At 40.8% G+C, this 1,153,433-nt stretch overlaps 13 protein-coding genes, 4 long non-coding RNA genes and 1 pseudogene across 24 annotated transcripts; 11 read left to right on the top strand and 7 right to left on the bottom strand.

Moving 5' to 3' along the window:
- Positions 1-15,215: 15,215 nt before the first annotated feature.
- LOC132398981 (UDP-glucuronosyltransferase 2C1-like) lies at positions 15,216-16,826 on the top strand. Its single transcript, XM_059978817.1, has one exon. It carries the CDS (start codon positions 15,216-15,218, stop codon positions 16,824-16,826), a length of 1,611 nt encoding a protein of 536 aa, XP_059834800.1.
- A 36,167-nt stretch (positions 16,827-52,993) lies between these two features.
- Positions 52,994-54,604, top strand: LOC132398980 (UDP-glucuronosyltransferase 2C1-like). The gene has a single exon (XM_059978816.1). It carries the CDS (start codon positions 52,994-52,996, stop codon positions 54,602-54,604), a length of 1,611 nt encoding a protein of 536 aa, XP_059834799.1.
- A 65,950-nt stretch (positions 54,605-120,554) lies between these two features.
- On the top strand, positions 120,555-121,917 carry LOC132398979 (UDP-glucuronosyltransferase 2A2-like; annotated as a pseudogene).
- A 74,650-nt stretch (positions 121,918-196,567) lies between these two features.
- Positions 196,568-198,184, bottom strand: LOC132398815 (mesothelin-like). Its single transcript, XM_059978655.1, has 3 exons — positions 198,124-198,184; positions 197,230-197,416; positions 196,568-196,675 (listed from the first exon to the last, which is right to left on the bottom strand). The coding sequence occupies exons 1-3, from the start codon at positions 198,166-198,168 to the stop codon at positions 196,581-196,583; spliced, it is 327 nt and encodes a 108-aa protein (XP_059834638.1). The 5' UTR covers positions 198,169-198,184; the 3' UTR covers positions 196,568-196,580.
- A 2,796-nt stretch (positions 198,185-200,980) lies between these two features.
- Positions 200,981-202,625, bottom strand: LOC132398814 (uncharacterized). The gene is made up of 3 exons (XR_009513805.1): positions 202,593-202,625; positions 201,720-201,789; positions 200,981-201,137 (listed from the first exon to the last, which is right to left on the bottom strand). It is a non-coding gene; the product is annotated as an uncharacterized LOC132398814 (long non-coding RNA).
- A 90,233-nt stretch (positions 202,626-292,858) lies between these two features.
- On the top strand, positions 292,859-336,253 carry arpc1a (actin related protein 2/3 complex, subunit 1A). Its single transcript, XM_059979502.1, has 10 exons — positions 292,859-293,016; positions 299,352-299,450; positions 305,003-305,107; positions 317,146-317,368; positions 322,778-322,885; positions 326,313-326,525; positions 329,651-329,726; positions 331,150-331,343; positions 332,024-332,114; positions 335,846-336,253. Exons 2-10 carry the CDS (start codon positions 299,387-299,389, stop codon positions 335,882-335,884), a joined length of 1,113 nt encoding a protein of 370 aa, XP_059835485.1. The 5' UTR covers positions 292,859-293,016; positions 299,352-299,386; the 3' UTR covers positions 335,885-336,253.
- Positions 336,254-349,817: 13,564 nt separating this feature from the next.
- Positions 349,818-402,985, top strand: arpc1b (actin related protein 2/3 complex, subunit 1B). The gene is made up of 10 exons (XM_059979500.1): positions 349,818-349,965; positions 354,369-354,442; positions 378,197-378,301; positions 380,570-380,792; positions 385,100-385,207; positions 387,104-387,310; positions 393,508-393,583; positions 396,748-396,944; positions 399,708-399,798; positions 402,495-402,985. The coding sequence occupies exons 2-10, from the start codon at positions 354,379-354,381 to the stop codon at positions 402,531-402,533; spliced, it is 1,110 nt and encodes a 369-aa protein (XP_059835483.1). The 5' UTR covers positions 349,818-349,965; positions 354,369-354,378; the 3' UTR covers positions 402,534-402,985.
- Positions 402,986-411,235: 8,250 nt separating this feature from the next.
- Positions 411,236-495,309, bottom strand: wipi2 (WD repeat domain, phosphoinositide interacting 2). 2 transcript variants are annotated; one of them, XM_059979498.1, is made up of 13 exons: positions 495,042-495,309; positions 468,391-468,556; positions 450,550-450,632; positions 445,397-445,566; positions 443,938-444,034; positions 443,468-443,565; positions 435,827-435,919; positions 431,175-431,245; positions 423,112-423,219; positions 422,405-422,569; positions 421,730-421,837; positions 415,068-415,198; positions 411,236-412,081 (listed from the first exon to the last, which is right to left on the bottom strand). In XM_059979498.1, the coding sequence occupies exons 2-13, from the start codon at positions 468,414-468,416 to the stop codon at positions 411,963-411,965; spliced, it is 1,269 nt and encodes a 422-aa protein (XP_059835481.1). In that variant the 5' UTR covers positions 468,417-468,556; positions 495,042-495,309; the 3' UTR covers positions 411,236-411,962. The 2 variants fall into 2 exon arrangements, with proteins under 2 accessions (XP_059835481.1, XP_059835480.1); XM_059979497.1 differs by lacking the exon at positions 468,391-468,556.
- Positions 495,310-542,435: 47,126 nt separating this feature from the next.
- On the top strand, positions 542,436-652,569 carry mmd2a (monocyte to macrophage differentiation-associated 2a). The gene is made up of 8 exons (XM_059979499.1): positions 542,436-542,583; positions 542,816-543,087; positions 589,443-589,524; positions 606,376-606,536; positions 616,277-616,351; positions 641,878-641,979; positions 645,896-645,965; positions 647,035-652,569. The coding sequence occupies exons 2-8, from the start codon at positions 543,020-543,022 to the stop codon at positions 647,236-647,238; spliced, it is 762 nt and encodes a 253-aa protein (XP_059835482.1). The 5' UTR covers positions 542,436-542,583; positions 542,816-543,019; the 3' UTR covers positions 647,239-652,569.
- LOC132399273 (uncharacterized) lies at positions 594,054-657,475 on the bottom strand. 2 transcript variants are annotated; one of them, XR_009513927.1, is made up of 4 exons: positions 652,293-652,355; positions 606,362-606,515; positions 605,023-605,171; positions 594,054-597,328 (listed from the first exon to the last, which is right to left on the bottom strand). XR_009513927.1 is itself a non-coding variant. In XM_059979496.1 (3 exons), exon 3 carries the CDS (start codon positions 638,803-638,805, stop codon positions 637,147-637,149), a length of 1,659 nt encoding a protein of 552 aa, XP_059835479.1. In that variant the 5' UTR covers positions 638,806-640,140; positions 652,293-652,354; positions 653,482-657,475; the 3' UTR covers positions 634,069-637,146. The 2 variants fall into 2 exon arrangements, 1 of the variants encoding a protein (XP_059835479.1); XM_059979496.1 differs by lacking the exons at positions 594,054-597,328; positions 605,023-605,171; positions 606,362-606,515 and adding exons at positions 634,069-640,140; positions 653,482-657,475 and having other exon boundaries at positions 652,293-652,354.
- Positions 649,146-759,223, top strand: radil (Ras association and DIL domains). 2 transcript variants are annotated; one of them, XM_059979494.1, is made up of 17 exons: positions 649,147-653,547; positions 661,729-662,029; positions 665,303-665,423; positions 670,385-670,941; positions 687,885-688,213; positions 693,977-694,663; positions 696,250-696,287; positions 698,670-698,827; positions 719,487-719,599; positions 732,496-732,733; positions 744,091-744,263; positions 746,462-746,612; positions 748,034-748,224; positions 750,746-751,142; positions 752,667-752,806; positions 753,800-753,939; positions 754,155-759,223. In XM_059979494.1, the coding sequence occupies exons 3-17, from the start codon at positions 665,350-665,352 to the stop codon at positions 754,252-754,254; spliced, it is 3,486 nt and encodes a 1,161-aa protein (XP_059835477.1). In that variant the 5' UTR covers positions 649,147-653,547; positions 661,729-662,029; positions 665,303-665,349; the 3' UTR covers positions 754,255-759,223. The 2 variants fall into 2 exon arrangements, with proteins under 2 accessions (XP_059835478.1, XP_059835477.1); XM_059979495.1 differs by lacking the exon at positions 665,303-665,423 and having other exon boundaries at positions 649,146-653,547.
- LOC132399277 (uncharacterized) lies at positions 745,412-746,734 on the bottom strand. Its single transcript, XR_009513928.1, has 3 exons — positions 746,706-746,734; positions 746,530-746,582; positions 745,412-745,490 (listed from the first exon to the last, which is right to left on the bottom strand). It is a non-coding gene; the product is annotated as an uncharacterized LOC132399277 (long non-coding RNA).
- A 3,666-nt stretch (positions 759,224-762,889) lies between the features above and the next one.
- Positions 762,890-812,496, bottom strand: ap5z1 (adaptor related protein complex 5 subunit zeta 1). 3 transcript variants are annotated; one of them, XM_059979490.1, is made up of 18 exons: positions 812,346-812,496; positions 805,418-805,555; positions 804,799-804,985; positions 804,268-804,406; positions 801,519-801,628; positions 799,947-800,115; positions 798,777-798,845; positions 797,952-798,092; positions 791,570-791,607; positions 788,558-788,720; positions 787,766-787,944; positions 787,459-787,601; positions 785,758-785,904; positions 783,607-783,718; positions 780,379-780,476; positions 778,685-778,817; positions 768,563-768,777; positions 762,890-763,262 (listed from the first exon to the last, which is right to left on the bottom strand). In XM_059979490.1, exons 1-18 carry the CDS (start codon positions 812,384-812,386, stop codon positions 762,989-762,991), a joined length of 2,496 nt encoding a protein of 831 aa, XP_059835473.1. In that variant the 5' UTR covers positions 812,387-812,496; the 3' UTR covers positions 762,890-762,988. The 3 variants fall into 3 exon arrangements, with proteins under 3 accessions (XP_059835473.1, XP_059835474.1, XP_059835476.1); XM_059979493.1 differs by lacking the exon at positions 812,346-812,496 and adding an exon at positions 809,418-809,987 and having other exon boundaries at positions 762,891-763,262; XM_059979491.1 differs by lacking the exon at positions 798,777-798,845.
- LOC132399271 (uncharacterized) lies at positions 769,940-774,905 on the top strand. Its single transcript, XR_009513926.1, has 2 exons — positions 769,940-770,355; positions 772,027-774,905. It is a non-coding gene; the product is annotated as an uncharacterized LOC132399271 (long non-coding RNA).
- Positions 812,497-825,967: 13,471 nt separating the features above from the next.
- On the bottom strand, positions 825,968-983,306 carry foxk1 (forkhead box K1). Its single transcript, XM_059979486.1, has 9 exons — positions 982,250-983,306; positions 910,681-910,875; positions 869,042-869,198; positions 864,540-864,686; positions 862,777-862,970; positions 855,854-856,023; positions 853,431-853,700; positions 852,444-852,671; positions 825,968-837,559 (listed from the first exon to the last, which is right to left on the bottom strand). The coding sequence occupies exons 1-9, from the start codon at positions 983,161-983,163 to the stop codon at positions 837,348-837,350; spliced, it is 2,487 nt and encodes an 828-aa protein (XP_059835469.1). The 5' UTR covers positions 983,164-983,306; the 3' UTR covers positions 825,968-837,347.
- A 134-nt stretch (positions 983,307-983,440) lies between these two features.
- On the top strand, positions 983,441-1,144,215 carry LOC132399267 (cytochrome P450 3A30-like). 3 transcript variants are annotated; one of them, XM_059979489.1, is made up of 14 exons: positions 983,441-984,443; positions 989,568-989,801; positions 991,022-991,093; positions 1,107,435-1,107,528; positions 1,116,876-1,116,975; positions 1,117,345-1,117,458; positions 1,120,044-1,120,132; positions 1,127,859-1,128,007; positions 1,131,603-1,131,730; positions 1,133,615-1,133,708; positions 1,135,184-1,135,344; positions 1,140,729-1,140,955; positions 1,143,360-1,143,522; positions 1,143,723-1,144,214. In XM_059979489.1, the coding sequence occupies exons 3-14, from the start codon at positions 991,090-991,092 to the stop codon at positions 1,143,816-1,143,818; spliced, it is 1,419 nt and encodes a 472-aa protein (XP_059835472.1). In that variant the 5' UTR covers positions 983,441-984,443; positions 989,568-989,801; positions 991,022-991,089; the 3' UTR covers positions 1,143,819-1,144,214. The 3 variants fall into 3 exon arrangements, with proteins under 3 accessions (XP_059835472.1, XP_059835470.1, XP_059835471.1); XM_059979487.1 differs by lacking the exons at positions 983,441-984,443; positions 989,568-989,801; positions 991,022-991,093 and adding exons at positions 1,103,268-1,103,565; positions 1,110,728-1,110,780 and having other exon boundaries at positions 1,143,723-1,144,215; XM_059979488.1 differs by lacking the exons at positions 983,441-984,443; positions 989,568-989,801; positions 991,022-991,093 and adding exons at positions 1,103,677-1,103,826; positions 1,110,728-1,110,780 and having other exon boundaries at positions 1,143,723-1,144,215.
- Positions 1,028,201-1,040,795, top strand: LOC132398813 (uncharacterized). Its single transcript, XR_009513804.1, has 3 exons — positions 1,028,201-1,028,277; positions 1,037,352-1,037,670; positions 1,040,575-1,040,795. It is a non-coding gene; the product is annotated as an uncharacterized LOC132398813 (long non-coding RNA).
- Positions 1,040,984-1,042,174, top strand: LOC132398812 (general transcription factor II-I repeat domain-containing protein 2-like). The gene is made up of 2 exons (XM_059978654.1): positions 1,040,984-1,041,926; positions 1,042,011-1,042,174. Exon 1 carries the CDS (start codon positions 1,041,152-1,041,154, stop codon positions 1,041,731-1,041,733), a length of 582 nt encoding a protein of 193 aa, XP_059834637.1. The 5' UTR covers positions 1,040,984-1,041,151; the 3' UTR covers positions 1,041,734-1,041,926; positions 1,042,011-1,042,174.
- Positions 1,144,216-1,153,433: the final 9,218 nt, after the last annotated feature.

The following is a 1,153,433-nucleotide window of genomic DNA, read 5'->3' as shown; positions in this document are numbered from 1 at the left end:
TTCATTAGGAGCATTATTCTGCTCTCTTGACATTCTTACACCTTCTGCAAAAGTGATCTTTCTTTTCACTCTTATTTCTGGAATTTTATTCTTCCATCTGATAACCTCACGCCCACTATATGCCGCATTATGAGCCCCTCCACAGTTACAGCATTTTCGTTGCACTCCTGTTCCGCACTTTCCATATTCATGATCACCCCCTCATCTAGGACATCTCCTCTGCCTATTACAGTTTTTAGCTACGTGTCCAAACCTTTGACATTTATAGCACCTCAATGGCTTTGGCATTCTTACTGGGTAATTCATGAATCCCAGGAACACCTTCCCTGGCACTCTTTCTTCTTCAAATTCAATCAATACTATTTCACTTTCCTTTTTCACTCCCTCCTTTGTGGTTTTCATTCTTTGAACATTCATTACTTTTCCTCATTTGACATTCCTCTTTAACTCCTCATATTTATACTCATGGGTACCCCCATGATCACTCCTTTACATCCACCACCATTTCGTGCTCCCACCCTCCGTGTGTATTCCACCTTACATTTTCATATCTCTCTTAATTTAAGTGCTTTCTCAAGCTGTTCCTCATTTGCACATCTTACCAATAGGTTGCCATCATTAAGGACATTTGCAAATACTATTACCCCTATCTTATTTGCCAGTGTTGTTGTTAGCACAATAGGTTAATTTTCTTCATGTTTCCTTGAGCCTTCTCATTAAACCTTATTATGACAACACCTTCTCGCTGAACATGTTCATCTTCCTCACCTTTAGAGCTCTCTCCACTATAATTTCTTATTCTTTTACTCCCTTTATCTCGGTTTTCATTCATTCATCCCTTCACTATCTCCTCATTCCCTTTATTTCTCCCTTCACAACCATCCATTTCTCCCCTGCGGCTTCACTCTTCCTTGTAAACTTGTCAAGAGTCTGGGGTTTTCAATAGCTGAGCACAGATTCCTTCATGCCCTATAGAATACTTAAAGGGGCAATGCTAACGCTTGGGGTTTCAATGATCCCGATCCTTGCTCAGTGAAGTTCTGGCCGAGCTATTCCGAGTTACTCAAGGCCTTGTAAGTTCTATTGTTTTGTCCCTTTTATTAATAAAATTACTAGTCTTGTTTAATCCTTCTGAGTCTTTGGGTCTGAAGCTGGCATCGTTCAAGTACCACCGACACCATTCCTAGATCTAGTAGGTTTCGTCTTTCGGTCAGCTCTGCCACAGCAAGTTGCGACAGTCAGTCGGAACAAAGGCAAGACCTTCTTAATGATCAACGGAGCTAGGCAATCTGGTACAAACAGTCTTCAAGAAGTCTGAATGAAAAGCTCAAGAACAAACTGGCTAGGATTTCGATGGACTGACTCTACTCAAATAGATAACGGATCACAAAGTGCCAGAGGGAGCGTTGTGGTGAGCTCACCAGATGTGATCCCTTCTGTGCCCGTTCTTCACCCACGTTTTCTATTCATCCAGGGACCTAATCACAAGGGTCTGCTCCCACTACTGAGCAGTCCAGGCAGCTGGGCAGGATCCATCTCATTCCCGTTCAGTGGAACAAGAGGATGAGAGAGATTATCAATATAAGGAAACTTGAAGTCACCCTTATTTTTAAACCTTTCCAAAATTAGACCATAAGGCCATAAGATTTAGGAGCAGTATTGGGCCATTTGGCCCATCAAATCTGCTCCACCATATGATAATGGCGAATCCAATTTTTCTCTCAGCCCTGATCTCCTGTCTTCTACCTATATCCCTTCATGTTTTGACCAATTAAGAACCTATCAACTTCTGCCTTAAATATACATAAGGACTTGGCCTCCACTGCTGCCTGTGGCAAGGAATTCCACAGATTCACCATTACTTCGCTAAAGAAATTCTTCCTCATGTCAATTCTTAAAGGACGTCCCTCTTTTCTGATGCTGGGTCCTCTGTGCTAGACTCTCCAACCATAGGAAACATCCTCTCCACATCCAGCCTGTCAAGGGCTTTCACCATCCAATAGTTTTCAATGGAGCAACCCCTCGTTCTTCTTTCTTCTAGTGAGTGCAGGCTCAGGGCCATCAAACACTCTTTCTATGACAAGCCATTCAATCTGAAATCATTTTCAAGAACCTCTTTCGAACCCTCTCCAGTTTCAGCACATCCTTTCTACAATAAGGATCCAAACCTGCTCACAATACTCCAAGTTGGGCCTCACTAGTGCTTTATATTCTAGTCCTCTTGAAATGAATGCTAACATTGCATTTGCCTTCTTCACCACAGACTAAACCTGCAAATTAACCTTTAGGTTAACCTGCACAAGGATTCCCTTGTTCCCTTGTGCTTAAGTTTATTTTTTCTATTTGTCTCCCTTTAGAAAATAGTCAACCCTTTTATTTCTGACACCAAAGTGAATGACCATACACTTCTCGATACTGTATTCCATCTGCAGTTTCCTTTCCCACTCTCCTAATCTAAGTCCTTTTGTAACGTTTCTGCTTCTTCAAAACTAACTGCCCCTCCACCTATCTTCATGTCTTCTGCAAACCTTGCAACAAAGTCATCAATTCCATCATCCAAATCATTGATATAGTATAATGTGAAAAGAAGTATTCTCAACACAGACCCTGTAGAAAACACTAGTTACTCACAGCTAACCACAAAAGGCTCCCTTTATTTCCTTTCTCTACCTCTTGCCCATCAGCCACCACTTTATCCATGCTACAATCTTACATAATGCCATGGGCTTATGGCTTCTTAAATAGCCTCGAGTGTGGCATCTTTAAAGGCCCTTATCAAAATCCACAACATCAATGGATTCCTCTTTATCCATCCTGCTTGTTATTTCTACAAAGAATTCCACCAGATTTTCCAGGCAAATTTTTCCCTTGAGGAAACCATGCTGACTACTGTCTATTTTATTATGTACCTCCAAGTTCCCCTGAGACCTCATGCTTAACAATCGACTCTAACAACTTTTCAACAACTGAGTTCACACTAACTCAGTTTCATTTATCCTGCACTCTCTCTTCTTGAAGAGTGGAGTGACATTTGCAATTTTCCAGTCTTCTAGAACTATTCCAGAATCTATTGATTACTGAAATATCATTACTAATGCCTACCTGTTCTCTTCAATCTCCTCTTTCAGAATCCTGGAGTATACACCATCTGCTCCATGTGCTGTATCTACCTTCAGACCTTTAGTTTCCCAAGAACCCTCTCTCTAGTTAAGGTAACTTTAGTCACTTCATTACCCCTGACACCTGGAACTTCCACCATAATGTTGTTGTCTCCCACAGTGAGACTGATGCAAGTTACTTATTAAGTTTGTCGGCCATTTCATTGTACCCCATTACTACCTCTTCAGCATTGTTTTCCAACTGTCTGATATCCACTCCTGCCGTTCTTTTACATTTAATATATCTGAAGAAACTTTTGGTATCACCTTTAATATTATAGGTAGCATACTTTCATATTCCATATTCACCCTTTAATGACATTTTAGTACCCTCTGTTGGTTTTTAAAACCTTCCCTATTCTCTAACTTTTCACTCATTTTTGTTCTATTATATAGAAAACATAGAAAATAGAAAACCTAAAGCACAATACAGGCCCTTCGGCCCACAAAGCTGTGCTGAACATGTCCTTACCTTAGAACTACCTAGACTGCCCTATAGCCCTCTATTTTCCTAAGCTCCATGTACCTGTCCAGGAATCTCTTCAGAGACCCTATCATATCTGCCTCCACCACTGCTGCTGGCAGCCCATTCCATGCACTCACCACTCTCTGAGTAAAAAAAAAATTATCCCTAACTTCTCCTCTGTGCCTACTTCAAAGCACCTTATAACTATGCCCTCTCGTGCGAGCCATTTCAGCCCTGGGTAAAAGCTTCTGATTATCCACACAATCAATGCCTCTCATTATCATGTAGACCTCTATCAGGTCACCTCTCATCCTCCGTCACTCCAAGGAGAAATGGCCGAGTTCACTCAAACTATTCTCATAAGGCATGCTCCCCAATCCAGGCAACATCCTTGTAAATCTCCTTTGCACCCTTTCTATGGTTTCCACGTCCTTCCTGTAATGAGGCGACCAGAAATGAGCACAGTACTCCAAATGGGGTCTGACCAGGGTCCTGTATAGCTGCAATATTACGTTTCGGCTCTTAAGCTCAATCCCATAGTTGATGAAGGTCAATGCACCGTATGCCTTCTTAATCACAGAATCAACCTGCATAGCAGCTTTAAGTGTCCTATGGACTCAGACTCCAAGATCCCTCTGATCCTCCACACTGCCAAGAGTCTTACTATTAATGCTGTTTTCTGCCATCATATTTGACCTAGAAAAATGAACCACCTCATACTTATCTGGGTTGAACTCCATCTGCCACTTCTCAGCCCAGTTTTGCATCCTATCAATGTCCCGCTGTAACCTCTGACAGCCCTCCACAGTATCCACAACATCCCCAACCTTTGTGTCATCAGCAAATTTACTAACCCATCCCTCCACTTCATCATCCAGTTCATGAAGAGTAGGGGTCACAGAACAGATCCCTGAGGCACACCAGTGGTGACTGACCTCCATGCAGAATATGACCTGTCCACAACCACTCTTTGCCTTCTGTGGGCAAGCCAGTTTTGGATCCACAAAGCAATTTCACTTGGATCCCATGTTGCCTTACTTTCTCAGTAAGTCTTGCATGGGTACCTTATCAAATGCCTTGCTAAAATCCATTTACACTACATCTACGGCTCTACTGACATCAATGTGCTTAGTCATGTCCTCAAAAAATTCAATCAGGCTCATAAGCCACAACATGCCTTTGACAAAGCCATGCTGACTATTCCTAATCATATCATGCCTCTCCAAATGTTCATAAATCCTGCCTTTCAGGATCTTTTCCATCAGCTTACCAACCACTGAGGTAAGATTCCCTGGCCTATAATTTCCTGGGCTATCTCTATTCTCTTTCTTGAATAAAGGAACAACATCTGCAACCCTGCAATCCTCCGGAATCTCTTCCATCCTCATTGATGATGCAAAGATCAAGCACAGAGGCTCAGCAATCTCGTCCCTCGTTTCCCACAGTAGCCCATCCGGTCACAGTGACTTATCCAGCTTGATGCTTTCCAAAAGCTCCAGCACACCCTCTTCCTTAATATCTACATTCTCAAGCTTTTTATTCCACTGCAAGTCATCCCCACAATCACCAAGATCCTTTTCTGTAGTGAATGCTGAAGCAAAGTATTCATTAAGTACTTCCACTATTTCCCCTGGTTCCATACACACTTTTCCACTGTCACACTTCTCTCACGTCTTAACTTCTTGCTCTTCACATACTTGTAGAATGCCTTGGGTTTTTCTTAATCCTATCCACCAATGTCTGCTCATGGCCCCTTCTGACTCTCCTAATTTCATTTTTAAACTCCTTCCCGCTAGCCTTATAATCTTCTAGATTCCTATCATTACCTAGTTTTTTGAACCTTTCGTAAGCTCCTTTTCTTCTTGAATAGATTTACAATAGCCTTTGTGCACCATGGATCTTGTACCCCATCATCCTTTCCATGCCTTATTGGAAAGTACCTACTCAGAACCCCATGCAAATATCCCCTGAATATTTTCCACATATCTTCCTTACATTTCCCTGAGAACATCTGTTTACAGTCTATGCTTCCAAGTTCCTGCCTGATAGCCTCATATTTCCCCTTACTCCAATTAAACGTTTCCCTAACTTGTCTGTTCCTATCCCTCTCCAATGCTATGATAAAGGAGATAGAATTGTGATCACTGCCCCACTGAGAGACCTGACACCTGACCAGGTTCATTTCCCAATACCAGATCAAGTACAGCCTCTCTGTACTAAGAAAATAGCAATTCTTCATCATTAACCTTATCAGATTTGTCCGTAGGCCTAGGCCGAGTATCTTCCTATTCCATCTCACACCTGCTCTTCAGAAATCCCCATATTGGATAGTCCTTAAAATGCGCTCACCAGTAATCAGTCTACTGTCCTTCCCTCCATGCAAGACACTGCTCACCAATAATCAGTCTACTGTCCTTCCCTCAATGCAAGACAAAATTGAGAATGTACTCAAGCAAATAGACACGTTTCTACTGCGCACTGTCAGACCAGACAGAGAGACCTCTAATGAGATCGCTAACGGAGCTGCTCGGTCAGTGCCCACCACCGCGAGTGCTAACTGCGAACTTCAAACATGATGCATTTTTAAAAAATTAACATCTTTCATGAAAAACCTCTCAAAGAATCCCGGCTGAGAAACCCTGGTTTAAATTGACTCCTTAATGTTGTAAATTTCTGAGGAAATGTCTTGTCAAATCCAAACGAACACATTCCCGACGCCTCAGGAAATAAAGACATTTTTCCTGTGTAAGAAACAGAGTTTCAGCTAGAATTTCTTTTCAAAACTGCTAGGATATAATTACAAAAATGGTTTATTTGCTGCAATGTATATAAAATGCTGGAAGAATTAATGCCTCCGGGTTTCACCTTTAACCTTGTATGTCTCCCTCCTCTTCCCTCCCTCTGCCCCCACCCACCATCTACCACCCTTAAAATCTGCTCCTCATCATGATTTCTGCAGTCCTGCTGAAGGGTCTCGGCATGAAACATCGACTATATTCCTTTCCATAGATGCTTCCTCGCTTGCTGAGTTCCTCCAGCAATTAGTGTGCGTTGCTTGGATTTCCAGCGTCTGTAGATGTTCTCTTGTTCGTGGTTTAATTCCTGGTTCAGGGTGGAAATGGTTCAATGCAGCCAGCGAGAATAACTGATCTGGAAGTGTAATTTGAACTCATCACTATGGGTTTCAGCACAAGAAAACAACCAAATTTTGTTTGGAGTTCGTAGGCACAAATGTCAAATAAAAGCCAAGCGAGTTTTCAGACCCTTCTGCCGATTCCTCTGTTGTTATTTTGCTCAAGGAATCCCAGTCCCGAAGCTGCAAGGATCCTTGTAATCTCCAGAGACAGGAGCCACTGGATCATCATGAAATCCCTGCTCCTGGAGCTGGTGGAGAGGGGGCACGAGGTGACGGTGCTGAGGAGCGACAGTTCATTAAGAATTGAAGCAATGTCAGAAAATTCTACCGTATTCCGAGAGTCGGCTGCACACATCATATACTGAAGAAGAGAATCACGATATGATCTTCACACTGCTGTACGTGGAAGATGGTTTCCTCTCCAGCATCCACGCTTTCCAGAGCGTACGCACCCTGTACTTCATCAATATTGAAGTAACTTTTCCGGTCATTCAGGGAATGTTTGAGGATCGCGCTTTGATGGATCGACTAAAAGTTGAAAAAATGGACGTGATGTTAGACCATATGATATAGGAGCAGAGGCCGGCCATTCGGCCAACGAGTCTGACCCGCCATTCAATCATGGGCTGATCCAATTCTTCCAGTCATCCCCATTCCCCTGTTTTCACCCCATACCCTTTGATGCCCTGGCTAACCAAGAAGCTATCTATCTCTGCCTTAAATACACACAATGACTTGGCCTCCACAGCCACTCATTGCAACAAATTCCACAGATTTACCACCCTCTGACTGAAGTAATTTATCCGCATCTCAGTTCTAAAAGGATGTCCTTGAATCCTGAAGTCATGTCCTCTTGTCCTAGAATCCCCTACCATGGGAAATAAATTTGCCATACCTAATCTGTTCAGGCTTTTTAACTTTCAGAATATTTCTATGATATCAACCCCCCCCCCTCCATTCTCTTGAACTTCAGGGAATACAGCCCAAGAGCTGCCAGATGTTCTTCATTGGGTAACCCTTTCATTCCTGGATATCATTCTCGTGAATCTTCTCTACACCCTCTCCAATGTCAATATATCCTTTCTAAAGTAAGAAGCCCAAAACTGCACACAATACTCCAAGTGTGGTCTCATGAGTGTCTTATAGAGCCTCAACATTACATCCCTACTCTTATATTCTATACCTCTGGAAATGACTGCCAACATTGCATTCTCCTTCTTCACAACCGACTCAACCAGGAGGTTGAACTTTAGAGTATCTTATACAAGGACTCCCGAGTCCCTTTGCATCTCTGCATTTTGAATTCTCTCCCCATCTAAATATTAGCCTGCCCATTTATTTCTTCCACCAAAGTGCATGACCATATACTTTCCAACATTGTATTTCATTTGCCACTTCATTGCCCATTCCCCTGAACTACCTAAGTCTCTCTGCAGGCTCCCTGTTTCCTCAACATTACCCACTCCTCCACCCATCCTTGCATCATTGCCAAATTTAGCCACAAATCTATTAAAACTGTAGTCCAAATCATTGACAAGCATCATAAAAAGCAGCAGTGCCAACACCAACCCCTGCAAGGATATTGGCCGACCCTTGCCATGCAGCCGGTGCTGGCCCATGTATGATGGTGTTTTCTGGAGGTGGATGATATCCGGGACATCCACTTTAACATAGCACCGTTACCACTTTCCTTTGTGCCCATGGTAAACTCACATTTCAGCAACAGAATATCGCTTTTGGGCAGATTGAAGAATATGTTAATATACGGAATGTCTAAATTCATAAACAACTACTTTTACCTAGTTTACAATCAGCTGTATCAGTTTTACCTCAATGGTGAAATTATGGTGGAAGAAATTTATTGAAAGGCTGATATTATCTTAATGAAGGTTGATTTTGTTTTTGAGTATCCCCGGCCGACCATGCCAAACCTGGTTTACATCGGAGGTATCCAGTGCGGTCCGGGGCGACCGCTCCCTGCTAATCTGCAGCGATTCATAGACAATTCTGGCGAAGATGGCGTGGTGGTTTTCTCTGTAGCAAGTGTGGTCGCAACAGGACTGGCCAGACTCCCTCATCAGTATATTGGAGCACCTCCCTCAATATTAGGAAACAACACCAAAACATTAAGCAAGTTTCCTCAAAATGACCTACTGAGTAATCCGAAGACAAGAGCGTTCATCACTCACGGCGGTGAGAATAGGTCTTTCTCAACCTTTTTGTCCTGGAGGAACCTTTAAATTATTTTCAGGTCTCAGGGAACTCCCGCATAAAAAATATCGTATCTAGAGCTTCGTTATGCTAGAGTGATCAGTTTGTTGTAGATATAATATTCCAACATTAAATGTCAATGCTTTTTTGAATAGAGAATGAACTATTAGCTAACGTTTTTTTGAAATAAAGGACCTGGGTCTACCTATCAGGGAGTGCGCTCAGTTAATGGTGTATGTACGCACCCAGCTGAAGGGACTCCGCCTCAGAACCATGCGCTGGCGACGCACTTTCAACGCCGGGGACACTGCCTATAGGAATGCATGCGTTTTTCAGCGGACAGCATCGCTCCGAGGGAACTGCCTCGCTTTTGCCGAGAGCTGTTGACGGTATTGGCTCTGGTGTCATACAGGATGCTCCTGAGTCTGTGGAGCACGATGGTCTAGCTGCGAGGAGAAGCTGCTGGTGAGCTTGCTCTTGGGCCTGCTCATGTTGGCCATTAACCAGTACAGGTGGCGGAAAGTCCAGGGCTCTGCCAGGGCCGACTGCCTCCCCAATATCAAGGCTGCCCTTGGAGAGGGAAAATGCGGTAACAATGGGTATAGAGGGGAATTTCCGGGAGCGGTGGGCCCCCAGGAAATTAACTGTTTTATTGACAGCAATAATCGTATTTTATTTTGTATTTAGTCACTGTCTTGCAGATACTGACTGTTTGCATTTCGTGTATTTGTTGTATAAATAACGTTTTGTAGTTTTCTAAAAAAAAGACAATTTATTTGTGTCCTAGTTCAGCGAAATGAGTCAGAAGATCGTAATTCTTCATCGTTAACCTTATCAGGATTGTATCTGTAGGCCTAAACCCAGAATATTCCTCTTCCATTTCACACCTGCTCTTCAAAAACCGCCACACTGGACAGTCTTTAAAATGAACATCTCCTCCAGTTTTCTACTACACCGGTAGAGTCGGTTCCCTCCCATTTGTCAGTCGAGGCGCGTAGGAAGAAGTTTGGGGGAGAGATTCCGGGAGGGAGAGGCTGATGTCAGAGCCCAAGTTGTGTGGGTCCATTCAGTGCTTGGACAACACACTTTCAGGCTCCTCATCAGCCTACCGTCCTCTCCTCCGTGCAATACAGCGGTCACCAATAATCGGACTACCGCCCTCCCCTCCATGCACTATTTATTAGCCCCATGACGGGTTGAACACTGAGAACAGACGCAAGCAAATAAACACGATAAAACTGCGCACTGCCATACTGGGCAGAGAGATCTCTAACGAGATTGCTATCACTGTTGCTCGGTCACTGTCCTCCACTGCGAGGGCTAACATCGCACTACGTTCAAAAGGCGATGTTTAATTTTTGTAATCTCGATCTTCCGCGACAACCCCTCGCGACCTGTCGAAGATACCCGGCTGAGAAACCCTGGTCTGAATTGACTACTTAATGATGTAAATTTCTCAGTAACTGCCTTGTCAAATCCAAACGAAAGCCTCGGTAAATAAAGAACGGTTGTAGCGGTGTGCTACACGCAGCGCTAAAATAACGACACGGAGTGGGTAAACTGCAGTCAAAGAGAACTTTATTCGAACTACACAGCCTTGCTTTTAAGCCTCCCTCAACCTGCCCCCCCCCCCCCCCCCCGGGGCGCAGATGCTCCAAAAGACACGTACTCACAAACCCCGTAGGCTATCTCCCTTAGCCGGAACGCTGGCAAATTGTGAGCCGGTTCGGATGTGCCAGGAAATGGGTCGCCACATAACCCCCCCCCCCCAGAACCGGCGATACACCCCCCAATGTCCACAGTCTGGGCCAGAACCTGTTTGGGAGGTCGGCATCTGCGCCGCAGTGCCGGAAACTCGACCGGTTGCGCCAGGTCCACATGGACCGGTGAAAACCTCCTCTCTCCCCCCAACGTCCAGCACGAATGTGGACCTGTTGTTCCGAAGCACCGTAAACGGCCCCTCGTAGGGCCGTTGCTGCGGTGGCCGATGCCCGCCCCTTCGTACAAACACAAACTTACAGTTCTGCAGGTCTTTGGGTACGCAGGTCGGGTTCTGCCCATGCTGCAAAGTGGGTACAGGGGCCAGGTGACCGAGCCTCTCGCGTAGTCGGCCCAGGACTGCTGCGGGTTCCTCCTCTTGTCCCCTTGGGGCTGGTATGAACTCCCCGGGGACGACCAGGGGCGCTCCGTACACCAACTCGGCCAACGAGGCGTGCATATCGTCTTTGGGCGCCGTGCGGATGCCGAGTAGGACCCAGGGAAGCTTGTCCGCCCAGTTAGCTCCTCGCAGACGGGCCATGAGGGCCGACTTCAGGTGACGGTGGAAACGCTCCACTAGCCCGTTCGACTGTGGGTGGTAGGCAGTGGTGTGGTGCAGCTGAGTCCCCAAAAGGCTGGCCATAGCTGACCACAGGCTGGAGGTGAACTGGGCGCCTCTGTCGGAGGTAATGTGGGCCGGCACGCCAAAGCGGGACACCCAGGTGGCGATCAGTGCCCGGGCGCAAGATTCAGAGGTGGTGAGCGGGATCGCCTCCGGCCATATTGTGAACCGGTCCACGATAGTCAGGAGGTGCCACGCTCCACGCGACACTGGCAGGGGGCCCACGATATCCACATGAATGTGGTCGAATCACCGGTGGGTGGGGTGGAACTGCTGCGGCAGAGCTTTGGTGTGCCGCTGCACCTTGGCCATCTGGCAGTGCATGCACGTTCAGGCCCATTCACTGACCTGCTTGCGGAGTCCGTGCCAAACGAACCTGCTGGAAACCATCCGGACAGCAAGTAGTGCGGATGGAGGGGTGCGCCAAGTTATGAATGGAGTCGAAAACACGGCGCCGCCAGGCTGTCGGGACGACGGGACGGGGCTGGCCGGTGGCGACGTCACAGAGTAGGGTCCTCTCACCCGGGTCCACGGGGAGGTCCTGGAGCTGCAAACCGGAGACTGCGGTCCTGTAACTCGGAATCTCCTCATCCGCCTGCTGTGCCTCTGCCAGTGCCTCAAAGTCTACCCCTTGGGAAAGGGCATGAACGGTAGGGCGAGAGAGCGCATCCGCCACGACATTGTCCTTACCCGAGACGTGCCGGACATCCGTCGTGTATTCAGAGATGTAGGACAGGTGGCGTTGCTGGCGGGACGACCAGGGGTCGGACGCTTTCGTAAACGCAAAGGTAAGCGGTTTGTTGTCCGTGAACGCGGTGAAGGGCCGACCTTCTAGGAAGTACCTGAAATGCCGGATTGCCAGGTAGAGCGCCAACAGTTCCCGGTCGAAAGCACTGTACTTGAGCTCGGGTGGCCGCAGGTGTTTGCTGAAAAACGCCAGGGGTTGCCAGCGACCTGCGATGAGTTGCTCCAGCACCCCACCGACTGCCGTGTTAGATGCGTCCACTGTGAGGGCGGTAGGGGCGTCCATTCTGGGATGTACTAGCATTGCGGCGTCCGCCAAAGCTTCCTTCGTTTGAACGAAAGCGGCAACGGACTCCTCGTCCTAGGTAATGTCCTTGCTCGGACCCGACATCAGGGCGAACAGGGGGCGCATGATCCGGGCAGCTGAAGGGAGGAAGCGGCGGTAGAAATTGACCATACCTACGAATTCCTGAAGGCCTTTGATCGTGGTGGGTCGGGGGAAGTGGTGGACCGCATCTACCTTAGCGGGCAGAGGGGTTGCCCCGTCTTTAGTAATCCTGTGGCCCAGGAAGTCAATGGTGTCGAGCCCGAACTGGCATTTGGCGGGGTTGATCGTTAGACCGTACTCACTCAATCGGGCGCAGAGTTGACGGAGGTGGGACAGATGCTCCTGACGACTGCTGCTGACTATGAGGATGTCGTCCAAATAGATGAATGTGAAGTCCAGGTCCCGTCCCACCGCGTCCATTAACCGCTGGAACGTCTGTGCGGCATTCTTCAGGCCGAACGGCATGCGGAGGAACTCGAAAAGGCCAAACGGGGTGATGAGAGCCGTTTTGGGGACGTCGTTTGATGGTATCCTCGGACGAGGTCTACGTTGGAGAAGATCCGTGCGCCGTGCAGGTTTGCTGCAAAGTCCTGAATGTGCGGCACAGGGTAGCGGTCCGGTGTTGTAGCCTCGTTCAGCCTGCGGTAGTCGCCGCACGGTCTCCAGCCTCCCGTCGCTTTGGGCACCATGTGCAGGGGGGAGGCCCATGGGCTGTCGGACCGCCGGATGATCCCCAATTCCTTTATCCTCTTGAACTCCTCCCTTTACCAGCTGTAGCTTGTCCGGGGGAAGGCGCCGAGCACGGGCATGGAGGGGTGGTCCCTGGGTCGGGATGTGGTGCTGTACGCCGTGCCTGGGCATGGCCGCTCTGAACTGCGGTGCCAGAACCGATGGGAAATCCGCCAGGACCCTGGTGAAGTCGTTGTCCGACAGCGTGATGGAGCCGAGGTGAGGGGCTGGCAACTGGGCTGCACCCAGGGAGAACGTCTGAAAGGTCTCGGCGTGTACCAGTCTCTTCCTGGGCAGGTCGACCAGTAGGCTGTGAGCCCGCAAAAAATCCGCACCAGAAGCGGTTGGGCTACGGCGGCCAGTGTGAAGTCCCACGTGAACTGGCTGGAGCCGAACTGTAGCTGCACCGTACGAGTGCCATAGGTCCTTACAGTGCTGCCGTTCACGGCCCTGGGGGGGGGGGGGGGGAACCTGGTGCCCTGCTGCGGGTGTCGTAACTCGTCGGAGGTAAAACGCTGATCTCGGCACCAGTGTCGACCAAAAACAAGCGTCCCGACTTTCTATCCCACACATACAGGAGGCTATCCCGATTGCCAGCCGCCGTAGCCATCAGCGGCGGCTGGCCCTGGCGTTTCCCGGGAACTGACAGGGTGGGCGACAACGGCGGGCTTCTGCGCCCCACCGCTGGTGGTAGAAGCACCATCGTTCGTTGGGCTCCTCACCCCTGCCTCTGGGGTGAGCGGGCTCTGCGGCCGGGCCTGGACTGGTTTGCTGCTGGGAGCTTGGCCTGGTGATCTGTGAGATGGACGCCCCACTCACCTTCTTGGCGTTCCACAGCAAGTCCGCCCGGGCTGCCACCTTCCGGGGGTCGCTGAAATCCGCGTCGGACAGCAGCAGGAGTATGTCCTCGGGCAGCTGCTCCAGGAATGCCTGCTCAAACATGAGGCATGGTGTGTGTCCGTCGGCCAGAGACAACATGTCCTTTATTAAAGCCGAAGGAGGTCTGTCTCCCAAACCATCCAGGTGCAGTAAACGGGCAGGCAGCCCGCTCGCGCTGTGAGAGTCCGAAAGTCTGGAGGAGCAGGGCTTTGAATTCCGTGTACTTGCCGGGGGAGACTGTACGAACTCCGCAACCTGGGCTGCTGTGTCCTGGTCGAGGGAGCTCACCACGTAGTAATAACGGGTGTCCTCTGAGGTTATCTGCCGAACGTGGAATTGGGCTTCGGCTTGCTGGAACCATAGGTGAGGTCGCGGCGTCCAGAAACCAGGCAGTTTCAACGAAACCACATGAACAGGCCGCTTTTTGGTCGGTCATCTCTGGTCCAAAAATCGTTTAGACCGTCGGGGTCACCAATTGTAGCGGTGTGCTACACGCAGCGCTAAAATAACGTCACGGAGTCGTTAAACTGTAGTCAAAGATAACTTTATTCGAACTACACAGCCTTGCTTTTAAGCCTCCCTCAACCTGCCCCCCGTGGCGCGGATGCTCCAAAAGACACGTACTCACAAACCCCCGTAGGCTATCTACCTTAGCCGGAACGCTGGCAAATTGTGAGCCGGTTCGGGTGTGCCAGGAAATGGGTCGCCACACGGTTTCTTTTATTCCAATGTAAGTAGCAACTCAGCTCGAGTTTCTTTTCAAAACTTTTAGCGCATGAATACAAAAATGGTTTAATTGCTGCAGCATACACAAAATGTTGGAGGAATTCACCCCTCCCAGTTTCACATTTAACCTTGTGTTTCTGCCTCCCCTCACACCACTTTTTAAACCCAGTCCTCACCTTTACTTCCCCCAGACCCTGCTGAAGCATCTCGGACTAAAACCTCGACTGCACTCTTTTCCATAGTTCATGTGCTGAGTTCCCCCAGCATTTTTTGTGTATTGCTTGGAATTCCAGCATCTGCAGATTTTCTCATGTTTGCGGTTTAGGTTCAGGTTCGGGTCAGAATATAAAACAGTACTGGCAGCCACCGAGAATAAATGATCAGGAAGTGTAATTTGAAATCTTAACTACCGGTTTCAGCAAAAGTAAAGAACCAGCGTTTGCAATTCGTAGGCAAAAATGTCAAATAAAAGCCGAGCAAGTTTTCAGACCCTTCTGTTGACGTCTCTGCTATTATTTTCCTCAAGGATTCCCAACCCAGATGCTGCAAGAATTCTTGCAATCTCCACAGACTGGAGCCACTGGATTATCATGAAATCCCTGCTTCTGGAACTGGTGGAGAGGGGGCATGAGGTGACAGTGCTGAGGAGCGACAGTTCGCTGAGGGTTGAGGCAACGTCTGAAAAATTCACCATGGAAACCATCCGTATTCCGGGAGGTCAGCCGCACGCTTCTTATACTGAGGAAGAGATTCATGATATTATCTTCAAACTGCTGTACGTGGAAGATGGTTTCCTCTCCAGCATCCACGCTTTCCGGACCTTATGCACCCTGTACTACATCAATATTGTAGTGACTTTTCCGTTCATTCAGGGACTGTTCGAGGATCGCGCTTTGACGGATCGGCTGAAAGCTGGAAGATTTGACGTCGTTTTGGCCGACCCTTACCATGCAGCCGGTGCCATGCTGTCCCATGTACTTGACACACCGCTGGTGTTTTTCGGCAGGTGGATGATATCCGGGGACGTCCATTTAAACTTCGCCCCGTCGCCACTCTCCTTTGTTCCCATGTTAAATTCACGTCTGAGCGACAGAATGTCGCTTTTGGGCAGATTGAAGAATGTACTGATATATGGACTGGCTAAATTCATAAACAGCTTCTACATTTACCCAACTTACAATCGCCTTTGTCAGCTTTACCTCAATGATGACATTACCGTGGAAGAACTTTATCGAAAGGTTGATATCGTCTTAATGAAGGTTGATTTTGTTTTTGAGTATCCCCGGCCGACCATGCCAAACCTGATTTACATCGGAGGTATCCAGTGCGGTCCGGGGCGACCGCTCCCTGCTGATCTGCAGCGATTCATGGACAATTCTGGCGAGGATGGCGTGGTGATCTTCTCCTTGGGAAGTGTGGTGGGCATGCTTCCGCGAGAAGTGGCGAGTGAAATCGCAACAGGACTGGCCGGGCTCCCTCAAAGGGTGATCTGGCGGTATATTGGAGCACTACCCTCAACATTGGGAAACAACACAAAGATAATGAGTTGGCTTCCTCAAAATGACCTGCTGAGTCATCCGAAAACAAAAGCGTTCATCTCTCACGGCGGTGAGAATGGGCTTTATGAAGCCATTTATCATGGGGTCCCCGTGGTTGGTATTCCAATACTTGGTGATCAATATGATAACCTTCTGCGTCTCAAAACCCGAGGAGCAGCGGTCATGTTAGACTTGGCTCACATTAAAAGCCATGATATTTTCCATGCAGTGAAGACAGTCATCGAAAACCCTTCCTATGCAGAGAACATGAAACGATTATCCGCCTTGCACCGGGACGTTCCAGTGCGGCCAATGGAGTTGGCTGCTTTCTGGATTGAATACACAATAAGGCACCGGGGGGCTCCTCATTTTAGAGCCGTGGGTAATGATCTGCCATTCTGTCAGTACCACTCACTGGATGTGTTTACCATTATTGTGGTTTTCATGGGGCTTTTCCTTTATCTTGCATTTAAATTTCTAAAAGCATTATTTGTCAAAGTGTGCTCGGGGAGGAAGAGGAAACTGGACTAAATGAACGAATGAGCTGCGGTAAGAATAGGAGTTAGTTCATTATCTGCTTTCCCGTTCGCAGTGCACCAGACTTTGTTCTCTCGTCAACAGACAAATAAAAGATTAAGCAACAAGCTGTCCGGTTCTTTTTGTCCTATTTCCAAATACATCCAAGGATCCACTTATGAATTGCAAGTTTGAATTACTCACTGCTCTTTAAGTAGGCCTGAGCTTTCATCAACCTCCGTGCCCCACCACTCAACTTTAACACGGATTCCTGCTCAGGCTGTACAATACTAGATGGGAATACAGTGAAATCCCTGCCCTCCTGTGGTGCTCCCACCGTTATGAATTATTCACTGCTCGGAGTGTGACAGCTGCCTTTGAGGCCGACAAGAGCGCCGGGTGGGGGATTGTGGTGCGGGGTGGGAGTTGTGGTGCGATGGAGCAGTAGTACAGCGCCGGGGTTCAGAGTGGGCCTGGCTGGCACGAGCCATTCTTGGTTTGACATTGGATATTCTGTATTTTGAGAGAGTGTTCAGATCCGACGCTCACACTCATTATCCTCTGTTGGATGTATTGAAATCTGTCGTCTGGTCTTCTTGCTCTGTCTATGTTCACATAGCTCTCCCCAAGACTAGGCATTTTTTAATTATAACAAGTTTAGCAAAGAATAATCCTTTTTCACAGCAGTAGAGCAGGCAGGGTTCATAACAGATGCCTGACGCTACGTTACTCTCTGTAAGGCATCTCTGATTATGTAATACCAGATATTGTGGCGACCCATTTCCTGGCACATCCGAACCGGCTCACAATTAGATAGCCTACGGGGGTTTGCGAGCACAGAGCTTTGGAGCCTCTGCGCCACGGGGGGCAGGTTGAGGGAGGCTTAAAAGTGAGGCTGAGGATTTCGAATAAAGTTTTTTCCTTCGACTGCAGTTACCAACTCGGTGTCGTAATTTTAGCGCTGCGTGTAGCACACCGCTACAATATTACGTTTTAATTTCCTTTTAGTGTCCTTGACAAATCTGTCGAGTATAATAGAAAATTATAAAGCAATTTAATATACTTAAATTCTTAAAATAAATATCAATTAAAACTCCATCACTTATCTGTTACGCACCATTACCTGCCAGTGCCAGTGAATTGCAGAATCTGTGCCGTGCATATCGAGAACGAGGAGCCATGGCAATAAAATTCCAAGCAAAAGTTGAGACATATTAACTCTGAGATTCTTTTTTGTCACGAAGAGACTACTTCGAATCTGAAATTATCAGAAACATATTTTTTAAAATACATCAAGTATTAGAATCTATCAGAAAATAATTCGGAAATTTGAAAGTAAAGATGGATAGATTTTCATAAAACAAACAAATATTGTAAAGGTTGGGATTGAGAATTGGGATAGGATTGCCGATTGTCCAGCCAGAATGCTGTAGAATTTCACTTGTCCAGCCTGTTTTCAGCATTTGTTTGATAAGTAATGATGTACACAGTATGTCATTAATGAACTACAGCAGACTTCATAGACCGGAGCAGCACGGGCGCAGTGTCTTCAGCCCACGTAGTTTGCTTCGAATACCATACTGAAATAAAGTAATTTTCTTCTGCCTGTATGTGCATGTTATTTCATTCTGTGCTTGTTTCAGAATCAGAATTAGAATCAGGTTTATTATCACCGGCAAAGGGGCAGAATTTATTACTGAACACCTGAGTGTGTCCCTTCAGGTTTTTGTACCTCCTTCCTCACGGTAACAATGGGAAGACGCATACCTTGGGTGGTGGAAGTCCTTAATAATGGAAGATGCCTTGGATACTACGGAGGCTAGTACCCAAGATGGAACTGACTAATTTTACAGCTTTCTATAGGTCTTTCAGCTCTGTGCAATTGTCAGCAACCCCTCCCCCTCCCCTATACCAGGCCCCTATGTGCATCCTTTCGTATGCCTCTCCACGGTACATACATAAAAGATTTCGAGGGCTTTAGGTGACAAACCGAATCTCTTCAAATTCCTAATTAGATATAAACGTTGTCCTGCCTTCTTATTACCTGCTTCGATATATTGGAATCAAGCTACATCCTCAGAGATCTTGACACTCAGGAGCTTGAAATTGTGCACTCTCACCACTTCTGATCCCTCTATGAGGATTGGTTCGTATTTCTCGTCTTACCGTTCCTGAACCAGTTCTTTTGTCTTACTGACATTGAGTGCAAGGTTGTTGCTGCGACCCCACTCAGCCAGCTGATATATTTCTCTCCTGTACGAACTCGCATCTCTATCTGAGATTCTATCAACCATGGTATTTGAGCTATACCTAGCCACACGGTCGTGGATACAGAGGGAGTAGAGCAGTGGGTTAAGCATACTCCTGGGGTGCGCCAGTGTTGGTTAACAGCAAGAAGGTGATATTATCACCATTCCGCACACATTTCTGTGTTTAAATACTTTTAAACACGAGTATCATATTTGCTTCCATTGTTGCCACGCACCCACGGCAGCGTGTTCCAGGTACCCGCCTCTCTCTGTGTAAATCTCCTTTAAACGGTCTCCCTTCTCCTTAACTGCGGCAACATGTTTGTCTCAATTATTTTGCTAGCTCAAACTATCAGTTTAGAGAGCATGTTTGCAAACCTGTTCTTCATCCATTCCCAAAACTCCGCATCTTTACCATCATTACGTGACTGGAATTAATCTTTATTCTCCAAGAATGACCAGTGCAAAGTTTTTTAAAGACATGACTCTTACTTAATGGCCCTACAAACCAGATGCCTTCTTTACCGCTGTATCTACTTGTGTGGCCAATTTCGTGGGATATGGCCTAATACCTAGGATCCCTCTGTATATCAGTGCTGTTAAGTCTCCTTCCATTCTGATACTATTCTTCTGTAAGTGCAAAATCGCATGCATGCTCAGATTAAATTCTTTCAGCCATTTCTCTGTCTGGATCTATAGTCAGCTGTAGCTCATTTTCACCTTTTAGTGGCCTGCTACACTGTCCTCAACTCCGCCAATCTTTATAGCATCGAACTAATTACTAACCCACTTATGTACATATGCATTCCATTATTACGGCGCAACCGAACTGACAGTTAAAAAAAATCATTAAATCTAACTGAGAGCATAAATAAAGGCACATTTTCTGGGGTAATTTGGGTTAAATTATCGCCACAAACATCGAGGCGGCGAGCGATGGCCAAGGGCGTTTGCGGAAGGAGCCGAGGTGCTGTATTGCAGAATCAATGCAGATGGACTGATATATGAGGAGAGGAAAAGACGGAGCAGTGAAATTTGGATACCCGTACAATTGTCCCGGCCGGGAGGATGGATCGCTCTGGGTGCCGAGATGAATTGCAGTGCATGAAAATGGCTTCTGGGTGGGTGGCGGAATCTGGGCCGGGAGCAAGTACCCGGGTGGCGTGGATTAGGCCCCGAGTCCTTCGCAGTAGCTGGGTCCGAGTGTGTGATTCGATCGCTGTTCGGACCAAAGTGGAGGTGAAAGCCGCTCTTTTTGGCTCTCCATGATGGTCACTCCTCTCTCTGTGGCCCTGAGGTTATGAAGACTATACCATCTGTTCTGCTCTGAGCCCGCCAATATGATGCACTGATAAGTGAGGCCGTGGGACTACTCCAGGCTGCTCCGAGTTTCAGGTCTGAGGACTCAATTTGGTTGCCAATGTTGTTCGCTTTAATTGTTTGCATGATTTGTGGTTTTCTTTCCTTCTTTTTGCATAAGCCAAATCTGCATCCAAACTGAGGTTACTGTGGATCACAAGCACCTGAATCTTCTGCAGCAGCCTACCATGAAGGGACTTGTTAAACAGATTCCTGTAATCCGCGTACTACCCTGCCCACAAAACACCTTCGTCAGCACCTAAATACACTCATTGACCTGAATCCAAACCTCTCCAATCATAGCCCTACCACTGATGTGAGATTGACTTGTAAATAAATTCCTGCACTATCCATATTGTCCTGAATGAATAACAGAATGGAACTCATCAGACCACCTGGAACTTGTCTTTTGTTAGTGCAGTTAAAAAATCATCTTTAAGGCCTCACCAATCTGTTTTCATGCTTCTTGTATTTATTTATGCTGATATTTATCCTGTCAGACACAAAGCTGAAAGTAAATTTATTATCAAAGTACAGCTTTGAAATTCATTTCTTTGTGGTCTTAACTCAATAAATCCAATAACCATAATAGCGTCAATGAAAGACCATCACAACAGGACGGACAACCAATGTGCAAAAGACAATTAACTGCAATTACAAAAAGAAATAATAATTAAATAAATAGATAGATTGATTGATAAGCACTAAATATCAAGAACATGAGATGAACGGTCCGAGAAAGTGAGTTCATGTGTTATGGGAGTAGTTCAGTGATCGGGGGCTAGTGAAGTTGAGTAAAGTTATCCTCTCTGGTTCAGAAGTCTGACGGTTGAGGGGTAATAACTGTTACTGAAGTTGGTGGTAAGAGTCCAAAGGCTCCTGTCTCTCCTTCCTGATGGCAACAGCGAAAGGAAAGCATGACTTGGAATCTGTACCGTGTAGACGTGCTCAATGGTGGGGAGGTCCTTACCGTGATGAACTGGGCGGTATCCAGTACTTTTTGCGGGATTTGGTGTTTAAGTGCATTGGTGTTCCGGTACCAGGCCATGCTGCAGCCGTTGAAAATACTGGCGGGCCTCCTTCATTGATTCAAGTTTAGTACCTGGTTTTCATGTAAATTTCCTGCTTGCCAGACTCAAAATCCTCTGACCTGGCTCTCTGCAGATTGTGGACCTCTGGTTGGGGAGTACGCTGAATGATTTTGTAGGGACTGCTGTTATATAGTCCGCGACAACCGGAGTTTGTTCATTTAGATCCACAGATCAAAGCCCAGTCCATCGACTCGAAGGAATCCCATAACCGCGACCACCGCGGGTAGGTGATGGACATCAAGTGATCAGACTTCCCAAAATGTGGTCTGGCCCTGGTACAGGATTTCGGGCAGGAATTTCTTCACACAATCCTGATTGACATGCCCGACTGTGATTTGAAATGCGCCGTGCTGCACTGTTTCTTCTTTGGTGACGGCATCATGCAGTATCTCAGGTGCCCGATGGTGGGAAGTAAACTGCGGTCAGGATGACGGAGAGGAACTCTCTCAGTTAAGTAGAACGGTTGGTATTTGATCGTTAAATGTTCAAGTTCGGGGAAACAAGAGTACGACAAAACTGGAACACTGGATCACCACACAGATTTTATCATGAAACACACACCTCTAACATATCCCTTTTTAGAATCAGCAAGCAGTCCATCCCGAGTCTCAAGAAGCTTTCAGGTCTGATTGCCGTATCTGGCGCATTCTGTGTAAGCCACATCTCGGTAAAAGACAGAGTACAACTGTGTTGCCCTGAAGGCATTTGTTCAGCTTTATAACATTTTCGCTTTAGTAATTTGCTTGCAATTATTTTCTAGTTAAAGTTACGGTTGATAACTACGTTGCAGTTGTTGAAGGTAAATTCTTTGTCTGTGATGTATCGCGGCATGCGATGATGTCCCGCAAGGTTTCGCCACATCTTGTGGGAAAATGCCGGTTTGGAGAAACGGGAAGGCGGAGGCTTGTGTGTGCAGGATCAGCGCGAGAAAAGTTTCATTCTACGCATTAAGAAACATCATAGAAGCAAAGCCGTAAGTTAATATGACAAATCTGTTAAAAGTACCTACGGTTGATAGTTTATTTTCTTGTACTATTGAAAGCGTTGCTGTGTAGTTTGTGTTGAAGTGTATTTAAAGTTGTTGATGGCGTAGGTAGGTTCTGACTGTATGTTGGACTTTAATGTAATATAGTTTGTTGTAGTTTTACTTTTACAAGTATTTATGATGTAAATGTGATGCCAAGAAGGAAACAAGTACTGTATGTATTTTGTATTGCTTTACCAGTTTTCACCATACGTTGACGTGGAAGAGTGAACAGTAAACGGTTAATCTTACTGCAGTCCTTGCCTTCATTGACTATGGTTTAACTCAGTGTTTAGTTCAGAGTTTCTACACCTGCATGAGAACACTACAACAACTCTCATTTCCCTTCGATAAGCAATCTTGTCCTCAGGTCCTCAATTTTGTTCTTCAGCAACTGCACATTTGCTAATACAGTGGTCTCTGCTTTGCAACCTTGCTTGGTGTCCTCCCAACACCCCTTCCCCCTCTACCTCCAATGTCCTGCTTCATTTTCCATCGTTGAACCTTCGTCCGTTTAAAGGTGCAAGTAATTGCTTGCTTTAAAGTTAAATCTGCCGAATCCTTCAGAAGAATGTGAGTTCTGCACAATTAAAAGTAAATTTACTATCAAAGTAGAATTATGTCACCATATACAACCCTGAGATTAACTTTCTTGAGATAAATAACCATAAAAGACATGATGAAATTCCGCATCAACTTGTTTACTGTTCGCTCTTCCACATTAACGTATGGTGAAAACTGGTAAAACAATACAAAATATATACAGTACTTGTTTCCTTCTTGGCATCACATTTACATCATAAATACTTGTAAAAGTAAAACTACAACAAACTATATTACATTAAAGTCCAACATACAGTCAGAACCTACCTACGCCATCAACAACTTTAAATACACTTCAACACAAACTACACAGCTACGCTTTCAATAGTACAAGAAAATAAACTATCAACCGTAGGTACTTTTAACAGATTTGTCATATTAACTTATGGTATTGCTTCTATGATGTTTCTTAGTGCGTAGAATGAAACTTTTCTCGCGCTGATCCTGCACACACAAGCCTCCGCCTTCCCGTCTCTCCAAACCGGCATTTTCCCATAAGACGCGGCGAAACCTGGCGGGACATCATCGCATGCCGCGATACATCACAGACAACGAATTTACCTTCAACAACTGCAACGTAGTTATCAACCGTAACTTTAACTAGAAAATAATTGCAAGCGAATTACTAAAGGTAAAATGTTATAAAGCTAAACAAATGCCTTAAGGGCAACACAGCAGGCAGAAGACAACAAACTGTGCAAATAAAGAAGCAAGATATCAAGACATCGGTGTACTTGAAAGAGAGTCCATAGGTTGTGGGAAAGGAGGGGCGAGTGAAGTTATCTCCTTCAAAAGCATTCAAGCTTGATGTTCTGTAATGACTTATTACTGAATAGATAAACCGCTTCAAAACGTAATTGGGAAATGAATGTTGGGAAGTATCAACATAAGAAGTTGGAATAAGTGTTAGCCGTCCCAACCTCAAATCTACTGCACTTTTCATAAACTAAGAGCAGATGTTCTGTCTTGTGTCCACTCTCCCATACTCTTTGACTCTCTTCTGTGATCACTTTGGATGCAAACTAGCATTAATCTGGAATATTCTCAGTGCCTGAGCATCTACTACCGTTGTGATTCATACCATCCGAGAAATGAAAATTTTAAGATTATATTCTATATTTCTAAATTCTCAGAACTTCCTGTCATGGTCCCGATCGTTAATCCCCTATCTTCTCTTAATCTCCTGATTATGACGTGATTTCGATCGTTAATTTCCCATTTACTGCTAATTCGCATTGATGACAGCACACCTGGTCCCCATGACGAACTGCAGTATAAGAACCACGGCGTCACAACCACGAGTCGCTAGTCCGTTGGTCTTTTTTCCTGTGAGATGACTACGTTCCCCGACCCCTTAGAACCTTTGTTCTAAATCTAGCTCCTGTTTCCAGGTTTACCTATGAGACTCCATTTCTGAGTCAAGGCTCCACATCAAGACTTCGTGTCAATGCTCTAAGTCAAGGTTCCATATCAGAGCTCAGTGTCAAGATTCCTCCTATTTGCTGCTCGGCGTTCATGCCCGTGTAAGCATCTAGATTCAATCTCTGTGCCTGTTTCTGCACTTGGGTTCGCTTCCTATGCCATTGTAACAGAATGAACTGGCCAACAATGGACCCAGTAGACATGAAGACCCTGCAACAAGCCCTCGCCAGCCAGGGCTCTCTACTGGGTCTGCACGATCAACTCTCCGGAACATCGTGGAGAGACTCCGTTCCCTATCCGCTAACATAACGAAGATCTGTGACCAGGTGGATCGTGTATCCACTAATCTTACCCCATCCACTCCTAGAGCTCTGTCAGACCAGTCCGAACAGTCTGTAGTGGCAACCCCCTACATGTCAGCAAAAACCCCAAGAGAGCCGCACATACCTGAACCGGAACCCTACGCTGGGCATTTGGGGAAGTGGCGGGCCTTCCTGCTGCAATACTCCTTGCTGTTCGATCAGCAGTCATCCACGGACGCCACGGGCAAATCTAAGATGGCTTATATCATGGGGTTGTTGCGGGGAAGTACCTTAGCGTGGGCTACAGCTGTTTAGAATAATCAGCCGGAGATTTGGTCTTCATTTCCCACCTTTATACAGAGATGTGAAAGATTTTTGACCACCCCGACCGTGGTTAAGATGCCGCTAAGCGTCTACTTAGTTCAGGACTCTGACATGGCTCCCGCAGGGTCACCGAGTATTCCGTGGAGTTCTGGACCTTAGCGGCCAGCTCGGGGTGGAACGACGAGGCGCTCCAAGAGGTATTTTGGAATGGTCTCAGCGACAGCGTGAAAGATGAGTTGGTGCCAAGAAATGACACCAACAGCCTGGATTCCTTAATCTCCCTAGACACCAGGTTGGACAATAGTCTCCGAGAACGCCATAGGGAAAGGTTTGGTCGTCCACCACCATTGGCCACTCCACGGCACTCGTTTCCGCCTCCCGCAAGAACAAGTTTCTCTCTGTCGTCCCCCTGCACTAAGAACAGCTCCCAGCCCGGCTATTTCCACCACCCCGGGAGAGGAACTCATGCAGCTGGGACAGAACTGCCTCTCTCCTGCTGAGCGACTCCAGAGACTGAGAGCGGGTGAATGTCTATATTGCAGCCATTCCGGCCACTTCCCTTCTACCTGTCCCCTTCGGCCTAAGAAGGAAAGCTCACCAGTAGAAAGTGTGAGCCAGACAACATTGCCGACCGTTCTCAGAACCCGGAAGCAGACCCCGGAAAATTTTATGTTACAACAAACAATCCCTGCCTCTGTCAGCTCTAGTGGACTTCGGTACTGAGAGCAATCTTCTGGATGAAGACATAGCTTCCTGGGGCGGAATTCCTCGAGAAGCATTGAGTATCCCTCTGGAGGCCTGGGCACTAGACAGCAGACTTCTGGCCCGATTCACACACTCCACACCACCCCTGTCTCTAATTCTCTCTGGGAACCATTGGGAGCAGATACAATTTAACCTAATTTCTTCTCCTCAAGCTCCTGTCGTTATTGGGTACCCCTGGTTAAGCCGCCACAATCCCCACTTTGACTGGTCCACTGGAAAGATAGCCAGTTGGAATCCGTTCTGTCACTCCACTTGTCTTCAATTGGCCTTCTCCCCTGTGAAAGTCACCGCGACCTCATCTGCCACTGAAACCCCTGATTTATCCAAGATTCCAGCAAAGGAATCTGTTAAGGATCCAACCTGAACACTGGGTCAAAGGGGCTCTGCTGATAGCTCTGGACCACGACAGCCCTTAAATTCTACCTTCTTTCACCTGGCCATGTGGGCTTTGAACCAGCCCCTTCTGTAATTGGACTCTCGCTAATTCCCCACTTATCTCCTCAATAGCACCCACCTGTTTCTGTTCTCGCTCATTACCCGATCCACTTCAACCCTGCCTCGACTCATACTCTCTGCCTGTTCATCCCAGTCCTGAACTGAGTCGTTTCAGCTGCTATAGTGACGACTGCCAATGGAAATTGTTGAATTCTGTGTTTCCGGATTCTGCCTATTTGGAACCTGATTCTCGCATGAAGCGCCGGTAATCGTCTGCCCTCGCCGGACGGCCTTTCCCGGGTAAGACCTCCGGCTTCGTGCCTGTCTTCTGGTGTTGAAAGACTGTTGCCCCTGTGGCCGCTAATAAAATCCTGGTAAAAGAACATTCACTGGTCTGCACTCGAGTCCTACCACAACCGGCCCCTCCTGACAGTACCACTATCTGCGAGAAGTGTTCAGCAAACAATGGGCTCTTTCCCTGCCTCCACACCACCCGTATGATTGTGCTATTGACCTTCTCCCCGCAGCCCCTCTACCATCCAGTCGGCTGTATATCTTGTCTTGTCCACACTGCACCAACCGCCACCACTGGGCTACAAACGTGCAGGAGCAGTGTACGGTTAAGTGCCTTGCTTAAGGACACACACGCTGCTGCGGCTTAGGCTCGCACTAACGGCCTTCAGATCACCAGCCCAAAGCCTTAACCACTTGGTCACTCGCCTCTTGTGTATACCAGAAACTTAAGCAATGGAAGCTTACATTAATGAATCTCGCACAGTGGGCATTATCCGACAGTCATCTTCCCCAGTTGGTGCAGGTTTCTTCTTGGTGGGGAAGAAAGATGGTTCACTGCGCCCCTGGATAGACTACCGAGGCCTAAATAGCATAACCGTAAAGAACAAATATCCACTACCCCTTCTCAACTCTGCTTTCGAACCACTTCACGGAGCCACCTTCTTCTCCAAGTTGGACCTACAAAGTGCCTATCCTCTGGTCAGGGTAAGAGAGGGAGATGAGTAGAAGACAGTATTCAACACCCTTCTTGGTCTCTTCGAATACCAAGTCATGCCATTCGGCCCCACCAATGCTACCACCATTTTCCAAGCCCTGATAAATGATGTCCTTAGAGATTTTATTAACCGCTTCGTGTTTGTTTATTTGGATGACATTTTAATCTTCTCCAGCAATCCTCAGGAACACATCCACCATGTCCGTCAGGTTCTGCAGAGGCTCTGGGAGAACAAACTATTCGTAAAAGCTGAGAAGTGCGAGTTTCACGTTCCTTCTGTCAGCTTCTTAGAAGACATGATCGAGAGCAGGCAAGTGAGGGCGGGTCCTGAAAAGAACTGAGCAATTCCAGCGATTTATGTGGTTCGCAAACTTTTATCATCGTTTCATCAGGGATTACAGCCGCGTGCCAGCGCCCCTTACTCGACTCACCTCTCCTAAGGCCCCTTTTCACTGGGACCCCGAAGTGGACGCTGCCTTCTAGGAGCTGAAGAGACGTTTTACCTCCGCTCCCATCCTAGTTCAACTAGATCCCTCTTGTCAAATCATTGTGGAAGTCGACGGAGTCGGCTCTGGGGTAGGAGCAGTCCTCTGCCAATGCTCAGGCCCTGACCAAAAACTGCATCCCTGTGCCTTCTTTTCACGCCGCTGTCCCCCGCCGAACAAAATCATGATATAGGGAATCAGGAGTTACCTGCGGTCAAACCTGCTTCGGAGGAGTGGAGGCACTGGCTGGAGGGAGAGGTGAGTACGGCAGTGTTCCCATGTGATGGGGGTAGTCCCGTGACGAGATCCAGTGCTACGTGAGACCAAGGGCGGCTTGGAACAGGTTGGAGACGAAACAATCGTGGTTGGTGGGAGGCTTTTCCACGGACACAAACAGAACAGGCAGCCCTTCCTAAATGCTCTAAAGCTCGAGAAACAGCCGACCTTCTCGTCCATCACGTCTTCCACCTTCACGGGATTCCATCTGACTTTATTTCTGACCGGGGTCCCCAATTCGTCTCTCGTGTCTGGAAACCTTTTTGTCAAGCCCTTGGAGACTCAGTAAGTCTGTTGTCCGGCTTTGATCCGCAGACGAGCGATCAAACAAAACGGGCTAACCAGGATTTGGAAGAAGCACTGCACTGCATAACCGCCAACAACCCGTCTGCCTGGAGCACCCATCTCGCTAGGGTAGAGTACGCCCACAACTCCCTGGTCAGCACTGCCACCAGAATGTCTCCCTTTGATTGCTCCGTCGGTTACCAGCCTTCTCTGTTCTAGGCTCATGAACTGTTCTGTCTAGCTCCTGGTTCAATGTTTACCTAAGAGACTCCGTTCTCTGAGTCAAGGCTACGCGTCAAGACATCGTGTCAAGGCTCTAAGTTAAGGTACCATATCAGAGCTCCGTGTTAAGATTCCTCCTTTTGCTATTCACCGTTTACGCCCGTGTAAGCATTCTAGAGCAATCGCTGTGCCTGTGTCCTGCACTTGGGTTCACTTCCTACGCCCTTGAATATTAAGTGATTAAGTGATTTTTCAGTTTCATTGTGATTATTAAAAATTCCAGCAAGCATTGGCTCACCCTAGCAATCAGTGATACACGGATTGCAAAAAAATATAATTCCCCATGGCAAAATTAATACAGCAGGGGTTCTAAATCATCTTTACAATTGGTGCATACCTTCTTAGATTACGGGCACTAATCTTCATGCAATAAAGGACAGTATAACATGTATCTTTTTTACTGTCTGCTGCCCACAGGAAACGATGTTCACTGTGCAGGTATAATGAGATCACTCTTAACACTACATGTTTTATAATATTATTCCAAAAACCAATGGAGTCCAATTCCCCAACATTATTGAACTTCTTCTGTTATGTACCCTGTAACTGGGTGTCTTACCAGCAAAGATAGAAGAATCCATTGGAGTCTGGTACTATTTTCAAAACAGTGTTTATTAGTAAAATATACAAATCAATATCAACAATGCAAATATACAGATAATACACATTAGCAATACTGAACCTAAAAGTGTGGGTATAATAATAATCAATAATAAACAAGCTCTATCATTGTCTAGGGGATAATAAATTATCATGGGAAAGTATAAAGTTCAGTCCATGTAGGCTGAGGTAGATGTTGGTTCTTTTGTTGTAACCGTTGGAGGGAGAGAGGCAGAGAGGGCAAGCAAACAGTGACAGCTACAGTCAGTCAAACCTTCCTTAACGTTCTTGATCCGTCGCTGTGTTGTGGCCATTCAGGTATGACCCCTCTGTCCTTTAGCTAGACCGTTCTTCTGTGGTGGACTTTTCACCCAGGCAAGGGTGGAGACACACACAAGCCCCCACTGGCCTCGCTATAAACACTGTTAAAATTGACCGATCCTTCCTTCTGTCTCTGATGCCCCACACCTTCTCGTGGGTTCCAACACTTAAGCAGTGCTCACTAGTGTGTCTGAGGGGTGTCTCCCCAGACCTCACTTTTATCCCTACTCACGGGGTCTCAGGTGTCAATCAGTTTTGAATGGCTTACCCCATCAAACCAGCCCACTCCAGCGGTCCGCTGAGGAATTTTAATGAACAGAATGGTACCAAGTAAACAGCCCTCTCTGGAGCCATAAGTCTTTCAGGAGTCATAATATGGTGGAACCACAAGTCTCTCTCTCCCGGTGTTATCTCTCCCTTATCTGAAGCAAATGTTCCAGTCCCAGTATGTTATTCCTTTTGTCTCTTTTTCTCTCTCATTAGCAGCATGGTAACAGTAACAGTTTGTGTTTCTCCCGGGGGGGGGGGGGGGGGCATATGGGCAACTCTGTACCCTTCTGCCCATCAGAGTTATTCATCCTTTGTAATACCCCCATCCTTCTAGGAATTTTCACCAAAGGGGAAAATTAACTAATACAGCGTCTTATAGAATTACAGAATCTAACAAAAAACAGAAGTGTTTTTAACTACAAAGCAATACAGATATACCTTTAACTTAGCATCTGGATAAACAATCAGCGATTACATTGTCACTTCCTTTAATATGTTGTATCTGAATATCAAACTCTTGTAGCATCAATCTCCAATTTAATAACCTCCTATTTTTTTCTTTTCATCAAAAAAACTAAAGGGTTGTGATCTTAGCTTAAGTGTATATTACAAAATGTGAACCAATACATATGTAATTATACTATAGTACATTACAAAAGTTTGTGCAAATACGAATCTCTATTTTACTTTTAAACTTAACAGTCAATCTTCCATGGTGTTTTCTTTATTATTTACATGCTTTGTCGAATTCCCTCAAAACCAGATCTTATTATTCAAAGCGGCATTTTATCAACCGTTGCCCCTTTTCCACTTAACTCTCACGTGGTTAGCTTGCTAACCAGTGTGGAATAGGCTTTCACATACTCCTTTCATAGAAGTTATCTTATCATCAATGTTTTCAAAACTTAGCCCATTTTCTGAACTTCCACACAATTCTTTATTCTTGAGCAAGTCATTAATTTTATCTTCAGGACCCTTCATTCTATTAGTTTTCAGTTTAACATCTGCAAGAGATCCCTCTTTGTCAAAACAACACTTTTGGTTCTGTCCCTCGAAATCACATCCTTGAATAACATCAGCGAGTTGTTTACCTTTAAATTCCAAAACAAACTGTAATTGATTCACAGGCACCTCGTTAACAAGCCATTGTTCCTTCAGCCTGGTTACTGCTTCTGAAACCAATCGAGACTTCAAAATTTCTTTATTCAATTTAGGAACAACACTTTTCCCTTCAATAATATTCACATCACCACCTTTCATCTCCTCACTAGCTTTTAACACCCCTTCTAACACAAACAAATGAGAATTCTCACTCTCCACTGGTACCAAGGTTAACTCTTTCTTCACTGGACCAAGACCATCTGACCCAAAAGAACTGCATTCCTTTTCAACTAAATCAGATACCTCAGACTTTTCCTGAGCTTCAATACTAGGTTCAGTATCCTGTAACTCCACACCCTTCACACCCTCAAAAGGGACTTCTACCTCTTCCAGGCTTTCAATACTAGTCCCTTTTCCAAAGTCTAAGTTCCCCTGATCCCCCCAGTTACTCTCTGCGCAACTCCCATCCGGAGTAAACTCAACCCTGCGGGTTAAAGCAACCTCATCTGCTAACCCAGCAGTCTCTTTCAAGGTAATGGCATCCTTTTCATCTAGGACTGCCCTCATTTTATTATCGGAAACACATTTAAAATTTTCAACTTCAAACTGCTCTGTCAAGTCAGACAGATCATCTGTGTCCAACCGTGGACCTTCTAACTGCCTTATCTGTTTCTCATCTTTACTCTGTGCCTCTATACATTCTCTCTTGGCTAAGGGTAGGTCCACCTCCTCTCCTTTACTCTCTTTCACTTCCCTATTCTCCGCTTTACCATCCCCTAACCCCTCTTGGTACAGGGTCGGTAAAAACGTCTCAGCCAAATCAACACTGGACTCATTTAAACTGCCCTCTTTCTCGGCCGCCTTTCTCGACATGCTGCGAGTGATTGCGCATGCGGGATAGATCTTAGAGTCTATGGGCGGGTCCTCAGCGCTCACAAGCTTGCTCGTTAATTTCACTGCTGCACACACGTCACCACCTGCTAAATCGTTAACAAGAAGGACATCCACGCCGTCTCTCGGTAATTCTGACCACACCCCTACTTCGACTGGTCCAGACACCAGGTCACATTTTAAAATGATCCCATGCAAAGGTACAGCTTCTGTCCCTTTTCCTATACCTCTCAAAACTACCTCTCCAGTCTCAGGACCGAAATCTAGCACCTTACTTAGGATCAATGACTGGTCAGCCCCAGTATCTCTCCAAATTCTCACCGGAACTGGGGTTTCTCCTTCTTTCACAGACACTGTCCCCTCCGAAATAAATTTCTCAAGCCCCTCTCATACTCTATCTACCTTTGCCTTCCTCATCGATTTGCTGATCGACTCAATACACTCTGTAGGGACCGCTGTTTTCCCTTTCCCTGTCTCCTTCTTTGGAGCAAAACACTTAGATGCAATATGACCAACCTTTCCACAATTATAACAGGTCAAGCCAGGAAACTTTCTGCCAGCCTGCTTGTCCTCCTCCTTACTTTTACCACTAGCTCCCGGCTTATTCTCCACCTTAGCTGATGGACTTTCTTTACCGTCCCTACTGCCTTTCTGGTAACTCTTTTTTTGAGGAAAACTTTGTCTTGTGAGTTAGGGCATATTCATCTGCGAACCTGGCAAATTCTGATATAGACTTATTCGTCTTCTCGTTCAGATACATCTAGATATTATCCGAAACACAACCTTTAAATTCCTCAATCAGAATTAACTCTCAGAAATGATGGAAATCCTCCTCCACCTTTTCTGCAGTACCCCATCAATCCAACAGCACACCCTTTTCGTAGGCAAACTTTGCATACGTCTGATTCCACAGTTTCCTTAAATCTCTGAACTTTTGTCTATACGCTTCAGGTACCAACTCATAGGCCAAAGGATAGCCTGCTTTACTTCCTCATAATCCTCAGACTCCCCCTCGGACAACACCGCATATGCCTGTTGAGCCTTCCCTTTTAACACACTTTGTAACAATGCCACCCACTGATCTCTGGGCCACTTCTGATTCACTGCCACCTTTTCAAAATGCAAGAAGTAACCATCAACATCTGTCTCCTCGAACGGAGGTACTAACCTAAACTCCCTACTAACATTAAACTTCTCCCCTCTTGAGCCTTCCCCTCAGTCTTTTCCCTGTTGCCTTAACCTCTCCATGTCCAGCACATGCTGCCTATCTCTCTCCTTTTCCCTTTCCTTCATCTCTCTTTTGGCTTTTTCCTTCTCCCTTTCAGCCTTTTCCTTCTCCCTTTTCGCCTCTAACTCCTTTAGCTGGAGCTCATACTCCCTTTTCTTCTGTTCTGCGTCCAACCTAATTTTTCCAACTCTAACTGAACCACCCCAACAACTGGTTTCTTTTCAGGGAACAGATCCAATACCCCAGCCGAAAACACATCCTTGTCCATATAATACTGGGCTATGGCCCTCTGTATCTCCCACTTTTGTGAGATCTAAACCTTTCGCAATATTCACCGTCCGTCTTTTTGGCACTCTCTAGCGCCTTCAAAGCCGGGTTCTCTATAAACTTGTCTATATCCATCTTTTCTGGTTTCCCGTCTGGTTACCCATGCAACCAGATCAAATAATGGACTTATAGCCCGATTCACTGGCCCCCCAATTTGGTACATACCCCATAATTGGGTGTCTTACCAGCAAAGATAGAAGAATCCATTGGAGTCTGGTACTATTTTCAAAACAGTGTTTATTAGTAAAATATACAAATCAATATCAACAATGCAAATATACAGATAATACACATCAGCAATACTAAACCTAAAAGTGTGGGTATAATAATAATCAATAATAAACAAGCTCTATCATTGTCTAGGGGATAATGAATTATCATGGGAAAGTATAAAGTTCAGTTCAGTTCATGTAGGCTGAGATAGTTGTTGGTTCTTTTGTTGTAACCGTTGGAGGGAGAGAGAGAGAGAGAGAGAGAGAGAGGGGCGAGCAAACAGTGACAGCTACAGTCAGTCAAACCTTCCTTTATGTTTTTGATCCGTTGATGTGTTGTGGCCATTCAGGTATGACCCCTCTGTCCTTTAGCTAGACCGTTCTTCTATGGTGGACTTCTCACCCAGGCAAGGGTGGACACACACACAAGCCCCCACTGGCCTCGCTATAAACACTGAGTTAAAATTGACCGATCCTTCCTTCGGTCTCTGATGCCCCACACCTTCTCGTGGGTTCCAACACTTAAGCAGTGCTCACTAGTGTGTCTCCTGGTGTGTCTGAGGGGTGTCTCCCCAGACCTCACTTTTATCCCTACTCATGGGGTTTCAGGTGTCAATCAGTTTTGAATGGCTTACCCCATCAAACCAGCCCACTCTGGCTGTCCACTGAGGAATTTTAATGAACAGAATAGTACCAAGTAGACAGCCCTCTCTGGAGCCATGAGTCTTTCAGGAGTCATAATATGGTGGAACCACAAGTCTCTCTCTCCCGGTGTTATCTCTCCCTTATCTGAAGCAAATGTTCCAGTCCCAGTATGTTTTTCCTTTTGTCTCTCTTTCTCCCTCATTAGCAGCATGGTAACAGTAACAGTTTGTGTTTCTCCTGGGGGGGGGGGGGGTACATATGGGCAACTCTGTACCCTTCTGCCCATCAGAGTTATTCATCCTTCGTAACACTTCCAACTATTTCCCACTCCTTTAATTTGCCGGGATTGTATTGCAAACGTTTTGTTTTCCCATCCATGTTACTTGCCTATAAATTTTTCCATCCTCAGTAAACACAAATTCTGTCATTCAAGTAGGTTATTAATGTCTGATATTTTGTGAGATTCATAAGTTACCTGTACATAATCCACTTGTGGCACACATAAAAGTCTGGTGAAATTCCAAAGGTCATGCAGCATCTATAGAAATGACTAAACAGTCGGCATTTCAGCTTCATAAGGCCTGCAAAGAAAGTGTGGAAAAGCTAGAATAAGAAAGTTGGGGAGGGGTGGAATACAAGCTATAAGGTGATAGTTGATGCCATGTGAGGGGCAAGGTAGTTGGGCGGGGGAGGGGTGAAGTAAGAAGCTGGGAGTTGATAAGTAGAAAAAGTAAAGGGCTAGAGAAAAATAAATCTGCTGGGAGAGGACAATGGACCATGAGAGAAAGGAAAGGAGTAGGGATACCTGTGGGAAGTGAAAGGCAGGCAGGAGAAAAATTGATTGGGGAGTCAGAATGGAGAAATGGAAGAAGAGAAAAAAAAGGGGTGGGGGGGATGAAAGGAAGTTGGAGAAATCAATATTCACGCCTTCAGGATGGAGATATGAAGTGTTCCTCCTCCAGCCTGAGAGTGGCCTAATTTTTACAGGAGAGAAGGACATGTCGGAATGGGAATGCGGGTTGCCTGAAAATGGTTGGCCGTCGAGAGATGCTGCTTTTGTGAAAGTGCTTGATAAAGCGCCATTAAAGTGATAAAGCTGTCTGCCAAAGCATATTTCATTTTTGGAATCTTTTTATTGGTACATTTTCTTCTATGGCTATAAAATGATACAAAACTGCAACAGATTAATATGTATATAATTAATAAAGCTGAAGAAAAAAAGCTGATTGTAATATATAAAAATGGAAAAAAATTATATGTAAGAAATAGGGAAAAAAAGAACTCTATCTAACTAGGGGAAAAAAAACAGACTACAAAAAAAAGGGGAAAAAACACATTAGGAATCAACCCCCACCCCACCAGCGGAATTCATTTAACCATCATCTAAATATATAAAGAAAAAGAAAAGTCATCAACCCCAATTCATGTTTATAAAATTGGAAGGAAACCAACCTTATAGAATAATTCAAATTAAATGGTAATATTTGGCAAAAGTACCCCATCTGCTCTCAAAATCGAATCAGGGATCAAAAGTTCTACTTCTAATTTTTTCCAAACTGAGACATAACATTACTTGAGAAAACCATTCAATTAATGTAGGGGAAGAGATATCTTTCCATTTTAATAAAATAGCCCTTCTTGCCAACAGTGTAACGAATGCAATTACATGTTGATCTGACGATGAAAGACCCTGAATATGATGCAGAACTATTCCAAATAGAACAGTCAATCTATTAGATTGTAAATTAATTTTCAGAGCTTTAGGAATTGTAGAAAATAAAGATTTCCAAAACAATTTTAATGAAGAACATAACCAGAACAAATGTGACAAAGTAGCTACTTCAGTTTTACATCTATCACAGTAGTTGTCTATACTAGGAAATATTTTAGATAGTCTCTCCTTTGTTAAATAATAACAATGAACAATTTTAAATTGAATTAAACAGTGGGTGGCACATACAGAAGAAGAATTTACGTATTTCAAAACTCGAAGCCAAGTTTCATTAACAAAGGTCATATTAAGTTTTCTCTCTCAATCTTGTTTAATCTTTAGTGGTAGTTTCTCTTTTTGTAACAAAAATAAATTATAAATTCTGCTTATGGAACCTCTCACTAAAGGATTCAACTTCAAAATGGTATCGAACAAATCAGATTCTTGTAAATATGGAAACTTAGGTAAATATTGTTGTAAAAAATTCTAACCTGAAAATATTGCAAAAAATGTGTATAAGTGTGAGAATATTTGTTAATGTACTCTTCAAAAGTCATCAATCGACCATCACAAAATAAATCTGTAAAAGATTAGATCCCTTTATTTCTCCATAGGAGAAAAATGGGGTTGGTTATTGAAGGTTTAAATGAAAAGTTTTGATATAAAAAACTAGACAACTTAAATTGTTTAAAATTTTAAAAATTGCAAAACTGAACCCAAATCCATATGGATTGTTTAATAACTGGGTAAAGATTTAAATTTGGAATTTTAGAGAGCTGTAAAGGTAATGGATCTCCTAATATTGAAGTTAAATGAAATTGTTTAACAGCTTTTAATTCCAAATCAACCCATAGTAGTTTTTGGCTCTTATTGAGCCAGTAAAACCAAAAACAAAATTGTCTAATATTCACAGCCCAATAATAGTCTTAGTTAGGAAGTGCAAGTCCACCATCTTTTTTGGATTGTTGTAAATGATACTTGTTAATTCTTGGTCTCTTATTGTTCCAAATAAAGGAAGAAATAAGATAGTCAATTTGATCAAATTTTCTTTAGTTAAGAAGATAGGTATATTATGGAAATATATAAAAATCTAGGTAAAATCATCATTTTCACAGCATGGATACGACCTATTAAAGAGAGAGTAAGTGGATTCCATCTAGAAAATAGCTGTTTCATGGAATCCATTAAAGGAACTATATTAGCTTTATAAAGATCTTTATATTTTTTAGTAATTATAATACCTAAATATCTAAATGTATTAACAATTCTAAAAGGAATATCATTATATATACTAATAGGGGCATTTAATGGAAACAATTCACTTTTATTCAAGTTAAGTTTATATCCTGAAAATTTACCAAAATCTTTAAGTGTTTCCAAAAGATTAGGAATTGATTCCTCAAGATTCAAAATAAAAATCAAAAGATTGCCTGCATAAAGAGAAATCTTATGTATGGTTCCATTCATAGAGATACCATGAATGTTTTTAGCATGTAATGTTATAGCTAAAGGCTCCAATACAAGATTAAATAATAAAGGGCTAAATAGACATCCCTGTCTAGTGCCACAGGAAAGTGAAAAAAAGATCTGTAATTATGAGTAATGACCGTGGCAATAGGGTTCTTATAAATCATTTGAATCCACCTATTAAAATTATTACCAAAACCAAATTGTTCTAATACTTTAAACAAGCATGGCCACTCAACTTTATCAAATGCCTTTTCTGCATTGAGAGAGATAACACATTGAGGTTGCTTAGATAATGGTGAATATATAATGTTCATCAATCTTCGAACATTAGAGAAAGAGTAACGGCCTTTAATAAAGCCCGTTTGATCCATAGAGATGATTTTAGTTAAAATATTTTCTAAGCGATTAGCCATTATTTTAGAGAGAATTTTTGAATCCATATTTAATAGCAAAATAGGTCGAAATGATGAACATTCAGCAGGATCTTTATCATTTTTAAGAATTAAGGAAATAGATGCTTCATAAAAAGAAGGTAAATTACCCTTCTCAAAGGACTCATGAAATATTTCCAAAAGATAGGGAGAAATTAAACTTTCAAAGTTTTTTGTAAAATCCCACCCAATAACCATCAAGTCCAGGAGCTTTACCTGATTGCATTAATAGAACAGCTTTCTGAATTTCATGCTCGTTAATTGGAGCATCAAGCATTTGTTGATCTTCAACACAAATTTGTGGAAATTAATCTTATTGAAAAAGCCTTCATTTTGGAGGAATCTGCAGGAAATTGAGATCTATAAAGATTAGAGTAAAACCTTGATAAGTATTATTAATATCCTCATGGTTACTTGCTATGTCTCCATTATTTTTAGGAATTTTTAAGATCTGTCTTTTAGCTCTAGCTGCTCTTAATTGGGAAGCTAAAAGCTTATTATTTTTATCCCCAAAATATAAAATTGACTTTTCAATTTAAGCAAATATCCTTCAATAGGATATGTTAGTAATAAATTATACTGTGATTGTAATTCTACTCTTCTTTTAAATGAAACAACATTTGGAGAGATTGCATCGATGTTATCTAATTCTTTAATTTGTTTAGAAATTTTACCTAATTCCATCCCTCTTTGTTTCTTCAAATTAACTATATACAAAATAATTTGACCACGTAAATAAGCTTTTAATGTATCCCAAATTGCTAACTTTGAGACGTTTCCTGTATTATTAAAGAGAAAAAAAACCTCTTTTATCTGAGTTTCAATAAACCCAACAAATTCTGAACTTTGTAATAAATGTTCTGGAATATGCCAAAATGGTCTGGTAGAAACAACATCGTTCAGTTCAAATATTAAGTTTATAGGAGCATTATCAGAGATAGCAATCGCATCATACTCAAATTTCTGAACATTAAATAAAAGTCAAGGGTCAACTATAAGATAGTCGACTCTCGAATATTTATTATGAACGTGTGAGAAAAAAAGAGTATTCTCTATCACTAGGGTGCATATTCCTCCACACCTCAATTAAACCATGATCAATTAAAAAGGAATTAATAAGTGATGCAGAACGATTAGGGAGTTGATTTTTGGATGATGACTTATCCATTAAAGGATTTAAACAAGTATTAAAATCACCACCCATTAATAACATATATTCATTTAAATCCGGTAATAGAGCAAAAACAGCTTTAAAAATTAGGGATCATCAAAATTTGGTCAAAATTAGATTAATAAGTATGCAGATGATACTAAGATAGGTGGCATTGTGGATAACAAAGTAGGTTTTCAAATCTTGCAGAGAGATTTAGGCCAGTTAGCAGAGTGGGCTGAACGATGGCAGATGGAGTTTAATGCTGATAAATGTGAGGTGCTACATTTTGGTAGGAATAATCCAAATAGGACATATGTGGTAAATGGTAGGGCATTGAAAAATGTAGTAGAACTGAGTGATCTAGTAATAATGGTGCATAGTTCCCTGAAGGTGGAATCTCATGTGGATAGGGTGGTGAAGAAAGCTTTTGGTATGTTGGCCTTTATATATCAGAGCATTGAGTATAGGAGTTGGGATGCAATGTTAAAATTGTACAAGGCATTGGTAAGGCTGAATTTGGAGTATTGTGTACAGTTCTGGTCACTGAATTATAGGAAAGATGTCAACAAAATAGAAAGGGTACAGAGAAGATTTACTAGAATGTTAACTGGGTTTCAGCACCTAAGTTACAGGGAAAGATTGAACAAGTTAGGTCTTTATTCTTTGGAGCATAAAAGGTTGAGAGGGACTTGATAGAGGTTTATAAAATTATGAGGGGGATTGATAAGAGTTTACGTGGATAGGCTTTTTCCATTGAGAGTAGGGGAGATTCAATCAAGGGGACATGAGTTGAGAGTTAGGGGGCAAAAGGTTAATAGTAACATGAGGGGGAATTTCTTTACTCAGAGAGTGGTAGCTGTGTGGAACAAGCTTCCAGTAGAAGTGGTAGAGGCAGGTTCAGTATTGTCCTATAAAATAAAATTGGATAGGTATATGGACAGGAAAGTAATGGAGTGTTATGGGCTGAGTGCGGGTCAGTGGGACTAGGTGAGAGTAAGCATTCGGCATGGACTAGAAGGGCCGAGATGGTCTGTTTCTGTGCTGTAATTGTTATATGGTTATATGGTTATTATGGAATCCCAGAGCATATGCTAACTATTTTTATTGTTGATCATCTCTGCCATTTTTGACCACCTTATCTTGACATGCATCCAACTGCTCTTTTTAGATACAAAGTTTCATGATGATACCTAAACAGTTAAATATTTTAACTTGAAATGTTCGCGGTTGGAATCATCCTATTAAGCATAAGAAAACATTTAAAGTTATAACCGATTCCAGCCTGATATAATCTTTGCTGAAGAGACGCATATCAGGTTATGTGAAAATAACTGATTTTTTTTACATTTTGGAAGGTTCTCAGTTTCATGCCAACTCCCAGAGTAAAACTAGATGTGTCTATTTTTATTGATTACAATATCCATTTTAATCAGGAGGATATTATAGCCGATATTAGTGGTAGATTTTTGATTGTTAAAGGAATAATTTGTAATAGGAAAATGGTTTTGGTTAATATAATATTAACCAAATATTATATAATAATATTCCATCATCCAGATCATTAATGTATATGACAAACAACATTGGACCCAGTACAGATCCCTGAGGCACACTACTAGTCACCGGTCTCCAAACTGACAAACAGTTATCCATTACTACTCTCTGGCATCTCCAATCCAGCCACTGTTGAATCTCCCATTCAGCCACTGTTGAATCTATTTTACTACTTCAATATTAATACCTAACGATTGAACCTTCCTAACTTACCTTCTGTGCAGAACCTTGTCAAAGGCCTTTCTGAAGGCCAGATAGGCAACATCCACTGCTTTTCCCTTGTCAAGTTTTCTCATAATCTCTTCAGAAAATTCAATGAGATTTGTCAAACATGACCTTCCATGCACAAATCCATGTTGACTGTTCCTAATCAGATCCTGTCTATACAGATAATTATATATACCATCTCTAAGAATACTTCCCATTAATTTACCCACCACTGGCATCAAACTGACATGCCTATAATTGCTAGGTTTACTCTTAGAACCCTTTTTAAACAATGGAACCACATGAGCAATACACCAATCCTCTGGCACCATCCCTATTTCTAATGACATTTGAAATATTTCTGTCAGAGCCCCTGCTATTTCTACACTAACCTCCCTCAAGGTCCTAGAGAATATCCTGTCAGGACCCGGAAACTTTTATATTCCTTAAAAGCACCAGTACTTCTTCCTCTTTAGTCGTCATAGTTTCCATAACTTCCCTACTTGTTTCTCTTGCCTTACACAATTCAATATCATTCTCCTTAGTGAATACCAAAGAAAAGAGATTGTTCAAAATCTCCCCCATTTCTTTCAGCTCCACACATAGCTGTCCACTCTGATTCTCTAAGGGACCAATTTTAACCGTCACTATCCTTTTGCTATTAATATAACTGTAGAAACCCTTCGGATTTATTTTCACCTTACTTGCCAAAGCAACCTCGTATCTTCTTTTAGCTTTTCTAATTCCTTTCTTAAGATTCTACTTACATTCTTTATATTCCTCGAGCACCTCATTTACTCCATGCTGCCTATATTTGTTGTAGATATCTTTCTTTTTTCTAACCAGGTTTCCAATATTCCTTGAAAACCATGGCTCCCTCAAACTTTTAAACTTTCTTTTCAACTTAACAGGAACATAAAGATTCTGTACCCTCAAAATTTCACCTTTAAATAACTGCCATTTCTCTATTATATCCTTCCCATAAAACAAATTGTCCCAATCCACTCCATAGATTAATTACTCTCTGGCTAAAAGAATTCCTCCTTACCTCTGTTCTAAAAGGTCATCCCTCAATTTTCAAGCTGTGCCCTCTAGTTCTGGATACCTCCACCATAGGAAAAATCCTCTCCATATCCACCCTATCAATTTCCATAGAATCCCCACACTATTCCCATAATCATCCTGGTGAACTCTTTTCTGAGATATGGGGCCCAAAATTGTTGACAGAACTCCAGCATGGCCTGAGTAGTGTCCTATAAAGGCTCAGTATTATCTTCTTGCATTTATATTCTATTCCCCTTGAAATAAATGCCAACATTGCATTTGCCTTCTTTAGCACAGACTCGACATGTAAATTAACCTTCTGGGAGCCTTGCACAAGGATCCCTAAATCCCTCTGCACCTCCGATGTTTGAACCTTATCCCATTTAGATAATAGTCTGCACTATTGTTCCTTTTACCAAAATGCATTGTCATACATTTCCCAACACTGTATTCCATCTACCATTTTTATGCCCATTCTTCCAATTTCTCCAATTCCTGCTGCAATCGGAATGCTTTCTCAGCACAACCTACCCCTCCACCTATTCTTGTATCATCTGCTACCTTTGCCACAAAGCCATCTATTCCATTAAATCATTGACAAACAATGTGAAAGTAGCTGTCCCAATACCAACCCTTGAAAAACACCACTAGTCAGTGGCAGACAACCAGAAAAGGTCCCTTGTATTCCCATTCACTGCCTCCTGCCAGTCAACTATTCCTCTATCCCTGCTAGTATCTTTCTTGTAACATCATAGGAGTTTATCTTGATCCTCGATCCCACACGATCTTGCCATTTCCTTTGATGCCCAGAGAGCTTTAAATATACCCATGAACTTGGCCTCCACAGCAATCTATGGCAGAGTATTCTACAGATTCACTACTTTCTGGCTAAAAAAAGAAATCCTCCTTACCTCTGTTCTAAAAGGTCGCCCTCAATTTTGAAACCGAGCCCTCTTGTCCTGGATGCATGCAGCATAGGAGACATCTTCTCCACATTCGCTTTATCTAGTCTTTTAAACATTCGGTAGGTTTCAATGAGATCCCCAGACTTTCTTCTACATTCCAGTGAGTACAGGACCAAAGTTGCCAAACAATCTTCATATGGTAACCCCTTCAGTGCTGGAATCATCCTTGTGAATCTCCGCTGCACTCTCCCTAATGACAAGACATCCTTTCTGAGATATGGAGCTCACATCTATTGCCAATACCCCTAGTGTGGTCTGACCATTGTCTTATAGAGCCTCAGCATTATTTGGCACAGACTCAACATGTAAATTATCCTTCTAGGAGCTTTATTTTATTAAGCAGCCTCATGTGTTCCACCTAATCAAATGCCTTCTGAAAATCCATTTAAAAGGCATCCACTGCCTCTCCTTTGTCCACCCTGCTTGCTACTTCCTTGAAGAAGTCTAACAGATTTGTCGGCAAGATATCCCTTCGCAGACACCATGGTGACTTTGACTTATTTTATTCTTAGTCTGCAAGTAATCCGAAACCTCATTCTTAACGATAGATTCCAACACTTTGCCACCCACTGAAGTTAAACTAATGAGCCTATAATTTCCTTTATTTTGCTTTCCCCCCTTCTTAAAGACTGGAGTGACATTTGCAATCTTCCAGTCCTCTGGGACCATGCCAGAATCAAGTGATTCTTGAAAGATTATGACCAATGTATCCATCATCTCTTCAGCAATCCCTCTCAAAACTCTGGACTGTAGTCCATCTGGTCCAGTTGACTTATCCACCTTAAGACCTTTGAGTTTGCTGAATACTTTTTCCTTTGCAATTGCAATGACAGTCACTCCTGCTCCCTGACATTCAAGGGCAGCTGGCACACTGCTAGTGTCTTCTACAGTAAGGACAGATGCAAAGTACTCATTAAGCTCATCTGCCATTTATTTATCCCCCATTATTACCTCACCAGGGTCAATTTCCAGTGGCCCAATATCAACTCTCACCTCCCTTTTACTCTTTATATAACTGAAAATACTTTTGGTATTTATATTGCTTTATATTATTGGCTAGTCTGCCCACATATTCCATCTTTTTCTTTCTTATAGCTTTTCTAGTTGCACTTTGTTGAATTTTAAAAGTTTCCCAGTCACCCAACTTTCCACTCACTTTTGCTACCTTACATGCCCTTTCATTGGGCTTTACGCAGTCCTTAATTCCTTTTGTCAGCCATGGTTGACTACCCCTGCTATTTGAGAACTTCTCTTATGGGACATACCTATCCTGGACCTTGTGAACTATTCCCACATACTTCAGCTTCCTCTGCTCTGCCTTCATCCCTGCAGTATCCTCCTCCAATCCATCTGGGCAAGCTCCTCCCTCATGTCTCTGTAACTCCCTTTATACTACTGTGATAATGATACATCTGACTTATGCTTCTCTCTGTCAAAATGCAGTGTGAATTTAATCAAATTATAACCACTCCTACCACAGGGTTCCTTTATATTAAACTCACTACTAACTTCTGGGTTATTACACACCACCCAATCTAAGATAGCCTTTCACCGAGTTGGCTAAAGCACAAGCTGCTCTGAAAAGCCATGTTACAGCATTCAACAAATTCCCTCTCTTGAAATCCAACACCAGTCTGATTATCACAATCCCCTTGCATGTTAAAGTCCCTCCTTACTATTGAGTCATTGCACTTATTACATGCTTTCCAGCTCCCTTTGCAATCTCAACCCCACACCCTGGCTACTATCTGGAAGCCCATATGGTTTTTTTTTTCTCTTGGCAGAGTCACAACTCCCCTCTCAAATCTTCAACATTTTTTGACCTTGTGTCATCCGATTCTGAAAATGTAATTCCATCCCATACAAACAGTGCCACACCACCACTTATGCCTTCCTGAAAATCTTTGATGTTAAGCTCCTAACTACGTCCTTCTTTCAGCCACAACTCAGTGGTGCCCACAATGTCATACTGACCAATGTCTAAATGCACCATGAGTTCATCCACCTTATTCCAAATGCTACACACATGTAAATACACCACCTTCAGTCCTGCATTTTTCAAATGTAACACTTACCCAAAAGGCTGGTAAATGTCTCGGGGAAACGGAGATCCAGCCACTCACCAACCCACCTCCCGTTCGCGCAGGTGCTGTGAGAATCGAGTTTTATGCCTCGCGCCCACAACAAATACCGTCAGGAAATACACTTTAAAGAGTTTACTAAAATTAAAAGAGTATTAGGCAATACAATATATGTATATATATATATATATGGAAAAAAAACAAAAGGCACCAACTTATCAACGCTCAGTCTGTTTAGTGCACTCGTTGGAGCTCAACCATCGAACCAACGACCCATCCGACCGCCACGCCGTCACCGTCGCACCGGTGGTCTTACGAGCAGTCCAGCGCACGTCCACCATCCTCGGCGTCTTCCTCCCGACTCCCCTCACACCAAAAACCCGCGAAAACCCCTCCCCCAAGTTCCCAGCATCACAAGACACAATAACATTCCCCATTGATTAACAAATGAATACAATTACCATATCAGCCATTCTAAAGCGAAACAACGGCGAGAGAAACACTTATCCAACAAAGAAGCATTCCTACTCGTAACAAACCAAAGAAGCCATTTTGAGTAACATACACAGGACATTGTACACACCCATTTTGAATTTTACCTGTGGTACAATTTAACTCCTTGCTCTGTCTGCATTTGTACCCAATCACTGGCTGGTCCTTCCTTGCATTCATGTTACTTCTATCATCTTCTGGTAAACCTCATCCTCAGCTCTATCATACTGGTTCCCATCCCCCACCCCCGCCACCATATTAGTTTAAACCACTTCCTACAGCTCGAGCAAACCTGCCACAGGTATATTGGTCCCCCTCAGATTCAGGTGTAACTGATCCCTTTTGTACAGGTCCCACGTGCACCAGAAGAGGTCCTAATTATTCAGAAACCTGAATCCCTGCCTCCTGCTGCAATCCTTCACTCACACATTTACCTGCGACTTCATTCTATTCCTAGCCTCAATACCGCGTGGCACAGGCAGCAATCCCATGATTACTATTCTTCAGGTCTTGCTTTTCAGCTTTCTCCCTAACTCCCTGTATTCTATTTTCAAAAGCTTGAATCTGAATAGATTCAAGCATTCTTCGTGATCTTTCAAAAATCACTTGATTCTGGCATGGTCCTGGAGGACTGGAAAATTCCAAATGTCATTCTACTCTTTAAGAAGGGAGGAAGGCAAAGTAAAGTCAATTACAGGCCAGTTAGCCTAACCTCAGTGGTTGGGAATTTGTTGGAGTCTATTATCAAGGATAAGGTTTCCAGGTACTTGGAGACCAATGATAAAATAAGTCAAAGTGCTCATGGTTTCCATTAAGGGAAATCTTGCCTGACAAATCTGTTAGAGTTCCTTAAGGAAGGAACAAGCAGGTTTGACAAAGGAGAGGCAGTGGATGTCATTTACTTGGATTTTCAGAAGTTATCGGATAATGTGCCACAGATAAGGCTGCTTCCTAAAAAAAAATATTTATTAATTTTTTAGAAAATTACAAAGAATAAATGTAATGAAAAAAAAGAAAAATAATATTGATCCTCTCCCTCCCCTTAACCCTTATCGAAAGAAAGAAAGAAAGAAAGAAAGAAAGAAAGAAAGAAAGAAAGAAAGAAAGAAAGAAAGAAAGAAAGAAAGAAAGAAGAGATAAGATAAGATAAGATAAGATAAGATTAGATTGCCTGGATATCGGAGGATCCCCACATGCTCCATGCAGTTCAAAATAATTTTAATATTTATTTTTACTTTCCCCAATTACTTTATAATTTTATATTCAAAGGACCTATATATTTAATCCCATCTTTAGTATGTATGGGAGCCAAATTTTCAAAAATATATCATATTCATTTCTTAGATTATATGTAATTTTTTCAAGTGGAATATAACTATATATTTCATTATTCCAACGATCCATAGTTAAATATAAATCAGATTTCCAAGTAACTGTAACTTTTTTAGCTACTGCCAATGCAATTTTTATAATTTTTTTCTGATACTTATTCAATTTAAATTTTGGTATTGTCCCTTCAATATCTCCTAATAAAAATAACATTGGACTATATGGGAGTTGTACTCCAGTAATTTGTTCCAATGAAAGACTTAAATTTCTTAAATTTATCCAAAATGGTTGAATTTTAAAACAAGACCAAGTAGAATGTAAAAAAGTACAAATTTCTTGATTACATCGAAAACATTGGTCAGACATATTTGAATTTAATCTATTTATTTTCTGTGGTGTTATATATAATTGATGTAAAAAATTATATTGTATTAATCTGTCGAACATTTATTGTATTTATCATACTATCAGAACATAATCTTGACCAACTTTTTCCATCAATTTTAACATTCAAATCAGATTCCCATTTTTGTCTTGATTTATGAATTCCAGATTCAGTTGTCTGTTTCTTAATCAAATTATACATACAAGATGTAAATTTTTTAATTTTTCCTTTTTGAATTAATATTTCTATTTCACTAGGTTTTGTCATCAACATTGTTTGACCCAGCTTTTCTTGTAAATAAGCCTTTAATTGAAAATAACAGAAAAGAGTGTTGTTTGATATTTTATATTTATTTTTTAATTGATCAAACGACATCAATATACCTCCTTCAAAACAATCACCAATATATTTAATCCCCTTTTGGAACCAATTATGTAAAGGTTTATTATCCATTGTAAAAGGAATAAGCATATTTTGAATTGAGGTTCTTTTTGCTAATAAAGATTTCTTTATCTCATCATCCATATTTACCTTATTCCATAAATCAATCAAATGTCTTAAAATAGGAGATTCTTTTTTCCCCTTATCCATTTGGATTCCCATTTATATATAAAATCTTCTGGTATGTTTTCTCCTATCTTATCTAATTCTATTCTAATCCATGCCGGGTTTTTTTTTCATCAAAAAAAGACGCAATAAATCTAAGATGATTTGCTTTATAATAATTCTTAAAATTTGGAAGTTGTAGCCCTCCTAAATCAAATTTACACATCAATTTTTCCAATGATATTCTTGACATCTTTCCTTTCCAAAGAAATTTCCTTACATATTTATTCAGTTCTTGAACAAACTTCTGAGGTAATTGTATTGGTAAAGTTTGGAATAAGTATTGCAATCTAGGAAATATATTCATTTTTACAGCATTAACTCTACTTATTAATGTTATTGGCTATTGGTTATAAGGCTGCTTAACAAGATAAAATCCTATGGTGTTACAGGAAAGATACTGGCATGGATAGAAGAATGGCAGGAAGTAGCGAGTGGGAATGAATGGGAGCTTTTCTGGTTGGCTGCCAGTGATTAGTGGTGTTCCTCAAGGGTCAGTATTGGGACTTTTTGCATTGTTTGTCAATGATTCAGTTAATGGAATTGATGACTGCGGCAAAGTTGCTGCTGATATGAAGATAGGTGGAAGGGTAGCTAGTGCTGAGGAAAGAATCCAATTGCAGCAGAACTTAGACAAGTTGGAAGAATGGGCAAAAAAGCAGCAGATGCAATACAGTATTGCGAAATGTATGATAATGCATTTTGGGTAAAGGAACAATAGAATGGACTATTATCTAAATGGGAGAAGGTTCAAACATCAGAGGTGCAGAGCGACATAGGAATCCTCGTGCAAGGCTCCCAGAAGGTTGAGTCTGTGTTAAAGAAGGCAAATGCAATGTTGGCATTTATTTCAAGGGGACTGGAATATAAAAGTAAGGAGATAATACTGAGCCTTTATAAGACACTGGTCAGGCCACACTAGGGGTATTGGCAATATTGCCCCATATCTCAGAAAGGATGTGTTATCATTAGGGAGAGTGAAGAGGAGGTTCACAAGGGTGATTCCAGCAATGAATGGGTTAACATATGAAGAGTCTTTGGCAACTTTGGACCTGTACTCACTGGAAGTTAGAAGGAAGTCTGGGGATCTCATTGAAACCTACCAAATGTTTAAAGGACTAGATAAGGCGGATTTGGAGAATGTATGTTTTTGTGCTGTACTGCTGCATCAAAACAACAAATTTTGCAAAATGTAAGTCAGTAATAAGAAATGAGATTTTAATTTAGGCGTGTTACCTTGGTAAACTTAATAAATGGGTGTCTATATGAAGATATGTATTTTTCACTGTTATCAGTCAAAAGCCTCTCAGAAAAATGATGTGGAAACTGGCATGTGGTTAACACCAGAAAAATTGCAAAGAAAGCTGAAGGTAAAATATTCCTGTCATACAAAGATTCATCCCACCGGATCACAGTGTGACATTCATGGAGCTGTTGTAGAGGAAGGATGGGAAATGTGCTCCTGGTGCATTTCAAAAGTTGAATGTTCAAAAGTTCGAAGTAAATTTATTATCAGAGTACATATACGTCACAATACACAACCCCAGGATTCATTTTCTTGTTGGCACACTCATAAAATCTATCGATAGTAACTATAATTGAGTCAATGAAAGAGCACCCAGAGAGCAGAAGACAACAAATTGAGCAAATGCATTATAAATGACTAGCTAAAAAAGATGAGAACATGAGATGAAGAGTCCTGGAAAGTGAATCCATTGATTGGGGAAACATTTCAAAGATGGGGCAAGTGAACTTGAGTGTAGTTATCACCTTTCGTTCAAGAGTCTGATGGTTGAGAGCAGTCGCTGTTCTTGAACCTGGTGTGTGAGTCCTGAGGCTGGCAGATGGCAGCAGAGAGAGCATGACCTGGATGGTGAACATCCCTGACTATGAATGCAGCTTTCCTACGACAGTGTTTCATGTAGATATGCTCAATGGTTGGGAGGGGTTTACCCGTGATATTTTCAGCCAAATCCACTAATTTTGTAGGATTTTCTATTCAAAGGCATTGGTGTTTCCATACCAGCCTGTGATGTAGCCAGTCAATACACTCTCCACTGCACATCTGTAGAAGTTTGTGAATGTTTTTCATGTCATGCTAAATCTATGCAAACTCTTAAGAAATTAGAGGCACTGTCATGCTTTCTTCGCAATTGCAGTTATGTACTGGGCCTAGGACAAGTCCTCTGAAATAGTGGCACCGAGGAGTTTAAAGCTGCTAACCATTGGGAGCGTCCTGACCAGCTGCATCTCCATCAGGAGTGGGAGCAGCCGAGCATCCAGCCGGAAATCCCTACAAGGGACTGTGAGATTAGCAGAGTGGATCATTGGGGTCTCAATACTATATCTCAAGGGCATTCATCAGGAGAGTGGCATACACATGGACCTTGGTATTATATAGGATCCCACCCATCCATCCAGCATCCTCTTTGACTTTCTACCATTAGGCAGGAGACTGAAAAACAAGAATGATCAGGTTGGGAATCAAGTTCTTCCCTTAGGCCATTAGACTTCTGAACTCCCTCATTTGAAGTGTTTTGGATTACAATATATATACTGTATGTATAATCAGGTGACCATTGACTATCATTTTTTTATTGTTAAAGTACATTTATGTATTCACCTTGGTAATGCTAAAATAGCTGCCTGAGCTTTAAGAGAAAATGTTGATGTCATTTTGCATGGGTGCAGTAGAATGAAGAGTTGCCATGTTAGACCATAAGACCACAGGACATAGGAGCAGAATTAGGTTATCTGACGCAACGAGTCTGCTCCGCCATTCAATCATGAGTAATCCTTTTTTTTTCTTCCTCAACCCCAGTTCCCGGTAATCCCCCCATAACTTTTGATGCCATGTTCAGTCAAGAACCTATCAATCTCTACCCTAAATACACCAAACAACCTGGCCTCCAGAGCTGCATGTAGAAACAAATTCACAACCCTTTGACTAAAGAAATTTCTCCACGTCTCTGTTTTGAAAGGGCGCCACTCTATCCTGAGACTGTGCCCACTTGTCCCAGGCCCGTCCACCATGGAAAACATCCTTTCCACTCAGTCTAGGTCCTTCAACATTCGAAAGGTTTCAATGAGATCCCCCCTCATCCTTCTGAATTCCAGCAAGTACAGACCCAGAGCCATCAGATGTTCCTCATATGATAGCCCTCTCATTCCTGGAATCATCCTTGTGTACCTTCGTCAGGGTCTTGGCCCAAACCATCAACAGTGATTCTCTCTATAGATGCTGCCTGGCCTGCTGTGTTCCACCAGCATTTTGTGTGTGTTGTCAGCATTACATCCTTGCTTTTGTATTCTAGACCCCTTGCAATGAATGCTAACATGGCATTTGCCTTCCTTACCACGGACTCAACCTGCGAGTCCTGCACAAGGACTCCCAAGTCCCACTGCATCTCAGATTCCTGGATTTTCTCCCCATTTAGAAAATAGTCTACACATTTATTTCTACTACCAAAGGGCATGGCTATGCACTTTCCAACATTGTATTTCATTTGCCACTTCCTTGCCCATTCTCCTAACCTGTCCAAGTCCTTCTGCATTCTGTTTGCTCAACACTATCTGCCCCTCCACCAAACTTACATACAGCATAAATGTTCTAAAAAGGACGACATTCAAGTACTTTTCCCAGGTTTGGTGAGGAAACATTTTCTCGAGTAAAATTGATTGATGCTGGAATAGCGTGATAGCAAAATTCCTTAATAGGCCTTCTACATTAGTCTTTTTTGTTCAATTACAAGGCAATATATTGTAAAAGTTTATTTGTCTTTTTTTTATTGTTTCATGACCGAATGTGAATGTAACAGAGTGATGTAAATGTGTTAATCTCTGTTTACATAACGTGAGAGAGAACTCATTTTAAGGTCTAGCCTAAATGTGTTTGGAAGTTAAGAACCTGTTGTGCCAAATGTGAGTATATTTCTTAGTTAAGATGAGATCTTGTGTATAAGGTACAGGATTTGGGGGGGGGGGATACTAACATTGTGTGCATTGTCTTTTTTTTTGAATTGCCACTACCATATTGGTTTTGTATATTTTGTTTTAGTCATTTTTATACTGTATACTTAACAAGGGTGTGGTCTGAAGTTAAACGAAAATTGTCATGGGGGGGGGGGGTTGGGAACAGACCCGAATTCAAGACATACACACTGAAATACTGGGAACTGGACTGGACCAGACTAGGAGCTGGGACAGAAACACAGACTTGGGCTAGGAAAGCGGGTCCAGGACGAGGAACTGGGAACTAGGAGCCTGGACTTGGACTCGGGAGTTAGAGACTGGACAAGAATCCAGAACCTGGGTCGACTCGGGCTCTAGAACTAGGCGAAGACATGATGTGACTAGAGGACTGGACGAGGAGTGGGCTCTTCGAGGCTTTCCTGGGCAGAACAAGGTACTCCTTCTTAGAGTACAGGGCCGGGACCCTTCCTTGGACGCAAGGCTGGGGTGACTGCCGAGGTAAACCGCCATGGAAACTGTCAGGGATTCAGATGGGGAGGGGAAGAGAACAGTCCCGCCTCAGGATAACGGCAAGGACGGCCTGACTTACCCCACGAAAGCAAGGACGGGAAGGGAGCTCAATCTGGGGTGGCTCCGAGTCTCAGGGCGGCCAGCAACGTTAGCCGGCTACGGAAACAGCCGAATCCATATCTAGCTCGGAGTGGCAGACGTCCACTCAGCGGGCCCCAGAAACAGCCGGATCCATACCACAATGACTACTCCCGACTAGAAACAATAAGGTTCCATGAAGCTGTGGCCCTCCAACCATGCCTAGAGATCACAAATGGCTGCTCTAGCCTTCCACCAGCAGGTTGTTCCAAGGGGATACTGACCAGATGAACCAGCACCGCCACTCGCCCCAAGGCCAGCAGCAGGTGATCCAGCCCAACTTAACCAAGGGACAGCCTGAAGACCCGCAGTCCACGGAACGGACCGTGAACCGGAACGCGGATTTCACGGACCAGACCATGACAAAGATATTAATAGTGGGAACTGTTTCTTATTTTAATTTTGTCGTTATTATTTCGATGCCCTCTTTCTGCAATAAAACATCTAAAACAGATAAAGGTAACATATAAAGACTCGAAAAAAATTGTTCGACTATAATGATAAACGATAAAATGGCATTAAACATGACTGAACTTGAGTAACTGAACCAGAAGTGTACTTTGAACTCACTCTATAAAGATTTCAGCATGAGCGAACAATCAATTCTGTTTCAGATTCGTAGCCGAAAATGTCAACGAAAAGCCGAGCGGGTTTTCAGACCCTTCTGGTGTATTTTGTGATGTTTTTTTCCGCAAGGAGTCCCAGCCCAGAAGCTGCCAGGATCCTTGCCATCCCCACAGACTGGAGCCACTGGATCATCATGAAATCCCTGCTCCTGGAACTGGTGCAAAGGGGGCACGAGGTGACGGTGCTGAGGGGCAGCAGTTCGCTACGGATTGAGGCAACGAACGAAGATTTCACCATGGAAAATATCCGTACTTCGGAAGAACAGGCACACGCATTTCTTACCGAAGACAAAGTTGATGATTTTATCTTCAACGTTTACTATGTGGAAGATGGTTTCCTTTCCAGCTTCTCCGCTGCCCTCACCTTGATCGCAGTGTCCGACGTCAATTTTGGAGTGACTTTTCCGTTCATTCAGGGTCTGTTCGAGGATCGCGCTTTGATGGATCGGCTGAAAGCTGGGGGGTTTGACGTCGTTTTGGCCGACCCTTTCCATGCAGCCGGAGCCATGCTGTCCCATGTACTTGACACACCGCTGGTGTTTTTCGGCAGGTGGATGCTATCCGGGGACATCCACTTTAACCTCGCCTCGTCGCCACTTTCCTTTGTTCCCATGTTACATTCACGTTTGAGCGACAGAATGTCGCTTGTGGGCAGATTGAAGAACGTGCTGGTGTACGGAATGTCTAAACTCATAAACCACTTTTACACTTATCCGGCTTACAATCGGCTTTGTCAGCTTTACCTCAATGATGAAATTACCGTGGAAGAACTTTATCGGAAGGCTGATATCGTCTTAATGAAGGTTGATTTTGTTTTTGAGTATCCCCGGCCGACCATGCCAAACCTGATTTACATCGGAGGTATCCAGTGCGGTCCGGGGCGACCGCTCCCTGCTGATCTGCAGCGATTCATGGACAATTCTGGCGAGGATGGCGTGGTGATCTTCTCCTTGGGAAGTATAGTAGGCACTATTCCTCCAGAAGCGGCGAGTGAGGTCGCGGCAGGACTGGCCAGACTCCCTCAGAGGGTCATCTGGCGGTATATTGGAGCGCTATCCCCGAATTTAGGAAACAACACGAAAATCTTGAGCTGGTTTCCACAAAATGACCTGCTGAGTCATCCGAAAACAAGAGCGCTCATCACTCACGGCGGTGAGAATGGGCTTTATGAGGCCATTTATCATGGGGTCCCCGTGGTTGGTATTCCAATTTTTTTTGATCAATATGATAACCTTCTGCGTCTCAAAACCCGAGGAGCAGCGGTCATGTTAGACTTGGCTCACATTAAAAGCGATGATATTTTCCATGCAGTGAAGACAGTCATCGAAAACCCTTCCTATGCAGAGAACATGAAACGATTATCCGCCTTGTACCGGGACGTTCCAGTGCGGCCAATGGAGCTGGCTGCTTTCTGGATTGAATACACAATAAGGCACCGGGGGGCTCCTCATTTTAGAGCCGCGGGTAATGATCTGCCATTCTGTCAGTACCACTTACTGGACGTATTTACCATTATTGTGGTTTTCATGGGGTTTTTCTTTTATCTCGTATTTAAATTACTTAACGTTTTACTTGTCAAATTGTGCTCGGGGAGTAAGAGGAAAAGGGACTAAATGGAGGGAGTTAGAGAAAGAATGAGAGTTCGTTCATTTTCGAAATCTCCTTTTGTAAAGCTGCAGAACATTTTCTCTGATATAAATAGCCAAACACAACTAAATCTCGCTTAGCAGCAATACTGTTTTGCTACTTTTATTGCCAAATTGAACAATATCTTATTCCCCAACGTTTTGCTTCATCGATCCACTTTTCCCGACTTATTTAAAGTGCATAGATCCCATTGGAAAACCTTTTGTTTCTGCCCTCCAACTTGCTTCCCTTCTACGTTTCTGATTGCCACTACACATGAAAAATAATTCTCATTCAATCAGTTTATTAATAGCCGATAGTCTCTAAATATTAGGCTACCAGCCCGAATATAATCCACATGTTAGTGTTCACGATTAGGGAAATCAAATTAAAAATTAGTAATGTTACGCATGTTAGATAACGTGCAGCTGATGCCAGCCATGGAGTAATGTACTCTGTCCTGATCTAGATATTTGAAATCTAAGAACTTCAGTAGCATGGGTGGTATGTCTTAAAAAGCAAGGCGGAACAGACTAGATTTGCGTATGCCGAAGTTAGGAAGAGTAAAAGGCGTCGTGATTGAAATGCAAAACCCTGATAGGTCTTTCTGAGTGGACATGGAGAGGACAATTACTCCTCTAGGAGAATCTGTTACTGATGGTTACTGAGTTAAAATAAAGGTTTCAAAAATAGATCAGATGGAATTTTGTCTCACTGCCCATAGTGACTCTGATTTTCTACGTGAAAGCGTGGCGGTAGCGGAGGTATATTGATTATTGAATCTGATTTGAACTAGTTTCGACCAGACCCCTGTTCAAACGTGCGTTTTGCCGTCGGTCTCCGCACAGAGCGGGCGAATAGCGACGCCTGAACAGGTTTGCAACTCAGAGTAACCAAAGCGGCAGATGCCAATAAGTTCAAGTGTAAAGTCGATCGTCCAAAATGCTAACTTATAAAGACCTGTCGAGTGAATAAAAAACAAATAAATTTAAAATAAACAGCGAAAATGTTGCGCCACGCCTACGCTGATGTCGGAAGAAAGCGACGGAGGCAGAGTAGTACATTTGGCAGGCAATAGGTGGGAGCAGGTGAGGGAGAAGGTAGGAGGGTGGGGTAATAGGGATGAAGCAAGGAGCCAGGAGGTGATGGGTAGCGGCAAAGAATTGAAGAAGCAGGAATCAACCAAGAGAGGACACTGTGTCATGGAATAAAGGGAAGAAAGAGGGGGACCAGAACGAGGTGATGCCCAGGTGAGGGAAGGGAATGAGTGAGAAGGTAGCAAGAATAGGGAGTGCAGAAGGAGAAAAGCGCGGAAGGGAGTAATTAGTGGAAGTTAGAGAAATCGGTGTTCACGCCATCACGTTGGAAGCTATCCATCGGGAACAAAAGGCGTCCCCCCACCCCCCAAACTAATTCTGGCCTCATCGCAGCAGTAGATTAGGCCATGGACAGACATGTCAGTATGTGAATTGGAAGTCAATTTGAAATTGGTATCCACCGGGAGATCCTGACTTTTCCTACGGACAGAAGGTTCTCGATGAAGCAGTCCCACAATCTACCACGGGTTTCATGAAGAGGCAACACCCCCCCCCCCCAATCTGCGCCAGGTTTATGAAGTGGTATCCAAATCTGACATAACATTACTCTCAGCAATGCTGTCAGGAATCGAAATACAAGAAATAATTCGATGCGAACTAGTAATCAAATCTGTCATGCAGGTTTACTAAAACTAATTACAGAAAAATGTTTAAGTAGTTTAATAGACTTAAAATCCTTAAAACAACTACAGTACTAACGTTAACAAACCTGGAACTTACTCCCTTGCACCTGTTCCTCTCTAAACCAATGCAATGGGTTGCTCACCCTGTGCCGTGTGTTATCAGAAACTGTGAAGACCCCAAGGATGAAAGGACTTAAGAATGGAAGTCAAAATTGCTCCCCAGGATGTTTATCGTCAACAAGAAATCATGGTTATAAAATTCCAATGAACAATTATTTAAACTATTCTTTCATGAAGAAGATTTCCCGAGAGAGAAAGGGAGAATAAAAACTTGAAATTTTCAAAATTGACCGTGTTCGATTTTTATCATTCAGAAAATACGGCGAGAGTTGGTTTTAAGTGTGGACACCTGCTGTCACAATCAGGGGCCGTTCAAAATTGTCGGCACTTTGTCAGCATCACCTCGTGGGTATGCATTGTTCCTTGAATTGTTTATCTTTTTATGTGTAATTGTTTGGTATTGGACTAACTCTGGGTTGCAGGTGCCTCATTTGGTATCATGGAGATTTTTAAACTCTCTTTGTGATTCCTTTTATTCAATTTGTGATGCATTAATTAGCACGCTATTTGCAATGTCTTGTCATGTAGTTTGTTGCCTTTGGGAATTATTGCTTCTCTTCACACCAATGTTGTCTGATCGGTGCTGAATACTATGTGCTCCAGGGTGTATATCAGCGAGCCATCTCTGCTGCAACATTGTGGTTCCTCGTCATGAGAAATTCAGAACAAGATCTTCTGTGTATTGTGAGTGATTTCAGCTTGTCAAGATTCGGTATAGATTGCTTGATCTCTTGACAGTTTTTCTCTTTAATTTCTGAAATACAGCTTTAATTTTGTTTGAATTGCTGAAGTCTCTGTGATTCCTGCATTTGAGTTTGCTAGTGACCCTCACACCCGCTATGATGTAATGGAGAGCAAAGCACTTTTGAAATTCTGTGTGATCCTCTGTTTGTCCTTATTCTTGGAAGACCATGAAATCGATAATCTCTGACATTCATTGTTGTAGCATTGGCAATAAAAGAAAAAAATGGAAAATGCGGAGAAGCATTCGTACTTTTCCATTCCCTGCATATTCATGTTTGTAAAGGCCTTTTATTCACTACTAATATCTAGTCAGCCTCAGCTTGGGTACTAGCCTGCAAAGTACCCAGTACATCTTTAGGGAGCGGTGTCTTGGAAAGGCTGCATCCATTCCTAAGGACCTCCAGCACCCAGGGCATGCCTTCACTCACTGTTACCATCAGGTAGGAGATACAGAAGCCTGAAGCTACACACTCAGCGATTCAGAAGCAGTTTCTTCCCCTCTGCCATCCGATTCCTAAAAGGACGTTGAAGCTTTGGACACTACCTCACTTTTTTAATATGTAGTATATCTGTTTTTGCACATTTTATATAATCTATTCAATTAATGTGTTGGTGCGTGGCCTAGTGGGCAAGGCATCAGACTAGTAACCTGAAGGTCACTGGTTCGAGCCTCAGCTGAGGCAGCGTGTTTGTGTCCTTGAGCAAGCCACTTAACAACACATTGCTCTGCGACATCACCGGTGCCAAGCTGCACGGGTCCTAATGCCCTTCCCTTGGACAACATCGGTGGCGTGGAGAGGAGAAGGGCTGCAGCTTGGGCAACTGACGGTCTCCCATACAACCCTGCCCAGGCCTGCGCCCTGGAAACTCCAGGCACAGATCCATGGTCTCTCGAGACCGACGGATGCCACCACCACCACATTCAATTAATGTAATTGATTTACTTGTTTATTATTATATTTTAGTTTATTTCTCATTATTTTCTCTCTCTCTGCTAGATTATGTATTGCATTGAACTGCTGCTGCACATTTCACATCACATGCCAGTAATAATAAACCTCATTCTGATATATCTGCCTCCACCAATTCTGCCTAGCAGTTTGTTCCAGGCACTTACATCTCTTTAAATAAACTTGCACATCTAGTTTAAAATTCCTCCCTGTCATCTTCAATGATGGTCCTCCATGGGAACAGCATTCCGACTCTCTATCTAATCAAATCAAGTTTAATTATCATGCAAAGCATATATAGATACAGCTGAGTAAGGTACCATTCCTCTGGGGCCAAGGTGCCATACATTCAGAACAGCATGTAACTTAATTGAAAATTTTGAGCAAAGAAGCATATCCACTCAAAAAAGAGTATATATCATCCAAGACCCTGAGCAACAATCCAGCTTGTTATTCCACCTTTTGAATAGGGGAGAGCAGCACTGATGGGTGAAGCCAGGCTGCAGCCAAACTCAACCACAGTGTAGTGCTTCTGTGTCTCTCACCTACTCTGCAGCAGCAGGCAAGCCCTAGGCTCGAGACCTAATTCTCATTACAACTGTGGCTACATGTTGAGAGCTCCCTATCTATGCTTCTCATAATCTTAACATTATTTTATCAAGTCTTCACTCAGTCGCAAATGCTCCAAGGATGAAATTTTATCACTCTGGGATTTATGACTCTTGCTATATCTCTTCAAAGCGTTCAAAAGTAAAGGTACTATATGTCAACAACTTTTGATCAGCTGGCATAGGAACTCTGACTCCAAACAATTGTTCCAGCTCAGTCCATTTCACCTGCTGGAGGACATTAGTAATTATGATTTAACATGCAACAACATGGCTGGGAGATATTGGGGGACATAACTGCAAGCTCATTGTTAAATTGATTTGAGAAGATGTAAAATAATTGAGTGGCATACAAAACAAACATATCACAGGTGGGGAGCTCAGTTCAGCAGGAAAGCTGAAGGTAGAGCATTGTTATTCTATCTCCCGGAAGGGAAAGCTGACAAGCTTAGACTGATGAGCAAGATAGCAGCATGGGTGAATCCAATAGGTCCTCATAAAACATCCACTATGTCCCAACGCACCCCACCCCTAGAGACAACAAGGCAGACACAGCAATTGAAATGGAGAACAGAGACAGAGTAATTATACGTTCAAGACTCTAACAGGTTTCTACAGTTGTAGCACGGAAACGTTCTGACTGGTTGCGTTGCAGCCTGGCATGGACACTCCAGTGCACAGAAACTCAAGAGGCTGCCAAATACAGTAGATCAGCTAGCTCCATGATGAGCACAACTCTCCCCTTCATCAAGGACATTTTCGATATATGGCATTGATGTGTGTCAACAAGACATCATTCATCATCAATGCCATCTTCTCATTACAACCATCTGGGACAAGCCCTCATTGCAACCATTGTGGAGGAGGTACAGAAACCTGAAGATCCATATTTGATGATCCAGAAACAGCTTCGTCCCCTAGGGCATCAGATTTTGGAATGGTCCATGAACCTATGAAAATGTTACTTCTCTGTTAAACTATTTATTTAGAACATAAGAACATAAGAGCAGTAGTAGGCCATCCGGCCCCTCGAGCCTGCCCTGCTGTTCAACAAGATCGTGGCTTATCTATCTGTAACTCACCTCCACCTACCTGCCTTTCCCCCATAACCCTTAATTCTCCTACTACGGTATGTAAAAATCTATCTAACTGTATCTTAAATATATTTAGTGAAGAGTGCTCAACTGCTTCCCTGGGCAGAGAATTCCACAGATTCACCACTCTCTGGGAAAAAACATTTTCTCCTCATCTCCATCCTAAATCTTCTCCCCTGAATCTCGAGGCAATGTTCCCTAATTCTAGTCTCACCTACCAATGGAAACAACTTTCCTACTTCTTTCTTATGTATCCCTTTCAAATTTTTGTATATTTCTATAAGATCCCCTCTCATTCTTAAGAATTTCAGAGAGTATAGTCCCAGGCAACTCAATCTCTCCTCATAGGATAACCCTTTCATCTCTGGAATCAACCTGGTGAACCTCCTCTGCACTGCCTCCAAAGCCAGTATATCCTTCCTCAAGTATGGAGACCAGAACTGCACACAGTACACCAGGTGTGGTCTCACCAGTACCCTGTATAGTTGCAGCATGACCTCCCTGCTCTTGAACTCAAGCCTTCTATTAATGAAAGCCAACATTTCGTTTGCTTTCTTAATAACCTGTTGCACCTGCAAGCCAACTTTTTTGCGATTTATGCACAAGCACTCCCAAGTCCCTCTGCACAACACCAAAGGGACAACACAAAGGTTGCAACCTTTCACTATATAAATAATAATCTGCTCTTCTATTATTCCTTCCAAAGTGGATGATCTTGCATTTATCAGTGTAGTATTCCATTTGCAAGACCTTGGTCCACTCACTTAACCCATTTATATCCCTCTGCAGACTCTCCACATCCTCTACAATTTGCTTTAACACTCAGTTTAGTATTATCAGCAAATTTTGCTACGCTACACTCAGCCCCTCTTCCAAATCATCAATGTAAATGGTAATCAGCTGCGGGCCCAGCACCAACCCCTGTGGCACCTCACTGACCACAGACTGCCAACCAGAGAAACACCCATTTATACCAACTCTCTCCCTTCTATTGGTCAACCAATTCACTATCCATGCCAATACACTACCTCCAATTCCATGCATCTGTATCTTACTTAAAAGTCTCTCGTGCTGCACCTTATTGAATGCCTCCTGGAAGTCCAAGAATATGACATCCACCTTTTTGTCCTCTATCCACTGCACTCATTATGTCCTCAAACCCTAATAACAGCTTCAAGCATTTTCCTGACTACAGCTGTTAAGCTAACTGTCCTATAGTTTCCCGTCTTTTGCCTACATTCTTTTTTAGAAAGTGGTGTGACATTTGCTGTCTTCCAATCCATCAGGACCTGTCCAGAGTCTAGAGAATTTTAGTAAATGATTACCAACGCGCCCACTATAACCTCTGCCAATTCCTTCGGCACCTCGGGATACATCCCATCAGGTCTGGGGGACTTACCTAACTCAGGCCCTCTAGTTTTCACATCGCTATCTCTTTAGTGACAGTGATTTTATCGAGGTCCTCACCTACCATTCTGTCCATAACATCATTCTTTGGCATATTAGACGTATCCTCCACTGTGAACACAAAATAGTTGTTCAATGCTTCAGCTATTTCCTCGTCACCCAATATCAATTTCCCCTTCTCATCTCCCGGGGGCCTACGTCGACTTTAGCCACCCTCTTCTGCTTTATATATTTATAAAAACTTTTGCTATTTGATTTTATATTTTGTGCTAATTTACTTTCATACTCTATCTTTCCTTTCCTTATTGCTTTTTAAAGTTTTCCCAATCCTCTGGTCTCCCACTACTCTTTGCAACTTTGTACATGAGCTTTTTACTTAATACTATCTTTTATTCCCTTAGTTATCCAAGGCTGGCTCTCCCCACACTTACTGTTCTTACTTTTGACTGGAATATACTTTTGCTGAGCACTGTGAAAAATCTCTTTGAAAGTATTCCACTCTTCCTCAACTGTCCTACCAAATAGCCTGTGCTCCCAATACACATTAGCCTACTCCTCCCACATCCTGTTGTAGTCTCCCTTGTTCAAGCATAATACACTAGTCTTAGATCTAATTATTTCATCCTCCATCTGAATGCAAAATTTAATGATACTATGATCCCTCTTTCCAGGAGGATCCCTGACTACAAGTTTGTTAATCTTACCAGTCTCATTGCACAGGACTAGATCTAAGATAACATTTTCCCTTGTAGGTTCTCTAACATACTGCTCAAGAAAGCCACCGCGGATGCATTCTGTGAAGTCCTCCTCAAGATTTCCTTGACTAACCTGAATCACCCAATCTATGTGGAAGTTAATATCCCTCATGACAACTGCCGTTTTGTTCTTGCAAGCCTCAGTTATTTCTTGGTTAATTGACTCTGCCACTGCAATATTTCTATTAGGTGGCCTATAGACATCTCCCACCAGTGACTTTTTTCCCTTTGCTATTCTTAATCTCTACCCAGATGGACTTAACATTCTGCTCCGTAGATCTTATATTGTCTCTCACAATCGCCCTTATTTATTTTGAAATTATTAGTTAATTTATGTTTTTGGACCATACCGCTGTAGAAAAATAACAAAGTTCATGTGATACAAGTCAGAGATAATAAATCTGACCCTCATTCAAGTGTGTGATCTCTGTATATATAATACATTGAACGTTACCTCGTGGCAGAAATTCAAACAACTACAATCTTTGACTTGCATAAGTTCCAGAGTACATAGTGAGTTTGTCCTTTGTACCTTGGCAATGCATGAACTTCTTTGCACCAGAGGTTCGCAGGTACAAAGAAGCTGTAAAGTCAATTGGAAAGTGAATTGTACAAAAAATAATTCCTGATGTTGCTAACTTCTCAGTATATGTTGTGTCAATTTTTTTTAAAAAGCACACGCACATTCCAAATGAAGCTGAAGTGACATGGAATAATTCTGCCCCTCTCCAAATAAACAAAACCTAATTTTTTATGTAGGAAGCACTTAGCTAGCTAGAATTTCTTTTCAAGACTTTCATTGATGTAAATGTAAAAGTGACCTGAGTAATTAGTCAGGGCGAATTTCAGTCAATGACAGGAAGAAAGGAGTTGTCCAGCACCAACTTTGCAGAGAAATTGGTGAAGATCTTTGAGCCAATCATTCACAACATAGAGGTCTGCTCTAAGCAGGTGCATCTGCAAAACCTGGTAATTTTCACTCAATTATTACATCGATAGTCTGGGTGGAAATGAACAAATGGTTTTGCAACCTTGCACTTGTCCCATCATGGCTGTGGGTATCACCACATCTGCTTCATCATAACCTGAGGCATCACCTGAGTAGAGGTGCAATGGCTCCATGGATTCCATAGTTATAAAACTGGACATGAGAATAGAATGTGATAGAGATGCTTGGATGGTATTGTTCTGTACCATTTAGCCATATTGGCCAGAAAGAATGACAATCTTCAAATCAGTGAATTCAAATGAATCAAGGACAGTGGAAGCAGTCTTTGTTCTTGCCGTGTGCTTGGGGGGATGGAGGCTGCCATTTTGTGATGTTACGGATTCAGCAATAGTAAATATATAAGTGAGGCAGGGTTTTTAATACCAAATAAAACGTTTATTAAACACTGAAAAACAAACCCCCAAAAAATAAACAAACGACTAACGCAACCGTAGATCAGCTGCTGTGCGGCAGCTTAAACAGTTCTTAAAGGAATAAAGCAAAAGCAGTTCTTAAAGCGATGTTGCTAAAACAGTTCTTCAAAGTAGTACTGCAGAAGTTCAAAATGCCTACAGTCCACTAAAGGAGAGACTTTTTAGACGATTTAAATTCTCTTTCACGTCGTGTTGTTGCGGTTCCCAGTCGAACTGTACTTTTCCCGGAGAATTTATGAAGATGAAAATGAAATGGTTTAAAGGCACTGACCTTTCCTTGACAAAACTGTACCCAACTCTTTCTGCTATTATTTGCAGGGATTACCACGGGCACAGCCAATGAATTCCTTCCAAATGAGGATCAAACAAGGTCGAACCTGTTTCACCGTCGAAATCGACTTTCCTCAATCTTTTAACTCCCGAACTCCGATCTTCACTCTCCTCTGATTTTTAACAGGCAGTATTATAAAGAAACTGCCAGCAAAGACCTTTTAAACTTTAGGCATTAAATAAAACTCCATCTTTCAACCAAACTGCGTCATAATATTGGACCACGCAATGGCATGGAGTCAAAATGGCAAATCCAGCCACGAACTGTCCCTCCTCACAGGGTGGGGTCCTCCTTTTATAACCTATGTAAAAAAACCTGTCACATGACCTCTACTGGCGGGAAAATGACATCACTCCACCATAACAAGACCACTACCTTAAGTCCAGTATAGCTTCAACACCACTGTTACGTGACAAGTACAAAATACCCACAGTGAAGACACTCGATTCTCCATTTTGTGAGCTTGATATGCTGGACTTGATTAGTGTTTTAAAGAAGACACAAAGACTTCAGGTAATCTGCTGGACTGGAGGTCATTTCCAAACAAGGAGTTGTTTGTGAAGTGTTCTTTGGTTGGCTATAACATGCAGACTTGTGAATGCCTGAGGTGATTCGAGCTCATTGCTGACTGAGAACAAAGAGCCATGAGTCAGCAACTGTCCCTTGATGGGAAGAGGACAACAGATGGATGCTGCTTTGGACCAGAGCCAATGACCATGTGTTAAAGGCCAGACACATGACCTGCGGCCAGACACAGGAATGCGACATTTGAATTGATAAGCAATGGATATAAAAGTGGATGCTTTGTGTGTGCCGGTGGCAGTAACTTTGAAGAATAACCATCGCAGACACAAGTGAGAAGAACCCTGTGTGAAGCACATGGAGAGTGAGTCGGGACCACGAGGAACAAGGAGCGCCTGGCCAGCGTAAATTCCTCCACCCGGGTAATACCTTTGCTATTCTTCGACTATCCAGGAGAGTCAGAGACACTTAGCACGTGTGCGCACAAGGTATTTAGTGTATGAATTCACGTATTAGTTAGTTTGAACAATAAAGGTAATTGTCAGTAAATACCGATCTCTCCGTGCCTCACTCAGAATCGTTGGAAGAGGTAGAAGCGGTATCTCTCTCACTCTCTCTTTTCCAACAGCTAGGTCTTCCAATGTACAGTAAGAAACTACAACAATTCTAGGACAGAGCGCATGACTTCAAGATTGAAGGACGTCCATTTAGAACTGAGACATGGAGAAATTACTTTAGTCAGAGGGTGGTAAATCTATGAAAATTGTTGCCATGAGCGGCTGTGGAGGCCAAGTCATTGGGTGTATTTAAGGCAGAGATAGATTCCTGATTAGCCAGGGCATCAAAGGGTATGGGGTGAAAGCAGGGGAGTGGGGATGACTGGAAGAATTGGATCAGCCCATGATTGAATGGCAGAGCAGACTCAATGGGCCAAATGGCCTACTTCTGCTCCTATATCTTATGGTCTTATCTACGGACTGCCGCCAACTCTGCCGACAAATTACAAATTACATATTGCTCGTTGGGTTTGGTCGAAAGTATATGCAGGTTCATTTGCTAAGTTTTCCAGTGCTGATGCCATGTTAATCAGTTTCCGTGCTCTTCTACCAATTCCATAGGCAAGTCCGTCCCCAGGTACAACACTATGTTCTTTTACTCCGGGGTTAGCATTGGCTTACAGAGGTATGTACCATCCTTAAAAACACTCATTCTTTTCAAATTTATATCCCCATCTACCCCCAGTGACAGTCTGGCCGTGCTGATAAGGGGAGGAAAGGGGAGGGGAGTGGTCTGTGTTTCTTAGTCTCATCATCATTTTACCAACATATCCAGGTCAGAAGGCTTGGACAATTAACATATCAATTCACATCTGTTTCATTAAAGGGCATGGGTAAAATGGGAACACCCATTTGTACATGTGCCTGGACAGCCATAGAAACCCAGCAGCATGGGACATTGGTCATGTTTGCATATACATAAGCCATTCAAAAGGAAGGGTTCGTGGCAGTTCCATCTGTCAGCGAAAAGACGACGGTTAATCCAGCCACCCTTGTTAGGACTCCAAGTGGTTTAATTTTTTTATGTCGTTAGGCACCTTATTACAGTGAGAGGTGTGAATCCATGATGGCTTTTCTCTTAACTTGATGGCTGTGTTAGTATCCTGAAATACCTGAAATGGACCTTCAAATTGAGATTCCGCAAAATTCTCTCTTTCAAATGTTTGCACCACCACGTAGTCTCCGGGCTCATGGCATCTAGTAATGGTTGCTGGGCTTCCTTTACCTGTTTCTGATATTTGTTAATGTTTCTATTAAAGGGCTGTACTATAGTTCAGAATACTGTTGTCCAGATTATGTACATCCATCTGCTTAACTCTGATTGGCATATCCGATGGCATACAGATGTGCAGTCCCATTGTTATTTCATGGAGGGACAAACCAATGATTCTATTAGCAGTGACCCGAATAGTCATCAGAACCAAAGGCAGCACCTGTCCCCACTTTAGTCCAGTTTCCTGACACATTTTGCTAAATTTGTTCTTAATTGTTCTGCTGACAGGGGATGGTATCTACAATGGAAATGTTGGTCTCCCTGTAAGATTTTACATACTTTAGTTATTTCACCAGTCAACTGGATACCATTGTCGCTAGATAATTTTCAGTCCATCCCAAATTGTGGGATTATTTCTACTTACAAACATTTTGCTACTGGAACTGCATCATTCTTCCGACAAGGTAATGCTTCAACCCATCGTGAAAAACATCAATAATGACAAATACATCCTTATACCCTTTACATTAAGACAATTCAATAAAGTCCAACAATTGGTGTACAAAACAGTTATCTGATGGCGGGGTATGAACCCCTGTTATTTATACCAATTTTCTCAGATTCTGTAAGGGAGATATCATACATTGTTTCCAGATTTGTTCTGCAACTTGAAATACTCCAGGGGCATACCAAATTTGTTTTATTTTCCAATTCACCATTCCCCTCTTCCTGGATATGTGAACACGTTGGGCAATCTACAATCACAATTTATGTGGGGCCACAGTGTGTCCCTCAGGATGAAGCCATGTACTACCATGCTGCTTACAACCCAGCTTCCCCCCTTTACCCCACTGATGGAGCAGTGGACTGGAATGCTCATATGTGGGAGGGGTCATAGCAGTCAGCTGTTTGGTGTTATGTGTGAAGCCAAGCAGAGCTGCAGAACGGATGCTGATAAAAGAGAGAGATGAGGGAGAGCCATTCAAAATGCTAATATGAGAGAGATACCGAGAGAGAGATACATAATTCAGTATTTTGGCGTCTGCAGTGATACCGCCACGGACACCTTGCTTTGAACATGAATTGCTCATTAACAATGTAAATAAATGAGACAAAAGGAAGCGGTGGTTTGATGGACAGGTAATACCCCATCGGGTGGGGGGGGGGGGAATAAAATAGCGGGTTTGCTAAGACACCGCAGACACACCACAAGACCCTGAAGAGAGCATTGTGCCCCCACAAGTCGGTGGGAGTTTGGAGGACCGATTCGCGGGAATCGGTCAGAGGCTCACAGGGTGTAAAGGTGGTGACCGGTGGGGACCTGTTGTGTGTCCACCCTTGGCTCGGTGATGGGTTCACCACAGAAGAACGGTTGCATCTGGAATAGAGGGGTCACAGTCGGTGATCACAACGGGACAAGAAGAGAACGGAAGGTTTACCTGAAATCTCAGCTGTATCTCTCTCTCTCTTTCTCTCCAAGGGTACCACAACTACCTCGAACTACACTAAACTGAACTGAACTCTGCTTCACTTGAAGACTGATCATTTACCCCTAGTCTTCGATTGAGCTTGGCTGATTCCTATTCCCATATTTCAGTGTGTATGTGTATATTATCATTGCTAACGTGTAACATTTATATCCTTGCGTTTATTGTACTGTATTACTTAATTTACTAATAAACGTTATTAGTTTCTAGTAATTACAGACTCCAACGAGTGTTCCATTTCTGCTGGTTTGACAACCCAGTTATGGAGTACGTAACATAAGTGGGGCCTCTGTCCGGGATTTTGAACGCCAAAATTGGGACTGGTTGAATTGATTGGATTAAATTTCCGTATCTGAAAAAAAACCCAAAAAGGGCAAACAGCAGAAATGGAGATTGAGGAATTTCTACAGGCACCAATCTTGGAGGTATTAGAGGAGGCCAAGAAATCAGACTTGGTGAGTGTTGCAAAACTGTTTTGAAGGGGAAGCAGGCAATGAGGAGATCAGAGATACAAAGAACCATCATTGAACATTATGTGTCTAAGAATGTGTTTCCCGAAGGGGACCTGGAGGGGTGTCTGAAGTCAAACCTGGTGGGGCTGCAGTTCAGCTGCAGATGGAAAAATTAAGGCTGAGCATGAGTTACGAGTAAAGGAGCGTGAAAGGGAGGAAAGAGAGAAGCAGTTAGAAAGGGAGGAGAGAGAAGAGGAGTGCGAAAGGGAGCAGAGAGAGAGAGAGAGAGGGAGAGAGAGAGAAGCAGCTAGAAAGGGAGGAGAGAGAAGAGGAGTGTGAAAGGGAGGAGAGAGAGAGGGAGAGAAAGAGAAGCAGCTAGAAAGGGAGGAGAGAGAAGAGGAGCGCGAAAGGGAGGAGAGAGAGAGAGAGAAGCAGCTAGAAAGGGAGAGAGAAGAGGAGTGCGGAAGGGAGGAGAGAGAGAGAGAGAGAAGCAGCTAGAAAGGGAGGAGAGAGAGAAGGAGCACGTAAATGAGTTTGAGCTGGAGAAGTTAAAGATAATGGGAGAGGAGGTCCAAATGCTGGACTTAGGTGGAGGGTTCAAGGCGACCCAGGAGGTTAAGCTCGTTCCCCCATTTGAGGAGACCGATGTTGATCGGTACTTACTACATTTCGAAAAGGTCGCTGTAAGTCAGGACTGGCCGAGGGATAAGTGGGCTGTTCTACTCCAGAGTGTGCTTAAGGGGAAGGCTCAGCAAGCTTACTCAGCGTTGTCAGCAGAAGATGCAAAGAAGTATGATGTGGTAAAAGAGGCTATACTGAGGATCTATGAGTTGGTCCTGGAGGCATACCGGCAAAGGTTCCGGAATGCGAGGAAGCAGTGAGACTGCACGTATTTAGAGTTTGCCCATGAGATGCCAATGTATTGTGAGCGTTGGTGCGCCTCGAAAGGGGTCACTGGGGATTATAACAAACTGCTACAGCTAATGCTGATTGAGCAGTTCAAAGGTTGTGTGCTTGAAGATGTGTTTCTTTCTCTAGATGAGAAAGCGGCAGAAACTTTAGCCGCGTCTGCCAAGTTAGCGGATGAGTGCGTGTTAACACACAAAGCAAAGTTTACCCCGAGTAAGAGCTACCAGACGGGTAGTAGAGAAGGCAGAGAAAGTCCGCCGGCTGAGTCGGAGAGTAAGCCGGGGATGAGTAAAATCGGTAAAGAGGACGGGAAACAGTCTGGCAGGAGGTCTCCTAGTTTCGTGTGCTTTAATTGCTGGAAAGCCAGTCATACTGCGTCTAGGTGCTTTTTTTTAAAAACAAAATATACTTTATTCAAAAATAAAATTATATACAATAACCATTCAAAGACTTTCAATTCTTTACTGTTGGTACCATTACTGTCTTTACATTTTCAATGTTAAAAAGTTTTGCCACCCACATTGTTCTTTCATGTTTACATTCAGGAGGTATACCCCCAACCCTCCACCCCTGAACTCCCACGGGAGAAGAACCCTAGACTGGGGTCCTTCCCCACCGGGCCCTTGCAACGGCTGCACCGAGTTTGAGTGCGTCCCTCAGCACGTACTCCTGCAGCCGAGAATGTGCCAGTCGGCAGCATTCCCCCACGGACATCTCCATGTGCTGGTAGACCATCAGGTTTCGGGCTGACCAAAGAGCGTCTTTCACCGAGTTGATGATCCTCCGACAGCACTGGATGTTGGTCTCGGTGTGCGTCCCTGAGAATAGCCCGTAGATCAGAGAGTCCTCTGTCATGCAGCTGCTGGGGATGAACCTCGACACTGCCCCTTCCATCCTCCTCCACACCTTCTCGGCGAACCCACAGTGTGCAAAGAGGTGGGTCACCGACTCCTCCTCTCTGCAGTCCTCCTGTGGGCAGAGGGGTATGGTAACGACATTCCGGGTGTACAGGAGGGATCGGACTGGGTGGGCCCCTCTCACCACCAGCCAGGTGAGGTCTTGGTGCCTGTTGGTGAGGTCTGGCCATGAGGCATTTTGCCAGATGAACTGGACAGTCTGCTCAGGGAACCACCCCACTGTGTCCATCACATCCTTCTCCTGCAGTGCCCGCAGGACCTTATGTGCTGACCGCTGCCCGATGGCCCTGTGGTCAAAGGCGTTGACCTGAAAGAACTTCTCTACAAAGGACAGGTATGGCGGCAACAACCAGCTGACGGGTGTTGCACGGGAAAGGGGCCAGACCCATCCTTGGTAGCCAGGGTGACAGGTAGAACCTGGGCACGTAGTGGTACTTGGTGCCCACATACCTGGGATCCACACACAACCTGATGCAGCCACACACGAAGCTGGCCATCAGGGTGAGGGCCGGCATTGGGGATGTTTTTGCCCCCATTGTCCAGGGACTTGTGCATGGTGGTCCGTCTGAGCACCTGGAGCGCGTGTAGGTGCTTTGCTCCACAGAAGGAGACAGGGAAAGGAAAGGCGACTGCGCCGACGGGCTGTGTTAAGCCGGTTGAAATGCCATTAAAAGAGGAGGAGCTAAACCGAGTTCAGGAGGGATGTGAGAAATTCCTTTCAACCGGGTTGGTATCCGTGAGTGAGGCGTCACCCCCAGTGCCAGTAAGAATCTGGAGTGACACTGGGGCTTTTCCATCCTTAATAATCCTAAACAGAGTGTTGGAATTCAATAGTGAGACAGATACTGGTGACCTGAACGTGATAGAAGGGGTTGGAAAAGGGACCGAGGCCGTACTGTTACATAAAGTATTTTTAATAGACAATAGACAGTAGGTGCAGGAGTAGGCCATTCGGCCCTTCTAGCCAGCACCACCATTCACTGTGATCATAGCTGATCATACACAATCAGTACCCCATTCCTGCCCTCTCCCCATATCCCTTGACCCCACTATCTAAAAGAGCTCTATCTAACTCTCTCTTGAATGCATCCAGAGACTTGGCCTCCACTGCCTTCTGGGGCAGAGCATTCCACATATCCACCACTCTCTGGGTGAAAAAGTCTTTCCGCATCTCTGTTCTAAATGGCCTACCCCTTATTCTTAAACTGTGGCCTCTAGTTCTGGACTCCCCTATCAACGGGAACATGCTTCCTGCCTCCAGTGTGTCCAATCCCTTAATAATCTTATACGTTTCAATCAGATCCCCTCTCATCCTTCTAAATTCCAGTGTATACAAGCCCAGTCGCTCCAATCTTTCAACATATGACAGTCCCGCCATTCCGGGAATTAACCTTGTGAACCTACGCTGCACCCCCTCAATAGCAAGGATGTCCTTCCTCAAATTTGGAGACCAAAGCTGCACATAATACTCCAGGTGGGGTCTCACCAGGGCCCTGTACAGCTGCAGAAGGACCTCTTAACTCCTATACTCAATTCCTCTTGTTATAAAAGCCAGCACGCCATTAGCTTTCTTCACTGCCTGCTGTACCTGCATGCTTGCTTTCATTGACTGATGTGTGATTTGGTTTCCGGACCCGTCACAGTAGGGGTACGGTTTGCACTCCCGACACCCGAGTTAGATGTCTTGCTTGGGAACGACCTGGCAGGTGGGGACGTGTACACAGCAGTGAAGCTGACCAGCAAGCCTGCCAGGACTGAGGACCCACCCATAGTTTCTGAAGTTAATCCCGCCTGTGCAGTAACTCAAAGCATGGCCAGAAAAGTGGCAGAGACAGGCGCCAGTTTAAATGAGTCCAGCCTTGATTTAGCTAAGACGTTTTTACCAGCCCCGTACCAAGAGGGGTTAGAGGGTGGTAAAACGGAGAATAGTGGAGCTAAGGAAAGTAAGAGAGACGAGGCAAATTTAGGGTTGTCACGGAACGAGATTTTGAGCCTTGCCCATAAGCTACCCCTAGGTGGACATTTTGGATTGAGGAAGGAGTCTATGGAGGCACAGAGCCAAGATGAGAAACAGATGGGGCAGCTAGAAGGTCCAGGGTTGGACACGGATGATCTATCTGGCTTGACAGAGCCGTTTGCAGTTGAAGAAATTAAGTGTGTTCCCAATGATATGAGGGCAGTCCTAGATGAAAAGGATGCCGCTACCTTGAGGCAGTCTGCTGGGTTAGCAGGCGAGGTTGTCTTAACCCGCAGGGTTGAGTTTACTCTGGAGGGGAGTTTCCCAGAGAGTACCTGGGAGGATCAGGGGAACTTGGAATTTGAAAGGGGGACTGGTATTGAAAACCTAGGAGAGGCAGATGTCCCATTGGCCTGTGTGCAGGTTGAGGAAGTACCTGTGGATGCACAGGGTACTGAACCTAGTGTTGAAGCTCAGGAAAAGTCTGAGGGGTCTGACTTAGTTGAAAAGGAATGCAGTCCTTTTGGGTCAGATGGACTTGGTTCGGTGAAGAACGGGTTAACTCTGGCACCAGCAGAAAGTGAGGATTCTCAGTCACTTGTGTTAGAAATTAGCGATGAGATGAAAACTGGTGAGATGGATATTATTGAAGATATTGAGGGAAAATGTGTTACTGGACTTTTGAATAAAGAAAATTTAAAGACGGGTTTGGTTCCAGGACTGTTGATCGAAGTGAGGGGACAGTTAACTGAACAATGGTGCAGTGCAGTGCGGTGGAGCAGAACAAGATGCCTGCTAGTCAGTTACAGTTTATCTTGAAAAATAAAGATAAACGGCATCGTGATGTTGATCAAGTATGTGATTTGGAGAGGAAAAACTTGGTGTTGTTTTGACCCAGTGAGACCTGCTAGTGTCATTAAGGAAACTTATCAAATTAAAGATTCTGAAGATAAGATTAATGACTTGCTTGAAGTTAATGGGTTGTTTGGAAGTTCAGCAAATGGGCATAGTCTGATAAACTAACACCTGTGAAGGGGGTCTCTGAAAGCCGTATCCAAGCTGATAAGCCAGCTGACCACACAAGAGTTAAATGTTCTGTTTCAAAGTGGAAAAGATGCCAAGGGCAAGCAAACACCATTGTTGAATAATAGGATCTGATCTTGCAGGAATTTGACTTTTTTATTTGTAATGAAGCATGTGAAAGATAAAAACATCATGGAAGATTGACTGTTTGAATTAGGTTTAAAAGTAAACTAGAGATTAGAGTTTGCATACACTTCTGTAATGTACCACATTATTACAACATTTTAACCATATAACAATCACAGCACGGAAACAGGCCATCTTGGCCCTCCTAGTCCGTGCCGAACCCTTAATCTCACCTAGTCCCACCTACCCGCACTCAGCCCATAACCATCCACTCCTTTCCTGTCCATATACCTATCCAATTTTACCTTAAATGACACAACTGAACTGGCCTCTACTACTTCTACAGGAAGCTCATTCCACACAGCTATCACTCTTTGAGTAAAGAAATACCCCCTCGTGTTTCCCTTAAACTTCTGCCCCCTAACTCTCAAATCATGTCCTCTAGTTTGAATCTCCCCTACTCTCAATGGAAACAGCCTGTTCACGTCAACTCTATCTATCCCTCTCAAAATTTTAAATACCTCGATCAAATCCCCCCTCAACCTTCTACGCTCCAATGAATAGAGACCTAACTTGTTCAACCTTTCTCTGTAACTTAATTGCTGAAACCCAGGTAACATCCTAGTAAATTGTCTCTGCACTCTCTCTAACTTATTGATATCTTTCCTATAATTCGGTGACCAGAACTGCACACAATATTCCAAATTTGGCCTTCCAATGCCTCGTACAACTTTAGCATTACATCCCAACTTCTGTACTCAATGCTTTGATTTATAAAGGCCAGCGTTCCAAAAGCCTTCTTCACCACCCTATCTACATGAGACTCCACCTTCAGGGAACCATGCACTGTTATTCCTAGATCTCTCTGTTCCTCTGCATTCCTCAATGCCCTACCATTTACTCTGTATGTTCTATTTGGATTATTCCTGCCAAAATGTAGAACCTCACACTTCTCAGCATTAAACTCCATCTGCCAACGTTCAGCCCATTCTTCTAACCGGCATAAATCTCCCTGCAAGCTTTGAAAATCCACTTCATTATCCACAACACCTCCTACCTTAGTATCATCGGCATACTTACTAATCCAATTTACCACCTCATCATCCAGATCATTTATGTATATTACAAACAACATAGGGCCCAAAACAGATCCCTGAGGCACCCCGCTAGTCACTGGCCTCCATCCCGTTAAACAATTATCCACCACTACTCTCTGGCATCTCCCATCTAGCCACTGTTGAATCCATTTTATTACTCCAGCATTAATACCTAACGACTGAACCTTCTTAACTAACCTTCCACGTGGAACTTTGTCAAAGGCTTTGCTGAAGTCCATATAGACTACATCCACTGCCTTACCCTCGTCAACATTCCTCGTAACTTCTTCAAAAAATTCAATAAGGTTTGTCAAACATGACCTTCCACGCACAAATCCATGCTGGCTACTTCTAATTAGATCCCGTCTATCCAGATAATTATAAATACTATCTCTAAGAATACTTTCCATTAATTTACCCACCACTGATGTCAAACTGACAGGTCTATAATTGCTAGGCTTCCTTCTAGAACCCTTTTTAAACAATGGAACCACATGAGCAATGCGCCAATCCTCCGGCACAATCCCCGTTTCTAATGACATATTAAAGATCTCCGTCAGAGCTCCTGCTATTTCTACACAAACTTCCCTCAAGGTCCTGGGGAATATCCTGTCAGGACCTGGAGATTTATCCACTTTTAAATTTCTTAAAAGCGCCAGTACCTCCACCTCTTTAATTGTCATAGGTTCCATAACTTCCTTACTTGTTTCCCACACCTTGGGTAAATGAAAATTTAAGATAGTTTAGGGTTCAGTTCAGTTTGGGTTGAGGTAGTTGCTGTTGTGACGAGAGAGAGAGAGAGAGAGAGAGAGAGAGAGAGAAGCAGCTGCAGTAGGCAAACCTTCCATTGTCTTCTTGTTCTGTTGTACCGTTGTGGTCACTGATTATGACCCCTCCGTTCCAAGCCAGACCGTTCTTCAGTGGTGGACTCATCACCTAGGCATGGGTGGACACACACACAAGCCCTCACCAGCCTGCCTTCAAACACTGTGAGCCTCTGACAGATTTCCCTGAATCGATCCTCCAAGCCCCCACCTTCCTGTGGGTGCACAACACTCTTTCAGTGTCCAGTGGCGTGTCTGCCTGAGTCTCAGCAGACTTGACTTTTATCTCCCCTGCTGAGGTACCAGCCATCCATCAACTGTCCATGTCCATCACCTGGCTCCTTGCTGTGTCAGCAGAGATCCACATTATCATTATCTCATTATCAGCATGTGCAGCATGGTGCCTCTCTCCCTCTTTATTTCTCTCTCTCCTTAGCAGCATAGTTCACAGGGGGGTCAACTCTGGACCCCATCTCCCCATGGTTTGCACAGCCCAAAAGGGAGAGCTTGTAGTAGGCCTACGCAATGACTTTCTAGAGCAATTTGTGGTTGAGCCCACTAGGGGATTAGCTATTCTGGATTGGCTGTTGTGTAATCAACTAGATTTGATTAGAGAGCTTCAGGTATGGAATCCTAAGGAGATGGTGATTGTAATATGAAATAATTCACCCTGTGGTTTGAGAGGGAGAAGCTAAAGTCAAATGTATCAATATTACAGTGGAGTGAAGAGAATTACTGAGGCATGAGAGAGGAGCTGGCCAAAGTTGACTGCTAGGGGAGACCAGCAGGGATGACTGCAGTGATTGGAGTTGATGGGAGTAATTCAGAAGGTGAAGGATAGATATATCTTGAAGAAGAAGTACCCTGAACACAGGATAATGGTACTATAGCTGACAAGGGAAGTCAAAGCTGACATAAAAGCAAAAGAGCAGGCATATCATTGAGAAAAATTTAGCAGTAAGTTAGGGGATTGGGAAACTTTTAAAAGCCAGCAGAAGGTAACTGAAAAAGAGTCATAAGGGGAGATAAGATGAAGGTAAGCTAGTCAACAATAGCAAAGATGATACCAAAATAGAAAAGGCATGTCAAATGGGCAATGTTATGGTAGTCATAGGAGATTTCAGCATGCATGTTGATTGGGAAAGTCAGGTTGGAAATGGATCTGAAGACAATGAGTTTGTTGAATGTCGACAAGATGGCTTTTTAGAGCAGTTTGTCACTGAACCCACTAGAAGACCAGTTATACTGGATTGGATGTTATGTAGTAAACTGGAGGTTATTAGGGAAGTTAAGGCAAAAGAACCATTAGGAGGCAGTGATTACAATAAGATTGAGTTCAATCTGAAGTTTGGTAATGAGAAAGTGAAGTCTGATGTGGCAGTATTTCAGTGGAGTAAAGGAATTTACAGTGGTACGAGAGAGGAGTTTGCTGAAGTAAATTGAAAGGCGATGCTTGCAGGGATGTTGGCAGAGCAGAAATGGTGTGAGTTTCTGGGAAAAATGAGGAAGGTGCAGGATACATGTATTCCAAAAACAAAAAAAACACTCAAATGGCAAAATAGAACAATCATGGCTGACAAGGGAAGTCAAAGCTCATGTAAAAGCAAAGGAGAGTGCATACAGCAAAGCAAAAATAGTGGGAAGACAGAGAATCAAGAAGCTTTTAAAACCTGCAGAGAACAACTAAAAGAATCATTAGGAGGGAAAGTATGAAATATGCAAGCAAGCTGGCAAGCAATATCAAAATGGATAGTAAACGCTTTTTCAAGTAAGTAAAAATAGAAGAAAGATGAGAGTTGATATAGGACTGCTAGAAAATGAGGCTGGAGAAATAATAATGGGGTCAAGGAGATGGCAGATGAACTAAGTGCATATTTTACATCAGTCTTCACTGTGGAAGACACTAGCAGAGTGCCAGATGTTGAAGGGCATGAGGGAAGAGAAGTAAGTGCAGTTACATTACAAGGGAAAACATGCTCAAAAATCTGAAAGACCTCAGGGTATATAAGTCATCTAGTCCAGATGAACTGCACCCTAAGGTTCTGGAAGAGGTAACAGTAGAGATTGTGGAGGCTTTAGAAATGATCTTCCAAAAATCATTGGACTCTGGCATGGTGCCAGAGGGCTAGAAAATTGCAAATGTCACTCCACTCTTTAAGAAAGGAAGAAGACTGCAGAAAGAAAATTGTAGATCAGTTAGCCTGACCTCAGTGGTTGGGAAGATGTTGGAGTCAATTGTTAAGGATGAGGTTATGGAGTACTTGGTGACACAGAACAAGATAATACAAAGTCAGCATGTATTTCTTCAAGGAAAATCCTGCCTGACAAACCTGTTGCAATTGTTTGAGGAGATTACAAGTGGGATAGATAAAGGAGATGTAGTGGATGTTGTATATTTGGACTTTCAGAATGCCTTTGACAGGGTGCTATACATGAGGCTTCTTACCAAGTTAAGAGCCCATGATATTACAGGAATGTTACTGGCAATGGCTGATTGGTAGGGGCAGCGAGTGGGAACAAAAGGAACCTTGTCTGGTTGGCTGCCAGTGACTTGTGATGTTCTGCAGGGATTGGTGTTGGGTATATCAATTATTTAGATGGTGGAACAGATGGTGTTTGCAAGCTTGTAGATGATACAAAGATTGGTGGAGGGGCAGGTAGTGTTGAAGCAGGTAGGCTGCAGAAAAACCTAGACAGCTTAGGAGAATGAACAAGAAAGTGGCAAATTAAATGTAATGTTGGAAAATGCATGGTCATGCACTTTGGTAGAAGAAACAAACATGTAGACTATTTTCTAAATGAGAAGAAAATCCAAAAATCTGAGATGTAAAGGGATTTGGGAGGCCTTGTGCAGAACAACTTAAAGATTAACTTGCAGGTTGAGTCGGTGGTGAGGAAGGCAAATGCAATGTTAGCATTCATTATAAGAGGTCTAAAATAAAAGAGCAGTGATTATAATGCTGAGGCTTTATAAGGCACTGGTGAGGCCACACCTTGAGTACTGTGAACAATTCTGGGCTCCTCATCTAAGAAAAGATATGCCGGCATTGGAGAGGGTTCAGAGGACGTTCACAAGGATGATTCCCAGAGTGAAAGGTTATTATACAAGGGAAGTTTGATAGCTCTGGATCTGTACTCACTGGAATTTAGAAGCATGAGGGGAGATCCCCATTGAAACTTTTCAAATGTTGAAAGGACTGGACATGGTAGATGTGAAAATGTTGTTTCCCATGGTGGAGGAGGTTAGGACAAGAGGGCATAGCCACAGGATAGAGGAGCGTCTATTTAAAACACAGATGCAGAGAAATTTCTTTAGCCAGAGGGTGGAAAACTTGTAAAATTTATTGCCATAGGCAGCTGTGGAGGCCAGGTTGTTGGGTGTATTTACGGCAGAACTTGATAGGTTCTTGATTGGACATGGCATCAAAAGTTCTGGGGAGTAGGTTGGTGAGCGGGGCTGAGGAGGGAGAAACAGAATCAGCCATGATTGAATGGCTGAGCAAACCTGATCAGCCAAATGCCCTAATTCTGCTCCTTTGATTTATGGTCTTATAGTTATGTTCTTTCTTAAACCCATTCTCCTGTCTTCTCCCTGTAATCTCTGATATCCTGACTAATCAAAACCTATCAACCACCACTTTAAATATATCCTGTGAACTTGCTGTCCTCGTCATATTGTCAAATAAACTAAATCACATTTCTTTATTAATTTGAAAGATATCAATACAGTCATATGGTTAAAACCATGCAAAGTTGCCCCAAAAAACCCTCACAAATTACAGAGAGAATGGTAATTTAAAAATAAAACAGCTTGGAGCATTGACAATCTCTAGAGCACAGATAATTTGTGCTAATGGCATAGTTAAAATGTCATCTATAAATTTGCTGATGATACAACCATTATTGGCAGAATCTCAGATGGAGATGAGAAGGCGTATAGGAGTGAGATATATCAGTTGGATGAGTGGTATCACAGCAACTACTTTGCACTCAGCATCAGTAAGACCAAAGAGTTGATTGTGGACTTCAGGAAGGGTAAGACAAGGCAACATGAACAAGAAGTGGAGCGAGTGAGCAATTTCAAGTTCCTGGGTGTCAACATCTCTGAGGATCTAACCAAGTCCCAACATATCGAAGCAGCTATAAAGAAGACAAGGCAGTGACTATATTTCATTAGGAGCTTGAGGAGATTTGTTTTGTTACCCAAAATACTCGAATACTTCTATAAATTATCCATACAGAGTATTCTGTAAGGCTGCATCACCATCTAATATGAGTGGGGGCTACTGAACAAGATCAAAAGAAGATACTGAAAGTTGTAAAATTAGTCTCTTAGTATCAACATCTACAAGGAGCGATGCCTCAGAAATATGGTTCCATTATAAAGGACCCCCATCATCCAGAATATGCCCTCTTTTCATTGTTACCATCAGGAAGGAGATACAGAAGCCTGAAGGCACACACTCTATGACCAAAGAACAGCTTCTTCCCCTCTGCCATCCAATTTCTAAATAGACATTGAACACATGAACACTACCTCACTTTTTAGAAATTATTTCTGTTTTTTCATTTCTATTTCTAAATTTAACTATTTAATATTCATATATATACTTACTGTAATTCATTTATATTTTACTTCTATATTTATCATCTATTGCATAGTACTGCTGCTGCTGCTAAGTTAACAAATTTCACAACAAATGCAAATGATATTAAACCTGATTCTGATTCTTGTATTTTCATGGTCAAACTTAAAATTTGAAGTTATGAAACTTATAGAAAGCCAGAGTTTTCAGAATCCACTTATTCTTTTCAGCCCCAGGATAATAAATTTAACAACTTTATTTTGACTTCAGTTATAGTGGATTTTCCTTTTGTTCCCATTCTCAGCATTTGAACATTGTTGATGAGGCAGATATTCATTGTGTTACGATACTTCTCCAGCAACAATGAATATAGAATTGAGACAGGTTTTTTTATAAACAAATAAACATTTATTTAATCTCTGCACAATAAAAGTGAAAAGTAAACAAACAACTAACTTAACCGGAAGTTAAATGCTATACAACAATTCGAACAGTACTTAAAGTGAGAAATGCGATTGTCCAAATGATTTATACAGTCAATTAGGAGAGACTTTCCTGAAGTCTTAACGAATTCCTGGACGACGTGACATTACTGCCGATCCCAGCCGAAATATGCCTTGCCCAAAGGATTTACGACAAATGAAATATAAATGGCTTAAAGGAACTGACCTTTTCCTTGTCGAATAACACTGCACCCAACCCTTTCTGCTTTTACAATGCAGGGGCTATCTCGGATGCAGGTTACTACTTCTTTGAATGAAGATCCAATAAGGTCAATCCTGACCATCAATGCCGACACCAACTTTACTTGATCCTTCGGGTTCCCATACTTCAATAAATTCTTTACTCTCCCACTGAATTGCAAAGGTAGAAACCAAACCACAACTGGCAGTGTTTGGTGAAACTGCTGGCAATAACCTTTGAGACTTAAGACAGAAAGTAAAACTCCACTTTAAAACAAAACTGCGTCATGAGATGAACACGCAACATAATGGAGTAACTGACGAATTAAACAACGAACTCCCGTGCGTCACAGCAAGGCTTTCCCATTTTATATCTGTTGGAACAGGCCGTCACATGACCTCCTACTAGTGGGAAAATTACATCATGTGACCTCACACTGGCGAGAAATTACATCACCCCACCATCACAAGACCATTACATCATGCTCACCAGATACTCAATTACTTCATGGTCATAAGACAGTCACAAGATACCCACAGGGTATGTAACAATTGTCAGTCACAGAGGGTTGTGGTTAGGAATGAAAATGGAATGGTAGGGAGTCAGTTCAGCAGAGTGGAACAACATTGGAAAAGTAAAAGTGTTGGCGAATGCAGAGGAAGTTACTGAAATCTCTAGAATAAATAATAAAACACCGAGCTTAGAATAAGAGTTTTACTTCAGGCAATATGGAGATAAAATTGTGAAGAAGTGTGGTGATTACAGTACTAAAGGTTTTATATCTAATGCCCAATGTATACAAAATAAAGTAGATGAGCTTATAGCACAACCGGAATTCGACAGGTAAGACATTGTGGGCATCACAGAGTTGTGGCTGAAAGAAGATCATAGCTGCCAGCTAACATCCAGGATACACATCCGATCACGAAAACAGCCAGGTGGGTTAAGGGGGTGATGTTGGTCCATTGGTAAAAAATGAAATCGTCGTCATCATGGCTATCTCTCGAGGTCAAGCATGATGGTCTTCGTCCCGTTGTATTCTATCACAGAGTGAAGACGCCTGTGGTTAATTTGTTTAACGTGTAGTTGATTTTGCACTCCAAGAAGCACACGATGCTTCACAAATCAACTAACTGATTCCAATGGTATGGAAACCACAATGATTGGAACTGATAGATTTATTGCAGCCTTCATCTGCTTTCTCAGCCATTGAGTTCAAAGTAACTTCATCTGCCTGTTCCACCGTTGAGGTCTTGGTTGGATTGTTCTTTGTCAGGGACCTCATCCTCGACCTTACCACCATGGGTGACCCTACCAGGAGCATAGCTCCAGACAGCATCGCTCTCGGGATCTCAGGACCACACAAGCTTCTCCACCATGACAAGCTGACAATCCACGGAGAAGAAAAAATGAAATCATATCCTGGGAAAGTAGTGACATAGGATTCTTGTGGTCATAGTTCAGAAAATGGAAGGTTAAAAAGACTCTGATGGGAGTTACACACACATCTCCAAATAGTAGCTAGGATGAGTGGTACAAATTAAATGAGAGATGTGTGCAAGAAGGGCAATGTTACAACAATTTTGGGGGATTTCAATATGTAGGTATTATGGAAAAATCAGCTAGCACTGGTTATCAACAGAAGGTATTTGTAGAACACCTATGAGATGGATTTTTAGAGCTGCTTGTGGTTGAGCCAATTAAAGAAAAGCCATTTCTGGATTTGGTGTTGTGCAAAAATCAGGGATAGCTCCTCACCATCAATAGTAACAGGGGACCGTGCAGGCTTAGTCTTCCTAAAATCCATCACCATCTCTTTTGTCTAACTGATGTTGAGTTGCAAATGATTTAGCTTGCTTCATTTGACAAAGTCTTCCACCAGAGCCCTATATTCATCCTGCTGTCCTCCCTTTAAACACCCAACTATTGGAGAGTCATCAGAGAATTTCTGCAGATAACTTGCCTCTGTGTTGTACCTAAAGTCTGAGGTATACAGGGTAGACAGGAAGTGTGAGTAGGCTGTAGAGCAAAAAATTAATGAGAAGCTGAAGGATTGGAAAGCTTTTAAAAATAACATTATGCAACTAAAAAAGCATTGAGAGAAAAGATGAAATATGAAGGTTATCCAATCAATAATATAAAAGAGTTATAAAAGTTTTTTACAGATGAATAAAGAGTAAAAGAGAAGCAAGAGTGGACATCAGACCACTGGAAAATGATGCTGGAGAGGTAGTAATTGGAAACAGAAATGGAGGAACTCAATAAGAATTTTGTGTCAATCTTTGTTGAGAAAGACACCAGAATTTGAGAAAATTAAGGGGCAAAAGTGAGTGTAGTTTCATTACTAAGGAGAAGGTGCTTGGGAAGCTGAAAGGTTTGGAGGCAGATACATTACTTGGACCAGCTGAACAACTCGCCAGAGTTCAAAAAGAGGTAGCTGAAGAGATTGTGGAGGCATTAGTAGTGATCTTTCAAGAATCACTAGATTCTAGGATGGCTGTGGAGGACTTTAAAATGTCACTCCGCACTTTAAGAAGGGAGGAGGACTAAGAACAGGTAACTATTAGACAGCTTCTCATCACACGAGGCTGCTCAGCAAGACATTACAGGAAAGTTGCTAGCATGGGCAGATGATTGGCTGACAGGCGAGGAGTAAAGAGTGACTTTTTCTGGTTGAATGCTGGTGACTAGTGGTGTTCCTCAGTGGTCTATGTACAGTTCACTACTATTCACTTTATACTCTCGGAATATCTAATAAAGTAGCCATTGAGTACTTGTTCATGGTCTTTAGCTCCTATAGCCCATCTACTGCAAGCTTTGACATGTTCAGTTTGCATTCAGAGATGCTCTTCTGCACACTACTGTTGTAACACATGGTTATTTGAGTTACTATTATCTTACTGTCAGCTTGAATCAGTCTGGCCATTCTTCTCTGATCTCTTTCATTAACAAGGCATCATCATAACTGCCACTTTCTGGATTTTGTTTTCTTTCTTGTACCATTCTCTCCAAGCTGTGGAGGCTGCTGTGCATGAAGATCCCAATAGATCGGCAGTTTTGAGATACTCAAACCACCCCATCTGGCACCAACACTCATTCATGGTCAAAGTTATTTAGATTACATTTCTTCCTCATTCTGATGTTTGGTCTAAAGTATAGCTGAGCCTCTTGACCATGTCTACATGATTCTACATATTGATTTGCTCCCATGTGATTGGCTGATTAGACATTTGCATTAATGAGTAGGTTTATGGGGGCAGATAATGAAGTCACCTCTGAGTGTATGTTCCATCTTGCTCTGATTTAAATATTTTGTACTGTTTACCAGTACAATCTAATAATTTCTTTTCTTTTCATTAGGCATTCTCTTTCAAAGTTTAAGTTATTTGATATTGATTTGTTTTGTTACTAATGTCATGGTTGCTGGTTCCTTGGCATTTCGTAACCCTAGCGTACTGCAGTGTATTGCTCAGGGTTAGATTCAGCATTACTTCATCTGAGGATTTATCTTTATTTCACTCTAGGTGTGAAACCTGAAAGAAATCAGACCAGAGCACTCTAATGAATTTAATAGGCTTGGGAGAAGAGACAATTCACTAGAATGCTCTGTTAAAAATAGGGAAGTCACAGAGTAGTAGCAGTTATTGTTAGAATACCCATGGCAGTTTAAGCCATAATAAGGTCAAGTTGGAAGAAACAACTGGAAATATTTAAGTAGGACCTAGTTGACCTATTGGATCAAACAGAATGTGTCTAAAGCCATTAGCATTCGTAGGAATACAGGAAAATGAGATAGTTTTGGAAAAAGTGGAAGTGTGGTTCCTAATAATAGAAAAAAATAGATACAAATGATCTAGCGCAGAAATTGCACAGGCCCTAACAGAGTTATTTAAAATTTCCTTAGACATAGGTGAGGTGCCAGATCATTGAAGGATAGCTAACATTGTTCTGTTGTTTCAGAATTCCTCTACGAATAAACTGGGAAATTATACGCCAGCAAATCTGACATCGATAGTGGGCAAATTACTGGAAGGTATTCTAAGCCACCATATAGACAGACAAAACAATCCATGTTTAACCAACCTCTCATTACAACTAATATACTCCAAACCAGACAGTGGCCTAGTTAATCTTATCTGCACTCTGTCCAAAGTGTTTTATATTTTTTTGGAGTAATTTCAGCCACTGTTTTGGTTTATTACTGGCACTTATCTTCCCATTATGGTACCAAGTGTTTGAAACTATTAAATAAATAATTTATGTTTTGGTGAATTGTGTATTACTTTATTTTACGGATTTATTCAAATACAGTATGATATTTATCACACATTTATCATATTTTTATGCATTTAGTAATCATCCTTACCCATTTCTAAATTCAAACAAAGTGAATTTTGGTTTATTAGTGTAAATTAAAATATAATATGGGCATTGCATCTAATTTCAATACTCAGGATATAGAAAGGAGATTATAGTTATTACCTTTTGACTCAATGGTGTTGTGTTGATCTAGTTTCCTTAAAATCAGGTCAAGATTTGCAATAAATTGAGTAACATTATCTTGCCATCACACTTTTAAAAATGGCATTAATTTTATCCATTGTGGCCTCCATCAGCAAGGACAGCATTTACTTTGTATTTTCAACTGCCTTGCAAATTTAAATAGAGGAGCCTATCAATATTTGAGGTATGGCTTCACCAGTACCATACACAGTTCTAACAATACTTCCATATTTCTCAACTTCAGCTCTCTTATAAAAGCCAATATGCATTGGCCTCCAGTTTTTCTGCCTTTAGTCTGCCTTTAGAACCCTCGTACCCAAATGCAAAATCTTATACTTGCCCACATTAAGCTTCATTTGCTAAGTTTTCACCCAATCCCTCAACCTATAGATATCCTGCTGTAGGGAGAAATTCTCCTTGCAATAACCCTCCCAACTGTTTCCTGTTATCAACAAACTTGAATGCCTATACTTTGGCCCCTCTTTCAGGTTATTAAGGTAAAGTGCCAGGAACTGATTATTGGAACATTCCACTACCTAACACAGTTGAGCCTGGAAGAAAAACATTGTTCCATTTTCTGTTCTTGATATTAACATATGGGGTAGGTTCCTTTCATGGAACTGTTTCAGACAAAACCAAGAATTTAGATGATGGGTCCAGTTAATGGTATGTTTTAAAATGTTGATGGAATGGATCATCGTGATGATGGAATATCAAACGTAAATCAGTGAATGCTTATAATGATGATGTTTACCCCTATTTAAATGTCAAAAGAAACACCTGCCACACATAAACCCATACCTGAATGTTTGTTTCAGATATTCCTGCATGCAGACACGAACTCTTTAATTGTACAATAATTTGTGAATCGTCTGTGAGTAGCTTCGGCTGTTAGGCTTCTCCAAGTTATCTAGGGGATCATAGTTGAATTCACATTCTCATTCCCTTTCCTGTAGTCTTAAAAATTATTTTCTCAAATGCAAGTTGTAGGCATATTATGGTGGCACTAGAATGTGTTTGAATACTTCATGGCTTCCCCCAGTGCATCTTTAGCTTGTGTTGGTTGATTAACTTCACTGTATGTTAGTATACATGTGATAAATTAAGACTGAATCTTGATCTTGAATCCAACTTCTATTTGAAGGGCTTGTAGATTTTTTCCATCTCCTTTCCAACAGTAAAAAAAAAACTCCTTTAAATGTAATTGTATACTTTGCTGGCTTCCAAACAATCTCCCATGATCTGTAGCAAAATGACTGATTTTCAATTTCTAATTGTTTCCAATTATAAGCATCATTGCATGGTCTAGCATGTGAAATATTTGATCAGTGTTTGGACTTGAATTGGATTTGCAAAAATACATAGGGACCTTGTTTGTTGTTCTGGATGTGTATGAAAGAATGAAAGCAGAAGTGGAATTGGAACCACAAGGGGTCATTATAGCATTACCTATAGAGAAATACATGACTCACCATGTTGCTCTACTATGATGTTGAGATGCATCCCTACCTTCTCCACTCTTTCACACTGCCCTATCAAGAACTTGATACTGCTTTCACCATTGCTGCGAACTGCCTTGTCATGAATTTCATATAAAACTGCGCCCTTCGCAGTACTGTGCTGGGTGACTGATGTCAACCCTCACCATTACTGGTACTCCTACCTTGAACTTATCAGCTCACTGCTTGGTTTGGAATCAGCCATTGAGACGATGTACAGCAACTGCTTACGAGGGCTGGTGTAATGCAAACAAGAATGAGCAGCGCAGTTAAGTGCAGAGCCGAAGGACCAAGGGCTATACTTGCACTGGCTGACATTGGTGGAAATGGTCAGCAGCTGCTCAAGAGAACAAGACCACTAGCTCATTGTTGTGGGAGCACAAGCGGAGGGAGGGGTGGTGACTCACATCAGATTCCTTACACTATAGGGGAAGGCAGGATTTTGCACTAGGCTCCTAGCATAGCAATATGCTGCTTGGATGGGGTACCTGTGATATTTGGGTTAGAAAACTATGAGAATTATTATAAATCTAACACTAAACCAATCAAACTTTCCATCCCAAATAAATTACAGATCAGAATCTCTCTGCATTTTATTGCATTTTTGTAGCTTTTCTGTATCTTTTGCCCATCACTTCTGATTTGCTGAGTTTCCCATGCCTTTCTGTCCTTTCTACGGACAAACTTATTTTATTGAAAATGGTGTCGAGATAAATACTTTTTCTCTGCCTAGTGTGAAATTCTTCAGTGAGTCTGTCCTGACGAAGGGTCTCGGCCCGAAACGTCAACAGGGCTTCTTCCCATAGATGCTGCCTGACCTGCTGTGTTCCACCAGCATTTTGTGTGCAAACAGAATTTGGTTTTATTTTGTATCTTGTCCTGATGAAAGGTCTCTGCCAAAACATTGCCTGTTTAATTCCTCTCCATAGATGCTGCTTGATCTGATGAGTTCTTCCAGCATTTTGTGCGTGTTAATCTGTATTTCCAGCATCTGAAGAATATTTTGTGTTTATATTGTCTTGGTTAATTACCCTTCCCATTAAAGCCCTTTATCTTCCTTCAAGAAAGACGGAATTCAATGTTTCTGCTACCTTTTGTATGAAATAATTGCTATAGATTTCAGTATAGATTTCAGCCTAGCTTTAATTGTGTACTTGTTTTCTTGATTTCCCCAGAAAAGCTTGTTTCCTTATATCTGGTTATATTATTTTGTGGTACAGTGTTAATGTTTTGTGTAAGTCCAGTATGATATAAATGGTTAGTCTGTTTTAGACCATAAGATACAGGAGCAGAATTAAGGCATCTGGCCAATTGAGGTCTGCTCCACCATTCAATCATGCTGATCCTTTTTTAAAATCTTCTCCTCAACTCCAGTTCTCAGCTGTCTACCCTTAACCTTTAACACCATGTCCAATCAAGAACCAACCAATCTCTGCCTTAAATACACCCAGCTACCCAGTCTCCACATCTGCATGTAGCAACAAATTCCACAAATTCACCAACCTCTGGCTAAAGAAATTTCTCTGCATCTCTGTTTTGAAAGGGTGCCCCTTTATCCTGAGGCTGTGCCCTCTTGTCTTAGACTCTCCCACCATGGGAAACAACCTGTTCACATTTGTTCTATCTATGCCATTCAACATTCTAAATTCCAGCGAGTACAGACCCAGAGTCGTCAAATATTCCTCATATGATAACCTTTTCATTCCTGGAATCATCCTTTTGAACTTCCTCTAGACACTCTCCAATGCCAGCGCCCCTTTTCTAAGATGAGGGGCCCAAAACTGTTCACAATACTCAAGGTGAGACCTCACCAGTGCCTTATAATGCCTCAGCATCACATCCTTGCTCTTGTATTCTAGACCTCTTGAAATGAATGCTAACATGGCATTTGCCTTTCTCACCCCTGACTCCACCTGCAAGTTAACCATCAGGATGTTCTGCACAAGGACTCTCAAGTCCCACTGCATCTCAGATTCCTGGATTTTCTCCCCTTTTAGAAAATAGTCCGCACATTTATTTCTACTACCAAAGTGCATGACCACGCATTTTCCAACATTGTATTTCATTTGCCACTTTCTTACCCATTCTCCTAATCTGTCTAAGTCCTTCGGCATCCTGCCTGTTTCCTTAACACTACCTGCCCCCCTACCAATCTTCATATCATCTGCAAACTTGGCAAGAAAGCCACCTCTTCCTTTTTTTTTGTAATTTATTTTTTTTATTGAAGTTCATCATCAAACAAACATTTCCATAAGATGTACTTCAGACATTGTACATATATATCATAAAATATATATCACAAAATCTCTACAATGTATTTATCTGAGGTATACACTTATAGAAAGAGTGGAGGGAAAAACATGCAGAAGGAAAGAACTATGTACAAGTAGGGAGTGATTTCTTTTTTACAACAGATTCATTGATTTGTGAGAATAAAATCAGGCCTATGAGGCATTATGTAGTTAAGCCATCTTTCCCAGTATGAATCAAATTGTTCCAGCTTATGATTAACTGATGCTGTTATCTTCTCCATTTTGTAAATGTCCGTTGTAATTTCCATCCATGTATTTAAAGTTGTGCTCCCTTGTGATAATGCCACCACAATCTCTAAACCTACCTCTTTCAGAGGTGCAGTTCCTCTGGTCCAGGAGACTTAGGTACTGTTAGGTCTTTCAGATTCTTGAGTACCTTCTCTCTTGTAATAGTAACTGCACCCACTTCTATTCCTTCACACACTACAACATCGGGCATACAGCTAGTGTCTTCCACAGTAAAGACTGATGCAAAATACTCATTTACTTCATCAGCCATCTCTTTGTCCCCTGTTATTATCTCTCCTGCTTCATCTTTTAGCTGTCCTATATCCACTCTCATTTCTCTTTTATTTTTAACATACTTGAAAAAACTTTTACTATCCACTTTGATATTATTTGCTAGATTGCTTTCATATTTCATCTTTTCCCTTCTATTGATATTTTTAGCTACTCTCTATAGGTTTTTTAAAACTTCTGAATCTTCTACCTTCCCACTAGTTTTTGCTTTGTTCTATGCCCTTTCTTTTGCTTTTACAATAGCTTTGACTTCCCTTGTCAGCCACAGTTGTACTATTTTACATTTGAGTACATCAGCATTTTTGGAATACCCATGTCCTGCACCTTCTTCATTTCTCCTGGAAATGCACGGCACTGCTACTCCACCAACATCCCTGCCAGCGGCTCCTTCCAATTTACTTTGGTCAACTCCTCTCTTATATCACTGTGATCTTCCTTACTCCACTGAAATACTGTTACATCAGACTTTACTTTTTCCCTATCAAATTTCAAGTTGAACACAATCATATTGTGATCACTGGTTCCTAAGGGTTCTTTTACCTTAAGCTCCCTAATCGCCTCCGGTTCATTACATAACACCCAATCCAGTATAGCAGATCCCCCAGTAAGATCAACGACAAACTGCTCTAAAAAGCCATCTCTTAGGCATTCAACAAACTCACTCTCTTGAGATCCATTATCAACCTGATTTTCCCAATTGACCTGCATGTTAAAATCTCCCATGACTACCATAACATTGCCGTTTTGACTCGCCTTTTCTATTTCCTGTTGTAACCTATGGTCCACTTCCCAGCCACTGTTGAGAGGCCTGTATATAACTGCCATCAATGTCCTTTTACCTTGTAGTTTCTTAACTCAACCCACAAGGATTCAACATCTTCCAATCCTATGTCACATCTTTCTACTGACGTGACGCCATTCTTCAGCAGTAGAGCCAACCACCCCCTCTGCCTACCTTCCTATCCCTCCGATATAACATGTAACCTTGTGCATTCAGCTCCCAACTACAACCATCCTTCAGCCACAATTCATTGATGGCCACAAAACCATACCTGGCAATCTGTAAAATTGCAATAAGATCATCCACCTTATTTTTTATACTACATGTATTTGCTATCCTTTCTGATTCTGCATCCTTAATGGTTTGATACTCAGCCTGTTGGCTGCAACTAAGTCCTATCACCTGCCTGCCCTTCCTGACAATCTGCACGCTATCTTTACTTTTTTACCTTCCATCCTATCCTGAGTCCCTTCACTTCAGTTTCCAACCCCCGCCAAGTTGGTTTAAACCTTCACCAACAGCTCTAACAAAGCTACCCGTAAATATCCTGTAAAAGGTGCTGTGTAAATACAAGATATTTCTCCTATGCAAGTAAAAGATTCTACATTTTAGAAATGTGTTTGCAAGGGAAGAAAGCAGAAGTGCAATCCTGCATTCACTGGATGCCCACACATATCATCACTACATGGAATCACATTCACATTTATTGTAAAGTTTCAGGTTTTAATGACCACATTGCAATGTGGTAATGATAGTAAAAAATACAATGTGAGGACTGAATTTAATGAACAAGTACAATAAGTATTCACTGTGTATTTCATGATTTTTGGATGTCTAAAACTGCTTTACAACTAGGAGACTTTTCTTGATTATTTTATTTAGAGATACAGCGTGTTACAGGCTGTTCTGGCCCAGCAAACCGTGCTGCGCAGCAAGCCACCAATTTAACCCTAGCCTAATCACAGGACAATATACAATGACCAATTAACCTTCTGACTGGTTAACCAATCTTTGGATTGTGGGAGGAAACCGAATTGCAGAGGAAACCCACATGGAGGTGGGAAGGATGTACAAACTTTCTTACAAGGGATGGTGGACTTGAACTCCACACTTTCATGGTGCAAGGTGTAATAATGTCATGCTAAACACTACGCTGCTGTAGCTCTCCCAGTTTTGGAATGTAGAAAACGTGTGACAAGTTACATTTTATTGATACTAGTTGACAGAACCTGGAAAATGCAAGTCTTATTTCAAATGGCTCTGTGATTTATTCACAATATTACATTTAGATTAGCAGTGTAGCCTTGAGCTAAATCAATAAATGTGCATTCCATTTCCATCTGCACACCCCCAGAAAACAATGACTTTTTATAGTATTCAGTATTAGATAACTTCATAATAGCTGAAACATTATTTTGATTTGTTGAAGTGACCCATTCTTATGTATACATAGCCACTTTAATTTGCATATATCAGTTTAAAAGGTTTGTGAATTTTAGTTCTTTTTATTTGGAGTGCTTTAAATGTTGTTATATAGTGACACGAAGAGGGGAAACACAGAAGTGCAGTTCCAGCTCGTCAAACACTGGTCACTACAGTTGTGCTGCACTTGAAGAGATCAGTGAATAGCTTTTTATGTATTAAAATTAAATAAATATGCCCCAAGCCCAGAACTTAATGACATTTGTAAATTTAACTGTACAGTTCTGTTTCTTCTACAAAGCTATTATTATACATAAGGTGAAAAGCAGAGGCACCAGTATGAACCTCCAGGGACAACTACTGGTCACATCCCACTAGAGAATGGGTTTCTCATTGCCACTCTCTGCCTCCTACTAGTATGGTAATTAAAACTTATACTACAAAGTTGTGTCCAATTTTAAGTACTTGTATCTTTGCTTATAATCTCCCGAGGAACCATGTTAATGCTTTCCGTAAGTCCAAAATTAAATTGCTTTTAATTCAAAAATTGTTCTTATTAGCCATTTGCCAATTATTATAGAACACAGAGCAATAATCAGAATCAGAATCAGGTTTATTATCACCGGCATGTGACGTGAAATTTGTTAACTTAGCAGCAGCTATACATAATCTAGCAGAGAGAGAAAAAAATAAAAAATAAAATAAAACCTAATAGTAACTAAACAAGTAAATCAATTGTGTATATTGAATAGATTACTTAAAAATGTACAAAAACAGAAACACCGTACATGAAAAACTGAGGTAGTGTCCAAAGCTTCAAAGTCCATTCAGGAATCGGATGGCAGAGGGGAAGCAGCTGTTCTTCAATCACTGAGTGTGTGCCTTCAGGCTTCTGTATCTGCTACCTGATCGTAACAGTGAGAAAAGGGAATGCCCTGGGTGCTGGGGGTCTTTAAAAATGGATGTTGCCTTTCTGAGACACCGCTCCCTAAGGATGTCCTGGGTACGTTGTAGACTAGTGCCCAAAATGGAGCTGACTAGATTTACAAACTTTTGCAGCTTCTTTCAGTCCTGTGTAGTAGCCCCTCTGATGCACTATCAATAACTCCAAAAGACTGGAAGTAGCGTAAATACTGAAAGGCTTTTATTAGCTGTAAAATGGACCACGTCCATGCTGGATGACCACCTTGGACTGTGGGAGGAGCAGAGACACAATCGCCTTTATCCAGGGGTCTGTGGGAGGAGCCACAGGATCAGTCAGCAGAGGGGCATGTCCAAACAGATATACATGGTTTACCAAACCCTCCATACCAGATAGTGATGCAGCCTTTCAGAATGGTCTCCATGGTCCAACTATAGGAGTTTTTGAGTGTATTTGTTGATATTCCAAATCGCTTCAAGCTCCTAATAAAGTATAGCTGCTGTCTTGCCTTCCTTATGACTACATCAATATGTTGGGACCAGGTTAGATCCTCAGAGATCTTGACACCGAGGAACTTGAAGCTGCTCATTCTCTCCACTTCCGATCCTTCTATGAGGATTGGTATGCGTTCCTTCATCTTACCCTTCCTGAAGTCCACAATCAGCTCTTTCATCTTACTAACATTGAATGCCAGGTTGTTGCTGCAGCACCATTCCACGAATTGGCATATCTCACTCCTGTATGCCTCTCGTTACCACCTGAGATCCTACCAACAATGGTTGTATCATCAGCAAATTTGTAGATGGTATTTGAGCAATGCCTACTCACACAGTCATGTGTATACAGAGAGTGGAGCAGTGGGCTAAGCACACACCCCTGGGGTGCGCCAGTGTTGATCATCAGTGAAGAGGATATTTTACACCAAACTGCACAGACTGTGGTTTTCCATTTAGGAAGTCGAAGATCCAGTTACAGAAGGAAGTACAGAGGCCCAGGTTCTGCAACTTCTCAGTCAGGATTGTAGGAATGACGGTATTAAATGCTGAGCTATAGTCGATGGACAGCATCCTGACGTAGGTGTTTCTGTCGTCTAGGTTTTCTAAAGCCTTGTGAAGAACCATGGAGATTGCAACTGCCATTGACCTTTTGCAATGATAGACAAATTGGAATGAGTCCAAGTACTTGCTGAGGCAGGAGTTCAGTCTAGTCATAACCAAACTCTCAAAGCATTTCATCACTGTCGATGTGAGTGCTACCGGGCGATAGTCATTAAGGCAGCCCACATTATTCTTCTTTGGCACTGGTATAATTGTTGCTTTAAATCAATATAGATCAGGAACAGGCCCTTTGGCCCATTATGTCTGTGCCAACCATGTTGCTAATTTAAACTGCATCTTTGCCTGAATTGTAATTCACTGCCTGTCCAAATGACTTTATCCACTTGCACCGCTTCCTGACAGCATGTTCCAGGCACCTACCACTCTCTGAGGAAACTTGCCAAGTTAGTCTTTTCTTTCACCTTAAAGCTATGCCCTCTAGTTTTTGAAATTTCTACCCTGGGGAAAAGTCATACTTCTATCAGTGTTGTGCTGGTGAACTTCTTCTGCACCCTCGCAAAGTCTCCAAGTCCTCCTGAAAAGTAGCAATGTGAACTGCACTCTATAGTCCAAATGTGGCCTGATCAAAGTTTGATACAGCTGGAACATAAGTTCTCAACTTTTATACTCAATTCACTGACCGAAGAAGAGAAATATGCCATATGCCTACTTTACCACCCCACATAAATGTGTTGCCACTATCAGTGAGATAAACTTGTATTAATTATTATGCATTAACGCTCCTGTTTCCTGAAAAGGAATATAAGGTTGCCAGTGTTTGTGGGACATGGTTTGAGAAAAATGAATGAGGGCAAAGGAAAACTCTGTGACAATAAATCTTATATTTTTGTTTTTCAGTGTTGTACTCAGTCTGGCCAAGAAGGATTTTTTCAGTAAATATTAAATTTTGGGGTCTATATTTCTGTTTCTCAGGAATAAAGCCTAATTATTCCATTATGGAAAAGTCAGTCCAGAATTAATGCACACCCAGTACTAGCTGGGAAGCTAACCTTAGTACTTACTGTATTATAAATTAAAAATATAACAGTTACCTTGTTTTCTCTGTGAACTGTTGCCCCAGATATGGAGTACTTCGGCAAAATCTTATGCAGCACTGTTATTTTGCTAAGGAAGTGGATGTTCTGATGGAAGAAGCAAGATGGAAGAGTTCTGGCATGTTTCAGGCCATCATACATGCACTAAGTGTCATTTTTTAAATATATATTTTATTAAAATTTTAAGATAATTACATAGAATAAATAGAATAATAGAGTAATGAAAAATAATATCAGCCCTCCCCCTCCCCTTAACCCTTCCCCCTTAACATCCCTATCTTAAAAAAAAGAAAAAAGGAAAAAAAAAGAGAAAGAAAGAAAGAAGAGAAAGATTGCCTGGATATCAAAAGATCCCTACATGCTCCATGGAGTTCAAAATAGCTTTAGTATATTTGTTTGTTTATTCCCCAAATAGCTAATAATTTTACCTTTGAAGGACCTATACATTTAATCCTATCTTTTGTAAATAAGGGTGCCAAATTTTCAAAAATATATCATATTAATTTCTTAAATTATAAGTAATTTTTCAAGTGGAATGCAGCTAAATATTTCATTATTCCAATGGTCCATAGTTAAGTATGAATCTGATTTCCAAGTAACAGCAATAGTTTTTTTGGCTACTGCCAATGCAATTTTTATAAATTTTTTTCTGATATTTGTTCAATTTAGGTTTCGGTATTATCTCTTCAATATCACCTAATAAAAATAATACTGGGTTATGTGGAAGTTGTATTCCAATAATTTGTTCCAGTAAAAGTCTTAAATTTATCCAAAAAGGTTGAATTTTAAAACAAGATCAAGTAGAGTACCAATTTCTTGATTACATTGAAAACATTGGTCAGATAAATTTGGGTTTAATGCACTAAGTGTCTGAAAAAATTTAGGTTATCTCCCGTATCTATAGGTTGAAATTCTGTTATGTGAGGAAAATTGCCAAGCGAAGTTTGAAGAAAGGCTAATATTTCAATCAAAGTAGGTCCATATCAAAGCAAAGCAAAAGGAAAGCAGAGGCTCCATTGCTGAATGTCCTCAAAGAAGATATTTGAATATTAAGAAATTGAGGAATATTATGTTAGTGCAACAAAGTCACACTATGGGAAAAGATTAACTACAATTGTTTCTAATAGTTGAAGAGGCATGAAGGCTGAATGACCATATATACTTATGTCCTTTATGCATGACTTGGCCACCAATACACCGATGTTGACCAATAGTGTACCTGAAAAAAAACAGTTACCTTTCATTTGTTACATGAATATGGCAATTGTGGAAAAAGCTTCCAATGAACAGTGGCTTAAGTATTGTGTAATGCTAGATTTTACAGTTGAAATGGAACCACAAATTCTGCTTTTTATGGACTTTAAAAGAGCAGTGAGCCTCACACCAAATTACAAAATCATGATAATCCACCTATTTCAGCTTAATTGTGGCTAAAGCGTGACAGTAGCAGCCAACCAAACTTGGCCCCAAAGTGGCTGTTTTTGCCCAGGTCAAGGAGGGAATTTTAAAAATCAGTACATTGTAGCCATTTTTTCAGAGCTTGAACAGCAGGCACTCGGAGTTCAGAGGGCAAGCAGAGTGGCCAATGTGTGAGTGGGACAGTGTTAGAGTGGGGAGACTTCTGGTTTTGGCTCAAGAGGCTTGAGTGATAACAGGCTTGGGAAACATAAGTATCAGGTAAGCTTTCATAGAACATAGAACAGTACAGCACAGTACAGGCCCTTCGGCCCACAATGTTGTGCCGTCTCTTAACCCTGCCTCCCATATAACCCCCCATCCTAAATTCCTCCATATACCTGTCTATGCTTTTCTTGCTCATTCTTCATCTGCTAGTGTATACAGCAGTGAGAATGGCCCCTGGGACTGTGTTTTTTTCTGTGTGTGGGATGTGGGAATCCTGGGAGAACTGCGGCCTCCTGGAAAACTGCATCAGTACTAGGTGCACCAAGCTGCAGCTCTTCAGAGAAAATGTTAAAGAACTGCAGTGGCCACTTTGGTTCTTAAGGAAAATGAGGAGATGAAAGATAAGAGCTACAGGAAGGTTGCAGGAGGCAGGTGAATGGGTGTCTGTTAGGAGAGGGAAGGGAAATAGGAAATTTGTATGGAGTATCCCTGTAGCCTTTCACCTCAATAACAAATGTACCATTTTGGATACTGTTTGGGGAGGGGTTGACCTACCGGGGGAGTCTATAGCTGTGGCTTGGAAGGCAAGAAGACAAAGGGTGAATAGAGTGGTGATAGGAGTTTCCTTGGTTAGAGGAGTAAATAGGAGAATCTGTGGATGCGATAAAGAGACCCAGATGGTATGTTGCCTCCAAGGTTCCAGGGTCAGGGACATCTCAAATTGTGTCCACAAAATTCTAAAGGAGGAAGGTGAGCAGCCAGATGCTTTGGTACATATTGGTGCCAATGACATAGGAGGGTAAAGAGAGGTGGTCCTGAAAAGGGAATTTAGACAGCTAGGTAGAAAGCTGAAAAGCAGGATCACTAGGGTAACAAACTCTGGATTGCTGCCTGTGCCACGCACCAGTGAAGGTAAGAATAGGATGATTTGGCAGATGAATGCGTGGCTGAAGAACTGGTGAAGATGATGGGGTTTCAGAATTATCAATCACTGGGATCTCTTCTGGGGAAGGTATGACCTGTACAAAAGAGGCAGGCAACACCTAATACTGGGGGGAACCAATATCCCTGCAAACAGGTTTTCTAGAGCTGTTGGAGAAGGTTTAAACTGATTTGATAGGGGAACGGGAACTGGAGTGAAAGGGCTGAGGATAGGATTGTTGGTATACAAGGAGTGGCAGTGTATGGTGAGACTATCAGGAAGGACAGCAGATGACAGGGCAAAATTGCAGTCAGTGGAATGGGTTGCAGTGTAAAAGGGAAAATATTGATAAAAGTGACCATATGGAACAGAAGGTTTTATATTTGAATGCACGCAGTATACAAAATAAGGTAGAAGCAACTGTAGTGTAGTTAGAGATTGGCAGGTATGACCTTATGGGTATCATGGAGCCATGCCTGAAAGATTATTGTAGTTGGGAGCTTAATATCCAAGGATACACAATCTATCTAAAGGACAAACTGGTAGGCAGAGGCAGAGGAGTGGTTCTGCTGGGAAAAATGAAATCTGATTGTAAGAATGCGGTGGCATGGGAGCTGCACAAAAATGATTCCAGGAACAAAAGCGTGATACTCATTGGAATTTAGAAAACTTGGCGGGTGGGGGGTGGTGGAGTAGGATCTAATGGAAACCTATCGAATGTTTGAAAGCCTGAATAAAGTGGATGTGGAGAGGATGTTTCCTATAGTTGGGGAGTCTAAGGTCAAAGGAAACATCCTCAGAATACAAGGATGACAACTTAGAACAAAGATGAGGAGGAATATCTTTAGCCAGAGGGTGGTGAATCTGTGGAATTCAAAGCCAAGTCATTGGGTGTATTTAAGGCAGAGGTTGATAGGATCTAGATTACAGGGAAAATACATTAGAATGGGATTGAAAGGGAAAATTAATCAGCCATGATGAAATGTTGCATGAAGGATTCTGAATGCAAACTATTGAATCACTGTTGATCCAATGTATATTAACCCTCTGGGTTAGCCTACCATGAAGGACCTTTTCAAACGGCTTATAAATATCTGTGTACAGATCATCTACTGCCCTGCCTGCATAAAATACCTTTGCAAACTCCTGAACAAACTTAATCAACTTTTTAAGAAAGGATCTGCCCTAAACAGTTACATAACAGTAGTTACATTTTTCTAAATCCTATCCTTTTCAATCATTTCTCTGCTGCTGAAATAAGGCTCACTTGCCTATAATTTCCTAGCGTATTCATATTTTCCTTAATGAACAAGGACAGGAATTCTCCTGACCACCTGGACTTTGCTTGTTGCTAGTACAGATTAATAAAAAAGACCTTCGCTAAGGTCGGAGTCATCTCTTCTCTTGCTTCCTGCAATAAACTGCAATTTATTCTGGGGATTTTTCCACCTTGATGCTTTGCAAGTATTTGTCACTCAATAAAGAAATCCATTGTAAAAACTAAATGTCAAACAAATGTTTGAAAATGTAAGTCCATAAGTTACAAGACCAGCAGCCATAGGAGTAGAGTTAGGTCCATTAGCCCATGAAGTTGCCTCTGTCAGTCGATCGTGGCTGATTTATTATTCCTCTCAACTCCATTCTCCTAACTTCTCCTTGAAACCCTTACTAATGAAGAACCTATTATGTATGGTAAGGGTTAAAGACAATGTACAGGCAAGAATAGCCTGTGGCTGTTGTGGTCAAGTGAGACTTCTGGAGACACCTCTGCTTTCTACAGATAGGTGGGATGTAACTGTGGCAATTGTACTTAAGACTGACAAGTGAAACCTCTGTAGATAGAGTTTTCTAGAAAGGTCTTCATAAAACAGCATCCCTTTACGCAATAGAGTGTACTGGAGATAAACAAGAGTAGGTTAGTGGAAGAATGTGAAATGCACCCAACAGAAAAGGGACAATGCTTTACTAATCTGATAATATCACTGATGGTCAGCTTGAAATTTTGAATGACTTTTATCACCTCTACTGTGAATGGCGATTGATCTTGCAAGTAAGGAATTCAGATATATACAATTTACCAAATGATCAATATCCATAACTGATAAGCCAATACTGTATAAAATTTGTTACTCCTTGTGTATGGGAGGGGGATGAAGGGGCTTTGGGGTTTTAATCCTTTACTGTCATTCATACTTTGGGATTCTCTTCTCTTTTCAAGGATGTCTGCAAAGAACAAGAATTTCAGGTTGCTGACTGTATACATTCTCTGATATTAAATGGAACCATTGAAGATGAACTAGATGCCGTACCCCTGCATGGTCCCAACAAGACCAAGGCAAATAGCAGCTCTTGAGTACTCTGTGAAGCCAGCATCAACTGGTGCTGTGCCTCAGGGCATTGTAAGATCCCAACAGCACTATGGGTTTCAGCCAGTGGAAGGGTGCAGAGAAAATGAGGGATATGTTGATTTAAATGTACCTTGAAGTGATCTAGTAGGAGCCCAAAGAAAATGTTTCCGTCACATAGTAGATTACCATAAAAAGTGTTGGACAAAAGCCAATGGTATTAATGAATATGTAGAATGTGTGCGTAACTGTTTTCAGAAGTATCCAGATTGCGGTGACATCTATCTTAATAAATGTTATTGTAAATAAGTTCCAACCCAGGTTCGAAGAAAACATGTACTGTTATTTGTGTGTGATGAAAGTAAAATTGTGAGAGATTTGCAATATTGCCATAAGCAATTACAAATTCTAGAGTATGAAAGCTGTTAGGGGAATGAAGACAATAGTTGTGTGAAGTTTCCTGTTCCACTGTAACCCCTGTACAATGTTGTAATGTTGTGTGTGTGTGTGGAGTTGTTGGGGCACTATCATGACAAGCTTTTTGCACCAACCCTTTTGGTGATTGCTCATCGTACTGCATGTCTTGGACATCTGAAACCTGGCAGAGCCCATCCCTCCCCAGGCGATATTGTACATTGCTCTAAAAGTACTGTGACAGCAGCCTATACAATTTGAGTGTTATTGTAATATAGCTTTATTTTATATTTAACTAAATTGACAGTGACCAAACTTTGGCTAATCATTACCAGATTAACTTCTGATTAAAATTTCACAATAAACTTTGATTTTAAAGTTACCTGCTTTATAAACAGATGGCTGATGTGATCCACAGGTGGAAGGTTAGGTAGTGCTGAGGAAGCAATCTGATTGAAGCAGGAGTTAGACAGATTGGACAAAATGGTCAAAATGGGCAAAAAAGTGGCAGAAGGGATACAGTGTTGGGAAATACATGATAATGTGTTTTGGTAAAAGGAACAATAGTATGGATTATTATCTAAATGGGGAGAAGATTGAAACATCAGAGGTGCCAAGGGACTCAAGGATCCTTGTGAATGTCTCCTAGAAGGTTAGTTTACCGGTTGAGTCCGTGGTAAAGAAGGTAAATGCAATGTTATCATTTATTTCAAGGGGATTAGAATATAAAAGCAAGGGAAAATGCAGACCCTTTCATCTTAGATTGTCGTCGCCTGAACCATTAGTGCCTAGGTGGCACATGAGGCCTCCACAAGGATCTTCCATTTCTGCCGGTCTTTCGCTCTGCTGCTCGCCATTACCCAGTTCGTGCCTACTTCTTTCAATTTTGCTACCACAGATCTTCCACACATCATTTTGGGCCTGCCCCTACTTTGCTTTCACTGTGGAGTCCACCTTAGTGCTACTTTTGCTAGTTGATCATTTGGCATTCTCATTACATGGCCCAGCCATCTCCATCGTCTTCTTTTCACACAAACTGAGATTGATTCTATATTGCAAGATGTAAGCAAGTCTTGGTTTCTGATTTTCTCAGGCCAGAAGATCTTCTTGATATGTTGTAGACATTTTGTCTGGAACGTGTCAAGTTTCTTGCAGATGTCTTTCGTCATCTTCCAACACTCACTTCCATAAAGTAGCACACTTAGGATGTTGCTTTTAAAAATTCTGATTTTGGTGTTAAGTTTGAGTTGTGTGGATTTCCAAACTGCATTGAGGCTGCCGAAAGCTTGATTTGCTTTAGATAGTCTTGCTAATACGTCCTGACCACTATCTCCATCAATGCTGACTTTACTCCCAAGGTACATGAACTCATCTACCTCTTCCACTTGCTGATTATTTATGATTACTGGTAAGATGTATTATCATTCCAGAGAGCCCAGAGGAGATTCACGAGCATGATTCCAGGACTGAAGGGGTTAACATATGAGGAGTGTTTGGCAGCTTAGGGACAGTACTCAGTGGAATTTAGAAGTATGTGTGGGGATTTCATTGAAACCTACCAAATGTTGAAAGTACTAGATAAGGTGGATGTGAAAAGGATGTTTCCTATGGTGGGGATATCCAGAACTAGAGGGCATGCCCTCAGATTTGAGGGTGATGTTTTAGAACAGAGTTAGGAGGAATTATATTTTTTTAGCCGGAGAGTGGTGAGTCTGTGGAATTCTCTACCAGAGAATGCAGTTGAGGCCAATCCAATGGGTATATTTATGGTGGAAGTTGATTGTTTCCTGATCTGTCAGGGCATCAAAGGATATGGAGAGAAGGCAGGTGTATGGGCTTGATTGGGATCTAGGATCAGCCATGATGGTTGGTGGAGCAAGCTCGATGGCTGAATGGCCTAATTCTGCTCCAATGTCTTATAGTCTTATGGTCTAATGCAGGAGTAGAATTAGGATGGAATGGTCAAGCAGACTCAATGTGCCAAATGGCCTAATTTTGCTCCTATGTCTTATGGTTGAATAGAACCAATTAAATTAGTAATTAAACATCTCACTAAATGATATTTTCAGCCTAAACAATTTCCATATACCCCTGTTATCTACATGCCCTTGTGCCTCTCTAAGAGCCTTTTAGATGCCTTTCTCATTTTTGCCTCCACAGCCACCCAATGCATCCTGTGTAAAGCATCGTGCCACAGTTACACCCTTTGAATTCACTCCATCTCACCTCCATAGGCAGCTGTGGATGCCAAGCCTTTATGTAAATTTAAGGCAGAGGTTGATAGGTTCTTGATTGCTCAGGACATGAAGGAATACAGGTCTGAGTGGAGAAAGAGATCAGCCATGATGAAAAGGTGGAGCAGACTCGATGGGCCAAATGGCCTAATTTTGCTCCTGTATCTTATAGTCTCATGGTCTAAGAGGAAACATTCTCTCCAAATCCATCCAGAAAGTTCTGTCTGCATTTTACATTTAAGAGACAACTCCTGTCAGTCTTCTAAACATGCAAACCTAATCTGTTCAATATTTCTTCTTGAGACAAACCACCCCTGCCACTGAAACGCTTCCATTACAAATAAGCAGACCGGAGTGTAGATGGTGCATCAACTGCACCTTACCTAACAGCATTACTTTCCTAGTTTTGTATTCAGTTTTCAGAACTATTATTCAGAACTATAACAAACAGATTATATTCAGACTGGTAGGCTGATACTTATAGAATATCTGATATTAGCCAAGTGCTTGAATGACATATTGTATTCATGTTTATGGCAATGGAAATGTTCGTACAAAAGTAAGATGAATGGGGGAGAACAAAATGATCTGGGAAAATAAAATGAGCAGAGAAAAGTTGGAAGATGGTGTATAATCTTGGGGAATAAGATATTATTCACTTTAGCTGGAAGAATAGCATATAAAGTGTTAGCGTTAAGAGAGCTATGGTTACCCTTGTACAGTAAACATCAGATCTTGAAAGTGCCACATAGCAAGAAAAGTGCATATTAATTTGCCTATTGTTGCACACAGATTAATGCCTGTAAGTTAAGAGGGCTTTATGAAATTATGAAAATGTTTCGTGACCTGAGCTGTATTACTTGTGCCAAAGGGAATTACAGTTGTCTTCAAATCATTGTAGGAATAATTGCTATGGTAAGACAATGCTTTCTGGAGTTTAAAGAAATCACAATGAAATGTACAAAAACTCCATATCAACCACACCTTATTGAACAAGCGTAACTTTCCTACATTTGTACACAGTGGGATGTAGAGTGAGAGAGTAGGCAAGTGATACATCTATGGCACTACATAGACCAGATAACAATAACCCCTCCGTGCCTTTGATTCGGGTCAATAATCCGGCTTTAGAGGTGGTGACCTGTCAGCCAGTGATAGGCCTGTTGGCCTCATATGCTGTAAGTACTGTTTATAGGATTCGGAGGGTCACCAGTAGTATAGACATTGCACGTAATGTTACCTAAATCTCTCCCCGTCTCTTCACAGTTATAGTGACATACTTCACCCCCATCCCATCTGCAGGAAACAGTTTCAGGACGGGGGGGGGGGTGATTATGCAATTGTTATAAGTAGGTTGAAACCATCCCTCAGAACAGTTGCATTGCTGAGAGTCACTCCGATAGCAGTGCAGTCCCGCGGTCTCTTTACAGTTCTAGTTTCGTGGAAGTGAACTCACTACAATCCAGCGGTATAAACACTTCGGCAAGACACCTTCTGAAATTTATAGGTCCTAAAGCAGCAGACCTACAACCTCATGGGTAAATGCGTAACACATATTTATAACTTTGTTGAAGAAAGGTATTAGGAGTATAATTGTTGAGAGAAACTTCTGCAACCAAGTGGAAAATAGGTGTCCAGATTGCCCAAAACTTACAATACTCATTGATTACTTAAAGTGGCAAATAGCAAAGATAAAAAAATTCAGTCCATCAGTCTTTATCATCAACGTTCTTTTGGCCACCTGCAACGTTCCCTCTAATTTTTTTTTAACAGCTGTGCAGACCAACCATTGCTCTGAGCAGAAAATTTTTACATGGCCTGAAAACTGCACATCACATTAAATGTTTGTTTTGTAATATGCATACTTAGAATAATTAGAATAAAATTGAAAAACTACATACTTTTGATTTTATTTATGAATTGAAGTGTATGATGGAATACAGTATAATAAAGAAAATCTTTTGTGTTTTGTGAACTTTTTCCCGCTGTGTCCATTTCCAGCTGCACGGCAACAGAGGATACATGCGCGGGAGCGTTTCAGTTACTGCACAGCCATGTACCTGTGCAGCTTAAGAGGGAACACCCTGGTCCGGCGGCACCACTGGGATAATGTGCGAGGCACGTGTCTGCGTCCACATTCCTTGGACTTTCAAAGCGGTATGCGGTCGGCAAGACTTGGAATTGACTTTTTCAGCAGGGCTCCAGGCAGTTCTTTCGCCATTAGGCTCCCACTGGTACCCAATCTCTCAGCTGGTACGTGTGCCATTTCTAGAGTGAGCTCAAACTTCAGGGCTTCAAATACCTGTGGATGGGAACATTTAAGAGGTTGTGCTAGTGCCATAAAATACTGCAACATGCTTCCACTCAAAATACGGATATCCATCTGTTTAATTAGAAAGAGAGGGCAACTGTCAAGCATGGGCAGCCCAAAACCATCTCCTTTAGTGATAGGCTGTTAAGCATTTTGGAGCGCAGTGCATTGTCAGGAGGGCCCGTGGAGTCACCTCTGGTCAATTTAGCTAATCGCTGCGTTTCACGGCAGTATTCTATCTTTCGGCTGGTTCTCGCGATATCCCCTGACGAATCAGGAAATGATCAACATCGGCCTTGGCCTCCATCGCAGTCAGTAGCAGAGCATTCCATAGATTTACTACTCTCTGGCTAAAAGAATTCCTCCTTACCTCTGTTCTAATAGGTCATCCCTCAATTTTCAGGCTGTGCCCTCTAGTTCTGGATACCTCCACCATAGGAAACATCCACTCCACATCCACCCTATCAAGTTGTTTCAACATTTGGTAGGTTTCAATGAGATCCCACGCATTCTTCTAAATTCCAGTGAGTATAGACCCGAAGTTGCCAAAAGCCGCTCTTATGTTAAACCTTTCATTCTCATAATCATCCTGGTGAACTCTTTTCTGAGATATGGGGCCCAAAATTGTTGACAGAACTCCAGCATGGCCTGAGTAGTGTCCTATAAAGGCTCAGTATTATCTTCTTGCATTTATATTCTATTCCCTTTGAAATAAATGCCAACATTGCATTTGCCTTCTTTAGCACAGTCTCGACATGTAAATTGACCTTCTGGGAGCCTTGCACGAGGATCCCTAAGTCCCTCTGCACCTCCGATGTTTGAACCTTCTCCCATTTAGATAATAGTCCGTTCTATTGTTCCTTTTACCAAAATGCATTATCATACATTTCCCAATACTGTATTCTATCCACCATTTTTATGCCCATTCTTCCAATTTGTCTAATTCCCGCTGCAATCGGAATGCTTTCTCAGCACTACCTACCCCTCCACTATCCTTGTATCATCTGCTACCTTTGCCACAAAGCCATCTATTCCATTAAATCATTGACAAACAATACCAGTAGCAGTCCCAATACCAACCCTTGAAAAACACCACTAGTCAGTGGCAAACAACCTGAAAACGCCCCTTGTATTTCCATTCACTGCCTCCTGCCAGTCAACTATTCCTCTATCCATGCTAGTATCTTTCTTGTAACATCATAGGTTTTTATCTTGATAAGCAGTCTCATGTGTTCCACCTGATCAAATGCCTTCTGAGAATCCAAGTAAATGGCATCCACTGCCTTTCCTTTGTCCTCCCTGCTTGTTACTTCCTTGAAGAAGTCTAACAGATTTGTCGGCAAGATATCCCTTCACAGACACCATGGTGACTTTGACTTATTTTATTCTTAGTCTGCAAGTAATCCGAAACCTCATTCTTAACAATAGATTCCAACACTTTGCCACCCACTGAAGTTAAACTAATGAGCCTATAATTTCCTTTATTTTGCTTTCCTCCCTCCTTAAAGACTGGAGTGACATTTGCAATCTTCCAGTCCTCTGGGACCATGCCAGAATCAAGTGATTCTTGAAAGATTATGACCAATGTATCCATCATCTCTTCAGCAATCCCTCTCAAAACTCTGGACTGTAGTCCATCTGGTCCAGTTGACTTATCCACCTTAAGACCTTTGAGTTTGCCGAATACTTTTTCCTCTGTAATAGTAATGGCACTCACTCCTGCTCCCTGATATTCAAGGACCACTGGCACACTGCTAGTGTCTTCTACAGTAAGGACAGATGCAAAGTACTCATTAAGCTCATCTGCCATTTATTTGTCCCCCATTATTACCTCACCAAGGTCAACTTGCAGTGGCCCAATATCAACTCTCACCTCCCTTTTACTCTTTATATAACTGAAAATACTTTTGGTATCCTGCTTTATATTATTGGCTAGTCTGCCCACATATTTCATCTTTTCCTTTCTTATAGCTTTTCTAGTTGCACTTTGTTGGATTTTAAAATCTTCCCAGTCACCCAATTTCACACTCACTTTTGCTGCCTTACATGCCCTTTCATTGGGTTTTATGCACTTCTTAATTCTTCGTCAGCCATGGTTGAATACCCCTGCTATTGGAGAACTTCTCTTGTGGGGCATACCTATCCTGCACCTTGTGAACTATTCCCACATACTTCAGCTTCCTCTGCTCTGCCTTCATCCCTGCAGTATCCTCCTCCAATCCATCTGGGCAAGCTCCTCTCTCATGTCTCTGTAACTCCCTTTATACTACTGTGATAATGATACATCTGACTTATGCTTCTCTCTGTCAAAATGCAGTGTGAATTTAATCATATTATAACCACTCCTACCACAGGGTTCCTTTGTATTAAACTCACTACTAACATCTGGGTTATTACACAACACCCAATCTAAGATAGCCTTTCACCGAGTTGGCTAAAGCACAAGCTGCTCTGAAAAGCCATGTTACAGCATTCAACAAATTCCCTCTCTTGAAATCCAACACTAGTCTGATTATCACAATCCCCTTGCATGTTAAAGTCCCTCTTTACTATTGAGTCATTGCACTTATTACATGCTTTCCAGCTCCCTTTGCAATCTCAATGATGCACCATCAATAACTCACTCTGAGACGTAAAGGCGAGATATCGGCTTTTATTGACTGGACGAAGGAACAAGCAGTGGTTGACCACCATACTACATCCTGGAGACTGAGAGGCCAGGCTCAGACCTTGATCACCTTTATACAGGGGTCTGTGGGAGGAGCCACAGGAGCAGTCAGCAGGGGGCATGTCCAGACAGGTATATGTAGTTCACCACACTCAACCCCACACCCAAGCTACTATCTGGAAGCCCATATGGGTTTTTTACCTTGTCAGAGTCGCAACTCCACTCTCAAATCTTCAACATTTTTTGACCCTGTGTCAACCAATTACGAAAATGTAATTCCATCTCTTACCAACAGTGCCACACCACTGCTCACGCCTTCCTGCCAGTCTTTGATGTTATGCTCCCAACTATGGCCTTCTTTCAGCCACAATGTCATACTGACCAATGTCTTAAGTGCACCATGAGTTCATCCACCTTATTCCGAATGTTACACACATGTAAATACACCACCTTCAGTCCTGCATTTTTCACCCATTTTGGATTTTACCTGTGGTACAATTTAACTCCTTGCTCTGTCTGCATTTGTACCTAATCACTGGCTGGTCTTTCCTTGCATTCATGTTACATCTATCATGTTCTTGTAAACCTCATCCTCAGTTCTATCATACTGGTTCCCATCCCCCCCCCCCCCCCCCCCCCCACTGCCGCCATATTAGTTTAAACCATTTCCTACAGCTCTAGCAAACCTGCCTGCTGGTATATTGGTCCCCCTCAGATTCCGGTGTAACCGATCCCTTTTGTACAGGTCCCAGCTGCACCAGAACATAGAACATAGAATAGTACAGCACATTATAGACCTTTCGGCCCTCAAACCCTGCCTCCCATATAATCCCCCACCTTAAATTCCTCCATATACCTGTCTAGTAGTCTCTTAAACTTCACTAGTGTATCTACCTCCACCACTGACTCAGGCAGTGCATTCCACGCACCAACCACTCTCTGAGTGAAAAACCTTCTTCTAATATCCCCCTTGAACTTCCCTCCCCTTACCTTAAAGCCATGTCCTCTTGTACTGAGCAGTGGTGCCCTGGGGAAGAGGCACTGGCTGTCCACTCTGTCTATTCCTCTTAAGAGGTCTTGATTATTCAGAAACCTGAATCCCTGCCTCCTGCTCCAATTCTTCACTCACACATTTACCTGTGACTTCATTCTTTTTCAATCTTTTTATTGAGTTTCATATAAATATAAAAAAACATAACATAATAATGAATAGGTTATGAATACAATAGACTTAAGATTACATTAATAATAGGATAATGATATCCTATTAAACATCAACAACAAAAAAGTACATTAATCAATCAAGTCTATATAATTATATATGAAAAAAAACAAAACTAATCATCAAAAGAAAAAGAAAAAAAGTTAGAAATGTGTGAAAGAAAAAATATATATGAAACAAACACTAAACTAAAACTAACATGGGCAATAATAACAGTTTATAAGTATATGATAGTGTCAAAGAACTCCGGAACTCCATACCTGAACAAGAATAAACAAAGAGAAGGTCTGGGAAAGGCCAAATTAATTCATATGAAAATGTCGGATGAACGGTCCCCAAGTTTCTTCAAATTTAATTGATGAGTCAAAAATAGTGCTCCTAATTTTTTCCAAACTCAGATAAGAAATAGTTTGAAAAAGCCACTGAGACGTGGTAGGAGGGTTTACTTCTTTCCAATTTTGTAATATAGACCTTCTGGCCATTAATGTTACAAAAGCAATCATTCGTCTGACCTGTGACTTCATTCTATTCCTAGCCTCACTGCCGTGTGGCACAGGCAGCAATCCCATTATTACTATTCTTCAGGTCTTGCTTTTCAGCTTTCTCCCTAACTCCCTGTATTCTATTTTCAGAAGCTTGAATCCAAATGGATTCAAGCATTCTTCGTGATCTTTCAAAAATCAGTTGATTCTGGCATGGTCCTGGAGGACTGGAAATTTCCACATGTCATTCTACTCTTTAAGAAGGGAGGAAGGCAAAGGAAAATTCAATTACAGGCCAGTTAGCCTAACCTCAGTGGTTGGGAATGTGTTGGATTCTATTATCAAGGATGAGGCTTCCCATTTGATCGATTTATGGAATAAGGTAAATGTGGATGATGAGATAAAGAAATCTTTATTAGCAAAGAGAACACTAATTCAAAATCAACTTAGTCCTTTTACAATGGATAATCAACTTTTATATAACTGGTTTCAAAAAGGGATCAGATATATAGGTGACTGTTTTGAAGGAGGTATATTGATGTCGTTTGATGAATTAAAGAATAAATATAAAATATCAAATAACACTCTTTTCTGTTATTTTCAGTTAAAGGCCTATTTAAGAGATAAACTGGGTCAAACAATGTTAATGCCAAAACCTAATGAAATAGAAACTTTAATTCAAAAAGGAAAAATTTAAAAAATTACATCTTGTATGTATAATTTGATTCAAAAACAGACAATTAAACCAGGAATTCATGTCAAGACAAAAATGGAAAACTGATCTGAATATTAAAATTGATGAAAAAAATTGGTCAAGTCTATCTCTCGATAGCATGACAAATATAATAAATGTCCAACTTAGATTAGTACAATACAATTTTTTACATCAATTATATATTGCATCACAAAAAATAGATAGATTAAACCCAAATTTATCTGACCAATGTTTCCGATGTAATCAAGAAATCGGTACTTTTTTACACTCTACTTTGTCTTGTTTTAAAATTCAACCTTTTTGGATAAATCTAAGACTTTTACTGGAACAAATTATTGGAATACAACTTCCACATAGCCCAACATTATTTTTATTAGGCGATACTGAAGGGATAATACCGAAACCTGAATTGAATAAATATCAGAAAAAAATTATAAAAATTGCATTGGCAGTAGCCAAAAAAACTATTGCAGTTACTTGGAAATCAGATTCATACTTAAATATGGACCATTGGAATAATGAAATATATAGCTGCGTTCCACTTGAAAAAATTACTTATAATTTAAGAAATGAATATGATGTATTTTTGAAAATTTGGCACCCCTATCTACAAAAGATAGGATTAAATATATAGGTCCTTTGAAGATAAAATTATTAGTTATTTGGGGAAAAAATAAAGATACATACTAAGTTATTTTGAACTCCGTAGTGCATGTGGGGATCCTCCGATATCCGGGCAATTCTTCTTTCTTTCTTTTTTTTTTTCTTTTTTCTTTTTTTTAGACAGGGATGTTAAAGGGGTAAGGGTTAAGGGGAGGTGGGAGGGCTAATATTAAATTTCATTACTTTATTATTCTATTCATTGTATGTAATTCTCTTAAAAATTTAATTAAAAATATATTTTAAAAAAGGATGAGATTTCCGGGTACTTGGAGACCAATGACAAAATTAGTTAAAGTGCTCATGGTTTCCATGAAGGGAAATCTTGCCTGACAAATCTGTTAGAGTTCCTTGAGGAAGTAACAAGCAGGGTGGACAAAGGAGAGGCAGTGGATGTCATTTACTTGGATTTTCAGAAGGTATTGGATAATGTGCCACTCATAAGGCTGCTTAACAAGATAAAATCCCATGGTGTTACAGGAAAGATACTGGCATGGATAGAAGAATGGCAGGAAGTAGCGAGTGGGAATGAATGGGAGCTTTTCTGGTTAGCTGCCAGTGATTAGTGGTGTTCCTCAAGGGTCAGTATCGGGACTTTTTGCATTGTTTGTCAATGATTCAGTTAATGGAATTGATGACTGCGGCAAAGTTGCTGCTGATATGAAGATAGGTGGAAGAGTAGCTAGTGCTGAGGAAAGAATCCAATTGCAGCAGAACTTAGACAAGTTGGAAGAATGGGCAAAAAAGCAGCAGATGCAATACAGTATTGGGAAATGTATGATAATGCATTTTGGGTAAAGGAACAATAGAATGGACTATTATCTAAATGGGAGAAGGTTCAAATGTCAGAGGTGCAGCGGGACTTAGGAATCCTCGCCCAACGCTTCCAGAAGGTTGAATCTGTGGTAAAGAAGGCAAATGCAATGTTAGCATTTATTTCAAGGTGAATAGAATATAAAAATAAGGAGATAATGCTGAGTCTTTATAAGACACTGGTCAGGCCACACTAGGGGTATTGGCAATAGATATGAGCCCCATATTTCAGAAAGGATGTATTATCATTAGGGAAAGTGAAGAGGAGGTTCACAAGGATGATTCCAGCAATGAAGGGGTTAACATATGAAGAGTCTTTGGCAACTTTGGGCCTGTACTCACTGGAGTTTAGAAGAAAGTCTGAAGATCTCATTGAAACCTACCGAATGTTTAAAGGACTAGATAAGGCGGATTTGGAGAACGCATTCCCTATGCCGGAGGTATCCAGAACAAGAGGGCTCGGCTTCAAAATTGAGGGTGACCTTTTAGAACAGAGGTAAGGAGGATTTTTTTTTAGCCAGAGAGTAGTGAATCTGTGGAATGTTCTGCCACAGACGGCGGTGGAGGCCAAGTTCGTGGGTATATTTAAAGCTGTCTGGGCATCAAAGGATATGGCAAGGTTGTGTGGGATCTGGGATCAGCCATGATGGAATGATGGAGCAGACTTGATGGTCTGAATGGCCTAATTCTGCTCCTATGCCTTATGGTCTTATGACTGCACTAGATGTGTTGCATGAGGGCAGAGTACACTGGTGAGCACTGCTCTCCAAACACAGTGTCGGTCCATCAATGTTCACGTAGTAACCAAGACCACAGGTGCCAAGAAATTGTAAAGTGAATTGCGAAGTGTAATCGTCCGAAATAAATTGATAGCATTGTCATAATGCTAAAGATATTTCCTGTCATATTTTTTTTAAAAAGCATGCTGGTAACTGATCTTTCTACACATCTCCAAATAAAGATTCCATTTTAATGTATAGAACAACTCATGAAATTATTTTAACGCTTTAATCAATGTAAAACAAATGTGGTTAAATTGATGATTTATGGGAAATTGTTTAGTAGCGGCCGACAAGAATATCAGACCAGAAAGCTTTGGCGAGAACTTTCTGCTGATGCTGGATATCGTGAGCAACACGGACAAATTGCTGGAGGAAATCAGCAAGTGAGGCTGCTTCAATGAGTGGAATAAGCATCGGGTATTTTGTGCTGATACCCTTCATCAGGTCTTGAAAGTTAGGGGTCGGAAGCCTGATTTAGAAAGTGGGGGAGGAGTACAAGCTGGTAGGTCATAACTGATACCAGGTAAAGAGAAGGTGGGTGTGTTTGGGATGAGGAAGGGAGTAAGAAACTAAAAAGTGATAGTAGAGGTAAAAGGCTGAAGAAAAAGAAATCATACAGGAGAAAACAGTGGACCATGAAATAAAGGGAACAAGGTGGGAGAACTAGAAGAGGTGATCGGCAGCTTTGGGGAAGAGAATGGATATTCAATATTCTGAGGCACCCACAAACAGAATAGGCAATGGTAAACAGAGAAGGTAACGGGAAAAAAGAGAAGTGGTGAGGATCATTAATTACTGGAATTTCGAGAAATCCAAATTCATGTCATTGGGTTCAAGGCTACCCAGATGGAATATGTATTGCTCCTCAAACCAGAGATAGCCTCATTGTGGCAGTAGATCGGTATGGGAAATCGAAATGAGTCGCTACCAGAGAATACAACCACCCCAGTTTGCGTCGGACTCAAGCAAGCGGTCCCTGTTCAACCACGATGTGATGAAACATGAGATTCTGACAGGTCTTTCTGGGCAGATTTGGAGAGGATATTTCCTCTTCTCGGAGAATATAACACTGAGGGACACTAAGCCAAAACAAAAGTTTACCCATTCAAGATAGAAATGAGATGAATTGTTATCTCATTGAGACTAATGACTCTGGGTTCCTCTTCCTTAAAACACGGCGAAAGCAGAGGTATATCGTTATTGGATAAGCTGATGACAGGTAACTGTGATAGGTGGAGCTGAGGTTTCTCAGACACAAAAGACTCAAACCAATTTGAGTGTCCAGGAACTGTGGCAATAAGCATCAACGCACAACAACTAAGTAACAAGCCTAATTTATTATCATAAATCAGACAGCATAAATAATCCACACTAAATACTATGCAATAAATTACATAGGTTTTCAGAAGGATTTCAGGGCTCACGATGCTGAATCACCACGTGATTGTTGCCAATGTTGGGGAACGACTGCTGCTGTTGTTGGGGGAACTCAGAATTCTGACTCCTGAAACCTCCTTGGGTCCGTCCTAGGTACCAGTCAATGGCGATACCTCGGTCTAGGTGAAGCTACAAGAACCGAGCAAAAGGTACCTTTATAAATAGGGCAACAGACACAAAATGCTGGAGGAACTCAACAGTTCAGCCAGCATCTATGGAAAAAGACTAAACAGTCACGTTTCAGGCCGAGACCTTTCTTCAGGCCTTTCCTTCAATAAATAGGAATTCAATGCACAAGCATAGTGAGGCAAATAGAAACATAAAAATTATTTGGTCTTTTGTGTTCATGTAATTGGTTCCTTGAGGCTAAGACAGAATACAGGCATTATTTACAAACATTCAACAAACCAACAGTGTATAACTTGCATAGTCGCGTTACATATTGCGAGTTCATAAAGTGCTAAAGTGTCACCTGGAGTTGTTCAGAGTTTCATCTAATATTTTTACAAAATGTAATATAACCAAGCAAGGTCTGCATGATCTTTCATGTATAACTAGTACATTGTTCCTAGTCAATGAACCCTCAATTAATATCATTTAAGTAATATGAATATAAGGATATAGTATATTCATGGACATATCTTCAACAGCTCTATTTGTTCCACCCTCATAAAACCAGGATGGCTCTGAAAGTACAATAATTTATTGAATGCGGGTTGCCCTGCGTCAATAATCAATTCTAAAAACGCATTGATAGAAGAGTTCATATAACTTATCAGCAGTTCTTATTTTCTCATTTGCTGCTTGCAAGATCAGTACTATCACATTCTTTATAGTACCCTTGATTTGTGGATATGAAGTTCAAAAAGTTTTAATTCTATAAATTTCTTTAATACATTTTCTTTATACAAGTAGTGAAGTCCCTCAAGTTTCTTTTGAATCTTGGTTCCTAAATTGTCTTCTCCTGTTCTTTAACACTTCCAGTCGACTTCCCAGGACAATTAAAGAACTGAGGTGCATCGAGTTGTCTACCGTCCCTTGCAGACTGGACAGTCAAATTTCTCACCTTCTTCCTCTGTAGCAGACCTTTGAGTCCATCAAGTTGTCATCAGCCCCTTAAAATCCACCCACATGTGAAGATTTGTAATAATAACTTCAGTCTCACCGTGCAGGATATGTCCTCTTCTGTCACAATCTCGGGTCGTCGGTAGAGTACTCCGAGGGCTCTGAGGCTGTTTCTTGCAGCGTTTTATTAATTATAATGTATTGTTGCACTTTGTTTTTTTTAAAGTGTTATATATAGTTAGGTCTTCTCTACACTTAAGTTACTTCCAGTTAGTTCTCCCTGAGATTTTGCAGGTGTCCAATCAAGAATCTTTGGACTTTTGTCTCTATCAGAATGGTTACTTGTAAGCTTGTCTTCTTCTTCTTGTTTTACGACGGTTGGCACCCAGCTTAATGGTGCATTACTGCCACCTTCTGCTCCAGAGTGTGGATCAGACAACAAACTTACATTCTAAATCCCTTCACCCAATCTCTCACACACACACACACATACACACACACACACACACACACACATACCCTAATCTACACTTTATCCTTCCTTCCTTCTTTGGTCATCCTAGTGCCCTATTCCTGCTTATCCATCATATCCTACAAAAAGCCCCTGTATCCCTTAAGAAAGCTAAAGGTACCCTGACCTGTGCTCTCTCACCCAGTAACCCTTTTAATGTGAATTCCTGCACCCCCAATTCCCTTAGATTAATTCTCATCATCTCTCTCTGTATCCCATACTTCATGCAACTCACAATTACATGTCCTACTGACTTCTTTTCCTGACATTCCTCACACAATCCTGCCTGGTGTTTCCTTATCATTTTCAATGTTTTGTTTAGAGCACAGTGCCCCAGCCTTAACCTAGTCCACACAGTTTCATCTCTTCTGTGTCCACTGCCTACCCTAGTATCTGTAACAATCTTTTGTATTTGATATAAATGCCTCCCTTTCCCCTCTCTGCCCCATCTTTCTTGCCACATTTGGTTGATTTTTTCCCAGATTACACACTTAACCTCTGCTTTACTGATACTAATGTGCATTTCTGTATTTTCTTTCTTTAATGCCCTCTTTGCCAACTCATCCACCCTCTCATTCCCCTTCACCCCTACATGAGCTGGAACCCATAGAAATTTTACCTGACCTCCCTGATTTGCAACTCTTGTGACTGACTGAAGGACTTCATAAAGTATATCTTGCCAGCTGTTTGAGTGAAAAGACCTTAAACGTACTAGAATTGAAGATGAATCTGAGCATATAAACATTTTGACTCATCTAGCTTTCTCCACCCATCTCAACACAACCAACACTGCCAACATCTCCACTGTTTACACCCCTAACTTATTAGACGTTCTTCCGCTGATTCCAATTTCTTTTGCTGGTATAGCCACCCCGAACCCTGTCACTTCTGTTTAAGGTTCCTTAGCACTATCCGTATAAATCTGAGTATAATCATTATACTTTTCCATCACATGACAGTTAAATGCACTTACCAAATCAGCTTTATATTTTTCTTTCTTTTTCACCTCTAACAAATGCCAATCTATGTCAGGCCATACAATCTTCCATTGGGCTACAACCGGATAAACTATTGAAGGACTTATCCTTAGATCAAACACTCCACATTCTTTAGCAATATTATTCCCTAGCCGACTAAAGTTATCCCTCTGAAGCCTCCCATTCCCCCAGCACTCCTGCAACACTCCTTTTGCCAGGTGAGAATCATTGTGCCCCTGCAAATTAGCTCAGTAGTTTGCCGTCAATTGCATCCTTCTTAGTTCCAAAGGCATTATTCCCAATTCTATCTGTAGGGCTGATACTGGTGATGTTTTAAAAGCCCCACTGCACATTCTCAAAGCCTGAGCCTGAATCGCATCCAGTTTCCTTATAAGAGACCTAGCTGCTAATCCATATGCTACACTTCCATAATCCAACACAGATCTTACTAAAGCCACATACGTTATCTTCAATGCTGAACAACTTGCTCCCCATTCCCTACCAGTCAAACATCTCATCACATTTATTACTTTTTTACACTTCTCAATTTTCCTGATATGGTCTGCCTATGTTAATCATGAATCAATCATAACTCCCAGAAATTTAAATGATCCAACCCTTTCTAATTCTATCCCATACATCCTTAACTTCTTCCCTACCTCAATTCTCTTCCTGGTGAAACATAAAGTTTGAGTTTTTTCTACTGAAAATCTACATCCCCAATCATAGCCCCACTCCTCCACTTCATCAATTGCTCCTTGTAGCTTTCTAATTATATACTCCATGTTCCTATCTCTTTTCCACAAGGCCCCATCATCTGCAAACAGTGACCTACCTATATCCACTGGTACCTTTGTGAAGACATCATTGATCATAATGATGAAAAGTAATGGTCTAATCACACTACCTTGAGGTGTGCCATTTCCCACTGTGTGCTGATTTGATAATTTTGACCCAATCCAAACTTGAATTTTCCTACCAAACAAAAGATCTTTTATCCCACCAACCTCCATCTTGTGCAGTTTAGTTAACAATCATTCCTTCCACTTCGTGTCATAGGCTTTTTCTATGTCAAAAAACACTGCAACTACTGACTCTTTATTTGCCTGGGCTTTTCTTATTTCAGTCTCTAACCTTATCACTGAGTCCATGGAATTCCTTCCCTTCCTAAAACCACTGATAACTTGCCAGCATTCCCCTCTTCTCAAGCTCGTACAATAACCTTTCTGTTATCATCCTTTCCATTATCTTACATATATTTGATGTTAATGCTATTGGCCTGTAGCAAGTAGGTTTTGATGGATCCTTGCCAGGTTTCCCTGTTGGAATTACTGCTGCTTCTTTCCATGCACTTGGTAATCTTCCCTCCTCCTACACTCTGTTGTAAAGATGCAGCAACTTCAAGAACGCTCCTTCTCCTAGACTTTTTTGCGTAACATAGCATATCAAATCTTTCCCTGGGGAGTTTGGCCTCAATCACTTTATTGCTCTCACCATCTCTGCCAACGTAAATGGTTCATCAATTATATCATCAGTTTCTTCCCTCCTGTTTAACACACCTGTTGACTCATCGTTCTTTCCATTCTCCTTCTCCATTCTTCAGCCAAATTTTCTGAACTATGTACCTTTACAAATGACTTGGTCATGATCTCGGCCTTATCCCTACTGGAGACTGCTGTTTCTTCCTCAGGTATCTTTACTGGATATTCCCATTCCCTTCTATCTCCCCCCCCCCCCCCAGCCGTCCTCTTAATCATTCCCCATACTTCTCCCGAAGGCGTTGTTCTTCCTATTTTGTAGCAAGAACTCCTCCAACTTGCCCTTTTAGCTTGATGTATAGTTCTTCTCACCACTGCCTGTGCCTTCTTCTATTGAATCAAATGCTGAATATTATGGGTTCTTTTAACTAGTCTGAGTGCTCTATTTCTGCTTTTTACAGCCTGGCAACATTCCTCTGTCCACCATGGTGCCAGTTTTCTATTCATCCTATTTTTACTCCTGGGTATAGATCCTTCTGCTGCTATAATAATTGCTGAAGTCACCTGTTTAATTCATCTATATGATTTGGATCCTTCCAAACCTGTCAGGTTGGGATGTCTCACGCAACCAAACCCAGGTTTATGTGAATACTTTGTAATTAACTGCTCCCACGCAATCGCCTGGAGGCAAGAAATAACAGATTCTACAGTCCATGCAATTATAAAATGCATTTATGAATATTAGATTCATGAAACAAGTATTAAAGAAAAAAAAGGTCCCACCATAATGAAACAGTTAAATATACACATGTTGGAGCTCACATCTTCCAAAAGCCATTGTGTCTGATGTACTCATGTCGCCAACTCCTATTCACCAATTCTCCAATTCTCCAGTAGAATTTTCACTCTGGTGCACCATCCCACCAGATTGAATCCTTTGGCTGGTTCTCTCGAGCTTCTTTTCTCTCCATCTCCCGCTGAAAAAGATATTAACCCAGCTCAGTGTCCATAACAAAACCTCTCCTCCCAGCATTCACTCGAACATTCTCCCAGTTCCACTATCCTGATTGTATGACACAACATTTCTTCGTATCCCTCATCTTCAACTGTAATCCAAATGCTACCAGGAGAACACACTGCTTTTACAGAAAACCTTGACATGAAATACCCTACAACATTAGCAGTAAAATCTTTGCTGGGGATTTACGCTTATGACACAATTCTTGGCTGCTCACCCTCCTCCTTTAGAGTGCTGTGGACCCAATCTGAGTCTTTGCTAACACTGGCACCTGGAAAGCACCATACTGTCTGAGTGTCTCATGTCCACAGAATCTCATACTCCCCTAAGTATTGAATCTTCTGTCAGCACTCCACTCCTTTCCTCCCTCTTTCCCTTCTGAGCCTTCAGTGCAACAGATCTGACCCTATGGCTTTCCTCATATCTAAAGCAGTATACCCGTTATTGAGAGAAATGGCCACTGGGGTAAACTGAACTGTTTGTCTGTTCCTTTTCCCTCTCCTAACAGTCACCCATCTATATGCCTCCTGCACCTAGGGGCAACTACCTCCATGTAGCTAATATTTATTACCTATTAGAAGCTCTAGGTCATCTAGCTGCAGCTTCAGTTCTCCAACGTAGCATGTAAGGAACTACAGTTGGAGCAATTTCACACAGATGTATTTATCAGGGAGACTGGAGGCTTCCCAGAAATCCCACGTCTGACATGATGAACAAACCACTAACCACGAATCCATTCTCAGCACTCCAGCTAGACCAAATAGACAAGTAAAGAAACTTACCTTAGCCTCCACTTCTTCTCCCCAAAGCCTCTATACCTGGGATGACTTACTCAAAGAACTTGTCTCATATTTCACATTGTTCATTACTTCCCATTATCTTTCCTGACATTTACTGTTATGCTGATGCATGCTATCAAACTATTCATATTGCAATCAATGCATCCCAAACTCTGTATCTCTGAGCTGTTGGTTTTGAACTATGCTCTGATCCATGACACTTTCAGCTGACTTCCCAGGACAATTAAGAATTTTCTGTAGATGTTTAAAGCCATATTTCTGCCATTGCAGATAGGCTAGACAAACTACTTGTCCACTTTCTCTGCAGCAGGGCTAGCTTAGAACCTCTGAGTCCAACCAGTTGCCACCAGCCCTGTCCATTTCACCAAATTCATAATATTATGCATGTGAGATATTGTAAAAAAAACAGACTCAGATGGGTTCAGCAGGAAGGCTGAAGTTAGAGCAGAGCATGTTGTTTCTCCCAGAAGAATGGAAAGCTAATTTGCACAGTTTGATTGACAGGAGAGTGCCAGTGATACCTTACAGAAGATGAATTGTGGCTCAAGTTCAACAGCCCCAGCCCTAGAGGCATCCAGGGAGATTCAGTAACTGAAAAAGATAGCAGATGCAGAATAATTGTGGATTCAAAATTCTTACATATTTCCATTCTTACAAGATGTACCATTAAAACTTTCTGACTAGTTGCATGGCAGCCTGATTTCTGTGCTTTTAATGCACCAAATCACTAGGGGCTGCCAAGGGTTGTAGAGTCAGTTAGCTGCAAGGTGGACATACCCTTCCCACCACTGAGACCATTTCAAGAGGTGGTGCCTCAAGAAAGTGCCATCCATCATTAATCACTCTTACCATCTGTAACAGGTTCTCTTCTCATGACTATATCGAGAGGTAGAGACCTGGAAACCCTCAGTCGATTATTAAGAACCAGTTTCTTCCCCTCAGCCATCAGATTTCTGAAGTCAACCATTTCATGAATTGTCTCGTTGCTCCCCTGATGTTCGAGTACTTTTCTTAGGTTTGATGAAGAAAGATTTTCTCCAGTAAAATTGATCGATGCTGGAATAGCGTGATTGCGAAATTCTTTAAATCTACGTTAGTCTTTTTAGTTCAACTACAAGGTAGTATATTGTAAAAGTTTATTTGTCTTTCTTTGTTTCACGACCGAATGTGAATGTAATAGATTGATGGAAATGTATTAATCTCTGTTCACATAACGTGAGAGAGGAAAACTCATTTCAAGGTTTAGTTTGGAAGTTAAGCACGTGTATGTCAAGTGGAATGCTAACGTTGTTTGTATTGTCTGTTTTGAATTTGAATTGCCACTAGCGTATTGGTTTTGTATATTTTGTTTGTTATTTTTATACTGCATACTTAACACAGGTGTGGTCTGAAGTTAAACTGAGATAGTAACAGTGGGAATTGTTTCTTGCTTCAATTTTGTCGTTATTATTTCGATACCCGCTTTCTGCAATACAGCATCTAAAACAGATAAAGGCTCGAATAAACATGACTGAACTTGAGTAACTGAACCAGAAGTGTACTTGGACTCACTCTGCAAAGGTTTCAGCACAAGCGAACAACCTTTTGTTTCAGATTCGTAACCGAACATGTCAAAGAAAAGCCGAGCGGGTTTTCAGACCCTTCTGCTGTATTTTCTCATGTTTTTTTTTCCGCAAGGAGTCCCAGCCCAGAAGCTGCCAGGATCCTTGCCATCCCCACAGACTGGAGCCACTGGATCATCATGAAATCCCTGCTCCTGGAACTGGTGCAGAGGGCAGGAGGTGACGGTGTTGAGGGGCGACAGTTTGCTAAGAAAGGATTAAGGCAACGTCCAAAAATTTCGCCATGGAAACTATCCGCATTCCAGGTGAACAGCCACACGAGGCTCTTGCCGAAGACAAATTGCCTAATATTATCTTCAACTTTTTCTATGTGGAAGATGGTTTCCTCTCCAGCATCTCCGCTGCCCTCACCTTGATCGCAGTGTCCTCCATCAATATTGAAGTGATTTCTCCGTTCATTCAGGAACTGTTCGAGGATCGCGCTTTGATGGATCGGCTGAAAGCTGGGGGGATTGACGTGATTTTGGCCGACCCTTTCCATGCAGCCGGTGCCATGCTGTCCCATGTACTTAACACTTCATTGGTGTTTTTCGGCAGGCGGATGATATCCGAGGACGTCCACTAAGCTTCGCCCCGTCGCCACTTTCCTTTGTGCCCATGTTCAATTCACGTTTGAGCGACAGAATGAAGAATGAAGCAGATTGAAGAACGTGTTGATATACAGGGTGTCTAAACTCATAAGCCACTTCGACGTTTACCCAGCTTACAATCGGCTTTGTCAGCGTTACCTCAATGATGAAATTACCGTGGAAGAACTTTATCGAAAGGTTGATACCGTCCTAATGAAGGTTGATTTTGTTTTTGAGTATCCCCGGCCGACCATGATTTACATCGGATGTATTCACTGACGCCCGGGTCGACCGCTCCCTGCTGATCTGCAAAGTTTCATGGATGGTTCTGGCGAGAATGGCGTGGTGATCTTCTCCCTAGGAAGTGTGGTGGACACTCTACCCCCAGATGTGGCGAGTGAGGTCGCGGCAGGACTGGCCAGACTCCCTCAGAGGGTCATCTGGCGGTATATTGGAGCGCTACCCCCGAATTTAGGAAACACGGAAATCTTGAGCTGGTTTCCACAAAATGACCTGCTGAGTCATCCGAAGACAAGAGCGTTCATCTCTCACGGCGGTGAGAATGGGCTTTATGAGGCCATTTATCATGAGGTTCCAGTTGTTGGTATTCCAATACTTGCTGATCAATATGATAACCTTTTGTATCTCAAAACCCGAGGAGCAGCGGTCATGTTAGACTTGGCTCACATTAAAAGCGATGATATTTTCCATGCAGTGAAGACAGTCATCGAAAACCCTTCCTATGCAGAGAACATGAAACGATTATCCGCCTTGCACCGGGACGTTCCAGTGCGGCCAATGGAGCTGGCTGCTTTCTGGATTGAATACACAATAAGGCACCGGGGGGCTCCTCATTTTAGAGCCGCGGGCAATGATCTGCCATTCTGTCAGTACCACTTACTGGACGTGTTTACCATTATTGTGGTTTTCATGGGGCTTTTCCTTTATCTCGTATTTAAATTGCTAAAAGCTCTACTTATCGAAGTGTGCGCGTGGAGGAAGAGGAAAAGGGACTAAATGAAATGAATTACAGGAAGAATGAGAGTTCGATCATTGTCGGCGTCCCATTTTGCAATGCTGCAGCGCATTTTTCTCTGATATCAATAGCCTCCCATCTTTACAAGGATACCCAGATCTCTCTTAACACTAATATTGTTTGGCTATTCCTCCTGCCAAATTGAATAGCATCCTATTTCCCAACTTTTCACTCCATGAACTTTTCCTACTCAGTTTATCTGCTTAAATCCATTGCAAATTTTTTTGTTTCTCCCCTCCATCTTAGTTCCCTTATAACTTTCTTATTGCCAGTAAACAGCAAACATTTCGTTAAAAGCCTGAATATAATCCAGCCTGAATTCACTGCTAGGGAAACGAAATTCAAGAGTAGGAAAGTTATGCATGTGCAAATGATATCACCCATGGAGTAATGCCCACTGTTCTGATCTAGTTATTTGTAATATAAGCACTTCAGTAGCATGGTACGCATGTCTTAAGCAAGGGAGAACAGACTAGGATTGCATCTGCTGAAGTCTAGAAGGGAGGCGGTGATTGAAATGCAAAATCCTGACAGGTCTTTCTGTGTGGACATGGAGGGGACGATTACTCCCCTAGCCTAGGGGAATCTAACACTGATGTTTACTATGTTAAAATAAATGTTTAAGATAGAGATCAGGTGGAATTTTATCTCACTGACAACTGTGACTCTGTTGTTATATTCGTCAAAGTATGTTGGTAGTCGAGGTATATAGATATTCCACGAACTGTTGATGCAGTGAATTGAAAATTGGCTGAAGTTCAATCTGTTTTGATCCCTGTCTTGGACAAGTTTCGACTAGGTACCTATTCAAACATTTACCTCGGTGTCCTTCTCTGCATGTTAGCGGGCGAATAGCGACGCACGAACATGGCTGCTCCAGATGCTGCCATGAATACCTCTCGGCCTGACTGTGTTTCAATATCCGCAGTGTAACCAAGACCGAAGTACACAAGAAGTTGTAAACTCAAGCGTAAAGTGGATCGTCCAAAATGATAACTTATAAAGACCTGTCGACTGAAATAACTAGCGGCATGCACACATTCCCAACGGAGGTGTACAGCCATAGAGGATTGCTACGCCTACGCAGAAGCCAGAACAAGAAACCGGCGGAAGGCGATGAGTAGCTTTAGCAGGTAATAGGTGAGGGACAAGGTGGGTGGGTGGAGGAATAGGGATGAAGGAAGAAGCTAGGAGGTGATAGGGAGAAGAGGTAAAGGATTGAAGGAGGAATCTAAGAGAGGGCAGTGGGTCATAGAATAAAGGGAAGGAGGGAAACCAGAGCGAGTGAGAGGAAGGAAAGGAGTGAGAAGGTAGCGAGGATGGGGAATGGAAAAATTGAGAAGGGCGGATGGCGAGTAATTACTTTAAGTTAGAGAAACCGATATTCGTGCTGTCAGATTGGAAGCTACCCATAAGGAATACGAGGTATTTCCCCTCTCTTCTGATTTTGGCCTCATTGTAGCAGTAGATTAGGCCATGGATAGACATGTCGGTTTGAAAAATGGAGGTTGGTTTGATATGGTTATCCACCGTGCAATCCTGACTTTTGCGATGGATAGAGCGGAAATTCTGAATGAGGCGGTCCCAAAATCTATCACGGGTTCGGCGTCAGGCTCAGTAAGTTTTCTCCCTACCTGTGTCGGCCTCAATTCCAGATAAAGCATTACTCTCAGCAATGCCTTTCCCTGGTTTGTAACGATTGATGATCGCATCTAACTTTGATTTTATTCCCTAGTTCTTAGCCATGTAGCTGAGATATGAGTGAGATAACCATGCACTTTGGCTGCCACTCGAGACAACTCGATGTGAATTGCTGGTCAATTACATCAAACACTAAAACTAGTAATGGAAAACAATCTTAAAGTAATTTAATACATTTAAATTACTTAAAATAACTATTCATGTTAACAAAACTGAAACTTGCTCCTTTGCCTTGCACCTGTTTCTTGGATACCAATGAAGGTATTGATCCTGTGCCGTGTGTAATCAACTACAGCGAAGACCCCAAAAGATGAAGGTGCAGGGCAAAATTGGTCCTTCAGGTGGGTATTGAGAACAAAAAACCATGGTTTTAAAAATCCAAATAACAATTGGGAAACAAGTTCAAGCATTACTTCATGAATAATTTAATTGGAATTTAAACCACTTTCCCAGAGGGAAAATACGTTTGGAAATTTCAAAATTGACCATGATAGATTTTTTATCAAGCAGAAAATATCTTGAGAATTGGATTTAAGCAGTAGAAAACGTGTGTAGATAGATACCTGCCATGATGTAATGGAACGCCAAACGCTTTTGAGAATTCACATGATCCACTCTCCTTCCTTTGTTTTTAGCGTCGTAGAGTCATAGAACGGTACAACACAAAAACAGGTCCTTCGGTCCCGGTAGTCCGTGCCAAAACTATTTATCTGCCTAATCCCATTGATCTGCACTGGTCCATAGCCCTTCATACTCCTATAATCAATGTACATATACAAACTTCGCTTGAAAGTTGAAATCAAGCTCGCTTGCTTCACTTGTGCTGGCAGCTCATTCCACACTCTCGTGGCCCTCTAAGTGAGGAAGGTCCCCCTCAAATTTTTCATACTTCACCCTTAGTTTATAACTTCTGGTTGTAGTCCCCCAGCCTGGGTGGAAAATACTGCTTGCAATTACTCTCTACACCCCTCATAATTTCTTATGTCTATCAAATCTCCTTTCAAACTTCTGTATTCTAAAGAATAGAGTCCTAACCTATCCATGTCACGGGGGACATGGAATGGACCCAAGTGCAGGATGCAGGCACTGAAGTACTAGGGGCAGGACAGGAATAACTAAAGGATAGAACAAGATGGAGTGACCATGGCGTGCAAGGGGGATGTGGTGTGCAGGGGTAACTCCGGGGTTCATGCAGGCGAGGCGGGATCCCGGAGTTCAAGGCGAGGCAGAGTCTTGGCTAGGCTAGCGGATGGGTCTGAGGGACAAGTGCTAGGAGGAGAGTTCCCTGGGCGGCCTGCATACTCCTGGGCAGGGCCGCCTCCCAGGCAGGAACACGGAGGCCTGGGCAAGGCGCGGAACACCTGGGCAGGTGCGGGGCACAACCCTTCGGGAGCAAGGGGCACAGACCGCAGGGCGGGCCGCATAATCCTGGGCAGGGCCGCCTCCCAGGCAGGAACATGGAGGCCTAGGCAAGGGACAGAATACCCCCCAATGGGCAACGGCAATCCGGCCTGCTTACCCGACAGAGGTAAGGGAACAAAAGGGAACTAGGTCCAGAGTGACGATGGGAACGGACTGGCAGAACTAATAGGTGAATGGTGGGGACTCCAAACCGGGAGGAACAGAACGAGACTGGGCGAACAAAGCAGGCAGGACAAACATGACTCACGGGTTGGAACAGGGTAAACAGGGTGACCAGGTTGAAATAGGATAAATAGGGCGACCAGTGAAAACAGGACGACCAGGGTCGGGACAGGACAGACAGGTGAGCAGCGCAAACTAAGCAAACCGGACAGATCAGCGCATACAGGGCAAACAGGTTCCCATCAGAGCAGAACCCCCCCCCCCTGACTTTTTTTTCACTCTCCCTCCCCCTTGGCAGTTGGCACCCAGCTTAATGGTGCATTACTGCCTCCTTCTATTCCGGAGTAAGCGATGGACTCACATTCTAAATCCCTTCACCCAATCGCACACACTCACATATATATATATATATATATATATATATACACACACACACACCCTAACCTACACTTTATCCTCCCCATCCTAGTACCCTATTTCTGTTTATCCATCATATCCTATAAAAAACCGCTGTACCCCTTAAGAAAGCTAAAAATACCCTGACTTGTGTTCTCTCAGCCATGCTCAGCAACCTTTTTAATGTGAATTCCTGCACCTCCACTTCCCTTAGATTAATTCTCATCATCTCTCTCTGTATCCCATACTTCCTGCAACTTAGAACTACGTGTTCTACTGACTCCTCTTCCTGACATTCTGCACACAATCCTGTCTGGTGTTTCCCTATCAATTTCAATGTTTGGTTTAGTGCACAGTGCCCCAGCCTTAACCTGGTCCACACAATTTCCTCTCTTCTGTATCTACTTCCTACCCTAGTACCTTCAACACTTTTTTGTATTTGAGATAAATACCTCCCTTTCCCCTCCCTGTCCCATCTTTCTTGCCACATTTGGTTAATTTTTTCGCAGATTACACACTTAACCTCTGCTTTACTGATACTAATGTGCATTTCTATATTTTCTTTCTTTAATGCCTTTGCCAGCTCATCCACCCTCTCATTCCCCTTCACCCCTACATGAGCTGGAACCCATAGAAATTTAACCTGATCTCCCTGATTTGCAACTCTTGTGACTGACTGAAGGACTTCCTGAAGTACATCTTGCCGGTTGTTTGAGTGAGAAGACCTTAAACTTGCCAGTACTGAAGATGAATCTGAGCATATCAACACTTTGACTAGTTTAGTTTTCTCCACCCAACACAACGCAACCAACACTGTCATCTCCACTGTATACACCGCTAGCTTATCAGATGTTCTTCTGCTGATTGCAATTGCTTTTGCTGGTATAGCCACCCCAAACCCTGTCACTCCTGTCTCAGGTTCCTTAACACCATCTGTATAGACCTGAGTATAATCACAATACATGTCCCATCACATGACAGTTAAATGCACTTACCAAATCAGCTTTATACTTTCCTTTTTACCTCTAACAAATGCCAGTCTACGTCAGGCCATACCAGCTTCCATGGAGCTACAACCGGATAAACTACTGAAGGACATCCTTAGATCAAACACTCCACGAGATCTAGAAATATCATTCCCTACCCAACTAAAGTTTTCCCTCTGAAGCCTCCCATTTTCCCAGGACTCCTGCAACACTCCTTTAGCAGGGTGAGAATCATTGTGTCCCTGCAAATTAACCCAGTAGTTTGTCATCAATTGCATCCTTCTTAGTTCCAAAGGCATTATTCCCATTTCTACCTGCAGGGCTGATACTGGTGATGTTTTAAAAGCCCCACTGCACACTCTCAAAACCTGAGCCTGAATCACATCCAGTTTCCTTATAAGAGACCTAGCTGCTGATCCATATGCTACACTTCCATACTCCAACACAGATCTTACTGAAGCCACATACGTTATCTTCAATGCTGAACAACTTGCTCCCCATTCCCTACCAGTCAAACATCTCATCACGTTTATTACTTTTTTTACATTTCTCCTCAACTTTCCTGATATGGTCTGCCCATGTTAATCATGAATCAAATATAACTCCCAGAAATTTAAATGATCCAACCCTTTCTAATTAAATCCCATACATCCTTAACTTCTTCCCTACTTCAATTCTTTTCCTAGTGAAAAATACAGTGCGAGTTTTTTCCACTGAAAATCTACATCCCCAATCATAACCCCACTCGACCACTTCATCAATTGCTCCTTGTAGTTTCCTGATTATTCCTGCCTCTTTTCCACAAGGCCCCATCATCCCCAAACAGTGACCGACCTATATCCACTGGTACCTTTGTGAAGACATCATTGATCATAATGATGAAAAGTAACGGGCTAATCACACTACCCTGAGGTGTGCCATTTCCCACTATGTACTGTTTTGATAATTCTGATCCAATCCGAACTTGAATTTTTCTACCAAACAAAAAATCTTTAATCCAATTAAAAACTCTCCCCCAACCCCCATCTTGTGCAGTTTAATTAATAATCCTTCCTTCCACATCATATCATAGGCTTTTTCAATGTCAAAAAACACTGCAGCTACTGATTCTTTATTTGCCTGGGCTTTTCTTATTTCAGTCTCTAACCTTCTCACTGAGTCCATGGAATTCCTTCCCTTCCTAAAACCACTGATAACTTGCCAGCATTCCCCTCTTCTCAAGATCATACGATAACCTTTCAGTTATCAGCCTTTCCATTACCTTACATATATTTGATGTTAGTGCTATTGGCCTGTAGCTAGTGGGTTTTGACAGATCCTTGCCAGGTTTCCCTGTTGGAATTACTGCTGCTTCTTTCCATGCACTTGGTAATCTTCCCTCCTCCCACACTCTGTTGTAAAAATGCAGTAACTTCAAAAGTGCTCCTTCTCTTAGATTTTTTAGCATAACGTAACATATTAGATCTTTCCCGGGGAGGTTGGTCTCAATCTCTTTATTACTCTCACCATTTCTGCCAAAGTAAATGGATCATCAATTATATCATCTGTTTCTTTCCTCCTGTTTAACACACCTGGGTATTGACTCATTGTTCTTTCCCTTCTTCAGACAAATTTTCTGAACTATGTATCTTTACAAATGACTTGGCCATGATCTCAGCCTTATCTCTGCTGGAGACTGCTGTTTCCTCCTCAGATATCATTACTGGATATTCCCAATCCCTTCTATCTCACCCCATCCTCTTAATCATTCCCCATACCTCTCCCACAGGTGTTGTTCTTCCTATTTTATTACAAAAACTCCTCCAACTTGCCCTTTTAGATTGATGTATAGTTCTTCTCACCACTGCCTGTGCCTTCTTCTATTGAATCAAATGCTGCGTATTATGGGTTCTTTTAACTAGCCTGAATGCTCTATTTCTGTTTTTTTTTTTTACAGCCTGACAACATTCCTCTGTCCACCATGGCACTATTTTTCGATTCATCCTATTTTTACTCCTGGGTATAGATCCTCCTGCTGCCATAATAATTGCTGAAGTCACCTGACTGTTTAATTCATCTATATCTCCAGAAATGTCAATCTTTGTCAATGCTTCTTCACTTAACTTCTGGAACTTACCCCAATCTGCTTTTCCAAACACCCACTTTGGGACTCCCCCCACCTGGTCTTATTTCAACTCTTTCACCCACTGAACATAAAACTGGGTAGTGATCACTGCCTACTGTTGAAGCAGTCCAAACTCCCCAGTTACTAATGCCAGCCAAGACATTAGACATGAACGTAATATCTAATACTGACTCAGTTCCTGTTGTTATGTTTATCCTTGTTCCTCTACCATAATTCATACATACCAAATCCCTTTCTTCCATCAAATCTTCAATTACCATTCCATTTGAATCTGTAATCGGATCCCCCCCATATTGTGCTGTGAGCATTGAAATCTGCACACCACACTACTTTGTCTATTTTGTCCAGTATCCTTAGTAGGCTGTCCAAATCCAACCTTTTACATGGATTGTAGTAGTTAATTATAACCACTCCCTCCCCTCCCCTCTATGTATTCCTGATCATCTCCTTTTTCCAGTACTCTATACAGTATACCTTGCTTGATTAACATAGCACAACCTCCTCCTCCCCCTAGATTTCTATCTTTCCTTATCATTGTATACCCATGTACCACAAAGTCTAAAGCTGGTTTCAACCAAGTTTCCTGAATACACACTACATCCGGTTTTACAACCATTTCCTTAATAAAGTCCTTAAATTCCTGGTCTTTGGCCAGTAAACTCCTTGCATTCCATTGCAAAAGAATCACCATAATGAGTACTAACCAAACTATGACACTTCCTGGCTTGACTGATTAGTGAGGTTCTCCCTCACTTCTTCCCATATCAGTCCTACTAACCCTAAATGGTTTATTGCTGCTTTGACCACCAGCTGAATTTTGTCACTTTTTGACTTTATCTCTGCCATACTATTAATGACTCCTGCAATGAATGTTACTAGAGCTTTTTCCCCCACATAAATCCTGTCATTTACTCTTCACTACATCTCTTGCATCCCTGTTGCTCTCTGGTCATTAGGAGCATTATTCTATTCTCTTGACATTCTTACAGCTTCTGCATAAGTGATCTTTCTTTTCACTCTTATTTCTTGAATTTTATTCTCCCATCTCATAACCTCACACCCACTATACACCACATTATGAGCTCCTCCACAATTACAGCATTTTGGTTGCACTCCTGTTCCACACTTCCCATATTCATGATCATCCCCACATCTAGCACATCTCCTCTGCCTTTTACAGTTTTTAGCTATGTGTCCAAACCTTTGACAATTATAGCACCTCAATGGCTTTGGCACATATACCCTTACTGGGTAACTCATGAAGCCCAGGAACACTTTCCTTGGAACTCTTTCTTCTTCAAATTCAATCAATACTGTTTCACTTTCCTTTTTCATTCCCTCCTTTGTTGTTTTCAGTCTTAGAACATTAATTACTTTCCCCCCTTTGATATTCCTCTTCAACTCCTCCATGTTGATACTCATTGGTACACCCATGATCACTCCTTTACAACCACCATTTCATGCTCCCACCCTCCCTGTATATTCCACCTTGCATTTTCCTATCTCTTGATAGGAATTTGAGATTCTAATCTTGAGGTCATCTGCAAATTTGATCATTAATATAGAAAGCTTTCTCAAGTTGTTCCTCATTCACAAATCTGACCAATAGATTGCCATCATTAAGGACTTTTGCAAATACTATTTCCCCTATCTTATTTGCCAGAGTTGTTGTTAGCACAAACAGGTTAATTTTCTTCATGTGTCCTTGCACCTTCTCATTAAACCTTATTATGACAACACCTTCTCTCTGAAGATGTTCATCTTCCTCACTTTCAGAACTCCCTCCATTGTCATTTCTTATTCTTTTATTCCCTTTGTCTCAGTTTTCATTCATCCATCCATCCCCTCATGATCTCCTTATTCCCTTTTTTCTCCCTTCACAATAATCCATTTCTCCCCAGCTGCCTACCACTGATCCCAAATCCCTATCCCACTCCTTCTCCACTCTCTTTCCCTCAGCCCCTCCTCTCACCTTGTCTGCCATTACCAGACCCAGGCAACCCCCTCCCAGCAATTCCCACTCTCTTTCCCTCAACACATTCCAAACCACTTTCACACATGCACCAACTCTTCAGCCAATCACACAACCAACCCCCAACTAGACTCAGTCACTGGACCCCTTTTAAACGCCTGCCTGCTGAATAGGCAACAGGTGTGCCTCCTTAAGCCAAGAGGATCCTAATTGGCTTAAGGGTGACGGGAGGGATGGCTGCAAGACCCAGAGTCCGGAATTCATGGACCGGGTCAAGACCTGGAATGCGGTTTCTGGACCGGACCATGACAATCGAATCTTTCTTTATCACTCAGGACCTCCAGATGTGACAAGACAACATCCTTGTAAATTTTCTCTGTACTCTTTCCATCTTATTTACATCTTTCCTGGCGGTAGATGACCAATACTGCACTAAAATACAACATCAACATAACATCCCATCTCCTGTAATCAAAACTTTGATTTATGCAGGCCAATGTGCCAAAAGCTTTCTTTGTGACCCTATCTACCTGTGATGCCACTTTCAATGAATTATGGACCTGTATTCCCAGGTCACTTTGTTCTACCACACTCCTCAGTGCCCTAGCATTTACTGTGCAACACCTTGCACTTGCCTGCGTTAAATTCTGTCTGCCAGTTTTCAGCCAATTTTTTCCACTTGATTCAGATGCCTCTGCAAGCCACGACAGCTTTCCTCACTGTAAACTACATCCTAATCTTGAGGTCATCTGCAAATTTGATAGTCTAGTTAACCACATAGATCATTAATATAGAGGAAAAACAAAACAGACTTAGCAACAATCCCAAAAGCACTCCACTACACAGACCTCCAGTCAGAGAGGCAACCATCTACTAACACTCTCGGGCTTCTCCCACAATACCAATGTCTAATCCAATTTATTACCTCATCCGGAATGCCAAGCGACTGAACACTCTAGTTTAACGTCCCATGTGGAACTTTATTAAATGCCTTGCTAAAGTCCATGTAGACAACATCACTGCCTTGCTTTCATAGAACATAGAATAGTACAGCACATTACAGGCCCTTTGGCCCACAATGTTGTGCTGACCCTCAAACCCTGCCTCCCATATAACACCCCCCCCCCCCGTCTTAAATTCCTCCATATACCCGTCTAGTAGTCTCTTAAACTTCACTAGTGTATCTGCCTCCACCACTGACTCAGGCAGTGCATTCCACACACCAACCACTCTCTGAGTGTAAAATCTTCCTCTAATATCCCCCTTGAACTTCCCACCCCTTACCTTAAAGCCATGTCCTCTTGTACTTAGCAGTGGTGCCCTGGGGAAGAGGCGCTGGCTGTCCACTCTATCTATTCCTCGTAATATCTTGTACACCTCTATCATGTCTCCTCTCATCCTCCTTCTCTCCAAAGAGTAAAGCCCTAGCTCCCTTCATCTCTGATCATAATCCATGCCCTCTAAACCAGGCAGCATCCTGGTAACTCTCCTCTGTACCCTTTCCAATGCTTCCGCATCCTTCCTATAGTGAGGCGACCAGAACTGGACACAATACTCCAAGTGTGGCCTAACCAGAGTTTTATAGAGCTGCATCATTACATCACGACTCTTAAACTATATCCCTCAACTTATGAAAGCTAACATCCCATAAGCTTTCTTAACTACCCTATCTACCTTTGAGGCAACTTTCAGGGATCTGTGGACATGTACCCCCAGATCCCTCTGCTCTTTCACACTACCAAGTATCCTGCCATTTACTTTGTACTCTGCCTTGGAGTTTGTCCTTCCAAAGTGTACCACCTCACACTTCTCCAGGTTGAACTCCATCTGCCACTTCTCAGCCCACTTCTGCATCCTATCAATGTCTCTCTGCAATCTTCAACATCCTCTACACTATCTATAACACCACCAACCTTTGTGTCATCTGCAAACTTGCCAACCCACCCTTCTACCCCCACATCCAGGTCGTTAATAAAAATCACAAAACGTAGAGGTCTCAGAACAGATCCTTGAGGGACACCACTTGTCACAACCCTCCAATCTGAATGTACTCTCTCCACCATTGCCTTCTGCAGGCAAGCCAATTCTGAATCCACCTGGCCAAACTTCCCGGAATCCCATGCCTTTCCTGCTAACTTCCTTGGAAAACTCTGTAAGATCGGTTAGGCATGACCTACCATGCATAAAACCATGCTGACTATACTTTATTTTTTATTCAGAAGAAAAAACAAGATTTACAGAGTGCAACACATAGATACATCTCAACATAAATTGTGTACATTCATATCTTGTAATAAAATTGATCAAAATGCTATAGCATATCACATAAAGGTATACCACTCTGTAATCAAAAATTTAAAGATAGGTCATACATCATAAAATAAATATTTTATATAAAAAAGTCAACCCCCTACCAACTACCAAAGAAAAAAGCTGATGGATGATAATGGATAATTAGAAAAAAAACATATGCGCTTAAGAAGGGAAGATAGAAATATACATAAAAGTCTGTGCACTGTTAAAGTTTATAAATTGGAAAAGTAATTTAGGAAAGGTCCCCAGATATCATAAAAAGATTGTTTCGAATTTAAGACTGAGCAGTGGATCTTCTCTAAATTTAAATAAGACATAATATCACGTAGCCATTGAAGATGTGTAGGAGGGGTAGACTCCTTCCATTTAAGCAAGATTGCTCTCCTTGCTAAAAGAGAGGTAAAAACTAAAACCTGTAAGTTAGGAGTATTTAAAGTTATATCTTCATTTGCAATAATACCAAACAGGGCAGTAAGAGGATTTGGGACAAATTGGACCCTAACAAGTTGTGAGAAGGTATGGAATACTTCCCCAGGGTGGATGATTGCATTGATCAAGTGGGGAAGGCGAGGTACATCACAAAAATTGACTTGTTAAAGGGGTACTGGTGCGTTCCTTTAACGGATGGGGCTCGAGAGATTTCAGCCTTTGTCGCCCCATCTGGGTTGTACGAGTACAACGTTTTTTTGGGATGAAAAATGCAGCAGGGACATTTCAGCGAATGATAGACACTGTGATAAGGGGGTGAACCCACACCAAGGCTTATCTTGACGATGTGGTAGATTGGAATGACACCTGGGGGGAGCACCTGGAGGCTGGCGAAAATCTGTTTACCCGAATGTCGGCAGCCCTACTTACGATAAACCTCGCAAAGAGTGAATTTGCCCATGCCACAATCACCTATTTGGGATATGTGGTGGCTCCTGTGCAGGCGAAGTTACAGGCTATTTCTGAGGTCCCTGTACCCTACAATAAAAGGACCCTGTGGAGGTTTTTGGGCATGGTGGGATACTATCGGAAATTCTGTAAAAATTTCGCGGATGTTGCTCTCCCTCTTACAAAACTCCTACGGAAGGAGGAAAAATTTGAGTGGGGTCATTCTTGTCAGAATGCTTTTGAAAAGTTAAAAACCATACCGTGCCATCACCCTGTGTTAAAAGCACCCGATTTGTTAGCAACCTTCTCCTTGGCGACGGACGCCAGAGATGAGGCTGCAGGAGCGGTCCTCTTACAGCAAGCGGGGTCGAGCACCTGGTAGCATATTTCTCTCGGAAGTTCAATGTACACCAGAGGAATTACTCTACCATGGAAAAAGAATTATTGGCCCTTGTGTTGGCGATACAACATTTTGAAGTGTACATTTGTCCAGCGCAAAAACCCCTAGTGGTCTATATCGATCACAACCCGTTGGTATTCCTGGCCAATATGAAAAATAAAAACAGGAGGTTATTGAGTTGGAGTCTGATGCTGCAGGAATTCGATATTAAGATACAGCATATTAGGGAGAGTGATAACGTGCTAGCGGATTGTTTATCTAGATGCTGAATTAAATGTATACCTGTATTGCTCTGTAGTGAAAAGAAAAGCTTGTGTATTGTGTTAGATTCAAAAATCCTGTAAGACTCTGTATGAATCCGTTTTTAACCGTTGGTAAAAAAAACACCTTTAAGAGGGGAGGTGTTATGTCCGCAGCCCCCTCCTTTGTGAGAATCGCAAGAGCACTATTTGAGGGGGGGTCAGTAGACCCAGGAAATGGGAGAGAGAGACGTGCCGAATACCTCGTTCCACCGCGATGCAAAATAATGCGACATTGACCATTGTCTCATGGAGACTACATTTGTGGATTGGGGACTATGCCACGTGCAAGCCCTCGGGCAAAGTGGGCTGGTTGAGAGAGAGATTGCATCATCCCAACCTGATTGACATCTGAGAACCCGTGAGGAAGTATAAAAGTCTGGGGGAACACCCCCTTCAGACGCACCAGAAGAAATGCTAACGATCCCGTAGTAGCGGGAAGCCATTTGAAGGAAGTCACGTGCGTTCGATTCCGTGGCTGGAATCGGTGGCTGGAACCACGGAAAACCGCTTTTAGCTAACAACGGGGAAGCCCGCTCCCCTGATTCAACAGATTTGCTTCATAAAAGACCCGGGCAAGTTTCTTTTCTCATAAATCTCTCTCTCTCTCTCTCTCCAACAAGTGAAAACCCAGTGGTCCCCAAAGGCTGAATCCTGCAGGCTTCTGAGTGACTTTTATATTTCCATCAGACAATATATTATCCCCTAGACAAACGATCGAGCTGTTTCTCATTGATGGTTATTATTAGACCCGCGCTTTTAGATTGAGTAGTGACGACGTATATTATCTGAATGTTTGTATTAATCTTATCTTTGTGCCCCTTAATAAATAAAGACTCTTAAAAATAGTATCATCAGACTTCAACGGACCTCTCTATCTTTTCTGGTAAGTGACCTAGTTACGGGGTATGTAACAATTGATTCAGCAAAGAAAGACGTATGTTTTCATTTGCCCAACATCTTTTTCGCTTTGCCTTATAAATGTTAGGACGTTTTCTGGAGTTATGGTATATAGCAAATACTAACTTCAGCAACCAATTTTCAGACCTAATTATGGGTTGTGGATTGAATTCAAAATGCAACTCGAAACAGTAAATTGTAGACCAGGAAACACCCACTTATCTGATATATGTGCATATGCATAAAGGCAATCAATATCCCACTGCATGAACAGAACTCACCACACTAATTAACATTCACTTTGGGTGTGTTGGTGGGAATATCCATGTAACTCAAAAGAAGCAGTATGAGGGCATTGTAACTATAGAAAGTGCCCTATTACCTTTGTTCTTTAACATATAAAAATGTTCTCTAATTTTGAGTTGGGGAGTCTCCCTCTCCCTCTCAAGTGACTCCAAAGGATGTCAGCTTGTGTGTGTGTCTCCTTATATCTACCAGCCGCATCTCTCTGATGCCTTGTTCATGTTACAATAACTAAGAATACGTTCATTGTATTTGATGTTTACATTTAATCAGAGTAAATAAAATGAGCACAAGAGCAGGCTCTTCGGAAGTACAGATTTTCGTCTGCCCGTATGTGATCCATGTCATGACATGCCTGTGTATTCATGTGCCTGAAACCAGTTTACACCCAGTTCACCGCTCTGTGTAAATAGACCCTGGCCTTTCTTAGCTTCATTGTTGTAGCATTGATAATAAAATATCTTTGAAAAAATACCAAGAATATGGCTCTTGTATGATACATATAACTACTGATTCATCCAGCAAAGGAATGTGTACTTTTCATTTGCCTGTTTTTTTTTCACTTTGTTTTATCTCTAATGGCCGCTTAATCACTACTAATATTCTTCCACCATTTCTGCCTAGTAGTCTGTTCCAGGCACCAACTTCTCTGTAAGTAAACTTGGGATACAAATCAAGGAGCAGATTGGGAAACAGATCCTGGAAAGGTGTAATAATAACAAAGTTCTCATGATGGGAGATTTGCTATATGTCTATTATATAATATTGATACACTAAATCAGAGTACTTAGAACAGTACAGTACTTTCAGCAGATAATTTCTGTGCCAAAGTATGCTATTTCTCTTCTATGTACATGATACATATCTTTCCAACCCTGCATATTCACATCTCTAACGGCCACTTGTTATGAATGTACCACAGCTCTGAAGGGCCGAAGGGTGCGGGGTAGCCCCCCTCCTTTTTGAGAATCGCAGGATCGCTATTGATTTGGGTCAGGAGACCCAGGAAATGAGAGGGAGAGACGTTTGGAATGTCTTGACCCCCCCGGCGATATAAAGCTACAGGAAACGGCCATTGTCTCTTGGAGACGGAATTGTGTATTAAAATACTGTGCTTCATGGAAGCCCTCAGGCAAAGTGGGCTGGTTGGTGGAGGGATTGCATCATCCCAACCTGATTGACATCTGAGACCCTGTGAGTCAGGATAAAAGAGGGTCTGTGGAAACAGCCCCTCAGACGCACCAGAAGAAACGCTAGCGATCCCGTAATAGCAAAAGCTGGTGGGAAGGCCACGTGCGTCCGTTTCCATTTGCCCCGGAATTGGAGTGCCTTGACCACGGAAGAACGGTTTTTAGCTAACAACGGGGAAATCAACTCCCAATGACTCTCGAAGGATTGACATCATCAAAGGACTGGGCAAGTTTTAACCCGTCTTTCTCTCAAACCGAAACGTTACAGCTTGAATGAACTAAAGTGACTTTTATATTTCCATTGGACAATACATTATCCCCTAGACAACGATAGAACTATTTCTTATTGATTATTATTATACTCGCGCTTTTAGATTTAGTATTGACGATGTATATTATTTGTATGTTTGCATTGATATTATTTTGTGTATTTGTATCAATAAATATTGTTAAAAATAGTACCATCAGACTTCAACGGACCTCTCTATCTTTGCTGGTAAATGACCCAGTTACGGGGTACGTAACACACTTAATCACTACTAATATATCTACTTCCACTATTTCTGCCTAGCAGTCTGTTCCAGGCACCAACATCTCTGTAAGTAAACTTGGGATACAAATCAAGGAGCAGATAGGGAAACAGATCCTGGAAAGGTGTAATAATAACAAAGTTCTCATGATGGGAGATTTTAATTTTCCAAATATTGATTGACATCTCCCTACTAGAGCAAGGGGTTTAGATGGGGTGGAGTTTGTTTGGTGTGTTCAGGAAGATTTCTTGACACAGTATACAGATAAGCCTACAAGAGGAGAGGCTGTACTTGATTTGGTATTGGGAAATGAACCTGGTCAGGTGTCAGATCTCTCAGTGGGAGAGCATTTTGGAGATAGTGATCACAATTCTATCTCCTTTACAATAGCATTGGAGAGAGATAGGAATAGACAAGTTAAATAATTGTTTAATTGAAGTAAGGGGACTTATGAGGCTATCAGGCAGGAAATTGGAGGCTTAAATTGGAAACAGATGTTCTCAGGGAAAAGTACAGAAGAAATGTGGCAAATATTCAGGGGATATTTGTGTAGAGTTCCAATGAGACAGGGAAGTTCTGGTAGGGTACAGGAACTGCAGTGTACAAAAGCTGTAATAAATCTAGTCAAGAAGCAAAGAAAAGCTTACAAAAGGTTCAGAGATCTAGGTAATGTTAGAGATCTAGAAGATTATAAGGCAACTAGGAAGGAGTTTAAGAAGGAAATTAGGAGAGGCAGAAGGGGGCCTTGGCAGGCAGAATTAAGGAAAACCCCAAGGCATTCTACAAGTATGTGAAGAGCAAGAGGATAAGATGTGAAAGATTAGGACCTATCAAATGTGACAGTGGGAAAGTGTGTATGGAACCAGAGGAAATAGTAGAGGTACTTAATGAACACTTTACTTCAGTATTCACTATGGAAAAGGACCTTAGTGATTGTAGTGATGACTTGCAGCAGACTGAGAAGCTTGAGCATGTAGATATTAAGAAAGAGGATGTGCTGGAGCTTTTGGAAAGCATCAAGTTGGATAAGTTGCCGGAACCGTACGAGATGTACCCCAGGCTACTGAGGGAGGCAAGGGAGGAGATTGCTGAGCCTCTGGCGATGATCTTTGCAACATCAATGGGGAGAAGAGAGGTTCCCGAGGATTGGCAGGTTGCTGATGTTGTTCCTTTATTCAAGAAAGGGAGTAGAGATAGCCCAGCGAATTATAGACCAGTGAGTCTCACCTCAGTGGTTGGTAAATTAATGGAGAAGATCCTGAGAGGAAGGATTTATGAACATTTGGAGAGGTATAATATGATTAGGAGTAGTCAGCATGGCTTTGTAAAGGGCAGGTTGTGCCTTACAAGCCTGATTGAACTTTTTGAGGATGTGACTAAACACATTGATGAAGGAAGAGCAGTAGATGTAATGTATCTGGATTTCAGCAAGGCATTTGATAAGGTGCCCATGCAAGGCTTATTGAGAAAGTAAGGAGGCATAGGATCCAAGGGGACATTGTTTTGTGGATCCAGAACTGGCTTGCTCACAGAAGGCAAAGAGTGGTTGTAGACGGGCCATAATCTGCATGGAGGTCGGTCACCAGTGGAGTGCCTCAGGATCTGTTCTGGGACCCCTACTCCATGATTTTTATAAATGACCTGGACGAGGAAGTGGAGGGATGGGTGAATAAGTTTGCTGATGACACAAAGGTTCAGGGTGTTGTGGATAGTGTGGAATGCTGTCCGAGGTTACAGCAGGACATTGATAGGATGCAAAACTGGGCTGAGAAGTGGCAGATGCAGTTCAACCCAGATAAATGTGGGGTGATACATTTTTGTAGGTCAAATATCATGGCAGAATATAGTATTAATGGTAAGACTCTTGGCAGCATGGAGGATCACAGGGATATTGGGGTCCGAGTCCATAGGACACTCAAAGCAGCTGCACAGATTGACTCTGTGGTTAAGAAAGTGTGTGGTGCATTGGCCTTCATCAATAATGGAATTGAATTTAGGAGTCGAGAGGTAATGTTGCAGCTATATAGAACACTATTCAGACCCCACTTGGAGTACTATGGTCAGTTCTGGTTGCCTCACTACAGGAAGGATGTGTAAGCCATAGAAAGGGTGCAGAGGAGATTTACAAGGATGTTGCCTGGAGTGGGGAGAGTGCCTTATGAGATTAGATTGAGTGAATGCGGCTTTTTCTCCATGGAGTGAAGGAGGATGAGAGGTGACCTGATAGAGGTGTACAAGATGATGAGAGGCATTGATCGTTTGAATAGTCAGAGGCTTTTTCCCAGGGCTGAAATGGTTGCCACAAGAGGTTTAAGATGCTGGGGAGTAGGTACAGAGGAGATGTCAGGGGTAAGTTTTTTACTCAGAGAATGGTGAGTGCATGGAATGGGCTGCTGGAGACAGTGGTGGAGGCGGATACGATTGGGTCTTTTAAGAGACTTTTAGATAGGTACATGGAGTTTCGTAAAATAGAGGGCTATAGGTAAGTCTAGTAATTTCTAAGGTAGGGATGTGTTCGGCACAACTTTGTGGGCTGAAGGGCCTGCATTGCGCTGTAGGTTTTCTAAGTTTCTAAATCTAGTTTAAAATTTCTCCCTGTCATCTTAGATGCTAGTCCACCATTGGGAAGAGCATTCTGACTTTGTATCCTATCTACGTTTCTCACAATCATAAAATTTTCTATCAGGTCTCCACTCAGTTCCAATGTTCTCGAGATTAAATTTCATCTCTCTGAGATTTATGACTCTGTGATTCCCTTCCTCAAAGTATGGTGAAAGCGGTAGTATATCAAATTTTGATAGGAATTGTCACAGGAACCCTGGCTCTGAGCAATTGCCACCAGCCCTGTCCATTTCTCCTACTGAAGAAGATTAGTAATTATGATTGAAGATGCAATGGCATGGCCACGTGATATTGAGTGAGTTACCTGCAAGCTCATTGTTAATTGGCATCAAAAAGAAGTAAATGAATGAATGAATTTCAAGCCAAGCAAATTACAAGGTGAGCTTAGTTCAGCAGGATGGCTGAAGGTAGAGTATTGTTTGTTTTATCTCCCAGAAGGGAAAGCAGACAAGCTCAGATTGATGAGTGGGATAGAAAGTCAGGTGAATCCAGATTTGCTATGGCTCAAGCTCAACACACCCCATTGCTGGAGAGAACAAGGGAGACACATTAATTGAAATAGAGGGTAGAAGCAGAGTAATTTTATTTTCAAGACTCTTACAGGTTTCTACAGTTGTACCATGAAAATGTTCAGCCTGGCATGGGCACTCCAGTGCACAGAAACGCAGGAGGTTGCCAAGTATTGTGGAGTCAGCCAGTTCCATCATGAGCACATCATGATATCAAAAGCCCTTCATTGAGGACATTTCAAAAAACGGCAGCTCAAGAAAGTGGCATCCATCATTAAGTATTCTCACCATCTGGAACATGCCCTCTTCTCATTACAACCGTTGTGGAGGTAGTACAGAAACCTGAAGGCCCATACTCAATGATTCAGGAACAGCTTCTTTCCCTGAGTCATCAGGTTTCTGAATGGCCATGAACCCATGAAAGGGTTATTCCTCCTTTGATCTATGTATTTATTTTGCAGTTAATAATTATTTTATGTTTTTGCACCATACTGCTGCAGCAAAACAACATGTTTCATGCCATCATTGATAATAAACCAGGTCCTAATTCAGGTGTATGATCTCAGTAAATATAATAAATGGAAGATTATATAGAGACAATTAAGATAACTTCAATCTTTGTCTTCACCAAGTTTTTAAAAATTAATTTTTATGAGTTTTTACAGAACAAAAACAAAACAATAAAAAAGATGTTTATACAGTGTAAAACAAACATATCAATGTACAGTTCATAACAATTAAGAAAAGCACCCATAGTAGAATCATATAAACTTAGTTACCACCCCACCCTCCCACTACCCAACTCCAAGCCAACCTTACGATAGATAAAAAAGTTAATGAGATCTCTATCACCACAGAGCTGTATTTATAAAAAGAATGTATATAGCCTACTATCTAACCTATAATATGTTTAAACATCAAAAATAAACCATAAATCTTAACTGTAAGAAGCTGGAAGTAAGGGATTTAAATGCAAAAGAAAAAAAGGGAGGGATGCACTCTTAAGCTAAATGGGAAGTATAAAAATATTCTAGAAAAGTTCCCCACACCTTTTGGAACTTTACGTCTGAATTAAGAAGTGAATAATCGATCTTTTCAAGGTCTAAGCAGGACATAATATCTCTAAGCCATTGAGCACGACGGGGTGGGGCAGCATCTCTCCACCTTAGAAGGACTGCACGTCTGGCCAAAAGAAATGTGAAAGACAATATACAACTCTTAGTCGGAGTTAATGCAAAAGAGTAAACAGTCAATATTTTGGGCCAAGACCCTTCATCAGGACTGGATGAAGGGTCTTAGCCCAAAGCGTCAACTGGTTACTCTATTCCATAGATGCTGCCTGACCTGCTGAATTACCTCAGCATTGTGTGTCTATTACATTGATTTCCAGCATCTGCAGATTTTCTCTTGTTTGTGATTTAACCAAATAAATCCATGATGTTGATGGCCTTACTTCAGAGCATTATGTCAGAAGACGACGAAACGTTTCTTCACGAAGAGGAAGAAGGAAAATGGAGCTGAAGGATTGAAGAGATGGAGGAAGCCAAGAAGTTGAGCAAGTTCTTCATGCCCTTCTTTGAAAAGCCCAGAGCTGGTAGTTAGACATGTTCCAAGGAGTTGCCTGCACCTGCTTCAAGTTCGTTAGAATCCAAAGGTGGATCAAGTACAAATGTGTCACAAGTTGAGGAGGAAGTCAAGTCAGATAAGTCCAAGTATGACAAGAGTGAGGCTGCCACAGAGAACATGGACATGATAGGAGGGGAAAACGATAGTGGTGCTGGTGATGTTGAGTTTATTGACAGGATTTTACCTGACAAGATTAAACCTGACAACACTGAGCCTAGTGAACCGGATAGTGTCAAACAGCCTTGAACTGTCATACTAGAGGAGATTGAACAGCATTACATTGGACTTCTGAAGTTCGACAAGAATACTGGAAAAGCAATTCTGTCTGACGCGTTGAGAACAGAAATAATAAAGCTGGGTTCGAAGTATTTCCAGAACAGTGAGGGACCTTTCCTACCAATAAATAACCACTCAATGAACAACTTGGTGGGTGTACATGCAGCCAAGCAGGATATAATGATGGTCCCATTTTTTGAATCCATCGAAGCTCTCTCTGTGTTTTTCTCTCGTTCAACACAACACTGGGAAAAACTCAAAAACGCCATGCCTGTGGTTGTTAATTTAGAGTCCGAAACCAGGCGGGGTGCAAGGACAGAAGCAGTGAAGCCCATCAACAAGTACCTTGAGAAGATACTTCAAGTTCTCCAGGACATGATAGACAATGAAAATGAGACCAGTGAAACAAGAAGTGACACAAGGCAGCTGTACAATTGCATGTTGAGTTATGATTTTCTGATTTTGCTAGGATTTTGGAACAAAGTACTCATTCGCATTGACCGTATTTGGAAGAGGCTGCAGGATCCTAGCATGATTCCTTAATGCTTCCCTGGATGTGAAAGTCCTCCGAGATAATTTTTATGATGAAAGAGAAGTGTTGCTCAGTGAGTCACTCGAACAAGGAGTGGGTTTCTGTCAAGAATGGAATATCGATTTTGAAAGACTTCAGAGACGAAAGAAATGAGTGGCTGATGAGAACTCGAGAGACATTGGGTTAACAGCGAAGGAGGAAATGGAAAGTGTCATGAAGGGAACACTCGACCATCTTCACAGAGAAATAGACGAAAGGTTCGCTCGGTTGCATGACACTGACACCAAGGTTGGGTTTCTTCTCGATGTCGAGGGACTGTGTTACAGTGCCAACAATAACGACCTAGAGAAGAAGTGCGAAAATTTTGGCGAATTGTACAGCTTATGGACAGCTTATGTACTGATGGACAGCGGCTATATGAAGAAATTTTGGATTGCAGAATGTTGCTATCAAGGCGGGTCACCATGAAAATATCAAGATCCGAAGAGCTTCTTGAATTTATTGTTCTGTATGGAGATGAGAGTGTCTTACCCAATCTTCGCATTGCTATTCATCAGATAATGCTAACCATCGCAGTTTCCATCACCAGCTGTGATCTGTGTGATCTTGCTCTGCTGAGTGTAGAAAGAGAAGAAACTGAAAAAACTGACTTTGATCACATCATAGACCAATTTGCAATGGTGCAGTTATAATTTTCATGTAGTGTCATAATTTGTTAATCAAAAGATTAACGAGCTTGACTTGTATTTTTGAGCTGATATTATGGTAAAGTTATCTAAAAGATGGGTGTCAGGTGTTTGGACAGGGGCGCAATTTCAGTGCTTGCCACAGGTGCTATTTTCCGTAGATACGCCCCTGAAAAAAAAACACATTTCCCAAAGGGGCTGTAGCAACATGTGTTGTTTCTATCCTTCTCCAAATGAACTAGTTTTTAATGCATGAAACAACTTGGGTAGAATTTATTTTCAACTCTTTTATTGATATAAACATAAAAGTGACTGGATTAACGGTTTGGGGTGAATTGTAAACATATCCACGATGACAAGAAGAATGGCTTTGTCCACTTACAACTTTGCAGAGAGATTGGTGAAGATCTCTGAGCAATCATTCAAAGCATAGAATATGGGTGTGCTTATCAGGTGCATCTGCAGAACATGACGTGATTGGGCTTCTCCCAGTTTTTACTCAACGATGGTCTGGGTGGAAATGCGCATCATTTTTGCAAGCTGACACTTGTCCCATCATGGCTATGGATATCACCACATCTGCTTTACCACAAGTTGAGACATCTCCTTGGTACCTGCCAACCCATCTCACTTTCCACTGCCTGCTTAAGATCATAAAGTCAAACTAAGACACACCTTCAGGCAGCACTTCTAAAAATCTCAATCTATAGAGATATTTGAATGCATATAACTCCATAATGATAAGCGTCTAATGTGCATGTGTCTCATGTTCTGTTCAAATTTCAGTAGGGGAAGCATCCTCCATGGCATTCAGTGCCTGGCTGTCTGAGTTAAAGGGAAGGTGCTGGTTGGAGTCTAAAACTCAAAAATTGAAGTGGCATCATCATATCACCAGTTTCCCCAAGTGTACAGGGGGCAGTAGCATGCAATACTTACTTTTACACAAAATGGCTTCCTGTGTGATGCGCTACTCCATATAAATGTCACTGAGTTTATAGGTCCTAAACATCATGTGCCAGATTATTCAGTTTAGTCTCAACCTATGCAACCTCACCATTTCTCCTGATTGAAAACTGACATTGAATGGGTTTATCCATATTGAATGGTTAATATGACAGAATTAGGCCATTTAGCCCATCACGCCTGCAGCACCATTCCATCATGCCTGACTAGACAAGGTAAGTATTGGGTAAGTTTCTTCTTCTTCGTGCTTTGTCTGATAGTACTTACTTAGAACAGTAAGGATGGCTCCAGGGGCTGTGTTATGAGCATCGTGTGAGATGTGGGAGTTTTGGGAGACCTCCAGCCTTCTAGATAACCACATCTGCACCAGGTGCACAGAGCTGTGGCTCCACAGAGAATGTTAGTCAACATAGTTCCCTCCTACATTTACACACTTAGTCCAGCAGTCATGGAGCAAACGGATCTTGGACCTCCAGAAAGTGCCTGCAGCTGAGGTGATTGATAAGTTGGTGGCCTAAGGTAGAAGGAGATGACAGCCCTCATTACATGTACATACAGGTCAACTCTTTGAGTGATTATGCAGAAAGTGTGAATAACATCTCTATCTACCTTAGGCCACGAACTTATCAATCACCCCGCTGAGTTATTAACTTCTTATTTTCTGCATAATCACTCGAAGAGTTGCACTGCATATGCATGTAATGAGAGCTGTATAACTCATTTCCTTCTACCTTAGGCCACAAACTTATCAATCACCCCTGCTGTGGACACTTTCTGGAGGTCCAAGATCCGTATGCTCCACGACCGCTGGGCTAAGTGTGTAAATGTAGGAGGGGAGTATGTTGAAAAATAAATGTGGTCGTTTTTCTAAAATTGACTCCTTCTACCTTAGGCCAAGTATTTATCAATCACCGCTCGTAGTTTGGTATAGACTAGATGGACAAGGGATCTGTTTCTGTGCTGTATTGTTCAATGATTCAATGACTTTATCTTTGAAGGAGTATGACATTGATTGTCATACTCCATATGATTCCATTATATGGATGCTTTGTTGTTCTTAGGTACAAACCAGGGGTAGGGAATCTCATTCTGGTAGTAGATTTTTATGGATTGTTCAGGAAAATGCTCATTTATTCCAATTCTGGAATTGGAAATATGGTCAGGTATAATTCTGTCAAGTGTATAATCATCGAGTTCTACTGTTTCAACATCCTGAAATATTAAACATACCTTTATCGTTTGATATACTCCTGTGAAGAGGTTTGAGATATTTATTGCTGGTATAGATTAATCTATAGAAATAACTTTAAACAAAAAGACTTCCTCAACCAACACAAATCTGTAAAAAAGATTAAAAGCCTGTAAATGTGTACAAAAATGCAACATTCCTCTTCTTCCTTCGTAATCTAAAATCTGAGCAGTACGATCTGATATGTGGAATAACAGAAGACCTTATCACTGTCATGGCTTTCATTACAGATATCAGTTTATCTGTGGAAGAAGGTAACATTGCAAACATTATTCCATTATTGTGAAAAATGGTTAATTATTTATAGAACTCAATAACTGACAAATGTGATCTGAGTAATTCTGCAGTTTTTACATGCTGTATATTGCAAAATTAGGGAGCATAAGCTTAGGATCATTACTAATAAATCAAATTAAAGAGACATTCCTTTATGCAGAGAGTGCCTAGATGGTCACCTTGACAAGAGATTGAAGGGCTAACACCGGCATTCAAATGGAATGTAAATACGTATCTATAAGGGAGAAAGGGGTGGAATGATATGATGAGAAGAAATATTGTTGAAGGCTTGTGTGAAGCATTAACACAGATTAGAGTTCCAAATGATCCATTTTTATATGTACATTTTTGTAATTCCTTCTCTACCAGATGGGTGGATGGAAAAGCTGCAATGCTGACCCAGAAAGTGCTGCGAGTGGTTCAGTCATGCAGGTATCTGCTCACTCATATTGAGCAGGCTGGTAGGTCTGCAACCATTTGTTGGCGTTATGAAGTACAGTGCAAATTGAACTTGCCTTTTTCAGCTGTTGGGGATAGCAGATCTCATGATATGTCAACAATTTAGGTTAATGGTATCTAATGGTTTTGAGTACCTGTGGATGACAGAATATAACCAGCTGGAGCTTTTTTATTATACTCACCCACCTAAAACAATCACAAAATAATTAATGATATCTGATTTATTATCCCTCTCAACCCCATTCTCCTGCCTTCTCCCCATAATCTTTGACACCTTTACTAATCAAGAACCTATCAATGCCCAAAAAGACCATAATGAATGGATTATTTCACTACAGAAGTAAATTCATTTGGTTTCATTTTAAAAACAAATTGAGAAGGTATATATAACTATGGTGTTATTGCCTGGAAAAGCCTTACTAAGCCATCAATGTCCTTCAGGAATGAAAGCTGTCTTTTTTTAGTCTAGGATTTTTATAGGTTCTCCTCCTGCATTCTCATGATTATAATTTAACTGTCTCTGAACTTCCATAGACAAAGATACGTATTCAGCTTCCAGGCTCACAATTCATTCTCTTAAGACAATAAGGCCATAAGACATAGGAGCAGAATTAGTCCATTAATCCCATCGATTCCTGATTCCCCTCAACTTCACACACCTGCCTTCTCGCCATATCCTTTGATGCCCTGACTGTTTAGAAAACAATCAACTTCTGCCTTAAATGTACCCATGGACTTGGTCTACACTGCAGCCTGTGGCAGAGCATTCCACAGATTCACTACTCTCTGGTAAAAAAAAAGTTCCTCTGTTCTAAAAGGTCACCCTCAGTTTTGAGGCTGTGCCCCACTAGAGGAAACACATTCACCTTTCTAGACCCTCCAACATTCGGTAGGTTTCAACGAAATTCCCACACATTCCTTTAAATTCCAGTGAGTGCAGGCCAAAAGCTGCCAAATGCTCCTCATATGTTAACCCCTTAATTCCCAGAATCATCCTTCTGAACTTCCTCTGGACTCTCGAATGACAACACATCTTTTCTGAGATATAGGGCCCAACACTATTGACAGTACACCAAGTGCAGCCTGACTAATGCCTTATAAAGGCTTGGCCTTATCTCCTTGCTTTTATAGTCTATTCCCCTTGAAAGAAATGCCAACATTGCATTTGCCTTCCTTACCACGGACTCAACCTGTATAATAACCTTCTAGGAATCTTGCACAAGAACTCCTAAGTACCTCTGCACCTCTGATTTTTGAACCTTCTCCGCATTTGGAAAATAGTTTGCACTATTGTTTCTTTTACCAAAATGCATTATCATGCATTTCCCAGCATTGTATTCCATCTGCCACTTGTTTGCCTATTCTTCCATTTTGTCCAAGCCCTGCTGCAATCACATTGCTTCTTCAACACTACCTACCCCTCCACCTATCTTCGTATCATCCACAAACTTTGCCACAAAGCCATCTTTTCCATTAACCAAATTATTGACAAACAATGTGAAAAATACCTGTCCCAATACTGACCCCTGAGAAACACCACTAGTCACTGGCAGCCAACCAGAAAAGGCCCCTTTGATTGTTACTCACTGCCTTCTGCCTGCCAGTCATTCCGCTTTATCTTGTTAAGCAGCCTCATGTGTGACACCTTATCAAATGCCTTCTGAAAATCCAAGTAAATGACATCCACTGCCTCTCCTTTGTCCACCCTGCTTGTTACTTACTTGAAGAACTCTAACAGATCTGTCAGGCAAGATTCCCCTTTAAAGAAACCATGCTGACTTTGACTTTAGCTTACTTAATAATTAGTCTCCAAGTACCAAAGCCTCATCCTTAATAATAGACATCAACATTTCCCAACCACTGAGGATAGGCTAACTGGACTATAATTTCCTTTCTTTTGCCTTCCTCCCTTCTTAAAGAGTGGGCTGACATTTGCAATCTTCCAGTCCTCTGGACCTTGCCAGAATCAAGTGATTCTTGAAAGAACATAACCAATGCATTTGCTATCTCTTCAGCAACATCTCTCAGGACTCTGGGATGTAGTGCATCTGGACCAAGTGACTTATCCACCTTAAGACCTTTGAGTTTGCCTAGCACACTTTCTTTTCTAATACCAATGACACTCACTCCTGCTTCCTGGCGCACACAGACCTCAGACACACTGCTAGTGGCTTCCACAAATGGAGACAGATGCAAAGTACTCATTAAGTTAATCTGCCATTTCTTTTTCCCCCATTTTTATCTCACCACCATCATTTTCCAGTGGTCCAATATCAACTCTCACTTCTCTTTTCCTCTTTATATAGCTGAAAACACCTTTGCGATCCTTCTTTATATTATTGACTAGTCTGCCCTCATATTGCTTCTTATAGCTCCTTTCGTTGCCTTTTGTTGGATTTTAAAAACTTCACAATCATCCAACTTCCCACTCATTTTTTCTACCTTATATGCCCTTTTCTTGGCTTTTATGCAGTTCTTAACTTCTTTTGTCAGCCATGGTTGCCTAGCCCTGCCATTTGAAAACTTCCTCCTCTTTGTATCCTCTCTTTGTTTGTCTACTGTTACTTAAGGTACAGCACAGTAACAGGCCCCTCAGACCCAGTGAACCAGCACTGTCCCAGTTAACCTTCTAACCCGCATGTCTTTGGATTGTGGGTTGAAACTAGAACACCCAGTGGAAACCCACATGGGCACGGGAAGAACATTCAAACTTATTACAGACAGTGGCAGAATTGAACCTGGTGTAATTCTATTATGCTAAACGTTACGCTACCATTCCCCCCTTTAAGCGTCATATAATCTAGTCTGTCATTGCTCTTAGTAGATGGGCGATAGATGCCAGGGCTTCATGATGCTGAGATACATCTTAGGATCTGCTGGCACACATCATCAGTGATATAACCTGATGTCTTTTGGGTGGTTTGGGTCTTTCAACATCAGTTATTCTCATCCAGGTAACACAGCCAGGGTTGATCAGGCTCTAGCTTGTATTTCAGCACCATTGGTCCATAGGTCACACCTTTTGATCCATGGCCACCTGGAGCCTCACTAAGTAGCCTCAGTGATGGACCTGATGATTACATAATCTATGATGAAATCAAAATATCAGCAGATGCTAGGAAGTGGAAACAGAAGAATGAAAACACTGGAAGCACTCTGCAGGCCAGGCAGCATCTGTGGAGCTAGTAATATTTGAGTTCAATGATTCCTCATCCAAAACAGGAAAATAAATGAACCAAGTTTGTTTTAAGTTGCAGAGACAATCTGGAGGAATGAAATTAATATCTGTGATAGGCCAACATCAGGTTTGCTATGGAGCTATGCCGTACAGTCTTTTTGCAAATCAATTAATGGGGTCAGTTAGAGACTGAGAATACAAACAAAGGACCATTAGATAGAAACATAGAAAACCTAGAGCATAATACAGGCCCTTTGGCTAACAATGCTGTGCCAAACATGTATTTACTTTAGAAATGACCTAGTGTTACACATAGGTCTCTATTTTTCTAAGCTCCAGGTACTATCCAGGAGTCTCTTAAAAGTCCCTATCGTATCCACTCCACCACCATTGCTGGCAGCCCATTCCATGCACTCACCACTCTCTGAGTAAAAAACTTACACCTGACATCTCCTCTGAACCTACTTTCAAGCACCTTAAAACTGTGCCCTCTTGTGCTAGCCATTTCAGCCCTGGGAAAATGCCTCTGACCATCCACACAATCAATGCCTCTTATGCACCTCTATCAGGTCATCTCTCATCCTCCACCAGTCCAAGGAGAAAAGGCAAGTTCACCCAACCTTTTCTCATAAAACATGCTCCCCAATTCAGCCATCATCCTTGTAAATCTCCTCTACAACATTTCTATGGTTTCCACATCCTTCCTGCAGTGAGGTGACCAGAACTGAGCACAGTACTCCAAGTGGGGTCTAACCAGGGTCCTATATAACTGCGAAATTACCTCGCGGCTCCTAAACTCAATCCCATAGTTAATGAAGGCCAATGCACCATATGCCTTCTTAACCACAGAGTCAACCTGTGCAGCAGCATTGAGTGTCCTATCCACTATGATTCCAAGATCCCTCTGATCCTTCACACTGCCAAGAGTCTTACCATTAACACTATATTCTGCCATCGTATTTGACCTACCAAAATGAACCACCTCACACTTACCTGGGTTAAACTCCATCTGCCACTTCTCAGTCCAGTTTTGCATCCTATTGATGTCCCGATGTTACCTCTGACAGCTCTCCACACTATCCACAACACCTTCAACCTTTGTGTCATCAGCAAATTTACTAACCCATCCCTCCACTTCCTCGTCCAGGTCATTTATAAAAATCACAAAGAGAAGGGGTCCCAGAACAGATCCCCGAGGCACCCCACTAGTGATTGACCTCCATGCAGAACATGACCTGTCTGCAACCACTCTTTGCCTTCTGCAGGCAAGCCAGTTCTGGATTCACAAAGCAATGTCCCCTTGGATCCCATGCCTCCTTACTTCTCAATAAGCCTTGCATGGGGTACCTTATCAAATGCCTTGCTGAAATCCAGATACACCACATCTACTGATCTACCTTCATCTACCACGACCTCCCTATGACAAAACCATGCTGACTATTCCTAATTCATGTTACACCTCTCCAAATGTTCATAAATCCTGCCTCTCGGGATCTTTTCCATGATGTTGCATTATACAGGACTGTCAGCTAATGCCTGTGAAAGTCATCACTTGGTGACTCCTACTGTTTGCTATTTCCCTACACCAGGTTGAAGCGTGAGCTTTTTCCACCAGATGGCACTGTGGAGCTTATTTAACAGACCTGTTGCATGCATGTGAATGCATGAGAACTGGAAAATGTCTTACAAGGAAAAATAATTGTATTTATATAAGACCCATCACAGTATCAAGTAAATTAAATTCTTCTGAAGTAGGAAATGTGCAGTTGCTGCAATATGGAGCAAAATAAAAAGCTGCTGGAGGAACTCTACAGGTCAGACATAATTTGTGGAATTAGGAAGGTGACATTTCAGGTTGAAACTCTTCATCCTATTCTTCTCAATTACTCCTCTATTTTACCCCTCATTGTTCCCATTGTCCTTCCATCCCTCCCTTGTTAGGTTCCTCTCTTTTCCTTTCTTTCTTAATGGATTCCATAGCTTGCAGCTCTTTGATGCCTCTACTTAACATCTCCCAGTCATCCACCCTTGCAACGTCTTCAACTTCTGGTCTATCAGTCTATGCATTTAAAAAGTAATTACTTCCAAACTCCACCAAGTTCATTGAGTTTCCACCACTGAAAACTTTGCTACCTCCACCCTTCTGTCCTATCTGCAATTTGCCAATCAACCACTTCTAACTTGGATTAACCTATTGCATGCAGTTCTTGCCCCACCCCTCCTCTTCACCTCTTTGTGTTAGCCAACGCCCATCTACATTTTCAGTTCAGATGAAAGGTCTCAACTCAAAATATCAACTATTAATGTATCTCCACAGGTGCTGCCTGAACTGCTGAATGCTGTGTTGGTATGGCCATCTAGATACTTGCGGTCTAGTCTCTGGACTAAAACTTGAATTGATTGTCTTCTGGCTCAGAGTTCAAGCTACTGAGTTACTGCTGATCATAAATGATGAAAAAACAAACAGCAGATTTTTCTCTGCAAACTTTATTCTTGAAGAATTACACCCTTCCCTCTATTCTCTAAGGCTCATCCTTTGTCATAACTCATAATTTTTTGACACACCAGTTTAGTTTTGTTTCAATAGCTTTGAAATGGCCATGGGCAAAGAAGAAACATTTCAATGCATTTGGAATTGGCCTCACACTATGTGAGCATATTATACGTACACTGGATTTTTAAATTGATGGGAAAAGGAATATCTAAGAATATCAGAAAATGCTAGAAACAGTCAGAATGTCTCTGTAAGAAAATAGGTTAATGTTTCTGTTCAAGGTGCTCCATCAGAACTAGGAGAAGCAACACATTTATTTAACGTTGTAGGGAGGATTGCAGGAAGGATGAATTGGACATCTGATTGAATGAGGTGAAGATTGCTGCGGGAACAAGCTGGAGATCAGATCATTCATTTGATGATAAAATGGGGTAGTTTAACTCATTTGATAGTTGATAGTTAATGTGGGTAGGTATAAGTGAGAGGTAATTAAAGGCAAGTAAAAATTGTGAAATTGAATGATATCAACCAGGACAGAATTCCCCTGGCGTTCATCTTCTGGTCCATTAGCCTATGTATTCAAAATGTCATTCTTTGCCAACTCCACCAGTTTCATTGAGTTTCCACCACAGAAAATATCTCCTCGCCCTGCTCTTCAGTCTTTCAAAGGACCCTCCATTTAGTGAATCCCTGGTCCATTCTTCTGCCCACAAACCTCTTCCTTTCCAATTACACTCTCCCATGCAACTGCAGGAAGTCTTTCTCTTCCCATTATCCAGGGACCTAAACAATCCTTCCATGGGAAACACTAATTCACTTGCATTTCTTCTGATCAAGTTTATGCATTTGGTCTCCATAATGGTGTCCCACCTACACTGGAACCAAATGCAGTTTTATTGGCTACTTACTGAACACCTACATTCAACCCTGTTGCCTGCCATTTTAATTTCCATCCCACTTACCTCTAAATTATCTATCTGTAGCCTCCTGTACTTTTGTACCTAGATCCAATTTATCTGAGTATGTTGCAGTCATCCAGCTGAATATCGATCTCCACAACTTTAGATAAGAAACTTTCTTTGCCTATATTAGAACTGGCTGCTTTCTCTGTGATAATTAATCTATGATGTTGACTCACTGTCTCCCCCTCCATTACTACAGCCTGATGTACTGCATCCTTGCATTTTATAATATTTACATTCCTTTGTTCACATCTCCCTTCTGTAAAAGCCTCCATAAACAGTTCAACTGAATGGCATTGTCTAAACTTATCCCCATGGCAGCCATGCCCTCACCCCATCAAAGATAAATCTCTGTACTCAAATAAGTTGGATCAAGAGGACCTTTTTTGTCACACGGGTAAGTATGATACAGTAAAAACACCTCCTATAGAGGGGCTGTCTAAAACCCGAAGGCACAGCCTCAGAATAGAGGATCATCAATTTAGAGCAGAGATGAGGAGAAATTTTCTTAGCCAGATAATGGTGAATCTGTGAAATTCATTACCACAGGTGGCAGTGGAGGCCAACTCAACAGGTATACTTAAAGCGGTGATCAATAGCTTCTTGATTAATCAGGGTGTCAAAGGTAATGGGGAGAAGGCAAGAGAATGTGGTTGAGATTCATAATAAATCAGCTTCAATGGCATGGCAGAGGACTCTTATGGGCTGAATGGCCCAAGAACTTATGCTCCTATTTCTTATGATCATATGGTTTGAATGCCATGAAAATGATCTTTTTGTAGCTGCTGCACAGTACATTAGAAACATGACAAACATAATTACATTAACTTAAATTAACATAAATCATCCATAATTTACACAACACAATAAACAAAAACTAACATAACGCAATGCACCCACCAAATGCTGGAGGAACTCAACAGGTCGGGCAGAATCTTTGGAGAAGAATAAGGAGTCAACACTTTGGGCCACGACCCTTCTTCAGGACTGAGAAGAAAGGGCAAAGATGCCAGAATTAAAAGGTGGGGGGAGGGGAAAGAGGCTAGCTGGAAGGTAATAGGTTAAGTCAAGTGGGTGGGAAAGGTCAAGGGCTGGAGAAGAAAGAATCTTGTACGAGAGGAAAGTGGACCGAAGGATGAAAGGAAAGGAGGAGGGTAATCAGAGTGTAGGCAGGTGAGAAAAGGTAAGAGTTCAGAGTGGGAAATAGAGGAAGAGTGGGGGGGGGGGGCTGGAATTTGTTCACTGGAAGGAGAAATTGATATTCATGCCATCATTTTGAAGGGTACACAGATAGAAAATAATGTGTTGCTCTTCCACCCTGAGGATGGCTTCAGATTGACACAAGAGGAGGCCATGGATCAACACGTCTGAAGGGGAACGGGAGTCAGAATTAAAATGTTTGGCCATCGGGAAGTTCCTCTTGTGGCGGATGAACGGAGCTGCTTGATGAAGCGGTCCCCCAATTTACAACGGGTCTCACCAATGTAGAGGAGGCCACATTGGGAGCACCAGGTACAATAGACAATCCCTGCAGATTCACAGATGAAGTGCTGCCTCACCTGGAAGGACTGTTTGGGGGCTCTGAATGGAGCTGAGGGAGAAAGGGTTTGGGCTCCTTGCAGAGATAAGTGCCGGGAGGGTGATTAGTGGGGTGGGGTGGAACAAATGGACAAAGGAATCATGGAGGGTGTGATCCCTGCGGAAAGCAGTAAGTCAGGGGAGGTAAAGATTTGACACTAATGCAAATTGAGGGAAATGTAGTCCAAAATAGAATTTTGAGTTTACAGAGAAATATTGACAGGGTGAGTGAGTGGGCAAAAGGGTTGAAAACCAGGAAAATGTCAAGTTGTTCACTTTGAAAGGAAGGAAGACAAAGCAAATTATTATTTAAATGGATAAATACTTTAGAAAGCTACAGCACAAAGTGATTTGAGGATTTGTATATGGAATGGAAAGCGCAGCAGGTATTTGAGACAACTGATGAAATTCTGGCTGTTGTTAGAAGGGAGTTCAGTGAATAAAAATATGGAAGTCTGACTGTGACTTACAATGCATTTGGAGTGCTGTGTACAACTTTGGCAAACTTATTCCAGAAAATATATATTATTACTAGAAGCAGTTCAGTGAAAGTTCAGCAGGATGATCCCAAGTGTGGAGTGATTGTTGTCTGATGAAAGGTTGAGCAGTCGCATTTGCAGTTGAACCACAAAGTACAAATGTACCTTCTGAACAGACATGAAGCAATCTGGATTGTTAACAGCATCATCCTTCGTGGTAGCAGGACTATGTGAAGCTAACTGCCAGCACATGGAAGTACCGTATGGGTGCAGAGAAATTTGCCTGAGTCCACATATCCTCTTTGGGCTCCATAAAGAGTATGAAGAGAAGTACCATTGAGAAATCACTTCTGGCAGGTGACCAACAATTTCTGGATTTCCATATTCACATGGAAATCTTGAACTTGATAACTTTTATCTAGGTTCCCTGAAAGATCTGGCCCAATATTTATTAATTTTTGGCTCTTCACTGGCAGGCCTCCTTAGGGATTGATTGAGGCATAGTAAAGAGGGGTATTGATTGTAGAAGTCAGTGATGAGCTAAAGCTAGAGATGTTTACAGTTGAGTAAACAACTTTATTTCAAATTTTTAGTTGGAAAGCTGAATAGGTTACTGGAAAACAGGTAACTATTTCACTCTGAAGTAAATATTCATTAAGTATTTTATCTCAGCCTGTTTCTACAAAGCAAAGTAAGCTGAAATGTCCTAAAGTTGTGAAAGATGATATACAAGTCTTCCCAAAATTTTGTGCTACCCACAACTGCAGATACGTTGTATCAGATTGCATCCATTATTCCAGTGAGGTAGTAGTACAAAGCCAACGTTAGTCCAGATTACTTACAGAAATTTGATTACAACATATGTTCAACACACTCAAAACACTGGAGGAACTCAGCAGGCCAGGCAACATCTGTGGAGCAGAAAAAAAGAGGCTGTTTATTTCCCTCCATGAATGTTGCCTTCCCTGTTGAGTTCCTCCAGAGTTTTATATGTGTTGCTCAAGATCTCCAACATCTGCAGAATCTCTTGCATCTATAATTTACAACATATGTTATTGCCTTTGAAGAATACTATCAGAAGTGTTAAAAGGCAACATAAGTGTAATACATGGCCTAATATCTAAATGGTTCCAGAACTTTAAGTTATTGCCAGAGAAAAATTAATAGTAAGTTGTCATAATTTCTAGCATTGTTGTTTTGAATTAGATCGCTGTACGTGGAGATGTCTGAACACCAAACTTTGCTTCATTCCCTTGCAATTACAGTAATGATTCAGATGCAACCCTTGGACATCATAACACACAGCTCACAAGGCAGTACACAAAAAAGTAAATGAGTCATATGGTTTTCAGCATTTGCAGTTGTGTGTTTTACAATTGCCAACACCAGTGCTGGCCTAAGGTCATGGGCCACCTTAGGTTAAGGTGGCCTAAGATGAGGTTTACAATGAGTAGAGAATGAGTCAGAATCAGAATCAGGATTAATTTTACTGGCATATGTCATGAAATTTGTTGTTTTGCAGCAGCAATATAGTGTAATACATAACGAGAAACTACAAATTACAAATATACAAGTACATTGTGCAAAATGAGAGGGGAAAAATTAGTTAGGTAGTGCAGCTGGGTTCATTGTCCATTCAGAAATTTGATGGCGGAGAGTAAGAAGCTGTTCCTCAAATACTGAGTGTTTGTCTTCACACTCCTGTGCATCCTCCTTGATGGTAATAATGAGAAGAGGGCATGTCCTGGTTGATGGGGGTCCTTAATAATTAATGTCAAACTTAGGAGGCATTGCCTTTTGAAAATGTCCTCAATACTTGGAAGATCAGTGCCCATGATGGTTAGCCAAGCTTGCAACTTTATGCATCTTTTCCCGGTCCTGTGCAGTGGTCCCTTCATACTATGGTCCAAAGGCTATGAAATGACAAAAATAAACAATGGATATTTTCCTCCATGGATACTGAATTTGTGCCAAAAATTTCCATGATTTTACAATTAGCAATACAATCTTGAATGTTATCAAGTGATTATAATATCCACCTAAGGTAACTCATGGGTTTGGTGTTCCACTGAAAGGATAATACATAAACAAGCCTAGACCCTCCCAGGAATGAATAATGCAGCTCTGCACCATATTATATTTTTCTATTGTTGGATTAGGGTTGAACTTGGAACTCAGACCTTGTTCACTAAACTTGCTCTGCCTGTTTGGAGTTCTGGCCTTAGGCTGGGGTGTTTTTCTCTGCACTTCAATTACAGGGTTTAAAATAATAATTCCCACAAGACAATCAGGTGCCTCATGAACTGAACACTGTAAAAACCAAAATAAGAAAGCTTATCTCAGTCCAAGAACCAGTGGATGACTGTGAAGTCTTCTGAATACATTGTGACACCACAAATATATAATCACAGAAGTTTAATTACAAAAAAAAACACTAGTTATACTGTATGAGGAATATTGTATACAGGTCTTGTATCCTTATTCAATTAATAATTTATGCACTTACAGTAAAAGAATATAAGAAGGCACATAGATCTGTGCAATGCAATTCCTGATGTGATGTCAGGTCTGCCAGAAAGGGCATGCCTGAAGCTAAAATGCATCAAGCATGATATAGCTCTGTGGAGAGCTTGCAACCCTTCTTTTCCAGTGTCAGCGCTGAGCAGCACTACTTCACCACTGGTGACACAGCCTGTTGTCACAGCTTTAATTGCAACTCAGGCAAAAACCATTGTATCTGAGTGCTGCAGTTGCCACAATAAGCTTGGGTTGAGTCTTCATAGCTCTGGACACCGATGTGAATCTCAGCAAACAACCTTCCAGTAGATGACTAGGATCCCTGAAGCAAGAATTGGCAGAATGCATGAATCTGCTATCCCTGGGACTAGGACAAGGCTTACTTTGGACTTATGGAGTGCCTTTAAAAAGTAATCACCAACCCCCTACCCCTGGAAGTTTTCATGTTTTATTGTCTTACAACATTAAATCGCAATGGACTTAATTTGACTTTTTTCGACGTTGATCAACAGAAAAAGACTTCTTGTGTCTAAGTGAAAACAGATCTCTACGAAGAGATCTAAATTAATTAAAAATATGAAACACAAAATAATTAATTCACTCCCTTTAATATGACACACCAGATCATCACTGGTGCAGACAATTGTTTTAGAAGTCACATAATAACTGGAGATCGTCAAGGTGTTTCAATTGATAGTAGTAAAAATACACCCGTACCTGGGAAGACCAACTGCTGGTGAGTCAGTACCTTGCAAAAACTACACCATGAAGACAAAACAATATTTCAAACAACTCCACAAAAGGTCATTGAAAAGCACAAGTTGGGAGCCTGCTGAGTGACCGTGCAAGAAGGGGACTAGTGAGGAAGGCCACCAAGAGATCTGTGACAACTCTGGAGGAGTTCAAAGTTTCGCTGGCTGAGATGGGAGAGAGAGTGCATACAATAAATTGCCCAGGTGCTTCACCAGTCGGAACTTTATGGGAGAGTGGGAAAGAGAAAGCCACTGTTGGGGAAAAAAAAAATCACGTGTGAAATCTCGGCTAGAGTTTGCCAGAAGGCATGAGGGGAGACTCTGAAGTCAGCTGTTAGAAGGTTCAATGGTCTGATGAAACCAATATTAGCTTTTAAGCCATCAGACTAAATGTTATAGAAACATAGAAAATCTACAGCACCACACAGGCCCTTCAGCCCACAAAGCTGTGCCGAACATATCCTTACCTTAGAAATTACCTAGGGTTACCCATAGCACTCTATTTTTCTGAGCTCCATGTACCTGTCCAAGAAGCTCTGAAAAGACCCTATCGTATCTGCCTCCACCATGGTCACTGGCAGCCCATTCCACGCACTCACCTCTCTCTGCATAAAAAAGTTACCCCTGACATCTCTGTACCTACTTCCAAGCACCTTAAAACTGTGCCCTCTCGTGCTAGCTATTTCAGCCCTGGGAAAAAGCCTCTGACTATCCACACGATCAATGCCTCTCATCATCTTGTACACCTCTATCAGGTCACCTCTCATCCTCCGTTGCTCCAAGGAAAAATGGCCAAGTTCACGCAACCTATTCTCATAAGGCATGCTCCCCAATCCAGGCAACATCCTTGTAAATCAACTCTGCACTCTGTCTACGGTTTCCCCATCCTTCCTATAATGAGGCAACCAGAACTGAACACAGTACTCAAAGTGGGATCTGACCTATATAGCTGCAACATTACCCCTTGACTCCTAAACTCATCCCATGCTTGATGAATGCCAATGCACCTTATGCTTTCTTAACTACAGAGTCAATCTGTGCAGCTACTTTGAGTGTCTTATGGACTCAGACCCCAAGATCCCTCTGATCCTTCCACTCTGCCAAGAGTCTTACCATTAATACTTTACTTTGTCATCATACTTAACCTACCAAAATGAACCACCTCACACTTATTTGGGTTGAACTCCATCTGCCACTTCTCAGCCCAGTATTGCATCCTATCAATGTCCTGCTGTAACTTCTGACAGCTCTCCACAATATCCACAACACCCCCAACCTTTGTGTCATCAGCAAATTTACTAACCCATCCCTCCACTTCCTCATCCAAGTCATTTATAAAAATCACGAAGTGTAGAGGTCCCAGAACAGTTCCCTGAAGCACATCACTGGTGACCGACCTCCATGCAGAATATGACCCGTCTACAACCAGTCTTTGCCTTCTGAGGGCAAGCCAGTTCTGAATCCACAAAGCAAGGTTCCCCTGGTTCACCTGCCTCCTTACTTTCTCAATAAGCCTTGCATGGGGTATCTTATCAAATGCCTTGCTGAAATCCATATACACTACACCTACTGCTCTACCTTCCTTTATGTGTTTAGTCACATCCTCAAAAAAATTCAATCAGGCTTGTAAGGCATGACCTGCCCTTGACAAAGCCATGCTAACTATTCCTAATCGTATTATGCCTCTCCAAATGTTCATAAACCCTGCCTTTAGGAACTTCTCCATCAACTTACTAACCACTGAATTAAGACTCACTGATCTATAATTTCCTGGGCTATCTTGACTCCCATTCTTGAATAATGGAACAACATCTGCAAACCTCCAACCCTCTGGACCCTCTTCTGTCCCCATTGATGGTGCAAAGATCATCATCATAGGCTCAGCAATCTCCTCCCTCACCTCCCACAGAAACCTGGGGTACATCTCATCCGGTCCCGGTGACTTATCTAACTTGATGCTTTCCAAAAGCTCCAGTACATTCTCTTCCTTAATACCTACATGCTCAAGCTTTTCAGTCCACGGTAATGCATCCCTACAATCCTTTTCTAGTGAAAACTGAAACAGAGTACTGTATTCATTAAGTACCTCTGCTATCTCCTCTGGTTCCATATACACACTTTTCCACTGTCAACTTGATTGGTCCTATTGTCTCACATCTTATCCTCTTGCTCTTCACATACTTGTAGAATGCCTTGGGGATTTCCTTAATTCTGCCCACCAAGGCCTTTTCATGGCCCTTTCTGGCTCTCCTAATTTCTTTCTTAAGGTCCTTCCTGCCAGCCTTATTATCTTCTAGACCTCTATCATTACCTAGTTTTTTGAACCTTTTGTAAGCTCTTCTTTTCTTCTTTAGATTTACAACAGCCTGTACCCTACCATCCTTTCCCTGTCTCATTGGAATGTACCTATGCAGAACTCCATGCAAATATCCCATGAATATTTGCCACATTTCTTCCATACATTTCCCTGAGAACATCTGTTCCCAATTTATGCTTCCAAGTTCTTGCCTGATAGCCTCATATTTCCCCTTACTCCAACTAAATGCTTTCCTAACTTGTCTGTTCCTATCCCTCTCCAGTGCTATGGTAAAGGGGATAGAATTTTGATCACTATCTCCAAAATGCTCTCCCACTGAGAGACCCGATGCTTGACAAGGTTCATTTCCCAATTGATATTTGGGAAATTAAAATGTCCCACCACGACAACCCTGTTATTATTACACCTTTCCAGAATCTATCTCACTATCTGCTCCTCGATGTCCCTGCTATTACTGGAAGTTCTACAAAAAACACCCAGTAGAGTTACTGACCCCTTCCTGTACCTAACTGCCACCCACAGAGACACAGTAGACAATCCCTCTGTGATTTCCTCCTTTTCTGCAGCTGTGACACTATCTCTGATCAGCAGTGCCACGCCCCCACCTCTTTTGTCTCCCTCCCTGTCCTTTCTGAAACATCTAAAGCCTGGCAGTCAGTGACCATTCCTACCTCTGAGCCATCAAAGTACCTGTAATGGCCACAACATCATAACTGCTGATAAGTAGTTCATAAGTACTCATAAGTACTGATCCACACTCTAAGCTCATCTGCTTCATTCATAATACTCCTTGCGTTAAGATAGACACATCTCAAACCATTGGTCTGAGTGCGACTCTTCTCTATCACCTGCCTCTCTTCCCTCTTGCACTGTCTCCAAGCTTTCTCTATTTGTGAGCCAACTGCTTCTTCCTCCGTCTCTTCAGTTTAGTTCCCACCACCCCACCCCCCCAGCAATGCTAGTTTAAACTCTCCCTAATAACCTCAGCAAACCTCCAGGAGATTGGTCCTCCTGGGATTCAAGTGCATAAGCCTAACTCCACACAACATTAAAAACATACCTTCCCTACCGTGAAGCATGGTGGTGGCTGCCCATGCTGTGGGGATATTTCACTGCAGTAAGCCCTGGAAGGCTTGTGAAGGCAGAGGGTAAAATGAATGCAATAAAATACAGGGAAATCCTGGAGGAAAACCTGATGTAGTCTACAAGAGAACTGCAACTTGGGAGAAGATTTGTTTTCCAACAAGGCATTAACCATAAGCATAAATCCAAAGCTACACAGGAATGGCTTAAAAACAACAAAATTAATGTCCTGGAATGGCCAAGCCAGAGTTCAGACCTTAATCTAATTGAGAATTTAAGGCTGGACTTGAAAAAGGCTGTTCACTCACAATCCCCATGCAATCTGACAGGGTTTCAGCAATTTTGTAAAAAAGAATGGAGAAAAATTGCAGTGTCCAGATGTGCAAGGCTGTAATTGCTGCCAAAGGTGCATCTACTAAATACTGACATGAAGTGAGGAATATTACGCAATCAATTATTTGTATGTAGTTAATTTCAATCACTTTGTAGAGATTTTTTTCACTTTGACACAAAAGAGTCTTTTTGATTAGTGTCAAAAATGCCAAATTAAATCCATTGTGATTCAATGTTGTAAAGCAATAAAGCATGAAAACTCTTGGGGGGTAGGGGTGGGTGAAGACTTTTTATAGGCATTGTAACTGGCAATCTGTCAGTTCCCTTGCTTGTTGCCCATTCTGCTGTTTTCATGGTGAGATGATACATGCAGTCTAAAGCCAGGCTTCTGTTTTTTTTCCAAGGTAAACTCAAGGCCAATGATCAGAAAGTAATAATGATTGGACAGACACAGAGAGAATCTGTAATTACTGACAAGTACATTTATTGTCTCAATGGAAGAGCATGTGAATCTACATAACTAACAACCTATGTTCACACCTACTAAGTTTTCCTGACTCTCCATGAACAGTCAAAGAATAGGAAAGGTGGTACCCAGAAAAGGAGTCATTGCTGGACATGTGCTCCTCAGGGTCCCAATCTCTACATTTCCGTGGGGTCCTCCACATCTGCAGTAGTTGGTCTCTGGAGACTTGTTGCTACTTTGCATTTGAAGCCTCTGCTTCTATCATCATTCCTTACCAATTCAAATGTTGCATTTCAGTGTTATTGGTTATGAGTCATCGGACTGACCTTCTTACTGGCTCTGGTCCAAGGACTACACAGTGTCATGCCTTAGATTAGTGGTCGCCAACCAGTCGATCGCGATCGACCGGTCAATCTTTGAGACTTTTAAGTGATAAATATGGAGATTATGTTTGATAAAATGACAAAAAGACAGGAAAAAATGGAAAAGAGAATTATAGATTTGGAAACTACAACGGAAGATGTAACGTTCTCCTTCGCGTGTCACGAACGCCGAATTTAACGTCGAGATAAACCACAGTTAATAAGAACCAGATCGCAGCAAGATTAACCATTTACTGTTCACTCTTCACATTAACATATGGTGAAAACTGTTGATAAAACAATACAAGATTGATACAGTATTTGTTCCTTCCTTAATATCACATTTCAAGTGTAAATACTTGCAAAGGTGACTATAACTACATTACACTAAGGTGCAGTATACAGGGAGAGTTTACCTGCTCCATTGACTATTTTAAATACACTTCCATGCAAACTATCCGCGACTCTTTAACTAACGAAAGCATAAACATTATCTACCATCGTTACTTCTAACAGGATCGGCATTAACATCTTAGTTCAATATATCGATTATCTATTAACTTACAGCGTTGCTCTCACTGTGATTTCTCTTGCCTGCAAAACAACTTCTGCTCAGGTGAGCCTCGTGGTAAGCCCCCACCCTCGCGCTAATTTCAAACCGGTATTTTCCCACAAGACGCGGTGAAACCGGATGTGACGTCATCGCATGCCGATATATTTTACATGCAATGAATATACTTTAAACACTTCTAATTCTAACTGGAAAATACTATTGAATGAATTACTAAGCGAAAATATTATAAACTAAATAACTGTCGTAAAGACAGCACACTCCCCGCTTGACCTTCGTAAGGTCACAATGAGCAGAGTACAAACTTAGTCTCTTAATCAGTCATTGGGTAGAAGTAGAATAACTTCTGTAACTGGCTGGTAAATTTTCACATCGCCTTGGTCGGTAGTCTTCAATTAGATCTTCCTGACATGTCCATCCTCGCTAGGGAATGTAGCAGTGATTCTGGCCGTTGGCCAGCTGTTGCGGGTGGCTTGCTTGTCCCTGAGCAGGACTAAGTCTCCAACTTGAAGATTCCTGCGGGGTTCTGTCCACTTTCGTCTCTGTTGCAACGAAGGTAGATATTTTTGTCTCCAGCGAGGCCAGAACTGATTTGCCAGAGCCTGGACTTGTCTCCATTGCTTTGTGTGCAAATCCTTGTCTGAAAAGTCTCCTGGTGGAGGAGGTGCTCCTGCCTTCTGCGTAAGGAGCGTTGATGGCGAAAGTATAAAGGGGTTTTCTGGGTCAGAAGACACAGGTAGGAATGATTGTGCGTTTATAATGGCTGTGACCTCTGCCATTAGGGTGCACAGTACCTCGTGGGCCAATCGGGTGCATTGCTGCATCTCAGGTTTCCTTTTCTGGGTTTTCCGTAAGGACGTGAACCGTTTGACTGCCTGCTCTTTGTTATCTGGTGAGCGCTGGCGTGGTTCTCTGAAAGGCAATGGGGCAACCCCATTATTTGCTTCATCCCTGAAGACTTTGGTGTCCATCATTTTTAAGAAGAAGACGTCTTGAGCTGATGGAGCAAGTTTATTGTCATACTTCGTTTGAGCGAAGACTGACTGGCCCAGCGACTCGTCGCTTGCCTCGCGCTTGTTAACGCCTTGTTGTGCTTCCTTGATATACATGGAACTTGTGCAGGGTTGAAAAATCGAATGGCGGCCACTCTCTAGCACATTGGTCTTGAGTGTGTCGACCGTCGGTTTGTGTACGTCACCGAGACACACCTCTCCTATCACCACCCAGCCCAGATCCAGACGTTGCGCGAAGGGGGCGTGGAGTGGTCCATTGACCTGCTGCCTAACCTTGTGTACCTGGATAACATCTCTTCCTAATAGCAGGAGTATTTCCGCTTTCGGATCCAGTTCTGGGATGTGTTTGGCGATGTGGTGGAGATGTGGCTGGTGTAGCACCGCCCTTGGTGTCGGGATCTCAGCGCGGTTATTCATGATTTCATTGCACTCTAAGAGCGGAGGGAGACAGATGACGACTTTATCATCCAGGGACTCGATCTGGATGCCTTCTGCCTTCCTTCCTTGGGTTTTCATGTTGCCTGAGCAAGTTTTGAGGTAGTATGGGAACCGCTCACTCTCAATGTTGAACAATTTAAAGAACTCTGGACTGACTAGTGAACGATTGCTCTGATCGTCCAGAATCACATAGGCTTTGATGGCCTTGTCTTTGGCTCCTTTAGGGTACACCTTAGTGAGGCAGATCTTGGAACAAGAACGACTTGACTGAGCTTGACCGCAAACTTCTGTACAGTTCGTGCTGACAGCTGTTAACCTAGAGTGAGCCTTTCCCTCCCCGCTGTCCTGTTGTGGGGGTGAAGGAGCGCTCTCGGTTTGCGGTGACAGGTCGGGATGCATGGCCCCGACGTGATCTGGGCTATCACATTCCGGACACTTCACGGCGATCGTACACTCTCTGGCGAGGTGAGAGGTTGAGGAACAGCATCTAAAACATATTCTTTTCTCCTTGAGAAGAGCCGTCCTCTCTTCAAGGGGTTTTTCCCTAAACATTCTGCATGCTTTCAGGGGGTGAGGTTTGTTATGCAATGGACAATACTTGCCAGGGTCGTTGTTAGTTGTAAGGGCTTCGGTCTTGAGCACTGACACGGGTTTATCAAAGTTGAAAACATTCGAAGAGGATCTACCTGGCTTGGTGTAAATCGAACTGCTTCCTGGACCTACGAGGCTAGGGTCGTTTCGCCTCTTCGCCTCCTTGCGCACAAACTCAGTGAGGTGCTCAAAGGGAGGAAATCAACCACCGTGGTCTTCCTTGTACTCTGAGGCAACAGTCAGCCACTTGTCCTGCAGCCCAAATGGAAGTTTGTCCACAATTGGTCTAATCCCGGATGGAGTATCTAGGTATACTAGACCAGCTGAATAGCCATCTTCTTTGGCGCCTTGGATCTCCATGAGTAAATCTCCGAATTCTCTTAACTTAAAGTGATCTTTGGCTGACACCTTAGGAAAGTTTTCCAGACGTCGATATAGCGCCGCTTCAATAATGTCGGGGGCCCCATATCTCTCCCAAAGTCTCTCCCACGCTTCGCTTAAGGCTAGCTCAGGTTTGTTGATGTACACTGAACGCATGCGTCTCACCTGGTCGCGTGATTCTTTCCCCAGCCATTTCGCCATAAGGTCCAACCTTTGGGTTGCACTGAGCTGGACCCCGTCGATCACGTTGGTGAATGTGGAGTGCCATGCACGGTAATTTTCGGGTTTATCGTCAAACTGGTACAGTTCTGAAGTGACGAGATCCCGTCGTGCTAAATACTGCAGCGTGGGATCGGCTGTAAGTGGCATGCGGGCTGGAGAAGTACGTTGGCGCCTATATGACTGAGAACGCACGTTTCTCATGGAATTTGCCATCCTGGATTCAACCTCCGCGTCTCTTCGCATCGAACTTTGTAACTTTGGTGTCAAAGAATATCGGTTTTCAGCTCTTTCATTCTTGACTTCATCACGGAGCCGCGAGGGTAAATTTTCTTCCTCGTAGCTGGGGAAGTTATCGAATAGGTATGGAGAGGGGAGACGAGCCTGCCAGTCTGTTTGATATTGTACATAGTCGCTCGTGCGTTCCAGTCTGGTCCTTTCTAAAGCAGAACTTGCTTCGGTCAGATCACGCGACCCTTCAGCTTCTTCTATGTACTCTGCTTCCGCCATGGCAGCTTCTCCTTCTCTTTCTAGCTGCAGCACTTGCAACTCTGTCGATATTTTTGCCATTTCCAACTGGGTTTCGGCTTCTCGGGTGTCCCATTCCTTCTGGATTTCAGCTTCTCTGGCAGCCTTTTCTTTCCGGATTTCGGCTTTTCTGGCAGCCTTTTCTTTCTGGATTTCGGCTTCTCTGGTGGCCTGTTTCATTTTCAAAACTGCTTCTTGTCTGGTGTAACGCAGTCGCACCTTGGCGGCTTCTGCCTTGGCTCTTGCCTGGGTGGACTTACTTGATGTCGTTCTACTGCCCTTGTCGCTGGGCGCCATCGACTTGATCCCGGATCGAGCTGACATTGCAGCACTTGGAACACCTGATAACGCCTGGGTGGGCTTACTTGATGTCGGTTTACTGCCCTTGTCGCTGGGCGGCATCGACTTGATGCTGGATTGAGCTGACATTGCAGCACTTGAAACACCTGATAATGCCGCTTTTTCACTGTAACGTTCTCCTTCGCGTGTCACGAACGCCGAATTTAACGTTAAGATAAACCACAGTTAATAAGAACCAGATCGCAGCAAGATTAACCATTTACTGTTCACTCTTCACATTAACATATGGTGAAAACTGTTGATAAAACAATACAAGATTGATACAGTATTTGTTCCTTCCTTAATATCACATTTCAAGTGTAAATACTTGCAAAGGTGACTATAACTACATTACACTAAGGTGCAGTATACAGGGAGAGTTTACCTGCTCCATTGACTATTTTAAATACACTTCCATGCAAACTATCCGCGACTCTTTAACTAACGAAAGCATAAACATTATCTACCGTCGTTACTTCTAACAGGATCGGCATTAACATCTTAGTTCAATATATCGATTATCTATTAACTTACAGCGTTGCTCTCACTGTGATTTCTCATGCCTGCAAAACAACTTCTGCTCAGGTGAGCCTCGTGGTAAGCCCCCACCCTCGCACTAATTTCAAACCGGTATTTTCCCACAAGACGCAGCGAAACCGGATGTGACGTCATCGCATGCCGATATATTTTACATGCAATGAATATACTTTAAACACTTCTAGTTCTAACTAGAAAATACTATTGAATGAATTACTAAGCGAAAATATTATAAACTAAATAACTGTCGTAAAGATAGCACAGAAGACATCGTTGAAAGAATGAATAAAATGGAAGATGATATTACTGCCTGGACATCAGAAAGAAAACAATTTATGGAAAAAATTGATAAGCTTGAAAATTTTAGTAGACGAAATAATATTAAAATTGTTGGACTTAAGGAAGATATAGAAGGAGAAGATCCAATAGATTTTTTTCAAAAATGGATCCCTGAAAAATTGGAAATGGAAGGAGAAACTCTAATTGAGATTGAAAGAGCTCATAGAGCCTTAAGGTCAAGACCTCAAGCTGATCAAGATCCACAATCAATTTTGATAAGATGCTTAAGATACCAAGATAAAGAAAAGATCCTGAAGGCAGCTGCCCAATGTGCCAAAAAGAGAAACGGGCCATTGATGATAGCAGGGAAGGCAGTTCTTTTTTATCCTGATATAAGTTATAACCTTTTGAAGAGAAAGAAGGAATTTAACCCAGCGAAAAAAGTTTTATGGGAAAAGGGTTATAAATTTATAATGCGTCACCCAGCAACACTGATAATTTTTTTGGAGGAGGGAAAAAGAAGATTTTTTACCGATTATCGAGAAGCGGAGGAGTTTGCACAAAAGCTTCCATCTATTCGCTAATTACACATAGAGATTTCCAAGCGTAATGGATTAGAAATTAAGATAGAGACAGTGAATGGAAGTGATGGACATTTAAGGATGATACAGGGGAGAAAAGCAAAATTTCAGAAATACTAATTGAGAATAGTATTTTTTTCTTCTTATACATATACCTTTTTATTTGCAGGGGGGCTGGGGAGCTTTGGATCAATTACTACGGGATTCACGTGTGTAATCATGGTGATCGCCATGACCCGTACAACAGAGGGGGATAATGTTGTGTTCTCTTTTTTTCACAACATTAGTAGGGGGGTATTTTGTTTTTTTCTTTATACTCTATTTTTCTTCTATCTTTCTGCCTGGATGATCAGTGGGGTCACACATAACAACATGGAGAATTTTAGAAAGATTTCCCAAGATACCATGAAAGTTGAAAGATTAGGTATTATTATAGATTGGAGTAACATAATTAAAAATAATGACTAATTTACTGAATTTTTAAAGTTTTAATGTTAATGGGCTTCATGGACTGGTGAAAAGAAAAAGAATTTTAGTATACATTAAAAAAATGAAAACAGATATAGCTTTTTTACAAGAAACACATTTAACAGACAAAGAACATCAGAAATTAAAAAGAGACTGGGTTGGAAATGTTATTTCAGCTTCATTTAATTCAAAGGTGAGAGGAGTTGCAATTTTGGTTAATAAAAATTTACCAATTAAAATACAAAATGTATTAATTGATTCGGCGGGGAGATATGTAATTATACATTGTCAAATTTTTTCAGAACTATGGACTCTTATGAATATTTATGCACCAAATGAAAATTATGTAAAATTTATACAAGAGGTCTTTTTGAATTTGGCTAACGCACATGACAAAATATTAATAGGTGTAGATTTTAACTTTTGTCTAGATCCAGTTTTAGATAAATCAACAAAGGTTGTCACAAAATCAAAAGTAGTAAAATTAATTCTATCATTGATGAAAGACTTAAATTTGATTGATGTATGGAGAAGAATTAATCCAAAAGAAAGAGATTATTCATTTTATTCAAATAGACATAAAACATATTCAAGGATAGATTTTTTCCTATTATCAATGAATATTCAAGATAGAGTGAAAAATATGGAATATAAAGTGAGAATATTGTCAGACCGGTCGATCTTTGAGACTTTCCCAGTAAACCCCGAGAAAAAAAGAAAAATAAATACACAAATACATTATGCTTGATAAACCCTTTGATGCAAATATGTAGTAACTTCTACTTTGAAAAAGGACCACTTGACAACTTCATGCCAGAAGCAACAACTTTACCTAGGACGGTAAAATGATATTCACATACAGAGATTTTCACTAAAGCACACCCGGCAGAAAAGACAGGAAGGAAAACCCTGCAATCCCTGAAATAATCTCTCTTTACAACTGTTTTAAATTCCAACATTCCCCAAATGTACAAGAAATGGGAAACAAAAACAGTGGTGCCATTAGCTTGCGTACCCCTGAAACTTATACTAGTGTCTCAGTAAGTTGACCAATACCAGGAAAGTTGAGGAGCTGAAGGCCCAGTAAACATACTGCTCAGAGGACGTGGATTGACAAGTGTTAAAGGACTCGTCACTCTGTGAATATTTTTCACGACAGTTCGATGAATCCCTGGATGTAATGCAAACAGCTCAGATTGTTGTATTTGTCAGAATGGCTTTCCAGGATTTTAAAACAAAGCAGGACTTGCTCACTCTTTTGCACTTAAAGGAGAGAACGAGAGGTGAGGATATTAACAATAAGTTTAAAAAAACCTCTGTGAAAATGACAACCCCATTCATAAACTGGTGGCAATTATTACTGATGGGGCCCCAGCAATGCACGCTGTGCATGTTGGTTTGTATAGCACTGTGCCGTAATGACCCTGATTTTCCCGACTTCCTGGATTATCACTGTGTGATTCATCAGCAACCTTTGGCTGGGAAGGTCATGGACTTCTCTCATGTAATGACACTGGTGGTCAAACTGATAAACTTGATTCGAGCAAAAGTGCTTCAACACCGCTTATTCAAGGTGTTATTGGATGAGATCGATGCCGCTATGGCCTGTTTGATATGCTAGTTACAGTGTATTCTTGTTTGAATCAATTTGAAAGTTTGTAAAAAGCATTTTATGTAATTAAAATACAATTAGCCCAAATAAAGGGCCTCAAGTTGGAAGTACAATCTGAGCTGTTTTTTCTCTAAATGATTTGGTAGGTCGATTTTGCCTTTCACTAAGGTGGAGGTAGGGGATCTTGGGCTTAAAAAGGTAGGTGACCACTACTTAGATTACTTCTTTGTTCTCTTCAACTCTGGTTCAAACCAGTCAAACCAGGTCACTCAGACATTGGACCAAATTAACAAGATTACTTATTAACAAGATTAACAAGACCTGCGATTGTACACAATACACAGCTGATATGAGAATGGATCGCAGGTTTAGCAGGTCAAAATCAGAAACACTTGTGTCCACGTTCAGTTGCTTTGATTAGATTATCTCAGAGCAAGAATCAGTTCTCAAACAGTTCACAAAATAAAGGTTTCAGAGCAGCTTCGCAAAATTCCTTCAACCCATGGCAAGAACAAAAAAAAATTAGTCTGTCTGCTTCCACTCTCCTTGATTTATTCAAATTCACTGATTTATAGACTGTAGTTTTTTTCTGTCCAACATGATGGTTTGCTATTGGTTATTTTTTTGTTGTTAAGGTCAAATAGATGTTAAAAATATTGGGCAGCAGAGGAACAGCAATGTTGGAAAGGGCAATTAAAATTGGAAGAACTGTCTGAAGTGAGGTTCCAAATCTGCCCAGATAGAAACATTCCCAATTTCCTCTTTCTCTGCTTCCTCATTGATCTGTTGCTCTTGTTCTGGAAAGGGGTGAGCCCAGAGGTTTGTAGCATTATGTAAAACTGGAACTGGAATAATCCTGTACTTTACAAGGTGTTACAGTGTGACATAGATAATGGAATTGTTAAATGCACATTGATGATCTGCTCCATCAAATTGTGGCAGGAGCACTGGCATTTTATGTACAGGTGCTTCTTGCATGCTTAGGTCTTTCACTAGAGACAAGAGGCAGGTGTTTAAAGGATAGCTTTTCTCTTCATGTGGTTTTGTATGAATCCTGGTAGAGCAAGTCATTTTCAAATAAAATGACATCAGTTTACAGTGTGTTCATTGGTACACCATTATTAAAAACACATTCTTGCACATTACTCAACAATTACAAAATTAGACTATTGCAAAAGAACTATTCAACCCTATCACTCAAGGCTATGACACTCCTTGGTGACCTAACACGACAAGTAGGATTTTACATTATTGTAAAGCAAATTCCCTTCACTTTACTACAGTCTACCACCTACAAGCCTTAAAAACCATTCTGAGTAAACTGAGGCATATTACTAAATAATTTTGAAAAAATTTCCCTCAAGAACCGTGTGATCTTGTCCTTAAAGTTAACTAAGAACAAATTAGTTTCACAAAACAACATCTTCTCTCAGAAGATATAAAACAGTTTCCTGGGAACTTCAAAGGTAAATTTATTTCTCCTCTTTGATCCTTGAATTGCTTTAAGTCAAAGGCAGAAAATACTGGAAAAACTCAACCACTCACCATCTGTGGATAGAGAAACCAGCTGACTGTTTGGGCTGGGAACCCTTCTTCAGGGAAGGAGAAGGGTAGAGGGTGGAGTTTTCAGAAGTTTGAGTTTACTGGGTGAAAGGCCAAAATGAGCGGATTAGAAAGATGGGAAACCGAGACTTTAGATGCTGCAGTCTGGAGCAACAAACAAGATGCTGGCAGGACTCAGCAGGTCTGGCAGTTTCAGTGTAGGAGAAATGGGCAGTGGACGTTTCAGGTTGAGACCCTTCCCCAATACATCAACTGTCTATTTCCCTCCTAGATTGCTGCTGGAGCTTCTGCCATAGAGGCTGCCTGACCTTCTGAGTTCCTCCAGCATTTTGTTATGGGAAGACAAGCGTTATCTCCCTTGGAGAGGGCTCATATTTGTGCACTATGGGGCCACTTACACATATAAATTTGGCAGAAGAGAGTTCACAATTATTCCATGTAGGTATGCAAACTACCCAGCACACAGTATACAGCCTGTGCTTTCAGTGCACCTCTTAGACAGTGGACTCAGGTGGCATCTTATCTTGAAAGGGAACCTGTGGTACTGACCATCAGATGCTATCTTATGGTCTGGTTCTTCAGTATGTGAACAGAGTTGTCTATAGTCTCTGTACAGAAAAGTTCATTTTCCAAGCTGTGATGAGTTAGTTCTGGAATCCATCATGTCCTTTAACATTGAATGTAGGCTTCCTGATAGGTTTCCCATCTGCATCCTTGCGCATACCCATTAGCTGCCCTCCAGCAGTTGTCCCATCAAAGTCTAGCTGAGTGTTCTGCAGCAGTATGCATGTTTATCTTGTCCTCCAGCAAACCTGTCACCTTGCTCTGCATGTGGGCCAGTCGTGCTTGATTCATATGCTAATTTCATCATGTGCTAATCACTAAAATACACGCACTTCAACAGAATCTGAGTTCATAACTACATACTGACTTCTTCTTGTTCTTCAGCCACACTTCTATTTCGCAATTCGTAAATGTTTGAAATCTTAAGACTCAGGTTGTGGTGCAGGGATGCAGGAGGTGGGTGTATGCACTAAAAATCATATGATATAGGAGCAGAATTAGGCCATTTCACCCATCGAGTCTGCTCCGCTGTTCTATTATGGCTGTTTCTGGATCCTACTCAACCCCATATACCTGCCATCTCAAAATTTTCCTTTGATACCCCAACTGATCAGGAAACAATCAGCTTGTGCCTTAAATACACACACACACAGACTTGGCCTCCACCACACTCTGTGGCAGAGCATTCCACAGATTCACTAATCTCTGGCTAAAAAAATTCCTCCTCATCCCAAAAGGTCACTCCTCAATTCTGAGGCTGTGCCATCCAGTTCTGAATACCCCCACCACAGGAACATTTCTACCTCAACCCTATCTAATCCTTTCCACATTCAGTAGGTTCCAATGAGATTCCCAATTCTCCTTCTTCTTCTTGTGCCCTTAATTCCGGGTGGAGTCGTCGGGGCGCCATCACACCAAGCTTTGCACCAGTCTGTTCTATCTGTCACGGTTGTGTGCCAGAGCCTGGGTCACCGCAAATGTTTTCCCTGTCTATTCTTTAATGTTATCCATCCATCTTTTCCTCTGTCTGCCTCTCCTTCTTTTCCCCTCCACAGTTCCTTGTAGAACGGTCTTTGCAAGGCCTCTGGATCTTGTTACGTGATCATACCATCTCAGCTTTCTTTTCTTCACCGTTGTGAGAAGGTCTTCATGGGGGCCAATGTGGTGCTGGATGGTCTTGCGGACCTGCTCGTTTGTGATGTGGTCCAAATGTGAGATGCCCAAGGTGTTGCGATAGCATCTCATTTCCAAAGCCTGTATCTTCCTCTGTAGCTCTGCTGTGAGGGTTCATGTCTCGCATGCGTACAGGAAGATGGAGGATACCAATGCACACCAATGCAGTCTGATCTTGTACTTCATGTTGATGTTGCTGTCCCTCCATATCGTCTTGAGTTCGGACAGTCCAGTCATTGACTGTGCAGTTCTTGCCAGGACTTCTGATCTCGATCCTTTATCACTGATGATTGCCCCCAGGTGTTTGAACGACTGCACTGTCTCAAGTTTCTGACCATGGACTGATATGTCTGTTGTGATGGCACTGTAGGCATTTGCCATGATCTTGGTTTCTCGGCACTTATTTCCTTTCCAAACTTTGTGGAGGCTCTGTCAAGATGGCTGACCAGGTTGGTCAGTTCGTCCACTTTTCCTGCAAGTCCATCAGCGTCGTCAGCAAATCTTAGGTTTGTGATGTTCCTCCCTCCGATGCTGACTGTGCCCACATGATCTTCAAGGGCAACACTCATGATCTGTTCCAGGAAGAGGTTGAAGAGTGTAGGGGAGAGGAGGCAGCCCTGACGGACTCCTACAGGGGTACGGAACCACTCCCCAGTGGTGCCTTGGGCAAATACTGCACTGGTTACCTTGGCGTAAAGCTGATGGATTGTATGAATCAGCTTCTGCCCCATGTTGAATTTCTTCATGGTGGACCATAAGGCATCATGCCAGACTCTGTCAAACACCTTCTTGAAGTCTATGAAGACGTAGTAGAACTTTCTCTGGTGCTGAAGGTGTTTCTCACAGAGGGTGCGGAGGGTGAGAATCTGCTCAGTGGTCCTACAGCCCTTATGGAAGCCTGCTTGTTCGTCGGCAATGATGTCTTCTGCCTGAGGTCTCAGTCGGTTCAAGATGATTCTGAGCATTACCTTGCTTACATGGCTGATCAAACTGATGGCATTTGCCTTCTTTAGCAAAGACTCTACCTTTAAATTAATCTTCTGGGAGTTTTGCACGAGGACTGCTAAGTTACTCTATACCTCTGACATTTGAATCTTCTCCCCATTTAGATGATAGTCCGCACTATTGTTTCTTTTGCCAAACTGCATTATCATACATTCCCCAACACTGTATCCTATCTGCTACATTTTTAACCATTCTTTCAATTTGTCTAAGTCCTGCTGCAATTGCATTGCTTCCTCAGCACTACCTACCCCTCCACCTATCTTTGTATCATTCACAAACTTTGCCACAAAGCCATCAATCCTATTATATAAATAATTGACAAACAATGTGAAAAGCAGAGGTCCCAATACTGACCCCTGAGGAACACCACTGGTCACTGGCAACCAACCAGAAAAGGCCCCTTTTATTCCCACTTGCTGTCTCCCGCCTGTCAGCCATTCTGCTATTCATGCCAGTATCTTTCCTGTAATGGCATAGGATTTTATTTTGTTAAGCAGTTTCATGTGTGGTACCTTATCAAATGCCTTCTGAAAGTCCAAGTAAATGACATCCACTGCCTCTCCTTTGTCCACCCTGCTTGTTACTTCCTTGAAGAACTCCAACAGATTTTTCAGGCAAGATTTCCCTTCACAGAAACCATGTTGACTTTGACTTATTTTATCATTGGTCTCCAAGTAACTCGAAATCTCATCTTTAATACTCTCACCTGCCTTTTACTCTTTACATAACTAAAAAAAAACTTTTGGTATCCTGCTTTATATTTTTGGCTAGTCTGCCCTCATATTTCATTTTTTCCCCTCTTATAGCCTTTTTAGTTGCCTTTGTCGGATTTTAAAAGCATCCCATTTATCCAACTTTGGCACTCTCTTCGGCTACCCTGGCTTCTTGGCTTTTACTTCCTTTGTCAGCTACGGTTGCCTGCCTCTGCAATTTGAGAACTTCTTTTATGGGACATATCTATCCTGCACCTTGTGAACTATTTCCAGAAACTTCCGCCATCTCTGCTCTGCTGTTATCCCTTCCACTATCCTACTCCAATCCACCTGGGCAAGCTCCTTTCTCACGCCTCTGTAATTCCTTTTATTCCATTGTGAATGTTTCTTTACATTAAGCTCCCTAATATGATCTGTGTTATAACACAACACCCAGTCTAAGGTAGCCTTTCCCTGAGTAGGCACAAATACAAGCTGCTCTAAGAGCCATTTCATAGGCATTCAGAACATTGTTGAGATCCAACACCAACAGGATTTTCCCAATCTCCTTGCATATTGAAGCCCCCATTACCATTGTGGCATTACCCTTATTACATACATTTTCCATTTTCCACTTCACTTTGCAATCTTAACCCCACATCTTGGCTACTGCTTGGAGATCTATATATGACTCCCATAATGGTTTTTTTTTACCCTTGCAATTTCTTAATTCCACCCACAAAGATTCAACATTCTCTGACCCTATGTCTCTTTTTTCTAAAGATGTAATTCCATATCTTACTAACAGAGTCACACCACCACCTATGCCTTCCTCTCTGTCCTATTGATATAAACATATCCTTTGATGTTAAGCTCCCAACTAAGGCCTTCTTTCAGCCACGAATCAGTGATGTCCACAATGTCACATCGACCAAACTCCAAATGTGTCACAAGTTTGTCCACCTTATTCCGAATGAGAATATCGGTGATGGAAGAAAGAGGATTAAATAAGGAGGAACTATTTCACGCAGTGGTTTCATCCCTGTCTCTTGTCATCCCAATGGTGCCAGACACCATCTCTTCTATTGTTATTAGGATAAGTTGGTAGCAAGCTTACTTTATGATAACACCCTGATGATTTTGGCTTTATGCCACCTAATTTTTCAAGTAGCAATGTGCTAGTGGGTGTGATGCAATGTGACTTAGTTGAATGAATGACTGTTCGTGCAAAAGGAGAGATTTACAGGTGAGGACTTCAGCAGGTCTAAGCATGTGAGGTCTGGGTGGAGCTTGTGAAAATTAAGGTGTGAACTCTGAGCCACCTAAATGGAACTATTCCAGAGTGAGTAATGGAGATGGTCACTGATAAGTTTCTGACAGTGTTGGTGGGTTTGGTAAGATAAGACTTTTGAAAATACATTCAAGTGAGGGCACTGTGTTCTCGACAGCACTGAAACCACTCTGTTCTCTGTGGAACTTCCTACACCCTCTACAAAGGACACCTGCACTTCATCTGAAAATTTTACAGCAGCTTTCCCTTGCTTTGTGTGATTCTTCATTGTCCCCTAAACAGGACAACTTATAAGATGCCTGATAGCATCTGCTCCAGCCAAACCATGTCCTCTAATTGAGGGACACGTTAATATTAAACAGGTTTAGCAAGCTTTAACACCCTATTGGAGTAATATTGAAGTCCCCATGAGCCACATTGTCAATCTGCAGCATAGATTGCAGTGACTGTACACTGCAGTCATTACATTAAGCAGGTATAACATAATTGTGATGGCAGATATTGGCCAGCAATATACCCTGCCAGTTCTGGAGAATATCAAATTTAATATTCTTAATAATAATTTAAAAGTTCTTTTATTGTACTGTATGTAAGAGCAAGGAAATTAGGCCATGAAGTGTTATGTCTCTTAGCTCATGGTTCTTATGTGCAAACCCACACCAACAACAGGTGAGTTGACAGTTTAATTGGACACTGTAAACTGCCCCTAGTGTTTGAATCTGGGGAGAGATGATGGGGTTGTGAGGAGTGTAAAATGGGATTAGTGTAGATGTGTGTCCAATGGTTAGCACAGATTTTGTGAGCCAAAGGGCTTACTTCTATGCTGCTTGACTCTGGGTCTGTGATAACTCCTCTCCCAGGAGAACTCACTGCTATTGGTCTTGTTTCAGACTGGGACTCAGCCTTAAAGGAACATAAATTAACCCAACATTAGTAGCAGTATTGAAAGAGTAAGCTAACAACAAAAGTCTCAACTAACAGATGTGCTGAAGTGCACTCAGGATGTTCACCACAATAACACAGTAAAAGTTTTGTTATTTAGCATTTCACAATCTAATTCCACATTCTTTGGTAACTGTGTTCCTTTTCAAAGCTTGAGGGGAGTTTCCCATAATCAGTTACAGATACCAAAAGGTGCACATGGTGGTGTTACTGCTAAACTTTCCAGTATCCATATATTAATTTATTACACGTTTTAATATGTAGGTCCTTTTTAATAATATTGGATAACTTAACTCTTGATTAACTAACCAAGGATGTATATTTACTGCATATGTTTCAAACCTGGAATAATTTTAATCAGCGTCTTGCTTTATAAGGTAGATACAGAAATGCCTTTCCCTTCCAGTACAGTAGCCAGTTGGTAATTGGCTTAGGTCACCTTTTGCTGCTCAGGGGCAGGTGACAAAAGAGGCAGCACTAGACATGGAACAAATTACAACACAATGTGCTTTCACATGGTCATCTTCAGACATTCTCTCAAACATTAACTATTCCATACATGCATTATGGCTGCTCCTTTCATTCTCTGACATTTGATTGAGACAGAGGAATGCTAGAGGAGGTGGAGGCGCTGTGCAGGCATTATGGTGGTATTGCCTGAAGCTGTAACTCTGCATCTGCGTGAAAACATGTTAACTTCATCATATGAGATAGAAGAGTTGATACTGATCACTAACCTCCTCTGCACATTTTTGTTTAGTGACATAACTTCTGGATTGCCATATATTGCACATTACTTTTCCAAGCAGTACAATAATCAACAGGAAAAGATTAGGCTACTGGGTTTGCTTCAGTACTGCCTCTAATGAATGTGTATATACAGTCTGTGACTACATGAGCTTCATAAAGTTTTCTCCCCCTTCCCAAAGACGTACAGGCTGGCAGGTCAAATGTTAATTGACTTTGGTATATGACTGTGTGATAGAATCTGTGGAGCTGATGAGAATTGAATTGAATTGACTTTATTACTTACATTCTTCACATACATGAGGAGTAAAAATTTTTACATTATGTCTCTGTCTAAATGTGCAAAGTGCAATTTATAGTAATTTATAATAAATTGCATGTTCAACAGGACAGTCAATATGCCATACAAATACAACTGTATCAGCATGAATTAATCAGTCTGATGGCCTGGTGGAAGAAGCTGTCCCAGAGCCTGTTAGACAGATAGACAGACAGACATACTTTATTGATCCTGAGGGAAATTGGGTTTAATTACAGCCACACCAACCAAGAATAGTGAAGAAATATAGCAATATAAAACCCATAAATAATTCAATAATAATAAGTTAATCATGCCAAGTGGATATAAGTCCAGGACCAGCCCATTGGCACAGGGTTCTGACACTCCGAGGGAGGAGTTGTGAAGTTTGATGGCCACGGTTAGGAATGACTTGCTATGATGCTCAGTGTTACATCTCGGTGGATTGAGTCTCTGGTTGAATGTACTCCTGTGCCTAACAGTCATTGTCCAAGATGGCATGCAACTTGGACAGCATCCTCTTTTCAGACACCACTGTCAGAGTCCAGTTCCACCCCCATAACATCACTGGCCTTTTGAATGAGTTTGTTGATTCTGTTGGTGTCTGCTACCCTCAGCCTGCTGCCCCAGCACACAACAGCAAACATGATAGCACTGGCCACCACAGACTCGTAGAACATCCTCAGCATCATCCGGCAGATGTTAAAGGACCTCAGTCTCCTCAGGAAATAGAGATGGCTCTGACCCTTCTTGTAGACAGCCTCAGTGTTCTTTGACCAATCTGGTTTATTGTCCATTCGTATCCCCAAGTATTTGTAATCCTCCACTATGTCCACACTGACCCCTTGGATGGAAACAGGGGTCATTGGTGCCTTAGCCTTTCTCAGGTCCACCACCAGCTCCTTAGTCTTTTTCACATTAAGCTGCAGATGATTCTGCTCACACCATGTGACAAAGTTTCCCACCGTAGCCCTGTACTCAGCCTCATCTCCCCTGCTGATGCATCTAACTATGGCAGAGTCATCAGAAAACTTCTGAAGATGGCAAGACTCTGTGCAGTAGTTGAAGTCCGAGGTGTAGATGGTGAAGAGAAAGGGAGACGGGACAGTCCCCTGTGGAGCCCCAGTGCTGCTGACCACTCTGTCTGACACACAGTGTTGCAAGTGCACATACTGTGGTCTGCCAATCAGGTAATCAATAATCCATGACACCAGGGAAGCATCCACCTGCATCACTGTCAGCTTCTCACCCAGCAGAGCAGGGCGGATGGTGTTGAACGCATTGGAGAAGTCAAAAAACATGACCCTCACAGTGCTCACCAGCTTGTCCAGGTGGGTGTAGACACGGTTCAGAAGGGAGACGATGGCAACCTCAACTCCTAGTCGGGGCTGATAGGCTAACTGGAGGGGGTCTAAGTGTGGCCTAACCATAGGCCGGAGCTGCTCTAGAACAAGTCTCTCCAGGATCTTCATGATGTGTGAGGTCAATGCCACCGGTCTGTAGTTGTTGGAGCCACTTGGTCCTGGCTTTTATGCTGTAGTACCATTTCCTGGATGGTAGCAGCTGGAACAGTTTGTGGTTGGGGTAAATCGGGCCCTTTTTACACACCTAACTTTGTAAATGTCTTGAATAGTGGGAAGTTCACATCTACAGATGTGCTGGGCTTTCCGCACCAGTCTCTGCAGAGTCCTGTGATTGAGGGAAGTACAGTTCCCATACCAGGCAGTGATGCAGCCAGTCAGAATGCTCTCAATTGTGCCCCTGTAGCAAGTTCTTTGGATTTGAGGACCCATACCAAATTTCTTCAACCATCTGAGGTGAAAGTTGCTGTTGTGCTTTTTTCACCACACAGCCAGTATGTACAGACCACGTGAAATACTCACTGATGTGTATGCTGACAAACTTAATGCTGTTCACCCTCTCAACCCCAGGTCCATTGATGTTATTAGGGGTTAGCCTGTCTCCATTCCTCCTGTAATCTACAACCAGCTCCATTATTTTTGCGACATTGAGAAAGAGGTTGTTTTCTTGACACCACTGTGACAGGGTGATGACTTCTTCTCTGTAGGCTGGCTCTTATTATTTTAGATTAGGCCAATCAATGTAGTATCATCAGCAAATTTAATTAGCAGATTGGAGTTGTGAGTGGTGACACAGTCGTGGTTATACAGAGAGTTGAGGAGGGGACTTAGTACACAGCCAAGAGGGGCACCTGTGTTGAGGGTCAGAGGGGCAGAGGTGAGGGAGCCCACTCTTACCACCTGCCAACTATCTGATAGGAAGTCCAGGATTCATCTACACAAGGCAGGGTGAAGGCCAAGGTCTCTGAGCTTCTTGTCGAGCCTGGAGGGAATTATGGTGTTGAATGCTGAACTGTAGTCCGAGAACAGCATTCTCATCCAAGCATCCTTCTTCTCCAGATGTGTAAGGACAGTGTGTAGATCTGTGGCTATTGTGTCATCTGTCAGTAGGCCAATTGTAGGGGGTCCAGTGTGGGTAGCAGCATATTGTATATGTAGTTCTTGACCAGACTCTCAAAGCATTTGCTTATTGTTGAGGTGACAGGACACCAGTCGTTCAGACCTGTTACCTTAGTGTTTTTAGGTACAGGAACAATGGTGGATGTTTTGAAGCAAGAGGGAACTCTACTATGTGGAAACTAAAATAGGATTGGTGTGGGATTAGTGTAACTGTGTGGGTGATGAATAGCATTGTGTCAGTGGGTTGAAAGGGTGTATCTATGTAATGTATTATGCTATGATCCTTACTAAAACACTCTTCAAAATATATTGCAAACTAAATGCCCAGTTAATCCTCTTGTACTTGTAGACCATAAGACCGTAAGATATAGGAGTACAATTAGGCCATTTGGCCTGTCAAGTCTGCGCTGCCATTTTATCATGGTTGATCCAACTGGCTAATGTCATATACATTTGCCAATTTATGAACAACCCACTCCCCTACTCATTCAAAATAGTTTATAAACTCTTTTTTGAAGTTTTTGTTTCCTGATTAATGCTATTTAGTCTGTTCCCATCATCACTAAGAATTTTGAAGTGATCTTAATATTATTCCTATTCTTATGAACAATACAACAGAAATAGAGGCATAGAGTCATGGTAAAGTACAGCGTAGAAACAGGCTCTTCAGCCCATCTAATCCATGCTGAACCATTTAAATTGACTAATCGCAATCAACCTGCACCCAGACCATAACCCTCCATACCCTTGCAATCTATGTACCTATTCAAACTTCACTCAAACATTGAAATTGAGCTTGCATGTACCATTTGCACTGGCAGCTCATTTCACACTCTCACGACCTTCTGAGGGAAGAAGTTTCCCCTGATGTTCTCCTTAAATTTTTCATCTTTTACCATTAACCCATAATTTTGTACACCTCTATCAAGTCTCATCTCAGTCTACTATGTTCCAAGGAATAAAGTCCTAACCTATTCAATTTTTTCTTATAACTCAGGTCCTGGCAACATTCTTGTAAATTTTCTCTGTACTCTTTCAAACTTAGTTACATCTTTCCTGCAGGTAGGTGACCAAAACTGCACACAAACATCCAGATTAGGCTTCACCAATGTTCTGTACAACTCAACATAACATCCCATCTCCTGTACTCAATGCTTTGATTTATGAAGGGCAATACACCAAAAGATTTCTTTACAAACCCATCTACAGATGATACCACTGTCAATGAATTTCAGACCTGTATCCTCAGCTCCCTTTGTTCTACTCAGTGCCCTACAGTTCACTGTGTAAGTCCTGCTCTGTCTGGTCCTACCAAAGTGCAACACCTTGCACTTGTCAGCATTCAGTTCCATCTGCCATTTTTAAGCCCATATTTTCAGCTGGTCCAGATCATATGACAAGCTCTGATAGTCTTTGCAGTCCACTACACCGCCATTCTTGGTGTCATCTGAAAATTTGCTGATCCAGTTAACCAAATTATCATCCAGATCATTAATATAGTTGACAAACAACAATGGACACAACAATGATCCAGGTAGCACTACACTAATCACAGGTCTTCAGTCAGAGAGGCAGCCAGCTACTACCACTCTCTGGCTTCTCCCACAAAACCAGCATCTAATCCAATTTACCGCCTCATCTTGAATGTCGAGTGACTAAACCTTCTTGAACAATCTCCCATGCAAGATTTTGTCAAATGCCTTGCTAAGGTCCATGTAGACAACATCCACTGCCTTACATTCATCAACATTCCTGCTAAATTCCTTATAAACTCTATAAGATTGGTTAGACAAGACCTACCATGCACAAAGCCATGCTGAATATCCTTAATCAGTCCATGTCTGTCCATGTACTCATATATCCAGTCTCATAGAACACCTTCCAATAACTTTCCCACTACTGATGTCAGGCTCACTAGCCTATAATTTCCTGGTTTACTTTTAGAGCCTCATTTAAACAGCAGAACAGCATTGGCTATTCTTTAATCCTGTGGTACCTCTCCTGTTGCTAAGGATGATTTAAATACCTCTGCTGGGGCTCCTGCGATTTCTGCACGCCTCCCACAGGAACCAAGGGAACACCTTGTCAGGCTTTGGGGATTTACTTACCCAAATTTGCCTCAAGCCAGCAAACACTCCTCCTCTGTAATATGGGGTTCCTGGCCTCACTGCTACTTTGCTATGGATTCTGTGTCCATGTCCTGAGTAGATACAGGTGCAAAAAATCTAATTAAGATCTCTCCCATCCCTTTTGGCTCCATACCTAGATAACAATTCCGATCTTCCAGAGGACCAGTTTTGGCCTTTGCTATCCTTTTGCTTGTGACATATCTATAGAATGCCTGAGAATCCTCCTTCACTTTGTCTGCTAGGACAACCTCATACCTTCTATTAGCCCTCCTGATTTCTTTCTTAAATGTTCCCTGGGATATTTGTACTCCTCATTTTTTTCCTACCTACCTATACTAGCTATATATCTTTTTTTTCTCTTCAATATCTCTTGAAAATGAAGGTTTCCTAAATCTGTTTTCTTTACCTTTTATTCTGACAGCCACCTACAAATCTTGTGCTCTCAAAATTTCACATTTGAAGGACTCTTAGTTAACAAGTACACCTTTGCCAGAAAACAGCCTGTCCCAATCCACACTTACCAGATCATTTCTGATACCATCAAAATTGGCCTTTCTCCAATTTAGAATCCAAAATGTAGACAGAATTGTTCAAAATTTGAGAAATGTTATTTATTTATTTAACCGTACAGTGCAGGACTGGCTCTGCTGGACCAACAAGCCATACCACCCAGGAACCCATCTAATCACAGGAAAATTTACAATGACCAATTAAACTGCTAACTGATACCTCTTTGGACTAGTGGAGGAAAGAGGAGCACCCAAATGAACTGCATACATTCATAGGAGAATGTACAAGCTTCTTTATACATGGTGCCAGAATTGAACTCCGAAATCCGGAACACCGTGAGCTGTAATAGTGCTGAACTAGCCATTATTATTATGAACCCACAGGTTTCATTTACTGTGGACTGTCGCTTTAAAAGAGTGCTTCAGTGAGGCAAGACTATGATCTTGTTCAATGACTGACCTGCAGGTTAGTTACCTCTAAAACAAGGACACAGACAGTCACAGTCAGAAGTCAGAAGGAGAGAGAGAGGAGTGAACCTGGAAAAGGTCGCAGCTCTAGCTATCGAAGCTGGGAATTTGGAACTCTGCTATACTCACAAGGGTAGGTTGACTATCGATCCAGTGCACATTGAACGTGTGGCTGTCACTTCATGTAATCCATTGGAGTGGATTTAGTAATGTCCTGTGGGACCAGTCAAAGTTAACCCTTGCCTGGGTATGTTATGTGGTTACCCCTTGAAGACAACATCCCAGCGACAGATCACTTCAGTGGTAATTCGTGTGGATTTGGAACAGCTCGATGGAGGATCTTCGACAACTGATGTTTATTAATTACCATCGTGGAACATACGGAATTTGACATAATTGCCTTCTCTCTACATTTTACCTTGGATTACAAATATCTCTCTCCCATCATTTGTTCCTTGGATTACTGAACTTTACTACTTTACCATCTCAAGACTCTAAGCCTTGTTCCCCCAAGCTCAATAGTTTGGGAGTTATATTTATACACATAACACTGTTAGCTTTTGATTATCTTGGTTAAGTTGCTATATTATAAGTAGATACTAATAATGATAATGGTTTTAACATCAAAACCAGACTCCAAGTGTAATCTATTGCTGTTGGTTTGTTTCTAAAATGTTACAGTTCATAACGCTTTGTTTCCATGGCAGTTTGATCTCAGCACTGTTGGTGCAAGCGCACACCTCAGAGGCTTTGCAACAAATCTGTGGTTCAGAAAAATTTTGACATTGCATGAAAAGACATCGATCCTTCCCTCTCTGGCAGTCTCCTACAGAAGTTGAATAGTCATAAAGTATCAAAAGGAAGAGGACCATAAAAGAAATTATATAAATGAGAAAGAAGGAATTCTTGCTACCTTCAAGACACATTAGTGTGAATAGGTTTGAAGAATTCCCCACTAAATCTATTCAGGTGATTAGACGTAATGCTGATACTTGATTGAAGTATAAGAACACAAGAAATGGGAATACTTGTAGGTCATCTAGCCCATTAAACCTGCTCTGCCATTCAATAAAATAATGGCTGTCCTGGCTAGGGACCCAGTTCCACCTACCTGGCTTTTCTCCATAACCCTTTATTCACCTGCTGTGCAAAAAAATGGATTAGTGTGCCTATAATGTATTTAATGAGGTAGCCTCAACTGCTTCCTTGGGCAGAGAATTCCACAGATTCAGTACTCTCTGGTTAAAGCAGTTTGTCCTCATCTCCATCCTAAGTCTATTCCCTTGAATCTTGAGACTGTGTTCCCTCATTCTAGTCTCACCCACCACTCAAAACAATTTCCCTGCCTCTATCCCATCTGCTACTTTTATGAATATATGTATCTACCCTTTTCATAATTTTATATTTTATATTTACATATTTCTTCCTTGTTTAGACACAAGACATTTATTTCAGATTAAACTTTTGCATCCTCCATTTGAGAAATTCTTTTTTCTTTATCAATTTTTTTATTAGTTAAATAAGAGTACATAGAGTACATTATATTGTATATATATATATAAACAAGAGGAGAATTATCTCAAATATCTATATCAATAACAATTCAAATTAAAGGTAAAATAAACATTATCTGGATAGTACATAGTATTAATCTAATAGTATATAATAAAGATAATTGATTCTCATCTTAACCATAAAAAGAAAAAAGATGAAGAAACTTTTATAATTGAAATGTACACAAAAAAATCCCCAAAACAAAAAAAAACAAAAACAAAAAATAAGAACTGGGCATCTCAAACTGAGAGTGAAAGCAAGAACAAAGGAAAAACTTTCTGATCAAATCCACAACTTCGAAAAGGTAACTGGAAGGGCCATAAGTCAGAGCGTATGAAAATATTGAATAAAAGGTCGCCAAGTTTCCTCAAAATTAAAGGATGTATCAAATATCCAACTTCTTATTTTCTCTAAACTTAAACAGGACATAATGGAGGTAAGCCAATTAATAACAGCAGGTGGGTTAGAGTCCTTCCATTTAAGCAAAATGGCTCTCCTAGCCAGTAAAGCTATCATCAGTTGAGCAGAAATAGGAATATCTCCTGCTTCCAATGGAATGATCCCAAAAATTCCTGTAAATAAATTCGGTTGTAGATCCAAATTCAAGACTTTTGATAAAGTTTTAAAGACTTCTTTCCAAATAATTATCTAATTTGATACAAGACCAGAATGTGTTAAAGTAGCCACCTCAATATTACATCTGTCGCAAATAGGATTAATATTGGAAAAGATACGGGCTAATTTGACCTTTGACATATGCACCTGATGCACTACCTTGAACTGTATCAAGGAATGATGGGCACAAATAGATGAAGTATTTATCAAATAAAAATGTTTATCCCATTGATTATCTGTAAGTGACTTTCGAAACTCCAATTCCCATGCAGCTTTAATTTTATCATTAGATAACATAAGCAAATTCAATAACCATTTATAAATTATAGCTATCAGTCCTTTTTGAAATGGTTTAACCTGAATAAGAGTATCAATAATATTGGGTGAATAAGCCAAGGGAAAATCTGGAAGCAAACTATATAGAAAATTCCTAATTTGTAAATATCTAAAAAAGTGTGCATTAGATAGGTCATATTTATCCACTAACTGAGTGAAAGACATTAGACAATTGCCCATGAACAAATCTAAAGAAGTTACAATTTCTTTGGTTTTCCAAATTGAAAAGGTCTGATCCGGATGGACCGAAACGCAGGACGCAGACTCTGAAGTACTAGGGGGAGGACAGGATGGGGATGCCATGGCATGTAAGGGTTAATGCAGGCAGGGCTGGATCCCAGAGTTCAGACAGGACAGGTAGGCAGGCAGATTCCTCATGGCGGGCTGCAGGGATCCCAGGCAGGGCCACCTCCTAGGCGGAAAACACAGAGGCCTGGGCCAGTCGCGGACACCTGGGCAGTTGCGGGGCACAACCCTTAGGGAGCAATAGGTGGAAGGGGCAGAACCCCCATTGGGCAGCAGCAATCCAGCCAGATCCACCCAACAGAGGCAACAGGTAGGAAGCTAGGTCCAGGATAAGCAGCAAAACTACAGTGATCCACCAGGTACATTGGTAAATTGGGAAAGGCAACTGACGGCATGGCAGTGCAAGCAAGTAGAATAAGGCAGAACAGCAGGACCAGCACACAGGAGAGAAGCAGGGGAACAAGACCAACCAGATACAGCATATACAGAACAGTCCAGCAACAGGGGAAGGGGAAGGGGAAGGGGAAGGGGAAGGGGAAGGGGAAGGGGAAGGGGAAGGGGAAGGGGAAGGGGAAGGGGAAGGGGAAGGGGAAGGGGAAGGGGAAGGGGAAGGGGAAGGGGAAGGGGAAGGGGAAGGGGAAGGGGAAGGGGAAGGGGACAAAACAACCACCCACCTGGTCTCCATCCCACGGCTCCTTATAAACACCTGCAGCTGAATTGGCCACAGGTGTGCCTCCTTGATCTAGGCTGATCTTAACAGGCTCAAAGGGGCCGGGAGGGACAGCTGCAAGACCCGGATTCCAGAGCACTCAGACTGGATCGAGACCCGGAACGCAGATTCTGGACCGGACTGGACCCTGACAAAGTTAAAGTCCCCCATAACAATTGCCATTCCATTCAAACATGGCATTTCTTGGCTTATTGCCTGTGGCACTGCAAAGTTATTATTCGTTAGTCTGTAGGCAACCACCTCCAATGAATTTTTCCCTTTACGAATCCTAAATGTCTACTAATCACCTATTCCTAATCTCTACCCAGATGGACTCAACATTCTTCTCCTTAGACTTTACCTGTCTCTCACTGTTGCCCTGATCTCATCCTTAATTAAAAGCATTAGCCTACCTCTCCTACCTTCCTGTTTCTGTATTACTTCATACCCTTTGATATTTAATACCAACTCATCTCCACCCTGAATCATGTTTCCGTAATGGCAGCTAGATCACTCTCCTTTGTACTGGTTCTGTCACAATTCACTGACCTTGCTTCAATACTACAGGCATTCAGATAAAGTGCTCTTACACTCATTGTCCTCTTAGAATCTCCTATTTTTTCCTAACCTTTGTGTGAATTTCTGCATTGCTTTCTTGTGCATTTCTTGCTGGATTTCCATCCCCTTACCATATTAGTTCAAACCCTCCCCAACAGTACTAACAAACAATCCCCCTAGGACAGTGATCCCATTTCTGCCCAGGTATAGATTCTTTGGTTTGCACTGGTCTCACCTCTCTCAGAACTGGTTCTAATGCTCCAGGAATCTGAAACCCTCCCTGCTGCACCACTGCTCAAGCCATATATTTATCATAACTATGCTGCTTTTCCTGCTCTGACTGGTACGTAGCACTGGAAACAATCCTGAGATTATTACTTTTGATGTCTTGCTTTTTAATTTATCTCACACCTCCTTAAATTTGGCTTGTAGGACCTCCTCCCACCTTTTGTCTCTGCCTTTGGTATCTAAAAGCATCATGGCAACTGGCTGTTCACTCTCCCCTTCCAGAATGCTCTGAGACATCCCTGACTGGTGCACCTGGGAGTCAATACACCAATTGGGAGTCTCACTTGCACAGACAGAAGCTCCTGTCTATTTCTCTTACCGTGGAATCCCCTAACACAATATCTCTGACACCCTTTTTGCTGCCGGCTTGTGCAGCAGAGCCTCTCATGGTGTCATGATCCTGGCTACTGTTGCCATCTCCTGACGAACCATCTCCCCCAGCGGAGTCCAAAGCGGTCTCTCTGTTTTGGAGGGAGATGACTGCAGGGGATTCCTGCACTACTTCTTGCTATTGTTCTGCCTGTATATTGCCTCCTCACAGATCTAGCAACACTGCTTCAGTCCTGACCTCTGGTGCAATCTGCGTGGAGTTTACAAGTTCTCTCTTTGACAGTGAGTATTTCTTCCATGGGTACACCAGTTTCCTTCCAAAGGTAGGGAGGTTGATTATGTAAACTGGCCATTCTAAATTGTCTCCAAAATGCATATATGAATGATAGAATTTTGGGAGAATTGAGTAGGATGTAGGGAAAATAAAAGAGGATTGCTGTTGGATTAGTCCTGAAGGCTGCTTTACGTGCAAACCTGCCACCACGTACGTTTCTCAATGGCCCCTAAGACATCTGAAACAGTTTGCTGCATAAATTTCTCTTGAAGATGCTGGAATTGAACTCCAAACTCCAGAATGCTCTGAGCTGCAATAGCATCATGCTAACTATTATGTTATTGTGGCACCAAGTTCTTTTTCTCTAGGTCTTTTATTGTTCCAAGAAACCTTGGATGCTCCTCCTTTTTTTAATCAATGGAAAATCTTGTTAACCTCAGTTTATTGAAGTTATTTGAAAGGTGGCCTGGTGATGCAGCATTGGAAGTTAGGAAAATAGGATCAGGAATGGACTCTGAAACCTAATCTACCAATCAATGTGATCAAGGCTGATCTGTCCTGGGCCTTATCTCATCTTCTGTGTCAGTTCCCCATAGCCCTCAACATTCTGATATTCTTGTCACAAATTTTTCTACTTCCTGTTTGGGTAACCCCAATGATCTAGCCTCCAAAGCCCCCTGAGGCAGAGAATTACATAGAATATGCTGTAATAGTGTATCCTCAGGACCTGGGTACAGTAATAACTTTGGGTGCTCTCTGTGTAGAGTTTACACATCCTTCCTGTGACTGTAGGGTTATTCTTGTTAGCCCTGACACCCCAAGTATGTGCTTTTTGGTTAATTGGCTTCTATAAATTATACCTAGTGTGGGTAAATGGCAAAAGAATCTAAAGGTAGTTGATGGGCAGAGTTGCAGGGGAATGCAAAGAGGATATTGGACTAAACTGATGGACCAAATGGCCTTATCCTGTCATAATAAGTTCAATGCACTATGTGTAAAGTGGAACTGGTGCATAGACTTAGGTTTGCAGAAGACTTTGGACTAAGGCTATTGTGGATTAATGAGTTCATTGTGTAAATGGAGATGTATTGTCCTGGATGGAAGATCGGCTGGCTTACATGATAAGGAAAGTAGTTATAAATAGATGTTCTTGTATGTAGCTATATATAACAAATGATGTTCTGTAGGAATCAGCAGCATGATGAGCTATGGTCTCTACTTCTACAATTTATACAAATGTCTTAGATTAAGGCCTTGAGGAATGGCTGTTAAATTTGTTAATGAAACTTGAAGATGGGTTAAAAAAATTATCTGAGAGGAAGACATGAGGAGGTTAAAGTTTCAAAGTACACTGTTATCAAAGTATATATGAAGTGTACAACCCTGAGATTCTTCTTCCCACAGACAGCCATGAAACAAAGAAACACCATGGAACCCGGTCAAAGAAAATATCAACACCCAATGCACAATAAAAGAACATCATGTAAACAGCAAATATCTGGCAAATGAGGCACATGGAATAGTCTTGAGCAAAAAAAAAAGAAGCATAATAACTACATGGTGATAAATTACAGAGCTCTGAGATACAGAACGCTCAGGGTATCTTGATATTTAATTTTCAAAAGGCCGGTATGCAGGTGTGGCAGGTAGTTAATAAAACTCAAAGAATGCTTTTTTTGTTTACTGTTAATGGAACTTAATAACATTCTAAAGGGATTTGGTGCACAGGAAAGATATTTCTTGCTGCCAAAATATCTGATACAGAGTTTTATTGTTAAAAATTAGGGGGTCATTTATTTTCAAAAGAGAATCAAATTTTATTTTTCTCTGAAGTCACTAGTTTTTTGTTACTTTCCACTTCATCTGGTCAATTCCAGCAGGCCCAATGAATATTTTTAAAGCAAAAATAGATATATCATTGACAATATGCAAGTGAAAGGTTATCAAAGTTCACAATAAATTATATTATCAAAGAACACATACAGTATATCACCATATATAACCCTAAGATTCATTTTCTTGAGGGCACATTCAATAAATCTGTAGAATAACCACCTAACTAGGGTGTTAACCAGAGTGCAGAAGACAACAAGCTGTGCAGATACAAAAATAAATAATAATAATAATAATAATAATAATAATAAATAATTAAGCAATAAGTATCAAGAACATGAGATGAAGAGTCCTTGAAAGTGAGTCCATAGGTGTGGGAACATTCCAGTGATAGAGCAAATGAAGTAGAGTATAGTTATCCCCTTTTGTTCTAGACCCTGATGGTTGAGGGGTAGTAACTATTCCTAAACCTGGCTGGTGTGAGTCCAGAGGCTCCTATACCTTCTTCCTGATGGCAGAAGTGAGAATGGACAAGTTCTGGGTGGTGGGAGTCCCTGATGATAGATGCTGCTTTCCTGTGACGGTGTTTCATGTGGATGTTTTCAATGGTTGGGAGGGATTTACCCATGATGGACTAAACCATATCCAGTATTTTTTTGTTGGATTTTCCGTTCAAGGGCATTGGTGTTTCCAAACCAGACTGTGATGCAGCGAGTCTATATACTTTCCACTACACATCTATAGAAGTCTGTCAAAGTTTTAGATGCCACGCCAAATCTCCACAACTTCCTAAGGAAGCAGATGCGCTGCTATGCTTTCTTTATAATTGCACTTATGTGCTAGGCCCAGGACAGGCCCTCCGAAATAATTGCACCTAGGAATTTAAGTTCCTAAATCTCTCTACCTCTGATCCACTGATAGGGACTGGCTCATGGACCTTTTAGCTTCCTTCTTCTGAAGTCTATATTCAGCTTCTTGGACTTGCTGACAGGGAGTAAGATGTTGTTGTTGTGTTGGTTTGATGGAAATATACAGTTGTAGTTATAATCCAATTCGCAAAAACATAGCTAAATGGAGGACCAGAATTGAAGACAAATTTGTGTGTTGATATATTTATATAATTATCTGAAACTTTCCTTTGCCAACATACTTTTTGGGAAATAAATGCAGAGTTTCTAGTTTTGTAAATTATTTTTTTCAACAATATTTCAAGAGTTATCAGTTTATTACAAATAAAACTGAAAGCCAAAGAAACTAAGAAATTGAATATATTTTACTGGCTTTGCTTTGTTCTGAAACTCCCCGGTATAATAACGAAGGAAAAGTAGATTAAAAGTGAAGACCACAGAATATAAATGCTCTATAATCATTAGCACAAAATAGGCAATATGCAACTGGTGTTCATTATACAACCCACCAAACATTGCATTCTATTGACAACATCAGGGAGACCCAGAAAAGTAAATGATGGCTGTCTGAGTCCCCAAAAGTTCTGTATCTTTAAGAACATGTAATTTCCTGCAATCTTGTTACAATTGTTGTGCCATGTTCTAGTTATGACTAAGTGGACTATAACCTAAGGAAGGGTGAGGTCTTTTCTCTCAAATTTGCAAAATGTCTGAACATAGGTGCGGCGTGTTTGGCACGAATGCATGCAGAGATGTTGTTGGATATGATTGCCACTTCTAATTAGTTTTCAGGTTCTGACAATCCTGAGATTTAGAAGTATAAATAAATTTCAGGCAACTTAATTGTGTCTCTTCTTTGAATAGGAGCTTGCTCCTATTGGATGTTGAAACAACCAGTTATGCAACAATTATACAAGGTGGATGGAGGCAGGGAGGATAAGCTTAGAAAAGCAAAAGTGGAATTTTTTTTCTATCATATCCATTTGTTAATGATTCTGCTTTCATTACCATTTTCTGGAGAGGGGTTACAATTCTGTTTCATTTTTGAATACCATAGTTTCCTTTGGAGGGAATTTCTGAGGTCTGAGAGAGCAAATGTGCATTTCACAAAGCATCCCTGAATAATTACGATCACCTGAATAACTACCCCCTCTCTATGTAAGGTTCAATCGTGGACCTGTGTGAAGATGCTATTTCTTCTTGTGCTCCTGTTCACGGATTGGGTGCAGTCCAAACTGTGATTACTGTTACTAATGTGCCTATAGCATACTAATTTAGTTCCATACGTTCCTTTTCAATATAATTTTATTGTCTCTTTTACTTGCTTAATTGTTCTTTTAACACATACTAGTATCAGTTTACAATTACAACATTTCATTTTTTAGAAGCTAGCACCTGAACCTAATAGCTTTTGAAAAGATGGTGATGGACCACTTTCTAGAACCATTGCAACCCTTCCGATGATGCTGTTGAGAAAGGAGTTTCGAGATTTAGACCAAAAGATGAAGAAAGAATGATGATTTTTTAAGTTAGAATGGTATGCGACTTGTTCGTGTAAATGGTGGTGTTCCTGTGCATCTGCTTCCTTTGTCTTTGTAGTAGAGGCCTTGGTTTAGGGAAATGTTTTTGGACTCAGTTAGACAGGTGTTGACTGCAGTGTATTTTATAGATGGTGTGCTGATTCAGAAATGAATGTTTACAGTGCTGGATTGGGTAGCAGTCAGTGGTTCCTTGGTTCTGGGTGGTGATCCGTTTCTTTAGAGATGTTGGAGCTGCATTCTTCGAGGTAAATGGAAACTATTCAACCATTTTGCTAGCTTATACTTTGAAGATTACGGAAAGTTTTTGTGCATATTAGTTATGTGAAACTCCCAACAGAGTATCTAGCCTTTCTCCTGCTCTTCGAGCCAGGTTATTTATGTGGCTGGTCCAACTGACTTTCTGGTCGGAGGTGAGTTCCAAGACGTCATCATTTCGTTTTACCAATGGTTAGCATCTTTGTTTTTGTTCATTGCAACATATTTCTTTCTAAATCTATTGATAATCTTTATTAAATAGTTCTCATTGTTGTTCAACCATGTTAATTGCATTTTTTTCAAGTTTACCTTCTCAAGTTTCAAATTTTCACTATTTTAACGTATTACTTTAATGCTTGACCATCAAAGCTTAATGTTGTGATTGCCATTGGCTATAGGGTGCCAAATGGTACTTAATTGTCTGATCTATCATGCTTCATTTCCCATCACAAAATCCAGTAGTGATTGCTTTTGTTAGGTTTTTCAGGTTTAAGATAAGCAAGGAGTTTTGAACATATTGTAATATTCCCATTCCCTTTATTTCTGTTACCTATTTATATTTGATAGTTAATTTGGAATTAGTTGGGGAAAAATTTTATTTATTTTTAAAAATTATTTTGATTGGTTTCTATACTTGTGAATCTCCTTGCTTTTCTTTCATTCCATTACAACTTATCATTTCCTGCCTAGTCTTCACAGTCCAATTTTGCCCTTCCTGCATCTTGATCCTTATTTTTATTAACCAACACAAAATTACATTAAAATGCTCAGCAAGCCTTAAAGCATCTGTGATTCAAGAAACTGTCAATATTTCAAATGGATGATCTTCCATCATTTTGTGATATTTCTGTTGTTTAGATTTCTTTTGCTCTGTGTAGCTATTGAAGGGCACTTGTCTTGTTTGGATATCTTAATTTCTGAAAGGCATTTGGTTAAAGCAGCACCATCCTCAAACCCTTAAGAAGTTGGTATATTCTACAACAGGAACTTCTTCTGTCTGTTCCATTCATGGCCTTTTTAAGAAGTTTAATTTCTCCAGTCCATGTTCTCTTTTGCTATGAAAGTTGAATCAGCATAAACAAGTTGTAACCAAGTATATGTGGAAACGTATGAAAGAAGAGTGTCATCTTCACGACCCATGGATTCTTAACAGGACCTAATGTTTTGCTTTACTGTTTGTAGCATTGTTGATATTTTTGTCATAACACTATTTATTATCGATAACAGGGTTAACAAAGCATGGTTCACTTTGCTTTTATTGTAAATAAAAATATACATTATTTGAATAATATTTACATAGAATCAATAAGTAGGTATGTTATCCAAAAAATAAATAGCTGAAAGATAATGCAACAATGAATAAACTCAATGAACTCCAGAGTGGTAAACTCAATATAGAGAGTAAATACAATAATCTTAGACAACATTTTATGTTTCATTCTCAACTATGGCCAGAATATAAGGCAGACAGAAAAGTGGTCTTTGCCTTTTCCTACTTTCATTTTTAATTGTAAGCAGAATAACAAGATTGTTTCAAGTTTGTTCGAATCAGTAATGGCAAATGCCTTGGCCCAAAGCTGATCTAAAATTTATATTTTCCAAGTGGATAACTTAGATAATGATTTAGAGTGACAACTCTTAATGTTTTTTCTCCCCTTTTCAATTACAAACCACTGAGACAACATGATATCATAATCCCATAAACACTGAGCTGAACTAAGTTAACGGAGACATCCAGTTCTGCACTACTAATGGCTTCAACAATATTGCATTTAATAAGATCTAATAGAATTCGTGCTCATGATCAACAATGCCATTTGAGATTCTTTGCTGCTGAACAAGTATGGTTTGCACACAATTGATGGTGATGCCTCAACTTTACAATGCATGTGCTCTGTATGTGTGCCCAGATAGAGTCTTCAAAGATAAATGTAAGTTATAGCAATATCCTGATATAATCTTCTTCTAAGGATTGTGAGAACAGAACATGAATAAAAATCTGGAAAGCAAAATATTTTACTGGTTGTTTTCATATAATTGTCAGTTTAGTTACAATCCATTGTTCCCCCTAATCTCATCAAAGAATGACAGAATTCATGGAAAACATACTAGGAAACTATTCAGGATATTTAGTGTGAGGTAGTCTCTGTGAAATATCCAGTCATTCATTTAGGCAAATATCTATCCATATGTTATTAAGTGCAATAACTCAATTTGCCTTCACCATCCAATGGGCCATGGAGTTCACGTTATTGTGATTTACGGCATGAAAAGGATTTTTTTACATATTAATCCCGATTCTTTATCTTCTGCTTCATATTCAAAGCATTGTCATAAAAGTTGGTTTCAAGCTAGTCCACAATGGATTGTTAGGCAAACAATACACTATTCATTCTGAAATTCCTAAACCTTCATTCAAATCCTTCAGTGAGTTCTGATTCTCTCCATTTATCAGTTAAAAAGCAGAAGTGGGTTGAATCCCAGTTTATAAAATGGACTGCATTGTAATGCTCATCACAATTATGCAAAAGGAGAGCAGGATGCTGTAGCTGTTGCTTGAAGCAGCATTGAAATCAGGATCTGGAAAATAAAATGAAAAACATGATATTAGTGGTTACCTTCAACAGTTTCCTTCAAATCTCATTGTCTCATTGAACATTTTAAAAATTATATCTTTTATAAATTTCACATCAATGTTTTCAAATTCATTATTTCTTGCATGTCATTTATTTAAAAATGGAATTTTGTCAACTGGTTCTATACACAATTGTATTGGGGTCAAATCTGAATAGCAATGATTGTGAATCAAGAGGCACAAGAGACCATAGATGCTGGAATCTGGAGCAGCACACAAAGTGCCCTACACAGATACTATCTCACCCTTGGAATTCCTCCGGTGTGTGTGTGTGTGTGTGTGTGTGTGTGTGTGTGTGTGTGTGTGTGTGTGTGTGTGTGTGTGTGTGTGTGTGTGTGTGTGTGTGTGTGTGTGTGTGTGTGTGTGCACAAGTGTAACTGAAATGATGACAATGTATTAAAATATGTTTCCATTATTATCATATCGAGTTATTAGCCACACTTAGATTCTACCCAGTTTTCTTGTGAGCCTACAAAAGAATGAAATAAAAGGAACTTACCTTCAGGAAAAACTATATTTCCAATTCCAGCTAGTGATAGACCTCCCTGTAGACCAATTCCAAGACTTTCCACCTCTTCAGATGTGTGTGCATAAATCCATCGCTGCACTATTGAAGCTTTCTCATTTGTTTTAAGTTCATTTAGATTTTTTCCAAGTAGTTTCCTGATATCACTAGCAGAGAGTTTCTGGCAGAGAAAAAATGGCAGTAGAGAGACATCAACATTATGAATTCACTTTTGTCTATAATCAGCTGTCATAGGAGGATATTGTGAAGCCAGTAGCATATGCAAACAAAAATGTGCAAATAGGACACTCTCCAGAGTCCAAATCACATTTGTGTGAATTACTCTATCCAGATCTATTTAACCTCATTTCCTGCATCTACTCGTATAATATCACTCACACCTTTGTGCTCAAAGTTTAATTCATTAATGATATGATTCTGATGACTACTACTTCAGTCCTGGTGTTAGTCTGTTCAATGGTAACTGCTGTAAAGTATTGTGTCAATGGTTCTATGAATTGTTTAAGATGGATTCAGTTGATCGTCGGCTGCAATAAAACCAATGAAAGGGAGTAGGCTGCTTGTTTAACACATTTCCCATATTCATAGCTGAACTGCAGAGGCAACTAGATTTTTTTTGTACATCCTTCATTTAATTATAGGATAGCAGCCTTGAGTTTACTTAATCTTATCTCAACTGTATTTGAAATATGAGTAACTCCTCCTGCCGTGGAAGAACTGAAACTTCTGCATCTCCAACTCCTGGGAGGAATTGCATGAATCCTGTCCACTAGTGGTATGTTAATTTGTTTGTTAATTAATTTGTGAATTTAAAATCAGGCTCATGCAGAATGCAATAAAATATCAAATGATCCTTCAGATACCTACTTCTACTTCCACTGGATTGAGTGTGCTAAAGGTTGCATAGTCCATGTTGATATCTCCATCAGCCAATCTCTGTAAATCAGTTGCTTTTGCACCAGCTTTAAGAGAAAAGAACACACAGCTTTATTATTTGTAGTATAAAGCATTAGTAATAACAGCAAAATTTGACATAGATTTCAGTGCAGAAAAATATATTGTTTTAATAATTCATCAAACATTGCATCAGATTGCAATGAGACTTACAGATATATGGCTTGATGCGAGGATAATAGGCATTGAAATTATTAGCCTGATCTTGGAAAGCAATTTTTGCAACTCCATAGATTATATCCTTCTTTCGCTGAGTGCATGTGGAAATATTTAATGGTTTGGCTTTCCTACAAAAAGAATGATAGCAATGCTTATTTTCTGTATTCACCGATGTTCAACAATGCTGAGTTTGAACAGGAAACTCCTATTCAGACTTTCACATATTTTGTGGGTCATTTTATTGCAACATAGTCAAGAGTCAACTTTTTCTTCATTTTCTGCATCTGTTCAAGCAACTCATAGCATCAAGATGTTTTATTTAACATATGCCATCTGTGAACCAAGAGCTTAACTGTGATTCACCTAATTCATTTCAAGCTTATATTGAATTCTCAGATTTATTGCATTGCCATCAATCAGTTGATGCCAATGCAATAAGTTTGCATATGTAACTGAAAGAGCAGATAGTGGGGTAGTTTTAAACAACACTCACTTTAATTCAGCAGGAGGGATTGTTTGAAGAATCTCTTCACTCAGACTGCACAAAATTTTACCATTAATTGTATCCAACACAGTTGAGGTCAGTATCCCAGATTTCTGTGCATAATTTCTGAGAACTGCTACTGTCTGAAAAGGAAGAAAATTTTTAATTTCAGATGATTATCTTTTTATACTGAGTATGGACTTAATTTCCTAACTTGCTGTTAATTCTTTTCACATTTTCAAATTGGTTTATGAAATACAGTATGTCAGGGTGTATCAATTTGCAGCTGATATCTTGTGCTTCCTGGCAATGCAAGACTGAAACAGAAAATTGGTCGTCATGGTAGTGCAGCAGCTAGCGTAATGCTTTTACAGCTTGCGGCGTCAGAGTTCAGAGTTCAATTCCAGTGCTCTTTGTAAGAAGTCTCAGTATGTCCTCCCCATGGAATGCGTGCGTCTTCCCCTCAGTCCAAATACGTACTGGGTAGGTTAATTAATTATTGTAAATTGTCCTGTGATTAGGTTAGGGTTAAATTGGGGTTGTTAGGGGTTCCTGGAAGGGCATACTCCATGCTACATCTCTAAATAAGTAAATAAATAAATATGTGCAAACTTACTTCTTCATATATAAAGTGACTAGTTCTGCATTTCCAGTTACCCTGTTGTTGAAATCACTAAACTGTGCTAGAATTGAGATTCCTGAAGGGTGAAATACACACAGAGGCCACTTTATTAGGTACTGGGGTACTGCTGCTGTAGCACATTCACTTCAAGATTCAACCTGTTGTGCATTCAGTGATGCTCTTCTGCACACCACTGTTGTGATGTGTGGTTATTTGAATTACTGTATTACTGTCACCTTCCTGTCAGCTTGAAACAGACTGGTCATCCTCCTTTAATCTCTCTCATTAACAAGGTATTTCCACCCAGGGAACTACCATTCACTGGATTTTTTTGTGTGTTTTTTGCACCATTCTTGTGTACTCTAGAGACTGTTCAGTGTGAAAATCCCAGGAAAGAAGCAGTTTCTGAGATAGTCAAATTACCCTGTCTGGCACCAACAATCATTCTACAGTCAAGGTCACTTAGGTCACATTTCTTCCTCATTCCAATGTTTGGTCTGAACAACAACTGAACCTTTTGACCATGTAAATATTTGTTTATGCTTTGAATTGCTGCCACGTGATTGGCTGATGAGATACTTGTATTCAAGTACCTAATGAAGTGGCCACGGAGTGTACCCACCTGAGCTGTTTTATTCTTTATTCAGCAATCTCACTGTGACTGACCCTAAATAGCAATAATATCAGGAAGTAATATGTCAGATGAACAGAATACATCCCTGTTCCCTCAAAGAAAAATATTTAATGCATCTGATGAAGAGAATCTTACCAATTATTGGACCCTAAAATGAATTCTATTCTAATCCAAGTTTACTGTCCATCATTGCACAGTAATAATTAAAGCAAATGTTTAATTCAATAGTAAGTGCAAGAATTGCTACAAATCATACCGTATTAAAATTTGGACTGTTAGAAATAACATATGCAAGGGTATCCGGATCTGTTATATTCCACGTGCTAATTTCCTCAGGTCCATACACAGTGATAATGAATCCCAGACGTAGAATCTGATCTTGTGGCAGTCCACCTGGATAAAGCTGTTTCAAAAGTTCATATTTATTGAGTCAGTTTATGGTTTAAAAGTTCCAAAAAAGTATATTTTCAACACTTTCCCAAATATAACTATGTGATAGGATTGTGTAGGCTATAGAGCATAATGGTTTACAGCAGATAATGCCTTAGTATTTTACTGATTAAGTTTTCACCCATTTGTACTCCATGTTGCATCTAGTTATCCTTTCATTGCCATTATTGGGTCTTACAGGAATATTTTATGAAATCTCATTAAATTAATATGCTAAGCAAATACATAGCCTTCTAGGCAAGTATAAGGTGAAACTGAGGTCCCATTCAATTTTAAACAACTCTAATGTAGAATTTGTATTAATTGTATTAATGAATCTTGTGTAATGCATGGAGTACAGCTGGTACTGTGAGCATTCAGGGGGAAAAGGATTATTTTCATATCAGGTTGACTTACCGCTCCTAATTTCTTCTTCAGAACCTTAAGTTGAGGAGTACTAAAAGCTATATTTCCCAGTTCAGAAAGCTTTTTAGACAGCACTTCCTTATCCAAACATAAATCCAGCTCCTTCTCTGTATATCTTGCGGGTAGATCTGGTTCTCTGGTATTGTTTTCTGTTATGACCCCAGTGGAGCAGTCTGTGAAAACAAACACATTCCTTGTGTGAGTACACTGAAAGTGAGGGATGGAACCAATCAGAAGGAAAACCAGGTCATCCAGATTACATTTAAAATTTTTCTGAAAATAATTACTATAATTAAAGACTGAATACAAGAAGAATTGGCATGAATTAAAATGGATTATTCCAAGGATCAAAAAGGAATCAAATGCTGCAATTCAGTTTAGTTGCGATTTGATTTGAATCCACAAAAATAGTGGTTGTAACAATTCCATTCCATCTTTAATGAAAGCCACAGAGTTCATTGCACTTGTGAAGGATTAAGAAATGATTTGGAAAATGCTCTTTACATTCAGGTAGTGTGCAGGGAGGTGGGCTTGTTGCTTCATCAACATGTCATTGCTGAGAACATACTGCTCAAAGCATCGTTGCATTTGGCTTCTGCACAGATCTTCAGCTTAGGAGATAGGGTTTATGGGGCAGCAATGATGTCACATTAACAGATCAAGAGATTCTTTAATGCTATTTTTCCAAGTGACCAAACTAACTTCTAGATACTGTGAATCAGTAAAAAATTTGAATTATGTATTATTATACTTACTAGTGGCGCGTTTTACTCTCCAATGTGCATTAATCATCTTGCGATTTTGCGTCTGTTTCTCACAATAACTCTGTAGGATAGAAAACTGCACTTTTAATATTTGTTGTATATCACACTAGCTCAATAGAGAGTAAACAAATCACAGATGCTTTGGTTCAAGCCTTTCATGATCAGTGTACTTGGGGAGAAAATTCCATTTGGAAGGTTCTTATTATGTTTATAGATAGTGACAGGGAATTAAGCCTAATTTTTCTTTGCTGCCTTTCACGTTTCCCATCAAATGTTGTATAATAATTGTCATCAGACTAATGTTGGTTGTAATGTGAACTCTTACATTTATCACAGATTTATATTATCTTTAGTTGGATGCCCTTCATTCTGAGGGGCTCCACATGGAAACGGATGCTGTGGCACACCAATTCCACACTGACTCATACACATTAATCCTAATACATCCCAGTTTTTTATTCTATTCACATTCTTATCAACACCCCTTAGTATATACCATCCACCTACATACTAAAGGTAACTTATTGTGAATAAATAGATTATTGAGAGGGGGAACATGCAAACAGCCAGCACCCAAGGTCGGTATTGAACCCCAGTCTCTGGAGTTGTGAGGCAGCTGATCTACTCGCCGTACCACTCTGTCTCTTATATAAAGGTATAGACATGCTGGAGAGCTGGCCAAGCAACATTAGTGGAAAGGGAAACTGTTAAAGCTACAGGTCCAAAATCCTTGAGCAGAACAATAACTGTTTCTCTTATTACAGCTTCTAGCTGACCAGCCAAGTGCATTCAGTTTTTAATTTAGATTTCAAGCATCTATGATTTTTTTTTCTTATTTTCATTTACTGCAAACATTTCTCTTACCAGCTTGGTGGTGAAAGTGATCAGTAAAAAACCTGAAAAAAAACATTAGAAGAATAGATTAAAATCCCATAAATCAGCCCAGGAACAGAACACACCACATTTCAGCATATATAAGTATGCATACAGTGGTTATGAAGTTGGCATATCATAAGCATATCATAAAGTGTCACACTTTACAGGGCATAGTTTATGGGAGGAATATTCATTTAGGTAGATCTCTTATTTGCAGCTGAGTACTGAGCAGTACAATTGCACAGACCATTCTCCCTGCTGTGGGAAGTACACAGTTTTTGTGTTTTAAAGGTGCTGTGGCTTAAGCTCTTTTAACTGATTCCCTCAAGGTTAGTTACTTAAGGTACCCAGAGCCATTACATAATCTACAATGAATTGCTTACATTTAACGCATTCTTCGAAATTATAACTTGCATTAGGGCTGCTGATATTTTCTGAGATTATACAAGAGGAACTAAGAAGACCAACATACCAATGGCAATAAATGACATGACCTTCACTGCTTTGGAAACAAACGGCACTGTTTTCTGCATCATTGCTTGCCAAAGTCGACAGGGGAATCCTGTAAAAAAGCAAAAAAGAATCTTGATGATCTGATAAACAAGTGAAATGAAAATATTGTTTACAGACCAAGCTGCTTGAAAAACTACTGGCATGTTTCCAACATCTAGTAGTTCCATAGATCAGCACCTTTTCTTAACTGTGAGACCGAAGATACTGATGATGGGAAAAAATGTTGGAAAGGTATGGTGGCATCCGTGGGTTTATGTACATTTTCATAATCTGGAGTCTGAACTTCATGAAGCCACGAACTGCAGAATTGTGTTTAAAATCTTTGCACATTTCAGTGCTGTTGACATGAGGGGTCAAAAGAAAAATGTGGGGAGAAAATACTACATGCAGGGAGCATAGTTCAACTGATACACTTTCTGGTGATATTAATGGAAGATAAAAAAGAATAAAATTTTAATAAGGTTATCATCTACATACTGCGCATTGTCAATATGCTTATTAGAGCCTTGGGGTGCAAGTTTTACTGATTGTATCAGGCATTTTAAAACCAGGAATGCAAATATAATTGAACTGAATGATCTTTATTGTCATTATACATAGGTACAATGAAACTCTGTTTGGATTCCTCTCAGGCAATTAAATAAAGCGGTAGATAAAAACAAAACAGTAATAGAGAAACAGTATTAAATAGATAAGTAGCAGAAAATAAGTTGCAGCAGCACCAGATTGAAGATTATTGCACCTCACTTGTAAATAGTACAAATTCCTCACCTCTTCGTATGAGCATTTGATAAACATTAAAAATTCATCAGACAATTCTATTGCAAGAACTGTTTTGAAATGAGTTTTAACTTTTGGACAGACATACATGAGTGTAAGCATTAGGACCAGGAGTATGCTGTCTGGCCCCCTGCTCTGCCATTCTTTAAAGTCATGACTGATCTTCCACCTTAATGCACTTTCCTGCACTAATCTCTTAATTTTCTTAATATCTATAAATCCATGAATCTCTGGTTTGTATGAACTCAATTATAAGCAGAAACATGAGACACAACTGATCGAACGAGCCAAAATTCCTGCAGCAGTGAACAGCTGAAGCTTGCCATCCCTTTTCCTGCGCTTGCCATCCTTCTTTCTGCATTTGCCAATGGCCTTCCTCTACTGGAGACACTAGAGATTCTGCAGATGCTGGAAATGTTGAGCAACACACACCAAATGGTGGAGGAACTCAGTAAGCCAGGCAACATCTATGGAGGGAATGAACTGCTAACGTTATGCATTGAGACTCTTCTCCGGGACCCTAATGGACATGTCCATACTTTGAGCAGATGCTTCACAAGAGCTTCCTCAACAAAACTGGATCTAAATGATTTTGTGAAGCCCTATACAACACAGCACCTTCAAATTATGAACACCATAACAATGCCTTGAATATACTATTAAATACTATATTATTAAAATTATTATCAATGAACTACACTTAAATGCAAATTGACTGAAATTTATCCATCTTCCTCACAACCACTGATCTCTTTTGAACTGAATAAAAACATTGAACCTGCTGATTTCTCAGTATAACTGATGGAGATTGGCAGTAAGTCATATTCTGCTGCCAGGCTGCTGTTGGATAGATAGCTTCAATCAGCAGTGAGGAAGTTCAGAACTTCCCCACTTGCATGCTCAGAAGACGTGAACTTTCTCACAACTATAGAAATAAATTCTAAGCAATTCTGCAGTTTGCCTGAACTAATCACAACAAAGCCATTGGCAAAGGAAAACTCCACAGATTTTGGGATGTTAAAAGAAAAGAGAAATTACAGTAAATACTCAGTAGCTGTGAAGATTGAGAGTTAGTATTTTGGGGCAATGGTCTTTCAAAATAATTTAGATGAAAAGTTGATCTGAAACATTAACAATTTTTCTCCCCCATATATCATTTGACCTGCAGAGTACTTACAGCATTTTGTTTCATTTTGAATCAAATTAAACCTGACCCTGAGATATTACTATACAGCTGACATCAAATGTCATGAGAGATAATTAACCATAAAATTATTTCTCAAAATCAATTTGCTTAATTTTACATTTAACTTATTCAACTTAAATAGAGACTATTTCAAATAATGAAAACTCACCTCTTGTCTTGTGTGAGACTTACTGAGCACTACAGAGCTAATCTACAAACAGGCACTGACAATTTATAGCTGGGCTATCCATCTACAAGCTTATTCTTATGCTAAAATCCAGGTGTGGCATTTACGTTTTTGGTAACGTATTCTGAATTCTTAAAAAAATTAGATCAGTCATTGCTCTTGACGTTAACATTTGAGAAGATGATTCATGTATTAAGGCTATTACTATTCTTAGCATTCAAAGCTTAAGTGCGCAGATGTCATGTAAGGTGTGCAAACATTCTCTGCATTGCTTTGTCAAATGTTATTAGTTTCAAATTGCTGTTGTCTAGGTGAGTCCATTTAGGAAATATCATGTACTTTACACGGGTATCCTCTGTAAATAACCTTCCTTTGACCAGAGGAGCAAAAATCCTTGTAACACACTATTTTTTTCCACTGGAGCATTGCAAGAGAGTGTTTTAAACAGAGAACAGTAATAACACAAAAACACATGTTTAGCATAGAGAAAAAAACAAGCAATGCAAGTGCATCAAGTTTAATGCATATTCTCCCCCAACTGTTCTTGCCTTCACTCCTTATTCATACTGATTCTGTTGGAACGTGAACCAGAAAGCAAGTCCAGTCAGTGCCTTTCACTGCCAGCCATTCTTAATCATAAAGATTACAATGTACATTATTGAAAATTAGGCTGTGTTAAGTGTTAGAATCAGACTGCAACTCTGCCTGATTGTGCAGTGTATTAAAATCAAGGTTTACAGTGAGTACCTTATAACTGGTAACAATAAGGGACTGAGATTATTCAGTGATGATCTTATGAAGAGATAAAGCCTGTTGAACAGCTTGAGATCTATCTGTTACTTAACTGATTGATTGATTGATTGATCTGTGTGTCTATTTCAGAATCAGAATCAGGTTTATTATCACCCGCATGTGACGTGAAATTTGTTGACTTAGTAGCAGCAGTTCAATGCAATACATAATCTAGAAGAAAAAAAACAAATAACAATAATAATAATACCTAAATAAGTAAATCTTATTCAGTATACTTATACAGTATGCATATATTGAATAGAGTAGAAATTGTGCAAAAATCAGAAATACTATATATTTTTTTAAAAAGTGAGGTAGTGTCCAAGGCTTCAATGTCCATTTAGGAGTTGGATGGCAGAGGGGAAGAAGCTGCTCCTGAATCGCTGAGTGTGTGCCTTCAGGCTTCTGTACCTCCTACCTGATGGTAACAGTGAGAAAAGGGCTTGCCCTAGCTGCTGGAGATCCTTAACAGATGCTGCCTTTTTGAGACACCTCTTCTTGAGGATGTCCTGGGGACTTTGTAGGCTAGTACCCAAGATGAAGCTGACTAAATTTACAACCCTTTGCAGCTTCTTTCGGTCCTGTGCAGTAACGGCACCCCCCCCCCCCCCACACTCCCCATACCAGACAGTGATGCAGCCTGTCAGAATGCTCTCCACAGTACATGTATAGAAGTTTTTGAGTGTATTTGTTGACATGCCAAATCTCTTCATACTCCTAATGAAGTATAGCCGCTTTATAACTGCCTTCTTTATAACTGCATCAATATGTTGGGACTAGGTTAGATCCTCAGAGATTGAAAACCTACACCACAATACAGGCCCTTCAGCCCACAAAGCTGTGCCGAACATGTCCTTACTATAGAAGATCCTCAGAGATCTTGACACCCAGGAACTTGAAACTGCTCACTCTTTCCACTTCTGATTCTCTATGAGGATTGGTATGTGTTCCTTCGTCTTACCTTTCCGGTAGTCCACAATACGCTCTTTCATCTTACTGACATTGAGTGCCAAGCTGTTGCTGCAGCACCACTCCATTAGTTGGCATATCTCACTCCTGTATGCCCTCTTGTCACCACCTGAGATTCTACCACCAATGGTTGTATCATCAGCAAATTTATAGATGGTATTTGAGCTATGCCTAGCCACGCAGTCATGGGAATCTAGAGAGTAGAGCAGTGTGCTACACACACAGCCCTGAGGTGTGCCAGTGTTGATTGTCAGCAAGGTGGAGGTGTTATCACCAATCAACACAGATTGTGGTCTTCCGGTTAGGAAATCAAGGGTCCAATTGCAGAGGGAGGTACAGAGGCCCAGATTCTGCAACTTCTCAATCAGGATTGTGGAAATGATGGTATTAAATGCTGAGCTATAGTCGATGAACAGCATCCTGACTTAAGTGTTTGTGTTGTCCAGGTGGTCTAAAGCTGTGTGGTGAGCCATTGAGATTGCGTCTGCCATTGACCTATTGTGGCGATAGGCAAATTACAATGAGTCCAGGTCCTTGCTGAGGCAGGAGTTCAGTGTAGTCATGACCAACCTCTCAAAGCATTTCATCACTGTAGATGTGAGTGCTACCAGGTGATAGTCATTAAGGCAGCTCACATTATTCCTCTTAGGCACTGGTATAATTGTTGCCTTTTTGAAGTAAGTGGGAACTTCCACCCGAAGCAGTGAAAGATTGAAAATATCCTTGAATACTCCCACCAGTTGGCTGGCACAGGTTTTCAGAGCCTTAGAAGTTACTGCATTGGGACTTTCCACTTTGCGAGGGTTCACTCTCTTTAAAGACAGCCTAACATTGGCCTCTGAGACAGAGATCACAGGGTCATCAGGTGCAGCAGGGATCTTCACAGCTGTAATTGTGTTCTCCCTTTCAAAGCGTGCATGGAAGGCATTGAAGTTCATCTGATAGTGAAGCATCGCTGCCATTCATGCTATTGGGTTTCACTTTGTAGGAAGTAATATCTTACAAGCCTTGTCAGAGTTGTCATGCATTAGATGTTGCCTCCAACCTCATTCAAAATTGTTTCATTGCCCTTGAAATTGCCCTCCACAGATCGTACCTGGTTTTCTGGTACAAGCCTGGATCACCAGGCTTGAATGCCATAGATCTAGGCTTCAGCAGATGACGCATTTTCTGGCTCATCCACGGGTTTTGGTTTGGGAATGTGCAGTAAGCCTTTGTAGGCACACACTCATCCACAAAGGTTTTAATGAAGTCAGTAACAAATGCAACATACTCATCCAGGTTCAAAGATGAATCCCTAAATACAGTCCAGTCCACAGATTCAAAGCAGTCCTGTAGGCGCTCTTGTGCTTCCCTTGTCCAATCCTTCTTGGTCCTCACTACTGGTGTTACAGACTTCAGTCTCTGCCTATACTCAGGGAGTAGAAGTACAGCCAGGTGATCAGACTTCCCGTGAATTAGCACGGTAGGCAATCGTCCAGTATGTTGTTTCCTCTGGTATTGCAAGTCATCTGTTGATGGTAATTGCTTAGTGATTTTTTTTCAGACTGGCCTGGTTATAATCTCCCAAAACAATGATGAAGGTGTTAGGATGTGTTGTTTCACGCATGTTTATCCCGTTGCTCAGATAATCTGAAGCCTGATTGACATTTATTTATCTATTTATTTATCTAGCTATCTTTCTATTTATTTGTTTGTTTGTTTATTTATTTATTTAGAGATATACTGTGGAACAGTCCCTTCCAGCCCAACAAGCTGCACCACACAGCAGCCCATCTATTTAATACTAGCCTCACCACAGAACAGTTTATGATGATCAATTAGCATACTAACAGGTACATCTTTGGACTGTGGGAGGAAACCAGTGCACACAGAGGAAGCCCACACAGTTCATGGGGAGAACATGTAAACTCCTTAGAGTCAGCACCAGAATTAAATACCAGCCTCCGGAATTGTAATAGTGTCACACTAACTGCTATGCTACTATGGCATCCGTCTTAATGATATGCATTAATTTGGTGCATCTTCACTTGCACATCAATTTAGCTCCAGTTCAGTAAATACTTTATTGTTGGGCGCTTCCTAGCAGCATATCTTGTTCTCTGTTTGAAGTGAATTATTAAGTGAAAATTTCCAAACAGGTTCTAGCTTAAGTAGCTAATTCAAAAGGAATGGAAATTGCTGTAAATGCACTTTATGTGATTTATACACAGTGAGTGAATATATCAAGGAAATTGTGCTTGAATTGATTAAATGGATTTCTTTGTTCCTCTAGCCAATATTTTGTAGTTCGGCTGATATTGCTTCCTGCTATAATGCAATTTCCCCTTTAAATATTGTAACATTCTGATTTATCATCTTATATTTACATTAATTGAACCAAGTGATGCCATGATGGACATCAAATTTCTCTCACCTGATAAAACATTCAAAAATGGTCAGTCAGAAGTCTGAAGAAAACATCAGGATGATGGGTTCAAGGCAAATTTGATAAAATAGTAAATGAAAGTAAAAATGAAACTAAATATTCCAGATTGCAATCCAAAAAGAATAACTGTTTTGCTTTCCACAGGTACAGCCTGACCTGTTCAGTGTTTCCAGCATTTTCTGTTTTAACAAAATGATTACTAATCAAAACAAACACTTTTAGTACTGTAGCAGCAGCAGCTCAAAAGAACAAAGTTAAAGTTAAGGGGTATCTTAGGTACTCGCTATGAGGTGATGCACCTGACAGAATAAAGGAATATTTATTGATTCAGATTCTCAGCACATTGGTACTTGAATAATGAGCAGAACCAATAGCCAATCCACTGTGCAGTCATTCTCCCTGTTGAAGGAGTTACATACAGCATAATTATCTGGACTTGAGGAGCTGTGCTGTAGTAAAACTGTGTTAGTGGAGCTGATGTGAATTGCTGTCAAGAGCTGCAGACCATACAATGATGACTATGTATGGATCTCAGCAACAGCGTGATTTAGGCATGCCTTAATTTTAAGTAGCATTCCTTTTATGACTATGTTCTGCATTAGGCTATAGATGGTTTCTGGATGTGCAACAGCAGCCAATAGAATTGATTTATCAATGACAATAACTGTGAAGAATATCAATGAAAAGATGTTGTTGGACAACATCATTTTCTGCATGATTGCCATCAAAACTATAAACCATAAACAAATTATGCTTCCATGTTCAAAGAAAACAAGGCTCAAAATTGTCAGAAAAACAGATGTAGTACAAATATCTTTAATAGTTTGAAAGATATGTCTTTGAAACTATTGGAAACCGATGACTAGCACTTTTGTTTCATCTAATTGGAACTGATATAATCTGCATTATATTTTAAAAAAGTCAGGCTAAGTTAATATGACTGAAGCAGTTAAATTTTACATTAGTTGAACCAAGAGGTGCAAGGCAGTCCATCAATAAGAAAGAAATCAATAATATTTACAATCTCACTCAAGACAATGATTTGAAGGAGCAGAAGTAGAAATCAGTGTACTTAAAATGATGCAGCTTGTTGTCCCCTTGAAATCTCTCCAGAAAATCTATTGCAAAAAAAAATTGAAAGCAACTTCCTGAATGTGCTAAGAGGAGAACAGAAGACAGTGAGTGAGCAATCACGAGGAAACAGTGAGAAATATAAGGAATCTTTCATTAGGTTTCTTAAAGGTTTTACATTCTGAAAAATGAATGCATAACGTCACACAAGAATACATTACTAGTAGGTACAGGTCTGTCACTGCAAAATATTGGTACACACAAGTGTATTAGGTATAACAGAAAGCAACAGGATAGCTGGGTACAGGTCTTTCATTGAAATCTGTTAAAAACTTTAGTGTTTTAACGTGTAAGAAAAGCATTAGCTTTAAGGTGAAGAGTAAGATGTTTACTTGGAATCTAAGGAAAACTTATTTTTCACCCAGATGGTGATTGAAATTTGGAAAGCGCTGCCTGGAAGGGTCATAGAAGTAGAAACTCTCACACTTAAGAACATTTAGACAAGGATATGAAATGCCAAGATATAAAAGGCTCCAGACTGAATGCTGGTAAATGAGGTTAGAATTGATGAGTTAGCATGAGCTATATGACTCCATGTACAGCATACTTCAAATGGGTAGGACAAATGATTCAAATTTCTTCACATGAAAGCTTTGCTGCAAGGATATCAACAGCCAATTTCAAATAGGTATGTGATTGTAAAATAGCATAGTATTTATGTTTCTTGACTAGCATGCAGAATCCTGGATTTTTCTTTTTTTCTTTTTTTTTTCTTTTCAAATCTTTTTATTATTATTATTATTGAAAATAACACAAGTACATCGAATCACCAACACTTACAATGCCTCCAAAAAAAGAAATTACCTTAAAGATTGAAAATCTTTGTGAATAAAAAGAACCCTACTAAGCAAGAAAAGTGAGAGAGAAAAAAGAAACCCATTGGGGGTACAACCCCGGAGCCATGCATCATACAAAAAGCTTCTGAAAATAAACATTAAGCCACCAACAAGAAAGAAAGATATATCAAGAAAAAAAATTTACACTTAGATTATGGAGGAAATCTATCAGTTAACTGAAGTTATAATAACGAGCAAATAAGCCCCATCTCTTCTCAAAATCAAATAAAGGTTCAAAGGTTCGACTTCTAATTTTCTCCAAGCCAAGACACAGTATCACTTGAGAGAACCATTGTGACAAAATAGGAGCTGATATATCCTTCCATTTCAACAAGATGGCCCTCCTAGCTATCAATGTAATAAACGCAATAACGTTGGTCAGACACAGAAATTCCATGGATATTTTGAGGAATTATTCTAAAAAGCAGTCAGTTTATTAGATTGTAAGTTGATTCTGAGTGCTTTAGAAATTGTCGAAAAGACTGCCTTCCAAAACTGTTTTAATATAGAACATGACCAGAACATATGTATAAGTGTAGCTAACTCAGTTTTACATCTATCACAATACTTGTCAACATTGGGAAATATTTTAGAAAGTCTCTCCTTCATTAAATGGTAACGATGTACAATTTTAAATTAAATCAGTGAATGATTAGTGCAGATCGAAGAAGAGTTAACCAGCTTCAGATTCTGCGTCCAATCCTCCCAAATAAAAGTCAAATTGAGTTCCTTCTTCCAATCCTGTTTAATCTTAAGTAAAGGATGCTTATCCCGTTGTAATAATAAATTATAAATTCTTCCAATAGAACCTTTTATCAAAGGGTTCATATTCATAATAGTATCTAACAAGTCAGCCTCCAATATGTAAGGAAAATTAGAATCCTGGATTTTTGATCCCACTATGGCTCTGGGCAATTAAAAATTAATGTAATGAAATTTATCTAGAGTGTAAGTTAGTTGCAGTAAAAGTTTGAAACTTCCAGATTGCAATAATCAGATTGCAATAATGATGGGGTGGTAAATTGGATTAGTAAGCATGCCGATGATACTAAGGTAGGAGGTGTTGTGGATAATGAGGTGGATTTTCAAAGCTTGCAGGGAGATTTATGCCAATTAGAAGAATGGGCTGAACGTTGGCAGATGGAGTTTAATGCTGAGAAGTGTGAGGTTCTACATTTTGGCAGGAATAATCCAAATAGAACATACAGAGTAAATGGTAGGGAGGGCATTGAGGAATGCAGAGGAACAGAGAGATCTAGGAATAACTGTGCATAGTTCTCTGAAAGTGGAGTCTCATGTAGATAGGGTGGTGAAGAGGGCTTTTGGAACGCTAGCCTTTATAAATCAAAGCATTGAGTACAGAAGTTGGGATGTAATGCTAAAGTTGTACAAGGCATTGGTAAGGCCAAATTTGGAATATTGTGTGCAGTTCTGGTCACCGAATTATAGGAAAGATATCAATAAATTAGAGAGAGTGCAGAGACGATTTACTAGGATGTTACCTGGGTTTCAGCAATTAAGTTACAGAGAAAGGTCTCTATTCATTGGAGCGTAGAAGGTTGAGGGGGGATTTGATCGAGGTATTTAAAATTTTGAGAGGGATAGATAGAGTTGACGTGAACAGGCTGTTTCCATTGAGAGTAGGGGAGATTCAAACTAGAGGACATGATTGAGAGTTAAGGGGCAGAAGTTTAAGGGAAACACGAGGGGGTATTTCTTTACTCAAAGAGTGATAGCTGTGTGGAATGAGCTTCCTGTAGAAGTAGTAGAGGCCAGTTCAGTTGTGTCACTTAAGGTAAAATTGGATAGGTATATGGACAGGAAAGGAGTGGAGGGTTATGGGCTGAGTGCGGGTAGGTAGGACTAAGTGAGATTAAGGGTTCGGCACGGACTAGGAGGGCCAAGATGGCCTGTTTCCGTGCTGTGATTGTTATATGGTTATATGGTTATGGTTATAAAAATGTACCTGGTTCATCATTGCTTTTCAGGAAAGGAAATCTATGGCATTTGTCTGGTATTGCCTATACTTGACTACAGAATCACTATTATGGCTTACACTTGTTTTTCTTCTTAAATTGCTACTGACCCCTGAAATTTCGACTGATTGCCTAATTCTAATTCAAAAGAAGTATTAAAATCAACAAGTGAAATCAACTTATTCTCCAACACATCACAAGCATTAGCCTCCTGAGCATCCAGGACAACTTCAAAAGATGATGTTTCAAAAACATTAAGGACCCACCTCACCCAGGATATGCCCTTTTCTCAGTGCTACCATAAAGGAGCAGGTACAGGAGCCTGAAGACATACACTCAACAGTTCAGGGACAGCTTCCTCCCATCCACTGAACCCATGAATAGTACTTCACTCTTTCATTTGCTCTCTTTCTGCACTACTTAATCAATTTAATATTTTTACTATATATTTATTGTAATTTAAAGTTTTAAAATTATGTATTGCAACGTACTGCTGCCACAGAACAACAAATTTCACGACAATGGAGCTAGATTGAGTTTATAACTTTCTGCAGCTTTTAATGATCCTGTGCTGTGGTCCCTCCATTCCATACGAAAATAGAACCAGCTCAGTGAATCTTAGAAATCTGCTTAAAACTCCTAATGAATTGCATCAATGTTGGGCCCAGAATAGATCCCCAGAGATGGTGACACCTAGGCACTTAAAGACTGCTCACCCCTTCCACTACTGATCCCTCAATGAGGACTGGTGTGTGTTCCCTTGAATTCAGCTTTCCTTGGACCTATTGACGTTTAGTGCAAGGTTGTTATACCATAAGAACATAAGACTGATTTAATATCCCTCTCAATCCCATTCTCCTGCCTTCTCCCTATAAAATTTGACTCCCTGACTAATCAGGAATCTGTCAACTTCCGCTTTAAATATACTCAATGACTTGACCTCCACAGCTGTTCATGGCAATGAATTCCACAAATTCACTTCTCTCTGGCTAAAGAAATTCCTCCCCATCTTTGGTATAAATAGACATCCCTCAATTCTGAGGCTGTGCCCTCTGATCTTAGATTCACCCACTATAAGAAATGTCCTCCCCACATCCATTCTCTTTAGACTGTTCAATACTGTATTCAATAAGTTTCAATGATATCCCCCATGTTCTTCTAAGCTCCAGTTAGCACAGGCCCAGAGCCATCAAACTCTCCTCATATATTAACCCTTTCATTCCCAGAATAATTTGTGTGAACCTCCTCTAGACCCTCTCTAATACCAGCACATCTTTTCAAAGATAAGGAGCCAAAAATTGCTCATGATACTCCAAGTGAGGTCTGACCTTTTTGTGTTGGCACGTGGCCAAGTGGTTAAGGCTTTGGGCTAGTGATCTGAAGGTTGTTAGTTCGAGCCTCAGCCAAGGCAACGTGTATGTCCTTGAGCAAGGCACTTAAACACACACTACTCCTGCATGTTTATAGCCCAATTTTTTTCCCATTAAGAGAATAATATGCACATTGATTCCTTTCACTTCTGCTAGGTGGCAGAATGGAAATTCTTGAAGGATCATTACTAATGCTTCCACAATCTTTTCAGCTACTTCTTTCAGAACCCTGTGGTGCAGTCCATCCTGTCCAGGTGACTTATCTACCTTGAGACCTTACAGTTTCCCAAGCACCTTCTCTTTAGCACACTTACTCCTGCCCCCTGACAATCTCAAATTTCTGGCATACTGCTAATGTCTTCCAAAATAAACACTGATGCAAAATGTATATTAAGTTCATCCACCATTATTACATTTCCAGTGTCATTTTCCAGTAGTCCGATATCCACTCCTGTCTCAGCTTAACTCTTTATACAGTATATGTGAGAAAAAAATTGGCATCCTCTTTTATATTATTGGCTGGCATACCTTCATATTTCATCTTTTCTCTCTTTATGACTTTTAGTTGCCTTCTATTGCTTTTTTTTAACTTCCAAATCCTCTAACTTCCCACAATTTTTTTGTTACATTATATATATCTCTTTTCCATTCATGCTGTCTTCAACTTTCCTTGTCAGCCAAGGTTGCGTCATTCTGCCTTTAGAATAACTATTCATCTTTGAGAAGTATCTTTCCTGCGTCTTCCAAATTGCCCCCAGAAACTCCAGCCATTGTTATTGTGCTATCATCCCTGCTAGTTTCCTCTTCAAATCAACTTTGTTCAGCTCCTTTCTCATACCTCTGATTTCACTTTATCTCTGTAATCTCCTCCACTGTAAGACTGACACATTTGACTTTATCCTCTCCCACTCAAATCTATCATATTATGATCACTGTCTCCTCAGGGTTCCTTTACCTTAAGCTCCCTAATCAAGTCTGCTTCATTACAAAGCACCCATTCCAAAATTGTCTTTTTCCCAGTGGGCTCAACCACGTTGCTCTAAAAAGCCATCTCATAAGCATTCTATAAATTCCCTCTCTTGTGATCCAGATCCCACCCGATTTTCCCAATCTATCAGCATGTATCTGGTTTCTGGTCACTCCCTTTTCATTGTTATTTTGTGTGATTTTGATCAGGGTAAACGATATTCCTTAAAACCTAACTCTTTATGTATGATATTGTTCCGTTCATGCATATGAGCCAAGAACAAGCTGTATTTGAATGATGGCATTTTTCATCTAGTAATTAACTCCCCGTGAATTAAATCACCATTTTAGAGATCTTTTCATGTATCAGGTACATATCACAAAAGACAAAACTAAAAATGTTTAAATTATTTATGTATTATTGGTTCCTCACAGCAACCAGAAATGAAACAATAACATACTAAAATGAGTTTGAACTTGGGACATAAAGATGAAAAGATAGCATACTCTTCCAGACAATTATGTTCAAGTCTGATGTCCATAATAGATAATTGCAGAAGTATCGGTTCAGAAGAACCTTACTCATAAAAAAAATTACCTTTTAGAAGCAAGTTAAGAAAATCCATTAGGGTGGGGTTGGTAGTTGTGCTTGGTTCATTTTTTTTAGAAAAATAAATTATGTGAACCAAATGCAATACTAATGTACATTAACTATTTTTGAAGACTTATTATGGTTTTTGAAAACTTTTTCAGTTCTTCGTGAAAATTAAGCAAAAATGCATACTATAACAAAATGCATCAATTACAGAATCAACTCTAAACACTCCATTGTACTTTAAACAGCAAAGACATGCATGTTATATAACTACAAGATATATAACATACATAACTAAAATCATATAAATCTTCTGGCTTTCTGAATTATATTTATCATGAATTATTAATGTTTTAAACAATTTCTCTTTATGGTGATGTTTATAGAGCAAACACTGCCTTTTTGATTGCGTGCATTTTTTTCATGATCCAAAACTCTTCCTCATACCAGTCTCCAAGTACTTACTCAGATTCTGGGAACTAGAATTGCAAGGAAGTAGGACCTGCTAGAAAATGATTAGAGCATCATGTTTTTGGATGTTATATCCACCAAATCGAAATAAATGAGCTTGACCCAAAATGTTGTCTGAACATTTCCCACCATAGATACTTCGTGACCTGCTGAGATCCTCCAGCAGCACATTCTTGCTTCAGACTTGAGCATCTGCTGATGTTTGTGTCTGCTCCAATCTATGATGTTGGCAGGAGGAAGAAGATTACTTTTTGTCAGGGCAGAGTAGTGGTGGAAAACAATTGCAGAAGTGCCAGTGAGGGTTTGGTCTTTCAGAATCCAAAACTACATTGCAGTTCTGCTGATGAATGGCCTACTGAAAAATCTTAAATCAAAAGAGAAAATGTTGGAGATAGAAACATAAATGCTGGAAACACTCAACATGCCAAACAGCATTGTTGGAAAGTGGAGCAGAGTTAAAACTTCAGGTTATTGTTTTGGTAGTAAGAAAAGCAATGCAACGTCAGCATTCATTTTGGGAGGACTAGAATATACAAATAAAGATGCAATGATGAGGCTTTATTAGACAGCACTTGGAGTATTGGGAGCAAATAAAGGTAGAACACAAGATGTGAGAATGGAGGAAAGCTGCTTCCTTCAGGAGCTTTCTCCAAATGTGGTCCAGTAGATTATTGTGTGTTACTATAGATCACACGGACATTGGTTTGTGTCAAAACATGTAAAACTGCTCTTTGTCCCAAGCTTTCTGGTAAAGCACCAGCTAAATGATAACTGGAATTACTGAAACATGCCTATCCCACATATTTCTTGTTTTAAAACTGGTCTTGTCATGAGGGTGAGGAAAGAATACTGGTTAGAGCAGCTTAATGGTGTGAATTCTCACTTTCCTTACCATGTACTGTCAACAAATATGATATGGGATATAAACACATCAATGGCCCTTGAGTGGTTTAGTCCTGGAGGTAAAACATTAAAATTTGGCATGTAGTTTAGCAGATTTTCTTGGAAATCAACAGAATGCTGATGCTAGATTTTGGAAACAAAAACAAAGGTGTTAAAAGTACTCAGATGATTTCTCTGGAAAGAGGGATAGAAGATCATAAGATTTCAACAGCTACTAGTGAAAGGAAATTATGTAAACATTTTACAGGTCAAACATCTTCTATCTGAGGGATCTTCTATCCCTCTTTCCAGAGAAGTCATCTGATATGCTGAGTATTTTTAACACTTACGTTTTTGTTTCCAAAATCTAGCATCTGCATTCTGTTGATTTCCGAGAAAATCTGCAGCCTGTTTCTAAAGACAAAAATGCTCACCTCTCCAGAAGTTTCCAATACAGTAAGGAAACAGTCTGGAGGCTGCTCTCTCTGTTCCAACGGTTCTTCGTTTTTTGACAATTATAAGTATTCTAGGCTGGATTCAGTTGAAGAACAAATGTCAGATCTTACTCCAACCATAATACACCTCCTCTCTAGGATGTGCAGACTAGCTTTAAGAAATCAGGTGACCTTAAATGGAAGTAGTTTCCTCTAACATTGATCTCCTGCAAATCTGCACAAAAGGTAGAAGGGTTAATTGTTACAAGGAGTGATTCGGGGTGAATCCAAATGCAGGACACAGGCACGGAGACTTGACAGAGAGATGGACTAGGACTGGACTGGAACTCTGAGCCTTGACTGGATTGTGTTACGCCTGTGCCCAACTCTGAGGGGCCGAAGGGTCCCAAAGTAGCCCCCTCCTTTTTGAGAATCGCAAGATCACTATTAATTCAGGTCAGGAGACCCAGGAAATGAGAGAGAGGATGTTTGGAATGTCCTGGCCCCTCAGCGATACAAAGACAGGAAACGGCCATTGTCTCTTGGAGACGGAATTGTGTATTGAGTACTGTGCTATTTATTTGAAGCCCTCAGGGAATGACCAAAAGTGGGCTGGGTGAGGGGAGGCATCCCTCCATCCTGATTGACATCTGAGACCCTGTGAGTCAGGATAAAAGAGGGTCTGGGGAACAGCCCCTTCAGAAGCACCAGAAGAAACGCTAGAAATCCCGTAATAGCGACAGCCAGTGGAAAGTCCACATGCGTCCTTTTCCATTTGCCTTGGAATTGGTGGGCCTTACCACGGAAGAACAGCTTTAGCTAAAACAAAGGAGAAATCAGCCCCAACAACTCTCGAAGGATTGACATTATAAAAGGAATGGGCAAGTTTTAAACTCTCTCTCTTGACTCCAACCAAAGGCTGCAGCCTGCAGTTTGAATGAACTTGAGTGACTTTTATATTTCCATCGGACAATACATTATCCCCTAGACAACGACAGAGCTATTTCTTAGTGATTATTAGTATACCCGTGCTTTTAGATTTAGTATTGACGACATATATTATCTGTATGTTTGCATTGACATTATTTTTGTGTATTTTTATCAATAAGTACTGTTAAAAATAGTACCATCAGACTTCAACGGACCTCTCTATCTTTGCTGGTAAGTGACCCAGTTATGGGGTACATAACAATTGTGGGCTCGTCCGGGATTTGACACCAAATTGGGAGGCCAGTGAATCGGGCTTGTAAGTCCAAACTTGGATCTGGTTACGTAGGTAGCCAGACGGGAAACCAGCAAAGATGGACGTGGATGAATTTATCGAAAACCCGACTCTGGAGGCGCTAGAGGTGGCCACCAAATCAGACTTGATAAATATGGCGAAGGGACTAAACCTCGCAGAGGTGAGGTTGTCAATGAAAAAGCGGGAGGTGCGAAGGGTAACAACTCAGTATTATATTGGGAAGAAAGTGTTTGCAGCTGAGGTATTGGAAAATATCCCTGAAAAGATACCAGCCAGTGGGACGGCTCAGTTAGAGTTGGAGAAATTAAGGTTGGAACATGCAATTAAGTTAAAGCAGCTGGAAACAGCTGACAAGGAGAAAGAAAGAGCCGAGAGAGAGAAAGAGAAAGAGGAAGAAAGGGCTGAGAGACAAAGGGAGCATGAGCTCCAGCTAAAGGAGTTGGAGGTGAAATGGGAGCAGGAAAGAGCTGAGAAACAAAGAGAGCATGAAATTCAGTTAAAACAGCTGGAAGCAGCTGAAAAGGAGAGGGAGGCAGAGAAACAGAGGAAGCGTGACTTGAAGATGGAGAAGTTAAGGCAAGAGTGAAGAGATCAAGGGTCAGACCAAGAGGAGCGGTTTAATGTTAGTCGGGAGTTGAGGTTAGTACCTCCGTTCAAGGAGACGGATGTTGATAGTTATTTCTTGCTTTTTGAAAAGTGGCAGTGAATCAGAAGTGGCCCAAAGAGCAGTGGGTGGTGTTGTTATGAAGTGTGTTAAAAGGGAAGGCACAACGAGCATATACGGCATTGTCCATGGAGGAGGAAGAGGTGGAGAGTTATGACAAAGTAGAAGCAGCCATTTTCCGGACTTATGAATTGGTACCTGAAGCGTATAGACAAAAGTTCAGAAATTCAAAGAAAGGGTGGAATCAGACGTATACCGAGTTTGCCTATGAGAAGGGTGTGCTCTTGGACCGTTGGTGTACAGCAGAAATAGTGGAAGAGGATTTTTGGTGTCTCAGGGAGTTAATTCTGATTGAGGAATTTAAAGGTTGTGTTTCGGAGGATATCCAGATGTATTTGAATGAGAAGCTGAATAAGTCCATCTCTGAATTTGCTAGGTTCGCAGATGAATATGCCCTAACCCACAAGACAAAGTTTTCCTCGAATAAAGGTTCCCAGAGAGACCGTGGGAATGATAGAGAAAGCCCGCCGGCTGAGGCAGAGGTCCCGCCGGGAGCTAGTGGTAAGATTGAGGGGGAGAGGCAAGACGGCCAGAGATTTCCGGGCTTGACCTGTTTTAATTGTGGAAAGGGGGGACATATTGCATCTAGGTGCTTTGCTCTGAGGAAGGAGACAGGAAAAGGGAAAGCAGCAGTCCCTATAGGATGTGCCGTAGTGATCAGTAAATCGACGAGAGATCCCCGGGTAGACAGAGTACGAGAAGGGTCTGAGACTTGAATGTCAAACGGAACCGTGTCTGTGAGGGAGGGAGGCCCACCCTTGTACCATTCTGAAACATCCCCTAGCAGTTGACTGGAATATTGCACGAGCTCAAACATTAGTATTTGTTAGGAATATAAATGTTAAGTCTTGCCACAAGTTGCAGATTTTGCTTGCCAGGTCTCCAGATCACCTAATTTTGCGCATAAGAGTTCAGTTCAATCTATGTCATGTTCTTTATGCATTGGTTTCATGTTTATCTTAGGACTCTTTCTATAAAATACACTGTATGGTTCTTCATGTCTTTCTGTATGCAACTCAATTTTCTCATACCCTCTCCACCGCACCCATGCCACCCTCGATTTGATTGTACCTTTGACATCTTTACCCTGTTGGTTAAATCAATAAGTTGGTTGAGTTTGTAAACCCATTTATTTATTTAGGAATACAGCGGGGAACGGGCCCTTCAGGCACCACGAGCCACAACACCCAGCAGCCCACTTATTTAACGTTAGCCTAATTACAGCACAACTTATAATGACCAATTAACTTTCTAACCGGTACACCTTTGGACTGTAGAAGGACACCCACTCATTCATGGATATGAACATACAAACTCCTTATAGGATGATCTCGGAATTGAACTCCGAACTCCAACGGCCCGAGTTGTAATAGTGTCATACTACCAATTATGCAACCATAGTGTAGTTCATTGTAATTAAGGAAATGTAATTCTCTTAAGTGTTTTTTGATGGGGAACAGTCAGACATTAATATCATTCTGAAAGATTAGCGAATAGGTTTTACTCTAGTGATGATTCTCATTTAGAACACTTTTAAAGGTCATACGGAACTATGCGTGTAATTTGTATGTTGATTTCAACCATTTAAAATTATCTTCGTAGTTGACTTATATAACCATATAACAATTATAGCACGGAAACAGGCCATCTCGGCCCTTCTAGTCCGTGCTGAACGCTTACTCTCACCTAGTCCCACTGACCCGCACTCAGCCCATAACCCTCCATTCCTTTCCTGTTCATATACATATCCAATTTTTTTTTAATGACAAAATTGAACCTGCCTCTACCACTTCTACTGGAAGCTCATTCCACACAGCTACCACTCTCTGAGTAAAGAAGTTCCCCCTCGTGTTGGCCCCTTAACTCTCAACTCATGTCCTCTTGTTTGAATCTCCCCTACTCTCAATGGAAAAAGCCTCTCCATGTCAACTCTATCTACACCCCTCATAATTTTAAATGCCTCTATCAAGTCCCCCCTCAACCTCCTACAATCCAAAGAATAAAGACCTAACTTGTTCAACCTTTCTCTGTAACTTAGGTGCTGAAGCCCAGGTAACATTCTAGTAAATCTCCTCTGTACTCTCTCTATTTTGTTGACATCTTTCCTATAATTCGGTGATCAGAACTGTACACAATACTCCAAATTTATCCTCACCAATGACTTGTACAATTTTAGCATTACATCCCAACTCCTATACTCAATGCTCTGATTTATAAAGGCCAGCATACCAAAAGCAATAAAAGCCAACATACCAAAAGCATTTATTTTTGCTTTTCAGTAGTTCAATGTATCTTGATTGGGCAAGTGATTAACTTAGTGTGATTGAGTTAATCACTTGCTATATGCATCTCTAATTCTATATAAAATTACCAATGTAGGACTGTAAAATTTTGTACAGACACAAGGAATAATAAATCAAGACTTGCAAGTCACATATTTTAGTTAAACACTGTTTGATGGAGAGTTGGCCATCCGATTCTATATATCCCTACTGGTACAGCTGGGAAATTATGATTAGATGATTTTTCAGATTATTTTTCACAACAAAATACATTATTAATTCTCAACATTTTGGCTCTACACTATTCCCGAAGACAGGATGAAATCTTCAGCACTACTTTAATAATATCGGTATAATTTATTTTCAGAAATCAAGGGAATGTAGTGTAAACTTAATGTCAGAATTTTGCTAAAGTTGATTGAACTCTTCCACCCTGTCATTCTCCTCTCCACCCATTGCGGTGATTCAGAAAATGCAAATAAGCAACTAAATATTTTGAAACTGATTAAGAGTTCTCATTCCCACACCCATGTAAGAGATGATTTAATGCTGCTTGTGTTTATCCAAAATCATTTGATACTCCCAATGCTGGATAGGAGTACAGCAAATTGTTAATGTGCTTATTTATCCATTGAGGTTGTTGCAGGAAGGCACAGAGAGATAGTCATTCACCCTATTTAGAAATATTTAAAATAATTAAAAATTTAATCTGTAATAATACAAAATTACAAATTTTATAATACATATGAGCTGCTTGTGCAGTGGCTATTTATGTGGCTGATCTTGTTGAATTTATGGTCAGTGATCACCCTGATGTTGATAGTGTGGAACTCACTGAATATCAAGGATGTTTACTTAGACTCTGTCTTTTTGTCAGTGGTCATTATCTACCTCTTATATGGCATGAGTGTTACACACCACCTATCAGCCAATGCCTGAATGTTGTCTAGGTCTTCCTGCATACTGGAATGAACTGCTTCTTCTGAGACTGAACACTTTACTATTATTATTGAACATTTGCACTTCTGATATAACTGCAGAAGGAATGATAGATTGATGGAAGTACAGTATTTAGGTCTAGAACACAGATCTGAGATCATGTGAGCTGGAACTTCATCTCACTGAATCTGGAGCAGGCAACTCAGCTTCCAAGCCTCACGCAGACAAGTGCAGAAAACAGTATCTTTCCTTATCATTGTCCAAGTTAAATGCCACTGTCCACCTCCAACCACATGCCTTTACTCCTCACCCTACCACTGATCCCCGCCTCCCATTACACACCTCCCCATTCCCCATCACTTTTCACCCCATCCCATCAATCACCCCTCCACCGCCCCATCCTCTCTCTTTCTCCACCCATCCTCCTTCCCTCCCCCACCCCACCTGTACCATCCCACTCCACCCTCTCTCCTTTCCACCTCATGCCCACTCCCCCTCTATCCTCTCTGTACCTCTTTCCCTTCCCCACCCCACACCTTCACCCCAACCATCATCCTGACTCCCTCACTTCCATCCCCCACATTTACTACTGCAAATGAAGCTTGAAGAAAGGACAAAAATGGGATAGTTCAAAGGGTCAGAGCAAGGTAATAGGTATTCTTGTGATTCTATTCTTCAGTATATTCCAGAGGGATTACCTTTGTTGTCAGTTCTTACTATTTTTACTTCAACTCTGTTCAGAAGGCATTCTACTTCACACTTACATCAAAGTCTGGATTCTGCAAGCATACTCCCAATTATGAAGAACTGAGCTATCGAATGCATCGATGTTTCCGATGTTGCCAGCCATTTCTGCTCTTTTTTAAAAAAATTATGATCATTATCACCGCATACACACTGTTATGATCCATGAATTCTTCCATTTTGCTGACTTTTTTTTTTGCACAATCTTCTCTCCTTTCAGAAAAAAAGCTCCTGCGCTGCTTTAGAAAAAACTCGAACATCTAGCTGCGATTACACCAGGTCAGGTTCACTTTAACCTCACCACCACTGTTATGTTTTGTAACTTCAAAACATTAAATTAATTGGAGGAAAAACAAGAGAACTAGGAATGCAAGTCTTAGTTCATGTTTTACTTTAAGCGAGGTGCGCGCATGGTAGCAACACGACGTATGCAATTCACCTATTTTTAAATATAAACCATAATGAATTATTTAAAGAAATAAAGAGTGCTTAATCAGCAATGTATTTAGAATATTACTCAAATATTAAATACACTACAATATTCTAATTCTAATTCTGATTCTGATAATTCAACCCTTGGGAAGACAGTTACACACAAATGCAATGGTGAGCACCCTTAAAGGGTACTGAAGTTGTGATGTTAATTAAAACACAAATCATTTTACCAGCGGTGAGACATCAATGATGGGGCCTTGTATATTTTAAGCTTAAAAGCAGTGGACTCAAATATTCAAAGGTTCAATTATTATCAAAGCATGTACCCATATGCAACTCCTGCATACATATTTTCAGACTTATCCTGTCCAAATGATATATCTAAGCTGAACAGGTGTGACATACATTAATAAACAGATAGTTTAGCATTTATTTCATGACAAAAGGAACAACATTTTACATTTTTAGAGTAATAATATTCCACAGTATGCATCAATAGTAAAGTTGTTAACAAAATTTACCCTTTATTTCAAATGTGTATAAATTTCCACAATATCACCTGACTGCTCAAGCCATATTTAACAAACAAAAGTATTAATTCAACACTCTTTTAGATTTGCATTGGTGAAGGAATTCAAATATTTGGGTAGTTTTTTTGTGGTAGTGAGGAATAGGATTAGGTGTGGCTTGTCAATTCGGCAGCACAAGAGGCCAAAACTCCAGAGAAATTGAATCATAAAATCATAAATAATGGAAATAAGGTCATACAGCACAGACACACTGATATCATGAGCACCATCAAGTGCCCATTTTGATTTCAAGCCTACCCTAAACTATTCTATTCTCCCCACATTCCCATTCCTACCATTCCTTCTCAACTCTCACCCACCAGATTCTACAGTAAAGATGATACTCAATGGCCAATTAACCTATTAGCCAAGTAATCCACATTTTTATTCAAATGTGAAAGAAACAAGAGAAACCAGAAATCAGAATTAGACCCAGTTTTATATATATGTATTGGTAAGAAAGCATTATTTTCCCATTTGCATGAAATGAGATTATAGTAGCTAGGTGTTTATTTAAAAATCTTTAATTTTAAGAGATCATTATGCTGTCTTACTTCCAATAACAAGCATCAAATTTTATTTTATGTATTTACAGACAGGTGTGAATATGCTGTCATGGAAATGAGAGGGTGGGAATGTGTTGATAAAATATAAGTCAGTGAAACATTTTTGCACTATTTATTAATTTTTGTAATATATAGATTTTTAAATAATTTGCACTGTATTGCTGCCTCAAAACACCAGATTTCGTGTCACATATCAGTGACATTAAATCTGATTCTGGATTCAGATTTAATATGGTTATATATCATCACAGTGACAGCCCTAACCAGCCCATAAAGATGAGAGTTAGAATGCTGCTTACCTGCATTTGAGGGGAAATGGTGGTGGGGGTGTGGAATTATGAGGATTATGGGAAACATGGGGTCTAATCACACTGCATACTTTGGGAGTAGCCCAATCCAATTTGGCAATTGGCAGCTTCAAAGTCACAGAATGAGGGTGAAGTTCCTCGATGCTTTCACAATGAGATTTCTAACAGGTTGAAATACTTTGAGGTGGAGCTGAGGGAGAAATATATACAAAACACAAAAATGACCCAAAAAGGACACTTCAATTTATACACTATTCATGATTTCTTATTCTGCTGCAATTAACGTAAAGGTCTTAAAATGTGTACTTTCAACCCAACTTCTGTTATGTAATTAATGGACTCTGCAGAATTGATGGGATTATCATGTGCATTGGAATGAATTGTGACAAAAGTGGCAATTGGAACATACAACAAACACTTCCAAATTTGCAAAATATTTTATTTGTGTAACCTGCACATACAAAACAGGAACTAATGGGCTTAGTTTTAGGTGAGGCTACTGTTCTATTATGTCTCCCAAGAATATCTTTGCAAATAAAGTCTGGAGTCAGCCTTCCTTGAAAACAGCTTGTAGATTGAAGGTTAGCAAGGTTATTATATAATGCAAAACTTTGCTACCTTTGATAGACTCAACATCCAAATACTGATATTTGAACTGTTAAGGCAGTTATGTTTAGACAAGAAAACCTTGAGAACAATTCTGGGAGCATTGAAATTACCTTCACTATAGTGGCTTCTTGCCCTGTTCTTCAATTCCCTAAAACATGCAGGTTGTTACATTAATTGCCACTGTAAGTTCCTGGTGATGAGTAGGTTGGGGTAGAATCACGGTGGAATGTGGGGAGAATAGAATGGAATAAGTTTAACTGTGTGTTTGTTTGTCAGCAAAGACTTAGTGGACTGAAAGGCCTGTTTCTTTGTTGTATGGTGAATGATACTAATACAGTGCTCCATCTGTAATCACAGCTCTATCAAACACACTACCTTGCAAATCATTAATTCTCTTAAATTTCATTTAATTGGTACATACTGTTTAACCCGCTGCTCAAGTAGACATGTATGAGAATTTAAATTTAGTTATGATTCGTGATTAATTATGTGCTCCCAGCACATCCTCAAGTGGTGTTGATTGTTGATGCACAGACTGCATTTCACTGTATGTTTCAATGTATATGTGATAAATGAATGAATCTGCATCTGAATGTTGTACTATTAAAAAGTGGAAAACTAAGGATACTGGAAATCTGAAATAAAAATAGAAATCCTGGTAATATTCAGCAGGTCAAACAACTGTGGAGAGTTTCATGGTCCTATATTATGAGAATTAATGGTGCGAAGCAAAAGAATGAAATAATGGAATTATTACAGATGGAAAAGACAGATCCAGGGAGAAGTATATATTTAAATACTCTTATGTGCAAAAGAAAATGGGAATGGAAGTGAACACATAAAATTGTTACATTTGGCTTGCTATTTTTCTATTAATCACAAGCAAAGGGTACATTAAAGATAGAGATTAGCTCTATTTGTCACATGTACATTGAAACATCAAAACATACAGTGAAATGTGTCACTTGTATCAAATAAAATCAGTGAGTATTATGCTGGGTAGCCAGCAGGTATCACATGCTTCCAATGCCAACATAGCATGCCCACAGACTACTAACCCTTAACGGATGTCTTTGGAATGTGGGAGCACCACATGGTCATGGGGAGAACTGACAAACTCCTTATGACAGTGGTGTGAATTGATCCACACTATTCAGTGCAATCACTTCTGCTGTAATAGCATTACGCTAATCATTACACTACTCTGCCACCACTGATCATCAAAATTCCTCTGCAACTGGATCCTTGACTTCCTGACCAACAAATTGCAATCAGTAAGGGTAGTAGCATTAGCTTGATAATTCTAAACACTGTTGCTCCATAAGGTTGTGTCTTCAACCCCCTACTGAACTCCCTACACACCCATGTGGCCAGATTCTGCTCTAGCTGCATCTACAAGTTTGCAGATGATACCACTGTAGCGAGCTGTATTTTAAATAGTGATGAGTCAATGTACAGGAGGAAGACAGAGTGCTTAATAACACAGTGTCATGACAACAACCTTTCTCTTGATGTTAGAAGAGGGCTGGTCATTGACTTCAGAAAGGAGGGTGATACGTATGCTCCAGACTACGCCAAGAGTGTCAAGGTTAAGAGGGTTGAGAATGTCAGGTTCCTTGGAGTGAACTTTACCAATAGCCTATTCTGGTCCACTCATGTAGACGTCATGGCCAACAAACCAATGCCTTTGCTTCCTCATGAACCTGAAGAAATTTGGCATAGCCTCATCAACCTTTAGCAATTTTTATTGATGCACCATAGAAAGCTTCCTGTCTGGATGCATAAAACCTTGGTATGGCAACGTGACCACAAGATACTATAGACGGTTGTGGACACAGCACAGTCCATCACAGAAACTACCCTTCCCTCATCTATCTTTTATGCTGCGTCAGTAAAGTAGCCATTATAATCAAAGTCCCCACCCACCCACAGACATTATTTCTCCCCTTTTCCATTTCGCAAAAGATGCAAAAGCATGGAAGTATCTACCACCAGGCTTCAGGAAAGCTTCAAACCTGTTGATATAAGACTATTACCCAACTCTACCTCCTTATGATCTTGCACCTTATTGTTTACCTGCAGTACACTTTCTCCATAGCAAATACACTTCATTCTGCAGAGTTATTCTTTTACCTTGTTCAACCTCAATGTAATGATCTGATCTGAATGAACAGTATACAAGACTAGTGGTAATGTAGCGTTTAACATAATGATCTACAGTACAAGTGACCTGGGTTCATTTTTTCACTGCTGCCTGTAAAATGTTTGTACGTTCTCCTGTGACCGTGTGGATTTCCTCCGGGTGCTCCAGTTTCCTCCCTCAATCCAAAGACATACCGGTTGGTAGGTTAATTTTTCATTGTAAATTGTCCCATGATTAGGCTAACATTAAATCAGGTGATTGCTGGGCAGAATGGCTCAAAGGGCTGGAAGGACCTATTTCGTGGGTATGTCAATAAATAAAATAAATTTGGTTTTCAAAGCTTGCAGAGAGATTTAGGCCAGTTAGAAGAGTGGGCTGAAAGATGGCAGATGGAGTTTAATGCTGATAAGTGTGAGGTGCTACATTTTGGTAGGAATAATCCAAATAGGACATACATGGTAAATGGTAGGGCATTGAAGAATGCAGTAGAACAGAGTGAACTAGGAATAATGGTGCATAGTTCCCTGAATCTCATGTGGATAGGGTGGTGAAGAAAGCTTTTGGTATGTTGGCCTTTATAAATCAGAGCATTGAGTATAGGAGTTGGGATGGAATGTTAAAATTGTACAAAGCATTGTTAAGGCCGAATTTGGAATATTGTGTACAGTTCTGGTCACCGAATTATAGAAAAGATGTCAACAAAATAGAGAGAGTACAAGAGAAGATTTACTAGCATGTTACCTGGGTTTCAGCACCAAAGTTAAGGGAAAGATTGAACAAGCTAGGTCTTTATTCTTTGGAGCTTAGAACGTTGAGGGGGAACTTGATAGAGGTATTTAAAATTATGAGGGGGATAGATAGAGTTGATGTGGATGGGCTTTTTCCATTGAGAGTAGGGAAGATTCAAACAAGAGGACATGAGTTGAGAGTTAGGGGGCAAAAGTTTAAGGGTAACACGAGGGGAAACTTCTTTACTCAGAAAGTGGTAGCTGTGTGGAACAAGCTTCCAGTAGAAGTGATAGAGGCATGTTCGGTATTGTCATTTAAAGTAAAATTGGATAGGTATATGGACAGGAAAGGAATGGAGGGTTATGGGCTGAGTGCAGTTCAGTGGGACAAGGTGAGAGTAAGCGTTCAGCACAGACTAGAAGGGCCGAGATGGCCTGTTTCCGTGCTGTAATTGTTATATGATTATATATAGTACCGTTAACAGGATTTGGGGGGTGGGGGGGGGGGTGGTGGCACCGGTAGTATAAGCAGTGCACTTACTGTTACATAAATCTAGCCCTGTCTCTTCATGGCTATAGTAACTCACTTTACCCCACTTCCCCATCCACAGAAAGCAGCTTCAGGGAAGGACTGTCACGGTCCTGATCGTTTATTCCCTGGTTTCCTCTAATTTTCTTTGTTTATACCATGGTTCCCACCATTAATTTCCCAATTGCTTTTAATTTTCTTTCATGGCGGCACACCTGCTTTCCGTCAGGACCTGCAGTATAAGAACCCCGGTGTTACAAACCCTAGTTGCCAGATCGTTGGTCTATTTCCTGTGTGATAACTAACATTTCCCCACCGCTTTGAACTGTTTATTCTAAGTTTCAAGGTTTACCTATGAGACTCCGTCTCGCTGAGTCAAGGCCTCGTGTCAAGATTGTCAAGATCCCTCCTGTTTGCTGTTCGGTGTTCACGCCCGTGTAAGCATCCTAACTCAGTCTCCGTGCCTGTGTCCTGCACTTGGGTTTGGTTCAGTCGCTCACCGCAATAGAACTATCTGGCTAATATGGACCCAGTGGACATGAAGACCCTACAACAAGCCCTCACCAGCCAGAGCTCCCTACTGGGTCTGCATGATCAACTTCTCCAGGTGGTTGTGGAGAACCTCCGTTCTCTGTCTAACATAACGAAGATTGATGACCAAGAGGACCGTGTATCCACTAATCTTCCCCCATCCACTCCAGGAACTCTGTCAGACCAGTCCAAACAATCTGTAGTGACAACCCGCTACATGTCAGCAACAGCCCCGCCAAGAGACAATAGGCAGTAGGTGCAGGAGTAGGCCATTCAGCCCTTCTAACCAGCACCACCTTTCACTGTGATCATGGCTGATCATACACAATTAGTACCCCGTTCCTGCCCTCTCCCCATATCCCTTGACCCCGCTATCTATAAGAGCTCTATCTAACTCTCTCTTGAATGCATCCAGAGACTTGGCCTCCACTGCCTTCTGGGGCAGAGCATTTCACATATCCACCACTCTCTGGGTGAAAAAGTTTTTCCACATCTCTGTTCTAAATGGCCTACCCCTTATTCTTAAACAGTGGCCTCTAGTTCTGGACTCACCCATCAGCGGGAACATGCTTCCTGCCTCCAGCATGTCCAATCACTTAATAATCTAATACGTTTCAATCAGATCCCCTCTCATCCTTCTAAATTCCAGTGCATACAAGCCCAGTCGCTCCAATCTTTCAACATATGACAGTCCCGCCATTCCGGGAATTAACCTTGTGAACCTACACTGCACTCCCTCAATAGCAAGAATGTCCTTCCTCAAATTTGGAGACCAAAACTGCACACAATACTCCAGGTGGGGTCTCACCAGGGCCCTGCACAGCTGCAGAAGGACCTCTTTGCTCCTATACTCAATTCCTCTTGTTATAAAAGCCAGCATGCCATTAGCTTTCTTCACTGTCTGCTGTACCTGCATGCTTGCTTTCATTGGCTGATGTACAAGAACACCTAGAGAGCCGCCAGAACACTAACCAGAACCAGAACACTACGCTGGGGATTTGGGGAAGTGCCGGGCCTTCCTTCTGCAATGCTCCTTGGTACTCGACCGGCAGACATCCACGTACTCCACAGATAAGTCAAAGATAGCTTAGATCATGGGGTTGTTGCAGGGAAGTGCCTTAGCGTGGGCTACAGCTGTTTGGGATAATCAACCAGAGATCTGCTCTTCTTTCTGTTATGGTCTGGTCCGGAGCCCGCATTCTGGATCTTGATCCGGTCCGCGGACTCCAGACTCCAGGTCTTGTAGCCATCCCTCCTTTCACCCTTAAGCCCAAATAGGATCATCATGGTTTAAGGAAGCGCACCTGATGCCTATTGGCTGGCAGGTGTATATAAGGGGTCCTGGGACTGAGTCTAGTAGGACGGTTGTCTTGTTTGTGCTGATCCTGCTGTCCCGTCTGGTTCGCCTGTCTATCCTGTTTCGACCTGGTTGTCCTGTCTGTGCTGGTCGCCCTGTTTAACCTGTTCTGACCCGTGCGTCATGTTTGTCCTGCCTGCGCTGTTCGCCCGGTTTTGTTCTGTTTGTCCCGGCTTAGAATACCACTCTTAATCAACTAGTTCTCGTAGTCACCCTGGACAAGCTCCCTTCTGAACCCTTGCCCTGTTGGGTAAGACCAGCTGGACTGCCGTTGCCCGGTGGGGGACTCTAACCCTTTCCTACCCCTCGTTTCTGATGGGTTGTGCCCCGCATCCTGCCCAGGTGCCCCGTGACCTGCCCAGGCCCCTGTGTTCCTGCCTGGGAGGCCGGGCCCTGCCCAGGAGTTATGTGGCCTGCCCAGGGGGCTATCCTCCCAGCATTCCTTGTCCCATTGACCCATCCTCTAGCCTAGCCAGGGTCCCGCCTCGCCACGAACCCCAGGGTCCCGCCTCGCCACGAACCCCAGGGTCCCGCCTCGCCACGAACCCCAGGGTCCCGCCTCGCCACGAACCCCAGGATTCTGCCTCACCATGAACTATCTCTGAATGCCAGGGTCCCACCTCGCCACGAACCCCAGGGTCCTGCCTCACCATGAACTATCTCTGAACCCCAGGATCCTGCCTCACCATGAACTATCTCTGAACCCCAGGGTCACCTTTGAATGCCACGTCCCTCGCGCATGCCACGGTCTCCCCATCTTGTTCTATCCTTTAGTTTTTCCTGTCCTGCCACTAGTACTTCAGTGCCTGCGTCGTGCATTTGGGTCCGGTCTCCACGTCCCCTTGTGACACTTTCCCACCTTTATCACTGAAATGAGAAAGATCGCTGAGCACACAGTGGTAAAGATACCGCTAAGCGTTTACTCTTCTCCGTCAGGGCTCACGCAGCCTTGCCGAATATTCCGTGCATTAGTGGCCAACTTAGGGTGGAACGACGAGGCATTCCAAGAAGTATTTCGGATGGTCTCAGTGACAGGGTGAAAGACGAGTTGGAGGTGAGAGATGACAGCAACAGACTGGATTCCTTAATCTCCCTAGCCATCAGGTTGGACAATCATCTTCGAGAACACCATAGGGAGAGAACTGGTCATCCACCATCTTTGGCCACTCCACAGCACTGTTTACCGTCTCCCACCAGCACAAGCCTCTCTTCTCCTCCCGCTCCTAGAACAACTTCCAGTCTGGCCGTTTCCACCACCCGGGAGAGGAACCAATGCAGCTGGGATGGAACCATTTTTCTCCCATAGAGCGACTCCGGAGGTTAAGAACAGAGGTGTGTCTCTACTGAGAACACGAAGAGATTAATCTCTACTGAAGGCAGCGGCAAATGGACGGATCTACCTAACGAAGGCGAGGACATGAAAAGCCAAGACCATATTATGACAGACTGTTCCTTATCTGGACGCGACAATGCTCCAGTCTCACTCCGGCAGGTTAACTTGACGGGGATTCTGAAGAAGTCGCAGACAAGGTTACTGGCGAGTTTACAGAGAGGTAACTCGTGGGGTTCTGACGGGAATGGTCCAGCAAGGAATCACTGGTCCCCAGAGCTATTTATGCTGCCAACCCAAAACGAGAATCGGCACCCAGCGGAACAAAGGAAAATGGAATAATCGGAGTATGGATTCACGGACTGGACCACGACAGGAACCGGGAGTTACTGGCTTTCAAACTGGCTTTGGAGGAGTGGAGACACTGGCTGGAGGGAGTGGAACATCCGTTTATCATCTGGACTGATCACAAGAACCTCGCATACATCCAAACCGCCAAACGCCTGAATTCCTGACAAGCCCGTTGGGCATTATTTTTTGGCCGGTTCAGGTTCACACTCACCGGGGTCCAAGAACCGTAAGCCTGATGCTCTCTCCCATCAATACTTTTCCAAGGAGGACCTTCCCAACCCCGAAAGCATCCTTTCACCAACCTGTGTAGTGGCTGCCCTCACCTGGGATATCAAGGTCATAGTCAAAGAGGCCCAACAGACTCAACCTGGCACAAATCGCCTCTGTGTCTGATTCTGTTCAATCTCAGGTTCTCTAGTGGGGGCACACTTCTCATTTCGCCTGCCATCCCAGAATCAATCGAACTCCATCCCTTCTGAAGACATTTCTGGTGGCCCTCCATGGACGATGACACCTGATCCTTTGTCTCTGCCTGTTCTGTTTGTGCCTGTGGAAAAGCCTCACACCGACCACCTGCAGGGTTGTTTCATCCCCTACCTGTCCGCAGCCGCCCTTGGTCTCATATTGCGCTGGATTTTGTTACGACACTACCCCCTACACTTGAGAACACTGCCGTATTCATTGTGGCGGACCGCTTCTCCAAAGCTGTGCACTTCGTAGCCCTTCCGAAACTCCCTGCAGCCCGTGAAACAGCCGACCTTCTCATCCATCTTGTCTTCCGCTTTCATGGGATTCCTCTGACTTTATTTCTAACTGGGGGCACCCAATTCGTCTCTCAAGTCTGGAGATCCTTTTGTCAAGCCCTTGGAGCCTCAGTAAACCTGTCGTTGGCTTTCATCCACAGATGAACGGTCAAACAGAATGACCAATTCAGGATTTGGAAGCAGCATTGCGCTGCATAACCGCCAACAACCCATCTTCCTGGAACACCCATCTCGCTTGGGTAGAATACACCCACAATTCCCTGGTCAGCAACGCCACCAGAATGTCTCCCTTCGAATGCTCCCTCGGTTACCTGCCTCCTCTGCTCTCGGCTCATGAAGATGACATCACTGTGCCTTCTGTTCAGGCCGATTTCTGCCGGTGCTGCAAGATCTGGAAAGACACACGCGGCCCTGCTCCACCCAACCAACTGCAACCGGAGGATTGCCGATCGCCATATGATTCCTGCGCCTGATTATCAGCCTGGGCAGAAGGTTTGGCTTTCTATCTAAAGACATTCCCCTCAAGACAGAACCCTGGAAACTTGCCCCTCGCTACCTGGAAACATTCAAGGTTGAGGGTATAATCAACCCCTCGGTGGTCAGACTCAAACTGCCAAAATCTATGTACATTCATCCTACATTCCAAGTATCCCAATTGAAGCCGGTATCTGTCAGTCCTTTGTGCCCTCCTGCCGAAGCCATTCCACCTGCCCGGATCATTGACGACCACCAAGCAAATACCATCCGGCGAACACTGGATGTGCGCTGCCGAGGCAGAGGCCTCCACTACCTGATCGATTGGGAGGGAGACAGCCCGGAGGACCACACCTGGATTCCCCATTCCTTCATCCTGGACCCTTCCCTCATTTGTGATTTCTATCGTGACAATCTGGAAAAGCCCGGTGGTGCGCCTGGAGGCTCCCGTTGGGGTGGGGGGAGGGCTCTGTCACGGTACTGATTGTTTATTCTGTACTTCCCTCTAATTTCCTTTGATTGTGCCACAGTTCCGACCGTTAATTTCCCAATTGCTTCTAATTTCCATTGATGACGGCACACCTGGTTTCCATCAGGCCCTGCAGTATAAGAACGCCGGTGTTACAAACCCTAGTTGCCAGATCGTTGGTCTTTTTCCTGTGTGATAACTAACATTATCAACTGCTTAGAGCCATTTCCTCAAAGTTCCGCTCCAGTTTCAAGGTTTACCTATGAGACTCCATCTCTCTGAGTCAAGGCTCTGTGTCAAGATCCCTCCTGTTTGCTGTTTGGCATTTACGCCCATGTGAGAACCCTAACTGAATCTCCATGCCTGTGTCCTGCACTTGGGTTCGCTCCAGTTGCTCACTGCAAGGAGGACAAGGGTTTCATAACAAGGAGGCCACTCAATGCCAGTAGGTTGATACTCTCCCTCAAATCAGTTGCATTGGTGAGAGTCACTCCGATGGCAGTGCAGTCCCGCGCTCCCTTTACATTTTTTCCACTTTCATGGAACTAAACAAACAATGATCTAGGGCTATAAACACATTGCCAAGCCACCTTCCGAATGTATAGGCCCTACTACAGCATACCCAGCAAAGACGGGTAATTATGCGACACATATTCATAACTAAGTTAAAGAAAATTATTAGGAGCATTTGTGTTGTGAGAGACTTCTGTAACGAAGCGGAAAATAGGCGTCCAGATTACCAAAATCTTACAATGCACAGTGATTACTTTAGGTGGCAAATAGTAAAGGTAAAGAATTCAGTCCATCATTCTTCATCATCAACACTCTGCAAAGTTTCCTCTAAGATTTTTTAGCAGCTGCATGGCCCAATCTTTGCTCTGAACAGGAAATTCTGATACGGCCTGAAACAGTGCAACACATTAAATATTGGTAATATGCATACTTGGAATATTTAGGACAAAAATTGAAAATTTTGATTTGATTTATTAACTGAAGGGTATGATGAAATACAGCACCCCAAAGAAAATCTCATGTGGATAGGGTGGTGAAGAAAGCTTTTGGTATGTTGGTCTTTATAAATCAGAGCATTGAGTATAGGAGTTGGGATGTAATGTTAAAATTGTACAAGGCATTGGTAAGGCCAAATTTGGAGTATTCTGGTCACTGAATTATAGGAAAGTTGTCAACAAAATAGAGAGAGTACAGAGAAGATTTACTAGAATGTTACCTGGGTTTCAGCACCTAAGTTAAAGGAAAGATTGAACAAGTTAGGTCTTTATTCTTTGGAGCTTAGAAGGTTGACGGGGGACTTGATAGAGGTATTTAAAATTATGAGGGGGATAGATAGAGTTGATGTGGATAGGCTTTTTCCATTGAGAGTAGGGAAGATTCAAACAAGAGGACATGAGTTGAGAGTTAGGGGGCAAAAGTTTAAGGGTAACACGAGGGGAAATTTCTTTACTCAGAGAGTGGTAGCTGTGTGGAACGAGCTTCCAGTAGAAGTGGTAGAGGCAGGTTCGGTATTGTCATTTAAAAAAAAAAATGGACAGGAAAGGAATGGAGGGTTATGGGCTGAGTGTGGGTCAGTGGGACTAGGTGAGAATAAGTGTTTGGCATGGACTAGAAGGGCTGAGATGGCCTGTTTCCGTGCTGTAATTATTATATGGTTATATAAATAGAAAGACAAGCTTTTCACTATATCTCAGAACATGTGACAATAATAAACCAGTTCCAATTCCATTTTTAGCAGAGTCCTGGCCATTTTAAGATAAGCTGTTTCAAAGCCCTTATAAGGATTTACCAAAGCCGAAAGTTGAAGACTTTATTTTGACTGCTCACTTTAGTCTGCAAATGTAACACAGCTATTGATGTTTAAACTGTATCTATGGAATTTGATATCCTATCCTATTGGGATTTCTTCATCATTCACTATTCTTTTTGGTATAGAGTTCAGTATTAATATTCTACTCTATTTTTAATAAAAGTTATATGAGTCTCCAATTCAGTTATATAGCATCACGGGACTAGTAATTTTTCTTTAATATATAAGCAGAGCAGTCCTTTAATATTCACACTTGCTGCAAACAAAATGCCCTGAGGTTGCACCACTTTGATCATTCATAGTATTTGTTGATTTTTCAAATAATATCTCTAAGGCGTGTTACAGTGTATTTCGGATCCACCCTGCAGTTATTGACATCATCAGATCCACAGTTGCGTACAACAATGCTGTTACCTAATTGCACTAGGCATTCAGAAATACTTTAAGTTTTATTCAAAAGCAATTAGGATGTCTCATCTTGAATGACTACAGTGCATTATCCCATGATTATCACTTTAAGCACAAAAGTCAAACTAAATATAAAGATACATGAAGTAGATCTCCAACTCATGTTATGGCTCCCACTTGCTCCATATTTTCTGCAATTTTAAGGATTAAAATTAGATATATAACATACAAACATTTTCCACATCAGCGCCAAGTGTAACTTCCACCAGTAATGTGAATAACATCAAAGCAATGCTAGGGACTCTTAATGTAAAATATTAAACATCCTGCAGATGTTGCAGTGAAGTGAAATTTATAGGTGATTATACTCTTATATTGAAAATCCACATTGGCTGAGGAATACTATTATTCCTGTTGTACCTCAGCCAATGTGTATTTTCCATATGTGAGGATATGCAGTGTATAATTGTCACATGGTTCAAGTGTTCAAATGTCAAACCTGCAACAACCAAATAGTTGGTAGTCATCGTCCCTATATCCATTTTTCATCCAATTCAACACTCAGATCTATATTTAGGCTCCTGGAGTGTTCCAAGGAGGCCAATGCATTGTGTACCTTTCGCAAAGTCTTATAACAAGGAAGAGAAGGGATCTGTTCAGAGACTTGTTTATTGCGAGCAATAATGAGAAGCTGCTCCATTCCTCAATGGCCAGAGGCTGCTACTGATCTGCAGCTTAAAAAGTTCATTTTATATACATGTTTTCATGCTATGTTTTGGCTGTTATCTGTTCTGCGGGCAGCTCCTCTGCACTTGCCAAGGACAATAGTAAATCAACCTCCTTGCAGTTACTCAATGAACAATGACCAAGGACATTACATGGCTCCTGTCATGTACCAGCAAATTGCAAAGCACTATGGGATTTTACAGGTTCCATTTAGTTACAAGATTAAATACATAAAAATCTTAAAGTCTTGAAAATATTTCCACAAATGCAAGCTTGAGAAATACAAACATAGAATCTCATCCTTCATCTGGGTATGTTGCTGTCTTGGAGACTCAATAAGAAATTCAGCTTTTCCAGATAACTCACACTTTCCATTTGTGAGTAATAAGTAATAAATAAGTTTGCACAGCCAAGGATAAAAATACTACTAACAAGCAGATACAATGATCAAATTGGATTTGTCCCTCTTCTTTCATTTAATTTCCTTTGCACTGAAAGCCCTAACCAAGTCATCATTTTGCTTCCATCAAGCAATCTTTCTTTCAGTGGTACCCTGAATGACTGCAGTAACATTCATATGTACTTTTGAAGGACATATTCAAAAGGCTTCCCCTCAAGAAGGTGGCATCCATCGTTAAGGACCCTCATCAGCCAGGACATGCCTTCATCTCTTTACTACCATCAACGAGGAGATGCTGGAGCCTGAAGACCCACACTCAACATTTTAATAACAGTTTCTTCCCCTCTGCTATCAGATTTCTGAATGGTCCATGAACCATGAATACCCATTCTGATTCTGATACTTCTTGGGTACTCCATTCTAGGTTACCATTTCTCTCTGGGTTACCATTATAAACTATTCTTCCTCTGCAGTTCTAATGGATAGTTTTTGAATAAATCAGAGGGTTAAACAACTCATCTTTGAATTTACATTCCCACTTAAAGGGATGGCACTTAACTGTCACATATAAAGTAAGGAAGGTTCAATATTCGTGATTATATTAACTTCCATCTCTATGAGTTATTGAGACACCTATAGATCCCTCAAGGATAGATTAGTGTCAATCAATTAAATACTCTCAATTATCTTCTCAAATGTTTGATTGCTGGGGTTGATATTTGAGTTTTGAGCTTACTGGGTAATTGTTCAGTTAGAGGCTTTGAGATTATCATATTGAAATGATAGTTATTTAGTCAAAGTCCTAATGAAGACAAAATTGATATTTTTGATATTTTCCTCAGTTTTTGAAAATGTTGGCCCACATATCCCCAAAAAGTTCCAGCCCCAGAAAAACAAAAATTGGTTTACTTTGAAGGTTAATAACATCTCGCAGTGTCTACTTAAGATGCATATCACATTGGTGTGACAGACACAAATACTGTATATCTTCAAAGAAGTACTAACTTTAAAATTAAGATATATTTGAAATACTGGATAATGATACAAAGAAATAAAATGCAAAATATAGAAATTAGTAACTTAATATCTCGTCTTGAATAAATTCCTCTAATGGCTTTTGTTATGTCCACCTCTTGGACAATTGCTACCAGCTATTGGCTCTCTAAATCTAAACTCTATGTCTCCCTCAATATCAACATTCCCTAAATTCCTCCACTAGTTCTATTCATAGAACAATAAAAGTAGATAGTCTTTTTGTTATGGGTGTGCCTGTCCTTGATATTTTAAAATGTCTCAACTTTTTAGCCACACTCATCCTTTTACTTTGGGCTTGTCTCAATAACAGTGCAATTTCATGAAGCACTATTGACAGGTTAGTTATGATGTACATACCAATCATATTTGTATACATACCCAAGGTGTTAATGTCACAGATTAACTGACAAGTGCCACCTTTCAGTTTAAGTGCAAATTTACAAAAGATCAGGACGAGTTTTAGGATGATTGCTTATCCTGCTTCATTGTTCTCCAGTCTTTTTTTTATTTTGTATTTGCACATTAGTTGTTCGTCCATCCTATTGGTTGTGGTCTCTTATTGATTCTATTGTGTTTCTTGGATTTACTGTGTATGCCAGGAAGAAAAAAAAATCCCAGGGTTGAATATGGTGACATAAACAAAAGAAAATCTGCAGATGCTGGAAATCCATAAAACACGCACAAAATGCTGGAGGAACTCAGCAAGCCAGGCATCATCTATGGAAAAGAGTACTGTTGACATTTTGGGCTGAAACCCTTCAACAGGACTGGAGGGTAAAAGCTGGGTAGAGTTAAAAGGGGGGAGGGCAGAGAGAAATACAAGGTGATAGGTGAAATCTGAAGGGGGAGGGATGAAGTAAAGAGCTTGCAAGCTAATAGGTGAAAGAGACAGAAGGCCACGGAAGAAAGAAAAAGGGGGGAGGAGCACCAGATGGAGGCAATGGGCGGGCAAGGAGTTCAGGTGAGAAAGGAAAAAGGGGGATGGGAAATCGTGAAGGAGAGGGGTGGGATGGGGAGTTCAAGAAAGTTCAAGAAACCGATGTTCATGCTATCAAGGTGGAAGCTATCTAAACAGGATATAAGGTTTTGTTCCTCCAACCTAAGTGTGGCCTCTTCACAACAGTGGAGGGGACCATGGATAAACATATGGGAATGGGAATGTGAAGTAGAATTAAAATGTGTGGAACTGGGAGATCCCACTTTTTCTGGAGGACAGAGTGTACATGCTCGGTGAAGCAGTCTCCCAATCTACTTTGGGTCTCACCGATATACAGGAGGCCACACCGGAAGCACTGGACACTGTGTATGACATCAATAGACTCACAGGTGAAGTGTCGCCTCACCTGGAAGGACTGTTTAGGACGCTGAATGGTAATGAGGGAGGAAGTGTAGGGACAGGTGTAGAACCTTGTTCTGCTTGCAAGGATAAATGTCAGCAGGAAGATCAGTGGGGAGGGACGAATGGATAAGGGAGTTGCAAAGGTGGCGATCCCTGTGGAGAGCCCATTCTGGATCTAGTATGGTAAGGTGACAGATCCCTTGCTGTGTGCACATTTCAGAGACAGTGAGCACAACACTCTCACCTTTGCCATAGCTTTGGACAGGGATAAGAGCATATGGTATCAAGAAATATTTAATTGGTGGAGGACAAATTATAATGCCATTAGGCAGGTGCTTGGGAGTGTAAGTTGGGAACAGATGCACTCATGGAAATGCGGAGATTGTTTAGGGAGCATGTGCATGGGGTTCTGGATAGGTTTGCCTCACTGAGACAGGGAAAACATGGTAAGGTAAAGGAACACGAGAAATGAAACATTTAATCAAGAGGAAGAAGGATGCACACTTAAGAACTAGGAAGCAAAAATCAGACAGGGCTCCTGAGGTAGTCAGGAAGGAAGTTAATAAGGAACTTAGGAGAGCTTGCAGAGTTCCAGCAGGGTTTGCAGGCCATTACTTCCTACAAGGCGAAAACAAACATCATGAATAGCTGTGACGCCCTTTTATTGCACGCTTTGAAAGGAAGAATTAAACTACACCTGTGGAACTGCATGTGTCCTTTGATTCACGGAATCCTGATTAACCCCTTCTATAGCGGATGCAGTGATTCAGGTCTACGGGTTTACTAAACACCATCAGGATAGAGCTATAGAATTTCTCTAAAGCAGAGGTGGAGGAGACCTGTCGAGCCTCATGATCAACTGCTCAAATATATCAGTGCTGTCCCAATCCTGCTCACCAGACCCAAAATATCTCTCAGTTAAATGCCATCCATTGTACCTACCATGGGAGATTTCCAGGATCATTTGGTAGTGGTATACATTCCACCTTAGGACATTGTCAATCAGGCTTTAGATGATCTCAGCAATGGGATCAACACGCATGAAACAGCACACCCTAATACCTTCACCATCATTTTAGGGGATTTTAACCACGCCAGTTTGAAAAAATCACTAAGCAATTATCATCAACAAATCACTTGCAATAGCAGAGGAAACAACACACTGTACCATTCTTACACCACCAACAAGGATGCCTACTGTGCTATTCCACGCCCTCACTTCAGGAAGTCTGATCACCTATACTACTTTTGGAGTATAGGCAGAGACCAACGACTGTAGCACCAATAGTGAGGACCAAGAAGGGATGAACAAGGGAAGCACAGGAGCACTTCCAGGACTGCTTTGAATCAGGGGACTGGACTGTATTCGGGGATTCACCTTCGAATCTGCATAAGTATGCTGCAGTTGTTACCGACTTCATTAAAACTTATGTGGATGAGTGTGTGCCTACAAAGACTTGCTGTACATTTCCAAACCAAAAACTGTGGATGAACCAAGGTACATCGTCTGCTGAAGGCTAGATCTGTGGTATTCAAGGCTGGCGATCCAAGTCTGTACCAGAAAACCAGGTATGATTTGCGGAGGGCTATTTCAAAGGCAAAGAGACAATTTCAAATGAGGTTGAAGGTGACATCAGATGTACGACAACTCTGGCGGGGTTTGCAAGACATTACATCCTACAAAGTGAAACCCAATAGCACGAATGGAGGTGATGCTTGTCTACCAGATGAGCTCAACACCTTCTATGCACGCTTTGAAAGGGAGAATATAACTACAGCTGTGAAGATCCCTGCTGCACCTGGTGACCCTGTGATCTCTGTCTCAGAGGCCAATGTTTGGCTACTTTTAAAGAGAGTTAACCCTCGCAAGGCAGAAGGTCCCAATGAAGTACCCAGTAAGGCTCTGAAAACTTCTCTCAACCAACTGGACATTTTCAACCTCTCACTGCTATGGGCAGAAGTTCCCACTTGCTTCAACAAGGCAACAATTAGAAGAATAATGTGAGCTGCCTTAATGACTGTCACCCAGTAGTACTCACATCTCCAGTGATGAAATGCTTTGAGAGATTGGTCATGACGAGACTGATCTTCTGCCTCAGCAAGGACTTGGACCCACTGCAATTTGCCTGTCGCCACAATAGGTCAATGGCAGGCGCAATCTCAATGGACGGTTGAAGAGGTTTGGTATGGGCCCCAGATCCTAAGAACTTTCTACAGGAGCACAATTGAGAGCATCCTGACTGGCTGCATTACTGCCTGGTATGGGGATTGTACTTCCCTCACTCGCAGGACTCAGTGGAGAGTGGTGCGGACAGCCCAGCGCATCTGTAGATGTTCATTTCCCAGTATTCAGGACATTTACAGGTATGTAAAAAGGGCCTAAAAGATCATTGGGGTCCTGAGTCACACCAACCTCAAACTATTCCAGCTGCTACCGTCCAGGAAACAGTACTGCAGCATTAAAGCCAGGACCAACAGACTCTGGGACAGCTTCTTCCATCAGGCCATCTGACTGATTAATTCACGTTGATACAATTGTATTTCTATGTTCTATTGACTGTCCTGTTGTACATACTATTTATTATAAATTGCACATTGGAGATGTAATGTAAAGATTTTTACTCCTCATGTATATGAAGGATATAAGTAATAGTCGGTTCAATTCAATTCTTCACACGGCCCTAGACCACTTGAGCAGTACATACACCTATGTCAGGATGCTCTTCATCAACTATAACTCAGCATTTAACACAATCATTCCCACAATCCTGACTGAGAAGTTCCAGAACCTGGGCCTCTCAACCTCCCTCTGCAATTGAATCTTCAACTTCCTAACCAGAAGATCACAATCTGTACAGAATGGTGACAATATCTCCTCCTTGCTGAAGATTAACACTGGCGCACCTCAGGGGTCTGTGCTTAGACCACTGCCCTACTCTCTATATATCCATGACTATGTGGCTAGGCATAGCTCAAATACCATCTATGAATTTGCTGATGATACAACCATTGTTGGTAGAATCTCAGATGGAGGCAAGAGGGCGTAAAGGAGAGAGATATGCCAACTAGTGCAGTGGTGTCACAGCAACAACATTGCACTCAACGTCAGTAAGAAGAAGAGTTAATTGTGGACTTCAGGAAGGGCAAGACAAAGGAACACATAGAGGGATCAGAAGTGGAGAGAGTGAGCAGTTGCAAGTTCCTGGAAGTCAGGATCTCTGAGGACCTAACCTGGTCCTAACATATTGATGCAGCTACAAAGATGGAAAGACAGCTACTATACTTCATTAATAGTTTAAAGAGATTTGGTATGTCAACAAAAACACTCAAAAACTTTATAGATATATCGTGGAAAGCATTCTAACAGGCTGCATTACTGTTTGGTATGGGGGGAGGGGGACTACTGCACAGGACTGAAAGAAGCTGAAGAAGGTCAGAAATTTAGTTGGCTCCATCTTGGGTACTAGTCTACAAAAGTACCCAGGACATCATCTTTTTTTTTGTAATTTTTTTTTAATTGAAGTTCATCAAACAAACATTTCCATAAGATGTATTTCAGACATTGTACATATATATCATATAATCATATATATCACAAATCTCCACAAAGTATTTATCTGAGGTATATACTTATAGAAAAGAGTGGAAAGAAAAAACAAGCAAAAGGAAAGAACTATGTACAAGTAGGGAGTGATTATTTTTTTACAACAGATTCATTGATTTGTGAGAATAAAATCAGGCTTATGAGGCATTAATGGTTAAACCATTTTCCCCAGTATGAATCAAATTGTTCCAGCTTATGATTAACAGATGCTGTTATCTTCTCCAGTTTGTAAATGTCCATTGTAATTTCCATCCACGTATTTAAAGTTGGGCTCTCCTGTGATAACCATTTCCTAGTAAGAGTCTTTTTACCAGCCACCAACAGTATATTCATTAAATATTTATCTCTCTTCAACCATTCTTAAGGTATATATCCAAAATATATGGTCTTACTCTCTAAGGGTATTTCACATTTAAAGATATCTTGTAGGGCATTGTGTATCCCCCTCCAATGGCTTTTGATAACAAGGCAGTCCCAAAAAATATAATAATGATTTGCATTTTGATTTCCACAATTTCTCCAACAAACAGGGAGGTTACTATCATAATGGGATTTCTGAGAGGATGGAATAAAATATCTTATCAAGTTTTTCCATCCAAACTCCCTCCATTTCTGTGAATTGGTACACTTCCATTGATATCTCCATATTGTTGTCCATTCTTCCTCAGATATAATTATCCCTACTTTCTTCTCCCATTTTGTTTTAATCTATGAAGTCGAATGTGTTTTAAGATTTCACAACCCCTTATACATGCTTGAAATTATTCTACTACCATTATCTGAATTATATGCTTTTCTAAAGAGCTCTATCAACCCTGTATTTGCCCTGGTTACATTTTTAAGCATCTTATTCACATATTGTTGCATCTGTAAATACTGATAAAAATCTTGTTTTTCTAATAAGTGTTTCTCTTTAAGCATTTCAAAACTGAACAGTGTTCCTTCTTTCATTATGTTGCAAAGAACTGTTATTCCTTTAGCTGTCCAGTCCTTAAATCTAGCATCCAATTTCTTTGGTGTAAAGTCTGAATCATATGCACACCATTTAAGGATTGCAATATCTCCCTATAGATTATATTCTTTTATAGTAGTTTTCCATATTTTAAGAGTCAATTTCACCCATGGGTTATCAATAGTATTTATGTACCTTTGCAGGTTGTTATCAGCCAAAATTACTTGTATGGGGATGGGAAGTACCCACTCCTCAATGTTTTTCCATTGAGCGTCATATGATGGGTTGCACCAACATATCACAGCTCTCAACTGTGCTGCAAAATAATAATCTCTAAGAGAAGGCAAGCCCCATCCCCCCTTTTCCTTTGCTAATTGCAAAGTTTTGAGACAAACTTTAGGCCTTTTACCCTGCCAAATAAACCTTGATAGCATCTTGTTTTGAATTGATTTTGATTAATCTCTATTGGTAGGGTCTGAAAGAGATATAACAGTCTGGGCAGTATATTCATTTTAATAGACTCAATCCTTGAACTGAGACTGAAAAAAGGAATCAGGCTCCATCTTGCCACATCTTCCTTAACTTTTTTATATAAAGGCTGATAATTACATTCCTGATAATTTTGCCAAAATCTTTTGGCATAATAATGTGTAAATATTTGAAAGACTCTGTGTGCCATGCCCAGGGGTATCGACTTTCAATTTCTCTTGGTGGGCTATAGTAATATGAAAGTAATTGGGTTTTATCTATGTTGATCTTGTATCCTGATAATTGACCATATTGTTCAAAGGATTGCATCAATTTAGGTAAAGAGTATGTTGGTTGCCCTAGATAGATCAAAATGTCATCCGCATAACAAGCCAATTTATGCTCTGTCCCTTTAATGGTAATTCCCCTGATATCTTCATTTTGTCTGATGTATTGAACTAATGGTTCCAGATATAGCGCGAAGAGTAGTGGTGACCATGCACAATCCTGTCTCATGCCCCTTTCTAGGGTAAGACTATTTGATAAATATCCATTGATTTTAATCCTAGCAGTAGGATTGTCATATAGTGTCTGTATAGTTTTAATAATTGTGTCTTGGAAACCAGATCTATGTAAAACTCTGTAAAGAAAAGTCCAATTAACTGAATCAAATGCTTTGTCAGTGTCCACGCTTATCACTATTGCTTCGATTTTATTTTTTTGTATATGATCCATAATGTGAAGTGTCCTTCGTATATTGTTTTGAGTCTGGCGTTGTCATATAAAACCTGTCTGATCTTTACATATCAGTATGGGTAGAAACTCCTCTAATCGTTTGGCCATGATGGAGGTAAATAACCTATAATCTACATTAAGAATGGATATTGGTCTAAATGACCCACATTCTATTTTATCCTTGCCTTCTTTCGGTATAGCTGAGATTATCACTTCCTTCCAACTGGGTGGCATTTGTGCCTTTTTTAGAGTCCAGTTCAGTGTGGGGAGTAAAACAGGAATTAACTCATTTTTAATTTCTTTGTACCACTCTGCCATATACCCATCTGGTAACTTGCTTAATTTAAGCCTACTAATTGCAGCTTTTAATTCAACTTCAGTTATGTCAGCAGTCATCCTTCTATTTTGTTCTTCGCTTTAAGTGGGTAACTCTAGAGAATTCAAGAAGGTGTCAATTTGGGTTATGCTTCCCCCTGGAACTTTGGAATATAGTGTTTTGTAAAACACTTCAAAAGCTTCTTGAATTTCACTTAGCTTATTTTTTATCATTTTCATTCTTGGGTCCCTAATTCTATGAATTGTATTTTCTGCTATCTTTTTTTCAGTTTCCATGCCAGTATTTTCATAGATTTCGATCCACTTTCATAATGCCTCTGTTTCAGAAACATTAAGTTTTTCCTGATTTCTTGTGTAGCCAAATTATTTATTTCATTCCTAATTCTTTTAATTTCCCCTAATATATCCTGTGCCAAATTCAATTTGTGTTTCTTCTCTAGTTCCTTCAGCCTATTTTGTAATTCCTCTAATGTTTTATTCCTTATTTTTTCTTATATGAAGATATCACTATAATTTTCCCTTTTAAGACCGCCTTCAGAGTATCCCATAAAATGGGAGGTGAAACCAATTTCTTTTTTAAGTAGAGACCAATTTCTTTTTTAATTTGTTCCTTAAAGTATGGATCATTGAGTAAACTTGAATTTAGTTTCCAAATAATATTCTTTGGTTGTAGGTCAAAATCAACAGATAAATATATATGTGCATGGTCACTTACATCCATTGCCCCAATTCCACAGGTGTTTATTTTGTCTTTGTCTTTTCCAAATGTTATGAAATAGTCTATTCTTGTATATACAGAATGGGGAGCAGAATAATGAGTGTAATCCCTTCTGTCAGGGAAAAGATCCCTCCATATATCAATTAAACCAACATCCTCAAAAAGTGTATTAACCTTCTTATGTAAAGATTTTGTTTCATAGGTTTTTCTATTGGAAGAGTCTAAGTTTGGTTGTAATTGTAAATTTACGTCTCCCCCACATATCAGGAGACCTTCTGTTTCCGTTACCATAATATCAGTAATTTTCTGAAAGAAACCAATATCACTTCCCGGGGGTGCGTATATATTCAATAGGGTAACTGAACTGCAGTCTATATTCCCCCTTACCAGAATATATCTGCCTTCTTTATCTCCCATTTTGAATATTTTTTCAAAATTTAGCTTACTTGAGATAAGAATAGCAACTCCTCTCCTACGTCCTGATTTATATGAGGAGAAAAACAGATTAGTGAAGCCAATTCTCTTTAGTTTTTTATGCTTATTATCATGTAAATGAGTTTCCTGTAAATATACTAAATGGGCTTGTTCTTTTTTCATTTTGGATAAAATTCTCTTACGTTTCATTGGAACGTAATATTGGAATAATATTCTTTGCAGGCTCCATAGTGTCACTTTTTTATTTCCATTTCTTCTCCTCATTCTTGCCCCTCTTTTTTTTCAGTTCAAATATTTTCTGAAAAATATTATATTTGGTGGGTTAGTGGGGCTTAATACGCGTTTTTCCGGAGGAGCTAGTGACTTAAGCTGCCATTCTCGACAATAACGTCACCAGAAACCCCCCCCCCCCCCGGACATCTTCAAGAAGCGGTTTCTCAGAAAGGCAGTGTCCATTATTAAGGACCCCCAGCACCCAGGGCATGCCCTTTTCTCACTGTTACCATCAGGTAGGAGATGGAAAAAACCTGAAGGCAAACTCTTTGCAATTCAGGAACAGCTTCTTCCCCTCTACCATCCGATTCCTAAATAGACATTGATCCCATGAACCCTACCTCATATTTTTAATACTGTACATATTATTTGTTTTTGCATGATTTTCTAAATCTATTCATTATACATATACCATACTGTAATTGATTTACTCATTTATTTATTATTTTTATTTTTTATTTTGTTTCTTTTTCTATGTTATATATTGCATTGAACTGCTGCTGCTAAGTTAACAAATTTCACAACACATGCCAGTGATAATAAATGTGATTCTGATTCTCATTCCTGCAGCGTCCTGTGACCCTGTGATCTCTATCTTAGAAGCCGACATCAGAACATCTTTCAGGATAGTGAAGGCGTTGACAAAGCATCTGGCCCTGATGATGTATCTGGTGAGGCTCTGAAAACTTATGCCAACCACCTGGCAGGAGTGTTCAAGGACATTTTTAATTTCTCACTGGTGCTGTCGGAGGTTCACAACCTCTTCAAAAGGGCAATAATCATCATAGTGCCCAAGAAGAGCAAGGTGAGCTGCCTCAACTATTGCCCAATGGCACTCACATCTACTGTGATGAAGTGCTTCATGAGTTTGGTCATGGCCAGAATCAACTCCTGCATAAGCAACGATCCGGACCTACTGCAATTTACCTACTCTCACAATACGTCTACAGTGGATGCAATCTCAAGTGAGTCTCAACTTGGCCTTGGAACACCTGGACAATAGAGATACCTACATCAGGCTGCTGTTTATTCAAGTTCAAGTCTAATTGTCTGTCAGCGATACATGAAATATCCATGAATGCAGCCTAACGAAACAGTGTTAGTCTGGGGCCAAGGTTCAAAACACAGTACTGTTACAAATGTGTCACAACTCTGAGGGGCCAAAGGGTAAAAAGTCACCCCCTCCTTTTTGAGAATCTCAAGATCGCTATTAATTCGGGTCTGGGACCCAGGAAATGAGAGAGAGAGACCTCTCTCTCTCATTTTCTCATCTCTCAGAATCCTCAAGGTTTGGAATGTGTCCTGGCCTTAGCAAAACAAAGCCACTGATAACGGCCATTGTCTCTTGGAGACGGAATTGTGTATTGAGTACTGTACTATTCATTGAAGCCCTCAGGGGATGACCAGAGTGGGCTGGTTGAGGGATTGCATCATCCCAACCTGATTGACACCTGAGACCCCGTGAGTAAGGATAAAAGAGGGTCTGGGGAACAACCCCTTTGGACGCACCAGGAGAAACGCTGGAAAGCCAGGGACAGCGTTTTATAGTGAACGCCGGTGAGGGCCCATGTGTGTCCTCCCTTGCCAGGGTAGCAGGCTCATCACGAAAGAATGGCTTAGCTAAAGGAGAGGCCACAAGTGAATGGCCACACCAACGAGACTCTGACGGATCGAAATCATAGAAGGAAAGCCGGCAAGTTTCTCAAAATCTCTCTCTCTCTCCAACCAAAGGCTGCAGCCTGCATGAACTGAGTGACTTTTATATTTCTATCGGACAATACATTATCCCCTAGACAACGATAGAGCATATTTCTTATTGATTATTATTATACCCGCACTTTTAGATTTAGTATTAACGATGTATATTATCTGTATGTTTGCATTGATATTATTTTTGTGTATTTTTACCAATAAATACTGTTAAAAATAGTATCATCAGACTTCAACGGACCTCTCCATCTTTGCTGGTAAGTGACCCAGTTATGGGGTTCGTAACAGTACCAACAGTCACACAGCACAAGGCACATATAGTACATAAAAGATAGCAAGCACATATAAGATAGCAGTAAAATGCAGCCACATAAAAAATATATAATCCAAGTGCCTGAGACATGAATGTTGCAGTGGTCTGCAGTTGAACACAATACTGCTTGTCTTCTGCCACATGAACACTGGGGGCAGCACCAACACCAGAATGGCCACCGCGCTGCTCCGGCTCCAGCATTCCAGTGGATCACCCAGATCTGGCGCCTCCCCCTGGGCAGCTGAAAACCAGCAGCACTGCAGCTTGTGGCCTTGCTCTCAAACAGCAGTAGAAAGGGTGGGCAGTTTCAAGTCCCTGGGTGTCAACGTGTCTGAAGATCTATCCTGTGCCCAATATATTGATGCATTTACAAAGGATGCACAACAGCAGCTATATTTCATTAGGAGTTTGAGAAGATCTGGTATATCATCATAAATTTCTACAGATGTACCGTGGAGAGCATTCTAACTGGTTGCGTCACTGTTTAATATGGAGGGGTCACTGCACAGGACCGAGAAAGCTGCTGAAAGTTGTAAACTCAGCGAGCTCTACCATGGGCACCTTCAAGATGTGATGCCTCACCTCAAAAAGGCGGCATCCATCATTAAGGAATTAAAGGACCTCCTTCGCTTAGTTCATGTCATTTTCTCAATGCTGCCATTAAGGAGGAGGTACAGGAGACATATAGTCGAAGTTTCAGGAACAGCTTCTTCTGCTCTATCATCAGACTTCTGAATGGACAATGAACTCATGAGCACTACCTCACTGTTTTTATTCCTCTCTTCTTGCACTACTTATTTAATACATATACTTATTGTAATTTATAGCTTTCTATTATTATGTGTTGCACTGTACTGCTAAACACAAGTTTCATGATATTTGCCAGTGATAATAAACCTGATTCTGAGCTAGCAGGAGATATGAGAAGGCCTTGGATTAAGAAAAACCCCAAGGCATTCTTCACATACGTGAAGAACAAGAGGCTATCTAGAGTGAGGGTAGGAATGAACAGGAATAAAGGAAGAAACATCTGCCTTGAGTCAGAGAAGGTAATAGGGGTACTTGATGAATGCTTTGCCTCACTATTCAATGGTAAAAGGGACCTTGACAAATTTGAGGACATCATTGAACAGACTAGTATGCTGGAAAATATTAAGAAAGAGGATGTAGTGGAACTTTAAAAAATATTACGATAGATAAGACGCATGGGCCTCATGGGTTATAAGCCAGGTTACCACATGAAGCTGAGGAAAAGACTGTTGCACTTTTGATGAAGATCTTTGCATCCTCATTGGTCACAGGAGTAGCATCAGAAGAATGGAGGGTGCAAATATTATTCTTTTGTCAAATAGAGGTAATAACGATCATACTGGGAAATAAAAACCAGTATTCTTACATCATTGGCTGGCAAACTATTGTAATGGATTCTTGGAGACAGAATTTAAGAGCATTTGAAGAAGCATGTTCTGATTAAGGATAGCCAGCATAGCTTTGAGAGGGTTAGGCCAGGCTTCATGTGCCTAATTAATTTTTTTGAGGAAGTGACAAAGCAAACTGATGAAGGTAGAGCAGTGTATGTGAATTTTGATAAGGTGTTCATCAAGGTTCCTCATTATGGGCTTATTCATAAAGTCAAGCAGCTTGGGATCCAAAAGCTTGGCTGCATGGATTCAGAAGTGGCTTGCCCACAGAAGATAGAGGGTATTCTTCCTGGAGGTCAGTGAACCATTGGTGTTCAAGGGAGATCTGTCCAGGACACTTGGTCTTTGTGGTTCTTATAAATGACTTGGATGAGCAGGTGGAAAGGTGGGCTAGTAAGTTTGCAGATGGCACAAATTTGATGGCAATGTGGTAGTGTAGAAGGGTGTTGTGGGTTATAGTGGAAAATTGATAGGATGCAGTGCTGGACTGAAATATGGCAGATGGAGCCCAATCTGGAGAAGTATAAACTGATGCACTTTGGAAGATCGATCTGGAGATTCGCGTTCATAGATCCTTCAAAATTGCCACACAAGTTGATAGGGTTGTTAAGAAGGCATATAGTGTACTGGCCTTCATTAGTCAAGGGACTGAGTTCAAGAACAGAAATGTAACATTGCAGCTCTATAAAGCACTAGTTAGACCACACTTGCAATATTGTGTTCAGTTCTAGTTGCCTCATTATAGGAAGAATGTGGAAACTTTAGAGAAGGTGCAGTGGAAATTTACTAGGATGCTTCCTATATCAGAAACACATCATATGAGGAAAGCTTGAGTGAGGGCTTTTTTTTCTCTTTGGAGTGAAGGAGAACAGGAGGTGACTTAATAGAGGTGTACAAGATGACACATAGCCTAGATAAAGTGGATCTCCACTTTGGAAGACGTTCTTCGATAGGCACATGGATGAAAGAAAAATGGAGGGCTATGGGGGAGGTAAGTATTAGATTGATCTGGGAGAAGGTTAATAGGTCAGCACAACATCGTGGGCTGAAGGACTTGTATTATGATGTACTGCTCTACGTTTTATGTTCCATATTCTATGCGCATTTTATGTACCCAAAAGCCCGTAGACGTGTGTTAACAGTTTTGTTACATCTTATAACAAACAATTAACTCAGAATGGATCAATTGTGTGCACATTTATTTTACCTGCTGCAAGGGAAGGCCATCACTACACATGACAACTTTGAAAAAACAAACAGCCATAGTCACTCCTTTATACACAAGTTGTTATCTACCCACACCATTTCAAAGAGAGGGTGCATTCTGTTAGTCTGCTTAATTAGTGTACTTGACATTCCTTCAGTAACCAAATCTGCATGTCCTTCTTCAGTTTGTCATGCTCAAGGTCCGCTGGCAATATTGTTGTACGAACACTATTAAAAAAGCACTCCAGTACAATCAATAAAGATTCCATTTTGTTACAGGCAAAAATGCCATTTTGTTCCTACAAGTACACTTCCACACGTGGTGAATTTGGTCAAGTTATATACACCCTACAAACCCCAGCTTCCCGAAAGGACAGACTCCCGTCTACCCTCCTGGTCATGTCATATGAAACAACAATTTGAAACAACTTTAAAAAATATTTAGACAGGTACATGGTTAGGAAAGGGTTAGCGGAATATGGGCCACACCAGCAAGTGGGACAAGCTCAGGCAGGCAACTTAGTCAATATGGACAAATTGGGCCAAAGTAACTCATCCAGGCAACAATCTACTCAAATCTGATCCATATTAACTCCATAGCAAATATTTCCTTCTTCTGGTGTAGAAAGAAAAATATTCCATCCATTATTCCAGATAATGTTCTCATGAATGTTCTGCACATTCTCAACAATACTTCTCTTACATAAAGGACAACATACAAAGCACCTTCTTGATCCCTCATGTACCTGCTCATTTATCTTCTGCTTTTCCTAAACCAGAACATCCAGATGCTATCTATATCAGCATTTAATAATTACTCACTTTTCAGAAAGTACTGACCAACAAATCAAATTGTGTGTGGTATACCAAAGACAACTTTGGTTGCAGATCAGCCATTGTGAATAGTTAATGTTGAGTCTTGAATATATAACAGTATATAACATCGCTAAGGAAATTAAGCTGTCTCTGAATGGAGACAGAGGCTGAAGAGAGGCTCAGTAGCTGAAGACCTCATCAGGACCTTGTGAAGAGGGTGGGAGTTTACTTCAATCAACATAAGATCAGCACCTTGTGGAAGGATGGGGAGAGGTTGAAGATGAAGCAGAGGGCAAGCAATACTTAATGTCCCTTTAAAAAGAATGGTTCTGCTAGATACTTAGCATGAAATTGTGAAGCTATGTGCTCAGTACTAATCCTTGCAACAACCAGCAAAGCTGAAAGTTAACATGAGTTTTTATTCTCTGTTTTCTAGTCTTTTGACCAATACTCTACTTATATTACATTGAAATCCACAACCCCTTTACTATACAGTGTTTCATGAGGTACCCTCTTAACTGCCCTTTTAGAACCCATATGTATTGTAGCTATTGATTCCACCATATTCACTCTTCCAAAAATTCTTGAACATATTTTCACTTTGTGGAGAAAAAACAACTCCTACATAGCAGTACGTGCTCGTTACTTCACTTGAATTTTAGCCAAGATTTGTGTGTTGATTTGTGTGTTGAAATCAAAACAGAGACTTCCCTGGCATACACTCTGATTAAGTAAATTGGCCCTTATTTTGTTTTGATACTTGATTTGATTCCTTCAAGAACATACTTGCTTACTCCTTGTGTTTGGCTACAGACCATAGATTCAAGATTGCTGATATAGCCATGACAATCACTAACCCTGTATCACTGGAGCCCTCCAATAAAGATCAAACATCATTCACAACAAAGCATGGCTCCAAATGACAATCAAATCCAGAGTAACACACAGGGAAAGCTGGAGGAACTCAGCAGGGCAGGCAGAAGAATAAACAGCTGATATTTCAGACCGAGACCCCTCATCGGGATTTCATCAGTCCTGGCGAATGGTCTCGGCACAAAATGTTGACTTCTCCACCAATATCCTTGCAGCGAGGTTTGCTGGTGCCACTCAGGAGAGTATAAACCAGTGTAGCAATGTGGTGGGAGCTAGAGTAACATGTTAGCAGGTGGTGGAATTGAGAAGAAGGGAGGGGTTAGGTCAAGTAAGTCTGTTATGAAGGATAGATAGGACCAGATTGATGATGGGGTTGATGGGAAGTGTATTTATTTCAATGCAAGAAGTATTATGGTTAAGGCAGAAGAATTTAGAACCTGGATTAGTGCGTGGAATTATGATGTTGTGACTATTACAGAAACTTGGTTAAGACAGCAGAACTAGTCAAGTCAATTCGAGTTCAAATTTATTGTCATCTGACTGTACAACCAAACAAAACAATGAATGATGATGGCTGCCTTGAAGCCCACAGGGACAGTGGACTGTTGCAAAGAGATGTCAAAGGTATCCATTAAGACCCCCTATTAGCTGAGCCACACAATCCCTCAGCAGCTGACCGGGTATGTGGTCCGGCCCTGCAGGTTTACATAGGTTTTACACTGTCATCTTGTGGGGAAAAAAACTAACAGCTTAGCATAGCAAACATTAGAAAATCAGCAGATGCTAGAAATCCCAAACAACACACACAAAATGCTGGAGGAACTCAACAGGCCAGACAGCATCTGTGGGAAAGAGCAAACAGTCCGAGTTTGAGGCAAAGACCCTTCATCAAGACTCAGAAGAGAACCTATAAATTGTTGATTTATCCTTATTGTCTTTTTTAAGCAAATAATAACATGTTCTAATCTGTGGTTGTCATGGACCTTGCCTGTGGCTCTGGGGGATTTTTCTCAAGGCCCCAGCAATTTCTCTCAACGTCTCAGCAATCATCTCTTTTGCCTCTCTCTATAATCTTAGAAAGCTCCTTGATGATTTTTTTTTCAAGCGCTCAATACCACCTCCTTTTTAACCTCACTTTCCTTATGCCCTTTTCCTCAGGGAATACCAAAGCAAAATACCCATAGAGTACCTTATCCATTTTCACAGCTTCAAGAATAAGTTCCCTTCTTTGTTCATGAGTGATCCTACACTTTCCATAAGACCATAAGACATAGGAGTAGAATTCGGCCATTTGGCCCATCGAGTCTGCTCCATCATTCAATCATGGCTGATCCTTTTCTTCCCCCTAACTATCCTTTTGTTTTTAATATATTGTTACATACCCCGTAACTGGGTGTCTTACCAGCAAAGATAGAAGTATCCGTTGGAGTCTGGTACTATTTTCAAAACAGTGTTTATTAGTAAAATATATAAATCAATATCAACAATGCAAATATACAGATAATACACATTAGCAATACTAAACCTAAAAGCGTGGGTATAATAATAATCAATAATAAACAAGCTCTATCGATGTCTAGGGGATAATGAATTGTCATATGTGAATATAAAGTTCAGTTCAGTTCATACAGGCTGAGGTAGTTGTTGGTCGATGTGTGGTAATTGTTGGAGAGAGAGAGCGAACAGTGACAGCCAGTCAAATCTTCCTTTACGATCTTGATCCATCGATGTGTTGTTGTGGCCATTCACGTATGACCCCTCTGTCCTTTAGCTAGACCGTTCTTCTATGGTGGACTCGTCACCCAGGCAAGGGTGGACACACACACAAGCCCCCACCGGTCTCGCTATAAACACTGTGAGTTAAAATTGACCGATCCTTCATTCGGTCTCCGATGCCCCACACTTTCACATGGGTTCCAACACTTAAGCAGTGCTCACTAGTGTGTCTCTTGGTGTGAATGAGGGGTGTCTCCCCAGATCTCAGGTGTCAATCAATTTTGAATGGCTTAGTCCATCAAACCAGCCCACTCCGGCTGTCCACTGAGGAATTTTAATGAACAGAATGGTACCAAGTAAACAGCCCTCTCCAGAGTCGTGAGTCTTACAGGAGTCATAATATGGTCTCTCTCCCCTGGTGTTATCTCGCCCTTATCTGAAGCAAATGTTCCGGTCCCAGTATGTTTTGTTCCATCTCTTTCTCTCTCATTAACAGCCTGGCAACAGTGTTCCTCACTGGAACATGTTAGTCGTCAAATCTGATAAATTTTTCTATAAGTGACTCCAATATTGTTAGATGTGTACATACCCAACAATAACTTCTCCCAATTTCTTCTCTCTATCTCTTTGTGTGTTGTGCTTAATAATCTAATTTGCCTTGACAAGTACGATTAAGGAAAATCTCAAGGCATCTTATCCATATTGTTACGAAGGATGAACAGCTCTGATGGGCAGAAGGGAAGAAAAGATCAGCCATGATTGACTGATGGAGCAGACTCGATGGGCCAAATGGCCTAATTCTACTCCTATGTCTTATGGTCTTATGGAAAGTGTAGGATCACTCATGAACAAAGAAGGGAACTTATTCTTGAAGCTATGAAAATGGACAAGGTACTCTATGGGTATTTTGTTTCGGTATTCCCTGAGGAAAAGGGCATAAGGTTTGTAATTCTCCCGGGGAGGGGACATGGGCAACCTTGCACCCTTCTGAGTGCATCAGAGCTGTTCATCCTACGTAACAATATGGATAAGATGCCTTGAGATTTTCCTTAATCGTACTTGTCAAGGCAAATTAGATTATTAAGCACAACACACAAAGAGATAGAGAGAAGAGATTGGGAGAAGTTATTGTTGGGTATGCACACACCTAACAATATTGGAGTCACTTATAGAAAAATTTATCAGATTTGACGACTAACATGTTCCAGTGAGGAAGTAAGACAAGGATGATAAGGTTTGAGAACCCTGGATAATGGGAGATGCTGAAAATTTAATTTAAAAAAAGGAAAAGAATATATAAGGTTTAAGAAACTAAAATCAGACAGGGTCCATAAGAAATACAAAGAAAGCAGAAACAAACTCAAACAATGAATCAGGAGGGCCAAAGAGGGCTATGAAATGTACTTGACAAGACCATAAGATGTAGGAACAGAATTAGGCCATTTGCCCATTGAGTCTACTCTGCCACTTCATCTTGGCTGATCCACTTTTTTTCTCTCAGCCCCAATCTCCTGCCTTCTCCCTATATCCCTTCATTCCCTGACCAATCAAGAATCTATCAACCTCTGCCTTAAATATACAGTGCACAAAGATTTGTCCTTCTCAGCTGCCTGTGGCAATGAATTCCATGGATCTACCAATTCTGGGCTAAAGAAATTCCTCCTCATCTTTGTTCTAAAGAGACACCCCTATATTCTGAGGCTGTGTCCTTTGGTTTTAGACTCTCCCACCATAGGAAATATCTTCCCACATCCACTCTGTCTAGGCCTTACACCATTCCACAGGTTTCAATGAGAGCACCCCTCATTCTGCTGAATTATAGTGAATACAGGCCCAGAACCATCAAATGCTCTTCATATGACAAGCCGCTCAATCCTGGAATCATTTTCATGAACATTTTTTGTACATGCTCCAGAATCAGAATGTTCTTTCTAAAATAAGGGGCATAAAACAGCACACAATACTGCAAATGAGGTCTCACCAGTGCTTTATAAAGACATTGCATCCTTGATTCTATATACTAGTCCTCAAATTTCATTAAGGAAAATCTCAAGGCACTTTATCCATATATTAAAATCAAGAGGATTATTATGGACAGGGAAGGGCTGCTCATGGACATAGAAGGGAACATGTGTCTGAAGCAAGAAAAACTAGACAAGGTACTCTAAGGGTAACACACACAAAATGCTGGTGGAACACAGCAGGCCGGGCAGTGTCTACAGGGAGAAGCGCTGTCGACATTTCAGGCCGAGACCCTTTGTCGGGACTAACTGAAAGGAAAGATAGTAAGAGATTTGAAAGTAGTGGGGGGAGGGGGAAATGCGAAATGATAGGAGAAGACCGGAGGGGGTGGGATGAAGCTAAGAGCTGGAAAGGTGATTGGCGAAAGTGATACAGAGCTGGAGAAGGGAAAGGATCATGGGACGGGAGGCCTAGGGAGAAAGAAAGGGGGAGGGGAGCTCCAAAGGGATCTGGAGAACAGGCAGAGAGAGAAGGGAAAAAAATGGAAAAAACGTGGAATTAAAATGTGGGCCTCCTGGGAGACCGTTTCGCTGAATATCTACGCTCGGTCCGCCAGAGAAAGCAGGATCTCCCAGTGGCCACACATTTTAAAACCATGTCCCATTCCCATTTTGATATGTCTATCCATGGCCTCCTCTACTGTCAAGACGAAGCCACACTCAGGTTGGAGGAACTGCACCTTATATACCGACTGGATAGCCTCCAGCCTGATGGCATGAACATTGACCTCTCTAACTTCCATTAATGCTCCTCCTCCCCTTCTTAACCCATCCCTGATATATTTAGTTTTTCCCCCCTCCTTTTTTTTCTTTCTCTCTCTGCCCATCACTCTGCCTGTTCTCCATCTCCCTCTGGTGCTCCCCTCCCCCTTTCTTTCTCCCAAGGCCTCCCGTCCCATGATCCTTTCCCTTCCCTAAATCTGTATCACTTTCACCAATCACCTTTCCGGCCCTCAGCTTCACCCCACCCCCTCCAGTCTTCTATCATTTCACAGTTTCCCCTCCCCCTCCTACTTTCAAATCTCTTACTATCTTTCCTTTCAGTTAGTCCTGACGAAGGGTCTTGGCCCGAAACGTCGACAGCGCTTCTCCCTATAGATGCTGGCCTGCTGCGTTCCACCAGCATTTTGAGTGTGTTGCTTGAATTTCCAGCGTCTGCAAATTTCCTTGTGTTTACTCTAAGGGTACTTTGCTTCTGTGTTCCCTGAAGGAAAGAACATAAGGAAAGTGAGATTAAAAAGGAGGTAGTGTTTGGGCTGTTAAAAAAACATCAAGGGGGATAAGACCATGGGACCTGAATGGACTTATCTAAGGTTATTGAAAGAGGCAAGAGAGGAGATTGCTGTGAGATTGAGAGAGGTTGCTGGAACCTTGAGAAAGATCCTCCTGACCCATGGGCGAAATCCATGACCAGAGATTAGAAACTGCTATTCTTTTGTTTAAAAGGGACAGTGGGAATAATGCAGCAAATTATAGGTAGAGAAGTCTTTAGAGAGGATACTTAGTGGTAGGATTTACTCACATTTGGAATAGTATGGACATTATTAGTCAGCAAGTCTTTGGGCTGGGGAGGTTGTGTTACAAGCTTGATTGAGTTTTGAAGAGGTGATGAAGATGATTGAAGAGTGCAGGGCAGTGTATGTTGTCTGCATGAATTTCAGGAATTAAGTTCATTGTGAAATTGATCCAGAAGGTTATGACACCTGGATCCATAGTGACTTGGTTGACTGGATTCTGGATTCTAATTTATTTTGGCTACAGAAAACAGAGGGGAATGGTGGAAGGGTGTTTCCCTGATAGGAGGACTGTGAGCAGTGGTATTCTGCAAGGATCAGTGTTCGGACCTCCGTGGTTTTGATTAAAAATATAGATGAGCTGATTAGTTTGCAGATTACACAAAAATTGGTGAACTCATGGATAGTGAAGAAGATTATCAGAAGATACTGAAGATCAGTTTGAGGTATGGTTAGAGGAATGGTAGATGGACTTTAATCCAGACAGGTGTGAGATGTTGCATTTGGGAGATCAAATGTAACTGTACAGTAAATGGCAAGACACTTAAGAGAGTTGATGTACAGAGGGATCCATAGCTCCCTGGAAGTGACAACACAAGAAGATGGAGCAGTAAAGAAGGCATACGGAATGCTTGCCTTCACTGTTTTGGTCATTGAGTATAAAAGGTAAGGAACTCATGTTGCAAATGTATAACACTTTGATTAGGCCACATCTGGAGTGCTCTGTGCAATTTAAATACCACATTACAGGAAAGGTGTGGAGGCTTAGAAAGGGTGCATAAGGAGTTCACCAAGACATTGCCTGGATTATAAAGTAGTAGCTCCAAACAGATGTTGGACAAATCTGGGATGTTTTCATTGGAGCATCAAAGGCTAAATGGAGTCCTTATAAAATTAATTAAAATTCTGAGAGGCATTGTTAGGATAGCTAGTGTTGTCAGAGACTCTTTCATCGTGCAGAAATGTCAAAGACTCAAGCCACAGCTTTATGCTGAAAGTGTAAAGGAGATGTGCAGGCAAGTTTTATTTTTAAATAGAAAGAGTAGTGAGTGCCTTGAACACCCTGCCAAGAAGTGGGGAAGGTGGGGGGCAGGTAGGGGTGGGTGGAACATATATAGCTGTGATAGTTTTGAGGAATTTATTCAGGCAGTCAAACATTTAGGATACGGAAGGATATGATCCTGTACATGAATTAATTTGATTTGGCTTAATGGTCAACACATTTAAGGGCCGTAAAGGCTGTTCCTGTGTACAACTGTTCTATGTTGATCTATTATTGTATAATTTTACACAAGTAAAGTAGGCTATTGTATTGTTAATCTTCTTTGATAAGCTCATAGGCTTCCTTGAAATACAAAGTATGAGGTAGTTGGCTGAACATTTGGTATCAGATGTTCCATCTAAAGTAGGAATAAAAGTGGCTATCTAAACATTCTGTTGGCATCTTATGAACAATAACAGCCCAGAGCCATGCTGACTCTAACTGCTGAACTCTTCCTCCAACGATGGTGTTGATAGTGGAGATAAAACTGTTTCAACCATTGATTTGCTCTACCTGTAGTTTGCTCAAGTTCAAATGATAATGCTAGTTATCTATGTACACTCAATGGCAACATACACAAAATGCAGAAGAAACTCAGCAGGTCAGGAAGCATCTATGGAGAGAAATGTTTCTGACAAGTGGTCTATGCCTGAAATGTCAGCTCTTTATTCCTCTCTATGGATGCTGCCTGGCCTGCTAAGTATATCCAGCATTTTGTGTGTGTGTTATTTTGGATTCCCAGCAACTGCAGAATCTTTTGTGTTTATCAATCAACATTTTCTCATCTTATAGAGTAGTTCATTGTTCTGAGAGTGTTCATACTTCATTCAATTCAATTATTTAAAAGCCAAGTGTCCCTTTCATCTGCAGTAGTGTTGTTAATTGAATTTTCCATTGGAGTTGCTCGAGGGACCCATGGCTTCTTTTAATGGAGTAAATAAAATTACCTACAGCTCCCAGGTTTTCTGCTTTATCTGAAATGATGTTCCTCTGGCAGATATTAAAGCTATCAAAGTGTATTAGTGAAGGTAACAACACATTGTGAATAATTCAGCTTTTCCTTTGACCGATTAATAACCTACTTAAAAATAAATATTGAACCAGTTGAGCTGCAAGTTAATAAGAAATTAGCATTCAGCAATTTTATGGATTAATGATCAAAATCAATTACACCTCCTATTGACATCCTATTGACAACTGGCCTGGTCATTTTCCTCTAGGTCACCAATTGTCCCTGTGATCTCTACTCTAGTTTGATTACAATGTTTCCATACCCAGCAACCAAATCATCTTCTAACAGCGATACCCCCTCCACCGACTCCATCTACTGTCCTACATCTTCCTGTCTTGTTAGCCTTAAATATTGTAAACGTTAGGGTTTACAATATTTAAGTTAGAATATGCAGTTAAGGCCAACTTATTATTTTTTGCCAGTAGATTTCTGAACAATGGCTACAGATGATTTACAAATGTTTCCACTGAAACTGTTGATGGGCACCCAGAACCAAAACATGTACAGCAATTGTCTTTTTTTGTTCTCATGCCTCCTGGTGGTGAACTTGTCTCACAGTATCATAGATTAACTTTAACAAGAAGAAGAAACTCCCAAATGCCTTTGAGAGCATAAATGTGACATACTCTGATACATTCAGCATGTGCATTCATGTATTGCTTTGAAATTCTTACCAGTCTTCTGAAAATCATTTTGAACACCCATATCTTTTATGTGTTAGTGTCCTTTGTTGACTTGAGTTGATATAGCCACTTCGTGATGCAAATCCATTGATTGAGGTTAAAAATTCTCAGAGCTAACAGTAGGCAATCTGAGTCCAAAGGTTCAAGGCTGCCATCAATAGCATGCAAGACACACAAAAGAAAAATCAGTACTTGAGTGGAGTTGAGTGATGAACAGTTTAGTTTCACATCAATCACAGTGGCCAAAGGCAATCCTTTAATAATTGTATGGAGTGGAGGGTGCAGATCCGAAAAATTAATTATTTCCACAGTTGTTGCCCAACCTGCTGGGTTTTTCCAGCATGTTCTGTATGCTTTTTAAGATTTCCAACTATTTTTTTTTATAATTTCTCTTCCTTTGAAGAAGACAGTATAAAGGACAATAATAACTGGGATACTGAATGGCATGGAACATCCAGAAATCCTGAACTGTAAACAAGGCAACCTTTTTGCTCTACATGCTGCAAATCCCAGAAGAAACAGGAGAACAATTTTCCATTTGGTTTTTAAGGAATGAAACTAGGAAGGTGAGTGTTTATGTAGCGATCTTAGCGATCTTTCCAAGTTCTAAGTAAATTTATTATCAAAGTACATATATGTCATCATATACTACCTTGAGAGTAATTTTCTTTCAGGCATTTATAGGATAATAAAGAAATACAATATGATTCGTGAAAAAAGTTTACAAACCAAACACAAAATATTGTTGTTTTTTAAATTTTTTTAAACCATCTACGTCCGATCTGTTTTTTTAGAGAATGGGATAGATCAGTCATTAAACGATTTCAAGATCTATTTGTTGGAGGGAATCTCTTCTTTTGAGCAGCTCTCAGTGAAATATAACCTATCTAATATCCACTTTTTTCAAAATCTACAGAATAGAGATTTTTTAAGATCTAAATTACATATATTTCGTACTAGCCCGGATAAGAACATAATAGATGGAATCTTTAATTTGAAACCTTTTGAAAATGGCTCAATTTCTTATATTTATGGTCTGTTATCGGGATTGAGAATGGCTCTTTTAGATAAAATTTAATAAGGTTGGGAAAAGGACTTACAGACTTCATTATCTGATGAGACCTGTTGGGTTATTTTCAAAATGGTTAATTCTTCATCATTATGTGCTCGTCATTCCCTCCTACAATTTAAAGTAGTACATAGGACTCATATGTCTAAAGATAAGCTCTCTCGCTATATTGCAGTTATATCTCCTTACTGTGACAGATGCAACAGTGGAGAGGCTTTATTAATTCATATGTTTTGGTCATGTTCGAGCTTTGAAAAATATTGTAAAGATGTATTCCAAACTTTTTCTGTACATTTTAAAGTTAGTTTTAAGCCCAATCCATTAACTGCCTTATTTGGTATTGTTGAAGAAAGAACTACAATTTTGGAGCCTTCTTGATCGTGGGTACTGGCTTTTACTTTGTATTTCTCTTATGGCCAGGAGGGTGATTTGCTTCAATGGAAAGAGATTGCTCCTCCCCCCCCCCACACACATGATCAATGGATATGTGATGTTATGTCATGTTTAAATTTAGAGAAGATTCAATGTTCAACTTCCAATTCTAACCAAGATTTTCAAACGTTATGGGGACCCTTTCTGAACTATTTTAAAAATCTTTGAATTGTTATTATAATACAGAGCTGGGCTATTATTATAAAATACTATATGGTAAAGTACTCTTTCCTTTTTTTCTTGTTTTTCTTTCTCCAACCAATTTTGTCGTGGTAGGGGGTATAGATTTCTTTATATAATATAATCAATCATACTAATCATACTAATGTATTTCATTATTCAACTTGTCTCATTTGATAGATCATTAATATGTGATACTGTGATTGTATTACTATGATTTATATATTGTGCATTTTGTGTTATTTTATTTCAATTTATATTAAGTATCCTTATGAACTCTGTTTTTGTGTATATGAAATTCAATAAAAATATTGGAAAAGATAAAATACTGTTGGAGCTCAACAGGGCAGACAGCATCTATGGAAATGAATAAACAGTCAACATTTTTGCCCAAGACCCATCTTTGGGACAGTTTAATCATTTCCTTAGATGCTGCCTGACCTGCAGATTTCCTCAAGCATCCGCAGAATTTTTCATACATGTTCATGTTCATACAAAACAAAGATTGACAAATATCCAAGGTGAAAAAGAAGACAAAACAAACAAAAAATAAAAATAAGTAAATAAGTAATACTGGAAACATGAGTTGTAGAGTCCTTGAAAGTGAGTCTACAGGCTATGCAGTCAGTGCAACGTTGAAATGAGTGAAGTTATCGATGTAGGTTCCTGAGCCTGATGATTGTAGGGCAATAACTGTTCCTGAACCTCGCTTTGAAGGACCTAAGGCTCTTGTACCTTCTTCCCAATGGTAAAAGCAGGAGGAGCATGGTCTAGATCGGGGGTCGGCAACCTGCGGCTCCCGAGCCATTTGTGGCTCTTTCACCTCTGTGCTGCGGCTCCCTGTGGCTTTGGGAAATAATTGGTCAGTATTTAATTAAAATGTATTTTATGTTAGTTTGTTAGCTTTTGAAATGTAATTCTAAATTTGAAGATTATGGTGATCTTGTACAATGTAAGTGTGGCGACACATTTTCTGACACATCCGAAACGGCTCTCAATTAGCCAGCATTCCGGCTAAGGGAGATTGCCTACGGGGGTTTGTGAGTACGTGTCTTTTGCAGCATCTGCGTCCATGGGGGCTGGGTTGAGGGAGGCTTAGAAGCAAGGCTGTTTAGTTCGAATAAAGTTATTCGACTGCAGTTTACTGACTGCCTGAACACACCGCTGCAACGTGTTTTTATCGCTATTAATATACGTCACCACTGCCAATACCTGACACCCGCCAGTGCGCGATTTCTTTAATTTTTCGATCCAAGGTAAGCCAACTATGGAGAATTCTAAAAAAAGAAAAGTGACTGAAGAAAACAGAACGTTTAATGATACGTGGACAGATTCATTTGCTTTCACTGTTGACGAGACTGGTTTACCGGTATGCTTAATATGCAATGAGAAACTAGCAAACAACAAAAAGTCAAATGTCGCAAGGCATTTCCAGAGTAAACACGCAGCCTTTGCTCAAAAATATCCGGATGGAGATGAGAGAAAAAAAGCCGTTTCGGAACTGATGCGGAAGGTTGATCTGAGCAAAAATCATTTCCAGAAATGGATGAAGTCAGGAAAATCAACGACATACGCCAGTTATATTGCCGCTCAGGAAATAGTCAGGCACGGGAAGCAGTTTACAGATGGTGAATATATAAAAGAATCTTTCATTAAGATTTCAGAACATCTATTCACGGACTTTAAAAACAAGAGTGAAATTGTGCAGAAAATCAGGGATATGCCCCTCTCTGCAAAGACTGTCAAAGACAGAACCATAAAAATGGCAGAAGACATCACAAGACAGCAAATTAAAGACATCAATTCAGCTGTGGCCTACTCGATTGCCTGTGACGAGTCTAAAGACAAAGGCGATATTGAACAAATAGCGTTGTTCTGCCGGTATGTAAACTCTGCCGGGCCACAGGAAGAACTGATTGAGTTGATACCTCTAAAAGACCAAACACGGGGGGAGGACATCTGTGAGGCTGTCTTGAATTGTTTAAGAGCCAAAGGAATAAAGACCACCCATCTGGTGTCAGTAGCTACTGATGGGGCTCCGAATATGACGGGAACGCACAAGGGATTTGTGGCTTTACTGCAGAAGTCGCTGGACAGAAAGCTGCTGACTTTTCACTGCATCTTGCACCAAGAGGCACTGTGCGCTCAAACATTTCCTCCGGAATGCACAGAAGTAATGGATGTTGTCATTCAGATTGTCAATAAAATAATGGCAAAAAGTTTAAATCACCGTCAATTCCGTTTGTTACTGGACGAGATGGAAAGCGCATATTCTGATCTCCTGCTGCACAACAAAGTCCGGTGGCTGTCCAAAGGGGAGGTGCTGAAACGCTTTGTCGCGTGTCTGGAAGAAGTGAAAACTTTCCTGGGCAGCAAAGGGCTCAACTTTCCTGAGCTGGAACAGCCAGAGTGGCTGGAAAAGCTACACTTCATGGTAGACAAGACAGCGCACCTGAACACGCTGAACACAGCTCTTCAGGGGAAAGGACGCACAGCCCTGCACATGTTGGAGGATGTCTTGGCATTCGAGCGCAAGTTGACAGTGCTTGCCAGAGATTTACAGAAAGGCACTTTGTCTCACTTCCCCAATTTGAGAGAGTTCAAACAAGGTCACGACATGATAATTTCGGAGTATTTACATTCTGCAATCATCGCAATGCAAACATCGTTTGGGAAACGCTTCTGTGAGTTCAGAGAGGAAAAAAACACATTATCCTTCCCGGTCACTCCCTTAAGCATCGATCCTTCCCTACTGAATACGACTGCATTGGCAGGTGTGAGTCAACCTGATCTTGAGATGGAACTGGCCGACATAGCCGACAAAGACATATGGGTGTCCAAGTTTAGACGCTTGACAGCAGACCTTGAAGATGTTGCCCGTCAGAAGGCCGTTCTTGCTCAGAATCACAAATGGAGTGATATTGAAAACCTTCCAAATCCGGACCAACTTGTGTTTGAAACATGGAATGCTGTGCCCGACATTTATGTAAACATGAAAAAGTATGCGCTTGGAGTCCTGTCGATCTTTGGATCCACATATGTATGTGAGCAGGTGTTCTCCAACATGAACTTTATTAAAAACAAACATCGCGCATGCTTCACAGATGACAGCTTGCGATCCTGTGTAAAGATGAAGGTGACGTCATACAGCCCTGATGTGCAGACGCTGTGCGCTGAGGTCCAGGAGCAGAAATCCCATTAACCAAGTATGATAAATATTTTAATTGCCTATTATGTTATGTATATTCATATTTTTTCATTGTTCAGTGAAATAGTCCTTTTATTTTTCAGGCTGACAGCTGGCTGATGATATTTTTGGTTTGCTGCTGGCGGAAAATTTAAGTTCGGCGTTTTTCATAAATACAAGAAGGACTCAAATAGACATTGAGTATTTTACTTAAAAGTAACTTTCAACCCAACGTCTTTTTTTCGGAGTTCAAAATGTTTTTGTTGCATGCAGAAATGTAATTTCGTTTTCTCTGCAGGAGTTCATCAATTTCATAAATGCAACACATTATAGTTTGTTTATACATAGCATAAAGGCAAAAAAAACGTTGTATGCAGTGTTATTTCATTTTAAATGTCAAACGGGTTTTGCGGCTCCCAGTGTTTTCTTTTCTGTGGGAAACGGGTCCAAGTGGCTCTTTCAGTGGTAAAGGTTGCTGACCCCTGGTCTAGATGATGGTGTTCCTTGATGGACGCTGCTTTTTTGTGACAGCACAGTGTTGCTTGAAAGTGTGCTCAATAATGAGAAGAGTTTTGTCTGTGATGGACTGGACAGTATCTACCACTTTTTGTAGGCTTTTTTTGTTCCTGAGATTTGGTGTTTCTATACCAGCCATGATGCAACCAGTTAGCACATTCTGCATTGTGTATCTATAGAGGTTTGTCAAAGTTTTAGATGTCAGTCCAAATCTATGCAAACTTCTAAGAAAGTATAGGCACTGTTCTACCTTCTTTGTGATGGCATTTATAGGGTCAAAAAGTCATAGAGTACAGCAGATAAACAGGCCTCTCAGTCCATCTAGTCCATGCCGAACCATTTAAAATACCTACACCCATTGGCCTGTTCTGTGTTGAGCTACTATTGTATGATTCTATGTATGTGCAATTTAATGAGAAGTAAAACAGCTTATTGTATTGTTAATCTTCTTTGATAAATCTCAAGTTAATCAGCTTCCTTGAAATAGAAAGTATGAGATAGCTGATTGAACCTTTGGTATCAGACTTCCATCTAAAGTATGAATAAAAAGAAATTTTCTGAACATCCAGTTGGCCTGTTATAAATACTAAGATACCAAAGCCATGCTGACTCTAACTACTGAACTCATTCCCCAACAATGGTGTTGATAGTGAAGATAAAACTGTATCAACCATTGATTTATTCTACCTGTAAATTACTCAAGTTCAAAAGATAACTCTAATTATCTATGTATATAAATGGCAACAAGAAAACTATTAATCAATGGTAACATACACAAAATGCTGGACGAACTCAGCAGATCAGGCAGCATCTATGAAGAAGAATGGTCTCAGCCTGAAATAGAGTGACAGAATCATGGAAAAGTACAGCACAGAAACAGGCCCATTGGTCCAACCAGTCCATGCTGAACCATCTAAGCTGCCAACTCCCATCGATATGTATGGGGACCATTAGCCCTCCATACCCCTCCCATTCATTACCTATCCAAACTTCTCTTAAACATTGAAATCAGGCTCACATGTACCACTTGTGCTGGCAGCTCGCTCCACACTCAGATGACCCTCTGAGTGAAAAAGTTTCCCATCATGCTTCCCTTAAACATTTCACCTTTCACCCTTAACCCATGACCTCTACGTGTAGTCCCACCAAATCTCAGTGGAAAAACCCTGCTTACATTTACCCAATCTATACCCCGTGTAATTTTGTATACCTGTATCAAATAACCCCTCAATCTTCTACATTCCAAGAAATAAAGTCATAACCTATTCAACCTTTCCTTATACTTAGGTCCTCCAGTCCTGGCAACATCCTTTTAAATTTTTGCTGTGTCCTGTCAATCTTATTTACATCTTTCCTGTAGTTAGGTGACCAAAACTGCAGAAAATACTCCAAATTAGGCCTCACCAATGTCTTACACAACTTCAGCATAACACCCCATCTCCTGTACTCAATATTTTAATTTATGAGGGGCAATGTGCCAAAAGCTTTCTTTCAGACCCTATCTACCTTTGATGCCACTTACAATGAATTATAGACTTGTATTCCCAGATCCCATTCCCCTAACGATGACTCCTTTGCTTGCACCTTCAGAAACAGCTCTATTTCCAGCTTTAATATCTCTATTTTTCCCTTTCAGGGTTCTGTTGAAAACCCTGACCTGGAGTTACATGCGACTTAGGTTGTTTGCAGGAATGGGACTCTCTCTCAGGGTTTCACGACTGGCCGTTATTCGATATGCCAAGATAAGAGATCAGCTCGCCTTCGGAGTTCCGGCATCTTGTGGCTCTGGAGAAGGGTAGACCGAAGCTCGATGTCCTGGCAGGAAATCAGTGTGTCATGGGAGATGGAAGTTCTCTGGCTGTGTGCCCAGAGACCCAAGACCTTTGGGCACAGAGCTCGGAAAAAGCGGCACAATGGACTTTTAACATTGTAAATCAGCAAATTATTTGTTATGTCTCCCCTCTCGCTGTGAAATGGAGACATCTATTTCTCCCTTATTAGGGGGAGAGAGAGAGAGCCTGTGGTATGTCAAATACTGAGTGAATGAGTATTCTTTGGGGTACTGCAAGTCTGTGTCTTTGCTGTTGTTTTGCTGCATGCCTGAATGCTTGGTGGGGGGTGTTGATCACTGCTTTGTTGCTGCTCTCATGTGGGGGGACTTTGGGGTTCTAACATTTAACTGTTATTCATTCTTTGGGGGCATTCCTCTGATTTCGTGGACAGTTGCGAAGAAAAAGCATTTCAGGATGTATATTGTATACATTTCTCTGACACTAAATATACCTTTGAAGCCTCTGAAACTTTTGTTCTACTCAGTGCCCTACCGTTCACTGTGTAAGACCTACCCTGGCTGGCCCGACTTAAGAGCAACATCTTCATTAACGTTTGCGTTAAATTCAATCAGCCATTTTTCCAGCTGCAAGCTTCCCACTGCAAGCTCTAATAGTCTTCCTCACTGTCCACTACATCCCTAATCTTGGAGTCATCCGCAAATTTGCTGATCCAGTGAACCACATTATCATCCAAATCATTGACAGAGAGGACAAACAATAATGGACCCAGCAACAATCCAGGTGACACTCCTCAGGTCTCAGGCCTCCAGTTAGAGAGGCAACCAAGCCAGTGGCTAATCCAATTTACTACCTCATCCTCAATTCCGAGCGACTGAACCTTCTTGACCAGCCTCCCTTGCAGGACCTTGGTAAGTACCTAGCTAAAGTCCATGTGGACAACACCTACTATTTTGCCTTCATCAACTTTCCTGGTAACTTCCTCGAAAACAGCTATAAGATTAGTTAATATAACTCTTAGCATAACTGTAGAATCCCTTAGGATTCTCCTTCACCTCATCTGCTAGGACAACATTATGCCTTCTTTTAGCCCTTCTCTCTTGCACTTCTTGTACTCCTTATGTACCTCATTTGTTCCTACCTGCCCATAACTGTTATGCATCTCTTTTTTGTTAATTAACCAGGGCCTCAATTTCTCTTATGTGCTTGTCCCAGGACAAATCCATTGGTATGGTAATGCCACGGAATTTTAATTTACTGACCTTCTCCATCTCTGATTCCCTAAATAAGGACTGACTCATTGACCTTTGGCTTCTTCTTCCAGTAGTCAATAATCAGCTCTTCGGTTTTGCTGATATTGAGTGAGAGGTTGTTATTATGGTGACATTCAGCCAGATTTTCAATCTCCCTCTGATATGCTGATATCCCTTTGATTTGGCCAACAACAGTGGTGTTGTCAGCAAACTTACAATATGGCATTTGTGTTGTATTTAGCCATACAATCATAGGTATAAAGTGGGTTGAGTGGGGACTAAGCTCACAGCTCTGTGGTGCTTCTGTGCTGAAGGTGATTGCAGAGGAGATTTTGCTAACCAATCTGTACAGATTGCTAGTCTGCTAGTGAGGAAACTGAGTAACCAGTGGCATAGGAAGGTATCAAGGCTGAGGTCTTGGAGCTTGGTGATTAGTTTTGAGGGGATGATAATGCTGAATGCTGCAGTGTAGTCAATGAAGAGAATCTGGTGTATGTATGCATCTTCATTGTCCAGATGTTCCAGAGCTGAATGAAGAGCCAATGAAGTGACACCTGCCATTTTAGTTAGATTCAGAGTAGTTATGGAAAAGGATGTGAGGATTAAGTGTGAGGTTGTGTTGTGGTCCCATTCAGCCAGATTTTCAGTCTCCCTCCTATATGCTGATTCTTTACTACCTTTGATTCTGACAGCAACAGTGATAACATCAGCAAACTTGAATATGGCACTGGAGCTTAGGTTGGCCACACAATCATAAGTGTAAGGCTAGTAGAGCCGGGGTCTAAGCATACAGCCTTGTGGTGCACCTGTGCTGATGGAGATTGAGGAGGAGATGTTGTTGTTAATCCAAACTCACTGGGGTCTGCAAGTGAGGAAATCAAGGATTCAATTGCACAAGGAGGTATTAAGACCAAGATCTTGAAGCTTATTGATTAGCTTTGAGGGATGATAGCATTGACTGCCAAGCTGTAATTGATAAAGAGCATCCTGATGTATGTATCTTTGCTGTCCAGATGTTCCAGGGTTGAGTGAAGAGACAATGAAATGGCATCTGCTATGGACTTGTTCTGCCGGTAGGCATACTGGAATGGATCCAAGTTGCTTCTCAGGCAGGAGTTGATATGTTTCATTATCAACCTCTCAAAGCAAGTCATCACAGTGGTTGTAAGTGCTACTGCATATATAAAATATCAAGGTGAAATTGAAAGAGAAATTGGGAAAAATAAGAGCAAGATTGAAAAAAATACTGCCACCAAAATCAAAATAAACATCAGCAAATATTTAATAAATATAATGAGCTGGAAGATAACTGAGGAAAAGGTGGGGCCATTGTCTGAAAGCTGAGAATGCTTGTAAGTTCTTAGTGAATACTGTGGATGCACTTCATAAAAGAGGAAAATAATTAAGGAGGATAAAAGTGAGAAACATTGGGTGGAACTTTAAAACAACTTTAAACATCTTGGGAGCCATGTTAGGGCAGCGGAAGGTGTAAATAAAGGCGAAGGTCATTGGTGGAGAACGGTAAATGGAAATACAAAGTAATACTACTCAGTGTTGGAGAAGTAAAGAAAGTGATAACAGAAACCACTGGGGGAGAGCGAAGGCCAATTGGAAAAAGTTCTCACACTTATCTCCATCCCATTCACCTTTGGTACTGAAGATTTTGAAATTAGAATTGGTTTATTATTGTAACATACTGAAATACCATGAATCACTTATTTTGTATACCATCTTTACAGATCAAATCATTACACAGCCCATTGAGGTAGAACAACGTAAACCAATAACAATGCAGAATAGAGTGTAACAACTACAGAGGAGTTGCAGGTGAACAATAAGGTGCAAGCACATAAGGAGGTAGATTATGAGGTCAGGAGCCCATATTATCGTAGTAGGGAACCATTCAACTCATCTTATAACAACAGCATAGAAGCTGTCCTTGAGTCAGGTTGTGCATGCTTTCAGGCTTTTATATCTTCTGCCCAGTCAAAGTGGGAAGAAGAGAGAATTCCCAAGTTAGGTTTGGTCATTAAGTATGCCAGCTGCTTCACTGAGGCAGCAAAGTATAGAAAAGATGAGGCTAAGGATAGATGAGGTTAAAATGCATCAACTTACAAGGGGTGTTTATAGAATAAACAGGAAGGACCCATTTCCTTTAACAGAATGTTCAAAAACCAGGCCTATCGGTTTTAAATAATTGGTTGAATAATTAGATCAATTTGTCTATCGCACCAACAGGTCAACAGAGGACGCCATCTCCATGGCACTTCACTCTGCCCTGACCCACCTGGACAGCCTGCTGTTCGTTGACTTTAGTTCAGAATTCAATACTGTGACCCCCTCCAAGCTGATCGCCAAACGTCGCCAGCTTGGTATCAGTTCATCCCTCTGCAATTGGACCTTGGACTTTCTGACTAATAGATCCCAATCTGTTAAGTTAGACAACCTCTCCTCCTCCACTCTCACCCTGAATACCAGCGTGCCTCAAGGCTGTGTGCTGAGCCCTCTTCTGTGCTCCCTTTTCACCTATGACTACGTTCCTGTACATGGTTCTAACTCCATAATCATGTTCGCAGATAACACCACGGTGATTTGCCTGATCAGAAGGGATGATGAGACAGCCTACAGGGATGAGGTCCAGCACCTGGTCGCGTGGTGTGCTGACAACAACCTGGCCCTTAACACCCAGAAGATCAAGGAGATTATTGTGGATGTTAGGCATGCCAGGAGCCACACTCACGTCCCCATCTACATCAATGGAGCTGTAGTGGAGTGTGTATCAGGCTTCAAATTCCTTGGATTTCCGAGGATCTCACCTGGTCCCTGGACTCCTCCATCCTGATCAAAAAGGCGCAACAGCGCCTTTATTTCCTGCTAAGCATCAAGAAAGCTCACCTCTGTCCCAGGATTTTGACAGACTTTTACCGCTGTACCGTTGAGAGCATACTCACCAACTGCATCTCAGTGTGGTATGGCAACTGTCCCATATTGGACCGCAAAGCACTCCAGCGTCTGGCGAAAACTGCCCAGCGGATTTTCGGCACCCAATTGCCCACCATTGAGAACATCTAGCATAACCGCTGCCTGGGCAGGGCGAAAAGCATTATCAAGGATGCTTCTCACCCTAACCATGGACTTTTTACTCTCCTCCCATCCGGTAGGCGCTACAGAAGCCTCTGCTCCCGCACCAGCGGGCACAGGAAGAGCTTCTTCCCTGAGGCTGTGACCCTGCTGAACCTCACATCACAGTGCTAAGCAGTATTGCACCCATATTGTACTGTCTCAGTACTTTTATATTTGTGTGTTGTAGCACTTGCTTTTTATTTGTAGTTATTTTGTAAATAACACTATTCTTTGCATTTTTGGCTAGATGCTAACCTGCATTTCATTTGGCTTTGTATCTGTACTCGGCACAATCGGCACAATGACAATGAACTTGAATCTAATCTAATCTAGATGAGTTGTAAGCAGTGGTAGGGATTTGGAATTTCTTAACACACTTGAAATTTACATGGATGTACTTGGAAACAGGATCTGCAGGACAAAGAATTTGTTGCTGGAATATGGGACTAATCCAAGTTGTACTTTTCCAAATGGCTAAATCTCAGTGGGCTAAATGGTCTCCTTTGGTGTCATTAATATTCTATGATTCTAAGTTAAAGTGAAACAGCCCTAACCCATTTTGATCAGAAATCTGGTTCAGAACAAAAAACTTTGAAGAAAGCACATCTGCCCTCAACCCGACTTCCCATTGCCATAACAGGGATAGGGTTTTCCTTTCCTTACCTACCACCCCATGAGCCTCTGTATCCAGCACATCATTCTCCGCAACCTCTACCATCTACAGTAGGATCCTACCCTTAAACACATCTTTCTTCCCCCACCTACTCTCCACTTTCCACGTGGTGGTAGAGGCAGATACATTAGTAACATTTAAGAAACTCTTAGAAAGCCACATAGACAATAGAAAAGTGGAGGGCTAAGTAAGAGGGAAGGGTTAGAATGATCTTAGAAACATAGAAACCTCGAAAACTTACAGCACAATACAGGCTCTTTGGCCCACAAAGCTGTGCTGGACATGTCCTTAGCTTAGGAATTACCTAGGGTTACCCATAGCCCTCTATTTTTCCGAGCTCCATGTACCTGTCCAGGAGTCTCTTAAAAGACCCTATCATACCTCCCTCCACCACCATTGCTAGCAGACCATTCCACACACTCACCAGTCTCTGTGTAAAAAAGTTACACCTGACAGTTCCTCTGTACCTACTTCCAAGCACCTTAAAACTGTGCCCTCTGGTGCTAGCCATTTCAGCCCTGGGAAAAAGCCTCTGACTATCCACACAATCAATGCCTCTTATCATCTTGTACATCTGTATCAGGTCACCTCTCAGCCTCAGTTACTCCAAGGAACTCAACCTATTCTCATAAAACAACAACACACACAAAATGCTGGTGGAACACAGCAGGCCAGGCAGCATCTATAGGGAGAAGCGCTGTCAACGTTTGGGGGTCTCGGCCCAAAACGTTGACAGCGCTTCTCCCTATAGATGCTGCCTGGCCTGCTGTGTTCCACCAGCATTTTGTGTGTGTTGTTGTTTGAATCACCAGCATCTGCAGATTTCCTCGTATTTGCTATTCTCATAAAGCATGCTCCCCAATCCAGGTAACATCCTTTTAAATCTCCTCTGCACCCTTTCTATGGTTTCCACATCCTTCCTATAGTGAGGCAACCAGAACTGAGCACAGTACTCCATGTGGGGTTTGACCAGGGTCCTATAGCTGCAACATTACCTCTCAGCTCCTAAACTCAATCCCACGATTGAAGGACAATGCACCATATGCTTTCTTAACCACAGAGTCAACTTGAGCAGCAGCTTTAAGTGTCCTAAAGTAGGTTAAAAAATCGGCATTACATCTTGAGCCAAAAGGCCTGTGCTATGCTGGAATGTTCTAGGTTCTATTGGGAATTTTTGAAGTCCAATGGCCTACAGAGGTTTGGGACATTAACTCTATTCAGTACTGAGGTGGAACAATGTTTGGTCAATAGGGAGACCAAAGGCAATGAGGATCAGACTAGAATATGGATTTGAGCTTAAAAGCAAATCTGCTGTGACATTTTTGATTGGCAGAACATACTAGAGAGGAATTAAAATGCTAACGAACTTAGATATATTAATAGAATTCAAATGTCTTGAAGTTATGTTAAATACCTACACTTAGTGGCCCCATTTTTAAGTACATCTGCTCACTAATGCAGATTAACGAGCAGCTTGACAAGTTGTATCTCCATCTGGTACGGGAGCAGTTGTGCATCAAACCAGATGTCCCTACAAAGAACTGTGAGAACAGCTGACAGGATCATAGGCGTCTCTCTACTATCCATTAGGGACAGTTATCAGCAGCACTGCATATGCAGGGCCCTTAATATTATTAAGGATCCTACCCATCCATCCAGCATCTTTTTTAACTTTCTACCATCAGACAGGAGACTATGATGCATAAAAACAGAATGGTTAGAATGAGAAAGTTTCTTGCCTCAGGCCATTAGGCTTCTGAACTTCCCACTGCATAGTTTTCAAAGTGTCACTGGTTAATCTGGTCTGTACCTTACAAGATTTAATATTAATGCACTTTAGTTTGTTATTTATGTGTGATTCATCTGTAGCTTTTATCCTTATCTTCATAAGTTATCATGTGCTATGTGTGTTATGTCTACTACTTTGCTTTACACCCTGGTTTGAAGATATGGTATCTCATTTCCATATCCATTGTATGGTTTTATACATTATATACATGAATATAGTTAAATGACAATAAACTTGACTTGAAACATTCCAGTGAACATCTTTTGCACTCTCTCAAAAGGCTCTACAACCCTCCTATTATGGACATTTTAAATAGAAATCTCAGCTGAATGAGGCCAGGAGATCTACATGTCTACAAGCTCTGCCTGGTCACTGCAATTAAAAAGTTTCCTATTTTGTGAAAAAAATACTCTTTGCCAGCACCATGTCCATATTAAGGTTAACAAGTTATACCAGTGACACTAATGAGGAGTAACTGCATGGGGAATTTAATGATTATGCAAATTAAAATCCTTTAATTCTAATAAGTCGTTCAGGAATTAATTCTGTAATTATGTGGTATGTGACTGTCAAGACTGCTGGGTGCATTCAGTAGCTATGGATAAAGGTAGCATTTAATATGTTACCAAATATATGCTCAGAACTCAAGCAGAATACTACGCCCAAATTAAGGATGTGTTTGGAGGTATGATTTGAGAAAGACAGATAAACTTAACATTATCTCAATGTAAGAGTACAGCAATGTTTTCTAGGATATAAGATAACCAAGAAGGAACTAAAGAAGGGAAATAGAAGTGTTAGAAGAAGATATGAGAAGTTCTTGGCAAATAGGATTAAGGAAAACCCTAAAGAGTTCTACACGCACATGAAAAACAGGAATATGGATGTATGAAAAATGGAGGGTAGATCCATTCAGGGATAATGGGGAGAACATTACTTGGAGACAGAGGAGGTCCTTAATGAATACATGGCCTCTTTGTTGGCTCTGTAGAACAGTCCATGTTCAGAGCCTTACTCAGTTATACTCCCCAACTCTTCTTCCACTACATTGATGAGTGCATTGCACTGCTTCATGCACCCATTCTAAGCTCATCAAATTTATCAATTTTACCTCAAAATTCCATCCTGCCCTTAAGTTCTCTTAGTCCATTTTTGACACCTCCTTCCTCTTTCTTGATCTCTCTGTCTTCATCTCCAGAAACAAACTGTCAATCAATATATTTTATTAACCTACTGATTTCCATGGTTATCTTGACTGTACCTCTTCCCACCCTATCTCCTGTAAAAATGCCAGTTTCTTCACCTCTGCCACTTCTGTTCCCAGGGTGTAGCTTTCCTGTCCAGGCCATCAAAGATACCCTCCTCCTTTAAAGAACAGGGTTTCGCTGCCTCTACTATTAATACTCCCTTATCTGCATCTCCCCCACTTCCCATACATCTGCACTCACCACATCTTCCCACTGCTATAATAGAGAGTTCTTCTTGTCCTTACCTACACTCCATCAGTCTCCACATCCAACACATTATCCTCCACAACTTCCACCATCTCCAAAAGGATCCTACCACTAGACATATCTTTACCTCCCCCTCCCCCCTCTGCTTTCAGCAGGGATCACTCCCTGCACAATTCCTTTGACCATCTAATCTCCCTCCAGGCACTTAACCCTAAAAGCTGCCTAAACGCTACACCTGCCCATATACCTTCTCCCTCACTTTAATTCAGGGCCCCAAACAGTCCTTCCAGGTGAGGCAACGCTCCACTTGTGAATCTGCTGGGGTCATGTATTGCGTCCAGTACTCCCAATGCAGCCTCCTCTAAATTGGTGAGACCCATCATAAAATGGAGGACGGCTTCATCGAGCACCTACGCACCATCTTCCACAAGTGGCACTTCCTGGTGACTTAACATTTTAATTCCGATTCCCAGTCCCATTCTGACGTGCCAATCCCTGTGCCAAGAAGAAGCCACCCTCAGGAGAGCAACATCTTATATTCTGTCTGGATACTCTCCAACCTGATGGCATGAATATTAATTTCTTTTTCGGGAAAACAGATTCCTCCTTCCCCCACCCCTCCTCTATTTCCCACTCTGACCTTTCACTTCTTCTCACCTGCCTATTACTTCCCCTTGGGTCCCCTCCTCCTTCCCTTTCTTCCACTGCTCATTCTCCTCTCCAATCGGATTCTTTGTTCTTCAGCTCTTGACCCTTCCCACCCACTTGGCTTCACCTTTCACCTTCCAGCTAGCCTCATTTCCACCCCCAACCCACTTTTTTTATTTAGGCATCTTTCCCCTTCCTCCTTGGTCTTGGAGAAGGGCCTTGGCTCAAAACATCCACTGTTTACACTTTTTCATAGATGCTGCCCGAACTGGTCAGTTGCTCCATCATTCCATGTGTGTTGCTTAGGATAGATAAATACCCAGGGCAGGACAGGATATACCTTAGGTTACTATGGAAAGCAAAGGAAGAGATTGTAGGGGCATTGATGGTAATCAATAGTGTATAGGAGTAGTACTGAAGGATTGGAAGTTGTCAAACATTGTTCTGCTTTCAAGAGACGTAATAGAGAGACCATTCAGTCTTGTATCAGTGTGCACAATCTGATGGAGAGGATTCTTAGGAAAAAGATCTAGCAGCATTTGGAAAAGCATAGTCTTATTACAGGATAGTCAGCACAGCTTTGTGAGGGATAGGTCATGTTTCACGAGCGTAATTAAGTTTTTCAACTAGGTGACAAAATAAACTGACAAAGGTGAAAAGGTGAATGTGGTCGATGTGGATTTTAGTAATGCATTTGGCAAGGTTCCCCATGGTAGGCTCATGTAGAAAATCATAAGGCATGGGATCCATGGAAATTTGGCTGAAGAGATATGAAATTGACTAGCTCTCATAAAGCAATGGTGGTCATAAATGGAGCATATTAGATGGAATAGGTGGTAGTAGAGGTGAGTGATGTTCCACTGGGATCCGTTCCGGGACCCCTGCCCCGTGTAATTTTTTAAAGTGACTTGGATGAGAAAATGGAGGGATGGGATAGTAAGTTTGCAGATGACATAATGGTTTGAGGTATTGTAGATAGTGTAGTATGTTGTTGTAGATTACAATGGGATATGGACAGGATGCAGATTTGGACGGAGAGGTCACAGATGGAGTTCAATCTGAAAAAGTATGAAGAGACATTCTTTGCCAGATTGAAGTGGAAGGTGAGATTTTAACGCTAATGGCAGGATTCCTAGCAGTATGGAGGAACATGGGGATAATGGAGCTTAAGTCCATAGATACCTCAAAGTTGCCACATGAGTTGACAGGAAAGAAGACATTTGGTGTGCTAGCCTTCATTAGTCAGGATATTGAGTTCATGGGATAACGTTGCTGCGCTATAAAACTCAGTTTAGTCCACATTTAAGAGTATTGTGTTCGGTTCTAATTGCTTCACTATGGGAAAAATGTGGAAGCTTTAGGAAGGTGCAGAGGAGATTTATCAAGATGCTGCCTGGATTAGAGATCATGTCTTTATGAGGATAAGTTGAGCGAGCTAGGGCGTTTCTCTTTGGTTTGACAGAGGACGAAAGACAACTTGACAGAGATGTATAAGATTATGAGAGGTATATACAGAGTGGACAGCCAGCACCTTTTTCCCAGGACAGCAGTGGCCAATATCAGAGGCGTCCATATAAGGTGAATGGAAGAGAGTTTGGGAAGTGGGGTGTCAAAGGCAGTTTTTTTACCCAGAGCATGGTGGATGGCTGGAACACACTGCAGGGGTGGTGGTAGAGGCTAACACAATAGGGATATCTAAAAGACTCTTAAACACATTGATGTAAGAAAAATACAGGGTATGGTCTATGTAGGTTTTGTAGGACAGAGTTATTTCCTGGTACTTGATTGGTGTTAATATTACTTGCTTGTGCTCTCAATTAACTTAGAATGTCTAAAAAAGACAAACAAAGCAGATGGATTGAAGAAACTGACCTCCTCAATGTCAATTCTTCATAACAGAGCTTAAATAAGTTAAAATATTCCTATAAATCTATTTCCCAAAATGTTGCTTACAGGCTAAGAAATGATAATCTAGGATTATGCAATTTCTGAACAGAGATAAACATAGAAAAAGCAAAAGCAGAGCATGAAAAATGTTGTGAAATATGTAAATAATAAATAGCAATGATGTTGTACTTAAATAGGGTTAACGGACAAAAATGTGAAGACTGATTTGACTTTAAGATGATTCATATCATCGTTCAACCTGCAGTTGAAGAATAATTTCATTAATCCTTGTGAATAATTCTGATAAATGAGCAATGTCATGCCTAATATCCTTGAATTGATTACTGAATGAAGCATTTGAGTCTTCAGAAAAGTTTATCACAGTTTCATACAGCACATATAAGTGTCTCAGGCAGTTTCATTTTGAGAGACATCTGACTCCTGTGTGCAACAGCAAGAATTTAAATTGTTCATCATTTTCAATACATAGCTCTCGAAATAGTCGAGAATAGAGAGCATAGGACTTAGTTTTATAGTCTATTTAAACTATTAATTATGTACTCTCAAACATTTTGTATTCATGTTTCATTTATGTTTGTTTAAAACTAATAAAAAGATTTAAAAAGAAAGAAAGGACTTAGTTTTATTTATCTCCTTGATAACAGTATTTAACGATTCGTGTAGCATGGGTTTTTTAATGACAAGATGTTGTTTGTGAATTATACAGTGAATGGTAAACAAGTTAGGTACAGTTTTTTCAAGAAAGTAATGATCCCACAGTGACAACCTGCCATTAATGGTGTCATTAATATGTTGCACAGACAAGAATGTTGGTGAATGGAATATCCTTCTCTTTGAAAAATTGCTCAACAACCTAAAATATTGACTCTCCTTTCATATCTGTTTCTAGTCCCCTTGCAAGTAACAACTCTTAAATGATCCTATCATCTCTTATGAAGCGAACATAACTGAGAAGCAAAGGTTCATTGCCTGACAAAATTAACTCATCCAACTGCAGAGTAAATTCTGTTGTCTTAAGTATGTTGCACAATGTGTCTTCCACATTCTCAGATATTTTATCTATTCACCTTTGAACAAAGTTTTTGCTGAGAGGAAGTGCTTTAATTTCCTGGTCTGGTGACTTCTCAAAATCATACTCAGAACCTTCTTCACTGCTGGCAGAATCAGTTCTTCTACAATTGTAGGGAACTTCCCAAATTTAGCAACGAGGAATGAAATGCTGCATGAAGCATGCAAACCATCACTGTTTTGTTGTGAAGTGTTTTCCATTTCTGTTTTCAGGAAGTGACTGAACATAAGCCAAGTTCTTGTCTGCTTTATCAGAGAGTATTCTCTTTAAACTTTCAAGGAGTCTTGGCGAATTCATTGCCTCATTTGAAAAATCTTTTTTCACACAACAAACACATTGGCTATTATGCTGCTATAAATCCTTATTTCAGATGCTAAACACTATACCGTCCACACTACTTTTTCATTTGGTTTGCTTCTGCCATTTTCATTATGGATTAAAAATTATGGTCAATCGTTTAAGTCCCATATCAAGAACTGCAATCAATCAAGGGAAAAGTTACGATGTCGTCATAGTTTAAGCAAAACCTGACCCTCTGCATGAAGGTGCATCAAGTGGGGCAGCGATATCTCAGTTGGGCCATGGGCTAGAGAAATGCAGTCAAGACCATTTGAAAGGACAGATTCTGAACTGTGTCACTGCATTAGAGAGTGAGAATCGCTCTAGCTAACATTGTACCACAGCAGTGAACACAGGCATTAATATGCGGGCCAGGCCCAGAAATAACACAATTTCTTCAGTCCAGATTTCTCATGATATGCAAAATATAGAAGTGACACATTGCTTTTCAACAACGATGACACACTTTGTACAAAATATAAGAGAACAGTAGGTTAGCAAGAGATGTGGCGATTACGTATTCATTGGAATCAATTATGAGGCTCTGAGGATAAAATGCTTATAAGTAATTTGTTTCTTAAGTTAAGCCTGTAATCCTTCAGCTGCCCCCCTTGCTACTGAGAGCCCCCCCCCCACCCCTTAGAAACTCCCACTACTTCGGGGGGGGGGGGACCTGATACTAGCAACACACACTAAATGCTGGAGGGACTCTAGTATAGTCGACATTTTGGGCTGAGACCCTTCGGCAGGACTTTTTTCCATAGCAGTCTGGCCTGCTGTGTTCCTCCAGCATTTTGTGTGTGTTGCTTGGATTTCCAGCATCTGCAGATTTTATCTTGTTTGTGTTTGGGGAGTTGATACTGCCCACCTTGATACCACTGGTATTTAGGTTCTGTCCTAGATGCAAATATAAGAGTTAAATAGCATTTTGGTACACAAGATGAGCTTGACTCAATTTAAGAAGATCTGAAAAATTTGTGAACTAAGAAACTGTGCAAAGCAGCAAGTAGGAGAGTGGTTGCTCAGACAAGAGACTTTGACTTTGGTACAATACAGGAAAAACCAAATGTTTAATCTAAACCACCTCCAAGGCTAATTACAACAAATACATTTTAATTTGCTTCACCAATTCAGAAAAACGTATAAAAGCCAAACCTTTTTATTAAAACTGTTGAAACCTGAGAGAATATGTTCCTCATACCTCTAAGTCAGGAAACTGTGTTAATTTTCAATATCCCTGTATTCAAGTTCATGTTCCTGAAGAATGAAAACCCAGAGAGTGAGGCTGTCATGGAGATGGTAACTCAAAAAATCTTACAGTTCATTACACCACAGTGTCAACATAAGATCCATGACTTTTAATACTGCAGTTTAGTAATAGGGTGATAGAAGATGTTAACCGAGGGAGCATTGTACACTGGTGCCATCTTGATCAGATGTTGGATGTAGATCTAACCAATTACAGCTGCTCCCAATCTACATTCCTTAGATCCTGTCTAATACTATTGTAATTACCCTTTCCCCAATTTAGACCTTCTTCCCAAGGTCTATTCACAACTACCTGATTCAGATTCAGATTCAGATTCATTTGTTTATCACAGGTACAGTGATATGTACCACAAAATGTGTAAATTGAGTTAACAACCAACGCAACCTAAGAATGTGCTAGGGGCAGCCCACAGGGCATTTCGGGGCCAACATAGCATGCCCACAATACTCAGCAGAACAACACAGAATACAGCAAAACAAAAGACAATAAGCAACAAAACAACAACTGCGAAACAAGCCCTTTTCCTCCCTCCCATCCACTCACCCACACACATGGACAGTCCTCCAACCCCAGGACAGGTTTCCAGGCTTCCAGTCTTCCACTTCCTGACTTCCAATCAACCTATGGGCTTCAATTTTCGGTATTGAGCTGATGACAGGACCATGAATTCCAGGCTTGAACTCTAATCCTGCTGACTCACCGCCCCTCGTGCTACTTCATACCTCCTGTTTGCACAGACATCCGATCCCAGGACCCACTGGCCTGGGACAGCCTGACATCCACGGATCTCCTTCTCACCTGTCCACATCTCTGGCATTCAAGCATGAAGAGGAAGACTGGAATCCAGATGTCCTTTGTCACACATCAGTTCGCTGGCCTTGAAGTGTAGAATGTAGGCCTGTTCTCCAAATGTTCGCTATCCCTTGTTTAAAACTGCTGGCTTTTGAACATGGAGCGGAGACCTAAACTTGCCTGATCTTTACCTCCTTCATATTCCAGTCCCTAAAACCTAATCTGACCTCTGAGTCGCCCTCATCCCTGTCCCTAAACCCTAAACTGAGCCCCTAATCACTGTCCGTCTCCAAAACTGTTCCTAGAAAATTAAAAAGCAACTAAGTTTGAGCGATAACCTTGTTGGAGGCATCAGCTTAATGCCGCCTTCACTGACAGTGATCACTGAAGAAAGGAATTGTGATCACTGCTCCAGAAATGTTGTCCCATTGAAACTCTGAATAGCTTCTAGGCTCATTTCCCATTCTCTAATTGGACTATCTATACAATATAATAAGTAAAGTTCTTACATGCACCTGACAAATTCTGGCACTAAGGAAGTCCTGGATTACTCAGTACATGAATGTAAAGGGTAATTAAATAATTGTTACTCCAGATCTAATGCAGCATTAAAAAAAACACAATCAACATAAAGAACACAACAAAAAAAAACAAAAACACAATAAATATTATAGCAATCCTATGAAACACATTGTCCAAGTAACTTTAGACTGATTGTATGCACATAGTGACACTAGGTGATGTGTATGTAATAGTGGTGGGGGGATGGAGTGGGTGAATAGTGGCAGTGCTGATGGCTTGGGGGAAATAACTGTTTTTGAGTCTAGTAGTCCTGGCATGGAGCTGCATAATCTCTTCCATAAGCAGGGTAACTATATCATAGTTCCACGTACGAATCCATGCTTTAAATTCAGCTGCCTTAGCTGTAATACTCCACGCAGTTCAATAAGGACACTTCAGCCCATTATCTCCACTGTTTTCATTAATATGGCCCTGCCTGACCTTCCTTTCAGCTTTACTTGACCTTGCTTCTACATTCCTCGCAATCCCTCCACTTGCTGACCTGGTTCGTACTCACTTGTCATTCTACTACAAAACCTCCTCTGTAGCACTGGCAAAGCTTGCTGCTAGGATATTAGTGCTCCTCCAGTTTACATTCAACCCCACAGAAGACTGGTGTTGACCAAAACTGGCACATCAACCTATCAAAGCAGCTCCTCTCATATTGTCAGCATCACCCAATACCAATTCCCTTTTTCTCACTGGTGGGACTGTTGGAAGCAAACCTAAAATCTGGGCACCTGCAAATGGACTTTTAAAATTTCCATTACCAAACATAGCTAAATTTTTCATAAAATTCAGTAAATAAATTTTCAGTGCAATGAATACTAAATTTAACCAACTTACCCAAATATTCCAGTCCTGCTGAAGGGTCTCGGTCCGAAATGTCAACTGTACTCTTTTCTATAGATGCTGCCTGGCTGCTGAGTTCCTCCAGCATTTTGTGTGTGTTGTTCAGATTTCCAGCATCTGCAGATTTTCTCTTGTTTGTGATTTATCCAACTTATATATGGATTTAATTACCTGACTGTCAATTTGATGTATGACTATCCCTCTGAGACACAAACTTTGTGAAGTTGGGTCCTATTCCCAAGGCAACAATTCAAAGTGACTCTTATCTGTGGAGAGTACATCAATTTCACCTGTTCTTTAAAACATTTTTTTAATAGAGCAATCAAATTGTTGCATATTAGGCAGGTGCATTTAGCTCCAGTTTTGGAAAAACCATGTTTCCATTGCTCTCTGAAAGATCTATTTGTATTCATGCTTTTGTTTCTTTTTTGCTTTTGCCATATTTTAATATGCACCTACAGCAGGATATTAAAGTCCTGAAGATAAATACACATTCTAAATGCTTTAAACTGGCATCTTCATTAACAGAACATAATAGGAAATGCATAAGTACTATACACAAGTATATTATAATTTCATAACCTAATATAGAAATGGGAAGTCTTCAACAACTGTAAGATGCATATAAGTTGCACGTCAAAGTTTTTATCATATATAATTATAAATAATTCTGGTAAGATTGCATTGTTGTTAAACTTTCAGTAAGTCAATTTAATCTAATTTTCTTGTCATTGTATGTAAATTTTATCAGGTACATACATTTTATTTTATAGGTAGGCTAAATGTGAAAACCATAATGTTTTGCCCTTACTAAAATTAACTAAAATCCATATCTTTATCCCCTACCAATAAAGTGGCTGTTGTAACCAAAGGTACCATATGTCATCTTGTAACTTTGATTATAGCAAATCATTTTGCCGTTGCAGAACATGTCCATTTAAATCCATGGGCTAGATACTCTATGGAACTGTGCTTGTCATATTATTATGCGACCACGGGAGTTTCATTAATCTACTTCAGGGGAGCTTGGCCCAATGCTGTTCAAATGGTTTTAACCAAGGTAGAGCAGAGACCTAACCAGTCATTCAAAATTGTAGACAGAGGTAATTCAATGAGACAATGTTTGATAAGAAGAGCTTAGGCAAAGCTTTTAGCTCATTTATCTCTCTAAAAAGTCCTGGGGTTTTCCATGCAGAGCAATAAATGAATTTCTTGTTCCAGTCAATTCCCCTTATCCAATACAAAAAGTGAAGAAGAACCTGATCTAATTTGGATACTTCATTACTTAGGATATTATATGGGGAAATAAAAAATAGATAAATCACTGTGTGCAACTCTTCTTCTATTCAGTTATTTATGTCATGTTTTCCATTAAATCTTTTTTAGTAGATTATCTTTTATCAGTTTACTTTCTCAAAAACAGGAAGAACAAAACATACGGCAAAATGTGGTTGATCACTAGGTTTTTGGCAACAAAGGAAAACACCAAGTCACAAGGATTCAAGCCCATCACTCCAACATACCTTCAGTGTCTTAGGCCCTAATCCTTGGAGCATCATCTTTAAATCTTTCCATCTTTCTCTCTGTTTGAAAATGCTCCTCAAGCAAATGTACTTGACTAAATTTCAGATAGCTGCAGTAAAAAAAATTGTTACTTTTCTACTTAAATAATGCTGCAAGCAGTAAATTTTCATAAGCCACATATGAGAACATATTTTAATTTTAATCACTGCAAGTTAGCACCTCTTACAGGAGAATGACCTTGCCTTTCAGAACTAAAATGAACAATTTTTTGTTACATATTCTCTGCACATCATCGAAATTTTCTATTGCAGAAGGCTATGTTTGGTATATTAAAAGCTGAGGTTGCAACACCCACTCGTGTTCCAATTTATCTCTCACATTTTGTATTTTTACAGTTGGTGCTAGTCCCTAAAAGGGATTCTTTGATTCCATTTTGTTGATTTAATGATGAAGTCAACCCAGTCTCTTAATTTAATTGAACTGGTTGCTTAGAAGTTCATGTTGCTGTTGAACACATTCAATCCCAACCTAGGTACTGTCTGCAGGGTGTTCTCATTTTTCTGCTGCGAATGTCGGATTTCCCCTGGATGATCTGGTTTCTTCTCACATGCCAAAGATATGCTGACAGGTTAAATTATTACAAGAGTCATACATTATAGAAACATGCAATTTGGCTCTCTATATCCACATTGAAAAATGAGCACTCATCTGCATGCCAGCCTTTGCTCAAACTCTTCAATGCCCAGGCAATTTAACTCTTCACCTAGGCAACTCTTAAATAGTATTACTTGTTCTGCATTAATCACTTTCTCCAGTACCACTCTTCTTCACCACTCTTTGGGTCAAAAAAAACTCTCCTTAGATCCCCTCCAAATTTCTTATCCCTTACCCTAAATCGATATCCCCTGGCTTTATTCATCTCTGATCAGGGGAAAAGATTCCTGCAGTTTACATTATCTACACCCCTCACAACTTTATGTAGCACCTAATCATAATTCCCCAACTTTCTTCACTCAAGAAAAAGCAGATCTAGCCTCTCCAGTCTCTCTTGGATGGCACACAAACTAAGAGTTCCACCTCTTCTGAGTCTATAATACTAAGGCAATCTTGTTAATATTTGTGAAACTGCAATTCCACCAGTAAAATAATCCTATTTTTTATTACATTCTCTCTGCTACATAACTGATCACCTATCTCCTGTTGACTTTTGGGTGGCTTGCAATACACCCCCATTAAAGTGACAACCCACTCTTAATCTCTACCTAAATAGCTCATTTGTGGAGCCTTCTCAGATATCCTGTGTCCATACTGAAGAATCGCATTTCCTGACCAACAGTACAATTCTATCTCCTCTTTTACATACCCTTCTGTCTTACCAGAAAACTCTGTATCACAGGATTCTCAGTTGTCAGTCCTGCCATCTTTCAACCATACCTGAGTGATGGTAACAGTATCAATATTGATATTGCTGTTGGTTTTAGTGTTGGATATATAGCAGCGTACAAGGAAAAGCTTTAATTTGTATGCCATCCAGTAAGATCATGCCATATGAGTACATCATAGTAGCATGTGTTAATTACAGCTTCAAGTTCATCCACCTTACTCCACCCATTAAAGTAGATGCAATTTAGGTTTGTATTGCTATCCTGTAAATTTACCTTCCTGCTTAACCTACTGGAGCTACCAACTTCTGTTCCTCAAAGTGAGAATTCTATAAGAACATCTACTCTAACCATTGTTTCCTGACAATTCAGTTTAAACCCTCCCCAGAAGCATAAGCTAATCTCCCCATTCCAATATTTGTCTCATTTTGGGGGTTTAGGTGCAATCTTTCCATGTTGTACAGGTCTCACCCTCCTCAGGAATTGTCCCAATTATAAGACCATAAGATATAGGAGTAGAAGAAGGCCAATTGGCCCCTTGATTCTGCTCTGCCACTTCCCCATGGCTCATCCATTTCCCTCCCAGCCCCAGTCTCCTGCCTTCTCCCAATTTCCCTCAGAATCAATAAAATCAATAAAGTATGTCTGGCTGTCTGTCTTCATAACCATTCAAGCCCTGATTAATCAAGAATCTATCAAACCTTGGCTTAAAAATACCCAATAACTTTACCTCCAAAGCCACCTGTGGAAATGAATTCAACAGACTCACCACTCTCTAGTTAAAGAAATTCCTCCTCATCATTCTAAATGGATGTCCCTCTATTCTGAGGCTATGACCTCTGGTCCTGGACACCCCCACCATAGGAAACATCCTCTCCACATCTACTTTATTGAGTCCTTTCAACATTTAATGGGTTTCAATGAGATCCCTCGCCCATTCTTCTGAATTCCAGTGAGTACAGACCCAGAACCATCAATCGGTCCTCATATGATAACCTTTTTATTCCAGGAATCATTCTAGTGAACCTGCTCTGAACCCTCTCCAATTATTAAAGGCCCCAAACCGCTCACAATACACCAAGTGAGGCTTTACCAGTGCCTTGTAAAGCATCAACATTTCATGCTTTTATAACCTTGTTCTCTTGAAATTAATGCTAACATTATATTTGCCTTTCTCATCACTGACTTAGCCTGCAAATTAACCTTTAGGGAAGCCTGCATGAGGACTCTCAGGTCCCTTTGTACCTCCGAGTTTTGTATTTTCTCTCTATTAAAAAAAGTCTGTGCTTTTATTTCATCTACCAAAGTGCATGACACTTCCTGACACCATACTCCATCTGCCACATCTTTGACCATTTTCCTAATCTGCCTAAGTCCTTCTGCAGCCCCCTTGCTTCAACAATAGCTTTGACCACCTACTTCCATATCATCTTGGCCACAAAGCCTTCAATTCCATCATCCAAATCATTGACATACAATGTAAAAAGAAGCATTACCAACACATACTTCTGCAGAACACCACCAACAGCCAACCATAAAAGGCTCCTTTTATTTCCACTCTTTGCCTCCCATCAATCAGGCAATGCTTCAACTGTATTAGAATCTTTCCTGTACCACAATGGGCTTTTAACTTGTTAAGCAGCCTCATGTGTGGCACCTTGTCAAAGGCCTGCTGAATATCCTGAGTATACAACTTCCACAAATTTTCCTTTGTCTATCCTGCCTTCATTTCCCCAAAGCATTCCAACAGATTAGTCAGGTAAGGTTTTCCTTTAAAGAAACCATGCTGACTTTGGCCAATTTTATCAAGTGCCTCCAAGTACCTCTAAACCGTATCCTTAACAATCGACTCCAACATTTTCCCACCTATGGAGTTCAAACTAACTGGCCTATAATTTCCTTTCTTCTCCTTCTCTCCCTCCTTGAAGAATGGAGTGACATTTGCAATTTTTCAGTCCTCCAGAATCTATTGATTATTCACAGATCATTATTAATGCCTCCACAGTCTCTTCAGCCACCTCCTTCAGTGCCCTGCGGTGCAGACTATTTGGTCCAGCTGATTTATCTACCTTCAGGACTTGCAGTTTCCCAAGCCCCTTCTCTCTGGAATAGCAACTTCGCATGCTTCTGCCCCCAATACTCTGTAACTACCGGCATACTGCCAATATCTTCCACAATGAAGACTAATGCAAAATACTTGTTCGCCATTTCCATGTCTCCCATTATTACTTGTCTAGCATCATTATTGCCTCTTTTTTTACTTTTTATATATCTGAAGAAACTTTTGATATCCTCTTTAATATTATTAGCTTGCTTATCATTATATCCCACTTTTTCCACCTTTATGATTTTTTTAGTTACTTTCTGTTGGTTTTTAAATACACTAACTTCACATTATATGATCTATCCAGTGTCTTCCGAATTGGTCCCAAAAATTTCAGCCATTGCTACTCTGTTGTTATCCCTACTAGTGTTTCCTTCCAATCAAGTTTGGCCAGCTCCTCTCTCATGCCTCTGTAATTTCCTTTACTCCACTATAATACCAATACATCTAACTTTAGCTTTTCTTTCTCAAATTGCAGGGTGATTTCTATCATATTATGATCACTATTCCATAAGGGTCCTTTTACATTACGCTCTCTAATCAATTTCGGTTCATTGCACAGCACCCTATCCAGAATAGCTGATCCCCTAGTAGGCTCAACCCAAACTACTCTAGCCATTTTGTAGGCATTCTACAAATTCTCCCTTTTGGGATCGAGAACCAACCTGATTTGCCCAATCTACCTGCATATTGCAATTCCCTGTGACTATCATATTACCCTTTTGACATGCATTTTGTAACTCAAATCTTTGCTACTTTTCAGAGGCATGTATGTAACTCACATCAGGCCTTTTTACCCTTGCAGTTTCTTAACTCTGTCCACAAGGATTCAACACCTACTGATCCTATGTCACCTCTTTCTAACAATTTGATTTCATTTGTTACCAACAGAGTCACCCCACCCATTCTGTCTGCCTGCCTGTCCAATTGATGCAATTCTACATCCATGGATATTAATTCTCAGCTATAATTTTTGTCCATCCATGACCCATGAAGCCCACAACGTCATAGCTGACTCTCTCTAACTGTACTATAAGTTCACCTACCTTATTCTGTATACTGTGTACACTCTGATATAACACCTTCAGTCCTGTATTCATCACCCTTTTCGATTTTGTCCCCCTTTTACATTGTAACTCATCCCGTTGCCTGCAATTTTGCCCTATCATCAGCCTGTCCTTGCTAACAGTTTCACTACAAGCTGCCTCTATTTGTAAACCAACTGCCCCATCCTCAGCCCTTGCATTTCATTCCCACCCCCTACCAAATTAGTTTAAACCCCACCCCCTAAACAGTTCTAGCAAACCTGTCTGCAAGGAATTGGTCTCCTTCCGGATCAGATGTATCCTGTCCCTTTTGTACGGGTCACACCTACTCCAGAAAATATCCCAATGATCCAGAAATCTGAACTCCTGCACCAGTTCCTTGGCTGCACATTTATCTTCCAAATGCTCTTACCCTCACTGGGATGTGGCACACACAACAAGCTAGAAATTACTACCCTGGAAGTCCTGCTTTTCAGCTTTCTACCTAGCTCCCTAAAAAACCTCTCTTCAGGACCTCCTCGTCCAGATCTAGGGACTTCTGCTTTCATCATCCCTTCACCCACACATGCATGTTACATATCCTTCTACTCCCTAGTCACTAATTTATAGCACCAGAAGTGATCGAGATGACAACGTTTGACATTCTGCTCTTTAAACAGTTACAGTATATCACTCTTCCTACTTATTGCTACCGATATGTAAATTATCTGTTCACTCTGATGAATGGCAGCAGAATGAGAGAAATTGCTGGGCACGTGAAAGGGAGTAAATTATAGGGAAATATATGAAGAAATGGGAATATTCCGACAACAGGCATAAAAAGGCCACAATTTTGGGATTATTCTGGCGTTTTGGACTACTATATGGTTTAATCTATAAGCTTCATGCCAAGAAGGAAACTTATTGTACCCTAGTATATAAACGAATCTGAGGCTTCCTACATCATCATATGACATGCCGCCTCACCTATTGAGAAACGCCAATATTTCCTGGCTAATTTTAGACTTCCACCAGCTGCAGAATTGCTGGTCTGTACTATCTGAGGCCCACTGAGCTAAAGCACAACGTCCGAGGCAAGCGCACCTTTGCAAACGTTTGCGGGCGCAGCACCGGACTTTGCGTCCGACGCGTGCGCGCCCACGTGCTCAGAGCCCGCGCACGGGCGTGTTCACGGTGCCGCTCCCGGATCCTGACAGCCCGTCTGCGCCTGGTGACCGAATTCGTGTCGACTGACCAGAGTCCGCGAATTCAATCCCCGACAGGTAGGAGCTGGGCGGGGGTATGCGGCCGAGGGGGGAGGGTCGCGGGGGTGTGTGAGGACGGTGAGGCAATGTTGTGGGGCGCTCCCAAAAGGGAAAAGGAACTGCTGAGGCCTAGGCTGGAAGCAAGCCGGCAACCGGCGGAAGGGAAAAGAGAGGAGAAGGGGAAAGAAGAAGGGAGAGAAAGAGGAGGAGGGTGATTGTGCGACAGGCCCAGTGTGAGGCAAGGGCCCTGTCCATCAGTCACACATCGTGGGAACTGGCGAGGAATTGACCGCTAAGACCCAGAAAGGAGAAAGATTGGACACTGGTGACCTGCCCCCGGGATTGGGGCTGCCCTAGGCTTACGGTGCTTCAGGGGTTGTCCCAAGCTTGCAGACAGAACAAGTGCATAAAACACAGTAGGCAAGACGGTTCAGGTCATAGAGTTGTTGCTTCGCTGGGGTAACGAAGCGATCGTAACGCTCATGTTTCCACTGGATTTTTTTCCCCTGAATTTTGACCAAAACTGCAGTTTCCCCATGGTTATATAGTCTATGATTTAATCATTAGGATAAACGAAACGTAATGCTATGTTACCTGTGGCTGCTTTTTTTTATTTTGCCACTTTAACAATTATAGTCAAAACTTGGTTTTTTTACTTTATTGGGAGAGGATGGAAGTTCTGAATGTACAATTTTCAGGCACTGAAACTCAAAATAATGCTTGATATCTGAAAAACAAACGTTATTAAGAATTTTACAACAGTTCAGGCAATATCCGTGGAAGATGAAATAGTTTAATGTCTTTGGGTTGCAGACCCTTTTCAGGCTTGTTATGTAGGAAAGGGTATGGTCAAATTGATGGCATTCCACAGAATGCCATCGTTTGTCTTTTATTTGTTCATGGGATGCTGGTTTTCTTGACAAAACTAGTATTTATTGTCTATATCCAATTAATGCCCACCTTGAGTGCCTTGCTAAAAACATTCTGGTTAGGAATTAACTACATTGTGTGCCTTACGGTATGGGGGATATCAATGAACCTGGTGTCTACCCATGATATTCTGATCATGTTATTGCCACTGTAATTGATACAATCATTGTTTTCAAAATGTTTTAATGTAGAAAAAAATGTGAGGGCTTGAACTGATTTTCCTTCAGTGGTCCATGCCCCTTGAAACTTGTCGAGGAAATAATTCAGTAATTGTGTTCAGTAAGTAGTATATAAAGTTAATGGAAATAATTTATTTGAATATTTTTGAACTAGGATGTATATTCTCCAATTTATTCACATTTGATGTGAGCTTTTGCCACAGGGATTCAGTGGAGCACAGTAGACATGTGAAATGTTCTCACGTGTATTCTTTTCCAGATATGGGTCAGGTCTAGATAGAGAATAATGAGCTTTATACCAGGAGAGAGAATCAGTCATTAGGATAACTGATAATTCTGTCACAATAACTCTAGTTTTAATATCGGAAGGTCTTTATTTCAGTCAATACATAGGTAATATAAGTACAACTTAAATAGGTTATTTGCCAAAAGGAAATTACTATTGTTTGTATAGTACGTTCCACAGTATTTTCAGTTACTGTTACTTAAGCAAGCCAAACAACCAAAAGTTAAGTTCAATAAAGAGTTGAATGGTAAATGATCAGCTTTATTAATGCAGCTTGAGAAGCCTTGTTGGTTAGGAACAAGAGTTTCTGGTTCTCCTTGAAATAGTCCATTACATTCAGCTGGAGAAATACAGGGTCTCAATTTTACTGAAACTGAAAGGCAGCCATACAAAGAATGTAGCATATCTAGGGTAAGGTGTGTTCGGTTCCCTGGGGTGGTATTTGAATATGTAGCCACTGGGTCAGAGAAATGTCAGTGAGCAAACATTGAAAGATAACTTTTTAAGTCATCTGCAATATTTTTGTGGTACCTGAAAATGTGGGTGTGTGTGTATGTGAGAAAAAATAAAGGTGAATATTGATTTTTAATGAGTGCTGTTTTATTTCGGTATACATTTGCAGTTAGATACCATTTTGTTTTAGAAGGTTGTACAGTTGTTTGTTCTGTGTTTGAAGTTAAATTGTTACAACCTCTGCTTCATGGTGCTGTGATGTGACTCATTAGGTTGAAGTACAAATAGGGTGGGGGAACAATGAGATATAAGCGAAGGAATGTAAAGTGTTCTCGATAAAGATGATAAAAACATTATATTAAAATAAACTTACTGCCAAAAAATATTTTATGAGAAAATTACTTGAAAATCACATTTGAGTTTTTGTAGTTTTTATGAATCCTGCATGTAGTATTCATTTAGAGCATTACAAGAACAATATATATTTAAACCAATAGTTCAATGAAGTACTGAGTGGCCTTTTTAACAAAAGTGCTATCTATCACGTATGGTTAACCCAAGACCCAAACTTGTTTGTTTTTATTGGGGGGGGTGGTGGAAGAAAGCATTAAAAATTCCTGTTGCTTTTCAAACAAGGCAGAAACTTCATCAATATGCCATAAATGATTAACAACTCATTTTTTATTGTTGTTTGTATGACCTTGTAACTAGCAAGCAGGATTCTGCATTTGCTGACTGAACCCAAAAGATTTAAAGAGCAGTAAATGATGTGATTTATTCCAGATATTGCATTGCATCCCACTACTTTTTGTCTACGTATTGCACAAGATCATATGGATACTAATTGAACAACTATTATTGTAAACTGGAAACTGTTTTTTTAAAAAAAAAGCTGCAAAAGAGCGAACTCTGGAATGAATGTTAATTATTTCCAGTATCTTCTGCAAGTCAGGCAGCATTCTTGAAGTGAAAAGCACAGATATTTCAGGTCAATTATCTTTTCATCACGGAGCAATACCTAGAGATAAAACACTTTGCAAGATGAAGAGAAAAATGAAATAGAGTGGAGACTGAGAGAGTGACTCTCTGAGAAAGGATAATGAAATAGGAGATGAGTGAGCAAGATAGGTAGCAGTCCTGATGAAGAGGTTTGGCCTGAATCATTAACTGTTTATTTCCCTCTATAGATGCTCCTGACCTGCTGAGTTCCTCTAGCATTTTGACTGAGTTGCTAACGACATCAGAAGTATATTTGGCCTATGAAAATTGCCAACATTTAGTCCATTAATGCTTTCTGGTACTCAGTTTTGTAGCTTCTCAAAAGTTCCAACTGAAAACTATCACAGACGAAAAGAAGCAGAATGCACACAAAGTAAATTTATTACAGCAGTTTTTATATCCTGTCGACTGCCCATTCTAGACAGCATCAGCATTATAACAATTGCTGACTGTAATTCAACTATAGATGGTACCATAGCATCATTATCTAAGTGGCAAAGCATTTGATACTATTTACAGCAAAGCCGTTACCTGTGTTCTACTGCAAAGCAAGTCTCCTTGAAAGTGAATTATTGATTTTAAGGAATGCATTAGAGGCAGTTAAAATCAGAGGATTAGAAAATCGTAGGGTACATTAGTATTTCTCATACAATGTATTTTTATGAAGTATTTAGCAATGCCTCCTATAAAATGCCGTACAAAAAAAGTAGTGACCTAGTAGAGTATCTGTATATAAGATAAGGGGCATTGACAGGGTGAAGGTGCATAGCCTTTTTTTCCAGGGAGGGACTGCTAAAACAGGAAAGCACTTTTAAGTTGAGAGGCGAAAGATTTAAAAGACATCTAGATAGGTATGTGGATAGAAAGTTGGGAGATTTAGAGGGCTGTGGGCAAATGAGACTAGCTTGCTGGACAACATAGTTGGCTGGTTGAGTTGAGTGGAATGGCTGTTTCTGTGCTCTATGATTCTTGACTCCAATGCAGCTGCATAAGCCTTGCCTTTTCATTGCTACATTTTCATAAATCTATGCATTTGCTCTTTATCTCCATATTATTAACATAATATTCGTGATCTGAACCTTTTTTTAATCAGCTGGATATTTTGATTGAATTTTATCATGTAGTTGAATGGCATCTCAGACTGCACTTTGAAACTTTTCAAAATATGAGCAACTGTAAAGCCATGCATTCTACTGTACTTAACACTTTGACTTGTACAGATAATTGGCTGAATCATACTCTTTAACCTTTATTTGCTGAATATATTTTTAACCTTGCTGCCACAGTGCAAACATGGCAAAATGTTTAGTTCAAATTAGTAACTTATGACAATTCACGGCAGTTTAGTTGATCGTGTAGCACTATTACAGTGCCAGTCACCTAGGTTCAATTCTGCATTGTTGGCAAGAAGTCTGTATGTTCTCCCCGTGACTACATTGGTTTTCCCGGGTGCTTTGGTTTCATCTCGCACCAAAGACCTATAAATTAGTAGGTTAATTGATCACATGGGAGATGCGGGCTCATTGAGCCTAAAGGGCCTTATTGTTGTGCTCTATCTCTAAGTAAGTAAACTCAGTTATACTATAGTAGATTTTTCTTGAAACGTTGAGTTGTTCTCTCACAGGAACTGGTGATGAGGTACAAATAATGTCTGCCTGCTGAAAATTCACTCCTGAGATGTGGACTGTGGTTCATTCTATTTTTAGGGTCTCCTAGATCTTTATTGTTGGGGATGGTGTTACACAATAGAAGCAGTAACTTGCTTAGCTTCCAAATGTGTGCACATGCTGTAACTCCTTGTCTGAATTTGGAGTAGAAATGGTGGGGGTTGAACAATTTCCCATTCATCTTCTATATGAAGCCTATTGCAGTGAGAAGCTTGTTGGTGGTGAAATGCAATATTGCAACAAGACAGACTGAGAATGATGACACAGCTACTCTGCACTGAGATTGGGACTTTGTTGAAACCAGAAGTTTGAATCATGGTTGCATGCCTTTGTATTAGATTTATGTTTGAGATGGTCTCAAACCTGACACAAAGCTTATGGTCTACTTGACAACATTGATCACTGTTCTCATGTACATTTCAGAAAGTCCCAGATGCAACCAATAATGTTCCTTCATAATCCTGTAACTCTAGCACAGGATGTAATTGGCACACTCTCCCAAGCCAATGGCCCCAGCAATGAGGCTGTAATGCAGTTAGCTATCTCCATTTGGTGTTCACATTGTTTGAATGCAGGATAGAGAACTTCCAAAGAGAAACTTTGCTCCAACTAAATATACCAAGAGATTACTAAAAAGGCAAGAGGATAATGTTTCAAATATTTCACCCAATGGAGTCCTTGATGCAGGATTGATCAAAATGTGGAAGGAGCATGAAATATATTAACAAAACCTGACTTTCTTGTGAAGTATTATGAAACCCATCATCACTAATGGAAGGAATGCACCATCTTCCATCTCACTCCATCAAGCATCTCCCAATCTTCCAATACAGATTCCAAAGCGGCCTGTTAGGCACCATGAAGTGGAAGCAAAAATCCTCAACCCAGGAAGTCAGCCTACTTTTTTTCTGACATGAAAAATCAGTTCCAATACTTGGTGCATCGTTTACTGAGAGTTGGCAGAGACAGAGTAGATCAGTGTAAGAGAGAGCAGGGATACGTTTTGATGAAGACAATGGATATGGATTGCTTATAGAAGTTTTAATCTTGAGACAATCTTAAGGATTACATTGATCTTTAGCAACTTGTTTATATAGTATTGGAACTAGTTGATTAAGCATATGTGGATGTTCAAAATAAAAACCATAATTCTATTCTGTATTTCTTTTAGATCTTTAAGTAGTAAAGGTGCTTGTGGATGGTTGCTCTGGAGTGGTTAAATTACTGATTTCTGAGGACTTGCCCATTAAAAGCAGTGACCAAAACTCAGGTTGCATCTGCCTTTTCTCCAGTGATATGATCCTAAACTTGCACCATATATCTTAGGCTAGCATTTCTAAAAACATACCTCTTGCTCATTCCTGTTTATTCAGCAACATAATCGGAGGGAACAGAGTAGAATAACTGTCTCATATTTCTGCCTGGGAATGCATTGTCTCTGACAATAATAGAGCATCACATTATTTTAATTAGAAAATTTTAAAACTTGTTCAATTGATAGTAGATTGTTCCTGGAGTATTTCAGGGGAAAAAAAAACATGTGCTTATAGTTCTAAAGTAAATTATCCTTTTCTACACAAGGAAGTGTGGTACCCCCCCCTCCCCCAGGGCTAAAGTAATTATTTGGAATGGAATGTTTGATAACAGTTATTCACTTCGGTTTTTAAAGAAATCCCTGCTTAGTTGATGTGGTTTAGCTGTTGTTGCAGTGAAGAATTGGGTGGTTCCTTTCTAAAAGTAATTTGGAAAGGATTGCTGAAAATAATTGTGATTTAAATTCATTTTAGATTAAGTGTTCAAAATACTGAAATGTTATTTCATTCTTTATAATACCTTAAGGTTCAGTCAAGGCCGTAAGAAGATTTTAAAGTAGAATGTCTCGCCATCAATTCTTGTTTGAACCAATCACATGTCATGCTTGGAATCAAGATCGGACACGTAAGTCATATTTGGTGACATCCATCCAAATGATTAAGAATGGTCAGTGCCCTATGGAAAAATAGATGGCCTGTTTGTTTACATCAATAGTATATTTTTATTGGTGTAGTTTGTTTCTAGAGTATGATGTCTGTGCTGACTTTGTTTTCTTTGTTAATTTCAGATTCTGGTAAAAAGGTAATTCAAAAATGTTGCCTTTGTGATAGAATATAATGTAGCTAGTTAGATCCAAAACTAGCATATCTGGTGAAGTATTAATTCACATCTTTGTGAACCAAACCCTAGTAAGATAACTGCATTCAAAATAATTTGCACAGTTGATAAATTATTTGAGACTATTCAAGAGTCCTGGTGGTACTTTTAAAAAGGTTCAATTTAATATGTATGAAAAGTACTTCACACACCTTTATTTGTTTGGGAGTGGCTGATGACTGGTTAGACACATGTTAAGAATATTTTTACTGCTCAGGAATGTGGTAGTTGCCCCGAGAAAACTTTGTAGTTGCATTTGTATGAGACAGTACATTTCAAAGTACAGTATACCCTTATAATTAAGGTTGTACACAGATAATTTAATTTACAAGATAAAAAATGCTGTAACACTCCTATTACAGCATTTTTCCCCAAGGTATCTGTACAGTAGATAATTCTATTAAAAGGAATGACTACTATGTAAGCATATCAGTTAACTTGAAATATCACAAGCAAGGTTGATATAGCTGAAGTATGAAAATTATTAACTCATAGAAAAAATAAGAAAATAGTTTAGGCATTTAATAACTGTTGTACATTAGCCTTTTCTGAACAGAAAGTGTCAAAACAGATGAATTGTGGTGGCTGAGAGCAAAATGGGTGGTATTGTTATGAATAAAATTTCTTTTTCTTTATAAACGATAATTTGATATTCAGGAAAACAAAGCTGGCCCTGATGGAATCCATCTTTGTATTTCAGGAGTAATATTGCTCATTTTAATTCAGATATCATGGTTTCACGGAGTGTTGTCAGAGTACAGAAAGCAGCTGATGAAGATATTTATTTTAACGGGTTAGCATTATATCTGTAATGTAGGTAATTAGGCAATAGATTTTTTGGGAATTAACATTTAGACAAGGTGAAAATAAGCTGAATTAGTCAGCAGGACTTTCAGGAGAGACAATTATGAAGACAGTTGTCCCTCCTTATCCGCAGGTTCCATATGCGGATTCAACCAACTGCACATCGGGAAAACCTGGAAGTTCTCTCTCCAGCACTTGTTGTTTGAGCATGTACAGACTTTTTTTCCTTGTCATTATTCCCTAAACAATACAGTATAACAACTATTTATATAGCATTTACATTGTATTAGATACTATAAGTAATCTAGAGATGATTTAAAGTATACAGGTGGATGTGCATAGGTTTACCGTGGATCGGGATTGAGAACAAACGGAAGTTCTCTTACTAAGTAAGTTGGAACAGGTACATCCAGTATTATTTAGCGTCAGTCAAACGTTTGTCTTAGTATATAGTATATATTTTACCTTTCTATGCATATGAAACACAAGAAATGTATGTATTTCAATAATTAAATGACTACGTTGCTTAGTAATAATTGTAGCTAACATTGGGGCAGGGCCTTCACATGCTCCATTATTCTCGCTTTATCCTTTAAAATTGTTCTGATCGTTGACCAACTGTAGCCTAACGCTTTTCCAATGACATTTCGCTTCTTTCCGATCACTTTATTATTTCCATTTTATTTTCAATCGTGATCATTTTCCATCAATGGAACAGAAAGACTGTGGATTCAGAGCTCCATTGAGTCCCAAAGTCCACTGCACTGAGACAGGTTAAATAAGGTCCAGAGCTCAGCTGGGTCCTAAAGTCCACCACACTGAGACAGGTTAAATAAGGGACTTGAGCATCCGCATTTTTTGGTATCTGCGGGGGGGGGGGGTGGGGGGGTCCCGGAACCAATCCCTGCGGATAAGGAGGGCTGACTGTACATAAATAAAACTATTTACACTACTTTAATGAATTTAGAAGAAACTGTCCGAGAAGTCATATTAAATGTAGACTTAAATGATGTTTTTATGCAAATTTGAAAGACACTATAATCTACATTCCTGTGTTAGTATTTGCAGAAACAGTGAACATTAGGTGGAATAATTTGAAAAAGGATAAAGGGTAATTAAACCATTTTTCTTCTGCGAAGATGGACACAATGTTCAAGACAAATGAGCCACTTCTTTTCATAAACCTCTATAGATTAAAAATGGAAAAAAAGTTATTCAGTGGCAAGTAGATTCTGAAAGGTTTGAGAGCTTATGAAGTGCAGAATTCCATATTTAACAATAGGTGAAGGTGTTGAGTTTCTCAGTTCTTCATTTCTGGAGTCACATGGACACAGATGACTTTTGTCGTTCCTGTCTTCTCATCTGTTTTTGAAATCACTTGTTATTTCGGGGTCCTCAAATATCACTCAATAACTGTCTTTAACAGAGTTCTCTTATTTTAGTTGGTGCTTTTGATCAAAAATGGGATTGCCATTTAAGACCCTATGTGACCTTTTAAACTTGTAAATTGTGATAAAGATGGTGGTTACTTTCCATCCTGATCCATCATCCCTCTCCCTGGCAATTGTGAGGCTGAATCATAGCCCCTATGTAACATTGCTGTCATATTGGACCATAGGCTCTGACCATATACTCTGTGTTATTGAAATATCCAAGTGTATTTCTGCTAGCTATTTTGATTATTAAAATTGCACTGAGATATTTTTCAGGAAAGAATTCCTTTTTTAAAAGTAAGGTATTATTATATCAAAAGTTTAGTTGCATCACAGCATGTGAAGGAGGAATAGAGAAACAGAAATGTTTAGATTGTCTTCATTTTTGTGTGTTCAGAATTACATGGTTGAATAGAATTTTCAGCAGAATAAGATTATTTGGCACATGAGATCTTTACATGTATTTTCTTTTATTTGTCTTTCTTACTGAACTTTTCCTTAAATACATCTATGATGTTTAAGTAATTAGTATGAATGCTTTGGAAAATTGAAGCTGCAAAGGAAAAGTTAGATTAACTACAGAAATAACTGGAAAATTCATCCCAACTTGCTCAAATAATTTGACAGCTACTTAATAACTGTAACCCATCTTGAAAAGTCCATACAGCAACCTGTATTTATATAATCCCATTATAAAGTAGTAATATGTCACATGGAACATCTAATACCCCCAAAAAATTAACAGTTACTCACTTTGTGCAATGTTGGACCAGAAAGTCAAAGCAGCATACACAAAATGCTGGAGGAACTCAGCAGGTCAGGCAGCATCTATGGGAAAGAGTACACAGTCGCCATTTCGGGCCGAGACCCTTCCTCGGAACGGGTTTCTCAAATGATGGGCTTTGAGACAGAAAAAGAGGTTTATAGAAAGTGAAATCCACATCTTGGAACTTCTTATAATGGAGAACAGATGTCAAAGGACCAAATAAAGTTGAGCAAGAGATCAGAAATCCAATACAGTTAATTATAAGTCTGGGAGAAACAGGGTAGAGAACAGGAATGGAATTAATTTTATCAATGTACATAGGCTCCCCAAATTACAAATACCTTGACTGGGAAATCTAATGTCAATTTTGCCATATTTTGAAAGCATTTTTTAAAACAGTAGTGATAAGTCTCATGGTATTTATTAATGAATGGATAGTGTATATAGTCCATTAGTTTAATTATGGATAATGTTAGCCTTGATATTCAATGAAGGGGAAGAATTATAGTACATCTGAGAAGAAAAATACAGATATGGCTAACTATATAAAACAAATATTTCTGACTTGCAAAGGAATTAAACAATACTCGGGAACAAAACCTTATAACTTGTGGACTGCATGTATTTCTTAACCAAGGGCCAGTGTATAAAGAAGTGGTTGAATTAAAGTTGGTATTACATAGAATACAAACTTTTTAAGCACAAAGTTGGCAGAGACCTGAAGATGAGACATGCTTCAGGAACTATCAAGCCTAGAGGAATGGGTGACATTTAGAAAGAATTCAACATTTGATGCACTACGATGGGGTGGAGTGAGTGTTGGCATGGAGGTTGAAATAGTTGGTATAGTGATGTCATGAGTGTAATAAGATACTTTTCATAATAATACAACAGCGTTACATGTGAGGTGTAGTGTAGCCTCTGTTTCTACTGAGATTAATAATAGAATCATTGGATGAACAGTGATATTAGTATTGCTAATAATTAACTGACACACGCTGAATGTTGGAGATAGTAGAAAATGTTTTTTAAAAAGTACAGCTGAGTGTCAGAAATGGATCCAGGAATCATATCAGCCTAAACCTTGCCCTTGGTCTGCATTGTTTCAAGTAATAAGTGTCCTGCCCTATCAATTTTTGAACTAACTGTGTTGGAGGTACTTATATTTGGGGTGATAGAAATACAGCTATAGAATGTTCTCTCTGCCTGTTTTTAATATGTCATCTACATCAAAAATCATATTCCAGTTAGATTTAGAATATAACTAAAGTGTCCTGTAGAAAGTGTAAAATATTCATAATGCCAGTAGTAGCAAAAACACATTACCTAGCCATTTATTTCATTTCCTGTTCATGAAAGCAGTCTGCCACATAGCTGTTTCAACCAATTTCATTAGTTCAGGAGGACTTTTGAAATACTTGATTTAAATGTAAGTTTCTTCTCTTTAGCTAGGTCTATTTTTTTAAAAAAAAGTCTAAAATTGTGGTGTTCAGCTAAAACTATCTGTCAGTTGAAGCAAAATCATTAATGCCCTAAATGTGACTGCTGTACAGCTTTCTCAATCTTACTACCAACCATTAGGAATCTTGGGTATCTGTTTTCTTTTCATGTATTTTAACTGTGAGACAATCCAGTGAATTATGTTACACAAAATTAAGACTAGAATTATCTAAAATGTAACTGGATTCATTTCATGGATTTTCTTTAATTTAAGGCAATTGATTTTACTCAAAATCTGAATAAAATTAAAAGTTAAAGGAAATGATATCCAGTTGTAAGAAATATATACTGTACCTCAGTTTGTGACAAATGGGTTTTGGACACTTGAGAGAGAGATGGACTGGTGTGTGTTCCCTTGACTTCGTGTTCCTGAAGTCCACAATCAATTCCTTGGTCTTACTGATGTTGAGTGTAAAATTGTTGCTGTGGCACCACTCAACTAGCTGATCTATCTAGCTCCTGTACGCCTTGCATGCAAATCTTGCACCTCCCTTCTTCATAGTAGAGAATTTCAGACATATAATACACAAGTAAATATACAATTCTAGTATGCCACCAGGTGTTTATATTGTGCTTTCAACTCTTTGGGTAAGTAAGTTGCCAATGATCATTGTGGTGTAGTGTGAATCAAGCAGTCAGTACAATACAAGGATTTGTTTGGCCAGAGCTTTGCTCAACTGGTAAATTTATCTTTAGAGCATATCAATTTTAGATCTCATCCTTGTATTTCTGATATACAAATGTCACTGCTTTGTATATTGTGACTTTTCACAATTTTTTTTTTCTGGTTTCTACAGAAATAGCACTTAGTCCCAATAACCACGAGGTTCATATTTATAAGAAAAGTGGAAATCAGTGGGTCAAGAATCATGAACTGAAGGAACATAATGGTCGAATAACAGGTACAAAAACAAGTCTAGTACTATTAAATCTAGATATTTATACTTAAAATTCATTTGGAATTGGTATTTCCAATGTTGATAATAGTTGTTAACTTTTAAGTCAGCTGAGTATGCTATTACATTGCAGGGACATAGTAGAGTAAAACCTGGCTGTTCCATTACTGAATTTGGTCTTCAGCTGCAGTTTGAAGAAGAATATAATGAATTACAAAATTATTTTACTTTCCTTTTTATGTTTATACCAACTTCAAAGGGATTAGAAATGGTGAAAAATAATTCGACAGAGGTGCAGCATATTTTAATGCTAAGATAAATTATGTTGATTGGCCAAAACTTGTTTTGTGTGTTCACCTGCAACAGAATAATTTATTCGGTCATACCATATCTAATTGTTAATAACATTTATCTTCATGTCAGATGGCAAGATGCTCTTTCAGAGGACATATCTAGTCTAGTTCACAAAGGATACTGTAGCCACATTCCTGGCTGATGCTGCTATACAGTGTTTTTCCTATGAGTCTCAGTCTGGAAAAGGTCCTGACTGTGTGGAGAACATCATGTGTGGTCCCAATACCAAGAAGGGCCAACCAAAAGTCTTGAATGACTACCGTCCAGTGGCCCTGATCTCTCACATCATGAAGACCCGAGAGAAGCTGGTCCTGGCTCACCTCCATTCCCTGGTCAGATGAGCCCTCGGTCCCCTGCAGTTAGCTTACCAGACACACATTGGAGTTAATGATGCTATCATCTGCCTGTTGAACAGAGCCTACACTTGCTTGGATAAGCAGGACAGCACTGTGAGGATCATGTTTTTTTTTGCTTCTAACTTTCACCCAGCCCTTAAATTCACTTGTCCCGTCTCAGACACTTCTCTCCCCTTTCTTGATCTCTCTGTCTCCATCATGGAGACAGACTATCCACTGACATCTTCTACAAATCCACTGACTCCCATAACTATCTTGACTATACCTCTTCCCACCCTGCCCAATGCAAAAATGCTATTCCCTATTCCCAGTTCCTCTGTCTCCGCCGCATCTGCTCCCAGGGTGAGGCTTTCCGTTCCAGGACTTCTCAAATGTCCTCTTTCTTTCAGGATTGTGGTTTCCCTTCTGGCATCATCAAAGATGCCCTCACCCACATCTCCTCCACCACCTGCACTTCAGCCCTTAACCCATCCTCCCTTCACCACAACAGGGACAGGGTTCCCCTTGTCCTCACCTACCACCCCACCAGCCTCTGGATCCAACACATTAACCTCCGCAATTTCCGCCACCTTCAACAGGACCCCACCACCCAGCACATCTTTCCCTTCCTACCCTTCTCAGCTTTTCGCAAGGATTGTTCCCTCCGCAACTACCTGGTCCACACGTCCCTCCTCACAGAACTCCCAACCGGCACTTATCCTTGTAAGCACAAATGCTACACCTGTCCCCACACCTCCCCCCCCCCCCCCCCCCCCACCACCATTCCGGGCCCCAGACAGTCCTTCCAGGTGAGGCAACACTTCACCTGCGAGTCTGCTGGAGTTGTCTATTGCATCTGGTGCTCTCGGTGCTGCCTCCTCTACATCGGCAAGACCTGACCCAAATTGGGGGACCGCTTCATCGAGCACCTCCACTCCGTCCGTCACAATAGACAGGACCTCCCAGTTGCCACCCACTTCAACTCTGCCTCTCATTCCCATCTAGATATGTCCATACATGGCCTCCTCTACTGCCACGATGAGGCCAAACTCAGGTTGGAGGAGCAACACCTCATCTACCGTCTGGGTAGCCTCCAGCCTGGTGGTATGAACATTGAATTCTCCAATTTCCAGTAACTCCCTCCCCCTCCCCCTTTCCCTATCCTAGGTCCCTCTCTGCCTCTCTCCCCTTTCAACTTTCTGCTCCTTTACCTCTACAGTTCTTTCATGCTTATCCCCTCCCCCCTTTATCCTTCCTCTGATTGGTTCTCCACCTGGTGCCTCTAGCCCTTCCCCCTCCCCTATCTCTATTACTGGGCTTCGGCCCTCTCTTCCCCCCCTGATGAAGGGTCTCGGCCCGAAACGTTGGCTACTCTTTTCTCACGGATGCTGCCTGACCTGCTGAGTTCTTCCAGCATCGTGTATGTGGTTTTTTTTTTGATTTCTCAAATGTCTTCAATACCATACAGCCCTCATTGCTGGCAGGAAAAGCTCCATTCAATGCAGGTTGGCATTTCCATTGTATCGTGGATAATGGAATGACTGGCAGACCACAGTTTGTGCTGCTTCAGAACTTGTGTGTCAGACATGTCTATACACAGCACTGGGGCCCCACGGGGACTGTATTGGCCCCCTTCCTGTTTACCCTGTATACCTCTGACACAACACTAGGGCATGTCATATGCTGAAATTCTGTTATGACTCAGCAATAGTTGGGGTGTATAAAGGAAGGGTGGGAGGATGAATACAGGACCCCGGTGGAGGTCTTTGTCAAATGGTGCAAGCTGACTCATCTGCAACTCAACATCAGTAAGACAAAGGAGATGGTGATGGACTTTAAGACTAAGTCTGCACTGCTCTCAATTATTGATAGTGAGGACGTGAAGGTGGTGAAGACCTACAAGTGCCTGTAAGTGCACCTGGAATACAGACTTGAGTGGAGCACCATCACAAGGGCTGTGTACAAGAAGGGCCAGGGTCACCTCTACTTACTGAGGAGACTGAGGTCCTTTGGAATATGCAGGCCTCTCCTTCATGTGTCCTACCAGTCTGTTGTCGCAAGAACCATCTTGTATGCGGTGGTGTGCTTAGACAGTGGCACCAACACAGGTGATGCCAACAGGCTCAATAAATTGATTAGAAAGGCTGGCTCTGTGATAGGAATCAAACTGGATGCATTAGAGGCTGTGGTAAAACAAAGGACCCCATGGAAAATCCTGGCAATTCTGGACCATGTTTCTCACCTTCTGCATGCCACCTCAGCTGAACAGAGGAACACTTTCAGTAATAGGCTAAGACAACTGCACTGCTCCAAAGAACGCTATATGAGGTCATTCTTGACCTTGGCCACATGGCTGTATGAGTTAACCTATAGCCAGGGAAGTAATAACCCCCTCCTGTTAGAATGTTTGAGGTAACTTATTTTTGATTCATTCTTACTTCTCTAATATTTTTATATCTGTGCACCTGTAATGATACTGTGACACTGTAATTTCCTTTGGGGTCAATAAAGGAATATCATATCTATCTATGAGGCTTGTCTTGCTTCCATGGCATTTCTGAAGAACGGAAGATGCTTGTGTTGAATTATTTTAATAAGGCATTGCTATTGAATGCTAGCTTTCATGTTGTCGGGACTGATTGAAATTTTGCTTAATAGCATGGAGATTCAAGGCAATTGGGTATTACATTCTGAGTGGTCATAAAACATACACATGTGATTCAAACTCATTCCTTTCCCTAACTGCTTCCCAAGTCCCTGTCTACTTTCAATTTCTCACTTTGCTAGTTCGCTCTTTCTTCTCAATTTACTGTTTGAGTTCCTAATCTTCAAATGCAAATTGTTAATCTCTCCAAGAATGAGATCATTCACCAGCTGCAGGGCCCTTCCTGATTACTATTTGCATTTCTTACTCATTGGAGGCTGAGCTAATGCAGGATGCCCTGGTTTCTCCCAAAGAATCAGGAGAATCTCTTGCAATCCCCATGGTTTCCCATAGGTGAATGCAGATTAATTTTGCAAGGATGGTACCCACACATACGCTGTCACTTATGAGAACACAAACTCTCATGAATGCTGCTGCTTGTGCCAGTATTTTACCCTGTTGAAGTTACTTCCACCCCCTCCCATCCCCGTGTGTCTTTCAACAGTAAGCAAAATTTCTGGAAACACCCATCATCCGTATAAGAATAAACAGTTAGCATTTCAGGTTGAAGATCCTTTGTCAGATTGGAAAAGAGGTTTTTAAAAAAAAGGTTGGTTTTAAATTACAAGGAAGCTGGAGGAATAGGTTGGAAAAAGGGAGTATTTTTGATAGATTCATGTTGATGTTGCCATGAAAATGAATAGTTCAGTGTATTAGAGCAATAATGAACTGTGGCGCGCTGCAGATCAAGGTGAGTTTATAGAGTGGGAAAGAAAAACTGAGCCAGTTTTTAAACCTTGTCCAATTCTGATATATACAGAGAAAGTGAGTTGTCAGGGAATTTGATATATTGCTCAAGAGGAAGATCATGTGCTTTCCAACAAGCTTGCTTTGGACCTCATTATAACAGGGTCTGCACGTTGGTCAAAGGGGAATGGACAATTGTAATAATAGGCAACTGGGCAGTCAGAAATATCTCCATATACTGAATGCTGTTTATCTGCAAAAGTAGTCACCCAATTTGTCTTTGATTTATCAAATGTGCATGAAACCACACTGTGAACACTGCTGTACAGGAGTTTGGGAGAAGTGCAAGAGAATCACTTATTCACTTAGGCTATGTCCACACTAGACCGGATAAATCTGTAACCGAAGCTTTTTGTCTTCGTTTTCACCCTCCATCCACACTGAAATGGCGTTTTCCAGTGAATAAATCTGAAACGATTAATATCCGGCATAGTGTGTATGGGGTAACCGGCTATTTTTAAAACCGCTGTCATGACTTGCTGGAACAAATGTTGGTGACAGTGTGGCATTTCATTGTATTCTTGAACGCAACCTCCAACACCACAACAATATCTGACAATAGATGTGTAACAGCCTAATGTAACATTGTATGGAAATACAAGATAACACTGATGAAGACATGTTTTATACATTTAACAAGGTGCTTTATTAATGTATTGCTTGTGCAAACATTCAATAGATGCAATTGTCATTTTTGCCCAGTAACTTGTTTTATTGCACGTTAAGTATAGCAAAACAATACACAAATACCTGGCAAAAGTAAAGGCAAACAAATGAGGTAGCAGCAAATTTCACTTTTGCCCAGTCACAAGCTTTATTGCATTTAGTTGTAGCTGTCGTCCCTTTCATCGGTGAAGAGACTATGGCTGTAGGAAATGTTTCTGGACAAACGTGCACCAAGTCTTTCATCTGGCAATTTCTTTTTAAGTTTTTCTAGTCTGTAACTGGACAAACGCGCACCAAGTATTGTATCCTGTTTCTTCTTCGTTTGTTTTCTGTCTGTCCTGCGCATGCCCAGTAGGAGGAGATTCACCCAAATATCTGTTTTAATGTGGACAGAGGAATTATTAAAAACGCCTAGTGTGGATGCCTGTTGTTTTTACGCAAAACCGGCATTTTCAAAATTATCCGGTCTAGTGTGGGCGTAGCCTTAGACTGCTTGGTTCTCTGAATGGGAAGAAACAAAAGAAGTGAAATGACAGGTGTTTCACTTTCTGCATTTAAAACAAAGTGGTTGATGGTGACAGAAGAGTAGCTGAGAGTCTCAAAGACAATAGGCCCTTTGAAATTCTGAAGAGCAATGAATAGATGGAGCGATGAATAGTGGTGGAATGTTGATGGTACTGGTAAAATTTCTTTTTTTTTATTTCAAAAGGTAGTCCATTGAATGGAAATTGTTGGGGTGGAAGGTGAGGTGCAGAAGAACTGATTGTGCTCTGCCCAGGAGCGAAAGGGTGCTGCTATCAGGTGCCACAACTGCATTATGAAATTTTATTAATGGTCCTCAATGTGATCATTGGTTAGGAAGTAGAAGGACATTTTGATCTCTTGATCCCCTGCCCCTGTGTTTCCCCCCCCTCCCCCTGCTTCAGTCTCAAAATTTCCCCGAATTTGGTCCAATTAAATAATTACGGATGTAGTCAAAAAAGCTGTATGTCTATTGTCATAAAAGATATTCAGACTGTTCATGGAAGCATTCACTACCTCTAGACCTGAGAAGATACTTGCAAATTTTAGGTAACACAAGTCTAAAAATAGTTGCATCAATAAAGCATATTTGTGCTGTTCAGGGATCCTGTGAGCAGCTTGGCAACAAAAAAAAATAGCTTCCTATTCATTTAAGATTTCAGTAGAAATCTTAAAGCTAAGTGCATCAGGGACATGAATTTTTCCGAAGTCAAATTCTTTTGATTAAATTCATTGTATTTGTTTAATAGTTTACTTGTGTAAGGTTTAGTGTGTTCTCCAGATGTATTTTTAAAACTAAACTAACTCGCAAAACATTGCAAATCATTGCAAATTTGATTTAATGTAAATATTTTAAGCTGTCTTGTTTTTTTTCCCCTCTGTTAATATACTTCTGAATCTGAGCTATCTTAATGGTTGTGCATCTGATATTTAATGGCATATTTTTAAATTACACACAAAAATTGCTGGTGGAATGCAGCAGGCCAGGCAGCATCTATAGGGAGAAGCACTGTCGACATTTTGGGCAGAGACCCTTCGTCAGGACTAATTGAAAGGAGAGATACTAAGAGATTTGAAAGTAGGTGGGAAGGGTTGAAATGCAAAATGATAGGAGAAGATCAGAGGGGGTGGGATGAAGCTAAGAGCTGGAAAGGTGATTGGCGAAAGTGATACAGAGCTGGAGAAGGGAAAGGATCATGGGACGGGAGGCCTTGGAAGAAAGAAAGGGGGAGGGAGGAGCACCAGAGGGAGATGGAGAACAGGCAGAGTGATGGGCAGAGAGATAGAGAAAAAAAACAAACAACTAAATATGTCAGGGATGGGGTAAGAAGGGGAGGAAGGGCATTAACAGAAGTTAGAGAAGTCAATGTTCATGCCATCAGGTTGGAGGCTACCCAGCTGGTATATAAGGTGTTGTTCCTCCAACCTGAGTGTGGATTCATCTTGACAATAGAGGAGGCCACGGATAGACATATCAGAATGGGAATGGGACGCGGAATTAAAATGTGTGGCCTCTGGGAGATCCTGGTTTCTCTGGCAGACTGAGCGTAGGTGTTCAGCAAAACAGTCTCCCAGTCTGCGTCAGGTCTCACCAATATATAAAAGGCCACACTGGGAGCACTGGACACAGTATACCACTCTAGCTGACTCACAGGTGAAGTGTCACCTCACCTGGAAGGACTGTCTGGGGCCCTGAATGGTGGTGAGGGAGGAAGTGTAAGGGCAGTTGTAGCACTTGTTCCACTTACAAGGATAAGTGCCAGGAGGGAAATCGGTGGGAAGGGTTGGGGGGGACGGGGGGGACGAGTGGACAAGGGAGTCGTGTAGGGAGCGATCCCTGCAGAAAGTAGAAAGGAGGGGAGGGAAGGGAAAGATGTGCTTGGTAGTGGGGTCCCGTTGGAGGTGACGGAAGTTACAGAGAATTATACATTGCACCTGGAGGCTGGTGGGGTGGTAGGTGAGGACAAGGGGAACCCTATCCCAAGTGGGGTGGCGGGATTTTTAAATTTTTAAATTACTAGTTTGGAAGTATTTAGTGTTTGGGTGTTGACTATACAATTTCTCGCTATATACACAAACTATCTTAAACTCAAGAAATATGTAATATAAGACACAAAATATGGGAGCAGGATTTGGCCATTCGGCTACTGAGCAAGCTCTGCCACTCTATCAAGGCATTTTTTTAAAATAATTCTTTTACATGTCAACCTCATCCTCCTGCCTTCTTTCATAACGACTGACTTGCCAATCTAGAACCTATCAATTTCTACTTTAAATAAACCCATTGACCTGGCCCCCACAATTTCAGCCAAAAAATTCCACGAATTCCACAAATTTATCACCCTCTGACTTGCAAATTCTTCTTTCTCAGTTTTAGAGAATAAAAAGGTGTCAAAGGCTGTGCTCTGACATCATAGACTCTACTAGTAATGGAAATGTTTTCTCTACATTCTATTTATCCTGGTCTTTCGGTATTTTGAAGGCTTCAATAAGATTCCACTCGTCCTGAATTCCATTGACTACAGGCCCAAAGGCATTAAATGTGCTGTTATGTTAAGCTTTTCATTCCTGTGATCATTCTTGTGAACCTACTCTGGATCCTTTTTGGGGCTGTCATACCTTCCTTTTCATATGGAGCCCCAAAAATGCGCACATTTCAAATGCAATCTGGCCAATACCTTATAAAGCCTCAAAAGTACATCCTTGTATCATAAAAGATCTAGTTCTTGCAAAGTGAGTGGAAACATTGCATTTGCCTTCATTATTACTACTGACTCAACCTGCAAGTTACCCTTAAGGGAATCTTGAACTAGGGCTCCCAAGCCCTTTGCTTATTGATTTCTGAATTCTTTCCCATTTAGAAAATGGTCCACACCTTTATTCTTCCTACCAAATTGCATAACCCCACACTTCCCTGCCTTATATCCCCCTGCCACTTCTTTGCCCACTCTCAATCTGTCAGTCATTCTGCGGCTTCCTACCTGTGCGATAGTACCTGTCCCTCCATTTATATTGGTATATTATCTGCAAACTAGGCCACAATGCCATCTGTTCCTTCACCAAGGTCATTAATGTACAAATTGAAAAGTTGCGGCCCCAATTGTAATCCCTGCAGAACTCCACTAGTTGTAGCAGCCACCCTGAAAAGGACACCTTTATCCCCAAATGCTTGATATCTGCCAGTCAATCTTCTATTCATTCTAGTACCTTCTCTTAAACGCTATTGGCTCTTAACCTTGCATAGTAGCCTCGCATGTGGCATTTTGTCAGAGACCTTCTGAAAATCCAAGTAAATAATATTTACCAACTTGCCTTTGTCTGAACTGTTTGTTACCTCCTCAAAGAATTCTAATGGATTTTCCAGGCAAGATCTCCCATTAATGAAACCATGCTGATTTTGCTCTCTTTTATCATGCATCCAAAAATAAAATGGCGCCAATAAGTGGTGATTCTTTGCATGCAGCTCCAATGGGAATCGTCAAATATTTCTATTCAGGACTACTGCAGCTGAAATCCATAGTCATAGCTGCTTATTTCAGCAAACAACATCGTTTTAAGACATTTTTTTAAATCTCTTGATACTCAGTTGGCAGATCCCAAACTGCAGATTTGCCAGTGCAGTTCCCCATTAAGAGAATGGAAGTATGAAAGACTAGCCGGACTACAGGTACAATTGAAACACAAAGGCCTTAGACAGAAAATAAAATTGAAGACCTTAGAGCAAAATTGTAGTACCAGAGGGACATCATGGACTGCTGTGTACTTCGCTTATCTGAAGCATGGCTTACTGTTACCATTCCTGACGCAGTGCTGCAGCCTGATGATGTCACCATTCTTCATAAAACAGGACAGCTCAGTCTATTAAAGGTAGAGGAGATCGAGTATTCTTTATGATTAACTCATTGTGGTGCACAGATATGGTGGTTCTGTCTCAATCCTGCTCACCCAACCTGGAACATCTAGCGGTTAAATGTCATCCATTTTTTTTCCTGCCATCATCCTGGTGGGGGTGTACATTCCACCTCAAGCCAACATCAGGCAGCCACTGGAGAAGCTGAGCACCATGAACAGCACACCTTGATGTCTTACCTACCATTACAGGGGATTTCAACCAGGTCAGCTTTATGAGGTTTCTGAATAAATATCACCACTATCACCTGTGCAACCAAAAGAGCCAACACACTTGATCCACTGTTACACCGCCATCAAGAATATTTACCATGCCATTCCACCCCCACACTTTGGAAAGTCCTAATACCTGGCTGTACTTCTACTTCCAGAGTACAGGCGGAGACCGAAGACCTCAGTACAGTTGAAGAACAAGAAGGTGTGGTCAAGGAGGCAGAAGAACACCTACAGGACTGCTTTGAGTTGATGAACTGAACAATATTCAGGGATTCGCCTTGGAATCTGAATGAATACACCACAGTTGTCACCAACTTCGTCAAGACTTGCGTGGATGAGTGTGCCTTCAAGAACGTACTGGATATACTCAAACTAAAAGCTGTGGAGGAGCCAGGAAATTCAGAGTCTGCTGAGGGCTAGACTAGAAGTCCAGGTGCGACCTATGGAAGACTAAGAGTGAAAAGTAACAATTCCGGTTGAAGTTAGAGACGGAATCAGATTCACGTTAACTCTCTCAGGATTTGCAGGCCATTACTTCCTACAAAGCAAAACTAGCATCATGGTGGATGTGATGCTTCGCTCCCAGATGAGCTCAACGCCTTTTTTTTTTGCATACTTTAAAAGGGAGACTAAAACTACACCTGTGCAAATCCCTGCAGCATCTGATGACCATGGGTTTCCTATCTTGGAGGCCGACGTCAGAATATCTTTCAAGGGGATGAATTCTCGCAGGGCATGAGGTACTGATGGTGTATTTGGTAGGGCACTGAAAATCTCTGCCAGCTAACTAGCAGGAGCTAACTAGCTTGAAACATTTTCAAGCTCTCACTGCTACTGTAAGAGGTTCCACCTGGTTCAAAAGGATTGCAATCATACCAGTGCCCAAGAAGAGCAGGCTGAGCTGCCTCAATGACAACATTTTGCCCAGTTACATTCATATCTACTGTGATGAAGTGCTTTGAGAGGTTCGTAATGGTCAGAATCAACTGCGTAAGGAAGGTCCTAAACCCACTGTATTTTGCCTATAGCCACAATACGTTTATATTAGATACAATCTCACTGGCTCTCCATTTGGCCTTGGATCACTTGGATAATAGCAATACCTGCCCCAGGCTTCCGTTTATTTAGATTACAGATTATTAGATTATTTAGATCAATGCAATCATAACCTCAGTTCTAATCAACAAGCTCCAAATCTTGGGTCTCTGGAACTGGATCCTTTATTTCCTCAGCAGGAGACCAGTCAGTACGGATCAGAAATAACATCTGCTTGCTGACAGTCAACACTGGCACACCTCAAGGATGCCCACTGCTATGCTACCTGTGACTGTGTGGCTAGGCACAGCTCAAAAGGCATCTATAAATGTGCCGATGACACAACTATTGGAGGAATTTCAGATGGTGTAGAGGATTGTGCTAGATTGCCTGGTTCAGTGGTGTTGCAATAACAACCTTGCTCTCAACATCATTAAAACCAAGGAATTGATTGTGGACTTTCTCATCAAGGGATTAGCAGTGGAATGGGTGAGCAGTTTCAAGTTCCTGGGTCTCAATTTCTGAAGGTCTATCCTGGGCTCCTTTGTACTATGGTGAGCATTCTAACTGGTTGCGTCACTGTCTCGTACGTAGGGGCAGAAAAAGTTGCATTAAGTTGTAAACTCAGCCTTTCATTGTAGGCACTAGCCTACCCAGCATTGAAGACACCTTCAAAAGGCAGCATCCATCATTAAAGATGCCCATCACCTAAGATATGCCCTCTTCTCGCTATTACCTTCAAGAAGTTGTTATGGGAGCCTGAAGGTGTACACTTAACATTTTGGGAACATCTTTTTCCTCTCCGCCATCAGGATTCTGAATGGACAATGAACCCAAGACACTACCTCAGTTTTTTTTGCTCTCTTTTTTTGCATTACTTATTTCATTTTTTATTTATAATCATAATTTACAGGTTTTTATTTTCATGTATTGCAATGTACTACCGTAACAAAAAAAATTTTACGTGTCAGTGATATTAAACCTGATTCTGATTTTGAAAAACAAACACAAGTGTTTAATTCTGAATGTCTGATTTAAGTGTTGTCAAAGACCAGAAAATAAGGTTAGTTCTGAAATGCCAGACTTTTCCTGTGGGATTTCCTGGTCATAAAAGTTCAGTCATCTGTGTCACTTAATCATTAGACAGAACTATATTTTATAAATATATGACGCAAAATATCACAAACTTTTTCTTTGAAATGTTATTGGTATATCTTTGATTGAATTTTGAGTGTTATATTAGTACTTGAGCTAATGTACTGTTTTTAAAAAAGCAGACTTTAACTTTTGGTAACTTTCAGCAACCTCTGATACTTTTAAGTTAGGCTTGGACAGATGTGACCAGTGTGGTAGCTGTATATATTTACCTAGATTAGGTTAGAAGAAAGATCAAAACTTGTGGATTTCTTTTTGTAAAATTCTTATTTTCTTCGGGCAATTTGAAAACCATGAAAATAAATATACCAGTATGGTTCGGCATAGATAATTTACTCCAGATTGCTGGATGTTGTTGTCTTTAATAAATTCACACTAAGTGTTTGCTACTATTTGTGCAGGCATTGATTGGGCTCCCCAGAGTGATCGCATTGTAACCTGTGGTGCTGACCGTAATGCTTACGTATGGAGCCAGAAAGATGGTGTTTGGAAACCAACATTGGTCATCCTAAGAATTAACCGTGCTGCTACATTTGTGAAGTGGTCTCCTCAGGAAAATAAATTTGCTGTAGGTAGTGGTGCTCGGCTGATCTCAGTATGCTACTTCGAAGGAGAAAATGATTGGTAAGTGAACACTTGGTGAAAATCAACACACAATAAAGACTGCAGATGCTGGATGGAAAAGCATGGGAACATGCTGCAGGAACACAGCAAATCAGGCAGCATCTATGGAGAGAAATGAATGATTGACATTTCAGGCTGAGACCCTTTCCCTCTCATGCCTCCTCTATCTTTTGTTACATCCCCCCCCCCCCCCACACCTCTGACTACCCCTCTTTGTGCTTTGAATATTTCTCTCACCCCACTCTCTCTGACCCATCCAGCCCTTTATGCTCCCCTGGGGTTTTCACTATCCTTCCCCTGCCCCACACCAGAGGCAAAATCAGCAGGAGCTTTAACTTAATATTCCCTTGCACCCACACCTCAAAAAGTTCCATTGTTGGGGTCGTGATGCTGAGCCATTGTAATAATATGATAGAATGTGAATTCTGTTCTTTTACAGTTTGAGAGAGTAGATGAAGTCAGATGTATCAGTATTACAGTGGAGTAAAGGGAATTACAAAGGTATGAGAAAGAGCTGACCAAAGTTTATTTGGAAGGGGACACTATCAGGCATGATGGCAATACAGCATGGCTGGAGTTTCTGGGGTCAATTTGGCGCAGTATAGATACATACATCCCTATGATGAAGTATTCTAAAGAGAGGGTGAGACAACTGTCGCTGACAAGGGAAGTCAAAGACAGCAGAAAAGGAAAAGAGAGAATATAAAATACAGCAAACATTTGTGGGAAGTTAGAGGATTGGGAAGCTTTTAAATGCCAACAGAAGGCAACTAAAAAGCCAAAAGCAGAGAAGATGAAATATGAAGGTAAGTTAGTAATATAAAAAAGGATACCAGAAGTTTTTTTTCCAGATACCGTACATATATAAAGAGTAGAAGAGAGGTGAGTGTAGGTATTGGACTACTGGAAAGTGACACTGGAGAGGTAGCAATGGAGGACAAAGAGATGGCAGATGAACTGAATAAATATTTTGCATCAGTCTTTACTGTAAAAGACACTGGCAGTATGCCAGAAATTCAAGAGTGTCAGAAACAGAAGTGAGTATAGTTGCTATTATTAAGGAGAAGTTGCTTGGAAAACTGTAAATAGAAAAGTCAACTGTATCATATGGACTACACCCAAGTTCTGAAAAAGGTAGCTGAAGAGATTGTGGAGGCAATTAGTATCTTTCAAGAACTGCTAGATTCTGGAATGGCTCCAGAGGACGGTAAAATTCTAAATGTCACGCCACTCTAATAAGGGAGGGAAGCAGAAGAAAGGAAATGATAGTCCAGTTAGCCTGACTTCAGTGGTTGGGAAAATACAGATGAGGTTTTTGGGTACTTGGAGGCATACAATAAAATAAGCCAAATTCAGCATGGTTTCCAATCTTGCCTGACAAATCTGCTGGAATTCTTTGAGGAAATAACAGGCAAGATAGACAAAGGAGAGTCAACATGTGTTTACTTTTATTTTCAGAAGACCTTTGACAAGGTGCCACACATGAGGCTACTTAATAAGATAAGAGTGCGTCATATTAAAGGAAAGATAATGGCATGGATGGGAGATTGGCTGATTGTTAAGAGGCAAAGAATGGGGATAAAGGGGTCTACTTTGGTTGACTGCCGGAGTTGTGTTCTGCAGGAGTCAGTATTAGGACCATTTTTTTTATATGTGCCAGTGATTTGGATGATGATTTATGGCTTTGTGGTCTGGTTTGCAGAGGATATAAAGACAGGTGGAGGCACAGATAGTGTCGAAGGAGCAGGGGGTCTGCAGAATTTAGGGATGTGCATGGTAGTGCACTTTGCTAGGAGGAATAAAGGTGTAGACTATTTTCTAAATGGGGAGAAAATTCAGAAATCAGAAGGTGCCAAGTGATTTGGGAGCCCTTGTGTAGGATTCCCTGAACGTTAATTTGCAGGTTAAGTGGGAAGGCAAATGCAATGTTAGCATCCATTTTGAGAGGGCTAGAGCATAAGAGCAAGGATGTAATGCTGAGGCTTTATAAAATGTTGATCAGACAGTGCTTGGAGTGTTGTGAGCAGTTTGGGGCACTTATCTGAGAAAAGATGTGCTGGCATTAGAGAGGGTCCAGAGGAAGTTGATGAGAATGATTCTGGGAATGAAAATGGTTAACATATGGACTTTTTTTTACTTTGGGCCTGTACTTGCTGGAGTTCCTGAAGACTGAGGGGAGATCTCATTGAACCCCATTGAATATTGAATGGGTTAGATCGAGTGGATGTGGAGAGGATTTGTCCTATAGTGGGTAAGGAACCAGAGGGCATAGCCTCAGAATCGAGGGACATCCACTTAGAATAGAGTTGAGGATGAATTTATTTAACCAGAAGATGGGGAGTCTGTAAAGTTCATTGCCATGATCGCCATGGACAGTTGTGGAGGCAAAGTCATTGAGTATACTTAAAGCAGAGGTTGATAGGTTCTTGATTAGTCAAGGCAGCAAAGGTTACAGGGAGGAGGCAGGAGAATGGGGTTGAGAGAGAAAATAAATCATCTATGATGGAATAGTTGAGAAGACTTGATTGATCAAATAGCCTAATTCTACTCCTATATTTTGCGTTTTTATGGTCTAACCCATTAAAGGCTAAAGATTAAATGTGGCACCCTCCTGATTTCCATAGTTCATATGTTCTTTAACTTAAGCAGCCAAGCTGCCTAATAAATTATTGATTAAATTTGTGTTCTCCTTTATGTAAGAAACACAAGAAAATACAGGAATAGAAATTGTACTTCGGTCTATCTAAAATTGATAGTCAGCAGTACACTTTCATTGTTATGTATTCAATTACACTTTAAATATTAAGTGCAGTGGTTCTGGATATAAATAAGCATGGTCGGAAATGGAGAAAGTTTAGTAGAGAACGGTAAGGTACTAGTCAAATTCTCAACAGATTAATTAGACCCAGACTGAAATGTTTTTAATACTTTACCTCTAAGGAGATGTGGCTGCAGACTGACTAGTTTTGAACTCCGTATTCTAAGGATTTTTTTTAAAAGAGAAAATTGCCCACCATTAAGAACATCTATCATAAATGCTGCCCAGGCAGGGCAAAAATCATTATCAAGGATGCATCTCACCCTAACCATGGGCTTTTTACTCTCCTCCCATCTGGTAGCTGCTACAGGAGCCTCTGCTCCCGCACCAGCGGGCACAGGAAGAACTTATTCCGTGAGACTGTGACCCTGCTGAACCTCATATCACAGCGCTAAGCAGTATTGCACCCATATTGTACTGTCTCAGTACTTTTATATTTGTGTGCTGTAGCACTTACTTTTTATTTGCAGTTACTCTGTAAATAACACTATTCTTTGCATTTCTGGTTAGATAATAACTGCATTTCATTGGCTTTGAGTATCTGTACATGGCACAATGACAATAAATCAAAAAATCTAATCTAACAAGAAGTCTGGTATGAAGGAGATGGTGTAGTAGTCAAAGTGATAAAGAGAATAAAAGAAGGAAAACAATATTTGCTCTAGAAAATGATATGTAAAATTAGTTTGGGTGGAGGTTAGAAACAACATGAGGTTAAAAATAACTGGTGGATGTAATAGAAGTATCCATTTTATAAGTCAAATTTCATTGTTGAATTTCACCACCCACATAAACCCAGTTTTTGGTTGATTTGAGGAAAAGGGTATTGAAAAATCAAAACCTCAGACCTGGCACAAAACTCGGATCTGTCAGCAACAGTGATCCTTGCCTTCTTGGAGGGTCTGATATCTGGACAGCCTACAGCATGCATCTCATACTGCTGGAAAAATTTCGTAAACACTGTCTCCATAAAATCCTCCTAATTCGTTGAAAAGGCATTAAGGAGAATAGATTACAGGGAATAAATGAGGTAATATGGTTGATGAGGATTTTTTGTAAGTCAGTTGAGATTCTGTGGGCCAAATTGTCTCCTTTGATATCATCACAATGTTCCTTTGCCACAGTAATAGTTTGTGGGACTGTCAGACAGATCAGTGGGAATACTGTTCTTCAAGGAGGGTTGAGCATATTCTTGAGTCTTTTTCCCATCTGCCTGGTAATGTCTTCCCATGACTAGCTTGCAATGTAGGTCCATTTCAGGAGTCTGGTGTTGAAGATGTGAGTAATGTAGTCTGCCCAGGATAACCAAATTAATGTAATTCAGGCCTCAAAACTGGGGTTATTGGCTTAGGAGAGGATAGTTTATAGAATTAACTTGCTGACTAGTATGTATTTACCTTGTGTGAAGAAATTCAAGCACCTGGGAAGCCCACAAAGTCATAGAAGGTGCAAAAATGACACACTGTTCTTCCAGGATTAGGATTACACCTGGAATGCTGGTGCTTTGGCATATCAGTTTTAACTGCTGTGCCACTGTGTTGTCCAAACCTCAAGCCCATAAAAGCCATGCATAAATGTCAGGAGTAGTAGCCCATTTTACAAACTATACACTCCTATTCAGTCAGCCATCAACTGCCCCAGCAATGGAACTCTGCATTTTCCACATTGGCCTCATTAGGCACCTCTCAAAACCACAAAACTAGAGTGAAGAGAAGTAACTACATAAAGAAGAATTAAGTTGTGCTAGGCAGCAAGGAGAAGCATGTACATTGTTAATAAAGCGATCTTGGAGAACTTTAGTTAAAGAGCAAACCTGATTTTCAATAGTTATGTGGAAGATATGGTAAAGAATGAAATAGTGCATTTTTTTTCTAAATCAGTAGGTCAAGGAACCAGCTAAGGATCAATTATACATACAGTGTTTATAACTATAAAATTTTGATTTTTAAAAATCTATAAAATATCATAAGCTTATTAAATAAATATTGGGCTCACGGCAGTGATGGAACTATATTGGCATAGGCTGAAAATTGATTTGCAGACAAAGGATATAGTAGAAGTAAGCCTATTAAATTTGTATTAAACTTGGTATTTTAGAATCAATGTCAGTGATTTAAGAAGGAGACAAAGTTTAATGCATCTGATTTTGCTGATGGTACAAAGCTATAAAGAAGGTGCAATAAACCTACAGAGGGACAAGGGGTAAGTTGTAATATGGAAAAATTAAAAAAGCAATAAAGAGAAATAAAACATTCTTAAATAGACAAATGTTGATGTTAACAGTATGTTGGGTCTCAGAGAGATTTTAGACTTGATTTGAAATGTTTTCCAGCTTAAAAACTGAAGGAAAATTAAATTTATTTAAATGGTTTTTATGTTATGCATGTGTAGCACTGATTGACACCTGGAAGCTGAGATTCTGTCTTGAAGCAGTGCCCAGTATTTAAGGAGCAGGTGCATAGGTCTGAACAGAATTTTGACTAAATGGACAGAAGTTTTATGATGGTCAATAATATCTTAATTGAAAATATTTTTAAATAAAAGAATGCATCTGTTTGGCTTTAACAATTAGCTATATTTCCTACTTTTAGGTGGGTGAGTAAACACATCAAGAAGCCAATTCGTTCTACTATCCTTAGCCTTGACTGGCATCCCAATAATGTCTTACTGGCAGCCGGTTCATGTGACTTCAAATGCAGGTAAGATGCACAGCAGTTTTGAAGGAGGTTTCAAAGTAAAGTATAAAGTGTCATACTTGGCAGTTTGACATAGAAAATATCAGATACAAAGTTTTCATAGAAACAAAGCCTGCAGTACAATACAGGCCCTTTGGCCCACAAAGCTGTGCCAAGCATGTACTTACTTTAGAGATTACCAAGGATTACCCATAGCCCTCTATTTTTCTAAGCTCCATGTACCTACCCAGGAGTCTCTTAAAAGACCCTATCATATCTGCCTTTACCACAGTCGCTGGCAGGCCTATTCCACGCACTCACCACTCTGTGGTTTTTAAAAAAAAAAAGCAACTTCTTACCCCTGACATCTCCTCTGAATCTATTTCCAACCACCTTAAAACTGTGCCCTCTCGCGTTAGGCTTTTTCCCAGGGTTGAAATAGCTCTGACTATTCAAACAATCAATGCCCCTCATCATCTTATACCCCCCTATCAGGTCACTTCTCATCTTCCATCGCTCCAAGGAGAAAAGGCCGAATTCACTCAACCTATTCTCATAAGGCATGCTCCCCAATCCAGGCAACATCCTTGTAAATCTCCTCTGCACCCCCTCTATAGTTTCCATTTCTTTCTTGTAGTGAGGTGACCAGAATTGATCACAGTACTCCAAGTGGGGTCTGACCAGCATCCCATATAGCTGTAACATTACCTCTCAGCTCTTGAACTCAATCCTGTGGTTGATGAATGCCAATGCACTGTATACCTTCTTAACCACATAGTCAACATGCACAGCAGCTTTGAGTATCGTATGGACACGGATTTCAAGATCCCTCTGATCCTCCACACTGCCAAGAGTCTTACCATTAATACTATATTCTGCCATCATAATTTGACCTACCAAAATGAACCACCTCACATTTATCTAGGTTGAACTCTGTGTGCCACTTTTCAGCCCAGTTTTGCATCCTATCACTGTCCCACTGTAACCTCTGATAGCTCTCCACACTATCCACAACACCCCCAACCTTTGTGGCATTAGCAAATTTACTAACCCATCCCTCCACTTCATCATCCAGGTCGTTTAGAAAAATCATAAAGAGAGGAGTCCCAGAACAGATCCCTGAGGCACACCACTGGTCACCAACCTCTGTGCAGAATATGACCTGTCTACGACCACTCTCTGCCTCTGTGGACAAGCCAATTCTGAATCCACAAAGAAAGGTCCCCTTGAATCCCATTTCTCCTTACTTTCTCAATAATCCTTGCATGGGGTACTTTATAAAATGCCTTGCTGAAATCCATATACACTATATCTACTGCTCTACCTTCATCAATGTGTTTAGTCACATCCTCAAAAAAAAAAGTTCAATGAGGTTCATAAGGCATGACTTGCCTTTGACAAAGCCATGCTGACTATTCCTAATCATATTATGCCTCTCCAAATATCCATAAATCCTGCCTGTCAAGATCTTTTCCATCAACTTACCAATCACTGAAGTAAGACTCACTGGTCTATAATTTCCTGGGCTGTCTCTACTCCCTTTCTTGAATAAGGGAACAGCATCTGCAACCCTCCAATCCTCTGGAACCTCTGCCGTCCCCATTGATGATGCAAGGATCATTGCCAGAGTTTCAGCAATCTCCTCCCTCCCCTCCCATCGTAGCCTGGGGTATATCTCATCCTATCCCAGAGACTTATACAACATGATGCTTCCCAAAAGTTCCAGCACATCCTCTTTTTTTTAATGCCTATATATGCTTAAGCTTTTCAATTCGCTGTAATTCATCCCTACAATCACCAAGGTCCTTTTCCGTAGTGAGTACTGAAGCAAAGTATTCATTAAGTACCTCTGCTATCTCCTCTGGTTCCATACATACATATCCACTGTCATACTGGATTGGTCCTATTCTCTCGCGTCTTATCCTCTTGCTCTTTTCCAATGGGATCATTCTAAATTCAAGAAAAATACACCATTCAGTGGGCATAAGTATCAGCCACTTAAAAGGTTCTAACTGGAGTGAAGTTTGGACCTTTTACTATAGGTGACAGATTTTGATTGACTTGTAAGATAATTTGGGTATGAAAAATGTGGTGGATTTTCAATAAGCTTCTGAGAACATTGTCGTAATGCCAGCTTCACTCTATCCTGGATTATCTTAATATTATAAGAGTCTGCTATGTCTCGTTTAAATGTCATGGTTCCCATCTTTTCTATAACCATTGCTGAAAGAGTGAAAATATCTTAACCAAAAATCTTTGTGATTTCTTGGTTAGCTCCCTTTATTAATGCTATTGAAACTTCCTTGGTCGAGATTGAAGATCTCTTCAGTATTTTAGTACTCTTGGGATACATTCACTGGAGCAAAGAATCTTGGGTCACCTAAATTATGTTCTCTCATTCTTGTTACGATAGAGAAAATTCTTACAACTTTGTCCACTTTTAGAGTCTTCCCAAGCTCTAGAACAAACAACTTGTACCTTTGGCTATTATGCAGTTAAATCTCATAAGATCATATAGCACTGAAACAAGCCTTTCAGCCCATGGGGTCCATGTGGACCAGCAAAAACCATTTATACTAATCCTTTTTTATTCCTTCCATATTCTCATCAACCCCACCCCTACCACTACCACCACAAGATTCTACCATTCACCTATACACTAGAGGTAATTTACAGCGGGCAATGAAACCACCAAGTCCATTCAGACAAAGGGAGAGCATCCAATTAAAATATGCACTGAATAAGTACTTAAGATGGCCTGTTCTTTATTCTTTAGTTTTGGTTGGTATATACAGAAAACCTGTAAAACTATTCCATGCAAGATGTGTTAAAACAATATTTTCACAATCTATTAGCTTTAGTTTATTAATGGTATAGTTTAGACATTTAAATTCTGTCCAATTGTATAGGCACCTTGCGTTATCACAAATGTAAGTGCTAAAAATTATTTTGAATAGGTTTTGTTTTTAATGGCAATTTTATTTTCTGGAAAATTTGGATTGACAAACTTCTCGGGTGTCTAGCTGGATACAAAATTCCTTTAAGCTTAAATTAACAAGTGGATTTGTCATTGTGTTACTTAATGAATTGGGGAAAAGCAAATTTTAGTCATTTATTAATGTATTAGAATAGGAATCTGTTGTCGAGCAAAGATCACTTCGGTCTTGACCTTATTTCTGTTGGAAGGAGGCTTGAAGGACCATGCTGACTACTTCCTTGTACAGAGTACAGTATAGGAAATTGGGAGCATATGAACATTAAATGCTCAAACACAGTGAAGGCATTCACTTAACCTCAGATTTATTTTGATGTGAACAGAAAAGCTATGATGAATAAACATTGAAATATTTGCTGTCATTTCTCAGCTGAACATTTGAGTTTTCTTTAATATATTAACCAGTGTTTTGTAACTTTGCTGCTTCACAACACTTCTGATATGTTTTCTTTATAGAGTGTTTTCTGCTTACATTAAAGAAGTAGACACAAAGCCTTCAGCCACACCTTGGGGTTCCAAAATGCCTTTCGGACAAGTGATGGCAGAGTTTGGTGGTGCCGGTAGTGGAGGTTGGGTCCATAGTGTTTCTTTCTCTGCCACAGGAAACCGCCTGGCATGGGTTAGTCATGACAGCACTGTATCTGTTGTTGATGCTGGTAAAAATATGGCGTAAGTACTGTTCTTAATTTTTCAGCTTAATGGTGGCTTTTGTTGGCCCTAAAAGAGTTGAAATACATTAGACAATAGACAATAGGTGCAGAAGTAGACCATTCGGCCCCTCGAGTCTGCACCGCCATTCTGAGATCATGGCTGATCATTCACTATCAATACCCAGTCCCTGCCTTGTCCCCATATCCCTTGATTCCCCTATCCATCAGATATCTATCTATCTACATTGAAAGAAATATATAAAATAGTTTGATTTCTTTTAAACTTTGTTATATTTGTGTTGAGGCTTTCTATGGTGGATGAATCAATTTTTCCTTCAGTTTTAATTTTAATAAATGTAAAATATTGCAAATCATTTAAAATAATGCTTTCTTTTGTAATATATGTTCAAACCACAAGGTGTCAGTGTAATACCATGTAAGCCTTCTTGTCACATATTGGAATTCATTTACAATAGTAGCTTTACAAACACTTTCTATAAGAAATTAATATTGTTATATCAAATTTTAAAGAGTAAATTTCAAAGAGTAATCAAGGTAATTCCATTTCCTATTTCCTACATAAGCCCTGTAATTTTTTTAACGTTTTTATAATTTGCATCCACCACCTTTATTTTTAGACATTGCATCTATCAGCCATTTAAATTGTTTTCCAAATCAGAATACTCCTCTAAAAGTAAAATCGTATTGTCTCTATTTGGTTCTTTTTGCTAATCATCTTAAATTTCAGTTCCTTTGTTCTTAACCATTCCAATAATGTTAACTGTCATCAACCTGAAACCTGAGCTCTGTTTTTGATCCTACAGATGCAGTATTTTCTGTTCCTATTTCTAGCAATTGTCTCATTTTGCTTTTGGAATTTCTCCTTGTATGTTGTCTGGATTTTAAATAAATTTCTATCAGATCTAATAAATGTCTTGGTTTCACAGAGAACAACAACTTTAACTTTCTATGCACATAACCGAAGTAACTTATCTCTGAAACTTTCTTGTATATTCTCTGTTAGACCTTAGTAACCCTCCTAAATCCTCCTTGAAGCACACATAATGGAGACATTCTTCAATATGCTAAAAGGATGCATTTCCAGAGAATGTTCTGTTAAGCAAAATTTTGTACATTGAAAGGACTGAGTGAAATGAATTACGGATCCGATTCACTCCTAAGTGTGGAAAATGACATGTTATTCATTATGCTGAAAATATACAAACCAAAGTCATTACTCTGTAGGGAACAATTCTAAAGTTAAATGTTCATAAATCATAGAATTACTGAACTCCTGTTGTGGTCAACAGAAGCTTAATAAAATGTTCAGCATAATTTCTGTACGAATTTCCTTTTGTATTTTATTACTGTATATAAGATTTCCAACTATAACCTTATAAGCTTTCTTTTCAAACTTTCATGCCACTTACAAATATTTGGTCAACTGAGTCCCAAAGTCTTTATCCTCTTTACAATTGTGATTTTTAGATTGTATTTTCTTGCCTTGTTCTTCCTATCAAAACATGTAGTTTTGCACCTTGTCTACCATTTGTTTGTCCATTCTGTTAGCTTAATATATCCCTTTGAAAGTTCTCATTCTCAAAATGCAGCTATATCTTTAATGGTGAAACTGATATTCATAGCTGCTATTGTTCAGCTTTTTTCACCGATAGTTTTATCTCCAAATTCTAATTAACCACTTCTTATTCAATTGCAGGTTTTGTCCACTGATCTTTCTTTCCAGTTTTCAAACTTCCTAAAATTTTGCTTTCCTACGTTTCTGCTCTTATACTAGATTGTTTTTCCTTATCTATAGCCAATATAGAACATAGAAAGCTACAGCACATTACAGGCTCTTTGGCCCACAATGTTGTGCCAACCATATAACTTTAGAAACTGTCTAGAATTTCCCTACTGCATAGCCCTCTTATTTTTTCTAAGCTCCATGTACCTACTTAAGAGCCTCTTAAAAGAGCCTATTATACCTAGCTCTACCACCTTCGCTGAGAGCACATTCCATGCACCCACTCTCTGTGTGGAAAAACTTGTCTCTGAGATCCCCCTTGTACCTACTTCCAAGCACCTTAAAACTATGCCTCCTTGTATTAGCTATATTAGCTCTGGGGGAAAACAGCCACTGGCCATCCACACAAATGCCTCTCATCATTTTATACACCTCTATCCGGTCACCTGTCATCCTCCATCGCTCCAAGGAGAAAAGATCAAGTTCACTCAACCTATAAGGCATGCTGTCCAATCCAGGCAATATCCTTGTAAATCTCCTTTGCACATGTATTGTCTTGCCAACATTTGTTCCATTTGATGCATTTCATTCCTTAAAATATGGTTCAGTGGCTCATCCTTTCTTCTGAATGTACTTCTGAAATTTGACCCCTTTTCTCTTTGGTAATATCTGTTTGTTTTGGAATAGTTTCACAAATCCAACTCCATTGCAAACAGTAGCATGTCAAACGTTGGGCCATACTCGGGGATGCTTCAATAAAATCCTACCACTGGTTAGAAGACTGGTTTGAAGTTTCACTTTACCTAATATTTGCCATTGGTACATTGTGAAATTTTCCCTGTAATCAGTATCACATAAGCTGTTGTTGAGTGAGATCCCACAAAGATCTCTGAAGTACAATGATAGTGATAAAATTGTTTCTGAATCACACCTTGCTTGCATTAAAAATGTATGCTTTTAATCTAGTATTTGATAAAAGCTGATTTTTTTATTTTTTATTTTTTGCAAGCAAGGAGTGTTTTGAATGTAATAACTGTCCCTAAAGCAGTATTTTCTCCATTAGTTATCTGCACAAATTGGAGTGAAATTGGAAGTCTGTCTTTAAGTACCAGGTTGTCACGTGCCTTACAGACCAGGAATGCAAGAAATCAAAACCTGAGGGAAGGAATTTTTTAATTCAATCTGCTCATGAAAGACTGGAAGGGAACTGGTGTACACTGTTTGTGAGAGTGGTTTGAATCTCTGGAATTCAAAACTACTTGACTAGAAATGGACACATGCTTCTGTCCACATTTCTACTTCCCAGCTGCAGTATTCTACTTTTACAAACTGAAATAGTGATAAAATAGTTTTGGTTAAAAGACACATGCTTTGAATTTAAATGTAATCTTTCTTTTTAGGACTTCTCAAGCGAAGACTGAATTCCTCCCCCTGTTGAGTGTGATTTTTGTCTCTGAAACTAGCATAGTGGCAGCAGTGAGTACAACTTGATTTCATGTTACAAAAGCCTATTAGATAAACTCAAACCTGCTTTAGATGACCACTTTAATATTACAAAACCAATCTGATATCAATAAATCAGGACAAATCAAAACTTCTGTAGTATATAGCTCGTTACCAAGCTGTACGGTCAGCTTGGGAGAATAGTAGAAGAGGTAACATTGGTTATGTACAATGTTCAGTGATTTCTGTTTGGAAGTGTTCACCTCAACTGGGGAAGTCTTTGCTCTGATGTCAGTGTAAGCTATCAATTTGAAGATAGTTCTAAGCTTCCACCCTGAGGGGGGGGAAAAGGCACAATTCCCCATATCCCCATAAGAATAAAAGCCATTAGGGCTGAAAATGGTGAAATTGCAGCTAGGGGTATATTAAAACACTCTAATCTCACAAAAAATATTGCTCACTAATGTTCAAAGGAACTGAGATGAAGTGTGATTACTATATTAATACATCATAAGACGTGTGACAAAACCATTTGATGCACTGTCTGCTCCGCCTGTTGATCATGGCTGATAATTTTTCTCTCTCAACCCCATTCTCCTGCCTTCTCCCAGTAATCTTTGCCTTCTCATCAAGAACATATTAACTTCTGCTTAAAATATACCCAATGACTTGACTTCCACAGCAGTCTATAGTAATGAATTCTACTGGTTTACCACTCTCTGGCTAAAGGAGTTCCTCCTCATCTCTGTTCTAAAGGAATGTCTTTTTATTCTAAGGCGATGCCCTCTGGCCCTAGACTCTCCCACTACTAGAAACGTCCTCTCCACGTCCATTCTTGCCCTTTCAGTATTCAGTAGGTTTCAATGAGATCCCACCTCATTCTTCTAAACACCATAGAGTACAGGCTCAGAATCATCAAATACTCCTTGTATATTAAACCTTTCTTACCCGAGATCATTCTTGTAGACTTCCTGGCCCCTCTCTGATACCAGTACATTCTTTCTTAGATAAGGGGTCCAAAACTGCTCACTATACTCCAAACGTGATCTGACCAATACCTTATGAAACCATTGCATCCTTGTTTTTAGATTTTAGTCCTCTTAAAATGAACATTAACATTGTATTTGTCTTCCTTACGACTGACTCAACCTGTATGTTAACCTTTAGGAATCCTACACTAGGGTTCCCAAGTTTCTTTATACCTATGATTTCTAATTTGCTTCCCATTTAGAAAATAGTCTATGCCTTTGTACCTTCTAACAAATTGCATGGCCACACACTTCTCTACACTGTGTTACAGGTTTGGAATTCCATCTTCTTGTATTTTCCAAATTAAACTCTTTTCTGAATATTGACAATCTGGTTTTAGGTTTGCAAGTTGTGCATGTGTTTCATTAGTTATCCTTGAATAAGCATCAGATTGTATAGATAATTACAGTTTTCTCTATATCTTCAGGGCCATGATTGCTGTCCGATGCTTTTCACATATGATGATCGTGGTTCTTTAACCTACATCTCCAAGCTAGACATTCCAAAGCAGAGCATTCAGCGCAACATCTCTGCCATGCAGCGTTTCCACAATCTGGACAGAAGGGCCACTACAGAGGATAGAAATACCACACTTGAGACTCTCCACCAGAACAGCATCACGTAAGTGGATGACCCTCAAAGAGACATGTCGTATGTTTGCTTCAGTAAAGAATCTCTTAAATCAATAGATTGGAAGTTTTGGCTATTTAAAGTCACCATACAGCCTTACAGAATCTGAGTTCTGGTAACTGTTTGGTTACAAACTTTAACTCAGACTTGGGTTTTAGACCAATGTTTCTTGAGTATGCTAGGTTCAGAATCATGGGGCTATTCCATTAGACATAGAATTTCACTTCCAAATTATCAATTTGTAAGATGGCCTGTAAGATGGTGTGTTAAATATATAGAACCATTACAGATAGGGCTTGTGGAATTTTTGGCATCTAGCAGTAAATTTCCCATGTAATGTAGACCTGGCTAAGTGATATGCTGATAGAGTTAAGTAAAGAAATGCGGGGGTTGTACGTTCATGTGGAGCATTAATGATGGTTCCTCACAATAGACTAGCGTCCTATCTGGGGGGAGTCTCATTCTCTCAGTCACTTCACGCCACCGAAACCAGCATAAGCACCGGCCTGATGAACCTATAAGGCTCGGGACAGACATCTAACTTTTTAACCTTTATTAATAATGTTTGAGCCAATTTCTATTATAGAAACCAGATGATTCAATAGGTCCACACCACCTCAGTTGAAAAGCAAACTGGATTCTGCAAACTAATTTTTTTTCCCTCTCTGCAGCCAAGTCTCCATATATGAAGGTGATAAGAGAGATTGTTGGAAGTTTTGCACTACTGGGATTGACGGCGCAATGACAATTTGGGATTTGAAGGTGAAGCTACATCTTGAGGAATGCTTTAGGCTTTCTTTCAGCAAATAAGTACTCTTTAATTAACATTTAAATTATTGTATGCTCTAAATTAAACTCTAGCTGAGTTGGTGTTTGCCCATTAACCTATTCAAATGCACAGGTGTTCAGTTTCTTCATAATTTTAAGGAACTTTAAGTACTTCTGGGAAAATTCAATATTTCTAAAACTTGTACTTGCATTGGCTTTAGGTATGCATATTTTGTTGTATTTTTACTTGAGCAGAAAAGTTAAAAGATTATTTCAGAGGATAAGAAAAAACTAATTAATTCAAAGAATCTTCACTCCATCTGCCACAGGCAGGATTTCCCGGTGGCCAACCATTTTAATTTCACTCCCCATTCCCATACCGACGTGTTGGCCCATGACCTTCTCGACAACCACAGTGAGGCCACTCTCAGATTGGAGGAGTAACACCTCATATTTCATCTGGGTAGCCTCCAACCTGATGGCACAAACATAGATTTTTCTAACTTACAGTAATTTATTCCCCCTCCCCTTTCTCTCTTTTCCATTCCTCATTCTATCCCCCCTTTTTTCCACTTCTCTTCACCTGCCTGTCACCTCCCTCTAGTGCCCTCCTCCCTCCTTTTCTCCCATGGCTCACTCTCCTCTCCTATCAAGTATTTCCTTCAACCCTTTACCTTTTTCACCTATCATCTCCCAGCTTCCACCAATCTTCCCCCTCACCAGGTTACGACTATCACCTGCCAGCTTGTAATGCTCCCTTTCTCCACCCCCCCCCCCCCCAACTTTCATATTCTGGCTTCTTTCCCCTTCCTTTCCAGTCATGATAATGAGTCTCAGTCCCAAATGTTAACTATATATTCTTACCATGCCGCCTGACCTGCTCAGTTCCTCCAGCATTTTGTGTGTATTGGTTTGGATTTCCAGCATCTGCAGAATTTCTTGTGTTAAAGAAAATACTAATTGCATTTATGTAATAGTTGCTGTGTTTCAAAAAATGTCCTATTTAAGCTCATTAGTTTTAAGTGGATCCTAGTATGAAAATCCATTTTGTATGCTGTATTATATCAGTAGCAGTAATCTGCTGAATAACCTGCCAACTATATTAAGAACATAATAAATTGGGTCAGGAATTGGCTTTTCGCCTGCATTTACTCTAGCATTAGTCAAGATGATGGCATCTGCACCATTTAACTGCTCTAAACTCATATCCCTGGATTCCCTTCTGTCTAGACATCTTTTTATCTTGGCCTTGAATAAACTCATTAACTGAGCCTTTACTGCCCACAGGGATGTAGACTTCCAGTTCTACTTCCAGTGAAGGCATTTCTTCTTTTGGCAGTCCTGAATGTTATATCCCTCATTCTGAAATTCTTGACCTATGGTTTTTGACTCTTCAGCTTGTTGACCCTTGTAATAATTTGTGAGTTTCAATCATATTTCTCCCCCCCCCTCATATTTCTAAACTCAAGACTAATTTGTTGTACTAATCTACTCAATCTTTCCTATATAATATGTTGGCTGTCCCTGGAGCCAGTCTAGTGAATCTTTGCCACACTCCCTTTAGGTAGCAAGAGCAAAATTGTACATAGTACTGGACAAGTGTGCTTTCAGCAAAGTCCTATTCAAGGCCAGTTCAGACCCTTTGGACATCAATAATTCCAAATGCCTCACTTCGTTTAAAAAAACAAAAACCTATGCTTTACTATTTTGTGCAGACATTTAGATAACTTAATATTTTTCTGCACTATGTTGTATTTGTCCTGTTGCCCTTGCTTATCTATGTCATCTTGAAGCCTCTTTACATTTCCTCCCTACGTACCTAGTTTTCTGTCATTAGAAAACTTAGAAATACCATATTTCATCCCCCTCAACTAAGTTGTTGATATTGGTGTGACACTCTCTTCCCGCTGGTAACTGACAACCTGTTTGCTCAGTTCTTCCAGCATTTTGTGTGTGTTGATCTGGGTTTCCAGCATCTGTAGAATTTCTTGTGTCAAAGAAAATATTAATATATGTTTGTATTAACAAATAATATTTTGTTCCCATCACTTTCTCCTTGATGACCAATTCTTAATCTATGTCAGTATATTACCATCCTTACCCTTGCAACTCCATGAGCTCCATGTTCACCTCCATTCAGGACTCCAAACAGACCTTTTATGTGAGGGAATACTTCACCTGCACATATGTTGGGGTCATCCCCAGCTCTCAATGCACTCTTCTACATTGATGAGACCTGATGTAGATTGGGGGGCCTCTTTGTCAAGCACCTCAGCTCCATCTGCAAAAAGTGAAATTTTCCAATGGCCAACAATTTCAATTCCTATCCCCATTCTCCTGACATGTCAGTTCTCGGCTGCCTCTTGCCACAATGAATCCACTCTCTAGATTGGAGGAGCAACACCTCATATTCCATCTAGGTAACCTCAACCTGATAGTATAAACATTACCTTCTCTAACTTCCAGTACTTTTTTATTCCCCCTCTCTTCCTTTCTTCCCTTCAATTCCCCACACTGATGTCTTGTCTATCACCACCTCTGGTGCCCTACTTCTTTTCCTTTCTCCATCGTCCACTATCCTCTCCTATCAGATTCCTTCTTCTCCAGTCCTTTGCCTTTTCCATCTGTCATCTCCCAGTTTCTTACTTTATTCATTCCCCCCCCCGCCCCCAACTACCCACCTGGCTTCACCTATCATTTTCTAGCTTGTCTTCTTTCCTCCCCTTTCTAACATCTTCCCCTTTCCTTTTCAGTCCTGATGAAGGGCCTCAGCCCAAAACATTGACTCTTTATTAACTCTTTATTAATTTCTATAGATGCTGCCTGATCTGCTGAGTTCCTGAGTTACTCCAGCATTTTGTGTGTGTTGCTCTGGATTTCCAGCATCTGCAGAATTTCTCTTGTCTATGTGCTATTTCTTGACCTTGCATCCAATGGGAACCTTTTCCTCTGCTTAGTATTTATCTTGCCAAATTTTAAATAGATCCCCTCATAACCCTCATTCCAAGGATATCAGCCACAGCTTTTCCAAGTCAATTCAGATTACTCATCCCTGGGATAATTTGGTAAATCTCTTCTCCACCCTTCCATTAGAATTGAGTGCACTAATTCAGTTGAATTAAACCAGTTTTATAAAGGTGAATTGGGCCTACTTGCTTTCTAATGACTCTGAGCTTGCCTTTTTATATTCCATCAAACTAAGCATATAAATCTAATTCAAACGAGGACATGAGTTGAGAGTTAAGGGGCGAAAGTGTAGGGGTAACACGAGGGGGGAACTTCTTTACTCAGAGTGGTAGCTGTGTGGAACGAGCTTCCAGTAGAAGTGGTAGAGGCAGGTTCAATTTTGTCATTTAAAAAAAAAATTGGATAGGTATATGGACAGGAATGGAGGGTTATGGGCTGAGTGCAGGTCAGTGGGACTAGGTGAGAGTAAGCGTTCGGCACAGACTAGAAGGGCCGAGACGGCCTGTTTCCGCACTGTAATTGTTATATGGTTATATAGTTATATTGTGAAAATTTTGTTTTAAACTTTATTCCAGAACCTTATGAAGGCAAAATATTGCATCTATTGATGAAATAATGTGAATTTATCAATGTGAAACACATTTTCTTTTGAAAGATGCTGTCTGACTTGCATATATACAATACTCTTATTGTGCATCTTTATTTGTCAGAACTTTAATCATGGTCACCAAGCTTAAGAGTTTTTAATTTACTTTCAGACTCTGGAATCTTCAATCCAAGGCATGTGTATCATGTGAACAAGAATACCTGCATTTTAGGCTGTTGAAACTCCATGTGAAAAGAAGAGCCCCATTTCCCTACCCCATTCCTTCCACCTTCAACTGCAGCTGGCTAGAAGCTAGTGAGCAAATCTTCAAAACAAACACAAAAAGGCACTGAAAAATTCCGAAATCAGCGCTCCACCACTTCATTCTGGGAATTTTGTTTTGATTTTAAAAGAATTGCTTTGAAGTGGTTTTTTCTTTTTTTTCCTTAGCTAAAGCTCCCTTCAATACAGTTTCTGCAGCACTCTGAGGGGAATGCCCTAAAGAGGGTAGTAATGTACACTAATTTAAAGGGACTTTTATGTAGTGTGTCTGCTAGAAAATAAACACTACAAAACTTCATTCTTATTGTGCCTCTTTATTGTACATTTACATTCCTTGCTTACAGGAAAATTCTGAAATGTGTGCTTATTCCATTGAGAACAGAATGTGCAGATGTACTGCAGAGAGACTGCATTCTGTTTCTCTTATCCAGTCTTTTATTCTTCTTGGATTTCAGCTGTTCAAAAGTAATATGCGAGAAAAAAATTAATCTTCTGTGACAGATTCATTAATCCGATATCTACAGTGCACAGATCATCAGTAGTCAATGGCAGAATATGTGATTTTTAATCTGTCAATTCAGTTGATTAATGTATTCTGGAGGAGATCACTTTCCAAAATCCTTCTGGTCACCACAAGATAATGTTCTAATTACTGGTACCATTCTGATTCAGAATGCAACAGAGGTGTTAAATTGCTCTATGTTCCTTAATTTTCATCTATACTTCAAAAGTTTTCTAATTCATCTTTTTTATCTATGCCTATATTTTTTCAAAAATTGAAGAAAATGTCAAATTTCGTATCAAACAGAAATATGAACCTTTCAGTGGTTGCTTTGGAAGAATTATTGATGGATTTCTGTTTATAGGTGTGGAGCTTCCCAAGGGAATTTTTAAACTCATTTGGAGAGTTTAACTTCAGTGAATTGTGATAGATCCCCAGAGTTACAGTGTATTAGATCATTTTAAGCTCATTTGGAGTTACCTAATCTGATTTCATTTTCTCTGCTTATCCTTCCCACTTTGTGGGAGTGAAGTTTTGAAATGGGCCAAACACGTCATTAACACAGTGGAGCTGCTGCCTTGTGAGGCCTGAAACCCAATTTCAATCCTGACCTTGTGCTGACTGCATGGAGTTTGCACTTTCTCCGTGTGGCTACATGGGTTTCCTCTGGATGCTCTGGTTTCCTCCCCATCTGAAAAAATTGTGCATTGGTAGGTTAAAAGCATAGAAAACCTACAGCACAATACAAGCCCTTCGGCCCACAAAGTTGTGCCAAACGTGTCCCTACCTTAGAAGTGAATTACTAGGCTTACCCATAGCCCTCTATTTTTCTAAGCTCCATGTACCTATCTAAAAGCCTCTTAAAAGACCCTATCGTATCTGCCTCCACCACTGTCTCTGGCAGCCCATTCCACACACTCACCATTCTCTGAGTAAAAATCTTACCCATGACAGCTCCTCTGTACCTGCTCCCCAGCACCTTAAACCTGTGTCCTCTTGTGGCAACCATTTCAGCCCTGGGAAAAAGCCTCTGACTATCCACATGATCAATGCCTCTCATCATCTTGCACACATCTATCAGGTCACCTCTCATCCTCCTTCGCTCCAAGGAGAAAAGGCCGAGTTCGCTTAACCTATTCTCATAAGGCATACTCCCCAATCCAGGCAACATCCTTGTAAATCTCGTCTGCATTCTTTCTATGACTTCCACATCCCTCCTGTAGTGAAGTGACCAGAACCAAGCACAGTTCTCCAAGTGGGGTTGACCAGGATCCTATATAGCTGCAACATTACCTCTCGACTCCTAAATTCAATTCCACGATTGATGAGGGCCAATACATCCATATGCTTTCTTAACCACAGAGTCAATCTGCGCAACTGCTTTGAGCGTCCTATGGACTTGGACCCCAAGATCTCTCTGATCCTCCACACTGCCAAGAGTCTTACCATTAATACTATATTCTGCCAAAATATTTGACCTACCAAAATGAACCACTTCAGACTTATCTGGGATGAACTCCATCTGCCGCTTCTCAGCCCAGTTTGGCATCCTATCAATGTCCTGCTGTAACCTCTGGCAGCCCTCCACACTATCCACAACACCTCCAACCTTTGTGTCATCAGCAAACTTACTAACCCATCCCTCCAATTCTCCATTAATTGGAGACTAAATTGCTTGTAGTGTGTAGGGGAGCAGTGGAATCCGGGGGAGTTGATGAGAAGGTGGGGTAAAATGGGATTAATTTAGAATGGTGACTTGGTGGGATAAAGCCCTGTTCCTATGCTGAATCAGTCTGTGACTCTGGTAACATATAGAATGTTGAACAAAGAAACTGAAGACTACTTTGGTATATTTGCAGATATAATGTGACTTTGCTATAGGACAAATGTTAACCTTTTATAAAGCTGTGATTCCACAATTTTAGTAGTAGCCCTTGCTTTAGATACATACACGAGTTAGCATTTGAATCTTTTGAATGATAAATGGTGTTATCTTTCCTGGCTCCTGGTGTGACTGTTAGATTTTCTTTTGCCCTCAAGTTCTTGTGTAATAAGAAAGAATCGGAACATGACCTGGTGGTTACCTGGGGATCAAGTTTTGAAACTAAGTCATCAATGTCTGAGAAAGGTAATCTCTAAACAGATTTTGAAAAGTGTGTAAATATCCTGTCTTGATGAGTTTTGCATTCTGTAAAGTGTCTTTATTTCCTTCAGTAGTTGTCCACTTTAAGTTAACCCAAAGTAGTCATAACTTTTAAAATGCTGTTCACACAACTTGTACTGTGTGACACATGGTGAAATATAAATCTAAACACAGTGACTTTTTAAATGTATTCCTTTTCAGGAGAATCTACTTAGAAGGGTTATGTTTTTGGAGATTCCTTGAAGAATTATAATGTAGGTTTTGATCTGAAGCCTCCAAAGACAAATGATGATTCAGAACAAGTTACTTTGATATTCATAATTCAGCAACTGATGTCAGGATTTGTAATCTTTTAGCTGCTCCATATCCAAATCAATTGTCTTTCCACTGTTCATGTCTATTATTTTAAGACTCATTAGAATAAAGGACAACAATAGTGGGAATAGAAGATAGCCTTAAGATAGCAGAAGGTTATTAATGGACAGTTTAGTTAATACTTAATGAACTTCAAAATCCTGAATTACATCTGAAACAACTAATGACAGTAGATTAGTGTCAAGCTGTTACAGATGGGTGATTTGAAATGGATGTGCCAAATACACTTTATTTAAATAGCTTTGACAACCAAAGTATATAACACACCATTAACTACAAAACTTGATTTTAAAAAATGTAAAATATGTTTTTATTGATAAGAAATCATGGTTTGATGACAAATATGTTGATGGAAAATTTCTGACTAATTCTTTTAAATTGTTGAGCTGTAAGAAAAATAATCAGATGTTTCTTTTCCCATACTTGAAATTCAAGATCCAATGTGCATTACTATCTTTACTCTCAACATACTCTTCAACTTCCATTGATTTCTGTACTTAAACTCTGTTCCAGCACAATTTTGGAACAAAACTGCTTCCTTTGGCACTAATTTCATTATTTTTTTCTTCGATTTTTATTTTGGAGTTTGAGTATCAGTTCACAATTTATAAAATTACTGGTCCTTCTTATTTTGCTTATTTATCTACCTACTTGCCGTCTTCAATTCTCCACATTCCACATTTTGTGTCAACTACAAGGTTTAAAACTTTACCCTGTGTGCTCCTAACCAATCAAAACAGTGATCTCAGCAGAAAGTCTTAAGGAATATCATTGCCTACACACACTTGGGGGGGGGGGGGGGGGGAACACTCTTACACTCTGATTTGTGTCTTTTAAAACATTTTTATTTGTGCCAGGAGTGAATTTTTTATATGGGTCTCATTTGGCTAACCAGATTTTTGTATGAGGTTTTAACAGCCAAAAATCAAAGTGGACAGCTGCTGAGGCATTATCTTCACCAAGCTGTTGTTACTTTACAATAAAATTAATTTAACGATACAACATTGGTGTTCGTTATTCGGGTAAATGTCGCCAACTGCTTTCAAAATTCCTTTCTGACTTTATATATGGCTCCCCACCATTGAATGGTTTATTATTGGTATACATACTGAGATAAAGTGAAAAGCTTGTCTTGCATACTCTTCATACAGATCAAATCATTAGAGTGTATTAATGGAAAGCAATAATAATGCAAAATGAAGTGTAACAGCTACAGAGAAAGTGCACTTTAAAAAGAAAATAAGGTGCAAGATCTGACGTGTCCTTACGTGCCTTTTTTTTAGTTATTTTCCATACTGCTGCCACCTCACTACATCTACAGAGGAATGCAGTATTTAATGTTTCAATACAAATAGATTATCTTGTCGTATTACATTTTGTTAATATGCATTCTGGGCATTCCTGAGAGGAAACTATAATGGTGTATGTATATTTATTGGACCAGTGTTAACTTGATTATATTAACATATTAGTTGTAAGCTTCACAAACAATTAGGGTAGAATTGCACACATTTTTATTGCAGTAAGTTTAATGGACTCAAAGTAAGTGAGGAAATTGACTCAATGTACTGAGGCTGTTCCCAGTCAATCTTGTGCTACCTCGGTTGTTGTCTGGGACTGTAAACATGTGAAGGTATCATCTTTCCTCCTGAAATAAGAGTAAAGCTTGAAGCTGGATGTGTCTGTACAAAGGAGATTGGTCCCTTTCTTCTAGATTCAGTCCTGTAAGTGGGGTAGTGATGTTTTCAGACATGGGTGAGTACTGTGGGACATGTGCTTGTATCCTGATGTAGATGATAATCCAGACTCCACTCTCCGGCCTTATGGCAACATGTCACTTCGCACTCTAACTGCAGAGCTGCATGTCAATTTTAACATGTACCTGTTCCTATTTTCATCTAGGTATCAATATTGACTCAAACCTGGTCTTTACAAGGATATACTTCTCCCTCTGTTTTCACCAATAAATGCAGCTCTTCTGTACACTCATTTGTCTCTTTTTGTCTTTGCAGAAACTGAGTAGAACACCAGGGAGAGACAAAGAGCTGGTCATGGCTGTCTAGCCATCTAACATCTGTTGAGCCTGAGAAATACCCAGGTAATCAGAATGCATGTCTATTAGAAACAACTTAGTAAGGGATTTCTCAGAGTCTAACTAGTGACAAAATGTTACCTCATCCAGACAACTAATACACTACATTCACCCAAAGTAGATATCAGCAACGAAAAGTGATCGGTTCAGCTGTCAAACTCTCAAACATTCATGCCTTTGTGTAGTCCTAGGTACCCTATATGACTTCTAACTATCCTTGAAGAAGACAGTGATTACCTTTGAGGGAAATCACTGACTGAGGATGTATTGTTCAGGCCTTCCATCCATGAGCTGGTGTTGCAATTTGGTGGAACAGTATTGTTTCACATGGTAGAGCCAATGGTAGGGCCCAGCCAAGCAGCAGAAAAGCCTATTTGAAGGACATGCTAAACTAACAGTAGGCCTCAAGTGCTTCAAGGAAAATGATACATCTGGAATGGTGAAGAAAAGTATGAGGCGCCTGTCCCAGCTAGTGTGCTTCTAGAAGAGAAAACTCTGCAAGCATGAGGGGGCATGAAGTCTTAGGTTTTTGTGGTGATTTCCTGGCCCACGCTGATAATAGTCCAGGGCATCATTACAGATGATTGGGTATCACCTGCTACAGCCATTTGATGTGTTGAGAGCTCTCATATGATGAACGTTTCCTTTAATGGGATGACAAGTAATCTTTGTTGATCAGCATCAGTCACCACAATAGAATGTATAGCAATTGTCTGGTTTTACAGAATGTAGGAGGATTATAAAAGGGATATTGTTGGACTTTTGAAGCAGGGCTTTGTTCAAAGCACTTCTCATCTGTTTACCCTGTTGTCAGATCTGCATGTTTTCTAGTCTCATAATGGCTGAGGCTGCTTCTTCACAGACATAAATGTCATCAGACAATAGTATTGGTTTGAATCTGAGCTTTGTCTCTGCTGGAGCTTTCAGGAGCAAAATAAAGAATCATAATGGTATGTTGGATATAGGAGTTTTATTCAATATTAAAGTGCTAAATTTTCCATTACGTGTACACATTTAAAATATAATTGGCACCATTTTCTGTTCTGTTGCAATTCTAACTTTTGAAACGACCAATAGGCTTTAATCATGCATGGAATAGGGTGTTCGTGAACTGATTGTGAACAATAAGTGTTAAACTAGGTACTTGAATTAAGACAGAACTGCATCTGCTCATGATAGGGGACAAGGTTAGAAGAGATTTCATTCAGTTGTCAACTGCTAATCAGGTTCAATCTCTTAGTATTACTGTTGAGTTATACTAAAATCCTCCTCCTCCATTCCTCCTGTACCACTCAGAAATATTACACCACAAATATTCAGATATGTAGTGCTTAAGATCTCAAGACCTTTTGCATAATATGGTATTTGTCAACATGAAGTGGAGAGCGAGTTTCTATGGGTAGGGCAGAGAAGAAGTGCCAAGGCAGGGTGGCGTGGGTGCAGACACGCCCTGCCCTGAGACACCAAGCAAGGTCATGTGATTCCAAACATTTGATCTATCGATCATTGTAGAATGTCTCTCTGATGCTTCCTGCTCCTTCTCCTAACTCTGGTTCCCCTCTCCCTGACCTCTTCCCTCTCTCAGTCCACAATGGAGACCGATATCAGAATCCCATTTATCATCACTCACATATGTCATGATTTTCTTTGTGGCAGTAATACAGTGCAATATATAAAACTACTGCAGTTCTGTGCAAAAGTCTTGGGCACCCCAGCTATATATATGTGCCTAAGATGTTACTATAATAGAATCATAGAAAAGAGTGCAGAAACAGGCCCTTTAGCTGATCTAGTCTGTGCCAAACCATTTAAACTGCTTAGTCCCATCTGCACCCAGATCATAGCCATCCATACCCCTACTATTCATGTACCTAACTAAACTTCTCTTAAACTTTGAAGTCGAGCTCGCATGCACCACTTGTGCTGGCAGCTCATTTCACAGTCTCACAACTCTGACTGAAGAAGTTTCCCTTCGTGTTCCGCTTAAACATTTTATCTTTCACCCTTAACCCAGGACCTCTAGTTGCAGTCCCACCCACTCTCAGGGGAAAAAGCCTGCTTGTTTTTATCCCATCTATGGTAGCGGTGGTTGGCATTTGTCTGTCTCAAAGGACAATGGGTGATTATCATCATCACAAGCCTGGGCATAAAGAATGTAGATCCTGAGATGCCGAGTTGTCAGTACTTCTCATGCTCACCAGTGTAATCCAAAGGAAAGCTTATGAAGCAATACATTGACACCAGCTTGGCTGCAGGAACTGCTGGAAGGGCTGTTCAATGACGTCCAGCCACCTTAAGGGCTCCACCTCTAGATTTGCTGTCTGGGTTTACTCCTGTAGTCTTAATCTCTCCTGAGGCTGCCCACAAGGACTGGGGCTATTTGCTCATAGCTGGGGATCTGGTTCACAAGCACCAGGGTGTGTGCACATGCTGGTGTACCTATGTGCAATGTGTGCAGGGGCCAGATCTCCTCCCCATCCTCTGTAGTTCGGCCTAAGTCTGAAAGGAGTTCAGTTTCCATATGTCGCCAGCGAGGAGACACTGCATGAGATTTACTGTTGGAGAGACTATGTACTGGCAGAGAGAAACTTGCACGTTCAGCTCTCGTCACAAGACTGCTAGTCAGTGGTGAAAGCTGAAAGTGAGAGCAACAAGCACTACCCACTCACTGCATAACACATCCGTCGCATCACAACAGCCATTTTGACACCACCCTATCTATAACCCTCAGAATTTTGTGTATCTCAATTAAATCTCCCCTCAATCTTCTACCTTCTAACGTATGAAGTCCTAACCTATTCAATCTTTCCTTATAACTCACGTTCTTCAATCACAGCAACTTCCTTGTAAATTTTCTCTGTACTCTTTCAATCTTATTTACATCTTTCCTGTAGGTAGGTGACCAAAACTACACACCATACTCCAAATTAGGCCTCACCAGCATCTTATAAAACTTCATCAAAACATACCATCTTCTGTGCTCAGTACTTTGATTATGGCCAGTGTGTCAAAAATATTGTAATAATAGTGATGCAAAAGCAAAATAGTAAATAACTGAAATGACAGCATCACTAGTATAAAGAGATCCTGAACAATAACCGATAAATATCAAAATGTTGATCTCAATGAGGCTATGGTATTTAAAAAATGTAACTGTTTAGATGTTCTGCATTTTGGAGGTTAATTGTGCTGGAGATTCAGCTAATTTTACTGTCCCTTGAAAGCTAGTGTTCCATTGTAAAAAGAAAGATATTAAGCAAGAAAAATGTAATGTAAATAGCTTTGCAACAGTTGGCTATAAGTTAATTGTTGGTATTGGTTTAAAATCAAGTTTAGATGGGGATCAGAAGATAACATAAGAAATACTCCTGTGCTGGGAAATGTGCTTGAAAATGGTCTGTGCCATTTTACTGCATGAAGCCCAAGATGTAGTACATAGTAGAACTAGTTTGATCCCCAAAAGTTCATGCAAAGACCTTCCTTTCACTAGTTCCACTATTAAATGAATAGGATTGGAATGATTTACCATGGAAGTGGCTAGGATCAAACTAGCCTTTGAGTTATGTTTGGGGACAATGGGGTTAGGTCAACCAGTAAGAAAACCCACTTGCAAGACAATATATTTTGGACTTCACAGGAGCAACTTAAGTAAGATTGGTTGTCTTAATGCCAAAGAAGGCCTTTATCCTGCAGTTAAATGAAAGAGACTTGTAGGGTACAAATATATTGAACTGCTCAAAAGGGGGAAATGGTCTCAAGCAACTAATAGAGACAAGTAGTCTTTGTTCTATGCAAAGAGAAACCACCTGAATTTAATTTGAAGAACTTCAAACATTCTGAATTAGAATAGCAGTAACACTTGAGTCAAATGTTTCATTGGTCGAAAGAGGTAATATTCAAAAGAAATCTGCCAAGGTAGATTATAAGTACTTCTAAAATCATATAAATTACTCTTCGTAATTAACAATTTGTACCAATTATTTTTCTAAACACAAAGCACAAAAATGGCATTTCTCCTCTTTTGATTTGTAAAATTTTATTAGCTTAATCCATCGGTGATGTGTTCACAACTATATTCCTTAAGACAGCTAAACTACAGATATTTCACAAACTGCCAAAATGTCTTTTATGGCTCTTTTATAGAATTTCTTTTCTTAAATGGTGCAAAACAGCTGAGAATCCAGTTTCTTGACAGTGACTCTGCATTGGCTGTACATTTGGATAAAATCCTCATCTAGACATGGGTAAAAGCAAGAATTTCATCAACAGGTTGATTCGAAAAACTGTGTAACAATTCTGTTGTGACTCTTCCAGAGATCCATTACTACATGTTCCAAAATTTAAACAAGTCATTTTTACAAGAATTTTCTTTTCCAGCTGGGATTTTGATTTTCAGTAACACAATGAATAATGATTGTTTCTTTAAGAACCATTTAGGAGGAACAAAACCCACTAAAGGAAGAAATTGTAATGTTATATGGATTAATATTTTTAACCCTTGAGTTTATTTGCTTTTGTCACTACCCACTAAGTATCTGATTTGCAGAAAATACTTTGCAGATCTTGGCAGTCAAGAAGGTTGTGCAACCTGAACCACAAGACCAGTCTTGTATTGCGTTCTGGGATGAAGTGGAAACATGCCTGTGACATTCCTGAAGTATGACCAAGCAAAACAAGATGTCTGTGTTTCAGCAGAGGAATGTGAACCACAGGGTGTAGGCAGTTACAAACTTTGCAGAACCCTACTGTACTGAACCTTGCCTCAAAAGTCAATTATTAAGATTTGCCATCAATCCAAATTCCTAAACATTTTGACTTTCATTTCTTTTCCTGTACTGGCAAGATAATTAGACTTATGTTTGTTTTTTGTTTGTAAAAGCATTTTAGCAGTACTCTAATTAGTAGGAGACACTGAGGTAACCTTGACTGAAATAAAGTGAAAGGAGTGCAGTCATGCAGACCTGACTCTCTCTTCTTGAACTAGTATCGATGAGAAGTTAAAGATGGAGATGTGCTTTCACCTTTACATACCCCCATTGTAAAAGAAAAAGGGGGTTTCTGTATGTCCCATTTAATAGTCCTGGAAATATGAGCAGTAGCATTGAGAAATCCCATCTGAAATATATTGGAAGCCAAATGTAGATCAGCAACTTAACAGCTTTTGTAAGAAGATACAAGAATTCTAGTTTTGCACTCAGCTGCTCTGTCTATTGAGTGATCAAAGCAGTGGTTCTGGTCAATAGAAATCTTCCAACCGAGTAGCATTCTCTCTGCAGTTTGTTCCCGTGTCCCTCTTTTGCTTCCAGTTAAAGTCTGTGAAAGAACCTCTATTTCTCAAATGCATCAAGTGCTGGCAACTCATCAAACTAAAACTGAAAATTGTTTGAGCCTCCTACTGGTACAGCCAGACAGTGTGATCAAGCATTAATAGTCTTTTTCATGAAAACTCCATGTAATTTAGTTTAAAAGCTCTAATGGATTTTCAAGTTGTTAACGGTGAACCTTTACCTAATCCTGTAAATTCACTCCAGCTTCCTGTTTGTGCTCTTCTGCTGATCTCTTGTTACATTCCCTGGATTATTTGAGACTTGAAATAAACTGTGAGCTACATATAATCTTTGAAAGGGGGGATATCCAGAGTGCAGTCAATGCTAAGTGTTCTTTGGAATACTGAGATCATGAACATTTTCACGTTCTATTGTTGAGATTCACTCTGTAGCAGTCTTTCCTGTAGGCATTAGCTCACATTGGAAACAATTCAATATAAAAGAAAACAATTTATATATTTCCACAACCACAAGACTTCTCAACATGTTGGAGCACATTAAAATGATCTGAGTTCTATTCATGTTTATAGGAATTTCATGACTGATTTGCAGTAAATTTCAATGATGGAATAATACTAGGTAATCTCTCTCTGATGATGGTGTTAAATGGTTGTCAGACCATTAGAAAAAATACCCTGGTCTTCTTTCAAAAAAGTACTCTGAGATCTTTTACATATATCTGAATGGTGTGATATCATTTAACTTCATAAAAACATCCTCCAACATTACACAGAAGTTCAGTTTTGTATCTGGAGTGGAATTGGAACTAATAACAGGTACACAGATCATAGAGCATTACATAATAGTACAGCCTCTAGGGCCTATGATGCCGTGCTGACCTATTAACCTACTGTAACATCAGTCTATCCATTCCCTCCAACATAACCTTCCATTTTTCTATCATCCCATGTGCCTATCTAAGTGTTACTTAAATATCTCTAATGAATCTGCCTCTACCACCACTTCCGCCAGGCATACCATGCACTCACCATTCTGTAAAGAACTTGCATCTGACATCCCCCTATAATCATCTGCAATCACCTTAAAATTATGCCCCTGTTATGCTAGGAAGATTTCCCCTGTGGGAAAAGTCTCTGGTTCTCCGCTTTTATCTATGCCTCTTAGCATCTTGTACACCTCTATCACGTCACCTCTCATCCTCCTTTGCTCCAAAGAGAAAAGCCCTGGTTCACTCAACCTATTGTCATAAGACATGCCTTCTAGTTCAGGCAGCATTTTGGTAAATCATATTTGCTCTCTCTAAAGTTTTCACAGCCTTCCTATAATGAGGTGACAAGAACTGAACACAATATTCCAAGTATAGTCTAACCAAGGTTTTATAGAGCTGCAACATTAACTCTTACTACTTAAACTCAATTTGATGATTAATGAACAATGCAGCATATGCCTTCTTTAACAACCTTGTCAACTTGCATGGCAACTTTGGGGGGATCTACAGAGGTGGACCTCATGGTCTCTCTTTTCCTCCACACTGTCAAGAATCTTCCCATTAACCATGTATTCTGCTAAGAAATTCAACCTTACAAAGTGAATCAAACTTCACATGTAGTTATCAATTTCACACTAGACATTCATGTACAATTCTTAAGTTTCTCCAAAATACATTATTCATAGAGCACGCATATACTGATTATGACAATTGTTTGCACAATTCCTTGAGCTGAGGGCCTATCTAGGAGTTGTATGTATTCTCTGTGTATTACCATATAATGGTGTAAGCCTTAAATGGGCCTTTTCCAATTTACAATTGATCTAAGAAGTAATACTTTCCTCAACATCATTCAAAATCACAGATGTTTCTGTCTACCCCACCCAGCTGTATACAGCTGCTTGCATAAGTAGGCCAACAGGTTTTGGAGAAACCAAAGATGATCTTGCACTGTTGACCATCTTCTAGCGGTTGATTTATTTCAGACAACTCATAGAACAATGTTACTTAATTGGGAGAGATCTTAACGTAGGTTCCTCAGAAGTTCTCATAGCTGGAAGGAGGGGGAGTGGGAGAGAGATGTAGTGGGGATAAGCTCCCACTACCTATTAAATGATCCCAATAGTGTGCATCTCAAATACCCTCTGATGGCAAGTCCTGATCCTGGTCTTCACTCTGCTTTGCTACTAAGCCTGGCATCACTGTTTGTACTGACAGTGGAGGGGTCATAGATGAGTTATTGGTGCCTTAAAACCAGCTGCTTCAGGCAAGTAGGACACGTCACCCATGGTTGGCAATTCATCCAGGAGAAGGGAAACAGATTTCAAACCTTTGCTGTCTTGCGGCTATACCCCACTCATGGGGAAGGCTTTAGGAGTTATTTTGAGAAAAAGTCCGAGCTGGAGTCCCTAAGGCAGTCCTATGCTGAGTTCAATGCTGACTGGCAACTCTTGCAACACCATTGGTGTCACACTGGACGGGCCCCTCATAAACACGAGAAATTCTGCAGATGCTGGAAATCCAAGCACACAAAATGCTGGACGAATTCTGCAGGTCTAAGAAGCATCTAAAGAAATGAATAAACAGTCAATGTTTCAGGACGAGACTTGCTGAGTTCCTCCAGCATGTGGTATCGATTTCTGCCGCTCCTTTGGATTCATCATTTGTGGGTTGGGGGGGGGGGTGCTTCAGGGGCAATAGGTTGCTCTCCATATCATACTGTCCTGATAGGCAAATCGACTGACGGCGTCAACATAGAGCAAGGGCACAACGATCATGGTCGAACCCGACCAACTGGGGGGGGGGGGGGGGGGGTGGGTCATAACTCTTAACATAGGTCACTGTATCTTTCCAAACATTACTGTCAAATAGATATTTCCGATAGAATGAATGAAGTTACTTTCCCCAGTGCAGCCACCTTGAAGTACAGAATTGCAACTTTTAATTAGCTGTTAAGAGTCTATTCACTCAAAAACCATTCCTCGGCCATTGACTGCAGATTTACACATTATACCTTTAGTCTGGTGTTGGTAAACATTCCACTTGCTGGTAACCATGGTTGGATTTGTTTAGCCCTGATGTATTGATTGGACAAAGAGATTCTACAGAATGTCTTTCCAAAAGCCCACCACGGGAACAATGTGTTGAATGGCCTCTGTGATTGTACGATTAAATAGAACTTGAGAAATGTGCAAAAAAAAAACGAATAACTTTTAAGAATAATCTTTACTGGCTGGTTTCAATGAATCAACTTTAGTTTGGATAAACTGAGCTGCAGCCCATAGATGGTTAATCCATTTACTACAGCAAACTGCATACCGGGTCTCCGAAGAGTGGCAGTTGGGTTAAACAAGGAGGGCGGGAACTCCGACGGCTTTGTGCTGCAGTTAGAACGCTAGCTTGAAGGCAGCTGTTGAAACAGTCAACCGCCCACATCAGGAAGTGGTCGGATCTCAGAAAGAGGAAGTAGGAGAGGGTGAATCAGGCTCTCTCAGCTTTCCTCCCCCCCCCCCCCCCTCACAATTGCACTGCCGTTCATGTTGACGGAACAGAGTCCATGAACTGGGGCAACTCCTTTCCAAAAAATTAAAATTTGAACTTATCACGGCATCTATTTTGCAGGTAGGTTCAATTTAATTTTGTATTTTTCTTTAAAGGGGTGGGGAGAACGGTTAATGAGTGCTTTTGTGAATCCGTCATTTGAACCGTTTGATGCTGACTAATCGGGCAGAGCTTGCAATGGGTCACTAAAACTTTTTAAAATAATGATGTAACTTGTCCCAAGAAATCACCTCAAATTATCTTGGTAGAAACACTGCCTTGCTTGGTTCGGTCCTTAGACAGTGCCATATCACGAGAGGAAAAAAGGCAGTTTTCGGGAGCTCTCTGTACTATCGGTATTGTAGGAATGTAATGAGATGCAAGAGAGCGTTATATAGCCAGGACATAGTCCCATAGAAACTTTTCAGTGCCATGATGGGCGAGGAACTTATTATTTGAGGCACAGTAACTTGACAATTAATATTTTTTGTTCTGTCCTGCTCAAAGTGCAGTTTTCAACCAACTGAGACTTAAGCCTTTCCTAAGTCTTTGTATGTTGAGTGAGATATCAGTCACAGATCTTGCATGAAAGTCTGAGAAATGTAGTTACATTTATCATTGTGACTTCATTTTCAGGTCAAAGCCATTTTTGGGATCACTTTTGGGAAGGTGAATGTAGAGTCTCAACAGCAGAGGTCTATTTGTATCGGCGTGAAACTTTAGGGCTGGAAAATTAACCTGTGTCATACAACTAGGGAGGATTCGTAGTCATCAAACAGTACAACACATAACCAGGCTCTACGACCCATCTAGTCCATGCCAAACCATTAATCTGCTAAGTCTCGTCTGCCTGCACCTGGTCCGTAGGCGTACATACCCCTCCGTCTATGTACCTATTCAAATTTCTGTTAAATGTTGAAATCGACCCTGCATTCACCACTTCCGCTACTCTCTACGTGAAGATGTTCCCCCTCCTATTCCCTTAAACATTTCACCTTTCACCATTAACCCATGACCTCTAGTTGTAGTCTCACCTTGCCTTACTTAGGGGTAAAAGCCTGCTTGTATTTACCCCTCATAATTATCAGAATCAGGTTTAATATCACCAGTGTATTTCACGAAATTTGTTAACTTTATGGCAGCAGTACCATGATAAACAAATAAAAAGGAAAAAATGAATTGCAGTAGGTATATATGTGTGTGTATATATAATGTCAATTAAATAGTTAAGTTTAAATAAGTAGTGCAAAAAAAAGTGGTGCAATTGAAAATTAGTGAGATGATGTTCATGGGTGCAATATCCATTTAGAAATCAGATGGCAGAGGGGAAGAAGCTGTCCCTGAGTTGCTGAGTGTGTGCCTTCAGGCTTCAATACTTCCTTCCTGATAGTAACAATGAGAAAAGGGCACGTCCTGGGTGGTGGGAGTTCTTCATGATGGATGCCACATTCCTAACTCACCACTCCTTGAAGATGTCTTGGATACTCTATCGAATATCCTGTCAATCTTCTACATTCTAGGGAATAAAGTCCTAACCTATTGAACCTTTCAGTATAAATCAGGTCCTCAAATCCCAGCAAAATCCTTGTAAATTTTCTCTGCACTCTTTCAATTTTATATACATCTTTCCTGTAGGTAGGTGACCCAACTGGACACAGTTCCAAATTAGAGCTCATCAACATCATATACAATTTCAATATAACATCCCAACTCCTGTACTCGATGCATTGATTTATGAAGCCATTGTGCCAAAAGCTTTCTTTATGACCCAATCTACCTGTGACATCACCTTCAAGGAATTATGAATCTGTATTCCCAGATCTCTCTGTCCTACTGTGCTCCTCAGTGCCCTACTGTTCACAGTGTAAGACCCACCCCAGTTGGTCCCCTCAAAGTGCAATACCTCACATTCACATTAAATTCCGTCTACCATTTTTAAGCCAAATTTACCAGCTGGTTCAGATCCCGCTGCAAACTTTCATAGTCTTTCCCGCTGTCCGCTACATCCCCAATCTTGGTGTCATCCACAAGTTTGCTGATCCAGTTTACCATATTATCAACTGGATTGTTGATATACATGCCAAAGAGCAATGGACACAGCACTGATCCCTGCAACGCACCACTAGTCACAGGCCTCCAGTCAGAGAGGCAACCATCTACAACCCTCACTGGCTTCTTCCGTGAAGCCAATGTCTAATCCAGTTTACTACTTCATCTTGAATGCTCAGCTTTGGAAATACAGAGAAAAGGTAGAAAAAAAAAACAAGGAACAAGCAGAAAGTTGCTGTAGCAGAATGCTTCAGAAATCCTCTCTGTGGTGAGCAGTGGGTGATGCAAGTCAAAAATATTAGCGAGGAAATTTTCTGTTCCTAATGCAAGTTTCTGTTCAACATTATTTTGCAGCATAATCACTCAGAAGGGTTTGGATTCTGATTACATGCCAGAGACTAAAATACAACACCTAGGCTGGTGCTAAGGGAATGCTGGTCTCTGGGAGCCCCTGACTTTTTTTTGAAAGCCTATATTTGTCCTTTCAAAATATTCTGTTGAACCATTTCAAAGGAAAGCATGGACCTTAACTTCCTCTTTTGGGGAATAGTGGGGGATTTTAATTGCCCTATTATTAAGCTGGGTTAAAGTCAGTGTGAAAGGTATAGGCAGCGTAGAATACATAAATTACATTCATGAGGAAGCTTTAGCCAGAATGTAACAAGCCCAGGGAGGTGGCAGGATGCTGGGAGTTCCAGTACAGGATTTGGTTTCAGAGAATTGAGCTGCACAATTAGAAAGAGTATCAGTAGGAAAACACTTTGATCATAATTCAGTTAGATTTTGTGTATTTTGGGAAAGGACAAAGTTAAGATTGTAAAGTTTCTAAATTGTGTTAAGGACAAGTTTACAGCTGAGAAGTAATTTAGTTAAAGTGACTAGTAGGCCATTGGATGGTAGCATAGTCTTGGAGGATCAAAAGCCATTTGAGAGATGGATATTTGAAATTAATGGTAACCGTGTTCCCACGATGATGAATGGCAGAGGGTGGAATGAGGCAAAAAAAAAGCAGCTTGCATCAGATACTGAGAACTTTACTCCATAGAAAGCCTAGAAGAATATAGAAAGTGGAGAAATGTAATTATAAGGGAGATTTTTAGATGTAAAGTGAGGGAATGGGAAAATACAAACAAGTAAAAATGGAGGTAAAAATAAGTGGATTTTATATTAACTGAAGACAATTAAAAATAAGTCATATTAAGTATCAAACGTACTGTATGTACATGGAGGCAGAAGAAGTTGGTATGGCTTTAATGAAGTTTCTGCAGCTTTCTTTGCAGGTGTGGGTTTGATCATAGTGCTATAATTAAAGAGGAAAGGTGAGGAGTATTAAACAAAATAGTTAAAAAGGAGTTTAGAACCTTTGACAGTGAATAGATTTCCAAACTCAAATAAACTGCACTCTCAACTGTTGAAGGATCTAGAATCAAAATGACGACTGTTTATTCCTCTGACTGGCTGAATTCCATCAGTATTTTGGGCATTGCTCAAGATTTCCAGCATCCTTCAAATCTCCTGTGTTTGAAATTTTAACTCCTAAGTTGTCAGGCCAACTGGTCTTACAGAAAATTGGCATCTAAAGCAGTGAAGAATGTCGTAACTTGTGTTGCTGAACAATTCATAAGTTCCATTTAATGTGCTCTCATTAAATATCAAAGTCTCTAGCAGGAAACTGGTGGAAAGTATTTGTAGTGCCTATTTGTGGAGTCACGTTGAAAGGACAATGAAATGAGAATAATTAGATATCTTTATTGAAGAGCATGTAAACATATACGTAATGAGCACAATGCCCATGTAATGATACATAAAGACTAGTGAAATATTTAATAATAAATCCATTTATCTTTGCAAGCTCACTGAGCTTTGAAGTAGCTTTCAAACGAGGTACTTTGTTTAGTTTGTCATAGAGTAGGGTTGAGACTTACACAGGAGACAACTACCAGTAAAGAAAATAACAGGAGATATAACATAACAGTCTAGAAAGAAGAGAAAGCTATGGCTGCCAAGGTCAATGAACACTCTCACTCTTTACACATTGTTCTACTTGAGTTCTTCATCTAGAATCAGAATGATTTCTCTTGGAATCTGAGTCGAAGATAACGTAGGCAAATGGGTAAATATGGGCAGAGTAAAAATGTAAGATTAATCTGTCAAACGTTCACTAAACATGTCATATTTGGAATCAAAAACATAGGAAAATGCACAAGAGCTGAAGTGAATTTTCTATGGGTACTCAGAGGCTGCAATTCTCCCTGCTCCCCATATTCTTTTTTTTAGCAGAATACAATGACTTTATTTGTTATTAATTTTAAAAGCTGTGTATAATTATGTTATATCCAAGCTGTGAGAAGTACATCAGTGCTTGCCTTAGATGTGCAGGAACCAATCATTTCAAGTTGCTTCAAGTAACTTGTCTCCATTTGCTTTATTTCTAGAAGAACAGCCATGTCTTACCACAGCTTCCTGCTCGAACCAATCAGCTGTCATGCTTGGAATAAAGACAGGACCCGTGAGTATCTCAGACAAATAAAGCTAACCATATAGTTTTGGCTATCCAGAAGTAAAGCAATTACAGATAAATGGTCTTCAAATCAACTGATAACCAACTTCAGAGATTTTAAGTTGACGTACATCTTTGAAACTCAAATGTAAAGCCTTTTATAGAGCTTACACAGAAGATATTTGTAAAGCAATATATCTTAACTTCATTGCTGGGGCAGTGTAATCACACATGGTCTGAAAGGACTGAGTGATAATTAAAATAAAGAAGACTTAAACTTGGATAATATTTTCCTTATAGACCAGAAGTAACAAGGAATCAGTTTGCCTGTCTCAACACTTGAAAACTGCACAAATCAATAGACCTAGGAATTTGATCACATGGTATTTTGATCACTATGAATTGTGGACTCCAACATGGGCACAAAAATGACAGTGTTGTATTATTAGTAAATTAAAGTGCTCCTTGCATATGTAGAAAGATTTGATTTGATAATCTGTCATGTGCACACCTACAAGGCAATTGGGGTATGCCAGAATGTTAATCAAAGTTGATCACTAAGCAACACCTGTTAGACAATTGTTCAGTAAATCAGTTTGTATGTGCAGACAACAACATCCAATCTGCCAATTCTTAGGAAGTCCGATCTGAACAGCACAAAACTGGCTATTTAAAGGAATTATGAATAATTTGCAAGTTTATTAGGGATTTGGCTGGCAAAGAGGTCTCTGGAGATAACTGGGTTATAGTTTGAATAGCTACAATTATGGAGATTGTTTCCAGTCTGCTGAGATATTTAATTTCCCCAAAATGTGTTCTTTAGTAATAGTCCCAGTGAGCTTCCACTGAGGATAGCTGTCTTTTCCTCTTAAAATGGAAAATGGTCTAATCAATTTTCTGGGTTGGTCATATTCTTGTCACATGGAAGAGATTAGAGGTCCTATCAATGCTAAGGGGTTTGCTGTGGGTTTGACTTAACTTAAAACAATTAATTTTATTATATATTATTGTGAGTTTGCAATTAATAATTCATTATTTTCTAAAAGCCCTCGGGCAATTATGGTTAAATCTGATGAGGTGGAAGCAGGTACTCAAATGTCCAGGCTCCTGATCCTGGTGATAAGCAATCAAAGTCAGGCAGCAGGAATCTTTCTGCTGATTGACTGCTTGGTACTACAGCACCCAACACAAGTAGCTGGGCCAATCTTTTGAAGAGGGAACTGAGTGGACTGAGGTGGCTGAATGATGGATCACTGGCCTCCATGAACATGGATGTCTATGTTCCCTGGCCTCTGTTACCAGCATCAGGCTGCTGCTACCTTGAATTGTTGCCCACTTGTTGGGATGTGTCTAGATCAAATAGTAATGGATGATTATTCACTTCTGTAAACTGGAACAAATAATTTCAATTTCCTCTAATGCTGTTCCGTATAGTACATTGGTTTCTCTTGAAGTTAAAGTTGAGATTAATGGTATGATTGCAATCATGTCATTGGTGCTTTGGATGATCAGGTTTGAGGGAAAAGAGGAATATCAATAGTTGTGAATGGAGAAATCAGCAGAGATTTGGCCTGTCATGCATAGATTTCCATACATCAGTGCTAATTGATGACTTGGCAAGTGGAGCCTTGGACATGAGAACAATCAGGCAACAAATTGAGGGTTAAGGTTAGAGTAAAATGAATCATGAATGAGCAGATTTTGGGATTAGTGCCTTGGGTGTGGGGGATTGTGGGATTGAGTATCAGAAAGATTGCAGGACATGGACCAGAGGATTAGGATCTTGGGATGCAAAATGCTAGGAATCCAGAATAACATGCACAAAGTGCTGGAGGCAATCATCAAGTCACGCAATGTCTATAGAGAGCAATAAACAGTTGCCATTTCATGCTGTGGCCCTTTGTCAGGACAGATCATGGTCTTGGTAATGGGGTGGCATAAGACTGAGGGACCATGACATTGAACACAGCATTGTGCAGCAACAGCTTGGAGTTTGACTGGGTTTGGGATAGGGGGGAACATCAGGGGTGTGATCCAAAGGATAGATTGTTGACTGTTATGGCACATAATATAATCTGCTCCTGTGGTGACCAAGTTGTCCTGACCAGCAATGTCACTGTCAGGACACAATGGTCCACATTTCTCGGCAATGTCCCAGAACAGAAATGATGTCATTCTGTCCAGCCAAGGTGGAATTGTATCAGTATTGCAAGAATGGCTCTCATCCAGAAACACCCATGTAAAATTTCAGAGAGACAGAAACCATTTTAGGGTGGATACTATCATCTTTCTCTCGGGGAAGAATTGATTTTTTAATTTTCTAAGCTGAAAATAGCACTTTGCAGTTTAGTTTGTAGGCACAAATATGTAACATAACCATTTATATTCAGTCTGTCCCTTCAGGCGACATTGCATTAAATATCTATGAGTCACTCCCATGTCCAGTGCAGTCTGATTGAAAAAGTTTTCTTGTTGGCTTTCTGCTGTACATTCCAACATAATAAGAACAGCATCAACTAATCAAAGTGTCCTCATGGGATTGTAACTGAGTCTAATACCACTGCCTTGAATTTGTTGACTTATATAGTATAGTGCAGAAGCTTGCACCATTTTCAAAGACCTGCTTTGTTCAATTACTGGCAACTACTTGTCAAGTTCCAACGAAAAGAGCTCTATGGAAGTTATATTTCACAAACTTTGGAATGTATGCATATAGATGAAATTCACTGAAACTGCCTGTACAGTGATCTAAAGGCCAGATGTGCAAAAGATGAGAGAGGTTTTACAGAGCATCAGTAAATCAAATACAGATGGATCAAGGTTCACTTTGGACTAACAGGAAGCAGAGTTTGATTATACAGTGAATAGCGTTGCGTGACTTACTTCAGAAGTGGCACAGAATCAGAAGCTTTTACCTTTTCATGTCCTTGATCGCAGAGATTGCTGCAGCATTTCTGTTACAATTTGGTGAAATATCCTTCATGCAAACCCCAGACAATTTTATTTATGAGGTCAAGAGAAAATCACATGTTACTTTCCAAACATTTTTGATGAGTATCTTTTCAGAGTAAATGTAAAATTAAAAGAACACAAGAAATGAAAGGTGTAGAGCAAATAACTCCTCGTGCCTATACCATCATTCAACAAGAACATGGCTGATGCTCTAGAACATAGAATGGTATAGCACAGGGGCAGGACCTTCAACCTTTGGTGTTGTGACAAACTAATTAAACGCCAAACGAAACTGATCCCTTCCATTTACACAAGGCTGGTATCAGTCCATTCTCCGCATATTCATGAGTCTATCTAGGAGCTCCGAAACATTTCTGTGGTATTGCCTCCACCACCACCCCTGGCAGCACATTCCAGGCACCTACTATTCTCTGAGTAAATAAAAAAAATTGCTGCACATATCTCCCTTGACCCTACCTTCTGCCTCTTAAAAATGACATCAACATCATTTTCTTGTCCTATCCTAATATCCATGAATTCTTACAATATGCAGAAACCTACCATTCTCCATAATGAATGCAATCAATGACTGAACTTCCATGGCCTTCTGAGTAGAGAATTTTGAAAATTCACTACTCTGAATGAAGAACTTTCTTTTCAATTCCCATACAAGTGGCTGAACTTTTATTTTTAAGACACTAACCTGTGTTTGAGAATACTCAGCAAAGACTCGAAGTTCCTGGGTTAGCATGTCAGGAAGTTGGAGCCCCAATGTCTGGGGTTCTGGGCCAGAAAATGGAGTTTGGTGGCCCGGAGGTGTAGGTAGGTCTATGGAAAGGATGAAAAGTGCTGTTGTTGTTTTGTTGTCGCTTGTGTTGTTTTGCTGAACATCGTAGGTATATTATGTTCATGCTGGAATGTGTGGTAACACCTGTGGGCTACCCCCATTGCATTCTTGGATTGTGTTGGTTGTCAATGCAAATAATGCTTTTCACTGTGTGTTTTGAGATAAATGAACCTACATCTGACTGATACTTTGATACAAGATTTTTAATGACAAACTTCTCCCAACATGTCCTTAAAGAGAGATGAAAACCATCAAAAAAGTTAAGTTCTTCTATATTGAATTGTTCGATTCTATGCATTTCCATAATTTCAATGCAAATTGACTTTACAAAGATTGCTATGGGGGCTTGTTTGGATTTAGACTGCTGTTCAAGGCACTGGTATGCTGAAGGATTGTTCAATTACTAGCACTTACTTGTTCCAGCCCAGGCTTGTAAGGCCCATGTACTGCGGTTTAACTTAGACAAATATTTGGCAGTTAGTTTAGTCATGTTCAGATTGGGTTCATTTATCAAGTGGCAGCCTGCCCCGCCCCCCACTTCTCTTTTCCTTGCCTTTATTTTCTTACTTTGTTTTCTCATCTTTTACCTTTTTATAATTCAAACAGCTAAACTGAACTTCTTAGAATTAATGGTGTCAACTGCGGTTGAATGTATTCTTGTAACTTCCAGCACATGACTATCTCCAACAGCCACTACTGCACTGACTGTGACAACTCCCTCCACCACCTCTGTAGCTCACTATTTTTTAAAAAAAAAGGTCAACGAAAATAGTAAAAACACTGTTGGTCGCCCCAAGGTTTCTCCACTGGGTTGCTCTCATCAGTGTTGCAGAATATGATTATCCAGGATTCCTTACAAAGTACAGTGATAATCCTGGAAGGGAGGCGGCCCTACTTGATAGAGCTGGATGCAGCTATATAAAATGTTGCAATCAGTATCTGTAAATGTGTGACTGTTAAGGCCAAAGGATAGTATGAATAGATTTGATAACCAGCTTCAGTAGTCAGTTAAACTTAGGTTAGGTCACATTTGGAGAACACTCTGCTTCTGGCCACTACACTATAGAAGGTATAGTGGAGGTTCTGGGGAGGGTGCAGAAGAACTTTATCAGGGTGATGCCTGGATTGGATTATATTGACTATAAAAAGAGGTTGGAGAAACTTGGATTTTTTCTCTAGAGCATTGGAGGAAGGGGGGGCAACCTGATTAAAGTATATAAAATTAAGAGTTGTATAGATAAGAGTACTTTTCTCAGGGGAGAATTGTTAAATGCGTGAGGGCACGGAGGTGTAAAGTGAGCAGTGAAAAAGTAAGTTTTTTTTATTTGCACTAATAGCGATAGGTATCTGGAATGCGCTGCCAAGAGAGCTGATAGAAACAGTTATGATTTCTATGTCTGAGACTCATGAAGATGCAGGGAAAGGGGTTTGCCATGTGCAGGAAGAAGAGTTTAGTTTGATTTGCATGATGGTTGGCACAGATGTGGGTGGTAGGGACTTTTTCTGTGTTGTACCGTTCAACGTTCTATGCTTTGTTCTACTTGTCTGTTATGTATGCCACGCCTGTTGCAAGTGGCAGCAAATCGACCATCTATTTTAACTTCCTTGCACTCTTCCTTAGCAGGGAGCACAAGATCCAGAAATTATCTGTGTGGCAGGAATAAATATGTAGATGTTCATTTCTCTTAGTGCAAAGTATCCAAACCTGGAGTCCAGAAACCCCTTAGTTAATGTTAGGGATCCATGGCATAAAAAGGGTTGGGAAAACCCTGTCCTAGTTGAAACAAGTACTTCTCATTATTTTCTTTCTTTCTTTCTTTTTCAATCTTTTTATTGAATTTCATATATATAAAGAGAAACATAACATAATATAAATAGGTTATAAATACATTAGATTTAAAGTTAAATTTATAATAGGATAACAATATCTTATTAAATATCAACCAAAAAAAACTTATAATAAACAATCAAACCTATTTTGATTGAACATGAAAAAGAATAAAAATAGTCATCAAAAGAAAAAAAAGTAAAAATGCACGAAGAAATGTATATTAAAAAAAATAAACCTAAACTAACATGGGCAATAATACCAGTTTATATGAGTATGATAGTGTCAAAAACTCCGGAACTCCATACCAGAACAAGAATAAAAAGAGAAAAGGTCTGGAAGAGGCCAAATTAGTTCATATGAAAGTGTCGAATGAACGGTCCCCAAGTTTCTTCAAATTTAATTGATGAATCGAAAATAGTACTTCTAATTTTTTCTAAACTCAGACAAGAGATAGTTTGAGAGAACCACTGAAATGTGGTAGGAGGGTTTACTTCTTTCCATTTTTGTAATATAGACCTTCTGGCCATTAATGTTACAAAGGCGATCATTCGTCTAATTGAAGGGGAAAGTCGACTACCATCCTCATTTGGTATACCAAAAATTGCAGTAATAAAATGAGGTTGTAAATCGATATTCCAAATTGAGGAAATGGTAGCAAATATGTCCTTCCAATAGTTATGTAAAGTGGGACATGACCAAAACATATGGGTCATTGAGGCCACATCTGAATGACATCTGTCACATTGAGGGTTAATATGAGAATAGAATCGAGCAAGCTTATCTTTAGACATATGAGCTCTATGTACGACCTTAAATTGTATTAAAGCATGTTTAGCACATATAGAAGAAGAATTAACCATTTGTAAAATTTTTTCCCATTTTTCTGTTGATATATTATATTGAAGTTCTTTTTCCCACTCTTGTTTAATTCTACCTGATATTTCTGGTTGTATCTTCATAATCCTATTATAAATAAAAGCCACCAATCCTTTCTGACAAGGATTCAGGGTAAAAATCATGTCTGAAAAGTCTATCAAAGTTGAATTGGGAAAGGATGGTAAAACTTTATATAAAAAATTTCTAATTTGTAAATATCTAAAACAAATTAGATTTAGGTAAATTAATTTTGTTGGAAAGTTGGTCAAAAGACATCAAACTACCTTCAAAAAAGAGATCACGAAAACATATTATACCTTTCCTTTTCCATATGCTAAAAGCTTGATCTGTTAAAGAAGGTTTAAAAAAGAAGTAAGATAGGGCTATCAAGAACAAAGTTTTTCAGAGTAAAAAACTTACGAAACTGAAACTAAATTCGTATTGTGTGTTTGACAATAGGATTGGATATCTGTTTATTGAGTTTAACTAAATCAACCAGAAGAGAAGAACCAAGAATGGAGAATAAAGAATATCCTTGTGCAACATTACATTCTAAATTTACCCACTGTGGGCACAATGGTGAATCCAAATCTAGTTTCCAATATATTAAGTTTCGAATATTATTCACCCAATAGTAAAATCTAAAGTTAGGTAAAGCTAAACCACCATCTTTTTTAGATTTCTGTAACTGTCTTTTACTTAACCTGGGATTTTTATTTTGCCACACAAATGAGGAAATTTTTGAATCAATGTTATCAAAGAAAGATTTAGGAATAAAAGTTGGTAAGGCTTGAAATAAATATAAAAATTTTGGTAAAATCATCATTTTAATAGCATTAATCCGCCCAACTAATGATAAGGATAAAGGAGACCATCTAGTAGTAAGTTGTTGAATTTGATGAAGCATGGGTAAAAAATTCAATCTGAATAAATCTTTATACTTCTTAGTAATTTTTATACCTAAATAAATAAAGTTATCAGTAACAACTTTAAATGGTGTCCTGTCATTCAATAAAGTTTGCTCATTTAAAGGAAATATTTCTGGTTAATTTATAACCAGAAAAACTAGCAAATTGAACCAACAAAGATAGGATAGCGGGAATAGACCTATCAGGATCAGAAATATTTAACAACAAGTCATCAGCATAAAGTGATAACTTGTATAACTTTTCATTATGAGTAATACCAAAAATATTAGGAGATTCACGAATAGCAATGGCTAAAGGTTCTAATGCGATATTAAATAATAAAGGACTTAAGGGACAACCTTGTCTCGTACCACGAGATAATTGAAAAAAAGAGGATCTATAATTATTTGTAAGAACAGAAGCAACAGGTTTATAATATATTAATTTAATCCATGATATAAAATTAGAACTAAAATTAAAATTTTTCAAGGCATTAAATAAGTATGTCCATTCAACTCTATCAAAAGCTTTTTCAGCATCTAATGAGATAACACATTCTGAGGTTGTGGGTGAAGAAGTATAAATTATATTAATCAATTTTCTAACATTAATAAAGGAATACCGATTCCTAATAAAACCAGTTTGGTCTTCTGAAATAATCTGTGATAATACTTTTTCTAACCTAATAGCTAAAATTTTTGTAAGAATCTTAGAGTCTACATTTAATAGCGATATAGGGCGATAAGATGCACATAAAGTAGGATCTTTATCTTTTTTAAGAATTAGAGAGATAGTAGCTTCATAAAAAGACTGAGGTAATCTCTTCTTAGTAAATGCATCATTAAAGATTTCATATAACCAAGGGGAAAGCAAAGAAGAAAAAGTTTTAAAAAATTCTATAATATAACCATCAGGACCAGGAGCTTTCCCTGAATTCATTGATGAGATAGCCTCTCCTACTTCGGCCATAGAAATAGGAGCATCAAACACACTTCGATCTTCATCTGTCAGTTTGGGAATATTTAAATTGTTAAAAAAATTATCCATCATGGACAGATCGCCATCAAATTCTGATTGATATAAAGATTTATAAAAATCTTAAAGTATTATTAATTTCTTTATGATCAGTAGTCAGATTACCGTCTTGTTTACAAATTTTAATAATTTGTCGCCTAGTCGAAATAGCTTTTAATTGGTTAGCTAACAATTTACCAGTTCGATCACTATGAATATAAAATTGAGCCCTGGTCTTAATTAGTTGATTCTCAATTGAAGAAGATAATAATAAGCTATGTTCCATTTGAAGCTCAACTCTCTTCTTATAAAGTTCTTTGGTAGGAGTAACGGAATAAATCTTACCAATTTCTTTAATTTTATCCACCAATAAAGCTATATCTAAATATCTTTGTTTTCTTTTACCAACTGAATATGAGATAATTTGTCCACGGATAAAAGCCTTGAAAGAGTCCCAAAGTATTCCTCTGTCAATCTCTTCAGTATAGTTTGTTGAAAAAAATAAGTCAATTTGTTGTTTTATGAAGGTAATAAATTCTGGATCTTGAAGCAAAGTAGCGTTGAGTCTCCAAGATCTAGTATTAATGGAAGAGTCCGAAATCTTGATAGATAACTTCAAAGGTGCATGATCTGAAATGGCAATAGAATCATATTTACAATCAGTAACATCTGTTAATAAACGATGATCAATAAGGAAGTAATCAATTCTAGAATAACTATGATATACATGTGAAAAAAAATGAAAATTCTTTATCTTTAGGGTTCAAAAACCGCCATATTTCAGTAATTCCCGAATCAACCATAAAAGAATTAATAAGTAAGGCTGATCTATTCGGAAGAGTTCGAATAGGTTTAGATCTATCCATCAAAGGATTCAGACAACAATTAAAATCTCCACCCATTATCAACATATATTCATTTAGATTAGGAAGGGAAGTAAATAAACGTTTAAAAAATTCAGGGCAGTCAAAGTTTGGAGCATAAATATTAACTAGAACCACTTTTCGATTAAAATGTGAACCAGTAATCAACAAAAATCTGCCCTGTGGGTCAGAAGTAATTTCACGATGTGTAAACGAAATTGAGGAGTCTATAAAAATAGACACACCCCTAATTTTAGCGGTACAATTCGAGTGAAATTGTTGACCCTTCCAGAACCTAAAAAAGCGTTGATTATCCTCCCTCCTAATATGGGTCTCCTGTGCAAAGATAATATTAGCATTCAGTCTATGGAATACTTTAAATATGTTTTTACGTTTAATCGGATGATTTAAACCATTAGTATTCCAAGAGATAAAATTAATAGACTTATCCATCATGCCAATATTGATTGTGTATATCATAAAAGGTTAAGAAGACACATAACCCATAATTCAGGAAGAAGAAAAAATGATTCAGGTGTAACCGGAGAAAATGACACCTCAACAATATTAATAATTTAAAGTTGGCCCATAAACTAAAAGCAAAAAAATAAAAAGCAAAAGCGTGAAAAAAGATCCCTACCCCCTCCCCCAACCCCTCGAAAAAGAGCCAAGCGGCAGGCGCACAAACTAATACTAATATTACCCCCATTTCAAGATGGCAACTCCATGAAAAGATAAAAAGAGATTATAAAACACCCAGATTTAAGTACAGGGTTGCAAAAAAAAAAGAATTATAATAAAGTAAAAGATCATTAATTAAAAAAGGATAGTTTGAAACAGTGTAATATGCCTTTAAAAAAAAGATTCCATATTCAAATACAAAAAATGACGTTTCAAAAACAAAGACTTATGGGAAGAAGAAACGACATTTTGAAAAAGCCATATTACAAAATATAAATGTAAATTCACCAATCTATTAAAAAAAAGTTTAAAAAAAGGTTATCAAAATAGAATTAAAAAAGGATTCAATAATCACTACAATATAAAAAAAGGGTCCAAAAATCCAAAACATTCGTCCCATTCTCAAATACAAGCAAACAAATGAATGCTTACGGAAAGCAAAGTCTTATGGGAAGAAGAAACGACATCTGAAAAAAAGAAATCATTATTACAAAATATAAACATGTATATCCAATTCAGAAAAAAAAATAAGAAAAAAGACGTTATAGTAAAATTAAAAGAGCATCTATAAACCATGATAGTAAAAAAACCCGGGTCTACAGACCAAAGTAAAAAGCTATAACGCAGCTTCATAAGTTAAAGCCCAAAATGAAATGGCATCTTCTCTCCAAAAATTCTTCAACGTAACACATAGTTCAGCTTATGCTGGAAGATCGATGTTCTTCAACGAATTTCTTCGCATCTTCCGGAGTATTAAAAAAGCGCTGAGTGTCGTCACTCAACGTAACTCTGAGATTCACTGGGTATCTTAAAGCTTGTTTAAATCCAATCGAATGAATCTCTGCCATCACTGGTTTAAAAGCGATTCTTGCTTTCATTACTTCAAATGAATAATCTCAACAATACGAAACGTGTTGCTTCTGTAAGAAATCATACCTTTCTGACAAGCTAGTCAGATTAAAAGTTCTTTCTCCCGAGGATAATGGAGGCGAACAATCACAGCTCGTGGCTTGTCTCTCGAGATCGAAAATCTCGAAACTCTGTGGGCACGATCAATAGTAGGTTTAGCTTTCAAAACATCAGCGCCAAAAACTTCCCATAATAAGTTAGAGAAAAATTCAGTTAAGTCACCAGATTCAACATTTTCGGGAAGCCCGATGATTCGCAAATTCTGTCTGCGAGATCGGTTTTCAAGATCGGTGATTTTAAACTTATAATGCTCTACTGTTTTAGCAGTCGACAGTACCTTCTTCTCCAGTGTTTCGATTGTACGTATTTTTTCACAAATTAACTTATCAAGAGCTGTGAACTTTTCTTCATGTCGTTCAATATCTGCTGCCTGCGATTGTAACTTGGTATCAAATGATCTAACGGCTTCTTCGAGCCCAGACGTTTTCGCAGTAAGCTTATTTTCCAGACTTGTCATTTTACTTTCCAAACTTGCAAGTTTAGTATCCAGAAGATTAGAAATTGTGTCAATAGATAGAGGCTCTTTAGACGATTTCTTAGGTGCAGACATTTTAAGTTTGGAAAGATTAAATCAAGTATTATTTTAGAAAAGAAATAGATCGTAGGTATCAACCCATGTAATAAAGATGAAAAGATTTGATTAAAGGGTGATTATAGTTTAAAAAATGAAGAGCGCCTAAAAGGCAGATGTCTTTGTCGCCATCTTGAAACTCCGCCCCCCCCTCCCATTATTTTCATGTCATAATTGGATGTAGTCATCAATTCATTTGCCAGAAGTGACCCTCAAGATGTTTCCTAGATATTGGTGACATTATGTTCAGTAGTATCAGTATGAGAGATAATATATGGATATGAAATTGTACTGAAAGGTCGCAAAGTAGTAAAATACCTAGCTATATTGTTTTCCTGACCTCAAAACGTTCAGTGTGCTTTATAAGAAATAATTGTGTGTACTGCTGTAATGCAGGAAGTCAATTAGTAGACAGGAAACCACCCGGCCAAACAAAAATGTGGTAATAACCAATTGGTCATTTTTTTATGTGGTAGATTAAGGACCAACTATTAGCAAACTCTACTGTTCTTCCTTACACCAGGGCCAAAAAGACTTTTGCATCCATCATGAGATAGGGTGGCCACCTTTTCAAAATGATAAAAATAGAATAAGTGCTATTTATTTTAAAATTTGAGATGTAACCTGGCCAGCTTTTGTGAGTGGTCTGGCTATGCCTCATCCATCTGATGGTTTATGGTACAATACAATGAGCTGGCTCCTGACCATGACTCTTTTAGAAAGCAATTCTTTATTTTTACAGAAAACTTATTTGTTTTATGTTCATGTATGAATCTAGTGAGTGTGTATGGAATTGGTAGCATGGGCAGGTCTCACCACTGTAAATACAATATTACAGCCTCCTACTACTGTTAGTTCTGACCATAATTTACCCAGAGCCAACTATAAATTCTCCCAACTATCTATTTATATTTCTTATCTCTACTCACATATAGTCTGCTGTGCTGTAGATAGACCACATTTATGACTTTATCTGTTTTAAACATATGCAATATATATGCTGCTGTAACTGGTACACCTATTGTAACATTAGTAGTGTAACCTTATGTTGGTTGAACTTGTAGAACTCACATGATGGGAGGCCAGCCATTGTCCATATTGGATTAAGATGGTCAGGGGATGACATGAGTGTTTCATCAAACAAGTTGCGAGAGCCAGAAACAGGTGGTCTTTATAGCAGAAAGGATATGTGATTCGAAGCACATCTTGGAGTTGCAAGCAAATGGTTCTCTCCTTTAGTCTAACAAACAAGATCTTATGTTTTGCAGTCAGTTGTGGTGTTGCTATACAGTTTCTACTTCTACTTAAGATTTCTCTATTTCAACATTAAATCCAAAACAATTAAAAAGAAAATACATTAATGCTGGGGCAGCTGACTACATTTTAAATTCTTTCCAGTGAGTTTTTATTTTGGGACTTACCATAGCATTGACCCCACTAACCACTACATTTGTTGATTTCTTTATGGGTTGTAACTGTGTCATTGAACTTAAAACAGCTTTATGCATTATTGAAAATGTCCATTTAAATATTTTTCAGTAGAGCAAAGTCTATATGCTGTAATACCAAGCTATTAGAGCAAATTGTTATCCATTGTTGAGTGACTGATAGCCCCTCCCCATATCCCAGAACACCAGTGACACCTTGACAGTCAGTTACTTAAACATCGTATGTGAGGTGCAAAGTAATCTCCAACAGCACCCATTCATCTCCACATATGAGCCCATTCACAATTCTCTTATGTCCCAAAGTGCATCCGCTTCTTCACCCTTCTGATTGTTGACCACTACTGCTTCCTTGATTAGAAAAGCCTTTTGTTTATTTCTTCCTTGTATTTCCATTCTTCCATTAGCCCCTTCCCTCCTTGTTTGTAACCTTCCCCATTCATAAAACACTCTGAAATGTCCCCACTCCTTCATTTCTGGCCTTGAGTGCATTCCGTTTTCATTGCCCTGCTACTATCTGAACAAAGTTCTGGAATTTCTCTTCATCAGCCCCTTTGTCATTCCTTTCTTCATTTCTAAAATGTTCCTTAAAACATAGTCAGTTTCCTATTATTCCTATACATCAGTATCAAATTTTATTTGATAAATTCGTCTGGTGAATCATCTTAGATTTTACTTTTTGTAGGTACTGGTCAAAAAACTCAGGAAATGACATATTTGGAAAAAAAACTTCCAAATTTCTTAGAATTAATCATCAGCATAACTGCAGCCAATCTAGGGAAAAAAAGGATCAGCCATGATTGAATAGCAGAGCAGACTCTGGGTCAAATGGCCTAATTCTGCTCCTATGTCTTATGGTCTTAACGTGTAATAGTCTGAAAATAAACAGTGTAGGAAGACTGTCTGCAGTCCATCTGGAGAATGAGATGATATATGTGTCCTATGTCTTTTTTTAATATCTGGCCAGTTTTGCTTGAACGTGAACCAAACTAAACATACAGAAGGTTTCCCTTCAGAGGGGACCAGCTGGGTCTCAGTTCCAATCCTGGATCTAATTTGAAGGCTACTGGCTCAACTCTCACTCCAGAAAATAAAGTATATTATCCAGAATCTGTTTTTATTTCTTCCTTACACTTCAATTCTTCCTTATTCCTCCCTTTTTGTAACCTCCTCCAACCATAAAGCCCTCCAAGATATCTCTACTCCTCATTACTGACCTTTGGTACGTTCACTTTTCATTGCTTTGCTGTTGTTTGACCCACAGAACTATTCTAAATGTTTTTTCAATTGACATCACAGTGACTCTAGTAGAGCCACTGTTATCCCATCAAACCCCTAACCCTGTATCCCAAAGACAGAAATTGGTAGGTTAAATGGCCATGCATGTACCCCTGGTTGTAGGTGAGTTGCAAAATCTCCGGGGTAAATTATAAAAATAACAAAATTAGTGTAAATGGGTGGTTGGTGGTCAGTTCAAACTTTGTGGGCTGAAGTGCCTGTATGCATTCCTGCAGCCTATGATTAAAACCAATTATTTATTCAGTTAACTCCTTGCTATTTTAGGGCCTTGCTATGATCCTCTTTAGCAATATTTTCTGTATAATAACCATGTCTACAGGCCAATGGTGCCTCGCTTGCTGTAAAGAACAAATTTGTCTGCCTCTGCAAACAGCATGTTGCAGCAATTGCGAGGATGTTGGTCAAACTTTGTTCCTGCAGAAACCACAAAATGATGACACATATCAACAGGCTGGGTCTTGGGGCTGCCTGACTGGAGCAGAGGAAGCTGCAGAGCCAGTTTTCTGCACGCATTGCAGTTTGCTGAGCCAACACAACTATTTTTATTCTTGTTACAGATCAGAAACGTCTCATTGTGATAAGCTGTTTTTCACTCGCATTCACTTTATTTTTCCTCCTGGTTTTCTAGTCTTATCATCCACTCTGGGTTTTAAAATACATACCTTGGTATCAGAATCAGGTTTGATATCACCAGCATACGTTGCAAACTTTATTAACATTGTGGCAGCAGTACAATGCAATACATAATAGGAAAATATGTGAATTACAATAAGTATACATGTATTAAATAGTTAAATAAATAGTACAAAAACTAGAAATAATAAAGTAGTGAGGTAGTGTCCATGGCTTCAATGTCCAAATAGCTCCACACTATTTTGCCCCCTTCATGCTTCCATTAATCCAAACAGACTCATAACCACTTAGATCTCTACAATAGTTTAATTATTTGTCAAATGTTTTATCACTTGAAGTAGCTTTCTCTGGTAAAGTTGGTGTTCCAAAATCAAGCTAAAAGTTGATAAAACTGCTGATACTGTTTCAACAATAAATGCTTTGTGCTAATTTTGTTTAAGTTGAGTATCAGAAGAGATAATAACCAAAGTACTATACAAGCAAATGTAAGTGTTTGATGGTACCACTTAGAAGAGCAGGGAACTTAGCCAATGTGCATTGGCCAATATAAACAGTGGATTCCAGTTCATTGGGTCATATCAGGACCAGTACATTTTGGTTCAACTGCCCAATTAACTGAAGTTTTATGCAAATTGTTAAAAAGCTATTAAAAAAGGCTATGCATTTAAATGAATACAGAACAAATTAGAACACTATCAATACTATTACAATACTATAAAACTGTTCATTAGTTCCAAATGTTTATTGATAGAGGAATTTATCCAGTGTACACTGCTGTGTACTTTTAATGAACTGTAAATGAACAAAATCAGTGCAGACACCTAGTGCAGATATTGGAATGCTTTCATGTAATGCTGTCACCGATAGCATCCTCCAAATCTTTATTTTCATTGTTACAGTGAAGATGATTGTCAATACCTTCAAATTCTTCGTAGTTTCTAACTTGCTGAAGTAGTGAAATTGTTTCATTTTCACTCCTGCCTGTTTCTAGCATCTCCAAGCCTGAATGCTTGAAATCACAGTCAGCAAAACAGTTCTGCATTGTCTTACCACCTATTTCTTGTCAACTATTAGTGACAAAAATCACTGCTGTTGAACATAAGCACATGCACCTGACGCTGTTTAAAACTGTTTGCACTAAGCATGGTTTAGTGTTTAACAAGCGCAAAAGTGTGTGCGACTGATGCCAGTTAGAAATGGTTTGGCAACAGTCCCCTGTCCAATTAATTGATGAAGTGTCCCAAGTGAACTAAGGGAGTCTCGGCTATTTACTTGTTTAGTTTTTGTTCTTTAAGAGTTGTCCCAAATAAGTGGCTGCCCCAATTAACTGATGTTCCAATTAAATGGAATCCACTGTACTGCTCAATGCAAATTTTCAAAAAGCAGTTTTTTTTTAGTTAATTACGTTAGAGCTTGCTGTGTAAAAATTAGCTGTCAGTTTACTACATTACAGCTGAGGCTACTTTTAAATAAGTACAAAGTTTTGGGATATATAGAAGTTGTATAAAGTATTAGACAAAGTTAAGTCTTTAACAACCTTTATGTTTTATCTTTAGTCAGCCATGTGTTTCTGTTTCAGGGTCGATTATTTGGCCATATATGGAAATATTTGACTGAATTTGTAGTTCTCTATCTGAAAATACTGCAATCATAGTCATAGCTTCTTACTGGTTCCTTTGTTTTCTCTCACTTTAACTTCCCACAATAACTTCTCAACAAGCAGCTTCCTCAACTGCTTTTTATTTCCCCAGCCTTTCAGAGAAGTCCCCTTTGTCCAATTCAGTGCTCCCCCACCCTGTGTAATTGCAAACTAATTTGCCTTTACTATTCGCTTATTCTGACAGTCTTTGACCTGAAACATTAACTCTTTCCACAGATGCTGCCTGACCTGAGTGTTTCCTGCATTTTTTATTTTTATTTCAGATTCTCAGCTCTTGCAACAATTTCATTTTCATTCATAGATATATTCGTCTGTGCTTTTCTTGCATAGCACACTAATTGAGTTTTAGAAGCAGAAAAGTGGTTGCTAGATAGCACAGCCACTTTCATTCTTGAGGTGAAAACTAACAGAGAATAGCTGCCATACATCCTAGCAATAACTGCAAACAAAGTCATAAGCCCAATCCAACCCTTAACAACAGAAATCAGGCAGATATACATATTATTTCACCTCCAAAATGAATTTTTACAGTACACCAGCAGAAAACCTCAACCAACACCCTTCTAGAAAGAATAGAACAAAACTGAAATGATTTCAAAATCACGCTGATGCCCAGATGTGGAAGTTATTTAATCCAAGTACATCCTTCCACAGGAGTCTAAAATCCACCAACCATAGGGTAAATTAACCTTGCATTGAATTGAGATTTTGTGTCCACTATCCTAATCCTAATCATTTCTTTGCACAGAGAAATTAATCTTGAGTTTCCCTTAAGCAGGTGCACCTGAGTCCAACTCTGTGGTTTAGACTATAAACCTGGAGGCAACTATTTTCATCTGAACCAGGTTCTGGACACACATGGTGTTGTAACTTTTTTTTTGAAACTGGGTTTAGCTGCTGCTAGTTTAATTCTGCATGAAGTACTAGTAAGATTTGGTATCCCACATATCCCAGTGATTTATAATTCCTAGTTTAATTTTAATGCTCCTTGCTCTTTGGGCTACATCAAAACATGGAAGCCAGAGTGGTAATGATGACATCAAATCAAATGTGGAGCTGAGCATGTCAAGTGGCAGACATGTTGTGCACAATATGACAGCAATAGGTGGAAAGAAAACAAACCACAAGTAGAGAAAGATAAAGTATTCTCAAATTTGGGGAGAGAATAAATATATAAAAAAAGTAAGTTGAAGGTAGAATGCATGGGAAGTGGATGGGTGTTACGGTGGGGATGGGGTTGTGAGGGTGGAGAGAAATGATTTTCCTTGCTGGAAGTAGACAAGCTGTCCTTCTGTTACCAGTGAGGAATTTTAGACATACACCATGGAAGACCTCTGTCTGCAGAGATTACTCTGGTTAAGCCCCATTCAAATGCAGTAATGACATGAATGTGACCAGCTGTGAAGCCCAGGCCTGTGTTTTTAATTGGGATCCCTGTCCTCCCTGTAGGTTAAGTGCAGAGCTAGGTCAGAAAGTTAATTTTCCAAGTAGGCCGACAAGCATCTCATTTTAACTGACTATCCAAGGTACGCAGTCAATATTACTTTTTCAGTTAGCCATTACTTATTCTGCTGTTGTGTTTATTTCTGGAAGATCTTCTCTGATTCTCTTTTTTTAAGCTCTAGAGCAAAGCTTTCCTTCATAACTTGGTCACTGGGATCAGCCATATCAGCCCTGAAATCTCTGATCTTTCCCTCATCCATCATAAGACCACAAGACAGTAGTGTACTCCAGCCTTTGGTTGGAATAAAACTATCAGTAATAACAGACATAATGTAACTAATTGCAACTGCATTTGGATTTGAATTGCCTTCATTCTGGCCTTTTGCCGGTGTAGCACTCACTAAAACTGGCTTTGGCAATTACTGAAGAATGGTTATTATATATACATACCGTTCTTCTGTTGCCAAGTTTGTCTCATGTAAAATGGTTCTAAGGCTGCATACTTGGAACATAAGAATTCCAGTAACTTCTTGCTCACAGCACAGGAGGTGGCCATTTAGCCCATTAGGTCCAGTTTAGCTTTCAGCAGGGCAATACCATAAGCCCCATTCCCTTTCTAATTTCCCTATAACTTTTCCTGTCTCTCATGCCCATCACTTCCTTCCACTGGGAGACACAAGAGACTAGAGATGTTTGTATCTGGAGCAACAAACTGCTGCAAGAATAATGCTGCTTGACCTGTTGGGTTCCTCCAACAGATTGTATATTAGTCCCTTTTAATTCTGTTGCCAGTTGCCTATTCTGAGAGGTAATTTACAGTCATCAGTTAATCAATGTAGATTTTTCGAGAGGAGAACAAAGCAACCAGCAGAAATTCAAGGAGTCACAGGAAGAACATGCAAACTCCACACAGACAGCATCTGAAGTCAGAATTGACCCGGGTTCCTACAGTTGAGAAATAATATTTTCTCAATGCTGTGTAATAAAAAAAAAACTGGGATACAATATATGCTGGATGTGGGGACAGGAGAAACTTATAGGATGATTAATTGGGGGAGATGGGGCTTTGGAAGGAGTAAAAGGAAAAGCAAAAATGTAGAAGGGAAAAGTGAGTATCAAAGGAGCTGGGTTGGGGTCTGCAGTGTGCAGGATCAAAGAAAGAAATACTGTGCTCAGAGTAGAAAATGTGCACAGAATTGCATGGCAGGAAGAGGTCACCTCTTCAGACTGTGAAAAGCTAAGGGAAGATTTGAAAATATTGAGTTTTGAAATTAATAAATCAATCTAAATAGGATTAGTTACAAACAGGGAATGAATAATGAATGAGGGAATGGCACAGAATCTATCTAGCACAGAGGCCATCGATTCCTCTTTGCTTGCAGTCTGATATTAATTTGGTTCCTAATGTATAAATCTACAGAACTATTTGGATTTGCTGCATTTATACAGTATAAAAATATCATTCAGGTTTTCTAATATTTCTCCTAATTTTTGTTTTTAAAATGACCTCCTGTAGCTTTGCTGAATGGTGCCTCTTTACACCAGCCTGGCTGTGAACATAGTGATTAAGAAACAGAGACCTCCTTATCCAAAGGATGCAGTGGCCACGTAGTCTCACCACAATCACACATCTCTGCATCAGCTCCATTCGGGATTGAGCTAAGTTTTAAATAAAATAGTATTGGAAATCCACTATAAGCTTTGGAGCACTTCCAAAAGGAAATTTTACATTCAAATTTGGGCGTACATACAACTAGAGGTTGGGATTGTTCTATGTTTGTTGTCACAATAATGCATGAACATGGTCATAATAAAATATATGTTCACTTCCAATGTGAATCACTCAAATGCCATTGGTTTGGGGAGACTGATGTCTTCTGTTATCCCAAAGTAAACCTTCCATCCCTAACTGAAGAACACCAAGTTTAATTCATGCAGTCTTTCATTTACCTTGACTTGCACATTTTATTTTCAGGAAATCTGCTAAGAAACTAACATTACTGAACACCGGGCAGAATTCTCCATAGAATAAATTTGGCAAAATTATTATAAAACATGAGTTTTTTACATATTCTTTTGAATGAAGCAAACACAACATTTTTAAGCCCTAGTATCAAAATTACATTTTATATCATCATTATCTAATATGGACAGTGTTGCAACTTGAGTTCTGATCACCTTTGATCCTTTTCCCATGCTATAAGAAGGAACCTTATGCTTCCAGTGACACTGAAGACCTTTTAAATATTTAAATACACAAGTACCACTTGGGAGGAGAAAAATTAAATCCATTTTTCTATATCCAGTTGTTTATCTGCCTTAGTGATGTCGGTTAGATCATAGTAATATTAGCATTGTCTTGCCCTGGAAAACATTGATATTTAATAATATTCGTCAGATGTACAATAATATGAATTAATACTCCAAACCAATATGAAGCACAAGGAATTGTTTTGGAAAGGCTGTTAAAAGTTGCCTTCTAACTCAAAATTAGGGACAGCATATTTTACAACAAATACATTTAATTTGTAATTGGAGGATAGTTAACAAAAAAAATCCAAGGGACAACAGCTTGACAACAGCTCATAAACAAACAAGTATGATTGTACTATTTAACACCTGCACTTACCTTAACACCTTTAGCTGTCTGTTTTTGGAGAAGTAACAGGTGCTGTAGATAAAGGAGATGAAATAGATGTATTAAAAATTCCAAAAGGAATATGATAAATTGATACATCAAAGATTATTGCAAAAATTTCAAATTACGTAGAGGATTGGCGGGCTAATGGAAAATCGTTGCCATAAGTGGGTCTCTTTTTTTTTGGTTTGTTTTGCTGAGACCTTAAATTTTACTTGCATAAGGTACTGAAACAATGGTTGTTAAATATGTTCATGCCACAAAAAAAACAAGTAAATTTTGAGGAAGAACTTATCCAAATCACATTGATGCTTCTCTGCTTCCTCCTCAGAGCTCACACTCCCATCAAGGTTTATGTCATCTGTAAACTTGGTAATATTAATATCGTTAATGTATATTGTCAATACAGTTGTTCTGTCAGAATCACTGAATTGTCAGTATCCCACCAGTCACTGCCTGCCACTCAAGAGGGATCTGTTTATTCCTACCCTTTGTTTCCTGTCTGACAACCAGTTCTTGATCCATACCAGGCCCTTCCACCTCACTTGCCCTGCTAAAATTTGGAAATGACACTTTTATGTACGACTTTTTATGAGATGAGTACTTGGGGACCTAGGCTCAAGATTCAGGGAATGGATTCAGGATGGCAACGAGGTGAAATACCTTTTCCCAGAGAGTAGTGAATCTGTGGAATTCTTTTCCCAGGGAAGCAGTAGAGGCCACCTCATTAAGTATATTTGAGACTTTTTTTGCATGCATGGGAACTAAGGTCTGTAGGGGAAGGGAAAGTAGGTGGAGCTGAGTCTACTGATCTACTGAGTCTACTGAGCCTGATCTTATTGAATGGTGGAGTAGGCCTAATGGGCTAAATGGCCAACTCCTGTGCCAATTTTTTATATTATGACCTTGCAGAAGTCCAAGTATATCCTATCAGATTTAAACCCATTCATTTTTTTTCACCTGGATCCCCCAAAAAAAACACTATTTCCCTTTGTAAATCCATACTAACTTTGGCTATTCACTATTTTCCAAATGTTTGGAATGGACTTAAGCATTTTCCCTACCATGCTGTCAGAAGATTACCAGGTGAATCGATTAATTGACAGAGTGGAGAGTTTTGTGTGTGTAAAATAAATAAATAAATCTCACTGTCACTCACTTCTTTCTTTTCTTTAGAATTCTCTGCCTCTAGAGATAGTTGATGCTCTGGTAAATAGATTTTTCAAAAGCAAGGAATGTAGACATGCGTTTACAGTCACATCCACCAGGTTCTTATTAAGTGGTCATCAGCCTACTCCAGTTCTCAATTCATATATTTATGTAAAGTCATCCTCCAATCCAGCGGATAAGCTTCCAAGTATACAAACTAATAGACTGTACACCACATTGGTGCACCTGAGAACTTCTCTACCATTAGCTAACTCCAAAGTCCTTCAGCCACAAGCATCAACTTAGTGGACTTGTGTCTAAGAGTATGACCCAGACTTTGTTCCAATATCTTCAGAGCCCTGGTAATCTTAATCAGCTACTGGAAACTCCTTATCAACTCTGGAAAGTTCCCCAGTTTCTACATTGTGTTTCAAACAGCCAGAAACCATTAGCATCATGCTAGAGAAAATGTTATTGCAAATGTGTGTATTAGCATAATAACATTAGTGCTAGAAATGGAATAGGAAGTGGTCTGATTGAATAGGACGAGTTAATGCCCTTGAGTGAATTTTCTTCTTATTGAAGGCCGGTTATGAAGAATTGCAACATAGTTTCTCTTTTAAAATGGAAGAATACTTGGTTCCTTGGTCATTAGCAAATAATTAATGGTATCAAATCAACACAAGGATTTAAAAATAAAATTTGTTTATCAGGTCTTTGCACAGTCAAAAGGAATTTTGCATTAATCATATTTACTCATGTCCCTTTTCTTTCTAATCAGAGCCTGACTCCTTTCCAACTTTTTTAGGATGACAATTAAATGGCCGTTATCATTATTATGTACTGTGTCTTATGACGTAGGTGATCATGGTCTTTAACTATGATTGTCTTGGCAAATTTTTCGGTATAAGTGATTTGCCATTGCCTCCTTCTGGGCAGTGTCTTTAAAAAATGGGTCAGCCCAGCCATTATCAATACTCTCTGCCTGGAGTCAGTGGCCACATAACCAGGACTTGTGATATGCACCAGCTGCTCAAGACCATCCACCACCTTGCCTGGGGTGACCTGCAGGATTGCAGAGGGAAGGAGCACTTCACACCTCCTTTGGTAGACACGTATCTCCACCCTGTCACCCTAGAAAATGCCAGTATTTTATGTATTAAGAATGAGTATGGTTTTAAAATTTCTTTTAAGTATCTGGGGGTGGGGGGGGGGGAAGCTTCAATAAAGATCTCAAAGCTACTTTGTGGTAGTGTTCAGTTGTCACTAGGGATTGAAAATGAATTCCGTGGACACTCCTGTACTCAAAGACAAACCATTGGACAGTTGAGAGGGCAGTTTTTCATTTCACTTGAAAACAATCACTTTTAAGACAAAAATAGTAAAATATTGCAGATGGGGCCATTGGTTTAAAGGCTGGAGTATTTGGGTGTGGGTAATCATGTAATTAAAACCTCCTGAAGTTTCTCCCTGCACAGAGGTAGCTGGTGCTTTGAGTTTGGTATTTAAACCGTCCTTGCCAAATGTTGCTTAACTTCCTTAATATTTGTCAGTGAAGAATTAAATGATATGTCTGAAATCCTGCTGGCTCATCATTTACAAATTCTTCCATTTCCTTGCTCCTCTAGTTTTCCATTCTTCACTGTGCCCTCTTCCTCACTGTTTTCCTGTAATCTAATTCTACATTCCTCATCTTTGTTGATTCTTCATATGTTCAGTTATGAAGGGTTTTGTGCTGAACAAGCTCATCCCATTTTGGTACATTAAGCAATTGTCACATTATTTCTCTCAGAAACCAATGTTTTGATGACACGATTTGCATTCTACATCCTTCCCTCTTGTCACCTTTTTTGTAACAAACATTCTCTTCTCACTTTTAACTTCCTGCTTTTTGAACAGTTCGCCTATGTTTCCGAACTTTTCACACATTGTTCCTTAATTTGGTTTCTAGCTTAGACATGTGGTTTATACATTGTTTTCGCAGAAATTGCACTGTGTCCCAACAATCATGAAGTTCACATTTACAAGAAAGAAGGATCCAAGTGGAATAGAATTCATGAGCTGAAGGAGCATAGTGGACATGTGACAGGTGAGAGACCATGTGAATTACTTTATATGCCAAGAAATGAGAGAAGTATAAGGTCATGCTCATGCAACCACCCAATATTTGGGGCAGAAAAATACCTTAAACGATCATCATTTATAAAGTTTATTTCATAAGAGGCATGCATTTCTATATGTGAAAAGCCTCAAGGAGTATCTGGAGAGTATAGAAGTATGGTTTGTGATAGATGATTGGAAGGATAACATTAAATGTCAGAAGGGCTGAATGGTCTCATGTTTTTATGTTTCATAATAAATGCCAAGTAATTCCATCACAGATGGTTTTCTTGTTACTATAATGACCCAAAATATTTTAAGGAAATTATACACAGTTTTATCTCATAAGAGTGAACATGTGTATGCAAATCCTTTTCCACAGCTTCAGGATGTTCTAGAGCACATCCTTTCTCATTGCTTGGTGTGGCAGAAAAGAAAAGAAATACTAAAAATATAAAATATTTTAAAGATAATTTTCTGAAGTCTGGCATGGAGAATTTTGGTCTGCACTTCTACCTACTCAAGTCTTTGATATGATTTATGTAAATTAGTGTTTTTGAATCTTTACTGCCAATACTTGTGTTCAACAATTTTCTAATTCAGGGGTCACCAACCTTTTTTTTTCCCACCGCGGACCAGTTTAATATTGACAATATTCTTGCGGACTGACTGACAGTGGTGGTGGGGGGGGGGGGGGGGGGTTGTTAATCACGACCGGAATATAGGTGATAAGTCAACAATAAGTTACTGGTTAATGTCTAATACACTCAATTTTGTTTCTAAAAGGGTTTATCTAATGAATTTAATATTAAACACACAGCGCATATTGTCCTCGCATGAATATAGTGATAATTATAACTCACTTATAAGTCAATAGCATCATAACGTTTTAAGTAACGTTTGGATATTAAACACACAGCATATGTTTTCTTCATATGAACATATAAAATCATTGCAAAACATCAGTGAGAGGACAAGGTAAGGACCAGAGGTCCCCATGGCGGGGCCGCAGTGGTTGCAGTCTGGAGACAGCATCTGACCAAGCGAGCAAGGAGTACAACAGGGCGCGTGCTTGCCCCCCCCCCCCCCCCAGTAGATAGGTAGAACTTATTGGCTGACAAATGTTTGGCTCGAGCGATGACTTTCAGCAGATCACAGCGAGGTAGCTGCTCTGCTACTTACGAAACCCTGAGCCTGGATTAGGTCGTCTGCGAATATTTTAGCACTGGGCTCCCTACAAACATTCGGTGTGCTAAACAGGTTTAGAGGCTGTGCCCATCAATCCGCACTCCAGGCCAGTAGCAACGGCACTTCTCGCCGGCCAGTTACTCAAGGCCAACCAGTGATCCCTGGTGCGAGGGTATCACTGTGTTTAGGACGCTGATGACCTCGTGTGCATTCAAGTTCAACAGTGGGTGTGGCAGGGAATGAGGAAAGGTGTGGCTGACTCATATTGTTTCCTCGCGGCCCAGTAGCAGATGCTTTGCAGCCCAGTACCGGTCCACGGCCCAGTGTTTGGGAACCACTATTCTAATTTAGTGTTTGCATGGAATAAATGTGCATCATAGATTTACAGCTATATATAATAGGGATTCTCTGCTATAAAATACTCCAATGTAGCACATATTTGATAGGGCATAATAAGTGTGAGTTTAACAAATGCAGACTTTACTTCAAGATGAGAAAATTTACTCCAACAGACAGACAATTCATTATTATAAGTTATATACAAATACAGCAAACAGCAAAATGTATCAGGTTTTCAGCAGGCTCTTTATACTGAAGTGTAATACAACTGCTTTGATAAAATGTAAAGGGGGCCAAATAATCTTAATTTAAATTCAGTCTAGATACCCATTTATTGGATACAGATTGACAGCACACTCAGGATTATACATAATTGTATTTTCACGATAAGATCAATTGGATCTCTGAACTGTGGTAGTATTATCTTCCATGTACAATAATTAACATCTTTATATTTCAATATGCCTCAGGGCTATCCAGCTTCATCTTAAATGTGCAACTTCACTTAACCAGAATGTCATTGCTATCTGATAAAGAAGTTTCTCCTAAATTTGTTATTGGTGGCTTCCTTATTTTTACAGCCACTATTGTCATCGTCTGCAGGAGACCCCGATTAGTCTTTACAAATTTCCCATGGTTGCAGATATTAAAAGTATCATTGGACTCTTTGACGATTGTCATTCTTTCTAATTAATGATCAATTTGGTCCATTGGCCTTTTCCTGATTTAGGGATTAGCTGGGCCCCAGAAAGCAATCGAATTGTGACCTGTGGAACTGACCGTAATGCCTACGTCTGGTCCCTGAAGGGCAACGTCTGGAAGCCAACTCTTGTCATCCTAAGAATCAATCGTGCTGCCAGATGTGTGAAGTGGTCACCAAAGGAGAATAAGTTTGCTGTTGGCAGTGGATCCCGGTTAATTTCAATCTGCTACTTTGAGAAGGAGAATGACTGGTGAGTCTGCAATATAAGTAGTAGGAAGCTCGATCTGAAATGCAGTCGGGCAGCCTACAATCTGACTATACAGTATAGCATAAAGCAACTCGTAGTCAATCAAACAGTACTGAGAAACTAGAGAACAATGAATGTGAAAAATGGATAATATTATAATCCCAAGACTAGTGCTTATTTAATATTTAGTACTCCCTCATTATACCCTATTAAATTTTACAAGCAATGTAGTGACTTCTTACTTGTAGACACTGATGTAATGCAGTAAAATCTGCATCTGTTTTTTTATTCTATGGCAAGGTCCCACATCAAAGAGAAGAATCAAATGGCCAAGATTTTCCCGTATCTGCAAATGGGGAAGGGTGAAAATAACCATTTCTGTCATGGATCTCCTGTCAGAAACTTCAGTTTGTGTCCCATTCGGATGTATTGGAATTTTCCAGGACATTTTCCAACAGAGCTGTTCTTCCTCAGCATTGAGGAAAATGTACCAAAGTTTCTGGAATGATCCCTTGAGCCAACGTCCCCTAATTCTGGAATATGATTTCTCAAGAAACAGCCACAATATCTACTTTGTTAATTCATCTAATTTGTGTGTTTGAATATGATTCACCTCTCATTTCTCATCTCCAATACGTACAGGCTAATCTTTCTTGATTCCCCCTTCACGTGATAACCACTTACTCCACATAAAAACTTGATGAAACTGCATCACACTGTTTTCAGGGCCAGTTTGTCAATTTTTAAGTACATAGACCAAAATGGACAAGTATTTCAGCTGGATTCTCATAAAAGAACCCTGAACCATTGCTGCAGGATTTCCTTTCTGTAATATGGAGTGTGCTTTCCTAACTGCTTGCATGTTTACTTTTTAAATTTGAAGAACCAGAACACAAAGGTCTGCTCACCAACATTTACTACTTTCTCACCATTTAAATAGAATATTTTTTCTATTTTCTAAAAATTGAGAGAACCTAATATTATGCACTGCTTGGCCAATTTCTCACTCACTCAGACTTCCACTGCTATTTGAAAATTCCTTATACCACCCTTTCCTACAAGGTCTGATACATTACACTATCTAGTTCATAAATATAAATTAAATTTTGTTTTTTTTTTGAGATACAGTGCTAAGTAGCCCTTCTGGCCCTCTGAGCCACGCAGCTCTGACAACCCTGATTTAACCCTAACCTAATCACAAGACCATTTACAATGACCAGTTAACTTACCCGGTACATCCTTGGACTGTGGGAGGAAATGGGAACATGGGAAAACCCATGCATTCTGAGGTAAGGATGTACCGAAACTCCTTACAGATGGCACTGGAATTGAACTCCAAACTTAGCTGTCCCGAGCTGTAATACTGTTACACTAACCACTACGCTGCTGTGGCCCATCCTGATTGGCAAATTGTGAATTGCTAGAGAAAACACAGCAAGAAAGTGGAATTGCTTATTAATTGGTGAAATGGGCTGAACAGACTATTTAAACCATAAGACCCTAAGACATAGGAGCAGAATTAGGCCCACTGAGTCTGCTGCACCATTTCATCCTGGCTGATCCATTTTTCCTCTCAATCCAATTCTCCTGCCTTCTTCCTGTAACCCTTCACATGCTGTGTAATCAAGAACCTATCAACCTCCACCTTAAATACACCCAAAGTCCTGGCCTCCACAGCTGCCTGTAGCAACGAATTCCACAGATTCACCACCCTCTGGCTGAAGAAATTCCTCCTCCTATCCATTCTAAATGGACATCCCTCTATTCTGAGGCTGGTCTTTAGACTCGCCTGCTCTAGGAAACATCCTCCCCACACTCATTCCAGCTAGCCCTTTCAACATTCACTAGGCTTCAGTAAGATCAACCCTCATTCTTCTAAATTCCAGTGAGTATAGGCCCAGGGCTGTCAACGTCCCTTATACAATAAGCCTTTCATTCTCAGAATCAATCTCGTGAATCTCCTCTGAACCCTCATCCATTGTCAGTACATCCTTTCTTAAATGAGGGGCCCAAAAATGCTCACAGCCCTCCAAGTGAGGCCCCACCGGTGATTTATAAAATCTCAGCATTACCTCATTGTTTTTATATTCTAAACTCTTGAAATGAATGTTAATATTGCATTTACAGAGAAAGGTTGAAGAAGTTAGGTCTTTATTCTTTGGAGCGTAGAATGTTGAGGGGGGGACTAAATAGAGGTATTTAAAATTATGTAGCAGATAGATAGAGGAGATAGATAGGCTTTTTCCTTTGAGAGTAGGGGAGATTCAAGAGGACATGAGTTGAGAGTTAAGGGGCAAAAGTTCAGGGGTAACACGAGGGGGAACAACTTTACTCAGAGTGGTAGCTGTGTGGAATGAGCTTTCAGTAGAAGCGGTAGAGGCAGGTTCGATATTGTCATTTAAAGTAAAATTGGATAGGTAGATGGACAGGAATGGAGGGTTATGAGCTGAGTGCAGGTCGGTGGGACGAGGTGAGAGTAAGCGTTCAGCACGGACTAGAAGGGCCGAGCTGGCCTGTTTCCGTGCTGTAATTGTTATAAGGTTTATATTTGTCTTCCTCACAGCCAACTCAACTTGCAAGTTAAGCTTTAGGAAATCTTGCACAAGGACTCACAAGTTCCTTTGCACTTCAGATTTTTGAAATCCAACCCCCCATTTAGAAACAAATTTATGCTTTTATTCCTTCTACCAAAGCACATGACATTACACTTCCGAACACAGTATTCCATCTGCCACTTCTTTGCCCATTCTCCTAATGTCTTAAGTCTTTCTGCAGCCTCCCTGCTTCCTCCACACTACCTGTCTCTCCACCTATCTTTGTATCATTCGCAGATGTAGCTGCAAAGCCATAAATTCCATCATTCAAATCATTGACATATCACATAGAAAGAACACCAACCCCTGTGGAACACCACTAGTCACTGGCAGCCAGTCAGCAAGGGCTCCCTTTATGCCCAAATACCATGGGTTCTTATCTTGTAAAGCAGCCTCATGTGTGGCACCATGTCAAAGGCCTGTTCAAAATCCAAGTACTCAATATCCATCAATTCTCCTTTGACTATCCTGCTTGTTATTTTTCTCAAAGAATTCTAACAAATTTATCAGGAAAGCTTTTGTGCCTCCGAGTACACTGAGATTTCAGCTGCAGCAATCAACTCTGTCATCTTCTCAACCATTGAAGGCAGGTTAACTGGCCTATTATTTCCTTTCTTCTGACTCCTTCCATTCTTGAAGAGTGGAGTAGAGTCCTCTGGAACAATGCTAGAATCTAGTGATTCTTGAAAGATCATTACTAATGGCTCCTCAGTCTCTTCAGCTACCTCTTTCAGAACCCTGGGGTGTAATCCATCTGATCTAGATGACTTGTCTACCTTCAGACTTCTCAACTTCTCCCTAGCAATACCAACTGCACACATTTCTGCCCCAACACTCTCAAACTTCTGGCATGATGCTAGTGTCTTCCGCGGTTAAAACTGATGCAATATACATTAGTTCATCTGCTACTTCCTTGTTCCCCCTACCTCCCCAGCATCATTTTCCAGTGATCTGATATCTACTTTTGCATAGAAAAAAAACTTTTGGTATCTTCTTTGATATTATTGGCTAGCTCTCCTTCAAGTTTCATCTTTTTCCCTTCTTATGGCTTTTAAATTGGTTTTTAAAAGCTTCCTAATCCTCTAACTTCTCACTAATTTCACTAACACACCAACAAAGACTGAAGAATCTTACCAGAAACTTGCCTCACCCAAGCCTGTTGAACTAAAGTCTCCTTATTCTAACATTGGTCCACTCCAACGACGACCGCTCCACTTGTCCTTACTTATTTTTATTTGCCCTTACCAATGAATCTTGATTCAATTGGGCTGTGGGGAAAAAGCTGAAAGCCCACAATCGCTACTTTTTAACTTGCATGCACGTACTTGATTTTTAGCACCAGAAAAAAACTTCTCTTTTGTGTGTCTTATTTAGAGCAGCCACGACGATGCATGGTGTGTCAACTGAGAAACACCACAACGGTTGACTAGTTAGTGCTGGGTCTCCTCGAAGAGGCAGAGAAGATGGAACTTAACATGATGTCATGCTCTATCAAAACAAAGCCTGGCAATTATCGCTGAAATTGAAACTCTCCCTTTTGCTGATGAGCAGAAATATATTTTTCAACTGTGCAAGTCTTATTAACGCAAAGCCCATTAACCCAGGGATTTCACTTCTTTAGATGTATAGCATGAAGGGAAATGGAGAATCGTGCAAAAAGTTGGATTGTCTGCATATCACATCACCTCAGTTTAATCTGGTATGTGTATTTTTTAGGTGGGTTTGCAAACATATTAAGAAACCAATTCGCTCCACTATCCTGAGTCTGGACTGGCATCCCAATAATGTTCTGCTGGCTGCTGGGTCGTCTGACTTCAAGTGCAGGTAATATGGGCAAGAGTTGATCAATTTATTGCTTCATAAGCTAAAACAAACAATGTCCCCACACAGATAGCAACTGATGTCAGGATCAAACCCTTGTTCCTGTGATGCAGCAAACCTGCTGTACACCTTGCCACTCCTTGTAGCCACAGCTGGTTAATTGGAAAAGCAGATGTAGCTAATCTATTCAGGCTTGGTAGTAAAATTTATCAATAAACCCACATCCACCACTTCTAGTGGCAACTCATTCCACCCTCTCACCACCCTTTGAGTGAAGAAATTCTCTCTCATTTTCCAATTAAACATTTTACCTTAACCCATGACCTCTGTTTCTAGCTTTCCCATCCCAGTGGGAAAAAACCTGCTTGGATTTACCCTATCTATGTCCCTCATAATTTTGTATACCTCTCACTAATCTCCTTTCACTCTTTAGTGCCCCGATAACCATACACATTAAATGTCTGTAAACTGATCTATATTATAATTTGTGAATGTGGCTTATAGACTATCAATGATTTTTGATCATTGCCTACTTTCAAATATTAAAGTAGGCACAAAGAATGGGGAAAAAGCACTAACATAATGTCAGAACATGTGGTAAGTATACTGTAACTCTAAGGAGGAAAGTATGGTGGTGGAAAATTGGAGGGTTTTTTTTATTTTTACATAGAATGGTGGGCGTGTGGAATGTGCTGCCAAAGGTGGTGGTGGAGGCAAATACATTAGGGACATTTAGGAGGCTTGGGCACATGGATGAAAGAAAAATAGCAGACTATGTGGGAGGGAAGTGTTAGATTGACTTTAAGTTATTTAAAAGGTCAGCACAACATTGTAGGCAAAAGGACTATGTGCATTAAAGGGGAGGTGTTATCACTGTACTCCTGGTGTAGATGCAGAGATGTACTCACCTCACCCTGATCTAGATTTGTTCTCTGGGCTTTTTTTTTCTGCTCTTTGACTTCTCCTTTCCCCTTCTTTCTAGTGTCAAGAATGCCTCTTGTCAGATCTCATTCTCCTTAAGCAACCATCTCTACTCCTTGTTATACGGTTAAATCTTGGTGACTTGGTGTGTCTGGGTAGCCTTGTTCTGTCTGGTGGATTTGGAGCTCCTATCCGAGGAACGCACTAAGATGGTAGCACGATATTAATACACAGCAACCTCTCCAGACTCTGGATTTAGGGATTGCCAAACATTATGTGGGTTTTCTGGTGTAGTCTGTTTTGTTGTGTGCTTTTGTGATATCATTCTGGAGGAACATTGTTTCATTTTTTAACTGCATTGCAGTTGTGGTCTCTAAATGACAATAAACCAAAATTCAATTCAGTTCAATTCACTTCAAATCACTCTCCTTTCTATTTACCTTTCTGTATTCTCCCCAGGGTGCAATCTTTTTGCATACATGTTTTATTAATAAAAATTACAGCATTGTCAATGATGAACAGCTACAGTGAGAGATAATGCATCATGTTTTGACCATATTATGTCATCTAAGGCATAATTAATATCTTAAAAGTGGTGGCTAATCCAGTTAAGTTTTGCTGCTGTAATCAGGCCTGTAATGATTTCAATGTCAATTGTGCATGTTCCTGTGTGGGTTTTCACTATTTCAGGTTATTTGCTAGACATGTTTGATTCAGTGCTGCTTTAGTGGATCTGCAAGCTCCCATACACATGTGGTCAAGCCCAATGTCAGCAGAAGGCAAGAGAACCTTAAAAATATACCCTCTTCACTCATTTCCTGTTAGATGTTAATAAATACTCTAGTTCTGCTGTTGGTTGTATTTTTTGAACTAGAAAGCATAAATCTCACAAATACCCAGTTCGAGTCAGCAGCCTTTCTGGAAGAAAGTGGGTCCATTATAGGTAGTCTAATTGCACTTCCGTATTCTCATCGCCAGGATTTTCTCTGCCTACATCAAGGAGGTGGAAGAGAAACCCTCACCCACGCCATGGGGTTCAAAGATGCCATTTGGAGAGCTGATGTTCGAGTCCAGTGGGACTGGAGGTTGGGTTCATGGGGTCTGTTTCTCTGACAGCGGAGACCGTGTGTGCTGGGTCAGCCATGACAGCACCGTGTGCATCACTGATGCCAACAAGAAGTCAGTGTAAGTGTCCAGTTTACTACTTCTGAATTTGGGATTGTTAACAGGCTTGGTGGGACAAGTTTTTCAAAAAAGTAGTAAATTTGCATTTACTATTCTCTGTTGTAATGTAGCAGTCAATTTGTACATAGCAAGTTCCCACAGACAACAGTGTGGAAATCAAATAATACTTTGTTTTAGTAATGTTGATATATTGTCTGGAGACAGCATAAAATCTCCCAATGCCCCTTAAAGATACTTAAAAGGGGACTTTTTTACCCAAGAGAGAATAGAAAAATGTCTCAAAATACCCCAAATATGTAGCATTCTCATACTGTCATCTGGATTTCTCTGCTTGAGTTAGTGGACTGGGCCCTGAAATGGCTAACATGAGAGGGCACAGTTTTAAGGTGCTTGGCAGTAGTAGTCGGTGAGCCAGGACCCCAAATTTAGGCCACCAGTACCATCTGGGGGGGGGGGAATAATTCCTATAATGAATTTTGGCAAGCTATACACCCCTAGTGGTAGAAAATATGTGATAGGTTTGCAGTGGTGGTAGCTTGTATGGTGACCTCCATGCTATAAGAACCACGATCCCATGGTGCTTAGCCTATAATAAGATGAATTATGCTGGGTATCTGTCCCCTTACTTTGCTTAGATGATGAACCTCCCAGAGAAGAATCCTTCTGTGTATGAGGCCTTCAAGACAGTCCAATTCTCAGTGCAGCTGTCAAGTAACAACCCCTTTGGGCAGATCCCTGCGGACCAGGCTATTGAAGCCACAGTGAACAAAGACACACAGAGTCCTGGAGGCACATCACGGTTCAGCCTGAATGCTGGAGCTATCAAACGTTACTACATAACAGCTGAGCACCACAGTGCATTCCTGGGACAGTTAAGGGAGATGGTGCAAGGCAACAACTCAGAGCTTTGTCATGCAGAGCTACAGCGGCCAAGAATCCAGAAAGATGAGGAAGCAGTTTCAGCAGTGGTTAGCCTCATACATGATGGGTCAACTCACTTGCAGAGAAGAGCAACCTCATTAGCATCTCTACAGCAAAGGCAGCCCCCAAGGACATTGCTTCTGACCTGATGAAGGCATATGAGATTAGTAAGCAATGCTTTGCAACCTTCAAGGATGAGAGACTGGAGGAAGACCCACCAGCAAATAAATTCCATGACCCAGTGAAAACCAACGCTGAAAACATTCAGTGATATGTGTAAGGAGAGAGAAGTGAAATCAAATGGGAGGGCGATCATCTTGAAAGCAGACTGGTCTTTGTTTGGACACATGATAGTGATGGCACAAGGGCGCAGTCTATGTATGGAGGATATCCTTTCTCATCCTTTTGGACCATTGCCCTGGGCCCTGTCCACACCAGAAGGATTGCTGAGAAAGACAAATAAAGCTACTTTTGCCACAACCTTGCAGAAAAATGTAGCAGTAGAAGAGCAACTCCCAGGAAACTCTACTACAGTGGCTGATGGAATGAACTTGGTCCAAAGAGTGGTAGGTGATCAAGTTACTTTCGTAGATGTTGCCACAATTCTGGGTATTGCTCTGAGGGAAGGCAGTCAGATTAGCAGAATAAATGTTGTGTTCAACACATACAAGGAGAACTTTGTCAAGAATAGTGAAAGATCTCTACAGGGTGAAGAGACTGGGCATGAGTTGCAAGGTATCACAGGCACACAGATGGTGGGGCAGTGGAAGAGCTTCTTGACCAAAGTCAGTAACAAAAATAGTCTCATTAGCTTCATAGTCCATGAATGGAGGAAGGTGGAGTACAGAGCAAAGCTACAGGAGAAGATTCAGTATACAACTGTGAATGAGAAATGTTACAGAATCACATCTCAAGACAGTGAGGAGGTGTCAGCTCTTCAGTGTCAACAAGAAGAATCAGATGGCCGCCTACTTCTCCATGCTGCCTATGCCACAAGAGAGGGATATCAATCTGTAGCGATTTGCTCAGAAGACACAGATGTCTTTATCATGTCTTTAGTATTTTGTGAAAAGATTGAGGCCCCATTGTTAAAGAAGTACGGCACTAGAACCCATAAAAGGCTTGTAAATATCAGGAAGGTTGCTGCCACTGTTGGCATAGAGGTTTGTAGGGCTCTCATCGGGTTGCACTCACATACAGGATGTGACGCTGTAAGCACTTTTGCAGGCAAAGGGAAGATGAGTGTCCTAAAACTTCTGACCAGCAACAGGGAAACTCAGGACACATGCTTAGGGTTGGGTCAGGAATGGGACCTCTCCCCAGAACTGATGGACGAAGTAGAGACATTTACATGTCTCCTGTATACCCCAAAAGCATTGACCACCAAGGTCAATGAGCTCAGGTATCACCTTTTCTGTGCCAAAAAAGGTGAAATCGAAAGTCATCAACGCCCACCATGCAAGGACTGCTGAACAAAACATGCACAGCGAGTCAACTACTAGGCTGGTATATGGAGATGTTTGGAGAAGGACCCACAAGTGCCAAGCCCTATTGGCAGAGGATGGAAGATGGAGAGAGAAGAGGAAGCTGAGCAGTTGGTGATGCATTGGATGGAAGGCCAGGCAGCACCTGATGCCATCCTGGATCTACTGGTCTGTAACTGACCAAAATTATGTTCACTCCCAAGATGTACGTGTGTTGCAAATGGCCTCAGGTGCACTGACTTGTGTAGACTGGCAGACTGTGAGAACCCGGCATCCACCTCAAAGGGTGTGGGAAGTTCAGATGAAGGTGTGGAAGATGTGTAAAGCTACCACTGGTGCAATGCCAGCACATATTTTCTAATTCTAGAGATGTATACCTTGCCAAAAATCACTGAGCATTATTCCCCTCAGTTGATACCAACCAACCCTACTGGCTCATGGACTATAGGTACAGAGGAGATGTAAGGGGTAAGTTTTTTTTTATGCGGAGAGTGGTGAGTGCATGGAATGGGCTGCCGGCAATGGTGGTGGAGGCAGATACGATAGGGTCTTTTAAGAGACTCCTGGATATGTACATGGAGCTTAGAAAATTAGAGAGCTGTGAGTAACCCCTGGGTATTTTCTAAAGTGCGTACATGTTCAGCACAGCGTTGTGTGTGGGCAGAAGAGCCTGTATTGTGCTGTAGGTTTTCTATGTTTCAAACTCAGGCAAATTACGAAGATATTCATAAGAATACTGATTTTGAGACTGAAAATAGTGTTAACTTATACACTGTTCATAAACAAGACCCCAGAAGTCATCAATGTTTACTCATTTTGAAAATATAAGCTGTGAAGAGTTAGAGGTCATAATACAGATAAAGGTGTCCATACTCACAGTAACCTTACTGACAGTATATGTTTGTGATAGTACTCACAATATAATAGCTACGCCTGTCATTAACAATCATATTGTCTTCACTGGCCTCTGAACATCCTCTTGCTTTTCTCACCAGTGTCCACCAGCTCCTATTGACTGCATCCACAAGATCTCACCACCACCTCCAACACATTCACTAGAGGCGATACTAGATCGGAGAAGGAAATGAAATTTTTTTCACACAGAGGGACAAGTGACCTGTGCCAGCAACTGTCCCAAATTATACATGATGCCTGAATCCCAGCCTAAGCTCCTGACCCATTTAACTACCTTTTGTACCTGGTACCAGTTATTGATGAATTCTGCCCATTTGTTTCTTTCTATTGGTGTTTGAAATACATTATTACTGTAATTTGTGTGACCTTCTACTAGAGAACAGGTATTATTAAAGATATTCTGCTGAAGAATAGGCAAGTGCTTAAGGTTCTGTTTAAAGTGGATGACCATAACTATAGGAAAGCAAAACACACAATGCTGGAGGAACTCAGCAGGTCAGGCAACATCTAGGGAAATGATTAAACAGTTGACGTTTTGGGCTGAGACCCTCCTTCAAGACTGGAAAGGATGGGAATAAAAAGATGGGAAAGGTGAAGGAGGACTAGCTAGAAGGTGATAAGTAAAGGCCTGGAGAAGGAAGAATCCATGGCCTCGTTGTGGCAAAAGATGAGGCCATGGACTGACATATTGAATCAGGATCGAGGATATGAATTAAAATGGTTGGCCACCAGGAAATTTCACTGACAGATGGAGGTAGCTTCAAGTTTAAAGTTAGTTGAGGAAAGAGATAAAAAGGGAGGATGATTTCATCATTGTTTGGCATGATCTAGCTACCTGCAGATAAGCCTACATCTGATAAATGAGAGTCATTTCAAGTTGAAATAGAAGAAAGTTCAGAGCCAACAGGAAATAGGAGGAGCCCTGAATGTAAAGGGTTTTCAAGGGCTAGATAAAATAACAAGCAAGCAGCATGTAGCAAGAAAAGAAAGCAAAGCACAGTTTAGAAAAATTAGGGGTACTTTAAAAAGAAATGGGGCAAAGAAGGGGCAAGAAATATCACTGGCAAACAAAACCAAAGAAAACCCTGAAACCTTTTATTTTTGAGTTTAAGATGATACATTGAGTTTAAGATGATACTGAGGGGAAGATAGGGCCCTGTGAGGAACTAAAATCTTTGTGTAGGTGACTTTTTTCATCTATACGTACCAAGGACATTGTGGCTGGAGAACTAAGGCAGGTGGGCAGTGAAATTCTTTATCATGCTATCATTAAAAAGATATTAGATATCTTAATAGGCTTAAAACTGGATAAATCACTAGAGCCTAAGCTGCATCCTAGGATGCTATGGGAGGTAAGAAAGGAAATTAATGGGGCCCTGTCCTAGGTTTCAAATCTTGGCTGGCCAAATGAGATTGATGTCAAGCAAGTTGATTCCATTAATGCCTTTGACAAGGTCCCATGTGGAAAACTGGTCCAAAATGTTAGAGCCCATGTGATCCAGGGTAAATTGGATCCAAAATTGGTTTGGTAATGAGAGATGAGGGTGATGGAGGAGGCGTACATTTGTGATTGGAGACCAGTAACCAATGGTGTTTGACAGGGATTGGTGCAGAGACTCTGTCATTGAATATATAATTGGTAGGTGACAGAATTACTGAGGATCAGAAGTGTGGTCTTGGACCATAGGCTGATATTGATTCATTATTAAGTCAGACAGAGCAATGGCAGATTTCAATTCTGATAAGTGTAAGGTAACAAAGTTTGGGAGGACTGAAGGTTAGAACAAAAAAACTGATTGGTGGCATCCAATTGAGTATTGAGAAGGGAATGAACTTGCTGCATCAGTCCGATGATGCCTGAGGATGGCAGCACAAATATATAGTGCTGAAAAGTCATGAGATATTAGCTAGGCTGGACCACACCACTTCAGTTATGAGGAGAAGTGAGGTTTGTTTTCCTTGGAGCAGAGAAGTAGCTTGACTGAGGTATACAAAATTATAAAGGGACAAAGGTAGGGCAGACTGTCCCCATCAGAAAGAGATCTAAAACTAAAGGAAACAGGTTTCAAGGTTGAATGCAGTTGGTTTCATGAGGATCTGAGGAATCAACCCCTTTTTTAAAAAAAAGTCAATTTTTTCTTATTATTTAGATTGAAGTCACCATTTCCAATCTGAGTGAAAGCCCAGCATTAAGGGAATGGGGAATATGGTGGGAGCAGAATAAAATACCTCATTAGAACATGAGATCACTTACAAGTTCCTAGAATGTCAGCCTTTCTGTTGGTGGAATAAAATTCTCCCATCTTGCAAAGAAAGCACAACAGCACCTCTACTTCCTCAGTCTGCGGAGGTTCAGCATGTCATCGAAATCCTTGGCAAAATTCTGTAGCTGTGTCATGAAAGTGTGCTGACTGGCTGCATTACAACCTGGTATGGCAGCACCAATGCCTTTGAGTGAAAAATCCCTCAAAAGGTAGTTGATTCGGCCCAGTACATCACGGGTAAAACCCTCCCAACAATTGAGCACATCTATATGAAATGTTGCTGTACAAAAACATCCATCATCAAAAGATCCTCATCACCCAGGCCATGCTTTTTTCTCATTGTTGCCATCAGATAAGAGGTACAAGTGCCTCAAGGCTCGCACTACTAGATTGAAGAACAATTACTACCCCTCAACCATCAGGCTCTTGAACAAAAGGGGATAGCTACACTCATTTAAGGACACTATTATATTGTTACTTCATGCTAATTATTTATTGCTATTTATTTATATTTGCATTTGCAGTTTGTTTATTGCAGGAAAAAAATCTCAGTTGTATGTGGTGACATGTATGTACTCTGATAATAAAACTTTGAACTTTTTTTTCTTTACAGGATTGCTTCATTCAACACAGAATCTCTACCTCTTCTGACTGTTACCTTTATCACAGAGAACAGTTTAGTGGCAGGGGTAAGTAATTAACCGAAAGACAGTGGCATCCCCCAAGCAGCATTTCGTAGCATATGTCTTTGTGCTCACTTGACAGAAGTTTGAAGGAAAATGCCTTTCACAGAAGAAAGAGTTCTTTCCAAGATGTTGGCACAAAATTTGTACAGAGTTTATAGAACATTACCAGAGATTAAGTGACATGGGGAGATGAGAAGCTGGAATTCTTCATGGAGCAGAGGGTTAAACAAAATTTAATAAAGATTCTTAAAGTTATGGTTTTTTAAGGTTATGACTGACAAGAGGGTTTGTAGCCAGAGGACATGATTTTTAAAAAGTAATTATTTAAAGAAGCAGTGGACAAAATTCCATAGACAAGTTATGCTAGTCTGGAAAGCACCTTTTGGAAGATAGTCATTTTCTTGCAGCATTGCTATTAAATGTCATTCTGTCAAAGACAAGATTGAAGAGCATTGGAGAAATCAGGAAGTGAGAACAGCAATGATTCAATGATTTCAGATTCCCTGGCCCCCATCACCTTATTTTAACTATAGATGTCCAATCCTGTACACCTCCATTCCCCACCAGGAAAGCCTCAAAGCTCTGTTTATTTTTCTGGACACCAGACCTAACCAGTTCTCCTTTACCACCACTCTCCTCTGCCTAGCAGAACTTGTCCTCACTCTAAATAATTTCTCCTTTGACTCCTCCCACTTCCTTCAAAGGGGTAGCCATGGGCACTTGCATGGGTCCCAGCTATGCCTGCCTGCTTGTCAGGTATGTGGAATAGTCTATGTTCTAAGCCTACACTGGTGACCATTTTACACTTTTCCTATGCTACATCAACAACTGCATTGGTGCTGCTTCCTGCACCCTTGCTAAACTTGACAACTTCATCCAATTTGCCTCCAACTTCCACCCTGCCCTCAAATTTACCTGTTCCATTCTGACACCTCCCTCCCCTTTCTCGATCTTACTTTCTCCTTTCTCTGGAGACAGCTTATTCGCTGATGTCTATTTGAACCCATGGACTATCACAGCTACCTGGCCTATACCTCTTCCCAGCCTGTTACTTGTAAAAATGCTGTCCCTTTCTCTCAATTCCTCCACTTTCGCCGCAAAAACTTCTATAGTTGTACTGTGAAGAGCATTCTGACAGGCTGCATCACTGTCTGGTATGGAGAGGATACTGCACAGGACCAAAAGAAGCTGCAGAAGGTTGTATTTAATATATCGAGTCAGCTCCATCTTGGGTACTAGCCTACAAAGTATCCAGGACATCTTCAGGGAGTGGTGTCTCAGTAAGGCAGCATCCATTATTAAGGACCTTCAGCACCTAGGGCATGCCCTTTTCTCACTGTTACCATCAGGTAGGAGGTACAGAAGCCTGAAGTCACACACTCAGCAATTCAGGAACAGCTTCTTCCCCTTTGCCATCCTATTCCTAAATGGACATTGAATCTTTGGACACTACCTCACTTTTTTAATATGCAGTATTTCTGTTTCTGCATGTTTTTTAATCTATTCAATAAATGTAATTGACTCGCTTGTTTATTTATTTATTTTTCCTCTGCTAGATTACATATTGCATTGAACTGCTGCTGCTAAGTTAACAAATTTCACATCACATGCCAGTGATAATATACCTGATTCTGATTTGCTCTCAGGATGAGGCTGTTCATTACAGAACAAAGAAAAAGGGGCTTCCCTTCCTCCACCATCAATGCTGCCATCAACCACCTCTTCCATTTCACGCACATCTGCTCTTACCACATCCTCCTGCCACTCTACCTGGGATAGGGTTCCTTTTGTCCTCACCTACCACCCCACCAGCCTCCACATTCGGCACATAATTCTCCAAAACTTCTGCCACCTCCAATGGGATCCCACCACTAAGCACATCCTTCCCTCCCCCAACCCCCCTACTTCCTGTTTTCTGCAGAGATCACTCCCTATGCAACTCCCTTGACCATCTGTCCCTCCTGCTGATCTCCCTCCAGGCACTTACCCTTGCAAGTGGAACAAGGTGAGACCCAGCATGGATTGGGAGATCACTTCGCTGAGAACCAATGCTCGCTCTGCAGGAAAAGCGGGATCTCCCAGAGGCCACCCATTTTAATTCTACTTCCCATTCCCATTTCGATATGTCTATCCATGGTCTCCTCCACTGTCATAATGAGGTCACACTTAGGTTGGAGGAACAACACCTAATACTTTGTTTGGGTAGCCCCCAACCTGATGGCATGAACATCAATTTCTCAAACTTCCATTTATGCTCCCCAATTCTCATCCCCTTTTCCCTCTCTCACCTTATCTCCTTGCCTGCCCATCACCTCCCTCTGGTGCTCCTACCCCCTTTTTTTCCTTCCATGGCCTTCTGTCTCTTTCACCTTTCAGCTTCCAAGCTCTTTACTTCATTCTTCCATCTTCAGGTTTCACCTATCACGTTGTGTTTCTCTCTCTCCTCCTCCCACCTTTTACATCTACTCAGCTTTTTTTCTCCAGTCCTGCCAAAGGGTTTCAACCGAAAACGTCGACTGTACTCTTCCATAGCTGCTGCCTGGCCGGCCTGCTGAGTTCCTCCAGCATTTTGTGTGTGTTGCTCGGATTTCCAGAATCTGCAAGCATTCTCGTTTGTTAGGGAGTGGGACTAAGTTCTTTCAGAAAACCAGTAGAGCATGTTGATTAGAAAGACCTCTTATTCTATAGCATTTTATAAAGCTACAGTCACTTCTGCTGGAGCTGCTTCATATTTCTTATTTCTGATCACTATTAATGTTATACAGCAGGGATATTTGCATCCTGTGCTTTTTAAGACCTGTTTATCAGTACTGAGTTTAATGAAATCAAAATTTAGCTAGGGAAGCGGGTAATTTCTAGATTGTTCAATCTAGATTCCAGTTGGTGGTTCCAGCTGTACATTTGGTCATCAGATTTCATTGGTGAGCAAGGCCACCCACGAACTACAGAATATTTATAAACCCCGGGAGCCCCAACCTAGCTTGCAGCAGTGGCTTAATAAGAAGGATATGCAAGGGAGAAATTTTGTTTAAATTTTCATCTTGTGTTTTGAAAATGTCCAACAGGTACCGGTGAAACTATAAAGTATTTCTCTATTACAGAGAGAAAAGTAAATAGCAATTTAATGGGACAGAAAATTCATTTTAATTCCCATCTTGTTCTCACAGGGTCATGATTGTTACCCAGTGCTGTTTACTTATGACAGTACCCAAGACAAGATAACATTTGGCAAGAAACTTGATGTTCCCAAGCAGAATGTGCAGCGTGGAATGACTGCTCTGGCGAAGTTCCGGAACTTGGATAAAAATGCCATGGCTGATAACAGTAGTGTCACGCTGGATACTCTCCATAAGAACAGCATCAGGTATAGTGTTTGACACCCGTCCTTAAATGTGTCCTCACTAAATACAGCAAGGTCATGTAGAGTTTCATAGAATGGTATCATAAAGTAGAAGAACCTCTTCAGTGCAATCAGACAATTGAAGCCAATCCAGGGGGCACTTACATTTTCTTTGATATGACTCTCTCCCAGTCAAGAACCAGTGCAACTTCCTCTTCAAGAACTTCACAGTTATAGAAGCTTTTCAATTTAGAAGCACTACACCATGTGGCAAGCATTTCCATGGCACACTCTTCCTGAGGAAAGAACAACAAAATAAAATTCTCTTTATTCCATCTTAGGCAACGGTTTAAACTTTCATACCCTGGGCCTTCCAACTTGCCTCAAATTATCATTCAAGACCAACAAATGAGAAAGGTGTCTTCTCAAATCTATACAAAGAAAAAGTTTAACATTTCCACCCTCAAAAAAATTACCTGATTCCTGGCAAAATCCTTGTGAATGTTATATCCTTCCCTAAGCCTTTGCATTCTTGCTAAAGCAAGTATGATGCTGACAAATTCCAGTTGTGGTCCAACAAATGATCTATAGTTCTAGCATGACCTCTTTGATATTCAACTTGTTAATCTAAATAGCCCATATTTACTGTAATTATTTCATCAAATTGCTCGGTTAACTTCAAGAATTCATATCTATTAACATTATGGTTTGGCTGCTCATTTATATTTTGAGCTTACGTCATTATGATATTGCTATTGATATATTTCACATCATATTTTTCCACTTTCAGCTCCTTATGCCATTCTTCTGCCCAATTCATATTCTTGTCCATGAACTCCTGAGATTTCTTACTATCCTCATTATCCTCTGCAACTTGGTGAAATTTTATATCACCTCCTAACTATGCAGAGATCCTCCAGAGACTCAGACTAGAAATGGTTGTAAAATTTGCCAGTTGAAGTGGACTACAAACTAATTCTGTGGTTTAGGTGGAAGGCATGGATCCAGAGTGAAGTAGTAGTTTGAGAAATGGAGATTGTATCTACAATGAAAACCAAATGGGCTGCTGAACTTTTATTTCCAAACCCAAATATTTGACTTAGAATACAACTTGCTGAAAGAGCTTCCATTAATCACCCTTTCTCCCCATATGGTAGGTGTGAATGTCAGTGGGACTGACTGGTTACAAATACCACACCTATCCTGTGATAAGATGAACCTGCTTAGAGATCAGCTTTGTCACATGTACATTACAACATACAGTAAAATGAGTTGCTTGCAACAAATCAAATCTGTGAGAATTTTACTGAGGGCAGCCTGCAAGTCTCGCCAGGCTTCCAGTGCCAATAAAGCTTGTCCACAATTCACTAACCCTTCCTTTGTATGGAACTGTGCTATATTTTCTGATATCAGAAACAAATTCTGACAAGTCAGTAGTGAGGCTTTTCACCTTTAACATTAAATAGTAAAATATCAGATGTGTACCCAGAGCTATCTTGTTCCTTTCAAGTGGTTAAATCAAAGTTGAGGTTCAACTCATGTTTACTGCAGTGTTGTCTACTCAACCAGGCAGCCTAAACATTTTGTTGTTTACTACTTGTTCAATAGAGGCAAAGTGAATAAACTTCACAAGAATAATTTATTTTGTTATTGCTAAAATATAGTTCCTGCTGATCAGAATTAAGGTTTCTTTCACCCATTAAAATAATTCAGTCCTTTCAAATAGAAATGTTCCCATGGCATTGTCTTGTAATTCTAAAGGTTTTTGTTTTACATGCTTTTCCCACGATTGGTCTATTTCTTGTTCACTAGCATCTCTAGACTTCGATAAATACATTTGGTTACTGTTTGAATTATATCAATAGAACCTTTCGCAGCTGCAGGGAATGGATTTGCAAGTACTGTCCTCTGAAAAAATTTCAGCTGCATTTTTGAACTGTGGTTGCTTTCCATTCTGATAGGTCATGAAAAGCAAAGAACTGGACACTGCTGTCACTGTTCCTGTACAAGCCCAAAAATTGATCCAGTTATGTTGCAGCCTGGGCACTATCTGCACCAGAACAATATTATGTAGTGCTTTTCCAACTCAACCCGACTTCCAAAGAATATTAACTTGAAGTTTACCCCACACTCTTTAAAACATGGTGGGGGCATAAAGCTTGCATTTCTGGCTTTTACTTTTGGATTCTATAGGAAATATAGCCTTTGGTGGCAGCTACAGTACTGACACAGTTCACCCATTTGTCTACAGAAGACCATAAAACATAGGAGCAGAATTAGGCCATTCAGCCCATCAAGTCTGCTCTGCCATTCTATCATGGCTGATCCCAGGTAAATGAACACATTCCTAGCTTCCAGTTCAACAGAGCAATCAGAACTATCTGCAATATCTTTGGTCTTATAAACAGCACTGAAGTCTAATCCTTAGGTTTTTCCTCTTAAATTTTTTACTAAATTTATTTCATCTCTGCTGGGTGCTCTGATTTACTAGCCACAGCATGGTGAATGCTTGAACAGACCCAAACCTATAAGTGAATCTCTAGTCTATGACATCACTACTATCCTACACATTCAATCCATCTTGGAACCAGTTCTTAGTAAGGTGACCAGGAATCGTTTAATATGAAAGATCTGTAGTAAGCGACTTGGTACTTTAGAGAGGATTGTTTCATTCACTTTATACAAATTTCTACTTTCAAATTTCATTGAACAACATTGCCTCTTTTTGAACTTCAGAGATGAAAAAAGAAAATACAAATTTTCTTTAACTCTTTATTTTCATTGCAGCCAAATATCCAGTCTTGAGGGTGGAAAAAAGAATTGCACTAAGTTTTGCACCACTGGCATGGATGGCGGAATGGCAATCTGGGACTTAAAGGTAAAACCAAGCACTTTCAATAGTTACACTGAGCTTTCTAAACCTACACAGCTCTGCAGTTTCATTTACCCCAATAGATAAAGTTATATTAAGAAAAGTGTTCCTGAAAATTACTGCAGCAAATTGCAAGTCCACTTTCCACTGTGGCACTGGGACAAACTGGCCAGCAAGTTTTTAATACTGAGGAATTGAGTATTGCCTGATATGTCACTTTACACTCCACCCCTTATACTCATGCTGACACAATCATTGTCTGACTGATTTCATATACCTTGCTGCTTCCATTTGCCAAGAGGAATTTTATCATTTACTGTATTCATTGTGTTTTTATGCTTGTGCTTTTTATGTTACATTGGATCTGGAGTAACAATCAATTTGTTCTCTTTGATGCTCATGTACTAAAGAATGACAGTAAATAAACTTAAAAGCAACAGCTATTACTTGAGGAAACTGCTGGTACCTACTATTAAACTCATCACCCGTATAAGTCCAGAAAGATGGAAGTCTAAAAAGAATGAGCAATGTGTGAATGTGGATGACAACACAATGTTATAGATACTGCATATCACAAATTATTGATTGCTATGCCAGCTCTATATTTATTTTCTGCTTCATTCGCTGCTCAGGTGAGGGAAACCTTGTGTGATTCATTTTTCCTGAATACCAACCTCATCATTTTCCATTTAAGGCATTGAGCTGTTCCTTCCAGAGGCCTAATTGCACCATCTGGCCACTAGCAAGGATCAAGAGTCTCTTTCATTTTTCCAACAGAAAGAGCAAAATCTCCACCCACTATCAGCTTTAGTGGCCCCATCTGGCACAGATTAATTATTGAAATATATAACAATCTCAACTTATGAATTAGGAACAGGCTTCTTGACTATGCTCAACAGTCCACTAAGATAGCAGCAAGTAAATCATAGAGAAGTACAGCCCATAAACAGCCCCCTTCATCCATTTAGTCCATGCCAAAAAACCATTTAAACTGCCTCTTCCCAACAACCTGCACTGGGATCACAGCCCTCCAACTCCCTACTATCCATGTGCCTATCTTTTAACATTGAAATCAAACTCGCATGGAGCACTTTTGCTGGCAGCTCGTTCCACACTCCCACAACCCTCTGAGTGAAGCAGTTTCCACTCATGTTTCCCTTGAACTTCTCACCTTTCACCCTTAAGCATTGACCTCTGGTTGTAGTCTCACCCAACCTCAGTGGGGTAAAAGCTTGATTGCATTTACCCAGCAAACACGAGGAAATCTGCAGATGCTGGAAATTCAAACAACACACACAAAATGCTGGTGGAACACAGCAGGCCAGCAGAGACAGAGGAATTGTGAGAAGGGGATAGCATTTTTGCAAGAGACAGGGTGGGAAGAGGAATAGTCCAGGTAGCTGTGAGAGTCCGTAGGTAGGCTTATAGTAGATATCAGTAGATAAGCCGTCTCCAGAGATGGAAACAGAAAGATCAAGAAAGGGGAGGGAGGTGTCAGAAACGGACCAGGTAAATTTGAGGGCAGGGTGAAAGTTGGAGGCAAAGTTAATGAAGTCAATGAGCTCAGCATGTGTGCAGGAGGCAGCACCAATGCAGTTGTCGATGTAGCGAAGGAAAAGTGGGGGACGTATACCCGTATAGACTTGGAACATGGACTGTTCCACAAAGCCAACAAAAAGGCAGGCATAACTGGGACCCATACGGGTGCCCATGGCTACACCCTTGGTTCGGAGGAAGTGGGAGGAGCCAAAGGAGAAATTATTGAGAGTAAGAACTAATTCTGCTAGACGGAGGAGAGCGGTGGTAGAGGAGAATTGGTTAGGTCTGGAATCCAAAAAGAAGTGAAGAGCTTCAAGACCGTCCGGGTGGGGGATGGAGGTATATAAGGACTGGACGTCCATGGTGAAAATAAGGCGGTGGGGGCCAGGGAATTTAAAATCATTGAAAAAATTCAAAGCATGAGTAGTGTCACGAACATAGGTGGGCAGAGATTGAACGGGGGGTGGGGGGGGATAAGACAGTGTCAAGGTATGCAGAAATGAGTAACCCTAAGATTTTGGATACCTCTATCAAATCTCCTGTCAGTCTTCTATACAGTACTGTATTCTTAGAATACAGTACAAATCTACTCAAACTTATAATTTGAGCCCTACAGACCTGGCAACATCCTTATAAATTTTTTTGATTTCTTTCAACCTTGTTTACATCTTTCCTGTAGGTATGTAAACAAAACTGTCCACTAATCCCAGGCCTCCAGTAAGAGAGGCAACCCTCTATAATCACTCTGGCTTCTCCTGCAAAGCCAATGTCTAATCCAATTTACGATCTCTTCCTGAATGCCAAGCGACTGAACCTTCTTAACCAGCCTCCCATGCAGGACCTTGCCAAATGCCTTACTAAAATTCATGTAGGTCAGATTATAATTTCATCTTTCTTCCCACCCTCATATCTGGTAACCAGAATCTTGCCAATATAGCATGCTGAAATAAAAGCAACAACAAAAAAAGTGTGAACACAAAGTAGAGAAAATGTGTGTTTCTTTGAAGTTGAAGCATTTCCTCATTAGGATCAGCTTCATTCAATTAGTACTTTTAAAAACTTATGCTCATCAAGATCTGAGTCTGTTCATTGCTGATACTAATAGCTTTAAATTGTGAAATGTCTATTAACATCTTTCATTGCAAAAATCTTTATTTTTCCAGACTCTGGAGGCTGAATTGAAAGATTTGAAGATTGTTTGAATCATGGGACCAGTCTCCTTGAAATATGCAACTTATTTAATTGCTCAGCCAATCTTTGCCACACCCTCTCAAAGCAATTCAATCTCAGCTTATCTCATTTAATGCAAATAGTGCTGAAATGATTATCATACTTTAATAGTAATCCTGTACCTAATGAAATAACAGTAAGGCCTGCTACTCTCAGAAGGTACAAGAGCCTCCCATTCAGAAACTGCTTTGCAATGACTCTGTGCTCTAGCGTTTCAATACTGCATAAGGTGCCTTGGGCAAGTCCCAGTTCCTATCCTCAGGGGTTTGTCAGTTTAAACAAGATTATTCTTTTAACTGAAAAAAATGAATAATAAATGTGTGCTATTTAGTCGTTTTGAGCTATCTTTGCTGGTCATAAGATGAATTCTGTTTCAAAGCTCTTGGAATAATAAAATGAACTATGAACCAAAGTTTAGTTTTCCTTCTTTAAAATTATTTGAGTAATCATTTCACATTGAACAAAAGCAAACTATCACACTGTAAGGAGAACTGGAAGGAAGTTTCCAGTAAGACCAAATATTGAGAAATTTCAAACACGAGTAAATCTGCAGGTGCTGGAAATACAAGCAACATACACAAAATGCTGGAAAAACTCAGTAGGTCAGGCAGCATCTATGGAAAACAGTAAACAATCAAAAATTTGGGTCTATTGGAAAAAAAGATGAGAAGTCAGAGTAAGAAGGTGGGGGGAGGGGAGGAAGAAGTACAAAGTGATAGGTGAAACTGGGAGAGGAGTGAAGTAAAGAGCTGGGAAGTTGAGTGGTGAAAGAGATAAAGGACTGGACAAGGGGGAATCTGATAGGAGAGGGAAGAAGTCCATGGAAGAAAGGGAAGTGGGAGGGGCACCAGAGGAAGGTGATGGTCAGTTGAGTGGGAAATGGGAATGGAGAATGGTGAGAGGGAGGCAATCACCAGAAGTTCAAAAAAACCAAATGTTCATGCCAGATGGAATACAAAGTGTTGCTCTACCAACCAGAGTGGGGCCTTATTGCGGCAGTGGATAAGGTCATGGACTGACATGTCGGAATGGGGAAGTAGATTTGAAATGGTGAACAGAGAGTAGGTGTTGGCAAAGTGGTCTCCTAATCTATGTTGGGTTTCAGTGATATACTGTAGACGACTCCAACAGCCTCGCAGTTGAAGTATCACCTCACCTGGAAAGACTTAGGGGCTCTGAGTATTGAGGGAGGTGGTGCAGAGCAAGTTTGGCACTTGCTCCTCTTGCAAAGTACCAGGAAGGAGATCAGTAGGGAGGGGTGAATGGACATCAGAGTCGCATAGTGAACTATCACTGTGAAAGGCGGTAAGTGGGGACTGAGTAGGGAAAGATGTGCTTGGTATTGGGATCCTGTTGGAGAAGGCGGAAGTTACTGAGAATCATCTGCTGGGCACAGAGGCTACTGGGGTGGTAGATGAGGACAAGAGGAGCCATATCCTTGGTGGGGTGGCCAGAAGATGGGATGAGAAGTGGAAGAAGCGCAGATGAGGGCAGTGTTGATGGTGGAGGAAGGAAAACCCCTTTCTTTGAAGGACATCTTATTAGTCCTGGAATGAAAAGCCTCATCTTGAGAGCAGATGTGACCATAAGACATAGGAGCAGAATTAAGCCATTTCATCATTGCTGACCCCAGATCCCACTCAACCCCATATACCTGCCCTCTCACCATATCCCTTAATGCCCTGACCATTCAGGAAATATCAACTTCTGCTTTAAATATACCCACAGACTTGGCCTTCACTGCAGTCTGGCAGAACATTCCACAGAACACCACACTTTGGCTAAAAAATATTCCTCCGTTTTCAAACGTCACCCCTTAATTTTGAGGCTGTGCCCTCTAGTTCCAGATACCCCCACCAGAGGAAACATCCTCTTCACATCCACCCTATCTAGTCCTTTCAACATTTGATAGGTTTCATTGAGATCCCCACACACTGTTCTAAATTCCAGAGTACAGACCCAAAGCTGCCAGATGTTCCTCATATGTTAACACCTTCTTTTCCAGAATCATCCTTGTGCACCTTATCTAGACTCTCTCCAATAACAATACATTCTTTCTGAGATATGGGGCTGATAGCCTGACTATTGTCTTATAAAGCTTCAGCATTTTCCATGCTTTTATATTCTATTGCTCTTGAAATAAATGCCAACATTCAACTTGCCTCCTTTCCCACAGACTCAACCTGTGAATTAACATTCTGGGAGTCTTTCACAAGAACTCCTAAGGCCCTCTGCACCTATGATGTTTGAATATTCTCCATTTAGATAATACTCTGCACTATTGTTCCTTTTTACCAAAATGCATTCTCATACATTTCCTTACACTGTATTCCACCTATCACTTTTTTGTCCAAGTCCTGCTGCAATCACATTGGTTCCTCAGCACTACCTTTGTATCATCCAGTCTTCCATTCCACTATCCAAATCATTGACAATGTGAAAAGTAACGGTCCCAGTACTGACCCCTGAGAAACACCACTAGTCACTGGCAGCCAAACAGGAAAAAACCTTTTATTCCCACTTGCGGTCTCCTGCATGTCAGCCATTCCTCTATCCATGCCAGTACATTTCCTGTAACACCATAGGATTTTATCTTGTTAAGCAGCCTCACGTGAGGTACCTTGTCAAATGCCTTCTGACTATCTAAGTAAATGACATCCACTGCCTCTCCTTTGTCCACCCTGCTTGTTACTTCCTTGAAGAATTCTAACAGATTTGTTGGGCAAGACTTCCTTTAACAGAAATCATGCTAACTTTGACATTCTATCATTAGTCTCTAAGTATCCCAATGACTTCAACACTTCCCCAACCACTATAATTTCCTCTCTTTTGTCTTCCTCCCGTCTTAAAGGGCAGCATGACATTTGCAGTTTTCCAGTCCTTCAGAACTTACAAGTAATTCTTGAAAGATCATGGCCAATGAATCCATTAATTCTTCATTAACCTCTTTCAGGACTCTGGGATGTCGTCCATCTGGTCCTGATAACTTATCCACCTTAAGACTTTTTAATAAGCCTAGCACTTTTTTGTAATAGCACTCCTGCTCCGACTCTCTCAGACCTCTGGCACACAGCTGGTGTCTTTCAGAGTAAAGACTGAAGCAAAGCACTTAAGTTAATTTGCTATTTCTTTATCCCTCATTATGACTTCACCAGTATCATTTTCCAGAGGTCCAATATTAACTCTCACCTCCCTTTTATTCTTTAGAGAACTGAAAAAGCTTTTGAAAAAAATTATTGGCTAGTTTGCCCTCACATTTCATCTTTTTCCTTATAGCTTTTTTAGTTGCCTTTCGTTGGATTCAAAAACTTCCCAATTTAAGGTCCACCTGGGGAGATAGTATATTGGGATTGGTTATCCATTGGGGAAATAAGACGATTCGTGCCAGGGAATTTAAAGTCAATGAAAAGATCCAGGGTGTGTCTGGTGTAATGGATGTAGGTAGGAAGGGACTGAACAAAGGGGGATAAAACAGAATCGAGGTACGCAGATATAAATTTGGTGGGGCAGAAAAAATAGGTCTACCTGGACAGGGAGATTTTGGATCTTGGGTAGGAGGTAGAACCAGAAGGTGTGGGGTAATGGAACTATGAGGTTGGTGGGAGTGGAAGATCCCTAGAGTTATCAAAGTCAGTGATGGTGTGGGTGCTCCTTAGTGGGGTCCTGCTTGAGATGTATGAAGAGGTGTGAGTTACCTGGCCTCAGCAAGGTAGAGGTCAGTCCACCAGGCTACTACAGCAACCCCCCTCCCCATCTGCAGGTTTGATGGTGAGGTCAGGATTCGTGCGGCATGGAAAGCTGTGCGTTCAGGTGTGAGGCTTGAATCGAAGGGAGGGGTAGTAAAGTCGAGACGTTGGCAGTTAGCAATAAAAAGATACAGTGGAGGGTTGAAGATGGCCATCTGAGAACATTTAGTCTTTTACTGTGGTGTCAACCCACCCCATTGAAGGTTAACAGTAGTTAGCACTACTTTTCACAGCTTTGTGAATGCTTCTGTGGCTTTCACTGAGGAAACCACTGTTCTTCATTAAACGTATTTTGACTATCTCTAATGTTGGGAGGAAGTCATCTGTCCATAGACTGTACAGAGACAGTGGGGCATTTAACAGAAATACTTTTCTTAATACAGTAATTATAACCTAGAATGCATTGCCTAAGTGGAAGCAGATTCAGCAGGAATGTACTTTATAGGTTGGGGGGGGGGTGAGGGGAAGCGGGCAAACTAGAGGTTTAGATTGGTTGTCCAGTTCACTTAAAGGACAACTGAGTCCATTAGCCCACTCCAGCTTTTCTAGTCATATCTTTTATAAGTATTTATCGATTCTACCTAGAGGTCTAAACCCCAACCCCCCCCCCCCCCCCCCCGGCAAGATGTTGGTGCCTTTATGTTCTTTTCATTTGTTAGCTATTTATAATTATCCATAACATGTGCTTTGGTGCCATCTCGTGGTGTTCGTGAGAGCTGTAGTACACAAAGCAATACAGTTTAGAATCCAAGATCCACTTATGCTAACCCTACTAGGCTATCAATTTCTCCCAGACTCTGCCACTCGCCTACATACTAAGGAATGTAATTTAATCTACAAGGAAATAAAGGTAATGGAACTATAATGTTATGAAATATATATTGAAACTAAAGCTCCTGGTGAAAATTCTCTCAATCACAGGAAAACGTGCTAAATTCACCAGAAGTCACAATGGATTGTGGGTTGTGAAGGCAGCAGCTCTACTAGTTGCTAAATTTACCTAATCAATTAAGTAAAGCTTTTTTTCTGATGTACCTTAGAGATTGCAGTGTGCCCTAAAGTTTCCTTCTTGCCACGCAGTGACATCCATAATCATTTGTAAACAAACCCTAAGGATAAGAATGTGGCAGCTTAGATGAGGTCTACTGGCTGAAGAGACAGGGAAAAAACAAAGCAGAAACTGTGGTCTTAGGTCTAAATGAATGCCTGGTATCTGGAGTCAAATCTTTGGGGGTTGGGGCTATTGTTGGCGGTGAACAGATGAAACCGAAGATGAATCATAGAATTGTACAGCACTGGATAGACAATATGATAATATTCCATGACTTCCTGTTTATACGATACTGATAATAATTTCACTTTAACAAAACGACCCCATGTACTCACCTGCAAATTCTATAAACAAAATAGAATCAGAATCAGTTCAGCTTTAATAGCACTAGCATACGTCATGAAATTTCCTGTTTGTACTTTGCAATACACAATACTAAAAGCTATAAATTACAAAAAGTTAATATAAAGAATTAGTGCAAAAAGGGGAATAAAGAATGTAAAGTGACAAAATGAGGCATATGTTATGGATAGATGGTGATATCAGTTTGCCTAATACAGTTGATTCATGTCGTTTGTATTAAGGCCATGAAATTAGGGTATATTGAGGCAAATCCACAGTAAATAATTGAAGATTCAAAAATACACATCTCTACCAAATAAAAATCTGAAAGCATAAAAGCTGCTGCAACCAACTCAAATGAGACAAACTTGCAATTTATCCAAAGCAGCATCAATACATGTTACTCTCATAAGTCCAACTGGTAAATAATAGAATTTCCATTCAAAAGCTCTTTGTCTAAGCTTATCAGTTCCTGGTTGAATTCCGTTTATTTTTAAAACATACAGGAGTAAGCAGTTATTACCTGCCCTTATTTGTAACCCTGAATTTAAAAGTAACAATCAAAGGACCAAATCCAAATCCTGCACCAAATCCAGGCCTCACTTGGCAACCAGTTGTTAAGGCACTTTTCTAGCATCGAGGTCCTGACACCCTTTTAACTCTTGTGAAGGGCTGAACAGGAGGTTGGTTCATACTTCCAGTAGCCTGCTGCAGAAGTCTGAAGTAGATTATTCTGCATCACCTGAAACTTAGCTGCATCCAAACATCCTGATATCAATCAGCAAACCAGAAAATGTTTTTAAATAGTTGAAAGTGCTGTAAATACTTAGCAGGTCAAACATCATCTATGGAGGGAGAAAGAATTAACTTTTAAATACAGCTGATGACGAGTTGCCTTGAATTCTTCATTGATTATTGCCTTCAACTCCATAGCATCTACTGCAGTCATCACTGACTGATGATAAACTACAAAATTATTCTGCAGGATAATCAGCTTCAAAATTATAAGATGTTGAGTGGGAAATTCACTAAACATCCATAATCTATCTGTAGAGAGGTAGCTGAAAAGGGTGGGAAAATCAAAGTGGATAATATCTAGCACTTTTTTTATTTTTAATAATTTTCTGTTGAAAATGTTTATTACAGATTCATCAGTGCTAAAATGTGCAAATTTATTGTCTTCACATTGCAAAACACAATATTCACTTCACCAAATCAACTTTCAGTTATTAAAAACTTATATCGTAATTTTAATCAAAGTCAGGCGATGAAAGAATATCAGAAATGAAAAGGACCTCTTTTATAGAAGACGTCTCTTTCCAGCTTCTACTTCCTAATTTATTCAAAAATCCAATTGACTCAAGGTTAAAATCCTCCTCTGTGTCTCAAGATTTTTTTTCTGAATTAGAAAATAAATGCATCCTCACCAACAATTTTGCTGTCAGGAATAGGTTGCTGTATTATTGCTAGAATGGTTTTTTTTGGTAATAACTGTGGTGCATAACCATGGAACAATTAATGCTAAAAAAATTAATTACAACTCTAGGTTCATAATTCTAGATAGTAAAATTCTTGGGTGTATAAACTAAGGAAAATGTCAGTGTCCAAAACTAATTAAAACATACAAAATATAGTATTTTACTGTCCTGTACATAATTTGCTTACAACATATAGACCCTAATGTGCAAACAGAATTTGCAAATCATTGTCTGTATTTTTTCCAACATCTCTTGTTCTTTTCTTCACCATTTCACATTTCCTGAACCCCTCAAGTCTTGATTGATGGTTATCATAAACATTAAGTAGTTTACCTGGAGTACAATCAACTGGCCATTTTAGAACCAAACAGCAGCATAGCTTTACCAAATATTCTTATGCTACATCTAAGCAATTTTTGGATAGCATCAGATACTGTATATGAAAATAACCCAGCAGCATTATTTCTTGCACTGAACTAGAATACCTGATTACACTCAAATTTTCTTGAATATGATTATTAGGTGATCTAGTCCAATCAAACAAGAGCCTTTTCAGGTTGAAACACCTCTGCTGTATGAGTCTCTTCCAGTATCTCCCAGTGATAAAATTCTGTAGTTCGCTAACCCTTCAATGAAAATATCAGATCTTAATTTACTGCAGAAAAAAGTCTACAGATTAGCACAAGATGTGCAACATTTGTGGCTTCCCTTTTCAGTGCAATGTGACTAACAGAGCTTTTTCTCCCCCAACTCAAAGCACTACCAAGAATTACACAATCCCATTAAAGGAATAAAAACCTTCAACAAGTATAGTTTCCTTAAGGGAGGGGAAGGGTTTCTGCCCACTCCAAAGAATGTTTGAATACCACATACTTGTTGCTTGGGAGAACAATTTATGCACCACTGCTAATGTCTGCCATCCAACTTCTGAAAAATCAGTTTTTCAATTTGCTCCATCAGACTTAAAAAAATCATTTGAAGTGGAACATTTCAACACTGACATTAAAACTGTAGGTATTTTATCAACCACATTATTGTACAATTCTTATTACAAATTCAGCAAGAGGTCATGCAAAGCACCTTTCAGGACTTTTGCATTACAGTAGTTACCAGGTAGAATGACTAACTCTGGATGCACATTTCACCCAAGCATGATCACAGAAGCGAAGTTTAAAGAAAAGTGTGACTGAAAAGTTGCAGTATAGTTACTAATTTATCTCCATGTCTTTGTTATTGAAATGTCCGTTATTCACTACCTCAGAATTATGATGACTGGCACTTCATAACTAACAGATCTGCAGTAGATCTGCAGAAGAGTAATGACGAAACTTCTCTAACCACCAGGATTGACAAAGGAAATGCCATATTTTGAGTAGCTTTTGATCGTATCAATTGAAATAATGATACAAACTGAAGAATTACAACTGACTGAAGTGTGCCACAAGCCAGTATTCCCCCTCTATCTTAAACAGGTGGGTTTGTATTTTTGAGATGATCCAATTATCTGCAAACAATAAAAAGGTATCTCCCATGTCACTTAACATTGAAAATGGCCAAATTCCAGCAAACCAGTAGCTGTAAGTTACTTTCCTTAGCAGTTCTTAAAAAATGTTTATATTGCAGTATGATAATATTACAGTCACTCAACACATTCAAATGACAACACTCAAGGTTCACTTTACAGTTGTAAGATGAAGCATTAATTCCATGGTCCCATCTACATCAAATTTTAATAATTAGCATTTGAAATGTATTCAATAGCAGCAACTGTCAAAATAAAGAGTCATCCATTGCAAAAATTCCACTCACTACAGGAATTTCAAAAACAATTTGCTGTTGAGAGACTTCAGTATCAGCTGGGCACCAGGTAGCTGAAGCTTGGCCATTGAGACAGGAAATGCAAAATCAAACAACAATAAGTATACCAAATCTTTATAGAATCAAGTGGATTCAAAATATTAACTCCCCTCTCCCCTAGCTGTACGTATAGAAATGCAAGGAATCAGGTATAATGTCTTATATATCGCTTCTCTGAAAAAAAATCTACTATCACAAGATTAAAAAAAAACACATGGGATACCACCTTTTATTTTCAGAGTAACTTACAATTATCCACTCAATATTTAAACCCTTTGGATTAAGATTCATTCTTAGTGTCACACTCAATGAACAGTCTCTTTTGGAGCAAGTTTTAAAGTAAACTCAATAGTTATTTCCCCAAAGGAATGAAATTTGAAGGACCACAACTTCATACTGCTGAGTCCATTATTAGCAAATGGACAAAACCACACAGGAAATTACAGTTACAGGAGGCTGGAAGTGATTTTTTTTTAATTAAAAAAATGGGTTGGGATAAGGTTGCTACCTTATAACTTTGGAAACCAGTTTCCCTGAATGGAGGGACAAAATGTATTCTTGGGAAAACAACTGGACTGGCAATATTAAAGTGGCTCCTATATTCTCAAATCTTGGCACATGTAAACATGCAAAGCTATTAGGCTCCAAGGCTGCATGAGGTGGCAGTTTTTGGCTGAAAAGGGGAAAAATACATTATATTTAATCAAATTCTTCACATGAATAAAAGCCACTGGGGAAGAAAAACAATATATTTTGTTTTCAATATTATAGAATTAAACTACAGCTACAATTTCTTTTTCATTTTTAAAATGTTCCTTCCATATTTTTCTTCACTCTGTCCTGCAACAATAAAAGTCTGCAGCAGCATCACAATTCAATCTACTGCAAGTGTTCTCTCCCAGCATGTACCAGTGTACAACTCAACAATCACTCGCTCTTGAGAATCAGGGGAGGAGTCTCATTGTCCTCATCCATTCGCAGTGTGCCAATATTCAAATCATCGTCTGGGTCAATTCCACCCACTGCTCCTTGGTCCTCTGGGTAGGCTGCATTGAAGAGATAATATTAAAATACAAGTTCCAGTTATTTCAGCAACTAATATCGGCATACATTGGAATACAGTCAATGCAGTAAAGCTCTAATTGATATAGTTTAAGTGCACATCATTCCATATTGAAAAAGTTAACAAATCTGATTTTACAAAGCTAATGAATCTTGGAGAAAACTTAGTGAAAGAAGAGCAGACCTGGGTACTTAACATTCCAGGGTAAAGATTGTTATCAATACCTACAAAATGTTCAAAGTCAATTTATTATCAACACGCACTTCTGCTCCCTGACACTTTCGCATTTCAGACATTCTGCTGGTGTCTTCCACTGAATGACACAGAGTTCTTATTAAGTTCCTCTGCCAATTCTTTGTCCCATATACTACCTCTTCAGCGTCATTTTCCAGCAGTCCAATATCTACTCTCACCTCACTTTTATTCTTTATGTATCTGAAAAAACTTTTGGTATTAGAACTTAGAAATTTACAGCACATTACAGGCTCTTCAGCCCACAATGTTATGTCAACCATGTAACTGACTCTAGAGACTGCCTAGAATTTCCTTAGCACATAGCTCTCTATTTTTCTAAGCTCCATGTACCTATCAAGAGGCTTTTAAAAGACCCTACTGTAACTACTTCCACACACCCACCACCCTCTGTGTGAAAAACCTACCCGACATCCCCTTGGTACCTATTTCCAATCACCTTAAAACTATGCCCCCTCATGTTAGCCCTTTTCAACTGTGGGGAAAAAGCCTCTGGCAATCCACACAATCAATGCCCCTCATCATCTTATACGCCTCTATCAGGTCACCGTTCATCCTCTGTCACTCCAAGGAGTAAAGGCCAAGTTCACTCAACCTATTCTCCTAAGGTATGCCCTCCAATCCAGGCAACAACCTTGTAGATCTCCTCTGCACTCTATCGTATCCACATCCTTACTGTAGAGAGGTGACCAGAACTGAACACAGTACTCCAAGTAGGGTCTGACCAAGGTAACATATCCTCACGGGTCTTAAACTCAACCCTATGGCTGATGAATGCCAACACACCAGACACCTTCTTAACAGCATTATTATTATATTCTGTCTTTAAATTGCACCTACCAAAATGAACCACTAAGGAGAACGCTGTTATTGGAGAATTCAGGGAGACTGACGGTGAAAATATTGAACATGTTAAGGGGTATTATTAGATGCCAGATGTTTAAAAAAAGAGCAAATCCTCAAGGTCAGATGAAGTGTATCCCAGGCTGATATAGGAGACAAGTGGGGAGATCACTGGGGTCCTTAGACTGACTTAAATCTTCAGAATTATGCCAGGGAATCACAGGTATGCAAGTGTAACATCAGTGGTGGTGAAGTTATTAGAAAATTCCTTGAGGAACAGGATTAATCTATCCTTGAAAAGATAGTCAGCAGGGCTTTAATTAGGGGAAAATCCTCTCCAACCAACCTGACAAATTTTCAAAGAGCTAACAAAATATAATGATGAAGGAAGTGCAGTTGGTATAGTCCAGATAACTCTAGCAAGGCCATGGGAAACTAGTCAAAAGACTAGATCCCATTGTGTCCAAGGCAAGAAGGAAAAATTGGCACAAAATTGGGTTGATAACGGGAGACAGAGGGTGATGGTGGAGGATTGTTTTTGATTGAAAGCCTATGACCTGTGATGTTTGGACACTATTTGTTACACGTATTGATTATTTGGTTAGAAACGTAAGATGAATATGTTAACATATGACATGGAAATTGGTGCTGTTGATAATAAGAGTAATCTGAAGCTGCATGACAGTATCGATCAGTTAGTAAGAAGGCAAAAAATTGGCAGTTGCAACTCAATCCTAAAGCAGGAAGTGAGGCATTATAAAAGCACTAATAAGATCTGGACATGCACACTGAAAGATCAAGCTCAGGGAGTACTGAGGAACAGAGGGTAACACGTTTTCAGTATTACATAATAAAATTTCAAAGCTAAAAATGAGGAATTTAAAGCTCCCCCTTCAAATACCCACTGCTGAACTGATTACACCTTCAGTAAGCAGGGACTAATAATTCAACTGACATTTCCAACTTTAAGACAAACAATGACCTGTCTGTCTGAAGAGATCATGCCTAATAGAAGCTGGGTTCAAACTTAAACTTATTTCAATAACTTCTGATTTGAAAAGTGACTCCACTGCCAAAAATGAGTTTCTGTATTAGCCCTATCAATTACATCAACACATAAGTATTTCCAATGATCATAACATTTCATCTCCATAATTTGAATAGTCTAAACAATAATGGCTTGCAAAGACTGGCATTGTTTCTCGCTTTATCACTCCACTTTGTATAATTTATGAAGCTTTTGGTATGCATGTGGTCATACAGATTATAAAACCTATCCACATCTGGCTTCATCCTAGTAGTTACACAGCACTACTTGGACAAGACACCATCTTTATGACACTTATCTGAATGGTAAGAGAATTAGCAATATCAAATTGGCAGCAAATCTTTTCAGAACATATTCACGTTAACTAGAAAGTAATCATATTTACAATTTCTATTCTCCTCCTTTTATTCCATGGTCCACCGTCCTCTCCAAATAAATTATTACTTCAGCTCTTTACCTCTTCCACCTACCACCTCCTTGGTTCTTACATCATCCTCCTCCCACTTTCCTCCTCACATGGTCTTACCATCACTTGCTAGCTTGTACTCTTCCCTCCCCCTTCCCCACCTTTTTATTCTGGTTTCTGCCTCCTTCCTTTCCAACCCAGTAAAAAGGTCTCAGCTTGAAACATTGAATGTTTAGTCCTCTGCCTGTCCTGATGAGTTCTTCCTTCGTTTTGTGCATATTGCTTTATGCTTCAAATGAATCTTCTTTAATCCTCTTTTATCCAAACCTGTTGTCATATTCTATTCTTTTATCTATTCATAAATTAATGTAGTTTAAAATGTATTAAATATAACTAGGTGCAAGAACTGCAGTTCCTTACCATGCCGTGTTGGTGATGAAGGAGTATAGCTAACTTTGGCAGCAGGTGAACTGTATGTCTGAGATACTAATGGCCGATCGTGTGGTGAAGGCTCCAGAATTTCATTGGCAGGCTCTACACTACCATCTAACCTGTGAGGAGAAATTGAAAATCTTTTTAAAAAAAAGAACAAATGTGAAAATAATTCCCTCACATTTCTTCAACACCCACCCACCCCCGGCCCCAAAATTGTAACACATACCATCTAAACTACTAAAAGCAGGTTGAGTTTCTTTTCAGGTATCACCATTTTGATCTTCAATTCCTTTTTTCTGCTAAATTTCTCTTTATATTCTTCCTCTTCTCTTTTTCCTGATCACTAACACGTCACTTCTAAACTGCAGTTCCCTTTCTCGATACCAACTTATACCAAAATCATTGCAGTCTGGAAAATGATTACCTGTACTTTTTTTGTTTTGTGTGTATGAAATCAATTTAACTTAGTAAACCTGAATATTCCCAGCTGAAATTGCGTCCAGTGGGAAACTGGCCCAGCGAAATCCACACACAATTCATATAAGCCCAGCTGATACTTCTCCTAGATTGGCCATGCACCAAATGATGTCACAATCTGTGCATTGCTTGATTATAATATATATTGGTAACAAAATATTTATACTTAGAGTTAGTATGCAATCTACAATCTTAACAGAATTGTCACTGAACATCGTAAAAAATATATCCATTTATACCAACATTGTACACATTTGGACACTTGGCTGGTCAACATCAATACACAGGGGCACTTCATTCAAGTTATTAATTCTAACTGCAAATAGGTGAGGTCCCAGCATTTATCCTGTGGCACTCCACTAGTTAATGACCAACAACCTGAAACTGGCAAACAAAAAACAGGACAAATAGGTCAAATGGACTGCAGGAGGAAATTAGAGCACCCAGAGGAAACCCACACATTCTTGGGAAGGAACATACAAACACCTTATAGAGGATACCAGAATTGAATTCTGAACTCCAACACCCTGAACTGTATTAGCATCACACTAATTGCTAAGCTACTGAGTTGATAATCCAAAAAAGTCCTCTTCATGGAGTTCCAACCTATACAGACGTCAGTTCCTGATGAAAGGTCTCAGCCTGAAACATTAACTATTATTCCACTCCAGAGATGCTGCCTGACCCGCTGAGTTCCTCCAGCATTTTGCGTTTGTTAGACAAAGTGAGATGTCTCTGGTTGTTTGAAGTGGTAGATTCCTAGCACTGATATTTTAATCTTTATTCATGATCTTGAATGTTTTGATTCATCCTGACAGTAATATGTTGTTATTTTTCCAACTATTATTAAATTATCATTTACTAGTATTTAAATGTACTTCCAATGTGAAAATAGATATTAGGCCACATTGCTCCACCAGTTTTTGTTTTCTTTTATCTCTTTTCCTCTCTTTGCCTTCATCTATCATACCTGCCAGTGCCTCCACATCTGCCCCTGTTCTCCTCACCAACCTGGCATAACCTGCCTGTCACGTATCTCCTCAAGTCTACCAAGCACCTTGCACTCTTCAGCCATGATGGAATAGTGGAGCAGAATTGATAGACCAAATGGCAATGTTTTGCTCATATGTCTTACAGTCTTTTCTCAATCTATTACCCACAATTGTTATGTGTTCTTACTTTGTGCAGTAATCTTATCAAATGCCTTTCAGAAACCCAAATACATTACATCTAGTGGTTTACCTTTATTCATTTTGTACATTACATCCTAAAAAACTCAAGTAAGTTTTGTCAAACACAATTTCCCTTCCATGAAACCATACCAAATCTGTTTGTCTTTAGATTTCTAAATGTCCCACTTTTACTTTCTGTATTACTGATTCCGTAATTTCTCCAATGATAGATATTGGTCTACCAACTCACAATTTCTCATTTTGCCTTTTTTTTATATATAGTAACATTTCCTTTGCAGTTTTCCAATCCTCTGTGACTCCTCCAGAATCTATTAAATTTTAATTTATTCCAACTAACACAACACTTTCTTTGCAATCACTTCAAGACACAGGATGCAAGGGATTTGATCCAAGAATGTGTTAACTAGTTTGGCCAGAACTTATCAAATGATAAAAATAACTTTAAGCTCCCTCCTCTCCAGAGCTCCTTGACTATTTTATTGGCATTTATTTTATACTGCTTTTGCCATGATAATTATTTAGAATCTGAAGTCATTATTTAGAATGTCTTCCATTTCTGTTTCTCACTGTTAACACCTCCCCCCCCCCCCCCCCACCGCCCCTCCAATTGTCGGGTATCAGCATCATATTGAAATGCCAACCGGTACAAAGACTTTAATGTCACATGGTGCACACTGTAAAACCTAGCAATCCAAAGAAAGCAACAGGTTCAAGTGGAAGACAGACTATGATGGATGTGAAGTTCAAGCTGAAGAGCAACAGGAGTGGGAGAATGACAAAGGAAACCAAAAGAAAATGCCAGCAAAACAGCACTGGCTCATCTTCCAGCAGAGTAAAGGAATAAAGCATTAAAGTTTTATACAATTGTGTCGAATCCACACTTCAGTGGTTGATAATGGTTCACCAGTAGTTAGTCAAGAGAACACAAATGACAGATACTGGTGCTTCTCCTGCAAGGTTCTTCTTATGGTGGCCCTAATAAGTTTTCATCATGCTGGCATACAGGATTGCCCTCCTGAGACTGATCTCACTAATGTGAATGGCATATTTCTTTCATCAAATCCATGATCGCCTCCATATACCATTCTTGCCCCTTTCCTCCACGATGGCCACTGCAAGTGTTGCTGTTGCTTGGCTGTCTTCAGAGTTTGCCTTTAAGGGCTCAATTCTTCTTAGACGTTTAGTCAGAGTAATACAACATGGAACAGGGCCTTCAGCCCAATTTATCCATACCAACCAAGATGCCTGGCTAAGCCAATCCTGTTATCTGTGTTAGACTCATAATCCTCGTAACCCTTTTGTATCCATGTACCTGCCAATGTTATCAAAGCTGTATTTAATTAAGCCCAACCCTGTATTACACAGGTCCAATTTTAGCAGAGGAACTTGAGTCCACACCGACATAATGCTATTTTCTTTCTCACATTTTTTGGCCAATTTCTACTTTTATTGTGGGTTATACAACTATGCATTAGGGTTACATATGACATGGTTAACCCAATTTCAGGTCTATAAATTCCGTGTGAAAGCTCTGCTCACAAATATATGATATCTCATTATTAATGAGACATTATATCTCCTTGTGTATGTATATTTTATAAACCAAGTGTCAATTTGACACCTGCAATATATTCCCATTTCTGCCCATGTTAACTGTTCAGAATGACTGGAAGCTCCTAATACATTTAACTTGAGAGGCTTCCTCAGTACTGGAGGCAAATAAAGCTTAAAAAATACCATGAGAAACTTTTGACATGAACTCAATTGCAACAATATTATCAATATTAGATACAGCGGTGTTAGAAAGTTTGTGAACCCTGTAGAATTTTCTCTATTTCTGCATAAATATGACCTAAAATGTAATCAGATCTTCACACAATTCCTAAAATTAAATAGAGAACCCAATTAAATAAAACATTATACTTTTTCAGTTATTTATTGAGAAAAATGATCCAATATTACATGCACTTGTTGGGAGAAGTATGTGAACCTCTGGGGTAAAACTTGCTACAAGAGCTATTTGGATTCAGGTTTTCCAATCAATGAGATGAGATTGAGTTGTAGAGGTGCACTGCTCTCTTAAAAAAAGACACAAAGTCAGCTTACTGACAGAGCCTGCTCTTCTCAAGAAATTTCTATTTATATGATCCATGCCTTGATCAAAACAACTTTTAAAGGACCTTAGAAGAAGAATTGTAGAGATGCATGAAGCTGGAAAAGGCTCCAAAAGCATTTCTAAAAACCTGAACGTTCATCAGTCCACAGTAAGAGAAACTGTCTACATGTGGAAGAAACTCAGTACTGTTGCTACTTTCCCTACGAGTGGGCATCCTGCAAAGTGCACAAAGGGCAATTCTGAAGGAGGTGAAAAGAAACCCAAAGGTAACAGCAAAAGACATGCAGAAATCTCTAGAACTTGCTGAAGTCTCTGTTCATATGTCAACTATAAGAAAAATACTGAACAAGAATGGTGTTCATGGAAGGACACCACAGAGGAAAACACTGCTCTCCAAAAACACATTTCAAGTTTGCAAAGGACCACCTGGATGTTCTACAATGCTTCTAGGACAATGCTCAGTGGACAGCTATGACAAAAGTTGAGCTGCTTGACAGAAATACACATTGCTATATTTGGAGGGAAAAGGGCACTGCACACCAACACCAAAACATCATCTCATCTGTGAAGCATGGTGGACGGAGCATCATGGCTTGGAGTTGCTTTGCTGCCTCAGAGCCTGGACAGCTTGCAATCACTGAGGGAACAATGAATTCAAAATTGTATGAAGACATTTTATGGGAGAATATCAGAGTAGCAGTCCATCACCTGAAGCTTAATAGAAGTTGGATAATGCAACAAGACAATGAATTGAAAGAGAAGAGTAAATCAACAACAGAATGGATTAAAAAGAAGAAAATTTGTGTTTTAAAATGGCTGAGTCAAAGTACTGATCTTAATCCAAAAGAAATATTGTGGAAGGATCTGAAGTAAGTAGTTCATGCAAGGAAGCCCACCAACATCCCAAAATTAAAGCAATTTTACAAGGAGGAATGGCCTAAAGTTCATCCAAGCTGATGTGCAAGACTGATCAACAGTTACCAGAAATGTTTGGTTGAGGTTATTGCTGTACAAGGGGCTCACACCAGTTACTGAAAGCAAAGGTTCACATACATTTTCCAACAAATACATGTAATATTAGATTATTTTCCTCAATAAATAAATGAACAAATATGATGGTTTTTAATTGGGTTCTCTTTATCTAGTTTCAGGATTTGTGTGAAGATCTGATCACATTTTAGGTCATATTTATGCAGAAATAGAGAAAATTCTACAGGGTTCACAAACCTTAGCACCATTGTATAGAAATTAATAGTGTTATATTTGTGGACATGGTGGCATTCTGGAAAGCTAGCAAGTTATGTCTTATTATTTCTAAGCATTAATCATACTCCTTGATAAAAGAAACTGATCTTAAGGACAATTTCTAGTATAAAATAACAAACAACTTCTAGCATGGGTCACCTTGGAAGATCAAAATTCAACTCTTGTGTGGGATAACTCAATAAATACTGCCAAAAAGTATCAAATTATTCAGGCAAGCTCAAAACCTATGGCTTTACACAGTTAACATGACTCCCAATCTAGATCCGTTTTCACAAATGTTTCTTCAGTTTCTCCCTGTCAATTAGGATTTTTTTTCAAGTATAGCTTCATTTATTTTAAATGCAGGTATCTTGTGAGTGTATATGCAGCACATTGCAAAGCTGCCTTCTGCATAGCTATTCGAAGGAAGATGCTTCAAGCCTTGAAAAGCAATAAGTCATAAAATATTATTTTCGCTGAACTTGAGATACAGTCACACCAATTATGCTCTAGAAAATCAATGCTTATATAAATGGGATCATATCATTTCAACCATTTATCTGTGAACCATGTAATTCAATTATAATTAAAATACAAATGTGGTGGAAAATGGGGACTAAGTGTTGTAATCTCTTCAGATTTTGCTTTGGGGACAAAGCTGTCATTAACCAAAGAGCCTGGCACATAGACTACTCACATATTTTTCAATCACACAAGTTGGAGAATATTTGCAGCCTTCCCAATACTTGTGATTCCCACTGTAGTATTTAAGGGTACCTCTCGGTGAAGTCCACTTCTAGCATACCCCCAGTGGTCCTGCTTAATACCTGGCACTTCTGGCAGCTCTTGGGTTACTTGCCACTCCATCACCCAATCTCAATGAGTTTGCTGGCCTATTCCAACTAATTAGGTAATACACTCACCAATCTCTTGAAATTCTCCAATTGCCTAATCAGCTACCAACCACCAATATCCACTAACAACCCTTTAAGCATTAAACCCTGATTACAGGTGCACATACTGATCCACAACTCTGACCCTCTCTCTTTTATGCCCAACAACCTCCTCAGCCTCTACTGCAACACAAACTTATCTAATTTTCTTTTTTGAGATATACAATGTTAAAATTCATCTGAACTGAAAGCTAGCAAATTCACAAAGCCTGCTCAGTGGCTTATGATTCATTGACTGTTGAATTGTGAGGAGATGAAAGACTGCAGATGCTGGAAATCTAGAGGAACAAACAAAATTGTTGGAGGAATTCAGCATAAACTGACTTCCTGATGAAGGGTCTCAACACAAAGTCAACTGCCCATTGCCCTCCATAGATGCTATATGACCTGCTGTGTTCCTCCAGCAGCTGAACTGCACTGGTGAGCATTCAAAAAAAAACATGCGTTGGCCATTGTGATTCTATCCATAAGCATCTAAGGCAGAGGTTCCTAACCTGGGGTCCATGGACCTCTCTGTTAATGGTAGAGATCCATGGCATGAAAAAGGTTGGGAACTCTGCTCTAGAGACCAGATTAAACTTAAGAGCTAAAAAGTCCAAGTAATTATTTCACACTCTGGAGCTCTGCAGTGTATTTTCAACCTGCGGGCACTACTTTGCTTACTTGTGCTGTTTCATTAGTGTGCACTCGCCTCCCTCTTGTGGGTCCAGGTTATACATGTAGAGATAACCATCCGCTGCTGCAACCAGTAGTCGAGGAATCTTCTGAATTCTGGAACCCAAAACCAAATGTGCAGTTGTCAAATAGGAAATACTGTTTATTGTTCTGCTTTCAAAGAGGGGAACTTCATAACGTCTTTTTACTGCTCAACATTTGTTCAAATAAAATGTCTCTTGCTCTTTCCTTATAAACAGCTCTGATTTCTTTCTCATTTTTTTTCTATTCCTAGCTTTACCTACCACTGCTAATTTCCTATTTCGTCCTTTCAGATTGTTTTTACACATTTTCTCCTGCTAATTGGTTTCTTTTGCTGTTTTGTTATTTTTTTTAAAAAATTATTTTCTTATCTGAGGTCAAAGCAACAAACGATATACCAAGAATAACTTGATATAATGGAAAGGTGCTTATGGCTTGCACTAGCTATCTGCTAGTGGAAGCCATGATATTAAATTGTAACAGTCAAAAGTAAGTTTATTCTTTATTCAGTGTACTGGAACCTTGAATATTTTAAAGTTAAGTGTTTAGTTTGACTGTCCAATATTGCTGTACACCATTTGTTTTTAAAAAAAAAGTAAAACAATGCTTGGTGTATTTAGTTTTTACCAACAGGATACTCACGTTGCCAACGCACAGATGTTTCTGTGTCCCGAGAAGGGCAATCTGACTGTTGCAAATGCCCTGCCCTGATTAAACATTTCTGTGACCTGTGAAGGCAGATAGCTAGTGGAAGCCATGAGCACTTTCCCAAAGTACCCAGTCCACGTGGTTGGTTCTTCCTGCGGTCTGAACAAAGAAAAATGTTTAAAGATAAAAAAGCAATTGAATCATTCTCCTCCTTGGTCCCCTCTTTCTCATCTCTTTCAGGACTGTGTTGCTGCACAAAGACTTCTTCCAAATCCCACAGCAGCATGCTTTGCTTTTGATTAAAAATATATTCATTTCCCATAACATTCCACATGTGCAAACTGAATCAGTTGGGCAAAATAATATCAAAGCATTTTCAAAATCAGTTGCTGCAAGGTAAACTGCAGGGTGGGACATCTGCCCAGTTTTAACACTGAAATTGGTACAAGCCTCATTTCCTGCACCAAGGTGGTTCACGTAAGCACGGCAGGCCTTACAGATCATAGAAATAAATGTCACAAATAGGATTTGCACAGATAAAATTGTTCAGATGAAGCATAATTTATGAATGTGTTGGAAAAGGATTTTTTTAATAGTATGCAGAACAGAACATTGCTATTATGAAGGTACTTCATGAGAATTTCTTTGATTAGGAGGCTTATCAATTTTACCTGTTGAGAATTATTTCAGTATTGACCTACTTTTCTTTTTGTGTCTCCAGTTTGAAGATATGTACCGTCTCTGTGTTACTGGAGGCCGACAGAAACATTCCGTCCATGCTGAATGCTAGTGAACAGATACTCACACACCTAAAATGACAAGAAACAAGAAAATGAGTAAATAATTTAATTATTCAACTCTCTCAGCAAGACTCAAAATTAGTATCAATTAAGAAACAAAAACAATACATTAAATACAGGAAATTGCTAAATTCCTTTTCCATCACAATAGAGGAAAAGTTGTCTGTCACTTAATTCTGTTAGTTAATTTAATTTTATACAGCCTTAGTGATGTAGTCATGTGCTGGTACGATTACTAGTTCCTAGCCTTCGAGTCAGAGGGTTGTGGATTCAAGTCCAATTATAGCAATATCAAGATGAACATTCCTATATATTGCTAAGAAAGTGATGCCTTTCAAATGACTCTTGCTTTAAAGACCCTATCTATATCTTTCCTCAGGGAGTCCTGAAAGATTCTACAACACTTTGCAGAAAAGCAGAAAAGGTTTGGCACATTGTTACAGATAGAAAGGAGGGAAGAATACCCGAGAGAAAAGGCAAGTAAGGAACAAGGCAAGAGCAGGATCTCTGGATTACTCCCAGTCCTAAATGCTTGTCAGGGCAGAAACAGGATCACACCACAGATAAATGACTGGATGAGACACTGCTGTAGGAGGCAGGGTTGGAGGTGCGTGGATCATTGGAAACTCTTCTGGGGCAGAGATGACCTGTACAAGTGGGGTGGAAAGCACCTAACTGGAGGGGAGCCAGCATCCTGGCTGGGATGTTCACTAGTGTTACTCGAAAGGGTTTAAACTAGCTTGGCAGGGGGATGGGAACCAGAGCACCAGGTCAGAAAGTGGAGGGATGGAAAGGAAGTCAGATATGAGCAAAGTAATGGGTACAATAAGACACATAATTTGACTAACTGCATGTAATTTAATGCTACGAATATCATGGGTAAATGTGATGAACTTAAGAGCACAGATTAGTACATGGAATTATGATATTGTGGCCATTGCAGCAACTTGTTTGAGAGAGACAGAGAGACAGGAATATGTCTGTAATGTCTCAGGTTTTCGACCTTTTAGATAGAGAGGAAGGTGACAGGGAGGGGAGAATTGCACTACTAAGGGACAATATCACAGCTTTGCTCAAGAGGACATAATGGAAGGCTTGTCCACCACATCTAACTGTATGGTAGAAATAGAAAGGGTGCAATAACTTTGATGGGATAGTACTACAGACTGCCGCCCCACCCCTACTAAAAGCCACCAGGACACTGAGGAACAGATATACAGGCAGATTAAGGAAAGGTGTAAAAACAATAGGGGTGTTGTTATGGGGGACTTCCCTAATATAAACTGGGACCTTCTTAGTGCAAGTGATTAGATGGGGCAGAATTTGTTAGATACATCCAGGAGGGCTTCTTAAATCAATATGTAGATATTCCAACAAGAGCAGGGGCTGTAGTGGATCTGCTGTTGGGTAATAAGCCTGGCCAAATGACTGATGTTTCAGTGGATGAACAGTTAAGTCAAGTCACTTTTTATTGTCATTTTGACCAAAACTGTTGGTACAGTACACAGTAAATACGAGACAACGTTTTTCAGGACCATGATGCTACATGAAACAGTACAAAAACTACACTGAACTACGTGAAAACAACACAGCAAAAAAACACTAGATTACAGACCTACCCAGGACTACATAAAATGCACAAAAGTGCAGGCATTACAATAAATAATAAACAAGACAATAGGCACTGTAGAGAGCAGTAAGTTGGTGTCAGTCCAGGCTCTGGGTATTGAGGAGTCTGATAGCTTGAAGGAAGAAACTGTTACAGACTGTACTGAGTCTGGTCGTGGCTTAGGAAAGAGTGACCACAGATCTTTAAGTATTAAGGTAGCTAAACATAGAACACAGAATAGTGCAGCACGTTACAGGCCCTTCGGCCCACAATGTTGTGCCGACCCTCAAACCCTGCCTCCCATATAACCCCCCACCTTAAATTCCTCCATATAACTGTCTAGTAGTTTCTTAAACTTCACTAGTGTATCTGCCTCCACCACTGATTCAGGCAGTGCATTCCACGCACCAACCATTCTCTGAGTGAAAAACCTTCCTCTAATATCCCCCTTGAACTTCCCTCCCCCTTACCTTAAAGCCATGTCCTCTTGTACTGAGCAGTGGTGCCCTGGGGAAGAGGCACTGGCTGTCCACTCTGTCTATTCCTCTTAATATCTTGTACACCTCTATCATGTCTCCTCTCATTCTCCTCCTCTCCAAAGAGTAAAGCCCTAGCTCCCTTAATCTCTGATCATAATCCATACTCTCTAAACCAGGCAGCATCCTGGTAAATCTCCTCTGTACCTTTTCCAATGCTTCCACATCCTTCCTATACTGAGGTGACCAGAACTGGACACAGTACTCCAAGTGTGGCCTAACTAGAGTTTTATAGAGCTGCATCATTACATCGCGTTTCTTAAACTCTATCCCTCAACTTATGAAAGCTAACACCCATAAGCTTTCTTAACTACACTATCTACCTGTGAGGCAACTTTCAGAGATCTGTGGACATGTACCCCCAGATCCCTCTGCTCCTCCACACTACCAAGTATCCTGCCATTTACTTTGTACTCTGCCTTGGAGTTTGTCCTTCCAAAGTGTACCACCTCACACTTCTCCGGGTTGAACTCCATCTGCCACTTCCCAGTCCACTTCTGCATCCTATCAATGTCTCTCTGCAATCTTCGACAATCCTCTACACTATCTACACCACCACCAACCTTTGTGTCGTCTGCAAACTTGCCAACCCACCCTTCTACCCCCACATCCAGGTCGTTAATAAAAATCACAAAAAGTAGAGGTCCCAGAACAAATCCTTGTGGGACACCGCTAGTCACAACCCTCCAATCTGAATGTACTCCCTCCACCATGACCCTCTGCTTTCTGGAGGCAAGTCAGTTCTGAATCCACCTGGCCAAACTTCCCTGGATCCCATGCCTTCTGACTCTCTGAATAAGCCTACCATATGGAACCTTGTCAAATGCCTTACTAAAATCCATGTAGATCACATCCACTGCACTACCCTATCTATATGCCTGGTCACCTCCTCAAAGAACTCTATCAGGCTTGTTAGGCACGATCTACCCTTCACAAAGCCATGCTGACTGTCCCTGATCAGACCATGATTCTCTAAATGCCCATAGATCCTATCTCTAAGAAACTTTTCCAACAGCTTTCCCACCACAGACGTAAGGCTCACTAGTCTGTAATTACCTGGACTATCCCTACTACCTTTTTTGAACAAGGGGACAACATTCGCCTCCCTCCGGTCCTCCGGTACCATTCCCATGGACAATGAGGACACAAAGATCCTAGCCAGAGTTTCAGCAATCTCTTCCCTTGCCACGTGGAGCAGCCTGGGGAATATTCCGTCAGGACCCGGGGACTTATCCATCCTAATGTATTTTAACAACTCCAGCACCTCCTCTCCCTTAATATCAACATGCTCCAGAACATCAACCTCACTCATATTGTCCTCACCGTCATCAAGTTCCCTCTCAGTGGTGAATACTGAAGAGAAGTATTCATTGAGGACCTCACTCACTTCCACAGCCTCCAGGCACATCTTCCCACTTTTATCTCTAATCAGTCCTACCTTCACTCCTGTCATCCTTTTGTTCTTCACATAATTGAAGAATGCCTTGGGGTTTTCCTTTACCCTACTCGCCAAGGCCTTCTCATGCCCCCTTCTTGCTCTTCTCAGCCCCTTCTTAAGCTCCTTTCTTGCTACCAAATATTCCTCAATCGACCCATCTGACCCTTGCTTCCTAAACCACATGTATGCTGCCTTCTTCCATCTGACTAGATTTTCCACTTCACTTGTCACCCATGGTTCTTCACCCTACCATTCTTTATCTTCCTCACCGGGACAAATTTATCCCTCACATCCTGCAAGAGATCCTTAAACATCGACCACATGTCCATAGTACATTTCCCTGGAAAAACATCATCCCAATTCACACCCGCAAGTTCTAGCCTTATAGCCTCATAATTTTCCTGTCCTCTCTGATTCTATCCTTTTCTATGATAATGCTAAAGGTCAGGGAGCGGTGATCACTGTCCCCCAGATGCTCACCCACTGACAGATCTGTGACCTGACCCGGTTCGTTACCTAATACTAGAACTAGTGTGGCATTCCCCCTAGTCGACCTGTCAACATACTGTGACAGGAATCCATCCTGGACACACTTAACAAACTCTGCCCCATCTAAACCCTTGGAACTAATCAACTGCCAATCAATATTAGGGAAGTTAAAGTCACCCATGATAACAACCCTGTTATTTTTGCACCTTTCCAAAATCTGCCTCCCAATCTGCTCCTCGGTATCTCTGCTGCTACCAGGGGGCCTATAGAATACCCACAGTAGAGTAACTACTGCCTTCCTGTTCCTAACTTCCACCCATACTGACTCAAAAGAGGATCCTGCTACATTACCCACCCTTTCTGCAGCTGTAATAGTATCCCTGACCAGTAATGCCACCCCTCCTCCCCTACCCCCTCCATCCCTTTTAAAGCACTGAAATCCAGGAACATTGAAAATCCATTCCTGCCCTGGTGCCAGCCAAGTCTCCGTAATGGCCACTACATCATAATTCCATGTAGGTGTCCAAGCTCTCAGTTCATCACCTTTGTTCCTGATGCTTCTTGCATTGAAGTACACACACTTTAGCCCTTCTACCTTACTACCTTTATACCCTTTATTCTGCTGCTCTTTCCTCAAAGCCTCTCTATATGTTAGGTCTGGCTTTACTCCATACATTTCTTTCACTGCTCTATCGCTCCGGGCCGCATCCCCCTTGCAAATTAGTGTAAACCCTCCCGAACCACGCTAGCAAACCTACCAGCAAGGATATTGCTCCCCCCCCCCCCCCCCCCCGAGGCACATTTACCACCCTAAAGGCAAGCATTTCACGGCACATTAACGACAACGATGTTAGATAAGCATAAGTGCAGACCTTGTGGGAGAGTATTAAATTGGAGCAGGGAAAATTAAAAGAGCACTGGACAGAAACTAGGGAGAGTTAATTAAGAATAGCTGTTTTAGGGCAAGTCCACATCCGACTTGTGGAGGATGTTTAAAGACCAACTGCACAGAATACAGGACAGGTACATTCCAGTCAGATGGAAACACAAAGATGACAAGGTAAGAGAACTCTGGATGTCAAGCGAGGTAATGTACTTAGTCAAAAAAAAGTGTGCAAATCTTAGGAAGCTAGAATCAAACAGAGCCTTTGAGGATTATAAAGAAGCCAGAAAAATTAACAAGGAAATTGGGAAAGTCAGGAGGGGACATGAGAAGTCCTTTGCAAGTTGGATTAAAGAGAATCCCAAGACATTCTACACATACATCAGGAGACAGAGGATAACTATGCAGAAGGTTATGATAAGTGGGATTTACGGTGAGTTGGCTGTTTGGATTCAAAACTGGCTTGCCCATTGAAGATAGAGAGTGGTGGTCAAAGGGACTTATTCTAGCTGGAGGTCCGTGATTAGTGGAGTTCCCTGGGGAATCTGTTTGTGATGTATATAAATGATCTGGATGAAAATGCAGACAGGTGACTTAATAAGTTTGCAGATGATGCCAAGTTTGGTGGTGGTGTGGCTAGCAAAAGGACTGGCAAAGAATACACAAGGATAAGATCAGATGCAGGTATGGACAGAGAAATGGCAGGTGGAGTTTAACCAGAACAAATGTGAAGTGTTGCACTTCATTAGAAAATGCAAACAGACAGTGCACTGTTAGGGACAAGGCACTTAACAGTGTTGATAAGCAGAGTGATCTTGGGATCCAAGTTCATATCTCCCTGGAAGTGGCTACAGAGATTGATAGGATGGTTAAGAAGGTACATGGTATGCTTGCCTTTATTAGTCAAGGCATTGAATTCAAAGGTCTGAGAGTTATGTTGCAGTTTTATAAAATGCTAGTTAGACTGTATCTGGAATACTGCATACAGTTCTGGTTGCCCCATTACAGGAAGGACATTGAGGCTTCTGAGAAGGTGTAGAAGAGGATGCTGCCTGGATTACAAGGCATGTGCTATAATGAGGGGTTGGACAAACGAAGGTAGGTTTCTCTGGAGCAGCAGAAGCTGAGGGGAGATCTGATAGAAGTTTCTCAGATTATGAGAGGCACAGATAGAGTAGACAGACAGTATCTTTTTCCCAGGGTTGAAATGTCTAATATTAGCAGGCAGGCATTTAAGGTGAGAGGGAGTAATTTTAAAGGAAATGTGAGAGGCAAGTTTTTTCTTTAATACAGGGAGTGATAGGTGCTCGGAATGCACTACCAGGAGTGGTGGTAGAGGCAGATACGTTAGGGACTTCTACGAGACATTTAGATAGGCATATGAATGTGAAGAAAGGAAAGGCTATGGACATTGTATAGGCATAAGGTACTAGCCTAATTGGCCGTTTGATTGATAATCTGTTTGGTTCAGTGCAACATTGTGGGTCAAAAAGCCTGTTCCTGTACTGTTCTATGTTTTATGGTGTTTTTACGGTCAATTTGTGTGCCTCCATTAGAATCATAAAAATAGATCAATTAGTTAATACGCTGCTGCCTGTGTGAGTTTGCTACGCTAAAAACAGCTGCTGTACTTCCATTCATCCCTCCACACTAATCTCCCTCCCAGCAATTACTCTTGTAAGTGACTGAAGTGCTATACTTGCCCATTCATCTCCTCCCTCACCTCTATTCTGGGCTCCAAACAGCCCTTCCAGGTGAGGCAACACTTCACTTGCAAATCTGCTCAGGTCATCTATTGTGTTCCATGCAGGGTCCTCTTTGCTGGTGAGACCCGTTGTAAACTGTGATACTGCTTCGTCAAGCACCTCCTCACCATCAGCCAAAAGTGGAACTTCCCAGTGGCAAGACATTTTAATTCCAACTCCCATTCCCATTCCAACATGTCAATCTATGGCCTCCTCTTATGCCAAGATGAAGCCACCCTCAGGGTGGAGGAGCAACACTTTATATTCCGTCTGGATAGCCTCCAACCTGATGGCATGAATATCAATTTCTCTTTCAGTGCAAGAAGTATTTCCTCCCCCTCCCCTCTTCTTCCAGTCCCCACTCTGGTCTCTTACTTCTTCTCTGCTGCCAATCACCTCCCCCTGGATCCCCTCCTCCATCCCTTTCTCCCATGGTCCACTCTTCTCTATCAGATTTCTTCTTCTCCAGCTCTATCTTACCAATCCACCTGGCTTCATCTATCACGTTCCAGCTATCTTTCTTCCCCACCCCCCTCACCTTTTATTTCTGGCATCTTCCCCTTCCTGTTCAGTCCCAAAGGAAGGGTCTCAGCCCAAAACATCAACTGTTTATTCACTTCCAGAGATGCTGCCTGACCTCCAGCATTTTGTGCATTGTTGCAATTTCTATAATGCAATCAATACACTTTGATAATACTCCTTTGGCTATATAGAACTGAATCACAGCTATATGATCTGCAGTCTAATGTTTTGGCTATTCGATTCTTTGGGTATGCTGAGAATTGATCTGTTGAGACTAATGAATATTTTTCACTTTCCACCTTAACTAATGCTTTTCATGAAATATATACATCACCGAATACACTTCTCCAATTAAATAATTAGAGCATTCTTCCTCCAATGCACTGACCTTTCTGGTCATTTGCATTAGGAAAAAAAAGTACACTTGCCCATTAAGAATGTTTATAAAATGACTCTTCACAACTCAAAAAATATTCTTCTTTTAAGAAATAACTTTATTTTATTTTTTTTAATCAATCTACAATATTTACCTCAAAGCCTTACAGCTTTAACAGTTTATTGTTGCTTATATTCAACTTTATGAAATGCTTTGTGAAAGACTATAGTCAAAGTGAATTATGAACTTCTTACTGAGGCCGGGCAGACCTCAGACTAGACTGTGCTTTTCTAAGTCATCAGTGACTTAAATCCTTGTATTTAATAACAAATACATAAGCAAGTTTAACTCTGCCCTTTCATTTACCTTTTAACACCCCTCCGGAATTCAAAGAGTTTCTGCCCCTCGGGAATGGAAAATACTCTGATAACTGTTCCCTGTAGAATCAAAATCAAAGAATGAAGCATAAAATCAGAAGTTACTCTGAGCAATAATCATTTCCTGATTGAGATCAGGAAATGATTATTATTGTGTAGTATTTATAGATAGACAGATGAACAGAACAATGTTAAAAGCACAGGTTTCATTAACATTATGATTATATTGTGCTTGGACCACAAGCTGATGTAGCAATGCACTGCAGAGTGGCACCCTATCAGCATGCAATTACAATTATTTGTGGCAACTTCCACGCCTTGAAGCTATAAAAAGGCAAGGTACAGTACTTTTCCAAAAGAAAGGAAAGTTTATTGGCAGAACAATAACACGGCATTCCTATAAATCACATAATTCCTTATGACCAGATCTTTAGGCCAAAGAATAGCAAGACAATTCCAGGTGCCAGTACAACCATTTAGTGACATAGCAACCCAAAAGTTGAAACCGTAATTTCATTCTTCTGTGCCATGAAACAAGATTAAACGAATCAAGTAAAGCTGATAAATATTCACAGGAATCTATCTACTCTATTAATGGCCATTAAAAAAAACACTAAGATAGCCTATCTAAGCTTCCACACAAAATTTGTTATCTATAATACGTGAATATTCTTTGAATATTCCCTGAAAAGGTCCAGTAAGTTGCCCACTTGCTTAGGAAAACATGTACTAAAGTAATTTGCAGCAGCGAAAGCAAGATCTGTGCAGGAGTAGGAACCATCATTCCAAAGTACAAGTCTTGTTGCATGTGAGTATCACTTGGGACAATAAAAAGTCAGGTGTAAATGGAGCAGCCATGGTTAAAGTTGCCAGAGTTAGAGTGGGTAACTGACGCTTTGCTTTGAGGGGCTTTGTGGAGAAGAGGTGGAGGCCAGGGTCCCAGAGGCCATTTTGGACATGCCATTATGTGAGTGGGCCAGAGTCAGAGTCTGAGAACTGAGGCTTTGGCTCAAGAGTCTTTGGCAAGGATACTCGTAGTGGGGAAGGACAGAGCTGATCCAACGCAATGGGCTCCCCCGAACCATGATGAGCCCAGGGTCCAAGCAAATTGCATAATTAGGACTATGGCTTTAAACTAGATAGTAGGGGGGTAGTTATCAAAGCCTGGAAAAGTATGAATAAAGTAAAAGAAAAAGAATGCAGGGAAGGTTATAGAGGTCTCTATTATAAAGAATATTGACAAAATTTGAGAAATTATATAGTAGATGATCTTGTAACATAGTTAGAAATTGGCAGATATGACGTTGTGGGGATCAACGAATTGTGGTAGAAAGATAATCACATCTGGGAGCTTAACATCCGAGGATACACATCGTATTGAAAGGACAGGAAGGTGGACAGAGGGGATGGATTTACTGGTAAAAAAAAATATGCAATCAAATCCTTTGGAAGAGTGACATAGAAATAGTCAATTCTAGTGAAGGTATGGTGAACATGTGAAAAAAAAGAATAATCTCTCTCAGCAGGATGAAGGAAACGCCATATATCAGAGATACCAAAATTAGAGAGAAACGATTGGATAGCTAAGGCAGATTTAGTAGGTGATCTGGTAACAGAGGACGATCGATCCAGATTAGGATCTAACCAACAGTTGAAGTCACCACCCAATATAAGAGAGTATGAGTTTAAGTCTGGTAGTGAGGAAAAAAAATGTTCAAAAAAGTTAACCTCATCAAAGTTGGGGGCATACAGGTTTGCTAGTACAACTTTAGTGTTATATAGTTTACCAGAAACAATAATAAAATGGCCATTTGTGTCAGATATTTTATTATGTTCAAAAGGAATATTTGAGTTAATAAGGATGGAGACTCCCCTAGCTTTAGCGGCAAAGGATGAATGAAAATGCTGACCCGCCCACTTTGACAGAAGCCGGGAGTTATCAAGACAACAAATATGACTTTATTGAAGGAAAGCAATGTCAGCTTGGAAGAGTGACATAGGACAGTGGTCCCCAACCACCGGGCTGCAAAGAATGTGCTACTGGGCCACAGGGAAACAATATGATTTGGCGATATGAAACGATATGAGTCAGCTGCACCTTTCCTCATTCCCTGTCACGCCCACTGTTGAACTTGAATGCACTCGAGGTCAACAGTCGCCTAAACGCAGTGATACCCTCGCACCAGGGATCACTGGTTGGCCTCGGGTAACTGGCCGCCTCACGCGGCTGGCGAAAAGTGTCTTTGCTACTGGCTTGGAGCGCAGACAGATGGGCGCCGCCTCTAAACCTGTTTAGCGCACCGAATGTTCCTGGGGAACCCAGTGCTAAAATATTCACAGACAACCTAATTCTGGTTCAGGGTTTCCTAAGTAGCAGAGCAGCTACCTCAAAGTCTACCTCAAACCTACTGAAAGTCATCCCTCAAGCCAAACTTTTGTCAGTCAATAGATCCTACCTACCTACAAGGGGGACGGGCATGTGCCCTGTCGCACTCCTCGCTCCATCAGTTGTTCTGTCTGGACTGCGACTGCCGCAGCCCCGGTACTGGGACCTCCAGACCTTACCTTGTCCTTTCACTGGTGTGTTGCAATAATTTTATATGTTCATACGAGTAAAATATGCGCTTTGTGTTTAATATCCAAACAGTACTTAAAATGTTATGATGCTGTTGACTTATAAGTGAGTTATAATTGACTAATCACTATGTTCATGCGAGGAAAATATGTGCTGTGTGTTTAATATTAAATTTGTTAGATAAACCCTTTTAGAAATGAAATTAAGTGTATTAGCCACTTACAAGTGACTTATAGTTGACTTATCACCTACATTCTTGTCGTGATTAACCCCCCCCCCGTTGGCCAGTCCACAAGAATGTTGTCAATATTAAATTGGTCCGCGGTGCCCAAAAGGTTGGTGACCCCGACATAGGATGAGATGTAGAATCCTTGTAATTAGTGTTTAATACACCTCAAAAGATTAAAAATATCAAGTTGGGATATATGGATATACATGCCTCTGAACAGAAGGCAGGATGTGGGGCACAAATTATAACAGGAGATGGAGATGGAAAAGGCATGTGAAAAAGGAAATGTTATGATGGACATGCTGGATTTGAATATGCAGGCAGATTGGGAAAATCAGGTTAGTGTTGCATCCCAAGTGAAAGAATTTGTAGAATGCCTACAAGATGGCTTTTTAGAGCAACTTGTGGTTGGGCCCACTACGGAAAAGGTACTTCTGGATTTGCTATTGTGTAATTAACCAGACTACATTAGGGAGTTTAAGATAAAGGAACCCTTAGAAGACTGTGATCATAATATGAGAATTCACTCTGCAGTTTGTGAGGAAGAAGCAAAAAATAAAAAATACATTGTTATTACAGTGGAGAAAAGGCAACTAAAGTAAAGAATAGAGGCATGGAAGTGAAGCTGGCCAAAGTTAATAGGACGGGGCATCAGCAGGGAAGCCGCTCAAGATTGGTTTATCCCAAAGACAAAGAAGCATTCTAAAGGGAGGACAAAGCAATCATGGCTAACAAGGGAAGTCAAAGGCAGCATAAAAGCAAAAGAAAGGGCATACAGAATAGCAAAAATTAGCAGGAAGCTACAAGATTGGGATTAAAAACCAACAGAGGCAATTAAAAAAGAAAAAAGGAGAGAGAAGATGAAACATAAAGGGAAGCTAGTGAGTGAGAGACAGAGAGAAAATTCATTACCACAGGTGGCTGTGGAGGCCAAGTCATTGGGTATGTTTAAAGTGGAGGTGATGGGTTTTTGATTAGTAAGGGTGTCAAAGGTTGCAGGGAGAATGCAGGAGAATGGGGTTGGGGGGAAGAAAATAAGTCAGCTATATTTGAATGGCAGAGCAGAATTGATGGGCTGAGTGACATAATTTTGCTCCTCTGTCTTGTGGGCTTATTAGTATCTTGGTGAGAGGCAACAAATGCAGTATGATAGTAATACAAGAATGTTCCTTTTAATTAATTTATAGTCTATGGTCACTGTTCATGTCCTATTACAGATGTACAAAGATAAATAACTGTCAAAAGGAATGATGGGCCAGGTGACAATTGTATTTTATGCTTTTACTGGAATTAATTCAGCAATTTCTAGAACCTGAATTGATTATAAACTAATATGTTGCTACATAAGTGTTATTTGATGAACATTTACAACGTATACGTCACTGAGAATATTTCAGGTAGAGAATCAACCAATGTATCCAGCAGAACATTTGACACAACGTAACCAGACTGATACAACTTGCAACCCTTCAAGATTTCAATACTCTTCCATTTCTGGTCTCTGACGTTGTGATTTTGGCTACCTAGGTACAAAGCTCCTGTAACTTAAATACCCTCTTCTGCCTCTTCTCTAATAATACTTATTAAGTTTGCCTTTTTGGCTAAACCTTTGGTAACCTATTCAATAATCTTCTTGAGGCTTCATGCCAAATTTTATCTGGTAACTTTTCTGCAAAATTCATTGGGAAGTTTTCTTTTACATTATACGCACTATTATTGATGATCATGATGAACGTTTGGCCCATGAAAGAAAGAGATACTTGTGTTTATAATTTTGATTGTATCCAAGTTATAAAACTCATAATAATTAATTATATATTTTCCTCAAATAGCTTACCTTTTCAGAGGCTGTTGCCAGTTTTGTACCACTTGAATCAAATGCCAAAGCAGCAAGAGGACTGTCATGGGCTGGGATCATGTTGGCAGCTCTCTTTACAACAAAAGCAAAAATACTTCAAATATTCATTCTAATTATTGATCACTAACAATCTATTTTTTGGGTATATTATGCAAAATATGACAGCTTAAAATCAAATATTTACAAAGGAAGGAAATTAATAATTCAAAATTTCTTACCGCTAAAATTGAACCACAATGGATATAAAATCAATAGCATTTGCTTAGATTAGTAATTGCAATCATATTACAAGAACTTGAGAAGAGATCTTTAAACTCCACATTTAAAAATATTATGACACATATTGTTGTTAAAAATATGTAGTGTAAGGTAAAATTAACTGAAGAGAATGCTTATTCCAAACTTTACCTCCAATCCAAGCAACATTCTTGTAAATATTTTCTACTCCTCCTTAACTATTTTTTTCCCTGCAGTGTGGTTGGTTACTCAACACTTAGAACACATTTAAATTCTTAAGTATGGCCTAACTTGTACTCGATGTATAAAATAAAGGCATGCAAGCAAGGCTGATATTCACAAAGGACTCATTAGTTAAGCATTTTTTTTCTCCCACAAGGTTACATTGATTAATTCTAATTATGCTCTGAGTTTTTGAGTACACTTTTATCACTTAATTGACTTCTGGTGAACTACAGCTCCCCATTTTCTCGTTTCCTTCATTTGAACTGTAATGCTACTTCTCATATTTTGCAGAATCCAGATGGTTTTCAAAATTAATAAAGTTTCTCTAAAACCACTGCTCATAAAAATTTTATCCAGCCATCAGTTCCAGTATACTTGCTAATCCTTCTGTCAACAACTTTACCTATTACTTTTTCCCTGGTCATATTAATTTTAGATCATAGTCATAAAGCACAGATACAGGCCCTGTAGCCCAATCAGTCCATACTGACTATACTGCCCAGCCATCTAGTCCCAATTTCTTGTGTTCAGCACATATCCCTCCAAGCCCTGTACCACCATGAACTGATTCAAGTGCTTCTTAAATAATACTATTGTACTTGCCTGATCTGCTTCCTATAGCAGATTGTTACATACACTCACTCCTCCAGATTTTTATCTTATTCTAAGTCAAAATATTCACTTAACCCTGATCTTCTAAACTGAATGCATTTTTCCTTTTCCTTGACCAGATCCTCAATATCTCTCATCAACCAGGATTCCCTAACTTTACCAGATTTATAGCCTCCATCCTAACAGGAACATGCTGCTCCCGGACTTTTAATATCACACTCTTAAAAGCCTCCCACTAGCTATTTGTTCCCCTTCTAACAAGTTCACCCAAATGAACTCTGCTAGATCTGTCTAATATCCTCCCCCCCAAATTATGACCCTAACCCATGGACCTTTCTATCCTTTTCCAGAACTATCTTAAAACTACTGGAATTACAGTCACTAAAGCCAATGTGCTCCCTGACTGCCACTTCAGTTACTTGCTCTGCCTTGTTCCTCCCGAGAAAGGCCCCCTATATATTGACTTTACTATACACATTTTAAATTCCACCCCCGTCAAGAAACCAAACACTCTGGGGGTAGCCGAGTCAATACTATGGAAATTAAGATATCCCACTCATTCTTACAACTATGAGCAAATTTTCCACACACCTGCTCCTCAAGTTCCCATTGACCATGGCAGGGTGGAGGTAGGAAACTATAACACAGCCCCACAGAGTGGCACCCTCTTCCTGTTTCTAAGTTCTACTCCTACGGCTTCACTGAATGATCCCCCAAGAATCTCATCTAGGCACTGCTGTCATGTGCTTCTTTATGAAAAACGGAACACTCCCTCCTCACCTATCTGTATCTCTATCACACATGCAGCAACTGTATCCAGGAGCACTGGGCTGAGATGTTTCAATTAGAAAACTGTTGTAATACAAACACCAGGAGAATTCCACTGTTCACTTCTTTCAGTCCAGAAGACTGAAATCAAATCATATAAAAGGTACCTTATCGAAAACTTCCATCAGATTGGTCTTCAATTCTTGCCAGCTAGCATTCATAATCTCATTCCTAAAAGCTTTAGCACCAGTACTGTGAAACTGCCAGGGCTTACATTGGTGGGCAGTGACTGATCAGCCCTGTCAGCAATCTCATTAGAGATCTCTCAGCCCAGTATAGCTGTGCACAATGGGACTGTGTTTATTTTTGAGTCCATTCTCAGTCTTTGATGCAAGACAGGACAGACTGTTGATAATTGGTGAGTGCTGTATTGCATGGGAAAGAGCACGATGAGCGTATTTCCAAGCATTAACTGGACTGCCCAACTTGGGCTATGATGTCAGCCTCTCCCCCCCAAATTACCTCCCCCAACTTCCAGTTATTTAACAGCAACTTAATATGTTTACCTCATGAATTTTAAAAATTTATGAAAGGGAAAGAAAGAGATTAATTTCAAAAGATAAGCTAAGCTTAACTACCAGTTTTATTCCTAGAAACAATGGCTAAAAATTCACTTTCTTCTCAAATGAGCACTGACAATTATTTTTGGATTATTATTATATCTACAACATACCAATCATGCAAATGTTCTGTGAGCTGTAGATATAATCATTTTTATGCAAGGCTTCCCTGAAACCTTGCACTATTATGTTGTACAATTATAGTTATATCCTTTGACCTTTCCTGTTACAGAGCTAATGGATGCATTTGGTCATGATCTTTCAAGAATCACTTGATTCGGGCATGGTCCTGGAGGACTGGAAAATTGCAAATGTGAGTCCATTCTTTAGGAAGGGAGGAAGACAAAAAGAGAGGAAATTATAGCCCAGAGGGCCTAAACTCAATGGTTGGAGAAATGTTGGAGTCCATTATGAAGGACAAGGTTTCAGAGCACTTGGAAGCTAATAATAAAACAAGTCAAAGACAGCATGGTTTCTGTAAAACGGAATCTTGTCTGACAAATCTGTTAGAATTCTTTGAGGAAATAACAAGCTGGGTGGACAAAAGAGAGGCAATGGATGTCATTTACTTAGATTTTCAGAAGGCATTTGATAAGGTGCCTCACATGAGACTGCGAGTAAATAAAGGAATAAAGGGGGCCTTTTCTGGTCAGCTGCCAGTGACTAGTGGTGTTCCTCAGGGGTCAGTATTGGGACCACTACTTTCACATTGTTTGTCAATAATTTAGATAATGGATTTGATGGCATTGGAGTGAAGTTTGCAGATGATATAAAGTTAGGTAGAGGGTTAGGTAGTGCTGAGGAAGCAATGCAATTGCAGCAGGAATACTGTTTTGGGATATTTATGAGAATGCATTTTGGTAAAAGGAACAATAGTGCAGACTATTATCTAAATGGGGAGAAAATTCAAACATCAGAGGTGCAGAGGGACTTAGGAGTCCTTGTGCAAGACTCCCAGCACATTAATTCACAGGTTGAGTCTGTGGCAAAGAAAGCAAATGCAATGTTGGCATTTATTTCAAGTGGAATAGAATATAACAATAAGGAGATAATGCTGAAGTTTTATAAGACACTGCTCAGGCTGCACTTGGAGAACTGTCAACAGTTTTGGCCTCCTATCTCAGAAAGGATGTGTTGTCATCGGAGAGAGTCCACAGGAGGTTCAAAAGGATGATTCTGGGAATGAAAGGGTTAACAGACAAGGAGAATTTGGCAGCTTTGAGTCTGCACTCAATGGAACTTAGAAGCATGCAAGGGGATTTAATTGAGACCTAACAAATGTTGAAAGGACTAGATAAGGCGGATGTAGAGAGGATGATCTTGCTGGTGGGGGTATCCAGAACTAGAGGGCACAGCCTCAAAATTGAGGGACGACCTTTTAGAACAGAAGTAAGGAGGAATTTTTTTTAGCCAAAGAGGGGTGAAAATGTGGAATGCTCTGCCACAGACTGCAGTGCAGGCCAAGTCCGTGGGTATATTTAAAGCAGATATTGATAGATCCCTGACAGGTTCAAGCATCACATGATTTGGGATCCAGGATCAGCCATGATGAAATGGCAGAGCCAACTCGATGGGCTGAATGGCCTAATTCTGCTCCTATGTCTAACGGTCTTATCCTCCTTTGCCCTACTTGGGGTTAGTGTAGTCCAGATCGAATTCTATCTTGATTATTGTAATTACTTAAGATACATTTAGGTAGTTTTCAGATATGTCTGGAGCTTTTGCTTTTTAAAAGAGCCTTTTTTAAGGTTTTAAAAGTCAAGATATTTTTATTGTGCTCACTTTGGGAACTAGGTGTGCGCTTCCAATATGCTATATAGGAAGGGCGTGTCCAATACTAAACTGAAGATTAACATTGGGCACATTTGTGGAGGCAAAAACAAAGGCTTCATGGGCTGATGCCAAAATAAGCAATAGCCCTCATATTAGCATTGTAATGAACACTACATATACAGTATTATGCCTGAAGCCTACCACTAAACTGGCTAAATTGAAAACATGAACATGAAGCTGGAAGCAGGATTGCTCTGTATATGGAAGCTGGCCACGATTCTCTCCATCCTGTGAATCATAAACTTAAGGGCGGCACAGTAGCATAGTGGTTAGCACAATACTTTACAGTACAGATAATCTGGGTTCAATTCCCATCACTGCCCGTAAAGAATTTATATGTTGTCCCCATGACCACTTCTCCCAGGTGCTTTGATTTCCTCCCACAATATTATATCATACCAGTTGGTAGGTTAATTGGTTACTGTAAATTGTTCCATAGTTAGGCTCGGATTAAATCGGGATATTGCTGGGTGGCATGGCTCGAAGGGTTAATTCCACGCTGCGTCTCAATAAAAAAAAGATAAATAAACCCTCAATTAGTGTTTTGTCTAATTACTAGTACAGGTCATGCTTTTTTCCTGGTCCCAAAGTTACACAACTACCAATATACAAAGTACTGGAGATATATATGAGATGTTACAAAGTTCAAAGTAAATTTTATTATTGAAGTAAATATACAGTGCCTATAAAAAGTATTCACCCCTCTTTGGAAGTTTTCATGTTTTATTGTTTTACAACATTGAATCACAGTGGATTTAATTTGGCTTTTTTTGACACCTATCAACAAAAAAGACTCTTGCGCCAAAGTGAAAAACAATCGCCACAAGGTAATCTAAATTAATCACAAATAAAAAAAACACAAAATAATTGATTGCATGAGTATTCACCCCCTTCAAGTCAGTATTTAGCAGGTGCACCTTTGGCAGCAATTACAGCATTGAAACTGTGAATAGGTTTCTGTCAGCTTTGCACATCTGGACCTTCTATTTTTCCCAATTCTTCTTTACAAAACTGCTCAAGCTCTGTCAGATTGCATGGGGATCATGAGTGAACAGCCCTTTTCAAGTCTAGTCACAAATTCTCAATTGGATTGAGGTCTGGACTCTTGACTTAGCCACTCCAAGACATAAACTTTGTTGTTTTTAAGCCATTCCCGTGTAGCTTTGGCTTTATGCTTGGGGCCATTGTCTTGCTGGAAAACAAATCTTCTCCCAAGTCACAGTTCTCTTGCAGTTTTCTCCCAAGATTTCCCTGTACTTTGCTGCATTTATTTTACCCTCTACTTTCACAAGCCTTCCAGGGCCTGCTACAGAGAAGCATCCCCACAGTATGATGCAGCCACCACCATGCTTCATGGTAGGGATGGTGTGCTTTTGATGATATGCAGTGTTTGGCTTAAACTGATGGCCAGAAAGCTCAATTTTGGGTTCATCAAACCATAGAGCCTTCTTCCAGCTGACTTAAGAGCCTCCCATATGCCTTCTGGCAAACTCCTATCAAAAATTTCACATTTGTTTTTTCCAACAGTGGCTTTCTTTTTGCCACTGTCCCATAAAGCTGCGACTGGTGAAGTACCTAGGCAATAGTTGTTGTTTGCAGAGTCTCTCCCATCTCAGCCACTGAAGCTTGTAACTCCTCCAGAGATACAAGTTCTCTTGGTGTGACCTCCTTCACTAGTCTCTTTCTTGCACAGTCACTCAGTTTTTGAGGACAGCCTGCTCTAGGCAGTTTCACAGCTGTGCCATATTCTTTTCATTTTTTGATGATTGACTTAACTGTACTCCAAGGGATATTCAGTAGCTTGGAAATTTTGGAGTGTTCTTCATGGTGTGGCTTTGGCCAGGATACTGTCTCAGCAGCAACTGGACCTTCCAGATACAGTTAAAATTTTTTACTACAATCAATTGAAACACCTTGACTGCACAGGTGATCTCCATTTAACTAACTACGCAACTTCTAAAACCAATTGGCTGCACCAGTGATGATTTGCTGTGCCATATTAAAGGGGGTGAATACTTATTCAATCAATTATTTTATGTTTTATATTTGTAATTAATGTAGATCACTTTATAGAGATCTGTTTCATGTTGACACGAAAGTGTCTTTTTCTGTTGATCAGCTTCAAAAATAGCTGAATTAAATCCACTGTGATTCGACATTGTAGAACAATAAAACATAAAAACTTCCAGGTGTGGGAGGGGTGGTGATATTTTTTATAGGCACCATATACAACCCTGAGATCCATAACAGAATCAATAAAAGACAGCCCAACTGAAGCACTCAACCAGAGAGCAGAAGACAACAAACTGTAAAAAATAAGAAATAATAATAATAAATAAATAAGCAATAAATATCAAGAACATAATATGAAGAGTCCGTGAAAGTCCATTGGTTGTGGGAACTTTTTAATGATGGGGCAAGTGAAATTTGAATAAAGTTGTCTCATTTCGTTCAAGAGCTTGATGGCTGCTGAGGTGTAGTAACTGTTTCTGAACCTGGTGATGCAAGAGCCGAGACTCCTGTTCCTTCATCCTGATGCAAGCAGTGAGAAGAAAGTGGTGGTGGTGGTGTCACTGATGATGGATGTTAGTTTCCTGTGGCAGCGCTTCACTTAGATGGGCTCAATGGTTAGGAAAGCTTTACCTGTGATGGACTGGGCCATATCCACCAATTTTGGAGGATTTTCCATTCAAGCGCATTTGTGTTTCCATACCAGGTTGTGATGCCCAGTATCCTCTCCACTAGACATCTACAGAAGTTTGTCAAAGTTTCAGATGTCATGCCGAATCTCCGCAAACTCCTAAGGAAATAGAGGCTCTGCTGCACTTTTTTTGTAATTGCACTTATGTGCTGGGTCGAGGACAGGTCTTCTGAAATAACATCTAGAAATTTAAAGTTGCTAACCCTCTCCACCTCTGATCTTCTGATGGGAACTGGCCATGGACCTCTGGTTTCCTTCTCCTGAAGTCAATAATCAGCTCCTTGGTCTTGCTGTCATTGAGTAAGGGGTGGTTGTTAGGACACTACTCAGCCAGATTTTCAATCTCCCTCCAATATGCTGAGTCACTACTCACCAATTCAATGATAAACGACCTCAGCACAGCACTGGCTGTATACAACCTATTTATTCTTTTTCATGAAACTCTCCAATCAGATGCAGTCAAAATAATGTTGGGATATTTGTTTAGGTTCTTCACTGGCAAATTTTTGGTTGGCTGAGAATAAGTAATGCATTTATTCAAATGTCTGAAATATTCACAAATGTTAAAGGTAAAAGCACTATCATCTTGTACATTATTTCTGTACTCAACAGATAACTTCTTACCAGGTTGATAGTATCGAACACCTGTACTTCCCCAATGGTTGCACTACCAGGGTAAGCAAGATAGCAATTATCATTATTAATGGAAAGTGCACACAACCCTGAAAAGAAGATAACTGAAGTTAATCAATTGTCATAATACTTCAGATCAAAATGTGCAATGAAAGGAGCAGTTGAAATTATGCACACACTCATGTTTTATACAAGTTTCTGTACTGTCTGGAGCTGCTGATCTGTAGCACTTTGCCTGTAAAATAATCAGTAGTCCTTTAACAGTAAACTGATTACTGTTGTGTATAAATCAGTCATCATTTAAAATGGATAATTTCCCCACACTTTGTAGGTACATCCTGGGATACAATTTTTAATTAAATAAAAATTTTCACTGATTATGAAAAATCTTGTACAAAAACACTTCATGATCACTTCACACCATTGCTGGTGTTTATTGCTTGAGATAATATAGGATTTACCTGTGGGGTTTGGTGGTGTTTCCCGAATGGTATGCAGTACTTTCATATCTCGGATATTGTGAATGTACAAACTCTCTTCCAGACATACTATCAATCTCTATATGTAGGGAAGAAAGTCAATTTTAATCATAGAAAACCAGAATAATGCAATGTTATAGATGAAAAAAAAACTACTTGTTTGTAATAAAAACCTTGAAACCACAAAATATTTTGGACACAGCATAGTGTTCTCCTACTAGCCATTTTAAAAGCCAAAATACTAAATACACCACTGCCAAATTTTACCAAAGCTAAATAATTATCCAATAAATCTCCCACAGAATACATTTTTATTAGAAAATAATCTATATTAGCAGTTTTGTGTAAATAATGATAGCATGACATTTTACAGGTCTATAAACCACCTAGCAACTTTGAGGTGACACCAACACTGAATCCCTTTACCAAATTTTAAACAACTTCCAACAAACGACAGAAATGTAGTAAATTAATGTCATATGGACATTATCGATATCCAAACAATTTCTGGATCATTAGTGCAAAAGTCTGGTTAAATTACAATTGCAGAAGAGATTTAAGAGGATATTGTTTGGAGCAGAAAACCTTAGTTACAGAGAGAGATTGGATAGGCTGTGTTTGTTTCCCCGGGAGTGAAGGAGGCAAGGTGTTAGAACTATATAGTATGAAGGACTACAGATAGTATTTTTTTTCGTGAGCAGGAGTATCAAAAAACAAGAGGGCATAGGTTGGAGGTGAGAGGAAGGAGTCTTAAAAGGTAAATATTTTCCTTTACAAAACACAAAAAGTGGGTAATATCTAGAACTCACTGCCAAAAGAGCTGGTGGAATCAATGCAATCACTGCATTCAGGAGACACTTTGATTGGAAGTGTAGACAGGCAAAGAGGTTGACATGGATGCTGTATGTCTATGAACCCACTTCTGTGCTGTAAAATTCTGACTACTACTGACAGTAAAAAGAACTTTAAAAATCCCAGAAACTCTACTGTCATTAATTGAAATCAGATAAAAAATACTATTCTAATTCTTATTTTGCATGATGGTAGTTCCACAAGATCGTAACCTTAAACCCCTTTACAATATCCACAAATCAATAACCTATTCACTGGCAGGAACTTAATACATAGGATCAGTCCATTAGGCAGGAAAATCCGTAGGGGAAGAAAAAGTGACAATAATCAGCTGCAGAGGACAGATCAGCAATCAACAGCAGGCTATGATAGAGTGATTAAAAACACAGGAGTGTAATGAACAAACTTCTAGCTATAATAATTAATAGAATTCAAGGCAAACTCTATCATGTGAGAGCACATCTTGTGCTGTAGGCACAGGTAAGGAGGATCATCACTGAATCATAGTGAAAATAGTCCCCAGGTACCTGAGGAAAAGGTCTGAGAGGAATTGGGAGGGAAGATAAATCACCATGCCGCTGTTTCTCACCTGTCTGTTTAGCTTGACAGCCAGAATAGTATTAGAGTAACTGTAGTTGCAGATCTCCGTTCCTTTTTTAAAGTGACAAACCTTCAATTTTCTGGGTGCTTTAAGGCTCACAATAGCTACTAGACTGCTGGAAAACAGTCGTTCCACAATACATACATCTTCTGTGTCAGCTGTTTATAAACAATAGGGAAAAACAAGTTAACAATTTCCTATAAATTAAACATCCAACTAGGTCAATTTAAGTGTAACTGAAGCAACTTGCATGAAATAACAATCTTTTCCATGACTCACTATCCCAAGTATTTTATTTATTGGGGTATATGCCACAATCAGTTAAAACAAGTGTTTGAGGAATATACTGAAACCCAGCCCAAGTTCATTCTATGAACCTTACAGATCATCCAGGATCTTGGCCATTGCCTGACTTGCTGCCTGAAAACCCAATCATCTGTCATTTTCCTGTATGTGCAAATCCAAAAAAAGCCAAGCCTCCACATCCAAGAGGCATCTATCAAAGCTCCGAACAGTCAGCCTTGGGCATCATATCCCAAAGTCCCATCCATCATCATTGCCTTTGACAGCCCACCCACAGTCAAAAAATTGTTGAACATTGAGTTTTCAGTCACAGAGATTTAAACATTATTCAAAAAGATTTAAGTTTTAAGATTTAAAGTTCTTGAAGCAAAACAAATGTAATTGAAATTACAGTAAAATAATAACAATTAAATAATTTAAGTGATCAAGCTCTTTCCTTTTTCCACTGAGCTCATGATGTCATTCAATTGAGTGTACAGAAGAGCTTGGACAGCATTTGCTGAAATTCCTGTCAGCCGTGAAATTTCTGTTTGGGAGAGACTTTGCTGATGCAGGATCATCATCTTGTCACTATGATCACTCTTGTCATGGTGTACGAATTGATGATTTAATGGTTAAACTGTCAACATCTGCCACACCCTCACATTTTTCTTTTAGTTGTCCTTCACCCAGTTTGATTGATTCTGCACCACTTTCTGTTTTAGGTTACCAGTTTAGTTCATTCAACTCATTATGTCATTGATCAGTAGCACCTATTTGTATCTTTGTTTAATCATACACTGGGCTGTATATCTTTTGCACAGTACTGTACAATGGAAAAGTACATTTGGTGATGGAGAATACAGTTGAATACCTCAGCATCTCATACTTTTGCCTTTTATCACACAAGAATAAAGTCTGAGACAGGAGATCTTAAGCATAGTCACTATTATTGGGTAATTACAATTGATACAGGTTATTGAAGCCATGGGTTTACACCAAGCTGCCTATAATTCTGAATATGCATTAACCTCAATTTTCTTTCAGAATCAGGTTTATTATCACTGACACGTGATGTGAAATTTGTTAACTTAGAACAGCAGCTCAATGCATTACGTCATCTAGCAGAGAGAAAAAAATAAAACATAACAATAAATTAACGATCAATTACAAATATTGAATAGATTTTTAAAACATGCAAAAACAGAAACACCATATATTTTTTTTAAAAAGTGTGGTAGTGTCCAAAGTTTGTGCGTAGTAAGGTAGTGTTCATGGGTTCAAGGTCCATTCAGAAGTTGGACGGCAGAGGGGAACAAGCTGTTTCTGAATCGCTGAGTGTGTGCCTTCAGGCTTCTGTATCTCCTACCTGATGATAACAGTGAGAAAAGGGCATGCCCTGGGTGCTGGAGGTCCTTAATAATGGACGCTCCCCTTCTGAGACACCACTCTCTAAAGATGTCCTGGATAAAGATGTCCAAGATGGAGTTGACTCGATTTACAACCTTCTGCAGCCTCTTTCAGTCCTGTGCAGGAGCCCCTCTATACCAGACAATGATGCAGCCTGTCAGAATGCTCTCCATGATACAACTATAAAAATTTGAGTGTATTTGTTGACATACCAAATCTCTTCAAACTCCTAATAAAGAATAGTTGCTGTCTTGCCTTCTTTATAACTACATCAATATGTTGATTCTGATTCCAAATATCTTTAGAATTTTCACAAGTCTTTACATACTATAAAGGACTAGGCCAGATTTTCAACTAAACGCAAGTCATTCTCTAGAGCTCTAACATTACTGGGAATTTATTACAAAGGTTCCCATACCGCATTTGGAATATTCAACATTCTAAGGTAAATTAGGAGATATAGTTAGAAGCACACCCAAGTTCAGGGTGGCATCCACAAACTTCTCATGCTTTTTCAGACTTAAATTAACAGGCCAGAGCTAAGTCCATTGTAAGCATAAATGCAAGACTCTGCAGAAAGAAAATGCCTGGCAGACTGGGTATAGCCTTTATTTTTTATAGAAAAAAAACTCAGTTTTCAATTATGTTATCTAAAACAGTGTTGTGATAGAATACCATAAGACACAGGAGCAGAATTAGGCTATTTGGCCTATTGAGTCTGCTCCACCATGGCTGATTTATTATCCCTCTCAAGCCCATTCTCCTGCCTTCTTCCTGTAACATTTGACATGCTTACTTATCAGGAAACTATTAACCTCTGCTTTAAATGTACCCAATGGCTTGGCCTCAACATTCTAAATGGATGTCCCTCTATTCTGAGGCTGTGCCATCTGGTCCTAGACTCCCCCATTATAGGAAACATCCTCTCCACATCCACCCTCTCTAGGCCTTTCAATATTCAATTGTTTTCAACCCAACCCCCCACCATTCTTTTAACATCCAGCGAGTACAAGTCCACTGACACTCTACATACATTAACCCTTTCATCCCTAGAATCATACTTATGAACTTCCCTCTATTCCCTCTCCAACATCAGCACATCCTTTCTTAAATCAGGGGTCCAAAACTACTCACAATACTCCAAGTGTGGTCTGACAAATGCCAATGCCTTATAAAGCCTCAGCATTACATCCTTACTTTAATATTCTAGTCCTCTCAAAATATAATGCTAATGTTGCTTTGCCTTCCTTACTACCAACTCAACCTGCAAATTAATCTTTTGTGAACCCTGCACAAGGACTCCTAAGACCTTGTACACCTCCGATTTTTGAACTTTCTCCCCATTTAGAAAATAGTCAATACCTTTATTTCTTCTACCAAAGTGTAGGACCATACACTTCTCTGCACTATTTTCCATTTGCAACTTCTTTGCCAATTCTCCTAATCTGACCAAGTTCCTCTGCAGACTCCCTGCTTCCTCAAAACTACTTTCCCCTCCACCTACTTTCATACCATCCGCAAACTTAGCCAAAATACATCAATTCTGTCATCCAAATCACTGACATATAATCCCTGCTGAACACCACTAGTCATCAGCAGTCATCCAGAAAAGGCCCCCTTTATTCCCACTCTTTACCTCCTGCCAGTCAGCCAATCTTCTGTCCTTACTAGTATCTTTCCTGTAATACCATGGGCTCTTCTCTTGTTAAGAAGCCTCATGTGAGAGACCTTGACAAAGGCCTTCTGAAAATCCAAGTAAACAACATTCACTGATTCCCCTTTGTTTATTCTGCCTGTTGTTTTCTCAAAGAATTTCAACAGCTTTGTCAGGCAAGATTTTCCCTTAAGGAAATCATGCTGACTTAGACCATTTTATCATGAGCCTCCATTCTTAATAATGGATTCCATCATCCTCCCAATTACTGAAATCAGGCTAACTGGCCTATAATTTCCCTTTCTTCTGCCTCCCCTCCCTTCTTAAAGAGTGGAGTGACATTTGCAATTTTCCAGAACCATTCTAGAATCTAGTGATTCTTGAAAGATCATTATTCATGCCTTCCCAATCTCTTCAGCTACCTCTTTCAGAACCCTGGGGTGTAGCCCATTTGGTCTATGTGCTTTATATACCTTCAGATTTTCGGCTTCCCAAGCACCTTCTTCTTAGTAAGAGTAGCTGCACTCACTTTTGTTCTGATACACCTGAATTTCTGGCATACCAGTAGTGTCATTGTGAAGACTGATGCAAAATACCTATTAAGACCAAATTTGTTTTACTATTCTACTTCATATTATTCTGCCACCTTATTTCTCATTCTCATGATCTGCTTATCTCTACTTGCTCTCACCTTACCATATTTATGGCATCTTCATTTAGACAAAATGACATGTGTCCATCATCTCCATGCTCACTGATCTCCACCAGCCCCTGGCTCAGTTACTTCCTCATATTTAAAAATTTCTCATCTTTGTATTCAATTCTGATCTGGTGCTGCTATTCTCCACATTCACGTAACCTTCTTCAGCACTACAATCCTCGTATCTCTATATTCATCCAAATCTAATTCGTCATATATTACAACTTTTTTTTACTTCTATTTCTGCCGAAGTTTCAAAGCTCTCAAATTGATATGTGGATACTTCTCTCTTTAATCAAGCTCTTCAATTCCTCTCTTCTCACTTTCTGATGTAGCCCAGTGTCAAGTTCTGTCTGATTATGCTCTATAAAGGATTGCTAGACATCTTGCATTAAAGGTGGAAGAATTTTTTTGCTTCAGTTGTATATTTAATTGATAAGATAGGAAGATTCCAAATCAACTATGACTAGGCAAGACAGTGTTGCAAACTCACAGTTCCAACAATTTCAATCTTGACTATGGTGCTTCGTGTATAAAACATACATAGTCAAGATTGAGCTTGGGTTGCAGTGTAGATATGAATTTTACACATCTGCCCTGTGACAAAATGGGTTTTCCCAAGGAGACCTCTTTTCCTCCCACATCCAAACACATATGGGGCAGTTGGTTAATAATCACCTGATGTGGTAGGAGAAGCAGGGAAGAAAATGTGCATGTAGGCAAGAATAGGTTAATACAGGAATTCCCAATTTGAGGTCCATGGACCCCTCAATTTATGGTAAGGCTCCATGGCATAAAAAAAGGTTGGGAACCCTTGGGTTACAAGGAAATACGATACTGAAGATACAACAAAAGATATTCAAATCCAGTGTCTTTCATAAAGATGGGAACGTATTTGGATAATGTTGAGTAGGACAGTAAGCAAATAGGCATATACAACAAACATTACCAGGATAAACATTAACAAAGCTTTGCTGAATAGAGGTGGACAAGCTATCAAACACAATGGAAATAAGGATTTAATTCTCTGTCCCATAATCATATATAACATAAAAGTACTCTTTGTAGAGGTGCAGTTCAAATAGGGCAACTTACTGCATTCATAAATCTGTTCTAATTTATCCACCGAAGAAAGGGAAAAAAACTTGTAGCCAGATTTTGTGCCAACTGCAAGGGACCTATATGAAAAATAAAAATAGAAAGGATTACTTTCAAAATAGAGAATAAAGACTAGGTCAATTTCAATGAATGTCATAAAGTTAAACAAAAAAAAGCACAACTACTTTAAATTAATTGAGATGAAGAGGACTTCAGTTACATAGTAGTCTTTGCTACAATTTATGCACAACTCCAATCTTAGTTCACTCTCATAGTGGCTATCGAGAGTACATTAGGCTGGATATTCAAAGCAGCTTTCGGCAACTTGTCCAGGATAGAAAATAGAATGTTTTCATTAATTATTTCAGTTTCTGAAGGTATCCTTTGTCTTCATAAATTTCTCATCCTACTTTGTTAAATGATGCAACAGTACGTCATATCTTACCTAATAAAACACCAATTACTGGACCTGAAACTAAGTGATGAAATTTAGTAATGGGAATCACAATTGGGCTCAGACAACTCAGAAACCACAGATGTTCACAAGTCATCGTCAATTCTAAGCAACTGTGCAAGAAGAACTGGATGTCAGACGTGGTAAGTCTGGCAGACTCCCAGCCTCCTGGACGGTGACATCTGCACCAGGTGTATCGAGCTGCAGCTCCTTCCGAAACGCGTTAGGGAACTTGATAGAGAGGACCTATAGGCAAGCAGTCACACTGGGGCCTCGGGAGACGGATAAGTGGGTAACAGTCAGGAGAGGAAAGGGCAGGAGTCTGACACTAGAGAGTACCCCTGTGGCTGTCCCCCTTAACAATAAGTAATCCTGTTTGAGTACTGTTGGGGGGCCCGATCTACCTGGGGAAGCACCAGGGCTGCACCTCTGGCACAGAGTCTGGCCCCATGGCTCAGAAGGGTAGGGAAAGGAAGAAGGCAGCAGTAATAGGGGATTCTACAGTTAGGGGGTCAGAGAGGTGATTCTGTGGATGTAGGAAAGAAACGCGGATGGTAGTTTGCCTCCCAGGTGCCAGGGTTCAGGATGTTTCTGATCGCAATCACGATATCCTGGAGTGGGAAGGTGAATAGCCAGAGGTCATGGTAGATACTGGTACCAATGACATAGGTAGGAAAAGGAAGGAGGTTCTGAAAACAGACTACAGGGAGTTAGGAAGGAAGTTGAGAAGCAGGACCTTAAAGGTAGTAATCTCGGGAATACTGCCTGTGCCCTACGACAATGAGTATACGAATAGAGTGAAGTGGAGGATAAATGTGTGGCTGACGGTTTTGAGCAGGGAGCAGGGATTCAGATTTCTGGATCATTGGGACTTCTTTTGGGGAAGGTGTGACATATACAAAAAGGACGGGTTGCATTTGAATCCAAGGGGGACAAATATCCTGGCAGAGAGGTTTGCTGAGGGTATTGGGGAGAGTTAAAACTAGAATTGCTGGGGAGTGGGAACCAAACTGAAGAGACAGAGGAAGGGGCAGTTGACTCACATATAGAGACAGTGGAAGAGGGAAGACAGGCAGGTGACAGAGAAAGGATATGCTCAGACCAATGGCTTGAGATATGTCTATTTTAATGCAGGAAGCTTCATGAACAAAGTGGATGAACTTAGACCGTGGATCAGTACTTGGAGCAATGATGTTGTGGCCATTACAGAGATTTGGATGGCTGAGGGGCAGGAATGGTTCCTTAGAGTGCCAAGCTTTAGATATTTCAGAAAGAACAGGGAGGGAGGCAAAAGAGGTGGGGCATGGCACTGTTGATCAGAGATAGTGTCATGGCTGCAGAAAAGGAGGAAGACATGGACGGATTCTCTACGGAGTCTCTGTGGGTAGAAGTTAGGAACAGGAAGGGGTCAATAACTAATGGGTGTTTTTTATAGAACGTCCAATAGTAACAGGGACATCGAGGAGCAGATAGGGAGACAGATTCTGGAAAGGTGTAACAGAATTGCTGTGATGGGAGATTTTAATTTCCCAAATATTGACTGGCATCTCCCTAAAGGAAAGGATTTAGATGGGGTGGAGTTTGTTACATGTGTTCAGGAAGGTTTCCTGACTAAATATGTAGATAAGCCTACAAGAGGAGAGGCTGTACTTGATCTGGTATTGGGAAATGAACCTGGTCAGGTGCCAGGTTGCTCAGTGAGACAGCATTTTGGAGACAGTGATCATAATTCCATCTCCTTTATCGTAGCATTGGAGGGGTATAGGAACAGACAAGTTAGGACAGCGTTTAATTGGAGTAAGAGGAAATATAAAGCTATCAGGCAGGAACTTGGAAACATAAATTGGGAACAGATGCTCTCAGGGAAATGTACAGCAGAAAAGTGGCAAATGATCAGGGGATATTTGTGTGGTGCTCTGCATAGGTACATTCCAATGAGCAGGGAAAGGATGGTAGGGTACAGGAACCATGGTGTACAAAGGCTGTTGAAAATCTAGTCAAGAAGAAAACACAACAGGTTCAAAAAATTAGGTAATGATAAGAGATGGTTATAAGGCTAGCAGGAAGAAGCTTAAGAATGAAATTAGGAGACCCAAAAGGGGCCATGAGAAGGCCTTAACGAGCAGGATTACAGAAAACCACAAGGCATTCTACAAGTATGTGAAGAGCAAGAGGATGACATGAGAGAATAGGACCAATTAAGTGTGACCGTGAAAAAATGTGTATGGAACCGGAGGAGATAGCTGAAGTACTTAATGAATACCGTAAATTCTGGACTACAGAGCGCACCTGATTAAAAGCCGCACGCTCTAATTTTAGAAAGAAAATCAATTTTGTACGTACAGGCCGCACCGGATTTTAAGCCGCAGGTGTCCCACGTTGTAATATGAGATATTTACACAGAAAGATATTACACATGAGGACTTTTTAACTTTTAATTAAATCCGTATGGTAACATAAACAAATACATATTGCAAATGCTTTTTTTCGAACAGTGCCTGTAACACAGCTACTTTTAAATATACATACGTATCGGTAACACACAAATTACGTTGCGTATACTTTTTTACTGAACAGTGCACGAACAACATTCCAATATCTCCTACCAACTGGTAAAAAAAATATATATACTGCAGCCTACCAGGAAAAGTTATTGATCGCCTTCTTCATCTTCCTCCTGCGCACTAAAACCATCAAAGTCCTCTTCTTCAGTGTCCGAATTGAACAACCTCAGGATCTCGTCACTCACTTCAGTCTCTTCGTTGTCGCTCTCACTTGAGAGCACGCGGTCCTCTTCATCACGCAGCAGTCCAGCCTTTCGAAACCCGTTGGTGATGGTGGATGTTGTGACACGGCTCCACGCATTTAGGATCCACTGGCAGACTTGAGTTAAAGATGCTCTTCGCATGCGGCCTGTTTTGGTAAAGGATTTCTCGCCGCTCATCATCCAAGCCTCCCACTCAACGCGCAGCGCCACTTTAAATGCCCGGTTCACGCTGATGTCCAGTGGCTGCAAATACTTCGTGGTGCCCCCAGGAATCACAGCTGGAATTGAGTTTGTACTCTTGATGGCAGCTTTCACTGAATCTGTTATATGGGCCCTCATGCTGTCCATAACGAGCAATGCTTTTTTTCTGTGAAAAAATCCCCCTGGTCGCTTGGCGTAGCACTCTCTCAGCCAATCCTTCATTAAGACTCTCCATCATCCAACCTTTCTTATTGACTTTCACCATGATTTCTTTTGGGAATTTTTCCTTTGGCATTGTCAGCCGCTTAAAAATCACCATCGGTGGAAGCTTTAGTCCGGATGCTGTGCAGCTCAGAACACAAGTAAAATGCGTTCTCTCATGGCCACTTTTTTTCAGTGTGATGGACGAGTCACCTTTTTTATTAACAGTCCGAGTGAGAGGCAGGTCAAACGTCAAAGGTACTTCATCCATATTTATGATATCATCTGGCCCAATGGAATTCTCCACTATCTTTGTTTGAGTAAATGTGCGGAAGTTAGCAAGTTTTTCCTCGTGGTCGGGAGGGACCTGCTGACACAGAGTCGTGCGTACCCTGACGGACAGGCCTTTTCGTCTCATAAATCTAAAACACCACGATGGCCCACCTCTAAAATCTTCGATTTTCATTTTGGTGGCGATTGCTTTAGCCTTCAGTCTGATCTGCACGGTGGAAACACCGCGGCCGCCTGCTCTCTGTGTGTTAACCCAGTCTTCAAGAAAGTTTTCAAGTTCAGGCCATCTGCTATGATTACCTCTGAAAGCTTTTGTCGTCTTTTTGCATTGACTCAGTTCTTCACGCTGGCGTCTCCACCGTCTCACCATCGATTCATTTATGCCAAGATTATGTGCAGCAGCTCGATTTCCTTCTTCAACCGCCAGATTGATCACCTTTAACTTAAAAGCTGCATCATATGCTTTTCTTCGAGTGTTTTCCATGTTGATGAGGGTGAGTACAAATGACTGATTTACAATAATTTAATTGTGAAAGTGCGCTTGATTTATCGTACAATTTCATTGGACCTCTGTGAACTTCTCATCAATTTTATTGGTCTACTGTTACGAGGCAAAATGTTTTTAGCAGCATGAAAAAAAAACATGCATTAGCCGCACCGTAGTATAGGCCGCAGTGTTGCCGCAGTATTCAAAGCGTGGGGAAAAAGTAGCGGCTTATAGTCCGGAATTTACGGTACTTTGCTTCAGTATCACTATGGAAAAAGATCTTAGTGATTATAGAGGTGACTTACAGGGGCTTGAAAAGCTTGAACATATAGGCATTAAGAAAGGATGTGCTGGAGCTTTTGGAATGCATCAAGTTATGTAAGTCTCCAGGACTGGATGTTATGTACCCCAGGCTACTGTGGGAGGCAAGAGAGGAGATTGCTGAACTTCTGGCAATGATCTTTGCATCGTCAATGGGAATGGAGGAGGCTCTGGAGGATTGGAGGGTTACAGATGTTGTTCTCTTATTCAAGAAAGGGAGTAGAACTAGCCCAGGCAATTATAGACCAGTGAGTCTTACTTCAGTGGTTGGTAAATTCATGGAAAAGATCCTGAGAGGCAGGATTTATGAACATTTGGTGAGGCATTACATGATTAGGAAGTCAGCATGGCTTTGTCAAATGCAGGCCATGCCTTATGAGCCTGACTGATTGTTTTGAGGATGTGACTAAACACGTTGATGAAGGTAGAGCAGTAGATATAGGGTATATAGATTTCACAAGGCATTTGATGAGGTACCCCATACAAGGCTTATTGAGAAAGTAAGGAGGTATGGGATCCAAGGGGACATTGCCTTGTGGATCCAAAACTAGCTTGCCCACAGAAGGCAAAGAGTGGTCGTAGACAGGTCATATTCTGCATGGAGTTCAGTGACCAGTGTGTGGCTTAAGAGATCTGTTCTGGGACCCTTTCTCTTCATAATTTTTTTATAAGTGACCTGGATGAGGAAGTGGATGTGTGGGTTAGTAAATTTGCTGATGACACAAAGGTTGGGGGTGTTGTGGATAGTGTGGAGGGCTGTCAGAGGTTACAGCAGGTCTTAGGATGCAAAACTGGGCTGAGAAGTGGCAGATGGAGTTCAACCCAGATAAGTGTGAGGTGGTTCACTTTGATAGGTCAAATATGATGGCATAATATAGTATTATATTATGGGAAGACTGTTGGCAGTGTGGAGGATCAGAGGGATCAATGGGTCCGAGTCCATAGGACACTCAAATCTGCTGCACAGGTTGACTCTATGGTTAAGAAAGCATACGGTGCATTGACCTTCATCAACCGTGGGACTGAGTTTAAGAGCCAAGAGGTAATGCTACAGCTATATGGGACCCTGGTCAGACCCCAGTTGGAGTACTGTGGTCAGTTTTGGTCACCTCGCTAAAGGAAAGATATGGGTGCAGAAGAGATTTACAAGGATGCTGCCTAGATTGGGGAGCATGCCCTACAAAAATAGATTGAATGAACTTGGCCTTTTCTCTTTGGAGTGACAGAGGATAAGAGGTGACCTGATAAGAGTTGTATAAGCTGGTGAGAGGCATTGATCGCGTGGATAGTCAGAGGTTTTCTCCACCAGGGCTGAAATGGCTAGCACAAGAGGGAACAGTTTTAAGGTGCTTGCAACTAGGTACCGAGGAGATGTCAGGGGTAATTTTTTTAATATATAAACGCAGAGAGTGGTGAGTGTGTGGAATGGGCTACCGGTGGCGGTGCAGTAGGCAGATATGATAGGGTCTTTTAAGAGACTCCTGGATAGGTACATGGAGCTTAGAAAAAGAGGGCTATGGGTAACCCTAGGTAATTTCTAAAGTAAGTACATGTTCAGCACAGCATTGTGGGCCGAAGGGCCTGTATTGTGCTGTAGTTTTTCTATGTTTCTAAGAAGAAAGGTCTTCCAAAATGTAACAAATAGCAGAACTAGTGGAAATCAAATACAAGACCATAGGACATAGGAGTAGAATTAGGCCACTCAGCCCATCAAGTCTGCTGCACAATTCCATCACAATGATTAACAATCCCTCTCAACCCCATTCTCCTGCCTTCTCACCAATACCTTTTGACATCTGACCAACAAAGAATCTATCAACTTCCGCTTTAAATACACTCAGTGATTTGGCCTGTCTTTGGCACTAAATTCCACCTTTTAGTAAATGAAATTCCTTCTCATCTCTGTTTTAAATATAAGTCCCTCTATTCTGAGGCAGTGCACTCTGGTCCTAGACTCACCCACTATAGGAACCATCTGCTCCAAATCCACTCTATCTAGGCCTTTCAATATTCCATAGGTTTCAATGGAATTCCTCATTCTTCTAAATTCCAGCAGGTGCCAGAGCCAAACACTCATTTACCCTTTCATTTCCAGAATCATTCTCGTGAACTTCCACTGAACTCTCTCCAATGCCTGCACATCTTTTCTTACATAAGAGGTCCAACAAAGCTCACAATACTCCAAGCACAGTCTGAACAATGCCTTATAAAATCTCAGCATCACAGCCTTGTTCTTATTTTCTAGTCCTCTTGAAAAAAATGCTGACACTGTATTTGCCATCCTTACCATTGACTCATCTAAGATAACCTTCAGGGAATCCTGCAAAAGGACTCCCAATTTCCTTTGCACTCCGAATTTTGAATTTTCTCCCCATTTAGCAAATATTTATTCCTTCTTTATTCATCTTTATTCCTTCTACTAAAGTACATTTCACTTCCCTGCACTATATTCCATCTACCACTTCTTTGCCCATTTCCCCCAATCTGCCCAATCCTTCTGCAGACTCCCTGCTTCAACACTACCTGCTCCTCTATCTTTGTATTATCTGCAAACCTGACCACAAAGCCATCAATTCTGTCATCCAAATAACATGAAAAGAGCAGCCCCAATACTGCAGAACATCACCAGTTTCCAGCAGCCATCTAGAAAAGGCCCCCTTTATTCCCACTCTTTGCCAACTGTCAGCCAACCTTCTCTCCATTCTAGTACCTGTCCTGTAATGCCATGGGCTCTTATCTTGTTTAGCAGGCTCACGTGCAGCACCTTGTCAAAGGCCTTCTGAAAATCCAAGTAAACAAGATCCACTGACTCTCCTTTGTCTATCCTCCTGTTATTTCCTCAATGAATCCCAAGATTTGTCAGGCAAGATTTCCCCTAAAGAAAACCATACTGACTTTGGCATACTTTAACATGCCTCCATGTACCCTCCATGAAATCCTACATCTTTTTTATGCCTCACTCCCTTCTTAAAGAGTGGAGTAACATTTGCAAATTTTTCAGTCCTTTGGAAACATTCCGAATCCAGTAAATCTTGAACGATCATTACTAAGAACTTCATAATCTCTTCAGCTACCTCTTTTATCTGAATTATCAAGTGGCATTTGACCAAAGAATCACCCAGAAGCTGTTACAAAAGGCTCATGGTGTTGGGGCAGCATGTTTATAAGATTGGTTAAAGAACAGAAAACAAGGAGGAGAAGATTGACAAGGATTTACCGATGGATCCAAACTTAAACACAAGATTGAAAAGAGTTCAAAAAGATTTGAAATTTTATGAGTTAGTTGAAAAAGGGAAGGTGCAAAAAAAATGAAGAAAGAAAACACAGGAAAGCAAAAGGCCAAAAAGGTGATAGATGGTGTATAAAGCGAGAAAAATTGCAATTATTCACTTTAATAGAATGAACAGAAAAACAGGACAATTTTTTAAATGGTGGGAAATTAGTGATCTTTGGTATATGTAAGCATGTTGGTCATTAGATGTGAGAAAATATACATATACAAGTTAGTAGGAAAAGAAATGCTAACTTGGTTTTTATAGTAAGGAGATAAAACAGAAAATGCTGAATATCAGCCAGCATCTGTGCAGAAACATTTAAACTTTCAAGCAAATAACCCTGGATCAGACGTAGAAAAATTTAGAAATCCAACTTTTTTCAGTTTCAGATTAGTGTCAAGAAAGAAGGAAATGTCTGTGATAGGATGGAGACAAAGAGAACGAATGACAGGACAGTGAAGAAGAGGTACTGAAGGCTTATTAAATCAGATGTAGAATACAGAACAGTACAGCACAGCACAGTACAAGCCCTTCAGTCCACAATGTTGTACCAATCGTCTAACATATACTAGCATAAAGCTAACCCTTCACTCCCACATAGCCTTCCATTTTGCTTTCTTCCATGTGCCTATCTAAGATTCTCTTAAATGTCACTAATGTATCTACCAACCCCAACAGTACTTTCCATGCAACCATCACTGTGTAAAAACTAGACAAGCTCTTCAGTGTATCAATGTTCAAAGTACATTTATTATCGAAGTACGCATATACAATCTTGAGATTTATCTCCTAGCAGGCAGCCACAAAACAAAGAAACCCAAAAGAACCCATAAAAAAGTATGCAGAGGGGGAAAAAAAAACACAAATTATGCAAACTATAAGTGCTAGCAAATAGTGTTTTGAACTGAAGTCTGACACCTATGGTTCAGCGCAGAGTCAAGTAAACCTCACAGAGCAGCAAGATGAACTGACCCATCTCTTGACGCGGGCCACATCCTTCCTATAATGAGGTGACCAGAACTGAACACAATACTCCAAGTGTGAACTAACCAGATTTATAGAGCTACAACATCTATGGCTCTTGTATTCAATCTTCCCCCCCCCCCCCCACTAACGAAGATCAAAACACCATACATCTTCTTAACCATTCTATCATCTTGTGCGGTAAATTTGAAGGACCTATGGACATGGACTTTAAGATCCCTCTGTTCCTCCACACTGCTAAGAATCCTACCATTAGCCCTACCAATTTTTCTCCCTCTTTTTGCACCACTTATCAGTGCCCCAGCAATCTCATCCCTCACTTCTCAGAGTAACCTGGGGAATATCTCGTCTAGCCTAGGGACTACTCTATCCTAATGTTTTTCAGAAGTTCCAATACACAGGCCTGCAGTCCTCGGAGTTGCCTGATGCCGGTAGCCAGAGGTGGGGACAGTGTGTGAGGAAACGGAAACAAGCCGAGCGAGCAGGAGTCCGTGCCAGGAAAAAACAAGTCCTAGCCGGCTGGCCGGCTCTCCCGTCCATTCTGCTCTCTAAAGGACATTAAATTGGACTACATCTGTAGCAACGATATGCTCGGCATGAGTACAGAAACAGACATATTCCTGGACGCCGCCATTCAGCTGATTATTTATGTAACAGATTTTCCCAAGCCATTGGACTACCAACTTACCGACCTCTGCTGTGCCTATTGTCTTGTTTATTATTTATTGTGATGTCTGCACTGTTCTGTGTACTTTATGCAGTCCTGGGTAGGTCTGTAGTCTAGTGTAGTTTTTGTGTTGGTTTACGTAGTTCAGTGTAGTTTTTGTATTGTTCATGTAGCACCATGGTCCTGAAAAACATTGTCTCATTTTTACTGTGTACTGTACTAGCAGTTATGGTCGAAATGACAATAAAAGTAAGTTGACTTGATTTGACTTGACACAGCCCCTTTCTTAACCTTGACAGGTTCCAGCACTTTAGCCTGCTCTTTACATTAGTCAAGGTCCTTCTCACTGGTGAATACTAAAACAAAGTATTAATTAAGGGCCTCCCCTACCTCCTCTGTTTGCAGGTGCTGGTTTTCACCTATCCTAACGTCCTATCCCACCTGCCACAACACTCAACAGAACCATCCTATTTAATTTCACCACTCTCAACCCAATGACACCACCATGCTCAACTTCACCTTCTGTTACTTCAAAGGGATTGCTGCCTCTCTGATTCTCTCTTCCATCTCTGATAACAAACCTTTTTCTTCTAATACTTGTCCTTATGTCTTCCCTTTCTACTCTTTGGGGACCCAAACATTCCTTCCAAATGAGTCAGTGATTTATGTTTATCTTCCAATTCAGTGAATTACTTTCACTGCTCATAGGTTCCATAAACCAGTGAAGCCAAATTCAGTTTGGGTGATTGATCTGCAGAAAAATTTCAGAAAACCAGTTTGTCAGGTTTGATTAAAGGTCATTTGTTTTTCTCACTCTATAGATGCTGTCTGGTCTGCTGAACACTTCCACCATTTTCTTTTATTTTAGCAACAACATACAAGGTCTCAAAGCTCTAACATTGTTTTTTGTTGCCCCCCTTTTCCTCATCAACTTGACATGAAAACATTGTTTCACTATCTACAAATGCTAGTTTATCTGCTAAGTATCTCCAGCATTTTCTGTTTTATTTCAGATTTCTAATACTTGGATTTTTGATTGCCATTTACAATGAAGGATTTGCAATACAAATGCACACAATTCCAGCAAGCATTCTAACAGGAGTTTTGGTCTCCATACCCAAAAGAAGATTACTATTTTGGTGCATACTACACATACTAGATTAACTTCTTGCAGTGAGAGGACAATGCTCGGAGATAAAATGTAGTAAAACTAACCTATAATCCTTAAAATTTTGAGCGAGATAATGTCACTGAGAGGACAGACGAAAAGATATACCCTTTCACTGTAAAGCCTAGGATTCAGAAGTACAGTCTCAGAAGAAGGAGTTGACTCTAGAATTCTCTGTATGAAGTTGTGAATGGCCAGCACAGTTGAATTTTCACAGGAATCATGACAAAAGAACTGAAAATGGACAAATGGACAAAATAAAGAATTATTCAAGATCTTACCCAAAGGCAACGTTAGCTTGATGAGCGACATGGTCTATTTCTGCTCCCATTCCTGAGATTCTTATATTTACCTCACTAAGATAGGCATGGAAGAGCACACTATAAATTGTAGGACTACAGGGAAACAAAGGGGGGTTGCAGAAACAGGATTAGGGATTGCTCTGCTGGGATTAGGGCCTCCTCCTGTGGTAACAGGTAAGAGTTAAATATTTCTATTCAGTTAATTGAATGTTAAATATAAAAGGTCTCAAGGTAAATGACAAGATTCTCCTTCCCAAGTAATCTTTATGCATATGCACAACTTCTGTGTGTGAAAATGCCCTGATAATGAGAGATCAGAGGAGGATTGCCAGACTGGCCCAAACTGACAGGAAGGCAAAGAGTAACTCAAGCAGCCATGTGTTACAACAGTTGTGTGCAGAAGAGCATCTCTGAATGCACAACACAAAGCTTAAAGCTACAGCAGCAGAAGACCACAGTCTTACACACAGTGGCCATTTTATTAGGTACAAGAGGTACCTAATAAAGAAGTTACTGAGGGTATATACTACATTGAGGTCTCTCTTTAGCAATCTTCAAGTTGAATCTCCACTAAACAACCCCAAATTGAGCTCTATGAATATCATCCCAGAAGTTAGGAGGTCTTTCTGGAATGGAAAAAAAATTGTCCAACATTACCATACAAATCCCAAATCTGAATTTGCATGCAATCGCTCAAATTTGCAATATTAGCTCATGCTGATTTGAGTGTATTTCTATGTTACATTGACTGTTCTATTTATTATAAATTATTAGAAATTACTATGATTACACATTGCACATTTAGACAGAAATGTAAAGATTTTTACTCCTCTTATATGTGAAGGACGTAAGACATAAAGTCAATTCAATTCACAAACGTTGGTGATTGTTGTATACAGAAAAATCTTGGTGTGCAGGTCCAGACAAATGAAGTTAAAATGTAAGTACAATGTAAGGAAAATGGTACTTGGATCTTTATTATGAGGAAATTAACCCCTATGCAGTTTTATTGTCTGAACCCAATGGAAGATATACTTGTCTTGCAGTCAGATTCATTCCAGAGAATAAATTGGTGTTTATTATATCAAACATTGTCTGAACAAAAATACCTCCAAGGCTAAAAGTGGATGTATTTCTTTGATTTTGTCACATGCTCAAAAATAAAAGTATTGCAAAACTAAAAGTGATAGCTTCATCAAGTTTTGAATTTCCTCCTCCACTATAGTTTGATCATAAAAGGCTAACAAAGTATTGGTCTGAATCATACTTCATGCAGTCTGCCGTCTGCAGTTACTCTCTAACTTCCACCTTATCCACTGCAACATAACTGTGCTCTTCTTATACCCGTAACATGTTACAGATACAAATACCTAATCATCCTGATTGTTCTCTTCAAAATTGCTTGCCAAAGCCAACATGATTTACTCTGTGTTCAACAAGGCAAACTGGAAAAAACAAGTACTGAATAAGCAGATGCCAACTACCTTAATAGAAACCTAATGATTGATGTTAGAGTATAAGTGGGAAGGACCAAAATAACTAATGAGATGATTTCCATCTCCAGGGACAGCTCTGCAGTTATTTAGATACCCAACAATCACAAGGTTGGATTCTATGCAATATCTCCACAGTAAGCTTACCAACAATTGCTCTCAATGTACACACTAAGGCACTGGTCCCCAACAACTGGGCCGCAGACCAGTATCAGGCCGCAAAACATGTACTACCGGGCCACGAGGAAACGTTATGATCTGTTCTTTTAAAGTTGTCCCAAATAAGTGGCAGCCCTGATTAACTGATGGCCCAATTAACCAGAATCTACTGTATATGACCCAAATCACTACAACATAACCAGATGCCACTCACCTGTGCAATTATATATGACAATAATCCATGAGCTGCTTATCCACCATAAGCATCACTTCAACCACCAGGCCGCAAAGCATGTGCTACCGGGCCGTGAGGAAACAGTATGATTTGGCGATATGAAACTATATGAGTCAGCTGCACCTTTCCTCATTCCGTCATGCCCACTGTTGAACTTGAACGCACGCAAGATCATTACATCCAACAACTAGCGGATAAGTAAAAAACAAAGGTCGCTTGAGGGTTTCTTTGGAAGAGGTGGTAGGGGAAAAAAGCGTAACAATGATGATAACGCACAGACAGCTGAGGCCAAGACTGCAAGAAAAGAGAAAGCTTCCTTCAAAAGAAAATACGATGAGTCGTACAAAAAATATGGCTTTAATGCGACCGGTGACTTGAATGCTCCAAACCCCCTATGTGTGATATGTGGAGACAAGCTGTCTAATGAGGCAATGAAGCCCTCAAAACTGCTTCGGCACCTTGAGTCCAAGACAAACCTGTTGAGTTTTTTTGAGCAGAAAAAACGTCAGCAAGTGGGACAGAAGTGCGTGCTGAGAGCCACCACTTCCACAAATGCTGCTGCTCTGAAAGCGTCATACTTAGTGGCTAGCCGTATTGCTAAGGATAAGAAGCCTCTCACTGTTGGTGAAGAATTGATTCTGCCTGCTGCCAAGCACATGTGCCATGAACTGCTGGGAGATGCTGTAACTAACAAGATGGCACAGGCTTCTCTTTCAGCTACCACAGTTTCAAGCAGAATCAATGACATAGTGGAGGACATCAAAGTACAGCTGTTGGAACAGCTTAATGAGTCATGGTATGCTATCCAGGTTAACGAGTCTACCGATGTCGACAACAAGGCAATACTGCTGGTTTACGTGTGATATATATTTCAAGATGACGTGCACAAGGATATGTTGTGTGCGCTGCCACTGCCAACTAACACAACTGGGGCAGAACTATTCAAGTCTTTGAATGACTATGTCAGACAAATTGGACTGGTCATTCTGTGTTGGAGTAAGCACAGGCGGGGCTGCAGCTATGACTGGACGGCTGTCTGGTTTCACTACCCGAGTCAAAGTGGTTGCTCCTGAATGCCAGTCAACACACAGTGTCATACACAGGGAAATACTGGCTAGCCAAAAAATGTCACCTGACCTTAACAGCGTATTGAGTGACATTGTTGAAGTTATCAATCACATCAAAGCAAAAGCCCTTAACTCATGTCTGTTTGAGCAGCTTTGTGAGGAAGTGGATGCAGAGCACAAATGCCTTTTCTTACACACTGAAGTCAGGGGGCTATCAAGGAAGGGGAAGAGCCCTGACTGGGGTTTCTTTCAGGAAAAAAGTCACCACTGGCAGCACACTTCAGTGATGAGGAGTGGACAGCAAAACTCACTTATCTGTGTGACATCTTCAACCTGCTCAATGAACTCAATTTGTCACATCAGGGGAAAATGACAACTGGCTTCAAGTTGGCATATAAAGTGTCTGCTTTCAAAGCCAAACTGGAACTGTAGGGACGGCGAGTGGACAGGGGCATATTTGACATGCTCCCAACATTAGCTGGGATTTTGGGAGAGACTGAGGCTGCACCGTCCTTCTCACAGCTGGTGCGTGATCACTTATCTTTGCTGTCGAAAGAATTCGAGCGTTACTTCCCAACCGCAAATGACCCAAGACGTGCAAAGGAATGGGTCTGTGACCCATTTGTGAATGTCCCCAGTGAATCATCCGTGTCAGTGAGGGAAGAAGATCAACTCCTCGAGCTTGCAAATGACGGTGGGCTGAAAAGTATGCCGGCATACTTTTCTCTGCTGGCATTCTGGATCAAAGTCAAGACTGAGTATCCTAAGATAGCCATGAAAGCACTGAAAACGTTGCTTCCATTTCCAACGTATCTCTGCGAAGCAGGGTTTTCTACAATAAATGCAACGAAAACATAATTGATGAATAGACTGGACATAAGTATGAGTATGAGTATTACTGTCTCCCATCCCCCCTCGAAGTGACCATCTTGTTGCGGGGAAACAAGCCCAGGGCTCCCACTCATTCAGCGATATTGGTGTGTTGCAATGATTTTATATGTTCATACGAGAAAAGTATGCGCTGCGTTTAATATCCAAACGTTACTTAAAATGTTATGATGCTGTTACGAATGTGAAGCAACTCTGAGGGGCCAAAGGGTACAAAGTCACCCCCCTCCTTTTTGAGAATCGCAAGATCGCTATTAATTCAGGTCTGGGACCCAGGAAATGAGAGAGAGACACGCAGAATACACAAGGTTTGGAATGTGTCCTGGCCTCAGCAGAACGGAACCACTGATAACGGCCATTGTCTCTTGGAGACGGAATTGTGTATTGAGCACTGTATTATTCATTGAAACCCCTCAGGGGACAACCAGAGTAGTCTGGTTGAGGGATTGCATCATCCCAACCTGACTGACATCTGAGACCCCGTGAGTAAGGATAAAAGAGGGGTCTGGGGAACAACCCCTTGAGACGCACCAGGAGAAACGCTAGAAATCCCATGATAGCGTTTTATAGCGAAAGCCGGTGAGAGCTCGTGTGCATCCTCCCTTGCCGGGGTGGCAGGCTCATCACGGAAGAACGGTTTAGCTAAAGGAGAGGCCACAAGTGAACGGCCACGACAACGAGACTCCTGACGGATCGAAATCATAAAAGGAAAGTCGGCAAGTTTTTCTCCAAATCTCTCTCTCTCTCCAACAATTGCAACACAGCGGTCCCCAACGGTTGCAGCCTGCATGAACTGAGTAAGCTTTATATTTCCATTGGACAATACATTATCCCCTAGACAATGATAGAGCTTATTTCTTATTGATTATTATTATACCCGCACTTTTAGATTTAGTATTGACGAAGTATATTATCTGTAAATTTGCATTGATATTATTTTTGTGTATTTTTACTAATAAATACTGTTAAAAATAGTATCATCAGACTTCAACAGACGTCTCCATCTTTGCTGGTAAGTGACCCAGTTAGGGGGTTCGTAACAATGCTATTGACTTATAAGTGGCTTATAATTGACTTATCACTATATTCATGCAAGGAAAATATGCGCTGCGCGTTTAATATTAAATTCATTAGATAAACCAATTTAGAAAACTAAATTGAGTGTATTAGCCACTTATAAATGACTTATCACCTATATTCCAGTCATGATTAACACCACCCCCACCACTGGCCGGTCCGCAAGAATATTGTCAATATTAAACCAGTCCGTAGTGCAAAAAAGTTTGATGACCCCTGCACTAAGGAGCTGTAATGGAGAGATAGCAATTGGTGCATATGGTACATAGCACAGTATCAGGGTAATTGACAGAGGAGGAAAAGCCAAAAAGATACAATTTCTAAACAAGAACTGGACTGAAAGAAAAAAAATGCAGATGTTAGATCTCTAAAACAAAAACAGATTGCTGGAAGCACCCAGCATCACTGAGGTGAGAACAGATGTTTCAGATCAAGGGCCCTGCAACAGAACTGAAAAAAGAAAAATCAGAAAACATGGGCATTTTAAGTTGTACAGAGGGCAATTTAGAAACAGAAGGAATGTCTCTACCAAATTGCCAGTCAAATTTGTTAAGATAACAATTACTTTAAAAATTAGAAATGGAACAAAAATCATACAGAAACAGTTTGAAACATAACCAGTTGAAGGTATAGCCATGGGGGGGGGGGGGGCAGGAAGATTAAAAAAATGGTGGTGAATTTACTCAAAATTGTGCAACTCAATATTAAGGGTTGAAACTTACCTTGACAGAAGACAAGTTTACATTGAACATCTTGGGTTTACATTGAACATCACTGGAATGGCACAGTCACGAGAAGACAGAGGGGACGGAAAATTAAATATCAGGAAGCTTGGGACTACCTTTGCAGGTTGAATGAGTGCTTCTCCAGGAAGAGCCATTGGGGTCCCAGAATGGTGGAGAAGGAAGAGGGAAAAGGGCAGGTGCAGCAAATCCTGCATTTACATTGGAATATGCCATGAGATGGAATAGTGGATCAAGATCAAGGAAGGTAAAGCCCCTTCAGAATGCTATAAACAGAACGGAAATGAATACATGACCAATGGTGGAAATCCCCTAAGAAGTGACAGACCTTCTGGAGGTCTAGAAGGTGAGGTCAAGGGAAACTGTATTGTTGCCTGGGAGGAGTGAGTGAGTTTGAGCATACATGCAAGAAGTAGGCAAGACCTTATCGAGAACCCCATCAGCTATGGTAGAGAAAAGCCAGAGAAGGAAAAAGAAAAACCACCTTGAAACACTGGTTTTGGAAGTGCGGTCAATAGTGTATCCAACAAAGATGGAGAAACCAAGAAAAGGGAATCCAGTTTCTTGCAAGAACTTTATAATGAGAGGTGTAGTCAAGCTAGCTGGGGGAATAGTTGAGCTTATAATGGACAGTGGTAGCTAACTCATCTCCTAAATACATCAAAGGGAAGAGTGATAGTGAACACACAAGTGTTACAATAGAAAACAGCACTAATACAATCATCAATGCAAATGAATAAGGCAAATGAATAGGAACGAAACGAAGACAGGTGTAGTCATAACCCCACAGATTTATGGCCCACATCAGTACTCCTAGCTACACCTTTGAGTTGGAGAAAGAGTGCAAGATAACACTCAACATAAACAACATAAAAAAAGTGAGTTTGAAAAGGTGTCACTCTACATATTCAGTAAACAAAAAAAAAGAACACCTAGCTTCTAAGAAAAAATGAAAACTATTTACCAACCAGCCTACTGTAGGTGCTGGTCTATTTCTTGATTTCTAGGCCTGAATCTAGCTGATAGGTATAACCTTAATATTATTTCATATTTGATACCTGGAAGAAAAGGCACTCAATTCCATGGCATATAGTTGGAATTATGCAAGAGTGGCCCACTCCCCACAGGAGAAAAATCTAGAAGTTATGCTCTTTCAGCTGTTGCATAATCAGACATACGCAAGATGTCATCTGTTGCAATCAAACATGGGCCTAATTCCAAACCCTGCAAGTAAACACGAAGTCAAATCAATACAGCTATTATAAAGGTTATGATACAAATATTATAAAGATTAGTGGATGATTTTTATAATGGACACAAATAATCACTCCAAATAAATACGAAAAGCAGAAAAGATCAGTTTTTTAAAAATATAACATTTATATTGGCTTGGACACTAGCGTATGTGCATTATATTCCATTCATCAAGAGTGAAATAATCTTACATTCTAAATTGAGCAGATTACAACCAGGAAATTTAGCAACAGATCAGCAGCTGTAGAAGATTGGTTACTTAATACAAATTGCTAGCTAAGTATTTATTAATGGACACCTGTTGTGTTTATTTAGAAATACATTGCAGAAACTGCTAAGAATATCTCTGAACACACACTGACAAAGCATGCTTTTGGAATTAAAGTTCAATAGGTTCCTTTACCAAATCACTTGGAATAATTTAGGTTCACATAAGGCATGGTTATACACAATATTACAGACTACATATTCAGATTCCCAAATTCAATTATCAAGAATGCAACATGACCTTAAAAATAAGAGCTTACATTACTGCTCAAGACCAAGGACACTTCAAACCATGGCAAAAGACACAATATTCAATGCTGAACACTATATTCCTGAAAGTCTTCAAAACCTTATTGCTCCACTCCACTATCCTCATATTAACAGAAAAATGAGTTTATAATCTGTCTACCAGCAAACACAAAATTATTTGAGAGTACATATTTCCTAAGTTCCGTTTCTTACCACTTCTTTTAATAATGAAAAAATATTCCATTATGTTTAAAACATTTATTTAATTATTAAAAAATCAGGGGATCATCGGGATGGGGAAAATAACATTTAAGGAAACAGGAAATGTTCAATTAAGTCAAAATACTGATGATCTAGCAAAAGCAGAAGAACACAAGTAAAAGACCATGTTGGTAAAATTTCACATCTCTGTAAAAGAATCATTACCGATCAGAAAGCCACATAGAGATAAAATCATAATACAGGGCATGAAATCAGAGAAAATATAAATAAAATCGAGAATCCAGGTTTAGCATCACTGACATGTGTCATAAAACTTGTTAACTTTTCAGCAGCAGTGCAATGCATTAGAGGAAAAAAACAATGAATTACAATATAAAAATAGTTAAATTAAACAAGTAGTGCAAAAAGTGAGATCATGTTCATTAGTTCAAAGTCCATTCGGATGTTGGATAGCAGAGCAGAATCTGTTCCTGAATCGCTGAGTGTGTGCACACTCGCCTTCAGGCTTTTCTGTACCTTCCTGGGGTAGCAAGGAGAGGGCATGTCCTGGGTGATGGGCATCCTTAATAATGGATGCCGCGTTTTTGAGGCACCACTCCTTGAAGATGTCCTAGATGCTATGGGGGCTAGTATTCATGATGGAACTAATTAATTTTACAACTCTCTGCAGCTTACTTTGATCCTGTGTAGCAGTGCCACCCCTCCACCCCTGTACCAGACAGTGATGCAACCAGTTAGAATGCTCTTCATGGTACATCTGTAGAACTCAGCAAGTGTTTTTGGTAATACCACATCTCAAGCTCCGAATGAAATACAGTCACCATCTTGCCTTCTTTATAGCTGCATCAATAAGTTGAGTCCAGGTTAGATCCTGAGATACACTGGCACCCAGGATCTTGGAATTGCACACTTCTTCCACTTCTGATCCCTTTGTGAGGACTAGTGTGTATTCCTCATCTTATCCTTTCTGGTCCACAGTCAGTTCTATGCTTTTACTGACATTGAGTGCACAATTGCTGCTGCAACACCACTCAATGAGCTGATATATATATATATATGCACTCTCACCACCATCTGAGATTCTGCCAACAATGTTCAAAGGAGAATCATGCTCTGAAAGACAGGATGGGTTTTGCCTCTGATGGACGAGGCTGTATCTACCACTTTTCTGTCCCTGGGTATTGCTTTTCTCCCCCTATAACAGACCATGATACAACCAGTCACGATACTCCCCAATGTGCATCCACAGAAGTTTATCAAAGTTTTTGGTGATATGCCAAATCTACACAAGCATCTAAGAAAGTAGAGGCACTGTTATTCCTTCATTATAATGACACACAATCCCAAGACCAATCCCTTGATATGCCAATGCCAAAGAATTCAGAACTACTAACCTTCTCCACCTCCATTCCTCTAATAAGGACTGGCACATGGACCACCAGCTTCTTCTTCCTGTAGCCAATAATCAGCTCTTTGGTTTTGCTGATGATGAACTGGTTCGTTAATGTTGTTGTTGTGGCACACGAGATTTTGTTTTGAATTGCCCTCCTATATGCCAGTCACCAACAGTGGTGTTGTCAGCAAACTTAAATATACCATTGGAGCAGAACTTAACCACAAAATACAGAGTAGAGCAGGGACTAAGCACATAGCCCTATGGTTATCATTTCAGAGGGACTGTCCTGGGACCAGCACACAAGTGCAATTACAAAAAAAGTACAGCAGCGCCTCTACTTCCTCAAGAGTATGTGAAGATTCTGCATGACATCTAACTTTGACAAACTTCTACAGAATGTGGTGGAAAGTATATTGAATGATTACATCACAGCCTGATATGGAAAGACCAATGCCCTTGAAAGGAAAATCCTACAAAAAGTGGATATAGCCCAGTCCATCATGGGTAAAGCTCTCTACACCACAGAGCACATCTACACACAGTGTTGTCACAGGAAAGCAGCACCCATCATCAGGGAGCCCCACCACACAGGTAATGCTCTCTTCTCATTGCTGCTATCAGGAAGGTAGTATCTAGGCTATCAGGGAGCCTCATGTCTCACATGAATTTCAAGAACAGTTATTACCCCTCAACCATCAAACTTGCTCCATCACTGAACTGTTCCCACAAACTATGGACTAACTGATTTATTATTGTTATTATTATTAGTTTTTGTAGTTACACAGTTTTTTATCTTTTGCACACTGGTTGTCCACCCAGTAGGTAGTCTTCTATTAATTCTATAATGATTATTTGATTTGTTATGTCTGCATGAAAACAAATCTCAGGGTTGTACATGGTGACATATACACTTGACTGAACCTGTGTTGATGATGCGTGGAGTTCAAGTTCAAGTTAAATTGTCAAACTTACACAGGATCTGACTGACTGTGTCTGCCAGTGAGAAAAATCAAGAAACCAGTTGCACAGAGAGGTCCTGAGATTTAGTGTTGAGCTGAGTGGATGATAGGGTTGAATGCTGAGCTGTAGTTAATGAACAGCATCTTTACGTATGGATCTTTATTGCCTAGATGTTCCAGAGCTACGTGAAAAGCCAATGAAATGGCCCCTGCTGTTGACCTCGTGACAAAATAGGCAAATTGGAGTGCACCCATGTTACTTCTCAAGAAGGAGTTGATATGCGTCATGATCAATATCCTGAAGCACTTCATCATGGTGGATTTAAGTGCTAATGGACAAAAGTCATTGATGCAGATTATCTTCTTGAGCACTGGTGTGATTGAAGCCTGCTTGAAGCAGGTGGATACCTCAGACTGCCGAAGCAAGAGGCTGAAGATGTACATAAACGCTTCAGCCAGTTGATTAGCACAGGTCTTCAATACTCAGCCAGGTACACTGTTTGGACCAGATTCTTACTGTGGATTCACCCTCATGAAGAATGTTCTCATATCAGTCTCGAGGACTAAGGGGGCTTGTAAAGGAGCCTCTAAATTCTATTGATCAAAGCAAGTATAAAAGACATTGAGCTGATCTGGGAGTGAAGCATGGTTGCTATTCATGTGGCTTGGTTTTGCTTTCTAGGAAGTGATGGCATTAAAGCTTTGCTACAGCTGTCAAGCATCACTTTGTGATTCAAGTGTAGTCCAGAATTGTTATTTTGCACGAGATGGCCTTCTGAAGGTCTGGAGGCCATGCTAGAAGCAGTGGAGGTCAGGCAGCATTTGTGAGAACATGGAACAGTACAATACACGAACAGGTCGTCTCTAAAACTTCCACATCCTTCCTATAATGGGGTGACCAAAACTGAATACAAAACTCCAAATACAGCCCAACCAGAATTTCATAAAGCTGAATCCTAACTACCTAATATAGAACTTAATGCCAACTAACAAAGGCAAGCATGCCACAGATCTTCTTTATTACCCTATCAACCATGCAGCTACTTTCAGGGAGATATGGACTTGGAGCTCAAGATCTCTGTTTAAATCACACTGTTAAAGTTCTTGCTGTTAACAGTGTACTGTACTTTCACATTAAATCTCCAAAAGTGTAACATCTTACATTTGAATGAGAGAAATCGAGTTAATGTTTCAAGTCAAAGACTTCTATGCTGCTTTCAGTCTTCTGAACCATTGATTACTTTCAGACTTCCTTCTAGTGTTGCCACATTATATGATATACTCATAGGGTCACCTCTCAGTTATTCTGTTATTGCCACTTTATCATTTGTTTTTGCACTATACAGATTTGCAGCACAACCTTTTCAGTAGTGAGCTGTTTGGCACTCAATAATTATCACCATGAATACTTCCTACTCAGTGAGCTCAAAGTGAGCAAAGAATTTCATTGTACCCTGATGTACCTCAACTTTCCACATTGTTGTCTATCTGTATTTCCTCTATTGCTCTTACACTTTTATACTGCATTATTATTGTTTAAACTTAAGTCTTAATGCACTACATAAGATTTGATCTGTATGAACTGGATGCAAAACAAGTTTTCACTGAACCTCAGTAATGACAATAATAAACTAATTCCAATATGATAATAAACAAAATTAAATCATCAGATGAATAGTCATGAACTTGAAATATTATTTCTGTTTCTTTCTCCACAGCTGCTGCCTGACCTATTGCACATTTGGAGTACATTATTTAAAATTAACTTCTGTTTGCTACATTCAATTAGGTGGGGAATATCTCTAACCAATGATATTCAAATGAGAACTTTTTGGTGCCAACAACAGGAAATTACTCCTACTCAACTTTATACTACCAAATGTGTGTAGGGTTAATTTGTAATGAGAGACAATGCACTAGAGCAATTATGATAAAATAAATCATGCATTCAAATGATTTCATGCACTCAGTCACATATTTTGCTGGAAAAATGAAGATTTTAAATAGAAAATGAGTGTTGTATCATAGTAAGACAATCGAAGGGCAGGATGCCAAAATTCTTCATTGTCTTATCTTTCCTTATACTTTCGCCAAACCCCAATTTCCTAAGCCCAATCATAATTTAGAAGTCATGAATAAACATGAACACAAAACTATTGTCAACAGGAAAGGTTTACCTCAAAATTATGTAAGTACTAAATAGCACTGCAGGGATTGCAACAACAGTGTGAAACAGTTAACACTATTCTTCATGACTGGCTGCTCTACTGCGAAGTCTCTTCAAGGGATATCTACCCTGAAGAAGTTAAATTTTCTCTTCAACAGGAGTTCAATAAAACCTTCTCACTGGTCCCTCTGTGATCTCTGCTGCCCTCTGACACTTTGACCAGGTACTCACCCAGATCCACTACCACAACCTTCCCTTTCTCCTATGGTCCACTGTCCTCTCTTATCAGATTCCTTCTTCTCCAGCCCTTTACCTTTCCCACCCACCTGGCTTCACCCATCACCTTCCAGTCAGCTTTTGTCCGCTCAACCCAACTTTTTATTTTGGCATCCTTCCCTTTCCTTTCCAATCCTGAAGAAGGGTTTTAGTCCAAATTGTCAACTGTTTATTCAATTACATAGATGCGCCTGGCCTGCTGAGTTCCTCCAGTAGTCTGTGTGTGCTGCTACAGAAGGAAATCATTTGGCCAAATTAATACAACAATTATGCTCCTCAAAGTTCTTCTCAATCTACTTAATTTAATGCATAATACTTTAGCCAGAGGGTGGTGAATCTGTGATGGAGTCCAGGACCAGAGGGCATAACCTCACAATACGAGGATGTTCCTTTAGAACAGAGATGAGGAGGAATTTAGAGAATGATGAATCTGGGGAATTCATTGCCACAGATGGCTGTGAAGGCCAAGTTATTAGGTATATTGAACCGGAGGTTGATAGGCTCTTAATTAGTAGGGGTGTCAAAGGTTATGGAGAAAAGGGTTAAGAAGGATAATAAATCATCCATGATGGAATGGACTCAAAGGCCAAGTGATCCAATTCTGCTCTAATGTCTTAAATCTCCTATTGCTTTCCAGTTGCATTTAACAGCATTTATACTGTTCAATCCAACAATCCATAAGTTTAGTAAATCCCATAGTTTAATCAGTTAGTTAAGAATGACAAGATGTAATCCTCTTACCACCTCAACACAACTTGTTCACTCATGCACGCAAACTTCTGTTAACTAATAAAGGGGTCCATAATAATGCACATATTTTGCATTTCAAAATGCAAAATAATGTAAATATTTTGACTTGCATCAGCATTCCTTTCATTAGGCAATTTTTTTTTCTGCATTCCACATCAGAGGTTTTTCTTCATCTCACCTTTCCTCAAGTTAAAATCTCTTATCTCAAATTTGCCAGTTCTCATGAAAGGTCATTGGTACGTATTCATTCCATAGTGTAGGTTCACATTTAAACTACTAGCTACATATAATGAAAAATCTGAGATCAAGTCCTATTCACATGTTATAAATTATTTTGTTAAGATTGAACTCACTTCTGAAATATTGCAACTGATCCCAGTACAACTTTTTTTTAAAAATCACAAATCTTTTGTAAAGCTGACTCATTGCATTGCCATCAAACAGCACTAAAACTTAAACAGCATTTCAAATTTGACTAGATATTCTGTGTATAAATGTAAACATTTTGAAAGGGATCTTACCTACTGGCAAAATTCAGCGCAAGTAGTTTTTCCTAAGTGTTTCCAACCCACATCTCTGTTTTTCTTTTCATAGATAATATTTGACTTGAGGATTCTTAAACTAGCATCAGTAACATAACAGCTTCATCAGATGACAACAAAGAAATTAAACCAGCCCAAACCCAATCTCAATGAGTATTAGCAGCCTCAACAAAACTGCAGTTAAGAAAATGCATCCACCTTCCTCAACAGCAGTACAGTGGATTCCAATTAATTGGGACATCGGTTAATTCGGGCAGCTGCTTATTTTGGATAACTCTTAAAGAACAAAAACTAATTGAGAAAATAGTCGGGATTCCCCTTTGTTTATTTGGGACAGTATGCCGCCGACTAAAACAGGAGACTATTGCCAAACAGTTTCTACTACAGAGGGGACATCTTTCAAATAGCGTCACTTGAGTGTATTAAAAAAGCAGTGATTTTTCTCACTGATAGTTGGCAAGTATTAAACAGCAAGACAATTCAGAATTGCTTTGCTTACTGCTGTTTCAAGCATTCAGGCTTGGGAGCTGCCAGAAACAGCCAGGAGTGAAAACTAACCGATTTCGCTACATCAAGTTCGGAACAACAAAAAATTTGAAGGTATTGACAAGCGTCTTGAATGTTACAATGAAAATGAAGATTTGAAGGATGCAATCATTGAAAGCATTGTATGAAGGCAGGCTGCACCTGGAGTCTAAGCTGATTTTGCTAATGTACAGTCAAAGGAACATAGCCACCTCCACTGGACAAACTCTTCCATCAGAACTATTAGGAACTAATACACAGTTTTATAGTACTATAAAAGTATTGGTGGTGTTCTGATTTCTGTATTCATTTAATTACATAATTGACAATCATCTTGAATGTTACAATAAAAATGAAGATTTAGAGGATGCAATTGTTATTAGGATTACATGAAGGCAGCCCATTACCTGCATTTAGATGACTGTCAATCAAAAGCTCATGGAAGTGCAGAGATACACTGGATAAGTTCTTCTAACGATAACAATTAGGAGCTAATACACACATTTATAACACTGTATTAGATTTGGAAGTGTTTTAATTTGATTTGTATTTCAGTTAAATATGTCATTTGTTACTCAGTTAAACAACAATTTGACTTTTAATGCCTTTTTAGCTATTTCCATGAAACTTTGGCTAATTGGTACAACAGCATATTTGGGATAAAATGTACTGGTTCCAATACGTCCAAATTAACCAGAATCCACTGTATTTCAAAGCTGTACACAAAACTTTAGAAACCCTGTCTCTGTCATTGAAAATTTTGAATCTATTATTCACAATTAATTGTCCCCCTCTGCATTGAATATATGAATATATCAGAACTTTCAAATACAAGACCTTAAGATGTAGGAGCAGAATTAGGCCATCTGGCCTGTCGAATTTGCTCCGCCATTTCATCATGGCTGATGCAATTTTCCTTTTAGCCCCAGTCCCCTACCTTCTTCCCCTATCTGTTCATGCCACGATCAATCAAGAATCTCATCAACCTCTGCCTTAACTATACATAAAAACTTGGTCTCCTCAGCTGCCTGTGGCAAATAATTTCACAGATTCACCATTCTCTAGCTAAAGGAATTCCTCCTCATCTCTATTCTAAAAGGATATCCCTCTATTCTGAGGCTCTGTCCTCCAGTCCTGGACTCTCCTACCATAGGAAACATACTCACCACATCCACTCTATCAAGGCCTTTCAGCATCCGATAGGTTTCAATTAGGTAATCCCTCATTCTTTATAATTTTAGTGAAAACCAGGCCCAGAATGATCAAGCACCCTTTATATGACAAGCCTTTCAATCCTGCAATAATTTTCATGAACCTTCTCCAGCTTCAGCATATCCTTTCTAAGAGGCCCAAACCTGCTCACAATACTCCAAGTGAGGCCTCACCAATGTTTTATAAAGTTTTAACATTACATCCTCACTTCTATATTCTAATCCTGTTGAAATGAATGCTAACATTGCATTTGCCCTCTTCACCACAGATTCAACCTGCAAATTAACCTTTGAGGAATCCTGCACAAGGACTCCTGAGTCCCTTTGCACCTATTTTTTTGTATTTTCTCTCCATTTAGAAAACAGTCAACCCTTTCATTTCTTCTACCAAAGTGCATAATAATACACTTCCCCACACTATTCTATCTGCCGCTGTCTTGCCCATTATGCTAATCTAAGTCCTTCTATATTTCTTCAAATAATTCTGTTAGACAAGATATTCTCTTGAGAAAACCATTCTGACTACAGCCTATTTATCATGTGCCTCCAAGTACCCTGAGACCTCATCCTAAGTAAGTGACTCCAACATTTTCCCAACCACTATAATTGGCCTATAGTTTCCTTTGTTCTGCCCTCTCCCTTCTTAAAGAGTGGAGTGATATTTGCAATTTTCCGGTCATCTAGAACCATTCCAGAATCTAGTGATTCTTGAAAGATCATTAACAATTTATCCCTAATTAGCCGAATCAATTCGATTAAAATGAAGATTCTTCCTAAATTTTTATATCTTTTTCAGGCCTTACCTATTTTTATTCCTAAGACCTACTTTGATTCTTTAGATTCAATTTTAATGTCTTATATTTGGAATATTAAACAAGCTCGTTTAAGTAAAGTTTACCTACAAAGAAATAAAGAGATGGGTGGATTAGCCCTACCCAATATTAGGCTTTACTATTGGGCTGCCAATATAAGGAATATTACTTTCTGGTCCTATTATATTTATCATAAAGATTGCCCATCATGGGTCTCCTTAAAAGTTAATTCTTTAAAAAAATTCCTCTATTGTCTCTCTTCTTGGATCATACTCTTCCTTTTCAGCAAATAAAATAACAGATAACATAATTGTTAAGCAAACTTCAAGGATTTGGGCTCAATTTAGGAAATTTTTTGGTTTCGCGAGTTTTTCATTATCATCTCCCATTCTCCTTAATTATTTTTTTTATCCTTTCCATGACTGACAAAGTCTTTAAAGATTGGGATGAACTAGGTATTAAGTGCTTTTGGGACCTGTTTATCTCAGGATCTCTTGCTTCATTTGACCAATTGTCAAATAAATTTGCACTCCCAAAAACACATTTTTACAGATACCTTCATATTAGAGATTTCCAACGTTTCCAATTAACTACTTTTCCTATAGGTCCTGATAAAAATTTACTGGACAATCTTTTAAATTTAAAACCTTTTGTTGATGGCTCTATTACCGGTATCTATAACTTGTTGATCGATTCTATACAAGACTTTTTAGATAAAATAAAAAAAAGCTTGGGAGGATGACCTAAATTGTCAGATTTCTGATGATAGATGGAATAAAATTCTTAAACGGGTTAATAAATCATCTTTCTGTGCTCGTCATTCTCTTCTATAATTTAAAGTGGTTCATAGAGCTTACATTCCTAAACAGAAGCTGTCCAGTTTTTACCCAAATGTTTCTCCACTTTGTAATAAATGCAACTCTGCTGATGCCTCTTTAATTCATATGTTTTGGTTTTGGCGGGAAGTATTTCATACCTTCTCACAACCTTATAGGGTCCAATTTGACCCAAATCCCCTTACTGCCTTGTTTGGTATTATTGCAAATGAAGATATAACTTTAAATACTCCTCACCTACAGGTTTTAGTTTTTACCTCTCTTTTAGCAAGAAGAGCAATCTTGCTTAAATAGAAGGAGTCTACCCTTCCTACACATCTTCTATGGCTACGTGATATTATGTCTTATTTAAATTTAGAAAAGATCCGCTGCTCAGTCATAAATTCAAAACAATCTTTTTATGATATCTGGGGACCTTTCCTAAATTACTTTTCCAATTTATAAAGTTTAACAGTGCACAGACTTTTATGTATATTTTTATCTTCTCTTCTTCAGCGAATTTTTTTTTCTAATTATCCATCATCATCCATCAGCTTTTTTCTTTGGTAGTTGGTAGGGGGTTGACTTTTTTTATATAAAAAATTTATTTTATGATGTATGACTTATCTTTAAATTTTTGATTACAGAGTGGTATACCCTTATGTGTTATGCTATAACATTTTGATCAATTTTATTACAATATATGAATGTACACAAGTTATGTTGAGATGTATCTATGTGTTGCACTCTGTAAATCTTGTTTTTTTTCCTGAATAAAAAATATTGTAAAAAGAAAAAGAAAGAACAATTCCTCCATGATCTCTTCAGCCACCACTTTCAGAACTCTGGGGTGTACACCATCTGGTCCAGTTGACTTAGCTACCTTCAGATCTTTCAGTTTCCCAAAAACCTTCTCTCGAGTTACAGTAACCACACACTTCATGACCCCTGATACCTGAAACTTCCACCATACTGCTAGTGTCTTCCACAGTGAAGACTGATACAAAATACTTACTCGTTTCACCTGCAATTTCTTTGCCCCCTATTATTAAATCTCCTGCATCATTTTCCAGTGGTTCGATATCCACTTTCACCTCCCCTTTTACTTTATGCATCGAAAGAAATTTTTGATATCTTCTTTATTATTATTAGCTATCTTACTTTCATATTCCATCTTTACATTCTTAATGAATTTTTGTTGCCTTTCTGTTGGTTTTTGAAAGTTTCCCAATCCTCTAACTTCCCACTAATTTTTGCTCTATTATATGCCCTCTCTTTGGCTTTAATGTTGGCTTTGACTTCCCTTGTTAGCCACGGTTATGTCATATTTCCTTTAGAATACTTATTCCTCTAATGTATATATCCTGCACCTTCCAAATTGCTTCCAGAAATTCCAGCTATTGTTGCTCTGCCATCATCTCTGCCAGTGTTCTTTCCCAATCAATTCTGGCCAACTCCTCTCTCATGCCTCTGTAATTCCCTTTAGTCCACTGTAATACTGATACATTTGACCTTATGTGCAGTTGTGGTGCTAATAAATGTTGCTGCTGCAAAATGGATAGACTTCAATAACTCTAATTAGATTGAATATGAGATATTGCTAACCAGAATTATTGCTTCTAATGTTACTGAAATCTGCATATTCCTTCTTCCAAAATATAATAATAAAAAAAAACACATGAAATAGGAAAGATCCTTTTCACCCAGCAAATGTGAAGAACTGTAGAGCTGGAATGCTGGAACCAAAGACAAATGCATCTACTCAATTTGACAGGCAGCATCTACTGAGACCGAAACAAAATACTTCAGAATTCTAAACTTTCATCAGAACTGGAAAATACAGAGACATGTCCAGTCAATGGAATACACAAAAGATTAAGGGTTGCTGCTACAACGTAAAAGGCAAGAGGAAAAAATTATTAGCTGCTGCCCAACTTTCATTCATTCTGGAAGTATGGAAAAGAAGATCTGCAACTCCCTAACGAACAACCTAGTAATGAAAATTTACAAGCTAGAAATATATTTGAATATCATACTTTACTTCCAGCATTGCATGACTGAGAAGTGAACAAATCAAATGGAACATTATAATAACGATTCTGGGTCACTTTACCCGTCTTGAACCTCAACTTTTAGTTGGGATAAACATCAGAACTGTCCATCAAATTCCAGCCCATAATATGAAAATGTACAACACTTAGGTAAATGCATACAAGTAATTGCAATAATAAAATCTTAATTATTATTCAATTTGAGTTTCAAACAAAATAATTTTGTTAACTACTTAGTAAGCACATTGAAAGCAGAAAATTCACCAAGTCTAGAAACATAGAAAATAGGTGCAGGAGTAAGACGTTCGGCCTTTCGAGCCTGCACCGCCATTCAGTATGATCATGGCTGATCATCCAACTCAGAACCCTGTACCTGTTTTCTCTCCATACCCCCTGATCCCTTTAGCCACAAGGGCCATATCTAACTTCCTCTTAAATATAGCCAATGAACCGGCCTCAACTGTTTCCTGTGGCAGAGAATTCCACAGATTCACCACTCTCTGTGTGAAGAAGTTTTTCCTCATCTCGGTCCTAAAAGGCTTCCCCTTTATCCTTAAACCTCTCGTCCCCTCGTTCTGGACTTCCCCAACATCAAAAACAATCTTCCTGCATCTAGCCTGTCCAATCCCTTTAGAATTTTATATGTTTCAATAAGATCCCCCCTCAATCTTCTAAATTCCAGTGAGTATAAGCCTAGTCGATCCAGTCTTTCTTCATATGAAAGTCCTGCCATCCGAGGAATCAATCTGGTGAACCTCCTCTGTACTCCCTCTATGGCAAGAATGTCTTTCCTCAGATTAGGGGACCAAAACTGCACACAATATTCTAGGTGCGTTCTCACCAAGGCCTTGTACAACTGCAATAGAACCTCCCTGCTCCTGTACTCAAATCCTTTTGCTATGAATGCCAACATACCATTTGCCTTTTTCACCACTGGTGTACAATGACACCCAGGTCTCGTTGCATCTCCCCTTTTCCTAACCGGCCGCCGTTCAGATAATAATTTGTTTTCCTGTTCTTGCAAACAAAGTGGATAACCTCACATTTATCCACATTAAATTGCATCTGCCATGAATTTGCCCACTCATCTAACCTATCCAAGTCACCCTGCATCCTCTTAGCATCCTCCTCACAGCTAACACCGCCGTCCAGCTTCGTGTCATCCACAAACTTGGAGATGCTGCATTTAATTCCCTCGTCTAAATCATTAATATATATTGTAAACAACTGGGGTCCCAGCACTGAGCCTTGCGGTACCCCACTAGTCACTGCCTGCCATTCTGAAAAGGTCCCGTTTACTCCCACTCTTTGCTTCCTGTCTGCCAACCAATTCTCTATCCACATCAATACCATACCCCCCCATACCGTGTGATTTAAGTTTGCACACTAATCTCCTGTGTGGGACCTTGTCAAAAGCCTTTTGAAAATCTAAATATACCACATCCACTGGCTCTCCCCTATCCACTCTACTAATTACATCTTCAAAAAATTCTATAAGATTCGTCAGACACGATTTTCCTTTCACAAATCCATGCTGACTTTGTCCAATGATATCACCTCTTTCCAAATGTGCTGTTATCACATCTTTGATAACTGACTCTAGCATTTTCCCCACCACCGATGTCAGACTAACTGGTCTATAATTCCCCGGTTTCTCTCTCCCTCCTTTTTTAAAAAGTGGGGTTACATTAGCCACCCTCCAATCCTCAGGAACTAATCCAGAATTTAAGGAGTTTTGAAAAATTATCACTAATGCATCCACTATTTCTTGGGCTACTTCTTTAAGCACTCTGGGATGCAGAACATCTGGGGATTTATCTGCCTTTAATCCCTTCAATTTACCTAACACTACTTCCCTACTAACAGTTCCTCCATCTCACTAGTCTAAACACAATATTCTGCAGATGCTGAAAATCCAGAATAACACACACAAAATGCTGGAGGAACTCAGCAGATCAGGCAGCATCTGTGGAGAGGAATAAAGAGTTGATATTTCAGGTCGAGACATTCACTAAACGATATTAGACATGTACTATTTAGAACAAGTCCTTAAAAGGAGTTAGAAGGTGAATATGTTTTGATCAAAGTCTGGGTCCAAATTCTATTTTATAAACCAAACCAAAAAGAAATATAAAGTTTGGTTTATATTTGAATGAAACCAAACAAACGTATCAATAGGCATGACTGAAATTATTTCCAGAAAACATCAACAATTTTCACACCAATTCTGCTGAAATAGGTTTAGTTTGTTTCATGAAATTAAGGAAGTTCCAATCAAAATGCAACTTGGGCACATTGAAATTTCTGTGATGAATTTTCATGATGGTAAAGGACAGCATCTACAAAGTCATGGAAAGCTAAGCACAGCTGCATCTCCATCTGCTATGGGAAATATAATGGATGGCAAGGACTGCTGAGAGGATCATCAGGATCCCTCTTCCACCCATCAGAGATATTTTTCAAGTGTACTGCATATACAGGGCCCTTAGCATTTTCAGGGATCCCTCCCATCCATCCAACAATCTCTTTGACCCTCTACCATCAGGCGGGAGGTACCTGGGAGGGCAAGAACTGTTAGGATGAGAAACAGCTTCTTCCACAAAGCTTTAAGACTATTGAACTCTCTGCCACCTCCCTGATCAGATCACCTATGAAGCACCAGTAGTGTTTCACTGCTACTTTTAAACTGGAATCGTATATACACCTTAAAATAATACTTTGTTAAAGTAATATTACCACAAATAAATTGTGTTATGTGTGTAACTTATATGTACTTTGCTGTGCACTTTGGTCTGGAAAAACATTGTTCAGTTTGGTGGCATACATGGTTGAATGACAATAAACTTGACCAAAACTCAATATGATCAACTGGGCTTCCACATTTTGGAAATCTGGCTAAATTTCCATGCAATCTTACAAGTATTTACTACTCTGTATAGGAAAGTCCTAACAAAAAAAAGACAAAATTATTTTCAGTCACGATACAATCATTCCATGGAAAATACTTGTTCAGTTTTTCTTTTTTCCACCCAAACATGCATGACCCAAGTAACTGCTTCAAACCTATATTTTTCAGCCATGATTGTAGCAAAAGCAGATTAACTGATACTACTCCCACCTCCACCCCTCTTTCACCACCCCCCAGTTTCAGTGAAGTCTGTGGTACCTCACTGTGTGAAAAGTGGTTGATACTTTACCCAACTCAAAAGTATCTTTTTGCTTGTAAAGTACATGGGAAAGACAAATGGGTTACACATACAGGATTCCCCTGTAATCCGAAGGTGAAGTGTTCCTATGAAACTGTTGGTAATTCGAAATGTCGTAAAGCAAATAAGCAATTACCACTAATTTATATGGGGAAATTTTTTGAGCGTTCCCAGACCCAAAAAAATAACCTACCAAATCAAAGCAAATAACACATAAAATCTAAAATAACACTAACATATAGTAAAAGGAAGAATGATATAATAAATTTGCACCCTGTATAAAGTAGAAATATGGTAACTACAGTGTAGTTTCACTTATCAAACTCAGGAAGGCAGCGAACCAAAATCGATTTGGAGAAAAAAAATCGGCATGCACACGCATGCGCAAAAAACTGCCCACACAAGGCTTCACGGTCATTGTACTCTTTCTCGGGGTAAACACACGTATAAAGCGGGCATCATTTTTTCGTAAAAGTAAAAATCCTCAGTGGTTAGCGAAAACAGGTACTGAGTCTTTCATAACAGCGAGTTGTCGTAAATCGAACATTCGAAATGCGGGGGCCACCTGTACACAGATTCTTGCCTTATTATTTCTGTCCTTGCAATGTAACACTGCACAAATCTGGCAGAGGAGATCGTGAACAATAATAAACTTACAATTTGTATGTAAAATAACCATCCCGCCCTCCAAAATTTAAGTTAAAATGTTCATAAAGAAAAACTGCTTCCCCCTGTGAACAGGAAATGCAAATAGTATGCAGCCATCAATCCCAGGGGATCATGGGTTTGAGCCTCTGGTGAACTGTATCCTCTCCAGGGCACAAGCTTGGGCAGGAAGATTTGAAGAACCTGCTGTTGCCCATGCAGTGGACTCTCTCTCTCCACGTCACTGATGTAGAAAAAGGAAACAGCTTGGCACCAGTGTAATCGCAGAGGTTGCCAGAGTCAAGCTGTAAACAACGTCAAACTGCCTTAGGGACCCCAGCTCTGCCCATGGGTGGGTATGACTGCAAGGCAGCAGAGGTTTAAAAATCGGAGTTTTCCTTCTCCATGCAAATAAAGCACAAGTTAACAGTATGCCACAATTCCTTGGAATCACAATGCACAAGGCAAAAGTGTGATAAAACTGAAAAGGCAAACAACTTATTGTGAAAATGGAGGTAGAGCAAAAGTAACAGTGAATGCTAATATCATGACACAAAAGGAGGCATTTGACCTGTCGATCTGGACACGGATACTGATACTGACACACACACACACACACAGTATTCCATAGACAGAAAGCTACAGATTAGAACTAGTCAAGTAGAAATGTTTCGCTTCTCCAAAATTTTAAAAACCTGCCCCTCTAGTCCCGGATTATCCACTAATAACAACATTATCTCTATCCTGTTAACTAACTAAACCAAACACAATCTTATGGACCAAAATTTCCTCAACCTTTCTATTTCAAGAAACACATATGCAAATTTTCAAGTCTAACCTTATAGCTGAAACTTAATATCCTTAGAAACCTTTAAGTACACATTTTCTGTACCCTCTAGGTTCTTCACAAAATGTGATGACCAAATTTGGATATCAAATTCCAGTTCTGAACTAACTAGTACTTTATACAAGTTTATCATAACTATAAACTCCATTCTTTTATTTATCCAAAGCATTTTTCTAATCATTTTCTCAACTAGCAAAGCCATTTAAGAATTTATGCAGTTATAGTATATCCTGTTGCCTTTGCCCTTGAACACTTTCAGAAACGCACCATTTAACCCAAGTTATAGAACACAGAAATCTACAACACATTACAGGCCCTTCGGCCAACAATGTTGCGCCAACTATGTAACCTACTCTAGGAACTGTCTAGAATTTCCCTAGTGCATAGCCCTCTAGTTTTCTAAACTCCATGTACCTATCTAAGAGGCTCTTAAAAGACCCTATTGTATCCGCTTCCACCACCGCTGGCACTACATTCCACACACCCCCCAGCTCTCTGTGGGAAAGCTTACCCCGACATCCCCTCAGTACCCATTTCCAAGCAGCTTAAAACTAGGCCCCCTCGTGTTAGCCATTTCAGCCCAGGGAAAAAGCCTCTGGCTATCCACATGATCAATACCCCTCATCATCTTATACAACTCTATCAAGTCACTTTTCATCCTCTGTCACTCCAAGGAGAAAAGGCCAAGTTCACTCAACCTATTCTCATAAGGTATGCCCCCCAATCCAGGCAACATCCTTGTAAATCTCCTCTGCACTCTCTTCATCCTTCCTGTAGAGAGGTAACCAGAAATGAACACAGTACTCCAAGTAGGGTCTGACCAAGGTCTTGTTTAGCTGTAACATTACCTCATGGCTCTTCAACTCAATCCCATGGTTGATGAATGCCAACACATCATACGCCTTCTTAATAACACTGTCAACCTGTGCAGCAACTTTGAGTGTCCTATTGACACAGATCCCAGATCTCTCAGATCCTCCACATTGCCAAGAGTCTTACCATTAATATTATATTGTCTTCAAATTGGACCTACCCAAATGAACCACTTCACACTTATCTCTGTTGAAGTCTATCTGCCGCTTCTCAGCCCAGTTCTGCATCCTGTCGATATCCCATTGTAACCTCTGACAGGCCTCCAGACTATCCACAACACCCCCAACCTTTGTGTCATCAGCAGACTTATTAACCCACCCTTCTACTTCTTCATCCTGGTCATTTATAAAAATCACGAGGGGTCCAGAACAGATCTCTGCAGAACACCACTGGTCACGATTTCCATGCAGAATACGAACCATCTATAACCACCCTTTGCCTTCTGTGGGCAAGCCAATTCTGGATCCACAAACCAAGGTCTCCTTGGATCTTATGCCTCCTTTCTTTTGAAGAAGCCTTGCATAGGGAACCTTATGTTGTTTCACCTTATTCTTTTTTACAAAAATACATACTGTCAGAAAAAAATCATATCTTATGAAATAATATTTGATGTTTGTCAAAGAATAAGACACTATTTCTTCAAAGAAATCTAATAATCTTGCATATTCTGGGCTTATATGCAGAAACAAGTGACTCTGGATTTCAATGACTAGCTCCTATTAATCATTTTGTTTTACACACCATCAACAATATCATCTCAAAACATAGGACCAGCTGGTAGAAGAATTATGATATCTCAAATTAAAAACAGAAATGCAAGTGGAACTTCAACCTCATCAGTCTCAATAGGACAAATAGCCTGATTTTGCCCCTATGTATCATCTATGCAAAAAGAATAGGCTAGGCATTTGAGATCAATTACCTATTTAAATTGTATTCTTCTGGAACTCCCTATTAACTCTATATGGTTCAAATATCTGAAAATCCCTTTTCTACACCTTACCACCAGATATGTAAAAGGGAAAGAGCTTAACCCATTGCTTTCTTATACAGAGAGTTTCTCCATCTCCATTTTCAAGATCAACAAGTGCCCTCTTTCCTTGAATCTTAGTTTCTAGTTTCTAACTTTTCAACTAAAAATCTTCACTCAAGAAAGAACAGATTTATCAATTCAGATAGGTTAATGGTCTCAAATGCTTCACCTGTTCTTTTTGCATAGATGCTGTCCAAGTTTCACTGCATTTCCAGTATTTTCTGTTTTTAATCTGAGTTATCATTACTCTTCTACCACTCGGTCCCAAGTTTCCAGGTAACATTGTTGAGGATGCAAAAAAATAGCTGAAACCCGCTATTGAAACCTGTTGCAGTTTATAAACCTAGAATATACAAGATGACTAGGTTTTCTTTGGAAAAAAGTGCTTATTGTTTCTCTAAACTTTAATATCTATGAAGAGGAGGAGCTTAGGAGGAGACAATGGTGTCTAACGGCGACTCCTTTGCTTGCATCTTCAGAAACAGCTCTATTTCTATCTTTAATATCCCTATTTTCCCCTTTCAGGATTCTTTTAAAGACTCCGACCTGGAATTACACGCGGACTTTGGTTCTTTGCGGGTATGGGACCCGCTCTCCGGATTTCACGACTGGCCATTATTCGATATGCCAAGGATGCGACCTAAGAGATTAGCTCGCCTTCAAAGTTCCAGGATCTCGTGGCTCTGGAGATGGGTGGACCGAAGGTTGGCATCCCAGCAGGAAATCAGTGTGTCATGGGAGATGGAAGATCTCTGGCTGTGTGCCCAGAGACCCAACATCTTTGGACACAGAGCTCAGAAAAAGCGACACAAGGGACTTTTAACATTGTAAATCAGCATGTTGTTTGTTATGTCTCGCCTCTCGCTGTGAAACGGAGACACCTCTTGCTCCCTTATTAGGGAGAGAAAGAGAGAGCTTGTAGTATGTCAAATACTGGGTGAACGAGCAGTCTCTGGGGTACCACAAGTCTATGTCTTCGCTGGTGCTTTCCTGCACACTTGAGTGCTTGGTGGTGGGTGCCGATGCTTTTTTTTTGCTGGCGGGGTAGGGGGGGGTTTGTTGCTTTGCTGCTGCTTATGCGTGGGAGGAAAGCTGTGGGGGGGGGCTGTGGGGTCTAACACTTAACTGTCATTCATTTTTTGGGGCCACTCCTCTGTTTTTGTGGATGGTTGTGAAGAAAAAGCATTTCAGGATGTATATTGGATACACTGAAACATCTACTAAGCAGTATGAATATACTTCAGTGTACATATCAGGGACATGCAGAAGCAATTACTTCAAATATAAATATTTATTCCTTTCCCTCCCACCACCATGCAACTTATATGGCAAAACACAATATTATTTTTTTTTCCCCAATGCTGTGTGAAAGGGCAATTGAGCACCACAGTAGTGTAGTGGTTAGCACATATTACAGCTCGAAACATTTCAGAGTTCAATTCCGTGGTGTTCAGTAAGGAGTCTCTGTACATCCTTCCTGTGGAATGCATGGGTTGTCTCCGGGTCCTCCGGTTTCCTCTCACAGTTCAAAGTGTACCGGGTAGGTTAATTGGTTATGGTAATTTGTCCCATGATTAGGTTAGGATTAATCTGGTTTGTCAGGGTTGCTGCAGTAGTATGGCTCAAAGGGCTGGAGGGCCCGACTCTGTACTCTATAACTAACTAATTAACGAAATAAATAAATGTATAAATAAATGGATAGATAGATAAATAAATGTATAAATAAATAAACAAACACACACACACATAAATTAATTGATACAAAACACAGTAGATTCTGGTTAATTGGGACATATCAGGACCAGTACATTTTAGCCTAATTAAGCGGCTTCCCCAATTTGTCAGTTCCATGAAAATAGTTAAAAGGGTATAAAACACCATTTAACTAAGTAGCAAGTTATGCACTTAAATGAAATACAGACAAGCTAGTTATTACCAATACTACTACAGTACTATAAAACTGTGTATTAGTTCATAATGGTTATTGACAAAGGAATTCATTCAGTGTGTGCTGCTGCATTATTTTGATTGACTATAAATGAACAAAATTAGTGCAGACACCTACTGCAGATAATGTACTCCCCTCATACAACGTTTTCAACAACTGCATCTTCCAAATCTTTCTTAATTTTCATAGTAACATTTAAAATGATTGTCAATACCTTCAAATTCTTCATAGTTCCTAACTTGAAGAAATGAAACCAATTCATGTTCAGGCCTGGCTGTTTCTGTAATCACCAAGCCTGAATGCTTAAAACCGCAGTGAGCAAAACAATTCAGAAATGTCTTACTGCCTATATTTCTTGCGATGGATCAGTGACAAAAGAAAGTTACTTTTTGAACACAAACACACGCAATGGACAGTATTTAAAAACTTTGCTTGAAGGACAGTGTAATATCTAACAGCCACACAAGTGTACTCCACTGACACTAGTTATAAACTGTTCATCAAAATTCTTATGTACTAATTAAACAGTGTAATGTCCCAAATAAACAAAGGGAATCCTGGCTATTGTTTCTGTTCTTTTAAAGTTGTCCCAAATAAGTGGCAGCCCTGATTAACTGATGGCCCAGTTAACCAGAATCTACTGTATATGACCCAAATCACTACAACATAACCAGATGCCACTCACTTGTGCAATTATATATGACAATAATCCATGAGATGCTTATCCACCATACATATCACTTCACCCAGTGGTCCCCAACCACCAGGCTGCGAAAAAATTATATGATTTGGCAATATGAAACCATACGAGTCAGCTGCACCTTTCCTCATTCCGTCATGCCCACTGTTGTACTTGAATGCACGCGAGGTCATTACGCACGCGAAGTCATTACCCAAGCGAAGTCACCAGTCGCCTAAACACAGTGATACCCTTGCGCCAGGGATCACTGGTTGGCCTTGGGTAACCGGCCACTTCGCGCGGCCGGCGGGAAGTGCCGCTGGTACTGGCCTGGAGCGTGGACAGATGGGCGCCATCTCTAAAACTGTTTAGCACACCAAATATTTGTGGGGAACCCAGTGCTCAGATATTCGCAGACGACCTAATTCAGGCTCAGGGTTTCGTAAGTAGCAGAGCAGTGACCTTGCTGCGATCTACTGAAAGTCATCCCTCGAGCCAAACTTCTGTCGGCCGCTCTCTCTGGACTGCGACCGCAGCGGTCCTGGTAAGGTAAACCTCCGGCCCTTACCTTGCCCTCTCACTGGTGCAATGATTTTATACGTTCATACAAGGAAAATATGTGCTGTGTTTAATATCCAAATGTCATTTAAAATGTTATGATGCTATTGACTTATAAGTGAGTTATAATTGACTTATCACTATATTCATGCAAGGAAAATATGCGCAGTGTGTTTAATATTAAATTCATTAGATAAACCCTTTTAGAAACAAAATTGAGTCTATTAGCCACTTATAAGTGACTTATAGTTGACTTATCACCTGTATACTGGTCATGATTAACATCCTCCCCCCCCCCCCCCCCCCCCCGCAATCTGCCAGTCCACAGGAATGTTATCAATATTAAACCAGTCCGCGGTGCAAAAATATTGGTCACCCCTGACTTCACCATTGTTAACTTTAGAGTTGCCTTGATATAGGCTCAAGAAACTACTCCTTATATTCTTCAACTTTCTCCTCACCAAGAAATCTTTAAAACCTCTTTAAGCAAATTAATATCATCAAATTCCAATATTATTTATGTAGAGTATTTCAGTGACTTTTTGATATATTTGCTCTTTGCCAATGCTATGATCCAAAAGTTACAATAAAATGTTTGTCATGATCATAAACAGTTCATGCTAACTTTTCAAAAGAATACAGTATACTCATAAATTAATTAAACATGCACACTTAAAGCAACATTATTTTTGGCAGGTAGAACACAATTACTAGTAATATTTAGGCACCCAAAAGGTGGAAGGAAAAAAATTTTGAATCTGTTTCAATCCGACTTGCAATAAATTCTTTGCACAACTGGATAAATTCCTTATAAGTAAATGGCACTTCATTCAGAAATTTAACTGACAGTGAGACTCTTGTAACCTTCTCCAAGAATCATACCTGAACAAAACTTAACAGAAAGTCTGTCTGATTTGAACATCAGGGACCATATCCACATCCCTGTGTGATTACACCGCCAGCTTACTCCCCACCCTCAACTTCACCACAACCATTCTAGTAGGACATGCAAAGCACTGGTCTGATTGAGTCAAAGGCCATAAAGAGATTGTAAATTGTTTGCTTTTGAATTATATACAAGATTTTTTTAAAAAGCGAAGCTCCCAACTTACACACAAGACCAAAGAAAATTTCCTACTGGGTGTTTGCTCCACAGGTACATGGCAAGTCTAGAGGCCAAATTTCTTGAGTTTTACTGAGGCTCCAACCTTGGGCTACTAGAGTCCTAGTTTAGAAGCAGGCAAATCAATATTGTTATCCTTCATTACCTACATCCAATCAAGTTCCACATAAATACTGTCAGCACCACTAACACTTGGCTACTGTGTCACGAGAGAATACACCATGAGAAATAACACAAAAAATCCTCAAGTGGCAGTCTATCAAGATGCATACTACACAGATTAGGTCACGGGCACTTTTAGCCTTTGTTTCTTGATGAATACTGTATCCTCCAGAGCTAATATTAAAACCTCACCCAGCTGACAATAATCACTCAATTTTGAGCATATTCAGAACAAAGCCTTCCCCTATTCAAACAGTTTTAAACAAATTTAAAGCAAAACTTGGGCCCTTTGGTAAGAAATTGTGTTAAATACACCACTACCCCAGAAAGTCTCCAGGAACAAATTAATCACTGGGTACATTCCTCATGGTTGCAAATGCATCTGGGTTAGATTCATTACAATAGGCCTAAGTCAAAACAACATGCTTCATGTTTGAGGTGTTGAATCCAAAGCAGTTACACCAATCAAACTCTTACGATCTGTTAATCTAATAACACAAGCAGAAGCCTCAAATGTAGTTCTCAATGAAAATAAAACATCAGACATTCGAACAGGTACTAAACAAACCAGTCCATTTGGAAGAATGTCAACAATGAAAATACTTCACAGCTTTTTTTCCTCTTTTGAGCCAGAGGAGCCAACACTTTTGATGACTATTATACCACCATCAGGAACACTTACTGTGCCATTCCATGCCCACACTTTGGAAAGTCTGAACACTGAGCTGTAATTATATCCCCAGCATATAGACAGATACTAAAAACCGCAGCACTAATGCTGAGGACAATGAAAGCATGGTCAGGGGAGGCTTACAGGACTGCTTTGAGTTGATCAACTGGACAATATTCAGGGATTCATCAACGAATATGAATGAATATGCCACAGCTGTCATCGACTTGTGTGTGGATGAGTGTGCTCCTTTGAGGACGTACTGGACTGATCTGCGGCATTCATGACTGGTGATCTAGAACTATACAAGAAATCCAGGTATTATCTTTGGAAGGTTATGTTAAGAATGAAAAAACAATTCAAACTGAGGTTACAGACTAAATTACATGCACGACAGCTCTAGCAGGGTTAACCCCTGAAGCGAAAACTATCATAAATGGCTGTGATGCTTCACTGCCAGATGAGCTCAATGCCTTTCATACACACTTCACAAGGGAGCATAAAGCTACACCTGTGCAAATCCCTGCAGCACCTGCAACCTGTCTCAGAGTCTGACATCAGAACATACTCCAAGAGCGTGAACCCTCGCAAGTCATCAGGCTTTAATGGTGTGCCTGATAGGACTCCAAAAACCTACAGCAACCAACTGGCAGGAGTGCTCAAGGACACCTTCAATTTCTCACTGCTGCTGTTGGAGGTTCCCTCCTGCTACAAAAGGGCAACAATCATACCAGTGCTGAGGATGAAACGCGGAGTGAACTGCCTCAATTACTATTGTCCAGTGGCTCTCACTTCTACTGTGATGAAGTGCTTTGAGAGGTTGGTCATGACTAGAATCAACTCCTGCCTAAGCAAGGACCTGGATCTGCTGCAATTTGCCTATCGCCACAATAGGCCTACTGCAGATGCAATCACACTGGCTCTCCACTTGGCCATGGATCACCTGGACAATAGCAAACTTGCCAGGCTGCTGTTTATTGATCACAACTCAGTGTTCAATCTAAATTCTATCAACAAGCTGAAAACCTGGGCCTCTGTAACCCTCTGCAATTGGATCATTGACATTCTTACCGAGAGACCACAGTCAGTGCAGATCGAAAATAATACCTCCTCACTGACAATCAACACTAGCACAGCTCAAGAGTGGTGCTTAGCCCACTGCTCTACTCTCTCTATATCCACAATTATGTGGCTAGGCACAGCTCAAACACCATCTATAAATCTACAGACAACTATCATTAGCAGAATTTCAAACAGCGACGAGGAGGCATACAGGAGTGAGAGAGATAAGCTGGTTGTATGGTGTCATAACAACCACCTTGCCTCAACATTAGTAAGACCAAGGAACTGATTATGAACTTCAGAAAGGGGAAGTTGAGAGAACACACACCTGTTGTCATCACGGGATCAGCAGTGGAAATGGTGAGCAGTTTCAAGTTCCTGGTTATCACTATTTCTGAAGATCTATCCTGGGCCCAACATATCGATGCAATTACAAAGAAGGCATAACAGCGGCTATATTTCATCAGGAGTTTGAAGAGACTTGGTATGTCACCAAAAGACACTCGCAAATTTCTACAGATGTACCGCGGTGAGCATTCTAACTGGCTGCATCATCATCTGGTACGGAGATGGCCGCTGCACAGGATCGGAAAAAGCTGAAGGAAGTTGTAAACTCAGCCAGCTCCATCATGAGCACTAGCCTCCCATGCATCAAGGACAATGTTTCAAAAACACATAATCTCCCAAGACATAACCTCCTCTCCTTGCTACCATCAAAGAGGTGGTACAAGAGCCTGAAGCCACACATTTGACATTTCAGGAACAGACTCTTCCCCTTCAGATTTCTGAATAGACAATGAATCCATGCACACTTACTCACTATTTTTCCTCTCTTCATGCACTATTTAACTTAATTTTTTATATATACATATTGTAATTTTAGTTTTTTTAATTTATGTATTGCAATGCACTGCTGCAAAACATCAGATTTCACATATGCCAGTAACATTAAACCTGATTTCGACTTTAATTCCTGAATCAAAGTAATTTGACCGGATGAACTACAAATTAGCATAATATCAAGACCCTAACTGTACTTATTTTGTGAAGTAACAGTAAACAGCTGTCAACACAAACGTAACACCTGCTTTCCACAATACCACAGTAAAACCAAAGATGATTTCCCAAAAAAAGGTAGTGTCTATTTAAAGCAGACAATGCACATCAAAATCTATAAACCCTATAATAACCTCACCATTTTTCCCTGATGCGCCTGCTTTTAAAACGCATAACAAGGGAATGGCATTTAACAAATCTAAATTTTTTTGAACAAAATTTGAAGATGGCAAACTTATAAAAGTGGCCAGACGCGATCGGCAGAGGGCCCCTATCTGCACTCCACTGCAGCCCAGGCCGCACATCCCGGGCCTTCCCAAACGCGCGCTCCCGGCCTCGGGGCTTCCTTACGTGGTGTCCTGGTTGAAGTTGGCGAAGAGGAGCTGGCTGCTGCCGCCCTCCCCGCTCTGACTGGCCAGGTTCATCGGTCCGAGTTGTTCGCTCCCCCCCGAGGGGAGAGCGGGGGGGCGGGAAGGAGGGAGTGCGGCCCAATCCACTGACTTCTCTCCTATTGTCCCAGTCCTAATCGTCCCGAGCTTTGTTGTGTTTCCTCAATGATCCAGCCGCCGCATCTCGCACATCGCGGCCGTCATGGTGCTTGTTCAACGGCATCCGCACTGCGCATGCGTCACTGCTCTCTTCCCCCCCCCCCGCCTTCCTCTCCCCACCAAAACATCACCAACGTTGACATCAACACAACAGTTACACAACATATTTAAAGCCGTACAAACCCGCAACGACCCCCCCAACCAAATACTGTTACCCTGTGATTGATGTATGAGACGGAAGGAGGTACACCGATTCCAACATTACATCAATATGCCTACAAATCACAACTCTTTATTTACTATGTCTATTGGAGGCTTTTGCTACGTTTTGGGCAGCGTCTGGTTTCCAGACCCCATCACACTCTGAGTGAACTTGACTTCTCTACTCATTTTACCAACTTGCTCCTCAGATGAGCAATGGATGTTCATATCTGGGATCACGGCCCTGCCTGGCAAGGCCATCGTTTACTTCCCCTTCCCAATTGCCCTTGAAATATAGATAACGAATCACCTTTTTGAACAACTGCAGTCTTTCTGGTGAAGGTTTTCTCACTGTGGTGTTGATCCTGATTTTAGATCCAGTTACATAGAACATAAAACAATGCAGGCCGTCCACCCACGATTTTGATCCAAACTTTTAACATCAAACTAACACTTCTCTCCCACATATCCCTCCATTCTTTTATCAATTATATTCCCATCTAAATGTGCTGAATGTATCTGCCTCTACCACCATCCCTGGCAATACTTTCCACACATCCACCACTCCCTGTGTAAAAAAAAACTACCTCTGACATCCCTTATACTTTCCTCCAATCACCTTAAAATTATTCTCCTTTGTATTAGTCTTTTCCACCCTGGGAAAGAGTCTCTGGCTGCCCACTCTATCTACGTCTCTTACCATCTTGTCCACCTCTATCGAGTCACCTTGCATCCTCCTTTGTCCAAAGAGAAAAAGCCCTAATTCACTCAACCTTTCCTCATAAGACATGCTCTCTTACCCAGGCAACAACCTAATAAACCTCCACTGTGTCCTCTCTAAAGTTTCCACGTCTATCTTATAATGAGGCAACCGGAACTGAACACAATACTCCAAGTGTGGACTAACCAAAATACTCCCCAAAGGGTTGCTCCCTTCCTGCTGCTGACTGCAATTATGTCCCATCTTGTGCCTGGCCTTCCTCACAGTCTCCCTCATGCTGCATCTAACTCTACACCAACTACCCCATCCTCTGAACTATCACTCTTGTTCCATTCCCCCTACCAAACTATTAAACCTGCCTGCAAGGATATTGGACCCCCTCAAGTTCAGGTGTAACCTAACCCTTTTTTACAGGTTATATCTTCCCCAGAAAGGAGCCCAATGATTCACAAATTTGAAACCCTGTCCTCTGCACCAATTCTTCAGCCACACATTCAACTACCAACTCATCTTATTCTTAGCTTCAATGGTGCATAGCACAGGTAACAATCCAGAGGTGTAAAGCATACCATGCCGGGAACATTAGATACAGTAGGTGACCCTGGCAGACTTACAGGTGAAGTATTTCTTCACCCGGAACAAATTCTTGGGGACCAGAAAGGTGACTGTTTTGCGAATGGCAAACTACTTGCCAAAGGAGCCCAGCCCCTGAACTGCACATTCAACTACCAAATCATTTGTAGTCACAGTATTTGTATGATTGATCCAGCTGGTTAATGGTGACCCTCTTGAAAGATATTGATGCTGGTTGCTCAGCAATCCATAGAAAGTTAGGAGGTTGTAGCTGAACCTGCTCTTACCAAGGATAATCATTGATTGACACCTTCTATTAAAACTTCAGCAAATGGGGCAGTCCTCACCTGCATTCGGCAAGACAGAAACAGATTATTTGGAATCAAGAATTTTGAACAAATAAATCCAATTATATAGCAATGAGAGATGGATTGGTTACTTTAGAGTGTGTAACTGTACATAAATAATGGCCAATATTGAAAGAAAATCTAAACAAAGAACATATCCATTTGTAGCTAACGAAGGAGCTAAACCTTATTATTAAATTAAAACAAGAGCTTTATAATATTGCCAAGAAGTTTAGTGAGCTTTCATTTACATTTCATGGGATTTGAAACCTCTTTCAATAAAAATAAACAACCTTGACCAGTGTGACTATATCACTGAGGGAGCACAATATCAGAGGATTAGACCGTGCAGAGGTATCTGGAAAGCATATTAGAGGAATGAGTAAAATATTTAACAATTTGATCTTGTATATTTGGCAAGCTCATTTGGTGGGCTGTGTATTTTGTTATTTGTGCAGAAGGAATGATCAGTTACTGGGATACCAACACAGGATTCTTGATTGGTCAGGGCATGAAGGGATACGGGAAGAAGGCAGGAGACTGGGGTTTAGAGGGAAAACAGATCAGCCACGATGAAATGGTGAAGCAGACTCGATGAGCCAAATGGCCTAATTCTGCTCCTATATCTTACAGAACAGTGTCAATATTATGTCTCTTTTATCATTTGTACCAGGGGTAAGCATTATAAAGAGTCAAGATTTAACACTTATTTGTAATTATTACTCAGGATGGAGAAGCCTTTCTGATCTGCAATGCTCGTGATGGAGGAGCTCCAAATTTCCTTTGATGATGCAAATTCAACAAACTGAATGAATAAGTAGACCGAAAGGTGAAATTATATTGTCAAATCTTGAAAGGTCATTTTATACTGCTAGAATGCCAAACTAACAACTGCAACTTTTCCTGGTGGCGGGGAAAAAGCTTTGATGAATTTCCTTTACCTGTTTGGTAGGTACTACACACTTCATTCTTGAATTGCAGCAGCATACATTTGGGTGTGGCTTTCTGATGAACGAGACAAAAATCCCTTCAATATCTTTAAAGCTTCATTCAAGGAAGGAAGTAGAGAATAAAAACACAAAATGCTGGCAGAACTCAGCAGGCCAGACAGCATCTATGGGAGGAGGTAGTGACGACGTTTCGGGCTGAAACTCTTCATCAGGAGTCAGGAATTAGGGAGTTTTCTGCAATGTTACTTCAGTTGTACCTGCAAATGCTTAAGTGTCTTTGTGTCTTTGTTGCTTGAATGAGAATGAGGCCATGGAAAACAAAGAACTGCTCTCCTCATCACATCATTCATGTCTTCATATCGATTATAGTTATAGTCCCTAAAAAAAATTATTCGCCCCCCCCCAGAAGTTTTACTGTTTTACAACATTGAATCATAATGAATTTGGTTTTTTTGACACTGATCAACAGGAAAAAACTCACATCAAAGTAAAAAGAGATCTCTACAAAGTGATTTAAGTAAATTACAAATATAAAACACAAATTAATCAATTGCATAAGTATTTGACCCCTCTAATACGACACACCAAATCATCACTGGTGCAGCCAATTGGTTTTACAAGTCACATAATTAGTTAAGGTGCCCTGCAGCAGGACCTGGACAATATCCAGGCTTGGGCTGACAAGTGGCAAGTAACATTCAAACCATGCAAGTGCCAGGCAATGACCATCTCCAACAAGAGAGACTCTAACCATCGTCCCTTGACATTCAGTGGCATCACTGAATCGGCTACTACCAACATCCTGGGAACTGAACTGGTCTAGCCATATAAACACCGTGGCTACCAGAATAGGTCAAAGGCTAGGAATCCTGTGGCCTGTAATTCACCTCCTGACTTCCCAAAGTCTGTCCACCAACTGCACGACTCAGATCAGGAGTGTAATGGAATGCTCAGCATTTGCCTGGATGAGTGCAGGTCCATCAACACTCAAGAAGCTTGACACCATCCAGCACAAGGCAGCCCACTTGATTGGTACCCCTTCCACAAGCACCCAATACCTCCACCATCGACGAAGAGTTGCAGCAGTGTGTACTTTCCTAAGGCAGCACCTTCCAGACCCACAACCACTACGACCTAGGATGAGAACAGCAGATACCAGGAAACACCACCACTTGGAAATCCCCCTCCAAATCACTCACCATTCTGACTTGGAAACATATCACCGTTCCTTCATTCTCGCAAGGTCAAAATCATGGAATTCCCTTCCTAACAGCACTGTGGTCCTTAGGGACTGCAGCGGTTCAAGAAGGCAGCTCATCACCACCTTCTCGTATTTCCAGTACGACACTTACATTTAATTACCACATCATTAAATCTTAAAGTGCCTTTAAAACATTCAGTTAATGGTTGTAATAATTTGAGAAGAACATATACTGTACTTTCAGCCCAAAGGGATGTTCTTTCAAGAAGAAACAGGTATCCTAAATCACTTAATAATCAAGGCAGTGCAGTCATTGTTCTTTGCCAATCCACCCAAAGTTCTTTTCTCTTTCCATCAGTGGTACACAGCAAAGCTCATAATCTGATCTCAGGAAGATCCCAAACTATATCGGAGCTGGCTTTGAGCAAGAAACTCAAGCTCCAATGGTGGCATTGACTGACACTCACCAGAATCATAGATCTCAGTTATTGCGGTGTATTCTCATTACTCCGTGTTGAAACTCGACTGGTCAAGTTGGATAAATTGTTAGTTTGGATGCTACTCGGCATCCACTTCTCCTGTACCTAGCAGGAAACTGTTTGCTCACTCCAATGTCCTTGTTGACCCCACTGCTAAGCTCTGCAAGTTGTATGTGCCACAGTGAGTGTGTTTGTAGCAGCAGTACCAACTATCACAAGGCAAATCCAGTGCGACACCAAGTACTTTACAGCGGCAACGTGGCCATGCAGAGAACATTCTAGATCCTTTCTCTACTGCTTACATTTTCCTTTGATGCCCACAACTTTCCAGGTGTCTGCTATACAATGTCAGAAAGAATGTACATGCAATCAATGTTCATTGTCATGTGACTTATTTTTTAATCTGCATGAGCAGAACACTCCCATGCTGAGGGAGCACACTGGAAAACATAAGGTGAGAATGGAGATTCTATCTGTGGTTGAGCATGGACTCCATTCTTAATTTGATGGCTTCTAAATGAAACTGCTTCATGCATTTATTTTAATTCCCAATATAAAGCTTTCAGATAGTGCTGGTTTTGGGTTTTTCTAAGACAAATTGATGTTGTGCAATAAACAAGATAGTAGTCCTTCCTCAAACAAGAGAAAATCTGCAGATGCTGGAAGTCCAAGCAACACACACAAAATGCTGAAGGATCTCAGTAGGCCAGGCAGCATCTATGGAAAGGAATACAGTCAATGTTTCGGGCCGAAACCCTTCATCAGGACTAAAACAAAGATGAGGAGTCAGACTACGAAAGTGTGGGAGATGGGAGGAAGAACCATAAGGTGATAGGTGAGACTGGGAGGCTGGGGGAGGGTTAAGTAAAGAGCTGGAAAGTTGATTGGTGAAAGAGATACAAGGCTGGAGAAGGGGGAATCTGATAGGAAAGGACAGAAGGCCATGGAAGAAAGAAAAGGGGGGAGGAGCACCAGAGGGAGGTGTTAAGGAGATAAGGTGAGAGAGCAAAATGGAAATGGAGAGTGGTGAAGATGTGGATAGGCATTACCGAAAGTTTGAAAATTTGATGTTCATGCCATCTGGTTGGAGGCTACCCAGGCAAAAAACAAGGTGTTGTTCCTCCAACCTGAGTGTGGCCTCATCACAACAGTAGAGGAGATCATGGACCATAAGACCATTAGACATAGGAGCAGAATTAGGCCATTCAGCCCATCAATTCTGCTCCATCATTCCATCATGGCTGATGCTGGATCCCACTCAACCCCATACACCCACCTTCTCACCATATCCTTTGATGCCCTGACCAATCAGGAAACAATCAACTTGCTCCTTATATATACCCACGGACTTGGCTTCCATCGTACTCTGTGGCAGAGCATTCCACAGATTTACTACCCCCTGGCTAAAAAAAATTCCTCTTTACCTCTGTTCTAAAGGGTCACCCCTCAATTTTGAGGCTGTGCCATCTAGTTCTGGATACCCCCATCATAGGAAGCATCCTCACCACATCCACCCTATCTAGTCCTTTCAACATTTGGTAGATTTCAATGAGATCCCCCCCCCACCCCCCACATCACCCTCCTGCCGCATTCTTCTAAATCCCAGTAAGTACAGGCCCAAAGCTGCCAAATGCTCCTCATATGTTAACCCCTTCATTCCCAGAATCACCCTCTGGATTCTCCCAATAACAACACATCCTTTCTGAGATATGGTCCCCAAAACTGTTGATAATACTCTGAGTGTGGCCTGACTAGCTTCTTATAAAGGCTCAGCATTACTTCCTTGCTTTTATATTCTATTCCCCTTGAAATAAATGCCAATATTGCATTTGCATTCTTTAACACAGACTACTCTGTGGTGAACTATGTGCCTGTCTGGACACGCTCCCTGCTGACTGCTCCTGTGGCTCCTCCCACAGGCCCCTGTATAAAGGCGATCTGAGGCCTGACGCTCGGCCTCAGTCTCCAGGTCATAGTATGATGGACACTCACTCCTGGTTCCTTCTTCCAGTCAATAAAAGCCGATATCTCGCCTTACGTCTCAATGTGAGTTATTGATGGTGCATCATACTCAACCTGTGAATTAACCTTCTGGGAGTCAGAATTGGAATCAGAATCAGGTTTATTATCACCGGCATGTGACGTGAAATTTGTTAACTTAGCAGCAGCAGTTCAATGTGATACATAATCTAGCAGAGAGTGAGAAAAATAATAAATAAAATAAAACATAAGAAATAAACAAGTGAATCAATTATGTATATTGAATAGATTATTTAAAATGTGCAAAAACAGAAATACTACATATTGAAAAAGTGAGGTAGTGTCCAAAGCTTCAAAGTCCAATCAGATGGCAGAGGGGAAGAAACTGTTCCTGAATCTCTGAGTGTGTGCCTTCAGGCTTCTGTAACAGTGAGAAATGTGCAAGCCCTTCTGAGACACCGCTCCCTAAAGATGTCCTAGGTACTTTGTAGGCTAGTGCCCAAGATGGAACTGACTAGATTTACAACTTTCTGCAGCTTCTTTAGGTCCCGTGCAGTAGCTCCTCCATACCAGACAGTGATTCAGCCTGTCGGGATGCTCTCCACGCACAAGAACTCCCAAGTCCCTCTGCACCTCTGATGTTTGAACCTTCTCCCTCTTAGATAATAGTCCACACTATTGTTCCTTTTACCAAAATGCATTATCATACATTTCCCAACACTGTATTCCATCTGCTACTTTTTTACCCATTTTTCCAACTTGTCTAAGATGTGCTGCAGTCTCATTGCTTCCTCAGCACTACCTATTCCTCCACCTATCTCCTCATCATCCGCAAACTTTGCCACAAAGCCATCAATTCCATTATCTAAGTCATTGACAAACAAAATGAAAAGCAATGGTCCCAATACTGACCCTGAGGAACACCACTAGTTACCGGCAGCCAACCAGAAAAGGCCTCTTTTATTCTCACTTTCTGCCTCCTGCCTGTCAGCCTTTCTGCTATTCATGCCAGCATCTTTCCTGTAATGGCATAGGATTTTATCTTGTTAAGCAGCCTCATGTGTGGCACCTTATCAAATGCCTCCCAGGTAAGTAATATCCACTGCCTCTCCTTTGTCCACCCTGCTTGTTATTTCCTCAAACACATTTGTCAGGCAAGATTTCCTTTCACAGAATCCATGCTGACTTTGACTTATTTTATCATTAGTCTCCAAGTACCTTGAAACATCATCCTTAAAAATAGACTCCAACACTTTCCCAACCACTGAGGTTAGGCTGATGATGATGATGAGGTTGACTCAGGCCTGAGAGGCCAGCGTCAGACATTTTCATGCTTTACAAGGTCGGAACGAAAGACTGTGTGGCATGCCACTCCTCACACAGACACTTCACAGTATTTTCCTTTATTTTACAAGGTCGAGTTGCGAACTCAACACTCAACCCAGACAGATGGAAAGTGTACTCGGAAACAGCCCGACTGGATTCGAACCCAGAAACCTCCGTTCCAGAGTCTGGCGCTGATGGCACTGTGCCACCAGCCGACTTGTAGGTTAGGCTAGCTGGCCTGTAATTTCCTTTATTTTGCCTTCCTCCCTTCTTAAGGATTAAAGTGACATTTGCAATCTTCCAGTCCTGCAGGACTATGCCAAAATCAAGTGATTCTTGAAAGATCATGACCAATGCATCAATTATCTCTTCAGCAACCTCTCTCAGGTCTCTAGGCTGCAGTCCATTTGCCCAGGTGACTATCTACCTTAAGACCTTTGAGTTTGCCTAGCATGCTTTCCCTTGTAATAGAATTGGCACTCATTCCTGCTCCCTGACACATTGCTCGTGTTTTTCACAGTGAAGACAGATGCATAGTACCCACTAAGTTCATCTGCTGTTTCTTTATCCCTCATTATTACCTCACCAGCATCATTTTCCAGTGATCCAATATCAACTCTCACCTCCCTTTTACTCTTTATATAACTGAAAAAAACTTTTGATGTCCTGCTTTATATTATTGGCTAATCTGACCTCATATTTCATCTTTTCCCTTTTTCTAGTTGCCTTTTGTTGGATTTTAAAAGCTTCCCAATTATCCAACTTCTCATTCACTTTTGCTACCCTTTCCTTAGCTTTTAGGTAGTCCCAAACTTCCTTCGTCAGCCACAGTTGCCTATATGTGCTAGTTGAGAATTTCTTCCTCTGTGGGACATATCTATCCTGTGCCTTGTGAACTATTTCTAGAAACTTCAGCCATCTCTGCTCTGCCGTTAATTCTTCCAGTATCCTACTCTAATCCACCTGGGCAAGCTCCTTTCTCATGCTTCTGTAATTCCCTTCATTCCATTGTGATACTGATACATGTGCTTCTCCCACTCAAATTGTAGGATGAAATCAATCATATTATGACCCTTATCCTAAGGGTTCCTTTACATTAAGCTCCCTAATAAGAGCTGGGTTATTACACAACACCCAATCTAAGATAGCCTTTCCCTGAGTAGGCTCAAGCTCAAGCTGCTCTGAAAAGCCCTCTTGTGGACATCCAACAAATTCCCTCTCTTGTGATCCGACACCAACTTGATTTTCCCAATCGCCTTGCATATTGAAGTCCCCTATGACAACTGTGTCACTACCCTTATTACATGCCTTTTCCAGTGGGGAGGGACTTCTGCTATCTCCAGCAGCATCCCACCACTAGACACATCTCACCCCCCCACCAACTTTCTGCTTTCCGCAGGGATCACTCCCTATGCGACTCCCTTGTCCATTCATCCCTGCTCACTGATCTCCCTCCCAATGCTTATCCTTGCAAGTGGAACAAGTGGCTACACCTGCCCCTACACCTCCTCCCTCACTACCATTCAGGGCTCCAAACAGTCCTTCCAGGTGAGGTTATTCTTCACCTGTGAGTCTGTTGGGGTCACCTACTGTATCCATTGCTTCCAGTGTGATTTCCTTTATATCAGTGAGACCCAATACAGATTGAGAGACTGCTTCACCAAGTGCCTATGGTCCAGCTGCCAGAAAAAGCAGGATCTCCCAGTAGCCATCCATTTTAATTCCACTTCTTGTTCCCATTCTGACACGGCAGTCCATGGCCTCCTCTACTGATGCGATGCGGCCACACTAGGGTTGGACAAGCAACACCTTATATTCCGCCTGGGATTTCTCAAACTTCTGGTAATGCCTCTCCCCCACCCTTCACCATTCCCATTTCCCTCTCTCACCTTATCTCCTTACCTGCCCATCACCTCCCTCTGGTGCTCCTCCCCCTTTTCTTTCTTCCATGGCCTTCTGTCCTCTGCTATCAGATTCCCCCTTCTCCAGTCCTGTATCTCTTTCACCAATCAACTTCCCGGCTCTTTACTTCAATCCCCTACCCCCCCCCCCCCAGTTTCACCTATCACCTTGTGGTTCTTCCTCACCTCCCCAACTTTCTTACTCAGTTCCTCATATTTTTTCCAGTCCTGATGGAGGGTCTTGGTCTGAAACATCGACTGTACTCTTTTCCACAGATGTCCCAGCATTTTGTGTGTGTTGCTTAGTCATCCTTCCTGTCGATGATTAGTTTTTGATTTGCATCATGATTGTACTGGTGGAATAGACTGGGCTTGTGAATTGGTTGGGTTTGATTCAATTTGAATAGCAGTGTGGCAGACAATCGGTCTGATCCATGTAGCAGTTCCAATGTACTCAGACTGGGAGAGTTCTGTGCTTCCTCTGCTATCACCACAGATAAAGCCAGTATGGACTGGTTCATCACTTGTGTAAATGTTAAAGGAATAATGATTACACCTTTTTGGAGTAGGCTATTTAGCTAATGCCTGCATTCTGCTTTGAATTCTGCTAAGAAGAACAGTTTTATCACCAGTGTTTGGATTACATGGAGCAGATAATGATCTGTCATCACATGCTAGATCTACCCAAGCAATTTTCAATGATTATCAGTGGCATAAACTACAGAGAAGTAATTAGTTTTGTTTTCCTGAAAACCATCTTCAATGTATTCAGAATAAGAGCTGCTATTATACTATGGAAATTGGTGCTGATATTACTTTATCACTTCCACATATACCACAACACAGTGAAAAGTTTGTCTTACAAATTGTTCATGTAGATCAAATCATTCTTGTGCATTGAGGAAGAACAAGGTACAACAATAACAAAGCAGAATAAAGTGTAAAGGCAAAAGAGAAAGTGCAGTGCTGGTAAACAATGAAGTGCAAGGAAATAACGAGGTAAGGCTGTGAGCTCGAGTACATCTTATTGAACAAAAGGCTGTTCAAAAGTCTGATAAGAGGGATAGAAGCTGTCTTTGAGACCAGTGGTAGACACTTTCAGCCCTTTAGTTCCTCTGCCCAGTGGAAGAGGGGAGAAGAGAGAATGTCTGAATGGGTGGTGTCTTTGATTATGCTGGCTGCTTTACTGAGGTAGTGAAAATACAGGCAGAGTCCATTGAGAAATTGGAGGAGGGCAGTGACAATGATGAAATAAATTATTTCTTTAACCACTGTCAGGCAGGAGATAAATATTGGCATGGACCTCAAGGAGGGCACTCTTAATCCTCTTTGAACAGTGCCTGGCAACCTTTGTAGTCATTTATTTATGGCATGCAGACATCACCTGAAAAAACATAATTTATTTTCCCTCTTGCAGTCCCAGTGAATTTAGTGATCTGAGTGACAATTTCAGAGACCAGTTAAGCGTCAACTACATAAATGGGATTGCATTCACACATTTGCAAGACCAGGTAAGGACATCAGTTTTATTTCCTTGAAGGGCATTAGTGACATCAGATGGATTTATTGTAATTTGTAATTGTTTTGTGTTCACCACTGGTGATACAACCTTTTATTTCAAGTTATTACTCAATTGCTTAAATGTGACTTTTCTAGCAGCTCTCGTGGGATTGAAATTTACACCAATGTTTCATTAGTATCTTATATGGTAATTTAATCACAATGCTACAATACTAAATTTACATCCACCAGAGATCACAGTCAGAATTTTGCTTTAAAATCTCAACATTTAACGCAGCAACTCTTCCGAATACAACAACAGAATACCTGCCTAGTTTTTGTATTTAGTGTGGCCATGTTCTGACCTGAGAGTATCAATTACTGAGTCACATGTTACACATGTTCAGCAACTCATCCGTTATGACACTTGACCATCACTGCTGGTTATATTATTACGTAATTGTTTTTCTCACTTCTGCTCTGTGACTTACATGAAAAGAAATGTCATAAATGAAAAAAAACATTTACAGGAGGCCCTGTAATCACCAGCCCAAATAAGAAATCAGGTCTAAAAATCCTGAGAGTGGAAGGCAAAGATGTCAGGAGTGAGAAAGTAAGGAAGCAGATGTTATAATAATGTTGATTATCAACTTACATGCGATAATGCAGAGTGTGCAAAGTGGAAACAGGCCGTTGGCCCAACCACGCTACAGTTATGATTCAGCAGGTGAAACATTTTTTGGGTCAGATGATTGCCAGGTCATAAATAGAAAGCCTTGTCTGCTTTATCCTTGGAATGAAAGGCCCAATAACACTGATACAAAGGATGAGCAAGAAAATCATTCCTAATGGCAATAATGGTCAATAATTTATCCCTCAAGATACTTCACTAAAATACATTATCTAGTCATTTTTAGAGCACTTTGTCTCCTATACTCCAACAGTGATTACAGTTCAATTGTACTTTGCCTGTAGTATGGTGCTTTGGAAAGTCCTGAGAGAGGAGACGAAGATGCTAAATAAACGTGTAGTTTCTTTTGTCACTTTCCCTTCTGTTGGTGCTGGTGTTTATATTCTGTATAAGAATCTCTCCATTCCATCACTCTTACTTCCACTCTGCCCCTTTCTATCACACACAAGTGCCACCAAAGGATCTAAGAAGCAGTTGTTCATTGACTGGACTCCATTGGTTGTGAGTGCCTCGGGAAGTTCAGAGGTTCTAAAGGGTGCTATATAAATGCACATCCTCTTAAAATAAAAATTCTGTTGCCCAATTTGATGTAGCACATAATAAGTGTGTGGAGATTCCTTGGCTCACATTGTGAGAAAATATCAGCAGATAGTAACATATGCCAATAGTTTTCACTTACACCATTTGATGTGAAAATGTGCTTAGCGAGTTCAGCCACTGTTAATTCCTTCTATTTTGCTCTCAGAAATATACACATAGAACCTCTTTTCAATGCCATATAGGAGGCTTCCGTGTCCACAGCAACACAGAGAACCACTCTCCCTAGGGGAAACATAGCAAGCATAGAAACAAAATGTAACTATCTCTATCCTGATCATTCCTGCTGTTCAACAGGAAAGGGTTAATGGTCTGCAAAACATCTGGGATTATTTTGCCTATAAAGAGCATGTTTTCATACTTTTTCTGATCATACTTTGTCATTTCTACACAAGAAAGAAGGAAGCACGTGAGAAAATTCAAATCACACTGTTCTTTTTAACCATTTGAAATACAGCATGTCTTGATTCAATAAATTTTGCAGCATAGATGTGAACAAAAGGCTGTTTTGAAGGATCTATTAAATATATCCTTCCATATTGTAGATGAATCGATAATGGTAATGAGCATGATTGATACAAGTTTCATCTTACAGCATATTACCTATGCTATCTAATTTTATAAATGCATTTCTTTAATAATCTAGATCTTAAGTTTGACCTAAGTTTCATGTCGTCAATTCACAGCATGCAAATGAGGATTAATATATCTTGACTTAAATATTAAAACATACCTTTATTACATGTCTTCCTACCAGATCAATCTTCAGAAGTGCTGAGAAGGATCTTTAGATATTGGTACAACAACACACACAAAATGCTGGTAGAACACAGCAGGCCAGGCAGTATCTATAGGGAGAAGCGATGTCGACGTTTCGGTCCGAGACCCTTCGTCAGGACCATATTTAGATATTGGTGGTGACTGTAGGGTTTCAGATGGCACACACTGCGAGTTCCTACCTTAACTGCAATATTGCAGAGTGTCACAGAAAGGTTAGGATGTTTCCTAAAGCTAAAGCGAAATCGGAAATTAAAAGGGCAAGGTGATCCAGCTTAATGCATGTCTAAAACGTAAGCATTTTTGAGGGACACAAAACAAGTACAGTTCTTTTGATTAACAGAAACTTTTCTGGCTCCTTCCTGTGCAGTGATTTCCAATGCTAAATGAAAGAAGCTCTTGTGTTTCTGGAACCCTATTCATAACATTTTCACAGACATTGAGAAAAGTTCTTTACCTTTGAATCGCTCGTTTATTTTATCTGCTGTTTTTCTTTACTTCTTTCAAATAGGTAGGAAATAATGGAGAGCTGAGTTGAATGATTTTGTACAGACTAAATTACTCCTGCCTGTCTATTGCTCAGGAATTTATATGTTAGAATGGACTGGTGAGCAACAACAGTATTTTCTTCCCCTTACTGCCACCAACCTCCTACTCACAACCCCCTGGACAGCAGGGCCCTCCCTAAAACACAACACCTTTCACCTGCTGATTTCCAAATTACCGCTCCACGTTTAACATCCCTGTCTTCCCTGAATGAGCTGCTATCTGTCAGTTTTCCTCTCACTTCTCCCACATCTTCATGCAGGAAAAGTGATGGAAAATGATGCTGAATGGTCATCCTCAATAAAAGCATAACAACAGCATTTGCTCCAAGTTGACCATTGTGAACCATTCCACACAATAACGTTGTTGCAAACATGAAACATATTATGATTATTCAAAATGATAAGATAGTGCTCGACTATGGTAAGATAGAAATTTTTTTTTATCAAATATGATAGACCTGAACTTTAAGGCACTGAAGGATATGGCCCTAATGGGGGGTTAATGATTAACTAAGGTTAGTGATTGGAATAAAGGTACCATAAACATGACAGGCAAAAGGAACCATTTGTGTGAGGTACAATTCCATGTGTCTACAACTCCTCTGTTTTTCTCATTAATGATGCTGCCTGACCTCTGAGTAATTTCAGCATTCTACTTTAATGACATACAGGAATGTATTTGTTACCTACAGCATGGAAAATAAGTTGAAATCAAGTGAACGCTACAGAGTAAAAGACTGACATCATCCATAAGATTATTGCAATATGCCTACCATCCACCTTGTTCCATGCCCATTCTGACCTCCCTGCACTGGTCTTATGCACAGTTATAAAAACACTTGCAAGAACTCAACTAATTTCAGATTCCATACCTTCATAATATTGGTCAGAACTCAGTAAAATTTTGTATTTTCCCCTCATGTATTCTCCTCAGCTTAGGCATCACATTGAATATGTTTGGTTATTCAACAATGAATTCAATAAGGAAAAATATCATTGTTATTCAAATATTATCCTATCCAATGGCAAAATGCAACTGACACCATCAAGTGGCAGAAGGGTGAACTACCGTTCTCTACATTTAAATCATACTGCAACACATACAAAATGCTGGAGTTACTCAGAAGGTCAGGCAGCATCCATGGAAATAAAGTTGCCATTTCAGGCTGAGACTCTTCATCAGTACTGGAAAGGAAAGGGGAAGATCCCAGAATAAAAAGGTTGGGGGGGGGAGGGGAAGAATGACAAGCTAGAAGGTGATAGGTGAAGCCAGGTGGATGAGAAAGGTAAAGGGTTGGAAAAGAAGTAATCTAATGGGGGAGGAGAGTAGACCATGAGAGAAAGGGAAGGAGGAGGTGCACCAAGGAGAGGTGATAGGCAGCTGAGGAGAAGAGTTAGGAAGCCAGAGTGGGATAGAGGGAAGGGGGAGGGGAAAAGAAAAATAAAGTACTGGAAAGAGAAATCAATGTTTATGCCATCACCTGGAAAGACTGTTAGGGGCCTTGAATGTAGATGAGGGAGGAGGTGAATGGACAGGTGTAGCATTTCTGTCACTTTCAGGGATATGTGCCATGAGGGAGATGAGTGGGGAGGGAGGGACGAATGGGCAAGGGAATTATGGAGGGGGGTGATCCCTGTGGAAAGCACAGAGTAGAAGGGAGGTAAAGATGTGTTTGGTGGGAGGATCCCATTGAAGATGGCAGATATTTTAGTGAATGATGTATTGGATTTGGAGGCTCATGGGGTGACAGGTGAGAATAAGAGGAACTCTATCACTGTTAAGGCCACAGGAAGAGGGGTGAGCACAGATGTATGGGAAATGGACAAGTTCAGGTGAGGGCACTATCAATGGTGGAGGAAGACAAGACCGTGACCTTTGTAGATGGAGGACATCTCAGGAAAGACTCATCTTGAGAACAAATGCAGAGAAGACAAAGGAACTGAGAAAAGGCTTTAGCATTTTTACAGGAGACAAGATGGGAAGAGGTATACTGTAGTCAGATAGCTGTGGAAATCGATAAGTTTATAAAACATGTTGGTAGACAGTTTGACTCCAGAAATGGAGACTGGGTGATTGAGAAAGGGGACAGAAATGGACCAAGTAAATTTAAGGGCAGGATGGAAGTTGGGGGCAAATTTGATGAAATTGACGAGCTCAGCAAGGGTGCATGAAGCAGCACCAATGCAGATATCAATGTAGTGCAGAATATGTTGGGGAGCATTTCCAAGGAAATCATACTGTTCCAACTGTTAATCATTATTGGCCTTAGCTACCAGAGGAAAAGGAATAATAAGAGGAGACATAAATAGAAGTGCAAAGCACGAGGACAATGTAAATAATATCTCAATTATCAAACTAATTGGACACTTGGACATGATTCAATATCCTATAATGACACTAAATGCAGTGCAGGCAATGGGATACTCCAAATTTCTTTGAAGATCTCTCAAATAAGAAAAGGAATTAAAAGCTTTTAATATATACTTAATGGCCACCCACTTACAGAGATGAAACTTATATTTGGCTGAAAAAGTAGTTATTAAACATATATATGAGCAGGCCCTTAAAATGCTTGTAATTGGTGGAAAAGCCAAAACTATTGTTTAGACCTAAACAATTCTGAGTTGTACATGACAGGAATCCCTATCCAAAGACAAAGCAGGTTTATTAATCTGCCCAGGGAAGTTAACCACACAGCATTACTGAGTTTTTCGATTTAACACCAATTTGTGCTGTCATGACTCCGAAAATTTGCAATGTAAAATCCATGAAAATATTTCAAAGTTTAGGATGTGACCTGAGTATCACAAGCAAGGTTCAGAGGAATGGCCTCTAGACATGCAGGTTACAGGAAAGATTGGGTAAATAGTAGATGGGGAAGTAGTAATTTTAAGAAAGAAATTAAAGAGAGGTAGGTTGACAGTGGAAATATTATAGCAGAATTAAATGAGAGGATAGTTTTTCAATGGGAGAAACGTCAGAGTGCTAACAGCAGAAATTAGAAAGCATTAAGTAAAGGCAACATAGTTTTAATGGGGACAAGAACTTTTATGTAAATTTAAACCTTTTCTCAAAAGGTAGAACATTTCTGCAGTGTTTGAGATAGCATCCTACAACAATATATCCTAGAACATACAAGAGACTAGGCTATATATATAGTTATGAATGTACCACAGCTCTGATGGGCCGAAGGGGTGCGGGGTAGCCCCCTCCTTTGTGAGAATCGCAAGATCACTATTGATTTGGGTCAGGAGACCCAGGAAATGAAAGAGAGACGTGCGGAATGTCGTTCCCCAGGGATATAAAGCTACGGGACACGGCCATTGTCTCTTGGAGACGAACTTGTGTATTGCAATACTGTGCTACGTGGAAGCCCTCAGGCAAAGTGGGCTGGTTGAGGGAGGGATTGCCTCACCCCAACCTGATTGACATCTGAGACCCTGTGAGTCAGGATAAAAGAGGGTCTGTGGGAACAGCCCCCTCAGACGCACCAGAAGAAATGCTAACGATCCCATAATAGCGGAAGCTGGTGGGAGGCCACGTGTGTTCGGTTCCATTTTTGCCCTGGAAACCGGTGCCCTTACCACGGAAAAACGGCTTTTAGCTAACAACAGGGAAACCAACTCCCAAAAGACTCGAAGGATTGGCTTCATCAAAGAACTGGGTAAGTTTAACCCCTCTCTCTCTCAAACCCTAAACGCTGCAGCTTGAACGAACTAACAGTGACTTTTATATTTCCATCAGACAATACATTATCCCCTAGACAACGATAGAGCTATTTCTTATTGATTATTATTATACCCGCACTTTAGATTTAGTATTGACGAGGTATATTATCTGTATGTTTGCATTGATATTATTTAAATACTGTTAAAAATAGTACCATCAGACTTCAACGGACCTCTCTATCTTTGCTGGTAAGTGACCCAGTTATGGGATTCCGTAACTATATATATAAAATCATATTTAATAATAAACAAGCTAGCATTGTGATTACTTATCTAACAATGATTATGTTAAGGCTGAACTCAATGTAACATTTTTCTAAAGGGAATAAAATGAAACAACTTGCATCTTCTAGATTTTGGTATCTTCACCTTTGGTAAAGAAGGCCCAACACAAGCTTGAAGTTCAGCACTTCATTTTCCATCCAGACATGTTGCATTCGTTTAGAATCAATATCAAATTCTATAACTGTAGCTAACTCACAGGTTTTTGTCTCTGGCCATTTCTGTTGTAAAGCATACATCTGTGATACTAATTCTTATTTTTTCTCTCCCATTAATACACCTAATCAGTAGTAATTTCCACCAACTAAATATTACAAAACCTCCTTATAAAAGTGTGGTGAACTACATATACCTGTCTGGACACACCCCTCACCCCCCCCCCCCCCCCCGCTGACTGCTCCTGTGGCTCCTCCCACAGACCCCGGTTTAAAGGCGATTGGAGCCACAGACCCTTCCTCAGTCTCCAGGATGTTGTGTGATGGTCACTTGCTGCTTGTGCTTTCTTCCAGCCAGTAAAAGCCTACCTTAACCCACGTCTCAGAGTTATTGATGGTGCATCAAAAAGTTATAGTTATTGCTCTGGCAACTGCTGTAAACTGAATCAGACTTTAATTAACACTGAATTCAAGATAAGCATTGGATCATAAACATTTGTATTGCTAATATTGTCTATAGCCACCTCTGTAACATAATTTGTCTCTGTTCCTGCCACTTGTAATCTGCTGCTAAAAGCCTCACTCAAACTGGACTATTTTAAGTTTTCTAAAGAGGTGAATTTCAGATAACAGATCCCAGGAGTCAGCAAGGGGTGGGAATTTTTAAATGAGATTAGTTTCAAAGTTTTCTATTCAGTTTCAGCTTGCAGAACACTAAAAGATGCAGTTGCAAATTGCAAAGTGAAAATTGATGGGTAATTAGTAAATTGGCAGCAGCTAAGAAAAAGAAGTTAGGTCAAGTGGCGGTGTTATTTGGATCGACAGGATCTTCACGACCATTGCAGAAGTGCACGGGGCTGGGGGTATGTAGGCTAGGTGGAGAACTTCTCGGTAAGTGGTGCTGGGAGGGTAGCTGGGCTGGACAGGGTGGGAGTATTGTTTTAATGTTTGATCAGTGGTGGTTTCCCTTAACTTTTGGTTGGCCAGTTTGTTTAATTTTATGTATTTTATTAATTCATTTTCTTCCCCTTTATTCAGCCTAGTAGTTGAAAGGGTTAGTTTTTAGCCTATGGTTGGAAGGGGGGGGGGGGCTGAGATTGAAGGAGAATGGTGGGAGACTGTGCAATACTCCAGAAGTGCATCAAGTGAAAGACCCGAAGTAATAGGGGACAACAAATTGAGGAAAATGGGTGACTTGGAGGAATTTGTAGTTCTGTATAAAATTAAAGGTCAGAAGGAAGGGGAAGGAGGATTTAGAGCCCTTAATCCTTTGAAAGTGGCAGCAGCATTAGAGAACCAAATAGGTAAAGGATTCCAGGCCAAGATTTTGTATAATGGATTGCTGAAAATTTGTTGCAAAGATGTTGAACAACATAGCAGTGCTAAAATAGTGGGAAAATTGGTAAATTGGTCATGAAAGTGGAGTGTATTACTCCGAAAGGAAGGGAGTTGGGGGGGGGGGGGGGGTTGGTAGTGTATGGTATTTGGTCTGGTATGACTGAAAAGGAAATTTTGGACAATATTAAAGGTGGTCGAATGATTGAAGCCAAGCGATTAAAGTCAAGAGAAGGAGATGATTAAGATTCTCCTGTCCTTCTGGAATTTGCAGGTGACGTTCTTCCAACTAGAGTCTATCTTGGGAGCATGACTTATCAAGTTAGAGAATATATTAGACCTCCCTTGCACTGTTATAATTGCCAGAGATTTGGACACATTGCTGGTTCGTGTCGAGGTAAAAGATGTGTGGAAATGTGGAGAGGATCATGATATTAAAGCGTGTAAGACAGCAGCACCTAATTGCAGTAACTGTGGAGGGGACCATGTAGCGGCGTTCAGAGGATATGAGTATGTTATCAAGGCAAAGCAGATTCAGGTTGTTAGTAACCAACAAAAAAAATCATGTGCTGAGGCAGTAAAGAAAGTTGATAGAGAGCAAAGGATAAGTAATGAAATGATTGGACGATGGGAGTCTGCACATTCCGTGTTCTCCAACTATGGTTCCTTCAGACATGTTGATGACTAAAGAGCCTTTTTTGGTGTTTGTTGTTGATGTACTGATCGGGGCTAAAACTACAACCAAGAGGTCGGATATGATAAAAGTAGTTGTTGGAGCTGCAGAAAGATTCCTTGATATGAAACAGGTTTTACTGGAAAAATTTCATGAGTATATGACAGACAAATAATCACTGAATACTTCTCAGTTGTTGGGGTCAGAGAGTATGGAGGAGCTTTGTGCAGATGAAGAAGCTGATAATTAGTATTTAGATGTTTTTAGTATTACAATGGAATGCAAGAAGTTTAATTGCAAATGGTCAAGAATGAAAAAGATCTGTTGGAACTTTTAAAGATGAGCCTGATTTGATCTGTATACAGAAGACATAGTTAAAGCCTCATTTAGATTTTGTGTTCCCTGGATATGATAGTCTGAGAGCTGACAGAACGAGTAAATCTGGTGGAGGGTGTGCAACTTTCATAAAAACAGGACTTCAGTTTAGATTTTAAATCTAACCTTGAAATTGTGGCTGTGGAGGTTTGGAGCTCTCATGGTCAAACAACTTCGATTAACTTTTATAATCCATGTAATATGATGTTAGTGGATTTTGATAAAATTATGAATAAGGTAAGATCCCCAGTAGTCTGTGTTGGAGATTGCAATGCCCATAATCCTATATGGGGTAGTGAAAGCAAAGATAGTAATGGAACAATAGTAGAGGGACTTCTAAATAAATACAACATGGTACTTCTAAACAACGAAAGGCCTACAAGATTTAATATTGTAAAGAATACTTGTGGTCACTTAGACTCATAATCACTTCCTCAAACTTAGCCAGGGTCGTGGAATGGGATATTATGGACACATACACACTAGGAAGTGATCCTATATTATGTAGATTTGGTAGAAATTTGATAGTAGAAGTTGGGGAGAGGGCTACTAGGTATAATTTTTCATTGGCCCGGTGGGATGAGTACCAGGAGAAAGCTGTGGATATAATAGAGACTGATAGTGAGGGCTCAATAGATGATTGGAATGAATCTCTCGGTTCTATAATTCATAAAGTTCTCAGTTGACTATTACGCTACAGAATGTTCCTAAGGCTCAAGCATTAGTTCGTGGTGGAATAAAAATTGTGATATAGGAAACAGAAATAGAGCTTACAGGAAATTAAGAAAGTACCCAGTGTTAGATAATGTAATGGAGTATATAAAGGAAAGAGCAGTAGCAAGGAGAGTAATTAAAATGCAAAGAGGGATGGTTGGAGAAGATTTTGTGGAACCCTAGGCACTGAGACACCTATAAAGCAGCTACGGATGATCATTCACAAAATGTCAGGGATATATAGAAAACCATCTATCCCAGCTTTGCTGTAAGGAGATATTGAAGCTTTAACAAACAAGGAAAAGGCTGATATCTTTGTAGAGCTGTTCCAAGCGTTACACAGTTCTGGAGAGCCAGGTGATTTGAGAAAGGAAATTATGTTAAAGGGGAGTTGGCAATTGGACAAGAGTTTGGATGATAATAGCTCCATAAATTAATTTTTCTCCCTTCAGGAATTGCAGGAAGCGGTCCAGTCAGGTTCAAACACTTCTCCTGGTAGGGATGGATTGTGTTATGAATTGCTTAAGCATTTAGATGACTCTGATTAATAGAAATGCTAGCTTTGTTTAACTCAGTGTGGAAAAGAAGGAAAATTACCAGTAGAATGGAAGCAAGTGGTGGTAGTTCCAGTTTTAAAGCCAGGTAAAGACATGTCTAGTCCTAGTTCGTATCAGCTTGTAGCTTTAACATCAGTGCTTTGTAAAACTATGGAATGAATGGTCACCAAAAGACTTGTTTATTCTTTTAGAAAATATGGGACATTTTGCTGCCTATCAAAATGGTTTTAGAACTGGAAGAACAACAATAGAATCTGTTGCCCTTTTAGATCATATTAAAAAAGCATTTCAAAGTAGAAAAGTAATGGTAAGTGTATTTCTAGATATTGAAAGAGCATATGACTCACTATGGAAGGATGGTTTATGAATTAAACTCTATGATGTGGGAATTAGAGGTAGAATGTTTAATTGAATCAAAGATGTTCTTAAGGAAAGAACAATTCAAGTAAGAATAGGCGGAACAAGCTCCAAGTTCATTAAAATAGGTAATGGTCCCCCTCAAGGAAGTGTCATTAGTCCAGTTCTTTTTAATGTCATGATAAACGATATCTTTAATCAGGTAGGGACAGGATTTGGAAAACTGTTGTTTGCAGACAATGTTGCAATCTGGAAAAGAAGAAGAAATGTCAAGTATATATGTTAAAGCAGGTACAAAAGGCTCTAAGATCAGCTGAAAACTGGGCAAATAAATGGGGTTCCAGGATTTCTGCTTCTGTCCAAATACGTGACTTTTGGCTTTAGAAGAGATTCCTGATTGTGAATTGTCTATATGATTCTTCATTAGAAAAAGTCATGGTATTCAAGATTTTAGGTGTCTGGTTTGATGGAAGACTTACTTGGAGGGTTCACATAGATAAAAACAAATGGAAACTGTGAGAGTTTTAAATGTTATGAGAAGTATTGCTGGATGTGACTGGGGAGCAGGGTGGGAAACTATGTACTTATATCTAGCTAAAAAAGCATTTCAAAATAGAGAAGTAATGGTAAGTGTATTTCTAGATATTCAAAGAGCATATGACTCACTATGGAAGGATGGTTTATGAATTAAACTCTATGATGTGGGAATTAGAGGTAGAATGTTTAATTGGATCAAAGATGTTCTTAAGGAAAGAACAATTCAAGTAAGAATAGGCAGAACAAACCTAGATATAAGTACATAATTCCACCTGATTGTCCAATTCATCATTCGCTGGAATAAATACAGGAACTGATATCAGTTCTCATGCAGGAAATTCACTTGGGTTACTTTGTTCGGATGAAGATATAGGGGCCAGTAATGATTCACATGCAGGTCAGCTCAACAACTGTTCCTTCTCAGGCATGTATAGCTGGAAGTATTGTGAATCCTCAACCCTCATCTTCTGCTCTACTTCAAAGTTATTGCAGTCCTTGCTACTGCGAAGTTGGGGACATTCAACTTGGTAGTAATATCCATCCTCACTGTCGCTGGCTGGTTCACTCCCCTTTCTTTAGGTGGATGAGTCCTGGTGCTCAGGTTTGGCAGGCTCACTTGCTTCATTGCAGTATCCATTTGTGGTTCAACAAAGACAAGTGTTCACATGCATGAGAAGATTGCAATGTAATGCTCTGGATCTTCCTTTTCCTTGTTCAGGTTTTACTTCATAGATTGGCACATCTTCCCCAGCTTTTTGTACAACAATTTGGATGCAGTCCTCCCAATAGTTTCAAAGCTTTCCCTGACCTTGGGGTGTCAGATTCTTTACTTGGACATGATTCCCAGGTTGTAACTCTGTAAATCTCACTCTACCGTCATAATTACTCTTAGTTTTCTCTGAGACCTTTGCGTAGCCTCATGATTCAGGGGAGGAGACTCAGGATGGAATGAGGAAGAACTGCTTTTCCCAGAGTGGCGTATCTGTGGAATTCACTGCACAATGAAGCAGTGGAGGCTACCTTGATAAATATTTCAGACAAGGTTGGACAGATTTTGCATAGTAGGGGAATTAAGGGTTATGGGGAAAAGGCAGGTAGGTGGAGATGAGTCCATGGCCAAATCAGTCATTATCTTATTGAATGGTGGAGAAGGCTCAACAGGCCCAATGGCCTACTCCTGCTCCCATTTCTTATGTTTTTGTATACATCCTGGCAATTTGATGGGCTTCTTGCATGCCTCTTTTCCATCCTTCCAGGTATCACTGTGGGTTGCAGTACTTCTGTCAGTGTTCAGGGCGAAGAATATATCAATGGGCAACCTCAGCGATCCTCTGAAGAAAAGGTAGAATGGAGACAATCCTGTTACTGCAGACCTTATACAATTGTAAGCATAGAACATTTTATCCATGGCTGTTTCCAATTTTCCTTTCGTCTTTCTGATAGTGTTTTCAAGATTTGCAGAACAGTCTGGTTGAACCTCTCCACTTGTCCATTTCCCTGGGAGTGGTAAGGTGCAGTTCTTGATCCTGCCTCACTGCTATGTTTTCCTATTTGCATGAAGAGATGGTTCTCAAATGCAGCCCCTTGGTTATGGTATATTTGTGATGGAAACCCAAACTTCAGGCAAAGACATTGAGAAGACAGTCAGCGACAGTTTTTCCTGACTGAGGTTGTGGCATATGCCTGTGCAAATCACGTGTAAATGGTCACCAGGGTGTACTTGTATCTGCCCTTGCATTTGTCTAGGTGAAGGAAGTTATCTGACACAAGTTCAAATGGCTGCGTTGTCATGATGATCTTGAGTGGTGCCCTTGTTTCCCAACATGGCTTCTTTTGCTTGAGACTGCTAAAGACTCTTAGCATATGTTGTTCAATATCCCTTTGCATGTGAGGCCAGAAAAATCTCTTACCAGAGTTGTTGTGCGATTAATGCCTTGGTGCCCCATTTTATCATGTAGTTCCTTCAGGAACATACACGTGAACTTCTCAGTTAGTACTAGTTGTAGCCACTGGGTAGTTTTCCAATGAAGAATGCCATCCTCATCCAATACTAATTTATTCCACTCTTGCAATAAAGCAAAGTGGTTCACTTGCTTAATGTCTGTACTCTTTGAAAAATGGGCTTTGAACCTGAGCATAAAAAGTTAATTTCCATTTTGATGTCGCCGTTCTCTTCCTGTGCCTGACAGATCTCTCTCCTGGACAGAGGTCAAACTGACCTGTTCACCAAGTCAACGTTTATTGTGTCTAACTGTACAGATACTGCCATTGACCAGGGTATGTCTGTACTTTGCTGCACTTCAATGGCCTGGACTATGGCTCCTACTGAAATGGATGAGATTTCTTCCATGTACTCGCTCATTGTTTCCATGTCTACTGGCATTCAGAACAGAGTCAGCATCAAGATTTTCTTTTTCCAGATGACAATGGTTAGTGAAGTGGAAATCAGCCAGTTCAGCAACTCATCTATATCTGGATGCATTCAACTTTGCTGAAGACAGAACATATGTGAGGGGATTGTTATCACTGTAAACTGTGAATTTTGGGGCATAGTACGGGTAATCCCTAAATTTTTCAGTAATTGCCCACTTCAAGGCAAGGAATTCCAATGACCTGCTGTTGAAGTGGTAGTTTCTCTTTGCAATCGTCAATGTTTGTGAACCATAGGCTATTATACTTAACTTGCCATCTTGCTTTTGAACCAGGACTGCTCCCAGCCCCTGATTGCAGGCAGCAATGTGGAGAATGAATGGTTGTGCAATGTCTGGGAATCCCAGCACAGATGGCTGTATTAAGCAGTCAATCAGCTTCTCCAAAGTTTCTTGATGCACCTCTGTCCAAGTGATTGGTCTTCAAGAGGCAGGACGTGCACTCCTCTAGAGTATTTCTCACAGTTCAGGGCCTTCTGCCCACTGAAGGTTCACTTCTGGTTCAAAGCATTATTGTGTCTTCTCTCTCAAATGGAGACTGTACATAGCTTTGAAATTGCATTGTTGTATGTTCTGGTACGTTAACTCTCTCCTTTGTTGCATTTACTTGGTACTCACAGGGATTCTCAATGCTAATCAGATTGATGAATGCCTTTGTTTTGCTTCTCTCAAGGCTAGGGTATACAGCTCTTCCTGTCTTTAAGTCTTTTGTCACTCTCCTTATAATCTGTCCAATCACATTGAATCCAATGATGGGATGGAATGGAGGTCTGCCTTTCAGAACCAGAACCATTATAATCAATTCCTTTCCACCAGGTGAAGCTAATTTGAAACTGATCTCAACCCATCCTACACATGGCATGCTTGCACCATTGGCTGCCACCAGCTGTAATGCCTTGAGTGTTTCTACTGCCTGTGAAACATCCCTCAGTTTAACTCCAAGTAGGTGCCTCGTTTCCCACTGTTTGTCTATGTTGCACACCTGTGAACCTGTGTCCATAATCACTTCACTTTGACGTCCCTGTAAGTAGTATTCTACGAGGCACTGTCTGCCCTCCTGTGAATTTACAGATAAAAGTTGACTGACTTAGCACTGCGCAGCTGGTGGATGGCTGACCCTCATTTGTCTTGATCCTACATTGATTCCAATAGTCTGACATTTTTTTGAGCAGTAATGAAGTTTTACATCTGGGCCACCTTGCATTTACACCCTCTGTATCACAGTGGGCACACTGATGGGGCACTTCTGTAATACTGAAGTCCCACGGAAGCAACCCATCTTAGTTTAAAGGGTTTTCTCTGGGTCGTCTTATTTCTCACACTTTACGTCTTGCTGAGTAGTGCTTGCTGCTACCACAGTTGGAGCAAAGTTCCTCGCACCCTCTCTGCTGACAGTGGAAACACTTCCTCGTTCGTGGTGAACAAAGCTGCTGAGGCAGGCCAGGATACAATCATATTGGGACTGAATGCTGTTGTGCAATTCTATGCTGCTGTGATAAAAATGTGTAACTCTGTGGAGTGCTTGGCAAGGCTGCTGTGCTTCAGACTGCAATGCATGTGATGCTGTTGCACAGTGCTGAAAAGGGGATAATTTTTGTGGTGGGGCTGGGTATGATTGAGGCAGAACTGGTTCAATTAACAGGTTTTGCTTTTTTTCCACTGCAGCTTTTGTTCACTGCTTGGCCCTCTGGAGTTTAGATGACAAAATTTTGCCCCACAGACTGGTCAGGCCTCTTTGTACCCCACTATGCCGGATACTGGTAACTCAGTGCTAGGTCCTGCAGCTGAGAAAGAGTTGCTTTCACCACTTGTTTTTTTTTTAAATTTGAAACTGAAAAGTATTGCTGATGCATGGGTATGGGCTGTTGAAGTTGCTTCTTGCCCTGTGCAATGTCTTCACTAAGTGTTTTCAACAGTGATATGAGGTCTATATGAGACCTTTCTACCCTACATTTATGCTCACAGGACGTCCCTCTAACTGCGCAGGGTTAACAGTGGCAGTGCGTGCTGACCCAGCTGGCTTCTGATTATTCTTTTTCTCCACTTCATTTGCACACGTAATGTCTAGCTTCTCTAGCAGTACCCCATCTGAGGTTTTGGGATCTAAAAGGTACGGCTGGAGGTCATTTTGAATACAATCACTTTGTAAGCCAGTGAGTGCAGTATGTAAAAGCACTCTGCACTGAGACTGGACCATATTTCAGACCAGGCTACGCTTCCTGTGAGGCAAACAGTACACATATTGAGAAACTTAGTGGCTTCTCTGTATGGCGTTGGGCTTCTGCTGTCAGTTGCCCCTTTTTCCTGGCAATGTGAGCAAAGGATCTATCTAAGAGTAGGTAGGTTCAAGTCTGATTTACCTTCAAGCTAACTGTGCAACTGGAGCCCAGGTATAATCGCTAAAGTCACTGCATCGTTCATCTCCTCCTCTGGATAACCTCTATTTAGGATGCTTTCTCTCTGGCAAACAAGGCTGGAAAATGACTATTTGTCTTTCCGACTGGGGTCACCAACCTGGCCAGCTATTTTAAAGTCTTTACATTATGCTGATGGGACAATTTCCCTCCAACCAGTGTGGATCACTTCAAGCTCAAGTTCATCCTGTTAAGAGCTGACCTTTGTATTGAACTATGGGTTACTGTAATTTCCCTGTTTTCTTTTTCCATTTCATCAGCCACAGCAGTAGTCGCAACCACTAACTCTTAACTGCTGAAGTTCAGACCTGCCATTGACTTCCAGATTTCCCAGCTTCTCTTCCCAGATGGTGACTTATTAAGGATACAAGAGACAACTATGTCCTCTCCTGGGAGCAAAAGGAAGTTACTGAGTTCTACCAGCTTGCTTTCAGGTAATTCATATACTTTCTCACTAATTTCTTCTTGGAGGTTCCTAAGCACATCCATTTTCTTTTCCCCTTGGCAGTGGTGCAAGTTATTGTGGGGGCTGTAAGATTCCCTGCTGCTGACTGGATTCCTGCAGCCTCGAGCATTCACTGTACCTCAAGTGCGTGCACTTCTTCATCAGCTCTCAGCCTCGCCTACCTCACTCTGCCGCTGCTCCAGGCGATTAAGGCTGGGTGCAGCTTGGACGAACTCCACCTGTCAAGGAGATGATCCACCTGCACACCCAGTCCCAGTGGTGCCTCCAATGTTTTGTAGTACCCCTGAAAAAGGAATAGGCCAAATCAATTATAGATGCTCTGTACTGTTCATGCATCAGTAACTTCATAATGAATGAACACAATGTTTATTCCTCTTCCCCACCCCCACAGCATACTGTCAGGTACTAGCAATCATTCATGTGCTGAAGATTGAATGCAAGGCCTTGCAAGTCAATGGCAGATTCAGTGCTCAATACAGTACTATAAAAGAATATCTTGCACACAGATTCTCAACGTTCAATTAAACACATTTACATATTTTCAAGTAATATCCTTTTTTCTCAACATAAAATGATATTCACATTAAATTACTTCAACTCTGAAATTACTTGAACAATTACTTGTAACTAAATTGAACAGATTTCAACCTTGTCAAACTTGTTCTGTGGTTCAGAAGGGAAGGTGGGGTGTCACATGAGGAGAGCGGTAGTGATAGCAGATACCTTGGTTAGGGGGACAGGCAGGATTTCTTGTAGACATGAAGAAGATTTTTGGATGGTATGTTGCCTCCCATCTGCCAGGGCTAGCGTCCTGGATTAAGTCCACAGCATTCTTAAGGGGATGGGGAAGCTTCTAGAAGATGTGGCATGCTCTGTGCTGATGACATAGCTAGAAAAAAGGATAAGATCTTGAAGAGCTAATATAGAAAGTTGGGAAGGAAACTAAGAAATGGAACCTCAGGAGCAGTAATCTCTGGATTTCTGCCTGTAATTGGGATAAATATTAAGAACAAAGTTGATGAACTAAGGGCAGTACTAACTGAAGTGGGCAATATCACCCCTCCTGAGGATGGTAGACATTTCTAAGAAGGTGGTATGGGTGGGGCTGCTTGGTAGTAAGGTGGAAGCTGAGTGATTACAGGCTTTATCTAATAATTACTTTTTATTTGACCATCAGTGCTTCATAATTGATTATAATGTTCATGTAATCACATCTCTTTCTAACCCACTGTTCTTCTAGACTTTGCTCAAAACACGTTATAGTTGTTGAAATGCAAATGAGACTCTTCTGTATTTGGCATATCATGAGAAATCAACCCAGCCCATGCATATTGCCGTTCACTACTGTGATTCCCATATTATAATCACACAGTGACGCAATTCCCATGAATTAAGGCAAGGTGTTCAATGAAGTGAGGGTCAGAATCTTACTTTTCAAATGGTCTTCATAGCATTTCTCTGGGCCAAGGTGAAACAGAGATATCACTGCCCCACTTCACATACTTTCAGGCAAAGAGTCAGATTTTGCCTAAGCTATGATGTTAACTTTCCCTTTTATTGATCATGGCACTTAATAGATGATTGACTGTGGTCATTAATCCATAACAAGTGGTAGAAGCACACCAAATGATAAAGAAATGTAGACAGTGTAGTGTGGAGAATCTGAACTATGTACTTATTCCAGCAGTAGGCAGCCAACTGCAGCCAATGTATCTGTTGTGTAAGTTCTTATAATTTTTTTTCAAATGAGGGAATGAACTGTCCAGGTTCATTGAATACTTGAAGAGAATACACTCTGATAAAGCAAACAAGAACTTGGCTTCTTTTCTGTCACTTTGTGAAAGCTTTCAGAAATAGAAAATACTTAACTGTTTGCCAGCACTTCACAACAAAACAGTGATGCTCTGTGTGTTTCATGCATTTGATTGCTAAATCTGGAAAGCTCCATACAGTTGAAGACTTGTTTCTATCAGCAGTAAGGGAGATTCTGAGTAGTTTTGCTTAAGTCATCAGACCAAATAATTAAAGTGATTCTGTTCAGTGACAACTCTGTTCAAAGATGAAATGTCTGAGAGTGTGGAAGACCAACATTCCCTTTTTTGTTCTTCTTTACAGCTGCACTGACCAATCATTTCTCTGAGCAGGAAATCTTTATGTAGCCTGAAAACTGCACAGCACTTTAAATGTGTTTTCACTTTAAAATCTTTTGACTGGACAGTGAATGCGTTCAGTGGACCAGTGGTTTATTAACAATGAACTACCCGCTTCCAATCTGTGTTTCTTGTTCCAATTTGTATGCGTTGTAACTTGAAACACTGACAAAGTAAACGCGTTGAAGCTCTAAAATGTTTCAAAGTAAAGGTTGTGGTACACTTATTTAGAAAGTTTGTGAATATATTCATTAACACATAATTACAGGTTATTTCACAATGATCTTAACATTGATTTCAAAATTATATTAGTATAATTTCAAAACTATTTAACATAATTTCAAAATTATGTTAACAAGAAAAATTCAGCTGCAGGCATCCAAGGCTATATGCATGGGAGCATTTCTGTTAGTGTGGCCATGCACCTGGCAGCTTAGATAAATTTGCAGCATACTTGTGACAAAAGAATTTGCTTTGTAGTTGGATGAGTCAACTTTGCCAGGAAATGAATCTTTGCTCCTTGTTTATACTTGCCTCATAAAAGATGAAAGGATGGTTCAATGATTACTTGCAAGGGGACAAGAAAGACATACAAAGGGGGAGTCCCTATGTCCCTATGTCGTGTTGTTGAGCAATTTTTCAAAGAGGATGATCTACTCACGTTCTTGCTTGTGCAACAGATGGGGCACCATCAATGACAGGATGCCACTGTGGCATTATTTCTTTCTTGAAAAGAGCTATACCTAACATAGACACCACTGTGTAATACACAGGCATCTTATCACAATAAACACAGGTGATTTGCTGCAAAACTATTAAATACTGTTAACACAATGGTAAATAAAATTAAGTCCATGCTCTCAATTCTGGACTGTTTTGTATGAGCTTTGTATTGAGAATGATGAGGAAACTGTAATGCTTGCTGTTTCACACAAAAGTCAGATGGCTCTCAAATGGAAAGTGCCTGAAAAGCTTTTATGCTGTTTTTGAAGTTGCGAAGAAAATTCTTAAGACTTGAATGATTCATTCAGTAATCAACTCAGGAATGAGGCATGATGTTCAATTGTAAGGAAATTATGTGAATCTTATCAAAGTCAAATCAGTCGTTTCCATACTTCAGTTCAGTTAACCTTATTTACGTGCACATTGGCCATCACATCCTTTTCCAATTTCTGAGCCCCTCTCAGTTGGAAGAGAAAGAAGGAATTCTAGATGATCTTCAGGTAGACTTTGCCCACCTCGTGAGCTGCATAAAGACATGGCAGAGATTTCAGGATCTTCTCTCAATCCAAATTCCAGATTGAGTAATAAATCCATTTCTGAACACTTGCAATGAGCAATTAAAAGAAAGGATGAAGACCTGATTTCACTACAAAATTACTTTGAGATAATGTCGAAGTTCAAAAATACATCAAGACTTTTGGTTACAGAAAGGAATCTCTGAATGCTCTCCTGGACTGTGGGGGGGGGGGGGCAAGGGTCAAAATTTTCTTTATTGCCTTTCCAACGTCATATTTAGTGGAGTGCAGTTTCAGCACAGTCGCCCAATTTCTTTCAAAGCAATGAAAATGATTGTAAGTTAACGAACGTGGTGATCTGCGACTCCTCCTGAATGATAGTCGGCCTGATGTTGAGAAGCTGACGTCACGGCACCAAGCCCATCCATCTGACTGAAAGGTGAAAAAGCAATGAAGAGTGAATAGTTGCACCACTAATGTACACTCCAAAATTGTTGATAAGTTGTATGTACTGTAATTAAATAAAGGACTTTTATTTGTAGCTTTAAATAGATTTGAATAATTTTTACAATTATTTGTCATTGCTTTGAATTTGCGGTTCCTATTTGCTTTCACTGTGCATTGTAAATCAAAATTCTTTTAATGTAATGGCTGAAAAGGGATAAGGGTTGCTGGGAAAGTGGTCTGTGAGTCAAGGGGGCAGAAACTTAAAAAAAAAGTTTGGGAACCACTAACTTGGAGCATGAATCAGTACAAGGAATTACAATGTGTGGCCAAGAGAATGGAATATTTAATCACGAGAAAGAAGGAAGTATACTTAAGATTTAGGAAGCAAAAATCAAACGGGGTTCTTGAGAGCTAAGATAATTAGGGAGGAGCTTAAGAGGGGACTTAGGAGAAGTAGAAGGGGGACATAATAAGTCCTTAGTGACTCCAAGGCATTCTACATGTATGTGGATGACTAGAATGGGAGTAGAACTGCTTGGAAAGAAAGAAAGAAATGTGCCTGGAGCTGGAAGGTGTAGAAGAGGTCCATAATGAACACTTTGCTTTGATAGTCACTAATATGAGGAACTTCAACAAATGCGAAGACCACATTTGGAGTACTGTGTTCAGTTCTGGTCACCTCATTATAGGAAGGATATGGAAGATTTAGAGGTTCAGAGGAGATTTACCTGGATTAGAGAACATGTCTTATGAGGAAAGGTTGAGCAAGCTATGATTTTCTCTTTGGAGTGAAGGAGTATGAGATGTGACTTAGTAGAAGTATATAAGGTTATAAGAGGCATAGACAGTCAGCACCTTTTCCCTAGAGCACAAATTACTAATACTAGAGGGCATCCATTTAAGACAACAGGAATAAAGTTTAGGGGAGATATCAGAGGTAGTTTGGTTTTAAGAGTGTGGTAAGTAGCTGGAATACATTTCTGTGGAAGGTGGTAGAGGCTAACACACTAGGGATATGAAAACTTCTCTCAGACATGTGCTAATGGAGGATTATGGGCTCTTTAGGAGGGATGAGTTAGATTGATCATAGAGAAGGTTAAATTATCAACACAATATCATGGACTGAAGGGCCTATACTGCCCTATGTTCATTGCAACATATGTTTGTCAATCCTCCTTCATATTCCAGGCTGTAACAAATTGCACTAAGTTCCATTCAATCACAGTCTGTGTTATTGGTAACCCATAATAGTTGCTGGTTAAACAACATTGCTTTCAAAATTCTAATATCCTAGTATTTGAATATACTCGACTCCAGGGAGCCAGTGTGATCCTGGCCAAATAGAATCAAATAGGAGTTGCTTGGTTGTGTGAGAGAATATTTTTTTCATTGATGCAGGGAAATTAAAAGAAGGGAAAATGTTTCTGCCAAATAGCTTCTGAATGCATTGTTATAAGAAATCTATCTGTAATCTTGCCTCTATATATCCTCCAGCCCTTATTGCTCTGACATTTGCATTTGACAAGGTACCACATGGTAGGCTTATTCAGAAAATCAGAAGGCATGGGATCCAGGGAAGTTTGGCCAGGTGGATTCAAAATTGGCTTGCCTGCAGAAGGCAGAGGGTCGTGGTGGAGGGAGTACATTTGGATTGGAGGGTTGTGATAAGTGGTGCCCCACAAGGATCAGTTCTGGGACCTCTACTTTTCATGATTTTTATTAACGACCTGGATGTGGGGTAGAAGGGTGGGTTGGCAAGTTTGCAGATGACACAAAGGTTGGTGGTGTTGTGGATAGTGTAGAGGATTGTCGAAGATTGCAGGGGACATTGATAGGATGCAGAAGTGGGCTAAAAAGTGGCAGATGGAGTTCAACCCGGAGAAGTGTGAGGTGGTACACTTTGGAAGGACAAATTCCAAGGCAGAGTACAAAGTAAATGATAGGATATTTGGAAGTGTGGAGGAACAGAGGGATTTAGGGGTACATGTCCACAGATCCCTGAAAGTTGCCTCACAGGTAGATAGGGTAGTTAAGAAAACTTATGGTGTGTCAGCTTTCATAAGTTGAGAGATAGAGTTTAAGAGTCGTGGGGTAATGATGCAGCTCTATAAAACTCTGGTTAGGCCACACTTGGAGTACTGTGTCCAGTTCTGGTCAACTCACTATAGGAAGGATGTGGAAGCATTGGAAAGGGTAGAGGAGATTTACCAGGATGCTGCCTGGTTTACAGAATATGGATTATGATCAGAAATTAAGCGAGCTAGGGCTTTACTCTCTGGAGGGAAGGAGGATGAGAGGAGACATGATAGAGGTGTACAAGATATTAAGAGGAATAGACAGAGTGGACAGCCAGTGCCTCTTCTCCAGGGCACCACTGCTCAGTACAAGAGGACATGGCTTTAAGGTAAGGGGTGGTAAGTTCAAGGGGGATATTAGAGGAAGATTTTTTACTCAGAGAGTGGTTGGTGTGTGGATTGCACTGCCTGAGTCAATGGTGGAGGCAGATACACTAGTGAAATTTAAGAGACTACTAGACGGGTATATGGAGGCAGGGTTCAAGGGTCAGCACAACATTGTGGGCTGAAGGGCCTGTACTGAGCTGTATTGTTCTATGTTCTATATCTGCTCTCCTTTAGTTCTGGTTTTTTTGTTCTCCATATTTATTCATTCTATCAATCGGCTATGAACCCTCCATCAATGTAAGTTATTGGCTTTGTAGAAAAGAAGGGTTAGCTTGATTGTGGAGTAGGTTAAAAAGGTTGGCACAGCATTGTGGGCTTCAATATTCTCAGAACTTTGAATTCTCTCCCCATTTAAATAATAGTCTGCCCATTTATTTCTTCTACCAAAGTGCATAACCATGCACTTTCCGACATTGTAATTCATTTGCCACTTCTTTGCCCATTCTCCCGATCTATCCAAGTCCCTCTGCGGACTCTCTGTTTCCTCAGCACTACTGGCCCCTCCACCTAACATTATATCATCAGCAAATTTAGCCACAAAGCCAGCTATTCCATAATCCAAATTGTTGATATACAACGTAAAAAGAAGCAGCCCCAACATGGACCCCTGTGGAACACCACTGGTAACCGGCAGCCAAGCAGAATGGGATCCCTTTATTCCCACTCTCTGTTTCCTGCCAATCAACCAACACTCTATCCACATATGTAATTTTACCGTAATTCCATGAGCTCTTACCTTGTTTAGCAGCCTCATGTGTGGCACCTTGTCAAAAGCCTTCAGAAAATATAAATACACAACATCCACTGCATCTCCCTTGTCTAGCCTACTTGTAATTTCCTCAAAAAATTGCAATAGGTTTGTCAGACAGGATGTTCCTTTAAGGAAACCATGCTGAGTTCTGCCTATCTTGTCATATGCCTCCAGGTACCCATAACCTCATCCTTGACAATCGATTCCAACAACTTCCCAACCACAGGTCAGGGATACAGGTGCACTTAAGGAAATGGGTTTTTAGACTCCCAATATCGACTACCTTGCTGACAAACGTACAGTCTCTAGTAAATAAAATCAAAGATCTCAGAGCTAGGATGCAGTATCAGATGGACATTAGAACCACATCTGTCCTATGATTCACAAAAACCTGGTTAACCCCTTCCACCCCAGACACAGTGATTTAGGTTGATGGGTTCACTATATATAATCAGGATAGAACTGTCGAGTCTCTCAAAAGCAGAGGTGGGGGTACATGCCTCATGATCAACTCCTCTTGTAGCACAAATGTTTCAGTGTTGTCCTACTTCTACTCACCAGACCTGGAATGTCTTACAATTAAGTGCCATCCATTTTACCTGCCACAGGAGATTTCCATGATCACTTTGGTAGTGGTATACGTTCCACCTCAGGCCAATATCAAACAGAGTCTAGATGATCTGAGCAATGGGATCAACATACATGAAACAGCACACCCTGACGGCTTCACCATCATTTTTGGGGATTTTAACCAGGCCAGCCTGAAAAAGTCACTAAGGAATTACCATCAACAAATCACTTGTAGAACCAGAGGAAACAACTCACTGGACCACTGTTATACCACCATGAAGAATGCCTACCATGCTATTCCACCCCGCACACTTCAGAAAGTCTGATCACCTGGCTGTATTTCTACTCCCTGAGTATAGGCAGAGACTGAAGTCTGCAGCACCAGTAGAGAAGACCAAGTAGGTATGGACCAGGGGGGCACAGGAGCTCTTATAGGACCGTTTCGAATTGGTATTTGACTGCTTTGACTGTATTCAGGGATTCACCTTCAAATCTGGATAACTATGCCGCAGTTGTACTCCCAGGATTTCACATTTGTAGGGGCTTCTCATTTACCAAGCATCTCTTTGCCAGAAATCAGCTTGTCCTAATCCACACCTGCCAGATACTTTCTGATGCCATCAAAAGTGGCCTTTCTCCAATTTTGAATCTCAAATCAACCTGTCCTATCCTTCAGAATTATCTTGAAACTAATGGAATTGTGGTCACTAGATCCAAAGTGTTCCCCTACACACCCTTCTGTTACTTGCCTTGGCTCATTCCCTAATAAGAGATCTAATATCAGTCTCCAGTTGGACATCTATATATTGATTAAGGAAACTTACCTGGACATACATGACAAACACTGTTCCATGTCTTTTTTACATTATGGATGTCTCAGTTAATATGTGGAAAGTTAAAATCACCTTTCACAACCTTATTTTTCTTGCATCTGTCTACCATCTCTCTACAAATTTGCTCCTCTAACTCCCACTATTGGGAAGTCTATAATATCATTAATGTGGTCATCCCTTTCTTATTGTTTAATTCCATCCATATAGCTTCAAATCCATATAATGTATTAATAATTCTCTATAGCTTGTCTGAAATGAGGGAAAAGGGCAAGGCTCTCTTTTCAGAGGAAGATAAAGCAAAAGCAGAGAAGATGAAGTATACTGTAGATGCTGGAATTTGGAGCAACAAGGAAATTGCTGGAGGAACTCAATGGGTCAGGTAGCAACTGTGGAGGGAAATGGGCAACCAACATTTCAGGTTGAGACCCTTTGTCTAGATGGAAGAAGGATCTCAAACCAAAGTATTGACTATCTGTTTCCCTCCGCAGATTTCTTGACCTGCTGTTCCTCCAGAATTTTGCTTTTTGCAAACAAAAGAAGATGAGAGTTTTTATTTAACCCACTAACTCCAGGGAGCGTCATAGAAAATTGAGCTAATTCTATAGGCTTTGCAAACATACTCAATCTACACTTTATCTACATTGCAATCTAAGGATTACATTCACAAAGTGTTTTGTGTTTTATTAAATTTATTCCTCTACTAAGGTGTATTTCATTCCATCCACACCTACTCCCCCACCCCCGCACCCCCATATTCGATACTCCTTTTTGGAGCTCCCTGCTTCAATCTCCATCACTATCTGTGATTAAATAGATAAAAGATTGGAAGCAGGAGTGGGGAAAATAACTATCTCCTCCATTCTGTTATCTGAGATCCCTGCAAATTTTACTTTTTAAATTCTAGATCAGCAAGTCAGTTAATAATTTTATTGCTGTGATCAATTCACAATATTTAGACAGCTGTGCCTTGCTGTCCTACTGATGCTCTTGGAAATTTTCATAATCTCTTCTGATATTCTTGCTTCTGAAACAGAATGGAGCAGCAATTTGAGTTTTGGCTGTCATTTAAATGCATTACTAAATGACTGCAGAGGTATTGTCCTTTAAGCATACTGAGGCACCTACATGGGTGGGTGTTATAAGTCACGGGACACTATTTCAAATCATTACAGGGCAGTTCTCCCTGGTATCCTGGTTAATATTTATCCATCATCTAATTGTTCAATCTGATCATCACTTCTTTGATTGTGGGAACTAGCAGTGCACAAATTAGTTGCTGCGTTTAATATCAATTATTATACTCCAACTGGCCAAACAATATTTGGTGATACTTGGTGTTGTAGTAAAGATTTGTAAAAACAAATCTTTCTTTCCATTTTTCTGTGTATTCCTTTAAATGTGAATCTTAAGCTTGGTGATAACTCAAAGAGATACTCTCTCCTCAACATTTCAGTAAGGCATGGGCTTTTCTACAATGTGAGATGTAGAAGGAAGACATTTGGCTCATTGGGTCCATGCCCACTCTCAGCAGGGCAATTAGTTCCACTCCCCTTTTCCTTATTTCTTTACCTTCTTTCTTACATTTGCATTAATTCTTTTTACTTCTTTTTCCACTTTCCTTGCCAAGGAAGAATTTGCAGTAACTAATTAATCTACATAGCCAAGATTTCTGAGATTTAACTCATCCTAGCTATACATAGTGGCTGAGGATAGCTGTCAATTTTTGATATCAAGGGCGGCACAAGGCGTACACGTGGCTGCCCTTTACCTGAGGATGCAGACACGATTCACTTACCAACCAAATGTGGTACCCTAAGCGGTAGCTCAGTGTAGTAGTTGAAGGTTAATACCTCATTACATCCTCTAATTCCCAAGATAATGGAAATGTTTGGCAACTTAAATTATTAACAAGCAACATCACCATTGAAAGGGTCTAAACAGCCAATCAGAAAGCATTCTTTTCACCAGCCTCCCTTAGGAACATACCATCCCCAAACATTGTTACAATACAACAATTAGAAAGGGATGATAACATTAACAGAGAAATGAATGTCCACAGGCGAATTTGTAGATAACATACTGTAAGTAACACATAACTGCCACACAGCCAATTCATAATTATATCATAGAAACAGCTTAAAGAACACAATAGGACAGAGGGAAATGGACTACTTTGTTCTGTGAACCAATTCCCTTCATAGGTGTTGCATGACCTGCTAAGTTTTTCTGGCTTCTTGTGTGTTGCCCCAGGTTCCATCATCTGCAGTTTCATGTGTCTCTGTGTTAATACAGTATTATTAATCTACCAGTAGCAAGAGGTAACCAATAAGCAATATACGTAATAGCCTGAATGACAAATCGGTGTAAGGTAACATCCAAACAAGTGAGACAGCATACCCATCATGTTGGGCCCAAGTACTGTACCATGCTTTCATTCATAACTCCTGCCTGTGATCTTAGTCTTAAATCAATAAACCTGGAATGTTCAATTCTAAGAGTAGTTATAGACCAATAAGATCCTGAAGGATGTTGACAGGATAGAAATGGAAAGGATGTTTAATCCAGTGGTAGAATTTAGATCTAGGAGTTACTATCTAAACATAAGGGGACACCTACTAAAGACAAAGATAAGGCAAAATCTCTTATCTGAGGTTTATGAGTGTTTGTAACTGTTACTCAAAAGGAACCAGATTAGACTTTTTGAATATTTCAGCTTATTAAATGTTTGTAATGTAGATATAGATAGATTCTTGATAAACAAGGGGGTGAAAGTTACTGCATGCAGATTGAATGTGGAGTTGAGTTTACAATTAACCATGATCTTATCAAATTGTGGAGCACGCTCGAGGGAGCAAGTGACATCTCCTAAAATGTACATTTATATATTCTTTAACTTGAACCAATTGTTATGGTCATCCTAGTGCACAACCTGAAACCTTTTGAACAGCATATCAATTGAGCACTACATTGAGCACTCCCCCCTGAGTCACGGACATCCGGCCATGATATTTGTAGGTGCCTTGATCACCTTGACCCACAGCCTAATGTAACTCATGCAGGAATATATGTGCTATAGTTCTCATCACTTCGTCTTTCAAACAGCTGCAGTTCAAAGCTACCAAGTTTTCATTTAAAAAGCTCCTCCTGCTCTTGTGGATGACGTGATTGCAAGCCAGTGTTGATGTCCGCTGAGATTAACCTGGAGAAAGAACTGACTGTGAATGATAATGAATACTATAGCTACAATGACGAACAACACAACATCATTGAAAAGCTTCCTCAAAGCTACTCCCAGTGAGTGGACGGCATTGTTCTCAAGGAAGTCATGGTTACTCTGGGCACAGATGCGGTTTGGCATCTCATCCTCCGAAGTCTGTCCTGTTGTTGTTTTGTGATATGCCACTAGGGGGCATTTGAGAACAGGTCTCAGAGCATCCAGTGCGAATCTTAACCATTCCTGAAGCAAGATTTCTGTCAATGGCGCGGGGGGTGGGGGGGGGGGGGGGGGGGAGTGGTTCGTTTATTTTAATCAAAACAAATGAAATACAGATATAATTTACTAAAGCCTGGGAATTAATCTTTTCTAAGATATACTGGGAGCCTGTTGTTGTGATGAATAAAAATTTCTAGGAATGTTGTTCACAGGAAACCTGACAAAAAGTTCCTTAAAAGAAAACAAAGAAAATGGATTTCCCCAGCTTCTAAAGAATTATCTTGGGAAGAGTATTGTATGGATCAAGTGAAAATCTAAATAGCGCAAGCTCCTCTGTCATTAGTTTAATTCTGATCATTAGGCAACAGAGGTAATCATTCATAAACATAATGTCAGCAAATTCTAGTTGCCACATTAATCTTTAGAATAAGATGGAGCTTTGATCATATTGGTAGAGTGTTTTCATTTATAAAACAATTAACGGGTTTCAATGAAAACAAAAATCAGATTTGGTGTGTTAAAGGCTGCCAATTCATTAGAACTGTAAAAATCCCCTCCCCTGACCACACAAAAATAAGTTTTCTTTATTTTCCAACCTACATGTTTTTCTGAGTGAGATTCCCAATTTAGTGTTAAAGTTGAGGTTTTCCTCGTGCTATGATTCCTTTGCCATTTGGAACTGAATTCTGACTGGATGACATCATTTCACTTAAGGTCTGATGGTGAATTTTTTTACTTTATTTAAAATTTTATTTTGGAGGTACAGCACAGAACAGGCCCTTCCAGCCCGATGAGCCACACTGCCCAGCAACCCACCTATATAACTCTAGCCTATTCTTTTGTCTTGGCTTTGGACTGTGGGAGGAAACCAGAGCACCTAGAGGAAATCGCGTGTTCAGGGGGAACGCCGGATTTGTATCCTGAACTCCAACACTCCGAACTGTAATAGTGTCACAGTAACCGCTACGTTACCATGCTGAGGAAGATTGACAAGGAATGACCTTGTCTGTACCAATTGACAAGGAAGACCTCACTTCCTTTGTTTTCATATGGACAAATCCAATTATTTAAGATACAATGTCTAAAATCAATCTACAATTAATTGCAAAATTATTTTAATGAAATTATGCTGGTGTGCAATAATTCAGTGATAGCAAAAATTCTATACTCAATCTAAACAATGTTCCAGGTATAGCATTTTGAAAGGATTTTAATACTATTTATATTAAAAGAATGTCATATTTTTCATTTCTCCAATTTTCTGATGAACTTCATAGAAATGATGCAACTGTAAGCTTACAGGCCAATTTACTCACATTGTTTGCATATGCAGTAAAGCAATAATGACCAAATAATATGTCCTTAGTCATGGCTGTTGAAAGGTAAATTATAAAAAAAATTATGCTTGCAATTTAACTTAGAATCTTTTGTATCTACTTGAGGGAAAACAGGTCTTTGTTTAATATGTCATTGAAAGGAAAGAACCTCTGATATTACGCCTTTCTCTCAGGACTCCAATGGAGCATCAAACCAGATTTTTTTTTTGTATTTAAATCTCTAGATTGGGAGTTAACATTATGTTATAGTCAGACAAGAGAGCGCATAATACAAATGCATTCTGTATGTGAGTATCTAAAGCCTTTAGTCATTGCTTGATGGGTAACTCTTTCACTTTTTTAACATTTAGAGTTTTAATAGAACTTCAAGGACCTCAGCATGAAGTCTAGAATGCCATTCCAGTGTATTCTGATAAAAGCATTGCCCTACTGAGTGACTAAGATAATGTTCAGCCTTTTAATTTAATTTTAGACTCCCATCGCAGTCTTTTGAAGAGACCAGGGGAGCTCTAGTCAATATTTATTGAGCAATTATTATCACTAAAACATTTTTCACTTTTTAGCAGTCACTCACTCCAGCCGATCCATCTCTAAACTTGAGGCAAATTCTATCCCCATACTACCTTGAAACTTGGTGAAGAGAGCAGAGGAAGCAGAACTCTACATTTCAGCAGAAAAAGATTGTTATGTTTGTGGTACTGAGAAACTGTGAGGCCATGAATAACACACTTGAAAGACGGAGAGGCAAGGAACAAATGTGCAGCTGTTCATTTTGCTTTTAAGTCATTTACCCAGAATGGCCTCCCACATTACTTTCAGTACATAACACTGGGAAACTTAACAGCAACCTGTAAGGACCAAAACATACATGAATGCGTAACACATCCTCGCCCCCCCCCATTAAAAGTTGCCCCTCCTTCCCATGCATGAACCAGCTGCTGAACTATTAACATCCAATTGAGTAATAATCAAATTCAACCTAAAAAAACACATTTTTTTCTAAACTAGGGAAAGACCTTAAGACATAGGGGCAGAGTTAGGCCATTTGGCCCATTGAGTCTTCTCTGCCATTTCACCATGACTGATCCTTTTTCCTCTCAACCCCATTTTCCTGCCTTCTCCCTGTAACCTTACACACCCCAACTAATCAAGAACCTATCAACTTCCACCTTAAATACATGCAATGACCTGACCTCCACAGCTGCCTGTGGCCATAAATTTCAGATTCACCACCATCTAGCTAATGAAATTCATCCTCATCTTGGTTCTAAATGGGCATTCCTCTATTCTGAGGCTGTGTCCTCTGGTGCTACACTGCCCCATCATACGAAACATCCTCTCCACATCCACTTTATCTATGCCTTTCAACATGTGATAGGTTTCAATGAGATCCCGCTTCATTCTTCTAAATTCCGGCAAGTAGAGGCCCAGAGCCATCAATTGCTCCTCATACGATAAATCTTTACAAAAGAGGATAGAGTGCCTCTACATCCAGACATGACCCTGGGGATTACTCTGCCACCTGTTCCTTTGAGGGTTCCAATGACTTGGGGATGAAGCCAAAGTCATTTTTTCTATTGGTGGTATATGTATAGATCTTTGCTTAGATCCTGCATTGTCGGTAGGGGGCACCTCATCAGGCACTGGTGATGGGTGAGTACTGGCTGTGTCATTTGATCACGGAGTTACTGTAGTCATTGTCTCAGAATCTTGTCTCATTTCTACAGCTGGATCTAATTGTCAGTTTATACTGGTTTTCAGGAGCCCCAGCAGTGGCCAACAGTTTATTAATATGCCTTCTCCTGATGTTGTGGTTATTATATTCCACTGTGTAGGACACAGGAGCAGTTTGTGCTATTGCTATCACCAGTACCCACTTTGGTCCAGAGCTATAGTATTCTCTCTCCTACAGTGAAACTTCTGTACTTCACTTTGGCATGTCTCTCTACTCATGTTTTCTGTTCACTTAGTTTAATCTGTTTTGCATTTGGGGGTCTAAGCAGGTCAAGCCAAGTGTGAAATTGTCTCTTTATCAGTGCAGTAACTGGAGCTACTTTGGTGGCGGCATGAGGTGTGTTGTGGTACGTCAGCAAGAAAGTGCCAAGACACTGGTTGAGGGATCCACATCCCTCTGAAGTTTTGAAGGCTTGTTTCATGTTGTACAAATTGTTCATCAAAAGTATTAGTGGCTGGATGATATAGTGCTGGCTTGATCTTCAGAACTGTTTGCTTCCGCAAATGCCTTGAACTCTTCAGACAGGAGTTGTAAGCCATTTACCAGCTGTTAAGGAAACACAAAATGGCTAAAGATGAGCATAGCTCCTTAATGTATTGTTCGCATGTAGTCTTCATGATGGCCACCTAGATCCAGTTGCTGTATACATCCATTATGAACAAGAACATGTGGCCTTGTACAGGTCCCGCAAACTCTATGTGAATCCTCTGCCATGGTTCTTCAGGCCATTCCCATGGATGCAAAGGAGCAAATAGATGAATATTACTTATTCACTGACAATATAGACATGCTTTGGCCTTCGCTTCAATGTCTATGTCCAGTCCTGACACCAGAAGTAGCTGGGTGCAAATTCTTCCTTGTGCCCTATGCCACGGTGTCTTGCAAGTGGCTTCTCAAGCACTTGCTTTCCTAATTGTGGAGGAATTACAACACAGTACCCTCACTGTAAACATCCTGCTTGGACTGTGAGCTCCTTCCAACTAGCCTGGTATGGTTTCATTTTTATCATTGGTTCTTCTTTGTGAGTTAACCTGTCCACCACTTTAGATAGAACAGGGTCAGTAAGCGTCTGCTTCAAGACTTGCACAGACGTGCAGATTCTAATGGAACTCAACATTACATTAAACCAGCAGCCAGGGAAGGAATACCCACTTGTGGACCAAAAATTGACATCAAGGGGCAATAATATGTCACTAGGGTAAATGGAGGTGATGGAATTTCTTAATTCCAAAGATAATTGCCAGTGCCTCCTGCATAGTGGCCTTCTGCTTTGCTTAATGTCCATGATGTGAAAGTGATTTGGCCACTCTTCACTCAACAGCATGACGTGTGAGATAACTACCCCCACACCATAGGGTGATGTGTCACAAGCCAACTGTATGGGCAATGATGGGTTGAAGTGCGTGAGTGCTTCAGATTATGACAAATCTGTTTTGGCCTTTTTAAAAGCCTCTTCACAGCAATCTGTCTGCTGCCAGTGTGCTGATTTATTTAAAAGCTCATGAAGTGTTTTCAGCATGCTAGCTAGATTAGGGACAAACTTTGTGTAGTATGTTATGAATTCTAAGGAAGATCTTAACTGACGTACGTTCTGTGGCGATGGCGCCTCCACGATTACCTTCACCTTTGGTGCCTTGTGAAGCCCTGAGCTGTCAATCACATGGCCCAAATATTCAATTGAAGGTTGAAAGAACTCACACTTGTCCTTCCGGACCTTTAGCCCATATTCCTTGAGTCTTTGTCGTGTAGCATCCAAGTTTTTTTTAGGTGCTTAACACTAATTTTTTCCAAATACCATTGCACCACTGTCAGCTGACACAGGATCAGGTCCACTGCTCACTGTAAAAGTGTGAGAGCCAAAGTGATGTCAAACCACAACCTCCAGTACCTGAACATTCCTTTGTGAGCCACTCTGGTCAATAGTCCTGTGGCTCTGGCTCTGCACGCTTCTTCAAGTATGCTTGACACAAGTCAATCTTACTGTCCTCCAGCCAGTCCTGCAACCTTTTTGGTTGATAGTGTCTCTTTACTTTTATGAGTGCATTCAAGAACTCCCTTTTTGCCACAGCTTCAGCAATCTAACTCCTTATGCCAGAATTCTTTTGCTGAGTGTACAGATTTGCCACAACAGTGACATTGATTGCCAATAGGTGTTTTATTCTTCAAGTCAGTAGAAACTTTATGAACTTGGGAAGATGAACTTAATAGTGGTGCTCCTTTAGTAGCCACCTTCATAGATGTTCTAATCTCAATTGCCTCCTGACAAAAGGGTCTCAGCCCGAAACGTCGACAGTGCTTCTCCCTATAGATGTTGCTTGGCCTGCTGCATTCCACCAGCATTTTGTGTGTGTTGCCTTCTGTAATGTTGGTCTATTTTCTGTAAGCAAACGTTTCTAAATTGCCTCAGTATGCAGACCACATACACATTTATCATGCAATGTGTCATTCAGTGACAGTCCAAAATCACAGTTCAGACAATTACTTCAGCAACACCACAACCTGTGAAACAGATTCACCTTCCTCTTGATTCCTTCTATGAAATCTCAATCTCTTAGCAATAATCAAAGGCTTAGGGAAATAGTATTCCTTTAAGACTTTAGCTATGTCCTGATAAAACTTATTGCCAGGCTTAGTAGGTTGCACTAGACTGCATAATAAATTAAATATTTTTTGCACCCATCACAGTCAGAAAAGTTGGAAAATGTATATCATCTGAAATTTGATTTGCCAGTGCTAAATATTCAAATCTTTTAGTACATGAATCCCATCGCTCTGCTGTTCCATCATATGGCCCAATACTACCAAACATTGTCTTTATTTTCAAACACAATCAAGTTCTAGAAAAATTAACTAGTGTTATCTCTCTCTCCTCTCTCTCATTTGTTTTATTTAACTGTGCTCTTCTTGTTCTCTTCCCTCAGATTCTTCACTCACCATGCTTCCTGAGGCCAGTGGTCTTCCTCTTTTCAATCATCCACATCACACAGCGGTGCACCACCAGCATTGCACACGGACTTTTCTTGCTGAGGGGAACAAAACAATAAACATTGCATGAGGACTTGTTACCTCATCGCCAGTTGTCATTTTTGTGGTTCTGGTAAGGTGAAAGATGGAGAGGTGGGAAACAAATGTGTTGCTGTTTATTTTATTTGTAAGACATCTACCCTGAATGCCCTCTCACATTGTTTAACACACTGGGAATCTCAACAACCTGTAAGGTTCAAAATATTTATGGATTCATAACAGATGATAAGTAACCCCTCCTCCTTCCTTGTGATGTGCAATCACACGATTTGTCAGACGCTTCATTTTATCTCCTTCCTTCCTACAGACCAGAGCCCTGAAACACTTTTTTTAAGTGAACCAGACTACACTGGGTCAGACTGGATTATCATTTTGTAGAAACCATCCATTCAATCTGCAAGCAACAGCTTGGTCTATTTAATTGTCCATCCCAATTCCATTATGACCTCTCTGTCCTCAGTCTCTCACATTGTTCCATCAAATCTCAACACAAGCATCAGGAGCATCTCGTCTTCTGACTAGTCACTCGATGATTCTAAGCTGTTCAACCCAATCTCAGGTAACAATTTCAGCCATTTTCATTTGAGACTCTTAGCATTTTTCTTCCAACTATTTTATATTAATTATTCTGACTTCCTCAATTAGCTCCTCCTCTGGACTAAGCCCTTGTCCTGGATCAATCCCTTTGCCATTCTCCTTCCCTTTGCACTAACATCCCTTTTGCCATATGTCTCTCCTCCCATTCTTTGCTGCTCAGTAGTTAATGGAAATTAAAAGAGTGCCGATGCTTAAAATCTGAAATAAAAACAGAAAATATGGTCAGCAGGCTCACAATTCAAATCCTGCATATAGAATTAAGCAAATATGCTTAAATGCACATATAAAATATGATGTATTGTGATATATTTTTCTTGGAAAATCTATCAATTAAGGATGTTCTATTGATTCTTGGTCTGTATAACCTACCCAAACGATCAGCATTTCTTACATAAAAAGTAGAAAAATCCAAGCATTTTAGTTTAAAGGGACATCAAGAATTGGGTTCAGCAATAATTATGCATTTAAATTGACTTGCTAAAGAATTGGGAATAATTTTGAACCACAGACCTTAATAAATTTATGTCATTTGCCTCTTGTTTAAGAGGAAGGAAACGAAAAGAATTTCAAGAAGAGCTGGAGCCATGAATCTGTCGGTCGGTCAGGCATTACCGCTTTAACTAACGGATTATTTGTGTTCCACCACTGAGTTTCTGTTCGAATAACTGTTATTTAAAGAGACCCATTTATAGTAAATGCACAGGAAGAAATGTTGTCCCCGCAGGGTTGAGATATATACAAGACTTCCGGATCAACATCGAATTGTGGAGAAATGTGCTGATTTCTGCTGCGAACAATTTCTCCCGTGGAACAAACAGCAAGTAGCTTCCCTTGAAAGATGTAAGCAAAAACAAAGGGCGACTGAAACCCTTTGTGTCCACAATCGCCGATTTCCCTGCAGATATCCCGGAAAACTGTTGCATTTGTTACCGTTTTACTTTCGGTTGTAATTGGTAAGTGTGTAAAATTCTGGGAGACTTGCACGAAGATACAATTGCATTCGAATGAATGCAGCATTTTCTGGGTAGCCTTGCAATGTTGTTACTGAAAGTCATTTGGTTACTTTTGTTTTAAAATATTCATCCCCAGCTTTGACACAAAGACGATGCTTCTGGGCGCTGACCATCTTAAGCAGTTATATTTTCGTCGCTCCGACAGGATTTCTCAAACTGTTCTAATTTGCAGGGGCGAGGTGATCAGCAAGGGTTGAAGTTCCCGACGAGATGCCAGAGAGCGGTGAACTGGAGGTGGAAAGAAGCGGTGGGCTCTGAAGTCAAGAGCCGGCATTGAGCTCCCGAACGTGGGTGCGGTGGAGCAGACAGTCCGGGTCTTCCTTCATCCCTCGCTGAGCAGGTATGTTAGACAAGGGATAGCTGGCAGAGACCACCGATGCTGCTCGCGCGGAAAAGCCTTTCCATCTTCAAAATGATAAATCTTCGCAAGACCAAGTTTGCAAGGTAAGATTACCTTAAGGTAAATATGTAAATTTTTAAAAATGAATGCACGCACCGAATAACAATGTCCGCTTGTGTTCAGTTTCTATTTAAATTAGAACTCTGAGCAATTCCATTATTTACACGTTTGCAAATCTAAGGCTCTTCTGTACCATTCCGTTTTCCATCATAGGATATTTTTTCCTCCATCATTTTAACAATTCACTTCCAAATTATATGGAATGATAGAGTTTGTACAGCGTAGAATTAGTTCCTTCGGCTCTCCGTGTTAATGCTGACCATTTTAACAATCCCACCTGCCTGTATCAACTTCATATCCCTCTATTCCTTGCTCATTCAAATACTGTCCAAATGTCCTTAAATGTTTTTGCTGTTCTCCACCAGTTCCTCTGACAGCTTATTCCAGATTCCAACAACTATTTGTTTAAAAAGTTTCTCCCTCAGATCCCCTTTAAACCTCTTCTCTTTCACTTTAAATCTATGCCTTTAACTTTGGATGCCCCTACCATGGGAAGCAAATGTCTACCCTATCTTTACCTCATATCACCTCTCAGCTTCTTTGCTCCAGGGATAACAGATGCAGCTAATTCAACCTTTCCTTATAACTGGAGCCATTGTAAATCTTTTCTGCACCTTATCTAGCTGAAATGATTTTCCCTGTGTACTATGGCAACCGGAATTGCACGCACTGCTCTAAATCTGTTCTAACATTTTGTAGAGCTGTAACATGATGCTCCCAAGTCTCATACTCCCTGCCTTGGCTGTTGATAGCAAGCATGTCATACTCACTCTTCACAGTTCTGTTTAGCTCTATGGCCACTCTCAAAGACCACCAGGTTGTTCTGTTCAACAATACTACCCAGGTCCCTAGCATTCACTGTGTAAGTCCTGCCCTGATTTAATGCCCTCCAAATGCATCATTTTGCAGCCATCTGAGTTAAAATCTGTTGCACGCTTTCCCAGTTGATCAGTACTTGTTGTTAACTTTGGCATCCCCTGCCTTCCAGCAGCAAGCTAATTTTAGCAATACAGACCCTTTGAGCCAACTGGACCATGCCCACCCAGCTGCTCCCAATTTCCTGAGTTCAGCCCATATCTCTGCCACTCTATGTACCCATCTATCTGCTTCTTAAATAATACTGTTGTATCAGTTTCAACCACTTCCTCTGGCAGCTCATTCCATATACTCACCACTCCCTGAGTGAAAAAGTTGTCCCATAGATTCCTCATAAGTCTTTCATCTCTCACCCTCAACTTATGCACCCTGGTTTTGGATTTCCTACCCTGCTACCATCCATCGTATCTATGCCTCTCATAATATTAGACACTTCTGCAAGTGTTCTGTAAAGTGAACCACCCTTCCCCCCATAGCCCTATATTCCAAGAAATAAAAACCTGTTCTGAACAACTTCTCCCTCATCCTTGTAAATCTTTCCTTCATTCTTTTTAGTTTAACCACACCTTTTGGAGACCAAGACTGTCCATAGTACTTCAAGTGTGGCCTCACCAAGGACTTGTGCAATTGCAACATAATATCCCAAATCTTAATGCCTTTACTGATGAAGGCCAGCATGCTAAACAACTTTGTCACTACCCTGTCTACCTGTGATGCTGCTTTCAACATGCTATGCACTTGTACTCTTCGGTCTGCCTGTACAATTAGACCCCCTCGTGTCCTACCATTAATAATACCCTGCTTTAATACCCTGAAAGTCCTACCCTGCTTTGACTTTCCAAAATTCTTCACCTCAGTTATCTGTATTGAAATGCATTTGCCACTCCTTGGTCCTCTTCCCTAAATGATCAAGATCCCCCTGAAACCTGCGACAACCTTCTTCACTATCGACACCTAATTTCCTGTCATCCACAAACTTACTGTGCACGCCTTGTATATTTGCATCCAAACTATTTACAAAAATAATGAATAATAAGTCACAGCACTAACCTCTGCAGCACACCACTCGTTTCCAGTCTTCATTCCAAGAAACAACCTTCAACCCCCACCCTCTGCTTCCTATCCCCAAGCCAGTTCTGAATCTACCTAACCAGTTCTGGATTCCATGGGACCTAATCTTCCAGACAAGCCTACCATGCAGAGCCTTGTTTAAAGCATTATTAAAGTCCAAATAGACATAATTCTCTGCCCTATCCTCAAATATCTTTTGGTTTTCTTCAAAAATATCTACAAGATTGATCAAACACAATTTTCTCCACACCAAGCCATGCTGACTATTCAAATCAGACACTGTTTATCCAAATGCTCATAGATCCTGTCCGTCAGAATTCCCGCTCAGTAGCTTCCCCATCAATGATGTCAGGCTGATTGACCTGTAGTTCTCTAGTGTGTATGCCCTTACATCCCTTCTTAAAAAATGGAATGACATTGGCCACCTTCTAGTCTTCTGGAACTTGACCAAATTTCAAAATTTATTATCAAAGTAGTATACAGTATATTACCCTATACCACCCTGATAGTCATTTCCTTGCAGTCATTAACAGGTAAAATAAGGAAACACAATAGAATTTAGAAAAAACAATTGGCATAAATAAAGACCGACAAATGACTAAAAGAGAGCTCAGAGGAGAATGGCCAGAGTGGTTCAAGATGACAGAATGGTGACAGTAACTCAAATAATCGTGTGTTACAACAATGGTATGCCTTATCCCTTCCATGTCTCCTTATCCTCTTTATACGGTACCATGGTAACGTAGCATTTAGTGTGATGCCATTATAGCTTGGGGTGCTCTGGAGTTCAATTCCAGTGGCATTCCATAAGCAGCCTCTGTATGATCTCCCTGTGGAATGTGTGGGCTGTCTCTGGGTCCCCAGAGACGTATAATTTATGTCAAATATTTAAAACATATATATATATATATTTAAAAAAATCAAAATCATTGAGTTTCAGCACAAGTCAGAACCAAATATGGCAATGCCATTTGTTCTGGACAAAGTGAAACAACTTGTCGTAATTTTCATTATCTAGTCATTTTAGAATCTAAAAGTCGGAATATATTTGTATAGTAAAATAAATATAATTTTTCTGTCATCTCAATAACATTCATAAGTAGAAGCCTTAAATAGAAGTTGGCCAGAATTGAATGAAAAAGAACTGGCAGGGATGACAGCAGAGCAGCTGTGGCTGGAATTTCTGGAAGCAATTTGGAAGGCATAAGATATATATATCACAAAGAAGAAGGAGTATTCTAAAGGCAAACTAACAAGAGAAGTCAAAGCCAACATAAAATTCAAAGAGAGGGCATACAATAGAGCAAAAATTAGTGGGAAGTAAGGGGATTGGGAATCTTTTAAATACCAACAAAAGGCAACTAAAAAAGCCATTAAGAAGGCAAAGGTGGAATACAAAAGTAAACTAGGCAATAATATTAAAGAGCATACCAAATGTTTCTTCAGATACCTAAAGTGTAAAAGAAAGGCGAGAATGGATATTGGACCGTTAGAAATTGATGCTGGAGAGGTAGTAATGGGAGATGAAATGACATATGTAGAATAAGTATCTTGCATCAGTCTTCACTATGAAATAGACTAGCAGTGTGGTGGAAGTTCCAGGTGTTAGGGGTCAAGAAGTATGTGAGTTACTGTTACTAGAGAAAATTCTTGGGAGACTGGAAGTTCTGAAGGTAGATAAGTCAACCTGGGCAAGGGTTCTGAAAGAGGAGGCTGAAGAGATTGTGGAAGCATTAGTAATGGTCTTTCAAGAATCACTAGATTCTGGAATGGTTCTGAAAGATTGCAAAATTGCAAATGTCACTCCACTCTTTTCAGACAGGAGAGAGACAGAAGAAAGGAAATTATAGGCCAGTTAGTCTGACTTCAGTGGCTATGAAGATGTTGGAGTTGATTGTTAAGGTTGTGGTTCAGGGTACTTGGAGGTCCATGATAAAATAGGCTGCAGTCAGCAGGTTTCCTCATGGGAAACTCTTGCCTGACAAATCTGCTGGAATTCTTTGAAGAAGTAACAAGCAGGATAGACTAAGAAGAATCAGTTGATGTTGCGTTCTTGGATTTTCAGAAAACCTTTAACAAGATGCCACACACGAGGCTGCTTAACAAGCTACAAGCCCATGGTATTACAGGAAAAGTTATAGCATAGATAATGCAGGCAAAGAGTGGGAATAAAAGGAGCCATTTCTGGATGGCTGCCTGTGACTAGTGGTGTTCCACAGGGGCTGAGTGGGACTGATTTTTTTAATGCAATATATCAACGATTTAGATGATGGAATTGATGGCTTTGTTGCAAAGTTTGCAGATGATACAAAGATAAGTGGAGGGGCATATAGTTTTGAGGAAATGGGGAGGCTCTGTAGAAGCACTTAGACATATTGGGAGATTGGGCAAAGAAGTGGCAGATGGAATTCGGTGTTGGAAAGTGTATGGCCATGCACTTTGATAGAAGAAATGAGAGAGAAAATGGAGAGAAAATACAAAAAACTGAGGAACAAAGGGACTTGGGAGTTGTACAGGTTCTCTAAAGTTTGAATGGCAGGTTGAGTCTGAGGTGAGGAAGGCAAATGCAATGTTAGCATTCATTTCAAGAGGACTAGAATATAAAAGCAAGGATGTAATGTTGAGAATTTATAAAGCACTGTTGAGGCCTCACTTGGAGTATTGTATGCTGATTTGGGCCCCTTAACTTAGAAAGGATGTGCTGCAACTGGAACGGGTTCAAAGGAAGTTTACAAAAATTATTCCAGGATTAAGTGACTTGTCATATGAAGAGCTTTTGATGGCTCTGGGCCTATAGTCACTGGAATTTAGTAGAATGAGGGGTGACCTCATTGAAATCTATTGAATGGTGAAAGGCCTCGACAGAGTGGACATGGAAAGGATGTTTCCTGGGGTGAGAGAGACTAAGATCAGAGGTCACAGCTTGAAAATAAAGCGGCATCCTTTTAGATCAGAGATGAGGAGGACTTTCTTTAGACAGAAAGTGGTGAATCTTTGGAATTCTTTGCCACAGGCAGCTGTGGAGGCCACGTCTTTATATTTAAGGCAGAGGTTGATAGACTCTTGATTGGTCAGGGCATGAAGGAATAGAGGGGGAAGGCAGGAGATTGGCACTGAGAGGAAATGGTCTTATGATGTAAAAGCTCTCACTCCCTTAAGGATTGCATCATGTGACTAAGTGGGCTGTAGCAATATGAGTTCAGAGACGTATGCAGAAACACTGGAATAAATGACTGTTTTGAGCTTCTCATGTCTCGCCTGTATCAATCTCTGAGATTGGCCTTGTTACATATTAAGAACTTGCACATGCTGTTATCATGCAGAGAGGCCGTAATAAGAAGGAATCACAGCCATTAAAAGTAGCTAAGTTATTGAGAACTGTGTAGGGTGAATCCAGGAAGCTCACCATTACTAGGGTCTTGGCCTGAAATGTCAAACGTTCATTTCCCTCTGTCCTGTGGAAGTGTCTTGGTTCAGTATTTTGAGCTTACAGTTCCCTGACCTGAGTTCCTCCAGAGCCCTGTGTGTTTTGTTCATAGTTACTTTTGACATGTATAAGGTACGGAATTGAGCACGAGAGAAACAGAAAGGAGAATAATTGCAATCCTAGTAACAGTTCAAGAAGAAGAGAGTACAAACCAGCTATCACCTGTCAGGTTAGCTATATTGGAAATCTCAGCAAGTAAAATAAGATACAGTATAGGATCTCTTCAGTTTGTGAATTGAACAGATGGAAAACACATTTTGGGCAAATAATCTTGTCAGAATTGAGAATAGGGGCAAAATGCTTGGAATGAGATTATATGTGAATGCAAGAGGATGTTCTTGTTAGTAGAGATAAGTCCAGGAGCATAGGTAATATCGGCAAACATGTAGAATGACTCATGTGCCTTTCAATGAACTAGTATAGTAACTTGCTAAATGATGTAACTCAGTGCTTTCAGTCATTATGGAAAATTATAAGTCTGGAAGTCCTAAAATTGTGCAATTATAAAGACCTAGCTATCATGGCTATTGATTCCTACCATTACACTTCTCTACATTAAACTCCAATTATTGACTTTTTACCCACTCCCACAACTTTCTCCAGATTTCACTAGAATATATTCTTAACTTTAGAGTGCTTTCTGTTAGCTTATTGTTGTAGGTTGTAGGTATCTCTGCCCATGATTGAACAATTAGTTGCGTCAGTATCCATATTGATGGCTTGGTAATTAACCTCTAATTTTGGGTATGTTTCTGGATTGCATGTTCTGCTTTAAGCTTGTAAATGGTTTTACTGATGAATATATCCAATCCAAGTCACTAAATACACACAATGTACATACCAGGAGAATTCCAAACTATTTTGCTCACTGCGTTTTCAAGCATTTAGGCTTGGAGATGCCAGAAATAGCCGGGAGTGAAAATGAAACGATTTCACTACGTCAACAAATTAGAAACTATGAAGAATTTGAAGGTATTGACAATCATCTTAAAAATTCAGAGGGTGCACTTGTTGAAAATTGTACTGTATGAAGGCAGTTCACTATCTGCACTCAGTGTCTGCACTGATTTTATCAAAGGAACACGGCGGCATGAATTTCTCTGTTGATAAATATTAGGAACTAATACACGATTTTATAGTACTGTAATGGTACTGGTAATGGTCTAATTTATTCTGTATTTCACTTAAATACAAAATTTTTTACTTAATTAAACAGTTTAACTTTTATACCCTCTTTACTATTTCCATGAAACTTCAGCTAATTGGGGCAGACACTTAATGCATCAGTCCTGATGCATCAGAATTAACTGGAATTCTCATAACTGATACAACTACTTACTGCTCACACATGGGGATGGATACATATAATCAAGAGATGAATCACCTAGCAAAAAGCACTTTGAAATATAGTGTAATCTAGAGAAAGTTGAGAGTGGGCGAAAACTCCGTGAATGGAGTTTCTTGTGGGAAAGTGAAAGGTCATGATTTGGTAGATGGAATGAATAAGTAGATTATTACATACAGTAAGTGGAGAGCAACTACAAATGAGTGGAATATGCATGAAGGTTAGAATGCAAGTGTAACACGTAATTAAGAAGGGAAATGGCATATTTATAGCTAAGGGTTTCAAATTAAAATTACCCAAGCATTGTTATAATTGGACAAACTGTTGAGACTGCATCTGCAGTATTGAGTTCAGGTTTGTTACCTTATTAAGAAAATATAGGAGGCAGTCTGGAAGAGATTAATGAAGTTAATTCCTGGGAAGAGAAGTTTGCCCTATCAGAACTGGAGAAATTTTTGGATCAGTATTCTTTCAAGTTTAAATAAGAGGTGATCTTGTTGAAATATATCCAATATCCTGGGCTTTTATGGGTAGATATTTAGATGTTTTCTTGACTGGATGAGTCAAACAAGTAGACATAGTTACAAGATAAGGTACAATCACAAACGAGAAAATCTACAGATGCTGGAAATTAAAGCAACACATAAAATGCTGGAGGAACTCAGCAGGCCAGGTAGCATCTATGGAAAAGAGTACAGTTGACGTTTTGGGCCCTTCCTGCTGAAGAGTCTCAGCCTGAAACGTCGACTCTACTCTTTTCCATCGCTGCTGCTTGGCCTGCTGAGTTCCTGTAGCATTTTGTATGTGTTACAAGATAAGGTGATTGTCATGTAAAACCTGAGGGGTGTCAGAATTTCTTCTGAACCGGCTGTGAAGCTCTTGAACTCTACACTTACGGGAGTTGGGGAGGCTAAATCGCTGGATGTATTCAAAGAGGAAGTTGATAAATTTTAGAAAGATCAGGGAATTGAGGACTACACGGAATGGATAAAAAAAGGTGAGGCCTGTGACAGACGAGTCATAATCACATTGAATGACAAGGCAAACTTGAGGGGCCAGGTGGCCTACTCTTTCTACTCAGATGTTGCACTGAGTGTCATAGGAAGTCATTCCTACCTGTGGCCATCAAACTTTACAACTCCTCCCTTGGAGTGTCAGACACCCTGAGCCAATAGGCTGGTCCTGGACTTATTTTTTCACTTGGCATGATTAACTTATTATTATTTAATTACTTATGATTTTATGTTGTTATATTTCTTCACTATTCTTGGTGGTGCGGCTGTAACGAAACCCAATTTCCCTAGGGATCAATAAAATAAGTCTGTCTGTTTTCTATGTTGTATTAGGACAGATAGGGCACAAAAGGCAAAAGTCAAGCCTACCAGTTACAGTGGTTGTATGAACTAAATAACCATTCGGGGAGATAATTGCTGAAATGGTTGAGAATGGATTGGAAAAATATATTGCTTATACATCATGACTGTTGTACTAGGTTCAATAACAGAGTTAACACTTGGGCGTCTGATCTCAATATGCATGTGGTTTATTGAGATGCAGTGGGGAAATGCCTTGAAGACTTCAACCACTGAGTTATAAGCAGTTGTGGTATTTATACAGAAAGTACTGCTATTCACTCTGTATGGATGGTTAACTGACAATTAATACTTTTTAACACTGGCCTCTATGTTTGTTGTCTAGTACTGAATCATACAATTGACTGAAGTGTTTTTCATTGCATTCAACTGCTTTGCAAGTAGTTTCACAATTGAGTGATTTGCACTTATTCTGTCCCAAACTAAAATTCAAACTGCATACATGATGTTTCTGTACTCTATTCACCATTCTAGTCTATCTTTCCTTGGATAGTTAGTTCTTTCAGTTACTGTTTAAGTGTACTGATGTGTGTTTTTTTCAGTGATCATTTTTAAAGAAGCTTTTGGGCCAATGAGAAAATGTTTAAGGTATTAAATGGCATCAAGCTCATATACAAATTAAACGAAATGGCAAGTCCAGGCTGGTAACATATACACTGAAAGCTCAGGTAGAAGTAAAGCTTGGCTTGATGGTAAGAAATACAGGGTGATGGTAGTAGGTTATCTTTCAGACTGGAGACCCATGACTAGTGGAGTTAAGTCCATTGTTATTTGATAGTTAAATATTATATTGCGTATTGTTACGAATGTGCCACAACTCTGAGGGGCTGAAGGGTACAAAGTAGCCCCCTCCTTTTTGAGAATCTCACGATCACTATTAAGTCAGTTCAGGAGGCCCAGGAAATGAGAGAAAGACAAGCAGAATCCACGAAGAGTTTGGAATGTGTCCTGGCCTCCGGAAGGCGGAACCATTGATAACGGCTATTGTCTCTTGGAGACGGAATTGTGTATTGGATACTGTACGATTCATCGAAGCCCCCAGGCAATGAACCGAGGGGGGGGGGGTTGGTGGAGGGATTGCATCATCCCAACCTGATTGGCATCTGAGACCCTGTGAGTCAGGATAAAAGAGGGTCTGGGGAACAGCCCTTCAGATGCACCAGAAGAAACGCTAGAACTCCTGTAACAGCGTAATAGTGAAAACTGGTGGAAACGGCCCACGTGCGTCCCTTTCCATTTGCGTCGGAATTGGTGGGCCTTTACCACGGAAGCACAGCTTTAGCTAACCACTAAGGGGAAACCAGTCCCCCAACGACTCTCGAAGGATTGACATCATAAAAAGAATGGGCAAGTTAAACCTCCGTCTTTCTCTCCAATCATAGAAGGCTGCAGCCTACAGCTTGAATGAACTAAAGTGACTTTTATATTTCCATCGGACAATACATTATCCCTTAGACAACGATAGAGCTATTTCTTATTGATTATTATTTTACCCGCACTTTTAGATTTAGTATTGATGATGTATGTTATCTGTATATTTGCGTTGATATTATGTTTGTGTATTTTTATCAATAAATACTGTTTAAAATAGTACCACCAGACTTCAACGGACCTATCTTTGCTGGTAAGTGACCCAGTTACGGGGTTCGTAACAGTATGCTCACAAGAAGATGAATGTCAGGATTGTATATGGTGACATGTATGTACTTTGACAATAACATTTAATTTGAACTCTGAAAGTTACTTTATATCAATGATTTGGATGAGAATCTACAAGGTGTTGTTAGTACATTTGGAGATTACACTAAAATAGGTGGTGCCAATGGCAGTGAAGATGGTCATCACGATTTACGGAAGGATCTTGATCACTTGGGTAATTGAGCAAATGGAATTTAATTCAGATGTATGACTTGTTGGATTTTGGGAAGACAAACAAGGGAGAACTCCCTTAACCTCCCAAGAGAGTGAGCGCTGGCGGAGAAACGATGTGTGCACTTACTGCAGAGCAGCCGATCATCGACACATCAAATGCACATTGTGTCCGGGTAAAAGGCACCACCGGATATACGAGGGGCCTACTTTCTGATAAATCCCTCGTGGTCCCACATTCTAGCACATTAGCCTGGCTCACACTCTCTCTGTTCTCCTCCACACCCAAATGGCTCTACACGCATAGGAGGCACTGTTGCATTCCGCTGCTCCAGACAACATTTTGTAGTCTTTCTGTGCAGTTTGGACTCCACACTGAGCCTATCTCGTGCCCTTTCTGCATCACGGCCATTGATGGATGACCCTTGCGGTCTGCCTTGATCAGGGCGCCCACACAGCCTGTGCACATGGACATCGGAGAACACCGGGAGACCATCCAATTCATCCTTATCGATACACCCAACAATCCTCTCAACTTAGGCTGTCCCTGGCTCTTCTTCCCTGGTCATCTGGTTCACTGCTGCATTGGGGACAAACTTGCCTGCAACCTCAGTTGACTTCACCCCTTATTTGTCGAAATGGAGGACATCGTTGACCTCACAAAACTTACAGGAATGCCATGACTTAGCCGTCAGCATCAGTAAAAGGGAAGCTAGCACCTGTCATCACTTCACAGACCATGAGACTATGTGATCAACCCTTTCTGGGCACCACTTCTCCCCTAGGTCGTCTATTCTGCCTCTTCACTCAAGCTGTGAATGACTACATCACGGAAATGCTATAGCACAGTTTCATTCACCCATGCCAGTCCCCAGCCTGTGCTGGATTCTCAAGCAGGAGAAAATCTGCAGTTGCGGGAAATCAAAGTAGTACACACAAGACACTGGTGGAACTCAGTAGGCCTGGCAGCAATAATGGAAAAGAGTTAAACAGTCGATGTTTCGAGCTGAGGCACTTCATCAGGAAGCAGGATTCTTCTTTGTCAAAAAGGAAGATGAGGTCTTCATCCCTGCATTGACTATTGTGGACTCAACAAAATTACCATTAAGAATTCTATCCTCTATTCTTGATGAATAGCATATTTGAAAAACTCTGTAGGACCCAGATCTTCGCCAAATTGGATCTGTGGAGCACATACAATCTGATCTACATTGCAAGTGGGACGAGTGGAAGACGGCATTCACACCACCCACTGCCCACTATGAATACTTGGTAATGCCGTCCGGATTTTCCAACAGTCCAGCCATTTTCATCAATAATATTCTCTGAGACCTCCTACACAGGTATGTGTTCGTCTATCTCGATAACATCCTCATCACAAGACCATGTCTGTCATGTCCAATCAGTCCTTCAGCAGCTACTTGAAAATCAACTGTACTGCAAATTGGAAAAAGTTTCACACCCCAGTGATTTCCTTTCCTGGGTTATGTCCTTTCACCCCAAGACATAACCATGGACCCAGAGAAAGAGCACATTTGTTGAATGGCCCCAGTCACACTCCCTCAAACAGCTACAGCTTGTCTTGCTTCTACTGCCAGTTCGTCAGAAATTATAAGAAAGTCTCCCTCACCAAGTCACCTACCTCACAGATAATCTGGTCTGCTGCCATAGACCACACTTCTGAGGAGTTCGAGATGCTTCACTACTGACACCATTCTCCACAATCTTAACTCCTCTGGACCTTTTGTGGTAGAGGTGGATGCATCTGACATGGGTGTTGAGGCCATCCTCTCCCTGTGAAGACCAGAGTAACATATAGAGTCACAAAACAGCCCAGAAACAGACCCTTCAGCCCATGTAGTCTGTGTGAACGGTTAATCTGCGTAGTCCATTCAACCTGCACCTGGACCATAGCCCTCCATCCCCCTCCTATCCATATATCTATCCAAATTTCTCTTAAATATGTAAATCAACCCACATCCACCACTTGAGCTGGCAGCTTGTTGCATACTCTCACCATGTTTTGAGTGAAGAAGTTCTTCCTCGTGTTCTCTTTAACTCTTCACCTTTCACCCTTAACCATGACCTCTAGTTGTAGTCTGTAATCACAGATAGTGGAGGCCAGTTCTCTGAATGTTTTCAAGAAAGAGTTAGATAGAGCTCTGAAAGATAGTGGAGTCAAAGTATGTGGAGAGAAGGCAGGAACGGGGTACTGATTGTGTATGATCAGCCATGATCACAGTGAATGGTGGTGCTGGCTTGAAGGGCCAAATGGCCTACTCCTGCACCTATTGTCTGTTGTCTATAGTCTTCCCAACCTGAGAGAAAAAAGCCAGCTTGCATTTACCATATCTATACCCCTCATAATTTTGTATATCTCTATTAAATCTCTCCTCAGTCTTCTATGTTCTGGGGAATAAAGTCCTAATCTATTCAACCCTTCCCAATAACTCAGGCCCTCAAGTTTTGGCAACATCCTTGTAAATTTTCTCTGCACTCTTTTAATGTTGTTTATACTCTTCCTGTATATAGGTAAACAAAACTGCACATAATACTCCAAACTCCAAACATAATACTCAACAATGTCTTATAAACTTTCACAATAACATCCCAATTCCTATACTCAATGAAGGTCAATGTGCCAAAAGCTTTCTTTATGACCATCTCTATCAGTGATACCACTTCCAAGGAATTATGGATCTGTATTCCCAGATGCCTTTGTTTTACCATACTCCTTGGTTCCCTACCACTCCCTGTGTAAGACCTACCCTGTCTGGACCTCCCAAAGTGCAATACCTCACACTTGTCTCATCTGCCAGAGCCCTGGTTCACCAATGCCAGAATGTTTGTAAGAGACCATGGACAGCCATTCTATCTACCAAATGCATCTCCTACCATCAGGTTAACCACCTTTGGTGCCCAGCTAGACTACTACAGACTGGGGACTACATCCACGTGAAATCTGCCCCTGCCACAAGCTCACACCACAGTTCATTGATCCCTTTAAGAACACCCATTGCATCAATCCAGTCACCTACTGTTTTCAGTTGCCATTGCCCCTTAGGATTACACCCACCTTCCATGTGTCCTGCCTCAAGCCTGTTGTCCTTGGACCATTTAAACTACCTGAGCCTGCACCTCTGGAACCAAGGATGGTGCAAGGTGATCTTGTTTACCTGGTTTGCTGGTTGCTGTATTCACATCATCGTGGATATGGTGTGTAGTACCTGGTTGGCTGAGAAGGGCCCAGAGGAGAAATCCTGGTTGCTGTCCAGTTTGAGCTTGGATCTATTGCTTATCAAGGAGTTCCACCAGACCATCCAGATCATGGCCATCTGGGACAGGCTGTAGATGGAGGGTATCCTGTCAGGCCTGCACATGCAAGCTCTTCCCAGTTTCCATCAAGCTAATAGGAGTCACCTGCCATTTATTTCCAACTCATCATCTGCAGCCTAATTAAACCTAGCTCTCATCTAGTTCCTGCTCACCCATTGAACTAGCCAGCCTCAGCCAGATGCTCCTAGCCTTCAGTTATCTTGTTGCCTTGTCTTGTAGCCCTCATGGGTTTTTATTTTGTAGTTTATTACTAAAGAGATCGCTCACTGCTAAATTGTCTCTGCTGCTCTGTGTTTGGGTCAAACCTCCTTCACATTGCCTGACAATAGCATTGGTAGACAGGGTGGTAAAGAAGGCTTGAAGCACACTGCCCTTCTTTAATCAAGGCACAGAAGTTAGAAAGTTACATTGCAGTTGTACAAAATGTAGGTGAGGCCACATTGGGAATAGTGTGTTTAGTTTTGGCCATCCTATAGGAAAGATGCCATTAAGTGGGAAGGAGTGCATAGGAGATTTATAAGAATGCTGCCAAGACTTGAGGGACTGAGTTTTCGGGAGTGGTTCAGTTGTTTAGGTCATTTTATTGCAGTGAGGGAGAATGAAGGGTGATCTTATGGAGGTGTAGTTAGGATGAATCTACAGTCTTTTTCCCAGCATTGAGGAATCAAGAGCTAGAGGACATACAGTATAAAGTGAGCCTTAACAGAACAATGGACAGTAGCCATTATCCCCATCTCAAATTGCAAACTGGATTAACAGGAGCAAAGCTCTTCATTAAGAAGAACCTTCCTTACAGGTATCCCCAGTTTCATGTAGTCAAAGAAAGCTGACACATCCAACCTTATGAACACTCTATGTCATTTACCATGTAATATGTGGGGGTAAAATGATCATTTAAAAAAATATCCAGGCAACTACAGATCTGATGGCTCAGGAAGTCTAGTACTGTTCGCATAATTTAGGTGACATTCTATTTGTACCTACCACAAATGAAGAACTCCTTTGAATAGTTGAGGATATTCACAATCCACATAGTATTAAGCTTTAGAAAAGTAGAGGTGCTTTCATATAGAAGGAAATGATTTATTTAGATCTGTGAGTAGATAAAAATGAACTGTGGCTGTTTAAGGAGAAAGATGAGGATATCATTTAGATTAGAAAATCTAAAAGCTTCAGTAAATTGGTAACTTTCAGATAAAATTTGAATTTGATTTCCAGTTGCCCTCACTTCAGAATGCCTTCATTTCATTGACTGTAATTGGAATGAGGAAAAGCAAAGCTTTGGTTTTGTGTCTGTTTTGATGCATTATGACATCAAACATGTGTTAAGACTTGCTTGAGATACTTTGAACCCTAGAGTTGGGGCAGGGTTAGCCATGTCATGGAAAATAACAGTGGGAAGCATATTGCTTCTGTGTCGTGTGCATTGACCAAATGTTAAAAAAAAGTCAATGCAGAGACGGAGAAGCAGCATTGGAATTATATGTGGAGTTTCAAGGTTACATCAGTTCTTGTTTGCAGGCCATTCACACTTGTTTTGGAGCAAAAACCTTCTTGATAGTTCTGGGATCAAATCCTGCTAATCTTGTTGTAGTGGTTCCAAAAATAGGAGTGCCTAACCTGCTGACTCAGTATGACTGAACATTGCATGCAAAGCCTCCAAATAAAATGCCAAGTAAAGACTGTCTTACGAAGAACCCATACAAACACAGAAGTTGAAGATTATGGTTTGTTGGCAGTAGGAGACAATTTCCCCTCCACATCAATAAAATAGACATAGAGCTACACAAACAGAATTTCACTGGCATGATGTGCATTAAGGCAGTGGACTGATTCAGGCACAGATCTGAATAAAGAAACGATGCCATTTTATCACAGATGTTACAAATTGTTAATCAGGCAGAAGTGCATAAATTGAGGAGAGTTACCATGGGAATTGCTAAGTAAGATTACAGAAGGACTCCAAGCCAAACATTTGACTATAGTAGACAAGGAGTTAGTGGTTAAAGGAAATCCATAGGCAAAAATATAGAAGTCATGGTTATTAGTTTGTCAGAACTGCAGAATTCCACTTCCTAAAGCACCAGGTGTGTGAGTGGTGACCATTTCTTGTTAGTCCTTATACATTATTGCGAAGGTGTATTTAAGATTTAGGATCTATCAGCAGGCAATTGCATGCTTAGAAATGGTGTCATTCATCTCCACAGAATGCATAATAGAGAAATTAAGATGTACCTTTGCTGGGGTTGCTTTCTTTAGAATTTGAAGGGCGATTTAATGGCAGTGAATAAAATTACAAGAAATCTGGATGGAAAAAGTATGAAGGGCCTTAGCTGAAGGGTCAAAAATCAAGGGCTGTTGTTTTAAAATAATTGGTAGAAGTATTTGAGGAAACAACAGATATTTCATCCTGAAGATGATAGGGATACAGAACTCATTGTTTGTAAGAATGATGGGCAGAAACCCTCATCACATTTAAAATGCACTTGGATGCACACTTAAAAGGGGAGTCAGAGTGGCAAGGGTATAGTGTGTCAAATGAGCTGTATTATACATTTCCCACAACTCTATGATTCTTTGAAGAATGGAAGGTTGATAATGAATCAATTAGTCATTAGATTCAATTACTGTAGTCTGATATTGACCAAAACTACAGCAGATGCACACAGTGTTACTTAGGGAGGTGAAAGCTCAGAGAGTAAGGAAACCAAAATTCCAGGCTATGTTGTCATTTGATTTGACCTGAGGTAGTCGCTCAGTTAATGTTGGTACCGATTATGTAACAGGGACTGATAACCATCACTTCTTTCCAAGTTTTTGACTAAAGGAAGTTTTGGGTCATTTAGGACTGGATGTGGTGAGGTCTCTGTGGATGGTGGAGTGGTAGAGCTGGACATTATCAGCATTGACATGGTGACCCAGTGGTTTAGGGTGATCAAAACAAGGAGCAGCATCTAGAGATTTTGGCCACAGAGGAAGGGGCAGTAAGCAAAAACCTGAGTGAAAGTAATCTGGCTTTGGTGGGATGGAACCAGCTAAGGTGGAAGCCAAGGTAAAGGCATTAGTGTGAAAAACCAGTTAAGCTGAGATGGGTGGAGCACTAAGTTGACAGTCACTGAGTCCATTTTTCTGAAGGAGTGGAAATGTGATTGGAGAAATTCAAGTGATTTTATGTAAAAGACAGGCACGAATTTGGATAACCCAGCAGTCACAAGTTAGAGGAATGCTGACATTCTGGCACTTCTTATAAAGCTGTATCCAATGTGTTTAGTTAGCGTAGGAATGTCAATGTGGTCTCGAAGGGTGGGGAACAATGTAAGACCAATTTAGAGAGTCATCAATCATGGCGATAGGGAGAAAAAATAGATGATCAGTATATGAGGTTAGTAGTGTAGTACAAATGGTATCAGGAGATAGATTTTATAGACATTTCAGGGAAAGAATGTGAGGGCTTAATTTGAGAATGCTTGCTTTGGCTAACAATCATAAGGAGATGATGTCACAAAGGCTACTGAAAGGATGGTCTCAATTTTAGTACCATGACCTTGCATAATGGCAGGGGAGAGAGACTTAATGGAGATATGAGATAATGAAGAAGCTCAGGAAAACCTCTGCTCCTAAAGTTAATTCTAGAGTACTGGGAGCTTCAGTATATGGGCAGGAGCCACAAATATTACATTAGTGCGTTACATTAGAGAATGCTTTTGAGACATATATCTTTGTGTCATATGGATGATTGTTTTAGCATCTGGCTGACTAATGTTATTGTGGTGAATGGCGAGTCACTGTGCCTCTGATTAAGTGAACCATGTTTGTTTCTTTGTTGAATAATTCAAACTCAGATAGGAAATTCAGATAAATTGTTGTGACAGCCTGGTTTTACAAGGAGCAGATGCTTGATCCATTATGTTTTGGTAACAGGGATTTAGAAACAGTGTGATCTGCCGAGAAAGAAGAAAAAAATATGGTTGTACTGATCAAGAAAGTTTTTTGTTAAATCCTTATGGCAACTTGATTTGCTGGCATTAATAGCTGAATTAAAATGTAAAGCTGAGCGAGATCAGTCAGAACATATAGCTCATAGTATCTATTGTAACTGCTCTATTTACTACATAGTTTCTGTAGCTCAGCAACTGTGAATGGCTTAGTAATCGAGAGGTGAATAATGGTCTTTATTTTCCGACCATACTGCTTTAAGAATATTAATTTATTCTTTATCCGTTAAAGCAAAGTAAGATGAAGCTATTGGATTGTTGTAAAAACCCTCGCCTCTCCTTCATTCAACCCTCGTCATTCAGATAACGTGTTGTCCTGGAAGTGAAATGTGAAAATTCTGTATCACAGGGAGTTGTGGAGGCCAAGTCATTGAAAACGTTCCAGGCTGAGGCAGAGAGATGCTTCAGCCAACGAGGATCAGACTGAAGGGTGGAGATCAAAATTAGATCAGCTTTAAACCTCTGAAGTTGCTGTATAGAAATTTAAACATAAATATGCATGAATAGTTAATGGAAAAAATCCTGCAAACATAAAATTTATGAAAAGTTTGACTTAAGGAATCTTCTTTTTCAAAGCTGCAAAATCTCCTTTGAAGTAGATGGGTTCTCAGATCCTCCTTCAAGTCCAACTTGTTTTGTGGGGAGATGCTGGACAGGATAGGCCTCTATTCACTAAAGTTTAGAAGAGTGGTGAGGATATTGAAATTACAGGTTGAAAACACTCAGCAGGTCAGGCTGCATCTGTGAAAAGTGAAACACAGTTCATCTATAAGTAGGCACTCTTGGTATTGCCTAATATGTGTGATGTGTGAGATTCAAAGGCCAGTTTAGTATAGGGAAAGAAACTGAAATCACATGGGGTAACCTGACCTGCTATGTTCCACCAGATCCTTAGTGTATTGGTCAGATTGTACAACCTGTGGAGAGATGTACACGTGCAGTATATTGTTACTGTTCAATAATAGCTTTCTCACCTTCCAATTTAATGCTGGAGTTGATTGCTTGCTACAACTGTTATAAAATTCAAACACACAAGATTCTGCAGATGCTGGAAATCAAGGGCAATACACACAAGATGCTGGAGGAAATCAGCAGGTCAGACAGCATCTATGGAAATGAATGAACAGTCGATGTTTTGAGCTGAGGCCCTTCATCAGGAGAAGACAGGAAGGGGAAAGATGCCTGAATAAAAAGGTGGGAAGAGGGGAAGGAATACAAGGTAGAAGGTGATAGATCAGGGGTGGGCAAACTTTTTGACTTGTGGGCCACAAAGGGTTCTAAAATTTGACAGGGGGGCCGGACCAGGAGCAGATGGACAGAGTGTTTTGGTAATACACCTCATAAGAGAAAATAAAATATCATGGGATATGTAGAAAACATGTGCTTTAATTTCAATTGAAAATGAACAAATGCATTACAACAAAATATCTGTCTTTGAAGTCCCATGGTATTTAGCTATTTATTGAAATGACTTTTAAAACACTGAAAATTAAATGAATAAAATACAGCTTTTTTTAATAGTAACAGTTATTATTTTAAAGCACTGAAAATTCTGTTATCCTTCAAGATATTATCATCATCACTCTCCTCCTGACTGTCTTTCAAAAACAGTAGGAGATGCAGGTCTACTTGTCCTGCTCCTTCTTATTCAATTGTCCCCTGTGCCAAAACTCAACAACGACCAGCACAAGGACAGAACAGTGACAGCGCGCCAGTATGTGGAGCGCATTATTTGATCTGGAGCGCATTTTTTATTTTGAGAACGTACGTGCACCTGCGCACTACTCGTGTCCATCACTTAACAGAAATGACATGTAACATGTAAGGCTTATTGAAAAAAATATTTTCAAATGCATTTTTTACATAACACAATGAAGAAACTTATTTTTAATTTCAGTGTTGTTGGTCTCCCTTTTTAGCCAGCGCATCAAAGTCTGGATTTAGTTTTGTTGTGGCGATTCTCAGGATGGATCTGAGGTGTTGGTCAGTTAACTTGGATCTGTGGCTGGCTTTGTTGATGTTCATGACGCTGAGCGCCTGTTCACACAAATAGGTTGAGCCGAACAAAGGGTAAAGCGCAAATGTGGAGTAATACGCTGCACCTCAACAAAGGTCAATGTATATAGAGTGCGTCATCTATTGGGAAAACGCCAGAATTGCGGGGAAAAAACGTTAACATTTATTAAAATAATTTCATCAAGTTCTGCGGGCCGGATTAAAAAGGCCCCCGGGCCGTAGTTTGCCCATGCCTGTGATAGATGAAGCCAGGTGGGCGGGGCAGAGGGATGAAGTAAGAAATTGGGAAGTGATAGGTGGAAAAGGTAAACAGCTGGAGAAACTAATAGGAGAGGAGAGTGGACCATGGGAAAACGGAAAAGAGGAGCATCAAGGGGAGGTGATAGGGAGATAGCCAGAGTGTGGAAATTAAGAAAAAGAAGGTGGGGGGAAATTACCGGAAGTTAAAGAAATCAACGTTTATACCATCAGGTTGGAGGCTACCTAGACAGAATATAAGATGATGTTCCACCAACCTGAGAGTGGCTTCATCATGGCAGAAGAGGAGGCCATGAACCAACATGTTGGAATGGGAATGGGGATTGGAATTGAAATGTTTGGCCTCTGGGAAATCCTGCTTTTTGTGGAAGGAGGAAAGGTGCTCGACATAGCCGTCTCTCAATCTACATGAGTTTCACTGATATATAGGAGACTGTACCAGATACAGTAGATGACCCCCAACAGATTTACAGGTGAAGTGTTGCCTCACCTGGAAGGACTGTTTAGGGCCCTGAATGGAGGTGAGGGAGGAAGTGAATGGGCAAATATAGCAATTCTGCTGCTTGTAGGGGTAAGTGCAGAGAGGGAGATTTTTGGAGAGGGATGAATGGACAATTTAGGTAGTTTGCAGCCTTCAACCTGATGTAAAGGTGTTGCATGGATTAAATCAAAAAAATTGTAGTGTAGAATGTTGCAAACAAGTACTGTACCCCTTTCTCTGTTTGGCCACAAGCTTTGAAAAGATTTTGAATCCCTCAGCAACTCAACCCTGCAGTTTGCGCAAAGCACTGTTTTGCATAAAAATAGGAAGAACAGAAGAAGGATCTCAGCACTTGAGTGCAACCTCAGGCTCCCACAGGCGCCATGAATAAAATGGAAATGACCTGCAAACATGAGACCTAGATGAGAACAGCTGGAGAGGACTAGGCTCCCCCTTCCCTTTGTGATACTCTTCATTATGCATTGTACTTCCTGTCAATGTGCCAAACAGGTCTTTTGAAAGCTGCCAATGTTAGATACTAGGCATCAAATCTGTTTTAGCAAGTTTAATCAGAAGTTCTTGTTTAGACATCAAGAATAAAGGGAGATATTGTTATGTGATTTCCAAATAGACAACACCCACATTAACAATAGTTGAAACTGGTGTTGATTTTGTCAGCTAGAACTAACAGGTACACTGCACTATCCTTTTAACTGTGATACCAGGGAAGTCAATGGAGAAAAGTGGGAAAACAACCTCTGTCAGTATTGCCTTCTTTCATTGAAGAGCCAAGACATAATCAAGTTCAGGCCATATTGCTGATGAACTCCAAGGTGATGGTTTTAAGTACATCATATTGAAGAATATAAAATGGTCCACCCTCATCCTTGCTCATCCACACCTTGGCTACTGACAGTATTAGGTACTTCAGCCTGTGCAAAGCATTTGGATTAACAACAAGTTATCAGTCTGCCTCCACAACAATAACTGCTGCACAGCTTGTATAGATAGATACCTATGTACAACGAACACTTATTGACAATCCAAGAGATTCTGCAGATGCTGGAAATCCAGTGTATAAAAAACACAACTGCTGGAGGAACTCAACCGGTCAGGCAGCATTAATGGAGTGGAATGAACAGTAGATGTTTCAGGCCAATCTGATGAAGGGTCTCCACCTGAAACATCAACTATTTATTCCTCTCTATAGATGCTGCCTGATCTGCCGAGTTCCTCCAGCATTTTGTGTGTGTTACCCATCAACAGTCCTATTATTCTACACTGTAACACAAACAAGCTGCAAGAATACGCCACAGATGTTTGCAACTACATTCAGTTTCCAAAGCACCAGGTCTGTTTCCGACTCAAAAAAAAGATTGGTGTCTGGAAATGTCTCTATGTTGTTTTGTTAAAGTTACATGAAAAGAACTTCAGTTGTGATATTCACAGCATTGTCAGGCTTCCCTGAGAAACAGACATTATCAGTTTCAGCATGGGAGTTCCAAATGATACAAGTTCTCACAGCCTCCGTCATTTAAGGCGCTACCTTTGCAAAGAGCTCATTAACAACTTGCCACAGTGCATGCATCATTATGCCAGCTACAGTATTGCTACTGAATGAATAAACACTCCAATGTTAATGGGTGGGAAGGCATTCCCAGGGATGAGAGGGATTTAGGCTGCAGAGGAACAGTGTTTGCAAGAGGGATTTTCTTTGCCTGAGCATTGGAGGGGAGGGGGTTAAGTGGTGAGGTGGATATGGTAACCCATAAAGACAAGGTCTGTCCTGGCAGGAGTTGCCAAGGAATTCACAGTAGGGAATGAGTGTAGTCTCTGAATAACTACACTTTGGCCATATCCCTCTGTCCAATCTGCCTTTTCCTGTGGGCTCAGAAGGAAATCTAGTTAAAGATAACTTTTCTTCAGCTTAGGTGACCATTTTCTGCAGTTACTTGGGGTTGAGGATGACTTGCTTTCATTTTAACTCATGTGGAGCGTGTTGTTCTTGATGAGCTGGAGCTGGGCTTTTGGGATGTGTTGTGTGCTCCCACTGCCCTCAGTTGTCAGAGACACTCAGGGCCATTTTTTTTGCTTCCTTCTCCTTTTGTGTGGTTATGGAACAGAAGTTCCCAAGATTCAGTGAGGAATCTCTTGAAACGTTCTGTTTCTGCCTAGAGCTTAGTTCAAATCTGATACCAGGTGCTCAGAGGCTGGTTGAGTGTGAGCAATACCTTGATTCTGTGGCTGTTGATCAGGGAGAGGACAGAATCATTGATTCCTTTATTCTGCCAATAGAGACGTTGTTGGTGGTGCTCCAGCAGTACTTTGAGGTACCTACAAGGAATTGTCCTTGTCTCCAAGACATACCGGAGGGATCACTGCAGTTCGGTGACTATGAGCAAAGCGTGATCTTCCAATTCTCATTTCCTCAGTTGGTCAAAAGCTGTGGCAATTCACTGGAGTCTGCTGTGTGTTGACCCTACTTCCCTTCGCCAAATAGATCTTTGTCAGGTAGTGGAAAGAGATTCACACGTGTCAAATATCTTGATTGTTGGGGCCAGTGTTATGTAGCAGCGCAGGTTGGTAGAGGGGCTCTCTCTCTCACTTGGGGATTTTTAGTATAAGGCTCTTGCTCGATACATTTCAGAGAATAAGTTGACGTGGAGATCAGCCTCCAAACGAATAAACATGTAAATGCTGTCTGCTTCTGTAAACTGATCATTAAACTAGGACTGATCTTGGTTGGGAGTGGAGATTATAGGGTTTGTCTCTTCTGGGTGGTCAGGCTTTTCCCACCTCTCACAGATACTGTATGCAGATTGGTAGGTTAACTGCCCACTGTAAGTTCCTCCTACCATGTAGGTGAGTGGTAGAATCTGAACAAGCTGATAAGAATGTAGGGAGAATAAAACATTGAATTAATGTAGTGTCAGTGTGAATGGATGCTTGATGGGCAACCTGGACTCAATGACTCTTTCTTTCTGTTTATGACATCTGTTTGAGACTGGATACACACAAGTCTGAGACTTCCTGCAGTCTCAATGCCAGTTCCAATCTGAACCACCTGCAACTTTCAACAAGCTGGGCCTGTGAATTCACATAACTTCCCAACCCCAGCTTTGCTGGGATCTCACAGACTCTTTGGTCCTAAAGGAGCCTAGACAAGCTGGTATTAAAATACTTCCCAGGACTAGGACATCTGATGTCCATGAGTTGAAAAACCCAACAAACAGAAAATGTGCTGAGATCATCCTACTGGTGGGCCTCCAAAATGTGGTACAAACCTTGGCTCCTGTGGATTGTGTTCAATCCTGACCCTGGGTGTTGTCTGTGCGCAGTTTGCACATTCTCTCCTGAGACAATGTGGATTTTACCCTTGTTTTTTTTCTCACATCCTAAAGACATACTGGTCGTTTAACTGGCCACTGTAAATTGTCCCTGTTGTAGGAGGCTGGGTGGCAGTAGAATTGTGAGAAGTTGATGGGAATGTGAGATTATGGGGAAATAAGTGGGAAATGTGATTAATGGGAATGATCTCGCACAGACTCAATTAGCCAAGGGGCCTCCTTTTATGTCATTAGAAGATAAAGGAATAAATAAAAGAATGCTGCAGAAGATGATTGTAATTTCTAGGACATTTTATTCATCGAGTTTACTGGAAATACAGTGACTATATTGTTAATAAAATCACCTACACATGGTAAAAGACACTTGTCACAAGACACTTGTCACGTTCCTTAAATCTTTCTAATAAAGAAATTTAATTGTGCATTCTACTAGAATATGATACACACTCTGCAGATGGTTTCCTACCAACAATACAAGGAGATAGATTAAATTTGATTTGGCAAATTAATTTAACAGCAGTGGTAAAACCAGGATGGGTTATTCTTCAGATGTAGATGTACAAATAAGACAATATTCATTGAACAGTAGCTTCCTGTCAATTCTCAAACCCAGAGAGCTATGAATCATACTTAGCCAACAGCACTCCAGAAATGATTTCTTTAATGTTTTGAAAAGATATTTTGGATTTTAAAATGAATTACAATGCCGGACTCAAAAGTTAATTAATATCCATTGAATTTTTTGAATAGCCTCTCAATCACCAGTGATGATAAAATCCTATTCTGAATATTCTGAGTTAAATAACTTTACCGAGATCTTTTCAGCTCAAAGTAAGCTTAATTTACAGTTTGATCAAAGGCTGGTTTTTAATATTTCCATGCATTATACCCACAAGAAATAGTAAGCCTGCTCAAATCTTCTCAAAATGTAGTCATTAAGAAGGCAGCTGAGTGAATTAGGGATAGCAACACATACAAAATGCTGGTGGAACACAGCAGGCCAGGCAGCATCTATAAGGAGAAGCACTGTCGACGTTTCGGGCCGAGACCCTTCATCAGGACTAACTGAAAGGAAAGATAGTAAGAGATTTGAAAGTAGTGGGGGGAGGGGGAATGTGAAATGATAGGAGAAGACCGGAGGGGGTGGGATGAAGCTAAGAGCTGGAAAGGTGATTGGCAAAAGTGATACAGAGCTGGAGAAGGGAAAGGATCATGGGACAGGAGGCCTCGGGAGAAGGGGGGGGGAGGGGGAAGCACCAGAGAGAGATGGAGAACAGGCAAACAACTGAATATGTCAGGGATGGGGTAAGAAGGGGAGGAGGGGCATTAACGGAAGTTAGAGAAGTCAATGTTCATGCCATCAGGTTGGAGGCTACCCAGCCAGTATATAAGGTGTTATTCCTCCAACCTGAGTGTGGTTTCACCTTGACAGTAGAGGAGACCATGGATAGACATATCACAATGGGAATGGGATGTGGAATTAAAATGTGTGGCCACTGGGAGATCCTGCTTTCTCTGGCTGACAAAGCATAGGTGTTCAGCGAAACAGTCTCCCAGTCTGCGTCGGGTCTCACCAATATATAACAGGCCACACCGGGAGCACCGGACACAGTATACCACACCAGCTGACTCACAGGTGAAGTGTCACCTCACCTGGAAGGACTGTCTGGGGCCCTGAATGGTGGTGAGGGAGGAAGTGTAAGGGCAGGTGCAGCACTTGTTCCGCTTACAAGGATAAGTGCCAGGAGGGAGATCGGTGGGAAGGGATGGAGGGGGGGGGGACAAGTGGACAAGGGAGTCGCGTAAGAAGTGATCCCTGCGGAAAGCAGAGGGGGGGAGGGAAAGATGTGCTTGGTAGTGGGATCCCGTTGGAGGTGGCGGAAGTTACAGAGAATTATACGTTGGACCTGGAGTCTGGTCGGGTGGCAGGTGAGGACAAGGGGAACCCCATCCCGAGTGGGGTGGTGGACGGATGGGGTGATGGCAGATGTGCGTGAAATGGGAGAGATGCGTTTGAGAGCAGAGTTGATGGTGGAAGAAGGGAAGCCCCTTGGTTTAAAAAAGAAAGACATCTCCTTCGTCCTGGAATGAAAAGCCTCATCCTGAGAGCAGATGAGGCGGAGACGGAGGTATTGTGAGAAGGGGATAGCATTTTTACAAGAGACAGGGTGGGAAGAGGAATAGTCCAGGTAGCTGTGAGAGTCTGTAGGCTCTCAGTAAATATCAGTAAATAAGCCATCTCCAGAGATGGAGACAGAAAGATCAAGAAAGGGGAGGGAGGTGTCGGAAATGGACCAGGTAAATTTGAGGGCAGGGTGAAAGTTGGAGGCAAAGTTAATGAAGTCAATGAGCTCAGCATGCGTGCAGGAGGCAGCGCCAATGCAGTCGTCGATGTAGCGAAGGAAAAGAGTGGGATGGATACCCGTATAGACTTAGAACATGGACTGTTCCACAAAGCCAACAAAAAGGCAGGCATAACTGGGACCCATACGGGTGCCCATGGCTACACCCTTGGTTTGGAGGAAGTGGGAGGAGCCAAAGGAGAAATTATTGAGAGTAAGAACTAATTCCGCTAGACGGAGGAGAGCGGTGGTAGAGGGGAATTGGTTAGGTCTGGAATCCAAAAAGAAGTGAAGAGCTTCGAGACAGTCCAGGTGGGGGATGGAGGTATATAAGGACTGGACATCCATGGTGAAAATAAGACGGTGGGGGCCAGGGAACTTAAAATCACTGAAAAAATTCAAAGCATGAGAAGTGTCACGAACGTAGGTGGGAAGGGATTGAACAAGGGGGTATAAGACAGTGTCAACGTATGTAGAAATGAGTTCAGTGGGGCAGGAGCAAGCTGAGACAATAGGTCTATCTGGACAGGCAGGTTTGTGGATCCTGGGTAGCAGGTAGAAATGGGAAGTGCGGGCTGTGGGAACTATGAGTTTGGTGGCAGTGGATGGGAGATCCTCAGAGCTAATCGGGTTCCCCTTGTCCTCACCTACCACCCCACCAGCCTCCAGGTCCAACGTATAATTCTCCGTAACTTCTGCCACATCCAACAGGATCCCACTACCAAGCACATCTTTCCCTCCCCCCCCTTTCTGCTTTCAGCAGGGATCACTCCCTACGTGACTCCCTTGTCCTCTCGTCCCCCCCCCCCCCATCCCTTCCCACTGATCTTCCTCCTGGCACTTATCCTTGTAAGTGGAACAAGTGCTACACCTGCCCTTACACTTCCTCCCTCCCTCATCACGATTCTGGGTCCCAGACAGTCCTTCCAGGTGAGGCGACACTTCACCTGTGAGTCGACTGGTGTGGTTTACTGCATCCGGTGCTCCTGGTGTGGCCTTTTATATATTGGTGAGACCCGACACAGACTGGGAGACCGTTTCGCTGAACACCTACGCTTGGTCCGCCAGAGAAAGCAGGATCTCCCAGTGGCCACACATTTTAATTCCACGTCCCATTCCCATTCTGTAATGTCTATCCATGGTCTCCTCTACTGTCAAGGTGAAACCACACTCAGGTTGGAGGAATAACACCTTATATACCGGCTGGGTAGCCTCCAACCTGATGGCATGAACATTGACTTCTCTAACTTCCGTTAATGCCCCTCCTCCCCTTCTTACCCCATCCCTGACATATTCAGTTGTTTGCCTGTTCTCCATCTCCCTCTGGTGCTTCCCCCCCCCTTTCTCCCAAGGCCTCCTGTCCCATGATCCTTTCCCTTCTCCAGCTCTGTATCACTTTCGCCAATCACCTTTCCAGCTCTTAGCTTCATCCCACCCCCTCCGGTCTTCTCTTATCATTTCGCATTTCCCCCTCTGTCCACTACTTTCAAATCTCTTACTATCTTTCCTTTCAGTTAGTCCTGACAAAGGGTCTTGGCCCGAAACGTCGACTGTGCTTCTCCTTATAGATGCTGCCTGGCCTGCTGTGTTCAACCATCATTTTGTGTGTGTTGTTTGAATTTCCAGCATCTGCAGATTTCCTCGTGTTTGAATTAGGGATAGTGTGGGGATACAATAGTCACAACTATTTCAGTATACAGTATGTGTAAAGTTGGTCCACACTGGTCAAACTGGACCCATTGGAGAGTGTGGCAAAACAAAGGACCCTATGGAAAATCCTGGCAATCTGGAAAATGTTCCTTAGCCTCTGCATGACACTTTGACTAAACAGAGGAGCACATTTAGTAATAGACTAAGACAACTGTGCTGCTTCAAAGAGCACTATATGAGGTCATTCTTACCTCAGCCATTAGGCTCTATGAGTCAACCTATAGGCCAAGAAGTGATGACCCCTCCCTTCTGTTAGACTGTTTGTGGTAACTTATTTTTTATTTTTTCTTATTTCTCTTCTAACATTTGTATATCTGTGCACTCGTAATCTATTGTGACACTGTAATGTCCTTTGGGATCAATAAAGTGTCTATTGGTATCTGTACAAATAAGCCCACTGCACTTCATTTTTTAATGTAAATACAATCAGGAATCCTTGAATGTTCTTGTCAAATTGAGTGAGCTGTTTGTCAAAATGTTTTACCCCTACAGGTTCTCAGCTTCCAAACTCCCAATTCATGTGCAGCCTGTACATATAATTTGACATTTGGAAGACTGGTTGTATGGATTTGCCAGCTGCTGTAGGACTGCAGGCTTCTTTTGCTGTGTGGGAACTCCGATTGCAGCTGCATTTCTGACTTACAAACTGCTGGGGTTGCAAACAGTTCACAGGAACCCTGCCGTAACCCGGAAAGGACCTGTATTGAATTAAAGACCTTAATGTTGTAGCATTGCGGATAATTAAGCAATACTTTTACTGGCATTTACAAGGAAATGTTGCCTGTGGGATCCAGTCTATTACTGTTGGAAGTCATGTAATATCAACTGACTTCAAAATGCAAGTGTCTAAGGTAGCCGCATCTACTGGTCTGAGAAGTAGGTGTATTAAATGTATTAATTTAAAACATTCCAACTTCCAATTTCCCAATAGTAATAGTGTAGACTATGTGTACTGAAACCTTTAATTGGGACTTCTCTGTTGCTGTCCTCCCCAGACTCCAACTTTTCATTCTCTGTAAATCTGAGCTCATCGTAGACTTTGCTTCCCATATCCCCATCAGCATTGAAGTCTGATGTCAGGTTGTTCATTAACCTGACAACCCCACAAACTCTGTTTGTGCTCAGTGGCGTTCATTCTCTGGTTCTGTATTGATGACTAATACTGGGAGTGAGTGCAGGCTCAAGCTTGTCCTTCAATTTGATGATCTTCCTCCTTAGTCCATTCCTGCCCACTGCTCCACTTCTGATGAAGGGGCGTTCGGTGGAATCTCTTTTTCTGTCTCTCTCCTGATCCTGAGTGTTGTCTGAATTTTCCGTTTTTATTTTAAAACAGAACACTTTAAAGTGACTAATTCTTTAAAGGTCTGTTCAAAATATAGTGCAAAAAATTAAAAAAAAAAATCCACATGCCTTATCTGAGAATTTCTGTGGTCTATTGGAACACAATTTGAAGTTTGTTGTACCTTGACTCAGTTCTGTTCTGTGAGAAGCTGATGACCTCAATATCATTGCCCAGTTCTGCAAAAATGGTGCGGTAGAATTGAAACTAAGCCTAGCTCAGAGATCAGCAATGTTGCAAAGATTTCAAGGCCTCCAGGAGATTCTTTTGCACAAAGAATATGCATCAATGTTCTTCACCAACCTGTTCTTCACCTCCTGTGAAATTAGGAGCACCCTCCTCCCTTCCTGCTCACATTCCTGAAGCAGTAGGAAGGAAGCAGGAGGAAGCTCACATTCCTCCACTGTAGCTGGAAGAATGCTTCTTGGATTATTTCTGTGTCTTTAAGGCTGGCCAGCAAGATTATGGCCATGAGTTCAATTGCACTCGTTTAACAGAATAGCACTTGCTGGAACTGACATAACACAGTTCTGGATCTTCTCAGTCTTTATCAACTTTTGTAAACTCATTAGTGTAAGACACAGTGCTCCATTAAAAGGCCATAAGGCAATTTCTAAGCCAATGTCCTTATGAACAAAGGAGAAGTTGGTTACATGTGCATCGTCAGAAAATAGGTACATTACATTGATGTTTCTGGAGCTTAACAATTTTACCTCAATCTAACTTTTGGTGGATAATAACTGTATTTAGACCTATGCATAAAAAGGTGTTGAATATTCTATGTCTTTTTAAAATCTACCATAGATCTTAAACTAGGATCTTCCCAGCCTGAAGCTCATACCCTTAGAATGGGGTCACATTTTCCTTCATGCTAATGTTCTTTGCTTTGTGGTGACCCCATCAGTGCACTTTGGCAGCCTTCCTTCCTTATAAGTAGCAAGCCAGGACCAAAAGCTGCTGCTAAATGGAGAATTAAAATGCCTTGAAGGAAATTGCTGTGCAACGGGAATACACTTCAACCCGCAAAATCACCTTTAATGCTATGTTAGTATTGATCAAAGTTTCATAGGCTGTGTCACTTTAAAGTGGAAGAAACATGAAATGGCTGCATTATAAATCTTCCAACGATCGATGTTTAGTGGCACTTTACACCAGTACAAAATGGCTTTATCACATATAAGATATAATCTGTACATTGAGAGAGCGGTGCAGAATGCATGATGGTGACACAGAGTGACACCTGCCCTCCAACTGCCTATGGTATCAGAGAGCATTTACACGATCTCTTCATCATCAACCCATTATTTTAACTCATTTGCAACATCACTTAATGGCACTCCCCATTTATTTAACTTCCCAATATCAGCTGCCAGCTGAACATTTGCAGAATGGAGATCCCATAGTTTCTAGCAGGACAGAGTTGTCAGTACTAACTGGGTACACCCCTGATGGTTTAATCCAACCTCACTATTGCCCTATTCTCCTGGCATAAAACGTAATTAATTAATGTGATCATACGCTTTTTATCCAATTGGATTAATTGTGTCTATTAATAGAATTGCAGTTGTTTTCATCTCCAATATACTTATAACATAAAAACATGCAAAATGTAGAAATACGTGTGTGTGTGTGTGTGTGTGTGTGTGTGTGTGTGTGTGTGTGTGTTTGTGTTGGCCCAACCGTAAATTGGCAATTAGCCATCAATTCCTGGATATTTCTGTAGATTTCTGGTGCTCACACAATCTCTGCAGAGGAAGAAATTCAGTTTCCTTTGGTTGGCCATCTCATGTGCATCGCCTCCATCATCATTGTTCTTGCAATCTGGAACCTTCATTTCTTTAATAATTAAAGACTGTAGGCTCCGTGCTTAAACCTATGTGAAATAGATGAAGAGTCAGTGCTAGCCAGAATAACTAAAAGTACACCTGCTTAAGGTGATGTAAACATATCCAGTCATGTTGACTATTCACAGTATAGAACCTATTTTTTCTGAGGCATTCTATGGTTGTAACGGACATTATTAAAACTGTCATAGAGGAGCATGTCTCCAGAAAATCATTTTCAGAGACTTCCCCAATCAGAAGCACTGGATAAACCATGAGATCCACAATCTGCTGAGAGCCAGATCAAAGACATTCAAGTTTGCTGACCAGGAAAGTTATAAGAGGTCCAGGTACGATCTCTGGAAACCCATTTCATGGGCAAAGTGGCAACTCCAGATTAAACTTGAATTAACGAAGGACGCTTGGCAGTTGTGGCTGGGATTGAATACCTCTTATAAAATTAAATCAAGCTTTGCTTCCAGATGAGCTCAATGTCTTCTATGCTCACTTTGACCATCCGGTCATGGAGGAACCATCACGATCTCTCCCGTCCCCCAATGATCCTATGATTTCAGTCTGTGAAGCTGGTGAGCAAGCAGCCTTTAGGAGGGTGAACCCACAAAAAGCATCCAGCTCAGACTGGGAGCCCGGCCAAGTGCCAAACACCCGTGCTCATCCACTGGCTGGAACGTTCACAGAGATATTTAACCTCTCACGTCAGCAGTCTCAGTTTCCCACCTGCTTCAAGAAGGCTTCAGTTATACCAGTGCCCAAGAAGAGCCTGGCGACATGCTTCAATGACTAAGACCCAGTAGCACTTACATCCACAGTAATGAACTGCTTTGAGAAGTTGATGATGAAACATACTAAGTCATGCTTGAGAAGCGACTGGGATCCACTCCAATTTGCCTACTGGCACAACAGGTCCACAAGAAATGCCATCTCATTGGCTCTTCATTTAACCCTGGAACATCTGGACAGCAAAGATGCATACATCAGGTTGTTCTTTATCAACTACAGCTCAGCATTCAATACCATCATCCCCTCAAAACAAATCAATAAGCTCCAAACCCTTGGCCTCAATACCTCTTTGTGCAGTTGGATCATCAATTTCCTCATTTGCAGATCCCAGTTAGCTTGGATTGGCAACAATATCTCCACCAGCACAGGTGCACCACAGAGCTACATACCCAGCCCTCTGCTCTGTTTGCTTTACACTTATGACTATATGGCTAAGCACAGCTCCAATGCTATATTCAAGTTTGCTGATGACACCACTGTTGTAAGCTGAACCAACATATAGGAGGGAAACTGAATTTGGCTGAGTGGTGCCATAACAACCATCTCTTACTCAATGTCAGTAAGACCAAAGAGCTGCTTATTCATTTCAGGAGGAGGAAACAGAGGTCCATTAGCCAGTCCTCACTGGAGGATCAGAGGTGGAGAGAGTGAGCAACTTTAACTTCCTCTGTGTTATTATTTTGAGGAATCTGTCCTAGGTCTAGCAAGTAAGGGCAATTATAAAAAGAGCACAGCAGCACCTCTACTTTAGGAGTTTGCAGAGATTTAGCATGACATCTAAAACGTTGACAAACTTCTGTAAATGTGCAGTGGAGAGTATATTGACTGGCTGCATCACAGCCTGGTATGGAAACACCAATGCCCTTGAACAGAAAATCCTACAAAAAGTAGTGGATAGGCCCAGTCCATCATGGGTAAACCCTCCCCACCACTGAGCACGTCTACATAAAATGCTGTCACAGGGAAGTAGTATCTAAGTCAGAATCAGGTTTAATAACACGGCATATGTCGTGAAATTTGTTAACTTAGCGGCAGCCGGTCAATGCAAAACATGATAAATATAGAAAGAAAATAAATAAGTTAATTATAGTAAATATATATATGTATATTAAATAGTTAAATTAAAAATAGTAATGCAAAAACAGATTTAATAAAAAGATGTGTGGTAGTGTTCATTGGTTCAATGTCCATTTAGAAATCATATGGCAGAGGGGAAGAAGCTGTTCCTGAATCACAGAGTGTGTGCCTTCAGGCCTCTGTACTTCCTTCCTGACAATAACAATGAGAAGAGGACATGTCCTGGGTGATGGGAGGCACCATCTTTCTGAGGCACACCCCTTGAAGATGTCTTGGATACTATGGAGGCTGGTACACATGATGGAGCTGACTTATTTTACATCTCTCTGTAGCTTCTTTCAATCCTATGCAGTAGCCTTTACTAGACAGTGATGCACAACAACCCAGGACATGCTCTCTTCTCACTGCTACAGTCAAGGAGAAGATACAGGAGCCTCAGGACTCACACCACCAAGTTCAGGAACAGTTTCTACCCCTCAACCAAAGGGAACTCTTAAACCAAAGGGAGTAACTTCACTCAACTTCACTTGCCCCATCATTGAAATGCACTTTCAAGGACTTCTTATCATATGTTCTCGATAGTTATTGCTTATATATTTATTATGATTGCTTTCTTTTTGCATTTGCACAGTTTGTTGTCTTTGGCACTCAGCTTGAATGCCCTAGTTGGGCAGTCTTTCATTGATTCTGTTGTGATTATTTTTCTATATTTCTACTGGGTATGCCCACAAGAAGATGAATCTTAGGGTTGTACATATATGTACCTTGCTCATCAGTTTACTTTGAACTTTGTAAAATCAGCAAGAACATCCTACATTTATTTATTATTATGAACACTTTAAAACACTCCAACCTACACTGCTGAAATAAATAAATTTTGACATTGAGCTGCAATTCCTAAATCAAAGTAGTGAGTATCTTAAGAAGTGACAGAAGAGGTTAACAGTTGGTGGGTGGGGGGGTTTGGTCCAGACCATAGTTCTTGACATTTCAAACTCAATTCAAATAGGCGATTTACTAAATTCATCTGTGTCACAAAATAGATTAAAGGTAAATTCAAGGCAGTTTGAATCCAATTGCAGATCTGATCAAAGTGGTTTGAAGCATTCTCAGAATCCAGCTCTCCACAGAAAGTACACAAAATGAATGTGAAAAAATAATCACCTTGTATTGGTTACTATAGCAACAATAATGGTAATACAGATTTTTTTTACACTCGACTAAAGTGATGGAACAAAAATCTTGAATCTCAAATGTAACTGAGGCATGGTTTTAAACTGGTTGCTTGGTAACCACAGAACAGATTGAAGGGCAAGGAAACAACTGTTTTGCATCTTTTGTATTAAATATAGAGAAACTGCAATGTGATGCGAATGTAGATTGGTAGAAGGATAGTGGTCTGTAATTATGGCATCTTTTCACTTAACTTCTAGCTGAGAGAATGAACTGACTACAACCTGCTTACTTGAGAGGCACTTGGGTCATTTAATCACAACTTATTTTTAACAAGTTAGGAGAAGATGCAATAATTATATTGATTTTCTTTACAGCTTTATCCTGTTTACTACTATGTTCTCCTCTGACGTCCCAACCACAGGGCCTCTCGTCTGTTCTTTCTCAATTCATTATTTTTGGCTGCCTTCCACTTTTTTCGATTGCTTTCATTATTCCTGAACGTTACTTCTACAGACTCTCAGTTTAAGTAGGGGCTGGTCAGGGGGCAGTGGGATGGGACAAGAGCATTCTCACCATGTATGTGCCTTTGGCAAAGCGACAGTGTGGGCGTTCACCATACAAGCTGATCTGCTTGATGTGAACATTCTTCCACATGTCCCACATAATTGTGTGGTCAAGGACAATGATTATCAATTGCTCCACAAATCCTTATGGCACTCCCTTTGATCAAACTATTGTGTGTGTGTGTGTGTGCACGCAGGCACACATGCAGAAATATAGAAATTGTAACATACCACCAACACTTAGGAGCCATTGGCATTTGGTGTAGTACTAAGAGTGTCAACTCCGTTCATTAGGAGCATGTGGAAGCCCAGAGAAAATAGAGCACTGTACTGTACTGTACACCTGCCTTCCTGTGCCAGAATCTGAGGCTCTCACATTGGATTCATCAGTTACACCAGAACACACGGATCTAGTACGGAAACAAGTCATCCTTGACACCGAGGGACTTCGTAGGAAGTTTGCTTTTTTTCCTGGTAATGCTTCTGTGATGACCATGCATCTTTTTAACACATTAAAGGGTAAGTTTTCACAGTTAACCCTTCTATCATGAAATGTAAATTGCCAGTTATTGCATAGGCCACTCTCAAAGGAGAAAACCTGCAGATACTGGAAATCCAAGCAACACACACATAAAATGTGAGAGGAACTCAGCAAGCCAGGCAGCACCTATGGAACAGAGTACAGTCGAGACTGGGCTGGTCATTCAGATCACTGCATATTTATGTCAGTGGATGGAGCAGTATTGAGTGATTCTAACTTGCTAACTGCTTACACCATCGCATAATTCCAATAATAATAAATGGTCTTGATCACTTAATTAGATACCAAGATACTGGGTATTTTTCCTGATGTGATTAGTTCTGCAGATTGATCCTTGAAAACCAGTATGTTTGGATACTGTAGTCAACGGGACAAGCTGACAGCTAGTGAATTGTGAACAATATTTAGACCTTATGATTCTTAAATTAATGTAAAATTTTAAACTAAATTTAAACTAAATCAGGCAAACCCCTATCTGAACATGCCAACTCTAATTAGTCCCTAACATAACAAGATCCCCATTATCCACAAACCAGCAAGCTTAGAGTATGGTATCAGAGCAAAGCAAGAGTGCTGCATTAACATCTGTTCAAATGTAAATAGTTTTAAAGGAGAATCTAATTTACTCCTCAATAGTCACCGCTTCTGCACAATTTTTCTCCTGTTTAGTAACTATGATCTTTTCTCAGTAGGCTATTGCTTCTGTCAAGGCATACTTGAGCTACCTATTTTGTCATGAACTCCGTCTCTACTATTATTATGAGTAATTATTGTAAAAATGGTCACTGAAGTTATATTACAACATGATTTCAATTCATGGAACTTCTGTTCTGCATTCTAAAGAGGCATTATGTTGATCTACTTTCCAGTCACGAACATGAAAACATGGTATTAGTGATAGCATTACTGGGCTACTTATCCAGTAGTCTAGGCTAAAAATACAGGGACATAATTTCATATCCGCTACCCTTGCAGCTGGTGAATTTGTCAGGAAACATAGAGGAGGCTTGACCCAAATGCAGAGCAGCAGAGACGATTCAGGGTGATTGATAATATACAGCAAAATAACAAGCCACAAGAAGCCACAAACAAGTGATAACAGATACTGAACTAACAGGCAACAAGGTAACTGAAGGCAAGGAGCAACCGGTTGGTTTGTATGAATGAACAAGGATTGTGGATGAGAGCAGGGTTTAAATAGGCTGCAGGTGATGAGTTGGAAATGAGTGATTCCTGCTCGCTGGATGGAGACTGGGAGATGCCTGCTTGTGTAAGCCTGACAGGACCCCTGCCTCCTTCCTGGCACCCAATGGCCCAGGGTGATCCCGATGGGTCCAGTGGAACTCTTTGATGAAACGATGGCACCCAAGGCCTCTCCTCTGGGCCATACCCTTCCCAGTCAACCAGGTACTGCACAACACCAGGTCCTCAATGACATGAATATCAACTTAGTGCATCGTATACACTGGACCACTTTCCAGCAACCTTGATTCTGAAGGTGCAGACTCAGATCAATTCAGTTGTTTCATGGACATCGGGCTTGAGGCAGGACACATGGAAGGTAGGTGTGATTCTGGGGAACGTTAGAAGCTGGAGATGGTAAGTGACTGGATTAATGCAATGAGTGATCTTGAAGGGACCAGTGATCCAGGGCGAGAGCTTGCAGGAGTCCGTTCGCAGTGGTACATCTCAGGTGGACAGCAGACATGGTCCCCAGGCCAGAGTAGCCTGGTGGCATCAGGTGCACTTGTCAGCATGGTTGGCCCTCTGGGTCCTCTTCCAAGCATTCCAGAATTGGTGAATCAGGGCCCTGGTGGACAGGACCTCCACTGTTGGCTACTCCATGGGGAACAACAGAGGTTGGTGGCTGTGAAGAACTTCAAAGGATGACGTACCCATGGCAGAGGAGGTGTGTAGATTGTGTGACAGTTCAGTCCAAAGCAGATACTTCTTGCACTTGTAAGGGTTAGAGGTGGGGAAGCATCACAGGAACTTCTCCATTTGCTGATTGGCTCTTTCTAACTAACCTTTGGTCTGTGATGATTAGTCACAGGGCCAGTTCACTAAGTTTCAGAGGAGGGAGCAGAAGACTTGCCAAAAGTGGGAGACAACTTAAGGGCCCCAGTCTGACACAGTGTCCATGGGGAATCCGAGAGTGAACCACATGTTTCAGAACCAGGTCTGCAGTCTCAGTGGCTGGCGGAGTTTTGTGGAGCAATAAAATAGGCTGCCTTGGAGAACCAATCCAACACCATCAATATCACTGTGGCACCCCATGGGAAGGTGGCAAGTGCATGATGAAACTTGGTCCATGGTGATGTAGGGCCATGGGTGTCAATGGGCCAGCAAGGACAGTAGGAGCACAGAGGACCTCTGGTTGGAGGAATTGGATAGGCACATTGAGGGCAGGCAGTGATGAACTGATGTACATTTACAAACATGGTGGGCCATCAGAACCAGTGTGGAGCAGGCACTGTGTAGGGTCTGGAGCATCTGGTTCCTGAAGTCCCAGATGATCAGGGCAAAGATCTGTTAATAAGGAACGTTGAATTGCGGGTCAATTTCACCTGGGTTTAATTGACATGCGAGGGTTTCCACCTTACTATTTCTGGAGTTGGGTCAGTAGAATTGCTCGAAGAAGAGGGCTGAGCAAGCCAATGACGTACCCATGGCAGAGGTTGGTTAAATTGGTGGGTTTGTTATATGGATATGAGGTTCTGGTGGTCAGTCCAGATCAGGAAGGGCTTGGTGTTTCCCATAGCCAATGCCCCCATTCTTCCATGGCTCATTTATTGGTGAGTAGCTCCCTGTCTCCTACTCCATAACAGCACTGTGTAGAATTGAACTTGCATGAGAAGAAGGCGTAAAAAAAAGCGTGTTCCTATCTGGTTCACGCTTGGAGAGGATAACTCCAGTGTCCACGTCAGATGTGTCCACCTTTCCAAAAAAGGTCTAGAAGCGCTTGGATGGCAGAGAATGGGAGCAATGTTGAAGCATCTCTTCAGATCCTTGAAAGGGTGGTCCACAACAGGAGACCAGGTATCCCTGAGGTAGGTGATTTGCTGAGGGAGGTGTGAGGAGTGGCGAGTAGGCTGTGGTTTCTAATGAAATGGCAGTAGAGATTGAAGAAGCCCAATAAGGACTGTAGCCATTTGAGAGAGTGCAGGTTGGGGCCATTCAAGGTGAAAGGGCCTAACCCAGAGAGCAAGTGACAGGGGTGTGGAACTGCCATTTCGCTAGCTTACAGTAAAGTTGGTTTTTAAGGAGACACTGAAGGATTGAACAAGTATTGGGGGTCCTTGGAGAAGATGAAGATATCATTGAGATAGATGAACACAGACCTCTGTAGCACATCTCAGCACATCTCAGACGATCTTGTTCATAAAGACTTGGAAAATTCAAAATGCATTGCCAAGTATTCGTAGTGGCCTGTGAGTGTGTAACCCTCAGGTTTGGCTGACAGTGTAAGTCTAGGAGAGACAGTCTCTGGCCCCACCAAACGTGTGAAATCTGAGGTGCAAAACCTCTTGTTTGGGAGGATACTGTGTGATCTGTTCCCCCGTTACCATGAAACAACAGAAAGTACACCATATGTAAGTCAACGAGTTAACTCTTTAATTCTTAATTTGACTAAAGGGTTAGTAAAGAAAAACAAAAAGAAAAGGGCCCATTTTAATGAAACGGTCTAAACATGCACATTGGAGCTCACAGTTTCCCTTCTGTTGGTCCTCCATCAACTTCCCCGGGCTTCATTGACTCCCGGCCCCACTCTTAAGTCCACTCCATCTTGCTGTCTACAATCTCTCCTTTCTGGCATCTTCTCTCTTCATCTCTTGCTGAACAAAAATAAACCTAGATCACCTCGCTCTCAGGCACACAACAAGAAAAAAACACTCCCTTCATTGGACGATGCACATTTCAAAGCCCCCGTTATCTCTGGACATAACCCAAACACTGCTGCTACAGAAAGACCATTACATTAGCAGTGAAACCTTTCCTGGGGTATTTCAGGTGTTATGAGCACCATCTTCCACTCATCTCCTTGGTGACTGCAATCCGGTTGTATGTATTTCATAGGTCCAGTTTGATGAAGATCTGGGCCCCGCAGAGTGTTTCAGATGCACTATTCATCAAGGGGAGAGGATAACGGTTCTTAATAGTAATATTGTTGAGTCCACAGTAGTCAATGCAGGGACTAAGACACCAGGTGGGGATTAGGATGGCTGATTGAAGTCATGCTTTACTGCTTTGGTGATGTAGTCATGTGGTCAATGAGATGGCACAATGCTGGCCTCCCTTTCCCTGGTACTCCTGTAGGTCAATTGTTTCCCCATCTCCATGGATTTACGGGGTGAGGTCAACTGAGGTTGCAGGTAGTTCCCCAACTCACCAGTGAACTGGATGACCAAGCGAAGTGACAGTTGTGAGTAGAGAACCAGGGGTAACCCAAGATGAGAGGAGTTTTGGGTAAGTTGATCTGGAGGAATTGGCTGGAATTGTGGTGCTCTCTGATGCTCATGTGCACAGCCTGTGTTTGCATTCTGACTATCCCAGACCCCAAGGGACATCCTTCATTGGTGGTGATGCAGAAGGGGTGGAGAGATAGACTCGGTAGGGAGTCGAGTTTAAGCTGCCCACACAAAGTGACCCGTCTAAAAAGTTGTCTGCTGCGCCAGAACCTCTTGTGTGCATACAACCATCGAGGTGTGGAGGAGGATAGAGAGAGAGAGAGTTAAGCTGTGGTGGTGGAACAAGGGACTGGAGAGAGCTTACCATGGAGATAGAATGCCCCTTATCTCTACCAATTTCCTGGATGCGGTGGGCATTTGTTGCATGGGAAATAAGTGACTGCTCAGTGAGTGCACGTTTTTTCTGCATTGACGCTTATGCTCTTGGGGGGAGGGGGTGTGTGTTTGTTAAGGGAGCTCTCCCTAACTGCAAGGGTTCTGAAGATGTATGAAGATATAAGGGTCCTGCAGCCTGAAATGGTTCTCAGAAAGGAAGTGGGGTTCTGGCTGATGACCTGGAGGATGGTTCCATAAGATACTTGCTAATTCAGAGGGCCAGAGTGATAAGTCTTTTGAGGCTGGTGGGTATCTCCCAATAGACAGCTCATCGTTCAAGTGCTCTGTGAGGCCATGATATTAATGGAGCAGCAGTGCTTCCACATTCTAGCCGTTCTCCACCATAAGGGTCCTGAATTCCATGGCAAAATCCAGCACCGTGCATGAGCCTCAATGCAAGCAAAGTGTCTAATCCACTGCCTCTCTTCCACTTCCTGGATGGTTGAAAACTGGAAACACCTCAGTAGTAAAATCTTCATATCAGTTGCAAATGGGAGTTTTATTGACCCATTTATCAACAGCCCAGGTCAGAACTTGCTAAGTCAAGAGAGGGATAATGAAGGCAATCTTGGTTTGGTCCGTAACATACAGGGAAGGCTGGAGCTCGATGTGTAAGGCGCACTGGGGCAGAAGTTGTGGCATTAAGTTGGGGATCCGTCAAAGTGTCTGGGCACCAAAATACAGGGCTCTGCAGAAGGAGGATGAATGGTGTGGGGTTGCTATAATGAAGTGGAGAGTTGGTTGAGAGTGCCAAGCAGATGGTCGGTGGTTTCCCGCTCCTTCTGGATCAAGGGCTCTAGTTGACGGACAGCTTCATTTTAGGCAAGCAAACTCTTTTGGGTCAGTCGCTGGTTCACCCACTGTGTGAGGAAATGTAGAGGGGGCTTGATGCAGAGCAGTGGTGATGATTCAGTGGTCAACAATGACTTTAATAATAAGTAGCAAATAGCAAGCTACAAGGGGCGACAAAACAAGTGAGAACAGATAAACTCACAGGCAACAAGGTAACTGAAGGCTAGAAGCAATTGGTTGTGGCTGGCTGGTTCACATAAATGAACAATGATTATGGATGAGAGCAGTATTTAAATAGGCTGCATACGATGAGCTGGAAATAAGTGGCAGGTGATTCCTGTCAGCTGGCTGGAGACTGGCAAGGCCCTGCCCATCCAAGCCCGACAGAAATTAAATTTAAATAATTAAATAATCTGGTTTAAAACAAAACACAGTAATGGTGACTATGAACATTGCTGATTGCTTTTCAAATTCCAATACAACTCATAACACCTCACTGAAATTGTGTTCCCACCATCACTGCTGCATCATGGCTGCACCGTGTACCTCTTACAGAATGCGCAACTACCAATGACCTCTGTCACCCAGAAGGACAAGGACAACAGGTATATGGGAATATCACTGTCTGCACATTCCCTATCCGAAACATTTATAATTTGGAAATATATAACTCTTCATTCTTCCTTGCTAGGTGTAAATCCTGGAACCTTCAGAGTTCAGCCCGATAAGACTCTAGGAGTATGTTCATCAGAAAGAGCACAGCTGTTCGTGATATGTTACCACCACCTCCTACTCAAGGGCAATAGGTGATGGAGGAGAATTGTTGACCTCACCAGTGATAACTTCATCCCTCAAATGAGGAATTCTTTTGTATGGACTTGATTTTTTTTATTTGTGACCAAACAGGGTGCTGTTTTCCACATGAAGCAACTTGTTGGTTGGTAAAAGTTGTAATTAATATGAATTTATTTGGCAGCTATTTAGGTTCTGGAGATGGTAATTTCATTCAGGACAAACTGGTCCATTTGACCAGCCTTGAATATTCATTCCCCTCCACCAGCAGGGTACTGTGGATCCAATGAGGAATATTTACTAGATGGTTTCTTCCTTCGAGACCTCTCATACTCGGAAAGTCAATGGCAACATGGCCATGTACAATCCAAATTCTGGAACCACTTTCACCTCGTACAATAGAGTTTTCTAAGAAGACTTATCATTACTTTCTTGAGCAAATAGAATAGGATGTCCTGATCCCTTTACATTGCTCTTAGCATTGGCTAATGGCTTGGCATACCAGGATGTAATATAAGATCATCTTCAAAGATTTTTTATGTTAATCTGGAACAGGAATCCACATCAAACTCAGCAGCTCCCCAAAATGTAGGTTTCAATTGGCAGTCCTTAGTCATGTTCATTGTTATTTTACTATCCATCTTCCGTAAGGTGCTGGAAAATACTAGTCCAAATTAAGAAGCCTACACTGCTACATAGAAACTAGGAAGAGGTGATTATACTGCTGTTCAAGCCTGTTTCATAAATCATTGCGGTTTTGGCTGATCATTTATCTCAAAACTATCTTCATGATACCTTTTGCATCCAGAAATTTATCACCTTAAATTAGTGATTTGCCTCTGCAATAAACTCTAGTGGGTTACCATCCTCTGAGTGAAGATGTTCCTTTTCATCTATGTCCAAAATGCCAAGATTTTAGCAGTGTTGAGTTAGATCCCTTTTTCTTGGCAATATAGAGCTAATTAACCCAATCTCTTTTCATTGTCACAAGAAATCAGTCTGGTGAATATTGTTCCCTCCCTCTATGGCAAGTATATCCATGCCTAGGTAAGGAAGCCATAACTGTAGGCAATACTCTAAAAGGGATCTCACATTTCAATTTGTTATTGTAGCACCTGCAAATTTTCTTGCTAAGGTGTCCCACATACCATTTACCACCCTAACTGCTTGCTGCTCCTGCAAATTAAAGATATACAGTGCTAAGACAATATTCTTCTCACTTTCTCCCCAGAGACAAGCAATTCTATATTAAACAATGGTAAAAGAACACCAAGTAGTTTGTCACATAGTCACTTCAGCCATTTCCTGACTAGTATGCCATACTGGCCCATACTGACTTACTGCTAACACTACTTCACCACCAATAGGAACATCTCCCAGTTTAATTCAAGGTATTCGAATAAATTGACAGGATAAGGCTTGTTGGTTCCAATATGCAACAGTTCAATATTGATGACTTGCTTTGACAGGCTACTCTATACCAATATCTCATAGAATAAAATACTTAATGTATTTGCCCTTGTGCCCTCTGGTTTATTTGTCATTGCCAATTCAACATACAGAGTAAACTCTTGGTTTCTCACTTTCATTAAATAAGTTACAAGCAATCTTATTTGTTTCTATCATGAACCATCTCAGTTCAATCATACAAATCACTGTGGTTCAGTTCACATCTATACGCTACCAAGACTTCTGGAATCTTATTCCAGTATTTCTCCTTTTAGCATACTGGGGAATAGTAATTCAAATTAACAGCAAGAAAACTTTACTAAGGTGAACTTCCAGTCAATGTTTCTCTCTGTGACCTCTCCACAGAAGCTTAGACTCTAGCAATTTCCAACTAAACATTGTTGCAGAGTATAGAGGGTAATTAATCTCATGGGGCAAGTGGCATCAACCAATATTATGTTTAATACAGGTACTCTTTTCATGAGAATAATGAATATTTAATATTATTTGGAGGGCAAGATACTTGAGCTCAGGATGTACCTAACTGTTAAACAATGTGGCCAGAATGTTGAAGTACTGGTAAAGTAAGAAAATCAATGCAAATTCATTTACTTGTACTCTTGGTGAATTGTTAAGGCAGGATTGAGGTATAATTGGTAAATTAAAATGGTATAGTTATAGCATGGTCCAATGCATGTCTGCCTGGAGTATGGCCTCACTGAGATCTGTACTCACATTTAAACAGCTTAGGAAGTACAAAAGCCTGATGCCTGTCAGTGTCTAAACAATTTGGATGCAGATGATGGCAAGGTCCCCACAAAAATCTGAATCTCAACTCTTGTTCAGATGCCTAGATGTGTGTTTCTGTAAGCCTTAATTCCTTGAAGGAACTAGCAGGGGCACCTTGTATGGTTATTGTTCCATTTAAATATGCAGTTGTGTAATTACCCTCAATTAAATGGCATGAATCCTACTTGTAAGGTTTCTGAATTAGGTTGTATGTATTCATGCAGGATTCATTACATAACCTCTGGTCTGCTCATGTTTTGCCTTATGCATGCCAAGGAAATAGCATTAAAACCATGCAATTTGTTTAGTGTTCCAGTGAATTTTCCCCTAGATCAACCTGGGAGGTTGGTTTCTGATGACTCTGTGCAGTCCCAGAGAGCTGCAGTGCAAATTTCCTGGAATATTTTGATCACATGTTGAGCTGGGTTGGTAACAAACATGCAGATCATCTGCTTGTTTCTTTACTTAGTCATGGCCCATAAACTAACAAACCAGCATTAGACCTAAAGCCTTCATCAAAGATTGCTTCACAGTCTGTACTCAATTGCTGCCAAACACGGCTTTGAGCTGGGAAACTTAAAACAGATTTATAACCAGCACCCTTTCGCGTTTTAATATTTTCTCAAATAAACAGAGTAGGATATGAGAGGCTGGAGGTGGAGTATTTTTCACCTGGTCCTTAAATCTCAATTTAAAATGCTCATTATTTCCACCGACACTTTAAAAGGAAAACAGAAAGAGTGTGTTCCAACAGAAACATAATTAAAGTAATGTACTGTGTCTGTTTTATTCATCTCCCCAGCTTGAGTTACAATCAGTTTCTGCTGTAAGGGATTTTTCCACCTCTGATGCAGGGGTCAAAAGTCAAGCAAGGCAATAAAATGTCGCAACTTGAATATTTATTATTTGCAAATTAAACACAATAAGTTGAGCTGGAAGTATAGATTCTCATCCAGATGCTAAAAGTAATGAAATCCCAGAAGAATGAAATTACCAGGCCATTTCCCTTGAGGAGTTAGGAAGTTTTCTCCTCAAAGCTCCCTTGCTGAGAATTAATTTGCTTCTTTTCCAAATATACTGTTTCTCTCTGCTCTCGTTATCTGGTTGTGTGCCTGGCTGCTACCATATTCAGGCATTTTCCAGTTCTGATAGTTCTTTGTCTTAGTCTGCCTTTTATTTCTGTAGCAGTCAGCTCCATGTCCTGCCCTGTGAGCCTATTGAAAGCTTCAATTAGTTACGCAGAGTGTGTGTTCCCTATAAACATCTTAGACAGTAGGCAGTGACTATTCTGCTCTTCTATCAGGCTGATTTCTGTGTTCTTCTCTTCAGTTTGAAACATGTAGCATTCCCTGAAAATATAACTTCTTCATCAAAAAGCAAGTACAAGAAGGTCACTTAAAATGTCTAAAATCTGAAGAGTAAGCGGGTGAGATTGTGTTGTCAAGCTGCTACAGCTGCCATGGATAAATATTTTGAGAAAGTTGTTTAGGAAGCTTATCCCAGGAATTTACATTGGTTAGTTTTTAAACCCAGGTTCATGTGAGTGTTACTTCTCATGTAATTATGAGGATTTAATTGTAATGGAATGTCTGGCCCCATGAGTTTGTGGAAATATTTTACCCTTTATGTTTTAAGTATTCAATTAAAACAAAAAGGAATTATTGTCCCCTCTGAGTGGTAAGGTGAATTGATCAATTGACCAGAACCTCATTCATCTCCATAAACATTCACTTCCTCTGCCTTCAGAGCATCATGTTTTCAGTACCATTTCCAAGCTCCACCATAGACCCTCACCAAAGCATGTTCCAAATCCTAACTTCATCACCTACAAAGGCATTAGACACCTGTACCTTCAAGGTCCTAGCCAAACCACTTTCCATCCTCATTTGAATAGGCTAAAATCAATTTGAGCATGATCTTTTTAATTGGGGATCAGGTTATTAATTGTGGTAGTTACAGCAAAGCAAGGGTTAACATCATGTCCAGATCTCAGATAGAGTGCCGACAGCCCAGCCGAGAAAGGTTTTTGAAAAGCTTACCTTCCCTTTTTTGCAGCAGGTTGCTGGAGTCATTTGGCTTACCAAGATGAGATAAGGACGTTATGGAAGGATGCAAGGGGCACACGCACCAACTAAGGGGCATTTACTACTTCAAAGTATCATTAGTGGTTAGCTGGTAGTTTCTAATAACTCTTCACACTTGTATTGTGAATGGCAATTGGTCTTGTAAATAAGGAATTTGGATATACATAGTTTACCAAATGGTTATTTATCATATTATTCTGTATTAAAAATGTCATTTTTGTGTTCAGAGCAGTAAAATAAAGTGTGACTGAGAAACGACTGCGAGTTTTCAAAGCCAGGTTAATTGGCGACAACAGTTACATGGAAGTTCCACCGAGGTGGCCGACCCTTGACTTCATTACACATGAGAAAGAAATTCAGCTCCGGTAGCTGATCAGTCGTAAATCCCAGGGAGAATATATCAAGCATAATGAAATAAAATGGAACCTGAACTGAATCAGATCTCAGTGCAGCACTCTGGGATCAGGAAATTATCAGTGTTAAATAATGTTTGAACTGTGGAGCTTGTAATATTGTCTCGTTATATATTAACACACTAGAAAGCTTTGGTAGCATCTGATTTATATACCATCTTGCTATTAGCCCGGTCCTCATACTAAATAAGAGAATATGCATCTTGGTGGTCATTTAAAAGCAACATTTGTTTGAAGGGAAACAGTCATATGATGTGAAGGAGTAGGGAAATGGCTGTAACTGGCATATGGCACAAATATGTGATTTCAGAGGTAAACTTACATGGCTCAAGATATTATTTTCTTTACAGGTTTATGAATAACAGAGTGCCTGCCAATCAGAGATATGAACCCACAGAGTATGAACATGCAGCAAACTGTGCCACTCATGCAGTGAGTATAGTGCCAAACTTAGTTAACTTGCTATCATATTAATTATTAAAAAAGTAATATCATGCATTTGTACTAACAGCAAAAATGTTACTTGAAGGATGGTATAAATGTTGAAGAATAAACAGTCAATGTTTTGGGCCGTGACCCTTCATCGGAACTCCTGAAGGGTCTTGACCCAAAACATTGAATCTTTATTCCTTTGCATAAATGATGTCTGACCTGCTGAGTTCCTCCTGCATTTTGTATGTGTTACTTTGGATTTCCAGCATCTCTTTTGTTTATGTTACACAACATTTCTGGTTTCAGAAATTTCTTTCAGCGGAAATGTTAGACTAATTTACCATCATATAATCCAAGGTGAATGTAATTTAAATTTCTTACCAATGTGGTTGTATGGCATTCATTGTCAACTTAACCCCATTGATTTCATTGGCCACTTTATTTTTAGGAACTTCATATAGGTTTATTTTCAGCTCAGATGTAACCTGTGCCACTATTACACTATTACTGTGCTGAAAAATAGAACAGTCATTCTTGTTGTCCTGGGCAGTATTTGTCTCATATTCAGAATCACAGCAAATAAAAAAACCTCCAAGCTATCTGCTCGTCATCCCATTGCTCGATGCCAGGCTTAAGCTGCTGTATTTTCCATACTACAGTTCGATTATCCCGCGAAGACTTTAAAATGACGTTAGTTGGACCTCAGGTCATATAGTCAGAGAGGTAAGGTTGATGGAGTGTCAGGAAGAAGAAAGAAATGTTGAGGAAAGAAGGCAAGGAAAAGAAGTTCAAAATATATTTATTATCAAAGTATGTATACATTATACAACCTTGAGATTCATCTCCTTGCAGGCAGTCACAAAACAAAGAAACCCCAAATGAACCCATTTTTAAAAAGGACCATCAAACACCCAATGCACAGAGAGAGAAAGATCAAATTGTGTAAATGATAGAAGTAAGCAAATATTGAAATGAAATGGCTTTATTACTTACATCCTTCATATCCATCGGAAGTAAAAATCTTTACAATATGTCTCTGTCTAAATGTGCAATTTATAGTAATTTATAATAGATAGTAAGTACAACAGGACAGTCAGTATACCATAAAAATACAATTGTATCAGCATGAATTAATCAGTCTGATGGCCTGTTGAAAGAAGCTGTCCCGGAGCCTGTTGGTCCTGGCTTTAATGTTGCGATACCATTTCTGGATGGCAGCAGCTGGAACAATTTGTGGTTGGGTTGACTCGGGTCCCCAATGATCCTTTGGGCCCTTTTTACACACCTGTCGTTGTAAATGTCTTGAATAGTGTGAAGTTCACATCTACAGATGCGCCAGGCTGTCCGCAGCATTTTCTGCAGAGTCCTGCGATTGAGGGAAGTACAGTTCCCAAACCAGGTAGTGATGCAGCCAGTCAGGATGCTCTTAATCATGCCCCAATAGAAAGTTTTTAGAATTTGGGGGGCCATACCAAACTTCTTCAACTGTCTGAGGTGAAAGAGGCGCAGTGATGTTTATGCCAAGGAACTTAAAGCTGTTCACCCTTTCAACCCCAGATCCATTGATGACAATAGGGATTAGCCTGTCTCCATTCCTCCCATTGTCCACAACCAGCTCCTTTGTTTTTTGCGACATCGAGGGAGAGGTTGTTTTCTTAACACTACTGTGTCAGGGTGATTTCTTCTTCTCTATAGGCTGCCTCGTTATTATTTGAGATTAGGCTAATCAGTGTAGTGTCATCAGCAAATTTAATTAGCAGATTGGAGCTGTAGATGGCGTGGGTATACAGTCATAGGTATACAGAGAGTAAAGGAGGTGGCTGCGGACACTGCCCTAAGGGGCACCTATGTTGAGGTTCAGAAAGGCAGAGGAAATAGCTTCAGAACTGGAGTTCTACAAAAGACCTGGAGCTAGACGTCACTGCATTTGGAGCAGGCAACAGCCATGGTTGTAAAACCGAGTAAAATATTTGAGGACGTAATGAGTGCAGTGGATAGAGGGGAACAGATGGATGTCGTATACTTGGATTTCCAGAAGGCATTTGAATAGGTGCCACACAAAAGACTTAATAAATAAGATACGGATGCATGGAGTCGGAGGAAGTGTATTGGCATGGATAGTGAATTAGTTAACCAATAGAAGGCAGAGAGTTGATATAAATGGGTGTTTCTCTGGTTAGCAGTCTGTGGTGAGTGGGGTACCGTAGGGGTTGGTGCTGGGCCGCCAAATACATTGATGATTTGGCAGAGGGGACTGAGTGTAATGTAGCAAGATTTGCTGATGACACTAAACTGAGTGGAAAAGCAAATTGTACAGAGGATGTGGAGAGTCTGCAGAGGGACATACAGTAGATAAGTTAAGTGAATGGTCCAAGGTGTGGCAGATGGAATACAACATTGGTAAATGTGAGATCATTCACTTTGGAAGGAATAATAGAAGAGCAGATTATTATTTAAATGGTGAAAGATTACAGCATGCTGTGATGGTGCAGAGGGACTTGGGAGTGCTTGTGCGTCAATCGCAAAACATTGGCTTGCAGGTACAACAGGTTATTAAGAAGGCAAACGGAATGTTGTCCTTCATTGCTAAAGAGATTGAATTCAAGAGCAGGGAGGTCATGCTGCAACTATACAGGGTACTGGTGAGGCCGCACCTGGTGTACTGTGTGCGGTCCTGGTCTCCATACTTGAGGAAGGATATACTGGCTTTGGTGGCAGTGCAGAGGAGTTTCACCAGGTTGATTCCAGAGATGAAAGGGTTAACCTATGAGGAGAGATTGAGTCACCTGGGACTATACTCTCTGAAGTTCAGAAGAATGAGAGGTGATCTTATAGAAACATACAAAATTTTGAAAGGGATAGATAAGAGAGAAGTAGGAAAGTTGTTTCCATTGGTGGGTGAGGCTAGAACTAGGTGACATTGCCTCAAGATTCAGGTGAGAAGATTTAGGACAGAGATGAGGAGAAACTGTTTTTCCCAGAGAGTGGTGAATCTGTGGAATTCTCTGCCCAGGAAAGCAGTTGAGGCTTCTTCGCTAAGTGTATTTAAGAAACAGTTAGATAGGTTTTTACGTAGTAAGGGAATTAAGGGTTCTGGGGAAAAGGTAGGAAGGTAAAGCTGAGTTTACGGACAGATCAGCCATGATTTTATTGAATGGCGGGGCAGGCTCGATGGGCTGGATGGCCTACTCCTGCACCTATTTCTTATGTTTTTATGTAGATGCAAAGCCAGACATCACTGCAGTTCAGTGTAGGGCTGAGTAAATGTTGCGGATCAGTGAGCAAAACCAGCTCCTGCCTCGCCTCCAATCCTGACATCCTGACTTTCTCAATCTGGCCTGGCACTTAAATCGTCCAAACATTGGGTTGTTCCTTGTTCTTGGACCACTCAGTGGCCTGGATCCCACTGGCATGATTCGGCCCATACCCTACCTTTCCAGTTCTGCCCTGTGTTTAAATCGATCAGACATCGGGACTTTCCTCACTCTCAGGAACACTGAAACTTTTCTTAGACCCCTACTTGTCATGACCAGGCCTTTCCTGTGTCTCCACCACCGCTTGCCATGACCACGACTTGCCTGTACCTGCACTTCCGCTTTGGCACTGCTTGCCTTGACCACTCTTTGCTCGCCTCTCCATTGTTAGCATTGATCATTATTAAAATGTTATTAATAAGGTATATTGTAGTTCCCTTTGTTTATTTTTGCCACCTGTAAGTAGTCGCTGGGCATCACTAGTGCCAACTTAAACCAGAAGGAAAGAAAAGGCAAGGTTTCAGGATAGGAGGCATAGCTGGTAAGGTTGAAACGTTCTGAGAAGATCAAGATGATTAAAAGTCAAGGATTGGAAGATCTTTTATCAGTTTGGAAGGGACTGTTAAGAGGTAGGAATTTTACAAGAGGAATTTGAAAGCAAGGATGAGAATTTTACATTCAAACATTGCTTAACTCAGAGCAAAAATAAGTCAGTGGGGTCTGTCATGTTTTAGTCAGCTTTGGGTTCATGTCAACACATTGCCACATAGGATGCAAGCACTGACATTTCTCAGTGGAACAGATTTAGTAACAGTGATAGTGGTTCAAAAGAAGTCATTGAAATGAATTGGGATAATCTACGTCTTGATAATTATTAGTTATTGATTAAAAGTGCAGAATTTACACCAACTAGCAGTTTTACTCAGGTACCACAAATGGTAGGTACAGAAATTGTCACACTTAGACATTAGTGTCCTCATCTAAAGATAGTTTTATGGGTTATTGTTCGATTAACATGACGGGAAATTTTGTTCTGGATGATTACATTATAACTTCAGTCATAGGATAGGGAGGAATGCTGGAACTGTATTTTGTACAAACAGATATTAAAGTTGAGAAAAATTGGCCTGAATGCAAAACCAACATTCTATCCAATCCCATCAGGTTAATAACCACCCTCTATTAAATTAATAATTAGTTTCTACATCCTTTGACCTAATATGATGCAAGAGTTTACTTCACTACATTTTCACAGAATGGAAAATAAATACAAGTGTCAAATTGGTCAGGTCATTTCAAATTCAAGTTTAGTTTCTTGTCATTCAACCATACACATGTATACCAGCAAACAAAACAACGTTCCTCCAGACCAGGGTGCATGACACAGTACATAAAGCACATGACATATTACTACAAGTAAATTTACAAATCATAAGATGCACTTACGACACAAGTTAAAAAGTAAACGGTATAACACTACTGGCAATTCAATGGGAGGAGATGGGGGGGGGGGGTGGATAGGGAATTCAGTAGTCTTATGGCCTGAAGGAAAAAGCTGTTTCCCATTTTAACAGTTCTTTTTCTGATGCTACAGTACCTTCAGTGGTAGGGGTTCAAGGAGATTGTTGGACGGATAGGAGAGATCACTGACATTTCACGGGGAATAGTGAGATGATGTGCTCAAATTTGGCTTTGTAAAACAAAAGGCAAATAATATTGTGAAAGAAAAATAGGTAGTTTCCAGACATTAAAAAAGAACAGAGCTTTTGGTATTAGATATTTTTTTTCGCATGGGAGACACAGGGAAGTGATTAAAAATTTTCATGGAAAGTATCTCCAGTGATAATCCCTACAGATAACAGGGATAGACATATCTGTCACTTGCATTATCTTAATAGTGACAGACACACCTCATCTAATGATACGTTCAGGCATGGCCAGGACTGATTCTGCTTACGACTGAAAAGATAACAGATGCAATTTACATTAGAATGACATTGCTTCATATCTGGCAGCTGTTTACATATGAGAATTCTGAACAAAATTACCACTGAATAATTTATTAACCCTTCAAAGAATACTGCTCTGTTTAAAATCAAAAGTAAATCAACTTATTTAATATTAATCAGGCGGATTATCTTTGGCGAATTGATACACGATAGAGATTAAGAAAATAAGCAATGGACCATAAACAGTGCTGGGATTATAATGATGCCTCTGTGTCTGCTACCTATCACTGTATTTTGTATTGCTTGGAATTAGATCACAGGCTCTGTCTTGGGGTGGAGGTGATGGGGATGGGGCAGTGGATAAGAGTAGACAGAAATTTGTAACTGTTCTGTGAATGCTACTTTTGATCATGTCAATGAACAAACAGAAGGTTGTGGCTCTTCTCTAGTCTTTGAATCTAATTTAACTTTTAACCAGGTGATCAAATAATTTAAATGGTACATTATCTCACTTCCTTTTGCCAATTTCCTCCTCAATCTCAAACTTTTCTAGCACCTCAAAACTACAGTATTACATACCCATTCAGGCTTAAAGTTGACAGGTTCCTAACACTAAGACTTCAGTAAACAAACTGCTATCCATTTTTCTTCATCTTCTCCATGACACTTTGATCACGGACCTTGGCCCAAATGTAATGTTTCTCATTAAAGAACTCAATCTCAATACAAGGTTCACCCCTAATGAGACTTCTATTTCCATTGGCCTGAAAAATAACTATTCTTATACTTCCAATGAAACAGTACCATTTAAACTTCATTATTGGTCTTCACTGAGAACGCTGACTTTGTACTTCTTGATGTCTTAGTAAAACAGCCACTTAATCAAAGATCCCACCCATCCTGGGTGATTTCCCTTCCCTCCCCTCCCATCAAATAGAAAATGCAAAGAGTTGGAAAGCACGTACCATCAGTCTCAAGGACTGCTGTTGCAAGATTATTGAACAATCATTTGGTGTGCTAAAATCGCATCACAATTTACTTTGTTATAGCCTTGCATCTTATTCTCTGCCTGCAATTCACTTTCTCTGTAACTGTAGCACTTTATTCTGTGTTCTTTTCTCTTGTGCATTGTTATGATGAAAAGATCTGTATGTATGTGTAGCATACAATACTTCTTTTTAACTGTACCTCAGTCCTTGTGATAATACTTTACCAATTTACAACCTCACCAAGTGTACCTGGACTGCTCTGTCTATTAAGGTCAATGCCACAGCCAAAGCTAGGCTTCTAGTCCCAAGATTCTTCCAGTCTCTGCTGCTAAATCTGTTCCATATTACAGTTGCAGCTCACTGCTCCTTTAGGATGGTTACCTAACTTTATTCTCAGGGAAAGAAGGCGTTGTCTACTTTTCTTTCAGCCAACTGTACTGAACAGGCTTTTGTCTATATTGCAGACTTATGCAAACTACAGGCATTCATAGACTTACTGAGAACTTCCCCTGGCAACTCCCCGTCAGCAGTGCCACATTGTAGCCCTCAAGGGTCATTGCGGCCTCTTTGCGAAAGCAAATGCCTCTTGTGGGTATTATTCTTCACTGGCTTTCTGGGTCCCTCTAAACCTTGGCAGCACTTTCCCAATCACTCCCTTCCTTACAGTATCCATCTACTCCATGGCAGCTCTCCCCAGCAACTGGCAGTGTGTTGATTGTATTGTAGTCCCTTTAAGAGCTGACTTCAAAGATCATACCTACTCTGTTTCAAGCTAATTGTTATGAGAATCAATACACATTAGTAGTCAACTTCCGGCTGAAAACAATTACATTAATTTCTGTTCAGTCTACACAGGGGAATGATATCAATGAATTCTATAATTAAATACTTGATCTTTATGTGATTTTCATAAGCACTATTTTAAAGCCAAAATATGGATTAGAGAATTTCTACGCTCATGAGTTTATTCCTTTGTATGTCTGCCTTCTTTGTCTTATAACTTCACATGATGGGCTGTTCCCAGGTTCTGAATTGTGACATAGAGCTATACCTACATATGAATAAGCTCGTATAATATCATTAAATTCATAAGTCTTACATACATAGGTATGTTTGTTTCTATAAATAGTACACCTAATTTCCCACCCTTTCTGTCTCTCTCTATCATGTTAATGTATTCTTGTTAAGCCATGTAATTGGGATGGGGTTCAGTATGAATGACCACAAGGAATAAAACAGGGATGGGTGACGGTTGTCCAACCTAGTTCTACACTGTAGGAAAGAGAAGAAACCCTTAGTTATGTCATCTCTGTTTCCCTGATTCAAACCCATCACCTGCTTTACCTGCTGTTTATTGTAATTGTATGCAGAGGTTGGCTAGCAAACCAATTGCTTGTTCGAACCAGGTACATGTATTCCCTTCTGTGCCCCGTGATGGGCTTAGTGACAGAGAGCCCTCTGGGCTGTCTGATATGCAGAGCAATGTGTCAGCTTGTGTGGTGGAAAAAAAATGAAGCTTCTCAAAGTTCCATGGTGCTGCAATGGATTTGGTCCTGATCCCTGCAGGGGTGGCTATGGATTTGTGCATTCTTTTGCTCTGGTCCTCACCTTCCTTCAATGAAAAAGAGAAGGAATTACATTTATCCTCTATCTTTACAAAGCACTTTACAGTAGATGAAGTCTTAATAAATGCAGGAAACAGAGCTGTCAATTTACATGTAGCACACTGCCATCAACAGCAATGCAATAACAGCAAGGTCATTTTTAAAATATTGTTGATGAGTGATAACTATCGGCAAGGCATATATTTAAATCCATGATTTATGTGCAGATGAATGCAATGCAATTAACATCTCAATGATGACAACTCCCAACAGTGCAGCACTCCCTCAATGCATCACTGAACCTGGAAGCTTGGAACTCATGACCATCTGTCTAGATCAGATTACTATTAATACATGGAATCAAGCAAGAAGGAATTCATGGAATTGGAATTATTGGTTTATTATTCCAATTCATGGGATTGGAATTGGTTTATTATTGTCACACAAAGCTTGTCCTGCATATTGTTCATACAGATCAAATCGTTACACAGTACATTGAGGTAATACGAGGTAAAACAATAACAGAATGCAGAATAAAGTGCTGTATAGAGAAAGTGCAGTACAGGTAGACAATATGTGCAAGATCATAATGAGGTACGAGGGGTGATTGATAAGTTTGTGGCCTAAGGTAGAAGGAGTCAATTTTAGAAAACCTAGCACATTTATTTTTCCTACATTTACGCACTTAGTCCAGCGGTCGTGGAGCATGCAGATCCCTTCTTTGTAGAAGTTGGCATCTTGGACCTCCAGAAGTGGTCCACAGCAGGGGTGACTGATAGGTTCATGGCCTAAGGTAGAAGGAGATGAGTTATTAACTTCAAACTTTCTTCATTTTCACTCAAAGAGTTGAGCTGCACATACATGTAACGAGAACTGTATAACTCATCTCCTTCTAACTTAGGCCATGAACTTATCAATCACCCCTGTGGACCACCTGGAGGTCCAAGACATCCTCGTTACATGCACATTTAGTTCAACTCTTTGAGTGTTTATGCAGAAAGTTTGAAATTAAAAGCTCATCTCCTCTACCTTAGGCCACAAACTTATCAATCACCCCCGCTGTGGACCACTTCTACAAAGAAGGGATCCGTATGCTCCATGACCGCTGAACTAAATGTGTACATTTAGGAGGGGGCTATGTTGAGAAATAAATATGCTAGGGTTTCTAAAATTGACTCCTTCTACCTTAGGCCACCAACTTATTAATCACCCCTCGTAGGTGGTGAGGTAAAAAGCTCATTTGATCATACTAGGAAACCATTCAATAGTCTTATAACATGACTCAGTGTATTAGATAGATCTGTAGATGTATTAAGAGACACGAAAGAGACTGCTAATACTGGAATCTGGAGCAAAAAACAAATTGCTTCAGGAATTCAACAGGTCAAGAAGCATCTGTGGAGGGAATGTTGATATTTTAGGTTGAGATCCTACATCAGGACTGAGAATGTAAAGGGGTGATGGCCAACATAAAGTGGTGAAAGGGATGGTCTGAGTTAGGGGCTGGCAAGTGATAGGTGGAACCGGGTGAGGAGGGAGATGATGGGCAGAAAGTTTGGTGGGGAAGCCGAATAGCTGAAGTGTGAGTTAGTGGCTGGTGGGTTATAGACAGAGCCTCTCTTTTCTCAAAAAAAAAGGGGAGCAGACGGAGCCATGTGGAGGGAGGGGAGTGTAGAGGTGGAGACAGAGGTTGGAAGCTGATGAGTGGAGACAAAAGAAGCTGTGGATGCTGGAACATGTTAGGTAAGGAAGGTAAAAAGTGAAACCAGATAAGAGTGGGGTGAGTGGCATATGGAACCTGATGACAGAGAGGAATGAAACTGGATGACAGGATATTGGGAGTGGGGGGGATATACAGAAGAAGAGAGAAAAGGAGCTCAGGAAGTGTGGGTTGTCTGAAATTGTAAAATTCAGTATTCACACTATTATGCACCACATAGGAGGGAGATTGAAAATCTGGCTGAATGGTGCCACAACAACAACCTCTCACTCAATGCCAGCAAGACCAAAGAGCTGATATTGATCACAGGAAGAAGAAACCATAGGTCCATGAGCCAGTCCTCATTAGGGGATCAGAGGTGGAGAGGGTCAGTAACTTTAAATTTCTTGGCATTATTATTTCAGAGGATCTGTCCTGAATCCTGTGAAACTTCTATAGAAACGCAATGGAGAATATCCTGACTAGTTGCATTACAGCCTGGTAAAGAAACACCAACGCCCAAGAATAGAAAAGCATACAAAAGGTGCTGGGTATAGCCCAGTCAATCTCAGGAAATGCCCTCAGCACCACTGAACACATCTACATTGCATGCTGCCGTGAAAAGCATCATCCATCATCTAAGACCTCTACCACCTAGACCATGATCTCTTCTCGCTGCTATCTTCAGGAAGGAGATACAGGAGCCTTAGGTCCCACACCACCAGGTTCAAAAAGAGTTATTACCCTTCAACCATCAGGCTCCTGAACCACTGTGGAAAACTTTGTTCACCTCAACATTTAACTGATTCTACAACCTACAGACTCACTTTCAAGGACTCTGCAACTCATGTTCTCAGCTTTATTGACATATGTACGAGGGTTAATTGATATGTTCGTGGCCTAAGGTAGAAGGAGTCAGTTTTAGAAAACCTAGCACATTTTCAACGTAATCCCCTCCTACATGTACACACTTAGTCCAGCGGTCGTGGAGCATACGGATCTTGAACCTCCAGAAAGTGTCAACAGCATGGGTGATTGATAAGTTCATGGCCTATGGTAGAAGGAGATGAGTTATACAGCTCTCATTACATGCACATGTAGATCAACTCTGAGTGATTAGGCAGAAAGTTTGAAGTTAAAAACTCATCTCCTATCTTGGGCCATGAACCTGTCAAGCACCCCTGATGAGTTATTAACTTCAAACTTTCAGCATAATCACTCAAAGAGTTGAACTGCATGGGCATGTAAAGGGAGCTGTATAACTCATCTCCTTTTAACTTAGGCCATGAATTTATCAATTACCCCTGCTGTGGACATTTTCTGGGGGTCCAAGATCCATGTGCTCCACGACTGCTGGACTAAGAGTCTAAATGTAGGAGGGGACTATGTTGAAAAATAACTGTGCTAGGTTTTCTAAGGCTGACTCTTTCTACCTTAGGCCATGAACTTATCGATCAATTAACCATTTATTTGTTTATTTCTTGTTTTGTTTTGTATTTGCACGGTTTGTCTTCTTTTGCACATTGGTTGTTTGTCAGTCTTTGTGTGTAGTTTTTCATTGATTCTATTGTACTTTTTGCTCTACTAAGAAAGCCCTGCAAGAGAAAGTATCTTGGGGTAGTTAATGTGATGACATATATGTACTTTGATAATAAATTTACTTAGAAATTTAGGGGAATTCAGTTTTCAAGCCATTAGATTGCAGACTACCCAGATGGAATATGAGTTACTCTTTTGACTCACCCTGCCAGTGGAGAAGACTGAGGACGGACAAATTGGTGTGGGCATGGAAAGGGAAGGTGAAATGGTTTGCCACAGTGTTAGAAGCAGCCAACCCATCCATAAAGTTGCACTGTGATGCATGGCTTAGGGATATCCAATATGATTTAAAACATTGCTGTGGAAACGCAGACCTCTAAGTAATGCCAATTCGGATAACTGAAGGAGCCAGCAGTACTTCAATGTGAACACTCTGGCTCCTGATGCACCATCAATAACTCTAGGAGACTGGAAGTGAACGATAGGCTTTCGTTAACAGCGAAAAGGGAGCACGACATGACGAAGGAGGAGCAGTGCCCCAGTCGCCCTTATACAGGGGTCTGTGGGAGGAGCCACAGGAACAGGCAGCAAGGGGGTATGTCCAGACAGGTATACATAGTTTACCACAGCTCCTGAGTCAGAAGTTTGCGCAATTGTACTGTTGTCTCCTTCTTCAGCGTTTAACTATGAATCTTTCCATCAACGTGGAATACTGTGATGAAGCTACACTTTGAGAATGGGAGAGACAATATGAATAATCACATGGTATGAAGCAGGGTCTAGTATTTGTTGTGCAGGGGTTTGCCAATAATGTTTCTCCCCATGCAGGAAAGAAGGGAAAACCTTAGTTAAATTAACTCCTTTGCTCCTGCCTTCAATCTTGCCCACATGCATCCAAGTTTATTTACATGCTGTTCATTGCAATAAAAGGCAAGACCTAGCTAGCAGTCCAAATATGCCTGAGGAAAGGGACTCATGGCTGGCATTAAGCCTAATAATTTGATTGTATGCACAACTGTAGACCTGACAGAATAGTCAATGCAAGGTGTATCTCAGCAGCTGGAATCCCTTGTGACAGTCACTTTAGAACCCATCTCTTATTTCGGAGAGGTATAATATAACTGAATGTATTGTGGTTATCCTCTGACCTAATTAAAAGTAGTCTTTCATTGAAAATCTTAATCCAAGTCTGGCAAAAATAAACTATAACATTATCACATGCAAACAACCTGACATGACAAATTATATTCATAATTTCTGACTTGAACTAAAATTGAACATAATAACTGAGAAATTCTTTTAGATATTTTATGTGCAGATAAAACACTTTGTAATGTTGTTCTAAGAGCCCCATGCAAATGAGCACCACCTGCACAGAAGGTAATGTGTAGACACCATGATTTTAAACACAGCAGAAATCTCTCCTATCTTGACAATGACTTATTTTAGTATTATATTGATGTGGCTTGTTCTTACCAGGATCACTGTTGAGGAACCTAAGATCTTTACTTCTTTCGAGGTAGTTTTTTTTTCTAAATGCACTTGCTTTGTGATGATCATGGATTTTTTGAGTATACTTGCAAGAAAATGAATCTTAGGGTTGTATATGATGACATATATGCACTTTGATACCAAATTTACTTTGAACTTTGACTTCCAATATACTCATGTGCTCCACTTTCATGAGCCCAATTTTTGTCAATCAAGGAGCCATAGGGACATACAGCATAGAAAAAGGCCCTTCTGAACCAGTCATCCACTATATATTTACACTGAACCACTAGTAATCCAACTTTTATTCTCCTCATATTTTCATCAAACATTCTCCAATAGCCAGATTCTATCATCCACTAACATATAAGGGGCATTTATTAACCCAGACACCATTAGAATGTGGGAGGATGCTGGTGCACATGCAGAAAATCTTTGCAGTCACAGGGAGAGCCTGCAAGTTGCACCAAGAGATTACCTGAGGTCAGATTGAACCTGGCTCCCTGAAATTGCGAGGCAGTAGCTCTACTGGTTGCACCTCTATGCTATCCCAACTGACTCTTCTCCGATACTTGTCCCTGTCTGATTATCTCCCACACTTTTTTCTATGAACAAACATCTTTTATTCTCTGTCTCCCGGAATTATCTCTTTTCTAGCAATCCTCTCTTTCCCCAATGTCAACTTCTTCAAACAGTCTACTCCCCAGATCAATTCCTCAGTAAACTCAAGATTTGCAGCAGCATGAAAGAAAGACCTTTGCACAAATCTCCTTGTGTGAGATCTGTTCTATTGTGCTATGGTGCCTTAGGTTCTGCTCTCAATTATCTGTCATTATGTGAGAACTTCAGTAAAACTAGGATTAGCTCTTCAACCACAAATTTATGGCACATTTTCAGACACATAATAATTTATAAAATTAAGCAAACACTTTGACTGAATTTGGCTCCTTAAGCAGGAGATAAATCTGGATGTGGAATACCAGCTGGGAGATACCTGCTAACAAATATCCTCAGTGTAATCTCACTGCTAGAAAGGAGGGTGAGATACTTTTCAACCAAAAATCAGAAAAATGAAAATTTAAGATTCCTTTCACATTTCTAGAATAGGACTTTCAGAGCACTAGCAATTTCCTTACATCATATAACGATACAAAAAGTCACAAAATATCAGCAAAGGATCTCACCTGGAACACATTCTGGACTGTATGTAATCTCATTTCAAGTACAACTGCTGTAGTTTCTCAAATAAAATAAATGTACAGAATTACTTTGCAGTAGCAAACAGTAATTGTGAAAGAGCCATATTATTAGCCAGGTGAGCAAAATTTTGGTAAGTTGGTTTTAAGAAGAGCTCTCAAATGAGACTGAGCATTTGTGAGATAGCTGAAATAACACAGCTGAAAATATTGCCAAAATTAATGGAACGATAATATTCAGGGATTATCAAGAAACTAGGATTAGAGGAGCATTGTAGGAGCGGAGGAGCTTCTAAAGACAAGGAGTATGAGACCCTGGAGAAATTTGAAGCAAAGATGAAAATGCTAGAATCAGGTACTTGCTAAATGGAGTAGCCTTGTATCACAGTGACATTGAGTGAATGTGATGTGATGCAAATTAGGATTTTGGTAGCAGAGGTTTGGATGAGTTCAAATTTACAGAAAAATGGATGATGGACAAGGGCGGAGATACCAAAGACATGGAAAAATTCTCAGCTGTAACTACGCTAAATCAGAGGAGATGTCACTGAAATTATGAAGAGAGAAACAGGCTGCATAACAATGTCATGGAAACATAGCTGGCGGCTCACCTTCAAGATAAGTATGTTACCAAGGATGTTTATAGCACATCAGGTAAGTATCAGTTGCCAGTACTGGTAGCTAGGAAACAGAGATTATATTTATGACTTCAGTCTTATCTGTAGGAGAAAGAAATTACTGCTCATCTAGTACTGGAGGTAGGATAAGTAGCTTGGCAATTTGGAAGTACCACAGAAATCAAGAGAAGTGGCAATGAGTTTGATTTCATCAGCTTGCAATCTTGAGCATGAGTTTTTGCATGTTGTTGGAACAGAACAGTAATTAGAGAGGGTGAGTGACAGATTCTTGTGAGACAGTGGTGCAGGTACATGAGGAGAAGACATTACTAGTCTCATTCTTGCTTGGTTCCTATACCAGATATGTATCAGGCAAGAACAATTTGATTCATCTGGCAATGGTGAAATTGTGTTGGAGAAAGATCATGTAATCTACTATATGAAAATCACATGACTTTGACATGAGCTAATATATAACATAATGATTTTGTGGAGAACCATTCAATAACTATATATGTGTGTTGTTTCAGTATGATATATTGGTTACTGAACAAACTAAGTTGACATCTGTGTTTTGAAAAATGCAAAAAAAACATCATAGCCATCTATAAGTTTACAATTCAAACTTAAATTTTAGATATTAAACACATTGCCAATATAAAGGTCAAAGTTCAAAGTAGATTTATTATCAAAGTACACAACCCTGAGATGCCATCTTCCCTACAGACAGCCAAGAAACAAAGAAAACCGTGGAAATCATTAAAAGAAAAACATCAACCCCCCCTCATCCCATGCACAAAGAAAAACAAATTGCTCAAATGGTGACAAAAAACAAGGGAAAAGCACAGAATATAAAACATAAAATCAAAAATTAAAAGAGTCCAGTCTTATTCAGTTCAGCTTAGTTGGTTATCTTCAGGCCACCCTGATCAAAATCACCCAAAATAGCACCAGAAAAGGTGTGACCAGAACCTGAAATGCATCATAATGTGAACTGGAGTCCAATCCACAAACCACATCGATTAAACCTTGCCCAAGGCCCAGTAATCTGGCACCATCCTCCAACAGCATCGAGGGAGGGAGTGACCATTCAATTGCAGAGACCTTCCTTCGGGAGCAGCAAGCAAGAGGTTAATAGATGACACCCAACACCCACTCACCTTCCATATTTGCCTTGATGATTTCAATCTTCCTGAGTGCTTTAATCAGCAGGATCGGTGAGCAATGGAGTTGATCGTGGGCTTGTGCCCGGTCTTCCTACTTCTTGGCCTCGAGGCCGCACGTTTTGCCTGAAGCCTCATGGAACCTTCTTGGAGACAGCAAAGTACAGGATCACTCAGTCAGCCCAAAAGCACACCACCAAAATGTAGGTCACCGGCTCCAACAGTAGCAGAACCACATGTGAAAGGAAAAAAAAAAGATGTAAAAGAAGTGATAGAAATTGTTTAGTGAACCTTCTAGAAGATGTTGCCTTTGGTCATGTTGTTCACTGTTGCCATCTTCTTTTGTGCTTTTTGCACAGGTGAGATTATAAAATTGAAATGAAATTGTTCCTAGTACAATGAGTAGATATACTGTACCTTAAAAATCTCATTAGGGAAAGTTCCATTACCATCCAATAAGTATTGTGAAGTATTTTGTGCTTATAGTACTTATTTACCACTTGATGCTGTGGGAAATGTTATGGTCTTACAGTTGCAGACTGAAGTTAACTGATTTGATCCATCCCTTGATTTTGAGGCAGTTAGCATGGCCATACTTGACTTGCACTACAAAGCATCTCTGCGATTGGAAACTTGGGGATCCTACTGTTTCTGGCTAATGTTCTGATGATACCTGGTTATGCTGCCAACTGCGGGTTTAGCTGGTTTCAGGATTTATGAGAAATCAGTTTTCAAGTTCAGCTATAACTAATTAATTAAAATTGATATTAGGATTAGTCAACAAATTGATTATCATTGTATCATGAATACAAGAACAGGTGAAGAATGAATTAGATTCAACTGGGTCTTTATTCACCTAGGATTTTTTTATTTATATGTTATTCCAGATTGAGCAAGATGAGATTAGAGGATTTTGCTTAATTGCGAAACGAACAAACAAAGATTGCTTTAGGCAGTGCACCATGTTCAACTATCTAAAACTGGAAACAGCAGGTCAAACTAGCATGGGCCAGGAAAGAACATAATTTATCCAGGAAAGAACAATTTCTTGCGCAGTTAGATTCTGATCTCTGTGCAGGTGCGCCTGTGGATAGTTCATTAGTTGTGAAGAAGGAGAACAGAGAATGCTAAGGTGAGTCATTTCTGTTCTCCTACATTCAGCATCCTACGGCCCAGCTCAGTGCAATATCAACAGTGATCTGAAGCAGGCCTTGCTGTTGGGGAAAAGTGAATAAAGGAAGGGAGAAGATAACGAAAAATTGGAGCACAGAGGATGTGCTAATGTTGCAAAACAAAATCTTTGCTTATTTATGAATGAGATGACCTGAGTGCTCACCCTTTTGCTTTCAGTTTTGGATCATTCCTAGCATTCTCGGCAGTTCTATTCTCTACGGCCTTTCTGATGACCAGTGGGAGATGATATCAGCTTGGATATATGGGTTCGGGCTAAGTGGCCTTTTCATTGTTTCCACTGTCTTTCACACCATCTCCTGGAAGAAAAGCCATTTCCGGTAAGACATCTTTTTGCATAGTTTAATACTGATTATGGTTGGGAGTGGGAGGCATGTAATCAGTGGGGTTGAAATAATGATGTATAACAATTAGCCTTCAGCTATACAATGTCAACTTTGCAGTGCCTGCAGCACCCACCCATAAGTAATTGACTAGTGCTGTTCACGTTAGGTTGGGCTGCATCGGTCAAAGTGGAAGAGTGTTGTAGCTGCTGTGAAGTCTAACACCAACAATCTGCATTGCATGGCTTGCATTGTATACAAGTAATTCAGGGTGCATCCTTTCTTTCATCATTGTGGATCAAATGCAGTTGTTAAACTGGACAGTTATAAACTAAAGGCATCCCAACTTGTTACAGAACACTGAGCATCACAGGATTGACAGCCCGTGATCACACACCAGCTGGAAGTGAAATCCACTACTGAGCTGGTATAGGGCAGAGCGGACATGAAATCAACCTGTCAAGAACTCAACAAATAAAGATCCCCTTCATCAGAAAACTACAGGTGGAGAAGGTCTAAAATAACTATGTAGATTGCTAGGGATAGTTACCAGGGCAGGCAGTATTTGTGGAGAGAGAAACAGAGTCATTAGTTTCAAGTTGATGACCTTTTGTCAGAACTGAGGAACTGATGAATGTAGACAGAAGAGGTGAGGAGAACAATATGAATATTAGTAATAGTACAGAGATCAGAAGGAACTGAATGAGTCAAGTGCTGGTGGAGTTATCTGGAAGCAGGGGTGAAGGTTTATTATCTGAAAATGACCTGTCTGAGGGATCTGGACAGAAGGAGTTGAATGAAAATAGATGGCGAAGAGGGTGAAAAAAGGGAAAAGAACATCAGTGGCAGAGTTGTAGGTACATATTGAAGAAGCAAAGCATTGCTGATACTAGACATCTGAAATAAAAACAGAAAATGCTGGAATTTTGCAGCAAGCCAAGCAGCATCTCTGGAGAGAGAAAAAAGTCAAAGGCCTCCACGAAAAGGCCGGTATGGTACAACCCAGATCAGCCGATTATCTGAAATTGCTTTGTTTAAAGTCAAATCCTGAAAGCTGTTATGTGCTGCCTCAAAGATCAAATGCTATTCCTTGAGCTTAGATTGGGCTTCATTGGAACAGTCTAAGGCCAAAGACAAACAAATCAAAATGCCAGTGGATGGAGAGATAAAGAGATAAGAACAGAACTGTTTGCAAAGTGGTCAAGCTAATCTGCAGTTTAGTTTCTTCAGTATCGAGAAGACTGCTGTATTCCAAGCCAGAAGAGGTAGAAATTAGATTTTTTTTTGGAGAAGGAAGTTGGACGAGCAGAAAGGGAGTGCGGCGGGAGCCATTTTGATTTTTTCTTATTCTCATCGGAGTTAAGAGAGGTGGGACTACGCAGGCATGTGATGTTGGGCAGTGAAGTGGGGAAGATTTAAAAAGGACACAGCCTTAAACAGCAGGGAGAATCGTTTGTGGGCAGTGGAGTGAGCCAGGAGCAGAGTGAAGGCTTAAGGACTTTGGATCAACAGGCTTAGGTGGAAGCGGGCGAGGCAAGGTAGGTTTAGGTTTCAGTTTTTCCTGTTATTTGAGGAAAGGGGGAAATATGAGTTTGTGGGCAGCTTGTTGTTCTCGGTGTCGGATGTGGGAGGTCCTGGAGTCTCCTAGCCTCCCGGACGTCCACATCTGTGCCAGGTGCACTGAGCTGCGGCTCCTAAGGGACCATGTTAGGGAATTGGAGTTGCAGCTCGATGACCTTTGTCTGGTCAGGGAGAGTGAGGAGGTGATAGAGAGGAGTTACAGGCAGGTGGTCACACCAGGGCCACAGGAGGCAGACAAGTGGGTCACGGCTAGGAGAGGGAAGGGGAAGAGTCAGGTACTAGAGAGTACCCCAGTGGCTGTACCACTTGACAATAAGTACTCCTGTTTGAGTACTGTTGGGGGGGGACAGCCTAACTAGGGGATGCAACAGTGGCCATGTCTCTGGCACAGAGTCCAACCTTGTAGCTCAGAAGGGTAGAGAAAGGAAGAGGAAGGCAGTAGTAATAGGGGACTCAATAGTTAGGGGGTCAGAAAGGCGATTCTGTGGACGCAATCAGGAGACTTGGTTGGTAGTTTGCCTCCCTGGTGCCAGGGTCCAAGATGTTTCTGATCGCGTCCAAGATATCCTGAAATGGGAGGGTGAGGAGCCAGAGGTTGTGGTACATATAGGTACCAATGACATAGGTAGGAAAAGGGAAGAGGTCCTGAAAGGAGAATATAGGGAGTTAGGAAGGCAGTTGAGAAGAAGGACCACAAAAGTAATAATCCCAGGAATACTGCCTATGCCACACGACAGTGACAGTAGGAATGGAATGAGATGGAGGAGAAATGCGTGGCTAAGCGATTGGAGCAGGGGGCAGGGATTCAAGTTTCTGCATCATTGGGACCTCTTTTGGGGCAGGTGTGACCTGTACAAAAAGGACGGTTTACACTTGAATCCTAGGGGGACCAATATTCTGGCAGGAAGGTTTAATAGAGCTGTTAGGGAGGGTTTAAACTAATTTGGCAGGGGGATGGGAACCAGAATGATGGAGTGGAGGAGAGAGAAAACAGAAATAGATCGAAGGTAGTGAGCAGTAAGGATGTCAGGAAGGACAGGCGGGTGGTGGAGCAAATTTGCAGCCATTGGGATGAGTTGCAGTGCAATCAATGCAGAAAGTACCAAGTACTGAACTTAAGGAGTTATACTTAAATGCACGCAGCATAAGAAATAAGGTGGATGGTCTTGTACAGTTACAGATTGGCAGGTATGATATTGTGGCCATCACTGAGACGTGGCTAAAGAATGCATGTTTCTGGGAGCTGAATGTCCAAGGACACACGGTGTATCAGAAGGATAGGCAGGTTGGTAGAGGGGGTGGTGTGGCTTTAATGGTAAGAAATTATATTAAATCATTAGAAAGAGATGACATTGTATTGGAAGATACAGAATCTTTATGGGTTGAGCTAAGAAATCACAGGGGTAAAAGGACTCTGATGGCAGTTATCTACAGGCCTCCAAACAGCTGCAGTGATGTGGACTACAAATTACAACAGGAAATAGAAAAGGCTTGCCAGAAGGGCAGTGTTATGATAATTGTAGAGGATTTTAATATGCGAGTGGATTGGGAAAATCAGGTCGGCACTGGATCTCAAGAGAGAGAATTTGTAGAATGTCTACGAGATGGCTGTTTAGAACAGCTTGTAATTGAGCCCACTAGGGGATCGGCCGTACTGGATTTGGTATTATGTAATGAACCAGAGGTGATTAGAGAGTTGGAAGTGAAGGAACCCTTAGGAGGCAGTGATCACAACATGATTGAGTTCACTGTGAAATTTGAGAAAGAGAAGCCGAAATCCGATGTGTCTGTATTTCAGTGGAGTAAAGGAAATTACAGTGGCATGAGAGAGGAACTGGCCAAGATTGACTGGAAAGGGACACTAGCGGGAAGGACGGCAGAGCAGCAGTGGCTGGAGTTTATGCGAGAAGTGAGGAAGGTGCAAGACAAATATATTGCAAAGAAGAAGAAATTTTCGAATGGAAAAAGGATGCAACCATGGCTGAAAAAGAGAAGTCAAAGCCAAAGTAAAAGCAAAGCAGGGGGCATACAAGGAAGCAAAAATTAGTGGGAAGATAGAGGATTGGGAAGTTTTTAAAAGCTTACAAAAGGAAACTAAGAAGGTCATTAAGAGGGAAAAGATGAACAATGAAAGGAAGCTAGCAAATAATATCAACGAGGGTACTAAAAGCTTTCTCAAGTATATAAAGAGTAAAAGTCGGGTGAGAGTAGATATAGGACCGATAGAAAATGATGCTGGAGAAATTGTAATGGGAGATAAGGAGATGGTGGAGGAACTGAATGAGTATTTTGCATCAGTCTTCACTGAGGAAGACATCAGCAATATACCGAACATTCAAGGGTGTCAGGGAAGAGAAATATGCACAGTCACAATTACGACTGAGAAAGTACTCAGGAAGCTGAATAGTCTAAGGGTAGATAAATCTCCTGGACCAGATGGAATGCACCCTCGTGTTCTGAAGGAAGTAGCTGTGGAGATCACGGAGGCATTAGCAATGGTCTTTCAAAAGTCGATAGATTCTGGCCTGGTTCCGGAGGACTGGAAGATTGCAAATGTCACTCCGCTATTTAAGAAGGGGCGCAAGGAAGCAAAAAGGAAATTATAGACCTATTAGCTTGACATTGGTGGTTGGGAAGTTGTTGGAGTCGATTGTCAAGGATGAGGTTACGGAGTACCTGGAGGCATATGACAAGATAGGCAGAACTCGGCATGGTTTCCTTAAATGAAAATCCTGCCTGACAAACCTAGTACAATTTTTTGAGGAAATTACAAGTAGGCTAGACAAGGGAGATGCAGTGGGTGTTGTGTATTTGGATTTTCAGAAGGCCTTTGACAAGGTGCTGCACATGAGGCTGCTGAACAAGATAAGAGCCCATGTAATTACGGGAAAGTTACATATGTGGATAGAGTTTTGGTTGATTGGCAGGAAACAGAGAGTGGAAATAAAGGGATCCCATTCTGGTTGGCTGCAGGTTACCAGTGGTGTTCCACAGGGGTCCATGTTGGGGCTGCTTCTTTTTATGTTGTATATCAACGACTTGGATTATGGAATAGATGGCTTTGTGGCTAAGTTTGCTGATGATACAAAGATAGGTGGAGGGGCGGTAGTGCTGAGGAAACAGAGAGTCTGCAGAGAGGCTTGGATAGATTGGGGGAATGGGCAAAGAAGTGGCAAATGAATTACAATGTCGAAAAGTGTATGGTCATGCACTTTGGTAGAAGAAATAAACGGGCAGACTATTATTTAAATGGGGAGAGAATTCAAAGTTCTGAGATGCAACAGGATTTGGGAGTCCTTGTGCAGGATACCCTTATGGTTAACCTCCAGGTTGAGTCAGTGGTGAAGAAGGCGAATGCAATGTTGGCATTCATTTCTAGACGAATAAAATATAAGAACAGGGGTGTGATGTTGAGGCCCTGTAAGGCACTGGTAAGACCTCACTTGAAATACTGTGTGCAGTTTTGGGCTCCTTATTTAAGAAAGGATGTGCTGACATTGGAGAGGGTTCAGAGAAGATTCACTAGAATGATTCCGGGAATGAGAGGGTTAACATATGAGGACTGATCGACCGCTCTTGGACTGTACTCCTTGGAGTTTAGAAGAATGAGGGGGGACCTCATAAAAACATTTCGAATGTTGAAAGCATGGACAGAGTGGATGTGGCAAAGTTGTTTCCCATGGTGGGGGAGTTTAGTACGAGAGGACATGACTTGAGGATTGCAGGACGCCCATTCAGAACAAAGATGCGAAAAAAAATTTTAACCCGAGGGTGGTGAATCTGTGGAATTTGTTGCCACGGGTGGCAGTGGAGGCCAAGTCATTGGGTGTATTTAAGGCAGAGATTGATAGGTATCTGAGTAGTCAGGGCACCAAAGATTATGGTGAGAAGGCGGGGGAATGGGACTAAAGGGGAGATTGGATCAGCTCATGATGAAATGGCGGTGCAGTCTCAATGGGCCGAATGGCTGACTTCTGCTCCTTCGTCTTATGGTCTAATACTTTTTCATCTGAAAGGCTTATTTGTGTCCCTAAATGATGGGAAGGGAAGAGGTAAAAGGAGAGCTTTCGCAACTTTGAATTATAGGATGAATTGATGGGAATGTTTCTCTTGGTTCACTTGTGCTTGGCTGCACTCCATCTAGGCCAGATAGATTATTACAACTCCGGTTCCTCTCACTAATCAGGACATCCTGGCAAAATGACCAGAGGGTGAGACTTTTGAATTCCTACCTACGCAACCAAGCCCAGCATGGGAAATCCTCCTCACAGGCTTTTGCCAAAGGTTCTTGTTGTGACAATAATCACTGTGCACAGTTCTATGGGTTTCGTGTTTACAGCTCGGCCAAACAAGTGCTTTTCCCAAGTACTGCATGATCAGGATTGTCTACCAGAGATGTGTCTAATGTTAGACATTTGCTGCAGTCGTTGCCTCATATAATGTGAAAACAAAAATTTTGATACATCAAATAATTGGACTGGCCCATAAAACAAGTAACTTGATCTGATCATCCACACTTGGCCTTCCAGCGTCACTTTGGGAAAGGTTGGTGGCATTGATGGTATAACATCTGCCTGTCATCAAATAGCCATTCTCTACTTCTTTGACATAGTTCATGGTGTTCAAATATAGATCAGTTATGTAAGAACTGATTACAGTTTGCTCTTTATTACAATATGTTTTATCACTGTTTGCGGGCTGGTTGCTGCCCTTCCTGCACTGGTCTATGTGTTCAGCTGTGTGAGAATGAGAGACCGTTCGATGCTGTACAGTGGCATTGACGTCAAGTCTGCATTGCCTACTGGTGATTGTTATTGTGCGCAGATTCAACATTTACTTGATTGGCACTCACTGCCAATAAACTAGCATTCCTACCTAGTGCAGATGCAAATTCACCCCTAACATCCAAAGACTGCTGACAATCTGAATTTTGCTTTGAAAACGTTTAATGGTAATTGTGATTAAAGTTACAAATAACACAACACAATATTTTAAGGGAATTGATAAGATGTCATCAGGTGCAGGTTATGCACCCCATAAGACACACATTGCTCTAGTTTAAATTCAGCCAAGTTGGAGATTATAGGTCTTCCCCTTCAAGGGAACTTTAGGTGACAGTACTCAGGAATATCATATTTTCCTTTCAAATCTGGAATCACTTCAATTAATGCCCCTTACAAGACCACCTCCAATTCTCTATTGAATAAGTATTAAATTTTGCCTTAGTGGGAAAGGAGTAAGGAAGGATGTTATTCTGAGGTTATGCAGGCGAATGGGGAAATGGGCTTCATTATCCTATATTACCAGAATTACAATGTCTGAAGCACTGCTGCGCGTAGCATGTGCTAGAGCATAAATCACACTAACAAATATGAAGCAGTTAAATGAACTAATTGTTTTTAAGTTCAGTGCCAGGTACTGGGCTTTAATCTGTTGATATTTTGCTACCTTTCAATTGATTATTTAAATATGAGGCATAAATCATCAACATCACAAATGTAAATAGACAAGAATAATGTCGCCAGGCAACCACTGACTTTATGTAAATGGACCCTGTAATACCTTCCATGTGAACACTGAAATGGTAAAGGACCAGAAAATAGTGTAATTGTGTGGTGTATTAAAGGCAAGTTTAACCTTCCTGTGTTTTTATTGTTGTATATTTTTTGTATTGGTTGTTAATTGCAAATTAAGACAAATAATATTTTTCAACAATCTGTTTTGTCGAATGACAGGACTTTATGTTAGGAAAGAAAGATAAACCTTCATTGCATTCTTCCAGTGAAGTACCTTTAGAACATGAAGACTCAAGAGACGAGACAAACTGCTTCTTGAGTCAGGCAACATTGGTGAAGGCAAAGAAATAGTCAATGAAATCCCACATCAGCACTGAGAGAGTAGATAGCCAGTATATTGAAGTGAGAGGGAGGGCTGAGACAGAGACTGCTGTAGGTGATAGGTGGAATAAGATGACAGAGGGAAGGTGAACAATGTTTAGACACTGGCTGGTAGGTGATAGGTAGGGTAAACCAAGGGATAAGAAAGAAGAAAGCCAGGTGAATGGGCACATGGGCAATGGGCAGATGGAACCAGGTGAGGCAGAGTGCTGATGGTGGTCATGATTTGGGCTATTGTCCTTCCTGAGTTCAGCTATGTAAAGTTAGAGAGGGTGTTAGATACTGCACTGTAACACTGGCATCAAACCTGTACTTAACACTGATGATGCTATTATATGCAGATTCAGCATTCTTTTGACTGGTGCTCACTGCCAATATGCTAGTATCTTGGGGGGCTTCTGGGCACCATAGGAGGTGGAGAACACTCTATGTAGAGATGGCTATGTTGTGATTGGAAGCCATTGACTGTAAATAGTGTGAATTGTAAATATTTTAGTATTCAAGTAATATGATGCTATAATTACTGAAAAACTTCCTTTGTAAAACAGGAAGTAAAAATGTGCTAACATGGCACAATTTTCGGTATATGCAAATGCAGCCTCAAGCACCCAAAGACTGTTCCTCCCCCATCTGGTTCCATCTCTCCATTGCCCCCACCCAAAGCTGGTTCCACCTACACTATCAGTCTCTGCCTCAACCCCCCCCCCCCCACCTTTCTCTTTCATATATTGGTTATCTTCAGCCGACACTGTCAGTCCTGATGCGTGACTCAACAACAAATGTCCACAGAGGCTCATTGACCCTGCCCTGAAAACATGGAGGTCTGGAAATTTTATTCAAAAGCACAATGTATTTTTTACTCTGCATATTTTAAATTGGTGGTAATACACAGGGGAGTCCAAAAGTTGAAAGTTCAAAGTAAATTTATTGTTAAAGTATGTATACTATATGGCCGGCTGGTGGCATAGTGGCATCAGCGCCGGACTTTGGAGCGAAGGCGTCAGAGTTCGAATCCAGCCGGCTCCCTTGCACGCTTTCCATCCGTGCTGGGTTGAGCGTCGAGCTAGCAACTTGGCTTCGTAAAAACAAGAAAGCCTGCTAAAAAAAATGCCATCACAACAGCGTCCTGAAGATTCCACTCGGAGTTAAGGCCTTTCTTCTTCTTCATGTATACTATATATGACCTTGAGATTCGTCTCTTTACAGGCAGCCACAAAACAAAAAAGACATTAGAAAAGACTGTCAAATACCCAACGTGCAGAGAAAAAACATCGTGCAAACAATAAAAGTAACATTCAGAATTGAAGTTCACCGAAGTGAATCCACAGCCACGAAACAAGTATTTTCTACAGCCTGTCCAGGAACCCCTTAGTTGCAGGCCACAACCTCATTTCAGCATGGAGATGAGTAAACCTCGTGGAGCAGTGAACTGAATACCAGCCTTTTCCTCTCCTCTGGCCCCAACACCTTGACCTATCCAGTCAGGCCCGGTGCTTAAATCAGCCACACCTCAGACTGTTCCTCACACTCTGACCCAGGCCCTGCTGGTTTAATATGCTCTTGGGCCCAGAACCCAGGCACGCCACCTCAGTTCGACACATACACAACAATCAACAGTGGGTCGGTCCTTGCTCTTGGGCCCAGGCCCTGCCTCAACTCTGCTTCGCCTCAATTCGCCTACTTCAAGTCGCCTCTATGTCCGCTCCAGCAATGGCCAAACATTGGCTTATTCCCCTCTCTTGAAGCTGGGCCCCACCACCTCAATTTGGTGGGTTGCTGGGGACATGCAGTATTATCAAATACCATGTAGTGCCTATCTATATGATGCTTGTCTAAAATAATACACAATAAAAGGCCAGCAAGTGGTGTGTACTTCTGAGGTTTTCTGTTTATGTGAGTGATTGTGGCTGTAAATACTCTGGAGCGAACACACACACACACACACACACACACACACACACACACACACACACACACACACTTCTGTACAATGATTTAACTGAATTTAGAAGACAGCCTAGTTATTACACAAACAGTCTGACAGTCTGGCCCATTTTTGGGAAAGGGCAGGGATCGCAACAGTTCTGATACAGCTGGTTTTAATTGAAAAAATTATAATGACTCTATACTGAGCTAAGATTACACTTTGAAGGATGATGTCCTACTTATTCTTTGTGAAGCAAATCAATGCTTATGTAAATTATGTGTCTGTATGACGTACAGTGGAATTCTACACAATTATCTTTTTTCTGTATCCAGAACAATGGAGCATTGCTTCCACATGTTTGACAGGATGGTGATCTACTTCTTCATTGCTGCCTCATATGCCCCCTGGTGAGTCAACAAAGAACTAAAAATTGTGACTTTATAACAGTGATAATTATTAAAGCAAATACCATTAACCTGGTGTTACCAACAGCAAACAATATGTCTCATATTTTATTGGAAATTTGACCTCTCTTCCTGGTATAATTTCACTACAGGACACCCTTTTTCTGCAATGAATTTTCCTAAATAGCACCTTAATCTGCAAAAGTTGTTGGTTGGTCCTGAACTTAATAACTCCAGGTACTGTTTGTCCTGGTGTTCCCTAAAAGATGCAGTGACTCAGATTTTTTGCAGTGAGTGAAAAGCTCCATTAATTTTCCATCGTCCTCTGATTTGATCTAAAATTGCCAAGGAGCACTCATCCCAGCAGGGACTTCCAGGAATCGTGAAATCCTCAGTGAGACAGAGTAACAACTAATCCACTTTCAATGGGTATATCAGCTTCACCCATAGCAACTGTTTAAGTATGGCCACTTAAGAGCAGAATGATAGTAGCAGCTTGCTCTAAGTTTCTTCAAATCAGATGCTCAATCACTCATAGCACCTAAGACATTGTAACACAACGTAATTGGCTTTATCACCATGATCTCCACTATTGTGTGAGTGGAGAACATGGAGGAAATGCACCTTGGACGAGGAGGTGCTTCTGAGGCTTAGAGAAGATCAGAGAGGACTGTTAGGGAAAGAATCATATGGTGGGCAGGAACTGGAGATACAGGAGGTGACAATCGTTCCAGTGTTGGTAAAATGAATGGGAAGGTGAACAGGATGATCTAATTGAGGTAATGGTCTTGATTGGGACATGATTAATGGGGGGTATGAAATGATATTTGAATTGAATGGTATTTGGTATGAAATACATGGTATTTGAAATGAATTTTGCAAGTTCAGTGATTCTACTGCACCCAGGCCAGTATGTTTCCAGATATGAAAAGGTGGTTCGTAAAATGTAAAGTCAGGGCCTGAAGTTGGGGAGATGAGTAATGAAGTTTGGTTTAGAGACCAAAGTAAGTGACTGGGGTAGTCGGTGTAATGGAAAAATGGAGCTCAGGAAGGTGGGTCTAACTGAAAGATTTGGGATCTGGAGCATGCTGGGTAGAGTTCAGATTACCAGCTGATGTCTGGGTTGTTTGGAAAGGGAAATTGTGGAGAACTGTGGTGAACTATGTGCCTGTCTGGACACGCCCCCTGCTGAATGCTCCTGTGGCTCCTCCCACAGGCCCCTGTATAAAGGCGATCTGAGGCCTGACGCTCGGCCTCAGTCTCCAGGACATAGTATAATGGACACTCACTCCTGGTTCCTTCTTCCAGTCAATAAAAGCCGATATCTCGCCTTACGTCTCAGTGTGAGTTATTGATGGTGCATCAATTTTATTGACTGGAAGTTTTAAAACATGGAAACCGTTTTGCGTCCGGACCGGTTGGATTTGGACCCTCAAGACCCTGACGCAGCTCTCGCTTTTGAACACTGGCTTGCGTGCTTCCAATCGTACTTGGAGGAGGTTCGTGCAACTGAACCCGCCGTTATGCACAGAATTCTCCTCTCGAGGGTCACCCCCAAAGTTTACTCCATTATCCAGGACCTGCCGACCTACGTTGGGGCACTGGACGCCCTCAAAAGACAGTACCTGCGGCCGGTGAACACCGTCTACGCAAGACATCGTTTAGCTACCCGGCAACAGCGGCCTGGCGAATCGTGCGCTGAGGTTCTCCGAGCACTACAGACACTCGTCCGAGCTTGTGACTGCAAGATGCTCACGGCAGAACAGCATGCGGAGCTGCTGGTGCTAGACGCTTTTGTGACGGGACTGAGGTCAGTGTACATGCGCCAGCGACTGCTGGAAAATGCCGACCTTACCTTAAGCTCGGCGATGGAGAAGGCCAACGCTCTGGAAGCTGCGCTGCATAATGCTGACGCTGTCCAGTCGCGCGATTCCCTGCCGGTTCCATGGACACCTCAGACCCCGCCACCGCCGGCTCCCGGGAGCGAATTCGCCAACGCCGCTGCCAGTCGCGATTCCACGAGCTCCCCGAACCCGACCACAGCGGCAGCCCGTCAGAAGCCTGTGCTTTGTTCTTTCTGTGGCCATAAAAAACACCCTCGACAACGCTGTCCAGCGCGAGAAGCGACCTGCTCCAGCTGCGGAAAGCGGGGCCATTTCGCCAAGGTCTGTAAGTCTCAACCTCGAGCAGAGTGCAGTGCTGCGGGTGAAATGTGGGGGCCGCCATCTTGCATGCCCGGATGTGGGCGGCCATCTTTGTCAGCGTCAGCACGCCCCGCCCCCGACCCTCGGATGCTTACCAGGTACCCCGGATGTGAGCGGCCATCTTTGTCGACATCAGCATGCCCCGCCCCCAGCCCTCCGATGCTGACCGGGTACCCCGACGGCGATTCAATTCTGGCCAGTGTGACTCTCGACCAAAGCGCCCCACACCAGCTTGCAAGGTCAATGATGGACATCCGGGTGGAGGGGCACAGGACTAACTGCCTGTTTGACACGGGCAGCACTGGGAGTTTTATTCACCCGGACACAGTGCAACGCTGCGGACTTGCAACGCGGCCGGTAAGTCGGAGGTTCTATTTGGCTTCTGGGTCGCAGTCCGCAGACATCCGGGCAGGTTGTGTAGCGACTTTGGTGGTGCAAGGCACAGAATATCGGGACTTTGAGCTGCTGGTCATGCCTAATTTGTGCGCACCTGTGCTATTGGGGCTGGACTTCCAGAGCCATCTCGAAAGTGTGACTATGGTGTATGACGGGCCCCTCCCACCACTCACTGTCAGGAATCCTCAGTTTTGTGGGACTTCTTCACTACTGACCACACACACACACATCCCATCCAGAACCATGCCGACAGCTGCGCTACCGACACCACTTGCAGCCTCTCCACTCTCAAGGTCCCTCCCCCACCGCTGTTCGCCAACCTGACCCCTGACTGTAAGCCTGTGGCAACTAAAAGCAGGCGGTACAGCGCGCGGGACAGGGCCTTCATTCAGTCGGAGGTGCAGCGGCTGCTCAGGGAGGGGATCATTGAGCCAAGCACAAGCCCTTGGAGGGCCCAGGTGGTTGTTGTTCGGACTGGGCAGAAAAATAGGATGGTGGTGGACTATAGTCAAACCATCAATAGGTTCACGCAGCTTGACGCGTACCCCCTACCCCGCATCGCGGATATGGTCAACCAGATTGCTCAGTACAAGGTGTACTCGACAATAGATCTGAAATCCGCTTATCAGCTCCCCATCTGCCCAGAGGACCGCCCCTACACCGCCTTCGAGGCGGGCGGCAGGCTCTATCACTTCTTGCGCGTCCCTTTTGGTGTCACGAATGGTGTCTCTGTCTTCCAGAGGGAAATGGACCGGATGGTGGACCAGTACCAACTGCAGGCCACATTTCCCTATCTGGATAACATCACCATCTGTGGTCACGACAGGCCAGATCACGACGCCAACCTCCAACGATTTCTCCAAGTGGCCGCAGCTCTGAACCTTACTTATAACAGGGACAAGTGTGTGTTTGGAACCACCCACCTTGCTATCCTTGGGTATGTCGTGGAAAACGGGGTTATTGGCCCTGATCCCGAATGTATGCGCCCCCTGTTAGAACTCCCTCTTCCCACCACTCTCAAGGCCCTCAGACGGTGCCTGGGTTTTTTTTTCCTATTACGCCCAATGGGTCCCCCATTACGCAGACAAGGCACGCCCCCTGGTCAAGTCTACCTCGTTTCCCCTCTCTGCTGAGGCCCGCGCGGCCTTCAGCTGCATTAAAGAGAACATTGCCAAAGCTACGATGCATGCGGTGGACGAGACCGCTCCCTTCCAAGTGGAGTGTGATGCCTCCGATTTTGCTCTGGCTGCTACCCTCAATCAGGAAGGCAGACCAGTAGCATTCTTTTCTCGCACCCTCCAAGGCTCCGAAATTCGGCACTCCGCGGTGGAGAAAGAAGCCCAGGCCATAGTGGAGGCTGTTAGGCACTGGAGGCACTATCTTGCTGGCAAAAGGTTCACCTTGCTGACCGACCAGTGCTCGGTTGCGTTCCTGTTCAGCAACCAACAGCGGGGCAAAATCAAAAATGATAAGATTTTGCGGTGGAGAATAGAACTCTCCACCTACACCTATGATATCCTGTACCGGCCTGGCAGACTCAATGAGCCCCCTGATGCCCTATCCCGGGGAACATGTGCTAGCACACAGCTCGACCAGCTGTACACCCTTCATGCACAACTTTGCCATCCGGGGGTCACCCTATTTTACCATTTTGTGAAAGCTCGGAACCTGCCATACTCCCTGGAGGACATCAGGACGATGACCAGGGACTGCCAAATTTGCACTGAGTGCAAACCGCACTTCTACCGTCCTGACGCGGCACAACTTGTCAAGGCCACCCGCCCTTTTGAACGACTGAGTGTTGACTTTAAGGGCCCCCTTCCCTCCACTGACCGCAATGTCTATTTTCTCAGTGTTATCGACGAGTACTCACGGTTCACCTTTGCCATCCCCTGCCCCGACACCACTGCCACGTCCGTCATAAAAGCCCTGCGCCAGCTCTTCACTCTGTTCGGGTATCCCTGCTATATCCACAGCGATAGAGGGTCCTCCTTTATGAGTGAGGAGCTGCGCCAGTACTTGCTAGCTAGGGGCATTGCTACCAGTCGGACCACGAGTTATAATCCCCGTGGTAATGGCCAGGTGGAGCGGGAGAATGCCACAGTGTGGAAGGCCACACTTTTAGCCCTTAAGTCAAAAGGGTTGCCGGTCTCTTGATGGCAGGAGATCCTCCCTGAGGCACTGCACTCTATCCGATCTCTGTTATGTACGTCCACCAATGCCACCCCTCACGAACGCCTATTCTCTTTTCCCAGGAAGTCTGTCACTGGGACCACCCTACCAGTTTGGCTGACGTCCCCGGGGCCAGTGCTGCTCCGGAAACATGTGAGGAGCAATAAATACTCCCCGCTGGTAGAGAGGGTTCACCTTCTACATGCGAACCCCCAGTATGCTTACGTGGTCTTACCTGATGGGTGGGAGGACACGGTCTCCATCCGCGACCTGGCACCCGCAGGTGCAGCAGACCACTACCCTGAAGGCTCTCCGGTAATTATGAACCCTGCACCAGAGGTGACACTGTGCTCACCAGGCCCTACACAGACTCTTCACGACACTTGTATACCGGGCGTTTCGTACGCATTTATACCAGGCACCTCGCACATGCGTGAGGGATCACCGGCGCCTAGTGGGCAGGAACAAGCGCAATCTCCGTCCCCTGTGCAATCACCAATGTTGTCGGCATCCATGCGATCACAGCCGGTGCTACGTAGATCGCAGCGACAGATTCGACCACCTGATAGACTTGACTTGTAAGAAACTTCGCCACATGGGGACTCTTTCAAACAAAGGGGGGGTGAATGTGGTGAACTATGTGCCTGTCTGGACACGCCCCCTGCTGAATGCTCCTGTGGCTCCTCCCACAGGCCCCTGTATAAAGGCGATCTGAGGCCTGACGCTCGGCCTCAGTCTCCAGGACATAGTATGATGGACACTCACTCCTGGTTCCTTTTTCCAGTCAATAAAAGCCGATATCTCGCCTTACATCTCAGTGTGAGTTATTGATGGTGCATCAAGAACCAAGGCTAAATACAGTACAAGCCTTCTTAGATCCAAATGAGATAGTGCGGTATTAGGACCTAGTTATTCTTTAAGTGTCGGATCATGATTGTCTTTGGAATTATCTTGTTTAATTTCCTCGCGGTGTCAAAAAAGAAATGATACCTTTCCTGAACAACTAGTGCGGGAATTGAGTTGAAGACATAAATATGATCGTTCTGGGAAATGCCCTTTCAGATTTTGGCAGAGGTGTAAAGTGGAGATGTTATTAGCACATTCCACTCTGGCCAATTTTTAATCACATAACTCTGGAAAGAAGTGTGCAATTGAATTTCTTGCCAAAGGTAATTTAGGGGCATAAAGGTTACTAATCTTAGAATAATGTTATAAAGTTACAAAGACCTCATGTAACTCAGGATATAGAATAATTCAACACAGAAACAGGCCCTTCGGCCCACCATGCCTGTGCCAGACACAATGCCAAATGAAACTGAATCTCTTTCCCTGAACACAGTCCCTATACCTCCATATACATTTGTCTATCCAGCAACCTTGTATACAACACTATCACATCTGCTTCCAGCACTATTCTGGAAGCCCATTCCAGGAACTTACACTTTTAATGTCAAACTTGGCCCGCACATTTAATTTGAACATTCTCTCTCCAGTCCCCATCATTTCTCTGCTGGAAAAAAATATTCTGACTGTCTTTGCTCTATATGCATTTCATAAGTTTATAAACTTCAATGAGGTCTCCCCTCAGTTTCTGTTGCTGCAGAAAAAACAACCCAAGTTTGTCTAACCTCTCCTTATAGCTTATATGTTCAAGGATCTAGTGGTTTCCTGATTTATATGATGCATAAACTCTTCTTGTGCTTTCAGCCAGGTCCAGGTGTCAGTTTTAACTGATATTTCGATGATAAACTCTGTCATCTTCATCAGGGATGATGCCTAGATATCTCTAGTCTGGTGGTACATATACTTTACTTTGTCGTCCGTCCCTCTTGGTTGGTTAGTCCTCAACTAATAAGGTTTCCACTGTCCCACCTTGTCTAAAACCGTATTCCAGTTCTTACTTAGAGCAAGACCTTTGTCTTTGTTGATATTCTTGTTCTCCAGTCTTACTTCAAAGGCTTCCTTTAGCCAAGAGGATCCTTCCAGAGACACAAGCCGGTTTTAGACCATCACGTGGAGCAATCGACATGATCTTCACAATGCGACAACTACAGTTGTCGTGAACAACTTCAACCTTTGTACATGGCATTCATCGACCTCACCAAAGCCTTTGAATCCGTATCGAGGGAACTCCTATGGGGTATCCTATCCACATATGGATGCCCTGAAAAGTACATTCGAATCCTGAGACTCTTCCATGATGGCATGCTTGCCACAGTCATGGTCAGCAACAGTAACTGTGAGCCTTTTCAAGTTAGATCAGGAGTAAAACAGGTATGCGTGATTGCCCTAACTTTGTTCACCATCTTCCTTGTGATAATCATCCACATTATCAAGGATGACCTACCCCCAGGAATCAAAATTGTCTACAGAACAGATGACATACTTTTCAATCTTGCCTGTCTCGTCCAAAAACAAGACATCCACAAGTTCCCTCATCGAGTTCCAATACGCAGATGATAACAGTGTTGTAGCTCTTTCAGAAAACCACCTATAACAGATTCTGACTGCTTTCAACCGTGCATACACAAAACTTGGACTTAACATCAATTCCAAGAAGACTCAAGTCATTTACCAACCATCACCAACTGAGACAAATTGGATAGAACCATCAATTCAACTTGGCGAAATAACCCTGGAAAATGTGGACCACTTTCTGTATCTTGGAAGTCACCTCTCCTCCAATGTTGACCTTAATGACAAGATCCAACATCGTCTTAAATGCGCTGGAACAGCTTTTGGACGTCTCCGAACAAGAGTTTTTCATGATCGTGACATCCAAACAGACAACAAAATGTTAGTGTACAAAGTAGTGGTAATCCCAACACTCCTGTATGCATCAGAATCCTGGACAACATACCGACGACATCTGAAGGCACTTGAAAAGTTCCATCAACGCTGTCTTCGAAACATCTTAAATATCAGCTGGGAAGATAGAAGAACCAACGTCAGCATGATAAATGAAGCAAAAACAACAAGCATTGAAGCCTATGTCATCAAGAACCAACTAAGGTGGAGCGATCATGTTGTACAGATGAAAGACAAATATCTGCCGAAACAAATCTACTCCCAGCTTAAAGAAGGCAAATGTAAAAGAGGCGGCCAGCAGAAGAGATTCAAAGATGTCGTAAAAGCCAACATGAGGAAATGTAACATCGACATCACCAATTGGGAAACCAATGCCAAGTACAGGAAACCCTGGCAAACCATCATCTGGGAAGGAACAGCAACTTTCGAAACCAACGGATGTGCAGAATTAGAAGGAAAGAGAAGAAAATGGAGAGAGAGACAGCAACAACCAAAGCCTGATCTGCCATCTGGAACTACCTGTCCTGAATGCAGAAGAACTTTCAAAGTCAAGATTAGACTCATAAGCCACTTGAGAACTCATAAATAGATCAACAGAACAAAGACCATCATCCTCGATCTCGAGGGATAGCCACGCCAACGAATGGCTTCCTTCATCAGACGCTCCCAAAAGCCATTGGCACAGCATAGTAGTTCTGCACTGTCAAAGTTGTTGTGTTTGCAGTGTTCTGCTACCACTGATTTCTCTGGCTAACGTATACCTCCTAAGCTCCTTGATATGGGTTTCCACCGTGCGCCACATCTGGCTGATATACGCTGCCCTGCATTCACAGGGATTCCTGTAAACGCCAACCATCTTGAGTCCTAGATCATTTTTTACCCACATAAATTGGGATTTGTGCTACCTTTCAGGAATAATCCAGACAGCATTCTGGTAAACCTCTTCTACACATTTTCCAAAGCCTCCACGTCCATACAGTGGAACCAGCCAGATACTTCAATTTCAGCCTTTCTGATTCTTGTACTCAGTGCCCTGACCAATGGAAGGAAAGCATGTCATATGCCTTTTTTTTAAACCACTGTATCTACTGTATCTACTATAGTGAACTATAGTATCAGTGAACTATAGGGCAGGACCTCGAGATCCTTCAGTACATCAAGGATGTTAAAGGTCCTGCCATTAACTGCATACTTTCCTGTTACATTAGACTTCCCAAAGTGTAACACCTCACATTTGCTCAGATTGAACTCTGCAAAGCATAAATGGGAAATGTTTACAATGAAAATAGTTTGTAAATAGTTGAAGATCCAATTGGATCACTAGTGATTTGATTTCTAGAGATTTTTATAAAACTTTACTGAAATTAGGAAACTTTTATCTATTATGAGTGCAGTTTCCATTTGTATTGCTGCTTGCTTGAATAATAAATCAACACAGAGCTATAAACAGAAACACATGAGATTCTGCAGTCCAGAGCAACACACACAAAATGATTCTGATTCTGATTCAGAAATGCTGGAGGAACTCAGCAGGTCACGCAGCATCTATTGGAGAGAAGTAAAGAGTCAATCACTGTTTTGGGCCTCCACCTGAAACGCCAGCTATTTATTTCTCTCCACAGATGCTGCCTGACCTGCTGAGTTCCTCTAGCATTTTGTGTGTGTTGCTATAAACAGTATTTTTTTTTATTAAAGGCACTAACTCTCAATTAAATCTGAAGTGTCTGAGTATAACAGTGGGTTATGAGCAATATGATGTGATTTAATTCAATTCTTAGAAGTACTCAACACATACAGTACATATACTGCACACTACACTGCTTCTTCTTTAAAAAGGAAAGTGATCTCAATTCCTTAAGTTTTAAGGTAGTGGTTTTAATATAGTTATGAATGAGGATAAATCTGGATCTTGGGAAAATATTAACTTAAGGGAGAGCAACTTATAACTTTCTTAGACAAGAGCTAAGAGAAGCTAATTGGGAGCAGCTTTTATTAGGTAAACCCACATCTGTCATGTGCAAGTTGTTTACAGACCTCCTGATCAGAGCTCAGGATGGTATGCTCCAATGAGGAAGGATGAGAATGGCCAGGTCAGGGAACCTTGGATGATGAAAGAGGTTATGCATTTAGTCAAAAAGTATAAAAGAAATGTATATATGGTTTAGGAAGCTAAAATCAGACAGGCCTCTTGATGAATATAAAGAAAGCAGGGAAGAGCTCAATCATAAGCACAAGAGACCCTGTAGACGTGGAAATACAATGTAACACATACATGCTGGAGGAAGTCAGCAGATCAGGCAGCATCTATGGACATTTTGACATTTTGGGCCAAGACCTTTCATCAGGAAAGAGTTCAAGCAGGGGATTAGGAAGGCCAAAAGCAGGATTAACGAGAATCACCGAACATAAAACAGTACAACATGGGTCAGGCCCTGTAGCCCATGATGTTGTACGGAACTAATTAAACCAATGAAATCCTAATCTAGTCCATTTTCCCTGCACATTAACCATATCCCTCCCTTCTCAGCATATTCAAGTGCCTATCTAAGAGTTTCTATGCTATCCACCTCTACCACCATCCAGGCAGTGCATTCTAGAATCTCACTACTCTCTGTAATAAAAGAAACTTGCCCTGCATGTCTTCTTTGTACACTCCCCTTTCACCTTAAATGCATACCCTCTACTACTAGCTATTTCAATCTTGAGCAAAAGATACCTACTCTACATATGCCTTGCATAGTTTCATAAACTTTTATCAAATCTCCACTTAGTTTCCAACACTCTGGAGAAATTGAATGCAATATTCTAAATGTGGCCTCACCAGTATTTTATAAAGCTGTAACATGTCCTCCTGGCTCTTGAACTCAGTGCTTTGACCATTGAAGGCAAGCATGGCATATGCCTTCTTTATGACCCTATCATTCTGTGCAGCCACATTTAGGGAGCCTGCTAAAGGATCTACATCCTGCTCTATCCTTTGTAATCTTCTATGCAATCCACAACACCACCAATCTTAATCACCTACCCTACCACATTTTCATGCAAATTATTTATATATGTGACAAATAACAGAGGTCCCAATACAGAACCCTATGGAATATCACTAGTCACAGTCCTCCATCCAGAGTAAGACCCATCCACCTCTGCCCACTGCCTTCTATGGCCAAATTAATTTTGGATCCAACCAACCAAGTCACCATGGCTCCTAGGCATCCTAATTTTCTGGATAACCCTATGCTGCAGGACCTTGTCCAATGTGTTACTAAGATCCATGTATACAACATTAATACAACTACTCTACCTTCGCAAGTCCCAACGATTTTTGTACTAATATTAAAAACAAGAGAATAACTAGAGAAAGGGTAAGAAGAACTTGTGCTTGAAGTCAAAGGATATGGGTAAGCACTAAACAAGTACCTGTGTCAATATTCATCAAATACAAGGACATAGAGGATAGTGAAAGGGACATGCTAATGTGCCAGGGCATTTTGAGATCAAGAAGTGGATTAAGATGGATAAATCTTCAGGGCATTATGGGACATGTCCTAGGTTATTGAAGGAAGCAAGAGAGGAGATGGCTGGGATTTTGACAAAGATTCTTAGATCCTCTCACAAAATGTTGGGTCCAGAAGTCTGGAGAGTAGCCAATGTAAATTTTTTGTTCATGAAGGAAAATAGAGATAATCCAGAAAATTACAGGCTCATACTACTAGCAAATTTAATAAATCAAATAATTCAAGACCTTGAATGATCAAGAGGCAGAAATTATATAGCATCCTTGAAGACTTCCTAGGGTCAGCCAGAAACAGTTCTCAGAATCATCACACTGTGCAGAGTGTTCCCACTGTGCAACTGATCACATTGCTCAGGCTGTTCTGAATAAGCAAAATGCTTGCACTACACTGAGTTAATATCCCTCAGCCAGGACAATGGTGAGCATTAAATCAATTGGAGTGTTGCTGGTCTCAAAAGGCAGAAGAATATATCAGGTGAAGTTTATGTTTTACATATAGGAATGCTTGCCAGAAGTGTGAATGTAAATTGGCTCTTTTTCACCAGAGGATCACGTTTGGCTGTGCTGCCGAGATATACAGCCATCACTCAGTCACCTATATGAGACATTTGCTGTAAATCAGCTGCGAGAGAAGTTGAATGAGGACACTGATAGGGTATTTCAGGGCAAGGAAAGGAAGGCACTGAGCACACATGCAGGAAAAGTGGAATGGTAAGAGTTAATTGTTCACATTATGATGTCATGTTGTAAGTGGCCAATGTATAAGGTTCTTCTATTTCTTACATTTTTCTATCAGCAGTGTGATTGTATAAAACAGCTGACATTTCCACAGATGACAATGAAAATTTAGAAAAAGATTAGCTTTAAATGGATTGCTGATTCAAACTGTCCCATTTTACAGGATTACATAAAAACAAAATCTACCCCTTTAAACATTCTATTAGCATTTTTCAAATATAAGGTCATCTTGGGTTCATAAAAATAAACAAACTCACAGTGAATCAAGTGAACCATACTTAAAAATTTATGTCCTGTGTATTTTTTTCAGTTTAATGGTTGAGGATTATTCACATTTTTCTGAATGTGAATTTGATGAATCCAACAGCAATCACATATGAAAAGTATTATATTTATAGAAACATAGAAAATAGGTGCAGGAGTAGGCCATTCAGTATGATCATGGCTGATCATCCAACTCAAAACCCTGTACCTGCTTTCTCTCCATTCCCCCTGATCCCTTTAGCCACAAGGGCCATACTAACTTCCTCTTAAAATATAGCCAATGAACCGGCCTCAACTGTTTCCTGTGGCAGAGAATTCCACAGATTCACCACTCTCTGTGTGAAGAAGTTTTTCCTCATCTCGTTCCTAAAAGGCTTCCCCTTTATCCTTAAACTCTGACCCCTCGTTCTGGACTTACCCAACATTGGAAACAATCTTCCTGCATCTAGCCTGGCCAATCCCTTTAGAATTTTATACATTTCAATAAGATCCCCCCTCAATCTTCTAAATTCCAATGAGTTGATATCAAGTTGATTTAAATGTGGGTTCAAGGTTAAAATCACCATTGCTTTAAATTTATAGTAATAATCCTTTTGTACTTTTTCTGACTTTGTGAATTACTCCTATGGCAGTGATATGAGGCCTGGTCCCTTGGGTAATGTGGTTATGAATTAATTTGCTAAATTTAGCAGACAGTAGGATTTAAGTTTGCTGAATACCAAGCTGTTAAAGCGTTGTGTTGTTCCTGATTGTTTTATTGCTTAGCGATGTATTTCCTCTCATCAGGTCACAAGGTTAACATAAAGGAAGAAATCTAATTGGAAAAATCTAACTTATTCCTTCCTGGGGTGTCAAGAGCATTGGGGCAGAGTGCACATTAGAAAACTATCCCCACCTCTCATCCTCTATGATGCAATCAGTGAGAGATTCTGTTGATTTTATTAGGAGTGGATATACTCCCCATTTTCCACAGCATTCCTGGAAAAGTAATCTGTGTGGAAGTGACTCTAGTTCACTCTTCCTGCCTGATAAAAATACCCACAAGGAAGCTGCAGGTGCCAGGACTGACTGTTGGGCTGCAGGCCTGAGAAATATTTACCTCCGGTTCATTACATTCAGAAAACACAAGCATTACCTCAACCACCACAGCTATGCATCTGATTCTATGGCTGTGCTTTGTTCAAGCTATGGATTGTATGGCCTGAAATCGATACCCTCACCATTCCCATTGATCTTTTTTTGTAATCATTGCGGGAGTTCCAGGAGGTTGAAGCAGAGAGATGGTGAGAAATCAGAATGAGGAAGTGAAGTAAGGAGATGAGTGGACTGATGGATAAGAAACTGGCATGAAGGAAAGAAGAAAGAAGAGCAGGAAAAGAGATTCAAGGGTGTGCTATTTTGTCTTTTTACAGAGCTTATCCCTCACTCCTGCATTGTGGCCATTGACAGACATCCTTTGGGCTCTGGGATGGTCAGAGTGAACACACAGCCTGTGTACATGAGCATCGGAGAGCACCATGTATCCATCCAATTCACCCGATGACTCACCCAACACTCCTCTCATCCTGAGTTACTCCTGGCTCTCCACTCGACTCTCACTTCAGCTGGCCATCCAAGTCATCCAGTTCACTGCTGAGTTGGGGACCTACCTGCCCGCAGCCTCAGCTGAGTTCACCCTGTAAATCCGAGGAAACCATCAACCTCACCAAACTCCCACAGGAATACCCTACTTTGCCATCACTTTCAGTAAAAGAGAGGCCAGCACCCTGCCACCTCATAGACCTCAAAACTGCATGATTGACCTTCTCCTGGTCGCCACCTTCTCCGAGATCGTCTGTTCTCCCTCTCCCTTCCTGAGACCCAAGCCTCGAAAGACTGCATCACTGAAGTGCTATAGTAGGGCTTCATTCTACCATCCCACTTCCCAGCTAGTGCAGGATTCTTCATTGTCTCTGTCCTTGCTTTGATTACCATTGACTCAACAAAATCATCAGTAAGAATGGCTATCCTCTCCCCTTGATCGACTACACAGGATCTGCATCCTCCCTGTGGAAAGTGTGGGAGCTTGGTTTCCTCCCACAGCCCAAGGACGAAGGTAGGTTAATTGGTCATTGTAAACTATCCCGTGATTAGGTTTGGGCTAAAGTAGGGTTGTCGGAGGTTGCCGGGGTGGTGCTGCTTAAAGGGCCAGAAGGCCTACACAGTGCTGCATCACTAAATAAATAAAATCTTCACTAAGCTGATCTATGGCCGGCAGTTGGCGTAGTGGCATCAGCACTGAACTTCGGGACTCTGGTCCCAAGTTCGAATCCAGCTGGCTCCCTTGCACGCTTTCCATCTGTGCTGGAGAATGCTACAGAAACGCCACATCACCAAAAAGATCGGTGCAAAAAGCTTGTCATGACAGCACCCTGATGACACCAGGAGTTAAGGGCATTCTTTTTCTTCTGCTTCTGCTTCTGCATGAAGCATGTACAATCTGATTTGCATCCACCAGGTGTGTGAGTGGAAGACTGGCCACTACCAATACTTGGTGATGCCATTTGGACTTTCCAACAGTTCACCAGGTTTCTAATAAAAATCCTTTGAGATATGCTACCCAGGTATGTGTTTGTCTACCTTGACGATATCCTCATATTCCCTCAAGACCCCCAAGACCATGTCTGTCACAAAAACTGTACTGCAAATTAGACTGTTCTTAACCTCAGTCATTTCCTTTCTGGGTTACATCCTTTCACCCAAGGCATAACCATGGACCCACAGGAAGTGCGGCCTGTCGTTGAATGGCCCTAACTGCACTGCTTCGCATAGCTACAGCGCTTCTTGAGCTTCTCCAACATTTACCACCATTTCATAAGGAACTACAGCCAAATCACCACTCCTTTTGCTTCACTCACCAAATCGCCTACTTCACAGATAACTTAGTCTGCTGCCAGGAAACACACTTTCGAGGAGCTCAAGAGATGCTTCACCACCACTGCCATCCAAAACCCTCTGGACCTTTTGTGGTAGATGTGGGTGGATCTGAAATGGGCACTAGGGCCATCATCTCCCAGCAAGGACCAGATGGGAAGACACATCCTTGTGACTGCTTCTCGCTCAAGTTCAACTCTACAGCACTGGTATGGAGTAGGAAATGGGCAAGAATGGAGACATTGGCTGATGTGGAATACTGAGACCTTCCTGATCTGGATTGACCATGAGAACCTCATATCCATACAACAGACCTGCCACCTCAACAGGACAGGCTCACTGGTCCTTCTTCTTTGAGCAATTCAACTTCATCATCCTCTACCGACCCAGCTCCAAGCGTATATAAAGACAAACTACCATTTAACCAAGTAACAAATTATGTATTTAAATGAAACACAGAACAAATGAGAACACTACCAATATAACACTACAGTGTTATAAAACTATGTATTAGTTTCTAATTGTTATTGTTAGAGGAATTCATCCAGTGTACTTGTACACTGCTGCGATCTTTTGATTGGCTGTAAATGACAGTCACCTCGTGCAGATAATGGACGGCTTCATGCAATCTTTTGACAATTGCATCCTCTAAATCTTCATTTTCATTGAGACATTCAAGATGATTGTCAATACCTTTAGATTCTTTGTAGTTCCTAACTTGTTGAAGCAGTGAAATCGATTCATTTTCACTCCTGGCTATTTCTGGCACCTTCAAGCCTGACTGCTTGAAACCGCAGTTTCAGCAAAACAGTCATGAAATAGTTACTTCTCACCTACTATCAGTGACAAAAATCACTGCTTTTTGAACGCAAGCACACGCAATTGACACTATTTTAAAACTGTTTGCTCTAAGCACGGTCTAGTGTCTAATGACCACACAATGGCACACGCCTGATGCTAGTTAGAAACTCTATGGCAACAGTCTTCTGCCCCAATTAAGCATCATAGTGTCCCATACAAGCTCTGGGAATCCCGGCTACTTTCTTGATTGTTTTTGTTCTTCAAGAGTTGTTGCAAATAAGCCGCTGCCCCAAGTAACCAATGGCCCTATTAACTGGAAACCACTGTACTTCGCCACTTCCTTTTAAAATACCTGATTGATCCAGCCTCAGTGCCCTCCTGGGTAGAGAACTGCAGGATTCACTGCCCTCTGTCAGAAGTGCTTACACGCCTCATTTTTAAATGACCACCCTCTAAATTTGTAACTATGACACAACCTTTGAGGTTCCCACACTAATGGAACCATCTCAGTATTACCCCAAGATAACCCCAAGATCTCATCTGTTTCAGTAAAAGCCCTTCTCATTCATCTAAACATTTCCACACGGTAGGCTTATTCAGAAAATCAGAAGGCATAGGATCCAGGGAAGTTTGGCCAGGTGGATTCAGAACTGACTTGCCTCCAGAAAGCAGAGGGTCATGGTGGAGGGAGTACATTCAGATTGGAGGGTTGTGACTAGTGGTGTCCCACAAGGATCGGTTCTGGGACCTCTACTTTCTGTGATTTTTATTAACGACCTGGATGTGGGGGTAGAAGGGTGGGTTGGCAAGTTTGAAGATGACACAGAGGTTGGTGGTGTTGTAGGTAGTGTAGAGGATTGTCAAAGATTGCAGAGAGACATTGATAGGATGCAGGAGTGGGCTAAGAAGTGGCAGATAGAGTTCAACCCAGAGAAGTGTGAGGTGGTACACTTAGGAAGGACAAACTCCAAGGCAGAGTACAAAGTAAATGACAGGATACGTGGTAGTGTGGAGGAGCAGAGGGATCTAGGGGTACATGTCCACAGAACCCTGAAAGTTGCCTCACAGGTAGATAGTGTAGGTAAGAAAGCTTATGGGATGTTAAGCTTTCATAAGTCGAGGGATAGAGTTTAAGAGACACAATGTAATGATGCAGCTATATAAAACTCTGCTTAGGCCACACTTGGAGTACTGTGTCCAGTTCTGGTCACCTCACTATAGGAAGGATGTGGAAGCATTGGAAAAGGTACAGAGGAGATTTACCAGGATGCTGCCTGGTTTAGAGAGTATACATTATGATCAGAGATTAAGGGAGCTAGGGCTTTACTCTTTGGAGAGGAGGAGAATGAGAGGAGACATGATAGAGGTGTACAAGATATTAAGATGAATGGATAGAGTGGACAGCCAGCGCCTCTTCTCCAGGGCGCCACTGCTCAATACAAGAAGACACGGCTTTATGGTAAGGGGTGGGAAGTTCAAAGTGGATATTAGAAGAAGGTTTTTTTACTCAGAGTGGTTGGTGCATGGAATGCACTGCCTGAGTCTGTGGTGGAGACAGATACACGTGAAATTTAAGAGACTACTAGACAGGTATGCAGAGGAATTTAAGGTGGGGGTGTTATATGGGAGGCACGGTTTAAGGGTCGGCATAACATTGTGGGATTGCTATACCAATCTATGTTCTATTAAACTACAAAGAATATAGCTCTAATTTCTCCAACCACTCATAATAGGATAATCCTCTTATCCCAGAAAATAGCATAGTGAATTTCTTTCGGACTGCCTACCAACCTGGAATATCACTTCTTAAACAGGGGAACCAAAATATTGCAGTGTTCCAAGCATGAGCTTAATACTACCCTGTAGTTTGTAGTGTTACGTATTCAGGCAAGTTCAGCAAGGGTTTTTTATAACAAACAACACGTTTATTAAACACAGAAAACAAACCCCCCAAAAGTAAATGAACACTAACGTAACTGGAAACAGCTGCGGTGCGGCAGCCCAAACAGTTCTTAAAGTGATATTGCAAAAACAGTTCTTTAAAGTGGTATTGCCAAAAGTTCGATATGCTCATGGTCCATTTAAAAGGAGAGACTTTATAAGACGATTCGAATTCTCTTTCATGTCGCTTGCTTCGATCCCCGACGTTGAACTTCCCACGAAGAATTCACGAATCAGAATGGCTTAAAGGCACTGACCTTTCTTTCTCCACTACCTTCAATCCTTTCTGGTTAAACCCAGGGATTAACACGAAGATAGTCAACGAAATCCTTCCAAATAAGGATCAAACAAAGGTCGCCCCCGTTTCACCATAGAAAGCAATTCTCCTCGATCTTTAACTTCCGAACTTCGATCTTCACTCTCCACTAATTTCCTCGAACTAGCAGAATCATAAAGAACCTGCTGGCAATGACCTTTGAAACTTTAGGCATTAGATAAAAACTTCATCCTTCAACTAAACTGCGTCATCACTTAAAACACGCAGTGGCATGAAGTCATCCTGGCAAATCCAGCCACGAACTGCCCCTCCTCACAGGGTGGGGTCTACCTTTTATAACCTGTAAAAAAAACCTGTCATGTGATCTCTACTGGCAGGAAAATGACGTCATTCCACCATCTCAAGTCCAGTATAGCTTCAACCCCAGTCACGTGACAAGGGCACCACTGTCATGTGTCACGAGTACGTAACACCTCCCTCCAAAAAAACATTTTTGGTCTGACAAGAACAAAAATTTTTAACAATTGCTTACAAGAAAAACAAAGGTATAAATTTTATAACTTACCCAATATACAATACCATCATATAACAGCTTATAACTCACAATACAGTAGGAGTGTTACAATTGAACAAAAACCACTCCATTAAAAAAATTACAGTGTACATTCAACATCGAGATAGACAATCAGCAACCACATTATCTTTACCTTTAATATGAGTTATCACAATATTGTACTCTTGTAACATCAAACTCCAATTTAATAATCTTCTGGTTTTGTTTTTCATCTTACTCAGAAAAACTAACAGATTATGATCAGTGTAAACAATAAGTGGTTTTTGAGTTGTACCAACATATACCTCAAAATATTCCAAAGCTAAAACAAGAGATAACAATTCTTTCTCTATTGTCGAATAGTTTCTTTGATGCTTATTAAACTTCTTAGAAAAGTAAGCTACTGGATGATCAACCTCATCACCTTCATTCCATTGCATTGATACTGCTCCTGCAGCCTCATCACTAACATCCACAGCCAATGAAAAAGGTTTTTCAAAGTCAGGTGCCTTAAGCACAGGTTGTTGACATATCATTGTTTTCAATTTTTCAAATGCTTCTTGACAAGGCACCGTCCATACAAACTTCTCATTCTTCTGCAGAAGGTTAGTTAATGGAAGGGCAACATTAGCAAAATTTTTACAAAATTTCCGATAAATTTCCATTCCCAAAAATCTTCTGAGAGTCTTTTTCCCCGTTGGAGTGGGAATCTCTAAAATTGCCTGAACTTTTGCCTGAACAGGAGCTACCTTACCTTGACCCACAACATAACCAAGGTAAGTCACAGTGTCATGTCCAAATTCACTCTTAGCTAAATTAATAGTTAAGTTAGCTTTTGAAAGCCTTTCAAACAATTTCTCCATCGCAATAATGTGTGCTTCCCAAGTATCATTTCCTGTCACTAAATCATCAATATAAGCATCAGTATCTTTCAATCCCTGAATCACGAAGTTAATCATCCTCTGGAAAATACCTGGGGCATTCTTCATCCCAAATGGAAGAACATTATACTCATATAGCCCAGATGGAGTTACACATGCAGAAATCTCTCTACCTCTGTCCGTTAATGGAACACACCAATACCCTTTCAATAAATCAATCTTTGTAAGGAACTTTGCTTTTCCAACTTTATCTACACAATCATCTACTCTAGGAATTGGATATGCATCTGTTTTCATTACAGCATTCACCTTCCTATAATCCGTACAAAACCTAATACTACCATCTGGTTTTGGCACCATAACACATGGGAACTCCAATTCAAGTTAGAATGTCCAATGTTATTATTCTCTAACATTTATTCAATTTCTTTCTCAGCAAGTTCACATTTTTCCATGTTCATCCTATATGGATGTTGTTTAATAGGTTTGGCATCTCCAACATCTACATCATGTGAAGCTATAGTAGTCCTTCTCGGAACATCTGGAAACAACTCCTTATATTTAAAAATTAACTCCTTCATCTGTTGTTTCTGCTCTAACTGTAAATGTGCTAATTTTTCATCAATATTTTCCAGAATGGTTGAATTTGGTAACCTAACAGAAACAATGTTGGATTTAGAATGAAAGTCAGATGAATCATCTATCATGTTCCTAGTTAAATCAAACTCATTCTCACTAACCACAACAGTCACAGTATCAGATTGTTTCTCAAAATATGGTTTTAACATATTTATATGGCAAAGTTGTGTTGACCTTCTACGATCCGGAGTTTTTATCACGTAATCCACATCATTGATCTCCAGGCTTAAACATCCTCACCCTAGCTTCTTTATCATACCAAGTCTTCATTTTCTCCTGAGCCAACTTTAAATTTTCCTTAGCTGAGCTACAAGCTTTACGTAACCTGTCCTTAAATTTCAAAACATAGTCCAACAAATTAGTGTGTACATCCTTACTAATCCACTGTTCTTTCAATAAAGCTAAAGGTCCTCTAACTCTATGCCCAAACACAAGTTCAAATGGACTAAAACCTAAAGATTCCTGTACCGATTCCCTTACTGCAAATAAAAGTAAGTTTATACCCTCATTCCAGTCACTTTCATTTTCCACACAAAATGTCCTAATCATATTCTTGAGGGTAGAATGAAACCTCTCCAAGGCACCCTGCGATTCCGGATGGTATGCAGATGAAGTGATTTGCTTAGCTCCCAATTTATAAACTATCTGTTGAAACAATCCAGACATAAAATTACTGCCTTGATCAGTTTGTATCTCCTTAGGTAATCCAAAATAAGTAAAAAAAAATTATAAGGGCCTTTGTCACAGTTCTAGCTTTTATATTCCTAAGTGGTACTGCCTCTGGAAACTTAGACGAAGTACACATGATAGTCAACAAATACTGATAACTAGTTTTTGTCTTTGGTAATGGACCAACACAATCTACAATAACTTTAGAAAATGGTTCACCAAATGCTGGGATAGGTTGTAATGGAGCTATTGGTGTAACCTGATTTGGTTTACCCACAATTTGATAAGTATGGCACGTTTTACAAAACATCGCCACATCTTTTCTTAGACCAGGCCAGTAAAAATATTTTAAAATCTTGTCCACAGTTTTCCTTACCCCTTGATGTCCACCTAAAGGCACACTATGAGCTAAAGTCAAAATCTCATTTCGATAAACTTTCAGAACAACTACCTGGTAAACAACATTCCAATCCTCACTTGCAGGAATTGTAGGCGATCTCCACTTCCTCATCAACACTCCTTTTTCCAAGTAATATCCTACTGGTACCTTATCAATTTCACTATCTAGTAAAACCTGCTCTCTTAATTTTATAATCTCAGAGTCTCTATTCTGCTCTGCTATCATCTCCTTCCGAGACAAAGATAAATCTTTATAGTCAGACTTACTCCAAGAATCTTGTTCAAACAACGAAGATAAGAAAGTCTCTGACACATCCTCAAAACTCGAATCCTGAGTTGAACAGTCCTGAGTAACAACCTCATTCTGCGCATCAATCATTTTAGCCATAGCTCTAGTCACAACACAGGAAGAATCTGTGTTAGAATTCAACTCTGGTTCCTCTGACTCCATTGTCAAATGCACTTCAGGAAAAACTTGTCCACCTGCCAAGTCATTACCTAACAATAAAGAAATACCCTTCACAGGTAAGCTATGCTGTAATCCTACTTTAACAAATCCAGTAACTAACCCTGACTTTAAATTTAGTTTATGTAAATGTACAGGCATAAAATCACTTCCAACACCTCTTACGTAATTTACCTCACCAGTATCAGACTCTTCATTAAACTTCAACACACTGTCTAACATCAGTGATTGAGAAGCACCAGTATCACTAAGGATTTTTATTGGCACCAGAGTAGATCCTTCCTTCAAGGATACAAACCCTTCAGTTATAAAATGATCATATCCCTTTCTAACTTGGTCCGACTCTAACAAAGCCTCATTTGTGTTTATCAAACCCTGTAACTTTACAAGTGCTTCAGTATGTTGCTCACAAGCATCCGGAACTGCTTCCTTCTCTTTCTTTTTCAATTTGAAACAGTTAGCTATTACATGGCCAGGCTTCCTACAATAGTTACACATAAGACCAAACTGTCTTTCCTTCACAGGCTTTCCTTTCTCATCAACTTTCTCATTAACCTCTGATTTAATTTCAGATATACCTGGAGTCTCCATGTTATTTTTCCTCTTAAAAATTCTGCCCTGAGGAAATTTATTCTTATGGATTAAAACATACTCATCAGCTAATCTAGCACAGTCCTGCAATTTACCAGTATCCCTCTCATTTAAGTAGGTCCTTACTTCAACAGGAATGCTTCTTTTAAATTCCTCCATTAAAATCAGCTCTCTCAATGTATCATAGTCCCCATTTACATTTTTAGAAGAAACCCATCTCTCAAAACACATAGCTTTATCATAGGCAAATTCCACATGTTTTTTCCACAGACTTTTTCAAACTTCTGAATCTTTCCCTATATGCTTCTGGGACTAACTCATATGCGTTTAAGATATGCCTCTTTACAATATCATAATCAAGTGCTTGCGCAGCTGTTAAAGCTGTGTAAACTTGTTGTGCTTTGCCTTTAATTACACTCTGTAACAACACTGACCATTTATCTTTCGGCCACTCTGACATCCGAGCAATAGTTTTAAAATGTTGAAAATACCTTTCCACTTCTGTTTCACTAAATGGAGGGACCAATTTAATTTCTTGACTAGCAACAAACGTTTTTTTAGAACCAGAAGACTGATTCCCAGACTTTAATTCCTCCATTGCATATGCAAATTCTCTCTGCTTTTGTTCCGCCTCCAATTTACACCTCTCCAAATCAGCTTTACTTTGTTCCAATTTCATTTGTTCGATTTTCAACTGCATCTCCAGATTACTTATTGGAAAAGACTCTAAAACCGATTCGTCAAAAACACCCGAGACCACATAGTGTGACGCGATTTTTCTCTGTATCACAGCCTTAGATGTAGTCTGCAAAATACCTTTAAATTGCAATCTACGAGCTATCTCAAACACCTCAGTTTTTTTTCGCCCTTGCCAACAACTCCTCAGCTGGCGAAGCCAGAAACTCATCAATATTCATTGCTGCCGAATACCACAAGCCAAACAAAAGAACCGAGTAATCCCCTTTTCCAAAACACTGATATAGAAGTCAGCAAGCATTTAAACTCAAATGATCCAATCCCGGATGAGCCCCCATATTTAACGTTACGTATTCAGGCAACAATAAATATATGAGTTTGGCAAGGGTTTTTTTTTATAACAAACAACACGTTTATTAAACACAGAAAACAAACCCCCCCCAAAAGTAAACAAACACTAACGTAACTGGAAACAGCTGCGGTGCGGCAGCCCAAACAGTCCTTAAAGCGATATTGCAAAAACAGTTCTTTAAAGTGGTATTGCCAAAAGTTCGATATGCTCATGGTCCATTTAAAAGGAGAGACTTTATAAGACGATTCAAATTCTCTTTCACGTCACTTGCTTCGATCCCCGACGTCGAACTTCCCACGAAGAATTCATGAAACAGAACGGCTTAAAGGCACTGACCTTTCCTTCTCCACTACCTTCAATCCTTTCTGGTTAAACCCAGGGATTAACACGAAGATAGTCAACGAAATCCTTCCAAATAAGGATCAAACAAAGGTCGCCCCCGTTTCACCGTAGAAAGCAATTCTCCTCGATCTTTAACTTCCGAACTTCGATCTTCACTCTCCACTAATTTCCTCGAACTAGCAGAATCATAAAGAACCTGCTGGCAATGACCTTTGAAACTTTAGGCATTAGATAAAAACTTCATCCTTCAACTAAACTGCGTCATCACTTAAAACACGCAGTGGCATGAAGTCAACCTGGCAAATCCAGCCACGAACTGCCCCTCCTCACAGGGTGGGGTCTACCTTTTATAACCTGTAAAAAAAACCTGTCACATGATCTCTACTGGCAGGAAAATGACGTCATTCCACCATCTCAAGACCATTACCTCAAGTCCAGTATAGCTTCAACCCCAGTCACGTGACAAGGGCACCACTGTCATGTGTCACGAGTACGTAACAGTAGCAACACTTTCTTATTCCTAAACTACCAGTCTTTCAATGAAGGCCAATGACTATTTGCAAAGAGTGGAGACTCAAAACTGCAGATGCTAGAATCTGGTGGAGCTCTGCAGGTCACGCAGCATCATTGGAGGGAAATGGACCTTTGATGGTTTGGTTTTGACCATTCCTCTCCATAGATGCTGCAAAGAGTGGTGTTGGGTATAAGTTATCATGGAGTGGAGTGAAGTTGAGAGAGTCAAGGGAGGGGAAGAGAGGAGATGGAGGAAGACTAGGCTGATGGAAAGGACAATTGAATTGGGGAAAGGAAGGGGAATGAAGGAGAAGCTATCAGAGATTGCAGAGAAGAGAGCGGAGTGAGGGAAAGCAGAGACAAATGAGGCTGAAGAGAGAGGAGTGGAAAGGAGACCAGAACTGAGGGACGGAAAATCAGAATGAGCAAAATAGTGCATCAAATGGGGATAGAAGATCCCACCAACAACATAGCCATATCTTAAACCAACGCCAGCATCATAAAACATACTGCAAGTTCTTCACATCAAAGTGCAGGGCTTCCGAAATAACAACTCTGTAGTGCAGCTAATCTTACAGCTTCAGCAACCTGGGTTTGCTCCTGCTGTCTGGTCCTTTGTATGGATTGCTCCCAGGTCCTCTGGTTTCCCACATCCCTGCATACTGCGAATTACCCTTCATGCAAGTAAGAGTCATGAGAATTAGGGTGGAGTTGGTAGGCATGTGAAGGAGAATAGGTTACAGGGAAACAAATGAGGGAATGGCATTAGTGAGATTGCTGCAAGAACTACATGGACTCAGTGGGCCAAATGGTCTCCTTTGTCATAAGGAAATATGAAATATATGTAAAATCAGAAATCAGATACATGATCAAAACTCAAGATAAACTTTTTCTTTTGTAACTCAGGGAAAATTAGGCGCAAATGGAGTTTTCAAGTATAGTATTATTGCAGCAGGAAACTAAAGACAATAACATAATAAAATTTAATTACAACCGAAGGCCATATGGCCCATTAGGTCTGTGCTAGCTTTTACCTAGAACAACTGAAAAATTAATCCCATTATTTTAACACTCTTTCCATGCCTGTTTAACTTGAGTGTCTTCAAATATTGAAACACCATTCCCTTAAAAGTTGTAATGGTTTCTGTCAAAGCTTTTCATGATCTGACAACTCTCAGGCTGAGGAAGCTGCTCTTGACATCTCTCTTCTTTTTCATACCAACAATGTTAATTCAAAGGTAAATACTTAATATCATTTTACAAACAATCCCCACACCTCTACCAGCTAGGTTGAATTAGTAATGCCTGTACCAATGAGTTCTCTGCTGTCCCAAAATCCTAGTTTTTTTAACCACACCTGCCGTTTTGAACTGAATCAATGCTACTGTGTTCTACAACAGGCTGAATCTGCGGGAGCTGGGCCCCTGGGCATCTCACATGCGCTGGATCATCTGGATAATGGCCTGCATTGGAACTGTCTATGTGTTTCTGTTTCATGAACGGTGAGTACCTAGATTGACTGAAAGTGAAACAGAAATGAAGAGTGTAGTGAGATGGGGCTGGTATGGACTTACAAGGGGTGATTTATAAGTTCGTGGCTTAAGGTAGGAGTCAATTTTAGAAAACCTAGCATTTTTATTTTTCAACATAGCCCCTCCTACACTTATACACTTAGACCCATGGTCATGGAGCATACAGATCATTCTTTGTACAAGTTGGCGTCTTGGACCTCCAGAAGTGGTCCACAGCAGGGTGATTGATAAGTTTGTGGCCTAGGTAGAAGGAGATGAGTTATATAGCTCTCGTTACATGCACATGCAGTTCAACTCTTTGCGTGATTATGCAGAAAGTTATTAATTCACCTCCTTCTACCATAGGCCACAAACATATCAATTACCCCTGCTGTGGACCGCTTATGGAGGTCCAAGATGCCGATTTCTATAAAGAAGGGATCTATATGCTCCATTACCACTGGACCAAGTGTGTAAATGTAGGAGGAGACTATGATGAAAAATAAATGTGCTAGGTTTTCTAAAATTGATTCCTTCTACCTTAGGCCACAAACCTATCAATCACCCCTCATATTATTGTGTCCACCTGTTCTGTAAAACTGCCAAAAGCAATTTTATGGCACCAACACGCAAGATCAGAGTCCTGGATTTTCATTGCACCCCACCTCTCAATCACTTATTCTGACATCACTATTTTCTACTCCCAAGAACGAATGTCTTACCAATAACAAAAACTGAATGTTAAACCTACTGTGCCCCTTTGAGGTTGGTCTAGGAATAGCACCAGTGCATCTTCCCAATCAGAATACTGTGCCAAACACAAGACGTTATAGATCAGCTCATTAAGAGACTAGAATACTTATAATTTTTTTTAATTACACTTAATTATATGCTAATACTTCATAAAGGCTTCTATTTGTAACAACAAGACTAGGAGAATAAAAGATAATCAACATTAATCAAACATTGAAAATGCAAACCAACTAACCCAATGTTATTGGTAAACTCTCATGCAGAGATGGGACCATGCTGAATTTTGTTAGATTTATAAATCTACACTCATACACAGGATAAGCTGCAGTTCGGAAGAACATAGGTACAGACCAGAACAGGAGGAACATCCCTTTGAGTTAGTTCTACCAATCAGGAGGTCATGGGTGATCTCAATAGCAGCAAATTGTCCTGGTTTGGTATTATTTAATTTCCTTGCACAGCAAAAATGTACTGGCTTCAGTTATGAAATTGTCAGTAGATCTTCTGGCCTGATTTCCAAGACACTCCATCTCCATGTCTAGTTTCAAGGGATTAAAAAAATAAGATTTGGGCATTTCTAAACATTAGTGTTTGCCCTTAGAAAGGCTGTGGCAAGCTTCCTTGAACCAGATATTAGTCCCTAGTTGCAAACTTTCAAAACAGGAAAAATAATATTTATCTACATCCTTATCGAATCTTTCAACTGTCTTAAATATCTCAATAATAACCAAAGCGTAATTCTTATGAACTTCTGCTGCCATCATCCTGCATCCCATGAAGTCATTCATTCCATCTAGATTGTGCTGGCTCCCACCAATCCCTGTTTCTCTCTTATTTCCCTGAATCCCTGCACCTTCTTTTGTCTCTGAAATCAACTCCACTCTGATCTGTTTCTTATTTATTTAGAGAAAGGGGCAATTTGCAGTAACCAATTAACAATTAAATCTTTAAATCATCTGTATAGTGGTTAGCACAACCCTTTACAGTGCAGGTGACACTGGTTCAGTTCCCACCGCTGCCTGTAAGGAACTTGTACTTTCTCCCTATGACGGCATGGGTTTCCATCCACAGTCCAAAGACTTACAGGTTGGTAGGTTAAATGGTTATCGTAAATTGTCCCATGATTAGGCTCAGGTTGAATTAGGGGATTACAGGGTAGTTTTGCCTCGAAGGGCTGAAAGGGGCTATTCTGTGCTGTATTCTCAAGAAATAAATAAAGATATAACTTTTTTGAGGTCTGCTGGCTTGGTGAAGGTCAAATAGTCAGAAGTAATGGACTTATGTTTTAATTACCTCCTTCATTAAAGAAAAAAATGAAATAACAAAAAGCTGTTGTAATAATTTCTGAATTTCCCACACCTTGTTAATTTTTACAAAATTATTAATGCTATAAACCTTTTATTAACAAGCCGATATAATTTGGTTCCTTTACTATAGGGATGTTGGCATTGACGGTAGGAAACACGTTTTTACTTTTATTATTCAATATCACAATGCAAGCTGTCTCAGTCACACACTGTACGGAGTTCTCTTTGCTTTGATCAAGCTCTGACTCAGAGGCATAATCTTAACCATTTCTCATATCCAACGTAATTCTGTTTAACTGGATCCATCATTCCCTGTTAAGGTTTTGAGTTGCACACATTTGCTCTCTGGAGTTTGAACTCAGGAAGTTTTGTTTAGGCCAATGCAGAGAGAACATTTGTTTTGTGAGCAGAACTCTGCCCAGGTATTGAAAGTGAAATAATACAATCACCAATCCACACTCCAGTCCATAGTCTGTGGTCCTATTACATATGTTTAAGCCTTGTGTATTTGCCGAATTGAAAAGGGCATGTTTGAAGTTATTGAATGCACAATATAAATAGATTTTCTCCACATATAATCGAATGGCTGTGCTGCTGTAACTTACCATCAATTTGTTCTAACAGGCACTTGCGTTAAAACAAGATGCAGGATAACATTACTGTTACAGTCAAATCCAATCAACTAGAAGCCAAACATATTGCATTGGTCCTGGTCTCACTTTAAACAGTAGGAAGTTCAATCTTCAGGTTTGTTCTTTTTCAGCAATAACTGTCTAGATTGATCACAATCTAATTTGTATTAGAATCTCAAGACATTATTTCCCATATGTTTCTACAAGTTATTTTGTTCTATTTTTTGATGGAGTCATTTTAATGCTGCCCATTCTAGGTTAATGTGTCATAGTCACAATAAGCCTGAAGTTAGTATTCCTTGATATAAAACATGTCCTTGCCTCTTTATACGTCATCCAGTTATAAGCTCTGCCATCAGTTTTCTCATGAATAGTAATACATGAATCAACACAACTATTAAACCCTCTTTTAACTTCCTCCCCTCATCTATTCCAATATATTACAATCCTTTTATCATTTTCATTCAGTTTTCTGGTGCTCAGTGTCCTGGTTTTTGATTTTTACATCATCTGTAATCATTGCCTTTATTCTTGCTAGTCAGCCCTTGAGCTTGTTCTCTCCTTAGATGTCTGGGAAGGTTAGAATGAGAAATAACCTGTTTTCAAACCTCTTTGGATTGGAGCTATTTTGATTTTCATATGGGCTTTCAATCTACAGTGGCCCCTTTCCCTTTGAGTTCTCCCTCCTTTGTGTTGGCTAATCACTGTACTGAATTAAAAGTTAGAATTATGTTGTTGCCAGGAGCAGTATTAGTGACACTTACACCAGATGTAGACCAGACTTTCTATGTGAAGATGTCAGTAATGATGATATGCTGTATCAGAATAACAGATCCATAAAACTTGAGGTGGTTACCAGGCACTTGTCTGTTCACTAAACTCAATGACTATTGCATCCTGAATGATCTAATGTGATGCAATTCTATTCAGGCCAGTCATTTCCATTCACTACATGTCATGGTTAAGAAAAATCCAACATAAGGTCAAATTTTAAGACCACAGAGATAGTCTACAAACATTTTTAATGTCAAGGTCTACCTGAGCATATTCATGCCTGCACAATGAATTATCAATTTGAGAAATCATTACTAATGTCAGAACCCTAACTATTTTCTGGTATGCTTTCTGCAACATGAAGAGCAGGGACATTATTATGAGTTGTTCATCCATGATGTACCCAATATAGTCATTCTCAAAATTCTATCCTGTATCTAGGTATAAAATTGTGGAACTGATTTGCTACATGGTAATGGGCATCTTTCCTGCACTTGTCATCCTGTCAATGGTAAGAGGTTGCCTTTTTCTTAATTCTGATCCATTCAACATTAAGATATTATCAATGCTTTGTATCTTTATTTATCTTTTCATACAGTGATGCTTGTAAAGTCTAGGTACTGATACCTCTAAAGGAAGTGTCGCAGACTTAGGAGCAAACATTAAGTATTTCTGAAGCACGTTGAAGTGCAGGGAATAGTTTACCAATTTGCACCCAGTGAATCCCACAAGTTAAGAGGACCAAACTGACCACACTTTAACATCTTAGCTGAATAGCAATGCTCTTAGTAAGCCAGCACTATCTCTATATTACATTGGAGTGTCAAACTACCATTTGCTCAAACCCCTTGAGTCACAATTGTTTCCTAATGAAAAGATATGTAGCAGTATGTCAAAGCCTCCATTAGAGCCAATCAGAAATGAACACAGCTAACCTGCCTTTAAAGCATGTTACCATTTCCCAATTAGTGCTAAAATAAAATAAATGATCTAGTCATTATTTCAATAATACTTACAGGAACATGCTGTGTTCAAATCAATGAATCATTTCTTGATATTACAACAGAGATTATATTCAAAACTACTTGAAAATTGCTTTGTGAAAGTTCACAAAAATTGATGATATTCCTTAATTTTTTTATTTAGTTAAAGATACAGTGTGGAACAGGCCCTTCTGTTCCTTTGAACCATGCTACCCCAGCAATCCCTAACAATCCTGATTTAGCCCTAACCTGATCATGGGAAAATTTACAATGACCAATTAATCTACCCACTTTGGACAGTGGGAGGAAACTGGAGCACCCATGGGGAACGCATACAAAGACTCTTGTATAAGGACACTCATACACTGGAATTGAACTCCAACCATCTCTGGAGTTGTAAAAGCATTTTGCTAACTGCTACACTACCATGGCACCCATGGAGAAGGAAGTGTTGGCAAGGTGCAGATATGTTAGTGAAACCATTTGTTTGCCATAATATTTTTCAAGGTAAGGTGCATGCAATCTAATAACATTGACAGCAAATACTAACAAAGTGCTTTATTGAAATAAAGATCTCTTCTTGTTCTCTTGAGTTAGCCTAATACTGAAGGACTGTTTGAACTGCTGGTGGGCGGTGTCTTCTACACCATGGGAATGCTGTTCTTCAAGAGCGATGGACGGATTCCATTTGCACATGCAATATGGCACCTCTTTGTGGCCATTGGTGCCGGGATCCATTACTATGCTATCTGGAAGTATCTGTACCGTCCTGAAATGCTGGATATGAGGACATCTAAGTGATCAGATTGTAACTTGTGACATACATTGTTTGTCTACAACCACAGTGAAATTAACAAGACATTGCAACGATCTCTGGACCGTGCAAGTGATATGTGGAAGTCAATGCTGCAACTCCAATATTTTCTTCAGCACTGAAGCGCCAATCTTATGGCCAGTATTAAACTCACAAGCATGTGCACACATATGTGAACATTCCTGCAAACTTGACTGGATGGTTCTCAGAACTGTATGCACCTGTATATTATTCCAATTAACTATATAATTTTATAGTCAGATGTCTCCCCTTAAAACACTTGAAATATTATTGGCTGTGTTTTTTGTAAGACACAGGTACTTTTTTAATGGATATTTTTCTGTGAAAAGAGTGCAAGAGAAGATCATTTTTTAGAAGACACTTTATTAACTATGAGACACATAATGTAATGCATTTGTTAGAAACTGGAATAGTTGAAAATCCATGAAGACATCTGAACTATTTTGGTTAATTGGCAGAACTGAGAATATGTCTTTAATTGTTGATTTTGGCAATGATAAAACACCTTGCTTCAGAACCACTCTCGGACTAGTGAAGGTAGGACTGAAGCAATCAGAACCACTGCCTCTCAGCATCAGAGGGCCAGGTTCAATCCTGACCTCGGGTGCACTTTGCATAGAGTTTGCACATTCTCTCTGTGACCACATTGGTTTCCCTTGGGTGCTCGGGTTTCTGCCCACATCCCAAAGACATGGAGGTTAGTAGCTTAATTAGCTGTTGTAAAATTGCCCAAATGTGTAGGTGTGTGGTGGATTCTGGGGAAAATAGATGAGGCAAGAATAAAAAAAATAGGATTAGTGTAAATGAATGCTTCATGATCACTGAGTGAGTTAAGGGCCTGACAACTTGCTGTCCTTCTACATGACTCTATGAATTTGGTCTTCATTCACCCTTTAACTGGTGCGGTACAATGCTGTACAGCTTGGGAACAAGTAAAATATGACTGATTCCATACTGGCCTTATATAAATTGTAGGCATTCCAAGCAGTTGGCACACACACTTCCTAATAAGGAGCAAGACAACCTTTCCTGAAACCCCTAAACGAATCTATCAGCACTGGCATCAAGCCAGTTTGACTGAGGCTTGCTTACCAATTCCAGATTCCACTGACCCTCCTGTTTCCTGCCCCAAAATGTTCTTCAGTGCTACTACACAATCTCATCTCCCCAATCCTGCCCATCTCCTCTCCTCACCAGTTACAGGAATTGTTTGGACTGCTGCCCAGGGGGCAAGTGCCCTAAATTAAATTGAATCAAACAGGGCAGTCATTCTTTTGGATTCAGCTCAACCTCCTTGTCAAAGAATGCCTTGCATCCAAGACACCTTTCAATCTCTTAGTCCCAGCCTAGCAAGTTACATCATGAATTTTTAGTCCAAAAATTAAAATAGGCCTTGGCTATAATAAAATTTTAGCTCACTATCTATAGGTAATTTGCTCCTTATGGGACATTAACATCAAAACTCTCTTTTAACTCACATCTTCCTTTAATAGTCTTCCTTCTTGGGAACACTAAATTCTTCAGGACATTGTTTCATTTGATTTCAAAAAGTTTCTAGCAATGACCCATATGTGCAGTCATCATGGCATGACAAGCTGTCTTTGGTTATTTAGCTGTGGCGTGCATTCACCTTTGAAATCATTTTCTGCTCTGGGAGGAAATGAATTGCCAGTTTTAATTTCACAACAGTATTTTAGAGGAACTGGGGGCCATTATCATACCCATGAGCCTTCCCAACTCATCAAAAGTATGTATGAAACCAGTGGTCAGTTTTCTCTTCACTATCATCCAGTCTGTGTATGCAGTATTTTACTAAGGGAGAGCTTCCTATTCTCAATAGCCTTTTTTTTTTCAAATTTTATTGCATCTTTTTTTGCATTCTGAATATCTTAAAATTAGCAAATTAAAACTAAATAATATAATTAAAATGACCACAGCTACCTTTCCAAGTGGGTAAATGTGGAAGATTTGGTCACCTAGCTATAGGAAAGATACCATTAAGCTGGAAAGGGTACAGAAAAGATTCACAAGATCTCTCATACTGAATCAGTATACATGGTAATTGAGTTATGCATGTAATGTTTATAGCAGAATAAAATTATGTCAGATAACCTCAATAAAATTATGAAATCAATCCAAAATGATGAAAAATAACATTATAGACTATAAGGCATAAGGAAAGAATTAGGCCATTCAGCCGGTCAAAACTGCTCGGCAATTTCTTCCTGGCTGCTCCATTTTCCCTCTCAACCTCATTCTCTTGTCTTAGCCCCAAAATCATTCATGCCCTGAGTAATCAAAAGTCTATGAAACTGCCTTAAATGCACCCAGTAACCAGTCCCCCACAGTCTCTTGTGGCAACAAAATCCAGATACACCACCCCCTACCTACATAAATTCCTCCTCTTCCCCTTTCTAAATAGACATACCTCTATTCTGAGGCTGTGCCATCTGGTCCTAGACTCCTCCAGTATAGGAAACATCCTCTCCACATCCACTCTTCCTAGCCCTTTTAACATTTGATAGGTTTCAATAAGATCCCCCATCATTCTTCTAAGTCCAGCAAGTACAGGACCAGATCCATCAAACGCTCTTCATACAGTAACACATTAAATTCCTGGAATCATTTGCATGAACCTCCTCCAAATCCCCTCCAATGTCAGCACATCCTTTCTTAAATAAAAGGCTCAAAAATGTTCATAATAGTCAAAGTGAGGCCTCAACAGTGCCTTTTAAAGCCCCAGCAATACATTCTTACTCTTATACTCTAGTCCGCTTGAAATTAATGCTAACATTGCATTTGCTTTACCCACCACCGACTCAACCTGCAAGTTAACCTTTAGGGAATCCTGAACGAGGATTCCCAAGTCACTTTGCACCTCAGATTTTTGTATTTTCTTCCAGTTTGGAAAATAATCTACGCCTTTATTCCTTCTACCAAAGTACGTGACCATACACTTCCCGGACCTATATTCCATCTACCACTTCCTAATCTGTTCTTCTACAGCCTGCCTCTTTCCTCAACACTACCTGTTCCTCCATCAACCTTCACATCATCTGCAAACTTGGCCACAAATCCTTCATTTCATCATCCAAATCATTGATAAATAATACAATAAAAACCCGATTCCAACACAGACCCTGGTGGAATACTGCTAGTCACTGGCAGCCAATCAGAAACCCTTTGCCTCCTGCCAATCACCAATGCTCTATCCGTGCTAGTAACTTCCCTCTAACATCAAGGGGTCTTATTTTGCTAAGTAGCCTCATGTATGGTACCTTGTCAAAGGCCTTCTGAAAATCCAAGTACACAACATTCACCAATTCTCCTTTGTCTATCTTGCTTGTTATTTCCTCAAAGAATTCCAACAGTTTTGTCAGGCAAGATTTTCCCTTAAGGAAACCATGTTGACTTTGGGCTATTTTGTCATGTTCCCCCAGGTACCCTGAAACCTCATCCTTAATAATCTTCCCAACCACTGAGGTCAGGCTAACTGGCCTATAATTTCCTTTCTTCTGCCTCCCTCACTTGAAGAGTGGAGTGGCATTTACAATTTTCTCGTCCTCCAGAACCATGCCAGTATCTATTGATTCTTGAAACATCATTACTAATGCCTCTACAATCTCTTCACCACCTCTTTCAGTACTCTGGGGTGTAGACCATCTGATCTAGGTGACATCTACCTTCAGACCTTTTCGGCTTCCCAAGCACTTTCTCCTTAATAGTAGCAACTGCACTCACTTCTAAATTTTCAGCATACTACTAGGATTCTTCCACAATGAAGACAGATGCAAAATACTTCAGTTCATCCTCCATTTCCTTGAACTACCACTCCAGTGGTCATATATCTTGTACTGCCTCTCTTTTACTTTTTATATATCTGGAAAAAAAACCTTTGGTATCATCTTTGATACTGTTGGCTAGCTTACCATTATATTTCATCTTTTAGTTGCCTTCTGACAATTTTTAAAAGCTTCCCACTAATTTTTGCTCTATAATATTCCCACTTTTGCTTTTATGTTGTTTTTGACTTCTCTTGCCTTTAGAATATTTCTTTGAGACATACTGCATATATCCAGCGCCTTCTGAATTTCTCCCAGAAACTCCAGCCATTGTTGTTCTGCTGTTATCCCTACTATTGTCCCCATTTGATCAACTTTTCCCAGCTCCTCTCTCATGCCCTATAATACTGACAGATCAGACTTTAGCTTCTCCCTCTATCACATATGTGAACTCTATCACATTACTATCACTATCTCCTATGGGTTCCTTTACCTTGAGCCCCATAATCAAATCTAGTTCATTTCACAACACCCATCCAGATTAGCCTTCCCCTGGTGCTCTAAAAAGGCATCTCATAGATATCCTACAAATTCTCTGTCTTGGAATCCAGCACCAACCTGATTTTCCCAGTCTATCTGCATATTGAAATTACCCATGACTATAATAACGTTGCCCTTTTCTATCTCCCGTTGTAATTTGTAGTCCACATCATGGTTCAGAGGCCTGTTTGTAATTACCATCAGGACATCTTTACCCTTGCAGTTTCTCTACCCACAAGGACTCTACATCTTCGGATCCTATTTCAGCTCTTTATAAGTGTTTGATTTTTTTTACCAACAGAGCCACCCCACCCCCTCTGCCTAGCTGCCTGGCCTTTCAATACAATCCATATCCTTGGATGTAAAGCTCCAAACTATGATATGGTAGTTTGCTCTGAGATTCCCCTGCTAAAGTGAGACGTGCAATTCTTGGCAGCACTGGGCTCAATTAAATACAGAAGTTGATGATGTGCTGCTCAAAGTTGGCAGGTACAGGAATAGGAAATGTTAGTGTTATCGGTCAAGCACAGGGAAATGGGATTAGCTTGGCTGGCAGGGTTTAGCTTGGGCTAAAGGGTCATTTCCGTGCTGTATTACTCTGTGACTCTGAATTTGTTGCCTATACTGGATAAATGGGGGCTGTTTTCCCTGGAATGTAGGAGGCTGAGTGATGACTTTGTAGAATATATAAAACGTACCTCTACTGTCATCCCTCAGGAGCATAGATAAGGTCACTGTCTTTATCCCAAAGTAGAGGAATCTAAAACAAGAGGACACTGGTTTAAGGTGAGAGGGAAAAGACTTAAAGGGGGCATGTGTGGCAAATATTTCTTTTTACACAGAAAGTGGTAGGAATGAGTTGCCAGTTAGAAGTGGTAGAGTTGGGTACAATTACAATGTTTAAATGACATTTACACAGGAACATCAACAGGAAAGGTTTGAAGAGATATGGAGCCAAGCACAGGTAAATGGGACTAGCTCAGTTAGGCCTTTGGTTGACATGGAAGAGTTGGGATGAAGAGCCTGTTTCCCTGTTGTAAAATCAACAACTTTAATTAAGGCCTTTGGGAGATATCTAGTCTCAAACCCCTGCTTTTCCGGCTGTTTAGGTGCAGAAATACAATGAATTATTTCATAATATCTTAGAGAGTCTCCAAGTGATTTTAATGATTGTCTTATTTTGGTTACCATGCAGAGAGTCATTTAACATATTAGGTCAAAAACCCTTCATTAGAACAGTGTCTGATGAAGGGTCTTCAACTTGAAATGTTAACTCTCTCCCTCTATCCACAGATGTGGTCTGACCTGCTGAGTATTTCCAACAATTCTGGTTTTGTTTTAGTTTTCCAGCATTTATAGTTTCTCTTTCATTTTTGCTTATGTGAAGGAGCTTGGATCAGAATAAGTTAAGAGGATACATATTGCCTCAAGGCAATTTCCCAACCTGGATTTTAGAGGAAGATTGGTAGAATAGTTATTTTTCCTAGTGTATGTTTAAGATCAACACAGAAGAGTATACATCCACTATAGAAACTTTCATCTTTTGGCCCCTACCTCAGTGGTTTTGGTCTTATATTCTGCTGCTTTCCCTACATATTGTAGTTTAGAAATGGGATTCTTATATTGAACCATGACATCGTGTTAGGTGGGTAGAACAAAACACCACATAGAAAATATTAAAGCCTTCAACTCATAATTTACAACATTGATTTACTTATACAAAGCACGCGTGAATAAGGAAGCTTGTTTGGTTAGCTTAATTCTTTCATGGAATGAAGGCTTCACAAGCATGATCTTCAGTCCTTGTGTAGCCTACACGATGAAAGGTAAGGACTTGTAAAACTTTCACCAAGTCATAGAATTGTTTTAGCACTATTTTATACATACCTCTAGTAAAGCAATCTGGTCAGTTGGTCAGTGCCATCTCCCTGCTCTCTCCCTACAGCCCTGTAGGTCAGAATCAGAATCAGGTTAATTATCACTGGCATGCGTTGTGAAATTTGTTAACATAACGACAGCAGTACAATGCAATACGCGATAATATAGGGAAAATAAGTATATTCATTACAGTAAGTATATATATGCATATTAAATAGTTAAATTAAAAATATCGCAAAAACAGATATAATAAAAGTGAGGTGGTGGCCATGGGTTCAATAGCCATTTAGAAATCAATGGCGGAGGGGAAGAAGCTGTTCCTGAAATGCTGCATGTGTGCCTTCAGGCTTCCCTACCTCTTTCTTGATGGTAACAGTGAGAAAAGAGTATGGCCTGGGTGATGGGGGTCCTTAATGATGGACACCGTCTTTCTGAGACACCAGTCCTTGAAGATGTCTTGGATACTATGGAGGCTAGTACCTAAGATGGAGCTGTCTAATTTTATAACTTTCTTTAACTTATTTCTATCCTGTGTAGTAGCGACTCCCCGCCCTCAGTTTCAGACAGTGAAACAGCCTGTCAGAATGTTCTCAGTACATCTGTAGAAGTCTTAGATGACAAACCAAATCTCTTCAAACTCCTAATGAAATATAGCCACCATCTTGCCTTCTTTATAGCTGCATTGATATGTTGGAGCAGGTTAGATCCTCAGAGACCTTGACACCCAGGAACTAGAAATTATGCACTCTCTCCATTTCTGATTCCTCTATGAGGATTGGTTTGTGATCCCTTGTCTTACCCTTTCTGAAGTCCACAATCAGTTCTTTGGTCTTACTGACAGTGAGTGTAAGGGTGCTGCTGTGACACCACTCAATTAGCTGGTATAATTCGCTCCTGTACACCCTCTCATCTCCATCTAAGATTCTGCCAACAATGGTAGTATCATCAGCAAATTTATAGATGGTATTTGAGCTATGCCTAGCCACACTGTCATGGGTATGTAAATTTTCCCCCCACACCCATTCAATAAAGACTTAGATTGATTCTATTTCCACCTATAATTTTTGCTATAAGCAAGAGGAGTTCCTGATTCTAATTACCCTGTTAATAAAATCTATGTTCCCTGAACTGTCTGCTGATAGATATTGCTTCCCTCTCCTTACCCTATAATAAATCAGTCACGAAATCATATAGAGACAGGAATATACTGTATTTTCAAATGTTGTACAATATGACTTAAATAGGCCTTGGCCATTAGTAAACTTTCTCAGTGCCTTTGAAGTTTGTCTTTCTTAATAATAAAAGTTAATGGATTTGAGAAGTGCCATTGAATAAAGCCTTGGCAAGTTATAGGTACATGCAGTAGACATGATGTGATTATGTAGAATGGTAGGAGGGTTGTCAAGTCAGGTAGTTTAGTTGACTCTGTGAGATATTGTTCACGTTTCCAACAGCTCCTTAGGATGGCCCAGACTATTGTGTTACACAGATGATTCAGTATACTCCTCACATCTGACAACTTATTGGTGTTTCTTCAAGTTCTTCATTAGCAGCCTGTGACAATCAGGGGAAGGTTGCCATGATTGACTTCACACAGTCCTTTTATAACTGGATCCATGCAGAAGCTAATATTGTTACAAACTCAAGAGATTCTGCAGGTGCTGGAAATCTTGAGCAAAACATACAGAAATTCAGGAAGAATTCAGCAGGTCAGGCAGCATCTATGGAGAGGAATAAGTGGTCAACGTTTCAAGCAGACACCATTTCTTTCCATCCTAATAAAGGTCCTTGGGCTGAAATTGTTCCTTTCTGCACATGACACATGGGTGGCAACCTTGTCATTTCTTTAGCATTTGTTTTTTACGGGGCTGAGTTGCTAGTGCAACACTCAACCCTGCATGGATGGAAAGCATGCTAGGAGCCGGCAGGATTCAAATCCGGGACCACTTGCCTCGAAGTCCAATGTGGATGCCACCATGCCACTGGCCAGCGTTGACCTGAAATGTTGACTGTTTATTCCACTCCAAAGATGTAGCCTGACATGCTGAGTTCCTCCAGCATTTTATGTGTTTTACTCAGTATTGTCTAAGGTCCCCTGTTCTGAGAAGCCAGAATGCGCAGCGAATTGGTTTGTGTTTACATCTAATCAGTAGACTATCGTTGTAATTCATGGATCACACAGCTAAGAAAGTCAGCATTGATACCGATGTGCCAATACCCCAGAAATGTTTTGCCTCACAAGTGTATAACTAATTTGCTTTGAAATGTAACCAATTTGCTTTTCTCCAATCAAACATCTTCCTGCATCAAAAATAATTCTCAAGGTCTTGCCAGTGGGTCTTTTATCAAAATCTTTTTCCTCACTCTCCAGCTCCCTGCTACTGGAAACAGGCCATCATTGTTCTTTTGATCAAAATGCTTCATATTTCCTGAAAACACTATAAGTTACACCTTTGCTTTCTGTCCTGCTAGGAGAACAACTTCAGCTTCTCCAGTTAATTCCTCTCACCTATGCTTGCTGTTACTGAACCAAAATTACAATGTGTCAACGTTTTCTGTTTTTAATCAAGCCCCATTACAGGCCTTCATTTGTATTGGCCTCTGCTATTCTTGTCAAAGCTTCGATAATAACAAGCATTTTGCTTTAAATTCAAGGGCTGACATCACCCAAAGTATTAGTAATGAAATCTTAACCTATCAGTGTTTCTTGAACCACCCAGGGGCATTAATTTTCTTTGACTGGTTACACTGGCTAATAACCTTTTGTGTTAAATGTTGTGTATACTATTTTAATACAGTCATTAACCTACTTAATATAAACAGGTTAATAATTCTGTTGAAGTAACACACAAAGGCATTTAAACAGTAACTTATAGTGTACCACAAATTGAAATTAAATCTCTGTCTAAGTAATTACTAAGGAATAATCTATTTTGGTTCACTTATTGGAAAAGGAATTAAAAATATCTGGTTCATGGCGAAATTAATTTTCCCATGTGTTCAAGTGTCTTCAAGTCAGTCAAGGACATTAACTTTTCTAAAAAAAATTTGTATTTTCTACTGAATTCTTGCTACATTTTAACTCTAGCTTGACTTGTTAAGTGGGTGAATTTGTTTTACTAGCCACTAACAAAAAGATACACAAATTCTCCTTCTAGTTGCTAAAATCCAGTATTGTCCTTGAACAACTTTGCTGAGAGACATCAGTTTGACACAGACTATTCTGGGATTCTGTCCATTCTTTCTGGAATTACTGATTTGATTTGTTAACAATCTTAGTCTTATAAAACACTGTGGCTCTAGATTTTTGTTGAGACCTGTAAAGAGTTGTGTATAGAACCAAATTACTCCTCAAAGCTGTGACAAAAAGAGAACGCTGTTCAGAAATGTTTATGATTACCCAATGCTGAATCAGATACATGATGCATTATGAGAATTTTAGACCACAAACAACTGATGATTCCAAGGAATGGGATTCCCTTAATGCAGCACTACTGTTAACCCCAGAAAGAAAAGTAAAAGAAAATGTTTTGTGAAACTCACTTCAGGAACCTCTAACCCAAGCTGCCTATAACTTGGAGTGATCTTCACTCTTTTAACTCTTTTATACTGTCTGCAAGAGCATATTGTTGAATGTTAACTTTGCATGATTTGAATGTCAAATGAGCCTTTGATACTGACTTTAGATCTGATTAAAATGTAAGAACTGAATGTTTTTGCATCTATATGTATGTGTGAATTGGTGATTTTGTGCTTTTTATATTCAAGATCATTTATAATCTTTTTAATAATTATTCATAATAATATATGGAATATGTCACAGTTTGTATTGTCATGTGAATGATTAAAGAGAGCAAGGGATGTTCAGCAGTTTAATCTGAAAAGTCTTCTAACAGTATTTGAATGAGACCCTGGGAATAGATTAGCTTAATGAGCTCTGAAATAAAATCTCAATTTGCAGAAATGACTCCTGACATATTCTGTTTCTCACTGAAAACATCTTGTACATCAAAGCCAATACTGGGCATAATAATTATAACCATAAAGAAGCTGTCACTTGCTGGACTTGAGTCACTTCCTTGTCTTTGTTCTTTTGCCCCCGGATGTTAGTGAAGAGAACATGCACTGGGGTATACTGGGTCAGTGTACTTACTTCCTGACTTGATTTGTTGTGGGCTGGAGATATAGCGTCCACCTGATTTGCTTCTCTTTATAATAAAATGAGAGGCACATTAAACTTCAGTTTAATACTGTGGAATCAGAGCACAGTGAATCAGCAGTAAGGTCAGCATTTTACTCTTGTGTTGCCTTCTTTACTTTCATAAGGGAAAAGTTGCAGGAGTTAGGAAAATTATATTTTATCCACTTCTGCCTCATCATCTAAACAAATTACAATTGCTAAGTTTCCTTATCACCTTTACGCAATCTATTAACTAAGTCCAGATTATTTTGCCTGATATTGTAAGGTGTACTTAAAACTGAACCATGGCAACAGAAGAAATAGTGATAGTTAAAGTTACATTGGGAGTGGTGAGTAAGAGTGGTGTTGGGAGTATCTTCGCACAGATGCAGCAATGCATAGACAGGACTTTCCGATGCAGTGGAGAAGCTGAAGACCTATCATTCACATAGGAAAATGTTGAAACGTTAAAGCAGTGATTGGGAGCACTGATTAGTTTGGACTAGTTCAGATGAATAATATTCCTATAACCAGACATTTTGTGAAAATTTACTTGAAATGGCTGAATTTTTCACAAAAAGATATACAGTACAAGTTTTAAAATAGAAACTACAAAGGAAATACAAACTGCACACACATAATAATGAGAAAGGAATTATAGAAACTACAATTTTATTTTGAACAATTCCAAACAAATTATTGCATAAGAAATTTATGTATAATCCTTGTCAAAATAATGGCTTCGATTTTTAGTTTTTCATTTTAACAAGTCAGAGTCATAGAGCTTCACAGCACGTTTCAGCTTCACAGAAACTGGCCCTTTGTCCCACTTTTTGCTGATCTACACTCATTTATCTGCTTTAGGTTTGTATTCCTCTTGCCTTACCTATTTATGTGCCTATTGAAATGTCTCTTATACATAGTGACTGCATTTGATTCCACTACCTTCTTTGGCAGCAAGTTCCCAGTATCAACTACTCTCTGTTTAAAAAAAAACTTTTTCCCTCAAGTCCACTTTAAAAGTCCTTCCTCTTATTTTAAACTTACGCCTGAACCCCTATCATAGGAAAGTGATTCTGTTTATGCCTTATCTGTGCATCTTATAATTTTATATACCTAATTATTCCTCAGCCTTCTTTGCTCAGAGGAATACCCACCCATCTCTATAATCAAACTCCTCCCAAAATCTTGCTGAATTCTCTCTGCATTCTCCCCAATGCAACCACATCCTTCCTATAGTGTGGCAACCAAGTCACAAACTTTGAATCATAAAAACATCCTTCTACCTCACTCTCTGCCTCCTATCACCAAGATAATGTGCCTTAACCTTCTGGAATAGCATACCATCGGACCTTTATCAACTTCCTTACTAAAATTTATAGACAATGCCTACCATCCTGCCTACATCAATCTTTTAAATTAACTTCTCAAAAAGCACAGCTAAATTCATTAAGATGGATTTTCCCAATGTAAATATGTGCTATTGCTAATCAGCCCCTGTATTTCCAAATGTACAGAAATTCTATCTCTTAGTACTTTCTATACTAATTTACCTACTGCTAAATGAAGTAAGGCTCATCAGCTTGTAGTTATTTATTGTGTCCTTGCTACTTTCTTATTAAAGGAACATTAGCTATCTTCTAATCTTGTACTCACCCGTTAGCAATAAAAATGCAAAGACCTCTGTGGAGGTCCCAACTATTTCATCCTGTGTTTCCCATAGCAACTTTGGATAGATCTCAAAGACCCTGGAGATTTCTAAACCTTTATGCATCCCATTAGGTCTAACAAATCATCTTGATTAATATTGAACTGCTCCAGAATACCCATGTACCCCATCCTGAACTGACTTGGTAAGTACAGATGAGAAGTATTCATGCAGAACATCACCTACCAACACACGTATATTACTTTACCTCTTTGGTCCTTCAGGGACTGACTCTGGCTACCTCTTCTTGCTGATATAGAATATTCTGATATTAGACCATAAGATACACAAGAGCAGAATTGGACTATTCAGCTCCTTGAGTGTGTTCCACCATTCTATCATAGCTGATGTATTATCCCTCTCTACCCCAATCTTCTGCCTTCTCCCATACCCTTTAATGCTCTGATCAATCAAGAAACAATCAACCTTTGCTTTAAATATAGCCAATGACTTGTCCTCTGCAACTGTCTGTGCAATGAATTCCACAGATTCACCAGTATCCAGCTAAAGAAATTCTTCCTTATCTCCATTCTAAATGAAGCTGTGCCCTCTGGCCCTAGACTCACCCACTACAGGAAACATCCTCTCCACATTGACTCTATCTAGAACTTTCAATATTCAATAGGTAGCAATGAGATACCACCCCCTCCTTCCCCCCCCCCCCCATTATTCTAAACTCCAGAGACTACAGGTCCAGAGCCATCCAACACTTACCAGACATTAATACTTTAATTCCTGGAATCAATCTCATGAACTTTTTCTGGAGCCTCTCCAATACCAGCACATCTTTTCTTAGGTAAAGGGCCCAAAACTACTCCAAGTGTGTCCTGAGCAATGCTTCATAAAGCCTCTGTGTTATATCCCTGCTCTTATATTACAGACCTTTTGAAATGTATGCTAACATTGCATTTGCCTTCCTTACCATTGACTGAACCTGCAAGTTAACCTTTAGAGAATTCTGCACAAGGACTCTTTGCACCTGGTTTTTGAATGTTCTCTCTGTTAAGAAAATAATCTGTGCCTTTATTCGTTCTACCAAAGTGCACGAACATACATCCAACACTGTATTCCATCTGTCACTTCTTTGCCCATTCTCCCAATCTGTCTAAATTCTTCTGCAGGCTCCCTGCTTCTACAACACTACGTGCGCACCTCAAGTCTTCATATTATCCACAAACCTGGCCATAAAGTCATCAATTCTGTCACCCAAATCGTTGACATACAATGCGAAAAGAAGCCGCCCCAATACTTATCCCTGCGAAACACCACGAGTCAGCAGCAACCAACCAGAAAAGGCCCTCTTTATTCAGACATTTTGCCTCCTGCCAGTTAGCCAATCATCTATCCTTCCTGTAATACCATAGGCCTTACCTTGTTAAATAGCTTGATGAAAACAGAGAAGTAGAGGATTTTTTTTATCCAGAGGGTGGTGAATTTGTGACCACAGGCAGCTGTGGAAGCGAGGGTATTGGGTGTATTTAAGGCAGAACTTGACAGGTACTTGATTGGACACACATCAAAGGTTAAGGGGGGAGGCCAGGGAGTGGGGCTGAGGAGAGAAAAAAAGGATCAGCCATGATTGAATGGAGCAGCATACTCGGTGGGCCAAATGGCCTAATTCTGTTCTTCTGGTCGTATGTGCGGCACCTTGTTAAAGGCCTTTTGAATATCTGAGTAAGCAACATCCACTGACTCTCCCTTGTCTATCCTGCCTGTTATTTCCTCAAAAAATTCCAATAGATTTGTCAGGCAAAATTTCCCTTTAAGGAAACCATGCGGCCTTAATAGTACCATAATAGAGCCCAAAATCTTCCCAACCATGGAAATCAGGCTAACTGACCCATAATTTCCTTTCTTCTGCCTCCCTCCCTTCTTAAAGAGTGGAATGACATTTGCAATTTTCCAGTCCTCCAGAATGGGATTCTCCTTAGTCTTAGTTGTCAAGGATATTTCACGTCAATTTTTTGCCTTAATTTCTTTCATAAATTGTCTTCTAAACACTCTGCAGTCCTCCCATGTCCTTTTATTTCCTGATCAAACCGTCAATGCTCTTTGTCATTAAATGTTCTCTGATCTTGCCGTTTCGGCCTTTCATCCTTACTGGAACATGCTGGCCCTGAACTCGGTTTCATAGGCTCAAAAATAAATATTTACAAATAATATTTTATTTATATTTTCCACCATTATTTCTCATAGTGTTAGAGATGTAATAAAAGATAATCCGATAGATAGTTGAAAGCGAAAATGTGGCAGAGCGGGAGCACGCGAGGATCTGGTTCTCTTTCTGTGGAAGAATCGGCGCGGGTACGACGGGCTGAACGGCTTCGCGGTGAACCAGAAACCTGCAAAAGACCATTCTCACCTGTAGGTGGCACGTCGGGCTTAAAGCAGCAACTCCGCATCGCCTGGGTTCGTCAACCCCGAGATACGCGGTGCTTCGGGGATTTCCGTAGGTTCTCGGGAATTGTTGAGGAACAGGGAGGCGAATCAGCGCTCGGCAGTTCGGGTATTTCCGTGAGCTGTCGGGGTCCTGGCTTTGAAGTGCGGCTTATCATTCGATCATCTGGAAGATGAGGGGAGCGGGGAGAATGGATTGAAGAGAGAAGCAAGCAGAATTGCATGGCTCCACGTATGACCAGGAGGAAAGAGAGCAAATGGCAAATAACGAGGTAAGCGTGGTTTTGCAGAGAGATGGGCAGAAGCGCAAGGGTGAGGGAAATTGAGGAGAGTGGTGGCAGGCGTGCAGAAGGATAATAAAAACAGGAGAACGCATGTGAGAAAAAGAAAACATGGGAGAGTTAGAGGAGATGTCCAAATGCAATGCCCTGGCTAAAATTAAGAGGCAAAATAAACGAAAAAGAAGACGCAAAATATAAAAGGTGAGCGGGTGCAACAAATGCCAGAGGAAGCTGCTTAGTAAAGAACGAGGGGGAATGACGGGGATTAAAGAAGATAGATAGTGTGAGGGGAAGGAACAAGCGAGAGAGAAATGGCTTGGCCCGTTGCTATGGGAAACCGCCCCTGCGCGGTCCAAGCCTTTGGGTCAGATGGAACTGCGGTCTGCTGCCACTTCAAACTTGCATCAACAAAAGCAGGCGGTAGTTGCATCTCCACACTATGCAAAAGTTACGGCAGCATGTTTTTAATGTTTGGATTTGTTTCTGTTTTCGTCCTCTTTTAAATTTCCCGATCCAGCAAACACAACGCTAGGAGCTGCATTGTTGCAATGCGGAGATAATTTGTAATACTAATTCAATTATACTTGCTTCTAATCCCCAAATCGTTTTGATTTAAAAATACTTCGATCTGCACTATATTACTTGTTATTATTTTACAAAAATAAAAAAAAGTTATGCACAGAAGAGGGCCATTCAATCTATTGAGTGCTTGCGAACTGCAAAATCAGATCTCGCCAACCGAATCCAACATTCCAGCTTTTTGGCCATACATCTGAGTTCATCGTCTCTTAAGTGTACACCCAATGGTGGTTTTAGTGTTTCGATGGTCGCTATCTCTTCCATCTTTTCAAGCTATGAGTTCCAGATCTCGACCGCAATCAGGGATTTTTAAAAAATGTTTCCTCATTCGTCCTCTAATGCTTCTGTCAAATGAAACTGATGCTCCGTCATTTTTGACCCTTTGCTAGGGGAATAAGCCCTTACTGTTTACTCTATCAAGAGCCTTCAATTAAGCCCCCTTCATCTCTGACCTGAAGCAGAATCTTGACTCAACATATTGACTTTTACCTTTTGCCTCCAGTGATGCTGCTTTGACCTGACGAGTTGTTGCAGTGTTGTTTTTGCTCCAGATTCCAACATTTGCACTTTCTTTTGTCTTTCCCTCTCCTCCATCCATTTGTTTAGAACCATAGAACATTACAGCACAGAAACAGGCCTTTTGGCCCTTCTTGGCTGTGCTGAACCATTTTTCTTCCTAGTCCCACTGACATGCACCTGGCCCATATCCCTCCATACACCTCTCATCCATATACCTGTCCAAGTTTTTCTTAAATGTTAAAAGTGAGCCCGCATTTACAACTTCATCTGGCAGCTCATTCCACACTCCCGCCACTCTCTGTGTGAAGTAGCCCCCTCTAATGTTCCCTTTAAACTTTTCCCCTTTCACCCTTAACCCATGTCCTCTTTTTTTTCCTGCCCTAGCCTCAGTGGAAAAAGCCTGCTTGCATTCACTCTAAATATACCCATCATAATTTTATACACCTCTATCAAATCTCCCCTCATTCTTCTATGCTCCAGGGAATGAAGTCCTAACCTATTCAACCTTTCTCTGTAACTCAGTTTCTCAAGACTCGGCAACATCCTTGTAAACCTTCTCTGCACTCTTTCAACCTTAGTAATATCCTTCCTGTAATTCAGTGACCAAAACTGCACACAATACTCCAAATTCAGCCTCACCAATGCCTTATGCAACCTCACCATAACATTCCAGCTCTTATATTTAATACTTTGATTTATAAAGGCCAATGTACCAAAAGCTCTCTTTACTACCATATCTACCTGTGACACTACTCTTAGGGAACTTTTTATCTGTATAACTAGATCCCTCCGTTCTACTGCACCCCTCAGTGCCCTACCATTTACCTTGTATGTTCTACCTTGGTTTTTCCTTCCAAAGTGCAATACCTCACATTTGTCTGTATTAAACTCCATCTGCAATTTTTCAGCCCATTTTTCCAGCTGATCCAGATCCCTCTGCAAGCTTTGAAAACCTTCCTCACTGTCCACTGCACCTCCAAACTTTGTATCATCTGCAAATTTGCTGATCCAGTTTACCATATTATCATCCAGATCATTGATATAGATGACAAATAACAATCGACCCAGCACTGATCCCTGTGGCACACCACTAGTCACAGGCTTCCACTCAGAGAAGCAATCCTCCACTACCACTCTCTGGCTTCTCCCATTGAGCCAATGTCTAATCCAATTAACTACCTCACCATGTATACCTAGTGACTGAACCTTCCTAACTAACCTCCCATGCGGGACCTTGTCAAAGGCCTTACTGAAGTCCATGTAGACAATATCCACTGCCTTCCCTTCATCCAGTTTCCTTGTAACCTCCTCAAAAAACTCTAATAGATTTGTTAAATATGACCTACCACACACAAAGCTGTGTTGACTCTCCCTAATAAGTCCCTGTCTATCTAAATACTTGTAGACCCTATCTCTTAGTACTCCTTCCATTAAGTTACCTACTACTGACATCAAACTTATCGGCCTATAATTTCCCAGATTAGTTTTAGAGCCTTTTATTTTTAGAAAACATAGAATTAAAATAAAATAAAACTTTTTATTTCCAATCTTACCTCATATCTGCAATTTTCCAGCCCAGGCAACATCTTTGTCAATCTTCTTTCCACCTTTTCCAATGCAATCACATCTTCCCTGAAATATATTAAGCTGAACTCCAGACAGTACTTAGGTTGTGACTAAGTGGAATTGTATATGGTTGTATAGGGTTCTAACACAATCTTCCTCCTCTTATATTGTATGCTTTGGTTAAAAATAATGAGTAGCAGTCCTTGCTTTCTATCCAGAGTTGGCATCCAGGCCAGGTTTCAGTCCATCAGTAAGTGGTACTGCCATATTCAGCATAAATAACAAAATATTAAAAATTGTATCAGATTTTAAATAGTCTATCAATAGTCAAATAGTCTTTCAATATTTAACAGGTGATTTATGAAAGGGTAAAAGTACTTTCAAAGCCCTTCACCAACATGCGCTCTAGGGAAAAGGGAGAAAAGAGCAAGCAATTTCTTTTATATACTCTGACCATCAATCCACCATTTGTAAACTTTTAATAGTACTTCAAATTTTTTCCCTTCAGTTGTTGCTAAATTCATGTTAATTTGAAAACACATTGGCAACCACTTCCAATTTGCAATATTGCAATCTTTTTTATTTTTGCTTTGTTTGCAGATTGTTTGCTTGATGTTCATTGTTTGTAGTTTCAAATAGTGATGTGAATGGTTCAAGGAATCAACAAAATATACAATCATGGGGTTACTTTCTGGAGGCCACTCTTTGTATCTGCAAAAAGGTATGTGCTCTCATGTAATCAAATTCTGAAATATGTTCACAAACTGATGATTCATGCCCATGACAACTACATTACTTTCCAGCTAAAAGCACTAAATATATCTAAAACAAAAACAGAAAATACCCGGCAGGTCAGGCCGCACGTGTTTTAAGAAAAGCAGAGTTGACATTTCAGGTCAGAGAGGTCAGAAATGAAAATGAGACAAGAAGCTTGAAAGGCTGCAGGAGGGTAATATATCTGACAGGGTAAAACCAGGGTGACTATACGGATAACCTGTAAATAAGGTTAACTGTGCAGTGAGTAAAAGGAAACAGGTAAGTGTGAGAACATAGACATAAAGAGTGTGAGAGTTGCACAATACAGGAGCACAAGCCTAACAAGTCAGGCTGGGCATCATCTCCACTCTTAGAGAGAGTAAAAACGATGGAAGTAAAAATACACTAAGCTGATAATACAGATGGATGATTGATAGGGAGTGAGAAATCAAGCTGTAGAGTTCAATGTTTGGTTCCGAAGACTGCAATATCACAGCCAGAAAATGAGAAGTTTTTCCTCAGGCTTGCATTGGGCATCACTGTGACAGTTCAGGAGACAATGGACCTGAAATGTTGATACTATCTTGGACCTACTGCCTATTTTAAGATATTCCCGTTTCATTTTGGATTTAAAGCATATGCAATTTTTAAATTTTTTTTTCTGCACTGAGAACATTTTTTTTACCTTAAAGCCAGGGTGCAGGATATTTGACCGATGCACGTTCTCTAAGGTGTTAATTTTGAATGACAGCAGGGTATTACCTATCGAAAGAAATCTGACATGAAGTGTATTGAACAAGAGATAGTAGAGTTGGATAAAGTACTAGAAATATCACTCCCCTGTGAGTTACTACATATAGGAAACCCTGATGCTTTCAAAATTAAGTGACCCAAATTTCTATTTTGTAAGTACAAATAAAGAAGTCAACTCCAACTTTATATCAAGCTCTTGCTTTTTCACTGACAATAATAAGGTGCTTCTATTTCTTTTAACGGAAGTTTTTTTTAAAGTGCAACAGTAATATAATTGCCTCTGTATGTGAGTCCCTGTGACTGTCTCTGAGTGTGGCAGTTTGTGTTTGTAGGTATACAGTAACGGTCTGGCTGTCACTAAGTTGGAGGTGGATTTGAATGATGCAGGTGGAAGGATATGTTAAGTGCTACAATCTGAAGTGTTAGGCCTCTGATCTTGATATACTTATGGTACTTCATTCTGCAGTGCTTGATGCTCCTTAGGACCACACTACTGGCTGACATCTTTGCCACCAGTATGACAAGTTATGACTCTTAAATGGTCCTTCATTTCTCTTGTGCTTCTACTTACTGTTGCAGAAACTAGACCAAGTACTGCATTGGTGTGTCTTGTTAGAGAGGATCCTTAAAAGGGCTAACCTTTGACAAATTAGCTTCATGGCTGACTACTGACAGCAGCGCATGATTCAATGATAAAATAATACCAGGCTGCATGCTGCTCCCTTGTTAGGAAATGTTGCTTTGTGAAAACGTGCTATTGCGCAAGAAAGTTTCAAACAATAAATAAACACTGTGGGTTGTGCAACATCTGTGGTGGGCTGGGGAATGGGGGGAAAAGGAATTGTTAACTTTATAGGACTCAAGCTGAAACATCAACAGTTCCTTTCCCGTCACAGATGCTGCTCAATCTTAAACACAAGAAAGTCTGCAGATGCTGGAAATCCAGAGCAACACACACAAAATGCTGGAGGATCTCAGCAGGTCAGACAGCATCCATGGAAATTAATAAACAATCGATGCTTTAGGCCAAGATCCTCAAGAAAGATGCTGCTCAGTCTGCTGAGTTCCTCCTGTAGTTTTTTTTTTAAATTTCTCCAGATTCCAGCATCAGCAGTTTCTCATGTCTATCATCAAGACATTATCTTCTCACCCGTGTTAATGCTTATATGACTAAACGCACAGGTGCTAATGATCAAGAGACCAGAGCAGGGATATTGTAAAATCGTATAACAGAAAAAAGTCAGAGGTAGGGAGGGACAAGGATATTTTTCAAGATTAATATATATTATCAAGATTTTCAAGATAATATATTATCAAGATTAGTGTATACGGACCAGAAGGAAATGTAGGTCATTGAGCAATACTGAAGAATGAATAGGAGATAAACAGCATAGTTAAATTAACTTGTTATACAGATGATGTACCGTAGATTGGAAGATGGGAGGTTGATATTGGAAGCCTAAAGGTAACAAGCATAGATTAGTGTTTCAGCAGCTGATGACTTGGGCATATTTGGATATTAGTGATGTTGCAAAGGTTGAAGTAGGCTATCGGTATAATGCAGTGGATGTAATTTCAAGCTGAGTGGCAAGACTGAGTGTCATAAGGGGGCAGGAGGCTGGACCCAATTGCAGTACACAGGCACTGAAGTACTAGGGGCAGGATGGGAACAACTAAATGAGAGACAAGACATGGAGACCATGGTGTGTGTGAAGGACACGATATTCAAGGTGATGCTGGGGTTCCGAGAGAGTCAGAGTTCAGGCAGGGTCTAGGAGTACACTGGGTGAGCCGCATAACTCCTGGGCAGGGTCCAGACCTCCCAGGCAGGGACACGGGGGCCTGAGTAGGTCACAGGGCACAACCCATCAACAACAAGAGATAGGTAGGGGCAGAGACCTCTGTGCAGGCTGCATAACTCCTAGGCAGGGCCCAGACCTCCAGGCAGGAACACAGGGGCCTGAGCAGGTCACAGGGCACCTGGGTAGGTTGCAGGGCACAACACATCAGCAGCAAGGGATGGAAAGGGGCAGAGTCCTCCACTGGGCAACGGCAGTCCGGCCAGGCTTCCCCAATGGAGGCAAGGGATAGGAATGAAACTAGGTCCAGGGTGACTGCCAGACTTCCTCGAAGAACTTGTCTTTAACAAGGGGAAACCCAAGCCAGGACAACCCCCTCAGTCCCAGAGCCCCCTACATACACCGCCAGCCGATGGGCATCAGGTGCACCTCCTTGAGCCCCAACAAGCCACGATGATCCACAGGTGTGATTAATTGGGCACAAGGGCGAAAGGAGGGACGGCTACAAGACCCAGAGTCCGCAGACCGGATCAAGACCCGGAATGCAGGCTCCAGACCAGACCATAACAGTACTCCCCCCATCAAAGGAAGCCTCCAGGTGACCAAGGAGGGTCTCTAGAGCCAGAGAAGACACGGGTGGGTGGGGAGGAGGAAGTGTTCAGACCAGAGGGGACCCCAGGGTGACAGGACATGACTACAGTGCCTGCATTGCTGGGTCCATGCTGGGGGCAGGGGTCATTCTGTCATAAGGGAACAGGAGGCTGGACCCAATTGCAGGACGCAGGCACTGAAGTACTTGGGGGCAGGACAGGAACAACTAAATGAGAGACAAGATGTGGAGACCATGGTGTGCATGAGGGACGTGATGTTCAAGGTGATGCTGGGTTTCCGAGAGAGTCTTAGTGTTCAGGCGGGCAGGAGGATCCCAGAGTTCAGGCAAGGTCTAGGAGTTCACTGGGCAGGCTACATAACTCCTAGGCAGGGCCCAGACCTCCCAGGCAGAACACAGGGGCCTGAACAGGCCATGGGGCACCTGGGTAGGTTGCAGGGCACAACCCATCAGCAGCAAGGGTTGGAAAGGGGCAGAGTCCCCCACCAGGCAACAGCAGTCCAGCCTGGCTTGCCCAATGGAGGCAAGGGATAGGAAGGAAACTAGGTCCAGAGTGGCTGCCAGACTTACTCAAAGAACTCATCTTTAATGAGGGGAACTCCAAGCCAGGACAACTAGAGGAGCAGATCATCATCATCATACATATACACACACTCACACTCAGTCCCAGAACCCCCTATATACACCGCCAGCCGATGGGCATCAGGTGTGCCTCCTTGAGCCCCAACAAGCCACGATGATCCACAGGTGTGACTAATTGGGCTCAAGGGCAAAAGGAGTCTACAAGACCCAGAGCCTGGGGTCCGCAGACCGGATCAAGACCCGGAATGTGGCTACAGACCGGACCATAACAGTGAGCCATTCAATTCAGATTAAGAAATAGTAAAGTCAAAGATCAGAATCAATGCGGAACGGATATTTTTTGTCGTGAAGTGCTAAGATGCTTGCTTTGGCCTTTACAAACATTAGTGGATGAAAATTGTGCCTCACGTAGGATTTAATGTTACAAACTTCTTTTCTCCTTCTCTCCTCCGGTATTATTAAACTGAAACACTGCTTGGTTGCTCTAGTCATATCCTGGAAAGCCTGCTAACTTGACAAAGTACAGGAGCCTGAGACCCACACATCAATGTTCTTTCCCACTGTCATCAGATTCTTGAGCTGACCTGAAAAATCTTAACACTATCTCGGATTATATGTATTTTATTTTCCCTCTCTCAATTTTGTCTGTGTTGTTATGTTTATTTTGCATAAGTGTAAGTTGTGTTTAATTTGTTAATTTAATATTATGTTAACTTATTCTTGCCATCATCTAATAATGTACTTTACTGCTGCTACAAAAGCTAATTTTCACAACATTTATACCAGGGGTCGGCAACCTTTTTGCCTCTGTGGGCCGGATCAAGTATTAATGAGAAGACAGTGGGCCAGATAAATGCCATAAAAAACTTGAAATCTGGGAATTATTTATTTAAATACAACTAGTTACGTTTTGCCTCAAATTAATGAATAATGCATACTAGAAAGTCATTTGTGCTTAAGGTTGCCTACCCCTGATTTATACCCTGTGAATATATGCCTATGGCAATAAATTTGCACTTTGTAACTGAGTATTGGAGAGGAGCCAAAGATTGTAGATGAATTCCAAAAGCAATCCTTACATTTTAGGAAATTTGGTGTGTTGGGAAAGCTAAATAGATCATTTGAGTGAGGTTAAAGTCATTTAAAACCTACTTTATTAAGCTAATTTCCTTTTTTTTTAAGTTTCAGAACAAGTTTTTATGACAGCATGTTTAATAAATTGACAACAAATATGTCCCAGCCATCAAAGAACAAACTGAAGAGGCAGAGCCGTGCTTTCACACAGGTTCTATATCGGAAGCTAAGTTACCGTGAGCGAAAGTCGGCAGCTGATATTCCAGTGGGCATTTTAGATGATCCTTCAGAGCTCTCAATCCAGCTTTCTGCACCTGGCATACTTAAGATCTTTGGCAATGAAATCTGCAATGGTGCAAACTACAAAAGTGTCCTTGCCACACCAAGGTCAAGTTCACAGGAGCTGGTCAAAGAAGCCCTGGAACGGTACTCTGTGAATAAGACATCTGCCTATGAGTACCTTCTATGTGATGTAATTGGAAGGTTTGAGGGGAATGACAAACGCTGGCGAACAGAGTGTCTCCGACCTTTGGGGGACAATGAAAAACCACTTCTCCTTCAGGATCTTTGGAAACCTAAGGAGGGATTTGCCAGAAGATTTGAGCTTCGACGGCGGGCTGAGGTAGAGGAAATGGCTGCAAAAGAGAAAGATACAACAACAGCAGGTACTGTACAGCATGGTGACTGCAATTTCTTGGTTACACATGCCAGTTTAGCACATTTATATTACACTGCTAGAGCCAAGAATAACTATTTTACTTGTTTGATATGTATATGTATTTTGCCTGTTGTAAATTGCAAAAGTTAATTTGTGCTTGTAACTCATCCTCACATCTTGAGAGATCTGATTTATAGGATTGATTATCTGGATCACTGAGTGACACTTCCATGAGCTCTAAATCCTGCAGGTCAGAGCCTCATTAAGGCTTTCAATTTTCATCAGTCTTTCATATGACATAGGAGAGAAATCAAGCCATTCGGCCCATTGAATCATCTGCAATATTCAATCACAGTTTATTGCTGGTGATTGCAGCTGGATTCTTATTTCACCTCTTTTGGAGATAGCTGTTTCTAAATTACAGTTTCTGAGTATATTATTAATATTTCATTAATTATAACACCAGTTTAGTTCCCCTCCCCGTATAGACAGCAATCCCCAACTCCCCCTCTTGACTCTATACTCCCCTCCTATTAATTCCATCATCCCTTTGTCACTTCTATTGCCTCCTAGCTTTTGACACTATTCCTATTTGTTGTGTTTCTTTGTATGTATTCTACTTTATTGCATTTTCTGCAAGTTTCACATTTAGACCTGCATTGGTCCGGTGTATGTGAATCTCTGGTGTATGTCAATTTGTTGTGTATTTAATATTTCAGTAATATTTGAGTAATATTGTAAGTATGTTGTTTTATTAAGCTTTCTTCTTTGTTTACATTATGCACCACAGGTTATATGTAAAAGTACATATTTAAATAGCATACATCATCATGTCAGCAAATGAAGTGTGCGCCTTGTTTAAAGAAAAAATGAACCTACACGAGTTATCTCCTGATTCCCTTGTTTTTTCTTCCAATTAGTTTTGTGTTTTGGAGTAACAAAATGGTGGTGATGAGGTATTTTTAAAATCAACCCAAGATGCGCAATGAGACTTCAGAGTTTTTGAGAAGTGCAGATAGGTGCTTAAGTTTTTTTAAAGTACAGTGGGAGGTGGTCGAGTAAAAATAAAAAAGCAGCACGCAAGGTGGGGGAAGACGTTCACATTTAATAAAAGGTAGACAACAGACAAATTCACAGGTTTATAAACAGTGAGTACCGGGTGATAATCATTTTTAAAAAAGAGCAGAACTGGCAAGCCACATTGAAAAGATTGATGCAGATAACTGGATATTATATATGGGGCAGATGGAGTTGTATTTTAGAGAAAATGAAATGGCTAATGAGAAACGAGTACCAGTTTTGCTGAGTGCATTGTGTTTAAAGGCATATAGTTTGCTTAGAAGTTTAACTACTCCAACCAAACCAGCTGAAATGAGCTGTGCTGATATTGTGAAAGTAATGCAGAAACATTTAGAACATTTAGTTGGGGTTCTAACCACTTCGTTTGATTGCAGAACACTTTAGGTTTCATAAGCAGAACGAAATGGAAGGAGAGTCAATTTCAACATATGTGGTTGAATTGAAGAGATTGGGCATTGTCAGTTCAGTGATGGGCTTAACATTGCACTGAGAGATTGTTTAGTTTGTGGAATCTTACAGGAAAGCATCCAAAACCTAACTGAAGCACAACTTACACTTAAAAGAGCAGCTGAAATAGCTGTATCAATGGAGAGAGAGATGCAGTAGAGTTGCAGTCAGGAAAGAAAGTGAGCGTGATCAAAATTGCAAGGTCTTAGCAAAGACTGGCCAGATTGATCACCATTCTGGCAGAGTTTCACATACACCAGACCAATGCAGGTCTAAATGTGAAACTTGCAGAAAATGCAATAAAGTAGGATACATACAATGAGCACGCTGAGCAGATAAAGATAAATGGACTGAACAAGGAAGAGAAAAATATAAAAAGTCATGTTGCAGTTTCAAAAAGAGCATTAATCTGCATGCTGTTGTTTAAAAAATCTGATAATGAAGAAAGTGGCACAGGGCTGGATAGCCTTGAGATTTACAAATTGAAAATTAACAATAGACAGGCAATATGGATTACACCAGAAGTGAATGGCAAATTAATTAAAATGGAGTTGAATGCTGTTTTAGTCATTTGGTTGGAACGACATTTCAAAGGTACTGAACTAAAACCTGGAGAGATATACTGGAGAAAAGATAACTCCTGTGGGAATGACATCCGTAACTGTGAAATACAACAACCAACAAGCCACATTGAGCCTGCATGTGGTAAAAACAGGAGGGCCAGCATTGTGGGGGCATGATTGGTTGAGACAACTACAATTTGATTGGAGATCCATTCATCATTTGCATGCCACATCCCCTGCAATAGAGTCAACTGAAAGTGAATTAAGAAAGATACTGAATGATGCTACAGCAGTGTTCAGGAATGACAATGGAAAACTCCAACATATCAAGGGTAAAATAGTGTCAAATGAAAATGCTTCACCCATCTTTTGCAAAGCCTGTTCAGTTCTTTATACCATCTGTGATAAAGTGGCCAATGAGCTAGATCGCATGGAGGCTGAAGGAATTCTTTCTAAGTTTGAATGGAGCCCATAGGCAACACAAGTGGTCCTAATAGCCAAGAAGACTGGGTCTGTCATGGTCTGTGGTGATTTTAAGGTCATTATCCACCGAGTATTGAAAATAGATCAATACCTGCTACCCTGGATAGAGAATATCTTTGGAAACCTTCTGGAGAGAAACACTTCAGCAAACTGGATTAAAGCTGAGGCCCGCCTACAAATGGAGGTGGAAGAAGAGTCCTAAATGATATGGACCAAGTACTGCAAGACTCCCCAGGCACTCAGTGTTACTTGGATGACATTACTGTTACTGGTAAGGATAGCAAGAAGCATCTCCAAAATCTCAAGACAGTGTGTTAAAAAGATTAGAAGATTATGGGCTCAGAGCACAATGCAACAAATGTGAATTCTTTAAACCAAACATCTCTGTGGTCACACCATTAACACACAAAGATTACACCGTGTGCTGAGAACATTCAAGCAGTGGTGGATGCTCCAAGGCCAAAGGACATGTCATAGTTTTTAGGATTTGTCAACTACTATAACAGGCTCCTGCCAAACGTGCCTACTGTGCTCCACCCCTTGAAAAAGTACCATAGATCAAGAAGAAATGGCAATGGACAAAGCAATGTGAGGTGACTTTCCAAAAGGCAAAGGAAATGGTGATGTCAGACACTGTATTCACACATTCTGATCCACATTGCCCAGTGAAGCTTGCCAAGCACTGTTCGGGATGCCAACAGGTCCAGTAGAATGGTGATTAGAGCTGTCAGAGCCACTTCCTCCAGTCTTCGCTGTCTGCAAAGCCCCCAATCTTAGTGTCATCTGCAAATTTGTTGATCTTGTGTACCACATTATCATCCAGATCATTAATATACCATGGATGACAAACAACAGCGCTAACCTCTGCGGCACACCACTAGTTACAGGCTTCCATTCGGAGGGACATCCATCTATTACCACTCGTTCTTGTCCCACGAAACTTATGTCAAATCCAATTTACTACTTCATCCTGAATGCCAAGTGCTTGAACCTTCTTGAGCAGCCTCCTATGTAGGACAAATATTGATATATCCAGTCCCTTAGACTTACCGTCCAATAACTACCCACCACTGGTGTCAAGCTCTCCAGCCTATAATTCTCTTACATATTCTTAGAGCCTTTCTTAAACGATGGAACATTAGCTATCCTCCAATCCTCTGGCACCTCACCCCTGGCTACAGACACTTTAAATACTTCTCTAGAGCCCTTACAATTTCTGCACTAGCCTTCCACAATGTCCAAAGACACACCTTGTCAGACCCTGGGGTTTTATCCACTCCAATTTGCCCAAGACAGCAAGCACCCCCTCCTCTGTAATCAGAATATGGTTCATGATCTTACTGCTGTTTTGCCTCACTTTTATAGACTCTGTGTCTCCCGAGTAAATACAAATGCAAGATATCCATTTAAGATCTCCATCATCTCTTTCAGCTCCATGCATAAATGACCAAGCTGAAAATTCCACATAGCTAGTTTATAAATATAATTTCTGATGTTTCTTCTGAACCAACAGTCCTGCAATAAGTATAGTTCATCTGTATTACAGTAATCATGTAACAATGATCAATCCCAAAGATCAATAAAACATGAATTGAAAACAGTGTTAAAAAAAGATGTGCTTAAAGAGAATATATCAGTAATTTTAACATGTTAATAGTCCCTCGGTGTCTTGTACATGTATGAAATATTTGTTTTCATTGGAAAATGTGCACAAACAGAAGGGAGTTGGAACTGAGTCAACCCCAGCGGTTTAGAAGGAACATGAGATCTCTATGAAAGCTGCAAATTCCTGGTAAACGAGACAGACAGCTTTCAAACATCTACCAAAATCATGTAGTGCTAAAAGGTTTTGTTCAGACCTTACTGAATATTCTGCTGGAAGAACTGTGCCATTTTCTGAAGCATGGAGCAAACTTTGGTTAGTAATAGTTATTTGCTGTTTTATCTGTTAAATCTACAGACTTGCACATGGAAAAAGAAAATAGATTTTAGGTACATCTGTGTAAGTGATTATGCTTTTAGCTTCCATGCTATTTACTTTTTAATTCAATTTCTGCAAATATTTCATTTGCTCAAGTTCAGCCAGCTTTGGTAAAGGAAATCACTGATTACTGATTTAATTTATTACAAACATTTGGACTTTTCTGTTGATTTTAACATATTGTCATTTTTAGAGACTGTTTAAAAACTAGCAATTCTTATATATTCTTCAGAATGTTTGCCAAGTAGAGTAAGGATGTGTTGGCATTTGTGCAAAAAGAAACATAGAAGTTTCTAGTGTAATTGATGCTGGGATGGAGAGAATCTCTACCGGATCACATTCTATAAACCTGATATTCTCCATGATTTGTGGGTTGTATTTGATAAAACTGTGAAACCAATGCAGTTTAATAACAAATATTTAGCATTTAATTAAAGCACTTTACAAGTTGGTACATTATGTACTCTCCATTTTTAAAATGTGTGAATTAGCCTGCATTTAAGTGCACAGAAATAAGACCACATCGTGTTGATTTTCTCAGCCCTTTTCAATCCGAAAGTGAAAACTAGTCAGAGTTAATCAAGTTAGTAATTATTTCAGAGTGAAGTCATGCCAGTTACTAAATTGAACTGGGCATTTCATTTGTGGAACCACACGATTAGGTATGACATTTTCATTTGAAAATAAGATGCTGGAAATCTGAAATAGAAAATGCTGGAAATGCCCAACAGTGGGGTAGCATCTGTGGAAACACAAGAAGATTAAATGTTGTGGTGAAAGACCCTTTATCAGAACAGGGAAAATATAGAAATAGGTTGCAGAATTGGTGGAGAGTGATGAGTGAGTACAAAGGGAAGATCTCTGAAAGGGTGCGGTCAGGTTTGTCATGGTGATTCTTCTGTTTATAGCTGTTCTACTGACAGATTAATGAAGGAAGTTGGAGAGTAAGAAAACAAATACTGAGTGTTTATAAGCTGTGAAGTAGAGGACTATTTCCTCAAGCCCTGAAGGCAAATGCTGGAAATCTCCAACATTAGGGAGTTCCTGCAGAGAGTGAAAAGCTGTGTCAATACTGCAGATAGATAACTTCTGAGCAGAACTGGCCGGCTCAGGTAATAACGGCAAAAGCAGATAATTGGAAATGATTGAATTTGCAACCTGAAGGCTGCAACGTGATATATTTAAGATTGGGCTGCTCTTCTTCAAACACATTGGGCTTAGTGGAAATTATAGATGGTTGGGTAAAAGTGGGAGTGAAATGGAGAATTTAATTAACAGGCAGCTGGAAGCTCAAGCTTGCCCTGCATTCTGAACAGGTGTATACAGCAAAGTCACCACCCAGGCTGCATCCTCCAATGTAATGAAGCCATTTGTCATGCAACCAGTGTTGGGTTTTTGACATGTTTTGGTGTCACCAGATCCAGAAAGGAGTCTTATTTGTCAGTCACAGAGAGTGCAACCTGTTAAGATCCACATTTAGGCATTTAAAGGGCTGTTCAGTTCACAAAAAATATGCTTTGCAATGCAGATCCAAAACTTATTTAAAAACCTTTCACTCATTACACAAAGTGCATGATCTGTACTTGGAAGGTTTTGTTATTAAAAATTCAGTGCTGAGAAATTAATTTAGTTAGTGAGATATTTCAGAATTGTCACTACCCATGAGGAGAGAAGCCCTCTCCCCCATTATAGTTAGTCAATGCATCCAAACCCATATCTCCTCCTGTTTGGTGGCCTTCCTCTGACTTCAGGCAATTTCCAACTCTTATGAAGCCAATAGCTGTTTATAGACTTGATTATTGTGTAAAGCATTTTCTGGAGAACTGTTTAGAGGAGATGGGAAACAGTGACAGCTTTTGGTGCGATGCATTTTTACTGCTTGGGCCAGTGGACCTCTTGGTTGCTTTCTTGATGCAGTGGCATCTAGCCCAAACAGATGTAAATAAGCTTCCAACTATAAACACAAAAGATTCTGCAGATGCTGGAAATCCAAAACAGCACACTCAAAATGCCAGAGGAACTCAGCAGGTCAGGCAGTATTCATGAAAATGAATAAACAGTCGACGTTTCAGACCAAGGCACTTTCAGACCAAGACACTTCTTTAGGAATGGAAAGGAAGTGGGAAGATACCAGAATAAGAAGGTGGGGGGAGGGAGAAGGGAAGGAGGATAGCTAGAAGGTGATAGGTGAAGCCAGGTGCGTTGGAAAGTTAAAGGGTTTAAAGGAATGTATCCTTGGATGTTAAACTCCCACTATAATCTTCTTTTAGCCATGACTCAATGATATCATAGCTGCTCTGACTTTGCTACAAGATCATCTCAATTTTTCCATATATTGTGTGCATTCAAATATAACATCATCAGTCCTGTATTCATCACCCTTTTTGATTTTCCCCCCATATATTTGTATACCAACTGCTCATCTTCAGCCATATCATTCAGGTTCCCAACCCCCAGGTCCTCCTCCCCAACAGCTCTAGCAAACCTGCCCACAACGATATTGGTCCCCCTTATGTTTAGGTGAAACCTATCCTTTTTGTACCAGTCATACCTTCCCCAGAAGGGATCCCAATGATTGAGAAAGTTGAAACCCTGCCCACTGCACCAGATCCTCAGCCACTCAATCATCTGTACTATCATCCTCTTTCTGCCCTGACTGCCAAGTGGCACTGTAAGTAAGTTTGTCTAGCATTATAGTACTGAAAGTGAATCTGTAGTCAATAAATAGGAATCTGATGTAAGTGCTTTTGTTATTCAAATACTCTGGAGATGAGTGTAAGTCCTGTGGAACTAATTTGGCGGTAGATGAATTTCAGTTGGTCAAGGTTGTTTGGGAGAATGGGATTAATGTGGGCATGACCAGCTTCTCATCACTTCATGATGATAGATTTCAGAGCTACAGGGTGATAGTCGTTGAGGCATGTTACCTTATTTTTCTTTGGCACTGGGATTGTAGTGGTCTCCTTTGAAACAGGTGGAAACCTGCTTGATCCATGCAGGATCTAAGGACATGGTGTGGACTCCATCTGGGTCAGACACTTTCCATGGGTTGACTGTCTGGAGGCTAACTCAACATCTACAATGGTTACTATGGGTACAGGTGCATTAGAGGCTTTTGGGACAAGTGGTATTGTTCATTTATCTCACCTTAATTTATCCTTTGCTGAGGGAAACAGCAAATTTTATAACCTAAAATTTACATAGTCATAAACTCTCCACCTTCCACTGATATTACAGGTTTCTGATATTACTATTTAAATGTGGAATGGGCAGAATTTATATGGTCTGTCCATGACAGCCTCCTCATGCAATATATAGAGGAACATACTCAGGAAGGAGCAATGCTGGTCCTCCTCCTAGGGAATGAGCTAGGCCAAGTAACTGAGTTGGCAGCTGGGGAATACAATTATATTAGTTTTAAAATAGTTATGAAAAAAAATAGAACAAGTCCAAAGGTTAAAATCTTGAATGGGAGTAGGGCCAACTTGGAGGGCATTAGGCAGGATTTAGCTGGGGGGTCAACTGATGACTATTTAAAGACGAAGAGACAGTTAGCAAGTGGGAGACTCTCTGTGCAATTGGATCCTTGATTTTCTCATTTGCAAACTCTAGTTAGTTCAGATTAACAACATTTTCACTATAACCACCAGCATAGGTGCACCACAAGGCTGTGTGCTTAGACCCTATTCTTCTCCCTTTATACTTATGACTATGAGGCTAAGCACAGCTCCACTGCCATATGTAACTTTGCTGATGATATCAAAAGTGGTGGCGAATCAGCATATAAGAAAATCTGGCTGAAGTGGTGCACAACAACAACCTCCTACTCAATGTCAGCAAGACCAAGGAGCTGATTACTGGACTTCAGGAGGAGAAAACTAGAGGTCCGTGAGCCGGTTCTCATCGAGGCATCAGAGGTGGAGAGGGTCAGTGATTTTAAATTCCTTGCATTATCATTTCCTGCGTACATTACAAAGAAAACACAACAGCGCTTCTACTACTTAGAAGTTTTCAAAGATTTGGCATATCATCTAAACTTTGATAAACTCATATAGATGTGCAGACAACAGATCAATACGTAGTGCTATTGGGGGGTCAGGGCCATTGACCTTAAAGAAGTAGATCCATATATTACAAAATTGCTCAGCATTATCATTTTTTGGGTCCATTCCAAAGTGTTGTTACAAAGAAAACAAAAACTCTACTTTCTTAGAAATTTGCCAAGCTCAGCAATCAATCAAACTTTCAAAGATCATCTAAAACCATGATAAACCTCTATAGATGTGCAGTGGGGAGCATTCTGACAGGTTGCATCATAACCTGACATGGAAAAGCCATGCCCTTCAATGGAAAAGCCTACAAAAAGTAGTGGATACAGCCCAATCCATCAAGGGTAAAGTTCTCCCCACTATTGAGCGCATCTATAAGCAGCGCTGTTGCAGGTAAGCAGCATCAGTCATCAAGGACCCTCACCATCCAGGCCATGCTTTCTTCTCACTCCTGCCATCAGGAAGGAGGTACAGAAGTCTTAAGTCCCGCATTACTAGGTTCTGGTTACTAGGTTATCCTTCAATCATCAGGCTCATGAATCGGAAGGGTTAACTTCACTCAACTTCAATCACCCCAGCACTTGAACTGTTCCCACATGGACTCACATTCAAGGACTCTTCAACTCATGCTCTTGATGTATATTGCTTATTTATTTATTATTGTTAATATTTTGTTTTTTTTCCTTCTTGTATTTGCACAGTTTGTTGTCTTTTGCACATTGGTTGTTCATCTGTCTTGTATGTGGTTTTTCATTGATTCTATTATTTTTCTTTGTATTTACTCTGAATGCCTGCAAGAAAATGAATCTGAGTTGTATATGGTGACATATATGTACTTTGATAATAAATTTACTTAGATCTTTTAACTTTGAAAAGGGTCATCTCAAGATTCCATGGCCAACATTTTCCTATTAGGGTGAAGGGTAGACATACCAAGTCCAGTGAATTCTGATGGGCTCTGATCAAGAAAATGAAGGAAGAGTACATCACTTTTAGTTAACTGGGTACAAATGAATCTGTTGATGAATATAAAAAGTTTAAGAGCAGGCTTAAGAGGAAGATCAAGAGAATATAAAATAGCATACAGATGGATTTGGTCAGCAGGGTGAAAGATAATTTGAACTGGAATCCAGGACGTAGCTTTTATTTATCATGTATATATTGAAACGTTTGATGAAATGCACTGTTTGCATTAACAACCAACACAACCTAGGGAGCAGCCTGTAAATGTCAACAACTTATCATGCCTATAATGTTTGGCAGAACACAGCAAAATAGAACACAACAGTAACAGAAGAACAAGTCCCTTTCCTCTCTCCCACCTACCCACACACACATGTGGGCAACACTTCAAATCCAAGACATGCATGCAGCCTGTGGGCTTCAGCCATTAGGGTTTGACTTCTGGATTTCTGATTGACCTTTGGGTTCCAATCATTGGGTGCTAATGACAGTATCTAAAACTCCAGGCTCCAACTCCAGGTGTGTTAATTGGCTGGTCCTTGTGCTTCCTGCTTGGTTGGACATCCAACCAGAGACACATCAGCTGGGACAGCCTGGCCAGAAATGTCTTTGCCCCATGTCCACATTGCTGGCCTTGAAGTGCGGAACAGAGGATTTAACTCCGGGTGTCCTTTGTCCACGTAAATGAACTTTGAATGTGGAGTGCGGAGCGAAGGCCTGACCTCTAATTCCTCCACATTTCTAAACTCTAATTTGAATGGTTTATTATTGTCACATAGACTGAGATACAATAAATAGCTTGTATAATGTTTATACAGATCAAATCATTACATGGTGGATTGGGGTAAGACAAGTTAAAACAATAATAATGCAGAATAAGGTGTTACATTTATCCTGAGAGATTCATCAGTTACATCAACAGTTAAAAGGTGACTAGGGAGAGAATAGGACCTCTTAAAGACCATCAGGACTGCTTGAGTGTGAAGGTGCAGGAGATGGCTAAGAGTTTTAATGTCTATTTCTTTGTCATAAATAATCCCTACTTATGTTTACAAAGGAGTATATTTTGGTTGTTGAAGAAATAAGGGTGACAATTCATGAAATTTTGGAACACATGCATATTACAAGGAAGGGGCTATTTGCAGTCTTGAAGCACATTAAGGTGGACAAATCCCCAGGGTCTGACTAAGTGCACCCCCAGACCTTATGGAAGGCCAGGGAAGAAATCTGCACAGACCCTTGTCGAGATATTTGCTTCATTGTTAGCCAGTGGTGAAGTTCCAGAAGACTGGAAGGTGGCTAGTGTTCCATTGTTCCAGGAGGGTAACAATGGCTGGAAAAGGAACTGCAGACCAGGGAGCCTGACTACAGTTGTTACTGGAGGGAATTTGGAGAGACACGATCTACTTGGATAATCAAGGCCTGATCAGGAATAGTTAGTACGATTTAATATGCAGAAGGTCATGTCTGACATAACCTTTGGAGTTTGTTTAAGAAGTAACTAAAGGGGTTAGATGAAGGTAGGGCAGTGGATTCTGTTTATATGTGTTTTCATTGAGGTCTTTGACAAAGTCCCTACATGGCAGATTGATTTTGAATTTGTGGAGCTGGCAAGGTGGATTCACAATTGGCTTGATGATAGGAAGCAGAGGGTGATTACTGAAGGTTGATTCTCCGACTGATGGCCTGTTTCTAGTGGGGTGACCCATGAGTCAGTGTCAGAACCTTTTATTCATTACTTGCATAAATGCTTTGGATGTTAATGCACGTAGAAAGATTAGCAAGTTTATGTTGTGTTGCAGTGACTTTGTCATTGATTGCTGGGGAGTAATAAGCAGTAAGACATTTCAGAACTGTTTTGCTCACTGTGGTTTCAAGTATTCAGGAGTTGCCTGAAACGGCCGGCAGTGAAAATGAAACAATTTCATGACTTCAACAAGTTAGGCTCTATGAAGAATTTGAAAGTATCAACAATCATCTTGAATGTTACAATGAAAATGAAGGTTTGAAGGATACATTTGTTAAAAGATTTGTTTGAAGGCAGTCCATTATCTGCACAGGTGTCTGCGCTGAATTTGTTAATTTACAATCAATCAAAGGAACCTGGCAATGCACACAGGATTAATTCCTCCATCAACAACTATAGGGATATAACACACAGTTTTATAGTACTGTAGTAGTTTTGGCATCATTCTATATTCTATTTCAATATATAATTTGTTACAGTTAAACAGTTATTTAGTTTTTTTTTAAATAACTTTTTAACCACTATTTCTTTGAAAATTCAGCTAACTGGGGCAGCTGCTTAATTGGGCCAAAATGTATCGGTCTCGAGGTGTCCCAATTAATTGGAATCCGCTGTTTAACTAAAATTACTGGGAAGTTAGAGGATTGTGAAGCTTTTACCGCCGGAAACTAACAGAATGAAACTAAAAAATGCTATAAGGAGAGAAAAAAATGAAATATGAAGAAGGTAAACTAGCCAAAAGTATAAAAGAGGATACCAAAGTAAACAGGGTTTCCTTTGAACTCCTTATATAAGAAAAGATGTGCTAGCCAGAGGGGTTTCATGAGAATGATTCCGGGAATTAAAGTGTTAATGGAAGAAGAGTGTTTGATGGCTGTGGACATGTACTGGTTAGAGTTTAAAAGAATGGTGGGGGGGGGGGGGGGAGGATCTAATTGAAACCTACTGAACATTTTAAGGCCTAAATAGAGTGGATATGGAGAGAATGTTTCCTATAGTATGTGAGTCTAGGATAGAGGGCACAATGTCAGAATAGAGGGACATTAATTTAGAATCGAGATAAGGAGGAATTTATTTAGCCGGAGGGCAGTGAATCTGTGGAATTCATTGCAATGGACAGATGTGAAGGCCAAGTCACTGGGCAAATTTAAAGTGGATGTTGATAAGGCATTGGTAAGGCCAAATTTGGAATATTGTGTGCAGTTCTGGTCACCGAATTATAGGAAAGTTATCAATAAATTAGAGAGAGTGCAGAGACGATTTACTAGGATGTTACCTGGGTTTCAGCAATTAAGTTACAGAGAAAGGTTGAACAAGTTAGGTCTCTATTCATTGGAGCGTAGAAGGTTGAGGGGGGATTTGATCGAGGTATTTAAAATTTTGAGAGGGATAGATAGAGTTGACGTGAACAGGCTGTTTCCATTGAGAGTAGGGGAGATTCAAACTAGAGGACATGATTTGAGAGTTAGGGGGCAGAAGTTTAAGGGAAACACGAGGGGGTATTTCTTTACTCAAAGAGTGATAGCTGTGTGGAATGAGCTTCCTGTAGAAGTAGTAGAGGCCAGTTCAGTTGTGTCATTTAAGGTAAAATTGGATAGGTATATGGACAGGAAAGGAGTGGAGGGTTATGGGCTGAGTGCGGGTAGGTGGGACTAAGTGAGATTAAGGGTTCGGCACGGACTAGGAGGGCCAAGATGGCCTGTTTCCGTGCTGTGATTGTTATATGGTTATAAGTTCTTGGTTATTTTGGGCATCAAAGGTTATGGGATGAAGGCAGGAGAATGGGGTTGAGAGGGATAATAATCAGCCATGATAGAATGGCGGAACAGAGTCAATAGGGTGAATGGCCCAATTCCGTTCCTATATCTTATGGTCATATGGATTTCATGGTCAGTAAACACAATACTGTCATGGGAAAACCTAGTTTGAAACGGGGTCCAGAATAGACCCTATGAACTGTGCTGCTATTAAGAGAGAGCGAGGGAGAAGTCCAGCACAGAGAGAGAGAGAGAGAGAGACAGACAGACAGACAGACAACCTGCTTGGAAGATTGATGTAATAGTTTCTCTACCAGTTTGTTTATCTTCCGCCGAGGTCACTTGCCTGCTTGCAAAAGTTCCTGCAGAAAGAGGAGGACAGAGCAGGTTGATGGACAGCTGGTATCCAGCATGTGGAGAAATAAAGCAGGTCTGCTGTTACACAGATGGAGACACACCATGAGACACACAATTCGGACACTGAACGAGCTTTGTTGCACCCACAGGAAGGTGGGGGTTTTGGAGGATCGATTCGAGGAAATCGATCGGTGGTTTACTGTGTGAAAAGGTGCGACCGGTGGGGAATTATTTGTGTGTCCATCCTAGCCTGGGTGATAATTCCACCATTGAAGAACGGTCGTACATAACTTGGTCATGGTCGGACCACAACAGGATTCCGGAAGACAACGGGAAGATCAACGGCATCACCTCTCCACCCACCTCCCTCTCCAATGTTACTCAATTAACTACATTGAACTGAACTGAACTGTCTTCATCACATCGTAAGACTGTACCCATTTACCCCTAGATTTGAAAGAGCCTAGTTTTGTTCCTATTTCCACACGTGTATATATATCATTGCTAACCTGTTTGATATATTTGCATTTATATTACTGTATTGCGTAGTTACTAATAAACACTATTAGTTCATAGCAATACCAAACTCCAAAGTGTTTTCCATTTCTGCTGGTTCTTTAACCCAGTCACGGGGTACATGACAATACTAACACATGGGTATATTTAAGTACCTTAAATGTGTGTACCTTTGTGTTTGTGAATATAAGTATCAGTATTAAAGAGCGGTATTTATTCTGCTGTTGGGGACTTCTCTAGAAATATCATTGTGACATAATTTTCTGTTATTATACATGAGTTCTCAGAATGTATCATTGTGCTTCTTCTTTGGTAGCCAAAATATGAGTTGCTGTTGTCTTGCCTTCTTGGTCAATATACCTTTAGGAGCTGAAGCCCCAGTAGAAATGCTGAGATTGAAATTTCACTCTGGCAAAGAACTCCCATGCTTCAGCAATGTCATTTTGTCATGTTAGTGGTCATAGTGACATGGGGAATGTTATTAAGTGATTTTAAGAGAAGGAAGGTAGTTCTGGCATTGCAATTGTCTTGTTCAGAACACATTCAGAAATTAGGTACTAATGCAAACCCTGTCAGCAGTCAATATCATTAAATAATGTATTTGTTCAGCAGTGGCTGCATCTGTTAAATTGTAAATAGCTTTACATGTCAATGTGATAGATGAGGATCAGGGCAAAAATACACTTAGGTTCTCAGTGGAAGGCACATTTTAAAATTTAATCATGTCTGCTAAAAATATGCAGTCTTGTGTGAATACATATTTTCTCATTGGGTTATAGTAAAAAAGGAGTTTACATTGAGAATTTGCTGTGTGGTCTAGTTTTCCAATATGAGCAATATTTGTTGCAGCTATTAATAGATATACATTATTTTATACCATAATTTTATATTAAATAACCCACAGTTTAGAGTAAACCATGTTCTACCTGCCTGTAAACACTTTTTCCATTAGATGAAATAAAATAATGCAGAGGATAAAAATAATGGATGCCATTAAATAAAGCTATCTAACCCATTGTATAAGTGGTGGATCTTTAGTAGAGGTAACTGTTCAAGTCCCGCTTCCTTGCTCCTTTCCTATAGCCTTGTAAATAGTTTTTCCTTCATGCTTTATCCAGTTCCTTTCGAAAGTTTTTTTTTCGTTTCTCTACAACATGCACAAAATGGTGGAGGAACTCAGCAGGTCAGGCAGCATCCACAGCAATGAACAAACAGTCGATGTCGGGCTGAGAACTTTTTCAGGACTTTATTCAAAGGTTCAAATGTTCAAAGGTCCAATTTAATGTCAGAGAAATGTATATAATATACATCCTGAAATGTTTTTTTTTCTGCAAGCATCCACAAAAACAGAGAAGTATCCCAAAGAATGAACAACAGATAAGCTTAAGAACCCCAAATTCCTCCCCCCAGCTCCCCTCCCTCCTGTGCGCAAGTGTCAGCGAGCACCAATCTTCCCTCCAAGACTCAAATAAATCTTATATGTTAAAATTCAACTGTTGGCCTCACAATCTACCTCAAAGGCTCTTGCATCTTATTGTCTACCAGCACTGCACTTTCTTTGTAACTGTAGCAGTAGGTTCTGCTCTCTTGTTATTGTTTGTCCTGGAATGTACTTACATTTTGAAATTATCAGTATAGCTGCAATGCAAATGTTTTTCACCATATTATATAATACATATGATAATAGTATTCCTATTGCAAATAATTAATAATTTTTACTGTACTTTTCTAGAAGATGCTTGTAGAATGGTAGATTTCTCCACTGCTTATCCTCAAGGAATGACATCTTAATTAATTTTAACTAGAACATTTATATGGAAACTGATGGGAATAAGTGCATCACCATTTTTACATTCCAATCCAATTGTATTCTCCATTGAGATCACCTGGGATTTCCTATATGGCATATTAGATCTAACCTACTCCAGTATGAAGGTCAAGCACTAAAAAAAGGATACATTTAAAACAAAATTCGGATTTAAAAAACAATCCAGTCATTGTGCATTCTAAGTACTTGACTAGTGTCTTGCAGCAAGATGGGAGATATCAATGTTTTCGTATAAGTGCCACAACATATCTCTCATAAAGGTAATTCCTTGCAGTGGATTGCTTAGTTAAAACAAATGTGGTTAGTGATTCAAAGACAATGTAATCACTACCTAACTATGGAGAAGTATTAATGATATTATAATTAGGAAGTTACCATAATGCTTAAGAGCATGTAATTTTATTATCATTGTAGAATTCAAGATAAATTTTGTTACTGTGCAATGAAAACAGAATATCAAATAAAAGATTAACAAAAATGATTATACATATATTGCTCCCATGCATTTTCTTTTAATTATCCTTAAAATAAGCTAAATTATCAGTGAATTCCCAATGCTCTTAGGTACTTACATGAGAATTGATGCCATGCAGATAAGAGGATTCCTAGATTAAATTGGACAATTGTTAGTGGGGAAAGTATTGTAAGTTAGGATTCTCAATGCCCCTATCAAAGAATGTTGGCTAATGAGAACAGTATCAGACTTGTTCATCTTAGGTGAATCAGCTGTCATTCTGAAGCCTTGCACATTTACTAACCTCTGTAAAAGGCATAATACCTGCTGATATCAACTGAAATTATCTGTAGCCAAAACTTCAACTCATTTGTATTATTTATTTTGTGGGAAAATAAATACAGATATACTCTAAGTCCATGTTAAACATTGTGGTAACAAAAAACATAGATCTCTGTAAAGCCTGCAGAATTGATTGTAAGACGGCAATAGCATGGTGAACTCTTCTATAAGTAAGGAAACTTCACTATAAGTTACAGCTTCTAAAAAAGGATTGTGTATACAAATACTTTCAGTAATTCACAGCAGACCTTGTGAATATGTGGATCCATAGATAGTAAATCAGCAGATAATGAGGAATTAGTATAATTATCAGAACCTCAAAATTTGCTCAAATGGAATGTAGACAATTAAAAGGGAATTTGTATTTTATAACTCTTTTCCAGATATAAATGCTCAAGCACGGAAACTGCAGAGAAACCGAGCAAAAGGCAAAGACTTAACCATGTCTGACTACAAATGTAAATTAACACCTCTTCGACGTAGTGTCAGTGAGACAAGTCTTGTTGACATTGGAAACCATGAGGAGGAGCAACAGAGGCTTTATTCAACACTACCTGGGCAGTCTGTAAAGAAGAACAGTCAATGCAAAAGTGGGAATCTTTGCAGCAGAACCAATAAAGAGAAGCAAGTAACAAGCATTCATGATGGTTACTCGTACCCCAGCTATGAAACCCCTCATCTTCTGCTTCTTCAGGGGTATAACCAACAGAGAGTAAGAGCAAGTTGAAACTTTCTGTGCAATATTACTTCAAAATATTTTAAAATTTTAACAGGAACAATAGCTTTATAAGTTAGAGTTTTTAAAAAAACACTCCAGATGCGGGAAATCCAAATGGCTGTAGACAGGTCATATTCTGCATGGAGGTCGGTGACCAGTGGTGTGCCTCAGGAATCTGTTCTGGGACCCTTACTCTTTGTGATTTTTATAAATAACCTGGATGAGGAAATGGAGGGATGGGTTGGTAAGTTTGCTGATGACACAAAGGTGTTGTGGATAGTGTAGAGAGCTGTCAGAGGTTACAGCAGGACATTGATAGGATGCAAAACTGGGCTGAGAAGTGGCATATGGAGTTCAACTCAGACAAGTGTGAAGTGGTAGGTCAAATATGATGGCAGAATATAAGTATTAATGGTAAGACTCGTGGCAGTGTGGAGGATCAGTGGGATCTCGGGGTCCGAGTCCATAGGACGCTCAAAGCAGCTGCACAGGTTGACTCTGTGGCATATGGTGTATTGGCCTTCATCAATCATGGAATTAAGTTTAGGAGCTGAGAGGTAATGTTGTAGCTATATAGGACCCTGGTCAGACCCCACTTGGAGTACTGTACTCAGTTCTGATCGCCTCACTACAGGAAGGACGTGGAAACCATAGAAAGGGTGCAGAGGAGATTTACAAGGATGTTGCCTGGATTGAGGAGCATGCCTTATGAAAACAGGTTGAGTGAACTTGGCCTTTTCTCCTTGGAGCAATGGAGGATGAGAGGTGACCTGATAGAGGTGTATAAGATAATGAGAGGCATCGATCATGTGGACAGTCAGAGTCTGTTTCCCAGGGCTGAAATGGCTGCCACAAAAGGGCACAGGTTTAAGGTTCTGGGGAGTAGGTACAAAGGAGATGTTAGGGGTAAGTTTTTTATGCAGAGAGTGGTGAGTGCGTGGAATGGGCTGTCAGCAACGGTGGTGGAGGCGGATATGATAGTGTCTTTTAAGAAACTTTTGGATAGGTACATGGAGTTTAGAAAAATAGAGGGCTATGGGTAACCCTAGTAATTTCTAAGGTAGAGACATGTTCGGCACAACTTTGTGGGCCGAAGGGCCTGTATTGTGCTGTAGGTTTTCTATGTTTCTAAAACAAAAGTTGAGAATGGTGGATATCCTTAGTATATCAGGCAGCATCAGTGCGGAAAAAGCAGTCAATGTTTAGGCTCAAGAATACTTTATCAGAACAGGAAAAGAGACTGTGTTTTAAGTTGTGGAAAGAATTGGGGCAATGACTATGATAGGGTGCAAACCAAAATGTTAAGATATTAAAATTCAGTAGTTGGAAATGCAGACACACTAAAATGCAGGCAGAGCCACACATGGTGGGAGGAACACACAACAAGGTGACTGTTGCAGAACACACCTGTTCAATCCTCAAAAGTGCCACCAAGCTTCAAGGCACATGTCTCCTTAAATGTCCATTACACACCCACTCAGATCAGAGCTCTGTCTTGTCTTCTGCATTGCTACAATTACATCCCGTTTAAACCTGAACAGTTCATCTTCTGACTAGACACAATTCAGCTCTTGGGATTTAGTACTGAATTTAATAATTTCATTAAACACATGTTTTTCAAAGATAATTTACAAGAGACTATTTCTAAAAGGAGTTGATCATTTTTATCTTTGGTTTGCACTCTATTGTACAAATGATCTTTGTTCTCAGCACCCCACCTCACACTGCAACTTGAAACCCATTTATCTTCTCACTTTAAAAACGCAAACACGAGGAAATCTGCAGATGCTGGAAATTCAAGCAACACACACAAAATGCTGGTGGAATGCAGCAGGCCAGGCAGCATCTATAGGAGGAAGCATTGTCAATGTTTTGTCCTGACAGTTTATTCCTGAAACTGGTGGTGTGGGACCGAAGGCTACAGTACCTCCAGACCAATAGTAGAAGCAAGAAGACTGCATGGCCTGGATAGTGGGAGTCCTTGATGATTGTTTCTTGTGGCAGTGGTCCACGTAAACGTGCTGAGAAGTGGGGAGGATTTTGCCTCTGTTGGATTGACCGGGCTGTATTCAGGTAGTCAAATCGGTGTAGACTAATAGGTTAGCAGTCCTGTCAGTCACATTTCCGTAACACTACTAATTATTTGCTCTTCTTTTTTGCAGCTTTCTTTATAAAGTTCTAATTGACTGTTTGCACACCCAAACGGATAGATAGATTGCAACTCTTCTCAGAGTACCTTTATCCGAAATACTACAATATTCCAAGAAAACGTTTCACCATTTGCCTTTAAGGGACTTGGAATTGCTGCAGTTAATGTTAGTTCATAATCCAGTAGTGCAATAAGGAGTAAAGATGCATCACTATTTCCTATGAAGTATAATTACATATTACTCTTTAGTTCATTCCACTTGCATTGAGGTTGTTATGGGCAATAGTACAATGATTCATTTCTTCGAAAGCCAAATTAAATACTCTATTCAGTGTCCTGAAGAAGAGATAGTCTGCCAAAATGCACACTTTTCTGCTTGATTATGAAAGGGTAAGCTGTATTTTAATTGCTATGTTTGAGAGCTGTTAAAATGGAAGCTGCAGTAATTAAGTGATTTTTTTTTCTGGACATGTAATTTTTTGGATTAGTGAATGAATTTTGTGGTTGGAAATGATGCAGCTTTAAATATTACCTGGGAATGAACTCTGAATGTAAATTGTTTTCTGGAAATTAGGGTTGTTACTTCTTGAACTTGGAATTAAATATCTTCATAATTATTTCTCTTTCCTGAGAGAATATATTGTAAAATCATTTCTCTAATATAGAACATTCCCAAATTTGGACACCAGAGAGTAGTTCTGGATACATTTCCCAGTGTTTAAAAGTTTTCTTGTGGTATATAATAAATTTAATTTTATTAAGAGGTAATTAGCATAATAAACACTATCCTGGCACAATCTATAGACAGATACGATAAGTAAAGTTCTGCAAAATTTGTTAATACTTACAAAAATTGATAATACCTAACTCGACTTTTAATGTACTTACATGGATTGCGTTGTTTTAATAGTATTAACAAATAACGTGCAAATATACCGACACAACTTCATATTAAATGTGACTGATTTGCGACCCTTAACTAACAATATTAATGTTATGAAATCCTCTCATCGCCCAAAAGTTTCGAGGGTTCTTCTCAATTGAGACTCTAACTTGTTAGGTCTGTTTTCATCCCTTCCATAATAAATGGAGAATAAAAAAGAAGTGATTAAAAGAATAATAATTAGCATCTGTGTGGTAATTTTGTGCTTCTTTTAGAATATCCCAAATGCTTTACAGCTAGTTAAGTATTTCTGAAGTGTGGGGGGTCACTGTTATAAGAAATGTGGCAGCCAATGTCCACACAGCAGGCCTCTCAAGGAGCAGTCCGATTAATGATCAGATAATCTGTTTTAAACATGCCTAATGGAGAATAGTTAATGGGCAGGGAACTATAGAAAACTACCTTGCTTTGGCTCATGAAATAATTCAGTATGGAAATAGAACTTTCAGCCCAAAACAAGTCCCTGCCAATCATCAAGTACCCATTTACACAAATCATACAATAATCCCATGTTATTTTCCCATATTTTTTCCAGCAATTTCCCAAAGATTCCACCACTCAGCCACACACTAGGGTCCATTTGATAAAATGATAAAAATAGGCTGTAGTCAATAAGATTTCCTCAAGGGAAATCTTGCTTGACAAATCAATTGGAATTCTTTGAAGAAATAATAAGCAGTATAAACATGTGGAGAATTGGTTGATGTTGTGTACTTGGATTTTCAGAAGGCCTTTGACAGGGTGCCAAACGTAAGGCTGTTTAGCAAGCTATGAGCTCATGATATTACAGGAAAGATTCTTGCATGGATAAAGCAATGGCTGATTGGCAGGAGGCAAAGGGTCGGACTAAAGGGTGCCTTTTCTGATTGGCTACTGCTGACTCATGGTATTCCACAGGAGTTTGTGTAGGGACTGATTCTTTTTATGCTATATGTCAATAATTTGGATGATGGAATTGATGACTATTACAAAGTTTGCAGACAACATGAGGATAGGTGGAGGGGCAGGTACTTTTGAGGAAGTAGGGAGGCTACAGAAAGTCTTAAGACAGATGAGAATGGTCAAAGAAATGGCAGATGGAATACAGTGTTGCGAAATGTATGGTCATGCACGTTGGTAGAAGAAATGAAAGGGTTGACTATTTTCTAAATGGAGAAAAAATACAAAAAGTGAGGTGCAAAGGGACTTGGGAGTCCTTGTGCAGGATTCTCTAAAGGTTAATTTGCAGGTTGAGTCTGTGGTGAGGAAGGCAAATGTGAAGTTAGCACTCATTTCTAGAGAACTAGAATATAAAAGTGATGATGTAATGTTGAGACTTTATAAAGCACTGGTGATGCCTCACTTGGAGAATGGTAAGCAGTTTTGGATCACTTATCTTAGAAAGGATGTGCTGAAACTGGAGAGGGTTCAAAGGAGGTTCAAGAAAATGATTCTAGGATTGGAATGGCTTATCATATGAAGAACGTTTGATGGCTCTGGGCCAGGGTTCACTGGAATTCAGAAGAGTGAGGGGTGAATTCATTAAACCTATCGAATGGTGAAAGGCCTTGATAGAGTGGATGTGGAGATGATGTTTCCAATGATAGGAGAGTCTAAGACCAGAGCACACAGCCTCAACATAGGAGCATCCTTTCAGAATGGAGGTGAGGAGGAATTTCTTTAGCCAGAGAGTGGTGAATCTGTGGAATTCTTTGTCACAGGCAGCTGTGGAGGCCAAGTCTTTCTGTTTATTTAAGGCAGAGGTTGACAGATACATGATTGGCCAGGGCATGAAGGGATACGAGGAGAAGGGTGGAGACTGGGGCTGAGAAGAAACTTTGATCGGCCATGATGAAATGGTGGAGCAGATTAGATGGGTCAAAAGGCCTGATTCTGCTCCTATGTCTTATTTACAATGATAATTAACCTTACAACTTGATACTTTTGGGATGTGGAAGGAAACCAGGGTCACTCAGAGCAAGCTCATATGGTCATAATGAGACCATGCAAACTCCACACTGATAGACTGGAGATCAGGATTGAACCAAGTGTCACTGGAACGGTGAGGCAACAACTCTACTGGGTACACCATTCTTTCTTGAAGTAGTGCCATAGAGTACAGGAGGTTTTGTTCTGATATCCCATCTGAAAGACATTTGAGGTATTTTCACAGTACTGCAGCAGAGTGCACTCTGGATTTGTTTGTGCATCAAACATTTTGACTCAAGTTGAGGAGTTGCCATTTGAATCAAAGATTTTAACCTATGTGTAATCACAAAAAATCAGCAAGATTATATTATTAAAACTCTTTACAATTCATTCAAAATTTTGATGCATTAACTACTTTTTAATTCCAAAAATATGGATTAAAGGAGAAATTATGTGGAGAATTATAATTACAGGCATAGTGATTACAGTCACAATTTACAGTACTTAAAGTCATTTACTTGATAAAATATTGATATTAAAGGAAGTCTTCACTCATCAATTCGATCTTTGTCCTTAAGATTATTAAGAATTATTGAATAAGATTATTGAATAGATAGAAAAATTTTTTGTCCCTTGTGGTCATTAAGAATATTTGACAGCAATTCCATTGATAAACTTGTCTGTCGCACCATAACCCGTCTTTTTGACTGTTCAGTGAGGATGTGAAATGTGTGAGCTCTGGATTTTGTTTTCACAGGATTGTTTGGTGTATCCCCTAGAGTGTGAGAAGCAAATAATAGGTCAAGAAACAGCTTCAGTAAAGCCCAACATCTGCTTATCATCACCTGACATCCTTTCTCTCCATTGTAAAATCAAAAGAATTAAACGGTCAAAAAAACAAAGTTGCCATGAAGAACAGATCATTGTGGAGTCATTCCCAAATGCCTTCACAGTAGTGAACTGCATACCGGTGGAAGGACCAGCAGAACTGAGGCATGGTGATCTGATTGGATTTGGACAACATTACATTTTTCTTTTCAAGGATCCTTCAGCTGCTAGAAAGTTGCCAGCTCAAACATTTTCCATGCTGAGGCATTTGCACTGCTTCTCCAGCCATAAGAGTAACCGGAAAATCACCATTTGCAAAATGTGTGGCTCCATTATTAAGAACTACTCAGCAAACATGCCAAAAAATGCCATCCCATCTACAAACAGAAACACTACTGTTCATAAAAGGAAGCTACAACTGGAATATGAACAGGCCTTTGAAGATGTGCTGATTGATAAAATCTTGACTCTCATTGAACCTGGTGGAGATGATCATAAGCTAACTCCAGCTTGCCTGCTTTGTCTATGTGTTCAGCACTCAGCCACAACCTTCGAGTCAGGTGATTTTATGAAGCTCCTTCTGAAGATTGTGAATAGGATGCAAGCGATAGTTTGGGTCAGTACTGAGCTAACTATTGCCTGAGTAATAATATTTTTGCTTTTATAAAATACTGTATGAGATTAATTATTTCAATCACAACTAGAATTTATATACTGTAATCATAATTTGGAATCATCACATACAGAGTTATTAACAAGACATTGATCAGACTACACTTGGAGTATTGTGAGCAGTTTTGGGTCCCTTATCAAAGAAAGGATGTGCTGGCATAGTAGAGGGTTCACAATAGCCTGTACGTGCTGCATTTCAGAAGGATGAGGGGGAATCTCATTGAAAACTACCATATTTTCAAAGGCCTATAAAGAGTGGAAGTGGAGAGCATGTTTCCTATAGTGGGAGAGTCTAGACCAGAGGGCACAGCCTCAGAATACAAAGACGTACGTTTTAAACAAAAATGAGGAGGATTTTCATTAGCCAGAGGATGGTGAAAATATGGAATTCATTGCCACAGATGACTCTGGAGGCCAAGTCGATGGGTATATTTAAAGCAGAGATTGATAGGTTTTTAATTAGTGTGTCAAAGGTTACAAGGAGAAGGCAGGAGAATAGAGTTAAGAGGGATAATAAATGTGCCTTAATACAATGGCAGAACAGACTCGATGGGTCGAATGGCCCAATTCTATTCCTATCCTGTATGGTCTCATGAGTGATCTAAAGTTGATCACAAAGTGATATTTAAAAGAGCATCTTAAAAGAAGAAAGAATGGCAAGAGATTCCAAGAACTTGGAAATTGCTTAGCTCTTTACAAGTGAATTGTTTGGAATTTATTTATTATCTCTCTTGAAGAACACTCATAATGCAAAAGAAGGGACCTGAGGAATGGTCTCAGATCAGAGCTATTAATGCTGCTTCCCCATTTACCATTGTTTTCTGATTTACTGAGTGTTTTCAGCACTGTTTATTTTAGCCTTCCAGACAAAGAAAATTGTAGAGGGGTGGTCACATTTATTAAACTATGTTAATACATTTCTCTATTTTAAGCTGCCCTCATATCAACCCACCAACAATTAAATTTCACTACCGTTCTCTTAGTATTTTATAAGCAGATCACAATGAATTAACTTGTTTTACTGTGTGGTCACTTCTATAGGGGGAATGTGGCAGAAACTTTCCTTACAGTAAGCTCTCACAGACAACAAATGTGATATTATGAACATAATAAGTTTTTGTTATTTCTGAGAGTGAATAACTGGAAGGGTATTAGACCTTCACACTGTTCCTTTTGAAATAAAGTTAAGGAATCTTTTACAGTTGACGGCACAATAATACAGTGGGTAGTGCTGCTGTCTCATGGCATGAAAGGGGAAATGGGCCACATGTTTAAAAAACTTGGTATATCAATATTGTGTCACTCTTCTATATATATTAAAATAATATCCAATAATGGGGTTAGTCAACTACCTGTAATTCTGCTTGCTGTTTTGATGCTTATTATGGAAGATATTCCTTCTATAGCTATAGGTGTAGCAAGTATCACAGGATAGCGATGCAACTAAAGATGATAAATAACTAAGTACTTAACGTGTGACATAATCAGATCAGCTTTATCTTATTTAATTGGTATAATTTTTTTACACAGGGGAAGACAAAAGAATTGGCAAAAAAACATACTGAACAGTAAGTTCCTTAAAACACTGGCTTGCACAATGATTCTAGTACTTTAACACTGAGTCTTTGTATACATCTTTTGTGAGGTGGCATTTTCTCATTGTTAATTTTTTTTGATAAAATTTGTAAAAACATTAAGTGAGGTAAATTTTATACAAATCAACAGTTAGGTTTATAAAAGGACGGAATCTGATACTCATCTTCACCCTGCTCTCATTTGCCCATTATTATTCCAGTGTTTTTCTGGTTCTCACCAATACCAAATGAACAATCTCTCAAAATTTCTTGGCCCAGTACACTACTGAAAAATTATTCTGGTTTAAGACAGTAATTATGTAATTTCTCATTTATTAAAATATTCCTCTCTGGTCCTTGTGGCTCATCGAGTGGCAACCTTTCTGTTTCTTTATCATTTTGTCTGTTTTTGCTTTGAGGCCAAGTTGCTAGCTTGACACTCATCCCAGCAAGGATGGAGTAGAAGCCAGCCAGATTCAAACCCGGGACCACTCACCTCAAAGTCTGGTGCTGATGCCAGCACTCCACCGGCCGGCCAATTTCTTACTTTAGGCTGTAGCAAAAATTATTGGCTCAAGTATTTTCTGATCTAAATGGGGTTGAGCTTTCAGATACAGTTCCATTTTTAATTATCTGGTGCTGAAATCTTGGGACATTAAGTAACTCAAAGTAACTAATAACATTCCTAAAAATATTCAGATTTAATCTTCAGTGGAATAGGATTTTTCAATATTTAATTCTAATACCAATTCATCATTTAGAGTAATGTATTGTAAGTGCACTTTTACTTTAATTTTACTGTTGCTTTGGGTTGAGGCCTGTGGGGTTCTGCTGTCTCAAATTTTAAATGGTCAAGTTCACTAGTTTAAGTGTTGAGAAAAAACATGTTTACATTTTCTAACTCTTTATGCTTTGATTTTGAAGTCTAATTGTGAATTGCCAACAATATTTAGGAACAGCTTCTTCCCCTCTGCCACCATATTTCTGAGTGGTTCATTCCTCTTTGGCACTATTTATAATATTTATTTTGTTGTAACTAATCCTCTCCACTTTTTGTTCCTCCAATGAGGACTGGCTTATGGACCCCTGGTTTCCTCATCCTGAAGTCAATAATTAGCTTCTTGGTCTTGCTGACTTTGAGTGAGAGGATGTTATTGTGGCACTGCTCAGCCAGATTTTTCAATCTTCCTCCTGTATGAGGAGAATTCATTTGTTTGTTTATCAAATGTTTGTATTTGGTTTAAGCCCTGTTTATTTACAGACCAAATGGAATGTATAGTCTCCAATGCAAGAGATAACATGTACAGCATCTTCGCTAGCAGGGCATTATTTTTCCCTAGTTAAGAAGGGCAAATGCTTCCACCAGACTGAGTGTTTATACAGCCAAAGAGAGTCATGTTTGTAAAGTTCAAGGTAAATTTATTATCAAAGTACATATACATCACCATATACAACCCTGAGATTGTAAATATCAAAGACCATCTCAAAATCCAAAAGAAATTCAAAACTCTTTTCTAGTTTGCATGAGATGGATCAGTGTGGTGATACTATCCGAAGTGAAAGGTACAGGTATGAAATTGTTCTGTTCCCCAGTATGATGCTGTGGCTGTTCATGTGTGTGGGATTGTAGAATAGCAAGAAGATGTGTCTACGAGCTTCAGGAACTCTGGTTCGATCTTGACTTTGGGTAGTGACTGAGTGGGATTTGTAGGTTCTCTCTGTAAGAATGTGGCTTTCCATTAGGTACTCCTGTCTCTGCCCACATCCCAAAAATGTGTTGGTTGGTTGGTTGGTTAATTCACCATTATAAATTACATCTTAGTGTAGGTGGGTAGCAAAATGGTGAGTTGATGGATAGGTGAGAAAGAATTTCTAAGGCCACAGGAATAATAACAAGAATTAGAATGAGGTGGATGGGATTACTCCATTGAGAGTGATTTCGCCAGTCTTTAATCTTGTTGATTGCTTCATTGGTTCATACTAACGGGGAGTGCCAGTGTGTGATAGCAAATAGTTCATAATTGGTTGGATGACTTTTAATTAGGGCACAATCAACTGCCATATCCAGAACTATAATTACCCCAGTAGAAAAGAGAAGATACATTTGGGCTCTGGCTACAGAATGGTGTAATTTCCCACTGTAGGGTCCACATGACCAACTCACAGTAGATCCTGGAAATATATTATGTTGACTCTTGCCTCTCCAATTCTCTTGAAAGGATGTTCATAGTTCTGATGAAAAGACACTACATATTTGCTCTTCATTATTAGTTGCAGGATTTCACTGTCACCTGGCTTGTCTTTTCTATGCTGGAAACATAGAATTAATGAATTAATGAATTTTGTCCTGCTGTTTCTCTTTGTATTCAACTCCAGGCAGGATCCAGTATCTCAACCTCTAATCGGTATTACAGACCTGGTTCCAGACTTGCAACATATTTTCTTCTGGATGTCCAACTCCATTGAGCTACTGTACTTCATCCAGCAGAGAGTTCCAAAATACATTCAGGGCATTGAGGACCTGAAAGCACAAGGTACTTGTCTGTGAATAACAGGCACTGAGAAGTTAACCTATCGTTAGTGGTTTGAAGATAATTAGGAAAGCTAAGGATCCTAATTCTGAAATGAGTATTTATACATTGTGCAAATCAGCAATATCCAGTATGTTATGTTGTTAATTGATTAATAATTTGTAAGAGTAAATGCTGGAGCAGAAGGAGGATTGCAGTATGTTACAATCAAATAATATGTTAATAAATGGTGAACTTTGTCTTGTGAGAATAAATGGCATGAGATTTTCATCGGCATAGTATAAAGTACATTGTTTTACTGTTGGGTAGCACGGTAGCATAATGATAAGCTATTACATAATTATAAGCTATAATATGCTATTACAGCGCCAGTGATCCAAATTCAATTTCCATAAATTCAATTTCCATAAGGAGTTTGCACGTTTTTCCAGGTGCTCCAGTTTCCTCCCACATTCCCATCACATATGGGTTAGTAGGTCAATTGGTCACACGGAAGGGCTTATTACTGTGCTGTACCCCTAAATTAAAAATATATTAAAAGGATGAACATTTTTGAGCTGTTGGCTGACAGCATTGGTCTTAATGTATGTTTAGTTTAAAATGGACAAACACAAGGTAAAACCAGAAGTCAAGATTCTGCCTATATATGTCTATTTCCAACTGGCTTTGTGTGTGTGGTTCCTAAACAAGAAGTTGTTTTTTCTGTATTTTTGCAGAAAGATAACTACTGGGTAAAATACTGACTGAAATCTGATAGTTTTTTCAGCAATTGGAAGCAGTGATTTGTGGAGTGACTGTTCAATACTTAATGACAGACCTTTTTTAAATGAATTCTTAAGAACATAAGAACAATAATGAACAGGATTCACCCTTCAGTTTCATCCAGTCTCTATACATTTTATGGGTGTAATCTCTTAAGAAATTGGTTTAATTATAAGGTTTAATATAGCTAAATATTCCAAGTTGTAGTCAGAGACAAAAGATACTGAACACAAAATGAAGACATTAAGAAAGATGCCAAAAGCTTTGTTAAAGAACATAACCAAGCATGGTGCTGGACAGACAAGAAATATCGACCAATTAATCTTGAAAGCTCTCCCACATTTGATTCAGCAAATCCTACCATCCACAGGTAATTTACGCTAGCATTGGATAATCTTAGCAAGACATTTCTAGCTAAGACTTAAGCTTATGAACATGTGGCACATATTTAAGTGATGAAATTATTTGTGACAGGTTTTAAACAAAGCTCTTTTAAATATAGTAGATTAGCAAGAACTTGCCATGTGTACATTTCTGCCACTGATGATCACACTATTAAGCAACATTGAAGAGCAGCAAATGAATGCAAAAGAAATAATTATATCTCAAATGAACCACCAAGTTTATCACACACAAAATGTTGGAGGAACTCAGCAGGCCAGTCAGCATCTATGGAAAACAATACAGTCAATGTTTCAAGCTGAGACCCTTCGGCAGGACTAAGCTTCAACTAAATTTAAAACTTTATTACCAATTTTCCCTGGTTATTGTTGAGTGTTGTTTGAGAGTAATCTGCCATGACTTTTAGTGTGGCACAATGACGCAGCTAGTGCAGCTGTTGTCTTATCTCCAGCAAACCAGGTGAATTCTAACCTCTGCTGAGTGTGTATGTTCTTCCTGTGACTATATAAATTTCCTCTGGGTACTCTTCTTTCTTATATAACAAAAACATGCAGGTTGTTAGATTAACAGTCTACTGTAAATTGGCTTTAGTATGTAGGTGAGTGATAATTTCCGGGGAGAGTGATAAGATGAAGAGAATAAAAGCAGGTTTGCGCAGGAAGAATATAAATCTATATTTGATGGTTAGTGTGGACTAGGTGGACCAAAAACCCTGTTTGCATAGTATATCACTCTAAGCTCGATGCTGTTTACCTTGGATGGTTGGAGCAGATTCAGCAATATCTTTCTAAAGGGAATGGGATAAGTGCTTGTAAGGGAACATTTAGAATAACAAGGAACAAACAAGGGACCAAAAACAAATTAGACCCATTATTGTAAGTAACTAAAATAATAGTTTTAAAAATATAGTTATATCTTTAGTTAATGTAGTTTCAATTAGCAGTCTTCCTTCATAGTAGACTGGTCCAGAAGATTAAGTCACATAGGATCCAGGGAAGGTTGGTAAATAGGATACACAATTGCTTGGTCACAATAGAGTGTTTCTCTCAACAGAGCTTGGTGACTTTGCTTTCTATAATATATATTAAACGCTTTCGATGAAAATCTAGCTGGTCTGATTAGTAAGCAAGCAGATGACCAAAATTTGTGAATATTAAAGAAGGTTGTCAGGGATATAGCAGAATATAGAGTGCTTGGAAATTTGGGCAGAGAAATGGCTGATAGGGCTTAATACAGACAAATCTGGAGTCAAAAGCAAGAGGAAAACATACAATAAATGGCAGGACTTTTCAGATTATTGAGGTACAGAAGGATTTCGGGTTGCAAGTCCATAGCCTCCTGAAAGTACAGTAGTAACTGTAGTAGATTGCTGAGCCTCTGGCAATGATCTTTGCATCATCAATGGAGACGGGAGAGGTTCTAGAGGATTGGAAGGTTGCAGACGTTGTTCCTTTATTCAAGAAAGGGAGTAGAGATAGCCCAGGAAATTATAAACCAGTGAGTCTTAGCTCAGTGGTTGGTAAGTTGAAGGAGAAGAAACCTAGAGGCAGGATTTATGAACATTTGGAGAGGTATAATATGATTAGGAGTAGTCAGCATGGCTTTGTCAAGGGCAGGTTGTACCTTACGAGCCTGATTGAATTTTATGAGGATGTGACTAAATACATTGATGAAGGAAGAGCAGTAGATGTAGTGTATATGGATTTCAGCAAGGCATTTGATAAGGTACCCCATGCAAGGCTTATTGAGAAAGTAAGCAGTCATGGGATCCAAGGGGATATTGCTTTGTGGATCCAGAACTGGCTTTCCCACAGAAGGCAAAGTGTGGTTGAAGACAGGTCATGTCCTGCATGGAGGTCAGTCACCAGTGGGTTGCTTCAGAGATCTGTTCTGGGACCCTTACTCCTTGTGATTTTTATAAATTACCTGGATGAGGAAGTAGAGGGATGGGTTAGTAAGTCTGCTGATGACACAAAGGTTGAAGGTGTTGTGGATAGTGTGGAGGGCTGTCAGAGGTTACAGCAGGACATTGATAGGATGCAAAAATGGGCTGAGAAGTGGCAAATGGAGTTCAACCGAGGTAAGTGTGAAGTGGTTCATTTTGGTAGGTCAAATATGATGGCAGAATATAGTGTTAATGGTAAGACTCTTGGCAGTGTGGAGGATCAGAGGGATCTTGATGTCTGAGTCCACAGAACGCTCAAAGCATCTGCACAGATTGTCTCTGTAGAAGGCGTATGGTATATTGGCCTTCATCAATCGTGGAATTGAATTTAGGAGCCAAGAGGTAATGTTGCAGCTATGTAGGACCTGGTCAGACCCCACTTAGAGTACTGTGCTCAGTTCTCGTCGCCTCACTAAAGGAAGGATGTGGAAGCCATAGAAAGGGTGCAGAGGAGACCTACAAGGATGTTGCCTGGATTGGGGAGTGAGCCTTATGAGAGTAGGATGAGTGAACTTGGCCTTTTCTCCTTGGAGAGAAGGAGGATGAGAGGTGACCTGATAGAGGTGTATAAGATGATGAGAGGCATTGATCGTGTGGATAGTCAGAGGCTTTTTCCCAGGGCTGAAATGGTTGCCACAAGAGGACACAGGTTTAAGGTGCTGGGGAGTAGGTACAGAGGAGATGTCAGGGGTAAGGTTTTTACTCAGAGGGTGATGAGTGCGTGGAATGGACTGCCAGCAACGGTAGTGGAGGCAGATACGATAGGGTCTTTTAAGAGGACTTTAGATAGGTACATGGAGCTTAGTAAAATAGAGGGCTATAGGTAAGCCAAGTAATTTCTGAGATAGGGCCATGTTCTACACAACTTTGTGGGCCGAAGGGCCCGTATTGTGCTGTAGGTTTTCTATGTTTAACACAACCAATAGGGCAGTGGTCCAGAAAACATAAGGCATGTGTTAGAACATTGAGTATTAAAGTATGGAAGTCATATTGCAGCTGTATACAACAATGGTTGGGCTGCATTTGGAGAATTGTGTGCATTTCTGGTTGCTATATCAGAGGAATGATGTGGAGGCTTTGGAGAGGATGCAGAAGAGGTTCAGCAGAATGTTTCCTGAATTGGAAATTATTTGCTAAAAGGAGAGATTAGACAATTTTGAATTGTTCTCTGAGGCGTAAGGTGAGGGATGACCTGATAGAATACCATAAAGATTGGGTTCCACAGTGGCGTAATGGTTAGTGCAATGCTATTACAGCTTGGGGTGTCAAAGTTTGGAGGTCAATCACAGTGTCCTCTGTGAGGAGTTTATATGTCCACCCATGGAATGCTTGAATTTTCTCTCAGTGCTCCAGGTTCTTCCCACAGTCCAAAGATGTACCAGTTAACAGGTCATTGAAAATTGTCCTGTGATTAGGCCAGGGTAAAAACTGGGTATTACTGGGCCAATTCCACGCCATATCTTTGAACTTTGAAAGTTGTTGAGGGCAGGATAGTAGACTTCATATGAACTTCATATGGCCCTTGATAAGATATTATTAAACTGGAAAGAGTGCAGAAAAGATTTCTAAGGATGTTTCTGACCTGAAGGACAAAGTTATAGGGAGTGGCTGGACAAGTTAGGACTTTATTCCTTACAGCATAGGAGACTGAGAGGTGATCTTAATGAGGTGCATAAAATTGTAAGGGGCATAGATAAGATGAATGAATTCAGTTTTATTCCACCCCGAGTTGGAGAATCAGAACTAGAGGCTAACTTCTTTTTAAAATACTGCCATGAACTGCTAATCTGTTCTCATTCAAGCAGAATCTCACTCAAATAAACAGCAGAAAATTTTTACTTTCTTCACACAGCTGCAATTTAGATGATCAATTTAATCTGTTTTCTATATCTATTGATTGATGTACATTTAATTTTAGACATTCTAAAGGTTTTATCTGAAGAGGGTAATCAGTTTAGTTTCCCATCTGAAGTTTCTAGCCTGTTATTTCTAGAAACAGTTTATTTGCCAAGATAAACTACAAAAAAAAAAGAAACACTTTTTTCCTATGAGATTATTTTACTGGAAAAATATTTTTGTTTCTTGTAAAGCTCAGGGTATGTTCTTGTAAAAAAAAGATCCTTGTATCCAAAGTTTTATAAAAAATATCTACAATGAGAGCCACTGCATTTGAAATAGAACAGAAGAAAGATGAAGTGATGCATAAGGGGGTTCACAGGAATTACCAGGTTGGCCGTTTGCAGCAGGTTCTTTTAACCTTTTTGATTTTCTACAAGTCGAGCTTTTTGTCACATGCACAAGTACATATCTGCACAGGTGCAATGAAAATCTTATTTGCAGCAGCATCACAGACACAGAGCATTACAAGAAAACATAAATATGAATTATACATATTTTCACAAAGTGTCTCACAAATAAATGAAAAGAAACCAAACTCTATCAATTCTACATTCTTGTTGAGTAAAACTGAATTATTTTTTAAATGAACAAAACCAGTTTCCAGGTTTGTATCTTCCTCTTAACAATCCTGTTAATCAGTATGCCCAATATTTGATGAATTTGAGAAGGGCTTTCAAGGGCAGTTGCTATACCACCCGCCACCAGTTAAATGTGATTAATAAGTTTGCAGATGACGGTAATATTGGTGATACAGTATAGTGAACTGTGAAGAAGGCTATGAAAGGTTATTATAGAATATTGATCAACTGAGAAAGTGGACAAAGGAATGATGGTTGGAATTTAATTCCATGTGATGCATTTTGGGAAGTTAGGGCTAGGCATACACAATCAATGGCTGGGCCCTGGGAGTGTGCTGTAAAACAAAGGGGCCTAGGACTGAAAGTACACAGTTCCCTGAAATTGGTAGCACAGGTAGATAGGGTAGTGAGGAAGCTGTATGGCTTGCCTGCCTTCAATGGATGGAGCTTTAAGTATAATAGTTGAGTTACCATGTTACAGCATGTTTGTAGACCACACTTTGTGTATTTTGTTTAGTACATGTTGCCACATTATACCAAGGTTTGTTTAAGCTAGAGAGGGTGCAGAACATTTATAAGCACATTGCCTGGACTGGAGTACTTGAGTTATAAGAAGAAACTGTTTTCTCTGAAGCAAATGAAGTTATGGGATGACCTAACTCAGATTTATAAAATTATGAAGAGTATAGAAAGTTTAGTTAGACTTTTGGCTACCTGTGTGGCTAGGCATTGTTCAAGTACCATATATAAATTTGCTGATCATACAACTATTGTTGGTAGAATCTCGGGTAGTGACGAGATGGTGTACAGGAGTGAGATATGCCAACTAGTGGAATGGTGCCACAACAACAACCTGACACTCAATGTCAGTAAAACAAAAGAGCTGATTGTGGACTTCAGGAAGGGTAAGATGAAGGAACACGTACCGATCCTCATAGTGGGGAGAGTGAGCAGTTTCACGTTCTTGAGTGTCAAAATCTCTGAAGATCTAACCTGGTCCCAACATATATAAAGTTACAAAGCAGTTATAAAGAAGGCAAGACAGTGGCTATACTTCAGTAGGAGTTCGAAGAGATTTGGAATGTTGTGGTGAACTACGTATACCTGTCTGACTGCTTCTGTGGCTCCTCCCACAGACCCCTGTATAAAGGCGATTGAGGCCTGAGTCCGGCCTCTCAGTCTCCAGGATGTAGTATGGTGGTCAACCACTGCTTGTTCCTTCTTCCAGTCAATAAAAGCCGATAGCTCACCTTTACATCTCAGAGTGAGTTATTGATGGTGCATCACATGTCAACAAACACGCTCAAAAACTTCTATAGATGTACTGTGGAGAGCATTCTGACGGGCTGCATCACTGTCTAGTATGGGGGTAGGGGGCAGCTACTGCATAGGACCAAAAGAAGCTGCAGTTGTAAATCTAATCAGCTCCATCTTGGGCATTAGCTTACAAAGTACCCAGGACATCTTCAGGGAGCGGTGTCTCAGAAAGGCAGCGTCCATTATTAAGGACCTCCAGCACCCAGTGCATGGCCTTTACTCATTGTTGCCATCAGGTCGGAGGTGCAGAAGCCTGAAGGCACACACTCAGTGATTCAGAAACAGCCTCTTCCCCTCTGACATCTGATTCCTAAATGGACATTGAACCCTTGACACTACCTCAATTTTTAAAAAATATACAGTATTCCTGTTTTTGCACAATTTTTTATCTATTCAATATACATGTACTGTAATTTATTTATTATTATTATTTTTATTTTATGTTTTTTTTCTTCTGTATTATGTATTGCATTGAACTGCTGCTGCTAAGTTAACAAATTCCACGTCACATGCCGGTGATAATAAACCTGATTCTTTTTTCCAGTTAGGGTATTCTAAAATCAAAAGATACAAGTTTAAAGTGAAAAGGAGAAAAGTCAAATGGAGTCTGAGGGGCAATCTTTTTACAAAAAGAATGATGGAACAAACTGATAGAGGAGGTGGTAGAGGCAGCCAGTATTACCACATTTTAAACCACATCTGCATTGGGACATGGGTAGGAAAGCTTTAGAGACAAATAAGATTAGCTTACACAGGTGTCTTGACTAGCATGGGTGAGTTGAACCAAAATACTTGTGTGTGTGCTGTATTACACTTTGAATCCATGTATGGACTTCACTTGATATGTTCTTTATTGGAGGCATAAAATAAATTGGGTAGTGTCAAGGGATCATGGGGAGGTGAAGTCTGAAGATGAGACCAGAGTCTTTATTTGGGCTAGGAAGTGAAGCATTTAAGTGAGTTTCAGTAATATGCCATTATGTTGGGGGAATAGATGGATTCATCATTTAGGAGGTGAAGATCACAAGTTGGGGTTTGCAAAATGTAGGCTGAAGATAGGAGTGTATATTGTTGAATGTTATTCCACCGATCCAGAGAATCTTGCAAGTTAGAATGTCAGGTAGGTGCAGGGCCCAGACCGAAAATCATGTTTAACCTGACCCCACAAGAATGCAGCATTCCCACAATGTTATTGTACTTTTATGACCTTGAAGTTTCATGAAGTACTTTTGAAATGTAATCACTTTAATAATATTGGAAACACAGCCACAAATTTACACACACCAATTCCCTTAAAGGAGTGAAGAGCACTGTGTCAAGAGCCAGATAATATAATTTTGCAATGCTGATTGAGGGATAAGTATTGGCTGCAAGATTGGGAATAAGGCATACTCTACTTTGAAATAGTGTAACATCTGTTTTTATATACTCTTGTGAGGGCAGAGTATCTTAATTCAATGCCCATTCTGAAAGATAGCACCACTAATAGTACAGAACTCCATCCTTCATTCGAGTGTTAATCTTGATTTTTTTTTCTCCTCATCTCTAGAGTAGGATTTGGACCACAACCATTTGATCTAGACTTATGAACAACTGAACTTCAGTTCTCTGGATTGTGATCTGATTTTCTGAAGCAAAATTAAAATTTGACCACTTTCAGTCTGGGAGAAAATGAATATATCCACATTTAGAGCAATAGAAGTATTTCAGCCTCAACTGAAATATTATATTAATTAATTGTAATTCTTTACCTTTTTTATTTTCTCATATCTCTGAGATACTTTGGCAACAGATATTATCTTACTATTTAACATATATGTGGCACTTAAGGGTGTAGATATAATATCCACAGTTGTTATTGAAGTGTTTTCGATTTATTTGCTTTCATTCCTTTTAGTTCTAATTTAAAGATTAAAGCTGATCACATTGAAACAAAGAATGCTTCTTTCAGTTGATAAGAACTTAAGATAATAAGCAGGAGTTCCAACCCCTCATGCTCAGTTTACCATTTAATAAGATCATAGCTGATCTTTTATATTAATAACTTCTACTTCTAAATCTTCACAATGCAGATATTTACAAGTAAGGCTTTATGAAAGTAAGAAAAATAGGTAAAGAGGAAGATATTTTTCCCATTTAGGGAAATAGTAATATTCATGAATATTCTGATAATTGTGATTATTATTAATGTCTTGAATACTTGTGTAGTCCTTTTTCAGCCTAATAATAGGTTTCACAAGTTGAAGCTAGAGGCAAATGAACATAATAATACACTTTCAAGATGATAACTTGGTGTGTTTTTATTTATTCAGCCATAACTCAGATTTCCTGGTACATGTCCATTATTTTTCATTTTGAGAAGTTACCAGCATTTTCAGTCAAACCCTTCATACAGCAGCCATAATTGTATTTGCTTTGAGCATATATTCATATTTCAAAGCAACTCTTAGGCAATAACATAGACCTTCATTTGACACAAGTCATTGGTAAAAATCCTGACAGATAATATTTACCATTCAATAAAACAATTGGAGAAGCTCCATTTTTCTTAATTGGAAAATGTTAGCTAAGTTTTACAGGTACTATAGTTATCTTACAGTTCCAGCATTAAAATAATGAGGTACAAATATTATGCAGGAAACTGGAAATGAGCATCCTAACTTGTTATGTTGTGATTCAGGCAATGTTTCTTATGTGGGTCTGAGATAAGTGTATGATTGTTGAGGAGAGGGGGGTGGGGCAGGAGAAAATAACCAGAATGGGTAGTAAACATAAAACTGTAAGTCAAATACATAGAAGTGCTGTTAATGAATAACATAATAGTACTTTTGCTTCTGATTTGCAGAAGATATGGATTCATGACCCAACCAAATGTTGAGAACAGAAATCTAGATTTGGAGCTGCTATCTTTCTTTGATGAAAATAAATATTTTGTAGGGAATTGAGTCTAGCTAAGACATAACCAGCTATTATTTACCACATCATGTAAAAACTTGTTATATACAATTTATTTGCTTTATGCTCCATTAAGCATGTAACAATAAGTGTGCTGCATTGGCTATAAAATCCTGAGGTCGTTAAAAATGCTGTAGAAAAGCTTTTTTTCCCTTTAGGTTTACATTCTGGTACATTGGAGGAAAATTAGCTTTCTTAACTTAACTCATAACTAAAACCAGCACGTTTGGAATATATTACATTAGGTAATTAGATATTTAATTGGATACTTAGTGATAATGATATTCATTCACTTATTTACTGTCTTCTTGTTTCATCTTACCTCATTAAAAGTTGTGTGTATGTATGTATATATATCAGTTCTTCATTTCTATTGTCAGACAAATTTAAATCCAATTTGAAAAAAAAAAGTTTTTCCTTGATGATGCTAACTAAAAGGTAAATAAAGGCAACGTCTTGGCGCAAAGCATCTCTCTTCCTTAAAATTGTTACATAAGACCATAAGACGTAGGAGCAGAATTAGGCCATCTGGCCCTTCAAGTCTGCTCCACCATTCAATGATCCTTTTTCTATCTCCTCCTCAACCCCATTTTCTGGTTTTCTCCCCATAACCTTTGATGACATGTCCAATCAAGAACCTATCAATCTCTGTATTAAATATGCCCAATGACCTGGCCCCGACAGCTGCATGTGGCAACAGATTCCACAAATTCACCACCCTTTGGCTAAAGAAATTTCACTACATCTCTGTTATGAAAGGACACCCCTCTATCCTGAGGCTGTGCCCACTTGTCCTAGACACTCCCACCATGGGAAACACCCTTTCCACATCTACTCTGTCCAGGCCTTTCAACATTGGAAAGATTTCAGAGATACCCCCTCAATCCTTCTGAATTCCAGCAAGTACAGACCCAGAGCCATCAAACGTTCGTCGTATGCTAACCTTTTCATTCCTGCAATCATCCTTGTGAACCTCCTTTGGATCCTCTCTAATGCCAGCACATCTTTTCTAAGATGAGGGTCACAAAACTGTCCATGGGAGCTGTTGTGTTATTACATGGGTCCAGAAGAAGATGGCGCTAGTGAAGAATGCGACTGAGGTCAACATTCTCCAGACAGTTCACAAAACAACTTAGTTAACTTCTTTTGCATTTTCTTTTTCTTTCAAATGTGGTTCTGCTTCTGTTGGAGCCTCTAACGTACACTTAAATGGTGTTTTCTCCAGCCTATTGAACAACCTGGCACTTTACTGTTTTCAAGAGGTTTCTGTGAGGTTTTTGATGAAGCCTGGAGACAGAGCGCAAGCCTGTGATTGACTCTATTTCTCACTGATCTCGCCTATTCAAGCATCAAGGAAGATCAAAATCATCGAGGAGTGAGTGGGTGTTCAGCTCAGTCTACCAGCCTCTTGCTCGCTGCTGCTGGAGAAAGGTGTCTGCATGTGATGGTCTCTCTCTTCCTCTCCCCCCTCTTGCTTGCTGCTCCCAGAGGAAGGTCCCTGCATTGAAATTATCTCTTTATCCCTCTCATTCGATGCTGCCAGAGGACTGTGCTAAAGTCCTGGGTCTTGGGCAAGGTACAAACCATGCCGTTTTGTGGATTGGATTCTGTACTTCATGTTGTGGTGTGTTTCTAGTTTCTGGTCAGTCCTTTTTTGTATTGCTCCTTTGGGCTATTTTGATTATGACAACCTGCAGATGGCAAGCAACGTAGCACTAGATTTAACTGAGCTGAAACAGAACATGACTGGATTCTTTTGATTTTGTGTTTTTTTATATTCTGTGTTTTTCGCTTGTTTTTTTGTCATTTGTGTGATTTTTTGTGTATTGTGGTCATTTGCTTTTTCTTTGAACAGGTTTTAGCATTTTCTTTGTTTCATGGTTGTCTGTGGGAAGATAAATCTCAGGGTTGTAACTGCATAGACACTTAGATAATAAATGTATTTTGAACTTTCATTTTATGCCAATAGGTCAGACCACTTTTGATTTATGGAAACACACTCAGAACTGCTGCATTGAAGTGTCAATCTACATCTAAAGTCTTTGCATTCAGAATTGTACCCTAAACATTCTAATTTGAATGCATAAGGTTCAATTGGTGTTTATGCCATACCAATAAAGGGGATTACTTTATACAAAGAAAGAGAGAAATGAGCAGGTAACATAATAAAACTATAACTATACAGATCATGAAGACTATTATCAGTAAACTATTACCATTAAAAGAGGAAACAGAATTAAGCTAAAGTATAAAATAGGGACAGAAAATTTTGTAAATTCTCAGCAGTCCAGGCAGCATCTTTAAAGAGAGAAATAGAATAAATGTTTTGAATCAAAAACCTTTTATCAGAATTGGGATAAATTATCTATATAGTTAAAGAAAAAATGAGAGATTGCAGACCTCAAAAATGCAGAAGAATCTGGGTGCCTAGGTGTATGATTGGCATTAAGACTAATTCCAGGTATAACAGGCAATTTGGAAAGTAACAGAAGTGGATGAAACTGAATTAAAAATAAAATAGGGAGGTCAGGTTGCAGTTCCACATGGCTTTGGTAAGACCACATCTGGTATTGGTCTCCTTATTTAAGGAAAAATGCAAGTGTGTTGTAAATTCAGAAAGGATTTACTAATGTGATGTCTGAAATGAGTATGATTTATGAGAAACATTAGACAGGCTATTTAATTGGGTTCTCTTTATCTAATTTTAGGACTTGCATGAACATCTGATCACATTTTAGGTCATATTTATTAAAAATTGAGAAAATTCTTCAGGGTTCACGAATTTTTTAGCACCACTGTACATCATTCTTCTAAGCCCAAGTATCCACCCAATTAAATAAATAACACAGAAACATTATACTTGTTCATATTTTATTGAAAAAAGATCCAATATTACATGTATTTGTTGAAAAAAGTTTGTGAACATTTGCTTTCAGTAACTTGTACAGCAATAACTTCAACCAAATGTTTCCAATACCTGTTGATCAATTCTACACATCAGCTTGAAGGAATTTTAGGCTATTCCTCCTTACAAAACTCCTTCAATTCTGGGATGTTGGTGGGCTTCCTTGCATGAACTCCTTCCACAACATTTCTATAGAAAGAAAGTCAGGATTTTGACTTGGCCATTCCAAAACATGAATTTTCTTCTTTTTCAACCATTCTGTTGTTGATTTACTCTTCTCTCTCAGATCATTTTCTTGTTGCATTGTCCAACTTCTATAAAAGCCTCAGGTGACGACGGACTGCTACCCTGACATTCTCTTGTAAAATATCTTGATTCAATTTTGAACTAATTGTTCCCTCAACAATTGCAATCTGTCCATGTCCCAAGGCAGCAAAGCAGCCCAAGCCATGATACCCTTTCACCATGCTTCTCAGTTGAGATGAAGTTTTGGTGTTGGTGTGCAGTGGTCTTTTCCTACCAGACATAGAAATGTGCATTTCTGCTAAACAGTTCAACTTTTGCCTCATCTATCCACAGAACATTGTCCCAGAAGTGTTGTAGAATGGTGATCTTTTGCAAACTTGAGATGTTCAGCAATGTTTTTTTTGGGGAGCAGTGGTTTCCTCTTGTTCAGTGATTTTCTTATAATGGACACAGGAATGGAGACTTTAGCAAGTTCTAGAGATTTCTGCAGGACTTTTGCTGTTACCCTTGGGTTCTTTTTAATCTCCTTCAGTATTGCACGTTGTGCTCTTGATGCGATCTTTGTCCACTCCTAGGGAGAGTAGCAACAGGACTGAGTTTCCTCCATTTGTAGACTATTTCTCTTACTGTGGACTGATGAACACTCAGGTCCTTAGAAATGTTTTTGTGGCTTTTCCAGATTTGTGCAACTCTACAATTATTCTAAGGTTCTCTGAAAGTTGTTTTGATTGAGGCATGGTGCACATAATCTTCCTGAGAAGAGCAGGCTCTGTCAGTAACCTTACCCTGTGTGTCATTTTTTATATAGGGCAGGGCACCTCTCCAACCCACAGCTCCAATCTCAACTCATTGATTGGAACTCCGAATAGCTTTTCTAAAAGACATTACCCCAGAGGTTCACATACTTTTTCCAACAAATAAATATAATATTGGATCAGTTTTTCTCAATAAATAAGTAATAACTATAATGCTTCTTGTGTTATTTATTTAATTGGGTTCTCTTTAACAAGTTTTAGGGTTTTTGTGAAGATCTGATCACCTTTTAAGTCATACTTCTTTAGAAGTAGAAAAAATCCTACAGAGTTCACAAACTTTCTAGCACCACTGTGCTGTAATATCTAAGATCCTGAAGACTATTAACAGGATAGATGTGGAGAGGATGCTAGCACCTCAAGAGAGAAGCTACAACTAGGGGGGGGATTGTTTAAAGCAAAAAGTCAATCATTTAAGACCAAGATTAAGCAAAATCAGTTCTCTCACAGGCTTGTAGACAAAGTGAAATTTGTTTTCTCAGAATGTTGTGAACTTTTGTTTTAGAGTTCTCTTCCTGAAAGGGTAGTGGCAGCAGAGTCTCGATGTTCTGTAATGCATTGTTAGATTCTTCATAAACAAGGTTTAAAAGATTATGGGGGATAGACAGGAATGTGACATTGAGCCTATGGTCAGATGGCCTTGATTTTATTGAATATTGGGGCAAAGTTGAGGAACCAGGTTGCCTTCTCATGCTCCTGGTCTATATATTCAATTGAAACAACAAAGGGAAGGGGTAGAGAGGTTAAAGTGTAATGTTTGTGATAATGGAGGCTGAGGAACAGAAGTGGTGCTAATGCTGAATGAAAAAAGATGGTACAGGCAAGTGAACACTGCAAGGCTGAAATGGCTGATTATGTGAAACTATTGAATTCCTTGTCCAGTCCAGAACCATGCAACAATGTGCCATGTTAGAGGATGTGGAAACTGGATACCCTAAATGAAGGTGCAAGATAGAGGAGATTATATTGTGAATATGCTATACTCCGTTGAAAGAGAAGCAAGTAAATTACTGCCTCACCTTTAAGGAATATCTGTATCCCTGGATGACAGGTTTGGGTGGAGATTAAAGTGCGTGTTGAATTTACTGTGGTTGCATGTGGAGGGGTCATGTGAAGTGGATAGAATATTTGCAGACACAGAAGAGTACAATGGAAGGAGTCCTCTTTGGAGTCATTGTTCTATCTAAGTTTTATGGGTGCATTGCCACGCTGTAACTGAAATGTTCACATGTACATCACCTTTGTACATGGGTTATTATTCTACCATGGATTTATTGAGTATGCCCACAAGAAAATGAATCTCAGGGTTGTACGTGGTGACATATATACTTTGATAGCAAGTTTATTTTGAACTTTGACCTATCTAGTGGCTAGATCCTTGTAGAGACAAGGAGGGATCTCTTTTAGTCTGATATTTCAGATTCTGTGTCTTCTATTTGTATTTCCTCCAAATGTATCTTTTGTCTTTCTTTAGCCTATACTACTACTTTCCTCAGGCAGAACCATTACATCTTTCTCTCTCTTCTGCCCTCCTCCCAATCAGAGCCCCTCTTTTGTTTTCTATATTCTAAGCCCTCCCACTTTCACTGCATCTTATGTTTATTTTTAACTTTTCCTAGTTCCTATAGAAGGTCATTAACATAAAATATTAAATCTGTCCCCACTGAAGATGCCAGTATTTCCAACATTTGTTTTAATTTTATTATCCTGGTAATTTTGCTTTTAAACTAAATTATGGACAGACTTTAACTGAGATTGTTCTTGAAATGTGCTGAAGTTGCATCTTTTAAGGAACCTTTATTCTATAGTTAAAACTAATGACAGATTTTTATCAACCATGAACTATTTATCAAACAGCCTATTTCAGTGCATTACAAAAGAGATCATGGTTATTGGCTGTAGTCTACATGCACGTTTCACTAGGGAAATCATAAATAATGAAACAGTGGGAGTGTTTCTAGATAACGGCAGTCTTTTTTTGTTTTGTTTCCAAAATGGAGGGAAAATGTACATGTGAACAGCTTCAGTGCAGCTTAAAATATTTATACAGTATATGGCCAGAGAGCACTCATTAATCTTGCAAAATTGTTCCTATGTGTGGTTCACAAGCTGCCTGTCCAATTTTAAGTTAAACCATTAATAATCATCACCAGATCTCTGTTCTTGAAGGGTTGAAGGTGATAAGCAAGAAAGGGTGCCATGTTGATGGATTACTCTCTCACAGTTCCAGAGACCTGGTCTCAATATTGCCCTTGAGTGCCATCTGTGTGAAATTTCCACATTCTCCCCGTGACCATCCACGTTTTCCCCAGCTGTCCCAGTTTCTTCTCACATCCAAAAAATCCCAAGATGGTTAACTGTCTACATTATCCCTAAACTAGGAGGATGGAAGGAGAATCAGGGGGAGTTGTAGCAAGACCTCAGGAGTGAGAAGACAACAATATCCCCTAAGATAAGATTTGGCTGTTGGACTTTTGTTTCTGTTGTTCAGCACATCTCTTGTATAGAGGGGAATGCCATGGAGTCATATAGATGGAAGCAAACCTTTTGGCTCAACAAGTGTCTACTTGACCACTCACTCACATTAATCATAGTTCTACTCATATACCGAACAGTTCCACCAGATTCCACCATTCAACTACACACTAGGAACAACTTAGAGTTCCCAATTAACCTGCCAAAATGCTCATCTTTGGGATGAGAAAGAAATTTTAACAACTGGAGGAAACCCTGCAGTAACAAAAAAAAACATGCAAACTTCATGCACAGTAATGGAGATCAGGAATGAACTTGGGGTACTTGTATTATGAGCTAACACCTCTGTAAGCTATGCCTGTGCCTGAAATACAACATTTGTCTTTAGAACTGCCATCCGAACAGATTTGGCTCATTGAAAACCAGTTAATTAGAGGGACTATAAACATGAAAGCTATATTAAGCAAAATGGCTAAAAGAAGGGATTTGTAGCTAATGAGTAAGCAAAATTAATTTGATGTACAGGCCACGTGACTAAATGGATTCAGCATGCCTTACTGATCTATTTAGTTTAACCAACCTTAATTTCATTGAGAAAATATGATGAACAAACAAAGTACAGCTTTCTAGTCAGAGCAGGAAGAGTAAGAGAGATTTAAAAACAAATCAGTGAATAGAGATGACTGAGGAAGGTGCACAGTTAACAAACACACAGTGATTTACAGATAAAAAGTCATTTATATTTTTAATAGAAAATAGAAACTAGGGGTTTGTATTTGAAAAATTGGCAGGTGGAAATGTAATGATTTATTTTGGCATTAGCTCGTGCTTGATACTTCAAATATTTTAATCTGTGGCAGATAAGTGTATAAGCTCAGTTTTACATTCAACATAATTTCTATTGAATAATGTGAGTCATAGAGTCATACAAAACTACGCCGCAGCAGGCTCTTCTGCCCATCTAGTCCATGTTGAACCATATAATCTGCCTACTCCCATCGAACTGCACCGGGACCATAGCCTTCCATGTCGCTACTGTACCCCCTTATCTTAAATGTTGAAATTGTGCTAGCATGCACCACTTGTGCTGGCGGCTCGTTCCATACTTTCAGTGAAGTGAAGAAGTTTCCCCTCATTCCCCTAAACTTTTCACCTTTCACCCTTAACCCATGACCCATAGCTGCAGTCCTCAGTAGAAAAAAGCCTGCTTGCTTTTGCCCTATCCATACCCCTTATAATTTTGTATACCTCAATCAAATCCCTCACAATCTTCTATGTTCCAACGAATAAAGTCATAACCTGTTCAACCTTTCTTTATAACTCAGGTCCTCCAGACCCAGCAACATGTTTGTAAATTTTCTCTGTACTCTTACAAACTTACTTACATCTTTCCCGTAGGAAGGTGACCAAAACTGTATGCAATACTCTATATTAGGCCTCACCAATGTCTTATACAACTTCAACATAACATCCTATCTACTGTAGATAATATTTTGATTTATGAAGGCCAAAAGCTTTCTTTATGACTCTATCTGTGCGTGGCACCAATTATATACCTGTATTCCCAGATCCCTTTGTTTTACTGTTCTCAGAATTCTATCTTTCACTATGTAACACCTACCCTAAGGTGAAATGTCACACTTGTCTACATTAAATTCCATCTCCTGTTTTTCCAGCTGATCCAGAATCCTACTGCAAGACATGAAAGCCTTCTTGGCTGTCCACTATTTCACCTACCTTGGTATCATCCACAAATTTGTGGATCCAGTTAACCAAATTATCATCCAGATCATTGATATAGATGATAAACAACAACAGACCTAGCACTAATCCCAGTGGCACTCCACTAGTCCCAGGCCTCCAGTCAGAGAAGCAACCATCGACTTCTCTGATGGATGGACCAGCTGGCATTGACCTAGTATCAAGCCTGGATATGGAAAATCACTTGCAAGTTGTACTTTCCACTTTCCTGTATGAGTATAGCTTCAAGGACACTTAAGAAGCTATGGCATAATAACATTTTCACTCGTACCCTACCTCAAACCAACATTTCCACCACTGTGGTTGTGTGTATTATCTATGTAATGTATTAGCGTGTCTCACATAGGCAGTCCCGATACCTACCAAACCAATGAACTGAACTACCAAGAAGAACAGGGTTCCAGGTCCATGGAAACATTACCTGTTCCTCTGATCTGGAGATACAGTGCCTATAAAAGCAATTCACCCCTCCTTGGAAGTTTTCATGTTTTATTGTTTTACAACATTGAATCACAGTGAATTTAATTTGGCTTTTTTGACATTGATCAACAGAAAAGACTCTTGTGTCAAAGTGAAAACAAATGTCTACAAATTGATCTAAATTTATTACAGTTATTAAACACAAACTAATTAATTGCATAATTACCCAGCCCCTTCAAGTATTTAGTAGATGCACCATTAGTAGCAATTACAGCCTTGTTTCTATGTGGATAGGTCTCTATCAGCTTTGTACATCTGGACATTGCAATTTTTCCCCTATTCTTTTTTTACAAAACTACTCAAGCTCTGACAGAATGCACAGGGACTATGAATGAACAGCCCTTTTTAAGGGCACAAATTCTCAATTGGATTGAGATGGACAGCCACAAATTCTCAATTGGATTGAGGTTTGGACTCTGACTTGGTCACTACAGGACATTAACTTCATTGTTTTAAAGCCATTCCTGCATAGCTTTGGCTTTATGCTTGTGGTCATTGTCTTGCTGAAAAACAAATCTTCTCCCAAGTCGCAGTTCTCTTTCAGACTGCATCCGGTTTTCCTCCAGAATTTCCCTGTATTTTGCTGCATTCTTTTTACTCTCTATTTTCACAAGCCTCCCAGACCCTGCTGCAATGATGCAGCCACTACCATGCTTCATCGTAGGTATGGTATGTTTTTGATGATGTGCAGTGTTTGGCTTATGCCAAACATGGCATTTAGTTTGATGGCCAAACAGCTCAATTTTGGGTTCATCAGACCAGAGAACCTTTTTCCAGCTAACTTCAATGTGTCCCTGATGCACCATCAATAACTCTCCGAGACGTGAGGCGAGATATTGGCTTTTGTTGACTGGAAGAAAGAACAAGCAGCAATTGACCACCATGCTACATCCTGAAGACTGAGAGGCAGGACTCGGGCCCCAATCGCCTTTATACTGGGGTCTGTGGGAGGAGCCACAGGAGCAGTCAGCGAGGGGGCGTGTCCAGACAGGTATATACAGTTCACCACAGTCCCACATGCCTTCTAGCAAACTCTAGCTGAGATTTCATGTGAAGTTTCTTTTTCAACAGTGATTTTCTCTTTGCCACTCTCCCATGAAGCAGTTGTCCTATGCGTAGCCTCCCACATCTCAGCCACTGAATCTTGTATCTCTTCCACAGCTGTCGTGGGTCTCTTGGTGGCCTCCTTCACTAGGACCCTTCTTGCATAGTCACTCAGTTTTTGAGGAATGCCAGCTCTAGGCAGATTTACAGCTGTGCCATATTATTTCCATTTGTTGATGATTGCCTTCACTGTACTCCAAAGGATATTCAGTGACTTGGAAATTTTGTACCTTTTGTGCTTTTCAATAACCTTTTTGCGGAGCTGCTTGAGAATTCGTTTCTTTTCATGTTGTCGTTTTTGTCAGGATACTACTCACCAGCAGATGGGCCTTCCAAATACAGTTGTTTTTTTTCCACAATCAATTAAAACACACTGAATACACTGAGATGATCTCCATTTAACTAATTACATGACTTCTAAAATTAATTGGTTGCAACAGTAATGATTCGGTGTTTCATATAAAATGGGATAAATACTTATGCAATCAATAATTTTGTTATTTATTTGTAATTAATTTATCTCACTTTGTAAAGATCTGTTTTCACACTGATGAGTCTTTTTTTCTCTGTTGATCAGTGTAAAAAAAAAGCCAAATTAAATCCGCTGTGATACAATGTTGTAAAACAATAAAACATGAAAACTTCCAAGGGGGGGGGGGGTGAATGAATACTTTTTATAGGCACTGTATGTTATTCAATGCTGTGAAATTGTCTGGGATGTTTTTCTCATCTAGTTTGGAATTACCTTCACCTGAAATCCTGCACGGTTTCAAACAATCAACTCACCACCATTTTCTCTTGTGAAGTAGGAATGAGCAATAGATATGAGCCAAATCCCTAAAAATGGAAAAAAAAATGTGAAAGGTCTCATTATTTAAGATGAGCAGCAAAGGACATTTTTATCACTGTTTGGAGAATGGAAATGAAGGGACAAGATGGGATAGAAGAGTTATCAAACTTATTGGAATACATGCTTTCTAGTTGCTGCCAAACTTTAAAACCAATTTTTATTTTATTTTAGGTTCCAAAGAATCATTGCTCTCATCCACGATTTCAGTCAATGAAGAAGTCATGAATATTTTGGAAGAGATGATCATGCATTCATTCCAGCAAAGTGTGTACTACATTACCAAGGTTAGTTGAGGTTACAATGCACCACTTGTCAATGAAATGGTAAGAATATAAGTTACAAAATTCTGCTCAGTAGAGCTTATTGTTAGTCTGAAATTTTACATACAATGCGCATATGCTTGGTTTTAGTACATCTCATGACAATCCTTTCAGGAAAGAATACTGCATGCAACATTAACACCTATTGGAAGTATTCAGAGTAGGCATGTCAATGTGACATTCATTATGACTAACTAGGCTGCTTTAATGAGTGTATCACATTAGACAACAGTGTCAAACACTGCACAATTGATATCATTTCATTTGCACAGAGAATCTAGCATTTGGCAACAGAAGTAACCCTGCTCTAAAACCTGCATTGTTGACAAACGATCAGCTGAGGCATGCAGATTTATTGCGATTTAATTGGAAGGAGAGTTTGATGTGGAAAAGTAATACTGTTCAGTATATGGACAAGGAAAGTATATTCACAAAATAGTTTGACTGCTAAGCTTTATCCAAAAGATGCATCTGTATTTACTCAGAAGATGGACACAGTGTCTATACAATTAAGGCAAAATGACATAAACTTCATGAACTTTACACAGATTACAGAGGAGAAGGTGTTTGCTGTCTTAAGGCAAATTAGGGTGGGTAAATCCCCAGGGCTTGACAAGGTGTTCCCTCGACAGGTAAGTGCAAAAATTGCAGGGGCCCAAGCAGAGAAATGTGAATCGTCTTTAGTGACAGGTGAGGTGCTGGGGGATTGGAGGATAGCTGTTTAAGAAAAGTGCTAAAAATAAACCAGGAGATTATAGGCCGGTGAGCCTTATGTCAGTTCTGGGAAAACTATTGGAAGTAGACATTGGGTTTGTGGGAGAGGTCAGAGAGTGGCAGTAGATGGTTGCCTCTCTGACTAGAGGCCCGTGACTAATGGAGTGCTGCAGATATTGGCTGTTGTTTCTTATCTGTATCAAAGATTGGGATAATAATGTGGCTAACTGAATCAGCAATTTTGAAGACACCCACATTGGGGGTGTAGTGGTTCACAAGGAAGACTAGCAAGGCTTGCAAAGGGATCTGGATCAGCTGGAAAAATAGGCTGAAAAATGGCAGATGGAATTTAATGCAGACATGTGTGAGGCATTGCCCTTTGATAATTCTATCAGGGTACATAGGTCTTAGACAGTGAATGGTAGAGCACTTGAGGAGTGTGGTAGAACAAAGGGATTTGGAAATACACGTCCATAACTCATTGAAAGTGGCATCACAGGTTGATAGAATTGTAAAAAAATCTTCTGGCATATTGCCCTTCATAAATCAAAATATTGTCTATAGGAGGTGGGATGTTGGTGAGGCCAACTATGGAGTATTTGTACAATTTTGTTCACCTACCTATAGGAAAACTGTAAATAAGGTTGAAAGAGTACAGAAAAAATTTACAAGGATGTTACTGTGTCTGGAGGGCCTGAGTTATAATGGAAAGATTGAATAGGTTAGGACTTTGGTCCTTGGAACGTAGAAGAATGACAAAAAGAAGTATACAAAATTTACAAGGATGTTACCTGGATTAGAGGGCGTACCTTATGAGAATAGGTTGAGTGAACTTGGCCTTTTCTCCTTGGAGTGACAGAGGATGAGAGGTGACCTGATAGAGGTGTGGATAGCCAGAGGCTTTTTCCCAGAGCTGAAATCGCTAACAAAACTTGGACAGGTATATGGATGAGAGGGGTTTGGAGGGATATGGCCCAGGTGCAGGTCAGTGGGACTAGGCAGAAAAATGGTTCGGCACAGCCAAGAAGGGCCAAAAGGCCTGTTTCTGTGCTGTAATATTCTATGGTTCTATGAAGGGACATAGTCTTAAGATGTTTGGAAATAGGTACAGAGGGGATGTCGGGTAAGTTTTTCACACAGAGAATGGTGGGTGTGTGGAATGCACTGCCAGCAGCAGTGGTGGAAGCGGATACAATAGGGTCTTTTAAGAGTCTCTTAGTTAGGTCCATGGAACTTAGAAAAATAGAGGGTTATGCACTAGGGAAATTCTAGGCAGTCTCTAGAGTAGGTTAATGGTCAACACAACATTGTGGGTGTAACGTGCTGTAGATTTCTATGTTCTGTAAATAATTATGAGAGGTTTTTTTCCACTGAGGTTATCGGTTAAGGGTGAAAGGTGAAAAGTTCAAAGGGAGCATGAGGGGGAAGCTTTTTCCTCAGAGGTCGTGAGTGTGTGGAATAAGCTGGCAGCACAAGTAATGCATGCAAGCTCAATTTCAAAGTTTAAGAGAAGTTTGGATTGGTACATGTATGGTATGGGAAGTGGAGGGCCATGGTCTTGGTGGAAGTTGATGGGAGTAGGCAGTTTAATTGGCTTGTCATGGACTAGATGGGCTGAAGGGCCTATTTCTGTGCTGTACTTCTCTATAGATTTTAAAACTCAGTTTTGCTAGATTGTGAAGCTCTTGTTAGTCATTACTGAAGATTGTCAATATGATCATTGGAAGGTGAAGAAAGCTCACAGTGCAGAGTTGCAGGTTAGAGGAAAGAGGAGTATTAGGTTGAGTAGACATTTATTCAGAAACCCCATCCATTAAAGGTGTTTAGGGTTCACACCTCTTCTGTGTACCTAGGTGAATAATAATATGTTGGGCAGTTCACTTCCCAAAGCAGATTTTTACTGAGATATCAAGTTCTGCAGCCTTAGGTGTTGCAAAGAGGGTGACAGGAACCTCGTTGTCAGTGGCTGTGAAAGGTATCTTTCTCATGTTTTTCCAGGCTGGTACTCATCATCAGCATGTCATAAATCTACCTTAGTAAAGTTTCATTGCAGAGTAAAACCACCACACTGGACATAGTTACTTTAGTGTGTTAAAACTGAGATCAGAACTTATTTTGTAAGTATTCAAGTAGTAAATTGTTAAGATTACTACACCATTGTGGACAGGAGATTCAGAAGTGGTTAGCTAATGATTCATCCATTTTTGATTGGTCTTTCTCAGTTCTTCTAGTGTTTGACTAAAGGTCTAACTTTATGACGTTTTTGCTTATACAATCCCATACTGCAGCATATACACATATTTCATTTTTCTTATTTTATGTCAGTTGTACTGGGAGCTTCTTGATTTTATTATTTACATGATTTAGATGAATATCTATTATAACATAACTTTAGTTCAATTTCACTTATGGTACACACTGGTAGAACATGGATACTCTTCAACCTTGTACCTTTAACAACATTTTAAAACATTTTAAAACATTGTACTTTTGCAGTTTAATGGCTTAACTTGGACACGATCTGTATTAAATTGCACAATTTAATTTAACATTTACTCCAAATCAAAATTAGGTTTAATATCACTGTCATATGTCATGAATTTGCTGTTTTTGCAGCAACAGTGCAATGCAACACATAATAATAAAAACTGTGACTACAGTAAATTTATATAAAATAGTTAAATAAATAAGTAGTGCAAAAAGTAGTGACGTTCATGGGTTCAATGTCCATTCAGGAATCGGATGGCAGAGTGGAAGAAGCTGTTCCTGACTCATTGAGTGTGTGTCTTCTGGCTTCTGTACCTCCTTCCTGATAGTAGCAATGAGAACAGGGCATGTCCTGTGTGATAGGGGTCCTTAATGATATACATTGACTTTTGGAGGCATCGCTCCTTGAAGTTGTGACCATAAGATTTAGTAACAGCATTAGGTCATTTGGCCCATCGAGTCTGCCCCACCATTTCATCATGGCTGATCCAATTTTTCTCTCAGTCCCAATTTCCTTCCTTCTCTCTATATCCCTTCATGACTTGACCAATCAAAAATCTATCAACCTCTGCCTTAAATATACATAAAGACTTCACCTCCACAGCTGCCTGTGGCAAAGAATTCCACAGATTCACCACTGTCTGGCTAAAGAAATTCCTCCTAATCTCCATTCTAAAAGAATGCCCCTCCATTCTGAGGTTCTGTCCTCTAGTCTTAGACCTTCCCACCACATCCACTCTATCGAGTCCTTTTAACATTCGATAGGTTTCAGTGAGGTAACCCTTCATTCTTCTGAATTCTAGTGAATACAGGCCCAGAGCCATCAAACATTCTTCATTTGCAAAGCCATTCAATTGTGGAATACTTTTTGTGAATATCCTTTGAGCACTCTCCAGTTTCAGCACATCCTGTTGTAAATAAGAGCCCGAAACCTGCTCACGATACTCCAAGTAAGGCTTCACCAGTGCTTTATAAGGCTTCAACATCACATCCTTGCTTTTATATTCCAGTCCTCTTGAAATGAATGCTATTGCATTTGCCTTCCTGACCACAGACTCAACCCGCAAATTAACCATTGGGGAATCCTGCACAAGGACTCCCAGGTCCCTTTGCACCTCAGTTTTTTGTATTTTCTCTCCATTTAGAAAATAGTCTACCCTTTTATTTCTTCTACCAAAATGCATGACCATACACTTCCAACCCTCTCTTCCATCTGCTGTTTCTTTGCCCATTCTCCTAATCTGTCTAAGGGCCTCTGTAGCCCCTCTCCTTCCTCAAAACCACCTGCCCCTCCACCTATCTTCATATCATCTGCAAACTTTGCAACAAAGCCATCAATCCCGTCATCTAAATCATTGCCATGTAATGTAAAAATAGTTGGTCCCAACACAGACCCCTGTAGAGCACCACTAGTCACCGGCAGCCAACCAGAGAAGGCTCCCTTTATTCCCACTCTTTTCTTCCTGCCAATCAGCTACTGCTTTATCCATGCTAGAATCTTTTCTGTAATACCATGGGCTCATTGTTTGTTAAGCAGCCTTGCATGTGGCACCTTGTCAAAGACCTTCTGAAAATCCAAGTACAGGAAATCAGCCAATTCTCTGTTGTCTATCCTGTTTGTTATTTCTTCAAAGTATTCCAACAGATTTGTCAAACAAGATTTTCCCTTGAGGAACCATGCTGACCATGGCCTATTTTTTCATGTGCCTGCAAATACCCTGAGACTTCATCCTTAACAATTGATTCCAACATCTTCCCAACCACTGAGATCTATAGTATCCTTTCTTCTACCTCTCTCCCTTCTTGAAGAGTGGAGTGACATTTGCAATTTCCCAGTCTTCTAGAACCATTCCAGTATCTAGTGATTCTTGTAGGACCATTACTAATGCCTCCACAATCTCTTCAGCCACCTTTTTCAGAACCCTGGGGAGTACAACATCTGGTCCAGGTGAATTATCTACCTTCAGACCTTTCAGTTTCCCCTTCTCTCTAGTTATGGTAACTTCACACACTTCATGACCCTGACACCTGGAACTCCCACCATACTGCTAGTATATTCCACAGTAAAAACTGACACAAAATATTAAACAATTTGTCTGCCATTTCACGGTCCCTTATTACTTCCGATCCAGCTTCATTTCTCAGTGGTCTGATATCCACTCTCACCTCTCTTTTACACTTTATGTATCGGAAGAAACTTCTGGTATCCTCTTTAATATTATTGGCTTGCTTGATTTCATATTCCAACTTTACCTTCTTAATTACTCTTTTAGTTGCCTTCTGTTGGCTCTTAAAAGCTTCCCAATCCTTTAACTTCCCACTATTTTTTCTCTATTATATGCCCTCTCTTTTGGCTTTTATGTTGGCTTTGACTTCTCTTGTTAGCCTTAGTTGCGTCATCCTTCTTTTAGAATACTTCTTCCTCTTTGGGATGTATCCTCTGGCTTCTGAATTGCTACCAGTAATTCCAGCCATTGCTGCTCTGCTGTCATCCCTGCCAGTGTTGTTTTCTGATCAGTTCTGACCAACTCCTCTCTCGTGCCTCTGTAATTCCCTTTACTCCACTGTAATACTGATACATCTGACTTTAGCTTCTCCTTCCCAATATCAGGGTGAATTCAATCAAATTATGATCACTTGCCCTTAAGGGTTCTTTTACCTTAACCTTTCAAATCAATTCTGATACATTGCACAACACCCAATCCAGAATTGCTAATTCCCTTATGGGCTCAACCATGAGCTGCTCTAAAAAGCCATTTCATAGGCACTCTAGAAATTCCCCTTCCTGGAATTCAGCACCAACCTGATTTTCCCAAACTACCCGCATATTGAAGTCTGCCATGACTTTGCCATTTTGGCATGCATTTTCTATCTCCTATGTAATTTGTAGGCCACATACTTACTACTGTTTGGAGGTCTACATACAACTCCCATCAGGGTCTTTTTACCCTTGCAATTCCTTAGCTCTATCCACAAAGATTTAACACTTGACACTATGTTACTTCTTTCTAATGATTTGATTTCAACTTTTACTAAGAGCAATGCTGCCTTCCTGCCTAACCTTTCAATAAGATGTGTGTGTATCCTTGGACATTAATTCCCAACTATAATCTTCTTTCAGCTGTGATTCAGTATTGCCACAACATCACACCTGCCAGTCGTCAACAATGCTGCAAGTTCATCTACCTTATTCCATATACTGCATGATTTCAAATATAACACCTTCAGTCCTGTATTCACCCTCTTCAATTTTGTCTGCCTTGTATGTTGATTGCAATTTTGCCCCATCAATAGCCCCTCCCCATTACACACTCTCTCTATTTGTAAACAAGCTACTTCACCTTCAGCACTATTATCCACCTTTCCTACGATAATTCTTGCATTGCAATATAGGCAGCTTAGGACACTAGTTGAACCATTCTCAACCTTTTGATGCCTAATTTTGTCTGGGGTCTTACCAACATCTGCCTCCAGAACCCCTCCACTAACTGACACTCTGGTTCCTATCCCCCTGCAATTCTAGTTTAAACCCCACCTTGGAGCATAAACAGACCTTCCCACTAGGATATCACTTCCCTTCCTGTTTAGGTGCAAACCGGCCCGTCTGTACAGGTCCCACCTTCCCTGGAAGAGAGTTCAATGATACAAAATTCATATGGCCTCCCTCCTACACCAACTCCTTAGCCACATATTAAACTGTATAATCTTCCTTGTTCTGGCCTCACTAGCACGTGGCAAGGGTAGCAATCCTGAGATCATAACCCTGGAGGTCCTGCCTTTTAACTTAGCACCTAACTCCATGAACTCCCTTTGCAGTATCTTGTTACTCATCCTGTCCATGTCATTGGTACCTACACGAACCACAATTTCTAGCTGTTCACCCTTCCACTTAAGAATGCTGAGGACTCGATCCATGATGTTCCAGACACTAGCACCCAAGAGGCAACGTATCATCTGGTAATCTTGTTCTCGCCCACAGAACCTCCTATCCATTCCCCTACTGAATCCCCTATCACCACAATGTGCCTTTTCTTCCTCACCCCTTTCTGAGTCACAGAGTCAGACTTAGTGCTAGAGACCCAAACACTCTGACTTTCCTTTGTTAGGTCACCCTCCCAGTATCTTAAGTGATATAGCTGTTGTTGAGGGGGATGGCCACAGGGGTACTCTGTACTGGCTCCTTAACCCCTTTCCCCTTCCTGTCACCCAGTCTCCTATGTCCTGGACCTTGGGTGTAACTACCTCGCTATATAGAAACATAGAAAATAGGTGCAGAAGTAGGCCATTTGGCCCTTCGAGCCTGCACCACCATTCAGTATGATCATGGTTGATCATCCAACTCAGAACCCTGTAACTGCCTTCTCTCCATATCTTCCCTTCAGCCTCCCAAATAATCCAGAGTTTGTCCAGTTCCTTAACACAGATTGTTAGAAGCTGCAGCTGGATGCACTTCTTGCAGTTGTAGTCATTGGGACACTGGAGGCCCCCTTGCCTTCCCACATAAGAGACGAGCAATCCACTGTCCCACCTAGCATCTCTACTATCCTACCTGAGCAGATATAAAAAATAGAAAGAGAAAAAAGTAACTTAACCTTGAGCTTTTCTTTTCCTTTCTCTGACTTGAAGAACTAAAGCCTCAAGATCACCACTCTAATTGTGTCCACTCAGATGATGGCCACGGTGTTTGACCCTGCCTTCCTTTAATTTGCTCTTGTTAATCAATCACAAATGGTGATTGGTCACTGGTCAATGATCTTTTACACTGTACCAACCCACAGCTGCCTTTTGTACTTGGGCGGTGGACCTGATTAAAGTACCCTCGTCTCAAAACTTCCGATGTCTGGATTAGCTGCTGGTCAATGCTGTTTTTTGTTCTGAATGCTACAGATCCTAGTGCTCATGATGGAGCTGACTGAGCTCACAACTTTCTGCAGCTTCTTTGGATCCTGTGTAGTAGATCACAGCCCCCCCCCCCCCCACCCCATACCAGATAACGATGCAGCCAGTTTGCGTGCTCTAGAAATTTGTGAGTGTTTTTGGTGACATACCAAATCTCTTGAAACCATTAATGAAATATAGTCGCTGTCACGTCTTGTTTGTAACTACATCGATAAGTTGGGCCCAGGATAGATCCTCCTAGGAAGTGGAAATTTCTCACTCATTCCGCTTCTGATCCCTCTTTGAGGGCTGGTGTTTGTTCCCTTGTCTACCAATATTGAAGTCCACAATCAGTTCTTTGGTCTTACTTAAGCATGTATGTTCTCATACTCCGATGATGTAATCTATTTCTACATAAATTATAGAAAAGTTTGGATATTGATCAAACTAGCTACATTGTTAATCTTTCCCAATAAACTGAATCTTGATTTGCTGTTCCTGTGAGCTTCCCTCTTTAGCCGGTCCTACTATACACTTGACCACAATTGCAGAGTGCAAACTTACACCAAGTCAACATTCTAAACCATTAAACCAAGACAAAAAACAATTGTTCACTGCTGTGTACTTCTGTAGCGATTTTCTTAAACATGCCTTTTTCTGCCCACATGTCTGTGTGCCATCATAAGCAATAATAATTGGATTGGATTACAGGAAAGGCACTGTTGGAATAGCAGTGGTAACATTGTGGTGTTAATATGAGCAAAGGCATTGGATTTGTGCTCTCCTAACCTACTTCCATCCCTTGGAGTACTGAGATGCCATGGGGCTTGAACCAAATGCTGAAAGGCTTCAGAGTCCTTTGAATTACAAAACAGAACTATGATGGCAGCTTTCTAAATGGAATGCTGACATTCTGCAAGCAGTCTGAACATACATGGCAGACGTGAGCTTCAGCACAATGCTAGGTGGCATTTGCTTGTGCTACAGTCAAAGCTGAGATATTAATTGGTAGTTTGATCCCCATGTGTTAAATTGTTGCTGATCCCCAATTCAATGATGGAAAATTTGGACTCCAGGTTGCATCCAAAATTTTAACTAGCATTGGAGCTGGATTCCCCTATCTGTGGATGCTATCAATTATGTCTGCCAATGCACCTGGTGCTTCATTTGTTGGCTGACCTAATGTAGTCCTCTGTTGTGTTTGCATGCAACTTTATCCTCTGAGCTGTTGACATCAAGGCTAACACTTGCCCCTGCCTTGGGTTACGCTGAATATTTTATCAAATGTAGATCCCACCTTTCAATAAGTAATTGGACAGCTGGCTCCAAGAACCAGATCCTGTAACTGGTGGCTTCTCTCTTCCTGCATAGCTGCCACCACCTGGCCTGATGGATGCCATTATCATACAACGAGAAAAGTATCAATTACAAAGTTATGGTGAAGGAGAGGGGGTCAATGAATAAGTGTACATTTACATTATCTGTAGCTTGCAAATTAGAAGAGAATGGGGAATGAGAGGGCAGTAGAATGGGAGTTATGAATGTATTGAATTATCTCCATACTACCACTGCCTGGAATCCTGGTATTCACTATCTAGTGCTATCCAATGTAGTCCTTTCCACAGAGAAAACTAATAACAAAATAAATAGTCAAACAGTGATCACAATAGACGAGTTAGAGAATTGGAATGAAGAATTGATCTAACAACCTCAATGCTTTGACTTATTTGCATTCACGAGAAGATACTTCAGCAACAAAATTCAATACAGAATAGCAAGTACCTTATTTCAGGGAGGTTTATTCACCATGGTTCTAAAATAGTGTAGCCTGCGTTAATATTTAGAGTTAATCTGCTCTTGGCCAGATTATTCTGCCCTTGGATGCTAATGGTTGGAACATTTCTGTTGAGCTCAGTATGTAAGCTGGGAAAAAATAGTTTTTTCTGAATTATAGTGATTATTGTACCAATATACAATGCTAAATCATGATATTGTGCTTAATTTTCTTTATGAAACTATTTATACAGTAGCTGCTACTGAAATACATGGCAAGTCATTCTGATAAAAGTTGTCTGTGAAGTATCTACCTACTCTGAAATGTTTGTATTCCAATGTACAAAAAATTTACAATTGTAGAAGAAATAATATAGAGCCCATATTTTAGAAATTACTGTTGGCAATATTAGTGGACAAATGTTCATCACATTCCACTGATGTTTCTCTGCCAGTTACTCTAACACAGACATTATCCTTTATTTTATGTGGGCTGGATGCCTTCAATGCGAGCTTACCTTTTAATATTGCCTGTAGTAACTTCTAACATATTTAATGGAGTTGTGATTTATGAGATTAAAGGGGCTATATTAATGACAGATTGGCAAAAGGTTGCACTAATTAGACATGCCAGTTGAAAATGTCTTTACTTGGTTTAAATTGCTGATTACCATAATCTGAATTTCTTGGAGATGTTAAAACACATAGCTGCAGGTCAGCAATCAAGCATCGATTGCACATAATTATCAACCAGCAGTTTACGTTGAGCACTCTGCACTCACTTCTATGGTGGTGCAGAATGTTCTGGATGATGATAGATTCAGAGACATCCCCAAAAAAAGTAAATGAGTTCATGAAATCTTGGACACAGCACTGAGGTCTGGCACATCCTGAGGAGAAGGTACATCTTGTAACTCCAGACCAGGAGTTCACCTCCTATTTTATCTCCCATATATTGAATGGTAAAATTTGAAATTGATGGTGGCACTGTTGCTGAGGTTTTTCTGCATTGACAGCAGATGGTATTTTGTCACCAGAGGCTGTGGTTTTTCCCACAACTGATATCTTGAAAAGACCTCTATTACACTTAGATTGATAAGAGAAAGGTCAAAGTAGGTTTAATCCCTTGTATTGATTTGCTAACTACCTGCTAATCTGGTGGTTGTGTTTGAGGATTTGACAAATTGTGGAGCTGTGAAACCACTTTTGGTGGCAGACATTATAGTCTCCAGAGAGTATTCTGCACCCTTGATACGTTGAGGTGTTCCATGTGTTGTTCAGCATGTTGGAATTCTGATTTATCAAATTTTAAAAGTAGTGGTTAACAAGAGGAGATATTTACCCACACTTCACCTGATGCATGAGACAATGGAGTCTGGAATCAATGTTGAAAACCTCAGTCTACTCCCTCCTACCTGCACATCCTTTGGGGTGGGGGGGGGGGGTTCTGTCCTGTCAGTGCATCAGGACATGTCCCGGAGCAGTGATGGAGCAGTGATATAATACAAGACCATAAGGTATAAGAGCAGAATTAGGCCATTTGGCCCATCGAGTCTGCTCTGCCCTTTCATCATTGCCTCTCCAATTTTCCCCTCAGCCTCAATATTGGAAGCAACAACATATCCCACACAATAGCCCCTAGCACTATCTTACAAACATCACTTACAGGGGGACTAATCCATTTGTCTTCACGAATTGAACAGCCACCAAGCCAGTGATCACAAGCTAAAAGCAAATCAATGAAGGTGATGCTCATATAGATTCCTCATATCTAATTGGCGGTTCCATAGGTTTGAACATGTACCGCCTCATTGTGTGAGCACTGATCTTCATTTGTATTTCAGAAAGATGGCACACACTTTGACATAATTATCAAAGAAGGCTCTCTTTGTTTTTCCCTACTATCTCCCTCTTTTTCTCATTTTCCTCCTCTTCCTGTTTGTTCCTTCTCTCACATCCTTTTCTCACTGTTGATTGGTAGCCAATAGTTACTTAATCATTAAAACAGTACCTTGCAGAAAAATGTTGTCATTCAAGTTATTTTCTACAGTTTGTTGGAGTACAGGTGTCCCTCTCACCTTTACAAAGGTAGAGCGTTCCTATAAAACCTTTCTTAAACCAAAATGGCGTAAAGCGAAGAACCATTAATTTATATGGGAAAAATTTTTGTAAAAGCGAAAATCCTCTTTGTAATGCAAAAACAGGTTACTAATGTAGGACTTTTGTAAAAGTGAAGTGGCGTAAAGTGAACATTCATAAAGCCGGGGACACCTTTATGTAAAAATTGAGGCCCATTCAGAGCCTCAGGCAGTCAGGCATGGCCTGGTGCTAGCTCTAAGTTGTGACTGCAACGGATGATAACAGCGATGGCTTCCCTTGTGGGGAAAAAAAAGCCACTCAGATCTCCTTCCCCAATGAAGTATAAGTAGTTCTCTCTGAAGACCTGACATGTGCATGGTCTTTTTCACAGAGCTGCTCTCCACTTGACTAATCTTGACCCAGTTTTTCCCATCCCTGTGTTCTTGTTCATCAGTATGATACAAATACAGCCCTGCAAAATCTTCTACAGCATGCATTTGGTGCGTCTTCAAGGGAGACAGAAGGAAGCAGCATCAGCCTGATAATCCCTGAAGTTAGAGTTAAGTTATGTCAGTTAATAAACCAAAAAAAGAAGATAATGAGCTTTTCAAAATGACAAGTAGCAACGAATTTGCATAATCCCTTTAAATAGCTCCACTGAAGAGACCTTCCTACTTAGTAACACCATATAGCAAAGTACATCTGGCGGTGAGGCACTGGGTTACAGATAACATAACAGTCTAATTTATATTAGCCAACCTTTAATATGTTTATGTCAAGAAATTAAAGAAAAGCTATTATGATAGCATAGAATGGTACTGTACATGTTCACTGCTATCATGAATGCCAAGTGATATTGTGTGGCAGTTTAAAATCTTTCATGTGGAGTACATAGGCATTAAACTGACACCGTTTTGTTTTCTTTGCAGTCGCTGTATGTTACACTTCCTATCTTCTTGGATTGCAATCCCTTTCAGACTGAGAGGAGACATTCCTGGACAAATTCTTCTCCCATCCCAGAACCAGTGCACAGCATCGTGCAGATATATAAAATGACACTGGACCTCCTCCATCAGTATGAGATTCACCCAGAAATTGCAACACAAGTGTTTGCTTACCTTTTCTTTTTCTCCAATGCCTCTCTCTTCAACCTACTGATGGATAGGGGTAAGTTTAAACTAAGTTTAAGATACTTTTACAAAGAATTACATGGGATTTGACAGCAAAGAAACAGGCCTTTAACACAATGCCTGTGTTGGTATTTATGCTCTTAGTAGTTTCCTGTTGTTTTACTTCCTCTCCACATATGAACATGTCCTTTTATTCCTTTCTCCCTCAAACACACCTAGCTTCTCATTCACCTCAACCGTTCTATGTGATGACAAACTTCACTTTCTCACCATTCTTTGAATAAAAACGTATTTCCTGAATTGGTTATTAAACTTATTAGTGGCTATCTGATATTAATACCTGATATATCTGATGTGTATAAGATGATGAGAGGCATTGATTGTGTGTATAGTCAGAGCCTTTTTCCCAGGGCTGAAATGGCTAACACGAGAGGGCACAGTTTTAAGGTGCTTGGAAGCAGGTGCAGAGGAGATGTCAGGGGTAAGTTTTTTTACGCAGAGAGTGGTGAGTGCGTGGAATGGGCTGCCAGCGATGGTTATGGAGGTGGATACGATAGGGTCTTTTAAGAGACTCCTGGATAGGTACATGGAGCTTAGAAAAATAGAGAGCTATGGGTAAAGTCTAGAAAACTTTTGAAGTACATGTTCGGCACAGCATTTTGGGCCAAGGGCCTGTATTGTGCTATAGGTTTTCTGTGTCCTATCTCCTGATTTTAATTGCTGCATAACTGTAAATATCTCTGTATCTTCCATTTTGAGCACTTTCGTATTTTTTAAGACCTATATCAAGTCGTCCTGCATTTCTAGAGAAAAGAACTCCAGTGTGTTCTTCCTCTCAATGTTTGTGATGCTGGATTGTTTTTGATAGCCAGAATATTTTTTAAAATAAAAAAAATAGGAAATGAATGTAGGGTTATTACAGAAAATAAGGTGGCTGTTTGAACTATCAAGTCCATTCTGGCTCTGAGACAACTACCAATTAGTTCCATTCTTCACTCTATCCCTGTGGTCTTGCATAGTCTTCAGGCTATAAGGTCATGGCAAAGTCTGTACTAAGCAATACTGAGCGGGTCATTGGTGAGTATGTACATTGATCACACTGCTGATGAAGCTTTCCATCACCTTGCTAATGATTAAGAATAGTAATTACAAAAATAAAACAGTAATTACCTGAATCATCTTCATCCTTTTTATGCAGTGCAACTGGGATGTTGTCTGCTCCCATAGCTTTTGTTGTATCCAGTGCATGCAATTGTTTCTTGGTGTTATGTGGAATTAATTGAACTGGTTGAAGACTGCTTTTACTGATGGAGGAAATCTGAGGAGAAAAGCAAGGTAGTCATCTACTCAGGATCTCTGGGTTGAACATGGCTGGGTATACCCCCAACCTCGCCTTTAGTACTTGCATGTTAGAACAGTGGGGTACTCTATCTGTTACATGCTGCTTTACTTTTTAGCAAGTATTTCATCTCATGGTGCTACTTCACAAGTTTGACAGCTTATATTTTATTAATTACTTTGTCCTCACCATTTCAGCTAGATTTCCAATATTCATTATCCCCTGACAAAATAATTATGGATAGATAAGTCATACCATTTGATAATATAAAGCTTAAAGCTGAAGGGCAAGGATAAGAATTACTTTAAGACTCAAGCTGATGCAAGTTGGTATGTTTTATATTAACATAAAGTCATGTTTTCCCTATAGATCAGTAATGAAACATGCCAATTTGCTAGGGTAGAGAAATATTTTTAAATTATTTCCAATCATTTCGTACTTTTGCCAGCGATGTCACTATGATAAACCCTGCTGCATGGAATGATACAGTAGTGATTAGGCTGATTGATAGAGAGATTTTATTGTAACTTTAGCCCCTGGCCTTTTACTAAATGCTATCTTGAAGTTAAATTTAATGCACAGCTCTTTTCCATCATTTGCTTTCTGTAATAGTTGTCAAAAACAAAAATGAGCTGATTTTGATGGAGCCCCTAATCATATCCTAATATTCCTCGTTTTCCTTTAGTATGTTCTTATGGCTGAGATATTTATCTCAAGTCAGTTAAATACACATTTTTCACAACACTAACATGATACGTTCAGAAAAAAGAATTAAAGTTAAGTTTGGAAACAAAAGGTTCCACATGGTAGGCTTATTCAGAAAGTCAGCAGGCATGGGATCCAGGGAAGTTTGGCCAGGTGGATTCAGAATTGGCTTGCCTGCAGAAAGCAGAGGGTCACAGTAGAGAGAGTACATTTGGATTGGAGAGTTGTGACTAGTGGTGTCCCACAAGGCTTGATTCTAGGACCTCTACTTTATGTGATTTTTATTAACGACCTGGATGTGGGGGTAGAAGGATGGGTTGGCAAGTTTGCAGATGACACAAAAGTTGTTGGTGTTGTGGATAGTGTAGAGGACTGTCGAAGATTGCAGAGAGACATTGATAGGATGCAGAAGTGGACTGAGAAGTGGCAGATGGAGTTCAACCCAGAGAAGTGTGAGGTGGTACACTTAGGAAGGACAAACTCCAAGGCAGAGTACAAAGTAAATGGCAGGATACGTGGTGGTGTGGAGGAGCAGTGTGATCTGGGGGTGCATGTCCACAGATCCCTGAAAGTTGCCTCACAGGTAGATAGGGTAGTTAAGAAAACTTATGGGGTGTTAGCTTTCACAAGTCAAGGGATAGAGTTTAAGAGTTGTGAGGTAATGATGCAGCTCTGTAAAACTCTGGTTAGGCCACACTTAGAGTACTGTGTCCAGTTCTGGTGTCCTCACTATAGGAAGGATGTGGAAGCATTGGAACGCTTACAGAGGAGATTTACCAGGATGCTACCTGCTTTAGAGAGTATGGATTATGATCAGAGATTGAGGGAGCTAGGGCTTTACTCTCTGGAGAGAAGGAGGATGAGAGGAGACATGATAGAGGTATACAAGATACTAAGAGGAATAGATAGAGTGGACAGCCAGCACCTCTTCCCCAGGGCACCACTGCTCAGTACAAGAGACATGGCTTTAAGGTAAGGGGAGGGAAGTTCAAGGGGGATATTAGAGGAAGGTTTTGCACTCAGAGAGTGGTTGGTGTGTGGAATGCACTGCCTGACTCAGTGGAGGCAGATACACTAGTGAAGTTTAAGATACTACTAGACAGGTATATGGAGGGATTTAAGGTGGGGGGTTATATGGGAGGCAGGGTTTAAGGGTCGGGACAACATTGTGGGCCGAAGGGCCTGTACCATGTGGTACTATTCTATGTTCAGTGTCTGTGTAACTGAAGTGTATGTTTTTCAGGTAAATCTTTTATCCGTTGTATAATTTATGCACCTAGTGACTCCTTCATGAAGCCTAGAACCATAGGTTTCACAGCATTTTTTTTAGTTTTGTGGAAGTTATTATGATTAAAACACGAGAGTCAACGTGATGGGAAGACTAATAATGCAGATGTTGTATGCTTATTATTGAGAGACCTTGCTTGTTGAAACTAAACCATTGTCAATCTACCTATGGTATCTGGGTGCAGAACAGGCAGCAGCACATCATATGGTTCCAGAATCAAACTGTACATTGCAGTTTTTGTGCTTCTAAATGGTTATTGATACGTTGAAAAGTATAAATTTTAACACTGCACACAGAGTGAAGGGAAATGATGCAGCATTTATAAAAGTTGTAAAAGGATACACATGAGAAAATATATTTGCACTGTCTAGATGCCAATAATAAAGTATTCCTTCTAGTGGCTAACAAAAATCTGTATAAATGCAAATTCTGCTCTTATTATTCAGGTTTCTACTTCACAGAATGAAAACTGTTTACAGAATTTAAGGATGTTGTTCATCTCTATGCAAGAGTGAGCCATTTAAACCTACTCTCCGATCATCTACCTGTAGCCCTGCAAATTCCTCTTTTCAGCATCTTTTTGAATGCTACATTTCATTTTGCCTTACTTATTACCCTAACAGTGCTTTCCAGACCCTAACCCATCACTGCATTTAAAACAAAATTCCTCAAGTTGTACTTGATTCTTTTCCCAATCACATTTGTTCTATGTCCTCTACTTCTTGATCCTCCGCCAACAGGAACAGTTTTTTTGTCAGTCTATTGCCATGATTTATATGCCTTTGTCATATTTCTCACAACCTAGGAGTTAAATCTAGAGATTCAGTCTATCTTTAGCCCTGGAATGAAGATCTCCAAAGTTCTGCATTTTTCATAATCTTTGTCATCCAGTTGTTAACACAAAATATTTGTTTTATAAACATCCATCATGGCTGCTTTGCTCATTTACGGTACCTTATGCCTCTATCTTAAAGACCAGGATCTCAAATACTTTTATCCTCCCAGTAAACTGTTAGCATAAAACCCTAGAAGTCTCTCTGTTCTTCTCTTCCTTTTAGAAGTGTGCTTCTCAATGTTCCTATCAAATATAGTACTTCACATTTCTTCGCATTAAATTTCATCTGCCACATATCTGACTATTCCAATATCCCTGAAGTTTGTTACACTCTCCTCACAGTCCATTTTGTCTTTAAATGTCCTGTCAACTGCAGATCTGAAAAATGTTCTCAGTGATTCAGTTCACACATGGTAGTGTATTTTAACTGTGCCACAGAACATAATAATCTTGCTTGTCTTTTTTCTCTATTTGCCAAGCAGAGTGTCAGGAAGTATTTCTGGATTACCAAAATCTTGCCTGTAAACTTTGACAGTCTTGGCCTTGGCTAATAAAGTTTTTGAGAGCTCAGTGTTGGAAAGTGTTATAGAAAGAATAAACAGAGGCAGAATTAACATTAACGTGGACATTTGTACAAACTTCGTAGATCAATTAGAGAAAGCCAGCAAGGAATTATTAATAGAAAATAAAAATAATTTTATAAATCTGGAAACATTCAGCAGGTCAGGCAGCATCTGTTAAAAGAGAAATGGAGATGTTGTTTGAGGTCAAAGTAGTCCACGTTACAGAATTCCAGAGAATGCAATCATTTGATTTTTCAGTTGTTAAAGGCAAAGTATACCTAACTAATTTATAGTTTTAGCAACAGTGAGAATTACTAAAGAAAATATGATAGCTGTGGCATTTTTTTTTACTTAAAACTATGAACTATATGATTTAGCACCATGTGGATTTCCACTGGGTGTTCCAGTTTTCTTCCATCTCTTAAAATTATGTTGGGAAGTTAATTGGCTGCTGTACATCACCCCTAGTGTAAATGGTGCAAGGAGAATTGGGCGAGTTAATATATATGTGGGGGAAAATAGGTTGCAGGAAAATGCCAGGGAACAGGATATGAAAGCCAACACAGACTTGATGGGCTGAATAACCCCTATAACATAAGGGATTATGATGATTTCAGAGCTGAAAAGATGAATAAAATATTTAGTTTTTAATTTGCATTATTTTCTCATTTGTCCAGGTGGTTTAATTGATAATTGGACTTGTAATATAGATCAAGCTACACTAAAGAAGTTGCAGATCTGATATCTACTGTGCATTGATTCAGTATTTCTTAATTGATCATATTGATCATTCTTTGACTATTAGCTTTAGTATTTCCTGAGCAGGAGGATAGATAGATCTAGGAAAGCAAAAAATATTGGCAGATGTTGTGGTCTTTGTAAAGACCCTTTGACTTTTGCTGGGAAATAATGCATGGCTAATGTTGAAGACTGAATCAGAATCAATTATGATAGCTTATATAATCCAGATCCCTTCCTGATATGCTATGCATACTTACCTTAATAAATAGCAAGGTGTTCCTTGCACTTGTGGAACATTTTACTGAAACAGTCAATAGAGGAGAGGGGAAATCAGTTGTAGAATGTTACATGTTGTTTGATAGATTCTTGACTGGTCAGGGCATGAAGGGATACAGCGAGAAGGCAGGTGATTAGAGCTGACAGGAAAATTGGATCAGCCATGATGAAATGGGGGAGCAGACTTGATGCGCAAATTACTCTCTTGGAATCTCATGATAGTGTTGTCCAGGATACTGCACCCAGAGCCTTAACAGGGATAAAGTGATGTCCAGCAGAGTCAGTAAAATAGGCAAAAAGCTGCACTCAGGTTTGCAGATATGGTGGGCTGGGTGCAATCTGGAAGAGGGGGCAGGCTCAAATGGGCCCATTTGGCAAAAGGCGACAACACAAAAGCAAAGGAAAGCTATGGTGGTGGAGGAAGTACAGCGACAGGAAGAGCAGATGAGGTATGCAAGAGCGGTGTCTCTGGCAAAAAAGGGATGGTGGACAAGGTGGGAAAATGTTGAGAAAAAATTCAGCTCGAAAGACTTGTGGGAAAAGAAGAAAGATTAGCTTCTTTATAAGAACCATTTATGTTGTCCTCCCAACACCCAAAAATCTGAACCAGTGGCTCGGTGAAGACCCAGCTTGTCCACTCTGTGGAAGAACAGCACATCCTCTCATCTTGCAAAGTAAGCCTCACTCAAGGAAGATGCACATGGAGGCACAACAAAATCTTCAGACATTTGGCATCCATTGTGGAAAAGCAAAGGCTGAATAACAACTCTAAGCCTCACATGACTGGAAGAACCACCATCCCCATTGTCCAGCAAGGACAGACAGTGCCACCCTCAGTGACGCGGTTGTCTGCTCGTGACTCGAACATAGCTGTCGACCTTGACAAGATGCTTATATCTCCCTTGGAGATGACCACTACCACCCTCAGTCCAGATTTTGTCTTGTGGTCCAGCAGTCTGAAGGCTGTAGTAATCTCAGAGCTCACAGTGCCCTGGGAAGATGCAGTCTACGAGCTGTATGAGCAGAAACATGTAAGATACACTAAGCTGGCCACAGATGCTTAGCAGTGTGGATGGAATATGCAGGTTTTCCCAGTAGAGGGTGGCTGCAGAGGGTTTGTGGCTACTTCCATGGTCAGGTTGCTGAAAGGATTGGGAGTCCAAGGCCAGGGTTAGTGGGAAGCTATAGAAGAACTCTTGGAGGCAGCCGAGTGAAGCAGCCACTGGTTGTGGTGAACTACATATACCTGTCTGGACACACCCTCACTGCTGACTGCTCCTGTGGCTCCTCCCATGGACCCCGGTATAAAGGCGATTAGAGACACCGCCCCGGCTTCAATCTCCAGGATGCAGTGTGGTGGTCAATTGCTGCTTGTTCTTTCTTCCAGCCAATAAAAGCCTATATCTTGCCTCACGTCTCCAAGAGTTATTGATGGTGCATCACTGGTTACGGATGAAGAGGAGTGACTGCAGCTGGGACCTAAAATGACCCATGAGAGGCCAGATTTGAATAGGGGTGCATGCGACTCCAGGCTGTACTGTTGAGCCTTCTGGAGATGTAATGAAACATCTAAGAAGAGGGGTGCCCATCTGATGGCCCCTGGGAAACATCTGCCGCCCACCAAGCCCCACCTAAAGATCTCTATGCTATGACCTAAGCTCGGATCTGCTTTGCAAAGGGATTAAAACATCTAGTCCTATGAGCTTGAACTGCTCTAATATCTTATGGTCTTATATAAAAAGCAAAATAGTGACAAAACTGTAATCTCCACTCCAGTTTAAAGATAAGCAAATGGAAAATATAACAGTTGCATAAGAGAAAAATAACAATATCATAAAGATGTGAGTGAGGACTTTTAAAAAAAAGTCATCTTGGATGTATACATTATCTAGTGAGCTATTAAAGCTGAATAGAAATTTCAAGTAAATTACTAAAAAAAATTGCCCAAAACAGAAACAAATTGAAAATTAAATACACCAGTGTGGTTTTAAGTATGTGGCATAAATAATGAAACCTGGCTGATAACTTCAGTTTTGCCCAATAACCAAGCTTGCAGTGGCAATAAACCTGTTAGTTTTCATTTAATGCCTCAATGTCAATGTGAAATTGTCTATTTCCATCCTGAATCCCTTGCAGTTCTTCTCTCAATATTTTCTTGTGAAAGGATGTTGAAGTAAAACAATCAACCAGTTCAATCTGAGAAATGCAATCTGAGAAAAGCTTGCTGGAAACTGGGAGCTAAACCAGCTTGTTAAAGAGGCAATCAGCCACTTAATGAGTGACTATAGTTTCTATCCCACTTGATATTTAACTATTTGGAGAACAGATTTAGGAAAAAAAACATAGCCGTAATTTATTGAGGTATTCATGAACTTGAAGATGGGTTTAAGAATGAATGAATGCTCATTTTGACTGTCAAAACATGGAGGAACCATTATCAACTCCCACAATCCCCCAATGATTCAGTGATTTCAGTCTTCAAGGCTGATGTGTGAGCATCCTTCAGGAGGGTGAACCTTCAGAAAGCACTGGCCCAGACGGGGAAACCAACCAAGTACTAAAAAACTGTGCTGATCAACTAGCTGGAGTGTTCAATACCTTTAACCTCTCACTTCAGCAGTCTGAGGTACCCACCCGCTTCAAGCAGGCTTCATTTATGCCAGTGTCTAAGAAGAGCCTGGTAACCTGCCTTAGTGACTATCGTCCAGTAGCACTTACATCCACAGTGATGAGGGGTTCTAAGAGGTTGGTGACGAAACATATCTACCCCAGCCTGAGAAGTGTCTTGGATCCATTCCAATTTACCCACCAGAGCAATAGGTCCACAGCAGATGCCATTTCATTGGCTCTTCACTCAGCCCTGGAATATCTGGACAGAAAAGATGCACACATTAGGATGTTCTTTATTGACTACAGCTCAACATTTAATAATATCATCCCCACAAAACTAATCAATAAACTTCAAGACCTTGACTTCAATACCTCCTTGTGCAATTGGATCCTCAATTTCCTCACTTGCAGACTCCAGTCAGTTCGGAATGTCAACAACATCTCTTCCACAATCTCCATCAGCACAGGTGGACCACAAGGCTGTGTGCTTAGCTCTCCGCTGTGCTTGTTTTACACTTATGACTCTGTGGCTAAGCACAGCTCCAATGCCATATTCAAATTTGCTGGCGACACCACTGTCATAGACCAAATCAAAGGTGGTGACAAATCGGCATATAAAGAGATTGGAAATCTAGCTGAGTGGTGCCACAACAACAGCCTCTCACTCAGTGTCAGCAAGACCAAGGAACTGATTATTCACTTCAGGAGGAGGAAAAAACCAGAGGTCCATAAGCCAGTCCTCATCTGAGGATCAGTGGTGGAGAGGGTTAGCAACGTTAAATTCCTCGGTGTTATCATTTCAGAGAGCCCAGCACATAAATGCCATCACAAAGAAAGGACGGCAGTGTCTCCACTTCCTTAGGAGTTTGTGAAAATTCAGCATGAGATCGAAAACTTTGACAAACTTCTTCAGCTGTGTGGTGCAGAATTATATTGACTGGCTGCATCACAGCCTGATAGGGAAACACCAATGGCCTTGAAAAGAAGTTCTTACAAGAAGTAGTGGATATGGCCCAGGTAAATCCCTCCTCACAACTGAGCATATCTACAGTGTAAAGCATCCATCACCAGGGACCACCATCGCCCAGAACTTGTTCTCTTGTTACAGCACCATCAGGAAGGTGGTACAGAACCCTCAGGACTCTCATCACCAGCCTCAAGAACAGCTATTACTTGTCAACTATCGGGCTCTTGAATCGAAGGGGATAACCTCACTTGCCCTTCACTGAAATGTTCCCACAATCTATGGACTCACTTTCAAGGATATCAACTCATGTTCTCTATTTATTATTAATTGATTTTTTTTTTTGTAGATGCATGAAGTTTGTTGTCTTTTGCTCATTGGTTGAATGCCCAGTTGGTGTGGTCTTTCATTGACTCTATTATGGATTTATTGAGTATGCCCACACGAAAATGAATCTCAGGGTTGTATATGGTGACAAATATGTGCTTTGTGTTACGAACCCCGTAACTGGGTATCTTACCTGCAAAGATAGGAGTATCCGTTGAAGTCTGATGATACTATTTTTAAGTATTTATTAGTAAAAATACACAAAAATAATATCAATGCAAATATACAGATAATATAAGTCATCAATACTAAACCTAAAAGTGCAGGTATAATAATAATCAATAAGAAATAAGCTCTATCGTTGTCTAGGGGATAATGAATTGTCCGATGGAAATATAAAGTTCAATTCAGTTCATCCAGGCTGCGGTAGTTGTTGATCACTGTTGCAATTGTTAGAGAGAGAGAGAGTAACAGCTATTGACTTGCTGACTTTCCTTTTACGATCTTGATCCGTCGATGCATTGTTGTTGTGGCCATTCACGTATGACCCCTCCATCCTTTAACTAGACTGTTCCGTGGAGGACTCGTCACCCAGGCAAGGGTTGACACACACACACAAGCCCCCACCGGTCTCGTAGCGTCTCTCCTGGTGTATCTGAGGGGTGTTGCCCCGGACCCTACTTTTATCCCCACTCACGGGGTCTCAGGTGTCAATCAGGTTGGGATGATGCAACACATCAACCAGACCACTCTGGTTGCCCCCTGAGGGGTTTCAATGAATAGAACAGTACTCAATACACAATCCCTTCTCCAAGAGACAATAGCAGTAATCAGTGGTTCCGTTCTGCTTTTGTTAGGAGGAGACATTCCATCTTTGTATATCCCTGCGTTATCTCTCTCTCGTTACTAACATGAGCTGTTTATCTCTCTCATTTCCTTGGTTGATAAAATAATAGCGATTTTGCGATTCTCAAAAGGGGGGGGGTGACTTTGCACCCTTCTGCCCATCAGAGTTGCTCCTCATTCGTAACATTTGATAATAAACTTACTTTGAACTTTCAATATGGAAAAATGCGGTTAGCCAAAAAGGAGTTCAGAAAAAGGGAATTCACAACTTCTCAGGTAATTTTCTCTTCAGATTTTCCTTGTAATAAATAGAAACATTGTTTACTTTTGCTGCAGATAGATTAGAATGTGCTGCTTCTAGCCACAAACCTTGATGTGTATGCCTCAATTGGGAAATATTGTATAATTATAGAAACATGTCTCAGACTTTTACTGTTACATCATATAAAATATTTCTTTAGAATTTTGTAGAGCTGAAAGAGATGGTGTTATTTCTTTTACCATGACGGATTAACAATTTTAAAGATAGAAAGCCATGCTTGGTGTACAAAGTTCTCATGAGACATGTATCGACGTGCACAGTTAATATTTTTCAGACAGGTCTTAAAAATTAACAGTGTGGAAGATGTTTTGTAGGCAATAAAAGGTTACTACGTGAGGTTGGAGAAGATATGCATGGTTGACTTAATGTAATCAGATTATTATCCTACGGGTTTATCCAGTTTTATTTCCCTGCCAGAATGTTGTCACTAAGAGCAGAGTCAATAATAAATCTTCTATTTCACTGCACTGTCACCGATTAACTTGAAAAGCACCATGTGCACAGAGTGTACAGTTAAAGTGGCAGGACTGCAGGGGTGATGGCTGATTATCTATTTATGTTTTTTTTTAATTGCACAGGCTCAAGGCAACATTTTTTTCACTGGTCCAAAGGGAAACAGATGCAAGCCAGCTTCCATCTGTTGCTGGAGTGGATACAAAATGTAGGAATGGGTAACATTGCAGATGAATTTTTCTTCAAATTCAGTAGTGCTGTAAAGCTTCTGGCTATACCAGTGTCCAATCTTATGCAGGTAATGAAATTAATTAACATATTTACCATTTGCACCTCATTGTAATAGACCAGGGTGATAAGACCATAAGACAAAGGAGCAGAAGTTGGCCATTTGGCCCATTTAGTCTGCTCCGCCATTTTATCACGAGCTGATCCATTTTCCCATTTAGTCCCACTCCCTGGCCTTCTCACCATAACTTTTGATGCCCTGGCTGCTCAGATACCTATCAATCTCTGCCTTAAATGACTTGATCTCCACTGCCATCTATGGCAGCAAATTCCACAGATTCACCACTCCCTGGCTAAAAGAATTTCCTTCACATCTCTGTTCAGAATGGGCGCCCTTCAATCCTTAAAGTCATGCCCTCTCGTACTAGGCTTCCCCACCATGGGGAAACAACTTTGCCACATCCACTCTGTCCATGCCCTTCAACATTCGAAATGTTTCTATGAGGTCCCCCCTCATTCTTCTAAACTCCAAGGAGTACAGTCCAAGAGCGGTGATCTACAACAATTTAAGCTACTTTTTTAATAATATGAAAGTGTAGGTATCTGAACAACTAACTAAAAACTAAAATAAAAGACAATACAACCAAAGAAACAGAACCTATTACTTACAGCAGGCAAGTTCTATTGGTGTGATTGCATCTGGTGTATTCAGTGGGACCAAAGCAATAAAAGGTGTTTCCATTCCCCAAACTTTTGCAGCAGAGTAATATTTTATATAAAGAGGACTTTCTGTCACTAAGTTAAGTAAGGGGATGTATTCATATCGCAAACAAGAGAAAATCTGTAGATACTGAAAATCTGAGCAGCACCCACAAAATGCTGGAGGAACTCAGAAAACCAGGCAGCATCTAGGAAAAGAGTACAGTCAACATTTCAGACCGAAGCCCTTCAGCAGGATGTACTGGATGTATTCAATAAGTACATTTAATGTCAGAGAAATGTATACAATATAGATCCTAAAATTTTTTTTCTTCACAAACATTCATGAAAACAGAGGAGTGTCGTAAAGAATGAATAACAGTTAAAAGTTAGAACCCCCAAAGCCCCCCATTCCCCCCTCCCACGCATAAGCAGCAGTAAGGCAATGGCCCCCACCTCCCCCACCAGCAAAAAAGATCACTATTCACGTATAAACCTCTGCACTGTTAGTAATTAATAGGCTTTAGGAGCATTTAAGTCCAGTGTTGCATACCTGTAAAAATTGGTCTTGTTACAGTTGTTATCAGTTCTTGAAAATCTAATGAGTAAAGAGTTTTTTGATTTATCTAATAAATGTGAAAGCTTTCAAACTATAGGAAAATATGGCAATATTTGAGAAAACCACAATTTTTTTCCCTGAAGCAGAGATTTAATACATGTTCAAATTACAACAGGTTTAGACAGAGTAAATAGAGGGAAACGTTCTCATTAAGAGTGGTAAACGACAGGGCTTTAGAGTTATTGGCAAAACATCCAGACAATATATGAGAAAACTGTTTTACTTAAACAAGAGGATATACACCCCCCCCCCCATTGTCAAAAAGAGTCTGTACATATTCCCCGTGACCCTGTGGGTTTCCTCCAGGTATTCCAGTTTCCTCCCGCAGTCCAAAGACGTACCAGTTGGTAGGTTAATTGGTAATTGTAAATTGTTCTGTGATTAGGCTACGGTCAAATTGGGGATTGCTAGGCACCATGGCTCGAAGGGCCGGAATGGCCTATTCCGTGCTGTATCTCAATAAATAAATGAACATTTGGAATGGAACTTTGATGGTTGTATTTTCAATTGTGTGTTTCAAAAGGATAAATGTTTGAAAGCATTAATTTGCCACACTGTGAGGAACGAACAGGGTAATGGGAATTACTGGATTACTCTACAAAGAACTAGGAAAGAGTTGACGTGCCATAGTGTCTCCAGTGATAACTATCCTGTGATTCTAGGGAAAGAATCAGCATTTTCTTGCACTGAGGTACTAGTTATCCATGATTTAGTTTACACTTTTTGCTAAATATGGCCTAACTCTGAGACGTACATTCTGATACATCCAGGCCTCTAAAGATTTCCCCAAATGCAACTTATGGAATAAAAATAATAGTGATGCAAAGATGTCAGGAGATACTGTAATAATTACTATCAATATAGTAACTATTGTACTATCCACAACACACACGCTGTGTTCAACAACATTCTCTCTGTGTTGATTTGTACTTTGTCATATTTTGTTACAGTGTAACTGGAGTTGCATCAGGAGAGAATTCCCAGCCTTAAACCCATCCCAGCTTCTTCACATACTTACACACTACCATGCGGCAGCTGGAGTGGACCATATAGCAGCATGGCAGCCAAGTACTGAGGAGAGGGAAAAAATGTACAAAACAGGTAAGTTGTAGCAGTGAAGCAAAAATTGTGCTAATAAATTTTAAAATAAATATTTCAGTGATTTTTTTTAATAACAATAAAAATGGAAAATACCAAAATACTTGTCTTTGCCACCATTCAAGATTCTAGTTTGGTTCCATTGAAAGGAATGGATGTCTGCAAAGAAATTTTAAAGCCTATGAAACTAATACATTTATATTGTTTTTGGAAATCATAATGGTCCATAAATATATTAGCCATTGTTTGTTTAATGATGCAAGCAATCTGACAAGCTCTTTGTGAATTTAGTCTGCAGGCTGGATCATTTGTTTCCTAGGCAGCAAGTTTGCTGCACCGAGTATTCCAGTGGTTTTCCTAGCCAAGAATTGTCTGTCCTAAGTCTGCTAAACTGGGAGCATGTTTGGAATGTTGATCTTTTGCTCCCACTAGCCCATAAAAGTATGAAATAAAATGATGCTCGTTGAAGAATAAACTGAGATCATACAGTATTTGCAGGATTTTTGTATGTATACCTGATGCAAGCATATCTGCTTTTGATGTTTCAGTTATGATGCCTACTGTTTGCAAATGGGAAATATTTTGAGGTGGTGCTGGCACTTAACGAAATTGGCCAGGCCTAATTTCCACAATATAGGTAATCATCACCAGTCATAAGCCTGTAATCTTAGCATTCCAAGTTAAATGGTGGCATGATCTCATTACAAGGAGGAACAGGCTGATTTTCATTTTGTTCCCAGAGTCAGTTCAATGCTGTAAGATGCACTTTGTTAACACAATTAAAATGGATATTTTTTCACTGCTGATTATGTCCTTCTTCCTCCTCTCCGTGTCACTTTGTGTAGAAGAAAATCATTGTTAGTAATTATTTTCAGACTTACAGTATTGATTACTGATAAGTAACACTCTTTAAAATCATCTCAATCTGTTACGGGATTGCATCATGCTGTTCTGTAAAGGGAATTCCTGTTGATGTTCACTGTGTTGAAGTAGTTCACACCTCCATGAGTCCACATTCACTCAGGAGGAACATTCAGCTTTCCGTTATACTGGCTTTACCTAAACGTAATCCAGCCAGCTACCTGTGGCATTCCTGACTCTCAACACACAGTGAATGCAACAAATTTTTCCTGTGTCACTTCCAGTTCTTTTGCAAAACAACCTCATTCTGTGTCCTCAAATTCTTCTTCCATTACCATTTTTCATCAGCTAAGATGAGGCACACTGGTTCAGTCCCCATAAACCATCAGTGTAAGGCCACAGGAAGGTATTCAGGTGCACATACCTTCCACAAACTTCTATAGGTAGAACAAAAACAAATCCTGGCCAGGTTGTGATAATCATAATCTGAAAAATAAATGATATAAAGTTTAATTGTTTCTCTTCTTAATTTAATGAGCTTCCATATATTTTCTTCTCCACAGAGGATATTCTGTTGAGTTTTGATCAGTATCCTCCGCTGGTGCTGCCCACTAGTAATTTTAAGGTGGATATAGATGCAGAGACTGTAGATGACAACATATACAGACACCTGTTGTATATACGTCACTTTCTTTGGAGCCTGCGCACTAAATGCCAGTCAACCAACAGATGTGTTACAGCCAGTGAATTTCAGGTAATAAAGAAAATGTTACTAGCACTCCAAGCACAACTTTGTAACTTTCATCTACAAAAATTGTATAGCATGATGCAAACTGAGAAAATCTCAATGTTCTCTTGCACTTATACAAGTTTCCCAAATGCAAGGAGGATATCATGAGACTGAAAGAAGGCACAGGCTGGCTGAAGAGTTAGGCAAGAGACAGATGAAATTTAATGCAGAGAAAGGAGAAATAATACATAATAGAAATAATGTAATAAGAGACCAATCTCTTGCCTCAAATGCGCTCAGAGTAGAGAGATTGCTTCAGGAATTTGGTATCAGGCATACAAAATGATGTGAATGAGTCATAGATATCTTTGAGCTCAATGAATAATCAAGTTCAAGTTTATTGGCATTGCATGTATACCTCCAAGTGGAACAACATTCCTCCAGACCAAGGTGCACACCACATTACATATAACTCATACGCAACAGGGTATATTATCACAAATATATTGACAAATGATCAGGTGCATTTACAGCACAAGTTTAAAAAGTAAACAGTCCAGCATAATGCTACTGATGCTTCATACATGGTGAGAGCAAGGAGTTCAGTAGTCTCATGGCCTGGAGAAAGAAGCTGTTTCCCTTCTTAACAGTCCTTGTCCTAATGTTATAGCACCTCTTGCCTCAGGGTAGGGATCAAAGAGATGTTTGGACAAATGGGAGAGATCACTGATAATGCTAAGGGCCCCATGTACGCAGCACTCGGGGTAAGTGTCTCAGATAGGTGGAAATGAAACCCTGTTGATCCCCTCAGTAGTCCTCACAATTCTTTGTTGGGTCTTGTGGTCAGATGCTTTTCAATTCCCATACCAGATGGTGATACAGCAGGTCAGGACACTCTCAATGGTACTTCTGCAAAAATTGGTTAGAATGGGGGTGGGGGGCCTCGCTTGCCTCAATGATGCTCAATCGCTGACGTGGATCACGTTCTGCAATTTGATGATTGAGGTCAAAGTGATGCTGGTTCTGGAGAAGAAGCAATACAAGTTGAATATATTTTTTTAATCTTGTAAATAAGCTCTGTTCCAGCAAAGTGCCCGTTGAAAGTGAGATGCAGTGTTACACAGAGGATGTCATGGTTTTGGAACAGTAACATCCTTGTTTGATCCCAGTCTGTACTGGGCTTGGGTCAGTGTGAATCTGCCAGTGAGAATCACAGCATGCATGCCATCATGTAGTACACATAGATGGGAATGAATATCTGTCAAAAATGAACTTGTGTCTGTATCAATGCACATATTCACCACAGTATTTTTGAACAAGGAGGCCACTAGTGTTTTGTTGGTAGCTGCATCTGCAAGAATACAGACTATTTAAGATATCAGACTTCACATCAATACCCCCAAGTCTAGTGCATGGGTGATACTCCATCAGGATTGCCCTATACTTATGCCCTCTTGAACCTATGCAAAATGAGGATTTCCAGTAATTGCCTTCTCAAGAGGCTTACTCGCCAATGCAACATTACCTATTCACTGGTATTTAAAATACAATGGCATCTTCAAGACATTCTAAGGCTGGGTGGCTTTCACCAAAGCCATAACAAGACCTCCCACATTTTCTATCCATTAAACTCACAGCCATCCTGCCTTTTGTATTCTTTATTACCCCCTGCTTTCTCACATTGATATGACTTGGTCTCAAAGAGGACACCACCATAATTCCTACTATTTGGAATTTTCTGCTTGTGCCCCAGTCAAAACTGGATTATTTATCAGTGATCTTTCCAGGCACATGGCTGTTCAGCACATTTCCTCAAATATAGGATCCACACATCAAAGAGCTTTGATTTAATGTTGTCATTTGGCAACTCTAATCAAAACCCAATTACCACAATAGATGTCTTAAAGCTGCACTTAAACAGGCGATAATTCCAATTCTTGTACCTGGCTGCATATACCGAATGTGTTACTCAAGAAATAAGTAACCTGGATTAAAATCTCCATTTACAATCTCACCATATCCTCATAGAAGACCTCATCAGTGCTGCTATTAAACCTACAAGTATTTTTACCTTCATGCCCTACTACCAATATTAATTTCAATTTTTCACATATGGCCACCTGTCTCTGTTTTGTGCCATGTCCTAGGACCTTGAAAATATCATTTGCACTTGGCGTGGTCTCAGCTCCACCATCTGGAGGTTCTGGTCTGCTTTTCCCCATGCATAGTTACTGTCTTCTAGTTGTAAACTGTCCATACAGATTTGTAATCAAAATGATGGATAAGGAAAAATTTAATTACTTAAGAAAACAGAGTCATGCATAAAGCAGACTTAATGGAAACAATTTACACATTGAAAATCCATAACAATATAATTTTACTTTTTGCCTTTCACACTCATGGCTTAAATGTCTGGTCAGTTATCAATGTTTTATTTGTAAAATCAACTAAAAAAAACTAATGTTCTTCTTAATCTCTTTGGACTGGGGCTAACAACATGGTCTGTATTCTAGTGTTCCTTCAATCCACTTTGTATGTCTTACAGGCTGAATTTCCAGTTTACTACAACTGTCATGAACTCTCTTCAGGCAACCTGGCTACGCTTTCCAATCTCAAGATGCCTGATCAGCAATCAGGCCAAAACAATTACCTTAATAATAATTTTGATGCAGAAAAGGATGGAACAAGGTTGAGTACTTCCTGGGTCAGTGGTTCATATGGTGATTTTAACACCTGCTATAAGCACAACCTGAATCTGCAGACGACCCAGGAGAGGCAGAGGGCCCCAGGGAAGAGTATGCAGCCACTTGATCCTTCCTGTCTTTTAACTCCTCCAAATACTCCTCTGAACATCGACCTCGTGCAGACAAATGGAGATGGTAGACTTGCATCAAACTTCAGGAGAAACAGTATCTACAGAAGCAGAGCAAATGAGGGAGAAGGTAACCTTTGGGATACTCAGCAAAATCCAGTACTGTGGAGTGAACCAGTTTGGGAAATGGAAGTACTGAATATTCCTGTAAACTGGTTTGGACAAAGGTTTAGTTAAAATGAAAGAGGATACTCATGAAAATGCCATAAAATTTTTTTTTAAATATTGCATTGGCTTATAGGTTTCCAGATAGCATTTAAGAATAGAACAGGAAAGAGAAAATATGAAGATTTTGAAGTAGAATGCTAACATTATATTGCACAGAATGGACAGGCATCATACATTTAAATGCTCACCTGTGGCTTTTAACTGGAACTTCCCATCATTGAAGAAGTTGTGGGGAAAATCACAAAATGCTGGAGGAACTTGGCAGGTCAGGCAGCATCTATGGAAAAGAGTAAACAGTCGATGTTTTGGCATGAGACCCTTCATCAGTACTGGAGAAAAATATGAAGTCACAGTACGAAGTTGGGGGGAAGGGTGGAAGAAGTAGAGGGTAGTAAGTATTGGTGAAACTGGGAGAAGAGGGAGGGATGAAGTAAAAGTCGATTGGTGAAAGAGATAAAGGGCTGGAGAAGGGGGAATCTGATAGGAGAGGGTAGGCCAGGGAAGAAAGGGAAGAAGGAGGAGCACCACAGGGAGGTGATGGGTAGGTAAGGAGATAAGGTGAGAGAGCAAAATGGGAATGGTGAATGGGGGAGGGCAATTACAGGAAGTTTGAGAAATCAATATTTATGCCATCAGGTTGGAGGCTACCCAGATGGAATATAAGGTGATGCTGCTTCGACCCGAGCATGGCCTCATCAAGGCAGCAGAGGATGCCATGGACTGATATATGAGAATGGGAAGTAGAATTAAAATGGGGGGTCAACAGCAGATCCTGCTTTTTCTGGCGGACAGAGCATAGGTGCTCAGCAAAGCTATTTCCCAATTTACATCTCACTGATGTACAGGAAGCCACACTGGCAGCACCGGATACAGGAGCTGTTCCCGGTGTGGCCTCCTATACAAACACCAGAAGGGAGATCAGTGGGGAGGTAGTTGCTCCCCCACTTTACCATTCCCCTTTTCATTTCCCTCTCTCACCATTATCTCTCCTTACCTGCCCAACACCTCTCGCTGGTGCTCTTCCCCCTTCCCTTTACCCAATGATTCTTGGATGTTCTTGAAGAAGATTGCTGTTAGCTGCAATATAAATTTGTGCTTACTTTGGTGGATTCACTCAAGTCAATAGGAGGGAATTTAGGGTTGGTGTGAACATGGAAAGAGTGTACAAGAGTGTTTATTTGGTGCTTATGACCAGTGATAAATTTCTACTTAAGTTTAAAGCTACTGACAAAGTTAATTTATTAATGAATGTTTTTGATTTAAAATTTGGAATTCAGACCTCATGGTTTAGATTAGTTATGGAAATGATTATTCAAAATATATTTTCTACAGAGTCAAATGAAAATCTCTGCACAGTGGTTGTAAAAATAGAAATGGTTTGTATTCATTTCTTACACAAGATGAATACATGCATTCATTTTTTCAGGAAGAATTTCCGCAACATACGACCTACCAACTCCAACATCTTCCAGCCTTAGCTCTGGAGATGATGATCCATGTTACGTGTTTGCTGTGGAGTTGGATCGGGGACCTCTTGGTTTAGGAATGGGACTGATTGATGGACTGGTGAGTTAGATGAAATACACTTCCATCTGTAATAATGTCATAGTGTCTAAAGCATCAGCTAATGGCATTCTCATTTTGGAATCTGAAAGTTGTGAGTTCGAGTCACACTCTAGAAATCTGAACAGAAGTTTACACTCTGGGGCAGTACTGAGGAAGTGAGATCTTTGGACAAGACAAGACATTGTGTAAAGCCCATTGACTCTTTCAAATGAATTTAGAAGACTATAAAAGACTATCACCACAATCTTGCAGTTTGCAAATTGCATCTTCCCAATTTTATAGCTATTTACAGCTTCCTACATCACCATTGTAACTACATGTAAACTTCATTGACTATATTCAGTGATTTGGGATATCATGAAAGATATATGGAAAAAACATGATGTAACATAAAATCCTTAAAATACTCAGGTCAAATACATCTGTGGAGAGAGAAACAGTCGATGGTTTAGTTAATGATTTTTCACCAGAACTGGGGTAGTACATATCTACATAAATACATGTGTTTATTTATATTCACAAACATTCAATAAACAGTGGTGTAATGATCTATCAATTTGTACAGCAGATATTTGGAATATATTGAATTTTGACAGAAATTCTATCATCATTTATTTTATTTATTGAGATACAGCGCAAAAGAGGCCCTTCGAGCTATGCCACCCAGCAATCCCAGTTTAACCCTAGCCTAGGTAAATGATAATTTACCTACCAACTGGTACAACTTTGGACTGTGGGAGGAAACCAAGCACCTGGAGGAAACCCATGTGGTCACAGGGAGAACGTACCAACTCTTTGCAGATAGTGGCGGGAATTGAACCCGGGTCACTCATGCTAACCACTATGCTACTATGCCACCCCAGTTTTACCCAATCATTAAATGAACTTTGCTTATTATAGAAAACAAATTTTTGAAAAAAATCTTAAAAGCAAACCTCTGTTCTGAGTGATATCATATATGGTGTATTTTAAACTGGTATTTTCTACTTGTAGCATACAACCTTAAAATCCCCAGGGATTTATATCAGAACCCTTCTGCCTGACAGTCCAGCAGCTTCTGATGGGAGACTGGGGATTGGGGACAGAATCCTGGCAGTAAATGGAACCAGCTTAATTGGAGCAGATTATGACAGGTAATCATTAGAGACAGATCTATTTCTGTTCTCCAATATAAACCACCTCTGTCAATTTTTATGACCTAAAATTAAAGCAGGACCGGATTTGTGTTTTGTGGCTCTTCATGTAGATATAATTGAGAATATGCAGTTTGCTGAGATATAATGCCAGAACATACTGAAAACCAGGAATTTCTAATTTCTGAGAGCTAATTTCTTGCTTCTGCTTGCAGTGCAGTTAACCTGATCCGCTCAGCGGGTGAGAGACCACGATTCCTGGTTGCTAAGTCAGATTTCGTCAGTGCTGAGAAGATCAGTGCATCATCCTGTTAGTCACATTACTTCTCTTCATTCTTTCATGTTTAAGTGATAATTGAGCAAAAATGATTGACAGATGTTTCAAGTACTATTGTAACTGTCAGGCTTTACCTCCTAAACTCACTATTAGGATATAAAAGTTCATACAAAACACTTTTCTTAAAAAATATTATGTTTTGCCCAAATAAGATCCCTAAATAGAGGATTGATTAAAAGCTGCAATCAAAAGGCTTAAAATCAACTCATACGTTCCAAGAGTTTTATTCATACTAAGATTATTTTCTTAAATCCACTTTCTCAGAACTCTTAAGCTGTGTCCTGATCATATTTGCTGCTGTCCACCTGAGAATAACTGAGCTATAGGGGCTAGTAAAGTTGATGTCACACTCTTGGTCAGTGCTCTCATTTTGTTTTTCCCAATTCCTCTTGATTTAAACTGGATGACTTAATCATTTAAACTTGACTCCTGGGTATGTGAGAGAGCGACAGAGGGACTGAAACTGGGAAGCAAAGGAAAGATGAAATCTTACAAAAGCAGTTTTAGAACATTCCCCTTAAAAACAGAACTATAATCAGCTTGGCCCAGGAATAGCACTCTTATTTGGGTTGTGCATTTAAGATGACAATAGGATTTTCATAGATAAGCTATTAATGCACCCAGTTAAGTATCTTAGAGGAAGCTACCCATTCTACACTGCTGCACAAACTTAATATTTCTCAAGGCCTTCTAGCAAAAATTTTCACCTGCTCAGTTTTCAAAATTTGAAGCCATTTTCCTACACTTTGAAACTGTCAATTTCAGTGCCAGTATCATGACAAAATCCAAAGTTAAGGTTTCAGCAGGATCTTTTAAGTTTATAACAGGTGTCCAATCTTATGTTGCAGTGATCACTGTAATCAAAACTTCAATTACTGAATAAAATATATAAATTAGACCAAAGATTTTTTAAAAAAAACAGCTGCTGCATTTTAAAGTGTTAGATTAAATGGGCTTAACCTGATTGGATTTTGTCTTTAATTAGTTTGACTTCAGTATTTCCATTACAGTACATGCTGATGTAGGATCAAATTCTCTTAACTCTAATAGAACTAGTTGGTCAGTCAGAACCAAAGAGGAAAATGTCCCAATAGGTTTATAGCACATTTAATAAATGCTCTACCAATAAATGACAATGTAAATGTTTTGTAAAATTATCAATATTAACGGTATCCTATAGAATTAAAAATCTTAATGCAAGTTACACACACACAAAATGCTGGAGGAACTCAGCAGATCAGGCAACATCGATGGAAATGAATAAACAGTCAATGTTTTGGGCTGAGACCCTTCTTCAAGACTAATATGTTAATGTGATTTCAATTTCTGGCATTACACACAAAATGCTGGAGGAACTCAGCAGGTCAGGCAGCATCTATGGAAATGAATAAACAGTCATTGTTTTGGGCTGAGACCATTCTTCAAGACTAATATAATGTTAATGTGATTTCAATTTCTGGCATTACACACAAAATGCTGGAGGAACTCAGCAGATCAGACAGCATCGATGGAAATGAATCAGCAGTTTATGTTTCAGGCCAAAGTGCTTCATCAGCACTAAAAAGAAAGGTGGCAAAAGAAGATGAAGGGGAGGGAAGGAATACAAGCTGGCAAGTAATAGTTGAAACGAGTTAGATAGAGATAGATAGTGGGGTCAAGGGATATGGGGAGAGGGCAGGAACGGGGTACTGATTGTATACCATCAGCCATGATCACAGTGAATGGCGGTGCTGGCTAGAAGGGCCAAATGGCCTACTCCTGCACCTACTGTCCATTGTGAAATGATGTGAGGGAGAAGGTGGGTATTAGAAGGGAAATAATGTGAGAAACTGGGAGGTGAAAGAGGTGAAAGGTTGGAGGAGGAATATAATAGGAGAGGCTGTGAAACACAGAATAAAAAGGAAAGAGCTGGAGAATAGACGAAACAGAGGTGATAGGCCGGTCATAAGTATGGGGCGTGCAGGAGAGAGATAGTGTGAGGGCCACTAGCATGGTGGAAAACAAAGGTCGGAGCAAGTGTTATCCCTCCCTTTCGTTTTCCCTCATTCTGGTGGCCCTCTCACCTCTACTCTTTCCATCCCCTACCCTCATGACCTGCCCATCACCTCCCACATTTCCCCATCTCCTTTCCTCCAGAGGTATGACCTGACCTGCTGAGTTCCTCCAGCATTTTGTGTATAATACCATAAATTAATATCACATGTGTTACTCAAGATATCCAACATTGGGAACCATGGCAGTGTAGCAGTTAGAGTGACACTGTTATAGCTTGAAGCATCGAAGTTCAGAGTTCAAATTCGGGATCCACAGTAAGCAAATTTGTATGCTCCTTCTCGTATGCACATCGGATTCCTCCATGTGCTCTGGTTTCCTCCCACAGCACAAAGACATACCAGTTAGTAGACCATTGTAAATTGTCCCATGGTTTAGGCCAGGGTTAAATCTGTGGGTTGCTAGGTGACATGACTCAAAGGGCTAGTAGGACCTGTTCCACACTGTAGTTCGAAATAAAATAAATTACCTCTGCAGAATCTCTTGTGTTGCCAATTCCTTGCACCTTATTGGATGAATGAATTAAGCATTATTAAAATACATTTTAATTAAATACAGTATATACAGTACATACATGACAATTACAAAATTTACATTGCTACCTTAAATTAAATCTCTTGCCTCAATCCTAAATATGGTACAACCTGAAGCTTCAACTAGAAAAAGCAACTGCAAGATATTTATTTATTGATTGAGATACAGCGAGGCCCTTCTGGCTTATTCAAATTTGATAGCCATTTTAACAATCCTTTGTGATACTTTACCATTTTTAAGAACTGCAGGGGCAACAAATGTGTTATCACTTTAGAGTTTTTCTAATAGACAATTGACAGTAGGAGCAGGAGTAGGCCATTCAGCCCTTCTAGCCAGCACCGCCATTCACTGTGATCATACACAATCAGTACCCCGTTCCTGCCCTCTCCGCATATCCCTTGACCCCACTATCTATAAGAGCTCTATCTAACTCTCTCTTGAATGCATCCAGAGACTTGGCCTCCACTGCCTTCTGGGACAGAGCATTCCAGAGTATTCCTAATGTTTCTACCCAATAGCATTTCCAAAAGGGAAGATGGTGAAAAGATTCAGCAGATTAGACTGAATCTTCAGAGAGGGAGTATTATTTTTCAGGTCAATGACTTTTCATCAGAAAAAACAGCAAAAGAAATTGTTTTAAAAGTATAGGTTTTATGTCAGACACACATAGAAATCTCTGCCCTTCATCTGATCCAGCTGATGAGATTGCTTTGAGAGCTGGTACAGACTTGATGGACCAAATGGCATCCATCTCCTTATGAAGGAGAAATGAAAAGTTAGAAGACTGAGATTAATTTTCTGGACGGATCTTAGATACTTTATCATTCAAGTGCAGATGGAAAGGCAATCTCCTCTGTTCTGGGTAAAGATCTCCCATTTGTCAAATGGACCTCCAAGACACCTGATGGACCTGTCTTTAATGGCCATACAAAACAATTAGGTGAATGTTCATTTCATTGCCATTTGGTTCTAGATGTGTTCACAATGGTTGTCACATTTATCCAAAAGTAACAGCAACTGGTGCAGTTTGAGAGAAGTGATGAAGACCAGTAGAAATACTGGGGCCCTGTTTTAGTGCAGATTTGGTTTTAGATACACTTATAAGCTAGGAGCAAACAAACTACTTCTCAAGAGGTGGCCAGAATTTTGAGAGTAACTGATTTAGACTTTTGGGATCTTGGACAAACAGAAAATTGGGTGACCTCCATATCCTACCAAGGATACAACAGAACCACCGTATAAACAGAAGTTCCAGGTCGTCAAAATAACAATCAGTTACCTTTTGTTTTAAAAAGAGTTAACAACAGTTCTATCTTTTTATGCAGCCATCTTCTCCGGAGTTCAATGATTTGTACTTGGCTTAAAGCCATTTTGTAGATGTTGTGGTAATCTAGATTTTGAACATTCTTATAAACAAATTCAGTAAGAAACTAGTATTCAGGGTGGTCAAAACTCATAGGTGGTTAAACTGAACATTCGGGCAGAGAGTTCTTGAATTTGCTATTCTAAAATCAGGTATTACAGGAAGCAGGGAGCTCATGGTCATGTTTGCAACAATGCCATTTAGACAATGTCATTTTGCAAACAACTGTTTAAAAATAACCCTCTATCCTCTCAAAAAGAAATTATTTTTAAAGCAAGATATTTTGTAAATGCTGGAAATCTTGAAGAAGGTTTTAGGCCTGAAACCTCCATCGACTCTTTATTCCTTCCCATAGATGTTGCCTGACCTGCTGAGTTCCTTCAGCATTTTGTGTGCTACATTTTGTTTAGAAATCAGACAATAAATTTGTAATGTTATTTACACAAATTAGATGAGATGACTGACAGCTAAATAAGGGGGCATGAATGTGAATGTAATGATGTAAATCTACCAAATTAGATTTAAATCGCATCTTCCATTTTAACTCTCACAAGCATATCTTGCCAGAATTTCGGTAATCCCATGTAGATATCAACTGCCATACATCCAAGAATTCAAAATGATACTACTTACATTTTTAAACATCAATCACAACTTCAACAAGTCTGACTGCAGACTAATGATGACTCTTCTAAATTCTCCCAGGCAATTAGGAAGAGCCCGTTAACCAGACATCTCTGCACTGTGTTTGAATTGGCATAGTGAATACATATCAAAACTGTTTTTAAACAAACAAGCCACACCATTAAGATATTGCATTTAGAATAGATTCTTTCAGTATTATGACTGTAATTTTACCTCCATTATGTTAATGTGCTGTTCAACTAATATATTTTATAACTTAATGACTTGTGTTCAAAATACATTTCAAATGTGTACTCAAATAATGTAAGTTTTAAATGCATCAATTTTTGAAAAATTCTATGCAAATAAACTACTTTTCATGGATTAATCAACATCTTTTATTCTTTATTAAGTGTTATTTTTAATCCAGTGTGTTTATTATGTTGTGTAAACTTGAACACTTCTCCACATGACCACTGCAGGAATGTGAAGCGTCAGAGAACTCTGAACTGTCAGTCCTCAGTTATCCATACCTAATCATGATCTGGGAGAGCTTGGGCATTGCAATTACCCTTTAAGTTTGTAAACTAGAAATCAATGTTCCTACTCTTGGTAACAACGGTGACTTCGAGTGGAAGGAGTATGGGATGATCTATAATCTCCTCTGCCTTCTCCAGCTGCTCTCCATACAAACATCAAAATTTTATACCTAAACACACAGGTCTCCACAAAGAACTGCATTTACAACCCAGTTATGTGACAATATTTCAACTTTACCTCTAATGAGTATAAAGTCATTCTCAACAACAAAAACAAGTTATAATGTAGCTCATTAAGTATAATTCCTACTGCAATATTTTGAGGAAATTACAAGCAGGCTAGACAAAGGAGATGCAGTAGATGTGGTGTACTTGGATTTTCAGAAGGCCTTTGACAAGGTGCAGCACAGGAGGCTGCTTAGCAACATAAAAGCCCATGGAATTACAGGGGAGTTACTAGCATGGGTAGAACATTGGCTCTCAAGTAAAGGGATCCTATTCTGGCTAGCTGCCAGTTACCAGTGGAGTTCCACAGGGGTTGGTGTTAGGACAGGCATGGGCAAACTACGGCCCGCGGACCATATGCGGCCCGTTAAGCTTTTTAATCCAGCCCGCAGAACTTGATGAAATTATTTTAATAAACCTTGTTAACGTTTTTTCCCCGCAATTCTGGCGTCTTCCCAATAGATGACACACTCTATATACATTGACCTTTGTTGAGGTGCAGCGTATTACTCCACATTTGTGCTTTACTTTGTGACCTTGTGGCGACCCATTTCCTGGCACATCCGAACCGGCTCACAATTAGCCAGCGTTCCGGCTAAGGGAGATAGCCTGCGGGGATTTGCGAGCACAGAGCTCCGCATATTGGCGCGCTCTCACTGTTCTGTCATTGTGCGGGTCGTTGTTGAGTTTTGGCACAGAGGACAATTGAATAAGAAGGAGCAGGACAAGTAGACCTGCATCTCCTACCGTTTTTGAAATAAAGACAGTTAGGAGGAGAGTGATGATGATAATATCTTGAAGGATAACAGAATTTTCAGTGCTTTAAAATAATAACTGTTACTATTAAAAAAGCTGTATTTTATTCATTTAATTTTCAGTGTTTTAAAAGACATTTCAATAAATAGCTAAATACCATGGGACTTCAAAGACAGATATTTTGTTGTAATGCATTTGTTCATTTTCAATTGAACAAAAGCACATGTTTTCTACATATCCCATGATATTTTATTTTCTCTTATGAGGTGTATTACCAAAACACTCCGTCCATCTGCTCCTGGTCCGGCCCCCCTGTCAAATTTTAGAACCCTTTGTGGCCCTCAAGTCAAAAAGTTTGCCCACCCCTGTGTTAGGACCACTGTTTTTTTACGATGTATATCAATGATTTGGACTATGGGATTAATGGATTTGTGGCTAAATTTGCCCATGATACAAAGATAGGTATAAGAGTGGGTAGTGTTGAGTAAACAAAGAACCTGCAGAGAGACTTAGATAGTTTAGGGGAATGGGCAAAAAAGTGACAAATGAAATACAATGTTGGAAAGTGTATGGTGATGCACTTTGCTGGAAAAAATAAATGGGCAGACTATTACTTAGATGGGGAGAGAATTCAAAATGCAGAGATGCAAAGAGACTTGGGAGTCCTTGTGCAGGATACCCTTAAGGTTAACCTCCAGGTTGAGTTGGTGGTGAAGAAGACGAATGCAATGTTGGCATTCATTTCCAAAGGTATAGAATATAAAAGCAGGGATGTGATGTTGAGGCTCTATTAGGCACTCATGAGACCACACTTGGGAGTATTGTGTGCAGTTTTGGGCTCCTTATTTTAGAAAGGACATACTGATATTGGAGAGAGTTCAGAGAAAATTCACAAGAATGATTCCAGGAATGAAAGGGTTACTGTATGAGGACCATCTGGCAGCTCTTGGGCTGTATTCCTTGGAGTTCAGGAGAATGAGGGGGGGGATCTTATTCTGAATGTTAAAAGGCCTGAACAGATTAGGTATGGCAAGGTTATTTCCTATGGTACGGGAGTCTAGGACAAAAGGGCATGACTTCAGGATTGAAGGATGTCCATTAGAACAGAAATGCAGGGAAATTACTTTAGTCAGAGGGTGGTAAATCTGTGGAATTTGTTGCCACGAGCAGCTGTGGAGGCCAAGTCAATGGGTGCATTTAAGGCAGAGATAGTTAGGTTCTTGTTTAGCCAGAACATCCAAGGGTATGGGGAGAAGGCAGGGGAGAGGGGATGCCTGGAAGAATTGGATCAGCTCAGTATTGAATGGCGGAGCAGACTGAATGGCCTACTTCAGCTCCTATATCTTACGGTCTAAAGGTCAGCACAACATTGTGGGCTGAAGGGCCTTTAGTGAGATGTTCTATGTTATATATTCTTAAGTCTCTGAATTGAAAAGTGATCATATTTAAGGATTAATTAAATCTGCATTTACAAGTAGGCAGAGGAGATGAAAGAACAAGAATAAAGTACAAATTAACAATATTGTGGGCAAACCAGTTCACGTGGCACTATTACAGCTCGGGGCATCGAAGTTCAGAGTTCAATTCTGACATCATCTGTAAGGGGCTTGTACATTCTCCCCGTAGAATGTATGGGTTTTTTCCTGGGACCTCTGGTTTCCTCCCACAGTCCAAAGACTTACCAGTTAATAGGTTAATTGATCATTGTAAATTGCCCTGCAGTTAGGCTAGTGTTAAATTGGGGATTGCTCGGCAGTGCAACTTGAAGGGTCTACTCTGTGCTGTATCTCAAAATAAATAAATCTTAACACAAAAATATAAGCTGTAAAAAAAAATCTGTTGCCTTACAATGACGATATATGCACTTACAGAAGTATCCTTTTTTTTAAAAAAAAGTTGGGTCTAGTTGCAGAGAAGAGGAATTAACTTACCTAGAGCAGAGATGACATTAAGTCATCAAGAATACCACAGTAACACAAGAGATCACTGCCACTTCAACTCAAGTTCCCACATGCCGAATTAAAAAAACCTTAACATAAGGTGCTTATTTCTCAATTATCTTGAGATAACACAGTAATAACCCACTTATGACAAAAAAGTTGAATTTCCAGTTTATGTTGGCTTTGTACATATGAGTGTGATTGATGTCAATTTGCCAATGTGCACAATCATATCCGGAATATGCTCCAACTAATTGAGTGATTGAGAGATTTTAAGCACAAGCAGTATTCATTGCTCTCTTGAAATATGATTCTGAAATGAGGAATATGCTAACCTATTGTTATTCTCTTATTTAATGATGGAAACATAAGTTTACATATGGGTGACCCAATCTATGGGTGACCCAATCTCTACTATTTGAATTCAGAACATCCAACTGTGGTATGATACACACAAAAAAATCAACCAAATCAAAGGAAAAGTCAACTTGTTAAACATTAAAACAACAGCTTTTCACTCCATAACTCTCCACATTAGATATCCCTGTAAGCAGGCTTCTTGAAGAACTGAAGACCACTTAAACAAATAACAATAGTAAATACTTTATTGATCCCGAAGGAGAAATTATTTCACATTATGTTACATTTGGAACTCTAACAGGCACAAAGTCTGAAGATGCTACACAGGGAATCCAGGCGCTGGCTCTCTCTCTAGCATCTTGCTGATAGTCCTCATGGTGAGTGGGAGTGAAGCATTTGTATCTTTGTACCACCTTGGGCTGGCAATGTCTGCAGAAGGTCCTAGTATGAGTTGAGCTACATTTGGAGCTTTCAACAGATTATTAAGTTCACTGGCACGGGCCAGGATTTCCTGAATATCATCCTCACTGTACAAGGAGGAAATCAAAGCACTCCGAACAAATGGCCTCATCTTGGACAGGAACAGAGAGACCCTGAAGAGAGAACAAGTCTTGGGTCAGTGAAGGTGGCTTTGTTTTTCCAAACAGGTCAATTTACAAACAAATAAAGATTTCAACACACATTCTTAACAGACTCTTTCCTTTTAAAAATGATTTTTTTTTAGATGTAAAGAAGTACAAAGAGCTCTGTGAAGAACCAATAAAGAAATCCATTAACTCGAGCTGAAAATATCACAGAATCAAACTTCCCTTCAATAGATTCATCACAAAGCTATTTTACCCGATTCATTTTCATGCTGATGTTTCTAATGGGAACTAATTAATTAAAATTAACTTTCACACAGTGGTTGGGCCAAACACTATAGACATTAGTATGTATGCATACACATAAACATTGGGTTAATAGAATTCCCTTCTAACATTCAAAAGGGATGAAGTGGATATGTTCACATTTATACATCTAGATAAAAGTATAAGATGCAATATATGGACTCTACTTCAGATATCTGCATTGTAAGCCTCAAAATTAGAAGTTTGGTACTGAAAACACAGGTATCCATCTGCTACTTTATTCCATATGCTTTCCATAAGTTGTAAATGGTCAGTAACATTTTTAAAATCAATTTTAGTATTGCATTGTTCTCAACTGAGAGGAGAATACACAAAAACACTTTATGTGTTAGTGATTTGTGCAGATAAGCTACAGGTTAAGTAGTGTGGTTATTAGACTGAAGAAAATAGAGAAAATATGAATAAAGGAATGTAAAAGTTGTGATTACAGATTACTAAGCAAGTCAGGCCATGGTAGTAGAAAGGAAAAACTGAACAACTGATCTATAGCAAAAGTGGCCAGTTCTGACACAGACAGAAAGTGAACTAACTGAAACAGTTGAATTCATACTTAGTTTAGAATGTTCCAATAGAAGATGAGGTCACAAAGCAGTACAGTACAGAAACAGGCCCTGTGGTCCATCTAATCAGTGCCAAAAAATTACTTAAACTGCCAACTCCCAAAGACCTGGACCGGGACCATAGCCCTCCATATCCCCACCATCCAGATACTCATCCAAACTTCTCTTAAATATTGAAATCGAGCTCGCGTGGACCATTTGTGCTAGCAGCTCATTCCACACTCTCATGACCCTCTGAATGAAGAGGTTTCTTATGTTCCCCTTAAACATTTTGCTTTTCACCCTTAATCCATGACCTCTGTTTGTAGCTCAATCCAACCTTGCTGTGGAAAAAGCTTGTCTGCATTTACCCTATCTATACCCCTCATAATTTTGTATACCTCTATCAAATCTCCTCTCAATCTTCTATGTTCTAAAGAATGCAGTCCTAACCTATTCAATCTTTCCTTATAACTTAGGTCCTCCACACCCAGCAACATCCTTGTAAATTTTCTCTGTATTCTCTAACTTAGTTAAATCTGTTCTGTACATAGGTGACTAAAATTGCACACAATACTCCAGATTAGGTTTCACCAACATCTTTATACAACTTCAACATAACATCTAACTTTCAGTACAATACATTGCAGTTCCTCAAGCTCCCTTGGGCCTCTGTATAAGAGTCTACAAACAGTAAACTACAAACTGCTGTTGATACTGTTTGGGGAAGATGGCTCATCAAGAGAAGCCAACAGTAGCTAAGATCATAACGCCTAATGACTCTGCTGCTTAGGAGGGCAGGAAAAAGAGGGGCAGAGCTAAGGTGGTAGAGGAATAGACAGGAACAAGAGAAAATCTGCAAGTGCTGGAAATCTAAGCAACACGCCCAACACTCAGTCCTGCCAAAGGGGGTTTCAGCCTGAAATGTCTACTTTTTCCATTGATGCTGCCTGGCCTGCTGAATACCTCTAGCATTTGTGTGTGGGGCGAGGAATAGTCAAGAGCTGGGATGAGGTCATACAAGCCAAATTTAGGGAGCAAGGAGACAAATTAAAATGTAGGACCTCAAAGGTGTTACATAGTACCAGGATTACTACCTGTGCTATGTGCTAGTCAGAGAAGGAATAGCAAAATAGTTAGGATAAATATATGGCTTAAGCACTGGTGCAGAAGGGGGAGTGTTTCATTTCCTGGGGCATTGGAACCAATTCTGGGGCTATTACAGTTCTGGTCATTACAGGAACGTGGTTTCAGAACAGAAATGATTGGGAATTAAGTACACAGGGATATCTGGTAATATAGAAGTATAAGCAGGAAGGCAAGGAAGCTGGGGTTGTGCTCATAATTAAGGATAAGATCAGCACAATAGTGAGAGACAATATAAGATTTAAGTAAACTAAAATGAATTGACTGTGGACTTCAGGAAGGGAAGTCGAGGGAACACACACAAATTCCTTATCAAGGGATCAGAAGTAGAAAGGGTGAGCAGTTTCCAGTTCTGATGTGTGAACATCTTTGAGGATCCATCCTGCACCCAACATATTGATGCAATTACGAAGAAGGCACAGCAGCAGCTATTTTTCATTACAAGTGTGAAGAGGATTGGTATGTCACCAAAGACTCTCGCAAATTTCCACACATACCACAGAGAGCACTCTAACTGGCTGCCTCACCACCTGGTATGGACTACTGCACAGGATCAGAAAAAGCTGCAGAAAGTTATAAACTCAGCCAGCTCCATCATAGACACCAAGCTTCCCCAGCATCAAAGACACCTTCAAAAGGTAATGTCTCAAATATGTGTCATCCATCATTAAGGACCCCTATCACCCAGGACATCCCTCTTTCTCACTGTTACCACCAATGAGGTGGTACAGGAGTCTGAAAAAACACTCAGCATTTCAGTAACAGCTTCTTCCCCTCTATCAGATTTCTGAACACTACCTCAGTACTTCTTTCCAATCTCTTTTTGAATTACTTTTGAATTTTGAATTAATTCTGAATTATTGAATTTAATTTATTTTGTAATTTATAGTTATTATTATTGTGCATTGCAATGTACTGCTACCTCAAAGCAACAAATTTTACGGCATGCCAGTGATATTACACCTGATTCTGAATGGAAAAGCAAATTGTGCAAAGAGTAAAGTCTGCAGAGAGATATAGATAGGTCAGAAGAGTGGGCAAGGGTCTTAATATTTAAATGGTGAAAGATTGTAGCATGCTGTTGCACAGTGATTTGAGATTGCTTACACATGAATCAAAACATAAGGTTAGTTTGCAGGTGGAAAAGTTTATGCTGAAGTTAAAAGGTGAAAAATGGAATGCTGGCTTTCTTGGCTAGAGGGATTGAATTTAAGAGCAGAGGTTATGCTGCAACTGCACTGGGTGCTGGTGAGGTTGCACCTGGAGTACAGCATGCATTTCTGTCTCATTACCTGAGGAAAGATATACTGGCTTTGGAGGCAGTGCAGAAGAGGTTCACCAAGTTGATTCTGCAGATGAGGGAGTTAGGCTATGAGGAGAGACTGGAACAGAATGAGAGGGGAATCTTATAGAAACATATAGATAAAGAAGAAAATTTATTTCCACTGATAGGTGAAACTAGAACCAGGGGACTTAGCCTCAAGGTTCAGAATGAGTACATTTAGGATCAAGAGGAGGGACTGATCTTTCCATCTGTGGAACTCTCTGCTTGGGGAAGCAGAAGTGCCTACCTCATTAAATATATTGAAGACACAGTTAGACAGTTTTTGCATGGAAAAGGAAATAAGGGATAAGGGGTAAAGGCCATGGCTAGATCAACCACAATCTTATTCAGGCTGATGGGCCAGATTACCTACACCTGCTCCAAATTTGTATGCTCTTAAACAAATACAACAGAGTAGATGGATAGCTAAAATGACACGCAACTGGAATTGCACTGTTCTGTAGTTTGAAAGTAGGTGCTCCACATAGCTGTCACTCAATTCAAGAAGAGTAGAAGAAAACCACATTGTAAGTACTGGATTAAAGGGAATGCACGTGAATTGCCATTCATGTGGAAACAATACTTGGATTCCTGAATGATGGGAAGAGAAGAATTGAAAAGACAAGTGTAATGTCTCCTGCAGTTTCAAGAGACAGTGCCTAGGAAGAGCAATGGTTTGAGAAGTTATTGGTCTCTTCAAAATATTGAAAAGGAAGGGGAAGACATAACATGTCTGAGCATATGGCAGCCTGTCAGACTCTATATAAAATTCAGGAAACCCGTTTTCTTGGCATCAGAACTGACCAGTTCTGTTGTAGATCAACCAACTGTAACATTGATTCTATTCGTCTTTCTCCACTAGCAAGGTGTAACATACTTAGCTCTGCAATTTGCCACTCTTACATTTCTTTGATTTGGTTTGGTTTTCTGCTTCCCTATCTCCCCTCATCAATCTATTTGCCACACAACTTCTTCAACAGTTTATACTCTCCCTCACTATTCATTACTCCTCCTTCCAACAACTCTGCAACTTAAAAGTTAATTAATTCTCAATCTACCAGTTTTGATGAAGAACCTTCTGTATAATGCTGTTTAAATTGCTGACTCTTGCTGCTTAAATAGTATTTACTGGTTTTACTTCAAATTTCCAACATCTGCAGTTTTTTTTGATCTTCAAAGATCATAGACGGGAAAATTAGTATGAGAATTCTGTCTTCTAACTACTCCATTCCACAGTCCCGATGAGGAATCTCAGCTTGAAACATTGACTCATTATTCCTTTCCATAAATGCTACCTGACCTGCTGCATTCCTCCTGCGTTTTGCATGTATTTCACCTTTCCCCAGTCCTTTTCTAGAACGTGGGCATCTCTGACAAGGTCAACATTTTGCAGCCCAACTCTAGATGCACTTGAGGAGCTGGTGGTGAGTCATCATCCTGAATGGCTGGAGTCCTTCCACTGAAGCTGGGTAAAGAACTTCAGTATTCAAACTCAGAAATAATAAACATGTTTCTCTAATTATGCCTGGTTGGTGCCCATAGGCCAGGAGTGGACAGTGCTTCAGACTTATGCCACCAGCAAAAGTCATACAAAAACACAAAGCAAGAGGATAACACTTATTCTATAACCCCACTCAATCCACACTCTTCCTCTGCTGATTTGTTCATGACCTGACAACTTGCCCCTTCAAGTATTATTCTGATCTATTTTTGAAAATTACCACTTCCATAATACTTACAAGCAACTCAACCCTGATCATAACCTGCTGTATTTCACCTCCTCTATTGTTTCACTTCAAGAACCTTAAGTCACTATCCTTTTATCAGCCCAGTTACCAGTGCAAACATTTTCCCCTTGATTAAAACATAATGTAATTGTGAAAATAACTATACAGCGATGAATTAACTTAAAATTTCTTTGTAACTCCCACCACATCATCCTTTCTGCTTTAGTAATTATTTAGATGCAGTACCTTGGAATCAAGTCTTGGCTCCGAGATGCTAATTTTGCTAATGTTGACATGAGAACTGTGATGACTCGTGGTGAGCACTTGGGGACGCTGGCAGACGCTTGCAGTTGTATGATCTCAAAAAGCAGAGCTTCCAGAGTTTCAAAGAAGTTGGTGATTTGTTCAACTGTACAGCGTCTATCGTAAGACAAAGACAAATACTCTCCTATTGCCCAAACCTGAAAAGACAAAACCATATTGGGTTTACTAAATTGGAACCAAAACAGCAAATATTTTTCAAAAGTCAATGACCTTTTGCTCTGTTCTTTCTTTCACAGATGCTAGTTGACCTATTCCAAATTTTGTAGTATTTTGTGTTTAAATTTACTAGTAAAGATGTGGTCTACAAATTACATCAGAAGTTAGAAAATGCATGCCAAAAGGGCAATGTTACAATAGTCATCAGGAATTTCAATATGCAGGTAGTTAGGGAAAATCAGTCTGGTGCCGGATTCCAAGAGGGAGAATTTCTAGAATGCCTACAAGGTGGCTTTTTAGAGCAACTCTTGGTTGAGCCCACAGGGGGATCAGCTATTCTAGATTGGGTGTTGTGCAATGAACCAGAATTGATTAGAGAATTTAAGGTAAAAGAACCCTTAAGGGGAAGTGATCATAACATGATCGAATTCACCCTGAAGTTTGAGGAAGAGAAGGAATACACAGTGGTATTTTTTCAATAATGTCAGAAGCAATAATTTTGGTTGGCAATATTTCATAAACCTGATTCTGATATTCTACACCTTTCAATCTAATTAGAGTTATTGGAGTCGATACATTTTGCAGCAGCAACTGTTGTTAGCACCACAACAGCACATAAGGTCAAAGGTATCATTATTACAGTGGACTAAAGGGAATTACAGAGGCATGAGACAGGAGTTGGTCAGAATTGATTTGAAAAGAACACTGGTAGGAAAGATGGCAGAGTAGTAACGGCTGGAATTTCTGGAAGTAATTCGGAAGGCACAGGATACATACGTCTCTAAGATGAGTAAGTATTTTAAAGGCAAAATGACATAACCATGACTACCAGGAGATCTGTGACAACTCACGAGGAGTTACAAGATTCAGTGGCTGAGATGGGAGAGGCGGCACATACAACTGATGCCCGGGTGCTTCACCAGTCACAGCTTCATGGGAGAGTGGCAAACAGAAAGCCAATGTTGAGAAAAACTCATATGAAAACTCGACTAGAGTTTGCCAGAAGGCACGTGGGAGAGTCTGAAGTCAGCTGGAAGAAGCTTCGATGGTCTGATATAACCAAAATTGAGCTTTTTGTCCGTTAGACTAAATGCTATGTTTGGCATAAGCACCATCCCTACTGTGAAGCACGGTGGTGGCTGCATCACGCTGCGGGAAAGCTTCACTGCGGCAGACCCTGGTAGGCTTCTAAAGGTAGAGGATAAAATGAATGCAGTAAAATCCTGGAGGAAAACCTGATGCAGTCTGCAAGAGAACTGCAACTTGGGAGAAGATTTGTTTACCAGCAAGTCAATGACCCCAAGCATAAAGTCAAAGCTATGCGGGAATAGCTTAAAAACAAAGTTAATGACCTGGAGTGGCCAAGTCAGCGTCCAGACCTCAATCCAATTGAGAATGTGTGGTAAGACCTGAAAAGGGCTTTTCAGTCAGGAACCCCATGCAATCTGACAGAGCCTGAGCAGTTTTGTTAGAAGAATGGGGAAAAATTGCAGTGTCCAAATGTGCAAAGCTGATAGAGACCTATCCTCACACACTCAAGGCTGTAATTGCTGTCAAAGGTACATCTTCTAACTACTGTCTTGAATTTTGAGTTTATTTTGTGTTTTATATTTGTAATTATTTAGATTACTTTGTAGACATCTGTTTTCACTTTGACACAAGAGGTTTTTTTTGTTGATCATTGTCAAAAAGCCAAATTTAATTCAATGTGAAACGTGACAATAAAATGTGAAAACTTCCAAGGGGAGAGCGTGAATACTTTTGATAGGTACTGTAAAAGCAAGGAATTAATGTTGAGACTTTATAAAGCACTGGTGAGGCCTCACTTGGAGCATTGTGAGCAGTTTTGAGCCCCTTATCTTAAAAAGGATGTGCTGAAACTAGAGAGGACTTAAAGGAGGTTCACAAAAATTATTCCAGGATTGAACAGCTTGTCATATGAAGAGCAGTTGACGGCTCTGGGCCTGTATTCACTAGAATTCAGAAGAATGATGGGTGACCTCATTGAAACCTATCGAATGGTGAAAGGCCTTGACAGAGTGGATGTGGATAGGAAGTTTCTTATGGTGAGAGAGTCTAAGAACAGAGGACACAGCCTTAGAATAGAGGGGCGTTCTTTTAGAACAGAGATGAGGAGGTCTTTCTTTAGCCAGAGAGTGGAGAATCTGTAGAATTCTTTGCCACAGGCAGCTGTGGAGGCCAAATCTTTATGTGTGTTTAAGGCAGAGGTTGACAGATTCTTGATTGGCCAATGGATGAAGGGATATGGGCAAAAAAGGCAAGAAATTGGGGCGGAGGGGAAAACTGGATCAGCCTTGATGAAATGGCAGAGCAGACTCAATGTGCCAAATGGCCTAATTCTACTCTTACATCTTATGGTCTTATTTTGAAACAGCTGCTCATTCATCAGGAAACTTGGTGCATCTGATCCAAAGCGACATGCACAAATCACAAGTAGTTAAATAGGGTAGGCACTTCCCCATAATCACCCCTTTCTTAAGCACAAGAGATTCGGCAGATGCTGGAAATCCAAAGAAATACACAAAATGCTGGAGGTCACATAGCATCCATGAAACAGAATAAACAGTCAACAGTTCAGGCCGAGACCCTTCATCGAGACTGGAAATGAAGGGGGATAAAGAGTAGACTTCTGGCTTCTTCCCCCTTCCTTTCCAATCCTGATGAAGGGTCTCACCTCAAATCATTGACTTTTTATACCTTTTCAAAGATGCTGCCTTACCAACTGAGTTCCCTGCAGTATTTTGCATGTTTCAATTCTTTTGCATCATGAAAATCTGGTTTATTTGTTATATTTATATCAGATAAAAACAACTAGTTCTCCAAGTGAATATACTTAATAACAGTGCAACTTCTTTGACCATTAAGCACTTTTAAACACAGGTAGTGAAAAGGCTATATGAAGTGTCAGCAGATAAAAATGGCCAAAAATAGTAGATTGATTAGGATCTGTATGGCCTGGCCTGCTGAATATTTCTACATTTTCTGATCTTATTTTAGATCTCCAGCATCCACAGTGTTTTGTTTCTGTAGTTTCAGCCTTAACTAAGTAGGCAGCGTTCTTGAATCCAAGTTAACACAAAATCACATACAAGAGATTTAGGCTTAAAAATCTATAGTGATATTCCAATGAAATACTGAGGAAGCATTGCAATGCCTAAGCTGTCATCTTTTGGGTAAGGTGTTAAACTAATGCCCCATCTGTCCTCCAGGTTGGTTGTCAAAGAACCTGAAGCACCACTTCAAGTATCATCAGAAGAGTAATCTATCAAATTACATCACTAAAGCAGAAACAAAGGAGCCATAATCACTCCAGTGTGTTGGTGCTTGTGGGATTTTGTGCATCAGACTGCTATTTTCTTGTTATAGCTCTAACGACATTTAAAAAGTGATGTAAATCAAGTGGCATAAAACAAGGATGTAAAATGTTTCTCCAATGACCCAATCAAATTGGAAGGGACGTGGCAACCTGCAGGTCCATGAGTGAGATTAAAAAAAAGAGCAGGATTTCAGCACTTTTCCTCGCAGCCCAATCAAATTGGGGTGGGGGGGGGGGGAGGGGAGGAGAAACTCACAGGTCTGTAAGATTTTAAAAGAGGAGCTTTCATGGGGTTTCAGCATTTTTCAGCAGTCCAATCAAATCTCGATTCATTAGCAAGGGTAAATAAAAATAAGGTTGCGGCAAGTGGAGCGGCCATTGTCTGAGTGGACGGTTGCTAGAGAGAGGAGGCCTTGGCTCATCAGGTTGGGGCGAGGTATGTCCAATGCGGGAATTCTGAGAGACCTTCAACCTCCCAGATAATCATATCTGCCCCAGGTGCACTGAGTTGCAGCTCCTTAGAGAATGTGTTAAGGAACTGGAGCTGCAGCTCAATGACCTTCGGTCCCTATGGTAAACTGAGGAGGTAATAGATAGGAGATACAAGGAGGTAGTCACTCCTAAAATGCAGGAGGCAGGTATCTGGTTGACTGTCAGGAGAGGGACAAGACCTTGGCAGACATCGCAGAGTATCCCCGACTGTTCTCCTCAATAATATGCATACCATTTTGGATACTGTTGAGGATGGGGGAAATCCGTAGCAACTGGGACTCTGGATCTGGTGCTACAGCTCAGAAGCGAAGTGGGGAGCAGAGTAGTGATAGGGGATTCCACAGTAAGAGAGACTGGATTATATGTTGCCTCCGAGGTGCCAGAGTCAGGGATGTGTCAGATCGGGTCTACAGTATTCGAGAGGGGGATGGGGAACAGGCAGAGTCTTGGTACACATTAGCACCAATGACATAGGTCAGAAAATGAAGGTGGTCCTAAAAAAAGAATTTAGGGAGTTGGGCAGAAAAATGAAATGTGCAGGACTTCCAGTAGATGTAAATTCTGGATTGCTGCCTGTGTCATGCATCACTGAGAGTAATAGGAAGATCAGGCAAATGAGTGAGTGGCTGAGAAACTGGTGCACGAAGCAGGGCTTCAAACTACTGGATCATTGGGATCTCTGCAGAAGAAGGTATGATCTGCACAAAAGGGACGCGTTATACCTGAGCCCAAGGAGGACTGATACCTTTGCGGGCAAGTTTGCTAGAGCTGTTGGGGAAGGTTTAAACTTATTTGGCAGGAGGATGGGAAACTGTTCGATAGGGCTGAGGATGGGGCAGTTGGTATACAAGTAGAGGCAGTGTGCATTGAGACTGTAAAGAAGGAAATGTAGATGATAGGGTAAAATTGCAGTCAGTGGGATGAGTTGAAATGTCAGATGGGAGGTAAAATTGAAAAGGGTGATGAATACTGAAGGTGTTATATTTGAATGCACACAGTACATGTTATAAGGTAGATGATCTTGTACTGCAGTTAGAGATTAGCAGGTATGACACTATGGGCTTTACTGAGTCACGACTGAAAAAAAGATCACATTTCGGACCTTAATATCCAAGGATACACAATGTATCAAAAGGACAGGTAGGTATGCAGAGGGGATGAGGTGGCTCTGTTGGTAAACAATGAAATCTAATCCTTTGGAGGAGTTTCAAAGTACATTTAAGTGACATAGGATCGGAAGATGTAGAATCGTTGGAGTAGAGTTAAGAAACTGCAAATGTAAAAATGGGAGATAGAAAATGCATGTCAAAAGGGCAATGTTGTGATAGTCATGGAGGGTTTCAATATGCAGGCAGATTGGACAAATCAGGATGGTACTGATTTTGGATCCCAAGAAAGAATTTGTAGGATGTCTATGAGATGGCTTTTTAAAGCAGCTTGTGGTTGAGCCCACTAGGGGATCAGCTATTCTGGATTAGATGTTGTGCAAAGAACCAGATTAGAATAGGGAGTTTAAGATAAAGGAAATGTCAGGAAGCAGTGATCATAATTTGATAGAATTCACTCTGCAATTTGAGAGCAAGAAGTTGAAGTAAAACATTTCAGTATTAGAGTGGAGTAAAGGGAATTACAGAAGCATGAGAGAGGAGCTGGCCGAAGTTGATTAGAAGAGGACACTAGCAGGGATGATGGCAGACCAGCAATGGCTGGAGTTTCTAGGAGCAATTTGGAAGATGCAGGATAGATACATCCCAAAAAAGAAATATTCTAAAGGCAGAATGACAACTGTGGTTGACAAGAGAAATCAAAGCCAACATAAAAGCAAATAAGAGGGCATATAATAAAGCAACAATTAGTGGGAAGTTAGAGGAATGAGAAGTTTCTAAAAACTAAAACTAAAAGCAACATCCCATATAATACACACAAAATGCTGAAGGGACTCAGCAGGCCAGGCAGCATCTACGGAAAATAATCAATAGTTGACTTATCAGGCCAAAACCCTTCATCAGGACTGGAAAAAGTGAGAAGTCGGAGTAAAATCCTGGGAGGAAGGAAGTAAGTATAAGGTAGTAGGTAATAGGTAAAACTGGGAGAGGGGGAAGGGTGAAGTAAAGAGCTGGGAAGTTGACAGGTGAAAAAGATAAAAAGCTGGAGAAGGGGGAATCTGATAGGACAGGACAGACCCATGGAAGGAAGGGAAGCAGGAGGAGCATCAGAGGGAGGTGATGGGCAGGTAAGGAGACAAGCTGAGAGAGGAAAATGGGAATAGGGAATGGTGAAGGTGAGGAGGAGGGAATTACTGGAGAACTGAGAAATCGCTGTTTATGCCATAAGGTTGGAGGCTACCTGGATGGAATACCACGAGTTGCTCCTCCAACCTGATTGTGGCCTCATCACAGGAGTAGAGGAGGCCATGGACTGACATGTCAGAGTGGAATGGGAAACAGAACTGAAATGGGTGGCCATCGGGAGATCCTGCTTTTTGTGGCAGATGAAATGAATATGTACTTTGCATCAGTCCACTGTGGAAGACAACTAGCTGTATATCAGAAGATCAAGAGCATCAGAGGGCAGAAGTGAGTGAAGTTGCCATTACTAGGGTGAAGGTGCCTGGGAGGCTGAAAGGCCTTAAAGTAAATAAGTCACGTGGACCGGATGGACTACACCCCAGAGTTCTGAAAGGTAGCTCAAGAGATTGTGGATGCATTAGTAATGATCTTTTAAGAATCACTAGGCTCTGGCATGGTTCCAGAGGACTGGAAAATTGCGAATGTCACTCTTCCAAAGGGGACGGAAGCAGAAGAAAGGAAATTATAGGCCAGTTAACTTGACCTCAGTGGTTGGAAAGACATTGGAGTAGATTATTAAGGATGAGATTTCGGGGTACAAGGAGGCACATGGTAAAATAGGACAAAGTCAGCATGGTTTCCTTAAGGGAAAATCTTGCCTGACAAATCTGTTCAAATTCTTCGAGGAAGTAACAAGCAAGATAGACAAAGGAGAATTGGTGGATATTGTGTACTTGGATTTTCAGAAGGCCTTTGACAAATACGTGAGGCTTCTTAGCAGGATAAGACCCCAAGTATTACAGGAAAAATACCAGCATGGATAGAGCATTGGTGATTGGCAGGAGGCAAACAGTGGGGTTAAAGGGAACCTTTTCTGATTGGCTGCTGGTGACTAGTGGTGTTCTGTAGAGGTCGCTTCTTTTTACATTGTACATCAATAATTTGGATATTGAAATTGATGAACAATAGTTTGTGAACGATAGATACAAAGGCAGGTGGAGGGGCAGGTAATGTTGAGGAAGCAGGGAGGCTGCAGAAGGACTTAAGACAGATTAGCAGAATGTGCAGGATGAAATATAGTGTCGGGAAGTATATGGTCATGCACTTTGGTAGAAGAAATAATAGTGTATGCTATTTTCTACATGGGAAGGTGCAAAGGGACTTGGGAGTCCTCGTGCAGAATTCCCTAAAGTTTAATTTGCAGGTTAGTCTGTGATGAGGAAGGCAAATGCAATGTTAGCATTCATTTTGAGAGGACTCAAATATAAAACAAAGATGTAATGCTGAAGCTTTATAAGGCACTGGTGAGGCCTCACGTTGAGTATTGTGAGACGTTTGGGTCCCTTATCTAAGAAAGGATGTGCTGACATTGGAGAGGGTTCAAAGGAGGTTCTCGAAAATGATTCCAGGAATGAAAGGCATATCATATGAGGAGTGTTTGATGGCTTTGGGCCTGCATTTGCTGGAATTTAGAAGAATGGGGGGGGGGGGGGGTTCTCATTAAAATGTGCTGAATCTTCGAAGGCCTAGAAAAAATGTATGTGGACTGGATATATCCTGTGGTGGGGGAAGTCAAGGACCAGAGACCACAACCTTAGAATAGAGGGACATCCATTTAGAATAGAGATGAGGAGGAATTTCTTTAGCCGGAGGGTGTGGAATTCATTGCCATAGGTAGCAAGACGGGCATGAAAAGTTATGAGGAGAAGGCAGGAGAATGGAGTTGAGATCATATGGTGGAGCTGACTTGATATGCCAAATGGCCTAATTCTGCTCTTATGTCTTATAGATTTTGGAGATTGTGAACATCATTACATGAATGCAAGTTCTTTCTTTCCTTCCTTCCTTTGTCTTTAACCACATTGTACCCGAATATGAATCCTGATCTGATGCAAAGGTACAATGATATAACACTACACTGCTCTTGGTTTGGGACAATCGAATGATAAGCTGTCATCTGCTTCAAGCAGACTTCAATTATACCAGTGCCCAAAAAGAATGTGGTAAACTGCCTTAATGACTATTATCTAGTAGCACTTAAATCCACTGTGATGAAGTGTTTTGAGAGGTTGGTGATGAAGCACATCAACTCCTGCCTGAGGAGTGACTTGGATCCATTCCAGTTTGCCTATCATCACAACAGGTCAACAGCAGATGCCATTTCATTGACTCTCCGCTCAGTTGTGGAACTTCTAGACAGTGAGGAGGCATACATCGAGATGCTCTTCATTGACTACAGCTTGACATTCAATACTATCATCCCCGTCAAATCTAACCAAAAAGCTCCAAGACCTAGACCTCAATACCTCCTTGTGTAACTGGATAGACCTCAGCCAGTTTGGATCGGCAACATCTTCACAATCTCTATCAGCCTTCTGGTGCACCTGGTGGTATGTGATTAATCCCCTACTCTACTCACTTTGTACTTATGACTATGAGGCTAAGTACAGCTCCAATCCTATATTTAATTTTGCTGACGATACCACTTCTGTGGGCCAAATCAAAGGCAGTGACAAATCAGCATGTAGGAAGAAAATTAAAAACCTGGTTAAATGACGCCACAACAACCACCTCACTCAATGTCAGCAAAATCAAAGTGCTGATTATTGATTACAGAAGGAGGAAATCGGAGGCCCATGAGCCAGTCCTCATCAAAGGATCAGAGGTGGAGAGTCAGCAACTTTAAATCCCTCAGCATTATTATTTCAGAGGATCGGTCCTGGGTCCAGCATGAAAGTGCCATTACAAAGGAGGAACGGCAGCATCTCTACTTTCTTAGAAGTTTGCACCAATTCAGCATGTCATCTAAAACTCTGACAAACTTCTATACCTGAGCAGTGGAGAGTACACTGACAGGTTGCATCACAGTGAGGTATGGAAACACCAATGCCCTCGAACGGGAAAAAACTACAAAAAGTGGCGGATACAGCCCAGTCCATCACAGGTAACCCTCTCCTCACCTTTGGGCTCATTTACAAGGAGCACTGATGAAGGAAAGCAGAATCCATCATCAAGGACCCCCACCATCCTGCCCATGCTCTCTTTTTGCTACTGCCATCAGGAAAGAGGTACAAGAGTCTCAGGTCCCACACCACCAGGTTCAGGAACAGTTATTACCCCTCAACCATCAAGCTCTTGAACCAGAGGGGATAACTTCACTAACCCAACACTAAACTGATTCTGTAATCCATGGACTCACTTTTAAGGACTCTACAACTTGTGTTCTCGATATTTATTGCTTATTTGTTATTTTTTAATATTATTTTTGTAATTGCATAGTTTGCTGTCTGTTGCACATTGGTTGTTTGTCTCTGTCACGTTGAGGCTTCTTATTGATTCTATTGTGTTTCTTTCTAGTTACTGTGAATGCCCGCAAGAAAATTAAACTCAGGTATCATGTATGTACTTTGATAATAAAATTACTTTGAACAAAAAACCTCAGTGGAAAATAACATCATGTAAACTTATCCATCAACACCGCCTCCGGTGCAGCCCATGCAAATGACAAGTTGCTTGATTGTAATCAAGACTGGGGACCACAGTAAACATTCCCCTGCATAATCCAGTGAACCAATGTGTAGCACCTGTGTTACATGATGTTCTGTCAACTCCTAGTTTGTAAAGGTCAACAAAGAACTAGATGAATGTATTCAGCCATCAGGAGATCTGTAGCCCATGGAAAATTAAAGGTAATGCACATCTAATATTACTTCAGGAGATGCTCTGATCAGAACAGGTCACTGAATAAGAATTTCCCCTGTAATTCCTTACCACATGAATGAAAAAGTCCTCTTTATTGCTGATATTGCTGACTGTTCCACAGAATTCTAGCAGCTCTTTGGATTGTTCTACAATGACAGTTGGATACAGTTTACATAAGACCATCAGCTGGGCACTGAATACACTGTGGAAATGGAGAATGAAATAATAGTAAGCAGTGCAGGTAGTAATTAATCACAACAAACATGAAACACCACCTAAACTGAATCCAGATATCCATTATAAACAGCTTCTACCAAAAATTTAAACATTTTGATCTTAGTCACATATTTACTATATTTTAATGCAGGTTGTTTGAGAAACCAAATACATTCCATCTACTCAGTAATCAGTCAAAGAGAGCAAGAGTTATTGAGCATGGAAACAGCAGCTCCTTTGTCCCAATGAGTCCACACTAACTATTAAGTAACCATTTACACTACTCTCATTTTTTTCTCCGGACATTTACATCAATTCCCTCTAGATTCTATTCACCTATGCAACAGGGGCAACTTGTAGTAACCTGCACATGCACTTGAGATGGGAGAGGAAGCCAGAGCAGACAGCGAAGACCAAGTGGTCATAGGGAATATGTGCACACAGCACATATTTCTTCAAAGAATTCAAAAATAAGAAGTCTGAACTTTGCTGTTGAAACCCACGTTGAAGTCTTTGACATATTTTCAGTTTCCAGATTTTTTTGATTACATTTAATGACTTTATTTTCAGGTCTTTATCTCATCTTTTAATTGGTCTTTTAACTTCAGGTCTTTTAACTGCACCTATCCATAAACATGTTGTGCTGCTGGACGAACAGTCCACTGGTTGAACAAATACTCTAAGAATACGAGTTTTCATGGCAGCTGGGCAACTCAAATACATATAATTAAATAAATCTGGAATAACGGGATTGTATCAGAAACTTGGCTATCATAAATTTAGGCCACTGATACCCTTTAGTGAAGTCTCTGCAAATCTCTTCCGCCATTACAAGGCATGAATCAGATGTGCAATGGAATATTCTTCAGCCTCTTGAGCAACTGGAGCTGTAACACCATTAGGGATGCTGAACACCACCCATGTCTATGCAGTCTGACTCATTGGCATCCCATTCACTACCATAAAAACTCACTCCTTTTGCACTGATGCATTGTAGTTACAGCGCGTATTATCCAAAAGACCTATTGGAGCACTCTACCAAGGATTTCAGTATAATCACAATTCTAAAATCCCAACCACTCAGAATGACCAAGGCAGTAGTTGTATCATAACTTTAATATATATTACTGTTAACAGATCAAAATCCTGGAATTCTCTATCAAAAAGCAACATGTTAGAGCCTTCAGCAGATATACTCCAGCTGTTTGTAAAGGTAGCTCAATAGCTTTTAAAGTGCAATTACATACAGACAATAAAAATTGGCCTTACCAAAGTATCTACATTGTGCAAACAAAAAATATATACACACACATGTACACATACACTCCCAGAATTATTTCATCCAGTAAGCATTCTATTCCAGTTGAAAAACACTCACCAGTACTTTTGACTTGAAACACTGACCACAGATGTGGCCTAATCTGCTGAGTTGTTCTTGCATTTCTTGCTTTTTTTAAAATTCAGATTTCCAGCATCTGAGTTTTTTTAGATATTTAAAAAATTCTATTCCAAAGTACAGGGCTGTGTTCAATTAAAGTCTAGCTTACCGTTGAACTTCTGCCTTGAAATCAGGGATGTTATACAGAAGATTGCTCCGCTCCAGGATGACTAGAACTAATTGGTTAATCAGTGGCCCATCTGCAAACTGAAGTCAACCAGAAAGTAGGAAAATTAAAAAAAAAAATAGGCCTTCAACCCAAATTTCTGAAACAGAACAGATGAGAGGAGCTTTCATAAGAACAATTTAATTCTGTTGACGACCCAGGTCATGTGTCATTAAGTTATTAATGTAATTTTGTGTTCTGGGCAAATATAATCAATTCTTTTTAAAGTCACAATGATGTTCCTAACCAGGTCTTGTTGTCAGCCTAAATTAATGTTATAGAAGACCAAAACTTATAATTGACTCCTTAATGATAGTCAATTATGCTGTTCAAAATTGGAAAGAAACCTCCCTATTTTTGGAAACAATCCAGCAAGTAATGCAGGCAGGAAGCAAAAGGAAATTATTTTTGGTACTTTCCAGTTCATGCAAATAGTCTGCAGATTACACCAACGCTGCCAGGTGAGAAATTTAATGAAAAAAGGGCATGAAGTAAAAAACAAATGCTAGCCCCAGGTTAACTGAGTTCTTTGGTATAAAGTGATTAGGAGAGAAGGTAATGCTCTGGATTATAACACTAAGATTTTAAAAAAGGCCAGACTCTATATTGTGCTGCTTATGTACGTCAGTAGTTTAAGCCCTGGAGCTTTGAATCATTGTTTAGTATCTTCTATTCCATCTGGTGAAAATACTATAACTGAATCCTTATTTATGCTATGATCTACCATTATAATCTGTAGCTCCAAAGTCTCATTTCTTTTTGTAGAATGGGTACACAAACCTGCATATCAAATTGGTGCATATTAAACTAATGAGTATTAATTATTAATTACCTTTGAGAAGAACTGAATAAGTTTGAGGCAAGAACACAGATTCAGCGCCAATAGTGACAGCCAGATTCTTTAATTCATTTAGAGTCATAAAGCACTATGGTGCAGAAAAAGGCACTTTGGCATATCTAGTTTGTGCTGAATCTGCCTAGTCCCATCAAAATGCACCCTCCATATGCCTCCTATTCATGTACTTATCCAACCTTCCCTTAAACGTTGAAATCGAACCCATATCCAGCACTTCCACTGGCAGCTTGTTCCACACTCTCACCACCCTAAGTTCCCTCTCATACTCTCCTTAAATATTCCACTTTTCACCCCTAAACTAGGACCTCTAGTTCTAGTCTCATATAACTTCAGTGAAAAAGGTCTGCTTACATTTACCCTATTACATTTACCCCTCATAATTTTATATACCTCTATCAAAATCTCACCTCACCTATGCTCCACAGAATAAAGTCCTAGCCTATTCAACCTTTCCCTATACCTCAGTCTTCAAGTCCCAGCAATATCTCTGTACTCTTTCAATTTTATTAATACGTTTCCTATAGTAGGTAACCAGAACTAAACACAACACTCCAAAAATAGGTCCCAACATCTTGTACAACTTCAATATAACATTCCATCTCCTGTACTCAGTACTTTGATTTATGAAAGCCAATGTGCCAAGAGCTCTCTTTAAGATCCTATCTGCCTGTGAGGCCACTTTCAAGGAATAACTGATCTATATTCCCAGATATTTCTATCCTACAGCACTCCTCATTGCTCTACTGTTCACTGTGTATGTCCTATCCTGGTTTGTCTTCCTAAAGTGCAACACCTCACACTTGTCTGCATTAACTTCCATTAGCCATTTTTCAGCCCATTTCCAACTGGTCCAGATCCTGCTGCAAGCTTCCTCCCTGTCCACTATGTCTCCAATCTTGGAGTCATCCACAGTTTTGCTAATCCAGTTCATCACATTGTCATCTGTATCAAAGATTTGGATGATAAACAACAACAGACCCAGGAACGATCTCTATGCTCACTAGTATCAGGCCACCAGTCACACAGGCAACCACTCTCTGACTTCTCTCACAAAACCAATATCTAATCTTCAACATTCTGACAAAATGAGCAAGATCATCCTCAGCCACCTTTCTACAAATAGCAGGTTTGATAAATCTATTTCAGAACCAGTTAAAAGTCAGCTATAATGGAATGGGAGTTGATCACACAGGGCAACAACAGGTTTCTTTCTAATGATGTTGGGGAATATGAATAACTTTAATAATTTTTAGATCTCTTTTAATATCACCAAGTTTTTTTATTTCCAAACTGACCTTTACTTTAAAAAAAAAACATGTCTCTGGATTATTTGTCTTGTTTTCTGAATTATTAATCATGTAACCAAACCACCAGGTGACAAGATACATAGGATGAAAGAGAACTCATTTTCCATTGTTGTTGTTCAAACTTGCTGAAGTACTGCTGAATAATTTTAAGAATGAATTATTTGGCCATCATCGACTGTAGGTATGTCTCATCACATGCAGGCCAAGAGCTAATCACACTTTCAATTTTGTAGATTATTGCTCTTCACATACATATCAAGGTAATTTAAATGAGATCTTTCTCAATCACCCTTTCAGCTGGTCAGCTCCATATTCTGTCAATGGATGCATGAAAAATTCCTCAGATCTCCTCTTATCTTTCTACCTATTACTGAGTCTCCAGTTACTCAACTCTTTACAGAGGTCTTATCCTTCCCATTTAACCCTTCTCGGACTCATTCAATACCCACACCTCAGTTGTGCTCCAAAGAAAACAACCTTAATTTTGCAACTCTTCACCACAGATGAAATCTATATCCCTGATAATATCTTTGTCAATCTCCCCTCGACTCTCTCTAGTACAATTTAAGCAGGATCTTCCTCCTCAGCTGTAAAGGACAGTATCCCAAATGTCACCTTTATCCTCCAGCCCAACTAGCTTCAGAGATCTGTGGACATGCACTGTGAAGCTCTCTCTGATCCCCTCTTCTTCAGTGTCCTCTTTTTTTTTTATTGTGATTCTCGTCTTGTCTACACTTCCCAAGTGTATTACCTCATACTTCTCAGCAGCCAATTGTGAGAATGCGCACTTTGGTGTTTAGCCAATTGGTAGACTACTAATAGTGTGTTGCGACAGATATTAAATAGTTCATGTTTATTTAATTAGTGTGCAGTTACTTCGACAGTACAAGAGAGACATTTTCCAATTGTTCCACTGAAATATCCAAACTGCTTTCTCAATTGAATTAGTGAAGAAGGGTAAATTGACAAATAACTGAAACAATGGATTAAACAATGATCTTTAATTACCTGAGTAACAACTTTGAAGTAAACCTGCAATAGAATGGGAACAGTCTGAGCACACTGTACAACTCTAGGTCGCTTAGCCATGTCCAAAAGCACTTCATGAAGCTGATTTAATCTGCGTAAGAAAATGTATTCTCAGTCAATGCAGGGTAAGGAATAACTTCATAAAGTATTGGAGAGTCAAAATCAAACAGCACAGAAACAGGTTCTTCAGACCACCATGACCATGCTAATCTTCATGTACCAATCCATACTAATTGTGCTTATTAGCAATTGGCCTATATCAATTGCTGATAAGCACTTGAATCATCAAGATATAATCTTTACATCTTGGTGATTGAAGTGTTCATCCAGAAATGCTTTAAATTCTGACAGTACCTGCCTCCACCAACATCTCAGGTGATGAGTTCCAAGTTGCAGCTACTCTTACAATTTTTTTTTAAACCCTCATGCCCCCCCCAACCCTCTTATTCTTCACTATAAACCTACACTCTTTGGTTTTAGACTTCTCAGTTATCTACCCCATCTTTGACTTTCATAATTTTGTATATCTCTATCAGATTTCCCCTTCAAAAGAAAATAAACCAAGCCACTCCAGTTTCACCTCATAATTGAAATGTTCCACCTCAGGTAAACCATCCCTGGTAAATGCTATTGAGTTCAGTTATGCCCTTCCTATACTACAGCCACCAGAACTGCACACAATACTCAAGCCGCAGCATGATCTTTGTGCTCTTAAACTGTGTGCATTGGCTAATGGAGACCAGATTCACAAATCTTCTCTGCCATCTGATCCATTTCCGATGCCACAATTAGGAGTATTTGGATAAGTACATCAAGATTCCTCTATGCTTCAATACTCTATACGGTGCAAGTCCCATCCTTATTAGAGCTCCCAACTACACTACCTCACACTGATTTGGGACTAAATTCCATCTGTATTTGTTCCACTCAATTTACCAGTTGATCAACATTGTTCCATAACCCAAGAACATCTTATCAATAACACTAACAATTTTAATTCACCTGCAAAACTTTCTAGTCATACTGCCCACACTCACAGCAAAATCATTAATGTATGTGAGATATTAAGGATCCCAACTACAATCTGAGACATTTAATATAATCCTCTAGATTTTCCCAGCACCCCCATTTGAAATCTGAAACCAAAATTTAGATAAGTAGTATTCAGTTCCCATCCATATTCTCTGACACAACACACAGATTATCTCAGTGGTCCCTAATAGACCTCACTTTTCCATACCCCTTGTTATCCCTTTGCATCCTCCTTACTTTTCACCCTTGCAATAATTCTCATTATTTCATTTTTAAGACTCCCATTTGTCTGATCCAATGTATTCACAAGTAGCTGCTCCCACTCTCACATTTGGTTCTTTTATCATTCCATGCTAAATAGCAATCTACTGCACAATTTAAGTAAAAGCTAACAAAAACTTTTAAAATACAAATCAGATTCCTTTAGCAGTCTTCTTCACCCTCAAGAGTTAACATTTTGCTCACTTCTTCATTGATGTCACTCTTAAGCAAATCAAAGGAATGCAATGTCCTGGACTAAATAATTATAAGAGTTCTCTCTTTCCTCCATATTGACTTGCATGCATTTGATATTAAGTAGAGAATAAGGAGAAAACAATTCACAGAGAGCTCAAGAAAACACAATACAAAAGGTGCAATAAACAAATCTTGGCATAGTTAGTTTGCAACTTGCACACAGCTAGATCACAGAAATAGCAATAGGGTCATGATCAGGTAAGCTTGAAGTACATTTTGGTTGAGAGTTATAGTCAAATAAATAAATAACATTAATAAATAATGAGAAATAATTCAAGTAAACCAAAACATAGAGGATAAGGTTACAAAAATCAATAGATTTAATTATTGGCATGTTGTGATTTCGGCATCTCAGAGCTTTGTATTTGATTTTTCATCACTATACATTGTAAAGCAATCACACATGTCCAAGACAGAAACAGAAGCAAGTGACACACTGGTATTATGATTCACTTAGTCCTTGATCCAAACTCAAACACATATCCATACTGAGTAAACAAAAGCCTTGATGTAAGAGGTTACAAGACAATCAGAGGGCATGTCAGCTCTAACCTAAAGCTTAAATTACTTTGCCTCACGTACCTGTCAATAGTATCCCCTGCTCCTGTCTCCACACGAAGGATGTAAAAAAACATGCTCCTGTAGTGTGGATTGTGGAATGCCTCTGCAGAGTTTAAGACCTTTCTATTCTGATCAGCTATTACCTTCTCAGTCACTTGAGAGCTTGACCTAAAAGATTAAAAACCAAGAATTTGAACCAAACTGAAGATTCAAGCTCAAAAAGTTAACAATATCACACCTACAGACATTAACTGTCATAGAATTAGCAAAAAAAAATATTCTGGTACTAATCTCAGTAGAAGGTACATGAGGCATTTTCCAAAATTTTCATACACATTACACATTTACGGCACTATGAATATTCATATGATCAGTAGTTAAGTATCAGTCCTCTGTCAAGCACCTTACAAATAAAGCATAAGTATTGATTTTACTGTTAAGAAATACATTAATGAGGACATATTCCTTAAAAATTAATTCCATTTTCATCTTTTTATTATTTATAAAATACAGGTGATATAGATAAAGCCAGCATTTACAGCCCAAAGTTTCTTGAGAAATAGGGTGGTGAGCCATATTGTTGAATCACCTCTGCCTTTCTTATAAAGGTGTTGTTAGGAAGGATTTTCAAAACTTAGGCCCAATGACATTGAAAGAAGTAAATTTCCAAGTCACAATGAAGGGAAAGCTGCAGGTGATTACATTATCATAAATCTGCATCTTGTCTCCTTCTATGTGGTACAGGTTGAAGATTAAGAAATGCTTTCAAAGTACCCTCAGAATGTAGTTTCTGATGAGTCACAATTCCACTGACTGCTCCAATACACCACCTCCTTTCACTGAAAAACAAGTCTAAGGGTAAGGTCTGCTCCAAAGAAACGAAAAAACTACATCCTAGTGAATCTCTTCTGCACTTTCTCCAAAGCCTCCACATTTTTCCTGTATTGTGATGACCAACTGCACTGAGTACTTTAACTATGGCCTCCTTAAAGTTTTATACAGCTGCAACATGACTTCCTGACTTTTATATGAAATGAAATGATACATCATGGTATCATGGTATAGCCCTCAATTTCTTATGCAAGTTCATTCCTTCTTCCTTTATACTCTTTCAGGATCTTGTCCAATTTCAGCTTCCCAAACTTTATATATGCTTCCTTTTTCTTTTTGACTAATTGACCATATCTCTTGTCATCCAAGGCTCCTGAATCTTATCATTGTATTTAATCCTCAAAGGAACATGTTGATCCTGAACTCTAATCAACTGGGTCTATAAAAGACTCACATAATAAAACAATAATGGTCAAGCAACATACAGACACTGTGTAGTTAGACATAGACAGCTGCTTGAAGTGAAGTGTATTAAGGCTTTTTGGCATTCATAGAAGTATATCCTAAGCTATCTGCTGTGAGAGGAGAAGAGAAGTAAAGCCATGAGTATCTCTAAAAATGGAGATGAGCAAGTTGTGCTGGCTGCAAAATATGATACAGAAACAGTCACAAACAGTTAAACAAAATTAAACCAAATATTTTGGATGGCAGAAGCTTGAAATGAAACCTAAAGTTTAGTAGCACCCAGCATATCAGACCACATCTGCCCACAGAGGAATATAATTAATGCCTCAGGTTGATCTTCCAACAAACTCTGAAATAAAACAACCCCTTCATTTTCCATTTGATCTGGATTATTAAGAGAGGAGCTGCCTGCAACCTTGACAGTACCTGAGCTGGGCTTCAAGTGTTGCAGTCAAGCAGGGCAGATCAAGCAGTGAATGGAGTATTTCAATCAATGAGTCTGGATGAATCAGATCCGGCAGCAACTCAGCGAACTCAGGGAATAAAGCTGATGCGTTCCAAGCTATGAACTGGTTAGAAAAACACAAAGGCAAAAAAAAAATTTACATCTATGGTGGAACATGTAGCCGTACAGTACAATATGCAAACAATGATAAACCGAAGCACTCTGAACTGCTGGAGCTTCTACTCAAGAACTATAGGCATATCAACTTTGCCTGCAATCAATTCTCACCTTCAGTAGATTCGGAAAGCTTTTGTGAAAAATTGCAACACTTTCTCTGAGTGTTTTTGCATTTTCTCTGCAAAATTTAACAAATTCAAAGGCCAGCATAGAGTCTTGATACAGTTCTGAAGGAACTTTGGTGAATAATTGCCTGTAAACAGCTTCAGAGTCCACAGCTGCCAGCTCACCTGAAATGCAAATTTCATTTTTTAATTTTTAAAAGGCACACCACAGTAACAGGCCCTCTTGGCCTAATGAGCCCACATGATCTTCCTTATTTGTTGTAGGTCATCGAAATGTTTAGCTCAACATCTCTTAGTGCAGCTTGAACTGCAGGGCATTTCTTACAGTTCTGTATTTCATTATTTTTACATTCTTTCATTTGTGCTCTCTCTGACTCTCTAGCTTCTCTCTTTAAACGTATCACCCAGATAAGTTCAACAACTCAGGCTTCTCCATATCAGATTGTCGTTTTGTCCTATCCATTATTTGCTCAACTTTGATGCAACTTAAAGCAAACTTTCTCTTTCCTAAACCTGACAAAGGTTCATCAACAAAAATGCTCACTCTTTCTAAGTCACAAATGCAGCCTGAACTACTGAGTACTTCCAGCATTTTACATTTTGATTTTGTTCTCCCACTGTCTCTACAGCACTTGTGTAATGAAAGGCAATATGTAATTGTAGCTTTTTTTGTTACACTTCTGTAATTCTATTTAGTCAAATTTAATCATAACACCCTATAAAATGTTGATGCCTTCCCTGAGAATACATAGAACTGAATGGAGTCATTTTGACTTACTGTGATTTAGATAAAATTGAGCAACTGGGAGCAGCACTCTGGCAAAACCGGAGTCTGTACTGATCCTACTGTACAGCGCTTTTACCACTGGAAAGGCTCGATACACAAACAGTGCATCATGTTGACAGATAAGGTCCATCAGAGTCACTGCTTCAATCAGACACTAGGAGACAAGACAAAGAAGAATCAGCCCAAAACAAATGAGGCAGAAATCTAAGGAGAAAATCTTGCTGAGGTAAAAAAAAATCACAAGAGACTGCAGGGCAGGAATCTGGAGTAAGAAACAATCGACGGGAGGATCTTGGTGGGCTGGCAGCATCTATAGAGGGAAATGGAGAGTTGACATTTTGGGTTGAAACCTTTCATGTAGATGAAGGCTCTTGATGTAAAATTGTCAACTGCCTCATTTTCACTTTCCCTCTATTAAAACCACTGAGCCTTCTCAGCAATTAGACTTTTTTCAGTGCTTGTATTCCTTTCAAATTATGAGCATGGGTATGTGCAGGAATTCAAATTTGTTGAATTTGGACTATCTTTTGGAACGGGACTTGGAGCAGACACATTTTAGCTATACAATCACGTCCTTAATATACCTGAAGATTATTGAGGGGCAGGGTAAAATTCTGTTACACTGCTGTCCCTGTTCTCATACTACACATGTACGTGAGTGATTCATACTGTAATGTAGGACACCCCACCCACTATTCTTTACTTTCAATTACTAAAACACATTATGGAAAAAGCTAACAACAACACACACAAAATGCTGGTGGAACACAGCAGGCCAGGCAGCATCTACAGGGAGAAGCGCTGTCGACATTTCAGGCCAAGACCCTTAGTCAGGACAAACTAAAAGGAAAGATAGTAAGAGATTTGAAAGTAGTGGGGGGGAGGGGGAAATGTGAAATGATAGGAGAAGACTGGAGCGGGTGGGATGAAGCTAAGAGCTGGAAAGGTGATTGGTGAAAGTGATACAGAGCTGGAGAAGGGAAAGAATCATGGGACGGGAGGCCTCAGGAGAAAGAAAGGAGTGGGCGGAGAGCACCAGAGGGAGATGGAGAACAGGCAAACAACTAAATATGTCAGGGATGGGGTAAGAAGGGGAGGAGGGGCATTAACGAAAGTTAGAGAAGTCAATGTTCATGCCATCAGTCGGAGGCTATCCAGCCAGTATATAAGGTGTTGTTCCTCCAACCTGAGTTTGGATTCATTTGGACAGTAGAGGAGGCCATGGATAGACATATCAGAATGGGAATGGGACGTGGAATTAAAATGTGTGGCCACTGGGAGATCCAAAGCTGCACGTCTCCCCTGAGAGATTAGTATACAAAATTAAAGCACATAGGAAGTAGGGTACTCCATTAGCATGGATTGAAAATTAGTCAACACAAAAAACTGAACAATGAATCTTTTTCAGTGTAACAAACAGCGTTAAATGTGATATTGTAGGGATCAATCCTTGATGCCCAGCTGTTCACAACTTATGAGGTAACAATGTAATATTTCTAAAACTGGATGCCACTGTTTTGTGACAAAGCTGCCAAGGTGGGATCCAGGTAATGATCTAAGCCCTCTTCAGCTTACAGATGTATGGGCAGCCCACACAGACTATCAAGCATTTGGGAGACAAGTGGGATAGATCTGCCAGCTGCTGCAGGGATACAGGCATCTTCTGCCACCTGGGAACTTGGCTTGCGGCCACATTTCTGACTTCTACGCTGTTCAGGTTAAATAACAGAAGATAGGAACAGAGCCCTGCTGTAACTTGGGGAGGACCTATAGCAAGTGGGCAACTGTGGGACAACAAGGATAAATGTGAAGCTATCCACTTCAGTAGGAAAAACAGAAAATAGAGTAACATTTATGTGGTAATAAATTGGAAAATATTTATGTAATAGGAGATCAGGGTATCCCTGTATACCGATCACTAGAAGGAAACAAGCGGGGTAGCAAGCAATTATAAAGGCATACAGTCTTCACTGAAATAGGTTTTAAGCACAGTAGCAAAATTATCTTAATAAAATTATGTAGGGTCAAGGAGAGATGGCACCTGAAGTACTGTATGTAGTTTATGTCTCTTATCTAAAGATGGACTTTCCATTGAGGGAGTGCAATGAAAGTTCATCAGACTGATTCCTGTAAAGACAGAATTGCCACATTTGGAGAAAATGTGTCAATATTCACTAGAGTTTTGAGGGACTGAAACACACAGAGTTTTGGCATTACTGAACAGGCTGAATGGAGAGAGGATGTTAGGAAACAACGGTCGCACTCTCAGATTATGGGGCAAGACATTTAGGTCCAAGATGAGAAGACATTTCTTTACATAGAGGGTGGTAAGCCAGTGGAATTTTCTACCACAAATAGCTGTGGAAGCCAAGTTATTGAATATATTTCAGAAGAAACTAGTTTTCTGGGCTTGAAAGACATCAAAGGATATGGGAAATATATTGGGGATATAGTTAAGAGGGTCAGCCATGATTTCATAGAATAAAACAGTTGGCCCCAAGGATTGAATATCTTACTCCTGCTCCTATTTTTCTGTTTTCCAACATCTCTCTGGTTGAGTAAAATGCGTTCCGAGTTCTGTCAAATATATGTCACTTTAGAATTATGTGAAGTGTTGCTTGCCAGTGTGACTTGTGAGCAGGGCTGCTTTACCTGCAACTGTTTTCACAAGATGTCAAGATGCCCCTGGTGGCTTACTACAAACGATGCAACTGAGTTTGCAATACAGTTCACATGTCTATCTCGGCAGAGGAAACAATTTGAAGGAAGCAAACAAATGGGAAGGAAATAAGCATACAACTGTAGCTTTAAGTACAAGAGGAGGAAGAATGTGAATGAAGACAGTGCCACATTTTATTGTAGTCCTTAAATATTGCTTAGTTGAACCTCAGCAATATCAAGCACTTTCCATATTTTACTTATGCTGGATAAAACAGATAAGGACTCTCTGATGACTTCCATTTTATCAAATTTACTTTTAATCAGATTTATATTAATACTTACAGCTTTCTGAAGTTCTGAGTCAGACTTCTTTAGAGCTTCTATAGAGCAAGAAGAAAATTTGACTTTAAATCACTTGTCAAACAAAATCACTGTTAAGAGCTAGAATAATGTTATAAATGTCTTAATCACAGTCTTTCACTCTATATCAAGTTTACAGTCTGTATTCATAATAATTCTGCAGGATTTTTCTTAACAGTCATTAAGTGTTACAGATCCATGGCTTGATCACTGCGTACAGAAACCAATTTATTTATTTGTTGAGATACAGTATGGAATAGGCTTTTCCAGCTCTTCAAACCACACCACCTAGCTATCCCTGATTTAGTCTTAGTCTAATCATTGAACCATTTACACTGACCAATGAACCTACCAACTGGTAAGTCTTTGGATTGTGGGAGAAACCAGAGCACCTGGAGGAAACTCATGTGGAAAACATACAAGTTCTTTACAGGGAGCAGTGGGAATTGAACGCTGGTCACCTGTATTGCAAATCATTGAGCTAAACACTACACTACCATTACACCACAAAAATAAAGATCAGATGTGCATCACTGACCAAGCATACCCACTATGAAAAAGATTCATCATCACATCAAATTCCCCTGCCAATCTCCTCAAGATACTGAGTCAAGAGCGATAAGTAAAAAATGGAACTTATAATGATACAAATATGTGAAGGAATAATGAACAGTTTTTAAAGTTCTTACTCAAACATGAGTGGTTAGTCATACTAAAACAGCCACATTAATTAGTCTAAAGCGATCTTTAGATTGGAAGTGAATTTGTGCCAAACAAGAACCCAAGTATGAAAATGCAAAGATACAATAATTGAAGGCTTTTTACACACTCTGGTGGCAGAAAGAAAATATTACAATTGTGTTTGTGTACAAGAGTTAAATCTTTTATGTGGACATAAAATCACTAAAATTAACAGCTAAATGAGGTAATTTTATCAATACATTCCAATGAGGAACATTATTTCTTACAGTCAGGTACAATTTCAGTATCCTCTATACTATAGTCTCTTCAATTAATTTTTGTACATTTGGTTGTAACAATAATATAGACAATCCATTACACTGAACAACACACACAAAATGCTTGAGGAACTCAGCAGGCCAGGCAGCATGTATGAAATAGAGTGCAGTTGACATTTTGGGCTGAGACCCTTCATCAGGATGGAGACCCTTTCTAGACGCTGCCTGGCCTGCAGAGTTCCTCCAGCATTTTCTGTGCATTGTTTGGATTTCAGCTCCTGCAGATTTTCTCTTGTTTGTGATTGGACTAATCCATTACTGTACACACATTTGAGCCAGGTTGCTGAAATGGTGTCATCAACCGACAGTTGTGATTGTAAAATTTAAATATTAGTTTGCATGCACAAGTTTAATTTAGCTCAATGCTCACGTTGAATTTTATATCACAGTAATAACAATTACTAAACAATGGTATAGGTGATTGTAAACTGTGCCAATCACAATGTGGGCTAACAATTACTTTAATGGTTCACAATCCTTGCAAGACTTCAATCACTTCACAGGGAGAACAGTGAACTAATTAAGATCATTCTGCTGAACTGAAGCAATCGTTTTAAATTAATGTCATTACAATAATGCTAATCTTTACTAAAAACTTCTATTTAAACTTCCCATGAACTGTTTATAGCAAAAAATTGTTCATAATTCATATCAACAGATAAATCAGAGGATTTGGAAAATATTGTTTTATTTTTATTGTATAATTGATCAACACTTCACTGAATTATAGCACAATTGAGGCCAGTTATTTCAGAGTTTCAGTTCTAACTGCCTGACAGAGCTAGTCCCATTCCCAGCTCTTTCCTCATATCTTTGCAATTAAAAAAATATATAATTCTCTTGTGAGTTACAATTAAATTTGCTTCTACCATTTTCAATGTATTCCAGCTGTTTGTTTTTAATCCTTATAACTTCAAATAAATTCTCATCTTCTGCAAAAAGAGTTAACATTTTACAATGCAACCTGACCTGCCGGGTGTTCAAGGAATTTTCTGTTTTTATTTTACATATTCAGCATCAGACTTCTTTTGATTTCCAATCCCATCATCTCCCCAATGCCCTTGTTAACAGAAATCTGTATACTGACTTCAAAACCACTTCCAGTTTAAATCGCTGAAATCTCTTAACCTTTGCTTTACAGAAATAACTCCCAATTTTCCAGTCACTCCTTATAAATAAAATATATCTTCCCTGGTAGAATTCTAGTAAGTCATCTTTCCATCCATTCCTCTAATAGACTTCCTTCTAGATCTAAACAAAATTAGTGCATTGGAAATAATCAAATGGTAGATACAATAAGTACAGACAAATAAAGACTGCAAGAGACAGATCATTATAATTACACTCCCTATACGATGGTGCAACTTTTACCATAGCAAATTTATGGCCTGAATACATGTTAAAGATTTGGAACAATAAGCACAGAAGCAGACCCCTCGGACCATGCTGACCAAGATTCCGATCCAATTAGTCCCATTTGTCCATATGTTTGGCCCTTATCCCTATCCATGTACCAATCCAAGTATATTTCAAATCTTTTAAAATATAAGGTTTAATTGTGTTACACTTTTATTTTCCATTACTTCTTGATGTATGAAAATATCTAAACAATGAAGAAAATTGCACCCTTCTTCCTTGTGTAATGAGAAGGTATGCAACCTCCTGCCACAGTATATGATTTTATATGAAAATCTTGCTCTGTGGTAAGTTTTTGTATATTAATGAATAGATTATCATTCTGCTGATGTAGTATTCCCTGCTATAAGTTTATTTTATTATCGAATCCTGTTGAGTCTGGTGAGATGCACTGAATGCCTTGAGTCATATTACAGCGAAAAGGTTAAGTGCTGTTTCAAGGAGAGGCAAAGAAAATGAGAGAGTACAAGACTGTAAGATATAGGAGTAGTATTAGGCCATTTAGCCCATCAAGTCTGCTCCATCATTTCATCATGGCTGATCCGATTTTCCACTCAACCTCTATCTCCTGCCTTTTTCCCATATCCCTTCATGCCCTGACCAATCAAGAATCTATCAGCCTCTGCCTTAAATCTACATAAAGACTTAGCCTTCATAGCTGCCTGTGGCAAAGATTCACCACTCTCTGGCTAAAAAAATCCCTCCTCACCTCCATTCTGAAAGGATGCCCCTCTATTCTGAGGCTCTGTCCTCTGGTCTCAGGCTCTCCCATCATAGGAAACATTTTCTCCACATCCACTCTATCAAGGCCTTTCACCATTCAATAGGTTGCAACGAGGTCACCCCTCATTCTTCTGAATTCTAGTGAATACAGGCCCAGAGCCATCAAACATACTTCATTTTCAAAGCCATTCTATTGTGAAATAATTTTTCTGAATCTCCTTTGAGCACTCTCCAGCTTCAGCACATCCTGTTGTAAATAAGGGCCAAAAACCTGCTTACAATACTGCAAGTAAGGCTTCGACATTACATCTTTCATTTTACATTCTAGACCTCTTGAAATGAATGCTATTGCATTGCATTTGCCTTCCTCACCATAGACTCAACCTGTAAATTAACCTTTAGGGAATTGTGCACAAGGACTACCAAGTCCCTTTGTATCTCAGTTTTTTGTATTTTCTCTCCATTTAGAGAATAGTCAACCCATTCATTTCTTCTACCAAAGTGCATGACCATACACTTCCACACACTGTATTCCATCTGTCATTTCTTTGCCCATTCTCCTCACCTGTCTAAAGTCCTTCTGTAGCCTCTCTACTTCCTCAGAACGACTTGCCCCTTCACCTAGCTTCATATCATCTGCAAACTTTGCAACAAAACCATCAATTCCATCATTCAAATCATTTACATATAATGTAAAAAGAATCAGTCCCAACATAGACCCCTGTGGAACACACTAATCACTGGCAGCCAACCAAATAAGGCTCCCTTTATTCCCACTCTCTGCTTCCTGCCAATCCACCATTGCTTTATCTTGCCCTGTAATACCATGGGCTCCTAGCTTGTTAAGCAGCCTCACATGTGGCACCTTGTCAAAGACCTTCTGAAAATCCAAGTACACATGAACTGATTCTCCTCTGTCTATCCTGCTTGTTACTTCTTCAAAGAATTCCAACATATTTGTCAGGCAAGATTTTCCTTTGAGGAAACTATGCTGACTACAGCCTTTCTTATCATGTGCCAGAGACCTTATCCTTAATAATCAACTCCAACATCTTCCCAACCACTAAGGTCAAACTAACTGGCCTATAGTTTCCTTTCTTCTGCCTCTCTCCCTTCTTGAGAGTGGGGTGACACTTTCCAGAACCATTTCAGAATCGAATGATTCTTGAAAGATTATTACTGATGCCTCCTCAATCTCTTCAGCCACCTCTTTCAGAATTCTGGTGTGTACACTTTATTGGTCCAGGTTCTACATTCAGATCTTTCAGTTTCCCAAGAACCTTCTCTCTAGTAGTTATGGAAACATCACACACTTCATGCTCCCCAATATCTGGAACTTCCACCAACAGCTAGTGTCTTCCACGGTGAAGAATGATGCAAAATACTTATTCAGTTTGTCTGCTATTTCGTTGTTCCCCATTACCACCTCTCCAACATTGCTTTGCAGTGGTTCGATATCCACTCTCGCCTTTCTTTTACACTTTAGATATCTAAAGAAACTTTTTGTATCTTCTTAATATTATCGGCTAGCGTACTTTTGTATTCCATCTTTACCTTCTTAATAACTTTGTTGGTTGCCTTCTGTTGGCTTTTAAAAGGTTCCCAATCCTCTAACCGCACAATTTTTTGCTCTATTATATGCCCTCTCTTTGGTTTTTATGTTGGCTTTGACCTCTCTTGTTAGCCATAGTTGTGTCATCTTTTTTTTTTTAAGAATACTTCATCCTCTTTGGGAAGTATATATCCTATGCCTTCCAAATTGCTTCCATAAATTCCAGCCATTGGTGTTCTGCTGTCATCCCTGCCACTGTTCTTTTCCAATGAATTCTGGCAAGCTCCTCTCTCATGCCTCTGTATACTGTGCACATTAAGATACAACACCTTCAGTCCTGTTTTCACCCTTATCAAATCTGTTTCCCTTTATGTTGCAACTCATCCTGTTGATTGTAATTTTTCCCTGTCAACAGCTTCTCCTCACTACACCTTGCCTCTGTTTGTAAACCAGCTACCTCATCGTCAGCACCATTATCCGCCTTTCTATGATGCAAGGAGTTCAGGACACTAGTCGCACCAAGCTCAACCTTTTCAATCCTAACTTTGTCTGAAATCTTACAACATCTGCCTCCGCAACCTCTTCACTGACTATTCAGGCACTCTGGTTTCCATCCCCCTGCAGCTCTAGTTTAAACCCCACCGTGCAGCACAAACCTTCCTGCCAGGATGTTGGTCCCCTTCCAGTTCAGGTGTACCGGCCTTCTGTACAGGTCCCACTTTCCTTGGAAGAGAGCCCAATGATCTAAAAATCCTTATCCCTCCTACACCAATTCCTTAGCCATGTATTAAATTGTATACATTTTCCTAGTTCTGGCCTCACTAGCACATACAACAGGTAGCAATCCTGAGATCACAACCCTGAAGGTCCTGCCCTTTAACTTAGCACCTAACTCCCTATGCAGAACCACTTCACTCGTCCTACCTATGTCATTGCTACCTACATGGATGACGACTTCTGGCAGTTCACCCTCTCTCTTCAGAATGCAGAGGATTCAATCCGAGATAACCTAAACCCTGGTACCCGGGAGGCAACATACCACCCAGGAATCTCGTTCTTGCCCACAGAACCTCCAGTCCATTCCCTAACTAACAAATTCCCTATCACCACAGCAAGCCACTTCTTCCCCCTTCCCTTTTGAGTCACAGAGGCAAACTCAGTGCCAGGGATCTGACCACTCTGACTTAGCTCTGTTAGGTCATTCTCCCCCACCCAACCAAAATTATCCAAAGTGATCAGTTGTTGAGGGGAGTGGCCACAGGGGTACTCTGCACTGGCTCCTTAACCCCTTTCCCCTTCCTGACTGTCACCCAGCTTCCTGTGTCCTGCACCTTGGGTGTAACTACCTCTCTATATGTCCTACCATAATCCAGCTCCAACTCCTCAATGCAATTTGTGTGCATAAAATAGAGAACAGTCAAAATTAGACAGTACATAACTTACTAACCTTTTAACACAAGATTTAATCTGCAACTTACCCACTTTTCCAATTATAATAGTAGGTTATTGATTTGATATGTTGACATATTTTACTCTCCAGAGACAACAACTGACCAACTGATTGATTTCAGCATTTTCTGTTTTTGTTTTAGTGGAATGACTGACTGAAGCCAAAGAACAAGTGGAAATAAAGGAATAAGTGTACTGTACCTACTTCTATCACTCTGTTCAATTAGTCGACTGCAATATTCAAATGTTTTCTCCCGTAGACGTTCTTTAGGGGGCATTAGCCGACTTGATGTTGAGGAAGCAGAAACCATTGACATTATGGAGCTGTCTAACTCAGATTTGTCATCTAGAAGATAGATTACAATGATTAATAAATGGCAAACAGCCAAACTTTCATGCAAGTTGAATCACAGAGAATTTTGGTGAAATCAAGATGAAAGAAAAGCAATAATCTTGGTACCAGAAGCAAGATCAAACACAAAACGCTAGTGAATACAAATGTAACAATTCTCTTAGCACCAAAACTGTATAAAATAACTTGAACCTCATATTTTTTATGAACTTTTTTTATTGGGTTTTCAAAAACTTCCTGTTTTTGAAAACTTTATTATACTCATGTTACAAAGTATTCACTATGGATTAAATAATTTGCCATTTCTACAAATCCATCTGCCATTTGTTCATGTGCACTCATAATTTCTGGTTCTGTTCAAAATTATCATTGATAAGCATATAGGTATATCTGCAACAGAGCTGACTCTTCACTACAGTTGCAGGATTAGTTTGAAACAAAGCAATATTTACAGAAATGCAGGTAAACTTCACAGTTACAATCCAAAGTTTGAAGCATAAAACTTTGAATGCTTCTTACAGGGCAATTTAACCATCATAAGCATTACTTGAATTAATGAGAGCAAGACAGCAAAGCAGTAACTTATTTGTAAAATGTGTTAAACTAGGTTATAGTGCTCAAGTGAAAACTGCAAGCTCTACATTTCTGTACTGACAAGGTTTGAACAATTCTAGTTACCAAAAGGGATAACGTGCCCTTCATCTTTCTTATTTTCACCTGTTCCTTTGGGAATCCTGTCAAAGAGATCTGTGAACAATGAAACAGTCATTCACTGCTATCACTGGTCATTACAGTATCCATCATGGGTGAGAACCGTTCAAATTGCTGTTAACATTATGGGTGATAATTTAGAAGAAAACATTAAGATCTGTATGTATGATTAGGCATTCACGGTGTGAGATTTGCCTGCAGCTGCATGATCAATTCATTAATACTACAACGTTATTTTATAAACTAAACCACAATGACACTTGAAACACAGAAGACCAACACTCTTATGTCTTCTCAGTAAGACCAATACCCGTATCAGTCATAATGTTCTGAGCTGATTTGCAGGAACCTTCCACCAACTACTTAGGAGGTTCGCAACCATTAGGAACTGCATAGGCCATTCAGCCTCTTACACCTTGTGCATTCACAGGAGAACTGGTCCTCACCTTCACATTGCTCCACAGCCCTTGGTAGCTTTATAGATTAAACATGCAAAGGAACAATTTGTACTTTTATATTGATTACATTCCTAGATTTATGAATTTATACCAAGGTTTAAATTTCAAATACTGTTAGCATAATCAAACACTCCCGATTTATTAGTACAATGATATCAGCACAACAGTATAACCACAACAGCAGTCAATGTATCATTATCTTAAGTCCCTAGTGTTATTGGATCAGCTTCCACACATCACCTCTAGTCTCCAAATGCCTTGCCTAATTGAGGAACTTTTATATAAAAAATTCCAATACATCAGCAATTAATAAAAATGAAATGTACCATTCTCTTCAGATTTTATTTCCCAGTTTGACCGAACCAATGTTGTGGAGATTAATTTTTAATTCCTGAGAATTTCAAAGCAATCTGCCTGAAGAACTGCAATTTTTCACATCATAATGCAGAACTAAATCTAGGGTATCTAACCTGTCCAGAGAAAAGTGCAAACACTTAATACAGAAAATCCTCAGAAAACCAATGCATTTGAAGACCAAAATGGTAGGTGTACGTGGAACATTCCTGTGACCAATCTCTTGTATTTTTAGTCTCACAATTATGCAGTTCATTTAACAATGTCCGTTCAATGCAACCTACAGAGACAAAATCAGAGATTATATGTTTTAGTGGCAAACTACCTGGATCACTGCTATTGACTCCACTTGCCCCAGACCACTGCAGCCATCTTCTGATCATGGAGAAAGAGTGCATGTTCAGCCATTGGTCCTCAGTGTAATGTTGGCCAATGGAAAGTACTGTGAAGAAGTCACCTGCTACTGCCCCATCCACCTCTAAAATAGAAGCAGGCTAATCGAGAGAAAAAAATAACAGCAGTGTTAAACACAGCCTTAAAAGGCATTTTTCAAGTATCTCTCCACCTCCCCTAGATGTACTGACACTTTACAGGAAACAAGTTCCAGACTGCTCATTTTTCAGGTGTAACCATTGATAAGAAAGTTTGTAAGCTTTTCTGCAAGAAGCAATACAAACTGTCTTGATCCCCTCATCATACAGTGTCTATGTGCCCAGTATTCAGCAGAGGCTAACTAGACAGAGATAATGAGTAGGATCCCTGGTTTGGAGCAAGGAAGCTAGTTTAAAGGTCCTGATTATAAATGCAAATAACAGCCAATATATTACTCATTGATTGAAAATGGAACTTTCCTAACTACATATGCCTTAGGCACTCATTTGAGAAATGAGTTGTCTTCAGGGGAATGACATTTGAAACAGATTTAATTAGGAAATACCTGACCTTTTAGCAGAAGTATTATTAAACTGAAAAACAAATTAATGCAGGAAATGTTTTCAAAGTTAGGTAGTGCTGCAATTCAACTACGTTATAAAAGTGGGTGTGTAGAGCAAATTGATCACCTCTTGAGTTGTAGAAGAGTTGCCGTCTCATGTAGATATTTTCCCATTCTTTCAAACAGTAATGGTAGGGGTGGAAGCAGAAGACGGGGGGAAAAAAAGCAGACCTAATAAGGCCTTTCACCCTACCCACCATCCAGCTCCCCCACCAACCTTAAGCCCCCAATTTACCAAGAACATCCTAATCCTAAATTTAAAAGGGCAAAGTATTTGGGAGAGTTTATGCAATGCAACTGGCAAATTTGTCTCAAGTGGATGATCAGAAGTAGTTACCACAGAAACTCAAAAGCAATGATTGTCAATAAATCTGCTTCACAACAGCAACCAAATTTACTGCTCTAATCTTTAAAAGAGTAATGAATAACACAGCAATCAGCCAGATCAAAAGCTGAAAATAATCAAGTCAGGTGGCATCTATGGTAAGGGGAAGAATTCTCATTTCCAATTAAGACACTTCATCGGAGCTGACAAAGAGAGATAACAAGTTGGGTTTACATTGTAGGAGGGTGGGAGATGATCAGACTGGAATAATATGGGTTACACTGTAAATGAAGGACAAATAAACTACATTCAATCTTAAAATAGCATTGTGCGAATAGGTGGTTGGAAAGTGAACAAAGAATACCACTCAAGGATACCACTATGTAAATGAGAATCAGAAAAACTGCAGATACTGGAAATTTGAAATTGAAAAACCATAAATGGTGAGTCCATTTCCTTCTCCACAGTTGTTATCTGAATTGCAGTGTTTCCAGTATTTTCTATTTTATTTCAGATTTCCAGCATCTTCATTTCTTCACAGCAGTACAGACATTAGCTTGATAGCACCATTTCGTTACCTGACGTGATCTTGGACTAAAAAATCCTCCAGAAGAATGGGGGACTCCCTGCACTGTACCTGCGTACCGCAGCCAATCAACTAGCTTCTTATTAATAGCATTTATCTGTTCTGTAGAAAAAGAATAATTGCTGATTGTAAGCAGAATCTGATACGGAGTCGCTCAACTTTCATCACTTCACGAGGAATGCACTAATTTTTAAGAACAAGACAGTACAGAAAAATATCATCTCAATAACTCCTTTTTATTAATCAAACTCTAATTTCACCACTCCTGTATTTGAATATTGAAATGTTCCTGGTTGAGCGGAGATTGATTTAACTTCACACTAGAATAATGATGCTCAAGTCCAGGAGAATTGGGCTACTCCTCCCAAAAAAAAACTTTTTTGTCTAATTTGACCATTTGAGGAATTATTTACAACCATATAGATATTCAAGATTTTATTTCAGAATATATGTTTTTTTTATTCTTCTTTCTAAACCATTGAGAGATGTTTGAGTTGGAGAATACAGGCCAAATACTTCCAAAATGAAGTGCAAAGTTCCATCATTCCATTCCAATCGGGAGCTTCAAAATCAAACTCATAAAACTCCACAACAGTGTGAAAGCTTCTATTTTCCACATCATTTGTAAGTATGGCTTATTTCCTTAAAATGTCATTTCTCACCAAAACAACTACAGAATGCATGCTATGAACACCAGCAAGGGATATCCAAACATGTTTAAGTTAATGAATCGATGGAAAAGAAACAAACTATGGTGACAACAAAATCTGCTGGAGGAACTCAGCAAGTTGAGCAGCATCTGTAGAGGGAAAGGAACTGCTGATGCTTCAGGTTGAAAACCTGCATCATGACTGATAATGGAGAGGGAAAGGGTCATTATAAAGAGGAGAGGGGAAGTTGACCTACAGGAGCCAGAAGTGATCAGAGGGCTAATGGACAGGGGATGTTGTAGAATGGAGACTAGATCAAGTCAGATGGGGGAGTGAGAGGAAGTAGGTATGGAAGAGAATACAGCACAGAAACAAGACTTTTGGCCCACAATGTCTGCACAAAACACAATGCTGAATTAAACTAAATCTTTTCCTCCTACTTCAGGGCTGGCCTAACTAAAGTATTATATAACTGCAAAATGGCTCCCTTAACTTTGTACTCAATAACCCAACCAAAGAAGGCAAGTATGCTCTGTGCCTTCTTTACTACCTTATCTACTTGCATAGTCACTTTCAGGGAACTTTCAGACTTGGACCCCAAGATCCCTCTGCACATCAACACTGTTAAGGATCCTATCCTTAACTGTATTCCCTTCTATTCAACCACCCAAATTGCAATAATTCACATTTGCTTGAATCAAACACCACCTACCATGGAATTTAGCTGGGTGCCATAGGTGGAGCTGGAGAACATGATAGATGGTGGCAGATAAAGTGGGATAGAATGAGGAAGGGATGTGGAGGGTAGTGTAGAACACTGCTGGAGGGTGCAGAAACTACTAATAGAAGAGCCAGGGGGTGAAATGTCTGGGCAGAGGGTGGATGCAACAAAGGGGAGAGAAAGCAAATGGGTTATTGGGGGGGCAGGTTCTGGAAGGAGTGTGTGTGAAAAGGGTCAAAATGAGCAAGTAGTGGAGGGAAATGGACAATTAACTTTGAGTCATGTCAAGGTCCTTGCTTTGGGCTTCTCATTCAGAAAGTACAACATTTATATCAGTGGGTTGTAGACTACCCAAGCAGAATACATACTAGTGTTCTCAAGTTTGTGTTGGGCTTGACAGTTCACAAATTCCCACCAATGTAGTTCCAAAACTTCTGAAGTGTAGCGGTTTCCAATTTTTCATCTTCCTTAGTTTACAGGCCCTTAAAAATAATTGTGGCCAAACAAATGAAGAGGGTAGAGAATGTGGATGGTGCTAAGCACAGCTACCCTTCAATTCAGTGCAACTTTTGAAAGAGCATCTCTTCAACTGAAACTCTCTAAGAATGATATTAAATCACACATTTGACCTTTTAAAGTTACGGCCTTTAAACCATTACAATTTGCTTCACAGTACGTTGAGACTCAATTTTTAAGAGTTTTATACTTTCAATTTAAAGGGAGGTTGCATGGAGAAACAGAAGGATGAAGAATGATTACTTTGCAGCAGTACTTTTCTGCTGGGCTTCTCGAATTAACTTATATTTTGGAGACCATTACCTCATTACTTTAAAGGGCAGGTCTTAATGATACAGTTTAAAACAAGTGTTAATTAGTTATAAATAAGATCATAAGACAAAGGAGCAGAAGTCGGCCATTCGGCCCATCAAGTCTGCACTGCCATTTTATCATGAGCTGATCCATTCTCCCATTTTGTCCCACTCCCCCACCTTCTCACCATAATCTTTGATGCCCTGGCTACTCAGATACCTATCAATCTCTGTCTTAAATACACCCAATGATTTGGCCTCCACTGCTGCCCGTGGCAACAAATTCCACAGATTCACCACTCTCTGGCTAAAATAATTTCTTTACATCTCTGTTCTGAATGGGCACCTTTCAATCCTTAAACACTTCCATTAGTTATAGGTGAAAGAGAGAATTCAGTTGGAAATTGAATTGCCACTAAAAAGGGCCTTGAATAAAGCATTTACAAAGCAATGTGTTACTACCCAAGTTTTATTAGGCAAAGCTAAAAACGGACAATAAGGACCAACTAATTCCAAAGGAAAATGCAATATCAGAGTTATACCAGGTACCTGAAGACTTACCTTCATTGAGAACTGCAAGATTAAGGACTTTGGATAGAATGGGTATGAGATGCCGTGTACCCTGACCCTCAGCTTGGCGGGAATCCAGCAGCTTCAGGATACGATTGCAAAGAGCCTCAATCTCTCCACTTTTAATCCCCTGTTGAAGAAATACAATGCTACTGCTCACTTTACTTCCAGTACTCTTTTCTTCTGTCATCCATTACCACAGTCAACAATGTACTTAAATGATAAAGGATACTTGTGAGTAGAAGACGAGCGATAAAGCAGATTGGTATGTTAACATTTTGAAAAAATGAGCAGGAATTAAGTTCAGAATTTTAACCAAGTTACTATGGAAGAAACTACTGCTGAACTGAAGGACAGTCCCTGTGTAGGGGAAACAGGATTGGGCAAAGGTTTGAAGACATACTTGTAACAGGTTTTACCATTAACGACACAGAGAAGCTGCTGCAATCCGATCCGCAGTTTAAGATGCCAGTATGAAGAAACTACTGTATACATGCAATAAACAAATCGTGTACTCTTTACCTGGGCCAGCATTATACTCGACACAAGGTTCATGGTCTTCAGGTCATTTAGTTCCTCACAGGGTAAAGTCAAAGCATTACATGGGCGTGCCTCTCGCAGAATAGCTGAGCAAAGGACAAGAACAGGTTGTGGAGCCTTCATGAAACACAAAGTGTTGTGGAGTTCTTGAAGAACATCTTTGGAAAGACTGGGTATCAAACAGAAAAATGAGTGTCCATTAAAATTTTACTCATTACAAATCGTGGGCTAACTTTATTGTTTATAACCACTTGTCTCCTGCAAGCACACTCACTATTGAGAAAAGACAGAATATAATGCTCATAATTCTTAGACCTTGCACAAATAATGCAGTAACAAATAGTGCTTTTGCTCATCTAAAGTTACTAAGAAATAGACTGCACAAATGGTAACATAAAAACACAATAATCAATTTATTAGAGAATATTATCCCACCATCATTACCGGTTAGTTGTTCTCATTATTTAAATAAATGCCCATGGACAAAATCTAAGTTAGACTGGCTATAAAACTTGCCTTCTCCCAATGAAACTCAATTTTAACTGTCACTCATCAGATAATTAGACCCCTTCATGCTTTTCCTTTGAAAAAAAAATCTTACATTCTACTGTATTTTGTAGCAGAGATGATCAAGAATAGCTTCTGAAGAGAATCAATGGCTTCATTATTATATTCCTTGTTCTGTAGGAGAGTGGAAAGGCGACTGCAGAATTTCTGTAGGTCTTCGGCCTGTACATTCCTGAGAAGCAGCAAATCACATTAGAACAAACAAAACACATTTGTAGCCACATGATGTAGCAGGCTTAATAAATTAGTCTTTGCTGGAGATAAAGTATTATTCAACTTTTTGTTGGAAGGTCCTTATTGATGCTGCTGCAAGTTCAAAATACTACAGTTCTGTGCTCAATATCATCATGTCTATGGTAGTTCTTTGCACATAGTGAATTGGTCAATGCCTCAGACTCTACCCAAGAATCTGACAAAAACTGACAAAAATCTTCACCTCTATTAGTAACTGACCTTGGAGAGAATAACTACATGTGCTGTAATCAAGGGGTAATCAGTACTGATTTTATATTTGGTTTTCTCAAGGGCATTTAGTGAGGAGCTATATCAAAGGTTTTGCTAATTTCTATCATCTATAGCCTTTTGCTTTTCCATTTCCTTTTTTGTTTACATTTATTGGCAAAGCCAGCTTTTAATACCCATTTCTAACTGCTCTTGGGAAGGCACTGGTGAATGACAGCTCTGACAAATTCCAGCAGCAATATTGGGTTCATGCACAAAACAACCACTGGAATGTCCACTCTTTAATGCCCCAGTTTTACGAAGGCCTCTTGATATAGTGTTTGAACAAATAACTCAATTGCTATCAGACATTATGGCAAAGAGCTTTTTTTCCACTGTTCTACCTCTGCAGGGGTCAGGGGGTGGGGGAGGTCAAACCCAGGGATAGCTTGACTATTTTCGTTGTCCACTTTCCTAACCACTAATTGAGACAATTTTGGAAGGGGAACTTTGCAAGGTCAAATGGACAAGAGTAACATTGCCAAGTCAAAGTTTGGTGCATAAATTGTGATCAGTCTGACTTAACAACAGTCACAATACAAGAAAGTGGCTTCAGCGGGCAGTTAAGAGTAGAGACATTGTTGTTGATTGGGAATCACAAGGCAGCAGGACAGGGCAAAGATGACAGTTTGCTGCATGACAGACATTTGTTAACCTGATGGATTTTTATGACAATCCAGTCACCATTATGAAGTACATTTAGATCCTAAATTTCATGAAGCTTAACTGAAATTTGATTGAGGTTTGACTGAAATTAGGTCAGATGTCTAGGCTACCAATCAAGTAACTGGAGGACCCAAGAGGCCAATATCCATTGCAAGTTCAATGCAACCTCAATTAATGTGGTGACCCACAGTTTGTGAAGATACTGCACTGGTGTATATGTCACTCCTTCACACGCACGCTAGTCAAAGCAAAAATTCCTAGCATACAGACTTACACACCTGAATATATGGCATTTATGTAAATAAGGTTTGGCTGTGTCGAGTTGATAATTTTTTCTAAAGGAAAAATCTGCTTAAGAATTTCTAATTAAAAATAGTTGTGATTTTGTAGTTGTAAATGGCATAAAGCCTTTCAAGCAATCTGGCATATGTTGAATCCTCATCCCAGAGAATCACTTATTATCTAATTACTGACTGATATTTACATTTGGACTTCTCCTGGGGCATCTGCTGTGGATAAGGAAGAAATATTGCTCAATCTCAATAATTAGGGCACTAAAATGGGAATTAATTCCTTTCAGACCATACTTTTTAAACTAAATCCATCAACAGGAGTCTGAGTCATCCGGAGTCCATTCAGTGCCCTGCTGGAGCAAAGAGCTGGAAAAAGAGATGGATCACTCATCCTCATTCATTAGTTGAAACTCTTATGTTTCAAAAATAGTTTGTTTCAAAACATTTGATTAATAAAGAATAACTACATTCTTCAATCATGCAGGATTGTCTAATAACTTATAAAACCTCAGCATTACATCCCTGACTTTATATTCCAGTCCTCTTGAAATGAATGCTAACATTGCCTCTGCTTCCTTACTAACGACTCAACCTAAGTTAACCTTTAGAGAATCCTACACAAGGCCTCCGAAGTTCTTTTGCACCTCTGATTTTCTGAATTTGTTCCCTGCTTAGAAAATAAGTCTATACTTCTATTCTGTCTACCAAAGTGGATGACTCCCTACATTGTATTCCATCTGCCACTTCTTGCCCATTCTCCTAATCTCAGTCCTTCTCCAGACTCTCTGCTCCCGGAACACTACCATCCCACCACCTATCTTTGGATCATCTTAACGCCAGGTTTCAAATGAGAATGATAGAAATATGACAGCATCTTCAGGTTCCCTTTAAAGTGATTTGCAAATTCACCAATAAGCACAAATTCAGATCACTTAATTGAACTGCTGGTTAGTTCTCAAATATAGAGACCACTGGGAAAAGAACACAGCTAGGCAGAGGAAGGAGACAGGAAAAGAGAATTTGTCTTGGTGGGGGGGGGGGGAATGGCAAAGTATGAATCAATGTCAGTAGAGATTGAAGAGACTTTAAGTTGTGAAAAGATGGGGATGTTGATGTGTGTGTATTGCAGGGTGGAGACGGGGAGAACGTAAGTAGGGAGGAAGAGAGGCGCAGACTGAGGTAAGAGGAATGGTCCTAGTTGCCTGCAAGGATAACAGGCTTCTTAGAGGGCAGTGTATTCCATGAGGATGGGACGCACTCTTGCTTTTCCTGGCCAAAAAAAATCAAGTTTTGCAGTCTTGGATCATACAATATAGAAACGGACTCTTTAACCCAGTGCATCTATGCTGTCCATACAAATAACATTTACGTTAATCCTTTTTTCATTCTCATCAACCCATCTACATTCCCACCACTTAACTACACACCAGGAGAGTTTACAGCAACCAGGCAACTTTCTAACACCTATATCTTTGGTATATGGGAGAAAAACAAAGCCCTGGGAGAGAGAAAAAAAATATCACCAGGCAAAATCCACACAGATAACACCCAGGTCAGAGTCTTAATCAAGCTGTTGGAGCTCGAGGAAGCAGATCCATAAGCAATGCAGGGGCTTCCACAGTCCAAAGCTTCCTTTAACTGAAATCCGGGAAAGCTAGTCCAGTTACGTTAAAACATGAACAGGAACAGATGTCTGGGAAATGTAGCTTCATTTCTGTAAGGGAGAATCACTGGGAAGTGGGTTCATCATCTAACCTGAAGTCATACAAGTTACAGCAACACACACAAAAGGCGAAAGAAACTCAGCAGGCCAGGCAGCCTCTGTGCAGAAAAGTGTGGTCAATGTTTCGGGCTTCCGTAGGACTGGAGAAAAAAGGTTGAGAAGAGGGGAGAGAGAAGCACAAGGTGATAGGTGAAAACTGGGGGGGGGGGGGGTGGAGGAATGAAGTAAAGAGCTGGGAAGTTGACTGGTGAAAGAGATACATGGCAGAAAAGTGTGGTCAATGTTTCGGGCTTCCGTAGGACTGGAGAAAAAAGGTTGAGAAGAGGGGAGAGAGAAGCACAAGGTGATAGGTGAAAACTGGGGGGGGGGTGGAGGAATGAAGTAAAGAGCTGGGAAGTTGACTGGTGAAAGAGATACATGGCTGGAGAAGGGGGAAATTGATAGGAGAGGCCATGGAAGAAAGAAAAGGGGGGAGGAGCACCAGAGGGAGGCAATGGGCAGGCAAGGAGATAAGGTGAGAGAGGAAAATGGGGATGGGGAATGATGGGGGGGGGGGCATTACCAGAACTTCAAGAAATTGATGTTCATGCCATCAGGTTGGAGGCTACCCAGACAGAATACAAGGTGTTGTTCCTCCAACCTGAGTGCAGTCTCATCAAACAGTACAGGAGGCCATGGATTGATGGATAGCCTCCAACCTAATGACGTGTGAATCCATGCCATCTTTCTGTCATGCCTTCTGTCCTCTCCCATCAAACCACCCCCCAACCTTCTCCAGCAGCCCTGTATCTCTTTCACCAATCAACTTCCCAGCTTTTCAGTTCACCCTCTCTCCCGTTTTTAGCTCTCACCTTGTGTGTCTCTCTCCTCCCCCACCTTTTAAATCTGCTCATATTTTTTTCTCCAGTCCTGCCAAAGGGTCTCAGCGCAAAATGTCGGCTGTACTTTCTTCCAATCGATGCTGCCTGGCCTGCTGACTTCCTCCAGCATTTTGTGGGTGTTGCTTGGATTTCCAGCATCTGCAGATTTTCTCGTTTGTTATCATACAAGTTAAAACACGTAATGAGTGGGTTCAAAAGTAAAACAGAAAATACTGAAAATGTTCAGCCACAATAAGCCAGGCCACAAGTGTGGGAAAACAAACAGAACCAACATTTCAGATACAAGATCCTCGACAGAACTGGAAAGGAAATTGATAAAACTGAGTAACCAAAGGGATAAACTATGCTTGCTTAAGGTTAGCTGGTCAATGAGTTAATGAAAGGGAGGAGTTAGAGAGTGTGAAAATAAGATAACAGAATGGGCACCATGGTAGCTTAGTGGTTACTGCAACTCTATGACAGCTCAGGGTATAGGAGTTCAGAGTTCAACTCTAACGTCATCTGTAAGGAGTCTATATCTCCTCCCCAGGAATGCACGGATTTTCTCCAGATGCTTCAATTTCCTTCCACAGACCAAAGGTCAAGTCAAGTCGCTTTTATTGTCATTTCAACCATAACTGCTGGTACAGTACACAGTAAAAACGAAACAATAGTGCCACATGAAACAATACAAAACTACCCTAGACCACCTGAAACAACACAAAACTACATTAGACTACAGACCTACACGGGACTACATAAAGTGCACAAAACAGTGCAAGACAGTACAATAATTAATAAACAAGACAATAGGCACAGTAAAGGGCAAATTACAATATAATAATAAATGTAAACATAAATGTAAACAATGTTTTAGCAGGAATTGAGAAAGAAATGAGAAAAACCGGGGAATTATAGACCGGTTAGTCTGACATCAGTGGTGGGGAAAATGCTAGAGTTGGTTATCAAAAATGTGATAACAGCACATTTGGAAAGAGGCGAAATCATCAGACAAAGTCAGCATGGATTTGTAAAAGGAAAATCATGTCTGACGAATCTTATAGAATTTTTTGAGGATGTAACTAATAGAGTGGATAGGGGAGAGCCAGTGGATGTAGTATATTTAGATTTTCAAAAGGCTTTTGACAAGGTCCCACACAGGAGATTAGTGTGCAAACTTAAAGCACATGGTATTGGGGGTATGGTATTGATGTGGATAGAGAATTGGTTGGCAGACAGGAAGCAAAGAATGGGAGTAAACGGGATCTTTTCAGAATGGCAGGCAGTGACTAGTGGGGTACCGCAAGGCTCAGTGCTGGGACCCCAGTTGTTTACAATATATATTAATGATTTAGGCGAGGGAATTAAATGCAGCATCTCCAAGTTTGCAGATGACACGAAGCTGGGCGGCGGTGTTAGCTGTGAGGAGGATGCTAAGAGGATGCAGGGCGACTTGGATAGGTTAGGTGAGTGAGCAAATTCATGGCAGATGCAATTTAATGTGGATAAATGTGAGGTTATCCACTTCAGTTGCAAGAACAGGAAAACAGATTATTATCTGAATGGCGGCCGATTAGGAAAAGGGGAGGTGCAACGACACCTGGGTGTCATTGTACACCAGTCATTGAAGGTGGGCATGCAGGTACAGCAGGCGGTGAAAAAGTCAAATGGTATGTTGGCATTCATAGCAAAAGGATCTGAGTACAGGAGCAGGGAGGTTCTACTGCAGTTGTACAAGGCCTTGGTGAGACCGCACCTAGAGTATTGTGTGCAGTTTTGGTCTCCTAATCTGAGGAAAGACATTCATGCCATAGAGGGGGTACAAAGAAGGTTCACCAGATTGATTCCTGGGATGGCAGGACTTTCATATGAAGAAAGACTGGATCGACTAGGCTTATACTCACTGGAATTTAGAAGACTGAGGGGGGATCTTATTGAAACGTATAAAATTCTAAAGGGATTCGACAGGCTAGATGCAGGAAGGTTGTTTCCGATGTTGGAGAAGTCCAGAATGAGGGGTCACAGTTTAAGATAAAGGGGAAGCCTTTTAGGATCGAGATGAGGAAAAACTTCTTCACACAGAAAGTGCTGAATCTGTGGAATTCTCTGCCACAGGAAACAGTTGAGACCGGTTCATTGGCTATATTTAAGAGGAAGTTAGATATGGCCCTTGTGGCTAAAGGGATCAGGGAGTAAGGAGAGAAAGCAGGTACAGGGTTCTGAGTTGGATGATCAGCTATGGTCATACTGAATGGCGGTGCAGGCTCGAAAGGCCGAATGGCCTACTCCTGCACCTATTTTCTATGTTTCTATGCTTAACTTATAAACAAACCAGCCCGCTCTATTCCTCCTTTACACAAAACAAATCGCCCATTCAATGACAGAAGTCAAATTACAATGCACTTTCTTCAATATCAATTCTGACGTTTTAATGCCCTTAGAAACACAATTTTTTCTCTGCATCCTTATTTGCTTCTGTAAAAATATTAAGCAAAGATAAAACGGAAGAATTATCATGGAAGCAGGGTTTGCGTAAACCAATAGCACTTCCTTACAGCTTATCACTTTAAAAAATGGTGAGCGAAGTTGCACTGGTTGTGGCGATTATCTAAATTATTTGTTCTTTACAAGTCAGAGACATTGTTCCCTAACTTGTATCCTTAAAAAAACTTAAATCACGAGTATCTAATATACACGAAAGTGCCATATTTATATTCCTTTGGTTTGAAACAAATCTGTGTGAAACGTTTAAAAACAAACCTTCCTGGTAACCAAAGTGGTTCCGCAAAGAATCTCGTTGACTATAAGACACTTTGGAGCATTTAAAGTTGGGGAAGGTACGACAGAAATGCAAATAAAAGCCACGCGTTCGTGTGCACCATCGACATCTGAGCAACCCCGGGTACCCTGACCCATTACCTGGCCTGTACGAGCAGATTCTCCGCCGACGCACTGAACATCGCAGCCCCCAAACTTCAGCGGCTCCTCAAAATCGAGGACAAGAGAGGCCGCGCACCACTATCATTGCTTCCCTCCGCTTTCTTTCTTATCCGGCTGGAAGGCAATTGTTGCTGCGAATAGTTCCGGCCAAAGCAGCCAGGCTGTTGAATAAAAGAGCTCAAGAGAGCTTAATGTTTGCACTCGGAGCAGGAGGAATTCAGACATATAACTGTATTTAACAATTGCAAACTGTTCAAAACCAGCCACCACTGGGAGGGATTGGTTTGACCTGCATCGTACGTGTTAATGCCAGGAAAGAAATGGAAGCACTTAATTAGAAAATTGGTTCCCTACTTTTGTCCGTTTAAATGAGTTTTGTAAAATTCCCACCCACGTTTCAATGGGGAAAATAGCAATTATGCATTTATTCACTTTCCTCTAAGGCCTTTGAGTCAACTTTATGATGAGGAATGTTGTTGTGTTATGCCCCAGTGATAGAAATAACGGTAATAATAAACAGCGGCCATTGATAAATCAGTTGGATTCTAATAATTACCAGAATATCATTAAAACTTAGTTGCCTCAGGAATGCCTGCTAGTTGCACTAGACAATAAATTTGGTCGAAATTGTTGCTTCCTCAGAATTTTTTTTGTTTATGATAGACTTCTTGAAGCTGAAAACAAATGTAATTTCAGACTAATTGGTATCACATAGGAATTTTGGAGAAATAAGAAATTGACTTTTATTGAATATAATGCATCGAATTGCATAACTGCAGTGATGCTTTGCAATAGTTCAACTAAGCTACAAATGCTTTTTTGGTGATTTTCATTTGTACTCAGTGTTTGAGGCTTCTTGTTTAAGTCCCAACAATAATCAGCCTGAAATGATATATTCCAGTTGCCCTGATACCATTTCAACATGACCATAGTGTCTTGGTGAAACCTTTCACCATGTTCATATCTGATAGTGCCAAGATTTGCAGGGAAATAGTATAAATGGGAATGCAGGAAATTAATCTTTAGTGCTATGTTGCAATTCATGGCTTTGTGTACTTGAATCATGTTGTCAACTAGTTTGGTGCCCTAGTTGCCAAAAAGAATTTCCACAACATCCTTGAATGCCTTCCATGTGATTTTCTCTGGTCCCACTAAAAGTTCTTCAGAATACCTGTCATTGATGACCTGTTTGATTTGTAGACCATCAAAAATGCCTTCCTTCATTTTGACATCAGTATTCCGACTTGAATTATGAATCAAATTAACAAATATATGTGAATTTTTAAAAAAAAACTGATGTGTAATAAGGAAATTTCAAGATGATTTTAATGATCAGCAGCCCAAAATCAATTAGATACACCAAAAAGTATTCAGGAAGCAAAACATTTATTGTCTAGTGTTATTACTACATCTATCTCTGTACCAGTCAGACCTACATGCAACAACATTTACCACATATAGTTGACTCAAAAGCCATTAGGGAAAATGAGGACAGAAAACAAATAGTATGCCTCCAATCCAATGAGAAAATGTTATAACATAAAGGACCAATTTCTATATTCTAAAGGCAGATTGCTATTGCAATTGTGTTTCAATTTCATAAAAATTCCAAAGGTGTAATTAAAAACTGATCTGAACTCAACACAGCTTGAAATGAGCTGAAGTAGCAGGCCAAACAATATAGGTGCTGAAGGAAACAGATAATGTTTCACAGAGATTAACTTTCATTAGAACTTCTCCAAAATTAAGATTGAAAGAGTTACTTTTTGGAAATCAGAAAGAAACTATTCAAAAGAAATACTCGGAGCTGAGGATAACGTGTCAACTTTGTTCTTGCTTGAGCAAGGCACACACTTATGATGTGATGGCATAATGACATATGCCATTCACTTACTTTTATATATAACCGGAATGAATTAGTGAAACAAAGGTGCTTAAACAAATAATATATTTCCAATATTACTCAAATATTACTGAAATGTTCAAAACACAACACTCTACACTAATTAGCTATAAACTCCAACCCAATATAGAATGCATCTCAATCTACATACATACACACACACACACATATAGAACTTAGAACATAGAATAGTACAGCACAGTACAGGCCCTTTGGCCCACAATGTTGTGCTGACCCTTAAACCCTGCCTCCCATATATCCCCCCCCCCAACTTAAATTCCTCCCTATACCTGTCTAGTAGTCTCTTAAATTTCACTAGTGTATCTGCCTCCACCACTGACTCAGGCAGTGCATTCCATGCACCAACAACTCTCTGAGTAAAAAACCTTCCTCTAATATCCCCCTTGAACTTCCCTCCCCCTTACCTTAAAGCCATGTCCTCTTGTACTGAGCAGTGGTGCCCTGGGGAAGAGGCGCTGGATGTCCACACTATCTATTCCTCTTAATATCTTGTATACCTCTATCATGTCTCCTCTCATCCTCCTTCTCTCCAAAGAGTAAAGCCCTAGCTCCCTTAATCTCTGACCATAATGCATACTCTCTAAACCAGGCAGCATCCTGGTAAATCTCCTCTGTACCCTTTCCAATGTTTCCACATCCTTCCTATAGTGAGGCGACCAGAACTGGACACAATCCTCCAAGTGTGGCCTAACCAGAGCTGCATCACTACCTCATGACTTTTAAACTCTATCCCTCGACTTATGAAAGCTAACACCCCATAAGCTTTCTTAACTTTTTTGTAAGCAGAACAAGTGCTACACCTGCCGTTAGACTTCCTCCCTCACCACCATTCAGGGCCCCAGACAGTCCTTCCAGGTGAGGTGACACTTCACCTCTGAGTTGGCTGGTGTGGTATACTGCGTCCGGTGCTCCCGGTGTGGCCTTTTATATATTGGTGAGACCCGACGCAAACTGGGAGACCGTTTCGCTGAACACTACACTCTGTCCGCCAGAGGAAGCAGGATCTCCCAGTGGCCACACATTTTAATTCCATGTCCCATTCCCATTCTGATATGTCTATCCATGGCCTCCTCTACTGTCAAGATGAAGCCACACTCAGGTTGGAGGAACAACACCTTATATACCGGCTGGGTATCCTCTAACCTGATGGCATGAACATTGACCTCTCTAACTTCCATTAATGCCCCTCCTCCCCTTCTTACTCCATCCCTGATGTATTTAGTTTTCTCCCCCCTCCTCTTTTTTCTCTCTCTCTCTGCCTGTTCTCCATCTCCTTCCGGTGTTCCCCTCCCTCTTTCTTTCTCCCTAGGCCTCCCATCCCATGATCCTTTCCCTTCTCCAGCTCTGTATCCCTTTTGCCAATCACCTTTCCAGCTCTCAGCTTTACCCCACCCCCTCCAGTCTTCTCCTATCATTTTGCATTTCCCCCTCCCCCTCCTGGCCTGCTGCGTTCCACCAGCATTTTGTGTGTGTTGCTTCAATTTCCAGCATCTGCAGGTTTCCTCGTGTGAGCTTTCTTAACTACCCTATCTACCTGTGAGGCAACTTTCAGGGATCTGTGGACATGTACCCCCAGATCCCTCTGCTCCTCCACACTCGCAAGTATCCTGCCATTTACTTTGTACTCTGCCTTGGAGTTTGTCCTTCCAACGTGTACCACCTCACACTTCTCCGGGTTGAACTCCATCTGCCACTTCTCAGCCCACTTCTGCATCCTATCAATGTCTCTCTGCAATCTTTGACAATCCTCTACACTAACCACAACACCACCAACCTTTGTGTCGTCTGCAACCTTGCTAACCCACCCATCTACACCCACATCCAAGTCATTAATAAAAATCACAACAAGTAGGATTCCCAGAACTGATCATTGTGGGACACCACAAGTCACAACCCTCCAATCTGAATGTACTCCCTCCACTACAACCCTCTGCCTTCTGCAGGCAAGCCAATTGTGAATCCACCTGGCCAAACCTCCCTGGATCCCATGCCTTCTGACCTTCTGAATAAGCTTACCATGTGGAACCTTATCAAATGCCTTATTAAAATCCATATAGATCACATCCACTGCACTACCCTCATCTATATGCCTGGTCACCTCCTCAAAAACTCTAACAGACTTGATAGACATGAGTTGCCCTTCACAAAGCCATGATGACTGTCCCTGATCCGACCATGATTCTCTAAATGCCCACAAATCCTATCTCTAAGAATCTTTTCCAACAGCTTTCCCACCACAGACATAAGGCTCACTGCTCTATAATTACACAGACTATTCCTACTACCTTTTTTGAACAAGGGGACAAACATTTGCCTCCCTCCAAACCACCAGTACCATTCCCATGGGCAACGAGGACATAAAGATCCTAGCAAGAGGCTCAGCAATCTCTTCCCTCGCCTCGTGGAGCAGGCTGGAGAATATTCTGTCAGGCCCCGGGGACCTATCCGTCCTTATGTATTTTAACAACTCCAACACCTCTTCTCTCTTAATATCAACATGCTCCAGAACGTCAGCCTCATTCATATTGTCCTCACCGTCATCAAGTTCCCTCTCAGTGGTGAATACCGAAGAGAAGTATTCATTGAGGACCTCGCTCATTTCCACGGCCTCCAGGCACATCTTCCCACCTTTATCTCTAATCAGTCCTACCTTCACTCCTGTCATCCTTTTGTTCTTCACATAATTGAAGAATGCCTTGGGGTTTTCCTTTACCCTACTCACCGAGGCCTTCTCATGCCCCCTTCTTGATCTCCTCAGCCCCTTCTTAAGCTCCTTTCTTGCTACCCTATATTCCTCAATAGCCCCATCTGACCCTTGCTTCCTAAACCTCATGAATGTTGCCTTCTCCCACCTGACTAGATTTTCCACCTCACTTGTCACCCATGGTTCCTTCACCCTACCATTCTTTATCTTCCTCACCAGGACAAGTTTATCCCTAACATCCTGCAAGAGATCCCTAAACATCGACCACATGTCCCCATAGTACATTTCCCTGCAAAAACATCATCCCAATTCACACCCGCAAGTTCTAGCCTTATAGACTCATAATTTGCCCTTCCCCAATTAAAAATTTTCCTGTCCTCTTTGATTCTGACCTTTTCCATTATAATGCTAAAGGCCAGGGAGCGATGGTCACTGTCCGCCAGATGTACACACACACACACACACACACACACAGACATATAGATAGGTAGATAGATATATATATATAGATAGATAGATAGATTCACTACTCTCTGGCTAGAGAAATTCCTCCTCATATCCATTCTAAATGGGCATCCATCTATTCTGAAGCTGGCACTCTGGTCCCAGACTTCCCCACCATAGGAAAACATCATCTCCACATCCATTCTATCAAGGCATTTGACCATTCGATAGGTTACAATGAGAGTTCTCTCATTCTTCTGAATTCCAGTGAGTACAGGCCCAGAGCATCAAATGTTCTTCATGTGATAATCCCTGAATAATCTCCGGCAACCTCCTTTGAACCCTCTCCAATGTCAGCACATCCTTTTATAGATAAGGGGGGGGTAAACCTGCTCACAATACTGCAAGTGAGAATCCACTAGTGCCTTGTAAAGCCTCAACATTACATTCTTCCTTTTATATTCTAATATTCTTGAAATGAATGTAAACATTGCACTTGCCTTCCTCACCACTGACTTAACCTACAAATTAACCTTTAGGGAATCCTGTATGATGATTCACAAGTTGTTTTGCATGTCAGATTTTTGAATTTTTGAATCTATGCTTTTATTTCTTCTAACAAAGTGTATGACCATACACTTTCCAACATTGTATTCCATCTGCCATTTCTTTGCCCAGTTTCCTAATCTAAGCCCTTCTACAAACCCCCTGCTTCCTCAACATCACCTGGCCCTCCACCTATCTTTGTATCATCTACAAATGTGGCCACCAAGCCATTAGTCATCTAAATCAACAATATACAATGTAAACAGAAGCATTTCCAACACCAACCCCTACAGAACACCACTAGTCACCAGCAGCAAATCAGAAAAGGCTCCCTTTATTTCCACTTTTTGTCTCCTACTAATCAGCCAATTCTCTATTCATGTTCGTATCTCTCCTGTAATACTATGGGCTCTTAACTTGTTAAGCAGCCTCATGTGTGGCACCTTGTCAAAGGCCTTCTGAAAATTCAAGAGTATAACATCCATCAAATCTCCTTTGTCTATCCTGCAAAGAATTTGAACAGAGTTGTCAAGCAAGATTTTTCTCTTAAGGAAACCATGCTGACTTTAGCCTATTTTATCATGTGCCTCCAAATATCCTGAAACCACTTCCTTAAATACTTAACTCCAACATCTTCTCAACCACTGATGTCAGACTAACCAGCCTATATCCACAGCACAGTAAATTTTAAACTGTCCCTTTTGGGTTTAAAGATTTGGTCACTGTAGAGGATTTCTTAATGTGTGGGATAATGTCTTTCCTGACAAGATGGGCTCACGGTGCTTGGTAGGGGAGACTATTGGCTGTGAAACAATCTCATGTTCTGGGGCTGCCTCTGTGGTGGTTGTAGGAGTTGATTCTGGGACTGCTGGAAGTGGTTCCGACAGCTCTGAATATCTTCCTTCTCTAACAATTGACTCTGCTCTCCTCAAGTGTTTGATTTATCATGTGCCAATGACATCAGACACAATCTCCACTGCATAGGAGAGTGGTCCAGTTCTGACTTTAATCCTTCCAAGTAGCCATGTTTGATTACCTTTGTAGTCCCTTGCCAGGGCTGTTTGCCTAGGAGTGAAACATAGAACCTCTTTGTTTGAGCGGTCTTCAATTTGTCTCAGCTGTTTGTCCTGTAAACTCCTTTTGAGATTGGGTTTGAGAAAATTCAAGAGTGAGTGCAAGGGATGACCCAGGAAGAGCATAGCTGATGAAGTTCTTGGTTGTGGAGTGTACTGCATTGCGATATGCAAAGAGGAAATAGGCAAGCTTCTGAATCAGTACTGATGTAGTGTATTCTGTTGACATTCTTTAGACTCTGGACAAATATATCCACCAAGCCACTTATAACTGAGTGCTATGGTGCAGATGTAATATGTCTTACTCCATTCATTTTCAGGAATGACTGAAACTCTTCCACAACAAATGGTGGTTCACTGTCACTGACTAAGTGTTCTGGAACACCAGAACTTGAGAAGAGGCTTCTCAATACATCAAGAGAGTGTGAGACTGTAGTTGAGGCTTTTGGGAACACTTCTGACCATTTGTAACTGCATCCACTACTACTAAGAATTAGTGCCCATTAATAGTCTGGCAAAATCCATCTGAATCCTCTGTCAAGGATATGCAGACCATCCCAGAGATGAAAGGAGCATCTCCTGGGCATGTTGGCATCCCATAAAACGCTTGGCAAGCTGCTCAATCTGCTGATCTATCCCAGGCCACCAGACAAAAACTCAAGTCAACAGTTTCATTTTGACTATGCCTAGCTTCTCCAATGCTTTAGTTCTCAGCTTGGGTGGTACAGCAGCTCTGAATCCTCACATGTGGTAAACTTGTGTCAAGGGCAAATTCATCCTGCCGCTAGTAAAAATGGGGAAACTGGGATTTATGTTGCGCTTCCCAACTGGTTTGGGTATGAATGTGGACTTGAAGACTTGAGACAGAGTGGGATCTTTTCTGGTTTTCCTCTAGATCATCTCTGTCGTAATAGGGAGACTTTTGATTTGTTTCAGGGAGTATATTTTAAGGGGAAATTTTTCAGTTACTTCCTTTCCTAAGGGCAAAATCTATCAACATTCCCGTGATTAGTCGTCCTCTCTTGAATTTGATCTTGTAATTGTGTCCTCCAAAAAACAGAGTCCATCTCTGCATTTATCTTCCTGTTGTTAGTGGAACACCCTTCTGTGGATTGAAAATTGGTATTAGTAGCTGATGATCAGTAATGAGGGTAAACTCTCTTCCATACAAGTACTGGTTTTACACTTCAAACTAGACTGAAGGTCCCTCTGTCAATCTGTGCATGTTTTCTCTCTGCAATGGTAAGGGAATGTGATAGCTATCAGCTTTTAGTTCCATCGCTCACAACATGTGACATGACTGCTCCTATACCGTAACGCAAGTCATCACAGGTGAGGATCACTGGATGTTGTGCATCGTAAAGTGAGTACAATGTCTGATGACACAATTTCCTTCACACTTCGGAAAGCCACCTTACACTGCTTTGTCCTTTGCCATTTCTTTCCGATCTGTAGTAATGCGTTCCAGGGCTGCAGCACTATAGCCAGGTTTGGTAGAAACTTATTATATTAATTGACAAATCCTATATATAAAAAAAAACTACAATTGTGACAGCACACGCAGTTCTTTCTCAGGACATATTTAAATTCTTGTATTAATAGTGTGATCATAGTAAGTGATGCTTGATTTAAAGAATTCCCTCTTGTTGCATTGTGCTTTGACTCAATAATCTTCTAACATTTCCAACACTATCTTGAGATGTTCCATGTCAACCAGGTAATGCTGATCCAGGTAACGAGGTTGCATCGGCTGCATAGCTTTCTACAGAATGCTGGTGCAGATGCTACTCTAAAACTAAGCCCAATACAAACTTCTAAGCCAACAGTATGCTTTTCTGCCTATTACATTCAACAAAACAGGTATTTGCTTTTCTTTGGCTATTTCATTTGCTTTATTTTATAGTTATCTTTCCAATGTAGCCAGCCATTTTTGCATTTTATCCTGAATCTGAATTTCATCAATTTCTGCTTTTTTTAAAAAACACTTTCTTTCTCTCCTCTTGCAAAGAAAAAAATGTGCAGAACTTTTTTTTACTTGAACACCTTGCTGGGCTTCAACCGGTAGGTAGTCATCTTGGGTTTGTTTTAAAATTTACTCATCACCACTGTTACGTTTTCTAACTCCAAAAGAATAAAACTAATTTTAAAAAAGCACAAAACCAGGGATTCTCTCACCTTGCCTGCCCATTGCTTCACTCTGGAGCCCCTCCCTCTTTTCCTTCTTACATGGCCTTCTGTCCTCTCTTATCAGACTTGCCATTCTTCAACCCTGTATCTATTTCACCAACTTCCCAGCTCTTTAGTTCATCCACACCCTCCCAGTTTCACCTAGTGTTCCTGTCTTCTTCCACCACCACCCCCACCTTTTAAATCTACTCATCTTTTTTCTCCAGTCCTGCCAAAGGGTCTCAGCCTGAAACAATGACTGGACTTTCCTCCCCATAGATGCTGCCTGTCCTGCTGATTTCCTCCAGTATATTTTTGTGTGTTGCTTGGATTTCCAGCATCTGCAGATTTTCTCTGGGAAGTAGAAAAGGAGAGGAGTGACATTGCTGGTCAGGGATAGTATCACGGCTATAGAAAGGGAGGACGCTGCAGAAGGAGTGTCCACGGAGTCAGTCTGGGTGGAAGTCAGAAATAGGAAGGGATCAATCACTGTGCTGGGAGTATTCTATAGGCCCCCAAATAGCCCTCGGGACACTGAGGAGCAGACAAGCAGGCAGATTTTAGAATGGTGCAGGAAATACAGGGTAGTAGTTATGGGTGATTTCAACTTCCCTCATATTGATTGGCACCTCCTGAGTCCAATCGGGATAGATGGGGCTGAATTTGTCAGGTGTGTTCAAGAAATATTCCTGACGCAGTATGTGGACCAGCCAACGAGAGGAGAGGCTATATTGGATCTAGTTCTGGATAATGAACCTGGTCAGGTGACAGACCTCTCGGTGGGGGAGCATTTTGGTGTGAGTGACCACAACTCCCTTAGCCTCAGCATAGCTATGAAAAGGGATAAAGTCAGACGAAATGGTAAAGTGCTTAACTGGGGAAGGGCTAACTTTGAAGGGATGAGGCAGGAACTAGCGAGAGTAAATTGGAAACAGATGTTAGAAGGGGAAAGCATAGATGTGGGAGAAGTTTAGGGATCACTTGAGCTGGGTTCAGGATAGGTTCGTCCCACTGAGGCAAGGAAAAAATGGTAGGAAAAGGGAACCATACCTGATGAAACATGTGAGGCAACTTCTCAAGAGGAAAAAGGAAGCATGTTAGATATAAGAAGCAGGAAGTTGGAGGGGCTTATGAGAAATATAGCCAGGAAGGGGCTAAAGAAAGGACTTAGGAGAGCTCGAAGGGGACATGAGAAGCCTTGGAGAACCCAAATGCATTCTATGCGTATGTGAAGAATAGGAGGATGACGAGAAGGAAGGTGGGACCGCTAAAGGATAAAGAGGGCAACATGTGCCTGGAAGTGGAGGAGGTTGGGGAGGTCCTAAATGAATACTTTGCTTCAGTATTCACAAGTGAAAAGGATCTTGATCAGGATGAGGTCAAAGTAGAGCAGGCCTGTGTGCTGGACAATGTGGAGATTAAGGAAGTAGTAGTGCTGGATCTTCTTAAAAACATTAATATTGATAAATCCCCAGGGCCAGATGATACATCCCAGGTTGTTGTGGGAATTGAAAGAGATCACAGGAGCATTAGCTATGATCTTTGAATCCTCTTTGGCTGCAGGGGAAGTGCTGGAGGACTGGAGAATGGCAAATGTAGTTCCCTTTTTTAAAAAAGGTAATAGGGAGAAACCTGGGAACTATAGATTGGTGAGTCTTACATCAGTGATATGCAAACTACTGGAAAGGATTCTTAAGAATAGGATCAACAAGCATTTGGAGAAGTACATTCTACTCATGGATAGTCAACATGGCTTTGTGAAGGGAAGATCATGCCTCTTGAGCATGATTGAGTTTTTTTTGAAGAGGTAACAAAAGAAATTGATGAGGGTAGGGCAGTGGATGTGGTCTACATGGTCTTTAGCAAGGCATTTGACAAGGTCCGTCATGAGAGACTCATCCAGAAAGTCATGAGGCATGGGATCAGTGGAACCTTGGCTGTTTGGATAAAAAAATTGGCTTAAAGGAAGAAAGCAGAGGGTAGTTGTGGAAGGAAAGTATTCTGCCTGGAGGTCGGTAACAAGTGGAGAGCTGCAGGGATCTGTCCAGGGACTCCCGCTATTTGTGATTTTTATAAATGACCTGGATGTAGAGGCGGAAGGATGAGTGAGTAGGTTTGCATATGGCATGAAGATTGGATGAGTTGTGGATGGGGCTGTAGGTTGTTGTATGTTACAAGAGGATATAGACAGGCTGCAGAGTTGGGCAGATAAATGGCAGACGGAGTTCAATCCGAACAAGTGTGAGGTGATGCATTTTGGAAGGACAAACCAGAAGACTGAGTACAGGATTAATGGTCAATTACTTAAGAGCATGGATGAACAAAGGGACCTTGGGGTTCAAATCCATACATCCCTTAAGGTCGCTCCACAAGTTCATAAGGTAGTTAAGAAGCCCTATGGGATGCTAGGCTTCATTAACAGGGCAATTGAGTTCAAGAGAGGTCATGTTGCAACTCTACAAATCTCTGGTGAGACTGCACTTAAGAGTATTGTGTTCAATTCTAGTCACCTCATTATAGGAAGGATGTGGAAGCTATGGAGAGGGTGCAGAGGAGATTTACCAGGATGTTGCCTGGTTTGGAGAACAAGTCATATGAGGCAAAGTTAGCAGAGAGGGACTTTTCTTGTTGGATCGTAGAAGAATGAGAGGGGACTTGATAGAGGTCTACAAAATTATGAGAGGCATAGATAGTTTGGATAGTCAGTACCTGTTTCCCAGGGCACCAGTAGCAAACACCAGAGAGCATATGTACAAAATTAAGGGAGGGAAGTTTAGGTGAAACACTAGAGTGTTTTTTTTTTTACACAGAGGGTTGTGAGGGCCTGGAATGACTTGCCAGGGGTGGTAATGGAGGCTAAAACATTAGGGGCATTTAAGAGTGTCTTGGACAGGCACATGGATGAAAGAAAAATGGAGGGTTATGAGGTAGTGTGGGTTTAGTACTTTTTTTTAAAAAAAAGGATTATATGGGTCGGCACAACATGGAGAGCTGAAGAGCCTGTACTGTGCTGTAGTGTTCTATGGTTAAAGTTTGTGGACTGTTCTGGTCATTCCATTATTAGAAAGATAGCAGGCAGAGACACACATTTGCAAGTATGTTGTCTGGTTGTGAGGCTTCTTTTAAATAAGTGAAAATTGTTTTCCCCTCTCTAGGACAGAATTAGAGATATATTATGAGGCTCAAATGGGGTGAATAGGAAGGTCCTATTTCCTTAAGCAAAGCAATAATGCTTTGAGTAAGAGGGAATACAGTGATTGGGGATTGTAACCTACTGTCTGAAAGAGCAGAAATGAAGATTTTCATCATGTGTAAAACATAATTTGAGTAAGCATTGTCATACTGAACCTTTTGGCTAAGAATCATGTGCTAAAAAGTAGAAATACACCTCCATTGTTTTTAACTGACTTGTTAAGTAATAGGCAGAAGTCTCACTAGGCTACATATTGCAGTGATTCTGTGGAACTATTGCATCATTAATCAAGCTTCCTATGGTGTCAAATGCCAATCAACTTATTACATCAATCCAGCATTCACCCTGATGTAAACAGTGCTTTCTTTACCACATCCACTCAGCACTAATCACTAAACTTCAAAACTTCAGCTTCTGTTCCTCCCGCTAACTTGACTCCCTCATTGGGAGACCATGAATCAGAGCAGATTGGAAATAACATCATCTCCTCACTGACAAACACCAGCACATTGCAAGGATGTGTGTTTAGCTCACTGTTCTACTCTCTTTCCATCCATGACCATATCGGCTAAGCACAGCACAGATGCTATCTATAAATTCACTGATGACACAACTGTTACCTGCAGAATCTCAGATGGTGACGAGGAGGCATATAGGAGTGAGAGAGATGCACTGGTTGAGTGGTGTCATATCAACCTTGCACTCAGTTAGGCCAAGGAACTGATTGTGGACTTTGGGAAGGAAAGTCAAGGAACACACACCAGTCCTAACCAAATGGTCAGCAGTGGAAACGGTGAGCCATTTCAAATTGATGAGTTAACATCTCTGAAGGTATACCCTGGCACCAACATATTGATGTAATTAGGAAGAAGGCACACCAGTGGCTATATTTCATTAGGATTTTAATGAGATTTCGTCACCAAAGACTCTTGCAAATTTCTAGAGATGCAGCATGGAGAAACATTCCAACTGGTGGCAGCCCCCTCCTGGTATGGAGGGGTCACTACACTGGATCAGAAAAGCTGCAGAAGAATGTAAATGCAGTAGCCTCCCAACCATCGAGGGCATCTTCAAAGGGCAATGCCTCAAAAAAGTGGCATCCATCATTAATGACCCCCACCACCCAGGACCACTTCATCTCATTACTACCAGCAGAGAGGAGGTACAGGAGCCCAAAGACATTCACTCAACATTTTAAGAACAGCTTCTTTCCCTCTGCCATCAAATTCTAAATGGACAATGAACCCACGAACATCAACTATTTTTGCTCTCTGTGAGCACTACTTTTTAATTCTGTGTGTGTGTGTGTGTGTATATATATATATATATTTTCTTATAATTTATGGCATACTTTATGCATTGTACTGAACAGCTACCGCAAAACAAATTTCATGACATATGCCAGTGACAATAAATCCAATTCTGATAGTTATTTTGCTGGTGTTTATATAAATACTGCAACATTTCTACTTTCAAATAATTCACCATTTACACCTCAGCAGCCAATTCACAATGCCTAGAATCATATAAAGGAAAACACACCACAGGAAAGGCATGTAAAGATTACTCTTTAATACATATTCTTAATGGTCATTAAAAACCAATGCTGAAGAATATCAGTGAACTTCCCCTCCAGCCTTGCAGCCATTTTTGATATTGTGAATAACCATAAACAGAAACATAATAATCATAGGAAACACAAAAAACAGTGCCTTTTCTTAAAATAAAAAAAACTTTCAAACTTAGCCCGTCATTAACATCCCTCATTTACATTAAAATCACATTCAGATTGCTGTTAATAAAAGCAGAATGACTCCTCTCTCTTTAAGCCTTACTAAACATACATCCAGAATAAAATGTAAATATATCCACAGAAATTTCTTGTTTTAAAAACAGTTTTTACTTGTCATGTTCATAGATCCATTGTATACTAAATTCAAACTTGGTTCCATTGCTGAAGAATAAGTGCCAAACTGCCTCAGTGGGATCTTTTGACACTCAGTAGTGCCTCTTAAGCACGGACCATCCACGAGCAGGTGCTTGTTGTCTGTTATTAATGCTTTTTTTTGCATTCAATTCCACAGTGCCGCAAGTTGAGGTGCCACAAAAAAAGTCAGTGCTACTGGCTACCGACATCAAAATGAAATTCCTCATCTCTTTAAGAAGAGGCTGCAGAGAAGACAGTAAAGATCTAAAGCAGTTCATATATTCAGATTGTAAAAGATAAAATATATTTCATGAATTTCTTGCACAGGCCCTTGATATAAATGCATAATTGGGAATATGCTTCCTCAATAATTGAAGGGAAAAGAGAAGCAGTGTTCTGAACTTCTTCTTTGGACATACCCTAAACAAATAAGAAATCTCTAGAACCCAATAATTTTACAAAACAGCAAAGAATCTTGTTACTTAATTTCTCAATTTCACACAAATTTGATATTATGCTCCTTCAATCCAATTATCTTGTGATTGCTTAGTTATTTCCTCAAAACTAAATCTACCATTGAGTGTGCATCTGCTTTGTACATACTGCATTGTTATAAACACTGGGATATTATCAAAATAACTTCAGAGCATGAAACAAGATCCAAAATGATTATTCAAAGTATGAAATTCAGACATTCCACCTCCTCTCATCAAATATTGCCGCAGAACATATACATCTTTTTGAGGCTTTAAAAGTTTTAGACATTAATCACTCTATTCAGCTGTGTAATATCATTACACAATGCAGAGGAATTCCTTGACTATTATGTACAGCATGCAAAAACTGGATTCAAAGTTACATTACTGTTTTTAGTCCAAATAATCAAAACACGTTTAGGTTGCTTTACTGATATTACTTTCTGCTCCTCTCCTGATATGGATCCACAGGACTAGGCTACTCTCCAGTGGCCATACTTTATGCATGCTGCAACAACAATCACTGTTGAGTTACTTTTATGATGTGGAACATCACAGCAGAACCTGATCCAGTTACCACTTGCTACAACAGATAGTCTAAATGACTGGAAAAGGGCTTGCTGATGATTCAGTGTCATTCTGAGGAATTCATTCTTCTATTAAAGTCACTGGGAGCACTTGATGTTGCAATTATAATTGGATTCCAACAGGCCCAATGAGAAACTGTAATGGATTTTGATTTTATTACAGAACAATGCAATACTGATAAATGTTATATTTAAAATGGGATGCTAGGTTCAAACTTATGCTGATATTCTGAATAATCTGGACATGGAGGTATATGGAAGCATCCTTCTCCTATAGCTATTCGTTTTGACAAAAGGCACGCCACAAACATGGTTGTGCTTGCTTTTAAATCAACTACTTGCAGCAACTATATTGAAACTGACCTAATCTTCAACAGGTCAGTCACTATTCTTTTGTGTGGCATCACAAAAATGGAATAAACATAAATAGTGCTCTGTTCCATCATTCCAATTTAGAAGATTGAGAATCTTAGCTTGAAAATAAAGGAAATGCATTAAAGTCTTGCTGATTAGATATGAAACCACTGAAACATTCAGTGAGATAAAGTTAGGAAAAACACATCATATGAAAATTGGATAGGAAAGTACTTATTAAAGTAAATTGAGTAGTTTACAATGAGATTAATACATAACTGTTCTACTGGGTTAATGAGAAGAAATCTGTTTTGCAGTTATTATCTGTAACTTATCCCATATTGTTATATATAAAAACCTAACCTTCAGCACAGTTTAAAACCTGCAAAAGTATTTTAATCAGCACGGTAAAACAAAATTCTGCAGATGCTGGAAATCAATAATGAAACTGTAAATGATACTGCATTTCCAGCATTTTGTATACTATTTTAATTACCATTCTTCATATCAGCTTCTAAATAGAAACAATTCATCATGGTTAGGCATTTTTGGTAAGAAAGCTACAACAGTTATATCCGAATGAGTATTTCTTTTTCTACCTCCTAAATGTTTTAAGTATTGCACATTTCCAAGATGCATTTTGCCTTTTTCATTCTGATTGAGCTTTACCATTAGCTTTCAACCGATCACTCACTGCTGTCTTTAAATAACATGAGATGCGTTGTTACTATTTGGATAATGTGGAGATGTAAGGAGGGAAGAATAAACTACCAGGGGATTCTAAAGACAACCAAGAAAACCAGACAAATACAGCAATAATTTTCAGGAAGGAATTGCGGCAAAAAACCAAAGCAAGAAGTCACAATTCTTAATCCAAGCTTAAGCCATGAGAAGGTCTACTCTGCCTGAATTTACTTGTTATTAGAAAGCATTAGGGAGGTGAAACCTGTTGATGCATAACCGCAGAGTAGTTCACTCAACTGCCTCCTTGGCAGGTGAAAGACTAAGGTACTAGGTGAGAAATTTTTATTTGGGAGGTAGATAGTGCATGTGGTTATTTGTTGGTACAGGAGTAGTGTACACAAGATGAAGTAGTAATGCACATGGGTGATTCTGCATGATGCCATTGTTTTTCTTTACAACTTAAACCACAACCCAAAGAACTTTTTTTGTGTAATGAAGTGCGTGCTTGAATACATATAACAGATGTGGGTCACAAACAGACACAAATCATGTGAAGAAAATAATTAGTTCTCCGTTTTAGTCTTCAGGATGTTTTCAAATTAAGTTCCATGAGCTCAAACAAACAATTTGAATTTTGAAAAAAAAAGATTGAGAATGGATTTGAATACAAGTTAGCATGAGTGGTGGTGGGATGGAGTATCAGGAGTTGTGGAGCAGGGGGGAGGAGGAGAAGTATCTTGTCCTATGTCAAAATATTCATTTTTATTTTACTTATCTGTTTGTTTGTTTGTTTATTTATTTATACACACAGTATACCTACATCTAGGATCATATTCATCTTCATTGGTTCATAACATCTACAATTTCTACCACAATGTCATGTGGCAACTTACTAAAAAGATCCTCTGAAGTAGCAGTCAGTTACAACAAAATTAATGCAATTTGAATCTCTCCTGAAATTGTAAATATTTCTTTACATTCAATCCCACAAACGTATAGGCAGTGACAATAAACTTCACCTGAATACTCAACTGAGGTGTCCGACCTTCAAAACTGTCCATCTTTGTCTATAACTTGTATTGTTTTAAAAATCCATGTAGCTAATTAGAAATGTATTAAAAGTAAAAGTAGCTGTAATGCAATCAGCAGAATCGCGAGCAATCAAAAAAGGACTCAGTTACCTTTTTTTTACCTTAACTTATTCAAATCTAATCCAATTATGTAACCAGATTTTGCAGCAGTGATTGGAAAAAAGATATTCCATGCCCCTAGGGCCATTTAAAAAACGATCAGATTTAACAGGTTTTGCATCATAAGTTGTTGCGCTTCCCTTTAAAGTATTTTTATACAAGTTTCTGCTTTTAATATCTATGGGGAAAATGTGTATTAAAGTTGTGAGAATAATGTTTTTGACTGTCATGGAAAAGGTGCATTTTTGGAGTTACGCATCCATTTTACAGACCAATGAATAACTATATATTATAAAGTGAAACAGTTACGTTATATTACTGTCCTTTAGAAATGAAATGAAAACACCTTAATTTTGGATTTTTTAAAGAAAAATACTATCAAAGATTCTTCAAAGTTTTTTTTATATATACACAATCCACATTTACGGTACAATATTAAATGCTCCATGGTGACCCACACAGTGAGCAAAATAGTTTAGATGAAAACATATTTAATTAACCTATTAAGTGACCATATAACAATAACTGTCCAGCAGGTAATTTTTAACCAATTTGGTGTAGGCTGCTTCAGGACTCCTTTGGATAGCAATCTCTGTTACCTAGCATTTTTGAAAAATTAGTATTTATGTGCTACAATTAAATGACATGATCCAAAAATTATGTTACATTAAATCAAAGAATCAGCACAAGTTATTTTGCACAAATGCCATTTTGATTGTTGAGTTCATACCAAAATTTAAACCTACACTATTAATTTAAACATCAAATGTAGAAAAAGTTCAAATATTATCGACTTTATTTTTGCTTTTTGCCTCATATATGCATAATAAAGCAAATAGTCTCGACTGAGAATGTTACTTTCTCATTTCATTGAAAGGCTTGATGAAATGGTCAATTTAATGGACATAATTGGGTGGCATGGGTCCACTGGGCCGGAAGGGCCTGTTAATGTGTTGAATCTCTTTAAAAAATTGTCTTTCTGACAAGCCAAGTATTTTGCTCTGCAAGACATCATTTCAGAAAAACCCCCATCCAACAACTGTTAAAAGGGGTAAAGTGTTAAATACACAATTCCATTGGATTTTGTGTGTGTGTGTGTGTGTGTGTGTGTGTGTGTATAGTGTGTGCGTATGCATAATATATATACACATACACACACATAAAGCTTTCATTAATGATTAATATTCAAAATTATTTAAAAATTGTTAGAATATTCCTACAGAAAGAAATTGCTTTTATCAGGTTTGAACATGGTTTACAAACGCGCTCATTCCAATGCAACTAAATGTAGCTGCTGTTCCAATTTTCAATATTTTGTTTTGCTTTTCAAACTAATTTGAAGAGCTATTCTCCAACAAAACTTGAAGAACCAAGTTTGTGGAGATATCCACCATACTTGTTAATACAGCTTGTGTCTTCATTTCCAGATTTCTCCTCTAAAAAGTAAATGTGCCTAGGTGTCAGGATGAGGGGAAAAGTACCATTTCTCTCTCCTACTTGATACAAACTCAGCATTCACTTGTTTAGAAATACTGATACTCCAGGGTCTGGCTGACTAATTAGTCATCAACCGGCAGTGCAAAATGCAGCACTCTGATTGGCCAGAGCCCAGGATCAACAGCATGGCCAGGGCCAAGATCTTGAATGCTAGTGATCAGGAACTTGGGTAGTTTTATGGCTGGAATTGGTGTTCAGAGTGCTAGTATCTTTCCAGCTCCCTTTATGCTCACCAGAAAATTTACTACACTACTGTACAATATGTAATAAAAAATATATAAATGTGCTTGGATATTATTAGGAGTAATGTTCAATAGTCTAGAAATTCAGCTAGTCCAACCATGCCAAATCACTTTTTCTATCTTTCTCATTACATCAAATTTTATTGTAATTTGAGAACTTGCGCAATATTTACAAAGACAGATTTCAATAATTCCCTCAATCTCATTAAGCTTTTGTTTTTCCTTGACATAAGGTATTCTGAGATATTTCATACCATGGTAATGGAATTAAAGCCTTCTGCTAGTGTGCTTGCTGCCGATATACTGTGACTAGACTCAGTACCAGTGAACATAAATGTACAGAAGCATGATGTATTGCCCGAAGTACTTGACTGAAAAACACATATGCTATGGCAATTTTATCCCACCAGATACTAGGTAATAACAACCATCAGTATGAAAATGAAGTATTACACAACGCCCTTGCTAAACTGAGTCAGTGCTTGATGAGATAAAGCATAAAAGACTAAGAGCAAAATCATTATTCAAAGCTCGCAACTTTGCCCTAGGATAAACCACATATACTTCCCTATGCTTCCTATTGTCAATATTTTTTACTAATTCAAGATCATTGCATGATCTGCTATGTTTAGTTATAATAGAGAACCATTAACAAGCTCTATAAAAAGCACAATAGGTCCATTTCCAATCTCCCTACTGCACACAGTTCCTGGAATGTGTTACAATAGCAAAGAGTACAGAACTTTCCAAAAAAAAGTCAGTATTTCAAACTTCATTTCAAAAATATGAAGAAAATTTGGTTAATATTTAAATGATACCTGCCAGAATTTTGCAACCATTTAAAATTCAGATCAATTAATAGATTTCAAGCTCATTTTGACATAATGACCTAAAAAATCCACAAAGGACAAGAAAAAAGAGATGATGCAGCTGGCGATAATCTTTGTAACTGGCTCCACTAAAGAAATTCACAGGGCACCTATGTGATGGGAGTAAAGGGTGGTTGCTGACCTGTCCAGTTCTAGGGATACTGAGATCTAGAGAGGCCCCTACCAAAGCCAAAAATCTCAGAAAGATAACATGGAAGTGCACTGCAGTAATAAAGATATGAATAATCTTGTATTGATAGCTAACATTCAATATTAGAGAATTCAAAATTAAACTCCAATTATTCCTTCCCCGTCATCTTCAAAGGACTTCAGCACTCCCCACTTCCAAGTCAGGAATAAACCTGGTAGGACCAAACATACCAAGAGCCAAGGAGTTTTAACCCAGGAAATCTTTACTGCCATACCTCACCAGATGTTAAAAGTCTAGATAGTAGCACTGTCACCACAAAGGTATCCTGGAACTGATGTATGGCTGGGATTTGGCATTATCTGATGGTTTTAGTAGCAAAGACAAATTAATCTTCCTGGAAGAACAGCAACTGTCAGAATTCTAAATTAGAAATGTTCCTACCATTCTGCATTAAAGGCACCAACACCTTTGTTAACTCTATTTCTCTTATATTGTGCATATCTTTTAGGTAATGTTTAAATATTGTATAAAATATAACCAATTAATGAATGATTGTAATAGGACACAATCTCTTCATAAAGGGAAGGGAGCAATACCCTGATCTTTTCCTTTCACAGTTCATCCTAAAATCTGTAGGAGTCATCCCACATTAAATGAACTGCTATAAAGAACACTGAACTAGATACCTACATTTTACCTGCAAACTGTTCCAAACAAATATATTCAAACAATTAAAGTGTCAAACCTAGATTTTATAATTCATATAATAAAATGGAATAGTTTTTAAATTATTTTCAACATGCCAAGTTTCAGAAAATGTCATTCTTTTTTCTTCTCTACCCTCTACTCTTTGAGGTGCATTAACAATTCAAGAATTTTGGGACTTACCTTGGCAGCACTATTATTAGATGTCTTTATTACACTTAATGTAAATTTGTGACCTAAATTTCCAGATAAATCCTGCTGCAGTTACACATATTCAAGTTTTAAAATACACTTAAAAATAGACATTGGACCTGGTTGAACTGAATTTCAAGCAACGTGGAATAATTTACTGACAACAGTAATATTGTTCTGCAATAATAGTGCTGTTGAGCTCAGACCATTGATTATTTTAAGATTTAACAATATGAAATAATCGCCATGTTATGAGCGGGGCTTAGAAATATAAAAGCAGCATAGTGTTGCAATAAGAAAACCAAAAAAAAAGCAATTTCATCAGATCTAATTGTAGTCAGTCTTTGTCTTACCACAGAAGATGTGAACAGGCCACTTTTCCTAACTTTTCCTAACATAATTTGGAATATAAACATTATTACTTGAATTGACTGTGAGATAAACATGATGTTGAGTCAGAATAACAAGAATAATCTAAAGCAACACACACAAAATGTTGAAGAAACTCAGCAGGTCAAGCAGCATCTATAGAAATTACTAATAGTTGATATTTTGGATTGAAGACTCTTCTTCAAGACTGAAAGGAGGAACATGCCCGGATAAAAAAAAAGTTGGGGAGAGGGGAAGGAGACTAGCTGGAAAATGGTAAGTGAAACCAGGTGGGTGGGAAAGCTCAAGGGTTGGAGAGCAGAATGGACCAGAGGACAAAGGGAAGGAGAAGGGGACCCAAGGGGAAGTAATAGGCAGGTGAGAAGTGAAAGGTCAAAATGGGTAATCTAGGAAAGGAGGGTGCAAGTGCAAGAAAATTAATTTACTGGAAGGTGAAATCTTTGAAGTGCTGCACATCAAGATGGGTAAAAAACAAGATCAGAGCTCTTCTATTGTATGGGGGCTGCATTCTTGTGAATGACGAAAAATAGACATCGCGAAAAATATATTTCACTTAACAGCTTTGCTTTGTAACCTTTTAAGCAGACATGGCATTTTCTTTCTGATAATTTTAATTACCCATATCAATTTTTAAAAATTAATCTGCAGTGCTATATAACAGAAGGAGTTTTAAATAAAAATAGGCAATAACTGCCCCATTTAACAATTTTGATTTTGCATTCTGACATTAAGGAATCCTAGATATAAAAATCACATTGAATATTTAAATACAAATCCAACCATTTTCTAACCATATCTTTTCAATTCAATGTTCTGAAATATCTTTACATTATTACTAAAATTAGGACCAGAAGATTAAGATTGGAATTCCAGAATTTAAAGGGTTGAAAGAGGGGGCTGCGGAATTGCAACTCAAGAGAATAGAAATGCTTGTTATAACCACCAGGGATACACCAAATGAGGAAAACAAAGGCTTGGAAGAATACAAACTTCACTTATATTTTTCACATCTCCAACTGTGGGGATGAAGAGTTTTCAGATTGAAAGAGGAAAATTCCTTGCATAAAGGTCCAGTATTCATTTCAAATTCATCAGATCATATTTACAGAGGAAAACTATTAAAACAAGGCAAGGCAAACCTCTATGTACATCTGTTCACAAATCCACAAGAGGTTCTCAATTCTTAAGGGTCATTTCTGAAACGAGGTAATACACTTTGTGTAAAGGAGTTCCACTGTATCCACCATAATGCGCTGTTAAAATACTGCAACACCACAGAGGCCCTGCAATGCCACTCTTTGCATAAACCCCACATTTTTTTCTCATTATACAAGCTTCTGGCCAAAGTTAATCACTTTAATTGTGAGCATGTAAAGTGCTATCAAATTTGTTTACATGCTTTCATGTCCTTTATTAATGGAGCAGATGAGAAGTGATTATCACACAAAGACAGGGGAAAAAAGCCTCCTTGAAGAAATAAATCCCCACGAAGAAATCCCAAGCTCACGATCACTCAAAGTGCAGAAACTGTTAGGATGGCTCCAAGAACCATAAACCATAAATTGGATGAACACAAATGTACTGCAAAAGATCAGAAAGACATATACCGTCTCGCAACTACATACCTGTCCACCCCATATGCACATTATGCCCTATTTGTAGAACAAATCTGTGGTTCTCTCATTGACCTCATTAGCCATCTCAAAACCCACAAAACCAGAGTAGAACTAAGTCAACCTTGATGCCAGATTGACTGCCTAATGAAGAAGATGAAAGCCAAGCCAATTTGGTTTTAGATTATTCTTCAAAATTGACAAAAGACTAGTTTATAAAATTTTTAGAAAACTTATTTTTTAATATATAAAATGTAGCTTCACGCCTTTGTTTATGCAGTTTCATAAAGGGATGGTAGGGTACATATCTCCACTAATCTCAATGTTACTCCAGTCTGCCCAAAGAATGAATTATTATTTAAGCCTTGTTACCGCATAAGTCTTGGACATCTCAAAGTATATATACAGTACTTACACTTATTATTCTTTTCCAGGCAATATTGCTAATACCTACAAATTTGCCCTAGATGTGGTCAAGAAGCAGCACAAAATACATACTGGTTGTGATGCATAAAGTAAAAAACAAAATCGATTTCTTTTTTGAAATGCAACCTTTAGAAAAGAGTATATTAGAAATTTAGTAGGAAAATACAATTCACTAGCTTAGGCCAATTGATAATCTTGTACAAGTTATGCCACACCATTAATGTTTCTGATATGGTACACAAATAATATTCTCAAAAAGCAGACTATACTGTGATCAATTAGGCCCAAATTAATTTGTTGCACCAATTTCATATCTTAAGGTATTTGCACGTCTTATTTTTACAGAGTAGAGTAATAATTTTGTTTGTTTTACACACAATGATGCAATTAAGAGGCCAATTCCATAAACAATCTGGATCAATTACAGGTGGTTCATTAGATTTAATACAGGGAATAAATCCAAAATTAACTGAACAATATAAATAGCTTGAATCTATCTGCTATAATTTGATGTGACATTTTAAAAAACCCAATCACTCCTACATATCTTGTCAGTTTCAGCAGATGTTGCTAACTTCATTAAAATATTCAGATGTCCATGGCTGATTAAATGCCCATTCTCAATGATCCCAATTACAGCACCGATTTTACAACTCACTAAATTACTTCAACAATTAAGATTTTGCTTTGCTAGTCATTAGTGGGGCACTATATAGTTTGAAATATTTTCACACACCATTGCAAGTTTGAGAAAGTAATTTATGAAGCAAGTTTCTATTTCAGAGTTTTGGGCAAACGAGCACTTAAGATAACTTCACTGTGGGGTAATAATGTGGTTTGACAACTCAAGAGGAGATAATTATCTTTGTGTTAATGACATGAAGTGTAAGGAACCAGGATCACCTGATACCCTGCCCTTCAAAATTGTAGGCTTTAACAATAGTAGGAGTTACCCACTTAAAGATAAATTTCAGTCAAAGAGAACCACCGCATCTGTTCCCCCAAACAACTAGTTTCTTGGTTAGAATGGTTGTGGTCTTCACCAAGTGAGCCACACCAAGGATGCAGTTTTGCAAAGTGCAATGCAAGCAGAACAAACAAGCTGAACTTTGTGGCACCAGGTGAGAGCACAAAATGTCTTCACAATAACCTGGCGCTGCAATGTTCGACTTCAATTTTTTTGGAAAGACCACGTGCACATGTAAATGGCAATTCAGCAGTACTCATAAGGTTTGTAGTAATTATGTACTTATGTCAGCACAATTACAGAGTCCTATTTCCGTATCACCAAGTTATGTGCTTGGCAATATCCCACTGCTGTACTGAGGAACTCAAGTCATCTGCTTCCCTCCCACTAATTCTGCAGAACATTTTCTTTCAAATTAAGGCTTGTAAAGTAACAACAAAGCCAGAATTATGGAAATGGATGTACTCTCCATCTCAGCCACTCTTAATCCTACAATCAGTTATCTTGTTTCCTCATTTAAAACATGAGCTTCAGTTCAAGACAGGCTCATTATTTTCCCCCTCTCTCCCATGAGTTTGGCACCTTGGAATTCTGTTTTTTTCCTGTGGAACAACCAAGAACATCCTTGCCGATGTAACCTGTTTCTTGATTCAGGTTTGTTTTATTCACTGGTACCCTGTATCTGTGGACTTGAGGTGATCACAGCAAGACCAGAGCCTGATCCAGCTGACTCTTCCATCTTAGGTCGCTTGGCCTCAGGCTCACCTACAGATGAAGCTGAATGCTGCAGTTCTGTGACAAGTTGCTTGCTCACAACTACAGGTGAGGAAGATGTCGCCTGTGTAGCCAGGATCTGTAGTGGATTAGTAATGGCTGAGGAAGTGAAGAAAATCACAAAAAAAATTATTTCATCTTATTAAAAAATAAAATTTGCAAGCAATAACCATCATATAACAACACAGAAAATGTTGAGGACACTCAGGAGATGCATCAGTACCCTTAAGAGATGGATTTTAGGTCAGTAATCTAACTATGCTTCAGGGGCCTCATTGATGACACAGCTGAAGATGGATCAGCTTAGGATACGATCCCAAGTAACTCCAGTTGCATCATGCTGCGTCTGAAATGGATGGCTTTCAATAGTCATAACTATCTTCAGCTGTGAAGAATTTTAGCTTGATTCTCATTTGTCAATTTTGCTATGACTCCTTGATTCCACACTCTGTCAAGAACAATCACTCTCCCTTCTCCTCTGGATTTCTGCTCACTTGTCCATGATTGAACCAATGACGTAACATCTGAAATTAAGTGGCCCTGTCATAACCCAAGCTGAGCAACAATATGCAGAGTGCAGGCTTGCAAATGGTACCCAGTATTGTACCAATATTACCTTATTTCACTTTTCTGATAAATGATCTTAAGTTGACAAGGTATTATTTTGCCGAAATGCACTTTCCATTAAATGCCAGTATTGTTTTTGGCATTGGCAATTTGGAGGATAGTCCTTTAGCATCATAGATAATTACCTGAATTTGCTACTTTATTGTAACTAATGCATATAGCCTTTCTTTGACATTATGTGAAGTGAACTGGATCCAAAAAACTTTAAAAATCGGCAGACCAGGCGATGATATCCTTAGACTCTGCTCTGCTATTCATTAAGTTAACTGATATATCACAATGTTATTGTCATGCAGTATACCTTTATTTCTCAATTCTGTAAAGAGCTAGAAATCTATTGATCTGCCATACAAGGAAAATTCAGAGTTGACGGGACCGATGTTTCTTCAGATTTAAGAGCAGAAAAATCTCAATGAAACTTAAGAGAATTCTTATTGGGTCTAGCAGGCTGGATGCAGAGATAATGTTTTCCCTGGATGAAAAGTTTGGAACAAAAGTGTCCCAATCTCAGAATAGCTTTGCACTGACAGCAGGAGAGATTAGGGAGCTTAAAGGAACCCTTAGGAGACAGTGATCATAATACGATAGAAATCAACCCTGTAGTTTGAGAGGGAGATGATGATATCTGATCTACCAGCATTACAGTGCAGTTAATGGAATTACAGAGGCATGAGAGAGGAGCTGGCCAAAGTTGATTGGAAGGGGATTCTGTCAGGGATTATGGCAGAACAGTGATGGTTGGAGTTTCTGGGGGTGATTTGGAAGGCACAGGATACATGCATCCCAAAGAAAAGGGTATTCCAAAGGGACGATGGGGCAACCACGGCTGATAAGGGAAGTCAAAGACAACATTAAAGAAAAAGAGGGCATATGATACAGCAAAAATTAGTAGAAAGTTAGTGGATTTGGAATCTTTTAAAAATCAATATAAGGCAACTAAAAAGGCAATAGAGGAAAAAAAATATGAAGGAAAGCTAGCCAATAACATCAACGATGATACCAAGTTTTTTTTCCAGATCTGTAGAGGATAAGAGAGGCGAGAGATATGGTACCTCATGGAAAATGACACTGGAGAGGTAGTAATGGGGGACAAAGGAATCGCAGATTAACTTAGAGCATTTTACATCAGTCTTCGCTGTGAGCATGCCAGCAGTATGCCAGAAATTTGAAAGTGTCAGAAGACAGAAGTGAGTGTAGTTGCTATTACTAAGGAGAAGGTCCTTGGGAAGCTGAAAGGTCTGAAGGTACCCAAGTGACCTGGGTCAGCTAGAACACACCCAGGTTCTGAAAAAGATAACTGAAGAGATTGTGGAAGCATTAGTTATGATTTTTCAAGAATCACTAGATTCTGGAATGGTTCCAGTGGACTGGAAATTGCAAACATTACTCCACTCTTTCAGAAGGGAGCTAAAAGAAACCAAATTATAATTTACCAATTATCAGCCATTTAGCATGGTTGGCAAAATGATGGAATCCATTATTAAGGGTGATGTTTTGGGGTATTTGGAGGCACGTGATAAAGTCGGCCAAAATCAGCATGGTTTCCTTAAGGGAAAATCTTCCCTGACAAATCTGTTGGAATTCTTTGAGGAAAAAACATGCAGGACAGACAAAGGAGAATCAGTGGATGTTGGTTATTTTGATTTTCTGAAGGCCTTGGACAAGGTGCCACACGAGGCTGCTCAACAAGGTAAGAGTTCATGGTTTTACAGGATAGAGATTGGCTGATGGGCAGGAGGCAAAGAGTGGGATGAAAGGGGGCCTATTCTGGTTGGCTGCCATGACAGGTGGTGTAGCAGAGAGGTCAGTACTGCGACCACTTTTTTCCACATTATATGTCAACGATTTGGATGATAGAATTGATAGCTTTGTAACCAAGTTTACAGATGATACAAAGACAGATGGAGGGGCAGATAGTGTTGAGGAAGTAGAGTGTCTGCAGGAGGACTGAGACAGATTGGGAGAATGGTCAAAGAAATTGCAGATGGAATATCTTGTTGGGAAGTGTATGGTCATGCACCTTGATAGAAGGAATAAAGACATCAATATTTTCTTAACAGGGAGAAAATCCAACAATCTGAGGTGCAAAGGGATTTTGGAGTCCTTGTGCAAGATTCCCTAAAGGTTAACTTGTAAGTTGAGTTGGTGGTATGGAAGGCAAATGCAATGTTTCCATTAATTTTGCAATGACTAGAATATAAAAATCAAAGGTGTAATGCTGAGGCAATATAAGGCATTGGTTAGACAGCACTTGGAGCATTGCGAGCAGTTTTGGGCCTTTTATCTAAAAGATGTGCTGGCATTGGGGAGAGTACAGAGGAGGTCCGCAAGAATGACTCTGTGACTGAATGACTGAAAAGCGTTAATAATGTATGAGAAGCCTTTAATGGCTTTGGGCCTGTACCTGCTGGCGTTTAGAAGAATGGTGGGGGGGAGGGGGGATCTCACTGAAACAGATCGAACATTGAAAGGTGTTATAGAGTGATGCAGAGAAAATGTTTCCCGTGACTATGATTGTTCTTGGCAAATTTTTCTACATAAGTGGTTTGCCATTTCTCAGCAGCATTGTTACAAGACAGGTCACCCCACTCATTATCAATATTCTTCTGAAATCGTCTGCCTGTGTCAGTGGTCGCTTCACCAAGACTTGTGATATGCATCAGCTGCTCCCACAGCTTCAGGTGACCATGATCGGGGTCCTAAGCAAGTGCTACATCTTGCCAACGGGTGACCCGCAGGAGGGAAGGGGTACCTTATACTTTCTTTGGTAGAGATGTATCTCTATCCCGCCACATTGCAAGACATAGTTCTAAAAACTATAAATTTCAATAAAAAGTATATATTAAAAATAAATGAATAATACAAAAAAAATGAAGAAAAACATACTGAGGAAGTGTTTGTGGGTTCATTGTCCATTCAGAAACCTGATGGTGGAGGGGAAGAAGCTGTTCCTGAAACAATGAGTGTGTCTTCAAAGGACGACACTTGACACAATCATGCTTTCAAATAATACAATGGAAGGTACTTAATTTACCTTTGTCTGGTGTACCCAAGGTCAGAACTCTATATATACAGTAGTGCAAGAAAGTTTGTGAATTCTGTATTTCTGCATAAATATGATCGTAAATGTGATCAGATCTTCACGCAAATCCCAGGACTAGGTAAAGCAAATGCAATTAAATAAATAACACATAAAACACTATGTTATTTTATTAAGAAAAATGATCCAATATTACATGTTTAATTGGAATAAGGGGAAACATGAGGCGATGAGGCAGGAACTTGGGAAGCAGAAATTGGAAACAGATGTTCTCAGGGAAACGTACAGAAGAAATGTGGCAAATGTTCAGGGGATTTTTGCATGGGGTACTGTGTAGGTATGTTCCAATAAGACAGGGAAAGGATGGTAGGGTACAAGAACCGTGGTGTACAAAGGTTGTTGTTAAATCCAGTCAAGAACAGAAGAGCTTATGAAAGATTCAAAAAACTAGGTAATGATAAGAGATCTAGAAGATTATAAGGCTTAGCAGGAAGGATCTTAAGAATGAAATTAGGAGAATCAGAAGTGGTCATGAGAAGGCCCTGGCAGACAGGATTAAGGAAAACCCCAAGGCATTCTACAAATATGTGACGATCAATAGGATAAGACGTGAGAGAACAGGACCAATCAAGTGTGACTGTGGAAAAGTTAGTATGGAACCAGGGGAGACAGCAGAGGTACTTAATGAATACTTTGCTTCAGTATTCACTACCGAAAAGTATCTTGGTGATTGTAGGGATGACTTGCAGTGGACTGAAAAGCTTGAGCATGTAGATATTAAGGAAGAGGATGTGCTGGAGCTTTTGGAAAGTATCAAGTTGGATAAGTCACCGGAACTGGACAGAATGTACCCCAGGCTACTGTGGGAAGCAAAGACTGCTGAGTCTCTGGCGATGATCTTTGCATAATGAGGACGGGAGAGGTTCCAGAGTATTGTCCTCTTATTCAAGAAAGGGAGTAAGGAAAGCCCAGGAAATTATAGACCAGTGAGTCTTACTTCAGTGGTTGGTAAGTTGATGGAGAAGATCCTGAGGGGCAGGATTTATGAACATCTGGGGAAGTATAATATGATTAGGAGTAGTCAGCATGGCTTTGTCAAAGGCAGGTCATGCCTTATAAGCCTGAATGAATTTTTTGAGGATCTGAGTAGACACATTGATGAAAGTAGAGCTGCAGATGCAGTGTATATGGATTTCAGCAAGGCATTTGACAAGGTACCCCATGCAAGGCTTATTGAGAAAGTAAGCAGGCATGGGATCCAAGGGGACTTTGCTTTGTGGACCCAGAACTGGCTTGCCCACAGAAGGCAAAGAGTTGTTGTAGACGGGTCATATTCTGCATGGAGGCCGGTGACCAGTGGTGTGCCTCAGGGATCTGTTCTGGGACCCCCACTCTTTGTGATTTTTATAAATGACCTGGATGAGTAAGTGGAGGATGGGGTTAGTAAATTTGCTGACAACACAAAGGTTGGGTGTGTTGTGGATAAGGTGGAGGGCTGTCAGAGGTTACAGTGGGACATTGGGCGGAGAAGTGGCAGATGGACTTCAACCCAGATAAGTGTGAGGTGGTTCATTTTGGTAGGTCAAATATGATGGCAGAAAATACTATTAATGGTAAGACTCTTGGAAGTGTGGAGGATCAGAGGGATCTTGGGGTCCGAGTCCATAGGACACTCAAACCTGCTGTATAGGTTGACTCTGTGGTTTAAGAAGGGATACGGTGCATTGGCCTTTGTGGGATTGGGTTTAAGAGCCGAGAGGTAATGCTGCAGCTATATAGGACCCGTCAGACCCCACTTAGAGTACTGTGCTCAATTCTGGTCGCCTCACTACATGAAGGACGTGGAAACCATAGAAAGGGTGCAGAGGAGATTTACAAGGATGTTGCCCGGATTGGGGAGCATGCCTTATGAGAATAGGTTGAGTGAACTCAGCCTTTTCTCCTTTGAGCGATGCAGGATGAGAGGTGACCTGACAGAGGTGTACAAGATAATGAGAGGCACTGATTGTGTGGATAGTCAGAGGCTTTTTCCCAGGGCTGAATTGGTTAGTATGAGAGGGGATAGTTTTAAGGTGCTTAGAAGTAGGTACAGAGGAGTTGTCAGGGGTAAGTTTTTTTTATGCAGAGAGTGGTGAGTGTGTAGAATGGGCTGGTGGTGGTGGAGGCAGAACGACAGGGACTTTTAAGAGACTCCTGGATGGATACATGGAGCTTAGAAAAATAGAGGGCTATGGGTAAGCCTAGGTAGTTCTAAGGTAATATCTTGCTCCACATAGCTTTGTGGGCCGAAGTGCCTGTACTGTGCTGTAGGTTTTCTATGTTTCTATGGGAAAAGCATGTGAATCTCTGGGTAATGCCCTCTACAAAAGCTATTTAGAGTCAGGTGTTCTAATTAATGAGATGAGATTGGAGGTGAGTTGTAGAAGTACCCTGCCCTATAAAAAAGACACATAAAGTCAGGTTACTGACAGAGCCTGCTCTTCTCAAGAAAGGTAAGACCATAAGACATTGGAGCAGAATTAGGCCATTCAGCCAATCGAGTCTGCTCCACCATTCCATCATGGCTGACCCCGGGTCCCACTCACCATATCCTTTGCTGCTCTGACCAATCAGGAAACGATCAACTTCCGCTTTAAATATACCAATCGACTTGGTCTGTGGCAGAACATTCCACAGATTCACTACTCTCTAGCTAAAATAAAATTCCCCTTACTTCTGTTCTAAAAGGTCACCCCCTCAATTTTGGGGCTGTGCCTTCTAGTTCTGGATACCCCCACCACAGGAAACATCCTCTTCACATCCACCTTAACTCGTCCTTTCCATATTCAGTAGGTTTTAATAAGACCTCCCCCCCCCCACCCTCTTCTAAATTCCAAATACGCTTCGTATGTTAACCCCTTAATTTCCGGAATCATTCTCATGAACCTCCAATGACAACACACCCTTTCTGAGATACAGAGCCCAAAACTGTTGACAATACTACTCCAAGTGCAGCCTGTGTAGTGTCTTAGAAAGGCTCAGCATCACCTTCTTGCTTTTATATTCTACTCTGCTTGAAATAAATGCCGACATTGCATTTGCCTTCTTGCACAAAGACTTGCAAATCCCTTTGCACTCTGATGTTTGAATGTTTTCCCCGTTTAGATAATAGCCTGCACTATTGTTCCTTTTACAAAAATGCATTATCATACATATCCTAACACTGTCTTCCTCTTGCCACTTTTTTGCCGTTCCACCAATATGTCCAAGGCCTGCTGCAATTGCATTGCTTCCTCAGCATTACCTACCTCTCCACCTATCTTTGTATCATCCGCAAACATTGCCACAAAGCCATCAATTCCATTATCTAAATCACTGACAATGTGAAAAGCCATGGTCCTAATACTGACCCCTGAGGAACACCACTAATCACTGGCAGCCAACTAGAAATGGCTCCCTTCATTCCCACTAGCTGCCTCCTGCCTGTCAGCCATTCCTTTATCCACGCTAGTATCTTTCTCTAACACCATAGGTTTATATCTTGTTAAGCAGCCTTATGTGTGACACTTTTATCAAACACTTTCTGAAAATCTAAGTAAATGATATCCACTGCCTCTCCTTTGTCCACACTGCTTCATGCTTCCACAAAGAACTCTTAACAGATTTGTCGGGCAAGATTTCTCTTCACAGAAACTATGCTGACTTTGACTTAATTTATCATTAGTTTCCAAGCACCCTGAAACCTCATCCTTACTAACAGACTTCAACACTTTCCCAACCGCTGAGGTTAGGCTAACTGGCCTATAATTTCCCTTCCTTTGCCTTCCTCCATTCTTAGAGTGAGTTACATTTGCAAGTTCCCAATCCTCTGGGACAATGCCAGAATCAAGTGATTCTTGAAAGATCATTCATTACCAATATATCAGTTATCTCTTCAGCAACCTCTCAGGACTCTGGGATGTAGTCCATCTGGTCCAGGTGAGTATCAACAAGGTCCATCAGTTTACCTAGCCCTTTTTCCTTTGTAATAGCAATGGAACTGACTCCTGCTCCCTAACATGCAGAAACCTCTGGCATACTGCTAGTGTCTTCCACAGTGAAGACTGATGCAAAGTACTCATTAAGTTCATCTGCCATTTGCTTGTCCCCCATTACTACCTCACCAGCATCATTTTCCAGTGGCCCAACATCAAATCACCTCCAACACGAGTGAATCTGCAGATGCTGGAAATAAATAAAAACACAAAATGCTGGCAGAACACAGCAGGCCAGACAGCATCTATGGGAGCAGGTAGTGATGAAGTTTCGGGCTGAAAACCTTTTCAGCTCCAAACGTTGTCACTACCTCCTCCCATAGATGCTGTCTGGCCTGCTGAGTTCTGCCAGCATTTTGTGTTTTTATCAAATCACCTCCTTTTACTCTTTATATAACTGAAAAAATACTTAGTATCCTGCTTTATATTATTGGCTAGTTTGCCCTTCTATTTCATCTTTTCCCTTCTTATTAATTCTTTAGTTGCCTTTTCTTGGATTTTAAATGCTTTTCAATCATCCAACTTCCCACTCACTTTTGCTACTTTATATGCTCTTGCTTGGCTTTTATGCAGTCTTTAACTTCCCTTGTCAGCCACAGTTGCCAACACCTGCCATTTGAGAACAACTTCTTCTGTGGGGTACATCTATCCCTGCGCCTTGTGAACTATTCCCAGAAACTTCAGTCACCCTCTGTTCTGCCGACATTCCCACCAGTAACCCCCTCCAATCCACCTGGGCAAGCTCCTCTCTTATGCCTCTAATTCCCTTTATTCCATTGCAATTCAGATACATCTTACTTATGCTTCTCCCTCTCAGATTACAGTACGAATTCAATCGCTCTTGTGCAAAGATCTGTTTATGTGCACCATGCCTTGATCAAAGCAACATTCAGAGGATCTCAGCAGAATTGTAGAGATGCATCAAGCCAGAAAAGGCTACAAAAGTATTTCTAAAGACCTGAGTGTTCATCAGTCCACAGTAAGAGAAATGGAGGAAAAACTGTACTGTTGCTATTCTCCCAAGGAGTGGGCATCCTGCAAAGATCACACCAAGAGTGCAACGTATAATGCTGAAGAAACCAAGGGGAACAGCAAAAGACCTTCAGAAACCTCTAAAACTTGCTAAAGTCTCTGTTCATGTGTCCCCTATAAGATAACCATATAACAATCACAGCACGGAAACAGGCCATCTTGGCCCTCCTAGTCCGTGCCGAACTCTTAATCTCACCTAGTCCCACCTACCCGCACTCAGCCCATAACCCTCCACTCCTTTCCTGTCCATATACCTATCCAATTTTACCTTAAATGACACAACTGAACTGGCCTCTACTACTTCTACAGGAAGCTCATTCCACACAGCTATCACTCTTTGAGTAAAGAAATACCCCCTCATGTTTCCCTTAAACTTCTGCCCCCTAACTCTCAAATCATGTCCTCTAGTTTGAATCTCCCCTACTCTCAATGGAAACAGCCTGTTCACGTCAACTCTATCTATCCCTCTCAAAATTTTAAATACCTCGATCAAATCCCCCCTCAACCTTCTACGCTCCAATGAATAGAGACCTAACTTGTTCAACCTTTCTCTGTAACTTAATTGCTGAAACCCAGGTAACATCCTAGTAAATCGTCTCTGCACTCTCTCTAATTTATTGATATCTTTCCTATAATTCGGTGACCAGAACTGCACACAATATTCCAAATTTGGCCTTACCAATGCCTTGTACAACTTTAGCATTACATCCCAACTTCTGTACTCAATGCTTTGATTTATAAAGGCCAGCGTTCCAAAAGCCCTCTCCACCACCCTATCTACATGAGACTCCACTTTCAGGGAACTATGCACAGTTATTCCTAGATCTCTCTGTTCCTCTGCATTCCTCAATGCCCTGCCATTTACTCTGTATGTTCTATTTGGATTATTCCTGCCAAAATGTAGAACCTCACACTTCTCAGCATTAAACTCCATCTGCCAACGTTCAGCCCATTCTTCTAACCGGCATAAATCTCCCTACAAGCTTTGAAAATCCACCTAATTATCCACAACACCTCCTACCTTAGTATCATCGGCATACTTACTAATCCAATTTACCACCCCATCATCCAGATCACTTATGTATATTACAAACAACATTGGGCCCAAAACAGATCCCTGAGGCACCCCGCTAGTCACTGGCCTCCATCCCGATAAACAATTATCCACCACTACTCTCTGGCATCTCCCATCTAGCCACTGTTGAATCCATTTTATTACTCCAGCATTAATACCTAACGACTGAACCTTCTTAACTAACCTTCCATGTAGAACTTTGTCAATGGCTTTGCTGAAGTCCATATAGACTACATCCACTGCCTTACCCTCGTCAACATTCCTCGTAACTTCTTCAAAAAATTCAATAAGGTTTGTCAAACATGACCTTCCACGCACAAATCCATGCTGGCTACTTCTAATCAGATCCCGTCTATCCAGATAATTATAAATACTATCTCTAAGAATATTTTCCATTGATTTACCCACCACTGATGTCAAACTGACAGGTCTATAATTGCTAGGCTTCCTTCTAGAACCCTTTTTAAACAATGGAACCACATGAGCAATACGCCAATCCTCCGGCACAATCCCCGTTTCTAATGACATATTAAAGATCTCCGTCAGAGCTCCTGCTATTTCTACACAAACTTCCCTCAAGGTCCTGGGGAATATCCTGTCAGGACGTGGAGATTTATCCACTTTTAAATTTCTTAAAAGTGCCAGTACTTCCACCTCTTTAATTGTCATAGGTTCCATAACTTCCTTACTTGTTTCCCACACCTTAGACAATTCAATATCCTTCTCCTTAGTGAATACCGAAGAGAAGAAATCATTCAAAATCTCTCCCATCTCCTTCAGTTCCACACATAGCTGACCACTCTGATTCTCTAAGGGGCCAATTTTATCCCTCACTATCCTCTTGCTTTTAATATAACTGTAGAAACCTTTCGGATTTACTTTCACCTTATTTGCCAAACCAACCTCGTATCTTCTTTTAGCTTTTCTAATCTCTTTCTTAAGATTCCTTTTACATTCTTTATATTCCTCGAGCAATTCCTTTACTCCATGCTGCCTATATCTATTGTAGACATCCCTCTTTTTCTGAACCAAATTTCTAATATCCCTTGAAAACCATGGTGCTCTCAAACCTTTAACCTTTCCTTTCACCCTAACAGGAACATAAAGATTCTGTACCCTCATAATTTCACCCTTAAATGACCTCCATTTCTCTATTACATCCTTCCCATAAAACAACTTGACCCAATCCGCTCTCTCTAAATCCCTTCGCATCCCCTCAAAGTTAGCCTTTCTCCAATCAAAAATCTCAACTCTAGGTCCAGTCCTGTCCTTCTCCATAATTATACTGAAGCTAATGCTATTGTGATCACTGGACCCGAAGTGCTCCCCAACACATACATCTGTCAGCTGACCTATCGCATTCCCTAACAGGAGATCCAACACTGAACAACAATGCTATTCATGGAAGGACACCACGAAGGAAACCACTGCTCTCTTAAAAAAATTTCTACATGCCTCAAGCTTACAAAAGACCACCTGGATGTTCTACAACGCTTCTGAGACAATGTTCTGTGGGCAGATGAGACAAAAGTTGAACTTTTTGGCAGAAATGCACATTGCTATGTTTGGAGGGAAAACTGCACTGCACACCAACACCAAAACCTCATCCCAACTGTAAAGCATGGTGGAAGGAGCATTATGGTTTCGGGCTGCTTTGCTGCCTCAGGGCCTGAACAGCTTACAATCATTGAGGGAACAATGAATTCAAAATTGTATCCAAGACATCTTACCGGAGAATGTCAGGGTAGCAAGTCCATCACCTGAAGCTTAATAGAAGTTGGATAATGCAACAAAACAATGTTACAAATGACAAGAGTTAATCAACAACAGAATGGTTTAAAAAGAAAAAAAGTGTTTTGGAATGACCGAGTCAAAGTCCTGACCGTAATCCTATAGAAATGTTGTGGAAGGATCTGAAGTAAGCAGTTCCTGCAAGGAAGCCCACCAACATCCCAGAGTTGAAGCAGTTTTGTAAGGAGGAATGGCCTAAAATTCCTCAAGCTAATGTGCAAAACCGATCAATAGTTACCGGAAATGTTTGGAAGTATTGCTGTACAAGGGGGGTTTACACCAGCTATTGAAAGCAAAGGTTCACATACTTTTTCCAACAAATACATGTAATATTGGATCATTTTTCTCAATAAATAAATGAACAAGTATAATGTTTATGTTATTTACTTAATTGGGTTCTCTTTATCTAGTTTTAGGACTTATGTGAAGATCTGATCACATTTTAGGTCATATTAATACAGAAGAGAAAATTCTACAGGGTTCATAAACTTTCTAGCACCACTGTAGATGAGTTGGGAGGTGACACAAAGGCACTGAAGCTGGGTGTTGGTTCTGAGCCAAGTGAGAGGGAAAGAATGAGAACAATCCCCACAGGGAAGCTCACTGAAAGGTATATAATATAGCTGGAACAGCATGCTTCCCCCGGATCTTGATTATCCAACTTGGGCACAACAATGCCCAAAAAATATCATTAGTCTTGTTATCCATTCACTCATGTAGAGCAGCAGCTTGTTCTAATAGATACTGGAAGGCTGCTAGGGCCAACAGTGTCTACTTCATGGGCAACTATTTTGTAAGACATCTGAAACCTAGTTGTATAAGCTTCTTGTAACAGTATTCTTCGTAATTTAAAAGAAAAACCATTAATGTAGTAATCATCGATGACGAATTACTGCCTATGTTAGTTTTGTTGTTACCAAAGAAGCAAAATTCTTTACTTGTACATGCAGGTACTCCTCAATTTACAAACATTTGATTTACTAATTTTATTGACAATTCTTTGGGATATAAATTTGCCATATGAATTTTCTTTTGCAATAACAAATGGCACACCACTCTCCATGCATAGGAACACATTGTACTGCAATTTCCACAACGCATTTCACTTGTTCTTTTTGATTTACAAAATTACATTTAACAAAGCATCTTCCAAAAAGATACTCCTCTTGTAAATTGAAGAATTGGTGAAATTGCATTGCCTTGATCAGCTACAATTAAGTACAAAATATATTAGTCAGCAAATAATAACAGAATGTAAACAGGTCCTTTATCCAAGTGGTCTATGTTGACCATAGCATCCTTTCTGCTCATCCCATTTCCCTGTATTTGGCCGTAACTCTCCAAGCCACTCTCCTCCATCTACCTATCCAAATGTGGTGCTGGCTCAAAAGGCTGAATGGCTTACTCCTGCACCTATTGTCTATTGCCTCTTAAACGTTGCAGTTGTACCTGACTCAACAACTTCTTCTGGCATCTTAATCTGAGTACTCATTATCCTCTGTATAATGCCCTGGTAAAAGTTTCACTGCTAATGTTGTAGGGTAGTTCATGTGCTGGCTTTTCTGTAGAAGCAGTGTTTGGGTTATTGTTAGAGATAAAGGGTGCTTAGGAATGTGACCCATCCAATCAGGAGAGAAACTGGGGAAGTGGGGTTTTTTTGTGCCTGATACCGGTATGAGCCTTTGTCTTTGTTCTGGGGATGAAGTCAAGCGCAGCCAAGTTACAGCGGGACCAGAGTCATTGGGAGGCAAGAGTAATAGACAGGGAGAGGCCTCCCCATATAGATATGAAAGATCCCAGAGAGTGTCTGAAACTGAAGTAGTACATGATGGGGTAAGGAGGTCTCAGAGTCAGGAAACGCCCAGATAGGCTGGCCTATGTGCACCGAGGGGAACAGAGTGTTGCGCCTTTCCCCTTAATGAGATAAGCCACTGCCATTTACACATGGATCAGAGGTCTTGACATCACAAAATTCCTTTGAAATTTTGTGTTATTCCTGAAGGGGTGATAAATTAACTCGTCATGAGGACATGGTTTATGGTGTGGTGGGGGGGGGGGGGGGGGGGAAGAGAGAGAGAGAAGAGTGTAAGAGAGCAACAGAGATAAAGGTTTCATTGCCAATGTTGTAGGGTAGCTCATGTAATAGTTTTTCCGTAGAAGCAATGCTTGGGTTATTGTTAGAGGTGACAGGTGCTTAGGAAATGTGGGCCATCTAATCAGGAGAGAAGGCTGAGAAGCGGGGTTTTTTTTGTGCCTGACACTGGTGTGAGCCTTTGTCTTTGTTCAACAGGAGATGGGGAAGTTCTGGAGAGAAGCGGTCTTTACTAACTCTTTAGTTAATATTCATAAACATATTTCCTTTAATTATATGCACTGGGCGGTCTGTTATTTCCTGCCAATGAGCTGTAACAAGGCAGAATATCACACAGCATTCACACAAACCGGGGCTTGGGTAGGGGAGACATCCCAATCTCATAGATTTGGCAACACCAGAGTGTGTACACTCTAGATGAAAAAGGCAGGAGAAAGGTGGGTTTCTCACCGCTGTGTTAGGAGACTGCCAGCGAGGGCTAACAAGCTGTTTCCTGAGGCATCCAGGAAGAAAGGGAGTTCATCTGTAAAAACAAGTTACCTCTCAAGTCCCTTTTAAATCTCTCCCTTCTTATACAAGTACTGCAATATAATATCTCAACTCGTAAACTCGATGCCCTGACTGATGAAGGCCAAGATGCTAAACACTATCTTCACACCCTGTCTGCTTGCAGGGCTGCTTTCCTCCTTTTTTTCCATTACATTCATCTATCCCCTTAGTTACCTGCCATTCATCGCATAAATCCTATTCTGGCTTAACTGTCCAAAATGCATAATTTCATGCTTATCTAAATTGAAATCCATTTGCCATTTCTTAGTCCATCTCCCTAATCGATCAAGATGCCTTTGCAATTTATAACCTGCTCACTATCAAAAAGACCCCTTACTTAGTATCTGAAGTAAACTTGCTAATCATGCCATGTATGTTCATACCCAAGGAATTTACTTACATGATAAACAAAGGTCCTTACACTGATTGCTGTTGCACCCACTAGTTACAGGCCTCCAACTGGAGAATCAACCTTCAACCATCACTCTCTGCTTCTTATCCTCAAGCCAATTCTGCATCTACCTTGCTAGCTTCCCTTGACTCCTAACCTTCCAGATCAGTCTGCTATGCAGGACGATGTCAAAGACCTTTCTAAAGTCCATCTGGACAACACCTACTGCCCAACCTTCACCTGTCCCCTTAGTTACCTCTTGGAAAAACTCCAAAACATTCATCAGACATGACCTCCGATACTCAAAACCTTGCTGATCAGAAATATTCTATGTTATAAACATCATATATAGCAAATGACTAAAAGCACCTACTGTAAGTATTTCCTTGAAGGCTTGTCACAGGAACAGCATGTTTGCCATTTTGAGTTACTGTTTTTACTGGAAGTTGATGCTGCCCCATGGAAGCTGCTGGTGCTTGTTGCAAGATGGTGACCATCTGTCCAGGTACAGGTTGTGACATCTGGCTGCTAACTGTCTGAATGACCCGACTGCCAGAAGGTACATTAGTAAAAGTCATAAGGGATTTGTCATCTAGGACTCCTGTAAACACAGTTCAAGTAGAAAATCTATTTTCATCCACAGTCTTCAATATATATCTTGCATTCACATTATGAGGTAAAGTAGTGAATTTGACGTTAAGACAGACTGATTTAATATCAAATGAATATGGCATATATTGACGAATCTACATGTTAAGAGTATGGAATTACTTCTGTGAAGATGGTCAGAATTTTGAATATTAAGACAGGGATGGATATTACATTAGTGAGTGATCAGTGAAAACATGTGTGCTACCAAGTAATTTAGCAGGCGCTGAGGGTAGAGCAGGAATAACATTGAACACATGAGCTTTCAGCGCATGATACTGTGCTGACCTTTTAAACCAAAAGATTAATCTAATGCTTCCCACCTGCATAGCCCTCCATTTTAACAGCTTTCCCCTCATCTGACATGATGCAGAGTTGCATAAGTTGCATTTCTTTTTGTAATAATCAACAATCAAGTCAGATAATTCATGTAGTTCTTTGGCCTCTCTGTTTTGATGTGCATTTTCTGTATGTGTCATGGATTTCACCTGATTTTACAGGATAATTTCATTGAGTACAGGCTGAGGATCATGCAATTCAAAATTGGATACTATACTGCCATCACTGGCATAATAATGTTACATGACAGATGTTAGCGCATAGGATTTTTGTCAAGTAAATGGAAGTTTAAAATGTTATTTTATGAACAAGCAGTTTTGGCAAACAAACATTAAAGGCTGTGTTTATGTAAACCAAATCCATAAATAATCACCTTTCTGGTCATTGGAACCATCTTGTCTAATCTGTCCACTTCCAACATGGCTCTGACTGGTTAGAATATAGCCATTTGAGGAGTTAGCTGACGTTGTTACCACTCTCACCATGGTTACAGTAGGAGCCTGCTGAAGTACGTGAATGGCATGTCCAGAAGATTGTTGGGAAGTTATTAGAGAAGCAGGCATATAGGCCACAGATTTTGTTACAACACCAGGTGGCTGGGGGGGAACTGCCATTATAACGGGCTGACCACTAACTGGGGAACCTAGGAAACAAAATGCCATCAGATTCAACATTTTCACATACTACAGAACATTTATGTTATAGCCATAGAAATAATTTCCCTTATTGTTCTACAACGCAAAATATTCAACCATTTACTTTTTTTCCTTACTTTCATTTTAAAAAGGAACACTTTAATCTTCTCAGAATCAGTTAGTACTTATAGGAGCACACTGGAGTCATCGATGCTGTCATCTACTTGCTGAACAGAGCCTACTGGATAAGCAGGGCAGGATCACGTTTTTTGATTTCTCAAGTGTCATCAATACTATACAGCCATTATTGCTGGGGGGAAAAGCTCTGTTCAATGCTGGTTGGCACTTCCATTGTATCTTGGACTACCTGACTGGTCGACCACAGTTCGTACGACTTCAGAGCTGTCTGTCAGGCATGGCTATAAGCAGCTCTGGGGCCCCACAGGGGAACAAACTGGCTCCCTTCCTGTTTACCCTGTATACCTTCAGATACAACCCGAGTCACGTCATCTGCAAAAATTCCCTCGATGACCCAGCAGTAGTTGGGTGTATAAAAAAATGACAGGAGGATGAACACAGGGCCCTGGTGGAGGACTTTGTCAAATGGTGCAAGATGAATCATCTATAGCTCAACATCAGTAAGATGGTGATGGACTCCAGGAAGACCAAACTTGTTACTATTGATGGTGAGGACCTACAAGTACCTGGGCGTGCACCTGGCTGACAGACTTGAGTGCAGCACCAACAGAGGCTGTGTACAAGAAGGGCCAGAGTCACCTCTACTTCCAGAGGAAGTAGGCCTCTCCTTCACATGTTCTACCAGTTCGTTTTCACCAGTACAATCTTCTATGTGGTGGTGTGCTGGAGCAATGACATCAACATGGGTGATGCCAACAGGCTTAATAAACTGATTAGAAAGGCTGGCTCTGTTAAAGGAGTTAAACCAGACACACTAGAGGCTGTGGTAGAACAAAGGACCCTATGGAAAATCCTGGCAATTCTGGAGAATTGTTTTTCACCCTCTGCATGCCACCTTGGCTGTAAAGAGCAGCACTTTTAGTAAAAGATGAAGACAACTGCACTGCTCCAAAGAGCACTATATGAGGTCATTCTTACTCTCGGGCAATAGGCTCTATAATGAGTCAACCTACAGCTGGGGAAGGGATGACACCCTCCTGTTAGACTGTGGTAAATTTTTTTATTCTTTCATACTTCTCTTCTAATATTTGTACATCTGTGCACCTGTAATGCTACTATGACACTGTAATTTCATTTAGGATCAATATGTTATCTAGCTATCTTATCTAACATGAAATTTCTTCTGCATTTACACATTTTTAATATAAAATCATTAGCATCGAAATAGACAGAATGACCACTAACTGTGCAATTGCTCTTTTGATCCTTCGCAGGCTCTGCATTATTAAGATAGCTTTCCCAATATTTCTTCCTGGATAAATTGGAATTTATTCCAATTAAATAGTGGATTAATTTGAAATAATCACCTCTGATTCCCAGTATGTCCAGTATACTATTTCTAAGTTATTTGAGAGGCAGACATTTAGACCATAGATTTTGTTGCAACACTGATGGCTGGGGAGAGTGGGTGGAGTGTAACTATTTCCCAACATGGAATCAAATTGCAATCCCTGAGCAGTAAAACCATCCAGTATATGGAATCTGAACGGGGTGCCGCAGTTGTGCTGCTATTACAGCCAAGGACATTCTGGAGTTTGGAGTTCAGCCCCGGTGTTGTCTGTAAGGAGTTCATGTGTTCTACCACACATGTTGGCTTCTCCGGGTGCTCCGGTTTCTTCCCACAGTCCAAAGGCACACCAGTTACTATGTTAATTGGTCATTGTAAATTGTTCTGTGATTAAGCTACTGTTAAATAGGGCGAGTTATGGGTGGTGCGGCTTGTTGGACCAAAACGGCCTCTTCCGCGCTGTATCTCTAAATAAAACATAATGAAATAAAAGGGAAGAGAAATTTTTAAAAAAACGAGAAAAGAATAAAATATAAAGTGTACAATGGACATTTAAACCTAATGTCTAACAAATGAAAGAGTTTAAGTGTGTGAGATTGTGCTCTGGGTTATGCAATCAAATAAATAATTTAATGCGGCAGATCCCCAAGGGCCGATGTAAAGAGGAATAGTTACCTGGTGCACTTTGAGAGTAACGAACCTCTGGCACTGATGCCAGTTTGGAACTTGTGAAATCATGGTCATGTGAGACAGGCGACCCTTCACGAGACAAGCATTCAGGTGTCTGCAACCCACTTGAATGAGGAGAAAGAAGTCCTGGATGGCTAGGAGATGCAGGGGCACTCCTGAAATATTAAAATATAGTTTATATAATGATCACTTTATATAACACAGGTATGCTTCCATAAGAGATTCTATCTGGATGAATGTGCACCCAGAGTTTATCTTTTTGATAGCTGTAATGAGAAGAAAGTCTCTGAGCTTTGACATTTGTGTCTTTTCACACAGTACAGTTACTTTATGCATTGAATTTGTGTGAATTTCTTGTAAATGCTTGACTAGACATCCACACAGATAGCAGCATTTAATTTCAAAAGACAAGGCCACTAAATCTGTACCTGTAAATATTATCAATACCTCATAAAGTAAATGTCCATGGAAAGCAATGAGTTTGGAAAAAAGTAAATAATATCCAATGGGAAAATAAAAGCACCCTGATGTTCTACCAAATTGATATTGTTTTACACACCTGGAGAACTAATTGAAAAATATCAAACACTGACAAAATGTCTATTTTTATTGAATGATGAGCATTGCTTTTCAAAACACCATGGCAACTCTAATTACTATGATTTAAAACCAGGTGACTGCATTAGGAGAAATAATCTTTAAAATACAGCTTGATACTTCATAATATTGACAATGATAACTTGAACTAACTACAAATTTTGATACCTATTCCACAGCACATTTTGTATTTATCTATATGGCTCCTTGAGAATTGTAAGCATCTCAAAATAGGCACATGGAGGGCCAGTTTTGGTACTCAAATCATTGTATTGAACAAGACTCTGCATGCACAAGAGATTTTAGGAAATTTACCCTCTTGCTGGAGTATACCAAAATACTAATATTAAAAATTAATTTCTTACAATTGATCTCTGAGGAATGCAATGGTAGAAAGAATCACAAACCTGAATGAAAAAAGTGAGTCAATTCATTTGGCTTTTACTAGCAAAAACACATGGTTGATTCACTACAAAGTTCATTAACTTCACTGATTCAACATGCTGAAGCCACAACACATTGAAACTTTCTTCTTTAGGCATCAAGATCACAGAGTAGTATTATATAATTGGAAAAAGTTGGTAATCTAATGAACATCTTTTGCAAATCTTGATTGAGATACAGGGGTCCCCTGCTTTACGCCACTTCACTTTTACAAAATACCTACATTAGTAACCTGTTTTCGCATTACAAAGAGGATTCTTGCTTTTACAAAAATTTTCCCCATATAAATTCTTCACCTCACGTCATTTCAGCTTAAGAAAGGTTTCATAGGAACGCTCTACCTTTGAAGGGGGGGGGGGCACCAGTATTGTGATTTTCCTTTACAAACCATTAATATTATTTATGAGGGAAAGTTTCAACAAATCAATTGCATTGGAGCTTGGTTCACCTCCGTTAAGTGTTAATAATGTAGATAACTGTGGTTACTAGTGAAGTGAATACCCTTGCACTAGAAATGTAACATTTATCTTTGATGTTATAAGCTTTTTAAGTACATTTTTGAGAGTAGAATGGCTCAGAGAATTTCAAATCAAACTAAGGTTTAATCAAGTACAGATTGAAAATACACTATTGCAACTAACTCAATGAACAAAGTACAAAAGAATAATAACAATCAGAGCATTGAAATTTAAAGAAATCTGCTGGATGCAATTATGGAAGCAGAGTGTGACAGAAATAAAAATGTTTAAAGATATATAGAAGAGTGAAGATGAACCACGAGGCAAGTTTATAACAGGGGAGCAGTGAGGGCAGTGCAGCAGAAGAGAGAAAATAAATGTGAGACATTTTCAAAGGAAACAAAGAATATGTGGCAACAAGAAGTATCAAAATAGCACCAAACACCAGACAAAGTGGAGAACTAATGATAAGATAAAGTAAAATAGAGGAAAAGGTCAAGAGCGAGATGAGTTAAATGTCGACGATGAACATGATGGAACCTGGTGTGAACTGGGCTGGACAAATCAGGGCCAAAGCTGGACACCATAATAGGAGAACAATAATGTCAGAAATTTAATAGACCATCAAGAACTATCCTGCCTTTACTAAATAGATTTACTAAATTAATTAGTAGACGATTAAGCCTGCTTACCAGTTAGAATGTGCTCCTAAGAACGAATGTACTCCTGGAGTCAGCACTGAAATAGATCATTACAGCATACAGATGCATTGCTCTCAGCAACACTGTGCTAAAATATGTTCAAACATTTTAAAATAGAAAGGAAATATATATGCACATATCCTTAATTTTTCACAAGGTCAGACATGTCTTGATTCAGTAGACACAATAACTGAGAGGTAACATCTGTCAAAGTAAATAAATGCAAAGCAGTGGGTACAGAACAAGAGAACAACTGTTCACTTTATATAGCTCTTCTGGTGTTAACAAGCATTTATTTACTTATTTTTTCACACCAATTCCTGTGGGATAGCTTTCGTATGCTCTATGTCATCTATGTTTGGTGGCAGCTGAGATGGAGCATTTGTATCACCTCCTGATTGTGATGCATTATTTCTTTTCATAATTAGAATTCTGGCATAATACAGATCATCTGTTCTTGTTCAATGAGGAGTGTAGAAGAAACTTCCCATTACATTTGAGGACGATGGCTGATAATGAGAGGTGCAGTATGGGAACCTAACTTGGGTCTCCTGTTACAAAACTGAAGCTACAATTCTCAAGGATGCAAAAGTAATCTAAAAATAATCATATCACAAAGTTAAATCTAAGGCTTGAGTGGAATCAAATGATTTAAGGTAGAAGATGATTTCCCCCGAAAACATAACCATAAAAATAATCTGTTGAACAAATTTAGAGTTAAAAATTAAAGATTAGCTTTTTTATTTTTCAGATGTACATTGAAACTTCAATACAGTGAAATGTGTCATTTTGTGTCAAATAGAATCAGTAAGGATTGAGGATTGTGCTCTACAGCCTGTTAAGTATCACCATAATTCTGCATGCCCTCAACTTACTAACCTAACCCAAATGTCTTTGGAATGTGGGAGGAAAGCAGTAACACTTTGAAACCCATGCAGTCGTGGGGAAAACATACTACCTCTTTTACTGGCAGTTGAAGGAATTAAACCCGACTGGTGATTGTCTGCACTGTAAAGTGATTCTCTAACCACTACACTACCATTCCTATTTTACGAATGCTCTAAATTATACAATTCAGTGTTTGAGTGGTGGAGATATGGGCAAGTTTATGGATTTAACAGTGCTGGTTTTTGTCAATGCTTGAAATACAATTCTCTCTAACTACACTGGAACTCCAAACCAGGAATGCAAGGGTCTAGCTTTCAGGATATTAATTCTTCTAAAATGCCATAAAAATACTGAACCCCATAATTTATGATTAGTCTTGTTCTCCAACTGGCTCTTTTTTAATTGAAGACAAACTGAGCCTTGAATTTATTTAGAAACAGAAGAAAAATCTGCAAATGCTGGAAATCCAAGCCACACACATATAATGCTGGAGGAAGTCAGCAGGCTAGACCGCATCTATGAAAAGGTGTACAGTCGATGTTTCAGACTGAGACCCTTTGGCAGGACTGGAGAAGTAAAACTCCAGTCAGAATGGGGTTATGTCTGCCAGAAAAAAAAAGGGATACCCCTGAGGCCACTTATTTTAGTTCCAAGTCCCATTCCCAAATGTCTATCCATGGCCTCCTCTACTGCTATGATGAGGTTACACACAGGTTGGAAGAACAAACCCTTATACCCCATCTAGTTAGCCTCCAACCTGATGGCATGAACATCAATCTCTCGAACTTCCAGTAATGGCCCAAACTCCCCTCCCCTTCAACATCTCCCATCCCCTTTTCCCTCTTCTCACCATATCTCCTTGTCTGTCCATCGCCTCCCACTGGTGCTTCTCCCGTTCCATGGTCTTCTGTCTCTTTCACCAGTCAACTTCCCAGCTCTTTACTTCATCCCCCCTACTTCAAGTTTCACCTATCACCTTGCGTTTCTCTCCCCTCCTCCCACCTTTTAACTCTATTCCTCAGCATTTTTTCCTCCAGTCCTGCCAAAGGCTCTCGGCCTGAAACTTCCACTGCACTCTTTTCCATAGATGCTGCCTAGCCTGCTGAGTTCCTCCACCATTTTGTGTGTTGCTTGAATTTACTTAATTGAAGTAGTGGGGATAAAGAGAGAACACAGGATCCAGAATATGATCTTCTGTATATAGTTCCAATAGAATTAATCAGTTAAATTGGGTTTAAAGTTTTCATTTAATCCACAGCTAAAATATTCTTTTGTTAAATATTATTCCGGCATATCTCCTAAAAAAAATCCTGGCATCATGCCTGAAAAGTTCTGCCTAAATTTAAGATTATATTTCCTTGCTCCAGATTTGCATCAAGAGAAATGTCAATTTTTATCTATCAATCAATCAATCATTAATTGTCATAACTACTTCATTTAGGTCTCCCCTTAAAAGCTCTAATCTCAAGAATACAATTAGAAATGTAGAGATTGTATGCACCGACAGTAATAACAAAAATAAACTAAGTTACTTGAGGGTTTTCATTCATTCAAAATATTGGAACCTATGACACAAAAAACATGTAATCCCATCCTTCTGTGGCTTAGCAGCATTACAAACTGATAATTATCAATCGATGTACATTCTAAAAATACAATAACTAACAACCACGGCTACTCATACAGTAAGCAAAGATCCAGGTCAAAGCTTGACAGAAATACTAAACTGTTCATTGATTTTTTTTTCCCCGCTTTGGTACGCACCCCCTATTTAGTATCTATTTACACACTTGGACTTCTTTCTGAAAATCTGCAGACACAGACTCCTAATCCATCATTCTTTTGTGCTAGAGTTCTGAAGATTGCCCCCAAGCATGTTAAAAATGTTGGACAAAATTGGCCTGTCATTGCAAGACTATAATCTTTTAAAAAATATGATATAAAATGAGGCACAAAATTATTGCAATAAACAGGTATTAATTTCGTGCTAATCATGAAGATGCAAAGAAGAATTTTCCAGATGAAACTAACATCAACACTATCTCATAGAAATTTGATTAAACAAAATATCTGAACAACTGTCCAAAAAAATAGAATTTCTGGTAAGCTAGAAGAAAACAAAACAAAGTCTTTTATCAACAAGGAGAATTTCAATGGTATATTATTTATGATGGGGATCAGTTCATCAAAATGGAAAAGGGAAACGAGTAATTTGTAAAGAACAAAATTGGTTTATCAGATTTAAAATTGTATTTCTTTCTGCAATCTAAACATTGACCCATCAATCATTTTATTCTGGCACGCTACTCAAGCCAAGAAGGGAACTGAAAAATTAGCAGAGTCAGTATTAGCTTTTAAAGCACATCTTTAGTAACATATAATTATGGCAGGGCAAAATATACATAACCATGAATCCTTTGTTTTTATTAAATGTTGAGCTCCTATTTAAATTTTCTGTTGCAAGAAACACAACATTACAATCCTCAAAAAAATTTTTAAGTACAATGGGCCATGAATGCGATCGTCTACTGCCGGCAGTCTTGCCTAGGAACAGCAAAACAATAGCATACGTACTACAGCTTTGCACTAATGTTCTACTTCCAGGCGTAAGGTAACTGAAGTCATGTTCCACTAACAATCTCCTTTGATTTTTCTTTTATTTCCAGACAAGTACAGGGCAACAACAGTGAACTAGAACAAGATTGGAGACCAACAACAATTTTACATCCAAATTAATGAAACTGGAATCTATTTTTATGTCGTTTGAATCAATACATCTTGAGCCAACTGAAGAATCAAGGCAGCAAGAAAGCTACAAAAAAAAAGCTAGAATGTACCAAAAAGAATACAAGTTAAATGAAAATCTACATTTCAGTACTACTATCACTTTTACCAGGCACAGGCCAGAAAACAAAGGATGCGTAACAATTACACGTATATCACGAAGTATGACACCTCCAACAATCAACCGTCTCAATATTATGTTAAAATGTCAAACTAATCACATGATTATCTCGGAGTTTGGCTGAAATACAGTTATTTCTGCTTCAATTGGAAGAGATGCCAATCAAAGAGAACTGAAGCCTTGCTTTCAAATGAGAATGAGCATAAACACAACTGTACAACATCCTTATCTATCCAACCTGCTCTTTCACACTTTCAATGAGAAGGGTAAAACAATCACATCCTTCACAGTGGTGTTCAGTGAAAAAATCAATACAGTAATAATTACAGTAGGAACAAGGGAAAACACTTACTCAGCTCTGCACACAGCCAGAGGACAGCACAAGGGAAAAAGAAGGCAAAAATTGTCAGCACCACTGCACCATGTTTTGTCCTTTTACGAGAGCATTTGGGATTATTGGAGATACCACAATGCATTTGGGATTATCTATCCCTCAGCAGCTGAGAATTTTGGAAGAGTATTCCAAATAATAAAGCATTGATATTTGCATCTGCTACAAAACAGGTTATGTGCATTGGAGAAGCTGCAGTACTTTCTACAGCGTTCTGTACAGTCAAGTCTATCTTTATACCAAAGCATTCCTCAGCTCGATCTTGCTCCTATCACAATTTGCACTGTAAAAAGATATAGGTATGCACATGGCCTCTCCATGTTACCATAGTTTCTCTTGGGTGCACATAATTAATTTGAAAGGACTATTCAAAATAGTCAACCCCAGCACTAATCAATGTTTTTTTTTACATATAAAATCAAAATTGTTCAAGACATACTGTGAACTTATTCAAAAGTATTTCACAATTTAAAATCAGCATTATGTCCATAACACTCAAAATGCAAAATGGTATGGCTTCCAACCTGGATGAGATGGGTCCAAAAGGCGTCCTAAAACAAGAGACTCCTCTCTGCCTGCGTTTTCGGAATGCCTGCTCCACTAATTTTATCTCTGATGATGGGTCAATTCTCCAAAACGACCCTTTGCCGGGTTCTTCCTGTGACCGTGGTACTTTGATAAAGTACCGATTTAAAGAAAGGTTGTGCCGAATTGAATTCTGTCTCAGCAAGGAAAAATTAAGAATACAGAATGTTTAACTGCAATTAAATATACACACCAATTAACTGAACAGAGCACAAGAACTCAAGATCACATCCAGCTCAATTAACAGAAATTATTTTAGTTGTATGCGTAGGTAATCACAAGACAATTTAACTTCCTAGTCAAGAAATTTAACAGATCAAACAGCATAAAAATAGGCCTATCAGTGTCAAGCCAATGCAAGCCAATATCCAATGAATCCTGTTCCCCGTTCTTAGTCCACAGCCCTACAAACATTTCTTTTTTAGGTATACATTTAATTTCTAAACATGCATCACATGGTGGGGCACATATTAAGAACAATTTATTAAATGAATTTCCTGTAGCGCATTGTCATATCCTTTTGACATTTGAAGTAGAATATGCACCCATTGTATAGACTACTTCTGAAGTGCAGCTTTTCATTAAGCTCACATACTGAATGACTGCTACAGCTCAATTCAAACACACATCCTGCCTTGCTCCTATCACAATTTGCACTGTAAGAAGATATTAGGTATGCACATGGCCTCTCCATGTTACTGTAGTTTCTCTTAGGTGCACATAATTAAACATTTGAAAGGACTATTCAAAATAGTCAAGTATGTAATATATACATACTTGTGGATGTCTGCATAGTTGTCTGATCACAAGGCAATGCCAAAAATCTTAGACGTTCTATTACTTCGCCTGATGATTGGAATCTTAAGTTTTTGAGATTTGTTACCTTTATCCATATAATTTTAGTTTATCCTTTTAAAAATATTTCAACCCTTTTATTCAGAAATAATCTTAGTTTTATATATGCTGAATAATTTGGTCATGTTCTAAAATGTTTGCCACAAAGCACATTTTGTATGTCTTAGAAATAGCAAATAGATACCAAAAGAATTTTTAATCCATCATTGAGAATTCAGCTAAAAACTGTCAAAGAAACACAATTTCTGAGAATCTCACATTTTTTTACTCAGTCTATGACTGCTAAGAAATATTTTAAGCATTAAATCAAAAAAGTATTTTGAAAACTTTTTAATTTAGTTTTGCATTCCTATGTTCCATTCTTGCAGGCTTCAAGACAGAAGAAAGATTCCTGATAAGAGAGGCATGTTTGTTTCTTGGCAGCAGTTAACACTCTCCCTCTATCTCAGTGATCAGCACATTGTAATACCTAGATAGGTAGAATGATGTCTTCTTGTTAAAAGCTCCAAGGGCTCAATTCAGAATTAACTTTAAATTTTCCGAGCTTAGTATGAAACTCAGCAAACTTCCCTTATTCATTGAAATTTTTATATATATAGTAGCAATAGCTCACACCTTTTTCAACAACTGCCTCACAATTTAAGCAGTCATGATCTCTGTCTTACTTTTGATCCCCAGTGCTGCATTTTAATTACCGTAATTTAAAGATGACTTAGCAGCTAATTAGACAATTCCGAAGTTTGGCTAATCTGGTAGAATCTTTTAACATCACTCATAGGATGATCAAGTTGTATTAAGAAATGATTTACCCTCACTTGTAATTTTCTACCCCAGTGAGTACACCCACCTGCCATCCTTTGTCAGCTGTCCTGTAGTAAGGGTAATGCTTTGTGATGTGTGCATAGATGCCGCTTAGTGTTAATTGTTTATCTTGAGCAGATGATATGGCTTGCACAATCAGCTGTGCGTAGGAGTAGGGGGGCTTTGAATCATCCTGTACAAAACAAATACAATAAAAACTGATTATGGTCAGACTGAAACAAAACATTGTTATTTTCAATTAAGAGACATGAGAGCGCAGATGCTGTTTAATAAGATGCCATCGCCACCACCATGCACATTTTCAGGGATCATGATTTCCATGACTCCACTCACTAAACTGTTCCCATAAACCATGGACTCAACAAATCAGTTTCTCGTCATGTATTGCTTATTTATTTATTTTTTCTCTATCGGTTTGTATTTGCATATTGGTGGTCTCTGTCCTATTTGGGACAGTCTTTCATTGATTCCATTATGTTTCTTTGTAGAATTTACTGTGATTGCCTATAAGAAATCGCATGGTTGTATGTGGTGACATATATATACTTTGAACTTTGACGGAGTTAACCCTCTGGTTCAAGAGCCTAATGGTTGATGTGTAATAACTATTTCTGAAACTGGTGTGGGTCCTGAGAACCCTGTATCTTCTTCCTGATGGCAGCAGTGAGAAGACAGTAAGATCTGGACAGTGGTGGTGGTGGTGGGGGGTCCTTGATGAAGGATGTTGCTTTCTTCTGATAGCAGTTCATGTGGATGTACTCAGTGGTGGGGAGGGGTTTGTGTGTGATGGACTGGGCTGCATCCTCTCCTTTTTGTAAGCTTTTCCTTTCAAGGACATTGGTGCTTCCATACCAGTCGCGATGTAACCAATCAATGTACTCTCCACTGCACTGGACGTTTGTCAAAGTTTTAGATGACATGCTGAAATCTTTGTAAACTTCTAAGAAACTAGAGGCGTTGCTGTGTTTTCTTCATAAAGGCACTTACATGCTGGAGCTAGGACAGGTCCTCTGAAATGATGACACTGATGAATTTAAAATTGCTGACACTCTCCACCTCCGATCCCCTGGTGAGAACTGGATAATGGACCTCCAGTTTCCTCCTCCTTAAGTCAATAAACAGCTCCTTGGTCTTACTGACATGGAGTGAGAGGCTGCTCCTCTGGCACCTTTCAGCCAGATTTTCAACCTCCCTCCTATATGCTGATTCATCATCACTCTCCAGTTGGCCAATGACAATGGTGTCAACAGCAAACTTAAATATTGTATTGGAGCTGTGTTTCGCCTCACAGCCATAGGTGTAAAGCAAGTTGAGCAGCGGACTAAACACATAGCATTTTGAAGCACCTGTTCTCATGGTGATTGTGAAGATGCTGTCACCAATCCAAAATAGAGGATCCAGTTGCACAAGAGGGTATTGATGTCAGCTTGGACCTCCCCACTGATCATCCTCCAGGCACTTATCCCTGCAAACATGCTAAATGTTATACTGCCCCTACATCTCTTCTTTAAGCACTATCCAGGGTCCTAGTAAGCTCTTCCAAATCAGGCAGTACCTGCAGTACTAACAGTGTAATTTATGGTATGTGTTGTCCCTGGTGTGGCCTCCCCTACACTGGTGAGATCCAATGCAGACTGAAGAACTGGTTCCTCAAGCACCTTCACTTTGTCTCCTATAACAGCCAAAAATTTCCCATTCTCAAACTAATTACTCGGTCCACAGGCTCCTCCACTGCCATGTTGAAGCTAGACACTGACTGGAGCAGCAATGCCTCATATTCTGTCTCTCCAACCTGACAGCATTAACATCAATTTCTATAACTACCAGGAACCACTGCTGCCCTCTATTCCCTCCCCATCCTATTTCCTATTGGTCCTGTGGCCCTGTAAACCCTTGTCTTCCCCTTTCCCCACCGTCAAGACTTGCTTATGCCCACATCTTCCCCCCTCTGGTTCCCTACCCCCTTCTCTTTATTCCATGGCCTACTGTCCTCTCCTATCAGAATAATCTTTCTTCAGACCCTTGCCTTTCCTATCGAATACCTCGAACTTCCCAGTATTCCCTTCCCCTTCCTCCACTCTACTGCCTTCTCCTTTCTACTGCCAACTTCTGATCTGCTCCTCCTCATATCCTTTTATTCTGACTTCTGCCTCCTTCCTTTACAGTCCTGAACCAATACATTACCTGTTCATTTCCCTCCATAAATGCTGCCTGACCTGCTGAGTCCCTCCAGTGTTTTGTGTGTGTTGATTCTTACTTTAATTTTATTAATTTAGTAACACAATAAAAATAAATCTACGTCTAACATATTATTCAGATTACAATTAACTGAGATTTAGAGGCAAGTTGCAATTGTGAGTTCATTACTGAATTATATATCCAGAAGCTTGGAAATGATAATCTGAAGGCATAGATAATTACACGTCTAGGTCATTTAATCAGTTTACTAGATTTTGGAAATGAGAAAACTAGCATCAGTAAAATATGATCTGGCTCCATAATTGCTTTTTGGAATTTTTTAGAATCACAAGGCAAACTCTTAAATGACTTCAGAAGTGACCTAATAAAGCATTCAGTTCAACAGCAATTATGAATGGCCATCAAATGCTGGTCTTTCCAGTAACATCCAACAATCCTCTGAATGAACAGAACACCATCAAATGTAATGATTCTATACAATAGTGACGTACCCTTGATATGAGCTACCCGTAAAACAACTGAAGTATGATGAAATATGGGAAGAAGCTTAACATGGAATTTCTCACTAACATAGCTCTGCATTTCAAAAATAATGCTGACTCCTGAATTTTAGCTGAAGCACTGGTTTGAATGACTTCCAAACCCCCAACTTGGAAAGGAAGGATAAGGAGGATGTAATAAAAGGAATTTCCACTGTAGATTACTGTTAGTGAGAACTCTTACTAGAAGATGTTTCTGTTGATGTTGGGCTACAATAGACTCAACAGTCAAAGAACACTTTTACAACAAGGCCCAAAGCAAGTTTGAGAAACACCACATCAACTTGCACCTGGTCACATAGCCTCCTTCCAGATTTTCAAACTGTAGGTTACTTGCTCTTCTTGTCTGTAACAGAAATGACTATTTATGTAGTAGCAATTTTCATTCAGTTTTATTATTCAATTTGTATAGTGTGCCCTGCTGTGCAATTCCCACAACCCCACCAGTTACAACATTGGCGCTCCCCGAGGCTATGTACTCAGCCTGCTGCTGTTCACTGCTGATGTATGATTGTGTTGCAGGACCCAGATCAAACTGTGTCATCAAATCTGTGGAATGCACAACAGTGATTGGCTTTATCAAGAACGATGACGATGGAGTATAGAGAGGAAGTGCAGCAGATGGTGGATTGGTATGAGAAGAACAGCTTAACCCTGAAAGTGGAGAATTGTGGATTTCTGGAAGACAAACCATCCCCCTCTGCAAATACATGACTCCTCTGTAGAGAGAGTGACCAAGTTCCTGGGAGTTCACATCACGGATGACCTCACCTGATCCCTTAAGATCACCTCACCTCCCTGAACAAGAAGGTACAGCAGTGCCTCCACTTCCTAAGATTAATGCAAGCAAGGCTCCCACCCCTCCATCTTAACTGTGTTTTACAGGAGCACCATCGAGAGCATCCTGACAAGTTGCATCTCCATCTGGTACAGGAGCAGTCGAGTACCGGACCTGAAGTCCCTACAAAGGACTGTGAAAGCAGCTGAGAGGATCACAGGGGTCTCTCTATCATCCATAGAGGATATTTGCCAGGAGCGCTGTATACACAGGTCCTTAAGGACTCCACCCATTCATCCTGCATCCTCTTTCGCATTTTATTATCAGGCAGGAGACTATGATACATAAAAACAAGAATGGTCAGGATGAGGAACTTTTCTTCTTGCCGGCAATTAGGCTTCTGAACTCCCGGCTGCATTGTATTCGATGTGTCACTGGTTAATCTGTTCCGTACCTTACATATTTAATATTAATGCACTTTAGTTTATCAATTTGTGATTCATCTACATTTCAACCTTACCTTCTATGTTATCGCGTATTATGCATTTTACACCCTGGTTTGAAGAAATTATGTCTTATTTCTATATACATTATATACATGTATGCAGTTAAATGACAATAAAATTTACTTGATGTTACACAGACTAGGAAGTGCTGCTACCCACACCATTAACCATATCAGAGATACTTCTTTTGTTAATAGCTTGCCCTCTCTCAACTTCTCTCCGACTACAAACTAATCTTTTCTTCTCTCTTTCTATACAAAGGGTCCCAACACTGAAAGTTTCAAGCATTTGCTGATTATTATTATAGATTTTTAGCACCTACAGTTTCGATCCTTTCTCAGAAGCAACAGTGACAGATTAACTAAAACCACATATGGTAAAATGCAATAGTTATTACAAAAGCTACCAGAAACTCTAGAAGCATAAGTCACTGTCTTAAGAAAGAGAGAAAAGGGAAGAATATGAGAAGAGGTCCAAGATTCATACATGTAAAATGTTTGCAAACCTTAGGGCTATCTCCGCCAGATGTTTCGGCCTGCTGCTCGGACGCTGCCTTTTCAGCAAATGCTGCAGCTAGCTGTAGGTCTCTTGTGATGTTGCGACCAAAACGGTATCCAGAGGAGCCAGCACCGCGAGGGCTCACAGGACAGGAATTGGGAACACTGAAAGCAATTCAGAAAACCAATCTGGTCAAAAGCTGCTGCATTTATAAAATTTAAGGTAAGTGCAAAAGATCAACTTTAGAAAAAAAAAACATTTTTAACAGTTAAAGTAGAACAGAACCCAGGGTGACATACAAGTAGACTTTTTTTGCAAAATAACTATTTAATAATGCTTTCTTCCTCAAACAAAACTACCTATTTCCTCATACAGAATCACATAGAAAATAGGTCTTCGGCCTCATCCAACAGTTTTATACTAGTCTCCCTTAAATATCAGGCAACAATTGCATGAAATATCTCTCTTGGCCATTAAGAGTTCTGTCATTACATCATTGAACAGTTTTTATGAATATTAAAGGAATCAGGTAGAGTTGAGGTAGCAGATTAATCATGATTTTATTGAATGAAACAGGAGACAAAAATCCTTCTCTTGCTCTGGTGCTTTGTTGGATTCAGGTCTAAATTGTTATCAATTGTTATTTTCAGTCATTTGTAGTACACTTGGCTCTGTATCTTTAAAATTTATCTGTAACCCTGAAAGGTCACAGCAGTGTAAATCAAGACTGTCTTTGTTGTCTCAAAGGCTGTTCTTATAAGAAAACTCTTATTTGTCCAGACTGAATCAGTTTTCAGTGTGAAGACAACATTTTTGTCTTCCTTACTTGCAGTAGAGCTTTTTGTTATGAATATCTAATTAAACGACTATAACAAGATTTATGCCTCATTTGTCATTTCCAAAGAACCTTCTGCACAATATTACCCTCAGATCCAAAAGGTTCTATAGCACCAGTTGACTTTCATTAAGTACAAAGTGGGAGGGGGGGGGGGGGGAACGGTCACTTCAAGTAATAATGAAGTGCAATATACTTTCTGAAATGCAATGCAAAAATAATGGAAATGATTCCATTGCAAAATTCTTTGCACCCAACTGAAAATATTAATGTATTCACTAATTCACCACAATAAACCACATCAGATATCAAAGCTGAGAACGGATCTGTTTGGTACTTAAACTACCATCAATTAATTTAAAATTGTCAATTGCTTGGAAGCTAGTCCCTACATTCCTAAATGTTTCACTAATATTGTGGATTCTGGTCAATTGGGCCATCAATTAGTTGGGGCAGCTGTCTATTTGGAACAACACAAGAATAAAAACTAATAGAGAAAACAGCAAGATTAATTTGGGACACCATGCCCCTTAATTGGGACAGGAGACAGTTGCCGAACAGTTTCCAACTAGCGTCAGTTGTATTAAGTTTTCCATTTGGGTTGACGGGCACCGATTCAAAAAGCAGTGATTTTTAATAACTTTGTTTTTAATTTTGACTTTACAAAATGGGAACACCCCCAAAATGAAAGCATAAAGGCAAGGATGCAGATGTTGAAGAGGTCCTCAATCAATGGTTTTCCAATTTAACAGGACACGGTATGCATGTCAGTGGACCCATGTTAAAACGCAAGTCAGCGGCGTTAGCTAAGATGCTGAGTTATGAAGTTTTTAAAGCTACAGTTGGCTGGTTGTCTCAATGGAAATGTAGGAGCCACATTAAATTCAAGAAAGCACATGGTGAGAAAAGTAGTGCTGATGCAATATGTGCAGAAACATAAATCTACAAAATCCTTGAGTTGCTTCAAAAACGTTGTGCCAATGAACAGGTCTTTTTCATCGTGCCACACTGGATGGTTTTCTTTGCTACAAACACACATTATCAAGTTCAAAGTAAGTAATAGATCACATAACTGTATTGTGTTATTCTAACATGTCAGCAATTGATAAAAAGAAATTGGTTATTGGCAGAAACATTAAGCCTCGATGTTTTAAGTAGCTAAGAATGGATAGTTTACCTGTCAAGTACTATGCTAATATGAATGCTTGTTAACAATTGTGTAGCATATCTAATTTAGAATGTTTGAGAAATATCCAGCTGGAATTTCTGGCTGCCAATGCAATATCCTTGGTGCAGCCGACAGACATGGGAACAATAAACAATTTAAAGGTCTACTGTGGAACATCCTTGGTGTAGCCAATGGATATGGGAACAATAAACAATTTAAAGAGGGTGTACCATGGGAAGTTGGTTAACCACATTCTCAAAGCAATTGAAGGAAATCTACTGATACCTTCAATAGCCAAGGGAGTGTAAGGGTTAACCTTTTACAGGCAGTACCAGTTTACTGTCTATCATTTGTGAGAAATAAGCAGTAAGACAATTCAGAAGCTGGAACTTCTACCATCTCCAATGGGATCCCACCACAAACCACATCTTCCCCTTCCCCCCACTTTCTGCTTTCCACAGGGATCGCTCCCAGGTGCAACTCCCTTATCCATTCGTTACTCCTGGCAATTATCTTTGCAAGTGGAACAAGTGCTACACCTCCTTGTTCACCACCATTCAGGGACACAAAAATTCCTTCTAGGAGAGGTGACACTTCACCTGAGAGTCTGTTGGGGTCATTTACTGCATCTGGTGCTCCCGGTCTGGCCTCCTGTATATTGATGAGACCTGATATAGATTGGGAGACCACTTCACCAAGCACCTACTCTGTCTGCCAGAAGAAGAGAGATCTCCCAGTGGTCACCTATTTTAATTCCACTTCCCACTCCCATTAAAAATGTCCATCCATGGCCTCCTCCACTATCATGATGAGGCCACACTTGGGTTGAAGGAACAACACTTTATATTCCAACCTGATGGCATGAACATCAACTTCTCAAACTTTCAGTAATGCCCTCCCCTTTCACCATTCCCCATCCTCTTTTCCCTCTCTCATCTTATCTCCTTGACTGCCGATCGGCTCATAGCCTTCTGTCTCTTTCACCTTGTGTTTCTCTCTCCTCTCCCCCCACCTTTTAAATCTACTTAACTTTTTTTTGCTCCAGTCTTGCTGAAGGCTCTCAGCCTGAAACATCGACTGTACTCTTTTCCATACTGAGTTCCTTCAGCATTTTGTGTGTTGCCTGGATTTCAAGAATCTGGCCCATCGAGTCTGCTCTGCCATTCAATCTTGGCTGATCGTTTTTTCTATCTCCTCCTCAATCTCTTTTATTCGCTGCCAGCTACCAATCAGCCAATGCTCTAACCATGCCAGTAACTTTCCTGTAATACCATGGGCTCTTAACTTGGTAAGCAGCCTTGTGTGTGGTACTTTGTCAAAGGCCTTCTGCAAGTTCAAATATACAACATCCGCTGCATCCCCTTTATCCATCCTACTTGTAATCTCCTCAAAGAAGTCCAACACTAAGGACTTACCCTGAAGAAAACCAAGCTGACTTTGTCCTATCTTGTCCTGTTTCACTAAGTACTCCATCACCTCATTCTTAATAATTGACTCCAACATCTTCCCAACCACTGAGCGTGATGCTAGCTGCTCAATAATTTCCTTTCCGCTGCTTTTCTCTTTTCTCAAGAGTGCAGTAACGTTTGCAATTTTCCAGTCCTCTGGCACTATGCAGTGTCCAATGATTTTTGAAAAATCACTTCTAATGTCACCACTATCTCTAACGCTACCTCTTCAGAATCCTAGGGTGCAGTTCATTTGATCTGGGTGACTTTTGAATTGTATTGAATTGACTATTTCTTACATCCTTCACGTACATGAGTAGAAAAACCTTTACATTATGTCTCTGTCTAAATGTGCAATGTACAATCCTAGTAATTTATAATAAAGGAACAGTCAATATTACATAGAAATACACTCAAATCAACATGAGTTAGTCAGTCTGATGGCCTGGTGGAAGAAGCTGTTCTGGACTCTGTTGGTCCTGGCTTTTATGCTACAGTACTGGATGGGATGATAGTAGCTGGAATAGATTGTGGTTGGGGTGACTTGGGTCTCCAAAGATCCTAAGGGCCCTTTTGTCATACCTGTCTTTGTAACTGTCCTGAATCATGGGAAGTTCACAACTACAGATGCGCTGGGCTGTCCGCACCACCCTCTGGAGAATCCTGCTATTAAGGGAGGTACAGTTCCCATACCAGGCAATGACGCAGCCAGTCAGGATACTCTCAATTGTGCCCCTGTAGAAAGTTCTTGGGCTTTGAGGGCCCATACCAAACAGCTGGTGTGTACAGAGCACATGAGGTACTCAGTGATGTGGATGCTGAGGAACTTAATGCTATTTACCCCCTCAATCCCAGATCCATTGATGTCAACAGGGGTTAGACCATTTCCATTCCACCTGTAATTTACAACCAGCTCTTTTGTTTTTGCAACATTAAGAGGTTGTTTTCTTGACACCACTGTGTCAGGGAGGTGACTTCTTCCCTGTAGACCACCTCGTCATTGTTTGAGATTAGGCCAATAATGTAGTGTCATCAGCAAATTTAATTAGCAGATTAGAGCTGTGAGTGGCAACAGTCATGGGTATACAGGGAGCAAAGGAGGGGGCCTAGTACACAACCCTGAGGGACTCCTGTATTTAGAGTCAGAGGGGTGGAGGTGAGGAAGCCTAATCTTACCACCTGCCAGTGATCTGACAGGAAGTCCAGGACCCAGCTGCACAAAGCAGGGTCAAGGCAGAGGTCTCTGAGCTTCTTGTCAAGCCTGGATGGAATTATGGTGTTGAATGCTGAGCTGTAGTCCAAGAACAGCATTCTCACATAAGCATCCTCCTTTTCCAGATGTGTAAGGATTTATGTACCTTTAGGTTTTTCAGCTTTTTGAGGACTTTCTCTCTTGTAAAAGTAACTGTACCCACTTCTCCTCCTTCACACACTACAACATCAGGCATACTGCTGGTGTCTTCCACAGTGAAGACTGATGCAAAATACTCATTCAGTTCAGCAGCCATCTCCTTGTCCCCCATTATTATTTCTCCTGCCTCATTTTCTAGCAGTCCTATATCCACTCTCATTTCTCTTTTACTTTTAACATACTTGAAAAAAACTTTTATTATCCACTTTAATATTATTTGCTAGCTTGCTTTCATATTTTATCTTTTCCCTTTTAGTTGCTTTTTGTAGGTTTTTAAAAACTTTCCAATCTTCTACCTCCCCACTAATTTTTGCTTTGTTGTTACGATAGCTTTGACTTCCCTTGTCAGCCATGGTTGTACTATTTTACCATGAGTATTTCTTCATTTTTGGAATACACATGCCCTGCACCATCCTTATTTTCCTCAGAAACGCACACTATTGTTCCTCTGCTGACATCCCTACCAGCAGCTCCTTCCAACTTACTTTGACTAACTCCTGTTATACCATTGTAATTTCCTTTACTCCACTGAAATACTGCTACATCAGACTTTACTTTCTCCTATCAAATTTCAAGTTGAATGCAATCATATTGTGATCACTGGTCCCCAAGGGTTTTTTACCTTAAGCTCCCTAATCGCCTTCGGTACATTACATAACACTCAATCCAGTATAGCTGTTCCCCTGGTAGGCTCAATGACAAACTCTTCTTAAAAAACCATCTCTTAGGCATTCAATAAACTCAATCTCTTGAGATCCATTACCAACCTGACTTTCCCCAATCGACCTGCATGTTAAAATCTCCCATGACGACCACAACATTGCCCTTTTGACTCACCTTTTCTTTTTCCTGTTGTAACCTGTGGTCCACCTCCCAGCCACTGTTGGGAGGCCTGTATAAAACTGCCATCAATGTCCTTTTACACTTGTATTTTCTTAACTCAACCTACAAGGATTCAACATCTTCTGATCCTAAGTCACATCTTTCTACTGATTTGATGCCATTCTTTACCATTACAGCCTCACCACCCCACTATACTGGATGAATTCCTCTGTTAATATTTATTAGGAACTAACAGTTTTATAGTACTGTAGTTACATAGGTGTTCTAATTTTGTTCTGTATTTTATTTAAATACATGATTTGCTACTCTGTTAAAAGGCAGTTTGTCTTTTTTAAATACATTTTTAACTATTTCCAAGAAACTTCAGCTAATTGAGACAGCCATTTAATTGGGCCAAAATGTACTTATCCTGATGGGACCCCATTTAACCAGAACCAACTGGACAGGAGCTCTCTGCCAGTGTAGTCTTTCCAGAACTCACTCCTACAAGAGCAGAACCTCACCCTACATACTGCAGCCTTTATCCCAAAATTGTTTTCACTGCTGGTGACAGACATGTGCAATCAGAAATATGCACCCTAACATCATTAAGCACAGAAAGATCCAGTCACCCTAAATTTTAGACAAAACGTACTATTTAAACATTGGAGGCTGTTGTCACATCTGAATAATCTTCATATTCACTATTAATGAAATCTTTGGATGTGTAATAATTGTGAAGTACTAAAATAGATTTCAGAAGTCTGAATATGCATCTAATGAAACTAAGAAAATTCCCTGCTATTTGACATGATCACAGTGGATTGAAATGCCTCTTACGTTTTGAAATTATGGTTTAAGCAAGCATGATGGAGAATGTAACCCATTTACAAGTTTTCATGCTGTCTCGCTTGTCAAACACATATTAAATACACTCTAAGTTATTGGATCATTTTCAAAATTACTGACATGACCACAGCCAATTTTCTGTGTTGCTGTTCGTCGTTTCCCTCAAAATGGCAACAATACCTGCATTTTCTCCATACTCCATTTTTGTCGCACATTTCCCACCATTTGTGACACAATCCTAAATCCAGTTATATGTTATCATCTGAAGAACACTGGCAGATGGAATTTTATCCAAGTACAAGATGACATATTTTAAAGAGGGTTAAGACACATACAGTAAAACGAAGGGCACTAAGTAATATTAATAAGAGGGATCTTGATGTCCAAGTCCATTTTTCTCTGAAAGTTGACACACGTGTCATAGGTAGTGAAGGTGCTATACAGCATGCTTCCTTCATATGTTGGGGCACTAAATTTTAAAGTTGGATATGTTCTCTTGCAACCTTACAAAGCACTGGTTAGACCACAGTATTGTGCAAAGTTCTGGTTACTACACTATAGGAAGGCTTTGGTTAGGTTGTCAAGAGTAAGATCATAAGATATAGAAGCAGAAGTAGGCTATTCGGCCCATTGAGTTTGCTCTGCCATACCATCATGAGCTGATCCAATTCTTCCAGTGATCCCCACTCCCCTGCTTTCTCCCCATACCCTTTGATGCTCTGGCTATCAACAATCTATCTAACTTTGCCTTACATGCACCCACTGACGGCCTCCACAGCTGCTCATGGCAACAAATTCCACAGATTTACCACCCTCTGACCAAAGTAATTTCTCCGCATCTCTGTTCTAAATCCTTCAATCCCGAAGTCATGCCCTCATGTCCTAGACTCCTGTACCATGGGAAATAATTTTGCAATATCTAGTCTGTTCAGGCCTTTACAGATGAGATTCACCAGGCTATTGACTGGGTTGGAGGACTTTGCTTAAGGGAGAGACTAGAACAGTTAGGTTTGTTTTATCTGGAGCAAACGCAGCAGATTGGTGATCTGATAATGGTTTTAAGGTACTTAGTTAAGCTAGTCCGATAAAACACACACATACACACGCACTATATACAGTGGTTTCTGGGTTAAATGGGCCATCAGCTAATTGGGGAAGCTGCATATTTGGGACAATTCTTAAAGAACAAAAACTAAGAAAATAATTAGGATTCCCTTTATTTATTTGAGACACTATGCCGCTTAATTGGGGTCAGTCATGCATACTTCTGTGGCCATCATACTACACCATGCTTCAAGCGAAGAGTTTTTAAAACAGCTTCAGTTCCATGTGTTTGTGTTCAAAAAGCAGCGATTATTGTCACTGACAGATGCCAGAAATGGCCGCGAGTGAAAAATGAAACTATTTTCAACTACTTTAACAAGGTAAGCACTACAAAGAATTCGAAGGTATCAACAATCATCCTGAATATTACATTGAAAATGAAGATTTGGAAGATGCACTCATTGAAAGCATTATCAAAACACAGAGGCAGGAAATATGAAGATGAGGAAAGTTATACGTTGAATTTATGGTATATACACACCAAAAGCCCAATGTACAACTTTCGCTTGACTGATATTTGACAACATATTCATTTCCAGTGATCAAACAAGCGGTAAAGTGATGATACTGAGTATGATACTGTTAAACCAATGCCAACACAGAAAGTTACTCCTAAAGAATGTGGTTGGAATAAATCAATGAGCAAATACAAATATTAATATAAATATTAATACAAATATCAAATACAAACTATTAGTAGCATAACATTATTGTTCCAGACCTTTAAATTACAGAGCAAACATGAGGAAATCTGCAGATGCTGGAAATTCAAACAACACACACAAAATGCTGGTGGAACACAGCAGAACAGGCAGCATCTATAGGGAGAAGCGCTGTCGACATTTCGGGCCGACACCCTTTGTCAGGTGTTATTTTCAATTATTTCAATTCTTCATCTTTCACCCAACACTTGCTGTCTACTTCTTCTGAGATTCTGCTGTGGATAACTTCGGTTGCTTTGTGTGGCTAAGGTGTGGTTTTCATCAATGAAGCACATTGGGTCCAGGATTTATCAAAGATGCATTAATACAAAAGATCATTTCCATTAGTTATGATATTCCTCTTCTTTCCTTCTCACAACATGGCTGTGCCCTCACAAACCAAAACAAATGTAATGCCAAGAAATAAATAGTTTATTTGTGCTGATTCACAAAATGCAAAGTTGACAACAGATGGCGCCCTCAACACAGCTGTAAAGCTGTGAAGAAAAAGCAAGAAAAAGCAAGCAAAAGCAAAACAGCTTAGCAAACTGAAGCTAATCTGCCTGTGCCAGCAATTTCAACTTTGATGTTAATATTTAAATAACTCCAGCGCAAAGGAAGGCAACATCAACATGTAATCACAATAGATACTGCATTAACACATATGGTCATTATGCCCAACATTAAATGTCTGTAAAGTGACTCAAGGCCTTTTTTAAATTTAAAGTTGGTTTCAAGTTTTAAAACTAGCATTGCTCCAGCATGTTCTGAAGTAGCTGACAAAATATGTTCTAAGGGCACTTTATTCTTCAGTTACACAATAAATTACAAGTCAAAGAAACTACTTGCTTCCATCTTAAAATAACAACCATAAAAATGCAAACATTAAAATTACACTTGTACCATTATACAGACTGCAGGGTCAGAGCCAGGGGAAAAAAATTCTTGTTTATAAAAGCAGATAATATTTAGCTTCCTTTATTATTACTTATTATTACTTATTATACTAATTACTTATTATTGAATCTTGTTTCCAAATCCCTTCATGACTTCTCCTACAATACCTTCCTTTCCACCACCATTAACTGCCTAAAGTTGTACACCCCTCCAAAACATCTGCATTCCACAATCACTATAATCTCAGGTGAATAGGCCCCAAGCTTTGAAACCTACCCAAGAAGCCACTCTGCCCATCTCTCCTCAGACATCTCTTTGGTCACACTTTGGACCTAATAACAGAATTTATGCCTTTTTGTAAGAAAATACTGTTGTGAAAAGCCTTGAAACTTTAACTTAGTAAAAAGCCATTAGATACTCATGTTCGACAGGTTACTTTTAAGTCCACAAATCCACCAAGTTGGCCATTCTACAAGCTTTGGAAAGCTTAATACTTCATTCCTCCAGAGCCCTCTCCTAGTGGTGTCTAGTGAATCCACTTTTCCATGAGATGCACTGCATTTTATGTCTTGTGCTTGCAATTCCCATTACTATTGTTATTGTATGCAGCAGTGGAAAAGACAATGATGATCAGACATGCCAATAAATGCATGGAATGTGAAGAGTAACCTGGTAACTACATTTAACAGTCAGAAAGGGCAGAGGCTTCGAAAAAGGTCAAAACTATTTTCCAAACATAATACTGGAATTAGGAAGCACCATTCTTCATTCATCAACTTCTTACACAAATGAGTGTAGCTGTTTCAATGGTCAGTGCCTTCTCAAGGATGGTGCAACTAACATTCTCAGGAATGAACAAAAGCTAATAGAAAAGTCCAAACAAACGAGCTCTTTTCTCTGCAAACAAAACGAAAAACTTTTATACATATTACTGAGAACATGGAAAACCATATTGAGGATATTTTTAAGGGAAATCTGGACACTTTAGATAATGGAATAAGGAATAGTGTACATACACTGAAAAGCAGAGCAAGATAAAGCTTTTGTGATGTATAATAACTAACATACAAGCTGGGCCAAATAGCAAATTCTACACAGTTCTATTTTACTGCAGACTATTTCTGCTCCATACTATATCTAAGGTTCTCAGATTAAACCTGAACATTGGAGTACAACATCAGCTTGGTTTCTGTAATTTTGACACATGAATAGACATATAATTCTGGCGGTGCCTCATTCTTAATGGAAAATAAACATGAGGTGATGATTATCATTGACTTCACATCAATTTACAACCTGTTTCAATATGACAAACATAGAATGTTACCAAGTTACTGGTTTCTAAGCTGCTGTGTGAAAACACCACTATCTGCTCAGCAAACATTCACAGGGTCAAAGCATAGCTGACAAAATCAAAACATTGTGCAACCGGAGTTTACTCTGCATGCTCATCTCCTCCCTTTGCCATATATGGATGTGTTTTATGTTTGGGTCTTTAAAGAGTAACCATAAATTTTCCTGCTCAGCTGAATGTAACCAGGGCATCCTTCCCAGCATATCTGTTGGTGAACTCAACATATAAACCTTACTGATTCAAAGGAATTTTATGTACCCATTTGTAGCTCGCCTTTCTATATAATCTATAATAAGCAAAATGTCAGCTCAAAGAAAATTTGTTCAAATCCATTATTGTTTACCACTCCTTTCTCTGTGCAAGCTGAGAATGATATTAAGACTGGCATATACACCCACTTCTATTATAATCTTTTATCAGATTTTTGATTTTTATTTTTCTCCAAAGTAAACAGCCTTCAATAACTTAACCATTGAAACATACAGCAGAGAAACAGGTCACAGCTCCTCCTCAACAGCCTTCGCTGCACATCCTTCAATGCACAATAGCCTCTCAATTCATACTCATTTGAAATCATTGGTTTACTTACTCGAATTTTCCATGCTACAGTAAGTACTTATAGAACATGCTTGTGAAAATGGTAACTTATCTCTTCATTTTTTAATTTATCTGCAGTCGCTGACACACTATCCTCCAATTCCTCGCCACTAATCACCAGTATCAAACTGGACAGGACTGCAAATATCAGATTCAGATTCAGTTTTTTGTCATTTAGAAACCACAAATTATCTGGCTACTTCATCCACCAACTAGTGGCCTAGAATCACCAATAACAACTTTCTTCCTCTGCATCCACATCATTAACTTTGGTGTTCCTCAATAATCCATTCTTTCAATTTTAGGGTTGCCAGACTGGCATCCATGTACCCCTTGCTTAATGGTATTTGTCCATGGCATAAAAAAGGGTTGGGAATCCCTGTCCTAATTTCTCATCCACATTTTGTCTCTCTGCAAATTACCTGATATTCTGTACTAAATAATTATTTTGTCAACTAAATATGGAGAAGATCAAACCATCATCTCTTTAACTTCTTAAGCAACATCCCTCACTACCAACTCAAACTAAATTATTCTTAACCTTGGCCTCATACATAACTGCAATGTATTCTCAGTGGTACATTAGTGGTCTCTGTTGCTGTAGCACATCCACTTCAAGATTCAATGTGTTGTACATTCAGAGATACTTTTCTGCACACCACTGTTATAATACCTGATCAGTTACAGTCACCTTCTTGTTGGCCATTCTCCTCTGACCTCTCTCATTAACAAGACATTTTGCTCACAGAATTGGCGCTCACTTTGCTTCTTTTTCACCTTTGCTTCTCACACCACTCTCTGTATACTCCAGAGACTGCTCTGTGTGAAAATCCCAGGAGATCAGCAGTTTCTGAGATACTCAAACCATCAATCATTCCACAGTCAAGTCACATAGATCACATTCCACCCCCCCCCCCCCGCCATTTTGATGTTTGGTCAACTGAACTTCTTGACCATGTCTGCATACATTGAGTTCCTGCCATTTGATTAACTAATTAGATACTTGCATTAGAGGGGTATATACAGGTGTTCCTAATAAAATGGTCACTGGATACAAGCTTTATTGTTTCCTTCTATCACAAGACCATTTCTACCTCAACTTCACTTTCCACGGCTTTAACAAGAATTCCATTTGGAGAACATAGTCTAATATTGATTTATTTTATATGCAGCCCTGTTCATTCAGAAGACATTAGCTATCCACAAGTAAATAGACCCATCACTAATGTCAGAAACCACATGCAAGCTAGCTGGCTCCCTTTATGAAATCTGCACAAGTTATTGAACTTTCTAACAAGGTTGTAACAAACTAACCTCAATGGTCAAAAGATCTCAATAATATATCAGTGCCAGCCTGCATACTGCAACACTGAAGGTGCAATCCTGCAGAAGAAAAACTAAAGCCACAAACATTTCTTTTCTGGATGTAGTGAAAATAAATTCTTTTGAAGAGCAAGGGGATTCCCCTATGTCTCGGCCATGCTTATCTTTTGATTTGCATATGAAACAGTTATTATCACATTCTTTGTGGGAGTCTGCTGTACACAAATGGCCATTCTATTTCTATGAGCAATAGGGACCACACATTAAATGTCCTTCACTGATTGCAAAGTGCTTAGAGGAATCAAGGCTGCAGCAAAAGATGGTACATGATTTTGTTTCTAGGTATTTAAGTACAAGCACCTTCTACCTTTGAACGGTGTTATTGTTTTCCCCTTGTAATACCTCGATGTCCTGATTTGATTAAATGATCAATAGGAATGGCATGAAAAATAAAGTTTTTCACTGTACATTTGACAAAAATAAACCAATTTAGCTATTTAATTAATTCCACAGAAATTCCAAAGAAGATAAAGGTTTTATTTGAAAAGCTCAATCTTGCAGACTCTAGAAATTAAAGCTTTGAGGACTTACAGCCCATGAATATGTGACACGAAGGCTAAGATTTACATTAGAGAATTAGAACCGGTGTCTTACCTAATCTTTTTTGACATACATTGTGTAATTTTGGTACAACCTTAATGTTTAAGGATAAGCCAATTTAAAATTTCAGATGAAAGAAACTGAATTACAATTATTCCGACAAGGATTTCAGATTAATCACAAGAAAATTGAGAGAAAATTATTTCCTGCAAGGGATTATTGTGTCCCTTCAAATATACACTTTAGGATAAAATTTACACATTGTTGATACTGGTAGCTAGCCTTAGCTCTAGGGAGTACACAATAAAAATCTGAAGCTACGACATAAATGAGCTTCCGTGTTCATATGCAGTTGCTTACATCCTCTTGTGGTTTGACCTCCACAAGGTTGCAATCAAGCAATTAACCCACTACAAAGCGCCAGATGCCAGCTGAAGCCATGTTTCTTCTTCAGCAACTCCCTTTCTCAGTCTGCCAACCCCCTAAGTCTTTAATAGTCATTTTAAAAAAACCTACAATAACAAAAAACATTGTGATATCATATAAGAAAAATATAGGGGGAGAGAGCTTCATGGACATGTTGCTTTGGATTCCAAGCACTTTGTAGCTTAGTATTAGGCTGAGTAATATAAAGTCTATTTACATTCTAGAAGTACATCCACACAGAAATTTGTCCATAGGTACATTGGGGACATCACAAACGGCAAATAGGACTCAATGTGAGCTGTTCTCAGCAATAACAGAAAATGTCAGTTACAATGAATTGACAGGCTTTACTAATATTCACAAACAAACCAAACCACAAAATAACATTGAAAAATTAACACTGCTCTGGTTACAGAAACAAGACCATCAACACCTCTTTAATTGTTAGATCGTATCTGTATTCTATGCACAAATTTACAAACTTAGAATTATTGTGAGTGAGGGGCTTTTCATGCAAATGAGATACATCAAGCAAACTCAGACTTTGAGTTCTTGTTCAATTAGACTTTCTAAATGTTAAGAGAGTCAACATCCCAACTTCTATTTCACAAAACTCTGGTGCTAAGTTTCATTGATCCATCTTTTCTGGAGTTATCAACCTTCATTGGCTCTCAGTTCAGAAGTATTTTTTATTTTAAACTTTACATTCTTGCTTTCAAATTCCTTCATGGCCTTGTTACACCCAACCATTAATCTCCTGCACATCAAACTGCAAGTCCCTCTGCTTCTCTTCAGATACAATACATCTTCAGCACATCAGATCTGGCACTAACGTCCAAGTTCTAGAATTCACTTTTTGAACCTCTTCATGTTAATAGCTTATTCTCATTTCAAGTAGATCTGGAAGCAAGTCCAGGATTTTGACTGTTAACTTTGCCCAAAACTGATATGACCTTCAGGCCTTGACCCCAGATCTCACTGATCAGGAGTTTCCAAACTTCAGGCCTTAACTTATGGACTTGCACAGACCTCTGACCCCAGTAACCTGGGGGAGTCATTGACCCTTGTGACTCCCACTTGTACTGACCTCTGACCCAGGGATCGCTGATCTCCTCAGTGCCTGTCGACCCATTATCTGGGGTTATTCATAATCAACTGTAAAGAAGCCCAACCAGGAATCTGAACATGGCTCCTGCCCAGACTGTCTCTTCATTTACTGTCCCAGACCTGTAACTCTCCCTTGTCCCTGTTCCTAACCTGTCGACTAACTTTTCTGGCAACACACACACAATGCTGGAGGAACTCAGCAAGCCAAGCAGCATCCATGGAAAAAAGTAAACAGTCAATGTATCGGGCCAAACCATTCATCAGGACTGGAAGGAAGGAAGTCAGAATAAGGTGGGGGAGCAGAGGAAGTAGTACAACATGGTAGGCGATAGGTGAAACTTGGAGAAGGGGAGGGGTGAAGTAAAGAGCTGGGAAGTTGGTGAAAGAGATGAAGGGTTGGAGCAGGGGGAGAATCTGATTGGAGAGGATAGAAGACCATGGAAGAAAGGGAAGGAGCAGCACCGGAGGGAGGTGATGAGCATGTAAGGAGACAAGGTGAGAGAGGGAAAACAGGAATGGGAAATGGGGGAGGGGACATTTAATGGAATTTCGAGGAATGGAGATTCATGCAATCAGGCTGGAGGCTACCTAGATGGAATAAAAGGTGCTGCTGCTCCTTATTACAGTATTAGAGGTGGCCATGGGCCAATGTGTTTACTACTTCTACTATCTTCCCACAATGCCCTCAAAACTATCTCTATGAATCCATTAAAAGCAACCAAGTCTGAGCAACATTGATGGACATTATAGCTCGGTGCAATACAGGATGTACAACTTCACTGATCTCAATGGGAATGAAGATCTAGATAGAAAACAAGGGCAAGTTTCTTTCACAAACAGGAGGAAATCTGCAGAAGCCGGAAATCCAAGCCACACACACACACACAACTCAACAGGCCAGGCAGCATCTATGGAAAAAATTACAGTCGATGTTTCAGGCCAAGACACTTCAGCAGATCCAGCTGAAGTATGGCTGAATTATCTCAAGTATGAAACTTCCTTCTCTGATTCAATAGCAAAGATCAATGCTGCTGACATCATAGATCACCAGAAAGGGCACAAGTCTTCTAATATTTTATGTTACTTGCAAAGAGAGGAGAATTCATGTTAACAGAAGTACTCATGAAAAAAAATTACTCGAGGCTTTTCAGGAATTTTTTTCCCTAAACTAATATGAGGCATGGATGGCATAATTATACACCGGATTTTTCAGTAAATACATATCATATGAAGCACTGCAAAATGAACCATAAATGGGTTTCCAACCATTTTTATGCCATAAACCAATACCACTAAGCAAGGTGTCCATGAACTCCAGTTGGGAACCCCTGTTCTAGAAGAAATCAGGAAGTTATATGGAATATACATGCCTCCATAGAAGACAAGATGCACAGAAAGGAGTAAGAGAAACAAAATACTTTCAAGACTGTAAAGAAGATATATCAACCAAGTTATAGTTGCTAAAAGAAAATCCAATTAAGATCACCACAAACCTTCTGTTAAGTTCATCCAGATCCATTTTATTCAACTATTTCTACTGAGGCTATGTCTGCAAAATTCTGCGGATCCACAAAAAGAATAAACATTTTAACAACAGCATTTTTACCAGGCTAATATCCCCAGCACTGAATACTTAGCTGGCTCAGCAAGACAAGTGACATCATTTACAATGCCTGTCATGGTATCAGATTCCTGAAACGTCCATGCCAAGCTTTTTCACGGGAAAAGATTCACAGGTGGACAGAGGACAAGACCCAAGGAGTGTTCTCAAATCTTTCTAGAACAGGTGTTTCCAACCTGTAGTCCACGACCCCTTGCTTAATACTACTGGTCCATGGTATAAAGTGGTTGGGAATCTCTGCTCATTAATACAATTATCTAATCAGCCAATCATATAGAGTAACTCAATGCATAAAAGCATGCGGACCTGGTCAAGAGGTTCAGTTGCTGATCAGACCAAATATCAGAATGGAGAAGAAATGTGATCTATAGTGACTTTGAAACAATTGCTGTAGCTAAATAGGGTGATTTTACCATTTCACTTGAATTTACAGAGAATGATGTTTTAAAAAAAAAGTAAGTTGGTAGATCTGTGGGCAAAAATGCCTTGGTAATGAAAGTGGTTAGAGGAAAATGGGTTCCCAACTTTTTTTTATGCCATAAACCAATACCATTTAGTTCAGCTTATTTCAAGCTGACAGGAAGGCGACAGTAGTTCAAATAACCACACAGTGGTGTACAGCAGAGCACCTCTGAATGCACAACACATCAAACCTTAAAGTGGATAGGTTACAGCAGAAGACTACCATGAACATGCACGCAGTGGCCACTTAATTAGGTACAGGAGGTACCTGATAAAGTAGTCACTGAATATAACTGAGCAAATCCTGATTAAAAGTCTCAGCCTGAAACACTGACTATTTATTCATTATTACCATAGATGCGGCCTCACCTGCTGAGAACCTCCAGTATTTTGTGTGTTGCTCTGGATTTCTAGCATCTGCAGAATCTCGTGTTGAAAATCAGTATTATTAACAACTTGAGCAGTTGCTAAAATTGCTAAAAAGTACCAGCTGTTCTAACAAAAAAAATTGTGAAATAATGCTTTCAAATTCACCCCAATAGTGTTATAAATATCAGTGAGGAGAAATAAAGGGACAACCCTGCAATGTTGTTATGTCAAAAATAAACCTCATTCTGGTACAGTTTGGCTACCAAAATGATTCTGTGGGTTCCAGAGTTTGAATACACTAACACAATTAAATGATTGTGCTGCATTCAATATGACAGAAAATCATGCTGTTCTGAACCGAAGATAAGAAACCACAGACACATGAAACCCAAAACAAATACCCGAAGAAATCAACAGGTCAAGCAGTATCTGTGGAGAAGGAAACAGACCACGTTTCTAGTTAAGGACCCTTCATCAGAACAGAAAAAGTGGGAAACAAGCAGAACAGAGGAAGGTGGAGCGAACGTATGGAATGACTATGATGCAAAGCAAAGTTAAGAGGAGGGAGTTGTGAGGAGAAGAAGGGATGATCATCAAAAAGTGGTGGAGGAAGGGTTGAGCAAAGGTTTCTGAATAAAACTTCAGAGCTTGGATTGTTGCACAATAATGTCATTAATATTCATTTTAAACACGCCAAGTTCTGTGGATGCTTGAATCCAGAGCGACACACACAAAATGCCGGAGGAACTCAGCAGCTGAGGCAGCATCTATGGTAATGAATAAATAGTCAGCGTTTCAGGCCGAGACCCTTCATCAGGATTTGCTTAGTTACACTGTGGCCACTTTATTAGGTACCTCCTATACCTAATAAAGTGGTCAGTGAATGGAGTTCATGGTCCTTGGCTGCTGTAGCTCATCCACTGCAAGGTTCGACGGGTTGTGCATTCAGAGATACTCTTCTACAAACCACTGCTGTAACATGTGGTTATTTGAGTTAATGTCACTTTCCTGTCAGCTTGAACCAGTCTGGTCATTCTGCAAATTATGTGTTGCTTCCCACATGCTGAAACATTATTGCCAATTTTCATTTTGTTCTCACTTTCACGTGGTCCATGTCCAGTTTTTGCATAACGTTTCCTACATTGCTATTTCCTACTCAAGAGGATAGCTTTGGTACTAAATCCATTATAAACCCATCAGCACCCACGACTATCTCTATATCCACTCTGTTTTCTGTAAGGACTCCCTTCCATTTTCAACAATTTCTGCATCTCCACTTTTTCTGCCCTGATGAAAGGACTTCCTTTTTCCTGTTAAGGGGGTGTTCTCGCTAATCGCAGTTGACAAGATACCTACACTTCCACCAATGCCACCCCTCTTCTGAACCATAACATGGATAGGGCTCTTCTTGTCTTAAAAATAAATGCTGGAAATATTCAGGTCAACCCACTTGTATTGGAAGAAGACAGTATTTCTACTTAAAGCATTTTTTGATTTTAAATTTCCTGCATTTACAGCTTGTTCTAACTTTTTTCTTGTCCTCATCTTCTACTCCACTAGTCTCAAATTCAATAGATCTTACTCCATTTTCAACCTCCTCCAATGGGTTTTCTCCCAATAGCCTCTTCCTCCTTTCAGTAGTGAATATTCCTTTCATGAAACTAGTCATCTCTTCCATTTCCACCTACAGGTCTGGGAGAAGAGTTTTTAAAAAAAAAGAGTGCTTCATGGGGCTCAGCACATTAGCAACGGACCAATCAATTCACAATTCATTAGCAGGAGCAAATAAAAGTACAGTCAGCCCTCCTCATCCACGGGGGATTGGTTCCGAGACCACCACCCCCCCCCCCCCCCCACGGATACAAAATACGCGGATGCGCAAGTCCCTTATTTAACCTGACTCAGTGAGGTGGTCTTCAGGACTCAGCGGAACCCCGGACTTTATTTAACATGTCTTAGTGCGGTGGACATTAGGACCTGGCGGCGCAGCTCTGAATCCGCAGTGTTTCTGTTCACGAAAATAATCACGATCACGATTGAAAATAAGGTGGAAGTGATAAAGCGATCGGAAAGAGGTGAAATGCCATCGGTCATTGGAAAAGCGTTAGGCTACAGTCGGTCAATGAATGGAACAATTTTAATGGAGCATGTGAAAGGCCCTGCCCCAATGAAAGCTACATTACTAAGCAACGCAGTGGTTTAATTATTGAAATACGCATGTTTCTTAAGTGATTTATATGCATAGAAAGGTAAAATATGTACTATATACCAAGAAAAATGTCTGACTAACTGACTTTAAATAATACCGGATGTACCTGTTCCGACTTCAAATCCGACTTAAAGACGGACTCAGGAATGGAACTCATTCATAACTTGAGGATTGCCTGTACCTTCAAGTCATTTCTAGATAACTTGTAATACCTAATACAATGTAAATACTGTGTAAATAGCTGTTATACTGTATTGTTTAGGGAATAATGACAAGAAGAAAAAGTCTGTACATGCTCAAACAACGAGTGCTGGAGAGAGAACTTCCAGGTTTTCCCGATCCGCGGTTGGTGGAATCCATAGATGCAGAATCCGCGGGTAAGGAGGGCCAACTGTATAGCAAGGCCAAGTAGAGTAGCTATTGTGTGAGTGGACCAGTGTAGGAATGGGAACTTGAGGCATTGGCCATTGTGGTTCCTGGTGACCACATCTGCAGCCAAGTGTTGACTGCTCGAGGAATTTCAGCTTCAAACACTGCAGCACATCAGGGAGGGGGAGAGTTACCTGGATTCTCTGTTTCAGGAGGTAGTCACACTCCCTTTATATTAGCTGCCTGAAAATCAGTCTGTGGTTAGGGACAAGAGAGTGTGACTGTGAGTGAGGTGGGTAGTGGGATCCAAGAGACTGCTGGAAGAGCCTTTGCCCTGGAGTTCCATGAGGCAGCACGGCATGGCAGCAGCGGCCTTTCAGACCTGGTGTTACTTTAATTTTCTATTTTAAGTTTGATACACAATTGTCGATTAGGGCACATGGATAACAGAGCGGCTATCTACCATCGCCAGATACTACTACAATACAGAGATGACCCAAAAACAAACCTTCACAAAGATCTGCTAGTTGAATTATGCGACGTCGGCTTGCTGAGGGGAACAGGCCTACATTCCTCGGACTCGCCTGATGCTGGTAGCCGGAGATGGAGACATCAAAAGCGATGTGCGAGGAAGCAGAAGCGAGGCAAACAGGCAGGAGTCCGTGCCAGGCTAAAAGCAAACCCTAGCCAGCCAGCTCTCCCGTCCATTCTGCTCTCCAATGTCTGCTCCCCGGGCAATAAAATGAACTACATCCGACTCCAACGTAATGCTCGGTGGAAGTACAGAGTTTGCTCCGCATACATCTTCACAGAGACATGGCTCACTAATGGGATTTCGGACGCTGCCATCCAGCTAGACGTGTTAGCCTTGTTTCGAGCAGGCAGGGATGCAGCTCTCTCCGGTAAGACTCACGGTGGTGGTGTGTGTATTTACATCAACATGGAATAGTGCAAGAAATCTGTGCTGGTTTCCAGACACTGCTCATCACTAGAGGAGTTTGTGACTGTTAGATGCAGACCATTTTATTTGCCACGGGAATTCACCTTTGTCCTTATATTCGGTGTCTACATTTCCCCCAAGCGCTAATACTAAGGAGGCGCTCTGTGAATCGTACGGGGCTATTAGCGAACTGCAGAACGCACACCCTGATGGTCTGTTTATTGTCACCGGTGATTTTAACCACGCGAACCTTAAGTCAGTGCTCCCCAAATTCCATCAGTATATGGACTTTGCAACGAGGGGGGAAGAATGTGTTGGACCTGGTTTACACAAACATCCCCGACACGTACCAGGCAGAGTCCCGCCCCCACCTCGGTTACTCAGACCACATCTCTGTTATGCTAATCCCAGCATACAGACCGCTTGTCAGGCACTCCAGACCAGCTCAGATGCAGGTGAAAACCTGGCCAGCAGGAGCCATCTCTGCTCTTCAAGACTGCTTTGAGCACACTGATAGGCACATGTTCAGGGAGGCTGCAACTGATGGCAACTCTACCAACTTAGAGGAGTACACAGCATCAGTGACTAGCTACATCAGCAAGTGCATTGATGATGTTACTCTGTCCAAGACCATCACTATACCCGCTAACCAGAAGCCATCGATGACCGCAGAGGTGCATGCGCTGCTGTGGCCCCGCGACTCCGCCTTCAGAGCAGGCGACAAGGCAGCTCTAACACCAGCAAGAGCCAAACTGTCCCGAGCCATCAGAGGGGCAAAGCGTGCACACACCCAGCTAATCCACAGCCACTTCCAGGACAGCAGTGACACGCAGCGCATGTGGAAGGGAATCCAAGACAACACCACCTGACTTGTGCAGGTGATGCCTCCCTCCTAGATGTGCTGAATAACTTCTACGCCCGGTGTAACGTTCTTTGGGTGTAACGGAACGCCGAATTAAACATCGAGATAAACCACAGTCAATGAAACCAGTTTGCAGTAAGATTACCCATTTACTGTTCACTCTTCACATTAACATATGGTGAAAACTGTTGATAAAACAATACAAGATTGATACAGTATTTGTTCCTTCCTTAATATCACATTTCAATTGCAAATACTTGTAAAGGTGACTATAACTACATTACACTAAGGTGCAGTATACAGGGAGAGTTTACCTGCGCCATTGACTACTTTAAATACACTTCAATGCAAACTATCCGCAACTCTTTAACTAACGAAAACATAAACACTATCGACCGTCGTTACTTTTAACAGGATCGGCGTTAACATCTTAGTTCAATATATCGATTATCTATTAACTTACAGCGTTGCTCTCACTGTGATTTCTAATGCTTGCAAAACAACTTCTGCTCAGGTGTGCCTCGTGGTGAGCCCCCACCCGCGCGTTAATTTCAAACCGGTACTTTCCCACAAGACGCGGCGAAACCGGGTGTGACGTCATCGCATGCCGATATATTTTACATGCAATGAATATACTTTAAACACTTCTAATTCTAACTAGAAAATACTAACAAATGAATTACTAAGCGAAAATATTATAAACGAAATAACTGTCGTAAAGACAGCACACCCGGTTTGAGGCGGAAAATGATGTGGCAGCGAGGAAGTCCACCCCTCCTACAAATGACCAGGTGCTGTGTCTCACTGTGGCTGATGTGAGAAGAACCCTGTGCAGGGTCAACCCATGGAAGGCTGCTGGACCAGACAACATCACTGGTAGAGTGCTCAGAGGATGTGCAGACCAACTAGCAGATGTTCTCACTGACATCTTCAACATCTCCCTGAGCAGCGCCACCATTCCAACGTGCTTCAAGGCCGCCACCATCGTCCCTGTGCTGAAGAAGTCTTCAGTGTCCTACCTAAATGACTACTGTCCCGTTGCACTTACATCCATCATCATGAAGTGTTTCGACAGACTCGTCATGAAGCATATCAAGACCCTGCTGCCCCCCTCACTGGACTCCCTGCAGTTTGCGTACCGTCCCAACTGCTCAACAGATGACGCCATTGCCACCACTCTCCACCTGACCCTAACCCACCTGGACAAAAAGGACACACATGTTCGGATGCTGTTCATAAGACTTCAGTTCAGCATTCAACACAATCATCCCTCAGAAACTGACTGGAAAGCTGAGCCTACTGGGCCTGAACACCTCCCTCTGCAACAGGATCCTAGACTTCCTGACTGGGAGACCTCAGTCAGTCCGGATTGGGAGCAGCATCTCCAACACCATTACACTGAGCACGGGGACTCCCCAGGGTTGCATGCTCAGTCCACTGCTTTTCACTCTGCTGACCCACAACTGTGCTGCAACACACAGCTCGAACCACATCATCAAGTTCGCCGATGACACGATCGTGGTGGGTCTCATCAGCAAGAACGACGAGTCAGCTTACAGAGAGGAGATGCAGCGACTAATGGACTGGTGCAGAGCCAACAACCTGTCTCTTAATGTGAACAGAACAAAAGAGATGATTGTGGACTTCAGGAGGGCACGGACCAACCACTCCCCACTGAACATCAATGGCTCCTCGGTAGAGATCATAAAAAGCACCAAATTTCTTGGGTGTTCACCTGATGGAGAATCTCACCTGGTGCCTCAACACCGCCTCCAAAGCAAAGAAAGCCCAGCAACGTCTCTACTTTTTGCTAAGGCTGAGGAAAGTCCATCTCCCACCCCCCATCCTCATCACATTCTACAGGGGTTGCATTGAGAGCATCCTAAGCAGCTGCATTGCTGCCTGGTTCGGAAATTGCACATCTCGAATGACAAGACCCTGCAGCAGATAGTGGGGTCAACTGAGAAGATCATCGGGGTCTCTCTTCCCGCCATCACGGGCATTTACACTACACGATGCATCTGCAAAGCAAACAGCATTATGAAGGACCCCACGCACCCATCATACAATCTCTCCTCCCTCCTGCTGTCTGGGAAAAGGCTCCAAGGCATTCGGGCTCTCACAACCAGACTATGTAACAGTTTCTTCCCCCAAGCTATCAGACTCCTCAATACCCGAAGCCTAGACTGACACCTTGCCCTATTGTCCTGTTTATTATTTATTGTAATGCCTGCACTGTTTTTGTGCACTTTATGCAGTCCTGCGTAGGTCTGTAGTCTAGCGTAGCTTTCTCTGTGTTGCTTTTTTTTTAAAACATAGTTCAGTCTAGTTTTTGTACTGTGTCATGTAACACCACAGTCCTGAAAAACATTGTCTCATTTTTACTATGCACTGTACCAGCACTTATGGTCGAAATGACAATAAAAGTGACTTGACTTGACTTGAGTTTGTCCAACAGGTCTGAGATTTTTGCCCTACGTGGATGAGAGTGGGGGCTGTTGGAAAGATGAGCAACCTAACTGTGGCACGATAGTTCAGGGAGCCATTCAAGAGGATGGAGAGAAATGTAGTGGTTATTGGAGATAGTATAGTCAGGGGAATAGACTAGAGTCCTCTGTCATGAGGATAGAGTGTCCCGAAGGCTGTGCTGCCTGCCTGGTGATCTGCAGAGGAATTTGCAGTGGGAGGGGAAAGATCCAGCTGTTGTGGTCCATGTGGGTACCAACAACATAGGTAGAATGAGGAAAGAGGTTCTGCTGAGTGAATTAGAGCAGTTAGGGACTAAACTAAAAAGCAGGACCAAAAAGGTGGTAATCTCTGGATTACTACCTGAGCCATGTGCAAATTGGCATAGGGACAAGCCTAGAGAGTTAAGTGCGTGATTCAAGGTTTGATGTGGGAGAAGTGGGTTTGAATTCATTGGAAATTGACAGCACTATTGGGGAAGGAAGGAGCTGTTCCAATGGGATGGGCTCCACCTGAACTGTGATGAGACCTGGATCCATGCAAATGGCATAACTAGGGCCATGGATAGGGCTTTAAACTAAATAGTGGGGGGAGGGGTTCAAACAGATTGGAGAAGTATGGATAAAGTAAAAAAGTAAAGTATGGATAAAGATAAAGTACAAGCAAAAGATAAAAGAGAAAAGTAAGAGTGGAGTAAAGAAAAGTCAAGTGCAAAAGAGAAAAAGATTACAAGATTTTTAAAGCACAATGAGTGTTAGAGCACTTTATTTGAATGGCTGTAGTATTCAGACAAGGTCAGTAAACTTGTGGCACAAATCAGTACAATTTAGTGGCCTTTACAGAAACATGGTTGCAGGCTGGAGAGGGTTAGGAATTAAATATCCAAGGATATCAGGTAATACAGAAGGTTAGGCAGGAAGGTAGGGTAGCACTCTTAATTAAAGATTTAAAGATGAGATCAGGGCAATAGTGTGAGACGATATAAGATCTAAGGAGCAGAATGTTGAATCCATTTGTGTAGAGATTAAAAATAGTAAAACGGGGAGGTGGGGGGAATCACCGGTGGGAGTTATCGACTACCAAATAATAACATTACAGTGGCACAGGCAATGAACAGAGAAATATCTGAGGCATGTAAGAATGGCACAGCAGATATCATGAAAGACTTTAACTTGCACATAAATTGGATGAATCAAGTTGGTCCAGGCAATCTTGAGGACTTCATAGAATGCAACTGTGATGGCTTTCTTGAAGAGGATGTTACTGAACCTACAAGGGAGCGTGCTATCTTAGATCTGGTCCTGTGCAATGAAACAGGTAAAATTAGTGATCTTGTAGTTAGGAATCCTCTTAGGAAAAGTGATTACAGTATGATTGATTTTCTCATACAAACGGAGGTTGCAATAGTTTGATCTAAAAGCAGTGTATTATGCCTAAACAATGGAGACTACAAAAGCGATGAGGGAGGATTTGGCTAGTGCAGACTGGGAACACAGGCTATATGGTGGGAAGTTGAGAACAGTGGAAGACTTTCAAAGATATTTTTTACTGTGCTCAAAAAAAGTATATTCCAGTTAAAAGCAAGGGCAGTAAGGGTGGGGAGAACTAGCCTTGGATAACTAAGGAAATAAAAGAAAGGATCAAACTAAAAGCTCATATGTACAAAGTTGCCACGAGTATTGGGAAATTGGAAGATTGGGAAAACTTTAAAAAGCAACAAAGAACAACTAAGTGAGCAATAAAGAAAGGGAAGATAGATTATGAAAATAAACTAGTACAAAATATAAAAATTGAGAAAAAAAACTTTTGTAATTATATAAAGCAGAAAAGAGTGGCTAAAGTGAACAAAGGTCCCTTGAGAACGGGAAGGGGGGAACTGATATTGGGAAATGAGGGAATGGCAGAGGCTTTGAATGTCTATTTTGTGTCGGTCTTCACAGCGGTGTCTAACATGTCAAATGGAGATGTTATGGATACAATGGGAGGTGAGGGCTAAATATAATAGATGGGTCTGAAAATAGGTAAGTCTCCTGGGTCCTGATGGAATGCATCCCAGGGTACTGAAAGAAATGGCAGGTAACAGTAGAGGCTTTGATGATAATTTACCAAAATTCTCTGGATTCTGAGCAGCTCCCAGCAGATTGGAAGACGGCAACATAAGAACATAACATAAGAGATAGGAGCAGGAGCAGGCCAATCGGCCCCTCAAGCCTGCTCCACCATTCAACAAGATCATGGCTGATCCAATCTTAACTCTAGTTTTCACTGAATCTCACAAGGCAAGAGTGCCAACCAACAGGGCACTATGCCGCCCATTTTATTTTATTATTCATCCCGCCCAAACCCATGTGATCTCCCGGGGGGAAAGAAAACGATTTGCCAATTGAGGAGAAAAAATCTGGAAAATTCCTCTCCGACCCATCCAGGCTATCGAAAACTGGTCCAGGAGATCACATGGCTGATCTAAACCTAGCCTCATGTTCACTTAACTGCTCGCTCACCGTATCCCCTAATGCCATTTTTATCCAGGAAAATGTCTATCTCTGTTTTGAATTTATTGAGTGTAGTAGCTTCCACAGCTCTCTGGGGCAGTAAATTCCACAACCCCACTACCCTCTGAGTGAAGAAATTTCACCTCATCTCAGTCCTGGAACAGCATCCCCTTATTTTAAGATTATGCCCCCTAGTCCTAGTTTCACCCATCATTGGGAACATTCTCCCCGCATCCAACCGATCAAGCCCCTTCACAATCTTATGTGTTTCAATAAGATCGCCTCTCATTCTTCGGAACTCCAATGAGTAGAGTCCCAATCTACTCAACCTCTCATCATACATCAACCCACCCATCCCCGGAATTAACCTAGTGAACCTTCTCTGCACTGCCTCGAGAGCCAGAACATATGGACACCAGAACTGCACGCAGTACTCCAGGTGTGGTCTCACCAATACCTGGTACAACTGCAGTAAGACCTCCCTGTTCTTATACTCCATCCCCCTAGCAATAAAAGCCAGCATTCCATTGGCCTTCTTGATCACCTCCTGCACTTGCATACTAACTTTTTGGGTTTCCTGCACCAGGACCCCCAGATCCCTTTGCACAGAAGCACCTTCCAGTTTCTCTCCATTTAGATAATAACTTGTTCTATTATTTTTCCTGCCAAAGTGCAAGACCTCACACTTGTCAGTATTATATTTCATCTGCCAAATGTCTGCCCAATCACTCAGCCTATCTATGTCCCCCTGCAGGGTTTCAATGTCCTCCGCACTCATTACATTCCCTCCCATCTTTGAGTCATCAGCAAACTTCGATACGTTGTACTTAGTCCCTTCCTCCAAATCATTAATATAGATTGTAAAGAGTTGGGGTCCCAACACCGACCCCTGCGGAACACCACTAGTCACCAACTGCCAGTCTGAGAATAAACCATTTATCCCAACTCTCCGTTTTCTGTTAGAAAGCCAATCCTCCACCCATGCCAGAATATTATCCCCAATCCCATGATTTTTTACTTTAAGTAAAAATCTTTGGTGTGGCACCTTGTCAAATGTCTTTTGGAAGTCCAAATACACCACATCCACTGGTTCCCCTTTATCTACCCTATATGTTATGTCCTCAAAGAACTCCAACAAATTTGTCAAACATGACTTCCCTTTTGTAAAGCCATGCTGACTTTGTCCTATTAAGCTGTTTATCCAAATGCCCTGTTACTGTTTCCTTAATTATCGATTCCAACATTTTGCCAACCACAGATGTTAGGCTAACTGGCCTATAATTTCCAGCCTTCTGTCTATTGCCCTTTTTAAATAAAGGAGTTACATTAGCATTTTTCCAATCTGCCGGGACCATTGCCGAGTCCAGCGAGTTTTGAAAAATTATCACTAATGCATCCATAATCCCAACCGCCACTTCCCTTAAAACCCTAGGATGCAAGCCTTCCGGTCCAGGGGATTTTATCCACCTTCAGTCCCATTAATTTATCAAGTACCATTTCCTTGGTGATTTGAATCGTAATTAGCTTCTCTCCCCCTAGAGCCCCCTGGTTATCCAGTGTTGGGATATTTTGAGTGTCCTCTACTGTAAAAACTGATACAAAATATTTGTTCAGCGTTTCCGCCATCTCCATGTCCCCTACCATTAATTTCCCGGTCTCATCTTCTAGGGGACCAACATTTACTTTAGCCACCCTTTTTCTTTTTGTGGCATGGCAAGTGTCATGCCACAGCCCAAAAAAGGATGTAGGCAAAAGGCAGGTAACTATAGGCCAGCTAGTTTAACGTCTGTAGTTGGGAAAATACTTGAAGCTATCATTAAAGAATAAATAGCAAGGCACCTAGAAAGAAATGGATCATTAGGCAGACACAGCATGGATTCAGCAAAGACAGTTCCTATTTGACAAACTTACCAGAGTTCTTTGAGGATATAATGAGCACAGTGGATAGAGGGGAACAAATAGACATTACTTACTTTGATTTCCACAAGGTGCTCAATAAAGAGCTGCATAAAAGACTTATAGATAAAATAAGGATGCATAGAGTTGAGGGTGATGTATTAGCATGGATAGAGGATTGCTTAATTAATATAAAGCAGTAAGTTGGGAAACATGGGTATTACTCTGGTTGGCAATCAGTGGTGAGCAGTGTGCTGCAGGGGTCAGTGCTGGGCCCATAACTTTTCATGATATACATTAATGATCTGGAAGAGGGGACCGAGTATAGTGTATCCAAGTTTGCTAATGTGACTAAATTGAGTGGAAAAGCAAATTGTGCAGAAGATATGGAGAGTCTGCAGAGAGATAGTTTAAGTGAGTGGGCAAGGGTCTGGCAAATGGAGTACAATGTTGGTAAATGTGAGGTCATCCACTTTGGAAGAAAAAATGGAAGAGGAGATTATTATTTAAATAGTAAAAAAATGCAGCAAGTTGCTGTGCCAAGGGACTTGGGAGTGCTTGTGCATGCATCAGAAAAAACTGGTTTGAGGTGCAGCAGGCTGTCCAAAAGGCAAATGGAATGTTGGCCTTCATTGCTAGAGGGATTGAATTTAAGGGCAGGGAGGTTATGCTGCAACTGTACAAGGTACTGGTGAGACTGCAACTATAGTATTGCATGCAGTTCTGATCTCCTTATTTGAGAAAGGATATACTGGCTTTGGAGGCTGTGCAGAGGAGGTTCACCAGGTTGATTCCAGAGATGAGGGGGTTAAACTACAAGGGGAGATTGAATAGCCTGGGACTGTACTCACTGGAATTCAAAAGAATGGGAGGATATCTTGCAGAAACATAAAATTATGAAAGGCATAGATAAGACTTGAATCTGGCTATTTTTTTCTCTCCTGCTTTTAATTCTACTGAATGCTTCCAATATTTTCAGTTTTGAACCATATTCTTAAGTTGGTTTGTACGTTAAAAATGGCAAATTTGCTAAGACTTGTGAAAACTTCGCACTCAGGCAAAATGTGATGGATCTGTGATAAAAAGCACAAAATGCACTGCCAGAAGATCTATTGTTTGTTTTGTGTTCCTGTCTTTAATGCCAGGGCTCTGAAGGGGGAAGGGAAAAAGCTCTCTTAAAAAAAACTTAAATGTCTTTATTATTTTAAATTGGCTAACCAGTGAGTTGGTGGCACTGTAGCGGTGTGCTACATGCAGCGCTAAAATTACGACACAGAGTCGGTAACTGCAGTCGAAGGAAAAACTTTATTCAAAATCTTCAGCCTCACTTTTAAGCCTCCCTCAACCTGCCCCCCCGTGGCGCAGAGGCTCCAAAGCTCTGTGCTCGCAAACCCCCGTAGGCTATCTAATTGTGAGCCGGTTCGGATGTGCCAGGAAATGGGTCGCCACATAACCCCCCCAGAACTGGCGATACACCCCCCAATGTCCACAGTCTGGGCCGGAACCTGCTTGGGAGGTTGGCCTCTGTGCAGAGGTGCCGGAAACTCGGCCGGTTGCGCCAGGTCCACATGGGCCGGTTTGAGGCGGTCCACCGTGAAAACCTCCTCTTTCCCCCAAACTTCCAGCACGAACGTGGACCCGTTGTTCTGGAGCACCATAAACGGCCCCTCGTATGGCCGCTGCAGCGGTGGCCGATGCCCGCCCCTTCGTACAAACACAAACTTACAGTTCTGCAGGTCTTTGGGTATGCAGGTCGGGTTCCGCCCGTGCTGTGAAGTGGGTATGGGGGCCAGGTTACCGAGCTTCTCGCGTAGTCTGCCCAGGACTGCTGCGGGATCTTCCTCTTGCCCCCATGGGGCTGGTAGGAACTCCCCGGGGACGACCAGGGGCGCGCCGTATACCAACTCGGCCGACAAGGCATGCAGGTCGTCCTTGGGCGCTGTGCGGATGCCGAGTAGGACCCAGGGAAGCTCGTCCGCCCAGTTGGCTCCTCGCAGGCGGGCCATGAGGGCCGACTTCAGGTGACGGTGGAAACGCTCCACTAGCCCGTTCGACTGTGGGTGGTAGGCTGTTGTGTGGTGCAGCTGAGTCCCCAAAAGGCTGGCCATAGTTGACCACAGGCTGGAGGTGAACTGGACGCCTCTGTCGGAGGTAATGTGGGCCGGTACACCAAAGCGAGATATCCAGGTGGTGGTCAGGGCTCGGGCTCAAGATTCGGAGGTGGTGTCGGTGAGTGGAACCGCCTCTGGCCATCTTGTGAACCGGTCCACGATAGGCAGGAGGTGCCCAGGGGGCCCACGATATCCACATGAATGTGGTCAAAACGCCGGTGGGTGGGATGGAACTGCTGCGGTGGGGCTTTGGTGTGCCGCTGCGCCTTGGCCGTCTGGCAGTGCATGCACGTTTTGGCCCATTCACTGACCTGTTTGCGGAGTCTGTGCCAAACGAACCTGCTGGAAACCATCCGGACAGTCGTCCGGATGGAGGGATGCGCCAAGTTATGAATGGAGTCGAAAACACGGCGCCGCCAGGCTGTCGGGACGACGGGACGGGGCTGGCCGGTGGCGACGTCACAGAGTAGGGTCCTCTCACCCGGGCCCACGGGGAGGTCCTGGATCTGCAAACCGGAGACTGCGGTTCTGTAACTCGGAATCTCCTCATCTGCCTGTTGTGCCTCTGCCAGTGCCTCAAAGTCTACCCCTTGGGAAAGGGCATGAACGGTAGGGCGAGAGAGCGCATCAGCCACGACATTGTCCTTACCCGAGACGTGCCGGACATCCGTCGTGTATTCAGAGATGTAGGACAGGTGGCGTTGCTGGCGGGACGACCGGGAGTCGGACGCTTTTGTAAACGCAAAGGTAAGCGGTTTGTGGTCCGTGAACGCGGTGAAGTGCCAACCTTCTAGGAAGTACCTGAAATGCCAGATTGCCAGGTAGAGCGCCAGAAGTTCCCGGTCGAAAGCACTGTACTTGAGCTCAGGTGGCCGCAGATGTTTGCTGAAAAACGCCAGGGGTTGCCAGCGACCTGCGATGAGTTGCTCCAGCACCCCACCGACTGCCGTGTTAGATGCGTCCACTGTGAGGGCGGTAGGGGCGTCCATTCTGGGATGTACTAGCATTGCGGCGTTCGCCAAAGCTTCCTTCGTTTGAACGAAAGCGGCGGCGGACTCCTCGTCCCAGGTAATGTCCTTGCTCGGACCCGACATCAGGGCGAACAGGGGGCGCATGATCTGGGCAGCTGAAGGGAGGACGCGGTGGTAGAAATTGACCATACCTACGAATTCCTGAAGGCCTTTGATCGTGGTGGGTCGGGGGAAGTGGCGGACCGCATCTACCTTAGCGGGCAGAGGGGTTGCTCCGTCTTTAGTAATCCTGTGGCCCAGGAAGTCAATGGTATCGAGTCCGAACTGGCATTTGGCGGGGTTGGTTGTAAGACCGTACTCACTCAGTCGGGCGCAGAGTTGACGAAGGTGGGACAGATGCTCCTTACGACTGCTGCTAGCTATGAGGATGTCGTCCAAATAGATGAACGCGAAGTCCAGGTCCCGTCCCACCACGTCCATTAGCCGCTGGAACGTCTGTGCGGCATCCTTCAGGCCGAACGGCATGCGGAGGAACTCGAAAAGGCCAAACGGGGTGATGAGAGCCGTTTTGGGGACGTCGTCAGGATGCATCGGGATTTGATGGTACCCTCGGACGAGGTCTACCTTGGAGAAGATCCGTGCGCCGTGCAGGTTTGCTGCAAAGTCCTGAATGTGCGGCACAGGGTAGCGGTCCGGTGTGGTAGCCTCGTTCAGCCTGCGGTAGTCGCCGCACGGTCTCCAGCCTCCCGTCGCTTTGGGCACCATGTGCAGGGGGAAGGCCCTTGGGCTGTCGGACCGCCGGATGATCCCCAATTCCTCCATCCTCTGGAACTCCTCCTTCGCCAGTCGGAGCTTGTCTGGGGGAAGCCGCCGAGCGCGGGCGTGGAGGGGTGGTCCCTGGGTCGGGATGTGGTGCTGTACGCCGTGTCGGGGCATGGCCGCTGTGAACTGCAGTGCCAGAACCGATGGGAAATCCGCCAAGACCCTGGTGAAGTCGTTGTCGGACAGCGTGATGGAGCCGAGGTGAGGGGCTGGCAACTGGGCTGCACCCAGGGAGAACGTCTGAAAGGTCTCGGCGTGTACCAGTCTCTTCCTGGGCAGGTCGACCAGTAGGCTGTGAGCCCGCAAAAAATCCGCACCCAGAAGCGGTTGGGCTACGGCGGCCAGTGTAAAGTCCCACGTGAACTGGCTGGAGCCGAACTGTAGCTGCACCTGACGGGTGCCATAGGTCCTTACTGTGCTGCCGTTCATGGCCCTCAAGGGGGGACCCGGTGCCCTGCTGCGGGTGTCGTAACTCATCGGAGGTAAAACGCTGATCTCGGCACCAGTATCGATCAAAAACCGGCGCCCCGACCTTCTATCCCACACATACAGGAGGCTCTCCCGATGGCCAGCCGCCGTAGCCATTAGCGGCCCTGGCGTTTCCCAGGAACTTGCAGGGCGGGCGACAATGGCAGGCTTCTGCGCCCCACCGCTGGTGGTAGAAGCACCAGCGTTCATTGGGCCGGGGGTTGGCGGGCTCTGTGGCCGGGCCTGGACTGGTTTGCTGCTGGGAGCGTGGCTGGGAGATCCGAGCGATGGACGCCCCGCTCACCTTTTTGGCGTTCCACAGCAAGGGCTGCCACCTTCCGGGGGTCACTGAAATCCGCATCGGACAGCAGCAGGCGTATGTCCTCGGGCAGCTGCTCCAGGAATGCCTGCTCAAACATGAGGGAGGGCTTGTGTCCTCCGGCCAGAGACAACATCTCATTCATTAAAGCCGATGGAGGTCTGTCTCCCAAGCCATCCAGGTGCAGTAAACGGGCAGCCCGCTCGCGCCGTGAGAGTCCGAAAGTCCTGAGGAGCAGGGCTTTGAATTCCATGTACTTGCCGTCTACCGGGGGCGACTGTACGAACTCCACGACCTGGGCCGCTGTGTCCTGGTCGAGGGAGCTCACCACGTAGTAGTAGCGGGTGTCTTCTGAGGTGATCTGGCGAACGTGGAATTGGGCTTCGGCTTACTGGAACCATAGGTTCGGTCACTGTGTCCAGAAACCCGGCAGTTTCAACAAAACCGCATGAACAGAGGCGGCGTCGGTCATTTCTGGTCCAAAAATCATTTGGACCGTCGGGGTCACCAATTGTAGCGGTGTGCTACATGCAGCGCTAAAATTACGACACGGAGTCGGTAACTGCAGTCGAAGGAAAAACTTCATTCGAAATCTTCAGCCTCACTTTTAAGCCTCCCTCAACCTGCCCCCCCCCCCCCCCCCCCCCGGCGCAGAGGCTCCAAAGCTCTGTGCTCGCAAACTCCCGTAGGCTATCTAATTGTGAGCCGGTTCGGATGTGCCAGGAAATGGGTCGCCACAGCACTCTAGGAGAAACTGCATGAAGTATAAACCCTGATGGCACTTGCTGTGGAGTGAATAAACTGGGAGGTGGAAGTGGCAGAAACGGAATTGAAAACAATGTAAACGAACTAGGTCAAACCATACAATTTGACCACAATAGCAGCCTTCTGATAAAAGGTTAAAACAAAAAGGGTTTTGCTGCAAATAAATCCTGACTGAATTTTTTTAAACACTTCATATTTAATTTTTGGATGAATAATCACAACATTGTATAAATTTAGTTAACCCTATATATTTGGAACTCCATAACTACTTATAATGAAAACAGGTGTGTAGTAATTTCATTTATCCCAAGGCTAGACTACCAATACAAAAGATCACTCTTCCAAAATTCAGAATTCTGAAGGTCTTGTTTTATTTTATTTTATTTTATTTTATTTTATTTAGACTTATAGCGTGGAGCAGGCCCTCCAGGCCCAATGAGCTGCACCACCCAGCAACCCACCGATTTAACCCTACCCAATTGTCACAGGACCAATTAACCTACCAACTGGTACATTTTTTGGAACTGGAGAAAATTCAGAGTTTTCAAAACCTGCACATTTCATATCCTGAAGTTGGGTTTAAGCATGAAGTATGCACCATGCTAGGTCAGCAGCTTGCCCCATTGATGTGGGTCTCACACTGTAGAGGACGCTATCAACAGTAAATGGGCAAGGATCAGTTTCAGAAATAACACTACCCTTCACTGTTCTGAAGCTGGACAGCAAATGCCATGAACAAATTGCTTTGCTTTCATTTGCATGTCCACCCCACATAAAAGCAGGAATTCACATTTAACTTTCCACATTAGTTCTTAAGATTCTTGAGATTTTCTTTAAAACAGTACTTTACAATTGGATACAAGAAAGCAATCCCAGAAAAACATACAGTACAGGGAAATAACTTGCATACTTGCGTTTGCAACATCAATTTCATTATACACATAGGGTTTATTTAAAGACTTAAGAGACACAAGAAATTGCAGATGCCAGAACGTGGTGCAAAAAAAATCACACTGCTGGAGGAACTCAGCGGGACAGCGAGCATCTGCGGAGGGAAGGTGGTCTGTTTCAGGTCGACACCTGGTATTAGGATGTAATAAAGCAATGAGGGGGAGAGGAAGGCTGGGTCTAGAAGACAATAGGTGGAATGCGGTGCAGAAGGAGATATTGGGTGGCTGGAGCCAAGTAGGGGATGTTGAGGGTAGAATCAGATACAGTGGCTAATGTCTGATAGATAGAGACAGATGAAGTGGGGGGGGGGGGGGGTGGAGAACAGGAAAAAGAAAAAGAGTGGGAGGGCCAGATGGAGCTATGTGATGGGTGAAGGGTGGAAGTAGAGACAGAGACTGAAAAGTGGTAAGTTGAAACAAGAGGCTGCTGATACTGGAATCTTGTAAGGATAGGGAAGAGATGAAGGGCAGATGAAACCATTTCACAGAAACCAAGAGAGAGGAATGAAGACAGAAAGAAGAAATATTAGATTTATTTGTCACACGTACACTGAAACATAGTGAAATGTGCTGCTGGCATCAACCACCAACACAATCCGAGGATTGTGCTGGAGGCAGTCTGCAATTGTTGCCACAACACCAGCACCAACATAGCATGCGCATAAGTTATTAACCCTAACAATTTGTTTTTGGAATGTGGCAGGAAACCACAACACCCAGAGGAAACCAAAGCAGTCATTAGGACAACATACAAACTCCTTACAAACAGCAACAGGAATTGAACCCCATTCGATGATTGTTGCCATTAAATGCTATGCTACCGTGCAAAAGTAAAGATTTAGCATTATTTGTCACACGTACATCAATGTTTAACATAGGGTAAAATGTGTCATTTTGCATTGAAGATATGTCAAGGTAGCATGTCCTGGACTCATATGCCGTTGGAAACAGGAGGAAACCAGAGGAATCTCACACGTTCACAGAAAGAACATACAAGTTCATTTCAAGTAGTGGTGGGATTTGAATCCCAATCTTAGTTTACACTGTAAAATGTTACAGTTACTGCTGCACTACTATGCTGTCACAAGGAATGTGGGTTACCCACTGTTCATACCAATGGGTTGTAAAGCATCTAAGTAAAAGATGAAGTGCCCTTCTGCTAGCTTGCTTTGGAAAAGGAAGCGAAGGAAGCTGAAATGGGAAGGGAGCTTGCAAACAAGAGGTCAGGGTGGACAGTGCAAACACAATGTAGGGGTGCCGCAAAATCGACACCCAGACTGACACAGAGGAGACAAAGTTGAAGGAGGTGCATGTGAATCTTTGTTTAACCTAAAAAGGCTGCTTAGATCTCTGGATGGTTGCAAGGGAGTTGGTGTACAAACAATTGTTGCATCTCCAACAGTTGCAGGAATGAGTGGGGGATTAGGACAGTTGGGTGCATAAGCAAACCAGGGAGTCATGGGGAAAGCGATCCCTGCAGAAAGCAGAAAGAGGCGGGGAGGGCAAGATGTGGCTGGTAATAGGATCCCATTGCAGTTGACAAAAACGATGAAGAATGAAATGAACAGGCTGGTAGGGTGAAAGGCCAGGAGTGAGGGAGCGTAATCTTTGTGCATTTGGGATTGTGTAAAGTAGGGGATGGTAAGGGCAGAAGGCAGGGAAATGGAGGAAATGCAAGCAAAGGTTCTAACAGCCATAATAGAGGGGAAGTCACATTTACTGAACAAAGAGGGCATTTCAGATGTCATGTGGTGGAAAGGCTCATGTTAAAAATAAAATGTGGTAAGAAACAGAAACTGAGCGGAAAAGGAAGGAGTCCTTACAATGGACAGGGCGGGAGGAGGTGCAAGGTAGCTGTGAGAGTCAGTGGACTTGTAGCAAATGTCAGTCAATAGTTGATTAAATTATCACCTGGACATCCATGGTGATAATTGGAATTTGTCAAAACGGTGAGACTATGAGAGGTGTCTTGGATGTAGGTGGGAAGGGACAGGACAAGGGAAGGTAGGATAGTGTCAAGGTGAGGATACAAATTGAGTAGGGCAAGAGCAGACAGAACCAATTGACCTAACTAGGACAGTCCTGCTTGTGGATCTTGGTTGTGAGCAGTACAGAGTCTGGGCACTATCAAGTTAGAGGCTGTAAAGGGGGCGATATCCTGATGTGATAAGATAATGCCTTCCTTAATCAATCTTTAGATGAATTCACTACTCCATATCATCACAGTAATGTTCATTAAAATAGGATTATGGAATCCTAAGGATTTTCTACAAGGGCACAATTGAGAGCATCACTACTTGGTATGGGAATTGTAATTCCCTCAATTACAGGCTCTGCAGAGAATGGTGCGGACACCCAGCTCATCTGCAGATGTGAACTTTCCACTATTCAGGGCATTTACAGAGACAGGTGTGTAAAAAGGGCCCAATGGATCATTGGGGACCCAAGTCACACCAACAACAAACTGTTCCAGCTGCTACCATCTGGGAAATAGTACCGCAGCATTAAAGCCAGGACCAACAGGCTCCGGGACAGCTTCTTCCACCAGGCCATCAGACAGATTAATACACGCTGATACAATTGTATTTCTATGCTATATTTACTACCCTGTTGTACATACTATTTATTACAAACTACTATAAATTGAACATTGCACATTTAGATAGACATAATGTAAAGATTTTTGCTCTTCAGGTATGTGAAGGATGAAATAAGTCCATTCAATTAAATGATTAAGTTTTTTTAAAAATTTGCTTTAAAAGATCTAAAATCATAACAAAATTACAATGGTTTCAATTTGAGATTGGAGAGCGAGGGTGAGAGCATGATAACAAAAAGAGAAAAGGGAATGACATGCTGTTCTGAGCCATTGGGTGGACAGAAAGCAGCATGTCGAACTGATGGCTGATTTTCAATCGAAAGCAGTAAACCCCAGACATTTTATCTAACCAAAGACGGTTCTTCACTACATCACCTTCACTGAACATCTGCCTTCCACTATTTTTTTAAAAAACACCCATTGATAGAACTGAAGCTTACTTCTGGCTGTCAAGGTCAAGTCCACTCTGTCTTTACTCACATATCAGTTTCAGAATTTGATGGTAGATAGATGCAGGGTACTACGGAGATACAGTCCATCTTCCAACGCAACAAGGCAGAATGCAGGGGAACAAACTACACGCAGAAAACAAGGTATATTTTATATACCTCAGCAGAGTCCTAAAGAAGGGTAGTGTTCCGACTGTTTATTTCCACAGATGCTGCCTGGCCTGCTGAGTTCCTCCAGCATTTTGTGTGTGTTGCTTTGGATTCCCAGCATCTGCAAACTTTCTCATTTTCATATTTTATATATAACATTTTCATTGAAAATTTGAGTGCCATTCACATTAGAGGAGGAGGAAAGATGGTGCCTGCAGATTTTGCCGATCCAGGCAACTTCTTCCAGTTCATCCATGAAACAACTTGTTCTTATATTTCTTATGTAGTTTCTTTCTTTTCAAAGTGGCTGGGGTACTATCAGAGTCAGTGAGCTACAGATCAAATTACAGTTCTTGGCAGGCAGTGGGTTCCCAGACTGATCGAGAGTATGCGGCCTAGGAAATCTCCAGGAAAGTCCTGGAAGACGTGTGCCCTTGGGAGTGGCCCCATGGATGACCCAGTTTCGCCGAATGAAGTGTAGTGGGAAACTGAAACATTGAGATAGTAGGCGGCGTGTTTGTTAATTGCCAGCTGCTGTCAGAAGACGATCCCTCACACTCTCTCTCTCTCTCGATGGAGAGTGACAGCCTGTTGGCCCTTCAGATAGGAGGGCTTGGAGAAGCGACACTGTAGGTTATAACATGGGAGCAACAGGCTCCTGGTCTCTATTCTTGCTGCAGGAGCAATCTCTCATTCTGGGGAGGGGGAGGGGGAGGGGGAGGGGGAGAGGGAGAGACTGTCTGAGATACTGAAGTGCTGAGTTATGGATTATAGTTTTGATGGACTCTGGATCAAGGTCTCTTTGGAGGCTTTTGCATTTATGGTGGGATGGTCGGGGGGGAGGGAGGAACTGGTCGGTACTTCTGCTGGCAAGAGTGGGGGGAGGGAGGGTTTCAGGGCTTCCACGTTCCATCATTCGTTCTATGAGGTCTCTTGTTTCATAGATGTCTATGAAGAGTATGAATTTCCGGTTGTATACCATTTACATTCTCTGATATTAAAGGAACCCAAATCTAAATCATATCACTAACACCAGCCACTTCCCAGCAGCCAATTGTGAACCTGCACCCCCCCCCCCAATGTTGTGACCCATCTGTAAGGTGCCAAGACCTCAGCTAACACTCAAATTCTCCTGTCCTTGCTTACTTCTTCAGTTTTAACCCTAAACCCAAAACACACAACCTTCTGAGGCAGCGGTGGAAAACTGCACACTTTAACAGACAAGGCCATTAATACTTCACATAATGTTCTGTGCCTAATATGCAATAGAATTTCTAGAAAGGCTGCCCACATAAAAATGTATTGCCATCCCATATCTTGTTGGTTTAGAATTTGAGGTGCACAACAATTTTTTGGTTTCAGTTTTTTGTTTAACACAATCCTAAAACTGTGCCATTACCTTTATTAGCAACAATGCAAATAATCTAAGTACAGGAAAATATTCAATAATTTTTACCCTTGAACCCTGCACCATGGCGTCATGGTCATAGCTAGAGGTTTTTGGATTTCTACCAATATTACTAAATGAAACAAATTTTCATGAGTTAAGGCTCATATAAAACATTCAAAAAAGGAAGTTAGCAGTGTTGTGGTGTCTATAAGTAGTTTGAACAGAAACCTCATCATACTGACAAATCTGCAGTTAAATTTAAATTTCTTCCAGCTACCCATCTTACTGAAAACTTAAGCAATGAACCAAAAGACCATGGTATATGAAACTCACTATGCAAGAAGTCTGAAAATGTGCATCAACCTGTTCAGAGTAACACCCTTTTGCAAATATCAACTGATCATTATCTACCATATGCAGAATTGCTGCTTCCAAACAATGAAGTCAGCACTTTCACGAAAACTGGAAAATAAGCCTGCCCCTACAAGCAGCAGAATGAAATTTTTCCCTTTCGACGAATACATCTAAAGGTCTGGAATCCTAGTATAGCTGTTCAAAGTTGTTGATTAACATGTGCATAAGCACCAACTAAAGTGGAAACGCAAACACGAGAAAATCTGCAGATGCTGGAAATTCAAGCAACACACACACAAACTAAAGTGAAAACTTGTTTTGCAATATCAAAGCCTTACAACAAGATGTTTTATGCCCTTTCAACTTCAACTAGCTATAAAGCTCTTTCTCCCAAGCTAGCCATGTAAACATTTCTGACTGCATGTCCAATACCGCCCCTGCACTTCAGCTGAGCTCCTTAAATGATCAAAACAAGCCAATACAACTTTGGAATCCAATGTCTGTAAAAGTAAAAGGGTTCTTATTCTGGTGGCTGGTGGGCATGCTTGACGTGACTATTAGTATGGAATTTTCAACTGGTAGAAATCGGTTTTAAAGGATTTTTTGTTGATTTTTTTTCCATCAAATGAACAATGACATTTGTGAGAGGAAAGAAATCTGGTGTAATGAAACAGTTTCTAATGTTTTTGTTAAATGGCAGTAATGGGATCTTATTTGAGAACTCAGTAGATTGTGATGGGCTATGAAGTTCATAAGATCACTGGTTAATTTTTAAGGTGTTCAATGACACCCCATTCTGTTCTAGGCCAAAAGTTATTGTGGCTGCTTCTCTATGTCACAGATCTCTTAAAAATGCATTTTAAAATATGATTTTCTTTGTCCACTTATTTTACTTCCATCTTATTTCCCACCTTTGCCTTTACTTTTAGCCCATTTCGAAATCAAAATAATACTGGAACTCTGAATTTACTATGAAAATACTTAGAATTCTCTCCATCTGTGAGAAGACAAATGCCTTCATCTCATTGAACTTTAATGCTGTTTCTCCTTCCACTGAGATCTCAAACAAGATCAATATGCCTTTCACTGCCTTCATTTTTTTTAAAAAACAGTAGAAACACCAGTTTTCTTTCCTCTTACAAATATCACTGTTCATTTGAGAAAAAAAAATTCAAACAATCCTTTAAAACCCATGTTCATGAGTTGTAAGTTCCACTAATACAGTCACGTCAAGCATAACCACCAGCTTAAATTCAGTATTTCCTCTTATCAAGCAGAATGGTATAAAAGTTTCATGCAATTAAGGACATGTTCATCCACTCCATCCAAGTTATTGTTTATGCTACAACACAAAGAACATGAAAGAATAAATTCCAAAAACAGTCTGAAAATGATCCCTTAAGTCACCAAAACTTGCAGCTTATTACATTGAACACAAACTCTTCCCATATATCTGCGTCTTAATAAAATTGTACAAAACAGGCCAAATGTCCAAAGTGAGGAACCAAATTTACACTTCCATAGTTAAGTCAAAAATTATTGAGTTTATTTATTTAGTGATACTGCACGGTACAGGCCCTTCGAGCCACACCAGTCAGCAACCCCCAATTTAAGCCTAGCCTAATCATGGGACAATTTACACTAACCAATTAACCATATTAATTGAAAACCCACACATTCCATGGTAAGGACATACAGAGACACCTTACAGAGGATGTTGGAATTGAACTCTGACACCTCAAGCTGTAATGGCGTCCCAATAACTGCTAAGGTACTGCAGCACTCTTTAAAATAATTTAAATCTGGTTGAAACATTTTTAGCATAATAAATAATCAGAGGATCATGGACCACTTTTATAAAGAATCTCGTTGATTTACCAGTAGATAGGGCCCTGAGAAAACTCAAAAAGATATACATGATGATAGCCTCATCGGAGAAAAAAAAGCAAAGTGCTTTCCACGCATCCTACCTGATGGTGCCAGTGGGTGATGGGATAGGGCTGACCAAGTCAATGTTTGGATCAGGAATGTTAATCTTGAGTGGTGAGATCTGTGGGCAGAACGGACGGATAGGAGATACAGGCTGTTCTTCTTTGACCTCTTCTTTGCTATAAAGCGATGTAAAAGTAATCTTTATCACAGTGCTGGGGAAGCGAAACATACACCTACAAAGAAAAGGTAATACAAGGTCACTACAACAAGGACAAATACTATAAAAATGCAGTAATAACATTAATGTAGCACATCAACCTATTAATGCTTCTTGCTTAAGTAAGATGCAAATGACAGTATCCATTCAAAAGAGCAGCCTAGCAATTTGCTCTTCCAGAGTTGCGTGAACAAAGCAACTAGGACCATCTAAGTACACACACTATGGGCACAGTATTTCATTCTTTTGCACATCTGTCACATTCTTACAATTTCGCCAAGATCTATCTAAAAACACATTAATCTCTCCATCTTCCCTCCCTATGCATTACAATTAAATAATAATGCGTGGACATTTACTATTCATAACTTAGATTTCCAGCTTTTAACATTATTGTTTTTACAACTACAGTTGCAAGAAAGTTTGTGAACCCTTTGCAATTACCTGTTTCTTGCATTAATTACACATAAAATATGATCTGATCTTCATCGAAGTCACAATTATGGAGAAACATAATCTGCCTAAACTAGTAACACACACAACTCTTGTATTTTTCATGTCTTTATTGAACATATTGCTTAATCATTCACAGTCCAGGTTGGAAACAGTGTGTGAACCCTTGTATTTAGTAATTGATAGATCCTCCTTTAGCAGCAATAACCTCCACCAAACATTTCTTCTAGCTGCTGATCAGACTTGCACAACAGCAAGAATGTACTTTCAACCATTCCTCCATTCAAAACTGTTTCAGGTCATCGACATTCTGTGATACCTTACACGATAAACCCTCTTCAGGTCATGCTACAGCATCTCAATGGGTTTAGGTCTGGACTCTGACCTGGCCATACCAAAACATGAATTTTCTTCGTTTTTTAAATCATTCCTTTGTTGATTTTCTCTTGTGTTTTGGATCATTGTCTTGTGCTTTATCTAACTTCTAATAAGCTTCAGGCGATGTACCACTACCCTGACATTCTCCTGTAAAATATCTTGATATAATTTTGAATTCATTGTTCCCTCAATGATTGCAAGGTTGTCCAGGTCCTGAGGCAGCAAAGAAGCCCAAAATTATGATGCTCCTTCCACCATGTTTCACAGATGGGATGAGGTTTTGGTGTTGGTGTGCAGTGCCCTTTTCCCTTCAAATGTACCAGTGTACATTTCTGCCAAAATGTTAACTTTTGTCTCATCTATCCACAGAACATTATCCCAGAAATGTTGTGGAACATCCAGGTGACCTTTTGCAAGCCTGAGACGTACAGCAATTTTTTTTTTTTTTTTTGAGGGCAGTGGCTTTCTCTGTGATGTCTTTCCATGAACACTATTCCTGTTCAGTGATTTCCTTATAGTCCACAAAAGAACAGAGACTTTAGCAAGTTTCTGCAGGTCTTTTGTTGTTACCCTTGGTTCTTTTTCACTACCTTCAGCATACACATTGTGCTCTCAGCATGGACTTTGCAGGACAGCCCACTCCTAGGGAGAGTAGCAACAGCATTGAACTTCTTCCATTTCTAGACAATCTCTCTTACTGTAGACTGATGCACACTCAAGTCTTCAAAAAATGCTTTGCAGCCTTTTCCAGTTTGATGCATCTCTACAATACTCCTTCTAAGGTCCTCTGAAAGTTGTTTTGATTGAGGCATGGTGCACTAACAGATCTTTCTTGAGAAGAGCAGGCTCTGTCAGAAACCTAACACTGTGTGTCTTTTTTTCAAAAATTTAGGGCAGGGCATCTCTACAACCCAACCTCTTCTCATTAACTAGAACACCTGACTCCAAATAGCTTTGGTAGAAGGCATTAACCCCAGAGGTTCATATATTTTTTTTTAACCTAAACTGTGATTGTTTAAATTCAGTGTATTCAGTAATGAGAAGTAGTGCAATTGTTTGTGTGTTATTAGCTTAGGCAGATAATCGAGTCTATTATTGTGACAGATGAAGATCAGACTACATTTTAAAAGTAATTAATGCAGAAAATCAGGTAATTGCAAAGGGTTCACAAACTTTTTCTTACAACTGTATATAGCAGTTAAAGCACAACAAGCGTTCAGTGAGTAAACAGGAAAGAAGTGTGACCTTGATTACCAGCAGATGTTGAGCTCTGGATTTTGTGCCACAGAATTTAAAATGTGTGTGCAATAAATGAGAATGTAATATGTTCACGTCAAGTCTTAAACAGCTGGTCACTTTTAATAATACCTACACCAGGTCTCACCTAGACATCTTTCCCTCTCCTCCAGTTGCTGGGATCTCTCTCTACCTGACCCCTTTCTCCCTCTCAATCATCTCCCTTCAGATACATGCCTGCAATCCGGACACTTCACCTGCAAATCTGTTTGTGTCAACCATTGTATCCAAAGCTCCCTGTGCAACCTCTATATCAGTAAGACTTAATGGAGACTGGGAAACCTCTTTGTTGAGCACTGTCACTTCATCCACCACAAAGGGCAGGATTTCCCGGTAGCCACCCATTTCAATTTGACTTCCCATTCTGTCATGTCAGTCTGTGGCCTCTCCTACTGCCATAGTGAGACCACACTCAGGTTGGAGGGTGCAACAGTTCATATTCCATCTGGGTAGCCTCCAGTCAGTCTGCATGAACATTGACTTCTCTAACCTCTCGTAATTTCTCCCCTCTTTCCATTTCCAGTTCTGATACCTCTCTCACCCATTGTCTTCTCATCTGCCCATCAACCTCCCCCTAGTGCAGGAGTTCCTAAACTTTTTTCAGAATTCCATGGACCAATTAGAATAATGCTGTGGATGATGCCCAGTTTGGGAACACTTGCTCTAGTGTCTCTCCTCCTCCTTTTTCTTCCATGGTCCACTGTTCTGTCTTATCAGATCCTATCTTCCTCAGCCCTTTACCTCTCTTCCACTTATCACCTCCCAATTTCTTACTTCTTCCCCCTTCACCCACCTTCCCCATCAGCTGGATTCATCTATCAGTCACCAGCTTGTACTACTTCCTCTTCCACCAACATCTTACCCTCGCTTGTGCCCCTTCCTTTCTAGTCCTGATGAAGGGTCTCAGCCCGAAACATCGACTGTGTATTCCGCTCCATAGATGCTGCTTGCTTTGCTGAGTTCTTTCAGCATTTTGTGCATTGATCAATATTTCCAATATATGTAAAATACCTTGTGCTTATAAGAGTTTATTTTCAATACATGGCTCTAAGTTTTAAGAGGAGCGGAGCAAATGTAACCTAATGAACAATTTGGCAATATCCTGTTATGCAAATAGTGGAAAATAAATTGATTACCCAGACTTGAACACCACCAGCAGCTTTATATTCTCTTTCCCTCTGTTTAGTCAATTATTGCTAATCAAATCAATTAAATTTAAACTTCACAAGAGTGAAGAGGTCTTAACCCAGAGTAACTGAGTACAAAACTAACAATGGAAGACTGTTGCTGGAGGTACCCATCACATATATATTAACAAGGGCAAAATGGGAACGTATTCGAAAGCATAAATGGCAAGCCACTTTCTTAATCAGCTATAATCATTTTCTTGAAGACTACTGTTGAGTCAGAGTTCCAGGTAATCCACACAGCTATAATGAAAGGCCGACAAAATATTTTCAAATGAGAATGATGTTGTGGACGATGTCTAGTGTGTTGAAGATGTTCTTATCCATGCAAGCTGAGAATATTATGTTTTGACTTATCTTGTGGATTTGTTCATATGAAAACTAATCTTTCAGTGATTGTTTTTAATCTTGGAGTGCCCTATACTCTCTTAGCTAATCTAAACCTGGAGATAAAATAATTGCTGTTTCCTAGAAATTTTCCCAGTTACACTAGATCACTTGGCTAAGCTCCCTCATTGACTCAGAGATGTACGGATCAAAGAAATTCTTCTAAACACACCTGATAAAGTCTTCCCTTCATTCTTATCCCTTATGTTCTTGCTATCTCAACTTAAACTCATACAAATAGGTGAATTCCTTCATTATTATTACTGTTATTATTACTACTATTCCATGGCTTTTGTACATCTGAAATCTCTCCAAACACACTTTTCAATAACTTTCCCACTAGTTATCAGTCCATGCTATAATCACAAGAAACATTCTGGAGATCGCATGTTCTATTTAGTAGAGTATCAATTTACAGAATAATATAATTTTATTACAATTAAAGTTCTTTCAATTTTACTTCCCCAAATTCACTTATTTAAATTTTCTGGCTTTTTGTTTAAACTCATTAGGGCTTTATTTCCCTTTGTCCCTCTTACTTAACAGCATTGTTTTCTAGGTTGAATTTACTTGACCGGAATCTCTTTCCTGTGCTCTTTTAAACTCGCATGATCCATGTCCATATAGCTACATTGAGCTGTTCTTTCACTTAGCTATGCCAAATCCAGTGTTCACTTTGGTTACTGGGACTGTTTCCAGTGTTCCTTTCAAACTCTCCAGACTACCACCTTAGTTTCCTTGAAGATCTCTGAATGATACTTGCTCCCCTTGCTGTTTTCATTCACCAGGACTGTTTCTCATGCTCCTTTAAAATCACCAGGGATTTGCTTCCCCAAGTTTATTTTAAATTGTACAAAGAAGTTTTCTTTATTCAGAATTATAGAGCCAATTGAAAAAAAGTCAAATGAGAACATCAGAAAATACAAATTTCCCAGTGCTGTAGATGAATATTCACAAAGTAGGAGGGAAAGCTCAAGAAAGGGATTTAGGAGCGTTGGGTGGACAATGGTAGCAGATAAAACAAATCCAATATATGAAATAAAATTAGTCCAGACCAGAGTGTTGTGGATAGCAGGCCACATAGGTCTTTTACTTTGAGATAAACAGAAGTCATGAATAAAGCAAATGAAATGTTAGGTGTGTGGATTTCCACAATGTACTTCACATATTGCTGTACAAGAGACTGATCACAAAAATCAAGGTATATGATATTAATTGCAAGACAACAATTCTTTACTCCAGATTCTTGCATTGAAATGAGGTTGAAGTGTTCTAATCCAGGACTAAGAAGATTCATTGACATCCTGATTTGGAGGCAAGAGTGCCTGCAAGAATGGTAACTAAGAATAAGGGGAAATAAGAGTCTGGAGATTTTACAACAACAAAAAAAACAAGCTGGATGAACACAGTCCTGATGAAGGGTTTCGGCCCAAAACACTGACTGTTCGTTTCCACGGATGCTACCCAACTTGCTGAATTCCTGCAGCATGTTGTGCATGTTGCTTTGACCCCAGCATCTGCAGAGTATTTTGTGTGAATGCAGTGGGTTGAGTAGCATCTGTTGGGGGAAAGGAACTGTTGATATTTTGGGTCAAAAACTTGTAAATGTTCTGTTGTGTTTGGCAAAGTACCACTAGATATTTTCATGGGAAACATGTGACAGAAACAATTCAGGTTTGATTTCAGAGTGGCAAGGCAACCACAGAAAATTAATGCTAAATGACAGTCCACTTCTGAATCGAAGAATGGAGATAACTGTGTAAATACTGTAATTAAACAAAAGAAAGGTCAGTATCTAGTAGGAGATTCTGGCTACTATCATAAGACTACATAGAAGGACTTACTGTACATCAATTAGCTTACAGTTGAAATATCAAATGTAGTTCTGAATAGTCCTCAAAGAGCAGCAAATATTAAATGGACTAAATATAGAAAATGTTAAGAAGGCAGAAGTAAATAATTGGAGCCCTTTTGCAGTAACTGGGCTGTGAAGAAAAGAACAGAAAAAAGGGTTGTATACCAGTTTTAAATAAACTATCACTTGTTGGCATTCGACGAAGAATAAGAGGGAGATTGAAAATCTGGTTAAGTAGTGCCACAACAACCAACTCTCACTCAACATCAGCAAAAGCAAAGATTTGATTATCATCTGCAGGAAGAAGCAGCCAAATGTCCATAAGCCAGTCCCCATGAAGGGAAACAAAGGCAGCAAGTGTCAGTAGTTTTAAATCCTTTAGCATTAATATATCAGAGGACATACCTGGGACCAACACACAAATGTCATCACAAAAAAGGTACGACAGCATTTCTGCTTTCTTATGAGTTTGTGTAGGTACAGCATATCACCAAACACTTTGATAAATTCTATAGATACAAAGTAAAAAACATTCCAACGGTTGCATCATGGCCTGGTATGGAAACACCAATGCCCAAGAATGAAAATGGCTACAGAATGTGGTATATACATCGCAGCCATCACAGCCAATGCCCTCTCTGCCATTCAGCACATTTACAAAGACAAGAACAGTGCCACAAGAAACCAGCAGCCATTATCAAAGACCCCCACCATTCGGGCCGTACCTTCACTACTACCATTGGGCAGAAGGTATAGAAGTCTTAGGTCACACACGAAAAGGTTCAAGACAGTTTTTACCCTACAATGACCAAGTTCCTGAACTGGTGTGAATAACTTCATTCACTACTACTCCAAATAGATTCTACAACCTAGAAACTCACTTCACATTCTCAGTATTATTTTCCATTTGCAGACTGTCATCTTCTGTACATTGACTGATTGTCAGCTTTTCTTTGTTTTGCTTTTTGTAACATTTTATTGTTCCTTTTATGCTCTTATAGATGCCTCAAGGCAGAATGTTGTAACATATATAGTATGTACTTTGATAATAAATTTAATTTTAAACTTTGGGAAGTCCTTAAACAAAGGAAATGCTTCTTAGACATGACATGTGGTTTAAGTTAACAGCCCTCAGTTAGTGAAGAAATCAGAATGTAATGTCTGTATTCACTGTACAATATGTTTCTCTACTGTAGAGAGAGCAAATTCTACTTGGGCGAGCCCTTTGCCAACTATTCAGTTCACAAATGTAACCTAAACTTCCAATGATTTGTCATTTTAATTCTCTATCTTACCCTTAATCTGAGTTCAGAATGCCTTCTTTTTTCCAGACAGAGTTCACAAATTTAGATAACAATTCTGCTTTTTCCAGTTATTCCTTTGCTCTTCTCTCAGTTCCCTTCCAAACCCTTCTGCCATTAATCCATGCTACTCACCCTCTCAGTTGTTCCCTTTTGTCCTTTTTCTTCTTTCAGCTTTGTATTTGCTCACATTTGTTATATCCTTAACTTTCACTATTTTGCCAAAATGAGTATTCAACCTAAAACAGCAAACTTGTTTTACACTCTACAGGCCCAGCCTGTCGCACTTAACAGTATGCCTTGAATGATCTTTGTACACTCTCCACCAAAATGCGATGGAAGACAGTGGAAAAATGTCAATAGAATTCCGTCCTATTTTAATACAAAACTCCAAAAATAAGCACAGTGAACTTTTCCAGGATATGCACCGTGGACTTGGAGAGAGTGCAGGAAAGATTTACTAAAATAATCCCTACACCTTCAAGGGCCAAATCACAAAGAGAGAAACTGCAGTTATTGGGAATTCTGAAGATTGAGTGATTTAATTCTTCAAAATGGCTCATACAATTGCAACTGCTGTGCACAAATTCTATCTGCCCACTAAGAGCTAGCTGCTGTTGCATCGTTCTAAACCTCAAGGATTAGTCATAGATTAACCAGTGAGTTTGGTCCATAAAACTTTCATTTTGTTGGGCAGCTGGCCATGTGTTTTGTTAGAAACAGCATTGATACAAGAAGCCTACTTGAGTTCATTTTAGTTGGGGTGAAGGAAAAGGAAAACAGAAAATAAAACTTGAAGGAGATGGTTCTATACTCCAGTGGAAGTAAAAATAAATCCACAAACACAATAACCATGCCATTTTCTGTTGTGCCCTGAGGCCTGGACATACTGCTGGCTTCTGCCATTCCGATCTTGCACAAAATTCTTAAAAGTAAAATAGCTAACAGCATTAAAGCTAGAAACTATAGTTGGTATTATTTTAAAATCAAGCTTTCCTGGCTCAACATATTGCTTTTTCTTTAGATAATGAGCAGCTGGTGGCATCCCCAAGTGCTGAAAACACATGCACATTATTAAACATACAAATGCAAAATAGCAAGATACTAGCCTATGGTTTGCACCCAGATAATGCTGCTTCCAAAGATGGGAGTCTAATACTAAATAAATAATATCATGGAATGTGACAAACAGTATGGGAAGCAGATTTGCAGTTTAATTGAGGCAACTGATTAAAGTTATAGAGCAGAATGAAAAACTACGTACATCTTTAGCAAGTCTCCAACCAGTTATGTAGAGTCAGTGTAAAAGCAGCATCAACATACTTCACATGTTGCTACTCCAGGCATATACACAGGCAGCAAGCAATGTCTTCACAGTAAGCTACCATGCATAATGTTCCTCAGGCACAGAAAATAGTCTCCAACTGCTTCAAATTAAACCAAAAACGTACCACATTGGAGAAGTCGTGAAACATAATAAACTCAAAACATAAACCAGTTGACTTTAGATCAATTACAGAGCTCTATACTACAACACCACACATCTGATCAGGCAAAGAGATAAAAAGAAGTTTCACCTGAACCAGCATACTCCACTGTCATAAGCCAGTTAAAATACTTCAAGTTTATACAGACATTTTAGATTAAATTAATTGTAGAACTACAGCAGTATTTTTTTTAATATTCTGTACTTTAGTTACTGGCTGTTGACAGAAAACAAATGTATATTACTGTGAACAGGCAAAATTCATTCACTGTTTTTCTTTTACTTTGCACAATTTGCCCTGTAAGGAGAAAACACCCAGAACCCCAAAACTCACTGTAAGATTGTCATACAAAATTGTTTTGATTTTGAAAAATACTTCTAAATACACTTTTTGTCAAACTACCACTTTAAAAAAATGTTCAGACCAATTATAGGTTTTTCTCACTTTATAAAATTCAACTTATGCATTTCCACTGTAATATACCATATACGCAAATGCTTGATTTATGAAACTGGTTTGGCAATGAAAAATCCAGTTGTCACCAGCTCAGCATTCATTCTGTGTTTTGTTCAAAACAACTTCAAAATGCCACAGCAGTTTCAAGCACTGTCCCAACATGCGATATAAACTTTTAATACTAAGCTGGAGTGTTTGGTGAACATCAAAAACTTGTTAAATGTTGCTGTGTTGACAGTGAGAAAACACCGTAACAACACGAACAAAATTAAGCTTGGTGTCCAAAACTGCACCCAAGTATTACAAACGAGAAAATCTGCAGATGCTGGAATCCAAGCAATACATACAAATGCTGGAGGGAAAAAGCACAATCAATGTTACCTGCCAAAACCCTTCAGCAGGACTGGAGAAAAAAAGAGTAGATTTGAAAGGGGGGGAGGGGAGAGAGAAACGCCAGGCTATAGGTGAAACTTGGAAGGGGAGGGATGAATTTCAGAGAAGTATGTGCTGGACGTGGAAATCGAGGCTGCTGGGGTGGTATTTTTTTAAACTGTGTGGTATAAGCTGGTGGTGAAGACATGCTCCTCCACAATCAACTCCGCCCTCAACTGCATCTCTTCAACTTCACACACGTCTGCTGTTACCCCATCCTTCCACCACATGACTTGGGATGGGGTTCCTCATCCTCATCCTCACCTACCATCTCACCATCCTCCGCGTCCAGCACATAATTCTACAATTAATGTCAACCCCCTATAGATACTGCCTGGCCTGCTGAGTTCCTCCAGCATTTTGTGTGTTGCCCAGATATTACAATGCATGTTATAAAGGATAAAGAAATTATATTGAAAAGAATAATTGAAATATAATGTGTGGTGGTGAGAAGTTTTGAATCCATAGCATATGTACCCAAGTTTAATGGTGATCCATTATGTGAAGCAAGTTGATCAGGTCAAGAACAAGTGGAACAGTACATCCTCTGAAGACGCTGACACTTACAAGGCCAGCTTACAATGGCTGATTTGGATACTTCCAAGTAAATGGGAGAACTGCATTAACATCTTGCAGGAGAGACAGCAAGTGCAGGTACATGACAGAAGGAAATTCTTCCAAGAAACTAATTTTTGGGGTAACGGGGTCTTTTCTGAACAAGCATAGATTAAATGGCCAAACAAATCACCTCCTTCAAGGTTGCTTATGTGGGCAGAGATCTTTCAGAAGATAAGGTCCTCATGCATTGTTTCAAAAGATGAAAACACTGCTCCACCTTTCAAGGCAGTCAAAAAGGGATTTATTTTCCTTAAAGGCAATGCTGAGGATGACTGCAAACTTCAGCCTCTCTTTATTTACCACTCAGAGAATCCAAGGGCTCTAAAGGGATACTCAAATGTAGGGTGTCAATTCTGCACAAAAGCCTGGGTGACTGCATTACTATCTAAGACCACATCACATCATCTCTCTCTCTCTCTCTCTCTAACACACTCACAGCTGAGCGAACAACATAGTACAAGGAAGAACGTGAACAAAGAGCTTTACTTATCCTTTATATTGCCCTTTGACATCTAGGACATCAAGGACATGTAGGTAGCAATAACAAACCAAACATTCAAGAAATCTGGAAGATATCCAATATAAGATATCCAGAGATTTCATCAATGCATCCAAAATAACTGGTAAAAAAGTCTGATCTCCAATTTCATAAAGGTAAAGTTATTTGCAGCCTCACAGTGCATTAAAGTGTATAAATCCCCAAGGCTAGACCAAATGCATACTTAGACCTAGTGGGAGGCGAGAGGAGAAATTGTGCAGGCCCTTGTGGAGATACTTAGTTCATCAATAACCACTAGTGAAATTACCAAAGACTAGAAGATGGCTAATACTGTTATGTTATTTAAGGGCAGAAAGAATAAGCCAGGGAACAACAGGTTATTTGCCTGTCAGCAGTGGGGAAGTTATGTGTGGGAATTCTGAGGGACAGCATCTACCAATATTTAGATAGACAGAATCTGATTTACATAAGTCAGCATAGATCTGTGTATAGAAAGCCATGCCGGACCTTTTTGAGTATTTTTGAAGAGGTAACCAGAAAGTTAGATGAAAGTAAATCAGTGGACGTTGTCTATTGGTCTTTAGCAAGGACTATAACAAGGTCTCCATATTGTAGAATGGAGAGCTCTATATCCCATAGAATTCAGGAAGAGCCAGTTAGTTGGCTTTAAAATATGCTCAGAGGTAGGACCAGAGGGTGGTGGTCGAAGTCTGTTACTTGGAATGGAGCTGATGACTGGAGGTATGCCACAAGGCACAGTATTGGGAATCTTATTTATAGAAATGATTTTTATGCGAGTGCTCGAGGCTTGGTCAGTCCGTGATGATACAAAGTTCGGAAGTACTGTTGATAGTAAAGAAGGTTTTTATAAGTTACAGGGGGAATCCTGATCACTTAGCGAAATGGATTTCAATCTAGTTAAGTATGAACTGACACAATTTGGAAAACCAAACCAGTGTACAAATTATATTATGACAGGCCTAAATACACTCCCATTCCTTATTCTCTTGTCAGTGAGCCCACACTTGGAGGGCTATGCACAGTTTAGTTACGCTGTTAAAGATGTAGTTAATCTAGAAAGAGCGCAAATAGATTTAGGAGGATGTTGCCAGGATTCGAGAGCCTGAGTTATGGGGAGAGGCTGGCCAGACCAAGTATTTTTTCCCTGGAACACAGGAGAATGAGGGGCATAGACAAGTTGGATGGTAGCACTCCTTTCCCCAGGGTTTGGGAATCCAAAAGGAGGCGGCATAGGTTTAAGGTGATATACTGGTGAATATATCAAAAGTGCTGTCAGCAGATTAGTTGAAGCAGGTATAATGGAATCATTTAAGAAGTACTTGGATAGGAACATGCAGGGGAAGGGCTGAGACAGATATGGGCTGAACATGGGAAACTGGGACTAGGTGGGTGGTTAGCATGGAATTGTTGGTCTATGACACTATAAACTACAAAACTTAAAAAGTACAAATACAAATACTTTGTCACCAATTGATATTAGAGCGTACAATCATCACATTGATATATGTTTCTGCGCTTTGCGTTCCCGGAAGTACAAATCGAAATAAATATAATAAAAATTTAAATTATAAATCATAATTAGAAAATAGGAAAGGGAATGTAAGTTAGTGCAAGTCAGGTCCGAATATTTGGAAGGTACGGCCCAGATCTGGGTCAGGATCTGTTCAGTAGACTTATCACAGTTGGAAAGAAGCTGTTCCAAAATCTGGCTGTATGTATCTTCATGGTCCTGAACTTTCTCCCGGAGGGAAGTGGGACAAAAAGTGAGTTGGCTGGGTGGGACTTATCCTTGATTATCCTGGCAGCAATGCTCCGAAAGTGTGTGGTGTAAAGTGAGTCCAAGGATGGAAGATTGGTTTGTGTGATGTGCTGGGCTCGGTTCACTATCTTTTGCAGCTTCTTCCAGTCTTGGACAGGACAACTTCCATACCAGGTTGTGATGCACCCTAGAAGAATGCTTTCTACGGTGCACCTATAAAAATTAGTGAGGGTTTTAGGGGACAGGCCAAATTTCTTCAGCTTTCTCAGGAAGTAAAAGAGCTGGTCGGCCTTCTTGGCAGTGGACTCTGCTTGGTTAGACCAAGTCAGGTCATTTGTGATATTCACCCCAAGGAACGTAAAGCTTTTGACCTGTTCCACCTGCACAGCACCGATGTAGATGGGGTCATGCGGTCTGCTACTCCCTCTGAAGTCAACAACCAATTCCTTCGTCTTGCTGACGTTGAGGGATTATGATGTCATCAGCAAACTTATATATTGAGTTCGATGGAAACTTGGCTACACAATGGGTGTACAGTGAGTACAGCAGGGGGCTGAGTACACAGCCTTGTGGGACACCAGTGCTCAGAGTGATTGTAGAGGAGAGCTTGTCCCCTATCTTTACAGCCTGCGTCCTGTCTGTGAGGAAGTTGAAGATCCAGCTGCAGATCTGAGTGCTAAGACCCAGGTTCCGGAGCTCAGGAACCAGTTTATTTGGAATGATGGTATTAAAGGCAGAGCTGTAGTCGATGAAAAGGAGCCTTACAAATGCGTTTTTATTCTCTAGGTGTTCTAAGAAGGAAAGTAGTGCCAGAGAGATAGCATCTGCCGTTGACCTGTTGCTTCGGTAGGCGAATTGCAAAACATTGAGGTTGACCGGTAGGTTATGGTTGATGTGTGCCATAACCAATCGCTCAAAGCACTTCATAGCAATTGATGTTAGAGCCACAGGTCAGTAGTGATTCGGGCATGCCACTTTGCTTTTCTTCAGCACCGGGATTATCATTGCCTTCTTAAAACACAAGGGGATCTTAGACTAAAGCAGGGAGCAGTTGAAGATGTCAACAAGCACTCCAGCTAGCTCTCTTGCAAAGGCCCGGAGAACCTGTCCCGGGACGCCATCTGGGCCCATCGCCTTCCTTGGATTTATCTTCGGGAAGACTCTTCTAACGTCTTCCTCGGTGATGATGAATCTTGATGCCACCAGGTCCGGTTCATCCGGAGAGGGCGGGACACTCCTTTTCTGTTTGAATCTTGTGTAGAATATGTTAAGTTCGTCAGGAAGAGAAGTGCCACAGTCATTGATATTCCCAGCCTCTTCTTTGCACTCAGTGATCTCATTTACACCCTGCCATAGTCTACTGGCATCCCTCTGGTTAGCCTGGGCTTCCAACTTGGTTCAATATTGCCTCTTGGCACCCTTAATGGCTTTCCGGAGTTCACACCTGGATTCCATGTAGTGACTGGTATCTCCGGACCTAAAAGCCACAGCTCTAGCCTACAAAAGGGACTGGACCTCATAATTCATCCAAGGCTTCCAGTTAGGGAATACCCAGATCATCTTGCAAGACACACAGTCCTCTGTGCATTTCCAAATATAATACATGACAGCTGAGGCATACTCATCAATGTTAGCTGCCGAGTCCTTGAATACTAACCAGTCCACCAATTCTAAGCAGTCATGGAGGACCTCATCTGTTTCCTCTGTCCAACGCGACACCACTTTTGACACTGTGTACCTGCCGCTTCAGTTTTTGTTTGTAAGCTGGGAGGAGGAGTATAGCCTGATGGTCTGATTTTCAGAACTGAGGTCGTTGGATGGAATGGTAGGCATCCTTGACTGCTGTGTAGCAGTGGTCAAGTATATTCGGGCCTCTAGTGGAGCAGGAGACATGTTGGTATAACTTTGGCAGCGTTCTTCTGAGGTTGGCCTGGTTAAAGTATATTGCATTGTGTGTGCATACACATTCAGGATTCCAGTTAATTGGGAAACATCCAGACCAGTACATTTTGGCCAATTAAGCAGCTGCCCAATTAGCAAAAAATTTCATGGAAATAGTTAAAAAGGTATTTAAAAAAAAGACAAACCGAGTAACAGATTACATATTTAAGTGAAATACAGAACATGTTAGGACACTACCAATACTACTTCAGTATTATAAAACTATTAGTTCCCAATAGTTATCAGAAGAATTGAGTGTAGCAATGAACAAAATCAGCAGACACCAAGTGCAGACAATGGATTGCCTTCATACAATGTTATTGACGACTGCATCCTCTAAATCTTCATTTTCATTGTAACATTCCAGTTCATTGCCAAAACCTTCAAATTCTTCATAGTTCCTAACTTGAAGTAGTAAGTTTACAGGCAGTCCCCTGGTTACATACGAGTTCCGTTCCTGTGTCCGTCTTTAAGTCGGATTTGTACCCAAGTTGGAACAAGTACATCCGGTATTATTTAGCGTCAGTTAGTCAAACGCTTGTCTTAGTATATAGTATATATTTTACCTTTCTGTGCATATAAAACACTTAAGAAACGTATGTAGTCCAATAATTAAATCACAGCGTTGCTTAGTAATAATTGTAGCTTTCATCGGGGCAGGGCCTTTCACATGCTCCATTATCCGTTATCCTTTAAAATTGTTCCAATCGTCGACCGACTATGGTCTAATGCTTTTCCAATGACCGATGGTATTTCACCTCTTTCCAAACGCTTTATTATTTCCACTTTATTTTCCAATCGCGATCGCTTCCCGTCAATGGAACAGAAACACTGCGAGCAGCGGGTCCCGAGCTCTGCCAGCTCCCAAGGTCTGCAGGGTCCTAAGGACCACCACACTGAATTCCCCGGGTCCTAAACTCCACCGCACTGAGACAGGTTAAATGGGACAAGTGGGGGCTGTGCTTGGTTTGGGTATTTGATCCTCCACAATATTCCGCGTGAGAATTAAAATTGTAGGCGGCAGTGTTTCTTTTCCCCAAGGTCGAGTTGCGAGCTCGACATCAACCTGGCACAGATGGTACGGGAGTCACTGGATCGACATCAACCCAGCACGGGAGCGGTCTGTCACTAAATCGAACTCAGGAACCTCCTTCCTCGAGCCCGCCGCTGATCTCACTGCGCCACCAGCCAACCGGAACAGGGGGGGCGGAGTCAGGGTGAATCTTACTAAGAAAAATTTAAGCCAAATACAAAGATAAACACTCAACACAGTGTCAACTGCAATGACTTAAAATGGCTAACAGCGTTCTCCTTCCTCAGTTCGTAAGTACGAGTTGTCCATAAGTCGGACATTTGTAACTTGGGGACTACCTGTATTTCATTTTCGCTCTTAGCCATTTCTAGCATTCTTGAAACCACAGTGAGCAAAACAGTTCAGAATTGTCTTGCTGCTTATGTCTTGCCAACTATCCATAACAAAAATCACTTTTCTTAAAACTATTACACATGCAAAAGACGCCAGTTAAAACTGTTTGCTCAAAGCATAGAGTTGCATCTAATGGCCATGCGAGTAACATTAATTTAAAACTGTTCGGCAACAGTCTTGTGCCCCAACTAAGCAGCATAGTGTCCCAAACAAATGAAGGGAATCCTTGCTAATTTCATGACTAGATTCTGTTCTTTAAGAGTTGTTCCAAGTAAACAGCTGCCCTAATTAACTGATGACATAATTAATAGGAATCCACTGTAGTTTTAAAAAATTTTCAACTGAATGTGTTGCTGCAGGTTATTCACCAAACTTAAAAGTTTGACAAAATCAAACTTTATTTTTACTTACAATCATTAAAACCTCCACACCTGTAGTTCTTTATCATATGACTGCAGGAGTACACAAAGTGCAATTGTGTGACATGGCAAATCTTCCACAACACAAAAAATTATGTTCCAGGTCAACAACATGATTACAACAGAGAACACTTGCCGGCTACCTCACCTCTGTATCCAACACATCATTCTCCCCAACTTCCAGCATTTCCAATGGTGTCCCACCACCAGGCAAATCTTCCCCTCCCCACTTACCACAGGAATCACTCACTCTGCAACTCCCTTGTCTGCTCAGCCCTCCTCACCAAGCAATCTCCAAGCACTTATGCAAATGGGTTAACTTACACCTGTACAACTTACCCTTGCCTCTACATCTCCATCCGCACCACTGTTCAGGGCCTCAAAGAGTCATTCCAGATGAGATGGTGCTTCACATGCAAATCCATCAGTGCTATTTATTGTACAGTATCTGGTGCTCCCAGTGCAGCCTCCTCTACATCGGTGCTATCCAAAGCAGATTGGGGGAAATCTGTTTAATCAAGCACCTTCACTCCATCCACCAAAACAGCCAGGATATCCCAACTATTTTAATTCCACATCCCACTCTTGCACTAACATGTCTGTCCATAGCCTTCCCCACTGCCAAGTTGAAGGCAGACGTACAATGGAGGAACAACACCTCACATGCCACCTTGGTAGTCTCCAACTTGACGGCATGAACATCGATCTCTTGCTCTTCTAATAACAACTTCTCCCTGGTTCCGGCACCCCTCAGTTTTCCTATATTCCTCCAGCCCTGTTAGCCATGCTCTTTACCCTCCCCCACCCTCACAATCTGCCCATCATCTTCTTCTATTTCCCTAACTCCTCTTTATTCTATAGTCTAATGCCCTCTCTTATTAGAGTCCTCCTCCTTCACCCCTTTGCCTTCCATACCTACCATGTCCAAAATTCTCCCATTATTCCCTTTATTATCCTCTCCCCCACTATGCTGCTTTCCCCTCTCATATGGATCCACCCATCATATGCCAGCTCAAGATCCTTCTCCCTCTCTCTCCTTATTTATCCTGGCTTCTCTTCCCTTCCTTTCCAGTTATGATGACGAGTCTCAGCCTCCAATGTCAACTGTTCAATACCCCCCATTTATGCTACCTGACTGCCTCAGTTTCTCAATTATTTTGTGTGTTGATTCACCTTAAGCAGGGGTTCCCAACACTCACAAAATGCTGGAGTGCTGGAGAACGGCCAGGCAGCATCTACAGAAAAAAGTACAGTCAACGTTTCAGGCCAAAACCCTTTGGCAGGTCTGGAAAACAAAAGCTGAGGAGTAAATTTGAAAGGTGAGGGGAGAAGCACCAGGCAATAGGTACAACTTAGAGGGGGAGGGATGAGGCAACGAGCTAGGAAGTCGATTGGTGAAAGAGACAGAAGGTCATGGAAGAAAGAAAAAGGGGGGTGGAGGGGAGGAAAGAGAGCACCAGAGGGAGGTGATGGGCAGGCAAGGAAATAACATGAGGGAGGGCCAAGGGAATGGGATATGGGGGGAGGGAGATATTACTGGAAGTTTGAGAAATCAATATTCATGCCATCTGGCTGGAAGTTACCCAAACAGAATATAAGGTGTTGTTCCTCCAACGCAAATGTGGCCTTATCCCAACAGTGGAGTAGGCCATGGGTGGACCTATCGGAATGGGAATTGAAGGAAGAATTAAAATGGGTGACCACTGGGATATCTCGCTTGTTCTGACAGACGGACCACAGATGCTTGAAGTGGTTTCCCAATCTACGTCAGGTCTCAGCGATATACAAGAGGCCACACCTGGAACACCAAACACAGTATATGACCCCAACAGACTCACAGATGATGTGTCACCTTACCTGGAAGAACCGTTTGGAGCCCTGAATGGTAGTGAGGGAGGTGGTGTAGGGGCAGGTATAGCACTTGTTTCACTTGCAAAGATAAATGCCAGGAGGGAGATCAGTGGGGAGGGACAAATGGACAAGGGAGTCGAGTAGGTCCCTGCGGAAAACAAAGTGTGGAAGGGAGGGAAAGATGTGTTTGGTGGTGAGATCCAGTTGGTGGCAAAATTATGTGCTGGTTGCAGAGGTTGGTGAGATGGTAGGTGAGGACAAGGGGAACCCTATCCCTGGTACGGTAGCAGGAGAATGGAATAAGAGCAGACGTGCACGAAATGGAAGAGATGCGGTTGAGGGTGGTGTTGATGGTGGAGAAAGCATCTGCAGATTTTCTCTTGTTTGTTCCCAACCCTTCTTTTTATGCCACTGAACTTTACCATTAACTGAAGGGTTTGTGTACACTAGCTTAGCTTACACTAGCTTAAGAACCCGACCTAAGGTATGACTGCAGATTGAGATATTTTATTTGTGTTGCAGAGTTGAATAAGGAATCTTTGATTTCCTATTGAAACATTCTTGTTACAAATACTGGGTGCTCATGAACCGCCATTACCTGAGCATTAAAACAAATTAGTATTGTTTCATTCCGTTCTGCATTCCAAAATTACCTGAGAAAGTTTTCTAACTATTTTTTTTTCTCTACAAGTTCACCCATTTAATTTTACATGCCATTGAAAAAGGCACAGTACTGTACAACAATTAAAAGACATTGCATTAGTAAACACCTTCTACATTCCAAATACTTAAAGTTACTTGACTAACTTTTCCTGAAAGCAGATTGCAAAACTGGGTAGTGACACAGCCTGCCAGTTCCAGCTGTTTCCTCATTTATATACAACATAAAACTGTTAGTCGTTCTACTGGGAGAAAAAGCTCAGTAGTCCTGTAAACAATGGCCTGGATTTTAGCCTGAAAGCCAGTTCTGAACAGGATGAGGACTGTTTAGCAGCCTGAAAGCACAGTACAACAGTGTTGCTAGTAAATGCATTTGGTGTCTGCTGGTTCTGATGATACACATCAGGGTGCAAAAGACCCTTAACACATGGATTCATCCCTTTTCATTTATGTTCTCCAACTAGTTCTCGCCTGCTGTTATATACGAATTAATTTAAAATCAATGCCAAACTACCTATGGAAAGAATGTTTCTAAGCTCCAGTCCATAAGAGAATGGGCTTTGTAGCTGACCCAGACTCCTTTTTTTTTTACAGTTTACCTTCTAACCAAAAGTAGTTATTATTCGACATTCCTCAGACTTTAGATATAACACCAAGTCATGTCATCTGCAGAAATTCTCTGATGTTTCAGCAATAATTGAGTGTATGATGGGAGGATGAATATAGGGTCCTAGTGGAGGACTTCATCAAATGGTGCAAGCTGAATTATCAGCAGCTCAACACCAGTAAGACCATGGAGATGGTGATGAACTTCAGGAAGACAAAAGCCTGTTACTATTGATGGCAAGGACTTGGATACGGTGAAGACCTACGAGTACTTGGGGGTCTACCCCCAGGCTTGAGCGGAGCACCAACACAGAGGCTGTGTACAAGAATGGCCAGAGTCACCTCAACTTCCTGAGGAGATGGAGGCCATTTGGAATATGCAGGCCTCTCCTTCACATGTTCTACCAGTCTGCTGTCGCCATTAGTCTTCCTTGCGGTGGTATGCTCGGGCAATGGCATCAATATGGGTGATGCCAACAGACTCAAACTGATTAGAAAGACTGGCTCTGTTATAGGAGTCAAACTAGACACACTGGAGGCTATGGTACAGCAAAGGACCCTACAAAAAATCCTGCCAATTCTGGACAATGTTTCTCACCCTCTGCATGTCACCTCGGCTGAACAGAGGAGCATTTTTAATAATAGACTAAGACAACTGCATCGCTCCAAAGAGCACTATAAGAGATCATTCTTACCCTCGGCTATTAGGCTCTATAATGAGTCAACCTATAGCACAGGAAGTGACGAACCCCTCTTGTTAGATTGTATGAGGTGACTTACTTTTTTTTATTCCTTCTTATTTCTCTCTTCTAATATTTGTCTATCTGTGCACTTGTAATGCCACTGTAACACTGTAATTTCCTTTGGGATCAATAAAGTATCTATCTATTTCAAGAAATCAAGGGGCATTTTGCTTTGGCACATTGCTATTGATTTTTGCAAGTGAATCAGAATTCAACTTCATCAGTTATGGGTCATTCTGAAATCCTTGTTGAAAAATCTACTCCCTCAATTTCAACATATATTTATACAATTTCTACACAGCATTGAAATTTCAACAAACTGACAACAAGCCACACTAAAGGACTTAAGGCATAATAAAGAGGAAGGTTTCAGTTAAAGATGAAGTTTGAGGAGCAGTGAGATTTAGAGAAAGAATTCACGAATTAAAGGCACTTCTGCTGATGCATGACTGTCACCAGATCCAGCTCAAGCTGTTCCATGAAGTTTGCGGATGACACAACAGTGGTTGGCCTCGTCAACAACCATGAGGAGTTGGAGCACAGAGGAAGTGGAGTAGCTGATGGACTGGTGTGAGAACAGCCATCTAAGTCTAAACGTCATAAACATCATAGACTACTTTAACTGGTCCCTCAATATCACTTCCCTGAATAAGGCCGCACAACAGTTCCTCCACTTCCTGAGGAGATTAAGGCGAACGATGCTCCCTCCTCTACCACCCATCTTAACTGAATTTTCCAGGAGCACCCTGACTAGTTGTATTTCCATCTGTATGGTAGCAACAAAGCACAGCACTGGAAGTTCCTACAAGGGACTGTGAGAACGTCTGCGAGGATCTCCCTGTCCTCCATCAGGGACATTTATCATGAGAGCTGCATATGCAGGGCTCTTGGTATTATTAAGAATCCCACTCATCCATCCAACATTGTCTTTGACATTCTACCATCAAGCAGGAGACTCCGATGCATAAAGACAAGAATAATCAGGATGAGAAACAGCTTCTTCCCTCAGGCCATTAGACTTCTGAACTTCCTGCTGCATTGCATTCGAAGCGATACCAGATAATTTGTACAGTACCCTACAATACTTAATTTATGCACTTTAGTTTGTTTATCTATGTGCAATCCATTTGTAGATATGATTCTTACTTTCCTAAGTTACTGTCTGTTTTATACACATTAGGTGCATCACCTTGCTTTACAGCCTGGTCTAGAGAAACTCTTACTTGTTTGGCAGTATACATGTACAGCTACAAGAAAAAGTTTGTGAACCCTTTGCAATTATCTGGTTTTCTGCATTAATTACTCATAAAATGTGGTCTGATCTCCATTTAAGTCACAATAATAGACAAACACAATCTACCTAAACGAATAACACACAAATGTACTTCATCTATACTGAGTACAGTATACCATTTAAACAGTCACTGTCTAGGTTCATAAAAGTATGTGAACCTCTGGGTTAATGCCTTCTACAAAAGCTATTTGGAGTCAGGAGTTCCAAATCACTAAGATGAGATTGGAGGTATGGGTTGTAGAGGTGCCCTGCCCTATTAAAAAAAGACACACAAAGTTAGGTTACTGACTAAGACTGTACTTCTCAAGAAAGATCTCTTTATGTGCACTATGCCTTGACCAAAACAACTTCCAGAGGACCTTAAAAGAATTGTAGAGATGCAACAAACTGGAAAAGGCTACAAAAGCATTTCTAAAGACCTGAGTGTTATCAAGTCCATAGCAAGAGAAGTTGTCTACAAATGGGAGAAATTCAGTACTGTTACTACTCTTCCTAGGAGTGAGCCTCCTGCTAAGATCAAGCCAAGAGCACAACGCACAATGCTGAAGGAGGTGAAAAAGAACCCAAGGGTAACATCAAAAGACCTGCAGAAATCTGTAGAACTTGTTAAAGTCTCTGTTCTTGTGTCCACTGTAAGAAAAACACTGAACAAGAACAGTGTTCATGGAAGAACACCACACCACTGCTCTCAAACAAAAACATTGCTGCAAGGCTCAAGTTTGCAAAAGACCTCCTGATGTTCCACAATGCTTCTGGGACAATGTTCTATGGACAGATGAGACAAACAAACTTTGGCAGAAATGCACACTGCTATGTTTGGTGGAAGGAGCATCATAGTTTTGAACTGCTTTACTGCCTTGGGGCCTGGACAGCTTGCAATCATTGAGGGAACAATGAATTGAAATTTATGACAATACAGGAGAATGGCAGAGTGGTGAAGCTTAATAGAAGTTGAATGATGCAACAAGACAATGAACCAAAACACAAGAGTAAATCAACAATGGTTTAAAAAGAAGAAAATTCTTTTTTCTTGATCTCTGAACTATACTCTCAGCTGGTCTTTGAGAGTTCAAGATCTAAACAAAACTAAGACTAGGTGGGAGGATGACCTTGGTATGGGTCTTGCTGAGGAATATTGGGCAAAAGCATTGAATAGGGTTCATTCCTCATCATCGTGTGCTAGACTGGGGTTCGTACAATTTTAAGTTTTAAACAGGATACATTTAAGTAAAGCCAAGTTTGCTGACATATATCCCGGGACAGACACTGGCTGTGACAGGTGTTCCTTCTCTCCAGCTGGTTTGGTGCATACATTTTGGTCTTGCCCTCGGCTTGATGGCTATCGGGCACTATTTTTTAAAATTATCAGAGAGGTTTTGGGAGTGACACTGAGACCATGGCCGCTTATAGCTATGTTTGGTGTGGCAGATGATGTTTTGGGTTTAAATGCAAGCCAGTTGGATATCATTGCATTTACATTGCTTTTGGCCCGTAGGAGAATCTTGCTGGTCTGGAAATCTGCCACTCCCCCATCTGCTGCTGCTTTTTTTTCTGAAATTAGTAAAGATTAAATTCACTTTGAGGGGGTCTGTGAACAAGTTCTATTTGAAATAGAGACCTTTCTTGTCATATTTTGGGAGTTATCTACTAGTTGAAGGCATTTGATTGTACTTGGGAAGTTGCCTCCCTTTTAATATGCATATTGTTTACCTCACAGAGTGGTTGATGAATTGTAATATGAGTGTATTCTGGATCATCTGACATGTTGTGGGTGTGTGTGGGCCTTCATCTTGAAGGAGTGTGGGAGTATGGCTGTGAAATGTCCTTGCTTGTATTGTGAAGTGTTGTGTTGTAAATACATTAGCTGCCATAGTATGTTCGGGGAGGGTGGGTGAGGGGAGGTTTGTTTAGGGGTAAGATATAAAAGCAAAATGGAGGAAAATGCAATTCATTATATATTCTGTATTGTGTCATTCTTTCAATAAAACTATATATAATTTAAAAAATGTGAATCAACAAAAACAAAGAAGAAAATTCACGTTTCGGAATGTCCTCAGAGTCCAGACCTTAACCCAATTGAGATGCGATAGGATGACCTGAAGAGGGCTGTTCATGCAAGGTATCCCAGAAATATTGATAAACTGAAACAGTTTTATATGGAGGAATGAGCTAAAATTCCTCATCGTTGTGCACATCCAATCAGCAGCTACAGGAAGTGTTTGGTGGAGTTTATTGCTGCAAAAGGAGGTTCTACCAGTTATTAAGTACAAGGTTTCACATACTTTTTCCAGCCTGGACTGTGAATGATTAAATAATGGTTCAATAAAGACATGAAAAGTAAAATTGTTTGTGTGTTTTTAGTTTAGGCAGATTGTGTTTATCTATTATTGTGACTTAGATGAAGATCAGACCCACATTTTATGAGTAATTAATGCAGAAAAACAAGTAATTGCAAAGGGTTCACAAACTTGTTCTTGCAACTGTATATAGTTAAATAACAACAATGAAACCCCATTGATGGCAAATATCCAGAAGATGCCCGATTACTAGCTTTACTGTACTCCTTTAAAGATTCTTCTACATGAAGCAGAAATTCATCTGCATTTCTTTCAATTCAGAGTAGCATTCACTGCTCACTATGAAGTTGGCCCTACACTAAAACAAGCAAAGATTGGGCATATACTTTGCAAAACATTGCTGTTTGGTCTGCAAGGGGAATCCCAAGCCTTCAGCTGCCAGTCACTTTGAACAAGTTTCCATCCAACTCCCACTCTTACCACCATCTTCAGCCTCCCACATTGTAACAAAGATATCATATGCTTGAGGAACAGCATCTCATTTTCCAATCTAGGTACATTGCAGTCCTGGGTACATAGTAATCCTGTGATTTTAACAACTTGAGGTACCATTCCCTCCCCCACCACCTTTCATTTCTCCCTAAATATATCAACTACACCTTTCTATTTCAATACCTTTCATAATTATTTTATATATTCAATTGAGTTTTTTTAAAATTGTTACTTTGACAACACTGCTCTGCACCTTATCACAGGTATTCCTTCTGCTTTCTTCTCCTCCCTTCCCTCCTGCAACTCAATATATACTTGTCTTCCCATTTTCCAGATCTGATGAACATTTCTTGATCCAAAGCACCAGCTCTGTTATTCTTTCCACTGATTCCAAATGATCTGCTAAAAGCTAAAATAGTGACAAATGGCCAAATTTCAACACCATTCCAGTTAACAAGGTCAACTAGACAATGCTGTACTTTATCACCTGCCCTATTTGTATTGGTGATAGAACCATTAGCTGAATTAATTAGAACTGATTCAGATATTACAGGCTTTAGAGTTAACCGGGAGGCATATAAGATAAATCTATTTGCTGATGATGTTCTGATTTAACTAACAAACCCACTGCATTCATTGCATAAATTATCTTTTAGATTGGAAGAATATGGAAAAATATCAGGGTGTGGCGACCCACTTTCTGCGCAGGTGAACCGGCTCACAAATAGCCAGGGCGCGGGGGGAGACTTTGGTAACGCACCTATGACGTCATTTCCGCCCGGAGAGGGCGGGCGCTAGGGATTAAATGCCAGCGCCGCGAAGTTTGAATAAACTAGTCTCAAAACGACTTACCGACTGCATGTTGTTGTCTCTAGCTCTGTACGTAGTACATCACTACATTGGTGACCCCGATGGTCCAAACGGGATTTGGACCAAAGATGACCGACTCTTCATCTGTTCACGCAGCTTCGCTAAAACTGCCGACTTTCTGGACGCTGCAACCACGCGTGTGGTTTAACCAAGCAGAAGCCCAGTTCCAGATTCAGCAGATATCCTCTGATTCCATGCGTTACTACCACGTGGTGAGCACCCTTGACCAGGAGACGGCCGCCAAACGCCCTGAAGGCGGCAAATATGAAGCATTCAAAGCGCTGCTCATTGGGACCTTTGGACTCTCGCGGCGTGAGCGGGGTGCCCGCCTGCTTCACCTGGATGGTTTAGGAGACAGACTGCCGTCAGCATTGATGAACGAGATGCTGGCCCTGGCTGACGGACACAAGCCCTGCCTATGTTTGAGCAGATGTTCCCAGAGCAGCTGCCCGAGGACATACATCTGCTGCTGGCTGACGCAGATTTCAGCGACCTCCGGAAGGTGGCAGCCCGGGCAGACATGCCGTGGAAAGCCAAGAGGGAGAGTGTGGTGTCCGTCGATCAGATTACCAGGCCACACGCCCAACAGCAGAGACCAGGCCTGGCAGGGGGGCACACACAACACAGAGGCAAGAGCGAGGAGGACAGTGAACAGTAGTGTTTCTACCACCAGCAGTGGGGCACAGAAGCCCGGCGTTGTCACCCGCCCTGCAAGGGCCAGGGCCAGCAGCCGCTAATGACTATGGCGGCTGGCCACCAGGACAGCCTCTTGTATGTCTGGGACAAACAGTCAGGACGCCGCTTCCTGGTCGACACTGGAGCGGAAATCAGTGTCTTGCCCCTGACAGGGTACGACACCCACAACAGGAAGCCAGGACCCACCCTGAGGGCCACAAACGGCAGCACGATACGGACCTACAGCATCCGCACAGTGCAACTGTAGTTTGGCACCAGCCAGTTCATGTGGGACTTCACACTGGCCGCAGTGGCCCAACCACTCCTGGGGGCAGACTTCTTGCGAGCTCACAGCCTGCTGGTCGACTTGCAAGGGAAAAGACTGGCACATGCTGAGACTTTCCAGACGTTCTCTCTGGGTGAAGCCAAGTTGCCAGCCCCACACCTGAACTCTATCACACTGTTGGACAACAAATTCACCAGAATCCTGGCGGAATTTCCATCAATTCTGGCACTGCAGTTCACGGCAGCCATGCCCAGACACGGGGTACAGCAACACATTCCGACCCAGGGACCACCCCTCCACGCCCGCGCACTAAGGATCCCCCCCAGAAAAGCTCCGCCTGGCGAAGGAGGAGTTCAAGAGGATGGAGGAATTGGGGATTGTACAGAGATCCAAAAGCCCATGGGCCTTCCCCCTGCACATGGGGCCCAAAGCAGCTGGGAGTTGGAGACCATGCGGCAACTACCACAGACTGAACGAGGCTACAACTCCAGAACGCTATCCCGTGCCGCACATACAGGACTTTGCAGCAAACCTGCACAGGGCAAGAATATTTTCCAAAATATACCTCGTCAGGGGATACCATCAAATCCTGGTGCACCCTGAAGACATCCCCAAAACAGCACTCATCACCCCATTCGGCCTGTTCGAATTCCTCCGAATGCCGTTCAGCCTGAAGAATGCCGCACAGACGTTCCAGCGGCTAATGGATGCAGTGGGACTCGACCTGGACTTTGCGTTCATCTATTTGGACAACATCCTTATAGCCAGCAGTAGTCGCCAGGAGCATCTGTCCCACCTCTGCCAGCTCTACTCCCGCCTGAGTGATTTCGGCCTCACGATCAACCCGGCCAAATGCCAGTTCGGTCTCGATACCATCGACTTCCTGGGCCACAGGATTACCAAAGATGGGGCAACACCTCTGTCCACCAAGTAGACGCAATCTGCCACTTTGCCCGGCCCAACACGGTCAAAGGCCTGCAGGAGTTCATTGGTATGGTGAACTTCTACCACCATTTCCTCCCCTCAACAGCCCGTATCATGCACCCTTTGTACACCCTGATGTCAGGTAAAGGCAAGGACATTACTTAGGACGAGGAGCCCACGGCCGCTTTCATTAAAGCGAAGGAAGCCTTGGCAGATGCCGCATTGCTGGTGCACCCCAGAACGGACGTTCCGACCGCACTCACGGGGGATGCATCCAACACAGCAGTCGGTGGGGTGCTGGAGCAGCTCGTCGAGGGGCACTGGCAACCCCTGGCGTTCTTCAGCAAGCACCTACGACCACCAGAACTCAAGTACAGTGCTTTTGACTGGGAGCTGTTGGCACTGTATCTGGCAATCTGGCATTTCAGGTACTTCTTAGAAGGCAGGCCGTTCACCGCATTCACGGACCACAAACCGTTCACCTTCGCGCTCATGAAGGTGTCCGATCCCTGGTCGGCTCGCCAGCAGCGACATCTGTCCTACATATCCGAGTACACGACGGACATCCAGCATGTCTTGGGAAAGGACAACACGGTGGCAGACGTACTCTCCAGACCAGCTGTCCAGGCCCTGTCCCTGGGGGTGGACTATGCAGCACTGGCGGAGGCGCAGCAGGCAGACGATGAGATGCTCAGCTACAGGACCGCAGTCTCGGGTTTGCAGCTGCAGGACTTTCTCGTAGGCCCAGGTGAGAGGACCCTCCTGTGCGACGTGACTACCAGCCAACCTCGCCCCATCGTCCTGGCAGCCTGGAGGCGGTGAGTTTTCGACTCCATACACACACCCATCTATCAGGACAATCATCCGGCTGGTCTCCAGCAAATTCGCATGGCACGGGCTTCGCAAGCAGGTCAGTGAATGGGCCAGAACGTGCGCGCAGTGTCAAACAGCCAAGATGCAGCGGCACACTAAAGCCCCGCCGCAGCAGTTCGAACCCACCCACCCGAGGTTCGACCACATTCATGTGGATATCATGGCCCGCCTACCAGTGTCCCGAGGAGCGCGGTACCTCCTAACTATGGTAGACTGGTTCACGAGGTGGCCAGAGGCGGTCCCGCTCACCAAAACATCTGCCGATTCCTGTGCCCGAGCACTGATTGCAACCTGGGTAGCACATTTCAGGGTACCAGCCCACATTACCTCCGACAGAGGCACCAAGTTCACCTCCAGCCCACGGTCGGCTGTGGCCAGCCTGTTGGGAACGCAGCTGCACCACACAACTGCCTACCACCCACAGTCGAACGGACTAGTGGAATGCTTCCATCGTCACTTGAAGTCAGCTCTCATGGCCCGCCTGAGAGGACCTAACTGGGTGGACGAACTTCCCTGGGTCCTGCTTGGAATTCGCACGGCGCCCAAAGAGGATTTGCACACCTCGTTGGCCGGGTTGGTGTACGGCGCACCCTTGGCCATCCCAGGAGAGTTCACATCAGCCCCAAGGGGGCAAGAGGAAGAACCCGCAGCAGTCCTGGACAGACTACGCGAAAGGATCGGTAACCTGGCCCCCATGCCAACTTCACAGCACGGACCGACCCCGACCCACGTATCCAAAGACCTGCAAGACTGTAAGTTTGTGTTTGTACGAAGGGGTGGACACCGGGCTACAGCGGCCGTACGAGGGGCCATTCAAAGTGATCAACAACAACAGGTCCACGTACGTTCTGGACATGGGGTGGGGGGGAAGAGGAGGTTTTCACAGTGGACCGACTCAGACCAGCCCATGTGGGCTTGGCGCGGCCAGTCGAGACTTCAGTAATGCACCTCTGACGTCATTTCTGCCCGGAGAAGGGCAGGTGCTAGGGATTAAATGCCAGAGCCGCAAAGTTTGAATAAACTAGTCTCGAAACGACTTACCGACTGCGTGTCGTCTCTAGCTCTGTATGTAGTACATCGCTACAAGGGTATAAAGTAAACTGGGATGAAAGTGAAATCCTACCCCTTAACTAAAGGAGATTATAGTCAATGTCGATTAGTAACTCAATTTAGATGGCCGATAAGTGGTATAAAATATTTAGGTTGCCGATAAGTGGTATAACATATTTATGTTGCTAACGACATACAGAATTTATATAAATTAAATTATTTGCCATTATTGAAAAAAATTCAAGAAGATCTTGATAAATGGATGGATGATGTTACCAACAACATTAGCAAGCAGAGTTAATGCTGTAAAAATGAATATATTTCCTAGATTACAGTATTAATTTCAAACATTACCAATACAACTAACAGAGAAGTTTTTTCAAGAGTTGAATAAATGTGTGAGGAAGTTTCTTTGGAAAGGTAAGATGTCAAGAATATCGTTGGAAAAACTGACATGTAAATTTGACCTAGGAGGGTTACAACTCCCAAATTTTAAGAATTATTATAAAGCAAATCAACTTAGATTTATTGCATCTTTTTTTTGATGAAGATAAACCAGCATGGATTAGAATAGAGTTAGATAAGATAACAGCTAGTTTTCTCAATTTATTACTCCACTAGGGGCAAAACATTTTGCAGGTAATTCTTCTCCATCTAGTGGTACATTGCAACACTGATTGTAAACCTTATTCAACTGCTTCATGTTCATGCTAATCAAGTAGATCTGATAGCCTGTTGTACAAGAACTGAATACAGACTTCAGTAATGAAATCACACCCATTTGGCAACTCACTGCCAAGGCAAAGTTCTGCTTGTGGATATTCAAGTTGGTACATATATGTGATATGCCCAAAAGTAATCAAACATGCGTACAGTTCTAAGCATTCTAACATAGGGAAATTACAGTGTATTTAAATATCAATGAAAAAAAGCAAACTAGATTTAGAGTGCTTTTGAAACCTGTGTGGAAATTAAGACTTAACTGTGGAAGTTGTTAAAAGATGATAAGAAAGGGCAATGTTTTGAAGGGCCATGGTATGATACACTTGAGATGAAGGAATACAAACGAAATTAGGACAATAAAGGCAAAAAAAAATTGTAACAACATCCCATTATATAGCACTTCTGTTCATTTTACAATAACCAACCTATGGCTTCCCCTGAATCTCACTGACAGAAGGAAATCTGACAATCTCATCACATATCAGAATGGCACATACCACCAGGCTCAAGAACCGCATCTACCCCGCTGTTAAAAAGACAATAAGGACTCCTGAGCACACAATCTACCTTGCTATGGCTGTGCACATTATTGTCCACCTACTTGCACTTCCTCTGAAACTACAACACTTAATTCTGCTATTGTGTCCCTTGTACTACCTCAATATACTGTTGCAATATAATGATCTGCGTGGATGACACAAAACATTTTTCATTATACCTCAGTACATGAGACAATAATAAACCAAGATACCAATTTATATTTGTCATCTCATTTGCACAGAAACTTATAACTTCTCTTCTACTTGTCATTATCTTGTTTTTCTTTTGTAATAAGATTCTTATCAGGAAAGATACAAAGCTTGCAATGCTGACAGTTTTAACATGACACTGGTAAGAGAAAGCAAACTGATTTAGTTCAATGATTCAGAACAGTCAGCAAGATGAACAACAGAATCAAAAACCAAACATTCCTTATCTTGTGGGCACACACGTTCAAAGAACAAAGCAGATTAATTAAAATTTCTCAGCAACTTGCAATACCTGAAATCTGTTCTACAGCAAACACAGAATCTGGTTACTTCATCAAAAAAATGATATTCATATACTCAACATGCATTGTATTCACAAGGGAATATAAAAGAGTATGTGGCATCATACTCAAAACACCAGAACATGGTACGTACTGGAATTCTTGGGTTGCTATCTAATAGCTCTTCAATTTTGAGAGGTACTGTAAGAGATCATTCAAAAATATAAAGACATGAAAGTACACACACACAATGGCCACTTTATTTGGTACCTCCAATGGCCACTGAGTGCACATTCATGGTCTGCTGCAGTAGCCCATCTATTTCAAGGTTTGACATTCAGAGATGCTCTTCTGCACACCAGTGTTGTAATACATGATTATTTCAATTACTGTTGGCTTCCTGTCAGTTTGAACCAGTCTGGCCATTCTTCTTTGACCTCGCTCATTAAAACTGTTTTCAGAACTGCTGCTCACCATAAGTTTTTTTTTTGTTTTGCAGACCATTCTCCGTAAACTACAGATCCCAGGAGATCAGCAGTTTCTGAGATACTAAAACCACCCCATCTGGCACCAACAACCATTCCACGGTTAAGGTCACCTAGATCACATTTCTTCCACATTCTGACATTTGGTCTGAACAACAAATGAATCCCTTGATTATGTCTGCATGCTTTTATGCATTGTGTTGCTGCCAAAGGTACATTAGATATTTGCATTAACCAGCAGGTGTACAGCTGTACCTAATAAAATGGCCACTGTGAATGTACAGATGTGTATCCCATTTCAGCTTCAGAAACCTGCTGTATATCACAGAACACTGATGCAGTCATGAAGAGGGGATGCCAAAGGCTCTTTTTCATGTTGGAGCAGATCTGATATTACACCAAAGACTTTCAAGTTTTTATGTAGAGAGCATTTTGACTGGTTGCATCAGAGCTTGGTATGGAGCCTCCAATTCACAAGATCGCAAGAGGGTGCAAAAGATTGAAGACTCAACCAGTTCCATCATGGGCACAACTCTTCTGACATCAAGGACATTGACTTCAAGAGGCAGTGTCTCAAGAAGGTGGCATCACTCATTAAAAGACATTCACCATCCGCATTGCTGCTATCAGTGAAGAAGTACAAAAGCATGATGATCAGTGTTCAGCATTTTAGGAACAGCTTCTTCTCCTCTGATCATATTTTTGAACAGTCCACAAACACTACATCACTGTACATCTTTTGCAAAAATATTTTGTAACTTACAGTAATTCTCATCTTTCTGTACTGCTGTTGCAAAACAAATTTCAAGACACAAGTCACTAACAATAAAAGTGACTCTGATATTAGAGGTGGTTTTTAATTCCTGGAACTATTTCTTAATAGGGACAAATCTAGTCACTTCAGTACTTTTTTTAAATAAAACTGATCGGGAGGCAAAACTTCTCATTTTTTTATGTGCAACAATAAAGACATAGTCGAACCTTCAAATTTAAGATTTCATATAGCATATTTAAAAAACTGACAATTTTCTCAGAAGTTACTTTTAAATGAGTTACCTCCTCTATAAATATAAAACATTTGGTTTATTTGGTACAAAAAAAATCTACAAACTGTACATTAACAAGTTTTACGACTCCAGTATAACTTCTGCTATAGTGTATTAATATAATACTACATGTGGTATGGTATAGCAAGGGGAGATTTGGTACAATGCTGAAAACCTTCATTCCTTCTGTTTATGCTGTCATCTTCCTGTAGCTCACCTCTATTTCCCCCTCCAATTTGGTCTCTTTTTTTTAATCTGAAGGATTGCTCCATTATTCTCAACATTCTGCTTGTCCACTATACTGAGCACAGCCTTCAACAACTGTGCACCTCAACCACTTCCTTTCCTACTATGCACATGTCTATGCCGCCCATTTCCACAAACTCCATTTTTAAATCATCAAATCACATGCGGGGGAGGGGTGTGTAGCACGCATTTTATGGTCATTATGGGAGCAACAAAGCAAGCTGATATTTCAAAAGCAGACTGACAAACACAGCTTTTGACAATGGGACAGGAAAAATGTTGCACTGTATCTACTTGGTTTGCTTTTCCTCTTCCTTCAGTCCATATACAGTTCCAGCATTTCCCCTATATTCATTTTAGCACCTTATTTTCCTTTAAACTTCTCATCATTTTAGCTATTTGCCATCTTTAGTCACTTTATTGTGGTTTCATCTTTTTTTCTATTTAATTATTTAGTTTGAGATGTTCAGTTCATGGCCTTCTTTCCAATGATGCAGGAAATCGAAAATAAAAACAAAATGTTGGAAAAACCACATCTTATGGAAAGAGAATTATTAAGTTATCTATTCCTTCCCTTCTCCCCCCCCCCCCCACCAGAACCCTGATTAGTCTTGTTCTTTAAACAGGCTCAGTGTTCAGTTCTTAGGGAAACGCAAGCAAAATTATCACAATGATTTTTTTTCTTTACATATTTTCTATTTACCAGTATTTGCATGTATTTTTTATACTCTCACTGGTGGACTTTCTGCATCATAACTTGTAACTCACAAACCAGTGTAAAGGGGGTTTCTTCTTTTTCTTTGTTACTGTGTATATTATTCAAAATGGCTTCTTTGTTTTGTTTCTTCAGTTGTGTCTTCAGAAAGGCCACGATTAAATAATGTTTTGCTGACATCACCAGCTCTTTGTCCTTGGTTATATTCTATTCTCACATTTCTCCCTTCAATTTCTGTATTGTTGTGACTTTCAAGGGCTTCTTTGGCATCTTCAATTGATTCAAATTTGACAATTGCATATCCCTTTGGCTTGCCATTCTTCTCTGGTATTTTGATTGATGACGCTTTTTCAAAAATATCCTGAAGGGTTGCTTCAGTAGCAGAATATGCCAGATTATTTATTGTAAGTGTATCAGAACCTTGCTGTGCTTGCCCACTTTTTGTGTTAAACGTACTCTTCCTCAGATTCACTGCTCTCCTTTTTTACAGCTTTGCCATTCTTTTTGTTGACAGACTGTGGGGTTGCCTTTGCCTTAGCAGTTGGAGTGGCCGCCTTTTTAACAGGAGGTGCTGGCAGATCCTCTTCTTCACTTTCCTCTTCAGAAGAGGATTCTTCAAAATCTTCTGGGGGTGGATGTGGTGCAGCCTTTTTGGGTGTTGCTTGCTTTTTACCTGCTTTGACTAATTTCACCATTTTGTAACAGAATCGCTGGCTTTATCACCCCTGGCAAACAAATTGGTCGACTCTTCACAAACGCTGACCCATGTGTTACAGCAAAAGCGACCCCCTGGGCGCCTCAGGCTCGCTCAGCTCGTTCTCGTCTAGGGGGAGCAGCCTTCAGCCCCGCCAAACTGAGTAATCAGCTGGTGTGGATGCTGTGTGATGTCCCCGCCTCGCCCAAAAACAGACAGTACACCATATGCGATTAAATGAGTACAATTTATAAAAGTTACTATAACTGATTAATAACGACATAGTATATATGAAGGAAAAAAAACTAAAGAAAAGGCGCCAAACTTATCAAAGTCCAAACCACTTCGTGCACAACCATTGGAGCTCAATTACTGAAGTCTTCTGGCCACCATTCGATCCCCTCCGAACTCCTCGACTCGCAGCTTAGGAACATCCGAAGTGGTCAACCAAGCACATCTAGCTTCATCTCCTCTCCTCGGGGTACCTCCTGGCCTCGGACCCCCGCTTGGGGTCCGTTCCCCGCCCAGCTTACAGCATCATGTCCTCTTTCTTACCCCCTCATGCCGACCTCCCCAAAAGCCCGCCAACAATAGCTTACAGACTCAGAAGAACGAACAACATTAATCCCAATTGGTTTACAAAGGAATACAATTCTCGTTATCAGTAAATTTTAACCCAAACAAGCTTCCAGCACTCTCTTGCAACAAAGAAGCATTCCTACTTTTAACAAATCAAAGAAGCCATTTTGAATAACATACACAGTAACAAAGAAAAAGAAGAAACCCCCTTTACACTTGCATAGGAGAGGATGCTAAAATGATAAGTTAGTCATATCATATTCCTCATGCTGATAAAACCTCCCCAAAGCCAAAACTTCACGTGGTACCTCCAAAAGCACAAGAGCAATTTTTCAAACCAAATGCCAAAATGTCCAGACACTCTGCTCAAGCCTATAAAACCAGTAACTTAGCTATTCCTCGGGGAAACATAACCAGATTTTCTGCAGCAACTCAAAAATGGTCAAACATTATTACAACAGCTTCACCACTTCAAGCACTGAATGTAATCCTAGTTTAGCTCAAGTTTGAAAATGAATTTATATCCTTTTTAATGTCATGAGATACTCTCAACTTTTTACTTTAAATATGAAATGACTTTGTAGAACTCATCATTTGAATTTACGATTAGAAGATAACACACCAAGACAGTCCAAGCTGACTGAAGTAGTTACATCTGATTCAGAAGCTTTAAAAAATATATACTCTGCAATAACCAGTCTTCCAGATCCAGATTATTCCAATGAATACAATTAAAATCAGATAGCTCCTTTCCATATTTGAATGTTCACTTTTCCAACGAAATAACTAAGCAAGTTTCACATTCTGGACTGCTCTCACTAGAGATCTTTATCCTACAAGTTACACAATTGCCCTCAAATCTTTAAATTTCTCCCCTCTTGCCACCATGCACCCTGGAAAAAGATCTATCTTATCTATGCCCCTCACAATTTGATAAACCTGAAAGGTCACCCCTCAGCCTCCAACACTGGAGTATCACTGACTGATATCACACTTGCTTCAATTTTCAGTTTCATCTCTTCAGACCCATTTGTTGATTAATTAAATCTTAATTTAAATCAATAATATTTTCCTTACAAAATTTTAAGTGGTATAGCTTTTGGTGGGTCTTTCAAATTAACAGATGAGCAGTCAATACAGCTAAACACTGATGATCTACAAAAATGTTTTCCCATTAACTTGCAGATTTAAAAATAGCTATCAACTGTAGCCTTTCTGTATTATACTCTCACCGCAGTACTTCATTCACAGAACGCCATAGACAATGTTAATGAAATATATGCAACAAACAGCTGTTTGTGGTGAGCCAGATTTTAAGATGTACTTAAACTTGTTAATGTGATATATAGTTCTTCAATGTGAAGTGCTCAATATTGTCACGCAACTAATTCCGTAACCATAATTGCATATTTCCTTGTAACAAATTACTTTTTTAAATTATGACCACTGCAATTGGAGTGCATTTTTATGGGAAAAAATGCATGAGTAATTTCTGATCTTGCCCTCTGAAATTCAAGCATGGCAGTGTAAATGCTTGTGAATTATTACAAAATATTTTTTAAATAGACAAATCAAAGTGTCTTGCTCTTAATCTTTTTCTCAATTACTCTTAATGGAAGTGTTGGAAGCCCCTTATAAACTCTGTCACATTTCATCCTTTTTCATTCCAGAGATAATCTCATCACCTCACTTTAGGAAGGATGTTGAGGCTTTGCAGAGGGAGTAGAAGAGATTTACCAGGATGTTGCCTGGTTTCGAGGGCATGTGCTATTGTGGGAAGATGGACAAACTTGGGTTGTTTTCTCTGCAGCCGCGGAGGTTGAGGGGAGCTCTGATAGAGGTTTATAAGTGGCATAGATAGAGTAGACAGGGAGTATCTGTTTCCCAGGGTAGAAATATCTAATACCAGAGGGCATGCATTTAAGTTGAGAGGGGGTAGGTTCAAAGGGGATGTGAGGGGCAAGATATTTTATCCAGAGTGGTGCATGCCTGGTATGGTGGTAGAGGCTTTTAATGATGTTTAGATAGGCACATGAACATGTGGAAGATGAAAGGATATGGACATTGTGCAGGTAGGAGAGATTAGTATTTGGGGCTTTTTTGATTTACTTTGTAGCATGTTTGGCACAACATTGTGGGGCCAAAGGGCCTGTTCCTCTGCTATACTGTTTTTCCAGTCCAACGTGTTTTAAGAGTGTTCTCTAAAGAGTAGACAGCTGGGAAATTTAAACAGGTGTAATAAATGGCATTTCATGTATGGAGACCCAAGAACAAAATTTAGACTGAGCAAGAATTGCACTGACAGGAGGTGCATTTTTTTTAGACGAAACATTAAACCAAGGTTTTAACTGCCCAAAGCTAAAAAGGTTCCATGTATCAATATCAATTTCAAGCAAACCATACATACAGTTCACCCAAGTGTCTTGATCATTTTCACACTGCTGTCTGTGGGACACTGTAAAGTGCAAAATGACTACTACATTTCTGCATTACAAAAATAACCAGAATTCAAAGAACTTTTTATTAACCGCTCTCCAAGAGCTTTGGATGAAGATGGTGTAAGATGTTAAAAAAAGACAAAAGGAAACAAATATGATCCTCTTTCACCTCTAGATACAGATAAACAAACATTAGGCCTGGAGTTTCTTCCACATTTGCCCCCTGAAGTAAACTAATGGACAACATTAAGAACTAAAACTTAAATTGTCCATTAAAAATCTTCCACCCATCCAAACCCTTCATCTGAACCACCTAAAATTAATCTCATTTCTAATCCTCCAAATACAAGAATCCTCCAGATGTTTGCTTACACAGCAACAAAATTTAAGTGCAGAAGAAAACAAGTCAAGCCATTCTTTATTATTTATTTATAACTTTTTCTTGAAAAACAAAACCTTCTCATAAACTTAGTCTGCATTTTGTTTTTCTTGAATAAATTTTTAATGGCTGAAGTATGTCGCAATAAATCTGAACAGCAACTAAATTTATAAGGAGCCAGAGAAGGCAACATCTGCATACAGCTGTCTGGGTTACAGAAAGTCACAAATCGCTACCTAAAAGTTTAACTCTCACATAATTTATATGAAAAAATAAATACACCATTTTTTTAAAAAAATTCACATTTCTTGACACACTGTAAGACTTTACATGTATAAAGTCACTATACTGCCCACTTTCTAGGAATGCAATCCCACTCCACTCCCTAATACAAGGACTACCTGTAACAGAAATCATCCCGATGTGTTTTATAAGATTATCGTGCAAACTATGGAATTTCTGCACCTATTAAGTAATGAGGGCAGCTGGCCAACAGTGATTAATTGCAGGCTTTAAGGAGACCTAATGGGGAGCTCAAGGCCTTGGCAGCTAGAAGCAAGCCTACGTACATTCCAGTGATTAAATTCCGAGACTTTGCAGCCCTAGAGACGAGCCAATTCTATGTCGGTGCCGTCGGCTGAAGTGTTACGAGAGAAAAGGGAATATTGGGAACAGCTGATGAGTTGTTGGAGCTCTATACTCAGGTCATGCTCTCTCTTTCGTTGGTGGGGAAGAGTTTGTGATCGATTCTCGAGTTGGAAAACTCACAAATAAAACGATGCGTCAGACTTAATAATCACAATAATCAGCAAGTTGTTCGTCTTTGTTGGTCATCCCTCTTGCTGTGAAAGGGCAACACTTCTCTGTCCCTTTAATAGGGAAAGAGAGCGCGAGCCAGTGGTATGTCAAATTGCCAGATGAACGACTAGTTTTTGTTGTACCGTAGATCATGGTCTTTCTTGGGAGCTTTGCTATAGCATGCTTGATGGGTAGATGCCTTTTTTCCTGAAGTGGGGGAGGGAGAAGGTGTTGCTTTGCTGCTGCTTGTGTGGGGGGGGGGAAGTAGGGGGGCTTTGGGGTTTTAACATTTTCACTGTCACTCAGTCTTTGGGGCACTCTTCCGTTTTTGCGGATGTGTGCGAAGAACAAGAATTTCAGGTTTCATTTCTCTGATATTAAATGGAACTACTGGAACTATTGAAATTTAGGTGAACTAGACTAGAGACACACAATTCCAAAAAGATAATAAAGAAATTAAAAAGAGTGAGGATTTTGACAGATATGAGCGTAAGCACGAGTATTTAAAATGGTTGTGCAACTGTGCATAACTACATAAACTTCAGCATGCACAAAAATGATGGGTGAATGAGACTTGATATGGCTTCCCAATTGCAAGTTCTTAAACTTACACCAGACATCAATTAATGACAGTTGAAAAAGCTGAAACATAAACTTTAAGACACACAAGCCCGCATTCATGTGGGTTTATCATTTCCTTCTATACCTTCAAAAAAACTCACTTCAGTTTCAGCTACATTTTGATGTGATCGGGTTACACCTAGGACTACTCTGATACAAGCAAACTGAGAACAACGTTAGATGCGAGCAAGCCAGTTTTTCTGGTCTACGGAAGAAGCTTAAACTAAAAAGGGTTTAGTTCAAGATGCAAAGCAGTTCATGGATAATTAAATTAGAAATGATAACACTACTTTGACTGAATATTTACCGAACTAAAAATTAAATGAACAGCATTAGAGAAAAATCTTAATGCTGTAGAATTGAAATCAATTCCTGATTTGTGAATAGGAAGCATATTTAAGATCATGAAACTGAGTAAACACTGACAACCTAATAGATGGTAACGTATTGGTCAAGTTACTGGGCTAGCAGCCAATGTTTCTAACCATTGATCTGGAGACACAATTCAAATCCCTTCCTGAAAGGCACCTTGAGATTTTAAAGATTTTACATCTGAAATATTTTTAAAAAGCAGCTACACTTAGTAAAACCACCATGAAACTACTGAGTACCTATTTGGAAAAAAAAAATCTAGTTTATTACATTTTTATATTGGAATAAAACACCATTACCCAGTTTGGGCTGTGTGTAACTTCAGACCATCAAAAGGTTGACTCCTAATTACAGATTCAGCTCAGGGGCACGATGAGTAGGGGAATAATTGTTGGCCTTGCCAGCAAAGTCTACACCACACGAGTAAACAAACTGAAAAAAAATCTTAAAAAGATACCACATGCAATATTAGAGAAAAATTAAAGGTTAAAAACGCTGACTGCTGAAGATTCTTGCGAAGCTTTAAAACACAAAGTCAAAGTAGCAAAATTACCTCAATAATCTAGGAAGGCAATTCATGGGAGTTCGGTAAAAAAATATTTAAACATGCAAACATCTGTTTTCCCCCATAACTACATTAGAAAATCATAACCTGATTGTGAAGCGAGCATTTTCAAAAATCAATTAAAATGTTAACAACACATTTTATGCCATTAGTGTCTTGTAGTGAAGTATGCAATATATTGAGAGACTACTCAAAAGGCAATGTTTGTCAACTTTCAACAATTCTGAAACTCTTATCATTTACACATCAGGACACAAATGAGTACATGTTCACAGCAGAAAGATACACTTTGGTCCATGCTAATGACATTGTGAAAAATCAGTTCCCAATTTCCATTATGGCAGCATAGGAGCATGGAAGTCAAAGTGCACCAACACTGGGAAAAAGAAAAGAACTGAAACAGCCAATCAGGACATCTAGCTATCAAACAGCATCAGACCCTGTTCTCAAAGTCAGCTATCTGTTTCCAGTCACGAGAGAGAGAGAAATCTGCAACCAGATTATCTTGAAGGGAAAATTGACAAAAATTGCAATGATTACTTAAAACATATCACATACATTACTCTAACCCAAAATATCACCAAAATAAAATGGTAGTTATTTGTAATATAACTTTACTTTATTGTCACCAAACAATTGATACTAGAGCGTACAATCATCACAGCTATATTTGATTCTGTGCTTCACACTCCCTGAAGTACAAATCAAAGTAAATATAATAAAAATTTAAATTATACATCATAATTAGAAAAAAGGGAAAGTAAGGTAGTGCAAATCAGGTCCGGATATTTGGAAGGTACAGCCCAGATGCGGGTCAGGATCCCTTCAGCAGTCTTATCACAGTTGGAAAGTAGCTGTTCCCAAATCTGGCCGTACGAATCTTCAAGCTTCTGAACCTTCTCCCAAAGCAAAGAGGGACAAAAAGTGTGTTGACTGGGTGGGTCGTGTCCTTGATTATCCTGGCAGCACTGCTCCGACAGCGTGCAGTGTAAAGTGATGGAAAATTGGTTTGTGTGATGTGCTGGGCTATGTTCACAATCTTCTGCAGCTTCTTCCAGTCTTGGACAGGACAAGTTCCATGCCAGGTTGTGATGCACCCTAGAAGAATGCTTTCTATGGTGCATCTATAAAAATTAAGTGAGGGTTTTAGGGGACAGGCCACATTTTTTCAGATTTCTCAGGAAGTAAAGACACTGGTGGGCCTTCTTGGCAGTGGACTCTGCTTGGTTAGACCAAGTCAGGTCATTTGTGAAATTCACCCTGAGGAACTTAAAGCTTTTGACCTGTTCCACCTGCGCACCACCGATGTAGATGGGGTCGTGTGGTCCTCTACTCCTTCTGAAGTCAACAACCAATTCCTTCGTCTTGCTGACGTTGAGGGATAGGTTATTGTCTTTGCACCATTCCACCAGGTTCTTAATTTCCTCTCTGTAGTCAGACTCATCACTACCCAAGATACGGCCTACAATTGTGGTGTCATCAGCAACAATCACAGCACGGAAACAGGCCATCTTGGCCCTCCTAGTCCGTGCCGAACCCTTAATCTCACCTAGTCCCACCTACCCGCACTCAGCCCATAACCCTCCACTCCTTTCCTGTCCATATACCTATCCAATTTTACCTTAAATGACACAACTGAACTGGCCTCTACTACTTCTACAGGAAGCTCATTCCACACAGCTATCACTCTTTGAGTAAAGAAATACCCCCTCGTGTTTCCCTTAAACTTCTGCCCCCTAACTCTCAAATCATGTCCTCTAGTTTGAATCTCCCCTACTCTCAATGGAAACAGCCTGTTCACGTCAACTCTATCTATCCCTCTCAAAATTTTAAATACCTCGATCAAATCCCCCCTCAACCTTCTACGCTCCAATGAATAGAGACCTAACTTGTTCAACCTTTCTCTGTAACTTAATTGCTGAAACCCAGGTAACATTGAGTTCGATGGAAACTTGGCTACACAATCATGGGTGTACAGTGAGAACAGCAGGGGACTTGGTACACAGCCCTGTGGGGCACTGGTGCTCAGTGATTGTAGAGGAGAGTTTGTCCCATATTTTTACAGCCTGCGTCCTGTCTGTGAGGAAGTTGAAGATCCAGCTGCAGATCTGACTGCTAAGACCCAGGTTCCGGAGTTCAGGAATCAGTTTATTTGGAATGATGGTATTAAAGGCAGAGCTGTAGTCAATGAAAAGGAGCCTTACAAATGCGCCTTTATTCTCCAGGTGTTCTAAGGAGGAATGTAGTGCCAGAGAGATGACATCTGCCGTTGACCTGTTGCTCCGGTAGGCAAATTGCAAAGTGTTGAGGTTGACTGGTTGGTTATGGTTGATGTGTGCCATAAACAATCACTCAAAGCACTTCATAGCAATTGATGTCAGAGCCACAGGTCGATAGTCATTCAGGCATGCCACCTTACTTTTCTTCGGCACTGGGATTATCGTTGCCTTCTTAAAACACAAAGGGATTTTAGACTGAAGCAGGGAGCAGTTGAAGATGTCAGCAAACACTCTAGCTAGCTCTCTTGCAAAGGCCCGGAGAACCCGTCCCGGGATGCCATCTGGGGCCCCTCATCTTCCTTGGATTTATCTTCAGGAAGGCTCTTCTAACGTCTTCCTCGGTGATGATGAATCTTGATGCCACCAGGTCCGGTTCATCCAGAGCTCTTCTGTTTGAATCTCGCGTAGAATACGTTAAGTTCGTCAGGACGAGAAGTGCTACAGGTATTGGTATTCCCAGCCTCTTCTTTGCGCCCAGTGATCTCATTTACACCCTGCCATAGTCTACTGGCATCCCTCTGGTTAGCCTGGGCTTCCAACTTGGCTCAATATTGCCTCTTGGCGCCCTTAATGGCTTTCCGGAGTTCACGCTTGGATTCCGTGTAGCAACTGGTATTCCCGGACCTAAAAGCCACAGCTCCAGCCTACAAAAGGGACTGGACCTCATAATTTATCCAAGGTTTCCGGTTAGGGATTACCTGGATCGTCTTGTGAAACACACAGTCCTCTGTGCATTTCCAGATAAAGTCCATGACAGCTTAGGCATACCCATCGAGGTTAGCTGCCGAGTCCTTGAATACTAACCAGTCCACCGATTCAAAGCAGTCACGGAGGACCTCATCCGTTTCCTCTGTCCAACGCGACAGCACTTTTGACACCGTGACCTCCTGCTTCAGTTTCTGTTTGTAAGCCGGGAGGAGGAGTATGGCCTGATGTTCTGATTTTCCAAAGTGAGGTCGTGGGACGGAACAGTAGGCATCCTTGACTGTTGTGTAGCAGTGGTCAAGTATATTCAGACCTCTAGTGGAGCAGGAGACATGTTGGTATAACTTTGGCAGTGCTTTTCTGAGATTGGCCTGGTTGAAGTCCCCAGCTGTAGTGAGCAAAGCCTCCGAATACCTGGTCTCAAGTTCACTGATGTTGGCATACAGTGTGTTCACAGCACACTCCACGCCCGCCTGGGGGGGAATGTAGACCGCTGTCAGTATGACCGAGGTGAATTTCCGTGGCAGATAATAGGGACAACACTTCACCGATAGATGTTCCAGGTCCGGACTGCAGGAGCTTGTCAGTGCCACTGTGTCCGAGCACCACGCAGTGTTGATCAGTAGGCAGACACCACCTCCCTTCGTCTTGCCCAAAGATGCCGTGCGGTCCATCCAATGGATCGAAAATCCCTCTGGTCGGACGGCACAGTCGGGGGTGGCAGAGGAGAGCCAGGTCTCCGTGAAACAGAATACACAGCAGTTCTGCATCTCCCTGCAATAGGTGAGTCTCCCTTTAAGATCATCCACCTTGTTCTCTATGGTTTGCACATTAGCTAGTAGGAAGGTAGGCAGAGGGACCCTAAAGTCCCTCAGCTTCAGTCTGACGAGCAGCCCAGCTTTTTTCCCACACTTCCTTGGTAAACAGCACATCTTTACAGGTTTCCATCAATGCAGCATGTTGTTGGCAGCTCTTTCGAGGTTGGTGGATGCATCCCGCAGGGATTGATTGGCGGGTTGCATCGTCGGGCTCTCCAGATCAGGCCGAGTGACAGGGGAGGCTCCGCTGCCACTTTCAAACTGCTGGGGACCCGGGCTGTCGATTGAATCAGGCCCTGAAGCTGACACTTAATCCCGGAGGGTTGGGCTGCCGGCTGAAACAAGTCTGTGAACTGAGTCGCAGTTGCGGAGGCCTCTGCTGCAGCTGAGCCCTGGGCTCGATTTCCGAGGTCGGCAGCAGAGGCAGCTGTGGATGGCCACCAACGGGGCTCCACGGTGGTCGCTCCGGGGAAGTGTCTGGGGTACTTTGAGGTCTCCGACGTCACTTCTGTGTGGTCGTCTGCTTCAGAGAGGTGCTGGTCGGAATGGGCTCCTCTGGGAACGTGGTGGACCTCGGACCAGGCCCACTGGTCGGGTCCAGATGCAGTCCGGAGTTGAAGCAGCAATTCTGGCACGTCAGTGATCTCCAGCTGAGTCAGTAGCTTCGCCAGGGTGTTGTCAATCTTGCTAGATGTAGCAAATTGGAGGTTTAGAAGGGTTTCTCAGGTATAGGATAGTGCAGAGGGCAGTTTGCTCAGGAGAGCACGCACAGAGTCGCCAGATACCAACGCCATCTTAATAACGGACTTAATAACCATCTTAATAACTTCATTATAATAATTATAATGAAGTACTAGGTATTTTAAAATACATCTTTCATGTTAGCTCTAAATTACAAGCATTTATCACATTTTCCTGACACCTAGTCTGAGCATATTCCTCAAATTTATTCCAAGAGTACCATGCTCTACTGAATATCAGTATAAGTGGAGGCCGTAGCACCCAACTGCGATGAAATCAATGTCTTCAAATCTTCACATTTGGAAAGAAATTATTTACTGAGTTAAGCACATGCAAATTAAGAATTCCCAGTTAGAACATCAAAACGAGGATATTAATTCTGCACTTGAAACTTCTGTAAAGTGCAGCTGATGACAAATCAGTGTACAAAATTTGTACATTTCCAGGAGATATTCCCTTAGTACTACCTTGAACTTTGAGATGATTTATCAGTCAGATGTACTTTGCCCTTGGATTCTGGGATATACTTTTACCTAGCATTTAATGACAGGAAGTGAGTGCAATAAATAAATTGATTCTTTGAAGGAAGGAACCATTTTATGAGGAAAGATCAAGTAGATTTGATTGTGCTTTCTAGAATTTAGAGGATTTAAAGGTGATCCTATTGAGACAAAAGATTCTGAGAGTTGCTGGAGTGTTTCCCTTGCTCCTGAGTAAACTGTTTGCTGTGTGATAGACCACATTTTGTCAACTCAATATCACTGCCTGATGCTGGCAATAAATACGGATTCAGAGAATCAGAAATTAAAACATAAAATGCTACAGTATGCAAAAAAAAACCACATCTATATTGATGTATCAGTCTATATTAGCTATGGAACTCTACCGTTTGAACAGACTATCTTCTAAATAAATAGCCAGATCACTGGAAAATGAATATAAATAACAAAATTAATGACAATACAAAGTTTTCTTCTCTTTGGCAGCAGTAGAGATTGATACATGTTCATCACTACCATCATTTTTGTTGTGTTTTTCCTTCTTCAGCACATTAGAAGATGATAATGGCTTATCTACACAACATGAAGCCCAAGGTATTATTTTATAATGCAGAGAGATGATGGGCAAGGAATGCAGAAAAAAAGTTGTCAATTATCTCCCAAGCTCTGAAGAGCAATCCTTGCAGTAGCTACCGAGTAGAGTTGGAATGGCTACAACTTGGAGGCAGTAGTGGGAAATGTCTCAGAAAGACAGCTTCATGCTGTCTGAGGAAACTGTGGCAAACTGAATGGGATATTAAAGTGTGTGGGGAGCACAGGAATCATGATGGTTGACACACTTATCACTATTGTTAATAGATTAAGATGGAATGCTTTTAAAATCTTATTTTAAAAATTGCAAAATCTCTGAATTCAAAGTTTGTGCCTGAGGAAACCTGCAAAAGTGACAAACTTTTCAATAAGACGATCACCTCAACTTCTATAATACTTTAAATATTTTAACTCTTAAGTGGAAAAAGCACTAACATGTCAGTGATGCAAGCATCAATTGCTGGTTATTCATTGGCCTCCAAACGAGTATTGATAAAGAAATTTAAAAAACACTAAAATCAGAGCACACTTTTATTTTGTTCATTGAGTTTAGACTCTGTTCACAGGGCCAGGATATATTAAGCAACAATTTCCCCAAAACCAAATTACTGCTGAAAGAACACAGAACTCACTTATAGAGTGGCAACACTTCCAGAGAAATGTTGGTATCTGTGGGGAAACATCAGTTAAAACCAATAAATTATTTTGAAATACAGAAAGTTTTATAGAGATAATGGGAGCAGACTTTTTACATGAACCTACAACCTACATAATGTGTTTATATTTAAGTGGCTAACAAAATAAAATCATTTTTACTTGATTTTACATGTGTAATTTCTGCATCTGTGGCATTTCATTTTTATTAACAATGCCAGTGGGCTGGCCTGATCACCATGTTAAGTTTAAGCAACTACAAAATGTTGCTAGATTTCTTTGGAAAAGGAAGGGGCATGTTCAATTTGAAATACCATTTGATATAAAATTACTTTAGTTATACAACTTTTTTACTAGAAGTATACAACTGCTGTTCTTTTAACTTGTACCTAATGTAGTGTAAAATTATACCCAAACATTTTGAAGAAATAACATTCTAAATATAAATATCCAAAAATTTATTTTCACAATGGAATTTAAATTCAGCCACCAGTGATGCAATGTCTGCTGTCTGCAAGAATCGTACATGAACTGAACAGTTTCACATTGCTTCCAGTGTAAGTGGTTAACAGTACAAACTTATTTGCAATATTTCTAATAACTGTTGTCCTTAAAGTGCTTACACAGCAATCATCTATCATTAAAGCCAAAACATGGGGTACCACATAGTAGCCTGGTGAAATATAGTTCCTCTTGGAATAGGTACACAACTAGGATTTGAAAGAGTCCAAATCCTAGTATACAGGCAGTCCCTGGGTTACAAACGAGTTCTGTTCCTGAATCTGTCTTTAAGTCAGATTTGTACGCAAGCCGGAACAAGTACATCCGGTAGTATTTAGCATCACTTAATTTAACGTTTGTTATGTATATAGTATATATTTTACCTTTCTATGCATATAAAAAACTCTTAAGAAATGTATGTACTCCAATAATTAAACCACTGAGTTACTTAGTAATAATTGTAGCTTTCATCGGGGCAGGGCCTTACACATGCTCTATTATTCTCCCTTTACCCTTTAAAATTGTTCCGATCATTGACTGTCTATAGCCTAACGCTTTTCCAATGACATTTCACCTCTTTCCAAATGCTTACACTTTATTTTCAATCATGATCGCTTCCTGACAATGGAACAGAAACACTGTGGGCGCTCCCGAGCTCCGCCAGGTCCTAAAGACCACCACACTGAATTCCCCCGGGTCCTAAGGTCCACCACACTGAGACAGGTTAATGGGACAAATGGGGGCTGTGCTGGGTTTGGGTAGTTCATCCTCCACAATATTCCACGTGGGAATTTAAACTGGAGGTGGCAGTGTTTTTTTTAAAACGAGATTGAGTTGCGAACTCGACATCAACCTGGCACGGATAGAGAGTGCGCTCGGGAGGTGTCTGTCACTGGATTGAACTCGAGAACCTCTGTTCTTGAGCCCAGTGCTTATCTCACTGCGCCACCAGCCAACCAGAAGGGGGGGGGGGGGGTCAGGGTGAATCTTAAGAAAAATTTAAGCCAAATACAAAGTTACACACTCAACACAATGTCAGTGGCAATGACTTAAAATGTCGGACAGCTTTGCGATCCGACTTAAAATGGCGGATGGCATTCTCCTTCCTTGGTTCTTAAGTCAGACATTCATAACTCAGGGACTAACTGTATATGACAAGTTTTACCAGCTCTTACCTATAGACGTTAAAGTGAATAATCATAGCTAGGAGAAAGGAAAAGTGGAAGTATTAGCAGAGAGGCATACACCTTCCAAATAAGCATCTTGCTAGTCCATGATATTCATAGAACTACTCAATTTAAAATTATTGTACCTAACATACAGAAAAGTACTGAAGGAAGGAGTGTACCAGCAACGTTGGACAAAGGTAGAAGGAACAAAAATAAATGCAATAACAAAATGACCTGCCAGTCATTTCAGGGCAATGGTACTGTCAATAACTATGCACCAAAGGCACAATTTCAGCACATTCTACAAACAACACATACAATTCACAATCTCAAAACTCAAGTCTTTGCATTAATTAGATCAGACAACTATTATACAGAGTTCAACATGTTTGGACTCAGAGCAGATCAAATACAAGTAGCTCCAGTCTTTCAAAGAAAAATGATTCAGCACAGTGAAAAAGGAGCAATTCATATTCCAGAGACTTGAGACCAGAAGTGTAAAGCTCTGCTCAGGCATTCTGCATATTAAATTACAGGGGCATGCTCTTCTTAACTGCAATCACGGTTTTTCAATGATGAAACTAATCAGTAAATAATCTCTCAAACAGAAAAACTACCGAACTCAGACCTAATTCTCTCAACTCTTCCACACGTTTGGCAGAGAATGCTGGATAGTCCTAACGAACAATGTCTTCAGCCAGTTTCCCCCCTTAATCCAAAAATAACAATGCACTTTTGTGCAGTTTCTGCAAGGATCAATTAATCAGAACAGCATAAAAAGATTTTGCATGTACCTAATGGACCACTCCCATCCTTTTGGTGGGTCAATCGCCTCTTGAAGATGAACATGATGTGTGTATTGGGGATAGGGGTGGATGTGGCTGTGGTGGAGCTAGCTGAACCTATATAATCCTCTGCAGCCTCTTACAATGCTGTGTATTGAGACTCCATACCAGGCTGGATGCAACCAGTCAGAATGCAGAATATTGTCTGCTGTACATCTATAAAAACTTTAAAGTCTTTGATTCCATACCAAATTTCTTCAAATTCCTAATAATACAGCTGGTGTGTTTTCAACATACTTGTACTATTGTGTTGGGTCCAGGATAGATCCTCTGAGATGTTGACACTCAGGAACTTTAAGCTGCTCACCCTCAATGAGGACTGGTATGTGTTCTCTCCATTTTCCCTTACTGAAGTCCATAATTAGTTCGCAAACACAAGGAAATCTGCAGATGCTGGAAGTTCAAGCAACACACACACAAGTGTTGGTGGAACGCAACAGGCCAGGCAGCATCTATAGGAAGAAGTATAGTTGATGTTTCGGGCCGAGACCCTTCGTCAGGACTAAAGAAAAGATAGTAAGAGATATGAAAGTGGGAGGAGTGAAGCTAAGAGCTGGAAAGGTGATTGGCAAAAGGGATACACAGCTAAAGAAGGGAAAGGATCATGGGATGGGAGGCCTAGGGAGAAAGAAATTGGGAGGGGAGCACCAGAGGGAGATGGAGAACAGGCAAGGAGTGATTGTGAGAGGGGCAGAGTCAAGTCAGTCAAGTCAAGTCACTTTTATTGTCATTTCAACCATAACTGCTGGTACAGTGCATAGTAAAAATGAGACAATGTTTTTCAGGACCATGGTGTTACATGACACAGTACAAAAACTAGACTGAACTACGTAAGAAACACAGAAAAAAAAACACACAACAACTACACTAGACTACAGTCAGCCCTCCTTATCCGCAGATTCCACATGCGCTGATTTAACAAACCGCGGATCCGGAAAACCAGGAAATTCTCTCTCCAGCACTCGTTGTTTGAGCATGTACATACAGACTATTTTTTCTTGTCAATATTCCCTAAACAATACAGTATAACAACTATTTACATAGCATTTACATTGTATTAGGTATTATAAGTAATCTAGAGATGATTTAAAAGTACAGGCAGTCCCCGGGTTATGAATGAGTTCTGTTCCTGAGTCTGTCTTTGTTGGATTTGAAGTCGGAACAGGTACATCCAGTATTATTTACCATCAGTTAGTTAAACGTTTTTCTTAGTATATATTTTACCTTTCTATGCATATAAAACACTTAAGAAACATATGTATTTCAATAATTATTCCACTGCGTTGCTTAGTAATAATTGTAGCTTTCATCGGGGCAGGGCCTTTCACATGCTCCATTAAAATTGTTTTGATCGTTGACCAACTGTAGCCTAACGCTTTTCCAATGACCGATGACATTTCACCTCATTCTGATCACTTTATTACTTCCACCTTATTTTCAATCTTGATCGTGATTATTTTTGTGAACAGAAACATCACGGATTCAGAGCTGCGTTTGCTCCTAAAGTCCACCACACCGAGACAGGTTAAATAAAGTCCCGGGTTCCGCTGGGTCCTAAAGACCACCGCACTGTGGCAGGTTAAATAAGGGACTTGAGCATCCGCATTTTTGGTATCCACGGGGGGGTCCCGGAACCAATCCCCCACAGATGAGGGCCGACTATACAGACCTACCCAGGACTGCATAAAGTGCACAAAACAGTGCAGGCATTACAATAAATAATAAACAGGACAATAGGGCAGTAAGGTGTCAGTCCAGGCTCTGGGTACTGAGGAGTCTGATAGCTAAAGGGAAGAAACTGTTACATAGTCTGGTCGTGAGAGCCCGAATACTTCAGAGACTTTTCCCGATGGCAGGAGGGAGAAGAGATTGTATGAGGGGTGCGTGGGGTCCTTCATAATGCTGTTTGCTTTATGGATGCAGCGTGCAGTGTAAATGCCCGTGATGGCGGGAAGGGAGACCCCGATGATCTTCTCAGCTGACCTCACTATCCGCTGCAGGGTCTTGTGATTCGAGATGTGCAATTTCTGAACCAGGCAGCGATGCAGCTGCTCAGGATGCTCTCAATACAACCCCTGCAGAATGTGATGAGGATGGGGGGTGGGAGATGGACTTTCCTCAGCCTTCGCAGAAAGTAGAGATACTGCTGGGCTTTCTTTGCTATGGAGCTGGCAATGAGGGACCAGGTGAGATTCTCCGACAGGTGAACACCGAGAGAGAGAAAAAAAGGAGGGGGGAATAAATAAATAAGGAATGGGGTAAGAAGGGGAGGAGGGGCATTAACAGAAGTTAGAGAAATCAATGTTCAGGCCATCAGGTTGGAGGCTACCCAGACGGAATATCAGGTGTTGTTCCTCCAACCTGAGTGTGGCTTCATCTTGACAGTACAGGAGGCCATGGATAGACATATCAGAATGGGAAAGGGACGTGGAAGGTCCTGCTTTCTCTGGCGGACAAAGCATAGTGTTCAGCGAAAAAGTCTCTCAGTCTGCGTCGGATTTCACCAATATATAAAAGGCAGCACCGGACGCAGAATACCACACCAGCCAACTCACAGGTGAAGTGCCGCCTCAACTGGAAGGACTGTCTAGCGCCCTGAATAGTGGTGGTGAGGGAGGAAGTGTAAGGGCAGTTGTAGCACTTGTTCCACTTACGAGGATAAGTGCCAGGAGGGAGATCGGTGGGAAGGGATGGGGGGGGGGGGGGACGAAGGGACAAGAGAGTCGCTTGGGGAGCGATCCCTGTGGAAAGCAGAAGGGGGGGTGAGGGAAAGATGTACTTGGTAGTGGGATTCCATTGGAGGTGGCGGAAGTTACGTAGAATTATATTTTGGACGCGGAGGCTGGTGGGGTGGTAGGTGAGGACAAAGGGAACCCTATCCGGAGTGGGGTGGCGGGAGGATGGAGTAAGAGCAGATGTGTGTGAAATGAGAGAGATGCGTTTGAGAGCAGAGTTGATGGTGGAGGAAGGGAAGCCCCTTTGTTTAAAAAAAGGAAGACATCTCCTTCGCCCTGGAATAAAAATCCTCATCTTGAGAGCAGATGCGGCAGAGACAGAGGAATTGTGAGAAGGGAATGGCATTTTTGCAAGAGACAAGGTGGGAAGAGGAATAGTCCAGGTAGCTGTGAGAGTCTGTAGGCTTATAGTAGATATCAGTAGATAAGCCGTCTCCAGAGATGCAGACAGAAAGATCAAGAAAGGGGAGGGAGGTGTCGGAAATGGACCAGGTTAATTTGAGGTTAGGGTGAAAGATGGAAGCAAAGTTAATGAAGTCAACGAGCACAGCATGTGTGCAGGAGGCAGCGCCAACAGAATCGTCGATGTAGCGAAGGAAAAGTGAGGGACGGATACCCGTATAGGCTTGGAACGTGGACTGTTCCACAAAGCCAACAAAAAACCAGGCATAGCTGGGACCCATACGGGTCCCCATGGCTACACCTCTGGTTTGGAGGAAGTGGGAGGAGCCAAAGGAGAAATTATCGAGAGTGAGGACTAATTCTGCTAGATGGAGCAGAGTGGTGGTAGAGGGGAATTGGTTAGGTCTGGAATCCAAAAAGCAGAGAGCTTTGAGACCATAATTAGTTCCTTGGTCTTGCTGAGTGCAAGGTGGTTGTTTTGATCACTCAACCAGCCAATCTACCTCATTCCTGTCACCTCCTCACCACCATCTGAGATACTTCCAACAACCTTTCTACTTCTGCACAGCCTTTGAAACTACAGAAGTTCTGCATTTGTCTGCATGTTCAATCAGCCCATATCTTCTTGCAGTTTACTATTCTCACACTTCCAAGTTTGTATCAGCTGCATATTTAGAAACTTTATTCTGAACATCCCTGTCAATTTCTGAGTGGAGAAAATACATTCATGACATTCTGCCCTCAAGTCAATTTCCCATCCCTAATATAATTCTTGATTTCCACTGGTCTCAATTTATTAGGCAGTGCCATGAGCCATAGACCTCTGAAAAACCATGAAGACATCGGCATTCTTTTCATCAACCTTCCCTATTACCTCAAAGAACTCAATCTACTAGCTTGACATAATTCCTGTTTTAACAAATCTAGGCTGCCTTTCCTTTATCAGCTCAATCTTCAAAGGTCTATCGATTTCCTCAATTATTTTTCTGAAAGCCTCCCCACAAACTGGATGAAATTTTTGGATCTCCTTTCAATGTATGATACCCTGAGGATCCACCTGTACATCCATATCTCAAATGCTGTCAACTTCTTTTCATCGGCTGCTTTTAGGGTCCATGGTTCACAGCCATATAGGGCTACTGGCCAGATGAGACTCTTGAGGAGGCATATCTTGGTGTCAGTGCTCAAAGATCTATCTTTCCAGATGTTCCAGAGTTTGGTAGCACTTGTGTGTGCCATTGCTAGCCTTGCCTTATTTCCTTCCTGCATTCATTTGTGTCATTTAGTTTTGCACCAAGGTACATAAAGGACACTTGTTCAATCTTGTCATTTCCAATGTAGATGTCAGCTTGAATTGCAGTTTTGCTTATTACCATATATTTGGTCTTTTTGCCATTTATCAGCAATCCAAATTCAGCAGAGACTTTTGCAACATTATTGAGTAATGCTTATAGGTCATTTTCCTTAGTGGCTAGCAAAACAAAGCTCCTATTCATTGAAACAGTACAGTAATACTTTAGAAAGGTGTACAGTGATATGCAACTTCTCACATTTGTCTGTAATGCTGTACATGGAAAGGTCAAAATCAGAGCCACTCTGAGAATTATTCCAGACTGCTGCATTAGGGAGATTACCAATCTCCATATTTAGAAAACTACTTTTCCTTCCACAAACATAGGCCTTTAAGACATTAAGTGCAGACATGATTGCATACTTCTAGTACTGTGATAACTTACAATTCATTAATATAGAATGACATATTCCAGTCTTTTGACACTTCCCCTTTATTAAAGATTGCAAAACCATAACGATGGCCATTTGTAGCCCCAAATCCTAAGATCTGGACATGGTGGCTTGATGCCTATAAATATGGTCACTGAACTCCGTCAGGTTGATCAACACCTCTACCTCCCCCCCACCTCCTCCACTACATACCTATCAACTAGTGTCACTTTATGTACAATTAGTGTATACAACTGTTATTTATACATTGTGCTTTATAGGATTGCTTGAATATTAGTATATCTATATTGTGTTTTATTTTGTTTATTGTGCTCTTTATGCTTATTGTGTTTTATTTAATGTGACTCTGATCCAGAGTGTCAATCATATCATTCTCCTTACAGTTGTATACTGACGAATACTAATAATCAATCTTGAATCTTTAAAAGGCCCCATGCAACAGAAAATTGGCTTCACCCTGAGTGGACCAATTTTGTGAACATTCCTGGGTGTTTTACACTAATTGAATGCCTCCATTCATATAATTCCTTTCTTGTTTCTTAATCAAATCTACCTTATTTCTGAGTAACTCACTTTAAACATAAACATCAAATAACCATGATCAAACCGGTTTTATTAAAAATCGCTATTCTTTTTTTAACATTAGGAGATTGTTGAATATTGTTTATACTCCCTCACATGACACTTCAGAATGCGTGATTTCATTAGATGCGGAGAAAGCATTTGATAGAGTTGAATGGCCTTACTTATTTAATGTGTTGGAGAAGTTTAATTTTAATCCAATATTTATATCATGGATTAAATTGATTTATCATACTCCAGTAGCCTCAGTGTTTACCAATAATCAAAGATCTCCCTTTTTTCGCCTATTTCAGGGCACTAGACAAGGATGTCCTCTTAGTCCATTACTATTTAACATTGCCTTAGAACCTTTGGCAATTGCCATCAGACAATCACAGGATATTTTGGGTATTAAACGTGGGACAGACATTCATAAGTTATCTTTGTATGCAGATGATTTATTACTATTCATTTCTAACCCGGAGAAATCCATCCCAGCAGTTTTATCATTATTGGTTCAATTTAGTGAGTTTTCTGGGTATAAGTTAAATCTTAATAAAAGTGAATTGTTTCCTTTGAATTTATGGTCCCAATTTATGGAAATTTACCTTTTAAATTAGTTAATAATTCTTTTACTTATTTAAGGATCAAAATCACAAAAAACCATAAAGATTTGTTTGGATTTAATTTTTTACCCTTAATTGATCAGATTAAAGGTTTGTTTACTAAGTGGTCACCATTATCTTTATCCTTAATAGGTTGGATTAATGCTATTAAGATGGTTATTTTACCTAAGTTTTTATATATTTTTCAAGCGATACCAATTTTTATCCCAAAATCTTTTTTTACTAATGTTGACTCAAAAATTTCTTCATATATATGGCAGAATAAAAATCCCAGGTTAGGTAAAATATATTTACAGAAGACAAAAAAGGAAGGCGGGTTAGCATTACCTAATTTCAGATTTTATTATTGGGCAGTTAATATTAGATACTTGTTATGTTGGTTGAAAGATGGGGGTGGATCTTTCGGCCCTCGTTGGGTGAGTTTAGAAATTAAATCTGTATCAGCTTATGCTCTGAGTTCTATTTTAGGGACTTCTCTCCCTTTTGCTCCTTCTAAATTGCCGAAACGAATTGACAATCCGATAGTTAAACATACTTTGCGTATATGGTTTCAATTTCGGAGATTTTTTGGGTTGACTCAATTCGTTTTAAATAGTCCTATTGTATCTAATTGTTTTTCCCACACTTCCATTATAGATCAAGCTTATTCGGCTTGGAAAACTAAGGGATTACTAAGATTTTCTGATTTATTTTTGGACAATTGTTTCATGTCTTTTGAGCAATTATCCAACAAATATAACTTGCCTAGATTTCATTTTTTTTAGATATTTACAGATTAGACATTTTTTAAGTTCTGTACTCCCTACGTTTCCAAATTTTGTGCCTTCAGATATTTTGGAGAGTTTATTTGAATTAGACCCTTTTCAAAAAGGGCTTATTTCAAAACTTTATAATATAATTATGAAGATACGTTCAGAGCCTCTTTATAAGACTAAAAAGGATTGGGAAAGAGAGCTTAGCCTTATTATTTCTAGTGAGAATTGGGATAGAATTCTTCAATTAGTTAATACATCATCGTTATGTGCCAAACATTCATTAATACAATTTAAGGTCGTACATAGGGCCCATATGTCCAAGGATAAATTAGCTCATTTTTACTCTCATATTAGTCCTATTTGTGATAGATGTCAATCTGAAATTGCGTCTTTAACTCATATGTTTTGGTCTTGTTCATTTTTGGAGAAATATTGTAAAGATATTTTGATATTATTTCTGCGGTTTTGAATATTGATTTACAACCTCATCCTATTACCACAATTTTTGGTTTAGACTCACTGCATTTATCTTCTTCTGCCCGTCGAATGATTGCATTTCTAACTCTGATGGCTAGAAGATCTATATTGTTGAATTGGAAGGAAATTAATCCTCCCACTATTTAATTGGTTCTCTCAAACTATGTTATGTTTAAATTTAGAAAAAATTAGAAGTGGTGCTTTGGAGACTTCTATTAAACTTGAAAAGTTATGGAGACCATTTATTCAACATTTTCATATGATGTAATATGACCCTGTGCCAAGTTCATTTGATTTCCCAGCTTTTAGCTTATGTATGTTGAGAGGACCGGAAGTGACAGCATTGATGAATATTTATTTGTGTGAGATATTATAAACAGCCCTCCTTTTTTTTCCCTCTCTCTTTTTTTTTGGCTTCTTTTTTCTTCTATATTAGCTATTAGTTATTAGATTAGTAGATTAGCTAGTTTTGCATTATATATATATTTTTTATTTTTTTTCTTTCTTTTTTCTGTTTTTTTATATCATATATTATGAAATATTTAGACTTACCATGTTCATACATAAATTTTATGGCTTATGTCTTGGTAAACTCATTTATATTGTAATTATTATGTATGTTTTTTTCCATATGTAATGGAATTTGTATGTTTGTAATTTCTTTATCAGTATATCATTTGTATTCTGTCCATATTACTAATAATAATAAAAAGATTTAGAAAGAAAGAACAAATAACCTACATGCAATAGTGTTCTGCCAAGTTTTGTCCCCATTAAGGACACTGAATGTCCATGCAGCTATACGATTAATATATTTCATAATTTAACACCCGCTACATTCTCAGGACTGTTAATTATGGAAATAAAATTTGACAAATTAAATTCATCACAAAATTCTGGCATTAAAAGAACAAACTACCAGAAGTAACAAAAGAAGATTTAAACTTAAAAATGTTAGTTGAGAGTAAATAACAATTTCTATCATTTCATTCTTTCTTTCTAAATCTTTTTATTAATATTAATAATATGGACAGAATACAGATGATATATTGATAAAGAAATTACCAACATACACATTCCATTACATATGAAAAAAAAAACATACATAATAGTTACAATATAAATGAGTTTACCAAGATATAAGCCATAAGATATATGTATGGACATTGTAAATCTAAATATTTCATAATGTATAATATAAAAAAAACAGAAAAAAGAAAGAAAAAAAAAATTTATATAATGCAAAACTAACTAATCTAATCTAATAACTATAACTAATAAGTAATATAAAAGAAAAAAAAACAAACAAAAGAGAAGGAAAAAAAAAAGTGGGCTGTTTATAATATCTCACAAAAATAAGTATTCATCAATGCCGTCACTTCCGGTCCTCTCAAAATACATAAGCTAAAAGCTGGGAAATCAAATGTACTTGGCACAGGGTCATATTACATCATATGAAAATGTTGAATAAATGGTCTCCATAACTTTTCAAATTTAATAGAAGTCTCAAAAGTACCACTTCTAATTTTTTCTAAATTTAAACATAACATAGTTTGAGAGAACCAATTAAATACAGTGGGAGGATCAATTTCTTTCCAATTCAACAATATAGATCTTCTAGCCATCAGAGTTAGAAATGCAATCATTCGACGGGCTGAAGAAGATAAATGCTGTGAATCTAACATTGGTAAACCAAAAATTGCGGTAATAGGATGAGGTTGTAAATCAATATTCAAAACCGCAGATATAATATCAAAAATATCTTTCCAATATTTCTCCAAAAATGAACACGACCAAAACATGTGAGTTAAAGACGCAATTTCAGAATGACATCTATCACAAATAGGACTAATATGAGAGGAAAAATGAGCTAATTTATCCTTGGACATATGGGCCCTATGTACAACCTTAAATTGTATTAGTGAATGTTTGGCACATAACGATGATGTATTAACTAATTGAAGAATTCTATCCCAATTCTCACTAGAAATACTAAAACTAAGCTCTCTTTCCCAATCCTGTTTAGTCTTATAAAGGGGCTCTGAACGTATCTTCATAATTATATTATAAAGTTTTGAAATAAGCCCTTTTTGAAAAGGGTCTAATTCAAATAAACTCTCCAAAGTATCTGAAGGCACAAAATTTGGAAACGTAGAGAGTACAGAACTTAAAAAATGTCTAATCTGTAAATATCTAAAAAAATGAAATCTCAGCAAGTTATATCTGTTGGATAATTGTTCAAAAGACATGAAACAATTATCTAAAAATAAATCAGAAAATCTTAGTAATCCCTTAGTTTTCCAAGCTGAATAAGCTTGATCTATAATGGAAGGGTGAAAAAAACAATTAGATACAATAGGACTATTTAAAACGAATTGAGTCAACCCAAAAAATCTCCGAAATTGAAACCATATACGCAATGTATGTTTAACTATCGGGTTGTCAATTCGTTTCGGCAATTTAGAAAGAGCAAAAGGGAGAGAAGTCCCTAAAATAGAACCCAAAGCATAAGCTGATACCGATTTAGTTTCTAAACTCACCCAACAAGGGCCAAAAGATCCACCCCCATCTTTCAACCAGCATAACAAATATCTAATATTAACTGCCCAATAGTAAAATCTGAAATTAGGTAATGCTAACCCACCTTCCTTTTTTGTCTTCTGTAAATATGTTTTACCTAACCTGGGATTTTTATACTGCCATATATATATGAAGAAATTTTAGAGTCAACATTAGTAAAAAAAAGATTTCGGGATAAAAATTGGTATCGCTTGAAAAATATATAAAAACTTAGGTAAAATAACCATCTTAATAGCATTAATCCTACCTATTAGAGATAGAGACAAAGGTGACCACTTAGTAAACAAACCTTTAATCTGATCAATTAAGGGTAAAAAATTAAATCCAAACAAATCTTTATGGTTCTTTGTGATTTTGATCCCTAAATAAGTAAAAGAGTCATTAACTAATTTAAAGGGTAAATTTCCATAAATTGGGACCCGTTTATTTAATGGAAACAATTCACTTTTATTAAGATTTAACTTATACCCAGAAAACTCACTAAATTGAGCCAATAATGATAAAACTGCTGGAATGGATTTCTCCGGGTTAGAAATGAATAGTAATAAATCATCTGCATACAAAGATAACTTATGAATATCTGTCCCACGATTAATACCCAAAATATCCTGTGATTGTCTGATTGCCTTAGAACCTTTGGCAATTGCCATGTTAAATAGTAATGGACTAAGAGGACATCTCTGTCTAGTGCCCCGAAATAGGCGAAAAAAGGGAGATCTTTGATTATTGGTAACCACTGAGGCTACTGGAGTATGATAAATCAATTTAATCCATGATATAAATATCGGACTAAAATTAAACTTCTCCAACACATTAAATAAGTAAGGCCATTCAACTCTGTCAAATGCTTTCTCCGCATCTAATGAAATCACGCATTCTGAAGTATCATGTGAGGGAGTATAAACAATATTCAACAATCTCCTAATGTTAAAAAAAGAATAACGATTTTTAATAAAGCCAGTTTGATCATCTGAAATAATTTTGGGTAATACCTTCTCCAATCTAGATGCCAGTAACTTAGAAAAAATCTTGGAGTCTACATTCAATAAAGATATAGGTCTATAAGAAGCACAATTAGTAGGGTCTTTATCTTTCTTCAATATTAGAGAAATGGAAGCTCTATAAAAAGATTGTGGCAAATTCCCTAATCTAATGGCCTCCTAACCAACCAAGGGGAAAGAGTAGCGGAAAAAAATTTTAAAAATTCAACTGTATAACCATCTGGACCCGGTGCTTTCCCAGAATTCATTGAGGAAATAGCCCCTTTAATTTCTACATCCGTAATAGGAGTATCCAATATCAAAAGATCATCAGATGATAACCTTGGAAAATTTAATTTCCCCAGAAAATCAGACATGGTATTATAATCTTGAGGAAATTCAGATTGATACAGGGAGGTATAGAAATCTTGAAATGCCTTATTTATCTCATCATGATTAACTGTCAGATTCCCATTCTGCTGACCAATCTTAGTGATTTGACGTTTAACCAGAGCATTCTTCAATTGACTAGCTAACAGTTTACCAGATTTATCACTATGTATATAAAAATCAGATTTAGTTTTCATTAATTGATTTTCAATCGAGGATGTAAGTAATAAACTATGTTCCATTTGAAGTTCAACCCTTTGTTTGTAAAGCTCCTTACTAGGAGCAATCGAATATTTCTTATCAATCTCTTTAATTTTATCAACCAATAAAAGAGTTTCCATCTTGATACGTTTCCTCAAACCAACAGAATAAGAAATAATCTGTCCACGTATATAAGCTTTAAAAGTGTCCCAAAGTGTTCCGCAGGAAATATCATCTTTAGAATTAGTTGAGAAGAAGAAGTCGATCTGCTCCTCCATAAATTTAATAAAGTCAGAGTCTTGCAACAAGGTAGAGTCAAATCGCCATTGTCTAGCATTAAAAGCTGTATCCGTAAATTTCATAGAAAGTAATAACGGAGCATGATCAGAGATAGCTATAATATCATAGTTACAACCGATTACCAATGGAATAAAACAAGAGTCTACAAAAAAATAATCAATTCTTGAATAAGAGTGATAAACATGTGAGAAAAAAGAAAACTCTTTGTCATTAGAATGCCAAAATCTCCAAACATCAAAAACTCCATTGTCAGTCAAAAAGGAGCTAATACAAGTGGCCGACTTATTAGGTAAAGTCTGAGTAGATAAAGATTTATCCATCAGAGGATTTAAACAACAATTAAAGTCACCACCCATTATTAACTTATATTCGTTTAGATTGGGTAAAGAAGTAAATAAAGACTTAAAAAAGTCAGGACAATCCACATTTGGAGCATAAACATTAACCAAAGCAACCTTTTTATTACAAAGTAAACCCATAATTAACAAAAATCTGCCATTCGGATCCGAAAAAATATCATGTTGAACAAATGAAATAGAGGAGTCAATAAAAATTGAAACTCCTTTTACTTTAGCATTCGAATTTGCATGATACTGTTGACCCCGCCAAAATCTAAAAAAACAAAATTTGTCCTCCCTCCTCACATGAGTTTCTTGTACAAAAATGATATGAGCATCAAGTCTTTGGAATACTTTGAAAATCTTCTTTCGTTTAATTGGATGATTTAAACCATTAGTATTCCAAGACACAAAATTAATGGTCTGAGCCATAATTCTATAATCAATCCTTTGGTATAGAAAGGGTTAACCAACTTATAAACTCATGCACCCGGAAGAGGAACAAAAGTAGTGAGAAGACCCGGAAGTGACGACAACACAGACATATTTGAAGTTCAAAAACAGCCCGAATAAAAAAACTAACACAAACTGGTACAAAAAAAATAGAATTAGAAAACAGACCATCCCCCCACCCCCCGAGAAAAAGAGAAAAAGCCAAAATATGACTTAAAAAGAGAAAAAGTAAGACTAATCCTACCCCCATGTCAGCTGAAGAACACTCCATATAAAAAGGATATATATAAAAGAATCACCCCGACTTTAAAAATAAAATCGCTATAATAAAAACCATATTTCTAAGTATAGTTAGTTGTAAAAAGAATAAAAATATAATCACTAAAAACAATTATAACTCGGGCTCTGGCCCAGACAAAACAAAAAATATTTAAGCTAAGATAAGCGATGCCTTGTCTGGAAGAAACACGAAAAATATAAACATAATGCCATCTTAAGCAAAACCAAAAATCTTTTCCAAAAAACCACGATCTTAATCAAGGAAAAATTTACCTTCAAAGAATTAAAAATATACCTTCGAAGGAACAAAGTTAATAGACAAGTATGTAGTTAAATGATTAAAGTGTATAAGGCAAAACAATTAACATGACGCAAACACACTTTAACTTGAGTATAAAGTGTAGGATGAACCTACACCAATAACCAGATTATAATTCTGGTTTAAGAGATCGAGAACCATCTTATACGATCAGAATCATTCATTTATTAAAGACTGGTGTCTGTAGCAGTAGGGAAGTTCTCCTCCAGATATTTTCTCACTTCTGAAGTTGAAAGGAAAACTTGTCGTGGAGCATTCGACAGAGAAATTCGAAGCTTCGCAGGGTATAGAAGCGCAGGTTTCAGATTTTTCTCATAACATTCAGCCATCAACGGTTTAAAAAGAAGCCTTCTTTTTAAAAGATCTGAACTAAAATCTTCGATCAGGCGGAAGGAAAAATCTTTGATTTTAATCATTCCTAGTCGATGAGCTGCTCTTATAACTTGTTCTTTGTCATGTACATAATGGAACCGGACAATTATCACCGAAGGTTTGTCTGTAACACTCGGTGATCGACGCCGAATTCTATGTGCCCGATCCAATAAAGGGGGGTTATTCGGGAAAATTGTCAGAAACGCTTCTTTTAAAAGTTGAGCAAAATATTTCGAAGGGTCATCTTTTTCTATGCCGTCTGGAAGACCAAGTATACGTACGTTCTGTCTTCTGGAGCGATTCTCAAAATCGTCACTCTTGGCTTTAAGGGCTTCCATCAGCTTAATGGTCGAAATTAAATCCTGTTGCAGTTTTCCAATAGTCAAATCTTGCTTCCGAGCTTCTTCTTGCAGAGACGCAATAAGAGCTTGTTGCTGTTTAATTACTAAATCCGTCTTAACCATGTACTCTTGAAAAGCCTTTATATCTTCTTTAAAAAATTTTAAAAATTGTTAAAAAATTTTTGATTCAAAACCTCCATAAACAATTCAAAAGTTAATGGTGTTTGTTGTGTCGGAGCCTGCTTTTTTCCGTTACTGTTCGGATTACGTCCGGGATCCTGTCCTTTAGACCTGAGAGACATTTCTGTTTGCATATCATCAAAAGTTCACAACAAACGCTTGGCAGTAAATCCAAAAAAAAAGAATAAAGAAACTTTCGGTGTAGGTAAAAATACGCTGATTAAGGGTGATCAAAGGTTAAAAAAAGTAAAAGTTATGGAGCGAATCCAAAACGGTACTCACTCCATGAGCGTCTCCAGCTGACTCCCAATTTCTATCATTTCAATGTTTTTCAACACACTCTGTTTATCACAAACTCTGTAAAACACTATTTAGTTTTCTGTAATTTAATATAAACCATTATTCATATAACATGATGAAAAGTGCAACATTAGAAGAATGAAGGTTACATCTTACCCTTGTTGGATGAAAAAGGATTGCTTTCATTAACAGAAAGCACATCATTTTCAATTAGTACCAACACGAGTCACACTACAATGTATTAATCTACCAAAGGACAACTTTTCTAAGTGTATTGAAAGATATCACTTCAAATTAATTAATACTTGTATTGGAAGGAATGGAACAATATTCAAGAATCAAACAAAATTAGTTTAAATCTCAATCCACCATCGACCCATAACCATCATCTAACTTGGCAAAATCTTACCGAGGAAATGGATACAAATTATAAACTCAAAATAAAACATTTTCAATTCCGGGGGGTGGTAGTGGGGGGAAATCACTGATCTGAAGTACAACTACTGTTTCTCTCCTGACAAATATCACCTGATATACTGTGTTTCCAGCATTTTCTGTATTTCCTTTGCCAAAGCAGTACCTATAAAACCACAGGAATGCAAAAGTGGTACTTGATGCCAGAAATGAGAGGGATCCAAATTGTAACACTCTAGTTTTTAGTCTAATCTAATGATGCACAACATATGGCCCATAACCACCACAGTAAGCAGCTCTGTGAGAACACCCATCCCAACCCTAATTTATTACAGTGTACTCCAGGAGACGGGAGTTCCTTTGGCCCACAATCTTTCCAATAAATAACCTAACAATTAGGGCATAGGACCACAGAGCACAGGAACAGGTCCTTGGCCCATGATGACTGTGCCGATCATGATGCTAATTTAAATAGACATAAAACAGTAGAGCATAGGAACTACCCTTTGGCTCAATGGCAAGGAATCCAAAATGGCCAAGGATGACTCTAAGACAACAGGCTTCGTTGTAGAGTTAGCAAGAGGAACATGGTTCAATGGTTTTCCTTCACATTTTTCTTTCTTCAGTCCATTTCTTTCTAATATCATCGTCCTACCTTTCCTCAATACTTATTCATCCTTCTCCCTCATCTCCCCCTCATCACTTACTGACTCTCAATTTACCCACTCATCACCCAACCTACACTTAACACAACTCCTTACTCTTCTCTCCAGTTGCTAACTACTGACCTTCACCAAAATTAAGGCCGCCCTTTCCTCCATCCACCAACCCCTAAATCAGGGGTCAGCAACCTTTACCACTGAAAGAGCCACTTGGACCCGTTTCCCACAGAAAAGAAAACACTGGGAGTCGCAAAACCCGTTTGACATTTAAAATGAAATAACACTGCATACAACGTTTTGTTTTGCCTTTATGCTATGTATAAACAAACTATAATGTGTTGCATTTATGAAATTGATGAACTCCTGCAGAGAAAACGAAATTACATTTCTGCATGCAACAAAAACATTTTGAACTCCGAAAAAAAGACGTTGGGTTGAAGGTTACTTTTAAGTAAAATACTCAACGTCTATTTGAGTCCTTCTTGTATTTATGAAAAACGCCAAACTTAAATTTGCCGCCAGCAGCAAACCAAAAATAACGTCAGCCAGCTGTCAACCTGAAAAATAAAAGGACTATTTCACTGAACAATGAAAACATATGAATATACGTAAAATAATAGGCAATTAAAATATTTATCATACTTGTTCAGGTTGACTCACACCTGACAATTCAGTAGGGAAGGATCGATGCTTAGGGGAGTGACCGGGAAGGATAATGTGTTTTTTTCCTCTCTGAACTCACAGAAGCGTTTCCCAAATGATGTTTGCATTGCAAAGATTGCAGAATGTAAATACTCCGAATTTATCATGTCGTGACCTTGTTTGAACTCTCTCAAATTGGGGAAGTGAGACAAAGTGCCTTTCTGTAAACCTCTGGCAAGCAACGTCAACTTGCGCTGGAATGCCAAAACATCCTCCAACATGTGCAGGGCTGTACGTCCTTACCCCGTTGAAGAGCTGTGTTCAGCGTGTTCAGGTGCGCTGTCATGTCTACCATGAAGTGTAGCTTTTCCAGCCACTCTGACTGTTCCAGCTCAGGAAAGTTGAGCCCATTGCTGCCCAGGAAAGTTTTCACTTCTTCCAGACACGCGACAAAGCATTTCAGCACCTCCCCTCTGGACAGCCAGCGATAAAAACACGTTGTAGCGGTGTGCTACACGCAGTCAGTAAACTGCAGTCAAAGATAGCTTTATTCGAACTAAACAGCCTTGCTTTTAAGCCTCCCTCAACCCGCCCCCCATGGGCGCGGATGCTGCAAAAGACACGTACTCACAAACCCCCGTAGGCTATCTCCCTTAGCCTGAACGCTGGCTAATTGTGAGCCGGTTCGGATGTGTCAGGAAATGGGTCGCCACAACGTCTTATTTAGATTGTACAAGATCACCATAATCTTCAAATTTAGATTTACATTTCAAAAACTAACAAACTAACATAAAATACATTTTAATTAAATACTGACCATGTAGCGGTGTGCTGCACGCAGCGCTAAAATTACGACACGGAGTCGGTAACTGCAGTCGAAGGAAAAAACTTTATTCGAAATCTTCAGCCTCACTTTTAAGCCTCCCTCAACCTGCCCCCCATGGCGCAGAGGCTCCAAAGCTCTGTGCTCGCAAACCCCCGTAGGCTATCTAATTGTGAGCAGGTTCGGATGTGCCAGGAAAAGGGTCGCCACAACCAATTATTTCCCAAAGCAACAGGGAGCCGCAGCACAGACGTAAAAGAGCCACATGTGGCTCCGGAGCCGCGGGTTGCCGACCCCCGCCCTAAATCTTAAAAGCCACATATTCTGATGCCTATGGCTTAGAAGAATCCTCAGCTGTCAGACATCAACAGATTATGATCTTACATTTAAGAGGAGCATGGACAGTTGCCCAGAGCTCACTGTATATGAGGAGTAACACATAACATTATGCTTTGCACGAAGAGGAGAATGTTCACATCACTTTGCCTTTGTGTTATCTGGCATATTGTGCTGTTGCTTTACGGATCTTCATCCCCAAAATGGAAACTGCTTTACTTCATCTTTGGATTTTATGCTGCTTATACACTTAAGATAACACAATCATACCAATGTCTCCATGATTGCCTATTTCTGAATTTTAAATTATGCCCGTGACATTTACAATTAACAAAAATGTCCAAGAATTAACATTTCTATTTTGGCTTAGTAATTTTATAATTTTTTTTCTAGACTCAACAGAACCTAAAGCTAGAAAACTGGTGGTAAGGATTGGTGGTATTGTGGTTAGCATAGAAGACTGCTAAGAATATAGTGAGATATAGATCAGTTGCAGATATGGGAGGACAAACGCAGATTAAGTTTCATCTGGCTAAAAATGTGAAATGTTGCACTTTGGGAGATCAAATGTAAAGAGGCAGTACACCGTTAATGGAAAGTGTTGATGCAGAGGGATCTGAGGTCCAAGTCCATAGTTCCTGAAAATGGCTACACAGATCAATAGGGTGGTGAAGGCAGCACATCATATGCTTACCTTTATTAGTTAAGGAACTGAGTTCAAGAGTTGCTAAATTATTTTGCAACTTTAAAAACTCTAGTAATGCCACAACAGGAGTATTGCATTCAATTCTGGTTGCCCGATTATAGGAAGGATGTTGAAGCACTGAAGATATAGAAGAGGCTTAGCAAGATGTTGCCTGGATTAGAGCACATGTGCAATAAGGAAAAATTCGACAAATTTAGTCTGGACTGGCGGAGGCTGAGGGAAGATTGGATAGAAGTTTATAAAGATTATGAGAGGTCATAGAGTAGACAGCCAATATCTTTTTCACACTGTTGAAATGTCTAGTACCAGAAGGCATCCACTCAAAGGAGACAGGACTCAAATTCAAAGGTGAAAGGTGCAAGTGTTTCCGAGGCAGTTTTCAGGTCTTGCTGGTGAGTTTCACTGATAAGGACCCTAAAAGAGGCTTAGTTGCAAATTGTTATTGAATAATTGATGGTTAATTGGCAGTAGCCAATAAAAATAAGCTAAAGTCAAATAGAGGAGCCATAATCATGATACTAGGATTATTAATTCCTTTTGTCTTCCTGGGGTTTTTGGCTTTCAGTTGCTGCAACAGTCCACAGAGTTGGGGCAGGAAGTGACGAAGATGGAGGTAGTGAACGGGAGATACTATTGAATGATAGGAGTTGTACTGGAGGAAGGTTAATAGCAGGTTTCTGAGATATGGAAAAATAAGTGGCGAATTGAGGATTTCAGTGATTTACCGTCCAGTGATGAAGGCAGCAGACAGGATTTAAATAAATTAAGGAAGGAAGGGTTAAAGGTATTGCTGAGTTTTGAAGTGTAGACCTGTTTCTGATATCTGATTAGATTAAGTAAGGATTTGAGAAAAAGTGTTTTAGGAGATTTTGTTGGTGGAGTGAAAATGAAAGGTATCAACAATCATTTTGAATTTTACTATGAAAATGAGGATGTAATAATCATCTGAAGCATTGTATCAAAACACTAAGGCGGGAAATTTGAAGATGATGAAAATGACGATGACACATCTGAACTTGAGCTAGCGACTACACAAGAAAGCACCCCATTATCTGCACTACGAGATTTTGTTCATTTACAGTCAGTGAAAAGGAAACAGAAGTGTACACTGGATGAATCCCTTCAATAATTATTAGGAACAAATTCAGTTTTAAAGTCCAAATTAACTGGAATACACTGTGTTATTTACCCCTCCTTGTGAAGCATCATTAATAACTTCTAGAGTTAAATCTCTAGACTTTTTTTTAAATACAATTCTATTTTTTTTCTATCCTACCTTTTGTTTGTGCTGTACAGTTTACCACACCTTTCCACTGACTAAATTACCACAGCTACAAGATAAATGTGTGCCCTAAGAATTGGTGTGGGGGGAAGGGGATTCAGGTTCTTGGATCATTAGGATCATTTCTGGGGTAGAGATGAGTTGCACCTGAACAATAGGGTGACCAATATCCTAGTAGCAAAATTTGCTTTTGCCATCAGGGAGGATTTAAATTAAACTGGCACTCAACATTGCAACAACCAAAGCATTTAAGCCTGGCAAACAGGGTAGCCATGTTTACTATATTTCATTAGCTTGAGGAGACTACCATGGAGGATATTCTAAACTGGCTGCACCACTGTCTGGTACGGAGGGGCATTCCATAGGATCTGAAAAGGCTGCAAAATGTTGTAAACCATCATAGGCACTAGCCTCCCCAGCATAGAGGACACCTTCGAAAAGGGTTACCTCAAAAGGTGGCATCTGTCATTAAGGATGTGCCCTCTTCTCATTGCTACCATCAAGGAGATTATACAGGAGCCTGAAAGCGCATGTTCAATGTTTCAGGAACAGCTTTCTGAATGGACAATGAACTACACACACACAAACACATTATATATATATACATTCAGGAAAGATCATGACAAGGTACAGAAGTAGTCAGGGTTTCTACTGCAACCAAGAAAGACCCCAGTTTATGATGACTATTTGCACCATTGGACCCAGAATTCAGAGGCTGAGGAGTGGAACTGCCCCAGTCCAATGACTTTTCCACTTTACAAACTCTTATCGCACAGGTCCCATCATTGATGGATACAGTGGACAACCAACATTGCAAAGCACTGCTGCCACAAAACAACAAATTGCGCAAAATATACCAGTGATATTAAAACTGATTCTGATTTACAATAGAAGGATCATTTCTGGGACCTCTGTTAGTCATTATTTATGTACAGTCCATGACTAGGATGTGACTGTACATGACATGATTACGAAGTTTGCTGATGATACTAAATTAGATGGTCTTGTCCATAGTGAAACAGCTTACAAAGTTGGGGAGTTGGAGAATTTGGGGAGATGGGATCTCCCCAGTTGAGGAAATGGGACAAGGAACTGGAAATGGATTTCAATTTAAGTGTACGGTAATGCAATTCTTTTGGACACCAGGGTAGGACTTGTACAGTGAATAGCGGGACAATGACAAATGTTGTGGAACAGGAAAACCAAAGACTACAAGTGCACAGTTCTCTGACAAAAGCCACAAAAGTAGACAAGGTGCTGAGGGTGTTTAGCATGCTGGCTGTCAGAAAGAGATTTGAGAATAAGTTATGGCAAGAGGTTGGCCGTGCTAGATCTTTATTCCTTAGAGCATAACAGAATGAGAGATAATCTCAAGATTATAAAATCATGAAGGTATGGATAAGATGGACAATCAATATCTTTTTCCTAGGGTTGTGGAATCGAAAACTAGAGGACACATAGAATATAACAGGGGAGATACTTAAAGAAACCCAGGAGGTAACTTTACACAGAGGGTAAATACCTGAAATGAGCTGCCAAAGGAAGCAACTGAAGCTGGTACAACTGCAACATTTAAGAGGCAATTGAATAGGTAAATGGAGTGGAAGGGCTTAGAGGGTTATGGACCAAACATAAGCAACTGGGACTAGATGAGAAGATGCTGTGTTCAGCACAGGCCAGTTTCCAGGCTGAATTGCTCCGACATTGAAATGCGCACAACAATTTTTCTATAGTGGCAGGTGCCTGGAATTTGCTGCCTGGGGTGGTGGAGGCAAATGCAATAGCAGCCTTCAAAATGTTCTTAAGTTGACACGTGAATGTGCAAAAAACAGAAGGATATGGACACCGTGTAGGCAGAAGGGATTAGTTTAGTAGGCATTTGATTAGTCTGGCACAACACTGGGGACTGAATGGCATGCTACACAGCTTGATGGTCTATTTAAAAAAATCAATTGAACACTAAAAGAATCAGGATGTGGGCATAGGCATGTTAAGCATGCCCTACCTATGCATAACTTAGACGCTGAGCAAATTCTTGAACTGCTGCAGTTTGAAATGTATGGATTGAGAGAAGGATGGCAGCTTGCAAGTCCCTTCAAAATGCACAAATACAAATCATAATGATAAAATTACTCATTTGGAAGGGGGGAGACTAGCAAATGACAGGTAACAGTGAAATGTTAACTTTTGGCTCTATGACAATGTGGCATGCATGCTTTCTCTTCTAGGGTTCCTAGGTTTACTTGCTTTGCTGTTACAGATTAAGAGATGAAGGCCCTGGAAATAGGAAATTACTACAAAGGACCTCAATCAAAATATTTTATCAAGCCACCTTGATAAAAATCAACTGAGAATGACAGTGGAAACATTCCAAGAGAAGACACTTGACCATGCTTACAGATATGAGAACTCAAAAGTCAATAAAATGGGAGATGAAAATAATACAACCCAGATGAGAGCCCTGTTTGCAAAAAAAATTACATAGCCTGCAGCACCACTGGCGGGAAACTTTTATAATCGCCAAATTCAAAAATCACTAGTAAACCCAGATATGTGGCAAAAAAGAATTGTTTATGAATTAAGGTGCCTTATTTGCTATGAACATAAGTCACAAAACTAGTAAGGGAAAGCCCCTCAATTAAATTCTGAGAAATGTTAGAAATGCTTCCAGAAACTTAATTTCTCTGGAAATAGAGTCATTCATGTATTAAAGTGGAGGTACCAAAAAATCAAGTTTAAAAACTGAATGAAAATGGTATAAACCTTTATGAAAAATAATTTTCTAAGTGGTGCAACTATCCTGTTAAGTTGCCCAATGCAACCTAAAAAATCTACTCTGAAGACCCAAGGGTGCAATTATTTTAAAAATGATGCATTAAGTTATTGATGTGGTACATTTAACAAAAACACAAATGGCATGCTACAAATTAAAATTAAAAGGAACTTCTACTTTCATCTTCAAATTAGATGGAAAATTAAAATGGATGCTGCTACAGAACGCCATTAGAACATTTCCTTTTGATACTAAAGGAAAAAGACTTTCAGTTACAGTTTGTAAATAAAATGTAAAATGTATTACCATGATTTCTAAACAATATGCAACTAAATGAATCTGTGTTCTTAGGTTATTTTCTCACTTATTATTCAACATTGCAGACAGTCTCCTATGCTCTACTATTAACTTATGCTGCCATTTAGTCAAAACATTGTGGTTCAAAGTCCATTCCAAGTACCTGAACAAATTATCTAAACCCATAGTCCAGAGCACACGATGTGGGAGCATGGTATCTTCAGAGATAAAAGTCTTTTGTATTGTGTCTTTCTACTTCAGATGTGAAATGAGTGAAGAATAATTTAATTAGGCCAATATTTACACACCAACAATGTGCCAAGAAATAGTATCTGGTTATGCTAACTATAAACACTTGGTTTGTGAAAATCTGTGATATAACAGTGAAAGTAAATGAGAAGTAATTGATTTTGAAGCTCTTTGGCATGTCCCAAGGTGGAGAAAGGCATTTTTGTAATTCAAAATCCCAATGAATTGCGGAGAGGGTATCAGACAGCTTTTTTAAAATTTAAACCTGTTTTTTTATTCCATTCCTCCCAGCCCCCAAACTCACACAGAAAAATGTTCACAAGGACACACTCATTTAAATAATAAGATTTACAAGTCATGGTATGTTCCTATTAAATTAAATCCAATTCTTAGTTCACTGGAAAATAGTTTCTCATTCAGAATTTCATTTCATGGCTCCATTTAAATAATGTCCTGACAATGTTTTAGACATCATCTACTCAGTGAATTGTTAAAATTACATGGTTAACAAACATAAGATCAATCCACTCCGTTTTATAAATGAATGGCTTCTCCTTCCCTATCAAGGACCTACCTGCTCCCTCGCTTTTTTACTAAGCTTGAATAGCCTAGCCCTCTGACACGCTGTCTATTTGGTATGTTTACATTAGGTGGTTATGGCCTAGACGCCAGGTGGAAGTCTCCGGCCTCGAGTTGTTGAGGCCGGAGACTGACGCAGTGACGAGGCTTGGGTTTGACTTTAACTCCCAGCCCGGCGCAGGCCTCGTTTTTTTTTGAAAGAAAACAAAAGAAGTTGCCGTCCGTTTTTTTTGGCTCTCCCCCTCCCCCCGCAGGCGGTACTCACTGTCGGGGCAACAATAACGGCGGCGCCCCTCTCCTCTGGAATGCACCGTCCACGAAGACACCGTTCTTGCCGAGACACTTCAGATAAAAGTGCGGCTCCTGGAAGGTGATCTGCAGGTGGCGGCGGGAGATAAAGCTCGAGTGGCCCATATTCACGTCCACGGGACCCTGGCTAGAGTTGCGGCCGATGGTCACTGACTGCTGCCGCATCAGATACTCAAAATCACGGCCCTCGAGTTTGGCGATAGCGGCGTCGGGCGGGGCCTGCGGGTCAAGGCCCAGCTCCCAGCACACGACGCCGGCCTTGAGTTGACCGCTTAGCCGGCTCGGGCTGCAAGGAGCCGATTTGAGAGCCAGCAGCGCTCGGGCGCCGGTGTCGTCGCCTTCGCTGTCAGAGGGCAACAAGACTGCCTGCATGTCGCAGGGTGGGGTGAAGGATAGCCGCAGGCGCCGGGTTCGGTCCGAGGGAGTCTGTGAATGAAGGCCACCGGGCACAGCCTCGGATCGGCGGCTTGCTGAGCGCCGTGTGTCTCCAGTTAGAGAGGAGTCATAACACGCCGGGAGGAGGGGGGCGGGCCGGAGAGAAAACACGGACTGGAGTCCCTTCCAGTGCAAGAAACAGAAACCCGAACAACCGTGCAACAAAGCACAGATGTTCCAAAGCCTTGTAAAGATAATAAAATAATTTTTTTTGAGTAACAGATACAAAATGCTGGAGAAACACAGCAGATCAGGCAGCATGTATGGGAAGTTCTGACCTGCCTGAGAACCTGAAGCAATGATTTTGTATGTGTTATTACAGAATCTGTAGAATCTCTTAAATTCTAAATACTTTTTAAGTGTGTTGTTATGATACAGGAAATGGAGTAATCTGTTTGCAAACCTCACAAAGGCAATGTGAACGTGATCTGACATTTTGCTTTTTAGTAATGTTCATAGCACCAGGAATAGTCTCATGTTTCTGTCCTAAGTAGTGCCACGGGCCCTCAGTTGCTCACCTGAGCAAACAAGTGGGATCTCTGTTTGACATGGAGACCCAAGAAATTGTATCTGTTGGAATCTGAAGCAACAAACAATTCCTCCCTCCCCACCCACCCACCATAGATGCTGCTCCACCCGCTGCGTTCCTCCAGCAGTTTACTTATTGAATTTTATTTAACATCATGGGACACAGAGCTTAGAAAAATAGAGGGCTATGTGTTAGAGAAGTTCTAGGCAGCTTATAGAGTAGGTTATGTGGTCAGCACAACATTGTGGGTCAAAGGGCCTGTAATGTGCTGTAGATTTTCTGTTTTTATCTTGTCCAAGGATAACAGTGCAACACTACAAAAACAGTGCTGCAAACTCAACCCTGATTTATGCTCAAGTTTCCACACTGCAGCTTAAAACGTCTATTTATTTAGCATGTTTAATGAAACAATGATGCTGAATTATATAAAAGAACAATTCTGAGCTACAAAAAGAGATATCAAAAAATGAAAATAATGAAGCTGCCAAGGCCAGAAATCTGAAACAAGATCAGAAAATGGTGGAAACATTCAACAACTTAAGCACTTCTGTGACAAGAAAATCAGAGTTAAAGTTTCAGGTTAAAGTGCAAAGATGTTGCTAAGCAGCTGAGCACTTTTTTTAAAAATCTGTTTTTGTAGGGAGGTATTAGAGGTGATGATCAAAAGAGGTCGATTTAAAAGGTCTTAAAGTAAAAGAGTACTTTTTAAAAAAATATTTCATCCTGATACAGCGTAGGAAACTCAGCAAGTAGTTTCTGCACAGAAACAGCAATGTGACAAATGAATACACAATTTTTTTTATATATAATGCTGAACTAAGGATAGACAATGGGCGCGGTATCAGCAATAGCTTTTTTGAAATGATTCCATTGGGTTGTTAACGCCCACCTGAGAGATCAGACCATTATACACTGACAGTTTCCTGCGTAAGAATAGATACATGCTCTTTGGAAGTAGTGCAACAAGAAATCACAAGAATGATTCCAGGGATGGAGAGGATTGACCATTGTGAAGAGATTATAAATGGGTAATGAATTCTCTAGCATTCAGGATAAAAGATTTGCCTCATTTAAACATATATTTTTAAAGGTTCTGACAGGAGAAGATGCCTACTTTGAGCACTGGACAGAAGCGAGCATTATCGCCTCTTATGATTGAAATGAAAAGAGATGATTTCATTCAGAGGTGTGTAGAATTTTGTAATTTTTTACTCCTGAGGCCGTTGGATGCTCGGTAGTTGAATATTTACAAGCCAAAGGTCAATATATTTCTAGATACCAAGGCAATCAAGAAATGCAATTTGCCAGGAATGGAAAGATGAAAGCAGTCATGGTTTTATTAAAATTTGGAGTACATTAAGTGAGTCAATTGACCTACAGTATCTGCTCATGTTTTATGTTACTTATAGTGATCATCAACCAGAGGCCATTAATTTAGATCATTGCTAATAGAACAGTTAAGAAAACAGTTACAATAATGTTGTATGGCACCTGGATATGTCAAGCCACTTTAATAAAGTACTTTTGAAGAATAGTCACTATTTTAATGTAGGAAGCAAAACAGGAAATATGCATATTACAAATTAACAATGTGATAAATAACCCCCAAATGTTGCTTTTGCACTTTACAATGTTCTATTTCCTGAGTAAACGAACTCAGTTTTCTATAAAACGTACATTATACACTTCATTTCGCCTCCCACTCATTAGCAAACATGTCGGTGTCCATGAATGTGCTTCCCAGTACAGGTGTCAGTTATGAATAAATGTCAATCAGATCACCAGCTGAGCTCCCTGCTCTTTTTCTTGAATAGGAAATATGGAAATTTTATGTTCATCTGGGGGTGAGGGGATTGCTGATGAATTTTGCATCTCACCCTCAAAATTTTGACAGAGCCAAGGTTATGTGTTAAAGATCCATTTTCCTGGGAGGGAATGCTATTGGCTTAGTATCAGAGAGAGGACTTCGTCAGCACTGGATGGAGAGAAGATGAGACCAGGATCAGTTGAAAAGGTGATTAGGCTGATCTTTAAAATAGGGGATTGGGTAGGGTTGGGCAGAGAAATGGTTGTGGTGGGTTTCAGCTAGCTACTGATCAATCAATATATCATACTATATATTAATAATTTGGCTGAGAACGTAGCTGGCATGAAGTGTAAGATTATGGATAATACCAAAACTGGTGATGTGGTAGACCATGAAGAAAGTTGTCAAAGGTTACAAGATCTAGATCAAATAGGAAAGTAGACAAAGGAATGACAAATGGAATTTAACTTAAGATAAATGCAAAGTGACGCATTTTGGGAAGTTAAATCAGAACAGGATTTCCAGAGTAAATGACAGGGCCCTGAGGAGTGTGGTGGGACAGGAGACCTAGGAGTAAAGTACATAGCTCACTGAAAATAGTGGCACAAGATCAACAAGGTGAAGAAGAAGGTGTATGGCAAGCTTGCTTTCATCAGATGGCGAACTGATTACAAGAGTTGGGGTGTGATGTAATAGCTACATAGGACATTGGTGACACCATATGTGCAGTTGTGATCACTATATGATAGGGAAAATGTGAAAAAGCTAGAGATGGTGCAGAAAATATCAAAAAGGAAATTGCCCAGACAAGAGAGCTTGAATTATGATGAGAGACTGGATAGGCTATGACTTTCTCCTGGAGCAAAAGAGACTGAGGGCTGATCTTATAGACATTTATAAAATCACTAAGGGCAAAGACCTTTTGCCTTCAGCAAATATGAAAGTATATAGGTAAATTGGCTACTGTAAATTGCCCCTAGAATGATAGAATCTGAAGCATAAAATAGGGTAAGTTTAATAGAAAATAGAACATTACAGGCCTTTCATCCTGTAATGTCGTGCCAACCTTTAAGCCTGTTCTATGATTAAATCCCAATGGGGGCAGTTGCGCATTCTAAGGGGGGTGTTAGGGGAAACAGAAGTCATCGGCGGTTGGGGTATTCAAGATTCCTGGGAGGGCAGTAAGTGGCTCCCTAACTTGAGGCACAAGAATTAACTGACTGTAGAGAAGACTCTTTCAAAAAAAAGATGAGGCACTAGAACACAGGAAGAACCAGGCAGAGAGCACTCATTGTCACAGTGTGTCTGAGACTTGGCAATCTCATCCGACCGAACAGACATTGTGGATGCGTAAATGATCAATCAGGGTGCCCAGCAGTTCCCCTTGACTCGCAGCAAGGAACAAGTTCATGCAATTTAACAGCTGCTAAGTCAAGAACACCCTCTCAACTTTCTGTACAGATCTATGGAAAAGAAATTGTGCAACGATACAGCGCTGGCAAGAACCAAGCAGTGAAATAGAGGAAATTGGTGAACCTGCTGACCCTGAGGATCCTCCTATGGTGTTCAAAGTGTCCTTGGCTTCATTTGTGCGGTCAAGAACCATCTTCGAGGATTATGAGACCTTATGTGATTTGTCAATCACACTAACTGGAATAGTATAAAGATAGGTTGCCAAACACCAGCTCTATTCTGACTAACATTCAAATTCCAATATGAATCCTTGGCAACATAATTTTCACTGTTGTGATCCTCTTCATTTTCGCTTCGCCATTCCTTTGTGTGCTGCTACCATCATTCCATCTGTGTCAACCCGCTGCTGTTGCCAACATCCAATAGGTATTCCCAGTTTGTGTTCATTTTTTATTTTAGTTTAGCCCCGTTGATGATGAATTAATATGTATGGAGCAATCTCAATGAGTCTGAAGCGGTGAAGCCTTGAATTCTAATCCTGCTAAGAAACAGAAACTATGGAAAGTGCATCAATACAATGTTACATACCTGGAGTATGGTTTTATTTCATTCCCATTTGATCAGCAATGCCCCATGTGTCTTACTTATAATACTGTACTGTCTAATAAAGCCAATATTGCAGGAACACTTTCGTAAAAAACACCCTGAAAATGGTACTTATGGTATAACTCAGTTTCAAAGGATGAAAGAAGCATTTGAAAAGCGTTGCACACTCAAGTCATTTGCAAGAAAGTTAAAAATGACCTAGTGGTCTCCTTGCTTCTTATAACACTTCCAAAACGATAGCAAAGTGTGAAAATCTCATACAATTGGTGAAAAATTAATAATGCCTCCTGTATCAGAAATGATCACCACTGTTCTCAAAATGAATACCAATATTTTAAAATCTTCCTCTGATTAATAACTGTAGCTCATTGTATTAATGAAACGAGTGAAAACATTGAGTATCAACTATGGATACAACTGGATGAGTCAACTGTGAAACAATGAGGCATTGCTAATGGCATATGCACAGTTTATCAAAAATGGAAAAGTTTATGAAGAGATTCATTTGTAAAAAGTTAAAATTAAATATCAACAGAATCAATCTACAATGAGCTGAAAATGGATACTAAGGATTAAAGTTATATGATTAGGAACGTGATTTCTTGTGCAACAGATGGATCACCGTATACTGTGTGACAGGTTACCATGCTGATTTAGTGGAATTAATGAAAAAAGAAATTCATAGTCTCTTTGTAATCCTTGTGCAATTTGTTGTCAACATCTTGCAGCCAAAACCTTAGCCAGCAACTTTTTTCAACATGATCCTTGTAATATTTGCTATCAACAAAATTAAAGTTCCTCCTTTAAATAGCAGAATATTTCACCAGTTATGCCAAGATAACAATGAAGAGTTTGAATACTTGCTCCTTCACACTGAAGTATGTTGGCTATCAAAAGGCTGTTGCTTAAAACATTTCTTTGATCTTTTTGACACTGGTTGAATTTTTGCACAAAGTTGACAAGAGCTTGGGAAACAAGATTGAACTTCTACATGGAGATGTGCCAAAACGTATGACAAACGAACATTCTAAATGTGAAGCTACAGGGTGAGAATTTCAATTGAATTCAGTTAAGAAGTATAGTGTCCATTTTCCTTAGAAAATTAGAATTATATAAGTAAAACATTGGGAGAAGAATGCCCTTACAGCTTCCCTGCTTGGTAGGTATGGTACTGTCTTTCGGTGATTAGCAAGAGTACTGCTTACACCTGCAGTCATTGAAGAAGGATTTTCAGAATCGATTCAAGGATTTGAACAATTGGAAATTGCATACTGGGTAATTAACCCATTTCTTTGCAAGGTGGAAGAACAGGAAGAGACCTTGCAAGAAGAAATTATTGAAATTTAGAATGATGGAAGAAGCAAGAACACTTTTCAAAATTGTTGGCTTTTGTGGTGTGTGGCTACACTGTCATACAAAGTTTCATGGTCTTTGGAGAAGAGCCAAACTGCTCTTCATTGCATTTCCATCCTCCTACCTTGTTGAAAGAGTCTTCAGCGCAGTGAACCACATACTCAAAAAAAAACAGAAACCTCTTGGACATTATAATGTGAGGGACTTAAGGTTTTTGCTGTCGCAGTTTGAACCAGATATTTCAACTCTTGCTATGAAAGTTAAGCTCAAAGATCACATTGATATTGAAGCTTGCTGTACAGTGCACAGGTACTGTGTAAGCTGGGTTTAAAGAAAAAATAAAATTTCTGATAGAATAATTGTTCTCATGTTAGCATATGGTAGACATGTTTTACTCTATGGGGATGCTGAAAAGCATACTGTGCCTAGGAAGGGTGATGGCAAGTATGAAGGTGCTTTAGGGGGTGGGGCGTTGGGCTATAAAGGGTTGGGAAATATTGATCTAATCATCCTCTCCTACATAGCCCTCCATTTTTCTACCATCTAAGTGGCTATCTAAGAATTTCTTACAAGTCCTTCATATATCTACCTCTGGTACCACCCCTGGCAGGGCACTTCACAAACCCACCTCTCTCTGTGTAAAAAAACTTGCTGCTGGCATCCCTCCTATATTTTCTTTGCAAATATATTAAAATTATGCCTTTCATTAGCCATTTCCATCCTGGGAAGAAGTTTCTGGCTATGCCTCTTAGAATCTTGAACACCTCTATCAAGTCACCTCTTATCTTCCTCAAAGAGAAAACCCCTAGTTCACTCAACTTCTACTCAAAAGGCAAGCTCTCTAATCCAGGCAGCATCCTATTAAAATCTCCTCTGACCCTCTCTAAAGCTTCTCACATCTTTCCTATAATTAGATGAGCAAAACTCAACACAGTATTCCAAATATGGTCTGACCTGGGTTTTAGAGAGCTGCAGCATTACCTCACAGTTCTGGAATCAATCCCCCAACTAATGAATATTAACACACCATATGCACGCTTGGTGCTTGGGCCTGATAAATTGGTTTATTATTGTCACAAGTACTGAGGTACATTACATTGAGAAACTTTATTTTGCATGTTATCCATACAGATATTGTGCAGAGCATTCTAACTGATTGCATCACCATCTGGTACGGAGAGACCACTTCACAGGATTGGAAAAAGATGCAGAAAGTGTAAGCTCAACTAGATCCATCTTGGGCATTACCCTCCCCAGCATCAAGGACACCTTCAAAAAGTGGTGCCTCAGAAAGGCGGCATCCATCATTAAGGACCCCCATCACTCAGGACGTGCCCTGTTCTCATTGCTACCATCAAGATGGAGGTACAAGCACTGAAGACAAACACTCAAAGTTTCAGGAATAGTTTCTTCCCCTCTGATATCAGACTTCTAAATGCTGAATGGACATGAACCCATGAATATTACCTCACTATTTTATTTTACTCTCTTTTTGCCCTACCTTCTCAATTATATATATATATATACATAAAATTGTAATTTATAGTGTTTTAAAAGTTATAATATATTGTAATGTACTGCTGCTGCAAAACAACATATTTCACAACATATGCCAGAGATGCCTGATTCGAAAATTATTTCACCACACCAGTTCATTGAGGTGGTACAAGGGAAAAGCAATAACAGAATGCAAATTATAGTTTCAGCTTTGCAGAGAAAGTGCAATCTACAATAGCAATAAGAAGCAAGGCCATGACAAGACAAATTGTAATGTTAAGAGTGCTTCTTATACAAATAGTCTATTCAGTAATTTTATAATTAGTGGGACAGAATCTGCCCTTAAGCCTGGTGGTACATGCTTTCATGCTTTTGTATGTTGAACTCAATGGGGGGGGAGGGAAGAGTAGACAATGTCTGAGTGAGTGAGACAGCCAAACTATTCCAAGTTGTATTTGTATGATTTTATGTCACTATTAGACATTAAAAAGTCAATAAAAATTTGTGTTTCTTAGAAGAAATACTAAATTGGAAGTAGGAGAGCTAATAAGATTCTGAAAAGATTTAATCTTTAAATAATCCATTTCAATTTGTATGATAATCTGGATGATGCGGTTTAACTGCAGGGATCTATATATGTTGGATTGCAGATCCCCTGTACCATTTGGACCATTTTTTTAAGGTACAGGTTTTCTACTGGACTGTAGTCTTTGGTTCCTGTAGAGCATGGTGAAGCTTGGAACATGGTAGTGCATTATTTAAAGTTGCTGCTTCACAGCTGCAGGGGCTGGAGCTTGAGGCTGATATTTGGATCTAATGCTGTGGAGTTCATATGTGTCCCTATGACTACGTACTTAGATTTCTGGGTGTTCTGGTGTCTTCCCACATTCCAAGCATGTGCTCGTGGGTTAAATGGCTATGAAAATTATTCTTAAGTGTGGATAAGTGTAACAGAATCAAAGGGAAGTTAGTGATGTATTACAGAAGAAGTTACAGCTATGTCAAAGTAAGAAAAGGGTAGAAGTAATGGAATTGATTTGCTGGGAGCTGACAGGAGTTTAATGGACTGAATGTTTTTTTTCTTTCAGGGGATTGAGGTCAAGAACCATGAGGTAGTGTTGTAGCTCTATAAAAACCTGCTTAGATCACACTTGGAATGAGTAAGTAATCCAAGAATGCCTTAAATTTTCTATTGATTACTCCTGAATCTCTTGTTTTTCATCAACCATTTCTGGTGCAATTTGATGAATTATCAGAAGTATCTTCACACTTCCTAATTATGGTGGGCATCAGAGCAGTACAAATTGCAAACTTAGATGCTTTTAGTTGGAAGTCGCCAGGTTGTCTGTGAAACACAGTCTGAGAAGGGTTTTCAGTGCATAGTCCTTTGTATTTGAAGAAGATAAACACAGGAAACATTCTTCCTGACCATTGGACATCCTGAAACAAATTGCAGTTCAGGAAGTTGTAGTTTAGTTAATGTTGTAATGGAAAGGCAACAATCAATTTCAGTATATGGTCCCACAAACAGTATAATGATGAATTATTCTGAGGGGAATGGATTTAAATACTCCAGCAATCTAAGTATGAATTCAAAATTGAAACTCCTTTTGCAGGAGTGCTCCAATGTCAGAACAACACAAAAGACACTGGAGAAACTCAATGGGTCAGGCAGCATCTATGAAGGGAAATGGACAGTCAATGGTTTAGGTCAAGATCTGTTATCTGGACATCAAGTTCAAGTTTATTGTCATCTTACTATACATACTGTTTCTCAACCAAACAAAACAATGTTCCTCTAGACCACAGTGCACCCACATAACATATATCACACGGAACACAAAAACAAAATGTTATACTATAAATATGTTAATAAAATATAATTCAAAATGCATAAACTAAAGAGCAGCACAGGTAAACAGTACAATAAATAGCTCGCTGTCCTCGTGACAAGACCTCAGTGGTGGCAGGGTATTCATTCATCTCACAGCCTGAGGGAAGAGACTATTACCCTGTCTGGCAGTCAAGTCCTGATCCTTCTGTATCTCTTCCCTACTGCAGTGGGCCAAAGAAATTGTGGGATTGGTGGTAGGGATCCTCAACATTGCTTTGGGCCCTCCATCTGCAATGCTCCTGGTAGATGTCACAAATAGGGGAGGACAGAGACCCCGATGATCCTCTCAACAGTTCTTGGGTCTTGCGGTCTGATGCCTTGTTGTTTCCATACCACACAACGATGCAGCCAGACCGGACACTCTTGATGGTGCTCCTGTAGGAAGTTGTTAGAATGGGGGCGAGGAGCCTTGCACCCCTCAATCTCCTCTGAAAGTAAAAATGCTGCTGTGCCTTCTTGACCAGTGAGGAAGTGTGGTGGGTCCAGGTTAGAACATCCATTATGTGCATACCAAGAAACTCTTTGCTCTTCACTCTCTCCACAGCAGAGCCATTGATGTGTAATGGAGAGTGGTCAACCTGTGCTTGCCTGCAATCCACAATCATCTCTTTTGTCTTGTCCACGTTGAAACTCAGGTTATTGTTCTTGTACTGTTTGACTAGTCTCTCTACCTCCTCTCTGTATGCCAACTCATCATTGTTGCTGATAAGGCCAACTACTCTTATCATCAGCGAACCTGATGATGCAGTTTGAGCTGAATCTGGCAGTGCAGTTGTGACTCAGCTGCTGTGTCAGAGTTTGTGATAGTATTGCTGTCTGTTGATGGGTTAACAGCTAAATGGCATTTTTTAAATGTTGATAAAATACTTATAAATTATACATAAGCCAGTTGCTACAATATTAGCCTTCTACTCTAAATCAGTGCAGTAATAATCATGTTTTCATTGCTTTCAACAGAATTCTCAATCTCACACAGTTCACATAACATATCAACAAATATATTTGAAATGTTTACATGATGCTATGAATCTTGTGTTTTCTGGTTCTGGACTGTTGATGATTGAAACATTGCAAATTTCAATGATAAAATGGTCAAGAAGCAATGCTGTTTGCCTTTCTTGTTTCCTTGCTCTCTGCAAAGGTGTGCTGAAAAATGTTCTATTCATATTGTTGATTGCCAGATTGATTAGTCAATGATTTAATAGTTTGATAAGTTTCTCTAGTTGACAGCTAATGTCCCTAGTCTCTAGCTCATTTTGGCTGCTATGGTGGTCAGGACCTCTGGTGTTCCTGGATAAGGAAACAGGAAAACAAAAAGATTTTAAACAATATGACACTGTTGCTTTCAGTACTATTTGGATGAGAACTAATTATTTTTCCAACAAGGTGAATTAGCCATTTCCAAGTTATTCTTTATGACTTCAAATATTCTACTGAGTGTTTATTGGATTGAGTAATGCTTGTGCAGGTGGTGCATTCCTGGTACTCGTGGTCACTAATCATTATTCAATGCAGTCTTTGTCCTCTTTGGATAATTATTGTTATTGGGGACATTCAGACTGACCAGATGTTTGCAATGCTAATTTTGCTGCAGCTCTGTAACCTAAAGTGACACTGTCTTTCTTATTTGTAACAGTACTCTTCTCTCGTTTATCAATAAAGCTTTACTAAATTACACTACAATTCCAGCAGTTGAAAAATACAAACAATATATACCTAGCTGAAGAAGACAGTGCCAGAAGACAGCATGACCAAAGGTGATGTCCTTGAGACAGTTCGCAAAACTACTTCTTTTACTACTTTCAAGTATGATTCTGCTACAATTGGAACCTGTGATTTACAATGGTGTGATTTCGGGCTAATTGAGTAAACTGGCACTTTGCTGTCTCTTAGGGAGTTCAGTGATGTTCGAGTTGAGTGTGTGGCCTGGAGGCCAAAAGGCTTGGTGATAGGATGTGAGCCCATGATCGGCTCCATTTCTCACTGATCTCACCAATTAAAGTGTCGAGCAAGATTGAAATGAATGAGGATGAGAGCAGTAAATCAGCGGGTGTTCAGCACCATCAGTTGCATTTGACCGGTCTCCTCTGCCTCTCACTCACTGCTGCCCAAGGAAGGTGCCACAGCCTTGTGTCTTGGTTAAGGTTAAGTCGACACAGATTGTGGTTGGACTCTGCAGTTCATGTTATATCTGTTTCTGGTCACTCCTTTTTTATTGCTATTTTATGTGATTTTTGATTGCAGCAACCGGCTTTGTGGCCTGCCGTCAACAAGTGACGCCGTGCTAAATCGAACTGAACTGAACTAAACTGAACATTCCTAGACCGTTTAAGCAACTCTGCAATTTGATATCTTATATTGTGTTTCTCATTCTTTTTTTACTGTTTGAGTGACTTGTTCTTATTTTTTGTGCGTTGGGTGGTTGATGTTTTCTTTGAACAGGTTCCATGGCATTTATTTGTTTCGTGATTGTCTGTGGGAAGACGAATATCAGGGTTGTATACTGCAAACATACTTTGATAATAAACGTACTTCAGACTTTGAACTTAACACTGCCATAGCTGCTACTGAATTGAATGTATTGGAAGGACTACAGGCATGCTCTGCAATCTTACAAGAAGTGCCTTAAGGATTGTCATTGATTCCAATAATCCCTAAAGGCTTATAGTGACAAATTACCCCATATCCACCACTCTGAAGTGCAGTGCCCTTTGAAGTTAAGGTTCACCAAGACAAAAATCTCTTGGGTAATTTCCATCCACTGCCACTATAATGACACATCAAAGGGCTTAGTTGAGGTCATTAAAATAATGTTTTGCAGTCTGTACTGCCATACAGGGGACACTCTTAGTACTCGGCAGTTATTCTCCACGTATGGTACAGCAGTGGAGCAGTCATTGAACTGCTAATACAGCTCCAGCAATCAGTGATTAGGGTTCAATTCCCACCACTGGCCGTAAGGACTTTGTACATTCTCCCGAAACCCTTTTGGTTTCTTCCCAGTGCTCCTCCCACATTCCAAAGGCATATGGAATAGGATTAGTAAATTGTGGGAACACTATGTTGGCACCAAAAGCATAGAGGTACTTGCTGGCTGCCCTCAGCACATATTCAGACAGTGTTGGTTGTTGATGCAAATGATGCTTTTCATTCTGTTTTGATGCAGATGTGACAAATAAAGCTAATCTTTATCTTTCATCCTCTACTGCTTACTACATAATTTGGATAAAAGTGATGATTGCCCTATAGCCTGGGGCACTTCAGAAAAAGAAGTTACAGAATGGAAGACAAGGAAAAGAATGAATGATATCTTTTTGACCATATTCAACATCTACAACTTAAGAACCCAGTGTAAGATGCTACTAACGGTTGGCCATATCTGGATATGCTGTCAGAATAGCCACTTCCTATTTCACATCTCTATACCCTCATGGTTTTGTAAAATATCAAGTGTCAGTTTGTTGTGCAATGTATTCGAAAGAAAGCAAGACCAAACTTGCCAGTCAGTCTTCACTACCTTAATTCTTCAAACTTGGCAACATCCTCATAAATCTCCTTGGCACCTTGTCGTGATTTTATATTGTTCCTGTCATTCGACAATCAAGCTGTCTACATTCTTCAGCTGTAGTATATCTTGTGTTTTGTACAATTCCAGCATTATTTTCTTAGTGTTGTATCCTGTACGTTGGTTGATAAAGGCTAAAATCCTCTTGAACCTACTTATTTATATTTTCCTTTACCCATATGGATCAGAGGATGTGCATTCCAAGGTTCCTCTATTTATCTCTTCAAAAAGTCAATTTAGTCAGGCATGACCTTCCCTTTAAGAAAATCTGTGCTGTTCTTGATTAACCTGTGCCTGCTTAAATGCTGATTTACATTGTTCTTCAGATTTTTTTCCCAGTAATTTGCTCTCCCCCTGCACTCAGTCACGATTTTATTAGGTACTAAGAGAGGCCACTAAATGTATGTTCACGGCCTTCTGCTGTTGTAGCCCATCCAGTTTAGGGTTCCATGTACTCTGCATTCAGAAATGCTCTTGTGCACGCTACTGTTGCTTCGCGTGGTTATTTGAGTTATAGCAATGGTTAAATGATTGGCTTGGGCACTTTTACTGTGATCGCAACACCCTATTGGACATTGGTAACATAGAATACTGTGGTCAGATTCACTGGTTCATTGGTAAGACTGATGCGAGAGAACTGCATTGCTTTGGCTGTTGCATGAACAAGGCCCTCATGACTTGGTTTCCTGTTGCGGTCACTGGAGAAGGAGATGCTAGAGCTGGGTGTGTGCCGTTGGATTCCGTACTAGGTTGGGGCTGGCTCCTCCAGCGTCTGCTCCCAAGAAGACAAGCTGGGTTGCATTCATCTGCGGATGCAATGGCATGAAACGGGGAACTTCTGTGGCTTGTTCTTGCAGAAGCATGGCTCTAGAGCAACATCCGTACACCATTAATCTACTTGCTGTGACACTCAGGCTGCATTATTATTATTTTTATATTTTTTTCCGAACTGTTTTTCTGTTATCATAATTATATGTGCTATATGTTCTGTGTGCTATGGGTGATCGTTGTTAGTATGCTTTGCACCTTGGCACCTTGTTTCATTTGGCTGCATTTCCATGTATAGCTGAATGACAATTAAACAAGCTTGAACTTGAACTTCAACTTACTGTCACCTTCCTGTCAGCTTGAACCAGACATATCAATGGAGAACGGCCACTCTCATTAGCAAAGCATTTTCACCCATAGAACTGTCACTCACTGGATGCTTTTTATTTCTCTCACCATTCTCTGTAAACTCTAGGGATTGTTGTGCATGAAAATCTCAGATCAGCAGATTCCAAGATACTCAAAGCTCTGGCATCCACAATGATTCCATGGCCTAAGTCACTTAGATCACTATTCTGATGTTTAGTCTGAACAACAACTGAGCCACTTGATCAGGTCTGCATGCTTTTATGCATTGAGTTGTTGCCGCATGATTGGCTGATTAGATATTTACATTAATGAACGGGTGTACATATATACCTAATAAGGTGCCTATTGAATGTATGTGAGGCATACATTATTCTGGAGTTATTCTATTCATCTTTCTTTTTTGGAAAACAACCACATCTCCTTATTTCCCCTCCAATCTTCATTTTTTCCCTCTAAGCGCCAGTAACTGCATTGCCCCCTTGAACATATTTTCAATGTTCTTTGTTTATAATGATGCATAGGTATTCTGCACACACTACTTTCCATACCCTGCCATTGTTATTCTATTGCCTTTCGTATATTGATAAAAGTTTATTGTATTATTTTTGATTTTTCTTCTGGTTTGCCAGTGGAAAATAAAGATGTTTGAAACAAAAAAAAATCACATAAAATCCACATGGAGAGAGAGAGAAAAACAAAGTCAAAATTCCAAGTCTTTTTCCCTCCTAAGTCCTAGTATCTGAAGAAGGAAGAAAGCACAACAGCGCCTCTACTTCCTTAGAAGCTTGTGAAGATGCACCATGATAAACTTCGACAGATGTGTGGTGGAGAGTAGATTGACTAGTTGTACCACAGCCTCCGAAGTGAACACCAATGCCCTTGAATGGAAAATCCTCTAAAGAAGTGGATATGGCCCAGTCCATCACGGGTAAAGCCCGCCCCACCTTGAGCATGTCTACCATGGACTATTGTTACAGGAAATCAGTATTCATCATCAGGGACACCCACCACCCAGGTCTTCCTCTCTTCTCACTGCTGCCATCGGGAGGAAGGTGCAGGAACCTTAGAACTTATACTACCAGCTTCAGGAACAGTTTTATAACCCTCAACCATCAGACTCTTGAACCAAAGGGGATAATTTCACTCAACTTCATTTGCCCCATCACTGAACTGTTCCCACAACATATGGACTCAGTTTCAAGGACTCTTCATCTCATATTCTCGATATATATTGCATATTTATTATTATTTTTTTTCCTTATGTTTGTATTTGCACAGTTTGTTGTCTTTTGCACACTGGTTGTCTGCCCTGTTGGGTGTGGTCTTTTACTGATTCTATTTTGGTTATTGGATTTGAGTATGCCCAGAAGAAAACGAATCTCAGGGTTGTATATGGTGGCATATGTATTTTGATAATATTTTAAACTTTGAATTTTTTCTTCATTGCTTGGAAAGTGTGAAATTAAGTGTAGGGCACAAACCAAAGCTATCAGGATAACCAGTACTTTAAACACTAACGATTACAGATAGCAGAAAAAAGAAATGAAGGAACAAATTAGAATTTAGCAACATCAGTGTAGAAAAAAAGGTAAGTCGATTGAGTTCAATACGGAGTTCTAACAGAACGTTTTGGACCTTCATCAGGAGTCGGCCCGAAACGTCGTCACTACCTCCTCCCATAGATGCTGTCTGGCCTGCTGAGTTCTGCCAGCTTTTTGTGTTTTTTATAAAACTCCTGTTTCCCTAGTTCTAGTCTCAAGTAACCAGTGGAAACAACTTTCCTGCCTCTATCTTATCTATACTTTCATACTTTTATATATCTCCCTTCTCGTTCTTCTGACTTTCACCACCAGATTCAGGAACAGTTACCATCGCTCAGCTACCAGGCTTTTGAACTAGTGGGGATAATTTCACTCAACATCACTTGTTCCATCACTGAACTGTCTCGGCAACCTACTTCAAAGACTTTCAAGGACTCTTCATCTCATGTCCTTGATATTATTGCTTATTTATTGATCTATCTATCTATCTATTCATTCATTCATCCATTTATTTATTTATTTATTTATTTATTTATTTATTATTATTTCTTTTTTTTTCTTTGGTATTTTCAGTTTGTTGTCTTTTACACATTGGTTGCTTGTCTACTCTGTTGGGTGTGATCTTGCTTTGATTCTATTATGGTTCTTGGATTTACTGAGTATGCATGCATGAAAGCAAATCTCAGGGTTGTACATGGTTACCTATATGTACTTTGATAATTTATTTTGAACTTTGAATCCCAGTATATGTAGTCCCACGTGACTCAGTCTGTACTCATATGCTAACCCCTCTGGAATCAACCTAGTGAACCTCCACTGCACAACCTGCAAAGCCAGTATATCTTTTCTCAAGTAAGGAGAACAGAAGTGGATGCAGTACTCCAGGTGCAGACTCACTAGCATAGTTGCAGCATAATGTCTCCATTTACCTTCTTGATAATCTGTTGCACCTGCAAACAAACTTTTTACAATTCATGTACCAACACTCCCAAGTTCCTCTGCCCAACAGCATGCTGAAAATTTTCAACATTTAAGTATTTGTATCTCTTTTTTCCTTCCAAAATTGATGACCTCACACTTACTAACATTGTACGTCACCTGCCAGACAGTTGTCCACTCACTCAACCTATCTATATTTCCCAGCAGACTCTTCACATCCTCTGCACAATTTTCTGTTCCACTTAAACTTAATGTCATTAGAAACCATAGATATGTGACACTTGGTCCCTTCTTCCAAATTGTTAATATTGTGAACAGTTGTGGGTTCATCACTGAGCCTTATGGCAGTCTGCTCACCACTGATCGCCAACCAAAGAAACATACACTTATCCTAACTCTCTGTCTATTATTGGTTAACAAGTCCTCTATCCATACTAATATATCATCCCCAACTCTATTTATCCTTATAGATAAATCTTTTATGTGAAATCTTATCAAACAAATTCTGGAAATTCAAACATACATCTACCTGTTCCCTCTATCCACTGCACTCATTATGTCCTCAAAGAACTGCAGTCAACTTGTCAAGCAGGACCTGGCCTTCCTGACCATGCTTTGTCTGCATTAAGGAGCTACTTCTCTTTGGGAATCTGCTCTTTCTTCCTTAATGACAGTTTCACATATTTTCCTGGCAAAAGAGATTAAACTGAGAGGCCTATAGTTACCTACCTTAGCATTACCTCTTTAACAGGAGCAAGTGTATCAAGTACTTTACCTTTCATTACATCCATAACAGGTATGTTAGATAGGACCTCCAACATGAAAACTGACACAAAATACTGATTCAAAGCCTCAACCATTTACACATGAGTAAATACTAATTCCCTTTCTCAACTTCAAATGACATGCATTAACTTCAGACATCCTTTTCTGTTTTATGTATTAATAATACTATCCCTGTTTATGTCTTATGCTAGTTTACTTTTGTAATCTATTTTCTCTTTCTTTATTGCTTGTTTAGTTGTTCTTTGTTGCTTTTTAAAGTATTCCCAATCTTCCAGTTTCCCACTAATCTTAGCAACTTTGTATGCATGAGGTTTTAGTTTGATACCTTCATTTATTTCCATGGTTATACAAGGTTGTCTTTCCCAGCCTTACTTTCCTTGCTTATAACTGGAATATACTTTTGTTGATAACTCTAAAAAAACTCTTTGAAAGACCATAAGACATAGGAGCAAAATTAGGTCATTTGGCCCATTGAGTCTACTCTGCGTTCAATCATGACTGAGATTGATCTCTCTCAACCCCATTCTCTTACCTTCTTACCATAACCTATGATGCCCCTACTAATCAAAAACCTATCAACCCCTGCTTTAAATATACCCAATGACTTGGCCTCCTAAGCTTTCTGTGGCAACAAATTCCAGAAATTCACCATCCTCATCTCTGTTCTGAGGGGACAACATTGTATTCTGGTCATAGCCTCCCCCATTGTTGGAAACTACTGGAACAGAGCCATCAAACACATTTTATACACTATCTCTTTCATTCCTCGGATCATTCTCATGAACCTCCTCTAAACCCAGCACAATGCCAACACATTCCTTATTAGATAATGGACCCAAAACTTCTCACAACACTCCAAATGGAGCCTGACAAATGTCTTATAAATTCTCAGTGAAAAGCCTTCAACTGTTCCTCAAATGTCCCATCATATAGCCTGTGTTTCCATTTTCTAATGCCAACTCCTTTCTCATTCTGCTGAAGTTTCCCTTGTTTAGTCATGGTTGGCATCTATTTGTCTTGAAGGACAATGGATGATGATGATCATCATCACAAGCCTGGGTGGAAGGTATGGAGATATTGAGATGCCCAGTCATCAAGATTTTCCTCTCAGCCTCACCAGTGTAGTCCAAAGGAAAGCTTATGTAGTAATACGTTTGGCACCAGCTCGGCTGCAGGAGGTACGAGAAGGATGTTCAACGACATCCAGCCGTCTTAGGGGCTTTACTCCAGATTTGCTGTCTGGGTTTACTCCCGTATCCTTCGTTGCTCCTCAGGTTACCCACAAAAGTGAGTTCACACTCTGATAGTTGCAGGCCACAGCCATGCTTTGGTGTGGAGATGAGTAAACCTCACGGAGTATGAGTAAACTTCACAGAGCAGCCCTTGCCTCGCCTCCAGTCCCGACACCCTGTCAAATACACTGGTTTTAGATCCAAATTTTGCACCCTCCATTTGTGAGAAGTTCAATCATACTGTGTTCACTCTTTTCAAGAGGATCTCCATCTTCAAGATCATTAATTTTACTGTCTCATTACATCTAATATTGCATGTTCCGTTTTAAGGTCAGTTACATGCTGTTCAAGAAAACTATCATGGATGCATTCTACGAAGTCCTCCTCAAGACTGCATCAACCAATTATTTTCCCCCAATCTATGTGGAATGTAAAGTTCCCCATAACAATCTCCATTCCATTCCAACATGCATCAGATATTTCTTGGTGTATTGCCTGTGCCTGAGTAATGTAATTATTTGGGGGCCTATAAACAACTCCCACCAGTAATTTTTTTCCCTTTTACTATTCCTAATCTCTACACAGATGGATTCAAAATTCTACTCCTTAGATCTTACTTCATCTCTCACAACCACCCTGATCTTATCTTTGATTACGAGTGCTACCTCACATCCCTTACCTTCCTGCCTATTCTTCCGTATTGGGTATTTAATTCCCAATCATCTCCACCCTGCAGCCACATTTCTGTAATGCTCACTAATTACGGATGCTAAACAGAAAGTACACTGCAGATGCTGGGGTCAAAGCAACACGTACAACACGCTGGAGGAACTCAGCAGGTCGGGCAGCATCTGTGGAAATAAGCAGTCAACGTTTCGGGCCGAGACCCTTCATCAGGACAGAAGAGGGAGGGGGCAGGGGCACTATAAAGAAGGTGGGGGGAGGGTGGAAAGGAGAAGGCTGGTGGGAGTCAGGTTAAAAACCAGTCAGAGGAAAGATAAGGGGTGGGGAAGGGGATAGGCAGGAAAGGTGAAGAAGGAATGTAAGGTGAAAGCATTGTGTAATAGAAGAAGGCAGAATCTTGAGAGAGGTGATAAGCAGCTGGAAGAGGAGGCAGAGTGAACCTGGGATGGGGGAAGGGAGAGGGAGGGAATTACTGGAAGTTGGAGAATTCAATGTTCATGCCAAGGGGCTGGAGACTACCCAGACGGTATATGAGGTGTTGGACTACCCAGACGGTATATGGGGTGCTGTGTTATTATGGATGTTGATTGGTGCAACAAGTTCACTGACATTGTTTTGAATGTTAGAGGCATTCAGACAAATTAACCTTACATTCACGGACCTTTTAGAATCTGGATGTTTTTGTGTCTTTTGCATTTGGCTTTTTAAATGCCCCACTTACATTACTACTTTGTAACTTTTGCTTTGTTCTCTCTGTTGCTTCCCTCTGTATGCCCGCAGAGATCCCCACCCCACTTCCATATCAGTTTATATCTTCCCCAAAGCTTGAAGAAAACAATTTCCTTGGGACGTTGATCACTGTTCTGCCTAAAGGTAGACCATCCAGTGTGTACTGGTCTCTCCTTGCTCAGAACTGGTTCCAATGCTCCAGGAATCTGAAACTCCTCCTCCCGTACCACTGCGCAAGCAAAATATTCAGTCAAACTTACGTTTTGTAACTCTAAAACATAAAGACTAATTGAAAGGAAAAACAAAAGAGCCAGGAATGTCAGTCTAACTTCATTTTGCTTTAAACGAGGCGTGCACATATGATGTATGCCATTTATGTACAGTGCTTTCCATATAAGCAGATTGCATTATGTAAACAACAGACTGACTTTACTATATTCCTTAAATATAATTGAGATGTTAAATATACAATACTTTTCCCTGCTTAGCTATAGACCCCATCCGTTAGTTTCGTGAGACCATGGATTTGTGCCTTGGAAGGTTTCCATGGAGTAGGCCTGGGCAGGGTTGTGATGCACCATCAATAACTCTGAGCCATAGGTTAAGGTAGGCTTTTATTGGCTGGAAGAAAGCACAAGCAGCAAGTGACTATCACACGACATCCTGGAGACTGAGGAAGGGTCTGTGGCTCCAATCGCCTTTATACCGGGGTCTGTCGGAGGAGCCACAGAAGCAGTCAGCAGGAGGGGTGTGTCCAGACAGGTATATGTAGTTCACCACAGGTTGTATGGGAGACCAGCAGTTGCCCAAGCTGCAAGCCTTCCCCTCTCCACACCACCGACATTGTCCAAGGGAAGGGCACTAGGATTCAAGTGGCTTGGCACCAGTGTTATCGCAGAGCAATGTGTTGTTAAGTGCCTTGCTCAAGGACACAACACGCTGCCTCGAGCTGAGGCTCGAACCAGTGACCTTCAGATCACTAGACCGATGCCTTATCCACTAGGCCACGCGCCAACACTATATAAACCCCAACTCAATATAGAATGCATCTCAACCACAAATACACAGTATACCATGTAATACAACTACAACACAGACATCCACAGTATAATCAATTTTGAATTGTCCCATTCAGGTCTAAAGATTTATTTGCAGTGGAGGATTTTTTTTACTCATGTGGGATAATGTCTTTCCTGTTGGGTGGGTGTGGGGGTGGTGAGGGTCACTCAGGTTGGCAGGAGAGATTTGTGGCTGTGTAACAATCTCAGGGCAACACACACAAATTTTGGATTTCCAGCATATGCCGAGTTTCTCTTGTTTGTGAAACAATCTCAGTCCTGAGGCCTGTGAAACAATCAGGGGCTTCCTCCATACTGGTTGTAGGAGTTGACGCTGGGACTGCAGGAAGTGGTTTTGACAGCTTTGAATACCTTTCCTCTGGAGATGTGGTTTATAATGTGTGAGCACAGTGTCTGATGCCAACATCTCCTTTGCCTTTTGGAAAGCAGCCTCACACTGCTTCGTCTAATGCCATTTCTTCCTGATCTGCAATAATGAGTTCAAGGGGTGGAGCACAGTAGCCAAGTTTGTAAGGAACCTGTTATAATAATAATTGGCAAATCCTAAGAAAGACCACCATTGTGACTCAGCCTTTGCCCTTTGAGTATCCACCACTGCTTGAAATTCCTCAGCACATTTCTGCAATCCTTGTGCCTTGGTGATGCAATCACATCAAATGATGCTTGGCGTGAGGAATTCACACTTGTTGCATTGTGCTCTGAGTCCATAATCTTCTAATCTTTTTTAATGCTGTCCTGAGATTTTGAAGATGTTCCTTATCATCCTTAAAGTAACAATGATGTCATCCAGGCAACAATGAATGTCTGGACAGGTTTGTATCACCTGGGCAATAGTTTTCTGCCAGAGTGTAGGTGCAGATGCCACTCCAAAAATAAGCCTGTTATAATGATAAGACCCTTTATGAATCTTGATGGTGAGACTTTACTTCTATTTCCATCTGTAGGTAGGCTTCAGCTGCATCCACCTTCCTGGTGTTTTCTTCCAGGGAGGTTTGCAAAAATATCCTCTATCCTGGGCATAAGGTATTGATCTGCATTCAACACTGGCTTAAGATCACAGCAGATCCTGACATATTGATTCTTCTTGGCTACTGAGACCAGATGCATTGCCTATGTGCTCCTCTCAACCTTGGAAATAAATCTTTCAGTTTTCAGATGATCAGTTCACTAGCTACAGTACTTTGTCATGGATGGTATAAGGAATCAGATAGGCTTTGTAAAATTTTGGTGTGGCATTTTCATTTGGCACTATTTTACCCTTGATATGTTAGAGTTTTCCAATGCCATTCCTAAGTACTGCTGTGACATCACACAGTAACTTCTTCATTTGCTTTCAGTTGGCTCTATTGCAGGGGATGTGACATGCAAATTGTGCATGGTTCTGCAATCAAGTTGAGCTGTCTCCGCAACTCATGTCCCCACAATGCTGGCACTCCTGTTCTTACCACAATGTGGCTTGTTGGTTGTTGTATTTCACTGTTGCAATGTCACTTCCACAGGAGTAATCATTTCCCCAGAGTAAGTTCTTATTTTGTTATTGATGCACCATCAATAACTCTTGGAGACGTGAGGTGAGATATAGGCTTTTATTGGCTGGAAGAAAGAACAAGCAGCAATTGACCACCACACTGCATCCTGGAGACTGAGGCCGGGGCGGTGTCTCCAATCGTCTTTATACCGGGGTCTGTGGGAGGAGCCACAGGAGCAGTCAGCAGGGGGGCGCGTGTCCAGACAGGTATATGTAGTTCACCACAGTTACCTGCTGGTATCTTTGACATGCCATTCACTCATTTTGTGGATTGACTGAAACAGCCAAACCAATGTCCAAATCTATTTCAAGTACGAAATTGGTGGTTCACTTCTGGTGCAAATCATATTGCTTGTTTCTGGTTGGTTTTCATATTGTAAATCTCAAAGCTCTGCATTACTCTCATCACCATCAGATATTTCATCAGCAGCTTGCAGATCAGTTCTCTTTTTGAAACTACAACTTTGACATTTTTTTAATCTTTTTCTCTTCTCTGCGCAGTCCTTTTATTGTCTGTCCAACATGTTCTTTGTATGTGTCCTCCTTTGTTGCATTTTCTGCAAGTTTTGCCTTTAAATATGCATTGGTCTGTTGCACGTGAATCCCAAATCACAAATTGTTCAGCCAGGCCAGTATCTTTTCAGATGTTGCAACTTTTTTCATGTTTACTTTCACTCCTCACTGCAAGAGACATTCTCTTTAGTTCAGCCATGTATGCTGAAATGGACTCCCCTTTCTTTTGATTCCACTTTTGAAACCTAAAGCATTCTGCATTCAATGATGGCTTTGTTTCTGAATATTCATGCATTACTTTCACTATATCAGCAAAGTTCAGTTCCACTGGTTTGGCTGGAGCAATTAAATTTTGAAGCAAATTGTATGCTCTGCAAAACTGGTACTTGTTTTCATTGGCTGTTCCATTTGCTTTAAAATACTGCTCAATCTGTTCTATATACATCAGCCAGTTACCTTTTGTGTAATGAATTGTGTCAATATTTTTGATGTAGCCAACCATTTCTGTTCTTTTCATTTGTAATAATTATCCCCCAGTACGCACTGTTTATGAACCTGTGAATTTTTCTGTTTTCTGCCATTTTTTAAACTCGATTGTGTCTGCCTCCTTTTCTGAAGATCACATGCTGTGTTTATTTTTGCTCAACTGTTTCTTACTGCTCGTCTTTAAAAACTCAAATTTCTCCCTGCACTTTTTTTAAACCTGAAAGTCTTGCTGCTCTTCAGAAGGCAGGTAGTCATCTTGGCTTCATTTCAACTTCCACATCGTTACGTTATGATTTGTAACTCCAAAACATAAAAGCTAATTGAAAGGAAAACAAGAGAGCTGGGAATGTCATTCTATTTCATTTCTACTTTAAGCAAATTGTGCATGTATGACGTGGTGACCCAAATGATGTATGCTGTTTATGTACTTTTACATTTAACTTGCAGTGTATTCTGTAAACAAAGAATGCTTAATCAAAAATATTTACAATATTACTCAGATATTGCTGAAATTTTAAATACACAACAATTTTGCGTTTCCTACTCTGGCTAGCACATGGCACAATTAGCAACCCTGAGGGCAAAGGGCTCCAGGTCCATGTTCTGGGAATGATGACAAAGGATGAGAGAAAAAGTCCAGAAAATAGAGAAATGGTTCAAAGCCCTCTCAACGATGGGAATGGGTAGCCAAAATTATGGACAAAGGAAAACATCTCAGATAATCTGTGGGGAAAGTTTTATCATCAGAATAGAGTCTTCTTTTCTTCTTTCTATCTCTCTGTCTACCTGTGAAATGAAACACACTTTATTTTACCAACATATCCAGGTCTTATCATTGACCTGAAATATCGACACCATTTCTTTCTTCATGTTCTTGCTGCAGAGCATTTCCATCAATTTCTCTTCTTGTTGCTATGCCTTTCTGTGTTGCTTTCCTTAGCTCACCATAGTACTTCCCATAATCCTCCATGTCTTTTATAGTTGGTATGGAGTCATAGCGTAATAGAGCACAGCTAGTCCTAGTTGTCTGTGTTTGTACTGTATCCCTTTGTACCTTTCCTATCCATATTCTTATGCAAATAGCTTTTAAATGTTGTTATTGTACCTGCCTCATTTTTTTTTTGGGCAGCTTGTACCATAAGTACAGCATCCTCTGCATGAAGAACTTGCTCCTCAGGCACTTTTTTAAATCTTTTCCCACTCACCTTAAAACTATGCCCTCTAGTTTTTTGTTTTCCCAAGAAAAAGGGAACCATGATGTGCATTTATCCTATCTATGACCTTCATAGTCTTAAATCCTATTATGAAGTCACCCCTCAGTTACCTATGTTCCCAGGACTGAAGTCCTAGTCTGCCCGCTCTCCCTATAATTCAGGCTCTCAAGTCATGGCAACATCCTTGCAAACCTTCTCTGCACCCATTTCAGCTTAGTGATGTCCTTCCTCTAAATGGGTGACCAAAAAAAAATTGTATACAATACTTCAAGTGTAGCTTCACCAATATCTTGCACAACTGTAACGTAACATTTCACCTCTTATACAGTACTCAATGCGCTGGCAGTGTGCCAGACACTTGCTTCACTAGCTTGTCTTTCTGTAACATCACTTTCAGTGTATTATATTGTAGGATAATGTAATTGGTGAAAATGTATATAATTCACAACCACTGACATTGAGTTGGAGTTTGGCTTTAAGAGGCTGGTCTGACACGATGGCGTAATCACGTAAAGGGTTTTTAGCGCGCTTTTGTGTTCAGGATTTGGAGTTCAATAAAATGCATTATAGGTTTTCTTAAATATAGGCTACCTCACATTGTTTTATTGCGAAAACCTACATGGGTAATCCTGGTGCTCTACAATAATTCCAGAGTTATTGAACATGTCGGCCAATGCAGTCGCTTTGAAACTGCTGGAGCTTTGGGAGCAAAATAATTCATAGAAGTCAAGGCCCAACAGAAATCTCCACTGACAACACCAAATTTTTCTCTGTGGTAGTGCCGCTCAGTAAAAACAGGGCTGTGAGAGCGGTGAGTCTACTGGAACACCTGCGTGAACACGATAAATACCGATCACTTAAAACCCACCTTTTACAGACTTTAGGACTATCAGCATCTGTGTGCGCCAAACAATTGCTCTCCTTGCCCGACCTTCGGCAACGGACCACACACCATACCTCCAAGGAAACCACCATCCTTGTTTTATTTTTAAAGTACTCTTCATGCAACAAATGCCTGATCTGGTTTACATAGCCCTTGTTATTGCACTTGTGTGGGACTATAGGGAGCTTGTGAAAATGACTGATAGACCGCACCCAGCCAGGGCAGGCAGGGGTACATAATTCCTCCTGTTTTCCCTCTTTAATAAGCCCAGTCAGCAAGGCTCCCAGCATAAGGACACCAGCAGCTGAAAAACAGAAAACGCCGGGCCTGTGTTTTTACCACACTCGCTTTGATACGAACCCTAGAAGGTGTCGACCGCCTTGCACCCTTGACAGTCGCAGCGCATCCGGACATCAGCGGTCTCAGAACACCGTGGGTTCCAGCTGCCAGGGTCATCTGCTGTTCATTATGGACACCCTTTCAGGGCGATGCTTCCTGTATAACACGCGTGCTCAGGGGAGTGTGCTGCCAACATGAGATGAGAAGACAGAGTGTTGCCAATGGTAGCAAGATCCAGATTTATGGGATGTGACAGATGCTGCTTTGCTTCAGTGGGCAACGTTACACATGGGCTTCGCCCTGGCTAAAGTGACCCGACCTCTGCTCGGTGCAGATTTCCAGTGTGCCAAAGGACTATTAGTTGATCTTAAGAACTGCCGGCTTGTGGATGCTAAGGACTTCGTCCTTAGGGTAACAGAGATGTTACCCTGTTCCCACAGTAAGTTCCCCATAATGTCTCTGTCAAGCGCATGCACCATTTCTTGTGAGTTTACTTGACTACTTCCCAGTCCTCAGCAAGCCCACATTCTACACTACAGTCACAAAACAAGGGGTTGAGCACCACATTTCTACAACTAACCCTCCCATCCATGTCCACACACGTGGACTAGATCCAGAAAAGCTGGCAACCATGAAGGCTAAGTTTGCCAATATAGAAAGATTTGGCAATGTACACCAGTTCAATAGCCCCTGGACTTCGTCCTCCAAATGGCCCCTAAGTCTGATGATGGTTGTTGCCCACGTGGCAATTACTGACACCTTAACGAGGCCACCACCTCCAATCATTATTCGGTCCCACACCTCCAAGACTTTTCAGCATGTTTAGCTGGAAAGTTAATATTTTCCAAAGTCAATCTAGTTAGGGACTACCATCAGGTGCCCGTGTGCTCGGAGGACATTCCCAAAACGGCTGTGATAACCTCTTTGAGCTTCTGTGCATGCTTTTTGGGCTGAAAATTGCAGCACAGACTTTTCAACAACTGAAGGACTCTCTATTAAAAGAGTTAGATTTTCTTTTTGTTTACCTGGATGACTTACTTGTCGCCAGTGCATGCAGATTAGAGCACATATCTCTTCTCTGCTCACTTTTCAGGTGCATTAGTCAGCATGGTTTGATTATTAACCCTGCCAAATACCAGCTTGGGTTGTCAGTCATTGACCTTCTCGGCCATCACTTCTCCACTGAAGGCGCAAAATCCCTTCGATCAAAAATAGCCAATGTTATGGACTTTCCACCGCCCTGCATTCTTAAAAAACCATGGGAGTTTTTAGGTATGGTGAATTTCTACCACTGCTTCATTCCACAAGCTGTTGAACGTATGCTCCCCTTTTACAGTGTGCTTAAAGGCAATGCCCCTAATCGCGTGCTAGACTGATCAGCGGATACGACCAGTGAATTTTATGACAACAAACGAGTTCTTCTAATTCCATACATGGCCTCTTGCATCCAGGCTGAAAACTGGTTGCACAAAAGTTTGTGTGGCATGGCCTTAGAAAGGACATGCATGATTGGACTGCAGCCTTTGTGTAGTGCTAGTAGGCAAAAGTTGACCATCATATCCAAGCACCATTGGCACCATTTGAGGTCCCTGAGTGACAGTTTGATCATGTCATTGTGGATCTTGTTTGCTCTCCCCACCCCCACTCCCGGTTTCACTTCCCTCCTTACCATGGTGACTGTACCACCAGGTGACCAAAAGTCATCCCCCTAGCATCGATGACAACCGAACATGTGGCTCAGGTATTCATTAGCACCTGGGTTGCTCGGTTTGGCACCCCATCTGATATCTCCTCTGACTCCAGTCCCCAATTCATGTCAGACCTCTGGGCTGCAATGGCCCAGAACTTTGACATTAGGCTACATCACACTATGGCATATCACCCACAGACCATTGGCCTATGCGAGTGGTTTCACTGCTCTTTAAAGGCTGCACTGAGGGCTTCTGTGACTGATGAGTGCTGCCATGATCATCTTGCATGGGTCCTCCTGAGGCTCAGAACAGCTCCAAAAGAGGACCAAAGGTTGTCAGTGGCTGAGTTGGTATACAGACAGCCATTACGAGTGCCAGATGATTTCATGCTGTCAGGTTGGCCTCTCAACAATGTTCCGCCCTCCTCAGCAAATTCAGTTCCTTTTCACCTATTTCTACCTCCCATCACAGCGTACAGCACTCTTGGGTTCCTGTTGATCTACATTTCCACTTCATTGGTTTTTATCTACCATGAGGCAATCCAATATCCACTTAGACCCCTTATGTTCTGTTCTGCATTTTGGAATAGGGAGAAAAGGCTTCTTATCATAAGAGGGGTAAGCTTGAATGTATTTTGGCAAATTGCCTTAAACCAGCCCACCAAGATTTGGAGGATTCTGCTACCATGCCCCTGCTGGCCTTGAGCGCGTCAACACACCTCTGGACAAACCAGAGTCACCTGCTCATCCACTCCACTCATGGAACACAGGACACAAGCCGGGCCACTCATCTTAGCTCCAGATAGGTTCACAATGCCAGTTTTAATGAATTCTGGGGTGGGGGGGGTGCTGTGTCAGGTAATAAATTTGGTGGAAATGTACATACTTCACAAGTACCTACATTGAGTTGGGATTACACTTTGAGTGGCTTTTCTGACATGAAGAGTTTTTAGCACGCTTCTGTCTTCAGGTTTTGGTGTTCAATAAGATATGTTATAGTTTTTCTTAAACATAAAATGCCTTACTTTGTTTTTTTTTGTAAAAACCAACAATATAGTTGTACCTCAAGATTCCTGTTTCACAATACTGCCCAGAGCACTGCAATTTACTGTATAAGTCTCAGCCTGATTTGACTTCCCAAAATGCAACAGCAAATACTTATCTGGATTGAACACCATTTGCCAAACCTCAGCCCACTTACCTAGGTGACTAAGCTCCCCTGTAATTTTTTATTTGCTTCTTCACTGTCTACGATACCAACTACTGTTGTATTATGTGCTAACTTATTAATTATCCCTTGATTGTTGTCATTCAAATCTTTAATAGAAATAACAAACAACAAAGATCCCAGTAGTACTAGTCACATGCCCTAGTCTAAAAGCTAAATACCCACCATTACGCTCTACTTCCTACCATCAAACTAATTAGTTAGCTCTCCCTGGATCCATTGCAGTCTAACCTACCAGAATAGCCTATCATTTGGGACTTTGTCAAAGGAATTGCTAAAGTACATACAGCCAACATTCACTGCACTATCCTTTTCGTTACCTCTTTGAAAATTCTAACACATTTCGCAGGCACGATTTCCCCATGTGCAAGGTTCTGCTGACTATTCCTTATCAGACCTTGTCTATCAAAAAGCTGATAAATCCTGTCCCCCAGAACTCTCTCCAGTGCTTTATCTACCACTGATACCAGTCTCACTAGCCTATAGTTCCCTGGCTTTTTTTTGTTTTCTTTCTTAAATAATGGTACAAGATTAGCCATCCTCTAGTTTTCCCTGGTCATATGCTTCCCTTAATTATCTGACCAGGAAAATTTCTTCACATCAATGGAACTCTACATTTGGGAGTTCTTTGTTTTATCTTTCATGGGGGATTTCTACAGTTGTACTGTGAAGACCATTTTGACAGGTTGCTTCACCACCTGAATTGATGAAATGTGCAGAGGGTAAAAGATTCAGCCAGCTCCATCATGGGTACAACACTCCCCACCATTTGAAAGGTGGTGCCTCAAGAAGGTTGTATCAATCATTAAAGACAATTTGCGCCTTGGAAAGTTTCCACGACACAAGCCTTGGCAAGTTTTTTTCTAATGGAAGACTAGCAGTTGCCCAAGCTACAAGTCTCCCCTCTCCACGCCACTGATGTTGTCCAAGGGAAGGGCATTAGGACACCGGTGTTGTCGCAGAGCAATGTGTAGTTAAGTGCCTTGCTCAAGAACACACATGCAGCCTCAGCCAAGGCTTGAACTAGCGACCTTCAGATCACTAGACGAACACCTTAACCACTTGGCCATGCGCCAACACCCAGGACATTACTACCATTGGGGAGGACGTACAGGAGCCTGAAGACTCATACTCAACGTATCTTATTGTAATTTTTTATATATTGCAATTTACTGCTGCCACAAAACCTCAGATTTCATGATATATGTCAGTTTTATAATAAACTGGATTCTGATTCTAGGACATAATGTGGTCTGAACTATCTCTGGGTGCTTCCTTGATCTGACACTGAATTATCTCCAACTAGATTTTTCCGATATTGTAAAATAATATCTCAGCCTGTCAATGATAATGTTATCCTAACAGAGGGATTCTGTTCCTGGTTGGTCTTTATACACCATATATGACTGATGTGGTATATAGTACTATCGAATTAGGCAGCACAGAAGGAAGCTTTCAATGCCTTTGTTTTGAGAAAGGTATCCAAATAGTGCTTTTGCCCATAATTTTCCCCATTTGACATTTGATCCAATTTTTAAATTATGTTTCAAATAGTTGCCACTGAATTTATTTCTGCTGCCTTCTCAGACCATTGCACTTTACCACAACAGTGCAAAAATAAATGTCTTTTTAACTTCTGTCTTATTGGGCAACTGTCACATCTTTGCCATATGGTTATCAATACTAGCTAAAAAATATCACAGATGTGAGATAACATGTGTAACTAACACTAGAATATCTAATCATTGCAAATAAGAGTTGAATGAAGAACATATTTCCCTGTAGGGACATGTTCTGATTAATTTGAGTTTGATTATTTTTCTTTTGCTAAACAGGATATGTCCCAAATTCTTTCTTTTCGGTTGGTAGCTCTGTAGCTAAGTGCAACATCTGGATTGTGTTTAATATTTTCAAAACTTGTTATAGACATAGCTTGATCACTTGCTTTGCAAAATGAAGCCATACCTGCTGCATGAAAATACTTCAAGCAACAAGCCTGTACCTTGTTATTAAAGCTAACATAATTTGATATATTTTCCACGTCTCTGACTTCCCCAGCATGCATCCCCTATAATCAACTCTAAGAAAATGCTGCTGTTACAAATATGTTCACTGCAAATATGTTCTTTGTTGAACACTTTTCTTGTAGTGAAACTAACATATTTAAGAGAGAAAACAGCACACTAGGATACAGTTGCCATAGTTACACCTCACACATAGTGAAATGTCCCTTCCTTCAGAATTATGTGGTTGTCCTTGATAGTGGAAGTTTAGTGCCACAGAAGTATATTATGTTGAAACAGGTCATGCATTAGAACAGCGTTTATGGGTAATAAGTTTCACAGCTGGTTTTAGCTTGCCAGGAGATACAATCTACCTTGCATATAATTTATAATTTACAGTTTTTCTTCTTGTAGGATGAGTGCTACAGTAAATTATATTGATTATTTGTGCATGTCACATGTTTACTCTGGTTATTTTGTCACTTTAAGAATGCATTTGTCTATGTTAATAGATTTTTTTCTGAGACTATTTAATTACCTTAAAGGTATGAGAGAGAGCTTTATATCTGACTGATACTCAAATTATTTGCCGAAATTGTGTGCTATATTTCATTCAGTAACATTGGTGCACTGAATTGATCTCAGATGGGTTTTTAAAGAATTCAGTAAACAGAATCTTTTCCCATGAGCAGGAGGTTCCATAACCATGAGATATTTAATATAATTCCCAGAAGAACAAGAGAAGTAATAAGGAGAGTTTTCTGCACTCAACAGGTTGACGTGCACTGGCCAAAAGAATGGCGGCTGCATTGATAGCAATATAAGTAACATAGTAAAAAATATGTTTTTCAAATGGAAATCAATTGCAGGGATTTAGGGAAGGTTCAGAATTAGATGTGTAGCATATACACTTGACTGAAATGGGAATCTTCTGTGCTGAAGCAGTCTATGAAGTGGGAATCACTATGATCGTTATTATTAAGTTTGAGAATATTGGTCAAGGATTATCAGCACATCCAGCACCACTGGTTCCATTGAGATTAGTTGAGCCAAAGAGATAGTTGCTAAGAAAAACTAGCAGTCAATCCTCATCCACTCATTGAATCAATTGTGAACAGATGGATCTCGCTCCCTATAAATCCCAAGTCTGGTCACTTGAAAGTGACATAAAACACACAAAATGCTGGAGGAACTCAGCAGGTCAAGCAGCATCAATGGAAACAAATACAGCTGACGTTTTGGGCTGAGACCCTTTAGTAGGACGTACCCTGTCCCTGGGTATATTAATAGCATCATGGGAGTAGTCATAGCTAGAGGCCAGAGCCTTTAAAATCTCAGGTCTCACTTCCATGTCAGAATCTGGTCAGAATCATTACTTGGCCTGTGCTTGAATAGAAAGTGGGCAGTAAGAGTAAAAAATAATAATGCAGGATGGCAAAACATGGAAACCAGGTCCTCTCTAAGTTCAGTGCTGGAACTACAGTATTATACATAGTCAATTAGGATACATTGCACAGAAACAGGTCACTCATTTCAGTTAGTCTATACTGACATGTATGCTTCATTCAAGGCTCTTCCCATCTTGGTTAATCAAAATCTATCAGTGTAATTCTATTTTCTTCTATTTTATATGTTTGAATACTGTCTGTGAGAAACATAATTCTCACATGCCATCTTGTATGAGTTCAATATTTTAGCCATTCTCTGTGCTTTTGCATTGTCTGCTGGATTTCTAGGTGATTAATTTGAATTCATGGCCACTGATAACGCTTTTTACCACAAGTGGAAACATTATTTCTGTATCAAAGCCTTCCATAATTTTATAGCCACTGTTAAGCTATTCTTTAGAAGTCTTTTCAGAAGAAGGGAGACACCAGCCTGTTCAAAATTTCTTGACATACACATTCTTGAGCTTCCAGTTTCATCCATATAAATCTCTGCATCTTCTCTGGTGTCTTTACATCCTTTCTGTTATATGGCGACCTGAATTGTACTCAAAGTGTAGTCTAACCTTAGTTTAATGTAGACTTAACATAATTACCCAACTCCTTTCAATTTCGTCCCTCTAGAAATAAATCTTAGTGGTTGGTTTGCTTTTTTATAGCCTTGCCAACCTGTAATACAACTTTTAGTAATTAGTGTATTTGTACTCTGAGCTTCCTTTGTTCCATTCCCCATATAACTTTGCACCTTATAATTAAACATACACATCCTCATTATTCCATCAAAATGTACTTACCTGTGCTGACTTTCTTTTAGTTACTCATGTATTTATTTTATTTAGCCTGATATGGAGCTTCCAATGCACAAGATCACAAGAGAATTAGGATGCAGACTTAGCCAATTCCATCAGGGGCACATCCTTCATACCATGAGGACATCCTCAAGAGGCATTGCCTCAAGAAGTCGGCATCCATCATTAAGGACCCTTACTATCCAGGACGTGCTAACTTTGCATTACTATCATCGGGGCAGAGCTATGGGAGTCTAAAGACCCATGCCCAACGTTGAAGAACAGTTTCTTCCCCTCTGCCATTAGATGTCTGAACAGTCCATGAGCCCATGAGCAATACCAAATATTTGTCTTTTGTGCTATATATTTATCTTTGTAACATAGTAATTTTATGTCTTGCACTGTACTGATGCTACAAAACAATACATTTCATAATATATGTCAATGAAAATAAACCTGATTCTGACTCTGCTTTTGTACTGCAGTTCCTTAATGTCTTTCCATAGCAGTATTCCTCAGTACTAACTATTCATCACTCTGGAAAACCATCCCACCATCTATTTGGTATGATCCACAAACTGTGAAATTATGTTTTTGATTCAAAATTGTTAATTTAAATCAGAATCAGGTTTATTATCACTAGCATGTGTTGTGAAATTTGTTAACTTAGCAGCAGCAGTACAATGCAAGATTATATAGACAGTAATCAGTTACCCTAAGTATATATATGTATATTGAATAGATTAAAGATAGTGCAAAAACAAAAATAACACATTTTGGAAAAAAAGAAAAAGAAGTGAACTAGTGTTCATGGGTTCAATGTCCATTTAGGAACTGTATGGCAGAGGGGAAGAATCTGTTCCCAAATTGCTGAGTGTGTGCCTTTAGGCTTCTGCATTTCCTTCTTGATGGTAACAATGAAAAGAGAACATGCCCTGGGTGATGGGGATCCTTAAAAATGAATGTTACCTTTCCAAGGCACCGTTCCATGTAGATGTCTTGGATACTACTGAGGCTGGTATCCAAGATGGAGCTGACTAATGTTATAACTTTCTGTAGATTCTTTCGGTCCTGTGCAGTAGCAGGGCCCCCCCCCCCCCCAAACCAGACAGTGATGCAGCCTATCAGAATGCTCTTCACAGTACATCTATAGAAGTTATCATATGTTTTAGGTGACAAACCAAATCTCTTCAAATTCCTAATGAAATATAGCAGCTGTCTTGTCTTTATAGTTGGGACCAGGTTGGATCCTCAGTGATCTTGACACCCAGGAACTATAAATTGCTCACTCTCCCCACTTCTTATCCCTCTATGAAGATTGGTTCATGTTCCTTCATCTTACCTTTCTGAAGTCCACAATCAGCTCTTTCATCTTACTGACATTGAATGCCTGGTTGTTGCTGAGAAACCACTCAACTAACTGGTATATCTCACTCCTGTACACCCTCTCATCTCCATCTGAGGTTCTACCAACAAAGGTTGTTTCATCAGCAAATTTATACGAGAGGTGATTCATAAGTTCGTGGCCTAAGGTAGAAGGAGTCAATTTTAGAAAACCTAGCACATTTATTTTTCAACATAGTCCCCTCCTATATTTACACACTTAGTCCAGCGGTTGTGGAGCATACAGATCCCTTCTTTGTAGAAGTCGGCGTCTTGGACCTCCTTGTGGTCCACAGCAAGGGTGATTGATAAGTTTGTGGCCTAAGGTAGAAGGAGATGAGTTATACAGCTCTTGTTTCATGCATGTGCAGTTCAAATCTTTGAGTGATTATGCAGAAAGTTTGAAGTTAATAACTCATCACCATCTACACAGTCATGGGTATAAAGAAAGTGGAGCAGTGGGCTAAGCTCACACCCCTGAGATGCACCAGTGTTGATCGTCAGCGCAAAGGACATATTACCACCAATCCAAACAGGTTGTGGTCTTCCAGTTAGGAAAGTGAAGATCCAATTGCAGAGGGAGGTACAGAGGCCCATGTTCTGTACTTTATTGTTCAGGACTGTGGGAATGATGGTGTTAAATACTAAGCTATAGTAAACGAGCAGCATCCTGTTTTAGGTGTTTGTATCGGTCTCTGAGACAAAGATCACAGGGTCACCGGCTGCAGTAGGGATCTTCACAGCAGCAGTTATATTCTCCCTTTCAAAGTGGGCATAGAAGGCATTGAACTCATCTCATAGTGAAGCATCACTGCCCTTCATGCTATCAGGTTTTACTTTGTAGGAAGTAATGTCTTGCAAACCCCGCCAGAATTGACGTGCACCTGATGTTGCCTCCAACTGCACTTGGAATTATCTCTTTGCTCTTGAATTAGGCCTCTGCAAGTCACACCTGGTTTTCTTGTACAAACCTTGTCACCAGACTTAAATGCCACAGATCTAGCCCTGAGCAGATATCATACCTCCTGGTTCATCCATGCCTTTTGATTTGGGAATGTACAGCAAGTTTTCGTAGGCACACAATCATCCACACAGGTTTTAATGAAGTCGGTAACAACTGCAGCTTGCACATCTAGATTCAAAGATGAATCCCTGAATACAGTCCAGTCTACTGATTCAAAACAGTCCTGTAAGCGCTCCTGTGCTTCCTTTGTCCATACCTTTTTGGTCCTCACTACTGGAGCTACAGTCTTTGGTCTCTGCATATACTCAGGGAGGAAATACAGCCAGGTGATCAGACTTTCCAAAGTGAGGGCGTGGAATAGCATGGTAAGCTCTCTTGGTGGTGTTACAGTGGTCCAGTGTGCTGTTTCCTGTGGTACTGCAAGTGATTTATTAGTGGTAATTATTTAGTGACTTAGTCAGGCTGACCTGGTAAAAATCCCCCAAGATGATGGTGAAGACATCAGGGTGTGCTTTTTCATCACATTGCTCAGATTATCTAGAGCTTGTTTGACATTGGCCTGAGGTGGAATATACACCACTACCAAAATGATTACAAAAACCTCTCGTGGCAGGTAAAATGGATGGTACTTAATTGTGAAATATTCCAGGTCTGGTGAGCAGAACACCAATACATTTGTGCAGTTAGAGCAGTTTATCATGAGGCATACACCTCCACCTCTGCTTTTGAGAAACTCGACAGTCCTATCGTGATCAGCATTCCTCTTTGCGAAACATAGCTATCCATCTTCCACTGGAAGATGCTTTTGCTATCTGTTTTCTGATTTCAAGCCAGCTAGCTATCCTTTGTACTGAAAAATTAAGTGGCTATGGTAATTACCACTTAATGTAGATAAGAGACAAAAAATCAAAAGAGGGGTTTATGAGCATGAAAGAGGGACTAAACTGCCAAGTGACAGTGAAATAAGGAGAGAGAGAATGGGGCTGATGTGACTGTCCTGTAGGGAACAGGCATGGCTCAAGTAACCTCATTCTGTGTCATAACAAGCAAGTATGAAGATGGAAAGCAGTTTCCTTAGAAAGCAAAACAATCATGCTTGCATGTAGCAAGAGCTGGATAACATTCTGCATTCATTAAGTGGCAAGTCACATTTGCAGGACAGGAATGCCAATTCATGGCCATCTCCAATGGAAGAGAATCTAACCAGCTGATAATTCCTCAGTCTATCCTACCACCGGTATCCTGACTACAGTATATATCATCTACTAAAAGTACTGCAGCTACTTTACTAGTCTACTCTAGAAGCACCCCCCAAACTGTATAAAAAAGAAAAGTAACTTGGGAACACTGATAGCTCTTTGTTCCCTTCCAAACCACACATCATCATGACTTGGAAATACATCACTTGTTCATTGTCACTGGCTCTACATTCTGGAAATCCCTACCCACACACTAGCATTGTAGGACCACTTTTACCAGAAGTCGCTCTCTAGAATTGTTTAAAAGAGTGGCTCAGCATCATCTACTCAAGGGCAGTTAGGGACGTGCAGAGACCTTGCCGGAGAGGCACACTTTATGAAAGTGAATAAAAGAAATCAATAAAGTTATTTAAGGAAGATATTTTTCCCATTTGAAATCTATGGTGACTACTTATTATTGTAGTTTTAGTCTTTCTATTCTCTCCTTCAGTAAGGGTTGCAATATTTCCCTGCCACCAATATTAATTTGAATAATCTTTAATTCCCCATATGTGCTTAGCCCCATTTCAAATAACTGTATACAGTGTAGCTAATGTGTTCCTTGTCTCCCAGTCATCTCAAACCATTTTTTTGTAACAATTTGTTGCACATGCACAGTAACACTTCAGCCATCTTTTTCCTAGATGATTTTACAGTGTGTAAATTTGGACCAAGACCAAGGATCTTAGCTATTTTGACTTTAATTACTTTATATAATATATCTCAATTGTCTATTTAAAATCTGTTTTTCTCATTAGTCCTCTTGCTATCTAATATCACATCCAAATATTCCATCTCCTTGGTGATGGGTTCTGGTGTATAAATCCAAGGTTCTTTTACAAGTCAGGGACGAGGCCTAAAACTTGTTACTTCATGATTGTTTTATTGAGAGTTGATAGAGCAAAAGAAAACTGAACAGACAGTGACAGGGAAAGCTGAGATTAAAGAAGAAGATGGTGCCTAGAACAAAACAGCTATTTCTATACTCGGAGATAAGTAAAATTCCATTCAAATCTATAGATAAAAATTAACCAATTAGAAAATACTTATTCAATACTACAGTAAAAATTAACCAATGAGAAAGCACTTATTCAGTTCATGCAGAAGAAAGAAACAGAATTCTACTTTGTATGCCCACTGGAGGCATATAAACTGTTTTGCATATAAAGGCTACTTAAAATACAAACAGATAATTCATTGGTAAACTGCAAAGAAAATGACAATTGAACAGTCAGACCCAAAGATAAATACTGAAGTAAGATATAAATTTAATGCTTAATATGCCATCTCTCCATCCTTAGCATGGTGTTATCCTGCCCATCCTATAATTGCCCCAATCCTATTGGTGATACAGACTTGAAATTAAAAACACACGAGTAATATAAATAATCCTGAAATCCTGATATTTTATGCAATAAAAAAGATACAGGTGTGCTGGAGAGGCAATGCAATTTTGCAATGATGATGCCAGCTCAGTGGGATTATGTCCACTAGGGAAGGAAGAGCAGCCTCATTTTTTTGTTTGGAAAGATAAGGTTGAGGGTTGACCTAGTGGAGCTCTTTAAAACCATGAAAATGATGACATACTGTATATAGTAATTTTCCACATGGGGTAGATCGAAACTTAAGATGACGAAAAATCAAGTGGAGATTTCAGTTGAAATTTCTTGACCAAAAGTGTGGTCAAAGTACGAAGCTCATTCCCGTAGGAGATTCGAATGAATAGAAGAGGTGTATTTAAGGGAAAGTAGATAAGCGTATGAATGAGAAGGGAATAGGAAATTAAGCTGAAACACATGCATTTGAGAAGAAAATGGAAGGATACCCTTGTAGAGCACAAATGCCAGCAGGAATTGGTTGAACCACATAGTGTCTGTTTCTGTGCAGCTTATTCTATATTAACTATTATGGCTGAAGTTCAGTCATAGATGCAGCACCTCTAAGGTCAGGTTCAGATCTTTTTTGATTGCAGGAATGGATGCATTAAGTGAAAAATACTCTCCACGATGTTCCATCTGTTAACAGTGGGAGGTGATAAACTAATGATAAGACATACACTTTTTTTTCCCTCTGATAATGGTGCCAGAACTGGAAGAAATCATTTGGGTGTCAGCAAAACCATACTGTATGTGCATCAACTGTTGTGCTCACTGGCATACTGGTGAATTTTGCTCTGTTGGCACTGGCTAAGGACACTTGGATGACTTCCTGCACTTTGAATACAGAGATACATTCACCTGAACAGATGCTGCCATTTTTTTACAGAGGTGCTTATTGCCAATGCTCACAATAGAAAGTAAAGCGTTGAGAAACAACTTTAAACTTATTGAATAATTTGGTTGCGAATACCTGTATCTTGTGGGGAGAAGAAATCCAGAGCCCTAATCAAACAGTTTGTTATTAATGATTACATTCTGAATTCAGCAGAAACCATTTTAACAAAGTCAAAGTGGGAGTGCACAATTTGTTAGCACTTTGAATTGTTTGGGAAATAGAATAAACTCTTGTTAGAGGAAGCTGGATGGGGAGAAAGAAAAAGAGGATTCTGTCAAAAATATTATGTGAACAAGGATGGTAGGAACTATTTACGGGGTCAAATGTGGATTTCTGTGTTGTACATTCTTTGCACAAGTGATTGAGGAATGTGGAACTGTTTGGTGTTAGCTTACTAACAACAGAAGGAGCCTTTACGTGTTAGAAAGAAGAAAAAAAGTACTATTGAGAAATAAATAAATTATGAGCAACACAGGAAAGAGATGGAATGTTATATTTTATGCAAAATGCTTGCAAGGCATGGTGATGTTAAGTTGGATCTGTCTTACCCTAAAGCATGAATATATTGTCTGGAAAATGAACCTTGAAAAGGATAACTCAACAGGCAAGAGATGGTATGAGGGCAAACAAGGGTCTGGGCCCCTCCAAAAATTACCTGCAAAAGACACTAGATTACAGATAAATGCCCAATTTGCAACATAATAGAAAAGATGTCTTTTTTCAATTGTGTTCGACAGCATCATGTTGTTATAACTGGCAAATTCCAGCAGGTGCAAAGACGGCACATGGTGTGAACAGACCGAAGACCAGAACATTGCCAGGAGCAGACGTGGGCAGTGACCGTGACCTTGTCATGATGAACATCAGAGTGCGCTTGAGGAGAACCAACAAGCCAGAAAACAGCCGGCTGAGATTTGACCTTGAAAATCTGAAAGACCCCACCATCTCTGAAGAATTTCAGGCAGCAATTGGGGGGAAGTTTGCACCAATACTCCTCCTTGATGAAGACCTGGAAAACACCACAAATAACTTTAACACAGTGATGCTGGAAACAGCAAGCAACATTCTGGGGGAAAGCTGCCACAAGTCTAAACCATGGGTCACTAACAAGATACCAGATATGCGTGACACAAGAAGGAAATTAAAGAAAGATAAAAACACAGCAGAGGGAAGAACAGAATATAGGAAAATCAACAAGGAAATCAGGAGGGAAATGAAGGAAGCAAAGCAAAGATGGATAGCTGAACAATGTGTGGACATTGAAGACAGCCTCTTCAACAACAACACAAAGAAGGCATTTCAACTGGTGAAAGATCTTACCAAAGAAAAACAAGCCAAAATAAACACCATCCAAGACAAAAATGGCAAAAGTCTCACAGAAGAAAAGGAAATAATAGAAAGGTGGGCAGAGTACTGTTGAGAACTGTACAACTACTAGAGCAAAGGGGATCCACGCGTGCTGAATATACAGGAATCTTCCAATGAGGATGACTAAGCAATCATGAATGAAGAAGTTGAAGCTGCAATATGATCACTGAAGTGCAGGAAGTCAGCTGGAGTTGACAACATTCCTGGTGAACTGCTGAAGCATGGAGGAAAGGCCACAATAGACATGCTTACCACCATCTGCAATAAGATCTGACAGACAGGTGAATGGCCAACACCTTGGACTCAGTAGCTGATCATTGTGCTTCCCAAGAAAGGCGATCTCCAACTTTGCCAAAATTACCGTATTATCAGTTTGATCAGCCATGTAAGCAAGGTAATGCTCAGAATCATCTTGAACAGACGGAGACCTCAGGCAGAAGACATCATTGCCGAGGAACAAGCAGGCTTCCATAAGGGCAGAAGCACCACTGAGCAGATTCTCACCCTCCGCACCCTCTGTGAGAAACACCTTCAGCACCAGAGAAAGTTCTACTATGTCTTCATAGACTTCAAGAAGACGTTTGACAGAGTCTGGCATGATGCCTTATGGGCCACCATGAAGAAATTCAACATAGGGCAGAAGCTGACTCATACAATCCATCAGCTTTACGCCAAGGTAACCAGTGCAGTACTTGCTCAGGGCACCATCGGGGAGTGGTTCCATACCTCTGTAGGAGTCTGTCAGGGCGGCCTCCTCTCCCCCACTCTCTTCAGTGTCTTCCTGGAATTGAATTGGAAAATGGAAATTTATGGGAATTGTTCTCAAAATTTATTTTGAATTGAAAGACCATTTTGTGTGTTACATTCTTCTAAATGATAATCATCCGTGAATGTTAACTTATCATCACTCCAAAGCTGAATTTAAATCAAACTTTAAACAAACAGTATCAACACAACTCCCTTACAAAATGAAATTTGGCTTCACCATGAAATTTTTCACACCTCAGAAATTAATAACAATACAAGGCATGACACTAAGAGAATCCATCTTGTAAAGCTAAACCAGCAAGGGCATATGGGTAGAATTCACAAAAACGAAAGGTGCAACCTCTATGATAGGGTTATACCATAGGCCACCCCTTAGCCAATAAATGCTAGAGGAAGGCCCATAACCCATGATATGCAATAGGAAATGGAGAGATGATTAACATTTAGAAGGGTGTTATAGTGCGTGATATTCCCTTCCCCAATTTTGATTGGGACTCCTTTAGTCCCAGGGGTAGATGGAGTAGAATTTTGAGGAGCATTTAGGAGGGTTCCTTGTAAAAAATATGCTGATAGTCCAACTAGAAATGTACTGGAGCTGGCATTGGGGAATGAGCATGGGAAGGTAACCAAAGTTTAAGTGGGGGAGCATTTTGGGAATGGTAACCATAATTCTGTAAATTTTAGGATAGATTGGTTTCAAAGGTTTCATTGTCAGAGAAATGTATCCAATATACATCCTGAAATGCCTTTTCTTTGCAACCGTCCACGAAATCAGAGGAGTGCCCCCAAAGAATGAATGACAGTTAAATATTAGAAGCCCAACGTCCCTCCCAGATCGCTGTCTCAAAAATATATGTGGCAGCAAACAACGATCCCCCCTCCCCCCACCGGCAAAATAAAAAGCACTGGCACCTGTAATCGAGCACTCAAGTGTGCAGCAAAAACAACAGCAAAGACATAGACTTGCAGTACTCCAAAGGTTCACTGGTATTTGACATACCACAGGTTCTCTCTCTCCCTAATAAGAGAGAAAGAGATGTCTCTGTTTCACAGCGAGAGGGGAGACATAACAAATAATTTGCTAGTTTACGATGTTTGAAGTCCGTTGTGTCGCTTTTTCCGAGCTCTGTGAAAGATCTCAGGTCTCTGGGCACACAGCCAAAGATCTTCTAGCTCCCACAACACACCAGTCTGTCAGATCATCGATCTTCGATCTGCCCGTCTCCAGAGCCCCGAGATCCTAGGCCTCCAAAGGTGAGCCGAACTCTTGGGTCATGCCCTTGCCATGCTGGATAACAACCAGTCGTGAAACCCTGAGAGCGGGTCCTATTCGCGGAAAAGAACCGAAGTCAGCATGTAGCTCCAGGTCAGTGTCTTCAAATGAACCCTGAAAGGGAAATATAGAGATGTTAAGGATGGAAATAGAGCTATTTCCAAAGATGCAAGCAAAGGAGTCGACGTTTAGCGCCATCTTGAGGATAGGGATAAGAACAATCCTTGGATGTAAGTGCTAGAATGTGGAAGGCTAATTGCAATAATAGTATTATGCAGGAAATGGGGGAAGTAGATTGAGAACTGCTGTTTGAGGGTTAATCCAGGACAAACACCTGTGAGTGTTTTAAAAGCCAATTGGTTTGAGTTCAGAATCAGCATGTTCCTCTAATGATGAAGGATAAATATGGCAAGTTTTAGGAACCTTGGATGACAAGGGATACAAGTATTGTCAAAAAGAAAAAGGAGGCACATGTAAAGTTGAGAAAGCGGAAACCAGACAAGGCTCTCAAAGCATATAAAGGAAGCAGGAAAGAATTTAAGTATGGAATTAGGAGCACTAAAAGAGGCCATGAAATGTTCTTAGCAAGTAAGATTAAAGAAAATCCCAAGCATTTTATACTTATTTTGGGAGCAAGAGGGTAGCCAGGGAAAGGGTAGGTCCACTCAAAAGACAATGGAGTGAACTTACGTAGAGAGCCAGAGAAAGTGGGTGCAATTCTTGATGAGCACTTTGCATCAACAAAGTAGAGGAATTTTAATAACGGGGAGATTAGAAATGAGTATGTAGATATTCCAGTGCATGTTGAAATTTTGAAGGAGATGCTGTGGGGTATGTTACTTTTTGTAACTCCAAAACATAAAACTAATCTGAAGTAAAACGAGGTTGTCCAAAGTGAGTTTCTAACTTTGTCTTTTACATAATATGTGGTAGTATGACGTGTACAATTCATTTATTTTTACATATAAATTGTAATAAATTATTTAAGCAAAGAATGTTTAATCAAAAACATATTTACAAGAGTACTCGAATAGTATTGAATTATTAAATACACAACAGGTATCTTGAAAAACTTTAAGGTGGGTAAATCCCAGGGTCTGATGGGATTTATTACAGGTACTAAGGTAAGCAAGGGAGATTGTTGGGCTCTTGATAGAGATCTTTCTATCTTCTTTAGCCAAGGATGAGGTGCCAGAAGACTAAAGAATATCCAATGTGTTCCTCTGTTTAAGGTCAGCAGGGACAAATCTGGAAATTATAAGCCAGTGAACTTCACAGTACTGATAAGGAAATTATTGGAGAAGATTCTTAGAGATAAGATTTACTCACATTTGGAAAATCATGGCAAAATTGGGGGTAGTTGGTTCCTAAGGTTGTCATAGCTGGGGGTGATAGTGGGGATAAGCTCCCACTGCCCATAAAGTGCAGCCTCTGATAACCAAGTCTAACTCTTGGCCTTCATGTGTGGCTTAGCCACAAGGCCTGGCAGAACTGTTTCTACTGACAAGAGAAGGGGCAAAGGTAGACCACTGGTGCCTCAAAATCAGTTGCTTTGGGCAGGTGGGGATCACTGATACCTTAAAATCAGTTGCTTTGGGCAGATGGGGCTCTTTAGCCTTGGATGGCAGCCTGCCTAGGAGAAAGAAAACGCTGATTTTTAACCACTGCTGCCTTGCAGCCATACCCACCCAAGGGAAAGCTTTGGGAGTAAATCATGAGGAAGAAATCCGAAGCTGGGGTCCCTAAGGCAGTTTGATGTTGTTTACAACTTCACTCTGGCAACCTCTGCGATGACACTGGTGCCAAGCTGTATTGACACTTGCCCTTCCCTTGGACTATGTCAGTGACGTGGAGAGGGGGAACCCGCTGCATGGGCAACAGCCAGTTCTTCAAATCTTCCCGCCCAGGCTTGTGCCCTGGAGAGGACACAGTCCACCAGAGGTGCAAACCCATGAACCCCTGGGATTGACGGCTGCCTACTACTATTAAAGGCAGTCAGAATGACTATGCAGGGGAGGTCCTGTCTCAGAACTCTGATGATATTCTTAATACAGTGATGAAGATGATTGATGAGAATAGAGCAGTGGTCCACATGAACTTAAATAAAGCATTTGACAAGGTCCCACAAAGTATTTTGACCTAGAAGTTTAAATCAAATGGAGATGGTAAATTGGATCCAAAATTGGCTTGGTCATAGAGACAGAGGGTAGTGGAAGAGGGATGTTCTTTTGATTGGAGATCTGTGAACAGTGGTGTTCTTCAAGGATCAATTTGATGTTTGTGATACACTGTACAGTGATTTGGAAGAAAATGTAGGTGATGGTTAAATTTATAGTAAACAAGAAAATTGGTGGAATTGTGGATGTTGAGAAAGATTTTTAGAGGAAACAGCAGAATATATACCTAGTGGCCACTTTTTTAGGTACCTCCTGTGCCAAATAAAGTGATCACTGAGTGTATGCTTGTGATCTTCTGCTGCTGCAGCCCGTCCACTTTAAGGTTCATTGTGCTGTGCATTGAGAGATGCACCATTATAACATGGTTATTTGAATTATTGCTGCCATCACGTCAGCTTGAACCAGTTAGGTTATTCTCCTCTACTTCAAAAGTTCAAAACTTTAGAAGTAATTTTATTATTGTTACATCTGTAGCCCCCTCCTTTGTGAGAATCACAAGATCACTGTTGGGTTGGGTCAAGGGGCCCAGGAAATGATAGGGAGACGTGCAAAATGCCTCGTTTCCCTGGTGATGTAAAGCTACGGGACATGGCCATTGTCTCCGGAAGACCAAGTTGTGTATTGAGTACTGTACTATTCATTGAAGCCCCTCAGGGGATGACCAGAGTGGGCTGGTTGAGGGATTGCATCATCCCAACCTGATTGACATCTGAGACCCTGTGAGTAAGGATAAAAGAAGGTCTGGGGTACAACCCCTTCAGAAGCACCAGAAGAAATGTTAAGTGACCACGTAACAGCAGGAACTCATCTGAAGGAGGCCACGTGCGTTCAATTCCGTGGCTGGAACCATGGGAAAACAGCTTTTAGCTAACAATGGGGGAATCCGCTCCCCTGACTCAACGGATTGGCATCATAAAAGACCTGGGCAAGTTTAAACCGCATCTCTCTTAAACCCAACAACGCTGCAGCTTGAACGAACTGATAGTGACTGTTATCTTTCCATCGGACAATACATTAACCCCTAGACAATGATAGAGCTATTTCTTATTGGTTATTATTATACCCATGCTTTAGATTTAGTATTGACAACGTATATTATCTGTATGTTTGCATTAATCTTATTTTTGTGCCCTTTATCAGTAAATACTTTTAAAGATAGTACCATCAGACTTCAACGGACCTCTCTATCTTTGCTGGTAAGTGATCCAGTTACGGGATTTTGTAACATTATCAAAGTACATACATGTCACCATTTACAACCCTTTGATACGTTTTCTTGTGGGCATACCAAATAAATCCAATAATCATCATAGAATCAAAGAAAGACTGCACCCAACAAGGCAGATAACCAGTGTGCATAAGGCAAACATAAAAGAAAAAAAATAAGTAATAAATATTGAGAACATGAGATGAGTATTTGAAAGTGAGTCCATAGGTTGTAGAAACAATTTATCAGTGGTACAAGTGAAATTATATGCAGTTATCCACCGTTGGATGAAGGGTAATAACTGTTCCTGAATCTGATAGTGTGAGTCCTGACACTTCTGTATCTTCTTCCTGAAGGCAGCAACAGGAAGAGAGCATGACCTGGGTGGTTTGGGTGGGGGTCACTGATGATGGATGCCGCTTTCCTGTGACGGCGCTCCATGTAGATGTGTTCAATGGTGGAGAGGACTTTACCTGTGATGGACTGGGCCATATCCTCTACTTTTTGTAGGATTTTCTGTCTTAAACAACTCCAACATTACTAGTGAACTCAGTAATTTGATTTATGAAGGCAATGAGCCAAAATCCTTCTATACAACCCCACCTATCTATGATATCACTTTCAAGGAACTATGGATCTGTATTCCCAGATCCTTTCGTTCTACCATACACCTCAGCGTCCAAATGCTCACCATGGAAGTCTTAGCATGGTTTGTCCTCCCTGAGTGCAACACCTCACATTTGTCTACATTAAATTCCATTTGCCATTTTTCAGCCCATTTTTCCAGCTGGTGCAGATCCTGCTGCAAGCTTTGATAGCCTTCCTTGCTGTCCACTACACTTACAATCTTGGTGTCATCTGCAAATTTGCTAATCCAGTTTACCATGTTATTATCTAGATAATTGGTATAGATGACATTCAATAATGGAACCAGCATTGATACCTGCAGCACACCACTAGTCAAAGGCTCCAGTCAGAGAGGCAACCGTCTACTACCGCTCTCTGACTTCTCCCACAGAGCCATTGTCTAATCCAAATTACCACCTCATCTTGAATACCAAGGAACTAAAACGTTCTTTACAAACCTCCCATGTGGGACCTTGTCAAAGGCCTTGCTAAAGTCCATGTAGATAACATTCACTGCCTTGCCTTCATCAACTTTCCTGGTATTTTCCTCGAAAATCTCTGTAAGATTGGTTAAACTCAACCTACCACGCACAAAGTCTCATTGATAATCCCTGATCAGTTCTTGCCTATCCAAATAATTACATATCCGCTCCCTTAGAATGCCTTCCAATAACTTACCTACTACTGGTGTCAGGCTCACAAGCCTATAATTTCCTGGCTTTTTCTTGGAGCCTTTCCTAAACAATAGAACAACAGAAGCTCTCTTCCAATCTCTCAACACCTTACCCATGGCTAAGGGCAGTTTAAATATCTCAGCTAGGGACCCTGCTAATTTCTACACCAGCTTCCCACAGGATCTGAGGGAACACCTTGTCAGGCCCTGGGGCTTTATTCACCCTAGTTCACCTCAAGACAGCTAAAACTTCCTCCATTGTGATCTCTATATCGTTCATGACCTGACTGCTGATTGCCTCGCTTCTATAATGTCTCTGTGTCCGTCTCCTGAGTAAAATGCCAAAAAAAAGCATTTAAGATCTCTCTCATCTCTTTTGGCTCCATGCATAGCTTACCATTCTGATCTTAATATACATATATACAGTAACTGATTGTCGATCTATTTATTTACTTATCCACCTGTCTGTTTATTTATTTACTTTCTATGTTATCACGTATTGTATTGTACTGCTGCCACTTGGTTAACAAATTTCATGACATGTGCCAGTGATATTAAACTTGACACGAGGAAATGTGTAGATGCTGAAGATTCAAGCAACACACACAAAATGCTGGTGGAACGCAGCAGGCCAGGCAGCATCTATAGGAAGAAGCACTATCAACATTTTGGGCCAAGACCCTTCATCAGGACTAACTGAAGGGAAAGATAGTAAGAGATTTGAAAGTAGGAGGGGGAGGGGGCAATGTGAAACGATAGAAGACTGGAGGGGGTGGGGTGAAGCTAAGAGCTGGAAAGGTGATTGGCAAAAGGGATACAGAGTTGGAGAAGGGAAAGGATCATGGGACGGGAGGCCTCGGGAGAAAGAAAGGGGGAGGGGAGCACCAGAGGGAGATGGAGAACAGACAAAGTGATGGGCAGAGAGTGAAAGAAAAAAAAAGGGGGGGGGGGAACTAAATATATCAGGGATGGGTTAAGAAGGGGAGGAGGGGCATTAGCAGAAGTTAGAGAAGTCAATGTTCATGCCATCAGGCTGGAGGCTATGCAAACGGTATATAAGGTGTTGTTCCTCCAACCTGAGTGTGGCTTCATCTTGACAGTAGAGGAGGCCATGGATAGACATATCAGAATGGGAATGGGATGTGGAATTAAAATGTGTGGCAACTGGGAGATCCTGCTTTCTCTGGCAGACAGACTGTAGGTGTTCAGCGAAACGTTCTCCCAGTCTGCGTCGGGTCTCACCAATACATAAAAGGCCGCACCAGGAGCACCAGACACAGTATACCACTCTAGCTGACTCACAGGTGAAGTGTCGCCTCACCTGGAAGGACTGTCTGTGGCCCTGAATGGTGGTGAGGGAGGAAGTGTAAGGGCAGTTGTAGCACTTGTTCCGCTTACAAGGATAAGTGCCAGGAGGGAGATTGGTGGGAAGGGATGGGGCGGATGAGTGGACAAGGGAGTCGCATAGGGATGATCCCTGCGGAAAGCAGAGGGGGGGAGGGAAAGATGCGTTTGGTAGTGGGATCCCATTAGAGATGACGGAAGTTACCGAGAATTATACGTTGGACCCGGAGGCTGGTGGGGTGGTAGGTAAGGACAAGGGGAACCCTATCCCAAGTGGGGTGGCCGGCGGATGGGATGAGGGCAGATGTACGTGAAATGGGAGAGATGCGTTTGAGAGCAGGGTTGATGGTGGAAGAATGGAAGCCCCTTTGTTTAAAAAAGGAAGACATCTCCTTCATCCTGGAATAAAAAGCCTCATCCTGAGAATTCTCAGTAACTTCCGCCACCTCCAATGGGATCCCACTACCAAGCACATCTTTCCCTCCCCTCTTTCTGCAGGGATCTCTCCCTACGCGACTCCCTTGTCCATTTGTCCCCCCCATTCCTTCCCACTGATCTCCCTCCTGGCACTTATTCTTGTAAGTGGAACATGTGCTACACCTGCCCTTACACTTCCTCCCTCACCACCATTCAGGGCCACAGACAGTCCTTCCAGGTGAGGCGACACTTCACCTGTGAGTCTGCTGGTGTGATATACTGTGTCTGGTACTCCCGGTGTGGCTTTTTATATATTGGTGAGACCCGACACAGACTGGGAGACCGTTTCGCTTGGTCCGCCAGAGAAAGCAGGATCTCCCAGTGGCCACACATTTTAATTCCACATCCCATTCCCATTCTGATATGTCTATCCATGGCCTCCTCTACTGTCAAGATGAATCCACACTCAGGTTGGAGGAACAACACCTGATATTCCGTCTGGGTAGCCTCCAACCTGATGGCATGAACATTGACTTCTCTAACTTCCGCTAATGCCCCTCCTCCCCTTCTTACCCCATCCCTTATTTATTTAGTTTCCCCCCCTTTTTTTTTCTTTCTCTCTCTGCACATCACTCTGCCTGTTCTCCATCTCCCTCTGGTGCTCCCCTCCCCCTTTCTTTCTACCTAGGCCTCCTGTCCCATGATCCTTTCCCTTCTCCAGCTCTGTATCACTTTTGCCAATCACCTTTCCAGCTCTTAGCTTCACCTCACCCCCTCCGGTCTTCTCCTATCATTTCGCATTTCCCCCGCCCCCTCCTACTTTCAAATCTCTTACTATCTTTCCTTTCAGTTAGTCCTGACGAAGGATCTCGGCCCGAAACGTTGACAGTGCTTCTTCCTATAGATGCTGGCCTGCTGTGTTCTACCAGCATATTAAACTTGATACTGATTCTGATTTCAGAGGACCAATTTTGTCCTTTGCTATCCCGTTGCTCATAATATATCTGTAAAGGTCCGTGATTTACCTTCACCTTGTCTGTTACAGCAACCTTATGCCTTCTTTTGACCCTCCTGATTTTCTCCTTAAGTGTTCTCCTGTATTTCTTACATTTCTAGTTCCAAACAATTGATACTAGAGCATACAATCATCACAGTGATATTTCAATAGTTCTACCTGCCTACACCTGCTATGCACCTCCTTTTTCTTAACCAGGGCCTCAATATCTCACAAAAACTAAGGTTCCCTAAACCTGTTATCCTTGTTTTTTTATTCTGACAGAAACATAAAAACTCTATACTCAAAATTTCACTTTTGAAGGCCTCCCACTTACTAAGTACACCTTTGGCAATAATCAATTTGTACCAATCCACGTTTGTCAGATCCTTTCTGCTGCCATCAAAATTGACCTTTTTCCAATTTAGAGTTTCAACCTGAGGACCAGGTGGATCCTCCATAATTATCTTGAAACTAATGGCACTATGATCACTAGATCCAAAGTGTTCCTCTACACAAACTTCTGTCACCTGCCCTTTCCCAATCTCTAATAGGAGATCTAGTAGCACATTCCAGTTATCCTTCCTACCCATGTCATTAGTACCAATGTGGACCAGAAGCAATGGCTGCTTAACCTCAACCTTAAGAATGCTGTGACTCAATCCATCCAGGAATCTCACTCACATCCACACAACCTCCTGTCTGTTCCCCTAGCCAATGAATCCCCTGTCACTACAGAACACCTCTTCTCCCCCCTTCTCTTCTGAGCCACAGAGCCAGATTCAGTGCCAGAGACCTGACTGCTGTGGCATTACTCTGCTAGGTCATCCCCCACCAACAGTATCCAAAGTGATATATTGGTTGGTGAGGGGAATGGCTACAGGGTACTCTGCACTTGCTGTCTATCTGTTTTCTCCCTCCTTACAGTCACCCATTTATCAGTGTCCTGCACCTTGGGTGTAACTCCCTGTCTGCACATCCTGTTGATGTTCCTTTAATTGAATTGACAATATGATTCTATTTTGATATAGTTCACCATAGGAACATAGAAACATAGAAAATAGGTGCAGGAGTAGGCCATTCAGCCCTTCGAGCCTGCACTGCCATTCAGTATGATCATGGCTGATCATCCAACTCAGAACCCTGTACCTGCTTTCTCTCCATACCCCCGATCCCTTTAGCCACAAGGGCCATATCTAACTTCCTCTTAAATATAGCCAATGAACCGGCCTCAACTGTTTCCTGTGGCAGAGAATTCCACAGATTCACCACTCTCTGTGTGAAGAAGTTTTTCCTCATCTCGGTCCTAAAAGGCTTCCCCTTTATCCTTAAACTGTGACCCCTCGTTCTGAACTTCCCCAACATCGGAAATAATCTTCCTGCATCTAGCCTGTCCAATCCCTTCAGAATTTTATATGTTTCAATAAGATCCCCCATCAATCTTCTAAATTCCAGTGAGTATAAGCCTAGTCGATCCAGTCTTTCTTCATATGAAAGTCCTGCTATCCCAGGAATCAATCTGGTGAACCTTCTTTGTACTCCCTCTATGGCAAGAATGTCTTTCCTCAGATTAGGGGACCAATGTAGCACACAGTACTCTAGGTGCGGTCATACCAAGGCCTTGTACAACCGCAGTAGAACCTCCCTGCTCCTGTACTCAAATCCTTTTGCTGTGAATGCCAACATACCATTTGCCTTTTTCACCGCCTGCTGTACCTGCATGCCCACCTTCAATGATTGGTGTACAATGACACCCAGGTCTCGTTGCACCTCCCCTTTTCCTAATCGGCCACCATTCAGATAATAATCTGTTTTCCTGTTCTTGCAACCAAAGTGGATAACCTCACATTTATCCACATTAAATTGCATCTGCCATGAATTTGCCCACTCACCTAACCTACCCAAGTCATCCTGCATCCTTTTAGCATCCTCCTCACAGCTAACACCGCCGCCCAGCTTCGTGTCATCCGCAAACTTGGAGATGCTGCATTTAATTCCCTTGTCTAAATCATTTATATTGTAAACAACTTGGATCCCGGCATTGAGCCTTGCGGTACCCCACTAGTCACTGTCTGCCATTCTGAAAAGGTCCCGTTTACTCCCACTCTTTGCTTCCTGTCTGCCAACCAATTCTCTATCCACATCAATACCATACCCCCCATACCGTGTGCTTTAAGTTTGCACACTAATCTCCTGTGTGGGACCTTGTCAAAAGCCTTTTGAAAATCTAAATATACCACATCCACTGGCTATCCACTCTACTAGTTACATCTTCAAAGAATTCTGTAAGGTTCGTCAGACATGATTTTCCTTTCACAAATCCATGCTGACTTTGTCCAATGATTTCACCTCTTTCCAAATGTGCTGTTATCACATCTTTGATAACCGACTCTAGCATTTTCCCCACCACTGATGTCAGACTATCCAGTCTATAATTCCCCAGTTTTTCTCTCCCTCCTTTTTTAAAAAGTGGGGTTACACTAGCCACTCTCCAATCCTCAGGAACTAATCCAGAATCTAAGGACTTTTGAAAAATTATCACGAGTGCATCCACTATTTCTTGGGCTACTTCCTTAAGCACTCTGGGATGCAGACCATCTGGCCCTGGGGATTTATCTGCCTTTAATCCCTTCAATTTACCTAACACCACTTCCCTACTAACATGTATTTCCCTCAGTTCCTCCATCTCACTAGACCCTCGGTCCCCTACTATTTCCGGAAGATTATTTATGTCCTCCTTAGTGAAGACAGAACCAAAGTAGTTATTCAATTGGTCTGCCATGTCCTTGTTCCCTATGATCAATTCACCTGTTTCTGACTGTAAGGGACCTACATTTGTCTTGACCAATCTTTTTCTTTTCACATATCTATAAAAGCTTTAACAGTCAGTTTTTATGTTCCCTGCCAGCTTTCTCTCATAATCTTTTTTCCCTTTCCTAATTAAGCCCTTTGTCCTCCTCTGCTGGACTCTGAATTTCTCCCAGTCCTCAGGTGTGCCGCTTTTTCTGGCTAATTTATATGTTTCTTCTTTGGACTTGATACTATCCCTAATTTCCCTTGTCAGCCACGGGTGCACTACCTTCCCTGGTTTATTCTTTGCCAAACTTGGATGAACAATTGTTGTAGTTCATCCATGCGATCTTTAAATGCTTGCCATTGCATATCCACCGTCAATCCTTCAAGTATCATTTGCCAGTCTATCTTAGCTAATTCACGTCTCATACCTTCAAAGTTACCCTTCTTTAAGTTCAGAACCTTTGTTTCTGAATTAACCATGTCACTCTGCATCTTAATGAAGAATTCCACCATATTATGGTTACTCTTACCCAAGAGGCCTCGAACGACAAGATTGCTAACTAACCCTTCCTCATTGCTCAATACCCAATCTAGAATGAGCTGCTCTCTAGTTGATTCCTCGACATGTTGGTTCAGAAAACCATCTCGCATACATTCCAAGAAATCCTCTTCTTCAGCACCTTTACCAATTTGGTTCTCCCAATTTATATGTAGATTGAAGTCATCCATTATAACTACTGTTCCTTTATTGCACGCATTTCTAATTTCCTGTTTAATGCCATCCCCAACCTCACTACTACTGTTAGGTGGCCTGTACACAACTCCCACCAGCGTTTTCTGCCCCTTAGTGTTATGCAGCTCTGCCCAAAATGATTCCACATCCTCCAGGCTAATGTCCTTCCTTTCTATTGCGTTAATCTCCTCTCTAACCAGCAATGCTACCCCACCTCCTTTTCTTTCCTGTCTATCCCTCCTGAATATTGAATATCCCTGGATGTTGAGCTCCCATCCTTGGTCACCCTGGAGCCATGTCTCTGTGATCCCAACTATATCATATTCATTAACACCAATTTTGAAATTACTTGGAACTACAAGAACAATGATAAAACTTATACATTTCAGAGGGTGATTACTTCAGCATTTTTGCTGTAACTATTACTGCAACACATTCGGGACTCCAGCTAGACTCGTCCACGTTTGGATTGCTCTGGCCTGAATATGCTCTCTTTCTCTACCTGCTGTGTATTTCGCAACAAGAGATAGTGTGGTTTAGTCATGGGCAGGTCCCTCTTTTTATTGCTGCCATTATTATTTTGTGGACCACAAGAACCTCTACATACCCCAGAGTGTAGATAGAAACATTTGATGTTTGGTAGTCTAAGATGGGAATCATTATATCTGCATTGACCCAAGTTCATCCAAGTCCCCTAGAGATGATGATTTTTCATAAATTTCTGGAGATTGCAGGGTAAGTCTGTGTGTTCTAGGTATGAATATGTAATCTATTGAAGTGATATAATATGCTTGAGGTGAGGAAGAAAGTATTAACGTGTGGATGTAGAACAGTACAGGCCGTTCAGCCATAACAGCCAGAATGTTGAGCCAACCTTTTAACTTACTCCAAGATTAAATCTATCCCTTCCCTCCATTTTTCTTTCATCCATGTGCCTATCTAAGAGTCGATTAAATGCCCCTAATGTATCTGCCTCTACCATCACCCCTGGCAGTGCATTCCATACACTCACCACCCCCTGTGTAAAAAACCTTCTTATATCCCCCAGTTCTCTCCTCCAATCACCTTAAAGGTGTGGATTCTTGTATTAGACATTGCTACCCTGGGAAAAAGGTCTTGGTTATCCACTCTGTCTATAGATCTTATCATCTTATACATCTCTATCAAATCTCCTTTGCTAGGCCATCCTGCCAATGGTATCCAAAGCTCAGGGTGTTGGTGTTTGGAGTTCAATTCTGGCACCATCTGTAAGGAGTTTGTACATTCTCCCTGTGAACATGTGCTCTGGCTTCCTCCCACAGTCCAAAGATGTATCATTAGTACGTTAATTGTCACAGTAAGTTGTCCCGTGATTAGACTAGAGTTAAGTAGGTGGGTTGCTGGGTGGCTTGTTGGGTTGGAAGGGCCTGTTCTATGTTCTATCTCTAAATAAATAAATAATAAAATCAGACATGTTCTCTTTCTTTTTTTTCTTGCAAGTACCTTGAGGTGGCACAGTGGCTCGAATGAATAACTCACACTCAGTGTCCTCTACTCCTCTGAGACCTCCTACTCCCAAATCCTCTCACTTTACTTCACCTTCTTGTCCGGAAAATATAAACACCATCTTCAGGTTGCTGTTCATAGCTCAGCATTTAACACCATCATTGCTACAGTCCTGATCGAAAAGCTACAGAACCTTGGCCTCTGTACCACCCTCTGCAATTGGATTCTTGACTTCCTAACCATAAGACCACAACCTGTATGGATTGGTAATAAAATCTTCTTCTCGCTGATGATCAAGACTGTAGCACCTCAGGTATGTGTGCTTCGGCCACTGCTCTATTCTCTCCATACTCATGATTGTATGGCTAGGTATAGCTCAAACGCCATTTATAAATTTGATGATGATAAAGTCATTGCTGGCAGAATCTCAAATGGAGACAAGAGGGTGTACAGGAATGAGATATACCAACTAGTTGAGTGGTGTCACAGCAACAACCTTGCACTCAGTGTCAGTAAGACCAAAGAACTGATTGTGGACTTCAGAAAGGGTAAGACAAGGGAACACAAACCAATCCTCATAGAGGGATAAGAAGTGGAGAGAGTAAGTAATTTCAAGTCCTTGGGTGTCAGTATCTCTGAGGATCTAACATATTAATTATATATATAACTTATTGATTATGATCCCAACATATTGATTATAAAGAAGGCAAGATAGCAGCTATATTTCATTAGGAATTTGGGGAGGTTTGGTTTGTCACCTAAAACACTCATAAATTTCTAAGATGTGGGGAGCATTCTGACAGACTGCATCACTGTCTGGTATTGGGTGGGGGTGGCACTACTGCACAGGATCATAAGAAGCTACAGAAAGTTGTAAAATTAGTCAGCTCCATCTTGGGTACTAGCCTCTGTAGTATCTAAGACATCTTCAAAGAGCAATGCCTCAGAAAGGCAGCATCCATTATTAACGACTCTCATTACTCAGGACATGCCCCCTTATCATTGTTCCCACCAGGAAGGAGGTACAGAAGCCTGATGGCACACACTTAGAGATTCAGGAATAGCTTCTTTCCCTCTGCCATCCAATTTCTAAATGGACATTGAACCCATGAATACTACCTCACTTAATTTTTCTGTTTTTGCACTATTTTTAATTTAACTATTTTATATATCTATATATACTTATTGTAATTGATTTTTTTCTATATTTATCATGTATTGCATTGAACTTCTGCCTCTAAGTTAACAAATTTCATGACACATGCTGGTGATGTTAAACCTGATTCTGACTCTGATTCTCTTAGTTAAAATTGTCATCTAGTATCTGTGACCTACGTACAACAAAATTTTTTTCACTAAAGTATTTCCACTGTTTTCCTCATCATCCTCTGTAAAGAGTGAACTCTCATGGTATCATTTTAATTTCCATTTCAATTCATAACATTGTCTTTTAAAAAAATTAATTGTCCTCATAACCTAACTGAATCATTTCTTCCACATAAACAGCCCAACCCATATTGACTATCATCCCTCCACACTGCCACCTCACTTCCATTATTTGAATCACAGTTAAGAGTACCTTTGATCAAAAGTCTTTTTTATTGCTCTTCACCCACATTTTCCCTCCTTCTCTAATTCCTAACCATAGCTCTCCCTGCGTCTGCCTCCCTTGAATCCTTTCTGTGGTCATCTTCTCCTTTAAGCCACTCAAACCCCATACCCATCTCTCTCAACATTCAAGCTGCTTAGGCTATATGTTATTTATCCTGATGAAATGTCAACTGTTCACTCTTTGCATAGATGCTGCCTGGCCTGCTGAGTTCCTCCAGCACTTTGTGTGTGTTGCTTGGATTTCCAGAAACTGCAGAATTTCTTGACTATATGTTATTTGCCACCTATGTTATTGACATTAATCATTATTGTATTTTATTATCATTATCACATTAGTCATTATTACTCTCTTCTCAATTACTGAATCCTTCCTTTACAAATCTGTGTAATTAGCCCCCAGACTCTTCATAAAAACATAACATGTCCCTCCTGTTGTTGCAAACCATCTTCCCATTTCTAAGCTCCCCTTTCTTCAAAATCCTGAATAGGTGGTTGCATCCAAAATGGTAATCAAGGTCATCCTACATGACTGTAGTAAATCTAACCCAATCTGCCAGGTGCTTTTCAACTTACCTATATTATTCTCTTCCCCATCATCATCCAGATGGTGGTATATAAATGTCTGGTAGCATTTCTTATAATATGTCTATAGCCTGAGAATCTTGACTTCTCTTGACTCTGCTTCTACCTCTAAACTCTCTATGTTCAACATAAGAAGACAAAAGCTATTGTCTCAGTCCCTGACGTAAATTCCATTCCACAGTATGCTTTAACCTCTTGTTGATACGTGTTTGAAACTGAAGGGGCTTATTTGAAAATCTGCTTGTTACAATGAACTTAAGATGAGCTCAAGAACATGTTCCTATGGAAATATTAATACACCCTATATCATGCTTGACGTCACTCCTGCAACAGCTTGTCCATGTTTTTGCTAACTCTAGATATGATTGTTTAATCTGCTCCTTTCTGTGGTTCTAAACTCTATAAACATGCTGTTTCTCCGTTATCTTAGGACATAATAAGACCTGAAGTCATAGGAGCAGAATTAGGCTATTTGGCCAATCCTGTCTGCTCCACCATTTCACCACTAAATACCTTAAACTTGAAAGTTTAAAGTTCCAAGTAAATTTATTATCAAAGTGTATTTATGTCACCATTTACAACCCTGAGATTCATTTCCTTGTGTCCATACTCAATAAATTCAATAACCATAACAGAATCAATAAAAGACTGTACCCAACAGGGCAGACAATCAGTGTTCAAAAGGCAACAAACTGCAATACAAAAGAAGAAAAAAAAAACAATAAGTAATGAGAACATGAGGCGAAGAGTCTTTAATATGAGTACATAGTGATGGGGTAAGTGAAGTTATCCCCTCTCGTTCAAGAGCCTAATGGTTGAGGGATAATAACTACTCCTGAACCTGGGTGTGAGTCTTGAGGCTCCTGTGCCTTCTTCCTGATGGTAGCAGTGAGAAGAGACTATGACTAGGGTGGTGGGGTCCCTGATGATGGATGCTTTTTTCCTGTGACAAAATGTGCGTTTATTCTTGTCTATGTTGTGCTTTCATTTCAAAATTCTCATTGTTGTATTTAAATCCTTCCAGAGCCTCCTGCCTTCCAATCTATGTAATTTCTTCCAACTCCAGGATCACAAGAGTCTAGCCCGGGGGTCGGCAACCTGCGGCTCCCGAGCCATTTGTGGCTCTTTCACCTCTGTGCTGCGGCTCCCTGTGGCTTTGGGAAATAATTGGTCAGTATTTAATTAAAATGTATTTTATGTTAGTTTGTTAGCTTTTGAAATGTAATTCTAAATTTGAAGATTATGGTGATCTTGTACAATCTAAGTGTGGCTGGCACATCCGAAACGGCTCACAATTAGCCAGCATTCCGGCTAAGGGAGATAGCCTACGGGGGTTTGTGAGTACGCGTCTTTTGCAGCATCTGCGTCCATGGGGGCTGGGTTGAGGGAGGCTTAAAAGCAAGGCTGTTTAGTTCGAATAAAGCTATCTTTGACTGCAGTTTACTGACACCGCTACAACGTGTTTTTATCGCTGGCTGTCCAGACGGAAGGTGCTGAAACGCTTTGTCGCGTGTCTGGAAGAAGTGAAAACTTTCCTGGGCAGCAAAGGGCTCACCTTTCCTGAGCTGGAACAGCCAGAGTGTCTGGAAAAGCTACACTTCATGGTAGACATGACAGCGCACCTGAACACGCTGAACACAGCTCTTCAGGGGAAAGGACGCACAGCCCTGCACATGTTGGAGGATGTTTTGGCATTCGAGCGCAAGTTGACGTTGCTTGCCAGAGATTTACAGAAAGGCACTTTGTCTCACTTCCCCAATTTGAGAGAGTTCAAACAAGGTCACGACATGATAATTTCGGAGTATTTACATTCTGCAATCATCGCAATGCAAACATCGTTTGGGAAACGCTTCTGTGAGTTCAGAGAGGAAAAAAACACATTATCCTTCCCGGTCACTCCCTTAAGCATCGATCCTTCCCTACTGAATACGACTGCATTGGCAGCTGTGAGTCAACCTGATCTTGAGATGGAACTGGCCGACATAGCCGACAAAGACATATGGGTGTCCAAGTTTAGACGCTTGACAGCAGACCTTGAAGATGTTGCCCGTCAGAAGGCTGTTCTTGCTCAGAAACACAAATGGAGTGATATTGAAAACCTTCCAAAACCGGACAAACTTGTGTTCGAAACATGGAATGCTATGCCCGACATTTATGTAAACATTAAAAAGTATGCGCTTTGAGTCCTGTCGATCTTTGGATCCACATATGTAAGTGAGCAGGTGTTCTCCAACATGAACTTTATTAAAAACAAACATCGCGCACGCCTCACAGATGACAGCTTGCGATCTTGTGTAAAGATGAAGGTGACGTCATACAGCCCTGATGTGCAGACGCTGTGCGCTGAGGTCCAGGAGCAGAAATCCCATTAACCAAGTATGATAAATATTTTAATTGCCTATTATTTTATGTATATTCATATTTTTTCATTGTTCAGTGAAATAGTCTTTTATTTTTCAGGCTGACAGCTGGCTGATGTTATTTTTGGTTTGCTGCTGGCGGAAAATTTAAGTTCGGCGTTTTTCATAAATACAAGAAGGACTCAAATAGACATTGAGTATTTTACTTAAAAGTAACTTTCAACCCAACGTCTTTTTTTCGGAGTTCAAAATGTTTTTGTTGCAAGCAGAAATGTAATTTCGTTTTCTCTGCAGGAGTTCATCAATTTCATAAATGCAACACATTATAGTTTGTTTATACATAGCATAAAGGCAAAAAAAAACGTTGTATGCAGTGTTATTTCATTTTAAATGTCAAACGGGTTTTGCGGCTCCCAGTGTTTTCTTTTCTGTGGGAAACGGGTCCAAGTGGCTCTTTCAGTGGTAAAGGTTGCTGACCCCTGGTCTAGCCTCATGTATGCCCCTGGTACTCTGAGGTACCATAGCTCATAAAAGGCACTAGTATGTTTTAAAAAAAATATTTACCATGCAATTGCACTAAATCTGGCTTCATGTTCCTCTGAATATTTTCATATTTCCACCATTGGCAACTGTTCTCTTGGATTCCAAGGTCCTAAATTTTTGGAATTTCCTCCCCAAGTCTTAGATTTTTCTTAGAAATACAGCTTGGCAACAGGCCCTTCTGATCTAACGATCCTGCGCCACCCAATTATATCCATGTAACCAATTAACCTACTAACCTGTATTTCTTTGGAAAATGGGAGGAAACAGAAGCATTTGGAGCAAATTTACATTGAAACGGGGACAGAGTACAAGCTCCATACAGATGGCGGCTGGAAATGGGCCCTGGTCACTGTCACTGTTATGCTAACCGCTCTGCTACTGTGCTGCCTCAATCTCCCTGCCCATCCTTCATCTCCTTTAAAACATACCTCAACACTAACAATTTGACCACGTTTGTCAACATTTCGTTTAGTATTTCGCGGTGTTCTCATTATATGAATATTTTGAAATTTTGGTGGTGGGACTGGAATTACTGAGAATAAAAGCTTGGTACAAATAACTTTCCAAGCATACTGCTGCAAATGTCAGAGCTCTGCCGAGGAGAAGAGAGAGTTAAATCACCATGTGCCACCAGCAATTCACCACGTGATCTGACATGTGGTCGTGATTTTAATGGTGAAAAAAGTTGAGTCCTTTTGGATACTCTTGAAACAAATGGCTAATAATGAGACAGTGAAAGTGTTTCTGAAGAGTGAAATTTTCTTTCAGCGTGGGTGACGACTCAAACAGCAGAGCTCCCTGCCTTCTATGTTTATAAACACGCTTAGTATAAGAGAGTTTCAAAATGTGGAGTGGAGCAACAGTGCAAGGCATGGAGTGCTGCACTTGAGGCCTCACAGAGAATAAAACCATGAGTTCAGATTTTATAGGGTTTCATACAGTTTCAACAAGGTGATAAGGGTGGGGAAGGGTGCTGGGGAGGGGGAGAGAACTTAAATCTGGAAAAATTACCATTGCATTTTGAAACTGGCTCCTAGTTCTTAGTTTCCTTTTCCCTCTGATTTAAACTGCAACCATACCTTCCTAACAGAGGCAAGTTCTGAATCGACATAAATTAATCTCTTGAATATAGCAAACATGGGTTTTGCAGATTAACTTCAATTTAAGAGCTCACCTGAACTCACCAATAGAAGCAAATCAAGAACACAGCTGAAAACCAGGCACTGAATTCAACTAAACTCCAAGGAGGTGTATGAACTGAATGAAACTCATTCGGCAGCAGGAGACAATGCTCGTTCACTCTAATTTGTCTGTTCACAAAATGAGACAAAGAACAAATATCCACCCTGTTAATAACACTTTGAAAATCCAGATTCTGTCTGGTTTATTGTTCAGTACAGGGTGCAATGAAATTCTTTGTTCTCAGAGTAAAAGGCACACGGTATTAATAAATACAATAAATACAACTTGGAGCGTAAAGCAACAGAATGATGCAAAGGTAGTAATGATGCCTCAGAATATTAAAATAAGCAAGTTCTGAGGATGATGTTATAGTTATGGGTGACTTTAATTTCCCAGATATTGAGTGGGAGAACCCAATGACTAATGGATTACAGGAAAGTGAATTCATTGAATGATTGTTTTTTGACCCAGTATGTTAATGCACCAACAAAGGGGAGGCCTGCCTAGATTTGATATTCTGTAACTATCAGAATAGAATTTTGTAATTTTCAAAAGTCTCTGAAGTCTGGTGAAATCCCTAAGGACTGTAAATGGACTAACATTGTCCCGGTATTGAAGAAGGGTGACTGCACTGGCCCTGGTAACTATAGACCAGTAAGCTTAACATGTATTGCAGGCAAGATAATGAAAACAATAATAAAGACTGAAATGGAAAAGCAGATGATAGGAATAGATATGTTAGCAGAAAGCCATCATGGGTTCAGAAAGAGGAAATCATATTTTACTAATATGCTGGAGTTCGATGAGGAGGCAACTGAAATTTATGATAACAATAGAGCGGTTGATATCGTTTACTTGGACTTTCAGAAGGCTTTTGACAAGATCCCCCACAAGAGGTTAATAATGAAATTACTGGAGATAGGGATTCAGGGTAAGGTGTATAAATGTGTGCAGAATCAGCTCAAAAAGAGAAAATAATGAGTTATGGTGGAGGATCATTTTCACACCTGAAGATGTTAAAAGTGGGGTTCTGCAGGGATCAGTTGTGGGACCACTGCTGTTTTTAATTTACATTAACGATTTGGATAAGCACATAACAAATAAAGTAGTAAAGTATGCCAATGACACAAAATTAGGGGGGACAGGCTGAAAATATTCAGACAGCAGAATTAATACCATTAGATCTAAACAAAATCTAGATGTGGACTGATAAATGGCAGATGAAATATAATGTAAATAAATGTAAAGTATTACATATAGGAAGTAGAAATATTAGATATGAATATACAATGAGGAGTCTTGAGTTAGAAAGTGCATTGTATGAGAAGAATTTGTGCATCCTGGTAGATCCATTACTATCAACATCTAGACAATGCACAGAAGTGATCAGGAAGGCTAATGGAATGTTGGGCTATATAATCTGCTCAGTGGAGTTTAATGCACTTGAGAAGCCACACCGCAAATACTGTGTACAATTTTGGTCTCCATATTGTGTGAGGGATGTGAAGGCACTGGAGAGAGTCCAGAGAAGGGCAACTAGACTCATTCCAGGTCTGCAGGGTATGAGCTATGAAGAAAGACTGAAAGAGTTAAATCTTTTTAGCCTAAGTAAATATAGAATGAGAGGAGACAATATGGAAGTATTCAAAAAAATGAAGGGTACATGTAAAGTGGATGCCAGCTGCTATTTCAAAATGGATCCATCATCAAGGACACAGGGCCATAGGTGGAGACTGATTAAGGGGAGATCTCAGACTAACATCAGGAAGCATTTCTTTTTACAGCAAGTTGTGGACACGTGGAACAATCTACCTAGTTGTGTAGTTGAGAGTAGTACCTTAGAGACTTTCAAACCTAAACTCAATAGTTGTTTCACCACAGTATGTGAATAAGAATTTGGCAAACTTTATTTTTGGGTCGAATGGCCTATTCTTGTCAAAAACCTTTTAATCGGAATGGCAGGCTGTGACCAGTGGGGTACCGCAAGGTTCGGTGCTGGGACCACAGCTGTTTACAATATACATTAATGATTTAGATGAAGGGATTAAAAGTAACATTAGCAAATTTGCCAATGACACAAAGCTGGGTGGCAGTGTGAAATGTCAGGAGGATGTTATGAGAATGCAGGGTGACTTGGACAGGCTAGGTGAGTGGGCAAATGTATGGCAGATGCAGTTTAATGTGGATAAATGTGAGGTTATCCACATTGGTGGCAAGAACAGGAAGGCAGATTACTATCTAAATGGAGTCAAATTAGGAAAAGGGGAAGTACAACGAGCTCTAGGTGTTCTTGTACATCAATCAATGAAAGCAAGCATGCAGGTACAGCAGGCAGTGAAGAAAGATAATGGCATGCTGGCCTTTATAACAAAAGGAATTGAGTATAGGAGTAAAGAGGTCCTTCTGCAGCTGTACAGGGCCTTGGTGAGACCCCACCTGGAGTATTGTGTGCAGTTTTGGTCTCCAAATTTGAGGAAGGACGTTCTTGCTATTGAGGGAGTGCAGTGTAGATTCACAAGGTTAATTCCCAGAATGGCGGGACTGTCATATGTTGAAAGATTGGAGCAACTGGGCTTGTATACATTGGAATTTAGAAGGATGAGAGGGGATCTGATTGAAACATATAAGATTATTAAGGGCTTGGACATGCTGGAGGCAGGAAGCATGTTCCTGCTGATGGGTGAGTCCAGAACGAGAGGCCACAGTTTAAGAATAAGGGGTAGGCCATTTAGAACAGAGATGCGGAAAAACTTTTTCACCCAGAGAGTGGTGGATATGTGGAATGCTCTGCCCCAGAAGGCAGTGGAGGCCAATTCTCTGGATGCTTTCAAGAGTGTTAGATAGTGCTCTTATAGATAGCAGGGTCAAGGGATATGGGGAGAGGGCAGGAACGGGGTACTGATTGTGTATGATCAGCCATGATCACAGTGAATGGCGGTGCTGGCTAGAAGGGCCGAATGGCCTACTCCTGCGCCTACTGTCTATTGTCTGTTGTCTATAATATTCTAATGTGAAGTAGGGCAAAAAAATGCTGAAGTGACAATAATGGAATAATCAAGAGAGGGAGAATTAAGAGACCAAGAACATAACAACACTAGGAAGGTGCATGTGTCCTTGAATCTGCACAGTTCAACTTTCAAGCTCTTGTATCTTCACCCAGAAGGCACAAAAGAGGAAAGAGGCATCCTTTGACTGCATTAGTCTTCCTGAAGCAATATTGTATGAAGATGGATTGGAAGGAAGGAAGTGATCAGCCTGCAATGGTCTGGGTAGTGTTTATCACTCTCTGCAAGTTCTGTCATTCCAGAGCAGAGCAGTTACCCTATCAAGCTGGGATGCAACCTGCCTGGATACCTCTATAGAAATTCAGGACATTTACAAGGACAGGTGTGTAAAAAGGGCCTGTAGGATCATTGGGGACCCAAGCCATCCCAACCACAATCTATTCCAGCTGCTACCATCCGGGAAGCGGTACTGCAGCAAAAAAGCCAGGACCAACAGGCTCCGGGACAGCTTCTTCCACCAGGCCATCAGGCTGATGAACTCACGCTGACTTGAGTGTACTCTATATTACATTGACTGTTCTATTTATTATGAATTACTATGATTGCACATTTAGATGGAGACGTAACATAAAGATTTTTACTCCTCATGTATGTGAAGGATGCAAGAGATAAAGTCAATTCAATGTGGACAAGCTGAATCTTCTCAGATGCCTACAAAAGGGCATTTACCAATGTGATTTTCCCATCACCACATTAGTATTGGGAAACGAGGTGAAGTTGCTAGTGCTTTGGATGACTAGGAACTTGAAAATCTCCACAGATGCTCCATTGATGAGGACAGGGTTGTGTTCATTACTCCCACTTCTTTAGGTCAACACCCAGCTCTTTCATCTTCCTGACATTAAGGGATAGGTTGTTGTTCTGACACTATGGCACAAATTTTGCGATGTCTTTCCTGTATTCTTGCTTATATTTGTTATTAAATTTGGAGGACCGATTCACCAGGTCAGGAAGGATGCTCCTATGCTGTTAGACTGGACTTCAGAAGAAGACCAAGAAGACCAATAACGCTGCTACCAGAGACACAGAAGCTTCAAAGTTCAAAGTAATGTTATAATCAAGGTATGTATACTATATACATCCTTGAGATTCGGCTTCTTGCAGGCACCCATAAGGCAAAGAAACACAACAGAACCCACAAAAAACACACACACATAACAAAGACAAACATCCAATGTGCAAAAGAGGAAAAAGCATGCAAGTAATAAAGAAGTAAACAAATAATATATAGCAACACACACAAAATGCTAGAGGAACTCAGCAGGCCAGGCAGTATCTATGGAAAAGAGTAAACAGTTGCTGTTTTCAGGGCTAGACCCTTCATCGGGACAGATGGTATATAGATCATGAGCTACAGAGTCCCCAAAACTGAGTCTACAGCTGTGGACCCAGTTCAGCATTGAGGCAAGTGAAGCTGGTCCAGGAGCCCGATGGCTGCAGGGCAACAACTGACAGTGAAGGACGCAAGATTCCTGCACTTCCCATCTGATGGTAGTAGCAAAAAGAGAGGGAGATGAGGCAAATGTAGGCAGACGCTGCTGAACACGGGTTCATTTTCTGCTCTCAGGCCTTCATGCTTTAATCAGTGCAGAATAATGGGGGAGACCACTGGTTTGTTTTCCACACTTGGGCCTCATTGCTTTAATTTCACTCGACACTTTAACTGGCGTGGAGTAGTGGGGCTGAACCCTGGTTCGCTTTCTGCTCTCTTGCCTCAACTCTTTAATCTGGCTTGAAGTTCACCCTAGCAATGGCCAGCCTTCATCTTCATGATGCTATACCTGAATACCCAAGAGTTAAATTCACTGAATCCTTTAGAAGATCATAAAATCACTAGTTTGTTTAGATGACTAGATCTACAGAATACAGTAATCATAGCTTTGCAATATAGCAAGTAGAATATCTAGTGGTTTTGTGATCTGCCCACAAAACATCACCATATTATGCCAACTCCATCTTGTTCTAATTTATTTATTCATGGGATATAGCAATCTCTAGCAAATGCATTATTGTAATCTATCCATGGATTGTCTCAAATTGATTGGTTTACCACATTATTTCAGTAGTTAACTATCAAGCACACAGGTAAATTTGAGGTAAGAATAGTCAAGACCAGATGTGAATAGTCTTCTCTGAAGAACATCAGTGAAACAGATGGGTTTTTATAATTTGGTGGTTACATGATCTTCATTCTGTCATTAGCTTTTTAATTACCTGACTTTAAATTTAGCAGTTGCTGTAATCTGATTTGAACTCTTGTTTCCATATTCAATTTTTAGGATTCTAGTGAATAGATTGAAGTACTACAACACTTATGTCAGTCTGTGCATCAAGACCATACTGGCAATTTCCAAGACAGTCAGTTCCATATCTCAGCTCTTTCCCCATAGCCCTGTAATTTTGATTTTTCCTTGAATATCCAAGTAGTTACCATCTAAAAGGATCTTTGAACCTGATTCCACCATTCTTTGCAAATCATGACCACCTGTAAATGATTCCGAAAAGGTTTATCAGGTATTGCTCCTGATTCACTTAAGCCCTAAACCACTGGTAATAACTGAAAGATTTAGATTTTACCAAAGGAATCAGTCAAAGGATGAAAGCATTTCTGAATAGATTCTAGAACTGTGCAAACTTTCCCAGTGCTGTGACTTTGGAGATAAACTTTCCGCTGCATTAAGGGACACTTGTATGTGGCATGTACGGTCAAAGCACTCAGAAGAGGCTACAGATAGAAAGAGAACTAACCTTAGAATGGAGCAATATCATTAGAGACCGCAGCAAAGGATGCAACAGGGGTTAGAATGTGCAATGCACAAAATATCCCTGAATGGTGCGAAAAGCCAAAAATGTTATCGATGTGGCAAATCTTCACAGGATGCAAATAATTGTTGGTTCAAAGAAAAAGTTTGCAGAAAGTGTCACAGATAAGTTCACATAGAGAGAGTGTGCAAAGCACATCTGAGTGAAAAGTTTCAAACACAAAACTAAGCAAATGCATAAATTGACCAAATGTGAAATAGAATCTGACAAAGGTGAGCTGTCATGTCAAGAGCTACACAGTATTACTGAAGCAGATGACAAAATTAAGTGGATCACAATAGATGAGCCTGGTGTAAAACTAAAATTGGAGCTGGATACAGGGTCAGCTTTGTCTGTAATTTCAGAGGCCGACTGTTTTCTAAGCTATCATTTGAGAAGACCTCAGTGATGCTGAAGACCTACACAGGCAAAAAAGTGTCTCCTAAAGTCAAACTGAAAGTGAATATGACATATGGAGGTCAAACACAGCAGTTAGAACATTATGTATTGAAAAGTGATGGACCAGCAATTTTCAGATGTGAATGGTAGAGAAAAATCCAAATAGACTGGCATTCAATCGAAATTTTCAATGTGTTATCACCGGGCAACTACAGCCCAAATGATAGCACTAACCAGAGGCAGTCACAGTTGCTTGCTTGCTTATCTATCTATCTATCTATTTACTGTTGGGGTAATCTATTGCATCCAATGCTCCCGGTGCGGCCTCCTGTACATTGGTGAGACCCGACGCAGATTGGGGGCCCGCTTCGTCGAGCACCTAGGCTCCGTCCGCCACAACAGACAGGATCTCCCAGTTGCCACCCACTTCAACTCTCCCTCTCATTCCCATTCGGATATGTCCATACATGGCCTCCTCTACTGCCATGATGAGGCCAAACTTTGGTTGGAGGAACAACATCTCATATACCGTCTGGGTAGTCTCCAGCCCCTTGGTATGAACATCGAATTCTCCAACTTCCGGTAATTCTCTCCCTCTCCCTTCTCCATCCCACTTCTATTCTGTCACCTCTCATGACTCTGCCTTCTTCTACTACCCATAGTGCTTTCTCCTTAGATTCCTTCTTCACCTCTCCTGCCTATCATCTCCCTGCTTCCCCTTCCCCACCTCTTGATCTTTCTTCTGATTGGTTTTCCACCCTCTCCCCACCTTCTTTATAGGGCCCCTGCCCCCTCCTTCTTTAGTTCTGACGAAGGGTCTCGACCCAAAACGTTGACTGCTTCTTTCAACGGATGCTGCCCGACCTGCTGAGTTCATCCAGCTTTTCTGTACGTCTTGATTTGACCACAGCATCTGCAGTGCACTTCGTGTTTATCTATTTACTTATTTTTTATTACATACACACATTCAATGGTGTATAAATCTTTATGTTGCATCTCCATCACAATCAGGGGTAAAGAGGGGTAAATGTGGGAGGATATTGCCCAAACATTAAAATTGTATATATAATTGTTTTGCTTACATGCACGTACAGTCAGATACACAATCAGATCAGTGTTCAGCCAGATATGTAATCAGATCGATGTGTATTGATAAATCTGATGGCCTGATGAAAAAAGCTGTTCTGGAGCCTGGTGGTCCTGGCCTAAAAGTTGCAGTACCACGTACTAGATGGTAGCAGCTGAAACAGTTTGTAGTTGGGGTGGCTGGAGTCCCTGATGATACTCTGGGCCCTTTTTACACACCTGCTGCTATAAATGCCCTGAATACAGGAAAGTTCACATCCACAGACATGTTGGGCTGTCCACACCACTCTCTGCAGTGTCCTCTGATTGAAGGTTCCCATACCAGGCGATGACACTATCAGTCAGGATGCTCTTGATGGTATCCCTGTAGAAAGTACTGAGGATTTGAGGACTCATTCGAACCTCTTCAGCTGTCTGAGGTGAAAGAGGCACTTTTGTGTTTTTTTTCACCACACAGCCGGTGTGTACAGTCCAGATGAGTTCCTTGGTGATGAGTTTACTGAAGAACTTGAAACTACTCACCCTCTCAACTTCAGTTCCATTGATGACATAGGGGCCAGCCTGTCTCTGTTCCTCCTGTAATTCACAATCAACTCCTTAATGCTAATGAGAAGGTGTTTGAGAAGGGTATTGGTAAACTTAAAGGCAAGAAGATCAGACTGAACTGCTTGAAGCAGCAACACCAAGATTCTATAAAGTGCGCCTAATGCCTTATGTACTATGTCCTAAAGTGAATGCTGAATTTCAGAGCCTGGAGATGTCCGGTGGAGTGCAGCAATTGGTTCTTGCCCATTGTCCCAGTAATCAAGAAAGGGAAGGCTGGAGCCTTTCACATATGTGGGGATTTCAAACTGAGCATCAACCCAGTGCTGCAAACTATGCAGTATACCCTGCCATGAATAGAAGACATCTTCGCATCTTTGACAGGCAGGGAGAGGTTTTCAAAGATCAACTTGTCACAAACCTATCTGGAAATGGAGACTGAGGAGTCAAGCAGGAAGCACAATGTAACCTGGATGACATCATCGTGACTGACAAGAATGGTGAAGAGCACCTCCAAAAGCTTGGTAAAGTGCTTACCAGGCTGAGTGAGCATGGTCTGCGTGCAAAGGGAGACAAATGCGAGTTTTTCAAGAATGAAATCTCATACTGTGGACATATTGACAAGTATGGCTTACATAAATCACAAGAGAAGATTGAAGCAGTGCTATAGGCACCCAAACTGGAAAATCTGTCACAATTCATGTCATACTTGGGCCTGATAGACTACTACCACCAGTTTTTTCCCCAAACACTGCTACAGTACTGCATCCATTGAATGCACTGTTGCAGCCAGGAGCAAAGTGGGAATGGTCAGTGAGATGTAAAAGAGCATTCAAGGAAACAAAAAGACTAATAACCACAGATGAACTGCTCACCCATTATGAGTCATCTCTGCCCATCAGATTGGCATGCAATGCATCCTGTTATGGAATTGGTGCCACTTTGTCACACACTAATGAAAGATGGATCTCAACATTCAATTGCATTTGCTTCAGGATTACTGATGAGCGCAGAACACAATTATCCACAGATTGATTGTAAGGCCCTTTAGTCTATTATAGAGAATAAAGAAGTTCCACCAGTACCTTCATGGACAAAAGTTTACACTGGTGAAGGATTACCAGCCTCTTGTGTCCATTTTCAATGCCAGGAATGGAATTCCAGTGATGACTGCTACCCAGTTACAAAATTGGGTACTATTCTTAGGAGCTGCTTCTTATGACATAGAATTCAAAGACACCAGACAACACAGCAACATCAATAACTTGTTGTGTCTTCCAATGTTGGCAACTGAAGAAGAAAAATCTTCATACTGTGACCCAGCAGAGGTGCTCCACACCGCATTGGTGGACCAGTTGCTGATGTCAAACTCTGAAATTCAAAGAGAAACTAGGAGTAACCCGACGTTATCAAAAGTCAATGACATCACCATGCAAGGATGTTTCCAGAGTTCTCAGTGAGATGAGACCTACTGTCGGTATGTCAAAGAATGCTGATGTATGGATCTTGTGTTGTGGTTCCCTCTAAACTGAGCACCACATTATTAGGAATTCTGCATGAAGGATACCTGGGTACTGCCAAGATGAAGAGTCTCACCTGGAGCTGTGTGTGGTAGCTGAGAATTGATAAACAGATTGAAAATAGATTGAAGACTTGGCCAAAAGTTGTTCAGGATGTCAAAAAGTTCAAAATGCACCCCCACAGGTACCGTAACACCCATGGAATTGGCCATCATCACTGTAGCAAAGAGTGTATATTGACTTTGCATGGCCATTTGTGGACTTCATGTTTCTGAATGCTGTGGATGCTCATTTGAATTGGCTGGAGGTTATACCAATGAAGTCAATCACCTCAGCAAGGATTGTCTCTGCCCCGAGGACTATCTTTGACAGAAATAGCTTACCTGAACAAATTGTGAGTGACAATAGACCACACTACACATCAGAAGAATTCCGACTGTTCATGAAGAAGAAAGACATCATTTATTTTAGTTCAGCTCCTCACCACCCAGCAACAAATGGATTAGCTGATTAGCAAACTTTCAAGAAGTCCATTAAAACTATAGACAAGGACAACAATTCCCCACAGCACAAGGTGGACAATTTCTTTTTTTGTGTATCAGGACTCTGTTCATGTGATGACAAATCAGACACCTACAATACTGTTCATGAGATCTCACAGAGACCTTCTAAAACCAGATCTATGGAGGTATGTGCTGAATAAACGGTTCAACCAGTCGTCAAGTGAATCAGCAAGGAGCTTTGTGAGGTTAGACAGGAAATCCTAGTGCATGATTACTGAGAAGACAAGTGGACATTTGGTAGGATAGCTATAAGAACTGGATCACTGATGTACACAGTGAATGTTGGAGATCAGGTGTGGAGACATCATGTTGGCCAGATACTGGATTCTCAACCAAAGAACATACCTGAGTTGATTCCATCCAACAAGATGGATGCATTACAGTCACCTGACTTACCTCTCAGTGATGATCATGTCATTGACAGCAACGTGACACCGGAAACCAAGAACATTGTCTAAGTCAAGACACCGACCAAACCTGATGCCACTCCACAGGCCCAAAGGCATGATGAGAATGTTGTCCTTGACAAGACACTTGCCAAACCTGATACCACTTCACAGGTCCAGAGGTTCTCTCCTGAAAGAAACAGAGGGCCACCCAACAAACTGAATCTTTAGTATAGTTGTTAATTATGGACTATTATTGTGAGTGCATGTTTATTTGAATATGGTTTATAAAAGGAAAATTGAATATTTTGTACATATGTAGTTACATTAGTCTAAAGGGGGAGGAAATGTAATGTATGGATCTATTTCTTTTAAAGCAATGACTCCCCTTTCTACATATTGATCTGTTGTCTATGCTTGTGCATTGTTCTCTCTCTCTCTCTCTCGCTTTCACTGTAATGTAAATACACCAATTAAAGCCCAAGTACTTTTATTTAATTGATATGTAGTTGTGCACTTTAACAACTCATTCTATCAAATATTTTCTTCAGTATCTCCTTGACATCCCTGCAGTAAAGCACTAAACAGAGTTGAATACAGCACTCATTCACGGCCAAACCACTGTTTTTTGGTTTTATTAAATTTCTTTGGCCTGTCTCTATTTATCAAGCATAAGATTCTAAATGTTCATTTAATTGCTTTCTTTTTCACCAACCTTTCAAGTTATTTACACATCGACATCTGGGTTCTTACATCCACTTCAAAACTGCATATTTATTGCCTTTCCTCATTCTTCCTTTCAAAATTAAGCACCATGTTCTCTGTGTTAAATTTAAGCTTCCACATGTCTTATTCCACCAAACTGTATATATCCCCCTGACATCCAGAGATATCTTCATTTTTCTCTAGTTTGCACTCTCTGCAAGTTTTGAAATAATGCCAGGAATGTGCAAATGCCATATCTCAGACGCAGGTCACATTCTTATCCTTTAGATAAAAAAAGTGCTTGATTTCATCCAGTCTGGAAAAGAAATGTTCAAAATGATGTTGTTTCGAGTTCTCAAGCCAATTTGATAGCAATTATGTCACTGTCCCTTTTATTTGGCACATTGAATTTATCCCTCAAACAATTCTACTTAAAAACCATTTTATGTGTTTTTAAGTAGAATTGTTTGAGGAATAAATACTGTCTAAGAGAAAAATCCAAAGAGCATTAAGGATAATTTTGAGTTTTAATTTAGTTTGTGAACTTGACTGATGCAGTTTTCTGTGACATGTTGAACCTTAAAGAACATGTCTAACCGAATTTGGTAACCTCTGAATTATGTTCCTGTGATTTGACAATGCAGCTCTGCAGATGTTTGGCTTTTCTCATTGTTGCTCTGATGTACATACATAATTTGATGGTTTTGAGTGGCGTCACAACAACAACCTTGCACTCGATGTCAGCAAAACCAAAGAATTGATAGTGACTTCAGGAGAACACACACCAGTCTTCATTGAGTGGTCAGAGGTGAGCAGCTTCAAGTTCTTTGGTGTCAACATCTCAGAGGATCTATCCTGGGCCCAACTCATTAATGCAATCATGAAGCAGGCATGCCAACAAATATACTTTGTGAGGAATCTGATAAGATTTAAGACATCAACAATGATTCTAGCAGATTTCTGACCAGTTACATCCCCGTCTGGTATGGAGGCTCCAAAGCGCAGGATTGAAAGAGGCTGCAGAGGGTTGTAGACTCATTCATCTCCATCACAGAAACACGCCTCCACACCAGATCATCCAGATGAGGACATCTTCATAAATTAATGACTCAAGAAGGGAGCATCCATCATTAAAGATCCTCACCACCCCTCTTATTACTACCTAGAGAAGCCTGAAGAGCCACACTCAATACTTTAGGAACAGCTGCTTTCTCTCTCCCATCACATTTCCGAACAGTCCATGGACCAATGAAGACTACAATTTTTTAATGTACTGATGCCACAAAACAACAAATTTCATTACATGCATTCAGTGGTCACATAATTACATACACCTCTACACATGCTTACTAATGCAAATATCTAAGTAACCTATCACGTGCATCAAATTTATGCTCAATGCATAAAAGCATGCAGACATGGTCAAGAGGTTCAGTTGTTGTTTAGACCAAACATCATAATGGGGAAGAATGTGATCAAAGTGACTTTGACTGTGGAATGATTGTTGGTGCCAGACAGGGTGGTTTGAGTATCCCACAAAATAAGACCATAAGACATGGGAGCAGAATTAGGCCATTCAGCCCATCAAGTCTACTCCATCATTCCATCTTGGCTGATACTGGATCCTACTCAACCCCATACACCTGCCTTCTCGCTATATCCTTTGATGCCCTGACCAATCAAGAAACTCTCAACTTCCACTTTAAAAATACTCATGGACTTGACCTTCACTGCTGTCTGTGGCAGAGTATTCCACAGATTCACTACTCTCTGGCTAAAAAATTTCTCCTTACCTCTGTTCTAAAAGGTTGTCCCTCAGTTTTGAGGCTGTGCCCTGTAGTTCTGAATACCCCCACTTTAGGAAACATCCTCTCCACATCCAGCTTACCTAGTCCTTCCAACATTCTGTTGATTTCAATGAGATCCCCACACATTCTCTTAAATTCCAGTGAGTACCGGCCCAAAGCTGCCAAACATTCCTCATATGTTAACCCCTTCATTCCTGGAATCATCCTCGTGAATCTCATCTAGACTCTCTCCAATAACAACACATCCTTTCTGAGATATCGGCCCAAAGCTGTTGACAATACTCCAAGTGTGGCCTCACTAGTGTCTTATAAAGTCTCAGCATTATGTCCTTGCTTTTATATGCGATTCCTCTTGAAATAAATGCCAACATTGCATTTGCCTTTTTACCACAGACCCAACCTGTAAATTAACCTTCTGGGAGTCTTGCACGAGGACTCCTAAGTCCCTTTGCACCTCTGATGTTTGAATTTTCTCCCCATTTAGACAATAGTCTCCACTACTGTTCTTTTTACCAAATTGCATTCTCATACATTTCCCATCTGCCACTTTTTTGCCCATTCTTCCAATTTGTCCAAGTCCTGCTGCAATTGCATTGCTTCCTACCTACCCCTCCACCTCTCTTTGTATCATCTGCAAACATTGCCAAAAGCCATCCATTCCATTATCGAAATCATTAGCAAACAATGTGAAAAGTAGCGGTCCCAATACTGCCCCTGAGGAGCACCACTAGTTGCCTGCAGCCAACCAAAAAAAGGCCCCTTTATTCCCAATCACTGCCAGTATCTTTCCTGGAATGCCATAGAATTTTATCTTGTTAAGCAGCATCGTGTTGCACCTTATCAAATGTCTTTTGAAAATGTTGATCTCCTGGGATTTTCATTCATATCAGTCTCCAAAGTTTACAGAGAATTGTGCAAAAAAAAACCAAGAATATATTGTAGGTGAAATGCCTTGTTAATAAGAAGGATCAGAGGAGAATGGCCAGACTGTTTCAAGCTGACAGGAAGGTGACATTAACTCAAATAACCACAAGTTACAACAGTGTTGTGCAGAACAGCGTCTCTGAATGCACAAGATGGTGTACCTTAAAGTGGATGGGCTACAGCAGCAGAAGAACACAAACATACAATCAGTAGCCACTATATTAGGTGCAGGAGGTACCTAATAATGTGGCCACTGAGTTTATGTCAGTGATAATAAACCTGATTCTGATGCCGAATTCATTTCACTGTGTTTATATTTGGTTATGGTGTGACCTGCAGACTGCAGTTACCCATGATATACATTAGGGGACAGTATAGTACTATATGTAACGGACCATGTAACACTACAGTGTTAATCCCCACTGCTGACATTTTAAAAAAAATGTTTAAACATTTTATGGGTTTGACATAAATTGCATTATCTATCCTCCCAAGGGCATACTTTCAACTTTTGCCTTTTACTTGATTTTATTTTAATTTTTATGAGGTGAGAAATAGAATGCCCTCAGTCCATCTGTTCCTCGCCTTTGTACCCTGTCTAGATAATGTGCAGAGCTGCTGACTCTGCCATTTCATGTCAGTCTACAGCTGTGCTGCCTTTATTTTGGCCAAACTGAAAATGGATAGCAGGTGATTTTAGGATATTATATTAAAAATAATTGGGCATCTAATTGGCGAGATATCTGTGTCCACTGTGGATCCATTTGTAGCATCCTGAATGAAGTCAGAAAGTTGTGATCTAAGCTGACACTGTATTACATTCCTGATGCAGTTTATGGTGATGGGAATGCTGCTTTTTAGATGTGACATATATTAAGGCTCCATCAGCTCTCTCTCGGGTGGACTCCATAAACCTGTTTTAAAGAAGAGACAGGGAGTTATCTCAGGAAACTTCTCCATTGTTGGCAAATGTGTTAAGACCATGACAGCGGCTTATCTGCATGGAGATCTATGACTGTTTGTTGGACCTCGCAGCTTGGCAGCTGTGTTTCTTAATATTTCAGATAGTATTACATTATTCAGACTTGATGAAGATCTCGACCCAAAACATCAACTAACCATCTCCCTCCACAGATACTGCCTGATCTGCTGAATTCCTCCAGCAATTTGTGTATTACTTCATTGGTTGTAAAACACTTCGTGATGTCTGAGGTTGTGACAGTAATCAAAGACAAAATTTTCTTTTATTTAAGATAGTAATTCCAGCTTTTTCTTTTTGATGACTAGAAGGTTATACTTCAGATGGAGTATGGTTTGAAAGCTCTTCCTGGGATTTTTGTATCTGTGTCAATTGCTGAGCCGCTCTCTGATGATTATCCCTAAATCGATCTTGAACCTAGAGCATTTACTGAAAAGACATTTTTAAACATTGTTCAGTGTTCAGTTCTTAGTCTTACATGAGTTAGAGTATTATAACAGTTGCACTGGTGAATAGGTGACCTACTATAATTTTCTGCATCTCCTAAACGTATAGGAAAAAAAGAAAATTGGCTTTGGTTTGATCTAATAATTGGTCAGTACTGAAAGCATTTGCTGGCAGTTGACAGCCAAGTTGACCATAATGTTTATACCACATAACATCATGATTATTACACGTTCTGAGACGTGAAAGAATGGGATCTACAAACGGGCTGCCATTGATTTTGAATTTCCTACACTGCTCATCAATAGCGTAAAGTATTCAAATGACTAACTTAACCATAAGTTACCTGCCATAAGGCATCTATGGAACAGTTCTTAAAGTGGTAAATTCGAACACAATTTTAAAGTGGTAAATTCGAACACAGTCTTAAGATGGCAAATTCGAAAGTCCAAGTGATTTATACAGTCAATAAGGAGAGACTTCTCTGGAAACGGATTTCTTTGAAGACGTGATGTTACTGCTGATTCTGTCCAAAGGATTCACGACGAAGGAAATAAAACAGCTTAAAAGAACTGACCTTTTGCTTGGTGAATGAACACTGCAAAAACCTTCCTAATCTTACAGGAGTTATCTCAGATGCAGGTCACTATTTCTGAACGAAGATTCAATAAGGTTGATCCTGTAATAAACCGTTAAATGACAACAATTTTACTCGATCCTTCGGGTTCTCGTACTTCGGTAAAGTCTTTATTCTCCAACTCAACTGTAAAGATAAATCAAAGATACAGCGAACCAGAACCGGCAGTGATTGGTGAAACTGCTGGCAAAGTGGTTTTTGCTCCTTACAATAGAAGGTAGCAACTCCACTTTAAAAACGAAACTGTGTCATGAGATGAATACGCAGCAAAACTAATTAATGAACTGACTATCAAACTACCCCCGAACTAACTGCGTCACAGCAAGGGTTTCCCTTATATACCTGTTGGAACATAACATCATGTGACCTCACACTGGCAGGAAAATTACATCACCCCACCATCACAAGACAATTACATCATGCTCACAAGATACTCAATTACATCATCATCATAGGACAGTCACAAGATACCCACAGGGTACGTAACACTGTTGTTATTTTCAGGAGGTTAAGTTTGGGTGGAAAGCTAACAAGAGAGATATAGTTAGGGGGATTGAGTGATGGCAGGTCTCCTCTCATTAATCTAACCTTTCAGGAATGCAGTTAACTCATTCCCTCATATGACAAACCTGGAACCAATCTGTGACATTCTTTGTGTCACTCCCTCTAAGCCAAGCTTTGAAAAATGAGACAAGAACTAAAGGGTTACAGAATTACACAGAAATGAGCTTTTTAGCCCATCATCTCCAAACTGAGCTACTGGCCCATCTACACTAGTCCTATCTGCCCACATTAGATTCATTTTACTAGACACCTTGCCTACTTAACAACAAGAAGAATAGTTGGAATACAAAGAACCAATCATTAAGATCTATCCCTGCAATAGCAGTATAACAAAGAAAATAGAGAAACAAGGCTTGATTCTAAAACCTATCATCTATTTTTAGAAGATTGCTTTACCGGTGAAATATAACACAGGTAACTGATTATGCAAAGTGACAAAGCTTAGAGTTGGTGGACATGACATGCTGAAAAACGCAGTGGGTGCTAATGGGTGTACAGTGGTCTGTACTAAGCAATGTGAGTTCTGACATGAAATTCATATAGTTGGTGTGCTTAAAGTTAATGAGGGTTTGAAATCAAGAATTTTGAGGTTAATGATAACCAACAAGTCATCAGAACCATTTAAATCATTAAAATTTTTAACTACTTTTTTTGGAAAAAGCAATATGCTTATCAGTAGAAATAGTGAACACTGATAAAGTTCATACATAAAGATGTTACACTGAATGTTGTTGTACCTAAGCGCATTGAATTTCTGATATAACTGGGAATTCTCAGTGTCAGCAGAATACAAAGAGTTTTCAGTCAAAGAATATTACCAGGCAGAAGTTAAACACAGATAAAATAGAATATTTTGGAGATATTCAGATGGTCTGGCAGTACCTGACAGCCGATACTGAATCAACGTTTCAGGTAAATCAAATTTCAGATGTTGCTTGATCAAATGAAACATTTCAGCATCTTGTATGTTTACTTTCAATTGCCTGCATTTGCTGTATTTATGTTTTACTAGAGGTAAATAGATCTTGGGTTCCCAGATTAACAAAGGCTGCAGTTTCAATAACAGAAATATTTCATCTATAGCTGCTTAATAGTTCTAAAAGTGTAAAACTTGATAGTTTATTTTAAATAGGCTACCATCTTCATTTTGAAGTCTAATTTGAGTATATGAGATGGCTGCCAGTGATGGTTATCAAGGTTACCAAGGGATTTCAATTAAAGACCAGCTCTGGCACAGTCAGCTGTTTCAATGGAGATGTGACCACAATGATTTATTATGCACTATTCACTATTTTAATATCTTAATATGAACAGACTATTACATTATTAATAAATATCCATCAAATTTAGTGTCACTGAAGGGGCAATGCTATCAATCTGACAACTTTATGTGATAGAAAGTACGCAGCTGGAGGAAGTCTCCTGAATATATATCTGAAGGTCGACGAAGCAAGTCTTGGTCAAACACCACCAATTGCTAGAAAGGCAAAGGAGGGCTGGAAGAAAGGTAGATTTCAGAATTATTAAACAAGAGAATAAAGGAGGTAATAGCAGACTATACACTTCAGTTTTCGAATGTGACTGAGTACACATGTGGATGTTGGGGAGAAAGATTGAAAGAAATACATTTATGCTCCCATTATTTTTTTTTAACCCATTCTATGCTTTCTGAGCTCAGGAAGTGACCTGCATAATTATTTCTCCTTTTTACAACCTGTATATAGAACACAATAGTTTGGTTAGTAGCATCACCAATTTACACTTACTGTATATAGCACTTTCAGTGTAGTATGATATATTGAGTTGCTTCATCAGAACATTTTCATTGTAACCAGGTGAACATTGAATGTCTTTTTTTGATTGTTAGAGTTCACTTATGTATTCACCTTGATGATGCTGAAAGATCTGCCTGTGCCTTTAAGAAAAAACAGTGATGTGATTTTGTATGCATGGAGTAGAATGAAAAGTCTCCATGTTCTAGGAAGGATGATGTTTGAATGCTTTCCCAGGTTTGGTGAGGAAAGGTGAATAATATTTTGATAATACCCATGTAAGTTCATTTATACTTGTTGGTAAATCAAGAATATCGGTAATTTGACATGTTTTACACGTGGATGCTTCAGATTTTCGTGAGTAAATTGATTGACTCTGGAATAGCATGATTGCAAAGTTCTTTAATCGTCCTACTAGCGTGAACAAAGAGAACTAATTTCAAGGTTTAGCCTATATGAGTTTGGAAGTTAAGCATGTGTGTGCCAAATAATTGCCACTACTATATTGGTTTTGTACATTCTGTTTTAATTATTTTCATACTGCATACGTAACAAGGGTGTGGTCCAAAGTTAAACTGAGATTGTATTAGTGGGAACTGTTTTTTAATTTACGTCATCATTTTTATTTTGATACCTTCTTTCTGAAATAAAACATCTAAAATAGATAAAGGAATTTAAGACCGGAAAAATTATTTGTTGTCCTGTGTGTATATTTTTCCTCAGGCTACAAAATCAAAGTACAAAGTTCAAAATTCAAAGTAAATTTATTGTCAAAATACATATATAGTATGTCACCATATACAACCCTGAGATTCATTTTCATGCAGGCATTCACAGTAAATATAAAAAATACAATAGAATCAATGAAAAGGGCGCTCCCAACAAACATACAAAAACTAATGTGCAATGTTCAGTCTCCCTCCTATATTCTGATACGTCACCACAATTTATTTCAGCCAACAACAGTGGTGCCATTAGCAAACATGCTTGGTTCAGACATAATCCAGGGCTCCACTACATTACAAGAAGTTGAGACAAGCATTGCTCAAGCAGCCGCATATCTCCATAACCATGGAACTTGAAAGAAGTGACATTCAATAAGTGAAAGCAGGAAATAAAAATAACAAGTAAGATCTGACAAATGTCTGATCTTTAAACTACCAGATTCCAGGTCATTCAAAAAGAATACATTAAATGAGTCACACACACAAAATGCTGGCAGAACCCAGCATCTATGGGAGGAGGTAGTGACGATGTTTCGGCCTGAAATGTCGTCACTACCTCCTCTCATAGATGCTGTCTGGCCTGCTGAGTTCTGCCAGCATTTTGTGTTTTTATTTGTTACTTTTCAGGGTTTTTTTAGGTTCTTAGGGATGGTTTTGGTGACAGAGAAGGGTATTAGGGGTCAGGTCAGGGTTTAGGGACAGGATGTGGGGGAATCCGAGGATAGACTAAGCGTCTGCTCCGCATTCAATGTGGACATGGTTAGTTAAGCTGGCAGACTAGCAAGGACATTCAGAATCCTGTCACTGTAGAGACTAGAATGCGAGGCCTAATTTTCAGAGTCCCATCGTCAGTGAGTCAGGTGTTCAAGGCCAGGAGTTTGGGTTCTCATTCAGAGTCCTTATTTGCCATCATTTGCAAATCCTGGGTCAACACTGAAGATTGAAGGCTGGAAGTCAATTGGAAGTGCAGAAGTTGAGCTCTGAGTCTGCAGATTGCTCCAAGTCCACTGGGACAGTTGAAAGCCCAATGCCTGCAATTCCACAAGTTGCTTGGAAGCTGGAAGCTGAAGATGATGGCCTGTCCTGGTGTAAGAGGATTGCTGGCATGGTGGGCATGCTATGTTGGTGCCAAAATATATAGTGATTCTTGTGGGCTGCCCCTAGAACATCCTCTCATTTTTTGTCTTCTCCTTCCCAGCCCTCATGTCCTGCCAGTCAGCTCCCTCTGGTTTCCCACCTCCTTCTCTTTATTCCATGGTCCACTGTCCTCTTCCATTAGATGCTTCATCTTCATCCTTTACCCTTTCCACCTTCTTCATTTCCCCCTCTCCCTCCCACCCACCTTCCCCCTCACCTATCACCTACCAGCTCATACACTTGCTCCTCTTACCGCCCTTCACTCCACCTGCCTTTATTACTCTGGCTTCTGCCATCTTTGCTTCCAGTGCTAATGAAGGGTCTCGGCTTGAAGTGTTTACCGTTTATTTTCCTCCATAGCTGCCACCTTATCTGCTGAGTTCCTTCAGCATTTTGTGTGTGTTAGTCAAGACTTGGATTGGGGCTTGGGGCTGAAAGGAAAATTAGATCAGCCATGATGAAATGGCAGAGCAGACACGATGGGTCAAATGGCTTAATTCTGCTCCTATATCTTAGGTCTTATGGTCTAAAGAAGTTCTTTACATCTTGGAGCAGATCACCTAATCCAGAATTATTTCTGGCATAGCTTGAAAAAAAACAGTCCATGGACTCACATTCCAGTATTTCTTTTTTCCAGTGTTCCAATGGGCGCCTTGATTGAGACACCTGATCCTCATTTCGAGGCTGCAACATAAATAGCTCCGGGGTTCAGCTATTCCTTTGCTGGACCATCATCAGAAACTCACACCATGAAGCTTGTCACCATGAAGCTTGTCACCAGAAGCTTGTCACCGGAAGCCAGGCCGGCAGATTCAGGTTCTGGGCTGCCGAGAAGTCTGGACCATTATCGGAGCTGCCCAGTATTGTGGACTATAAGTTGCGTCGGTGCCTGTGGCTCCTCAGCGAATTCAGTCGTTTTCTTGTCCAGCTGAGTTGCCGGCTGTTTGCCGCTGCTCTGAGTAAGGTATGAATTCTGTCGTTTTTGTGGCCGGCTGAGACTTGCTGGTTGTTTCCTGCCATTCCGAGCAAAGATATGAAAGGACTGTCATTGTGTGGTTTTGTCCCTTCGTTGTCCAAGTCCCTCCAGCTGAGTGGGTCCGGCTGTTTGCCGCTGCTCTGTGTTGGCTATTCTGTCTCTTCATTGTCCAAGTCTGTGTTCCAGTCCAGTCAAGTTTGAGTTCCGAGTCAGGATCCAAGTCCCGAGTTCCGAGTCAAGATCCAAGTCCCGAGTTCCGAGTCAAGATCAAGTCCAAGTCAAGTCCAGGTTTTACTGGTTTGTTATCCAGCATTTACATTCATGTTGACATTGTGTCTTCATTCCTGGCCTTCCTAGTAATTCTCAATAAACACAGTTCAGTCTATAGGTGTGCCCCCCTTTACAAAGGTAGAGCATTCCTACGAAACCTTTCTTAAGCCGAAATGGCGTAAAGCGAAGAACCATTAATTTATGTGGGAAAAATTATCGTAAAAGCGAAAATCCTCTTTGTAATGCGAAAACAGGTTACTAATGTAAGTCTTTTGTAAAAGTGAAGTGGCGTAAAGCAAACATTCATAAAGCGGGGGACACCTGTATACTATTTCAGTGTCTGTGTCTTGCACTGGGGTCCACTCCCAATGTCCCCTTGTAACAGAAAGAGAATCTTCCTCCCCAGTTTAAGCTTTCTGGCAAAGGCTAGCAGGTTTATTATCCAAGATCTCTCTGTATTTAGCAGCATTCACCTTCCCATCAGTCCTGACCAGATTTCCAGTCTCTGCTACTGAAAAGCATTTCCATAGCATGATGCTACTTTGCTGATGCACAGTATTTGATTTATGCCAAATATACTACCTAGTATTGAGGCCAAAAAGTTCCACTTTAATCTCATCTGGCCAAAAGATCTTCTTCCACATCTTTACAACATCTTCTATCTTACACTTATTTTCGGGAAAGTACAAGCTATTTTTCAGTGGTACTTCTGGCGCAAGTCTAATACCATGCATCATCCAGGTAACACCATCCCTACTAGTAGCATCATGATATGGGGATCTTTTCAGAGGCAGAGACTGAAAATCTGGTCAGGGTTGATGGGAAATAATTAAAAATACAGCAATTTTCCTTCCATTTTGCCTTCTTTCATCTATAATCCCCATTGAAATCTGTGTGCCTGTGGTGAACTATGTGCCTGTCTGGACGCCCCCGCTGACTGCTCCTGTGGCTCCTCCCACAGGCCCCTGTATAAAGGCGATCTGAGGCCTGACGCTCGGCCTCAGTCTCCAGGACAAAGTATGATAGACACACACTCCTGGTTCCTTCTTCCAGTCAATAAAAGCCGATATCTCGCCTTACGTCTCAGTGTGAGTTATTGATGGTGCATCAGTGCCATCAGATACTGCCCTTGGTTTAAATGGGTGGAAGATTCAATCCAGTAAGATGTCAGTGAATGTCAGCAAGGCTGGAGTCTGCTGCTGGAGCACTGGTGTTGACAGAACAAACAGACAATTACAGCCTTCCAAATTCATTAGTGAATTCCAGGCTCCTGTGTTTGTCAGTACATCATTGTAATTACTGCCACATCAATTGCTAAATACTGCCAGTTCCAGTTAGAACTTCTGGCAATGATCAGCAAATACCAGTGCTTTGAAGACCTGTCTTATTTTTGAGGCTTCCTGAGGATGGTCAGAAAATGTTCCACATATCCATCTAGGTTATGTTGCTTACATTCAGCTCATACCCATAAATATGGACATTAGATTTTAGCCACTTTGATAATCCCTATAATAAAATCATACAGCACACTGGAAAGGCATTTGGCCCAAGAATGCATTGGTTCTTTAAAAGAACTATTAATTTGCCTTTTCCCATAGTTCTGCACTTTGTTTTCTTTTCTAAATTCATATTCAAATTTCCTTTGAAATATATGGTGACTTTTGTGGGCTGCCCCCAGCACATCCTCTCATCCTTTGTCTTCTCCTTCCCAGCTGTCATGCCCTGCCCATCACCTCCCTCTGGTTTCCCACCTCCTTCCCTTTATTCCATGGTCCTCTGTCCTCTCCCATTAGATTCCTTCATCATCCTTTCCCTCTTCCAGCTTCTTCATCATCCCCCTCTCCCACCCACCCACCTTCCCCCTCACCTAGTCTCACCTATCACCTGCCAGCTCATACACCTGCTCCTCCTACAGCCCTTCACTCCCCCCCCACCTTTCTTACTCTGGCTTTCGCCAGCTTTATTTCCAGTGCTAATGAAGGGTCTCGGCTTGAAGCATTTACCGTTTATTCCCCTCCATAGCTACCACCTTATCTGCTGAGTTCCTTCAGCATTTTGCGTGTGTTGGTCAAGCTTTCTGACATCCACAGAATCCAAACAGCCAAAATTGAGAGCTTTCACATGTGCCAAATCCTGGGCCTGGTTGAACAAGAGGGGAGTTTATATAGATATATGCCTTCTTAAGTAGAATAGGCAAGTTAAATGAAAAGCTTTTCTGTAACACAACAGAATGGGATAAATCTAACTCACAAATGTGCTCAGGATTAATGACATAAAGGATTTCTTCCAATATAGGTATAGATCTTCAAGAGCAATGTTGAAAAATGAATCATAAGTATGTAGTCTCTTTAACAGCTTTCACTGATTTAGAGACTTTGATTAGTTTCAACAAACAGCAACTGACTACATTTGACCTATTTTCTTCAATAGTCCCAATTCAATATTTATTTTATAGAGTGATTAGAAGATTTGTTATTCTACTGGATGAGTAGTGAGAGTATCTACATGGAGCCAACTGAGAGATGGTTAAATAATTTTTTAAAAATAGAATTCGAACAAAATTGATTGATTATTTTTTTCTGTGGCAGAGAGAAAAACATGGCTAAAGAAAAAGGAAACTATATTGTCCTAGGAGCAGAGCAGAAATTGAAAGATTGCAACTAACAGCAATCAAGATGGGTGAAGTTGTTATAAAAAAAATCAGTGGGATTTGGGTTTGTAACAGATACCATTAGTTAACCTGTCCTCTGAGATAGATATAGAGATAGAGATACCATAAAGGAGGAAGAGAAGAGTTAAATATGGACCATGTAAATTTGAGAGCAGGGTAGGCATTAGTACCAAGTCCAATAACAACTTTCATTTCCCTACTGATGCAGACGGCTGCACCCAAACAGTCATGAATATAACGAGAAAGATATTGAAGGGACCTTTTTCTGTCCTGATGAAGGGTCCCAGCCCAAAACGTTGATTGTTTTCATTTCCAGAGGCTGCTTGACCTGCTGAGTTCCTCCAGAATTTTATATGTATTAATATTGAAGAATGTCTAAATTGGACTGAAAGAGAGACTCTTCCAATTATCCAATGGAGAGACACTCATGAGATGATGAACCCTTGACTGTATCAGACTCGTCCTTTCCATTTTCTCTGAGATTTACCCTGTAGCCATAGAAGTAAAGAGGATATTAAAAGTTTCTTCAGATACGTAAAGTGTTAAAGAGAGGCGAGTGTGGTTGTTGGACTGCTGGAAAATGATGCCGGAGAGGTAGTAATGGGGACAATGAAATGATGGACGAAATGAATAATATTTTGCATCATTCTTCACCATGGAAGACTCCAGCAGTATGGTGGAAGTTCCAGATGTCAGGGGTCATGAAGTGCCATATCTAGACAAAAGGAGCTTGGGAAACTTAGTCTAAAGGTAGATAAGTCACCTGGACCAGATGGAGTACACCTCAGAGTTCTGAAATAAGTTGTCTGAAGAGATTGTGGTGGCATTAGTAATGATCTTTCAAGAATCAATAGATTTTGGAATAGTCCCAGAAGGTTGGAAAATTGCAAATGTAATTAGGGAGAGAAGCAGAAGAAAGGAAACTGTAGACCAGTTAGCCTCACCTCAGTAGTTGCTAGGATGTTGGAGTCGATTACTAAGGATGAAGTCCCAGGCTACTTGGAGGCACAAGATAGAATAGGCTATAGTCAGCATGGTTTCCTCAAAGGAAAATCTTGCCTGACAAATCTATTGCAATTCTTTGAAGAAATAGCAAGCAGGAAAGACAAAGGAGAATCGGTTGATGTGTACTTGGATTTTAAGAAGGCCTTTGATAAGGTGTCACACATGAGGCTGCTTAACAAGCTGTAAGCCCATGGTATTACAGGAAGGACTCTAGGAAAGATAAAGAAGTGCCTGATTGGCAGGAGGCAAAGAGTAGGAATGAAGGGAGCCTCTTCTGGCTGGCTGCTGGTGTTCCACAGGGGTCTCTGTTGGGACTGATTCTTTTTACTTTGTTACGAATTCCTGTAACTGGATCACTTACCAGCAAAGATAGAGAGGTCCGTTGAAGTCTGATGGTACTATTTTTAAAAATGTTTATTGATAAAGGGCACAAAAATAAGATTAATGCAAACATACAGATAATATACGTCATCAATACTAAATCTAAGCGCGGGTATAATAATAACCAATAAGAAATAGCTCTATCGTTGTCTAGGGGTTAATGTATTGTCCGATGGAAAGATAACAGTCACTATCAGTTCGTTCAAGCTGCAGCATTGTTGGGTTTAAAAGTGATGCGGTTTAAACTTGCCCCAGGTCTTTTAAGATGCCGATCCATTGAGTTGGGGGAGCAGGCTTCCCTGTTGTTAGCTAAAAGCTGTTTTCCCATGGTTCCAGCCACCAATTCCAGCCACGGAATCGAACGCACGTGGCTTCCTTCAGATGACTTCCTGCTGTTACGTGGTCGCTTAACGTTTCTTCTGATGCGTCTGAAGGGGTTGTTCCCCAGACCCTCTTTTATACTTCCTCACGGGGTCTCCGATGTCAATCAGGTTGGGATGATGCAATCCCTCAACCAGCCCACTCTGGTCATCCCCTGAGGGGCTTCAATGAATAGTACAGTGTTCAATACACAACTTGGTCTTCCGGAGACAATGGCCATGTCCCGTAGCTTTACATCGCCGGGGAAATGAGGCATTTTGCACGTCCCACTCTCATTTCCTGGGCCTCTTGACCCAACCCACCAGTGATCTTGCGATTCTCACAAAGGAGGGGGCTACGGACGTAACACCCCCTTTCTTCAAGGCGTTTTTTACCATCGGAAAAAAACAAATACAGAGTCTCACAGGGTGTTAGAATCTAACACAACACCAAAGTTTTTTTTCTACAGAGTAATACAGTGATACATTCACTTCAGTATCTAAACAGTTAACAATTACAGTGTCACTTTCTTCAATATCTTAACATCGTGTACCGTACTAAAGTCTTGTAGCATCAGACTTCAATTTAATAACCACCTTTTTTTTATTTCTTTCCTTCAGCAACAACTCTAAGGAGTTGTGATCTCAGCTTCCGTGTATCTACAAAAGTTTATGTAAATACTAATCTTTCGGTCGTTTTCAAACTGAACATGCAGGCTTCCAAGGGGGTTGTCTTTATTATTCACAGGCTGTGTCGAAATCCCGTACAACCGGCTTTGATATTTAAAAATGGCATTCCCATTAACCCTCGCCTCGTTTCCGGGTACTTCCCACGTGGGGAGCTTAGGTAATGTGGCGAGATATAGGAATTATTTTATCAACACCGTGTCCCAAACTTAGACCATCTTCTGAATTTCCACCCAACTCTTTAATTTTACACAGGTGGCTAACCCTCTCGTCAGGACCCTTCAGGCTATGTGTTTTCAGTTCAACCGCTTTGCTCAAGCAGCGTTTCAAATTCTGCCTCTTCACACCACATTTTGGAATAATAATAGCGTGGGGGGTCCTGTCACCTTCCGGCTGAATCGGTAAGCGATCGGCAGGGTTTAAAATTTCTTCATTCGATTTGGGAACTACAGATTTCCCGTTTCCTTCAATGATAATATTTATCTCCCCATTTGTGAACTCCGCATTAATTTTCAGCACACCTTGGAGCACACACACCTGGGAACTCTCACTTTCCACTTTAAACCAAGGTTAACCCTTTCTTCACTGAACCAAATCTATCTGACCCACCAGGACGGTCGTCTCGTTCCACTGAATCAAATACCTCAGACTTTTTCTGAGCTCCGTTACTAGGTTCAGTACCATGTGCATCCCCATCTTGGACACACTCAAACGGGATATTGGCCTCTTCCAGGCTTTCAATACCCGTACCCTTTTCAAATTCTAAGTTCCGCCGATCCTCCCAGCTACTCTCTGGGCAACTCCCTTCTGGAGTAAACTCAACCCCGCGGGCTGAAACAACCTCCTCTGCCAACCCAGCAGACTCCTTCAAGGCAAGGGCACCCTTTTCATCTAGGACTGTCCTCATTTCATTATCGGGAACACCTTCAGAATTTTCAACTTCGTCAAACAGTTCTGCCAAAGCAGACAGATCATCCCTGTCCAACTCTGGACCTCTTAACCGCTCTATCGGTTCCTCATCTTTACTTCCTGCCTCTAGGGCCTTTCTCCACACTAAGGACAGATCTACCTCTGCTCCCTTACCCTCTTCCACTTTACTACTCTTCGTTTTACCACCCTCTAAACCCTCGTGGTACAGGGTCAGTAGAAACGTCTCGGCCAAATTGAAACTGGCCAGATTTAAACTGCTCTCATTCTCAGCTGCCTTTCTCGACAGGCTGCGAGTGACCGCGCATGCGAGATAGATCTGGGACTCTAGGGGCGGGGCCACCGCACTCGCCGGTCAGCGGGTTGGCATCATGGCTGCCCAAACCTTACACCTGCTAAATCGTTACCGAGAAGGACGTCCGCGTCAGTTCTCGGGAATTCTGATCGGACCCTATTTCAACTGGTCCAGATACCAGCTCACAATCCATAATGACCTTATGTAAGGGCACCATTTCTGTCCCTTTACTTATTCCCTTCACAGCTACCATCCTCGTCTTGCGACCAAACTCTAGTACCTTACTGCTGATCAACGACAGCTCAGCCCCCGTGACTCTCCAGATCCGTACGGGAACTGGTGTGTCCCCCTCCCTCACAGACACGGTTCCGTGTGACATACAAGTCTTAGACCCTTCTCGTACTCTGTCTACCTGATGCACCATCAATAACTCACACTGAGACGTAGGCGAGATATCGGCTTTTATTGACTGGAAGAAGGAACCAGGAGTGAGTGTCTATCATACAAGGTCCTGGAGACTGAGGCCGAGCGTCAGGCCGCAGGTCTCCTTTATACAGGGGCCTGTGGGAGGAGCCACAGGAGCAGTCAGCAGGGGCGTGTCCCGACAGGCACATAGTTCACCACATTCACCCCCCCTTCGTTTGAAAAAGTCCTCATGTAGCGAAGGTTCTTACAAGTCAAGCCGATCAGGCGGTCGAATCTGTCGCTGCGATCTACGTAGCACCGGCTGTGACCCCATAGGTGCCGGCAACATTGGCGATTGCACAGGGGACGGGGGTTGCGCGTGTTCTTGCCCACTAGGCGCCGGTGATCCCTCATGCATGTGCGAGGCGCCAGGTATAAACGCGTACGAAACGCCCGGTATACAAGTGTCGTGAGGAGTCTGTGTAGGGCCTGGTGCGTACGGTGTCACCTCTGGTGCAGGGTTCACAGTTACCGGAGAGCCTTCAGGGTAGTGGTCTGCTGCACCTGCGGGTGCCAGGTCGCGGATGGAGACCGTATCCTCCCGCCCATCAGGTAAGACCACGTAAGCATACTGGGGGTTCGCATGGAGAAGGTGAACCCTCTCCACCAGCGGGGAGTATTTATTGCTCCTCACATGTTTCCGGAGCAGCACTGGCCCCGGGGACGTCAGCCAAACTGGTAGGGTGGTCCCAGTGACAGACTTCCTGGGAAAAGAGAATAGGCGTTCGTGAGGGGTGGCATTGGTGGACGTACATAACAGAGAGCGGATAGAGTGCAGTGCCTCAGGGAGGACCTCCTGCCATCGAGAGACCGGCAACCCTTTGGACTTAAGGGCTAAAAGTGTGGCCTTCCACACTGTGGCATTCTCCCGCTCTACCTGGCCATTACCCCGGGGATTATAACTCGTGGTCCGACTGGTAGCAATGCCCCTAGCTAGCAAGTACTGGCGCAGCTCCTCACTCATAAAGGAGGACCCTCTATCACTGTGGATATAGCAGGGATACCCGAACAGAGTGAAGAGCTGGCGCAGGGCTTTTATGATGGACGTGGCAGTGGTGTCGGGGCAGGGGATGGCAAAGGGGAACCGTGAGAACTCGTCAATAACACTGAGAAAATAGACATTGCGGTCAGTGGAGGGAAGGGGGCCCTTAAAGTCAACACTCAGGCGTTCAAAAGGGCGGGTGGCCTTGACAAGTTGTGCCGTGTCAGGACAGTAGAAGTGCGGTTTGCACTCGGCACAAATTTGGCAGTCCCTGGTCATCGTCCTGATGTCCTCCAGGGAGTACGGCAGGTTCCGAGCTTTCACAAAATGGTAAAATCGGGTGACCCCCGGATGGCAAAGTTGTGCATGAAGGGCGTACAGCTGGTCGAGCTGTGTGCTAGCACATGTTCCCCGGGATAGGGCATCAGGGGGCTCATTGAGTCTGCCAGGCCGGTACAGGATATCATAGGTGTAGGTGGAGAGTTCTATCCTCCACCGCAAAATCTTATCATTTTTGATCTTGCCCCGCTGTTGGTTGCTGAACAGGAACGCAACCGAGCGCTGGTCGGTCAGCACAGTGAATCTTTTGCCAGCAAGATAGTGCCTCCAGTGCCTAACAGCCTCCACTATGGCCTGGGCTTCTTTCTCCACCGCGGAGTGCCGAATTTCAGAGCCTTGGAGGGTGCGAGAAAAGAATGCTACTGGTCTGCCTTCCTGATTAAGGGTAGCAGCCAGAGCGAAATCGGAGGCATCACACTCCACTTGGAAGGGAGCGGTCTCGTCCACTGCATGCATCGTAGCTTTGGCAATGTCCGCTTTAATGCAGTTGAAGGCCGCGCAGGCCTCAGCAGAGAGGGGAAACGAGGTAGACTTGACCAGGGGGCGAGCCTTGTCTGCGTAATGGGGGACCCATTGGGCGTAATAGGAAAAAAACCCCAGGCACCGTCTGAGGGCCTTGAGAGTGGTGGGAAGAGGGAGCTCTAACAGGGGGCGCATACGTTCGGGATCAGGCCCAATAACCCCGTTTTCCACGACATACCCAAGTATAGCAAGGCGGGTGGTACCAAAAACACACTTGTCCCTGTTATAAGTAAGGTTCAGAGCTGCGGCCACTTGGAGAAACCGTTGGAGGTTGGCGTCGTGATCTGGCCTGTCATGACCACAGATGGTGATGTTATCCAGATAGGGAAATGTGGCCTGCAGTTGGTACTGGTCCACCATCCGGTCCATTTCCCTCTGGAAGACAGAGACACCATTCGTGACACCGAAAGGGACGCGCAGGAAGTGATAGAGCCGGCCGCCCGCCTCGAAGGCGGTGTAGGGGCGGTCCTCTGGGCAGATGGGGAGCTGGTGATAAGCGGATTTCAGATCTATTGTCGAGTACACCTTATACTGAGCAATCTGGTTGACCATATCCGCGATGCGGGGTAGGGGGTATGCGTCAAGCTGCGTAAACCTATTGATGGTTTGACTATAGTCCACCACCATCCTATTTTTCTGCCCAGTCCGAACAACAACCACCTGGGCCCTCCAAGGGCTTGTGCTCGGCTCAATGATCCCCTCCCTGAGCAGCCGCTGCACCTCCGACCGAATGAAGGCCCGGTCCCCCGCGCTGTACCTCCTGCTTTTGGTTGCCACAGGTTTACAGTCGGGGGTCAGGTTGGCGAACAGCGGTGGGGGAGGGATCTTGAGAGTGGAGAGGCTGCAAGTGTCGGTAGCGCAGCTGTTGGCCTGGTTCTGGATGGGATGTGTGTGTCCGTGTGTGTGTGTGGTCAGTAGCGGGGTATGTGAAGAAGTCCCACAAAACTGAGGATTCTTGACAGTGAGTGGTGGGAGGGGCCCGTCGTATACCATAGTCACACTTTCGAGATGGCTCTGGAAGTCCAGCCCCAATAGCACAGGTGCACACAGATTAGGCATGACCAGCAGTTCAAAGTCCTGATATACTGTGCCTTGCACCACCAAAGTCGCTACACAACCCGCCCGGATGTCTGCGGACTGCGACCCAGAGGCCAAATGGAACCTCCGACTGACCGGCCGCGTTGCAAGTCCGCAGCGTTGCACTGTGTCCGGGTGAATAAAACTCCCAGTGCTGCCCGTGTCAAACAGACATCCAGTCCAATGCCCCTCCACCTGGATGTCCATCATGGACCTTGCAAGCTGGTGTGGGGCGCTTTGGTCGAGAGTCACAGTGGCCAGAGTTGGATCGCCGTCGGGGTACCCGGTCAGCATCGGAGGGTCGGGGGCGGGGCATGCTGACGCCGACAAAGATGGCCGCTCACATCCGGGGTACCCGGTCAGCATCCGAGGATCGGGGGCGGGGCGTGCTGACGTCGACAAAGATGGCCGCCCACATCCCGGCATGCAAGATGGCGGCCCCCACGTTTCACCCGCAGCGCTGCACGCCGCTCGAGGTTGAGACTTACAGACCTTGGCGAAGTGGCCCCGCTTTCCGCAGCTGGAGCAGGTCGCTTCTCGCGCTGGACAGCGTTGTCGAGGATGTTTCTTTTGGCCACAGAAATAACAAGGCACGAGTTTCTTACGGGCCACAGCCGTGGTCAGGGTCGGGGAGCTCGTGGAATGGCGACTGGCGGCGGCGTTGGCGAATTCGCTCCCGGGAGCCGGCGGTGGCGGGGTCTGAGGCGTCCACGGAACCGACGGGGAATCGCGCGACTGGACAGCGTCGGCGTTATGCCGCGCAGCTTCTAGAGCGTTGGCCATCTCTATCGCCGAGCTTAAGGTAAGATCCGAGTTCTCCAGCAGCCGCTGGCGCATGTACACTGACCTCAGTCCCGTCACAAAGGCGTCTCGCACCAGCAGCTCCGCATGCTGTTCTGCCGTGAGCGTCTTGCAGTCACAAGCTCGGACGAGTGTCTGTAGTGCTCGGAGAAACTCAGCGCACGATTCGCCAGGCCGCTGTTGCCGGGTAGCTAAGCGATGTCTTGCGTAGACGGTGTTCACCGGCCGCAGGTACTGTCGTTTGAGGGCGTCCAGTGCCCCTTCGTAGGTCGGCAGATCCCGGATAAAGGAGTAAACTTTGGGGGTGACCCTCGAGAGTAGGATTCTGTGCATAACGGCGGGTTCAGTCGCACGAAGCTCCGCCAAGTACGATTGGAAGCATGCAAGCCAGTGTTCAAAAGCGAGAGCTGCGTCAGGGTCTTGAGGGTCCAAATCCAACCGGTCCGGACGCAAAACGGGTTCCATGTTTTAAAACTTCCAGTCAATAAAATTGATGCACCATCAATAACTCACACTGAGACGTAGGCGAGATATCGGCTTTTATTGACTGGAAGAAGGAACCAGGAGTGAGTGTCTATCATACAAGGTCCTGGAGACTGAGGCCGAGCGTCAGGCCGCAGGTCTCCTTTATACAGGGGCCTGTGGGAGGAGCCACAGGAGCAGTCAGCAGGGGCGTGTCCCGACAGGCACATAGTTCACCACACTACCCGGGGCTCTCTTGTCGATTTACTGATTACCACGGCACATCTGATAGGGATGGCCACTGTCCATTTTCCTGTCTCTTTCCTTGGAGCAAAGCACCAAGATGTCCACCCTTTCCACAATTAAACAGGTCAAGCCCGGAAATCTCTGGCTGTCTGGCCTTTCCCCCTCAATCTTACCACTAGCTTCCGGTGGGACCTCTGCCTCAGCCGGTGGACTTTCTCGATCGTTCCCACGGTCTCTCTGGGAGCTTTTATTCGAGTAAAACTTGGGTGGTTTAGGGCATATTCATCTGTGAACCTAGCAAATTCCGAGATGGACTTATGCGGCTTCTCATTCAAATACGTCCGGATATCCTCCGAAACACAACCTTTAAATTCCTCAATCAGAATTAACTCCCTGAGACGCCCATAATCCTCTCCCACTCTCTCTGCGGTGCACCAACAGTCCAAGAGCACACCCTTCTCATAGGCAAACTCGGTATACGTCTGATTCCACCCTTTCCTTAAATTTCTAAACTTTTGTCTATACGCCTGAGGTACTAGCTCATAACTCCGGAGAATGGCCGCTTTTACTTTGTCATAACTCTCCTCCTCTCCCTCCTGCATGGCCAACGCTGTATATGCCCGCTGTGCCTTCCCCTTTAACACACTTTGTAACAGCGCCACCCACTGACCTCTGGGCCACTTCTGATTCACAGCCACCTTTTCAAAAAGCAAGAAGTAACTATCCACATCCATCTCCTCAAACAGAGGTACTAGCCTCAACTCTTGACTACCATTGAACTGCTCCTCTCGGTCTGACCCCGGAACTCGTGGCTCCTGCCGTAACTTCTCCATCTCCAAGTCATGTTTCCTCTGTTTCTCTTTTTCATCTGCTTCCAGCTGTTTTAACCTCATTTCATGCTCCCTCTCGCTCTCTCGGTTCTCTCCCTCTCTTTCGCTCTCTCAGCCCTCTTCCTCTCTTTCTCTCTCTCGGCCCTCTCCCTCTCTTTCTCTCTCTCGGCCCTCTCCCTTTCTTGCTCTCTCTCTTTCTCTCTCTCGGCTGCCTCCAGCTGCTTTAACTTAATTGCATGTTCCAACTTTAATTTCTCCAACTCTAACTGAGCTGTCCCACTAGCGGGTGCCTCTTCAGGGATATTTTTCAATACCTCATCTGTAAACACATTCTTCCCAATATAATACTATTGCCCTTTGCACCTCCCGCTTTTTCATTGACAACCTCACCCCTGCGAGGTTTAACTCCTTCGCCAATTTTATCAAGTCCGATTTGGAGGCCACCTCCAGCACCTCCAGTGTCGGGTTTTCTATAAATTCACCCATGTCCATCTTTGCTGGTTTCCCATCTGGCTACCCGCGAAACCAGATCCAAGTTTTGGACTTACAATCCCGATACACTGGCCTCCCAATTTGGTGTCAAATCTCGAGACGAGAACCCCAACTTTGTTACGAATTCCCGTAACTGGATCACTTACCAGCAAAGATAGAGAGGTCCGTTGAAGTCTGATGGTACTATTTTTAAAAGTATTTATTGATAAAGGGCACAAAAATAAGATTAATGCAAACATAGAGATAATATACATCGTCAATACTAAATCTAAGTGTGGGTATAATAATAACCAATAAGAAATAGCTCTATCATTGTCTAGAGGTTAATGTATTGTCCGATGGAAAGATAACAGTCACTATCAGTTCGTTCAAGCTGCAGAGTTGTTGGGTTTAAAAGTGATGCGGTTTAAACTTGCCCCAGGTCTTTTAAGATGCCGATCCGTTGAGTCGGGGGAGCGGGCTTCCCTGTTGTTAGTTAAAAGCTGTTTTCCCATGGTTCCAGCCACCAATTCCAGCCACAGAATCGAACGCACGTGTTTTCCTTCAGATGACTTTCTGCTGTTACGTGGTCGCTTAACGTTTCTTCTGGTGCGTCTGAAGGGGTTGTTCCCCAGACCCTCCTTTATACTTCCTCACGGGGTCTCCGATGTCAATCAGTTTGGGATGATGCAATCCCTCAACCAGCCCACTCTGGTCATCCCCTGAGGGGCTTCAATGAATAGTACAGTACTCAATACACAACTTGGTCTTCCGGAGACAATGGCCATGTCCCGTAGCTTTACATCGCCGGGGAAATGAGGCATTTTGCACGTCCCACTCTCATTTCCTGGGCCCCTTGACCCAACCCACTGGTGATCTTGCGATTCTCACAAAGGAGGCGGCTACGGACATAACAACATTATGTGTTAATGATTTGGATGATGGAATTGATGGCTTGTTGCAAAGTTTACAGATGATATGAAAGTAGGTGGAGGGACAGGTAGATTGAGGAATTAGAGGGGCTACAGAAGGACTTAGGCAGATGAGGAGAATGGTCAAAGAAATGGTGGATGGAATACAGTGTTGGGAAGTGTATGATCATGCACTTTGGTAGAAAAAATGGAAGGGTTAACTATGTTCTAAATGGAGAGAAAATACAAAAAAAAACCTGAGGTAAAAAGGGATTTGAGAGTCCTTGTGCAGGATTCTGTAAAGGTTAATTTGCAGGCTGAGTCTGTGGTGAGGAAAGTAAATACAATGTTAGCATTCATTTCAAGAGGACGAGAATGTAAAGCTAAAGATGTAATATTGAGACTTTATAAAGCACTGGTGAGACCTTATTTGGAGTATTGTGATCAGTTTTCAGCCCCTTATCTTAGAAAGGATGTGCTAAAACTGGAGAGGGTTCAAAGGAATTTCATGAAAATGATTCCAGGATTGAATGGCTTGTCATATGAAGCGTACTTGATGGCTCTGAGCCTGTACTTACTGGAATTCAGAAGAATGAGGAATGAGAGGTCAACCTCATTGAAATCTATTGAAAATGGTGAAGGGCCCTGAGAGAGCAGATGTGGAGAGAATGTTTCCTATGTTTGTAGAGTCTAAGACCAGAGGTCACAGCCTCAGAATAGAGGGGTATCCTTTTAGAATGGAGATGAAGAGGAATTGCTTTAGCCAGAGAGTGGTGAATTTGTGGAATTCTTTCTCACAGGCAGCTGTGGAGGCCAAGTCTTATGGATATTTATGGCAGAGGTTGATAGATTCTTGATTGATCAGGGCATGAAGGGATACGGGGAGATGGCAGGAGTTTGGGGCTGAGGGGAAAATTGGATCAGCCATGATGAAATGGCAGAGCAAACTCGATGGGTCAAATGGCTTAATTCCGCTCCTATACTTTATGGTCTTATGGTCTAAAGAAGTTCTTTACATCTTGGAGCTGATCAGCTAATCCAGATTTATTTATGGAATAGTTTTAAAAATACCAGTAGAGTTAACTGGAGGATGGACCTATCTGTATTCAATGGGATTTTTCCAACTCAGCTCCTGATAATTCTGCAAACTGATATTTTAATATATTGTGTAACATTGGATTTTTAAACCCCAGCTTTGCTCCTTTCACTAATTTCTACATCCTGAATTCTTGAGCAATAGACATGACTAAATTATTTTTCTATGTAAAGGTGTGATATATGAGACCAGGATAATCAACATGTTCTTGTTCTTACAGCTCTGTGTTTCCAAGTGATTCAGTATATTTCTGATGCAACATGCAGCCAGAATAAGAAAAGCAATCACATGCAATACATTACAATTATGTTACATCATTTCACATGAGTAATTTCATCATCTTACACTATTGCTTCATTTTTAAAACAGGATAGTCAACTCCCCTCTCACATGTATTATACTTTTATACTTAATCAGATAATTGGTTACTTATGTAATGTTTATTCGTGGAATTTGAAAGCAATGAAGGCTATAGTCTTCATAGTAACAAGAAATTATTTCAACACAATATAATGACATAACATGCAATTATTATTATAGTTCAATAAAACTGTACTTTCACTTGTCATAAATATATCTGATTACATTTATTTATACCTTTATTTTTAAAAATGTGCATGCAGTTTGACTGTTTTCAAAATCGTTTCTTCCTTTATTAATTCCCTACAGTGCCTTGTAAAAGTACTCAGATCTTTATTATCCAAGATCTCTCTGTATTTAACAGCATTCACCTTCCCATCAGTCTGACCAGATTTCCAGACTCTGCTTCTGAAAAGCACCCCATAGCATGATGCTACTTTGCTGATGCACAGTATTTGATTTATGCCAAATATACTACCTAGTATTGAGGCCAGAAAGTTCCACTTTAATCTCATCTGAGCAAATGAAATTCCACATCTTTGTAATATCTTCTATGTGACACTTCCCAAACTTCTTTCAGGAAAGGATAAGCTTTTTTTCAGTGGTATGCGTGGTGTGAATCTAATGCTGTGCATTGTCCAGGTAACACCATCCCTCCTGTAAAGTACAGGTTTCCCCCGCTATCCGAAGGTAGAGTGTTCCTATGAAACCATTCATAAGCTGAAATGGCATAAAGTCAAGTAGCATTTACCACTAATTTATATGGGAAAATTTTTTGAGCATTCCCAGACCCAAAAAATAACCTACCAAATAGCACAAAAATATGAAAATAACACTAACATGTAGTAAAAGCAGGAATAATATGATAAATACACAGCTATATAAAGTAGAAATAATGTATGTACAGTGTAGTTTCATTTACCAGAATCAGGAAGATTGAGCCAAATCTGATTTGTAGAAAAACATCGGCACGTACATGCATGTGCACACACCTGCCCGTGTAAAGCTTCACGGTCATGGTAGTCTTTCTTGGGGTAAACACAGGTTTAAAGAGGGTGTCTTTTGTCGTAAAAGTGAAAATCCTCTTTTGGTTAGCGAAAACAGGTGCAAATGTAAGTCTTTCGTAAAAGCGAAGTTGTGTAAAGCAAACGATCGGAAAGCGGGGGACACCTGTATAGTGGAGGTAGTATCATGATATGGGGATCCTTTACAGTAGCAAGGATTGAAAATCTGGTCAGGGTTGATGGGAAATAATTAAAAATACACCAATTTTCCTTCCATTTTGCCTTCTTTCATCTATAATTCCCATTGAAATCTGTGTGCCATCAGATACCATGCTTGGTTTAAATGGGTGGAAGATTCAATCCAGTAAGAAGTCAGTGAATGCCAGCAAGGCTGGAGTCTGCTGCTGGAGCACTGGTGTTGACAGAACAAACAGACAATTACAGCCTTCCAAATTCATTAGTGAATTCCAGACTCATGTGTTTGTCAGTACATCATTGTAATTACTGCCACATCAGTTGCTAAATACTGCCAGTTCCAGTTAGAACTTCTGGCAATGATCAGCAAGTACCAGTGCTTTGAAGACCTGTCTTATTTTTGAAGCTTTCTGAAGAAGGTCAGAAAATGTTCTATATCTAGATTATGTTGCTTACATTCTGCTCATACCCATAAATATGGACATTAGATTTTAGCCCCTTCAGTGATTCCTGTAATAAAATCATACAGCTCACTGGAAAGGCTTTTGGTCCAAGATGGCATTGGTCATTTAAAAGAACTATTCATTTGCCTTTTCCCATAGTTCTGCATTTTATTTTCTTTTTCAAGTTCATATTCAATTTCTTTTGAAAGTTACTATTCAATCTTCACAATCCTTCCAGACAATGCAGTGAGGAACATTTTGATTCTCTACTTAAAAAAGATTCTCTCCAATCTACCTATGTTTTTTTTTGCTAAATTGCTTAAAATTACAGACTCACTTGTAACTTTACAGAGTAGAATTTAAAAGCTTCTATTATAGTTTTACGAGCAATTGGCCCTTTTGATCCTTGTGAGTAGGAGACAAAAATATCCTTTTGAAATATTAAGCATGGATGTAGGAAATTAGGGTTTGTTGTTGTGATTTTTTTCTTGCTACCCTATCCTACTAATCATTTTCCCATGGCTACATGAATACCTTTGTGTACACACCCTTATTTCTTTCACATCGTATCACGTAATCTGAAACCTTAACTCAAGCCACAATTCAGATCACATGAGCTACTTTAGGCATTAGTCACTTGGCACAGTAAATAGTGATATAAGCCCAACCTAGAGAATTGAGGACAAATTCAAGACTGGCACTCTAATGCCATGCCGAGGGAGTGCAGCGCACTCAGAGATGGTAAATGTTGGATGAGGCAATGATCTAAAGTTCTCTGAGCTCTTTCAGAATACAGTTTTCAACAGCAAAGTTAACCCTCATCCCCCAGTCAAAATCTTTAAAAAGTGTCACTCTTCAGATACAGGGAATCTGAAGGAAGTAGTTTATAATAGAAGTGCACAATAAATCAAAATCTGCTGGGCACTTCCAGCATTTTCTATTTTATTAAAAAAAGATTTAAAAAATGGCAGGATACGTGGTAGTGTGGAGAAGCAGAGGGATCTGGGGGTACATGTCCACAGATCCCTGAAAGTTGCCTCACAGGTAGATAGGGTAGTTAAGAAAGCTTATGGGGTGTTAGCTTTCATAAGTTGAGGGATAGAGTTTAAGAGTCGTGAGGTAATGATGCAGCTCTGTAAAACTCTGGTTAGGCCACACTTGGAGGACTGTGTCCAGTTCTGGTCGCCTCACTATAGGAAGGATGTGGAAGCATTGGAAGGGTACACAGGAGATTTACCAGGATGCTGCCTGGTTTAGAGAGTATGGATTATGATCAGAGATTAAGGGAGCTAGGGCTTTACTCTTTGGAGAGAAGGAGGATGAGAGGCGACATGATAGAGGTATACAAGTTATTAAGAGGAATAGATAGTGTGGACATCCAGCGCCTCTTCCCCAGGGCACCACAAGAGGACGTGGCTTTAAGGTAAAGGGTAGAAAGTTCAAAGGGGATATTAGAGGAAGGTTTTTCACTCAGGGAGTGGTTGGTGCGTGGAATGCTCTGCCTGAATCAGTGTTGGAGGCAGATACACTAGTGAAATTTAAGAGACTACTAGACAGGTATATGGAGGAATTTAAGGTGGGGGGTGGTTATATGGGAGGCAGGGTTTAAGGGTTGGCACAACATTGTGGGCTGAAGGGCCTGTACTGTGTGGCACTGTTCTATGTTCTATGTTCTATTACAAATATCACTCTCACATCATTTAATCTGTGGAAGAACTGAACTTTCATACCTCACCATCTCAAGATTTGAAGCCTGGTTACCCCCCCCCCCCCACCCACCCCACCGAGCACAATGGTTTGGGAGTTATATTTACATATATGTGTACTCATAACACTGTTAACTTTTGATTATTCTTGTTTAAGTTGCTATATTAAGTAGATACTAATAAAGATAGTGGTTTTAACATCAAAACCAGACTCCAGGGGTGCTCTATTGCTGCTGGTTCATTTAAATTGTTATGGGTACGTAACAGTAGGGAATAGAGGAAGAAGGGAGGAGGAAGGAAATTTTTATTATCGGAAGGAGAAATGGATATTCATGCCATCAGGTTGGAGGCTGCCCAGATGGAATATAAAGTGTTGCTCCTCCCCCTTGAGGGTGGCTTCATCTTGGCATAAGAGGAGGCCATGAACCAACATGTCAGAACATGAATGGGAATCAGAATTAAAATGTTTGGCCCCCGGGAAGTTCCACTTCTGGTGGAATGGAGCAGAGGTGCTCGACCAGGCAGTCCCCCAAGTTATGACAGGTCTGACTGATATAGAGGAGCACTGGACACAATAGACAACCCCAGAAGATTCGCAGGTTTAGTGTTGCCTCACCTGGAAGGAGTGTTTGGGGCCCCAAATAGCGGTGAGGGAAGAGGTGTATGGGCAGTTGTACCACTTTGGCTGCTTGCAGAGATAAATGCCAGGAGGGAAATTAAAGGGCAGAGAGAAATAGATGAAGGAATCATGGAGGGAATTGGAAAGTGGAAGGGGGAGAGGTAAAGATGTATTCGGTGATAGGATGTTACAAACTGTAACAATTTAGAAATGAACCAGGAGCAATAGAGGCACACTTGGAGTCTAGTTTTGATGTTAACACCATTATCGATATTAGTATCTACTTATAATATTGCAACTTAATCAAGATAAACAAAAGTTAACAGTGTTACGTGTATGTGTGTGGAAATATAACTCCCAATCTACTGAGCTTGGGGAACAAGGCTTAGAGCAGGGGTGTCAAACTCATTTTAGGTCACGGGCCGGATTGGGCAAAATGCAGCTTCATGCGGGCCGGATCAGTCGGGTGCGTGCGAACGCAGCTTTCATTGCCTCCGTTTTCTCAGCCTGTTCTCATGTGTCTCAGTCTCTGCTATAACTACAAAGTGTTTCACTTCACAAATTCCATTTCTTATGAAGAAGACTGCTGAGCAAGCATTATTTTTATGATTGGTATTAACTTACAATCATAGGCTTCATATCGCCGGGCCATTAATAATTAAAATAATAGATCTATCTAAAATGATCTCGCGGGCCAGATATAATTGTACGCCGGGCCGGATATGGCCCGCGGGCCTTGAGTTTGACACCTATGGCTTAGAGTCTTGAGATGATAAAGTATGAAAGTTCAGTTCATCCACAGAATAAATGATGGGAGAGAGATATTTGTAATCCAAGGTAAAACATGGAGAAAAAGCAATTACATTGAATTCCACATGTTCCGCGATGGTAATTAATAAATATCAGTCGTCGAAGATCCTCCGTCAAACCATTCCAAATCCACACGAATTCCCACCAGAGTGATCTGTCACAGGGATGTTGTCTTAGAGGGGTAACGACATAACATACCCAGGCAAGGGTTAACTTCAAGTTTTCCCACAGGACATTCCTAAATCCACTCCAATGGATTACATGAAGTGACAGCCACACGTTCAATGTGCACTGGATCGATAGTCAACCTACCCTTGTGGGTATAGCAGAGTTCCAAATTCCCAGCTTTGATAGCTAGAGCTGCGACCTTTTCCAGGTTCACTCCTCTCTCTCTTCTTCTGACTTCTGACTGTGACTGTCTGTGTCCTTGTTTTAGAGGTAAACAACCCGCGAGTCAGTCAGTGAACAACATCATAGTCCTGCCTCACTGAAGCGCACTTTTAAAGTGACAGTCCACAGTAAATGAAAACTGCGGGTTCATAACAGATCCCTTTGGAGATGGCAGAAATTGCAGGGAATGATGTGTTGTATGTGGTGGTTGTTAGGGTGATAGGTAGGGACAAGAGGAGCTCTATCACTTTGAAAGCGGTGGGTTGATTGGGTGAGCACGGATGTTGGGGAAATGGAGGAGATTCAGGTGAGGGCGACAGGAGAAGGAGGGAAACTCCTGTTCCTTGAAGAAGGAGCACATCTCTGATGTCTTGGAATGGAAAGGCATGTCCTGCAAACAGATGTGGCAAAGGTGAAGCATCTGAGAAAAGGGAATACACACAAAACGCTGGAGGAACTCAGCAGGCCAGGGAGCATCTATGGGAAAAGAGTAAACAGCTGACGTTTCAGACCAAGACCCTTCATCAGGACTGGAAAAACGAGATGAGAAGCCAGAATAAGAAGATGGGGGAGAAAAACAAGGTGACAGGTGAAACTGCAAGAGGGGGAAGGGTGAAGGAAGGAGCTGGGAAGTCGATTGGTGAGAAAACTAAAGGGCTGGAGAAGGGGGAATCTGATAGGAGAGGACAGAAGGCTGTGGAAAAAAAGGGAATAGCTCCAGAGGGAGGTGATGGACAGGTAAGGAGATAAGGTGAGAGAGGGAAATGGGAATGGGGAGTGGTGAAGGAGAGAAGGGGTGTAATTACCAGAAGTTCAAGAAGCTGATGTTCATGCCATCATGTTGGAAGCTACCCAGATGGAATATAAGATCTTGTTCCCCCAACCTGAGTGCGGTCTGATCGCAGCAGTACAGGAGGCCATGGATTGACATGTTGAAATGGGAAAGGGAAGTAGAGTTGAAATGGGTGGCCACTGGGAGATCCCACTTTCTGGTGGATGGAGCATAGGTGTCCTGTGAACTGGTTCCCCATTCTATGTCAGGTCTCACCGATACACAGGAGGCCACACTGGGAGCACTGGATGCAGTAGATGACCCCCAAAAGGTAAAGGGTCAACTTACCTGGAAACAACACACACAAAATGCTGGTGGAACACAGTAGGCCAGGTAGCATCTATAGGGAGAAGCAATGTTGATGTTTCTGGCTGAGACCCTTCCTGATGAAGCGTCGACAGTGCTTCTCCCTGTAGATGCTGCCTGGCCTGCTGTGTTCCACCAGCATTTTGTGCGTGTTGCTTGAATTTCCAGCATCTGCAGATTTCCTCGTGTTGACCCACTTGGAAGGCCTGTTTGGGGCCCTGAATGAGGAGATGTAGGGACAGATGCTTGCAAAGCTAAGTACTAGAGGTGAGATCAGTCGGGAGGGATGAACAAGCAAGGGAGTTGCATAGGGAGTGATCCCTGTGGAAAGTGGAATGGAGGGGGAGGGAAAGATGTGCTTGGTGGTGGGAACCCATTGGAGATGGTGGAAGTTATGGAGAATTTTGTGTTGAATGCAGAGACTGGTGGTGTGTTAGGTGAGGACAAGAGGAACCCTATCCCTAGTGGGATGGTGGAAGGATGGGGTGAGGGCAGACGTGGATGAAATGGAAGAGATGCAGTTGAGGACAGCATTGATGGTGGAGGAAGGAAAGCTCCTTTCTTTGAAGAAGGTGGAATCTCATTAGTTCAGGAATGAGAAGTTTCTCTTGATCGAGAAAAGGAAATAGCATTTTTACAGGAGACAGCATGGAAAGCATTGCTTGTCTTTTATTAAATAGCACTTTCTTTTGTCTTGGCTTATCGATGCAAAAAGAAAATCCCCACCCACTGTTGTTAGTTTTTCGTGGTAGATGTTTCTAGTGTTACGAACCCCATAACTGGGTCACTTACCAGCAAAGATAGAGAGGTCCGTTGAAGTCTGATGGTACTATTTTTAACAGTATTTATTGGTAAAAATACACAAAAATAATATCAATGCAAACATACAGATAATATACATTGTCAATATTAAATCTAAAAGTGATGGTATAATAATAATCAATAAGAAATAAGCTCTATCATTGTCTAGGGGATAATGTATTGTCCGATGGAAATATAAAAGTCACTAGCTCATTCAGGCTGCAGCCCTTGGTTGGAGAGAGACAGATGTTTTAAACTTGCCAGCTTTTCCTTTTAATGATGTCGATTCTTTGAGAGTTCCGTTTTTGTAGTCGGTCCTTTAGCTAAGCCCTTCCGTGGAAAACTCGTCATCCGGGCAAGGATGGACACACACACGAGTCACCACTGGCTGTCGCTATTAAACGCTGTCACGGGATTTCTAGCGTTTCTCCTGGTGCGTCTAAAGGGGTTGTTCCCCAGACCCTCTTTTATCCTTACTCACGGGGTCTCAGATGTCAATCAGGTTGGGATGATGCAATCCCTCAACCAGCCCCCTCTGGTCATTCCCTGAGGGCTTCAATGAATAGGACAGTACTCAATACACAATTCCGTCTCCAAGAGACAATGGCCGTTATCCGTGGCTTTGTCTTTCGGAGGCCCAGGACACAGTCCAAACCTTGAGGAATCTGCGTGTCTCTCTCTCATTTCCTGGGTCCCAGACCCGAATTAATAGCGATTTTGTGATTCTCAAAAAGGAGGGGGCTACTTTGTACCCTTTGGCCCCTCAGAGTTGTGGCACATTCGTAACACTAGTTTCCACCTCCTTAAATAGGATAACATTTTCAGTCTTTTAGATCTTCCCCATTTTGGGAGAATTTAGGAGCATAACCAGAGCCTCAACCTTGTGCAGTCTAATTTTCTCAGTGATTTTATGTATCCTATCTGGAAGGAGTGACTTTCTACTTTGGGGACTGACAAACAGTCAAGGCATTTTTCTATCTATGTTCATCTGTCCTGCTATTCCTATTGACATTTTACTATTACATCAAAAGCACCCCCTTTCCAGCAGAGACAAAAGCTGCAACTCTCTGGGAAACCTTGATTCAAAATTCAACATTCAAGACTGTTTATTGATATTCTTCAGTACATGTTGCAATGAGCGACTGAGGAAGTGAACCCAAGTGCAGGACTCAGGCACGGAGACTGAGTTTGGATGCTTACACGGGCGTAAACACCAAACAGCAAACAGGAGGGATCTTGACACGGAGCCTTGACTCAAAGAAACGGAATCTCATAGGTAAATCTTGAAGATGGAGCTAGGCTAAGAACAAATGGTTCTAAGCAGTCAGGAAACATAGTTATCTCACAGGAAAAAAAACAATGAACTGGCGACTAGTGGTTGTGATGCAAAGGTTCTTATACTGCAGTTCTTGAGGGAAACCAGGTGTGCTGTCATCAAAGTGAATTAGAAGCAATTGGGAAATTAACAATCGGGACCAAGACAGTCCCCCCACCGCTCAACAGGAGCCTCCAGACGATCCACCAGGCTTGTCCGGATGGTCCTGATGGAAATCACAGATGCGGGAAGGGTCCGAGATGAAGAAGCAGGCGATCCAGGAACATTCTACCTGTCAAGATCCCTTTTGGCAATCCCCCAACTTGCTATTTACCTCAGGAATTGGGCCTCAATCCCCTCGTTTAGTTTCCAATCATTCCCAGGTTCCACTAACTACACACAACAGCTTTCCATCAGCAAATGCAGTACAAAAACCCTGTGATCTCAACAAGGAGCTGTTAGTTTGTTGGTTGACCCTGGTGTGAGTAACCTTGTTTCATGGTTCTTAGGACTGTCAGTTCTAAGTCTAGCATCGCTCCTGGATACCGATTCCATGCTCTCTACGTCAATAATGCCTCCCGACTCTGTCTCCGCGCCCGTGTTCTGCACTTGGGTTCGTCCACTGCCACACTTGAGTAACAGAACAAATTGGCCATAATGAACCCAGCGGACATGGATCCCATACAACAGGCCCTCGCCAGTCAGGGCTACCTACTGGGCGCCCACGACCAACTACTTCGGGAGGTCACGGAAAGCCTTCAGACGCTGTCCACAAATGTACGGAAGGTCAGTGAGCAGGTGGACCGAGTTTCTGCTTCCCTTTCTCCGTCCCCTCCAAGAATCCCGACTACCCAAACTGTACTGCCCGGAATGGCGTCACCTCTGGGATCAGCAACACAGTCCCCTTGAGAGCCACACGTACCCGAGCTCGAACCCTACGCAGGGAACCTAGGGAGGTGCCGAGCCTTCCTGTGACAATGCTTTCTGGTCTTTGAACTACAGCCACGTACCTACACTTAAGATAGATCCAATCTAAGATAGGTGGTGTTGTGGATAATGAAGTAGGTTTTCAGCGCTTGCAGAGAGATTTAGGCCAGTTAGAAGAGTGGGCTGAACGATGGCAAATGGAGTTTAATGCTGATAAGTGTGAGGTGCTACATTTTGGTAGGAATAATCCAAATAGGACATACATGGTAAATGGTAGGGCGTTGAAGAATGCAGTAGAACAGAGTGATCTAGGAATAATGATGCATAGTTCCCTGAAGGTGGAAACTCATTTGGATTGGGTGAAGAAAGCTTTTGGTATGTTGGCCTTTATAAATCAGAGCATTGAGTATAGGAGTTGGGATGTAATGTTGAAATTGTACAAGGCATCGGTAAGGCCGAATTTGGAGTATTGTGTACAGTTCTGGTCACTGAATTATAGGAAAGGTATCAACAAAATAGAGAGAGTACAGAGAAGATTTACCAGAATGTTACCTGGGTTTCAGCACCTAAGTTACAGAGAAAGGTTAAACAAGTTAGGTCTTTATTCTTTGGAGCATAGAAGGTTAAGGGGGGACTTGATAGAGGTATTTAAAATAATGAGGGGGATAGATCGAGTTGGCATGGATAGGCTCTTTCCATTGAGAGTAGGGGAGATTCAAAGAAGAGGACATGATTTTAGAGTTAGGAGGCAAAAGTTTAAGGGTAGCACGATGGGGAATTTCTTTTCTCAGAGAGTGGTAGCTGTGTGGAATGAACTTCCAGTAGAAGTGGTAGAGGCAGGTTTGGTATTGTCATTTAAAGTAAGATTGGATAGGTATATTGACAGGAAAGGAATGAAGGGTTATGGGCTGAGTGCAGGCCACTGGAACTAGGTAAGTGTAAGCGTTGGCACAGATTAGAAGGGCCAAGATGGCCTGTTTCCGTGCTGTAATTGTTATATGGTTATAAGACTGCCTAAATCAAGGGGCTGTTATGAGGGACTGCCTTGGCTTGGGCAACGGCGATATGGGATAACAGACCAGAGGTTGGTTCCTCCTTCCCCTCCTTTGTTGCTGAAATGAGGAAGGTCTTCGAACAACCCATTCACGGTAAGGACGCTGCCAAAGGCTTGCTGACTCTTTGTCAGGGCTCATGAAGCGTAGCAAGGTATTCCATCGAGTTCCGAACCTTAGCCGCAGACTCGGGGTGGAATGATGAGGCCGTACTGGAGGTGTTTCGACAGGGCCTGTCGGACAAGATAAAGGATGAACTGGCAGTGGGGGACGGCATGGACTGTCTGGACTATCTGGTCTCGCTAGCCACTAGATTAGATAATCGACTTCAAGAGCGTCTGTGAGAAAAGACCAGTCGCCCCGTTCCTCAGGGAAGCCCACAGTCCACCTTATCAGTCCCAGCCAGCCTCCCTTCCCCAGCCACTCCAAGTGTAGCTCCTGCTCCGACCGTCCCCACCACCATGGGGGAGAAACCGATGCAACAGGCCCTGGGACGGAACAGGCCCTCCCCGGCCGAACGACTTCGGAGGTGGAGAGCTGGGAGTTGTTTCTATTGTGGCCAGCCAGGACATTTCCTGAATACCTGCCCTCAGCGGCCTAAAGGGAGGGCCCCTGTGAAAAAGGGGGTCATGATGAGCCAGACAATACTCCCTTCAGCTCCCCAGATACAGCTGCAGATCCCAGCTACTGTGAATTACCAACGACAGTCTCTGTCCCTATCCGTTTTGGTGTATTCCGGTGCCGAGGGCAACCTGCTGGATGAAGTCATAGCCTCCCAGGCTGGAATACCTTGCGAGCCGCTAACTACACCTCTAGAGGCCCGAGCCCTGGATGGAAAACTGCTGGCTTGGGTGACCCACTGTACACCACCCCTGCCCTTGGTCCTATCCAGCAACCATTGGGAGGAGGCACAATTCAGTCTCATTCGTTCACCTCAAGCCCCGGTAGTTCTAGGGTATCCATGGCTGACCCAACACAATCCCCACATCGACTGGTCTACCGGGAGGATAGCCAAATGGAGCCAGTCTTGCTATGCCAACTGTCTGCAGTCAGCCCCATCTCCCAGGGAATGGGGATTCCCGACTCTGCCTGTCCCGGAACCCCTTGATATGTCCCGAGTCCCCACAGAATACCATGACCTGGGACCGGTATTCAGTAAACAACGGGTCCTTTCCCTGCCTCTGCACCGCCCATAACATTGTTCCATCAATCTTCTCCCCGGGGCTTCACTACCCACCAGTCGCCTTTTTAACCTATCCTGACCAGAGAGAGAGGCCATGGAGAAGTACTTCAGTGAGTCCCTCACGACAGGCATTATCAGACCTTCATCTTCCCTGCTAGGCGCCGGTTTCTTCTTTGTAGAAAAGTAGGACGGGTTGCTTCATCCTTGCATTGATTACAGAGACCTAAACAGCATAACAGTTAAAAATAAGTACCCTCTACCGCTCATTAGTTTGGCTTTTGAACCACTGCATGAAGCCACCATTCTCTCAAAGCTGGACATTCGTAACGCCTACCATCTAGTCAGGGTGAGGGAGGGGGACAAGTGGAAGACGGCCTTCATTACACCTCTGGGCCACTTCAAACATTTGGTCATGCCATTTGGCCTCACCAATGCTCCCGCTGATTTTCAAGCCCTCATTAGTGATGTACTGAGGGACTTTATTAATTGGTTCATATCTGTTTATCTTGTTGATATCCTGTTATTTTCTAGCACCTCCCCCCCAAGAACACGTTCACCATGTCCGTCAAGTCCTCCAGGGACTGTGGGGAACACCAATTATTTGTGAAGGTGGAGAAATGTGAGTTCCACGTTCCTTCAGTCAGCTTCCAGGGTTATATCATCGAGAGCAGGCAGGCGAGAGCAGACCCCGAGAAGATCCGGGCAGTGGAAGAATGGCTTAGGCCCACGACTTCAACGATTCCTGGGGTTTTCAAACTTCTACCGCCGATTTATCAGAGACTATAGTCGAGTGGCAGCCCCCCTTTACCCAGCTTACCTTGCCTACTAACCCTTTCTGTTGGGACTCCGAAACTGACTCAGCGTTCACCGACCTTTTGGTTTCACCACCGCTCCCGTCCTGGTCCATCCAGACCCAGCCTGTCAATTCATGTCGAAGTGGATGCCTCTGACTCCAGGATAGCAGTAGTCTTGTCCCAACGATTAAGTTTGGATGAAAAACTTCACCCCTGTGCCTTCTATTTTCATCGACTGTACCCCGCCGAGCGGAATTATGATGTTGGGAATCGGGAACTCCTGGCGGTCAAATTAGTGTTGGAAGAATGGAGGCACTGGCTGGAGAAGGCAGAAGAACGTTTTCTGGTATGGACTGATCATAAAGACCTGGGGTATATTCAGCCGCCAAATGTTTGAACTCCCGCCAGGCCCGTTGGGCATTATTTTCTGGACGGTTCAAGTTTTCCCTCACATACTGTCCAGGGTCCAGGAACGGGAAGCCAGACGCTGTCTCCCACCAATACGACTCCGAGGAGGACATTTCCAGCCCAGAGTCTATCCTCCCACCATCCTGTGTGGTTGCCGTCCTCACTTGGGAGATCGAGTCCAAAGTAAAAGAGGCCCAACGGGATGACCCCGACCCTGGGAGTGGACCCGGTGATCGCCTCTATGTGCCCGTTTCCGTCAGGCCTCAGGTTGTCCAATGGGGTCACACTTCTCGGTTCGTCTGCCATCCCGGGAGTGATCGGACCCCAGTGCTCCTGAGAAGCCACTTTTGGTGGCCGTCCATGGAGGGGGATACCCGTTCCTATGTCTTGGCGTGTTCCATCTGTGCCCGAGGAAAAGCCTCTCATCGGCCACCTGCGGGTTTACTTCGTCCTCTACTATCCCTGGTTGTCCCTGGTTGCAAGTCGCCCTAGACTTCATCACCGGTCTACCCCCTTCACATGGGAACACCACCGTACTTACCGTGGTGGACCGGTTCTCCAAGGCGGTGCACTTCGTAGCCCTCCCTAGACTCCCTTCCTCTCAAGAAACAGCAGATATTTTTGTCTGCCACATCTTCCGCCCCCACGGAATCCCCGCAGACATAGTCTCCGATCGAGGTTCCCAGTTCTTCTCACAGGTATGGAAGGCCTTCTGTCAAACCTTAGGTGTATCGGTCAGCCTGTCATCTGGCTTCCACCCCCAGGTGAACGGGCAGACGGAACGGGTCAACCAAGACCTGGAGGCGATGCTACGTTGTGTAATGGCAAATAGCCCATCGACCTGGAGCGACCAACACCCGTAGGTTGAGTCCGCCCACAACTCTCTGGTGAGCTCAGCCACTGGAAGGTCTCCATCTGAGTGTTCCCTGGGGTACCAACCCCCACTGTTCCCCGCGCAGGAAGAGGAGATTGCGGTACTGTCGGTTCAGGACCATATCGATCAGTGCGTTAAGGTTTGGGAGGAGACATGCACGGCCCTACTCAGATCAGCAAAACGCAATAAGAAAACGACTGACTGACACCGGATTCCAGCACCTGAGTACCAACTGGGGCAGATGGTGTGGCTTTCATCCAAGGACATCCCGCTCAAGAACGAGCATAGGAAACTCACCCCTTGCTTCCTGGGACCATTCAAGGTTGAAAGTGTTATCAATCCCTCAGTGGTCCACCTGAAACTGCCAAGATCTATGCGCATCCACCCAACTTTTCATGTTTCCCAGTTAAAGGCAGTTTCCGTCAGCCCCTTGTGTCCCCCACCTGCCCGTATCATCAACAACCATCTGGCATACACCGTTCAAAGACTACCGGATGTGTGCTGTAGGGGCAGGTGTCTCCAATACCTGGTAGATTGGGAAGGGTACGGTCTAGAAGAGCGTTCCTGGGTACCCTGCTCCTTCATCCTAGACCCTTCCCTCATCCAGGATTTTCATCGAAACAGTCCAGACAGGTCTGGAGGATCACCTGGAGGCTCCCGTTGAAGGAGGGCTACTGGCATGGTCCCTTCTGGCAATCCCCCACCTTGCTATTTACCTCAAGAATTGAGCCTCAATCCCCTCATTTAGTTTCCAATCATTCCCACATTCCACTAACTACGCAGACCTGTTTCCAATCAATAGCTGCAGGTTAAAGACACTGTGATCACAACAAGGAACTGCCAATTTGCTGGTCGACTCCAGTGTGAGGAACCTCGTTTCACGGTTCTTGGGACTGCCAGTTCTAAGTCTAGCATTGCTCCTGGATACCGATTCCATGCTTGCTACGTCAATAACGCCTCCTGACTCTGTCTCTGCGCCCGTGTTCTACACTTGGGTTGGTCCACCGCCACCTCCGAGCCATATCCTTCCCAATCGTCCGGGTATTGGAGGCCCCTGCCTCAGCAGCACACATCCAGCAATTGCTGGACGGTGTACGCTGGGTGGTCGTCACTGATCCGGGCGGGTAGAGGGGGTTTGGCAAGAGGACACAAAGGGGCTGACAGATACTGGTTTCATTTGGCAGATGTGGCATGTAGGATGAACGTGCATAGATTTGGGCAGATTGGGTCTGAACGCTGAGGGATAATAATACACTCAATCTCGAATGGTCCCAGGAAGTGAGGGGTGAGTTTGTTGGGCTCAATCTTGAGGGGAATGTCTTTAGAAGAGAGCCAAACCTTCTGCCCAGGTTGATAATCAGGTCCAGGAATCCACTGGCGATTGGCAATCCTCCAGTTGCGGTCAGCTGAGCGGAGCAGGTCCGCACCTGTGGCTTTCCAGATCCTGCGGCACTGGCAGAGATGGGCCTGAACAGAGGGCACAGCAATGTCATCTTCATGATCGGAGAACAGAGGGGGTTGGTAACTGAGGGAGCATTCAAAAGGAGGCATTCCGGTGGCGTTGCTGACCAGGGATTTGCGGGCGTACTCTACCCAAGCGAGATGGGTGCTCCAGGCAGACGGGTTGTTGGCGGTTATGCACCAAATCCTGGTTAGTCCATTCTCTTTGACCGTTTGTCTGTGGATGGAAGCCGGATGACAGACTTACTGAGGCTCCAAGGTGCTTGACAAAAAGATCTCCAGACCTGAGAGATGAATTGGGGACCCCGGTCAGAAATAATGTCAGAGGGAATCCCGTGAAAGCGGAAGATGTGATGGACGAGAAGGTTGGCTGTTTCACGGGCTGTAGGGAGCTTTGGAAGTGTGACAACGTGCACAGCTTTGGAGAAGCGATCCGCCACACTGAGTACGGCAGTGTTCCCATGTGAAGGGAGTAGTCCTGTAATGAAATCCAGCGCAATATGAGACCAAGGGCGGCTGCGGACAGGTAGGGGACGAAGCAATCTAGCGGGTGGTCGGTGGGAGGCTTTTGCACAGGCACAAACAGAACAGGCAGAGACAAAGGAATGGGTGTCAGTGTCCATGGTGGGCCACCAGAAATGCCTCTTCAGAAAGGACAGAGTCTGATCAATTCCAGGATGGCAGGCAAAATGAGAGGTGTGCCGCCACTGGAGAACATGAGATCGAACAGAATCGCGCACAAAGAGGTGATTGGAAGGTCTGTTGCCTGGTTCAGGTTGAGTCTGTTGGGCCTCTTTGTCTATGGCCTCGATCTCCAGGTGAGGGCAGCCACTACACAGAATGGTGGAAGGATGGTCTTGGGGTTGGAAAGACCCTTCTCGGAAATGTATTGTCTGGAGAGAGCATTGGGCTTCCTGGTCTTGGACTCCGGACGATAGGCGAGTGTAAATCTGAACCGACCAAAAAATAATGCCCAACAGGCTGCTTGGCAGAAATTCAGGTGTTTGGCAGTTTGGAAATATGCAAGGTTCTTGTGATCGGTCCAGACGATAAACAGATGTTCTGCTCCCTCCAGCCAGTGCCTCCACTCCTCCAAAGCAAGTTTGACAGCCAGTAACTCTTGGTTCCCTACGTCATAATTTCGTTTGGCAGGGGACAACCAGCGAGAAAAGAACCGTTGTCCTCCACAATGATTTGACAAGAGGGGTCTGGTTGAACCAGGATGGGAGCGGAGGTGAAACGTCTCTTCAGCTCTGAGAAGGCAGCGTCCACTTCGGGGTCCCAGTGGAAAAGGGTCTTAGGAGAGGTGAGTTGAGTAAGGGGCTGTAATCCCTGATGAAACAGCGTTAAATGTTTGCAAACCACAGAAATCGCTGGAGTTGCTTGAGTGCCGTGGGTATTGGCCACTCTGCCACCGCCCGAGTCTTTTCGGGATCTGCTCTGACTTGCCCGCGCTCGATCATGTATCCTAAAAAGCTGACTGAAACTTGCACTTACCAGTTTTCACAAATAGTTTGTTCTCCCAAAGCCTCTGCAGAACCTAACGGACATGGTGGGGGTGTTGCTGAAGACTGCTGGAGAAGATTAAATTGTCATCCAAATAAACAAACAGGAAGCGGTTCTCTAAGGACGTTGTTTATCAGGGCTTGGAAAACGGCGGGGGCATTGGTGAGGCCGAATGGCATGACCAGGTACTTAAAGTGACCAACAAGGGTGTTGAACGCTGTTTTCCACTCATCTCTCTCCCTTATCCTGACCAGATGATAAGCACTTCGTAGGTCCAACTTGGAGAAGAAGGTGGCTCCGTGAAGTAGTTTGAAAGCAGAGTCCAGAGGGGGTAGTGGATATTTGTTCTTTATGGTTATGCTACTTAGGCCCTGGTAGTCAATGCAGGGGCACAGTGAACCATCTTTCTTCCCCACGAAGAAGAAACCTGTGCAAACAGGGGAGGATGAGGGTCAGATAATGCCCGCTGCAAGAGATTAAATTAAGTAAGCCTCCATTGCTTCCCTTTCTGGCCAGGACAAGTTATACAGCTGAATAGTGGGTAGAGGGGCCCCAGGGAGAAGGTCAATTGCGCAATCATAAGGGCGGTGTGAAGGCAGGGAAAGAACCCATTATTTGCTGAACACTTCTCCCAGATCGTGATACTCTGCTGGAACCTTGGATACATCGGGGGTTTCAGCGGCGGACGAAGTTGCGGTGACTTTCACAGGGGAAAGGGCTGATTGTAGGCAAATGGAGTGACAGAACAGACTCCAACTGGCTATCTTCCCAGTGGACCAAACAATGTGGGGATTGTGGCGGCTTAATTAGGGGTACCCAAGAATGATAGGAGCTTGAGGGGAGGAAATTAGGTTAGATCGTACCTGTTCCCAATGGTTCCCAGAGAGAATAAGAGACGGGTGGTGTGCAGTGAATGACTGGGGCCAGAAGTCTACCGTTCAGTGTCCAGGCTTCTGGAGGGGTACTCAACAGCTCCCAAGGAATTCCGGTCCGGGAAGCTTTATCTTCATCCAGAAGGTTTACCTCAGCACCGGAGTCCACGAGACAGGGATTGTTTGTTGTAACATAAAGTATCCAGGATCTGCATCTGGGTTCTGGGAATGGAAGGGAATGTTGTCTGGCTCACCAGGATACCCCTTTCTACTAGTGAGCATTCCTTATTTGGCCAAGGGGGACAGGTAGCATGGAAGTGGCCAGACTGGCTGCAATATTGACACTCATGTCAGTCTCTGGAGTCGCTCAGCGGGAGAGAGGCGGTTCCGTCCCAGCTGCATGAGTTCCTCTCCTGGGGGCGGTGGAAATGGCCAGGCTGGGAGCTACTCTCAGAGCAGGGGGTGGAAACGAGTGGCCAATGGTGGTGGACGACCAGATCTTTCCCTGTGGCGTTCTCTGAGACGATTGTCCAACCTAGTGGCTAGGGAGATTAAGGAATCTAGGCCGTTGGTGTCATCTCTTGCCGCCAACTTGTCTTTCACCCTGTTGCAGAGACCATCCTTAAATACTTCTTGGAGTGCCTCGTCATTCCACCCTGAGTCAGCTGCTAACACCTGGAACTCAACGGAATACTCGGCTGCCCTGTGGGAGCCCTGGCAGAAAGCGAGTAGACACTTAGCGGTGTCTTTGCCACAGACGGGATGGTCAAAGGTCTTTCTCATTTCTGTGGCAAAGGTGGGGAATGAAGAGCAGATATCTGGCTGATTATCGCAAACAGCTGTAGCCCACACTAAGGATTTCCCCGCAACAACCCCATGATATAAGCCACCTCAGGTTTGCCCGTGGCGTACGTGGATGACTGCTGATCGAACAGCAAGGAGTATTGCAGCAGGAAGGCCCGCCACTTCCCCAAATGCCCAGCGTAGGGTTCCGGTTCAGGTATGTGCGGCTCTCTTGGTGGGGTTTTTGCTGACACGTAGGGGGTTGCCACTACAGACTGTTCGGACTGGTCTGACAGAGCTCCAGGAGTGGATGGGGTAAGATTAGTGGATACACGATCCACCTGGTCACAGATCTTCGTTATGTTAGCGGACAGGGAACGGAGTCTCTCCACGACATTCCGGAGAGTTGATCGTGCAGACCCAGTAGAGAGCCCTGGCTGGCGAGGGTTTGTTTCATGTCTACTGGGTCCATTGTTGGCCAGTTCGTTCTGTTACAATGAGCGACTGAGGAAGTGAACCCAAGTGCAGGACACAGGCACGGAGATTGAGTTTGGATGCTTACACAGGCGTAAACGCCCAACAGCAAACAGGAGGGATCTTGACACAGAGCCCTGATATGGAATCTTGACACAGAGCCTTGCCTCAGAGGAATGGAGTCTCATTGGTAAACCTTGAAACTGGAGCTAGGATTAGAACAAATAGTTTTAAGTGGTTGGGAAACGTAGTTAACTCATAGGTGAAAAAAACAATGAACTGATGACTAGTAGTTGTGATGCCTGGGTTCTTATACTGCAATTCTTGATGGAAACCAGGTGTGCTGTCATCAAAGTGATTTAAAAGCGATTGTGAAATTAACGATTGGAACCGCGGCACAATCAAAGGAAATAGGAGCAAGATAGAGAATTAATGATCGGGATCATGACAGGACATGAGTGTAAAGGAGAATGAAATGATTATTACAATGGATCTGATATAGAATCCAATAAGAACCATGTTCAGAATCAGGTTTATTATCACTGGCATGTGTCATGAAATTTGTTAACTTAGCAGCAGAATTTCAATGCAATACATAATACAGAAGAAGAAAAATAAATATACAAACACATAAATAAATTTCAGTATATGTATATTGAATAGACTAAAGTTATGCAAAAACTTAAATAATATATATTAAAAAAGTGAGGGGTTCATGGGTTCAATGTCCATTTAGTAATAGGATGGCAGAGGGGAAGAAGCAGTTCCTGAATCACTGAGTGTGTGTCCCCAGGCTTCTGTTCCTCCTACCTAATGGCAACAGTGAGAAAAGGGAATGCCCTGGGTGCTGGAGGTCCTTAATAATGGACGCTGTCTTTCTGAGTCACTACTCCTTGAAGATGTCCTGGGTACTTTGTAGGCTAATACCCAGGATGGAACCAACTAAATTTATGACCCTCTGCAGCATCTTTTGGTCCTGGGCAGTAGCCCTCCCCATACCAGACACTAATGCAGCCTGTTAGAATGCTCTCCACAGTACATCCACAGAGGTTTTTGAGTGTTTTTGTTGACATACCAAATGTCTCCAAATTCCTAATGAAATATAGTCACTGTCTTGCCTTCTGTTTTGCTGCATCAATATGTTAGGACCAGGTTAGGTTCCCAGAAATCTTGACACCCATAAACTTGAAATTGCTCACTCTCTCCACTTCTGATCCCTCTATGGGGATTGGTATGTGTTCCTTCATCTTACCGTTCCTGAAGTTCACAATTAGCTCTGTTGTCTTACTGACGTTGAATGCAAGGTTGTTGCTGCAACACCACTTGATTAGTTGGCATATCTCACTCCTGTACGCCCTCTTGTCTCCATCTGAGACTCTACAAACAATGGTTGTATCATCAGCAAATTTATAGATGGTATTTGGGCATAAAGAACATTATAAAAACAATAATTACAATATAAATATAAAAACAATCCTATAAAACACAATGTACTAGTAACCATTACATACATAGACTAATTGTACGTAAATAAAATAACACTAGATGATGTGTATGTAATGGGGGGTGGGTTATTGGGTGGAGGTGTTGGTTTGTCTGATGGCTTGGGGCAAGTGACTGCTTTTGAATCTAGTGATCGTGGTGTGGATGCTGTGTAACCTCTTCCCTGATGGGAATGGAAGTGAAACTCATGAATTAAACAGAAGCCCCTTCATCCACTGAGACTTCAACAGTCACCACTCAGCACCATTGAAGTTGTGTAAGTCCTCTTGGACCAGTTTAGAAAGATGGACCTCAGCAATGATGAATCTAAACCGGGTTGACAAAAAGTCAGAAGAATATCCACAAAGGGTACAGATGTAGAAGATCCTTGGATTATGCATTAAATTAATAGTCAATTATTATTGGTGTCAGGAAGATCCATATAAGAGACAAATATAGAAAATTTAAGAAAATCTGTTAACCATCAAAACATATGCAGAACAGGGAAATATGAAGGGAGAATTACAGTGAAGTCTTGTGCATTGGGCATTTTCTACCTTAGTTATGTATATATAACTTTATGGTTTTGCTCTACAATCTCCATCACTGATAAGAAAAAAACATGCATAGTTGTCACTTAACACCTCAATTTAATTCTAATGTTTAATTATTCTTTCTTTTCCTTTCAATGGATTGTTACTATAAACAAATTTGAATTTGCTCTTCTGGGAACTATTCTCATACTCTGTTCATCTGTAGCTCTTCTCTTAACTATGTTTTGGTTTGATTCACACTGCTTTATGAAGATTGCAATTGTCATAAATCTTATTTAGCTATTTTATTTTAACCTCTATGACTGTTATCATTCAAGGGGTGTTAACTCTGGATTTTCATCCTTCCTACCTCTCAGGAATGTGTCATCTATCTTCAGCCATCACATGATTTTTACCCACCTCCAATTATCTACTTTAATATTAGTTTGTAACATTTTTATTTTCTTAACTACTTTAAGATATTTTAAAAGAATGAGATGAACTTAGAACAGCTTTTCATGAGTTCATCATGATTCTGAGGATATTGTTAAGTGATGAGAGAACACCAAGTTTTGGAAGGTGCAAGGGAAAATATTTTGACTTTGAGGCTGAAACACTGAGCGAAAGAAGTATTGGAATTGAATGAGAGAGAAAGTGAGGGATGAAGAAACTGGTAGGAGAGAGGGAAGGCGAATTAAGGAGTTTGGATCAATAAAAAGGGGAGGGAAAAGGAAGAGTTGATCAGAGAATTGGAGACTCTCATGATGAGAAAGCATAAACTGATTCAGTGGCTAGATAGAGGTTAGAGATTCAAATCCATCCCCAGCTTTCAACTGAGGAATTGCCTTCGGGTGTTTCCTGTCTCCATGCCTGAGAGAGGTCTGTCTGATCACTGCTGCACGTCCCCTCTCTTTTTATGCTACATTGGATTTGGTAATCTGTATCATGATAAGGCACATGATTGCAGGCTACGTAAGATAAATGTTTTCTTCCCCTTTATTTTATGCCACAAACCAGAACAGCCACATGAGGCAATGATGGCAGATTACCATATATGGACATGCAAACAAACATTTTAGAGATTTGTTAACTGTTTCACGACTACCTCCCCTTTTTAATATACAGAATTTCTGTTTTTGCATGTTTTTAAAACTCTATTCAATATACATATCTGTAAATAATTTACTTATTACTTATTGTTATTACTTTTTAATTATTTTTTCTCTTCTATATTATGCATTGCATTGAACTGCCGCTGCTAAGTTAAGAAATTTCACGTCACATGCTGGTGATAATAAACCTGATTCTGAAGAATCATCTGCTGCCTGGGACCTCAGGTTTGTGGCCACAGGCCCGACTTGCAAGCTGCCTGGGTTGCAAATAGCTTGCAGGAATTAAACACTATTCTAAGCTGGGAGCTCCTGATCTGGGGAGCAGTTACACATAGTTTGCTATTTGTAGATGCTTCTCCACAATTTCTGGCTTTACTTCATTCTCTTAGTGGATGTTGGAGTGGGGATGGGGCTGCAGACCAGAAGAAGCCTGGATGGCTTCCTGGTGGATTTACTAAGATTTAGCCAAGGTATTAATGTACTGCTCAAAGGTGGGTGTTAGAGAGAGAGACTGAGCATTCCTTGCCTCTCTTTGTGAAGTTATGGAGGAGATCAGAAATGGAAGTTACTTGTGGTCTTTGTCACCATCTGTAGAAACAATACTAACCAAAATTACTGTGTTACCTTTCTTAAATATAATTTGGGTTTTATCACAATGACCCTCACTCAGGACTTGCTTTATTAAATTATGAGAGAACTCTTGCTTGTGAGCCAGAAGATCACATGTTTACATCATGTTGCAGAAGTGAAAACACAATATTTCAGATTGATATGTCCTGGACTTTTTTTGAATAATACATTAAAATCAAGATTCTTTCTGACTCCTCAGAAGGAAGTAAGCCCTTGACCCGATGTCTATCAAAATAAAAAAAAAGGAATTGCTTTTATCTCCTGGTCAACATTTATTTCTCCGTCAACAGTATTGAAATTGATTGTCACATGAATGTTAAAGGGAGCTCGTTGTGTACAAAATGATTTTCTCTTGCCCCACGTTCACTCAGTACCGTAAATACCCTTCGGAGAGAGACAAACAAAACAATAAGTAAAGCACCCTGTGCTGCTGGAAGACCTTAAAACGTCTGGAACTCACACTTCTTGCTGTGCACATCCCAGCCTAAAGGATACGCTGAAGCTTGGTGCAGCCAATTCAAAGACTTAGCGGCGAGAAACTGCGGGCTAAGGCTGAGTTCTGTGCGTCATTTTTTAAACATTGTTCAAAAAGGCCACCTGATGCTTTGTAAATACAATTCATCGACTTGATGACACCACGAACTACTGACTTGATGGCTCAATGAACGTAACTTAAGGCATGAGCAATTTTATTGCATGTTAAATATATTTCCATTAAGAAAGTTGAAACAAAACATTATTATATGTAAAACACCGAGGTTTGTATTGAAAGGAACTAAATAAATCGAGCGCGCTTCCTTGCTGGAGTGGATGGGATGCAGCCCATTCCATATCAAGCAAAGTCTTATGGCGTTCTTTTAAAATCTAGTGTAGTTCTTTATTTTCCTGTAAATGCCGGCAAGAAAATGAATCTCAAAGTATTACGTGGCAGGAAAATATTCGTACTTTGATAATACAAAAGCTTGTAAATGGATTTGCACTTTGAAGCTGCTGATGTCAGCTCTCGCGTCGAATCACATTCCACTTCGCTAATTGTAGAAGTCAGAAGTCCCACCTCTTGTTTGATTTGCCTTTAACAACATTTCTGGAGCGAATTCGTGCACCGAACAACGGATCCCCGAAACTTGCGAGATGCCTGTGTTCTCGGAGTACTTGGGAACTATCGGGGCCGCTCTGTCCTCTCCGACGTGGCTCCTCCTCGTCACTTTCATCATCTTGCTGAGCTGGTAAATAGCTGACCAAGTGATTCATCCAAATCAAAGAAGAAAGTTTGCTGCAGTTGAAATTAAGAGAGAATAGTCTGACTTCGGTCATCTCTAGACGTTTTGTTAGTGTATGTTAGTGTGGAACAAATGATCAGTGGGAAGGAAAGTGCCTTTGCAATTTAGTTCGACATACTGTTGAACCAATAGGGTTTATTTAGTTCAAGTATTTGGAATCGAGTCGATCTGATGCGTTGGAGTTCAATGTGTAGGAACTGAGCTGATGTGAGAAGGATGAGTTTAGTGTGAGGGAATGGGGTTCAGGTTCAACATGTTAGGATGGGGTTGGGGTTCAATGTGTAGGAACTCAGCAGATCTCATTGGGTTAAGTTCAGTGTGAGGGTATGGGGTAGGATTTCAATGTGTGGGGAGGCGTTGGGGTTTCAATGTGTGGGGAAGGGGTAGTGTTTCAATGTGCGGGGAGGGGGTAGTGTTTCAATGTGCGGGGAAGGGGTAGTGTTTCAATGTGCGGGGAGGGGGTAGGGGTTTCAATGTGCGGGGAGGGGGAAGGGGTTTCAATGTGCGGGGAAGGGGTAGTGTTTCAATGTGCAGGGAGGGGGTAGGAGTTTCAATGTGCGGGGAGGGGGTAGGGTTTCAATGTGCGGGGAAGGGGTAGTGTTTCAATGTGCGGGGAGGGGGTAGGGGTTTCAATGTGCGGGGAAGGGGTAGTGTTTCAATGTGCGGGGAGGGGGTAGGGGTTTCAATGTGCGGGGAGGGGGTAGGGGTTTCAATGTGCGGGGAAGGGGTTGGGGTTTAATATGTGGGGAAGGGGTTGTGGTTCAATGTGTGGTGAGGGGGTAGGGTATTAATGTGTGGGTTGTGGGTAGGGTATCAATGTATAGGGAAGGATTTTAATGTGTAGTAACTGAGCAGTCTGATGGAGTTGAGTTCAGTGTATGGGAACTGAGCTGAATGTATTGGTGACTCGAGTTTTTGCCTATGGGAATTGTACTTCTTGTGACTGAATGCATCTCCTCCAGTTTCTTCTTGCATCCTAAAGATATGCAGATTAGTTGGCTAATTGACCCTTGTAAATGATCCCAAGTGTGTTGGAGGCCCTCTGTTGTTCAAGGTCATCCATAGATGTGAGTCATATCTGTCTGTCTACATGGCACACCAGTGCGATATGGACAGTAAGCACATGCAAGAGCCCTTCTCCCATGTCAGAGATCAATACGGTTGGACACTAGCTGTGTCTCGGGAGTTGCCAATCAGTGTTGGACTCAAGATAGGGCTGTCTTAGGGGTTCCATCTTCAGATTTTTCTTCAGGGATTACTCACAGTGCCTTCCCTGTGATTGGGTAAAACCACAAAGCAGTGAAAGTTTGAGATCAGTTTTGCTTCTAGAAGAGCTGCCAACCATGACTAATGAGCTCCATCTGCTTTTGGAGCTCCTGTAACTCACCTTTGCCCCTTCACCTGTCAGTAGAGATGGTTCCACAGGGCTAAGCCTCACACAAAGGCCAGGAGTTGGACAGTTGTCAGAGGCCATTTGTGATATATGTCCTCGGGAGCATTTCACCACAACCCCCAAGCCAATATAACAACCTTAAGGAACTTGGTACATAAGGGGATGGTAAAACCTTGGGGGGAGTTGTGTAGAATGTGGGGCAAAAGTTTTAAAAAAAGGATTAATATAGAATCTGTGCAAAAGAATTGTTGATGGTCTGTATAGACTCAATGGGCTAAAGTGCTTGTCCCTTTGTGACAAATCGAGTTTAGATTCAGTGAGTTGGGATCAAGCTAATTCCCAGTGGGGTAAGTTTTGGTGGTGCTGAAAAACAGGGATGTGTTTCTGGATGAGAAAATTATTTTTCTCATAAAATTTTTCTCAATAAAATTATGAGAACTAATTTTAATGGGAGGCATTTGAAGAAATTACAGATGGAATTCACCTTTCAGTTGCAAAGTACTACTTTGTCTTTTAGCAAGCTGACATTTAAATCTTACTACTTTATTGTTGCTTGCAATAAAGTCCACTGGTTACAACATGAGTAGATAAAGCCACAAACAGAAAGTATTTTGAGCTGTGTGAATAGTTGGAGATGCCTGTTGAGGCTGGTGGACTAAACCTGCTTACAGGTTCTTTGTTTTCATAATTTACTACTTCATATTTTTTTCTGCATGATGCTCTCAATATTCTTTTCAGATGTGAACTATTGGAGCATTCCTTCATTTGAATGCTTCAGTCTGCCTTTGTAAATAACTTTTCGTTAAAGACAGATTGTCAAACTTGAATCAGTCCAGTGAGACTTAATGTTTCTTCTTCTGATCCCGTTCATAGACCAATAAGAATAGTCATTGAGCAGGAAGTACATATGTTGAAGGCAATGCTAATTCCTTTCAAACAAATAATGCAGAATTATATTTCAGGCCTTCTTCTGCTGGTCTCTTCAATTCAAATAACCTCCCTTAAAAGATATTGGTAGGTCAGCGATTTTGAACTATGGAACTCAGTTGACACTTTGAAATGGGAGCTCAAAACTTATTTACTTAACCTTGCTTTTAACTAATATTTTTATTCTCATGTTTGCACTTTATCTCCCTGTAAAGCAGTATGACCTACATCATTTCTAGGAAGAGTGCTCTATAGATAAGTTATTATTATTATGCCATCTGAACCATATCTGCAGTACATTAGATTTGTAATCAGGCCTACCTGTGAAGAGGATAAATGATCCATTTGCCAAAAAAATTGGTTCATTTTTGCTGCTGTACATATTGGCCCCCAGGGCCCTTTCGAACTGCTGGCAAATGGTGAGTGATCTGCAGACTCACAGTGAACTTGCATGTGTTGTAAGGGCTTAAATAGCCCTTGTGAAGATTAACATTTACAGAACACCCTTCTACAAGAGATCAAGAAAGTATGGGGCAATTTATATGTTAGGACCGGTGGACCTGAATCTAGAATGTTTCTAGATTCATTGTTTTCTTAATCTCATTCTTGGTATAAGACTCTCTCAGTATTCTTTTCAGATGTGAACTATTGGACCATTCCTATCTTTGCACACAGAGGAAGAAACTGTAACTTTCTGTATCAATAGAAGATCCAAGCTTGATGATCTGGATTTCATCTGGTCTTTCACTGTTGGGAAGTGAGGCTGGATAGGTGAAAAAAATGTGCTGTGCGCATTCAGCAACCCAGGCATTTCCAGTGGAGGGAACAGTAAAGCTGATCTTTTCAGATCAAGAGCCTTTCATCAGAACTGAAACAATGAAAAGATAAGCATGATCAAGCTGCTTGAGGCTGAGGGGTGGAGAGAAAGGGCGCAGAACAAAGTTAATAAGATTACAATTACTTTAAAAAACCAGAAATTAGAAACAGAACAAAACCAAAATATCAGGTTACAACACACACAAAATGCTGGTAGGACACAGCAGGCTAGGCAGCATCTATCGGGAGAAGCACTGTCGCCGTTTCAGGCCGAGACCCTTCGTCAGGACTATCAGGTTTCCTGATTAGAGAGTGAGGCAAAAATGGATAGTTAATTAAAATGATTAAGTTTACTATAAATTCCCAAGGCCTTTAACATGCCCAGAGAGAAGATGGGATGTTGTTCTCATGATGAAGGCAGAGATGTCAGAGAGGGTAGGAGATGGAAATTAATGGATGGGTGGTTGCAAGTTCTGAGTCACCCTTGCAGATTGAACTGAGGTGTTTGGTCAAGCAGTCACTCAATATGCACTTAATTTCTCAAGGGAACCACATCAGGCTCTTCAAATACTGTGTACTTTGTGTAAAGGAGCACAATACACAAGTATATTTGATAATGTTTGTGCTAACCAATTTTAGACTTTTTAAAAGCCTATAACCATTTAATTTAAACTTACAGGTACAGTGTTTCATCATTTGGGACTTTTAAACGGCTTGGAATTCCAGGGCCAAGGCCAGTACCATTCTTCGGAACATTCTTGCATTACAGAAAGGTATGATATTTTTTATTGTGTCAGCACTGCTTCCTGTTGGTGTTTCATCTGTTATCAAACAATTCTTTAATTGGTTAAAAGAAGTTACAATGTAAAATCTGAGAGAGTCTCTTCTGAAATTCTTTGCTATGTTTGAGTGAGAAAAGATGTGGGAGTGTTGACTTTCCATATGTTCCAGTGTAAACATTTCATTCAGTGTTGTCCAGCATTCAAAAAGTTTGGTGTTTGAACATGCGCCCCTATGAATAGCACAGTCAGAGCATCATCTTGGAGTGAATACAGTGGAACAACTTTAATGCAACTGCTTGGTTGAGAATTAGTAATTTTTAAATTTAAATTAAAAAAAAAACTTTTCTATGGGAAAAGATTCAAAACAAAAGGTTACCAAGTCACTGTCACTGTATGCACCAGCCTACCATGAAGGAGCTTTTTCAAAGGCCAAAATAGATTCCAAATAGTAAATATCCACCATCCTACCCTTGTTACTCATCTTTGCGATTTCCTCAACAATCTTTTTTGACTTTCCCCAGGACTTCCCCACCCCCCCAGAAAGCCAAGCCAACTATATCTAATCTGTCTGTGCTTATTCAAAGTGATAAATCCTGTTCCTAAGAATATTTTCCAATAATTTTCATACCACTGATGAAAGACTCACTGACTTACAATATCCTGATTTGTTCCTGTTGCCCTTAAATAAAGGAGAAAGGTGGTATATTTTCCAATCTTCTGGGACCTCACCTGTGGCTAAGGAGGGTACAAAGATCTCTATTAAAAGTCCCTTGCCTCCCTCAGTATCCTGGGATAGATTCCATCAGGCTCTGGGGATTTAACCACCTCAATGTTTTTCAATAAACCAAACACCTATTCCTGAATTGAAAATACACGTGGACTAAGATGTTAACTGTCCTGTGCTATCATCAGTTGATCTGCCACCTGTCTTTAGGAGTTTCGGCCCACGTATGATCAAGACTCCCTCAAGGTGGTGGGCCAGCAGAGCTAAAGCATCACCTCCCACTGATGAGCTTAACAACTTGGCATCTGCCTCTGTCAGAGTTGTTGGTCGCTTCCATCCAACAGATAGTCTACTCTTCAGGTGTCTATGCAGCTACTGAAGAGTTTACAAAAGATGGATACACTGTCTGACTATCTGCCCCTCTGGACCTACTTAGTCCACACCCATGATGATGCTGCCTCAGCTACAGCCCTGCTAGTTGACTTGATCTCTTTTCTAGTAAAGCCAAGGTCACGCAGCCACTTCTGGAAAGTGAACGCAATAAAGCCACGGCACCCTACTTCGAATGGATAGCATGAGACCTTCCACCCTCTGTCTCTGCACTCTGATCTTAATTCTGCATACTTGGTTAACTTGTGCTCATGAGCCTCATCGATGTTGTCTTCCCAGGGGACTGTGAGTTCACCAATAACCACTTCTCTACTGGTGTCAGACCAGATGATTATATCTGGATGCAATGTGGTGAAAACTATTTGCTCCGGGAAACTGCCTTTCACATCCAGGTCAGCCTTGACACACCAATCATTGGCTAGAGAAAGTATGCTTGATCGTGGGCCTGCGCTGTACACCCTTGACTTGGAGCCTTCTTTCACAAATGATATGTGATGTTCTGTGCAGCATGGGGCATGAGATAAGTTGTGCTGCAGTGCTCTCTGCTCAACTGCTTCTGATACAGCTTTGAGAACGTTGTTATGTCTCCAAGTGTACATGCCACTGGAAAGATTGACTCTGCATGCACTCAGAATATGCTGAAGTGTTCCCTTCTCACCACAAGCAGCACACCTGTCTGTCTTATCTTCATACCAGGTGCTGAGGTTGGCAGGTGTTGGGAGCAGGTCATACACTGCTCTATATAGAAAAGAAATGCAGAGCAGTTCCATCTGCTACAGGACATTCCAAGATAGATGTTGTTCAACACTTTCCCACCAGGTCCAAGCCCCTTGTTTGGTCAGGCCAGCTGCTTTAGCTAACCTCTTCTCCTCTTCTGCCTCTCATATTTCATGCGTTACAAGCTCACGACACTCCTTACGTGTAGAAGATGACTACCACTTGTGGGTTGTCCATCCAAGTCCCTGGTGGCCTAGCTGGGTAGCCCCAACCACCTCCTTGTGCTTCGATCTAGACTCTGCCTCATCAACTGCTGCCCGGGCTGACCACTTCCTGCCTGATCTCACATCCGGCTGGATGTTCTTGATGACGGGGTCTTTTGAGTCTCGAAGCATCAAGAATGATCCTACCTTGGCTACCTCGACCTCTTCAACAAGGGATTGCACTGGGATGGTAAGCTTTGTCTGGCTACTGTGGATTGCAATATTAGTGAGGCTGCTCGGTACTCCAAGCCACTTCTTCACATACTTGTTGATAATTCGATATGTCGTTGAGTAGAATATCAGCAAATCCCTCCTTGATCTCACTGTCATCAATTTCCTTGATTTTGGTGAATACTGATGCAAAATGCTCATTTGAGACCTCAGTCACTCCCTCCCACAAGGCCTCCTTCATTATTCGGTGGACCTGCATTTTCCCTAACTACACTCTTTCAATACCTTGGGATTTTCCTTAATCCTAATTTGCCAAGGACATCTTCTGGCCCCTTTTAGCCCTCCAAATTCTTTGTTCAAGTTGTTTCCTCTTTCCTTTGTGTTCCTTGAGGGCTTTGTCTGATTTCAGCTGATGGATTGGTGTGTTGCTGCAACACTTTAGTCAAAGAAAATAGTTCACTAAACTGCAAGCACTGAATATTTTCTTTAGTGAAAAATGCAGAATGAAAAAGCAGGGTGATTTCTGAATGATATTTGCTGTATGCCACAAAGACTTTTGCCCATGCAAATGTTACCCTTCAGATAAAAGTAGCAGAGACCTTTGGCAGGCAGAGCTTCTCAGACAGCTGTATGTAGTGGATGGTCTGCCTGCAGAAGGTCCTAGGCTTGTCATCATTGACATGGTCTCTGGATATATTGCTCAATGAAGAGGAATTGGGCACAAAACACTCTTGGGGTATAGGCTCTCCTTCAGTTCCTTTTATGCTGATCTATCATTGACTGTCTTGTACCAATAGATGCGACATATTCACCAAAGGGATGCTCAGAGCAAGATATAATAATTCCTGTATATTTTAGCTGCTTGTGTGCCCACATCATGATTGAATAGTATTATATGAATATCTTTTGTTTTCTTCTTGGCAAGGGTTTTTTTAACTTTGATCAAGAATGTTACAAGAAATATGGAAAATTCTGGGGGTGAGTACATCTTTCCTTTGCAAACTACAGTAAATTAGTTTGGCACAATACTGGGCTGAAGGGCCTGTATGTTTGCTGTACTTTTGTGTTCTCTATTCTATGCCACAATGCAAAACACCACTGCTCATGTTCTCATGATTCATTGATCTATTTGTTTCGATTTTTATTTAACTTTGATTTATCTATCTCTTTTGCATTTATGCAGTCGAAGTGTGGAAATGGCTCCATTTTGCATTCATTCAATGGGCCTGATGATGCCTTTCATTGGACTGAGATGTAAGAGGGGAGTTCATTTATGGGACAATAGACTCTTTGCAATGAATAATGAAGTGCTGAATGTTTTCTTTACCTGGGATTCGATGCACTTTAGCGATTTTTTTTAAATTTAAGGATAGGCTGAATCTACTATCCATGCATATCTAAGGAATTTCCAAAGCGGTGTCTAGAATTTGACCATTTGACAACTTTCTATAAGTTGAATGAGTCTGGAGAAAATGTACTAAAACAGTGCAAGGACAATTGATCCTGGAAGTGATATTGTTAGGTGGGGAACTTGAATGTCTTGAATTTTCCTTTATCTTTGACATTGGGAAAACAATGGGAAACCTGCCAGATTAATGGGGTTTTATTGTAATTGATGAAAACCTAAAGGTCAAATGCACTCAGAGTATGACATTAGATCTGCATGACCTTTCCAAATCAATCCATAAACAGATAACTAGATGTATGAACAAAAGGATCTGGAAATACAGGTCCATAATTCATTGAAAGTAACATCACAGATAGACGAGGGTTGTAAAGAATACCTTTGACACATTGGGCTTCATAAATCAAAATACTGAGTACAGGAGATAAGATAAGATGTGATGTTGAAGTTGTATAAGATGATGGGTTGGAGTATTGTGTGCAGTTTTGATCACCTAACTCCATGAAAGATGCAAAGTTTGAAAGAGTACAGAGAAAATTTACAAGGATATTTACAAGGATGGGGGGCCTCCCAACTGGCTGTTTGTCCCTGTTTGTTCCAAAGTGTTGTAATGGGGTCACTCCTCCCATCTGGCTGGACATCCAGGAACTCAATGGACTCAGGAGTTTATAAAGAGACATTTTTGGTGGCCATCTATGTCCCAGGATATCCACGTCTTTGTATCTGCCTGTCCCACCTGCGCTCAGAACAAGACATCATGCCAGCGTCCTGGGGGTCTGTTATGTTCACTGCCTGTGCCCCACCGTCCCTGGTCCCACCTCTCAGTAGATTTCAGCAATGGTCTGCCCCTCTCTAATGGAACTCCACCGTTTTGGTCATTGTGGATCGATTTTCCAAGACTGCCTGCTTCATTGCCCTCCCCAAGCTCCCATTGGCTCGTGAGACTGCCACACTCATGGTTCAACATGTGTTCAGGCTCCATGGCTTTCCTCAAGACAGTGTCCGATTGTGGACCACAGTTCACTTCCCGCTTTTGGAAGGCTTTCTCCTGTCTTCTAGGAGCCACAGCCAGCCTCTCGTCTGGCTTCCACCCCCAATCTAATGGCCAGACTGAGAGAGTGAACCAGGAGTGGGAGACAACCCTGAGCTGCCTTGCGTCTTCCAACCCCACGTCCTGGAGCTTTCAATTGGTTTGGGCAGAGATCGCCCACAATAACCTCCAGTCTTCCTCCACCGGCACGCCTCCCTTTGAATGTCAGAAGGGATTCCAGCTCCCGCTCTTCACTGATCAGGAGATCAACATAGGAGTTCCTCCTGCTGAACAGCTGATCCAGTGCTAGAAGCACACCTGGACATGAGCCAGGGTTTCTCAGCTGTGCGCCCAGAAACACCATTCCCGGCAGGCTGATCGGCTCCATCGACAGGCAAGGCCATTCAAACCAGGAGAGGAGGTCTGGTTCGCTCAAGGGATCTTCCCCTGAAAGTCGGGAACCGGAAACTGGCACCGATCTACGTGGGACCATTTGTAGTGGAAAAGGCCGTCAACAAGGTGTCCTATAGATTGTGTCTACCAGCGTCACTGAAGATCCACCCAGTTTTCCATGTTTCCCATCTCCCCTGACCCCAGTCACCCCACCTCCCCCTCCTCCCAGCCTTGTAGATGGTTCCCTTGTCTATACTGTGCGGCACCCCCTGGCATCTGGCCGGGTACGTGGTAAGGTCCAGTACTTTGTGGACTGGGAAGGGTATGTCCCAGAAGAATGTACTTGGATCCTAGGGAAGGACATCTTGAGCAAGTCACTGATCCGGGACTTCCAGTGGACACAGGTCTGTGGCATCTCAGGGGCTGCGCCTAGAGAGGGGGGGCCCTGTCACACCACGGATTCGGCAGCACCGTAGATATGGCAATTATGCTTGTGAATATGCATGTGTCAGCTAATTATTATTTAATTGTGATAGTATTTAACTCCATACGTCATCATATTACTTCTCAAGACTTGGACAGAGCACAGCAATGCTTTGCTGTCAGTTTGCATTCAGCCTTCCCCTGAGAAATTGGACTGTCAAGTCACTGACTCTGAGGACTGGCAGTATTTGTTTAACGTTTAGATGTTCTTTTCAGCCACTGTGTAGGCTTCATTTTCCATTTCAGAGTTTTAGTTAACAGCCATGTTTGGCCCAGTGTTTATTGTTTTATTTTCCCTTTTGACACTGTTTGCATTAAAGTCGCTGAACTATCGACCTGCTTCAGTGTCTCACACTCTGCACTTGGGCCATATCTGAATTTGGGTAACAGTTTCAGTTTCTCTGAGGCAGTTTCCACTTTTTTGTCATGTTCCTCACTTGAGCCTCCAAAGATGAGTATATCATCCATGTGGCAGTCTACTCCTTCCATTCCCTCCAACATATGGCTCATCCTCATCTGAAAGAGTTCAGGGGCTGATGAGATACCAAGTGGGTGTATCCTGAAGGGATTAGCATCCATATGGTGTAATGAAGGGTGTGAGCTTCTGTGATTCAGCTTCTAAATGGATCTGCCAGAACCTTGAATTTGGATCAGCCTTGTCTACTTGACTGTAGACCCCAAGGAAAGCACTCTCTTCACCTGAAGCATGGTCTTCTTTGACCTCCTGAACTATTTTTGAGTGATGCTGGCTTTTATAATGGGCAACTCTATTGTGCTGGTGGACAGGGCTCTTTGACATGGAATGGAGACATGCCACATCTGCAGTTGAACATTTTATTTGCTTTTCATTTCACTTGCCTGTTTTGTTTGAATTGAACTCTACTTGTCACCGCTTTCTGACTGCATCTTGTTTGTACCCTTGTACAGCTTCTAGGTTTACCTCAACATCATTTTCATGCCCGAGTTCTACCTGTTGCTGGTGAACATTCTCACTCAGCCTGACCATAGTAATAGCTTTCTCTACTATGAATGAGATTTGTCTGCACTTGAAGTCTTGTTGACAATTTAGTGTCTAATAGCCCAGCACCAATCCTGTCTCTGAGCTCATGTCTCAGATTTCCATATGCACATTCGCCTGACAGGGCATACAAATGCTGTGATGAAGTCATTACACTTTCATCTGTCTCCTGTTCTATGGAGTTGAACTTTGCTCTCTCATATATCACATTTTGCTTTCCTGTGAAATATTCTGCACCGTTTTGCACTCCCTTTTCTAAGCATCTGTCAGTCCTAACCTCCCCGTGAATGTCATCTGCTTTGTCATGCATACAGTATATCAGTGTGCTTACTTGATGCTCTTCGGGAGCCTGAATGAGATTGTTTGCAACCCTAAATCTCTCAGAGCATCTGAGCCATCTCTAAAAGTCCCCTGGTTTAGAGAAATCAAAATATTGAGTGGCTTTATAAGGTAAGTGGATGTATGCATTTGCTCCATTTTCCTGTTGATTTGTTTGTTTCTTATTATTTGGACTATAATTTTTTTCTCTCCCCAAGAGTTTAACTGACCTCTCTGACTTCTCCACTGTATCTGTGTCTCTGTGCCCTCTGCCAGGCTGGTGACCCACTCACAAACTATTACAATATGTCCACTGTTGAGTGCAGCCTGAAGACATTGCCCAGCAACCCTGGCCAGTTCTCAGCTCCGTTAGCAAACTAGCATGGGCAGTTTAGGTTGATAAGGCTTTGGACATTGTTCCACAAATATAAGCAAACAAGAATAATCTTATTGTAAATTCTTTCTTGATGGGGATCTCCTTTGGTCAGTAGCCCAGATTCAATACTCAACCACTTCTGACACCATGTTGTGCTCATTAACGAGGGAGCATGCAAGTCCTCCACTAATCTTCATTGGTAACACTGTTTGAACAATATGTGAACTCGTTCCTTGTGGGAGTGTCTAACTGTACATAGGAACACCATTATTAACTACCACAACAAATTTGATAGAGAGATTCAAAATTATGAGGGGTATTGATAGTAAATGCAAGCAGGGTTTTTCCACTAAGATTGGGTGGGACGAGAAATAGAGGTCATGGCTTAGGGGTGAAAGTTGAAAAGTTTAAGAGGAACATGAGGGGAAGCTTCTTCACTCAGACGTTGTGAGAATGTGGAGTGAGCTATCACCACAAGACTATTCCTCCTCCCACCCTGTCTCCTGCAAAAATGCTATCCCTTTCTCTCAATTCCTCCGCCTCCGCTGCATCTGCTCTCAGGATGAGGCCTTTCATTCTAGGACAAAGGAGATGTCTTCCTTTTTTAAAGAAAGGGGCTTCCCTTCGTCCACTATCAACTCTGCCCTCCATCGCATCTCCCATATTTCACGCACCTCTGCCCTCACCCCCTCCCCCTGCCAGCCCACCAGGGATAGTCCCCCTGGTCCTCATCTATCACCCTACCAGCCCACAGATCCAACGTATAAACCTCCGTAACTTCCGCCACCTCCTACCCGATCTCACCACCAGCTACATCTTCCCCTCCCCCCCCCCCCCCCCCCCCACTCTTGGCTTTCCACAGGGATCGCTCCCTATGCGACTCCCTTGTCCATTCATCCCCCCCATCCCTCCCCACAGACCTCCTCCGGGCACTTATCCCTGAAAACGGAAGAAGTGCTACACCTGCCCCCACACTTCTTCCCTCACCACCATCCTAGGCCCCAGACAGTCCTTTCAGGTGAGGCACTGGGGTGATATACTGTATCCAATACTCCCGATGTGGCCATTTATACATTGGGGAGACCCACTGCAGACTGGGAGACCGTTTCGCCGAACACCGGCGCTCAGTCCTCCAGCAGTGGTGGGATCCCCCTGTGGCCACACACTTCAATTCCACAGACCACTCCCACTCCGATATGTCTGTCCATGGCCTCCTCTACAGTCAAGATGAGGCCTCACGCAGGTTGATGGAGAAATACCTTATCTCCCGCCTAGGTAGCCTCCTACCTGCTGGCATGAACATCCAACTCACAGACCTCCGTTGATACTCCTGCACCCCCCCCCCCCCTTACCCCATCCCTATCTATAATTTTAGTCTGGTTCTCCTTCTCTCTCTTTTCCCCCTCACTATAATCTTACCCCAGCCCTACCTTTCTTTCTCTTTTATTTCCCATAATTCTCCACCTTCCCCCTAGCCCATTTCCCTCCAGCCTATCACTTCCTAGCTCTCTACTTTATCCCTCCCCCCCACTTCTTATCCCCCCTCGACCATCCCAAGTTACTTCACTCCTGATGAAGGGTTTCGGCCGGAAACATCGTCACTACCTCCTCCCATAGATGCTATCTGGTCTGCTGAGTTCTGCCAGCATTTTGTGTTTTTACTTATTTCCAGCATCTGCAGATTCACTCGTATCACCACAAGTGGTGCATGCAAGCTGAACTTCAACATTTAAGACAAGCTTGGATAGGTACATAGATGGTAGGGGTATCGAGGGCTATGGTCCTGGTGCAGGTCGATGGGAGTGGGCAGACTGAATTTTTCAGCACAGACGAGAAGGGCCGAAGGGCATGTTGCTGTGCTGTGCTTTTCTATGACTAATATTCTTTGGTTGCCACCCCTAAATGTCTACATTGTGCACCCTGGCATTTGATTCCAAATGTTGGGAGAGATATAAGTGGCTAAACCTTTTCACCTGCTTATTGCAACTGATTTTCTATTCCTGCACATTTTATTCCCTGACCTACTGAAAAAAAAATTGCTTTTCTTCAGGATTTTTGATGGGAGAAGGCCTCTTCTCTGCATTATGGACCTTGATCTGATTAAATCGATATTTATAAAAGAATTCTACACGTTGTTTACCAACAGGCAGGTCAGTATTTATGTACATTGATAGTGTTTTCTTTTATAACTCTGTTCTTGTTTCATTTTCTTCATTTCAATATTTAGACTAGCTTTCCTAGTCCCGTTTTTGGCCCCTCCGTACATGAGCGATACTTGTTTAATAGAACTGCCAGGGAGGTCAGAACATCACTTAAGCTAGTCTTGTGATGCTTACAAGGTAAGAGCATCTCAAACGTGTCACTTTGGTGCTTGTTCCCCAAACTCCCACTCCCGCACACTCCTGTATTCAAATGTCCCTTCTACTTACAGCATCCCTTGTTCTGCCAGTCTCTGCAGTCTTAGAACCCAACATATCATTATGAGAAAGAATTTGATGCTTAATCTTCACTTCATTCAGGATTTTGCTCTGAACGGTCCATTTAAGGAATCTATCCTGGTTATCCACGATGAGCGATGGAAGACAGTCCGAAGCATTCTTTCACCAACATTCAGCAGTGGGAAGCTAAAGGAGGTAACAATAAGGACCTTCTATTAATCAGATCTATTTTTGTGCTTATTCCTGCTCATAGGCCTTCAATGTCCTTTATAACAACTGGCCTATTGTACAGGTGAGGGAGATTATGACTCATAGGAAACTTAAATACAGATTTCAACATGGTGTTGAAGAACAACCCAATAACATCTGTACTGTTCCGAGGTTACCATATACCGAATACCTTAATTTACATCATGTTCCCCCTATAATTTGTTAATATTCGCTGCCTTTTTTGAATACATTAAAGTGGCAACTTTATTCCAACAGTTGTGGTCGATATTTTGGCTTAACAACAATATTCTTTAGATTCCTAAAGCTATTCCATAATATCTAAGGAATTAAGATCGCCTGTTTACACAGAATGTTTCGAGTACAGGCTTGATCAGACAAAATTTCTTATCTTTTCCCTCGGAGGTTGTATTATAAAATGGAAGCCCACAAATTATTTTCCTTGTGGAGTATGAAAGGTGGCAGATATTCAAATAAGGCAATTCAGTACTGATAGTCCATTTATCAATTTTAGAAGATAATAAGCAAAAACCAGTGAGAGTCATTCCCATCTAGATATGTCCATACATGGCCTCCTCTGCTGCCATGATGAGTCCAAACTCAGGTTGGAGGAGCAACACCTCATCTACCGTCTAGGTAGCCTCCAGCCTGGTGGTATGAACATTGAATTCTCCAATTTCTGGTAATTCCCTCGCCTTCCCCCTTCCCCTATCCTAGGACCCACTCTGCCTCTCTCCCCTTTCAACTTTCTGCCTCTTTATCTCTACAGTTCTTTCATCCTTATCCCCTCCCCTCCCCCCTTTATCCTTTCTCTGATTGGTTTTCCACCTGGTGCCTCTAGGCCCTACCCCCTCCCCTATCTCTATTACTGTGCTTCAGCCCTCTCTCCCCCCCCCATTCCTGATGAAGGGTCTCGGCCCGAAACATTGGCTACTCTTTTCTCACGGATGCTGCCTGACCTGCTGAGTTCTTCCAGCATTGTGTACGTATTCTATAAGTTTGAAGGAAGGTACTCTGTGAAAGGCACGGCTACCAAATACGCATGGGCCCTGCATCGTAGAAACAAGAGACATTGTAGGATTGTAGAACAGAGGATTTTAGAGCAATGAAGAGTACGGTCGACCCTCCTTATCCATGGGGGATTGGTTTTGGGAACCCCCACCCCCCCCCCACCCTGGTGAATACCAAAAAACGTGGATGCTCAAGTCCCTTATTTAACCTGTCTCAGTGCGGTGGACTTCAGGACCCAGCTGAGTTCCAGACCTTATTTAACCTGTCTCAGTGCAGTGGACTTTAGGACCTGGCAGAGCTTGGGACCCCCTGCCTGCGGCTGCTGCTGTTTCTGTTCTGTTGATGGAAAGCGATCACGATTGAAAATAAAGTGGAAATAGTAAAGCGATGGGAAAGAGGTGAAACACTATCGGTCATTGGAAAAGCGTTTGGCTACAGTCGGTCAACGATCGGAACAATTTTAAAGGATAAAGTAAAAATAATGGAGCATGTGACAGCCGTGCCCCGATGAAAGCTACAATTATTACTAAGCAAAGCAGTGGTTTAATTATTGAAATACATACGTTCCTTAAGTGTTTTATATGCATAGAAAGGTAAAATATATACTATATACTAAGACAAACATTTGACTAACTGACACTAAATAATACTGGATATACCTGTTCCGACTTAGAGAACTTCCATTTCTTTTTCCAATTCCCAATCCGTGGTAACCTATGCACATCCTCCCGTATACTTTAAATCATCTCTAGATTGCTTATAATAACTAATACAATGTAAATAGTTGTTAGTACTACATTGTTTAGGGAATAATGACAAGAAAAAAAAGTCTGTACGTGCTCAAACAACAAAAGCTGGAGAGGGAACTTCCAGGTTTTCCTGATCCGCGGTTGGTTGAATCTGTGCATACGGACCCCGCGGATAAGGAGAACTGACAGTGTTGATATGAGCAACAAAATATGAATTTTAAATTCATCCATTGATGTCACTAGTGCAGGTAAATAAGGAAATAGTAAGTGAACAGGATTTAGTGGAGTGTTTAATTCATTGACATTTTACTCTTTTGGAGTGTATTGAATTTTTCTGTATGGCTCTGTATTTAAGAATAGACCAGAATTGAAAACAAAATTCATTGTGATTTCTTCATTGTTTTGGTTTGCATTGCTAAAATTCACCAAATTCTGTAGGATTTTGTAATTAAACTCCTAGGACATTATATCCAGGAGAAAAATTCTAAGAGCATTTAATGAACAAGCCCTTAATTTAATTTGTTTGTTTATTGGCTACATTAGTCATGTTTTAATGAGCTATTTTCCTGAAGGTCATAAAATGTCTGATCTGGAAATAGTCAATTTTAATTTTCAAATTGCTGTTGGGAGGTAGTGCGTAGTGAGTTAGAATAGATATGTGAAATATTTGATATCTGGATATTTTGGGGAGGTGTAAAACAACTAAAATCTCTAAGAATACCTAATTGGTCCAGTACCTAATCGTTTTGTACATTTTTAATTTTGTCTGTCTTTATTTTACCCCTTTCCCAGATGCATTCAATAATCTGTCATTATGCAAACAATCTTGTGAAATTGGCTGAAAAAAAAATGAAGATGAATGAAGTTGTCGAACTGAAGGAGTGAGTAATTTGTCTGGTGGTTTCTTCAGCACAACTTTTTCCTGTTCGGAGTCACAGAGTCATTTTTAGCCCATTTCCAGCCGGATGTACCTGTTCCGACTTCAAATCCGATTTAAAGACGGACTCAGGAACAGAACTCATTCATAACCTGGGGACTGCCTGTACTTTTAAGTCATTTCTAGATTACTTATAATACCTAATACAATGTAAATAGTTGTTATACTGTATTGTTTAGGGAATAATGACAAGAAAAATAGTCTGTACATGCTCAAACAACGAGTGCTGGAGAGAGAACTTCCCAGGTTTTCCCGATCCGCGGTTGGTTGAATCCGCACATGCGGAGTCCGCGGATAAGGTGGGCCGACTGTATCTGCAAATTTGCTTATCCGGTTAACCACAGTATCATCCAGATGGTTGATATATTTGACAAACAACAATGGACGCAGCACCAATCCCTGCGGCACTCTACTAGTCAAGGGCCTCTGGTTAGAGAGGCAACCAGAGGCAACTTAGAATAACTTTTCCAGTACTAACGTCAGGATCACCAGCCTGTAACTTACTGGTTTATTTTTAAAGCCTTTCCTAAACATCAGAACATTATTGGCTATCCTCCAATCCTCTGGTGTCTCATCTATCGCTAAGGATGATTTAGATATCTCTACTAGGGTCCTGACAATTTCTGCACTTTTACGAAGGTCCGAGGGAGCACCTTGTCTGGCCCTGGGGATTTATCTACCCTAATTTGCCTCAAGGCAGCAAGTGCCATCACCTCTGTAATCTGTATCAAGTCCATGAAGTTGCTGGCACTTTGCCCTACTTTTATAGACTCTGTGTCCATCTCCTAAGTAAATACAAATGCAAAAAAAAATCATTTAGGATGTCTCCCATCTCGTTTGGCTCCTCGCATTGATTATCATTCTGAACTTCCAGAGGACCAGTTTTATCCTTTGTAATAATTTTTCTCTTAACATATCTGTAGAATTCCTTAGGATTCTCTGTCATGGATTACTTTCATATTTATCCAAGCACTTTCAACCTCTTGGTGTTCTCCCAGAGGAGGAATATAATATCTGACTCCTCATCACTTAATTGATTATTCTGAGTCAGGAATCAATATATTTCCGAATATGAAGGGTAAAGTGGGACTGATTGGTAATTGATTTATTGTTGCTGCATAAGATGTATGAGCAGAATTAGGCCATTCGGCCCATTGAGTCTGCTCCCGCATTCCATCATGATTGATTTATTATCCCATTCAACACCATTCTGTCTTTTCCCCATAACCTTTGACACCTTTATTACGAACCTATCAACCTCCACTTTAAATATACTGAATGACTTTGCTTTCACAGCCATTTGTGACAATGAACTCCATTGATTCACCACCCTTTAGCTAAAGAAAATCTTCCTGATCACTGTTCTAAACAGCTGTCCTTCTACTTTGAGGCTGTGCTAGACTTCACAACTACAAGAAACATTCACTCCATGTCCACTCTATCGCAGATTTTAAATATTCAATAGGTTTCAATGAGATCCCCTTTCATTCTTCTAAACTCAGCAAATATGGGCCAAGAGCCATCAAATGCTCCTCATACGTTAAGTCTTTCAATCCCAGAATCATTCTCATGAACTTTGTCTGGACCCTCTCCAATGCAAGCACATCCTTTCTTAGACAATGGGCCCAAAACGGCAAAATTACTCCAAGTGCAGTCTGACCAATGCCTTATATGTGTCAACATTGAGTCCACCTTTTATATTCTGGTCCTCTCAAAATTTCCTTATCAACAACTCAGCCTGTAAAGTAACCTTTAGGGAATCCTGCACGAAGATTCCCAAGTCCCTTTGCACCTCTCATTTGTGAAATTTCTCACTGTTTAGACCATAGTCTATGCCATTATTCCTTTTCCCAGATTGCATAGCCATTCTCTTCTGTACACTGTATTCTATCTCCCACTTCTTTGCCCATTCTAATCTGTCACATGTACTGGGGTACAGAGAAAAAAATTGTTTTGTGTGACATCCATACATATCATCTGACAACATTAGTATACCACGGTAGTAAAAAAGAAAGGAAATAGCAGAAAGCAGAATGAGGTGTCAGAGTTATAGAGGCAATGCAGTGCAAGCAGACAATAAATTTATAGCCCGTGTTGAGATGGATTGTGAGGTCAAGAGGTCCATTCAATAGTCTTATATCAGCAGTATAGAAGTTAAAACAAACAAGAGGAATTCTGCAGATGGTGGTAGGTAAAACCTGAAGGGGGAGGGATGAAGTAAAGAGCGGGGAAGTTGATTGAAAGAGACAGAAGGGTATGGAAGAAAGAAAAGGGAGGAAGAGCACCAGAGGGAGGCAATGGGTGGGCAAGGAGATGAGGTGAGAGAGGGAAAAGGGGAAGAGCCAGGGGGGCGGTGGTGGTGGGGGTGAAGGGGCATTACCAGAAGTTTGAGAAATTTATGTTCATGGCATCAGGCTGGAGGTTACCCAAATGGAATATAAGATGTTGTTCCTCCAGTCTGAAGTGCGGCCTCATCACGACATTGGAGGGGCCATGGATAGGCATATCGGAATGGGAAGTGGAATTAAAATAGGTGGCCACTGGGAGATCCCACTTTTTCTGGCGGATGGAGGGTAGGTGCTTGGCAAAGTGGTCTCCCAAACTATGTCGGGTCTCACTGATATACAGGAGGCCACACCAGGAGGACTGGACATAGTGTATGACCCCAGAAGACTTACAGGTGAAGAGTTGCCTCACCTGGAAGGACTATTTAGGGCCCTGAATGGTAGAAGCTAGCCTTGAGCTTAGTGTTATATACACATAGACTTCTGTACCTTCTGCCTAATGGGAAGGAGGAGAAGGATCTTCAGCAGGGCAAGGGGTCTTTGATTATGCTGGCTGCTTTATTGAGGCATTGAGAAGTTTAGACGGAGTTTTTGGAGGGGAGGCTGGATTTTGTGTTTGCTGAGCTGTGTACACAACTCAGTGCAGTTGCTTGTCTTGGAAATAGCAGTTGTCATGCCAAGCTGTGATGCCTCTGGATAGGATGCCTTCTAATAAATCTATAATAAATTGTGAGTGTCTGTGGGGGACATGCCAAATTTCTTTAGCCTTCTGAGACACCAGAGGTGCCAGAGTGCTTCCTTGGCAACAAAGACTACATGGTTAGACCAGGACCAACTATTGATGATGTTTTCACCTAGAACCGAGAAGCTTTTAACTTTCTCCACTTCAGCACTTTTGATGTAAACAGGAGATCATGCACCAGTCTCTTTTGATCAGCTCTTTGTTTTGCTTACATTGAGGAAAAGATTGTCATCAAGACTCCATGTCTGTGTGAGATATGGGTTTAGTAGGGAAGGTGGCATAGAGGTGTTAGGCCTTGATCTGATTGGACAGCAGAAGAGGTGCAAATGAACATTCAATGTACTGACCTCTACTTCCATTTTTTTACATCAATCATTTGTACTTTTTTTTGGGAAGGTTAGAATGATGCATAATAACCGTTGCTTCTTGCAGTTTCTGAACGGGCAACTTCCTACCAGGTATTCACATAGAGTACTGTGCAAAAATCTCAGGCACATGTATATACCGAGGGTGCCTAAGACTTTGGCATTGTACTGTATTGGTCAACCTGGAGCTGACAGCGAGTTTGTAAATCTGGAAGGAGCAAACAGTGTTGGGAATGGTGAGGGAGGGGTGTGGGGCAGGTGGCAGAGAAGGAACACCAGGGGTGGGGGTGACATGGATGCAGACGCATCCAGCCCTGTGACACCCTGCAATGTAATTTGATTCCAAACATTTGGTTTATTAATCCTTATAGAATATCTCTTTGCTTCCCTCTCACTCCCCCTTTTCCCCAATCATGATTCCCCCTCTCCCTGCTCCCTTCACACTCTCATTCCACAATAGAAACCCTTATCAGAATCAGGTTTAACATCAATCACATGTCATTTTTTTGTGGCCGTAGTAGACTGCAATACATAAAATTGATACTGTACTGTTCAAAAATCATAGGCACCCTAGTTATGTATGTGCTCAAGCCTTTTGCACAGTAGTGTATATGCTTAGATTTTGACCTAAGAAGCATTTAACTCTTTCTTTTTGTTCTTTTCCACATTATTTCCAAGCAAGTGGCTTGATCCTTAGATTTCATCAAACATAAGTTCAGGTTCCTTTGTGGGATAGACAGTCTCTCGAGTTCCATGCCACCCTTGGTCTCTCCTCTGTCCCTCACCACCCTTGGTCTCTCGAGTTCCATGCCACCCTTGGTCTCTCCTCTGTCCCTCACCACCCTTGGTCTTTCCTCTGTCCCTCGCCACCCTTAGTCTCTCGAGTTCAGCACTTTGAGCCTACGTGTGTTTCTATAAACCCACTTAAACTATGACTTTACCTTTTTGTATTCTTCTCCATTTGAAAGATCAAAGTCTACCAAGACTTGATGGTAAATTACTATTCTTGGCTCTGATTCCAACTTAGCTGAAAAAACCATGTTAAAGGATCAATATTTCATGCTATATTTGATATTAATCTTAATATTAACATAATTAGAATTTCTGCCTAGAAAATGAATTGTATCCATTTTTGTTATGTGATGTGTCTGTTTTGTCCAAATGAGTGTCCCAAAAGAAAACCAAGTGATTTTGGAGTGGTTTACTCCCTAAAGCCTGTCGTAAAGCAGCACCTATACACCTGGTTCTGTGCATCTCCCTACATTTTCTTGTGTAATGAATTGCACAGGTCATCAGTCATCAATGGTGCAATTCCAATAGGAGTCTTGCAGGAATAATGCATATTTTGATTGCCATGGATACTGCCTGAGAGTTCCCATCTTTATTCTAAAGGACACAAATGTTGCAGTCAATCAGAGGCCTGTCTGGAAGAAGGACAAGATAGATACACTGGGGGTAGACAGGTAATCTGCCACTATCAGCAAAGCCTGGCCGGAGGTGGTTCTAGCAGTCTCTTTCCGATATGAAAATCTCCACACATGGAGGAATGCTCAAAGCTATGTCATGATTTTGCAAGATTCTCCGGTGATGTTTACATTGTGAAGTATGGAAGTATGGATTATGGAAGAGCAAGTGCTGGCTGCTTTGAGGCACATTGGGGTAGATGAATCCCCAGGATCTGAAAAGGTCTCCCCTTGGATTTTGTGGGAGGATTGCACAGAAACTGCAGGAGCCCTGATAGAGCTATTTAAAATGTCTTTACCCATGAGCAATTCATTAAGATTGTTATAGCCGGGGAGGTAGTAGGGATAAGCTCCCACTGCCTATTAAATGCTCCCAGTGGCGTGCATCTCAAATAGCCTCTGAGAAACCAAGTCCAGCTCCTGGCATTCATGTGCGGCTTAGCTACTAAGCCTAGCGGAATTGTTTCCACTGACAGAAGAAGGGGCAAAGGCAGGTTACTGGCACCTTAAAACCAGTCACTTCAGGCACATGGGGCTCATCAGCCATAGTTAGCGGATTATCTAGGAGAAGAAGAACTCTGATCTCAAACCTCTGTGTCACTCTTTTTAGTGACAATGATTTCTAGCATGAACTGTTCCTTCCAAGACTGTAAAAGAATGGCATGGTGCTTAAAAGTGGGGCTCCTGGTGATCTAGCTTCTAGGGTAAGTAATCATTGCAGAATTTGCAAGAGATCTTCCAACATTAAAACCAAGAATAAAAATTAATGAGCAACTTCTGACTCACTAGATTATCAGGGCTTACTGAACAACCTAGTGTATGTTCTGTTTAAAGGCCCAGAGGATGTAAGGGGTGAACAAAACAGGGTTTTACAAATTTCATGCAATAAATATTGAGATACTCAAACCATTTGTCAGGTGGAGAAGAGACAGCCTAGTAATATGGATAATCCTGAATCCCAAAAGAAACTTCAGAGAATTGCTGTTACTCTGAAAGTTATGAGACAATGAATCAATGGAATAAAGGATAATAAACATAAAAATGCATTTGAAAGAAAGCTAGTCTGTATACGTGGTGTCATCGTGGCTTGTCACACTGGACAGCCAGCCACTCTAGTGTTGTTTGGTTGATGTTGAGCAGGTCTGTGTCAGCTCAATCAGGTGAGAGTGGGCAGCTGCGCAGAACGTGTTCAAAGTTCTGCACCCTTTCACCACACTCACAGGATTCGCTGGTCTTTAAACCCCACTTCACCATATTGTATCCCGACCTACAAACCCCCACTCTCGCTCTGTTGAGAGTGCACCACTTCTGTCTGTGAAGCAGTGCCCCGTCTGGCAACAGTTCTGTGGGGTCTTGCACTGTATTGTTTGTTGAGGTTCTGGCTTCTGTTTGTTGCCAGAGGTCAATCTTATATGTTTGGTGGGATGTTCCGTGTGGTAGTCTCTCCACTGTAGCGAAGCTTTTCCTCAATTTTAGGCGGTTGGAAACTGGCACATGATGATGTAGTGGGTGCCATGGATCTGAGTTCTGTTTACCTTTTTCAATTTTTGTTGTAGTGTGTTTTCAGACCTCTGGGGAGCAATATCTGCAAGTCTGTAAATGATGTTGGTGGCTGTGGAGTGCAGTGTGCCTGTGATTATTCAGCAGGTTTTGTTAAGCAATGGCATTGGCAGGAATTGATAGAAAACACAGACATGACCAAGAACAGTAAGATGGCATGGAAAACTGTTTGGAAACTCAACTCAGACAGTAGACCACCACAGAGAATTGCTGCCATAACACCCAATCAGGTTGCCCACCAACTAATAGTAAATGGTCGACCAAATAACAAGGAATGGAGTCAAACGAAAAAGTAACATCAGGAGATGGAGTCAGCTCTCTCAAATGGGAATGACCAACTTCCCACTTCTCACCCTAGAAGAATTAAAGGATGAAGTATCACAGCTAAAATCCAACAAAGCTGCTGGCATAGACGGGATTCTTAATGAATTCCTTAAACACCTTGGACCTAAAGCACTCCACTGGCTTCTGTCCCTTTTTAACTGTTGCCTAAGATCATTAAAAATACCTAAGTAGTGGAGAAGTGCCAAAGTTGTTGCTCTCCTAAAACCCAATAAAGACCCCAACATTCCTAAAGATTACAGACTGATTTCCTTGCTCTGCACCCTCTATAAACTCTACGAGAGACTCGTACTGAAAAGAATATCTCCCTTGGTCAAAGATCTTCTAACACCAGACCAAGCCAGGTTCAGGCCAGGCTGCTCTTGCTGCGGTCAAGTCCTGAATTTAACCCAGTATATTGAGGATGGCTTTGAAATGCGACAAATTACAGGGACAGTATTCATTGACTTAACAGCAGATTATGACACTGTGAAACACAGAGGCATTCTACTGAAATTATCTAAAATGTTAAAGAACAAAACCACAGTCAAAGTAATAAGAAGCCTCCTAGAAAATTTTATGTAGAAATGAATGGAATTAAGAGTAGGTGGTGTTCACAAAGGAACGGACTACCATAGGGATCAGTCCTGGTGCCTCTACTATTTAATGTTTACACAAATGATCAACCAACCTTTCCTAACACACACAGGTTTATCTATGCAGACGGCCTATGCATACTAACACAAGCTAACCCCTTCCAAGAAGTTGAAGTACAAATTACAGGAGTCCTCGAAGCAATGAAGCAGCATTATGAAAAATGGTCTCTGAACTCAAATCCATCTTTGGTGTAAACCTATATAATAATGTTTTCTTGTGTAGCAAAAGATTGCTGAGTTATCATTCATTTCTTATCTAACACATTTTTTTCTGTCAGATTTTTTGGAGCATACAGTCTGGACGTGGTCAGTAGTACATCATTCAGTGTGGACGTTGACTCCATCAGCAACCCCAATGACCCATTTCTCAAGAATATCAAGAAAATTTCTGATTTTTCCTTCTTTAATCCACTGTTACTTTTGATTAGTAAGTGATTCAAAGTATTTATTTCTCGTAAGGGAAGATAAGGGTTTTCTTTTAGATTATGGAAATCACTTATTAGTTGCTTGCCCCTCTTTTGCTCTATTCCATGATTTTCTGTAAATTAGTTAACTAAATACTTTTGTACACTGGGGTAAGCCCGGTCCTGTTTCTCATGTGCATAGTTTAAGGCAGCAGTGTATCTTTCAAGCGCAATATCTCCACAAATAACTTCTCGTGTTCTGGCTTCTTCTTGGCTGAGAATTTCAGAGATACCCTATCCTCTAAGAAAATAAATTTCACTACATCTCATTTTGGAATTACTGGTTGCTTATTTTGTAACTATGTCTCCAGGTAGCCCACCCACTTGGTGCTCTGCTACCCACATACATTCACCAAACCAACTAGTTGTCTCTTTTTTGTTCATTCCTCTCTTTCACTCCCCTTCCCTGGTTTCATCTGCCATCACCCACTACATATCCAGATCCTCCTATCACCTACTAAGCCTTTATCCCAACCCTTACATACAGCTCCCAGTGGCAATCTTTCCTGTTCTGTTGTAGTCTTGATGCAGGGTCTCAACCCAAAATGTTGACTACCACCTTTGCTACCACAGATTCTGCTTGACCTGCATTCTTGAAGTTTTCTGTTTTTATTCTTGAATTCAGCATTTGCAGCCTCTCTTGTCTTCTATCCCCTTAGAATCTTAATTATTTGAATGTGGTCACCCCCTCAATCTTCTGAACTCAGACCCAAACTGTCTGTCACCTCTCAACAGAACAACCCTCTCATCCCAGTAAATATCACAGTGAATCGCCACTGGAATACCTCCAATGCTACTTTATCTTTTTTGTGTGTGCAGCATTCCCAATGCAGCCTCAACAATACTTGTGCAACTATAACAAAGCACCCCTATTTTGAAATTCCAATCCCTTCACGATAAAGACCAGAATGCTGATTGCCTTCTTAACTACTTGTTGGATCTATCAGCTAACTTGCTGTGATTCATGCATCTGAACATCTAGATCCCTTTAAAAAGAAAAATGTGTGATAATTAGGAGTAGAGGGGGTTATCTAGCACAGGAAAAAATTATGATGATGGATTTGATCTTGGATATTCTAGTAGAGGGTGTCATAGACATACTGTAGTTGAATGACATCTTTCTATGCTTCCTATGTAACTTATTAAATACAAAGTGGATTGGAAGCATTGAGCACAATCTACAGATGCTTAGATTCTGCGCAACAGGTGAATCAAAAGGTTGTGGATACAAGTTCCACTGTAGAGATTGGAACAAATGATCCAGTCTGACATTTCAGGGCAGCAAAGGGAGGGCATGCTGCTGAGAGAAGTGCTAAAAAGATGTGAAATTGAGACTCCGTCTGCTGTCCTGGGAGGGCAGAAGATCCTATTCTTCCACGTGAAAGCTGGAAACTTCTCTTGTTCACTTGGCCAATTTACTTATGAGGGAGCCAAGCTCACACTTGAATCAGGTGATCTTTTGCTCTGTGCCATTTGTGGATCCTTGCTGTTTGCTATATCCCTACATTACAACAGGAACTACATTTCTGCCAGAGAAAGCAGAATCTCCCAGTGGCCACACATATTAATTCCACGTCCCATTCCCATTCTGATATGTCTATCCATGGCCTCCTCTACTGTCAAGATGAATCCACACTCAGGTTGGAGGAACAACACCTTATATGCCGGCTGGGTAGCCTCCAACCTGATGGCATGAACATTGACTTCTCTAACTTCCATTAATGCCCTTCCATCCCTTCTTAACCCATCCCTGATACATTTAGTTTTGATAATTTCCCTCCTCCCTTTTTTTATTTCTCTCTCTGCCCATCACTCTACCTGTTCTCCATCTCCCTCTGGTGCTCCCCTCCCCCTTTCTTTCTCCCTAGACCTCCCGTTCCATGATCCTTTCCCAGCTCTGTATCTCTTTTGCCAATCACCTGTCTGGCTCTCAGCTTCACCCCCCCCCCCCCGGTCTTCTCCTACCATTTCGCATTTTCCCCACCACTCCTACTTTCAAATCTCTTACTATCTTTCCTTTCAGTTAGTCCTGACGAAGGGTCTTGGCCCGAAACATTGACAGCGCTTCTCCCTATAGATGCTGCCTGGCCTGCTGTGTTCCACCAGCATTTTGTGTGTGTTGCTTGAATTTCCAGCATCTGCAGATTTCCTCGTGTTTGCCTACATTTCAACAATAGGCAGTGCAGCACCTTGGATACCCAGAGTCTGTGAAAATATCACTGAATTCGTTCTTGCCTTTTACTTCTCTGCCCCCTCCCCAATCCCCTTCATCCTCTAACTAAAACTAATTATCATAAATTTAAGTGTATAAGCCGACCCCCCAATTTTCAAGGTTTAAAAAAAAGTGACTTTTTCATGTTACCTTTGTATAAGCCGACCCCTTTTGTAGATGTTTTTGATTTAACCAGAAAAGATCACAAGATCTCACATGCCGGTACTCAGCTTTGCTGGATCCGGAACCTGGAAATTTTATCAACCAGTACCCGCTAAGAAAATAGACCTACACGTTGTAGAGTATTATGAGCAAATTATTAATAAATAAATCAGGGAGGGAAGTTTTGGATTAGGTTCCCAATGGTAAAGGATCCTCTGAAATGTAACCCCCGTGAAACCATTTAGCGCCCATCGTAATCTGGTTAAAACATAACAAGGGGTGGCGGGATCAGTACGTGCACTCAGTATTGAGTTTGCGACCACCATGTATAAAAGATTAAAACAAATGCGATATGATCCTGGCTTCAAGCTGAAGGTTGTTGATTTTGTTAAAGGAACAAATAATTTTGCAGCTGCTAAGAAGTTTAGTGTAAATGAGAAACAAGTGAGAGAGTGGAGAAAGGCAGAGGACACGCTAAGGGAAATGCCAAAGACGAAATGTGCAAACTGTGGGAAATCATGCCAGTGGCCAGAACTGGCAGAAAAAGTTTTAGAGTGGGTGAATCACCAGTGATCGTCAGGATACATTGTTACCAGAGAAATGATTCGAGTTCAAGTGTTGAAATGGTCCGAGAAACACCGTGAGGTCAGCAAAAATTTCAAAGCCACGCGAAGTTGGTACACCCGATTTATGAACAGACATGATCTTGTGTTGAGACAGAAATTGACAATCCTTACGATGATATGGTGACTGCCGAAGAATGGGACGCAATTTTCGGAGAGTCAGATAATGAAGAATGTGAGAGTTTCTGGCTCTGAATGTATGACAACAACAGTGTGTACAAGTACATTGAGAAACAGAATGTGTTTTGTAGATCTTTCCTTTTGTGTAGCATTTGTATTTGACTCAAAAACGGCAAATAAATGTGACCTGTCTTCCATGTATTCATTTTTCCAAAAGTGGCACCCTCTGTATAAATTGACCCACTAATTTTAGGACCAAAATTTAGGGCCGATTCTTGGCTTATGCACCGTAATTTATGGTACTTGGCTTATGCACCGTAATTTATGGTACTTACTTCTCAATTGCTCTTTGTTATTTCTTTTCCATAACCCCACCTACTTCCAAATCTGCAGGTACATGGCTACTCTCAGCAGTAATTTCTATGTGTGTTTTTTTTTCAGTGATGTTTCCTCCCCTTATTCCAATCCTGGAAAAATTGGATATCAGCATCTTCCCAAAAGAAGTGAATGACTTTTTCATGAGAGTCATACTAAATATGAAGGAAAAGAGGCAGAAAGGTGTACACGGTGTGAGTGTTTAATTGACCTATTTACATTTCTGCATACGTTTTGTCTCTTTCATTCCTCAACACTGACAGTAATTTCATAACTGGGAAGGAGGTGTCTCTAGCAATATTGTTTGACCAAGGAAGGGTGGGGAGGCGTCCTGGAAAATATGGTGTAATTCTGCAGTATCTTAAATTTGTCTTTTGTGCATGAAATATAAATGTCCAACCTGGCTGCATCTGCAATCACTATTGAAACTTATTGATCTTCTGCACTGGCTTACAGAAAGTTGTGTTTGGACAGTGATCAAGATTTGCAAGACATAGAATTTGTAGAATGCCTATAAAATACCCTTTTAGAGCAGCTTGTGGTTGAGCCCTCTGGGGGAGCGGCAATATTGGATTACTATGTACTGATCCAGTTTTGATTAGGGAACTGAGGGTAAAGGAACCCTGAGGAGGCAGTGATAATAATATGATAGAATTCAACCTGTAGTTTGAGAAGTAGAAGCTAGAATTGAATGCATCAGTTTTACAGTGAAGTAAAGGGAATTACAGAGACATGAGAGGAGCTTGCCAAAGTTAATTGGAAAGGGACACTAGCAGGGATGACAGCAGAGTAGCAATGGCTGGAATTTCTGAGAGCTGCTCATAAGGTGCAGGAAAGGTACATCGCAAAGATAAAGAAGTATTCTGAAGGGAGGATGAGGCGTCCATGGCTGACAAGAGAAGTCAAAGACAGCATAAAAGCAAAAGAGAGAGCATATAATGTTGCAAAAATTAGTGGGAAGATAGGGGATTGGGAAGCTTTGAAAAACTAACAGGCAATTTAAGAAGCCATAAAGGGAGAAAAGATGAAATATGAAGGTAAGCTAGCTAATAATATAAAAGATTTTTCTTCAGTTATATAGTGAAAGGCTTTGGCTTGGAATTCCAGGCTTCTTGTTGAGCTATGTAAAGAGTGTGACTTTTACCCATGTCCATTATTGATGGTCCTTTCAATATTGTAAAGGATAGAAAAAATTCCATTGCTGATGTTGTTAGGCTCTAAGATGAAAGTTGTCCTTTCATGTTTCAGACAGGGAGGCTTTGAAGGCTAAAGATTGCAGACTCATAGGTTTTGTCTTCTCCCCAGAGACACACAAAAGCCGACTTACAGTGTTAAATGCCATGCCTTTTGGTGCTTAGATCTATAATTGGGCCGGGGTTAGACAAATTGTGGTAGATACCCAACATAGATTTGGAAATCTGTCGAAAACACCCTGTATTTGCAGCGTGATAGAATTTGCTTAAGATTGCAGTTAGAATTGATGTGAGCTTTGTACGTGGACTTACAGAAGAGAATTGATAAGGTGTGACATAACTGGCTTATCAACAGAGTTGAAATCCATGGCATAAAAGAAACATGAATAGCATGGATTTGAAGTTGGCCAAATAACAGAAGTCAGGTGAATGGATGTTTTTTTGGGATTGGAATAAATAGTGGTGTCATCCAGATCCAGATTGTGATTTTGTTTTTTCAACTATTTTAATGAACTAGACTTGGGGATTCAAGCTCCAATTCCAAATTTTGCAAATGACATAAAAGTTGTCCATGCTGTGAATCATGAAGAGAAATAGGTTGGAACATGGAATGAAACAGTTGCTCATATTGAGCTAGCACAGACATGATGGGCTGAATGACATTCTGTGCTATAACATTCATGACATAAGTAGTGGAGGTGTCAACTGTCCTTCTGTAGGCTTAGACTCGATTCTGATTCTGGTCCTGCTAAAGACAATTTGTTTCCCCCCCCCCCCCCCCCTGCCTTTCATACCTTGGACTTTCAGGATCCACAATTAATTCTAAGTGACTTGTCCTTGTGCCCTCTTGGTTGAATCTCACAGTCCTATTTATTTAACTTTTAGGATCGGGTGGATTTTCTGCAGCTGCTGGTTGATTCTCAAGCAACAGGCACTAACTCAGAGCAGCAGAATGATGCCGACAATTCAACGCATAAAAGTATTGCCAATGCATCTTTGAACATTATTTCCTCATACTCCTGAAGTTGATGCTCCCTTTTCCGTCACCAGGATTCTTTGATTAGCCGACTAGTTTGCATTCTGATAGAAAGGGTTGCATGAAAGCAATTCAGGGATTAATCTCTCTGTGATAATTAGCCCTTCCACTGGTGGAAGTTACCTGACCTACAGTCACAGGTCTAGTTGGGAGTTGAGCAGTACAGGGAAGTTTTTGACATAGTTTTGTGCTTATGGGGCTGGAATTGCAGTGAGCACTTTCAACATATAAACCCTTTGTGTGCTGACTAGCTTTTATGGTTCTGATCATTAAAGACCAGAAAATTTGTGATTTACCCAAGCATTGGAATGCAGATTTGATGTCACTTCACTTGTTATCGCCTCTCAGAGGACATCAGTTTGTAATCTATTTTATGAGCCACATATAATAAAGGCTTTTTATTAAATAACATGACACTTATTAGGAAGACATATCTAGAAATTCCATTCAACCCATTAGTAGGCTTTAGATAGACTTGGCATTGGGAGCCAATGATTACTTTGCTCCTTGTCTGCAATTGAAGTTTTCAGCAGAAGTTTGATTAGGCACTTAAATGCCATTTCCTCCTTTCCCAAGGCCAAGGTAAGTAGATAGGCAACCACAAGTGAGACCAGCCTGTGCTTTAGTCCATGGGTATTGGGAAGGGAGAGGGACAAAGATGCACTAGAACTCAGAATTTGGTGGAATCATGAATGGAAGACTGGCATTGAAGACTTGGGTGGGAAGAGACTTGGAATAGTGAGATCTGAGGACTGGGGCAGAAATCAACACTGGCTTGGAAAGGTGGGATTAGAAGGAGATGGAGAGTGGTGAAGAGTCATGATTGTCCAAAATAAATGGGGAGATTGCACAGTCATGGGGGCTACAGTTTGGGGAATTGTAGACAGCGAATCAAAATAAGAGGAGTTGTGGAGATGTTCAATGCAGTATGTCTGAGCTCTCCCAAGGATAAAGGTAAGTAATCTATCTAGAGTTTATATGTTGAAAGTGTTGACTGCAACTCCAGTCCCATAAACACACAAAAGTATGTCTACAATTTTGATGCACTGTTCAGCTCCCAACTAGACCTGTGACTGTAGGTCATGCAACTTCTATCTGGAAGAGCTAATTTTACATGACAAGTAACTAATTTAGTACTGCTAGGAAGACTAAATTGAATAAGGAGTTCTAAACACTGTACAGTACTCTCCTGGAATAATGTGGCCCACGCTCTCCTGAAATGCTGTGAAAGTATATAGTTGTTTCCTTTTGGAGCAATTAGGAGATTTTTATTTGGGATGAGGGTTGAAAAATCATTTGCTGATAAAATAGCCTTTTAAGGGCTAAAAGTTTAAGGGAGTATTTAAAAACTATCATGTTAAATTTTGTTTTAAAATTAGATTTGCAGAGTAAATTCTGGCTCTCCCCTTTTCTTGCAGCTCTGACCGACTCGGAGATAATGGCACAGTGCTTCACCTTTGTGTTTGCTGGGTATGAGACCACCAGTAACACGCTTGCATTCTTGGGGTACAATCTGGCCATGCATCCAGATGTGCAGAAGAAATTGCAGCAGGAAATAGATGAGGCTTTTCCCAACCAGGTGAGTGAGTCCTTGAGAGAAAAAGACTTGTTTATCAATACCTTTTTTGAAATTACCATAAAGCCCCTCGGCACTTTCTGGCCATTAAGTTTCAACATTTCTGAAATGGAGCCATTGTTACAAGGTCATAAGGGCAGAATAAATAGCAGCATTGTGCAATCAGCTGTTCCTGTCTTCTTCATTCAGTAAGGTCATGGATAATCGAACTTTGGTTCACACACTTCCTTATTTCTCAAACTATTCCCATTCCCTTGCAGTTTGAATATTTGTCAAATTCTGCCCTGCTCAGTTTCTTCATCTTCAGAAGTCTCTTGGTCAGAGAATTTAAGAGGTTCATAGCTGCTTGAGGGAAGATGTTCTTTATCTCTCCATTTCCCCCTCCTCATCCTCTCTCCCTTAAATAGCTGACCCCTTATTGTGAAACAATGTCCCCTGGCTTTAGCTAGGCAAAACATAATCCCCTCAAAGTCCTGTATATTTCTAAAAGGACACTCCTTATATTTTTTGGGTATATTTTTCTATGCTCCAATCAGCTCAACTTTCATGCAACAGCTTTGTCCAAGGAACCACTTTTGTGAAATGGCCGTGCACTCGGTCTGGGGTGTGATCTATGAAGGGAATTAAGGGTTATGGGGAAAAGGGAGGTAGATGGAGCTGAGTTTACTGACAGATCAGCCGTGATATTATGGATGGTGGGTCAGGCTCGATGGGCCGGATGGCCTACTCCTGCTCCTATTGCTTATGTTCTTGCATAAGACCACAAATATATGCTCTGCCGCAGGTGTTGTCTCAGCAGTGCCCCACAGACTTTATGACAACGATCTACTACTTCATACTACACATTCTAACAGCCTTCCTAATTAGTTGCTATATCTTACATGCACCAGGACTCCCAGGTGGCTTTGCACTGTAACATTTAGTCATCACATTCTTTTTAATTAACAATTAATTTTTCCATTCATCCACATTATACTCCACTTCTCATTTTCTTATCTGTTTAAATAATCTGACTATATCCTGTTGTGCACCATTTGTGTTCTACTCATTACTTGTTGGACTATAGGACAGATGAAAGACCTCGATCCAAAATTTCAAATGTCCTTTTCCCTCCATAGATGCCAACTGCCCTGCTGAGTTCCTCCAGTGCTTTGTGTGTTGCTTCACATTCCAGCATCTTCAGTTTCTTATATCTCCTTTGTGTGTCTACAAAGTATTGTGGACTAAAGGATCAGAGGCCCTTGTGCATAGAACACAAAATGGAGTTCAAGCAACACACACAAAATGCTGGTGAAACACAGCAGGCCAGGCAGCATCTACAGGGAGAAGCACTGTCGATGTTTCAGGCCGAGACCCTTCGTCAGGACTAACTGAAAGGAAAGATAGTAATGTAGCGGTGTACTACATGCAGCGCTAAAATAATGACACGGAGTCGGTAAACTGCAATCAAAGATAATTTTATTCGAACTTCACAGCCTTGCTTTAAAGCCTCCGTCATCCCGCCCTCCCCGGGCGCAGATGCTCTAAGGGACACGTACTCACAAACCCCCTCAGGCTTTTTCCCTTTGTGCCTGCGCGCTGGCTATTTGTGAGCCGGTTCGAGTGCACTAGGAAGTGGGTCGCCACATAACCCCCCCCCCCCCCAGAACCAGCGATACACCCCCCAATGTCCACAGTCTGGGCCGGATTGCCAGGTATAGCGCCAACAGTTCCCAGTCGAAAGCACTGTATTTGCGCTCGGGTGGCCACAGGTGTATGCTGAAAAATGCCAGGGGTTGTCAGCGCCCCTTGATGAGTTGTTCCAGCACCCCACTGACTGCCGTGTTAGATGCATCCACTGTGAGGGTGGTAGGGACGTCCATTCTGGGGTGCACTAGCATCGTGGCATTCGCCAAGGCGTCCTTCGTTTGACTGAAAGTGGCAGCAAACTCCTCGTCCCAGGTAATGTCCTTGCCTGGACCCGACAGCAGGGCAAACAGGGGGCGCATGATTCGGGCAGCTGAAGGGAGGAAGCGGTGGTAGAAATTGACCATACCTACGAACTCCTGAAGGCCTTTGATCAGGGGAAATGGTGGACCGCATCTACCTTAGCGGGCAGAGGGGTTGCCCCGTCAGTAATCCTGTGGCCCAGGAAGTCAATGGTGTCGAGCCCGAACTGGCATTTGGCCGGGTTGATTGTTAGGCCATATTCACTCAGTCGGGCGTAGAGTTGACGGAGGTGGGACAGATGCTCCTGACGACTACTGCTGACTATGAGGATGTCGTCCAAATAGATGAACGCGAAGTCCAGGTCCCGTCCCACCGCGTCCATTAGCCGCTGGAACGTCTGTGCAGCATTCTTCAGGCCGAATGGCATGCGGAGGAACTCGAAAAGGCCGAATGGGGTGATGAGAGCCGTTTTGGGGACGTTGTCCGGATGCATCGGGATTTGATGGTACCCTCGGACGAGGTCTACCTTGGAGAAGATCCGTGCGCCGTGCAGGTTTGCTGCAAAGTCCTGAATGTGCGGCACAGGGTAGCGGTCCGGTGTGGTAGCCTCGTTCAGCCTGCGGTAGTCGCCACACGGTCTCCAGCCCCCTGTTGCTTTGGGCACCATGTGCAGGGGGGAGGCCCATGGGCTGTCAGATCGCTGGATGATCCCCAATTCCTCCATCCTCTTGAACTCCTCCTTCGCCGGTCAGAGCTTGTCCGGGGGAAGCCGCCGAGCACGGGCGTGGAGGGGTGGTCCCTGGGCCGGGATGTGGTGCTGTACGCCGTGTCGGGGCATGGCTGCCGTGAACTGCGGTGCCAGAACCGATGGGAAATCCGCCAGGACTCTGGTGAAGTCGTTGTCAGACAGCGTGATGGAGCCAAGGTGTGGGGCTGGCAACTGGGTTTCTCCCAGGGAGAACATCTGAAAGGTCTTGGCGTGGACCAATCTCTGCCTCGGCAGGTTGACCAGTAGGCTGTGAGCCTGCAAAAAATCTGCGCCCAGAAGCGGTTGGGCTACGGCGGCCAGTGTGAAGTCCCACGTGAACCGGCTGGAGCCGAACTGTAGCTGCACCGTATGGGTGCCATAGGTCCTTACCGTGCTGCCATTCATGGCCCTCAAGGGGGGACCTGGTGCCCTGTCGCAGGTGTCGTAACTCGTCGGAGGTAAGACGCTGATCTTGGCACCGGTGTCGACCAAAAAACGGCATCCTGACCTCTTGTCCCACACATACAGGAGGCTATCCCGACGGCTAGCCGCCGTAGCCATTAGCGGCGGCTGGCTCTGGTGTTTCCCGGGAACTGACAGGGTGGGCAACAACGGCGGGCTTCTGCGCCCCACCGCTGGTGGTAGAAACACCATTGTTCGTTGGGCTTCCCACCCCTGCCTCTGGGGCTAGTGGACTCTGCGGCCGGGCCTGGACTGGTTTGCCGCTGGGAGCGTGGCCTGTTGGTCTGTGAGATGGACGCCCCACTCACCTTCTTGGCGTTCCACAGCAAGTCCGCCCGGGCTGCCACCTTCCAGGGGTTGCTGAAATCCACGTCGGACCGCAGCAGGCGTATGTCCTCGGGCAGCTGCTCCAGGAATGCCTGCTCAAACATGAGGCAAGGTGTGTGTCTGCTGGTCAAAGCCAACATCTCGTTCATCAAAGCCGATGGAGGTCTGTCTCCCAAACCATCCAGGTGCAGTAAACGGGCAGCTCACTCGCGCCGTGGAGTCCGAAAGTCCTTAGGAGCAGGGCTTTGAATGCCGTGTACTTGCTGTACGCTGGGGGAGACTGTACGAACTCTGCAACCTGGGCCGCTGTGTCCTGGTCAAGGGAGCTCACCACGTAGTAGTAACGGGTGTCCTCTGAGGTTATCTGCCGAACGTGGAATTGGGCTTCTGCTTGCTGGAACCATAGGTGAGGTCACAGCGTCCAGAAGCCTGGCAGTTTCAACGAAACCGCATGAACAGATGCGGCGTCGGTCATCTCCGGTCCAAAATTGTTTGGACCGTCGGGGTCACCAATTGTAGCGGTGTACTACACGCAGCACTAAAATAACGACACGGAGTCAGTAAACTGCAATTAAAGATTATTTTATTCAAACTTCACAGCCTTGCTTTAAAGCCTCCCTCATCCTGCCCTCCCGGGGCACGGATGCTCTAAGGGACACGTACTCACAAACCCCCGCAGGCTTTTTTCCCTTTGTTGCGGACCTGGCCTTTGCGCCTGCACGCTGGCTATTTGTGAGCCGGTTCGAGTGCGCTAGGAAGTGGATCACCACAGTAAGAGATTTGAAAGTAGGAGGGGGAGGAGAAATGCGAAATGATAGGAGAAGACCGGAGGGGGTGGGGTGAAGCTGAGAGCCAGAAAGGTGATTGGCAAAAGGGATACACAGCTGGAGAAGAGAAAGGATCATGGGACAGGAGGCCTAGGGAGAAAGAAAGGGGGAGGGGAGCACCAGAGGGAGATGGAGAATAGGCAGAGCAATGGGCAGAGAGAGAAAGAAAAAAAAGGGAGGGGGAAAATAACAAAACTAAATATATCAGGGATGGGGTAAGAAGGGGAGGAGGGGCATTAACGGAAGTTAGAGAAGTCAATGTTCATGCTATCAGGTTGGAGGCTACCCAGACAGAATATAAGGTGTTGTTCCTCCAACCTGAGTGTGGCTTCATCTTGACAGTAGAGGAGGCCATGGATAGACATATCAGAATGGGAATGGGACTTGGAATTAAAAGATGTGGCCACTGGGAGATCCTGCTTTCTCTCGCGGACAGACCGTAGGTGTTCAGTGAAATGGTCTCCCAGTCTGCGTCGGGACTGGACGTCCACGGTGAAAGTAAGGTCGTGGGGGCCAGGGAACAAAATCATTGAAAAAATTCAAAGTGTGAGAAGTGTCACGAACATAGGTGGGAAGGGATTGAACAAGGGAGGATAAAACAGTGTCAAGGTATGCAGAAATAAGTTCGGTGGGGCAGGAGCAAGCTGAGACAGGCAGGTTTGTGGATCTTGGGTAGGAGGTAGAAGCGGGAAGTGCGGCGTGTGGGAACTATGAGGTTGGTGGCAGTGGATGGGAGATCCCCAGAATTGATAAGGTTGGTGATGGCATAGGAGACAGTGGTCTGGTGCTCCTTAGTGGGGTCATGATCAAGGGGTAAATAAGAGGAGGTATCAGAGAGTTGCATGATCAAAGGGTAACTAAGGGGAGTTATCAGAGAGTTAGTCAGTTCTAGAGGAATTGTTGGCCCTCTGCTCTATTAGTTTTGATCTGTGGTCCTCTCTGCAGGTGGAAATATTTTCACTAACAATGCATAGTAAGAAGTACATATTTCCTGCTCTATGGCAAAATATTTTAGCCTTATCACTTAGTGATGTCAATACCCATCTCCCATCTGCGGTAATGTCCTGTTGTTAAGAGTGTTTTTGTGTTTGAAGGCTCCACCCACATATGATGGTGTGATGCATCTGGAGTACCTGGAAATGGTGATATCTGAAACACTAAGGTTGTATCCTCCTGCACCCCGTTTGGATAGAGTCTGCAAGAAAGATGTCAAGCTCAATGGAGTGACAATTCCAAAGGACACTGTAGTTGTGGTACCTGCTTATGTCTTGCATCGTGATCCAAAGTACTGGAAAGAACCCGAAGAATTCAGACCTGAGAGGTACATGTTAATTGTGTTTCTTTTCACCAGTGCCAATGATCTTTCCCCACTCAACCCAACCTGCCATGACAACCAGATCTCCATTTGTGGCTTTTGCTGTAGCTTTATTTTTAATGGCAGTTTCCTATTTATTGCATAAATAGGTGCTTGGGCAGATAACCAGAAGCTGGGTCAAATCGATTTTAATGAATGCCTTTATGTCAATGGAACTAATTTCTCTGCCATTGAAATGTAAAGTGTTACTGCCATTATGTAGCAAACACTGACACTAGCCACAGGGATGAATCTGTAACATGAAGCCCTGGCATTTTCCCCAGAGCTCTGTCATTATTATCTTGAAGCCACAGTTTCAGTTTACATTTGAGGTTGAGAAGAGGCTGGTTCCCTGATGGTTCTGAAAATAAATGAAGATTGCACCTTGGAAATCAGAATATGGCTGGTAAATTAAGATGCTGCAACAACCTGAAGCATTGTTTATGTACTAACCTACTTTTCATACTCTAATATAGATTGTGATCTCATGGGTATGCTTCAGACTTTAATTGTCCTTTTAGGTCTTTGGCGTTGAGTGTGAATGACTTGGATTGAATTGGGTGATGAGACTGATATAGGAACCATGGGTTTTGCCACAGGTTGAGCTGAAAGTTTTTGGTGGGCCAGGTGGGAAGATAACATAGAAGTTGGTGTGTGCTTCTGCTTTTTTCAATGGCCGGTTGGCTGTTCCTGACAAAGAGGTACAAGGTTCTAAATTCCATCCCAATTACTTCTCCATTCTGAGCTTTCCCCAGCCAGGGATTCTCACAAAAAACATGTTGGAGGAACTCACAAGTCTAGTCGGTGAGTATATTACACTGTTCTTTGAGGGGGCTTTGAAATGTTCCCTCTGTCCACTTCATATTCACTTGCTATGAAGGACCTTGGAGCAGATCATTTTCATGGCTATACAGATCCAGGGAAGCAAGAGTAGACCCAGAGAGAGGTGATGAGCAGGTGAGGAGAAGGGATGAGAGGGTAATCAGAATGAGGAAAAAGGGTAAATGAGAAAAAGAGATAAGGAGGAAGGGGGTTTCCCTCCTTTTTGCCATTCTTCAATGGTTCACGCCCCTTCTTCTTCAACCCTTTACCTCTTCCACTAATCACCTCTCAGCTTCTTAATTCAAATTGCCTCCCCTATCTAGCTACAGTCTTCCTCACCTGCTCTCAGCTGTCACCTGCCAGCTTGTACTCTCTGCTGTCCTCCCAACTTCTTATTCCGGCTTTTCCCCCTTCCTTTCCCATCCCGATGAAGGGTCATGACCCAGGCATCGACTGTTAATTCCCCTCTGTAGATGCTACCTGACTTGCTGTGATCTTCCAGCATTTTGTGTGCCTGCATCACTAAAGCTTTTAGGCTGCATAGCATCATTTCCCTCTGGAGTGCATGTAATTTGCAGATTGGCACAATGTACATTATCAGCCAAAAAAAAATTAAAGGTGCATTGATGAACCTGTGAGGGAATGTACAACAGGAGTACAGGGAAACTGAGACAAAAGGGAATAACACTAATAGGATTAAAATTCAAGGTTCAATGTACAGTACATTTATTGTTAAAATGCATTTATGTCTCTATGCACTACCAAGATTCATTTTCTTGCAGACATTTACAGCAGAACAAAGAAATACAATAGAATCAATGAAGAACTACATGCAAGGACAGACGAGCAACCAATGTAAACTGTGCAAATACAAAAAAAAGACACATAAATAACTGAATATATAAATAAACAGACAGAAAGATAGATAAATAATACTGAGAACATGAGTTGTAGAGTCCTTGAAAGTGAGTCCATCGGTTGTGTTCGGTGAAAGCAGTGAAGAGATTACTTCCTTTGAATGGTCTGAGTGGCCGCCTTCTCTCCTGGGACACGGCAAATGTTGGCTTTGTTCCAGAATCTAACCCAGACCCCCAGAGCTGTGAGGCAGCAACACTAACTTCTCCACTGCTGTGCCACCTATATTGAAGCTCCACTTTGGTGGAAAGTTTTCCTGGAAAGGAGGCAGAAGATTGCAGTAAGAAAGATTGAAGAAGTGGGTTATTTTATGTCATGGTCTTGCTTGACCCCCAGTCTGCACTGGAATTGGATCATGATTAGAATTTCAGTCAACATCACCATGCATCAAATGTAATTCTGCAATTTCAAGAGCATCAGATTTAGTTGCCTGCTGTTCTCTTGTTGATTGTGCCAAAATTTTTCAGCCTGACCTTGAGTACCATCTGGATTAGTGCTCGATGCCCATGTAACTGCAGCTCAAGCTGGAATTGTAAGTTAGGGAGGCTAGATGGTTGCAGCTTCTCAGTGTTGTATTTCATATCTATCTCTTCTAACCAGCATGACAATGATGTGTTTCTGCCCTTGTAATTAGGTTCAGTAAAGAGGAAAGTATGTCTCGGAATCCTTGCACCTTCCTGCCATTTGGGATAGGTCCTCGAAATTGCATTGGGATGCGGTTTGCTCAACTTATGATGAAGGTCATCATGGTTTTACTCTTGCAGCGGGTGACTTTTGTGCCATGCGACGAGACTCCGGTGAGCATTACATAATAGAGTAATTGCTTGAACAAGTGGTTTAAGTATTACATTAAAATTTGGGCTATTTGTGATGGTGGGTAGGTGGGGATAGTGGTGATGGATGATAGTGGACAGAAGGATACTAAGATGAAATTTAAGTCATTCATCTCTAGTGAAACTCTGTTAATTTAACATCACCATTGTTGTTACTTTTCCAGATCCTCTTGGAAATAGATGTGAAAGGACCCGTACGTCCTAAAAAGCCAATAATTCTGAAATTTGTGCCACGAGTAGATACTGATTCAAAGGAATAAAACTGAAGAATTATTAGCAGCTATGAAATATTTGGAGTATGTATATCTCAAACTACTGAAATTATCTTCATTCTAACACTTTTAAACAACATATATAGAAACATAATGCACTTTTAAATATATGTAGTATTGTTAAATAAAGCTAAGCATCCAAACACCATCTTGTTGTTGAGGCTGAATATTGAGGAAAATGCTAATATTCACAGGAATGCTTTTCTGGGATTGGTCCATTAATTATTGATTGCTGAATACAATTTTGCATAAAATGTTTAAAAATTTCAAAATTGAAATGAATCATCTCTGAAACTTTTAAAACTAATTTTGCACTTTTAAACTTTTTCTATTAAAAACTATCAGTTAATACTTTTGGCAAACTAATTTTTGATTATAAGAATAAAATTAAATATAAAAATTGTCGGCATTGCATTCTGTTTTGAATACTTTTGTCTCTTTAACTTGATTAATTAGCTTGCTTATTAAACTTGGGTTGACTGTTCACTGATGAACAACTATCCACCAGCAAAATAAAATGTGGCAGATAATGAAAATCCAAAATAAAAATAAGACTGTAGTGTTCTCTCTCGGCGTGTAAGATAACGCTGAACTAAACACCGAGGTAAACTGTAGTCAATGAAAACAGGATCGCAGTAAGATTAACCGTTTACTGTTCACTCTTCCTCATTAACGTATGGTGAAAACTGTTGATAAAACAATACAAGATTTGTACACCATTTGTTTCCTTCTTGATATGTCAGAAATAAGACAGATGAGCTTGAAGCTCAGATGAAAATGGGGAACTATGATATTGTTGGGATAACGGAGAAATGGCTGCAAGGGGATCAGGCCTGGGAATTGAGTGTACCAGGGTATACGTGCTATCGTAGAGACAGAAATATGGGAAGAGGGGGTGGGGTGGCCCTGCTGGTGAGGAATGAGATTCAGTCCTTAGCAAGAGGTGACTTGGGAACAGGGGAAGTAGAGTCTGTGTGGATTGAGCTGAGGAACAGTAAGGGTAAAAAGACCTTAATGGGTGTTGTGTACAGGCCCCCAAACAGTAGTGTGGATATTGGGTACAAGTTGATTAGGGAGTTAACATTGGCATGTGCTAAAGGTAATGCAGTCGTTATGGGAGATTTCAACATGCAGGTGAACTGGGAAAATCAGGTAGGTGCTGGACCCCAGGATAGGGAGTTTGTGGAGTGTCTAAGGGATGTATTTTTGGAACAGCTTGTGCTGGAGCCAACCAGGAACGAGGCTATTTTGGACTTGGTGATGTGTAATGAACAGGAATTGATAAGTGATCTTGAAGTAAAGGAGCCATTAGGAAGTAGTGATCATAACATGATAAGTTTTTATCTACAATTTGAGACGGATAAGGGCAGATCAGAGGTGTCAGTGTTGCAATTAAATAAAGGAGACTATGGAGCCATGAGAGAAGAGCTGGCCAAAGTTAAATGGGTGGATGCCCTGGCAGGAAAGACAGTGGATCAGCAGTGGCAGATATTCTTGGGCATAATACAAAAGATGCAAAAGCAGTTCATTCCAATGAGAAGGAAGGATTCAAAGAGGGGGAAGGGGCCACAGTGATTGACAAAGGAAGTCAGAGATTGTATAGCATTAAAGAAAAAGAAGAATGACAGGGCTAAGATGAGTGGGAATACAGATGATTGGGAAAGTTTTAAGGAACAGCAGATCTTAACTAAATAAGCAATACGGAGAGAAAAAAATCAGGTATGAGCTCAGTCAAGCCAGGAATATAAAAGGGGATAGCAAAAGCTTTTTTAGCTATGTGAAGAGAAAGAAGATAGTTGAGAACAATGTTGGCCCCTTGAAGAACAAATTGGGGGAAATTGTTATGGGAAACAGGGAAATGGCAACAGAATTTAATGCGTACTTTAGATCTGTCTTCACCAGGGAGGACACAAGCAATCTCCCAGATGTATGGATGGGCCAGGGTCATAAGATATCAGAGGAATTGAGACAGATTGACATTAGGAAAGAAACTGTGATGAGTAGACTGGTAGGACTGAAGGCTAATAAATCCCCGGGTCCAGATGGTTTGCATCCGAGGGTTCTAAAAGAGGTGGCTCAGGAAATTGCGGATGCATTGGTAATCATTTTCCAATGTTCCTTAGATTCAGGATCAGTTCCTGAAGATTGGAGAGTGGCTAATATTATCCCACTTTTCAAGAAGGGAGGGAAGGAGAAAACGGAGAACTATCGCCCTGTTAGCCTAACGTCAGTCGTGGGGAAGATGCTTGAGTCCATTATTAAGGATGAAATAGTGGCACATCTTGATGGCAGAAATAGGATTAGGCCGAGCCAGCATGGATTTACCGAGGGCAAATCATGCTTAACTAATCTGTTGGAGTTTTTTGAGGGTGTAACAAGGATGTTAGACGAGGGTAAGCCAGTGGATGTTGTGTACCTAGATTTTCAGAAGGCATTCGATAAGGTGCCACATAGGAGATTGGTGAGTAAAACCAGAGCTCATGGCATTGGGGCAGGGTTTCAACATGGATAGTAAACTGGTTGGCAGATAGAAAGCAAAGGGTAGCAGTGAATGGGTGTTTCTCGGACTGGCTGGAGGTGACTAGTGGGGTACCACAGGACTCTGTATTGGGACCACAGCTCTTTACGATTTATGTCAACGATTTAGATGAGGGCATTGAAAACTATATCAGCAAGTTTGCTGACGATACTAAACTGGGTGGCAGTGTGACATGCGAAGAGGACGTTAGGAGAATACAGGGAGACTTGGATAGGCTGGGTGAGTGGGCAGATACTTGGCAGATGTCATTCAATGTGAACAAATGTGAAGTTATCCACTTTGGAAGCAGGAACAAGAGGGCAGAGTATTGTCTGAACGGTGTAGAGTTAGGAAAGGGAGAAATGCAAAGAGACCTAGGAGTCCTAGTTCACCAGTCAATGAAGGTGAATGGGCAAGTGCAACAGGCAGTGAAGAGGGCAAATGGAATGTTGGCCTTTGTTACAAGGGGAATTGAGTACAAGAGCAAGGATGTCCTTTTGCATTTGTACAGGGCCCTGGTGAGACCACACCTGGAATATTGTGTACAGTCTTGGTCTCCAGGTTTAAGGAAGGACATTCTGGCAATTGAGGAAGTGCAGCGTAGATTCACTAGGTAGATTCCTGGGATGGCAGGGCTGTCTTACGCAGAGAGATTGTACATGCTGGAATTGAGGAGATTGAGAGGGGATCTGATTGAAACGTTTAAGATAATTAAAGGAATTGATAGGATTGAGGCAGGAAATATGTTCCAGATGTTGGGAGAGTCCAGTACCAGAGGGCATGGATTGAGAATAAGAGGTCAGTTATTTAAAACAGAGTTGAGGAAGAGCTTCTTCTCCCAGAGAGTTGTGGAGGTGTGGAATGCACTGCCTCGGAAGACGGTGGAGGCCAATTCTCTGGATGCTTTCAAGAAGGAGCTAGATAGATATCTGATGGATAGGGGAATCAAGGGATATGGGGACAAGGCAGGGACTGGGTATTGATAGTGAATGATCAGCCATGATCTCAGAATGGCGGTGCAGACTCGAGGGGCCGAATGGTCTACTTCTGCAGCTATTGTCTATTGTCTATTGATATCATATATACATCGTAAATACTTGCAAAAGTAAAACTACAACTACATTACATGAAAGTGCAGCATACAGTCAGAATCTACCTACACCATTGACTGCTTTAAATACACTTCAACACAAACTATCCGCAACTCTTTAACTAACGAAAACATAAACCTTATCGACCGTCGTTACTTTTAACAGAATCGGCGTTAACATTTTAATTCAACATATCGATTATCTCATGAACTTACGGCGTTGCTTCACTATGTTTCTAATGCGTAGAAGACAACTTTTCTTGCGCTGGACTCGCACATGTCAACCCCCACCTTCCCATTTCTCCAAACCGGTATTTTCCCACAGGACGCGGCGAAACCGGATGTGACATCATCGCATGCCGCGATATATCACAGACAACAAATTTACTTTAAACAATCCTACCTATTTAAGTCTAGCTAACCACGGCAATTTACAATGACCAGTGACGAATGCTTGATCATCTTTTATGAGAACTAGGTTCTGAAAAAAAACATTGATATCTCTGCTGTGGTTGGAGTGAAGACTGATGGGAAGAGCAGGCTCACTCCTAGATACATAGAAAACATACAGCACAATACAGGCACTTTGGCCCACAAAGCTTTGCTGAATATGTCCTTACTTTTGATCTACCTAGGCTTTACCCGTGACCCATGTAGCCACCCAGGAGTCTCTTAAAAGACCAGGTCATTTCCGTCTCTACCAACGCCAGCCCATTCCACGCAGTCACCACTCTGCGTTTTTTAAAAAAAAACCTTACCCCTGACATCTCCTCTGTACGTACTTCCAAGCACATTTAAAATTATGCCTTCTGCTAGTCATTTCAGCCCTAGAAAAAGCCTCTGACTATCCATGTGATCAATGCTTTTCATTACCTTGTACACCTCTATCAAGTCACCTCTCACCCTCTGTCGCTCCAAGGAGAAAAGGCCGAGTTCACTCAACCTATTCTCATAAGGCGTGCTCCCCAATCCAGGCAACATCCTTGTAAATCTCCTCTGCACCCTTTCTATGATTTCCACATCCTTCCTGTAGTGAGGCGACCAGAACTGAGCACATTGCTCCAAGTGGGGTCTGACCAGGGTCCTATATCGCTGCAACATAACCTCTCGGCTCTTAAACTCAATCCCACGATTGATGAAGGCCAATGCACAGTACACCTTCTTAACCACAGAGTCAATCTGCACAGCTGTTTTGAATGTCCTGTGGACTCGGACCCCAAGATCTCTCTGATCCTCCACACTGCCAAGAGTCTGAACCATTAATACCATATTCTACCATCATATTTGACCTACCAAAATGAACCACCTCACTTATCTGGGTTGAACTCCATCTGCCCCTTCTCAGCCCAGTTTTGCATCCTATAAATGTTCCATTGTAATCTCTGACAGCCCTCCACACTATCCACAGCACCCCAACCTTTGTGTCATCAGCAGATTTACTAACCCATCCTCCACTTCCTCATCCAGGTCATTTATAAACATCACAAAGAGTAGGGGTCCCAGAACAGATACCTGAGGCAAACCACTGGTCACCGGCCTTCTTGCAGAAAATGACCCATCTACAACCACTCTTTGCCTTCTGTGGGTAAGCCAGTTCTGATCCAGAAAGCAATGTTCCCCTGGATCCCATGCCTCCTTACTTTCTCAATAAGACTCACAGGCCTATAATTTCCTGGGCTATCCCTACTCTCTTTCTTGAATAAGGGAACAACATCTGCAATCGTCCAATCTTCTGGAACCTCTCCTGTCCTCATTGGTGATGCAAAGATCATTGTCAGAGGCTCAGCAATCTCCTCCCTCGCCTCCCACAGTAGCCTGAGGTACATCCTGTCTGGTCCCGGAAACTTATCCAACTTGATGCTTTCCAAAAGCTCCAGCACATCCTCTTTCTTAACATCTACATTTTCAAGCTCTTCAGTCCACTGCAAGTCATCCCTACAATCACCAAGATCCTTTTCTGTAGTGAATACTGAAGCAACGTATTCATTAAGTACCTCTGCTATTTCCTCCGGTTCCATACACACTTTTCCATTGTCACACTTGCTTGGTCCTATTCTCTCACGTCTTATCCTCTTGCTCTTCACATACTTGTAGAATGCCTTGGGGTTTTCCTTAATCCTGTCCACCAAGTCCTTCTCATGGCCCCTTCTGGCTCTCCAATTTTCATTCTTAAGCTCCTTCCTGCTAGCCTTATAATCTAGATTCATATCATTACCTAATTTTTTGAACCTTTCATAAACTCTTCTTCTTGACTAGATTTACAACAGCCTTTGTGCACCATGGATCTTGTACCCTACCATCCTTTCCATGTCTCATTGGAATGTACCTACTCAGAACCCCATGCAAATGTCCCCTGAACATTTGCCGCATTTCGGCGGTAAGTTTCCCTGAGAACATCTGTTTCCAATTTATGCTTCCAAATTCCTGCCTGATAGCCTCATAGTTCCACTTACTTCAATTAAACATTTCCCTAACTTGTCTGTTCCTATCCCTCTCCAATGCTACTGTAAAAGCAATAGAATTGTGATCACTATCTCCAAAATGCTCTCCCGCTGAGAGAACTGACACCTGACCAGGTTCATTTCCCAGTACCAGATCAAGTATAGCCTCTTCTCTTATTGGCTTATCTACATATTATGTCAAGAAACCTTTCTGAAAACACCAAACAAACTCTACCCCATCTAAACCCCTCACTCTAGGGAGATGCCAATCAATATTTGGGAAATTAATATCTCCCACCACAACAACCCTGTTATTATTACTCCTTTCCAGAATCTGTCTTCCTATCTGCTCCTCAATGTCCCTGTTACTACTGGGTGGTCTGTAAAAAAAACACCCAGCAGAGTTATTAACCCCTCCTATTCCTAACTTTCACCCACAGAGACTCCATAGACAACCCCTCCATGACTTCCTCCTCTTCTGCAGCCTTGACACTATCTCTGATCCGCAGTGCCATGCTTCCACCTCTTTTTGTCTCCCTCCCTGTCCTTTCTGAAACATCTAAAACCTCGCACTTGAAGTAGCCATTCCTGCCCCTGCACCATCTAAGTCTCCGTAATGGCCACAACATCATAGCTCCAAGTGCTGATCCATGCTCTAAGCTCATCTGCTTTATTGATGATACTCCTCATATTAAAATAGACATATTTCAAATCATCGGACTGAGCATATCCCTTCTCTATCACCAGCTTATCCTCCCTTTTGCACTGTCTCCAAACTTCCTCTTCAATTCAGTTTCCACCCCCCCAGCAATTCTACAAACGTTTGTAGTTTAAATTCTCCCCACTAGCCTTAGCAAACCTTCCCACCAGGATATTGGTACCCCTTGAACTCAAGTGCAACCGATCCCTTTTGTATAGGTCACACCTGCCACAGAAGAGGTCCCAATGATCCAGAAATGTAAATCCCTGCCTCCTGCTTCAATCCCTCAGCCATGCATTTATCCTCCACCTCACTCTATTCCTATACTCACTGTCACGTGGCACAAGCAGTAATCCTGATATTACTACCTTTGAGGTCCTGCTTCTCAACTTCTTTCCGAACTCACTGTAGTCTTTTTTCAGGACCTCCTCCCTTTGCCTAGCTATGTCGTTGGTACCAATATGTACCACAACCTCTGGCTGTTCTCCTTCCCACTTCAAGGTATCATGGACACGATCAGAAACATCCTGGACCCTGGCACCTGGGAGGCAAACTACCATCTGCGTTTCTTTTCTGCGTCCACAGAATCACCTATCTGACCCCCTAACTATAGAGTCCCCTATCACTGCTGCCATCCTCTTCCTTTCCCTACTCATCTGAGCCACAGGGCCAGACTCTGCACCAGAGGCGTGACCACTGTTGCTTCCCCCAGGTAGGCCCCCCAACAGTACTCAAGCAGGAATACTTATTGTTAAGGGGTCAGCCACTGGGGTACTCTCTTGTACCTGCTTCTTGCCCTTCCTTCTCCTGATGGTTACCCACTTCTCAGTCTCCTGGGGTTCCGGGGTGACTATCTGCCGATAGCTCCTCTCTATCATCTCCTCACTCTCCCTGACCAGACGAAGGTAATTCGAGCTGCATCTCCAGTTTCCTAACACAGTCTCTACGGAGCTGCAGCTCGACGCACCTGGTGGAGATGTGGTTGCGTGTGAGGCTGGGAGTCTCCAGGACCTCCCACATCTGACACTTGGCATAGAAAATCGGCCTCACACACATACTCTCTGTCTTTATTTTAAACAGAGAACCTACCTGGCCTCGACCCTTTATTGCCAAAGCCTTCCGACTCTGTCTCCCACTACTCTGTCGCCCGCTCTGTAGATCTGTCTTCCTTTTAAACTCTTCCCGCTGTTCTCACTGACCTCCACGCACGTGCGCAGTCGTGCCCTCTTTGCCTTTTCCTTTTTCTGACATGATGGAATTTGGAATCTCTCCCTCCAATTTGTGCTCAGGTTTTAAAAAAAATGTAATTTGAAATGAATTTAGATTAACTACACACAAAGCCAGAAATCGTTCCCAGACCTCTTCTCATTGTTCTTGTTTTTCATTGAAAGCTTGCCCTTTGGAGATCATGGATCACTTAAGTAAGAAGGTTAAGAATTAATGTATGACTGTAATTGTTATATGGTGGTAATACAAATGCATTGTGAGTATTTCCAATCATAGCAACCAAAGCAAAACAAGGCATTGAAAACAAATGGAATCTGAAACCTAAATAGAAATGTTAGAAGATCTCAAGCAGTAAATGCATGTGGGCTCCACCCTCTGACCTTCACGCTTGACCCTTATAATTGTATTAGCGTGAGATGCTGTATCCTGTGTTAGCCAATGGTCAGCTTCATTTTCCTCAAACTACTTGTGTAGCTTTCCTCTATCTGTCATTGTTCAGTATCTTCCCCATTCTGCTTATTACAGATGGAATTATGCAGCTAATGGTAGTTGTGGTTCTGATTTGGTGTTTCATCAGTCTCTTTTGAACCCAAGCATTGGTGTCTTTGAACATGAGGTATACATCTCTATATACTTTTCTTAGAAGTGGCCTTTATAAAATTCCATTGGATTTGAATCATGTGATGATGATATTTTGAGAAATTCACCACTTGGCTACAACTTATAAGGTGAAAAAAGGCCAAGCAGACTGAGGACCTTGAATGAAATAAAAATAACATTTGGAGAAATTAATAGGACTGAAAGCCAACATGTCTCCAGGATCCCATGAATTGCATCCTGTGGTTTTGATACAAATGGCTACAAAGATGGTGGATGCAATAGTTGTCATCTTCCAAAATTCCAGTCAGGATTGGTTCTTATGGTTTAGAAGTGAGCAAATGTAATCTCACCATTTAAAAGAGACAGTTAAAGAAAACTGAGAACTACAGTTAACGACATCAGTAGATGGGAAAATGCTTTAATCCATCTTCAAGGGAATGGTTACAGCGTTCTTAACAATAGGTTGGTCAGAGACAAAATGGAATTCTGAAAAGGAAATTATGTTTGATGACAGTTGATGAACTCTATCTGAACTTTCAGAAGGCAGTCAATATGGTGCTACACAAGGTTGTTAAATATATGGTTTGGATTGGGCGTAACATACTAACATTTGTAAATAAAGAAAACTGTGAACATATAGAGAAATAATAGAATAATAGAGAAATGGAGGTCATTTAAAGGTGAAATTTTGAGGGTACAGAATCTTTATGTTCCTGTTAGGTTGAAAGGAAAGGTTAAAAGTTTGAGAGAGCCCTGGTTTTCAAGGGATTTTGGAAACCTGGTTAGGAAAAAGAGAGAGATCTACAATAAATATAGGCAGCATGGAGAAAGTGAGGTGCTCAAGGAATGTAAAGAATGTAAGAAGAATCTTAAGAAAGAAATTAGAAAAGCTAAAAGAAGATACAAGGTTGCTTTGGCAAGTAAGGTGAAAATAAATCCAAAGGGTTTCTACAGTTAAATTAATAGCAAAAGGATAGTGAGGGATAAAATTGGTCCCTTAGAGAATCAGAGTGGACAGCTATGTGTG

Source organism: Hypanus sabinus, chromosome 9 (genome assembly GCF_030144855.1).
Source record: "Hypanus sabinus isolate sHypSab1 chromosome 9, sHypSab1.hap1, whole genome shotgun sequence".
In the NCBI taxonomy this organism is placed as follows: domain Eukaryota; kingdom Metazoa; phylum Chordata; class Chondrichthyes; order Myliobatiformes; family Dasyatidae; genus Hypanus; species Hypanus sabinus.
Note: the sequence above shows the minus strand (reverse complement) of the source record. Positions and strands in the feature narration are given on the sequence as shown.

What these genes read in the sequence shown, in the direction of transcription:
- LOC132398981 (XM_059978817.1), top strand. Translation starts at nt 15,216, where the DNA reads ATGTCAAATAAAAGCCGAGCAAGTTTTCAGACCCTTCTGTTGACGTCT.
- LOC132398980 (XM_059978816.1), top strand. Translation starts at nt 52,994, where the DNA reads ATGTCAACGAAAAGCCGAGCGGGTTTTCAGACCCTTCTGGTGTATTTT.
- LOC132398815 (XM_059978655.1), bottom strand. Translation starts at nt 198,168, where the DNA reads ATGGACTATGCAACCTTTAGCACACTCAATCCAGTGGAAGTAGAA. An exon ending in TCAATCCAGTGGAAGTAGAA is followed by an intron (nt 197,417 to 198,123) that starts GTAGGTATCTGA and finishes TTTCTCTGCCAG; the next exon opens with AAACTCTCTGCTAGTGATAT. An exon ending in AAATATAGTTTTTCCTGAAG is followed by an intron (nt 196,676 to 197,229) that starts GTAAGTTCCTTT and finishes TTTATTTTCCAG; the next exon opens with ATCCTGATTTCAATGCTGCT.
- arpc1a (XM_059979502.1), top strand. Translation starts at nt 299,387, where the DNA reads ATGTCTCGCCATCAATTCTTGTTTGAACCAATCACATGTCATGCTTGG. An exon ending in TTCGAAGGAGAAAATGATTG is followed by an intron (nt 317,369 to 322,777) that starts GTAAGTGAACAC and finishes TCCTACTTTTAG; the next exon opens with GTGGGTGAGTAAACACATCA. An exon ending in GATGCTGGTAAAAATATGGC is followed by an intron (nt 326,526 to 329,650) that starts GTAAGTACTGTT and finishes CTTTCTTTTTAG; the next exon opens with GACTTCTCAAGCGAAGACTG.
- arpc1b (XM_059979500.1), top strand. Translation starts at nt 354,379, where the DNA reads ATGTCTTACCACAGCTTCCTGCTCGAACCAATCAGCTGTCATGCTTGG. An exon ending in TCGTCTGACTTCAAGTGCAG is followed by an intron (nt 385,208 to 387,103) that starts GTAATATGGGCA and finishes TCTCATCGCCAG; the next exon opens with GATTTTCTCTGCCTACATCA. An exon ending in CTCCATAAGAACAGCATCAG is followed by an intron (nt 396,945 to 399,707) that starts GTATAGTGTTTG and finishes TTTTCATTGCAG; the next exon opens with CCAAATATCCAGTCTTGAGG.
- wipi2 (XM_059979497.1), bottom strand. Translation starts at nt 495,115, where the DNA reads ATGAACCTGGCCAGTCAGAGCGGGGAGGGCGGCAGCAGCCAGCTCCTC. An exon ending in AACTTCAACCAGGACACCAC is followed by an intron (nt 450,633 to 495,041) that starts GTAAGGAAGCCC and finishes TTTTTCATATAG; the next exon opens with GTCCCTTGCAGTTGGCACAA. An exon ending in CTGTCAAGCTAAACAGACAG is followed by an intron (nt 444,035 to 445,396) that starts GTGAGAAACAGC and finishes CCCTACATATAG; the next exon opens with AGATTGATAGTATGTCTGGA.
- mmd2a (XM_059979499.1), top strand. Translation starts at nt 543,020, where the DNA reads ATGCTGCTCGCGCGGAAAAGCCTTTCCATCTTCAAAATGATAAATCTT. An exon ending in CAAACTGTGCCACTCATGCA is followed by an intron (nt 589,525 to 606,375) that starts GTGAGTATAGTG and finishes TTTTGCTTTCAG; the next exon opens with TTTTGGATCATTCCTAGCAT. An exon ending in TGGAAGAAAAGCCATTTCCG is followed by an intron (nt 606,537 to 616,276) that starts GTAAGACATCTT and finishes TTCTGTATCCAG; the next exon opens with AACAATGGAGCATTGCTTCC.
- LOC132399273 (XM_059979496.1), bottom strand. Translation starts at nt 638,805, where the DNA reads ATGTGTTTTGAGAGATGGGTTTCTTCTAAAAATGTAAATGGGGACTAT.
- radil (XM_059979494.1), top strand. Translation starts at nt 665,350, where the DNA reads ATGGTTCAAGGAATCAACAAAATATACAATCATGGGGTTACTTTCTGG. An exon ending in CTCTTTGTATCTGCAAAAAG is followed by an intron (nt 665,424 to 670,384) that starts GTATGTGCTCTC and finishes TTTTTTTTTAAG; the next exon opens with TTTCAGAACAAGTTTTTATG. An exon ending in CAGAGCAAATGAGGGAGAAG is followed by an intron (nt 751,143 to 752,666) that starts GTAACCTTTGGG and finishes TCATTTTTTCAG; the next exon opens with GAAGAATTTCCGCAACATAC.
- ap5z1 (XM_059979490.1), bottom strand. Translation starts at nt 812,386, where the DNA reads ATGTTCAGTGCGTCGGCGGAGAATCTGCTCGTACAGGCCAG. An exon ending in ACTCAGAACTTCAGAAAGCT is followed by an intron (nt 788,721 to 791,569) that starts GTAAGTATTAAT and finishes CTTGTCTCCTAG; the next exon opens with TGTCTGATTGAAGCAGTGAC. An exon ending in TCAATTTTATCTAAATCACA is followed by an intron (nt 787,945 to 788,557) that starts GTAAGTCAAAAT and finishes TTTGCATTTCAG; the next exon opens with GTGAGCTGGCAGCTGTGGAC.
- foxk1 (XM_059979486.1), bottom strand. Translation starts at nt 983,163, where the DNA reads ATGTCAGATCACGTTCACATTGCCTTTGTGAGGTTTGCAAACAGATTA. An exon ending in TCACCCACTGGCACCATCAG is followed by an intron (nt 869,199 to 910,680) that starts GTAGGATGCGTG and finishes AATTGCTTTCAG; the next exon opens with TGTTCCCAATTCCTGTCCTG. An exon ending in TTACTCTCAAAGTGCACCAG is followed by an intron (nt 853,701 to 855,853) that starts GTAACTATTCCT and finishes TTTGTTTCCTAG; the next exon opens with GTTCCCCAGTTAGTGGTCAG.
- LOC132398812 (XM_059978654.1), top strand. Translation starts at nt 1,041,152, where the DNA reads ATGGTAGACATGACAGCGCACCTGAACACGCTGAACACAGCTCTTCAG.
- LOC132399267 (XM_059979487.1), top strand. Translation starts at nt 1,103,471, where the DNA reads ATGCCTGTGTTCTCGGAGTACTTGGGAACTATCGGGGCCGCTCTGTCC. An exon ending in GCAGTGGGAAGCTAAAGGAG is followed by an intron (nt 1,117,459 to 1,120,043) that starts GTAACAATAAGG and finishes CCCCTTTCCCAG; the next exon opens with ATGCATTCAATAATCTGTCA. An exon ending in GGCAGAAAGGTGTACACGGT is followed by an intron (nt 1,131,731 to 1,133,614) that starts GTGAGTGTTTAA and finishes TTTAACTTTTAG; the next exon opens with GATCGGGTGGATTTTCTGCA.